The sequence below is a fragment of the Papio anubis genome, chromosome 11 (assembly GCF_008728515.1).
Source record: "Papio anubis isolate 15944 chromosome 11, Panubis1.0, whole genome shotgun sequence".
NCBI lineage: Eukaryota > Metazoa > Chordata > Mammalia > Primates > Cercopithecidae > Papio > Papio anubis.
The window spans coordinates 29,141,913-30,227,712 of record NC_044986.1 but is presented as its reverse complement, the minus strand read 5'-3'; the positions used below and the strand labels follow the sequence as shown (position 1 = coordinate 30,227,712).

The 1,085,800-nt window shown below is 46.0% G+C and overlaps 15 protein-coding genes, 2 long non-coding RNA genes, 1 other non-coding gene and 1 pseudogene across 63 annotated transcripts; 8 read left to right on the top strand and 11 right to left on the bottom strand.

The window, feature by feature from the left end:
• The first annotated feature begins 24,636 nt into the window (after positions 1-24,636).
• On the top strand, positions 24,637-25,717 carry LOC101002614 (annotated as a pseudogene).
• A 57,907-nt stretch (positions 25,718-83,624) lies between these two features.
• On the top strand, positions 83,625-98,016 carry INA (internexin neuronal intermediate filament protein alpha). Its single transcript, XM_003904206.5, has 3 exons — positions 83,625-84,768; positions 94,052-94,176; positions 96,009-98,016. The coding sequence occupies exons 1-3, from the start codon at positions 83,704-83,706 to the stop codon at positions 96,316-96,318; spliced, it is 1,500 nt and encodes a 499-aa protein (XP_003904255.2). The 5' UTR covers positions 83,625-83,703; the 3' UTR covers positions 96,319-98,016.
• Positions 98,017-109,581: 11,565 nt separating this feature from the next.
• On the bottom strand, positions 109,582-159,307 carry PCGF6 (polycomb group ring finger 6). Of its 3 annotated transcripts, none has more exons than XR_002524422.2 (10): positions 158,854-159,223; positions 157,091-157,190; positions 156,904-157,000; positions 155,599-155,654; positions 155,442-155,523; positions 152,962-153,070; positions 143,306-143,333; positions 134,752-134,850; positions 121,835-121,921; positions 109,582-110,749 (listed from the first exon to the last, which is right to left on the bottom strand). XR_002524422.2 is itself a non-coding variant. In XM_003904207.3 (10 exons), exons 1-10 carry the CDS (start codon positions 159,211-159,213, stop codon positions 110,693-110,695), a joined length of 1,053 nt encoding a protein of 350 aa, XP_003904256.2. In that variant the 5' UTR covers positions 159,214-159,307; the 3' UTR covers positions 109,582-110,692. The 3 variants fall into 3 exon arrangements, 2 of the variants coding, with proteins under 2 accessions (XP_003904256.2, XP_009213548.2); XM_003904207.3 differs by having other exon boundaries at positions 155,442-155,501; positions 158,854-159,307; XM_009215284.2 differs by lacking the exons at positions 152,962-153,070; positions 155,442-155,523; positions 155,599-155,654 and having other exon boundaries at positions 158,854-159,307.
• On the bottom strand, positions 119,819-119,951 carry LOC116269599. The gene has a single exon (XR_004177219.1). It is a non-coding gene; the product is annotated as a U11 spliceosomal RNA (small nuclear RNA).
• Positions 159,308-180,759: 21,452 nt separating the features above from the next.
• TAF5 (TATA-box binding protein associated factor 5) lies at positions 180,760-202,573 on the top strand. Its single transcript, XM_003904209.5, has 11 exons — positions 180,760-181,352; positions 186,549-186,786; positions 191,766-192,081; positions 193,146-193,309; positions 193,420-193,555; positions 195,258-195,378; positions 196,752-196,881; positions 198,860-199,024; positions 200,691-200,868; positions 201,043-201,220; positions 201,522-202,573. Exons 1-11 carry the CDS (start codon positions 180,794-180,796, stop codon positions 201,737-201,739), a joined length of 2,403 nt encoding a protein of 800 aa, XP_003904258.2. The 5' UTR covers positions 180,760-180,793; the 3' UTR covers positions 201,740-202,573.
• Positions 202,563-209,751, bottom strand: ATP5MD (ATP synthase membrane subunit DAPIT). 2 transcript variants are annotated; one of them, XM_003904211.5, is made up of 4 exons: positions 209,618-209,751; positions 205,670-205,765; positions 205,490-205,582; positions 202,563-202,679 (listed from the first exon to the last, which is right to left on the bottom strand). In XM_003904211.5, the coding sequence occupies exons 2-3, from the start codon at positions 205,754-205,756 to the stop codon at positions 205,493-205,495; spliced, it is 177 nt and encodes a 58-aa protein (XP_003904260.1). In that variant the 5' UTR covers positions 205,757-205,765; positions 209,618-209,751; the 3' UTR covers positions 202,563-202,679; positions 205,490-205,492. The 2 variants fall into 2 exon arrangements, with proteins under 2 accessions (XP_003904260.1, XP_009213549.1); XM_009215285.1 differs by lacking the exon at positions 209,618-209,751 and adding an exon at positions 207,507-207,704.
• Positions 209,752-209,816: 65 nt separating this feature from the next.
• PDCD11 (programmed cell death 11) lies at positions 209,817-262,855 on the top strand. 6 transcript variants are annotated; one of them, XM_003904212.4, is made up of 36 exons: positions 209,817-209,939; positions 211,891-212,003; positions 213,872-214,003; positions 216,588-216,755; positions 218,485-218,646; positions 221,218-221,341; positions 221,852-222,033; positions 225,172-225,279; positions 228,883-229,089; positions 229,736-229,860; positions 230,040-230,100; positions 230,770-230,916; positions 232,252-232,503; positions 233,579-233,719; positions 234,243-234,437; positions 235,365-235,535; positions 237,184-237,403; positions 238,815-238,964; positions 239,370-239,485; positions 240,819-241,360; positions 243,415-243,477; positions 248,741-248,846; positions 250,555-250,644; positions 250,854-250,956; positions 251,382-251,559; positions 254,581-254,637; positions 255,251-255,373; positions 256,310-256,432; positions 256,855-257,146; positions 257,299-257,415; positions 258,393-258,542; positions 258,780-259,027; positions 259,735-259,903; positions 260,464-260,617; positions 261,072-261,237; positions 261,939-262,855. In XM_003904212.4, the coding sequence occupies exons 2-36, from the start codon at positions 211,902-211,904 to the stop codon at positions 262,108-262,110; spliced, it is 5,616 nt and encodes a 1,871-aa protein (XP_003904261.2). In that variant the 5' UTR covers positions 209,817-209,939; positions 211,891-211,901; the 3' UTR covers positions 262,111-262,855. The 6 variants fall into 6 exon arrangements, with proteins under 6 accessions (XP_003904261.2, XP_009213552.2, XP_017799776.2 ...); XM_009215288.3 differs by having other exon boundaries at positions 258,777-259,027; XM_017944287.3 differs by having other exon boundaries at positions 209,818-209,939; positions 211,894-212,003; positions 258,777-259,027.
• Positions 262,856-263,345: 490 nt separating this feature from the next.
• On the bottom strand, positions 263,346-269,345 carry CALHM2 (calcium homeostasis modulator family member 2). 7 transcript variants are annotated; one of them, XM_017944289.3, is made up of 4 exons: positions 268,712-269,345; positions 267,647-268,306; positions 265,952-266,664; positions 263,346-264,121 (listed from the first exon to the last, which is right to left on the bottom strand). In XM_017944289.3, exons 3-4 carry the CDS (start codon positions 266,504-266,506, stop codon positions 263,705-263,707), a joined length of 972 nt encoding a protein of 323 aa, XP_017799778.1. In that variant the 5' UTR covers positions 266,507-266,664; positions 267,647-268,306; positions 268,712-269,345; the 3' UTR covers positions 263,346-263,704. The 7 variants fall into 7 exon arrangements, with proteins under 7 accessions (XP_017799778.1, XP_021799340.1, XP_017799780.1 ...); XM_021943648.2 differs by having other exon boundaries at positions 267,647-268,303; XM_017944291.3 differs by having other exon boundaries at positions 265,952-267,364; positions 267,647-267,766.
• A 1,081-nt stretch (positions 269,346-270,426) lies between these two features.
• CALHM1 (calcium homeostasis modulator 1) lies at positions 270,427-275,974 on the bottom strand. Its single transcript, XM_003904216.5, has 2 exons — positions 275,215-275,974; positions 270,427-272,772 (listed from the first exon to the last, which is right to left on the bottom strand). The coding sequence occupies exons 1-2, from the start codon at positions 275,764-275,766 to the stop codon at positions 272,287-272,289; spliced, it is 1,038 nt and encodes a 345-aa protein (XP_003904265.2). The 5' UTR covers positions 275,767-275,974; the 3' UTR covers positions 270,427-272,286.
• A 13,835-nt stretch (positions 275,975-289,809) lies between these two features.
• Positions 289,810-298,216, bottom strand: CALHM3 (calcium homeostasis modulator 3). Its single transcript, XM_021943649.2, has 3 exons — positions 296,754-298,216; positions 293,184-293,439; positions 289,810-290,699 (listed from the first exon to the last, which is right to left on the bottom strand). Exons 1-3 carry the CDS (start codon positions 297,038-297,040, stop codon positions 290,208-290,210), a joined length of 1,035 nt encoding a protein of 344 aa, XP_021799341.1. The 5' UTR covers positions 297,041-298,216; the 3' UTR covers positions 289,810-290,207.
• Positions 298,217-310,178: 11,962 nt separating this feature from the next.
• LOC110744165 lies at positions 310,179-311,007 on the bottom strand. The gene is made up of 2 exons (XR_002524423.2): positions 310,545-311,007; positions 310,179-310,440 (listed from the first exon to the last, which is right to left on the bottom strand). It is a non-coding gene; the product is annotated as an uncharacterized LOC110744165 (long non-coding RNA).
• A 112-nt stretch (positions 311,008-311,119) lies between these two features.
• On the top strand, positions 311,120-410,481 carry NEURL1 (neuralized E3 ubiquitin protein ligase 1). 2 transcript variants are annotated; one of them, XM_003904218.4, is made up of 6 exons: positions 311,120-311,883; positions 388,842-389,083; positions 389,456-389,777; positions 402,470-403,159; positions 407,480-407,626; positions 408,095-410,477. In XM_003904218.4, exons 1-6 carry the CDS (start codon positions 311,799-311,801, stop codon positions 408,331-408,333), a joined length of 1,725 nt encoding a protein of 574 aa, XP_003904267.1. In that variant the 5' UTR covers positions 311,120-311,798; the 3' UTR covers positions 408,334-410,477. The 2 variants fall into 2 exon arrangements, with proteins under 2 accessions (XP_003904267.1, XP_009213562.1); XM_009215298.4 differs by lacking the exon at positions 311,120-311,883 and adding an exon at positions 373,177-373,356 and having other exon boundaries at positions 408,095-410,481.
• A 1,495-nt stretch (positions 410,482-411,976) lies between these two features.
• Positions 411,977-667,800, bottom strand: SH3PXD2A (SH3 and PX domains 2A). Of its 14 annotated transcripts, XM_017944295.3 has the most exons (16): positions 667,506-667,767; positions 665,425-665,458; positions 614,917-614,997; positions 581,019-581,094; positions 550,054-550,130; positions 539,576-539,667; positions 508,523-508,551; positions 483,946-483,990; positions 476,606-476,737; positions 442,658-442,771; positions 438,071-438,154; positions 432,803-432,920; positions 428,499-428,836; positions 427,225-427,274; positions 423,669-423,788; positions 411,977-421,684 (listed from the first exon to the last, which is right to left on the bottom strand). In XM_017944295.3, exons 1-16 carry the CDS (start codon positions 667,553-667,555, stop codon positions 419,711-419,713), a joined length of 3,414 nt encoding a protein of 1,137 aa, XP_017799784.1. In that variant the 5' UTR covers positions 667,556-667,767; the 3' UTR covers positions 411,977-419,710. The 14 variants fall into 14 exon arrangements, with proteins under 14 accessions (XP_017799784.1, XP_017799785.1, XP_017799788.1 ...); XM_017944296.3 differs by lacking the exon at positions 665,425-665,458 and having other exon boundaries at positions 667,506-667,800; XM_017944299.3 differs by lacking the exon at positions 438,071-438,154.
• Positions 667,801-669,061: 1,261 nt separating this feature from the next.
• Positions 669,062-763,519, bottom strand: STN1 (STN1 subunit of CST complex). Of its 9 annotated transcripts, XR_002524424.1 has the most exons (11): positions 742,680-743,421; positions 735,729-735,824; positions 730,443-730,508; positions 725,423-725,584; positions 724,236-724,359; positions 722,904-723,075; positions 717,502-717,624; positions 714,457-714,529; positions 672,524-672,677; positions 670,548-670,610; positions 669,062-669,669 (listed from the first exon to the last, which is right to left on the bottom strand). XR_002524424.1 is itself a non-coding variant. In XM_009215306.4 (10 exons), exons 2-10 carry the CDS (start codon positions 742,810-742,812, stop codon positions 707,526-707,528), a joined length of 1,164 nt encoding a protein of 387 aa, XP_009213570.1. In that variant the 5' UTR covers positions 742,813-742,873; positions 763,436-763,519; the 3' UTR covers positions 702,718-707,525. The 9 variants fall into 9 exon arrangements, 7 of the variants coding, with proteins under 7 accessions (XP_009213575.2, XP_017799793.2, XP_009213570.1 ...); XR_001891528.3 differs by lacking the exons at positions 669,062-669,669; positions 670,548-670,610; positions 672,524-672,677 and adding exons at positions 697,952-698,057; positions 698,148-698,282; XM_009215306.4 differs by lacking the exons at positions 669,062-669,669; positions 670,548-670,610; positions 672,524-672,677 and adding exons at positions 702,718-707,740; positions 763,436-763,519 and having other exon boundaries at positions 742,680-742,873.
• Positions 763,520-791,259: 27,740 nt separating this feature from the next.
• On the top strand, positions 791,260-853,342 carry SLK (STE20 like kinase). 4 transcript variants are annotated; one of them, XM_003904221.4, is made up of 19 exons: positions 791,260-792,019; positions 814,334-814,498; positions 816,274-816,322; positions 816,666-816,815; positions 822,915-822,987; positions 823,134-823,328; positions 823,887-823,968; positions 825,469-825,597; positions 826,205-827,563; positions 829,568-829,698; positions 829,916-830,039; positions 832,378-832,557; positions 834,956-835,048; positions 841,977-842,106; positions 842,590-842,714; positions 843,858-844,046; positions 844,612-844,737; positions 845,742-845,855; positions 849,682-853,342. In XM_003904221.4, exons 1-19 carry the CDS (start codon positions 791,870-791,872, stop codon positions 849,826-849,828), a joined length of 3,711 nt encoding a protein of 1,236 aa, XP_003904270.2. In that variant the 5' UTR covers positions 791,260-791,869; the 3' UTR covers positions 849,829-853,342. The 4 variants fall into 4 exon arrangements, with proteins under 4 accessions (XP_003904270.2, XP_003904269.2, XP_021799342.2 ...); XM_021943650.2 differs by lacking the exon at positions 791,260-792,019 and adding an exon at positions 792,034-792,182; XM_017944305.3 differs by lacking the exon at positions 791,260-792,019 and adding an exon at positions 811,969-812,429.
• A 2,038-nt stretch (positions 853,343-855,380) lies between these two features.
• COL17A1 (collagen type XVII alpha 1 chain) lies at positions 855,381-913,588 on the bottom strand. Its single transcript, XM_009215313.4, has 53 exons — positions 911,401-913,588; positions 905,820-905,879; positions 903,719-903,763; positions 902,612-902,716; positions 901,486-901,614; positions 899,372-899,419; positions 898,401-898,436; positions 897,225-897,272; positions 895,670-895,813; positions 889,685-889,843; positions 888,998-889,069; positions 887,521-887,592; positions 886,661-886,729; positions 885,374-885,535; positions 884,892-884,972; positions 883,106-883,150; positions 881,938-882,135; positions 880,730-880,948; positions 880,345-880,374; positions 879,911-879,937; positions 879,021-879,047; positions 878,849-878,911; positions 877,658-877,762; positions 875,785-875,847; positions 875,137-875,172; positions 874,504-874,557; positions 874,278-874,313; positions 873,756-873,791; positions 873,075-873,137; positions 871,773-871,808; positions 871,444-871,515; positions 870,445-870,471; positions 869,467-869,502; positions 867,584-867,619; positions 867,264-867,344; positions 866,178-866,213; positions 864,703-864,762; positions 864,326-864,352; positions 863,967-863,999; positions 863,804-863,878; positions 863,430-863,480; positions 862,771-862,896; positions 862,015-862,152; positions 861,423-861,491; positions 860,870-861,010; positions 859,560-859,649; positions 859,349-859,459; positions 858,707-858,853; positions 858,031-858,417; positions 857,325-857,462; positions 856,995-857,057; positions 856,771-856,851; positions 855,381-856,387 (listed from the first exon to the last, which is right to left on the bottom strand). Exons 2-53 carry the CDS (start codon positions 905,866-905,868, stop codon positions 856,332-856,334), a joined length of 4,338 nt encoding a protein of 1,445 aa, XP_009213577.3. The 5' UTR covers positions 905,869-905,879; positions 911,401-913,588; the 3' UTR covers positions 855,381-856,331.
• A 34,597-nt stretch (positions 913,589-948,185) lies between these two features.
• On the top strand, positions 948,186-953,377 carry SFR1 (SWI5 dependent homologous recombination repair protein 1). 2 transcript variants are annotated; one of them, XM_021943652.2, is made up of 4 exons: positions 948,186-948,379; positions 949,938-950,059; positions 950,667-951,077; positions 952,498-953,377. In XM_021943652.2, exons 2-4 carry the CDS (start codon positions 949,964-949,966, stop codon positions 952,687-952,689), a joined length of 699 nt encoding a protein of 232 aa, XP_021799344.1. In that variant the 5' UTR covers positions 948,186-948,379; positions 949,938-949,963; the 3' UTR covers positions 952,690-953,377. The 2 variants fall into 2 exon arrangements, with proteins under 2 accessions (XP_021799344.1, XP_021799343.2); XM_021943651.2 differs by lacking the exon at positions 948,186-948,379 and adding an exon at positions 949,068-949,183.
• Positions 953,378-956,859: 3,482 nt separating this feature from the next.
• CFAP43 (cilia and flagella associated protein 43) lies at positions 956,860-1,065,489 on the bottom strand. 6 transcript variants are annotated; one of them, XM_009215317.3, is made up of 38 exons: positions 1,065,073-1,065,489; positions 1,063,333-1,063,586; positions 1,058,151-1,058,247; positions 1,046,990-1,047,157; positions 1,038,509-1,038,659; positions 1,033,947-1,034,106; positions 1,032,240-1,032,307; positions 1,029,950-1,030,081; positions 1,024,811-1,024,927; positions 1,023,737-1,023,817; positions 1,020,728-1,020,876; positions 1,019,080-1,019,183; positions 1,015,443-1,015,583; positions 1,014,496-1,014,668; positions 1,013,194-1,013,343; positions 1,012,237-1,012,367; positions 1,009,900-1,010,047; positions 1,007,384-1,007,476; positions 1,006,566-1,006,643; positions 1,000,031-1,000,156; positions 996,369-996,473; positions 995,262-995,378; positions 994,128-994,358; positions 992,035-992,241; positions 990,285-990,374; positions 989,938-990,018; positions 989,035-989,160; positions 980,136-980,255; positions 975,431-975,538; positions 973,795-973,881; positions 972,694-972,782; positions 970,641-970,854; positions 969,498-969,610; positions 968,078-968,237; positions 960,590-960,754; positions 959,077-959,157; positions 958,293-958,446; positions 956,860-957,276 (listed from the first exon to the last, which is right to left on the bottom strand). In XM_009215317.3, the coding sequence occupies exons 4-38, from the start codon at positions 1,047,109-1,047,111 to the stop codon at positions 957,110-957,112; spliced, it is 4,539 nt and encodes a 1,512-aa protein (XP_009213581.2). In that variant the 5' UTR covers positions 1,047,112-1,047,157; positions 1,058,151-1,058,247; positions 1,063,333-1,063,586; positions 1,065,073-1,065,489; the 3' UTR covers positions 956,860-957,109. The 6 variants fall into 6 exon arrangements, 5 of the variants coding, with proteins under 5 accessions (XP_009213581.2, XP_009213578.2, XP_003904271.2 ...); XM_009215314.3 differs by having other exon boundaries at positions 958,293-958,504; positions 1,064,945-1,065,135; XM_003904222.3 differs by having other exon boundaries at positions 1,064,945-1,065,135.
• A 513-nt stretch (positions 1,065,490-1,066,002) lies between these two features.
• On the top strand, positions 1,066,003-1,080,700 carry LOC108580456. The gene is made up of 4 exons (XR_001891534.3): positions 1,066,003-1,066,143; positions 1,068,026-1,068,106; positions 1,071,528-1,074,265; positions 1,080,505-1,080,700. It is a non-coding gene; the product is annotated as an uncharacterized LOC108580456 (long non-coding RNA).
• Positions 1,080,701-1,085,800: the final 5,100 nt, after the last annotated feature.

Below are 1,085,800 nucleotides of genomic sequence, written 5' to 3'. Positions count from 1 at the left end.
CAGTCACAGAATGTTTTGGTCTAATGGACCTCAAGGACCTTCATGCGTCCACAACCCCATGGCACCCTCGAGTCCCCCTGATGGCTAAAAACACCAGCTTTGAAGTTTGTCAGTACGAGTTCGAGTCCCAGTACCACCACTTACAAACTGTAACCTCGGGCGAGGTACCTGACCTCCTATACCCGGTGCCCACATTTGTAACACCGGGATAGGAAACAACAGTCTCCACATCAAAGGGTGTTGACGGGATGAAATCACACAATACAGGTGAGGCCTTCAGCAGGGTCCTGGCACACAGTAAGCACTCAATAAGTGTTCACCCCACCACCAGCAACTCAGCAGGAAGACTCCTCAAAAGCAGCCCGCTGTTTCCAGAGGACTGAATTCCTTGGTCCGGGCAGCTATCACCAGTGAGAAAATGTGTCTAAACTTCCACTCTCAGGGTCCAAATTCGATGCCTTGAAGCCACAAAGAACAAACATCTAATCTCTCTTGGGCCTTTGACTTTTCAGATACTTTACTTCTATCACCTCTGCCCAAGGTCTTCTCACTCCACATCAGTGTCTCCAGTTCCTTCCATTGTTCCTCCTCTGCCCTGGTTTTGAGGGTCTTTATCCCTCTCATGCAAATGGTAGATTTGACTGTGATTTCTTGAGTATATGTCACCCAAGACTGAACCAAATGTTTGTGGTATCATCAGAGCAAAGCAGGACTATAGCTTCCTCCTTTTGGGACCTATTGCTTTGCACTCCTGTGATAAAGTTCTTGGCACCCATACTGTTGACTCATATTGGGCTTGCAGTCAACCAAAACCTCCGCGTCTTTTTAGTAAATGCTCCACTGGAGCATTTCTACCCCTTCTTGTGCTTCTTAGTCAACTTCGCTTCGGGTCAGCTGAGGATAGACCTCAGGTCCCTCACCTTCTAAATTTCTCAGGATGTGTGGAAAAGAGGAATAGGGGTTGGAAGCTGGTGTAACACAATCTGTAAACCAAGTGCATTTTAAAAAAGTCCAGGGAAGTGGGGCATGATGGCTCACGCCTGTAATCCCATCACTTTGGGAAGTCGAGGTAGGTGGATCATTTGAGGTCAGCAGTTCAAGACCAGCCTGAACAACATGGCAAAACCCCATCTCTACTAAAACAAAAATTAGCTGGGCATGGTGGCGTGCACCTGTAGTCCCAGCTACTTGGGAGGCTGAGGCAGGAGAATCGCTTGAACCCGGGAGGCAGAGGTTGCAGTGAGCCAAGATCACACCACTGAACTCCAGCCTGGGCGACAGAGGGAGACTCCATCTCAAAAATAAAAGAAGAAAAGAAAAGAAAAAAGGCCAGGGTTTGTGTCTAAAGACCATGGTACTGAGAGAAAAACAAATATACAGACACATACAAATGAATGTGATCACAACTGGGAAAAAAAAACTGCGCACACAGAAGACTACAGGGAAATATGTAATTGATTATGTTGCTTTCTCTCAGTGATAAGATGGAGTGATTTCTTCTTTGTACTTTTGTATTAATTTCTTAGGGTGTTTGTATTACTTTTATAACCAAGAACTTTGTTTTAAAAAATAAATCAGAAAAAAAGAATTTAAAAATCAGAGACATGGAATAACTTGAAAAAAACTGAAAACAAAGTTAAAAGATAACAGAATAAGGGGGAAATTATTTGCAATATGCAAAAGACAAAGGATTTGTCTCTAAAGGATTCTTAACAGATCAATAAGAAAAAGAATGAATATGTAATCTCAGCACTTTGGGAGGCCAAGGCTGGCATATCATGAGGTCAGGAGTTCGAGACTAGTCTGACCAACATGGCGAAACCCCGTCTCTACTAAAAATACAAAAATTAGCCAGGTGTGGTGGCGTACGCCTGTAATCTCAGCTACTCAGGAGGCTGAGGCAGGAGAATCACTTGAACCCAGAAGGCAGAGGTTGCAGTGAGCCGAGATTGTACCACTGCGCTCCAGCCTGGGTGACGGAGTGAAACTCTGCCTCAAAAAAAAAAAAGAGAGAAAATTTAGAATCAGCTAAATTGCCTACCAACAGAGGAATGGCTAACTAAAATGTAGAATATTTATATAATAAAATTCTATAGAGAATTTAAATGAAGCATGGGCAACACAGTGAGACCTCAACTCTACAAAAAGTTTTTTTTTTTTTTTTTTTGAGACGGAGTCTCGCTCTGTCGCCCAGGCTGGAGTGCAGTGGCCGGATCTCAGCTCACTGCAAGCTCCGCCTCCCGGGTTCACGCCATTCTCCTGCCTCAGCCTCCAGAGTAGCTGGGACTACAGGCGCCCGCCACCTCGCCCGGCTAGTTTTTTGTATTTTTTAGTAGAGACGGGGTTTCACCGTGTTAGCCAGGATGGTCTCGATCTCCTGACCTTGTGATCCGCCCGTCTCGGCCTCCCAAAGTGCAGGGATTACAGGCTTGAGCCACCGCGCCCGGCCTACAAAAAGTTTTTAAAAATCAGCTGGGCCTGGTGGCTCCAGCGTGTAGTTGCAACTGCTACTCAGGAGGCTGAGGTGGGAGGATCACTTGAGCCTGGGAGGTCAAGGCTGCAGTAAGCTGTGATTGTGCCATTGCACTCAAGCCTGGGTGACAGAGAAAGACCCTGTCTCAAAAAATAATAATAATAAATAAATAAATAAAATAACTGACTTTGATCTGCATTTATCAACATGGATATATCTCAGAGTCATATTTTGGAATAAAAATAGCAAGTTGCAAAATTATATATCTATATCTATCCATTATATATAGATAGATGGATAGTATCAATATTTAAAAAATTATTCCCCCAATGCAAAACTTCAGTTAATCATGAAAAAACATCAAATAAACCCAAATTGAGGGAATATTCTACAAAACACCTGACGTGTAATCTTCAAAAGTGTCAAGGTCATGAAAGCCAAGGAAAGACTGAGAAACTGTCAAAGATTATCCTATTCACAGATAGGAGACTAAAGAGATCTGATAACTAAATGCAATGTGGTATCCTGGAACACAAAAAGGACATTAGTGAAAAAACTGGTGAAACTGGAATAAGGTCTGTAGTTTTGTTATTAGTATTGTGCCAGTGTTAATTTCTTAGTTTTGAACCAGGATTACACAAATTGTTAACATTAAGAGAAGATGGGTGAAGGGTATGTTGAAACTTTCTATACTAGCTCTGCAACTCCTCTGTAAATCTAAAATTATTTCAAAATAAAAAGCTAGAACAAGGCCGGGTGCGGTGGCTCAAGCCTGTAATCCCAGCACTTTGGGAGGCCGAGACAGGCGGATCACAAGGTCAGGAGATCGAGACCACCCTGGCTAACATGGTGAAACCCCGTCTCTACTAAAAAATACAAAAAACTAGCCGGGCGAGGTGGCGGGCGCCTGTAGTCCCAGCTACTCGGGAGGCTGAGGCAGGAGAATGGCGTGAACCCGGGAGGCGAGCTTGCAGTGAGCTGAGTTCCGGCCACTGCACTCCAGCCTGGGGGACAGAGCGAGACTCCGTCTCAAAAAAAAAAAAAAAAAAAGCTAGAACAGAACACACATAAATAATACCATTATTCCCTATTAGCATACATTAGGTTTATGAAAGATTTTTAAAACAGGTCTGTAAAGCTACATTCCCAAAATATATCAGAAGTTATCTCTAAGCTAGGGATAAAGGACCATTATTTTATTGAGAGAATGTTCAAAGGGAGTATTAGCTTTCGTTTTAATGTTTTGGAAGATAAATGTAATTATGTATTGCTTTTGTAACAAAAAATTAATTCTTTTAAATGCAAAAGAATAGAACAATTTGGCCTCATGACTTTCAAGGGTAAGACAAGCCATGCCAACTCATGAAACAACCTTCTAACAGAGGGCTGGGAGGCTGAGGAATCATAAAGAGCTTGCTTGAGGTCTCTAAGTTGACATGAGCTGAAGAACCTGGGCACTGCTTGGCAAAAGAGGCCAACCCACTGTGGCCTTGGATGGCCTCTCATCAACTTCCTGCCCAGGCACTCATGTGACTCTCCTATCCAATCTGATCGACACTGTTTTCCCCAGAATACCAGAAACTGAGTCACCCAGAATATGAGCAGCATTCACAAGCCACTCAACAGTTTTTCTGCTTCTTGGTAGAAGCTCTCCTCAAAACTATGCATTGAGTGCCTACTATGTGCCTAACACTGATGGATACAGACATGAGTTTCTGCCCTCATGGAGACTGCTGACTACTTGGAAGATGAACTCTAAATAAACAAAAAGTTGCTTTACTACAACTTTGATAAGTGCTATGCAGGAAAAGTAAAAGATGCTATGAGGGAGAACAAAATAGAGTCTAGAGTTAGGATCGGGTGAGGGTTGGGAAATAGTTCCCTGAGGAAATGACATCTCAGCTGAGATCTGAAGGATGAGTAGGATTCAGGTGAAAAAGTGAGAGGAGGGCCGGGTGCAGTGGCTCATACCTGTAATCCCAGCACTTTGGGAGGCTGAGACAGGAGGATCACTTGAGCTCAGGAGTTTAAGACCAGCCTGGACAACATAGGAAGACCCCATCTTAAAAAAATTTTTTTTTTTTTAATTAACCCGGCATGGTGGCACACACCTATAATCCTAGCTACTTGGGAGGCTGAGGCAGGAGGATCACTTGAGCCCAGGAGTTTGAGGTTTCAGTGAGCTATGATTGGACCACTGCACTCCTGCCTGAGTGACAGAATAACACCCTTTTTCAAAAAAAGAAAGAAAGAAAGAGAGAGAGAGAGAGGGATAAAGAGAAGGAGAGAAGGGAGGGAAGGAAGGAAGAGAGGGAGGGAGGGAGGGAGAGAGAGAGAAAGAAAAAGGAAGGAAGTAAGGAAGGAGGGAGGGAGGGAAGGAAGGAGGGAGGGAGGGAGGGAGGGAAGGAAGGAAGGAAGGAAGGAAGGAAGGAAGGAAGGAAGGAAGGAATGCAGGCAGCCAGGCAAAAATGAGGGCGAATTTGTTTGCAAGAGTGAAAGAGAAAACAGCCAGTGCCAGAGGTGAGTCTTGTGCATCTGAGGAACAACCCAAGCCTAAAGAGAAAGGGAGAAAGTGGCAAAAAATAGCCCTGGAGGGAGGCAAGGTCAGACCTGGCAGGGCACTGCAGACCATGTTAATGAACAGGAGCCCCAACCTTAAGTGTAATGGAGAGTAACTGAAGGGCATCAAGCAGAGTGGCAGGGATCAGATTCGCAGTTTAAATGTAATCAACAACTAACTGCCTCACATAGTCATGAAAATTAATTCGTTTGAATCTAGCAAAAATCTCTCAGGTGCCTGTTGGAAACTTCCACTGGGTGTTTACAAAGTGAGAGAGACAAGATCTGCAACCTTTATCACAATTATTTTATTTGTTGAATATCTACCAGATGGTAGACACTGGAGATTCAAAGTGATCCCCCACCCACACCTTGTTCCAGAGTTGCTGAACATTTCTTAAGGAAATTGGACACTTGGGCAAAAAATGAAGGCAGGTCATTGTAAGCCTCATGCCAGATTAGTGACCACAAAGATCTTCAGAGTTTCAGGAGAGATGGATTCTCAAGGATATAGGAGAGTCAGAATCAAATACATATACTTCATACCCACAGATATAATATTTTAATGGAAAATAACACGCGTTGGCAAGGATATGGAGAAATTTGAACGCTCGTGCATTGTTGGTCATTCCTTGAAAAAATTAAACTAATGACTCAGTAATTCTGCTACTAAGTAGATACCCAAAATAATTAATAATAGGGACTCAAACAGATACTTGTACACAAATATTCGTATCACCATTTTCACAATACCCAAAAGATAGAAATAACCCAAGTGTCCATCAACACATGAATGGATAAACAAGACATTGTATATACATACAATGGAATATTATTTGGCCAAAAAGAGGAATGAAGTTTTGGGCTTTGGCACTGTGGCTCATGCCTATAATCGCAGCACTTTGGGAGGCGGAGGCAGGTGGATCACTTGCGGCCAGGAGTTTGAGACAAGCCTGGCCAATATGGCAAAACCCCATCTCTACTAAAAATACAAAAATTAGCTGGGTTCATACAGTAATCCCAGCTACTAGGGAGGCTGAGGCACAAGAATGGCTTAAATTCAGGAGGTGGAGGTGGCAGTGAGCTGAGATCATGCCACTGCACTCCTGCCTGGGTGATAGAGCAAGATTCTGTCTCAGAAATAAATGAATGAATGAATGAAGTTTTGATACGTGCTACAACTTGGATGAACCTTGAAAACATTATGCAGCCAGGTGTGATGGCTCATACCTGTAATCCCAGCACTTTGGGAGGCTGAGGCAGGTGGATCACTTGAGGTCAGGAGTTCGAGACCAGCCTGACCAACATGGCAAAACCTCATCTCTGCTAAAAATACAAAAATTAGCTGGACCTGGAGGGACATGCTTGTAATCCCAGCTACTTGGAAGGCTGAGGCGGGGTGACCACTTGAATCCAGGAGACAGAGGTTGCAGTGAGCTGAGAATGTGCCACTGCACTCCAGCCTGGAGGACAGAGAGAAACTCTGTCTCAAAAAAGAAAAAGAAAAAAAAATGCTAAAAGAAATAAGCCAGATACAAAAGGACAAATATTATATGATTCTACTTATATGAAACAGCTAGAATCCCTCAAATTCACAGAGACAGAAAGCAGATTAGCAGTCACCAGGGATTGGGGGAAGAAAGGAGTGGAGAATTATTGCTTAATGGTGACAGTGTTTCTGTTTGGGGTGATGAAAACATTTTGGACACAGACAGTGGTGAGGGTTGCACCACATTGTGAATGTAACGCCACTGAATAGTACTCTTAAAAATGGTTAAAACGGCCTAGTTTATGTTATATATATTTTACCACAGTAAAAAATAAATAAATAAATAAATTATAACTTTCCAAAAAGGAATCAAATATATAAATAGCACTGTTTACTCCATGTTCACCTGACTTCTTCCAAATTTCCATTTTCCAGTTCATAGAACACCCCAGGTCTCCTTGTCCCTACATTAAACTGTTTCTCTACCTGAAAGCCTCTTTTCACCTTTCTAACTTGTATTCATCCTGAAGGCCTTAACTCAAATGTTTCTCAGAGGCATTCCCTAATCCCCAACCCAATCTACCTGAAATCCCCTCCGGTTATTTTCTTTCGTGCTGCCCTGTACCTTCCGTTCCCTTCTCTAACTTACCACAGTTGCAATGAAAGAAATATTTGTGTGATATGTTTCTGCCTGAGCAATATCGCCTGTAAGCTCCAAGAGGGCAGGGACAGTCTGTCTTGTTCACTGAGAGGGAGACAGAACTTAGCCCAGGGTCTGACACACTGGGGATTCCCTATATATTTTTTAATAAATTAATTAGTAACTAAATGACTGCGTGATGGGATCGTGAGTAGAATTTACTTTAATGCCTTTTACGGTGCTGTAAATTGGATTAAATTATTTAAACAAAAGAAGGGGCCGGGCACAGTGGCTTACACCTGTAATCCCAGCACTTTGGGAGGCCAAGGTGGGCAGATCACAAGGTTAGGAGTTCAAGACCAGCCTGGCCAACATAGTGAAACCCCATCTCTACTAAAAATACAAAAAATTAGCCAGTGTGGTGGCAGATGCTGTAATCCCAGATACTAAGGAGCCTGAGGCAGGAGAATTGCTTGAACCCAGGAGGCGGAGGTTGCAGTGAGCGGAGATGGCCACATTGCACTCCAGCCCGAGCAACAGTGAGAGACCCCATCTCAAAAAAAAAAAAAAGAGGAAGCAAACCAGGGCTCTCATTCATGGGGAAAAGAGTGATTAGACTGCTACTGTGTCTATACAGAAAGAAGTAGACATAAGAGACTCCATTTTGTTCTGTATTTGAGATGCTGTTAATCTGTGACCCTACCCCCAACCTTGTCCTTGAAAGAGACACGTGCTGTGGTGACTCAAAGTTTAAAGGATTTTGGGCTGTGCAGGGTGTGCTTTGTTAATTTTGAGACGGAGTCTCGCTCTGTCGCCCAGGCTGGAGTGCAGTGGCGCGATCTCAGTTCACTGCAAGCTCCGCCTCCCGGGTTTATGCCATTCTCCTGCCTCAGCCTCCTGAGTAGCTGGGACTACAGGTGCCCGCCACCTCGCCCGGCTAGTTTTTTGTATTTTTTTAGTAGAGACAGGGTTTCATTGTGTTCGCCAGGATGGTCTCATTCTCCTGACCTCATGATCCGCCCGTCTCGGCCTCCCAAAGTGCTGGGATTACAGGCTTGAGCCACCGCGCCCAGCCATCACCATTCTCTTAATCTCAAGTACCCAGGGACACGTACACTGCCAAAGGTCACAGGAACCTCTGCCTAGGAAAGCTAGATATTGTCCAAGGTTTCTCCCCATGTGATAGTCTGAAATATGGCCTCGTGGGAAGGGAAAGACCTGATCGTCCCCTAGCCTGACACCTGTGAAGGGTCTGTGCTGAGGAGGACTAGTATAAGAGGAAAGAAGGCCTCTTGGCAGTTGAGATAGAGAAAAGCATCTGTTTCCTGCCCGTCCCTGGGCAATGGAAGATCTCGGTGTAAAACTCGATTGTCTGTTCTGTTTACTGAGAAAGGAGAAAACCGCCTTGGGGCGAAAGGTGGGACTTGCTAGCGCAATGCTGCTCTTGATGCACAAAAAAGATTTATGGAGATGTTTGCATATGCATATCAAGGCACAGCACTTTCCCTTAAACTTATGTCACAGAGATCTTTATTCATATGTCTTACTGCTGACCTTTTCCCTATGAGGATCCTATTATCCTGCCACTTCCCTTTTTCTAAGATGGTAAAGATAATGGTCAATAAATACTGAGGGAACTTAGAGACCTGTGCCAGCGTGGGTCCTCTGTATGCTGAGCGCTGGTCTGCTGGGCCCACTTTTTCTTTCTCTATACTTTGTCTCTGTGTCTCATTTCTTTTCTCAAGTCTCTCGTTCCACCTAACGAGAAACACCCACAGGTGTGAAGAGGCAGGCCACCCCTTCACTCATTTTTTTTTGTTGTTATTGAGATGGAGTCTCGCTCTGTCGCCCAGGCTGGAGTGCAGTGGCACAATCTTGGCTCACTGCAACCTCCACCTCCTGGGTTCAAGCAGTTCTCCCACCTCAGCCTCCCAAGTAGCTGAGACTACAGGCACACACTACCACGTGTGGCTAATTTTTGTATTTTTAGAAGAGACAGGGTTTCACTATGTTGGCCAGGCTGGTCTCGAACTCCTGACATCAAGTGATTCACCCACCTCAGCCTCCCAAAGTACTGGGATTACAGGTGTGAGCCACCAGGCCCGGCCAGCTCTGATTCTTACATTCCTGCCTCTACCCTGTAAAGCTGCAGCCCTCTCTTATAGCAGGAACCTGAGCAAATCACTAGTACAGTTTTTTTCCAGGTAGATCTAAAATATCAACAACCATTCCAACTTTAGCCTCTAAATATCCATCTAAATAAGTGATAAGTTGCTGCACTTAAAATGAAACACCTCTTCCCTGTGCAACCAGAACCCATATTCCTCCTCCAGAGCAGTTCAGCCCACCTGAGCATTTCACATATTTGGGGTTAGCAGCGCTTATATTAGAACTAAAGCCTCAGGCTGGGCGCGGTGGCTCACACCTGTAATCCCAGCACTTTGGGAGGCCAAGGTGGGTGGATCACTTAAGGTCAGGAGTTCAAGATCAGCCTGGCTAACATGGTGAAACCCCATCTCTACTAAAAACACAAAAATTAAGTGGGCATGGTAGAATGCTCCTGTAGTCCCAGCTACTCAGGAGGCTGAGGCAGGAGAATCGCTTGAACCCAGGAGACGGGCACTGCAGTAAACTGAGATCATGAGATCGTGCCACTGTACTCTCGCCTGGGCAATAGAGCAAATGAGACTCTGTCTCAAAACAAACAAACAAAACAAAATAAAACAAAACCAAAAAACACCAAAGCCTCAGGTAAACTCATGTCAAGAGTGAAAAAGTGGCCGGGCGCGGTGGCTCAAGCCTGTAATCCCAGCACTTTGGGAGGCCGAGACGGGCGGATCATGAGGTCAGGAAATCGAGAGCATCCTGGCTAATACGGTGAAACCCCGTCTCTACTAAAAAATACAAAAAATTAGCCGGGCGAGGTGGCGGGTGCCTGTAGTCCCAGCTACTCGGGAGGCTGAGGCAGGAGAATGGCGTAAACCCGGGAGGCGGAGCTTGCAGTGAGCTGAGATCTGGCCACTGCACTCCAGCCTGGGCGACAGAGCGAGACTCCGTCTCAAAAAAAAAAAAAAAAGAGTGAAAAAGTACATTTACTTGTCTATTCGAAAAGCCAATTCTTCTGGTATGTACAGGTAAGTTTCTACTATTTGTCGGTGAGAGCATTTCCTAATTGATTTAATTTTCTCATCTTGGCATTCCACATCTACCTCAGTAAACAATTTTCTATGCTAACAAGAAGCTAAACAAACATATAATTATTTTTGAGATAAGAAATGCAAATAAAAGCTGATCTAATGAATTTGTTTTCTAGATGTGGACACTTGTGGAAACTGAAAAACGTGACAACTCAGAAAGAAGACAGTTTGCCCACAACAGCTTTTACGTAAACACATTTTAGCCCACATACCACTGATTCTGTCAGCCCACAAGCCATTGTCTTCTCTCTGCTTTTACTTTTTTACATTTTACATATGTTTCATGAACTGCTGGGCACGGTGGCTCAAGCCTATAATCCCAGCACTTAGGGAGGCCAAGGCGGGTGGATCACCTGAGGTCAGGAGTTCGAGACTAGCCTGGCCAACATGGTGAAACCCCGTCTCTACTAAAAATACAAGAATTAGCTGGGCTTGGTGGCAGATGCCTGTAATTTCAGCTACTCAGGAGGCTGAGTAAGGAGAATCACTTGAACCTGGGAGGCGGAGGTTGCAGTGAGCCAAGATTGTGCCATTGCACTCCAGCCCGGGCAACAAGAGCAAAACAAAACCCTGTCTTAAAAAAAAAAAAAAAAAAATTGCATGAACCAGAGAGTGCAAGGCAAACCAGCGACCACAGACATTGGGAAACTTTTGATCACAAGTAACAGGAAACCCAGTTAAAATGGCTTAAATAATAAGGAAGTTCAGACGTATGGTACGCTCTGCGGTAAATATTCAGTAGTCAATATTGCCGTTAAGAACCAAGTTTCAGCCAGGAGCAGTGGCTCATGCCTGTAATCCGAACACTTTGAGAGGCCGAGGTGGACAGATGGCTTGAGCTCAGGAGTTCGAGACCAGCCTGGGCAACATGGCAAAACTCTGTCTCTACAAAAAATGTTTAAAATTAAGTGGACATAGTCATGTGTGCCTGTAGTCCCAGCTACTCAGGAGGCTAAAATGGAAGGATCACTTGAGCCTGGGAGGTAGAGGCTGCAGTGAGAGGAGAATATGCCCACCACACTCCAGCCTGGGTGGCAGAATGACACCCTTATCTCAAAAAAAAAAAAAAAGGACCAAGTTTTGTCTCTGTGCCCTGTAGCCCTGAAAGTTTGCTTCATCTTACAATGTGTAGGATGGCTTCAAGTTTTCTCTCTCATGTCAACAAAGCACAGACACCTCTCCTACACAACAGTCCTTCCTTTCAACCTAATTGGAATTAATTAGGAAACATGCAGACCTCTCAGACTAAAAGTCATTGCCAAGGAAGGCTCATACACCGACAAATTAGATATTGTCCCTGGGGCTGGAGATGGAGAGGATACTTAAGCAAAACTGCAATTTTTCATAGGGAGAAGGGGTGGAGAGTAGATGTAAGTAGGCAGCCAAGAGTATCCACTACAACTAGCAAAACTGAATATGCCCAAGCCTTGGGTTAAGAGTAGTACTAGAGAAATAGAAAAACCACACATTGGATGTCACACATCCACTGATCTACTGGTTCTTAAACTTTTTTTTTTTTTTTTTTTTTGAGACAGGGTCTGGCTCTGTTGCCCAGACTGGAGTGCAGTGGCACAGTCTCAGCTCACTGCAACTTCCGCCTCCTGGATTCAAGCCATCATCCTCCCACCTCAGCCTTCCAAGTAACTGGGACTACAGGTACATGCCACCACACCCAGCTAATTTTGGTATGTTTTGTAGAGAGAGGGTTTTGCTATGTTGGCCAGCATGGTCTCTAACTCCTGAGCCAAGTGATCTCCCCGCCTTGGCCTCCCAAAGTGCTGGGATTACAGGCATCAGCCACCGCGCTAGGCCTGCTCTACTGGTTCTTTTTTTTTTTTTTTTTTTTTTGAGACAGAGTCTCGCTCTGTCGCCCAGGCTGGAGAGCAGTGGCGCGATCTGGCCTCACTGCAAGCTCCGCCTCCCGAGTTCACGCCATTCTCCTGCCTCAGCCTCCCGAGTAGCTGGGGACTACAGGCGCCCACCACCTCGCCCGGCTAGTTTTTTGTATTCTTTTTAGTAGACGGGGTTTCACTCTGTTAGCCAGGATGGTCTCGATCTCCTGACCTCGTGATCCGCCCGTCTCGGCCTCCCAAAGTGCTGGGATTACAGGCTTGAGCCACCGTGCCTGGCCGCTCTACTGGTTCTTAACCCCTCAAGGGTTAACTCACCATTAGCAACTGGCTCATGACAGCAGTGATTCTCAGAAACATCAGGAAGCCTATATTCTTGGTGGTGTTCTTTATGTCCTGAGTGTCTCCTTGCAAGAGAGAGAATGGTATGTCTCAGTGATGTAAAGAACCTAGTCCTGCACCTTAGCCATCCTCTCTAGTCCTGGTTCATGCTGTCCCCTTCTTGGATCCCACCCTGGTCCTTCACAGTGATCTTGAGCTGAATTTCCCAATTTGGGAAATTTACCTTGGGAGTCTCAGAGTACATTTTGGTATGACATCTCTATGAGATATTAATAGATGTTACTTAGAAAAACGGTTCCAGGCCAGGCACTGTGGCTCTCACCTGTGAACCCAGCCGTTTGGAAGGCTGAGGCAGGAGTATTGCTTGAGCCCAGAAGTTGAAGACCAGCCTGGGCAACATAGGTAGATCACATATCCACAAAAAAAATATTTTTAAGTTAGCTGACAGCTGGGCATGGTGGCTCATGCCTTTAATGCCAGCACTTTGGGAGGCTGAGGAGGGCGGATCAGGAGGTCAATAGATCGAGACCATCCTGGCCAACACTGTGAAACCCTGTCTCTACTAAAAACACAAAAACTAGCTGAGTGTGGTGGTGCACACCTGTAGTTCCAGCTACTCAGGAGGCTGAGGCAGGAGAATTGCTTGAACCTGGGAGGCAGAGGTGGCAGCGAGCCAAAATCACACCACTGCACTCCAGCCTGGTGACAGAGCAAGACTCCATCTCAAAAAAAAAAAAAAAAAAAAAAAGTTAGCCAGCTGTGATGGCTTGTAGCTGTAGTCCCAGCTACTCAGGAGGCTGAAGTGGGAGGCTCGCTTGAGTCCAGGAGGTCAAGGCTGCAGTGAGCCATGATTAAGCCACTGCACTCCAGCCTGGGTGAGAGTGAGACCTGTCTCAACTGAAAAAAGAAAAGAAAAAAAGAAAGAAAAAAGTTCCATGCTTGTTGAAATCTTGAAAGACCTATTTAAACACTTAGCTCTGAAAAAACTTGGGCATTTATCAGTATAAATTCCTACTTCAGCACATTTACTGTGTCTTTTAAAGATTGTAAGGCCTTTGTAAGCAAGAAAATGGCTCTGGTGAGATAGGTTTATATAGGGATTTGTAACAGGGACGCACTGTATTTTTTTAATCAGTGGTTCTCAAATTTCATCAGGCATAGCTGCCTGGGGAATTTTCTAAAAGGCAGATTCCATACCCTATCTCAATCTTAGCAATCATGAATCTCTGACCTGGGGTCCTAGGAATTCAAAATTTAAACAAATTCCTAAGTAATTCTGATGCAAGTAGTCCCTCTGTTCTCTGAAAATGTTAACTATCTGCCTCACCCCTGCTTGTGACAGCAATCAATGTTGCCATGGTAGCAGCCAATCTGAGACACCCCCTGCTGCCTGCTGCCCAGGCAACATTGAGTTCATGGGTCTCTTTCTTGTTTGCTAGCCCAAAGGGCCACCTTGAAAAATAATCTTCTGAGTACTATAAAAACTATACAATTGACCCAAAGAAACTGACTCTCTGTTGCAGGATCAGGGATTATAAATCCCTATGTCACCTGATTTTCAGAGTATTAGTCTCTTCAGCACCTTTTGTGGCTCCGATTCAGATGTCTGATGCTAGGCGTCAATGTCTGTATTTCATTGTCATGAATAGGGTGCAGTCCCTGAAACTCGGACAGTTTTCCAAGCCTACCATGATCTAGGTGTCAGGCCTCTGAGCCCAAGCTAAGCCATCATATCCCCTGTGACCTGCACGCATACATCCAGATGGCCTGAAGCAAGTGAAGAATCACAAAAGAAGTGAAAATGGACAATTCCTGCCTTAACTGATGACATTCTACCATTGTGATTTGTTCCTGCCCCACCTTAACTGAGTGATTAACCTTGTGAATTTCCTTCTCCTGGCTCAGAAGCTCCCCCACTGAGTACTTTGTGACCCCTGTCCCTGACTGCAAGAGAAAAACCCCCTTTGACTATAATTTTCCACTACCCACCTAAATCTTATAAAATTGCCCCACCCCATCTTCCTTGCTGACTCCTTTTTCGGACTCAGCCCGCCTGTACCTAGGTGAAATAAACAGCTTTATTGCTCATACAAAGCCTGTTTGGTGGTCTCTTCAAATGGATGTGCGTGACATTTGGTGCTGTGACTCGGATCAGGGGACCTCTGTTGGGAGATAAATCCCCTGTCCTGCTCTTTGCTCTGTGAGAAAGATCCATCTATGACCTTGGATCCTCAGACCAACCAGCCCAAGGAACATCTCACCAATTTTAAATCAGGTAAGCTGCCTCTTTTTACTCTCTTCTCCAACCTCTCTCACTATCCCTCAGCCTCTTTCTCCTTTCAATTTTGGTGCCACTCTTCAATCTCTCCCTTCTCTTAATTTCAGTTCCTTTCCTTTTCCAGTAGAGACAGAGGAGATGTGTTTTATCCGTGAACCCAAAACTCTGGCGCTGGTCATGGACTTGGGAAGACAGTTTTCCTTCAGCGTTTAATCACTGTGGGGACAATTACCCATGTTTCAGAGGTGTCTGATTACCGCGGGGACGCCTGGCCTTGATCCTTCACCTTGGTGGCAAGTACCACTTTCCCTGGGTGGCAAGCACCACCTCCCTGGGGGGCACATACCCCCACACCCCTTCTCTCTGTGTGTCTACCCTCTCTTTTCTCTGGGCTTGCCTCCTTCACTATGGACAACCTTCCACCCTCCATTCCTCCCTCTTCTCCCTTAGCCTGTGTTCTCAAGAACTTAAAACCTCTTCAACTCACACCTGACCTAAAACCTAAACACCTTATTTTGTTCTGCAACACCGCTTGGCCCCAATACAAACTTGATAATGGCTCTAAATGGCCAGAAAATGGCACTTTCGATTTCTCCATCCTACAAGACCTAGATAATTTTTGTCGAAAAATGGGCAAATGGTCTGAGGTACCTTACATCCAGGCATTTTTCACACTTTTCCCTCCCTAGTCTGTTCCCAATGCGATTCGTCCCAAATCCTCCTTCTTTCCCTCCCGTCTGTCCCCTCAGTCCCAACCCCAAGCATCACTGAGTCTTTCCAATCTTCCTTTTCTACCGAGCCATCTGACTTCTCCCCTCCTCCCCAGACTGCTCCTTAGGTGGCTTCCTGCCAGGCTGAGTCAGGCTCCAATTCTTCCTCAGCCTCCACTCCTCCACCCTATAATCCTTCTATCACCTCCCCTCCTCACACCCAGTCCAGCTTACAGTTTCGTTCCATGACTAGGTCTCACCCACCTGCCCAACAATTTCCTCTTAGAGAGGTGGCTGAAACTGAAGGCATAGTCAGGGTACATGTGCCTTTTTCTCTATCAGACCTCTTTCAGAACAGTCAGCATTTAGGCTCTTTCTCATCAGACCCCACTAAATATATACAGCAGTTCCAATATCTAACTCTGTCCTACAATTTAACTTGGAGTGACTTAAATGTCATCCTAACTTCCACCCTCTCCCCAGATGAACGGGAAAGAGTTTTTTCTCTAGCCCAATCTCACACTGACAACCGCCGGCTTCACGAGCCAGACCTCCAAGAAGGCATTAGAGCAGTTCCCCGAGAGGATCCCCAACGGAACTATCAGGCAGATTCCCCATGTATAGTTAGTCAAGATTACACGATTTCCTACCTGGTTGAAGGACTTAAAAAGGCAGCTTACAAAGCTGTTAATTATGACAAGCTTAAATAAACTACCCAAGATAAAGATGAAAACCCAGCCCAGTTCATGGCTCGTTTGGCAGCAACCCTGAGACGCTTTACAGCCCTAGACCCTGAAGGGTCAGAAGGCTGTCTCATTCTAAATAGGCTTTTTTTTTTTTTTTTTTTTTGAGATGGAGTCTCACTCTGGCGCCCAGGCTGGAGTGCAGTAGCCAGATCTCAGCTCACTGCAAGCTCTACCTCCCAGGTTCATGCCATTCTCCTGCCTCAGCCTCCTGAGTAGCTGGGACTACAGGTGCCCGCCACCTCGCCCGGCTAGTTTTTTTGTATTTTTTCGTAGAGACAGGGTTTCACGGGGTTAGCTAGGATGGTCTCGATCTCCTGACCTCGTGATTCGCCCGTCTCGGCCTCCCAAAGTGCTGGGATTACAGGCTTGAGCCACCGCGCCTGGCCTAAATAGGCATTTTATCACCCATTCAGTTCCTGACATTAGAAAAAAGCTTCAAAAATTAGAATCCGGCCCTCAAATCCCACAACAGGAATTAATCAACCTCACCTTCAAGGTGTACAATAATAGAGAGGTGGCAGCCAGACAGCAACACATTTCTAAGTTACAATTATTTGCCTCTGCTGTGAGACAAAACCCAGCCACACCTCCAGCACACAAGAACTTCAAAATGCCTAAGCCGCAGTGGTCAAGCAGTCCTACAGGACCTCCTCCATCAGGATCTTGCTTCAAGTGCCAGAAATCTGGCCACTGGGCCAAGGAATGCCTGCAGCCCGGGATTCCTCCCAAGCCGTGTCCTATCTGTGCGGGGACCCATGGGAAATCAGACTGCCCAGCTCGCCTGGCAGCCACTGTTAGAGCCCCTAAAGCTCTGGCCCAAGGCTCTCTGACTGACTGCTTCCCAGATCTCCTCAGCTTGGTGGCTGAAGACTGACACTGCCCGATTGCCTTGGAAGCCCCCTGGACCATCACGGATGCCAACCTTCGGGTAACTCTCACAGTGGAGGGTAAGTTCATCACCTGTTTAATTGATACAGGGGCTACCCACTCAACATTACCTTCTTTTCAAGGACCTGTTTCCCTTGCGCCCATAACTTGTGGGTATTGACGACCAAGCTTCAAAACTCCTTAAAACTCCCCCACTCTGGTGCCAACGTGGACAACATTATTTTATGCACTCTTTCTTAGTTATCCCCACCTGCCCAGTTCCCTTGTTTATTTATTTATTTATTTATTTATTTATTTATTTATTTAGAGACGGAGTCTCATTCTGTTGCCCAGGCTGGAGTGCAGTGGCGCGATCTCCACTCACTGCAAGCTCCACCTCCTGGGTTCATGCCATTCTCCTGCCTCAGCCTCCCAAGTAGCTGGGAATACAGGCACCTGCCACCATGCCCGGCTAATTTTTTTTTTTTTTTTTTTTTTTTTGTATTTTTAGTAGAGACGGGGTTTCACCATGTTAGCGAGGATGGTCTGTATCTCCTGACCTCGTGATCCACCCACCTCAGCCTCCCAAAGTGCTGGGATTACAGGCATGAGCCAATGCGCCCAGCCCCAGTTCCCTTATTAGGCCAAGACATTTTAACCAAATTATATGCTTCCCTGACTATTCTTGGACTACAGCCAAATCTCATTGCTGCCCGTCTTCCCAACCCAAAGCCTCTTTCATGTCTTCCTCTCATATCCCCACACCTTAACCCACAAGTATGGGATACCTCTACCCCCTCCCTGGCAACCAATCACATGGCCATTACTATCCCACTAAAATCTAATCACCCTTACCCTGCTCAATGCCAGTATCCCATCCCACAACAGACTTTAAGCAGATTGAAGCCTGTTATCACTCGCCTGCTACAGCATGGGTTTCTAAAACCTATAAACTCTCCTTACAATTCCTGCATTTTACCTGTCCAAAAAGCAGACAAGTCTTGCAAGTTAGTTCAGGATCTGCACCTTATCAACCAAATTGTCTTGCCTATCCACCCGTGGTGCCAAATCCATATACTCTCCTATCCTCAACACCTCCCTCCACAACCCCTCCACAAGCCATTATTCGGTTCTGGATCTCAAACATGCTTTCTTTACTATTTCTTTGCACCCTTCATCTCAGCCTCTCTTCGCTTTCACTTAGACTGATCCTGACACGCATCAGTCTCAGCAACTTACCTGGGCTGTACTGCTACAAGACTTCTTTGACAACCCCCATTACTTCAGTAAAGCACTTTCTCATGATTTACTTTCTTTCCATCCATCTGCTTCTCACCTTATTAAATATTTTGACAAGCTTCTACTTTATAGCCCCTCCTACAAATCTTCCCAACAGGACACCCTCCTGCTCCTCCAACATCTATTCTCAAAAGGATATCATGTATCACCCTCTAAAGCCCAAATTTCTTCCTCATCCATTACATATCGCAGCATAATTCTTCATAAAAACACACACGCTCTCCCTGCTGATCATGTCCGGCTAATCTCCAAAACCCCAATCCCTTCTACAAAACAATAACACCTTTCCTTCCTAGGCATGGTTAGGTACTTCTGCCTTTGGATACCTAGTTTTACCATCCTAACTAAACCTTTATATAAACTGACAAAAGGAAACCTAGCTGACCCCATAAATCCTAAATTATTTCCCCACTCCCCTTTCCATTCCTTAAAAAACAGCCCTAAAAGCTGCTCCCACACTAGCTCTCTCTAACTCATCCCAACCCTTTTCATTACACATAGCCGAAGTACAGGGTTGTGTGGTCAGGATTCCTACACAAGATCTGGGACCACACCCTGTAGCCTTTCTGTCCAAACAACTTAACCTTACTGTTTTGTTTTAGCCTAACACTCATATCTGAGTGAGGTAGCTGCTGCTGCATTAATACTTTTAGAGGCCCTCAAAATCTCAGACTATGCTCAACTCACACTCTACAGTTTTCATAACTTCCAAAATCGATTTTCTTGCTCACATCTGATGTACATATTTTCTGCCCCCCGGCTCCTTCAGCTATATTCACTCTTTGTTGAGTCTCCCACAATTACTGTTGTTCCTGGCTTCAAACTGGCCTTCCACATTATTCTGGATACCACACCTGACCCCCATGACTGTATCTCTCTGATCCACCTGACATTCACTCTATTTCCCCATATTTCCTTCTTTCCTGTTCCTCACCCTGATCACACTTGGTTTATTGATGGCAGTTCCACCAGGCCTAATCTCCACTCACCAGCAAAGGCAGGCTATGCTATAGTAGTATCTTCCACATCTATCCTTGTGGCTACTGCTCTGCCGCCCTCCACTACCTCCCAGGAAGCCAAACTCATTGCCTTAACTTGAGCCCTCACTCTTGCAAAGGGACTACACGTCAATATTTATACTGACTCTAAATATGCCTTCCACATCCTGCACCACCATGCTGTTATATGGGCTGAAAGAAGTTTCCTCACTACGTAAGGGTCCTCCATCATTAATGCCTCTTTAATAAAAACTATTCTCAAGGCCGCTTTACTTCCAAAGGAAGCTGGAGTCATTCACTGCAAGGGCCATCAAAAGGCATCAGATCCTATGGCTCCGGGCAACACTTATGCTGATAAGGTAGCTAAAGAAGTAGTAAGCCGGGCGCGGTGGCTCAAGCCTGTAATCCCAGCACTTTGGGAGGCCGAGACGGGTGGATCATGAGGTCAGGAGATCAAGACCATCCTGGCTAACACGGTGAAACCCCATCTCTACTAAAAAATACAAAAAACTAGCCGGGCGAGGTGGAGCTTGCAGTGCGCCTGTAGATCCGGCCAGCTGCACTCCGGAGGCTGAGGCGACAGAGCAAGACTCAGTCTCAAAAAAAAAAAAGAAGTAGCTAGCATTCTAACTTCTGTCCCTCACGGCCAGTTTTTCTCCTTCTCATTGATCACTCCCATATACTCTCCCAGTGAAACTTCCACCCGTCAGTCTCTTCCCACACAAGGCAAATGGTTCTTGGACCAAGGAAAATATCTCCTTCCAGCCTCACAGGCCCATTCTAATCTGTTGTCATTTCATAACTTCCATGTAGGTTACAAACCGCTAGCCTGTACCTTAGAACCTCTCATTTCCTTTCCATCATGGAAATCTATCCTCAAGGAAATCACTTCTCAGTGTTCCACCTGCTATTCTGCTACTCCTCAGGGATTGTTCAGGCCCCCTCCCTTCCCTACACATCAAACTCGGGGATTTGCCCCTGCCCAGGACTGGCAAATTGACTTTATTCACATGCCCTGAGTCAGGAAACTAAAATATCTCTTGGTCTGGGTAGACATTTGTACTGGATGGGTAGAGGCCTTTCCCACAGGGTCCAAGAAGGCCACCGCGGTCATTTCTTCCCTTCTGTCAGACGTAATTCCTCGAGTTGGCCTTCCCACCTCTGTACAGTTCTATAATGGACCAGCCTTTATTAGTCAAGTCACTCAGGCAGTCTCCCAGGCCTTGGGCATTCAGTGGAATCTTCATGCTCTTTATTGCCCTCAATCCTCAGGAAAGGCAGAAAGAACTAATGGTCTTTTAAAGACACACCTCACCAAGCTCAGCCTCCAACTTAAAAAAGACTGAACAGTACTTTTACCACTTGCCCTTCTCAGAATTTGGGCCTGTCCTCAGGATTCTACAGGGTACAGCCCATTTGAGCTCCTGTATGGACGCTCCTTTTTATTAGGCCCCAGTCTCATTTCAGATACCAGCCCTCTAGGTGATTATCTTCCAGTCCTCCAGCAGGCTAGACAGGAAATTCACCAGGCTGCTAATCTTCTCTTGCCTACTCCAGATTCCCAGCCATATGAAGACACCCTAGCTGGATGATCAGTTCTTGCTAAGAATCTGACCCCTCAAACTACAATCTCAATGGACCAGACCCTACTTAGTCATCTATAGTACCCTAACTGCCATCTGCCTACAGGACCCTCTCCATTGGGTTCACTGTTCCAGAATAAAGCTGTGTCTGTTGGATAGCCAGTCTGATTTCTCCTCTTCCTCCTGGGAGTCGCATGTACTCTCTCCTACTTCCCTTAAACTCACCTGCATTCCTAAAGGATAATAGTAACCCTTATAAGTCTAACACATCCTTTCCTTTTTATTAGGTCTCGTCTTCCTTACCCTACTCTTTACAACAGGGCTTTATGCAGTCACCCCCACTACTTGGACTGCAACCCAAAAACGTGTCATCCCTACTATCTTCTGTCTAGTCATACTCCTATTCACCATTCTCAGCTACTCATAAATGCCCTGCCCTTGTTTACACTGCCAGTTTACACTTTTCCTCCAAACCATCGTACTGGATATCTCCTGGTACTATCCCCAGTCCACCCCTCTTGACTCCCTCTTGGAGTGGATGGATGATCTTTGCTGACAGGGCACCCTCCAATACTTTCACCCTGATGAAGTCCTGTTCTTTGCTTTTATACTCACTCTTTTTCTCATTCTTGTTCTTATGCCACCCTCTACCTCTCCCCAGCTATCTCTACCACACTATTAATCTCACTCACTCTCTGCTAGCCGTTTCTAATCCTTCTTTAACAAACAATTGCTGGCTTTGTATTTCTCTTTCCTCCGAAATCGCTGAGACCTCAACTTACTCACTGCTAAAAAAAGGGGACTGTATATTTTTAAATGATGAGTGTTGTTTTTACCTAAATCAATCTGTCCTGGTGTATGACAACATAAAAAAAACTCAAGGATAGAGCCCAAAAACTCGCCAACCACACAAGTAATTATGCTGAACCCCCTTGGGCACTCTCTAAGTGGATGTCTTGGGTCCTCCCAATTCTTAGTCCTTTAATACCTGTTTTTCTCCTTCTCTTATTCAGACCTTGTGCCTTCTGTTTAGTTTCCGAATTCATCCAAAACCTTATCCAGGCCATCATCAATCATTCTATATGACAAATGCTCCTTCAAACAACCCCACAATATCACCTCTTACCACAAAATCTTCCTCTAGCTTAATCTCTCCCACTCTAGGTTCCCATGCCACCCCTAACCCCACTCAAAGCAGTCCTGAGAAACATCGCCAATTATCTCTCCATACCACCTCTCCAAAATTTTCTCTGCCCCAAAACTTCAACACTATTTTATGGCATTTTTCTTATTAATATAAGAAGACAGGAATATCAGGCCTCTGAGCTCAAGTGAAGCCATCATATCCCCTCTGACCTGCATGTATACATCCAGATGGCCTGAAGCAAGTGAAGAATCACAAAACAAGTGAAAATGGCTGGTTCCTGCCTTACCTGATGACATTCCACCATTGTGATTTGTTCCTGCCTCACCTTAACTGAGCGATTAACCTTGTGAAATCCTGGCCAGGCACAGTGGCTCACGCCTGTAATCCCAGCACTTTAGGAGGCCGAGGCAGGCAGATCACAAGGTCAGGAGATGGAGACCATCCTGGCTAACATGGTGAAACCCCATCTCTACTAAAAATACAAAAAATTAGCTGGGCATGGCGGCATGTGACTGTAGTCCCAGCTACTCAGGAGGCCGAGGCAGGAGGATGACATGAATACAGGAGGCAGAGCTGGCAGTGAGCCGAGATCATGCCACTGCACTCCAGCCTGGGCAACAGAGCGAGACTCTGTCTCAAAAACAAAACAAAACAGAAAAAACCTTGTGAAATTCCTTCTCTTGGCTCAGAAGCTCCCCCATTGAGCACCTTGTGACCACCACCCCTGCCCACAAGAGAAAAACCCCCTTTGACTATAATTTTCCACTACCCACCCAAATCCTATAAAACTGCCCACCCCTATCTTCCTTGTTGATTCCTTTTTCGGACTCAGCCTGCCTACACCCAGGTAAAAATAAACAGCTTTATTGCTCACACAAAGCCTGTTTGGTGGTCCCTTCACACGGAAGTGCATGATACTAAGGTCCTCCCTTACCTGACACCTACAGCACTCCTGTTGTAACAAGCATCATCTTGGGTTCAGCGTAAATAAATCTCTCATTTGAGTGGCAAGTAGTTGAGTTTATAACTTTTACTTTCACCAAACCCAAAAGAGTTCATTTCAACTAATTCTTTGGTCAGATACTAGCCATTCATGCTTATAAGAAAAAGGATGGGTAAAGTACTAGGATCTGCATCTAACCTTAGCAGCATGGTAAGCAGAATAATGGCCTAATCCCCAGAACCTGTGATTACGTTACAATTACGTGGCAAAAGAGCATTAAGTTTGCAGGTGAAATTAACTATGCTAACTATATGGTATTAAATAGGAAGAGGAGCCTGAATTTTCCAGGAGGATCCAAGGATCCTAAAATGGGAAAGTGGGAAGGGGAGAGTCAGGGTCCAAGTGATGCATGTGAGAAAGATCTGACCTGCCATTGCAAGCTAGGAAGATGAGAGAAGACCGCAAGCCAAGGAACGCAGGAGGCCTCTAGAGGCTGGAAGACACAAGAAAACTGATTGCTCCCCAGAGTCTCCAGAAGGAATGCAGCCCTGCTGACACCCTGATTTCAGCTCATTGTAGCCCACTTCAGACTTCTGACTTCCAGAACTGTAAGATAATAAATTTGTGCTGTTTTAAGCCCCTAAATCTATGATAATTTGTTACAGCAGCAGTAGGAAACTAATACACAGGGGATTAGGACAAAAGGCTAGAAAGAGATACAGACTAGAGAGTCAAACAAAAGTAGGCCTTCCTGTTCAGTGCCATACTACCCTTTCTTTAGTGGTGGGCCAGAAAAAGCCCTTTGTTTCATTCTATTAGTTTTCCTTGAACCATATAATATAACCTGGTTGAGGAAATCTGCAGCATTAAAAAAAAGAATTATATCTTGATAAGCCAAATTCACTTACTATTTTTGGGTTCTTCAATGTTGCTATTTTCTCTTTCTCTTAAAATGAAGAATAATATTGTTGATGAAAAAAGCCAAATTCAGGATGGGTATGGTGCCTCATGCCTATAATCCCAGCACTTTGGGAGGCTGAGGTGGGTGGATCACATGAAGTGAGGAGTTCAAGACCATCCTGGCCAATATGGTGAAACCCTGTCTCTACTAAAAATACAAAAATTAGTCAGGCATGGTGGTACGCACCCGTAATCCCAGCTATTCGAGAGTGCCATCGTACTTCAGCCTGGGTGACAGAGCAAGACTCTGTCTCAAGAAAAACAAAACAAAACAAAAAAACTAAACTCTGTAAGATATTTGAAGTGATTTATTCTGAGCCAAATGTGAGAACCATGACCCATGACATAGCCTCAGGAGGTCCTGAGAACGTGTGCCCCAGGTGGTTGGGTTACAGCTTGATTTTATTTATGTTAGGGGATCAGAAGTTACAGGTAGACATTAGTCACTACATTTAGATATACATAGGTTTGGCCCTTCTGCACCGTCATGCCAAGCCAGCATCTGGGCCTGGAACTGGGCTGCAGCCCCTCAGCTTCACCCACCGCCTCCCAACCATGGACCCCTGCAAAGTGAATGAGTTTCGGGCCTTTGTAAAAACATTTTCAGGATCCAAGCATTCTGCACACCGAGGAAATGAGCTTCCTGAGGGAGTGGGTGGAGAGCAGGGAGATAAAGTACCACCTACTACTCAGAAAGGTAAATCAGAAGAAAATACCAAAGAAAAACTTGATAGTAAGAAGGTAGAGGAAGACTTAAAGGCAGACGAAACATCAAGTAGGGAAAGTGAGCTAGAAATTGATAATTAAGGTGTGATTGAACCAGACACTGATGGCCCTCAAGAAATGGGATAACAGAGGTGATGATGGATCAGGCAAATGATAAGAAAGTGGCTGCTATTGAAGCCTTAAATAACAATGAACTGCAGAAAGCCATTGACTTATTCACAGATGCCATCAAGCTGAATCCTCACTTGGCCGTTTTGTATGCCAAGAAAGCCAGTGTCTTCGTCAAATTACAGAAGCCAAATTCCGCCATCTGGGACTGTGACAGAGCCATTGAAATAAATCCTGATTCAGCTCAGCCTTACAAGTGATGATGGAAAGCACATAGACTTCTAGGCCACTGGGAAGAAGCAGCCCATGATCTTGCCCTTGCCTGTAAATTGGATTATGATGAAGATGCTAGTGCAATGCTGAAAGAAGTTCAACCTAAGGTACAGAAAATTGCAGAACATCGGAGAAAGTATGAGCGAAAACTTGAAGAGCAAGAGATCAAAGAAAGAACAGAAAGAGTTAAGAAGGCTCGAGAAGAGCATGAGAGAGCCCAGAGGGAAGAAGAAGCCAGTCAGGAGCTCAGTATGGCTCTTTTCCAGGTGGCTTTCCTGGGGGAATGCCTGGTAATTTTCCCAGAGGAATGCCTGGAATGGGAGAGGGAATGCCTGGAATGGCCGGAATGCCTGGACTCAATGAAATGCTTAGTGATCCAGAGGTTCTTGCAGCCGTGCAGGATCCAGAAGTTATAGTGGCCTTCCAGGATGTGGCTCAGAACCCAGCAAATATGTCAAAATACCACAGCAACCCAAAGGTTATTAATCTTATCAGTAAATTGTCAGCCAAATTTGCAGGTCAAGGGTAATGCCCTTCTGATAAAGCCCTTTCTGAAGGAAAAGCAATCTACATCACCTTATGGATGTTGCAGTAATACAAACCAGTGTACCTCTGACCTTCTCATCAAGAGAGCTGGGGTGCTTTGAAGATAATCCCTACGCCTCTCCCCCAAATGTAGCTAAAGCATTTTACAGTGGTTTGCCATTAGGGTATTCATTCAGATAATGTTTTCCTACTAGGGCAAACTTTAAGCACTTTTTAAACCTCAAAAATATTTAAAACAAATTTAAAGAGACTGTTAATTCTTACAATTTTCTTTACTAATCATTTTGGATGTTTTTTCTTTGAATTATTGGGCAGGGAAGATACTTATGTATGGAAGATTCTTGCTCTAATTTGAGTGGAATCAAAGTTTATTAGTGCGAGGCAAACATAACTCATTTGAGGATAAAGTTTGTGTTGGCTATGTGGTTCCTGAAGTATTCTGACTTGTCTTTTTAAATGCTTTACACCTTTTACTTTAAAAATTTATTTCAGGCTGGGCGTGGTGGCTTACGCCTGAAATCCCAGCACTTTGGGAGGCCGAGGTGGGCAGATCACGAGGTCAGGAGATAGAGACTATCCTGGCTAACACTGTGAAACCCCATCTCTATTAAAAATACAAAAAATTAGCCAGGAATGGTGACGGGTGCCTGTGGTCCCAGCTACTCGGGAGGCTGAGGCAGGAGAATGGTGTGAACCTGGGAGGTGGAGCTTGCAGTGAGCCAAGATAATGCCACTGCACTCCAGCCTGGGCGACAGAGTGAGACTCCGTCTCAAAAAAAAATTTTTTTTATGTCAATAAAACTAACTGGGGCTGGGCGCAGTGGCTCACACCTGTAATCCCAGCACTTTGGGAGGCCGAGGCGGGCAGATCATGAGGTCAGGAGATCGAGACCATCCTGGCTAACATGGTGAAACCCTGTCTCTACTAAAACTACAAAAAAATTAGCCTGGCGTAGTGGTGGGTGCCTGTAGTCCCAGCTACTCAAGAGGCTAAGGCAGGAGAATGGCGTGAACCCAGGAGGTGGAGCTTGCAGTGAGCTGAGGTCACACTACCATACTCCAGCCTAGGCAACAGAGCAAGACTCCATCTCAAAAAAAAAAAAAAAAAAAAAACCTAATTGGGACCACCAGTATTTCAGTAGGACCTGGGTAGGGACTGAAGTACTTGGCAGGGCAGCAGCAATCTTGCTGTGTTTTATATAACATGTATCCTTGGGCAGGCTGCCCTTAAATCTTACACTGTGGTGAAGGGATGATTTTTTTGGTAATGCTGCAGTAGAGTTGGAGTACTTAGCTCTGTTCTTGTCCAGCATATCTAATAAATGTTTCATATTATTTCCACATGGGGAAAAAAAAGATATACATTGATTTGGTCTGATAAGGCAGGACAATTCAAAGTGGGGGGGGGGGGGGGGGGGGTTCCAGGTCATAGGTGGATTCAAAAGATTTTCTGACTGGTAATTGGTTGAAAGAATTAAGTTGTTATTATTTAAAAGTCCAGAATCAATAGAAAGGAGTGTCTGGGTTAAAATAAGGGGTTGTGGAAACCAAGGTTCTTATTATGTAGATGAAGCCTCCAGGTAGCAGGCATCAGAGAAACTAGAAGGTAAATGTCTCTTATCTGACCCAAAAAGGTACCAGACTCTTAATCCCTCCTGGATCAGGAAAAGACCTGGAAAGGGAAAGGGATTCTCTATAGAATGTATATATTTTCCCCCAAAAGAGACTACTTTGCAGGGCCATTTCAAAATATGTCAAAGAAATATGTTTTGGGGTAAAATAATTTCTTTCAGGGCCTGCTATCTATCATGTGGTGCTATACTACAGTCAGGTTGGAATTTGGTATCTTAGTGCTATAGAGTCTTTTGTCACTCAAGATCTCTGTTTTAATGTTAATGCTAGTCAGTTGTGCCTGAATTCCAAAGGGAAGGAGTATAATGAGGCATGTCCAAACCACCACCTCACATCATGGCCTGAACTAGTTTTTTAGGTCTACTTTAGAACCCCCTTGGCCAGGAGGAAGGATCCATTCAGTTGGCTGGGGAGCTTAGAATGTTATTTTTGGTTTCCACGTTTTAGGGGGACAGAAGTAACAGCCAGACATCAATTAATGTATGTATGGTATACAATGGCTTGGTCTGGAAAGGCAGGACAACTTGAATCAAGGGCTTCCAGGTCATAGGCAGATCCAAAGATTTCCTAATTGGCAACTGGTTGAAAGAATTAAAAGTTAATGGCCAGGCATGGTGGCTCACACCTGTAATCCCAGCACCTTGGCTGGGCAGGCAGATCACTTGAGGTCAGGAGTTCAAGACCAGCCTGGCCAACATGATGAAATCCCATCTCTACTAAAAATACAAAAATTAGCCGGGCATGGCCGGGCACTGTGGCTCATGCCTGTAATCCCAGCACTTTGGGAGGCCGAGGAGGGCGGATCACAAGGTCAGGAGATCAAGACCATCCTGTGAATGGTGAAACCCCATCTCTACTAAAAATACAAGAAATTAGCCAGGCGTGGTGGCAGGCACCTGTAGTCCCAGCTACTCGGGAGGCTGAGGTGGGAGAATAGCGTGAACCCAGGAGGCGGAGCTTGCAGTGAGCCAAGATTGCGCCACTGCACTCCAGCCTGGGCTACAGAGTGAGACTCCATCTCAAATAAAAAAAAAAAAAAATAGCTGGGTATGGTGGCACAGGCCTGTAATCCCAGCTACTTGGGAGGCTGAGGCAAGATAATTGCTTGAACCCAGGAGGCAGAGGTTTCAGTGAGCCAAGATCATGCCATTGCGCTCCAGCCTGGGCAACAGAGAAAGACTCCGTCTCAGAAAAAAAAAAGTTATTATCTAAAGACCTGGAATCAATAGAAAGGAGTATCTGAGTTAAAATACGAGGTTGTGGCCAGGCGCAGTGGCTCATGCCTGTAATCCTAGCACTTTGGGAGGCCAAGGCAGGTGGATCACGAGGTCAGGAGATCGAGACCATCCTGGCTAACACTGTGAAACCCCATCTCTACTAAAAATACAAAAAATTAGCTGGGCATGGTGGTGGGTGCCTGTAATCTCAGCTACTCGGGAGGCTGAGGCAGGAGAATGGTGTGAACCCAGGAGGCAGAGCTTGCAGTGAGCCAAGATAGTGCCACTGCCCTCCAGACTGGGTGACAGAGCAAGACTCCATCTCAAAAAAAAAAAAAAAAAAAAAAAATTGGGGTTGTGCAGACCAAGGTTCTTATTATGTAGATGAAGTCTCATAGGTGGCTGCCCTTAGAGGCAAAAAAACTGGAAAGGAAAGGAGATTCTAGATTGTAGGAGATCTAGAATGTAGATTTTCTCTACTGGAGACAAATGCTGCAGGGCCATTTCAAAATATGTCAAATAAATATATTTTGGGGTAAAATACTTTAATTTATTTCAGGGCCTGCTATCTGTCATGTGATGCTATACTAGAATCTGGTTAGAATATGGTATCTTATTGCTACAAAGAGTGTTTTGTCACTCTTAAGATCTCTATTTTAATGTTAATGTTGGTTAGTTGTGCCTGAATTCCAGAGAAAGGAGAGTATAATGAGGCATGTTGGATCTTCCCCTTCCCATCAAGGCCTGAACTAGTTTTTCAGGTTTACTTTGGAATCACCATGGCCAAGAGGAGGGGCCCACTCAGTCAGATGAGAGGCTTAGCATTTTATTTTTGGTTTAGAATATATATATTATATATATATTCTATATATATAGTATATATATGTGTGTGTGTTTGTGTGTGTGTGTGTGTGTGTGTGTATATATATATATAATGTTACAAAAAATTATCCTGCTTTGGTGGCACAGGCCTGTAGTCTCAACTACTTGGGAAACTGAGATGGGAGGATCCCTTGAGGCCTGGGAGGTCAAGACTGCAATGAGCCATCATCACACCACTGTATTTCTTTTTTTTTTTTTTTTTTTTTTGTGTTTTTTTTTTTTTCTGTCACCCAGGCTGGGGTGCAGTGGCCGGATCTCAGCTCACTGCAAGCTCCGCCTCCCGGGTTTAGGCCATTCTCTTGCCTCAGCCTCCCGAGTAGCTGGGACTACAGGCGCCCGCCACCTCGCCCGGCTAGTTTTTTTTTGTATTTTTTAGTAGAGATGGGGTTTCACTGTGTTAGCCAGGATGGTCTCGATCTCCTGACCTCGTGATCCGCCCGTCTCGGCCTCCCAAAGTGCTGGGATTACAGGCTTGAGCCACTGCGCCCGGCCTCACACCACTGTATTTCTAACCTGGGCAACAGAGCAAGACTCTGAAGGAAAAAAAAAAAAAGGAAGAAAAACAGAGGAAAGAAAGAGAGGAAAGAAAGAAAGAAGCAAAATGTATACATTATTTTCACAAAATAAACACATCTATGTAACCACCACCCAAATCAAGATATAAAATAAAACCTGGCTGGATGCCATGGCTTATTCCCATAATATCAGTACTTTGGGAGGCTAAGTGGGCAGGGTTATTTGAGCTCAGGAGTTCTAGACCAGCCTGGGCCACATAGTGAGACCTTGTCTCTACAAAAAATAAAATTTTTAAAAATTAGCCAGTTACAGTGCCTCATGCCTATAGTCGCAGCTGCTCCAGAGGCTAAGGTGGGAGGATGGCTTGTGACTGGGAGGTCAAGGCTGCAGTGAGCCAATATTTGGCCACTGTTCTCCAGCCTGGACTACAAAGCAAGACCTTGTCTCAAAAAATAAATAAACAAACAAAATAAAATACAATCAGAAGCTTCAGAACTCACCACATGACCCTTCCCAGACAATGTTTCACCTCCTACTATTAATCATTCAGACTAGTAATGAATAATCTCCAGTCTGATTTCCAGTTCCAAAGATGTGGGGTTTTTGCCTGTTTTTGAAATATATATAAATAGACTCATAGAGTATGCTTGTCTTTGTCTGGCTTCTTTCTTTCTTTCTTTCTTTTTTTTTTTAAGGAGTTTCACTCTTGTTGTGCAGGCTGGAGTGCAATGGCACAATCTCAGCTCACTGTAACCTCTGCCTCCCAGGGTCTGTGTGACTTCTTTCACTTAACATTATATTTGTAAGATACATAGCAATTGTATATTTTCATTGCTCTGTAACATTCCATTGTATGAATATAATATAATTCATTCATTTTTTTAAAAACTATGGCTGGGCATGGTGGCTCATGCCTGTAATTCCAGCACTTTGGGAAGCTGAGGTGGGTGGATCACCTGAGGCCAGGAGTTTAAGACCAGCCTGGCCAACATGGTGAAACCCCATCTCTACTAAAAATACAAAAAATTAGCCGGACGGGCTAGGCATGGTGGATCATGCCTGTAATCCCAGCACTTTGGGAGGCCAAGATGGGTGGATCACGATGTCAGGAGATCGAGATCATCCTGGCCAACATGGTGAAACTTGGTCTGTACTAAAAATACAAAAATTAGCTGGGCATGGTGGTGCGCGCTTGTAATCCCAGCCACTTGAGAGGCTGAAGCAGGAGAATCGCTTGAACCCAGGAGGCGGAGGTTACAGTGAGCTGAGATCACGCCACTGCACTCCACCCTGGCGACAGAGCAAGACTCAATATAAAAAAAAAAAAAAAAAAAAAAAAAATTAGCCGGTTGTGGTGGTGGGTGCTTGTAATCCCAGCTATTCGGGAGGCTGAGGCAGGAGAATCATTTGAACCCAGGAGGCAGAGGTTGCAGTGAGCTGAGACTGCACCACTGCACTCCAGGCTGGGCAACAAGAGCAAAATTCCATCTCAAAAAACAATAATAATAATTAGCTGGGCATGGTGGCACACGCCTGTAATCCCACTACTTGGATCATGGAGGAAGACATCCCCCTTGCTATTCTCATGATAGCTCTCATGAGATCTGGTTGTTTAAAAGTGTGTAGCACTTTCCCCTTCACTTTCTCTCTCCTACTCTACCACGTGAAGATGTGCCTGCTTCCCCTTCCCCTTCCGCCATGATTGTAAGTTTCCTAAGGCCTCCTCAGCCATGCTTCCTGTACAGCCTGCAGAACTGTGAGTCAATTAAACCTCTTTTCTTCAGAAATTACCCAGTCTCAGATAGTTCTTTATAGCAATGTGAGAGAGGTCTAATACAACTACACACTTTTTTGTTTTTTGTTTTGTTTTGTTTTTTGAGATGGAGTCTCGCTCTGTCACCCAGGCTGGAGTGCAGTGGCGCGATCTTGGCTCACTGCAAGCTCTGCCTCCCAGGTTCATGCCATTCTCCTGACTCAGCCTCCTGAGTAGCTGGGAATACAGGTGCAGGCCACCACGCCTGGCTAACTTTTTTGTATTTTTAGTAGAGACAGGGTTTCACTGTGTTAGCCAGGATGGTCTCAATCTCCTGACCTTGTGATCCACCCGCCTTGGCCTCCCAAAGTGTTGGGATTACAGGCATGAGCCACTGTGCCCAGCCATGCTACACACTTTTAAACAACCAGATCTCATGAGAATAGCACCAAAGGGGAAAATCTATTCCCCTAATCCAATCACCTCCCACCAAGCCCTACCTCCAGCACTGCGGATTATAATTTGACATGAGATTTGGGTAGGGACACAGATCCAAACCATATCATTCTGTCCCCGGCCCCACCCAAATCTCATATCCTTACATTTCAAAATACAATCATGCATTCTCAATAGGCCCCCAAAGTCTTTTTTTTTTTTTTTTTTTTTTTTAGTAGAGACGGGTTTTCCCCATGTTCCCCAGGTTGGGCTCAATCTCCTGACCTCGTGATCCACCCGCCTCGGCCTCCCAAAGTGCTGGGATTACAGGCTTGAGCCACCGCGCCCGGCCTTGCCCCCAAAGTCTTAAGTCATTTCAGCATTAACTCAAAAGTCCACAGTCCCAAATCTCATCTGAGACAAGGCAAGTCCCTTCTCCCTCTGAGCCTGTAAAATAAAAAACAGGTTAGTTACTCCCAAGATACAATGAGGGTACAGGCATTGGGTAAATATTCCCATTCCAAACGGGAGAAATTGGCCAAAAGAAAGAGGCTACAGGCTCCATGCACGTTTGAAACCCAGCAAGGTAGTCATTAAATGTTTTTTGTTGTTGTTGTTGTTGTTTTTAAGACGGAGTCTTGCTCTGTCACCCAGGCTGGAGTGCAGTGGCACGATCTCAGCTCACTGCAGCCTCTGCCTCCTGGATTCAAGTGATTCTTCTGTCTCAGCCTCCCAAGTAGCTGGGACTACAGTCAAGTGCCACCACGCCTGGCTAATTTTTGTATTTTTAGTAGAGATGGGGTTTCACCATATTGGCCAGGCTGGTCTCGAACTCCTGACCTCATGATCCACCCACCTTGGTCTCCCAAAGTGCTGAGATTACAGGAATGAGCTACCGTGCCCGGCTGAATCTTAAAGCTCCAAAATAATTTCCTTTGACTCCATGTCTCACATCCAGTGCACTTTGGTGCAATGGGTGGGCTCCCAAGGCCTTGGGCAACTCCACCCCTGAGGCTTTCCAGGGTACAGCCCCCATGGTGGCTTTCACAGGCTGGAATTGAGTGCCTACAGCTCTTCCAGGTAAAAGGTGCAAACTGCCAGTGGATCTACCATTCTGGGGTCTGAAGGATGGTGGTCCTCTTCTCACAGTTCCATTAAGCAGTACCCCAGTGGGGATTCTGTGTAGGGGCTCCACTGCCCTAGTAGAGGTTTTCTATAAGGCTCCACCTCTACAGCAGGCTTCTGCCTGGACATCAAGGCTTTTCCATGAATCCTCTGAAACTAGGCAGAGGCTCCCAAACCTCAACTCTTGTACTCTGTGCACCAGCAGGCTTAGCATCACATGGAAGCTGCCAAGGCTTATGGCTTGCACCTTCTGGAGCAGTGGCTGGAGCTATATCTGATGCCCTTTTAGCTGCAGCTGGAGCTGGAGTGGCTGGGATACAGGGAGCAGTGTCCTGAGGCTGTACAGGGTCACAGGGCCCTGGGCCTGGCCCACAAAGCCTTTCTTCCCTCCTAGGCCTCAGGGCCTGTGGTGAGAGGGGCTGCCACAAAGGTTTCTGAAATGCCTTTGAGGCCTTTTTCCCATTGTCTTGGCTATCAGCATTTGGCTCCTCTTTACTTAAGCTAATTTGTGTAGGGAGCTTGAATTCCTCCCCCTGAAAATGGGTTTTTCTTTTCTACATGGGCCTGGCTGCAAATTTTCCAAACTCTTACAACCTGCTTCCCTTTTAAATACAAGTTCCAGTTTTATGTCATTTCTTTGCTCATGCATATGAACATAGTGGTCAGAAGCAGCCAGGCCACATCTTGATTGCTTCGCTGCTGAGAAGTTTCCCCACCAGATACCCTAAATCATCACTCTCAAGTTTAAAGTGCCACAGACTCCTAGCACAGGGGCACAATGCCTGCAACTTCTTTGCTAACACACAACTAAAGTGACCTTTGCTCCAGTTTCCAATAAGTTCCTCATTTCCATCTGAGACCTCCTCAGCCTGGACTTCATTGTCCAGGTCACTATCAGCATTTTGGTCACAACCATTTAACCAGTTTCTAGGAAGTTCCAACTTTTTTCTCATCTTCCTGTCTTCATCTGAGCCCTCCAAGCTGTTCCAACTTCTGCCCCTTATCCAGTTCTCAAGCCGCTCCCACATTTTCAGGTATCTTTATAGCAATGCCACACTCCCAGTACCAATTTTCTGTATTAGTCTGTTCTTACCTTGCTATAAAGAAATACATGAGATTGGGTAATTTGTAAAGAAAAGAAGTTTAATTGGTTCACAGTTCTGCAGGTTGTACTGGAAGCATGAAGCCTTCTGGGAGGTCTCAGGAAACTTTAAATCATGGTGGAAGGCAAAGGGGAAGCAGGCATGTCTTATGTGGCTGGAGCAAGAGGAAGAGATCGGGGGAAGTGGTATACAGTTGTTTTTTTTTTCTTTTTTGAGATGGAGTCTCACCCTGTCACCTGGGCTGGAGTGCAATGGCACAATCTTGGCTCACCGCAACCTCTGCTGCCTGGGTTCAAGCGATTCTCCTGCCTCACCCTCCCAAGTAGCTGCGATTACAAGTGCCTGTCACCACACCTGGCTAATTTTTGTATTTTTAGTAAGATGGGGTTTCACCATCTTGGCCAGGCTGGTCTTGAACTGCTGACCTTGTGATCCACCTGCTTCAGCCTCCCAAAGTGCTGGGATTACAGGCGTGAGCCACTGTACCCATCTGGAAGTGATACACACTTTTTTTTTTTTTTTTGAGACGGAGTCCCGCTCTGTCACCCAGGTTGGAGTGCAATGGAGCCATCTTGGCTCACTACAAGCTCCGCCTCCAGGGTTCACACCATTCTCCTGCCTCAGCCTCCCAAGTATCTGGGACTACAGGCGTCTGCCACTATGCCCGGCTAATTTTTTTGTATTTTTAGTAGAGACGGGGTTTCACCATGTTAGCCAGGATGGTCTCGATCTCCTGACCTCGTGATCCACCCATCTTGGCCTCCCAAAGTGCTGGGATTACTGGCGTGAGTCACTGCGCCCAGCTGGAAGTGGCACACGCTTTTTAAAAACCAGATCTCGTGAGAACTCTATCATGAGCATAGCACCAAAGGGGACATCCGACCCCATGGCCCAATTATTTCCCATCAATCCCCACCTCCCATATTGGAGACTACAATTCAACATGACATTTGGGCAGGGACACAGATCCAAACCATATCATTCCTGTAAGCCCAGCACTTTGGGACGCCAAGGCAGGTGGATCACTTGAGCCCAGGAGTTCAAGACCAACCTGGGCAACACAGGGAAACCCTGTCTCTACAAAAAATACAAAAATTAGCTGGGGGTGGTGGCACATGCCAGTAGTCTCAGCTACTCAGGAGGCTGAAGTAAGAGAACTGCTTCAGCCCAGAAGGCAGAGACAGAGGTTGCAGGGAGCCAAGATCACACCACTACACTCCAGCCTGCGTGACAGGACAAGATGCTGTCACAAAAAAAAAAAAAAAAGAATATTCGTTATCCATGGGAGAAGGTCAAAATATCAACATTAACAGAAGCTGGGAAGAAGTTGATCCCAACCCTCAAGGATCACTTTGAGAGATTCAAGACTTCAGTGAAGGAAGTTACCACAGATATGAGGAAATAGAAAGAGAACTAGAATTAGAAGCGGAGCAATTCAGATGTGACTGAATTGCTGTAATCCCATAATAAAACTTAAATAGATGAGGAGTTGCTTCATATGGACAAGCAAATAAAGTGATTACTTGAAATAGAATCTATTCCTGGTGAAGATGCTGTGAACATTGCGGAGATGTTAACAAAGCATTTAGAATATTACATAAACTAGCCAGGGCGTGGTGGCTTACACCTGTAATCCCAGCACTTTGGGAGGCTGAAGCAGGCAAATTGCTTGAGCCCAGGAGTTCGAGTCCAGCCTAGGCAACACAGCAAAACCCCATCTCTACAAAATATATCAAAATTAGCCAGGTGTGTTGGTGCATGCCTGTTGTCCAAGCTACTCAAAAGGCTGAAGTGGGAGGATTGCTTGAGCCCAGAAGGCGGAACTTGCAGTCGGCCGAGATGGTGCCACTGCACTCCAACCTAGGTGAAAGAGTGGGGCTCTGTCTCAAAAAAAAGAGAATATAAGATTAAAAAGTTTATTATGCTGGGCACGGTGGCTTTGGCTCATGCCTGTAATCCCAGCACTTTGGGGGGCCGAGGCAGGCAGATCATTTGAGGTCAGGAGTTCGAGACCAGCCTGGCCAACATGGTGAAACTCTGCCTCTACTAAAAATACAAAATTTAGCTGGCATGGTGGCACATACTTATAATCCCAGCTACTCGGGAGGCTGAGGCAGGAAAATTGCTTGAACTTGGAATGCAGAGGTTACAGTGAGCCAAGATCGTGCCACAGTACTAGAGTATGGGTGACAGAGTGAGACTCCATCTCAAAAAAAAGAAAAAAAAAGTTTATTACACAAACTTAGCTGGCAAAGCAGCAGGGTTTAAGAGGATTGACTCCAATTTTGAAAGAAGCTTGGGCCGGGCACAGTGACTCACGCCTGTAATCCCAGCACTTTGGGAGGCTGAGGCGGGTGGATAAGCTGAGGTCAGAAATTCAAGACCAGCCTGGTTAACATGGTGAAACCCCATCTCTATTAAATATACAAAAATTAGCCGGGCGTGGTGGTGGGCGCTTGTAATCCTGGCTACTCATGAGGCTGAGGCAGGAAAATTTCTTAAACCCGGGAGGCAGAGGTTGCAGGAAGCCGAGATAGAGCCATTGCATTCCAGCCTGGGCAACAAGAGCAAAACCACCGGTCTAGTAAGTCAGCAGCCATCAAGATGGAGCAAGACTCTCCATCAGCAAAAACATTAAAGGCTCAGATATTTGTTAGCACTATTTAGCAACAAAGTATTTTTAAATTAAGGTATACTTTTAAAAGACATAATGCTATTACACAATCAAACTACTGCACACTTAATAGACTACAATAACATAGCTTTGATATAGACTGAGAAACAAAAATCATGTGACTCACTTTATTGCTTTATTATGATTGTCTGGAATGGAATCCATGATATCTCCGAGGTATACCTGCAATTGCAAACCTCAAAACAAAGTTAGCACATCCAGGGTTTCCCAGAAGTATTTGAACATGAAATTGTTTTTTTCTATAACACATCCTATGAGACTAATATTTTCCCTAGGAAAAGCTGGCCTGGAGCAATGGTCTTCAAACTGTTCCTCAAAGCTCTAGGGTCCCAGATAGTGGCTCAGTGTTACATGAGGGATGAAAATAAAGTCAACTGGATCCCTAGTTCTCCTTCCACACAACACCTCCACTTTAATCCGTTTTATGAAGGGGTTCCACCTAAGGATCTATGTGTATGTATATATGTACGTATACATACATTTTACATGTACTACCTATTTTCTATGTATACTATTAGCTGAAAATAGGTCTATATTGGAAAAAAGGGTTTGGTTCCTTTTAAAACTGTTTTTGAAAGCTACCAGCCTAGGCTCTAGAGGACCTCTCAGGTTCCAAGCTACAAGGGCTTGCTAACCTTACCCAAAGTTCATGCTTTTGCTGCTGATGTCTTTCCAGACTGTCAAAGGGCTGTCCACCTGTTCTGGTTTTCCAAGTGGTGGTGTGGAGGGGGCTCAAAAAGGGATCACTGACAGTAGCTCAACACAGATCAGGTGGCTTAGTCCACAGGCACTTGCTGTGGAATCACAGGCTGAAAATAGACCATTACATGCCACAAAAGTCTTAAATTGCTTCTAACCAGGCAGTGTAGTGAAGGGATTAAGAGCATGGATTCCACAGCCAAACTCCCTGGCTTCAACTCTTGGCTCTGCTGCTAACCAGCTGTGACCTTGGGCAAGTTTCTTAACACCCTCATGTCTTAGTTTCCTCATCTTTAAAATGGAAGTGAAGATAATAATGTTTGTTAAATAAAACCAATATGTCTGGGCGCTGTGGCTCACACATGTAATCCCAGCACTTCAGCAGGCCGAGGAGGGCAGATCACTTGAGGTCAGAGGTTCGAGACTAGCCTGGCCAACATGGTGAAGTCTCGCCTCTACTAAAAATACAAAAATTAGCCAGGTGCGGTGGCAGGTGCCTGTAATCCCAGCTATTTGGGGGGCTGAGGCAGGAGGATCAAACCCAAGAGGCGAGAGGCTGCAGTGAGCTGAGATTGGGCCACTGCACTCCAGCATGGGTGACAGAGTGGGACTCCATCTCAAACAACAACAACAACAACAACAACAACAACAAACACAAACAAGCTGGGCACGGTGGCTCACGCCTGTAATCCCTGCACTTTGGGAGGCCGAGGCAGGTGGATTACCTGGGGTCAGGAGTTCAAGACCAGCCTGGCCAACATGGTGAAGCCGTGTCTCTACTAAAAATAAAAAAAATTAGCTAGGCATGGTGGCACACACCTGTAATCCCAGCCACTTAGGAGGCTGAGGCAGGAGAATTGCTTGAACCTGGGAGGCAGAGGTTGCAGTGAGCTGAGATCCCGCCACTGCACTCCAGACTGGGCAACAAGAGCAAAACTCCATCTCAAAACACACACACACAGACACACACACAAACAAAAACCAACAACAACAATAATAAAAAAAAAACCCAACGTGACAATGGCTCTTCTCTTTTCTTTCTACATGAACTTATGAGTGGCAAGGCCCAACTCTGGGCATTTTGATTCTTTAGTGTTGAATATTCTATCGCTACTCTCAAGGTGAGGCCTCCCATAACCCTGAAGATCCTGGAGTTACAGGGCCTTACTCCTGGTCCTCCAAAATGGGGAGGTGATTAGCAGAATTGGAATTCCTTGGATCAGTAATATTTGAAAAGCAATTTTGAGGATTTACCCAGGATGGCCATCTGTTAACTCTGCCATTCAGCATATCAAAATAAACTGCCATCTACTGTCAGCACTAATTCATGAAAGGTAATTTTTTGTTTGTTTTTTGAGATGGAGTCTCACTCTGTCACCCAGGCTGGAGTGCAGTGGAACCATCTCAGCTCACTGCAACCTCTGTCTCCTGGGTTCAAGTGATTCTCCTGCCTCAGCCTCCCAAGTAACTGGGATTATAGGTGCCTGCCACCATGCCCAGGTAATTTTTGTATTTTTAGTAGAGACGGAGTTTCACCATGTTGGCCAGGCTGGTTTTAAACTCTCCTGACCTCAGGTGATCCACCCACCTTAGCCTCCCAAAGTGCTGAGATAAGAGGAGTGAGCCACTGCGCCCATCCAAAATGTAATTTTAACACCAAAAAAGTAAAAAGAACATAATCTCAGAATAAGACAGGACTTTAATCACATTTACTTTAGTAAAAAATAATTTCCAGATTTTTTTTTTTCTATTTCATCTTGAGCCAGTGGCCAAGGGCCAACCTCTACCTGTGACTCAGCATTTGGCTGTCTGACTACTGGGCCTGTCTGACTATTCCTGGACACACTGGGCATTATAACTAAATGCCTCCCTGAATGACCAAGACTCAAAGCTGGTCTGAGCATCACACTTTGCAAAAGTAAGGATTTTGCTGATTCCAGAGAGTGCAACTGTGCTCAGAGGTGGCTGACCACAGGTAATCGGGAAGAGGTATTTATTTATTTATTTATTTATTTATTTATTTATTTTTGAGACAGAGTCTCGCTATGTTGCCCAGGCTGGAGTGCAGTGATGCGATCTCGGCTCACTGCAAGCTCCACCTCCAGGGTTCACGCCGTTCTCCTGCCTCGGTCTCACGAGTAGCTAGGACTACAGGCTCCCACCACCATGCCCAGCTAATTTTTTTTTTTTTTTTTTTTTTTGTATTTTTAGTAGAGACAGGGATTCACTGTGTTAGCCAGGATGGTCTCGATCTACTGACCTCGTAATCCGCCCACCTCGGCCTCCCAAAGTGCTGGGATTACAGGCGTGAGCCACCGCACCTGGCCAGGAAGAGGTATTTTAGTTGTTCCCTGTAGCATTTAATGGGACCACTAAGAACCTTGACTCCAAGTCCAAGAAGCCAAGAAGAACTCTGAGCTACCTGGGTGTGAAGAGTTTTTCTGCCCCCAACAGAGAGTTAGGATATAGGGACCCCATGCTGACCCTTCGTGTTAACACACTGTGACTTTTGGTAAGGCCCTTAACCATTCAGACTTGGTTTGCTTATCCGCAAAGTAGAGGCAGTAAGACCTACTCTGCATTTCTCAAGATTATGCGGAGACTCAAGTAATGGCTGTGAATGTGGTTTTAAAGCACAGTACAGTGATAAGGGAATGAATATATGTAACTCTCAGCCCCTACCTTGTTCTAGCCAGGGTCCCAGGTGCCCCCACTACGATTATAGCAAGGGGCCAGGCACAATGGCTCATTCCTGTAATCCCAGCACTTTGGGAGGCCAAGGTGGGAGGATCACTTGAGCCCAGAATTTCCAACTAGCCTGGGCAACATAGTGAGACCCCCACTGGCACAAACATTAAAAAAAAAAAAAGGGCCGGGCGCGGTGGCTCACGCCTGTAATCCCAACACTTTGGGAGGCCCAGACGGGCAGATCATGAGGTCAGGAGATTGAGACCATCCTGGCTAACACGGTGAAACTCTGTCTCTACTAAAAATACAAAAAAAATTAGCCGTGCGTGGTGGCGGGCGCCTGTAGTCCCAGCTACTCAGGAGGCTGCGGCAGGAGAATGGCGTGAACCCAGGAGGCAGAGCTTGCAGTGAGCCGAGATTGTGCCACCGCACTCCAGCCTGGGCGACAGAGCGAGACTCCGTCTCAAAAAAAAAAAAGAAAAAAGATTAGCCAGGCACAGTTGCACATACACGTAGGTCTAGCTGCTCAGGAGGCTAAAGGAGGAGCTCAAGGTTTCAGTGAGCTGTGATTGCACCGCTGTATTCCAGCCTGGGCGACAGAGCAGGACTCTGTCTCTTGGGGGGAAAAAAAAAAAAAAACGGATTATACCAAGTACCAAGGACTCTTTCCTCCTCCCTTTCCTTTAGCCATAGTACAGCACTCCTGGGTATCTAGACTCCCAGGCCTTGGGTTAGAGCTGTAGAGTAGGGAAGAACCATTGTTTTCTCTTTCTCAGAGCACTGGTCCCCAGGTTTCTCCTGGATGAAGTGAGCTGCTAAATTTAAACACTCAGGAATCCACAAATACTCTTGGAATTCCAGCTTAGTGAGCTTGTTCAATAATGCTTCCTGTTAAACTAACAAAGGGTGATAGCAGAAAAATGCCCGGAGACATTCCATTCCCCTGCGTCCAGGGAATTCTGCAGCTCAACTTTCTAGTAGTGTGTTAGATTAGAAAGAAACTTTAGATTGGTGTTTCTCAATTCTGGCTGAACATTAGAATCACCAGGGGAGCCTCTGCAAAATGCCCATGCCCAAGTTGTGCCTCACACCAATTAAGTCAGAATTTTTAGCAGAGGGACCCAGATATTAGCTTTTTTTTTTTTTTTTTTTGAGACAGAGTCTCGCTCTGTCACCCAGGCTAGAGTACAGAGGCACGATTTCGGCTCACTGCACCCTCCACCTCCGGGTTCCAGCGATTATCCTGCCTCAGCCTCCCAAGTAGCTGGGACTACAGGCGCCCACCATCACACCCAGATAATTTTTCATATTTTTAGTAGAGATGGGGTTTCACCATATTGGTCAGGCTGGTCTCGAACTCCTGACCTTGTGATCCACCCGCCTCAGCCTCCCAAAGTGCTGAGATTACAGGCATGAGTCACCACACCCAGCTAATTTTTGTATTTTTAGTAGAGACAGGTTTTCACCATGTTGGCCAGGATGGTCTCGATCTGTTGACCTTGTCATCGCCTGCCTCAGCCTCCCAAAGTGCTGGGATTACAGGCGTGAGCCACCGTGTCTGGCCAATATTAGCATTTTTAAAGCTCCCCAGGTGATTACGAAGTGTAGCCTATTTTGGGAACCACGACTCTAGGTGATCCAGGGAGAAGGAAAAGCAGGCCTTAGGAATTTAAGATTTTTGTGTAAAGTCATACTGCTGATTAGAGTTTGAGATCTCAATTCAACAAGCTGGTGACAGCAATGTCTGATTTTCATTGGGCATTTTACTCTGATCCAGAGTAAGCACTAAGCACTTTACAAACACAATTTAATTAATCTTCACAGTGATCCTATGAGAAAACAGGCCCAGAGAGTTTGAATAGTTTGCTGAATGTCAAAGAAACTAAATAGTGGCAGAGATCCAGTTCAACTGTTCAACCATGGTTTGAGCAGCATGCAGATGACAAGATACGAATAGGAACTTTGCCCTTAAGGAATGTAGAGTCTAGTGGGAGGAACAGGAAGCCCGTAAGCCAACAATTAAAACACAATCTGATAAGGGTTACCATAAAATTAAAGGTTGGCTGGGCATAAACCCAACACTTTGGAAGGTCAAGGCAGGTGGATCACGAAATCAGGAGTTCAAGACCAGCCTGGCCAAGATGGTGAAACCCCATCTCTACTAAAAATACAAAAATTAGCCAGGCATGGTGGCGGGTACCTGTAATCCCAGCTACTCGGGAGGCTGAGGCAGAGAATTGCTTGAACCCGGGAGGCAGAGGTTGCAGTGAGCCGAGATCAGCCACTGCACTCTAGCCTGGGCGACAGAGCAAGACTCCATCTCAAAAATAAATAAATAAATAAAATAAAATTAAATTAAATTAAATTAAATTAAATTAAAGGTTACCAAGGAAGGCACATAACTGTGGAACAGCCAAGGAGGCCTCCCAGAGGAAGAAGTACTTGAAGGAAGCTTTAAAGGATGAGTGGAAGTTAGTTTAGTGAAAAGCAAGGTAGGGAGGAAGCAGACCTAGCAAGTGCAAAGGTGATTTTGGAGAGCAAGGTGAATGCTTGCAGCTGTGCAGCAAATTCAGAATGACAACAGATTGCCTTGTTAGTGAGAGAGGAGACTGAGGAAGTATGAAGACCAGATCATTCAGCTAAGAAGTTTAAAAGAAAGAAGCATTCCAGGATTACAAAGAGGACAGTGAAAGGATCAACCATATACAAGTGTGTGTTTAAAAGATTATTGGAGGTTGGGCATGGTGGCTCATGCCTATTGCGCCCAGCACTTTGGGAGGGTGAGACAGGCAGATCACTTGAGCTTGGGAGTTCAAAACAAAATAGGGCAACAGGATGAAATCCCATCTCTACAAATAGTACAAAAATTAGCTGGGTGTTGTTGCATGCACCTGTAGTCCTAGCTACTAGGGAGGCTGAGGCGGGAGGATCACCTGAGCCTGGAGAGGTGGAGGCTGCAGTGAGCCATGATCGTGCCACTGCACTCCAGCCTGGGCAACAGAGTGACACTCTGTCTCAAAAAAAAAAAAAGAAAGATTGATTACTGGAGGCCATGAACATGACACCAAAAACATAGGTAACAACAGAAAAAAACAGGCAAATTAGGCTACATAAAAACTTAAGGACTTTTGGACATCAAAGTATACTATCAACAGAATGAAAGGGCAACTCACATAATGGTAGAAAATATTTGCAAATCATATATCTGATAAGGGCTAATATCCGGAATGCATAGAAGACTCCTATATATAAAAAAAAAAATGCCGGGCGCGGTGGCTCACGCTTGTAATCCCAGCACTTTGGGAGGCCGAGGCAAGTGGATCACCTGAGGTCGGGAGTTCAAGACCAGCCTGACCAACATGGAGAAACCCCGTCTCTACTAAAAATACAAAATTAGCCGGGGTGGTGGCACATGCCTGTAATCCCAGCTACTCGGGAGGCTGAGGCAGGAGAATCGCTTGAACCCGGGAGGCAGAGGTTGCGGTGAGCCGAGATCGCGCCATTGCACTCCAGCCTGGGCACAAAGAGCGAAACTCTGTCTCAAAAACAAACAAACAAACAAACAGCCCAATTAAAAAATGGGCAATGTCAGCAGGGTGCGGTGGCTCACACGTATAATCCTACCACTTTGGGAGGCTGGGGCAGGTGAATCACCTGAGCTCAGGAGTTCTAGACCAGCCTGACCAACATGCGAAAACCCAACTCTACTAAAAATACAAAAATTAGACAGGCATGGTGGCGTGTGCCTGTAGTCCCAGCTACTCGGGAAGCTGAGGCAGCAGAATCACTTGAACATGGGAGGCAGAGGTTGCAGTGAGCTGAGATCGCGCCACTGCACTCCAGCCTGGGTGACAGAGCAAGACTGCATCTCAAAAAAAAAAAAAAAAATTCCAAAGTCCTTAAATTAGACATTTCTCCAAATAAGATATACAAATGGCCAATAAGCACATGAAAAGATGTTCAACATCAGTAATCATTAGGGAAATGCAAATCAAAACCGCAAGATACAGTATCGCCTCACACCCAGTATGATGGCTATTTTAAAGACAAACAACAACAACAAAAAAACAGAAAATAACAACTGCTGGTAAGGATGTAGAGAAACTGGATCCCTGCATAGTGCTGGTGGGAGTGTAAAGCGGTACAAACCACTGTGTATGGTGGCTCCTCAAAAAATTAAAAATAAAATTGCCATATGATCCAGCAATTCCACTTCTGGGCACACCTCAAAAAGAAAACAGGGTCTTGGCCTGGCATGGTGGCTCATGCCTGTAATTCCAATGCTTTGGGAGGCCAAGGTGGGTGGATCATCTGAGATCAGGAGTTTGAGACCAGACGGGCCAACATGGTCAAACCCCATCTCTACTAAAAATACAAAAAAAAAAAAAAATTAGCCAGCTGTGGTGGTGCATGCGTGCAGTCCCAGCTACTTGGGAGGCTGAGGCAGGAGAATCACCTGAACCCAGGAGGTGGAGGTTGTAGTGAGCCGAGATTGCACCACTGCACTCCAGCCTGGATGACAGAGCAAGACTGTGTCTCAAAAAAAAAAATCAAAAAAAAAAAAAAAAAGAAAGCAGGGTCTTGAAGAGACACTGTATACTTAAGTTCCTAACAGCATTATTCATGATAGCCAAAAGGCAGAAGCAACTCAAGTGCCCATCAGCAGACGAATGGATAAACAAAATGTGACATATACACACACACCCAAACCACTGGATTATTCAGCCTTAAAAATGAAGGATATTCTAACATATGCTACAATATGGAAGAACCTTGAAGACATTATGCTAAGTGAAATAACCCAGTCACAAAAGGATGCATCCTGTATAGCTCTGCTTACATGAGGTACCTAGAGCAGTCAAATGTATGGAGATATAAAGCAGATGATGGGGCTGGGCGCAGTTGCTCACACCTGTAATCCCAGCACTGTGGGAGGCCAAGGCAGGCGGATCACCTGATGTCAGGAATTTGAGAGTAGACTGGCCAACATGGTGAAACCCCATCTCTACTAAAAATACAAAAAAAAAAAAAAAAAATAACTGGGAGTGGTAGTAGGTGACTGTAATGCCAGCTACTTGGGAAGCTGAGGCAGGAGAATTGTTTGAACCTGGGAGGCAGAGGTCGCAGTGAGCCACGACTGTGCCACTGCACTCTAGCCTGGGCAAGAAGCATGAAACTCCGTCTCAAAAACAAACAACAACAAAAAAAGAAAGTAGATGACAGCAGTTACCAGGGGCTGGGGGAGGAGGAATGGAGACTTTCTGAAGCTCTGATAGAGCTTCAGTTTGTGAAGATTAAAAGGATCTGTAGAGGCCGGGTGCGGTGGCTCACGCCTGTAATCCCAGCACTTTGGGAGGCCGAGGCGGGCGGATCATGAGGTCAGGAGAGTGAGACCATCCTGGCTAACACGGTGAAACCCTGTCTCTACTAAAAATACAAAAAATTAGCCGGGCGTGGTGGCGGACGCCTATAGTCCCAGCTACGCGGGAGGCTGAGGCAGGAGAATGGTGTGAACCAGGGAGGTGGAGGTTGCAGTGAGCCAAGATCGTGCCACTGCACTCCAGCCTGGACGACAGAACGAGACTCCATCTCAAAAAAAAAAAAAAAAAAGGATCTGTGGACAGATAGTGATGACGGTTGCACAAATGATTCAATAGTAAATTTTGTTATGTCTGTTTTACTGCGATTAAAAAATAAATGGTCAGCTGGGCATGGTGGTTCGCACCTGTAATCCCAACACTTTGAGAGGCCGAGGTGGGAGGATCACTTGAGTCCAGGAATTAGAGAACAGCCTGGGCAACATAGCAAGACCCCATCTCTACCAAAAAGTAAAAAAAAAAAAAAATCCTTGGAGAAAAATAATTGGCAAGAGTGTTAATAGATTTAGAGAAGTAAAAGACTCAATAGAGACACACCAGTTAGAGAGCTAATGTACAGAGGCAGAGACCTGATAAGGTCTCCTTCCACACCAGCAGGACAGCTGCAGGGAAGAGATACTACAGTTTTTCAGGGACTGGCTGGATGTAGTGTGAGGAAGAATGAGGAGCCAAGGGCTACTCCCAAGGTTCTGATTTGAGGGACTGGGGAACGGGGTGTCCATCACCAAGACAGGGACCACAAGGGAGCAGGGAAGAACAGAATTCTGAGAAGGTGATGAGTTCAGCTTTGGACATGTTGAGTTTGAAGTGCCTGGGAAACATCTAGGTGGCAATATCTCAAAAGAATCAGATATACCAACCCGGATTGCAAATGACTGGATTTTTAAAGTATGATAATAGTATTGTGGGCCGGGCGCGGTGGCTCACACCTGTAATCCCAGCACTTTGGGAGGCCGAGGCGGGCGGATCACGAGGTCAGGAGATCGAGACCATCCTGGCTAACACGGTGAAACCCCGTCTCTACTAAAAATACAAAAAATTAGCCGGGCGAGGTGGCGGACGCCTGTAGTCCCAGCTACTCGGAGGCTGAGGCAGGAGAATGGCGTGAACCCGGGAGGCGGAGCTTGCAGTGAGCCGAGATCGCGCCACTGCATTCCAGCCTGGGCGACAAAGCGAGACTCCGTCTCAAAAAAAAAAAAAAAAAAAAAAAAAGATAATAGTATTGTGGGGGTTTTTTGTTTTGTTTTGTTTTGTTTTTTCAGACCAAGTCTCACTCTGTCTCCTAGGCTGGAGTGCAGTGGCACAATCTCAGCTCACTGCAACCTCCACCTCCCAGATTCAGGTGATTCTTCTGCCTCAGCCTCTGGAGTAGCTGGGACTACAGGCACATGCCACCACGCCCAGCTAATTTTTGTATTTTTAGTAGAGACGAGGTTTCACCATGTTGGTCAGGCTGGCCTTGAACTCCTGACCTCGTGATCCACCCATCTTGGCCTCTCAAAGTGCTGGGATTACAGGCATGAGTCATCGCACCTGGCTGAGTTTTTTTTTTAAGTTTGTACCTTTTTATAGAGGATGGGGTGAATGGGGCAGGATTGGTTATGGATTGATGGTTATTGGTGCTGGGTCATAGGTACATGGAAATTCATGATGCAATTCTGTTCAAAACTCACCACAATAAAAAGTGTTTAAAATAATAATAAAGATATAAACTTACAGGCTGGAGATTGAGACATTATTTTATTATTAATGATAATAATACAAATTACTGCCATTTAGTGAGCCTCTACTTTATGCCAAGAGCTTTGCTAGGCCCTTTACGTGCATAAATTATATTTTTCATGACAATCCCCATTTTATTAAGATTCACAGATGTTAGATGTCTTCCACAGTAAGTGATAAGCATTAGATTCTATAAGCTATAGCAGAAAAAGCAAATAAAAGACGATAAAAGAACTAAACAAGGAAAAGTGGACTGCTGACATTTGGGAATAGGAAGAGGACTCCACAAAGAAGGTAGTAGACGGGCCAGGCACGGTGGCTCATGCTTGCAGTTCCAGAACTTTGGGAGGGTGAGGCGGGAGGATCACTTGAGACCAGGAGCTCAAGACTAGCCTGGGCAATATAACAAAACCCTGTCTCCACCAAAGAATCATTTTTTGTTTTAATTAGCCAGGCATGGTGATGCATGTCTGTAGTTTCAGCTACTCAGGAGGCTCAAGCAGAAGGATTGCTTGAGCTCAGGAATTCAAGGCTACAGTGAGCTAAGATCACACCACTGCACTCCAGCCTAGATGACAGAATCAGGCCCTGTCTCTTTTTTTTTTTTGAGATGGAGTCTTGCTCTGTCACCCAGGCTGGAGTGCAGTGGCGTGATCTCAGCTCACTGCAAGCTCTGCCTCCTGGATTCACGCCATTCTCCTGCCTCAGCCTCCCAAGTAGCTGGGGACTACAGGCACCTGCCACCACACCCGGCTAATTTTTTGCATTTTTAGTAGAGACAGGGTTTCACCGTGTTAGCCAGGATGGTCTCGATCTCCTGACCTCATGATCCGCCCACCTCGGCCTCCCAAAGCGCTGGGATTACAGGCGTGAGCCACCATGCCCAGCCAGGCCCTCTTAAAAAAACAAAAACAAAAACAAAAAAAGACTGGGTGCAGTGGCCCACACCTGTAATCCCAACATTTTGAGAGGCCAAGGCACACAGATCACTTGAGGTCAGGAGTTCAAGACCAGCCTGGCCAACATGGCGAAACCCTGTCTCTACTAAAAATACAAAAATTAGCTGGGATTGGTGGCGGGCACCTGTAGTCCCAGCAACTCAGGAGGCTGAGGCAGGAGAATCATTTGAACCTGGGAGGCGGAGGTTGCTATGAGCTGAGATTGCACCACTACATTCCAGCCTGGGTGACAGAGTGAGACTCCATCTCAAAAAAAAAAAAAAAAAAAAAGAACAAAGAGAGTGCTTTGCAAACCAAGGAAGAATCAAAGAACAACAGAGATTCCAGAAGAAAGTAGTTCATAGTGTCAAATGCCACACAAAGTACAAGCAAAATAGCAACTGAAAACTACTTGGAGCCAGGAGCAGTGGCTCACACCTGTAATCCCAGCACTTTGGGAGGCCCCGGCAGGTGGATCACCTGAGGCTAGAAGTTGAAGACCAGCCTGGCCAACATGGTGAAACCCTGTCTCTACTAAAAAATATACGAAAAATTAGCTGGGCATAGTGGCAGGTGCCTGTAGTCCCAGCTACTTGAGAGGCTGAGGCAGGAGAATTGCTTGAACCTGGGAGGCTGAGGCTACAGTGAACTGAGATCGTGCCATTGCACTCCAGCCTGGGCAACAAGAGCGAAACTCTGTCTCAAAAACAAACAAAGAAACAAACAAAAAATTGCTTGCTAGATTGTGCAATTAGGAGGTTGCTGTGGCCTTGGGAAGGACAACTGGAGAGGTGGGGCCAGAAATGGAGTTAAGGGTGAGTGGCTAGCAAACAGGGCCTGCTCTTTTGATAAGCTCTGCTGTGAAGTGAGCTTGCAAACTGGCTTATAGCTAGAGAGAGGTACCTTTCTGAGGTGAGAGAAGCTTGACTCTGTTTATGTGTGGAAGGAAAAGCCAGAAAGGAGAGAGTGAGGATGGAGGGAAGTGTGCTGCTGTTGATGGAGCCCAGTGCCGAGGGACTGGGAAGGATGAAATCCAGCACCCACTAAGTCACCCACTGCTGACTGGCCTTAGACAGCAGGAGGAGCACCTCCCTGTGGCCAAGAATGAAGAAAGGAGGCACTCATGGGCTGGGATTTGGGAAAGAGATGCAGGGAGCTGGGAGTAGGGGAAGGGAGTAAACCAATGGCAAGGAAGTTCCACCCAGAGACCAGTTTGTTGGCATTTCTGAGCTGGACAATCATGACAAGGCCCAAGGCGTGTCTGACTGAGGCAGTTATGTCACTAGAGTTAGAAGGTCAAGAATTCTGAAATGGAGAATCCTTGGGAACAGGTGGAGAAAAAGTCTGGTAGGATCTATCCTCAGGGAGAGATCAAGAGAAAGCTGTTTCTTGGCCTCCCACACAAATACGTTGGGATTTTAAAAAATATTTCTTAGTCCTAACTCATAAGTTACCTAACTACCTTTGCCACATTGTAAACCCATAGCTTCCTCAAGAAAAGATCAAACATTTAGAACAAGTTAGACCGAAACTGTGAAGCAGGAGTCTGCCTGATAAATATGGCTCTGTCCACTACATAATGAGTTTAATCTACTTTTCCTTTCTTTCTTTCTTTCTTTTTTTTTTTTTTTTTTGTTGTTGTTGCGACAGAGTCTTGCTCTGTTGCCCAGGGTGGAGTGCAGTGGCACAATCACAGCTCACTGCAACCTTGACTTCCTCGGTTCCAGCGATCCTCCCACCTCAGCCTCCTGAGTAGCTGGGACTACAAGCAGGTGCCACCATGCCCATCTAATTTTTTTTTTTTTTTTTTTTGAGACAGAGTCTTGCTCTGTCGCCAGGCTGGAGTGCAGTGGTGTGATCCCAGCTCACTGCAATCTCCATCACTGGGGTTAAAGAGATTCTCCTGCCTCCGCCTCCTGAGTAGCTGGGATTACAGGCACCCGCCACCACACCCAGCTATTTTTTGTATTTTTAGTAGAGATGGGATTTCACCATGTTGGCCAGGATGGTCTCAATCTATTCACCTCTTGATCCGCCCGCCTCAGCCTCCCAAAGTGCTGGGATTACAGGTGTGAGCCACTGTGCCCAGCCTCTTTTATTTTCTGTAGGGATGAGGTCTCACTGTGTTGCCCAGGTTGTTCTCAAACTCCTAGGCTCAAACCATCCTCCTGCCTTGGTCTCCCAATGTGCTAGGATTACAGGCGTGAGCCACCATGCCCGGCCTTAATCTACTTTTCCAATTTAGACTGTGACCTGGTCTCCACTCATTCCTCATTCGTTCATTCATTCATTCATTCATTCACTCATTCAGCAACATGCATTAGATGTCCTCTCCCTGCCAGGTATTTTGCTAGGCTCTGGGGATTCAAAATGAAACATCCATGGCCCTTAGGGAGTTCACAAACAAGTGAAGGAGCCAATAATTAGCTCTGACACAATAAAAAGATACTATAGCAGAGGTGGGTGGAAAGTGCAATGGATCATGTGGACACCGAGAAAGGAACCTGGATTTGGGGAAAGCAGCACAGAAGAGCTGATGTGTGAGACGAAGCTTAAAGGAGAAGCAGAGTGCACCAGGCTGCAAAATGCAGCAAGTGAGAAAGGTGTGACTACCCAGATACAGTCAGGAAACTCAACAATCTGGTTTGGCAGAGTAGTAGTTCTTAAACTGTATTCTACACAAAAATCAGCTGCAGTATCATTAAAATGCGGGTTCGAGGTATCAGCAACAGCTGGCTCAGTAGTTCTGGAGCACAGGAATTTGCATTTTCCATTCAGTAGGTCTCGTGCCCAGGAATCATGTCCTGAACGATTCGGAAGAAGATGGTCCACAGACTACACTGAGAAACCCTGGGCTAGAGTATGGGGCACGTGGCAGGTGGAAGGAGAGGGTATTGGGATGAAGCAGAATTATTTATTTATTTATTTATTCATTCATTTATTTTTGAGACAGAGTCTTGCTCTGTCGCCCAGGCTAGAGTGCAGTAGCGTAATCTCAGCTCACTGCAACCTCTACCTCCCGGGTTCTAGCGATTCTCCTGCCTCAGCCTCCCAAGTAGTTGGGACTACAGGCGTGCACCACCACGCCCGGCTAATTTTTGTATTTTTAGTAGAGACAGGGTTTCACCTTGTTGGCCAGGCTGGTCTCGAACTCCTGGCCTCAGGTGATCCACCCTCCTTGGCTTCCCAAAGGGTTGGGATTACAGGCGTGAGCCACTGCGCCTGGCCTGAAGCAGGAACTTTGGTCAGGACCACATTGTGCTAAGGAATTGGAAGCTGAGTTTATAGGCAGTGAGGCATCCTTTGGGAATGCCCTGATGAAATGCATTGGAAAGCCCAGTCTGGAGCAGTATCAATGATGGCCTGGAGAAAAAGAGGGTCACTGAATGTAGGCAAGGCATGAAGGGTCTCTGTAAGGGAAAGGGATTCAGAGATCAAACCACAACAAGGACCCTGATGCTAATACCTACTCATGAGCTGGGGGCTGCAGGACATCCCCCAGCTCCTCGGAGGCAAGTACCCCCAGCAGACAAATAGCCTGGACTTTGTAACAGCCAAAGGGGCCCACACAGTGCTTGCGGGCCTGTGCAGCATCCAGGCAGGGACACTGCCTGGCATTCTAAAGGCCTGTGCTGAGTCATCTTTCACAGGAACCAGCTTCTCAAGTCTCTGGGATCCTGTTTAACAAGCTGTTACTGACTTTCCCTTGGCTTCCAGGCCAAGGAAGAAGAAAGAATAAATATTAACCAAAGGTACGGCTGTGGCAGTGTGCCCAGGGCCCCTCCCTTTCCTTCTCTCCCCATAACCCCTGCCCTAGAAGCTACAATAAACTGCTGATCTCCCAGTTTCATGATCCTCTTGGCTGATCCTGCAGAAAAAGGACGGAGGTGAGCACCTCTCAGAGCAGCCCTGAGGCTGGAGAGGACTTGGTGGTAACCTGCTGTTTTTCTGGGAAGGGCCCTAGAGCTGGCTAAGGAGAACTCATCTCACTGCCTGGGCCTGACCTCCAGGGAGAGGCTCTTAGCACACCAGACTGTTTCTCAGGGTAATTTCCCAGTTGACTGGGACAAAGGGGTGACTCTGCATAACACTATTCCCTTTCCTGGGTTTCGATTTCCTCCTCTGTCAGATGATGAAGTTGAACTCCAAAAGCCTCACCTCGTCCTATCATTCCACGAGCTCCGCTGACTGGGGCTAAACATTCTCTGCTGGGTGCTGCTTTCCTCCAACATCCCCACCCTCATGAGGGCCAGGAGGTATTTCAGATCCCCTCAGGACATACCCATCCATTTATTTATTGTTTTCTTTTTTTTTTTTTTTTTTTTTTTTTGAGACGAGTCTCACTCTGTCGCCCAGGATGGAGTGCAGTGGTGCGATCTTGGCTCACTGCAACCTCTGCCTCCCAGGTTCAAGCGATTCTCCTACTTCGGCCTCTTAAGTAGCTGGGATTACAGGCGCCTGCCACAGTGCCTGGCTAATCTTTGTATTTTTAGTAGAGACGGGGTTTCACCATGTTGGCCAGGCTAGTCTCAAACTCCTGACTTCAGGTAATACGCCTGCCTTGGCCTCCCAAAGTGCTGGAATTACAGGCGTGAGATTACAGGCATGAGCCTCTGCTCCTGGCCTATTTATTTATTGTTGACTGAGCATCCTACTAGGAGCAAATAATAACAGCCAACATTTTTTAGTCCATTCTATGTATCAAGCACTGTTAAACATTTCACATTTATACATTATCTTATTTGCTCATCACAACAACTCTATGAAGTAAATACTATTATTATTTCATAAATGAAAAAATTGAGGCTCAGAGAGATTAAGTAACTTGCCCAAGAACATTCAGCCAGTAAAACAGCTGAGACCCTATCAGCTCCAGGTCAGTAAACTCCAAAGCCCATGGTCTTTCCATTCTGTCACACTTACAACACTGGTTAACCAAGGACCAGTGAAGTGCAGATCACAGCCTATACCAGGGTTGCTGGGGAAAGGGGTTGGGGGTGGGGCCTGTGGAGAGGGAAGGGAGTAAAGACAGACCCAGTGATGAAATTATTTTTATTTATTTATTTATTTAGAGACAGAATCTTACTCTGTCACCCAGGGTGGAGTGCAGTGGCATGATCTCAGCTCACTGCAACCTCCACCTCCCGGGTTCAAGTGATTCTCCTGCCTCAGCCTCCCGAGCAGCTGGGACTACAGGCATATGCCACCACACCCAGCTAATTTTTGTATTTTTAGTAGAGATGGGGTTTCACTATATTGGCCAGGGTGGTCTTGAACTCCTCACCTCGTGATCCACCCGCCTCGGCCTCCCAAAGTGCTAAGATTACAGGCATGAGCCCCCATGCCCAGCCTGAAATTATTGAATGAGAATAATCGTGGTGCCTACTTCAATTGATGATTGTGAGAATTAAAGAAATAATAATGTCATAAGTGCTTTTAAAGGCAGTTACTGATATATAACAGTAACTATTGTTATTAATAAATGCTATATAGTTAACCATTTGTGTAGTTGTCATTTTTTAAACTATGTTAACATATACATAACATAAAATTTGCCATCTTGCCAGGCATGGTGGCTCACGCCTGTAATCCCAGCACTTTGGGAGGCTGAGGTGGGTGGATCACCTGAGGTCGGAAGTTCGAGACCAGCCTGACCAACATGGAGAAACCCGGTCTGTACTAAAAATACAAACATTAGCAGGCGTGGTGGTGCATGCCTGTAATCCCAGCTACTCAGGAGGATGAGGCAGGAGAATCGCTTGAATCCGGGAGGTGGACGTTGCAGTGAGCCGAGATCGTGCCATTGCACCCTAGCCTGGGCAACAAAAGCGAAAAAAAAAAAAAAAAAATTTGCCATCTTAGGCTGTAATCCCAGCACTTTGGGAGGCTAAGGCAGGCAGATTGCTTGAGCTCAGGAGTTTGAGACCAGCCTAGGCAACATGGCAAAATCCCATCTCTCCAGAAAAATAGCTGGGTGTGGTGGCATGCGCCTGTGATCCCAGCTACTTTGGGGGGCTGAGGTGGGAGGATCGCTTGAGCCTAGGATGTTGAGGCTGCAGTAAGCCAAGATTCCACCACTGCACTCCAGCCTGGGGGACAGAGTGAAACCCTACCTAAAAAGAAAAAAAAAAAAAAAATTGCCAACCAGGCACGGTGGCTCACGCCTGTAATCCCAGCACTTTGGGAGGCCGAGGCAGGTGGATCATCTGAGGTCAGGAGTTCGAGACCAGCCTGGCCAACATGGTGAAACCCCATCTCTACTAAAAAATACAAAAATTAGCCAGGCATGGTGGCAGGCGCCTTAATCCCAGCTACTTGGGAGGCAGAGGCAGGAGAATCGTTTGAACCCAGGAGGCAGAGGTTGCAGTGAGCCAACATAAAGCCATTGCACTCAAACCTGGGGGACAAGAGCGAGACTTCTCAAAAAAAATTGCCATTTTAACCACTTGTAAGTATACAGTTCAGCGGCATTAAATGTATTCGTATTATTGTGCAACCATCACCACCATCTATCTCCAGAACTTTTTCATCTTCCCAAGCTGAAACTGCCATTTGTTCTTAATAGTTATTAATATAAGCCTTTATTATCATGCTAAATATTTGTATGTTCCTGTCTCCTTAACAAAAGGCAGTAAGTTGTAGTAGACGGCAAGAGGTGGAGATTATGGCCCTTGGTTCAAATTCAGATTCTTGTACAGTCTAAATGAACTTGAATAATTCACTTAAATCCTCAACATCTGTTCCTCCAGGTAGATGATACCAACACATAGAGACCACACAGGGCTGTAGTTAGTATTAGATCAGATCACTGGGGTTAAAGTACTTTGAAAACTCCACGCAAAGTGCTTCACAAATATTAGATTGGTGGACACTTTCATGCTCCTAGATCAGCTCTTGGCACAAACTAGTAACTGAATGAACCCTGATGCGCCAAGTTGTTGGGCCATACTGCTCCCTGGTGGTAGTCACGAAACGTGCAGAGTCTTTGCTGCTTCAGGTGCTCTTGGGGTTGGTTGGGTAAGATCAGGAGCTGGCCGAGGGTACTTTTCCTTCTCCGCTGAAGACACTCCCCAGGCCAGACCCTCGATGACGGAAGAGCCAGTCTCCTCTCTGTGCTCTCAACTTTCTCTTACTGCTTTTGCTTATGCTGTTCCACCTTACAATCGGTGCCTCCTCCAAACCCTAAATCTTCAGATCCTCTCATATCCAGCTCTTCCAGGAGGGATCTCGCACCACTTTTGTTTGTTTGTTTGAGACGGAGTCTTGCTCTGTCGCCCAGGCTGGAATACAGTGGCATTATCTCTGCTCACTGCAGCCTCCACCTCCCGGCTTCAAGTGATTCTCCTGTCTCATCCTCCCGAGTAGCAAAGATTACAGGCACGTTGCCACTACGCCCGGCTAATTTTTGTATTCTTAAGTGGAGATGGGGTTTCACCATGTTGGCCAGCTGATCTCGAACTCCTGACCTCAACTGATCCACCTGCCTTGCCCTCCCAAAGTGCTGGGATTACAGGCGTGAACCACCACACCTGGCCATCCCCCACCGTTTTTTTAAACCTACAGAATTCACAGCCTGTATTTGACTGTATGCTATTGTATAGTTCTCTCCAAACTATGTTTTGGGGTTTCTTTTTTGTTTGTTTTCTGTCTCTTGTTTGAGACAGGGCCTCACTCTGTCACCCAGGCTGGAGTGCAGTGGCGCAATCACGGCTCATTGAAGTCTCAACCTCCCCGGCTCAAGCAATTCTCCTGCCTCAGCCTCCCGAGTACCTGGGACCACAGACTTGTGCCATCACACTGGCAAATTTTTTATTTTGTGAAGACAGGGTCCTACTATGTTGCCCAAGCTGGTCTCAAACACCTGGGCTCAAGTGATCCTCCCGCACTGGCTTCTCAAATTGCTGGGATTACAGGCATGAGCCACCGTGCCTGGCCAAACTGTGGTTCTTTGATAGAATTTCCTGGTTTAAAAAAAAAAAAAAAAAGTGTTCCCTACAGTTTCCAGAGCACGAGCTGAAGGGATTGACGGGCACCTCAAAGGCTACACACTTTTCACGGCCTGGTCTCTTCCAGGTATAGCACTGGGTACTTTTATATACATGTCAACAAATCCTCAGGATAATTCTAAGGCAATTCTACTGCAAATGAGATATTATTTTAATTTACAGTTGACAAAAACTGAGCCTCAGAAAGGTTGCATGGCCTACTCCAGGTCATACAGCTAGTAAGTATGCAGTATAGGTTTGAACCTATGTGCCTGGTTGTATCTCCCATGCCAACTCCTATCCATTGGCCGCACCTGCCTGAAACAGTGAATTGAGAAATAACTCCTAGGTTTTGAATTCTTAATTGTTGAATTAAGAGGGTAAAGTGCCAGGTTCGATTAGTCGTGGCTGCCATGAGTGAGGAATGGTGAGTGGTGATGTACAAGCCTGGTATTTGCCATTCTCCCATTACCCCATGCCAGATAGTTCTACGGGAGGCTACTCAACTTGATTCTGAACATGGTTTTAAGAAAGAATGATCCAGCCTGGGCAACAATGTAAAACCCCGTCTCTACAAAAAACACAAAAATTCCCCAGGTGTGGTAGCGTGTCCCTGTGGTCCCAGCTACTTGGGAGGCTGAGGTGGGAGGATCACTTGAGTCTGGGAGGTCGAGGCTGCAGTGAGCTGAGATCACACCACTGCACTCCAGCCTGGGTGACAGAGTGAGACTTTGTCTCAACAAAAACAAAAACAAACAAAAAAAGGAATGATATGTTGAATAGGCATGAGCTCTAATGTAAGACTGACCTGTATTAAAATCCAGCTCCATTTGTTTTTAGAACTTGGAGCAGTTACTTGGCCTGTTGAAGCCTTAGATTCCATTTGTGTTAAATATGCTTAATAATGTCTGGGTTGTTATGAGGGTTTAATAGGATTAATTCTGTAAATGCCCCTGGCATGGTGCCTGGCATAGAGTAAGTACTCAACTAGTGTTATTCCCCTCGCCCTCCCATGGCTCTGTTGCCCAGGCTGGAGTGCAGTGGCACAATCTTGACTCACTGCAACCCCGCCTCCCAGGTTCAAGTGATTCTCCTGCCTCACCCTCCCAAGTAGCTGGGACTACAGGTGCCCGCCACCACACCCGGCTAATTTTAGTAGAGTTGGGGTTTCACCATGTTGGCCAGGCTGGTCTCTAACTCCTGGCCTCAAGTAATCTACCCACCTTGGCCTCCCAAAGTGCTAGGATTACAGGTGTGAGCCACCGCACCCAGCCCACTGCAATGTTTTTTACAATGATAAAAATTAGGGGGGAAAACCCCTAAATGTCTAACTATTGAAGAATGACTAAATTATGTCAACTTGATGGAATATAATGCAGCTATTAAAAATGAAAATTATGAACAATATTTTAAATACTTTAAGACTGTATAATAACATGAAAAATAATAAAATCAAAGTTAAAATTTATTTAAAAATAAGAGAAAATTGCAGCAAAGTAACTGGGAGAAAAAAATTTACCTTTGTTCTTTTGACAAGGCTGAATGAAAACTTAGACTTAGTTCTTTAATTATAACAAGAGCTCTAATTCTGAGTGAATCTCTGAAGAGATAGCTATAATCTCCCAATATTTTGAACTCATTTGGCATGGGGTGGGGTGGGGGGAAGGGCATTGTTCTTACTGAAGAAAGAAGGAAAGAAAAGCCTTTGAATTAGGCCCTGACACTGCCTGCATGTCCAGGAAATACTTTAAAAGCACCAAGTCATTAATCACAAGCTTTTAGAACAGGAATAAGCCATTCTAATTAATTTCTTTAAAATAAATTTATTTTTGGAGACAGGGTCTCACTCTGTTGCTCAGGTTGGAGTGCAGTGGTGCAATCACAGATCACTATAGCCTCTACCTCCTGGGCTCAAGTGATTCTCCCACCTCAGCCTCCAAAGTAGCTGGGACTACAGGTGCATGCCACCATGCCCAGGTAACTTTTGTATTTGTTCTATTTTGAGATGGGGTTTCACCATGTTGCCCAGGCTAAAAATAAATATATTTGAGTAATAGAAACTATGGATCACTAAACATTCATTACAGAACACTGAGCATTTGTGAGTCCACTTCCGGGCTCTGAGAAGAAGTAATGAGGAAGGAAAGGGTAGGAAGCAAATTGAATCAAGTGGTAAGAAAATCTTGTATCCAAGGTGGGTGGGAAGGGGGCGTGGTGCTGTTCAACAGAAAACTAGCATACATGGCAGTGGGGGCGCACGGCGGGGTGGTTACAGAGCTGGTGCTCTCTGAAGGATCAGGCCCCTTCTCTTCACGTTAGGATTCCTGTTTTCCTCCACGCTGGTTCTGATCTAAAATTAGGATGCGGTGACTTCTCAGAAGCTCAGTCTTTAATTCATGGAAACAGCGTGACCTGAAACAACCTACATCACCAACCCTGGGGCACAAATCAGGTCACATCTCTTCCATTGTTCTTCTCTTTTCTCTCTCTCTCCTTCTCTTTTTTAAGATGGGATCTCACTCTGTCACCCAGGCTGGAGTGCAGTGGCATGATCACAGCTCACTGTAGCCTTGACCTCCTGTGCTCAAGTGATCCTCTCACCTCAGCTTCCCAAGTAGCCGAGACTACAGGCATGCACTACCACACACGGGCCTTCCACTTTTCAAAACAAAACCAGCTTGACCACCCATGTGCCAGGTTAGCAGAAAGTCCAATATCCCTTTCTCCTCCCCTTGAGCTGTCCAACATCCCTGGTGTTTACTCCATCCAAAGGGATCAGCTTTGTTTCCAAGAGCTTCTAGGACGAGCACCCGGCCCATTGCCTGATTTTTTTTTTTTTAAGAGTATTGGTTAAGTCGGCCGAGCGCAGTGGCTCACACCTATAACCCCAACGCTTTGGGAGGCCAAGGTGGATGAGTCACCTGAGGTCAGGAGTTCAAGACCATCCTGGCCAACATGGTGAAACCCCATCTCTACTAAAAATACAAAAATTAGCCAGGCATGGTGGTGGGCACCTGTAATCCCAGCTACTTGGGAGGCTGAGGCAGGAGAATGGCTTGAACCTGGGAGGTGGAGTTTGCAGTGAGCTGAGATTGTGCCACTGCACTCCAGCCTGGGCAAGAAGAGAGAAACTCCATCTCAAAAAAAAGAAAAAAAAAAAAGTATTGGTTATTTTGTAGGATAGTCTTCAATTTGGGTTTGTCTGACATTTTCTCATGATTACATTGAAGTTATGCATATTGGGAAGAATACTAATTTTTTTCTTTCTTTTGAGACAGGTTCTTGTTCTGTCACCCAGGCTGGAATGTAGTGGCACAATCTCAGCTCACTGCAACCTCTGCCTCCTGGGTTCAAGCAATTCTCCTGCCCCAGCCTCCCAAGTAGCTGGGACTACAGGCACACACCATGACATCTGGCTAATTTTTATATTTTTGGTAACGGGGTTTCGCCACGTTGGCCAAGCTGGTCTTGAACTCCTGACCTCAAGTGATCTGCCCACCTCGGCCTCCTGAAGTGCTGGGTTACAGGCGTGAGCCACTGCACCCAGCCTTTTTGCTATATTTTGAGTTAATTTCTTAGTCATTGTCCTGGGAATTACAATTAACATCTTATTTAATAACAACTTAAGTTTAGATAAATGCCAACTTAATTTCATTATTACACAAAAAATTTGCTCCTATATAGCTTTGGTTCCCTCTCCCCTTCTTTGTGCTATTATTGTCACACAAAATACATCTTAATATATTGTGTGCATTATCAATGCAGGTTTATAATTATTGCATTAGGTACTTATCTTTTAAATAGGATAGGAAAAAATTAAACAAAATTAATCAAGAATACATTTATGCTACCTTTTATATTTACCTATGGAGTTACCTTCAATGGTTTATTTTATTTCTTCATGTAGATTCAAATTACTGTCTACTGTCATTTCAGTCTGAAGGACCTCCTCTAGGATTTCCTTTTTTTTTTGAGATGGAGTCTCACTCTGTTGCCCAGGCTGGAGTGCAGTGGCATGATCTCGGCTCACTATAACCTCTGCCTCCTAGGTTCAAGCAATTCTTATGCCTCAGTCCCCCGAGTAGCTGGGATTACAGGTGCGTGCCACTACGCCCAGCTAAGTTTTATTTTATTTTTAGTAGAGACGAGGTTTCACCATGTTGGCCAGGCTGATCTCAAATTCCTGACCTCAGGTGATCCACCTGCCTTGGCCTCCCAAAGTACTGGGATTACAGGAGTCAGCCACCAAGCCTGGCCTAGGATTTCTTATAGGTCAGGTTTACTAGCGATGAAATCTTTCAGTCTTTATCTTAGAATGTCTTAATTTCTTTTTTTCCCTCCTCCATTTTTGAAGAATAGTTTTGTTAGAGAATTCTGCGGTGACAGGGGGTGTTTTTTTCTTTCAGCACTCTTAATATATGTCATCCCACTGCCTTTTGGCCTTTATGGTTTCTGATGAGAAATTGGGTGTTAATCTTATTGAGCATCCATTATACACAATGAGTCCTTCCTTCCTTCCTGCCTCCCTTCCTCCCTCTTCTCTCTTTCTTTCTTTTTTTCTTTCTTTTCTTTTTCTTTCTTTCCTTCCTTCCTCTTTCTTTCTCTCTCTCTCTTTCTTTCTCTCTCTCTTTCTTTTTTGTGAGACAGGATCTCACTCTGTCGCCCAGGCTGGAGTGCAGTGGTATGATCATGGCTCACTATAGCCTGGCCTTCCAGGCTCAATCAATCCTCCCACCTCAGCCTCTCAGGTAGCTGGGAATACAGAAATGCACCACCATGCCCAGTTAATTTTTGTATTTTTTGTAGAGACAGGGTCTTACCATGTCTTGAACTGGTCTTGAACTCCTGGGCTGGTCTTGAACTCCTGGGCTCAAGCAATCTACCTGCCTCAGCCTCCCAAAGTGCTAGAATTACAGGCATGAATCACCACGCCCAGCCTAGTTCTTTTTTGTTTTTGTTTTTTTTTAAGAAGCAAAGTCCCACTCTGCTACCCAGGCTTCAGTGCAGTGGCATGATCATGCCTCGCTGCAGCCTTGAACTCCTGGGCTCAATCAATGCTTCTGCCTCAGCCTCCCAAGTAGCTAGGACTACAGGCACATGCCACTGAGTCTGGCTTTTTTTTTTTTTTTTTTTTTTTTTTTTTGGAGAGACAGGGTCTCACTATGTATCTCAGGCTGATCTTGACCTCCTGGCCCCTTAGGTGATCTTCCTGCCTCAGTCTCCCAAACTGCTGCTGGGATTACAGCCCACCATGCCCAGCCTCTTTTTTTTTTTTAAATTTGAGATCGGGTCTCACTATATTGCCCAAGCTAAACTCAAACTCCTGGGCCCAAACTATCCTCCCACCTCAGCCTTCTGAGTAGCTGGGACTACAGCATGAGTACCACACCCAGCTTGTGATGAGTCACCACTGTCTTACTGTTTTCAAGATTTCTCTCCTGCCTTTGGCTTATAACAATTTGACTACAATGTGTCTTGGTGTGAATCTCTTTGAGTTTATTTTACTTGGATTTTATTGAGCTTTTCAGATGTATAGATCAATGTTTTAAATTAAATTTAGAAAGTTTTCAAGTTTTCAGCCATTATTTCTTTAAAGATTCTTTCTGCTCCTTTTTTTTCTCTCCTCTCCTTCTGGAACCCCAGAAGGTCTCTTAGGCTCTCTTCATATATCTTCATTCTTTTATTTTTCTGTTCCTCAGACTTGATAATCTCAATTGATTCATTTTTAAATTCATTGATATTTTCTTCTGTCTGCTCAAATCTACTGCTGAACTCGTCTGGTGAATTTTTCATTTCAGTTATTGTACGTTTCAAATCAAGGATTTCAATTTGGTTGCTCTTTTTTTTTTTTTTTTTTGAGATGGAATCTAGCTCTTTGCCTTAGCCTTTGCTTCATGCTTGTGAAGAGTCTGAAGATCAGCCAGAAAACTTAGGGCATTCTCAGATCTTTCCTAAACGTGTGCATAGGCCTCGGCATGCATGTGGCTTTCTGGTTTCCCAAGGATATGTCAGTTTTTCAAAGTCCTTCTCCAAAGCATCTCATTCTTCAGTCTTCTCTCCCAAGCTTTATATTAGCCTATTGTTTGCCCCAACTGTTATCCAATGCCCCAGGCAGCAATAACCAAAACATTTGCCTGTAAATATCTTCAACAAATGCTCCTTGGGTAGCCACACTCACCACTAGAGTGTTCTAAGTTAGACAAGATAAAGGTAAGCCCTTGAGAAAGTCCTCCAGGGAGCCACCATATAGGTCAAAACAAACAAAAACAATTCCTTGTCAATTAGGTCCATTCTCTTCCCTCTAGTACTGGTACCTATACTGGGACTGTAGCTATTTTCTCCAAATTCACTGCTAACCTGGGGATGAGACCAGAGTAAGTTAAAACACTACAACTTGCTATTCTTACTAAGATTCAGCTGTCTTTTTTATGAAAACATTCCATTGGCTGCTACAGGCCTTTTGGTTAGTGTCCAGAGTTCTGAAAAGTTGATTCTAACAGTTTGTTTGTTTTTTTAGATGGAGTCTCACTCTGTCACCAGGCTGGAGTGCAGTGGCACGATCTTGGCTCACTGCAACCTCTGCCTCCCGGGTTCAAGCAATTCTCTTGCCTCAGTCTCCTAAGCAGCTGGGACTAGAGGCGCATGCCACCATGCATGGCTAATTTTTGTATTTTTAGTAGAGACAGGGTTTCACCATGTTGGCCAAGATGGTCTCGATCTCTTGACCTCATGATCCACCCGCCTCGGCCTCCCAAAGTGCTGGGATTACAGGTGTGAGCCAGCGTGCCTGGCCAAGTCTAACAGTTTTAATCAACCTTTTGGTTGCATTTATGGAGAGATAAACTTTTGGATTTCCTTACTCTACCGTTTTTCACTGATAACACTTCAGTATTCCTTATTACTGGTAATGTTAACTTTGATCACTCAGTTAAGGTGGGGTCTGACAGGTTTCTCCACTGCAAAGTTACTATTTTTTCTTTTTCGTATGCTATTCTAGAGGTCAGCAAACCATGGCTGAAGGCCTAAATCCAACTCATTGCCTGTTTTTATAAATAAAGTTTTACTGGCATACAGCCGCACTCATTCATTCACACATTTTTTTATGGCTGCTTTCATGCTACAACAGTAGGGGTGAGTTGTTGCAAAAGAGACCATATGACTTAAACAGCCTAATATATTTCCTATTTGGGTCTTTGCTGACCCCTGCATGATTTGTTAGAAGTGCACCACTAAATCAGCCCACACTTAGGGAAGGGGAATTAAGCTTTCCATTGTGGAGGGAGGCATATCAAAGCATTTCGGGACATATGTTAAAAACAAGATAATTAATGCATATTTGGAGGTTTATATTTAAATGCTATGTAAATATCCTGGTGCTCCTTAGAGTTTTGCCCACCAATATTAGCTTCATCAGTGGACTTTATCTGCAGCAATTATTACTGTGGTGTTCTAATGGTAATTTTCTGTCTCCTTCATTCTTTTTTTTTCTCACTGTCACCCAGGTTAGAGTGCAGTGGCATGATCTCTGCTCACCTCAGCCTCCACTTCCTGGGTTGAAGTGATGCCCCTGCCTCAGCCTCCTGAGTAGCTGGGATTACAGGTGTTCGCCACAATGCCCAGTTAATTTTTTTTTTTTTTTTTAGGATGAAGTCTCGCTCTATCACCCAGGCTGGAGTGCAGCAGCGCCATCTCCGCTCACTGCAACCTCCACCTCCTGGGTTCAAGCAATTCTCCTGCCTCAGCCTCCTGAGTAGCTGGGATTATAAGCGGCCACCATCACACATGGCTAATTTTTGTATTTTTAGTAGAGATGGAATTTCACCATATTGGCCAGATTGGTTTCAAACTCCTGACCTCAGGTGATCCACCCCCGGATAATTTTTTTTGTATTTTTAGTAGAGTCAGGGTTTCGCCATGTTGGCCAGGCTGAGGCTGGTCTTGAACTTCTGACCTCAAGTGATTCGCCTACCTTAGCCTCCCAAAGTGTTGGGATTACAGGCGTGAGCCACTGCGCCCGAGTTCTTTCATTCCTTTGACATGTCTTAATTAGAATTCTTCTGTAAGGGATATTTGTTCCTTCTTTACAATTTATTTATTCAATCTTTTAATTATATAGGTATGAGCTGATAGATACTTATTTTATTGTTTGAGTCATAACCCATTACTATCATAATTCGTTTTGTCACTCAAATTGTTCTACCTTTAGCCATTGGAGGTCTCTCAGGTTGGCTCCTGTGTCCTTTTGACATGTCCAGTCCTGCTTACTCACTTGTTTATACATTTATTTTTGAACACTTTCTTTCTTTCTAGCACTATAAGATGCTCTAAATTCATCTGGTATTATCACAGACTCAGCCCTTGGGCTTTATTATTTTATTTTATTTTATTTTATTTATTTTGAGACAGAGTCTCACTCTGTTCCCCAGGCTGGAGTGCAGTGGTGCAGTCTCAGCTCACTGCAACCTCCCCCTCCCAGATTCAGGCGATTCTCCAGCCTCAGCCTCCTGAGCAGCTGGGATTACAGGCATGCACCATCATGCCTGGCTAATTTTTGTATTTTTAGTAGAGACAGGGTTTCACCATGTTGGCCAGGCCAGTCTTGAACTCCTGACCTCAAGTGATCTGCTGGCTTTGGCCTCCCAAAGTGCTGGGATTACAGGAGTGAGCCACTGCTCCTGACCTATAGTTTTAAAGAAGATTTTAAATAGCATTATAAACTGGGAAAAGAAACCCATAGTTCAGGATTTGAGGCACTTTCTCTTGGTTGAGAGACAACTGGTGCAATGGAGAACACAGTACAAGGTATTGAGTTAGAAACCTAAATTTATGACCTTGGGCAAGTCCCTTGAACTCTCTCCCTTTTTTACTTTTATCCACAGAATAAAAATATCAATGGTCACCTCACAGGATTCTTGTGAGAATGTTGTTTGTTTTACGAAGTAGGATGTAAATGCTGGATTCTTTGGTAATGCACACCCTCTACTCTCATTTTCTTCTTCACTTTCTTTCCTTCCCACTTTCCTTCTTTTTTTCTGGTCCTACCTCTCTCCTCCTCTGTCTGTGTTTTGGGCCCACTGGGGGCCCCCTGTAGCACTACAGATGAAGCCAGTGGGGTCTAAGTCATAACACTTCTTATAAAGAAGGGTTGCACCAGGACCAGCCCACATAGTCAAATTTGTTTTTCTGTTGTCCCCAGAAAGCCACTTTAAGGACTCCCTTGCTGTTCTAAGCAGACTGCTTCTTGCACACATTTCCTCCCACCACCCAATGAAGGGCAGGGGCTGTGCTTTACATATTACATCTTTGTAACCCCCTCACCTCCCTTACTGCACAAGGCTTTCCAAATAGTCTTTAGAAGTCAACCTTGGATGCAGACTTTAACACACACATATTCTGCATGTTTTTTGTTTTGTTTCATTTTGAGGCGGAGTTTCGCTCTTGTTGCCCAGGCTGGAGTACAATGGCGCAACCTCAACTCATCGCAAACTCTGCCTCTTGGGTTCAAGCGATTCTCCTGCCTCAGCAGGAGAATCCCAAGTAGCTGGGATTACAGGCATGTGCCACCACGCCTGGCTAATTATGTATTTTTTTTTTTTTTTTTTTTTTTTTTTTTTTTTTAGTAGAGACAGGGTTTCACCATGTTGGCCAGGTTGGTCTCGAACTCCCTACCTCAGGTGATCCACCTACCTTGGCCTCCCAACGTGCTGGGATTACAGGCATGAGCCACCATGCCTGGCCCATATTCTGCATTTTAGTACACATTCTACATGTTGTCAGTAGGTATTTGATATGTTTTGGCTCTGTCCCCACCCAAATCTCAACCTGAACTCCCATGTATTATGGGAGGAACCTGGTGGGAGGTGATTGAATCATGGGGGTGGCTCTTTCTTCTGCTGTTCTCATAATGAGTAAGTCTCACAAGATCTGATGGTTTTAAAATGGGAGTTTCCCTGCACAAGCTCTCCTCTCGTCTGCTGCCATGTGAGACATGCCTTTCACCTTCTGCCATGATTGTGAGGCCTCCCCAGCCATGTGAAACTGTTAATCTCTTTCTTTTGTAAATTGTCCAGTCTTGGGTATGTCTTTACCAGCAGTGTGAAAATGGACTAACACAGTAAACTGGTACCGAGAGTGGGGTGCTGCTGAAAAGATACCCGAAAATGTGGAAGCAACTTTGGAACTGGGTAATCGGCGAAGGTTGCAACAATTTGGAGGGTTCAGAAGAAGACAGGAAAATGTGGGAAAGTTTGAAACTCCCTAGAGACTTGTTGAATGGCTTTGACCAAAATGCTGATAATGATAAGGACAATGAAATCCAGGCTGAGGTGGTCTCAGATGGAGATGAGGAAGTTATTGGGAACTAGAGCAAAGGTGACTTCTGTTATGTTTTAGCAAAGAGACTGGTGGCATTTTGCCCCCGCCCTGGAGATTTGTGGAACTTGGAACTTGAGAAAAATGATTTAGGGTTTCTGGCAGAAGAAATTTCTAAGCAGCAAAGCATTCAAGAGGTGACCTGGCTATTGTTAAAAGCATTCCGTTTTAAAAGGGAAACAGAGCATAAAAGTTTGGAAAATGTGCAGTCTGACAATGCAATAAAGAAGAAAAACCCATTTTCTGAGGAGCAATTCAAGCCAGCTGCAGAAATTTGCGTAAGTAATAAGGAGCCTAATATTAATCCCTGACAGTGGGAAAAATGTCTCCGGGGCAGTCAGAGGTCCTCACAGCAGCACCCCCCATCACAGGCCTGGAGGTTAAGGAGAAAAAAAATGGTTTAGTGGGCCGGGCCCAGGGTCCCTCTGCTGTGTGCAGTCTAGGGACTTGGTGCCCTGCAGCCAGCTGCTGCAGCTATGACTAAAAGGGGCCAAGGTACAGCTCAGGTTGTTGCTTCGGAGGGTGGAAGCCCCAAGTCCTGGCAGCTTCTACGTGGTGTTCAGCCTGCAGGTGAACAGAAGTCAAGAACTGAGGTTTGAACTAAAGTCAAGAACTGGCCTAGATTTCAGAAAATGTATGGAAATGCCTGAATGCCCAGGCAGAAGTTTGCTGCAGGGGCAGGGCCCTCATGGAGAACCTCTGCTAGGGCAGTGCAGAAGAGAAATGTGGGGTCTGAGCTCCCACAGAGTCCCTACTGGGGCACCGCCTAGTGGAGCTGTGAGAAGAGGGCCACCATCCTCCAGACCCCAGAATAGTAGATCCACTGACAGCTTGCACTTTGCACCTGGAAAAATCAGACATTCAACATCAGCCTGTGAAAGCAGCCAGGAGGGGCGTTATACCCTGCAAAGCTACAGAAGCAGAGCTGCCCAAAGCCGTGGGAGCCTACCTCTTGCATCAGTGTGACCTGGACGTGAGTCATAGAGTCAAAGGAGATCATTTTGGAGCTTTAAGATATGACTGCGGGGCCGGGCATGGTGGCTCACACCTGTAATCCCAGCACTTTGGGAGGCCGAGGCTGGCAGATCACAAGGTCAGGAGATTGAGACCAGACCATCCTGGATAACATGGTGAAACCCCCTCTCTACAAAAAATACAAAAAATTAGCCAGGCATGGTGGCGCGTGCCTGTAGTCTCAGCTACTCAGGAAGCTGAGGCAGGAGAATGGTGTGAACCCGGGAGGCGGAGCTTGCAGTGAGCCGAGATTGTGCCACTGCATTCCAGCCTGGGTGACAGAGCGAGACTCTCAAAAAAAAAAAAAATATATATATATATATATATATATATATGACTGTGGGCCAGGCACGGTGGTTCACACCTGCAATCCAGCACTTTGGGAGGCTGAGGCAGGCAGATCACGAGGTCAGGAGAATGAGACCATCCTGGCTAACACAGTGAAACCCTGTCTCTACTAAAAATACAAAAAATTAGCTGGGCGTGGTGGTGGGCACCTGTAGTCCCAGCTACTCTGGAGGCTGAGGCAGGAGAATGGCGTGAACCCAGGAGGCGGACCTTGCAGTGAGCTGAGATTGCGCCACTGCACTCCAGCCCAGGCGACAGAGCAAGACTCCATCTCAAACAAAACAAAACAAAAAAGATGACTGCCCCACTGCATTTCAGACTTGCCTGGGGCCTGTAGCCCCTTTGTTTTGGCCAATTTCTCCAGTTTGGAACAACTGTATTTACCCAATGCCTATACCTCCATTGTATGCAGGAAGTAACTAACTTGCTTTTGATTTTACAGGCTCATAGGCAGAAGGGACTTGCCTTGTCTCAGATAAGACTTTGGACTGTGGACTTTGGAGTTAATGCTAAAATGAGTTAAGACTTTGGGAGACTGTTGGGAAGGCATGATTGGTTTTGAAATGTGAGGACATGAGATATGGGATGGGCCAGGGGTGGAATGATATGGTTTGGCTGTGTCCCCACCCAAATCTCATCTTGAATTCCCACATGTTATGGGAGGAACCTGGTGGAAGGCAATTGAATCATGGGGGTGGGTCTTTCCCATGCTGTTCTCATGATAGTAAGTCGCATGGGATCTGATGGTTTTAAAAATGGGAGTTTCCCTGCACAAGCTCTCTTCTCTTGTTTGCTGCCATGTGAGACATGCCTTTCACCTTCCACCATGACTCTGAGGCCTCCTCAGCCATGTGGCACTGTAAGCCTAATAAACTTCTTTCTTTTGTACATTGCCCAGTCTCAGGTATGTCTTTATCTGCAGTGTGAAAATGGACTAATACAGTGTTCGACTAGCAAACTTCATCATTGCAATTCATTTAGTAGTTTCTATCTTCCTACTAGGGCTTGATTCCTAGTTTGGAGATATTTGACTTTTCACTTCAATAGGCAGTAACTGTGTGGGAGGCTATTAACTGAATCAAATGTGATACTGGGCCTCAAGAAGCCTACAGTACAGTGGATGAGAGAGAACTCTGCACAAATAACCAAACAGATTATCAAGGACCTCTCACAGATTTTATTTATTTATTTATTTATTTATTTATTTTTGAGAAAGAGTCTTGCTCTGTCACCCAGGCTATAGTAGAGTGGCATGATCAAGGCTCACTGCAGCCTTGGCCTCCTGAGCTTAAGCGATCTTCCTGCCTTAGCCTCCCAAGTAGCTGGGACTACAGGTGTGCGCCACCACACCTGGCTAATTTTTCTTTTCTTTTCTGTAGAGACAGGGTTCCGCCATATTGCCCATACTGGTCTCACACTCCTAGGCTCAAGCAATCCACCCACCTCGACCTCCTAAAGTGCTTGGATTACAGGTGCAAGCCACCATGCCCAGCCCACATGGGCTTTTTTCAGCAGGCAGTGAGTAGCCAGTGAAGGCTGTTGAGTAAGAAGGGAACATGATCTATATAAGGAAGTGGAAAGACAGATGCATGAGCCTGGAGACATGGAGGCCGATTAGGAGGCTCAAGTGAGAAAATATATACCTCAGTGGCAATAAGAATGGAAAGAAGTAAATGGAAACTCCACCCAGGAAAAGTCAACAGGACATGGTAAATCAGGAATCATGAAGGTAACCTTTGAGATTATTCGGGGCAATTCTCTTATGTTTCAGAAGAGGAAGATGAGGACTGAAGACACTTACTTACCCAAGGTCACGCTGCTGGTTAGTGACCGTACTAATCAGGGTGACCCAGGCTATACTGCAGTAACAGTCAAACAACAAGGTCTCCAGGGCCTACCCTCCAGAGGTTTATTTCCTACTCACAAAAGATTAGGAGGCTCCCCAGGGCAGCACTGTTTCAGACGATGACTCAGGGATCCAGTCTGCTTCCACCTTGAGGGTTCTGTCAACTAAACTCATGCCTTCCAAGAAGAGAAAGTGCGGAAAACATGTATCACCTCCTCTCACAGCCTGTTGGCCAATATTAGTCGCATGCTCCAACCTAACTACAGGGGAAGCTGGGAAACGTAGTGGAGGCAGAGAACATGAGATGTTTGTGTGATGTGTGATGAGCACCACATTCTTTGTCACAGTCACAGAACTAGAAATGGCATGATTCCCACAATCCAGTCCTTTTACCCACAGCTTACTGGAAGGCGGTGGATTTGCTAGCACCTCAGTGTGCCCTGTGTTCTGAAGATCTTCCTGTTACTGCAGACTTGGCACAGGAATTGAAAACAGATTTTCAGTGTTAAAGAAACAACCCCATTCACTGGCTGGGCACGGTGGATCATGCCTGCAATTCAGCACTTTGGGAGGCCAAGGTGGGTGAATCACCTGAGGTCAGGAGTTTGAGACTAGACTGGCCAACATGGTGAAACCCCGTCTCTATCAAAAATACAAAAATTAGCCAGGAGTGGGGTGGCATGTGCCTGTAATCCCCACTACTTGGGAGGCTGAGTTAGGCAGGAAAATCACTTGAACCAGTGAGGCAGAGGTTGTAGTGAACCAAGATCATGCACTCCAGCCTGGGCGACACAGCAAGACTCTGTCTCAAAAAAAAAAAAAGAAAAAAGAAAAGAAAAGAAAGCAAGCAAGCAAGCAAGAAAGAAAGAAAGAAAGAAAGAAAAGGAAAGGAAAAGAGTCCCATTCAGAAACCACCAGTAGGCACCTTGACATAAGCTAAGCATATTTCAAGTAATTCCAAACTCCATATCACCATATAGCAATGATTTATATAATCTAAAAATATGAACAAAAATACCTGCATAGTACACATCAACTCAGCCAAATACACCTCTGCTCTGGGATTTGTAAAGTCACAGAAGTAAATCCATAAGGTTAAACTACAATAAACAGCCTGATGGGAGAGCACCAGAGAGCTCATGCAGAGGGATGAAGGCAATGCCTCTCTGTGTATCCACCTGCCATGCACCCAACTTCCTCCTGAGAAAGGCAGGTCTTTACCATTAGGAGTCATGTTCACAAGCATGTGACTTGTCACCCTGGGTACAACGGATCAGAGCAGGAGAAGATGCTCATCTCAAGGGCAGATAATTTCTAGGTAGGCAGGTGGCTTAGAGCCAGAGATTTTTGGAAACTTTGTCAACTGGCAGCGGGAGGAGATGAAAGCCACAAAGGGAGAAAATATAGCATACCATTAAAATGGTAGAAATGTGGAGTTAGCAAAAGCCAGAGGTTTGCTTTTCACAGGATATGAAGTAGTTTATTGGTGGTGCCAGACCACAAGGAGAATATTGCTAAGTAGAGTATCACTATGTTGACATAATGGCTAAGTATCAGAAAACAACAACTTCCTGCCACTAAGAAATCAATGAGGTATCTTGGTCCCCAGAGCTGTGCTGATCAGATTCCAAACTACATTTAAGTCCTAATAAACCCAGCCACATGGCTATTCCTAAACTTCAGCAAGTGGCTGAGATTTCTGTCTTCCTGAATTCTGTAAAGGCCGCTTACAATAACCCTTCATTCCTTCCGGTGGCCTGAGTGAATCTCTGTCCTCTGCAACCACAAGACTGTATCAAGTCATAAAAAGAGATGAAGTTCTGGCCAGACATGGTAGCTCACACCTGTAATCCCAGCACGTTGGGTGGCCGAGGTGGGTGGAGGTGGGTGTATCACCTGAAGTCAGGAGTTCAAGACCATCTTGGCCAACACGGCAAAACTCCATCTCTTCTAAAAATATAAAAATTAGCCAGGCATGGTGGTGCACACCTGTAATCCCAGCTACCTGGGAGGCTGAGGCATGAGAATTGCTTGAACCTGGGAGGCGGAGGTTGCAGTGAGCCAAGATCGTGCCACTGCACTCCCGCCTGGGTAACAGATCAAGACCCTATCTCAAAAAAAAGAAAAAAAAGAAAAGAAAAAAAGAGATGAAGTTCTAACACATGATACAACATAGATAAATCTTGAAGTTATATTAAGTGAAGTAAGCCAGGCACAAAAGGACAAATATTGTATGATTCCTTTTCTGTGAGGTACGTAGAATGGTCAAATTCATAGAGACAGAAAATAAAACGGGTTGCCAAAGACAGGGATGGGGTAAATGTGGAGTTATTGATTAATGAGTACAGAGTTTCTTTTGGGACGGTGAAAAGGTTTTAGAAATAACGGAGATGGCTGTACAACACTGTGAATGTAATGCCACTGAACTACACACTTAAAATGATTAAAAGAGTAAACTTCCTGTTATATGTATTTTACCACACACACAAAGACCCAATTAGGGATAAAGTGTGATGAAAGGAACACCAGCTTGGAATCAGAGGAACTTGGTTCAAAACCCAGATCTGCCAATTTCTAGCTGTGTCACGTCGGATAAGTTCCCTAATCTCTCAGAGTCTCAGTTTATTCATTTGGAAAATGGGAATAATAAAACCCTAAGCTTGTCATGAAGAACAAAGAAGACAAAATACATCAAATCATTGCATAAATTATCTTTTGGAAATTAGATGGCTGGGTATGGTGGCTTACACATGTAATCCCAGCACTTTGAGATGCCAAAGTGGGTAGATGGCTTGAGCTCAGGAGTTTGAGACCAGCCTGGGCGACATGATGAAATCCCATCTCTCCAAAAAAAAAAAAAAAAAAATTAGCTGGTCATGATGGCATGTGCCTGTGCCTGTAGTCTCAGGCTGCCTTGAGAGGCTGAGGCAGAAGGATCGCTTGAGCCCAGGAGGTTGAGGTCGCAGTGAGCCATGCTTGCACCACTGCACTCCAGCCTGGTTGACAGAGCAAGACCCTGTCTCAAGAAAAAAAAAAAAAAAGAAAGAAAGAAAGAAAAGAAAAAAAGTTAGTCTAGTTTGGAAGAGGAGACAGTGGGAGACCTCTGCATTCTCATTTTAGGAAAGTGTGAGGCATATCTTTGACTGTGTGCTCAGGGCACACTGGTGTGAACTGTGTGGAGTTCACCAAGACTGACTTCAGAGTCCCCTAGAAGTCCCTGAATGCCCCTCTTCCATTCCATTCCACCACTCCCTCTCCAGCCCTTTCGGCCCCCAATGCTCTGGGCTCTCTCTTCCTCTATTTCCCGTGGAGAACAGCCTTTAGGAGGAATCATTTTCTTATTGTTTCCTTTGTTCCGCCTCTGAGACTGGATCTGTATTTAGGCCTTATCTGTCCTGGGAGGGAAAGGCTTGGTCCACACAAGTCTGCTGAGTTGAACTGAAGGATTTTTCCAAGCACTAGCAGATTTGAGTGCAGGAAATGCTGAGTGAAGGCACCCTCCAGGTCCTTTGTATCTCCCCCTAGCCAGGCAGTTAATCATCCTGGACTATTTGCCGACTAGGATCCTTTCTCTGGGAAACAGCAAAAGGCAGGAGGAGGTAGGCCAAATAGTTTCTCAGATTCATCTCCATTCTCTCATTCAGTGAAGTCTATAAAGCAGGCCCCGATACTAGCACGGCTGGGGAGCTGTCCATGGTCTTGAAGTGTAATTGAACAGGCAAGTCCTGTTTCTCCTAATCCTGGGGTTCTGGAAACTCTGGTTCAGCCTAGCCTCAGACTTGGAAGTAAGTGAATAAAGAGAACATTCTGGGAAGGGGAAAGAAAGAGAGGGAGAAGGAAAAAGAGAGAGAGAAAGAGAACACAGAAATAGGTTTAAGCACTGAGACACTGCTAAAGCCAAAACATAGAAACCCCAAATTCCCTAAGCAAAAATATGGAAGAGGAACAAACGCTGCACATCAAACAAGGCAATGCAAAACTGTGCAAACACAAATTTGTGAGCACAACTACAACCACATAGGATGAACTGTTACTATCAACTGATACACCCAAAGAACTTTTTTTTTTTTTTTGAGACGGAGTCTCACTCTGTCGCCAGGCTGGAGTGCAGTGGTGTGATCTTGGCTCACTGCAACCTCTGCCTCCCAGGTTCAAGCGATTCTCCTGCCTCAGCTTCCCGAGTAGCTGGGACTACAGGCGTGCACCACCATGCCCAGTTAATTTTTGTATTTTTAGTAGAGACCGGGTTTCACCATGTTGGCCAGGATTGTCTCGATGTCTTGACCTCGTGATCTGCCCGCCTTGGCCTCCCAAAGTGCTGGGATTACAGGTGTGAGCCACCGCACCCAGCCTATTGTTTTTTATCTTCTATGTACATAGAAACAGTTGAAGTTTTATAAACGAAGGACAAACAGGAGTATGATTTAGCTTGATGTCATGTTCTTTCATGTTTCTTTGTTAAAAACATTCCCCTTTCTTCTAGAAAGTTTGGGGCATGATTCTCCCCCATCTTCCTTAATGATATGCTCATGCAATATCTTTTCATAGAGGCTAAAGAAATCCAGCTGAAAAAATAGTCTAAAATCAGACAGAAAAAGGGTAGGTTTCCCTCTGAGTACTTAGAATGTATGGTCCGTAATCAAGTGCATACTGCCTGGTCCTTAAGTTAAAATCTCAAGTTAGTCAAATCTCCTCAGTTGATTGTAGTTTTTTGGGAGTGTGACTATGTCTCATGTCTTTTACCATACAGACATAAAAAGTACCAAGCAGGCAGCTGGACACACAGCAGGTGTGCATATGATTATGGCAAAGTAGAGATGAAGGCTGGATTTCACTCAGGCAATGTATTTTTCTTGTCTTTTCTCTTTTTTTTTTTTTCTTTTTTCTTTCTCTCAGACAGAGTCTCACTCTGCTGCCTAGGCTGGAGTGCAGTGGTGCAATCTCGGTTCACTGCAACCTCTGCTTCCTGGGCTCAAGCAATTCTCCAGCCTCAGCCTCCTGAGTAGTTGGGACTACAGGTGCGCGCCATCATGCTCGGCTAATTTTTGTATTAATATTTTTTGTAGAGATGGAGTTTCACCATGCTGCCCATGCTGGTCTCAAACTCCTGAGCTCAAAGCAATCCACCCACCTCGGCCTCCCAAAGTGTTGGGATTACAGGCGTAAGCCACCATGTCTAGCTTGGTTTTTTTCTTTCTTTTTGTAAAAATCTCATACGCACTTGTGGTAATCATCAGACAAAGGAAAAAATCAGAGTGGTGTTTTTATTAGAGAAAAACGAATATTATGGCACATCCTTACAAGTAAATGCTATACTGAACTGTAAAAATAAGTAAATAGATGTATATAACTAATGTGGAAAAATGTATATGATTTATGAAGTGAAAAAAGAAAGTCGCAGCGCATTACATACTACATATAATTCCATATTTTTAAAAATTAATCTGAGAAAAGTGACACCATTTGTCACGTCTAGCTATATTCATCTGTAGGATCCCAGCAGCTGGCATATAGCTAGGGTTCAGTAAATGTGTGTGAGATGACTACGGCAATACCAAGGACTCAGACTAGCACTCAAAATACTCCCAACATAGTGTGAATTCTGACCTTTTTCTGTTACTTAAAAATAAGCAGGATTTTCCTATTGGTGGGCAAGAAGGAAGGGTGAGAGCTCTTTACAATTAGCCCAAGTTAAAAGAGTATTAGACTGAAGGTCACTGGTTCAAGCCCAGATTTGAGTGATACTTTCCTTTTTGCTCTCTCTCTCTCTCTCTCTCACACACACACACACACACACACACATCTATGTATCTATTAATCAATATTTTCCTAATTTCTTGGCTGGGTGCAGTGGCTCATGCCTGTAATCCCAACACTTTGGGAGGCCAAAGCAGGCAGATCGCCTGAGGTCAGGAGTTCAAGATCAGCCTGGCCAACATAGTGAAACCCTGTCTCTACTAAAAATACCAAAAAAAGACTGGGAGTGGTGGCACATGCCTGTAATCACAGCACTTTAGGAGGCTCAGGAGTTCAAGACCAGCCTGGCCAACATGGTAAAACCCCACCTCTACTAAAACTACAAAAATTAGCTGGGTGTGGTGGTGGGCGCCTGTAATCCCAGCTACTTGAGAGGCTAAGGCAGGAGAATCGCTTGAACCTGGGAGGCAGAGGTTACAATGAGCCGAGATCACACCACTGCACTCCAGCCTGAGCAACAAGGGCAAAACTCCATCTCAAAAAAGAAAAATACAAAAGAAAAATTAGCCTGGCTTGGTGGTACACACCTGTACTCCCAGCTACTCTTGTGAGGCTGAGGCAGGAGAAATGCTTGAACTTGGGAGGCAGAGGCTACAGTGAGCCAAGATCGTGTCACTGCACTCCAGCCTGGGCAACAAAACAAGACTCTGTCTCAAAAAAAAAAAATTTTTTTTTCTTGACTTTTTATTTTGAAAATTTTAAACCTAGAGAAGTTGCAAGGCTAATACAATAAACAACTGTACATTTTTCACCTAAATTCACCAATGGTCAACTTTTTGATGCATTTGTTTTACCTCCCCCTTCTGTGTACATTTGTATGCGTGGTATGTGGACAGCATTTTTGCCAAACCATCTAAGAGTAAGTTACATAAATTATGATACTGCAACCCTAAAACTTCAGTATGTATCTCCTAAGAACATTTGCCTATTTTTATGTATGTCTTACTTTGAAATAGTTTAAGACACACAAAAAATCGCAAAAATAGTACAGAAAGTTCCCATGTGCCATTTACCCAGCTCCCCCCTCATGATAACATCTTATATAACTATAGTGCATTATCAAAACCAGGAAAATGACATTGATACACCTTAATTCAGCTACAGACCTTATTTGGATTTCATTAGGTTTCTCTCTTCCCTCTCCCACCCTCTGAATTTTTATCATGTGTATAGATTTGAGTAGCAGAAATGTTCCATTACCACAAAAATTCCCTCCTGTTACCTTTATAGTCACATCCTCCCACAAACCTACAACCTTAACTGCTGTCAATCATTGATCTTTTCCCCATCACTATAATTTCTTCACTTCAAGAATGTTTTATAAATGGAATCACGTAATATGTAACATTTTGAGGTTAGCTTTTACTCACCAAAATGCCCTTATAATTCACCCAAGTTGTTTCATGCGTCAATAGTTCATTCTTTCTAATGGTGAACAGTATTCCATTGTATGAATGTATCTTGGTTTGTTTAACCATTCACCTGGTGAAAGACATTTGGGTTGTCTCCTATTTTAGTACATCATATAGAAAGCTGCTATGACCATTTGTATACTCATTTTTGTGTGAACATAGGTTTTCCTTTTTCTAGGCTAAATACTCAGGACTGAAATTGCTGAGTCACAAGGTAAATATATATTAATTTATTTAAATTAATTCTTTAATTTATTTATTTTGGAGGCAGAGTCTTCGTCTGCTGCCCAGGCTCGAGTGCAGTGGTGCAATCCCAGCTCACTGCAACCTCTGCCTCCTGGGTTCATGTGATTCTCCCACCTCAGCCTCCCGAGTAGCTGGGATTACAGGTGCACACCACCACGATCGGCTAAATTTTTGTATTTTTAGGAGAGATGGAGTCTCACCATGTCGCCCATGCTGCACTTGAACTCCTGAGCTCGGGTAATCTGCTCACCTTGGCCTCCGAAAGTGCTAAGATTACAGTAATGGCTTGAGACACTGTACCCGGCCAAATGTATATTAACTTTATAAGAAACTACTAAAGTGTTTTTCCAGAGTATGTGTACCATTTTACATCCCCACCAGCTTTTCTGGAAGGAACAAATTAGAGATCCAGCTGTTCTGCATCCTTGTAAGCACTTAGTATTGTCAGTATTTTGTGTTTAAGCCACTCTAGTAGGTATGTAGTGTCACATAATTGTGCTTTGAATTTCATTTCTGTGATAGGTATGTTGAACATATTTTCTTTTTTTTTTTTTTTTTTTTTTTTTAGACGGAGTCTCACTCTGTCACCCACGCTGGAGTGCAATGGCACGATCTCGGCTCACTGCAAGCTCTGCCTCCCGGATTCATGCCATTCTCCTGCCTCAGCCTCCCAAGTAGCTGGGATTACAGCTGTGTGCCACCACGCCTGGCAAATTTTTGTATTTTTAGTACAGACGGGGTTTCACCATGTTGGCCAGGATGGTCTCAATTTGTTGACCTCGTGATCCGCCCGCCTCGGCCTCCCAAAGTGCTGGGATTACAGGCATGAGCCACCATGCCCAGCCTGTTGAACATATTTTCATGTGCTTATTTGCCATTTGTATATTCCCTTTGGTAAAATGCCTATTCAAGTCATTTGCCCATTTTCTAATTGGAATGTTCATTTCCTTTCTGTTATGTTTAGAAAGTTCTTTACAAATTCTGGATACATATTCTGGATACATTTGCTGTAATTTGTAAATATTTTGGCTTCTCTTTTCACCTTCTTCTTTTTTTTTTTTTTTTTTGAGACTGAGTCTCACTCTGTGGCCTGTTGCCCAGGCTGGAGTGCGATGGCACAATCTCGGCTCACTGCAACCTCGGCCTGCCAGGTTCAAGCAATTCTCCTGCCTCAGCCTCCCGAATAGCTGGGACTACAGGTGCACGCCACCATGCTCAGCTAACTATTTAGTAGAGATGGGGCTTCACCAAGCTGGCTAGGCTGGTGTTGAATTCCTGATCTCGTGATCTGCCCACCTTGGCCTCTCAAAGTGCTGAGCCACCATGCCCAGACTTCATCTTTTTTTTTGAGACAGAGTCTCGCTCTGTCACCCAGGCTGGAGTGCAGTGGCATGTTCTTGGCTCACTGCAAGCTCCACCTCCCGGGTTCACTCCATTCTCCTGCCTCAGCCTCCCGAGTAGCTGGGACTACAGACGCCTGCCACCACGCCCGGCTAATTTTTGTATTTTTAGTAGAGACAGGTTTTCACCGTGTTAGCCAGGATGGTCTTGATCTACTGACCTCATGATTTGCCCACCTCAGCCTCCTAAAGTGCTGGGATTACAGGCGTGAGCCACCGTGCCCGGCCGCCTTCATCTTCTTAACAGGAACTTTTGCAGAGCAAAAGATTTTAATTCTGATGAAGTTAGAAGTATTGTTTTTTTTTTTTCTTTTATGAATCTCACTCTTGGTGTCATGCCAAAGACTTTTCCCAAGTAGTTGTATGAGAAAGCATTTTCAAACCCTTTTTTCACCTCACGTGTTTAATACTGTGATAGGTGCTGAGATATATATATATATATAGATGTAGAAGATGAGTTGTGCTCAAGGAGCTTCCAGTTCTATTTATCTATCTATTTATTTATTTACTTACTTATTTATTTATTTTAATATTTAGAGATGGAGTCTCACTATGTTGCCCAGGCTAGAGTGCAGCAGTTATTCACAGATGCAATCATAGTACACTACAGCCTCAAACTCCTGAGCTCAAAAGATCCTCCTGCCTCAGCCTACCAAGTAGCTGGGCCTATAGGTGTGTGCTACTGCACACAGCTCCCATTTCAATTCAGACAAGCATACAAATAATTACAGTAGAAGACTATGTTCATTATGAGCCATGTGAGTGCTGCAAATGCTATGGGTAGGAGGAGGAGAGTTCAAGGGAAGGATGGATCACCTTCCACTGGAGATACCAAGTGGAGGGGCGGCATTTGAGCCTTAAGGATCTCAACAGTTGAAGTATGGCCGAGGGTGAAATTCCAGGAAGAAAGAACTGTGTAAGCAGAGGAACAGGAGTGGGACAAAGTGAAGATCAAGAAGCAAGGGGAGCGGGGAGGAGAAGAGGGAGATAATAAGGTCACTTTCAGATCTATGGTATTTGAAGACCAACAAGCATTCACGAGGAGATATCCAACAGGCAGTTAGATATGTGAGTTTGGAGGTGGAAATTGGAAATAGGGGTTTGGGACTCATTGGCATAGGTCAGGGCCTTAGTTGTATGCCCCACAGCAACTTGTACTTCCCTTCAGAGCACTTGTCACAAGTGTAATTAACAACTAATGGTATAATTAGCTGCTTAATCTCTGTCTCTCCTACTAGAATGCCACTCCCATGGAGGCAGAGCCCACATCTGCCTTATTCCTATGGAGAAGGCACCTACTCCAGGACCTTGGACATAAACATTCATTTGAATGTTTGAATGAATTAATTGAAGAAGTTGATACTTCTAACAGCTACCATTTACTGAACATGCACATGGTAGGCACTTCGATGCCTGCTTTGTATACATAATTTCATTTAAACTGCATAGTCATTTCATGAGAAATGGTAGGTCTAGGGATCTCAATCCCCTAGATTTAGTGGGTTGTGGGTAAAGCCTGGGAATCTGAATTTAAGTTCTCAGGTAATTCTAATGATCAGCCAGGTTTGCAGAGCACTCTGGTGGATTGTTTTATTTCACAGACAACTTCAAGAAATCAAGGCTCAGCAAACAATAGCAATGTGCTTGAGGTCACTTGGCTAGGAAAAACTCTTGGCTAGATGCAAAACTAGATGTCTCAGGGAGAAAACTTTATAAACCTCCCTGCTTCTGGGAGATCTAATATATTAAAAAGAGAGTTTATTTTATTTATTTATTTATTTTTGAGACAGAGTTTCGCTCTTATTGCCCAGGCTGGAGTGCAATGACGCGACCTCGGCTCACTGCAACCTCTGCCTCCCGGGTTCAAGCAATTCTCCCGCCTCAGCCTCCTGAGTAGCTGGGACCACAGGCGTGTACCACCACACTCAGCTAATTTTTGAGATGGGGTTTTGCCATGTTGCCCAGGCTGGTCTCAAACTCCTGGGCTCAAGAGCTCCTCCCACCTCAGCCTCCCAAAGTGCTGGGATTACAGGCATGAGTCACCGTGCCTGGCCTATAAAAAGAGTTTACAAAGGAAGAGCAGAAGGCCAATAACTGAGTCATTAAAACCAAGGAGAGTGGTCAGCACTGCCAAATGCCACAGAGAGACTGGAGAATGTGGCCTTGGGGAGGACTGAGGATGACTGACAACGTGTCTGTGGTGTCTGAGTGTGCCATTAGAAGAAGATGAAGACGCAGCCCTGGCACACACAGGGAACTCCCTCAGGAGGCCTGGCCAGCTGGAAAGAGTTATGGATTGAGGCTCAGCCAAGATCACTCCTTCGCAGGACAGCTTTGTGCTAAAATTATTAAAGCCAAACCTCTGGGCCTGTGGAATGCCAAGAAAGGGGAGGCATAAGTCCCACAGGGGACTACCAGTTTGGAATCTCAGGTAAGCTGTTGAGAAAACGCAAAATGCAGCTTTGCCAGGGCAATTGCCACTCTGCTGGAATATTTAGGCCTTTTGCCTCACTTTCTTCTGTTCTATGTGTGTTTTGCCTCTGGGGTACTGATTCCACTGGAGGATGGGAAGGGAAAGAAAGGTGGAAGTCCAACCAGGACATTTTGCTGAGTTTCAGTAGTAGTAGCCTGGAGACCTCTTGCCCAGCCTGCAGTGAGATTCTTGAAGTCTCGTTAATTTCCATGCAGCACGGCCGGCTGCGATGGCTCACATCCCAGCACTTTGGGAGGCCGAGGTGGGCAGATCACCTGAAGTCAGGAGTTTGAGACCAGCCTGACCAACATGGAGAAACCCCGTATCCACTAAAAATACAAAATTAGCTGGGGGGTGGTGGCGCATGCCTGTAATCCCAGCTACTTTGGAGGCCGAGGCAGGAAAATCACTTGAACCCGGGAGGCAGAGGTTGCGGTGAGCCGAGATTGCACCATTGTACTCCAGCCTGGGCAACAAGAGTGAAACTGTCTAAAAAAAAAAAATTCCATGCAGCCAGAATAGGACTAGGTGGGCTTTGGAAGAGTTTTGGCCAATAACAAATCAGCATGCTGGTTTGTAATTGAAAGAACATTGGACTCAGAGTCAGAGGCAATGGGTTTGAATTGTGGCTTCTGCCATTTACTAAGCATGTGGGGATAACAACACCTACCTCCCAAGAGTCATGAAAGCTTGAGCTGAGGCATGTGAAGGTGCTTTGTAAGCTGTATAGGTACAAAGAGTTATGGTCATCATCATCCTCTTTCAAATGAAAGGAACGGTTTCACATCCACCAGTAACAGGATATGAGTTGGGTTTAGGGAGGGGATTGCAGGAAACCATCCATCACATCCTTGCACAGGCTCTCAGTCTGGAATTCTGGAATATAACTAAAAAGGTCTTCCTACTCCCTCTCCAAAGCCATATCCATATCCTGAATGATATTAGAAGCTTGAAAGTGGGTACATATTACAGACTCCACACTGACCCCTCCCAGCCTTCATCTTTCCAGATTCCATTCTTTGATTCTCACCCCCTGTCCCACCAACCCTTCCATGTGGCAGAAGAGGCCGGCTCAGTCACCAGCACTCTCCCCTACTCCTGGAGTTTCATCTTTTTGCAGGGATCTCTTTTCTCCAAAAAGAGATCTCCACAGGCAGTGGCTCTCCAAAGCCAGGTGAGGACCTACCCTGCTGGATTTACACAGACTGAAATCTCAAATGCCCACATGGTCAGAAAGGTAAAGTAAATGAATTAAGAAGGTGGGCGTAATTCAGTGGAGAATGGCAGGGACTGTGGTGAACACGAGAGCACACTTCTTATACAAATGGTAAGGGCAACTCACCTCTGCCCACTGTGGGCATCCCAGCTCTTCCCGTTTTCAGAAGAAGCCAGAAATCCAATTTCTTTTCAGGTGAAATCTCCTGGTTTAAAAATGCTCCTTTCGAAATATTTTTAAATATAACGCTCTAAACACAAAAGTCTGCAGCCCCCTTTCTACCAGCTTGTGGTCCTGGCCTGTGCCATGCTTTAGTGCCCTATCGATGAGCCCCAGCAATTCCCAGTGCCTCTTGCTTCTCCAAGTCTGGCCTCTTTTCCCCTCTCTACCGCTGTTTCTCCCCACTTCCCGCAGCTCGGGGTCACTTTCTTTACCCATCTCCCCTCTCTTCTGGGAGAGGCACTTGCCGAACATCTTTCCGCCCAGAGCCTCCCCTGGAGCTGCAGAGGGGCAGCTGGAGAGATGCTCTCTGACGTAGCATCTCCGACCTTTGTCCTTGGGGACCCCGAGCCACCTGAGGGAGGGGACAAGGCCTCGCCCTGCGGGTCCCCACTGTAACTGGAAAAACACGGCCTCGCCCTCTGGAATCCAGGATGAGGGTGGGTGTAGGGGACACCTCCCAGAAACCCCTAGTCTACCAGTGGGTTAAAGAAGAAAGAGGGGACATGGTAAAGGGATGCGACAGAGCTGTGTGGTTTCCGGATGGGAAACCTCAGTCATTTAGGCACCCCTCCGCTCGAGTCACTTCCGAAGCAGTCGATTCTTGGGGAGAGGCTCTGCAGAAAAGGGCGACTCCGACGCAGACTGCCCTGTCCCCGCGCCCCAGGTCGTCGTGCGCGCAACTGCGGTAGTCACTGCTCCTCCCCGCCCCCGCTCCTGGATGCCCCCCTTCCCTCTCCCGGCCAGACTCTGAGCAGGAGCTCCGCCCCCAACGCGCCGCCCCAGCCCCAGCGCCTTAAAAGCCGGAGCGCACCGCCCCGCCGCGCCCTACCAGCCGCACCTCTCCTTTCTTCTGTAGCTCTCGCCGAAGCCGCACGTCCGGCCCGGATCCCGGCACCATGAGCTTCGGCTCGGAGCACTACTTGTGCTCCTCCTCCTCCTACCGCAAGGTGTTCGGGGATGGCTCTCGTCTGTCCGCCCGCCTCTCCGGGGCCGGCGGCGCGGGCGGCTTCCGCTCGCAGTCGCTGTCCCGCAGCAATGTGGCCTCCTCGGCCGCCTGCTCCTCGGCCTCGTCGCTTGGCCTCGGCCTGGCCTATCGCCGGCCGCCGGCGTCGGAAGGGCTGGACCTGAGCCAGGCGGCGGCGCGCACCAACGAGTACAAGATCATTCGCACCAACGAGAAGGAGCAGCTGCAGGGCCTCAATGACCGCTTCGCCGTGTTCATCGAGAAGGTGCATCAGCTGGAGACGCAGAACCGCGCGCTGGAGGCCGAGCTGGCCGCGCTGCGACAGCGCCACGCCGAGCCGTCGCGCGTCGGCGAGCTCTTCCAGCGCGAGCTGCGCGACCTGCGCGCGCAGCTGGAGGAGGCCAGCTCGGCGCGCGCGCAGGCCCTGCTGGAGCGCGACGGGCTGGCCGAGGAGGTGCAGCGGCTGCGGGCCCGCTGCGAGGAGGAGAGCCGCGGACGCGAAGGCGCCGAGCGCGCCCTGAAGGCGCAGCAGCGCGACGTGGACGGCGCCACGCTGGCCCGCCTGGACCTGGAAAAGAAGGTGGAGTCGCTGCTGGACGAGCTGGCCTTCGTGCGCCAGGTGCACGACGAGGAGGTAGCTGAGCTGCTGGCCACGCTTCAGGCGTCGTCGCAGGCCGCGGCCGAGGTGGACGTCGCTGTGGCTAAACCAGATCTGACCTCGGCGCTGAGGGAGATCCGCGCCCAGTATGAGTCCCTGGCCGCTAAGAACCTGCAGTCCGCGGAAGAATGGTACAAGTCCAAGTTCGCCAACCTGAACGAGCAGGCGGCGCGCAGCACCGAGGCCATCCGGGCCAGCCGCGAGGAGATCCACGAGTACCGGCGCCAGCTGCAGGCGCGCACCATCGAGATCGAGGGCCTGCGCGGGGCCAACGAGTCCTTGGAGAGGCAGATCCTGGAGCTGGAGGAGCGGCACAGTGCCGAGGTGGCTGGCTACCAGGTAAGGGCCGGGGCTTGGCTTGGGGAGGAGCGCCCTGCCCTCTCCCGCGCCCGCTTCCTCTGGTAAAACTGGGCCCCAGGACTTAGGGGGAGGGCAAAAGAGAGGGGAGAAGAGCCCCGGCTGGAGGCACTGGTAAACAAAAAGCCCTGGAGTCTTCACTGTTAATTTTAGGGAATGCCCCTCATTTATGTCCCTGCCCCAGCCCTTCGAACAAATAAGCCCTTAAATTTCTTTGAGGTTCGAAAACCTAACTCTGCCTGTCTGTCAGCAAGCGGGCCTACACACACTGGCGACCCGGAGAACAGTGCCCCACCCAAAGTAGGACTGAGCCCAACGGGGCAGGTTACGTGGGCGGTGCTATCTCGGCTATCTGGCTTGTTTGGTTGACTTTGAAAGGCTTTCTGTGCGCCCTAGAAGATATTTATGGAGTATGGTCTACTTCAGGGTTGAAGGAAGAATGCGATACTGAACTGGGAAGAGTCCTATCCCATTTTCTTGACTTTCGCCCTCCAAAAAGTAGAGATTGGGAGCCAACAAGCTGAGCGATGCTTGAGCTAGTGGCAACCAACCTGCTCTACCCTCTTCCCCCAACACACACACGATTCCCTTGTCCACCCGCTGACATTTCCTCCTAAAGAAAGCGTTCGCCTATTGGCAAAATGTGAAAGTTCGGGGCGCTGTCCACGGTGCTGATCTCGAGTTCTTCCCATCTCGGAAATGATGTCTCTCCCGTCTCGTGTCCCAGTTATGAATCTCTAGACAATTAACTGCTTTGATTTTTTTTTTTTTTTTCCTGCAACACCAACACATCAGTCTTGGCTACCTGCAATCAAAGGTCACCTTATAGACAACATCAATTTTGGCTTTCATGGATGGCTTAGCACTAAAAAACCATTTAATTTGCTCAGCAGCTATGAGGTCCCACTTCAAAATTCCTACTTTGTTAATATTTTTTTCATCGTAAGTGTATGTGATAAGTCACAGAGATGGTTTTTCTTTGTTCTAGTGTATGTATTTTTTTCCATCTTTCCCTGTCCTCTAAGCTTCTGTGAAGGTATTGATTGGCTATTTCTTCCCAACAAAGGCCATTGCATCTTCAGTTTTACTATATAAGACATTCTGGGATTATGACCGCAAAGGGCACAGAGGCAGGAGACAGGGTAAATGGAAGGTGTAGAAAAGAATTGAAATAGTGTGGTTCAGTTTCAAGGTACAATAAAAGCTCCTTTGAATGACAATAATTCAGAAACTTGCAATAATTCTAGCTGGGATTAAAGTTTACATTTGGTGAAATTAATAGGGCTTGGAACACTGGTAAAATGGAACCAAGAAAGGAATGAAATCTCAAAAGTAACATTTTAATCAGAAGCTAAAGAATTCTTATTGATGTGCAGGTATTTGCTGTTTGTCACAAATAACTTCCTTTGATGAAGGAAAAAAGCCTGCTTGAACTGTTTAGGTTAGTTTGGTATTGCATTATCATTCAAATAAGTACTTCCATCTCTGCTTCAAAATCCATAACTTGAACTTTTCATTATGTACCATAACCCCTGGATGGCCTGAATTAATCACATTTGGCTAATTGAGACTTCATTTTTTTCTTCTAGAAGCCTCCAAGGACGAGCTAGGTGGTCTTCTGGAGGGCTAGCCCAGTATTTCTACAAAAAAAGGATAACTTACTCAGAGCTGCCAGCTGAATTGGGCTTTTCCATGTTCTCTGTTTGCTTTTTATAGCCCATACATTCTAAGAGGTAGTGACAGTTTTGCCTGGCTTGTTTGCTGTAAAAGGCTTTCATCATTAGACAGTGATGGTAGGGTCATCCAGACATGGTCTACAGGAAACAAACAAAAACAACAGAGAAACTGCAGTATCTGCAGTTCTGCGGTGCTGCCCCCATCAGCTTGAGCCTTTAGAGCCACAGAGGACCTGCTGATGGGAGTGGAAGAGGAGGTCAGACAACAGAGAGCTGGTTCCCTAATCCTTGGGACCTAAGGCTAAGGTGAGGCTCAAGCCTTACCTGCAGATCCTAAAGGCCTGATGCCACAAGGGTGTCTCTGACTGTTCTAACAGTCTTAGCAGTGCTGACCAAGGTGAAAAGCTTCCCTTTCTACAGTGAGAGTTAGCCATTGTTTTCTTGCCCTCTCATCTCATCCCCACCTTTCACTGCAGTAATGGGAGGCTGTTCTCCTTCTGCTACAGAGATTAATGGTAGGGCCATTTTTCTTTTCAAACTTGACACCCTCTATGAAACACAGGAAGGCCCATTAAAGTCACATCTTCTCTGCCTCAGAGAGCTGATAGCCTATTTGAGGAAAGAAACGTTCTTACACTTTTGAAAGGGTAAAAAATGATTCAAGGTGACACAGTAAGTACACAATAGTGTATGAGAGAGTCTGAATCAGGCAAGAGAAGAGATTAGGAAGAGCTCAGGCTATTGTCTTCAAAAGCCAAATGCAACTCCCCTCTGCATAAAAAGCTGATGGGGTTTCCATTTCTCACATAGGGCAATTCTGGTGCCTACATAGCCACTTCGGCACCTTTAGAGTCCCAGTTCTGTTAAAGATGTCAAAAGACATTCTTGGAGGGTACTCGGGGTCTCAGACCTCTACTGTGGTCAGTCTTGGAAAGTTGAAGCTTTCCTTGAAAGACCTTGCTGAATGATCAAGATCACTGCAGGTTAATGCTCTCCAGGGAGACAAGCCAAGTCTGCTCTTTTCTCTCCATTATGAGATTGGAGTACAGCCTAATTAAATAGCAGGAAGGGGCTGGCCCCTTGGAGATTGGAGGTGACAGTGGCTGCATATAAATCCATAGCTTGATAGATCCATTTCTAAAATTAGCTACATTTGATCTTTTTAAGCTCTTCCACCTGGTTTTTGTTTCATTTTGTTTTGTTTGCCCCTCCCTATCTTACTGCATTACTGTCACCTGGGCTACCATGATAGCATCCTTATAGAAATAAATTTAAACTAGTGGATCCTAAACCCAGTGACACTCTAAGGTCAGTTGGGGGCTTAAATGATCAGGCCCACTCCCAAAGATATGGATTCAGCAGTTCACAGGTAGGGCCCAGGAATATGCATTTTTCAATAAAAGTGCTGCATCCTGTTGGTCGTCAGGCTGATTTTGGAGTACACTGATCTAAACCACTTCTTCCAGTAAAGTAGTTTACAGAGATACGTATAATGCAGGATTTTCGAGTGTGGTGGAGGAAAGAAAAAGATGGGGACAAAGGAAAGATGGGTGTGAGAATAAAGCACGCATGGTGAACCACAAATAAAAATCCTCTGTCCCCACTAAAGTTGATTATGCAGAGCAGTAATTCTAAATAGCCTCTTTCAATCAGATGTGGGGCACTCACTACTGCCCCCCTGACCCAGGGCCCCCCAAACGTGCTGAAATCCACAGCTCTGTCGTTCTTCACCACTGCAGATGTTAGTGTGGCCAGTCATTTCTCTTACTTCACCCGGCATCCTTCCAACCATGGACACAATGCTCAGCGTTTGTCTTAGCTCCTCCAGGAGAGACCCCAGCTGAAGCTGGGCGTGCCGCTCTCCCGTTCCCTCAGGCTAAGCCGGCAGCAGCTGCGTGGTTGGGGGAGGGGACAGACTGCAGCGCTCTGCTCAGATCTCGAGCTGGAGGCCATCTTTGGCAGGGCTTCTGAAGGGCAATGCAAGACTCAGCCTGATGTGGGGAGGAGAGCGCAAACAAAGAGACCAGACATTGAAGAGCAATCAATGGTCAGCACACAGCACAGTTCCTTCTGAAAGGAGCAAAGTTGTGCTTTTCTCTACAGTGATCTGTAAAATAGATCTATGAAATCTGCAACCTAGAAGTTCAAGGAAATCTCATCTGTCTAGAGCTCAGCTCCCCAACCACCTCTTATTCAGAAAACACAGCTGTGAAACAACAATCATGTTTTAAGCAAGGACCTAATTAACCTGCTGATGAGACGTATCATCTATCTCTAAGCCACACATTAGGAACTTGGCACCTATACTGCCCCCAGCCTATTCATTCTTAACATGATTTCAAAATGCTTTTTTATTTGGTTTCAAGACTGCAGCAAGATAGAGAATGGGGACCACTGGAGTCAGGCATTGTTAAGAATGAGCAGCAGTAGATCTGTTCATCTTTCAGAACAAAGAAAATCAATGAGCATCCACAATTTCAAACACTGCACTTTGGGGCCATTTAGGGTAGAATTAAACAGCCTAATATACCTCAGTTGACCTAAAAGATGTCACCGAATTATTTTTAAAATTGATTATTATCATGACCCTTAATTACTGTGGAAGGTGGCATTATGTTTAATGTCCTGATTGTGAGTGGTATAAGCCACTTTAGAAAGGCTTTTTATTCAAAATTGTTATTAAAAAAAAATCTGGTGCTTTAGGGTGTATGCCTCCAACTATCCAATATTAAAGTGTTTTTATACATTTCTTTGTTATCTAAGGGGTTGGTAATAGTGAGGTCTTGTGATTAATTTGTCCATATCATCAAAAGGATAGAGGGCCACGTGGTATGATATTATCAAGAATAAAAATCACTAATATTTACTGAGTTCTTCCTGTGTGCCATGCTGTTCTAATGCCTACTAATTTAACAGATAATGGACTCATCATATATTAATGTATATGTGAGATATATTAAATTGAAATCCTAATTTGAGGATCTTAGAACACCTTAGAAAAAGAATAAACATTATAACTTTTCATATGCGGAAGTAGAAAATTGGAAGGAACTAAAATGTAGAAAACAGGCTGAGGTCCAATGGGTGTTAGTGGCAGAGCAAAAACTGCAACCCAAAGTTCCTGATGAAATCCTCCTCTTATCTTCATATAGCATTCCTCATCCTTCTTTGCATAATCATATTTTCTTCTTTCTCCTTTTTCCCTCACCCTAGACTCTTCTCCCTCTTACCACAGTAATATTGATTGTCTTGTCCCTAATATGTCAGTAGCAGAATTGATTGTAACCTCAAATAGGAACTATCAGGTAAAATTTCTTGGTAAAAATCTCTTTAAGACCTCATGATCTCTTAACACACTTTGAAATATATGCATCATGGTCCAGTATAATGTGTATTTTTCCTACTGGCTGTCATTCCTTGCTCTGTACCCGTCAGTCAATTGAGACTCTTCTTTGCAGTATTCCTGTCAATATTTATAGAACAGGTAGGTGGCAGGAATTTTAATTCTGCAAATTCTCTTGATTTGGAAGTTTGCACCCCCTGATGTCTTAGCCCTACCTTTCACCATTGCTTTATCATTCTCACACAAGGGGAGTTTCAAGGGCCTGTCAACACTTAACTTTCTTGAGATTTCTGATATGTTTATCTGCATCACTGTTTCTTTTTTTTTTTTTTTTTTTCCTGAGATGGAGTTTTGCTCTTGTTGCCCAGGCTGGAGTGCAATGGCATGATCTTGACTCACTGCAACCTCCGCCTCCCGGGTTCAAGTGATTCTCCTGCCTCAGCCTCCCAAGTAGCTGGGATTACAGGCACGCGCCACCACGCCCAGCTAATTTTTGTATTTTTAGTGGAGACGGGGTTTCACCACGTTGGCCAGGATAGTCTCAATCTCTTGACCTCGCAATCTGCCTGCCTTGGCCTCCCAAAGGGCTGGGATTACAGGCATGAGCCACCGCGTCTGATCCTGCATCACTGTTTCTTAAAAATAACCCCCAATCATTGTGTCCTTTTTTTTTTTTTTTTTTTTGAGACAGGGTCTTGCTCTGTCACCCAGACTGGAGCACAGTGGCACTATCATGGCTCGCTGCAACCTCCGCCTACTGGGCTCAAGCAATTCTCCCAGCTCAGCCTCAAGTGATTCACCTGCCTCAGCCACCCAAAGTGCTGGGATTACAGGCATGAGCCACCACGCCATGCCCTAGAGACGTTTTCTTGTTATCGCAAATGGGAGAGGGAAGTATGTGCTTCTGGCATCCAGCCAGGGATGCTACTAAATATCTTGCATTTCACAATAACAAATAATTAGCCAGCCCAAAACATCAATACTGCCAAAGTTGTAAAACTCTGTTTTAGAGGAAAGCAACAGAAAATAAACTAGTATAAACTAATAAATTGCTGGGGTCAGACGCTGTGGCTCAAGCCTGTAATCCCAGCACTTTGGGAGGCTGAGGCGGTGGATCACAAGGATAAGGGTTCAAGTCTGGCCAACATGGTGAAACCTCGTCTCTACTAAAAATACAAAAATTAGCCAGGCGTGGTGGTGTGCACCTATAATCCCAGCTACTTGGGAGGCGGAGGCAGGAGAATTGTTTGAACCCAGGAGGCAGAGGTTGCAGTGAGCTGAGATTGCGCCACTGCACTCCAGCCTGGGTAACAGAGCAAGACTCCATCTCGGGAAAAAAAAAAAAAAAAAAGAGGAAGATAATTTCATATAATGGTAAGAGCTAAGAGTAGGGTGGCTGCATTCAACTGAGTGCTTTTTTTCTAATTTGTTCTCCCATTGGGGTTATCTTTTTCTAATTTGCACAAGGTTCTTGCAAGGGCCAGCAGCTGCTCTGGCTTAAAGTGCTGGATTGGTCAAGGGTAAATACTTAAATTGGATGCAAAGGAAGACCTGTCTGAGGAGAGGACATTTTATTTATTTATTTATTTATTTATTTTGAGATGGAGTTTCACTCTTGTTGTCCAGGCTGGAGTACAATGGCACGATCTTGGCTCACTGCAACCTCTACCTCCCGTATTCAAGTGATTCTCCTGCGTCAGCCTCCCTAGTAGCTAGGATTATAGACATGCGCCACCACGCCTGGCTAATTTTTGTATTTTTAATAGAGATGGGGTTTCTCCATGTTGGTCTAGCTGGTCTCGAACTCCTGACCCCAGGTGATCTTCCTGCCTCAGCCTCCCAAAGTGCTGGGATTACAGGCATGAGCCATCGTGCCTGGCAGGAGAGGACATTTGAACTGAATCTTTTTTTTTTTTTTTTGAGACAAAGTTTCACACTTGGCCGGGCGCAGTGGCTCAAGCCTGTAATCCCAGCACTTTGGGAGGCTGAAATGGGCGGATCACGAGGTCAGGAGATCGAGACCATCCTGGCTAATACGGTGAAACCCCGTCTCTACTAAAAAGTACAAAAAACTAGCCGGGCAAGGTGGCGGGCGCCTATAGTCCCAGCTACTCAGGAGGCTGAGGCAGGAGAATGGCATAAACCCGGGAGGCGGAGCCTGCAGTGAGCTGAGATCCGGCCACTGCACTCCAGCCTGGGCGACAGAGCAAGACTCTGTCTCAAAAAAAAAAAAAAAAAAGGCCGGGCGCGGTGGCTCAAGCCTGTAATCCCAGCACTTTGGGAGGCCGAGACGGGCGGATCATGAGGTCAGGAGATCGAGACCATCCTGGCTAACACAGTGAAACCCCGTCTCTACTAAAAAATACAAAAAACTAGCCGGGCAAAGTGGCGGATGCCTGTAGTCCCAGCTACTCGGGAGGCTGAGGCAGGAGAATGGTGTGAACCCGAGAGGAGGAGCCTGCAGTGAGCTGAGATCCGGCCACTGCACTCCAGCCTGGGTGACAGAGCAAGACTCTGTCTCAAAAAAAAAAAAAAAAAAAAAGTTTCACTCTTGTTGCCCAAGCTGGAGTGCAGTGGCACGATCTTGGCTCACTGCAACCTCTGCCTCCCGGATTCAAGCAATTCTCCTGCCTCAGCCTCCCAAGTAGCTGGGATTACAGGTGCTTGCCACTGCACCCAGCTAATTTTTGTATTTTTAGTAGAGACGGGGTTTCTCCATGTTGGTCTGGCTGGTCCCAAACTCCCAACTCCAGGTGATTCTCCCACCTCAGCCTTCCAAAGTGCTGGGATTACAGCTGTGAGCCACCAAGCCCAGGTGAACTGAATCTCCTATGACAAGGAGTCGGCCATGTAAAGACTGACATTTTAGATAGAGGACATAACAAGCCTAAAGGGCCTGGGACAGCAATGAACTTAGTATAGTTAAGGAGCAAAAGAAAAGACCAGGCTGGACATGGTGGCTCATACATGTAATCTAAGCACTTTAGGAGGTAAAGGCAGGAGTGTCTCTTGAGGCCGGGAGTTCGAAACCAGCCTGGACAACAAAATAAGACCTCATCTCTACAAAACAAAAATTGGTTTTTTTTTTGTTTTTTTTTTGAGACGGAGTCTTGCTCTGTCGCCCAGGCTGGAGTGCAGTGGCCGGATCTCAGCTCACTGCAGCTCCGCCTCCCGGGTTCACGCCATTCTCCTGCCTCAACCTCCCGAGTAGCTGGGACTACAGGCGCCCGCCACCTCACCCGGCTAGTTTTTTGTAGTTTTAGTAGAGATGGGGTTTCACTGTGTTCGCCAGGATGGTCTCGATCTCCTGACCTCGTGATCCACCCGTCTCGGCCTCCCAAAGTGCTGGGATTACAGGCTTGAGCCACCGCGCCCGGCACAAAAATTGTTTTTAATTACCCAGGCATGGTAGTGCACACCTGTTAGTCCCAGCTGCTTGGGGAGGCTAAGGCAGGAAGATCACTTGAGCCCAGGAGTTTTGAGGCTGCCAGTGAGCTGTGATCACACCACTGTACTCCAGCCTAGGCAACAGAGCAAGACCTTGTCTCAAAAAAAAAAAAAAAAAAAAAAAAAAAAAATTCCTTCTGGCTGCTCAAGGACTATAAATATATAAATATAAAGCGATTTCTCTTCCATGCCTTGGTTTTTAAAAAATTCTGTGGAGTATTTCTGCCTTCTCCTTACCTATACTGTAAAATGCTCTCAGTAAAGTGACTGATTAGCAGGCTTCTAGGAAATCATCAAAATGAATGGAGGCAGAGAGGTCTTGCTGGAAAGCTCTCTGTGCTTTCTACAGTTGGAATTTTCTGAATCTAAGCTGCTAAACTGAGGCTTTGGATTTTGGAAAGCACATGCTACAACAGTTATTTAGCAGCAATACAGTAAGCAAGGGAGGGATGGTAAGTGTAAAAAAAAAAAAATCATCCCCATCTTCAGTTGAGAACTATATGCCTTGTGGCTATCCTGAAAAGGGCAGGTGTTCACTTGCCCTTTGGGTAAAAGTTCCCAGTCCTCACCATGAGTTCAAATCTCCTGGGGACCTTTATGAAAAAAATGCAAATGCTGGGACCCCACCCCAGAACCAATGAATCTGGATCTGGGCTCAGGGACAGGCCTGGATATAAGCAAGTTATAAGTTCAGTAGCTGGTTTTAATGTGTAGTCAGGGTTGGGAATCCTTGCCTTCTGGAAATCCTGAGGAATTTCAGCTGGTTTGGCCTAACTATTTTGGATATGTTACTTTTCAGGATAGTATTGGGCAGCTGGAGAATGATCTGAGGAACACCAAGAGTGAGATGGCACGCCACCTTCGGGAATACCAGGACTTGCTCAATGTCAAAATGGCTCTTGACATTGAGATAGCAGCTTACAGGTACTGCAAAGGGCCTGCTTACCCAAGTAAATCCAGTCACCTAGGGGCAATACTGCCCAAATAAGTGGGTCTAGTCTCTCTGGCTTCTGACTGGTGAGGGAGGGAAGAAGGGCATCACTGGCCCCTTTCAGCTGAGCCGACTGCTCCATCCCTCTACTTAGATATAATCCAGCTCCATCTTACTAGTCCCGGAGTATTCTGTGTACCTCTGAAAGGATTTAAGGGGATAATGTGAGTACACAGAGGTTAAAATAGAAACCCATGAGACTCGTAACTTTAAAAATAGGGTTTGGGGCCGGGTGCGGTGGCTCACTCCTATAATCCCAGCACTTTGGGAGGCCGAGGTAGGTGGATCACTTGAGATCAGGAGTTCAAGACCAGCCTGGCCAGCATAGTGAAACCCCGTCTCTACTAAAAATACAAAAATTAGCCAGGCGTGGTGGCGCACACCTGTAGTCCCAGTTACTCTGGAGGCTGAGGCAGGAGAATAGGTTGAACCTGGGAGATGGAGGTTGCAGTGAGCTGCGATCATGCCACTGCACTCCAGCCTGGGAGACAGTGAGACTCTGTCTCAAAAAAAAAGATGATTAAAAAACTATTAAGAGTTATGAGAAACGGCCGGGCGCGGTGGCTCAAGCCTGTAATCCCAGCACTTTGGGAGGCCGAGACGGGCGGATCACGAGGTCAGGAGATCGAGACCATCCTGGCTAACATGGTGAAACCCCGTCTCTACTAAAAATACAAAAAACTAGCCGGGCGTGGTGGCGGGCGCCTGTAGTCCCAGCTACTCGGAGGCTGAGGCAGGAGAATGGCGTGAACCTGGGAGGCAGAGCTTGCAGTGAGCCGAGATCGCGCCACTGTACTCCAGCCTGGGTGACACAGCGCGAGACTCCGTCTCAAAAAAAGAGTTATGAGAAACATGGTTTGGGGGCCACTCTTTTATAGGACTGTTTCAGTCACGCTGATAAAAATCTGTTATCTGAAGGCCGGGCGCGGTGGCTCAAGCCTGTAATCCCAGCACTTTGGGAGGCCGAGACGGGCGGATCACGAGGTCAGGAGATCGAGACCATCCCAGCTAACACGGTGAAACCCCGTCTCTACTAAAAAAATACAAAAAACTAGCCGGGCGAGGTGGCGGGCGCCTGTAGTCCCAGCTACTCGGGAGGCTGAGGCAGGAGAATGGCGTGAACCGGGAGGCGGAGCTTGCAGTGAGCCGAGATCCGGCCACTGCACTCCAGCCTGGGCAACAGAGCGAGACTCCATCTCAAAAAAAAAAAAAAAAAATCTGTTATCTGAAATAGTGTCATTCACTGGCTTTTGTTATTGCTGGTTCTATTCCTTTTGTACTCTTATACACTGAAAAAGTACAAATCTCAAATTTTGTACTCTTATATACTGAAAAAGTACAAATCTCTTGAATAAAGCAGTTTCTACCACCTTTGTGGACATCTCACCTCCTTATCCCTATTGCAGCTAAGGTGTTAATTAGGAAAATTACTTCTCCCTAGAGCTTTGTTGCTAATTGCCAAAAATGGGTGTGATGTGACCAAGGGGAGTTGTAGGTTTTCCTCCTGGAATGTATTTGTGAATAGGATAGGTTTCCCTTTGACAATGCTTTAAACATAGCTGGTGCGGAAGGAGTGTGTGTGTGCATGTGTATGCACGCGGTCCAACGCTTTGAGCTTTGAAATTAAGTATTTGTTGGTTTCAATCTCATGAAGAAACTCCAAAGTCCTTTGGAATCTCTCTCAAATGAATCAGGACTGGAGAGTTGAGTTCAAGGGGGGAAAAGTTATTGACTTCCTAAGAGTTTTTCTCTGTTGGATTTACAGGAAACTGCTGGAAGGCGAGGAGACACGTTTTAGCACCAGTGGGTTAACCATTTCGGGGCTGAATCCACTTCCCAATCCAAGTTATCTGCTCCCACCTAGAATCCTCAGTTCTGCAACCTCCAAAGTCTCATCCACTGGGCTATCACTTAAGAAAGAGGAGGAGGAGGAGGAGGCATCTAAGGTAGCCTCTAAGAAAACCTCCCAGATAGGGGAAAGTTTTGAAGAAATATTAGAGGAGACAGTGATATCTACTAAGAAAACCGAGAAATCAAATATAGAAGAAACCACCATTTCAAGCCAAAAAATATAATTCCATTGCTTCGAAAAAGTTAATGCTTAAGAGGGAATGATATGCATTTGACTTGTTAAACAGCCTATTCCTGAACCATAACACCTGCCACCACTATAAAATACCTTCAAGGCTTCAGTCTCATATTTAGTATTGAATACTTACCTTCTGTAATAAGAAAACCACCCCTTAGATTGAAGTAAACTGCAGTCCTGGAGCAATCACAGATGAGTTATCTAAGAATACAGCTTTCTGACCTTCAGCTCACGCTTCACAGTGATCGATGATTCAGGTGCAGAGGAAGTACAAACTAAGGTGCTAAATCTGTGATCATCGTCATTTGCTGTGAACTGAAATTAAAACTATTCACGCTACCCAGCCATTACCCAGCTAAATAATCTTACTCTATATACCTAAAACGTAAGATCACTGCCAAAGATAAACTAATGGTCCACACCCAAATCCACTCTGATAGAACTATTTCACAAATAATAGGCATTTGTTTAATGGACACCTTCCACCTCCCTCAATTGCATATATCCTTTTCTTCCATGTAGGAAAAAAATAGTCTAGTGTAGTATTCTTCCCATTTAAACACATTTTGGTTCTTCTCAAAAGAACTTACCCCCATTTGCTCTCTTTGCTCAGTGGGTAAAATTAGATGCATGTTGACCATGTCTATGATTCGTGTAATTACTTATCCCTGCCCATTTCATATTCTTTCAATTCTGTAGGTTAAAAAAATGGCAGTGATGAATTTTATGGGTGTCCCCTAACATATAAAATAATGAAAAGAATCCCTAGACTTTAGGCTTTCAGCTTACACAAATCCATTGAATTAGGATAAAAAACTATTAAGGATGTAGCTTTTCACCTTTACTTTAGAAGCACAGTAAATAGTTATTCCAAACTGTGATGAAACTGACCTTAGATTTAGTAGTATAAGCTAGAGGAAGTGAGTGTTTCTATGAGTGGAAAAAGCCAAGGTGTCATTTACGTGTCAGTTCATTTGTGGTGATATAGAATTAGCTTTTTCATCCCCTTACACTTAGAATCCACGTATTCCCCTTCCCACTAGTCTAGGTCCTAAAAAGGCCTCGCTTTCACTCTCCTATGCCTTTTACGAGTGCTAAGTGTAGGATATTTTGTCACCAGAACACAATGCTACCGCCCCAAAGTAAAAAAAAAAAAAAACCACTTCTGGTCAATCAACACCACCAGCAAACATAAGAAAGAAATCTTTCTCTTTTCTAAAAGACTTCCCCAACACTTACCCCATGGCTGCACAGTTGGTGGGGTCCTGCCGGAGAGGAAGAGACACCCAGACCAGAGAAGGGGTGTGCATGCGCCTACTCGCTTGCTAGAAGTAGATTCTGGACAGTCAGCTCTTCATCTGCCCAACTGTGTAGCATCTGCGTTGCCCAGTCTTTCATGTGTGCCAAGGCTGATGCAGGATTTGTTCTCTGTCCAGCAGTCACTTCTGCCAGAGCTGAAGAGTTGCCCCGTCTCTGTTCCATGTCTCCTTTAAGAGCTCTGGTGATAAGGACATGATGCTTTTACTGAACTTTGTTATGCTAGCACATGCTTCAATAGTTCAAGGAACTTGAAAGATACTTTTCTCTTCTTACTTTTACGCCATCCCTGTCTTTACTCCTCACACTTATTGTAAGACATTAGTAAAATAAGAAATTAAAAGTCACACGAATCCCACCAACATAATTTGTGTTCTGTGGTTCCTGCCTTTTCACTGAGAGAAGCACTGTTTGGGTGTAGAGTCAGTCTGGCTCTGACTGATTTCTCACCTTCAGCTCAGAAATCAGTCACCCTTAATTGCCATGAACTCATTTATAGAAGAAAGATACTGGCCAAGCGTGGTGACTCCCGCCTGGAATCCCAGCACTTTGGGAGGCTAAGAGGGGCAGATGGCCTGAGCCCAGGGGTTCGAGACCAGCCTGGGCAACATAGGGAGACCTCATCTCTCAAAAAAATATAAAAATTAGCCAACTATGGTGGCATCTGTAGTTACAGCTACTGGGGAACTGAGGTGGGAGGATCACTTCAGCCCGGGAGGTGGACGCTGCAGTGAGTCAAGATCACGCCAGTGCACTCCAGCCTGGGCGACAGAGTGAGACTCTGCCTCAAAAAAAACAAGAGTAACTTACAGAGTTGAAAAATGATTAATTCATTAACATGGAAAATGTTCAGAATCAAAGCAGAGAGGTCAAGGGAAGGGAAGCAAGTGACAGCAACTGTTATGTAAACAAGACGACAAAATGGATTCAGGAGATGAGGGGAAAGCCTGCAGCATGTGCTAATGATATCCCATATGACTTTCAGATTCATTAGACAATTATATCCCCTGCATCTTGAGACTTATTAATAATAGCTAGACTTTATTCAGTACCTATTTACTATGTGTCAGATGCCATATGAGGTAGTAAACATAGAATTATATAAACTTCACAACCACTCGTTAGGTGTAGTATTTGTATCCCCATTTTACAAATGAAGAAGTAGAACCTCAGAATCAAGGTTAAGACCCTGGTCTGATATCACACAGGAAGTGGCAGGGCTGAGATTTGAACCTTTGTCTTCTGTCTGACTCTACAATGCTTGCTTTTCTTCCCTATGTGGTTTTTTTTTTCTTTGTGTGTGTGTGTGTGTGTGTGTGTGTTTTAATGAGATGGAGTCTTGCTCTGTTGTTCAGGCTGGAGTGCAGTGGCACGATCTTGGCTCACCGCAACCTCCACCTCCTGGGTTCAAGCGATTCTCCTGCCTCAGCCTCCCAAGTAGCTGGGACTACAGGTATGTGCCACCACGCCCAGCTAATTTTTGTATTTTCAGTGGAGACGGGGGTTTCATCATGTTGGCCAGGCTGGTCTCGAACTTCTGACCTCGAATGATCCACCCACCTTGGCCTCCCAAAGTACTGGGATTACAGGTGGGAGCCACTACACCTGGCCCTTATGTTTCCTTTCTACATAAATCCCCTTGTTGAAGGGAGTAGAAATCTTTCTTTTTATCTTGTTTCACTTCTTTCTCACCATGTTTTACTTAAGGTTTCTCTGTCCCAGAAACCTTTTGCAACACCAAATCCTCCAGGCAAACTGCTACACTTGCCGACTTCCTCAGCCGCTGCCTTCCTGCATTGCCAGGAGGTGGTGGTATCTCAAAACTGGACTTTGGGCCCAGCCAACCACAAATCACCTCTGCTTCTGACAAAAATTACATAGACAAAAATTACATAGTTTTCTATTAAAAAAAAAGGGGGGGGGAGGTGGGGTGGGCTTTCTTATAATTCAGCAAAGGAATTCTGTAGCTACCCATCAAGGGGCCAGGAAATGAGGGCATATTACAGAAGGGACAATTCTACAAGAGGTGGTCAATCCAGGACACTTAGAATTCATTCTACCGCATTGGCTAACGAGGCAAAATCTGAGCAACTGTCTGCAAGCTACAGCCCAAAGTTTAGCTCCAGAGTTAATGTAAGTCACAAATAATTGTGGGGATAAACTTCTAGAACTTACCTGTGAACTCAAGCAGAGGACCAGTGCCACCATTAATGGTTCTAAGGATAAACATAAAACAGCTTTTAAAATGTATTTAAGGCTGGGCATAGTGGCTCACGCCTGTAATCCTAGCATTTTGGGAGGCAGAGGTAGGTGGATCACCTGAAGTCAAGAGTTGAGGACCAGCCTGGCCAACATGGTGAAACTCCATCTCTACTACAAATACAAAAAGTAGCCGGGCATGGTGGCCCGCACCTGTAATCCCAGCTACTCAGGAGGCTGAGGGAGGAGAATTTCTTGAACCCAGGAGGTGGAGGTTGCAGTGAGCTGAGATTGCACTACTTCACTCCAGCCTGGGCAGAACAAAACTCCATCTCAGAAAAAAAAAAGTATTTAAAAATCAACTGGGGCCGAGTGTGGTGGCTCACACCTGTAATCCCAGTATTTTGGGAGTCTGAGGTGGGTGGACCACATGACTCCAGGAGTTTGAGACCAGCCTGGGCAACATGGCAAAACCCCATCTCTACAAAAAATACAAGAATTACCTGGGCATGGTGGTGCACACCTGTAGTCCCAGCTACTTGGGAGGCTGAGGTGGGAGGATTGCTTGAGCCCAGGAGTTCAAGGCTGCAGTGAGCCATGATGGTGCCACTGCATTCCAGCCTGGGTGACAGAGTGAGACCCTGTCTCAAAAAACAAAAACAAATCTACCGCAATAAAAAGCAGACTGAAAGTTGCCAAGGCTTGGCTGGGCGCAGTGGCTCATGCCTGTAATCTAAGAATTTTGGGGGGCTGAGGCGGGCGGATCACCTGAGGTCAGAAGTTCGAGACCAGCCTGGCCAACACGGTGAATCCCCATCTCTACTAAAAATACAAAATTAGCCAGGTGTGGTGGCAGACGCCTGTAATCCCAGCTGCTTTGGGAGGCTGGGGTGGGAGAATCGCTTGACCCTAGGAGGCAGAGGTTACAGTGAGCTGAGATGGTGCTGTTGAACTCCAGTCTGGGCAACAAGAGCAAAACACCATCTCAGAAAAAAAAAAGAAAAAGAAAAAAAAAAGTTGCCAGGGCTGGAGAGAGGAGGCAATGGGGCATGACTATTCAATGGATACGGGGTTTTATTTTGGTGTGATGAAAACGTTTTGGAACTAGATACAGGTGGTGGCGGCACAACATTGTGAATGTACCACGTGCCACTGAATCATTCATTTTAAAATGATTGATTTTATGTTATATAAATTTTACCTCAATTTTTTAAACCCACTGATAGGAAATTTGGCCGGGCGTAGTGGTTCACACCTGTAATCCCAGCACTTTGGGAGGCCGAGGTGGGCGGATCACAAGGTCAAGAGATACAGACCATCCTGGCCAACATGGTGAAACCCTGTCTCTACTAAAAATACAAAACTTAGCTGGGCGTGGTGGCACACGCCTGTAATCACAGCTAGTCGGGAGGCTGGGCAGGAGAATCACTTGAACCCGGGAGGCGGAGGTTGCAGTGAGCCGAGATCGCGCCACTGCACTCCAGCCTGGTGACAGAGAAAGACTGTCTCAAAACAAACAAACAAACAAACAAACAGAAAATCCCACTGGCAGGAAATTTATGGAATTATCAGAAAAATATAATCACAAACATCTCATACACTTTCTGCTCCAGCTGAGACCACTGTGTATAGCCACCCTGGGTCAATCCCAGTAAGAAGGAATCCCATTAGGACACCATAAACCAGATCTAATAAGAGTATTGATTTCGGCCAGGTGTGGTGGCTCATGCCTATAATCCCAGTGCTTTCAGAGGCCAAAGCGGGCAGATCACCTGAGGTCAGGAGTTCGAGACCAGCCTGGCCAACATGGTGAAACCCCCCCCATCTCTACTAAAAATACAAAAATATTAGCCAGGCGTGGTGGTGGGCACCTGTAATCCCAGTTACGTGGGAGGCTGAAGCAGGAGAATCGCTTGAACCCAGAAGGCGGAGGTTGCAGTGAACCGAGATCACACCATTGCACTCCACCCTGGGCAACAAGAGCAAAACTCCGTCTCAAAAAAAAAAAAAAAGTATTGATTTCAAAACAGAGCCCAAAGTCAGAAATCTCTCTGGATGTAAGTGGGTTTAAACACACACACACACACACACACACACAGAGCAAGCGAGCAAGCGAGCTGGAAATGTTGCTTACTTCTAAGTGCCATCACTAAATTTCAACTAATATTATTTTTATTATATAATCAGATGTCTCTAAGTTCCTGAAAAACACCTAACTTGTAAGAATACTTTTATTTTCTTACAACAAAATAAGTTTATGTACCTGATAGTTTTTTTGTGTGTGTTTTTATGTTTGTGTTTTTGTTTGTTTTTTGTTTTTTTGAGACAGAGTCTTGCTCTGTTGCCCAGGCTGAAGTGCAATGGCACGATCTCGGCTCACCGCAACCTCTGCTTCCTGGTTTCAAGTGATTCTCATGCCTCAGCCTCCCGAGCAGCTGGGATTACAAGTATGTGCCACCACACCTGGCTAATTTTTGTGTTTTTGTAAAGACGGGGTTTTGCCATGTTGTCCAGGCTGATCTCAAACCCCTCATCTCAAGTGATCCGCCTGGTTTGGCCTGCCAAAATGCTGGGATTACAGGCGTGAGCCACCGCGCCCTGCCTATACCAGAAAGTTAGCACAGTAATTTAAAATGGAAATAACAGAGAATGGGCTTCATGGGCGTTTAAAGCAGAACTCATATGTGACATTTTATTTTTCTTTATAGAACATACAATACTGGCTTTGCAACATTTTCAAACTTAAGGTACAGGTTATGTTGAAGTCATCATGCATTTTGCGATTTTCAAATATCTCATATGCCATTTTCAAAAGGGTGGGTGTTCCTAAATCTAGCTAAATAAAGGACTGTTTTTATTACATTACCATGCCCTGCTGCATACTCTTAAAGGATGAAGGGAGTGATTACTATGTAGATCAAAAGGTTTCTTTCCTCCTTTATTGATCTCCCAGAAAATGGCTTGATTTCCCCCGTGTTTTATGCTGTTATTTCACAGGCTTACTAGCTGGGGGCGGAGACCAGCTAAGATTTATAAATCAATTTTTACATTCCCTTTAAAACACACACACACACACACACACACACACACACACACACACACACAGCAGAATTATGATAAAATGGAGTGAGTCACACTGTAGACATTTCAAGACTTATTTTTTTTGCAGTGTCTCAGGGATTCTGAATGAAACAAAACAGAGGAAGCTCAAGCTACAAAGAAAAATGAAGATTGATCGTAGAGGGGTCTCCAGGCTTGCTTCCTCATTGATTAACCACTGTGAATCACCACATGGCTATTCTCTCCCATAATGAGGCAAATGGTCTCTGTTCTGAGTCTGAGACATTTCATTCTAGCTCTATCACACACTCCTAAGGGTTATAGAATGCTCAGTAGAGTGTAACCAAGATCATTTATTTAAGGACAACAGTTTTGGAATATTAAAGAGTGGCAGCTTTTAGTCAATTGCTGATTATTGCACACAGCAAAAATAGCATCTTTTCTTAGAAGTGCTTATTAAAACAAATTTAACTCACAGGTTCATTTGCAGGGCTACATGTATGAATAAGTGAGAGGTGTAATTTCAATCTTCCATGGTTTCCTGGGATAAGAATTCATACATGACATTTAAAATTCCTGATATCCTTTGGGGCTAAACAATACTTTATCTTAAACTAAGACTTCAGCTCAACAACAGGAACTCTTTCTGACAACTGAAACTGTCTGTCCATGGAATAATCTAGTGATAAAGCAGAAGCAGAAGAGCTAAGACTGGAATTAGGGTGAAAGCAGAATACAGGTCCAACTTGTGCTCCTGAGATGTTAATCGCCAAGCTGTATCCCCATCCCTCTCCTGGTTATTGATAGAAGCAGGTAAGGTGATAAATACGTAAGAAAGAAGAAAGGAAAAAATAGATGGCTCAACAGCAATCTTGTAATATTAATGGACCCCCTTATTCATCAGAAAGGAACTAACTCAGCCAAGTAATCTGAGAAGTGACTATGTAAGGACCGTATTTGAACTTGATAATAGATTGTGCCAGGTACTGTTCTCAGTGCTTTATATATTCACTTGATTCTCATGACAACCCCTTGAGTTAGGTACCATTGTTCCCTTTTACAGAGAAGGAAAACTAAAGTTTACAAAAGTTAAATAATATGTCCAAGATCACAGAGTTTGCAAGCAGCAAAGCTGGGATTTTTATGGTTTTTTTTTTTGAGACAGAGTCAGACTGGAGTGTAGTGGCACGATCTCGGCTCACTGCAACCTCTGCTTCCTGGGTTCAAGCGATTCTCCTGCTTCAGCTTCCCGAGTAGCTGAGACTACAGATGCTTGCCACCATACCTGGCTATTTTTTATATTTTCAGTAGAGATGGGGTTTCACTATGTTGGTCAGGCTGGTATCAAACTCCTGACCTCAGATGATCTGCCTGCCTTGGCCTCCCAAAGTGCTGGGATTACAGGTGTGAGCCACTACACCTGGCCTAAAGTGGGGATTTTAAGCTCTGTAGTCTGGCTCCATGATTTATATCCTTAACCACTATGCAATACTGCCTTTATGTCTTTTTTTATTTTATTTTTTTAAGAGACAAGGTCTCATTCTGCTGCCCAGGTTGGAGTGCAGTGTTGTAATTAGAGCTCACTGCAGTCTCAAACTCCTGGGGTCAAGAGATCCTCCCAAGTAGCTAGGATTACAGGCACAAAGAACCGTGCCCAGCTCCCTGCCTTTATTTCTATTTGGGGGAAAAAAAAATGTTCCTGGCAGCCTTTATCTTCATCTTCTAATTTAAAATATTCAACTAGCTTTTCTTTCCTGAGAAACCTTAGAAGAAAAAAATCGTTTCTCATTTCAATGAAAATGGTGTCATAATAAGAAGCCTTGTAAAACCACAGACACCATCAGCACCAAATCAAAATGCAGTATCGATCAAGCCATAATATTCATTCTGTGTGAGTAACTGCTTGGCAGGCTTTTGGGAGATCAATATGTCATTTCATTTGTGAGAGGACTATTAATCTCTACAGGTAATAGAATTTAGATTTCACTAATCCAGTTTTGAAAAGAAGCCAATAATCAAACTCATGTACACAACAACATAATGAAAAAGGATAAAAAATGAGGACTTCCTCTTAAACATGGTCTACTAAAGAAAACAAAGGTGAACATTCAGAATCAGCATGTGCTTGAATCTTCTCTACTATCAGAGGTTTCCAAGATAACAAAATATAGCATAGTGGTTGCAATCATTAGAGGTTTTTTTTTTTTTTTTTTTTTGAGACGGAGTCTCGCTCTGCCGCCCAGGCTGGGGTGCAGTGGCCGGATCTCAGCTCACTGCAAGCTCCACCTCCTGGGTTCACGCCATTCTCCTGCCTCAGCCTCCCGAGTAGCTGGGACTACAGGCGCCCGCCATCTCGCCCGGCTAGTTTTTTGTATTTTTTAGTAGAGACGGGGTTTCACCGTGTTCGCCAGGATGGTCTTGATCTCCTGACCTCGTGATCCACCCGTCTCGGCCTCCCAAAGTGCTGGGATTACAGGCTTGAGCCACCGCGCCCGGCCTAGAGGTTTTTTTTTTTCGAGACAGATTCTCACTCTGACACCCAGGCTACAGTGCAGTGGTGCAATCTCAGCTCACTGAAACCTCCGCCTCCTGGGTTCAAGCAATTCTCCTGCCTCAGCCTCCTGAGTAGTTGGGATTACAGGCACACACCACCACGCCCGGCTGACTTTTGTATTTTTAGTAGAGATGGATTTCGTCATATTGGCCAGGCTGGTCTCAAACTCCTGACCTTGTGATCCGCCCACCTCGGCCACCCAAAGTGCTGGGATTACAGGCGTGAGCCACTGCACCCAGCTGAGAGTTTTAAAGAAAAAAACAGAATAAAAAGTTTAACAGTGAGTCACACATACATCTGATGAGTAAATATCACCCAGTGAAACTATGAGAACACTTATCTAAGAGTGGATAATAGGGTACATACTTTGGGCAAGCTGAATTGGACAAATAAACAGGTCCACGGTGTTACTTTCAGGAATCCTAAACCAAGTCTCCGTAGGAGAGGGGAAAGAGTATGTCCAGGTCGGTGTTAGCTTGGAGTCCAAAGGAAGAACTGTTGGAAACTAGGTAAGAATGCATCTGACTCAAGCAGAAGAGAAAGGCAGCGCAGAGGAAGGAGAGTGATGCCCAGGGTCAGCGGAAATGGCTGAGATCTATATTACAGAGAAAACGGGATGGCATTTAAAGGAGGAAAGAGAAAACTGCTAAGCACTCATTTTGTCAAATTAAAACTACCACGAATGGCCAGGCACAGTGGCTCATGCCAGTAATCCCAGCATTTTGAGAGGCCAAGGAGGGCAGATCACCTGAGGTCAGGAGTTTGAGAGCAGCCTGGCCAACATAGTGAAACCCCATTTCTAGTAAGAATACAAAAATTAGCCAGGTGTGGTGGTGAGTGCCTGTAGTCCCAGCTACTTGGGAGGCTGAGGCAGGAGAATTGCTTGAACCTGGGAGGCAGAGGCTACAGCCGGCTGAGATTGTGCCACTGCACTCTAGCCTGGGTGACAGAATGAGACTCTGTCTCAAAAAACAAAAACAAAAACAAAAAACTACCATGAACTATTCCTCTGGGCATCTTTGCTTAATATTACCTCAGATAGGGATTAGGCAAAAACAAAAGGACCTGCAAAATGTCCCAATCAAACAAATCTTTCTTTAGCCATTGAAGTTAGGCTCTAGAATCTGTACTTCATATGCTCTATTGTAAACTTTTGTGCAGATTTGGGTATCTAGTTTTGTTTCTTTTTCTGTTCCCAGTAAAAACTCCTTTTGAAAAAACTTTCAGCCAGGCGCAGTGGCTCATGCCTGTAATCCCAGCACTTTAGGAGGCTGAGGCAGGAGAATCGCTTGAACCCAGGACGCAAAGGTGGCAGTGAGCTGAGATCGAGCCACTGCACTCCAGCTTGGGCGACAGAGTGAGACTCTGTGTCAAAAAAAAAAACCAATAATAAAATAAAATAAAAAACCTTCATCTCAACTAAACTAAATGCACGCTGCTGGTGGTGACAATAAGACTAACACACACATGTATGTATCCGGGCCTTGTGCACCTTCAGCAGAGATAAATTGAGAACAGGAAAGTGGGGGAATCTGAGTGAATCAAGACTGGGCATTTGAGCCTGACATGGTGGCTCATGACTATAACTCCAGCACTTTGGGAGGCTGAGATGGGCAGAAACTGCAACTCCACTAAAAATACAAAAATTAGCCAGGCGTGGTGGCATGCACCTGTAGTCCCAGTTACTCAGGAGGCGGAGGTGGGAGGATTCCTTTAGCCGGGAAGATGGAGCCTCCAGTGAGCTGAGATCATGCCACGGCACTTCAGCCTGGGAAACAGGGAGACCTTATCTCACAAAAAAAAAAAAAAAAAAAAAAAAGGCTGGGTGCGGTGGCTCACGCCTATAATCCCAGCACTTTGGGAGACCGAGGCAGGCGGATCATGAGGTCAGGAGATCGAGACCATCCTGGCTAACACGGTGAAACCCTGTCTCTACTAAAAATACAAAAAATTAGCTGGGCCTGGTGGCAGGCGCCTGTAGTCCCAGCTACTGGGGAGGCTGAGGCAGGAGAATGGCATGAACCTGGGAGGCGGAGCTTGCAGTGAGCTGAGATCGCGCCACTGCACTCCAGCCTGGGCGACAGAGCGAGACTCGTCTCAAAAAAAAAAAAAAGAAAGAAAAGGTAGAGTTTTTTTGTGACTCACAGTACTTACCAGTAACTGCTTTTTATTAGATTCTTAGAGGTCTTGTAACCCATAGACGGTGAGTTCCTTGAAGATAGATCACTCCTCTTTGAATCTTCTTGTCCACACAATGTCTAAAAAGTGACACTCTTGACTTGCTCATTACAGAAGTGTTTATCAAATAATTACATTTGATATTCTACTTTTAAGGAGGTATTTTCCCATGTTACAGTCCTGAATGGGATAGTTATTGAGGAAAATAGGGGGAAAGTGAATGCTTACCCCAACTCTACAGCTGAGTCTCTGTGGGGATAATCTCTTCCCTGAAATGGTAAAATTTGTAATGTGGTCGGGCATGTTGGCTCACACCAGTAATCCCAGCACTTTGGGAGGCCAAGGTGGGCATATCACTTGAGGCCAGGAGTTTGAGACCAGCCTGGCCAACATGGCCAAACCTGTCTCTACTAAAAAATACAAAAATTAGGCCAGGCGCAGTGGCTCACGCCTGTAATCCTAGCACTTTGGGAGGCTGAGGCGGGTGGATCACGAGGTCCACGAGGTCAAGAGTTCGAGACCAGCCTGACTAATATGGTGAAACCCCATCTCTACTAAAAATAAAAAAATTAGCTGGGCATGGTGGCGGGTGGCCTGTCCAGCTATTCAGGAGACTGAGGCAGGAGAATCACTTAAACCCAGGAGGCGGAGGTTGCAGTGAGCCGAGATTGCACCACTGCACTCCAGCCTGGGCAACAGAGTGAGACTGTCTCAAAAAAAAAAAAAAAAAAAAAAATTAGCCGTGTGTGGTGGCATAGGCCTGTAATCCCAGCTACTTGGGAGGCTGAGGCACAAGAATCTCTTGAATTTGGGAGGCAGAAGTAGCAGTGAGGTGAGATCACGTCACTGCACTCCAGCCTGGGTGACAGCCTTTAGACTCTGTCTCCAAAAAAAAAAAAAAACTGTAATGCTTGAAAACAACCAAATCTGGGTTCTAAAGACAGTAATCTTTAAACACTAACATCTCTTCAACTCTCGGTCAACTCACTTGTTACAAATGGCACATTCTAAGTATCTATTAAAGATCAGGCTTTGAGACAGTATCTTGTTCTGTCGCCTAGGCTGGAGTGCAGTGGCAGGATCATAGCTCACTGTAGCCTTCACCTCCCAGGCTATTGATCCTCCTGAGTAGTTGGGACTACAGTCATGCACCACCATGCCCAGGTAATTTTTTTTTTTTTTTTTTTTTTTGGTACAGATGGGTTCTCACTATGTTGCCTAGGCTGGTCTCGAACTCCTGAGCTCAAGTGATCTGCCCGCCTTGGCCTCCTAAAGTGCTGGGATTACAGGCATGAGCCACCACGCCTGGCTTATTTTTTATTTTTTTTGAGATGGAGTCTCACTCACTCTGTCGCCCAGGTTGGAGTGCAGTGGCACAATCTCGGCTCACTGCAACCTGTCTCCCGGGCTCAAGCGATTCTCCTGCCTCAGCCTCCCAAGTAGCTGGGAATATAGGCACACACCACCATGCCCAGCTAATTTTTGTATTTTTAGTAGAGACAGGGTTTTGCCACGTTGGCCAGGCTGGTTTCGAACTCCTGCCCGTCTGGCCTCCCAAAGTGCTGGGATTACAGGCATGAGCCATAGTGCCTGGCCTGGTTTTTTTTTTTTTTTTTTTTTAGATGGAGTCTCACTCTGTCTCCCAGGCTGGAGTGCAATGGTGCGATCTCAGCTCACTGCCTCCCAGATTCAAGCAATTCTCCTTCCTCAGCCTTCCGAGTAGCTGGGATTACCGGTGCCTGCCACCATGTCCAGCTAATTTTTGTATTTTTAGTAGAGATGGGGCTTCACCATGTTGGCCAGGCTGGTCTCGAACTCCTGACCTCAGGTGATCCACCTGCCTCGGTCTTCCAAAGTGCTGGGATTACAGGCATGAGCCACTGCACCCGGCCCTGGCCTGGTTATTTTTTTAAAAACCCACAGTAAACACTAACATTTCCAAATAGGTTAAAATAAATTTTTATTAAATGTTAGAAGAAATTTATACACAATTCACAAATTCTTTACAAAGAATCGCCAATCTTTATCCAAGTTTGTAGTAGTCTCTATACAGATTCAGAAATTCTGCTGTGAAACAGGGTTTATAAAATATTTCTTTTAGAAAGCATCACAATGCTAATTTTAGGCAAAATAATGTTTTAAAACTGAAGTCTTTGCATGCAGGTGAGCTCAAACACCCTTATTCTTTATTCCAGTGATGAAATAATGAGAAAAATAAACATTAAACTGATTTACTAAGAAAACAATGAATAAGTAATTCTGTAAACTTCTCGAATTCTCCTAAAATTATTTATTACTTTCAGAAGCAATACTATTGCAAGGTATCAACAACCACACTATGTGCCCAAATAAAATGAATGTCAGAAATAAAAATATTGTCACAAAGAAGCACCCCTTATTGGAAGATGTATTGAATAAGTCTTATTACACTGAAAGTTTATGGCACAGACCATAAACTCAGATTCTCTTCACCAATAACAATTCATCCGTTTTGAAATGAGTAACTTCTCCTTTGTAGTGTTGCTGGTATAAAAAAAGATACAAGTTCAAAATATGCTGGCAACACACAAAAGAGGCCAATAGTTTTGGTCTTTGAGAGTACACTCTGCAGTTTAACAAAGACTGGCTTTGAATCTTCCATTCAAAAGCACACTTCTCTTCCAAAAGGATGACTGCCCAACTGATGCCATCCCAGACAGCAGATATCCCAACTACCAACTTGAAATGGCTGAACAAAGAAAACTAACCAATTACTTCAAAGATGGGAAGCAAAATCAATGTCAAAGTATTTAAAATCACAAGGAATTTTAAAATTCAATTTTTGAAAAATTTCCCCTGAGTTTTGGCTGCTTTTTATATATAGTCTCTAGTAACAGATGCATTCCATCGTTCCAAGTTGTACTTATAAATGCTATAATTCTTGGTGCTAAAAATAGGTAAGTTATGTCTTGAACAGCAAAGTGGTAGCAATTACATTTCATGGAAATCTTTGGTGAGATGCAGTCCTGCAGAAACTTCCTTTGTTTCCCTCCTCATAATGTGCCTAGAATCTTCAAGTTATCTTCAGAGGAGAAACCACAAGACCATAATGAAGGACAAGCAGACCATCCTGAAAAGGGAGAAAAAAAGACGATTTTGCAGTTCTTTCTTTTTTTTTTTTGAGACGGAGTCACGCTCTGTCGCCCAGGCTGGAATGCAGTGGCCGGATCTCAGCTCACTGCAAGCTCCGCCTCCCGGGTTTACGCCATTCTCCTGCCTCAGCCTCCCGGGTAGCTGGGACTACAGGCGCCGCCACCTCGCCCGGCTAGTTTTTTTTTTTGTATTTTTTTAGTAGAGACGAGGTTTCACCGTGTTAGCCAGGATGGTCTCGATCTCCTGGCCTCGTGATCCGCCCGTCTCGGCCTCCCAAAGTGCTGGGATTACAGGCTTGAGCCACCGCGCCCGGCCAGGGATTTTGCAGTTCTTTCAAACCAGTAATGCAAATAAGCAAATCAAAGCTGGCTTTTTTTTTTTTTTCAAATAATCTAACACTAAGGTGAAATTCTTTAATTTAAAGAAAATAAGTGGACCATATAGATTCTTATTCACCAAACACTCCTTGTGAATGTGCTTTTTTTTTGAGACGGAGTCTCACTCTGTTGCCCAGGCTGGAGGGCAGTGAAGCAATCTCAGCTCACTGCAACCTCTGCCTCCCAGGTTCAAGCAATTCTCCTGCCTCAGCCTCCCGAGTCGCTGGGATTACAGGCACCCACCACCATACCCAGCTAATTTTTGTTTGTATGTATATATGTATGTATTTTTCAAGTCAGATTCTTGCTCTGTTGCCCAGGCTGGAGAGCAGTGGTGCGATCTCTGCTCACTGCAACCTATGCCTCTCAGGTTCAAGCAATTCTCCTGCCTCAGCCTACCAAGTAGCTGCAATAACAGGTGCATGCCACCATGCCCAGCTAATTTCCATATTTTTAGTAGAGGGAGGGTTTCGCCATGTTGGCCAGGCTGGTCTCGAACTCCTAATCTCAGATGATCCTCCTGCCTCAGCCTCCCAAAGTGCTGGGATTATAGGCGTGAACCAGAACACCTGACCTGACACCCAGCCCCACTTTTTTTTTTTGAAGACAGGGTCTTGCTGTGTTGCCCAGGCTGGAGTTCAGTGGCCAAATCTGGACTCACTGCAGCCTTGACCAACTGGGCTCAAGCAATCCTCCCACCTCAGCCTCATGAATAGCTGGGATGATAGACATGCACCACCACCAGGCTCACTTGTATTTTTTGTAGGAGACGGGGTTTTACCATGTTGCATAGGCTGGGCTCAAACAATCTGCCTGCCTCAGACTCCCAAAGTGACGGGATTACAAGCATGAGCCATCTAGACTAGCCTGTCAATGTGTCTTTTTAATGATTCTCAGAACCCAATTCTGAAACTATCATGTAGACACAGTCAATCAAACGATTCTCCAAAATGAACTAAAAGAGATACACTTTTCCTTCCACAGTGACTTTTTTTTTTTTTTTGAGACAGGGTCTCACTCTGTTGCCCAGGCTGGAGTGCAGTGGTGTAATCATAGCTCACTGCAGCCTCAATCTCCCAGGCTGAAGTGATCCTCGAACCTCAGCCTCTCAACTAGCTGGGACCATACGCATGTGCCACCATGCCTGGCTACTTAAAAAATTTTTTTTTCCCAGTATAAACGAGGTCTTGCTACGTCACCCAGGCTGGTCTCAAACTCTTGAGCTTCAAGCAATCCCCCCATATTGGCTTCCCAAAGTGTAGGATTACAGGTGCGAGGCAAACATCCAGCCCAGACTTTTTTTTTTTTGAGACGGAGTCTGGCTCGTCACCATCGCCATGTTTGCCAGGCTGGTCTCGAACTCCTAATCTCAAATGATCCTCCTGCCTCAGCCTCCCAAAGTGCTGGGATTACAGGCATGAACCAGAACAACTGACCCGACACCCAGCCCCATTTTTTTTTTTTTTTTTTGAAGACAGGGTCTTGCTGTGTTGCCCAGGCTGGAGTTCAGTGGCAAACCTGGACTCACTGCAGCCTTGACCAACTGGGCTCAAGCAATCCTCCCACCTCAGCCTCATGGCGCGATCTCTGCTCACTGCAACCTCCGCCTCCTAGGTTCTAGCGATTTTCCTGCCTCAGTCTCTTGACCAGCTGGGATGACAGGGGCCTGCCATCATGCCTGGCTAATTTTTGTATTTTTAGTAGAGACAGGGTTTCACCACATTGGCCAGGCTGGTCTCGAACTCCTGACCTCAGGTGATCCGCCCACCTCAGTCTTCCAAAGTGCTGGGATTACATGCGTGACCTGCCGCACCCGGCCCTAGACTTCTTAATAGACTACTTAAGCATTAGATGTCCCAAAAAAAACTCAACTACTACAACGCATCACAGATCTGTTCATTTCCACATAAATGCAGCTCACCACTATAATAATTGATTAAGCTTTGAAACACTTACTCATTTAATGAAAGCCTAAAATATATATGTTTTACTTCTTCCTTAAAGAATGCCCTCAGCTGGGTGCAGTGGCTCATGCCTGTAATCCCAACACTTTGAGTCCGAAGAGGGCAGATCACTTGAGACAGAGAGTTCAAGACCAGCCTGGGCAACACGGTGAAACCCCCTCTCTACTTATATAATTTAAAAAAAAAAAAAAAAAGGAAAAAGAATTTTTAAAAAGAGTAATGAATGCCCTCGGGGCAGTTGGGCAACTTAACCCCCATACTATATGATTCCAGATGCTATGTATCGAAGTCTTTTTATCTCCTTTTTGTGGGGTTCTATCTCCTTTCTTGATACCAGGTCTTAATTCTTTGGCTCTCACCAAGGCTGCATCGGGCAAGCAATCTACCTTTTCTCTTTTTGAGATGGAGTTTCGCTCTCTTGCCCAGGCTGGAGTGCAATGGTACGATCTTGGCTCACTGTAATCTCCGCCTCCCGGGGTCAAGTGATTCTCCTGCCTCAGGCTCCCAAGTAGCTGGGATTACAGGTCGGCGTCACCACCCCCTGCTAATTTTTGTATTTTGAGTAGACACGGGGTTTCTCCATGTTGGTCAGGCTAGTTTGAACTCCCGACCTCAGGTGATCCACCCGCCTCGGCCTCCCAAAATGCTGGAATTACAGGCATGAGCCACCATGCCTGGCCATAATCCACCTTTTTAAGGGACTATTTCTAATTTCCTGCATACTGGATAACTAGCTAAAAGGAAAGGTCATTGGGAAATGTGCCACAGACCTGAAATGAGCAACACAGAGAAGGGGTTGTAGCTCATATATCCTGTATTTCCAGTGCTGCTCTGGCTATTACTCTCTTTTGCTTCTTTGCTAAGCTTTTCCATGACTCCACTTCCTCAGTTCTCAACTCAGGGCAATCTGGTTTGTGTTCCTGGCAATTACAGTAAAAACTCACCAGAATTCTAGAAAAAGGTTCACAAATTCAAGTGCCCACAAGTGCCAGGACAGTAACATAAATGAATACATAAGTTAGGTATGTGAAGTCAATAGGGAATGTTGAAGATCAGTGGTAAACCAGAGAGAGCAGATGTCCATCTAAAGAAATTTAAACTCAAGGCCAGGTGCAGGGGCTCACGCCTATAATCCTAGTACTTTGGGAGGTCAAGGCAGGTGGATCACCTGAGCCCAGGAGTTCAAGACCACACTGGGCAACATAGTAAGACCCCGTCTCTACAAAAAATACAAAAATTAGCCAGGCATGGTGGCACATGCCTATATTTCCTGCTACTCAAGAGGCTGAGGTGGGAGGATCACTTGAGCCTGGGAGGCAGAGGTTGCAGTGAGCCAAAATCATGCCACTGCACTCCAGCCTAGGTGACAGAGCCAGACCCTGTCTCAAAAAAAAAAAAAAAAAAAAAAATTAAACTCAAGGCCAGGTGTGGTGGCTTATGGCTCATGCCTGTAATCCCAGCACTTTGGGAGGCTGAGGCTGGAGTATCACTTGAGCTCAGGAGTTCAAGACCAGCCTGGGCAACAAAGTGAGACCCCCAGCTCTACAAAAAATTTAAAAATTAGCCAGTGGCATACCTCTGGTAACTAGCTACACAGGAGGCTGAGGCAGGAGGATCACTTGAGCCCAGGAGGTTGAGGCTACAATGAACCATGTTCATGCCACTGTACTCCAACCTGGGCAACACAGCAAGATTACACAGCAAGACCCTGTCTCAAAAAAAAGAAAGAAAAAAAGAAAGTTTGTTTATTTCATTCATTTATTATTTTGAGACAGGGTCTTGCTCTGTTGCGCAGAGGAGCATGAATGATCAGAGCTCACCACAGCCCTGAATTCCCAGGCTTAAATTGATCTTGCCACCTTAGCCTCCCAAGTAGCTGGGACTACAGGTGCACACCACCATGTCCTGCCAGTTTTTGTATTTTTTGTAGCGACAGGGTTTCAGCATGTTGCCCAGGCTGGTCTCAAACTCCTGGGCTCAAATGACCCTCCTGCCTCGGTTTCCCAGAGTACTGGGATTACAGGCATAAGCCATGCCTAATCTGAGTGCATTCTGTGATGCTTGCACAATCATTAAATCGCCTAACAATGTATTTCTCAGAACATATCCCTATTGTTAAGTGACGCATAACTGCATATGTATTTGTAGACTTAATGACTATGGTTTATTGTGGAAATCTTTATTGAATTTTTTAAAATAAAATTAATTAAAATGTTCTTTTTGGCCGGGCATGCTGGCTCACGCCTGGAATCCCAGCAGTTTGGGAAGTTGAGGCAAGCAGATCACTTGAGGTCAGGAGTTCAAGACCAGCCTGGGTGTCTAGGCTGCTGCAGTGGCAGAGACCTCATGGAGAACCTCTACTAGGGCAGTGCGGAGAGGAAACATGGGGTTGGAGCCCCCAAACAGGGTCTCCACTGGGAAACTGCTCAGTGGTGCTGTGAGAAGAGGGCCACTGTCCTCCAGATCCCAGAATGACAGATCCACTGACAGCTTGCACCCTGTGTTTGAAAATGCCATAGGCACTCAACACTAGCTCGTGAGAGAAGCCATGGGGCCCAAATCCTGCAAGGTCACAGGGTTGGAGCTGCTCAAGGCCTTGAGAATCCACCCCTTGCACCAATGTACCATGGATGTAGGGTGGGGAGACAAAGGAGATTTTATAGTTTTTTTTTTTTTTCTGAGACAGTCTTGCTCTGTTGCCCAGGCTGGAGTGCAGTGGTGTGATCTCTGCTCACTGCAACCTGCGCTTCCCAGGTTCAAGCAATTCTCCTGCCTCAGCCTCCCAAGTAGGTGGGATTACAGTAGTGTACCCATGCCTGGCTAATTTTGAACTTTAAGATTTAATGAGGACCAGGCATGGAGGCTCACGCCTATAATCCCAGCACTTTGGAAAGCTGAGGCAGGCAGATTGCCTGAGCCCAGGAGTTTGAGACCAGCCTGGGCAACATGGTGAAAACCCCATCTCTACAAAAAAATACAAAAATTAGCCAGGTTTGGTTATGTGCACCTGTAGTCCCAGCAAGCTGGGAGGCTGCAGTGGAAGAATCACTTGAGCCCAGGAGGCAGAGGTTGCAGTGAGCCTATCACGCTACTGCACTCCAACCTGAGTGACACAGAGAGAGACTCCATCTCAAAAAGAAAATAAATAAATAAAAATTAAAAAATTAATGGCTGCTGTTCTGTGTTCCAGAGTTGCATGGGGGCATATAGCCTCATTCTTTTGGCCAATTTCTCCCTTTTGGAATGAGAGTTATTTGCCCAATGTTTATACCCCCATTGTATCCTGGAAGTAACTAACTTGTTTTTTGACAGGCTCATAGGCAGTAGCAACTAGCCTTGTCTCAGATGAGACTTTGGAATTTTGAGTTAATGCTGGAAGTGAGTTAAGACTTTGGCGGGGACTATTGGGAAATCATGATTGTATTTTGAAATGTCAGGACATGAGATTTGGGCGGGGGGGCATGATTTGGGTGGAATGATATGGTCTGGATCTGTGTCCCCACCAAATCTCATGTTGAATTGTAATCCCCAATGTTGGAGGTGGGGCCTGGTGAGAGGTGATTGGATCACGGGGTTGGATTTCTCATGAATGGTTTAGCACAATTTCCCCTTGTGTGATATAGTTGTTTAAAAGCGTGTAGCACTTCCCTCCTCATTCTCTCTCTTGCTCCTGGTTCCTATCATGTCTTTGCCTTCAGCCATGATTGGAAGCTAAGCTGCTATGATTCCTGTACAGCCTGCAGAACTGTGAGACAATTAAACCTGTTTTCTTTATAAATCACCCAGTCTCAGGTATTTCTTTATAGCAACATGAGAATGGACTAATACATTATGTGAATTACATCTTAACAAAACTGTTATTTTAAAAAACAGAGGTCAGGCATGGTGGCTCACACCTATAATCCCAGCACTTTGGGAGGCTGAGGTGGCTGACTGCTTGATCTCAGGAGTTCAAAACCAGCCTGGGCAACATGGCAAAACCCCATTTCTACAAAAAATTTTAAAAATAGCCAGATGTGGTGGTGCACATCTGTAAAGTCTGTAGTCCCAGCTACTTGGGAGGCTAAGGTGGGAAGATATCAATTGAGCCCCCCAGGTTAAGGCTACACTGAGCCGTGATTGTGCCACTGCATTCCAGGCTGGGCAACAGAGTGAGACCTTGTCTTTTTTTTTTTTTTTTGAGACAAGAGTTTTGCTGTTGTTGCCTAGGCTGGAGTGCCATCGTTGCCTAGGCTGGAGTGCCATCAAGAGTTTTGCTGTTGTTGCCTAGGCTGGAGTGCCATCGTGCGATTTCAGCTCACTGAAACGTCTGCCTCCCGGGTTCAAGCAATTCCCTGCCTCAGCCTCCCGAATAGCTGGGATTACAGGCGTCCGCCACCATGCCCGGCTAATTTTTTGTATTTTTAGTAGAGGTGGGGTTTCACCATGTTAGCCAGGCTGTTTTCGAACTCCTGACCTCAGGTGATCCCCCCACCTCAGCCTCCCAAAGTGCTGGGATTACAGGTGTGAGCCACCACACCTGGCCTGACCTTGTCTTAAAAAAAATAAAAAAGAAAGAAAGAAAATAAAAAACTAATCTCTGGTGACAAAATCAGAACAATGGTTGCCTTGGTGCTATGGAGAAGAATTAACTGGGAAGGAGCATGAGAGAACTCTCTGGGAGTGACAGAAAGGTTCTGTATGTGAAGGAGGGGTTTGAGTTAAACAGATAGGTATTTGTTGAAACTCACACATTTCATTATATGTCAATTAAAATATATCATATGTACATTATGCACATATAACTATGCATGTGTGTATATTTTCTGCTTCTTCCAAGGAACTGTATAACTTACGTTAAGAAAATAATTCTTGGGAACAGATTGTGAGGACAAGAAAAAAAGATAATTCTTATAATATTCATATCTTCTTTTGAGCAGTTGTTCCACTGAGACAAATGAACATAGGTAATGATACCAAAAAAAAAGAATTGTATTTCTTTTCTTTCTTTTTTTTTTTTTGAAAAAGGGTCTCACTCTGTCACCCAGGCTAGAGTGCAGTGGTGTGATCATGGATCACTGCAACCTCAACCTCCCAGGTCAATCGATCTTCTCCCCCTTCAGCCTCCTAAGTAGTTGGGACTATAGGCATGTGCCACCACACCTGGTTAATTTTTGTATTTTTTTTGTAGAGATGGGGTTTCATCACATTGTCTAAGCTGGTCTTGAACTGCTGGACTCAAACAATCCCCCTGCCTCAGCCTCCCTGTGGGACCACAGGTATGCACAACCATGTCTGCTAATTTTTCTATCCTTTGTAAAGACGGGACTCGCTATATTGCCCAGGCAGTCTTGGAACTCCTGGGGTTAAATGATTCTCCCATCTCGGCCCCACAAAGTGTTAGGATTATAGGAGCAAGCCACTATGCCTGGCCAAGAATTACTTTTCTTTTCGAAACGAAGTCTTGCTCTGCCGTCCAGGCTGGAGTGCAGTGGTGCGATCTTGGCTCACCGCAATCTCTGCCTCCTGGGTTCAAGTGATTCTCCTGCCTCAGCCTCCGAAGTAGCTGGGATTACAGGCACCCGCCACCAGGCCCAGCTAATTTTTGTATTTTTAGTAGAGATGGGGTTTCAGGATGTTAGCCAGGATGGTCTCAAACTCCTGACCTCAAATGATCTGCCCGCCTCTGCCTCCCAAAGTGCTGGGATTACAGGTGTGAGCCACTGTGCCTGGCCTCTTTTTTTTTTTTTTGAGACATGGTCCTGCTCTGTTGCCCACGCTGGAGTACAGAGTCACTCATGGGTCATTGCAGCTGCGACCTCCCGGGCTTGAAGTGATTCTCCCACCCCACCTCCCAAAGTGCTGGGATTATAGGCATGAGCCACCACCGCACCTAGCCGCATTTCTTGTCTTTAATAAAGATCTTTACCATATGTTTTCTATACTTAGATACACAAAATGTTTGTCCTTGTGTTATAATCACCCACAACATTTAATACAACAAACCACACAATCACATAACCTAGAAACGTGCATCACACCACACAGCCCTAAGAGGGGGCAGAAACCTGGATTTACCCAACAGGCCAAGACTGTCAGCCAGGTGTGGTGGCTCATGTCTGTAATCCCAGCACTTTGGGAGATTGAGGTGGGCAGATCACTTGAGGCCAGGAGTTTGAGATTAGCCTCGCCAACATGGTGAAACCTCATCTCTATTAAAAATACAAAAATTAGCTGGTGTGGTGGGACATCTATAGTCCCAGTTACTTGGGAGGCTGAGGTACTAGAATCACTTGACCCCAGAAGGAGGAGGTGCAGTGAGCCGAGATCAGGCCACTGCACTCCAGCCTGGTGACAGAGCAAGACTCTGTCTCCAAAAAGAAGAAAACAAAAAAAAGTCACAGTTGGGGGCGGTGGCTCACGCCTGTAATTCCAGCACTTTGGGAGGCTGATGCGGGTGGATCAGGAGGTCAGGAGATCGAGATCATCCTGACTAATGCGGTGAAACCCTGTCTCTACTAAAAATGCAAAAAATTGGCCAGGCGTGGCGGCAGGCACCTGTAGTCCCAGCTACCCGGGAGGCTGAGGCAGGAGAATCCCCTGAACCCGGGAGGTGGAGGTTGCAGTGAGCCAAGATCATGCCACTGCACTCCAGCCTGTTGACAGAGCGAGACTCCGTCTCAAAAACAAAAAAAAAGTCACAACTGTCTAATTTACACAACAAGTAAGGGCTCCAGGACCAATGATCATCAGCTACCCAAGTACCAAAAAATTGTGCTTCTGAAATCTCTTGATGTTGATTCTGGCACAAAGAGCAAATGATGCCCTATGTCTGCCACTCACAGCAGAAGCCCTTTTTATCCCAATAATTATATTTCTAGCAAACAAAAATTTGTTTGAGAGTTCATCAAATCTTCATTAGTACTTCATAAGCTTCTCCGAGTCATATAGCTCTTAAAACAATCTTTGTGGCCAGGCGCGGTGGCTCACACCTGTAATCCCAGCACTTTGGGAGGCCGAGGCCGGTGGATCACCTGAGGTCAGGAGTTCAAGACCAGTCTGACCAACACGGAGAAACCCCGTTTCTACTGAAAATACAAAATTAGTTGGGCGTGGTGATGCATGCCTGTAAACCCAGCTACTCGGGAGGCTGAGGCAGGAGAACTGTTTGAACCCAGGAGGTGGAGGTTGCAGTGAGCCAAGATCACACCATTGCACTTCAGGCTGGACAACAAGAGCGAAACTCAGTCTCAAAAAAAAAAAAAAAAAAAACAATTTTCCACGATAGGTTCAGAAATACATTAGAATATGTGGTCCTGTTTTCTCTTCATTAAACTTGTAGATCCTACCTTGGTTTTTATTATTTTGACTAGGAGACTTCACATTATAGGTTACTTAAAACATCAAAATAGTTAGCCTGAGTTCTTACCTACTGAACAAGAAAAGCTATGTGAATCTCTAGAGCAGGGGTGTCCAATCTTTTGGCTTCCTTGGGCCACACTGGAAGAACTGTCTTTGGCCAACATAAAATATGCTAACACAGGCTGGGCGGAGTGGCTCACCCCTGTAATCCCAGCCCTTTGGGAGGCCAAGGTGGGTGGATCACTTGAGGTCAGGAGTTTGAGACAAGCCTGGCTAACATGGTGAAACCCCGCTTTGACTAAAAATACAAAAATCAGCCAGGTGTGGTGGCACATGCCTGTAATCCCAGCTACTAGGGAGGCTGAGGCAGGAGAACTGCTTGAACCTGGGAGGCAGAGGATGCAGTGAGCTGAGATAGTGCCACTGCACTCCAGCCTGGGCAACAGATCAAGACCCTGTCTCGAAAAAATGAATAAATAAAAATAAAATATACCAGTACAAACAGTAGCTGATAGTAAAAAAAAAAAAAAGCTCATCATGTTTTAAGAAAGTTTATGAATTTGTGTTGGGCCCCATTCAAAGCTATCCTGGGCTACATGTGGCCTGAGGGCCATGGGTTGGACAATTTTGCCTCTAAAGCCTAATAAGTACTTGCAAGTTTTTCTTGAAATGTCCTTCTGGATAGATTGGCCTAGAAGCCTTCAAAATTGTATTACAGCACTGGACAGGGGGAAAAAAACAAGGCTTTTAGAATCAGACTGCCTAGAATCTGAGCCCTGTCTCACCCACTGACTGTGGGAAGGTATACGTCCTTACTGTAACTCAGTTTCCTTTATCTTTAAAATGGGAAATAAAAAACTGCCTGCTTTCTTAGAATAATTATGAAGAATAAATAAGCTAATCTACATAAATTACTTAGAACAGTACCTGACACATAGTAAACATTTGATAAATATTAAATGTGTAGGTAATTTTTTTTTTTTTTTGAGACGGAGTCTCGCTCTGTCGCCCGGGCTGGAGTGTAGTGGCCAGATCTCAGCTCACTGCAAGCTCGGCCTCCCAGGTTTACGCCATTCTCCTGCCTCAGCCTCCCGAGTAGCTGGGAATACAGGCACCCGCCACCTCGCCCGGCTAGTTTTTTGTATTTTTTAGTAGAGACGGGGTTTCATCGTGTTAGCCAGGATGGTCTCGATCTCCTGACCTCATGATCCGCCCTTCTCGGCCTCCCAAAGTGCTGGGATTACAGGCTTGAGCCACCGCACCCGGCCTAGTGTAGGTAATTTTAAGACAACTGTAGAATATTTATGGAAACTTACTGATAAATGGAACTTTGTTTTTTCACTAACTTATCTGTTAGACCTGGATATGTCTAGAACCTACCTGCATTGCTGCATCACCTATTGCACGTCGGATTTCCCTTAGAGTTTGATATTGCTCCAACAGGTGATCACCACAGATGATATCTACCTATGGACATGAAGAGAGTATCAGATTGATTTATTGTTTCAAAATACCATCTGAAGAAATGAAGAAAAAAAATCAACATAAATTGTTTCCAAACTAGATTTTGCAATTTTATTTTCGACTGATTAAACATTCCTGAAAAGAGAGTTTTAGAAACTTTTTACAGAAGTAAATAAGGTAACATGGGAAGAGCATTAGAGGATACAGCAGGACAACAGCACAGTACAACTGATATTCAAAATGATTTCCCTGAATCTCAAAGAAATTAAGTCATGCTGGATGTATTCAACATCAGGTAGCACAGGAAAGTATATCTTTTTAAATATCTGTGATAAAAATCATTAAGGCCGGGGCAGTGGCGCACGCCTGTAATCCCAACACTTTGGGAGGCAGAGGCGGGCAGATCACCTGAGGGTAGGAGTTCCAGACCAGCCTGGCCAACATGGTGAAACCCTGTCTCTACTAAAAACGCAAAAATTAACTGGGCATGGTGGTAATCATGGTGCCTGTAATCCCAGCTACTCGGGAGGCTGAGGCAGGAGAATCACTTGAACCCAGGAGGCGGAGGTTGCAATGAGCCGAGATCATGCCATTGCATTCCAGCCTGGGCCACAGAGCAAGACTCTGTCTTAAAAAAAAAAAAAAAAATCATTAAAAGGTATTAATCCGTAAAAAGGCAATTATCCATTATTTGAAAAAATTATCTTATGAGGAATATCTCATTTTCCAACAATGCCATATAAATCATAGTACAACACTGAAAGTTCACACTAAGGAAACTGTTTTGTAGATGAAACAATTTCAACAAGTAATTGCAAAGCTCCAAGATATATCTCTTTTTTTCCCCCCAAACAGGGTGTCACCCTGTCACGCAGGCTGGAGTACGGTGGCCCAATCATAGCTCATTGCAGCCTCAAACTCCTAGACTGAGGCAATCCTCCCACCTTAGCAACCCAAATAGCTGGGACTAGAGGTGTGCACCACCGCATCTGGCTAATTGTGTGTTTTTCTGTTTGTTTTTTGTTTTTGAGATGGAGTCTCGCTCTGTCGCCCAGGCTGGAGGGCAGTGGCGCAATCTCGGCTCACAGCAAGCTTCGCCTCCTGGGTTCACGCCATTCCCCTGCCTCAGCCTCCCGAGTAGCTGGAACTACAGGCGCCCACCACCATGCCCGGCTAATTTTTTGTATTTTTAGTAGAGACAGGGTTTCAGCGTGTTAGCCAGGATGGTCTAGATCTATCTCCTGACCTCGTGATCTGCCCGCCTCGGCCTCCCAAAGTGCTGGGATTACAGTTTTGAGCCACCGCGCCCAGCCAACTGCGTGTGTGTGTGTGTTTTTTTCAATTTTTGTAGAGACAGGGTCTCCGGTATATGCCCAGACTTGTCTCAAACTCCTAGTCTTAAGTGATCCTCCTGCCTTGGCCTCCCAAACACAAGTGTGAGCCAGTGTGCTCCAGCCAATATATTGACTTTTATATAGAATTCTCTAGAGAGAATATTGTTGTACATATACATTTTACTAAGACTCTACTATACTTACTTGCTAAGATAGAAATGCAAATCTTTAATCTTTCACTGAGTACTACTCCCTTCCTATTACCTTAAAAAGGGGTTAGATCCTCAACAACATATATATATATACACACACACACACATATACACACACACACACATATATATCACTTAACTGGCTCCATCTCCTAACATTACTATTTAGATTATGGCATGAAATTTCTCCTTGTCTTCCATACCAGAATGTCACCTCTGCTTCCTCTTTCTCCTTTTCCTTTCTTCTTACATACAATCAATTACAAAGTCCTATTGCTTCTTTCTTCCTATCTCTTGCATTCATATCGTACCTCTCGACTACTGCCCGTAGGCTTAAACCACTAAAACCACCTCCTAGCCAGACTTCTTATCTTCAAATACTGTTTACTCCAATCAATTCTATACACTGTCAACATGTTAAACTCTAAAAACTTTCAGCATGGTTGGGAAAGAACAGTAATAGTAGCTGCATTTAAATGAGCAGCCACTATGTACAATAAGTTACATATGTATTTGATATGTGTTATCTAATCCTCATATGCCTATGAACTAGGTAACTACAATTCCAATTTTACAGATAGGGAAACTAAGAAGTGAAGACATTAAACTTTCCTGAGGTCACAAAGCTAGTAAATAGCAAAGTTCAGATATAAAACCAGGTCTGTCCAAGGTCTAACTCTCTCCAAAGCCTAAATGCCATCTCGGGGTTGGCAAACCTTTTCTGCAAAGGGCCAAATAATAAATGCTTTAGGCTTTGTGGGTCACAGCATCTCTGTTATAACTCTTCAATTCAGCTGTTATCGCACAAAAGCAGCCACAGTGTGGCTGTGCTTTCATTTTGCAAATACCACTCTGTCAATTTAAAAGCTAGTAAGTCTAAAATGCAAAAGTTGTTACTAATCTGAGATTATATAGAATTATGAGATAGAACCCAGGCTGGCATACTCAAGGGCCAAATCTAGCCTGTCACCTGTTTTTTTTTTTTTTTTTTTTTTTTTGAGACGGAGTCTCGCTCTGTCGCCCAGGCTGGAGTGCTGTGGCCGGGTCTCAGCTCACTGCAAGCTCCGCCTCCCGGGTTCACGCCATTCTCCTGCCTCAGCCCCCCGAGTAGCTGGGACTACAGGCGTCCGCCACATCGCCCGGCTAGTTTTTTGTATTTTTTAGTAGAGACGGGGTTTCACCGTGTTAGCCAGGATGGTCTAGATCTCCTGACCTCGTGATCCGCCCGTCTCGGCCTCCCAAAGTGCTGGGATTACAGGCTTGAGCCACCACGCCCGGCCTAGTCACCTGTTTTTAGAGTGGTATTTCCAAAATGACTTAAAAGTAATGATATGAGATCTTACACACAGAACAGATCCATAAAAAATTAAAGAATTTGGTACTATCATTGTTTTATTAATTTTTTTTTTTTTTTAAGACAACAGTCTCACTCTGTCACCCAGGCTGGAGTGCAGTGGCGCAATCTCAGCACACTGCAACCCCTGCCTCTCAGGATGAAGCGATTCTCGTGCCTCAGCCTCCCGAGTAGCTGGGATTACAAGGGCACACCACCACGCCTGGCTAATTTTTGTATTTTTAGTAGAGATGGGATTTCCCCATGTTGGCCAGCCTGGTCTCAAACTCCTAACCTTAGGTGATCCGCCCACGTCAGGCTCCCAAAGTGCTGGGATTACAGGCATGAGCCAAAGCACTGGGCCTATGTTTCATTAAATATTTAGCAATCCAAAAACCATCACTCTTAGTGGGCTTTACCACATGGTATACATTCATGGTATTATTACTATATTTTCAACTTTGAATTTTTACAGATCTTTACTTTTTTTGTAAAAAGCTTTACAAAAATCTTTAAAAAATAATTCACTGTAACAAATTCAGAAAACACAGAGGTGCTCGGTACTGTGGCTCTCATCTATCATCTTAGCTGCTTGGGAAGCTGAGGCAGGAGGATTCCTTGAGTTTGAGGCAGTGAGATATGAATCGCACCGCTCCACCCCCAGCCTGGGCGACAGAATGTAACCTCATCTCAAAAAAATAAAGAAATAAAATAAAAACAGACAGGTATATATAGTAACAAACTTAAAAAAAATGTAGAATGTAGAATGATAAATCCTCACTTCAATCCTAGCCCCTAGAGGGTGGTCAGTTTCTTTGTTCTTTCTTTTTGAGATGGAGTTTCACTCTTGTTGCCCAGGCTGGAGGGCAATGGCACAACCTTGGCTCACTGCAAACTCTGCCTCTCCCAGGTTCAAGCGATCTTCCTGCCTCAGCTTCCCAAGTAGCTGGGATTACAGGCATGCATCACCATGTGTGGCTAATTTTCTATTTTTAGTAGACACGGGGTTTCTCATGTTGGTCAGGCTGGTCTCAAACTCCTGAACTCAGGTGATCCGCCCACCTCGGCCTCCCAAAGTGCTGGGATTGCAGGCATGAGCCACCACACTCAGCTGGGGTTGGTCAGTTTCTAAGAGTTTGATGTGTATGGTCCTAGAACACTATGGGTGCATGTGGGTTTTTCTGTTATTCATTTTTTGCTTTAAAAAAAATGAGGGCCGGGCGCGGTGGCTCAAGCCTGTAATCCCAGCACTTTGGGAGGCCGAGACGGGCGGATCACGAGGTCAGGAGATCGAGACCATCCTGGCTAACACGGTGAAACCCTGTCTCTACTAAAAATACAAAAAAATAAGCCAGGCGAGGTGGCGGGCGCCTGTAGTCCCAGCTGCTCGGGAGGCTGAGGCAGGAGAATGGCGTGAACCCAGGAGGCGGAGCTTGCAGTGAGCTGAGATCCGGCCACTGTACTCCAGCCTGGGCAGCAGAGCGAGACTCCGTCTCAAAAAAAAAAAATAAATAAAATAAAATAAAATAAAATAAAATAAATAAAATGGGATCAGCCGGGTGCGGTGGCTCACGCCTATAATCCCAGCACTTTGGGAGGCCGAGGAGGGCAGATCACCTGAGGTCAGGAGTTCGAGACCAGCCTGGCTAACGTGGCAAAACCCCATCTCTACAAAAAAGACAAAAATTAGCCGGGCATGGTTGCGGACACCTGTAATTCCAGCTACTCAGGAGACTGAGGCAGGAGGATCACTTGAACCTAGGAGCCAGAAGTTGTAGTGAGCCGAGATTGCGCCACTGCATTACAGCCTGGGTAACAGAGAGAGACTCCATTTCAAAAAAAAAAAAAAAAAGGAAAAAAAGTCCGGGCGCAGTGGCTCACACCTGTAATCCCAGCACTTTGGGAGGCCGAGGCAGGCAGATCACAAGGTCAGCAGTTAAAGACCAGCCTGGCCAAGACACTAAAACCCCGTCTCTACTAAAAATACAAAAAAATTAGCTAGGCATGGTGGCAGTCGCCTGTAATCCCAGCTACTCGGGAGGCTGAGGCAGAGAATGGCTTGAACCCAGGAGGCAGAGGCTGCAGTAAGCCAAGATGGTGCCACTGCACTCCAGCCTGGGCAACAGAGCAAGACTCCATCTGGAAAAAAAAAAAAAGAAAAAAGAAAAAAGAAAAAAAAAGTTGGTTTAGTTGGCACTCGTTGTCTAACAACTACCAAATTGCACTTAGGAAACTTTTCATATTAGTGTAGGAAACTTTTTGCAGGCCTAGTTCCCAGACAGCCAAAGGCCAGCTTTGTAAGCAGGTCCTTCTAACGACAGCAGCCTCAAGGCTGATACGTTAACTTTTTGTGCATAATATCTTACCCTCTGTAGTATCAAGAACAGATAACAAAAATATTTTTGAATCTCAGAGAAGAAATCAGACCATGAAAGTAGTCTTATTAAAAGGAGAAAAAGTCTGTATCTTTTTAAAAGCAAGATCATGCTAGAGCTTCCAAGTTAAGATTTTTCAATCAATGTGCTTTGATAAGCCACAATGGCTCATTCCTTTGATCACACATACTCTTTTCTTTCTTTCTTTTTTTTTTTTTTTTTTTGAGATGGAGTCTCACTCTGTCACCCAGGCTGGAATGCAGTGGCGGGATCTCAGCTCACTGCAACCTCTGCCTCCTGGGTTCAAGCGATTCTCCTCCCTCAGCCTCCCAAGTAGCTGGGACTATAGGCGTACCACCATGCCCAGCTAATTTTTTTTTGTATTTTTAGTAGAGACAGGGTTTCACCATGTTGGCCAGGATGGTCTTGATCTCTTGACCTTGTGATGCGCCTGCCTCGGCCTCCCAAAGTGCTGGGATTACAAGCATGAACCACCGGACCCGGTCATACATACTCTTTTCTTCGCTATTAAGTTCTTTTTTTCTGTGTGTCTGGCAAATTCCTATCTGTTCTTCAATCCCATTCCTGAGTTAAATCATTCACTTTTGTGTTATCTCTACTGTTGCATTCATTACATACTATTGTCAGTTAGTTGTTTACTTATATATCTTTCCTACAAAACTCTGAGTCCCCTGATGGCATGAATTTTGTCTCATCTTTGTACTCCTCAGGTCAAATACATAGACAGTCAATTTAGTAACAATATATAATAAATGGTAAGGAAACATCATATATTAGTCCTTAAAAAATTTTTGGAAACTAAATTTAATAGAAGGCTTAATATCATACACCAAATAAGTAATAATAATAAATAACGTAACTTTTTCTTTTTGTTTGAGACGGAGTCTTGCTCTGTCACCAGGCTTGAGTGTAGTGGTGCGATCATGGCTCACTGCAACCTCCGCCTGCCGGATTCATGTGATTCTCCTGCCTCATCTTCCTGAGTAGCTGGGACTATACAAGTGTGTACCACCATGCCCACCTAATTTTTGTATTTTTAGTAGACACGGGGTTTCACCATGTTGGCCAGGATGGTCTTGATCTCTTGACCTCATGATCTGCCTGCCTCAGCCTCCCAAAATGCTGGGATTACAGGTGTGAGCCACCGTGCCTGACCAACCTAACTTTTAAGATGGAATTAGTTATGGCAGGATTAACAAAATCAAATATCACATCTTATAGAAGAATTTTTAGTGATCAATGTGAGGTTATGTTCTAAATTTCATTTCATAAAAGCAAAATAAGGTCTGAATATCAAACAATGTACAAAGCAATATAAAACAATACTAATTACATATAAAGCAAAATACAATAAGACATCAACAAGTAAATATCACTAAATCAACCACAGTAACCCTGAGACACTGGAGTCTCTGAGACAGAAACATATTTGGATAATTATTGATCTCTAAATTTTAAATGAACTTAAATCTTTCTTAAGAACACATGATAGGGCTGGGCGCGGTGGCTCACGCCTGTAATCCCAGCACTTTGGGAGGCCGAGGCAGGCGGATCACAAGGTCAGGAGATCAAGACCATCCTGGCTAACATGATGAAACCCCATCTCTACTAAAAATACAAAAAAATTAGCCAGGCATGGTGGCGGGCGCCTGCAGTCCCAGCTACTCGGGAGGCTGAGGCAGGAGAATGGCGTGAACCCAGGAGGCAGAGCTTGCAGTGAGCTGAGATTGCACCACTGCACTCCGGCCTGGGCGACACAGCGAGACTCTTGCCTCAAAAAAAAACCACACACACACATGATGGCCGGGCGCGGTGGCTCACGCTTGTAATCGCAGCACTTTAGGAGGCCGAGGTGGGCAGATCGCCTGAGGCTGGGTGTTCGAGACCAGCCTGGCCAACATGGAGAAACCCTGTCTCTACTAAAAAAACTAAAAAATTAGCCAGGCATGGTGGCACATGCCTGTAATCCCAGCTACTTGGGAGGCTGAGGCAGGAGAATCGCTTTAACCCAGGAGGCGGAGGTTGTGGTGAGCCGAGATCATCACGCCATTGCGCTCCACCCTGGGCAAAAACGGCGAAACGTTGTCTCAACAACAACAAAAAAGAACACATGACCTGTTGTCTTGTTTTTAAAATCTGATCTGCCACAAATAACTTTAAAGTTTAACAGACCTGTGGGAATTACTCATTCCTGTTAGTAAATAACCACAAATGAAGGTCACGTATCTGTAAACCATGCACACATTTCCCACCTGCAACTAACTGGTTTAAGAAAGGCAGCATAGCAGGCTCAAGGGACTGCAGGACACCAAGAATTGTAGTCTGATGACTAGTAAACCAGCTCCACGTTTTGTTCATATTAGAAGTAACTCTTAATTACTTACTCTATCTTAAATTTAGGCCTCAACAATTTTAGTCCCCAATTAATGGGTCTGTGTATTTGATAATTCTATTTTAACATTTTGGTTAAATAATAATTTATGAACATTACCAGCTATAAGTAGCTGAGTGGTATAATATTTATTTAGAGAGCCAAGAGCTGAAAAAGAAAATTAAAGGTTGAAACAAATTTTATATCATTTTTTTTTTGAGACAGGGTCTCATCATGCACTGCCACCTTGACCCCCCAAGCTTAGGTGATCCTCCTACCTCAGCCTACAGAGCAGCTGGGATTACAGGTATGAGCCTTTGTATCATTTTATTTCAAAATGCTAAAAGCCTTAAATTCTATGACGTAAGCAAAGAAGAAATCCACATTTTTAGGTAACAAAATCAACTTAGAAGAGATATACTGTAAAACATGGTGACTATACTTAATAATATATTATAGGCTGGGCGTGGTAGCTCACGCCTGTAATCCCAGCACTTTGGGAGGCCGAGGTGGGCGGACTATGAGGTCAGGAGATCGAGACCATCCTGGCTAACACAGTGAAACCCCGTTTCTACTAAAAATACAAAAAATTAGCTGGGCGTGATGACGGGTGTCTGTAGTCCCAGCTACTCAGGAGGCTGAGGCAGGAGAATGGCGTGAACCTGGGAGGCGGAGCTTGCAGTGAGCCGAGATCGTGCCACTGCACTCTAGCCTGGGCGACAGAGTGAGACTCCATCTCAAAAACAAACAAACAAATAATAATAATAATAACAACAATATATTGTAACTGCTGAATAGAGATTTCAGGTGTTTTCACCACAAAAAATGTGGGGTAATGGTATGTTAATTAGCTCAATTTTGCCATCCCACAATGTATACATATTTCAAAACATCATGTTGTATACAATAAATAGGTATGATTTCTTTATTTCTCTTTTTTTTGAGACAGAGTCTCACTCTCTCACCTAGGCTGGAGTGCAGTGGTGTGGTTGCAGCTCACTGCAACCTCTGCTTCCTGGGTTCAAGGGCTCCTCCCACCTCAGCCTCCCAAGTAGCTGGGACTATAGGTATGTGCCACCACGCCTGGCTAATTTTTGTATTTACTAGGGACAGGGTTTCACCACGCTGGCCAGGCTAGTCTTGGACTTCTAACCTCAGGTGATCCACTCACCTTGGCCTCTGTAAGTGCTGGGATTACAGGTGTGAGCCACCTTGCCTGGCCTTCACTTATTTCTATTTTTATTTTTTTGAGACAGTGTATTGCTGTCACCCAGGCTCAGTGCAGCAGAGAAATCGTGGATCACTGCAGCCTCGACCTCCCAGGCTCAAATGATCCTCCCACCTCAGCCTCCCTAGGAGCTAGGACTACTAGGATTACAGGTGTGTGCCACCACACCTGGCTAATTTTGGTATTTTTTGTAGAGCTGGTGTTTCGCTATGTTGCCCAGGCTGGTCTCGAACTCCTGGGCTCAAGCTATCCACCCACTTTGGCCTCCCAAAGTGCTGGGATTACAGGCGTAAACCACCACGCCCAACCCAATATATATTGTTTCTGTCAATTAAAAAAACAGGCTGGGCACAGTGGCTCATGCCTGTAATCCCAGTAGTTTGGGAGGCTGAGGTAGGAGGATCACTTGAGGCCAGGAGTTTGAGACCAGACTGGGCAAAATGATGAAACCCCATCTCTACTGAAAAACACAAAAAATTTAGCCGGGCATGGTGGTGTGCACCTCTAATCCCAGCTACCTGGGAGGCTGAGGCAGAAGAATTGCTAGAACCCAGGAGGTAGAGACTGCAATGAGTCAAGATTGTGCCATTGCACTCCAGCATGGGTGACAGAGCAAGACTCTGTATCACACACACAGAAGTCCAGCCTGAGCAACACAGTATATTATCCTTGCCACCAAAAAAACAAACAAACAAAAAACCACAAAACACACACACAAATACTTATATAGCCACAGAATAATCCATATACCCAGGAGGGTGTCACTTCTTATTCTATAATAAGGGCAAGTCTTCTGACTTCTGCTTTTAGAAATAATAGGCTGTTATGGGATCACTCACAATTCTTAATCCAGGAGTCACTAACCAGTTTTATTTCTAACCAAAACCTAAGAATAACCTCAAGTGTGCTGTGGCTACAAGGTAAAAAATAAGTCATTTCTAGTTTTCAGCTGCCATGAGATATAACCAGGATATGTTAAGCTCAGTTAGAGAAGTCATATTTTATTGGATTTAGTATATATTTAACTACTAGTAAATACTGGTACTAAAAACACTAGCAAACTTTCAGTCACTTTTTTTTTCTTAGTTGGAGTTTCGCTGTTGTTGCCCAGGCTAGAGTGCAGTGGTGCCATCTCGGCTCATAGCAACCTCTGCCTCCCGGGTTCAAGCGATTCTCCTGCCTCAGCCTCCCGAGTAGCTGGGATTACAGGCATGTGCCACCGTGCCCAGCTAATTTTATATTTTAGTAGAGATGGAGTTTACCATGTTGGTCGGGCTGGTCTTGAACTCCTGACCTCAGGTGATCCACCTGCCTTGGCCTCCCAAAGTGTTAGGATTACAGGTGTGAGCCACTGCGTCTGGCCCTTTTCTTTTTTGATATAGAGTCTCCCTCTTGTCGCCCAGGTAGGGGTGTAGTGGCATGGTCTTGACTCACTGCAACCTCCACCTCCCGGGTTCAAGTGATTCTCCTGCCTCAGCCTCCTAAGTAGCCAGGACTACAGGTGTGCACCACTATACCTGGCTAATTTTTGTATTTTTGGTAGAGACAGGGTTTTACCACGTTGGCCAGGCTGGTCTTGAACTCCTGACCTCAGGTGATCTGCCTGCCTCGACCTCCCAAAGTGCTGGGATTTAAAGGCATGAGCCACTGCACCTGGCCAGTCACTGTTTTAACATATCTATTAATTTAACTAATAATAGAGTATTTTATTATTTTATTTTATTTTACTATTTTTTTGAGACAGATTATCACTCTGTCACCCAGGCTGAAGTGCAATGGCATGATCTAGGCTCACTGCAACCTCCATCTCCCAGGTTCAAGCAATTCTTCAGCCTCAGCCTCCCGAGTAGCTGGGATTACAGGAGTGTGCCACCATGCCAAGCTATTTTTCATTTTTTAATAGAGACAGGGTTTCACCATGTTGGCCAGGCTAGTCTCAAACTCCTGACCTCAAATGATCCACCTGCCTTGGCCTCCCAAAGTGCTGGGATTATACAAGTGAGCCATCGTGCCTAGCCACAATACACAGCATTTCAGATAAAAATTATTCTATAAGACTTTACACATGATGGAGAATAACAAAAATGCTTTTTAAATTTGACTAATGAAAAAGCAAAGCTAAATAAATGTGCATTTTTACTAACTGGACCACATAACTAGAACTACGAGTATATTTTACTTTTATGTTCAATGATATATGAAGTTTGAAGCTTCCATCGTACAACAAGAAAATATTACAGCCAGGTGCGGTGGCTCACGCCTGTAATCCAGCACTTTGGGAGGCCAAGGCAGGCAGATCACGAGGTCAGGAGATTGATACCAGCCTGACCAACAACATGGTGAAACCCCGTCTCTACTAAAAACACAAAAATTAGCCGGGTGTGGTGGCACAGGCCTGTAATCCCAGCTACTTGGGAGCCTGAGGCAGGAGAATCACTTGAACCCAGGAGGCGGAAGTTGCAGTGAGCTGGGACCGCCCCACTGCACTTCAGCCTGGGCAATGGAGTGAGACTCCGCCTCAAAAAAAAAAGAAAAATATTACATAGCTAGAACAGGAGATCTCTTTTAATCCATAAAAAAAACTAATAGGGTCAGCCGGGCACGGTGGCTCATGCCTATAATCCCAGCACTTTGGGAGGCTGAGGTAGGAGGATCACCTGAGGTCAGAAGTTTGAGACCAGCCAGACCAACATGGAGAAACCCCATCTCTACTAAAAATACTAAATTAGCTGGGCATGATGGCACCTGCCTGTAATCCCAGCTACTCAGGAAGGCTGAGGCAGGAGAATCGCTTGAACCCGGGGAGCAGAGGTTGCAGTGAGCCGAGATCATGCCACTGCACTCCAGCCTAGGCGACAGAGTGGAACTCCATCTCAAAACAAAACAAAACAAAACAAAACAAAAAACTAATAGGTCCCTATTAGATAAATATATTTCACTTCTCTTAGGTGTCCTGAGCTTTGCTTGTTTTTTTGTTTTGTTTGGTTTTGAGATGGAGTCTTGCTCTGTCGCCCAGACTGGAGTGCGGTAGCTCAATCTTGGCTCACTGCAACCTCTGTCTCCCAGGTTCAAGTGATTCTCCTGCCTCAACCTCCTGAGTAGCTGGGATTACAGGTGCATGCCAGCACATCTGGCTAATTTTTGTATTTTTAGTAGAGACGAGGTTTCGCCATGTTAGTCAGGCTGGATCTCCTGACCTCGTGATCTGCCCACCTCAGCCTCCCAAAGTGCTGGGATTACAGGCGTGAGCCACTGTGCCTGGTCGAGCTTGCTTGTTATACTTGAACAACTAATAAATGCAAGGATGTCCTATGAAGAAAAGTGGATGATAAGCAATATTTTTCTCTACTACCAAAATGGAAAGAGTTGGAACTGAAGACTCTAATATTTCTCCTATCTTCAGCTTTTCTCTGATACTAATAGATTGCCATCAGTGGCAGTAGGAAATGGATACTAGCCTGGCACAGTGGCTAACTCCTATAATCCTAGTGCTTTGGGAAGCTGAGGCAGGAGGATTACTTGAGGCTCGCAGTTTGAGACCAGCCTGGACAACATAGCAAGACCACAACTCTTAAAAAAAAAAAAAATAAGATGGGCATGGTGGCATGTGCCTCTAGTCCTAACTACTCAGGAGGTTGAGACAGGAGGCAGGACAAACCAAGCCCAGGAAAACCTCAACGTTGCAGTGAGCCATGATTGTGTCGATGTACTTCAGCCTGGGCAACAGAAACAGACTGTCTCAAAAAAAGAAAAAAAAAAAAAAAAAGAAATGGACAGTAAATCAAATGTGATTAGAGCTGGAGGCATGAATCACTATGTATCGATATTCAGTTAGCATTAACAATGTCTACAACATCACAAAACAAAAATAATTGCATGAAATCCTAGCGAGTTATTTCTTCAGTGTGCTAAAGGTAATCTCACAACTTTACCTATTCTTTTACATATAAGTACTGTACCTGACAAGCTGGATCAAGACCCATTTTTCTTCTGAGGAATTTTTCTACATGCCCAATAGTTGCTTCTCCTGAAACTCGAACAAACTTCTTTTCCAATGGCTACAAAAATAGATAGATAAAACTATTTTTAGGTTAAATATACCTGTACATGCGTGAGATGTATGTATATATATGTAATGTGTAAACATTAAAGAAAATTTTACAGCAAAGATGATGCAATAGACTCTTGAAAAGACTTACTATGAAGCAAGTTAGTATACATATCAGAGAAAAAAAATGGAAATTCTGCTTAGCTTTCCCTTTCTGAAAAGTATGTCAACAATTTTTCTAAATAGGCTTGGTTTATTTTAATGTTTCATTGAAAAAACAAAACTCAGAGTAAAATGTATTCATTCATTTCACGTACTGAACTTACACTTCAAAGACACAGAGAAAACACCCAATACCAAATGTCTAAAACAACTTCGAGGCTGGGCATGGTGGCTCACGCCTGCAATCCCAGCACTTTGGGAGGCAGAGGCATGCAGATCATTTGAGGTTAGGAGTTCGAGACCAGCCTGGCCACCATGGTGAAACCCCATCTCTACCAAAAAAATGCAAAAAAAATTAGCCGGGTGTGGTGGCATGCACCTGTAATCCCAGCTATTCAGGAGGCTGAGGCAGGAAAATCATTTGAACCTGGGAGGTGGAGGTTGCAGTGAGCTGAAATCACACCACTGCACTCCAGCCTGGGCGACAGAGCAAGACTCCATTTCAAAATAAATGTATAATTAAATAAATAAAACAACTTTGTTTCTTCAACATAAAAACTACAAGGGGCTAGGTGAGGTGGCTCACGCCTGTAATCCCAGCACTTTGGGAGACCGAGGAGGGTGGATCACCCGAGGTCAGGAGTTCCAGACCAGCCTGACCAACATGGAGAAACCCTGTCTCTACTAAAAATACAAAATTAGCCAGGCATGGTGATGCATGCCTATAATCCCAGCTGAGGCAGGAGAATCACTTGAACCTGGGAGGCAGAGGTTGTGGTGAGCCAAGATCGTGCCGTTGTACTTCAGTCTAGGCAACAAGAGCAGAACTCCGTCTAAAAAAAAAAAAAAACCAAAAAACAAACAGAAACAAAAACAAAAAACTGCGAGGAAGAAAAAACAAGATGGAGAAGGAATGGCGAGACTAAAAAACATTAAGAGGTGTAAATGACAAACACATTAACCAATTACAATGTATGGACCTTACTGAATCCTGATTGAAAAACTATCAAACTATTTTCATGGGATAATGTAGGAAATTTAAATAGTGCATGAATATTTCATCAAGGGATTATCTGTAGTATCATTATTATGTTGCCATAAACAGATACTTAACATGAATTTATAATTATTGGAGTGGTGTGTACATGGGGAGTTCATTATACTATTCTGCCTACTTTTGTGTAAGTTAAAAAAGTTTCATAATAAAGGGATTTCTTTTTCCTTTTTTTTTTCTTTTTTGAGATGGAGTCTCGCTATGTCGCCCAGGCTGGAGTGCAGTGGCGCAATCTCAGCTCACTGCTAGCTCCGCCTCCCAGGTTCACACCATTCTCCTGCCTGTCTCCCGAGTAGCTGGGACTACAGGCGTGCACCACCACGGCCAGCTAATTTTTTTTTTTTTTTTTTTAGTAGAGACGGGGTTTCACTGTTAGCCAGGATGGTCTCAATCTCCTGACCTTGTGATCCGCCCACCTTGGCCTCCCAAAGTGCTGGGATTACAGGTGTGAGCCACCAGGCCCGGCCATTAATTTAATTTAATTTAATTTAATTTATTAAATTAAATAAATAAAAATGTATTTATTTATTTCACTTTTTATTTTGAGTGAAAAATAAAAAGATCACTATCTAGACATATGTGGTTGGAATGTGGGACACAACAGTTTGAGGTGTAGGAAGTGATAAGTAGATGACAGAGTTTGAAAATAAAAATTAATGCCTACCTAGCTCCCATCTCTCTGAGACAACTAAGGATGCTACGACCTCATGCAAATGAAAAGCTGAAGTAATCAGAACTAAACAGTCCCTTTCAGGAAAAGTACAAAGTGTTTTTCTAGGACTTACAGACTGGGAGCCTAGAATGGCTACCCAGGGAACCAAGGCACACATTTGTTCCATGTTACAGCACTCAGCTTTCCTATCTGTAGAGTAGTTTGTTCTTAAGAACTTTCCTGGCCGGGCGCGGTGGCTCAAGCCTGTAATCCCAGCACTTTGGGAGGCCGAGACGGGCGGATCATGAGGTCAGGAGATCGAGACCATCCTGGCTAATACGGTGAAACCCCGTCTCTACTAAAAAACACAAAAAACTAGCCGGGCGAAGTGGCGGGTGCCTGTAGTCCCAGCTACTCGGGAGGCTGAGGCAGGAGAATGGCGTGAACCTGAGAGGAGGAGCTTGCAGTGAGCTGAGATCCGGCCACTGCACTCCAGCCTGGGTGACAGAGCAAGACTCCGTCTCAAAAAAAAAAAAAAGAACTTTCCTGACTAAAACTCATAGAGTATATATTAGATAGGTATTTTATTTTTCTAGGTGTCTTGGGCTTGCTTGTTATACTTGAGCAACTGATAAATGGTCTGCCCATTATTACCACAGTACAGCATATAGAATAGATGTTGAGCGTAGGCACTCTAGGCACAGACTACCTGGGCTCAAACTTCCTAGTTCTGAGTAGCTGGGACTACAGGCGCCCGCCACCGCGCCCGGCTAATTTTTTGTATTTTTAGTAGAGACAGGGTTTCACCATGGTCTCAATCTCCTGACCTTGTGATCCGCCCGCCTCGGCCTCCCAAAGTGCTGGGATTACAAGCGTGAGCCACCGCGCCCGGCCTGGTTCGGCCATTTTCTAATAGTGAGTCTTTGGGCAAGTTCCTGAACTTGTCTGCGTCTCTATTTGTAAAATAGATAAAAATAGCACCTGCTTCATACAATTATTATGAAAATAAGTTAATGTATGTAAATAACTAATAAAAATACCTGTCACATAGTAAGCACTGAAGAGTTGTTAGTGTTGTAAGCCATTTGTCTCTAAGATTATTTGTATCATTTTGCTCTTTATGTAAAGGATTTTAACTTTGTTTTCTGTTTTTGAGATGGAGTCTTGCTCTGTCACCCAGGCTGGAGTGCAGTGGCGCGATCGTGGCTCACTGCAACCTCTGCCTTCCAGGTTCAAGCGATTCTCCTGCCTCAGCCTCCCAAGTAGCTGGGACGACATGCGTGTGCCATCACGCTAATTTTTGTATTTTTAGAAACGGGGTTTCACCATGTTAGCCAGGATGGTCTCGATCTCCTGACCTCATGATCCGCCCACCTCGGCCTCCCAAAGTGCTGGGAATACAGGCGTGAGCCACTGCGCCTGACAGATTTTAGCTTTTGAGACGGAGTCTCACTGTCACCCAGGCTGGAGTGCAGTGGTGCAATCTCGGCTCACTGCAACCTCTGCCTCTTGGGTTCAAGTGATTCTCCTATCTCAGCCTCCCAAGTAGCTGGGACTACAGGCACCTGCCACCACGTCTGGCTAATTTTATATTTTTAGTAGAGATGGGGTTTAATCATATTGGTCAGGCTGGTCTCAAACTCCTGACCTCAGGTGATCCACCTGCCTTGGCCTCCCAAAGTGCTGGGATTACAGGCATGAGCCACCGCACCCGGCCCCAATTTCTTAAACCCAGTAGAAAATGATTTTATTGTTTTATAGGGCTGTCATTACTAAAAGAGAAAACTAAAACAAAATTTTCTTTTTCTTTTTTTTTTTTTTGAGACAGAGTCTCGCTCTGTCGCCCAGGCTGGAGTGCAGTGGCCAGATCTCAGCTCACTGCAAGCTCCGCCTCCCAGGTTCACGCCATTCTCCTGCCTCAGCGTCCCGAGTAGCTGGGACTACAGGCGCCCGCCACCTCGCCCGGCTAGTTTTTTGTATTTTTTTTAGTAGAGACGGGGTTTCACCGTGTTAGCCAGGATGGTCTCGATCTCCTGACCTCGTGATCCACCCATCTCGGCCTCCCAAAGTGCTGGGATTACAGGCTTGAGCCACCGCGCCCGGCCTAAAACAAAATTTTCATGAAAAAAATGTAACCAGTGATGGGCTCAAACAAAAATTCTAACATAAGCATATACATATATATGTTTTTGAGATGGAGTTTCCCTCTTGTTGCCCAGGCTGGAGTGGAATCACGGGGTCTTGGCTCACTGCTACCTCTGCCTCCCGGGTTCAAGCGATTCTCCTGCCACAGCCTCCCAAGTGGCTGGGATTATAGGCGCGAGCCACCACACTAATTTTTGTATTCTCAGTAGAGACAGGGTTTCACCATGTTGGGCAGGCTGGTTTCAAACTCCTGACCTCAGGTGATCTGCCCACCTAGGCCTCCCAAAGTGCTGGGATTATAGGTGTGAGCCACCGTGCCCAGTCAGTTTTTTTGTTGTTTGTTGTTGAGACAGAGTCTCGCTCTGTCACCCGGGCTGGAGTGCAGTGGCGCGATCTTGGCTCACTGCAAACTGCCTCCTGAGTTCACGCAATTCTCCTGCCTCAGCCTCCCAAGTAGCTGGGACTACAGGCGCCTGCCACCATGCCCGGCTAATATAGTAGAGACGGGGTTTCATCATGTTAGTCAGGATGGTCTCTATCTCCTGGCCTCGTGATCCGCCTGCTTCAGCCTCCCAAAGTGCTGGGATTACAGGTGTGAGCCACGGTGCCCGGCCTGTTTTTTTGTTTGTTTGTTTTGAGATGAAGTTTTGCTCTATTGCCCAGGCTGGAGTGCAGTGGCGCAATCTCAGCTCACCGCAGCCTCTGCCTCCAGGGTTCAAGCAATTCTCCTGCCACAGCCTCCTGAGTACCTGGGATTACAGGCATGCATCACTATACCAGGCTAATTTTTGTATTTTCAGTGGAGACAGGGTTTCCCCATGTTGCCCAGGCTGGTCTCAACTCCTAACTTCAAGTGATTCTCCTGTCGTGGTCTCCTAAAGTGCTGGGATTACAGGTGTTAGCCACCACACCTGGCCAAGCATATATTGTTTCAACCAGATACATTTTTATATCCCCAAAATGTTTACACCAAGCAAATTACAAACAATGCTTCTATTCAAAGTTTCTACTGAATCTTGGCTTACGTATTTAAAAATATCAACAGCTTTATTGAGATGTAAATTCACATACCATTAAATTTACCCTTTAAAAGTGTACAATTAAACGGATTTTAGTACATCTACAAAATTTTGCAACCATCACTGCTATGTAATTTCAGAATATTTTCATTACCCTAAAAAGAAGCCTGGCTGGGCAAGATGGCTCACGCCTGTAAATCCCAGCACTTTGGGAGACTGAGGCGGGTGGATCACCTGAGGTCAGGAGTTCGAGACCAGCCTGGCTAACATGGTGAAACTCCGTTTCTACTAAAAATACAAAAAATTAGCTGGGTGTAGTGGGGCACACTTGTAATCTCAGCTACTTGGGAGGCCGAGGCAGGAGAATTGCTTGAACCCAGGAGGCAGAGGTTGCAGTGAGCCCAGATTGTGCCATTTCACCCGAGTGGTTGACAGAGCAAGACTCCGTCTACAAAAAAAAAAAAAAAAAAAAAGAAACCTGTACCTCTTGGCAGTCACTCCCCATTCAGCCTCTTCCCCAAGTCTCTGCCAACCACTAATCTGTTTTCTGCTCCTGTGGATTTTCTTGTTCTGCACATTTCAGATAAATGAAATCATGTAATATATGGATGGCCTTTTGTGACTGGCTTCTTTTCCTTAGCATCATGTTTTCAATGTTTACCCATGTCAGACCATGTATCAGCACTTCGTTCCTTTTTACTGTCAAATAATACTCTATTATATGGAAACAGAACATTTTGTTTATCCATTCATCAGCGAATAGGTTATATACATTGTTTTCAATTTGGGGTTATTATAATGTTTTTTGAGATGGAGTTTCACTCTTTTGCCCAGGCTGGAGTGAAGTGACATGATCTCAGCTCACTTCGCCGAGTTTTCCACTCTCCCGGTTCAAGTGATTCTCTTGCCTCAGCCTCCCAAGTAGCTGGGCCTGGCTAATTTTTGTATTTTTAGTAGAGATAGGGTTGTGGCATGTTGGCCAGGCTAGTCTCGTACTCCTGACCTCAAGCAATCCACTCGCCTTGGGCTCCCAAAGCACTAGGATTACAGGCATGACCCAATGTCCCCAGCCCAATTTGGGGTTATTATTTAAAAAATTATATTTTTCAAATCAAATCCAAATAATGTGTATACAATGTAATTAACTTATATGTCCCTTGAGTTACTTTTATCAATAGGTTTCATCTGTAGGTTTATTCTTCATCTCTTTCCTTTTTAATTTATTTGCTGAAGAAACAGAATTGGTTGTCATGTAGTTTTCCACTATCTTGATCTGGCTTATTATATTCCTACAGTTCATTTAATATATCTCTCTCTTTTTTTTTTTGAGACGGAGTCTCGCTGTGTCGCCCAGGCTGGAGTGCAGTGGCACAATCTCGTCTCACTGCAAGCTCTGCCTCCCAGGTTCACGCCATTCTCCTGCCTCCACCTCCAGAGTAGCTGGGACTACAGGCGCCCGCCACCACGCCTGGCTAATTTTTTTTGAGGGTTTCACCGTGTTAGCCAGGATGGTCTCGATCTCCTGACCTCATGATCCGCCCACCTCGGCCTCCCAAAGTGCTGGGATTACAGGCATGAGCCACCGCGCCCAGCCTAATACATCTCTTTGTCCCCTGTATTTCTTGTAAATTAATAATTAAATCTAGAAGCATAATCACCTTCCTAAATGTTTTGGCAAGAACCCTTCAAGGTGGTATTGCTATCATGTTTTTTCATGTGTGAGAATCACAGCTATATATTCTGGGTTGCACATGTGTTTCTGAGGAAGCAGTAGACTAAAACTTTATCTCTTCTTTTTTTTTAAGACAGTCTTACTCTGTCACCTAGGCTAGAGTGCAGTGACACAATCACAGCTCACTGCAGCCTCAATCTCCTAGGTTCACGTGATCCTGCCACCTTAGCTTCCTGAGTAGCTGGAACTATAGGCCCATGCCATCATGCAGAGCTAACGTTTTTATTTTTTATAGAGACAGGGTATTCCTATGTTGCCCAGATTGGTCTCGAACTCCTGGCTCCAAGCAATCCTCCTACACTGGCCTCCCAAAGTACTGCGATTACAGATGTGAGCCAACGAACCTGGCCTAATATTTCAATTCATTCTCTAGTTCTTTCTTCATGAGGTTTTAAAATTCTGTTGGACTGACTACTGCAAGTTATTAGACAGACATCTTCAGGGAACACTGGTAGCATATATCCCTGTGCTTAAACCATACAAAAACCTATCTGCCACTATCCCACCCACCACATGGCTACGAGAATTTCCTAAAGCTAAACACCACCAGTTTGATGTTTTGCAACTTAGAAGAGGTTCAATGCTATCAAAAATCATGGGGATTTATGTTCAGATGTAGTGGCTCACACCTGTAATCCCAGCACTTTGGGAGACACAGGTAGGTGGGTCACCAGAGGTCAGGAGTTTGAGAATAGCCTGGCCAACATGGTGAAACACCGTCTCTACTAAAAATACAAAATTAGCCAGGTGTGGTGGTTCATGCCTATAATCCCAGCTACTCAGGAGGCTGAGGCTGGGTTCAAGAATCGCTTGAACCCAGAAGGCGGAAGTTGCAGTGAGCCGAGATTGCGCCACTGCACTCCAGCCTGGGCGACAGAGGAAGACTCCATATTAAAAAAAAAAAAAAAAAAAAAATTGTGGGGACTTAAAACTGCATTCCCTCTATCACATCAGTCTCTGAGACACATGTATAATATGCTTCATCCAGAGAATTACCTATCAATTCCTATGCTTTAATTCATGTCTCTGAGCTAGTGTGTTCATAAAACAGTACAGTATATCCAACTAGGTATAATTCACCTAATTTTCAGTACAGGCTCGACAAAGTCACTGAAAATCTGAACAGATCAAAGTCACCTATTCCTTGTATATTTACCTCCCAAGTAACTATAAGGTCTGATTTACCCCCTTTTTTAAAAGTTACCTTTTCCTTATGACTCGCATTATAGTAGTAACACTGTATACAATGGTACCTGTGATTTTGGAATCTTTAAATCAACTCTGAACTTAAATATGTTACAAAGGAGTTCATTCTTACCTCTAAAACTTCAGTGAATAATTGAAGTAACAAGTAGGGCAAGATAACTTGAGCAAAAAATGTTACATGCAAATAAAATTTTAAGCTCACATTTAACTCAAAATGCCAACTACGCAAAAAATGTTTTGAGACATTTTTTATCACTAAATTAACATAGCATTTGGATTTAGTTTTAAAAAGTATTCACTTAAGTTTCCTTAGACTACTGTTCTGAATGAACAAATTCCTACTTAATAACTTTTATTCATAAATCTATAAAATATTATTAAATGTACTTCATATTTAAATAACTTTATACAATCTCCATTTGGTCGCTAATGTGACTCGAATTTGTGTGCTACAGAGTCCTCTTGTGAAATGAATGAAAAAAAAAAGTAAAATACCTTAAAATGTCCCGTGCCTTCATTAGCACTGAAAAATGAGAGCAAAATTAATCAATATTTAATACTTTAAGCTATATGTTTAATCATAAAACAACATATATATTTGAGAAACATCAATTCATTGTAATTCTAAAACACGGTCACCTGAAGTTTTATGAAATAAACAAATGTAATTGTCATTTCTGCCACCTAGTGGTTAAGGCAAAGGCAGTTTTATGCAGTATTTTACACTACTTTCTATACTTAATTTTAGAAGTTAAAAGTATATTCTTTGTTATTTGATGGAAAATATGAGAATTTACTTATTTCTTCCAGCTTTATTAGGGGATAATAGACAAATTAAAATTGTGTATATCTATAGGTTTTAAGATGCATATATACCGTAAACTAATAAAATCAAGCAAATTAATATATTCATCAGCTCACATACTATTTTACTGTAGTGAGAACATTTAGGATCTACTCATCAATTTTCAAGTATATAATACATTATTAACTGTAGTCGTCATGATGTACAATAGATCTCCAGGAAAAAGTATATTCTTAAATATTAGATTCCCCCTCATCCTGCATTTAGCATCCTAACATTTTACAGCTTAAAGTCTGATTTCATGTTTGTTTTTCTTTTAATCATAATTAATGTGATTTTTCTCTCTATAGTAATGTTTACAATATAAAATTTCTTACAAGAAGGCTGCTCTGCTTCCTATTGCTTTTCTTGCAGAATAATTACCTGGACATAATTTTACTGTTTCCTTTTCACCTAGAAGCCTACAGATTTCTTGGTTAAATCAATTACTTTTAAGCCATGAGGGAGACAAGGGGATCTAACTTTTTGTTGAGAAAGTACTATGTGCCAGGCATTGAATTAGGTATTCATATATTGTGCATGTTTTTCATTTAGTTCTCACAATAGCCCTGCTAATCAGGTATTAGTACCCCTTTCTACAGACAAAAAAAAAATTAAGCTCACAGAGGTCATAACTTGCTTTGGGTCACACAGAGCTGGTAGGTAATAAAACTGAAATTCAAACTCAGGTGTGCCTAACATCAAAGCCAATATTCTTTCTTCCTTATGTTGTGAAGATTAGACAAGTTCACAACTGCATCATTTCCAAAGTATTCTTTTTCTTTCTTTCTTTTTTTTTTTTTTTTTAAAGACATAGGGTCTTGCTCTATCACCCAGGCAGGAGTGTAGTGGCTCACTGCAGCTTCAACCTTCTGAGCTTAAGTAAACTTCTTGCCTTAGCCGACCTGAGTAGCTGGGAGTACAGATATGTGCCACCATGCATGGCTAATTAAAAAAAAAAAAAAAAAAATTAAGAGATAGGGTCTCACTATGTTGGCCAGGCTGGTCTCAAAACTCCTGGCCTCAAGCCATCCTCCTGCCTTAGCCTCCCTGTGTACTGGAATTACAGGTGTGACCCACCACACCCAGACTCCAAAGCACTCCAGCCTGGGCAACAGAGCAAGACTCCGTCTCCAAAAAAAAAAAATTTAAAAAATAAATAAAAAGAAAAAAGTAAGAGAGATACAGAAATATATAATTTATATATTACAAATAAACCTATAAATGATTTATTTTATATATCAATATATAAATGTAAACTGTAAATCCGTAAATATACATATAAATATAAAATATACACATAAATAGAATGCTAAATTATCTTAGAGTTATAAAATAAAACATCCCATTCATTATAAGAATTATCTCTGTAGAATACACGGTACATGGGCATCAGCCTCTGCCTGAATATCAAAAGACAGCTTTTGATATTCAGCTTAACTGACAAGTCAGCAATTTCATTTGTGGGTGACTTTGTTAGAAATTGCTTGCTTGCGGCCGGATGTGGTGGGTCACGCCTGTAATTGCAGCACTCTGGGAGGCCGAGGTAGGTGGATCACATGAGCTCAGGAGTTTGAGACCTGCCTGGCCAACATAGTAAACCTCCGTCTCCACTAAAAATACAAAAATTAGCCAGGCATGTTGGCACATGCCTATAATCCTAGCTACTCGAGGGGCTGACGCAGGAGAATCACTTGAACCTGGGAGGCAGAGGTTGCAGTGAGCCGAGGTCGTGCCACTGCACTCCAGCCTGGATGACAGAGCCAGACTCCATCTCAAAAACACACAAAAAATTACTGGCTTCCACTTAATCAAACAGCTTCACCCAGTAACATATACCTAGTAGTCATAGTTTTGTTTTCTGATATTGTGAATCAGACCAATTTTTCTTTTACTTGGTAGCCCTTTAAAGATTTTAAACTAATTTGAGGGACTTACCATTGCTTTATTTCCAAATGAAATATTTTTGTTCCTTCTGCTACCACATAGGACATATTTTCAAACTTTTACCATTCTGGTTATACCTGTTTACCAATATATCTCTTAAAATATGGTATCCAGAGCTGAACACAATACTCAATACTAAGGCAGTATAGAGTGGCATACTACTCTCAGGTTTACTAAACATCACTGAGCTTAAAATGGCATTAAATTTTTGCTGTATCACACATCTCATAAAACCCCATTTTCTTTGGTATGCAGGTGTGTATGTATTATAGCACCATGGACCACTTAACTTTTATTTTTGAATGACCCTGCATTATTTTAGTAGTCATATTGATAATAATTTAGACTTAAGAATATCATATGTTGATTCTTACAACAGTCCTTTGAGTTGCTATTGTAACCTCCAGTTTAGAAATACAGAAACTGATGATCAGTTCAGAGAAGTCACATCCCAAGGGTTACCTACCCTGAGTTAGTCTTCAAAACCTATACTTTTTTGACATACCATGAGGTCTGTCTTGGGTTATTTCTTTTTATAATCTACACATAGAAACTATAGAACAAAAAGGATAAGAGACTATCTTAAGATCATAAAGCCGGGCACAGTGGCTCACGCCTGTAATCCCAGCACTTTGGGATGCCGAGGTGGGTGGATAACCTGAGGTCAGGAGTTTGAGACCAGCCTGACCAACAAGGAGAAACCGCATCACTACTAAAAATACAAAATTAGCTGAGCGTGGTAGTGCATGCCTGTAATCCCAGTTACCCGGGAGGCTGAGGCAGGAGAATTGCTTGAACCCAGGAGGCAGAGGTTGCAGTGAGCCGAGATCATGCCACTGCACTCCCGCCTTGACAACAAGGGCAAAACTCTGCCTCAAAAAAAAAAAAAAAAAAAAAAAAACGGTCAGGTGCAGTGGCTCACACCAGTAATCCCAGTACTTTGGAAGGCCAAGGCAGGTGGATCATGAGGTCAAGAGATGGAGACCATCCTGACTAACATGGTGAAACCCTGTCTCTACCAAAAATACAAAAACATTAGCCGGGCGTGGTGGCAGGCGCCTGTAGTACCAACTACTCTGGAAGCTGAGGCAGGAGAATGGCATGAACCCGGGAGGCGGAGCTTGCAGTGAGCCGAGATCATGCCTCCAGCCTGGGCAAGACAGCGAGACTCCACCTCAAAAAAGAAAAAAAAGACCATAAAACATGCATACTCTGTTGGGCGCAGTGGTTCACGCCTGTAATCCCAATACTTTGGGAGACCGAGGTGGGTAAATCACCTGAGGTCAGGAGTTCGAGACCAGCCTGGCCAACATGATGAAACTCCATCTCTACTAAAAATATAAAAACTTAACCAGGCATGGTGGCATGCACCTGTAATCCCAGCTACTCGGGAGGCTAAGGCAGGAGAATCGCTTAAACCCCAGAGGCAGAGGTTGCAGTGAGCCGAGATCACACCACTGCACTCCAGCCTGGGCAAAAAGAGTGAAACTCCGTCTCAAAAAAAAAAAAAAAGCAAGCGTACCCAATTTAGGGGAGAAATCTAATTTCATATTCCAGTAACTGAAAAATTAGTGCAGAGGCTGAACCCACCTCAATGTTTTTCCTCCTCCAAGTCAAGCAGAGTCAAGCACTGAACCAAATTTGCCTTTGTGCTTCCATCAGACTAAAACTCCCCTTGTCCTGTCATGAAAACAGTTTCCTACGGGTTACCCCCAATAGCCTAACTTTTGTGGTAACATAAATGCTTTTCCATGTAATAAAAAGTTAGGGTGCGGTGCAGTGGCTCACGCCTGTAATCCCATCACTTTGGGAGGCCTAGGTGGGTAGACTGCTTGAGCCAGGAGTTCAAGACCAGCTTGGGCAACATGGTAAAATATTAGCTGGGCATGATGGTGTGTGCCTATAGTCCAAGCTGCTCAGGAGGCTGAAACGAGAGGACTGCTTGAGTGTAGGAGGCAGAGGCTGCAGCAACCCAAGATCGCGCTACTGCAATCCAGCCTGGGCAGCAGAGAAAGACCCTGTCTCAAGGAAGAAAAAAAAAAGATAAAGGACCATATTATGAGGTATACTGAATACCCATCATAATCAACAATTTCTGAGATTCAATTTTTATTTACACAGCAGGACCTTAATATATACCTTATGAGGCCGGGTGCAGTGGCTCACGCCTGTAATCCCAGCACCCTGGGAGGCCGAGGCAGGCGGATCACGAGGTCAGGAGTTCGAGACCAGCCTGGCCAACATGGTGAAACCCCACCTCTACTAAAAATTCAAAAATTAGCTGGGCGTGGAGGAGGGCACCTGTAATCCCAGCTACTCGGAAGGTTGAGGTGGCAGAATTGATTGAAACCGGAAGGCGGAGGTTGCAGTGAGCTGAGATCACGCCACTGACCTCCAGCCTGGGCAACAAGAGCAAAATTCTGTCTGTCTCAAAACACACACACACACACACACACACACACACACACACCCCTTATGAGGCCGGGTGCAGTGGCTCACGCCTGTAACCCGAGCACTTTGGGAGGCTGAGGCAGGCGGATCATGAGGTCAAGAGTTCGAGACCAGTTCGAGACCAGCCTGGCTAACAGGGTGAAACCCTGCCTCTACCAAAAATACAAAAAAAAAAAAAAAATTAGTCAGGCATGGTGGTGTGGGCCTGTAATCCCAGCTACTTGGGAGGCTGAGGCAGGAGAACTGCTTGAACCCAGGAGGCAGAGGTTGCAGTGAGCCGAGATTGTGCTGCTACATTCCAGCCTGGGTGACAAAGCAATACTCTGTCTCGGGAGAAAATAAATAAATAAATAAATAAATAAATAAATAAATAAATAAATATATAAAATATATATACTTTACATAATATACCTTATGAATAAACAAAAGCAATTTATTCAAGGTTATAAAGCTAGAAAACAGCAGAGCTAGGACTTAAATCCAGACCTCCTATTCCAAGGTAGGGCTTTTTCCTCTATAGCAGGGAATGCGTTAATAATGGAACAACTTTGGTAATGGTAATGACTGCCTTGAGCATTGTGGTCAAGTCTCACTCAGGAAAGCCTGCTATGATTAATTATTGATTTCTGCTACAAGTAAAGAGAGAAGAAATGGTGGCACACCCATCACATGTTTACCATCGTTGTATTACAATATCTGACTTTTCAAAAAAGGTATAAAAAGTGGATCCAAGTTCTTGCTGTGGATTAGTGGAAAATGTTACATTTCTCCAAAATAATTTTTTTTGAGACAGAGTCTTGCTCTTGTCACCCAACCTGGAATGCAGTGGTGCAATCAAGGCTCACTGCAGCCTCAAACTCCCAGGCTCAGTCGATCCTCCCCATCAGCCTCCCTAGTAGAATGGACTACAGGTGCACGCCACCATGGCCAGTTAATTTTCTTTTCGTATTTTTTTGTAGAGACAGGGTTTTACCATGTTGCCCAGGTTGGTGTCCAGCTCCTGGACTCAAGCAGTCCTCCTACCTCTGCTTCCCAAAGTGCTAGTATTACAGACATGAGCCATCATGCCTGGCTCACAAAGTAATTTTTTAAAAATATAATTCCTTAAGTTAGGTGTGGTGGCTCACACCTGTAATCTCAGCACTTTGGGAGGCCAAGGTGGGCGGATCACCTGAGGTCAGGAGTTCAAGACCAGCCTGACTGACATGGCGAAACCCTGTCTCTACTAAAAATAGAAAATTAGCCGGGCATGGTGGCAGGCACCTGTAACCCCAGCTATTCGGGAAGCCGAGGCAAGAGAATCGCTTGAACCCGGAAGGTGGAGGTTGCGGTGAGCCGAGGCTGCGCTATTGCACTCCAGCAAGGGCAACAAGAGTGAAACTCCGTCTCAAAAAAAAAAAAAATCCTTTTAATTTTCTTTTTTCTTTTCTTTGAGACGGAGTTTCGCTCCTGTCGCCCCCAGGCTGGAGTGCAATGGTGCTATCTGGGCTCACCACAACCTCTGCCTCCCGAGTTCAAGTGATTCTCCTGCCTTGGCCTCCCAAATAGCTGGGACTAAAGGCGCGCACCACCATGCCTGGCTAATTTTTGTATCTTTTGTTTGTTTTTGTTTTTTCGAGACGAAGTTTGGCCCTTGTTGCCCAGGCTGGAGTGCAGTGGCGTGATCTCGGCTCACTGCAACCTCTGCCTCTTGGGTTCAAGTGATTCTCTTCCCTCAGCCCCCTGAATAGCTGGGATTACAGGTGCACGCCACCACATCCGGCTAATTTTTTTTTTTTTTTTTGTATTTTTAGTAAAGACAGGTTTCACCATGTTGGCCAGGCTGGTCTCCAACTCTTGACATCAAGTAATCTGCCCACCTCAGCCTCCCAGAGTGCTGGGATTACAGGCAAGAGCCACTGAGTCCGGCCAATTCTTTCTAATTTTCAAATTTTAATTAGCTAGTCATTAAAAGGTATTACTCCAGCCTTCTTTTGATTAGTATGAAAACAAAACAAAAGTCACACTGTCACATGTGTAAAAATTCAAACTCAATGGCAAGTAAGACTTTTCCCCATCCTAGAGTCATAGACTCCAGTGTCGCCTCCTAGGGACATTGCCATTAATATGTTCTTTTTTTTTTTTTTGTTCCAGCAGTGTCTTTCTCTGTCACCCACGCTGGAGTGCAGTGGCACAATCTCAGCTCACTGCAACCTCTGCCTCCCAATTCAAGCAATTCTCCTGCCTCAGCCTCCCAAGTAGCTGGAATCACAGGCGTGTGCCACCACATCTAGCTAATTTTTTATGTTTTTGGTAGAAACAGTGTTTCACCATGTTGGCCAGGCTGGTCTCAAACTCCTAATCTCAAGTGATCCACCCACCTCGGCCTCCCCAAGTGCTGGGATTAAAAGAGTGAGCCACTGTGCCCGGACTTTTTTTTTTTTTCCCCAGAGTTTCACTCTCATTGTCCAGGCTGGAGTGCAATGACATGATCTTGGGTTACTGCAACCTCTGCCTCCCAGGTTCAAGTGATTCTCCCACCTCAACCTCCCAAGTAGCTGGGACTACAGGCACCCGCCACAACACCTGGCTCATTTTTGTATTTTTAGTAGAGACAGGGTTTCATCATGTTGGTCAGGGTGATCTTGAACTCCTGACCTTAGGTAATCTGCCCGCCCTGGCCTCCCAAAGTGCTGGAATTACAGGCATAAGCCACCATGCCCGGCCAATATGTTCTTATATGGCCTTTCAGGAATGGTCTGTGCACATAAAAAGTATACGTGTACGTGCGTATTTTCCACCATCCTCTTTTTAGAAAACTTAAGTAAGCACATGGTACGTGTGCTTGCCTTTCTGCACCTTGCTTTTCCCACTTAATACATCTTGGAGATTATTCCACATCATCACACACATTATTATATTAGTGCATATTCATGTATGGACATACCATTATTTAACCTACTCCCTTATAGAGATACAAACTGTAACACTCTTTAATAGTAGAAATTGCTGGATTAAAATTTGGAATTACATGATTTCTTCTAATTTTTCCAAAGGGATCTTTATGTCATTATCATGAACCACTACTATGGGCTTCTTGGGGACATAAGAAATGTCTCTTGCCTTTTAGGGGTTCTTAATATCAGTTGAGAGCACGAAGTGAATATACAAGGAGATAAATATGACAAAGCACACGCTAGATAATAAATGATACAAGCAGCCCAGAGTTATAAAGAGATGACTGAGAAGTAAAATAGTCAACAGTGATACATGAGAAATCTAGATTTTTCCAAGAAAGGCATTTTAGTTTACTGTGCCAGCCAGTTAAGCGTTTGAAAACTACGGTTTGATACATGCCAACTCTGGGACCATGACAGTCTGTTTAACATTGCTGCACTAAAATGGAGTACACCATATGCTACAGTGTATGAAAGAAGCAATTTATTCTAATTAGAAAAGTATCTAGCTGGGCACGGTGGCTCACTTCTGTAATCCAAACACTTTGGGAGGCTGAGGTGGGTGGATCACCTGAGGTCAGGAGACCAGCTTGGCCAACATGGCAAAACCCTGTCTCTACCAAAACTACAAAAATTAGCCAGGCGTGGTGGCATGTGCCTGCAGTCCCAGCTACTCGGGAGGCTGAGGCAGGAGAATCCCTTGAACCTGGGAGGCAGCGGGTGCAATGAGCTGAGATTGCGCCACTGAACTCCAGCCTAGGCGACAGAGTAAAATTCTGTCTCCAAAAAAAAAAGAAAGAAAGGTATCTAACTAATTTGGCAAAATCAACTAAAGTTGAAGAGGAACATACCCTAAGACTGAGTAAAACTACACTCGTGGAGAACTATCTATCTCACATATACACAGGAGATACATATGAATATGTTTACAGCAATATTGTTTACAATAGCAACAAGTAAATAAACCAGCAAATCTGGAAACAACCTAAATATTCAACAGAACAGGAAAAGACAAGAAATAATATATTCATTTTAATGGAATGCCAGATAATGGTAAAAATGAATGAACTAGAGCTATATATTTTAACAGGGATGAATCACACAATACTGAGTGAAAAGTATACCATTTCAAGTTTGGCAAAAACAATGCTACATACTGCTCAGGAATAGATATACAAGTGGCAACCACATGAAAAAAAAAAAAGGCATGGGAATGACAAACACTTTTTTTTGTTTTTGAGACAGAGTCTCACTCTGTCACCCAGACTGGAGTGCAGGGGCACGATCTTGAGTCACTTCAATCTCCACTGCCTGGTTTCAAATGATTCTCCTGCCTCAGCCTCCTGAATAGCTGGGATTATAGGCACCTGCCACCATGCCTGGCTAATTTTTGTATTTTTAGGAGAGAGAGGGTTTCACCATGTTGGTCAGGCTGGTCTTGAACTCCTGAACTCGTGATTCGTCCGCCTCAGCCTCCCAAAGTGCTGGGATTACAGGCGTAAGCCACCATGCCCAGTCTTTTTTTTTTGAGACAGAGTTTTGCTCTTGTTGCCTGGGCTGGAGTGCAATGGCATCATCTTGGCTCACTGCAACCTCTGCCTCCCAGGTTCAAGCTATTCTCCTGCCTCAGCCTCCCGAGTAGCTGGGATTACAGGTGCCCGCCACCATGCCCAGCTAATTTTTTTGTATTTTTAGTAGAGATGGGGTTTCGCCACGTTAGCCAGGCTGGTCTCAAACTCCTGACCTCAGGTGATCCACTTGCCTCAGCCTCCCAAAGTGCTGGGATTACAGGCGTAAGCCACTGCACCCGACCCTTTACACCTTTTTCTAATTATTTCTAATATTCAATTATTTCATAATTCTCAAAGGGGATGTCAGAAAAACTTGATTTTACCTGAATTCAGAACAATTTCCTGTTAGGACTTTTAATATTCTTTATTTTAAGTTAAAAGGCAGATTTTTAGGGTACTCACCCAATGAACTCCAGTAATAAAGACATATCAAGTTCTGGTGGAATACGAAACACTGATTCTAGGACTTTTTTAGATCTTCCTTTGCTTGAAGGGACTGGCTGTGGAACAGCTATTTAATAGTTAAACAAAAATGTTAATTAAGAATAAAAATGTCATAAATTGAGATCTTTGGAAAAATAACTACACAAGTATTGTAACTATGTTGGGTATTTAAAAGATCATAAAGCACTCAATCTCCCTGTCTTTAATGACATCAGCTAATCTGTCAAAGCCAGTGCAATGAGAGGCAAGCCTGGGGACCACTCCACAATGGAAGGCAAACATGTGGCTGGCTTATTAGGGCCGCAGAGAGAGCTCATCAGAACAGCAACATGTGTAGACAACCCTGCATAAGCACTACTATGTGCCAGGGCTCATACTTAGCACTTCACATGCATCATCTCATTCGTCCTTACTATAGTCCCATGATATAGGTACCAGTGCTACTCTTTTTTTCTTCCTTAACTAATAAAGAAACTGAGACGGCCAGTCACCATGGCTCATGCCTATAATCCCAATCCTTTGAGAGGCTGAGGTGGGGGGATCACCTGAGGTCAGGAGTTCGAGATCAGCCTGGCCAACATCGTGAAACCCCATCCCTACTAAAAATACAAAAATCAGCCAGGCATGGTGGCATGTGCCTGTAATTCCAGCTATTTGGGAAGCTGAGACAGGAGGATCGCTTGAGACTGGAAGGTGGAGGTTGTAGTGAGCCAAGATCATGCCATTGCATTCCAGCTTAGGCGACAAGAGCAAAACTCCGTCTCAAAAAAAAAAAAAAAAAAGAAACTGAGGCTTAGAGAGAATAAGCAATATGTGTAAGGTCACCCAGGTAACTAAGTCACAGAACCAGGATTTAGGCCAACCAAGGTGGTTCACCCCTGTAATCCCAGCACTTTGGGAGGCCGAGGTGGGTGGATCACCTGAAGTCAGGAGTTTGGAACCAGCCTGGTCAACATGGTGAAACCCCATCTCTACTAAAAATACAAAAAAAATTAGCCAGGTGTGGTGGCACATGCCTGTAATCCCAGCTACTCGGGAGGCTAAGGCAGGAGAATTGCTTGAACCTGGGAGGCAGAGGTTGCAGTAAGCCAAGATCACGCCACTGCACTCCAGCCTGTGCAGCAGACTGAGATTCCATCTCATTAAAAAAAAAAAAAAAAAGGCCGAGGCGCGGCGGATCACGAGATCAGGAGATCGAGACCATCCTGGTTAATACGGTGAAACCCCGTCTCTACTAAAAAGTACAAAAAACTAGCCGGGCGAGGTGGTGGGTGCCTGTAGTCCCAGCTACTTGGGAGGCTGAGGCAGGAGAATGGCGTGAACCCGGGAGGCGGAGCTTGCAGTGAGCTGAGATCTGGCCACTGCACTCCAGCCTGGTCGACAGAGCAAGACTCCGTCTCAAAAAAAAAAAAAAAAAAAGCCAGGCACGGGGGCTCACGCCTATAATCCCAGCACTTTGGGAGGCCAAGGTGGGCGGATCACCTGAGGTCAGGAGTTCAAGACCAGCCTGACCAACATGGAGAAACCTCGTCTCTATTAAAAATACAAAATTGGCCAGGCACGGTGGCTCAAGCCTGTAATTCCAGCACTTTGGGAGACCAAGGCGGGCAGATCACGAGGTCAACAGATTGAGACCATCCTGGCCAACAGGGTGAAACCCCATCTCTACTAAAAATACAAAAATTAGCTGGGCGTGGTGGCAGGCGCCTGTAGTTCCAGCTACTCAGGAGGCTGAGACAGGAGAATCGCTTGAGCCCAGAAGGCGGAGGTTGCAGTGAGCCGAGATCATGCCACTGCACTCCAGCCTGGTGACATCTCAAAAAATAATAATAAATAAAAATACAAAATTAGCCAGGTGTGGTGGCGCATGCCTGTAATCCCAGCTACTTGGGAGGCTGAGGCAGGAGAATTGCTTGAACCCGGAAGGCGGAGGTTGCGGTGAGCTGAGATCACGGCATTGCACTCCAGTCTGGCAACAAGAGCAAAACTCCATCTCAAAATAAAAAGAACCAGGATTTAAATCCAAATCTATTTGACATCCATTCCGTGACATTACATCATCATAAAAACTAACACTGGAACAGTTACTGTGTGCCAGGCACTGTTTTAAGTGCTTATATTACTCAATATATTTTTTTAAATGAAGTGGTATGATTATCACTATTTTGTAGATGAAGAAACAGACATTTAAGTATGTAACTGGCTTGGCTTAAGTTATACACCTCACAAAGTGGCAGGGCTAGGAACAAACTCAGAGAATCTAGCTCCACAGTCTGCAATCTCTAATTTTTATAAATAATTGGATTACATACAGAATTACCTTCAAAATCTCTCTGATCATATAACAAGCTAACCCCAAAAGGAACTTCAAAGGGCACATATTTTATTGTTAGTATTCTTTAATCTATAAGTACATTGTAGTATACACCCAAACTTACCAGGTTTAGGTACTTCTAGACCTCTTTCTTTATAGAAATCATGCATTTGCTTTTTTTCTCCTAAAAAATGATAAAACACAGACTAAATTACACTTAAAATGTAACTAGTAGAGTCAGAGATTCTGGGATTCACAACCATGTAATAAAAGAAACTTACTTTCCTCTAGATTGATCACTAATTTGTACACTATGTCTTGTAACTGTCGGTCCAACCTAATAAAAGGAAAGGATGGAGAATACCTCAGAATTCAGAAAAATGCATTTTGGTACAGAGTGAGTTAATTGTGTTTTCTCTTGAAAGCAGGTATCTTCTTTCTCAGAGGTGAGTTACTTTTAAGTAGAATTTACAGTTCCTAAAATATAACTCACTCAAGAAAACCTTAAGTAAATATATATAATCATAAGTATTCACAGATTCTTGAATGGGTAACTAAACTGTTTCATATGCGTTGATTTCTGTGTGTGTGTGTGACAAGGTCTCACTTTTGTCACCCAGGCTGGAGTGTAGTGGCTCAATCATGGCTCACTACAGCCTCTACTTTCTAGGCTTAAGTAGATTTTCCCATCTCAGCCTTCCAAATAGCTGGGACTAAAGGCGTGTGACACCACGCCTTGTTAATTTGATTTTATTCCCTTCATAAGAATATGAGTTGAGGGTAGAGACTGTATTTTGAACTTCTATCATCTGCAAAGCACTCCTGTGTGAAGGTAGTAAAGATCAGTAGTATATGTTGAATAAATAACAGTAATCTACTGTTAGTACTTTTCCTCTCTTAAGAAACTGAGTATGAACTGGAAATTTGATTAATAAGCCACAATGAATTATGACAAATGGGCTTTACTAAAGAGGCCAGTTGTTTCAGGAATTACTTCTAAAAAAACAGGATTTGGAATACCTATATACTGGAAATGAAAAGCCTAAATTAGCCTCATTAACCTGAATGACTGATGGGATTAAAATTCTCAGGAAAGAGGCCTGTGCCTCTTTTAAGTCCTCAGCAGATATTACAGTGCCTGGCACATAGTAAGTGCTCTATACATATTTCTTAAAAGAATATGTAGTTCCCTTTCAATTTTGAGAGAGGTTAAGAATTTTTTTTTGAGACATTCTCCTCACTCTGTTGCCCAGGCTGGAGTACAGTGGCACGATCTTGGCTCCTGCAACCTCTGTCTCCCAGGTTCAAGTGATTCTCCTGCTTCAACCTCCCAAGTAGCTGGGATTACAGGCATGTGCCACCACTCCTGGCTAATAGTGGAGATGGGGTTTCACCATGTTGGCCAGGTTGGTCTTGAACTCCTGACCTCAAGTGATCCACCCACCTCGGCCTCCCAAAGTGCTGGGATTATGGCGTTAGTCGCTGAGCCCATCCTGAGAGGTCAAGAATTTATTCCAACTATATAACTTCAACCTTTCAGAAAAAGTATATTTAAAATACAATTGTAACTTATATATTCTTCTTACCTTATGTTATAAAGAGGTTGTGTCTGATGTACTACTATATTGCATTTTGGACATCTGTTGCTGTAGTAAAAATGTCTTACAATGCAGCTTTTACAAACTGTTGAAAAAGAAAATGTTGAAGTCAGGATGCTTTGAAGACATTTAGAAAAACTGAAAAATTATTCAGAAATGTGACCAGTATGCTTACAGGTATGAAGACATTCTGTAATGGTAGTTGCATCTATTAAGTAGCCTTTGCAAATGGAACACAAGATGTATGGGGTCAGCTCAGAGAGATTAATCAGGCGCTGCAAATACAATGGAAACAGTTTTAAAATACAAGTCCTTGCCTTTTTCAAATTTTTTCTTTTTTTGAGACAGAGTCTCACTCTAGCCCAAGCTCATTGCAACCTCCGCCTCCTGGATTAAAGCGATTCTCCTGCCTCAGCCTCCCGAATAGAGGGGATTAGAAGCGCGCACAACCACGCCGGCTAATTTTTGTATTTTTAGTAGAGATGGGGTTTCACCATGTTGGCTAGGCTGGTCTCGAACCCCTGACCTCAGGTGATCCACCTGCCACAGCCTCCCGAAGTGCTAGGATTACAAGCGTGAGCCACCGCACTCAGTCCACCTTCCTCAGTCCACCTTCCTCAAAACCTTAAACCATAATCTCAAAATGTCATTGCAACATGGAAACATTTACCTCCAACCCATTAAAATACCGCTGAAAGTTACAGTAATAACACAATATAAATTATTGTTTCTTTCTTTTTTTTTTTTTGAGAGGGAGTCTGGCTCTGTCGCCCAGGCTGGAGTGCAGCGGCAGGATCTCGGCTCACTGCAACCTCTGCCTCCCGGATTCAAGTGATACTCCTACCTCAGCCTCTTGAGTAGCTGGGATTACAGGCGTGTGCCACCACGGCTGGCTACTTTTCGTCATTTTTAGTAGAGACGGCATTTCACCGTTTTGGTCAGGCTGAACTCCTGACCTCGAGATCCACCCGCCTCGGCCTCCCAAAGTGCTGGGATTATCGGCGTGAGCCACAGCGCCCAGCCAAATTACTGTTTCAAAAGGATCTTTACGCCGGGCGCGGTGGCTCATGCCTGTAATCGCAGCACTTTGGGAGGCTGAGACGGGCGGATCATGAGGTCAAGAGATCGAGACCATCCTGGCTATAACGGTGAAACCCCGTTTCTACTGTAGCCGGGCGTGGTGGCGGGCGCCTTGTAGTCCTAGCTACTCGAAAGGCTGAGGCAGGAGAATCGCAAGAACCTGGGAGGCGGAGGTTGCAGTGAGCCGAGATCGTGCCACTGCACTCCAGCCTGGGCGACAGAGCGAGACGCCGTCTCAAAAAAATAAAAAACAAAAAACAAAACAAAATTAAAAAAAGATCTTTGCTGCCCACTAAGCAGTAGCTTCAATAATTATTTACAGGACACGCTACGTGGCTCACGTGTGTAATCCTTTGGAAGGCCAGAGGGAGAATCGCTTGAACCCAGGAGTTTGAGAACAGCCCGGGAACATAGGGAGCCCTCCTCGCTAAAAAAAAAAAAAAAAAAAAAGTTTAATTAGCCCGGCGTGGTGGCGCGTGCTACTCCGGAGGCTGAGGCGGGAGGATCGCCTGAGGCCAGGAGTTGGAGGCTGCAGTGAGCCATGGTCGCGCCACTGCACTCCAGCCTGGGCGACCCTGTCTCAAAATAATTGTGATTATTAACAGAACGAATGAGTCGGACTCGCAGAGCCTAAGTGACCTGCAGGAACCTCACAAAATAAGCAGGTAAAGACCCGGGCCGGGCCGGAGGCCTGTCGGCGCCACACGCCTAGGCAGCCGGGGCCGGGATCGGGGGAGGTCGGCTCCAGTGCTCCGGGCGGCAGTGGCGCACTAGGATAGGGCCCACTCGGCCGACGACTCCCAGCTACGTCCCTGACGCCGCTTGAGCCCGGAGGGGTCGCGCGGGGGCTCTAAATACCTCCTCCTCGTCCTCCGAGTCCTGTCGGCCTCCCTCCAGCCTCAACGAGAAGTGACTCATGTCCTCCTCCTCCTCCTCTTCCTCCTCTTCCAGCTCCTCTTCTTCTTCCAACTCCTCGTCCTCGTCCTCGAAGCGGCCTCTGAAGCGGCCCAGGCTGCGCTCCGGCTCCAGCTCAGGGGGCCGAGAGCCGGAGCAGCCGGGAGCCCCAGTCTCAGACAGAGGCGCCGGTCCCTCCTCACCCGCTGCGGGTGCGGGGGTGAGGGCGGGCGGGGACGCAGGAGGCGGAGGCGGCAAGGCTGCAGCTACCTCGGCTTTGGCAGCGCCCACGTTGCCCGCGGTCACCACCGCGACCCCCTCCATAGTCAGGAAACACACCAGGCCAGACGAGGCCAGGCGAGGCGAGACGGCGGGAGAGCGCGGGAGTTCAGCTGGCCTCGGACGCCCCCACTGCGCAGGCGCGGCAGCCTGAGGGGCCCGCCGGGAAATGTGGTTTAGCGACCTTCACCTCCGCCGGGCGCAAACCCCACAGCTCCTAGGCAGGCAGCGGGGCGAGCGTGCCACACCTTAAAGGAATCTCACCAAATTTTCCCCTTGGAAGGGGACGCTCTCTTCGCCGCCTTTTAAAACCAACGAAATTGCTACTGTTCCAAGCAACAATATTCCGTTTGCATCATGTACTGAACTAGGTAGCATATGATGTTGCATTACAAATAATAATCATTTCCATCTGAGTACCAATTATGCATTTCTTCTGTGGCAAATCACCTCTATCCAAGATTATTTCCTTTAGGAAGTATGAAGTTCCTGTTCTGAAGTATGTACGTTTATTTATTTCAAGGAATTATATAGTGTATTGATACAAGATGAAATTCTAATCACTACTCAAACATCATCCATGTAACCCCCATCCCATAAAGCCCATTATATTGAATTCAAAAAACTTTTTTTTTTGAGACGTAGTTTCACTCTTCTCGCTCAGACTGGAGTGCAGTGGCGCTCACTGCAACCTCCGCCTCCCGGGTCCAAGCGATTCTCCTGCCTCAGGCTCCCAAACAGCTGGGCTACAGGCCCCCGCCACCACGCCCAGCTAACTTTTGTATTTTTAGTAGAGACAGGGTTTCACCATGTTGACCAGGCTGGTCTCAAACTTCTGACCTCAGGTGATCCACCCGCCTCGGCCTCCCAAAGGGTTGGGGTTACAGGCGTAAGCCAGCGCTCCAGGCTCAACAAACATTTATTGAGGGCCTATTGTAGCAGAAACTAAGACCCACCCAGGTACACCCCACCCCATTGCCCAGTTTTATTGAGAGGTTTGGAATTGACTTAACGTTATCCTTGCTAGTCCGGGCGCGGTGGCTCACGTCTGTAATCCCAGCACTTTGGGAGGCCGAGGCAGGCAGATCACGAGGTCAGGAGTTCAAGACCAGCCTGGCCAACATGGTGAAACCCCGTCTCTACTAAAAATACGAAAATTAGCTGGGCATGGTGGCACGTGCCTGTAATCCCAGCTACTTGGGAGGCTAAGGCAGAAGAATCGCTTGAGCCCGGGAGGCATAGGTTGCACTGAGCAGAGATCACGCCATTGCACTCCAGCCTGGGCTACAGAGCGAGATTCCGGCTCAAACAAAACAAAACAAACAAAAAACTCCCCAAAAAACCGTTATCCTTGCTAAGATAATGCCAGCTAATGTCACGATGCCTGCAAGCCAGATTCGGGAAGTCAAATGCTCCTAATCAAATAATGCCACATTTAAGAGCTGAATGTGACCAGGCGCAGTGGCTCCCACCTGTAATCCCAGCACTTTGGGAGGCCGAGGCAAGCGGATTACCTGAGGTCGGGAGTTAGAGACCAGCCTGACCAACATGGAGAAACCCCATCTCTACTAAAAATACAAAATTAACGGGGCATGGTGGCGCATGTCTGTAATCCCAGCTACTCGGGAGGCTGAGGCAGGAGAATCAGGAGGTGGAGGTTGCGGTGAGCCAAGATGGCACCACTGCACTCCAGCCTGGGCAACAAGAGCGAGACTCCATCTCAAAAAAAAAAAATAAATTTTAAAAATATGGCCAGGCGCAATGGCTCACGCCTGTAACCCCAGTACTTCGGAAGGCTGAGTTGGGTGGATCACCAGATCAGGAGTTTGAGACCAGCCTGACCAACGTGGTGAAACTCCATCTCTACTAAAAATTCGAAAATTAGCCGGGCGTTGTGGTACACGCCTGTAATCCCTTCTACTCAGGAGGCTGAGGCAGAAGAACCACTTGAACCCGGGAGACGAAGGTTGCAGTGAGCGGAGATCACACCACTGCACTCCAGCCTGGGCGACAGAATGAGACTCTGTCTCAAAAAAATAAAAATAAAATAAAATAAAATAAAATAGCTGAATGTGTGCCGGGGTGGTGGTTCATTGAGGCTGAGGCAGGAGAATCTGTTGAGCCCGGGAGGCGGGGGTTGCAGTGAGCAAAGATGGCGCCACTGCTCTCCAGCCTGGGCGCCAGAACGAGATCCGGTCTCAAAAAAAAAAAAAAAAAAAAAAGGAAAAAGAAAATGCTGGCTGGGCGCAGTGGCTCAGGCCTGTAATTCTAGCACTTTGGGAGGCTGAGGCAGGCGGATCACCTGAGGTCAGGAGCTCGAGACCAGCCTGACCAACACGGAGAAACTCCGTCTCTACTAAAAATACAAAATTAGCCGGGCATGGAGGTGCATGCCTGCAATCCCAGTTACTCGGGAGGCTGAGGCAGGAGAATCGCTTGAACCCGGGAGGCGGAGGTTGCAGTGAGCCGAGAGCGCCCCATTGCACTCCAGCTTGGGCGACGAGAGGGAAAACTCCGTCTTAAAAAAAAAAAAAGACAATGCTGAATGTGTTGTTACTGAACAATAGTAATACTAATTTGGTTGGGAGCAGTGTAAGTACTTCCTAGGGAACTGATGAGGAAATCATGTCATGGTGTTTCCTTGGGGAACAGTGAACCAAGTTAAGCACTCCCATTGCTTCTGGACCAGACCCTGCCTCTCTTTCTCCAGTCCCAACGTCTGGTCAAGCTTGAGATACTGAAGTCTGGAAGATCCAAGAAGGAATGAAAGGAAGAAAATGTCTCCTAAAACATGGAGGAGGTGTAGACTCCAGAGGGTTGGAAATAAAAATGACTATAGTATTGAAAAAGAGTGCCTCAAGTGCATGTTTGCGGAGCTCTACAACGATTCCATGTAGTCAGGAGTTCAAGACTAGCCTGGGAAACACAGTGACAGCTCATCTCAAAAACAAAAACAAAAACAAAACATGCAATCCAATTTGGAAATGGACAAATAATCTGAATAAACATTTTTCCAAAGAGAATATATCAATAAGCATATGAAAAGATGTTGAACATCATAAGTCTTCATGGAAATGCAAACCAAAATTACAATAATATGCTATTTCACCCTATTAGATTTTTTTTTTTTGAGACAGAGTCTCACTCTGTTGCCCAGGCTGGAGTGCAGTGGCATGATCTCGTCTCACTGCCACCTCTGCCTCCTGGCTGCAAGCAATTCTCATGCCTCGGCCTCTCAGTAGCTAGGACTACAGAAGTATGCCACCACACCCAGCTATTTTTTTGTAGAGATGTGGTTTTGCCATGTTGGTCAAGCTGGTCTCAAACTCCTGACCTCAAGTGATCCATCTGCCTCTACCTCCCAAAGTGCTGGGATTACAGGCGTGAGCCACTGTGCCCAGCCTACTTCACCCTATTAGGATGGCTATAATAATAAGCAAATAATAAAAAGTTTTGTGGAGGATGTAGAGAAATGGGAACCCTCACATGTAGTTGGTGAGAATGTCAAATGGTGCAGCAACTTTGAGAAACAGTCTGGCAGCTCTCAAAAGGTTGAACATAAAGTTACCATGTAAGCCAGCAATTCCACTCTTAGGTATATAAAGAAAAGCTAAAACATATGTTCCCACAAAAACTCTTACATGAATGCTCATACCGACATTATTCATAATAACAAATAATTAGAATGAACTCCAATATCCATCAACTGATAATGGATAAATGAAATGTCATTGATCCACTCAGTGGAATATTATTTAGCCACATTTTATTATTTCATAAAAAATGAAGCAATGGGCCAGGCGCAGGGGCTCAAGCCTATAATCCCAGCACTTTGGGAGGCTGAGGTGGGCAGGCAGATCACTTGAGGGCAGGAATTCGAGACCAGCCTGGCCAATATGGTGAAACCCTGTCTCTACTAAAAATACAAAAATTAGCCGGGCATGGTGGCACATGCCTATATGTATTCCCAACTACTCAGGAGGCTGAGACAGGAGAATCGCTTGAACCCGGGAGGCAGAGTTTGCAGTAAGCCGTGGTCATGCCACTACCCTCCAGCCTAGGCGACAGAGCAAGGCTCTGTCTCAAAAAGAAAAAAAAAACAACCAGCAGCCGCATGGCCAATCAGCATATGAAAAACTGCTAAATATCACTAATCATTAAAGAAATGCAAATCAAAACCACAAGGAGGCTGCTCACATCTGTAATCCTAGTACTTTGGGAAGCAGAGGTGGGCAGATCACTTGACATCAGGAGTTTGAGACCAGCCTGGCCAACATGGTGAAATCCTGTCTCTACCAAAAATATAAAAAAATAGGCCGGAGGAGATGGCTCATGCCTATAATCCCAGCACTGGCCAAGGCAGGCAGATCACCTGAGGTCAGGAGTTCAAGACCAGCCTGACCAATATGATGAAACCCTGTCTCTACTAAAAATACAAAATTAACCAAGCGTGGTGGTACATGCCTGTAATCCCAGCTACTTGGGAGGCTGAGACAGGAGAATCGCTTGAACCCGGCAGGAGGAGGTAGCAGTGAGCTGAGATCGCGCCATTGCACTCTAGCCTGGGCAACAAGAGTGAAACTCCATCTCAGAATAAAATAAAATAATTATATATACATATAAATTAGCCAAGCATGTTGACATGAGCCTGTGATCCCAGCCATGATCACACTACTACACTTTAGCCTGGGCAACAGAGTGAGACTCCACCTCAAAACAAACAAACAAACAAACAAAAGACAAATACTATATAATTCCACTTATATGCAATACCTAGGGTGGTTAAGGTCATAGAGACAGAAAGTAAAATCCTCATTACCAGGAACTGGGCAAAGGAGGAATGGAGAGTTTCTGTTTCATGGGTTCAGAGTTTCAGTTTGGGAAGATGAAAAGGATCTGGAGATGGAGGGTGGTGATGGGGCTGCACAACAATGTGACTGTATTTAATGACACTGAACTGTACATTAAATATGGCTAAAGTGGTAAATTCTAATGCTTTACACATATTGTACCATAATACAAAGTAATACATATGATAAAGAATTAGGCCAGGCGCAGTGGCTCAAGCCTGTAATTCCAGCACTTTGGGAGGCCGAGACGGGTGGATCACGAGGTCAGGAGATTGAGACCATCCTGGCTAACGCGGTGAAACCCCGTCTCTACTAAAAAAAAAAAATACAAAAAGCTAGCCGGGCGATGTGGCGGGCGCCTGTAGTCCCAGCTACTCGGGAGGCTGAGGCAGGAGAATGGCGTGAACCTGGAAGGCGGAGCTTGCAGTGAGCTGAGATCCGGCCACTGCACTCTAGCCTGGGCCATAGAGCGAGACTTCGTCTCAAGAAAAAAAAAAAAAAAGAATTAAGGCTGGGCGCAGTGGCTCATGCCTGTAATCCTAGCACTTTGGGAGGCTGAGGTGGGTGGCTCACCTTAGGTCAAGAGTTTGGAACCAGTCTGGCCAACATGGTGAAACCCTGTCTCTACTAAAAAAAATTGGCCAGGCACGGTGGCTCACGCCTGTAATCCCAGCACTTTAGGAGGCTGAGGCGGGCGGATTACGAGGTGAGGAGATCAAGACCATCCTGGCTAACACAGTGAAACCCCGTCTCTACTAAAGAATACAAAAAATTAGCCGGGCGTAGTGGTGACCACCTATAGTCCCAGCTACTTGGGAGGCTGAGGCAGGAGAATTGCATGAACCCAGGAGGCGGAGGTTGCAGTGAGCCAAGATTGTGCCACTGCACTCCAGCCTGGGCAACAGAGCAAGACTCCATCTCAAAAAAAAAAAAAAAAAAATTAGCCAGGCATGGTGGCGCATGCCTGTAGTCCCAGTTACTCAGGAGGCTGAGGCACGGGAATCACTTGAACCTGGGAGGCAGAGGTTGCAGTGAGCTGAGATCGCACCATTGCATTCCAGCCTGGGCAATAAGAGAAACTCAGTCAGAACAAGAAGAAAAAAATTAAAACAACACAAGAAAGTATATAAAATAAAATATTGAAGTCCTTTCCCATAATCCCCCTGTTCATGGATTTTAACACACTTATGCTTTCTAAAATACCTGGTATCACACCATCATATTCTTCAGAGGACAACCCTGTGAAAGCCAGCGCATACCTGATAATTACTTCCATACTTCTAGCAGTGGAATTGGTGGGTCACAAGGTAGAAACATTTGTTATTTTGGCCACATGTTGAAATTGACAAGTTATTATTTTAGTGAAAATAGGCCTTTTTATTGCTGTTGACACTGTAATCTGTACAACCTTAAAGAAAGCAATTAGACTGGTGTGTTGGTTCATGCCTGTAATCCCAGAACTTTGGAAGGCCAATGCAGGAGGATTGCTTGAGCCCAGGAGTTCCAGACCACCCAGGCAACATAGTGAGATCCTGTCTCCACAAAAATTTAAAAAAAATTTAAAATAGATTCAATGCCATCCCCATCAAGCTACCAAGGAGTTTCTTCACAGAATTGGAAAAAACTGCTTTAAAATTCATAGGGAACCAAAAAAGAGCCCGCATTTCCAAGACAATCCTAAGTCAAAAGAACAAAGCTGGAGGCATCACGCTACCTGACTTCAAACTATACTACAAGGCTACAGTAACCAAAACGAAAACATGGTACTGGTACCAAAACAGAGATATAGACCAATGGAACAGAACAGGAGTCCTCAGAAAATACCACACACATCTACAGCCATCTGATCTTCGATAAACCTGAAAAACAAGAAATGGAAAAGGATTCCCTATTTAATAAATGGTGCTGGGAAAATTGGCTAGCCATAAGAGTAGAAAGCTGAAACTGGATCCTTTCCTTACTCCTTATCACGAAATTAGTCCAAGATGGATTAGAGACTTAAATGTTAAACTAATACCATAAAACCTAGAAAACCTAGGTAGCCACCATTCAGGACATAGGCATGGGCAAGGACTTCATGTCTAAAACACTGAAAACAATGGCAACAAAACCAAGAGAATTGACAAATGGGATCTCATTAAACTAAAAGCGGCCTGCAGCAAAAGAAACTACCATCAGAGTGAACAGGTAACCTACAGAATGGGAGAAAAATTTCTGCAATCTACTCATCAGACAAAGGGCTAATATCCAGAACCTACAAAGAACTCAAACAAATTTACAAGAAAAAACAAACAACCCCATCAAAAAGTGGGCAAAGGATATGAACAGACATTTTCTCAAAAGACATTCATACAGCCAACAGACACATGAAATGCTCATCATCACTGGCCATCAGAAAATGCAAATCAAAACCACAATGAGATACCATCTCACACCCGTTAGAATGAAAACTGTCATTAAAAAGTCAGGAAACAACAGGTGGAGAGGATGAGTGTCCGTCCAGCGGGGATCGTCAAAGTAGGCCCTGGAAGAGGGTGAAATTTGGGGAGCAGAAGACACTAGAAATGGAGACAAGACAGTGTTCTGATCAAGTCTCGTTTATTAGTGATAGCCACAATGCCTTATATACATTAGGAGGGCAGGGGGTTGGGCCAAAGGCGTTGATGATCTCATCGTGATTAGGCGTGGCCAAATGGGTTCGGTTTCTGGTCGGAGGTCATGTTAACGCCCTGCGCTGTCAGGTAGTGATTTTCGCGGTAGCGGGAAAAATGGGTGAAGAAGAAGCAGAGGCATGCATCTTTTATGGGATATTAATACGGTGAGGAAGATAAATCTAAGGAAAAGAGGTATGAGGGTGGAAATGTATAGAGCTCAGGCGTTAATGCGTCAAATATTACTTTCGCTATGGCCAGGGCGTGCAGCTCAGGACAGATGTGGAGAAATAGGAACACTTTTACACTGTTGGTGGGATTGTAAACTAGTTCAACCATTATGGAAAACAATCTTGGCCGATTCCTCAAGGATCTAGAACTAGAAGTACCATATGACCCAGCCATGCCACCCATTACCCGGGGTATACACAAGGATTATAAATCTTGCTATAAAGACACATGCACCGCATTATGTTTGTGCGGCATATTCACAATAGCAAAGACTTGGAATCAGCCCAAATGTCCATTAGTGACAGACTGGATTAGAAAATGTGGCACATATACACCATGGAATACTACGCAGCCATAAGAGATGAGTTTGTGTCCTTTGTAGGGACATGGATGCAGCTGGGGCTCATCATTCTCAGCAAACTATCACAAGAAGAACAGAAAAACCAAACACTGCATGTTCTCACTCATGGAAGTGGGAACTGAACAATGAATCACATGGACTCGGGAAGGGAACATCACACACGGGGCCTATCACGGGGAGGGAGGGATTGCATTGGGGAGTTATACCTGATGTAAATGGCGAGTTGATGGGTGCTGGCCGAGTTGATGGGTGCAGCACACCAACATGGCACAAGTATACATATGTAACAAACCTGCACATTATACATGTACCCTAGAACTTAAAGTATAAAACAAAAACAAAAACAAAAACAAAAAACGCCCACAGTAGTACTACACTGCGCATGTAGTCCCAGCTACCTGGGAGGCTGAGGTGGGAAGATCACTGAGCCCAGGAAGTCAAGGCTGCAGTGAGCTGTGATCACACCGCCGCACTCTGGCCTGGGCAACAGAATGAGATCCTGTCTCAAAAATTAAAAATTAAAATGAAAAGAAAGAAATTAGTTAACATATAACAAGAAACTTAAAATATGTACAACTTTTGGCCTGTAATCCCAGCACTTTGGGAGGCCGAGGCAGTGAGATCAGGGTCAGGGAGATCCCGAGACCATCCTGGCTAACACAGTGAAACCCGTCTCTACTAAAATACAAAAATAGCGAGTGGCGGGCGCCTGTAGTCAACTACTCGGGAGGCTGAAGAGGGCGGAGGGCAGTGAACCCGGGAGGCCCGGGCTGCAGTGAGCTGAGATCCTGGCCCCTGCACTCCAGCCTGGGCGACAGAGAGGCAGACTCAAGTCTCAAAAAATTATCAAAAAAAGAAAGCCAAATAGCTGGGTGTGGTGCTCATGCCTATAATCCTAGCACTTTGGGAGGAGGCTAAGGTGGGCCGGATTGCCTGAGGCTCAGGAGTTGAAGTTCAGCCTAGACATCTGATTGAAACTCTGTCTCTACTAAAATACAAAAAAAATTGAAAGCTGAGCACAATGAAAGCGTGCACCTGGCTATGCTTCGCCAGGGCTGAGGCAGGAGAACTTCAGTTGGGCGGAGATGGTTGCAGTGAGCCAAGATCATGCCACTGCACTCCAGCCTGGGCGACAGGCGAGATTCATCTCAAAAAAGAAAGAAAAAATGCCAAATAGATACAAGCTTTTTCATGGAAACAGACATGTTGATTTTAAACTTCAAAACATCTGTGTTATGTGATAGAAAAAAAACATATGCAACAATAGCCAGGAAAACACTACAAAGACAAAGCCCCAGCTCGGGCAACATGGTAAAACCACATCTGTATAAAAAACACAAAAATTACCCAGGTGTGATGGCCTACGGCTGTAGTCCCAGCTACTTGGGAGGCTGAGATGGGAGAGTTGCTTGAGCCAGAGAGGTTGGGGCTGCAGTGAGCCAAGATCCTGCTACTGCACTCCAGACTGGGCAACAGAGTAAGAACCTGGCTCTAAAATAAATAAATAACTTTGTTAGGCTGAGGCGAGTGGGTCATTTGGGCTCTAGAATTCAAGACCAAGCTGGTACTATGGCAAAACCCTGTTGCTGAGGCAGTGCAGCTGTGTCGCCAGGCTGGAGTGCAGTGATCTCGGCTCACTGCAAGCTCCTCCTAGTCACGCCATTCTCCCGCCTCAGCCTCCCGAGATAACTGAGGACTGCAGCCGCCACCTACGCCAGCTATTTTTTGTATTTTGAAGCATTTCACCATGTTCTCAGGATGGTCTCGATCTCTGACATCATCCACCGCCTCAGCCTCAAAGTGCTGGGATGAGCTTGAGAGCCACGGCATACGACCTAAACCCTGTTTCTTTTTTTTTTTTTGAATTGAAGTCTCGCTCTGTCGTAGTGATATTGTGTGAATCTCGGCTCACTCCGCTGCCAGTTCCGGTAGCTGAGACGGCGCCAGCAAACAATTTGTCATTTTTTTTTTTTTCTACGTGTCGCTGCGTGAACCTGCAAAGAATGCAAAACTAAAGATTGGCTGGTGGTAGCGCGCGCCAGCGGGCGCTCACCTACTGGGGGATAATGGGAGGGTAGGCTGAGGTGGGAGGTTTGCTTAAGCCCACAAGGTAGAGTCTGCAGTGAGCCATAATCGTGCCATTGCACCCCAGCCTAGCTGACAGAGCCAGACCCTGTCTCAAAAAAAAAAAATAAAAATCTATAAGATGTGTTAAAACCCATAAAAGCACATCAAAAAAGTTCAATTTTATTACATGTAAATTAAATGACGATAATGACAATAACAATAAACCATACTGAGATACCATTTCTCACCTATCAGAATGGCAAAAATTTAGGAAGTAACAATTCACTCTGTTGATGAGGCTGTGAGGAAATAGTCACTCTCACACCTTGCTGACAAGATTGCAAATTGATACAAACTTTATGGAGGGGAATTCTGCAACACCTGGGAAAACAAAATGTCCACTTATCTTTTCACCTAGCAATCACTCTTCTGGGAATTTATTCTGAAGATACAATCCAACAATATAAAAATACATACACAAAAGGTTATGTAATGCAGCACTGTTGGTAATTACACAATACTAGAAACTAAGTGTCCATACATACTAGAGTAGTTGAACAATTGAACATCCACAAGATAGAGTACTGTGAAACGCTAAAAAAAAAAAAAAAAAAAAAAAAAGAGGAATTTCTCTAAAGACAGTTATGATTTCCAGGATACTTTTTTTTTCTTTTTTTTTTGAGACGGAGTTTTGCTCCTGTTGCCCAGTCTGGAGTGGAACGGCATAATCTCGGTTTACTGCAACCTCTGCCTCCCCGGGTTCAAGCAATTCTTCTGCTTCAGCCTCCCAAGTAGCTGGGATTATAGGCATGTGTCACCACACCCAGCTAGTTTTTTGTATTTAATAGAGACAGGGTTTCACCATGTTGGTCAGGCTGGTCTCAAACTCCTGACCTCAGGTGATACACCCACCTCGGCCTCCCAAAGTATTGGGATTACAGGCAGTGAGCCACCTCGCCTGGCCGATTTCCAGGATACGTTGCTAAGTGAAAAAGAGCAACTTAAAAAAGAGGATCTATAGCATGCTACCTTTTGTTCAAGAAAGAGAGGCCAGGCTGGGCACGGTGGCTCAAGCCTGTAATCCCAGCACTTTGGGAGGCCGAGATGGGCGGATCACGAGGTCAGAAGATCGAGACCATCCTGGCTAACCCGGTGAAACCCCGTCTCTACTAAGAAATACAAAAAATAGCCGGGCAAGGTGGCAGCGCCTGTAGTCCCAGCTACTTGGGAGGCTGAGGCCGGAGAATGGCGTGAACCCGGGAGGCGGAGCTTGCAGTGAGCTGAGATCCGGCCACTGCACTCCAGCCTGGGCTACAGAGCGAGACTCCGTCTCAAAAAATGGAAGGGCAAGGAACAGAAAAAAGAAAGAGAGGCCAGGCATGGTGGCTCATGCCTGTAATCCCAGCACTTTGGGAGGCTGAGGCGGGTGGATCATTTGAGGTCAGGAATTTGAGACCAGCCTGGCCAACGTGGTGAAACCCTGTCTCTACTAAAAATGCAAAAATTAGCCGGGCGTGGTGGTGGGCGCCTGTAATCCCAGTTACTCAGGAGGCTGAGGCAGGACAATCGCATGAATCCAGGAGGCGGAGGTTGCAGTGAGCCAAGATAGTGCCATTGCACTCCAGCCTGGGTGGCAAAGTGAGACTCTGTCTCAAAAAAAAAACAAGAAAGAAAGAAAGAGAAAGAAGAAAATATACTGTACCTTATCTGCACATTTGAAAAAGAAACAGAAAGGATATAAATGGGTGTGGTCAGAATGGGGTGGAATAAAGGATAGAAGGAATGGATTTGACACTTTCCTGAATATACTTTTTTGCATAGTCCTGAATTTCACACTAAAAAAAAAAAAAATGGGAAACCTTCTAAAATTGAATACAAAGAGAAATAAATTAATCAAACCGTGTTTCAAATGATTAAGATAACCACTGTGAAGGATGGGGTGGGGAAGAACTAACCCAAAATCCTTTTCAGCACAGGATTTGGACTATATATCCACAGGCTAAAGACAAAAAATACAGAAAGTTCTTGCTTTGTTCAGTTCCGACATGTATGAATTTCAATTACCACAGTTTAATTAAATAACATCAGTCCAACAATAAGATGGTTCAAAGGTAGTTACCATAGTATATTAACTACAATTGCATAAAGTATAAACTTTGCTACTAGCTCTTCAGTCCACAAATCTCTAACAACAGAGACACCTGGTGATCGGTAACCATCATCTCATTTTTTTCTTTTCTTTCTTTTTTTTTTTTTTTTTTTTGAGACGGAGTCTTGCTCTGTCGCCCAGGCTGGGGTGCAGTGGCCGGATCTCAGCTCACTGCAAGCTCCACCTCCCGGGTCTACGCCATTCTCCTGCCTCAGCCTCCCGAGTAGCTGGGACTACAGGCGCCTGCCACCTCGCCTGGCTAGCTTTTTGTATTTTTTAGTAGAGACGGGGTTTCACCGTGTTAGCCAGGATGGTCTCGATCTCCTGACCTCGTGATCCACCTGTCTCGGCCTCCCAAAGTACTGGGATTATAGGCTTGAGCCACCGCGCCCGGCCTTCTTTCTTTCTTTTTTTTTTTTTTTTTTTTTGAGATGGAGTTTCACTCTTGTTGCCCAGGCTGGAGCATGATCTCGGCTCACCATAACCTCCACCTCCCGGGTTCAAGTGATTCTCCTGCCTCAGCCTCCCGAGTAACTGGGATTACAGGCATGTGCCTCCATGCCCTGCTAATTTTGTATTTTTAGTAGAGACAGGGTTTCTCCATGTTGGTCAGGCTGGTCTCGAACTCCCGACCTCAGGTGATCCGCGCGCCTCAGCCTCCCAAAGTGCCACGATTACAGACATGAGCCACTGCGCGGGGCATCTCACTTCTTTCAAAGTCAGCAGGTGATTGGTTATTGTACTTACCTTATTCAGTTGTAGTTGTCTCCTTGTCTGCCAGTGACTCACGTGACATTTGATAAAAATGAATAATCAGGCTGGCACAATGGCTCATGCCTGTAATCCCAGCACTGTGGGAGGCTGAGGCAGGCGAGTGGATCATTTGAGCCCAGAAGTTCGAGACCAGCCTGAGCAACATGGTGAAACCCTGTCTCTATAAAAAATACAAAAATTAGCCAGGCATGGTGGCTCAAGCCTGTAGTCCCACCTACTAGGGAAGCTGAGGTAGGAGGATCCCTTGAGCCTAGGAGGTTGAGCCTATAGTGAGACACAATCACACCATAGAACTCAAGCCCGAGGCCGGGCGCGGTGGCTCAAGCCTGTAATCCCAGCACTTTGGGAGGCCGAGACGGGCGGATCACTGAGGTCAGGAGATCGAGACCATCCTTGGCTAATTAATGGGTGAAACTCGCCTCTACTAAAATACAAAACTAGCCGGGCGAGGTGGCGGGCCAGTCCGCGCTACCGGGAGGCTGAGGGAGGAGAACATGAACCCGGGAGGCATGAGCTTGCAGTGAGCTGAGATCCGCCACTGCATTCCAGCCTGGTGACAGAGCCGGTGACTGGCCTCAAAAAAAAAAAAAAAAAAAAAAAAAAAAAAAAAAGAACTCAAGCCCGGACAACAGAGTGAGACCCTGTCTCAAAACAAACAAACAAATAATCAGAAGAAGAAATTAACAAACAAACATAAAAGTGTAGTAAAGAAAGGAAAAGTGACAGCCGGGCGCGGTGGCTCAAGCCTGTAATCCCAGCACTTTGGGAGGCCGAGGCGGGTGGATCACAAGGTCAGGAGATCGAGACTATCCTGCTACATGGTGAAACCCCGCCTCTACTAAAAATACTACAAAAAAACTAGCCGGGCGCGTGGGTGGCGGGCGCCTGTAGTCTCAGCTACTTGGGAGGGGCTGAGGCAGGAGAATGGCGGAACCCGGGAGGCGGAGCTGCAGTGAGCCGAGATCACACCACCGCACTCCAGCCTGGGAGAGATCACGCCACCGCACTCCAGCCTGGGAGATAGCTGTTTGCATCTGCCCAAAAAAAAAAAAAAAAAAAAAAAAAAGAAAGGAAAAGTGACTGGACGCCATGGCTCACGCCTGTAATGCCCGCACTTTGGGAGGCCGAGGCAGGCGGATCACGAGGTCAGGAGATCAAGACCATCCTGGCTAACACGGTGAAACCCTGTCTCTACTAAAACTACAAAAAAAAATTAGCTGGGGGTGGTGGCACATACCTGTAGTCCCAGCTACTCGGGAGGCTGAGGCAGGAGAATGGCGTGAACCCGGGAGGTAGAGGTTGCAGTGAGCTGAGATCGCATCACTGCACCCCAGCCTGGGCAACAGAGCAAGACTCTGTCTCAAAAAAAAAAAAAAAAAACAAGGAAAAGTGTTGGAAGTTAAATTTCAATCACTCATAAATGGCAAATTTATCGACATAAATGATGAAGTTCGTTGTTATTAAAATGATGAAGATATCCCAGAGGAAGTGTTGCCAGCAAAAAAAACCTTTGCATTAAATAGAAACTCTCAGAGACATTTCACAACATTGAAAGCACGAAAGAAAAAAACGGCAAACTTAAAAAGGAGTACGACAATTTGCTAAGGCATGAAAAACATGCTATCACTATACTGTAAATTATAAAAGAAGAAGGCAAGCACTATTCAAACTATTCGTAATGAGTTTTTTTTTTCCAATAAGTCTTTGCACTCCTATTATTCTTGATGAGTTTTTAACAAAGAAATGAAGCACTTTAATCCTTAATGTTTCTAATGTTTTAAATTACAGTGTACCAAACAAATATGTTTTACTATGTTTTTCTTTTTCTTTTTTTTTTTTTTTTTGAGATGGAGTCTTGCCCTGTCATCAGACTGGAGTGCAGTGGTGCGATCTCGGCTCACTGCAACCTCCACCTCCTGGGTTCAAGTGATTCCCCTGCCTCAGCCCTGCAGTAGCTGGAACTACAGGTGCACGCCACCATGCTCAGCTAATTTTTTGTATTTTAGTAGAGACGGGGTTTCACCACGTTGGCCAGGATGGTCTTGATCTCCTGACCTCTGATCTGCCCGACTCTGCCTCCCAAAGTGTTGGGATTACAGGCGTAAGCCACCACACCTGGCTTACTTTTCATTTTTCTATACATTTATAACCAACAGTAAGAGAATGTTGAATATTTTCACATTTTTTGAAGGTCACAGAGCAACGTTAACATTAACATTGATTATTAATATCACTTTGCATGGTTTCCACTTGCAAACTTTTTTTTTTTTGAGATGGAGTCTCACCCTGCCACCCAGGCCGGAGTACAGTGGAGCAATCTTGTCTCACTGCAGCCTCTGCCTCCCAGGTTCAAGTGAGTCTCCTGCCTCAGTTTCCCAAGTAGGTGGGATTACAGGTGCCCGCCACCATGCCTGGCTAATTTTTGTATTTTTAGTAGAGATGTTTTTCACCATGTTAGCCAGCTGGTCTTGAATTCCTGATCTCAGTTGATCCACCTGCCTCGGCTTCCCAAAGGGTTGGGATTACAGCTGTGAGCCACCGCACCCGGCCAGCACACTTATTTTTTATGGCCCCACACTATTGTGCAAAGCTAGAACTGCCAGCATTCTAAAAATTAGTGAATCTAATTAGTACGCTTCTTTTTTAAAGAGACATAGGTTAGCAATTCTGAAGCCACTTTCTGTACATCCTAGGATTGAGCAAGTAAGTAAATATGTTGTGAACAACCACAGAATTCTCACTATTGGAAAAGGGTGTTAAAAATACAGAAAAGGGAATGGATATAATAAATTCTGCTTTACTAGATTAGAATTGGAGACATTTAAGGTGAACTTAAGGATAAATGGATATAGATATGTGCACATGTAGATGTATATACATTTCTCAGCACTATCTGTGAGAGGGCCTAGAAGCAATTACATACCTCACACTCTGGTCTTGGTTTCTAATACCAATAAAAGGAACTGGCCAGGCATGGTGGCTCATGCCTGTATTCCCAGCACTTTGGGAGGGTGAGGCAGGTGGATCACTTGAGCCCAGGAGTTCAAGACCAGCCTGGGCAACATGTCAAAACCCTGTCTCTACAAAAAACACAAAAATTAGCCAGGCATGGTAGCACATGCCTGTGGTCTCAGCTACTTGGGAGGCTGAGGTGGGAGGATCACCTTAGCCCAGGGAGGTCGAGGCTGCACTGAACCATGAACGTGCCACTGTACTCTAGCCTGGTACAATATAAAGGGAGTTTAGAATGTCTCGTGCTAGAAATTAAGAAGGAAGTGCTCAAACAATTATGTGGCTATATCAAATAAATACAGGAGCCAGTTTGAAGGAGATCCTAATGATCAAATTTGTGACAAATAATATCAAAATAAAAATGATGATAGTGGCCGGGCGCGGTGGCTCAAGCCTGTAATCCCAGCACTTTGGGAGGCCGAGGCGGGTGGATCGCGAGGTCAGGAGATCGGAGATCTCATCCGGAAGTTATCATGGTGAAACCTCGCCTGAAATAGAGTGGCGCCTGGTTCTACACGGCAGAGAATGGCGGGAGCAGTGAGCCGAGATTGCCACGCACTCCAGCCTGCTGGAAGAGAAGCGAGACTCCGCTCAAAAAAAAATGATGATAGTAACTGCGCGGAATAAATAAATAGAGACAGATTTTGTTTTTGTTTTTTTTTTTGAGACAGAGTTCGCCTGTCGCCTCGCTGGAGTGCAGGCTGATCTCGCTCACTGCAAGCCCGGGCCCCGGTTCACGCCATTTCTCCGCCCCGCCTCCCTGTGCAGCTGGGACTACAGGCTCGCCACCGCTAGTTTTTTGTATTTCTTAATAGAGACGGGTTTCACCGTTAGCCAGGATGGTCTCGACCTCCCCCTCAGGATCCACCCGGCTCTGCCTCCCAAAGTGCTGATTACAGGCTTGAGCCACCGCGCCCGGCCGTATTGTGATTTTTTGAGGCAGAGTCTCCTCTGTCACCCAGGCTGGAGTGCAGTGACATGATCGCGGCTCACTGCAACCTCGCCTCTTGGGTCAAATGATTCTCCTCTCTCAGCCTCCCAAGCTGGGATTACTGGTGTGAGCCACCATGCCAGGTTCTTTTTTTTCTTTTTTTTTTTTTTTTAGTAGAGACGGGGTTTCACCATGTTGGCCAGGCTGGTCTCAAACTCCTGACATCAAGTGACCCCCCAGCCCGGCCTCAGCCTCCCAAAGTGTGGGGATTACAGGTGTGAGCCACTGTGCCCGGCCAAGAGACAGAAAATTTCTTCCTTCCATTAGAAAGCCAACTAGTAAAGTGTAGGAGAAATGATGAAATTAGAAAATCACCAATTGGTAACCATAGTATTAATAACTGATGCAGAAAAAAATCAGAAATGGATGCAAAAACTAGTATGTGATAGTGTGAGGGGTTATGCTGGGCACAGTGGCTCATGCCTGTAATCCCAGCACTTTGGGAGGCCGAGGCGGGTGGATCACGAGGTCAGGAGTTCGAGACCAGCCTGGCCAGCATAGTGAAATCCCATCTCTACTAAAAATAGAAAAATTAGCGAGGCATGGTGGTACAAGACTGTAGTCCCAGCTACTCGGGAAGCTGATGCATGAGAATTGCTTGAACCCGGGAGGTGGAGGTTGCAGTGAGCTGAGATTGTACCACTGCACTTCAGCCTGGGTGACAGAGCAAGACTCTGTCTCAAAACAAAAAAAAAAGACAAAAAAAAAAAAAGACAGTGTGAGGGGTTATAGATTATAGATTACTATTATTATTTTTTAAACACAGGGTTGGCCAGGTACAGTGGCTCATTCCTGTAATCCCAGCAGTTTGGGAGGCTGAGACAGGAAAATGACTTGAGGTCAGGAGTTCGAGACCAGCCTCGCCAACATGGCAAAATCCCATCTCTACTAAAAATATAAAAATTAGTCGAGCATGGTAGTGCACACCTGTAATCCCAGCTACTCAGGAGGCTGAAGCACGAGAATCACTTGAACCCAGGAGGTGGAGTTTGCAGTGAGCCAAGATTGAAAAAAATTAATTCAATTAAGATCAATTTAATGGGTCACACTCAGTATTTTATTTTATTTTTATTTTTATTTTTTTGAGTTGGAGTCTCACTGTGTGGCCCAGGCTGGAGTGCAATGGCACAATCTTGGCTCACTGCAACCTTCATCTCAGCTCCCAAAGTGCTGGGATTACAGGCATGAGTCACCACCTCTATCCCTAGAGTAGCTCTGTATTTCAGTCTTGAGATCACTTTTGAACATTATGCTTGCACTTTTTTTTTTTTTTTTTTTTTTTTGAGACGGAGGCTCACTCTGTCGTCCAGGCTGGGATACAGTGGCTGGATCTCAGCTCACTGCAAGCTCTGCCTCCCAGGTTTACGCCATTCTCCTGCCTCAGCCTCCTGAGTAGCTGGGACTACAGGCGCCCGCCACCTTGCCCGGCTAATTTTTTGTATTTTTTTAGTGGAGACGGGGTTTCACCGTGTTAGCCAGGATGGTCTCGATCTCCTGACCTCGTGATCCGCCCGCCTCGGCCTCCCAAAGTGCAGGGATTACAGGCGTGAGCCACCGCGCCCGGCCACTTGCACTTTCTTAATCAAACATTTACAGAACACCTTTTATTTTATTTTATTTTATTTTTTTTTTGAGGCGTTGTCTTCACTCTGTCGCCCCGGCTGGAGTGCAGTGGTGCGATCTCGGCTCACTGCAAGCTCCGCCTCCCGGGTTCGCGCCATTCTCCTGCCTCAGCCTCCCCAGTAGCTGGGACTACAGGCGCCCGCCACCTCGCCCGGCTAATTTTTTGTATTTTTTTAGTGGAGACGGGGTTTCACCGTGTTAGCCAGGATGGTCTCGATCTCCTGACCTCGTGATCCGCCCGCCTCGGCCTCCCGAAGTGCAGGGATTACAGGCGTGAGCCACCGCGCCCAGCCAGAACACCTTTTAAAGTGAAGTAGAAATAACCAATGGCTATTTATTATGTACTAGCTATTGCATATGCATTATCTCATTTAATTCTCAAAACACTGTGATGTAAGTACTGTTAGTTTTTTGGTGAGAAATTGGGCAACTGGGGCCAGGTGTGATGGCCTGTAATCCCAGCACTTTGGGAGGCTGAGGCAGGCAGATCACCTGAAGTCGGGAGTTGGAGACCAGCTTGGCCAACATGGAGAAACCCTGTCTCTACTAAAAATACAAAATTAGCTGGGCCTGATGTGGCACATGGGTGTAATCCCAGCTACTCGGGAGGCTGAGGCAGGAGAATCGCTAGAATCTGGGAGGCGGAGGTTGCAGTGAGCCGAGATCACGCCATTGCACTCCAGCCTGGGCAACAAGAGTGAAACTCCGTTTCAAAAAATAAAAAATAAACCAGAAATTGGGCAACTGGGGCATAGTAAATTAAGCAACTTGCTCCAGGTTATTCAGCCAGTAAGCAAGGTCAAGCTAGGTGGTCTGTGCCTGTAGTCTCAGCTACTTGGGAGGCTGAGGTGGGAGACTGCTTGAGTCCAGGAGTTCAAGGCCAGCCTAGGCAATATAATAAGGCTCCAGATCTCTAATAAATAAAATACAATATTTTTAAAAAGTAAGCAGGGTCAAAGGACACTGGTAAGACCTCAAAACCAATAACTTGAACGGCTGTGCTAGATTTTCCCAATGCCTCAGGCTCACTTTTCTCATCTGTACCTATTTCACAGAGTTACAAGGTTCCAATGAGATAAAATATGCAGGAAGGTTTTATAACCTATGAAGCACATTGCAAAATGGCATATATGATTGTTTTTTTATTCCTGAGATGGAGTTTTGTTCTTCTTGTCCAGGCTGAAGTGCAATGGTGCGATCTCGGCTCACTGCAACCTCCACCTCCTGGGTTCAGGTGATTCTTCTACTTCAGCCTCCCGAATAGCTGGGATTACATGTGCGCGCCACCACACCTGGCGAAGTTTTTATATTTTTAGTAGAGATGGCGTTTCATCATGTTAGCTAGGCTGGTCTCGAACTCCTGACCTCGGGTGATCCACCCACCTCTGCCTCCCAAAGTGCTGGGACTACAGGTATGTGCCACTGCGTCTGGCCATGAGTTTTAAATATACAATTAAAATGGTTTATTTGTAATAACGGATAATAGCATGAATACATAACGTACATATTTCACAACCACAAAATTCTGTGATTTTTTTTTTTTTTGAGATGGAATCTCCTTCTGTCGCCCAGGCTGGAGCGCAGTGGCTAGATCTCGGCTCACTGCAACCTCCGTCTCCGGGGTTCAGGCGATTCTTCTGCCTCAGCCTCCGGAGTACCTGGGATTACAGGGGCGCACCACCACGCCCAGCTAATTTTTTGTATTTTTAGTAGAGGCGGGGTTTCGCCATGGTGGTTGGTGAGGCTGGTCTCTAATTCTTGACCTCGTGATCCGCCCTCCTCGGCCTCCCAAAGTGCTGGGGTTACAGGTGGGAGCCACCGCGCCTGTAAAACTTTTTATTGCATTTAAAAACTTTTTACTGCAATGTAATGTGTATGGGCCAGGTGCAGTGGCTCACGCCTGTAATCCCAGCACTCTGGGACGCCGAGGGGCGGATCACCTGAGATCAAGAGTTTGAGACCAGCCTGGCCAACATGACGAAACCCCGTCTCTACTGAAAATACAACAATTAGCCGGGCGTGGTGGCACATGCTTGTAATCCCAGCTACTCGGGAGGCTCAGGTAGGAGAATCGCTTGAACCCGGGAGGTGGAGGTTGCAGTGAGCTGAGATCGGGCCACTGTACTCCAGCCTGGGCGACAGAGCGAGACTCCGCCTCAAAAAATAAATAAGTAAATAAAAAAATAAAATGTAATGTAATGTATATGGTTAAAAGTTCATAAAGCATGCACCTTGATTAACTTTTACAAAAGTAAAAATTGCAAAAAAAAAAAAAAAAAAAAAGCACTATCCGGGTCAAAACGTAAAACATTACCAGTATCTTGGAAGCCTTCCTCTGGCAAATGGTATATACTTTTGAGTTAAATACGTGGATTCGAATGTTGACATTTGGACTTTCTTCTTGCGTGACTCTGGTAAGTTATTTAACCTTTCTTGGTTTCGGCAGAGCCATCTGTGGGGTGGGGATAATATTACCTCATAAGACTATTTAATTGTAGCCAGGCGTGGTGGCGCATGCCTGTAATCCTAGCTACTGGGGAGGCTGAGGCAGGAGAATCGCTTGAACAGCCTGGGCGACAAGAATGAAATTCCGTCTCAAAAAAAAAGAGAAAAAGATTATTGAATTGAAGGAGATCACATCATGTAAAACGTCTATCATAATGCCTAAATATAGCTGCTCTGCAATAAATGGCAATTATTAGCAGAGAAATGTAATAGGTGTTCCCTATGCCCACTTCCTGCCTTTCTTTCGCCCGTTTTTGAAAGTTGCTCTCTTTCCTATTCCGTTTTTCTTTCCTTTTCGCCCCTCCTACTGCCGTAAATGGTCTACTAGAGTTGTCGTGAAACGCTCCTCCCCGCCCTCCATGTGGCGAAAATGCAATCACGCTTGACGGCGCAAGGTGGCTCAGCCGCAAGATGGCGGCGCTGGCGGAGGAGCAGACGGAGGTGGCGGTCAAGCTAGAGCCTGAGGGACCGCCAACGCTGCTACCTCCGCAGGCGGGGGACGGCGCAGGCGAGGGTAGCGGCGGCACTACCAACAACGGCCCCAACGGCGGCGGCGGGAACGTTGCGGCATCGTCGTCCACTGGCGGGGATGGCGGGACCCCCAAGCTCACGGTGGCTGTCTCCACCGCTGCCCCGGCGGGGGCGGCCCCGGTGCCTGCGGCTGCTCCGGAGGCCGGCGCTCCGCACGACCGACAGACTCTACTGGCCGTGCTGCAGTTCCTACGGCAGAGCAACCTCCGCGAGGCCGAAGAGGCGCTGCGCCGTGAGGCCCGGCTGCTGGAGGAGGCAGTGGCGGGCTCCGGAGCCCCGGGAGAGGTGGACAGCGTCGGCGCTGAGGTGGCCAGCGCGCTTCTCAGCCGGGTGACCGCCTCGGCCCCTGGCCCTGCGGCCCCCGACCCTCCGGGCACTGGCACTTCGGGGGTCACGGCCGTCTCAGGTTCAGCCTCAGGTCCTGCGGCTCCGGGTAAAGGTAAGCCGTGGGGTTCCGGGGAGGCACGGCCGCCGCGAAGGGGAGCAAGCCGGTAAGGCAGGGGCTGGCAGGCCTGCACCTCTGCGGGCTTGTTTTGAATTTCCTGGGCCCGCCTCTAGGGCCACATGCCCGCCCCTTTCTCTAGTGCGCCGGCTGCGCAGTCAAACCCCCTTCCGAGCTGTCAGTTTCAGCGAGAGGCTGAGGAGAGCTGTTGAGCAGAGGGATGTATGGGAAGGTGAGCGCGGAGAGGCGGGGACCTTCACGCTTTTGGTCCCTTTCCTCTCATTTGGGCTTTTGAGCCTTGGGCAGGTCCACCTGAGACTAACAGTGTTTGTACAGTTTCGTACTAGCGTACTTTAAGTTTTGTAAGTACTTTATTTTCTCTTTATTTCTTTACTTCCTTTTAAAAGATGTGTTAATAAATACTTTATGGACTTTTTTTTTTTTTTTTTGAGACGGAGCCTTGCTCTGTTGCCCAGGCTGGAGTGCAGTGGTGCGACCTCGGCTCACTGCAACCTCCGCCTCCTGGGTTCAGGCGATCCTCCTGCCTCAGCCTCGTGAGTAGCTGGGACTACAGGCTTCTACTACCACGGCCAGCTAATTTTTGTATTTTTAGTACAGCTAGGCTTTCACCATGTTGGTCTGGCTGGTCTCGAACTCCCGACCTCATATGATCCACCAGTCTCGGCCTCCCAAAGTGCTGGGATTACAGGCGTGAGCCACGGTGCCCAGCCACCATACAATATACCCTTGTAACAATCCTGCACGTCATGTACCCTCTGAATCTCAGCTAAAAGTTTTTTTTTTTTTTTCTGTGACGGAGTCTTGCTCTGTCGCTCAGGCTGGACTACAGTGGTGTAATCTCGGCTCACTGCAACCTCTGCCTCCTGGATTTAAGCGATTCTCCTGCCTCAGCCTCCCGAGTAGCTGGAACTACTGGTGCACGACACCACGCCCCGCTTAGTTTTTTAAAAAGTATTTTTTGTAGAGATGGGGTTTCGCCATATTGGTCCGACTGGTCTTGAATTTCTGATCTCATGATCCACCCGCCTCGGCCTCCCAAAGTGCTGGGATTACAGGCATGAGCCACCGCACCCGACTGAAATTTTAAAGATATATATGGGCTGAGTACCACCAGTGTTAAGTCTTTGGAGGATGCAGGTTCCTGGGCATCACTTCAGACTTAGTGAATCAGATCCTCTAGAGGTGGAATCTGGGAATCTTCACTTTTGAATAAGAGCTTCTAAGGAGTGTTGACATAGGGCAGCTTGAGAACCATGTGTTTAGGCATGGGCATTGGACAGACCTTTTCGTCTTTGCTGCATTTACATGTGTGATGCTGATTGTCATTCTTTTCTTACCTTTTAATTTTTTTTTACCTTCCTATTGGCCGGGCGTGGTGGCGCATGCCTGTAATCTCAGCACTTTGGGAGGATGAAGCGGGTGGATCACCTGAGGTCAGGAGTTTGAGACCAGCCTGGCCAACATGGTGAAACCCCCTTTCTACTAAAAATACAAAAATTAGCCAGATGTGATGGCGCATGCCTGTAATCCCAGCTACTTGGGAGGCTGAGGCAGGAGAATTGCTTGAACCCGGGAGGCCGAGGTTGCAGTGAGCCAAGATTGCGCCACTGCACTTCAGCCTGGGTGATAGAGCAAGACTCTGTCTTAAAAAAAAAAAAAAAAATTTTTTTTTTACATTAGTATTGTCAGGAGACAAGTCATTCTCATGTTGAATTTTCTCTATTACATGAGTGGTTATGAGGGTTTTTTTGAGATGGAGTCTCGCTCTGTCACCAACCTGAAGTGGCTTGGATCTCAACTCCTCACTCCGCTACCTCCCAGGATTCACGCCATTCCTCAGCCTCCCCAGCAGTAGCTGGGACTACAGGCTCCCGCCACCTACATGACTAGTTTTTGTATTTTTAGTAGAGACAGGGTTTCACATTGAGCAGGATGATCTCGATCTCCTGACCTCGTGATCCGCCCGTCTCGGCCTCCCAAAGTGCTGGGATTACAGGCTTGAGCCACTGCGCCCGGCCGAGGGTTTTTTTTTTTAGACAGAGTCTCGCTCTGTCGGCCAGGCTGGAGTGCAGTGGCGCAATCTTGGCTCACTGCAACCTCTGCCTCCCAGGTTCAAGCGATTCTCCTGCCTCAGCCTCCCAAGTAGCTGGGACCACAGGCGCATGTCACCACACCTGGCTAATTTTTTTTTGTCTTTTTGGTAGAGACGGGGTTTCACTATGTTAGCCTGGATGGTCTTGATCTCCTGACCTCGTGATCCACCTGCCTTGGCCTCCCAAAGTGTTGGGATTACAGGCGTGAGCCAGCGCGCCCGGCCACGTGAGGCACTTGTAATATGTATATGTGAAATGTTTGGTATGGATAAGTTTATGCCTCTGTATGTGTTCCTGACACCTGAGCCACTGCTTTCTCACAGCAACTGTTGTCACAAATCCATGCAATAAAACTCATATACAATATAAGGTCTCAGAGGTGATCCTGAGCTGACAATAAATGTTTATTGAATTATCCAGTGCAGAGCTTTTAGCCAAATTAATCTGTATGAGGCCTAATCTTTGCAGCATTGCCAGAAATGAAGTATGAATACATAGCATTGTATTCATATCTCATTGTAATCCATAAATAGAAATGTGTGCAGATGTGGATTGAAGGCCGGGCGCGGTGGCTCACGCCTGTAGTCCCAGCACTTTGGGAGGACGAGGCAGGTGGATCACTTGAGGTCAGGAGTTCAAGACCAGCCTGGCCAACATGGTGAAACCCCGTCTCTACTAAAAATACAAAAAAATTAGCTGGGCGTGGTGGCATGTGCCGTTGTCCCAGCTGCTCGGGAGGCTGAGGCAGGCGAACCACTTTAACCCAGGAGGCAGAAGTTGCAGTGAGCCAAGATAGCGCCATTGTGCTCCGGCCTGGGCAACAGAGCAAAATTCCATCTTTACAAAAAAAAAAAAAAAAAAGTGAGAGGAATCTTTTTTTAATGTTGAATTTTGTGAATGAACTATAAGATGAATTATATTGTTGGTTATTTTGCTGTAATCTCCTATCTCTTCAGAAACTTGACCTAATTATAGATCATAACTGAGAAATCAGTAAGGAGGAAAAGAGGCCATCAGAGTAACCGAAGAAATTATCACATTTGTGCAGTAAAGAGCGAAGTGTACTATAATGGCAACTTACAAATATTTCCAACAACCAAATTCTGATTTAATTGACAGATGTATTGTTAGGTGGTGCTGTGTTACAAATAAATAGTTACGTTTTCTGTTTTGAAATGCTGGTTATGGAAATTGTTTTAAGCATATAACTATCTTTTGAAGATATAAATAGGGCATGGTCCTTCCCACCCTGAAGTGGTTACATTTTATAAGGGGTAAGAGATGTATATAATGTGAAGGGAACACAGGATAGGATATGTTACAGGAATGTTACACAGTGCTTGGGTGGCTCAGAGAACTGGGAATGTTACTGCAGTGCATGGCTTGGTGGTAATGGGTGCCATCTGAACAGAGCGTTGAGAGAAAGTTAATGTAGTTGTTTGATTTGCACATACCATCTTTTATACAATTTGTCTTTAACATAAGGTAGTTCCAGGAGGAATATTGACTCTTCTTGTTATTGTTTTTTTTGTTTTTGAGACGGAGTCTTGCTCTGTCACCAGGCTGGAGTGCAGTGGCGCGATCTTGGCTCACTGCAACCTCTGCCTCCTGGGTTCAAGTGATTCTCGTGCCTTAGCCTCCCGAGTAGCTGGGATTACAGGCACGCGCCATCACACCCAGCTAATTTTTGTATTTTTAGTAGAGGTAGGGTTTCACCATGTTGGCCAGGCTGGTCTTGAACTTCTGAGCTTGTGATCCGCCTGCCTCAGTCTCACAAAATGCTGGGCCACCGTGATGGCCTGTTATTGTTATCTTAAGATATGGATGTGCTGACAGGTTTCGGTTTGGGTGACTGAAACAAGTGAAAAAAATTCCATTAAAAGATTATGGCTGGGCGCGGTGGCTCATACTTGGTTTTTTTTTTTTTTTGAGATGGAGTCTCGGAGTCTCGCTCTGTTGCCCAGGCTGGCGTGCAGTGGCGCGATCTTGGCTCACTGCAACCTCCGCCTCCCGGGTTCACGCCACTCGCCTGCCTCAGCCTCCCGAGTAGCTGGGACTACAGGCACCCACTACCATGCCCGGCTAATTTTTTGTATTTTTAGTAGAGACGGGGTTTCACCGTGTTAGCCAGGATGGCCTCGATCTCCTGACCTCGTGATCTGCCTGCCTTGGCCTCCCAAAATGCTGGGATTACAGGCATGAGCCACTGTGCCTGGCGGCTCATACTTGTAATCCCAGCACTTTGGGAGGCGAGTGGATCACCTCTGGTCAGGAGTTCAAGACCAGCCTGGCCAACATGGTGAAACCCCCCCTCTACTAAAAATACAAAAATTAGGGGGCATAGTGGTGCATGCCCTGGGAATTAGTTAGGGACTGGAACAGTAGGCAGGTTCTATTGTTAAAGTGAAGGCATTGAAAAAAAAGAATAGGCTGGTTCTTGGGCCATGTTGAATATCTTTGTTTACCCTAAGAGCAGTAGGGAGTTGTATTGGGTAGGATTACTCAGGAGGCTGAGGCAGGAGAATTGCTTGAACCCGAGATGCGGAGGTTGCAGTGAGCCAAGATCGTGCCATTGCACTACAGCCTGGACGACAAGAGTTGAAACTCCATCTCAAAAAGAAAGAAAAAAAAAAAAGACTGTGTGGGCCAGGTGCGGTGCCTCATGCCTGTAATTCCAGCACTTTGGGAGGCCGAGGTGGGAGGATCACAAGGTTAAGAGATCGAGACCATCCTGGCAAACATGGTGAAACCCTGTCTCTACTAAAAATGCAAAAATTAGCTGGGCATGGCGCATGCCTGTAGTTCCAGCTACTTGAGAGGCTGAGGCAAGAGACTCACCTGCGAGGCGGAGGTTGCAGTGAGCTGAGATCTCCGTACTGCACTCCATCCTGGTGACAGAGCGAGACTCCCTCTCAAAAAAAAAAAAAAAAAGATTATGTGATTGTGTTGAGGAAGAGACGTTGGGAAGAAAGAGACAACAATCTGAGCAACAGCTCACCTCTGGGCCTTAACAAAACAGCCATAGTCACATGGTCATAATAGGTCATTTTCTTAAAAGTTGTTTTTTGTTTTTAAACAGTTGGAAGTGTTGCTGTGGAAGACCAGCCAGATGTCAGTGCTGTGTTGTCGGCCTACAGCCAACAAGGAGATCCCACAATGTATGAAGAATACTATAGTGGACTGAAACACTTCATTGAATGTTCCCTGGACTGCCATCGGGCAGAGTTATCCCAACTCTTTTATCCTCTGTTTGTGCACATGTACTTGGAGCTAGTCTACAATCAACATGAGAATGAAGCAAAGTCATTCTTTGAGAGGTATGTACATTTTTACATATATATATATACACATAGTGTGTGTGCGCGTGCATATATGTTCACATCTGTAACCACACAAATGTAAAACTGCAACTTAAAATGTACGTTGTGAAGGAGAGGTACCTAAGGCTATGAGAACTTAAAATGTGGGGTTTAATCTAGCTGGAGAAGTCAGAGAAGGCTTCCAGAGGAGATGATACTTGAGGTGAGATCTGATATCTGAAGATTAGGTAGGAGTTAGCCAGATGAAGAAAAGAGGGAAAAGTATGTATTAAAGCTCTCTGGTGGGAAGGATTCTGGTAGGTACAGAGGCTGAAAGATGGCCAGGGTAGCTGGAGCAGAGAATGGGATGGGGGTGTGGTATACCATGAAGCTGGGAATTAGGGACTGGAACAGTAGGCAGGTTCTATTGTTAAAGTGAAGGCATTGAAAGAAAAGAATAGGCTGGTTCTTGGGCCATATTGAAGATCTTTGTTTATCCTAAGAGCAGTAGGGAGTTGTATTGGGTAGGATTAGGTTTCATTGAGAGTCACTGAAAACTCATCAGCAATGGCATAAATAAAAGTTTATTTTTGCCTTTATCTTAAGAACACTAGGAAGCAGTGTTAGGATTAGATTAGAATAAGAGTAACTGAGAACCCAAACAACAGAGGTTTAAATACAATAAAAGTTTATTTATTTTTCTCATAAAGGTGGGACATTCGGGATTGGTGTGGTGGGTTCTTCATTACCAGGGGCCCCAAGCTCCCTCAGTCTTGTTGCTCTCCATGCTTTTCATGCATGTTCCACTTTGTGGCATAAGATGGTTTTCCTGCTCTAAGCAGTCATATCAGTGTGCCAGTCAGCAGTTAGGGCACACGGAAACTGCACACACTTCTTCCTTTTATATCTTAACAGTCAGTGGCCACACCTAGCTGCAGGGGAAATAAGAAATGTGGTCTTTACCTAAATGTCTATGTGCCCAGCTGATATTCATGTTTTCTTTTATGGAGGAAGACAGGAAAAATGGGTATTTGGGGAGAGTGAAGCCTTTTTGCTACAGAGTCATTTCTGCTACAGAGTCATTAAAGGACCATGTCATTATTATATACTTTGAAAGGACTTCTATGCAGTGGGGAAACACATGGGGGATAGAATGACTATAGGGACAAGTTTTGGAAGTTATTGCAGTGGTTCTCAACTGGGGGTGGAATTGCTCCTTCCACTAGACCATTTGAAAATGTGTAGAGGTGGCCCGGTGCAGCGGCTCACGCCTTTAATCCCAGCACTTTGGGAGGCTGAGGCGGGCGGATCACTTTGAGCTCAGGAGTTCTAGACCAGCCTGGTGAAACCCAGTCTCTACAAAAAAATGCAAAAATTTGCCAGATGTGGTAGCTCACTCCTGTAATCCCAGCTATTTGGGAGACTGAGGCTGGAGAATCGCTTGAACCTGGGAGATGGAGGTTGCAGTGAGCTGAGATTGCGCCTCTGCACTCTAGCCTAGATGACAAGAGTGAGACCCTGTCTCAAAAAAAAAAAAAAGAAAGAAAATGTGTGGAGGCATTTTTGATTGTCATAATGACTGGGCAGAGGAGCAGGAATGCTAAATGTTCTAATATGTGCACCTAGGTAGTCCCACTTTACAAAGAATTATCCTGCCCAAAATGCTAGTAGCACCCTTGTTCGGAAACACTGGACTAGGTTGTGGTAGAGGTGAAGAGAAGTAGACAGAGTCATGAATGAGACACTTGATAGATTGGCTAGGGAGGTGAGGGAGATGGAGGTATCATTGAAATCTCCAGTTTTCTGGCCCCTCCAGCTGGATAGGGGAGCCAATTCCTGATACAGAAAACCCTAGAAGAGGACTTGATTTGTCAGACCTTGGAATAATTTTGAGTTCTGATTTGAATATGCCTTTGACTCATTTAAGAAATGTCAAGTTGATAGGTAGATGATAGAGCTCAGAGGAGAGGTAGGGACTATAACTGTTAATTGGAGTTGTATGCATTATTGATGAATATGGATGAGGTTGACTAGGGGAGAGTATGAAATAAGCCAGTAAGTGGGCTAGGCCCAAGGAGCTCCAAATTTAATGGCCACGTAGAGGAGATATACAGGAAGAAAACCAGGGGAGAGTTGAGTTATAGAAGCCAAGGGAAAGTGGTATTTAAGAAGGAGGCAGGCCGGGCGTGGTGGCTCACACCTGTAATCCCAGCACTTTGGAAGGCTGAGGTGGGCAGATCACCTGAGGTCAGGAGTTCGAGACCAGCCTGGCCAACATAACAAAACCCCATCTCTACTAAAAAATACAAAAATGAGCTGGGTGTGGTGGCAGACATCTGTAATCCCAGCTGCTCAGGAGGCTGAGGCAGGAGAATCACTTGAACCTGGGAGGCAGAGGTTGCAGTGAGCTGAGATTGCGCCACTGCACTCCAGCCTTGGCGACGAGCGAAAGTCCATCTCAAAAAAAAAAGGAGGCCTTGCTTAGCAGGGTGAATAAAAATTTTTTTTTTTTTTTTTTTGAGATGGAGTTTCGCTCTTGTCGCCCAGGCTGGCATGCAGTGGCACCATCTCGGCTCACTGCAACCTCCGCCTCCCAGGTTCAAGTGATTCTCCTGCCTCAGCCTCCCAAGTAGCTGGGATTATAGGAATACATCACCATGCCTAGCTAATTTTGCATTTTTAGTAGAGACGGGGTTTCTTCATGTTGGTCAGACTGGTTTTGATCTCCCGACCTCAGGTGATCTGCCCACCTTGGCCTTCCAAAGTGCTGGGATTACAGGTGTGAGTCACCAGGCCCAGCCTGAATGAGAAATGTTTAATACAAGCAATAGAGCCTGAAGTCAAGATTTATCATTTAACACAGGGTAGTAGTAATAGAGGAACAGTAGAACTTGGAACCCCTGGCTTCTATGCCATTATAGTAATTCATTATACTAGGATGCCAATAGGAAGTATATAAAGCAAAACGTTCTGTAGCCAAGTGTTTTTGAAAAAAAAAAAAAAACTAAGAAAGGCTGACGACAGAACTTCTACTCTAGAAGCTAATTTCTCTTTAAAGTACTGTCATCGAAACACTCCATTCTTGTCAACATAGACACTGTCACTTAAAAAAACAAAAACAGGCCGGGCGCAGTGGCTCACGCCTGTAATCCTAGCACTTTGGGAGGCTGAGGCGGGCGGATCACCTGAGGTCAGGAGTTCAAGATCAGCCTGGGCAATACGGTGAACCCTGTCTCTATTGAAAAGACAAAATTAGCCGGGCATGGTGACACATGCCTGTAATCCCAGCTACTTGGGAGGCTGAGGCAGGAGAATCACTTGAACTCGGGAGGCGGAGGATGCAGTGAGCCAAGATTGCGCCATTGCACTCCAGCCTGGGCAACAAGAGTAAATCTCCGTCTCACCAAAAAAATAAAAAATTAAAAAATTAAAAAAAAAAACATAGCCTGGGCAAAAGAGCGAGATCCTGCTTCTACAAAAAGTAAACAAAAATTGAGCCGGGTACGGTGGCTGATGCCTGTAATCCCTCACTTTGGGAAGCTGAGGTGGGCAGATTGCCTGAGCTCAGGAGTTCGAGACCATCCTGGCCAACATGGTGAAACCCCATCTCTACTAAAATGCAAAAAATTAGCTGGCCACAGTGGCACGTGCCTATAGTCCCAGCTGCTCAGGAGGCTGAAGCATGAGAATTACTTGAACCCCGGAGGTGGAGGTTGCAGTGAGCCGAGATCACGTAAACAAAAATTAGCCAAGTATGGTGGCACAGCAGTCCTAGCTACTGGGGAGACGGAGGCAGGGCGAATCCCTGAGCCCAGGAGTTTGAGGCTGCATTGAACCACTGCACTCCAGGTTGGGCTTCAGAGCAAGAACCTGTCTCTAAAAAAGAAGGAAAAACCTTTTTGCTCTTCCAGTCTCATGGTGTAGCTGTCTCCCCACATAGGAAGCTGGAATATCATAGGAGATTCTCTGTCTTTCCTTTATGGACAGTCTTATCCCTTGCCAGGACCCCCATCACCACAGGAGGATAATGGGCAGTTACTGATATAAGAGGCTGAGATTTTTAATTTTATTCAAATCTTCGATCATATATTGATGAGTTGTAGTGGGGTAACATACTTAACAGTTTAGAAATCTGTTGGCTATCTGTTTTTCAGAGCTGGAGTCCTAATATGTTTAGTTATTGTTTTAAAAATGTTTTTGCATTGGTTGCTGTTTTTAGTGAATGCCAAATATATTGTCTTTAATTTTACTTTCTTAGGAAAATTAAGAGTTGTAAAAACACAAGTACATTTAAATTTACTAGTTGTTATCAAGGCTAAAGGCTTTATTTTATTGTCTTTGGTAATAGTGAGTAAGTGGAAGTACTCACTGATTGGTATCAGCAGTGAGTACTTCCACTTAGTTTGTTGTTTAGTGATCATATTAAAGTATTGATATTTTAAAAATATGTCTGGTACGTATTTCCAATGAATATAGGAAATCATTAAAAATGATGGGTTTTATGAGAATGTTATGTATTGATTATTGTTGAGAGGCTGAGTAATGTGTACACTGAGTTCATTATATTCTTTTCTATTGTATACCTTTGAAATTTTCATAATAAAACTTTTAAAAGTGGGTTTTGAGAAACCATAACATTTAGTAAAGCAAGGGTTCTTATATTTTCAAATGTCTACCAGTTTCTTTTAAATGTCTCCATTGTAAAGAAACTCTACCAATGGTGGGTATATTATTTTTCACTTAGGATATTTAAATTCTTTTCTTAAAATGTTTGTGATACATTTCATTAGAGATTTACATTTGTTCATTTTTAGAATAAATTCAGAAACTGAATTATAATCATTTTGAAATGAGTTACTTCTTATCCTACAGTTTAGTTCAGGATTTTTTAGACTACTACACTGAAAATATTCTGGGATGGTTTATAAGTATATGGGGGAGAGGCAGATCCCTTAATGATTACATTGAAAAATGACTTTTTAAAATCACTGAAACAGGTTCCATGGAGATCAGGAATGTTATTACCAGGATGACCTACGTGTATTATCTAGTCTTACCAAAAAGGAACACATGAAAGGGAATGAGACCATGTTGGATTTTCGAACAAGTAAATTTGTTCTGCGTATTTCCCGTGACTCGTACCAACTCTTGAAGAGGCATCTTCAGGAGAAACAGAACAATCAGATATGGAACATAGTTCAGGAGCACCTCTACATTGACATCTTTGATGGGATGCCGCGTAGTAAGCAACAGATAGATGCGATGGTGGGAAGTTTGGCAGGAGAGGCTAAACGAGAGGCAAACAAATCAAAGGTATGGGAATGAACCTAAGAACTCTATAATGCAGATTATGAAAAATTGTAGCATTTCCATCTACATAAGTTACACATTTTTCTTATAGCTAGCTTGGGAACGATGTTTTTGTTTGTTTGTTTTTGTTTTTGTTTTGAGACAGTTTTGCTCTTGTCACCCAGGCTGGAGTGCAATGGCGTGATCTCAGCTCACTGCAACCTCCACCTCCCAGGTTCAAGTGATTCTCCTGCCTCAGCTTCCCGAGTAGCTGGGATTAGAGGCACACGCCACCACACCCGGCTAATTTTTGTATTTACTTTAGTAGAGAGGGTTGCACCATGTTGGCCAGGCTGGTCTCGAACTCCTGACCTCAGATGATCCACCCGCCTCCGCCTCCCAGAGTGCTGGGATAACAGGCGTGAGCTACTGTGCCTGGCCGCTTGGCAACAATTTTATACTGTATATAAAATTTTGTGTTCTAAGGGTGATGTTTATATGTGACAATTTGGGTATGGTTGCATTTTATAGAACCCTGAATGCAGTGGCTGAAACAAATAATTTTTCTCCCATAAAATGAATTTCAGAGGAAGGCCTTCCAGGGCTGGCATGAAGGCTCCACAGTGCCATAAAGGTCCCTGGCTCCTTCTAGTTTCTGGTCCACCATCTTTAGAATGTGGCTTTCTTCTTTGTGCTCACAAATGGCTATTGTAGTTTCAGCATTGCAGCTCCATTTCAAGAAGGAAGAAGGGGGAGGACAAAAGGCATATCTGTGCTGAAGCTTTCCCTTTTTAATCAGGAAAACAATTTTTTTTTATACAACCGTACCCAATATACTTATATGGACATTCCTAGCTGCAAGGGAGCCTGGAAACAGAAATGATTTAACTGAGCACATTGCTACTCCAATAAAATCAGGGTTCTGTTAGTAAGGAAAAAGGGGAGAATGGCTATTGGGTAGACAAGTACAGAACCCTGCTTCAGAGTGTAAATTACTATTTTGTAATTGTAATTTATCCTATCAAGATGTAAAATGGGTATATTAATGAACAAATAATTTAAAAAATGTTGACTCTTTTGACTTGTAGGTATTTTTTGGTTTATTAAAAGAACCAGAAATTGAGGTACCTTTGGATGATGAGGATGAAGAGGGAGAAAATGAAGAAGGAAAACCTAAAAAGAAGAAGCCTAAAAAAGATAGTATTGGATCCAAAAGCAAAAAACAAGATCCCAATGCTCCACCTCAGAACAGGTGAGGAAAAAGCTTCAGGAACTTGTGTGTGGAGGTATGAGACAATATGTTATAGAGAGTTCAAGTTTGTTAATAGTCAAAAGGTAATTTTGACTCTTTTTCTTTCACAGAATCCCTCTTCCTGAGTTGAAAGATTCAGATAAGTTGGATAAGATAATGAATATGAAAGAAACCACCAAACGAGTGCGCCTTGGGCCAGACTGCTTACCCTCCATTTGTTTCTATACATTTCTCAATGCTTACCAGGTTGGTAAACTAATTGGGTGGTTTCTGCCTGGAGAGTCATGTAGAATGATGATTTACCATTAAGAGAGAAACAAATGTGTTAGCTAAAATGGAGTTTTGTTATTTAAACCCTGTTTTTTTTTTTTTTTTTTTTTTTTTTTGAGATGGAGTCTCGCTCTGTCGCCCAGGCTGGAGTGCAGTGGCGCAATCTTGGCTCACTGCAAGTTCCGCCTCCTGGGTTCATGCTATTCTTCCGCCTCAACCTCCCCAGCAGCTGGGACTACAGGCACACGCCACTATACCCGGCTAATTTTTTGTATTTTTAGTAGAGACGGGGTTTCACTGTGTTAGCCAGGATGGTCTCGATCTCCTGACCTTGTGATCTGCCCGCCTCGGCCTCCCAAAGTGCTAGGATTACAGGCGTGAGCCACCATGCCTGGCCTTTAAACTCTTAATATAATTTAAAGACAGCAGTCAGGAAAAGAGAATTGGATACTGCACAGAATAGAAGGCAATGTTTAATGGCATTTGTTTCACTGATCAGAATTCTGCTAGCCTTTGAGGAGTAGCAAATTGTGGTTCATCTCTGTTGAACTTGGTTTAAGTACTTATGTAAACTTATTTATCAATTTTTTTTTTTTTTTAAAGACAAGAGTCTTGTGCTGTCGCCCGAGTGGAGTGCAGAGGTGAGATCTCGGCTCACTGCATCCTCTGCCTCCCAGGTTCAAACAATTCTTGTGCCTTAGCTGCAGCCTCCTGAATAGCTGGGATTACAGGCACCTGCCACCATGCCCGGCTAATTTTTGTATTTTTAGTAGAGACAGGGTTTTGCCATGTTGCCCAGGCTGGTTTTGAACTCCTGACTTCAAGTGATCTGGCCGCGTCGGCCTCCCAAAGTGCTAGGATTACAGGTGTGAGCCACCGTGCCCAGTCATATAAACTTTATTTTATTATTTTAATTTAGTTTTATTTTTTTGAAATAGAGTCTTGCTCTGACACCCAGGCTGGAGTGTGGTGGTGCGATCTCGGCTCACTGCAACCTCCGCCTCCCAGTTCAAGTGATTCTCCTGCCTCAGCCTTCCAAGTAGCTGGGATTATAGGCATGAGCCACCATGCCTGGCTAATTTTTGTATTTTCAGTAGAGACGGGGTTTCACCAGGTTGGCCAGGCTGGCCTCAAATTCCTGAGCTCAGGCGATCCACTCGCCTCAGCCTCTCAAAGTGCTGTGATTACAGGCATGAGCCACCACGCCTGGCCAAACTTAATATTTTATTTTATTTATTTATTTATTTATTTTTTGAGACAGAGGCTGGAGTGCAATGGCACGATCTCGGCTCACTGCAACCTCTGCCTCCTGGGTTCAAGTGATTTTCTTGCATCAGCCTCACAAGTAGATGGAATTACAGGCGCCCACCATCCTGCCCAGCTAATTTTGGTATTTTTAGTAGAGATGGGGTTTCACCATGTTGGCCAGGCTGGTCTCGAACTCCCAATCTCAGCTGATCCACCTGCCTCGGCCTCCCAAATTGTTGGGATTACAGGTGTGAGTCACTGTGCTTGGCCAATATTTTAAATCAAGGATTTAAAAAGTCTTTATATATTCCTTAAAATAGGGTGTTGAGGATATAGTTAGTATAGTGTGAAAATGATTAACATTTGCTTCCTGTTCTGTACTTTGAATACCCTAAAATAGTATTGTTTAGTCTAAACCTTTTATTGGCAGGGTCTCACTGCAGTGGATGTCACTGATGATTCTAGTCTGATTGCTGGAGGTTTTGCAGATTCAACTGTCAGAGTGTGGTCTGTAACACCCAAAAAGCTTCGTAGTGTCAAACAAGCATCAGGTAACTGAGATGACCTTTTGGAATGTGAACTTGCCATTAGTCTACACCAATCTTGATTCCATGAAAAACACACAGAAGATTGTGTTCTTTACAGAAATTCACTTGATTTTACTTTAACTCAAGATTCTAACATTCCCAACAGTGAAAAAAGCTTTGGAGTGACTGGGATGTTAGACTGGTTTAATTTCTTTAGGCCTCAGTTTTCTCATCTGTAGAATGAGTATTAGGCTAAAAAACTTAAAGTTAAAAATCTAACATTTTATGATTGCTTGTAAATCTTGAAAAATCTTTAAGGGATGGTACTTCCTGTTTTAGTCATAAAAATGGCTAATAAAGAACAAATAAGGTCAGGATTTTATTTGAAAGTTTTTTTGTTTTTGTTTTTTTGAGACAGAGTCTCGCGCTGTCACCCAGGCTAGAGTGCAGTGGTGCAGTCTCGGCTCACTACAGCCTCCACCTCCCAGTTTCAAGAGATTTTCCTGCCTTAGCCTCCCCAGCTCCCCACTAATTGGGATTACAGGTGCCCACCACCATGCCCAGGTAATTTTTGTATTTTTAGTAGAGATGGGGTTTCACCATGTTGGCCAGGCTGGTCTCGAACTCCTGACCTCAAGTGATCCGCCTGTGTGGCCTCCCAAAGTGCCAGAATTATATGTGGCTCACTGCAACCTCTGCCTCCCGGGTTCAAGCGATTTTCCTGCCTCCACTCCCAGCCTGAGATAAAGTTTTTTATTTAAATAAAACAATGTATTTTAAATTATTTTAATACGTCTATAGGTTATTTTTATTTTTATTTTTTTTTTAGATGGGGTCTCACTCTGTTGCCCAGGCTAGAATGCAGTGGTGTGATCACGGCTCACTGCAGCCTCCAATCCCTGGGCTGAAGTGATCCTCCCACTTCAGCCTCCTGAGTAGCTGGGACTACAGGTGTGTGCAACCACACTGGCTAATTTTTTATTTTTTATAGAGACAGGGTTTCTCCATGTTGTCCAGGCTGGTCTTGAACTCCTGAGCTCAAGCAATCTGCCTACCTTAGCCTCCCAGAGTTCTGAGATTACAGGTGTGAGCCACCATGCCTGGCTCATAGTTTTCATTTTTGTGAAACACTGTGGCATAGTGAGCGAAACCGAGTTTCAGTCCTGGTTCCCACACTGAGTAGCTGTGTGCACTCTAGCAAATTATCTATTCTGAATGTCAATTTCTTCTTTTACACGCTGAGATGATACCACCTAATTTAGAGGGATTAGCACAGTGTGGTTGGTATATAGGAGGAAATTTTCAAATGTTAATTCCTCTCCTGAACTGTGGCATGATTACTTTAAAAGTTTTGATGAATGTACTTTTAAAACATCAATATTTCTGGACCATTTTAGATCTTAGTCTTATAGACAAAGAATCAGATGATGTCTTAGAAAGAATCATGGATGAGAAAACAGCAAGTGAGTTGAAGATTTTGTATGGTCACAGTGGGCCTGTCTATGGAGCCAGCTTCAGTCCGGATAGGTAAAATACAAACAATAAAAATTAAATACTGCTATGTTATATTGAAATTATATAAAAGTCAACTACTGGAAACATTATGCAAATACTGGGAAAATTCTGATAAAAATCTCATGGTTGTCGTTCATTATCTTTTAGAATCTTGCCGTTTGCTAATTCATCTTTGAATCCTGATGTTTGTACACAGTAGCAATTTAATGTATACTCTTTTTTTTTTTTTTTTTTTAAGATGGAGTTTCACTCTTGTTGCCCAGGTTGGAGTGCAATGGAGTGATCTCGGCTCACCGCAACCTCTGCCTCCTGGGTTCAAGTGGTTCTCCTGGCTCAGCCTCCCAAGTAGCTGGGATTACAGACCTGCGCCACCACACCTGGCTAATTTTGTATTTTTAGTAGAGACGGGTTTTCTCCATGTTGGTCAGGCTGGTCTTGAACTCTCAACCTCAGGTGATCTGCCCACCTCGGCCTCCCAAAAGTGCTGGGACTACAGGCGTGAGCCACTGCGCCCGGCCTGTATACTCAAATTTATAGACTCAAAATGCACAGTTTCAGGGCTTACTGGTTTTAAAAATTAGCTTTAGTATTTTCTTCTTTTCTTTTTTTTTTTTTAATTATTTTTATTTGTTACCCAATGGTAAATAACCAACCAAAGCTTTAGTTTTATAGAACTCCATTAGGGGTTGAAATGCTTCATTGGGTCCCTGCATTGTGTCTTCTGGCTGCTTCATCAAATTTAAGACAAATTCCTGACATTAATGTCATATTAGCTAGTAATTGAGGATTTATCTTTCTATAATCAAAAGTACTAAGAGTAAATGAAAAAGGAAATTCGAAATTGGTTTTGTTTCCCTTTAGGTGTATGATTACAATGTCATCCTATGTGTATAGGTATTTGCCTATTTTTCATGATCTCTAACACTGTAAAAATGGGGGCAGGGTGTTTTGTATTCATAATACCCTTAGTATATTACTTGGATAGATAAAAACTTTCAGGCCAGGGACAGTGGCTCATGCCTGTAATCCCAGTACTTTGGGAGGCCAAGACTGGCGCATCACCTGAGATCAGGAGTTCGAGACCAGGCTGGCCAACGTGGGAAATCCCGTCTCCACTAAAAGTACAAAAATTAGCAGGGCATGATGGTGCCCGCCTGTAATCCTGGCTACTTGGGAGGCTGAGGCAGGAAAATCATTTGAACCTGGGAGGCAGAGGTTGCAACGAGCCGAGATCGCACCATTGCACTCCAGCCTGGGCAAGAAGAGCTAAACTCCATCTCAAAAAAAGAAGAAAAGAAAAAAAGATAATAGCCTTCCATTCATCAAGATTTCATCATTATGAAACTTTGAGAATTAGGTTTTTTGTTGTTTGATAAGGTTTTGCCAGATGATACATTTTTACTTGAGGGAAACGTCTGATTTCAGTGAAAATTGTAATACCTTCTGACTACCAATCCGTTGTGTTTATCCTTGAAAAAGGTAGAGAATTAGCATGTCTATAGTGTTTTTTTTTTTTTCTTCAAAAGACATTTCCTTTTTAATTCTTAAATAGCATACACAGCATAGGAAAATAGCATCTTTATTTTAGGGTCAAAAATTGTTGAGTTTTAAGTGACATATCACATTTCCTAAACTTTCTCAATTGACCTTACTTGACTATACTTTGTTAATTACCCCGGTACTTTTTTCTTGTAAAGAACTGATTTTCCGTAAGTTTCTGTATCATCTTACCTCATTCAGTAGGTGCTCGGTATATGTAGAGTGTCAGAGCTAACATTAGTTTGGTTAGTTCTTTCAGTTGATACCTACTGTGAATTGCATGAAAGAATTAAAAGTGAGATGTAGCATGTTAGCTATATTTAATATATTCAAATGTATGTAAAATATTCAAGTTTATATAAAATATTTAATGTATTCAAATGTATATAAAACTGGACAGGTGACCAAAGGTTACTCTGGGACTCAAATATATTACCTTCTCTTCTCTCAGGAACTATCTGCTTTCCTCTTCAGAGGATGGAACTGTTAGATTGTGGAGCCTTCAAACATTTACTTGTTTGGTGGGATATAAAGGACACAACTATCCAGTATGGGACACACAATTTTCTCCATATGGATATTATTTTGTGTCAGGGGGCCATGACCGAGTAGCTCGGTAAGAACACTGTGATCTTATGACTGGGTGTATTCAATGAATAGAATGGTTTCTTGTTGGGAATTACAGCAGCCAGCCAAATTCATTTACACTTCCATTGTTGAGGATCAACTTTCTGAGAAGCTTTTGCATTTATAACTTATTTGAAATTGGGGCCGGGCGCAATGGCTCACGCCTGTAATCCCAGCACTTTGGGAGGCCGAGGTGGGCGGATCACCTGAGGTCAAGAGTTCGAGACCAGCCTGGTCAACGTGGTGAAACCCCTTCTCTACTAAAAATACAAAAATTAGCTGGGCGTGGTGGTAGTCGCCTGTAATCCCAGATATTCAGGAGGCTGAGACAGGAGAATCGTTTGAACCCAAGAGGCGGAGGTTGCAGTGAGCTGAGATCGCACCATTGCACTCCGGCCTGGGGGCAAGAGCGAGACTTCGTCTAAAAAAAAAAAAAAAAAAAAAGCAATTGGGGCAGTATTATTATTATATCTGCAATTACATCTATATGAATCCTGGTTTTTAAAAAATAGTTAATTAACAGTCCTCCCTTCCACCCCCATCAGATGCTTAACCTTGTCTTCTGTACCACTGTGAGCACCTTTATGTTTCTCTGTCATCTTCTTAGAAGTTGAGGATAAGGTAGTTCACGTTAGAAACTATTTGGCCAGGTGCAATGGCTCACGCCTGTAATCCCAGCACTTTGGGAGGCCAGGAGTTCCAGACCAGCCTGGCCAACATGACGAAACCCCGTCTCTACTGAAAAAAAAAAGAAAAAATACAAAAATTAGCCGGGTGTGGTGGCACATGTCTGTAGTCTCAGCTACTCAGGAGGCTGAGGCAGAATTGCTTGAACCCAGGAGGTGGAGGTTGCAGTGAGCCGAGATTGCACCACTGCATTCCAGCCTGGGTGACAGAGCGAGACCGTCTCAAAACAAAACAAAACAACTATTTGGTGGCCAGAACGAGGGGAAAATACTTTTCTGTGGTTTAGACTAGGAATAGGGGAGGAAGAATATACAGAGAATTGGAGTTCTAGAACTTAAGTTTTGGCTGGCTACAGTGGTACACGCCTGTAGTCCCAGCTACTGGGGAGGCTGAGGTGGGAGGATTGCTGGAACCCGGAGTTTGAATCCAGCTTGGGCAACAGAGCAAGACCTCAGAATTTTTTTTTTTTGAGACAGAGTCTCGCTCTGTTGCCCAGGCTGGAGTGCAGTGTCGCCATCTCAGCTCACTGCAACCTCTACCTTCTGGGTTCAAGCAGTTCTCCTGCCTCAGCCTCCTGAGTAGCTGGGATTATAGGCGTGTGCCACCATTCCCAGCTAATTGTTTGTATTTTTAGTAAAGATGGGGTTTCACCATGTTGGTCAGGCTGGTCTCGAACTCCTGACCTCATGATCCACCTACCTCAGCCTCCCAAAGTGCTAGGATTACAAGCGTGAGCCACCGTGCCCGGACAAGACTTCAGCTTAAAAAAAAAGAAAAAAAAAATTGTACCAGATGAACTCTCAGGACTGAGAGTCTCATTCTTCTTCCCCTCAGTTAACTAGTAAGTGGGGGGCCCACTCAGAACTAACTTTTCATATGGATGTTTCTGTATTTATTTTGTATGGATTTTTGGCATTTCACAGCTATGTACTAATTGTTGTCTTTTGCTTTCAATAACTTTATAAAAGGCTCTGGGCTACAGACCACTATCAGCCTTTAAGAATATTTGCTGGCCATCTTGCTGATGTGAATTGTACCAGATTCCATCCAAATTCTAATTATGTTGCTACGGGCTCTGCAGACAGAACTGTGCGACTCTGGGACGTCCTAAATGGTAACTGTGTAAGGATCTTCACTGGACACAAGGTATTTTACACTCTTATTATTCCAGCATCCAAGGTTGCTTTCAAGATAAAAATATTTTTTAAACAAGTGACACATAAATTTTGCAGACACCATTCTTACTACAAAACTTTAAAATTTTGTCTTATTTTCCTAGACATACTTTACTCTGATCCTTTCTATGAACTTCTTTTGTAGGGACCAATTCATTCCTTGACATTTTCTCCCAATGGGAGATTCCTGGCTACAGGAGCAACAGATGGCAGAGTACTTCTTTGGGATATTGGACATGGTTTGATGGTTGGAGAATTAAAAGGCCACACTGATACAGTCTGTTCACTTAGGTTTAGTAGAGATGGTGAAATTTTGGCATCAGGTAAATGACTATTAATGGCTTTATGGTAAATACTATGTTAAGAGGACTTAACGACTGCAAAACTAAGTCCTTGTGTTTTAGGTTTTGCTTCCCTTTAGCTATGATTCCAGAGTGTCACCCTATACATGAATTACTTCTCAGGTTAAAGTACCGCTTGAAATGCTCCTTAGGAAGGAATAGAGTTGTTGAAGTTTAGATTTTTCACCCAAAACGTACATTAGATACATAAAGTGTACTGGACAAAATGTCCTAATGTAAATATGATGGATGCAACTAATGGTTTCCTTTGACTTCCCCTTAGGTTCAATGGATAATACAGTTCGATTATGGGATGCTATCAAAGCCTTTGAGGATTTAGAGACCGATGACTTTACTACAGCCACTGGGCATATAAATTTACCTGAGAATTCACAGGAGTTGTTGTTGGGAACATATATGACCAAATCAACACCAGTTGTACACCTTCATTTTACTCGAAGAAACCTGGTTCTAGCTGCAGGAGCTTATAGTCCACAATAAACTGCCGGTATTAAAGACCTTTTGGAAGCTACTGTTTTTGAAAAGGGAGACTAAAAGCAAATACCTCAGTGATTAATATTTAAGCTACAAAGAATGTTTTTGTCTATATGGATCTGGAAGTATGCTGCTTGGAAAATCTGAACGGGACAGTTCCACGTTTCTATAGCAACCACATTTGACTAATTTCCGTTAGTTGAATAAGAGGTATTATGATCATGGAGGGGACATTTATGGTGCTTTGGATTGTGTGGAAACTATGCATTTTCTGTTCAAATGCTATTTTAATTTATTACGTTTAGAAAAAAAGTTGATTTCAATAATTCATCCTGCTTCAAGATTCAAATTCAGAAATATACTATCATCTTGAATTTTAGCTGAAGAATCCTATGAGCATGTATGTTTCTGCTGTAAAAACGTAGTTACTGTATGGCACTCAAAAACTGTTAAATGATCCACTAACTTTTTTTTTCTCGGCCCATGATTAGTGGAATGTATGTAACTAGGTGGGGTTCCTTTGTTAGATCTAGATGAATTACAACCATCCACTGACATCTGAATTTATATACCTGTTGAGTTTTGAGTGCACCCAAACACTCGATAAACCAGGTGAAGAAATTTAGCTTCCATGTTCTACTTCAGCTAAAACAGCTACATACAACCTAGTACACTTGAAGTCAGACAGACATTTCAGTTGCTTACCTCCAGTACTGAGCCTTGCTTTGGGAAACTAAAAGATTTAGACCAAGTCACTGCCAGTTTTTGCCTTTGTTGCATTTTGTACAGTTTTTATATTTTTGATATCTTGTAAATAAAGACAACCAGCTTTTCCAGGTTCATAATTTATTGTACAAACTGAATTATCACATGATGAGTTGGGATTAGCTTCTCCAGGCATGGGAACTTAACAGATGAGGTTAAGAACTGTAGACAGTTTAAAATCCTATAAACAAAGCAAACAGTTTAGATACAAATGTGGTCAGCTTTACTTTGAAGACATTCAAGAATTACTAAGATAACATGAACCCATTGAAACTGAATGTAAATTTATTAGATTGTCAAAGATGTGACACCAAAAAAATTAAAGTCCATCTCAGATTAATACTTTTTTTTTTTTTTTTGAGACAGAGTTCGCTCTTGTTGCCCAGGCTGGAGTACAATGGCACGATCTTGGCTCACTGCAACCTCCGCCTCCTGGGTTCAAGTGATTCTCCTGCCTCAGCCTCCTAAGTAGCTGGGATTACAGGCATGTGCCACCACACCTGGCTAATTTTTTTTTTTTTTTGAGACGGAGTCTCGCTCTGTTGCCCAGGCTGGAGTGCAGTGGTGCAGTCTCGGCTCACTACAAGCTCTGCCTCCTGGGTTCATGCCATTCTCCTCCCTCAGCCTCCCATGTAGCTGGGACTATAGGCGCCCGCCACCGCAGCCGGCTAATTTTTTGTATTTTTTTAGTAGAGACGGGGTTTCACCGTGTTAGCCAGGATGGTCTCGATCTCCTGACCTCGTGATCCGCCCGTCTCGGCCTCCCAAAGTGCTAGGATTACAGGCGTGAGCCACTGCGCCCGGCCTAATTTTGTATTTTTTAGTAGAGACAGGGTTTCACCATGTTAGTCAGGCTGGTCTCAAACTCCTGACCTCAAGTGATCCACCCGCCTCAGCCTCCCAAAGTGAGGGATTACAGGCGTGAGCCACTGTGCCCAGCCTCAGATTAATACATTTTAACCTAACATTCCACCTTTAACAAATAAGCTACCAACAATTTAGTATGATCCTAAAGGTATACTATTAGAAAAGTCTAGCATATAAAGTAACATCTTTTTTTTTTTGTTTGGAGACAGAGTCTCACTCTATCCCCCAGGATGGAGGGTAGCGGTGCAATCTCAGTACACTGCAACCTCTGCTTCCTGGGTTCAAGCGATTCTCATGCCTCAGCCTCTCGAGTAGCTGGGATTACAGGTGCCTGCCACCACACCCGGCTAATTTTTGTGTTTTTAGTAGAGACTGGGTTTTGTCATGTTGGACAGGCTGGTCTCGAACTCCTCACCTCAGGTGATCCACCCACCTCACCTTCCTAAAGTGCTGGGATTACAGGCGTGAACCACCACGCCTGGCCTCTCCATTTTTGTAATGGGGATACTACTACCCTCCTGAAGTTAGGAGGTAATAAATATAAAAAACTGGACAAAATACTACCTGTTTATTAGGAATAAGCCAGTGATCACTGCGTTCTGGGATATGCAGTCCCTAAGGTCAACTGTTGAGATTGGAAAAGCTCTTAGGCATTGAAGAGGCCAGGCACAGTGGCTCATGCCTGTAATCCCAGCACTTTGGGAGGCTGAGGCAGGTGGATCATTTGAGCCCAGGAGTTCAGTAGCAACCTGGGCAACATCACAAAACCCTGTCTACCAAAAGAAAATACAAAAATTAGCTGGGCGTGATGGCGTGCACCTGAAATCCCAGCTATTCAGGAGGCTGAGGTGGGAGGGTCACTTGAGCCCGGGAAGCAGAGGCTGCAGTGATCAGAGATCACACCACTTCACTCCAGCCTGGGCAACAGAGCTAGAATCTCAAAAAGAAAAATATCTGGGCTGGGCACGGTGGCTCATGCCTGTAATCCCAACACTTTGGGAAGCCAAGGCGGGCACATCACCTGAAGTCAGGAGTTTGAGACCAGCCTGACCAACATGGTGAAACCCTGTCTCTATTAAAAATACAAAAAAATTAGCCATGAGTGGTGGTGTGCACCTGTAATCCCAGCTACTCGGGAGCCTGAGTCAGAAGAATCGTTTGAACTAGGAGGCAGAGGTTGCAGTGAGCCAAGATCATGCCATTGCACTCCAGCCTGGGCAACAAGTGAAATTCCATCTCAAAAAAAAAAAGAAAAAAAAAAAAGATAAAAATGTCTGTGAAGAAGAGCTACAGCAGATGAGGATGTGGCATTTGGGCTTTCCACATATCATCTATTGCCAACACAACAGAGATTTACTCATTTAAAGGATCGGCAAATGGGGGTTGGAGGATTATAAGAAGAAAATAAAACCTATGGGGATTTAAGGATAAGACAGAATTACATAAAAATTGGAAACAAACTAGAAAAAGAAATATTTGCAACTGATATAAAAGGTTGGTTAACGATTACATAAAGAGCTTCCAAGTCTGCAACCTCTGCCTCTTGGGCTCAAGCTATTCTCCTGCCGCAGCCTCCCGAGTAGCTGGGATTACAGGCGCCTGCCACCACACCCGGCTGATTTCTGTATTTTTAGTAGAGATGGGGTTTCACCATGTTGGCCAGGCTGGTCTCAAACTCCTGACCTCAGGTGATCCGCCTGCCTCGGCTTCCCATTGTGCTGGGATTATAGGCACAAGCCACTGCCCCTAGCCTCTTTTTTTTTTGAGACAGGTCTTGCTCTTTTGCCCAAGCTGGAATGCAATGGCGTGTTCTCAGCAAACTGTAACCTTTGCCTCCTGGACTAAAGCAGTTCTCCCACCCTGGCTAATTTTTGTTTTGGTAGAGATGGGGTTTCATCATGTTGCCCAGGCTGGTCTTGAACTCCTGGGCTCAAGTCATCTGCCTGCCTTGACCTGCCAAAGTGCTGGGATTACAGGTATGAGCCACTATACTAGGCCTCTTTTTTTTCTTGTATGCTATAAATTTTGCAAAATGACAGTGGTTTATTTTTATAGTAAATGTTGGGGAAAAATCCTAACATCAAAATGGCTTAAGTTATAAAGGTTTAAATGTCAACTTCTTACCATTTATGTTGCTTTCACAGCTGGAGTTTTTTTGGACCTTAACTTGAAATATAAGACAATCAAAGCAATGCTTCCATATGTGGCCAGTACACACTGAGAAAGAAAGAAAAAAGTAAACAAGACTTGTTGCATCTATATTATTTTAAAATATAACTGCTTAAAGTTATCATTAATACTTACATTCCTTCTACCTGTGAGAGTATAAGAGTTGAAATATTTTTTAATACCAGTGAACTGGTATTGCGCATCATTTTCTGGACCTGCCATGATTTCAATCTTTTAAAAGAAGAAAGAAAGCAACAATAAATTGGTTTGGATGTAATTTAAAAGTAAATAAATTTTGTCTTGTTTTAGTCTAAAAACTCAAGGTCACTGCATATAAATACTGTAAATATTTATCTATATCTCACCCAACACAGCAGTAGCAAAGATGGTGGAAAAAGCCTTCCTGATAAGCTTTTGGAAGTAGGATTTTACCTTGATTGCTATTTCATGAACACCTCAGAATACATAAAATCACTCAGCATAAGAGGAGAACACAATAGCCCCTGCTAAGTTCATTCTCTGACCCAATACAGCTTAATGTTTTCATTCCTGGCTCCATCACACCACAGTACGTTGAATTAATCCATTTTAAGGCTACTCGAAAATTGGAGCTGCTATTTTTCAAACGTTCTCAACGGGTGATCATCAACAACTCAACTACAAGCCCTACTTTTACAATTTTTCTTGTTATAAGTAATTTAGGACCTCCATGGGACGGGAGAAGGGATCATTTACTAAATGGAGTTGATAATAGCTACTGGTGGTAGTAAGGAAGCTGGAATCCTTGCACCACCACCAAAATAGATAAAAGATTTAAATGTAAATAGTGAAACCAGAAAGTCCTGGAAGAAAACATGGGGAAATATTTAAGTCATCTCAGGGAAGGGAAAATATTAAGAAAAAAAAGCCAAAAACAAAAAGACAAAACATAAAAGGATAACCAACCTATTAGTCAAAGAAATGTCAAATGAGACCAATATTTAATCAAATGAGCAAAGATAAAATTATGGTAAGTAGTAGTATTAAGTACATGAGAAAACAATAATTCTCTCTCTGTTGCTTGGAGTATAAACTGGTACAACTGGCCGGGCGCAGTGGCTCACGCCTGTAATCCCAGCACTTTGGGAGGCCGAGGCGGGCAGATCATGAGATCAGGAGATCGAGACCATCCTGGCTAACACGGTGTAACCCTGTCTCTACTAAAAATACAAAAAATTAACCGGGCGTGGTGGCAGGCACCGCTAGTCCTGGCTACTCGGGAGGCTGAGGCAGGAGAATGGTGTGAACCCGGGATGCAAAAGTTGCAGTGAGCCGAGATCGCGCCACTGCACTCCAGCCTGGGCGACAGAGCGAGACTCCGTCTCAAAAAAATAAACAAAAAAATAAACTGGTACAACCTTCAGAAAGTCCAATTTGGCAGTATCTATCGAATTATAAAATGAGTGTACCCTTCCATCTAGCTGCTTTTTTTCTCCAGGAATTTCAATATTACCGTTATTGAAATATTACAAAGTAGAAACACATTGTGTGGTTCAAAGATGGTCAATGAAATATTGTTTATGAAAATCTTAAAAGTCTATTTATAGAAGACTCATTAAAAAATGGTTTCCATTAAACGACACAAAATATGCACAGATCTTTGTGTACCGACATGGGAAGATGTCCCAAGTAACGTTAAATGTTGTAAGAAAAATCTTATTTCTGGATATTATAAAGCACGTCAATGGTTCTCTGATTCTTGTCCCTAGACCAGCAGCATTAGCATCACTGGAAACTTGTTAGTGCACATTCTTAGGCCCTACCTATTGAATCAGAAACTCTGGGCCCAGGAATCTATTTTAATAAGGCTTCTAGATAATCCTGAAGCATGCTAAAGTTTGAAAAATACTGCAGTAAATGAAATAGAAAAACAAATAGTGTATTAAAAAAACTCTGGAAGAATATATAGCAAAGGCGGCTTAATCTATAGTACCTGTGTATTTTACAAAGGCATGAATTTCTTTTATAGACAAGATATATTCGAAAGGTCACCAGAACAAGAGCTGAAAATTCGTATGCATGACCGCCTATCTACCACGACCGACGCCACGCCGAGTCGATTGGCAACACAGACGAGCCGGTCGAGGTCCGGTCGAGATTGGTAGGCAGTGACAGTGACTCAGCTGGGTCTTGATGAAATGGAAGAGGGAGATATCTGTGAGGGAGTCATTGCTATGGAAACTGGAACTCCCCCATTCAAAGGCTTTCAGAGGCATTCTTGTGTAAAGAATTGGCAATGAAAATTTGAGAAAAATGACCTTAATTTTCAAGTTTCAAGAAGGTTCTTGGAGCAATGAAGGAAATCCAAACTTCCTTAGGCCTCTTCAGAGACCTTGGCCAGTCTAGCCCAAGTTAGGAAAATCTCCATGAAAAGTAACTTTATACACTTGATCTTAGCCAACAGAAGCGATAAAAGCAACTTTGTAATGTAGCTATCAACTGTTTCACTTTACTAAACTTACTAAAGACATACTCCCCCCCCCCCACCATTCATTTCTTAGGGTGTGAAGTAGGTTTTTAGGAGAAACGCTACAGAAAACAAGGGCTTAACTTTGACCATTAACTGAAAACCTCCACTACATTACATCTAACGAAACTTTTTAGGAGAATATGCCTAGCAATACTAAGGTGCTTTAAATTTCCTTTACACATAATATGGGAGGAAGGCTGATGTTTTGTGATATCCCACAGAAGACTAATTCTGACTGCAGGGAAGTGCATGGTTCAAGAACTGAAATCAATCACTCAAGTTAGTCTGGGTCTTAAAGGAGGAGGACTCTTGAGAGGCTCAAATGGAGGGTGAAATGGGGAACGGGGTTGTTGCTGGTGAGAATGATGGAGTAAGGTCGAAAAATTTGGTTCTGCATTCTTCAGCATGCTGCAGGTTACTTTAGGGCAAACATAAAGGAACCCTTATGTTTACAGTGCCCTTTGTAAGACTCCCAGTTGTGATTTAATGTTGTTAAATGGTGGTCTGTTTTAATTAAGCTGCTAACAGCTCTTCTTGAGACAAGGTCTTGCTCTGTTGTCCAGGCTGGAGTGCAGTGGCATGATCTCGGCTCACTGCAATCTCCGCTTCCCGGAGTCAAGCGATTCTCCCGCCTCAGCCTCCCGAGTAGCTGGAACTACAGGCGCGCGCCACCACGCCCGGCTACTTTTTGTACTGTTGGTAGGGACGGGGTTTCACCATATTACTCAGGCTGGTCTCGAACTCTGGACCTCAGGTGATCTGCCCGCCTCGGCCTCCCAAAGTGCTGAGATTACAGGCGTGATCCACCGCTAATCCTTCCGTGCCTCTCTCCATCTGTGAGATGGGCACTTTATTAAAGGTTCAAAATGACCAGTAGCTCTTGTTACTTTCTCTATTCCTCGATATTACTCTTTTCCTTTCTAACTTAACACCTACCTGGAATGGTGAGATCACGAGGTAAGGAAGGCAAAGATGAGTGACAACCACTCACCTAACAGAAGCAGTCTCTTGCACTCAAGGAGTTTACAGCTCTCTGTTCTGGCTACCTCTTAGGAAAGGCCTTCCCACTGACAGTCTACAGACTGAAATCTAACCTTTTTACAGCGGGCCTGGCGAACTGTAGGGGCCAGGCCACATTCACTCGCTTTGAAAAAGGCTGCAGTGTAGCTAAAGGAGGCCCAGCTGGCCAGCTTCCTAAGCACAGCTCGATGGGAACAAACAGCTATGTGCATACAGAAGAAAAGAGGTTAATTCGGCCGGTGATGGGGGTCAGAAGCCCTAGTCCTCGTCCAATATTACGTCACTGGGTGACCTCGGGGGACGCTTCGCGGAGGGCCTCATTTTTCTCCACTGGCGAATGCAATTAAGGGTCTTCGGAAACTGTGGGAGCCCTTGGGCGCACCTATGCACCTCACCTCCAGGCTTCTCACCCGCTGGCCGCCCCCTTGCGCCCCTAGTTTTTTCTAGCTCCTTTCCCATTCCGCACCGTTTCTCTCCTCGAAAACTAAGACCTCGAGGTGTTCCTCGGACAGAAACGGCGGGCGGTCCAAGCCCAGCCTCCCCTCTTCACCCACCTGCCAAAGCCAAAAATTCCGCAGCTGGTGTCCTTCAACAAAAGTAATCACCTCTCTCCCCGGCCGGAAGAAGCCGCCTCCCCCGCACGCGTTTAGCCGGCCACCGCGATTCGGCCTTCTGCGATGATTGGCTACGGCTCCAAGTCCCGCCCTTCCGATTCCTTTCTCTAGGTCACCTCTGCAACATGGCAACGGAAGTAGGGTGTTGAGCCCGCCCACACTTCCGGAAGAATTGCTCTGGAGCGTAGGTATCCTGGTCTCCACGTGTGTGAGTACCGTGGTTCGAGCTCAGTGCTAGCGGGGTGCTGACGCCGCGGGGCGGGTGAGTAAAGGGAGAGGCGAAAAAGGAGGAAACCTCATGGCTGTCAGGCCTTTCCCAGGCCTGGGTCCCTGCCAGGTACCGGCTAGATGAGTGTGGTTCGGCCACCTTAGCCCCGCTTCGAAGCCGGCTCTGTGCTAGCAGCCCCTGTAACTCCAGGCTTTGTGTTCCGAAAGTAGCCTAAGTATCTTAGGTGCCCCTGGATCTCCTTACTTTTTGGAGCCTCAGTTTCCCTTTGTTTGAAAGGAAATTAAGGGTGAAATTCCCAGCAAACCAAACCCCCTGAACTTTCCTGTTTCTTTGATACCCATCCCTGATTCCATATCCTTGGCCCCACCCGGTCATCACTTCTCTAGTCTTAAGCCCTTCTAGATTCTTATTGCCAAGTGTCTGTCAAAACTAACCTCTCCTGTCTTCTGTTTTCACACCCAGTTCTGGTTCTCCTGGTTTCTCTACTGTCCTGCACTTGAATCCTTTCTTTTTCTTTTTCTTTTTTTTTTTAAATCACTGAGATAACAGGAAACAATGCATTTGAATCCTTCTACCGAATTTACTTGCCTTCAGTACTGTCCCTCTTCATGTCCAATCTATAGTCTGCAGTATATTTTTCTTGCTTATTGTTCTGTCGCTTTCCCTGCTTAAGTCTCTGACTTGCCAAAGTAAACTACCCATATCTAATTCAAGGTCTTCCACAAAAAAGCCCAACTTCTCCTTTAATGTTTTGAAACCGAGTCTTGCCTTGTCCCCCAGGTTGGAGTGCAGTGGCATGAGCTGAGCTCAATGCAACCTCTGCCTCCCAGCCTCAAGCAATTCTCCCGCTTCAGCCTCCCGAGTAGCTGGGCTAATTTTTGCATTTTTGGTAGAGATGGGGTTTCGCCGAGTTGACTATACTGGTCTCAAACTCCTGACATCAGATGATCTGCCCGCCTCAGGCTCCTGAAGTGCTGGCATTACAGGTGTGAGCCATGGTGCCCAGCCTCCTTTAAAATTTAACTTCAGTTTTTATGCTTTAATCTCCCAGTGGTCTAGCTGAATAATTCTTCAGAGACAACAGCAAGCCTTTGAGCAGTTGTTTGATAGGGAAATTGCTGGTGTTTATTGAAATAATAGGCTTTTCCCATCCATGTCTTTTCTCACATTCCCTTCTACCTGTCAAACTTCTGTTCATCTTTTACCCTTCAGCAAAAAGGATCTTCTTCTTTTTTTTTTTTTTTTTGAGACGGCATCTCGCTCTGTTGCCCAGGCTGGAGTGCAGTGGCCCGATCTTGGCTCACTGCAAGCTCCGCCTCCTGGGTTCACGCCATTCTCCTGCCTCAGCCTCCCGAGTAGCTGGGACTACAGGCGCCCGCCACCTTGCCCGACTAGTTTTTTGTATGTTTTAGTAGAGACGGGGTTTCACCGTGTTAGCCAGGATGGTCTCGATCTCCTGACCTCGTGATCCTCCCGTCTCGGCCTCCCAAAGTGCTGGGATTACAGGCTTGAGCCACCGCACCGGCCTAGGATCTTTTTTATGAAGCTTGCCTCCTTTACTGAAGCCTTATCCCTTCCTACATCTTTGTGATCATTTATAATCCAATTTACATTTTAAGTTACTTACATAATTGTTTTATCTTCAAAAAGTGCTTGTTCTTTGAAGGCAGAGAATTATATATTCATCTATAGAGCTACAGTGTATCTCTGACTTAACTGTAGCTGCTTAGTGAGTATTTGCTACATTGAATCTATAACTTACTTTTCTGGAAGAAGGTGGGTGGACTTGTGGTTTTGAAGCAGAGACCTTTGGAAAGATGAAGTATGGATTATCCCGGGCCTGACATCTAAACCATCTATATTGTAGTTCTGAATGTTGTCTAGCATATTGCTGGAACAGTCTGTCTCTTGCCTTGTTGATCACACCTTTCTGAAATCTGCTATGAAGACAACATGTCACCATTATCTTTTGCATTGTTTTTAGGAGACCCAAACATGGCAGCCCTGGAGGAAAGCTTCCCCCGAGGAGGTACAAGAAAGATCCACAAACCAGAGAAAGCTTTCCAGCAGTCAGTTGAACAAGACAACTTATTTGATGTAAGTAGTATGCTTGTTTGGTGACACTCACTGGAAACTTTTACTCTAGGGTCTTGTGAAAAATGAGCCTTATTTGAGAATGTGTTATTTTCCAGAATTTTTTTTTTGCGTTGAAGTCTGTGTCTATAAATTTAATTCGTTTAGAGAGGCCATACCACCACGATCCTGTATCTTTTGAAACTTGGCATTTAGTATTAGAGTTTAAAGTACAGTTGTTAGCTGGGTGTAGTGGCTCATGCCTGTAATCCCAGCAGTTTGGGAAGCCGAGGCAGGCGGATTACTTGAGGCTAGGAATTCAATACTAGCCTGGCCAACATGGTGAAACCCTGTTTATACTAATAGCAAAACTTGCTGGGCATGGTGGTATACCTGTAGTCCTAGCTACTTGGGAGGCTGAGGCATGAGAATTGCTTGAAATGACAAGGTGGAGGTTGCAGTGACCCAATATTGTGCCACTGCTCTCCTGCCTGGGTGAGAGAGCGAGACTCTGTCTCAAAAAACACACAAACAAAATAAAGTGCTGCAGTTTCTTGTTCTTAGGCTCTCTTTGCTATGTGCCATGTTGATGAAGGATGGAGAGGAAGCAGTTTTTTTTTTTTTTTGAAACGGAGTCTCACTGTTGCCCATGCTGAAGTACAGTGGCGTGAGTAGCTGGGATTACAGGTGCCTGCTACCATACCTGGCCAATTTTTGTATTTTTGTTAGAGACAGGGTTTCACAATGTTAGCCTGACTGGTCTGAAACTCCTGACCTCAGATGATCCGCCCACCTTGACCTCTCAAAGTGCTGGGATGACAGGTGTGAGCCGCTGCGCCCAGCCGATGTTTTTCTTGTTTTTGTTTTTGTTGTTTAAAGAGATGGGGAGGGATGATGTTTCACTCTGTTACCCAGGCTGGACTTAAACTCCTGGGCTCAGTCGATCCTTCCTCCTTAGCCTCCTGAGTAGCTGGAACAGCAGGCATGTTCCACTGTGCCTGACTGATCATTGCATTTTTACATGGGTTCCACATGTAATGGTCAGAATTTACATTAGACTTCACAGTCTCACCTAGACTAGACTGTGCTCCAAATGCTTGGGGAAAGGGAACTAACATTTGAGTGTGTGGCTTTAGGTCTATATTATGTAACCTTTTCAACTGTGCTGTAAAGCAGCAATTGCAATTCCATGATGAGGAACAGTGTCTTGCTCTGTCGCCCAGGCTGGAGTGCAGTGTTGTGATCTCAGCTCACTGCAACCTCCGCTTCCTGGGTTCAAACGATTCTCCTGCATCAGCCTCCGGAGTACCTGGGACTATAGGTGTGTGCTGCCATGCCCGGCTAAATTTTTTTGTATTTTTAGTGTAAAAAAATACAGCCTGTTGGCCAGGCTGGTCTTTAACTCCTAGTCTCAAGTGATCAGCCCGCCTTGGCCTCCCAGAGTGCTGGGATTACAGTCAGGAGCCACTGTGCCTGGACTTTATATAATTTAGCTGAAACCACATAGCTTGTTATGGTTGAAAAGATGAGAGTTTAACTTGGGTCTGTGTAACTCCAGTGTCCATTTTCATGCACTCTTCTACATTGCTTCTCAAACTGAGGAACCCCAGTGTTCATCCCAGTCAAGAGAGGAAGAACAGAGAGGAAGAACACAAGAGAGAAGAGACTTTGGGAACATGAAGGAGGCTTCTCAGACCTTGGGCAGAGGGAGCATTGGCAGCTCTTTTTTTTTTTTTTTAAACAAGAATTAAAGGAACACTTGGGAGTGGGATGGACTAGGGTGGAGTGAAGGAGTAACAAAGCAAGGTGAGTGATTACCTGAAATAGGAGGGAAAAGTCAGATTGCTTCTTACTCTTTTGGGTCTTTGTGGGTTCCCCCTACCCGCTTCTAGATTTCTACTGAAGACGGATCCACCAAAAGAAAAAAGAGCCAGAAGGGGCCAGCAAAAACAAAAAAGTTGAAAATCGAAAAGAGAGAAAGCAGCAAGTCCGCAAGAGAGAAGTTTGAAATCCTTAGTGTTGAGGTTTGTTAAAGTTGGTTTTCATTTAAACAATTGACCTTGGTTGCTTAAGTTTGTGTATGTTCTTTCTCTCTTCTTCCCTTCTTTTTTCCCTTAATTCCATTTTCCCCTTAATATATTATACTTCGTGTGTGTGTGTAGAGATTCTTGCAATTTATGATAAGGACTGAGCATGATTTCATTCTGTTGCTAACCGATGCTAGGAATCTTTTTTTTTTTCCTTTGTATTTGTTTATTATTTTCCAGAGACAGGCCTGACTCTCTTGCTCAGGCTGGAATGCAGTGGCATGATCAGAGCTCACTTTAGCCTTGAACTCCTGGGCTCAAGCAATCTTCCTGCCTCAGCTTCACCTGAGCAATTGGGACTACTGCAAGTGTGTGTCACCTTGCCCAGCTAAGTTTTAAATTTTTTGTGGGGCTTGGATCTTGCTCTTTTGCCTAGGTTGGTCTTGAACTCCTGTGCTCAAGCAGTCCTCCTGCCTCAGCCTCCCAAAGTGTTGGGATTATAGACATGAGCTACCCACCATGCCTGCCCCCTTTTTTTCCTTTAGAACTGCTGTGGGCTTGTGTCCTCACAGGACTTGTGTTGTCATATATTCAGAGGTTAGAATGGACAGTAACTTTAGCAGTTATTCTAATCCTATCCATTCATTTCATATATGTGAATCCCATCTCCAAGAATTGAAGTGGTCTGACTGTGTTCCTTACATTTTTTTTTATTTTTAAATTATTTTATTTAATTAATTAATTTATTTATTTTGAGACAGAGTCTCGCTCTGTTGCCCAGGCTGGAGTGCAGTGGTGTGATCTCGGCTCCCTGCAACCTTTGCCTACCAGGTTCAAGTGATTTTCCTGCCTCAGCCTCCTGAGTAGCTGGGATTACAGGTACACGCCGCCACGCCCGGCTAATTTTTGTATTTTTAATAGAGACGGGGTTTCACCATGTTGGTCAGGCTGGTCTGGAACTCCTGACCTCGTGATCCACCCGCCTTGGCCTCCCAAAGTGCTGGAATTACAGGCGTGAGCCACTGCGCCCAGCCTTCTTACATTTTTAGATGATAACACCAATATATGTTAGCTTTAAAAAAAAAAAGAAGTTAAATAACTTTGAAGGGGAACATTCAGATTTGAAGGGGAACTTTGAAGTGGAACATTCAGATTCAGAGTCAGTATTTTGTCCTATATGATACTTTAAAAAAAATTGTTAGACTTGGTGCCAACATTAGAAAACTAAAAATTTTTTTTATTTGAGATGGAGTCTCGCACTGTCGCCCAGGCTGGAGTGCAGTGGCGCCTTCTCTGCTCTGCTCACTGCAAGCTCCGCTTCCCAGGTTCATGCCATTCTCCTGCCTCAGCCTCCCGAGTAGCTGGGACTACAGGCGGCCGCCACCACGCACGGCTAAGTTTTTGTATTTTTGGTAGAGACAGGGCTTCACCACGTTAGCCAGGATGGTCTCAATCTCCTGACCTCGTGTTCTGCCTGCCTTGGCCTCCTAAAGTGCTGGGATTATAGGCGTGAACCACTGCACCTGGCCGAAAACTAAAATTTTTTTTACATGAAAAAAATTTTTCATGTAAGCACAAGGCCCATATTCCCTCATGTTTGTAATGACAAGGAGCTGAGTAGTGGTTGTGCCCTTTAGACCTGGTATGGTCACTCCAGACTGCTACTGTCTCCACTAGCTAGCTGGCTTCCTTCATTGTGTTGTCTGCCAGGCATTTGAATTTGGGTTGCTCAGAATAAGGTAAAAGGCAAAGGTGTCCTCCAGTATCCCAGTGCTGTTAACACTGTTGTATAATCTAGACCTTTCACAGTGCTCGGTCAGATATTTGAGAAGTTCACTGATATGTCCACATGTGTATTTCTTTTCACTTATAAAATTCCTGTAGGTTTTTATTTATTTATTTATTGTTATTTTTTATTTTCGAGACAGAGTTTCACTCTTGTTGCCCAGGCTGGAGTGCAGTGGCGTGATCTCAGTTCATTGCAACCGCTGCCTCCCAGGTTCAACTGATTCTCTTGCCTCAGCCTCCCGAGTAGTTGGAATTACAGGCATCTGCCACCATGCCTGGCTAATTTTTGTATTTTTTAGTAGAGACGGAGTTTTGCCGTGTTGGCCAGGCTGCTCTCGAACTCCTGACCTCAGGTAATCCACCCACTTCGGCCTCCCAAAGTTTCGGGATTACAGGCGTGAGCCACCGTGCCCGGCTTATTTTTTATCTTTTTTTTTTTTTGAGATAGGGTGTCACTTTTTGCCAAGGCTGGAGTACAGCAGTGTGATCACGGCTCACTGCAGACTCAACCTCCTGGCTCAAGCGATCTATTCACCTCAGAGTACCTGCGACTACAGGCGTGCACCACTATGCCTGGCTAATCTTTTTTTTGTAGAAACTATGTTGCCCAGGCTGGTCTCGAACTCCTGAGCTCAGGCAGTCTTGCCTTGGCCACCCAGAGTATTGAAATTATAGGCGTAAGCCACTGTGCTTGGCCTCATAGCTTTTAAATTGAGACTAGAAGCCAGACCTTCCAATCTTTCCTGTTGTTGTTCCTGTCCTTATTGTACACATTTCACTTTTTCTCTTCTAGTCCCTGTGTGAGGGAATGCGGATTCTGGGTTGTGTAAAAGAGGTAAATGAACTGGAACTGGTGATTAGTCTCCCCAACGGCCTCCAGGGGTTTGTGCAAGTCACTGAAATCTGTGATGCCTACACCAAAAAGCTGAATGAGCAGGTGACACAAGAACAACCTCTGAAGGTAAGGGAAATCTGAATGAAGCCTGTTATTGAAAATAAGTGGAACACAAATAGATTTAAAATTACAACTTTGCCAGGTGCTAAGAAGGGAAGGTACAAGGTCCCATGAGAGTTTATTATAAAGGAATTTTTGACTAAGTTGTTGAGGAAGGGATGCTTAAGCTGAGCTCTAAAGAATGAGGGTTCCCTAGATAAAGAAGGAATGGCGCTCAGGCAGAAGCAATGTGATATATAACAGAGAGAAGGCTAGTATGTCTAGGTAAGGAGAACAAGAGAGAGTGTGATGTGAGATGGGCAGGAGATCCTGAATGGGGGCCAGGGCATATGCAGCCTTGCAGACCATTTTAAGTATTGTTTTTAAATTCTAGAATCAATGGGAAGTCCTTGAAATGTTCTCACTGGGGTCGGTGAAATGTAGCATAGCGTGTAGATTGAAGAGGCATGAGAAGTTCCTTAGAGACAAGTTAGGAGGCTCTTGTAGTCGTTCACGTCCTGAGATTGATGGTGACCTGGGTTCAGGATTTCCTGAGGACTGAGGAGGCAAAGTCATTGCTTGGTGATAGATTCAGTATGGGTGGTGGGGCAGATAGAGGTGTCAGGACTGAGTTCTAGGTTTCTGTGGTGCATGAGTTGATACTTGGTCATGACATCCTGAGATAGGAAACCCTGAAGGGGACCTGGATTGGCAGAGATGATCTTGATTTTTCAGTTTTTGAGACAGAGTCTCACTCTGTTGCCCGGGCTGGAGTGCAGTGGTATGATCTCAGCTCACTGAAACTTCCGTCTCCTGGGTTCAAGCGATTCTCCTGCCTCAGCCTTCCCAGTAGCTGGGATTGCAGGTGCCTGCCACTGCACCCAGCTAATTTTTGTATTTCAGTAGAGACAGGGTTTCACCATGTTGGCCAGGCTGGTCTCGAACTCCTGACCTCAAATGATCCACCCGCCTCGGCCTCCCAGAGTGTTGGGATTATAGATGAGAGCCACCATGCCTGACCTACAATTTTTTTTTTTTTTTTTTTTTTTTGAGATGGAGTTTCACTCTTTCGCCCAGGCTGGAGTGCAGTGGCATGATCTCAGCTCACTGCAGCCTCCAACTCCCAGGTTCAAGCAGTTCTCCTGCCTCAGCCTCCTGAGTAGCTGGGATTTCAGGCAAACGTCACCACACCCAGCTAATTTTTGTATTTTTAGTAGAGATAGGATTTTACCATGTTGGCCAGGCTGACCTCAAACTCCTGACCTCAGGTGATCTGCCCGCCTCGGCCTCCCAAAGTGCTGGGATTACAGGCGTGAGCCACTGCGCCCGACCCTCAAGTGCTTTTTAATGGTCATGTAAGAGATAGACTGCAAAACTGACCACTGGATTTAGCAATATGGAACTCATTGGTGGTTCTATGGGGAGATAAAGTGGTGGAGTGAGAGGGGTGGAAAGCAGATGGCAGTGAGCCAAAGAGTGAGTAAGAGATGAAGTAGAGGCAGAAAGTGTAGACAACTCTTTTGACATGTCATTTTACATGCCAGTTATGTAGAAATATTTGAAGGCCTTATGCTGAAATTCAAGACTGTGGCTAGGCCACAGACCCAACTTCCTTTGTGGATGCGGGGTTATTCCTCACCTACCTTTTGGGTTCTTTGGCGTCTGAGGATGAGAAGTCACTGAGCCAAGGCTGGGTAATGGAGTTTTGGTTCAGAAGAAGGGTGTGTATCAGGTCTTTCTCATTTGTGTTATGCAGGACCTACTTCACTTGCCTGAACTTTTCTCACCTGGAATGCTGGTAAGATGTGTGGTGAGCAGTCTGGGCATCACAGACAGGGGTAAGAAGAGTGTCAAGCTGTCTCTGAACCCCAAAAATGTCAACAGAGTGCTGAGTGCTGAGGCCCTGAAGCCTGGCATGGTAGGTATCTAGGGTCAGGGAGGAGGAGTGGGCAGTGTGCCTTCTCCCTGCCTCCTAGGGAGCATGGTCTAGGCCACCTTTTACTCTCAGCTTAACTGTTACACATAGGAGTGGGTCTTTTTCTGGAAGGAAGGTCTCTTGGGTTCTTTGGATACGTAATGGACATTGAAAACTTGAACCTAATCATTACATTGGAGAAGAGAAAAGAGAAATCAAGTCCAAATTTCTTTTGTTTTGAGTCGGAGTTTCGCTGTTGTTGCCCAGGCTGGAGAGCAAGGGTGTGATCTTGGCTCACCACAACCTCCACCTCCTGGGTTCAAGCGATTCTCCTGCCTCAGCCTCCTGAGTAGCTGGGATTACAGGCATGCGTCACCACGCCCAGGTAATTTTATATTTTTAGTAGAGACTGAGTTTCTCCATGTTGGTCAGGCTGGTGTCGAACTCCCAACTTCGGTCTCCCAAAGTGCTGGAATTACAGGTGTGAGCCACCGTGCCTGGCTAAGCAAGTCCAAATTTCACTGGTGGCAAAGAAAAATGCCTCCTGGGGCCGGGCGCGGTGGCTCAAGCCTGTAATCCCAGCACTTTGGGAGGCCGAGACGGGCGGATCACAAGGTCAGGAGATCGAGACCATCCTGGCTAACACGGTGAAACCCCGTCTCTACTAAAAATTACAAAAAACTAGCCGGGTGATGTGGCGGGTGCCTGTAGTCCCAGCTACTCGGGAGGCTGAGGCAGGAGAATGGCGTGAACCCGGGAGGCGGAGCTTGCAGTGAGCCGAGATCCGGCCACTGCACTCCAGCCTGGGTGACAGAGCAAGACTCCGTCTCAAAAAATAAATAAATAAATAAATAAATAAAAATAAAATAAAAAAAAAAGAAAAATGCCTCCTGGAAGCCTTAGCAGGGGACTTGGTGATGGTGAGGAGTTCCTCATAGTGCCTTACTTACTGAAACTTCCTTGCACATTCGGTCTTTTACCAAGGCTTCTGGCATTTGTACAGAATGCTTGAAAGCTGCTGTCTGAGAGCAGGTGACGGGGTAGTCAGCGAAGTTAGTCTATCAGCTGTATTAGTGGATATCTCACTACTTTATGTTCAGTCCTGTGGAGATTCAGGAGATGTTAGTCCTGGCTCAGAGCCTTCAAGTCTAGTAGGTACAAAAGGGTAAACTTACACTCATATGGATAATGTAAGTACTCTTGTAATTAAGAGGACAGAGATCAATATGATCTTTGCAATGTTGGTTAGATGCAGTAGGATTTAGGAAAGGCCTAGAAAGTTTGGTAGGATTTAGTTGGATAAAAAGGGAATAAAAGTAAGTTAAGTTGCAGGAAATTGACAAGTGTCAAGAGCCTACCATATGACAGGTGACGTTTTGGGCACTTTGATGAAATTCTCACAGCAACCCTGTGAGGCAGGTAGATACTATGCCTTATACATTTGGAAAAATGGACTCAGAAAGGTTTAAGTAACTTACCAAAGACCAAATAGCTAGTAAGTTTCAGAGCCACACTGCTTCCCTTGTAATATAAAGGAGATTGGCATTTTTTTTTTTCTTTTTTTGAGATGGAGTCTTGCTTTGTTGCCCAGGCTGGAGTGCAATGGTGTGATCCTGGCTCACTGCAACCTCCACCTCCTGGGTTCAAGCAGTTCTCCTGCCTCAGCCTCTCCAGTAGCTGGGATTACAGGCGCGTACCACCACACCCGACTAATTTTTTTTATTTTTAGGAGAGACGGGGTTTCACCATGTTGTCCAGGTTGGTTTTGAACTCCTCACCTCAGGTGATCCACCCGCCTCGGCCTCCCAAAGTGCTGGGATTACCGGCATGAGCCACCACGCCCTGCCAGCAGTATTTTTTTAATGTGTTGGAGGTGCTCAGAAGAGACATACTATGACAGTTAGAAGGGTAGTACTGGATTCTCTCAGTAGTCCTGGTTCTGGGAGCGCCCTTGCAGGGTCGAGCAGTTCATCTCTCTTTGCATAACGTAAAAGTCTGCTATCTTTTTTTATGAAGGACAATCTCACTCTGTTGCCCAGGCTGGAGTGCAGTGGCATGATCTCTTCTCACTGCAACCTCCATCTCCTGGGTTTAAGCAATTCTTCTGCCTCAGCCTCCTGAGGCAGGGATTACAGGTGCCATGCCTGGCTAATGTTTGTATTTTTAATAGAGACGGGATTTCACCATGTTGGCCAGGCTGGTCTCAAACTCCTGACCTCAAGTGATCTGTCTGCCTCAGCCTTCCAAAATGCTGGGATTACAGGCGTGAGCCACCGTGCCCAGCCGAAAGTCTGCTATCTTTTGAAAGCACTCGAGGCAAGAGATTCTTCTATATTGTTCCATCATTCAGCTGTGTTAAACATTCCTCATTGCCTGGCAACCGTCAGATCCTTCAAGCCTGGGAGTATTGAATTTGATGTCTGCTGTCTAGTGGGATTGTGGCTTAAAGTTAAACCTGGGGGTGGGATAGTGGCAGAGTGGGAGCTTAGTGGCAGGAACATTCAAGTTTGAACGTTTGTTGTGTGTCCCATTACCTTTGAATTGGAACTTTGGGGACTACTTTCTCTTCCCCAGCTACTTACAGGTACTGTATCCAGCCTGGAAGACCATGGCTACCTAGTGGACATTGGTGTTGATGGGACCAGAGCTTTTCTGCCACTGCTGAAAGCCCAGGAGTACATCAGACAGAAGAACAAAGGTGAGGGCAAGAAAAGGGGCCAGTACCTGGTGGTGAGGTGGTACATGTGGGGATTATATTTAAGTGCCATTTTGATGAGTAACGTGACAGAATGGTGACCCTGAAGGTGCTGTGGCTTTGGTTAAACCAGCACTTAATCCTAGTTAATAGGAAAGGAAAGATGTATGAAGGGCCAGCGAGTGGCAGGGTCTCACTAAGATCTGATGAAACAGTGTCAGTTTTTCTCACCTGGAAGATTCCACTGCAATTTGGGCCCCCATGGCTTCTGAACCAGCAATCTCCTGGCTTGTTGAGATGTTCATATTTTTGTATGGTAATTAAATTCCAGATCAATTAGGATAACTTCATTTCCTTCTTGTAGTTGGCGCCTTAGAGATTGGGAATGTGGGGAGTAATCGATGCTAATTGGGCAGGTAGGCCATGGGTCTCTTCAGGTATTACTTGGGCCCATGTTAAAAGTCCTTCTCATAGAGACATTTTTCCTTTTGGGGTCTGGATCTGGGCTTTCAGGTGCTAAACTAAAGGTGGGTCAGTACCTGAACTGCATCGTTGAAAAGGTGAAAGGCAACGGAGGAGTTGTTAGTCTGTCTGTTGGTCACTCAGAGGTTTCTACTGCCATTGCTACTGAAGAGCAGAGCTGGACCCTTAATAACTTACTACCAGGACTGGTGGTCAAAGCTCAGGTGCAGAAGGTAAGCTGTTCATTGCTACTACTACTTTTTAAAACAAAAATAATTCTTTTTAAAATATTACATGCATATGGTCTAAAACTACTGTCTAATAAGGGTAGTCACTAGTCACTTATGCCCATTGAGCACTTCAGATGTGGCCAGTGCCACATGTTGAAATGATAATATGTTGGATATATTAGGTTAAAAAAACTATACTAAAATGTCTTTTGTTTCTTTGTAGTTTCTAAAATGTGATTGCCAGAAAACTTAAAATTACATGTGTGGCTAGCATTGTATTTCTGTTGGATGGTGCTGATCTAAAGGGTCAAATGGAATTAAAAGGTTTATAATGAAGAACTTATCCGTCATAACCCCCATCTTTAACTCTTTTAGCTTATGTTTTGAAATTTCTCTCCATATTTCTGAGTAATAAGCTTCTGCTGGTATCTCTTGATTTTTCAATCTTAGGCATTGAGTTTTAACTTTTTTCTTTTTTTTTTTTTTTTTTTTGAGACGGAGTCTCACGCTGTCCCCCAGGTTGGAGTGCAGTGGCGCGATCTCGGCTCACTGCAAGCTCCGCCTCCTGGGTTCACGCCATTCTCCTGCCTCAGCCTCCTGAGTAGCTGGGACTACAGGCGCCCGCCACCGCGCCCAGCTAATTTTTTGTATTTTTAGTAGAGACGGGGTTTCACTGTGGTCTCGATCTCCTGACCTTGTGATCCACCCGCCTCGGCCTCCCAAAGTGCTGGGATTACAGGCATGAGCCACCGCGCCCGGCCTAACTTTTTTTCAAGCTAGAAAACATTTAGGTCTCTCTTTTTTTCATTAAAATATATATATATTTTGTAGAGATGAAGTCTTACTATGTTGCCCAGGTTGGTGTTGAATTCCTGAGCTCAAGCCATCCTCCCACCCTGGCCTCCCAAAGTGCTGGGATTACAGGCGTGAGTGATTTCAGCATACTAGCATGACTTCTTTTTTGAGACTGAGTTCACTCTTGCCGCCCAGGTCGCATGGCCGGATCTCAGCTCACTGCAAAGCTCCGGGCCCGGTTTACGCATTCTCCTTCCCGCTCCCTCAGCCTGAGTGAAGGACCACAGGCGCCCGGCCCCACTGGCCTGGGTTAGTTTTTTGTATTTTTTAGTAGAGACGGGAGCCACTGTTAGCCAGGATGGTCTCATCTCCTGATCTTGTGATCCGCCTGCCTCAGCTCCCAAAGTGCTGAGATTACAGGCTTGAGCCACCGCTGCCTCGCTTTTTGAGACAGTTCAGCCTGTTGCTCAGGGCTGGTATTGCAGGCATGATCCCTTTAGGTCACTGCAGCCTCTGCCTCCCAGGTTCAAGCGATACCCCTGCCTCAACCTCCCAAGTAGCTGGGACTATAGGCATGCACTACCACACCTGGCTGATTTTTGTGTTTTTAGTAGAGACAGGGTTTCACCATGTTGGCTAGGTTGGTGTCAAACTCCTGACCTCAAGTGATCCACCTGTCTGGGCCTCCCCAAATGCTGTGATTACAGGCGTGAGCCACCACACCTGGCCTACTATGACCTTCTTGAACAGCTTTTTTTCTCTTGGAGGTGGCAGTCAGCTTTGTTTTTGTCATTTGCGAAATTCTTTTCCTATCAGTATTTTTTCCTATACCCTCAACTTATTTTCATCTCGCTACAATTCTGCATGCTTTCAAATCCTTTAAGTAAACTACTGGTTTCTTTTTCTTCCCACCTAGAACCCTTTTTGATGTCCTCCTGCTATAGGATGGACTAGTTGCTCTGTAGGGCTCCTGCATAGCCGGTTTCCTAGGACTTCCCTTCTGCTCTCTCCTCTATCTCTATTGGAGCCTTCTTTGGTCCCATGTGTTCTTCTTTTTCGGTTTACTTCCTCGTTTTAGTGTGGCACATTATCCAGAAGCATCCTGGGAGAGCCTCTCAACTTTAACTTCCAATTGTCTAGGAAGTTTTTGTTTAGATTGCTGTATTATGAGTGAGGTGCTAAAAAACTGAGCAAGTCTGTGTGCCTGTGTGAGATTGTTGACTGTTTTTTAAATTTTTAAAATTTTTATAATTATTATTTTTTTTGAGACAGAGTCTTGCTCTGTCACCCGGGCTGGAGTGCGATGGCATGATCTCAGCTCATTGCAACCTCCACCATCCAGGTTCAAGTGATTCTCCTGCGTTAGCCTCCCGAGTAGCTGGGACTACAGGCATCCACCACCACGCCCAGCTAATTTTTGTATTTTTATAGAGACAGGGTTTCACTGTGTTGGCCAGGCTGGTCTCAAACTCCTGAGCTCAGGTGATCCACCTGCCTCAGCCTCCCAGAGTGCTAGGATTGTAGGCATGAGCCACCGCGCCCAGCTTCTTGGTGACTATTTAACTTTCCTGTCAGGAACAGGACTAGCAGATTTAATTTGGACAACCTCCTACTGTGATTGTTATAGGTCTTCTCTGGCATGTTAGATTTCTCTAGAAAGGATCTGACAATCTCCACCCAAGAGGGTCTAAGCCTGGCTGCCTGAGAATGAGTACGAGAAAGGGGCTGGATATTTACGTGATATTTAGAATTTAATTGACATTTTCAGAATTTGCACTTTTCCTGTTTTTTGATTCTGGTAACAGTTTTCCTAGAGAATAGGTTTCATATTTTGTGGGGAGGTAAGAGAGAGGACTTAGTTCTCTGATTTCATTCATCTCCCTCATCACTATCTTTTGAGGGGATTGTCACTTTAGCTTTTTGTTGACTCTGTAGGGTGACTTGGCTTGCTTGTGGTCAGTATCTCCCTTTTGCAAGCCTTTGAGTTTTACCTTCCTATACTGGGCAAGTATGTAAGTAACAATCAATTCCAGTTGTCAGGCTGGCAGTTCCCCAAGGATACACGTACAAAGCTCCTTCCACTCCATGGAGGACTCCCAGAGAGTGGGAGGACTGATGTCCTCTCTTAGCTGGAAGGGAGGTGAGCCTACTAAGAAGGAAACAGCCAGTGCAGGAATTGTTCTGCCGGTTAGTTTTATAGGAAGAAAAGATTGATAAGAGTTAGCTGGGGGAGGAGAGATACACAGTTAGGGATAATGTGGCATTGAGTGTTTACTGTGAGCAGTGTCTTACATTCGTCGTTCTTTCAAATAACTTTTTTTCATAACTTGTTCTGTTTATTTCTAGGTGACCCCGTTTGGCCTTACACTAAACTTCCTCACATTCTTCACGGGCATGGTTGATTTTATGCACCTGGATCCCAAGAAAGCTGGAACATATTTCTCAAATCAGGCAGTAAGAAATGTTGAACCTGTATTTTCTTGATTCCAACTGTGGTCCATTTGCTGTCCAGTATCACAGCTAGCTACAGGGAGGACCTAGGACTGCATGCATGCAGGTGTGCAGAGAGGAGACGAGAGGAATAATGAAAAGTGTTATGGAGGCCAGACGCGGTGGCTCATATGCTTGTAATCCCAACACTTTGGGAGGCGAGGTGGGCAGATCACTTAAGGTTAAGAGTTCAAGACCAGCCTGGCCAACATGGTGAAACCCCGTCTCTACTAAAAATACAAAAATTAGCCGGACGTGGTGGTGTATACCTGTAGTTCCAGCTACTCAGGGACGTGAGGCAGGAGAATCGCTTGAACCCGGGAGGCCGAGGTTGCAGTGAGCTGAGATCGTGCCACTCTATCCAGCCTGGGTGACAGAGTGAGACTCCGTTTCAAAAAAAAAAAAAAAAAAAGTTATGGAAAGAAAGTAAGAAGCTCCCAGGCGCCGAACTGAAATTAGAGAAGGAGCAGGTGGAAAAGGAGGCAACTTTTAGTTTTTACTTCATAGTCTTCCATGTAGTTTGATTTTTTTTTTCCTTTGGTATTACTAATTTTTTGTTTTTCTAATTTAAAGTTGTTTAGAAGAATATTTAACATAGGAGAATAAGATACGTTTAAACAGCAAAAGGTGATTTTAAAAGTTCTATGAGTAGTATAGATCCAATTTTGAAAAAATATTTTAAAAAGTACCTCTGGTTAAAATACTGGAAGATTATGCAATCAGGTGTTAATAGTGATGAACTCTGGGTGATTTTTCTGTTCTGTTCTTTTCTTTCGTTTCTTTTCTTTTTTTTTTAGACAGGGTCTCACTCTGTCACCCAGGCTGGAGTGCAGTAGCGCAAACATGGCTCACTGCAGCTTCAGTCCCCTGGGCTCAATTGATCCTCCCATCTCAGTCCTCAGAGTAGTTGGGACCACAGATGCTGCCACGATGCCTGGCTAATTAAAAAAAAATTCGTGGGCCAGGCATGGTGGCTCACGCCTGTAATCCCAGCACTTTGGGAGGCCGAGACGGGCGGATCACGAGGTCAGGAGATCGAGACCATCCTGGCTAACACGGTGAAACCCCGTCTCTACTAAAAAATACAAAAAACTAGCCGGGTGAGGTGGCGGGCGCCTGTAGTCCCAGCTACTTGGGAGGCTGAGGCAGGAGAATGGCGTGAACCCGGGAGGCGGAGCTTGCAGTGAGCTGAGATCCGGCCACTGCACTCCAGCCTGGGCGACACAGTAAGACTCCATCTCAAAAAAAAAAAAAAAAATAAAAAAATAAAAAAATAAAAATTCGTAGGCCAGGCATGGTGGCTCACGCCTATAATCCCAGCACTTTGGTAGGCCGAGGCGGGACAATCACAAGGTCAGGAGTTCAAAACCAGCCTGGCCAGCATGGTGAAACTCTGTCTGTACTAAAAATAATAAAAAAAAAATTAGCCAGACCTGGTGGTGTGTACCTGTAGTCCCAGCTACTCAGGAGACTGAGGCAGGAGAATTGCTTGAACCCGGGAGGCAGAGGTTGCAGTGAGCCGAGATTGCATCACTGCACTCCGGCCTGGGCAACAGAGCAAGACTCTGTCTCAAAAAAAAAAAATTGTAGAGGCAAGGTCTCGCCATGTTGCCCAGGATGGTTTTGAACTCCTGGGCTCAAGGAGTCCCCCATCTTTGCCTCCCGAAGTGCTGGGATTACAGGTATGAGTCACAACACCTGGCTCCACTTGTATTTAAATATTCAAGTTTTCTACAATGAACATGGATATTTAGGAAGAAAATCCTAATATATGTTATTCAGAATTTTTTAGAATTCTAAAATGATTTCTTTTTTTAAATAGTAATGTATGCTATAGAGAATTTATTTATTTATTTATTTTTCGAGACAAAGTCACACACTATTGCCCAGAGTGTAGTACAATGGCACGATCACGGTTAATTGCAACCTCAGCCTCCCGGGTTCTGGCAATCCTCCCACCTCAGCCTCCTGAGTAGCTGGGACTACAGATGCATGCCACCACGGCCAGCTAATTTTTTCTGTTTTTTGTAGAGATGGGGTCTCGCTGTGTTGCCCAGGCTGGTCTTAAACACCTGGGCTCAAATGATCCTCCTGCCTAGGCCTCCTACAGTGCTGGGATTATAGGCTTGAGCTACTGCAACTAGCTGAGAATTTTTTTTTTTTAAAGTGAAACTAGGGTTTTATACTACCTAGTGATAATACTGTTAATATTTTCCTAAACCTCTTTTTAGTAATTTTTTTCTCCCTATAATCATTCGTGTGTGGAATTGAGACATTTTACATGTTTTAATGTCATGAAGAGATCAGGCTTTTTCTGTTAGTTTCAGAGGAGCCTTGGATGTAGTGACACTAGTACATGGTTTCTGTTGTATTACAGATATATTAGCTCCTTGGTGTTGAGGGGACTTGAGTAAACTTTCCTGCTAATTTTTGTGTATTTATTTTATTATTATTTTTTGAGACAGGGTCTCACTCTGTCACCCAGGCTGGAGTGCAGTGGCGTGATCATCACTCACTGCAGCCTTGACCTCCTGGGCTCACTCAGGTGATTCTCCTGCTTCAGCCTCCCAAATGGTGCACGCCACCGTGCTTGACTAATTTTTTTTTTTTTCTTTTTTTTTTTTGAGACTAAGTCTCACTTCGTCACCCAGGCTGGAGTGCAGTGGCACAGTCTTGGCTCACTGCAACGTCTGCCTCCCATTTCAAGTGATTCTTGTGCCTCAGCCTCCTGAGTAGCTGGAAGTACAAGTACGTGCCACCATGCCCGGCTATTTTTTTTTTTTTTTGGAGACAGAGTCTTGCTCTGTCGCCCAGGCTGGAGTGCAGTGGCGCTATCTCAGCTTACTGCAGCCTCCGCCTCCTGGGTTCAAGCGATTCTCCTGCTTCAGCCTTTTGAGTAGCTGGGATTACAGGCGCCTGCCACCACACCCAGCTCACTGCTGGGTCTTTTTTTGTATTTTTAGTAGAGACGGGGTTTCACTGTGTTAGCCAGGATGGCCTTGATCTCCTGACCTCGTGATCCGCCTGCGTTGGCCTCCCAAAGAGCTGGGATTACAGGCATGAGCCACCGCTTCCAGCCTAACTTTGTTTTTTAAATCTAGAGATGAGGTTTCGCCATGTTGGCTGGGCTATCTCAAACTCCTGATCTCAAGTGATCTGCCCACCTCAGACTCCCAAAATGCTGGGATTACAGGCATGAGCCATGATCCCCGGCCAAATTTTTGTATTTTTTGTTGAGATAGGGTTTCACTATGTGCGCAGGCTGGTCTCTGACTCCTGAGCTCAAGTGATCCACCTGCCTCGGTATCCCAAAGTGCTGGGATTATCAGTGTGAGCCACTATAACTGGCTTGAGTAAGTTTTGATTTAGTCAGACATCGTCCCTATGGGACATTTTGACTTTGTTGCATGCTGCTTGAGTATGGAAGCCAGTTTGAGTACTTACCTACTAAGGATGTGAGTACTCACATACCTGGTTAGCATGTGGAGAGGCTTGATGCCTGGAAGGTCTGCTCTAGGGTGCTCCTGTGTGCCTCCTCCTGCTCACCCTGCCTTTCCTTTTGTCTAGGTGAGGGCTTGCATCCTCTGCGTCCATCCTCGAACCAGAGTTGTGCGCCTGAGCCTGCGCCCCATCTTCCTACAGCCTGGACGCCCACTCACCCGACTCTCTTGCCAGAACCTTGGAACGGTGCTGGATGATGTTCCTGTCCAGGGCTTTTTCAAAAAGGCTGGGGCCACCTTCAGGCTGAAGGATGGGGTTCTGGCGTATGCCCGGGTAAGGAGGCCTCTTTGTTTGGTCAGGGATCTTATCACTGGAAGGACTTTTGGAGCACAGGGGGCCGTTTCTGCTTCTTTCATCCCTTGATGCTAGTTTAGAATTTCTGGATATTGCAGTTCTAATTCCTGTTCATAGTGATTAGAACAATGTCTGTTGACTGTGTTAGGATGCCTTAGAACCAGCTTGCCATATCTGATACTTGGTTAATGGTTAAGTGTAAGGATGAGTTAGGATCCAGACCAGGGCCCAGCAGAGTTTTTCTTAAAGGGCTAGGTCATAAATACTTTAGGCTGTGAGCCCTGTGGTGGTCTCTGTCCTAATTGTTCAATGCTGTTGTTATGGCTTGAAAGCAGCCATAGACAGTACGTAAATGAACGGATGGCTGTATTCCAATACAACTTCTATTTACTAAAACCGGCACTAGGCACAGTTGACTGATCTATGTTCTGGACTTTCTCTGACCTTCCTGAAATTCTGTGATGATAAAGAGCAGTTTTTTAGTGTGAAGAATTACTTAACCCGGCAATCAAAGTACTGTTTTTATGGTACATGATTAGTGTTGAGTCCTCTCTATGGGCTGTAAGGTCTCATTGGCTCAGACCTATTGTCTCTGGCTTGTCCTCAATCACTTGGTACTTTGCAGCTCAACCATCTCTCTGATTCTAAGAATGTCTTCAATCCTGAGGCCTTCAAGCCAGGGAACACTCACAAGTGTAGAATTATTGACTACAGCCAAATGGATGAACTGGCCTTGCTCTCTCTACGAACGTAAGTCTGTCATTAACAGGTAGGGGTGTAGAGATGTGCACCTGTACATGTTCATATTCCGTTTCTCCTGGCTGTGCTTGGTGAGGGTTTTCTTTCTTGCCAGCGTGACTGTGGTAGCCCTGAATTTTAGGCAACCTCTGCCCCAGTTTATTTAATTTTGTGTTTTCTCTTTGTCCTAGATCTATTATTGAAGCTCAGTACCTTAGATATCATGACATCGAACCTGGGGCAGTGGTAAAGGTAAGACCTCAAGCATATAATTAGGTACTCCCTCAGTTTCAGGCGTTCCTTAGTTCACATACAGGTGACTGTCAGCTCGTTAGTCCTCATGTTAACACATTGAATGTCATTTTCCTTACCTTTGCCTGCTGACTAGAATTTCTTTCTTTTTCTTTGGGTAACTCGTAATTAATTTCAAGGTAAGATCTTACTAGCACCACCCAGCTACACAATGGCAGTAGATCATAAATCCTGAGATTTGGGATTTGATGGTAGTTAGTAGACCAGATCAAAAGTTAGTCCTGTGATTATTGAGCTTCCTGGAATATTAGTGAGAAGCCAGTTCCAGATACCTGTCCTCTCCAACCATTTGGTTCTAATCGAGCAGCTCCCTTTATATGTAGAGTTTATTCCTTAGGACACCTTGACATAGTCCCTTTCTTTGGGGAATGTATTTTAAGGCACACAGAAAGCACATGCTCACACAGAAAGATGTGAAGGCTCCCACAAATAAAGCTGATGAAATAATCCAGCTCAGGTTGGGGTGTGTGCTTCACCTATATGCCATCTGGAATAACAGGCACAGTTAGCCCAGGAAGGTGGCTGTGAAGGGGAGGTGTGACATGCCTTGTAAGAGGTGGGGGAAAGGCCATTCTTGAGACATTGAGGCAGCTTATCTTTGGACTCTAGGGTATAGTGCTAACCATAAAGTCATATGGGATGCTGGTGAAGGTGGGCGAGCAGATGAGGGGCCTGGTACCTCCCATGCACCTGGCTGACATCCTGATGAAGAATCCAGAGAAGAAGTACCACATTGGGGATGAGGTCAAGTGCCGGGTAAGCCTCCTGAAGGGTCTCTTGGGATTTTGGCTAGATGGGAAGAGAGCAGTTCTCAACTGAAGTTTCTGCCTTTTTCCACAAATTGAGTGTGTAATGTCTGTAGTGTGTCTAGTACTGTACCTGGCATTGGGAAGAGAAAAGTGAGTCCCTGTTTTGTGTAGTATAATTGGGAGTTAAAATATTCATACATGAAGAGAGAGCAAGCCAGCCTGTGATCTTTTGCCATGTGGCTTGGTGCAGGTGCTGTGCTGTGGTCACACCTGAGAAAGGGGAGGCGAGGGTGGGCTGGAGCAGCCAGAATTGTTGACGTTATCAATAGCGACTGCCACTAACAGGTATTCTGTGCCAGTTTCTATGCTAGGCATGTGACAGGCATTATTTCATTTAATCCTTGAAACGACCCTAACAATTAAGTACTATTATTTTCATTTTGCAGGTGGGAAAATTAAAGCTTAGGAAAGCCAACTGTCTTGCCCAGAGTCACACAGCTAATAAACGGCAGAACCAGTTTTTGAATGTCAGCTCTGTATGACAATAACGTTTTCTAGATTTCTGGCAGAGGTAGCACTTGAACTAGAAAGGATAGGTAGGATTTGGGAGATTGGGGAGAGCAAAGGGTGTGTTCCAGGCACAGAGATAGCCCTAGCAAAGCTGCGAAAACATGGGTGAGTTACGACAAAGGCTCGAATCCCACGGAAAGCCTCATAGAGTTGTGAAGCTTCAGTATGATGATGCACACGGAGTGCTCCATGAGCAGGCACTTAGCATATCAGATTTTCCTGTATTCATTTTATTTCATCATTATTGACTCAGCGGAGGTAATGATTGCCCATTGGTGCAAAATTTTACAGTAGTGGGATCAAGAGTTAAACAGAGTTTTTCTGTCTTTAAGGAGATGACCTTCTGAGGGGGTGAAAGACAGTTGCATCTCCATCTTATTTGATAGCTAATAAACAGCAGTACTAAGGTGGTAAATTGGTTCATCATTGGTTCTGTTAGACTAGATGCAAAGCCCACTAGGAAGGAGCCAAGATGGTGTAGAAGTTAGTGTAACCAAGACTCCACAGAGGTGCCGGGAATGTTGCTTCATGGTCAGGAGAGGGTAGTGTGCAGCGATTTATGGGAGCAATTACATTTGAAATAGTGATTTGTATGCTGCAGATTGTCATACAGCAGGAAGCAAGAAGAATCTGCCACTGAGTTGATTAGAGGAAAAGCTATAGCAGGTTCTTGGGGAATGGCCCCATGGCTTTTGGGTTTAAGAGGTTGCAGGGACCAGCTCAGTGGCTCTCATGGTAACAGATAACTTGACAGCCTATGTCCCTCCCCTAGGTTTTGCTTTGTGACCCTGAAGCCAAGAAGCTGATGATGACCCTGAAAAAAACCCTGGTTGAGTCCAAACTACCTGTCATTACCTGCTATGCCGATGCCAAGCCTGGTCTGCAGACACATGGCTTCATCATCAGGGTCAAGGACTATGGCTGCATTGTGAAGTTCTACAACAATGTGCAGGGACTGGTGCCCAAGCATGAGCTCAGTACCGAGTATATCCCTGACCCGGAGAGAGTTTTTTACACTGGCCAGGTAACCCTTCCCCTAGACAGGTCCCCTCTACCCTTGGTGACCCCACAAACACAAATATGAAGGAGCAGTAAGTAGTAGGGCTGCCTTTAAGAGTAGTAGGGCTGCCTTTAAGAGGCTGAGGAAGAGAGCACATGGGGCAGTGGGTATGAGCCGGCTAAATGGAGGAGACGGGGAACAGAACAGGGAGAAAGCCTCGGCGGGTTCAGCAGAAGCTGACAAGCTGATGGGTCTCAGGCACGCATGGAAGAGGTCAGTCTTTACCTGTAATAAACCTGTGCCTCTCGTATCAGAAATTGTTGTGAGGTCACTGTCACCACACGGGGGCAGTGCTGTAAAACTAGTGAGTCTTGGTATCACTAGGAAAAACACTTTTTTATGCCTTTAAACGACTTTAAATGGATAGATAATAATTGTACATATTTATGGGGTACAATGTGATATTTCTTTTTTTTTCTTTTCTTTTTTATTTTTTTCAAGACAGAGTTTCCCTCTGTCACCCAGGCTGGAGTGCAATGGCGTGATCTCAGCTCACTGCAGCCTCCACCTCCCAGGCTCAAGCGATTCTCGAGCTTCAGCCTCCCAAGTAGCTGGGACTACAGGCATGTGCCGGCACACCCAGCTAATTTTTGTAGTTTTAGTAGAGATGGGATTTCGCCGTTTTGGCCAGGCTGGTCTCGAACTCCTGGCTTCAAGCAATCAGCCCACCTTGGCCTTTCAAAGTGCTGGAATTACAGGCCTGAGCCACTAAGCCTGGCCACCATGTGATATTTCAATACATGCTTACAATATGTAATGATCAAACCAGGGTAATTATCATCTCCATCACCTCAGAGAGAAAAATAATTTTTAAGACTTGGATGGTACAAAAAAAGTTATTTATGTCTTCTGTTTATCCCAAAGCCTGCCCTGGGAGATTGTGTAGTTCTCAGTGCATTTCTTCTTTTCACCACCTTCTGATCTGATCCAAAGGCTTGGTAGATCTCTCAAGGCCTCTGCAGCACTAGTGGAGGGCATGCTGCAGGGCCTGCAAGGCCTGCTGGGAGGAGTTGGCCAAGCCTGTGTGGTTTCTTGCCAGGTGGTGAAGGTTGCTGTGTTGAACTGTGAGCCATCCAAAGAGAGGATGCTCTTATCCTTCAAGCTGTCAAGTGATCCAGAGCCAAAGAAAGAGCCTGCAGGACACAGTCAGAAGAAAGGAAAAGCCATTAACATTGGGCAGGTACCTGGACTTTTCTGGACAAGCTTTTTTTATGTTACAGTGGCAGAGAGCAGGGCACCACTAACACGTGGTGTATTGGAACCCATGAAGCAGAAAGATAGAGGTAACTCGGTAAGATTTTGGGGCTAGAGGGGTTCTTGAGAGAGGACGTCATATGCATTCCTTCCTGTGTGTCAGAACAAATGGAAGCTGTCCATGAAAGTCCTGTTACAGTGAGGCTTTTCAGCAGTGGGCTGCTGACCTCTTTCCTCTTGGGTCCCTAGGGCCAACCTGCAGTTCTGGCTTTCCTGGGGCTCTGTGGAGGGACTTGAGAGAGGAGTGTGATGGGTCCACACATGAGTCCTCATGCATGTGCCCGTGCATGCATGCTGGGTAGTTGGGGTGGTGAGTGGTGTTTGGAAGAAAGCTGCCTCTTAGAGATCCTTGGTGCCGGAGTTTGATGCCTCCAAGCCCTGCCTGATCCAGACCAGGTTGTTCTCTGTTCATGACAAGTGCTATTTTTGTCTTTCTCTTCCCTGGGTAGTTGGTAGATGTGAAGGTTTTAGAGAAGACCAAAGATGGGCTGGAGGTGGCTGTCCTGCCGCACAACATCCGTGCTTTCCTCCCCACATCTCATCTGTCGGACCACGTTGCCAACGGCCCATTGTTACATCATTGGCTCCAGGCAGGTGACATCCTTCACCGAGTCCTGTGTCTGAGCCAGAGCGAGGGGCATGTTGTATCCTTGACTGGTATCTGTGGAACAGAGGAAGGTGGGGGGTCATGGGCGCTTGGATGGGAAATTCTGGGGAAATTAGTTAGAAACCCCATGGGGAAAAGACAGCTATTTGACCTCAGAAATACCTCCACAAAACCAAACCAGTGACGAAGCCTGTGCTGTGGAAAGTAAGAGCAGGCCTGAGTAAGTGCTGCCAGCAGATGCTGTTGGTCAGGGTGGAGTAGCCTGAAAGGTCATAGAGAGGGGGACTTTAGGGGGCTGGAGAAGGAGGCCCAGTGGGCTGCTTGGGAGCACATCTAGCTTTTTGGGGGCTTTCAATGCTTGCCCCTTGGATTAGAACAATTAATACGGTGGCGTCTGTCCCCCTTTCCTCTTTTTTTTTCACTATGTGCCTTCTCCCCCCAGGGCTATAGGCTCAGGAATATTCCCTTTGGTCTTTGCATAGGTTCTTTGAAGGAGCTTCTGCTCACAGAATGTAAAGTTCATTCTCCTTGGAGTAAAAACGGGCAGAAGAGGGAAAATGAGTTCATCAGTGTGAAGAGGGAGTAGTAGAGGATTGTGTGATGGCTGATCCAGCTGTCAGACCAGGGGGATGAGCCATCCCTTTTTGGTCTCCTCTAGTAATCTGCAGATTAGTGAATCGGGAATGGAATAAAACCGTGATTCTCAGCTGTAGTGTGCAGTTGGGCCATGCAGATGGCTGAGTCACACCAAAGTTTCTAATTCAGTAGGTCTGGGTGGTGCTTGCGAACTTGCATTTCTCCCAGGTTTCAGGCAATGTTGATGCTGCTGGTCTGCACACTTAGAGAATTGCTGTAGGAGCAGAGGTCAGCCTGCAGTTCTGTCTTTCTCTGTGGAGAAAAGAGATGGGAGAGATGGACATTTCATCTGCCCTTTCTGGAACATTCCTTGATGAAGTACCACTAGCTTCTTTGCAGGAAGCCGGCCTTGGTCTCCACAGTAGAAGGTGGCCAGGATCCCAAGAACTTCTCAGAAATTCATCCTGGAATGCTGCTCATTGGTTTTGTGAAGAGCATCAAGGACTATGGCGTGTTCATCCAGTTCCCCTCAGGTCTTAGCGGACTGGCCCCAAAAGCTGTAAGTTCAACTCCATGTACAAGGGCTTTGAGGAGAAATACAAGGTCACAGAACCTGAGGGCGGGTGGGGAGGAATATTCTTTTTTTTATTTTTTGTATTTCATTCTTCTTCTTATTATTTATTTATTATTTTTTTGAGACAGTGTCGTTCTGTCTCCCAGGCTGGATTGCAGTGGTGTGATCTCTACTCACTGTAACCTCCGCCTCCTGGGTTCAAGCGATTTTCCTGCTTCAGCCTTCCAAGTAGCTGGTATTACAGGCACCCACCAACATGCCCAGCTTTTTTTTTTGAATGGTAGAGACAGGGTTTTACCATGTTGGCCAGGCTGGTCTTGAACTCCTGACCTTAAGTGATCCACCCGCCTTGGCCTTCCAAACTGCTGTGATTACAGGTGTGAGCTGCCACACCCGGCCAAGGATACTTTACTCTTTTGAAAGATTTTCAGGGACACCACTTAAGGTGTGTGTGACATAAAGGCACCTGGGAGGGGTGAGTGCAGCTGAGCTTTTGGCCCATGTTCCTCTTGCCCAGCTGTGTGACCATCTGGAGGAAGGACTCCTTTCCCACTCCACACTACACATTGAAGGCCTTGGTCTCCAGTGTGAAGATGACTGCACTTGTTTTTATTCTCAGCACATTTAGACAGGGAAATTGATCATCCTGAGCTACTGAGTACAGGTTTTGCAGACTTCTGAGGTTTTTCAGGTGTTAAGGGACCAGAATGTCCTTGAAATTATTACCCGCCCCCCACCCCCAAGTTCCCATGCACTTTTCAGGTGGGAACAATCCCAGCAGTCCCCTAGCGGAGCCTCCTAGTGTACCCGGCATGTCAGCTGAGGCCTGGGCGGGGATGGGACTCACCAAAGTCATGGAAGACAGTTGAGCAAATGGCGTGCAGCTGATTGCTGCCGCAGATCGTTCATCAGTATTTCTTCCCCTCTGTAGGCCTGTCTCCCTGGTGTTTTGCCTGGGAAAATCTCATTTGCATCCCCTGCCAGAAACATTTTTAAAATGGTAGCAGAGGGGAGGGCCCCTGAAACAAGCCCAGTGAGGGGCAGAGGGTTCCCGTGGGTTGTTGGGGTGAGGACAGCCCTGGTGTCTGCCTGGCTTGCCGTGAATGTGCCTTCTTGCCCGAGTGCCCTCTCCTGGAGGCTCTGGTTTTTTTGTTTGTTTGTTTTTTGTTTTTTTTTTTTGAGATGGAGTCTCACTCTGTCGCCCAGGCTGGAGTGCAGTGGTGCAATCTCCGCTCACTGCAACGTCCGCCTCCCAGATTCAAGTGATTCCCCTGCCCCAGCCTCCCAAGTAGCTGGGATTGCAGGTGCGTGCCACCACTCCTGGCTAATTTTTGTATTATTAATAGAGTCGGGGTTTCAGCATGTTGGTCAGGCTGGTCTGGAACTCCTGACCTCGTGATTCACTCGCCTCAGCCTCCCAGAGTGCTGGGATTACAGGCGTGAGCCACCGCTCCCAGCCAATCCGGAGGCTTTGTTTTTATGGAAGGGGAGTAGAGCTGTGTTCAGAGAGGGCTTGGGGGAGCTTCCTGGGCCCCATTTCCCCCCACTCACATCCCCCTTTCTGCGGACGTCAAGTGGGTTGTCTTAATGAAGACCTTTCCTCTTCTCATCTCCTGCCTGTTCTTCTCTTCAGATCATGAGTGACAAATTTGTAACCTCCACAAGTGACCACTTTGTTGAGGGCCAGACAGTAGCAGCAAAGGTGACCAATGTGGATGAGGAGAAGCAGCGAATGCTGCTGTCACTGCGGCTGTCGGACTGTGCTCTGGGGGACTTGGCTACCACCAGCCTCCTCCTCCTGAGTCAGTGCCTGGAGGAGCTGCAGGGTGTGCGCAGCCTCATGAGCAACCGAGGTGGGGCACCTGTGGGGCACCTGTGGGGCAGGGGAGGCAGGCCAGGGGTGGGAGTATGTGTTGTAAATTACACCTGTTGTTAGGTGAGTTGCTGGGCTTCCCAGAACATAAGAAAAAATTTTTTTGGTTAACTTTTTTTTTTAATGGAAGTATGACCTGCATAAAGTACACATTATTATTATTATTATTATTATTATCGAGGCCAAGTCTCACTCTGTCACCTGGGCTGGGGTACGGTAGCGTGATCTTGGCTCACTGCAACTTCCACCTCCTAGGTTCAAGCGATTTTCCTTCCTCAGCCTCTGGAGTAGCTGGGATTACAGGCACCTGCCACCATGCCTGGCTAATTTTTGTATTTTTAGAGAAGACAGGGTTTTGCCATGTTGGCCAGGCTGGTCTCAAAGTCCTGACCTCACGTGATCCACCCGCCCTGGCCTCCCAAAGTGCTGGGATTACAGGTGTGAGCCGCTGCGCCCGGCCATAGTGCATAGTTACTACGTGTGCAGCTTAATCAATGTTTATATTACACCCCTTTAAGATAAAGGCCATTACGAGCATCCTAGATGTCCCCTTCTCCCCACTGCCAGTCCAGAGTCAAAGTTTCCCTTAGTTCTGTGGCTTTATATTTGCATTTGTTGTGAATTCACTCACCTTTTCACCTTTCATTCCTTTATTCAGCAGATGAAATGGAACTGGGACCTGCCAGGCTTTGTAAGGGGTTATTATTCTGACCCTCTTAGACTTTGAACCATTGTGTGGGATTGTTGTAACTTTTTTTTTTTCTTTTTTTTTTTTTTTTGAGACGGAGTCTTGCTCTGTCGCCCAGGCTGAAGTGCAGTGTCCGGATCTCAGCTCACTGCAAGCTCCGCCTCCCGGGTTTACGCCATTCTCCTGCCTCAGCCTCCCGAGTAGCTGGGACGACAGGCGCCCGCCACCGCGCCCGGCTAGTTTTTTGTATTTTTTTTAGTAGAGACGGGGTTTCACCATGTTAGCCAGGATGGTCTCGATCTCCTGACCTCGTGATCCGCCCATCTCGGCCTCCCAAAGTGCAGGGATTACAGGCGTGAGCCACCGTGCCCGGCCGGATTGTTGTAACTTTAATGGAATTTCATAGCAGGAGGCTTGAGAGGGGACAGTGAAAATTCAGAAACCGAAGGAAAGCCTGTCTTCCTGGTATTTGTTGGCTACTCCCTTGAATTATGGTCAGGTAGGATTAGCAAGGGGCTTAGGTCTGTCTGCCTGTGACAAGAGTTTTTGTGGATACTGAACATTTTTGCAAAAAGTGATTTTACTTTGTCAGTGGTTCCAGTGCTCTACTGTCCTCCATGGTGACAGCACACTGCCAGAGGAAAAGAACAGTGAGAGTGTTGTTTCATGGTACTAATCCGTGTTTCCTTCGGGTCTCTGGCAGACTCTGTGTTGATCCAGACGCTGGCTGAGATGACCCCAGGAATGTTCCTTGACCTAGTGGTGCAGGAGGTGTTGGAAGATGGCTCTGTGGTATTCAGTGGGGGTCCGGTGCCCGACCTGGTCCTGAGAGCCAGCAGATACCATCGCGCGGGTGAGTGCTTCTGTCTTACCCATTGTGGTTGGTGGGAGGACCCTTTGTCCATTGCTCCCTCTCCTGGATATAGAATTTCTAAATACTTAGGGTAGATGAGTTGATTCCGTAGAGATTTTTGGCATGCCTACCTTGAGTGAATGCAGAGGCTTAGGTACGAATCCTTTAATTGTTACAATAGGGTAGATCTAGATTTTTATATATTAGGTTACGTAAATTAAGGCCCAACTGAGCTTGAACTATGGGCGATAGACCCTTGGTTTCCCTAATTATGGCCCGCATGGACCCAGGACGTGTGTCCTCTCTGCTTTCTTGGATCTAAGGGGTAGCAACTACACGTGAGAGGTGCTGCTCTCCCTTCACCCTGTTCCAGAAGGATAATCACACTGTGGTTCTGCACTGCAGGGCAGGAGGTGGAATCTGGGCAGAAAAAAAAGGTTGTGATCTTAAATGTTGATCTTTTGAAGTTGGAAGTGCACGTTTCCCTTCACCAGAACTTGGTGAATAGAAAAGCTAAAAAGGTAAGCTTGCTTCTGACTTCCATTTTCGTGGTTTCACATGATGTACCCTTCAACCCCACACTTCCAGTTCAGGAATTCCAACTCAGATGCCTGTAGTGAGGGTAGCCCTATGTCTGGATGGATCCAGGACACCCCCGGTTTAGACCTCTCATCCTGGTGTGGTTCATAGTGCTGATTTCTATTCTGGTTCTGGTGATAAGTTACATGGGCACTCCATCTTTAGGGCCAAACAAATAAATAGTGCAGGAGTGGAGCTGGCTGTGTGGGTAGGGAGTGGCTGGCCTGGGACTCTGACAAGCTCGGGAGTGCATGCCCAGCCCGCATGGGGCTGAGACTGTTCAGTCCTGCCCAATTGTTGCCAGTTGGGAATATCTGGGGCTACTGCTGCTTGATTTTTAAGAGAAGGCAGAATTTGGATTTTTATTTGAAATAAAAGCTGAAAATGTTGGAAACTTATTTTTTTAAAATAAGTTTGGCATGAGCCGAACAGCATGTCTGTGGGCAGTTCAGATCTCCAGGCTGTGCGTCCACACCCTCATCTGCCTTGTCTTCTGGACACTTGTGTGTGACATAAGAATGGGTTTGAGGGAAATCTCAAAATTATTATTTTTCTCTGGGTGATGAATGTATTTGATTATCGTCTAAAGCACTTATTAGGCACCTAGTTGCATAGAGTATGGTGCAGTATAGATACAATCCTTAATTTCTAGTTGCTTACAGTATTAATAGTTTAGAACAGACAGAGAGAGAATGGAGAGCAATACTAACCTCTCATTCAGTTTTCTAGCAGGACCCTGTACCGTTTTATCACCTGAGGGAAACGGGCATACAAGAGCATGAGCACAATTTGGATTCTGAGGAAAGAGAGGTTAGGTGCCTTGCACACAATAAGCTCTCAGTAATGACTCTATTCATTGCTTGGGTGGAAGAGTGATTAAATTGGGGATGGGGAGCTGCAGGACAGAGTCAGGAACCACAATGTCTGTAAGCTGAGAGAGCTGTTAGAGGTTGCAAGGCTGTGCATCAGAATTATCTCAATAACTTGTAAAATTCAGATTTAGTAGATCTAGGATAGGGTCTTGCAATTTAAGTTGAAAGCAAAACAAAACCAAGCCAAGGTAATTCAGAGGCAGCCCCATGAGTTTAGTGTACAGGAGAGAAAGCTAGGTCCAGGGAGTGAAGGCTAGTCTGTTCCAGCTCAGACCAGCCTTGGGTTCCCTAGCCTTGGGACCCCAGAGGGTTTCCTTAGCTATACCCTGCCCAGTGGGGCCATGAGTGAGTGACCATGCTGTGTAAACAGGAAAGCAGGGATGGTTGCTTTTCTCTCTTCTAGCTGAGGAAAGGCAGCGAACACCAGGCGATTGTGCAGCACTTGGAGAAGTCGTTTGCCATTGCCTCCTTGGTAGAGACTGGCCACCTGGCAGCTTTCTCCCTTACCTCTCACCTCAACGACACCTTCCGCTTTGACTCAGAGAAGTTGCAGGTGGGACAGGGTGTCTCCCTAACCCTCAAGACCACAGAACCAGGAGTGACTGGCCTTCTTTTGGCTGTGGAGGGGCCGGCTGCCAAGAGGACCATGAGGCCGACCCGGAAGGACTCTGAGACAGTTGATGAGGATGAAGAAGTGGATCCAGCTCTGACTGTAGGAACCGTAAAGAAGCACACCCTCTCCATCGGGGACATGGTGACAGGGACTGTCAAGTCCATTAAGCCCACCCATGTGGTTGTGACTCTGGAAGATGGCATCATTGGCTGTATCCATGCCTCCCACATTCTAGATGATGTTCCAGAGGGCATCTCTCCTACTACCAAACTGAAGGTTGGGAAGACGGTCACTGCCCGAGTGATTGGTGGGCGAGACATGAAGACATTCAAGTATGGAGGCTCACGGGGGTGGCCTGACTTCGAGGGGAGATTGTTGTTGAGGGAGGACTGGGAAAGTAGGCGGGCTCCAAAAAGTTGCATGTAAGTCAGATTCTCTTTTAGTTAACAAAAGGCATTCACCAAAGAATTGTTTTGCATGATTTTTTTTTTTTTTTTGAGACGGAGTCTTGCTCTATTGCCCAGACTGGAGTGCAGTGGCGTGATCTTGGCTCACTGCAAGCTCCGCCTCCCGGGTTCATGCCATTCTCCTGTCTCAGCCTCCCAAGTAGCTGGGACTACAGGCACCTGCCACCATGTCCGGCTAACTTTTTGTGTTTTTAATAGAGATAGGGTTTCACCGTGTTAGCCAGGATGGTCTCCATCTCCTGACCTTGTGATCCGCCCACCTCTGCCTCCCAAAGTGCTGGGATTACAGTGCATGATTCTTTTTAAAAATGTGGAATATATGGTGTGGTTGTTAAGAACGGGTTCGGAGTCAAACCTGGGTTTGAATTCTAGATTAACTGTGACCATGTGGCAGTAGCTACTTGACTCCAAATTTTATTTTCTTACTTTTTTTTTTTTTTTTTTGAAACAGAGTCTCGCTGTCACCCAGGCTGGAGTGCAGTGGCACGATCTTGGCTCACTGCAAACTCCATCTCCCAGGTTCATGCCATTCTCCTGCCTCAGCCTCCCGAGTAGCTGGGACTACAGGCGCCCATCACCACGCTCAACTAAATTTTTGTATTTTTAGTAGAGACGGGGTTTCACCGTGTTAGCCAGGATGGTCTCAATCTCCTGACATGATCCACCCACCTCGGCCGCCCAAAGTGCTGGGATTATAGGTGTGAGCCACCGCGCCTGGCCTATTTTCTTAATATGTAACGTGAGAATCATGGTAGCGACTACCTTGTAGGGCCATGGTGAAGACTGAAAGAGAGAATGTGTAGTCTGTTCTTTGCCTAGTGAGTTGCCTGCCTCGGTTACTGTGCTGTATACATCTGCAGTTGTCATAATCCATTCTCCACATCCCACCTTAATTATCCTCATTTGCTTTAAATCTTGTGCCACATGTTACTGTAGCAGAAATTACTGCTATAACAAGAACAGCAAAAGAAGAATTCAAAGTCTGGCCAATAATTTGCATATTAATTTCAGTAGCCAACTGTGAGGTCTTCAGTAAGTCATTTATCCTCTAAATAAAGACCTCAGTTTCCTTATTTTTAGAACGAAAGAATTGGAGTATATAGACTGTAAGGAAAATTGTTTTCAGGATCTGATATGACAGTCCTAAAAGATCAGGCCAGGCACAGTGGCTCACGCCTGTAATTCCAGCACTTTGTGAGGCTGGTGGATCACCTGAGGCCAGGAGTTCGAGACCAGCCTGACCAATATGGTGAAACCCCTTCTACTGAAAAATCAAAAACTAGCCGGGCACAGTGCCCATAGTCCCAGCTACTCGGGAGGCTGAGGCAGGAGAATCACTTGAACCCGGGAGGCGGAGGTTGTAGTGAGCTGAGATCATGCCATTGCACTCCAGCCTGGGCAAGAGAGTGAGACTCTGTCTCAAAAAAAAAAAAAATCGGATGAGGCTGGGTGTAGTGGCTGAACCCTGTAATCTCAGCACTTTGGGATGATGAGGGAGGTGGAAAACTTGAGCCCAGGAGTTCAAGACCTGCCTGGGCAACATGGTGAGACCCCATCTCTACAAAAAATAAAAATAAAAATTAGCCGGGCATGGTGGCATACACCTATAGTCCCAGCTACTTGGGAGGCTGAGCTGGGAGGATTGCTTGAGCCCAGGAGGTTGAGGCTATTCCAGTGTGGGTGACAGAGTGAGACCTTGTCCCAGAAGGAAAAAAAAAAAAAAAAAAGATCAGATGAACCTACTCCTTACTATTAACTGCAAAGGTTGGGGATGGAAACTTTCCCTTCAGTGGTGGTGTGACAGTGGAACAGGGTGCTTTTGTGAGCTTGGTTTGGTGGAGAGTAGAGAGAAATCCTGACCTACAGATTACTGTGTTACAGAGATGAAGAGAAATGATTCAGCTTATTTGTTTCTCCAGGTTTCTCCCAATAAGTCACCCCAGATTTGTTCGAACCATCCCGGAGCTGAGTGTTCGGCCAAGGTGAGGGGACGTTAGCAGTACTGTCTCATGGAAGGAGCACTGGGCTTTGGAATTAGGAATCCTGAGTTAGAATCTTGATTTTACCAGTGTTAGGATTTATTTTTGCCTTTCTCTGTCCAAGTTTTCTTGTTTCTCCAGTGGGGGTATTTGGTTCTCTTAGGGCTAGAGGGATCATATGAAAATTAATGCAAAAGCTGTGTACAGGTTTTAATTACCAGTTTAAAGCCTGGTTTCAGTTCTGTTTGTCAGCATGTCACAAAAAGAAACATTTTTACTCTCAACCCAATTTTCTATAACCCAGTAATTCCCTAAATAAGCAAAATGTATCCAAGAATATCTGTTATTTCAACCTGGACGACTGCTTGGTGGGCTGGAAGCTGAGCTAGAATTTCAGGTCATGCTGGGGTAGATTCTGTAGAGAAGAGTGTTCCGTAAGATACCATGTGGGGAGGAGAACGAGGAGTTCTCTAAAAGAACCCAGCCTCTCAGATGGATAGACCCTTAGTGAATAAAGCTAGATGCGTATGACCTTAATTAAGAAAGGTTCTGCGGCTCAGTCCTGAGATCCATCCAGCTTGTAAATCTTAGGCACCTAGAGATTTACAGAACAGCCTCCAGAGTAATTTCCAGGGCCAGACACTGGCTCACCTGTAATCCCAGCACTTTGGGAGGCTGAGGCAGGTAGATTACTTGAGGTCAAGAGTTCCAGACCAGCCTGACCAACATGGTGAAACCCCGTCTCTACTAGAAATACAAAATTAGCTGGGTGTGGTGGCGGGCGCCTGTAATCCCAGCTACTTGGGAGGCTGAGGCAGGAGAATCACTTGAATCTGGGAGACCGAGGTTGGAGTGAGCCGAAATCTTGCCGTTGTGCTTCAGCCTGGGCAACAAAAGCGAAACCCGTCTCAGAAGAAAAAAAAAAAACCACAAAGGAAATATTCCTGGCACATTGAGTTTCAGATGCTAATAACACTTTTGGGACTTCAAAGTAAGCCCTAAACTAAAGTTTCAGAATAATAAGATTTGGGGGATGAATTACATTCCTATTTGTTAACTCTGTGGTTTCCTTAGTTTTGTAGATTTTGATTGTGTTTACCCTCCAGTCTTTGTTGGAAAATGAAGAAACCTCTTCATATTAATGGTTTCAGCCTGCAGTATCTTCACCTCTGACATGTGATGTCTTGTTTTAATTAAACCCTTAATTAGGGTTGAGGTTAAGTAGTTTATTCAAACTAAGGATAGATATCTTAAATTAACAAATACACAGGGGATGAGTCAGTGGACTCTGTGGGAACACCGAGATCCTAAATGTTTTTTGATCCTAAGAGTACTGAGGGAACCCCTCATTAACACTGCTGGTGTTGGAAGACTATGGTATGAGCCAGAGTGGGGGTACTTGGCTGTAGCAGAGTGGGCCACGTCAGGAATTCAGTGGATTTGTTAAGGAGGTGGGAGATGTAGAGTTATAATAACAGATAGACAGATGGCCAGACACACTCCCAGACAGATGGCCAGACATCTTCCACTTCCTCCATGGACCTTTGTTGTACTGTGACTTGTTTTAATCTTAAGGCTCTTGAGAAACATAGTGAATTTCTCATGCTTATGTTTTAAAATAAATATTTTGAAGTCAGGATGAAAAACATTTAACTGATGGTTTTGACTTAAGGGAGGAATTGTAGCTGTATTTTTATTTCCCATTTTGTATGGGGATCTCGTGCAGAACTGGTGCAGAAAGAGAATGCTGTCTGTTCTAGAGCTGAGTTCAGAGGTGTTGGGGGCACTCAAGGTTAAGATTCATCTTACCTGGTTACTCCTCTGGAGGGCTGGGAGGAAAGAGGCAAGGCCATTCAGGAGTGTTAGAAGGTGTCTCTGGCACTCCTGTTAGCCAGTGAGTTTTCTCATAGGTCCCCATTTAGTACTGCCAAGCCTGGTTTTTTCAGGGGTTGCTCTTTTTGCAGAGGAAGTTTCAAATCACTTCAGGAAAAGAACAAAGGATAACACGTACCTGTATATGTGGTGGGTTTGGTTTGGTTTGGTTTAAATAACAGAAATTTGTTTTCTCACAATTTTGGAGGCTAGAAGTCTGAGGTCAAGATGTTGACAGGTTTTGTTTCTTCTAAGGCCTCTCTCCCTGTCTTACAGATGGCCATCTTCTCCCCATGTCTTCACGTGGTCTTCCTTTCATATGTCTCTGTGTCCTCATCTGTCATTTAAAAAAATTATAGTAACAACACATACATTTACCCTCTTCACAGTTTTCAGATGTACATTACAATATTGTTAACTAAATGCATGTTGTACAGAAAATCTCTAGAAGCTTTTTGTTTTGCGTGACTGAAACTATACCTATTGAACAGCAACTCTGCTTCTCCCTCTCTTCCGCCCTTGGCAACCACCATTTCCCCTTCAATCCCGGTGAATCTGACTATTCTAGGTACCTCATATAAGTGGAACACATACAGTATGCATCCTTTTGTGACTGGCTTATTTCACTTAGTGTAACGTCTTCAAGGTTTATCCATTTTGCAGCATGTGTCAGAATGTCCTGTCTTGTCTTTTTTCTTTTTTTAGAGACAGGGTCCTGTTCTGTCACCCAGGCTGGAGTGCAGTGGCGTGATCATGACTCACTACAGCCTTGACCTTCTGGGCCCAAGTGATCCCCCTGCCTCAGCCTCCCGAGTAGCTGGGACCATAGGCATGCACCAACATGCCTGGCTAATTTTTTTTTGTAAAGATTGAGTTTTGCCTTGTCGCCCAGGCTGGTCTCAAACTTCTGAGCTCAGGCAATCTGCCTGCCTCGGCCTCCCAAAGTGCTGGGATTACAGGCATGAGCCACTGTGTCTGGCATATCCAGTCTTTTCAAGGCTGAATAATATTCCGTTGTACATATATGCCACATTTTGTTTATCCACTCATTGGTCAATGGACATTTAGGTTGCTTGTGCCTTTTGGCTATTGTTTGAACATGAGTGTGCAAATATCTCTTTGTGATCCTGATTTCAGTTCTTTTGAGTATATTCCACCTATAAGTGGAATCGTTGGATTGTATGGTAATTCTGTTTTTCTGAGAAACTTCCATACTGTTCTCCATAATCGCTGCACCATTTTACATTCTCATCAACTGTGCACAAGGGTTTCTGTTTCTCTACATCCTTGCCAACACTTGTTATTTTCTTTCTTTTTTTTTTTTTTAATAGTGGCCATCCTAATGGGTATAAGGTGATATCTCATTGTGCCTTTAATTTGCTTTTTGTGATAATTGGTGATGTTGAGCATCTTTTCATTTGCTTGTTGGCCGTTGGTATATCTTCTTTGGAGAAATGTCTATTCAAGTCCTTTCTCTCTTTTTGTTTTTAGGCGGAGTTTTGCTCTTATTGCCCAGGCTAGAGTGCAATGGCACAACCTCAGCTCACTGCAGCCTCCACCTCCTAGGTTCAAGTGATTCTCCTGCTTCCGCCTCCTGAGTAGCTGGGATTATAGGCACCTATCACCATGCCCAGATAATTTTTTTTTTTTTTTTAATTTGAGACGGAGTCTCACTCTGTCACCCAGGCTGGAGTGCAGTGGCGTGATCTCGACTCACTGCAAGCTCCGCCTCCCGGGTTCACGCCATTCTCCTGCTTCAGCCTCCCGAGTAGCTGGGTCTACAGCACTCACCACCACGCCTGGCTAATTTTTTGTATTTTTAGTAGAGATGGGGTTTCACTGTGTTAGCCAGGATGGTCTTGATTTCCTGACCTTGTGATCCACCCGCCTCAGCCTCCCAAAGTGTTGGGATTACAGGTGTGAGCCACTGCGCCTGGCCATTTTTTTTTTCTGAGATGGAGTCTTGCACTGTCGCCCAGGCTGGAGTGCAGTGGTGCAGTCTCGGCTCACTGCAGGCTCTGCCTCCCGGGTTCATGCCATTCTCCTGCCTCAGCCTCCCGAGTAGCTGGGACTACAGGCACCCGCCACCACGCCTGGCTAATTTTTGTATTTTTTAGTAAAGACGGGGTTTCATCATGTTGACCAGGCTGGTCTTGAACTCCTGACCTCGTGATCCACCCGCCTCGGCCTCCCAAAGTGCTGGGATTACAGGCGTGAGCCACAGCACCCAGCCTCCAGCTAATTTTTTGTATTTTTAGTAGAGACAGGGTTTCATCATGTTGGCCATGCTGGTCTCAAACTCCTGACCTTAGGTGACGTGCCTGCCGTGACCTCCCAGAGTGCTGGGTCAATTCTTAACTTTACTAGATAGGAAAGTTCCCATTTTCTACATTAGGGAGCACTTGCTATTGTATTTTACAGATTTACTAACATTACTTGTAGCATTTTATTGATGAGTTTGGTTCATTTGGGCTTAGAAGTTATTTGAATTGGTAAGTAGGGGTGGCAGTTCTGTGATTCCTTCGAAGTGATTGTGGACCGGTAACTTTCAGGCTACATTCCTTTGTGGCTTTTCTGAGAAGAAAAAAGAAAAAGGCTGAGTGCCGTGGCTGACATCCATAATCCCAGCACTTTGGGAGGCCAAGGCCAGTAGATCACTTGAGGTCGGGAGTTCGAGACCAGCCTGGCCAACATGGTGGCTTTGTCTTTACTAAAAATACAAAGAAATTAGCCAGGTGTGGTGGCAGGTGCCTGTAATCCCAGTTACTTGGGAGGCTGAGACATGAGAATCACTTGAACCTGGGGGTGGAAGTTGCAGTGACCTGAGATTGTGCCACCACACTGCATCCTGGGTGACAAACCAAGACTCTGTCTCAAAAAAAAGAAAAAAAAATGAATGCTCCTTTTATTTAAAAAAAAAAAGAAAATCAAGAAAATGCTAATGGAAGCATAGGGCAGAGAGCCCTGGATTTTGAGTCAGAAGCCCTGACTTGAACTACTGGTTTAATAGCATAAAATGGGCTTAATATCTACCCTGCTGAACTCACACAGTTGTCAAATTCAGTGAGAGAATTTTTGAATGCAGTTTTGCAAACTAAAGCAACAAAGTATTATGAAAGAAGTAAAACAATTTTGTTTCCTGAGTTTATAAAGGCTATTGTGGGCTACCTTCTTTAAAAGCAGCTTGTTCATAAGTAGGTGAATGAAATGGAAAAGATTAGCCTTGGGCCAGTATTGTGGACATTCCCCTTTGAGGAGTGAAACGGCCTTGGAGGGTGGGTGTGAGTAGGGGAGTCCTGTACAGTCAATCCATAGCCACTTGGGAGAGATGGTTTCAAACTCGAAGTCTTATCCAGTGCTGGGTTTACTCTTTACATTTCCTTTCTGCAAACAGTGAGCTGGAGGATGGCCACACTGCTCTTAACACTCACTCTGTTAGCCCTGTGGAGAAGATTAAACAGTACCAGGCCGGCCAGACTGTTACTTGCTTCTTAAAGAAGGTAAGAAGTTTTGCCACTCGGCAATGAGATGTCATTCTTCTTTCAGAAGAAACGATCGTGACATTGGAGAAAAAAGCCATTAGCAGAGAAACGCATTTGAGTCTGTGCTACCATGCTGGGTTTGTGGGAGACAGTACATGGCCTCTGCCACTAAAGAACTTCTGGTCTAATTAGGGAGCTAAAATACGGCTTACACACGATTAGCAAGCAGCTCATAATTCAATATATTGGTAGATTAATTGTAGAAATGGAAAGCAAAATATAGGGCAAGATTTAGAATATAAATGTATATAGTTTGGATTTTAGATTCATGCTTTTCATGAAGTTCAGGTGCACTGTAAAACAACATGAAATTGGGTGCCAGATTATGTGTTCCAACCCCATCTGGAACAGGAGTTCAAAAAGGAAAGAAAGCAACCTGTACTGGTTGAAACATAGGAGAGGCGGCTGGATTGGGTTTGACCTTGAAGAATAACACGTCTCCATTGTTGCCAGATTCCTCTTTGATGAGCATCTCTGAGCATGATCGTCACTGATGCTTGATCCCTTCAGTTACCTATTGTCTATAGACATTCATATGCCCCAGATGCCTTAGCGTAGCAGATAAGGCTCTTCATAATCTGACTCTCCATGTACCTTATGTGGCAGTTATTCTGAAAAGCTTCTCTGTCTTTTTCCCTTCCTGTCTTTATTTGTGCTGGTTTCTACATCTGGAGTACCTTCTATTCCGGTTGTCTACTGCCCTTCAAGCTTCAGCACAGATAACCTTCCCCCTTTACTAGTTACTGTAGCATGTTGTACTTCCTACATGTTGCTTGCTGTTGCAGTTATTTGCATACTGATTTGACTTACTGTTTGTAGGCTGTAATCTCCTTGAAGGCAGGTCCTGGCTTTTATTTATCACTATGATGCCATGTACACAGAAGCTGCTTGATAAATGATTTGTTAAATTGACTTGAAAATTTGAGTACGTATTTATGGCCGGGCGCGGTGGCTCACGCCTGTAATCCCAGCCCTTTGGGAGGCCGAGGTGAGCGGATCACTTCACGTCAGGAGTTCGAGACCAGCCTGGCCACCATGGTGAAACCCCGTCTCTACTAAAAATACAAAAAATTAGCTGTGCCTGGTGTGCGTGCCTCTAATTCCAGCTACCCTGGAGGCTGAGGCAGAAGAATCACTGAAACCCAGGAGGTGGAGATTGCAGTGAGCCGAGATTGCCACCACTGCACTCCAGCCTAGGAGACAGAGCGAGACTCTGTCTCAAGAAAAAGAGAAAATTGGAGTGTGTATTTAGGGCAAGACACTGCATAAATAGTGAAGGATCCAAATTGGTTTAGAAATAAAAAATTGGCCCCTGGAGATGGTTAACAATCACTGGACACAGCTGAGCTTGGAGGAGGCTACAGAGGTCTGTGGGATTGGTTCTCCAGCTTGAGGTCATCTCTGGAGTCTCTCTTGCTTCCTGGTCAGCTGAGGCCCTGGGAGAGATGCATATTCTGCTAGGCTGGCAAAGACTCTGAGCTGGAGTCTGAGGGAAGCTGGTGAGAAGTGGAGGTTGGGCAAGGGCAGTGGGATGGAAGGGTGGATTCCTGTTCCTTGGAAAAGTATTGTATTGGAGCCCTTTCCACCTTATAGTTTTAGGAAAGTTTCGATGACGGGAAACCTTGTATTTGTATTTGCCCTACTCTGGTTCCTTTTTTTCCCTCAGTACAATGTGGTGAAGAAATGGCTTGAGGTGGAGATTGCCCCAGACATCCGGGGGAGAATTCCCTTATTGCTCACTTCTCTGAGCTTCAAGGTCAGTGTGCTTGAGATCCCTGGAGAGGGGACCCAAGCTCCCTAAGCTTGGCTCAGTGTCTGGTGTATGGGTTCACAGTGGGTTTAAGGAACCTTGTTCTTATTTAAGGATTGGTTTGGGAGATACTTGCTATGGAGACTTAAATGCTATGGTTTTGGATAAATGACAGCCTTTCTTCAAGCTTCACAGGAGTTTTCTTATCCTTCCAGGTTCTGAAGCATCCAGATAAGAAGTTCCGGGTTGGCCAGGCCCTGAGGGCCACCGTTGTTGGCCCAGATTCCTCCAAGGCCTTCTTATGCCTGTCCCTCATAGGTGTGGGAATGAAACAGTGCCTGGTCGGGGAAAGGAAGTGGCGGGAAGGGGTGGGATGGGTTTTCAACTTTTGCTCAAGTTGGAGGACCCCTTCAGTATTGGAATCCTCAGAAAGCCTGGTGTGGGACCTTCTTGGAACAATTCTCTTGGGCTTAGCTCTGGCCCAGTTACTTCGCTACTCTCTGAGTTACCTTTACCTACACAGGTGTTTTTCTCAAGTCCGTGGGAAAGAGTTGTCTACCACTTGGCCCTGGGGTTCTTGGCTGCATGACAGGGTGATCTCAGTCTAGATGGTTCTGGATCATTCAGCCCGGATACCCCAAGTCTGGGCAGCCTCCACCATCCCCAGCCTGTGTGTGGCCAGCATTCCTGCTCCTCCCTTAGCTCATATCCTCTTCCCTGAATCAGGTTGGTTCTTCCACCAGGTCCTCACAAGCTTGAGGAAGGGGAAGTGGCCATGGGCCGAGTGGTGAAGGTGACTCCCAATGAGGGACTGACCGTCTCCTTCCCCTTTGGGAAGATAGGAACAGTCAGTATATTTCACGTGAGTGACTCCTACTCCGAGACGCCCCTGGAAGACTTCGTCCCCCAAAAGGTTGTCAGGTGAGCCAGGTGTTCTTTCTCTTTTCACCTGTCTGTGGAATTGGTGTATTTTTTTTAAAAATGTCGTTGTAATACATGACTTTTTATCAGAAAAAACAGGTTTATGAAATAGAAAATGAAAATTTCTGTCACCTCTCTGTTTCTCTACCACTTTTTGCCATTATGTACTTTGACTTCTATCTTTCTAGACTTTAATGCATATATATAGTTTTTCTTTATATAAATAATAGAATATCATTTTATATATTGTTTTTTTCTCATAGCAGTTTATCATGGATTTTTTTCCTTTTCCATGCTAATATATCAAAATCTGTTTTGTCCTTTTACCTTATTTTAAAACGTTTGTTTAGTATTCTGGGGTTTTTTTAATTGAAATTTATGTGACCAATTCTCTGTTGATAGACAATACTGTTTTTTGATAGACAATAATGTTGAAGGATCTTTGTACATATATTTGGTTTTTGTTTTTTTTTTTTAAATTGAGAAGAGTCTGGCTAGAGTGCAGTGGCATAAGATAGTCTGGAGTGCAGTGGTGCGAGACACAGTCTTTTTTTTTTTTTTTAACTGTGACAGATTGCAGTGCATAGGCTAGAGTGCAGTGGCGCGATCTCAGGTCACTGCAGTCTCCTCCTCCCAAGTTCAAGCAGTTCTCATGCCTCAGCCTCCCAAATAGCTGGGATTACAGGCATGTGCCACGACGCCTGGCTAATTTTTGTACTTTTAATAGAGACTAGGTTTTGCTATGTCAGCCAGGTTGGTCTTGAACTCCTGACCTCAGGTGATCTGCCCACCCCGGCCTCCCAAAGTGGTGGGATTACAGGCGTGAGCCATGGTGCCTGGCCCTTTTGCATATATTTGGATACTAATACAGGTATGTTTGGTAAATAAATTCCTAGAAGTGAAATTGATGGGTTACATGCCCTCCAAAATGACTGTGTTAATTTATGTCCCCACTAACAGTAAATATGACTGTCCATTTCTCATACCACTGTTGGCACTGGATATTTTAAATTTGTATCTTAGCCATTGGTTCAGCAAAAATTGGTCTCTTGTTTTTTTCTTTTTCTTTTTTTTTTTTTTTTTGAGACAGAGTCTTGCTCTGTCCTCCAGGCTCGAGTGCAGTGGCTCAATCTCGGCTCACTGCAAACTCCACCACCTGGGTTCACGCCATTCTCCTGCCTCAGCCTCCTGTGTAGCTGGGACTATAGGCACCCACCACCACTCCCGGCTAATTTTTTGTATTTTTAGTAGAGATGGGGTTTCACCGTGTTAGCCAGGATGGTCTCGATCTCCTGATCTCGTGATCCACCCGTCTCAGCCTCCCAAAGTGCTGGGATTACAGGTGTGAGCCACCACGCCCGGCTTCTTTTTTTTTTTTTTGGACAGAGTCTCGCTGTGTTGCCCAGGCTGGAGTGTAATGTCACAATCTTAGCTCTGGGGTTTTTTTTTTTTTTTTTGAGACAGAGTCTTGCTCTGTCACCCAGGCTGGAGTGCAGTGGCACAATCTGGGCTCACTGCAACCTCTGCCTCTTGAGTTCAAGTGATTCTCAGCCACCCAAGTACCTGGGATTACAGGCGTTGTGCCACCACACCTGGCTTATTTTTCTGTTTTTAGTAGAGACAGGGTTTCACCATGTTGGCCAGGCTGGTCTCAAACTCCTGGGCTCAAATGATCCACCTGCCTTGGTCTCTCAAAGTGCTGGGATTACAGACGTGAGCCACCGCACCCAGCCAATTCGAGTTTTGAAGACTGTTTTAATAGCCTGAATAAACTAAACTTGAGGAGACAGATTTCAGCTGGATCCAGTAGTCAACTGACAGTAGAGTAGATGCCCTTGGAGGCAGAGACTGGAAAATAACTGCCCTCTCCTGTCTCAGCTGTCCCAGCCACCAGCACCTACCTGCCTAAATTCTCAACCACTGACAACCACTGCACAGCACAGACATGCCCAGGGCCTGGGAGAAGACAAAGAATGAGTCCTAGAGTCTGGTTTCTCTTGAGGTTTAGATAATGAGGTTGTGGTTTTAAATGTGTTTTATTGTGGCCAAGCCTACGATAAATTCCTTGCCTAAAGGTAGACTGCCCCTTGAGGCCCTGTCCCGCTCTGACGGCTGTGATGCCAAGTTATCAAAGGCAGACATCTGTCGTGGGAAAATTTGGACTGGGGATTGTTGCTGAGATCCTTTCTACCTCTAAGATTCTGTATATTACGGTTTGGGACTACTAATTGCCATTTTAGATGAAATGTTTAGAGATGCAACCCTGCTGTCCCTCCTGGAAGCCTTGCTAACCCGCCTCCTCCGAACTGCTCTTGTGTGTCTGCGGTAGTACCTAGCTGATCCCTTGGGCATGTTCTCCTGGGGTTAGTGTGTCTCTCTGCTGAGATCAAACGTTCTCAGGATCTAACACAGAGCTGGTTCTTCTTTTAAGGACATACCGTATGCCTCTGTGAGACTTTCTTTTATTCCCTCCTTCCCACCCTCCTTCCCTTTCTTTCTTTCTCAGGGTCTTACTCAGTTGCCCAGGCTAGAGGGCAGTGGTGTGATCGTAGCTCACTGCAACCTCAAATTCTTGGGCTCAAACAATTCTCTGTCCTCAGCCTCCCAAGTAGCTGGGACTACAGGTGTGTGGCACCACACTTGGCTTTTTTAAAAAAATTTTTTGTAGAGACAGGGTCTCGCTCTGCTGCCCAGACTGGTCTTGAGCTCCTGGCTTCAAGCAGTCCTTCTCCCTTGGCCTCCCAAAGTGTTAAGATTACAGGTGTGAGCCACTATACCTGGCCCCAAGAAGAGTGGGTCGCGTTATTTCTATGTAATAGACTAGTGAACTGAAGCCCACAGAGGTGACGTGACTTGTCCAGAGTCCCTCAGCAGGTTTTCAACAGAATGAAAAAACATGACCAAAGTCTCCTGTCCCCTCACTTGTGCCTATTGGTCAGCCTGGAGGAGAGGAAGCTGAGGCCCTTTGCTGTTCACTGATGCTGAAAATTGAGTGTTTCCTTCTCTTTTGCCTTCATTCAGATGTTACATCCTGTCCACTGCAGACAGCGTATTGACTTTGTCGCTGCGATCATCCAGGTGGGTTTCTGTGTTGTTGGAACAAGAAGGGAGGAAGACCCACTTAGGATCGAGGGGAGGCTACATGTATCTGACACGGAATTTTGGGTTTCCCACCTTGTCTGTTCATCACTTTTTATCCTGAACCTCTTTTACCCAGAAAAGCTGAGGCTGTTCAGATTGCCGTAAGAATCCTGTCTGCTCAGGCTCTTATTTCCCAGGGAAAGGGTCAGATACCCAAATGTGGGTGTCCAAGGTTGCAGATGGTTGTCCTGGTGAGGGGGGATGCTTTAGCCTCCAGGGTTCCATTGTAGGGGTGAGTGTGCCATGTATGGAGTTGGCTTGAGGTCAGCTTGCTCTGTGGTTAGACATCGATGTTAATGAGGCCAAGGCTTTAGGTTTGACCTCTCTGGCTTGGTCTGCCTCTCCCCCTTTCTATATAGCTGGCTCCCAGGTACCTGCCTCTGGCCTGGCAAGATGTTAGGAGACAGTAGAGTGGGGCTCTAAAGGTTATATCCTACTGATAGGTCCAGAGTCATATTCTTATTTACTAAGTATGATGGTTGCAGGTATATTGGGGTGGCATGGGACAGTGGGGGTTAAAGATGTGCATGTAAACCTTTTATTCCTTTAGAACAAACCCGGAGACGAAAAGCAAAGTAGAAGATCCAGAGATTAACTCCATCCAGGATATTAAGGAAGGGCAGCTTCTGAGGGGCTACGTGGGGTCCATCCAGCCGCATGGTGTGTTCTTTCGGTGAGTGAGGGGGGGTCTACACCCAGACCCAAGTGCCTTCCCTGAGCCTGTCTTGCTCTGGGGTCCATGTGTTCCTCAGTCAACTTCTTTGATGGGAATATAAAGGGAGGAGAGTTTATGAGTCCCCCCTAGTTTTTAAAATTCCAAGTTTTCTAATACTTTTAAAACAAGTGTTATTTGGTGTTTTGGACAAAGAATATGGCATTTCTAATTTCTGTTCTAAATAAATCTGGGGCGAGGCACAGTGGCTCACGCCTGTAATCCTAGAGCTTTGAGAGGCCGAGATGAGAGAATTGCTTTGAAGGCCAGGAGTTCAAGACCAGCCTGGGCAACAAAGCAAGACCCCCATGTCTCACAAAAAAATTGAAAAATTAACCAGGTGTGGTAGCATGAGCCTGTAGTCCCAGCTCCTTGGAAGGCTGAGGCAGGAGGATTGCTGGAGCCCAGAAGTTCGAGGTTACAGTAAGCTATGATCGTGCCACTGCACTCCAGCCTAGAGGCAGTGATACCCTGTGTCTAAAAAAATTAAATTTAAATTTAAAAATAAATACATAAATGTGGACGTTCTGTTGTACTGTTTGATCATGATTTGTAAGTATTCATTCTGTGAAATCACCTCATGTTTACAAGCACCGGATACTGCAGCCTTCCCTGCCATGCTGTTTCTGCACTTTCTCCTCTTCTCCCAGCAGTTTGTGATTTATATATTGTGATGCCATGATGTGGGGTAAAAAATGCCCTCAATCATATCTTCATTATGCCTGATGATTTTTTTCTAGTTTACAAAGCCCACTTTATCCTGCTGAATGCCAGCAACTTATGTCTGTCACAAATCCTTGTCACAACTTGAGTCCTTGTGAGAGTGAAGTCCCGAGGCCTGGTTGGAATTCTGTTGTTGCATTTATGACCACAGGACTCTTGCCTCTTGCCTTTTAGCCTTGGCCCCTCCGTTGTGGGTTTGGCTCGGTACTCACATGTCTCCCAGCACAGCCCGTCCAAGAAAGCGCTTTATAACAAACACCTCCCCGAAGGGAAGCTGCTCACAGCCAGGGTCTTACGGTAGGTGCCTTCCCGTTCTCGCTCTCTCTGTAATGGGAATCAAACCCCTTTCTCCAGGAGCCCTGGGAGGAGATTTCAGGGTGAACTGTAAACACAATGGCTTGCGTAGTGGTGTTCAGATGAATAAAAGGCCTTTGTTTGGAGCCTTCTCCCCCAGTGCCTGTGAAAACAGGTGGTAACTCATCTCTGCATAGCCCCTGTTGTTGGGGATGGGGGAGGGGGCATCATATCTACCCCCTGTATTTTTCTACTAAGCATGAAAAATTGTGCAAATCATTCTTGAGAATATTGAATGAACTCCCAAGGCAGATGGGGCAGGGCCCGGAATCGTGGGCTGATCAGGAGGAAGAAGGCCTGGGCCGCCTGCTGTGCCCTCTGCTTTTTATGGTGTCTTCACCTCCCCCTGTCTCGCTCTGTCATAGCCTTAACCACCAGAAGAACCTGGTAGAGCTGTCTTTCCTCCCGGGAGACACTGGGAAGCCAGACTTGCTTTCTGCTTCCCTGGAAGGGCCACTTCCAAAGCAAGAGGAGAGGAAAACAGAGGCTGAGGAGAGAGACCAGAAAGGGGAAAAGAAAAATCAGAAAAGGAACGAGAAGAAGAACCAGAAGGGGCAGGAGGAGGTGGAGCTGCCCAGCAAGGAGAAGCAACAACCCCAGAAGCCACAGGCGCAGAAGCGGGGCGGGCGGGAGCGCCGGGAGTCTGGGAGTGAGCAGGTGAGGTCCTGCGGAGGGCTGTGGCTGCCTGTCCTCCTCCTGGAGGGACAGCCGCAAGGGCATGGGGACAGGGCACCCGCTGGGGCAGAGGGAGGGTGTCGCCTGGGGCTGCAGGAGGATGCTCCCAGGCATTCTTCCACCTGGCCTCTCAGGAAAGAGTGAGCAAGAAGCCAAAGAAAGCCAGCCCGTCAGAGGAGGACGACAGCCTTATGGACGTGTACTATCGGGAGGGAAAAGAGGAGGCAGAAGAGACGAATGTGCTGCGCAAGGTGAGGGCAATGTCGCAGGGAGGGGAAAGGCTGTTCCAGGCAAGGGAAGAGCTGGGCTGTCCTCCGCCTCGTCCTCTTTTACTTCACTTCCTATAAAATATGAAAGTGGGGGCTGTCAGTTGCCTCCGTTGACCATAAGCAACTTGAGGACAAGGGACCCTTTTTACCCAGAGAAGGTTGCATAAAATAAATTCTAAGGAATGTTTATTGGGTGGAACTGAATTAAATTAGGAGGCTGGGCAGATAAAGAGGAGGCTGAGTTGTTCTGAGCCTGTATCCTCCAAAAGATGAGAATAGTAATACCTGGGCTGAGAGGACTGGGTATGGGATGGCTCATACCTGTTTGGGCAGGGCCTCCCTGCCACCCTCAGAATTCTTGTCATATCTCTGTCCCAGCTCTACTGTTATTTTTGTTTTTATTATTTTGAGACAGAGTCTCGCTCTGTCACCCAGGCTGGAGTGCAGTGGTGTGCACTCAGCTCACTGCAACCTCTGCCTCCTGGGTTCAAGTAATTCTCATGCCTCAGCCTCCCGAGTAGCTGAGACTGCAGGTATGCTCCACCATGCCTGGCTAATTTTTGTATTTTTAGTAGAGAGGGGATTTCGCCATGTTGGCCAGGCTGGTCTTGAACTCCTGACTTCAAATGATCAGCCACCTCAGCTTCTTAAAAGTGCTAGGGTTACAGGCATGAGCCACCACTCCTGGCTTCTATTGTTATTTTATATACGGGTATGCATATGCATGTGTGTGTGTGAAAATTTTGTTACCTAAACAAATGTATTTACTTAAACGTTTATGTCACTGCTATAACGTTGCCCCAGTGGGCTGGGGCCTGGCATGGCCTGGGAGGAGAGGAGAGGAGAGGAAGGGTCTCTGGGCTTAGTGAGGAGTCTGTGCTCCTCCAGGTGGGCTGGGGCGGGGAAACAGGGAGCAGCCTAAGCCAGGTGCTTTCCTCAGCACCTCTGTGTTCCTCCAGGAGAAGCAAACCAAGCCCGCAGAAGTGCCCCGGCTGCAGCTGTCCTCAGGCTTCGCTTGGAATGTGGGACTAGACTCTCTGGCCCCGGCCTTGCCACCTCTAGCGGAGAGCTCAGACAGCGAGGAGGATGAGAAGCCACACCAAGCCACGGTGCTGTATTTTGCAGGGCATGTCCTTTTTGCAGGGACCCCTTGGTGTCAGTCTCTTGTGCTCTGTTCCTAGGCTGGATGTCTTCCTGGGTGGGTAGGGGAGGGGGCAGCGGCCATTCCCAGGCCAGGGGGAGAATATAGAGCCCTGGGCTGCCCAGCCAGCTCGTGGCTTCTACCACAGCCCTCCCCTAGGCCTTGAGGAGCAGATGATTCACTGTGTTTCTGCCTTCCATAGCAGAAAAAGAAAAGCAAGAAAGAAAGGGAGTTGGAGAAGCAGAAGGCAGAGAAGGAGCTGTCCCGCATTGAGGAGGCGCTGATGGATCCTGGGCGGCAGCCAGAGTCTGCGGATGATTTTGACCGACTAGTGCTCAGCTCCCCCAACAGCTCCATTCTGTGGCTGCAGTACATGGCTTTCCACCTGCAGGCCACGGAGATCGAGAAGGCCCGTGCCGTGGCCGAGAGGGCCCTTAAGACCATCTCCTTCAGGTCTCAGCTTTGCCCCAGGGAACACTGTGTCTCCGCACGTTCTGGGCTGGGCGGTGTCTCAGCCTGTGGGGTAGTTCCTCCTAGGCAGGCCAGCAGCGTTTTGGGTGGCTGCCACCAGGGGCCCATGGGTCCCCAGGCTTTCTGCCATAGGTGTGGCCATCTGTGAAACAGATCCACTCATTTATATTTTATAGTCCTCTTCTCTGAAACTGCTAAGGTTAACCTTCACAAGAGTCTGTACACTTATGTGAGGGAACCAGTTTGAGCAGAAGCACAGTAAGAAAAGAGCTCACTACATACCTGGGGGAGATCCCTGTAGGTGGTTTTCCAAACAGAGAGGGAGTTTTTGAGGTCTGATGAAGAGGGAAGGCAGTCCTTTGCTTCATCCTCTTAGTTTGAAGAGAGAATCAGACCCAGGACACTGTGTCCAGCCCAAACCTCAGGCCTGTTTGGGATCTGGTGGGCATCCTTTCCAGGAATGGAGGCAGAATCCAGGAGAGCCTCAGACCCAGCCATTGGGGTGGGAGCAGGGGTTCCTAATACTGTGGGAGCTGTGGTGGGGACACAGCCTTTTAAGAGTCTGCATTTGGGGTGGAATCTGAGGACACAGAGCCTGGGAGGGGGAGATGGTTCCTGGGTCTCCCCGGATGGGGCGGGAGGCTCACTGGTCTTTTGTGGAGCTCATGTGCTGACTGCTCTCCCTCCAGAGAGGAGCAGGAGAAGCTGAACGTGTGGGTGGCTCTGCTGAACCTGGAGAACATGTATGGCTCTCAGGAGTCCCTGACCAAGGTCTTCGAGCGAGCCGTGCAGTACAATGAGCCTCTCAAAGTCTTTCTCCACCTGGCTGACATCTACGCCAAGTCAGAGAAATTCCAGGTAGGAGGCTGGGCCACACATGAACTCCTGGGAGTCCCAGGGGCCACAGTCTCAGGGAAGAGCCCCTGGGGTTCTGGGTCCAGTCCTGCTCTGGGCTTGCCACCGAACATCGGGGCCCCAATTTCCCCATCTTCCAAGTAAGAGAAGTCATTTCCCTCACCTCTTCTTCAGGCCTACGGGGTCAAGGTGAGGGAGAGTGGCTTTGGAAGCGAAGGGGCAGTGGACCCCTGGTGTGTCTGCCTTGGGCTGCTGGCAGGGCACCACAGACAGAAGGGGACGTCCCGGCCCAGCATCCGCTCTGGCGTCTCTCCCTCCCGCTTGTCATTCTCATGTTCTCCTAGGCTAGGACCGCCCTCCTGTGGGTGTGGATCAGCAGGGACTCCCCTGTCCACTGTGCTCTTCTCTGAGCCTCCCTCCTGCTCCTCTCAGGTCTGTAGCATTAGGCCTTGAGAGTGTGTCTGGGAGCCCCAAGTCTAGCTTCTTGTGAGTGTTGCTGCTCGTCTGTCTTGTCCCCTCTGTAATATCACCCTCTCCTTAGCATGCCTTGTCTTTTCCCACAGGAAGCTGGTGAACTCTACAACCGGATGCTGAAGCGTTTCCGGCAGGAGAAAGCTGTGTGGATCAAATACGGTGCCTTCCTTCTGCGGAGGAGCCAGGCTGAGGCCAGTCACCGCGTGCTGCAGCGAGCCCTGGAGTGCCTGCCCAGCAAGGAGCGTGAGTGCTCATTCCCAGCTCCTAAGCCCATGAGCACTCCAAGATCGGAGTAGGGATTGGCCCTGGCATTGCTTATTCTAAGTCAGGAGAGCCTTATGAGGGCTTTCTTCTTGCCTGTCAATTTTGTGCCCCTGAGCATAACAGTGCATGTTACATTTCAAATGCCAGGCTCCAAAAGATGGAGGAACAAAATGCAGTTAGCACTAGTTCTGTTGCCCTTGGGATCCCCCATCTCTTCTGTGCCCAGAGAGTGGTGTATCTGCAGTGCCCATCTGTGTATTTGGCCCCAAACCCACCCCACCTTCCTTTTGGGGCTTTGTCCCTCTTGTCACAGCCTGGGTCTTGGGACCCAAGAGCAGGGAGGCAGGCTCATGCTGACCCTGCGGAACACGGTGTTGTGGTGAGGCGGGCTGTCTGCTTGTTGGGTCTCTGAGCCGTCGTCCTCTCCCTGCAGATGTGGATGTCATTGCCAAGTTTGCCCAGCTTGAGTTTCAGCTGGGGGATGCAGAGCGAGCCAAAGCCATTTTTGAGAACACGCTGAGCACCTACCCAAAGCGCACAGATGTCTGGTCAGTCTACATTGACATGACCATCAAGCACGGCAGCCAGAAGGCCGTCCGGTGAGTGGGGCAGCCGGCCAAGGCCGAGTTCCTCAGGGGAGGGCGTGGTAGGCACTGGTCCCACAGCAGCTCTCAGCATCCCAGCCCTCTTACTTGATCTAGAAAACCAGCTTGACGTGATGCCTTAGGCCCAGTGACATTCACTTCTTCAACTTTTCTTTCTGCCTCAAAGGTCGGCATTGGTAGGAGGTAGCCTGGTCAAGAGACTCGAGTTTCTCTCATAATTAACTGTTCCTGGCTCTCATTGTAGACCACTTTCACAGGCATTCTCTTGCTTTTGACCCCAGCATCTCCACAAGACAGGGAGGGTTTAGAGATGAGTAGACTGAGGTCCAAAAAACAGGTGCCTCCCCCAAGCCCTTCAGTGAGCTGAGCTTTTCTCCTAGAAAAGCTCATTATGTATGTGTCTCACTGTTGTGTCCCCCATCCCAGTAGCTTTGTCCTGATCACTGTGTGGCTTTAGGCAGGGAAGTCCCTTACCTCTGGGTGTCCGTCTGCTCATCTGGAAGATGAGGGTGATAGTGCCTCTCCCTAGGGCATCATGGGAATTCATCATGGATTAATAAGGATAATGGTAGAAGTGGGAGTCTTGGATGGGAGAGGGTCCTGGTTCCAGGGCTGAGAGCAAGTGGGTGAGTGCTCGCCAGGAAGCATGTGGCCTGGTACTGAGAGGCAAATGCTGCTCTGCTTTTCCTCAACAGAGACATCTTTGAGCGGGTCATTCATCTGAGCTTGGCCCCCAAGAGAATGAAGTTCTTCTTCAAGCGCTACCTGGACTACGAGAAGCAGCATGGCACAGAGAAGGATGTGCAGGCAGTCAAGGCCAAGGCCCTGGAGTATGTGGAGGCCAAGAGCTCAGTGCTGGAGGACTAGTGGCAGGCCGGCTCCGCTGGACACTGTCAGCAGTGGGCCAGCCCGGCTCCATCTCGAGTGCCTGGGCACTTGGAAGACTGTTGCTTCAGGACGCTATTTAAATGCTGCTTTTTCTGCAGCACCCTTGGGGGAATCCTGTCAGGATGAAAAGGAATTTGAGATTGTTTTTAATTCCTCTTTGCTTGCTTTATTTTCAGTACCAACTTGTTATCTTTTTCCTTATCTGAGGCCGCTTGGGGATTGCGGGCAGCAGGCCCCTGGATTCCCAGAAAAGCTGAGGGTCCCTCTTCCAGGGGAGTCCTCTGGGGAGCAAGAGTGGAGGGGCTACTCCCGAGGGTCTTGTGGTCAGGATCCTGCTTTGTCCCTGGCAGGCTGTCAGTCCAGCCAGAGGGGGTCAGTAGGCTCCAGGGAGTGGCCCTCCCCTCCTATCTTGGAGTCTCTGGGTGTTCCTTTAGCCTCAGCCCCACTGGTACCTTCTGCCCTTTAGTGGAGGCTGTGAGTCTGGGACAGGAGGACATATTCAGAGCCCAGAGGAGAAAATGGAGAAACCTGGGCTGCTGAGGAAAGCCACGGGTGTTGGCGTGAACTGATGATATCTCATGCCACGCCCACCATGGCCACATTACCTAACCTCTCCATATCTGGGCTATTCAAGGTCTTGGAGGCCAGCACAGACCTAGCTAGTTGTTGAAGCCAGTTCTTTTTTGGCTTGGTCCTGAGGGAATTAAAAGTTTTCTCTGGCAGAGCTTTAAGTGTCTTGAGAGCTTTTCCGTGGGAAATGACTGAGTCATATGCCAGGAAGCCGGACAGGGCCAAGGGAGAGCATCCAAAGGTTTTAGAGGTGGTGGGGGTGGCGGGCAGGGATGGGAGGAAGGAGAAGCTGGGGCTGGCCTGCTTCTTGGGCATGAGCACTAGGTTACAAGAGCTAGTTCTGGGCCTGCCCACTGAGCACGGAATCTTCTGACTCGTGAAATTTCAGACTGTGTTTCCTTCTGAGATAGGCCAGGCTTCATCTGTTCCCCACACCAAATCAGATAATGGAACCCAACTGCAAAGAGATCATCAGCCCCAGGGCCTTCCCCTGTGTTGAACCCCTGGCACTCCCTGCACCGCTGCCACCCTGTGGGCCATTTTAGTCCTGCCCCCTTCCCTAACACGGCATAGGATTTGGGCCTGGCCCCATGACCACCAGCCTGCTGTGGCGTGCCCATTCAATCACACAGACACCAGACTACTCCTTTTAGTAAGAACAGCTTTATCAAAAATTTAAATATATAAAATAAGGCCAGAGGCTGCACTGGAGGCCGCTTCCCAGTGGTGCATTGCTGCGTTAGGCACATCTTTGCAGCTAGACACGTTAACTGCGCAAAGTACCATAAAGGAGCCCACTGGTGAGCTTCACTGTCACCTGGCCCTGCTGGCTGGGGCTTCCATTGTCTACTGGGTCTCTCCACACCACAGATTGCCTTGTGGTCCTTTCCCCTGGCCAAAACGGTTTTTAAAAAATCCTCTTCTGATAACGGATGTGAGCAAGCAGTGGGGTTCAGTTTGGGACCAAGTAGTGCCATTTACAAAGAGCATGAGAAGCAGCTCCTTAGGAGGCGAGCAGGGCCATCTCTACGTTGTCAGGGGCCGCGCCGTTGCCTGCCAGACCCTGGGCCCACTTGTGCAGGCGGCTGTAGAGTGGGAGGCCCTGGTTCTCACGGTACAAGTAGACACCGGTGATGGCATTCCACTGTGGCCGCGGCTGCGTGCCTTCCACTGGGAAGTTGGCAACCAGCTCCTCATCATCCTTGTTGAGCGCCACGAAGCCAAAGAAGCGGCGCACATTGTTGGCAGCCAGCACCCGAGAGTGCACCTCGGCCGTGCGCTGGAACAGCTGGTCCTCATTGGCGCGGTACTGCGCCCAGTAGGCCTCCTGGCGGTAGCTGAGTGGTGAGCAGTAATGCTTGAGGCATTTGGTCAGGAACACCAGGATGGCCACCACGCCAATGAGCAGCCACCCAAAGAGCTGGCCAGAGAATGGGCACAGTTCAGGAGGGGCAAGGAACTGCCTGAGCCCTACCCCCCAGAGCAAATGGAGAAGGAGCAAGTTCCGCTTGTATAAGGGAAGCAGGTCCTTGTGGCTGTGATTCCATCGCTTGCTTACCCCCTTTAACTCAAGCTGTAGTTGCTCTTAGACTTAGCCTGTTTTCTGCTGCCACCCCTGCTACCTTAAGAGCACCTCCTTCCCCTGCCATCATCTCATGCCATCAAAACCCAGCTCAACCTGCCAGGCTCAGCTCAGATGTCTCCTCTGGGAAGCCTTCAAAGGCCCCTCTGGGAGCACGTGTGCCTTCCCTGAATCCCCTGTGGCCTGGTTCCTTTCATCACCATCTGCCTTGTTTGGAGGTCACACGTGCTTGTCTGAAACACTTGGAGGGCAAGGACAGGCAAGGTCATCCTTATTTCACCATTTGCTCCTGTACAGAGACCTGGGGGCATTTGATCAGCATCAAATAAGTATCATTTCTTTGTCTACCATCTTCCAGCTCTGGTGCTGTCTCCAACCTTTTCTCTCTTTATGTTTCTTTTTCTTTTTTTTTTTTTTTGAGATGGAGTCTTGCTTTGTTGCCCAGGCTGCAGTACAGTGGCGTGATCTCGGCTCACTGCAGCCGCCACCTCCCGGGTTCGAGCAATTCTCCTGCCTCAGCCTCCCAAGTAACTGAGATTACAGGTTCCTGCCACCACGCCTGGCTAATTTTTCCATTTTTAGTAGAGACAGGGTTTTACCATATTGGCCAGGCTGGTCTCGAACTCCTGACCTCCAGTGGTTCACTCGCCTTGGCCTCCCAAAGTGCTGGGATTACAGGTGTGAGCCACTGCGCCTGGCCTCTGTTTATATCTTATTTACCCAGAGAAGAAACCTTTTAGAAAACCTGTGCTCCCTTGAGGTCAGGAGTTTGAGACCAGCCTGGCCAACATGGCAAAACCCTGTCTCTACTAAAAATACAAAAATTAGCTGGGCATGGTGGCTGCGTGCCTGTAATCCCAGCTACTCGGGAGGCTGAGGCAGAATTGCGTGAACCCGGAAGACGGAGGTTGCGGTGAGCTGAGATCGCACCACTGCTCTCTAGCCTGGCGACAACAATGAGACTCCATCTCAAAAAAAAAAAAAAAAGAAAAGAAACCTGTTCTCCTTCCTATCTCTCCCTCACCCCCTGCTTCTCTAAGTTGACCCTTGCAGCTGAGATTTTCTGCTACTCCCCAGTTCTCTTCCCTTGCCTTCTGTCCCTTGACCAACCTCCTCTCCTTCAGAGCCCAGCTAAGGCTCAGGACAGCAACTGCATCTCCTGACTCAACACTCCATCCTGACCCAAGGGACTCCCCTTAAGTCAGCAACACTTGAGGCTGACTCAGTGCTTGGACTGGGCCCTCCCTGGGATAGGAATGTGTTCATCTCCAGAGCCAGCCACACTCCACTGTCAAGGGCCCATCACAGATGTTTCTGGGGTGGCTTGCGGGGGTCCACGCTCAATCTGGCTGGGGTAAGGGGCTTATCTGTGATTGGAATTAAGGCCCGGACTGAGCCAGAAGAATGTTCCTTTAATGTTTAAAACTAATTTTGTCATATACAAGTGAGATTTACAGTAAAAAAAAAAAAAAAAATTGATTAAACTCTTATTTGTGTCTGGAAATAGCCCTTGCCCCATCACGCACCTGTTAACCAGCCCTGATACCTAGTGCTTTCCCACAGACCTCAGCCCCTGAGGACCAACTCCAGTTTCAGCACTAGGCCATCCCCGGACCTCCCACCAGCCACCACTAGGGAAGAGGACCTTCCCTTTGCACAGCTCCTTACCTGGGACTCATACCTGAGCCTGCGGCTGACCTCCTCCCGGAAGTCTGACAGGTTGTCAGGGTTCTCCTTGCAGGGGAACCTGGCCAGGATTTCGGTAGCGTGGGCTGATGGGAAGTGCTCTTCCCTGGCCGTGAGTGAGGAAGGGTCTACGAACTCGCTGAGAGCACAGACATAAGCCTCACCACGCAGCAGGGAGATGACAGACCAGGTGACAGGGGCCACAGCCGCACGGCCCAGGATGGAGCTTAGGAGGAGGAAGGTGGGGGCAGCAGAGCAGTTCTTGGTCCTCCGGTGCTGGCATTCGGCCACAAGGTTCCAGGTGTGGTTGTTGAGGATGATACCAATGATAAAGAGCACCAGGGCGGGCACGCCAATGGCCGCCAGCCCGTACAGGTAGTTCCGGGCCGGTGAGCAGGGGCAGTGGAAGGCCACCACAGAGAACAGCTCCTGGCTGCCCACCGTGCCCAGTGCCACTAGCCCGTTAAAAATCATCACATCCTTGCTCTTGAAGAAGAGTGACAGGAAGCGGAAGTTCTCTGCGATCAGGGCTGCCATGGTGACAGTCGTGGCGGGGTGGATTGCAGGAGAGGAGGCAGGAGGAGATGGGATTGACAGTTGCTGGTGGTACTAGGAAGGGGCGCAGGCTGGGAGACACCGGACGGCAGGGTGTGGTTGTGCTATTTTATCCCCAACTGTGGTTGACCTGGTGTTTCCTGTGGAGCAGATGACTGATAAGTGTTTCCCTCTGAAAACCGGGAGTTGAAGAAGACGCTAGTGTGGCCAGGCTGGGGAGAAAGGAAGGAGTACAGGGCCCTGGGAAGTGACAGTTGCCACTGTTCATTGAGTTTCTCCAGGGCACTTGGCACCCCTCATTTCCCATCCTCACAGTCCCACGTCGAGCTGTGTGCCCGCCGTGCCCTAAGGAAAGTGAAGGCTTCCCGAGGACGAGTGACTCGCCAGGGTCACAGATGAGAGGCAGACTGAGATTCAAGCTTGGCTGACCTGCCTCAAATGCTTAGGTTCTTTTTGCCACCATGAGCTTCTCTTGGGGTAGGGCTTGGGGGTGGCCCATGGTGCTAGTGCATGTGTGGCACTGACTGGCTTTCCCTGTGGGAATCCAGGTGGCACACATTAGCGGAGGGGCCACGGACTCCTTGGATCCGCGGCGTGTCCTCAGGGCCTCAGCCTTGAGGGTGTAAAAGCTAGAGTGAGTGTCCGGGTGGATAAGGGACTTGGACAGGATCCTGCCGTGTGGGCTGGGGTGGGCATGGCAAGACGCCAGAATCCCTGGAGTTCGCAAGGACCTTATCTTTTTGGAGACCTCAGGTTCTGATCACGCTTCATGACTTTTCTCTGGGCCTCAGTTTCCTCATCAGTGAAAAGAGAATAAATCATCCTGACCCTTGCTCTTTCCTAGGGATGTTGGAGGGAAAGGAAAGAATAAAAGATGCCTGATTGTGCTCTGTGTGAAACTCTCCATCTCTCCCACCCTATCTTGTCTTTGGGGTGGGGGACGATTCTCCTGCCCGCAAAGCTCAGGGAACTGAGACCTGAAGAGGATAAAGTGCCTTGCTGAGGCCAAACAAATACAGAGGTGCCCCAGCAGGACCTCTAACCACAACCTAAGGAGACTTGGGAAGTGGACAAGGGTGATTCTGTGCTAAGTGAACCCTCTTTTTTCTGTCTCCTACTGACCTTGCCGTGTCCATCCGCGAGTGTCCCGAAGAACCTCCTCTTCCGCAGCCGTGACCCCCTCTCCTATCCAGCAGCCTCCCAGCAGCCCCGCTCCACCCCGCCTGCCAGCAACAGGAAGCCCTGGTAAGAGCAAAGGTTCAGCGGTGCCACCAGCTCATCTGGAGATTATTCTGCCTTGGTCTGGGCTGCAGTGACGCTGGCAACCTGCCGGGAAGTGGCCATGGCCTCGGGCAACAGCGAAGTTTAGCCCAGCTCCCTTCCTAGCCTCCACCCACACAAGCCTGAGAGACAGGCCAGGGTGTGGCCCCATATCCTCCCCATCTGGAGGGTGAAAAACAAAACTCCCCAGGTCAGAGGAAGCCAGGGAGTAGAGGGATGGGGTGAACGGCAGACAGGGAGGGACCTGGCCCTGTTCCCTTCCATGCTTCATGGAGGGATCACCCCTTCTAGATCAGCCCTTCCGTCCCTGCCAAGGAAGGCTGCCAGATGGGATCAGGCAGAGCCATGTGGCCACGTGGGCTCCAAGAAAAGGAGAAGCTGGAGGAGGAGGACCAGGAGCAACAACAGAAGGAAGAGGAGGAGGAGGAGTCTGATTCTTCCCCCACTTCACAGCCTGGAGCTTCCAGTCTAACTTCCTGGGAAAGGCAGTTTGCGTCACTGCTGGGGAAGAATGGGTTAAAGTCAGTCCCGTCTGCCCCATCCTTTTCCCTTCTTGGCTTCTAGGCTTCTAATTAGCTCCCTGTGGAGGCTCTGGGTTCATAAACTGGCTCAAACTGGGGTACAAGATACCTGCACAGGGTGGGTGGTGAGCAGAGGATGGGTCAGGTCGTCCTGTGAGACCACTGCCCCCAGACCAAGGATGGGTCACATCCAGACCCCTAGTGGGACCTCCTCCAACATCAGTGACGACAGGAGACTGGCGGCTCGGGGAGGGGAGGACTGCTCCCTGTTCAACCGGGTGGAGGGAACCTCAGCTAGGGGCCTCTCTCCCTCTGGGCAGCGTGGGACCGGCTCCACCATGCTCCCCTGACAGCTGGCACACCCCAGGGAGGGCCTCTTCCTTACCTGGGGCCAGCTGTGGGCACTTGTGGCCATGGCCTCCGCGGGGCTGGACTCTCCAAGTGGCCTCCGGGAGGAAGGCGCAGGGCAGCAGCAGCCTCCGCCACTCCCTCCTGCTTTTCTTCTGCACGGGGGCCTGGGGCTGGTGGCGGCTTCAGACTAATCTAACTCCAGAAAAGAGAGAAGAAAACAGTGGGATGGAGTCTGCGCGCCAGTGAGTGGAAAAACAGCCTCCCGGCGCCACCAGGCAGAGGAGGGCGGGCCCCGAGGGCGGGCGGCGCGAGAGAAGAGCCCAGAGGAAGTTGAGGTGCCTGTTCTGCAGCTGCAGCGCGTCCCACCGACCCGCTGCTCGCGCTCCCTGGGCGGTGCTGGCTCTCCGCCCTCGGCCCAGACCGGGACCCAGCCGGGCTCCACACCAGTGGGACCAGTCGGGAGGGCCACTTGGGGGTGTGGAGGCACTGGGGAGATCTGACCTAGACCTTCCCCCATGACAGTTTCAAGAGCACCGCACGTACTTGACCCCCGCGGGGCAGAAGCTACCGAAGGAGACCCCGCAAGGGTCAGGGGAGGGTGCCGTCAGACCCTTGCTGAGCCCTGCAGGATGCTCAGGGCCAGGGCCCCACCCTCTTCTGGCCCTTCTCCCTCAGAGCGGTCGGATCATTGACTGGACAAGCCATCCCCAGTGCTGGCTCTTTGACCCATAGTCAGCTAACTCCCCGGGACCTGCTTCGGATCCCTGGAGGGCTGAGGGTTGAATTCAGGAACCTAGAGATTCTCCGGGGCCTGCAGGCAGAGCTTCAACTGGTGGGTGGAAGTTACAAGGAGGCAGGTTTCTGAAGGAAGCCCTTTGTACTAATCAGAGCTGCCCAGCCTGTATCTAAAAGTGGTCAAGATGCGGGCTGAAGCGTCACGGGTCAGGAATGCTGCAGAAGAGAGTCTATGGACAAGCTAGATGACCCTTAGCACGGAGGGAGAGGACCTCCGACACCTGTCAGCTCTGCAGTGCACGTGGTTCCATCATGGTGGAGCTGCTGAGTGACCCGATGGCCTCCCTAAGCTGGGCTTAACCATATGTAGGAAGGAAAGAAAAGGTACTGGGGTTTGCTTGCTTGTTTATTTGCTTGTTTCAGATCCCAGCATGTGCTAAACACAGTCCCAGATCCTTCCCTAAAAGTTATCTTCCTTTATCCTCACCACAATCCTGAAAAGCAGGTCTTTAAAAAAAAATTTTTTTTTTAATTTTAAAAAAGGCCGGACGCGGTGGCTCAAGCCTGTAATCCCAGCACTTTGGGAGGACGAGACGGGCGGATCACGAGGTCAGGAGATCGAGACCATCCTGGCTAACACGGTGAAACCCCGTCTCTACTAAAAAATACAAAAAAACTAGCCGGACGAGGTGGCGGGGGCCTGTAGTCCCAGCTACTTGGGAGGCTGAGGCAGGAGAATGGCGTGAACCCGGGAGGCGGAGCTTGCAGTGAGCTGAGATCCGGCCACTGCATTCCAGCCTGGGCCACAGAGCAAGACTCCGTCTCAAAAAAAAAAAAAAAAAAAGTTATAAATCTGACCTAGACCTTCCCCCCATGACAGTTTCAAGAGCACCCCACATACTTGACCCTCGTGGGGCAAAAGCTACAGAAGGAGACCCCGCAAGGGTCAGGGGAGGGTGTCATCAGACCCGTGCTGAGCCCGGGTCTGAAAAAGAAGACTTTTCTTCTTCTTCTTCTTCTTCTTCTTCTTCTTCTTCTTCTTATTATTATTATTATTATTATTATTATAATATAGAGTCAGAGTCTTGCTATGTTGCCCAGGCTGGTCTCCAACTCCCAGTCTCAAGTGATCCTCCCTCCTTGGCCTCCCAAGTGCTGGGATTACAGGCATGAGCCACCACGCCCGGCCAAGCAGGTCTTCTAATATCCATTTTATAGACAGACACACTGAGGCTTAGAGTGGCTGGGTGACTTGCCACAAGTCCTACAGTGCTGGTATTTGAACCCACGTGTGCCTGACCCAAAGCTTTGCTGTCCTTCACATTCGTACCTCCTGATACCTCCGGACCTTCTCTTCACACTGGAAGCGCCCTCATCCACCAAGATGCACCTTGTTTTTGCTCATCCTAATCCTCCCTGACTTTAGGGCCCAGACCAACTCCTACCTCCTGGAAGGGCCCTCTCAGCCCACCTTGGCCCATGAAGATCTGAGCAGCTCCTCCCAAAGAATTAAGAGGAGGGAAACTGGACCCCAGAAGTGGGAATAGAGGGAAGGATGGATAAAAAAGGATGGAATCATGCCAAGATCAAAATCAATTCTTAGATGCTTGGGACTTATGTCTCAGAGCTGAGGGCGGTGCTGAGAAACCTATCTGTACCTCTGTTTCTTCCTCCTCAACAAGATGGAAGCTTGAGTATTTGTGTTACTGTCTCTCATCCCTGCCCAGGGGAGGAGGACAGAAGTCCCTGGGTTCAGAAATCAACAAATACATTAGCCACCCTGTGCTGGGTGCCTACCATGTGCCATTTGCTTTTACACATAGCAACCCCATGATGGGGGCGGGTGGGGCTCATCCTCATTGTATAGATGAAGAAACTAAGGCACAGGCATTGATGCAGCTGGCCCAGGGACAGTGTTTGTGAGTGGTAGAGACAGCATTTGACCCAATTCTGTCTCACTCTGGAATCTGAGCTGCTTTCTGTTTAATGCTGCTGTCCTCCCCGCTCATCCCACCTGGGCTACAGCCTCGGAACTCCTCTTAGCCTCTTAGAACTTCATCCCCAAGAGGTGGGTCTTTAAGAAAAATGGAGAGACTTCAGCTTCTGTGTCTAACTTCTCAAGCCTTGGGGATGGTCTGATTTCCCCCTGAGACCTGGATGTGAGGGGGGTATTAGGGTGGTTTTCAAAGACCCCTCTACAGGAGGACTTTTGTGCTTGGTGCTGAATAAACACTCAGTCCACCGGGACAATTGTCACGTGACCCCCATGGTGACCACACACTCTGGCCTCTTCCATGTGAACCTAGCTTCTGACATCTTGTCTCATCGCCTGTCACCCCAGGTGGGCTATGTGCCATGTCCTTATGGACCCACCCCGGCCCACACAGTCTCACCTAGGACATACTTGCCCAAATCAGAGGGCTCCCACTTCATGAGACGCTGGGATGATTCCCACTCCCCGAGCCCTGAGCGTAAAGGAAGAGAGGCCTTGAAAAGCCACAGAAGAGAATGAACCCAAGGGCAGGGATGTCTGTCAAACCTGGGAGGAGACGGTGAACATCAGCCTGGGAAGGGATGGGCAGAGGGGAGCCATCGGTCCCTGTACCCGCTATGACAGTTCCGACCCCTTTAGACTAATACTGCTCATGGGCCCACTGCCCTAGGGCCATCCAGGGCAGTGTCACAGTTGAAGGTATCAAATCCTCTTGCAGTTCCAAATGTCCTGCCTCCGATGGGCAGGCGAGTGCTAGGGAGTGTGGATCTGCCTAGGGGACTACTGCCCAGTACTGAAACCCTTCATTTTTCCACCTGGTTTGGGGGTGGGAGAGGCTGTGGGCTCAGATCCCCATTCCTGCCTCTTCAGCTGGCCACGCCTCATACTTTGCTAAAGTAGGTGGCCACCTCCTTGCGCGGAGGCCGGGGCCCGCCCCCAGCCCAGCCGTTGCCCATCAGCAGTGGCTCCTCCCTGCCCAGCTGCAGAGGTGGTTTGCATTTGTGCCAGCTTGTGAGTAGCCTGTTCATGGTGCCTTGATCCGTGATGCCACGCAGCTTCTCCCTTTCCTCCTCCGCACCATCGGGGGGTGTGGGGGCAGCCGCGGAAGCAGGGGCCGTGGCCAGTGTCCCGTGGGTGTGACCCAGCTCCAGGTCATGGTTCATGGCCTCGAAGAACTGCTGGATGCAGACCTTGGCGAAGGCCTTGGCGTGCTCCGTGCACGTCTCGTCGAAGAGCTTGCGCTCAATGTCGATATAGTGGGACCAGTACTTGCTCTTGAGGAAGGCGACCTGTGTGAAGCAGGGCCGCACAGAGCGCACCACGAATGCCAGCAGTGTGGTCAGCAGCACGAAAGACCAGCCCAGCGCCTGTGGGGAGACGAGAGAGAGTCACGGGGCACTGTCCTTGGGCCTCCGAGCCTGTTCAGACTCCCAAAGCACTCTCTATGCCAGCACTTCTAGCTCAAAGAGCACAAATTGGGCAAGTGAGCTTGCCTCTTGGCCTCCATCTCCTCATCTGTAAAACGGGCATAGAAATGGGAATAATGGAGATAGGTGCACCTCATGGAAAGAAGATCATGTGGGTAAAGCACCTGCCATGCTGGCGGGGCACCCACAGGGTCCAGGAGTTAAGTGGGCAGACCCTGGAGTTAGGCTGCTTGGTTTGAATGCTGTCTCCACTACTTACTAGTTGACCAGGAGCAAAGCACTCAACTTCTCCGTGCCTCAGTTTCCACACCTATAAAATGCAGCTGGTGGTAGCACCTATCTCAGAGTGTTGTGAGGACTGAATGTGATAAGCTTAGCTCAGTGCCTGGTACCCAGTGCTCAGTGACTATTAACCATTACTGTTGTGCCAATAGGCCCTCACTTACTGTGCCTCTTCTTTCAGGAAGCCTTCCTTGATCTCACCAGGCCATAGTGGCCCATTTTCCTCTGAGTCCTGAATCTCTCCTTTGGCTCCTGGTATTGTCACCAGTGACAAGCGAGCACCTCCTCTGTGTCGGTTCCGAGCTGGGCCTTCAGGGGTCATGGAGGCAAATCAGGCAAGAACTCAAACTCTGCGCTGAAGAGCACCCTGCACTTGGTTCCACTCTGCTCTGTCAGCTCACTGCAGGGCACAGGGCAGGACGCTCCCCAGCCCACGCTTCAGGGTCAGGCCCCAGCCGCACAGAGAAGCATTTGGGCAGATCAGGACTGGGGCTGAGGGCAAGCCGAGATGCCTATCATGGGGCTGGGCAAGTCATGACAGAGCAGACAGGGTGGGGAGCCACTGAGCGTGTGTACAGGCTGGGGGCACCCCAGGCTGTTCCAGGAGTACATGCGGGCTGGATCTTCTGGATTTCCAACTTGAAAATCTGATTTTTATGTGAAAAATTCTGATTTTTATTTTAATTTTATATACTTTGTTGTTTTGTTTTGTTTTGTTTTGAGACAGGTCTTGCTCTGTTACCCAGGCCAGAGTGCAGTGGCACAATTACAGTTCACTGCAGCCTTGACCTCCCAGGCTCAAGCAATCCTCCCACTTCAGCTTCCTCAGTAGCTGGGACTACAGGCATGTGCCACCAAGCCTGGTTAATGTTTTTCTTTTTTTTTGGAGACAGGATCTCACTATATTCCCCAGGCTGGTCTTGAACTCCTGGGCTCTAGCGATCTTCTTGCCTTGGCCTCCCAAAGTGCTGGGATTACAGACATGAGCCACATCGTACCTGGCCCATTCTGGTTTTCAGAACATGCCAACGAATTCTAAAGTTGGATCTAGAATTCAGTCTCTGAAGGCCAAATGAAACGTGTATAGGCCAGGCAGCCTGCACCCTCTGGGGCCCACTCAGCTTATGATGTGGTGGCTTAAAGGTCAGGTGGAGGGACAGCTGCCAAGGCCTTGAGGCTGTGGACGATGGGATGAGTGCCCACAGGAGAGGAGGCACAGGTTTGGGAGGAGAGGGAAGTAGAGTTCAGTCTGGATGCTCAGAGCGTGACATTCACCAGGGCCATCTGGGTGGTGATGGAGGCCTCCCAGGAGAGAGGCCCCTGCTACAGCGGGAAGCCAGGAGTGTCTGGACTTGCCAGGGTAGAGTGTGCACGTTTCTCCAGCTCTTGCAGGGCAGGCTGGTCCCAGCCCCTCGCCCTGACAGCACCTGGTCTGCCAGCTGTGGGGGTGGGCTGCCTGGGTGGTCCTCCCCACACAGCACTGACTGGGTTGGAGAAGGCCATAGAGGCTTGGATGGGTGAGCGTGGAGGGGCAGAGGATGTGGGAGCAGGGCTGGGGAGGACCCTCGCTCTGGTTGACCTGTCAATGGGCTCTCCAACCTGTCTTTCCGTCACATCCCAACAGGGCCTCTCTCTCATCCACGCACCCCCTTCCAGGACACCTTGGTCCTTAGCTCCCACTCCCCAGCAGGGACGCACCAGATGGGGGCATTTGCCAGGGAAATGTACCCAAATGGCTTAGCCACCCACTGGCCTCACCACTGCCGAGGCCCGGAAGAGGGAAAGGATGCAAATTCCTCCAGCTTCCAAGCTCAGAGATCAGGATGGGGATGCAGGTCCACTCTGGGGACCTCAGGACAGGGGTCAGGCCCACTCACCAGAAGCCTCTGGACAGAGAGAGCCAAAGCACGTTCTCCGGATGGCCCTGGGCTGAGGGCACACGCATGGCTGTGCCTTCAGCCTCAGTTGGGAAGATGCCCCCCACACCTCGGAGCTCCACCTGAGCAGAGGCCCCATTTTGAGAGGTAGGGGGATAGGGCCCTCCCAGAGGGACCTTGATCTGCCAGTGAGACCCAGCCTGAGGCCACGCGGCCCCCTCACCTGGGAGATGCAGCGGAGATAGCGCACAGCCACCTCTCGGGCCAGCAGCCAGTCGCCATCGTAGATCTCAGGGCAGGGCACCCGGGCCAGCAGGCGGGCGAGCTCAGGGGCAGGTAGACCGGGTGCCAGGCTGCCATTGCCCAGTGCGGTCACTGGCACGGCAGTGCAGAAGGCACAGAGGAAGCATTTGCCGTCAAGCAGTGTGACGGCCACCCAGACGACGGGCGCGATGAGGGCGCGCTGGGCCATGGAGCAGAACATGTAGCGCAACACAGCGGGGTCCTTGGCCCGGCGGCCCGGCGGCCGCTTCCACTCTTCAGCCAGCATGGACACGTTGTTGTTCATGACCAGGCCAAGCAGGAAGAGCACCAGGGGTGGCGCCAGCAGGATGCCCGCGCTGTAGGCCGCATTGTAGCCCGGCAGGCAGGGGCAGTTAAAGTCAAAGGCCGAGTACATCTGGGCACTGGCCAGGGCCATGATGCCGCAGATGCCGTTCATGAAGGACTCCTGGTTGGACTGCAGGAACTGGAAGATCATCCGGAACTTGTCCATCGTGCCCCCTGCGGGGCCTGGCCTCTTCTTCCCAACTCACCGCTGCCTCCGAGAGGGCCCCTGCTGCCCACCCTGCCCACTGGATGCCCACCTCATGACTCAGGCGCTCCTGGCTGGGACCAGCAGAGCTCAGAGCAGAGGCTGAGGTCACTGTCGCTTTGAGGAATCTTTAGTCAGGTGCTGGCCAGGAGGGTGCAGATTGACCAATCCTGTGTGTTCAGCCAGGATTGTGCCCCTCCCTCCTGGGCTTCTCTCTCTCTGCAGCCGCCTCCACCTCCAGCACTAGCACCTGCTAGGGACCAGCTTTCTGTGGGTGTGGGAGGGAGGGAGGGAGAGGTGGGAGAGGGCAGGCTCAGACACAGGCTGGGAAGACACTGTCTCCAGCAGGGCTGCAGTTTGGAGAGTCCAGGGCTGCTGCAGGGGCCAGAGCTCCTGGACCTTGTCTTCTGAGCTCCTAGGAAGCTCATTGCCCTCCTTCTGCCCTTCCCACTGGGGGTCTCCTCCATGCTGTATCAGAATCCCAGAGGGCTCCTCCGTCGGTTCCCCGATGACAGTGTGGTGCTGCGGTGGCGGTGGCTGCAGTGAGGGTGCTGCTGGTGGTCATGGGGATATTGGTCACAGAGGGGATGGCAGTGGTGGTTGGGGGGATGGTGCTAATGTGGACATGGCGTAGAATGAAACGTCCTGGATTTGCTGGCAGAAGACTTGGATTTGACAGGTTGCCTGGGCAGGGGCTGTGGCCTGTGAATGTGTTGCAGGAGTCCTTATGTTGGCCTGCCTGTGTCTCTGCGGGTGTGCCTGTGTGTTTGTGGGCTGTGGATGGCAAACCCTTTCCTGGCTCCACCTCTGACCTCTACTTCCCCAATCAAAAAATAAAGGGGTCTGCATGCGGACAGCAAGGAGGTGAAAAAATTAAATGGGTGGGGTGATGGGGTTTCATGCCTGGAGTTAGGGCCTCAAGAGTGCCTGCAGAAACCTGGCCAGCCCTCCTTCACAGACACACCAAAGAGGAGGAGCTGAGCGCGCTCGCTCTGATGCCCAGGGCTCTCCCTGACCTCCCAAGGGCAGGTCAGATCCAGCTCCAGCGGGAGGTCTCCTGTCTGGGAAAAGGAGTGGGGTATGGGGCTGAGACAGAGCCTGGCCAGGACATCTCCATGGGGCCCACAGATCTGTGCCTCCCCATGTGTATGCCCACGCGTGAGCTCACTGTGCCTTTGGACCTCTGCATCTGTGTGTCAGTGTGTGTGTGTGATCACATTAGTGGTCTTTGTGTCTGAGGGTCTCTGTATCACTGACCAGAACCAGCAGTGACCCAGGCTTGCCCTGGGTGGAGCCCTATGCCAGGCACTTACAAGCATTGCCTGTGTAACCTTCGTACAATCCCATGGGACAGGTACTACCATCCCCATTTTACAGAGGTGGGGACTGAGGCTTGGAGAGGTTAAGTTATCAGCTGAGAGTTACCCAGCTGGTAGGTGGAGGAGTGGGATTGGAACCCAGGCTAGCCCTCTCGTGGGAGTGGGAGTGGGGGGTGGAGGAGGGGTCAGGAAATGTTTTTTGGCCTTTCTCTTCTGGGCGAATCAGGTTCCTGTTCTGCTGGTCGGGGTGGAGATGCTGGATTGTCACCAATAGGATACAGTGGGGAAGGATGTTGCTCCCCTTGCTGTCAGGCTGGGCTTGGGGCAGTTGGAGCCCCCAGGCTGGGAGCCTCTGGAAGACCCTCGCAGAGGCTCCCCATGGAACACCATAGGTGGATTGCAGGATGAGGGAGGTCCAGTGATAGAGGTGACCTACCCTGCACATCTGCAGTGTTCGTATGCGTGGCCAACAGCAGGTGTGAGCTGATGCCAGAGCTGGGGTGGGCTTGGGGTGGTCCAGGAAACCAGGAGGGGTAGTTTCAGGGGGCTACCTGGAATTCTGTCTTGTATATTGCACATAGCTCCCTGCTTGTAGATAACGTGCCTTTCTAGTAGCGCCCACACTGCCTGCTCTAACCACATATACACATTCTGCAAATTCTAAGTGCAGTGTTATTTTAAAATACTTGAGGCTGGGCACAGTGGCTCACACCTGTAATCCCATCACTTTTGGAAGGCCAAGGTGGGAGGATCACTTGAACCCAGGAGTTTGAGGCTGCAGTGAGCCATGATCACAACACTGCATTCCAGTCTGGATGACAGAGCAAGACCCGTCTCTAAATAATAATAACAATAATAAATACTCAATATAAGACAGTTTGATTAGATTATCAATCAATCGTTCTCATTATCATAAGAATTTTGGTTGCAGGGTGGGCACTGTGGCTCACGGCTGTAATCCCAACACTTTGGGAGGCCAACGAGGGAGGATTGCTTGAGCCCAGGAGTTTAAGACTAGCCTGGGCAACATAGAGAGATCCAGTCTCTATGCCCGAAAAAAAAAAAAATTACAGTTGTCATTGAGAGTAGAGTGAGGGTTAGTTTTTTTTTTGAGACAGGGTCTCACTCTGTCTCCCAGCCTGCTGTGCAGTGGCATGATCTCAGCTCACTGCCACCTCTACACCTCTACCTCCCAGACTCGAGCCATCCTCCCACTTCAGGCTCCCAAGCAGCTGGGACTATAGGTGTGCATCACCATGCCTGGCTGATTTTTGTATTTTTTCCTTATCTCAAAAAAAAAAAAAAAAAAAATGATCACCTACTTGGGCTAAGTTTTTTTGTGGGTGGTGTTTATCCAACATTTGAAGAAATCATCATTAAAGAGCCTTCATGAGGCCGGGCACGGTGGCTCACACCCGTAATCCCAGCACTTTGGAAGGCCAAGGTAGGTGGAGCACAAAGTCAGGAGATCGAGACCATCCTGGCTAACACGGTGAAACCCCATCTCTACTAAAAATACAAACACTTAGCCGGGTGTGATGGCGGGCGCGATGGCGGGTGCCTGTAGTCCCAGCTACTCAGGAGTCTGAGGCAGGAGAATCACTTGAACCCAGGAGGCAGAGATTGCAGTGAGCCGAGATTGCGCCATTGCACTCCAGCCTGGGTGACAGAGCGAGACTCCATCTCAAAAAAAAAAAATAAAATAAATAATAAAAAATAAAAAAGAGCCTTCATGAGCCAGGCATGGTGGCTTACGCCTAAAATCCTAGCACTTTGGGACACCGAGATGGGTGGATCACTTGAGATCAGGAGTTCCAGACCAGCCTGGCCAATATGGTGAAACCCCATCTCTACTAAAAATACAAAAATTAGCTGGTTGTGGTGGCAGGCACCTGTAATCCCAGCTACTCGGGAGACTGAGGCAGGAGAATCAAGAATCACTTGAACCTAGGAGACAGAGGTTGCAGTGAGCTGAGATCATGCCACTGCACTCCAGCCTGAGTGACAGCGCGAGACTCTGTCTCAAAAATATAAATAAATAAATAAAATAAAGAGCCTTGAATAGGAATTGCCTGCAGCATTTCATGCAAAAAAAACCCCTGATATTAAAAAGTGCTCACCAAAGCAAGCTCATTTCTCATTTTGAGAAGTTTAGGAGGTTTCATCTGGATGTTTTACACAAATCTTTCCTAATACTTTATATTTCATTTTTTTCCTATCATAATTATATAAGATAAAGAAATGTAATCTTTTTTTTTTTTCACCAGGCATCCTACGGACGTCTCCCAGTTCCCTCCCTGTGGCCCAGTGTTGTATATCAATGCCATCATGGATACACCTCCTTTGGGAGGTGATTAGGCCATGAGGGTGGAGCCCTGGTGAATGGGATTGGTGTCCTTATAGAAGGACTGTATCCCTGCAAGGATACAGTGAGAAGGCAGAATCCAGCCTCCAGTACCCTCATCTCAGACTTCCAGCCTCCTGAACCGTGAGAAATAAATGTTTGTTGTCTGTGCTATGTTTTGTTACTGTGGCCAAAGCTGTTGGACACAGGGACACCCCTGGGCTCCCGGGTACCACCCTTCTGTCACGCTGCTCTCCTGGAACACGGCCGTGCCTCACTGCCCATCCAAAACCACATCCAGGCCCCACCCACTTGCTCCTTGTTTCTTCTACTCGATGGTCAAGTTTTTCTCTTACCAAGAAGCCGGCCGGGTGTGGTGGCTCACTCCTGCAATCCCAGCACTTTGGGAGGCTGAAACGGGTGGATCATTTGAGGTTAGGAGCTCGAGACCAGCCTGACCAACACAGTGAAACTCCGTCTCTACTAAAAATACAAAAGAAAAAAAAATTAGCAGGGTGTGGTGGTGTGTACCTGTAATCCCAGCTACTCAGGAGGCTGAGGCAGGAGAATCGCTTGAACCCGGGAGGCGGAGGTTGCAGTGAGCGGAGATCATACCACTGCACTCCAGCCTGGGTGACAGAGTGAGACTCCATCTCAAAAAACAACAAACAAACAAACAAAAGAAGCTGTGTCACAGAGCTAAGAGCAACCCAGCCAGTGACCTGGGTTCAAGTCTCAGCCCGGCCACACACTAGCCAGGGACCTTGGGCAAGTCATCTAACCTCTGGGCGCCGCTGCGTTCTCATCTGTGAAATGTGGAGGATGATAGCGCCTGCCTCCCGGGTGGTTGTGAGGATTCAATCAGCTGGGCAGATCAAGAGTTTCGCAGTGCGCCAGGCACACAAGGAGTGGTCATGAACCATCCTTACAACACTGTAATAATAATAGTGATCATCTCCACACCTGAGCTTCAGTAGTGCATTTTCAAAATTTGTATTAGTATTCTATTACTGCTGTAACAAATGTCCACAAGTACAGTGGCTTAAAACAACACAAATTTATTCTCTTGTAGTTCTGAGGTCAGGAGCCTATAATGGATCTTGGATGGCTAACATCAAGTGGCTGGCAGGCTGTGCCTTCTGGAAGCTCTAGAAGAGAATCCATTTCCTCGTATTCTCTACTGTGTAGAGGACACCCGCATTCCCTGGCTTGTGACATCACATTCCTCCAACCTCTGCTTCCCTCATCACAGCTCTTTCTCTGACTCTCACCCTCCTCCTACCTCTATCTCTCTCTCTCTCTCTCTTTTTTTTTTTTTTGAGATGGAGTCACTCTGTCGCCCAGGCTGGAGTGCAGTGGTGCAATCTCAGCTTACTGCAACCTCCGACTCCTGGGTTCAAGCGATTCTCCTGTCTCATCCTCCAGAGTAGCTGGGACTACAGGCGTGCATCACCATGCCTGGCTAATTTTTGTATTTTTAGTAGAGACAGGGTTTCACCATGTTGGCCAGGCTGGTCTCGAACCCCTGACCTCAGGTGATCCTCCCCCCTCAGCCTCCCAAAGGGCTAGGATTATAGGCGTGAGGCACCATGCCGGGCCCTACCTCCCTCTTATAAGGGACCCACCTGGCTAATCCAGGATCATTTCCTCATCTCAGAATCCATAATTTAATCACATCTGCAAAGCCCCTTTTGCCATGGAAAGTAACATATTCACAGGTTCTGGATGTTCGGCGGTGGACTCTTGAGGGCTTATGGTTCTATTTAACTTCAGTAGGGGTCTTTGGTGGTGCACTTATCAGTGCTTAGTGTCTTCTCAATCTCTCCCCTATAACTCCCAGGTCACGACTAAATAAATAAAAAGCAGGATGTCACACACATTTTGGAGCATGGTGGCAAACTCAGCCATGGTCAACACTGGGATGTACACTCGCCTCCTGCTTCCTGGCCTTGGGGCTGTTGTCCAGGCACCCAGAGGGCACAGCTGGTGAGTGCCCTCTGGTTTGGAGGAGTTAGGGGTGTCATGAAAAGCAGCATGCAAAGGAGGCTCCTGGGGAGAGTGGGTGCCATACTTTTAGGAAAATGCACAATTTGCGTAGGAGAGTGTGAGTGTGGGGTGCTCCAATGGGCGCTGCCCTCAACCAGAAGCTGTTGGAGCATCCAGAGATTGGGGCAGTGGAGGAGGCAGGAGCCAACAGCAAACGGGGCTGCCAAGGCATCTCAGGTGCTGGTAGGCTGGGTTATCAGAGGTATGAAGTCTCTGCCTAAGAAAGATAAAATGCTACATTCTCCACCAGCCAAACCCTATGGGGGTGTACGCTGTGGCAAAATGGTAGCACTCACCAAGTCATTCACGTGTTCCCTTATAATTCTCAGCCTCTGTGCCAGGGAAGCTTGGGCCTTGTGCCTGATTTCTGGTGCAGAATCTACCATCACTTCTTACCATCTTCCCACACTTCTCTGAGGGTGGCCCTGGATGCCAGGTGTAACAGACACCTCTGTGCCCCGCCCACTCCCCTCAGCCCTCACCGCTATCTTCTTTTTTTTTTTATTTTTTGATATGGAGTCTTGCTCTGTTGCCCAGAATGGAGTGCAGTGGTGTGATCTCAGCTCACTGCATCCTCAGCTTCCTGGGTTCAAGCGATTCTCTTGTCTCAGCCTCTTGAGTATCTGGGACGACAGGTGCCCGCCACCACGCCCGGCTAATTTTTGTATTTTTAGTAGAGATGGGGTTTTACTATGTTGGCCAGGTTGGTCTCAAACTCTTGACCTCAAGGGATCTGCTTGCCTTGACCTCCCAAAGTGCTGGGATTACAGGCTTAAGCCATCACACCCGGCCTTTCACCACTATCTTCTAAAGGCTGCTCACTAAAAACAGCTCAGACTGTCTGCCTGAGGGCTTTTTTTTCTGGCACTGGGTTTACATTTGGCCCAAGGAAACCTGGAGGTGCCCAACTAGTGCCCCAGCCAGTGACAGCCAGAGATTGGTGGAGACATGCCACCTCCTCCTTCCTGGGGAACGGTTAGTTGTGTTGTGGTCTCCCCGAGCTCCCCAGTGGGATCAGGCTCTGGTTGCCCACGGTGGTAACTGGCTGGTGGCTCTACCCTTGGCTGGATTTCTTCCCTCTCCAGTATCACTTCCGTTCCTTGCAGGGTTCCCTGGAAGCAACTTCCTTAAAAGCTATGTGCACTCATTTCTTTTTCTCAGGACCTGCTTCTGGGACATACTATGGGTCTTTTTTATTTTTGTTTGTTTATTTAGAGACAGGTTCTTGCTCTGTCTCCCAGACTGGAGTGCAGTGGCACAATCATAGCTCACTGTAACCTTGAACTCCTGGACTCAAAAGATCATTAAGTCTCAGCCTCCAAAGTAGCTAGGACTACAGATGTGTACCACCACCACGCCTAGCTAGGGTTTTTTTTATTTTTATTTTTTGTAATTTTTGTAGATATAGGGTCTTGCTGTGTTGCCCAGGCTGGTCTCAACTCCTGGCCTCAATGGATCCTCCCTTGCCTCGGCCCCCCACAAAGTGCTGGGGTTATAGGCGTGAGCCACTGTACCCAGTCATATCATGTGTCTTTATGGTGGCATCACAAGATGGCGGTGTCAGCTGGGTCCCCAAGTGACTGTGTGGGGCAGATCCCCCTTCTTCAACCTCCCTTCCCTGTTTAACTATATCAGGTTTTGCTTGAGTGAGAAATACATCTTTATTGTGTTAAGCAACTGACACTTTTGTTTTATTTTTACTGTATTTTATTTTATTATTTATTTATTTATTTTTGAGACAGAGTTTTGCTCTCTTGCCCAGGCTGGAGTGCACAGGCACGATCATGGCTCACTGCAACCTCCACCTCCCAGGTTCAAGTGATTCTCCATCCAGGTAGCTGGGACTATAGGCATGCACCACCACCCCCAGCTAATATTTGTATTTTTAGTAGAGACGGGGTTTCACCATGTTGCCCAGGCTGGTCTCAAACTCATGACCTCAGGCAGCCCGCCTGCCGCGGCCTCCCAAAGTGCTGGGATTACAGGCTGAGCCACCATGCCCAGCCTAGTGTATTTTATTTTACATTCCCAGCCTAGCCTAATATAATGTTTTTGTGTGAGATTTTAAGCAAGATACCCGGAGTCCATTCTAACTCTGAAATACCTCTAATCTATCGATTCTCTCCATCTCCACCCCAATCCAAGCCCCTTCAGTTCTTGCCTGCCTTCTGCAATTCTATCAAGACACTCCCAGGCTGTGGCCAGGGGGATCTTTTAAAAGTGAACATCTGACAAATTACTATTTAATTCCCTCCAATGTTTTAAGTCCAAAATCCTTAATAGGGCCTGTATGACCGTGCCTGTATGACTGTGTGACAGCTGGTGCCAGGGCCACTCTCCTCCCGATGCCTCCTCCCCAGCTGACCAGTTTGCTTTCAGTTTCTCAAACAGGACAAACCCCTTCCCATCTCAGGCCTTTGCACAGGTTCTGCACATTCCAGCAATACTTCTCCCCCTATTCTCACCAGAGAATATTCCTGTGAATCCTTAAGGTCTCAGTGTAATGATTGTATTGGGGCTCAGAGAAACAATACCCTGAAATGAAGGTCTCAGAAGCAAACGACTCTTTCTGACCTTCACCTGTGCCCCTGTCTCTGGCCCCTCATTCTCCTCCAAGGTTAGCCATAGAAACCAGACTCCCTCTTCCCCAGGGTGGGTCATAGAAACCAGAACCCCTTTCTCCCTGAAGCCAGCCATAAAACCATAAAACCTAAAAATATTACTCTAGACCCAGCGGGTGGTGGTTCACGCCTGTAATCCCAGCACTTTGGGAGGCCGAGGTGGGCGGATCACCTGAGGTCAGGAGTTCAAGACCAGCCTGGCCAACATGGCAAAACCCCGTCTCTACTAAAAAATACAAAAATTAGCCAGGTATGGTGAGAAGCCCCTGTAGTCCCAGCTACTCGAGAGGCTGAGGCAGGAGAATCGCTTGAACCCGGGAGGCGGAGGGTGCAGTGAGCTGAGATGGCGCCACTGCACTCCAGCCTGAGTGACAGAGAGGCTCTGTCTCAAGAAAAAAAAACAAAAGAAAACAAATTACTCTAATCCTCACCCCCAATATTTCTGCGTGAACACTGGTCATAAAGAAATGATTTGACCTGCCTTGTTAGATTGCAGGTCACAAGATCCCCTTCCCCCGTTCCATGGGAGAAAGAAGTGCTGCCCAGAGAGGCCCGGGAGAACCTAAACGGAAGCCTTGCTGGGCTCCCCCCCAAGTCTATAGCATCAGCTCAGATCTTTTTTTGTCCAATCGTATTTCTGCGTGGTTGTTTCCATACTCTGTTGAACCTAAGCATAAAAATGGACCATTTCCTCTGTGTCTTTGGGTCTTCATCCTGAAAACTCTGGCATCAAATTACTATGTATGCTTTTCTCCTGTTGATCTGCTTTTTGTCAGTGATTTTCAGCGAACTTTCATTGGGTGAAGGGGAAGTTTTCCCTCCCCTACAGTTCCTTCTTTAGAGAAGCCTTCCTGAACCTTCTGCTGAGACCAGTCCTGTGGACACAGGCTTTCAGAGCCCCTGGATGTACTTCCACTTCCAGCACTTAATACAATTGTAATTACTTTTTGAGGTGGGTGGGTTATTTAATATCTAGGGGCTCCCATTGTACCATAAAGGCTTAAAGTCCTCATCTGTTTTATTCACTACCATATGCCCATTGCTTAGCAAAGTGCGCCTAGTACATAAAGGACGCTCAGTAAGTATGAATGAAGAAATACACGAACAAGTGAATGAAGAAAAGAAGTGAACCTTGGACCAAGATAAATTTGTAAGGAGGCAAGAATTCAGACACAAAAGGGAGACAGCACGCACCTGCACAGCTCCGTGAGAAGAGAAAAGACGGTACACTTCTGAGACGGTACAGCTCTGTGAGATGAGTAGGGGGCGAAATGCCTGTACAAAGCTCACTGCCATGGCAGCTGACACCAGATCACCTCCCACTGGCCTCCTCTAGACCCTCAGGGACCTCTCCCCATCCCACATGCCTCTCCCCATCAGAGCCAGTCAGCACAAGCAGGGAGAAGTCATTTCATGTGACTCCAAAGGGCTGGGCAGAGCTGAGCCCCAAATAGAGAACTCCCTCATTTTCTTCTTCTTTTTTCTTTTTCTTTTTTTGAGACAAAGTTTTGCTTTTGTTGCCCAGGCTGGAGTGCAATGGTGCGATCTTGGCTTACTGTAAAATCTGCCTCCCGGGTTCAAGCGATTCTCCTGTCTCAGCCTCCCAAGTAGCTGGGATTACAGATGTGCACCACCATGCCTGGCTAATTTTGTATTTTTAGTAGAGACAGCGTTTTACTATATATTGGCCAGGCTGGTCCCAATCCCCTGACCTTAGGTGATCCACCCACCTCGGCCTCCCAAAGTGCTGGGATTATAGGCATGAGCCACCGCACTCGGCCATCTTCTTTTTTTCTTAAGAGATGGGGTTTCGCCATCTTGCCCAGGTTGGTCTTGAACTCTGGCCTCCAGTGATACACTTGCCTCAGCCTCCCAACCTGCTGGGATTACAGGCATGAGCCACCGTGCCTGGCTGGACTCCCTCATTTTCAATGAGAGCCTTGGAAGTAGGAGCATGTTAGTGTGGACATGATTTCTCTGCTCCTATCGTAGTCTTTCGGTCCCAGTGCCCTTCCTCATATGGGGATGCTGAAGGTCTCTCTTGTATCATCATCACAAATTGGGGCAGGTGCCCAGGGGTTTATATGAATCACATAGAAACCTACCCATCTGCTTGGCCAGGACTACCTCCCTGGGAGAGCAGTCCCCTCCCCTGGGAAGTTGGCAATGACCGGTGACTTTCCCTCTGTCCTCCCCCTGATCGGTTGCTCAGAAGCACCACTGGATTTGTTGGTCCTCCTTCCCCCATCTAGGAATTTTCTCCTCCCTGGCCTGCCTCTGGACTCTGCCTCTGTGATTAACCCTTTCTCTCCCTTGTGGTCTGCTCTTCCCACTCCAAAACTAAAAGTCTTAGTCCTTCCTCTTCTCACACAAGCCCCTCTTCTTGATGGCCCTATCCATTTCTGCAGCTGCACCATCCTCTCCACATGGGTGAACCCCAAATATCATCACTATTCCTGACCTTGCCACCAAGCACTTGTCTCTCATCCCCAAATGCCAGCAAGATAAAGTCAAAGTCCTGAGCTAAATCCTGGAGTCTCCTGCCATCTTCCCCTCCTTTTGCAAACCTAGCTGAGATGGCGACTGCAACTGCCCAGGCTGCATGAGGGTGGGGACTGGAACAGCCAATGTCCATGCTTCCAGTACATTCCTGCCTTGTCTGGCTGGCCACTGTGTCTCCCAAAGAAGGTCCACATACAGGACACAGTCAGGGGTTTGAAACCACACTGGGGACAGAAGAGGATGAAAGATACATTTGAAGGCTGTCAAGGACAGAGGATCAAGAGAATGTATTCCCAGGTACCGAGCTCAGGGAACGTGGCTTGATGGGCCTCCTGGGCCCTCTGGCCAAGGTCTTTTACTTTTGCCAGGCTGGACTGCACGCCTCTCCACTTGGCTCTTTGTTCACTTGTTATATCTCTGTCTCCACTTCCAGACTCGAAGCCCCATTAAGACAGGACTATCTGTCTTGCTCTCTGGCCACTCTAGGCATTCAGTGAGCATCTGCTGAATAAATAAATAGAACATGTTCTGCCCCTTGCCCAACTTTATGCCTTTGTTCTTTTTTTTTTTTTTTTTTTTTGAGACGGAGTCTCCCTCCGTCGCCAGGCTGGAGTGCAGTGGTGTGATCTTGGCTCACTGCAACCTCCGCCTTCTGGGTTCAAGCAATTCTTCTGCCTCAGCCTTGCAAGTAGCTGGGACTGCAAGTGTGCTCCACCATACCCAGCTAATTTTTGTATTTTTAGTAGAGACGGGGTTTCACCATGTTGGCGAGGCTGGTCTCGATGTCTTGACCTCATGATCTGCCTGCCTCAGCCTCCCAAAGTGCTGTGATTACAGGCGTGAGCCACTGTGCCCAGCCTATGCCTTTGTTCTTAATTCTTCCCTTGAGATGCTCTGCACCCTCCCTCCATCTTTCTTTCCACATGTCAAAATCCTTCCCATCCTTAAGACCCATCCAAATGGTACCTTCATTGTGAAGCTTTCCCTCAACCCCTACCGCTGAGAGCCTCCTTCTCCCTGCTAACTCCCCATGGTACCTGGTTTGCATTTATTAGATCACTTACACCTTATGCTTTGGATTATCATAATTTCTGTACCCACCTCTGTCCCCCTAATAGAGCGCCAAGTATAGCCTTTGCTCTCCTCTAGGCCTCTGCCCCTTGTTGATGACTCCCTCTCTCCCCAGTCCCTGCCCTGCAGACATCCTGCTATGGCCTCCATCAGCACAGATGTTGGCCCCAGACAGCCGACCCGGGTTCGCCCCATGCTTTTCTACTTCCTCAGCACAAGGAAGCACAGCTCCTTGAGGGCAGGGGCAGGCCGTTGGTGTATTCTCTTCCCTATTCCCTAGCACAGTGCTTTCTATGCAGTAGGTGCTCTGTAAGTGCTCAGTATAGGAAGGTAAGAGTATCGATTGCAGTCGGCGCCTTTTTACTCCAGATGCTGCTTCCTTGGAGCCCAAAGCAGCCTCCCTAAGCCTCCTTTCCCCAGGCTGGGAGCTCACTCATGCAGACTGGGCCACCTCCAAGGTTTCCCTCCTTCCTCCGCACCCTATCACTGCTACAGCTTTGCCTAAACCAGGTCCCAACCCAGCGCTATTTCAGACATTTGCATGACCTGACCACAGCCTGTAGGTGGGGAGGAGGCTGAGCTGCAGGGATTTTCTGGTCTCACAGGCCCTCTTGTCAAAAGCCCAGGAGCACAAAAGTTGCCTGATGAAGGGGGCTCCAGGGTGGGGGGCATCCAGGGGCCCCTGTACTTCCTGGGGTGCCGAGGAAGTAGAAAAGCATGGGGTGAACCCGGGTCTGCTTCCTGTGGCCACCATCTGTGCTGATGGAGGTGACCGCAGGGTGTCTGGGGGTGGGGGTAGGGAGTGGGGGCTGGATGAGTCATCAGGGAGGGGCAGAGGCCCAGAGGAGAGCAAAGGCTAAATCTTCCCCAAACCCTTCCTGTTTGGGCTGCCAGAGATGGAGTGGCAGTTTTGGTTTTTTTGTTTTTTGACACAGAGTTTCGCCCTTGTTGCCAGGCTGGAGTGCAGCGGTGTGATCTCTGCTCACTGCAACCTCTGCCTCCTGGGTTCAACCTATTCTCCTGCTTCAGCCTCCTGAGTAGCTGGGATTACACGTGCCCACCACCACGCCTGGCTAATTTTTATATTTTTAGTAGAGTCGGGGTTTCACCATATTGGCCAGGCTGATCTCAAACTCCTGACCTCAGGTGATCTACCCGCCTCGGCTTCCCAAAGTGCAGGGATTACAGGCATGAGCCACTGAACCGGGCCTGGAATGGCAGTTTTTCCAGCAGAACTAACACCGGCATTTCAGGGGTTTTTGTCCCTGAGCTAGACCCCACACCCCTACTTTGCTCTGAGGAAATCCTCACCAGGGTGCCAACCTCTTGCTAAGGGCAGCAGTAGATACCTCTGGGAATTTCTGGGGGAGGGGGTCATCTTAGGAAGGAACCTTGCTGAGCCCAGGGCTCAGGCTAGCAGTGGGGCAAGGGTACGTGGAAGGTGAAGGAGGAGCGCCTGCCCCCGCTGCAGGAGAGCAGAAGGCTGAGAGGAGCAGCATCTTGAAGGAGGAGGACCCAGGCAGGGCTGCTTGGCCTTGGTTGGCTAGAATTGGTGGAGCCTGGGAAGGCTGGAGCTGGGAGAGTCAGCCCCTTGACATTCAAACACAGAAAAATCCCCTCAACAGGAAAATATAAAAGTAGTCATCTGTAGTAGCCAGCAAGAGGCACTAACTAGTGGTTTCAAAAGGAACTCAACTAGCAGAGTTTGCTAGAACTTACTATGAGAACCTTGGTATAAGCTGCTAGAAACCCCAGATAATTAAAGACAATTACACAGCCCGGGCGTGGTGGCTTGGAGCTCCTGCCAGCACTTTGGGAGGCCGAGGAGGGCAGATCACCTGAGGTCAGGGGTTCGAGAGCAGCCTGATCAACATGGTGAAACCCTGTCTCTACTAAAAATACAAAATTAACCGGGTGTCGTGGCGCATTCTTGTAGTCCCAGCGACTCGGGAGAATGAGGCAGGAGAATCGCTTGAACCCAGGAAGCAGAGGTTGCAGTGACCCAAGATCGCACCATTGCACTCCAGCCTGGGCAACAGAGCAAAACTTCATCTCAAAAAAAAAAAAAAGACAATTACACAAATGAAACCAGGCAAGAGACTAAGGTAATTATTATTATTTAGAATTGACTTTTAGAACCCAGAACCCATGACAGATCTATTTAGACTTTTGCTACTCAAAGTTTAGTCCACTGACCAAAAGTACATCAGTATTACCAGGGAGCTTGTTCCAAATGCAGAATCTCAGACTCGGTCCTGGCTACGCTGAGTCTGCACCTGTATTTAACAAGGCCTTCAGTGAACCGAGTCCACATTAAAGTTTGTGAAGCACACTGGAGGCCACACCCAGAAACTAGGCAGAGATTGGGCTACTTGAAAAAGAAGGCTAACAAGAGTTAGGGTGCCTGCTGTGGGGTCCCCATGGCCTGGAAAGCCTCCAGACCTTTGTCAGAGCGGCATTTCACCTGCGAACACTGCCGCTTCAAGCCTGGCCAGGACCCTACACGTCGGTGTGTTGGGACAGCCTCGTGCCCAGTGCGAAGGTAGGGGCGCGGTGGCTAAGGCCACCCCCACAGAGCCCGGGGGATGCAGCGAGGTCCAGCGGGGGCTTGCGGGAGTACCAAGTGCTCAGGAGGCGGTCCACCTGCTCCCGGCTGGAGATTGCGCGCAGGTGGGCCTTCCCGCTTCCACTGTCCAGGACTTCTGGGGGCTCAGGCACTGCGGGGGGCTCGGGGCTCCTGCCTGCATTGTCCCGGTGCAGCCCCCGTCCCTGCAGCTCACTCTGCATGCTGGCGAAGAAGTGCAGCACGCAGCGGTGCGCGAAGTCCCGCGCATGCTCACAGCAGGTCTCGTCGAAGAGCTTCTGCTCCAGGTCCACGTAGTTGCTCCAGTATCTACGCTGCAGGAAGCCTGTCTGGTCGAAGCAGGGCCTCAGGCAGCGGGCCAGAAAGGCCGCGATGATCAGCAGCAGGGTGACACTCCAGCCGATGGCCTGCAAGGTAAGAAGGCCCGAGGTTAGGTGTGAGTGGGGCCTAATCCTATACATATGTATTTATGAATACGTATGTGAATGTTGCAAATTTAATTTGACCATGTCTACATAATATTCTTCATTTTCCAATGGATTCAAATACTCCTTAGATAATTTAACTGCAGTATACCACTCCAAACATCATAGTCATTAATCAGAGTATTGAATGAAATGGGAAATAAATTGAGAAGAATGAACACAAAGAAAACTGTGATCATCAGATTACATGTCCTTTTTTGTATCCCCGTGGCCTTGTAAAGTGAATTAACTCTTAGAGCATCTGCTACTTGAGGAATTGTCCTGTATAGTGTGGCAAAGGTATTCCAAAGTCCCTCCTTTTACATTTCCCATCCATCCTTCCTCAAATCTATGCACCTTCCTATTCAGTCATCCGTCCTGCCAACCATCCTTCATCCATGCATCTATTCTCCCTTCCATTCATTCTCTCATCCTTGTATCCATCCACCCATTCAACCATCTCTCCACCCATCCAATCATCCATCCTCTTGTCTTACTGTAAATCTGTCACCTTCCCATCCAGTCAAGCTCCTAACTATCCTTCCATCTGTCCATCATCCATCTATCTCTTTTCCCATTCATTCATGCTCCCATATGCTCCTCCTTTCTTCCCTTGATCTATCTACTCATCCACCCCCTATCCAACCATCCATCATCCATCCTCTCATCTTTTTTTAAATTTATTTTTATTTTTTGAGATGGAGTCTCGCTCTGTTGCCCAGGCTGGAGTGCAATGGTGCGATTCAGCTCACTGGAACCTGCGCCTCCTGGGTTCAAGCCATTCTCCTGCCTCAGCCTCCCAAGTAGCTGGGATTACAGATGTGCACCACCACGCCCAACAAATTTTTGTATTTTTAGTAGAGACGAGGTTTCACCATGTTGACCAGGCTGGTCTCAAACTTCTGACCTCATGTGATCCACCCGCCTCGGCCTCCCAAAGTCTGGGATTACAGGTGTGAGCCACCACGCCCGGCCCCCCTCATCTTTTTATCCAGTCCTTTGTCATCCTTGTGTGTGCTTATCTGTCTGTCTTCCCATCTAGGCATCCACTGTGTTATATTTGGTGGGAGGCACTGTGCTAGGAACTGGGGGCTCAGTCATTGCTCTCACAGAGCTCTTACCTTAGTGGAGGAAATAGACAATTAAATAGGCAATGACTGGGTACGTGTCATAGAGAGGGAGTCCAGAGGAGGGACACCCAACCTGACCTGGAGGGCCGAGACTGAAGGCTGAATGACAGTGACACACAATAGGAACAGGGGACAGTGTTCCCAGCCAGGAGTGAGGACAAACTGAAGTAGTTCTCTAAAGCTGGAGCCCACACCCGGCAGACTCCTCTCCCTCCTCTCTACCTTCCAAAGCCATAGTCTCTTTAAGGCCCAGCTTGAGACCTGGGGCAGTTGTGTGGACCTGGAGCAGGGAAGTCACATCTTTAAACCAAGGGACATATTTGAATCCTTATCATTTACAGAAGTGATTTCCACAATTTACAAAGCTCTCTCATTTGGCATTTCACTAGACTCCCCCCAACATCACTAGATTTAAGGTGAGTATTTTATACACGAGAGCAGAAAAGCAAACAACTTGATAAACTTTACATGACTGATAACTTACAGCTGAGTAAGGATTCAAACCCTGGTCTCACTGCAAATTCCATGCTCTTTCCACCGAACTAGGAAAAGCCTAGAGTGTTGAAGCCTGCAGGGACCATCAAGATGGAGGAGACCAAGCTCCTCTGTATTTTACATGAGAAACTGAGGTCCAGAGGGGTAGTCCCATGGCCAAGGTCACAGTCTGAGCCAGAATCAAGTGCATCCTGCACCCGGGTCCTCCCTCCATTGCACTGCTGGCCAGCCCATGAGCCTGTCAGCCTCCCCAAGGGGCAGGGGCTGTGTCTTTATTATCTATAGGTGGAATCTGGAGTCTAGGCTCGGGGCAGAGCTGGGGTTTGTCCCCCAAGATAATAGAGTTGGTGCCTTTTGGGAAGACCGGCATCTGGAGAGAGCCTACATTGTTGGAAGGTGATTAAGAGGAATAATGACACTCCTTCGGATCCCTGCTCTGCCTCTTATAAGCTGTGTGACTTTGGCCTTATGAACTAAACTCTCAGAGCCTGCTTCCTCACCTGGAGAATGGGAGGATAATGGTTGTTCCACAAATGAAATGAAATAATACATATAAAATGCTCACTGCAGTGCCTGGCACATAAATGCTCAATAAGTGGAGATTAGTATTATTTCTCACGGGTGGGAAGAAGGTGTGCAGTGGGCGCAGGCAAGGCAGAGCAGTGGTCTCCAGCGCTTCCCTGCCTCCTGGGAATGGACTGAGCCCATCATCTGTTCCTCCTCACCACCCCCCACCCCACTCCAGAACCAATGCGGGGGATTGGTGAGGGTGCAAGGGCCAGGGGAGGATCACCCCAGTTACCTGTGACAGGCACCGCAGGTAGCGAGACACTGCCTTCCGAGCAGGGCTATTCCTGACCAGCTCATCCTCTTTGCAGGGAACCTTGGCCAGGAAGAACTGTACCTGGCTGGGGGTCATGTTGGCAAAGTCCAGAAACTTCTCAGGGTCCACAGAGTTGCTGAAGGCACACACGAAGCACTTCCCATCAAGGAGGGCCAGCAGGATCCAGACCAGGGGGGCGGCCAGCGCCCTCTGCAGCACAGAGGAGCACATGTACCTGGGAGCAGAGGAAGGAGGGGGGTCACAGGGAGCAGCTGGAAGTCAGCTGCAGCAGGGGAGATGCAAGGATGGACTGCTGGGAAGTCCCAGGCCGGGTTACATCAGACTGCAGCTCTCAGTATAGAGGTCTCAGGCCGGGTTACATCAGACTGCAGCTCTCAGTATAGAGGTCTCAGCGACAGACACAGGGAAGAAGGAGGGCTGGGGCCCCTGGGATCCCCAGGACTGGAGCATTGAGGAGTTGGCATTCCTCCTGCTCTAGGTCTTGCAACAGACACTGCTGGTGCCTTGCCCATGCCAGAGGCATCTGTGGCTGCCGTGTCTGGTTCTATTCACAGGGAATAGGGCCTCCTACCTCGAGCACCTGCATTGTTCTGCCCCTGGGGCTTTGGAGGATTTTTTGCTCCAGAGAGGGGTAGGCTGGAAGCACTGAAAAGTTAACCCCCAAATCAACCTTCAACCCCAGAGGGCTGGGGCCTTGTGGATCAATATCCCAGCTTCTTAAATCCTCAGTGGGACAATTCTGAGATGTGTTCTATGTATGCCCTTAGGGGGTCCCCTGAAGGATTGAGCCCCAGTTGCCCACTCATTATCACATTCCTTCCAGAGCCTGCTTTTGGAGGAGAGCCTAAGCTAAGACAGCCCTGCCCAGTAACCCTCCAAAAGCAGCACCTCTAACACCCCCACCCACAAAGCATCCCAGGAGCCCACCCTCTGACCGGCCTCTGGCGCCTTTCCTGGTCAGCTCTGCCCCTGCCTGCAGTGACTTCGACTGAGTGTTGGCCACAGGACAGGAGTCTATTGGAGCTGTGCCCACTGGACCCCAGAGGAAAAGGCCAGGGACACACCCAGTGCCTGTGACCACCCTTGCACAGCTGAATTGCAGGCAGATGTGATCCCTGAGAACATGGAACAGAGGCTGCGCGCAGGTGCACTGGATGCAAATGTTGTTTCTGAATTGGATTGTACACAAAACATCCAATGGTGTATGCCAGGCATGGGCGTGTGTGACCTATCCAGTGTGAACTGTAAATATGTTCTAGGCAGTGGTAGCTTTAGCATTTTCTTTTCTTTTTTTCTTTTTTGAGAGGGAGTCTTGCTCTGTCGCACAGGCTGGAGTGCAGTGGCACGATCTCGGCTCCTGGGTTCAAGCGATTCTCCTTCCTCATCCTCCTGAGTAGCTGGGACCACAGGTGCACACCACCACGCCCAGCTAATTTTTTGTAGTTTTTAGCAGAGACGGAATTTTGCCATGTTGGCCAGACTGGTCTTGAACTTCTGACCTCCGGTGATCCACTTGCCTTGACCTCCCAAAGTGCTGGGATTACAGGCATGAGCCACCATGCCTGGCCTTGGCTTTAGCATTTTCTATGGAGGGCAATGTGGTCAGAAGATGCAACTGGGGACTCGTTATGAAGTTACATTAGATATGTTTGACAACACCTCTACCATCCATATCAGAGAATAGGGGAGAGGAGGAGATGGTGAGTGAGTGAAAGCCCACCTAGCCCCTTCCGTCACTGCCTGCACATCTAGAGCACTTAGAGATTTGTCCCAAAACAGGAAAGGCAGCTGTTCCAACTTGGCCTGTTCAGTCAACCTGGGTTTGAATCTGAGCAGTGCCACTTCCTGGCTGTGGGAGCTTGGTACAGTTACTTAACTTCTCTGTGCCTCAAGTTTCCATCCTTAAAAATGGGTCCAATAAAGGTGCAGCCTGAGAACTCAGGTAGAATTCAGAGAGGCCATGCACTCAAAGCACTTAGCACAGAGCTTGGCCCTGCGTGGGTATACAATGAATTACTCAACTCCAGCGGACTTTGCTACAGAGTGCCATGCATGTGCTGGGCTCTGAGGACACGGTGTGCAGTAGGTAGGGTCCTCACCCTAGGGAGCTTACAAGAGAGGGAACACAGCCTTTAAGCCAATCATTGCCTCTCACCACATGCAAAAAACTGCTATGCATGTCATGGGATGGCCCTTCAAGCATATGGTGAATTATATTCCGTGGCCAGTGTGACAGATGTGGAGATGTGGTATTGGGGCTCAGAAAACGATACCCCAAAATGAAGACCTCAGAAGCAAAAGCTTTTTTAACCTTCTCCTGTCCCCCCACCTGCTCCCCTTCCCCTTCCCCCAACCCAATCTCTCTTTTTTTTTTTTTTTTTTGAGAAGGAGTCTTGCACTGTCGCCCAGACTGGAGTGCAGTGGCGTGATTTCGGCTCACTGCAGCCTCCGCCTCCCGGGTTCAAACGATTCTCCTGCCTCAGCCTCCCAAGTAGCTGGGATTACAGGCGTGTGCCAGCATGCCTGGCTAATTTTTGTATATTTAGTAGAGACGAGGTTTCACCATGTTGGCCAGGCTAGTCCCGACTTCAGGTGATCCGCCGGCCTCAGCCTCCCAAAGTGTTGGGATTACAGGCGTGAGCCACCACGCCCTTCCCCCCCACCCAATCTCTGGCTCCTTATTCTCCCCCAAGGCTAGCCATAGAAACTAGAATCCCTCTTCCCCAAGGTGGGTCATAGAAACCAGAACCCCTTTCCTCCAAAGCTGTCACCATAAAACCTAAAAATATGACTCTAACTTCCCCCCGCCTTTCTGTCTAAAAACTGGCCATAAAGAAACGATCTGACCTACCTAGTTCCACTGTAGGTCATCAGACTCCCTTCTAGAGAGGGTCCTGCCCGTGTCTGGGAGAAAGGAACGCTGTATAGAGAGGCCAGGAAGAACCTAGATGGCCTTGCTGAGTTTCCCCACTCCGTCTATAGCCTTAGTTCATCGCTTTTTTAATCCAATTCTATTTCTGCATGGCTCTCCAGACCTTGTTGAACCTAAGCATACAAATGGACCATTTCCCCTGTATCTTTAGGTCTTTATTCTGAAGTCTTCTGCGGCACATAAAACGATAATCAAATAAATTTGTATGCCTTTTCTCTCATTAATCTGCCTTTTGCCAGTTGATTTTCAGCAGAACTTCAGAGGGCAAAGAGGAAGTTTTCCCACAGCCCCTAGAGTGGCCTGGGTAATTGAGAATTCTGTGTCATTCCTATGTTTACAGCACTGGCCATGGAAAGGTGACAAATGATAGAAACAGAAACATGTTTCCAGAGTGGAAACTGGCAAGTGGGTCTCTATGAGCCGATAATTCCTAGCTGGGGAAAGGAGAGGGTGCACCTGGCAGTACCTATAGGGTGGGTGGAGAATCCCCTGATAATGAGGATAGTTGGGGTTTGGGGGTGCACTTGGCAGTGCCTGTGGGTGGCTGGGGAGCCCCTGGTAAAGCCCATGGGTCACTGAGTGGTGTGGGACCGCACCTGATGATGCCTGGGTCCTTCCTCCGGTGCCCTGCGGGCCGGCGCCACTCCTCGACCATCACCACAGACTGCCGGTTGGCGAGGAGGCCGCAGAGAAACAGGGCGAGCGGGGGCGCGAGCAGCAGACCCAGGCCGTAGAGTGCATTGTAGCGCGCCAGGCAGGGACAGTTGAAGTCAAAGGAGGAGTACAGCTTGACGGTGACCACAGCCAGCAGCAGGCAGATGCCATTCATCACTGACTCTGAGCTTGACTGGAAGTGCTGGAAGAGCATGCGGAATTTATCCATGACTCCAGCCTGGGTGGGTGGGCAGCCGTCGGGTGGGCTCAGTGAGGCTCTGGCCACCTTCCTGGTGTCTGCTGCACTGGGGATGAGCCTGGGATCTGTAAGAGGGTCTCTCTTGGCTTCCAAGGGCCTGAGGGGTCAAGGAGGAAGCAGTGTCCAGGCCCCAGCCCAGACTCCCGGGGTCCAGCAGGCACTTAAGGCAGGGACAGGCTCTCTCCACAAAGGCTCCCCTCCCCAACCCAATGGTCCCCTGGTGCCACTCCCGTCCTCTCTGGGGGAATGAGTCACCCTCTGTGACCAGCCAGCCCAAAGCACCTCTAGGCAAATGGGCCCCGCCCTGTCACTCCATTCCTCCCGGCCCATTTCTCTTTGCTTTAGGGTCTGGATGCTCAGGCTTAACAGCTGTCGGGGCTTCCTTTGGGGCACAGGCAGATTCTGGGTGTGGTGAGGCAAAGATGCCGATGGAGCCAAAGTATATTTTCTGGTCTTGATGAAAAGCATGACTTTGAACTTGTCTCGGAGACGAAGTAAAACAACAGCAACAACAACAACAAAATATGACGACTCAGCTCAGCCCAGAGAGATTTCATATTGGCTTTCAGGCTAGCAGGAGCCAGAAGGGGCACCTATTCTTGCCTGAAGGCTTCCTGGAAGAGGAGACCCTTGAGAGGAGTCTTCAACCATGTTCCAGCATTTGCCATGAAAGGGATAGCGGAAGGGGATGGCCTCCCTTGGAGACGTGCTAACCATGTGCATTAACCACTGGGTGCCCATGGGAGAGGCTGCTCAAGTGCCACGCCCACACCTGCATGGCTTTCCCCCCGCCCTTCTTCCGTGTGACGTGTGACGGACATGCATTTGAAATCACTGCTTCTCCTAACTCTCCGAGGTCACTAGGTCTCTCCTTGTGTCTCAGTTCCAGCCTCTCTGAAGGATGACAGCCCAGATGTTTGAGGGACTCCTGAAACCTGCAAAATGAATTTTGTAAAGGTTACTTAGCCCATATTTTAAGTCAGATCATCCCAAATAAGTCTTGCAAGTTTCATGACCATCTGTGTGGTCTGTACTTCTGATGAAGACAGCCAGAAACCTGGGTCTTACTTATTATTATTATTTTTTTGAGACAGAGTGTTGTTCTGTCACCTAGGCTGGAGTGCAGTGGTAGGATCTTGGTTCACTGCAGCCTCTGCCTCCCAGGTTCAAGTGATTCTACTGCCTCAGCTTCCAAGTAGCTGGGATTACAGGCACCCACCACCACGCCCAGCCAATTTTTGTATCTTTAGTAGAGACGGGGGTTTCGCCATGTTGGTCAGGCTGGTCTTGAACTCCTGACCTCAGGTGATTCTCCCGCCTTGGCCTTCCAAAGTGTTGGGATTACAGGCATGAGTCACTGAGCCAGGCCACTTAGTTTTTTTACTTTCCATATTTGTATGTTACTCTGGGTCCTATGAGACAGATTTCCCTGTGTGAGGGAAACGAGGAGGCACTGGAGAAGATGGGGAGAGCCACCAGTGGTCCTGTGAGTCTGACTCTGAGTGGAGGAGAGGGCGGGGCAGGGGTGAGAAACCCTTCAAGCCAGGAGGACAATCACCACTACATCTTCAGGTGGGTACAGCCCCAGAGGGGCTGTCGGAGCTCACATACCCCGGTGGGGACAGAGTCAGAGAGGAAGCTGGGATCCTCCGTCTGTGCTTTTCAGCCTTAGTCCCCACCGGGCTGCTGACCAGAAAAGTGGACTGTTCTGGCCCAAGGCCAGACTTCATGACCCTGAACCAGCAGGGCTGGTGTGGAGCAGACGGAGAGCGAACTGGGCTGCGAGGGTCATGAGCACCCCTCAATTCCATTCTAGTCTCAGGGAGGGATAGAGTGTCCTGAGGGTCCCCAGCCACTCTAACCTTGGGAGTCTCCAGAAAAGAATAGACAATGCTTCTGGAAAAACACTTTGAAGAAAACTGGGTCAAAGACTCCAGGCCAACCTTTTCACAGCTCCAGCCTTTGAGAGAGAATACAGAGCTACCAGGTCAGCTTGGGTCCCTGGAGCCCTGCAGAGCAACAGGTGCTGAGTGACTGCAGTGGGGCTGGCCCTTGCCAGGTATTTACAGGAAATACTTCAGCAAAGAAACAGGCCAGAAAGAAGCCCACTACAAAAGGGATATTATCTGTCAAAGAGAGGGGATGGCTTAATTTTTTTTTTTAATCTCCATTTTCTGAATTGTCTACTTTTATAATAGTAGACATAATAAATCATTATTATAATCATAATAATGATTTTTAACTATTTCCAGTAAAAATCACAAAATATTTTAATTGGAAAAACATAAAAAGATAAAAGGACAAGGCAAAAAGGAGAATCCCATTTTGTTGCCTGGAGCCTGGCCCTGCTGAACGAGTAGGGGGAGAAATAGAGGGAGCAATACGTGGAGAAAGGCTTATTTTACTCACACATAGGGAAAGATATTAAATTGCAGATCTGGCCTGGTGCGGTGACTCACGCCTGTAATCTCAGCACTTTGGGAGGCTGAGGCAGGCAGATTGCCTGAGCTCAGGAGTTTGAGACCAGCCTGGCCAACATGGCAAAACCCCATCTCTACTAAAAATACAAAAAATTAGCTGGGGGTGGTGGTGCATGCCTGTAATCCCAGCTACTTGGAAGGCTGAGGCATGAGAATTGCCTCTCTTGAGACTGAGGCACGAGAATTGCTTGAACCCAGGAGGCAGAGGCTACAGTGAGCCCACCCAGATCATGCCACTGCTCTCCAGCCTGGGTGACAAAGAGAGACTAAAAAAAAAATTACATTTTTCTTTTTAAATAATGATTTACATCTTTAAAAAAAACAGTTATAAATATGTGTTAATTTGCAATTGGAAGATATTTATAGAATAAATCTTTGGTTCTTTCTTTCATGTTATTTTGTTTTATTTTCAAATTGGAGTCTTGCAGATGTATTCTTGGGGGTCCTCCAGATTTTCTTTGATCTTTGCAAAGTAGTCTGGATATTGTTTGAGAAACACTGGCTTCATCATTCTTGGAGTTCCTATTATTGACAGGGCTGTTTAGGACTAGATGCCCCCTATTGGAGAAACTCATTGTATGTGATGTGTGAGAGATGTGTCTATGTACTTGTGTATGCATGTGTGTACACATGTATGTGTATGTGTGTAGTGCATGTGTACATATTTGGTGTGTGTATGCATGTGTGTTTTTATAAATATGGGTGTGGCCATCTTCCTACTTTGTATATGGTGAGTATGCCCTCCCCTGACGGTTCTTTCTCTTCTTTTTCCTTCACAGGGAAGGCATTCAACATTGAATATCCTGACAAGTCCACTTCTCAGGACTGGGAGACTATTGTTTTGTGTGTCTAGCAGAGTGCGGTGCCCTTTCTGTCTCTCGGTGGCCCGATTCTCTGCTTCCCTGAGGACACAGGCCTTTGAGGGGTCCTGGCAGACCCGGGGAAAGCAACGTGGCACTTCTGTGGGTCCCACTCTGGGGACTCCACAGAGCCGCGTAGCCCTGAGAGTGGAGAGAGGCTGGAAATGAAATGGGGCCTTCTAACAGATGGCACTGGAACAACTGGCTAGCCATTCGGGAGCAATCCCTACTTCATGCTTCATACCAAAATAATTTTCACATGGTTCAAAGATTCAACATAAAAATTAAAATCATAAAAATTCTACAGGAAAATGTATGTGAATTTATTCATAATCAGAGGCTAAGGAAGGCCTTTGGGAACCGACCCCAGAATTTAGTAGCTGTAGAGGAGAAGATGGACAAGTAAGAGCCATAAAAATTAGAAGCTTCTATGGGCAAACATACCAATAAACAAAATAAAAATAACAAACTGAAAGAAGGGTATTTGCCACACATAAGCCTCTTTTCCTTAATTTGTGGAAGGCTCATATAAATCAATACAAAAGATGAACAATCCTAAGAAAAATGGGTAAAGGATTTGAACAGGCTATTTGAAAAAAAAAAAAAAGAGAGAGAGAGAAAAAAGTGACCAAACATTCTGGAAAAATTCTAATCCTCATTCATAATTCAATAAGAAACGAAACCACCAGGTGCCTTTAAAAATTTCCAAGTTGTTAGCAACTGAAAGATTGATAATTCCCAGTGTTGATGAGGCTTAAGGAAATAGCTACTTGCATACATGTATGGTTGGAGTACAAATTGGTAGGTTTTTTGTGGAGCAGTTTGGCAGTACATTTAAAGCAAAAATTTAAATACACATGCCCTTTGACTTAGTAATTACAAAGTCTGAATTCATCCCGTGGGTAGCTTTGCAGAAGTAGCCACTATAAACAAACAAGAATGTTCATTATAGCTCTTTTAATGACAACCAAACTGGAAACAATCTAAATTTCATCAACAGGGGACTGTTTAAATAAAATATGACACAGTCATAAAATGGGATCCATGCAGCCATTAGAAGAATGAAGCAGGCCAGGTGTGGTGGCTTATACCTGTAATCCCAGCACTTTGGGAGGCCGAGGTGGATGGATTACCTGAGGTCAGGAGTTCGAGACCAGCCTAGCCAACATGGTGAAACCCTGTCTCTACTAAAAATACAAAAAAATTAGCTGGGCATGGTGGTGTGTGCCTGTAATCCCAGCTGCTCAGGAGGCTAAGACAAGAGAATCCCCTGAACCCGGCAGGCGGGGGTTGCAGTAAGCCGAGATCCAGCCACTGCACTCCAGCCTGGGTGCTACAGAGTGAGATTCCATCTCAAATAATAATAATAATAAAATATTATTATTGACTTAAAACAAAATAATCAGGTGTAAATCTTAACATTGTTTCTGACTGAGGAACAGAACATGGAACTGTTTTCCTGGTTGATAATACTTTTTAAATTTTTTCTTTTTGAGACAGGGTCTCACTCTGTTGCCCAGGTTGGATGCAGTGGCACGATCATGGCTCACTGTAGCCTCAGGCTCCTGGGTTCAAGTGATCCTCCCTCCTCGGCCTCCCAAAGTGTTGGGATTGCAGGCATGAGCCACGGTACCCGACTATAATACATTTTTTACTCCTGTTTCTCTAAGAAGAGACAAATAAGCCTGAATTTTAGAATGTTATTTTCTCTTCCCTCTCTTACATGACTAAGAAACTATAAAGGTAGATTTTCTGCCCAAACAGAAATGATGCTACAAGACTATGAAGAGCGGGGCTGGTGCTCTGGCTAGGAGATCCTGCGAACATTGCATGTGACACTACATGTTGGGCCAAATGCAGAGACCTAGGGGCAAAGACAGGCAGGCTGCTTTGGGGGAAGAGGGCACCTGGATAGAGTTTCAGCTCTGAGGGTGATCGGGTACACAGAGGGCCAGGCTAGGAAGCACCTCTGTTGTTGACCACACACCCTCAAGCTCTGGCCATGTAGTGACAGATGTTCCCTAGACATCTGCAGAGTGCCAGGGGCTGGGCTCGTGCAGACGCCCGTACTGGGTAACTGGCCACAGTCAGAGGGGGCATCCTGGTGTGAGTAGGGGCGCTCTGGAGGACTGTGACTCAGCTGAAGTTTGGGGACCCTTGGCCTCAGTCCTGGGAGAGTCTCTGCAGGGAGCTTTGGCCTTCTGTCCTACGGTCACCATGACAGGGAGAGCTCCTCTGCTGCCAGAGACCCCATCTCAGGATGAAAGGTGAAAAGTGGCCTCAGTGAAGGGCACATACTCAGAGAGGAACATCTCAGTGATTGAAGAGGGGGCCAGTTTCCTCAATGATATATTTTCTTTACCATGAAGTAGCTGATGGAAACTATAAGGGTATATGTTTTCCCAGCAAAACTCTTTTCATTTTGAAAGAGGAAAAGAGCAATCCGTAAACATGTATTTATTTATTTTTGGTTTTGAGACAGGGTCTCACTTACCTAGGCTGGAGTGCAGTGGCGTGATCACTGCTGGTTGCTGTCTCAATCTCCCCAGGCTCAGGTGATCCTCCCACCTCAGCCTCCTGAGTAGCTGGGTCTACAGGTGCACACCACCATGCCTGGCTAATTTTTGTTTCTTTGGTAAAAATGAGTTCTCACTATGTTGCCCAGGCTGGTCTTGAACTCCTGGGCTCAAGCAATCTGCCCACCTCAGCCTCCCAAAGTTCTGAGATTACAGGCATGAGCCACTGCATCTGGCCTCGTAAACTTTTTTTTTTTTTTGAGATGGAGTTTCGCTCTTGTTGCCCAGGTTGGAGTGCAATGGCACGATCTTGGCTCACTGCAACCTCCACCTCCTGGGTTCAAGCGATTCTCTTGCTTCAGCCTCACGAGTAGATGGGATGCACCACCCAGTTACTTGGTGGCATGCGTGGCGGCATGTGCCACCATGCCCCACTAATTTTGTATTTTTAGTAGAGACGGGAGTTTCTCCATGTTGGTCAGGCTGGTCTCAAACTCCCAACCTCAGGTGATCCGCCCACCTCGGCCTCCCAGAGTGCTGGGATTACAGGTGTGAGCCACCGTGCCTGGCCCTGGTAAACATTTTTAAGGTGTTTTGAATGGCTTGAGGGCTCCCCAAAAACTTCTGTCAGAGACAAAGGGGATTCCAATGGAGTTCTAGTGTCACCTAGTGGTGGCTGGAGGGAGGAACTGGGGTGAGAGGAAGGGAGAGGCGGGACACACAGCAGGTCTGCTCTTTCCGCTGAGAGAAACCTTCCTGGGAAGAGAGCTGCCCTTGGGTGTGCCTGGGACTGCTCTGGGGAAGGGTGCGTGGAAGGGAGATGTCACACTGCCAGCAGCAAGTGGAGAAAAGTCTGCTCGCTGTCCTGGGTCTCACGCTAAAGGCATTTGGTGTGATTTAATGCTGCTGGCTTCTTGGAGAGATGCCTCCTGACTCCTATTTGTCTTTCAACTTTGGCCATGAAGGAGTGTTACATTTTTATGTGGTCATATTTATGATACTTTTCCTTTATGATTCTCTGGTCTTTGTAACATTCTTGGAAGAGTCTGCCTGCCAAGTAAAGGCCATTTAAAACATCTGTGGGAGAAAAGAGGATGCTGGGGGTACTGCAGCCATTTCGAGCATCTTTCTTTGATTTTGTTGTTTTTTTACTCTGTTTTGTGTTCATCAGTAGCTGTGTGCTCCCTGGCTAACTTCCAGAAAGCTGAGCTGAAGCCACCAGGCATCTTAGGTGTCCTCAAGCAGGAGGGGCTGGTTCAGGAGCTCAGTGAGGAGGCCTCCTCTGCCATAGGTATCTCCCTCAGGCTGGGGACGTGAAGGAATTCCACCCTGGTGCATGCACAGTATCATGGGAATCAGGACTCAGGCTGTCCTAGGCTGTGCCTCCATGCCTCCCCCATCAGCTCCTAGGCAAGTGACTTAACTTCCCCAAGCCTCGGGATTTTTATTTGTAAAATAGGAATAATAATAGTAATAATAACAAGAACAAAATTAGTACCTATCTCACAGGGTTGTTTCTGGAATTAAATGAACTAATGCATCTGAAGTGCTTAGACCAAGGCCTGGGACATATGAATAAGTGCTTCATAAATGTCACCTGTTACAATTATTTGAGCAAGTGGCCCTGGGATAGATCAATTGATGCTGGACTTTGAAGTCAGTACACAAGTTTCTCAGATGGAGACACACTGTCCTCTTTCCAACACTGGGCATTTTTTTTTCCTTTTTTTTTTTGAGATGGAGTCTTGCTGTGTTGCCCAGTCTGGTGTGCAGTGGTGCAATCTCAGCTCACTGCAACCTCCACCTCCAGGGTTCAAGTGATTCTCTTACTTCAGCCTCCCAAGTAGCTGGGACTACAGGCATGAGCCACCACACCTGGCTAATTTTTCGTATTTTTAGTAGAGACAGGGTTTCACCATGTTGGCCAGGCTGGTCTCAAACTCCTGACCTCAGGTGACCCGCCCGCCTTGGTTTCCCAAAGTGCTGGAATTACAGGCATGAGTCACTGTGCCCGGCCAACATTGGGCATTTTCCTTTCTGCTTCATGGAGGAACCTCCTTCTGTCCTTTCAGATACAATCTTGGGAGTGCTTGGCCTCAGGTCCGGATTTTTTCCATGGGTGCTATGGGTACTTAAGCCTATGAACTTTTAAAGCATCTGCTTGAGACCAGAAAAAAAAATTACTGTCCTCAAATTATGAAAGGAAAACTTCAAACCAAAATTAATAAATGTTCACTTAAATACTTTTGTAAATGCTTTTGTTGTATCAATGTCATTAATTGCTAAATGTAGTACTCATAAACATTTCATTATATTTGAAGACAAACATAGTTTTTTTCTCAGTTGGCAAGACATCCAACACATGCATGATTGCTTAGAAATAAAACCAGTTGTAAATTCAGTGAGTCCCTTGTTGTCCAGTGATTCCAAAAGCCAAATTTGTAAAAATCATTTCAAAATGTTTACTGCAAGAAATTATGTTTAATGTGGAATGTGGTATATTTTAGTACATTTGGCCTGACGGGGTTGGGCTCCAAAATAAGAGTTTGGGAGTCTATGAAGACCTCACAATTGATCCTGGATTCAGGGACCACCTCCCAGAGAGCAAGTCTGTCTGTGGAGCAGAGGAAGGGGCTGGGATTCATCCCTGCTACCTCCCTGCACAGTCACCTCTTCCAATAAGTTAGCCCTGCTTGGGTGGCAGCCAGCACTGGCCTGGTCCCCGTGGGGTGTCCAGCTTTCCCCAAGAAAGCCTGTAGGCCTTCCTCAAGCACCATCCTCACAACTAGAACATGTGACCATGTGGAGCGGTTTCCTAATGTGTAATCAATAAACGACCTGTATCAGACTCCACTCAATCTAAGTCTCTCAGGGTGAGGTCTGGGAGTCCGCATTTTAGTAACTTTCTCCCCCTCTCCCCAAGGCCTCATAGATGATTCTGATGCACGTTTAAGTTTGAGAATTACTAGTCTAGAGTGTGTGTGCGCCCCAGGAGGAGGGCAAGATGATCCATTTTACGATCTCATTAGTCTATTTAGTCTATGTTTCATAATATAGACAATATGAATACAGTAGTGCATATATAGAAATTATAAATAAAGAAACATACATATATTGGTGTACATGCTTTAAAAATTTATTACTGTTAGGGGTGTATGATCAAAAAGGTTTGGCGCTCAGAGCGACCTGCCCAGCCCAGCTATGTGGTCAGACCTGCTGCATGTTCAGCTCTGAACCTGGGCCTGGGAGGTGGGGAACTGGGATTGGAGTGTACAAAAAGCAGAGGACAGGCTGCCCCACGGTGGTAGCAAGGAAGCTGCACCTCACTCAGTGCCAGGGGTGCAGGTAGTGCTCAATAAATGGTCACTGGGCAATGAGTGAAGCTGAATCCCAAAAATACCTGGGAAGAAGATGGCATAGGGCCCATTCCATGCTAAAATGGGCAGCACAGACTTCCATCCTTCAGAGGGAGGGCCCGACAGGTTAATCCATCCATTCCTTTATTCATTCATTTATTTAATAACTAATTATTGAGTACGCACTAAGTATCAGGCACAGGCACTCAGGGATCTACCCCTCCAACTTGTCCAGCCACCTGCTGAAGTTCAGGCAGGACACCACCCCCTCCCCCCACAGCTTTTCTGATAGCCTGATTAACCATGGGCTGGTGGCTGGGTGGACACGGTGGCACATGCCTATAATCCCTTTAGGAGGCCTAGTCGGGACCTGAAGCCAGGAGTTCAATACCAGCCTGAGCAACAAACTGAGATCTCATCTCTTAAAAAACATAAATAAATAAATAGTCAGGCATGGTGGTGCGTGCCTGTAGTCTCAGCTACTCAAGAGATTGAGGTGGGAGCATTGTTTGAGCCCAGGAGGTCGAGGTAGCAGTGAGCTATGATCACGCTACTGCATTCCAGCCTGGGTGACAGAGTGAGACCCTCAGCTCTAAACACCAAAAACAGGCGGAGCGTGGTGGCTCATGACTGTAATCCCAGCACTTTGGGAGGCCGAGGCGGGCAGATCAATTGAGGTCAGGAGTTCAAGACCAGCCTGGCCAACATGGCAAAATCCTGTCTCTTCTAAAAATACAAAAAATTAGCTGGCTGTGCTGGCACACACCTGTAATCCCAGCTACTCAGGAGGCTGAGGCACGAGAATTGCTTGAACCCAGGAGGGGAGGTTGCAATAAGCTGAGCTCATGCCACTGCATTCCAGCCTGGGTGACAGAGTTAGACTCTGTCTCAAACAAACAAATAAACAAAACCCAAACTAACACAATGGGCTGGGACTTTGGGAATAGGAGGGTGCTACTTGTCGTAGCCAGGGATAGTTGTGGCTGTTTCCCATTTTAAGGTTAGTTTCTCTGCATGGAGGGGGGTGTCATGCCATTGACGAGGGTGATCCCAATTCAGGGGAATCCAGCTTGGCCTAGAGGCACCCCACTCTTGTCTGCCTGAGGAAGGGTCATCCCTCTGGCTGGTTCTGAACTCAGCATCCAGAGGCTCAGGGAAGGAAGTAAGACTCTCAGTCAAATACGCTATTATTTTATCAACATGGTGACTCCAAGACTTGAACTGATCTGGAAGCTATGGAGAGAGAGAAAGAGGAAGGTAGGTAGAGAGAGGTGAACCAGGCAGGAGCAGCCAGCCAGGTGGGAAGAGCAGAGACTGCAAGGAGAGAAAGTGACCAGGGTGGGAAAAAGCACAGAAGGAAGGGCAGGGAGAAAGATGAGAAGGGGTGGGAAGTGGGTAGACAGTAAAAGAAACCAGCAAGGGCCAGGCGCAGTGGCTCACTACTGTAATCCCAGCACTTGGGGAGGCTGAGGCAGGTGGATCACTTGAGGTCAAGAGTTAGGGACAAGCCTGGCCAACACGGTGAAACCTTGTCTCAATTACAAATACAAAAATTAGCTGGACATGGTGGTGTGTGCCTGTAGTCCCAGCTACTCAGGAAGCTGAGGCTGGAGAACTGCTTGAACCCGGAAGGTGAAGGTTGCAAGACTGTAGTGAGCTGAGATCGTGCCACTGCACTCCCACTGGGCAAGACTCTGTCTCAAAAGAAAGAAATCAGCAAGAAGAGAGCAACAGGGAAGGAAAGGAAGGTGGGGAAGGTGGGGAAGGTGGGAGTGGAGCTGCTGTTGAAGGAAGCTTCCCCAGGTTCCTGCCCGCGGCCTCCCTCTCCTGCGTGCCTGTGTGTGCACTCAGAACACCGACGCATGCACATACAAGGACACAGGTTTTCGCGGAAGTGCACACGTATGCACTGACACCCACCCCCTCAGGCACTGCTCACAGAATCCGCACTGCTGGGTGTGTAGGTGTTGCCACTGTGACTGGTGCTGGAGCACCACCTTGTGGGTATTAATAGTTTCCCCTGAAGCCATCAAAACAGAGACTTCATCAGCCCCAGTCTCCCTGGCAGTTTCCTTCTTCCTCTTCCTTTCCAGGATTGGTCTGGGAAGGGTCCTCTGGATCAGAGCTACCACCCAGCCACCCCAACTCCCACCCCCATGTTTCCCAGCAGCTGCCTTGGGGAAGGATGGCAGGAAGGCCTCCGGGTTCTGCCCCAGGTCTGGGAATAAGGAGACTGCTGGCCTTCTTCGACCCTCTGAGTTGGGTCTACCCTAAGTCCCTGCCAGGGAAAAGTTGCTGGGGCACAGGACTCCTCAGAAGGGCCGCACTCAACTTCTCTGAATCCTATGCAGCCACACCAACCTCCTCTAGGTCCCTTCCTGGCCAGAGACCTAGTTGACACTAACAGTGGTGTCCCCTCTTCCAGTACAGAGCTCCCTGAAGGACTAGGGTGAGGGTAGAGAGGAGCCTAGTGCATGAAATGTAAGAGGCCCTCGTTCCCAGGCTCGTGTAAGTGCAAGGTTGGTATCTGCATGACCTTGACAGTGGGTGCCTCCTTCAATTTTGCGCCAGGGATGCCTTGGCTACCTCATCCTATCCCAGGCCCGTTGATACTCCCATCAGCTCCTCATTAGTTCCCTGCCTTTGTCCCTGATGCCTCTCACCTTCCTTTGGGACTCCCTGGGATCACGCTGCCCTGAGCTGCAGAACCTGGGCTGCCTCTGGACTCAGATGAGCACAAACCTCTGGCCCTCACTTCCCTCCTTCCCTTTGACCTTCCTCTCTCCCCTGCTTTGCCCATAGCCCCAGGTCTAGGCCATGTGGGGCCTGTGACATCCCCTTGTCAGGCGAGGTAGTTCATGCCTGTAATCCCAGTACTTTCGGAGTCTGAGGCAGGTGGATCACCTGAGGTCAGGAGTTCGAGACATCCCTGCTGTGCTCTGCCTTTGGGGCCTCATCCCCTCCCCCATTCCCCTGCCCACACCGGACTTACCCAGAGCTACCATCTGTAAATCCTAGCAAGGCCCTTGTACTTCACACACACTCCAGCAGAATGAGTCTCAACTATGCAGAGTCCTCCTATTTGTTCTAACTTGTGAAAGGCCTGATCCTAGCTGCCACTCACAGTGACTTCATTCCAGCAGATTTCAGGGGGAATGTAAGTGTGTGTGCTTGTATAGGTGTGAGTGTGTGATAGTGTAGAGGTATGTGAGCGCATGTGTGAGTGTGTTGCCATTCAGAGCCTGTGGATTTCTGATGCATGAGTCATTAGCTGGGAGTGAGCCTTGGGAAGATACTGCCCATAAATAAGACAGCCATCTCTGACCTGCTGTGGCCATCTGCAGCTGCCTGCACACGTGATCCTGGGCATCTGGGAGGCTGGAGGCCGGGGTCGGAGCTGTCTTTCCCTCCAGATTCCAGAGAGAGAGCGGCTGTCACAGATATTTCTAGCTTGCCTGGAGTCCCAGACATTTAAGGGTGTGATGCCTGGAATGGGGATGGAGCGAGGAGAGCAGGAGAGGAAAATAAAGGGTGGTTCAGGAGGCTCTGCTCCCAAGGATCTCAGTGGAGTCTCCTGGCCCGCAGTGGGAAGCATGCATTCCACAATTATTTTCTGAGAATCTGTCACATGCCAGGCACTCCCCCAGGGGGTAAGGACACTCTGGTGAACATGACTGACCTGTGCTCTCCCCTCACAGAGCTTATGTTCTAGCAGGGAGGCAGAAGATAAACGACGAAAGGCTACTCGTAAGCAAATTACATATAAAAGCTACGAAGAAAATAAAATGGAATATCGTGGAAAGTGACTGAGAGTGGAGGGGTCCTTTAGTTGGGACAGTCAGGGAATGTCAGGACTCGACTTGTGCCTAGATAATGAGGAGCCGCCAAATGGAGACTTGGGGGAAGAACCTTCTATTATAGAAAAGGATACACGAGATGTCCCCCTGCCCACCCACGTCTTCACTGGACTCTGGATCAGAGTTGCTGAAGCCAGATCAGGGAGCTAGAGATGACTCAGAGGAGCAGGAAGGCTGATTCCCTGGGGGGAACCTTGGAACGTCTTCCATCCCTGATAGACCAGGAGAGATGCCCCAGGTCCAGGTGGGAGAAGAATGGCTTCCGTTTCGCTTCCTGCAGGCTTCTTGGTGCAGTGCTGATCTACAGGAAGGCAATAGCCACATGAATAGGGCACTTGCTGAAACCCCCTTCCTCCAGGAAGCCTTCTTTGACTGCCATAGGTTGCATAGGCTCCTCTCTCCCACCTTGTTACAGCTAACAGAACCACTCAGTTCAGAGCTGGTGGTCTTCTGATGCTGTCCCGGAGATCTGTTCCCTCAGCTTGGCCAGAGCTCCAGGCTTGTGGGTCTGGTTCGTGGGCATTTAAAGGCCCTCAGTGGCACCTATGCATCAGTGAGACTGCTCGGGGTTCCGGCTCTGAACCCTTGCCCTGGCGCCCCTACCCTGGCTGAGAACGGAAGGTCAAGTGCCAGGGTCCTAATCTTAATTACTTTATCCAAGCATCCGCTCGTCCATTTACATGTTTCCCTGGGCTCTCCACTCTGCGCCAGGCCCGGTACCTGGAGCTAGGGAAACCGAACATGAGCACTGGCTCGCCCGCACCCGCATCCGGGGAGCTCGGCGTTCTCGCGGCCCTGCTCCCCTTGTTTTCAAGTGCAAGTTCCATGGTTCCGTGCTGGGAATAAGGCCAGCCCCGGAGGCCACCATCCTCGCCTGATGTCTTACCCGGACCCGCGCCGCCGAGAGCGTGCGGCTGCGGGAACGCGGCGCGCCCCGGGGTCACATCTGGCCTAGCGGGCGCGCGCGTGTCACTAAGACGCTCATTCACCGGCGCAGCTGTCACCATAACAACCGGAGCGAGGGAATCCTGGCGACTGCCGGGGCGGGGGGCGGGGGCGGCGGTCGCAGGAGGGACCCGGCGCGGGCGGGACCGCGGCGGTCGGGGGACACCAGCCGCGTCGGGAGCGCCCAGCACGCCCCGCGCTCCGCCGAGCCCCGCTCCATGCAGACCCGCGGGCCGGAGGGAGCCAAGCACATCGCCGCCGCGGCCGTCCCCGCGGTGGGGTGACCGAGCCTGCCTCGGAGCCGCCGAACGCCCACGCCGGGGGCCCTGACTCTATGGCCCGGGGGGAGCGCGCCGGAGCCGCCGCGCCGCCCACCCCCAGCCGGAACCCGAGCGTCCCGGGGAGCAAGCGGGGAGCCCCGGGCGGCCCCGGCCCCGGCCCAGGGCCCTGCTTGTGGCCCCCGCTTCCGCCACGGGGCATGGGAGGCAGGTAGCCCCGCTCGCGCCAGGACACCCGCGGCGGGCGGGACCCGCCAAGGACCGCGAAGTCCCGAGAAAGGAAGCAGAGAAGAGGCCCGCCCGCCCCCGGCCGCAGCCCCAGCAGGGCCCTCCCCCGGCGGCGCGCACCCGCGCGCGCACACTCGCACACCGCACCTCCGCTCCTGCCCGGCCTCGCCCCCACCAGCGAGCGCCGAACCCCCTGGGGCCGGATGCCATGGGTAACAACTTCTCCAGTATCCCCTCGCTGCCCCGAGGAAACCCGAGCCGCGCGCCGCGGGGCCACCCCCAGAACCTCAAAGGTAGGCTCCCCGGCCGGGCGCAGCTGGAGGACTGGGGCGCAGGTGGAGGGCCAGGGAGGTGTGGTTGGGGAGGACGGGCAGACGCCACCTGTTGTGCGGGTCTGGAGGCCGGAGATGCACCTCTGCCTGTGGAGAGGGCTGGGGGTGGAGGGCAGCCGGCGATGATGGTGATGGAGGATGGCGCCCCGCGGGGTCTGCGCAGTTCTGTCTGCTGGCACTGGGAACGTCAGTGGAGTCCCCTTAGGCCATGGTGTTAGGCGAGCCTGAAGAAGTGGGAAAGGACGTTTGCCAGGTCGATAGCGGAGTGGGGAGTGAGGAGGGAAGCTTGGGTCGTCCGTCTTCAGGGAGGCACCTCGGTCGGTCTCCTTTTCATCGGTCCTAGGGCTGGAGAGACCAGGCTGGGAGCACTAGTTGCATTTCCAATGGGAGAGTTTTAAAAATTCAGGACAGGCTTACAGCAGACTGGAATAAAGGCTCAGAGCTGCTGGTTCCTGGGGTCCTTTGTAGCCGTTGGCTTTTCGCATCCTTTGAATTAGTTTGATTTCTCGTTTTCCCAAAGACCAGATATCCAGTCAGAGCCCTAGAAAAGAGGGGCTGGCAGCCTTGAAACAGAGGGACATTTACCAGAAATGTCTTTGCTCTCCGTCGGCCCAGATCCACTCAGCACCCTCAGGGTGGCCCTAGGCCCAGTCTCCCCGTTCCGAGCCTGCCATTCCTGTCTTGGCGCTTCCAATGCTGTTTCTGACCTCTGGAAGACACTGCTGGGTCCTCCTGGGCCCTCAGACCTACTAAATTCCTTCAGGAAGGATAACAATAGTGCCCTTTAACACAAGGCATCGAACTTTCTCAAACACGTTTTCAGCGAGCGTGGACACTGCTTGGGGTAGTCAGCAGAGCAGACCTAATCACACTATACCCATTTTACAGATGAGGAGAACCAAGGCTGGCTTCAGGTTCCCAAAGCCAGTCAGACCTCGGCACTAGGTGCTAGGCTGTAGACCCGTACCTTTTGACTTGGAATTCTGTCCCTTCTTTTGCTGAACAGTTAACTTTTAAGACCAGGGAAGAGAAGGAGAGACGGGACCACTGTCCTGCATTCTAATACTCCAGCTCTTTCGAAACTTCAGCTCTCACTTGGCTCAGGAAAATCAATGGGTTTGTTGGGTCTTTCTGGAAATTAATATGGCAATGTATGTCAAGATGCTCTAAAAGTATCAATTTGTTGGCCGGGTGCGGTGCCTCACGCCTGTAATCCCAGTACTTTGGGAGGCCAAGGCAGGTGGATCACTTGAGGTCAGGAGTTCCAGACCAGCCTGGCCAATGCGGCAAAACCCGGTCTCTACTAAACGTACAAAAATTAGCCGGGCATGGTGGTGCGTGTCTATGATCCCAGCTACTCGGGAGGCAGAGGCAGGAGAATCCCTTGAATCTGGGAGATGGAGGTTGCAGTGAGCTGAGATCATGCCACTGCACTCCAGCCTGGGCAACAGAGCGAGACTCTGTCTCGCAAAAAAAAGAAAAAAAAAATCAATTTGTTGACCTTGTAATTTTACTGAGAGGAATTGATCCTAAGGAAGTAGAGATGCAGGCATATATACTTATGGCACTAGGCTAGGATGTTCATGGCAGTGCTATTTATACTAGGTGGATAACCTAAATGCTCAGTAATCGTGGTATGTACTCTTGGTAGAGTACTATGCAGTCGTTAAAATTATATTTGTGAAGAATATTTGATGACTTTGGAAAATGCTCACAGTATGATGACAGAATACAAAGTTGCGAAGACTGTATGATCCCAATTTTGTTTAAAAAGTGATATGAATGCAAAAAATCCCAACGAAAACAAAACAAGCAAAAATGCTTGTAAAGTTTCCAAAAGGTTAACAATGATTTCCTCTGGATATGTGATCGTATGGGATTGTTTTTTTCTTTTTTATATTTCGCTTTTTTCTAAAATTTCTATAATAAGCAATATTATTTTTGTAATCAGAAAGAAGCTTTCAGGGTTAGCAAGTATGAAGACTGTTTCTGAGCATTGGAAACAGATTCCTAATGAACCTATGAATATCGTTCAGCTCAACCTTCTCTGCAAGTGAGAATAATGAGGCAAAAGAATAATTGCCCAAATTAAAGTGGGAAAACTGGGCCCTGTCCTTCAGGGGGCAGGGGTTAGCTGGGGGCTAGAGGGTTGACTTGGCCCTTAATAGTCACAGACTGTCTTCCTGAGAAGGCCTTGCTCCATCCTTGTCTCTATGGAAACACAGAGAGCTCCCCACTAATTGCATCTTTTTAATCTAAAATTTGGAATTGTGGGGATCTGAGGTCTCTGTGGCTAGGGTCTTCAGCAGAAGGCAGGAGTGGGGCCCCCATCCACACACCTACTCTAGGTGACCATGGGAATTTTGATCCCACTCCTACTAAGCCTGAAATGAAGGACAGAGTGTGCCCATGAAGGCCACCCGTTGTTGGCTCTGTCCTTCACCCAGGGTCCACTGATCCTCCTTCTCAGCTTGACTTCTAGGGACTGCTTCCCATTTTTCTACTCTAATAGAGCCATCACCTTTATTCTGTAATTGTTTAGTGTTTATTCCCAATTCCCTTCTAAATGTGTCAGCATCGACCTACGAGTCTTCTCTGATGTATCAGTGGTCAGCCAGAAGTCCATTCTAATTGTGTTGGCGTTGACCTGATAGGCTGTGATGTTAACTGCCTACCCAGAGTTCTGCTGGGATGGCGTCTGTACTCAGCCAGAATTCATCTCTAATTCTTATCAGTGCTCATCCAGAAATTTGCTGGGAGTAGGGGTGGAGTGACTGTCTTGATTTTTTTTCTCTCCTTACATAATTGCAATCTCTTGATTCCTCACCATTTTAATTAAAACAACTGGAAGGGACCTGGTATAATAGGGATCCTGGGACTGATCAGAGATAAGATAGGTCTGGCTGTCAGACTGACATGACATGGGACCTCACCATCGCCTCTCGGGTGGTAGACTTTGGTCTTCTTCCTGGGAACACGCTGACCCCACTGTGCTGCTGGTGGTTCCCACTGGGTTCTGAACAGCGTTGGTCTAGGAGTGTTCAGGGGAGAGGTCCACGGTGTAGCTCTGGGCTTAGCACCGACAGGCAGTGCCTGAGGAGCTCCTATGTGCCCAGCTCAGAGGTAAGACACCCCTGGCCTTTCCCAGGCTGGAGATCTACTTGAAAGGCATGAATGAGGGAGTGAATGGAATCAAGTGTTTGCTTGGTTGGACTGTCGAAACCCAGATGTGTGGGCAGAGATCAGAGAAGGGGCATCGGGGAGGATCTGAGCTGGACATGGAGGGAACTGCAGGAACTGGATAGACAGCAAGGGATGCAGCAGAGTCCTAGGGTGTGGGAGAAGGAGGAAAGGCACAGACAGTAAAGGCTTGGAGGGGCTCGAGCATATATGTATATATTACATATAATAGAAAGTATATGTATATGGAAGTTATGTATATATTTTCAGTGAGGGGCACAGAGTAACTGGGGTAGCGTGCACAGGAGGTTCATGCCTCGTGGAGAAAAATACAAAGAATAAAGATTTTCCTCCTTGCCCAGGTCTTTCTGAGTGCCTGCCTGCTGAGTGCTAAGTGGTGAGGGACAGGCATCCTAGGAAAGCCCATGGAGGGCTATTCAGCCCCAGTGGTTACCCATAGATGGAGACTGGATGGGCTACCTCCCATTTTTTTTATTGTAAAATTTACATAACCTGAAATTTGTCATTTTAAAATGTATAATTCAGTGGCATTTAGTACATTTACAATACTGTACAACCACTGCCTCTACCTAATTCCGGAATATTTTTATCATTTCAAAAGGAAACGCCATGCCCATTAAGCAGTCACTCCTGTTACCCTCTCACCTGAATCCCTGGCAACCACGAATCTACTCTGTGTCTCTATGGACTTGCCTATTCCAGGCATTTCATATACATGGAAGGATACAATATTTGTCCTTTTGTGTCAAGCTTCGTTTACTTAGCATAATCTTTTCAAGGTTCATCCATGTTGTAGCGTGCACCTTTTTTCCTTTTGTGGTTGAATAATATTCTATTGTAAGAATATGCCACATTTCACTTATCCATTCATCAGTTGGAAGACTTTAGGTTGTTTCTACATTTTGGTTTTCATGAATAATGCTGCTATGAACATCTGTGTCTAAGTCTTTGTTTGAACACCTGTTTTGGGTTCTTCTGGGTATACATCTAAACGTACACCTCCCATCTTTCAAAAGGTGGTGCTTCTTGAATTGGATACTTCACAAAGTCACTGGTTGTGACAGCTGTAGGAAGGCCGTCCCCTTCCATGTCTGGCTGGGTGTGACGCCAGCGAGACACCTGTTGTTTTCACTCTCTTTTCTATGACGGCTGAGGCTCCTGGGGGGCTGAAGGAGGAGCTGTGAAGGTTGACTAAGGATCTTGATTCTTGTGGTGGGCCAGAGTGAGTCATGAGAACTTGTCTGTAGACCCTGAATTTCTTCACTACTCTTTGGGGATGAGAGCAGAGGCGGGGGAAGGCTTATCCGTGCACAAGGTCTTAGCTATTTTTCTTTTCCTCTCTCCCTCTCTCCTTCCCTCCCTCCCTCCCTTTCTTCCTTCCTTTCTTCTTTCATTCCCTTCTTCCCTCCCTCCCTCCCTTCTTCCTTCCTTCCTTCCTCCCTCCTTCCCTCCCTCCCTTCCTGCCTGCCTGCCTGCCTTCCCTCCCTTCCTCCTTCCCTTCCTTCTTTTCTTTTATTTTGGCTAGAGTGCAGTGGTGTGATCTTGGCTCATTGAAGCCTCAACTTCCTGGGCTCAAGTGATCCTCCTGCCTCAGTCTCCCAAGTAGCTGGGACCGCAGGCACACACCACCAGTCCTGGCTTATTTCTGTAGGTTTTTTTTAAGAGATGGCATCTTGCCATGTTGCCCAGGATGGTCTGGAACTCCTGGGCTCAAGCAGACCTCCTGCCTTGGCCTCCCAAAGTGCTGGGGCCACTGTGCTCAGCCCCTAGCCATTTTTCTGCACTCACATTCTCACAGCTACTTCCCTGATCTGGGTCCTCATCTCAGATATTGCCACAGCTGCCATCCTAATTGGCTTCTCTGCCTCTGGTCCCTCCTTTGATGCTGCCGGAGTGATTCTCCCAAAGTACTATCTTCATCATACCCTTCCCTGCTTCAGTTACCATAATGGGATATTCAAGGTCTCCATTCTTTGGTCAACCCACAGATCTTCCCTCAGCTCTTGTCTGGGCTCCTTCCTTGGTTGTCATGACGCTTGCAGATTAGGTGAGCTCATCCAGCTCTCCGCCCCCGGGGAATGCAGCAGACGGATCTGGGGGGGTGCCTGGTGGCCTCCTCAGAGTGACTGGCTGCGTCAGCCCCATGTTGAACCCAGAGCACCCATCCTGCATGCCCTGTTGGTTTTCAGTTCAGTTTTACCTTTGAACCCTGTTATGTTAATTATCGTGATAATATTTATAATAGCTACCATGCACTGGGTGGTTACTGTGTACCAAGTTCTTACATGTGGATTATTTCCATTAATACCCTCCCAACAACCTATGGAAGGAGGTAGCATTGTCACTGTTTTACCGATGGGGGAAAAGAGGCTCAGAGGGGTTAAATAACTTATCCCAGTCCACACAGAAGCTGATGGGGCTGGGATTCAAAGCCAGGGCTCTCAGACTTGAGAGTTTATTACTGTGATTGCTGCATTATCCTGCCCCTGTAGCATTTAGTCTTGGGTGGGCTCTATCTTTCATTGTGGGAGAGAGATGGGGGAGTAATTTTTGAGTCTCTGGACAGAGCCCCAGGGCTGGGAAAGGGCACACCATGGGGTTCTTGATGCTTTCTCCCTTGGCTAACCAGAGGATCAGGAGGGCTGTGCTAGTCTGGAATTCCCAGCCTCCTCCCCTTACACTTTCTTCAGGGTTTTAGACAGTAGATCCATCAGACACTTTGGAGGAAGCTTACAGTTCTTTGGGGCCAGTGTTTCTCAGAGTGAGGTTTTTCTACTGCCTGCATCAGCGTTAGCTGGAAGCGTGTCTACCCTGCAGGTTCCCAGCCCCCAGCTCAGACCCGCTGACTCAGAATACATTGGGGATGGGGCCCTCAAACCTGCGTGTTTAACAAGATCCTCAAAATCTGAGAACTGTTGTGACTCTGGGACCTCAGAACAGTCCTACTCTGGCAAGGTTGGAGGAGGTGGGACTAGGCTTCTCAGAGGAGGAGAGCCCAGAGTTGGATGGGGGAGATTTGGAGGGGAGCTAGAAGGGCTGGCAGCAAAGGCACAGAGGCAGAGAAACACAGGGTGTGTTCAGGGATGGTGAGCAGTCCTCTTGCTTGGATGTGGGGTCCCCAGTGGGGACGTTAACAGGTCAATCTTTGAAGGTAGGCTGGGGTCATATCTTGGAAGGCCTATGATATTAGGACAAGGAAGTTAGATTTTATCCTGTAGGCATTGAGAGCCATGGACGGCTTTTGAGCAAGATGCATGTAGTGATTTTATTTCAACAACACCAACGGCGGTGGAAGGCAGGCTGGGGAGAGGAGGGGCTGAGGCATCTGGAGCTGCTGAGAGGTTCACAGAGGCTGTCAGTCTTCTGTCCTAGGCCAAGCTGAAAGGGCTGGGCGTGACAGCCAAGCTGACGTGCTCATCTGGGGTTCCCATGGGCAAGTCTGGAAGCATTCCCAACCCACAGCTATGGGCAGTAGGACTATTGCTCACAGGCAGAAAAAAGAAAAAACCAGCAATGAAAGGATTTTTAAGAAGCCCAAGTTCTGATGCTAGGAGTATTAATGTAAATAAATTCATTTAATCTCCCCAAAAGGAGAGGTAAGTATTATTCCCATTTTATTATTTATTATTATTATTATTTTGAGATGGAGTTTTGCTCTTGTCACCCAGGCTGGAGTGCAATGGCACGATCTCGACTCACTGCAACCTCTGCCTCCCAGGTTCAAGTGATTCTCCTGCCCCAGCCTCCTGAGTAGCTGGAATTACAGGCACCGGCCACCAAAGTCCAGCTAATTTTTGTATTGTTAGTAGAGACAGGGTTTCACCATGTTGGCCAGGCTGGTCTCAAACTCCTGACCTCAGGAGATCCGCCCGTCTCGGCCTCCCAAAGTGCTGGGATTACAGGTATGAGCCACCACACCTGGCCATTATTTATTTATTGTAGCGATAGAGTCTCTCTATGTTACCCAGGCTAGATTCTAACTCCTGGGCTCAAGCGATCCTTCTGATTCAGCCTCCTGGGACTGCAGGTGCACACCACTGTGCCAGGCTCTTATTGTTCCCATTTTATACATGAGAAAGCCGAGACTAAAGGATGTGAAGAGTGCTGCCCAGAAACACTGAGCTAGGAAAGAGCAGGGCTGGGATTTCTACCCAGGACACCGAAGGTGATCAGGGAGGAAACTGATCTTGGGGGAGAATTTCTCCACATTAGGACTCTTTTCCTGGGCCCTCTGGGATGGTGTCTTAGTCCGCTTGTTCTGCCATAACAAAATACTACAGACTGGATGGCTTAAGCAATGGAAATGCATTGTCTTAGAGTCCTGGAGGCCGGAAGTCTGAGATCGAGGTGCCAGCACGGTTAGGTTCCATTGAGGGCCCTCTTCCTGGCTTTCAGGTGGCTCCTTCTTGCCGTGACCTCACATGGCCTGTTCTTGGCGTGTGCGTATGGAACGAGAGTGATCTTTCTCTCTTCCTCTTATTATAAAGCCACTAATCCTATCAGATCAGGACCTCACCCCTCTGACCTTATTTAACCTTAATTACCTCCTAAAGGCCCTATCTCCAAATATAGTCATATTGCATATTAGGGTTTCAATATATGAATATTGAGGGGCGGGTAAAATTCAGTCCATAGCAGATGGCATGTGCTCGCTTCCAAGGTGTGCACAAGGAGGCACAGGCATTGGTTCTAAATCACAGAGCCCAAGATGGAGGCAGGATGAGCAAAAGCGGTAAGAGAAGGAAGAAGAGTGAGGGTAGGAAGGTGGGTGGGAGCTAGGCACTGCCCAGGGCATGCTAGGGCTGCCTGTTTCCTGTTAGTTTGTGCCTGTCTCGTTCCTGGACCTGCACACCCAGGGGCTAGAGCTGAGGGGCTGCTTCACGCTGAGCCGGTTGCTTTGGCAACCCTGGGCAGGATGCAAGTGGTCTCCTTGGTAACGCCTGGGAAACCTGCCTCAGGGATGGAGGGAAGTGAACTGGCCAGCATCAGGCTGGGTGGCACAGGCAGAACTGGCCCCGGCTGCTGAGACAAGCAGGCGGATAGGAGGGCCAGCTTCAGAAACAGCCTGGGCCGCCTTTTGGCCATTTCCAGCAAGCCTGAGTCCAAAGGCCCTGTGGAGCCTGTGGGTCCCACCTGGCCAGACCAGAGGCACTAGTGGGCCAGCCCAGGAAGTGGGAGGTGGTAGGGGGGCTGGGGAGAGGGAGAATATAGCTTCTGGATGACAGATCCAGCTCCAGAGTTTATTAAAAGATGCTTATCAGGAGTCATTCCCTGGATGGCTTTGGGAAATGAGCAGGTGTTGACACTTGTAGGGGGTAAGAGGGCAGAGCTTAGAGAAAAAGAAGGGCTAAGAGAAGAGGAGGAGGGAATAAGCAGGAGTCACTGGGAGGCAGGTGGGAGGCCTTGGCTTTTTCTCTGCTCTAGTAACAGTTCCAAGGGGAGGCGGGGCTCCGGCACTGGGCTTGGGAACTGAAGTTCTCTGAGGATGAGAGTCGGGGTTTGTGGGATGCACTAATGGGGAGGGTAACAGGTGGGTGGGAGAGCTCATTTCATTGTTTAACAAGCTAAGCATCAGCTGACTGCCATCAGCCATGGGCCGGACACCCTCCTGGGCACGCGGATATGGTGAGAAATGCAATAGGTCAGTGCTCACCATTTCCAGCTTACCCTTTAGTGGGAAGGCAGATGGGAATAAAAATGACAAACGCATAAAAATGAATCTGGAGATGACAATTGCTAATATCTATGTGCTAGAGCTCATGCTGTGCTCCCCTCCCCGCCACCCCCTCCTTTTTTTTGAGACAGGGTCTTGTTCTGTTGCCCAGGTTGGAGTGCAATGGCATGATCACAGCTCACTGCAGCCTCACCCCCGGGCTCAATGGATCCTCCCTCGTCAGCCTCCTGAGTAGCTGAGACTACAGGTGTGCACTAGTATTTTATTTTTTATTTTTATTTTTACTTTTATTTTATTTATCTTTTTGGAGACAGAGTTTTACTCTGTTGCCCAGGCTGGAGTACAGTGGCGCCATCTCAGCTCACTGCAATTTCTGCCTTCCAGGTTCAAGGGATTCTCCTGCCTCAGCCGCCTGAGTAGCTAGGATTACAGGCACACACCACCACGCCCGGCTAATTTTTGTATTTTTAGAGAGATGGGGTTTCACTCTGTTGGTCAGGCTGGTCTCAAACTCCTGACCTTGTGATCTGCCCTCCTCGGTCTCCCAGAGTGCTGGGATTACAGGCGGGAGCCACTGCGCCTGGCCTTTTGTCATGTTTTCTTAGGCTCCTCTTGGTTGTGACAATTTCTCACACTTTCCTTACTTTTGATGACCTTGACAGTTTTGAGGATTACTGGTTACGTATTTGTAGACTGTCCCTCTTTTGGGACTTTTGTGGTGTTCTTCTCATGATTAGATTGCGGTTTTAGGTTTTGGAGCGAAAGACCGCAGAGGTAAAGTGCCATTTTCCATCATATCAACGGCACATGCTGTCAACATGACTCATTGCTGTTGATGTTGACCTTGAGCGCCTGGCTGAGGGAGTGCTTGTCAGGTCTCTCCATTGTGCAGTTAAAGTTACACTTTCCTCCCTTTCCATTGCATTCTTTGAAAGGAAGTCACTGTGTGCAGCCCACACTTAAGGGGTGGGGTTTACGCTCCACAAGGGGTGGGGTGTTACGTTCCACCTCCTGGAGGCCAGAGGCCCCGTCATCTTTAACTGTTCTGCTCCACTATATCTTTAATTTCTTACCCAAACAATTATCTCTGGGTAAAGGCTTTGAAGGAGAAACTAGGGAACTATAAGGGGGGAACTTGACTTGGTCTTGGGGTTCAGGGAAAGTTTCTCTAGGAAGTGACCTGAAAATGAGTAGGAGTTGGCCTCAGTTCCCAGATGGGAAGCTACTAGCATATTAGGCATGAACTGTTCATTTCTCATCCTTGGCCCCTGCCGATTAAATGCCACTGGCTGCTCCAAATGCCAATGTGCCATTAAAAATAATAGCTCTCCTGTATCTTTTTTTTTTTTTTTTTTTTTTTAAAGAGACAGAGTCTTGCCTTGTTGCCGAGGCTCTAGAGTGCGGCGGACATGACCTTGGCTCGCTGCAGCCTCAACCTTCTGGGCTCAAGCGATCCTCCCACCTCAGCCTCCTGAGTAGCTGGGTCTACAGGCACACAACACCAAACCCAGCTAATTTTTTTTTTTTTTTGGTAGACGGAGTCTTGCTCTGCTGCCCAGGTTGGAGTGCACTGGTGTGATCTCAGCTCACTGCAACCTCCGTGTCTGGGTTCAAGCAATTCTCTCTGCCTCAGCCTCCTGAATAGCTGGGATTACAGACACCCACTACCACACCTGGCTTATTTTTGTATTTTTTAGTAGAAACGAGGTTTTGCCATGTTGGCCAGGCTGGTCTTGAACTCCTGACCTCAGATGATCTGCCCACCTCGGCCTCTCAAAATGTTGAGATTACAGGTGTGATCCATTGCTCTCAGCCCCAGCTAATTTTTTAATTTTTGTAGAGACAGGATCTCACTGTATTGCCCAGGCTGGTCTCAAACTCCTGGCCTCAAGTGATCCTCCCACCTTAGCCTCCTAAGGTGTTGGGTTTACAGGGGTGAGCCACTGTGTCCAGCCAGCTCTTCTGTATCTTAAAAAGCATCCTAGAGGGGGCAGTACTATCCTAGTTGAGCTGGGTATGGAGGCCACATGAAGGGTATTCTTAGGAGAAGGAGCTCAGGACTGGCTCAGAACTGCTGCCGGGTACAACGGGGCTGAGCCCTGGCCAGAGTCACCCCAGCCCTCCTAGCCAAGGAACTTTCAGCAGAAAATCATCAAGTAACTGCTTCCTTGCTTCTCAGAGGTGTCCCACTCCCTTCTCACTCATTCTGTCCGTGTAAGTACATTGCTGGTCACAGACTGTCTGTGTGGGGACAGGGGAGGAGGAGGAGAGAGGACGCTTCTTGGGATGGGGGGACAGAGGAGGGAAGTATGTCTGCTGGGTTACCTGGATGGCCGCCGCCTTCTTTTTTTTTTTTTTGAGACGGAGGGAGTCTTGCTTTGTTGCCCAGGCTGGAGTGCAATGGCTCGATCTTGGCTCACTGCAAGCTCTGCCTCTTGGGTTCACGCCATTCTCCTGCCTCAGCTTCCCGAGTAGCTGGGACTACAGGCACCCGCCACCACGCCCGGCTAATTTTTTTTGTATTTTTTAGTAGAGACGGGGTTTCACCGTGTTAGCCAGGATGGTCTCGATCCCCTGACCTTGTGATCCGCCCGCCTCGGACTCCCAAAATGCTGGGATTACAGGCGTGAGCCACCGCGCCCAACCCCTGGATGGCCTTCTTTAGCCTTGTTGCCCTAGAATGCCATCCTGGCTGCTCCAGCGGTTGGGGTGAGGATGGAAAAGGGAGAATGTTGACAGGCGAGGTTGCTAGGGTTAAGATGATGGCAGGTCCACATGCTCTTGGCTTTCACCTTCATCCTTCCCACTTGGCTTGCCCCAGCCCCTGCCTGGTGTCTGCTGAGCGGCTGATGTTCTCCAGGGCATGGGGCAGTCCAGAATATGTGTGTCCAAGTGTGGGTGTCCAAGTGCCCCTGAGAGGGAGGGGAGGAGGCACTCTGGCCCAATCAGGGTAGAATGAGGCTGTAAGGATATTCCAGCTGATTCATTTCATGTGTTGGTACCTGCTCTGAGCCAGGCATAGTGCTGGGTATGGAGAATTGAGAGGTGAGTAGTGGGCATGGTCTCTTTCCTGACATACTCACGGCCCTGCCTTGTCCAGTTCAATCAGTCCCTATTGGCAGAAGGGTCCTCCCTTCCTCCTCCTCCTCCTCCATGTCTGCTGTCTGCTTTCTTTTTTTTTTCTTCTTTTTTTTCAGACGGAGTCTCACTTTGTCACCCAGGCGGGAGTGTAGTGGTGCAGTCTTGGCTCACTGCAACCTCCCCCTCCCGGGTTCAAGTGATTCTCATACTTCAGCCTCCCAAGTAGCTGTGACTACAGGTGTGCACCACCACGCCCAGCTAATTTTTGTATTTTTAGTAGAGACAAAGTTTCACCATATTGGCCAGGCTGGTCTTGAACTCCTGACCTCAAGTGATCTGCCCACCTCGGCCTCCCAAAGTACTGGATTACAGGTGTGAGCCACTGTGCCCGGCCCACTTTTGCTTTCTTTTCCTTTTCTTGCCATGCTCTTTCCAGCTAATGTTCCTTTAAACACATTGTTTCCGAGGGGAGAAGGTGTGGCAGGTGGTCAGGCCTGTGCTTGGTGCCTGGTGGAAGGGCTGGTGGCCACTGATTCAAACATCAGAACCTAAATGTATCATGGAGATTGTTTTGCCCTACCTGCTTTCTCATCTCAGGTCCCCTTGGCCCCAGACCTGCCCAAGGTCATACAGCTGGATTGGACCAAGCAGTAACAAGATCCCGAGGTTCAGACCTTGCAGGATGATGCTCTTAGGAGCTGCTGGAAGCTGACTCCAGAGGAACACCTGAGGGGGACAAGTGCTGGCCCCAGATGTGATACAAACGCTCTGCTTGGAGTGTGATGCCTGAGGGGAACCATTGAAAAGCCTTAAACAGAAGAGTGACAGGATCACTGAGATGTGCTAGCAGGCTCTTGGGGCAAGAGATGGGGAGGGGTGGAGAGGGGCCAGGCAGGAGTCCACTGCAGTCCTGTATGCAAGGAGAGAGGTGTGGCTTCTGTCAGAGTTGGGCAGGCAAGCAGATTGACTTGGGAGATATTTTAGAAGGTCGACTTGAAGCTTTGGAGGTGGGTCCAGGAGAGGGAGCTGCTGGGGAGCTGCTTGTGCCATCTCTGAATGGCAGTGGTCAATGTGCACCTGGGGGCTCTGTGGAAGGTCAGTGTATGCACACTTGGGACTTGTGCTCCTGCCACGGGTGTGAGGTTTTAGAGCCAGGAAGAGAGACAGGTGACCAGGCTGGGCAGGCCCTGAGCTGTTGGTTCCATCCCTACCCCTTGGGATGCCATCAATTATTAATATCCCCTCTGCCTATCACAGGTGGCTTCCAGGAGGGTAGAGGCAGCACCTGCGGTGTGATGTGCACCTGGCTTCTTCTCTGCCAGGGACCTGCAGCCCTGCCCTGGCCAGGCGTTCTCAGGTGGCTCCCCTCCCTGTGGGTGCCAGTTCCCAGCCACACACACACAAGCCCCTGAAAGGTGGCCATAAATCAGCCGGGACAGGCCAAGGTTGCTCTGGCTTTCCCAGAGTGGAGATCAAAGCCCCAAACCCCCACCCTGGGGCTCAGCACTTATTAAATTATAAAACTGTCAAGAGATGGACAAGCAAGAGCGACTGGATGGATGGCCCTGTAGTAAAACAGAATGCGGAAGAGTGGCTCAGAACCAGGCAACAGCTGGGAAAGTGGCGAGAGGAGGAAACGCCTGTTTGTCTCCGCCCCTGGGCTTGGGACTTCTCACAGGGTCAGGTCCCTCGAATTTGAAAAGCACATAACCAACGCCCTCCTCTCCCATGACAGGATTCACAGCACACTTCACAGAGGAGACACTGAGTCCGAATTTCCACAGGACTGTGAAAGTCCAATCTTCCAAATCTTGTTCAGATTCTTCCTGGGCCTCTTCCTGGGGCCTCTTTGAATCAGCATTAGGGTAACATCCATTCTCGAGTCTCATCCGCAGGATACAGCCAGGACCTCTTTCTGTCTCTGAGCGCCCTGACTTCTCTTCCAGCCCCGAGGGACAAAGGCAGACCTTGGACTCAATGGAGTGCCAGCCGTGTCTGGGTGGACAGACTTCCTCACCCACACCTCCGCAAGTCCCATGCAGGAAACCCCCTCTTTGGAGGGCTGAGAGGGGCAGAAGGGGTTTTTCCTTTCTGAGGCTAGCGTTTGCAGATCTGTGGGGCTGAGGAGACCAGCCAGACATGCAGACCCTGATGTGGGCCCAGGGGTTGGAGGAAGCGGTTGGGATAGGTCATGCGGGAGCAGAATGCCACTCACGTGAACGTTTCGGCCTCAGAGGGCAGCCCGCCGGGAAACTAGGGCTCTGCATGCATGAGGGAGTCCTGCCTCCTTCACTGCAAAATGTAAAAGAAGCTGTTTTAGGGATCTTGGGTTTCCTCAACTGATCCCCCAAGTTGAGGTTGTGTTAAAGAAACCAAATACAGGGTTGGGCGCGGTGGCTCATGCCTGTAATCCCAGCACTTTGGGTGGCTTTGCCTTAGCTTCACCTCCTTAACACGAGGCTGAGGCGGGTGGATCACCTGAGGTCAGGAGTTTGAGACCAGCCCGGCCAACATGGCGAAATCCCATCTTTATTAAAAATACAAAAAAAAAAAAAAAATTAGCTGGGTGTGGTGGTGCACACCTGTAGTCCCAGCTACTCAGGAGGCTGAGGCAGAAGAATCGTTTGAACCCAGGAAGCAGAGGCTGCAGTGAGCCAAGATTGCATCACTGCACTCCAGCAGCCTGGGTGACAGAGCAAGACTCTTGTCTCAAAAGAAAAAAAAAAAAGAAACCAAATATGGTTGTGTGTGGCTTAACAATGGGGACACATTCTGAGAATTGTGTTGTTAGGAGATTTCATCATAGGGGAACAGCACAAAGTGCACTTACACAGACCTAGATGGTGTAACCTCCTGCACATCTAGGCTGTGTGATGTGGCCTATTGCTCCTTGGCTACAAACCTATATAGCATTACTGTGCTGGATACCACAGGCAGTGGTAACACAAGGGTGAGTATTTATGCATCTAACCATAGAAAAGGTAACTTAATGCATTGCACGATGATGTTATCATGGCTACGACATCAGTGGGTGATGGGAATTTTTCAGCTTCATCATAATCTTATGGGATCATTGTCTTATATGTGATCTGTCATTGAACAAAATGTCATTGTGCGGCTCAGTAGTATATAAGAAGAGGCTGGATTGACTTTTGAAGAGGTAAATCCCTCGCCAAGATTCAGGACTCGTTCTGAAAGTGGAGGTTTTCTGTCTGGTGCTAAGGTTCTCAGTTCCTGAGGCATGAGGTGGTATTTTGGGGTAAAGGTGCTATTTCTGAAGGCAAGATTCTGGGCTGATCTTGAGGCTCCCGTTTGGGCGTGTGGGTTCCAGGTTGAGGTGAGGGTTCCATTCCTGGAGGGCAGGTTTCCATTTCAGGGTCCAGGATTTGTGATTGTGTTTGAGTCTTGTGGCCAAGAGTCCATTTTGGAGCCCAGTATTCTAGAATTGGGTTGAGGTTCCCTCCTTGGGTGGAGTTTGATGATCAGGGTGGAGGTCTTGTACCCTGGGAGGAAAGGAAGAGCTAGACCTCCTTCCTCTTTTAGAGAAGACTTCCTGGGGCCATCAGCAGATGAAGAGGCCAGTAGAGCAACCTCTGAGCTGACACTTGGGAGGCCCAGGCTCCAGCCCTGGCCTGGATGTAAGACTATTTGTGGATAAGTCACTTACAAGCTCTAGGTCTCTGGCTGCAAGCTTTGGCCAGACAGTGATGTTGACTCATAAAGCACCATCCATGTTCACTTGAGCTTCCCAAAATGACACTAATGGTGGGCTCCGTAGACACCCACAGCCATTGCTTGGTGAGTCAAATCCATGGTGACAGGACTCAGGCTGCCCTGGGCACTGCCAGCTTGGTCCAATTAGTGCCAATTGGATCTTAACATGTGCTGAGCGGCCCCTGGGGAGAGTGAGCACACATCGAGTGGGACATGTTAAATCTGGGTCCCTGGGGGTTGGCGTGTGGCTCTGTGGGGTGGGAGATGGGCCAACAGCCCCGTTCCTTGTAGGCCAGCTCTTACCTAGGCCAGGCAGTGGGCAAAGACATGTGGCAAGCCAGGATCTGAAGCGGTGCAGCTGTCTCCCTTGTGCTGTGCTGAGGGGCTGAACCCAGAGGGGCTGTCCTTCACCCCTGGCTGGGTTGACCTCTGCCTGAGAAACATCTGTGTCTATATAGGGCTGCCACCCACACCCCTCCTCTGTTTCTCTCTTGCTACCTCCAATGTGGATCTTTCTGTTGGAGAGCTAAAGTTGCTGGGAAGAAAAAATTCCATTCCATTTGTCCTGGGCTTTGAGCTCTGGGAAGCCCTCTTCCTTCCCGGGTGTTCCTCAAGACCCCCTAGAAGTTTCTGAGGCAGGTGGTCTTGGCCTTATTTCCTGGATGTTTCCAGGGCCTCCCCACCCCGGTGTTTCCCATTCCCACTGCCCTGGTCACACCATTGCCAGTGGGCCTTGAATGGGGGCGCTCCTGACTTGGCCTCTTAGCCCCCATCCACCCTGCTGCAGGTGGACTTCCCTGTCTCAGAGGTCCTCCTTTGTTTTTTTTTTTTTTTTTTTTGAGACGGAGTCTCGCTCTGTCGCCCAGGCTGGAGTGCAGTGGCCGGATCTCAGCTCACTGCAAGCTCCGCCTCCCGGGTTCACGCCATTCTCCCGCCTCAGCCTCCCGAGTAGCTGGGACCACAGGCGCCCGCCACTTCGCCCGGCTAATTTTTTGTATTTTTTAGTAGAGACGGGGTTTCAATTTTTTGTATTTTTTAGATCGAGCCAGCATGGTCTCGATCTCCTGACCTCGTGATCCGCCCATCTCGGCCTCCCAAAATGCTGGGATTACAGGCTTGAGCCACCGCGCCCGGCCCGGTCCTCCTTTGTTTTACCAAAACAGGCGACAGGACAGGAGTGAGTGGCGGACATGCTTTACAGGTCTAGGGCAATCTCTTCTGTGTTCTGAAAGGATATCTTTGGGACAGAGTCCTTTCCCTGCAGCCCAGGAAACTCAGGTGCTTGAGAAGAGGGGGAGCTTTCTCCACCAGCCAGTCTGTCCCAGGGACACACGGGGAGCTCTGTCTGGGTCCACAGGGACCCCCAGGCCCCCTCTCTCGGCCTGGCTATGGAACCTGAGAGGCTGAGAGGCCTGGGGGTCCCACTGGGCTATGGAAACCCAATCCACATGCTGACGCTGGTACAGCCCAGCAGGCCTCTGGAATTCTCCAGCAGCATCTAGGGGGACCTGGAGTGCAAGGAGGGAAGAGGAAAGACAGGCAGGATAGAATGCACTGTAGCTGAGGCATAGACTCTGGAATTGGACTTTGTCTTGGCTCCCTGGGCCTCAAAGCTTAACTTCTCCATGTCCTAATTCCTTATTTGAGGTAATGCTTGAGTACTATGGTTGCCATCGTTGGGCTCATCCTTCAGGTCTTGGCTTAGCTTCGCCTATTCTAGAAAGCCTTCCCTGACCACCAGGTGGGTTAGATGGCTTCTGCTGTCCCTCTCTGGCTGCCCTGGGCTTCACCATCCTCGCACTGATCACACTAGCTGCCAGGCCTGTTTGCTTGTCTGTATCTTTTACTGTCTCTCTTGCCTACTGCCATATCACTGCCACTAGTGCCTGGCACACACAGTAGGCACTCAACTATGTTTTGAAATTAATGCAAGAATGGGCTGATTCTGGGGAATTCAAACTTTTCTTCTATGGGCTCTTCAGGACTGCCGCAGCCACATCCAATCAGTTCTCTGTTGAAATGACATTTTCTGAATACCAGGCTCTGGGGCCCAGACAAGAGCAAGATGGAGCCATTGCTTCATTCATTATTCATTGATGGCACAGATGTTCTTTGGGTGCTCTTTAGGTGTCAGGCCTGTGCCAGGCTCTGGAGACAGACATGGTTCTGCCCTCATAGAACTTGTGCTGCTGATCACTCGGGTGGAGGGAGGTCAGAGGTCAGAGGAGAGAGTGGTCAGTTAGGCTGAATGGAATCAGGGAGAACTTCCAGGAGAAGGGGTTTGTTTTGAAGAATGGTGGAGAAGTTTGGGTGGACAGAGAGGGGCTTTCTCTTGGGAGTGGGCAAGGAGCTGATGGAGGAGATGGAGCCACCCGTGTGTAGCCATGAGGCAAGGCTGACCAGTGACAGTGTGGCCTGAGGCTGTGGAGCCAACTCACAGGACTCAGAAGCTGTGGGGACCACTGGTCCTGGCTCTGCCAGCCACAGATGGGTGACCTTGGGCAGGGCACTTCCCTGTCCCTCCAAGTGTTAGTTTAGTTGTTTCTAAGATGGGAACTATGGCTGGGTGAGGTGGCTCACGCCTGGAATCCCAGCACTTTGGGAGGCTGAAGTGGGTGGATTGCTTGAGCCCAGGAGTTCAAGACCAGCCTGGGTGACATGGGGGAAACCCCGTCTCTACCAAATAAACCTAAAAAGGATGGGAGCTGTGCTGCTTGGCAGTTCTCCCAGCGCCCGCAGGGTTGGGCTGGGCCTGAGGGCAGGTATGTGTGGAGGGAGGCTTGTGTGGGAAAGGGGACGGCAGTCTTGCTTCAGGTGTCTCTGTTTTGTAAATAATTAAATTCTTATCTCAAGCTAGTTGTGTCCACACTGAGGGAGGCCGGAGGGGGCCTGGGAACAAGGTGCTGTGTTGTCCAGGAAGTGACTGGGTCCCTTCTCTCCCCTCTTCCCTCCCTCCTGGCCTCCCAGTCAAGGCAGGTGGGCTTCTAGGGTCTTCTAGGGTCTGTGGCTGCCTCACTCCTTCCCTGCATCTCTTTCTCTCTCCCTCTGCCTTCTCGTTTCTGGTTCCCTGTCACATTCCCACCTCTACAACACAAAGAACCCCCTGCCCCTCTCCACTTACACCCCCCTAGACCACCGTGGCCACCATCACCATTGCCCACCCCACTTTGCTGCCTGCTGAAGTCTTGCTCGATTCCCAGCAGCCCTCCCTAGCAGCCCCCAGGTCTGCCAAGCCTCTCGGGAGGTCTCAGGGGAGCACCGGCCTCTCCCTTGCCCCAGTGCTCCGGAGACAAGCAGGCACGTTTTCATTTTTAGTGCTTACTACTGGGAATGTGAAGGTCTGTTTAGTCTTGTCCAGCTAACATAAACCAGCCGGAACTGGGCCATGGCAGGGAACTTTGCTGTAGTTCCCTTATTTGGAATGAAATTCATTGTTTTTCACTGGGAGACACTGGGGGCTTTGGGGAGGCCCCACTGGGCCCTGCCCCAGGCTGTGGCCTGAGTGGCCTCTCCAAAGGTCACCAAGGTGCCTGTGCCACAGAGGCTAGCCCTGGGATACGTCGGCCCCCGCCAGGTTCACAGACTGCGACAGACGCGAGCCACGCCTAGTGCCTCAGGAATGGAGAATGTCTGGGGTCATGTCAAACTCTGTCAGTTCACAGAGGAGAAACTGAGGCTCAGAGAGGGACAGGGACCTACCCAGACTCACAGGGCAAGTTGAAGCAGGTGGAGGTCTAGAACCCAGGGTCCCTGCTTCCTTGGTTCTCAGACCTCTATACTGTGGGGCCAGGGTACCTCTGGCCTAGGAGCTGGTGAAGGCCGGGGGTGGGAGGACAGGGGCGCTGATGAATCTGGTTGGAGTGGTCTGCAGCTTGGGAATCCCCCAAGACCTCTGGGGCAGCCTAGTGTGAGGCCTGGGGCAGTGAGGCCAGGGGAGGGCTGTGGGAGAGGAGGCAGGGGAGGTGAGAGGAGAGGGAGAGGTGTCCAAGAGGCTGGGAGAGCTGCGTCTGGCTGTGACCCTGCGGTTGTCAGTGTGACTTTGGCCTTGGTTTCCCCCATCTGTCCCGGAGGCTCAGTCTTTTTTCATTTTCTTTTTGTTTTTGCACCTCTCCCAGGAGGTCTCCTGGATGAACTGAGTTGGGGAGTGTTTCTTTTTCTTTTTTTTCTTTTTTTTTTTTGAGACAGAGTCTTGCTCTGTCGCCAAGCTGGAGTGCAGTGCAACCTCTGCACTCACTGCAACCTCTGCCTCCTGGGGTTAAAGTGATTCTCCTACCTCAGCCTCCCAAGTAGCTGGGACTACAGGCATGTGCCACCACGCCCAGCTGATTTTTTTTGTATTTTTAGTAGAGATGGGGTTTCACCATGTTGGTCAGGATGGTCTCGATCTCTTGACCTCGTGATCTGCCCACCTCGGCCTCCCAAAGGGAGTGTTTCTTACCTGCTGTGGACTGCGTCCCCGGGCTAGTTTCTATCCCTCTCTGTGCCCAGGTTCCTCTTCCTTGTCAAGCAGGATGTGGACTCTCCTTGAGGCCTCTTCTCTCTGAGCCCTCCTGCCCCAGCCTGGGCCATCTGCCCCTGGGCTTCTCTTCACTGAAGACTCCTGATTCTGCAGAGTCTGGCCCCTCAGACCCAAAAGTTTGGGGAAGTCCTCCTGCTCAGACCCCCAGCCCCGCGGAGAAGGGCAGGGCTGGTGGGGAGCAGAGGGAGTAGCCCCTGGCACTGTGGCAAGGGAGTGAGCTTGACAGGCAGATCTTGGGTTCAGACCTTGACTCTGACACTTATTAACTGGGCTATTAATTCGGGGCAGCTACTTCAAAACCCAGGGACCCTAAGGGCCCCATGCGTAGGGTAGGGAGTGGGGCAGGAAGCATGCATGCCCAGGGCCACCGACAGGGGTGTGCTAAACTCTAGGTGCCTCAGGCCAGCCTCTCTCTGGACAGCTTCCCCCTCCACCTCACCACCCTGTGGCCTTAGCTGTATCTCAGTCCCCTACTCAAGAAACATCAGGCTGGGCAGGTGGCTCATGGCTGTGATCCCAGTACTTTGGGAGGCTGAGGCCAGTGGATCACCTGAGGTCAGGAGTTTGAGACTGGCTTGGCCAACATGGTGAAACTCCGTCTCTACTAAAAATACAAAAATTAGCCGGGTGTGGTGGCGGGCGCCTGGAATCCCAGCTACTCGGGAGGCTGAGGCAGGAGAATCACTTGAACCTGGGAGGCGGAGGTTGCAGTGAGCCAAGATCGTGCCACTGCACTCCAGCCTGGGTGACAGAGCAAGACTCTGTCTCAAAAAAAAAAAAAAAAGAGAAACATCAAGTGTGTGTTTAGATATTCTTTAGATATTCTTTCCAGAGGAAGTTCCCCACTTCACGTCCTTTAAAATAACTTCTCATTTACCCTCTTATTCTTTTCACAGGAAACACACAGCTGGGGCGTAGGAAGCTGTAACTGACCAGTGTGGGCTGGAAAAGGAAAGAGAGATGTTAGAAAGTGTGGGCCTGGGGAATCCTGACTAGAAGGCCCCTGGTGCTGGGGAAATTAGGGCAGGAGATGCTGCATTGTTTACTATGAAAATTCCAGTCACTGCTCTTTTAGCAGTCGTGCTAGTACATTAGCCAAGCCTGTTTATACAGGTGTAGTAAACTTTCACTTCTGCAAGGTCAGTGAGACACCCATTTACAAAAGATCATCTTGTTGCCAAGAACAAACCAGCACCTAGTGAAACATTTATCTCAGCCGTGAAAGTGAAAGTGGCTGACGAATGAACTAGTGTCCACACAGACCCTAGGTGTTTCTGGGGAGTGGGAGCTATTGAAAGTTTTAGATTTGCTTTTTGGAAAGATCACGCTGGCTACACGGTGGAGGATGGAGTTAAGAGGGACAAGTTGGGAGACAGGGACACCACTTATGAAGGAAGTGAAGTTGTCTAGGGGAGGGATGCTGAAGCCTGAACTACAGATGTGGTCCAAGAGAGGAAGGAACTCCTTTGAAACACATTTAAGAGGCGTGCTTGGGCCGGGTGCAGTGGCTCATGCCTGTAATCCCAGCACCTTGAGAGGCCAAGGCAGGTGGATCACTTGAGTCCAGGAGTTTGAGACCAGTCTGAGCAACATGGAAAAACACCATTTCTACAAAAATATAAAAAAATTAGCCAGATGTGGTGATGTGCGCCTGTAGTCCCAGCTACTTGGGAGGCTGAGGTGGGAGGATCGTTTGAGCCTGGGAGGCAAAGGTTGCAGTGAGCCAAGATTGCGCCGTTGCACTCCAGCCTGGGTGACAGAGTGAAACCTCACCTCAAAAGAAAAAAAGAAAAAAAAAAAGAGTTGTGTTTGGCAGCACTGATAACTGAATGATGCAGGTGGTGAGGGTGAGGGAATAATCCAAGATTATTCCTGGTGCCGGGTTTTCAGGTGACTGGGAGGATGGTGATCTCATCAGGACCCCAAGCAGAAGGGTAGGGCTGGAGGGAAAGATGATAGGTTGAGTTTTGGCTGGTGTGTGTCAGAAGAGCCCTGAGATATCCTGGGGGAGACGCTGAGTTGGCAACTCCATGTGTGAGCTTGAATCTCAGGAGAGAGATCAGGGCTGCAATGAGTTGTCAGCAGTGGGTGTCACTTAAACCATGAGAGTGCTTGAAATATCACAGGGTGGACTGAAGGAAACCATGAAGAAGGGTGTGGTACAAGGAGAATCAGGAAAGGTCAAAAGGCCAGAGAGGCCAAGGGAGCAGAGTTTAGAGGTGTGATATGGCACAGTGCAGTGGTTCTCTAAGGACCTACAAATTGCCTGGGGAGCTTGAAAAAATGTAGATTCCTCCTCAGGGACCCGGAATAACCAAAATAATTCTGGAAGAAAGAAAAACCTGGAGGACTTACACTTCCTGATTTATTTCCTTTCCTTTTCCTTCCTTCCTTCCTTCCTTCCTTCCTTCCTTCCTTCCTTCCTTCTTTCCTTCCTTCTGTCCTTCCTCCCTCCTTCCCTCCCTCCCTCCCTTTTCTTTTTTGAGACAGGGTCCTACTCTGTCACCCAGGCTGGAGTATAGGGGCATGATCTCTTCTCACTGCAACCTCCACCTCCTGGGCTTATGGGATCCTCCCACCTCAGCCTCCTGAGTAGCTGGGACTACCAGTATGCACCACAATGCTCGGTTACTTTTTAAACTTTCTGTAGAGATGAGTTCTCACTATATTGCCTAGGCTGATCTTGAACTCCTGGGCTCAAGTGATCCTCCTGTCTTGGCCTCCCAAAATGTTGGGATTACAGGCGTGAGTCACCATTGTGTGACCTGCCCTATGCCATTGCTCACCTTCTTCAAAATAATAAACAAGAAATACCTACTGTTTAATGACCTCCTACTGTGTACTAGGCCCTGAGCCCCATGACCCACAGCTCTGACCTCATTTAATCTACACAATGGCTTTGTGAGCTAGGAGCTAGGCGGGTCAGCCTGAGGACCTGGTTTCCTTAGTGAGTCCTCTCCTGCCCACATCTGGCCTTTGCCTGAGCTGGCCCCAGATTTCATCTCCTCTGTGTCTCCTCTGAGTTGATAGGACTGGAAGCCCCTGGCTCTCTGTAATCCACAAGTCCACAAAGATTTATGAATCAAATCAGAAGTCAATGTACTGTTTCCCAAAGAGACATTTTTCTGTCAGATGAACTTCCTGGCACCTTCTCCCCTTGCAGCAGCTCTTTGAGTGCTGAGTGAACTTGCTCCAGGCCTGGCAAGTTGAGAACACAATCTGAGAGTTCAGTGCCCATGGGCTCTGAGCCTTGCCCAGGCCACTTCACCAACAGGGAAATGCCTGCCAGGAGGACCCAACACTCGGGCCTGGCAGGCCACCATTTCCCTGGCTCTGCCCCCATGGGCCTCACTGCAGTGTGCCTCAGTGACATCTCCTTTTTACCGATCTTTGGCATCCAATGAACACATCTTTTCTTCACCTCCAGCCAGGTCTCCTTTATGTCTCTTGAGGGTAACTTTGCATGACCTGATCCACAAACAGTCAATTTCCTAGACTGAAATTTGGGAAAGCTTATTGCCAAGAGCCATGAACTGGGGGTACCTTATTTTGCCCCTTTCTCCACTTACTGCCTACACAGAGTTTCAGGAAGGAAGGAGTGGGTTAAGTAAATGATGACATCTATTCACAGAAATACCTTGCAGCTTTTCGCATTAATGAGGTACCATGGTTTAAAAAAAGTCTGCTATATTATTAAGAGAAAAGAGCAAATTCTGTAATATGTATAGTATGGGCCTGTTTGCATTTAGAGTGCTACATTTTTCCTTCCCCCTCTTCCTCTCCCTTCCCCTCCCTCCTTCTCTCTCCCTCTCTTCTTTCATTCCTTTCTTTCAACCAGTATTTAGTCAGTGCCTACTGTGTGCCAGGCACTGTTCTAAGTACGAGGATGCAGCAGGGAACAAGTTCTCTGTCTCATGGAATTACATTCTTATGAAGAGAGACAGATTTTTAAAACCCAAAAACATGACATACGGATGTCAGATGATGAAAAATGCCCTGGAGAGAAAGAAACCGTGAGTGAAGCAGATACAGGGATTATGAGTTGGGGGGTCTGGGGAACAGCACTTTGAATAGGTTGGTCAGAGAAGACCTGATGGCATTTGCAGAAGGTGAGGGAGTGAGCGGTGCAGGTATCTTGGGGAACAACTCTATTCTGTGGTTCCATACCTTGATATCTGCCTGTGCATCTAGTTATCACTCAACCATATTTACTTTGTTTGTACACACACAGACCAAGGCTGAGTGGATACCCACCCAACTGTTACCAGGGGCTACCTCTGGAGAATTGGCAGGAGTTGAGTAGTGTTGAGGAACAGGATGTTTTACTCCAGACAAATCAGTACTGTTATATTTATTTATTTTTAACAATAAGCACATATTGCTTTTACAGTTTAAATTTTACAGGCGCGGTGTCTCATGCCTATAATCCCAGCACTTTGGGAGGCTGAGGCGGGTGGATTGCTTGAGGTTAGGAGTTCAAAATCAGCCTGGCCAACATGGTGAAACCCTGTCTCTACTAAAAATACAAAAAAATGAGCTGGGCATGGTGGTGGGTGCCGGTAATGCCAGCTACTCGGGAGGCTAAGGCAGGAGAATTGCTTGAACCCAGGAGGTGAAGGTTGCAGTGAGCCGAGATCGTGACACCACACTGCAGCCTGGGCAACAGAGCAAGACTGTATCAAAAAAGAAAAAAAAAGAAAAAAAAAACTTAAAAAAAAATGAACTTTTATAGCCCTGTCCCCTACCAAAAGAGAGTATGGTCAGCAGAGTTGACTGGCTGCTTTGACCAGTTGTATCGAGGAATAAATGAGATAATTGATACATGATTGCCAGTGGTTGTGCCTATGTCTAGAAATGGTTAAATTTTGTTTCCTTCTCATATTCTTCCCCTCAGTGCCCAGGGCAGGGCTAGGTGTCCAGAAGTGCATAATATAACCATAGTGGAGTCCTGGGCTCACCTGCCTTAGGTCCTGGGAGTCAGTGCCTGGGCTCCACATCTTACGCATCTGAGGGCTGGTCGGGTCTGGTTCCCTCCATAGAGATTCAGGAACCCCTTAAAGGTTTATCCAGAGGATGCCAAATCTCCCTTGAGCCTGTTGTTTTGGGCCACCTGTCCTGGAGATCACATTACACCATCGTCATCACTTTTGTCACTATTTTAAACTCTACTACCATCAATCTTTTTTTTTTTTTGGAGACAGGCTCTTGCTTTGTTGCCTAGACTGGAGTACCGTGGTGTGATAATGGTTTACTGCAGGCTTGACCTCCCAGGGCTCAAGCAATTCTCCCACTGTAGCCTCCTGAGTAGCTGAGACTATAGGCATGCACCAGCATACTCTGGCTAATTTTTAAATTTTTTGTAGAGATGGGTCTTACTATGTTGCCCAGGCTGGTCTCACACTCCTGGCCTCAAGCAATCCTCCTGCTTCAGCCTCCCAGAGTGCTCAGATAACAGGGGTGAGCTACTGCTTCTGGCCCAGATAGTTGCTTTAAAACAGTTTATTGCTTAAATTTTTATAAAGGTTGTCTCATGTGTCCCTGTGAAGAGACCACCAAACAGGCTTTGTGTGAACGACAAGGCTGTTTATTTCACCTGGGTGCAGGTGAACAACTCTATTCTGTGGTTCCATACCTTGAACTGACTCTCTTTTTGGGCTGAGTCCGAAAAGAGAGTCAGCAAAGGGTGTTGGGATTATCATTAGTTCTTATAAGTTTTGGGATAGGTGGTGGTGTTAGGAGCAATGTTTTGTGGGCAGGGGTGGATCTCACAAAGTACATTCTCAAGGGTGGGAAGAATTACAAAGAACCTTTTTAAGGGTGGGGGAGATTACAAAGTACATTGATCAGTTAGGGTGGGGCAGAAACAAATCACAATGGTGGAATGTCATCAGTTAAGGCTATTTTCACTTCTTTTGTGGATCTTCAGTTGCTTCAGGCCATCTGGATGTATATGTGCAGTTCACAGGGTATATGATGGCTTAGCTTGGGCTCAGAGGCCAGACAAAAGTAACATATACTTTTAGGAAAATCTAAGAAATAAAAAGAAAAAAATAGGAACTCACTTATGAATGATTAACGTCAGTGTCACGCACGTCCGTGTGAAGAGACCACCAAACAGGCTTTTTGTGAGCAGCAAGGCTGTTTATTTCACCTGGGTGCAGGTGGGTTGAGTCTGAAAAGAGAGTCAGTGAAGGAAGATGGGGTGGGGCCGTTTTATAGGATTTGGGTGGGTAGTGGAAAATTACAGTCAAAGGGGGTTTTTCTCTTGCAGGCAGGGGCAGGGGTCACAAGGTGTTCAGTGGGGGAGCTTCTGAGCCAGGAGAAGGAATTTCAGAAGGTTAATCGCTCAGTTAAGCTGGGGCAGGAACAAATCACAATGGTGGAATGTCATCAGTTAAGGCAGGAACCAGCCATTTTCACTTCATTTGTGATTCTTCACTTGCTTCAGGCCATCTGGATGTATACGTGCAGGTCACAGGGGATATGATGGCTTGACTTGGGCTCAGAGGCCTGACATTCCTGTCTTCTTATATTAAGAAGAAAAATAACATAACAGTGTTGAAGTGTTGGGTCAGGGAAAATTTTGGGGGGGTGGTATGGAGAGATATTGGGTGATGTTTCTCAGGGCTGCTTTGAGCAGGATTAGGGGCGGTGTGGGAACCTAAAGTGGGAGAGATTAAGCTGAAGTAAGATTTTGTGGTAAGGGGTGATACTGTGGGGTTGTTAGAAGGCGCATTTTTCATATAGAATGATTGGTGAAAGGCCAGGCGTGGTGGCTCATGCTTGTAATCCCAGCACTTTGGGAGGCCGAGGTGGGCAGATCACGAGGTCAGGAGATCGAGACCATCCTGGCTAGCATGGTGAAACCCTGTCTCTACTAAAAATACAAAAAAAATTAGCCAGTTGTGGTGGCGGGTGCCTGTAGTCCCAGCTACTCAGGAAGCTGAGGCAGAAGAATGGTGTGAACCTGGGAGGCGAAGCTTGCAGTGAGCTGAGATCGTGCCACTGCACTCCAGCCTGGGTGACAAAGCAAGACTCCATCTCAAAAAAAAAAAAAAGAATGATTGGTGATGGCCTGGATATGGTTTTGGATGAACTGAGAAACTAAATGGAAGACACAAGGTCCGAATAAGAGAAGGAGAAAAACAGGTATTAAAGAACTGAGAATTGGGAGGACCCAGGACATCCAATTAGAGAGTGCCCAAGGGGTTCAGTGTAATTACTTGCTTGGTTGGTGAGTTTTTGGGCTCTATCCTTGACAGAGTCCTCCTTTTTAAGTTGGAGGCTGAGCTTGGTGAGGTGTGTTTTTAAAAGACCATTAGTCCGTTCTACCTTTCCTAAAGATTGAGGACAGTAAGGGGTATGAAGGTTCTACTGAAGACCAAGAGCCCGAGAAACTGTTTGGGTGATTTGAGTAATAAAGGCCAGTCCGTTATTGGACTGTATAGAGGTGGGAAGGCCAAACCGAGGAATTATGTCTGACAGAAGGGAAGAAATGACCGCAATGGCCCTCTCAGACCCTGTGGGAAAGGCCTCTACCCATCTAGTGAAAGTGTCTACCCAGACCAAGAGGTATTTTAGTTTCCTGACTTGAGGCATGTGAGTAAAGTCAATTTGCCGGTCCTGGGTGGGGGCAGATCCCCAAACTTGATATGTAGGGAAGGGAAGTGGCCTGAACAATTCCTGAGGAGTAGTAGAATAGCAGATGGTACACTGACAAGTGATTTCCTTAAGGATAGATTTCCACGGTGGAAAGGAAATGAGAGGTTCTAAGAGGCAGGCTAGTGGCTTGTAACCTACGTGGAAGAGATTATGAAATGATGATAGAATAGAATGGGCCTGTGAGGCTGGAAGGAGATATTTTTCTTGGTCCAAGAACAATTTGCCTTGTGTGGAAAGAGATTGATAGGTGGAAGTTTCAGTGGGAGAATAGGTAGGAGTGACCGATGAGAAGGAGAAAAACTGGCCATGAGGGACAGAAGTTGGAATGCTAGCTGCCCGGGTTTTGGCACCAAATGTCACGCACGTCCGTGTGAAGAGACCACCAAACAGGCTTTTTGTGAGCAACAAGGCTGTTTATTTCACCTGGATGTGGGCGGGTTGAGTCTGAAAAGAGAGTCAGTGAAGGGAGATGGGGTGGGGCCGTTTTATAGGATTTGGGTGGGTAGTGGAAAATTACAGTCAAAGGGGGTTTTTCTCTTGCGGGCAGGGGCAGGGGTCACAAGGTGCTCAGTTGGGGAGCTTCTGAGCCAGGAGAAGGAATTTCAGAAGGTTAATTGCTCAGTTAAGCTGGGGCAGGAACAAATCACAATGGTGGAATGTCATCAGTTAAGGCAGGAACCAGCCATTTTCACTTCATTTGTGATTCTTCACTTGCTTCAGGCCATCTGGATGTATATGTGCAGGTCACAGGGGATATGATGGCTTGACTTGGGCTCAGAGGCCTGACAGTCAGCATTTTGGTGTGTTTTTTCTGGATCTTCATTTTTATGTTCTTAGAAGTTCTCTTGCCGGGGACAGTGGCTCATGCCTGTAATCCCAGCACCTTGGGAAGCTGAGGTGGGCGGGTCACCTGAGGTTGGGAGTTTGAGACCAGCCTGACCCACATGGAGAAACCTCGTCTTTACTAATACTACAAAAAAAAAAAAAAAAATTAACCAGGCATGGTGGCACATGCCAGTAATCCCAGCTACTCGGGAGAATCGCTTGAACTTGGGAGGCGGAGGTTGTGGTGAGCCGAGATCGCACCATTGCACTCCAGCCTAGGCAACAACAGCGAAACTCCACCTCAAAAAAATAAAATAAATAAATAAATAAATAAATAAAAAAAAAATCCTCTTTGTCTCATGCAATCAGAATGAAGCCTTATTGGTTTGTTAGGTAAAACATCAATGTAGGGAATAGTAGTATAAAATGATACATATGTAAATATTTTCACCAAAACACACAAATTTGCATTTACTAGTTGGTGTCTTGATGTAGAGCCATGATCCCCTGGTTGGAATTCCCTGAGTACCTCTTGTAGGAACCCTCCTAAGGCATGCTCTCCAGTAGTCAGTTTCGGCTGCTTTGAAGTGCAACAGGAGACTAAAGATCCTTTTGAATTATTTACGGGCAAAATCCTTCTAGTTTTTTTTTACTGAGGATTTTATAGTTGTCTTGCCATTATATAATTTTACAGTATTTTTTGGCCTTTATTATTTTTAATTGTCACATAATAATTGTATATTTTATGCGGTACAGTGATATTTTGATACATATATTCAATGTGTTATAATCAAATCAGGGTAATTAACATGTGTATCAACTCAAACACTTATCATTTATTTATTGTGTATATTCAAATACACTTTCCTAGCTATTTGAAAATATACAGGACCAGGCTTGGTGGCTCAAGCTTGTAATCCCAACACTTTGGGAGGCTGAGGCAGGAGGATTGCTTGAGGCTAGGGGCTTGAGACCAGCATGGGCAACATAGTGAGACCCCCATCTTTACAAAAAATAAAAAAAATTGCCAGGCATGTTGGCACACGCCTGTAGTCCCAGCTACTCTGGAGGCTAAGGTGGAAGAATCACATGAGTCCAAGAGTTTAAGGCTGCAGTGAGAGACGATGGCACCACTGCACTCCAGCCTGGGTGACATAACAAGACCTTGTCTCAAAAAAAAAAAAAAAAAGAAGAAAAGGAAAGAAAAGAAAAAGAAAAAAGAAGTACAATAAATTGTTGTTAGTTATAGTCACCCTATAGTGCTATAGAACACTAACACTTATCCCTCCTATCTAGCTGTGCTTCTGAATCTGTTAACCAACCTTTGGTTATCCCTCTCCCCCTTCCTTTTCCCTGCCTCTGGTTACTATGCTGTTCTCTACTTCTATGAGAACAACTTTTTTTGCTTCCACATATGAATGAGAACATTTGATATTTATCTTTCTGTACCTGGCTTATTTCAGTAACGTAATGTCCTCTGAGCCCATTCATGTTGCCATGAATGACAGAATTTCATTTTTTAAATGGTTAAATAGTATTCCATTGTGTATATATACCACATTGTCTTTATTCGTTCACTTGTTGTTTGACACTTAGGTTGATTTTATATCTTGGCGATTATGAAGAGTGCTGCAATAAACATGGGTGTGCAGCTCTTTGACATAGTGATTTCCTTTCCTTTGGATATATACCTAGTAGAAGGATTGCTGGGTCATATAGTAGCTCTGTTTTCAGTTTTTCTGAGGAACTTTGATACTGTTTTCCATAATGGCTGTACTAATTTACATTCCCACCTGCAGAAAGAGTTCCCCTTTCTCAGCCTCCTTGCCAGCGTTTGTTGTTATTATCATTTTTTTTTATAACGGCCACTATAACTGGGGTGCAATGATATTTCACTGTCATTTTGATTTGCATATCCTTGATGATTAGTGATGTTGAATATTTAGAAAAAATGCTTGTTGGTTTTTGTCTGCCTTCTTTTGAGAGATATCTATTCAGCTCATTTGCCTGTTTTTTAATTGGAGGATTTTTGTTTGTTTTTTGCTGTTGAGTTGTTTGAGTCCTTTGTATATTCTGGATATTAACCCCTTGTCAGATGAATAGTTTGCAAATATTTTCCCCCATTCTGCAGGTGATCTCTTCATTCTGTTGATTGTTTCCTTTGCTATGCAGAAACATTTTAGTTTGATATAATTTCTTTTATCTACTTTTGCTTTTGTTGCCTGTGCTTTGAGGTTTTCTTTATAAAATCTTTGCCCAGACCAATGTCCTGAAGTATATCTTCTATGTTTTCTTCTAGTACTTTTATAGTTTTGGGTCTTACATTTAAGTCTTTAACCAATTTTGAGTTGATTTTTATATATGGTGAGGGATATGGCTCTAGTTTCATTTTTCTGCATTTGGATATCCAGTTTTCCTAGCACCATTTATTGAAAAGAGTGTTCCATCCCCAATGAATGTTCTTGTCACCTTTGTTGAAAATCAGTTTTGCTGTAAATACATGGGTTTATTTCTGGATTTCCTATTCTGTTCCATTGGTCTATGTGTCTGTTTTTTTTGCCAGTGCCATGCTGTTTTGGTCTTTTTAATATATTTTGAGGTCTGGTGGTGTGATATGTCCAGCTTTGTCCTTTTTGCTCGGATTGCTTTGGCTATTTGCGGGGTGGGGTCCATACAATTTTTAGGATTGCTTTTTGTATTTCTGTAAAGAATGTCTTTGGTATTTTGATATGAATTGCATTGAATCTGTAGATTGCTTTGGGTGGTATGGTCATGTTCACAGTATTAATTCTTTTAATCCATAAACATGGATGTCTTTCAGTTTTTTTATGTCCTCTTCAATCTTTTTCATCAGTGTTTAACAGCTCTTATTGTAGAGATCTTTCACTTCCTTGGTTGAATTTATTTCTAGATATGATTTTTTGTAGTTATTGTAAATGAGATTGCTTTATTGGTTTCCTTTTCCACTAGTTTGTTGTTGGTGTATATAAATGCTACTGATTTTTGTACGTTGATTTTGTATTCTGAAGTTTTACTGAATTCATTAATTAGTTCTCAGAGTTTTTTTGGTGGAGTGAGCTAGCTTGCTTTCTCTCTTTCTCTCTTTCTTTCTTTCTTTCTTTCTTTCTTTCTTTCTTTCTTTCTTTCTTTCTTTCTTTCTTTTCTTTCTTTTCTTTCTTTCCTTCTTCTTTTTTTCTTTCTTTTTTTTTTTAGACAGACTCTCACTCTGTTTCCCAGGCTGGAGTGCAGTGGCATCACCTCGGCTCACTACAACCTCCTCTTCCTGGGTTCAAGCCATTCTCCTGCCTCAGCGACCCAAGTAGCTGGGATTACAGGTTTGCGCTATAATGCTGGGCTATTTTTTGTATTTTTAGTAGATACGGAGTTTCACCACGTTGGCCAGGCTGGTCTCGAACTCCTGTCCTCAAGTGATCCACCTACCTCCTCCTCCCAGAGTGCTGGGATTACAGGTGTGAGTCATCATGCCAGCAAGTCTTTTGCTTTTCTATATACAATAGTTTATATGCAAACAGGGACAGTTTAACTTCCTGTTGTCTAATATGGAGGCTCTTTATTTTTTTCTCTTCCTTAATTGCTCTGGCTAGTACGTCCACTACTGTGGTGAATAAAAGTGGTAATAGTGGGCTTTCTTGTCTTGTTTTGGATCTTGGAGAAAAAGCTTTCAACTTATCCCCTTTCAGTATGATATTGGCTATGATTTTGTGCTATGTGGCCTTTATTGTGTTGAGATATATTCCTTCTCTACCTAACTTGTTGAGAGCTTTTTATCATGAAGGGATGCTGAATTTTATCAAGTCCTTTTTGTGCATCTATTGAGATGAGCTTGTGGTTTTTGTCCTTCATTCTGTTGATGTGATGTATCGTGTTTATTGATTTGTGTATGTTGTATCCCTGAAATAAATTCCGCTTGATCATGGTGAATCATCTTTTTGACGTGCTGCTAAATTTGGTTGACCTGTATTTTGTTGAGGATTTTTTGCCTCTATATTTACCAGAGACATTGCCCTGTAACTTTCTTTTTTTCTTTCTCTCTCTCTCTCTTTTGTTGTGTACTTGTCTGGTTTTGGTATAGGGTAATGCTGGCCTCATTGAACAAGTTTGGAAGAATTCTTTCCCCCTCAATTTTCTGGAGGAGTTTGAGAAGAACTGGCATTAGTTTTTCTTCAGATGTTTGGTAGAATTCAGCAGTGAGGCCATCGGGTCCTGTGCTTTTCTTTGATGGAAGACTTATTATAGATTCAATCTTGTTACTTGGAATTGGTCTGTTCTGGTTTTCTTTTTCTTCTTGGTTCAATCTTGGTAGTTTTCATGTGTCCAAGAATTTCTCAATTTCTGCTAGGTTTTCTTTTCTTTTCTTTCTTTCTTTTTTTTTTTTTTTTTTTTGAGATGAAGTCTCACTCTCTCACTCAGGCTGGAGTGCAGTGGCATGATCTGAGCTCACTGCAACCTCTGCCTCCTGGTTTCAAACGATTCTCCTGCCTCAGCCTCCCAAGGGGCTGGGATTACAGGCGCTCACCACCACGCCAGGCTAATTTTTGTATTTTTAGTAGAGATGGGGTTTCACCACGTTGGTCAGGCTGGTCTCGAACTCCTGACATCATGATCCACCTGCCTTGGCCTCCCACAGTGCTGGGATCACAGGGATGAGCCACCGTGCTGGCTGGTTTTCTTTTATTTTTCTGCATATGAATGCCAGGTTATAGCCCCTAGGTTTTCTAATTTGTTTATGTATAGTTGTTTATAATAGTCTCTAATGATCCTTTGTATTTCTGTGGTATCAGTTTTTTTTCTTTTTTTAAGTAAAAGCAAGTTTATTAGAGAAGTAAAGAAACAAAAGAATGGCGACTGCATAGGCAGAGCAGCCCTGAGGGCTCCTGGTTGGCTATTTTTATGGTTATTTATTATCATATACTAAATTAGGGGCGGATTATTCGAGTGTTCCAGGAAGGGGGCAGACAATTCCTGGAACTGAGAGTTCCTCCTCCCTTTAGACCATATAGGGTAACTTAGGGATGTTGCCATGACATTTGTAAACTGTTATGGCACTGGTGGGAGTGTCTTTTTAGTATGCTATTGGCACTTTCGTTGCTTTCTTGGTTTTGGTGGGTTTTGGCTGGCTGGTTTTTTCTATTGCACTTTTTTTTTTTTTTGAGACAGAGTCTTACTCTGTTGCCCAGAATGGAGTGCAGTAACACAGTCTTGGCTCACGGCAACCTCCACCTCCCAGGTTCAGGCGATTCTCCTGTCTCAGCCTTCTAAGTAGCTGGGATTACAGGTATGCACCACCATGCCAGGCTAATTTTTATATTTTTAGCAGAGATGGGGTTTTACCATGGTCAGGCTGGTCTTGAACTCCTGACCTTAGGTGATCTGCCCACCTTGGCCTCCCAAAGTGCTGGGATTACAGGTATTAGTCACTGCACCTGGCCTATTGTATCTCATTTTATCAGCAGGGTCTTTGTGACTTGTATCTTGTGATCCCCTATCTCATCCTGTGACTAAGAATGCCTAACCTCCTGGGAATGCAGCCCAGCATGTCTCAGCCTCATTTTACCCAGGCCCTGTTGAAGATGGAGTGGCTCTGATTTGAACATCTCTGACAAATTTTTCCCTCCTTTTTACAAGGGGACCCTTAATCCTATGGGTTGTAGACAGATGAATATCTATCTTCTCTAACTTCTTCTGGCTGAATAGGGGTGATGATATTTCTATCTATTAGGGTCTCTTGTATTTAGAGTAGAGAGGCACTCAGTCAGAAAACATTGGTATAAAGGCCGGGCACAATGGCTCATGCCTGTAATTCCAGCACTTTGGGAGGCTGAGGTGGACCAACTGCCTGTGGTCAAGAGTTCGAGACCAGCCTGGCCAACATGGTGAAACCCCATCTCTAGTAAAAATACAAAAATTAGGCCAGGCACAGTGGCTCACACCTGTAATCCCAGTATTTTGGGAGGCTGAGGTGGGTGGATCACCTGAAGTCAGGAGCTTGAGACCAGCCTGGCCAACCTGGTGAAACCTCATCTCTACTAAAAATACAAAAATTAGCTGGGCCTGGTGGTGGGTGCCTGTAATCCCAGCTACTCAAAGGCTGAGGCAGGAGAATCACTTGAACCTGGGAGGCAGATGTTGCAGTGAGCTGAGATCACACCATTGCACTCCAGCCTGGGTGACAGAGTGAAACTCTGTCTCAAAAGAACAGAAAAAAAAAAAAAAATTAGCCAGGTGTGGTGGTGTGTGCCTGTAGTCCCAGCTATTTAGGAGGCTGAGACAGGAGAATCGCTTGAACCTGGGAGGCAGAATTTGCAGTGAGCTGAGGTGGTGCCACTGCATTCCAGCCTGGGCAATAGAGCGAGACTCCATCTCAAAAAAAAAAAGAAGGAAAGAAAAAAGAAAATGCTGGTATGGTGAGGGTCATTCATAACTCTGACTTCTGATAAAAGGTGATATCAGGAAGATTAATAAGTGTTCAGTTTAAGAAATTGTTGAGTAAGCTTATCCTCCTTTCCTACACAAAGAGTACAACAGCAATATGTTTCACAACAACAAATCAATGTAAGTAAAAGCATTCCAAGTAAACTAAATGAGAAGTCTTTCCAGGAACTGGGCAAGGGTTGGAACCAAGCTGATTTGGGGTTGCTACCCAAGTCTAATATATGCCCAGAATTAGAAGACTGATCCAGATTTTTATATTACCTATTTCTCTTGTTTCTTCTGAGCAGCAGCCAGAAATCACTAATTGATTCACAGAAATAAGCAGGGTCAATCTAAATTGCAGAAAAAACTGAAAAACAACAGACAAGACTAGAATCTAATAACAGGTGTTCCATAGTTTTTGAAACACAAATTTTCTCTCTCCAGTCTTGCTTTTTATTAAAACCAAATCATGGTTTCGTTTGCAAAATAAGCTTTAGTCATATTATAATTGTCTTGATTGTTTGTAGAAGTGCAGCAAGAATAATTATTTGCCATATAGGCACCTTTTAAAACTGCCTTTGATGGATCTTTGTTCCATAAGGAATCATGGATTAGACTTTTTAAAGCCTTGAGCCAAGCCATGGGTTTGTGACTGCAAATACCTGTATGAGCTTGGTAAATTTCTGTCCTCTCGAGGTCCCAAGATAACTTGGGTCTCCTAAGCCTGTCAGAAAATGACATTCTATACTTACCATAGGTGAGGAACCCTGTACAGGGACTGTGCAGACGAGATATGAGGACAGTTTTCCCAAGGGGCTTTTATTCCTTAAAGGAATCTGTTTATATCTGAAAGAATGCCATGCCAGTCAAAGCCTTGGTAAAAGAGCCAGTCTCCAATTGTGTTCTGTTACAAAAGAAAACAGTTGCTTTTTGCACTCATGTAAATAACTATATTGCCATAAGTTAAGAATACTCACAAATAGTTCCCAAATTCTGGAGAAATCAAGTAGAGAGAAAGAAATATGCTCCAAATTTTGCTTACAGGAGGATTCTTTACTCAATTGCTAAAAGCTATAAATAATTGAAAAGTTTTCTTGACTCCAAAATTGGCCGATTGATGCTGCAATCTATTTTCGTTGGGTCAGGGGTCTCTTCAGTATCATCCCTTTGTGATTCACCATGGAAGATGTTACTGGAAAGCAGTCCCAGTTCAGACCCCAAGAGAGGGTTCTTGGATCTTACGCAAGAAAAAATTTGGGGTGAGTCCACAGAGTAAAGTGAAAGCAAGTTTATTAGAGAAGTAAAGAAACAATAGAGTGGCTACTCCACAGGCAGAGCAGCCTCTGTGGTATCAGTTGTAATGTCTCTGTTTTGATTTCTGATTTTATGTATTTGGGTCTTTTATCTTTTTTTCTTGGTTAATCTGGCTAATGGGTTGTCAATTATGTTTATCCTCTCAAAAAAACCAACTTTTTTGTTGATCTTTTGTGTTTTTTAAGTCTCAATTTGTTTTATTTCCACTCTGGTCTTTACTATACCTCTCCCACTACTAACTTTGCATTTTGTTTGTTCTTTCTTTTCTAGTGCCTTGAGATACTTCATTAGATTTTTTTTTTTTACTGTATTGATTTATTCCTATAAACTTTCCTCTTAATACTGCTTTTGCTGTATCCTATAGGTTTTGCTTTGTTGTGTTTCTATTTTTATATGTTTCAATACATTTTTAAATTTTCTTCTTAATTTCTGTATCGAACCATTGATTGTTCAGGATCATGTTATTTAATTTCCATGTATTTGTACAATTTCACAAGTTCTTGTTACTGATTTCTAGTTTTGTTTAACTGTGGTCAGAAATGATAGTTGATATGATTTCAATTCTTTTTTTTTTTTTTTTTTTTTGAGATGGAGTCTTGCTCTGTCACCCAGGCTGGAGTGCAATGGCACAATCTGGGCTCACTGCAACCTCTGCCTCCCAGGTTCAAGCAATTCTTCTGCTTCAGCCTCCCAGCTAGCTGGGATTGCAGGTGTGTGCCACCACGCCCAGCTAATTTTTGTATTATTAGTAGAGACATGGTTTCACTGTGTTGGCCAGGCTGGTCTCTAACTCCTGACCTCAGGTGACCCACCTGCCTCGGCCTCCCAAAGTGCTGGGATTACAGGCATGAGCCACCACACCTGGCCATGATTTCAGTTCTTTTAGAATTGTTGAGACTTGTTTTGTAGCCTAAAATGTGGTCTATCCTGGACAATGTTCCATGTGCTGATAAAAATAATATGTATTTGCCTGGGCGTGGTGGTTCATGCCTATAATCCCAGCACTTTTGAAGACTGAGGTAGATGGATCACGAGGTCAGGAGTTCAAGACCAGCTTGGCCAATATGGTGACACCCCATCTCTACTAAAAATACAAAAATTAGCGAGGTGTGGTGGTGTGCACCTGTAATCTCAGCTACTTGGGAGGCTGAGGCAGGAGAATTGCTTGAACCCAGGAGGTGGAGGTTGCAGTGAGCTGAGATTATACCACTGCACTCCAGCCTGGGCAACAGAACAAGACTCTGTCTCAAAAAAAAAAATGTGTTCTGGAGCTGTTTGACGAAATGTTTTGTAAGTGTCTGTACATAGTGCAGTTTAAATTTAATGTTTCTTTGTTGATTTCCTATCTAGATGATCTATCCAATGCTGAGAGTAAGGTGTAAGTCCCCAACTATTATTGTATTGGGATTCTATCTCTACTTTTTGAAACATTTTTATTTTACTTTTATTTATTAGAGGCGGAGTCTTGCTATTGCCCAGGCTGGTCTTGAACTCCTGGCCTCAAGCGACCCTCCTGCCTTGGCCTCCCAAAGTGCCAGGATTACAGATGTGAGCACCGTGCCTGGCCCCCACTTTTTTTGAAACAGGGTCTCACTTTATTGCCCAGAGTGAAGTGCAGCAGCATGATCATAGCTCACTGTATCCTCAAACTCCTGGGCTCAAGTGATCTTCCTGCCTCAGCCTCCTGAGTGCATACTACCTTTCCTGGCTTTTTTTTTTTTTTTTTCAGTAGAGATGAAGTCTCACTATGTTGCCCAGCTGGTCTTGAACTTCTGGCCTCAAATAACCGTTCTGCCTCAGCCTCCCAAACTGCTGGGATTACAGGCATGAGCCACTGTGCCTGGCCTTTGTTTCTCCCTTTAGATCTAATAATTTATGCTTTATGTATCTGGGTGCTCTATTGTTTGGCACGTATAATTTATGATTGTTATATTCTCTTGCTGAATCGATCCCTTTATTATTATTTAATGACCTTGTCTCTATTTACCATTTTGACTTAAAGCCTGATTTATCTGATGTAAGCATAGCTTTTCCTGCCAATTTTGGTTTCTGTTTTCATGGAATATCTTTATCCATCCCTTCATTTTCAGTCTATATGTGTTTTTACAGGTGAAGTGAGTTTCTTATAGGTAGCATATAGTTAGGTCATTTATTTTCTTATCCATTCAGGCAGTGTATATCTTTTAAATGGAGGAATTTAATCTATTTATATTCAAGATTATTGTTGATAGGTGAAGACTTGTCCCTGTCAGTTTAATTGTTTTCTGATTGATTTGTGTATCCTTTCTTTCTTATTGTTTATGATTGTGGTTTGGGTTTTTGTTTTGTTTTGTTTGTTTTTTTGGTAGTGATAAGATTTGATTCTTTTTCTCCTTTGTGTATTTGCTCTACCAGTGAGTTTTACACTTTTATGTTTTCATAATAGTGATGATTCTCTTTTTTGCTTCCAGATGTAGGACTCCATTGAGCATTTCTTGTAAGGCTAGTCTAGTGGTAATGAATTCTTTCAGTTTTTGCTTGTGTGGTAAAGACTATTTCTATCTAATTTCTGAAGGATAGCTTTGCTAGGTATGGTATTCTTGGCCAATGGTTATTTTCTTTTAGCACTCTGACTGTATCATCCCATTCTCCACTGGCCTGTAAGGTTTCTGTGGAGAAATCTGCTCTAGTCTAATAGATATTCCTTTATATATGACTGAATGCTTTTCTCTTGCTCTTTTTAGAATTCTCTTTTTTTTCTTTTTTTGGAGGCTTTCTGTGTGAAGTCTCTTTGTCTTTGACTTTTGATAATTTCACTATAATGGCCTCAGGAAGGGCCTTTTTGGTTTAAATCTATTTGGGAATCTTTGAGCTTCCTTGATCTGGATGTCCATATCTTTCCCCAGACTTAAGAAGTTTTCAGCTATTATTTCATTAAATAGGTTTTCTATACTTTTTTCCTTCTCTTCTCCTTTTAAAACTCCTGTAATATAAATATTTGATTGCTTAATAATGTCTCATAAGTCTTGTAATTTTTCTTGACTTTTTTGTTCTTATTTCTTTTTTTCTCTGACTGGGTAATTTCAAATGACCTTTCTTTTTTCTTTCTTTTTTTTTTTTGAGATGGAGTTTCACTCTTGTTGCCCAGGCTGGAGTGGACTGCTGGTGCGATCTCTGTTCACTGCAACCTTCGCCTCCCAGGTTCAAGTGATTCTCCTGCCTCAGCCTCCTGAATAGCTGGGGTTACAGGCATGAGCCACCATGTCCGACTAATTTTGTATTTTTAGTAGAGATGGGATTTCTCCATGTTGGTCAGGCTGGTCTCGAACTTCTGGCCTCAGGTGATCCACCCACATTGGCCTCCCAAAGTGCTGGGATTACAGGCATGAGCCACCACTCCCAGCTCAAATGATCTACCTTTCAAGTTCAGAGAATCTTTCTCTGCTTGATCAAGTTCTGTTGAAGCTCTCTATTGCATTTTTTATTTCATTCATTGAACTTTTTGACTGCAAGACTTCTGTTTGTTTCTTTTAAAATTATTCCTATCTCTGTTGAATTTCTCTTTCACATTGTGAATTGTTTTCCTGATTTTTATCAGATTACCTATCTGTATTTTTTTGTATCTTGTTGATTTCCTTAAGATTCCTTTTTGAATTTCTTTTCTTGAAATTTGTGGATTTCCTTCCCATTTGGGTCTCTTACTAAAGAGTTATTATATTCCTTTGGTGACGTCATATTTTCTTGATTTTTGAGTTTCTTGTGTCCCCATGTCCCCATATTGATGTTTGTACATCTAGTAGATCAATCACCTCTTCCAAACTTTTTAGATTGGCTTGTGTAGAGAAAGGTTTTCATCTGCAGCTGGGTTGTAGTGTGCCAGTTGGAAAGAGTGTGATGACTCTGTTTCTGGATAGGTGCAATGGTATAGTCTCTGTGCAGCTTCTTCAGCTGCACTGGACATCAGCAATAACTGTGAGCACCCCCGTGGCCTAGGCTGTAGATGTTTGTGCAGTGGCATCATAGGTTGTTAATGTCCTCGTTGTCAAGGGTACTTGAGGTCCTCCTATACTCATTTAACCCACAAGGGGAAGACTTAGCCAAGGGGATCTCTCTTGGTATCAAGTCTGACATGGCCTACAAGCAGCTGTAGCAGCCCTGGGTTCCAGGTGCAGGTGCTTAAGAGTGGCTGTGGGGCGGGGGTTCCAGGGTCAGGGTCTTGCAAGCCTATTATGCCACCTGGGTCATGGGGTGCAGCTTTGCTGTCTGTGGCAGGGCTGGATATATGTTGCCCAAAGAACCAGCATCTGTGACTCCGAAGCACCCCTTATCAGCTCAGACCCACAGGCTGGGTTATACCTGTGATTCTACTGCTGGGAGGGAAGGGCACAGTACTGGCCTGACTCCTGGGAAGAAGTGCTCTGAAGATTTGGGCCTGGGAAACAGGGTATGGCTGCAATTCAGGAACTTAAGCCAATAGGGTTCAGCGGCAACTCAGATCCCAGGGGATGAAGCACTGTGTAGTGTGACTCTAGAACAAGAGATTGTGGAGCTTGGCAATATTTCAGACTGTGTGATGCCAGGTGCAGCGGCAGCAAGTATCCCGGAAAGGTGGAGCATAGCTGTTGTTTGGGCACTGAGGGGGCAAGGAACAGCACAGTGATGACTTTACTCCCCAGGGAGAGGGGTATGTCAGTGGCTCAGACTCTAGAGAGCTAGCCCAGCTCTGGGGAAACAGAGTACTAGGGTTGTTTGGCCTGTAGGGCAGAATGTCAGTTCAGCCACAGCTCTATTTCTCTGGGACAGGGGGTACTGGGTCAGCTCAGTCCTGGGATGCACGGTTGCTCAGCTTGGCCAGGGCACTGATTCCCCAGGGACTGGTATGCTGCTTTGGCTCATGCTTGGGGGTAATAGGGGACATGACTGTCCTGGGCAGCCCAGGAACTATTTCTCTGGGATGCAGGGCACCACTTTAGCTTAGGCACTGGGGTGAGTGACTGCTCTAGGCGGCCAAGGTACTGTTTTCTGGGATATAAGGCACTCCTTCAACTTAGGCACCAGAGAGATGTGACTGTCCTGAGCATCCAAGGTACTGTGTTTAGGAGGCAGGGTGCCTAGGAAATCAGTTAGGCTCTGGCCCAAGGGGGCAGAAGGAGGGGTAGGTGGAGAGGCTCTACCTCTGCTGGGCCCTGCAGGGAAGGGTGTAACTGCTGCCGGCAGCTTGCCTTGGGGATGTTGGGCCACTGGGCTGGGGTGCAGGGTGACTTAGCTTCAGGGATGAAGGGGACCCATGGCAACTCACCCTGGGAACAAGATGCTCTCCACCTCTTGTCCCAATTCCAAGATGGCATAGCAGAGTAGCCATGTGGGCACAGGGGGCACGGCACAGCGTTGGCTTCTTCTTTGGAGGAGTACTGCTGTGTGGACTCCAGGCAGCTTCCTCAGCTGAGTTTGGTGTCTGTGAGAATTGCAGGGAACTCCAGAGGTGAGGTCTGTAGGTGGCCAAGGTGTTGATGGGGGTTGCTGGCACCCTCTTGCTTACCTCCTGGTTCCCAGTTGATCCTGGTGGGGGGTTGGAGTGGTAGAGTCCTAGCATTTTCTTCTGTTCTCTGTGTAGCCATCTCAAGTTTCTTTCACCCATCTGATGAACTCTGGCACTCTCCCTCAGTTATTTTTGTTAAAATAACATTGTTGGCCGGTGGCGGTGGCTCATGCCTTTAATCCCAGCACTTTGGGAGGCTGAGGCAGGTGGATCACCTGAGGTCCGGAGTTTGAGACCAGCCTGGCCAACATGGTGAAACCCCTTCCCTACTAAAAATACAAAAATTAGCTGGGCGTGGTGGTGGGCACCTGTAATTCCAGCTACTTGGGAGACTGAGGCAGGAGAATCTCTTGAACCCAGGAGGCAGAGGTTGCAGTGAGGCGAGATTGCGCCATTGCCCTCCAGCCTGGGTGACAAGAGCGAAACTGCATGTCTCTCTCTTTCTCTATACCTATCTATCTATATACATATATCATTGTTTATTCATTGTTTAGGCTATCTTTGTGATGGGGAGGAGCGCTAGAGGGTTCCAGTCTTGTTCTCCTCCCTAGTGTGATAGCATTTTTGATGGACAAGCCTTTAGGGCATCTTTCTAAAGCTTTCAACTTAGTTTTTGTTTCTGCACTTAAAAAAAAATTGTGGTAAAATACACATAACATAAAATCTAAACATTTAATTTAACCATCTTAACCATTTGTTAAGTGTACAGTTCAGTGGTATTAAGTACATGTGTTATTTTGCACCATCCATCTCCAGAATTTTGTTCATTTTCCCAAACTGGAGCCCTGTACCCGTTAAACACTAGCTTTCCATTTCCCACTGCCGCCATCCCCAGGCAAGCACCATTCTACTTTCTGTCTCTGTGAATTTGAGTACTCTAGGTATCTCAGATAAGTGGAATCATACAGTATTTGTTTTTTTTGTGACTTGCTTTTTTCACTTAGCATAATGTCCTCCAAATTCATTCTTGTTTTAGCATATATTAGAATTTCTCAGCCTGGTGCGGTGGCTCACACCTGTAATCCCAGCACTTTGGGAGGCTGAGGCGGGTGGATCACAAGGTCAGGAGATCAAGACCATCCTGGCTAACATGGTGAAACCCTGTCTCTACTAAAAAAAATACAAAAAATTAGCTGGGCATGGTGACGGGCGCCTGTAGTCCCAGCTACTCAGTAGGCTGAGGCAGGAGAATGGTGTGAACCCGGGAGGCGGAGCTTGTAGTGAGCCGAGATTGCACCACTGCACCTCCAGCCTGGGCGGCAGAGCGAGACTCCATCTAAAAAACAAAGAATTTCTTTCCTTTCTAAGGATGAGTGATATTCCACTGGATGGATGTGCCACATTTTGTTTATCCATTCATCAGTCAATGAACACTTGGGTTGCTTCCATGTTTTCGTTATTGTGAATAATGCCGCCATGAACATGGGTTTATGAATTCTGTTCAAGTCCAAGTCCCTGCTTTCCATTCTTTTGGGTATGCACCCAGAGTGGAATTGCTGGATCATATGGTAATTCTATTTTTAATTTTTTGAGGAACTGATTCATCTTAGTTTTTATAGAAGTAACACTTTTTTCCCCCTACTCCCTCCTCTCACACTCTTATATATATTTTTTGAGACAGGGTCTCACTGTGTCACCCAGGCTGGCATGCAGTGGTGTGATCATGGCTCACTGCATCCTCCCAGGCTCAGGTGATCTTCCTACCTCAGCCTCTGGAGTATCTGGGACCACAGGTGCACACCACCATGCCCGGCTAATTTTTGTATTTTTTGTAGAGACGGGATTTCACCTTGTTGCCCAGAGTGGTCTCGAACTCCTGAGTTCAAGCGATCTGCCTACCTCGGCCTCCCAAAGTGCTGGAATTACAGGCATGAGCCACCGCGGCTGGCTCACACTCATATTTAATAGGTTTTAAAATACAGCTTTATTAAAGTATAACTGACAAAAATATACTGCACATATTTAAAATGCACAGTTGATGTGTTTTGACATATGCATATACCTGTGAAATCATCAGCGCCATGAACTTAGTGGACATTTCCATCACCCTTAAAAGTTCCCTCGTGCCTTAAATAATCCCCCTCTTCTACTCCTCCCTGCTGCACCCACTGCCTCTGCCATAATCAAGTAACCGCCAGCTGCTTTCCATCACTATAGATTAGTTTACAGTTTTTAGAGTTCTATATAATGGAAATGATACAGTATGGTCTCTTTTTTTCTCTAGCTTCTTTCACTCAGCATAATTAGTTTGAGATTCATGCATGCTATGGTGTATATCAATAATCTATTTATTTATTTATTTGAGACAGAGTCTTGGTCTGCCGCCTAGGCTGGAGTGCACGTGATCTCAGCTCACTGCAACCTCCACCTCCCGGGTTCAAGTGATTGTCATGCCTCAGCCTCCCGAGTAATTGGGACTACAGGTATGAGCCACGGTACCCGGCCTAATTTCAGCACAAATTTAGCCTCAGTTAGGCTGAGCACAGTGGCTCACACCTGTAGTTCCAGCACTTTGGGAGGCCAAGGCAGGCAGATCACCTGAGGTCAGGAGTTCAAGACCAGCCTGGACAGCATGGTGAAACCCGTTTCTACTGAAAACACAAAAACTAGCCAGGCATGGTGGCACACGCCTGTAATCCTAGCCACTCGGGAGGCTGAGGCAGGAGAATCACTTGAGCCCAGGAGGCGGAAGTTGCAGTGAGTAGAGACAGTGCCGCTGCACTCCAGCCTGAAAGACAGAGCGAAACTCTGTCTCAAAACAAACCAAACTTTTTTCTAACCACCTGCTGTCCATTGATGAGCATTTTTTCCTTCCTTCCTTCCTTCCTTCCTTCCTTCCTTCCTTCCTTCCTTCCTTCCTTTTGGATGGTGTCTCACTCTGACACCCAGGCTGGAGTGCAGTGGCATGATCTTGGCTCACTGCAACCTCCGCCTCTGGGGTTCAGCCAATTCTCTTGCCTCAGCCTCCTGAGTAGTTGGGACTACAGGGGGATGCCACCTTGCCCCACTACTTTTTGTAATTTTAGTAGAGGCGAGGTTTCACCATATTGGTCAGGCTGGTCTTGAACTCCTGACCTCAGTTCATCCATCTGCCTTGGCCTCCCAAAGTGCTGGGATTAAAGGCGTGAGCTACCGTGCCTGGCCTTTTTTTTCTTTTTCTTTTTTTTTTGAGACAGGGTTTTGTGCTGTCACCCAGGCTGTAGTGCAGTGGTACAATCATGGCTCACTGTAGCCTCAACCTCAGCCTCCTGAGAAGCTGGGACTACAGGCATACGCCACCCCACTTGGCTGATTTTTGAGCTTTTTGTAGAGACGGGGTTTTGTGATGTTGCCCAGGCTGGTCTTGAACTCCTGGGTTCAAGCAATCCTCTCACCTTGGCCTCCCAAATTGCTGGGATTAAGGCATGAGCCACTGCACCCAGCCAATGAGCATTTTTTTATGTGCTTACTTGCCATTTATATATTTACTTTGGTGAAGTGTCTGTTTAAATTTTTGCCCATTATTTTTCATTAGGTTGTTTTCTTATTTTTGAGTTTAAGAATAGTTTATATATTCTAGATTCTGTATTAAATATGTGCTTTGCAATGAATTTCTCCCTGTCTGTGCCTAATCTTTTCATTCTCTTAAAAGAGACTTTTGATACTTTTTATGTCCTATTTAAATAAATCTACACAGTTTTCTGGCATACCAACCTGTCATCAAGTTTAGGGACAACACAGCTTCTCATGTTGGGTGTGCAGTTCAGCTGGAGGGAGCAAAGGGGTGTATGGGGACACCAGGGAAGACACCCCCGGCTTTGAAGGTTCCATGTACTAAGGGCATCAATCAGAATGTTCTCCAGAGGAAATGGAGCTCATCATATGGCTGAGGACCCTGTTTTTAACTTGAGAGGGCAATGTGTCCAATGAAAAGACCACACATTTCAGCTTCTTGTCCAGCTTGGTATAGGCATGTGACTATATTCTGGTCAATGAGATGCAAATTAGAATTGTTGGCTGGACTTTGAATAAGACTCCTTTAAAGAGGGATAGGTAGCCAATGTATGTCCTTTGGTTTTGGTTTTCTGTGTTCTTTCTGTTTCTTGCCTGGAATGTGGGCAAGCTGGCTGGAGCTTCAGCAGTGATTTCAGACTATGAAGCAACTTTGCAGTGTTATGTGGAAGATGGGGTAGAAAGATGAAAGAAACCCAGGTCCCTGATAATTACAGAGCTGCCACACTAGCTAGCTATGTCTGTGTACCTGCAGACTTCCTATGTTAAAGAAAACACTTAATATATTTTAAAAGCTATGTTTTTTCTGTTTTTTATTACTAGCAACCAAATGCAATTCCTAACAGACACAGTTGGTTAACACAGCAGTGCATCAGGAGGAAGTCAGCTATACTGCATATACGCTTATATCACTGAGATCATAACGTGAGAACATTTTAACCTCTGCTTTTCTGCTTTACATGCTTTTAAAATTTTCTTTTATTTTCAGACTTTTTTTTTTTTTTAATTTTTTGAGATGGAATCTTGCTCTTTTGCCCAGGCTGGAGCACAGTGGCCTGATCTCAGCTCACTGCAACCTCTACCTCGCGGGTTCAAGTGATTCTCCTGCCTCAGCCTCCCGAGTAGCTAGGACTACAGCCGTGTGCCACCACACCTGGCTAATTTTTGTAGTTTTAGTACAGACAAGTTTCATTATGTCAACCAGGCTGGTCTCGAACTCCTGTCCTCAAGTGATATGCCTGCCTCGGCCTCCCAAAGTGCTGGGATTACAGGCGCGAACCACCACACCCAGCCTTCACACTTATTTTTATCACTACTTTTTTCTCCAATACCATCACTATCTTCAACTTTATCATCGTCTGCTTAATGTCATTATCATTATGAATAAGAATCATTTTTGTTATCCTAACCGTTTTTAAAGGATTCTCTTCTTGTTGATGGAGGGAGATTTGTGTATAAAATGTATTTTTTTTTTTTTATTAAGTATTCCATTGGGGCGAAGGGAGGGGAGGCCAAGGGGGCCTTTGTCATTGAGGAACATCTGTGGAAAGGGATGGAATTGGTACTCAGACTTAGGACAGCTTCAATATTCATTGGGCATGGGCCACATCAATCATTTCTGTCCTGCCAGTGGCCAGGATTGCTCCCACATGGGGATGCCCTGTAGGCATATAAGTGAAACAACAGGGATGGATTTCAGTCTTCTGCCAGAGTTGGCTGGTAGGGCAGGTCAGGGTCAGTACTGCTTATAAAGAAAGGCAGAAGTAATTGAACTTGATAGTATAAGAAATAAGAAACTGTTGGAGGGTCTTGAGTTGGGGAGTAGCGTGGTTTGTGTAGGAAGGATTATAGATGGAGTGGAAGGGACACACAAGTGGGTAGGCCACTTGGGAGGCTTTCATAGTAGTCCAGGCCTGAGGCGATGCAGGTCATGTGTTAGGCAGGTCATGGGTTAAGTAGACATCAAGAGAGGATTCAACATACATATGTACATGCCTACATACATACATAATCAGGGGAAATGCCTGTGTGGAGAAAAATAAGGAGGAAGCTGGGGGAGTCTGGGGGAGCCATCAGACCTTAGTGCAAATGGGACCCTGAGTGAAGGAGAGGGGTAAGAAAGGAAAGAAGTTTGGTGGGAGCATATCAGACTATAGTGCAATTCTAAGAAAAGTTCTGCAAGACTTTGGAGTGTCCTCCAGCCAGAGCCACAGTCCCTGGCAGTGGAGCCCTACATCTCCCAGGAATGGGTCTGCCTTAATATCCCTGCCACACGTATCACTAGCTGGGGTGCACTGTGGGAGGCATTGCCTTGGAGCAAACATGGGATGGACTTCAGAGCTCCACAGCTGGGGCCCTCAGTCAAGTGTGCACGCTGCAGTGGAAGATCCAGAGGCCCATTTTCCTGGATGACATGGGGATGACTGGGATGAGGGACATGGGAAGGTAACTGCTGTTGTCTCAGACCTATCTGTTGCAAATAACAAATGCTGGATTGCACTGACTTAAGCAGTAAGGAGCTGTACTATGCAGAAAACAGGATGTCCCAAGGTGGGTGGCTTTCAGGGGTGGTTGAGTCAAGGCTCTAGGATGAGGTACTTCCCATCTCTCTACTCTGCCATCCTTGGGTTGGCTTCCTTCTAGACCAGTAGTGACATGGCCATGGCGGTCCCAGGAATTACAGCTGGACACAGTGATATCTAGAGAAAGGAGAATGACCCCTCTGTTCTGTGGAGCAAGGATCCCTTTCTCAGAGGGGTTGCAGCACATTTCCCACTGCTGGGAAATCTATGCCTCATTGGCCAGAAGTGGGTCACATGGCCATTCTTGACCATGTCACTGGGAAGGGGAATGAAACCATTATGATTGGCTTATGCCAGGGGATGGCACCCTGGCTGCGTGTGAGAACTGCTTGGGGAGCTGGGCCCCACACTTGAGATTTCTCTATGAATTGGTCTAGCGTGGATACTGGGCATCAGTAATTGTTTTTGTTTTTGTTTTTTTGAGACAGGGTCTCTCTGTTGCCCAGGCTGAAGTACAGTGGTGTGATCTCTGCTCACTTCAGCTTTGACCTCCTGAGCTAAAGCGACCCTCTCACTTCAGCCTTCCAAGTAACTGGGACTACAGACACGCACCACCATGCCCAGCTAATTTTTAATTTTTTTTTTTTTTTTTTGTAGGGACAGGGTCTTGCTATGTTGCCCAGGCTGGTCTCAAACTTCTGGGCTCCAGCGATCCTCCTGCCTCAGCCTCCCGAAGTGCTACACTTACAGGCATCAGCCACCAGCTACATTACAGGCGTGAGCCACCACATTTGGCTCTACCAGTAATTTTATTACCTCCTTAGGTGATGCTGATGTGCAACCAGGGCTGAGAACTGCTGTTGTCTTGGGGTGGTGTAGATGTTGGGCATCAGCCACCATGCCCATTACAGTCACTTACTAGTTTTTTGTGGCTTAGACAAGTCATTTACCCTCTTTCAGCTTTGGTTTCCTCATCTGTCAAATGGGGTCTGGCAATAGCTACCTCCTGTGCTTCCTGGTGAGACTGAAACAGTTCATGAGTGCTCATAGGCTTTGCAGACTGTAAATCATTGACACCTGGAGGATGGCTGCTTATCATTCTTATTCAATTTGGAGGGAAAGCACAGCTCCCTCTGCTGCCAAGAACAGCCAGGGCAGAGATTTCTCTTGAGCACAGCTTCCTGTCATTAAAACAAAAAACGAAGGAGAAGGGAAAACGACAGACTGGGAAGCCACAGGCAATTGCAGTGGGCTTTTTTCTTCTTGGAAGGCGTGGGTTTGAAGGCGCTGCTATAAATGGTTTATGCAAATGAGCTGGAGGCGCTCTGTCCCCCGCCGCTTTAATCCGGGAGAAGCTGGGAGGGAGCCAGGCACAAGGTTTTCCACCCCTCCTCCCTGTAGTCCTGCAGTGGGGTGGCTGGGGGCAGGCGGATGCTCTTCTGCTGCCTCCAGGGAAGATGGTCAGATAAGGCTCGGCATTCTGGCTCCCCCATGTTCCAGGACACACCTGGCTGCGTGGCTTCCTGGCTCTTTCTGCTTGAGCGAGCACGGGCTGATGCTGCCAATAGTACTGCAGGAACAAGGAGGGCCCCCACTGGTGCTGCGAGGTCACGGCCAGGCAATTGGTCACCTTTGGGTCTCACTGGGTCCACAGGGACCTGGGGCACTGTGGCTGGGAGAGTGACCTCAGAGCTGAGGCCTGGAGAGGAGCAGAGCGGGGAAGAGTAAAGAGCCCGCACCATCGGCCCCAGGCTTTCATCGTCCATCCCTCCTCCTCCTCTCCCCCTTTCCTTCCTTTCTTCATGAAATCTACTTTGAGCACTACGGAGTGACCACCTTGTCACATGCTAAGGATGTAGAGCTAAAAAGATACCTTTCTGCCCTCAGGGTGCTCCCAGTATGGGAAGGGCCTCCGGCCATGGCTGCAGGGCTGGGGCTGTCCAAGCCTTGGAGAGGGAAGGTCTGGTCTATTCCATCCCGGGGCGTTGGGATGATCTCAGAGGAAAGGCTCTTGTGAGCTGGGGGCTGAAGGTGAGGTGGAGTGTTTGTGGGAGCAGTGCTGGGGAGAAGCACTCCAAGGAGAGGGACAGTGTTCAAAGAGCAACAGACAAGCGATGTGCCGTGTTCTAGAACACAACTGGCTTGTGTGCATGGAGCATAGGTACATGGGGTAGGGTATGGGGGGGTCATGGAAGGTGAGGCCAGATATACAGACTGGGGTCAGTTCACAGAGGACCTTGAATAATCCCCACAGTGGGGGTCAAGTTTATTCTGAGGTGCTTGGGAGCCACAGGAGCTAGAGGGATGAGTTGGGCAGAGAGGCCGGGCTGGCAGCCCTGCGGAGGGGGACGGAGGCTGGAATGATTGCCCAGAGCACGATGATGCTGGGGGCCTGAACCGTGGGCAGAGCCAGGAGAGGGAAGGAGGGAATGGATTTGAGAAGGACACAGTGACCTCTTGGATGGGGGAATCTGGGCTGACACCAGATTTCTGGCCTGGATAGCAGAACTCAAGGGGTAAACTGGGCCTCAGAACCTTGGGGGTGCCCATGTTGGGTGGGGCCAGGAGGACTGAGAAGCAGTCACTTCCAGTGAAGAACATGCCACTGGCCCATCCTGGGTTTCCCAACAGACCCTAGTGGAAGGGGGAATGGGAGAAGGAGCTACTTCTTCAGACAGTTTAGAACGTTTTGATTGCCTCCCCCTAAATGATCCCCATCCCACATTCCTGATGCAGGGAACTCCTGGTTCAGAGATAAAGTGAACCAGTCCAATGCCTCCATTTTACAGGTGTGAAAACTGTGTTCCGAGAGGGGACTGACTTGCCCAAGGTCACACAGTGAATTATGGCAGGCAGTGTCATGGTTAGTAATGGACCCCCAAACAAAGTCTAATGAAGCCCACCTCCCTCACTTGCCCTGAGAACAAAGAGCTCTGTTCCCTGGAGGGAAGTGGGCTTGGCTAAGCAGGGTAGAGGTTGTGAGGGGTGCGGCATTTGTTTTAGAGAGGGGAGGGGCTCCCAGGGAAGAGACCTCCTGCCCCTGTTTTCCTGCTGGTGGAGCCCAACCCAGGAGCTGCATTTGCTGCCCACCTTCTGGATCCCTGACTGCCACCACCACGAGGGAGAAGGCACGGAGACATAAAAAGCCTCCCTAAATTCCAAAGCCTCAGGGCCTGCCTGGAACTCAGGAGTTCTGACTCCCAGGGAAGGCTTTGCTTTCTCAATGTTGACCCTGCACAGTGCTCTGCCCTCTGAAGGAAGTAATCCCGAAGAGGGAGGTGTCAGGGGACAGGAGCCTGAGAGAAGTTACTGGAGAGGGAGGAAAGGAAGGCGGCGGCAATGAGCCACGGATGAATGTGCAAACTGTGAGATGGGGCAGCTGCAGGGAACAGCTAACAGCTACAGCAGTGGGTTTCTGTCACTGCAGTCACCCTGGGGTGGCTCCCCTCCTTGGGTTGTCCTTTGTGCAGGAATCCCACAGTCTTGACAGCCACCTTTGGTGGCCACACCTGAACTCTTGTTCAGGAGGGTGGGGCAGCCAGCCCTGAGCCGGCCACATGCCCACGGTCCCCAGGTCTTTAGGGACTAAAAATCCCTGTTTGTGGAGCTGTGAGATGTGAGGTTGTCTGGGGTTGGGGTCAGGGGATCAGTCTAGGGCTAGGACTGGAGGCGTAGTAGCAGGGGGCAGAGTTCCTTCCTGGACTCAGTGGGGGTGAAAAGCCACTGGCCTTTCCTGAGAGGCACTGCATGGACCCCATTACTCACAGGCGCCTCTGTGCCTGAGGATCTTGCCTGTGGCCCAGCAGCTGGCATGGCCGGTGTCCTCTGGGCTCTAGGTCATGGCCCATAGTGGTGGGCACAGAGCTGGCATAGTGCAGTGGCTGGACTCAAGTCATCTCTCACCTTTGCTATATAAGAAGAGAAGTTCCTGTTTTTTGAGCCAAGCCAAGCTCCCTGCTCCTGAAAGGGACCTGCCACCCACTTTTTCTTTCTGGAGCATTTTCAGGTTTATGCCTTGGGACCTGTGAGAGCTGGCACTCCCTGCCTCAATCCCCACTTTCTCTTTTGGAGACCTCTGTGGTGCTGAATCTCTGACCCCTGCTGTGGGAGTGGCAAGGCCTGCAGGTGAGTGCCTGGATGCATGGCGGGGACTCTGGCAAAGTAGGATGGTGACTGTGGGCACACTACAGCCAAAGTCCAGGGCAGTCCACATTGGGATCAAACTTCACTTTTTTTTTTTTTTTAGAGACAAGGTCTTGCTATGTCAGCTAGGCCAGGTGTGTCATCATAGCCCACTGTAACCTCAAACTCCTGGGCTCAAGTGATCCTCCTGCCTCAGCCTCCCAAAGCTCTGGGATGACAGACATTTGCCACTGTGCCCAGCTCAAATTTTAGATTTGTGGCTGCAGTAGCCCTGGGTCCCTCTGACTGACGCTGTGTTTATTGAACCGAAGGTGGCTGTTCTCAGGGGCAGCACTCTGCAGTAGACAAAGCCCTGGGGCCTGTGCTCCTGAGTCTGAAATCTGGGTTCTGGCCCAGCTCTGGCACTTTATAACTTTAACAATTAATTTCCACCTCCTTGAGCCTCTGTTTTTCTCTTTCTGTGCAAAGGGATGAGCATCTGTCCTGTGGTACCTGATAGGGTACTTTTGCAGATCCAGTAAGACATTGGTGACATTGTTTCATAGCTTTTAAGAGCTGGGTCATTATTCTAAGAGGCCACATGGCAGAGGGGCAGGTGTTGGGCTCTGATGTCCAGTAGGTGTGTGTCTAAATCCCAGCTTAGCTGAGCATTAGCTGTGTGACCTGGGCAAAGTATTCAGTGTCCCCAAGCCTCAATGTTGCCATCTAGGGTGCTGAGTTCCGCCCCTTCTGGCGGCCCAGAGCAGATGTTTCAAGATACTGGCAGCAGATGTAATTTTCTGAATTGGTTTGGGTACTTATTTGTCAAGTTCCTGCCTAGTTTTTTCAGAGCAAGAGGTGCCAGGACCCCCTACTGACAGGTTAAAGGCCCTGCAGGGCAGCCAGGTCAGAGGGGGAGGGGGGACACAAGGCCTCTAGGTCTTTTGGGGCTAAAGAGCTTTGAGGGGAAGAAGCTCCCAGATAGAACAGCTCTGTGCAGACTGACTTGAGATCAAATCCCGACTCTGCCATTTCCCACCTCTGTGTCCTGGTTTCCTCATCTGTAAGGAAGGGTAAGGTCACGGCCTTTGTATAGAGGTCAGGAGTAGCTCATCACTAGTATATGGTGCTACCACATACTAGTGCTTCCCATGCATCCCACACTGTTCTAAGCACACTACATGAATGAGCTCATTCCAGTAGCCCTAGGATCTAGGCACTATTACTGTCAACCCAATTTTTCAGAAGAGGAAATAGACACTTAGAGCTGTTAGAACCAAGGTGTGAACCTGGGAAGTCTGACTCTGGAGCCTACTCTTAACCGCCACCTGTACTGTGAAGCCCCCAGTGTAGACAACACTGGTGGCATTGAGTAGTGTTTGCTGTGTCACAGCACTGGGATCCAGCTGCCAGTGGCCATACTGGGAGTACCCCGGCCAAGGGCCTGAGCCCCTGTGGGGTCCTGTACTGTCACTTTGTTGTAGCTACTGACACCCAGTATCTGAGCCCAAAGGTTGGAGTGAGAGGCCCCAGGAGGGGCAGCAGGCAGGGGCAGGGCCAGGGCATGGGAGCAGAAGTGGAGGCCAAGTCAGCTGGTCCTGGGCATGGCCATCTCTCTGTAAGCTGGACCTGGGAGGGGCAGGAAGCAGGCAAGAGTCAGAGGAAGCAGAATCCCCAGAGGAAGGAGGGGGCCTCCCAGCTTTGGGGTGGCTTCAGCTAGCTGGGGGCCTGACACAAGAAGGAGTGGGCACCAGGAGCGTAGGCTGAGCCGTGGTGCTGAAGATGTGTATGTGAGTGTGAGTGTGTGCGTGGGCTGGAGGTGAAGGGAGGGGTGGATTGAGGGGATCTCTGCCTGTGGAGGAGGGATTTAACCTCCTGTTATCAGCTGCCAGCTTTTCTCATAATCCAGGCAGGCCCAGCAGGGATCAGCAGAGTGCGTTTCCGCATCTCAGATGGACGAGGCCCATGGCTTGTTCCAGCACATCCCGCGCTCCTCCTGTCTCCTGCGTCACCCTGTGTCTCCTCATTTCTCTGCGTCTCCTCTCCCCATGAAGTCTCATTGCCTGCCCCTCCTCACTCTCCCCATCCAGGTTCTGGTGTAGGGAGCAAATCTTGTGCATTCAGCCCCTGCTAATTTATCACTTGTGATTGCTGGGACAAAGGCTAGCTTCCAGTTTAAAATTCATTCTATTCCTGAGCAAAAATGCAGCACTAACCAGGTGACAAGGGACTGTTTAATCTACTTCCTTAAAAGAACTGACAGCTACCCAGGACTCTGAAATGGCATTTGCATGTGAGGCACGCATGCAATCATACATGCAAAGCTTAGAACGTGCCTGGTGCAGGGTAAGCGGGTACTGAGTAAATGTTTCTTATTAAAGCAGGTCTTCTATTTCTCCTCCTTGGGGTAACATGTATTTTTTTTGAGATAGAGTTTTCACTTTTGTCACCCAGGCTGGAGTGCAGTGGCACAATCTCGGCTCACTGCCACCTCCGCCTCCTGGGTTCAAGTGATTCTGCCTCAGCCTCCCGAGCAGCTGGGATTACAGGGGTGTGCCACCATGTCCTGCTAGTTTTTGTATTTTTAGTAGAGACAGGGTTTCACCATGTTGGCCAGGATGGTCTCGAACTCCTGACCTCAGGTGATCTGCCCACCTTGGCCTCCCAAAGTGCTGGGAATACAGTCACTGCGCCTGGCTGTATTCTTAGTGCTGTACTCATATCCTGCATCCCAAGTCATTCCTTTCCAAGGCTGAGACAGAGACCTTAGTCCTTCCAGTTCTACGTGGATTCCCAAGTTCTCTGACTCTCAAGCGTTGCTGTTATAGATGGAGCCAGGCAGCAGCCCTCACAGGTGTTAAGTTATTCAGTTTTCACAAGTTTCTGGGCCATGTGATCTCCACCATGGAGAAGAGATGGTGGAGGCTCAGAGAAGCTCAGTAGCTTACCTGTCTGACCTGAAGACCAGAGCTCCCACCCTCCACATGGGTGGGGTGGGCACATCCATCCACCCTTCCTGACCTGTGACACAGATCTTATCATCGGCAAATGTTTGCCTCCAGCTAGGGGCTCAGTGGGTGTGGGCTCTGTCTGGCACACTCTGTCCTGGGAATAGGAAACCTGGTTTCTTCCTTGTTCTATCCTTCCTGCCTGGCATGGATGGTGACCCTTCTGTCCAGTCCAGGCTGGCCATGCTGGCCCTGAGGCCTGGAACTGGGGAGCATGAGCAGGTGTGTTTGTGTCTCGGAGAGGCAGAGAAAAGGCTGCTTGGCGGTGGGCCTGGGCAGGGAGGGGCCTCAACTTCGTCCAGGTTCTGTTTGCTCAGATTCCCTTTCAGTCTCCACCCCGCCTCTGCACCTGTTGTGTTCCCATCCTCCTGGGCGGCTGGCAGCTGTCACGGCTGGGGCACCTGTCCCAGCCCCTGAGGACGCCCTCTGGGCTCCCTGGCTCCAGTTTCTCTGCAGCACACAGCTTGTGCTCTCCGTCTCTGGGTGCCTTTATCCTCCTGTCACTCCTCATCTCTCACTCTTCCAGACTCGAGGCAGCAGCCTCCACTCTTGTCCTGGCTCTGGCCATAGGAGGAAGCTTTCAGCTGGGGTTCCCTGCTTCCTTTTCCCCAGTGCCAGGCCCAGCCTAATGGGTAGAGAGGATGGGGCCCTGGCAGGATGGCCATACTCCTCAAATGCTGATGAGGCGACTCATCAGCTCAATCAAATTATCGCTTGTTTTTGATAAAGGAAACACTATAGCAGCTAGGGGCTGCCTCCCAGCTCCTCCACAGCAGGGTCACCTCCTCTTCCTGGCCTCCCCAGACCCTAGTCACTTCCCCCTACCTCATAAAAAGAAGTTACCCCCTCCCTTGTCCAGTGCTGTCTTCTGTACCTCCTGATGCCCGGATTTGTGTGTCATATTAGGCATAGCAGCAGAAGACATTACTCCTGGGTCCCAGTCCTCTTTGTATTCCACCCACTGTGTGGCCTTGGGAAAGTCTCTATCATTTGCTGGGCCTTCTTTGCTACACCTGTAAAATGGCCCCAGTGCTCTCTGGAGGCTCTTCCCCCTTAGAGAGCTTGGTGACTGGACTGATGGTTTCTATTCCCCAGTGAATTTGTTCCATGTTTTATTCTGGAGTTGCTGGCTCTGCCTTAGACTTTGAGTTCTGAGAGGGCAGGTTTAGGCTGGGAATGAGGTCCTAGACCTTGGGAAACCTGGATGAGAGAGGACTTGGTGAGGAAAGCCTTGAGCTAGGTAGACCATCATGGAAACCAAGATGGCACCCAAGGGAGGAGGAGCTGTCTGAAAGTGGTCAGGGGACAGGAGATGGCAGGGAAAGGAGGGACAGCTATAGTAGTGGGGAGGGCCTTGGGAGCCGAATGGGTTTAGAGAGCCAAGGGGTCTAAGGTTCCCTAGATGGCACGAGAGGACAGATGCAGCTGGGGATTCTGTCAGACCAGGCCTCCAAGGGCACAGCCAGCCCTGCTTCCTGTCGGCAGGCTTTGAGGTATTAAGTTTCCAACCAGGCCATATATGAGTCTGTTTTCTTCACAGTTTCCAGGATGACATCTCCAGTGTCTGTCTGGGTCACCTGTTAGCAGATGAGAAGTCCAGCCTTACTGCCTGTCCTCTGCCTGCATTTAGGCTTCATCCCTGGAATGTCACCTTCTGTCCGCTGGAAAACGTCTAGGCTCTGCTGCCACACAGAACCCTTCTCTTCCTTAAGGAGAAGGTCCACTGTCCCCTTGTCTTCCCTCCTGTAAGCAAGAGGGGCCCCTGCCCTTTGCCCTTTCCTGGATAGAACATGAGTTTTGATGTCAGGCAGGTCTGGGTTTAAAGCCTCGTTTGTCTTCCCTTCAGAATAACCTCTCTAAGCCTCAGTTTTATAGCCTGAAAATGGGGATGATTATAACTCCTGAAGGGAGGTTTTGGGATTGGCTGATACATGAGATACTTAGCACAGTTCCTAGCACACAGTAAGTGATCAATAAATGGTAGCATTTATATATATTTGCTTATATATTTGCTTATAGCTTCTCCATTCCCCTTTGACATCCTTTCCAAAGTGTGGCTATAGAATGGAACACAGATCATTTACCCAGAGCTGAAAGAATCTCATTCCTCGATCCCAGCCTGGCTCCTGCTGGGATCTGGAACTGCCTGTTTCCCTGTCCATGCCCGCTTTACACCCCTGGCTTCTGCAGGGCAGGCGTTGGGTCCTGCTTACCAGTTGGTGCATAGTGGGCACTCAGTGAATGGTTGATGAATGAATAAGTGAATGAATGATGTATGTTAGTGATTTTCTCACCCCTTTTAGTAACAGAATCCTTTGGCCAAATGAATTTTTTTTTTTCTTTTGAGATGGAGTCTCACTCTGTCGCCCAGGCTGGAGTGCAGTGGCACGATCTTGGCTCACTGCAACCTCCGCCTCCTGGGTTCAAGCGATTCTCTTGCCTCAGCCTCCCCAGTAGCTGGGATTACAGGTGTGCACCACCACACCTGGCTAATTTTTTATATTTTTGGTAGAGATGGGGTTTCACCATGTTGGCAAGGCTGGTCTTGAACTCCTGACCTCAAGTGATCCACCTGTCTCAGCCTCCCAAAATGCTGGGATTACAGGTGTGAGCCACCGCGCCCAGCTCCAAATGAGATTTTATGGGATGCTCCAGTGAATAAAACAGAGAAGGGGTGCAGCTCTTCTGCCATATCCTGGGGCTGCCTTCCCCTCTAGAGGTCCTGGACACTGCCTAGTGAAGTGACAGGAGAGGGGAGCCTCAGACACAGGACACTGCCACATCCTATTTGGGGAAGTGATTGTGGGAGACAGGCTCATACGTCTGTGGGAAAACCCCTTTAGACTACAGTGTTGAAGGCCTGGGGGCCACTCAGGCCGCCTCCCAGTTCTCTGTTCTGTTTCACTCAGGTGGCCAGAGTTGGGGCTGCTGCTCACCTGAAGGACTCCCAGCTCGCGGAGCCCCCAGCCTGCCCCTGTCCCTGCTTGTTTACCACTTGGCTGCTTTCCCACAGTCCTGTGTCTGAAAATCACATGATTTCAGGTCTGTTTGTGAGATGTTTTCTGAGTGCCTGCTCTGGGCGGGGACAGGAGTGATGCGACGCCCGAGGGGAGTAAGGCTAAGTCAGGCAAGGCCCAGCCCTGCGGGGTGTGGGATGCAGGATGCTGCTTCTGCTGCTCCCACCCCTGGAGCCTCCTGCCTCCTCCCTCACCCTTCACAAGCAGATAGGACAGTGACTTTCTGAAATGTGGGTCTGGTCTGTTGCCTCCCTGCTGCAGGACTTCCCTGTTGCTCTCAGGAGGAAGGCCAGAGTCTTCACCCTGCTCCTGAAGACCCGTCTGGTATATCCCTGACCCAACCTGCCTGGGCAATGGAGCATTTCCTGAGGCTCCTCCTGCTCACCCTGCTTCATACCAACCTTGCTTCCGAAACGTGCCAGCTCCCAGTCCCTCCTTGTTCTCCTAACCCCTTCCCCAGACCCACTCAGTAGTGGGAGCTCATTTCTTTCAGACCTTTTTTCTCGGGTTGTGATGATATGCTCCTTAGTGAGGCTACTTGATAAATGTTTGTGTCCTTCTGGACTGGAAGTCCACGAGAGCCAGGACCTGCCACTGAGGACCACCCTTGCACCCTTAGTATCTGACATATAGTAGGGTCATCAATAAATGTGGGTAGAGTTGAATTAAATGGTTGAGGTGCACCCAGGAGAAGCTGGGGCAAGCAGATAGGGCCCCAGCCAGGCCATGGCTCTCTCTGTATCGGACAGAGTAAGGTAAGGGTTAGGAGATGCCCAGCTCAGGAGCTCAGAGGAAAGATAAGTGCCAAGAACAGGGACTTACTATTACCTGGGGCCTTAGGGAGGCTTCCCAGAAGAAATGTTCCCAGTGCTGGATGATGGGAAGGGGGCATTCCAAGTGAGGAGAAGGCAGGAACCAAGGTGAGAGGGAGGCTGGTGTCTGGGTGTGGGGCCATAGGAAGGCCAGGCTGGGCATGTGCGAGGGGTTAGTGGGCAAGGGGCCAGCTGGGTGTGTTAAAAGGCAGGCAGGGTGCGGAGGCTGACTCTGCTGCTACAGGAACAGCCTCCAAAGCATCTTCTTTTGGCCTCAATTTCCTCATCTGTAAAATGGGCATACACATACACTGATCTCTTAGGGTTGTCGTGAGGATTGAACAAGTTAAATGCGTCACATGATCAGGGCAGTGCGGAGCACGCAGTAAGGCCTCGTGTTTGCTGTTATTATGATCATTATCTGTCAAAAAGAGTTTGGCTTACTTTCTCCTTGTCAGACTGACTTAGCTTCCCGCCCCCATGGGAACTGGGTACGTGTGCCAGGAAGTGTGTGCGTGTGTGTACGTGTGACTGCATAGCCACAAGCTGGCATGTGCCTGTGGAAAGTGGGCTGCCTTGTGTGGACTCGGGTGTCGTGACTTCTCCCAGAAGTCTTGGGCATGCCTTTGGCTCAGAGGAGGTTCGGCAGGCTGGGTTTGCTCTCCCACCCAGATCCTGCCCAGCCCTCTGCTGATGACTCTAGGTCAGGCCTGAATGGCCCTCCTTGTTCTCCTAACCCCTTCCCCAGACCCACTCAGAAGTGGGAGCAGCAGGATCTTGAGCTGTGGGCTCAGGACCCAGTCCAGTCACTTACAGGGCCCAGGTCTCTGAGTTCCATCTGCTGTGGGGCAGCCTCTACCTTTCCTGTGGCTCCTTCCTCAGCCCCTACCCCTCTGTCCTCCTACCTGCCCACTGGCTTTCTCTTCCCTCCCATTCCTTTCCCTGGGGTCCAAGATCCCAGACCTTGAGGACAGGGGCTGGGGTCCAGGCTAGGGCCAGGGAGGAGGGTGCTGTCCTATTGTCCTGGTAGAGGCCCCTGAGCTTGTGTTGGATGGTGACATTGTCCCTCAGACATGGCCTGAATCCTGGTCCTACCTGTGACCTGCTGGGTAACCTCAGGCAAGCTCCTTAGCCTCTCAGAACCTCCACTTTTTTCTCTTTAAAACAGATATCATCATAGCCGCTGCCACCCACACAGTTCCTGGTGCACAGTGCATGTTCACTGCATGGCAGCTGCTCTCTTGATGATGATCTGGGCTCCTGGCATCCCTGCCCAGGGCTGGAGGAGCCTGCCATCCCAGCCTCCCTCTTCCTCCTCTGTCCGCACCTTTCCCTCTTCCCTGAGTGTGGGGTGCCGTGTCCACCTTAAGATTTCTCTAGAAACTTTGTGAGTCTGTGGAAGCAGGCATGTGTTGAGTGTGTACATTGAGAGGTGTGTATGTAACCATGTGAGTACATGTCTGGTGGGCAGTAGATGGCTGAGTGTGCTCAGTGGTGAATGCTCCCAAGTGCCTGTGAGCCCACAGTGCACATCTGTATGACAGGATGCAGAAGAATAGTGCAGGTCTGTGTTGGGGTGTGGGGTGTGTGTGTGTGTATGTACATGATTAAAGGGACAGGTTGGTGTGGGGGGAAAAGCCTGGATTCTGGTGCTGTACTGCCTGGGTTTGCATCCCAGCCTTGCCACCTTTTAGGTGAGCAGCCTCTGTCTCAGTTTTCTCATCTGTAAGACCATCATCATCATCTTAGAGATGGTACCTGTTGATAATGACTGTAATACTGACCTCATCATTCAGCCTGTGAGGACCAAAGGAGTTAATACTTGCAAAGCCTTTGGAACAGAGCCTGGAAGAAGACAGAAACGGTGTTAGCACTTGATGAACAGCTCCATCAGCTTGATTGTGAACCTCTTGAGGGCAGGGACAATGTCTGTTTTGCCTCCCAGGGGGTCTGCTCTCACCTAGCCGGACTTCTGCATATAGTAGGTGCATGAGGCTGGTGAATGAATGGCTGTCGGCCTGGGCGTTCAGGGAGGGGTGTGTGTCACTGCATCCCTGAGATGGGGCTGTGTGTGATGGGGATGTGTGTGCGTGTGCGCGCCTCTGCTCGCTTTCTGGAGCTCGCTGCTATTTCAGGAAGCCTCCAGTCTCCTCCTCCTTATGTAAATAAACATGACAGATCCCATCGGCTGTACCAGCGCGGGAGGTGGGGAGGCTGGAGTGGGTGGGAGCGGGGAGGCGGCGGCCGGAGGGGTGTGCGTGCTGCGTGCGCGTGTGGCCGGCTGGCCGCGGGCGGGCGGCGTGCGCGTGTGCGGGAGGGGGCGCGTGGGGGCGCGTGGGGGCGCGGGAGGGGCCTCGGCCCTGCCATGCCGGTCTCCGCCCGCGGGGGAGGAGACGGGGGAGGAGGAGGGGAGCAGCCGGCCGGGGCGACTCAGTGACCAGCCGGCCGGCCCAGCAGAGGTGGCTGCACTGCCCGCCGCCCGAGATGGGGGGACAGATCACCCGGAGCACTCTCCATGGTAAGGCCCCGCGGATGCCTGCGGGCCCGCCCACCTTAGCCCGGAGACCGCCTGGGGAGGCCCGGCGGAGGGGCGCTGGGGCTGAGGGCTTGGTCATGCCCCTACCTCTTCACTCCATGGGGGGTCTGGGGCTGTGTGAGGGACACCTTTTGGTGGTGGGCACTGAGGTGGGGGCAGCAAGGGAGCTGGGCAGAGCGGGAAGAGGGGTGCCTTCCCTGACAGTGGCGCCTCCCACTGATGGTGGGAGTCAGGCAGCTGAGGCTCCCCACAAAGTCTCCTTGTCCTCTTACCTCCATGTCCTCTTACCAAGGTGCTGACTAGTCCCCAAGTGGGATGCGAGGTCCTGGGTGTCCCTACCCGCCTCTCCCGGGACAGAGGCAGCCACAGTTAGATAGCTGGGGGGACCTGCTTGTCGGCCCTGGGATGTGGGCCTTGGAGGTGGTGCTGTGTTCTCTGCTGGAGCCCCGCAAAGACATGTGGGCACCCACATGTGTGCCGAGTGTGCATGAGTGTCTTTGCTCGTGAGTAGGCACTGAAGGTGCCTGTGGGTGTGCACCTGTGCTGGCTTGTGCCTAAGCACACGGGTGTACAAGTGACAGCACCCCACAATGCCTGACCTCGCTTCTCCAAGTGTGTGCTCTGTGGGGGAGGCCAGCGAACTTCTGAGCCCTGCAGGTCACGTCCACAGTCAGACAGACCCACAGCCTGGAGCTGAAGAGGTGAAAGAGAGGGGGCCACTGGCTGGCTCCCCATTTGCAGAGCTCCTGCTTGCTCCAAACCCTGTCTTCTTGTTCCCCTAGCTCTAGTACTGTGGTCTGGGGAGCGCCGTGGCCGATGTGGCAACAGACCCAGAGAGGAGAAGCCTTCCTAGGGACTTGTGTGTCTTCCCTGGGCCCTGGGAACTGGGGTTCCTTTACAAACTGGCCAGAACAGCGCGGGCTGACCTTGGGGAGTCCCTGATGCACTCCCCTATGTCCCCTGCTCCCTGCGTGGACGGGGTATTAGGAGGTGGGACAGTGTCCATCTGCCGAGTCCAGTGGGCACTGAGGAACCTGGGAGAGGCTCAGGAAGGAAGGAGGGTGGCGGCAGGAGCGCGTGGGCAGCTGCAGCCGGAACTGGTGACCAGGTGGCTTCTCCCTTCCAGGCTCTGGACTTTGGGAGAGTAATTTCTAATTAAAAAAGAAAAGAGACAGGGAAAGATGTAGGAAAAGCAAATGATTGGCTCTCTTAAAAGGAAATGAATTCTGTCCTGGGTTTGGAGGGCTAAGTGACAGATGGAAGGCCCTGGAAGACACATAATCCGGAGCCACGCCAGGGGCACTGCCAGTGGCCTGGGCCTTGGCTGGAGACTTGGATTGGACTGACCTGGGCCTGGCCTTGCCTGTCTGTGGGGTGGGGGTTCTTCTCAGGGCTTACTGGCCCTGGTGGGGCCTGTTGGCAGAGGGTCTGGAGCCGACTGGCATTTTCCACTGGAGTCAGACTTGGGCAAGCCTGTGGTCTGTGAAGGACAGAGAGGCCCTCAGAGCAGGCTCGGGACACACTACACTGTCCTCCAGCTGGAGCACAGGCTCCCTAGAGGGTGAGGACCTGAGACCACCCTAGCTCATGCTCTGGGAGTGGGTGGATGTGTTTTGTAAGGAAGGCAAATGTCTTCCTGAGCCTCAGTTTTCTCACCTGTCAATGAGACTAGTAATAGCACCCTCCGCCTAAGACTGCTGTGCAGACCAGGTCCGGTGTTCACGCCTGCAATCCCAGACATTTTGGAGGCTGAGGTGGGAGGATTGCTTGAGCCCAGGAGTTTGAGACCAGCCTGGGCAACATAGCGAGACCTCGTCTCAAGAAAAAAAGAAAACAAGATTATTGTGAGGATTACATGAATCATGTGAGCGGAGAACTCAACATGGGGAAAATCAGGAGGGCTTGGAAAGGCATCCTGGGCCCAGGGTCTTATTCCCTCCCTCTCATTTGTCCCATTTCCCTGGAGGCAGGAGGATCGCTTGGGGTGCTCTGAGAACTCTAGGAATTGGGCCTCCAGGCTAGGTGGCCATCAGTGAGCGCTCATCAAATGCCCCATCTGCCTTGGCCTCCACCCTTTTGCCAGCACTGCCCTCCCAGGCGGGGCCTCCTGTAAGCTGGCCCTGGCCTTTGCCATTGCACAAGTAGAGGGGACAGGCGTTGGAAGGTCTGGAGAGGGAGTGTTTGCCTGTGCCCACACAGCCAACCCCCACCCCCATCAGAACCTTTGCATATGCGTCCTCACGCATCCACGCCCATGTGTGCCCACAGCTGTACACACGCCCTGGCTGCCCCAGCAGCTCTGGTTTCACCTTCTTCTGGGAAATGAGCTGGGGCCAGCGTGAGACACAGGGGTTTGCTCCTTCCTAGGGGTGCCGTAGCCTGTAGCTGGGCTCCTGAAGGCACATTGAAATGGTCCTGGATTGTATTTTTCTTCTCTCTTTTTTTTTTTTTTTTTTGAGACGTAGTCTCACTCTGTTGCCCAGACTGGAGTGCAGTGGCACGATCTCGGCTCACTGCAACCTCCGCCTCCTGAGTTCAAGCAATTCTCTGCCTCAGCCTCCTGAGTAGCTGGGATTTCAGGCACCTGCCGCCATGCCCGGCTAATTTTTTGTATTTTTAGTAGAGATGGAGTTTCACCATGTTGTACAGGCTGGTCTTGAACTCCTGACCTCGTGATCCACCCGCCTCAGCCTCCCAAAGTGCTGGGATTACAGGCGTGAGCCACCGCGCCTGGCTGATTGTATTTTCTTTAGGGCCTTGGACTTTCGGCTTGTTTCAGGTCAAACATTTTGGATTGCTACGTTAAAGTGGGTGAGGGGAGGGCGACAGAGGAGGACCCAGGAGTCTGTATGTGTGTCGGGGGTTATCTAATTGTGTGTTTTGTTTGTGGACGTGTTTTGGCTCTCTGAGCTTCTGATGTCAACAGATGTGTATCTGTGTTTTAGATCTCTGTGTACCTGTGTGATGTGTCTGTAACTGTGGATTGAAGCGACTGTGTGTTGCCGTGCCTATGTTTCCATGCGGGGGCAGCCACATCTGTGGTCCTCTGTGCCTGTGCCATGCCTCTGTGTGTGTGTGTGTGTGTGTGTGTGTGTGTGTGTAGTGCGGCTGGTGGTGAGGAGTCGGGCTCCTCTGGGACCAGCCTGGTAGGACACCCATGGGGAAATGAATTCCCGTTTGGAAAATGGTTTCAGTGGTTACACGCTTGATCTCTTCCATCCGGCAGGTTTCCAGAGCTGCTCCCAGTCTTGAGGGCAGGCTGACAGGGGTAGGAAGGGGAGTGCGAAGAGGGAGGCAGCAGTGACACTGGGAGGCCTCCCTCCTCTCGCCTCTGCTGTCCTCTCTTCTTCCTTTCCCCCCACCTTCCTCCTTCACCTCCCTTCAGTGCTCCCTCAGGGCAAGGAATGGACCCCTTGCTGACGGCTGATGTGTAGGTGACACACGCACATGCACCCAGACATACATGTCACCCTCAGGTTAGTCTCTGGATTTAACAAGCCTGAGTGTCAGAGGATGCTGGTGTACAGGGACCCAAGACATTGGCTCCCACCCCCTCCTGTCACAGAGGGAGCGGCTGTGGCCAGGAAAGGGAAATGTCTAACTGAGGCCACACAGCTGGTGCCTCAGTGGAGAAGCCAGGCCTTCTTCCTTCTGCAGCCGGTCCACTACTTACCCTTCTTGGGTTCCTTAATCCTCAAGCAGGCAGCAGTGGAGAAGGCATCCAGTGGCCTTGTGAGATTAGCAGAGGGAGCCACCCATCTCCTGGCAGCAGCTCTGGGGGCTTAGGCCAAGGGGCGCTCCGGAGCTTGAAGGTGCACACCCCCACACCCCGCTCGTGCCTGTGGACTCCAGGGAGGTGGGCATCGGGTCACTCTAGCTCTGCGTTCCTTTACCTCAGCCTGGCGCTTGGCACACAGTGGCTCCCAGCAGATGCTGGGTTAGTGGGTAGGGGGGAAGAGTATGGGGTGGACAGAGGCCCTTGCCTGCTGGATGGCAGGGCAGTTGGAGCTGAAGGTGGCCTGAGGGGGTGGGTGGGGGAACCATCAGGGAGGTGAGGCCAGGGCTGGGCAGTGAGGCCAGGCAGTATTTGGAGAGGAAGGGAAGGAGGAGCAGTTATTCTCTGGGAGATTTTGAATCCTGTTCTGCTCTTGCTGGCTGTGTGACTTTGAGTCAGTCCCTTCATCTATCTGCGTCTCAGTGTCCACTTCTGTAAATTGGGAAGGGTAAGTTACATAGTAAGCACTCCACAGAGTGTGCTTTTATGAAAGTTTTTGTGGAGGCTCCTCTAGGCCTCTGTGTGCTTGCCAGCGCATACACACACACGTGCACATACACACACGTGCACATGCACACACATGCACACACATGCACACACATACATGCGTGCACGCACACATCACACACATGCACACGCAGGTGCACACACACACATGCATGCACACATACACACACATATATATACACACACATATGCCCATGCACGCATATACACAATGCATGCACACATTCATGCACACATACACACACACATACAGCCACAAGTGCACACATAAACACACTCACACACACATATACATACACGCATGCACACACACATACACACTCACCTGCTGCCTCTGTGTCCCCCAGAGCTTCTGGGCCTACACAACAGTGCTTGTGTCTGCCATGAGGCACACCTGCCATCTGTGTGTGTGCACGCATGTACACATGCATGACTATGGATTTGATATGGAGAACTAGGGGTGCTGATGTTACTGGGCTGCGCTCCCCCCCATTCTCCAGGCCTGGCCTTGGGGGCTTTGGGGAGGTGCTGGGAGGACAGGGACAGGGATTGGGAGCTGAGCCCTGAAGAGTTAACATTTGGAGTCCCCTCCTGGAATCTTGAGGTGGGACACAAGAGGGAGAGGAGGAGGATGGTCCTCTTCCCAGCAGTGAGGAATTGGGAGTCACAGCTGTATACACCTCTGGCTGCTAGAAATGTCAGTATGGGGATGTTGCAGAGTGAGTGAGAGCAAGAGGCTCAGTTGGGGATTAACTTGGCTATGAAGGTGCCTGTCTTGCCCGTTCCCTACCACTTTCTTTCACCCACCCTGTCATGATAGGTTCATTCATCTTTCAGGGAGCAGCAGGACCTACTGTTCCCACACCAGGCGCTCTGTGGGAGGTGCTAGGGTGCTAACATGGCCCCCACCCTGGGCATGCATAGGGGCTGCGGTGTTCATGGAGAAACTGACTTAGGAGGAGAGAGGGGACTGAGCATGCCAGACAGCTAGCTGGGGTCCATGGAGGAACCTCTGCACAGTGCGACAGATCTGAGTTCAGAGCCCAGCTCTGCCACTTACCAGCTATGTGACTTTGGGCCAAGTTATTACCTCTCATAGCCTCTGTTTCCTTATCTGTGAAATGGAACTATTGATACTGTTTTAGTCATCTATTGCCGCTTAACAAATTATTCCAAAACTTAGCAGCTTAAAACAACAAACATTTAATGCTCTCCCAGTTTCTGTGGCTCAGGAATCTCTGTGCTGTTTAGCTAGGTGCCTCTGGCTTCATGTCTGTCGTGAGGTTGCAGTCACATTGTTGGCTGTGGCTGCATCAAAAGGCTTGCCAAACTTACTCATGTGGCTATGGGCAGTCCTTGGTCCCTTGCCAAATGGGCTTCTCCATGGAGTGGCCCTACACCATGGTGACTGGCTTCCCCCTGAGGGAGCAATTTAGGAGAGGCAAGAGAGTAACCAAGATGGGAGCCACAGTCTTTTTATAACCCAGTCTTGGGTGTGACATTCCATTACTTCCTCTGTATTCTTTTTTTTTTTTTTTGAGATGGGGGTCTCACTCTTGTCACCCAGGCTAGAGTGCAGTGGTGTGATCTCAGCTCACTACAACCTCCACCTCCTGGGTTCAAGCAATTCTCCTGCCTCAGCCTCCTGAGTAGCTGGGATTACAGGTGCCCGCCACCATACCTGGCTAATTTTTTTGTATTTTTAGTAGAGACAGGGTTTCACCATGTTGGCCAGGCTAGACTCAAACTCCTGATCTCAGGTGATCCACCTGCCTCAGCCTCTCATAGTGTTGGGATTACAGGCGTGAGCTGTTGCGCCGGCCACTTCCTCTGTATTCTGTTCATTCAAAGCTATGGGTTAGGCCCAACCCACGCTTCAGGGGAAGGGGTCACACAAGGGCCTGAAGGCCAAGAGGTGGATGCAGGGATTGTTGGGGCCATTGTAGGAGTTGTTCCCATAGACACCTGCCTTGCAGGGATTGGAGGGTGTGATCAGGTTGTGTTTGAAGGGCAAACGCTGCAGCATTTGATACACAAGAAAGAATCAACCCTCATGGCCTTCCTTATCTGATTCTTTTCTACTGCCGGCAAGTGAGGAGCTATTGAAGGTTCTTGAGCAGGCAGGCTGTAGTCAGGCGTGCTAGGCAGGGAAGGGAGCTGCTCCCTTTATTCCATTCTTTTTCTAATTTCTCCACTGGACACCAGAAAGGGCAAGGCACAAAATGAGTGCTGCCTGAACTCCTGCCAATTCATCAGTAGATAGAAGAATCAAACACTAGCAATTCATTCAGCAACTTTTATTGAGGACCTGCTGTGTGCTGTGAACTAGGCTATGGGGAAACAGCAGTAAAAAAGACAATGGGGCTGGGCACCGTGGCTTATGCCTGTAATCCCAGCATTTTGGGAGGCCTAGGTGGGCAGATCATGAAGTCAGGAGTTTGAGACCAGCCTGACCAACATGGTAAAACCCCGTCTCTACTAAAAATAGAAAAATTAGCCAGGCGTGGTGGCTTGTGCCTGTAATCCCAGCTACTCAGGAGGCTGAGGCAGGAGAATCTCGAGCCTGGGAGGCAGAGGTTGCAGTGAGCCGAGATTAGGCCACGGCACTCCAGCCTAGGTGACAGAGCCAGACTCAGTCTCAAAAAAAAGAAAGTGGTCTCTGTGCTGGGGAGGCTCACAGTCCATCAGGGGGATAGACAGGCACAAATAACCCTGCAGCCTTTCCCAGTGCAGTGCTACTCTGCAGCACACAGAAGCTGATGGGAGTGGCTTCTCAACTCTCCTGAGGATGGCATAGAACCAAACCATTCTGGAGGCAGAAGAGACAAGTCAATGCATTGCATACAACAAGTGCCTTGGGGTATCTGGGCTTAATCTTGTGTAAGAACCAGGGTTGGGAAAGGCTGCTTGGTGATGGGTGCTCCGTTAGGGGGCTTATGGGGTCCTCAGAGGTCCATAGTAAGGCCCCTAACCTAGTCTGGAAAAAATCTACTTCTGAAGGATGCATGAGAAAGGCATTTTATATAGGTGGGAAGGAGGAAGGAAAGGTTCCCAGCACAGAAGTGGGCTTGGGCCAAGCCTGGAAATCAGAGGCAGGTGTGGGAGGTAGAGGCCCCTTTAGGGAACCCAAAGAAGTTTAATTTTGCCCAGTTTTACAATCATCTCTGTCCCCCAAGTTCCATCCCCACCTGTCCATCTCCCACCAGGAGTCAGGCATCCCCAGCTTTCCAGCCGTTCTCCTAAATCCTTTCCCCCAGAGCCCTGTTCAGTTAATGCAGATAAGCGAGTCCAAATCAGGACCACCTTGGCAATCTGAGATTAGGACGTTTGGGGTAAAATAGGACTGAAGTTCCTGGTTTCCCACTGGGCTGAAATGAGCCGATCACTTCCTGCAGTGGTTATGTTTGCTTTTATGTTTTTTAAAAAGACCTTATGTTGAGATCAAGTGTTAAAGTTTGCAAAATTCTTTCACATCTGTAAATTTACCGGGGCACCACTACAGCCTAGAGAGGTGGGCAGGGCGGCTATGATGAGCTTCATTTTACAGAGAAATAAATCAAGGTCCAGAGAGGTGAAGCAACTTGTCCAAAGTCACACAGCAAGTCTGTGGCCTGGTCAGGGTTTGAACCCACGGCCTCTTGCCTCCAATGCTCATTCTCTGTGCCTCGCTCCACCGCCCAGAAAGTGAGACGAGACTGTCTCTTGGATGAAGATGATGGCGCCAGCACTGGTATTCAGGACCATGGGTTCAAAACAAGATGATCTTGGATGCAGTGGGCTTTAGCTGGGCTTTGAAAGATGGGTGGGATTTGGAGAGGTGCAGGTGAGACAGAGGGAATGGCTTGAGCAAAGGTGTGGGGGTAGAAAGCAGAGTGATATAAATAGGAATAATAATAATAATAATAATAGCAACTACTTACTGAATTTTACGTACACCATCTATTTTAATCCTCACAAGAATCCCATGAAGGCCTGCCATGACCCCATTTTACAGATGAGGAAAGTGAGGCTCCCAGAGGTCTTACAGTTAGTGACAGAGCTGCCTCGTTTGGGGGCAGCCAGCCCTGGGTTCAGATGTGGGTTCCTCACTCAATGTGTAAACCTAACTTCAGAGGATCTGTGCCAGAATGGCGTTGGGGGCATAAATCAAGACACTGCCCTTGAAGCCATGAGAGACTGGGCACTGGCGTCAGTATCAGTGCCTCTGCTCTTGGCTGGGGTGGTGAGCTCCCCCCATCTCTCCTTGGCAGCCCAGCTGAGACCAGCCTAGGGCATCTGGGGCTCTGCCAGTGGTTCTGGGGCAGAGCTTGGTGGGGGCCATGGGGAGGTCACTCTGGAGGCTATGTGTGTCCAGGCGTCTGCCCCGGGACCCCGCTGAGAGGCAGGAATGTGGTCCGCCAGCTGAGGGTCACCCAGAGGGCTGGCCAGGCTTGTGTCTGGCAGCTCATAAATGCCCAGGAGGAATGGGGCTGTCGGGGGAGTTTCCACCATGTCAGCAGCAGCCTTGCCTGAGAAGGATGCCCCCGGTGGGGCTCCCAAGAAGCCTGTAAACCTGTCACTTGAGGGCCCTCCCTGGGAGCTCTGCTGAGAGCCAGGTGGCACAACTGGGGCTCCATTCAGTTGTGTGTGTCCCTGGTGGAGCAGCTGTGCACCCCACACACCCCTCATTTTGAGGCCCTTTGCTACAGCTGCTCCCCCAGCGCCCAGCCCCTCCTGCACACAACCTTCCCCGAAGTGCCTGCCGTCTTGGACTCATGGGGAAAAGGAGCTCTAGTACCAGAGGCTGAGTAGGGTAAAGGACCCCAGACGTGGCCTTGGAAGACCAGGGTTCAAGTCTCAGTTCTGCCACATAACTGCTGTGTGACCACAAGTGAGTTGCTTAACAATTCTGAATCCAACTCCTTCATTCATAGAATAGGGACGTTAAAGAGTCATAGTCCCGGTGCTGGGAGGGACCCTGTTGGATAGTGTAGGGAGGAAGCCCCACCCCCTGCTGCCCCCTCTGGACCCTTGGCATCAGAGCTATGTCCAAAGTTCATTCTTATTTTGCTTTCTGCTCGCCACCCCACTCCCTGCCCCCAATATTTTAATGCCAGCCGGGATGGAGGAGAGGGTAGCAGGAGCAGGAGCAGCCGCAGTGGGGGAGGAGGGGGTCACCCTGATGAAGGCTTCACATTGGACACTTGTAGTCCATGAGAACAGCGCCCCCTAGAGGAGTGCTGGGCAGAGCGCATCGTGGCCCCTGCCCTGGTTCAGAAGAGTGGTGAGGCCTGAGTTAGGGCTGTAGCTGTAGGGTGGACAAGAGAGGACAGAACCCAGGTGTGCTTATTCCTGAGGCAGGATTGGTAGATTGAGTGAGGGGTGCTCAGGGGCTCCCCTGGAGCCAGGAGCAGGGCGGGGCAGGTCAGGAGTGCTGCTGGGGCCTGCCACATGACAGGAGCCCACAGTCCATGGCAGGAAATGCCCAGCACACCAGAGAGGGTTTTCAAGTGGTCTCCCCAGAGGTGGCTTGGTGGGCGATGATCACACAGCGAGCTGAGTACAGAGAGAAGGGGCTGAGGATAGCTGCTCAGGGCGGGCCTGGCCTCCATGACTGCCCCGACGACCTGTTCACACTGTTGGCAGAAGACAGGCACGGTAGTCAGTGGGTGGGGCTTTGCAGCAACCAAAGTGCTCTCTCTCCATACCTGGGGCAGGGAACCCCTGTTCTGTTCCATAGCTGTGGAAGGAGCTTAAGGGTAGGGTGGCAGGCCCAACCAAGCACTGGGGGTCTTCTGGTAGATGGCTACATCCAAGGCACTGCGCAGGGTGAGCTGATGGCAGTGCTGTGGTGGTGAGAAAGTGCAGCCTCTCTTCTCTCTGTCTGAATGAAGATGTGACTTGTTAGTCGTATTATAGATTTTATTTTTTAATTTAATTTAAGTTTTTGTTTGAGACAGGGTCTTGCTCTATTGCCCAGGATACAGTACAATGGTGCTACCACGGCTCACTACAACCTTCCGGGCTCAAGTGATCCTACCGCCTTAGCCACCTGAGCAGCTGGGACTGCAGGTGTGCACCACCATGTCTGGCTAAGTTTTGTAGGTTTTTTTTTTTTTTGTAGAGAAGGGGTTTTGCCATGTTCCCAGGCTGGTCTTGAACTCCTGGGCTCATGTGATCAGCCTGCCTTGGCCTCCCAAAGTGCTGGGATTACAGACCTGAGCCACCGCACCCAGCCAGCTATAGCTTTTAAATTGAGGTATAATATATATATAGTAAAACTTGTCCTTTTCAAATGTGTAGTTTTGTGAGTTTTGACAATGTACAAGTTGTGTAACCACTACCCCAATCTCAAGATATGGAACATTATTTCTTTCTTTTCTTTTTTTTTTAGAGACGGAATCGTGCTCTGTCACCCAGGCTGAAGTGCAGTGGTGCTATCATAGCTCACTGCAATCTCAAATTCCTGGGCTCAAGCCATCTTCGCGCTTCAGCCTCCCAAGTAGCTGGGATTACAGGTGCGAGACACCATGCCTGGCTAATTTTTTATTTTTATTTGTACAATGAGATGAGGTCTCACAGTGTTGTCCAGGCTAAGATATGGAACACTTCTATCGCCATAAAAACTTCCTTCCTGCCTCTTTGTAGTCAAATCTCTCCCCTGCTCTCTTTCTCTGATACCTACTGATCTCTGTGTCTCTCTAGTTTTGCCTTTTCCAGAATATCTTACGGATGGAATCGTACAGCATACAGCCCTTTGCATCTGGCTTCTTTTATGTAGCATACTTTTGAGAGCCATTTGTGTGTGTGTGTGCATCAGTGGTTATGTTCCTTTTTATTGCAGAGTAGTGATTGCATGGAGCTGCCACATTTTTAACTGTTCACCAGCTGAAGGACGTTTGAGTTTTTTCTAGTTCAGGGTTATCATGAATAAAGCTGCTGTACATTTGTGTGCAGGTCATGTTTTCATTTCTTGTGGGGAAATGCCCAGAAGTGCGAGTGCTGGAGACATATGTTAGGCGTTTTTCGCTTCATGAGAAACTGCCAAACCATTTTCAACATTGGTTTTCTAGGTTGTGTCGCGTCCCAGCAAGAATGCAGGAGGGCTGAGGACATGGTTTACATTTCTGTGTTTTGGTGGCATACATATAAATACATGTATCAATGTATTGCCCTGCATGTATGCTACATGAGATGCTTTTGGGTGGTACATGAAAGAACCTTTTTTGTTTTCTTTCTTTTTTGAGATGGAGTCTTGCTCTGTCACCCAGGCTGGAGTGCAGTGGTGCCATATCGGCTCACTGCAACTGTCCGCCTCCTGGGTTTAAGCAGTTCTTGTGCCTCAGCCTCCCAAGTGGCTGGGATTACAGGTATGTGCCACCCTTCCCAGATAATTTTTGTATTTTTAGTAGAGACGGGGTTTCACCATGTTGGCCAGGCTGTTCTCGAACTCATGACCTCAAGTGATCCACTTGCCTCGGCCTCCCAAAGTGCTTGGATTACAGGTGTGAGCCACTGCACCCAGCCTGAAGGAATCTTTGTTTTTTTTTTTTCATAGTTTATAGGTTATGAGTATTTTTTTAATTTGCATTTTAAAAATTTATCCAGCACACCAAATCCATGAATTCTTGGCTATTAATGCCTTTTAATTTTTTTTGAGACACAGTCACACTCTGACCCAGGCTGGAATGCGGTAGCATGATCATGGCTCACTGCAGCCTTCAACCCCTGGGCACAAGGATCCTCCTGCCTCAGCCTCCTGAGTAGCTGGGACTAGTGGGACTCAGTACAGGCACGCACCACCACATTCAGCTAATTTTTAAATTTTTTGTAGAGATGAGGTCTTGCTTTTGTTGCCCAAGCTGGTCTCCAACTCCTAGGTCTGAAGTGATCCTCCTGCCTTGGCCTCCCAAAGTGCTGGGATTATAGGTGTGAGCCACTGTGTCTGGCCTCTTAATGCTTAATGGCCAATAACAAAGATTCTGCAGTCAGATTGCTGGGTTTGGCTTCTAGGTCCGTTTCTTACTGGTTCTGTGACCCTGGGCAAGCCACTTAATCTCCCTGAGGCACATATTTGTCGTCTGTAAATTGGTTGATAATAAGTTTAATAGTTATAAGTTTGCCATAAGGGTGAAACCAGTAAGTGTGTGTAAAACTAGTTCAGAGTTTGGCAGATGGCTGCCACTATTATTTGATGTATATGACCCATGTGTGATAGGCGTGTGTTTTGTATGTATTGTTCTGCACATCCATGTGTACATGACTGCGTGTGTGTGTCACAGTACATGTGTAAGTATGTGGTTCTTGGTCTCAGGGATACGGGAGAGGATGAATGGCCTAGGGTTGGGATTACTTTTGCGTGCTCACAGGTGTATGTGTGTGCCCATGAGTGTGTTTTTGGAGCCCACATGCCTGGGTGCACATGGTACCCCTGGCCCAGAGTCCTCCTGGCCCCACCTCCTCTGTCTGTTCTGCTGCCAGCCAGGGTGCTGGGCCTGTGCTGCCCCAGCCCCACCCTCAACCCCTTACCCAACACTGGGATTGGCAGGGGTCCTCTCTGGAAGGGAGCCTTGGGGAATGTCTTCCAGGGGCTGGGTCTCTGGCCCCTTGTGTCTCCACTATATTTGCCCAGAGTCAGTGTTTTCTGCGCCTTTACTCAGGGCCCCAGGACCTCGAGTAGGATGGGTGGGAAGGAGAGGAAGCATTTTGAAGAGATTGGTGGCCCTGCAGTTGCTCCATGGATTCTGAGTGGAGGCTGGGGAGGGCGAACCCCAGAGGAAAGGCTCTCAGCAGCAGCTGGGCTCAGCAGGGTTTTAAAAACTGCTTCAGGGAGGTGTAACTGACATACACTAAACTGCACATGTTTAAAGCATCCAATTTGATGAGTTTTGACATAGTGTACCCCTATGAAATCATTACCACATCAAGATAAGGAACACATAGACCATTGAAAACCACCCATTAAAAAAAAAAAAAGATAAGGAACACAGCCACACTGCCAAATGTCGCCTTGTGCTTGTTGGTAATCCTGCCTGTCTCCCCCGACCATCGCAGGCGTCCACTCATCTGCTTTTGTTTTTTTGTTTTGTTTCGTTTTGTGTGTGTGTGTGGTTTTTTTTTTTTTTTTTTTTTTTTTTGAGACAGAGTCTTGCTCTGTTTCCCAGGCTGGAATGCAGTGGAACGATCTTGGCTCACTGCAACCTCCACCTTCTGGGTTCAAGTGATTCTTCTGCCTCAGCCTCCCAAGTAGCTTGAACTACAGGTGCCTGCCACCATGCCTGGCTAATTTTTATATTTTTAGTAGAGATGGAGTTTCACCATATTGCGCAGGCTGGTCTTGAACTCTTGACCTCAGGTAATCTGCCCCCTTCGCCCTCCCAAAGTGCTGAGATTACAGGTGTGAGCCATCGTACCGGGGCCACTTATCTGCTTTTGATCACTACAGCTTCATTTGCACTTTCTAGAATTTGATAAAAAATGGAAGGAGAGGAAGGGTTTTGAAGGGAATGGAAGCCCTGCAATTGCTTCAGGAATCGTGTATTGCTTTGTTTTTAACAGGCTAATTTCACTCACATAGTTATTTTGAAATTCACCTATGTTGTTATTCATATCGGTAGTTCATTGCTCTTTACTGCTGAGTAGTATTCTATTGTGCAGATGCACCACAATGTGTTAGCTACCCACACAGCAGGGGTGATTTTTCTCTTATGCTTCCATTTCTACCTCTGGATGCAAACCTCAATAATGTGTGATGTTGCCTTTCACCAGCACATATTTTATGAAACAAAAGTCAAGCTGTGTCTGAGGCTGGCCGGACCCCAGTGGGCATCTTTTCCAGGCAAGGCACCTGTAGCCAGTGCCACTCTCTGCCCTTCTTCCCAGCGTCCCCTTCCCTGAAATGGCCTCCCCTCCTCTGCACTATCCAGAGGCCATTCAGCTTCTTCCAGGCAGCCTTTCCAGACTATCTGGGTCTCTTCTGAGCATTTCCAGCCTTCATAGCCTGACGGCGTCCAAAGCCCTTGCACTGTTCGGCCGTTCCCGTCTTGTCTCCTTGGTGAGGACAAGGTGAACTCCTCCTCGTACCACCCCTTCCTAGTGAGCCTGGCAGGCAGGAAGCTGCTCTAGAGAGGCCCGGGGGCTCATGCACAGGGTGTCCGGCTGGCCTGGGGCTTTGGAGACTGTTGTCTGGGGCCTCTGGAGAAGAGGGGGATTGGAAATGCAAAGTGGTACAGAGGGATGCAGACCCAAGCCAACACAGCCCAGACTGAGGGCTGGGCCTCTCCCTCTCCCTTCTCTCCCTGTCTTCCATCTCCTTCCTGGAAGCCGCTCCTCCTCCTCTAGGGAGTGGAAGGGTCTGGACAGGCCCAATGCCGAGCTCTTTGCATCATTAAATTCCTGCCTTGGAGGACCAAAATTTGAAACATCCCAGAAGGCCTCTGTCACGTTTTGTGGCTTTCTACGGCTCCACCCACTTCTCCTCCATTCTTCATTGTTCTCTTTCCCCACGGTGACAGGATGGGCGGGCTCCACCTCCTGAAGGACAGGGCGTGGATCTTGGGGGCCCCACCAGAGTCCCCAGCCCTTGAGGCTGTGTATTAATTAATGCTGCCTGTGCTGCTGAGACTTGTCTTGGAGCCACAGAGTAGAGGCCACCCATTGTGCCAGAGAGGGAAGTGTTGTCTTCCCCAAGGTCACAGAGCCAGTTAGTGACAGCCCTGAGGACAGGATCCATGTATGTTTCATGTCTGTGTCTCCAGTGCTCAGGACAGAGCTTGGTATTCAGCAGATATGTCATAAATATTTATTGAATAAAATAAATAAACAAACCAAGGATGGTGGAGTGCCAGTGAGTGGTGGTGGAGGGCAGTAGTAAAGGCGATGTGCTACCATGGTAGGAGGTGAAAGGCAGAGGGTGTTAAATACTAGTGGGGAGAGGAGGTGGGAGAGGGTGGGGGTGGAAGGTGATGGGGAAGGCTGAGGGGAGAAGTGGTGGGTAGTGAACCAGTAGAGCATGGTGGCAGATGGTGGAGTGGGAGATGGTGAGAGATGGTGGCAGAAGGATGGTGGCAAGCGGTGGCAACAGTGGTGGAAGAACTGGGCTCCGGGTGACTTCTGGTCATGCCCAGCCTCCTCCCTTACCTAGGGGACTCTGGTCTGGCTCGTGGACCCGTCAAGTTCTCTGACACTGTGGCCTGTTCCTTTGCAGACTCCATCGGGGGCCCCTTCCCCGTCACTTCTCACCGATGCCACCACAAGCAGAAGCACTGCCCAGCGGTGCTGCCTGGTGGGGGGCTCCCAGCCACGCCGCTGCTCTTCCACCCGCACACCAAGGGCTCCCAGATCCTCATGGACCTCAGCCACAAGGCTGTCAAGAGGCAGGCCAGCTTCTGCAACGCCATCACCTTCAGCAACCGCCCGGTCCTCATCTACGAGCAAGTCAGGCTGAAGGTGGGCCTGCCCCCGTCCCCGCCCCCGCCCCGTGCTTCCTGCTTCCCTCACGGCGTTCCCTGGGCCTCTGGACTCTGCCTGCTGCCACCCCCACTACCATACCCTGCCCCCGCCTTTTCTCTCTGGTGACCCTCTTCCCTCTTCCTTATGCCTTTCTCAACCTCCCTGTGTGACAAGGAAGGAACCGGGAGGGCGGTGGCCGCGGGAACCCCTTGCTGTCTTCCCAGCAGGGAGGGCTCCTGGGAGGGAACCGTGCTGGAATGGTGGGCAGGCTGCTGTGGGATGCTCCAGGGAGTCCACCCGAGGGGGGCTACCCTTGGTCCGATTGACCAAGTGGGAGAGGGTGGGCTGAGGCCACCCCCTGCCACCCAGATCACCAAGAAGCAGTGCTGTTGGAGCGGGGCCCTGCGGCTGGGCTTCACCAGCAAGGACCCATCCCGCATCCACCCTGACTCGCTGCCCAAGTACGCCTGCCCCGACCTGGTGTCCCAGAGTGGCTTCTGGGCCAAGGCGCTGCCTGAGGAGTTTGCCAATGAGGGCAACATCATCGCTTTCTGGGTGGACAAGAAGGGTCGTGTCTTCCACCGCATCAACGACTCGGCTGTCATGCTGTTCTTCAGCGGGGTCCGCACGGCTGACCCGCTCTGGGCCCTGGTGGACGTCTACGGCCTCACGCGGGGCGTCCAGCTGCTTGGTGAGTGCCTGCCCCTCCGGCCCCTTGGTGCAGGGGATACCCCTCAACCTCTGGGCACTGCAGCCTGGCGCTGTGCAATCCCATCAGGTGTAGGGACCCCTCTCTGACTGGTGCCGAGGGGAACAGGGGCAGCCCTGGGAGCCTTGGCATGAACTGCAGAGAGCTCCTTTCCTCTAGGCCCATTGCTTTTCAGTGGAACCTGGGTGTGATTTCTGCTCTCTGCAGCCTCTCAGGTGGTGCCTTGGGCAGTGTGCAACCTTCACAATCATAAACAGCGACCTCAAAGACCACCACCCCCAGAAGTAATTAAATTAATCATCACAACCACAGTTCATAGAACACTTACTATGTGCAAGGCACTTCATTCTTGCCTGTTTTCATAGCAACCCTGGGAGGGAGACCCCGTTATTGGGCAGAAACTCAAGTCCAGGGAGGTTGCATCATGGTCCCAGGAGCCATGGCCCTTGAGGGGTAGAGCCAGCCCTGAGTCTCCAGCTCTAAAGCCAGCTGTCAGGCCCTGGCTCTGCAGCCTTCCAGAAGACTGGGTTCCAAGCCCACCCTAGTGCCTTTTGCAGGGATGTTGGATAAAAGGGTAGGATCCAGGGGCAGAAGGCACTGGGGGAGCTAAGACTCTTGGCTGCTCCCTGGCCCCCAGCGTAAGTTAGGCTGTTTCAGGAGAGCGAGAGAGCAAGGAGGAGGAGCCTCGGGAAGCAGCCTGGCATGCTCAGGGGCCAGGCTTCCCTGCAATGGCACAAGTACCGGGGCTGGAAGAGGACAGGAGAATCTCCGACTTCCTAGGGTCACACAGCGAGTTGGTGGTTAAGGTAGGACTAGAACTCAGGTCACCTGACTTCCAGACCAGGCTCCTTCCCACCTGGCTCTCGTTGTGCACAGGCACTCAAGTGCACGTGTGCACATGCAGACTCTGGGTACAAATCAGGCCATCAGCAAACCGGCTTTGCTTCCAGGCAGAGGCTGCGCAAGCCTCAGCTTCCTCATCTGTGAAATGGGTAGGTGGGAAGATTAAGTTCCATCAAGGAGGCTGTGAGTAAAGTGCCCAGCACAGTCTCGGGTACCAAGTATATGCTCAAGCAACACTCTTTCCTTCTGCCATCTCTACCTGCCGCTCCCTGCAGAGAAAGAGGCCATGAAGGTGGTTGAAAAACGTTTTTTTTTTTTCCTTTCTGACTTCAGAGCCTAGCCACAGTGAAGCTCTTCTTTTCCACAACACCTTTATTTGAGCAAAAAGTCAGTGATAGTAAAAACAAAGAAATGAGTCAGAAGCCTGTTTGTTGAGTTCCAAACCTCAGGAAGCGGTTTTTATTAGCTAGTAGTTTGGGAACTTTCTGTTTTTCACCTCAACAGAAGTGTTTCTGCATTCACAATGACACGTTCAGAGCCTGGAACTGGGCGGTTCTGGGTCTCAGCAACTGAAGAAGGGAGCCCAGGTGCTTTGCATTTTCTCTGTGAAACGGGTGTGCCTGCAGCCGGGGCAGAAAGAGCAGTGTTCATGCCCCTGAGCTACAGAGACCGGCAGATCCTAGCCTCGCGCTGTACTAGGTGTGGGGCCTCAGTTTCTTCATCTGTAATGTGGGGCTAAATGCTTTCTCAGGGTTCTTTGAGAAGCAGCTGATGCACAGTAAGGGGTCCGTGACTGTCATTTGTCCCCACCCATCCTGGGGAGGGCAGTTCCCCACTCAGGGCTCGAGTGAATGCCGTGGTGCAGCTTTGGTATCCTCAGGGCCCCATACTTCAAGGCACTGGAGTCCCAGCGCTTGAGTTTGAGCTCTAACCTGACCACTTCTGCCTGAGCCTCAGGCTTCCCACCTGGATAATGGTTGTGAAGGCTCTGACTTAGCCCAGGGCTCAGCCACATAGTGGAAGGCGAAGTCTCTGCTCCCAAGAAAGCCACAGTCTTGTTGAGGGGTGGGCGGGTGAAGGTAGTGGGGTGACATTCTTGCTTTTCCCTAAGAAAATGTGCCCTTCCTCACAGTCCCCACTCTGGCTTCAAGGCCATCCCCAAAGCCCCCTCCTCCCTGAAGCCTTTCTGGGTGGAATTCTCCTCTCCATCTCTGTGTGCCACCAAGTGGTGCTGGCGCTTCTCTCAGTACTGAGCATCGGCAGAGCCTTGGTCTGTCCGTATGTCCACTTCCCTGCAAGATGGGGAAGAATCCACCTCTCACTCAGTCGGGCTGCTCTCCGGGGTGGAGGCTTCTGCCTGACCTGCAGAGGATGTGGAGGAATATTTGCAGGGTGGGTGGGGGAGAGTAGTAGGGGGGGACGAATGAGAGGGCGGATGCCTTGTTAGATGAAGAAAACGGCAGGTGGGTGGGGGCCAAGGGCGACCCAGCCCTGCCCACAGATAGCCCAGGCTCACTGGGAAGTTAGGGAGATGAAGCAAACACTCCAGACGATGCAGTTACTCAGGGCACAACCCAAGAGAAGCCAGTAAATCGCTAACTGCTGTGGTCATGGGATGCCTTCCATCTGCCGAGATGGTTTCTATCCAGTTATCTCATTTAACCCCTCTGAAGCAGGCCCACAGGGAGTGCTTTTTATCCCCATTTGGCAGGGAGATAACTGAGGCCCACTCAAGACCTGGCTTGCCCGTGTAGGGATGTGGCAGAACCCTGACTTGAACTGGGCATTCTGATGCCAAAAGCAACACCTTTCCCATTACCCTCCAGCTGGTTTAAACATAAAAGGAGGCAGGAAGTCAGAGGAGACTGAGGTCAGTGGGGGAGGATGGAGGCCAGGAGGCCTTCTTGGAAGAGAAGACTTGGGCTGGGCCTGCAAGTTCCAGGAGGGTCCTGGCACATGGGAATGAAGAGGAACACGCCAGACGGCATGGGGCTTCCCACCCTCAGGGGCTGAGGAGGGCTTGGAGAATAATCTGAAGGGCCCACCCTGGGCCACAGCCCAGGTGGCCTGACCTGGTCCAGCCCCATCCCCCTGTGACTATAAATGGGCTTGCACGCAGTGTTTTCAGTTGCATTTGGAGTTCCCGACAGGCTCCTCTCTGCCTCTCTGCACACCCGATAAGGTTAAGGCCCCAGCTGATTCCGTCCCAGCCGTAAATCACCATAATCCCTGGGTATTTTCAAACACTGATTATGGCCCCTAAATTCAATTGGCAGATAAAGATATCCCTTCATTTTATTCCTCCTGAATTTTTTTTTTTTTTTTTGGTAAAGATAGAGAGGGAGACACAGAGATTCATCCAGAGATCTGCTGAGGTGGGCGTGATCTCTCCACCTTCGTTTAGTGCCTGTCTTCTGAGATACTCCCCTCTACCCCAGGTAGCCTCAGGGTCAGCTTCCTTCCCTGCCTCCTCTTTCCTCTCCGCCCCACTTCCCACCTCTCCCTCTCTCCATCGCTTGCCCCTTTACTGCACCTGTATCTTTCTGGGCTTTTCTCTCTCCCTCGACCTAGATCCTCTCACCCTTTTTGCTTTCCCTGGTCTTGGTGTCCTTCTCCCCACTGCTGTCTCTCCTCTGAAGAAAGTCGCTGTCTGTCTTGGTGACTCTGAAGCTGGGCCAGTCTTTCCTGGGGTGATTGTCCCCCAAACCAATGTCTGATCTTCAGGGATTTTCTGCCAGACCTGCCCCTGTCCCCTTTGTCTGAAGCCTGTGGTCAAAGCCCTCCCAACCTTACCTGCTCTGTGTTTGTTCCTTAGACCAGAGGCTTCCCAGGGTAGCTGGCACATGGTAGGTAAGCAGGTCAGGCCATGGGTGGATGGGTTGTGTCCCCGGACAGAGTGGAGGCAGGGGCTGGTGTCTCTCCCCAATGGATGGTCCTCCCTGCCCTGACCAGAATCCAAGCCTACAGTGGTGCCCATGCCACAGCCCCAGCAGGCCCTCCTCCCTGTTATGCTGGAGTTCCGCAGATCACCTCTTTCTTTGGGGCACCCTGGCTCAAGCCCAGGCTGGTATCGTCAAGAATAACAGCTTCCTTCCTCCAGGGAGAAGGGACCTGCCAGCAACTAAATAAACACAGATTTTATTGGGTGATTAATACATGGAGAAAGAAGCTCCTATCCCAGTGTCTCAAGATCTCCTTGCTCCTCTCAGAAATGTCGATTCAGGAAGAGCATCTGTGAGTCCCATCAGGAGGCTGGTGGGCCAAGAGCCCACTTACGAGGGAGCTCCAGAGCATCCCTCAGTGCCCACCACAGCCTAGGTACTATGTGGGGGCAGGTGGGAGACAGAAGAATTGAAAACCCAGCCCCTCTCCTGGAATAATGTTTTCCCTGGGGGACACATCATATAACTGATGCAAGGTGGTCCAAGTTCAATTCTGCAATCAAGTGTGAGCTGAAGAGTAAAACTGTGTGTATATGTGGGAGGGGAGTGCAGCTGGAGAGCAATCCAGGAGGACTTCCTGTAGGAGACAAGTTTTAAGTCAGGAACGGAGTGAGGTGAAGAAAATGGATTGGTTGAGGAACAATTTAGGTCAGACGGAGGGGTGTCCACAGGCACAGAGGTGGGGAATTGGCGGTCAGTAGGGGAGCAGATCCAGGAGGGGAAGGAATGAGGTGGAGAGGTAGTGGGTGACTTGTGGAGGTGAGGGGTGTGCACAGGTGTGGGTATGTGTATGCATCACAGGGGAGAGAGCCATGAGAGCTGAAAGCTTCCAGCAGCTTTTGTGCTGTCAAGTTGTTCAGTAAGAGGGACTGGCTGCTTGACAGTGGAGAAGTACAAGACCCGGAGATGGGGAGGGGCCTGCCCAAACTCTCCCAGCTACTCATCAGCCCCACCAGGCCTGGAACCCAGATCTCTCAGGGTGATCTGGGAGTAAGGTCAGAGGGAGAAGGCTATCAACACCTCTAAATGGTGGGGCTGGGTCCGGGAGGGTTCTAGGAGGGGATGAGGTGGGAGCTCCCGAGGGCTTATGCTTTCTATTCCATCTCTTGCCATGCACAGGTTCCCAGGTCTTGGTAAAAGACCTACGCCTGCCTACTGAGGAGAGAGCTGTGTGGAGACTCCTAGGGTGGGCTTCCAAGGGCCACGTGCTGCTGGGTGGGTTCTCCAGGCCCCCGGCAGATAGGGGCTTGGGTCAAGTCCTCTATCCAGGGCGTGCCTCAGCTTGGAGGCGCTGAGCATGATTGATCCCCAGCTGAGGACCACACTGCCATCTGGGCCTTCCGCTTCCCAGGCTAAACCAATATTTACCCTCAGCTGCGGCTGCCAGGGGCCAAGAGGCAAATATTAGTTTAAGGAGCCGGAGCCAGCTCTTGGGCTGGGGGAAACGGCTGAGGCTGCCGATCATGATTTCTTCCTCTTTGATGATTTTCATTTCTTTTTGATTAAGAAAAATCCTGCTCTTCCTTCTGCTTCAGAGGCTCTTCTGGCACTTCCTTTCTGCTTACCCCAAATTCTGCCAGCTATATCACTGCCCCACACCAAACCCTCCCCTCTGCCAGGAAGCTTTCCCAGACCTCCCTCATTCAAAATGACCCTTCCTCCTCCTGACCATCGGCACATGGAGACCTAAGTGGTATAAGCAGCTCTGAGTCATGTATTGTCCTGCTCTTTAAAGATACAGCATATATCCTCTTTGTATATAAAGGAAGGTATTATTGTGCCCATTTTGTAGATAAGGAACAGAGGCTCAGAGAGGTCTGATAACCTGCCCAGGGTCACACAGCTGGCAGTTGGTGGAGTTGGGATTTGAACCCAGGAGCTTGGGCTACATTACCTTCCAGCTTCTCTAGATGTGAGTCCATCTGATCTCCCTATTAAGTCTGGATGCCCGACAAGAGCGGGGACAGTGGCCCTCCTGTGCCTTCCAGAGTCGAGCTTACGAGAGTTCAAGGCATCAAGGATCAGCTGTGCATGTTGGGCACAGATAGGCCACCAGGGCCCCCGCAGTTCTGGTACACAGAAGAGGGGCAGTGCCCAGGATGCCGGATTCAGTGGGGAAGGTGGGTCTGCCTGCCTTGTAGTTCCCCGGAGGCTCCCAGGGGCTTTGTCTGGTTCAGTTGTTCCTGTGCACTCTAGTTTTCTACCACAATGAATATATATAAAGTTGAACCACATGTAATCGCCAGTATTGGACTGTTTTTAACTTACAAAATAGGCAATCTCAGTTTGCCCCTAGCATCTGTTGGCCTCAAGAGATTGTACTGGGGGCCTTGGAGAGAGTGGGGGGCTCAGGGTGGGGTGTATGTGGAGGGAGGAGCTGGGGCCTTGCAGTATTGGGGACAATGCCTTTATTTCAGATGCACGAGACCAACTGAATCAAGGCTTGACTTGGTCACTCACTATTTCTGGGCAGTTCTCAGCTTCTCTGTGCTTCAGCCTCCTCATCTATTATTTAGACATAATTATACACGCCCCACTTACCTCACAGATGTGGAAAGGCATTTACACAAATGAGAAGGGCTTTTGTCTTTAGGTTAAAAAGGAATACCTAATTTTAAAACACCACTCTCCCCCACCAAAAAAAGCCAACCCCTCAAACCAGCTCTCCAACTAGAAGAGGGAGCCTTGAACCCAGGTCCCTGTATCAGGCTGAAAGGAAAACCATGCAATCGAAATTGCTCCTTGGAATGAGATCTGTGGTTCTCCAGCTGGGTTCCTCGGAGCACTGGGGTTCCACAGAGGTGTCTTGGAGGCTGCAGAGAAGGCCAGAGAGAGGAGGAGGGGACAGGTGCTCTGCCCACCTCCTAGACTTTGGCTAGAGCTTTGGGTTCTGTTGGACAAAAGGATTCCACTGCTTTTTAAAAAAAGTTTGAGATCCACTAGACCAAATGATTCTATAAATCTATGAGATCCCATGGCTTGAAGATTCTCTGAATCTTAAAGTCTGTGACTGAGTAATTCTAGGATGTTCTGCCCTTCCCTCTGTGAGCCCCAGAAAACATGTTTGTTTCTCCTAAATTTCCCATGGTTGGGTTTAAAGGGAGAGGGTGGAGGTGGGTGCTGAGATGGGTGGAGAACCCCCTTGCCTGTCCAAGCCAGGCACCCGCCCTCCCCGGCTCCCTCCCATGCCCCGTGCCAGATGCGGACCAGCAGGAGGATGTTTGTGGAGACAGTAAAGGGCTGGCAGCACCTCCCAAACAGGGGCCAGCAGATACCCGCCAGCAAGCCGGGCGGCTGCAGGCTGACCCTTGGTTACAGATTAGCCAGTGCTCCGGATGTGAGAATGTCAACAAATGGGACTCTCAGGCTGACGGCAAGCTCTGCCTCAAAGGAGGCCCTGGCCTGCCCGAGGTCCTCCACGCCCAGGTCCTACCTTGGTTACCCTGCACTGCTGGCAGCGTATGGCAGGGCCGGGTAGCTTTCTGGGCAACAGCTGGCCCTGGGGCCCTCCTCAGTCTGTCCCCTCTCCCTCCCCATCCTGCTCTTCACCAGGTGTTTGCTAACAGTTTTCTCACCTGTCAACCCAAACCCTCCTGTGCTTCAGCCCAAGTCAAGTCAACTCCTGTGTCTTCCAGAATACCTTCCCTAGGCCACTCTGAAACAGGAAGGGGACTTCAGCCTTAGCTGGGGATCTTGATCCTAAAGGGGATATTTATTGTAAAGCAGAGAAGACTCAGAGGGAGCCTCAAGGAGGGTATGTGGGACACAGATGGATTCCCACCAGGAGAGTTTTTCTAAGTCATAGTTGTTCCAAGGTGGAGGGAGCCTTGGGAGATGGTAAACTTCCTGACCCTAGGGCCATTCTAGCTTCCAGCCAGGCTGAGAGATTGGCAGGGGTAAGTGGATTTCCTAGTTCCTTAGTACCTCTAAGCTTCTGTCTAATCCTAGATGCCAAGACTCTGGTAATCAAATTGTATTCAAATATTTTCCTGACTTCGGGGCAGGCATGGTAGCTCACGTCTGTAATCCCAGCACTTTGGGAGGCCGAGACCAGCAGTTCACTTGAGCTGAGGAGTTCGAAACCAGCCTGGGAAACCTAGTGAAACCCTGTCTCTAACAAAAAATACAAAAATTAGCCAGGCGTGGTGGTGTGCACCTGTAGTCCCAGCCACTTGGGAGGCTGAGGCACAAGAATCGCTTGAACCCGGGAGGCAGAGGATGCAGTGAGCCTAGATCTTGCTACTGCACTCCAGCCTGGGGAACAGAGCAAGACCCTGTATCAAAAAAAAAAAAAAAAAAAAATTTCCTGCCCTTAAGCCTTGCCCTTTCCACTGACTCCTGGCTCCTCCCTCTCCCAGACTCCCTGCCCAGGGCTGGGCACACAGTAGGTCGGTGAGTAGGGCCCCCAGCACCACCTAGAGGAGAGGAAACACATGGCCGGGACCTCCCTGCCCTGGCAGTGCCTGCTTATTTTTGCTCTGGCTCAGGGTGTCGGTAGAGCCACTGCCGGCCACCAGAACAGGCAAGAGCTGAAGACTGACAGGTTCTTTCCTGAATGATGGGACATGCAAGGGGAGTCAGCTTAGCAGCTTCTCCTCGTGGCCTTGTGCCGTCTCTGTTCCCATCATAAACACCTCCAAAGTAGGTGGGCACGTGTCCCGGCACCGATTATGTAACTTGTTGCTTCCGAATGTGGGGCCACCCCACTGCTTGGGGTGACAGGTTGCCCATCTGGTTTTTCTAAGCCTTATCCATCAAGTGGTGCAGCCCTGGGCCGAGGTTGGTTCCATGGTGTTCTCCCATGGCTTGGGGCCCCAAACACTGCCCTGACCTCTAACTTGGTATTGGCTCACTCAACTGTGACCTTTGCCGTCCCTTCTGTGGAGGGTGCTCTGACCAGCTCCTGAGTCTCGAGTTTCATCTATTTCAGGGCCTCGACACAGCTGGGCTCACTGATGGGATGGTTATTTTGGAGCTGCTGGCTGCCTGCAGCTGCTCCTGACCCTGAGGGGTGGAGAGGGAGAGAAGACAGACTTGGGCTGGGCGCTGGCCCTAGGGATTCGTTCCGTTTTTAGCTGTTTCCTAGTAGCTTTCGTCCCTCCCCTCCCAATTCTAGCAAGATTTCAATCAAGGCTAAAGGGATCCACTTCCTACCCCCTTCTTCTCTTTGTACATCCTCCACTGTTTCTGCTTCCTTTCTTTATCCTCTCACCTCTACATTTTAGCTGCTGCTTCTTGGTCTTTGGTGATTTCATTCAGTGAATATTTCCTGGGTACCCATCATGACTGATGTGAAGTCCTGCATTAAGGTTCAAAAAGCCCCTGGTCTGAGGACAGGTGTACCTGACTTTTAGTTGAGACTATGCTCAAGCCAAGCAAATACTAATATCTGAAGTTATCGGGTAGCTTCTTGGTGCTGGGGATGGTCCCACTTTACCTCAGCTTTCCAACAACAACTCAAGGCAGGTATTATTACCCCTATTCTCTAGGTGAGCAATTTGAGGCTGGGAGGAAGGTTGTTTACCCAAAAACCATCAGCCAAGTGCTGGGTCAGACATTTAAACCTAGGCCTGATCCAGACCTGGATCACCCAAAGCCCATGCACTTTCTTCTGAATCATGTGGCATTTCACATGCCAATAACAATGGCTTATATTAACCTAATGACTGTGCCAGGTGTCCTATTTAGGTGCCCTGTGTACCTTACTCCTTTTCATCCTCACAGCGTCTCTTCTAAGGGGAGTATTAGATACAGATTTTATGTAAATCAGTAGATGCTGATTTCACTGCTGAAGAGGCCCCAAGAAGTTCAGCTATTTGTAGCCTTGTCTTACAGGAAATGGCAGGGCCAGGATTTGAACCTAGACTGATGACTTCAAATTCATTGCACTTAACTGTGCTCTTGTCCTGCCTACTAGTATATGAATGTTGGTTACTGAAAAAAACCTTATGTACTTTTAGGTTGCATTATTAGAAGTATAGCATATATACCAAGGGAGGTGATGGCCACACTGTGCCTTGAGCTGGTTGGTGCACATCTAGAGTACTGAGTCTGGTTCTGTTCATTGTCTAAGAGGTGGGAAGGTGTGTGGGAAGTCTGAGTATTCCCTGAGAATTGTCTTCAGTACTGGGCTGATAGGCAGCTCAGGAGGTAGTGGGTTAAATACAGGGAGGTAGATTTTGGTTTAAGAGAAGGAAATACTCTTTAAAGACAGATTAACTCCACAGTGGAACAGGTTGCCTGGGAGTTAGCGAGCACCTGGTAGTGTGCATGTTTAAGTAGAAGGGGACGCCTGAAGGGGCAGAGAGACCAGGATAGCTTGCATCCAGTCCCATGAAGAGCTTTGTTCTGAGGGTCTGCCCAGCCCCAGGAGCTCTAGACTGATTGTCCTGAGGTGGTGGTGTGGGCCCAGTGACAGCTGTGTTCCTGGAGCTCTGGCTGGACATATCTGAGCGACTTGATTCCTCTTCTCCCTGCTGTTACTGCCCCTTCCCCTCTCTGTCTCCCACCCTCTGTAGTTCCCAAGGGCCAGTGCCTGGAATCCCGGAGGGGTGTGAGAGCAGGGGCTATTCCCCAGGCTTCAGGTCAGCCCACTGGCTTTCCCCAGCTCTGCACCATTTGTCTCCCACCTCCCCCCTGCACTGGCCCTCCTCGCCTCTGTCTCTCCCATTGTCTTTCCCACCTCCCCCTGCACAGGCCCTCCTGGCTTCTGCCTTTGCCTCTCCACAGCCCCCCAGCCTCTCTGCACCATCACTGTCAGAGTCAATTCCCTGGAATAATCACATTTTCCGGCCGGCTCCCTCCTCCTCGCCAACATGATTCCAGGAAACCCCAATCAGCCAGGCCCCAGGAGGCTTCTCCAGAGCTTTGGGAGGCTTGGGGGGAAGGGCCCATACCCAGAGCTTTCTGGGGGCCAGACAACACAGTTCCGGGAAAGGGTGAAAGAAAAAAGGGAGGTTTAGTGACCATGTCTACATTCAGGTGGAGCTGAATTTTGGCCTCTGCTGTCCCTACCAGAGCAATCCCCCAAGCTTTGCTGTCATACCCGAGAACCCCAGCCATCCTTAACCCAGTTCCTGAAGAGACAGCACAGATTCTCCCTTGGAGAGGTTCAGAGAGAAGGCCTGAAGGAAGGGATCGGGGTCCACGGTGCGGCTTACAGTGGCACCAGGCAAATTTGGAGAGATTGACTCACACAGAAGGGCTTCAATAAACAAGGAGAGTCTGGAAGTGAAGAATGCGGCATTGGGAGTTGGACAGACCTTTTTTTCAATCCTGGATCTGCCACATGGTGGCTGTCATAACGCCGCTGAGCTTTATCTGTAAAACAGGAACACTTCCACAGGCTGCTGCAAGAATGAATTGCAGGGGTAATTCATGGAACATGGTGATTACTTTTATTGCAAGTTATAGGACTCCATAAAGCAGAACATAACACAGCCATTAGAAGAATATGGTGTTGGAAACAGTTATTGGCATGGAGAGGTGTTCAGGTGCTGGGGATAAGACAGAAGGAGCCCAGGAGTTAAATTTTTGAAAATTTTGAAAAAAGCTCCAAGGGTTCTTAGCCTGGAGTCCTTGCCCATGGATGGCTTCATGTAGTTCATGAATGCCGAGAAATTATCTACAGAATTTAGTGAGAATGTGCATTTTTCTGGGGAAATGGGTCATCACATTTTCAATGTCATCACATTTTCAAAGTGATGTAGTACATGTAAAAGGTAAAAAACAAGTGATGTTTATATAGCATGACACAATTTTTGCACTAAAAAAGTTACCAGCTGGGTGTGGTGGCTCACACTTCTAATGTAGTACTTTGGGAGACTGAGGCAGGAGGATCGCTTGAGCCTAGGAGGTGGAGACCAGCCGGGCAACATGGCGAAATCCTGTCTCTACCTAAAAAATACAAAATTAGCTGGGCGCGGTGGTGCATCCCAGCTACTTGGGAGGCTGAGGTGAGAGGATGGCTTGAGCCTGGGAGGCGGAGGTTGCTGTGAGCTGAGCTATCTCCACTGCACTCCAGCCTGGGCCACAGAGCAAGACCCCGTCTCAAAAAAACAAACAAACAAACAAAAAAAAAACAAAGACAAAAACAAAAAAAACACCAAATAAACACACAAAAAAACAAACCAAAAATACAGCCTTTAAAAAGGCTGAAAGGTCATGCATACAGATATTAAAGATGTTTTTCTCTGGGTGGTGGGCTTACAGGCGATTATTTTTTCTTTTTGCTGAACTGAATTTTCTACAAAATACCGTTTTGTATAACTTGTATGATTTTAAAAAGAACGATGAGTTTGATTCCCTATTAAGCCACTTTCAAAAGGATATCTTGGATAGATCTACTTCTCTCAGCCTGTGTCCTGACATGGCAATGGTAGCCTCAAAAGGTAATTGTTAAGGTTAGATGAGACAGTGTACGCAAAGAGGGTGTCTGTGTGTGTTTGCTGGGGGGTGGTTGCTCCCTGGCTTCCCAGGATGTTAGGCCTTCATCACTGTTTGTCAACAGAGTGCTCGGCGCTGTTCTAGGTGCTAGGGATAAGACGGAAGGAGCCCAGGAGTTAAATTTTTGAAAATTTTAAATTATAAGGAGTACACGTTTACTGTAGAAAATGGGGAAGTACACATTTGCATATAGCAAGCACCTGTGAGTATTTGGAAGCACTCACATGGTTTAAGTTTCTGCTTCCCCCCACCTATTCCTCTGTTTAAACAGATGTTCTGCAAGAGCAGTTTCTTGACTGTGCTCGCTAATTTATGTCACAAGTATCGTGTGCGGCATTAGCCATCCGGGATTGTAACGGTGCGCGCGTAGGGACCGGGCAGCGGGGCGCGCCGGGGCCGCCTCCCGGGAGTCCTGCGTGACACCGCCCCGTGTCTCCCGCGCAGATAGCGAGCTGGTGCTCCCAGACTGCCTGCGGCCGCGCTCCTTCACCGCCCTGCGGCGGCCGTCGCTGCGGCGCGAGGCGGACGACGCGCGCCTCTCGGTGAGCCTGTGCGACCTCAACGTGCCGGGCGCGGACAGCGACGAGGCCGCGCCGGCCGCCGGCTGTCCCATTCCGCAGAACTCACTCAACTCGCAACACAGCCGCGCGCTGCCCGCGCAGCTCGACGGCGACCTGCGTTTCCACGCCCTGCGCGCCGGCGCGCACATCCGCATCCTCGACGAGCAGACGGTGGCGCGCGTGGAGCACGGGCGCGACGAGCGCGCGCTCGTCTTCACTAGCCGGCCCGTGCGCGTGGCCGAGACCATCTTCGTCAAGGTCACGCGCTCGGGTGGCGCGCGGCCCGGCGCGCTGTCCTTCGGCGTCACCACGTGCGACCCCGGCACGCTGCGGCCGGCCGACCTGCCCTTCAGCCCTGAGGCCCTGGTGGACCGCAAGGAGTTCTGGGCCGTGTGCCGCGTGCCCGGGCCCCTGCACAGCGGCGACATCCTGGGCCTGGTGGTCAACGCCGACGGCGAGCTGCACCTCAGCCACAATGGCGCGGCCGCCGGCATGCAGCTGTGCGTGGACGCCTCGCAGCCGCTCTGGATGCTTTTCGGCCTGCACGGGACCATCACGCAGATCCGCATCCTCGGTGAGTGCCCGCAACTGCGCCTGGGCGTGTGCCTTTCCTGGAGGCGGGGACGATCCGGGTAGGGGACAAAGGGCGAGCTTCCCTTTCTCCAGGCTCATGATGATGTTGCTAAGGAATCACAGACACCTAAGGTGAGTTCTGGGCGGGACTCAGTCATCTAGTCAGTAGCCCATATATGTCACCTGGGAGACTCACCCGGGGGTGAGACTGGGAAAAGCGCGAATTATTGAGTTTGATGCCCAGAATCGGATCAACCCATAGTCTCACAGATACATAAACAATCCAGAAGCACACAACCCAGTGACCACTTAAAAATGAGAGGAAAAGGCCAGGCGCGGTGGCTCACGCCTGTAATCCCAGCACTTTGGGAGGCCGAGGCGGGCGGATCCACGAGGTCAGGAGATCGAGACCATCCTGGATAACACGGTGAAACCACGTCTCTACCAAAAATACAAAAAATTAGCCGGGCATGGTGGCGGGCGCCTGTAGTCCCAGCTACTCGGGAGGCTGAGGCAGGAGAATGGCGTGAGCCCAGGAGGCGGAGCTTGCAGTGAGCCGAGATCGGGCCACTGCACTCCAGCCTGGGCGACAGAGCGAGACTCCGTATAAAAAAAAAAGAAAAAAGAAAAAAAGGTTTCTCCCAGCAGTTAACTCTTTGAGTCTTGGTTACCATTTCTCCAAAATGGAAATAAAGGTCCTCACCTTTAAGGAAGTTTGTGAGTCCAAATGAGAAAAAGAGGTTGGAATGTCAGTAGTCAGGTGGTGCAGGGTGGTGTCTGATTGGGGGACTCTGGGGAATACCTGAGTAGGCAGCCTTGGTGGAAGTGGGGCAGCAGAGTTCTGGACCTGCCTTTTCTGGGGGGCACAGGGTGTGAAAGGCCTGGGGGATGTGTATTGAGTTAAGAAAAGAAGGGAGGAAGATTCTTTATTGCAAGACTTCTCAGAGCCTTTAATATGAAGTTTGATTAAGGAGACGGTGATGGTGGTTTTGGTGTACAGTTTTTACATACTAATTTGACCAGAAATCTTTTCACAAAGTGTCTCCTGGTACCTCTGTACCCCAGAGTGAGCAAGTATTCATGCTTTCCGAGTGCTGGTCTTTGAACCAGCTCTGTGAGACTGAGCTGGTTTCATTAGACTCACCTGGAGAACCTATTAAAGTGCAGATTCTTGGACCCCACCTCCAGAGATTTTAATTCTGTAGACCTTGGACAGGTTCTGGACATCTGAATTGGTTTTCTTTAGCAAGTATGCTTACCCAAGTTTGGAGACCCCTGGGCCTCACCGCCCCTAGCCTAGACCTCAGCCCAGGAGGCTTGATAGGTAAGATAATGTGTGTAGATGAGTGAGCATGAGGTAGTTACTCTATGAAATTGGCATACTGTGTATAGGCACATGTGAATAAATGAATACACATATGTTAATGTTTGTAATGCTGTTGGTTTGTGAGAGCATGCAAAGTCACATAAAAATCATTGGGGACTTCCAACTCTGGAAGGAGACCAAATGGAGATGGAGTGAAACATAAATAAAAAGGGAATGAAAGGGCCAGGCGTGATGGCTCACATCTGTAATCCCAGCACTTCTGAGAGGCCAAGGCGGATGGATTGCTTGAGGCCAGCAGTTCAAGACCATCCTGGCCAATGTGGCAAATCCCCATTTTTACTAAAATACAAAAAAATTTAGCTGGGTGTGGTGGTGGTGATGCATGCCTGTAAGCCCAGCTACTTGGGAGGCTGAGGCAGGAGAATCGCTTGAACCTGGGAGGTGGAGGCTGCAGTCAGCTGAGATGGCGCCACTGCATTCCAGCTTGGGCAACAGTGAGATTCCGTTTCAAGAAAAGAGGGAGAGAGAGAAAGAGAAACAAAGAAAGCAAGCAAGCAGGCAGATGAATCAGGCTTGGGTGAGAATTCAAGATGGAATAAAAAGAAATTAGGCTGGAATGCCAAAAAAAAAAAAAAAAAAAGAGTCAAGCTGATTTCACTGACCAGGATATACTATTCCTCAGGGCAAGGAAATTACATAAGAGTAAGGTACTTTCTTCCCTCAGCACCATCTAATAATAGCTAAGTAGCTTTCCAGTAAGGCTTCTGTTGCCCAAAGAGGTTTACTAGACTGGAGCAAAGGGGAGGCTTAAAAAAAAAATCCAGATTTCTCCCTTTCAAGAGGGAGATAGGCCAGGGTGGGTGTTGAAGAAGAACCACCCAGAATTCAATAGACATTCAACAGAGTGCTCCTGATCTGTTTGGAAAATTGGGCATCTCAACCAGAAAATTGGTGTTTGAAGATCCTGACTGACTTCAAAGGAATAACTAACCAGTGGCAATGTATGAAGGGTCATTATTAACCTTACAGAGGAATGCTTAGCTTTGTGGCTAGCCTAAGTAAACTAAGAATAGAAGGTTATTTCCTTCACTCATGTGTATCACAAAACATACAGCCAGTTCCATGCTTACTGGTGAAACTTTAGAAATATTCTCATGAAAGTCAGGAATATAATAGAGATGGCTTACAGATGTTCTAAAAATGCTGGCCAATGCAAGAAGGCAAGAAAAGTAAATAGGAGTTGTGAATTCCTGAAAGAAGGAGATGATAATTAACTTGGAAAAATATCAACACAGTAAGAGAAACCCTGTGGGCATCTATTGAATATCCTTAGAAATAATAATATCACTAAATGAATTAGAATTAATAACTACAGATAAAAAAGATCTCTTTGGGCACTTAGGTGTGTGCAGGGCATTATGTTAGGATTTGTGGGAGAGTCACAGGTGAATAAGATTTCCTGTTCTAAGAAAGCTCATGGGCCGGGCATGGTGGCTCACACCTGTAATCTCAGCACTTTGGGAGGCCAGGGTGGGCGGATCACGAGATCAGGAGATTGAGACCACCCTGGCTAACATGGTGAAACCCCATCTCTACTAAAAATACAAAAAAAATTAGCTGGGCATGGTGGCGGGCACCTGTAATCCCAGCTACTCGGGAGGCTGAGGTAGGAGAATGGTGTGAACCCAGGAGGTGGAGCTTGCAGTGAGCCGAGATGGCGCCACTGCACTCCAGCCTGGGCAACAGAGCAAGACTCCTCTCAAAAAATAAAAAAAAAAAAGAAAGCTCATGGTTTTACTGGAGAAACAAAACTGGAGTCCTGCGCACAGAACAAATAATACCCCAGCCTTTGTGGTTTTATAGTCGTGTGTCTGTAGTGCGTGTGTGTGTGTACTTGAGGGAGTAATGTGGTCTGGGGGTAGTCAGGGCGGCCCGGAGGAAGGAGTTTGAGGACAGCCCCCAGAGGCTTCCTGGACAGCCAGCTCTTTGAAGGCAGGGGCTGTTTCCAGCTTTCTGTCTGCACAGGGCCTGGTGCCTGGTAGGTCCTCGGTAAGGATTTGTTGAAGGGAAGAAAGAAGGAAGGAGGGAAAGAGGTAGGCATGGATTGTTAAAAAGGAGAGGAAGGCCAGGCATGGTGGCTGACGCCTGCAATCCCAGCACTTTGGGAGCTGAGGCGGGCAGATCACGAGGTGAGGAGATCGAGACCATCTTGGCCAACATGGTGAAACCCCGTCGCTACTGAAAATACAAAAACATTAGCTGGGTATGGTGGCATGTGCCTGTGATCCCAACTATTCAGGAGGCTGAGGCAGGAGAATCCCTTGAACCTGGGAGGTGGAGATTGCAGTGAGCCGAGGTCATGCCACTGCACTCCAGCCTGGTGACAGAGTGAGACTACGTCTGAAAAAAAAATATATATATATATATATAAAAAAGGAGAGGAAGTGAGTGACAGAAGGAGGAAGGAGGGGAGGAGAGAATCTATGATCAGAACAAGGTGGGAAAGGGTGAAGGCAAAGGCATTGCAGAGGTGCCATGCAGAAAAGGTGGGTGATATCTGGGGACAGTGGTGAAGAGTGCAGGGCTCTGAACAGGAGGGTGAGGTTGCGGGGCAGGGGAGATGGTAACGTACATGCTCCGGCCCAGGAAGCTTTGCAGAAAGCATACATGGGGAGGAGCGGAGGTAGGTGCCAGGCAGGGGCCTAGTTTGGAGCTGCTGTTTTAGCAAGAAGCAAGCAGGATGTGGCCTTCCAGTTCATAGGTGAGAACAGAGGCCAGGCTGGATGCTGACGGGGGTCAAAGTCTTTAGCTGATTAGCTACATTCCACGGCAATAATATCAAATGATCCTCTGCACCAGCCTGCAAAATCCCGCTCTCGGCCCTGTGGCTGGTCTGTGTGGTCAAGCCTGGGAACCCACTGTGAGAGATGGAGCTTTCTCCAGTTTGGCCTGGACAGGCAGCTAGCGTGTCCTTCCCTCCCTCCCCTTTCACAGGCTCCACCATCCTGGCTGAGCGTGGTATCCCATCACTCCCCTGCTCCCCTGCCTCCACGCCAACCTCGCCCAGTGCCCTGGGCAGCCGCCTCTCTGACCCCTTGCTCAGCACGTGCAGCTCTGGCCCTCTGGGTAGCTCTGCTGGCGGTAAGTAGGCTGGCTTCTCTGTTCCATGGTGACTGTGTGGGACTGTGGCAAGGATGCGGCCTTTGTGTCTGGGCTGGGAGTGGAGAGGAGCCGGAGCTGGGCTCAGTGAACCTTTGTTGTGGGGTGATTTCTGGGGTCATCCCCTTCTGTCCCCTAGCTCGGCAGTGCCAAAGGGTAGCTTAGGAGGGACCTACCTTAAACGATTCGGGACCCTTTCCTTTCTCCATCTTGCCGTATTTTCTCTCACTGCCTCCTAGCTACTCTCCCCTCATCTGGGGGTGGAGTGGGTCAGAAGTGGGGTTGCTCAGAGCTCAGCCTCTTCCCTTGTGCCCTGGAAGTTGGGTTGTCAGGGTGAACAGGCAGATCCTGATAAATGGAGGGGGACACGAGGCCGGGGAGCTCTCTTCCCATGAATCCAGTGCCAGGTTGGGCCATGTCTCCTCCTGACTGGTGCCCCCTTGTCCTCAGGGACAGCCCCCAACTCGCCAGTGAGCCTGCCTGAGTCGCCAGTGACCCCAGGTCTGGGCCAGTGGAGCGATGAGTGCACCATTTGCTATGAACACGCGGTGGACACGGTCATCTACACATGTGGCCACATGTGCCTCTGCTACGCCTGTGGCCTGCGCCTCAAGAAGGCTCTGCACGCCTGCTGCCCCATCTGCCGCCGCCCCATCAAGGACATCATCAAGACCTACCGCAGCTCCTAGCCCATTGCGGTGGCCCACCCCGCACACCCATCTCCTCGGGCTTCAGCCCAGCCCCAGCTGAGGAACAAGCCAGTGGGGCCCCTTCTCTTCCTCATTTTGGAAACTTTTCCTCCTCCATTAAACATGGGAAACTGAGGCCCTTGAAGGTTTGGGGAGAGGGGGGTATCAGGCAGGGAGGGGGCAGAGGCAAATCGCCAGGCAGAAGGAGGGGAGGAGAGGAGGCCGCCCTCTCCCTGTCTCTCCCTTCTCTGCACCCAGCTCTTCTCTGCATGCTGAGGGCAATTGGGATCTCAGCCTGCCCTAATCTGTCCCCATCTGGGCAGGTTTCTAGGAGGTGTCTGTAGTCCATGTGGCACCTTTGTGAGATTAGAAAACTTGTACCTTCCTCTGGGCAGCTGCAGCCCTGAGCCAGGGCATGTGGTCTGGCTAGTGCAGTGTGGACTGAATTTTAGGCTCATTTGCCCCCTCAGCCATCTGCCCTTGAGGAGTGTACAGCCTGCTCAACAACCGCCCTGGGCAGGCCGCTCCTGAGCTGCTGTCTCCCTCTCTGACCTATGCCTACTTTCTCTTTCCTCGTTCCCTGCCCAATGGGCATGGCAGCTGGGGGTGAGAGGCTGGTGGATGCCTCCTGTCCTGGGCAGCCTGCAGCCTCATGCCATGTCTCTCTCCCACTGCCCGATGGGCACATGGACAGGCTGCAGAGGGCTCCAGGTTCTGGGCCCCTGGCTGAGAAGGGGAGGACCCTGTCCTGGCTGTAGCCTTCCTGCCCCAATCATCTCGCTGGATGCCGCTGCCCAGGGGTAGCCCTTCGGTATGGGCTGGGGAAAAGGGTTGGTCTTCTGCCATGGCCCCTGAGAACAGGTTTGCAGCTACCCTCTCAGACCTTTTCCCCACATCTTGTGCTGTCCAGGGCCTGGGCTGATAGAGCCTGCGGCAGGCCTGGTATGGGCCAGGGCCCTGGGTGGGGAGGTGTGCGTTCCCTGGGCCAAGACCAGCCCTTTTCCTCAGTTTAATTAATTTATTTATTTGGTTTGTGGTTTGGGTTTTTTTTTTTTTTTGGTTTGTAGGTGAGTTCCCATCCTCTGGGCCCCTAGAAATACTGCCTTTGTATATGGGGTACCTGGGAAAGGGTGCGGCTGAGGCAGTCATCACTCAGTATCTTCCCCCGACTCCAGCCACAAAGCTCATACCCAGCCCTGCCAATCATGAATTGGAACTCCATAAGGAGGAGCTAAATTGGGAGGCCTTTTGGCAAACAGTGTCCATTTTACAGAGAGGCAAACCGATCCTCCTTAGTGCCGTGGGGCTGGTGGTCACCCAGAGCCACAGAGCACCCTTCCTCCTGAGCCAGAGCTGGGTGATCATGGTTGACTCAGGTACGTCAGGTGGCCCAGGAGGTCCCCCGTCCATAAGGACATCAAACTTCCAGGAGGGCTAGTGTTCCCAGTGTGGGCCAGGAACAGGACAGGGGGACCTTGTGATGGCAGGACAGGGAGCCTGTTCGTAGGGAAGATGAGGCAGGGGCTGCCTCTCACACCTCCAGGTTCTCATTCTAAGTTCTGGGGAGGGAGCGCCCCCACCTGCTGAGGTTGGTCCTCTCAGCCCTGCCTGCCCTGGCCTGGGCTCTCCCAGCCTCCCAGCCCTCTGCCCCCTCAGATGGCTTTTTGTTTTTGTTTTTTTGCATCCATCAGAGACTGCTCCTCTGTGTGGCAGGCAGGGCATGGGTTTTAGTCCTGGCCACTAACCAGCTGTGTGTCCCTGGCTGAGTCGTAGCCCCCTGGAGCCCCGGCTTCTACTTTTGCAAAATGGTGGTTTGGGGAGAGAGGGGCAGGCTTTCTGTGTGACTGTCAGGAGTTCTTCCGTGAGGGCTGCCATGGGGTGGTGTGCCAGGACCTCAGGCTGGGCCTTTGTGGAAGTCACCGTCCCACTATGGGTCTCCACTACCCAGTCACTGACCATGGGAGACCCCTTTTGTGGGAGGGAGCGGGGGCTGGCTAGCGGGCCCCCCAGCCAGGGATCCCAGAGGCTAAGGGTTGGGGAGAGGAAGCCATCATCTCATTACCTCTGTCAGTGCAGGGGTGGCTGCTGCTTCCCTTGTGCACTCGGGTCGCTGTGATTGTGAATAAAGGTGATTTCGTACCAGCCTGAGGGCTGTGCTGTGCGCGGAGCACTGGGGAAGGAGGGCCAGCGTGTGTGTGCACATGTGGGGGCAGGCTGGGGTGTGGGAGGGCTGGTGTCCTGGGTACTAGGGGAGTCATCAGGAGGTGTGGCCCTTCCCTCAGGGTTAATTGCAGGCCTCTGAGGCTTCAAGGTTGGCTGGGACAATCAGGGAAGACTCCCTGGAGTCAGGGGCTGGAGTGTGACTTGGGGCTAGAATGCCAGGTGAGCCTTGTAAATTGGGAGAGGCCACTGCATCTGTGAGGAGCAGGGTGTGGTGGGAAAGGTGCCCTGGGATTCCACGAGGAAGCTTGGCTTTCCGTTAAGGCTGAGCAGGGCTCAAATCTGCTGCTTGTGGGGGGGTGCGCAGTGCCACCTAGGGGTTAATGGGAGGATGACAAGTGGTCGACTCAGGTCATCAGGGGCTGTGCTCTGAGCTCCCCAGGAACGAGGCTTCCACCCCTCTCCCCAGGCTCAGACCCCCACAGCTGGAGGGAGCTCAGCTGTGTTCCCACTGGTGGGTGCAGAGGCCTATACCAAATGGGTGGTGCCACTGAGGAGAAAAGGGAAGCCTCTGGATAGAGTCCTTTAAAGAAGTGTTCTAGGTGCGCCGAGTGAGCTGAGTGGTGGGGAAGGCTGAGGGGAGAGGGGTGGTGGGGAGGAGGCAGCCAGACTGGCCCCAAGGCCTAGGCACAGTGTTGGAATTGAGCTCGTTTGGCAGCGCCAGGCCTCAGAGGCGTGTGGGATACCTGCCTGCCCATCCTATCCCCGGGAGGATGCTCAGGCTACCCAGCCTCTGCATGGCCTTGCACAGCCATGGCCTGTTCCTACCATCAGGGCTACCCGGTCCTGCTTACTGGGGTCCAGCAAAAGCAGTAGAGGGTCGGGGGCCGTGCTAAAGGGGCAGCTAGGCCTGCTGGATGTGGGTCCTTGGCCCCAAGATCTGCATCTTTCAAAGCCTTGGCCATTGCCCAGAAAGCCTCCCAAAATGGGGAAGAGGCTGGAGGAGCTTGACCATGATTCTCAGCAAGAGTGAGAGCTGGCTCATGTCTGTAATCCCAGCACTTTGGGAGGCTGAGGCAGAAGGACTGCTCGAGCCCAGGAGCTTGAGACCAGCCCTGGCAACATAGCAAGAACCTGTCTCTACAAATAATAGAAAAATCATCTGGGCATGGTGGTGCGCCTATAGTCCCAACTACTCGGGAGGCTGAGGTGGGAGGATTTCTTGAGTCCGGGAGGTTGAGGTTTCAGTGACCTATGATCATGCTACTGCACTCCAGCCTGGGTAACACGGTGAGACCCTGTTTTAAAAAAAAAAAAAAAAAAAGCGAGAGCTTACCTACCTGCCCCCACCCTCCAGTGTCCTTTCTTTCAGAGGGCCCTGGGATCCTGGAGTCCACCTTGCAATTTGAGATAATGGGACATCTGCTATTCAGCTGGATGGGTTTTTTTTGGTGACAGGGAGAATTAAGAGGTGATTCTGTTTGGTTAAAAAGGCCCAAAACTTTATTTAGTTTTCAGGGAAATATAAGATGCATGTAAACATAAACAAAATACAAAACAAAACCCAAATCTTAGTCTAGAAGCATGCCAAGACAGAGCATTTTCTGCAGACCAAAGAGTCCTGTCAAAGTGATAAGGGACACCTGGAAAGTGGCAGGCCAAGGGGCTGGTCCCTTCCCCAAGGGCACTGCATTTTTGTGATGAGATTAAAAACAAACCAACTCCACTATTAAAAATGTTAGAAACATGGAGATCGTTTAGCACCACCATTGATTCTGGAAATATTTCAGCACTCAAATTGACTGCAGTGAGTTTAATGTCCTTTCTCCAGTTTCTCTGCTGAGGAGGAAAGAAGGAAAACCTGGAGGAAGGGCTCCTCCTGACCCCACAGAGCCCACTAAGAGCTGGGAGGGGAATTCCATGAGGAATTCTCCAAGGTTCTGGAGCTCCAGAGACGTCCACCAGTCCCCACCCAGCCATGCAGTCCATATGCTCACGCTTCAGGGATTACTGAAGTCTGCCTTGCCCCGGAGTCACTTCCTGCAGACCTCTGAGTACCTGGCCGGGAAACCCATTTCCCATCCTGTGTCCTGGATTTAAAGAAAACCTGTTGCAGATAATGAGTTGTAAATTCAAGAAGGGTGGCTGTTTTGCTGTTCTCTCTCTGCAGTAAACTCATATGGGGAGTGTGCCTTGGTTATAAGGCACTGCAAAACGGCAGGGTATATCCATGGATGAATGTTCATCATACCCAGTCTAATTCATACCAGGTGGCAGGCTCAGCAAACTGAACCACCACAGGTGTCAGAGATACTTGAGAATGACCGGTACCAACAGGATGACAAAGGAGGTTGCCTTCCTCCCAGATGTGCCCAATAGAGTCTGAACCCTGGTTCTAATTTGTGGAGGTGGGTCCCTACTGTATGACCCATTGTGGTCACTGGTCTTTGAGCTATACAACTTGAGAGGCTAGCTTTGGATTGGACAGTCAAAGGGAAGTGGGCAAAACCAGCTGAGAACCGGGAGCTGGATGCATGTATTCTGGAATCAGGGCCTGCAAACTCCAAGATTGGTTTGTGGCTGGTGACTTCCCCTCTCTGCTAAGTAAATCAGTGACCATTCATTGAGAACCGATGGGGACCCAGCATGTGGCCCAATGAGTGGCAGTTTTTTTCTAGCCAGCTTCTGTGGCCAAATTTGGAGGATTTTCCAACCTGCTGTGGCTGGACCCTTGGGTGTTGAATCACTAAATTCCCTTTCTACCTGCTCTCTTCTTCCTGAAACACTCAGAGCTGACTTCTTCCTTCTTTCTAATCAACAAAGACAAAACTCCAAACCCCTTTTCAACCTTCACACAACATTTCTTTCTAGAAGACATCCTCTTCTGGAAGCCGCCTTTCCTAGTGAAGGGCAGTAGGCCCCAGCTACCCCAAACATGCACACGCTCTTCTCACCAACGTGCCTCTCACTTGCCTCTAACGTGCTCAAGCCTTCCTTTTGCTCTAAATAATTCTTCCTCCCTCCCTCCCTTTTTCTCTTTCACCTCTTGAGGTTCAGCTTATTGGCCAGGAGGGAACTGGGAGCAAGGCAGGGACCTTCAGTGCAGGGATCCCCATTCTCTAAGGCCACTGAGTTCTAGGACTGCAGTAGGAGAGGGTGTTGATTGTCAAAGTTAATTGCAAACTTGAGATTTTAAAAAGACAGGATTGGGGAAGGGGGATTGCGTGCTAATCCCAACCTTATAGACAGGCTGGGATCAAGGCCTTGGAAGGTAGAGCCCTCCACCCAGTCTGTAAGCACCAGTGTGCCCACCTTATGGCCTGGGGACCCAGGTTTGCAGGAGAGAAGTTAACAGTGGGGCTGTTTTCCCCCAAAGCCGTGGGTCACACTGCTGTCTTCTCACTGGCTCTGATCATGCACCTTGGGAACCACAGAGACATGAGACTGCACCAAACAGGGATGATGGTTTAGCCAGAAACTCATGAAGGTCTAGCAGAGCCCTCCACACTTCCCAGGAAGTGTTCAGTCTGGCCCTGCAGTTGGGACTAAACTTATATGCACCTGCAGGTCTTGTTGGGTGCACCAAGAGCAAGTTCTCACCCCGACCACCTGACCCACCCTCTGAAACAAGGATGAAGGGACTGGCAGCTTTTATTATAAGGAGCTTCTCATACCCATGGCATGGCTGAGGGGTGGGAGTCAGCCTGCTCGATGACACATCTGTAGGGGTGACCTAACTGAACCAACCCAGTGTTTGCATACCCAGTGGCATCTCTTTTGCACATCTTCATTTTGGAGCCTGGGATGACTGCCTAGGCCGCTTATGCTAGACCTGTTAATGCCAGTGTGAAATTTCCAACTACTTAATAAAATAACTACAAAAAGAAAAAAAAAAAAGACACATTGCACTCTCCAGCCAGAATGATGTGTGTGAATGACACACACACTTGCTGCCAGAAGCTGTGAGTCCCTTGGGACCTGCCCATTGCCAAGGACTTGTTCAATGGAGACAGCTTTGCCTGGTTTTTTTTTTTTTCTCTAACCCCATGTTATTTAGTTCAAGTGGGATGTTACCAACACTTGCGTACACACACATGCATTCGTACACCACACACACACGCACACGCACACATTCTCGACACATGGCCCTCAAAAAAGTGAGGGAATCTTAATTATTTAGCAATGTGGACAGTTCTCTTCCCAGAGAGCTCTGCATTGAGATTCTCAAAGACTGAATATCTAGATGGATATAAGCCAAGGGAGAGTCCCGCACAGGGCACAGTCCCACTCCGGGGCACAGAGATCCGTGTCTGTGCAGAAATTCACCAAATGGGGGTTGGAGCAGCAAGCATACAGTACTGGAGGTGGAGGGAACAAGCCACAGGGACGTCCCTGTCACCTTGAGGGGCAGAGCTCTGAGGCTCAAACCCAGAGGAAACTTCCCATTCTGCTGCTTTCTCTACTGGTGCTGAGGAAGGAGGCCAGATTGGTACTTGTTGTGGGAAGTTCTGTCTACAGAGAAACTTGAATAGACCCCCGACTCTTCCTGGAGCAGAATTTGTACGGACTGTCTGGGTGCGGAGCACAGGCAGGGCTCACTCCTCAGGCTGAAGTCGCTGAGATCAATGGACAGCCCAGGCTGCCCATTGGTGTCTCACTAGGGTGTGCACGGATCAGGGTTCTCACATCCCCCCCAAGATTTGGTGACGTCTAGGCTTCGTGCCTAGAAACTGAACTGAGGGCACCCAGTTTTAGAAAGATTCAAACATTACACCAGAAGGATCACAGCTCCAAACATCAGGACACTGGGGTGAGAGAGGGCTGCTGGGAGTCATTTTTAGGCCAGGGCTGAGCAGCTGGCTGCACCACAACAGAAATCAAAACAAGGAACAGTTCCTGAGGGCCTGACTCTGCTCCAGGGCTGGGGCCCCAGAGGTCAAGGGCCCCATGCCTGAATCCCTTTCTGCTGGGTGGATCTGGCAGGGACCCCATCATCTTCCCAAGGAAGGGGGAGAGGAGAACGCTACCAGATCAAACTCCACCAACCCACCCACCTGTTCCACAGCTAGGATTCCTTCAGCAGCTCGCTCCCTGCCTCTTGCTGCCTGAGCACCACTGGTATTCCCTCCATTGTCCCCAATGAGCCTTGGCATCCATCTTGGTAATATTGCACTTTTCCTGTCTCTCAGATTGTTTCCATTTTTGATTGAGAATGCAAGGTATTTGGAGGGGGTAGGGGAAGTGAGTAACCTTAAAGAAATAATATATTAGTTAAATACAATAACAGGAAAAATAGGGGTTATTTTTATCTTTTTCCCCCTGAAAACAAAAACTACCAAACCAAGGTCTAAACTTAAATAGTCCTATACCTATTCTGCAAACACTAGTAATAGGAAAATAATGCCTGACTGAAATTCCCTTGTCTTTTTTCCTTAGATGATAAAAGTAGTAACATGCCTTGCTGGGGAAAGCAATGGATATAAATGCCTGTAAAATATGCTGCTCTAACATCTGAAAGTGATTACAATGATTCTATATAATGCCTTCGTCAAGATGGAAAATCAAGGAGGAAGAAAGAGAAACCTTTGGGGCCAGGCTGGGGGTAGACGGGGCTGAGGCCTGGCAAGACAGCCGGTCTACAGCCACTGGATGTAGGGGAAACCCACAGGGCGTGGGGCACACCTGCTGCTCAGGGTTGCCCCTTTCCAGCTCTCTCTCACTGCCCCCAGAGTCCCATGGCCTGGTGAGAATAGTGAGGAGGAGAGAGGCAACACAGCCAGGCCTGCTGTCACAAAGAGGGATGAGGTGGGAGGAGATGACATTTTTCCCCCCCTGAAATATAAGAAAAAGGTCTTGAAATGGAAAGGAAAACAAAGCACCAAATGCTGCATCTTCGGGCATTATATGAACCTCAATAATGACCTCAGAAGGGCTCATTATGGTTAAAGTTGCAGTATACAGCAATACAGTGTCATTTCACATTTTCAATCGCAACTCATGGGAAACTAGGTTTGGACACTGCGGAGATTTTGTTTTTCTTTTTCCTTTTTTAGTCCGATCTGGTTTTCCTCCAGATGGGTCAGAGCCCTAGGCCCCCTCCCTCCTCTGCCTGCTGCCGGCAGTATCCTTCAGCATCACAAAGCAGCTCAGTAGCTCTAGGGAAAGGCCCTCTTGCCCTGGCTAGGGCTAGGAGTCCAGGGGCACAAGGCCTGGTATCCCCTGGCCATGTCTGAGAAGGACTGGCATGCACCCTTCTTGCTTCAAGTATTAATATTCTCTTTGGGTTTGCAGCGTTTTTGCTGTGAGTTAGGGGGTGAGGGGGCGAGGTGCGAAGACTGGGGCATGGCAATCCCTGTTCACTGCCCAAATCTACATGCTGTCACCAGGTGGCAGCATTCCCCACTTTTCCTGGATGCCTGAGCAACTCCCAGCCATCCTTGGGGCTGGATGTCACAATGTAAACATGACCACACGATAAACTATAATGGCGGTGAAGAGGAGCACGGAATTAATGTAGTGGGGAGATCTGCCATTAACTAGCTGTGGGATTTTGGAAAAGTCATTTCCTGTCCTTGGGCCGCAGTAACAGGAAGGGATGGGATAGAATGACCTCTGAGGTCTCTTTCAGTTCTGCCTTTTAATGACTATCACTTACAGCACTGGGGATCAAGGAGAGGAGGTCCTTGGGGGAGCTGGGAGGATGTGGGGGGCAGTGCAGGTGGTGGGGAAGGGCAGGAAAGGCAGGCTTTGGGGAGCACTGTGGTCCAGTCCAACTGAGATGCTCTGTGCTCGGCAGACACGCTCTGCACTCCCTCCTGGCCTGGCTGGCGCACTAGTGACTGAACTGGCTCAGTGCAGACATCTGAGGAGCGAGGCTGCAGGGCCCTCCCCCTGGAAGATAGCTACATTGAAGGTTCTTTACCTGACAGTCACTCTACTTTTAAATTTTATTTTAAATAGTCATAAATTACTTTTTTTCTCTTAATAAATATGTGCTGTTTAAAAATGAGAAAAGTATATACTGCATCTTTAAGTAATGCACTTTGCTCTCTGGGTTTTTTCCATTCTACCTTATTTAAAGTGCATTAATTAAAAAATAATGAACCACTTCTTTATCATTATTGTTCAAATAAGTACAAATAATATTAATATGAAGACACTAAACACTACCATTAGTACTGCAATCTAGCAGATTAACTCAACATCCTGCTCTATTTAATACTGTCCAGCAGAAGAAAATAACTAATTTCAATTTTAAACAAACTCACAAAACAAAAGGAAACAAAACAGTCTCACCACAGGCCTTCAACAAAGAACACGAGCCATTTGCTCTAGCTGCCAGGTATCAGTGTATGGCGAAGGACAGGGGCTCGGGGTTGCCCAGGCAAGGCCTCTGGGATGGGGTGTGGTAGGGTAGGGGTGGGGGTGGGTTTTGAAGGCACTGAGACGCTGGGTCCCATGCTGCCCTGCCTGGGTGGGGAGTAGGGTGAGGGAGGGCCTTTCCTCCTCTATAGAAAACACGAACCCCCAGTCCAGGGACCCTGGCAGCTGAATCGGTGGCTGTGAGGCCCGATCTGTCCAAAATCAAAGGCACGTGTGGAAATCCACTCCCAGCGAAGGGGGAGTCCTTGGGGGAAGCCGGCTAGGCTTCTGGAGGGTCCCCTCTGAAATGTCAACAATTGAAAAACACAACCCAAAGGTGACAGAGGACCTGCAGGGAACTTTATTCTCTTACTTCTGTCTTCACTGGGGCACTGCCCCTCGGGAAGACCAGGTTGGCTCCTGGCACAGGGATCCTCCATCTTCTTGGGCACCTGTGGCATTGCCAGCAGGCCAGAGGGGGTGGCTGGCGGTGCTGGCTCCAGTCTGACCCAAGGGGCCAGCCGGGTCCCCTCTGCCCATAGTGGGGGCAATGGCTGCTTCTCCACGCTTCATACGTAAGGCTTCCAGCCCTGCCCAGCTGGGGAACACATGCAGAATGGCGGTCACCCAGCAGACTGGGAGCTGCCTTCTCTCCAAAAGTCTGACTCCTGAACACCCTCCTCCTTCCTGGGGAGGGTTTTTGCCCCTCTGAGGTTGTGCAGGAACCAGAAGAACAGTTTCTCTGCTTCATCATGTCTGCAACCTGGGGCTTGCCTAGCCCCCAATTTTTCTGGCAGGCGCCAAGCTCCAGCACAGTCCACACAGTGGAAACCAAATGAAACAACTTTGGCTTGTGGAGGGGGAAGAATGTGAAACAAAAACAAAAGCAAAATCACCCGCCCACAAGATACAACAGAAACCCCATCCACTACCCATCCCCTTCCCGTGTGAGGCCGACCACCCAGGCCCCCAAACAACCCCTAAAATAAGACACAAACCAAAGGCCTGACATATAAGCCCCAAATCAACAAACCTCTCCCGAAACATGCAAAGGAACTGCCCGCCCGGAAATACCCAAAATAGTCTGTGCAGATTATGAAGAGACCGGTGGCTTCGCCCACCCTCTGTAAACTCTGGTACTGTGTCCTCCATGGGGTGCCCCGCAGAGAGCGGGCTCTCTTCTCAAGGCCAAGACAGTGACAGCTATGGAAGATGGTCCTTGCTGGCACCTGGGAACTGCTTTTTCTTCAACTAACAGTGACAGTGACCTGGCCCAGGAGCAGGCTTGAGCTCACAAGACACCCCCAAGCCCCAAAGCCAGTGGTGGCTTCTAATGTACCCACCTGTGGTATGCAGTGGCAATGCCTGGGAAACCAGCACAGTTCACAAATACAGCTTAGGACAATAGCAGGGCTACCTGGAGTGGCACGATGCCAGCAACCAAAACTGGGCCAAGCAGGGGCAAGACACTGGAGGCCCCCATGACCACGTCTTTTCCAGATCTGTAGCAAAGGCACAACTGGGGTCTCCCACATGGCCTGTCCCAAATGGCATGTAATCCATTGGTGAAGTCCCCATGGTGCACAGGGGATCTCAGCTTTCTTGGCCCTGGGTCCCAGGTCTGGGACTCCCTGGTCCATTCCCTTACTTACTCAGTGTGGGCACCCCCATCCTCTACTTTCCAGCTGTGGGATGGCTTGGACGGGGGGCATCTTTGAGGTCACCCATTCTGTAGGGTTGAATGTTGTCCACCCCCCACCCCTCCCGTTTTTTCCTTTCCCTTTTGTTCGTCTCACCGCTCATCCAGTGGGCGGCCAGAGAGGCACACTGAGGCTGCAAGAACCCAGGCCCTCTGCTAGTTCTTTTTCTCAAGGTAGTTGGAAGGCACCCAGCCTTTGAAGGGCTTCACACCATCCAGGATCTGGCAGTACCACCAGCCATTAGGGTTCCTCTCCAGAACCTCCATGGACACTCCCTCCTGGAAGCCTGCTGTCTCCTCATCCCCCTCGTAGTCCGCGATAGAGACATACACGTCTTTGAGGTTATTGTGGATGAACTGAGACTTCTCAATGGGCTTGGGGCGCACGGGGGACACGGGGATGCCGTTGCGCTGGGCGGGCAGCAGGGGTGAGTCTGAACCCTGGCTGGCGGCCCGTTCGGCCAGGCGGCCCTTGGCCTCGGCAGCAGCGGAGCGAGCAGTGCTAAAGGAGGAGTTCCGTCGGACGCCTCGGAGGCCATCGGTGGCCGTGAGTGACTCATTCCTCCGCAGGGCGCAGGACAGGTTGTTGTCCTTGGGTGGTGGGGACACAAACACCGACTGGGGCCTGACCGCCACCTGCCGCACCCCGTTCCTCATCTTCACTGCTGGAGTGCCTGAGGTCTTGCCAAAGCCCCCGGGAGGTTTGGAGGGGATGGGGGGCGTGGCCTTCTTGCTCTGGTTGACGGTGTTCAGCGCTTGGACGCGCCTCTCGATCTTCTCCAGGCTGTCTGACTTGCCTTCATTCTGCCTGCCCTTGGCGGGCACTGCGTCCAGCTCTTTGCCAGAGGGGTCAGGTTGCTCATTCTCATCCAGCACCAAATAGTGGGAAGGAGCCCAGCCCTCCAGCTCCCCAAACCTCACGTACCACCACCCGCTCTCCTGCTTCTCTAGCACCTGCACCTCCACGCCTGCGGGGAAGCTGATCTCTGAGTCCTGGACCTTCTGGTAGGCACTGCATGTCATGTACGAGGTGGCTGGCCCTTCCCATTCCTTCTTGGTGGGACACGGGGGAGTGGTGGCCGGGAGGGTGATGAGGTCAGATGAGCCTCGCCTAGACCCCTCACCGGGAGCCTCGGAGGCCGTCTGCGGGGGTAGCTCTGAATCCTCACTCTTGGAGCCCTTGAGCCCTCCGCGGAGCTGGCCCGTGGGTCTCAGCTGGCGCCGTAAAGTGCTGATGTCCATCTTCTCTTGGCTCTGTGACTCTGCTCGGTTCAGGAACGGCTTGGGCCGGACCGATGGCTTGGCCCGGGCACAGGAGGTCAGCCCAGCATTCACATCAGCATCCTTCTTTGCCCTGACCTTGGGAGTGCCGCGGATGCCTGCGTCCGAAGCAGAGCGGGGCTTCAGGTCGCCACTGGTTTTGGACAAGGAAGAGGAGGAGGAGGAAGAGGAGGAGCAGCAAGTGGTGTTGATGGTGATGGATGAGGAAAAGGAGGCTGAGGAGTGGTTCTTCCCCAGTTCTGCCTGGGCATTCTTCTCTGCCTTGAGCTTTAGGAGTGATGATGACTTGGGGGAGGCTGATTTGGGGGAGTTTTTCCTGGCCAGGGACAGCGAGGAGCTGCCTGGGGAGTCACTGTCCCCAGAGGAGCCTCTGGCTGACAGGGTGTCCTCTGCATATGGCCGGAAGCCCTCATTCTCATAGATGGTCTCCTCTTCCAGGGCCACGTCCTCAGAAGACTCACCCACCTTGAAGCGGGCCCGCTGCAGAGAAGAGGCCGGCGAGGGCCGGTGGGGCTGGGCAGGCCGCCTCTCCCCTGAGGCTCTGTCCTCCACGGGCTCCTCGCTCAGCTCGGGCTCTGAGTCAAAGCCGAATGCAGGGATGTCATACTCAGGTTCCTCATACTTGAGCTTCCGTGGGGAGTCCTGGCTCTCACTGGCCCCCGTAGGGCCCTCCTCAGCCTCCTTGGGCTTGCTGGGGGGCGCTGGCGGGGGCACCTTGGGCCGGGTCAGCGTGCTTGTGCGGCGGCTCAGGTTGGGCTTCTTGCGCTTATCGATGTATGATGCGGGGGCCCAGCCCTCCTTCTCACCGATCTGCACGTACCACCAGCCGCCTGAGTTCTTATCAATGACCTGGGGGACGAGTGCAGACAAGCCAGTGATTTGGGAGCATCTGGGACCCTATGACATCCCAAGGTAGGAGTAATATACTTTGGCTCTGGGATAAATTATCTCCATTATACAGATAATAAACCGAGCCACTGAGTAAGTGGCCCAAGACCCAACATAGTAAATAATGCACCAGAATTCAAACCTAGGTCTCTGTCATCTCATGATTGGTGGGTTCCCGCTTGCCAAGTTCCCTCCCTGGTCCTCTACGTCTGTGTTAACAGCCAGGTTGAGCTGGCCCACTCCTCCTCCCCATAAACTGCACTCTTCTGAGTCCCTACCCTGCCAGTACACTAAGGACACGTATGAAGAAAACACTGCCCTTTGCTGCCCCTTCCCTCCTCATACCCTCGATGTTGCTAGGTCCTCCCTTGGAGGTCCTTGAAAGGGTCTCTAGGGTCAGAAGAGAATGGGAAGATGCAGATGAAGTGACCTGGGAGGTACAGGCCTGAGGCCAGAGCCTCTCTGCAGAGCCTCTCCCCAGGGTCCATCCCCTGTGGCTATTTTACTGGAATCCCACTGAAATCCCACTAGCTGAAGAGATTTCTTTGGGTTGAATGGTTTCCTGTAGGAAGGGCAGGGGGCTTTCAGTCATTTCCATGTTAGTATAAACTGGTTTAAGGAGCTTCTTCCTTAACTTTGGAGATCAACCAATGGCCAAAAGTGTGGTTGCTGGTTGTGCTGGGGTCCATTTGGACTGGGGAACATAAAGGGCACATAATTGGGGATTGTGGGATGCTCCTGGAGCAAAAGGTCCTGGGGTGGGGAAGGAGTAGTGTGAAAACACTGGCAACTTGGGAAGAGGGCCAAGGACGGAGGGAAAGGTGGAGAATGCAAAGGTAAGAAGAGATCAGTTCTCTGCATCCCCCACCAAAAGAGAAAGATTTTCTCCTTCTTTGGGTCCTACATTCTGTCCTTCACCGTGCCCCAGCCCTGCACTTACAGTTCAAGCACAGGGGGCTCTTGAGCCTGACAGTTCTGCCACATTGTGCTCTTTACAGACTCCTGGAAATCTCAGCACTGAGAATGATTTTTCTTGAAAATTTAGTTCCAAGTTCCAGGCATGTGATTTAAAACATTCACACTGGAAATGTCACCGCTTTAGAGGCAGAGACTGCCCAATGAATCTGACAGGTTCACTTGTATTAGATGGAGTTAACTCAATTACTACACAAAGCCACTCAGACAACTGACTGAGTTACAGCTCTTCTCTGCTGCTGGGAATGCCATGCTAAGCCCCAGCCACAAAACAGAGTGGCATGAATGCTGGAAGACAGGCTGCGGGGAGCGTCCCAGGATCTATCACCCCATTTTGCAGAGAGAAATGCTTAAAGTTGGGGGTGGCAGATGGGAGAAGTGACTGCATCAAAGGCCAAGGGTCATGTGGTGTGGACTTGGCCAGAGCCCAGGTCCCCAGTATCTCAGTCTACCTGCCTGGTCCACATCCTCCTAACAACACTTCCTAATGGTGGGTACTGCAGGATACTGGCCCCGAGGTGTTCCTAGGAGAGAAAGCTTGTGGGACGGGCAATGCTGCCTATTCTAGACCCCTTGTAGATGACACTCCCAGTGACATTCTTGTATCCTAGGCTCTGGGAACATTTAAAACAACAAATGGGTTGGATTTTGTTTAATCCACCGTCCTGCAAGCTCATTTGACCACAGAAGCCCTTTGTTTCAAGGCCCCCTGTCACAAGCTCCTGCACATGCTCTGGGAAATGTTGCTGTGAGACAAGCCCTATGAGCTCAGGGTGGAGCGTGAGAGCTGGGATCTAGTCCAGGCTGTGGCACTGGCCAGCGCCAGGCAGATGCTCATCTTTGTGGGGCTCGTTTCTGTACCTTTTCTGCCTGCCCTTCAGGAATCTTACTAGCAAGGCCTAAAATGGGAAATGCAGTAGGTCTTCCACCATGATGAGTAAAACCCTCAGCCTCATGGCCCGAGGCTTACCTCTGCCTTCTGTCCACCTCGAAAGCTGATGCCATCAGAAATGCACGACTGGAATTCAGCAATGGTGTAGTACTCCACCTCAACAGAAGGGGGCTCTGGTGGCTTTGGCAGTTGGAACCCCTAAGGTTAAGGAACACACAGTGGGCAAAACCCGCCCAAATCAGAAGAGTAACATGGCCAAGGGTTGGTCGCCACTCAGTCCCAGGGGGTGCGGATGGCTGTTTACACCAGCTGGACAGCAGCTGGCCTGAGTACGTATCTATCACCGGAGTCTCAGGGTATATATCGCCAGGGGACTGCTCTGATGAGGCTTTCTAATAATACTCAGGATTCATGGGAGACTTGTCTGAGCTATGAAAAGGCTCACATTACTATTACTACTATTGTTATTGTCATCATCATCATTATTACTCTGAGACAGGTATCTTGCTTTGGGACCCAGGCTAGAGTGCAGTGGAGTAATCAGAGCTCACTGCAGCCTCCGTCTCCTGGGCTCAAGTGATCCTCCCACCTCAGCCTCCCCAGTAGCTGGGACTACAGGCACACACCACCACACCTGGTTAATTTTAATTTTTTTTCTTTTTTTTGGTAGAGATAGGCTCTCTCAGGATCTGGAAGAATTTGCTAAAAAAAGAAAAGAAAAGAAAAGAAAAAGAAGTAGAGACAGGGTTTTGCAATATTGCTTAGGCTGCTCTCAAACTCCTGGGCTCAAGCAATCCTCCTTGAGGATTACAGGCATAAGCCACTGTGCCCAGCACAAAATGCTCATTATTAATACAGTAATTTCTAATCTTACTTCTCTGGAGGTCAAGTTTTCAGATGCCTCAATAGCTGAATCTCAAAATGAGAACTAAAAAGCAAGAAATCTCCTGTAATCATAGTGCTTTGGGAAGCCCAGGTGGGAGCACTGCTTGAGGCCAGGAGTTTGAGATCAGCCTGGGCAAACAGTGAGACCCCATTTCTACACCCCCCCCCCACACACACACAAATTAGGTGGACATGGTGTTATGCACCTGTGGTCGCAGCTACTTGGGGAGGCTGAGGCGGGAAGACAGCATGAGCCCAGGAGTTTGAGGCTGCAGTGAGCTATGAACCACTGCACTCCAGCCTGAGTGACAGAGTGAGACACTGTCTCAGAAAAAAAAAAAAAAACAAAGCAGAGAAATCATTCTAACAAAGCCCTTGCACACTGCCCAGTGGGAGAGGAAGGAAAGCCACTGTTCTGGAGTCTAGGGGCGAGGACTGCAGGGGGGACTTCTGGCAGCACAGGCAAGGCAATGGAGCACAACTGGTCTCTAGTCTGGGGGGGTGTGTAATGAGGCAGTGCGGTTGGGTGAGCAAAGTCTTTAGCTGGTCATCATCATGACAAGGCCAGATAGGCAGGTAAGCACTAAATAAAACTCGCAATATTCTGTGGGCAGGGTAGAACTCACTGGAGATCCTCAATGCTTTTCAGACACTGGCACAGCAGCATCTAAGCATGACATTCAAGGACATTTAGAAGCTGGCCTTGGCCCATGGTTTGTGAGCCTCCCCCATTCATTTAACAACTGTTTGTTGTGCGTCTACTGGGTGCCAGACACTGGTCTAAGGCACCGAGCACTCACTAGGAAACTGAATGGACAACCCCTTGCCCTTGTGGATTGTACACTTTTGCTTCAATGGTCTTCTCTCTACTCTGCTAAAATATACTTTGTACACCGCTATTTATGTCCTCCCTCATGCAAAGGGATTCAAATAAAGCAATTGAGAAAAAAAGGTGGGAGGGATGACGGGACAGGAAGAAGCTTGGTGTAGCAGGAAGACCTGGAAAGACCTCAACCTTGGGGCTGGACTCCTATCACAGCAATTTACCAGCTGTGTGGCCCTGGGCAAAGCCCTTGATCTCTCTGAACTTCAGTTCTCTCATCTGTAAAATGGAACTAATGCCAGCATCCTGAAGAGGATCCCTGAAATAACATACATCACTTTGGGCCCAAAGAGGGGCATAGGGAGAGCTCAATAAATAAAGCTGGAGCTCAGCCCTCCTTCTGAACTTCTCTTCTTCCCAGCCTTCCTCATCCTTCAAGGCTCTGCATGTCCTAACCCCACCAGTTGAAACTGAGCTGGGTCAGAGTGAGTGAGGTGTGGGAGGAAGCTGGTTTTGAGGGATTGAGTGAGAATCTGCCACCTTTCACGGCCCCAGGGCCTGGCTGTGCAGCCGTGCATGTGAGCAGACACAGCCCAGGCTCAGCCCAGAACACATCTCTGGCCAGGTGGGATGCAGCTGGGCCTAACTGGAAACAGCAGCCCTGCCTCAGCAATCCCCGCATTTGGTAAGTGTGGAAGGAATTACCCCATTCTTGCCAAAATCAAGTCTGCCTGAAAATAATTAGCCGTGGCTAGAAGAGATGGTTGGGAGGGAGAATTCAGTGTCTGGGTTTCCTCTGAGAACTCAGGAGGAAAAAGAGAAACTCCACTGGGGTCCACGGCCAGGGCAAGGAAGGTCTCATCTCCAGGGATGAAATCTTTAAAAACCATATTTTTATGGAGGGCCCACTCTTCCATAGACTGGTGCCATCCCCCCTAGCCAGGGCTGATATCACTGACCACAGGAACTCTTGGTGCTGAGCCCAAATGTGACTTCAGAATCCTCCTTAACCCAGTGCACCAGGTAGTACTACCAAGCAGGCAAGAGCTGACATAGGAAATGGAAACCCGTGTGCTAGCCCGCCACATACATCATCTCATTTCATCCTTGCAACAGCCCTAAGAGATGGCTAGTACTATCCCATCTGATAAATAAGGGCACTGAAGCTTGTAGAGGGCAAGTGGCTTACCTGCAGTCTCTCTGCCTCTAAGTGTCAGAAGTGGAATCCGAATCCATGCCTGGCACTTGAAGACCCACTCTTTCCACTACATCCCACTGCGCCTACTAACAGTTCTTTGTTCCAGGGCTCTTGGCCTGCCACCAGCATCGCAGGCACCTCAAGCCCTGGCCCCTGATGCCTATCTGCCTGCCCGAGGGTCTGGACACCAGGAAACCCCACCCACATGAGCCAGGGACCCTGGCAGTGTTAACCTCTTGAAGCTGGGGCATGAGCCAGTCCTTGCAACTCACACTCCTCCCTGGAAGACGTTCACTGATCTGCCCTCTGCCCTCCCAGACTCTGCCATCCACCACCTCCACTGGGCATTCCTGACCAAGGAAAGCTGAAAGGCTTCCAGGCTAGCATGGACAGCAGCCCCATTTCCAGCCCCTGGCAATGCCCTGGCTGGACACTTTTGCCGGGCAGTCTAAATGTTTATGTCTGCCAATGCAGTGGCTGGGATGGATTTATTTAGCTTTGGAGTGCAGTGTGTTTCCGATTATAAACTGTCCAGCCAGGCCCCCAGGAAGACTGGGATCTGCAGGCTTCCCTCCCTGCCCCCAGCCCCACAAAACTAGAAGCCCCAGCAGGGCCCTGGAAAACCCCTGGATCAAGAGGCTCTGCAGCAAGATAGCCAATTGATCGGGTGGCTATAAGTGCATCCACAGAAAAGGAAGGAAAAGGGAGAAGAAATTCAGTACGCATACCAGGCTGGATTCTCTGCGTGGTGGAGGTCTTGTCCGTAGGTTCGGGGAGCCTAAAGGAAGAGACATGGCTTCAGAAATCCCAGTCAGACGATGGGCAACAGTGCCCATACCTGCCTTCCCTAGGTGAAACTAACTCCTGATCCTTCAAGTTCATGCTTTTGCTCAGCCTTCATGAAGGCTTGACGCTCTAAGTCACTGTGGGCACTGTAGTTGGGCTTCTTCAAGGGGAAACTATAGACTTTTATCTTGGCTGTGCTTCCAGGGGATCTATGAACCCTCTAAAATTATGTGCGCTTTTCAAAATGTGCAGCTATATGGGCATTTTTCAGGGTAACGGGTGTATAGATTTATCAGATTTTCAAAGTTAGAAGCAGAGACCATGTCTATTTTTTGCTTACTATTAAATCCGTAGAAGCTAGCACAATGCCAGGCAAGAGGAGGTGCCCAATAACTGTTTCCCAGCTGTTCCCTAAAAGATTTCAGGCACGAGAGCTAACTTAACCCAGTGGGGCTAAACTAAAGAAACAGCTTTCCTCCAGATTTTAAGAATGGCTGGACACAAACAAAAGCTAGGCTCCTATAACACAGAAGTTTTAAGCCTCAACAAAAGGCATTGTTGGGCCAGAGATGGAGGGTGCCAGACTGCCCAGAGTCTCCTGTAGAAATGAAGGTGATTCTTGAATAATGCCCTGTTGAAACTGCCTGTGCAGAGTGGTAAAGCCTTAGCTCCTAGGTCTTTTAGGTTTCCAGTAACCAGTGGAAAGTCACAGGAAAGGAGCTGCTAAGGCCCAGAAAGACGTTTCTCTACAGACTGTCACTCTGTAGGGCAGCCCTGCATATAGCACCCACATTCAATAGCCCAGGGAAATGTGTTTTTCTGATTTTTTAAAAAAGTCAACTACACATCATCTATCTTGATTTATAAAGCCTTTACCATAAGGAAAAAAAAGCATTTCTTGCTCTTGGAACGCATGTATCTGCACAGTGACCATTGCTGGCTCTCCACTAGAGAAGGAGGGAACGCTACCACCTACATCCTCATGTGATCTAGCTTCCGTGGAGCACCTGGGAGCAGTTGAGTCATCATACTCCTCTGTCTTCTCCACTCCTGTGATTAGCATGACACAAGTTGACAGAGTGAGGGTCAAAGGCCAGTCTGTAGCCCAGGAGGAAAACGCCATGGGGGTCCTATGCACCCCCCTGGCTTTCATGCACCCATGCCCATTCTCTAAGGAGCTTTGCAGTGAGGACCTAGAGGTCAGCGAAGTTCTTACTGATCTGGGCCCGCTGAGGGGCAATCCTGGCCACAGCTGGAGAGCCCTGGGCCAGCCTGGAGACAGTCCTGTCAGGAACGCCCACGGCGCTGCCATTGGAGGCATTGCAGAGGATGGGCAGGCTGATCTCCTTCTTGGTGATGGGGGCCTCGTGGCCCTCGCCTTCAGCTGGTGGAGTTTCTTTGTCCCCAGACGCCTTCTTGTTCAGTAGGTTGCTGATCTCCATGATGTTCCCGATGATCTCCACTGGGCCGGCTAGGTTCTTCTTCCGGGTTGGGAGGTCATCCTTGGCCTTCTTCAGGTAGGATGCTGGCGCCCAGCCCTCTTTGCCCAGGTATCTGTGGGGAGGAGCGGATGTGCTATTGTTAGAGCACTCTGACCTCACACGCCACTTCCAGGCCCTAGGATCCATCTGGCCTTGCCCAGTGGAGCCTTCCCTACCATGTTCTACAAGGCTTGGCAATCCCACTACTCTGGAGAGAAATGACACCGAGGGTAGGTGGAAAAGACACCCAGAACACCAATTCCCATTGCCCCCCCACCCACCCCCACCCACCATGCTCCTTTTTCTTTGCCTGATCCCTCTTGGGGTGGGCTCTCACTCTCTGCAAAGTCAGGCAAATGTGGGAGCTTGGGATCAAATTTATCAACTTTTGGGTTGCCCAAAGGAGGATTTCATAATGGCCTGCTACTTCTCAGTCAGTTGAGGATAATTGGAAAGATAAGAAATGAGAAGGTGCGGATGTGGTAAGTAGAGTTAAATGGCCTGTAGGAAGGGGAGGTATTAGAGAGGGAATTGACTCTAGAAGGTGAGAGTCAGGCAGTCTGAGTTCTAGTCTATGGTACCTTGCACAAGTCCCTTCCCTGGAGCTCAGTTTATGTCTCTTCTGCAAGATGCAGGGATAGAGTCGCTGCTAAAAGTGTACCCAGAAGGACAGACACGTTGAGATCACCTAAGATGTCTCCAACATCTTAGTTGGAATGGCTCCTCCATGCCAGATGACTGAATGGGAAAGCTGTGATGCCACTGCAGGGAGAGTAGGTGGATCCTCTATAGACTGTCACAGACCAAGTTCACAAACCAGGCTAAACTTACTGTAGTGGAACAAGGATGCATTGTTCAATAAGTGATTTGGGGCTAGGCGAGGTGGCTCACACCTGTAATTACAGCACTTTGGGAAGCTGAGGCAGGAGGACTGCTTAAGGCCAGCCTGGGCTACATAGCAAGACCTCATCTCTACCAAAAAAAAATTTTTTAAAAAAATTAACTGGGTATGATGGCGCATACCTGTAGTTCCAGGTACTCAGAAGGCTAAGGTGGGAGGATTGCTTGAGCCCAGGAGTTTGAAGCTACAGTGAGCTATGATCATGCCACTGCACTCCACTCTGGGAGACGGAGTGAGACTATCTCAAAAAATGTAATAAGTGATTTGGGGAAAACTGATGACCCAGTTAGGAAAAACAAGTAAGACAGACACTGGCTTTATACCATATAGCAGAATAAAAAAATATAAGATTGACATAATGTTGGGGGTTGAGAAAGTCTACGTGGGGCTCCAAAAGCAGAAACCGTAAGTGAAAAGACAAAAGCACATGACTAGATAAAACTAAAACCAAAGCAAAACAAAAACAAAACAAAAGGAAACAAAACCAAAAGCTCATAAACAAAGGCAAAAGGCAAATGATAGGGCTGACTTAATTTCTGGTGATTCGATGACTTCTGAAAACAAGCTTTTCCTTTTTTCCTCGTGGTGTTGAGTTTTCACCCAAACCCATGGGGACTTCACTTCCTGGTCCAGTAGTCGCTGACCAGTGCCCCCAAGTCTGGGTTGCAATGTCCCCGTCTGCTCTCTGGGATACATCTGGCTCTTTGGAATGGCTCCTCCACACCAGATGTCTGAAACTCCCCCCGCCCCGTCTTCCTGATCTGACCTTGTTCTTGGGCACTCTTTAGGTGGGAGAAAAGGAATATGAAAGCTGAAGTTTTGCGAGAAAGCTCAGGTAGGAGGTGGCTTCTTATGTTCATGTCACAGAAACATGCAGGCAGGCTGAGCCCAGCTCGCCTCCCCAGGGATTGGGAGGCAGATGTGAGTTAACACATGGGTGGGAGTCAGGGGCCTGTCTTGGCTCCCTGATGCAATGGGTGCAAACAGAAGCACAGAATTTTAAGAGTGGATGGCAGCAATGAGTAAAAATACCTAATCTTCATGTGAGCCAACAACTACGGCTCAGAAAAGCAAGGGGGTCACACAGTGAGCGCTTAGCAGCATCTGGCCCAGAGCCTGGTGCTCTTGCATCTCAGAGAAGAGACAAAGATGAGCCCACTGGCCCTCACTGACGGTTTTTCTACATCGACACTGTAGAGCTATGGGGAGAGGGGGCTCATGGAGGTGAAGGTCAGGCCTGCTTAGGGCCCCGAGTGCTCCTATTTGTGTTGCTTCAGTGCTATACGGGTAAAATTAGATTCCAGGAGGAGAAACGCGAGGGAATCAGGAGTGGCTGTGTGTGTCTGGGTCCAGCTCTGCTCACATCTGCTTTCCAGCTCTGGAGAATGAAATGACTCCAGCGGGAAGCAAGCTGGAAAGGGCATGATGGAGAGAGTGCAAGTGTGTGTGTGTGTGTGTGTGTGTGTGTGTGTAGGGGTGGGGGGAGAAGAAAGACAGGAAATGAGGATCAACGTAGAGCCTGGAATGTTGGGAAATGGCATATTTAAGGGGGTGTCTGGCAGCCTTTTTAAGGTGGAATCTTTTCAGCCGGGTTTTCTCTGTCTGAGCTCCTGCTGGCTGTAAGACTAGGCCATGGGGACAGGAGCGGACTAGAAGCAGCTCAGAGTGACTCTGTTGGTCATTTTAGAAAACTAAAACATAATAATAAAGCAGCCTTGTAGATAAGCTCCAGGCAAGTGAGCTAGGCCACTAGCCTGCCGGAATGTTTCCTGACTTTCCCATGTCAGACTCATGGCTGCTGGATTATTGGGTTGGCCCTAGTTTCCATTGCTCAGAGAACATAAAAGTCTAGGGGCAGTGGCTTTGGACAACACACGTCCAGATGCACAGTCCCATCCTGCCCAATGGGACAGAAAGGGACATATCAGCCCTCCTGACTGATATGCACTAGGGCTCCAGGGTGGGGTGGGGTGGGGGCAGGGTAGGGGTGGGGGGTGCGGTGCATGCCATGGAGCCGTGTTCCATCAGGTCAGACTAAGGTGCAATCTCCGCATGGCCAGTGACCTCAGTATGGACTAGCCTTTAATGCCATCATGTTGTGCCATGTTCTCAGCAACTGTCCCATGAGTACTCGCATCGCCTGGGGCACATTGGTGCCACTGCACAATCCTGTCCCCTCTGTGGGAGACCACCTAGAATGCATGTCCCGCCCACAGTGGGTCTGGGGGCCCCAGAGCCCATGGATATAGGACTATCCCTGTCAGCTGGGTAACTGGCAGAGAAGAGAGAAGGTGGGCAGAGTCATCACAGTGGAGCCAGTTCCAAGGACACCAAAAGCACTTCCCGAGATCGAGTCTGGAACATTTCCTGAGAGCAGGGGTCCTGGAAGGGCAGGTCTTGGCTAGGTAATGGTGAGTGAAACCCACGGGATTGTTTGCTTCCAGAAAGTCAGGAAAGACCCCACTTCCCTACCCACACCATTCAATAGGATTCTAGGCTGAGAACTGTGATTAGGCCTGGGAGAGGAAGGGGCAAGAGAAGGAAGAAGCCTCTGATGGTCTGAGCCGAGGCCTGACTTCTGCTGCAGCCCTTGCAACCAGCCCTGCAGATTGGACAGCCAGTCCCCATCCACCAGGGACATGGCTGCAAGAGGCCTGCATCTGCGCCCGCCCCCGCCCCCGCTCCCAGCCCACCTCCCTGAGTGCTGAGCCTGGGCAGCAGAGGTTGCCTGCTGGGACTTCAGCAAGGCCTGCGGACGCCAGTGCTCCAGGCAGCCCTAGCTGTGGAGCAGGCCAGGCAGCCAAGGCCGGACACACAAAACCAAATTCAGATGTGCTGAACTCTCTTGGCAGATACGTGGGAAGGGATTGCACCACAGCCTGCAAGCTGAGCCGGGGCCTCTGTGCCCCGCTGGCTGTGACTCAAGCTCTGCTTTACGCGTCCCAGGAGAAAATTTGCGAGATGAGCACTCTCTGGTTGAGCTGTTCAGCTGTGCAGAGGTGCAGCAGCCCAGCCCTGTGCCGTGGGCACAAAGCTGTCAGGATCTACCTGCCATCAGGTGGCTGCGGCCACTTTGCACTCTGCCCAGGGCCCAGGTGGGCGAGAGGCATCTCATTCATACATGTAAGGGTTCCCTACCTGATATACCACCAGCCTTCCAGATTCTTCCGGATCACCTCCACTGTGACGCCCTTCTCAAAGCCAATCTCGTCCTTGCTTTGGCTAGTGTAAGGCTGCACGGTGACATACTTCTCCTCTGGGGGTGGGAGCAAGAAAGCAAGATTATTTGAGGTCAGGGTGCAGGTCCTGCTTCCTGTCCCCTCCTTCTGCCCTGGCCTGGCCTTTGTTCAGCTGCTTGCCAAGAAGGTGCACTAGGTCGGCTCTGGCTTCTCCAGGGGAGGGAAGGACCAGGCCCCAGAGGTAGCAGCAGGGAGACCATGGGAGCAGGGGTCACTGCTGCTCCCAGTGTGTGCCAAAGCCAGCCAGGACCCAGGTTGTCAGGCAAGGCCCTGGGAGTGGGGGTCGGCTCTCCCAGCCTGATAATGGCAGCCAGGCTGCCGGGACCTTGAAGTCCACAGGGCTGCAGAAGCTTGCTGGGCCGAGGGCAGGATTAGGAGAAGCTGGCTCCTCATGAGGTGTCCTTGCATGCCTTGAGGCCCCATGGCATACTGCCTCCCCTCAAAATGTGCCGTTTCCATCTGTGTCCCAGACGAACTCTCGTATCCCTGCCCCCAGCTCAACCTCTTGCATCCTTCCTCTGTCTGACCTTCAGACGCTTTAGGGACACCTTGGTGAAGCCTTCCCTGAGCACCCAGTTCATCCATTAACACCTGGTCATGTCATCTCCCAAGAGGAGTCCATGGAACCCAAGTCTCATGGGAGCAGTTTTATGTGTTTTGTTAAGACAAGGGTTCATGGCCAAATGAGCATGGAAACACCAAGCACAGCACAATCAGGTAGCACCCTGGGGCCGTTATTGGGCCAGTGCGCCCAACCGGCTTCTGCAGGAGAACATGCTGTGCCAACCACACAGCCGAGGCCCAGCCCCTCTGGAGGGCAGCCTGCTCTATTTTCAAGGATGTCACTTCAGGGCCTTGCCCAAGGTCTTCCCTAGGCACTGGGAAAGAAGTGCCTTGTAGACTCTCAGGAAGGCTTGGGAGGACAGGTGTTGGGAGAATGGGGTACCACGGTGCCTCCCCTGGTTTTTCTCAGCCTCTCTCCTGGCAGGAGGCCTGGGTGCCTCCCGTTTGGGTCCTTGATCAGGCTTCCAGGAGGGTGTTTCTTCCATGCCTGCTGGGGTCCAGCTCTCCCTGTCCCAGGAGGCCCCTGATAGGTAGACCCCACAGCTGAGTACTCCCTGCCTCTGCTCCTAGCTGGCTGCCTAGAGTCCCTGCCTCCTGGCTGAGACACTCCGGAGAGGACTGCTCGGGGTGGAACACTCCCCACCTCCTCCTCTGGGGGAACAGGAGCTCAGACAGGAGGAGGAAGTGGCAGTCTGGCCATGCCCTTCCGGAGGGTCAACCTGGGCCAATGTTGTCCTCTGTAGTGTGGGTGCTCCCTAGGGGCTGAGACAGTGCCTGGCAGACAGCGAGAGACTGTTGACTGCATCATGACCAGGCAAGGCTGAGCAAGGGTGCTGATGGGAAGCGCTGTGAGCTCAAAACAGCAGGATGCTGGCGCAGACTACTGGCCTCTGGTCTCTGGGACACCCACCCCTCCTGGCTCCCAGCTGTGACAGCCACCCCCTGGGCTCCTTGGCTGGACACCGACAGGCAGCCTGCCTAGGACTGGTGGCCGTGGGGGTGGGAGGCAGCTGCCACCCCAACCCCCAGTTGTGGGAGGGCCATCTGTCCACTCTCCCCTGGATTATCGGGGTCCTGTCTGCAGCCCTGTGCTGAGCTGAGATAGCAGCTCCCTTTGGGGGTGGTTGTGGCTGCCCTGCTGGGCTGTGAGGACAGAACAGATGGGCCACTAGCCAAATTCAAACGGCTGCCCAAAAGCAGAAGGAGGGTGATGACCCATGGGAGCCGGCAGGATTTTTCAGCACGCCCTTCTCTGCTGCAGAACTTGGTCAGCATCGACTCAGGGAGGGCCTTACTCCTGGAGGCTTTCAGATTCCAACCCAGCCATGCTTCGAACTGCTGCCAAGGCGGCCTGAGAACCCTGCCCAGCCAGATTCTGACTCGGCCCTTTGAGAAGTTCAGGGCCCCACAGTCCAACTCTCTCCGCTCTCCTGCCTGCTCCTGGTTCTGCTCCATTTTCCAGTGAGGCATGGCGAATCCCGGCCCAGCAGCGGCCAGAGGGGCAGCGCCAGGCTTCAGGAATCCAGGATTCTGAGGTTAGGATGAGGCGAGGCCTGGGCTCCACATTTTGCCTTTGTTCAGCTGGGCTATTTTTAAAAGCCTGTGGTTCGAGCAGGAAGCCATCATTAAGGTTTTCCTAGGCAAGGTTGCATTTGCAGGGAAAAATGACAGCCCTTCTCATGGGAAGATCAGAGGCGCCCTGCCCTGCCTCATGGCAGAGAACAGGGTCTAGACCATCACGCGGGCTCAGCCTCCTGGGCCACCAGGGCCCAACCCCAGTCTTCATAGCCTCCTGGGGTGCGTGGAAGACAGAATCCCGTGGGCCATGTAAGCTCAGGCTTTCTCCTGAGCTCTTGTGGGTGGGAGCAGAACCAGGGATATCAGTGCTGGCTGGTAAAGTTGAGCTGCTCCTGCAAAAGGTTCTTGGGGGCTCTGGGGCTGCAGCAACCACAGATGTCCAGGAGTTCATGTGCTGCTGGTGAGAGCTCCTGGATGGGAGGCTCGTCCAGCCTGGGTCACTGCACAGGTTGCAGGGATGAGAACCCAGAGCCCTCTTCCCTGGCAGGGCTAGGCAGGCAGACCAGGTCTTCCCAGCTCCTTTCCACCCAGTTGGCTCAGATGGCAGAGGCATGGACTTTCCATGTGGACATGGGCCTTGTGGGTCTCAGGCCTTCCAACTCACAGGTGTCCCGAGAGAGAGACTTGCTTGGGCCACAAATCCCATCTGGGGCTGCCAGACAAGAGAAGGCCCTCAGCGGGCAGCGGTGTGATTCAGGGTGGTCAGGGGCTCAGGAAGAGATTTCCCGTTGGAAATGGGGTTGAGGGAAGGGAGGCTGTGAGCTCCAGTGGGATCCTCAGGGCTTCTGGGAAGCACTGGGGCCGTGGGCACTCTGACCACGCCACCAGGAGACGGTGGCAGCCTGCCCTGGGGAGGGCTAGCCAGGCGGTCAGCCGGGTGGGTGAGGGGGACAGGCCTGCTTTGGTTTTGGAGGCAGGGGCTGGATGCCCTGCAGTTTCCAAACCACAGAAGCCTCCTCTTCCCCAACACTTTCCCCTCTGTCAGCAGTCTCCCCACTCCCCTCCTGCCCCCACGACTTACCCAACCCCACTGAGAGAGGCCTTTTGGTTCCAAGGGCCTGGCTGGCTAAGGGAATGGGGAGCGGAGGCTGTGGGGAAGCTCCGCTTTTCTCTTGTCTAGCTCCTCCACAACCTGCAGCCTGCTTCCCCCACCAGCTCTGCTGTTTGCAGCAAGCGTCTCCAAGCCAACTCTCTGCAAGTTTTTCTTGGCTGCCTGGTTTAACTTAGCCCATCAGGCTGAGGCTGGGAAATTATGTTGTTTAGGTGTCTTATTTAAGAGAGAGAAAGAGAGAGAGCAAGAGCTGGGGGCTTATATTTGCTTAGGTATGGGTGACCAAGAATTAGGCATTTCATTGCATATTTGTGTCTCCACATATCACTGTATGCCTGTGACTGGGCTATATGTGGTGCAAGGCGTTGTGTGTATGAAGCTGTATGTGTCCTTGTGCGTGTTGCTGTGGAGGTACGTGTGGCGTATGTGTGTATGTTGTGTATATGTGTGTGTGTGATGGTTTTGTGACTGTGTATGATGCATTTGTGATTGTATAAACAGAAGACACATGGCACGGTGTATGCGCGGCTGCATAACTGGAGTTGTGTACGTGTACTGTGAGTGGCTGTGTGCCTGGGACTGTGGATATATGGGTATCGGGGAGGCTGGATGTGACAGGGCGTACAGTCATATCTGTGGCCATGAGGGCTGTGCATGTCTGTGGGGTTGTGGAGATGGTCGTGTTTGGGGCTCAGTGTGCAAGGGTGTTTGGAGCCAAACCTTCATCCCTGCTGCGCATTTCCAGACCTGCGTCCCACTCTCTTTTGCCGCCAAGGCTTGAGCTACGTCCTAGCTTTAGCGTGGCCTTCACTCTATGTCCGGCCTGTTCTTGCTGTTTCTACAACTTGGCCCCCAGCCCTGTGTCAGCTTACTGGGTCCGGCCCAGGCCCTGCCCTCAGGACAAGCTGGACTCCTCATGGCCAGTGCTCTGTGCCTGACGCTGAGCCAGCCATAGACTGTAACCACCTTGTCCAGGCTTCCTGCTGCCTTGGGCCTGGGGCAGACACCAAAACATGCTCTTACGGTCATTTAGAACCAAGCTGTGAGGGTGGGGGACACTGGGTGTCCCCGCTTCCAGAAAGGCCAATGTTTATGACATACCCCTCTCTGTGCCGTCACTGTGAGAAGCACACACACCCTGCTCCATGTGGGGCTGGCCAAGCCCTGGCCCAGGGGGTCTGCAGATGTTTAGGGGTTTGATCAGCGGCCCAGCCCTGGGGGTTTGTTCCACTCCCTTACCTCCCAAGTTCCTGGATGCTAGAAAGATCCTGGGTGAGAAAGCTCTAAACCCACAAACATCTGATCAGCCCATGTGCCAGGTCTGGGGGGCTCCCTGGACTCCCCTGGATCAGGCCCCTCCTGAAGCCCAGCAGTTACTGCTCCTGGCTGGACCTGACCCTCAGCAGAGCCTGTTGGGCTGCACCCTGGTACCAGGCTGGGTCTGGCTTTGCTCCCTTTCTAGTTTCCGTGGAGCTGGCGGGAGGAGCGTGAATGTGAGCCGGTCCTTCTTTCTGCTTTGTTTCCAAGCAACTGATAGAAGAACTTTGGCTGAGGGAGCCTTTTCTCAGAGGACAGGGGCCATGAAGGATGGGGGAGTGGGATGGCCCAAACAGGGCTAGACATGCTTAGCTCCTTTAATCTGCAGCTTCCAGGGCCAATGTGGCCTTTCTTAAAGACTCGAGACCCCCTTGTCCCCCTCCTCAAGCCCCTGTACCTTTTCAGGGAACCCACAACTGTGTTCCATGACCCTCATACCCAGGATGTTGACAAAAGCCAGAGCCACCCCCAGTGCCACCCCAGTTCCCAAGCAGGCCCACCCCACACCAGCTGCAGTAGGTGAGAAAAAAGCCTGGCCCATGAATCTGGGTGAATGAGGAGGCCACAGGGCAGAGAGCAGAGCCCGGAAAGAAAGAGCAGTGTTAGCGAGAGACAGGCGGTCGCTGCGAGGGAGGAGAAGCCAGCTCCCGCAGTCACCTCGGCTGTGCTGCCTGTTGACCATCCCGCCCAGGGTCCACCGGCGATCCAGGCGCCGCAGATGGGCCTTGCGTCTCTTGGACACTGGTGTGGGAGATGGCGATGGAGCATGCGGCCAACAGCAACCGGCGGAGAGAATGGAGATGAGGATGAGATGGGATGGGGGCGGGAGGAAGGGGCACAGGGAGGGGAGGCCCACACTTCCAGGTCACCATCACGTGGACTGAACCAAAGGCACGCCCCTGTTGGATGGGGCAGTTACGACAGGTCATGGTTGGCACACAGGGAAAAATTCAACCAAACTCCCCAGTGTGCGCCCCTGAGCCTAGGAGTGGGTTAAAGCCTTTAGAATCCCAGCACCTTAGAGACAAAAGAGGGTCCCTAGCTCCAGCCCAGTGCAAGGCAGCCCCTCAGCTGCAGCCTCCAGGGATGGTGAGATCAGTGTCCCTCACTGCTGGGCGATGCTGATTCCCAGGAGGGTTTGGGGTCCTGCAACATCTGAGCTTATGTCCACTCGCTCACTGAGTACTGACTGTGAACGTGCTACCTTGGACAGGCACCACACTTGGAAGAATCGGTGTGCCCAAGAGAGACTTGGATCCCTTCCTTGCGGAGCTGAAAGCTCTTGCCATTCTGGGAACTTTGCCCTGTGTCTCTGCATTCCCAGGTCCTAGCACAGGGCCAGGCACATAGCTGGGTCCCAGGAAGCAGCTGTTGAATGGAATGACACAAGGGTGGGTGCCAGAGGCCCTGGCTCTGCTCCTCCTCTCAGGCCATGCATTGGGACGTCTGATGACAGGGGCCCCCCTCCCCAGCTTCTCACTGCTCCTGACCCCGCACACTGGGCAGCCTCCTGCACTGCTCCTCTGGTGGCTGCTGCTCGGCTCTGAGCCCCCTGCACCCTCTGCTCAGACCCCAGCTCCAGATGCCTGTCTTCCTGTGGGACTCCCAGATGAAATGGACACTGGAACAGGGCTACAGGGTGCCAGCTGGCCTCACTTCCTGGCACCACAGAAAGAAAGTGCCAGGCTGCCTGGGCCTGGGGATGGGAGGGGGGCCAGTGGCTGGAGTGAAAATAAAACCGTCCCGGACCACTGAGGCCCTGGGAAAGCATTTGCTTTCCTGGAAGGAGAGGGACCTGTCTGACCTGCCTCTTATAAGGAGGAGGGCTGGACAAAAGGCTAGGAGGTGTGGATTCCAGTCCAGGCCCTGCTGCCAGCAACCTGTGTCACTGGGAGGCTGGCCATTCCTCTCTAAGCCTGTCTCTCCTCATCTGTCTTAGAGTGACACCACCTGCCCTGGCGTGAGCCTAGACAAGGGGCTGAAAGGCTCTGGGAAACATGAATCAGGTCCTGTGCAAGGCCTCCTGGTGGGGCGGGGAGAGGTGGAGGAGGTGTGTAGGGCTTCTCTGTAGAGATGGACGGGTTCAGCTCATGGCCAGACCAGAGGCCGCATTCACAGTAAGGTGTTGATGTCGGCATTTACTCTGTGTGCCAGGCCCAGTTTAAACCACGTACAAGGATCATCTCACTTGGGCCTCACAAAAGCCCTATGTGGTTAGCATCTTACAAATGGGGAAACAGAGGCACAGGGTTTTAAGGAACACTCTGTGTCAGGCAGCATGTGAATCCAGGCAGTCTGGCCCCAAAGCCCAGACTCTTACCACAGACTCTACACCCCGAGTTATTGTTCTTCCCCTAACTCTGCTGCCCCTTGGGCTGCCAAGCCCTGGGAAGAGGGGGCTGTGGGTAGGGGACAGGGTCTGGGTGTTGGGGAATCTGCTCACTACCTGGGTACACGCCCTTGGTACAGCAGCACAGAAGACCGTGGTCTGTTCCGCATGTCCCACTATGCGCCCACTCTGGAGAAGCAGGTCCATACTGGTAGGTGTAGGACACAGGAGCAAAGGCAGAGACTTGGGTTCTGGTCTTGGCTCTATCACAAATGAACCCGAGGGCTTGACAGAGGTGACACACCTCTCCTGGTTCACTGAAGCACCCCGCGAATGTCAGGCTTGGACCCGCACCTCTATCAGTGGTCAAGAAAGTCTCAACTCCCACCCTTACCACCATACTGAACTCCCACAGCATACCTGGGTTCAAGAGCAGCATGAACATATACCAGAGTGTCTCATGATAAGGACATACCAGAATAGCCAATCATCTTTTCTTCCCAAAGTAATGAAGCATGAGCTACTAGGAAAGCTTTGATAGGATGCAGGCTTCCAATTTCTGTCTACAGGGCTCAGAGCACCTATGATGGGATGGCCATAGTGCTGGGGTAGAGATGGCTGCAGAGGGAACTAGGGTCGGCCAATCTCTTGGCCATGTGGCTGCAGGTGCAGAAAGACTAGTGGACACACCACAGCAGCTGAGGCCTTAGGCCCAGGGGACCCATCCCTGAGCCCTTCTGTAGATCTGGGTGGGAAATGCCCAAGAGGTGATGGTGGAATCCACAGCTATCCAGAAGTTGCCAGGAGTATTGGCACACAGGCCCTGTCAGAGGAGTGCAGAGGAACCTATTTTAGGAGAATCACCCTGGGCACGCGCGCACACACACACACACACACCCCCTCTGAACGCAGAACCTGCACTGGCAGCCTGATTCTTCCTCCATCAAGGTCAAAATCCTGCACAACCCACTACTACTTGTTCTGCGCGCAAAGCACCTGCCGTCTGTTCCAACCAGGCTGGCATCTGTGCTCCACGCCTCTCAGGCACTTTCCTGCCTTGGCCTTCTCCCCACTCAGTGCCTAAGTCCTCCCTAATCGACCCAACAGCTCCGCTCTGACCTTCCTGGTGCAGCCTTTTCAACTGGGGCTCTGATTCATACACGCACTGCCCTAGAGCTGCCTGTACTGCTTACAAGCAAAATGCCTCACAGAGAGGTGTGTGGCACAGCAGTGAGGACCACGGGACAAAGGAGGTGGACTAGGGTCCAAACCTGATAAACATCTTGAAGCCTCAGTTCCCACAGCTGGAAGGATGGGGGTGGCCATAGTCACAGAGTCCTCCCAGGGTGCGGGCAAGGGCATTTCAGGACCTGGTCTAGTATCTGGTACTTCGCGAACTCCTGCTGTTTTTGAGAGGCCCTGGCATACCTTGTAGAATGTAGAACTAGGGGCTGGGCACTGTGGCTCATGCCTGTAATCCCAGCACTTTGGGAGGCTGAGGTGGGTGAATTGCTTGGGGCCTGGAGTTCAAGACCAGCCTGACCAACATGGTGAGACCCCATCTCTACTAAAAACAAAAATTAGCCAGGCGTGGTGGTGGGTGCCTGTAATCCCAGCTACTTGGGAGGCTGAGGCATGAGAATTGCTTGAGCCCAGGAGGCAGAGGTTGCAGTGAGCTGACATTGTGCCACTGCACTTTAGCCTAGGAGACAGAGAGAGCAAGGCTCTGTCTCAACAACAACAAAAAGAATGTGGAACTAGGTAGGAGGCGAGGCTGGGGACTGCAGGCATATGAGGCCAGACCTAGCTCAGGGGCCAAGACTCTCCCCTGCTGTAGAGGTGCAATGGAACCAGAGGGGAGATTGGTGCAGGCTCGGCCCCAGGGCTCAGGGAGCAGCCCAACCTGAACATGCGGACCCTTCCCAATGGGGCCTCGTCCCTGGAAACCTGTCACACAGAGGAAGCACATGGCAGGGGCCGAGGCTCTGGTCAAGGGGTTGAAATAAAGCCTCGACATAGGAGGAAGGGTGAGGCCCCAACCGCCAACCGAGTAACTGACATTTAGGGGAAGGATGAATAAGGAGCTGGCGCTTGGTGGCTGCTTACTTTGGCCTGGCAGCAGGAAGCAGGCCTGGAGGTGGCCGGAGCGCCGGGTGGCGGCCTTGATCCCTCTGGCTTTCAGACACATCCATCTGGACCATCCCCACCAACCGTTAGGGAAAGAATTCCTGCAGCCAGGCCATGGGAGGCTTGGAAGCCACTAGGAGCAGGCAGCCAGGAACTGGGGGTGGCTCAAATGGACTGGGCTCAGGCAGCCTGCTCTGGGGAGTACAGAAGCCACAGATGGGTCCAGGCCAGTGCTGGCTTAGGGGGCAGGGGCAGGCTCTTTGAAATGCAAGGAGAAAGACCCTGAAAAACCTCACTGAGTAGTTTTTAAGTGTTTGGAATTAAAAAAAAAAAAAAAGAAAAAAGAAAAAAAGGAAGAGCTGGGTGCAGTGGCCCACACTCGTAATTCCAGCACTTTGGGAGGCCAAGGCGTGTGGATTGCTGGAGCCCAGGAGTTTGGCCAATATGGTGAAAGCCCGTCTCTAGAAAAAAATACAAAAATAAAAAATAATAAAAAAAGGGGAGTGGGCAGGAAAACAAACCTCACAGAGTTAAAGCTAATCACAGAGGCTGACTGTGTAGGGGTCTGAGCCACCCCTCAGTTCCTGAGCCCCTGAGACAGAGCAGCAGGGGTCGGACTGGGGTGGGAGGTGAGATTTTGGGCCAGCCTTACTGAGATGGGATCCCAAGGGAGGAGGCTGGGATACGGCTCAGCTCACTTCAGGGGTTCCGTTGGTTTTAGGGAAGAGTGGGAGAGCTGCCTCCAGAGGCCGCGTTGCTTCCTGCCCCTTGGACCTGCAAGCCCTCACCTTCTCCAGTCTTGGAGGTGTTGATGTCGGAGTCATCCCGAGTACCATTCTGGGCCTCCAGGTAGGTGGCAGGGACCCAGCCCTGCTCCTCAGAGGTGCTCACGAACCACCAGCCTGCAGGGAGGACAAGAAAGAACAGGACTGTGAGAGACTGCAGGGTGACAGGCGTGGCTCGGGGGCCAGGACGAGGAGGGAAGGAGAGGCACAAGAAGTGGAGCACGGAGCCAGATGGCCTGGGCACCCAGCAAATGGCTGGCCCAGCTCCAGCCTTGAGGAGCCTGCATCTGTTCTAAGGCAGGAAAGACCAGCACACTCCCTGAGAAGTAGGACGAATAAACTGCGACCCACACTAACAAATGTCTGATGGAAAATGAAATAGACATAGTGATATGTCCAGTGTGTGAAAATTCATCTTGTAGGAAAGGCCAAGGGAGCTCCGGCCATACAGAGAGACCATTTATGGTCTTTCAAACCCATTAGGATGCTGGTTTGCCTGGAGCTTGGCTGCCTTCTCAGCTTTCAAAGGCATCCAGACTAAGTGCCTCACAGACAGTGTCTAACAGTCAACGGTTGCCTTTTCCCCATCACGGGTCAGTGGTACCGTTGCATTGGCGCCACTCACAGCTGCCCTTTAAGTGTGTTGACGTTTCGGTCGCAGTCACACTAAGTGGGCACTGCATCCTCACACGATGCTTGAAGATCATGGCCAAGTGATAAAGCCTCATTCATACAAAGTCCTCTGAGCACCCAGGTCTTGGACTCCACTAACTACCTTTGGTCCCTTCCGAGAAGGTCCTCTTCACACAGTCCTGTCTTCCTCCTCATCCCTTCTTCCCTGACACTTCTTTGTCCCCAAAAGTAATTTGGTACTGATTCTCTTTTCTGCTCATGGCCCAGTTCTCCATTTCCTGTCTGGAGAACTCAGGGCTTCTCCCTGGGCAGCACTTGAGGCCCTGTCACCATCCACTGCAGTGAGTGACCACCCAAGGATCTAGGAGGCATGTTGGGGGAGGGGAGGCTCTCAGGTACCCCCACATGGGCTCAGCACTGGGAGGTGGAGGCGGCTCTGTGATAGCTGCTGTGAAAACAATGGAGAGGAGGGGAAAACTGCCAGGTACCACTGCACAGTCGTGGGGAGACCTCAAGGACTTAGAACCCCAGCTCATCTTCTAGGTCTTCAACTAGGTCCCCACCGTCCCATATGACAGGTCTGGGCTTGCAAACAGCCAGCAGTCTAGTCCTGAATACCCTCTGTCTCCTACCCTTTCTGGGGAGTTCCACAGCCCTCTGCTTGCAGCTCTGCGAAGCCCATGAAATGCCCTGGACCAGGAGTCTGGACTCTTGAGGTCCAGGCCTCTGTGGCTCTGGTGCCTCAGGAGGGCCACTGCCCTTTTAGGGTCTCGGTGTCCTCTTCTCTGGAGAGGGGTTATCTCTGAGCTACTGGCTCAAACACCATGATCCAGGGCCCTGCGGGCTGCCTGGGACAGCCCACAGACTCTGTCCCTCTCTGCCTGGGACAGCCCACAGACTCCTCTGTCCCTCTCTGCCTGGGACAGCCCACAGACTCCTCTGTCCCCTCTGCCTGGGACAGCCCACAGACTCCTCTGTCCCCTCTGCCTGGGACAGCCCACAGACTCCGTCCCTCTCTGCCTGGGACAGCCCACAGACTCCGTCCCTCTCTGCCTGGGACAGCCCACAGACTGTCCCTCTCTGCTCGACAGCCCACGACTCGCCCCTTTCCTTCTGCCTGGGACAGCCCACAGACTGTCCCTCTCTGCCTGGGGTGAGAGAAGAGAGGTAACAGGATCACTTCCGGAGAACCCCGGGTCAGGCCCTCTGCTCCCTGTGCCCATCTCCCTCCCCTAGGCTCTGCCAACCCTGGTGACCACAACCTTCTCTTATGACACAACCCATACACGTCTGAGAAAAGGCAAACTGGGCCAATGAGTCACAAGCCATCAGAGTCAGGAAGATCCGGGGATATGCCCCCACTGCAGGTGAAGCAATGCCACCGGTCCGATTCCTCTACCTCCTGCTCTTGCTCCAAACCCTGTGTCTCCCAGATTGCCCGCTTCTCAGACTGTCCGTGCCCGGGCCACGTACTGCCACATTTATTTCATAAACATGTACATAGGTGAATGAGACACTGTGGCACCGAGGGGCTGTAGAGCCTTGATTGGAGCCTAAGCAGGCTGGCCTCTAACCCCTACACTCTGCTGTCTGTGCAGGACCAGGATAGGCAGGCAATCTCCAGGGTGAGAAGCCCACACCAGTTCTCAGGTAAACTCTCTACCCCAGGGCCCTGAGACCTCCTGCACTGGGACATTGGTCTGAGGCTGGAAGAGGGCAGGTGGGCATCATGGGCATGCTGGATAGGTCTCTGGGTCACAGAAAAAGGTAGGTACCTCTTTGGAGAGAACAGCTGAAGTCACTGAGCAGCTTGTGGTTACAGGCAGGTGCTGGAACCCAGTGGTTGGGGACAGGGCAGCAGCCACTGGCAGGTCAGAGACTTCTGGACACACCACTAAAACTTATTGTCATTTCCCTGGCCGCCGGGGCTGGAGGTGGTTATTAGAGCACCAGACATCTCTACTCACTCAACTTGTGGGTGATGAGACTGCTTCCAGGTGGGCTGTAATTATGGGAACTCAGGAAGGGTCCAGACCATGCTTGGGGCATGCAGTACCCTTGAGAGCTAGCTATAGTGGGCAATGGATGCCCACACTGGGGCCAAAGTCAGGCTGGAGGAGGTGGACTTTGGCACCTAGGGAGCCCCCACCTGACCTCTACTTGCACCTTGGCTGTTCCGACATTTGGATAAACAAGAGGCACCATTCCTTCCACATTCGGCTATTGGGAGGAAAGCCAGTAGGACCCATTCGTTGACGTGGTGGAAGGGGTTTCACTGTCTACTTCCCTTGACCCAGGAAAAGCCCAACCTCCACTAGCTAGTCAAGGAGTCCCAGGGCTCTGTCTCCATGAGAATGCCCAACAAGCTTTCCATGTCTACCCTTTACAGAGACGTCCAGCAGAGGCAAAGGGCCTAGGCCTGTCTACCTGGGGAGAGGAGGGGAGAAGCAGCAATGGATGCAGGGAGCCTTTCAGCTGCCTTATGGCCCCGGGCCTGGAGTGGATATCTGCCTTCGTTCTCTCTGCCCGATTCAGGTTGGGAAAATATTACAGAGGCTTGCATGTCAATTCCCCTGCCTTTTGCCTGAAGGTGGCAGGAGGTCACCCTCATCTTGCCCACAGCCACTTGCACATTCTGAACCCAGCATGGGGCACTGAGAGGGCTGCCTGGAGAAGTACCCCCGTCCTCCCTGATGCTCAGGCCAGCATGGTTTGGTTGCTCAGAAGCTGTGACTGATGGAGGCCCCAAAGCAGCCAGAGGGCATGGACTTCGCAAGGGGCTCTGCCTGGGATGTTTTTCCCCCTTCTTGAGCCTCTGGGGGAGCACTCTCAGGAACCCCAGCGGCCTCTGCCAGGAAGCACCAGTCCCAGCTGTTCTCCCACAGACACTGGCTGGAGGTCACAGAGTAGGGCTCTCCCGTCTCTCTGGGCTGTCATGTGACCCTGCCTCCTTTACCACAGACGTGGGCACATCTGGCCACTCATCTCCTGATTAGTCTGTCATCTCTCTGGACACTGTTGATGGTTCCAAGCAAAGCTACTCAGGGGATTTTTTAGGAGCAAACATGGGTGCTTTGATGATCTGAAACCTGAGTCCCACAAAACTCAGGAATTGCAGGGGGCATATGGGGTGAGAAGGCTTGAGAATTAAGTCAATAAAGCAGCAGCAGAGTCAAGAGATAAAGAGCCAGAAGCGCTGGCTTGTGCCTATAATGTCAGCTGTTTGGGAGGCTAAGGTGGCTCACTTGAGGCCAGTTCAGCCTGGACAACATAGCAAGACCCCCACCCCCTTCTCTTCAAAAAAAAAAGAAAAAAAGATAAATCCCCCTTATCTACATGGGATACATTCCGAGACCCCCAGTGGATGCCTGAAATTGCAGATAGTACCAAGCCCTTATATATACTATTTTTTTTCCCCATACATACATGCCTATGAAGAAGTTTAACTTATAAATTTAAGGCCAGGAGTTCAAGACCAGCCTAGGCAACAAAGTGAGACCCTATCTCTACCAAAAAGTTTAAAATTAGCCAGGTGTAGTGGCACACACCTGTAGTCCTAGCTACTTGGGAGGCTGAGGTGGGAGGATCGCTTGAGCCCAGGAGCTTAAGGCTGCAGTGAGCTATGATCGTGCCACTGCACTGCAGCCTCAGTGACAGGGCAAGACTGCCTCTAAGTAAATAAATAATTTATAAATTTAATAATAAATAGAAATTTACAAGTTAGGCGCAGGAGATTAACAATAATTAATAAAATAGAACAATTATAACAATATGCTGTAATAAAAGTTATGTGAATGTGGTTTCCATCTCTCAAAATACTGTAATATTTTCTGACCATGGTTAACCTCAGGTAGCTGAAACCATAGAGAGCAAAACTGCAGACGGTTGGGGGGACTACTGCATCTGGAGCTGGGTTTCAGTCATTTGAACAGAGACAGTCCTTGCTGATGCCACCCCTAACAATCACTAAGCATCATGACTGAAGATCCCCCATCGCGAACTAAATCTGAGGAACAAAAGTCAACCAGGCACCTGCCACAGACCTCAGGAGGGAAGGACAGAGCCCACCAAGCCATTCTGGGCATGTGGTCACCCCCCAAATTTCTGCTCACCAGGATGTAACCCCCAAGAATCCCAAAGAGCTGACACCACAATTCCCAACTCAGAGTCACTTATAGGAGGCTCTTGAAAGCTGAGGCTCTCACATGCCTTCGCAGGTCCAGGTTCTAATGTCAGTAGTGGTCAGGTGGGGGTGGTTCATGCCTGTAATCCCAGCACTTTGGGAGGCCAAGGTGGGAGGACTGCTTGAGCCCAGAAGTTCAAGACCCACCTAGGCAGCATAGCGAGATCCCATCTCTTACCAAAAAATGTTGATAGCGCACAGTTCCGGTTCCCATGTCTCATCCTGACGCTTCTCGCACTAACCACCCTAGGTGGTGGTGTGTATCTGTGGTCCCTGCTACTTATGAGCCTGGGGTGAGAGGATGGATTGGGCACAGGAGGTTGAGGCTGCAGTGAGCCATGATCACACCACTGCACTCCAGCCTAGGTGACAGACCGAGACCCTACCTAAAAAAAAACCAACCACATACCCTTGTCCACACCTCCCCCAGCACACTTCCTCTCCACTACTGCACTCTCAGATCCTGTGGGAAAGAAAACGGTGCCTCTGCATACGTTGGAGGGGCTCACTAGCTGATGCCTGAGCCCTTTGGGGGAGCTGGGCCACATCCAGGGGTTCAGGTTTTGCTTGCTCCTCAGTGGTGCACCAGTGACTTTGGTCAGGAGCCCTGGTTGCCACAATTGACGTCTGAGCTGCTGGCACCTGGCAGAGGCCTGTCAGCAGCCATGGGTGGGGTCAGCCCAGGGAGTCTTTCCAAGACGTCCAACAATGTGACCCACGCCAGGCTTCCTGGAGGTCTGCATAGAGCTGGGGTGGGCGCCTCTGCTTATGTTAACCTGTGCCCACCTAGGTGGTATTTGAGCCTATCTTTGCTCAGTGGAGTGCCCACAGCCAAGTTGGTGGCAGGCTCTTCTCTGCAGCTGTCATCTCCCCTAGCATCAACAGAGCCTGGGCCGGGCGTGGTGGCTCACGCCTGTAATCCCAACACTTTGGGAGGCCAAGGCGGGCAGATAACAAGATCAAGAGATCGAGACCGTCCTGGCCAACATGGTGAAACCCTGTCTCTACTAAAAATACAAAAATTAGCTGGGCATGGTGGTGCGCGCCTATAGTCCCAGTAACTTGGGAGGCTGAGGCAGGAGAATCGCTTGAACCCGGTAGGTAGAGGATGCAGTGCGCTGAGATCACACCACTGCCCTCCAGCCTGGCAACAGGGTGAGACTCTGTCTGAAAAACAAACAAAAAAACCAAACCTCCCCCGCCGCCAATAAATAAATAAATAAATAAAACAGAGCCTGACACAGGAAGGACCTGAGACCTGAAGCCACACAGCCCCACTCTGCACATGCTGGAGCTGGCACGGCAAGCCCAGGCTGTTGAGGATGAAAGTCTCAGCCCCGGCCGGGTGCGGTGGCTCAAGCCTATAATCCCAGAACTTTGGGAGACCCAGGCAGACGGATCGCTTGAGGCCAGGAATTTGAAACCAGCCTGGCCAACATAGTGAAACCCTGTCTCTACTAAAAATACAAAAATTAGCCGGGTGTAGTGGCCCATGCCTGTAATCCCAGCTACTGGGGAGGCTGAGGCATGAGAATCACTTGAGCCCGGTAGCTGGAGGTTGCAGTGAGCCAAGATCATGCCATTGCATTCCAGCCTGGGTGACAGAGTGAGACTCTGTCTCAAAAACAAAAACAAAAACAAAAAAACGCTGGGCGTGGTGGCTCACACCTGTAATCCCTGTAGCACTTTGGAAGGCCAAGGCAGGCAGATCACTTGAGGTCAGGAGTTCAAGACCAGCCTGGCCAACATGGTAAAATCGTGTCTCTACCAAAAATACAAAAAAATTAGCCAGGTGTGGTGGTGGATGCCTGTAATCCCAGCTACTCGGGAGGCTGAGGCATGAGAATCACTTGAACCCGGGTGGTGGAGATTGTGGAGCCGAGAGCATGCCATGGCACTCCAGTCTAGGCAATGGAGCAAGACTCTCTCAAAAAAAAAAACAAAAAAACCAGACTCAGCTCAAGTCTTGATGGCACAGTGGGGGAATAGGATTCTAATAGGATCCTAAGTTGCTATTAAATATCTTAGGGTGAGGAGCTCCTGGTCAGCAGTTAATGTGGTCCAGCCACTGTAGAAGCTTCTGGTGCAGAAGCTTCTGAGAGGTGGGAAGAACTCAAGAGACAATCCTGGGCACATCCCTGGGCCACCCACACAGTCTGAGAGGCAGACTGCCATGCTGCCCTGCCCAGTGGGCCCCTCTGCCGTACATTCGGCTCCACAGCAAGTTTTTGCCCAGCTCTCCTTGTGCGCTGAGGCCTGTGTGGCAGAGATAGGAGCGGGGGCCAGGCCTGCTCCGCCCCCGGGAGCTTCCAGCTGCCTGTGAGTGCAGACCCACCCGCCATCCCGGATCTCTGGCTCCTGGGGAAGGAAAGGAGCAGGACTTACATGGAAAGCTTGCCCAAGAATGAAGAAGAAGAGGAGAGGATGCCTCCAGTGGAGAAGAGACCCAGATCCTGGGATCAGGAGGCCTTTGGAACCAAGGAGAAAGGCCTTGTGTGCTTGGACATGATATGCACATAGCACCAAGGCCATGTCTGTACATGTGTGTATCACACATATTTACAGCTGAACACTGAGCAGGGCGGTCTGTGTTAGGCACTTGCTCTACATATATTACTTTATTCACACTTCAAGGATCTTGAGAAATAAATGTTCTTGTCATCATCCATCCCGCTTTGCAGATGAGGACTCTAGGCTTCACAACCAGGGAGTCCAACTGCAGAACCCAGGTTCTTAGCCACCGTCAGCAGATAAGGTACAGGTCTGTTGCACGCACGAGGGTAAGGTGACTCCTTGAGAATGCATGTCCCTGAATATTGGTACTTTACACAGATACCTGAGAGTGGACACGTCTCTGAGCAGGAGAGATGCCAGCCTGCATGTACCTGGGTGTCAATGTGTACAGTTGATGGTCCTCTGGGAACAGAGGCAATAATTAGGGATACTGAGTCAGAAAGACTCGAAGTCAGGTCCTGGCTTGCTGCTTCCCAGTTGTGTGACCTTAGGAAAGTTACTAAACCTTTCTGAGTCTCAGTCACCCTCTTTGTAATGACAGTAATGAATGGAGCATATTTCCTGAGGTTGATGAGGGGAATAAAGGAGATACTGCAGGGCGGTAGCTTAGGTTGAGCTATTATCCACATGATGGTAGTCGTTAATCACTAGAGGGTCAGCACCCATAGGTGGCCAGGTGGTGTCTGTGCCACGCACAAGCAGAGGACAGCCTGCGCATATCAGGAGGCACTTGCTTATCTCGGGAAACTGACTTGAGCGTGTGTAGGCGTGTGCCCACGCATCTGCTCTAAGCTGGGGTTTTAGGGCTGTCTTCAGGGGTTTCAGAAGGATGGAAGGAAGTGGACTGAGAAAGTGGCCCTATCTGTGCCCAGGTTTGGGGGCAGCTGTTCTCTGGCTGGCTGCCACCTGGCTTCTTCCCTGAGAAGTCAACCCTGGTTTCCAGGTACAAAGGAAGCAGGATCTTTTTGGGAGGTGGGGCAGGGAGCTTGGTGGCAGCAAGAGATAATGGGGACCCTTCCAAGGGGCCTGGGCTGGCTAGGAGCCCCCTTAGTGCACCCTCCAGCCCAGCCTGGCAGCCAGGCCTTCTGATGCCCACCAGGTCGTTTGATGCCTGCCAGGGCCTTGCTTAGGCAGGTCTTCTGGCCTGGAGTGCCTTTATGCTGAGATGACCCCTCCCAGACAGGGGCCAGGGAAGGGGCTACCACACTCATTCCCTTGAATGGGAAACTGCAGCCTGTTTTAGAGGAACCCTGAGAGACGACCCCAGGTACACATGGTGTGTGGCGGAAACCTTTATTCTAGAGTCTCTTGCCCTGGTCTTCAGGGCTAAACCCCAAGACCGGAGAATTTGTTTAGGAGAATCCCAAACTGGACAATACCCCGAAGCTGCCTCACTTGGCCTCTCCTCCCATCGGGCCCTGTCTCTGCAATGCCAGAAGACCAGGGCCCAGCCCTTTCCAGGTGGCAGAGGCCCAGAAAGAACGAACATGTACCCTGGCATTTGCAGCCAGCCCTGCTCTGTGGGCCTCAAGTAACAAGCCACTTTGCAATGACCCAGAGGCTAAGGAGAGGAGAAAGCAACATGGGGAAGTTCTGGCCAGCACTTCCAGCTCAGGGCAGGGAAGGGAGGATGTCCTAGCCCCAGGAGGGAGAAGCTCGGGCCCAAGCACCAGGTCCTCCCTCTCTCCAGGCTGAGCATCTTCAGTGAACTGGCCCAGCAGAGTCCACCTGTTTGGCCAATTGCAAAGCTCTCTCAAATTGACTGATGCTGACACCAGGGGAGGGAGGGAAAGAGTAGAGATGGAGCCAGGCGTGGTGGCTCACACCTGTAATCCCAGCACTTTGGGAGGCCGAGGCGGACGGATCACGAGGTCAGGAGATCGAGACCATTCTAGCTAACACAGTGAAACCCCGTCTCTACTAAAAATACAAAAAAATTAGCTGAGCCTGGTGGCAGGCGCCTGTAGTCCCACCTACTCAGGAGGCTGAGGCAGGAGAATGGTGTGAACCTGGGAGGCAGAGCTTGCAGTGAGCCGAAATCGAGCCACTGCACTCCAGCCTGGGCGACAGAGCGAGACTCCGTGTTAAGAAAAAAAAAAAAAAAGAGGTAGAGATGGAAACTGAGGCAAAGATTGACACACACACAGAGACAGAGGGAAATGAAAGAGTGAGCCAGACAGAGCGAGAGGCCAGGAGAGGGACCGGGGCCTTAGCCTCTCCAGGAATGGGGGAGCCTGGCTGAGAGCGGCAGGAAGTGACGGACACTCCCAGGCCACTGCTGTCCCCAGGGTGACTAGACCACAATGGCTTCCTTAAGGAGGGAGAATAATGAGCTCGTTAGGGCCAGAGTGAGGCCAGCTGCACACAATTAGGATGTTAATAAAGTCTTCTGAGGTCAGGGCTTGGCCTAGGACAAAACAGCTGGTGTGGGGAGGGGAGACCCCCACTCCTTCCTCTCCCTCTGAAATCCTCTCGTCCTCCCGACTCCCCACCCTCCAGCCCTGTTCAGCCCAGGATTGCACCCAAGGATGCTTCTTAACCCCTTCTTCCTAGACAGACCTCGGTTAGGATCCTAGCTTTACCACTCACTGTTGGCGTGACCTGGGGTAGGTCACTGGCCCTCTCTGAGCCTCACTGGCACACCAGAGTAATATTAAGTACCTGGGGATGCCCAGTGGCATCAGGAACATACAGTGTATGCAATACCCAGAGATTTTCACCAGCGAGTATTTCCCGAGCACCTGGTATGGGCCAGGTCCTGTTCCACGCATGAGGACACTGCAGTGAACAACACCCATCCGGGACTCAGGCTCTCCTCCCCCATCACCCAGGCACGGCACATGTGGGGCTCGATTGCCACCTGTGCCCTGGCCCTGAGGCCTGCTGGAGAAGGCTGGACTTCAGGCTCTGGGCACAAACCCAGAGGATTTCGAGGCAGGATGAGATTCAGAGCTTGGAGTTTGGAAAAACCCAGGAGGCTTTAGGTGACTTCCAGGCTTCATGTTTTCTTTCCCCATGAGTTCATCTCACTCCTTCACATCTGGCCTAACACCAGGTAATTCAGAGCTCAGAATGTGGGCTGTGCTCATTTCATGCCCAGACCTATGTAGGGTTTTGGTGTCCAGGTGAGGAAGGGTGCATGGTGGAGCTAGGAAAAGAGGAAGACAGGCCTTTCCTCAAACTCCTCCTCATACGGGCTCGGGGTGCGGGAACAGCAGCAGCCCGCTTCCAGAACCCTCAGCCAGCACCCTGACCAGCTTCCCAAAGTGCCTCTATTTATGATTTAAACCTGAGCGCAGACCTCGACCCTTTGGAAGGGTGATCTTCCTAGGCATTCCAAGTTCTTTGCTTGGTGCGGGTTTGGAGAGTGGAACAGGGTATTTGCGAGCACCAAGTGACGGAGGGCGGGGAGACACTGAGAGGAGGAAGGGGCTGAGGGCATCCTGGACAGATGCATAGCACCAGCACTGCCCACCTACCCATACCACACCCAGCACAAGGCTGGGTCCAAGGCAGTGCTTCTGTCCTGGACCCAGCCTGACCCCTTTCTCATGACCTCCGGACAGATCTAAGGCTTCTGCCTTTGTGGGACCAGATAAGCTGGAAATGCAGGCTTTCTGTGGGTGCTGTGCCTTTAAGACCAGCGAAAGGCCGCCCACCCTCGGCCAGGCCTCCCCTGGTCAGAAAGCCCCGTCACTGCAGCTCTTGCCAAGACACGCGCCTCCACGGTCCAAAGCAAACAGGAGCGAGTGAGAAACTCCCCCAGTCCCTCCTGTGTGCACCCACGCAGCCCCTGCCTTCATGAGCCACTCAACCGGTTCTACCTGATGCCCACCCTGCTCCATTGCCCAGGGCCTTCCCTCCCCTAGGTGGGCTCTGAGGCCACCAGGGACCCAGAACCTCCCCTGGGCGCCTGGGGCCTGGATTCCAAGACCATTAGCACAGGCTGCTACGTCACCATTTGGAAGGCTCCGTGGAGTCCGTGTCAAGACAGCCTGGGCTGCTGCCACCTCCCCACTTGGCTCCAGCCTGCCCACCTCACCGAATAGGCCCAGAAGCCAGTGCTAGGCTAGGTCCCCGCCAAGCCCACAGGGCTCTGGTGGGTCTGAGCAGACCGAGGTCATGGGTGAGGCACCCAGAAGAAGGCCTGACTGACAAGCATCACAGGCAGAGAGGGACACATGGTTAAATGACAGGTAGCAGAGAACGGTTTCCAGCGAGGGCTCCAGAGCCAGGCTGCCTGGGATTGAGGCCCAGCTCTGCTACTTGCCAGCTGCATGAATGTGGGCAATTGCCTCAATTTTCTCATCTGCAAAACCAACCCAAAGTACCCACATCTCAGTGTTGTTATGAGGATTAGAGGAGCTAATCCTTGAAAAGCCTTCAGAATAGTGCCTGATTGGAATCAGAATAGTGCCTTCAGACGAGTGCAAGTCACAAAGTGCCAATATGAAGTGGAATTCTAAAGAAGGAACCAAGACCTCAATGCACCTGGATGACTGGGGCTGGGGCTGGGCAGGGAAGTAGGTAGGTCTTAGGTGTCTGGAGTCTCAGGGGGAGACAGAGACCCTCGTGGTGTCACTGTCATTTAGCCTTGACCTCAGAAGGTCTCTGCTGACAACGTGTGGGTCTGATTCTGTGCCTGGCACGGGTGGGGGTCGGAGACAGGTTGAGGTGGAGATTACAAGATGGCATGAGGCCTCCCCAGGAGCTGCAGAGCAGTGGAAGGATGAGAAGGGCGGCTGCTCGCAGGGGGGACTCGGCACAAGACTGCTTGTGCTGGGTGCAGCAGGGTGACCCAGACAGCCCTGTGCAGTGGACATGGCCGTGGGTGATACAATGCTTGCCAAGGAACTGGAGATATCCAGAGATGAGACTGACTAGACAGGGAAGAATTCTTAGAGGAGAAGAGACTTGAATTGAACCTCAGAGTGACAGGCTGCATGGGCTCACTCTAATGGCTTCATAGGGGATTATTCCAGATGAAAATGAGGCATTCAAGGCCGGGCACAGTGGCTCACGCCTGTAATCCTAGCACTTTGGGAGGCCGAGGCAGGTGGATCACGAGCTCAAGAGATCGAGACCATCCTGGCCAACATGGTGAAATCCTGTCTCTACTAAAAATACAAAAGTTAACTGAGCATGGAGGCGTGTGCTTGTAGTCCCAGCTACTCGGGAGGCTGAGGCAGGAGAAACACTTGAACCCGGGAAGCGGAGGTTGCAGTGAGCCAAGATCGTGCCACTGCACTCCAGCCTGGTGACAGAGTGAGACTCCGTCTTTAAAAAAAAAAAAAAAAAGAAAAAGAAAAAGAAAATGAGGCTCACCTCGAGCTGCTGCCCTCTCTCAGTCCCATTATTAAGCAGAGCACAGAGGTGTGAGCCTGCACCCAGGTTCCTAAACAGAAGGTGCTCAGGAAAGATGGAAGATGCAAGAAGGTAAACTCTAATGTCATGACTGTAAATGATGTGGATGGTGAGAGAGATCTGCTGTCAAGGGCGAGACGATGGAAGATGGCAGTCAGGGAAGGAGAGTGGGACGGGAAGGGGTGGCCCGCTAAGAATCCATTCAGGACACTTACATTCCCAGAGGTGGAGCCCTAAGGACGTGCTCAGGGGAACAAAAAGGGTGTTTTCCCTGCTGTTCCAGCAAGAGAAAGATTAAGAAAGGGTGAAGTCGGCCAGGCACAGTGGCTCACGCCTGTAATCCCAGCACTTTGGGAGGCCGAGGCGGGCAGATCACCTGAGGTCAGGAGTTCGAGACCAGTCTGGCCAACACAGCAAAACCCCGTTTGTACTAAAAATACAAAAAGTAGCCAGGTGTAGTGGCACATGCCTGTAATTGCAGCCACTTGGGAGGCTGAAGCAGGAGAACTGCTTGTACCCGGGAGGCGGAGGTTGCAGTGAGCCAAGATTGCACCACTGCATTGTAGCCTGGGTGACAGAGCGTGACTCCATCTAAAAAATTTTTTTAAAAAGAAAGAGCTAAGTCTCTTTCCTTAGGAGGGTGTGTACAGGGAGGAGGGGTCTCCTGGGCTCCTGTCCGCAGCTCAGCATTCACTCTCAGAAGGAAGATTCGCTCTCAGAAGGGTCAGCCTGGCACACTGACCTGGAGAGGGTAAGTGGACCCCAGGCAGAGGTAGGGACAGCACGGACAGGCTGCCTCAACACACTCTCACCAGCTGGCTGCGCGGAAAGGTCCCAAGAGCACTTGACAAAGAGCCCTGCACTCCTCATCAGCAATCGTGGGAGACATGGAGATGGGAGCAACACCCAAGGACACAAAATGGGCAACGGTCCCAGCTTTTAAAGAAGAAGGCAGTGAATTCCAGAGTAGAGAAGGGCAGCGTCATTGCTGGTCATGGTTAAGTAAAACATGGACTCCCTGAGGAATGCTGGGAGAGCCTGGGAAGGGGCTCTGCATACTCGCCCAGGCAGTGTCGGACAGAGGGGTGCACCAGGAAGAAAGGGGGCCTGGCAGTGAGTGAGCTACTGGACCGGTAGGCCCGGGATGTGTCACAGCTGAGACCTCCAGGCCCTTGTGTCTCTCATGATCCCCCAGGGCCCTGGGGGCTACAGGGCGGCACTGACAGATCCACAGCTCGAGGGCCGGCACAGTCCAACAGGGCGGAGTGGCTCCAATGGGAACCTGTCCTGTTGGATGTTTTAATCAACCCAGGATGAGGACAGAGACACAGTACTGGCAGCACGATCTCATTTAGCAAAAGTTGTGCCAGGATTAGGAGCCAAAAAAGAGGTCTGAACAGATGGTAATGACAGCTCAAATCTGACAAGATGCAAAGTCTTAAATGGAGAGACAAAAGGACATGGCTTAGTACGAGGATCTTAAAATTTACCGTTCAAACTTTTTGGAGCAAATGGAAGGGCCGTATCAATATTAACAGCCATGACGCCAAAATCTTAGGTGCAAGCTGGGAGGGCCTGAGTTGTACAGGTCCCCCTCCTGGCAGTGAGGATGAGAAAGGAGTTCTGAGGACTGTGTGTTCAGTATGTCTTGGGGCAGAAGTCTGTCCCCAGATCTGTGAAATCTTAGGCTGCCTTAGGAAACTCAGAATATGGGACTTACCCAGGGAGTGTGGCTAAGAAGGGGAGGTGCCAGGATTGGCACTCAGGTCTGATATGCAGCACAGCATTCATTCAGCGACCCTGAAACCACTCCAGCTCAGCTGTTCATTGCCTTCCAGAAGGAAACCAGCAATGCCTGCTCTATTATGCCCCAAATTCCCATCTGACAGATGAGCCAAGAAACCCAGTACCTCATCTGCTTCTCCTCCACTCCACTGGTGTCCACCGAGCCCTGAGTCTTGGAAGAGTTGAGGACGTGGCTTTTCCCACTCCTCGTGGAGAGGTGGTTTGCAGGCTTGCCTCCAAGTTGCCTCTCCTCTAAGCCCACATGGTAGGGCAAGGCAGGGTCACCCAGGTTGAAAGAGCGTTCTGGCACGAGATCTCACCCAAGGGCTTTGCCAAGCAAGAGTGACTTTGAATCAGCTTTCCTCAAACCTCAGGTATTTCTACACCACACACAACCTTTGCTATATCCTTGAATTACATATACTGTGGTTCATATAACATACACAGATGTGCCTTGACTTACAATGGGGTTACGTTCTGATAAAGCCATTGTTAAGTTGAAAATATCCCAAGTTCAAAATGTACTAATACCCCCATTGACCCATCATAAAGCTGAAAAATTGTAAGTCACACCATCGTAAGTCTGGAAACGGACTGTATTTTTAAAGCAATTTGCCTTTTTTTTTTAACTTTAAGAAAAAAATTTGCTAAGGAAACTTCGGATCGCCACCATGAATAAACAACGAGGACCACTGGCTCCAACAGAAAAGCACACACGATGAAAACAAAGCTATGTAGTACATTTGAACTGTGCCACAAATGAAGAGGCTGAGTCTGTGGCCCGCTCCCTCTTTGCTACAAAGATTTACTAGACAGGGGTTAAAGATCATCGAACATCAAACTGCAACAAGTCAGAAGGCTTGGAAGAGAACTGCAGGGAGACAAACTTTTCCCACTGTGTGACGCAGAAGGATTGATACTGCCTCTCTGCCACCTGAGATCCTCCCATGTATCATGGTGTTGGGTGGACTACAGCTTTAGGAAGCCAACATCAGACTAGTATGGTGCCTGGTCCTTCACAGTGGCTGAAGGAAGAGGCTGAAGAATGAGGCTTAAGTTCCCATTGGTGAGATGGGAATATGAAATAGCATGTATATACTACCAGTGTCGTGGTGAGAAAAAGAAAAGAAAAGAATGGAAAGTACCCAGCAATGTGCCTGGTGCTTAATATATCTATTTGCAGCCGGGAGAAGAGAGCTGTGGTCACTTGAAATATAAAGGTTATCCTTATCCATTTAACTAGCTTACTCCAGTGCCTAAGATGCGTACATGTATGAGTTTGTATATTTTTTCCCTTTCTCTATTTGCTAAAAATGGAAGCTTCTTGGCCCCAGAATGGAGTTGGTTTCAACTAAAAGCTGTAGGCTGACAACCATCCCCTTCCTCCCAGCTGAGTTCAGCCCCTCTTCAATTGGGCAAAAATAAAATGGGGACAATTTAGACTTTAAAGACCATCTCCATAAACAAAACAAACCCACTCCACAATTTGTCTAGGGCATTCCTCCCTCCAAAGCCTCCTTATTTAATTTCTGGGGAATTTTAAATAGAGGGCTTGCAAAAATCCAGTACCGCCTGACGTCAGCAGCTCTCTGACAACGTGGATTCTTCTGCTTGGTGTGGGGAGTAGCCACCACGAATGCCGATGCTTTTCCAGGCTCCTTTCCCAGTTGGAATTTGGGAGCCACTGGTGTCACCCTAGGAGACAAGAGACAGAGGGCACCCTAGTGCCCAAAAGACAGAGTCCCACTTGGGGTCGTTTAACTCTGCATTCCCCAAGCCCTCTGGCCAGGTGAACCAATGAACCTGAGTAATGCCTACACTAGTGTCATCTTAGTGTGTTTATTTAAATTGCCTTTATTTTTAAAAACTTAAACATGTATTTCAAAAAGACATTTTCCTATGCTACAATGGATGGAAAACCAGCATTCCTAGGTATAGATGGGAGATTCTGGAAAAACACATACAATGAAACAATGCCATGAAGTTCAACAAGAGATCAAGGCAAGTTCTAGCAACACTCTAAGCCTGGGTCAGATTTACTCTTGGTCAAACAAACAAATGACATCAGCCAGCGTTTGACAGATGTTAACAGCACAGGAGCCCCAGATGGAGATTTTCCCTTTGACCCAATGTGTAGTGAAAGAGAACTGAAAGGAAAGAACCTTCTCGTGACGGGATGCAATGCCACTCAATTGTGTCCGCCCAGCACGTGTTTATATGACCTGCTCTCTGGGAACCACCGATCTTCTTCAGGTGAAGCCTTGGATAAAGAATCCACAGACCAGGCCGGGCGTGGTGGCTCACGCCTGCAATCCCAGCACTTTGGGAGGCCCAGGTGCATGGATCACAAGGTCAAGAGATCGAGACCATCCTGGCTAACACGGAGAAACCCCGTCTCTACTAAAAAATACAAAAAAAATTAGCTAGGCATGGTGGCGGGCACCTGTAGTCCCAGCTACCTGGGAAGCTGAAGTAGGTGAATGGCGTGAACCTGGGATGCAGAGCTTGCAGTGGGCTGAGATCGTGCCACTGCACTCCAGCCTGGGTGACAGAGTGAGGCTCCGTCTCAAAAAAAAAAAAAAAAAGAATCTGCAGACCCTTGGTTCAAATCCAAGCCTGGCCACAAGCAAGCTCTGAGGTCTCAACTGTTTCCTCTGAAAAATGGAAACAAAGCCACCTGCCCTGCTTACCCCTAGAGTTACTCGGAGATAATAGATGAGAAAAGTGCTTTGAAAAGGATAGGCCAGGTGTGGTGGCTCACACCTGTAATCCCGGCACTTTGGGAGGCCAAGGCGGGCGAATCGTTTGAGTCCAGGTGTTCAAGACCAGCCTGGAAAACATGGTGAAACCTTGTCTCTACTAAAAATATATTTTAAAAAATTTAGCTGAGCATAGTGGTGCACACCTGTAGTCCCAGCTGCTAGGGGGCTGAGGTGGGAGGATCACTTGAGCCCAGGAGGTCATAGCTGCAGTGAGCCGTGATTGTGCTACTGCACTCTATCCTGGGCGACAGGGCGAGACTAAGTCTCAAAAAAAAAAAAAAGTCTCCAGGCTATAGGCTGGTGGGGGCAGAGGGGTTACTATTCCAAGCAATGTCAGAAACCCAATGGACTCCTAACCATCCCCTAATAGAACTTACTGCCTAAACTGGATGGTAGCCCATTCCTGTCCATCAGAGAAAAGGAAAGGAAGGTGAATATGCCACTTGACAATTTTCTTTCACAGTTGGCCTTTCCCAATAGCCACATGGGTTTCAAATATTATGCTCGTGTTACAGATATGGAAACTGAGGAGCAGAATGGCCACATGCTGGCCACAGAGTGGCTATTCAATGGCAGATTTGAAGCCTTTCTTGGGGCCTGGGGCAAGTGCCCTCTATCTTGCTTTTTGACTGCACATGCAGCAGGGTTCAGAAGCCCCCAGATGTGTTGATATCTTTGATTCATTGCTGTATCCAGGTCCCATCCTTCGAAGCTACCAACTTTGTGATGCTCCCAACTCCCCTGCCAGCCAGCGTTCTGCTCTCCTAACTCACGGCTCCCTCATCACCTTGACCTTAGGTTTGGATTGGCCAGTCCCCCAGCGAGATCAAGAGCTCTCTGAGGACATAGGCTGAGTCTTGCTCATCTTGGCATCCTGTCAAGCTCAGGCTCTCTGCAGCCCAGCTCCTGGGGTCAATGCGGGATCAGCACCGGGCATCTTCCCTCCCGCTGTCTTCCTGCCGGCCCCCGCAACTTCTGCTCTGCAAGAATCCTGTGCGGTGACTCAGCCCCTGGGCAATGTTCCTTCCTCCAGTTCCCCACTTTGGGAAATGCCTTTCACCCACAGCAAGCACCTCTAGCTTACCCAGGAGGATCTGCCTTCATGGACCCAAGGCACAGAGGTTTTTGTTGCTTGTTGCATAATTTGCCCAGGATCATCCAATGAGCTAATCCTTCCAGTCCCGAGAGCTCATGTAGTCTGCTTGGATACCTGACCTGGCCATTTCCATCTGGGCCTCTCCCTTTACAGGAATGGAAGATCAAAGCTCAGGGAGGCCCCACAGGCTAATCACCAGGAACAGGCCCACATTCCTGGAGGAATGCAGCCCACTGCAAGCTCTTCGTCCTGTGTTCACGCCATTCTCCTACCTCAGCCTCCCGAGTAGCTAGGACTACTACACTAGCAGCACCTCCCAAGCCCATTCAAGGCAGCCCCCCAGGTCGTTTGCAGGCCTCTACTGGGAATCTTGGTGGCACTGCCTCTCATCCAGGGACCACAAACAAAGTCCTCCTAGGTGCAACTCAGGGCACTGGAATGGGCAGCCCCAGAGACCTGTTCTCCCCAACTCCCAGAGGACAGTGGGGAGACAGCTATACCAAAAATAGTTCCCCAACCAGGGCACAAGCCTCCAGTGGATTCACCAAGAGGCAGCAGAGTGTACAGGGGAGAACTGTGGATGACCTGAACCCTCCGGCCCTTGGCTTTCTTATCTGTAAAATAGGCATCACGATACCCATACTTTACAGGGCAGTGGTGATCATTATAAGAAAAAAGGTGTTTCGTTCCCTGCCTGACATATAGGAGGTGCTTCAATAACCTCTTTCTTGCCTTTCTCATTCGTTTCATCGGTTTCTGATATTAAGTCTCCAGGAAGCAGCAAATGGGTCTAACTTGAGCCCTAAATCCCCTTGTTCTGGGATAGCCATCCTGGGGCCTCAGCTAGGTTTGTGGTGACCTAGGATTAGGTTCTCTCACTGAGCGCCTTCCTGCCCCATTCCCTTCCTGTTTCTTTTACCTCTGGGAACCATCTTGTCTTCCTGGTTCCCAAGAATTGGTCTAGTACAGATCCCACCCCAATCCAAGGAGAAAAGGCCACACTAAAACCAGATACTCCGCTAGTCCAGATACCCCCCAAGACTGGCCCAGACCAGGTTTCTCATTCTAGAGACTTGCCACAGTTACAGTGACTGGTCAGGCCGTGGTGACTGACACCCATGAGTACCGGTGAGTGATACAGCTCTTTCCACACTGACCTGTCAATCTCTGGTGCCTCCCACCCCCAGCACCCACAGGGGAAGGGCCTGCAGAGAGTCAACCACCTTGTCCCACAACCAACCAGCAACCATGTCCCCTCAGCTGGGTCAGAGTGGGCAATTATCTGCATCCCCTGTAGACTGTGCTCCATAGAGATGAGGATCACGTCTTTCCTGTTCACCTCTGTGCATCAGTACCTGGCACACAGCAGGAGATAAAGGCTGGGAAATGAGTGAATTGCATGAACAAATGTCTGATTTCTAGCTCCTGACTATACACTTGCTTGGTTGCTGGGTTCTGGTTTTCTCCACTCTGAATAAGGCCCAGCCTTTGATCAATATCCTACCACCGTTTAACAGGAAGATCCCACTACCTGAGTGCAGAGAGATGGGTAGAAAGCTGGAGGAAGTCACTGACCTGGCCTGCCTGCCACACCCCCATCTCCCAGCCTCCATGGGGTCCTCCAACCACCTCTGGGGGGGCCCTTGCAGGGAGGCCTCTATGGGGAGGTCTAGACGGAGTCAGATAATATAGGAGTCAGTGGAGCATGGAGATAGGGGATGGCTGTGAGTATTCTGCCCCTTTAAATATACCCTGGCTGTGGCAGGCCAAGATACCCCCGCTGAGTCCCAGCTGTCAGCCATGAGGAGCCACAGCTTCGCTCCCCAGGAAGTGGGCAATATTGCAATATCATGGCATCAGCTCCAGCTCTCCAGCTCTGGCATGGCCCTTAGATTGGATTTGGATGTCTCCATCTCTCAAATCTCACTGTCCTGTCTCTGGGTCAGAGTTCCTGCCTAACCTGGCTATGATTCCACCAGCCCCTTACCCTGGAACCACTTCTAGAATGGATTTTCTCCTTCAAGGGCCTTGAGGTGGTAGGATGATCTCTTGGGGGTGGAGAGACCAGGGTGTGGAGGGCAGGTCAGGCCCCTGAGGTCCAAATCCTCCTCTCACCTGGCACATGAGCACCAACAAGATGTTCTAGCTCCACTGAATGCAGAGGCCCTTTAAATCCAAGGAGGCAAGTTTGTGTTTGGTTGTGCAGTGAGGCCTGGGACATGGAGCCTCACTTGGTGCTTGTACTTGGTGCTTGGAAACAGAAGAATAGGGTTAAATACTCCCAAGGGAGCCAGCAAGACAGGAACTCTGGATGCTCATTCTCCCCATGCAAACCCCAGATGCTGAGGTAACTGTCCTTTCTCTCCTACAAGGAGCGGCCAGTTAAAATCCCACCCTGTGGGCAGTAAGGTTCAGGCCACCCCGGTTCTGCTCCAGTTATCGGCGCCGGGGAAAGCACGCCCCGCATAATGCCAGTGCTCCAGAGCAGCGTTGTTCATGCCCAAGCAGGAAAGAGTCAGTCAGATGCTCCCAGGAGGCGCTGGTTAAGGCAGGGGGAGGGGAGGAGAAGAGGGTGCCCCAGGGGCGGGTTGGAGCCCCGAGGGATGAGAATCTCCTGTTCTGTTATCTTCAGGAGCTGGTTAAGGTCTGCTCCAATGTGCTGAGCCATCTCTTTGCCATCCCCGCCCGACTTCCTTCCCACTCACATATCCACGCAGGAAAGATGCATGGCAAGCACTCAGAGAATGCCAGGACACGGGCTGGTGGGCACGACCCAGGTGAGGCAGTGAGAAGGTCCCAGGTAGACAAGAAAGAGTCTGGGAAAACAGGATTCCCCAGTGCACACAAGGAGAAATGGGGCAGTAAAAGGGTCAGGCAAATCCCTACCCCGATACCAGTGGGGGTCAGGGGAGCCCTTCAATGTTTGGCTTTTGAGACCCCTGCACCAAGCCTCTCTTTAAGCGCCAGAGCTATTGCTTTCATGGCTCTTGTTTAACTTGAGAAGGACGGGGGAGGGGGCCAAGGAAAACTGCATTCTTCCCCATCAAAGCCAAGAGTCTAAAGTAATACTTCTGGTTGTAACTGATCCTGGCCTGTTTGTGATTACGGGCCCTTTGCTTGCTTTCTGGCAGGGCGGCCCTGGAACCCCGCAGCCCAGCCGACAGGGAGAGACACCCTCGCTCACTTGGATAATCTTATCCTCATCTGACATAACCAAAAACGTCCATCAGCCTCTCTGCTTTCAGCAGTTCTCCAGGGCAACTCTTCAAAACATTACTTTATTTTAAAAAGGAGGGGAAGCCACCCCAAACTCTTATCATGAAATTCCATGACATTCATCATATTCTTTCTGTTCCCGGCACTGTCCTAAAAACCACGAAAAGCACCAGCTGGCCCACTGGCTATTGCACATTACAAGATCAGATCGTCTTTTGCTTCTGCCCTACCTCCTACCCTTTTGTTAGGGGAGAAAACACAGATCCCCCTAGCACGCACAGGCACACCCTTTTGCTGCATAGTACAGAAGTGGCTCAGGGAAGCTCGAGACTATTTCTCAGCTGTTCCTTCTCCAGAAATTTAATCTGTGATGTATTTGGCTTCACAAAGCCCATTCCAAAGGTGTTCAGGAGTCCACGATCCCTGTGATCATCATTGCAAACCCAAGGACGTTTGTAGCCAGTGACCCATTTGGCTGCGGGGGAGAGCTGGCTGAAGGCTTGCCAACATGGTCGAATTCCCCTTGCCTGCTCCCTCTGAGCTGAAACTGGCTTGTTTTCAGGTCCCTGGGGGTAAGAGGGAATCTTAGGAGCTCCAGAACGACAGAGATAAAGTTGGCTTCTTGCCCAGCTTGGTAACAGCACAATGGTCAGGGGAATGGGGTGGCTTGGTGTCTAGAAAGCAACCATGGCCGCTGTCTCCACTCCTAATCACCCTTCCATGCTGTGGATGAGCAAAGCTGTGCTCAGAGAGGTGGAGTGGCTTGCCTGAGGTCACTTGGTTGGTTGGTAGCTAAGCTTAGAGTCTGGGTTGACCAAGCTCCTCTTAGGCAAAGCCTGGCCTTCCTCCCACGATGGCATGCCACTGCTCTGCCCATTAACATGACACTCTGAGCACCATGCCAAGTGGCTATTCCTTGACCCAATGCCTCGAGCAAGAAGTGAGTGTCTAGAACTGGCAGAAAGCCCCACCAGCGCACAGAGAGGTCATTTGGCCAAACCAAGCATGGGAGACTCAAGTAGCCAATGCTTCAGGTGCTGGCTTGCGGTCTCAAGTGCAAGACCCCAAGCCCTGTATCCTCGCCACACCTGCACGCTACCCCTGATCACAGCAGCTCAAGATCCTGCTGTAATCAAAAGATGGTGAGCACGCTGAGCAGAGAGAAGGCTGGGGCCTGTGAGAATGCCACTTAAAAGTACAGAAAACAAAAGAGAAAGACATCATGTCCAGAAACACCAGAGCTGGATGCCTGGCCAACCTCAACAGCGACCTCACCCCCTTCCTGGGGGAAGGGAGGAACACAAGGGGCTGAGGAGGCAGAGCCTCTGGACCTGACAGGGGACTCACAGCCAGCTGTAGGGCAGCCCCACCTTCCCTGGAGCGCACCATGCCTCCCTCCCAGCCTGACGCCAGCCCCCAGAAGCTTTGCTAGATGGGGAAGTCTGCATTCTCCAGTTGGGGCATGTGAAGCTGATCTTGCGGGGAGAGGAGAGTTAGAAAAACAAGGCTCTTTAAATGCACAGGGGCGGTGCCTTTGCCTGGCTCCAGGCTCTAGCCCTAGTAACAGGCCGAAGGGCCCAGGCCAGGTGAGCAGCAGCTCAGCAGTGGCAGCAGCTGGAGAGCCCTGCTTCCCCTCCTCCCATCACCTGGCACCTGCCACATCACTCCAGGCCTCCTGGGACCTCAGAGACAGCCACCACTGCACCAGCAGCCCGCAGATGTGCCACAGCCCTGCCTCAAACTCACTACGATGGTGGGCACGTGGCTTCACTCTTCCAGGCCTCCACTCTCCCTCAGCCCCTCAGCACAGTGGGGAAGAACAGAGGAAAAGCTTTCTTTATCTATATTTAAGGCCCTTCAAAGCCCTTGACCAGCTCCTCCAGCTTCTCTCAGGCAGCCCCCAGGCACTGTGGCTGGATCACACCTGTCCACTTCACCCTCCACACCCCTGCATGAATCATTCAGGTTTACTCTGCTTGGAGCACCTTCCTCCTTCAGCTTTGCCATCCACCTGAGGCCTGCCCCTTGTTCAAGGCCTACCTTCTCCAGAAGTCTTCCCCCACCCACCCAATCCAGGCCCTGTCCCTGTCTCTGAGCAAGCTTGACAATATTCATGAAAGCTCACAGTACCCAGAGCAGACTATGCCATTCTTCTGAGTCCTGTCTCCAGTCTTCAGCCACGCCTTGCTTTCTGCCTTGCACACTGTAGGTGCAGAGTGAAAATGACTGACTCACTACATCTGGGCTTTTTACCTTGCAGGTAAAGAGACAGCCCTAGGATGCTGTTACCTTCAGCAATGGGAAGACAGGGACAGCTGCCTCTTGTCCACGTGCATCCTAGTGCTGGGCATGCCACAGGGCACACAGTAGGTGCTCATGTTTGTTGACTGAATGAGCAAACCACATCCTGTGGAAGCAGCCCCTGCATGGAGGATTTCACTGAGGGCTGAGACGTGATGAATGCTGGGGTAGGGTGCAGCATTCATCACATGCAGAAAAGAGAGAGGGTGGCAGGTGCAGAAAGAGAGAGGGTGGCAGGTGACAGGTCTTCCTTAGGGGGCGTGTGTTTGGGGGAGTGGCCAGGATGGGTCTGCATAGTCAAAAGAAGAAGGCAGTGTAGGCTGCAGCGCTGACCAGCACCACCCTCACACCCTTGGTGCTGCCCACCAGGTAAGCAGGCTGACCCACCCACGCAGACCAGCCCCTCCCCAGGGACCTGGTGAGCCAAAGGTGGGAACGCTCATGCAACTCTCTTGTGGGAAAATGAGTCAATATGCTTCTCTTTCCTTTCAGATTCCCTCTGACCTACTGCCCCTGGCCTTTCTCCTGCCCCAGTGGGGCTTTAGCACAACTGACCGCTGCTTTCCTGCTCTCTGTGGCCGGGGAACTCATGTGGTGAAGCAGTCTGCAGTTTGGCTTTGCAAAGAAGTGAAATCTACAATGCAAGCATCCAGATCTCCAAACCCCGGTCAGATGGCAATGACTGAAGCTCATGCCCCACCTCCCAGCTGTGCAACCTTGGGGCAAGTCACTTCACCCCTCTGGGCTTCAACTTCCTCCTTGGAAAGACAGAATGCCAACATCCATCCTGCCTCTTGCCAAGATGTTTTATAGACTGCATGGTTTTATATCTTGTAAAACACAAAAATACTGTGATTCAGAAAGAGATCACCTTTTAAAAAGTCCAAAATTCCCCCCTCTTAGCTAGCACAAGCAGGCATCTCTCCAGGTGGCCGTGACCTCCTCAATAACCCTCCTGGCAGGAGTGTGGGAGAACAGAACATGCAGGCTTCTGGCCACTGTCCTTAGAGCTTTCCAGGACATGGGGATCCCAGGGCAGCCTGTGGCACTGCCAACGGGCCCTGTCACGAGAGGAGAGAGGGATCTGCTATCGCACACCAGTCTCAAAACCCACCCACAGTTCACTCGCTTTACGGACAGTCCTTGGCAGACTTACTCTGAGTTTGGCCTTTGCTCATTTCCCATGGTGCTCCTGGGCCACTTCCCCACAATCTGATCCAATAAAAACTCAGGGGAGGCAAATGAACTTTAGCCTGAGCCTGAGAGATGCCCAGCTAAAAAGGGGAGTGTGGAGCTGGGGCTGAGACAGTTGGATGAAACAAAACCAATGATAATCATACACAGCATATTTCAGAGGGAAATGAACTCAGGGCTTCTATGAGCCAGAAGTTTCCCTCGGTTTCCTGGGATTCCACAGCTCAGCTCCCAGGACGGGGAGCCCTGTGGAGCCCTGGCTCCCCCAGACTTTGCAGGCCATCTGGGTAAACTGGGTCACCCCAGCTACGCCCCCACAGTGAGGCCAGGATTCTAGGTCAGCACTGGAAACCCAGAGGATGAGGTTATGGAATCTGAAAAGATGCTGAGAGGGACGAGGGCAGCCGTCCCCCACTCCCACCAGAACAATTACAGAAAACCCAACTGCTGAAGGGTGTAATATCACACGGCCACAGGATAAGCTGGGGAGAGAATGAGGAAGGGGCATTTTCCCAACCCAAATTCCCCAAGGTCTTGAAAAATTATACTCCCCAGAAAGTGTCTGCTTTACACTTTGCTGAAATCTGTTATGTAACAGTGGAGAAAATGTGTGGGGTGATCTTTTTCCCTGCACTTCAGCCGGGGAGGAGGGTGAGAGACCTGTCATTTCTACTGGGGACAAAGGCAGTGTCTGTGTGTTGGGGGCAGGCACAGGGTCTCCAGGGCTGCCCACTCACAGGGTACCTGCGCAAAGGTACACCTGAGTCAGAGGAGGCAAGACACCTCTGTCAGCTCCGCTGCAGGGCTCCAAGTAGGCACGCAGTGACAGCTGTACCTAGAATAACACTCCTTGGCCTGGCACCCGCCTCTGCCTTTGCTCACTCCTGCCCTCTCAGAACCAGTGAGCCTTCTGCTGTTTCCTGCATTCACGAAGGCCCACCTGTCCCCAGCTTTAACAACACCTCAATGGCGTCTTTCCTGACCACACCCCCACCGCCTCCCTGCTGCTGACCTCTCCACAGCACCTGCTTGTTTCCTGACTTGTGCTTGTCAACACCTACAATTACTTCCTTGGTTTACTTGTTACATGTCTCTTCGCAATATTTGAGCCCCATGAGGGCTTTGTTGGCTTCTGTCACTTCTGGATCCCAGTCTAACACTTAGTCAGCTCATATAGATTTACTGATGGCCGACCAACCAGCCACTGGAAGACTGGCTTCACAGGCCCCTCGGTGTTCAAACCTGGAAAAACAACATTTTGGAGATGCTCATGGGCTCAGTCAGTAGAAACCTGTTTGTCTCCCAAAGGGAAGGCGGCCAGGTGTTGCCCTGAGGCTACAACTGGGGTGAGCAGTGGTTGTCACTCTGGGACTTCTGTGGGACTTCCAGGGCTGCATGCCACACCAAGGCCACCACTGACCCATATATATTGCTGAGAAATAACTATTCAAGGAAAATGGGCTTGGAGGAGTTTGGGACACGAGAGGTCCACAGAGCCAATAGGTCCACAGAGTCAGGCCACAGCAACTGGACACTAGGCCTGTCCAACCTGGGCAGGGTGACAGTGTGGTGGAGGGAGCACCCCCATGCTCACTGCCCCACCTGCCTGCCTGGCAGCTGGCTCCACGCAGGTGGCTGGCAGCACTCGGCGTTGACAAGCCCTTGGATGCCTCCCTGACAACAGGCCCTGCAGATCCAGCTGGAGGAAAGCACTATTTGCAGAGCCGCCCAGCCCCTGCCACACCTGTGCCTGCCACCCTCCTCCCCACACAGCCCGGAGGGCTTGCCTCAAGGCTCACTCTTCTCAGGGAGCTCTCCTGCTCACCAGCTTCCCGAGGCCCTATCCTCCCACCTCCTGCTGCCCAGCTCCCACTTTTCTTCTGCTTGGGGCACCTAGATGCCTGCTGTGCAGTCGCAGCCCCACCACGTCCCATACTCTTCACTCTGCCTGTCTAATCCCTTCATTCTCCCAGCCCTGCTCAATGCCTCTGACTCCTCCAGGAAGCCTTCTCGACTATGCTTGTCTTCACCCCCCACACTTCAGCTCTGCACCATGCAACAGGGCTACTGAGGGACCATCAGTGTGGGGTTGTCATGAAAGCCCCTGATCCCATGAGGCCACCAATGGGACCCTGACTTCTGTCGCCAACCCTTCTTCCTGCTGGACTCTGTTGATTAGGCTGGGACAAGGATAGCTGCCCAAGCAAGAACTCCAGGGGAGTGAGTCTGGCCCCAGAACGGGTTGTCCTGGTCTCACTACCTGACAGTAAACCCTCTGCCACTATAGCCACCTCACAGACCCTCAGGACTGACAGTCCTCAGATACCACCAAGTCAGTTCTATGACCAGATGGGGAAATCGAGGCCACAAGAGAGAAACTGGCCCCCTGCAGGCCCCAGGGTTGATCTGTGGCAGAGCGGCCCCAATCAGTGGTCTTACTAGTGGCTGTCACTTACTGAGCACCCACTGTGTGCCAGGCCCTGCATGAAGCACTAAATGCTTTTTGTGTTTATTATTATTATTATTTATTTTTTTGTAGAGACAGGGCCTTACTATGTTGCCCAGGCTGGGCTTGAACTCCTGGCCTCAAGTTACCCTCCCACCTCAACATCCCAAAGTTTTGGGATTACACGCATGAGCCACCATTCCTGGCCCTGAATTCCTTTTGAATTAGCATATACCAACCCCATAGCTGTGGGTACAATTATCCCCATTTTACAGGTAAGGAAACTGATGCTGAGAGGACCCGAGAAACTTTCCCAGGATCACCACAGGAAGTAACCAAATCAAGATGAAAAGACGAAGTCCATGTTCCTAACTGCTAGGCTATCCTGCAATCTCATTTGCAACATAATCTTGATCCTGGAGTGAATAAAGCTGAGCAGAAGGGCCTGAGGCTGGGCTAGCATGCCTGCCTCTGCTCCTGGCTTTATCCTCCCCGGCCCTTTCCCCTCCAGCCAGCTCTGTGAAGTGGGTAACAGCTGTACACTAGAGATCATCTTGGGCCAAAAGGGACTCTGCTGATGAGACTGATATAGCAAGAACACACACACAGGCTGCACTCCAAGAGAAGGGCTGTCAGTGCACAAGGCTTTCTGATGGCTAGGACAGGACCTCCTGGGCCAGGCACCACCTCTGTGGCACCACATCTAAATGGAGACTGGTTCATTGGAACCAGCATTCTACTGTTGTAGAAATAAGCATGTTAGTTCAGTAATAAACCTGCCCTTCTAGAAACAGCCTAGCCTATCTTTGTTGGGACACTTCTTTTCCAGGAGCAGGCGAATGTGGAAGTCTGAATTATAATAGTAATCAGGTGGTTACACAGTAAGCACAGAATCTAAGCAAGATGTAGAAGATACACATAAAATCCATTTAAGACAATGCAGGCTGGGTGCGGTGGCTCACACCTGTAATCCCAGCACTTTGGGAGGCTGAGGCAGGTGGATCATTTGAGGCCAGGAGTTCAAGACCAGCTTGACCAACATGAAGAAACCCATCTCTACTGAAAACACAAAAATCAGGCAGGCATGGTGGTGCATGCCTGTAATCCCATTTACATGGGAGGCTGGGGAAAGAGAATCACTTGAACCTGCGAGGCAGAGGTTGCAGTGAGCTGAGATTTGCACCACTGTACTCCAGCCTGGGTGACAGAGCAAGATCCTATCTCAAAAAAAAAAAAAAAAAAAAAAAAGCAAAGTCTCTAAGGCTATCCCAGGCTCACAATACAGTATACCAGAATAAGCACATCAATTAGACTCTAAGCTCCATAAAGGCAGGAACCTCATGGATGTATACACAATTAGCACAAAGTATTCAAGTATTCAAGAACTGTGAAATAAATGCATGAATAAATGAACCACTCCTACATAGAGTGTATTTCATCCTTACAGAAAGCCCATGTGGTATGTATCACTACCCACTCTTAACCATCAGAAAACGAACTGATTTCTACTTATATCACACAGTATAGACTTAGATCTTAAACCCGGTATTGGAATTCTGGATTCTTCACCCTCCCCACCACATGCACAGGTACTGAACAAGTAAAATGGCTGCAGCCACCATGTTTTTGGGTAACTTTTCTTTAAAACGTGCCCACCAACAGCCTCTGCTGAAGAGGTTGGTTAGGTAACCATGTTTATACTCTGTGATGCATCTCTGGGACACAGCCTATTGGACCAGGGCTGGACACCTGATCTAACATTTGCCAATCCATTGCTGGTGAGGAAACAATCAGATTCAAACTTTGAATTCTGAACTCAGAGAACCAGAGGTCAAACTCAGTTGTTGGGAGAGATCTCAACTGAAAAGTCATGCAAGTCTGGTCCTGAGAAACCAGTGCCACTCAAACAAGCTGCTGTCATGGTCGGGCGAGAGGAGGAGGCAGGCTGATCTGCAGTTGGAAGAGCACAGCTGTGCTTTAAATCTGCATGGTAGCTGGGTGCGGTGGCTCACGCCTGTGATCCCAGCGCTTTGGGAGGCCGAGGTTGGTGGATCACCTGAGGTCAGGAGTTTGAGACCAGCCTGGCCAACATAGTAAAACCCTGTCTCTACTAAAAATACAAAAATAGCCACCCGTGGTAGCAGGTGCCCATAATCCCAACTCCTTGGGAGGCTAAGGCAGGAGAATCGCTTGACCCAGGAGGTGGAGGTTGCAGTGAGCTGAGATCATGCCACTGCACTCCAGCCTAGGCAACAAGAGTGAAACTCCATCTAAAAAAAAAATCCACATGGTAAGTAAGACAGACAGAGAAGCTGCTTTGGCTTGTGCTGACTTTTGGTTCCCAGTCCCAACCCCCTAAGGCTGATTTACTTCTCACCTCTGGGTTTGGTGAGATTTTCCTTTATTGCTTCAATAATCTCTTGAGAAAGTCTGAGTGAATTTCTGTCCTCCACTCACAACTCAACTGGGACTAAAGCATTGACCCTAGAGGGGAGTAAAAATTCTCAAATTCTTCCCAAGGTTTGGTTTTCTCCCTTGTAAAAAAAATTATGGACCAGGAGCTCAAAATTCTTTGCTTCCATGGAAGTATAAGAACTCCCAATGTATTATGCTGGCGCAGGAAGTAAGCAAAGACTCAGAGAAGAAAGGTGAGGCAGGAAAAATTGCATCTGCCCACTTCTTCCCCTCGCCTGCAGTCCTGAGAAGAAGGAAACAATCCTAGGAAGTTAGATGCAGCTTTGCTCAATGCAGAAATCAGAGTGACCAGGACCCTGATGTCATCGCGCTGCCAGAAATTATGCCTGCTGGAGAGGGAAGCCAATGCAGTATTTGAGGCATATGAATGTCCTCAAGAGGACATTCTTTAAAACCTGCCCACCAACTTACGCACTGCTGCTTATGTCAAGGGTAGAGGGGTTTCCAAAGACAAAGTAACAATGGCGGCTGCATGCCCTGGTATGGCTTGCTTGGTGGCAAAGCTACCAAAACTGTGAATCTTTCTGCTCTATGTATTCCTGTTGATCAATGGAGAAAAAGAGTCCTTTTCTGATCTGGCCTTAGGCCCACTGGTTGATCACAAATGCTTTCCTTAAAGCTACTTAAGTCCCACTTTGGGTTTCTTTGACTCCTGTTCTCTGGAATAGGTTTGTTCTCAGTCCTAAGTACACATCACCTTCCTCAGATCCTCTCAGCTGTTTCCTGTCCCCAAGTTCAATGGATCAATGAACAACATGAATTCCCACTAGCTGGAAGGATGGATGCAGAGACAACCTTCCCCACAGATGTTCCAGGGAGCTCTGCAGCTATCTCACCCAGCCTGCGTCTCTCCTCAACCTACAGCATCGCCAACTTGGGCTTCCACCCTTCCCACCTGGGATGGGTCCATTCTCAGCCTCCCTGCGTGGCCTCTGTTGAGGGGAGAGATCTTACTCTTGGACTCTAAGGCAATTACTTAGCCTCTTAGCCTATTACTTCAGCCACAAATTGGTGAAACTGCCTTCTACTGCATGGTGTTGTTTCATGATATCCCAATAGAATGATGTATGTGAAGCATGTGGCCTGCCACTTGGTGTTTACTGACTCAGAATCACCTTCCATGCACATCTCTCTTTAGACCAGTGAGAGCACAGAGGGGCTCTGATGAGCAGGCAGAGTCAGAGGTGGCTGGGTCCCCCTGTGGACACTCTACTTGAGGCACTCCCAGCCAAGTGAGAGGGGACACCGGCAGAGTCCTGGCACCCTGTGGGCAAGGCAAGGCCCAGGGAGGTGAGGATGGTGCTGGCTGGGGGCCACTGCCCAACAATGCAAATGGAAATGCCTCAACACACCCACTGTGTCCCAAGGTCAAAGGCTTCACAATTGGGTCTTTGTTCCTGAGTTCAAAAGCCTCACTCACCACTCCTTCCAAAACCAGCTTGCAGGACGCACAAGACGCCTCCTCTCCCGCACCGTCAGGCCTCCAGCTTCCCTGAACGGGGAAACCACCCTCCCAGAGATCTGCAGCTTGGCTCTCTTCCTTTCTCCCCTCCACCCACTTCATTTCTCTGGTTAGGCTGGTTGTATACTCCAGGCCTCCTGGTAGATAGCAACAGATGGGTTTGAAGAGGCAGGCACAGCAGTCCAGGTCCTGTGCAAACACCTGCAGCTGAGCAGCTGTCTCCACCAAGGGTAAAGATACCAAACTCCCAGAAGTAGAAAAGACACGTTCAGGGAAGCTCTATCCGACACCTAGGGTCCCACCACGTTTCCCAGCCACGGAGTTCAGACCCGAGAGAGAGCTCAGGGAGGTCATTTGCTCCAGCGCCTGCTTCCGATCAGTCACAAGCTCACCTCCATTTTATGGAAGGAATAACTGAGGCCCAGAGAAGTTAAGGGAGTGAAGCCCCCAAGCAGGTAGTGGCAGGTAGAATGCGGCTTCTAAGAACAGTAGCTCCCTCACACGGTCTGCGTGCCAGACTGGCCTGCTCTGGCCACAGGTGGCTGTGGGCAGCTGGGGTGCCTGGGCCACCTCTAACAGCCATCGGCAGCTCCTCGGGGGAGCAGGCGTCTCCCCCTTTGTCAAAGTTCCTTCCCCCAATCCTAGGACTCCAGCGTCCCAGGGTCCTGTAGATGGGACAGGAGGGGAGAGGGCACACACGCCCTGGGAATCCTGGAGTCTTCCAGCAGGATGACTTCCTCTTGTGTGCTGTCTCATCTTCAGCCATCCTGGCCAGTGGCTGGCGGCCCCCAAAGACATGTGGGCTCACTACCTCCTGCTGCTCGAGGGTTAAATAGCTATGGTGTGACAGGCAGGCATGGTGGGAGAACCATGGTTCCTGCAGAACTTCCCTAGCCAGAAGTTCTGAGAAGAACCAACCACCTTTCCTGATGCAAGCTCTACAACAAACATCCCCCTCACCTGAGGTCTCCCATGTCACCATTAGAGATCCATTACTTTGGGTCTTCAGGTGCTGGGGGTTTCCAGAGTCAGACCCCCATGACATTGCCAGCTTCCTTTGGGGGAAGGCAGGTGGCGCCATGAGCATGACAAAGGCTGAGGACAAAGCTGCCCAGGGAGGGGCCCAGTGTGGGCACCTGGGACGAACGGTTGAGGCCTCACAGCAGGGACATGGCTCTGCCAGGGAGGACTGTCGCTGCTGACCACCTTGGTGATGACTCCAGGCACAAGGGCAGACACAGCCTGACCTGAGAGGAGAGTAGGCACTTCGAAGACCTCAGAGCAGGAGGGCCACAAGTCAGGCCCTATATGCATATCACAGCCCTGCTCCCCGGAGCCACCGGTGGCAGGAGCCTGCACCCACCTCCCCCAGGAGGCCCACTGGGATTTCCTCAGCATCCCCACAGCTCCTGGCCACCTGGAGGCACAGGGTTCTGCTTCGGATCTCAGGAGACTCGCTTCCCCGCAACCTCCCTGTGTCTCGGTTTTGTCTCTACAGAGCAGGCACTGCCGTCCTAAGCATGCTTTGTCTTTCCTTTGGGGTTTAAACACTGGCAAGGCACAGAGTGGGACTAGGAGAGGAGAACAGGCTCCTGCCCTCTGGAAGTATCCACCAAACACCATTCAGAGAGGCTCTGAGCACAGGGGCCTTCCCTGCAGCAAACTGAAACTGAAACAAAACACCCCAGAAACCCATGCAAGCCCTGGGAGGCTGTGGGCTGATGGCTGTCCTGGGCTCGAGTCCCATGCCTGGCTCTGTTGGGGGCCGAACAGGCCTGGACTGACAGGCTTGGGCTCTCCTCTCTTCACCTGCCACGACTCCTGCTGCCAGGGACACCAAGGTACCTTTGCACCCTCCGTGGCACCCTGAGAACCAGCTGCCCTGGGCAGCTGTCCGCACAGCCCCTGTCAGTCTGGGACCTTGCCCGGCCCCAGCTGGGCCTGGCTGCATCCCCCTCACTGCGCTTGCTTTCCAGGTCCTGGGGCCTCCAGCTCGGCAGGGGGCAGTCAGCTCCCCAACCAGACCCCAGCCAACGCCCACAGGCCTGGCCCTTCCTCAGACAACACGCCAGGGACCTGGAGACCCTGGACCCCACGTTGACAGCAGGGCCTGCCTTCCCCATCAGCTGTCCTGCCCCTGCCTGGACCCTGGCTCAGAATGTGGCGTATGGGGGATGCTGTTGTTGGGCATCCCTGAGCTGAGAGCACACTGCCCCACGGGCCTCTGAGGGCACGGGGACCCCAGCAGGGCTGGCCACTTATTCCTGCGCTGTGCCTGAACGTGCATTAACACAGGCTGGTTAATTACCCCGAGCAAGGGAGACATTCTTCCACCACCAGGCAAACTGCTGGCCTGCAGCCCAAACCAACAGGGGGAAACTTCAACCGCCTCGGCCCTCTCTCTGCCAGATGGAAATAACGTATAGCTGCAGCGGTGGGGGAGGAGGGAGGAACAAAAACCAGCTTGGCCAGGGGGCCAGACCGGAACCCCAGTGGACGGCCAGCGGCCAGGGCACTCACCACTTTCGTTCTTCTCGATGACATCCACCACCTCCCCAGCCTGGAGGCTCAGCTCTGAGTTCTCTTGCTTCTTATAGTTGGACACCACCACATACTGTTCCAGGATCATGGGCTCGGCGGTGGCGTCGGCACCTGGCGAGGGCAGAAAGCACGCGGTGAGCCAGCGGCCGGCCATGGCCCCGCGGCCGGGGCGCCCCCTGTCCATCGGCCTCCTCGGGGGTGGCTGCTCTGTCGCCAGCGCCGCTCCCAGGGGCAGCCCGCAGCCGGGGCTCGCAGCTCACAGGGCGCCAGGGACAGGCCATATAGCAAGGCCCCACACCGGCCCGCTGCACCGCGGGGTCCGGGGGACATGGGGAGCCAGGGGGCCGGGGAAGGGACGGGCAGGAGGAGGAGGAACGAGAAAGGCAGAGCGGAGGCGGAGGCGGAGGCGGAGGCGGAGGCCAAGGAAGCTCAGGAAGAAGCCTTGTGCTGCGATGAGTTAGTCACAGCCCGGCATGAGGGAGCCTGCGGGGAGGCCTGGGGCCCACGGGGTCTCTCCGGCCTCCCTCTCGGGCCGGCAGGGGCATCGGGGAGGGCGGCGAGCCAGCGGGTGGGCGGCCCATGAGGGCTGAGGCCAGAGGCAAAGGAAAGGCAAGCAGGAGGCTCCAGCCTCTGCCCCCAACCCCTGCAAACCCGAGAGAAAAGGCAGCCCTGCTCCCTCGGGCGGGAGAGGGAGAGGAGAGAGCGGGAGAGAGCTTCTCCGAGGCCCAGGCCCAGGCGAGGAGTCAAGAGGGTTTGAGGCCGCCAATCACTGGGGTTTACTCGCAACCCTTAAATAGAAACACATGAGACCCGTCGAATGAGGAGCCGGGGGTGGAGGCAGGGGAGGGGGAGGAGGCCCAGACTGTTTACTTGAAACCCAAGAAGAAAGTCCCCGCACCAGCGGCTGGTGAGCCCAACCCGCCCCCCGCCAACTTTTCTTCAAGTTCGCTCGGTTCCTACCCCTCGGACTCACCCAGGCGCTGCCACCGAGCCCAGGCCGGGTGCAGTCGGACCAGGCTCAGGCCTGCCCCCAGCCCTGCTTCCAGAGAGGGCCCTCTGGCTGCAGAGACTGACTCAGTTTCTCTCTGCCTTTCAGTGCCGGGGCTTGTGGTCAGGCCCCTGGCAGTTTGAGGGGCTTGAGGGGTCAAAAGATGGGTGCAGCAGAGGGAGGGCAGGCAGACTCCAAGGAGCAAGCAGTTTCTCTGTTCTCAGCCACCAGACCAGCACGACATTCACTAAGCAGGCACCAGGCAGGAAGGCAGACAGGCTGGGTGCTCTCTTAGCTTCCTAGCTGTATGGCATTGGATGCTGCTTAAACCTCTGCACTTCAACTCTTCCCATCACCATTATTAGGGTGGGCGTGGGGATAAGACACTTAAAATATGATGTGCTTTTAGCTAGGAGTGAAAAGGATCCACTAGCCAGAGATGGACTAGTCACCTCCTACAGGAAGCCTTTTCAGACCACCCCCAGCCCAAAGGGAATTCCTAGTACTTTTTTTTTTTTTTTTTTTTTTGATACAGGGTTTCTCTTTGTCGCCCAGGCTGGAGTACAGTGGTGCAATCATGGCTCACTGCAGCCTTGACCTCCTGGGTTCAAGCAATCCTCCCACCTCAGCCTCCCATGTAGCTGGGACCAAAGGCACACACCACCATACCCGGCTAATTTTTTTATTTTTTGTAGAGATGAGGTCTCACTTTGTTGCCCAGGCTGGTCTTGAACTCCTGGGCTCAAGTGATCCTCCTGCCTCAGCCTCTCAAAGTGCTGGGACTTCAGGCATGGGCCACTGCAACTGGCATAAACTATATGTCTGCCAATTTCCTTGAAGGCTAGGGGGCTTCATGTCACTAGCCTGGCTATAAAAATTGCTGAGGATCTCCAAGCTCCACAGAGCCCCCTTGGTGCCTCAGCCTACAGCCACATTTCCCACACGCCTGAGTTTGATTTGGCAAATGTGATGTGCCAGGCACATTAACTGCCCCATTTCATGCCCACAACATCCCCCTTATCTTTCCATTTCACACAAGACTAACCAGAGGTCCCTCTAGAGCAGGCAGGAGATGATTCCAGCTCCTACAGCTGCTATGAAGAACAGCACATTCACTCAGTATGATTTTGTTCAGGCTCAAGCCCATCTGTCTTTCCATTGCGGAATAACTGCCTCTGATTTGTTCCCATCAGTCTGGTTCTTCTAGCACAATAATCCTCAACTTGGTAGCACAGAATCACCCAGGGAGCTTTTTAAAAGTACTAACGCTGGGCTCCAGAGAGACAGGTTTCTTTGGTCTGGGACTCAGGCATGAGTAGTTTTTGGACATCCCCTCTGTGTCCCTATGGTGCTTGTGGGCACCCTGGAGCAAGAAACACTACTTAGATCTTTGGGGTCCTTCTGTGGGGGGAGGCTCCCTCCAACCTAGGGCAGACGGCAATGGCCACAGAACTCTAGGAAATCCCAAGGGGAGGCCTCCTTCCAGGGAAAGAAACCCACTGCCCCCGGCAGTTTTCTCCCATGAGGTGTGGGCCCTGCAGGGCCATCTCAGCCCTTTGGAGAAGCAGAAGGGACCCTGCACAGCTGAGTGTGCCACATACATTCGCACGTGCACAGTCCCGAGCAGCCCTGCTAAAGCAGGGATTATATTTCAGGCAGAAATGCAACCAACAGCCGGGCAGCAGGGCCTGCCCCGCCTCTGTACTTAGGCGTGCCAGCTTCTGTGCCTGCCCCTGCCAGCTGGGCAGAGGCAGTGCCGGGTGCTGCACTGACGGACTACCTCCCACTGTGCCCCTAGGGGGACCGGCAGTGCCTGTTCCATGCCTGGAGTCTCTGTGGCCAACAGCACTTCTTAAGTGCACCTGGCACAAAAATGGCCATCCCTGCCCTATGAGAAACGGGGCCTCCTTTCCCAGTGTGGGTGTACTGGATGAGAAGAGTGGGAAAGAAAGGCTCCAGCAACAAACAGAAGAACAGAGAGTTCTGTGGCATGTTAGAGAGCCCGCAAGGCCTGAATGTGCCCAGATCATAGCAGTAGTGACAGCAAGCCTTCATCAGTGCTGACTTGGAGGCCCCTGACAGCATGTAGCTGCCTTGTCCAATCCTCAGAGCAACCCCGTACAGTAGGTCCTGTGATGGCCCCATTTTACGCATGGGCAAAGCAAGCCTTGTGAGGGTAAGTGAATTCCCTAAGGTCACACAGCTGGGATTGAACCCAAGCCCACCTGACACCACTGCTGTGATCTTAACTTCCGCACTGTATGTGGCCTACAATGGGCCACTGGCACCTGGTTCCCAGGGAAGGGCCCATTACATCCCAGATACCTGGGACACAGCTGCTGCTTAATAAAGACTAGAGTATGGGTTTCTTTCTCTTTTTTTTTTTTTTTTTTTGAGACAGAGTCTTGCTCTGTTGCCCAGGCTGGAGTGCAGTGGCACAATCTCGGCTCACTGCAACCTCCGCCCCCCGGGTACAAGCAATTCTCCAGCCTCAGCCTCCTGAGTAGCTAGGATTACAGGTGCCTGCCACCGTACCTGGCTAAATTTTTTTTGTATTTTTAGTAGAGATGGAGTTTTACCATGTTGGCCAGGCTGGTCTTGAACTCCTGAGCTGAAGTGATCTGCCCGCCTCGGCCTCCCAAAGTGCTGGGATTACAGGCATGAGCCACCGTGCCTGGCCTAGAGTATGGGTTTCCAGTTGACTCTTGCCACCTCTACTGACCAGACCACAGTGCCTGTTAGGTGGCAGGCACTCAGTCAGTGTGAAATGAACCAGTGAAATGCGTGAACTGGCAGAAAGATGAACAGAGGGACTCGCTGGTTTGTGGAGTCAATATGAATACCTCGACTCTGATATGGAAATACAGGAAAATGAGACAGCCAAACTCGAAGGGAGAAAGGGAGATGGGGAAATCGAGGTAAGGAGGAGCAAGGAGCCCCAGCTTTGTGGCCAGAAGATGCTTGGAGGACGAGCAGGAGGTGCTGGGGAGTGGACAGACATCAGCTCATTTTAATCCAAGCCAAGAAAATCTGAGGCAGGGTTTCAAAGCTGAGTTAAATCCACACCCCCACACCCCTTCCTCCAACCATTTTCCTGGAAAATTGGCCTGAGCTTCCTGAAGGCTGACTCTCTGGGACACAGGTAGAAAAGTTAAGGAAACGTTCTCTAGGTATTGGAAAGCACAGACAGGCTTTGGCCCCTCTCAGGAGCTGCTCCAAACGCTGTGGGATGGACACACAGACACTCTGTCCTTCTGACTGCCCTTCCCTCCCCCTGCACAGGCAGGCTCCCAGCTCTTCCCTCTGGCAGCTGCCTCTTAGGGTGTTCCCTGGCCAGGGCAGCTGGGCGGGCGGGAGCTGCGAGCAGGTATCCAGATGAGAAACCACTTGCAGGCCAGGCAGGCAGTGGGCGATGATGTCATCCCACAGAGGCCACTCTGGATCCCCTTCCAGCCAAGGCCTGCAGAACTGGGGGCTGGAGGAGTCTGCCTGAGTGGGGAGGGGGCAGTGGAGGGAGCCTGGTGTCTTTAGATGAGGAGTGCTTGGCAGGAACATGGAGAAGGGGTGTACCTCTTCTAGATAGCAGAGCCTCTCTGGGTTGGAAGGGGCCTTTGCATGAGTCTCATCCAGGGATGGAACCTTATGCTTTATTACAGAGCCCCTAGTTGGACCTGCTGGGGTCCTGGGGGTCCCCTGGACCCCTGCCCCACCCTTGCCTCACATCTGCATTCCTTTAACTACCACCTGGATGGAACTCTGGCTGCCAACTTAAACTTCTCAACTGGGCTTTCGCCAAGTCACTCCCATGCTCCAACGCCTTCCATGGCTCCCTGGTGCCTATAGAATAAAGGCCAAATTCAAGCCCAGTCTTTCTTGCCAATCTGAGCTCCCCAAGTTCCTTGACCCCCGTCCCCCACACCACCATTCCCTGCATCACTCATGATTCAACACACATGTATCGAGCACCCACTAGGCGCCAACACCCAACACCACTGCTCCAGGCAGCTTCTTACTTTCCAAGTCTTTGCTCTAGCTGCTGCCCCCTGCTGGAATGCTTTCCCTTCTCTCTACCAATTCCAATTTCCCAGTTCTCCCCAAGCATCTCTGCCCTCCAGGAGGCTCGTGATCACTCTTGTTCCCTCTCTTCTGTTCCCTCCTCAACTTTATGTTGGGCATTGCTCCCCAACCAAACCATGTGCCTTGGACAAGAGTCTCTCGACACCCTAGGACTAGTGCTACAGGACATGACATGGGACATAGTAATTACCTGAAATTCATGATGGAAATGCTTAGAATTAGAATCTAAAGATCTGAGGTCCAGTCCTGCTTTGCCCTTACTAGCTCTGAGATCCTGGGGAGGACACGTAACCTCTCTTGAGTTTTAGCTTCATCTGGAAACAGGAACAATTAGCAGTTCCTACCTCACGGGAATTGTTCTGAGCGTGGATGGAAGTGACGGGGCTTCAAGTACTATGGAAACCACAAATGGTCATTTTAAAGCAAACGGAGGGAATGGGAGATCTGGGGAGCAGCAAAGGTGTTGGTTCCTTTGTGGGCTCAGAACCCACAGGTTCAGCAGGCAGCTCGGTGCCAGGGCTGCAGGTGCCAGGAGAAGGGTGGGGAAGGGAGGCCTGGGGTTGTGTCCTTGCAACATGCCCCTCCCAGACCCCACCTTCAGCAGGCAACGGGTACTTGCCAGCTGGATTGAGAGGCAGCTCAGAGCCCCTAGGCCTACTCGGGAGGGATGCCAGGCTAAGCAACCTGAGGCCCCTGATCTATAAGGATCTCCAGCATCAGCCCTTACCTCTGAGTTTCCTGTCTCATATCTCAAAGAACTCTCCAACACTCCAGATGGAGAAACCAAGGCCCAGAGAGACTTTGGCCCTGGACTCGCAGTCTGGCTGGGTTTTCCCCCAGCCCACACTGCCTCCCCTGGGCCTCTTGCTCCAAATAGCTGGGACCATCTTGAGACATGGTTAAGTGTCCTCCCCGGGGTCACAGAGCTAGTAAGACCCTGTGCTGGCCTCCACCCCAGGTTCCCCACGACTCCCCAACCCTGGGCATCCTACAAAAGTCCCTCTAGCCCCTTACAACTGGTTCCTCCCAGGCTGGACTGGGACTGCTGGCCCCTCCGCTATACGTTTGGTGAATAAAATGTATTGCTGTGGGCCAAGTGGGCTCTGGCTCACTGGCGCATGGAGAGGGGAAAAAGGGACAGGAGCCCAGTGATTAGCTCAGGCCCAGGCCCTTGTCACAGGAAACTCCAGAAGGACGATTGCAACGCCTCCGACCCACTGCCTTCTCTTCTCCTCTGGACTCCTCCCAACACGCTCACCTCCCATTCCCCGCCCACAGCAGCAGGAGGGGCTGAGCTTTGGGCTCTAAACCCTGGGGCTGGCCCAGCCCCACCACCCCACTCAGTTCCCACCCTTCTGCTTTGTCCCCTATTCCCCCAGCCTGAACCTCTGCTCTCAGGTTTGGGGCTAGAGGGTCAGGGTGTGTAACAGTCTCAAAAACGGAGGGGCCCCATAGAAGACCCTTCTGGAAATTCCATCCCTCCTCCGACCATCTCCATCCAGAAGCTGAGAACTCTGCTGTCCAGGATTCTCTGCCACGGTCCCGTAAGACCAAAGGCTGAAGGCAAGTCCCTGACTCCTGCCCAGCTCCTCCCAGACACAGGCCAAGGCCCTAGTCCCTGAGGGCCATCTCAGCCAGGCAGGCCAAGCTCTGGATTGCTGGGCATGGGGGCTGCGACCCATCTTCAGTGAGTCACAGACCTGCCCCACCCCCTGCCCCAAATCTCCAGCTCCCCAGTGAGATCACTGGAAATGAGGCGTGGGTGCCAGGGCCCTCTGCTCTCGGCCTCAGTTTACCTGCCTGAAGTGAGATGAACTGTCTTTGGCTTGGCTCTCTCACTGGAACGGCCAATTGAGATAAGGCTGAAGATGGCGAAAGCCCCACCACTGCCTGAGCACTTTCTGTGTGCCAGGCTCCCCACGAGGTGGGATGGCTTCCCCTTAAGGAGGTTACACACCCCACCCAAGGCAGCATAGCCAGGACGTAGCAGAGCTGGAATTCAAACCCACACAGCCTGGGTCCAGAGCACATGTGCTTACACGCTGAGCTACGTGGTCATCACTCAGCAAAGGGCCCCGCGTTCGGATCTGACCGGGGAGGCAGGGGGCACAGCAAGTGGAAGGCCCCCTGCCATGCTGGCAAACAGCTGCTGCACATCACAGGGAAGCATGCGCAGGGCCTGAAGGCACCGGCTCCCACGCACATGGGCCTGGAACACACATGCTCACACACATGCACGTACGCTGGGCAGTACCTGTCACGTCCTTCTTGGGCGACTCAGCCCAGCTGGACAGCCACACTTCCGAGTCCCCGAGAGCAAGCGGCAGCAGGAGAGGAGAACCAGAGAGAGAACGGTTAGGCAGGCAGGAGATCCACAGCCAGTGGCTGCAGGCACTGTGCTCAGCCGGCCGCAGGCGGAAGGCGGAGGAGGGAGGAGAGTGATTTCCTGGCCCTGGGCTGGCTGTTGGGCGTGGGCCCGTGTGATTACAGAGGCACTGGGACACAGCCGGCTGGGACAGGGATAATGAGGTGTCCGCCGAAATGCAGGACTCCTCTGGAGCACAGAGAATCCTACACGATCCTCCCTGGAATGGGGCCCGTGGTTATCACAGCCCTGTACAAGGCAGCCTGACCCTTCCTTTCTGGCCATGTGGGTGGCTGGGTCCCACGGGGCCTGGTGGTTGCAAGGATCCTCAAAGGCCAGCGGGCTCAGTGGCCTGGACCCAAAACCTCAAATGTCAGGGTTGGAGCGCCCAGGACCCATCTCTAGGCCTGGGGGCACCACACCCACTGGACCCTGATGTGTCATCCAGCCCTTCCTGCAGCCCCACCCACTGAGGAAGACAGATTGGCCCCAGCAGAGCAGAGAGAACACTGTTTTAGGGAGTCTCGCTCCCCAACCCCAATGCAGAAGGACGGGGACCTTGAGTGACCAGAAGAGATGAGGGCTCTACTCCAGGCTCAGACAGTGGTGTCCAATCTGAGCCTCAGTTTCCTCACCTGTGAAATGGGATTTAGAGTTGTCTTCCTGCCAAGAGGAAGGAGCAAAATCAAAGCAGCATAAAGAACATATGATTGAGATGTGATACCATTAACATCTGAATGAGGCAGAAATCTCTTGGTCTAATCAATGGTTTGTGCATTTCTAGAATAGAAGAGAAGAGGGCCACCATGTCAAGAGCACTGACACAGTTGAACTACAGTGACTCATTTAGTCCCCACGGCAACCCCATCAAGAGGGTAGGCATTTTTAGCCCCATTTTACAGGGGATGACTCTCAGACATGGAACCAGATCTGCCGGCATCCCCAGGCTGCTGCTTTCTCTGCTGGGCTGCTCTTCACCTCCAAAGGAGCAGAGCACTGGCTGCAGTGGGGACAATTAAAAGAACGCTGGATTGCAGGTCTGAGAGACAAACCCTGGCACTGCCCACCAGGCGCTTGCCAGGAGAGGGGCCTCACCCATTCAGAGAGTACTGATAAACAGCAGCAAACACTTCACAGCATTTCCCCTCTGCCAAGCATCCGGCTGAGCACTCTGCGTATAGTAACTCGTATTTTTCCCAATAACCCTACAACGATGAGTTCTATTATCCCCTCCATTTTGCACATGAAGAAGCTGAACCAGAGAGGTTAAATAACTTGCCCAAGGTCACACAGCTAGTACAGCAGTGTCCATCTCTTGCAGGGACACATGCCTGAGCTAATCAGAGCTTGATGCTGCTCTCTATTTAAAGTACAGAGTACTTTCCCTCACTCAGCAAGCCACCTTCCAATTGCAGGTTGGCTCCTGGTGTAGAACTGGAAAGCCTGGCCCCCTTCCAGTTCTATTGTAAATTAGCAGAGTGGGGCTTTGGTGGAGAGGTCTAGCAAGGCCTTTGGGGTCTGACTGCCAGGATTCAAATCTAGGCTCTGCTCCTTTGAAGAAGTGACTTACCCTCTCTGAGCCTGTTCCTGAACTTGTAAAAATCTGGATGATGTGATATACTTACCTTCTGGGTTGCTGTGAGAATTAAATTAGATAATATGTAATAGTGCCCAGCGCAGTGCCTACTACATAGTCAGTGCTTGATAATGGTTAGCCGCCACTAGCAGTAACTCCCATGAGTGTGCTTAGCATGAGTTTGCCTCCCTGGGTTCAATCAGCTCTGGGGACACCCAGAAAACCATGCCCCAGGCCTGCAAGGACAAGAACTAGGCAGTGTTTAATACTGGATGCACCAAGAAAAAGCTGGCACCCTGTTAGAGATACTGCCCTATGGTCACTCTCAGACACCGGGTTATCTGGAATGGAAGGTAGAGGGACTCCAGGGGACCTCACTCAGAGACAAACAGGGCAAAATCTGAGGGTAGAGCCCCTCCCCAGGTTCAGCAGTCAGTAGCCTCCTTGGGGAGCAGAAGCAATGCTGGCCCAGCTTTCAAGCCCTGGTAGGGCTGAGACAAGGTAGACACACCAAGGGCCTCCACAAGGATTTAAGCTGGTATGGCCAAAGACGTCTGGGTTCAGAATGTGGGTGTTGCTGCCTGGTGCCCACATCTTGCTGAAGTTTCAGCTCCCTGCTGCTGCATCCCAGAGATGTGGCCAAGTGGGCTGCCTGCTGCAAGGCCCTGAAATGCCCCCGAGTGGGCCTAGTACCAGGCCCATCCCAGCCCCATCTCGCCCTCTCTCCACTCCACTCTCCACTTCAGTTTGCTTGACCACTTTGTCTACTTTGGGTTCCTTTTGGGTTCTTCATAAGGAGACCTGAGAAGTGCTAACCTCTTTCAGTGAGCCAAGGAAAGCTGTTTTGCCTGGGCCCGGAGAACCCAAGAAGACCTGTTCTGCTGGACAGGTGCTTGCAAAGGGCCAGATAATAAACACTGTAGGCTTTGGGGGCCAGATAGTCTCTGTTGAGACTACTCAACTCTATTCTTATAGTACAAAAGCAGCCACAGGCAATACATAAAAGAATGAGTGGGCTGTGTTCCAATAAAACTTTATTTATAAAACCACAAAGGGGGCCGCATGTGGCCTGTGGGCAGACAACCAGAGCTCACACCTGTCGCCTTTAGTCCCCATAAGCAGGCCTTCCCATATCTCTCCGCAAAGGAAAACAGGAAGCAGACTAGAAGTAAGCCTGTCTTTTTAAAAAGAAACCTCTCTCTAAAACATGATTTATTTCCCAGTCCCCTGACCTGCAGAATTAATCCAGTTCTGCTGCTCCCACTCAAAGTCCCTCCCCCTTCTCTCTAGCCCACTCTAGCAAGTTCTCAAGGGGTGGGAAGGACCCCTTCTTCCTCATTACAAGGAACAGAGAAGAGCCCTTGGCTCATAAACCCTAGCCCTCTGGGCCAGGAGGCAGACAAGGTTGTTGGCTAAGGGCTGGGAAGATGGGGAGTTGGACAGACAGAGGGAAAGGGGTGAAGGAGCAGTGTGGGGGCACAGCCAAGTGAGCAGCTGTGACTGACATGAACCAACTACTTCCTGTCTTCCCCTGTCTCTGCCTCCTTCTCTGGTGACCCAGAACCAAGGGTCCTACAGAGCAGGGTCATGCGCCTGCTGGAAAGTGAAGGGCATCAGACTGGAAATCTGTACCCTGGCTCTTGCTGAGAACACACTGTGTGGCCTTGGGCAAGTGGCTTAAATACTCTGGGCTTCGGCTGGGCGGTGGCTCACCCTGTAATCCCAGCACTTCGGAGGCTGAGGTGGGTGGATCACTGGAGGTTAGGAGTTCGAGACCAGCCTGGCCAACATGGCGAAACCCCGTCTCTACTGAAAATACAAAAATTAGCCGGGCATGGTGGTGAGCACCTGTAATCCCAGCTACTTGGAAGGTTGAGGCATGAGAGTCGCTTTAACCCGGGAGGCAGAGGGTGCAGTGAAAACTGCACTCCAGCCTGGGCGGCAGAGTGAGACTCTGTCTAAATAAATAAATAAATACTCTGGGCCTCAATGCTCACATCTGTACAGTTAAGCATTTGGGCCTATTGCTCCTGTCTGATGGCCTGCCTGAGGCAGTTGTCTGACATTCTAGACCTTCCCGGCAGAAAACTGGTAGTCTCCATAACGCAAGTGGACCACAGCAGAAATGAATCTTTCCAGATAAACGGACTGTCCTTCCTGGGAAAACCACTTGAATGTAGGCTCAATGGAGGCAACCCAAGTCCAAAATAGCAGATGATTCAGGAGGCGCAGAGGGCAGAGATCTGCAGCAAGAATAAAAGCAACCTTGGTTCTTGTGCTGGCTTTGCCACTTAGCTCGCTGACTCTGGGATAGCTGGCAAATCTCTGAACGTCTGTTCCTTCTTTTGTAAATGGGGAAAAAACTCCTGTCCTGCCTTCTTTGCAGGATTAAGACTGAAATGGCGTAATGCCTGGGGGAGGTTTTGGAGGGCTGGGAATTAGGCCTCTGGACACGAAGAGGAGTAAGTGCTAGGGACGAAAGCAGTAGTTTCTTGAGAAATGGCAGGCATGCCATGTCCCTCCCTCACACGGCCCACAGTGCTCATGTCCCTGCCACGGCTGTCCCTCATGGCATTGCTCGCAATACCAGCAATAAGCCAGGCCAGGAGAAAACCAGGGGACTGCAGATTCCGGCCAAATACAGGGACCCAAAGGCACTTAGATGCTGAACCTGATCCTTGACAGGCCCAGGTGATGCTGAGAAACCAAAGAACAACACTGTAGGTGCCCCTGACTTTAAGGACAACCTACCCCACCCAGCACACATACATCCAAGGACTTCATAGGAACACCTGGATAGGCCTAGGTTAGGAGAGGGTCCTTGGCTGCTCTGAAGATGGTGAGTATCTCAACCGTTCCCAGTCAAACTTCTTCCACTCTTTCTCCCTGTCTCACTACTGCACTTGACTGGTCTTAAAAATAATAATAATAAAGGCTGGGCATGGTGGCTCACATCTGTAATCCTAGCACTTTGGGAGACCACTGTGGGAGGACTGCTTGAGCCCAGGAGTTGGAGACCAGCCTGGGCAATATAGTGAGACCCCATCTCTACAAAAAATAAAAATCTAGACAGGCGTGGTGGTGCCTGCCTGTGGTCCCAGCTGCTCTGGAGGCTGAAGTGGGAGGACTGCTTGAGCCCAGGGCGGTCGAGGTTGCAGTAGGGCATGATCATGCCACTGAAATCCAGCCTAGGCAATAGAGTGAGACTCTGTCTCAAAATAAATAAGTATAAAATAATTTTTAAAAGGGCCCTTATAGATTCATAGTAAGGCTTCTTTTAACCTTGAGTAACTCCAGAGCAGTGAGAATTGGGTTGAATTTATCCAAATCTAGTCTGAAACCATGCTTCCAGGAATGCTTCCCTGGTGTAAAGCAAGTTTCATCCATCCAAACTAATAAATCCAGAGTGGGCCATGAGCCCAGGTGGGAGAGACCGGAATGAATACAGCCAATAGCACAAACTCCATGGAGAATGAAAGAGAACCACAGGCTCAGGGGACCAGGGCTGGGTCACCAGCCTTGTCAGTTTCTTTCCACAGCCCCGCCCTGGGCTCCGGGAAGGGGAGGGGCGACAGGCCGGGGGCCCAATGGAATGAACACCTTCCTGTCTTCTCCATGCCCTTCCATCCTTCAGTATCTGCACACACTGGAGCACTCAAGCGCTCTCGCTCTTTGGGAATACTGTTCTTACCTCACTACAGCTTTGAACTGGTTTCTAAATAACTGCTGCAGTTTAGCCTTTCCTCTCCCATACAACTAAACTGCACAGGACTAGATTTCTTCGGTTTCCTGCAGACTCCACGTTTCTTTTCCTTTCTGGTTAGGACACCAGGAAATTTAGCCACCACTTTCAGGCCATCAAATAATTAGGGCCTAAGAGCTGCTAGTCCTATTATTCAGTAGTAACAGTCACTGTCATTGTTGCCATGAACAGGGCACTTTCTTGTGGTAGGCACTACTGCATAGGCACACAGCAACTCAAATCTTTACAACAGCTCAACAGGGTTATCATTCCTTTACAAAGAAGTAGTTTGGCCTATGTGATACTCAGTTTAGAGGACCTAAAACAGGTTGTCATGCTCAGAGCAGCAGAAACTGAGGGGCAACAGTGAAAACCATGTGAATGTCATCTGGGAAAAACATGGATGGCCAATTCGTAATTCTTAAAAAGTCTTAAAAAACATGGCACCAGGCTGGGCGCAGTGGCTCACGCCTGTAATCCTAGTACTTTGGGAGGCTGAGGCAGGCGGATCGCAAGGTCAGGAGTTTGAGACCAGCCTGGCCAACATGGGGAAACGCCGTCTCTACTAAAAATATAAAAATTAGCCAGGTGTGGTGGTGTGTGCCTGTAATCCCAGCTACTCAGGAGGCTGAGGCAGGAAAATTGCTTGAACCCGGGAGGTGGAGGTTGCAGTGAGCTGAGATCACGCCACCACATTCCAGCCTGGACAACAGAGCAAGGCTCCATCTCTTAAAAACAAACAAACAAACAAACAAACAAAAAAAACCAAAAAACAAAAAAAAATGGCACCAATTAAGATGATAGAAAACAAATAGTTCAAGTATGACTTCCAATCCAAGCACACCTGGGTGGAAGTCTGGTGTTTAGTGTGTGAGCTGCTTCTGACATGGGCAACTCTACAAAAGCTTGTTCCAGGGTAAGCAGCAGCCAGCTGGTCAGAGATACCCACGGCGTGAAGAAAGAGTACCCTTGCACTGGAGGGCAAGGGGTGAATGCTGCTAGTGCAGCAGCTTGGACCCCAGGCCTGCTCCTACACTCAGAGCCTCCAAGGCAGAGCTGGCTTCACGGGAAGTGTGATCTGGGCAGTGGCCTAGGGTCCTAGGTTTAGAAGGGCCCCTGCAGCTGATTTAATGCTCTTCTGTCAGGGATTTCATTAATAATTTATGAATGAGAGAGTCTTCATTTTCATGTGGATCCTGCAAATTATGTAGCTGGTTATGCCCAAGGCCTGAGGGTTTGGGGCCACTGAGCTAAATAAACAGAAGTACTCAAGAAGAAATCAAGTAGAGCTGAATTTCTGATGGATATCTTCTTAAAGACAGAAAGCAAATCCCAAATGGAAAGCCAGGCCATTGTTTGTCTCCAGGTCCCCTCTCTCTGCTACATCTTTGGCTTCTTGGTGGTACCCCACAGGCTGGAAGGACTATTTAGGGACTCAGAACCAGAAAGGAGAAGAGACTTGCCTAAGATTGCACAGCAAATAAGCAGTAGGGCTGGAGCTAGAATAATTATACCAGTTTCCACTTACTTAACATTCATGCTAGGTGCTGTGCTAAACATTTATGAACATTTTCTTGTTTAATCTTTACAACAGTCTGTAATTTACAGATGAGGAAAGTGAGGCTCAGAGAAGTTAAGGCTCTGGCCGGGCGCGGTGGCTCATGCCTGTAATCCCAGCACTTTGGGAGGCCAACGTGGGTGGATCATCTGAGGTCAGGAGTTCAAGACCAGCCTGTCCAACATGTTGAAACCCCATCTCTACTAAATATAAAATTAGCCAGGCGTAGTGGTGCATGCCTGTAATCTCATCTACTTGGGAGGCTGAGGCAAGAGAATTGCTTGAACCCAGGAGGCAGAGGTTGCAGTGAGTCGAGATTGCGCCATTGCACTCCAGCCTGGGCAACAGAGTGAGACTCCGTCTCGGGGGGAAAAGAAAAAAAGAAAAGAAAAGTTAAAGTTCTTTCCCAAGGCCCTACAGCAAGAAGTGATGGCATCAGACTTAAGCCCAGGCAGGCTGGCCAGGAATTGGGAACAAAGGGTCCTCATGGGGGATGTCATTTTCTGATCCTCCCTGGCCACTGGCCAAGGCTTTATTTATTTCTGCTGCTTTTTGTAAATGTAGCCATATTCCTATTCCTTTTGCTCTCAGCAAGAAAGGACTTGCCTCTGTTCCCCGGAATCCAGAACATGTGTGGGGGCAGCCCAGCCCAGAGTAGGAATGCACTATTGACCCTCCGGCCCTGGGTTATGCAGTCAAGGAGCAGTTTCCCTGCTCAGGAGGGGGATGGGGTGGGATGGTGTGCAGTGGGGGCTGGGCCTGGAGACCCTCCACAGCCCCTTAGGGACTGACTAAGTCCAAGGGTGCTGGCCTAGGCCAGGCCTGGGGCCAGAAGGGAAAGCCCAGCCTAAGTGGGTATGGATGGAGAAGCCAAGAACGCCCTAGGAGCACTGCGGCTGCCTAGAGGGGGCTGCCCTGGCACGGAGTAGCCGGTAGTTCTGTCACCTCCCTCCACCCTGCTGAGAAGACCCAAAGCTTCCTGGTTAAAGACAGGTGCTGGGTTAGTGAGAGGTGCTATGGGTGGAGAGAGGGGTGCTGGCCAGGGAGGCTGGCAGGTTCAGAGCCTCTGCTCCCAGCAGCTGCTGCCCAACCCGCGGCAGCCCTTTGGGTTGCGGCCTCCCCCTCAGTTCTCAGGTTCTCACCTCTCCCCACCCCAGGGCATTTGTATGCAGAGAAGAGACAAACTCAAGTTTGTTCTGAGTTCCAGGATCCCAGCCACCCGCCTCCCTGGGGTGGCCTGCCTTGGTGGTCCTCCCCCACTTACTGGGAGATCCTCCCTCCAATTCCCCCACCCACCAGCTCCCCCAGAAGCCCGAGCCAAAGCCAGTATCTGCATTCACACTGAGAAGGAGCAGCAGAGAGGCCGGCAGCGGGATGAAGTCAGCAGCCGCTGGTCTCCAGCCCCTAGTCTTGCAATCCGCCTCCTCCCTGGCTCAGTCTCCCTGAGAGCCGCGAGTGAGTGATGGAGTCAACAGCAATGGACTCAGGACAGACATTCCCCTCCCTGGACAACGAAATGTGGAATGTCTCCTTCTCTCCAGACTGGACTCTTGCTATCGGATTATCAATGAATCAACCGCCAACTATTTCGGGAGCATCAACGGCTCCTGGTTGAGACCATCTGACTCTCCACCCTCTGTCTAAAAGCATCAGACACACAACCACAGACACCCTCCCCAGCGCTCCTGTCTGCTTCAGGAGTCATGTAGGTCTGGGGAGACAGGCTGGGTCCCGGAAGGTCTGAGGGAGGAGACGGCAGGGCTGAGTCCTGGAGGCCTTGAAGGTATAACTGGACCCATCTTTGGGGTAGGGCTTACAGAGCCTCAGGGACATCTGGCTGGATGCTGCCATCCACTGGTGCAAGACAGGGGTAGGGATTGGGGGTCAGGGGTAGGAGGAGAATTCATTCCTGGACTGAGGTTGAGGACACCCACTTTTCAAGGTTTGCTGTCTCCCTCATCATGCCCTGAGCAGGATCTCTGTTCACTGACTGTTCCCACTGGCTCCAAATGTCTGGTTAGGGCTGTAGTCCTAGCAAGCGCATAGCACATAGTAGGTGCTTAATAAAGATTTGTTATGAGTCTCTTCAATCAGACCTTTAGTTCCTTCACGGCTAACCCCGTCAGCACTCCACAACACCTTGAATGTAGGAGATGCCCAATTAACCCTCAGTGGCTGATGGAAAGATGAATACTGATTGCTCTCCAGCCCAAGGGCTCATGGAAAACTGAGGCCCAGCTACCCCACTGCACCAGGACCCTCTTGGTGCCCACGGCTCTGCCCTCTCCAGTCCAGGCTTGGCCTCTGGAACCACATACGGGCATACAGGCCTGGCTTGTGCTGGGCACAGTAGCTCCCATGCAGGCCTCTGAGCCTGCAGAACACCCTGAAGGGCTGCTGGCTCCCAGCATCTGCTTCAAAGCCCTTTAAAGAGATTTTTAGAAAAATTACCCCTAACCAGTATAGTCTCTGGCAGGATGGACGCTACAGGAAACAGGAGCCCGAACAGGAACAACCCGCTCATGTGGAATGTCTGGGGGGAGCAGGGCTTGGTGCAGCCCCCCATGGTGTTTGCTGGGAGCCCCTGAGCCTTTCCTTACCCCATCCCTCCCCTGCTCTGCGTGGGTCCAGGCCAATCCCCTGAGTGCTGAGATGCCACGTAAACAGAGCTGTGCATGCACGCAGCGCGCACGCACACACCACTGCTTGGGAAATCCCCACATCTGGCTCTCACGTGACCCAGCTATGCCCAGAAGGCCACAGCTGAGAGGGCCTGGAAGACGGGAGGGTCAGGAGTGTGCGGCTCTCTGGGGAGCGCCGAGTTAACCCTTCAGCACCACAGCTCGGCGGCTCTGTCTAATGCTAAGCTTCCAGAGAGGGGAGAAGCCAGGAAGGAGGCCTGGTGCTCAGTGCTCAGCCCTGGCCCTGGCTGGCTGTCCCAGCGTGGGAAGGTTGGAACACTTCTCTGGGCCTCTATGGTCTTGACCTGGGATGTGAAAGGGCTGCTCTTTCCCTGTCCTGTCAATCCTGGTCAATCATCCGCCTCTCGGGAGTTCTCACTGGAGGGAGATTCCTTCCCTGATGGAGGATATTTCATGCGCATCTCCTAGGGTCAGGAACCTGGCTGCGGGAGAGTGATCTTGGAATCACAGGGAGTCAAGATTCATGCCGTCCTTTGTCTCCCAGGAAACTGTCGGGCTCTTCCTAACAATAAGGAAAAGGTGGGAGGTGGCTCCTAGGCCAAGTTCTTTCCTACCCAGGCACACTTATTAATTAGAACTTTTTAAACTTCAATGATTTTGTTGAACAAATAGCAATATCAACAGCTCCTCTGAAACAGAACCACACAGTAGGTACTCCAGGGCCATGAAGGAGATGCCCACACGGAAGACGTGGCACCTGCGGACAGTGGCTGCTACCACTAGATGTCCTCTGCACAGGCGCTGTCCTCTTCACCCAGCTGACCCAATTAGAAAGCTCAGTAAATTAGGCTCAGCAGCCACGGCAGGTCTGTGTGCCTTGCTCAGAGACCCCTACGTGGCGTGGCCCCAGCCCCGTGCAGCACTACTTTAAAACTGCTGTTTCCTTGCCCACCTCCCCCATCTAGCCAGGAGTCCTCTGAGGACAAGGACCCCATTGTTTCCATCTTGGTATCACTGAGGTTCCATCACAAGACCTGTCAGATGTGCAGTAGACAAACCTAGAAGGCAGCCACAGCCAGAGCCAGAAAAGCCAGCTTTAGGTCTGGCGGGAGCCACCTCATCCCAGAAGGAAGGCCTAGTACCAGTGTCCATTCAGACACTTGCTTCCTATCCACTCTGCCTTCAGAGTACCCTCCCTGTGCCCCAGGAGAGAGCTGCCTAGTGTCCACTGAGCCATGGGCTTGGAGCAGGAGTGAGCCAAGTCATGGAGGAAGGGTAGGGGAGAGGGGAGTTCCCCTGACCAGAACCCTGTGGCCAAACGCAAATGAGCAACTCAGAGCCACCAGGCTCCAGGACTGTGTATGGCAGGATCTGACAGGCCAGAAGAACTTGTCCCTGACAGATCTGAAATGAGGGATGTTAAAATCTGCATATTTGCAAGGTTCCCCTGGGGGTGCCATTGCCAACATACAAAGACAGGCTTAGTTTGGTCTGTTATCACCAGCCTGTCATCACTGCTTAGCATAGCAAGGATCTAACCCTCCCGCTGGGAAGTTATGCACCCAGACCTGATCCCCTTCCAACACTCAAAGAGTCTAAGGTACTTCAGGGCAGAGCTGAGGACACCCTCAGTCACGGGGATCTAGAAGCAGTGACGAGGGGGAGGGTGGTGAAGAGATGGCCAGCTCTGCCTTCTCTTTTATTTTATTTTTTTTTTTTGAGACAAAGTCTCGCTCTGTCATCCAGGCTGGAGTGCAATAGCGCCATCTCTGCTCACCGCAACCTCTGCCTCCCGGGTTCAAGTGATTCTCCTGCCTCAGCCTCCTGAGTAGCTGAGATTACAGGCACCCACAACGACACCCAGCTAATTTTTGTATTTTTGTAGAGATGGGCTTTCACCATGTTGGCCAAGTCAGTCTCAAACTCCTGACGTCAAGTAATCCGCCCATCTCGGCCTCCCAAAGTGTTGGGATTACAGGCGTGAGCCGCCACGCCCGGCCTACCTTCTCTTTTCATGGTTTATTTTGAGACAGGGTCTTGCTCTCTTGCCCAGGCTGGGGTGCAGTGGTGCGATCATGACTCACTGCAGCTTTAACCTTCTGGGCTCAACAATCCTTCTGCTTCAGCCTCCCGAATAGCTGAAACCACAGGTGTGTGCCACCACATTGGGCTAAATTTTTTTTTTTTTTTTGAGATGAAGTCTCGCTCTGTCGCCTAGGCTGGAGTGCAGTGGCGCGATCTCGGCTCACTGCAAGCTCCGCCTCCCGGGTTCACGCTATTCTCCTGCCTCAGCCTCCAAGTAGCTGGGACTACAGGCGCCCGCCACCACACCCGGCTAATTTTTTGTATTTTTAGTGGAGACGGGGTTTCACCGTGTGTTAGCCATGATGGTCTCGATCTCCTGACCTCGTGATCTGCCTGCCTCGGCCTCCTAAAGTGCTGGGATTACAGGTGTGAGCCACCGCGCCTGGCCTTTTTTTTTTTTTTTTGGAGACAAGGGGTCTCAGTAGTTGCCCAGGCTGGTCTCAAACTCCTGGGCCCAAGTGATCCTCCCACCTCAGCTTCCCAAAGTGCTAGGATTACAGGCGTGAGCCTCCACACCCAGCAAACTCTTCCTTCTGAGCACAAGGAAGCAAAGGGACTTTCTGATAGGACCCAGCTGTCTTGGTGCAAGACTTCATTCTAACAATAATAAAATACATCTTCAAGCCAGCTGCTTGGGCCACACGTGGCAATGATGAAATCCAGGGGGCAAAGCAGAAAGAAGAGTCAGGGAAAAGCATGTTTTTCCTGTAAACGTCTAAGTTTTACGGAAACTCAGGAAAAAAAATATTTTTTTCCTTCACATTTCGAAACAGACCAATTCTAAAAATGCCACATGCCGACTAAGTTACACACACCACTTCTCTGTTTCTAAACAAAGTAACTTTAGATTAGAAAAAGGTGCTAAAACAATAAGTAATGCACATTTCCCCCACATCTTTGTTTTTCCGCCGGCTTCATCACTGGAAAGGTCGCCTCTTCTGTCACGTGTCTATAAACCAAACGTTGAAGTGAGGAACCAGTGACTTACTGGCCATGGGCCATGGATTTTCTTGGCCGGACCACAATTTGGGTGTTTCCCCCCTCAGGAACAAAACCTTCTGGAAATGAAAGGCGGACGGTGTCTCTCATCAGGTCAGGGCTGGGTAGGCCCCTCAGAGAGCCGTTCTCCAAGGCTCCAAATGCCGGGCTGTGTTTCAGGGGTAAGAGACTTGGGGTCCTGTCCTCCATTCCTGCCCCCGTAGCCCACCCTCCCATCTCAGGAGACAACTGAATGTTCTTCAAGGAGCAGTCCCATCCAGGCGTCATCCAGGCACCATCCATCTCGGGGATGCCAATCCCTCTGCCATCTTGCTGCCTGTCTACCCTGAACACGGCCATCAACCCACAGGGATGACCCATCCAAGACACAACCCTGACTTGATTTCAGAGGCCCTGGGAAGCCTGTGAAAAATGCAGATTGGCTGGGTGCAGTGGCTCACGCCTATAATCCCAGCACTTTGGGAGGCCAAGGCAGGAGGATCTGCCTGGCCAACATGGTGTAACCCTGTCTCTACTAAAAATACAAAAATTAGCTGAGTGTTGTGGGAGGCGCCTGTAGTCCCAGCTACTCAGGAGGCTGAGGCGGGAGAATCACTTGAACCCGGGAGGCACAGGTTGCAGGGAGCTGAGATCGCACTACCACACTCCAGCCTGGGTGACAGAGACTCCATTACACACACACACACACACACACACACACACACACACACACACACTGCAGATTGGCCAGATGTGGTGGCTCATATCTATAATCTAGCACTTTGGGATGCCAAGGTGGGTGGACCGCTTGAGGAGCTCGGGAGTTTGAGACCAGCCTGGGCAATATGGTGAAACCTTGTCTCTTAAGAAAACGAAAGAATGCAGATTCCTGGGTGTCACTCTAGACATGCTGATTCAGTAGGTCTGGGCAGGCCCTGGGAATCTGTATTTCAATGAGCAGACTCAAGATTCTGCAGTTCACCTTTGCCCATGCAGTTCCCTTTTGGACCAGCTTCCTATTTTCCTAGCAAGAGAAACTGGGTGATAGCAGTGAGGGGGCAGAGGCAGCTGTGCAAGCAGGGCTGAGGGAATCGAGGCTTCCAACTAGCTGCCTCCTTCTGGGGATTCCAGGATCCGGGGAGCACTCACTGCGCCCCTGTCCCCGCCCCGCCACGCTCTGTGTGTCCAGGCCAATCGGGCAGGGGGGCTCAGCCACCTCGGGCCAGGGAGCGTGGCGCAGACACACACATGAGCAGCACTCACTTTCTCCATAGCATCACTGCCATGTGGGCTGGCTGCAGAGTTGCCAAATCAATCAGGCTCCTTTCATTTCCAATTAGATGGCTTTGAACTCCAAGGGTAAAATCAGGCTGAGGACCCAGAGCCATGAAAATAAAAACTGTTTAAAAACACCAACCCAGAGGTCGGCCACAGTGGCTCATGCCTGTAATTACAGCACTTTGAGAGGCTGAAGTGGGTGGATCACAAGGTCAGGAGTTCGAGACCAGCTTGGCCAACGTGGTGAAACCCCATCTCTACTAAAAATACAAAAAATTAGCCAGGTGTGGTGGGGTGTGCGTCTGTAATCCCAGCTACTTAGGAGGCTGAGGCAGGAGAATTGCTTGAACCTGGGAGGCAGAGGTTGCAGTGAGCCGAGATCGTGCCATTGCACTCCAGCCTGGGTGACAGAGCGAGACTCCATCTCAAAAAAAAAAAAACAAAAAACAAAAACCCATGAGCCAGAAGCCGACGCCTTCAAAATAAGACATGCTCACTTTTGGAATGGGCCATTGGAGGGCAGCAGGAAGATCTTGGCCACGTTCTCTAAGTAGCCTGGGCCTTTCTCACTGAGTATGGGTAGCTCAGGAGGACAAGAAAACCTCGGAAATTGCTTTAAAAAGTCTTGCTTATGATACACTCTCCATGGTTTCCTTTCCAGACTCATCTCCTGCCCTACCCTTGCTCCTGCCAGGATAATGGGCACCTCTCCTTCCCTCAGACTTCTCAAGCTCATGCCAGGCCAGGTGTGGTGGCTCACGTCTGTAATCCTAACATTTCAGGAGGCTGAGGCAGGATGATCACTTGAGGCCTGGAGTTCAACACCAGTCTGGACAACAAAGCGAGACCCTGTTTCTACCAAATAAATAAATAAGTCAGTAATAAAAAATAAATTAAGGCTAGAAGTGGTGACTCACACCTGTAATCCCAGCATTCTGGGAGGCCAAGGTGGGTAGACTGCCTAACTCAGGAGTTCAAGACCACCCTGGGCAACACAGAGAAACCCCGTCTCTACTAAAATACAAAAAAATTAGCCAGGCATGGTGGTGGGCACCTGTAGTGCCAGCTACTTAGGAGGCTGAGGCACGAGAATTGAGAAGCAGAGGTTGCAGTAAATCGAGATTGTGCCACTGTACTCTAGCCTGGGTGACAGAGCCAGACTCTTGTCTCCTACATAAATAAATAAGCCGGGCATGGTGGCACACCAGTGGTTCCACCTACTTGGGAGGATGAAGTGGGAGGATCCCTTGAGCCCAAGAATTTAAGGCCACAGTGAGCCCTGATAGCACCACTGCACTCCAGCCTGGGCCACTGAGTAAGACCCTATGCTAAAAATTAACACCAGAAAAACCCACCACAACCACAATAACAAAGCAAAAACTCATTCCAGTTCCACATCCTCACTCATGCCTGGCTGTCCCTCCTGCAGGGTGCCCTACTCACACCCTTCAGCCCATCGCAATCTCCTCTGTCCTTCGGGGCCATCTACAGCCTCTCCCACAGTGGCCAGCCGCCCCCCTTCCACCTTGCAGATCCCAAGCCCTCCTGCCTAGTATTAGTTAATGAATCCTTGAAAAGGTCCCGCCTTCTCAGTTGAGCTGTGCACTCCGTGGGGCCAGGAGCCAACAAACTATTAAGAGAGGTGAAAGTCTCACAAAGCCTGTGCTCTGGAGGGAGGAAGCCTGCTGCCACTGCCTTGTCTTTCTCCGTCTTCCTCTGCTGCTGGTTGGGCAGGACAGGCCCAGGGAGGGCCAGAGAGCCCAGCTTTGCTAGTGGCCTGCTGAGGTATTTACCTTGCGGAGAAGGGAGGTACCAGAGGCCTCACAGACTGGCTTCCTCTGCTTCAGAGCAGCCCTCCTCACACCTCCACCTGGTTCCAGGGCTTGGTGGCAGTGCTGACCAGCAGAAGACCAGGTTCTGCCCACCCCATACTCTGGGCAAGTGGCCATCCCGCTCTTAAAATCTTCCTCTATAAAAGGAGGAGAATAGAGGAACCTTTTCAGGTAGACTAACTTTTTTTTTTTTTTTTTTTTTTTTTTGAGATGGAGTCTCACTCTGTTGCCCAGGCTGGAGTGTAGTGGTGCCATCCCGGCTCACTGCAACCTCCGCCTCCTGGGTTCAAGCGATTCTCCTGCCTCAGCCTCCCGAGTAGCTGGGATGACAGGCATGTGCCACCATGTCCAGCTAATTTTTTGTATTTTAGTAGAGATGGGGTTTCACCACGTTGGTCTTGAACTCCTGACCTCAGGTGATCTGCCCGCCTCTGCCTCCCAAAGTGCTGAGATTACAGGAGCAAGCCATCACGCCCGACCATAGACTAACCCTTAACAGTAGCCAGAACTTATGGTGGGTCTCGCGCTAAGCAACTTCACTTTATTAAAAACCAAACTAAAATAAATAAATACCAAACTCATAAAAAGAGAAATTAGGCTGTGTGCGGTGGTTCACACCTATAATCCCAGCACTTTGGGAGGCCAAGTCAGGAAGATCACTTGAGTCCAGGAGTTCAAGACCACCCTGGGCAACATAGCGAGACCCTGTCTCTACAAAAAATACAAAAATTAGCTGGACGTGGTGGTGCATGTCTGTAGTCCCAACTACTCAGAAGGCTGAGGTGGAAGGATTGCTTCAACCCAGGAGGTCAAGTCTGCAGTGAGCTGTGGTTGTGCCACCACACTCAAGTCTGAACGACAAAAAAAAAAAAAAAAAAAAAAGCCCGGTCATGGTGGTTCACGCCTGTAATCCCAGCACTTTGGGAGGCCAAGGTGGGTGGATCACCTGAGGTCAGGAGTTCGAGACCAGCCCGGCCAACATGGTGAAACCCCATCTCTACTAAAAATACAAAAAATTAGCTGGGCATGGTGGCGAATGCCTATAATTCCATCTACTTGGGAGGCTGTGACAGGAGAATCACTTGAACCCAGGAGGTGGAGGTTACAGTGAGCTGAGATTGTGCCACTGCACTCCAGCCTGGGCAACAGAGCAAAACTCTGTCTCAAAAAAAAAAAAAAAAAAAAAAAAGAGTATTCTGTGTCTGACTGACCTTAACTTCACTTTCCTGGTCTATAAAACAGGGACAAGACCACCTACCCAAGGCCACCTACCCGGGTTGCTGCAGGGAGGCTCCTGGCAATGATGAGACAGTGCATGCCCCACCTTCCTTCTGTCTGATTGAGGAGTCACGCCTGAGAAAGGGCAAAAGCCGAAACCAGCGCTCTCTCCTGTTTGAGATGAACCCCTCCAGTGCAGCCTTCTATTCATAGTAAAAGCTGCTTCATCCTTAGTGCTTCCTCTGGGCCAGGCACGGTGCTGGAGCTATCACTTCAGGAACTTTCACTCAATCCTCAACCCAATGAAAAAAAACCTGATTATCCCCATTTTACAGGTGAAGAAATGAGGCACAGAGAAGGACTTGCCCAAGATCACACAGCGAGCAGAGCCAGGACAGGAAGCTGGGCATTCTGGCTCCAGAGTCCGCACTTTTAACTCAACAGAATACTTAGTAACGGCTGAGTCTACGCCCTGTTGTCTCCTCCTGGGGCTCACAGAATGGAAATAAATGTCTCAACTCAAAGACCAACTTCTCCCCTTCTTTCTTAATCTATCAATAATTAAAACGGCAATAACAAATGGCAGAGCTGGGGTTCAAACCCTGTCTGCCTGTTCCCAAAACCTAGACTCTCAACCCCAAGCAACACTGCTTCTCTGCAATGAAACTACATTAATGCTGATCTCACGAACTCAGCCAATAATACAGTTTCATGATCACTGAGATAGAGGTGGGGCTGAGCTCACTACTTTTCCGAGGAGAAGAATAAAGTAAACAGGATTTCACGAGGAACATCAACACTTGCCTAAGAGAACAAGCTTGCAGCAACACTCTTGAGCAACCTCACTGCATGTAAACGAGCTGGAGCTTCCACAGGGCTCCTGGGATGGATGAACCATCAGGCTCTCCCGACCACAGCCCCAGGGCCCTGACCTGACCATCCTGGAGGCTCCGTGGCCACCTGCGCCCCCTAGTGGCGCACCTCAGAACTTCCCGGCTAGGCGCCCTGGCGAAATGCAGCTTCCTAGAGAAGTGGGTGAGAGGCATGACATCTTTGCAGGTCTCAAGAGAACCCCTTGCTCTGGGGAGTCTGCTCCAGCCCCGCTGGGGCTCCTGGAGCAGTGCCCACCTTGGGGAAGCAACAACAGCTAACAACAACGGGCCCTTCCTACTGCCAGGCACAGCACAAAACCCCTCAAAGGGCATCACCTCGAACCCTGTGCACCTTGGGGCAGGCCAGGTCGCTGCTACTATAACAACCCCATTTGACAGGTACTATGGTCAGGTGGTACACATCAACCTGGCTAGGCTACTGTTCCCAGTTATGCAATCACACATGAATTTAGGTGTTACTGGGGAACTTTTTTTTTTTTTTTTTGAGACGGAGTCTCGCTCTGTTGCCCAGGCTGGGGTGCAATGGCATGATCTCAGCTCACTGCAACCTCCGCCTTCTGGGTTCAAGCAATTCTCCCTGCCTCAGCCTCCCCAGTGGCTGGGATTACAGGCACCTGCCACCATGCCCAACTAATTTTTCGTATTTTTAGTAGAGACGGGGTTTCACCGTGTTGGCCAGGCTGGTCTCAAACTCCTGACCTCAGATGATCCACCTGCCTTGGTCCCCCAAAGTGCTGGGATTACAGGCATGAGCCACTGTGCCCGGCCGGGAATGTATTTTTATAGTTATTAAAGACCATGACCGGATGACTTTAAGGAAATTATCTAAAACACTCTGGGTGGGCCTGAGTCAATAGTTGAAAGGCCTTCAGCAGGGTGGAGGTTTCACTGAAGACATTTCATCTGTGGACAGCAGCTCCAGCCTGGGCCTGGGGGTCCAGCCTGCCCCCTTTCATGGCCTGCCCTGTGGATTTCAGACTTACCTAGTCGGCCCCCACAATTGTGTAAGCTAGTTCCTTACACTACATTGCTTAATATATACCTCCCACTCGTTCTGTTCCTCTAGTTGAACCCTGGCTGATACAACAGAATAGGTGAGATAACATGTTCTCAGAGGGAAGGGATTTGCCCAAAGTCACATGACTGGCAAGTTGTCGGCCTGAGAGTGGGACCCCAGCAACCTGATGCAGGTGCTTCCCAGCTTCCACACAAACTCTCCCTTGAGGCCCACATCCATCATCAGAGTCTGTCCAACACCCTCAGCGCCTTGCCCCGTCCACTGCTGCCGGAGGCCCCATCCTATCTCACCTGGCTAGCCGCCCCCTGCGACCTTACACATCATAACCCATTCTGCCTAGTCAATCCCCATCATTCTATGATTGAAGCCAGATCATGTCCCTGCCTTTACTTACAACCCTTCAGTGAATCTTCATCTCACTCAATGAAAGTCAAAATCCTTAGAATGTCCAGTTACATCGCTGCTCTCACCTCCTTCCACTTTACCCCCCACTATTCTTCATCCCAGCCACAGGCCTCCCTACTGCATCCTGAGCAGCCAGCACATGCCGTCCCCAGGGCCTTTGCACTTGCTGTGCCCTTGGCCGGGACTGCTCTTCCCCAGGTAACCATGTTGCTCTCTCACTTCCCTCCATCTAATAGTACATTCTCCTATATAGCTCATCACCCATAGCAGACTGCAAACTTCTCTAGGGTAGAAAGACACGTTCCTATAGCCTCAACACTGTTAACAGTGCTTGGCATAGTTGATGCTCAGTTAGGTCAGTCTCCAAACAAGCCACACTTAGTCCTATCCCTCTACCTTTGTACATGTGCTCCCTCTGGATTACCAAAGCCTCCCATTCTCTGCTCCCAAACGAGAAAAATGTCTCCTCTTTCCAGGCAATGATCCCCAATTTGAAGCCACAATGACCTTTCTTTCCTGACCCTGCATGCTTTCTTCCATCCACCCACCCATTCAAAAAGTACCAGTGGACCCTGGTGCTGGTGCAAGCCCTGTAGCCAAGGTCCTTGCTCTCGAGGTGGTGGGACACAGAGAAGAAGCAAGCAAACACAGGATTACTAGTGTGTGGGAAGTGATGAGGAAGGAACTAGAGGGGTGATCTGCGGGGGCAGCTGGACAGTGCAGGATCAGGCAGCTTCACTGAGAAGGTGACAGTTTTAAGCAGAAATCTTAAGGAGGAGCCAGCCATGTGAAAGACCAGGGAAGAACATTCCAGGCAAGAGGGAAGAGCAAGTACAAAGGCCACGTAGAAGAATGTGTTTGATGCGTTTAAGGAACGGAAGGTGACTGGTGTGGCTGAGCAGAGTGTGATGGGTGGGGACGAAAGGGGTAAAGCCCAGGTCAGGAAGGCAGCCAGGGGCCAAGTCACACAAGCTCTGTGAGCCAGGGTAGGGAATTAGTTCTGGGTGGGATGGAGTCCCTCGGGGAATTCAAGCAGGAAAGTATGTTATTTTCTTTTTCTTTCTTTCCCTTCTTCCCTCCCTCCCTCCTTCCTTCCTATTTATTTATTTAGAGATAGGGTCTCTCTCTGTTGCCCAGGCTGTAGTGCAGTGGCACAATCATGCCTCACTGCAACCTCAAACTTCTGGGTTCAAGCGATCCTCCCACCTCAGCCACTTGGGTAGCTGGGACTACAGGCGTGCACCACCACGTCCGGCTCATTTTTTATTTTTTGGTAGAGAGAGGATCTTGCTTTGTTTCCCAGGCTGGTCTTGAACTCCTAGGCTCAAGTGATCTTCTTGCCTTGGCCTCCCAAAGTGTTGGGATTACAGGGGTGAGCCACTGTACCCAGCTGATGAATATTTTTTAAGAGCTCACTCTTGCTGTGGTGTGGAGAATGTCAGATAGAGGTCTAACAGAGAAGCAGGGAGACCAGGCAGGAAGGTGGGGTCTTCTTGGAGAGATGAAGGGGGCTTCTAACGCATGTGATGGTGCAGGTGGAGAGACAGGTGGTTCTGTAGCTCGAGTTGGCAGGTAAAAGAAAGGGAAGAGTCGAGAATGACTTCTCGGCTGGGCGCAGTAGCTCACACCTGTCATCCCAGCACTTTGGGAGGCTGAGATGGGTGGATCACTTGAGGTCAGGAGTTTGAGACCAGCCTGGTCAACATGGTGAAACCTTGTCTCTACTAAAACTCCAAAAATTAGCCAGGTGTGGTGGCGGGTGCCTGTAATCCCAGCTACTCAGGAAGCTGAGGCAGGAGAACCACCTGAACCCGGGAGGCGGAGGTTGCAGTGAGCTAAGATCATGCCACTGCACTCCAGCCTGGGCAACAGAGGAGAATCTGTCTCAAAAAACAAAAATCAAAAAGGAATGACTTCTGGCTGTTGGGCTTGAGCAACAGGGTAGATGGTGACAGTTCCTGAGATGAGGAAGATGCTGGAAGGAGCAGGTTCAATGGAGTGAAGAAAGATGCAGATAAATCTGAGGCCAAACTGTCCTTCAGTTTTCAAGGTCACCAGCCTTGCTTCCTCCAGAAAGTACCTGAGAACTTTCTTCTTTTGTTGACTCCACCATCCCTAAACCTTGCCTTAAGTCTAAGCTCTATGCTCAGTAAGAGATTTACAGTGAACCCCAGAATGGCATCCATTTCCTCTGTGCAAACGTCCCTGGCTGGAGTGACCCTGGCAAGCTTCGTGAGGTTCATTACAGAGCAGGACAGAGCCCCAGACATGAACTCCAATCCCCAGTTTGCCAAGGACTGTGTGTGGGCAGTCACCCCACCGGAGCCTCAGCTTCTCATTTGCAAAATGGGAATCCCACCACCCATCATGTACTGTGGTTCTCATCAGCAAATGAGGAAAGGTGTAAATTTCCTAGCACATAGTAGATGCTCATTCAACAACAGCATCTAGCACTTACGGGGAGCTTTCTAGGTGGCAGGCAGTGTTCTAAGCATGCTTACATATATTAGCTTATCTAATCTTCATTATAACCATATGAGGTGTGTATTAGTCAGGGTTCTCCACAGAAACAGAACCAACAGGAGGTGCATACAGAGCTTGAAGACAGAGGGAGGTTTATTTTAGGAATTGGCTTATGTGATTGTGGAGGTTTGAGAGTCCAAAATGTGATGGGGGAGACTGGCAGGCGAGACTAAGGGAAGAGCTGCAGCTGAGTCCAAAGGCGGCTACTGGCAGAACTCCTCCTTGCTGAGGGCGGGTGTGTGTGTGTCAGTCTTTGTTCTATTAAGAGGCCTTCAACCAATTGGATGAGGCTAGCCTGCATTATGGAGAGTAATCTGCTTTACTCAAAATCTACTGATTTATTTAAATGTGAATCTCATCTAGAAAACACCTTTGCAGAAACATCTAGAATAATGCTTGACCAAATATGTGGGCACTGTGGCCCAGCCAAGTGGACACATAATAAACCATCACGAAGTGGGTATGAATATTATACCAAATGCACAGAAGAGGTAATGGGCACAGAGAGGCTAAGACATGTACCCAAGGTCACAGAGGAGAGAAGCCAGACTCTCAACTCCAGCTGTCTGGCTTCAGAGCTGGCATTTTCAACCACGACACTAAGTGGCCATTATCATAAGCACACCAATGTAAATTAAATTTCTCCATCCATCCTTTTCCTGGCCTCAAAGTGAAAGGCAGAGAAACTGGGGGTTGGCTTTCCCTGGGGGAGGCAGCCTGGGTGTGGCCCTGCATTGCTTAGGAAGCAGCACCGAAGCTGAGCCTCAGAGATTGTGGCAGCGGACCTGAGAGGTTACCTAGTCCAGCTCTTGCCTTTATAGGAGGAAAATGAGGCCCAGCGTAGAGAAGGAATTTGCCCAAGGTCACACAGGGAGAAAAGTGGCAATGGAGCCAGGACTAGGTCCCAGGCCTTCAGAAAGTGCTGCTGCTGCTGAGAACTGATACTTCTATAGTAGGTATTCGGTGCCAGGACTATTCCACATTAACATCCTTAATCCTCTATGTGTGAGGTAGATACCATTAGCATCTTTGTTTTAAAGAAAATGAGGAAACTGAGGCACAGAGGGCTTATGAAACTTGCCTAAGGTCACACAGAGCCAGAATTTGAGTCCAGGTTCAACCATGGACACTATACCTCTGAGGCCCAGGGCAAGCTTCTTGTTGGGGAGGTGACAGAACACAATCCCCATTTCGCCCCTCCTTCCATTCTCCCACCTGAGGCCTGCCTAGAGTGACAGTAGAGGAATGCTCTTCCCCAGTCTCACCCCGCAGTTCACAGGAAGAAATGGCCTTCTGCACCAGTGGGCATGCCTGCCTGAGACACTGCAGACCCAGGTGATAGGCTGCACACACATCTCATCCCACAGCTATACACGTCCCAAACTGGTACACAAATACGAGCACAGACTCCAACCCATAACCAGATATGTCTCAACCACACACACACACTCCCAGCCTCTGCACCCAAACAAGTAAACACGCCCTCACAGCACACAACTATCATGACTCACACATGTACACAGAACCCCACAGCCACACATGCCCCCAACACATAAACCAGGACACAACTGTCCCAATAGGCATGTGAGCAAGCACTTGTACACACAGAAACAAACATATCATACAGTTACATCTACCCCACTCTACATCCATCCGCCACACAGGGGCACTCCCCTCAACCTATCCACAGGCCAAGGCACCTGGGAGCCATTCACAGGAGCCACGCGTTACCTCCTACATCCCCAAGGGCCAGACCCCAGGATGACTGTCCAGGTACAGCCACCCTATCAATATGGCCAATCCACGTGCCCGCATGGATCGCTGCAGCAATCTGTCCCCGCCCCCACTTCAGCACACACACAGCCCTAACTTCTAGGGACCACTCTCCCCCAGTTAACTACAGCCCGCCCACATCCAGGCATTTGTCATTTGGGGAGCCCAGCCTCCCCCTTCCAGAGAGAATCCTGCTCTACCCTCAGCCCACAGCTCCCAGGGCTGGCCCGCCTCTCTCCCTGCCTCCACCCCCTTCTGAACTCCAGGCGGGCCCTGGCACCTGTCAGACCAATGTGGGGGACGGGAAGGGGGTTGGGAGATCAGGTCAGCCCCCTCCCAAGTGCTTCTCAGCTGCCAAAACGCAGAGCCCCCACCTCCGCAGGGAGGAAACGCTCAGAGTTGGGGGAGGGAGGAAGGTCCGCGGTGCAGGCGCTAAAACTCAAGTCACTCAAGGACGACCCCTTTTCAGTCCCGGACCTCAATCTCACCTTCTCGCAGGAAAGCCCCGCGTCTCTATTAACCCTTCCATCACGCTGCACCGGAGGGACCGGAGAAGTCTTAGCACTGCGCAGCAGTGGCCGCTGCAGCCCGGGGGTGAAGGACCCGGCTGCTCACGGTGCGGGGGCTTAGCCCCTTCACGAGCCACCCACGCACTCCCCATGCACCCACCCCCACTTCCACTGGGGACAGCGAGGTAGCGGGAGCCCAAGCGACTCGGTGGCAGGCGAACGAGGGTTCTAGGACCAAAGGTCTCAGGGGCCATGGACTGAGGAGGAGCAAGTGAAGCGAGTACCCCTGGCCCCGCAGGACCCCGGGGTTGGCGTGCAAGGACAACACCCCCCCCACCCCGCTCCCCGCCCCCGAGAAGTCCTCTGCAGGATCAGAGGGGCGCGTGCACGGAGCGGGAAGGAAGGCTGAAGGGAAAATGCCCAGAGGCTCCCTTACCTGATTTCCTCTTGGAACTGCCATAGTCCCTGAAAAAGAAGCAACAACAGATAGACATGGTTAGGGCCGGGCGCGGGCGCGGGGCTGCGGCTGCGGGGGCGCCCTCGGGCTGGCTGCGGTCTGTCCCCGGTGCCGCTGCTCATGTGATGCCCACGGCCCGCGAGCCGCGCGCTCCGCAGCCGCACGCACTGCGCGCCGCGCCCGCCCGCGGGCCCCCTGCCAGCCCAGCCCCCGGGCGCGATAAGCCCGCCCCGCTCCGCCCCGCCCCAGCCCGCCCCGCCAACGGGGGCTCACCTTCCCTCAGCCTCGGCGGGCAGGGGAGGGCAAGGCAGGTTCTCCTCACGTCTCAAACTGGGAAACTGAGGATCCGGGATGGCACTTGCCGGAACCCGGGCCCTACCCGGCGCTGGGAGCCCGCTCACCCCGCCACCAGAGCGGTTCACCTCCCAATTCTTTGCATGGCTTGCCCTAGCGATGCAAAGAATTGGGAGGTGAACCCAGCCCACTCAGTCCGTAAGTCACTACTGAAATGTCACCTCCTCAACGTGTCTTCCTCAACACCACCCGCCAGGTAATCACAGATTTGTGTGACCCTTTGATTAAAGTCTGCCCCTGTCCTAGACCGGAGACTCGCTGGGGGCCACTGTGGCTGCGTCCTCTCACTGCACGCCCCGAGGCTGGCAGAGGCCATGGATAAGGCCCTTCTCAAAGGCTACAGCTGGGGAGTCGGGATGGGGAGTGGGGAGTGGGGAGTGGGGGAACAGAGGATACTGCAAGGTTAACTGGGAGGCCAGGAACGGAAGTTGAGCTTCTGAGGAAGTGCGTTCAAATGCCGTCAGAGAAAGTAACTGCTGTGACCTTAGGCACTGAACCCTCCTAACCTCCGTTTACCTGCCCTGCCCTCTAGCAAAGAGTCCAGACTCAAGGATGGGCAGATTTCCCAAATCCTGCCCTTCCTCCATCCTCAGGGGAGTGGGAAAGGTGAGCTGGCTCCCTTAACCTGAGCCTCACATGCCCCTAAAGGCTGAAGGTTCTGTTCAGTGCTCAGGCAACAGCAGCAGGGCTGGCTGGGGCTCTCTCTGGAGTCCAAAGGAAATGCCTTCCATTTTCCCCAGGGGCCAAAGAAAATGCCAATTGCTGCCCATCTTTGGTCGAAGCAAACTAGCCCTCCAGTCTGCCACTGGAAAGGCAGGGGTGTGGGGGTTGGGGGGGTGCAGTGGAAAGGGGTTCTCTTGGAGAAAGAGGCAGCAGGCTCCCAGGGAAAGAAGCAGAGTCATCCTCATGGAGGCTCCCCAAGTTCCGATCCAGGAGGTCTAGGGGTGGCCTCCAAGATTGGAGTGTTTATTAATCTTCAAGGTGATTTGCCTGCACAGCCAGGAGTGCGGAGCTCCCCCTCTCCTAGGCATCCACCTTTCCCAAAATTTAGACTCAGAACCCACTTAATCAGAATGCTGGGGGCGAGGTCCGGGAATCTGCATTTCTGACTGTCTCCCCTTCTTTCCCCATCTTGTTTGAGAACCCTCTTCGTATTCCATGTCTCCTTCAATCCTCTCATCCACGCTAAGAGGAAGGTCCTATCATGCTAATCCATTTTATAGATGAGGAAACAGAGGTTCAGCCATTGCCCAAGGTTGCCCATCTGGGGAAGAGCTGTGGTTTATAAGCCCACTGGAAGGAATACAAACTGCGGCGTGGATGGGGTGGAGGAGAATCTGGGAAACTGTTGCCTTGGAAAGCAACTACAGAAAGATGGGAGAGCTTCCATTTGCCCCCTCCCCTGGCTCCCACCAGTCAGTCCAGGGAGCATGCTTGCCCCCCTTGCAGAAGGGAGAGTGGGCCGAGACTGAGTCCTAGCTGTGCCCCCAAAAAGCTCAGCTGTGCAGAGAATTCCAGAGAGCAGGAGAAGAGTATTAGATGGTAGCTGCGTCCTACCCAAAAGACTTTCCACTCCCAAGAAGGAAATTAGCTGTTCAGGCCTTTTCACTGAGGGCTACTGGGGAAGGGCAGGGAGTGGAGGGCACTGAGGAGCTGCCCTCTGCTGTCCCACAATTTTCCTGCTGGTCCTGGCAAGAGAAGCCCAGGACCGATGGCCCACTGACCATCCCCCTGGCTGCCAGTAGCCCAGGCAGGGGTGGCTGCCTCACAGGGATGGCTACCTTCTCCAGCTCTGAGCAGCTTCAGGCTACCCAGGCCGTTCCCATGAGACAGGGAGTTTGAGACCAGCCTAGGCAACATAGTGAGACCCCCCATCTCTACCAAAAATAAATTAGCTAGGCATGGTAGCAAGCACTTGTACTCTCACCTACAAGGGAGGCTGAGGTGGGAGGATTGCTTGAAGCCTAGGAGGTCAAGGCTGCAGTGGGCTGTGGTGGCACCACTGCACTCCAGCCTGAGTGACAGAGTGAGACTCTGTCCCAAAAAAAAGAAGAAGAAAAAAAAAGAGTGGGAAAAAAACTAAACTCACATGTGTTGAGGGCCTCCTTTGTGCCAGACCCTGGCTGCTGATTCTCAGCCTGCCATTCAATGGAATCATGTAGAAAGTGGTTAAAATTCAGATGCAGGGCCCCACCCCAACCTACTGCATGGTCTGCATCTCCAACAAACTCCCCTGAGGATTCTGAGGCTGCTCCAGTGTTGCATAATCTCCATCAGGCCTCCAGCCACCCCTAAGAAACATTTATGCTCAGTAAGAACAACGTGCTGAAGGAGCCTCTAGAAAAATAAAATCTCCTGGTCTGCCTGTCCTTCAGCCAGAGTTCAGAGTCCTCCCCGCCGAGGACTTCTGGGTCCCTCCCTGCACGGGGTGTGGACTCTCCTCTTGCAGGTGAGAAGAGCAAAGCTTAGAGAAGCCAGACAACTTCCTCAAGGATACAGTGAGTGGGTGAGGCCGGGACTGGGGACCAGAAAACCCAGGCCTTGCTCTGAGGCTCAAGACAAATGCCCAATCACCAGCCCCTCCTGGAGTAGTGGGTGCGGGAGTAGAAGACAGAGCCCAGCCCTGATCAGCACACGGGGTTAATGGGGTAGAGGCTGAGGTCCTGGCAGTGGAGGTCGCCAGGCTGTGACTGAATGGTGGGAATGAAGAGGAATCCTGAATCCTTCAGGGTGTCTGGCCTCCTGCCCGAGCAGGCGCTGCCCTAATAGGAAACCTTTTGGAGTTTCTGGTTGGGCATCCTTTAGCAAAGCCATTTCATATTTTTAGCTGCTGAATAGGGTGATAAGCAGTTTAGGTATCCAATGGCTGGGACTCCCCCATCCCTCACATACGAAGACAAGAAGCAAAGGCAGGGATCCCCCTCCACGCCACGACCACCTCCCACTGCCCTACAACCAGTCCCAGCCTGGCAGGACAGAAGGGCCCTCTGCTGGGGCTCAGTTCCCTAACAACTCAAGAACCCCACCACCTCCCCTCAGTCCCCTTCTCCAATCCACACCCTCTCCTTGCTCCAATTCTTGCCCTGAGCTGGTGCTGACAGCCCCAACCCTGCCGGCGACTCCACTCCTGGTAGGTCACAGTCTAGCCTGCTTCCGACTTGCTGCTGAATCACTATGGGCCAGGGAGCCACAGGAAGAAGGGGAGGGGAGGAAGGGCGGGTCTAGCATCTCCCTCTAGCGTTGCCAGAGGCTAATGTGATTGAAAAGGCCTCCCAAGCTGTGTCCTGAAACAGCGCCCATCAGACCACTCAGCCATTCATTCTCTGCAGCTGGTCCAGGGGTGACTCAGACCACAGGTACAAGTGACCCACAGTTCTAGGAAAATAGGGACATGGGACTTTCAGGGCTCAAACTGGACAAACTGGGATGGGTGATCTCCTGTGGTCCACAGGTCTGGCCTGGCTGGGAAAGAGGGGTGGAGTTCCTTCACCCCGCACGCCATCCCTTCCCATCTAAACAAGGACTCCTGCAGCTTCCACTCCCGCCCCATCTCCAGGTGATACGGTTCATCTCTTAGCCCCTCTCCGTAGGATGATGCAATCTGTGTCTGGATGAGGGAGGTTCTGGAGACAGAGGCTTCCAAATCCCTGCTGCTTCCTGCCTCTTGAGCCTCTACTTCTCTATCTGTAGAATGAGGACAATAATAGCTCAAACCCTCGGGGTTTGGGGAAGATGAAATGTACAGTATGTAGAATGGGCTTCACACAGTGGCCGGCACAGAAACTGCTATAAATTGTCTTTGTCATTATTCTTTCATACTTGGGCCCATCTGACCCCACCTCAGTTGCTACGCAGGTGGCAAAGGCCTATTGAAACATGGGTCCTACAGAGCCCCCTGAAACAAAAGGAGATTCTCCTTAAGGACCTCATCACGATGCTGGCAGACAGTGCCAGGAGGGGGTGATTCCAGCCCCAATTTCAGAGTTTTGGGCTGTCCCAAATGCCGGGACAACCACTGGTCTCTGTCTAGTGCTGAGCACCAGAAGCGGGTTCATCCCCACCCCACAGGAATGGACACACGCCTCTGGACCCATCTATTAGGTCACATTTAACCTCCCAAGGAGTGGCCAACTCTCAGAGCCCCAAAACCAAGAGATGTAAAGGGCTTGCATTTTCATGCCAACGTGGACCCTAAAGGGTTTTTCTTTTTTCCTTTCATTTATCTTGGCCAGACACGCCGTGCTCCCTCCCTGGATGATGCTCTAGTGAAGTGGCTGGTGTTGGAGACTGCACAGGGAGAGGCTGGAGGGCGCAGGAAAGGCACTGAGCAATTCACATGTGTTGTTGCCCTGTTTTGACACATGGCTCCCCACACTCTGCCTTCCTCTTGAAAACTCCCAGGATTTAGTTTCTAGTGTTCTGAAGTTGGCAGAGGAGGAGCTCACCCATTTCGTGGATGAGGAGACTGAGGTCTGAGGCTTCAGTGGCTGGCCCAGGCTCCTGAAGCTAAACGGACAGTCCTGACCCACAGAGCTCCCAAGGGGCCATGCTGAGGCCCACTAGGGATTGGGCCACAAGAAGAGGTCACACCAGTGGTGGGCAGCAGGCCCTTGCTGGGGAATGGAGATTGCCATCCTGTCGTTCAGGGTTCCCAGAGTGAGAGATGAAGCCAGGAAGAGCCACTGAGGCATGGGAGAGAGAGGAAAGGGAGCTGGGCCTGGCTGGGCCGGCTCTGTGGAAGGGTGCTGAGTGCCTGCCAGGTGGAGTTCTGACGAATGCTGCAGGGTTGTACCCTCCACTGCCCGCCACCCTCCTCACCACTCTTCCTCCCATTGGCAAGTGCCTTGGCAGAGAAGGACACACGCACGAACTTCCAGCCTGATGTTCTCACCCTTCTGTCTGCTGGCTGACATTGGCTGCTGGGCCCAGGATTCCTGTCTGCGGGACCTACAGCCACTGGGAACTGCTCAAGAGGCCGGCTGGGCTGCCAGGCAGCTGACTTGGGGGTGACCTTCAGAGTCCAGCAGTCACTGGGGACATGGGCACTATCTAGAATATGAGGGCTGGAGAAGATGCAACCTTGGCCAGAGGAGTGGGGCCCTTGAGGTACATAATGATTTTGACTGCTGTTATCAACCTAAAAGCACTTTTTAAGCTCTCACTGTAGGCAATCTCATTAAGGCCTGTGCAGGCAGGCAGAGGAGATATATGTGACATAAGTCCAGTGAGAAAGCCAACATTCTCAGACAATCCAGGCTGAGAATTACAGGAGGGGTTACACTCAGCGCAGAGAAAAGTGAGGTCCTGGGGGCTATAGAACATCCCAGGTAGCTTCCTGGAGGAGGAGACCTTAAAGGACAAGGGGGTTTAGATCCACAGAGGGATGGAGGGGGAAAGCTCTAGAAGCAGGAACAAGCAGCTCCAGACAGTTGCGGACTGGGCAGTAGGGGTAGTGGGTGGACACGCCGGGAAAGTCCAGGCTGGGCAGGGCTTTGATGTCTGGCTGTGAAATCTAGAAGTTTGCAGAATCGGGGAGTGATTCGGTCAGATCCTGGCTGGAGGAAAATTTTTGTTAAGAGGAGAGGTTGACAGCTGGGGGTTGGGGGCAGGAGAGGGGCTGTCAAAGTCCAGTCCTGAATGTCCACAGACCCAGGTTCTGGCCCCAGCTCTGCCTCCTCAGGGGCTGGTGGCCCTGGACAAGCCACTTCAAACCTGTGCTTTTCAAATGACAAGCAGTGACCCATTAGTGAGTTCCAGAATCAATTTAGTGGTCCCAATGAGCATTTTAAAAAGAAGAGACTAGAAATGATCAGCGAGTCACTCCTGGCAAGGCTGTTTTGTGGCACCTGCATCAGATGTCTGTCTGTGTATTGAGTTGCAGTGTGAAATTTCCTACTGTGGCAGGAAGGTTTTAAAGACACTGACAGATTCTCTGGGCCTTGAATTCCCCAGTCCCAGTGGGAGGCTACTCCCAGTGTCCTCACAGGGCTATGTGAGAATTCGAATTATCTGTGAAACCACCACAGTGAGATGGAGCATGTTCTTCCAGAAATCAAGTGAGGAAGGCCTGAGCGAAGGGGCTGGGAGAAGGGGCTTTGGGTCACTGAGGTCTGGAGAGTTGGGTTTTCTTTTCCACCCCCCTTAGCCCCTAGCTGAGTTTTTGTTCTGGCTTTTGAGAGCCTTTGCACGGAATGGTCTCCAGAGGCAGCGACCTCCAGGCAAGACAGACAGAGGGGCCTGCAGGCCATTCTCTGCCCCCATTTGCTCCCTGATCTAAATGGTGGCACTGAGGGCCCTTGTGTTTAACAAGAATCCGTCCTTTCTCCGCAGGGCCTGTGTTTTCCAGGGTTGTGAGAATGGACCCCATTGTGACCGTGTGGCTTGTCCAGAGGGGCCGGAATTCCTGCCCTGGGTGAAAAAGCTGAATTCCTGTGGAGAGAAGGGGTCTTGGGGCTCCCCAGGCCGTGTCCCAGAGAAGTCAGATGCTATGGCCATCACAGACCCCAGAACCCCCCAGGCATTTTGCTTGTCTCCTGAACATCCCAGAGGGTCTCTGCTGCTGCTCTGTCCACACAAAAGAACAAAGCACTGTCTGTCTGTCTCCTCTGACTTGTTCCACTATTCTGGGCAAAGGCCCTAAGTGTGTCTTCAGCCACAGGACAAGCTTTATCATGTCCAGGCCTCAGAGCAGGGAGTTAAAAGGGCGGGTGGGTTAGAACCCTGGTTCAGCTACCTAGAGCTTTGTGATATAAACAAGTGACTTCACCTCTCTGTACCTTCGGTTGTAAAAGTGGGTTAAAATAGTTGCTATCTTACAGAGCTGTCATGGGGATTACATGGGATAATGTGCAAAGCTCTTAAATGGCATCTGGCCCATGGAAAGGACCCGTAGCCCAACAGCCTGGGTTCACAGGGTCTAGACTAGGAGTGTGGATGGTGGCTGGAATACAGGAGGTGCTGACTGCCCACCTTCTCAGTATGGCCTGTGTGAGACCCTGGCTCTGTCACTCAGGGCACTGATGCAGGACCATGATGACAGACAGGCCTGGGTTCCCATCATGTGCATTCCAAGGAGTCCCACCTAGATGGTGACACTGAGGAGCAGTCCATGGGAGTGGGAGGAGGCAGGGCTAGGGGAAGTGGGGAGGACGGCAGAAACACACAGCTGATTTCCTAGAGGGCGAAATGGGGCAGGGGAGTTGCCAGTTCAGCCCACTGCCATGGAGTGCTGGGAGCTCCTCCACAGGCCACCTGAGATCCTGCTCTCTGTGTACATGTCAGACTGCTCTTGGCTATAGGGGTTCCCTGGACTTCCAGGGGCCACATGCCAGACCTAGGGAACCATGGAAGGGGGAGTGACAAAATGGGGTGATGGGGTTCAACAATGAAGTCCATGAGGAGAAGGTCAAAGAGGATATCCTATATTTAAAGACCTTACTTGCCTCTCTCCAAGTCCATCCATCATCCATCCATCCACCATCCATCCACCATCCATCCATCCATCCATCCATCCATCCATCCATCCATCCATCCATCATCCATTTACCATCTATCCAGCTATCCATCCACCATCCAGCCATCCATCATCCATCCACCATCCATCTATCCATCCATCCATCCATCCATCATCCATTTATCATCTATCCGTCCACCATCCAGCCATCCATCATCCATCCATCATCCATCCACCATCCATCCATCATCTATCCATCCATCTATCCATCATCCATCTATCCACCATCCATCCATCCATCCATCCATCCATCCATCATCCATCCATCCATCATCCACCCACCATCCACCCATCATCCAGCCATCCATCATCCATCCATCCATCATCCACCCACCATCCATCCATCATCCAGCCATCCATCATCCATCCATCCATCCATCCATCATTCATCCATCCATCATCTATCTACCATCTATCCATCCACTATCCATTTACCATCTATCCATCTATCATCCATCCATCCATCCACCATCCAGCCATCTGTCATCCAGCCATCCATCATCTATCCACCATCTATCCACCCACCATCCATTCATCCATCTATCCATCCACCATCATCCATCCATCCATCCACCATCCAGTCATCTATCATCTATCCACCATCCATCCACCATCCATCCATCCACCATCATCCATCCATCCATCCATCTATCCATCCATCATCCATCCACCTATCATCCAGCCATCCATCGACCATTCATCCATCATCCATCTACCATCCACCCATCATCCATTCACCATCCATCCACCATCCATCCATCCATCATTCATCCACCATCCATCCATATCTTGACTGAAGGGCTGTTGTGGACCCAGTCTTGTGTATGAAGCAAGAGAGTGGCAGAAGACACATTGTCCTGCCCTCAAAGAGCTCACCATCTAGCTGGAAAGAGATGGCAAACACCCACAAAAAGACAACATACACGTTCCCTTGTGATCAGGTGCCCCAAAGCTTGGTCAAAGGAAATATTGTATAGAAATTTCCAGGACAGAGAGATCAGAGTGGTCTGGGGTGGCCAGGGAGAGCTATGTGGAAGATGGGGCACTAGAGCTAGCCCTTGAAAGATGAAGAATATTTAGAAAGAGCAGAAGCCGGAAGGAGATTTGGGGTGGAAGGGATGGTGTGAGCAACGGTGCAGGGGCAGTGTGTGTGTGTGTGTGTGTGTACATGCTGTGTGTGTGTGTGTGCATGCTGTGTGTGTGTGTGTGCATGCTGGGTGCGGAGGGTGAGAGGCTGTATGTCTTTGGGGAGCAGGACAGGCAGCTGGGGCTGGACTGAGCCCCAAAGGGAGCTGGCTCAGATTTTAGAAGGAAGTTGCTGAGAACAACCCAGCGACAGTATTCCTAAAGACAGATTTTCCCTGAAGGTGGCGGCACCAGCTCTGTGCCTGAGGATCACATTTCTAGCTCCCTCTTGTTTTCCCTGTTCAGGCGGTGGGGTGAGGACTTGTTTTGGGGGAGCCAGAGGACTGCTTTGCCCCTCAAGCTACACCGGCCCCGTCTGCAGATGTGTGCCTGGTCTCTGTGTCGCGTGTGTGTGTGAGACACACAGGCAGATACCAGGGCCCCAATGCAGAGCACAGACCTCTTGGGTCACTCCTTGGCTGATGGCCCCTCACTCCCCAGTCCTCACCTAGTTTCAACCTGAGACTGGGAGCTTGGGCCGAGGAGCTCCCTATTTCCCATGGAGGCCAAAGGCCCACCCAAGGCCAGGCTGTGCTTGTTCCTGCCTTGGCCTCTGTGGGAAAGAGGACTCAGAGGGCCCCACACTCCTCCCACACACCTAGCCCACCTGCATGGCCCTGGGAGGCCCGGGTGATCGCCTATTACAGTGAAGGAACCTAAACCTCCCAGACTTTCTTGGACACCATGTGACAAACCCACAAGCACCAAGCACCCAGATGTGCCCAGCCCAACAGAGGCAGCTGTGTTAGCCCCATTTTACAGATGCACCTCAGTCAGCTTAAGTCACTTGCCTGGTGTCACACAGCTTGCAATGGGAGGCAAGGTTGCAGACTTGGGTTGTCTGTGCTGCGACCAGCACAGGCCCCCTCCTGCCCTGTCCAGTGTTTCTTTTCTTTTTTTTTTTTTTTTTGAGACGGAGTCTTGCTCTGTGCCCCAGGCTGGAGTGCAGTGGCGCGATCTCGGCTCACTGCAAGCTCCGCCCCCCCCGGGTTCACGCCATTCTCCTGCCTCAGCCTCCCAAGTAGCTGGGACTACAGGCGCCCACCACCTCGCCCGGCTAATTTTCTTGTATTTTTAGTAGAGACGGGGTTTCACCGTGTTAGCCAGGATGGTCTCGATCTCCTGACCTCGTGATCCGCCCGTCTCGGCCTCCCAAAGTGCTGGGATTACAGGCTTGAGCCACCGCGCCCGGCCCCTGTCCAGTGTTTCACAACTTTCAAGGCCTAAGGAGGGGGCACCTCCTCCAGAAAGCCCACTCTGATTTTGACCCCCAATGGCACGGAATGTTCCAATTCTGTCCCTAACACCTAGTGGTGCCCTCAAAGGAGCTGTCCAGTAGAATTCTCCAGGGTAACGGAAATAGTCTCTATCTGCCCTGTCCAGTATGGTGGCCACTGGCCACAGTGGCGCTGAGCACTCAAACCCTGAATTGTGGCCAGTATGACTCAAACACTGAATTTTCCATTTTGTTGAAATAAAACTTAGATTTAAAGAGCCAACATGGCTACTGGCTACTTTATTGGACAGTACAGTCCAGACTCTGACATGGTATGGCCAGAAGGTTTGCTTGGCTCCCACGGTGCTTGCGTGCGTGCGTGCGTGCGTGCGTGCGTGTGTGTGTGTAGCTGCCTAGGTTCAAATCCCAGCTCTGCCAGACAGATTATTTAGGGTCTCTGTCTTCGTTTATAAAGCACAGAGACTGAAAGGATCCACCTAATTGGATTGCTGGGGGATAAACAAGTTAATACACATAAAGCCCCCCGTGCACAGTCGGCTCACAGGGAGCACATGCACAGATCCTCCACCTGCTCCAGCTCCACCTGCCAGTCACAGGGTCCTGCGGCCAGCGCTGGTTCACCCTGGAGAGGGGAGAGGGGAGGAGAGGGAGGGATTCTGGAAGAGCTGTCACTTGCAGGGGAAATGACAGAAACAGCTAGGACAGAATAGGCTTGGCCAAAGGAGGGCACTGAGAGAAGGAGCCAGGAAGGTGGGGGTGGAGGCCACTGGAGGAAGAGCAGCATAGGAAGAAGCAGGGACATAGGCCTGGCTGGCCTCAGTGGGGTGGGCCAAGCCTTGGGGTGTCTGTACAGAGATGAAGAAACCCAGGCTCTGCAGGGTAAAGCCACTTTGCTGAGACCACACTGGTGGCTGGTGGCTGGCAGCACTGGGGGCGACACAGCTGGGGACTTCCAGCCCCATCTGAATGACTGTTATCACTTTCACATTCCCCCAGAATCCCTTGCTGCTGCCAGGCTGATGGGTCTCCCCAGAGGCGACAGGAGTGACAGCTAAGCCTGGTTCCCCCTCGCTGCTGGACCAAGAGGCTGATTTAATGAGGCTGTTCCACAGAGGGCAGTGGCTGCCCTGCTCCTCACAGCAGGCACTCAAAATGCAGGACAAAGGGGCTCCTGGCCAAGGGCCTGCGTGCCCAGGGATGGGGTGGCTCCCGGGCCAGCCTGGATGCAGGGTGGCCTGGGGGCTTCCCCAGGGTCTGCCAGAGCATACATGTAAAGGACGGGGTCTAGGGAGGAGTCCTGCAAGATGCCAAACCGGGTCCAGCCCAGCCTGTGGGGCTCGAGCCATGGGTTCCAGGCCTGGCCGTCTGAGCAGGCTGCATGACCTGGGTATGGCAGCCCTCTCTGTGCCTTAGTTTCCCTAATTGGGCTTCTGCAAAGAGGCCTCCAGCTCCAGGCTCAGACAGGCCTGTGTCCTGCTTGCAGCAGGGGGGCCATCCAGGAACCCTAGGTAATACCTAGGTAATACCTCCATGCCCCCAGCCTCCTCCAGCTGCCTTCCTGTCAACCCTGAATGCTCCTGGGCCAGCTCAGCTGCAACTACAGTAAAGGCCCTGCCTGCTGCCCACCAGCCTGCCCATTACAGGTCCCAGCAGGCCAGCCCTGGGCCGCCACCTCCATCCTCCACCAAGCAACCTCCCCTGAGCTTCTGCACCAAGAAGCCCCCCAAGGTCCCGGAGCAGGCTTATGCCCATGAGCCCCAAAGTACAGTGGCAAACAGGGAGAGGGAAGGGCGGGCGTGGGCCAGGCCTTGGTGGGAGTCACCACTGAGCAGCTCTCCCCACTCTGAGTGGGCTCTTCTTTCCCAAAGGTGGGAGTGGGAGTGCTGCTATTATTATTAATACTATTATTGAGAAGACCACTACATTTGTCAAGCATTTACATTATGCCAGGTGCCAAACTAAACCCTTGACACACGTCAGCTCATTGTATCCTCACTACAAGCCTATGTGGTAGAGTCCCTTATTATCCCCATTTTACAGACAAGAAATGGAGGATCAGAGACAGCATGTGACTTGCCCAAAGTAACACAGTTTGTGAGGGATAGAGATGGGATTGGAGGCCAACCTGGCTCAGTCTAGTGCTTAAATCCTAACCACCACACTGTTCATTTACCACCTTGTGGCTAAGAAGGACACATAAAATCCAGACAGAAAAGCTAAATGAGGAGTAGGTGGTGAAGAGAAAGGTAAAACGAAGGCAAAGACTCAGGGTCAGAAATACGCAAATGACCAGCCTGGCCAACATGGTGAAACCCTGTCTACTAAAAATACAAAAATTAGCTGGGTGTGGTGGTGTGCACCTGTAATCCCAGCTGCTCAGGAGGCTGAGGCAGGAGAATTGCTTGAACCTGGCAGTTGGAGGTTGCAGGGAGCCAAGATCGTGCCACTGCATTCCAGCCTGGGTGACAGAGCAAGACTGTTTCAAAAAAAAAAAAAAAAAAAAGAAAAAGAAAAAAAAAAGAAAAGAAAAAGAAAGAAAGAAAGACCCAAATGACACCACTGAGTTCTAGACTATTCCTTAGGGAGGTCACAACTTCAGGTCTGGCAGGATAATGTCCAACAGGAAGAAACCTGGCTAGTGACCCGCACAGTAGGTCACAGTGTCACAGTGTCCATGACCACATGCTCAGGAGATGCACCCTGGTTTCCGATGGTAACAGAGCATCCAGCCCGTCTAGAGCACCTGCAGCTATCAAGCTTCCTGGGCTGCCTCCTGGTGGTTCTGCCACTGGTGTGGCTGCCCAGTGGGTCAGTGCCTGGACTGCAGCCTGAGGATGGCCTGGCTTCACCAGGGCCGGTTTTACAGCCTCCTCTCGGCAGAGGTTTTTTAACTTCTGGGGACAGTGATGCTGGACCAATGCTGTCCCCAGCTGCCAGCCTAATGCACTTTCTGGCACCCCCCACAAACCTTGTTCTAGCACAGCACTCGGTTATTTCCTGTGTGGCTCCCATCATTCCCATTATGTCTTTGTCATTGCTTTGTTTGTCTTTCTTGCTCTCAACAGTAGGCTGCCTGAGAGCATGAACTGTGTGTGTCTTGCCAGGCCCAGCACAGGGCTGGTTATAATCTTGTTTCCTGAATGAATGCACGAATTCACTGACAACCAGTAACCAAGCTCAGGGCTGCCGGATGGTCTCGAGAGGCTGGTCAGACGCTGCGTCCTCCACCTGTTCTCAACCCCTCCCTGACAGGATAGGCAGACCCTGCATCTCCGCTCTCCCCTCCTTTCCCCCGGAGTAGAGCTCAGTGGAAGTGCCACTTCTTCCGGGAGGTCATCCCTGATTGTCACAGATGGGTCAGCAAGTGCAGACTGGGTTTCCTGCCTGTTTATGAGGATGGACTTGGCAGCAGCCCGTGGCCTCCTGTACTCCGTCCTCTCTGACATCATCTCGGGTTGTCATGGAAACCACCCTGACATCACAGTGGAGCCCGCATGCTCTTGCTAATGTCCTGCACTATTGCCTCACGTGTGTCTCTCTCCTTTGGCAGTTGGACTACACTGTCTATGGCCTCCTTCACCCCTCTCCCTGGCAGGGCTAAACTCTAAGAACAGAGTCTCGTGCTTAGGAAGCGATATTCCCTGGATGCTTACTATGTGCTATATTTCATTTTTTTTTCTTTTTTTTGAGACGGAATCTAGCTCTGTCACCCAGGCTAGAGTACAGTGGCGCGATCTTGGTTCACTGCAACCTCCACCTCCCGGGTTCAAGTGATTCTCCTGCCTCAGCCTCCTGAGTAGCTGGGATTACAGACGCCTGCCACCATGCCCAGCTAATTTTTGTATTTTTAGTAGAGACAGGGGTTTCATTGTGTTGGGCAGGCTGATCTCGAACTCCTGACCTCGTGATCCGCTTGCCTCAGACTCCCAAAGTGCTGGGACTACAGGTGTGAGCCACCGCATCAGGCGATATTTCAATTTTTTTAAATTAAAAAACATTTTTTTTAGAGACAGGGTCTTGCTATGTTGTCTAAGCTCATCTTGAACTCCTGGCCTCAAGCAATTATCCTGCCTCAACCTCCCAAAGTGCTGGGATTACAGGCGTGAACCACCCGGCCCAGCTGCTCACTGAACTTCATGTACATTATTTCAGTTAATCCTCATGGCCACCCACCAAGAGGAAAATGCTATCATTACTCTCATGTCCCAGAAGAGGAAACTGAGGCATAGTTGGTTAAGTCACTAGCCCAGTGGCAGAGCTGGGATTTGACCCCAGTGCCAGCTGACTCCTAACCATCATGAGCTTTTGTGTCTCTCTCTCTACCTTCCCACCTTCCTGCCCTCCTCTGCTAGGAAATCTCCAAGCCTGCACTCAAAGCCACCTGGCCCAGGCTCTCTCCCTCTCCTTTTGCCTCCAAACCCTCCCTCAGCACCCAAGTCCACTTGGAGGCCCAGATCCCCGGCAGCCTTCCCTGCACACCCACAGCCCCCACAGTCTCTCTTCCTCTCCAGTGTCCTTCTGTGCTCCTGCCTTGAGCACCTGCGTGGGACCTGCCTGGCCTCCTCAAGCTCAACGACCGTCCCTGGTACCCTGGGTCAGTCTGGCTGTTCTGGGACAAGGGACACATGAGCTGGACCTCCTCCATGCAGGCCTTCCTGATGACCTTTGCCGGCGCCGACCTCAGGCCTTGAGTGAATCATAGTCCTGTCTCCACACTCTTGTTACAGAAACTCAGCTAGTGACAAAGAGCCTCAGCCAGAGCCCCCAGGCTGGGGTGCGGGGTGGTGGGGACTTCCTGAGCTTCCCTGTGGCTGCCAGGCTCTTTCCTCTGGTTCCTGCAGCACCAACCAGTGGCTCCCTCAGTGGCTGCCTCAGTGGGAGGTTGGAGCCCAGGCCTCCCCAGGCGAAGGGCACCAGGAAGCCCGGGCAGTCACCCTGAGCACAGTGGGAAGCACAGGCTTTTTGGAAAGCTCCTCCGGCTATTGTCTGGGGATGGCCTGGAGGGAGGGGAAAGGGGTGCATGAATGTCCCAGCACCCCATCCCCGGGGAACAGCCTGCAGCCAGGAGCCGGTCCCTGCGAGATGATGCTTGATGACACCACACTTGGCAGCCCTGTCTTCCCTGCCCTGTGTCACCTTACTGATGCCTTCTGGTGTCACCTCCAAACTGCCTCAGCAGCAATCCTCAGCCTCAGATCTGCTTCTGGGAAATTCCAAACCAAGATGCCTGCCTTTCCTTGAATTATTTCCTGTCTCGGGCAGCACAAATTGTCCCCTGCTCCTGCCTATTAAGATCCTTGTGGCTGCCAGGACCTAGCCCAGTGCCCAGCACATGAGAGGGCCAGCATGGGGATAAAGCATGTCCCCCATCCTCTGGCTCCTGAGGCAGCACTGCAGTTCTCCAGGTGTCTCAGACCAGGTGACAGGCTCATGGGTGCCCTCTCCTGCTTGGGGTGGGGGCCAGGAAGAGGTGCCCCCGGTAATTAACCTTGAATTCCCTGGCTTGCAGGCACAGCCTGGTCTAATCTGCAGCCTGCCTCTGCCAAATTAAATCAGACCTGGCCACAGTCAAGCTCCTGCTTCTGAGCCATTCAGAGGAGCCAGCCCCTTCTCCCTGTCCATCAGCCAGGCTCCTACTGGAATCTTTTCAAGGGCTCAACCAGGCCTCCAGGCACCCTCCCATGCCCCGCACCAAGGATGCTCCGAATGCTCCAAGCCTGGGGTTGCTCTTGAAATCAGATGGGAAAGTTCTGAAAGCCAGAAAGAGCACTGGACTTGGAGCCAAAAAACCTGGTGCTAATCCAGTTTCTCTGACCTCAGGCAAACCATTTCCCTTCTCTGGACTGCACAACCTGCAAAAGCTGGGCTGGATGATGTCTGGGGAACTGAGCTCCAGAGGCTGGGACTAGGGGCAAACCCTCCCACCTTGTCTCTCACTGGGACACAGCAAGGATGGAAGGAGAGGCTGCTCCGATGACTCCAGAAACTGCAAACCCATGTAGCTGCAAGCGGAGTGATGTTTTGTGGGCACTGATGAACCAGCCTCTGGCACAGCCGCTTCGACAATAATGATAGTAACAACTGGTACCATTCATTAAGACTGCATGCTGGGCAGCATGCTAAGCCCTTGCCAAGCTTCATTGAGGGCTAGGATAGGTAAGAGGTTCTAGCCCATATTTGCCAGTTGTTGGCACTGCAAGTCACATGACCTCTCTGTGCTTCAGTGACTTAATCTGCAAACTGGGGAGAAATAACTGTACTCACTTCATAGGATGGATGCAAAAACCAGAGAATTAAAACATGTAGGTTGGCCGGGCGTGGTGGCTCATGCCTATAATCCCAGCACTTTGGGAAGCCAAGGCGGGTGGATCACCTGAGGTTAGGAGTTCAAGACCAGTGTGGCCAACACGGTGAAACCTTGTCTCTACTAAAAATATGGGCATGGGGGTGGGCACCTGTAATCCCAGTTACTTGGGAGGCTGAGGCAGGAGAGTCACTTGAACCCTGGAGGCGGAGGTTGCAGTGAGCTGAGATCACGCCACTGCATTCCAGCCTGGGTGACAGAGTAAGACTAGTCTAAAAAAAAAAAAAAAGGTAGTCTGGGCACAGTAGCTCACACCTGTAATCCCAGCACTTTGGGAGGCCGAGGTGGGTGGATCACCCGAGCTCAGGAGTTGGAGACCAGCCTGGGCAACAGGGCAAAACCCTGCCTTTGCCAAAAATACAAAAAATCAGCTGGGCATGGTGGTGTACACCTGTAGTTAGGAGGCTGAGGCAGGAGAATCGCTTGAGCCCGGCAGGTGAAGGCTGCAGTGAGCCGAGATCGCACCACTGCACTCCAACCTGGGTGACAGAGTGAGACCCCATCTCAAAAAAATAAAAATAATTTTAAAAATGTAAGTCACTTAGAAGAATGTCATCACATGGTGAGATACAGTAATCAAGCTCTTATTAGCTTTCCAGACCTCATAGTAACCCTATGCTGCCACTTCTATGGTCCCTATTTTACTCCTGGGGGGAACATAAGGCCCACAGAGAGTCATCCTCTCCATTTATTGCATTTACTGTGTCCAGCCTTCAGCTACCACGAGGGATACGGTAGATGCCTGGCGGTAATGTCTCGGCCCTCAGGGTGTGTGCAGCCTCTCAGGGAAGCCAGATGCTAAGGATTTAATTACCTCTGTGGTATATGTCACAAGTGAGACGTCCCAGTATTGGGGTGAGAGGTGGGGATGGCAGGCCCAGGTGTGGTGAGTAAGTGATGAGTTTAGGTGGGGTTAAAAGATTGCCTGGGAGGCCGTGGCAGGAGGATGGCTTGAGCCTAGGAGTTCAAGACCAACCTCAACAACATAGCAAGACCCTACGTCTACAAAAAATTTAAAAAATAGTGGGGCATGGTGGCATGTGCCAGTAGTCCTAGCTACTCGGGAGGCTGAGGCAGGAGGATTGCTTGAGCATAGCAGTTTGAAGCCACAGGGAGCTGTGATGGTGCCACTGCACTCCAGGACTGGGAGACAGAGAGAGACCTTGTCTCTAAAGATAGTAATAATAAAAAACGGTTGTCCCACCTGGCACATAGCTGGTGAGGGGCAGAGCCAGGATCTGAAGTTACACCTGTGAGTCCAAGGCCACCTCCCTTAACAGCTCTGCCACCTTCCTTCCCAGGAGCATCCCAAGAGGGAAAAATGATTATAAAAAGCCAAGCTGACAATCAGCAACTCATGCACTTTCTGTTGAACAGCTGAGCTACCAGAACACCTGGCATTTCCCTGGGTAGAAAGCTGGGCATCATTGTAGTGCAGCCTCTTGGCCTGTTGCCTGCACCTACTGGCCTTCTAAGAAGTTTTGGGGGAAGTAAGCATTGCATTTGAGGTGGGCTTCCCATTGACCTGGGGCACCTAACTACCTGGGGCTGGGGATGAAGTTCAGCGTGAACACCCAGCTGGGCCACTGGAATCAATAGGCAGGGAACGTGCCCACCGAGATGAACACCCTCCCCCTTCACCCTGGGTGCCAACTCAGTGGTTAGTCCACCTCAGAACTGCACTGGGAAGGCCAGGCGGGCCTTGTCCCTGGGCTACTGAGCAAACTGTGCAAGAGCAGTGCAGCAGCTGGAACTACCAGAGGGCCCAGAAATCACAGCAGCAGCAAGTGGGGCAGAGACTCAGTCCCTGGGAACATGCATTTCCTCCTCTCACACAGGAGCAGAGGGAAGGGATACCAACAGGTCTCCAAAACCTGGAGTTTGGCAAGAACATAAAATGTCCCTCTGGTGGCCGGGCATGGTGGCTCACACCTCTAATCCTGGCATGTTGGGAGGCAGAGGCGGGAGGATTGCTTGAAGCCAAGAATTTGCGACTAGCAGGGGCAACAGAGCCAGACCCCGTGTCTATAAAAAATTAAAACAAAAAAATTTTCCTGCCATGGTGGTATGTGCCTGCAGTCCTAGCTACTTTGGGGCTGAGGTAGCCTGGGACGTCAAGGCTGCAGTGAACCGTGATTGTGCCACTGCACTCCAGCCTGGGTGATGGAGAGAAACCCTGTCTCAAAATTAAAAAACAAAAAAAAAGTAAAGAAAATAACCCCAAAACCTCCCTCTGGGATCTTTTAAGGGAGTTGGAAATGTTCTAAAATTGGATTGTGGTGATGGTTGCACAACTGTAAAAGTATTACTAATCAATGAATTAATTGTACACTTAAAACAAGTACATATTATAACATGTAAATTATACCTCAGTAAAGCTGTCTGGGGGAAACGCTCCCCTGGCTCTGACCACTGAGCCAGGCTCTGGGCCGCGTGTCCTGGGTGGGGTTTTGCACGTAGCCATCTGCGTGCCCTCTGGACTCATGACTCCCCATGTGCCAAATGGGCCATTCATGACAGAGGGTGTGGGGGGCTAAGGGCTTAGTCTGTGGTTTGGGAGTGGGAAGCCTGGTTTTCTGAGTGCTTCTAGAACCAGTTTCCCTGTGTCTGTTCCATCAAAGGAGCCTGTACCAGCCAGGCAGCACCCCTCCTCAGAGGCCTGAATCCTCCTGGGACAGGAAGCCCCTCCTTGGAGCTCCTGAGGCTGGGGAAGGGTCTCGACAGGCTGCCCTGGGAGGCCTGGACCAGACTTGGCAGTCTCAGTAAACCTGGTACTTTTTCAGGGATGTGGCCCAGCAGGAAACCTGGGTTCCCCTTAAAAGATCCCAAATGTGGCACATGCCCTCAACTCTACCTTCAGCCCCCGTGAGGACCATGGCAACCACAGGGTCCTGATGCAGTTATTCTGCCCTTCTGTCCGATGAAGGCTCCCATCCTGAAGTTTGGAGCTAGTTGCCCCAGCCAAGGTTCAGGTGCTTCTCACTTCATCCTCAGCTCACCCACATTTGGGTTGTGGACTTGGAGCTGAAGGGCAAGGGCATGAATCCAGCCTCTGACACTTCCTAGCTGAGAGGCAAGTCAACCAGTCTCAGCCTAAGGTCCCTCATCTGCAGAAAGGAGCGTGGACCTCCCAGGATTGTACGGATGCTCAAACAAGATAAACTATGCTCAAGGGTCCAGCACGGCTTTAGTGCAGCATCGGCCAGAGGCGGGGAGCTGTAGTATCCGATATGGCCATGGGGTGGAGCCAGATACACATGTATCTCATGAACTGAGGGATTCAAAGTGACCCAAAGTTACAGGCGTGCCCAAACTCCAATCACCCTCAAGATCCAACTTATAGAGCCTGTGAAGGGGAAGGAGTCACAAGGTCTCTGGATGCTTGTCCCTTTCATCTCAAACTATATCTATGAATATCTCCCATTCCCACAGACATCCAGCCCCACTCTAGAGCCTGGACTATTGCGATAGCCAACAGGTTCTGCTAGGACCTCAGAATATCAGAGCCAGGAGAAAGCCCAGAGACGCCTAGGCTCTGCCCGTTTACCTGGTGCTGAAGTGTAGCAATTGTTACTGACCACCTCAGGCCTATCTCCTCTTGGCCTAGCCCTAGCCAAAAATCCCTTACTGTCACGGAAGATGAAATTTCTTTCAATCCTTGAAACACAATCTCAGGGACTCCCTTTGGCCTGGACGCCCTCCTCTGCCACTCTCCTTGAGTAGTGAGCTCTTGCTTTAGTCTCAGCCTGAATGCCACCTCCTCAGGGAGCCTTCCTGAGCACCTGAGCAGGCTGGCTTGTTGCTGTGCAAGGCCCTGCACTTATTACAATCAGTTGTTCTTTTTCTGCCTTCCCCATTATCAGCAGCTGTTATAAGCCCTGTTTTATAGGCAAGGACATTGAGGTTTTGGGAGTTTAAATAATTCCCAGGCCACACGGCAGGTGGGGGAGGAGCCAGGGCTTGCAAGAGCCTATAATGCACTGCTGCCTCCTACGGAAGCAAGCCAGGCCCATGCCATGCTACCCTCCCCCTTAGACCACCAGGGCCCCGAGAGCCAGGACTGAGCTACTCCTGCAGTCCCGGGCCTCACGTCGAGATGATCTAGAAACACTTGCATGAACACACACCTCCTACGAAGATGCAACAGAGGAAGCCTGGTCTCAGTGGCCGAAGACCCAGGTTCTAGGTTCAGCTCTGCCTTAAGCTCCCCATGGAGGGGTAACTACCCAGGGACTAGGAACATGGAGGGTAGTGATAACCAGGCAGGGGAACCAAGACCCACCTCGAACACAACATAACAGCAAAGCAGGCCTCGGCGCCGAGGCTCCAAAGGGCTCTGTAGGCCTTCCTTGGGGGTGAGACAGTGGGCACGTGGGGGCCTTGAGGTTTCAGAGAACATAGAAAGCACAAGCCCAAGAAATTAATGGGGGACTCAGTCTACCTCCACACACTCCTGCACCAGGATACCCTTCCCTGCCACCTTCCTCCCCACCCTGCAGAAAATACTGTGCCAGGCCTGAAAACAGAGTCATCCTCTCTCCCTGGACATGGGCCTCCCAGGCGTGTACTCTGTGAGCTGGGCTGGACTGGGGCTGTTTGAATCTGCTTCCCTCCAGCTCGCCGACCCAGCATGACGGCTGAGCCTGCAGAAGTCCTTGTTCCCCACGGCCAATGCCCCTTTCAAGTGGGTTGGACACAGCTTCCTGTGGGCACTTTCCTGCCACCTGCCCACCCAGGTTGAAGGGGGCATAGCAGGGGATGGACAGGGTTTATTTATCTAACGTTCTGTTCCCTCCCTCAGCCTTCCAAAGCTCCGAGGTCCAGCTGGCCCTCCTGCCCATCAACATAAAGAGGCTATTTGTGCAGTAGCCAGTGGCAGGGGGCTGCAAGGACAGTGTGGCCCATGTCCCTGGCCAGATGGGAGGTGGCAGGGCTTTACAGAGTACACGGAACCATTTTGATGATGGATGTCTGACCAGAACGCAGCCAGGCATGTATAGGTGGGCTTTCTACCCCAATCCCCCAGGAGAGACAGGGACATGGGATGCCCTGGAGTTTCCAACAGCCTGCGGGGTGGTGGGGGCAGCCTCACTCCACAGGCAGCACCAGCCCTGGCCAGGACTCCCAGAGCAGAGAGGGACTCAGTGAGACGCTCCTCTCCCAGCTCTCACCTTCAGCTCAGCCAACCCCATTCCATTCCCCCAGCCTTTTCAGGGTGGCTACTCTGTATCCAGGCCTGGGCAAATGGAGGAAACGGGAAGAAAAACAGAAAATCCCATTTCCTGAGCTTCCATGATGGGCCAAGTACACTAGGGGCATTTTCTACGCATTTGCTCCCTTGAACCTCACAACCATTTTGCCACGTGTACCATGGGGGCCTTGCACAGATGGGGAAACAGACCAGAAGAGGAGAAGTGAGCCATTCAAGCTCACAAGCAGAGCTGGGTGTTCCCACGGTTGCCACTGCAGTTAATTTAACTCAATTCACAATTTCAGCTTTAACCCTTGAGGTGATTAGCCTATGCGGTCCCTGGCATACAGCTGGCACTCAATAACTACCTGCAGAGTGAAGGAAGGCTGCTGTGGAGACACTCCAGTGCTCTGTCCACAACCTTCCATTTGCCTCCCAGGAAAAGGAGGGGAGTGGGAGGGTGTATGACTCAGTGCCCAGTTTGTGATCCACACACATCATCCCAATTCATTCTCCACAGTGCGGGAGCAGTGACTCCGTGTGACTTACAGAGAACGGAAGGCCACACTGTCAACCCACAGCAATCCTGCTGGTGAGCGGGAAAGCCTGGACTCTAACTCAAGAGGCTGGCAGCCAGACACAAGCCGAGCAGTCGCCCTGCCTTCCCGAACAGGCCAGACCTGGCATTCGACTGAGACTGGGGACGTGGGGCTCCTGGAGGAGACGCCCCACATTCTCAGTGCTATTCCGGCTGCACTGCCACATACACCACCTTGGCCCTCGTCTTCCTACTGGGACCCCGAGGCAGGGCTGGCAGAGTCCATCTGTCCTCCTGGGCTCTGCTTCTCCCAGGCGAACGGCAGCAACAACCTCTGTCCGCCTCACTGGACTCCCCACAATTTTACCATCACTCCGAGATGAAACAACTATCCCCAAAATACAAATGAGAGGGGAGGGTGAGAAAGCCATGCAGAGGAGAGTGTCTTCTCGAGTCTGACCTCCTCCCACCCCAGGCCCCAAGCAGCACCTGCTCCTGCCCTGGCCCTCCTTCCCTGGCAGCCTCCCTCAGCGTCCTAAGCCAGCCCCTCTGCCACCTTAACCAGCCCGGCCCAGTTCCCAAACCTGTGCTCTGGCTGGAGCAGGCCTCTCGCAGGATGGCCTCCCCTCTGGCCTGCCCTGGGGTTCCCTGCAGGAGGCAGGTACACTGGGGGTGGACTCTGCCCCCGGGGAGTGTTGGGGGCCCCTGGCAGGCAGGCTGAGGCAGGGATGGTTCTGGCCTGGCCTTGGCCCATCCGCCTCTCACCCCAGGTCCCTTGGAACATTGGGGCATTGTTCTACTGTACGACAGAGGGTGACTCTGTGGCCCTGGGATGAAGAACAGAAACCAGTTTAGCAGGGCTCTCTGCTCCTCCCATGCAATGTCAGGAATTTAACCAGGATTCTGGCTGGCTTCAGCAGGAAGAAACAAGCCCAGGCCGAGAGCAGCAAGTGGGAGGTGACCGTCTACCCACTGTGTGGGCCCACTATGTGTCCCATAGTGGGTAAGAGGTGGTACCCAGGCCAGTGGGCTGGTAAGAGGCCTGAGAAGAAGGATACTAAGTAAGTGACAAGAGCAGGGCAGATCAGCTCAGCCCTGGCCTCAGTTTTCCCCTCTGTGATGCGGGTGCACCAAAGGCATGTGTGCCCACCCTGCCCACAAGCTTGGACCACCAGCAGCGGTCAAGGAGGCTGCAACCTCAGCCCTGAGGTTGCAAAGGCAGCCTTGCATCTCCAGAAGTGGAGAACGTGTGTGTGTATATGGGGGGAGGTGATGTGGGGCCTGCTGCTGCTGTGCCCTCCCACCTGGGGCCACCATGATGGGGACAGGAAACACTGGCCTTGGCAGTGCTGACACCATGCCAGGTTTGTTTGGCACTTTATGTGTGCGAAAGCATCATCCTAACATCTACCTTCGGAGGCAGCAACGATTCCCACTCTACAGGTAAAGGAAACTGAGGCACACACAGGCCTTGCAATTTGCCTGAGGCAAGTGGCAGAGCTGGTCTCTGACCCCTGGCCCCCTGACTCTGGAGAGGCTGAGAATCCTCCTGGCTCTGCTCCCCTGAGGTGGGCAGTTCAATGTATAACTCTCTTAAATGGCCTGGCTTTATTCTGGCACAGTTGGGCAATCACCCAACACATTAGGTGCCAGGTCCTGGGGGTCCAGAGATGTGGGTTCCTTGGTGGGGAAAGATGCATAAGCAGATCTGAAGGCTGCCAGGCTGCCAGCTCTAGGGAGGGCTTTCTGGAGGAGAAGCTCAAGCTGAGTCTGGAGACAGAGTAGGATGCAGTCCCAGAGCGAGTGGGGAGGAGGGGAGAGTGCTCCTGGTAGAGGGAACCATGGGGCAGGGCATGGAGGCTGGAGACAAGCTAAGAAAAGAATGAGGGCATGGCCACTGGGCCAGGAGGCTGCAGAGACGCAAAGGTGGGTCCCAGGGCCCTACGGTCAGATCTTTCTCCCACCAGAACTGCATCCTCCTGGGGATCTGCAGACAGAGTTCCTAGTGTTCGCTTTAAAGACTTTTCGATTCCTCATTTCCATTGGATGAGAATTTAAAACGGAACACAAAGAGGCATTTCTGGGTCACGCAGTTGACCACGTGGTGAGTCCTGCTGGGCCAGCTTGGGCCTGCCTTTAGCTCCTGTTTGCCCTTGTTGACACCATATGGGAGGACTGCATCTCGGGGTGAGAGGCCTTGCCTATGGAAGCAAGGGATTCTCAGGAGATCGGGCAGAGTAAAGCGAGGGGGAGCTGAGTCAGTAAAGTGGCCTCAGGACACTGCCAGGAGGCAGCTCATGCTCACAGCAGCGTTATCTCAGCTACTACGGAGGGTGTCTCTTGGTGTGGCTTCCATGTGTGTGGTTTTTTTTGTTTTGTTTTGTTTTGTTTTAAGATACAGGGTCTGTCTCTGTTGCCCAGGCTGGAGTGCAGTGGTACAATCATAGATCACTGTAACCTCAAACTCCTGGGCTTAAGCAATCCTCCTGCCTCAGCCTCCTGAGTAGCGAGGACCACAGGTGTGTGCCACCCATGCCTGACTCATTTTTTTTTCTTTCTTTCTTTCTTTTTTTTTTTTTTGTAGAGATGGGGGTCTCACTATGTTGCTCAGGCTGGTCTCAAACTCCTGGGCTCAAGCAATCCTCCTGCCTTGACCTCCTGAAGTGCTGGGATTACAGGCGTAAGCCACCGCACAGGGCCAAGAGCATGTCTTTATCTGCCTTCTTTAGGATTTGGTGACCAAGGGTCTCCTCATCCCAAGCTGTCACATGGCTCCCCAGAAATTCACACAGGAAAGACCAAGAAACTACATCAAGCTTCTCTTGCCCACCCCTGCCCATTGACCCCTCATGACTGCTGGGCAAAGGGCTGGGGGCTGGGGGAGCTGGAGGGGCCTAACAGAACTGCACCCAGGCTCCAAGCCCTGCCTCTCCACTTGGCTGCATGGCCTGGGGAAGCCAGGTAACTGCCAGCAACTTCACTTCCCCATCTGCTCAACGGGGATAATAACACCACCTTCGCGGGCAGCCTAATATTTAAATGAGTATTTAAATAAGCATTATGTACAGTACAGAAGAGGGGACCAATACAATAAGGCAAACACTCTTCCTTTTTCTTCCTTTTCCTTTCTGCTCCCCTACCTCCAGTCAGGACACACACACACACACACACCCCCCTATTCAACTGCTGGCTTTCCAAGAACACACTGCTGGAGGCCAAATGTTTGTGTCCCACCTAAATTCATATGTTAAATCCTAATGCCCAAGGTGATGTAGTAGGAGCCGATGAGGCCATGGTCACTGGCCCTCATGAATGAGATCAGTGCCTTATAAAAGAGAACCCAGAGAGCTTGTTTCCCTGTCCACCAGGGTAAAGATAACTATCTATGAACCAGGAAGCAGGCCCTCACCAGACACGGAATCTGCTGGTGCCTTGGTTTAGCACTTGCCAGCCTCTTTCATAAGAACTGTGGGAAATTTATTTCTGTTGTTTATAAGCCACCCAGGCTATGGTATTCTGTTCCAGCAGCCTGAACAGACTAAGACACACACCATCCTCAAAGGATAACATCAAATGGGTTGAGGTGGGTACCCACCTGCTCTGGCTGGGGTGGAGGTGGGGAGAGGTGCTGCTGAGGAGGTTGGGAAGGCACAGTGGGTGTGAGCTGAGTGATGGGTTGGGTCAGGGCTGTGGTTAGAACCGTAGGTCTGGGGCCAGCCTGCCTGGCTTGGATCTTGGCCCTGCACCTGCCAGTTGGGTGACTTTAGGTGAGCTGCTTCATGTCCCTGAGCCTTCAGCTCCTTGGTAAAATCATGTCACAGTCATACTTACCATGTAAGACCATAGTGAGGACTGAATGACAACAATCATTCATCCAGCAGAGACCCTCTGAGACCCTGCTCTGGGACAGGCACTGTTCTGGGTGCTGGGGATACAGCTTTGTTCTGTGAACAGAACAAAGACAAGTTCCCACTCTCCTGGAGCCTGTGTTTCAGTGGCAGGGACCAACAGTAAAAACAGCAAGTGTCTTAGTCCGTTCAGGCTGTTACAGCAAAGTACCCTACACTAGGTCATTTCATTTGCTTTTTTTTTTTTTGAGATGGAGTTTTGCTCTGTCACCCAGCTGGACTGCAGTGGTGCGATCTCAGCTCACTGCAACCTCTGCCTTCTGGGTTCAAGCTATTCTCCTGTCTCAGCCTCCCGAGTAGCTGGGATTACAGGCATGTGCCACCACGCCTGGCTAATTTTTATATTTTTAGCAGAAACGGGTTTTTGCCATGTTGGACAGGCTGATCTCAAAGTCCTGACCTCAGGTGATCCACCCGCCTTGGCCTTCCAAAGTGCTGGGATTACAGGTCTGAGCCACCACGCCCGGCCACACTAGGTAATTTCTTAACAACAGAAATTTATTGCTCACAGTTCTGGAGGCTGGAAAGTCCAAGATCGAGGCATCAGCAGATTTGGTGCCCAGTGAAGCCTGGTCCCCACAGATGGTGCACTCTGGCTGTGTCCTCCCATGGCAGAAGGGGCAAATGCTGTGTCCTCACATAATGGAAGGGGCAAGGGCCTTGCTGGAGCCTCTTTCATAAGGGCACAAATCCCATTAACCTTCCTGGGGGTGCCGCGTGAGGAGGCAAAACCACCATGGCTGCTCTGTGCCAAGCTCATCAAAGGTGTCCATGAAGAACATCCTTTCTGTGCAGGGCCAGTGGTCTGGAAGAGCAACCGCTAGCCGACTCCATGGGCCTGGCTTTCCGCCTGCAGAAGCCAGCGAGCGGCCTGGGATCAAAGCCGAGGAGCTTGGGCCTGTTGCCCACCTCCCCCACTGAGTCTGGGCTGTGACAGACCTTGTCTTCTCTGGAAGATGGAAAGGGAAGACAGTCCCCCGCCCCAGCCCCCATGAATTCTCAACGGACCCTGCAGCAGCACACTTGAAAGAAGTCAGGGGTTATCTGCAAAATTCCAATTAAATCCACCGGCTTTGATAATTTGATAAGCCACTCCACAGTCGCCCCAGAGTCAAAATACGCTGTTACTCGATCCTGTGTTTATGTTCTAGGCTGGAGGGAAGGGAGGCGCACAGTGGCCTGGGAAGGTCCAGGCAGCCGGAGTGGGAGGAGTTGCAGGCACTAGTCTGACACATCGGCAGCCTGTCAGCCGAGGGTCACGAGCAAGGTCTGGCTCTTTTGTGACAGGCACACTCTGCAGTGGAACACAGGTCTCTCTTGGTGGGTCCTGGAGGCAGAGCAGAGACAGGCCGGCCCAGGGGAGGGGAAGCCCCTCAGAACTGCCTGGCCACAGCTGAGCTCACTTCCTGAGCCTCAGACCTGTCCTGGGGCTGGAGGCATTCCTGTTCCCAGGCCCCTAACTTGCCAGACCAGTGGTGACCTGGCCCACGTAGCCAATACCACCTCAAGAAAGAGGCAGATAACCCCTGCTGGCCTGGTGGCGGAGCGGCCAAATGCTTCACAGCCCCTCCCTGCAAAAGTCAGGCAGGGGCGGAGCGCGCACACATTCCATTCTGTTCCCCAGCCGTCTATGAACACAGGCGTGGAGCACTTCCTGTGCACCAGTAGCACCTGGCCGGGTTATTTGAGTAAACCCTCTTGACCAGCTCATGAGTTCTGCATTATCTCGTTTCAGGGAAACAGAAATGCAGAGACGTTGAGCAAATGGCCAAAGATCACCGAGCCTTAAGTGGCAGGGCCTGACCCCAGAGCCTGACCCCACAAAGCCATGGCCTGCTGCCTCACCAACAGCCAAGAGTCTCGTTGAGCCTGGTTTCCACTGTTCCTCAAGGACCTCCTAGAGGTGGGCAAAAGGCTAACTTAATGCTATGAATGAAGTGAGGCCAATGGATTCAGGTGACTGGCAAAGAGCAGGTTTGGAGGCATGGATCACAGGCAGGGTCAGCTGCTTTTGTGGCGATACACTTGCTGCCTCCACCATCGATGATCCTGATCCTTTTCCCCCATGGCGGGGCACACGATCACGGGGGATTCCAACAGCCACCCACCTAGGGAGGAGCATCTCCTCTCTCCCCATGCAAGGACAGAGAACGAGAGGCTTGGAGAGAACATCACAGCTGGACACAGGCAGGGTCAGGTGAGGACCCAGGGATACTGCTGCCAGGCTCAGAGCCTTCCCTTGCCCTGAGGCAAGGCAAGGATAAAGAAGGAAGGGGCAGGTGCGCAGAGAGGCGGGGACAGAAAGGAGACACTGAGGAGCTTCAGGACCACAGTTCCCAAACCAGCGAAGCAGGCAGGAGAAACAGAAGAGTGTGGGCTTCTGCTTGCAACCTGGAAGTTCTGGGTTCAAATTCCTGCTCTAGCTGTGAGCTCCTGTTTTCTAATCTGTAAAGTGGGGATAAGAATATACAAGCCCTGGCCGGGCGCGGTTGCTTATGCCTGTAATCCCAGCACTTTAGGAGGCTGAGGCAGGCAGATCACTTGAACTTAGGAGTTCGAGACCAACCTGGCCAACAAGGTGAAACTCCGTTTCTACTAAAAATACAAAAATTAGCCGGGTAGGGTGGCATGGCCTGTAATCCCAGCTACTAGGGAGGCTGAAGTAAGGGAATTGCTTGAACCTGGGGAGGTGAAGGTTGCAGTGAACCGAGATCACTGCACTGCACTCCAGCCTGGGCGACAGAGCGAGACTCTGTCTCAAAAAAAAAAAAAAAAAAAAAAAAAAAAGAATATACAAGCCCTGGTACAAACCTCTCCTACCTCTCATCATCTGAGTTTCATGGATAACCCTTGGAGGTAGCAAGAACAGGGTTTCATCACTATTCCCTTTTTACAGATGGTTCCCTATTTCTCACTATTCTTTCTTTTTAAATTTTAAATTTTTATTTTTTGTAGAGACAAGGTCTCGCTATGTTGCCAGGGCTGGTATTGAACTCTTGGGCTCAAGAAATCCACCTGCCTTGGCCTCCCAAAGTGCTGGGATTACAGGTGTGAGCCACTATGCCTAGCATCTTTTTTTTTTTTTTTTTAATTAGCTGAATTTAAGATTCATCCCCGTTTCTCTCTAAATGTAGAAACTTCGGCCAGCACTGAGCCACTAGGGACCACAGAGAAGCTCGGGGAAGTTACGAGGGATCTGCCTGGACATCACACAGCTAGTAGCAGCAGAACTGGGATGTGAACTCAAGACCTTGCATCCTATACCTTGTAGCTTTCCACTGCTTCACACTGTGAACCAAGTTACTGATAAGCTCCTGATGGTTCACAGTGCTTGCTTCTTGCTTGAGGCAGCCATCAATGAAGATGGCCTTTGCTAGGCCAGGTGCGCCTCGGAGCTGCATTTTCCTCCCTCAAAATGCCCAGGCCACTTCAGGCTATTAGTCTTTTAGCAAGCATGAAGAGAGAAGGGTCCCTTTAGGCAGGACTGCCATGTGTGGGTGTGCAGGCCACATACGCTACAACCTCATGGGCATATTCAGAGAAAGTGCAGTGTGAATGGCACCTCCAGAGCCATGCAATGCCCACCTTCATCTTCAGGCTTTCTCCTCCCCATCACCAGTTTCCACCTGCCTCTCCCCACCTGGCCCAGAGAGTTTCTGTGTCCTACTCTCTCCTTTCCCTCTGTAGTAGCCACCCCATCTGCCTCTCCCTCACCCATCTGGTACTTTAAGCTTCCAGGGGATAGCCATGGAGTGAGGTGATTCATCATCATCCCTTTAAGTCCTCTCCCCAACCCTCTCTCTTACCCAACACCCCTCCTTGCCTTCTGCCCACCAGCTCCTAGGTGGGAACTGGATTTTTCTCTCCAACGAGAACCTATGCTGGGGACTGTAGGTGAGCAGAACGCTCTGAGCAAGAGAGCATGGCCATCTGGATGGAGTTGGGTCCTGTGTGTGAGAAACTAGCATGGTTGGGTGGGCCATCTTGACCACCAGCCCAGAGCATCCCAGTTTCAGAGAGAAAAAAGACCTGCATGGTTCCCCGCTTCTCTCCAAACATGGAAACATTAGCCAGCACTGGGCCACTAGGAACTACAGACTTAGGTTCAGATCTTGGCCTGTCTCCTGTCAAACCATCTGCATGACTTTGGGGGAAAAGCACCTGACCTCACCAAGCCATGGTTTCCTCCTCTGTAAACAGGACTATTGAATATGATAATGCCTATCATAAAATGCTATACATAAAAGACACTGGGTAAATTCATTATGATTTTTTATGATGATTATAAAATCTGTTGGAGCAGCCCAGGACTGCTGTTATTCGGCAGGTGAGTTTTCAGCTTGGGCAGTGCACACTGGGAGCTCTGCAGCCATAACAGCAAAGAGCAAGGACTGTGCTAGCCCTGAGCAGTCTCAATGGCATGTCCATTATATTTTCTGTTATCTCATCTGCTCCTTGTAATAACCCTGTGAGTCAGAAAGAGTTTGTAGGAAAATCTGCTCCACAAATGCAGAGACACTCTCGCTTTGCAGCCCTGGGGTAAAGGAAAATGAAGAGTGGGCTCTGACACTAGGAGCCTGGGGAATAATGTCCCCCATTCCTTTGGACCACTGTTCTTTAGCTCGGCTGGCCCTGCTAGCTCTCCTTCTGCTTGTGTTCCCACAGCCTCAGCCTCCCCAGGCTGACCACCGCTTTAGCCCACGCCTCCCTAGCACATGGGAGAGGCCTGAGTTATTACTTACTCTTTTGGAGGGTTGACATCCTCGGGTCGAGCCTCAAAGAACCGGAAGACTTCGTCACACTGTGAAATGTGTGGGGGCAGCCGGACAAGTGCCTGTGGAAAGACAGGAGGAAAGGGCATTAGGTGTGATGAACTTGGGAACAGGGAAACCAAGACAGTGTCACCTTGCACCAACAGTGACAGAGAGGATCAAGAACTGTGCCATGGAAGACATGGTCAACCAGCCACCCATCTGTCCACCCAGAAAACTAATCAACAAATCAACCAATCAAATAACGAATGAAACAACCAAACTTCCTTCCTTCCTTCCTTCCTTCCTTCCTTCCTTCCTTCCTTCCTTCCTTCCTTCCTTCCTCCCTCCCTCCCTCCCTCCCTCCCTCCCTTCTATCCATTTCTCTCGACTAACTAGCCAGCTAACTAACTGACCAACTAACCAACCAGCCAATTAATCAACAAACCAACAAGACAACAACAAAAAAACTCTAACCAGCTATCCAATCAACCTACCCATCAACCATCCAGTCAACCAACCAACCAACCATCCAACCAGCCAACCAACCATCCAACCAGCCAGTCAACCAGCTTAAAAAAAAAAAAAAAGACCACTGAACCCTGGAACCCTGGGTCTTAGGGTCCTCAAGAGCTAGTCATTCTGCTGGAACCCTGAGGGAATTCCCTTCTGCACACAGAGTAAGTCCAAGATCCCTAACCCAACAGTCCAAGGTCATATCCTCCCAGCCTTGTCTCCCACTAGCCATGCTCCAGCTACACCAGGCATTCACACTCCCTAAACACTGACCACAAAATTAATTATTTCATGACAAAGTTGATAATTGCTGCCAAGGACAACACAGCACTATGATGGAGTTTGATAGAACCCAAGAAGATGTGGAAGATGGGGAGCCAGTGTTTCACAAAGGACTCTTTAAAGCTAAGTTCTGAAGCACGGGTAAGAATTAACTGGTCAAGGTGGAGGTAGAGCGATCAAGCATGTTGGTTCCAGGAGATGAATGAAGGCCAGTGTGGCCTGAGGGCCCAGAGCAAGGGAGAAGGGCCATAGGAGGTAGGCTGGGGCATGACTAGCAGGGCCTTGTTTCAGGCCAAGCTGAGGATGCCTGGAGAAACAATGTAAACTGAAGAGTGTGGAAAGGTTTCTTAGAAGAGTGGGCATGAGCATGGCTAGTGGAGTTTGCAGGGTTTGGACAAGCAGAGAGGAGCAGTGGGCATTCTATGGGAAACAGTAGTCATGGCAAGTGTGTGGGCCAGCTGGGAGCTTGTCATCTAGGCATAAGGAGAGTCTGCAGCTGGAAGGTGATGCACTAGGTCAGGAGGTAGTCAGAGTTAGGCCGGGCGCGGTGGCTCATGCCGGTAATCCCAGCACTTTGGGAGGCCGAGGTGGGCAGATCCCTTGAGGTCAGGAGTTGGAGACCAGCCATGTCCAACATGGAGAAACCCTGTCCCTACTAAAAATACAAAAAAATTAGCCAGGTGTGGTGGAGGGTGCCTGTAATGCCAGCTACTCGGGAGGCTGAGGCAGGGTAATCGCTTGAACCCAGGAGGCGGAGGTTGCAGTGAGCCGAGATCACGCCACTGCACCCCAGCCTGGGCGACAGAGCAAGACTCTGTCTCAAAAAAATAAATAAATACAATACAATCAAATAAAAAGAAGGTAGTCAGAGTTCATGCTGCACACCAGCATGCAGGACCCTGACCTGGCCAGGTCTGACATGGAGGGGTTGGGGGTGTAGGGTGAGGCCAGGTATAGCCCCGCTTTCTGGGCCCCTCAATTTAGTATGGGGAGAAATGCTGGGGCAAGGAAGGATCCCTTGGTCCAAACAGACAGGAGAGAACACTGCCAAAGCAGGGCTGAGGGACGGGGGACAGTGAGACAAGGGCTAGAGCCAGGAGAAGACAGAAAACCCAGGACTGGAGGAGTCAACAAACACAGGGCTTGTGAGACACTCCTGATGAGAAGTCCCCCGGTGTGTAAGACACGACCCTGTCCCATGCCCCTGCCTCCCGAAACCTCGCACACCACGACCAGCTTCAGATGCAATGCCTGGATCCAGCGGCTCCTGGGCCAAGTACAGTGAGTCTGTGAGTGTCGTTCCAGGAAATCCTCACGAGGGCACAATTCCCATCCCCATACTACAGGTGAGGAGACGGAGGTGCAGGGAGACCACGTGGCCTGCCCACAGGCACCCCTGGAGGGTGGGGAAGACTCACTGGAAGGTAAGCTGCCGGCAGGCAGGGATTTTAATCTGTTCGGTTGACTTCTGTGTCCCCAGATCCTAGTAGGGTACCTGACAGAGCAGGCACTTGATTAATACTTGTTTAAAGAAATGAATGAATGAAAAATGGATAAGGTAGTGAAGGTTTCCGTGTCTATAAGCCCAATATCCAATAGCCATGGGACATGATAGTGGGGCAAAAAACCCACATATAATCTTAGGTTGCACCCATAGAATGATAATATTGAGGAAGAGGAAAGTAATGGTTTAGCTGTTCTCTGAGCTGGTTAGATAACAACGCAAGTGTGCCATCTAGCACCACGCATCCTATCAAGATGGGCCCTTCTCGATGCCAAACCCACACCCAGGCAAGATGAGACAAGACCAGACCATAGCAGATAAGAGAGCACGATGTAACTCCCAGTCATTCCTTTCAGGGTTCACGGCTCTCCAAGGGTCTCTAACATAACACATCTCCATCAACAGGCAAGAAACAGAAAAGGAAAATTAACATTAAATGAGCAGTTACGTGTCAGGCCCTGCCCTTGGCCCCTTGACTCCTCCAGTCATCCACCAAACAGTGAGGGCTTTGCAATGTGTGCTGCATATGGGGCTGTGCCTGGTTTTACAGGGATGAGAGAGAGCAAATCTAATGACATGTCACCCCATTTTGTCCTGGAGGTAGACATGGATACTGAGGCTGCTGGGGGTGAAGCCATAAGTGAGGAGAGGGGCAGAATCCAAGCCCAAGCTGTGAAGGTCAGATGGGTGGAGCATGCCCCCAGAGTGTTCAAGTCCTCATGTAACACACACTATCTATGCTGTGTTCTCCTTGGGAAGGTAGAAGGAAAAGGAACTGAAAAACTGAGGAAGGAGAGAGACAGACAGGGAGTGAGAGGGAGGGAGAGAAATTCAGGGAGGACAGGGGGCCTCAGGAGGGAGCACCAATAGGGTTGGGATGGGCAGAAGGCAGGAGGAAACTATTACCAGGAATCCCAGCTGTGTGCAGAGAGTCATTGCCGGGTGACCACCCTGAAAGGGAGAGGGAGGGACAGAGGGTGGGAGAGGGAGGGTTTCAGCGGCCCAGAGCGCTAGTGCCCTCCCAGCTCAGTGTGCTGCCATCCACCCTAAGCGCAGACCCTGGCCGGCCACGGCTCACCCAGCCCTGGCAGGGAACAGAGGGGCTCTTCATGCCGACAGAGACCACATTCCGGAGGCAGAGGACGCGTGGGCCACAAGGGCCTCAGACAAAGAGGCCTTTTGGTGGAACAACCGTGGCATCTTTATTTAACAGGGAGCCTTGAGGGGAGCCGCGTGGAGGGCTCGTCCTGATTTCAGGCTGACAAGAGGCTCTCAGCCCAGAGCAGCTTCCATCAGAGCTGCTGCCAAAGCTCAGCTCTGGCCAAAATCATTTGGCAGGAGAGGGTGGTGCTGAGCAGTGAGTCCCCGCAGCCTGGGCTGATGATGGCCAGGGCCAGGGCACCCCCAAGCCCAGACGTTCTGAGAACAGCAGGGTAGGGGCCAGATAACAGGCATATCAGGGTTAGCAACCCCAGCTTAGGTCTAAAATTCTGCCATGAGACATTCATATGTATGCCATGTGGTGGTAAAGTCAGGGCCTCAGAGCCTCAGGACCTCAGGGCTGCAGGCAGATGTGCGTTTGGGTCCTGGCTCTGCCATTTATGGGCTGTGTGAGGCTGGATGCATTACCTGCCCTCTCTGAGCTCTGGGATGCGATGTGGCACCTACCTAGCTGTTAGGAAGTTAAGTGAGATGAATACGAGAAGCCTAGCACAGTGGCTGGTGAAGAGTACACTCAGTAAATGTGTACTTAGTAAACTGTGTACACAGGGGTCAGTGAGCTGGCTGAAAGCAGATCTACAGAAATGGCATGCAGAAAAGGGCTGGGGTAGTGGGTACCTGGGTCAGGGGGGACTAGTAATGATGTGCTGAAGAGCCATTCAGGTTTTGTCATCAGTTAACCCTGCCAGCTTCCCCTCTTCCAGTCCTAAACTGTCCTGTAGTCTCCAGCTCCTACCCCTCAAGACCATTTTCTGGGGGCCATGACATGAGCTACCACTTAGCACCGAGTGTCATCATGGCCAATGGTGCAGGTGTAGACAAGGGAGAGGGTGGCTGCATTGTGTGTCTCTGAGACCTCCACTCAGATACGGTGGGCACAAGTCTGGTCTTTGCACATACAAGTGGCACAGGAGGGGGCCCAGGCAGACTGTGCTCAGACCCTCTGCTTCGAAACGGTCATCCTCCACAAAGCCCACCACTCTGGGTAATGCCTGCGTCAGGACAAAAAGCAAAGCTCTGCATTTGGCAAAACACCACGGGAGTCCACTCTTTACACAGGCTCGATTGCTCCTCTCTTTTCAGCAGCATCACTTTATTTTCTTCGTTTTTTTTTTGTTTGTTTTTTGTTTTTTTTTAAATGCTTCTTCCTGCACACTGATTTTTTTTTTTTTTTTTTTTTAAAGCATCAGTTTCTAATCCCTGGAAATCTTATGGGTAAAAGCCCGGCTGCTCTGGGTGGAGTTGGAGGTGTGGCACAAGGGGGCTGGCATCCTGCCCCTTTGGCGTCCCACCCGTGTCCTTCCAGCCCCACCTCTGGGGCTGCCTCTAACCTGCCTGGACTGTTCTTCCTAGGTCACCATCTAGAAAGCTGGGGTTTCACTGAACTTCTGAAATCAGAGTATTCAGAACACATGGGTTTTCTTTTTGACGGATCTGAGCAGTGACTCCCCTTGAAATGTAAATGGTGTCTAATTCTTGGTAGTAGTTTAAGCCATTTCACAAGGGATCTTAGTACATCAGGGCCTGGGGGATATGTCACTCTCTGAGGAAGTTCTATTTACTTGTGATCTTTCCATCTTGTCATCAGGCATTGGCTGGACACCCCCTTAGGGCTGGGCTTCCTGTTTATTAGTGAAGACACAGAGATGACAAATGTGGCCCTCAAGGAGCTCGAAGTCTGGGAGAAGACAGACACACAGAAGTCACCCTCCCGCAGAGGAGAAATGCGCAGACTCGGGGTGGGCGCAGTCCTCTGGGGGCAGAATGGCAGGAGTGATCAGCTTTTCCTGGGGAGTCATGAGGCTTATGGAAGAGCTCACTGTGGAAGCTGAATGTGCACCCAGGCAGCGGACCAGCGCAGGCTCAGGGGCGCAGGCCTGGCTAGTCGAGGATGGCCTCGTGTCTGCTGAACTAGACTGCGGGGTATGGAAGAAAGAGGTAGGAGCTGAGGCCCCAGCAGCACTTGGAACCAGCCCACAGAGGGCCTGGCTGAGGTGTTCACATATTCTCAGGGGCAGCGGGACTCCTCTGAAGGAAGCCCGTTTTTATTTTGAAATAGGGTCTCACTATGTTGCCTAGGCTGGAGTGCAGTGGTGTAATCATGGCTCACTGCAGCCTCTGCCTCCCAGGCTCAAGTGACCCTCCCACCTCAGCCTCCCCAATAGCTGGGACTATAGGCATGCACTACCATGCCCAGCTACTTTTAGTATTTTTTGTAGAGATGGGGTTTCACCATGTTGCCCAGGCTGGTCTCGAACCCCTGGGCTCAAGCAATATGCCCACCTTGGAAGGCCACGGTGGCTCACACCTGTAATCCCAGCACTTTGGGAGGCCAAGGCAGGCGGATCATGAGGTCAGGAGATCGAGACCATCCTGGCTAACGTGGTGAAACCCCGTCTCTATTAAAAATACAAAAAAATTAGCTGGGTGAGGTGGCAGGTGCCTGTAGTCCCAGCTACTCGGGAGGCTGAGGCAGGAGAGTGGTGTGAATCCCGGGAGGCAGCACTTGCAGTGAGCTGAGATTATGCCACTGCACTCCAGCCTGGGCGACAGAGCAAGACTCCATCTCAAAAAAAAAAAAAATATATATATATATGCCCACCTTGACCTCCCAAAGTGCTGGGATTACAGACATGAGCCACTGTGCCCAGCCTTCTGAAGGTCTTTAAGGAGAAAAGGGACATGATCTGCTTTATCTCAGCCTAGAAACTCCTCCTTCTCCTGGGTCTGTCAGGGAGATGGTGAGATTCTACTACCTGGGTTTCCCCAGAGCACCAGGCCACTCAGGAGGCCCCTCATGAACAGATCGGCCTTGGCCTCTGCCTAAGTCTCCCCATTGGCAAGGCCTCTCCTGGGCCAGGTCTGCTTTCAGAACAAGGACCATAAGAACAACGTTACTCCCCCCAAGGGGAGAGCCAATGATTGGCTGTGGCAGAAAATCCCAGGTGGAAGGGAGAATACCTGGGACTAGGAACCACTGCCATGCAATAGCCTCAGCTTTCAAGTCTGGGAAGTGGGAATAAAAATGAATGAGTCTGCGAGGTGCAGAGGGGAGGGTCAGGGGATCCTTACCCTTCAGTGCTGACCTCTTGTTGGGCTCAGACTTCCTGCCCCTAAGTCACTCAGTCCCTCTTCCCTCCTACAAAGAAAGCTGTTGATCCCTGAAATCGAATGTGTCATAGACAGACAAGTAATAGAAACAAGCTCAGCTATTTGGGCAGCAAAAAAATTCTAGTCGTACCAACCAGGAAGTGGAGACTTGTATAAATGCCATTAACATGTCAAAGGGTGAGTTGATCATTCTCGAACACTCTCTCACACTCCTCTCTGAACCCCTCCCTAGAATATTTATTTTATCCCCTGGACAAATACTGCAAACATGTATTTCACCCCTAGGAATGGGGTAACTAGAGCCACTTAAAAAATTGTGAGTCCAAGCCTCTATGGTAGAGCTTACTCTTGTTAGTCTGATGAAAGTCTTCAACTTGTTGAGGTCCCAGACCATTAAATATTAACTGCATTACCATGTTGTCCTTTAAATTAATTTATGAAGTTAAAGAAATGCCTTTGGAACCCCTCTTCATAGACACCTGACCCTCAAGTGCCACATAAAACGATCACTCAGTCGGCATGTGGTAAATTTTCCATGATTCCCATCCAATCTGCTGCTTATATGTTAAAAATTAACACTGAGATTGGGCTGTGAAACCGCCATTAGGTGGTGGGACTGGCTGGCCAGCAAGGGCAGGGAGCCTGAAGTCTGGGGAGGTCCACTGCATGGTCAGACTTTCCATGTCTGAGTCCTTGCAGGGAGCCGGCTGCTCGGTGTGCAGAGCCAGCTGCACAATTTTGGGTGCATGTGAATTCCTATCAAACCCCAGACTCTGAGCCCACATTGTCTAGCAGGTCCAAGGAAGATGGCCAGTCAAGCAGGTGGGCTATGCAGGGCACTGTAAGTAGAGACTCCAGAGGTTCCAGGCAGTATGTAGACAAGGGCAGGTAGAGACAGGGGAAGGGCTGGCCGTGGAGCGGACTGCACACGGCACTGGCTGTGAAGCTGGCTGGGGTTGGCAGTGATGCTGAGTGGCCTGTCTGGAGGCAAGCTGTGAAATGCAAAGCTGGGTGGCAGTGGCCATGGACTTGTCCCTAAAGACCATTCCAAGGTCAGTGGGTTTCTCAGACAATCAGACCACAGATCCCAGCTTCCTAGTTCCGCAGAATTAAAGGTCACTCTGTACTGCCCCACCCCCGCCATTCTCAGAGTAAATCACTGCCTGTGAGATAGATGGCTGTCTGCTTGGTGGGCCCATGGCCCCGTTCCTTGTCTGGCTCTGGGCAGCTTCCATCTGTGCTAATGAGGTTAGGAGGCCCCTCCTCTTGCAGACCCCACTTCAATGGCTCCCCTAGCTACCCACGGCACACTGGAGCTCCAGAGCCCCTCTGAATCAGGAGTCCTGTTCAAAGCCTGATCCCAGGAGATAAGATGCTATCACTTCCTCCTCCGGATGATCCAGCAGACAGTATTTCCAAGGAGCCCAGCTGCAGATGCCTTGGGCTGGCTAATCGGAGCTATAAATCCCAACAGGAAAAGTCTTCCTCCCGCCCAATGCCCCCTCCTCCATTAGCTTTGCCCATTTATTTAACTTCTTGAGAAAGGAATAAAGAGAAATAAAAGCTCAGGCTACAGCCATCAATTTAACCAGAAACAGTGAATGCCCGTTAAAGAGAAAAATGAATATTGGTCTGAAGCAGAGAAGTTTCTAGCTTAAGGGAATCCAGCATTGGGGCATCCTTTTAAAACAAGGCAGAACATGTGATCCAAGTATAACGTGCACAGTCACGAAATTCAAACTTCAGTTTAATGGAGACTACATTGTCTTTTCTTCCTATAGGCTTGGGAATACCAGTTAATAAATTTAGCATGTTGGTTCTTATTTAAACATATTTATTTATTTATTTATCTATTTATTTATTTAGGGACAGGATCGTTCCCTGTTACCCAGGTTGGAGTGCTCACCGTAGCCTTGACCTCCTGGCTCAAGCAGTCCTCGCACCTAAACTACAGGTGTGTGCTACCATGCCTGGCTAATTTTAAACTTTTTTTTGGAGAGGTGAGGTCTCGCTATGCTGCCCAGGCTGGTCTTGAACTCCTGGCCTTCCTGCAACAGCTCTGTATGAGGACACTGTGATATACATTCTTCCTACTCAGTCCCCATGTGAGATAGTGTTTTTATATTCATTTTACAGCTGAGGAAACTAGGGCTCAAAGAGGCAAAGCAGCTTGCCCAAGGTCACATAGCTAGTAAGTGGGCACCGGGATTCGACTCCAGCTCTTCTCCTTCTGACACTCTAATACCAGCACTTGTGAAATTTTATACATTTGCCACATTATAACACATTATACCACATCTTCTCAAGATTTTTGAGTCAGGAACCACAGTGGGTTTCATTTAACTACGAAATTCTAGCTCTACTGAAGCCAATGGTGCCCATACAAACATTAAATTATTTCATGTTTGCTTTTTTATTTGCTTGTTTTTATTTTTTATTTGCTTTTTAACTTTTTATTTGCTTTTAATAAAGCCTTTTCACCAGCCTGGGCAACAGAACGAGACCCTCTCTCAAAAACGTGTTAAAAATATGGCTGGGCGCGGTGGCTCACGCCTATAATCCCAGCACTTTGGGAGGCCAAGGTGGGCAGATCACTTGAGGCCAGGAGTTTGAGACCAGCCTGGCCAACACGGCAAAACCACATCTCTAATAAAAATACAAAAATTAGCCAGGCCTGGTGGCACGCTCCTATAATCCCAGTTACTCGGAAGGCTGAGGCATGAGAATTGCTTGAACCCAGGAGGTAGAGGTTACAGTGAGCCGAGATGACACCACTGCACTCCAGCCTGGGCGACAGAGCAAGACTTTGTCCCATCAAAATAAATAAATAAATAAATAAATAAATAAATAAATAAATAAATAAAATTTAAAAAATAATAAAACGTTTTCATTTGCTAGTTTATTTAATACAAATTGTTTGCCCTTTGTAAAAATAATAACAAAAGCATCTGCTGAATGCTTCCTCTGAGCCAGACGCTGTGCTGTTGCCCTTACAATGTGCCAGCTCATTCCATCCTCCTGACCACCATGTGGAGGCACCCTGTGTGTTCTTCTCCCTATTGGACGGATGTGAAAATAGAGGCTCAGGGAAGTTCAGCAACTTGCCCAAGTTCATGAAATTAGTCAGGGCTTCCAACCCGGGAAGTCTGGCCCTCCAGAGGCCATGTGCCAAGGAAACTGAGGGCTGCTCATCCCCTGGTAGCCACTCATGCTCACTGCAGGAGCACTGGGCTCTAATCAAAGACAGACAGGTGGGCTCTGGCTCATGACACTGCTGTCCTTCTCCTGCCTGCTCTTTGGCACTGGCTGTGTTAATGTGCATGTGCGTGTGTGTTTGTGTGAACACCTGCATCTGTAAAGATGTGTATATGAACATTTGTAGTTACCAAGATTTAGGTGAATAAACAAATGTGTACTGCTGATGCTATTGAACTGATCCCAACAACATCCCAACAGGAATTCAAAGAAATAGTTCTTCTATGTCCAGCAAAATCTCACATAGAGAAGCAAGCAGCCCTTTGGAAGGAGGCTCTTTGACTTAGCTCCCGAGCTCAGTTCACTTCCCAGAGGAAGTGACTTCAAACAGTGTTTTGTAAACATGGATATGTCCTGACAGGCACAGAAGCTTAGCTGTGAACCCGAGGTCCTTGGGTCCCAGAGGGTGGCCCAGCTACGGAGTGATCCCATACCCACCCCTCTGGCCAGGAAACACCAGGCCTCAGGAGGGTTCTGTACAGCAACCTTTCCTCACAGATGGACACTCAGGCAGATGGGCCCCTCCCCCCGCCCTGAAGCCCTCCCCGAGCCCCTCCTCCAGCCCCAGACACACTCTTACCCGGCAGTATTCATCGATAGGCTTCAGTCTCTTCACAGCTACATCCCGGATGTGGCTTCTGCGGAAGAGGATCTTGCCTGGAAGAGAGATACTCATGAGTGGGGGATTCTGGCTAAAACTGCCACAGCGACCTTCTCATTTCCCTCTCCCTTGGCTTCTCAGCATCTCAGTCCAACACTACCTGCCACCATCTCAGTCCATGGTCAAGGAAACAAGAGAGAAACAGTCACCTTTCCTGGAGGGTAAGAGGCGCCCTAGGCTGAGAGCCCAGGACCTCTCTGGCAGGTGAGGAGCCCTGGAGGCTGCCATCTTGGGATTCAATGAGCGACTTGGCCAGGCCACCTCGCCTGGATCTAATGGCAGGATCAATGAATGCCCGGAGTGGGTGCGGCTCTCAAGTGACCTTGCAAATCAACACAAAGTAGAGCCCAGCCCACATGCTACGCTTTGTTTTCAGGCCCATCCCTCCTTGAGAAATCGGCATTCGTTCCTGCCAGCTGGGCAGGAATTCCTATTCTTAGTTTAGGTGGGTGGCTCCTTCCAGGGCGGGCACAAGGCAATACCAAGGGAAGCATGGCTGTCCCAGCCTGACTGTTCCCTGGCCTCTCTGCGCACAAAGCCTCCAGTCATACAGGCTGCTGCCAGCTGGGCTGGGACACCCCTCTACAGGTATGGGCAAGGCTTACAGGAAATGCCAGCCCCTCAGACCTTCCCAGCTGGCTCTCCCAAGTTGGCCACATTCAATCATAACAAATGTATCAAGACATAGTTCTTTTCTAGTCTGAGAAATTTAGAATCTGAACTCCTTGGTCTGATGTTCAAGGTCTTACACAACTGACTTCTGTGCCAGGTGGCTGTCAATGTCTAGGGCCAAAGCCCCCTTTTCAGAAGGTGTTCCTTGATTGGCTGAGCGGGGAATAATGTCCCTCTTTCCAGAACATCCAAAACACGTTATCCATTCCTAGGCTACCTGCCACATTCTGCTGTGAGTTATAGCACTTGTGACTCATTTCGGGGCCCATGAGCTTGGCACATGATGAAGTGCTCACCTGTAGCTGTAACAGGCATCTGTTGCCTCAGTCTACCTAATTTTCCCCTGGAGAAGGCATCTTCCACTCCCAGTCCTTGTGGTGTCAGTAAGTCTAGCCACAACCCCTAGCAACAAAGGTAGCTACAGGATGCAGCCTAGTCAGCCACAGTCACAGTGATTGGCTCAGCGGTGGGGAGGGACCTGATCCGGGCCAATGAGAGTCAGCCCTGAGACTGCTTTTTCCCACGGTTGCTAAGCTGGCAGGATGAAAGGCTGGCACCTCTAGTGGCCTGAGAAGCAAAGGAATGAGAGAAAGGAAGGGTGCCTGGCACAAGACAGGTGCTTGGTGAAAGCTTCTTGAGTGACTGAAAAGCCGAGTGGAGAGAGGGAGCGACAGAGCCCTTTGACATTATTTCAGCAGCTGGATATGGGTAGCTGTTCCTAAACTAGGGTCGACCTGGTCCTTTTCAGCTACATAAAACAATACCATTTTCTTTTTCATTTAAATGAGTTGGAGATGGGTTTTCATAACTTGAATTAAAGGAGACCCAATTAAGATCATTTCCATTGCATGTGAGCAGACGGGCAGACTGCTCACGAATCCACGCCAGCTGCTTCTGTCAAGGTCTGAGTCTCAGAAAAGCCATCACCTTGATTTAGATTATTCCCCTAGATGCAGCCCCAGAAATAAGGATTTGACTTGTTTTGGAGGCGATCCCAAGAAATATCGTTAGGGGAGTGGGACAGTAAGGGCAGGGAGGGGAAGGAAGTGTTATCAGGCCAGTTAGTCGTGGTGGGCAACTAGAGCTCAATTCTGCTGGGAGTGCTCCAGGAGATGACAGAGAAAGTACGTGACACGTAGAGGCTGGAGATCTACCCACCAACTCCCTGTTTGTCACTGAGGACTGCCTCTGAGGGCGTTAACTCTAGCACGTCTGGCTGAGTGTGTGCCCATGGCTAGACAAAGCCCTGAGGTGGAGAGCCCCCGTGGCTCCGGTGAGCAGCCTTTGGTAGGCAGAAGTGAACAGACAGGGGACCCAGGGGCCATGAAAACCACAGCTGCAGCCATCCCCGACTTCCCTGCCACCACAAGCATTGGTCGCCAGCCCTGCCGAAGTCAGACAGTGGAACGTGTAACCACGTCCTAGCGCATGTGACCTGCTTCCTGTGGGTGTCTCTCATCTCTCCACAATGGCTCTGCAGCTCACCCCTCCTGTCTGCCCCTACACTCCATGTAGCACTAGGCTTTGCATTCAGCAGATGCTCAAGAAGTGCTTGCTGGGTCATTCTTGTTCCTCTCCTGGACTCTTGCTCAAGCTCTCCGTCGTCGTCTTCTCTCTGAAGCCAGAGAGCCGGGCCATCTCCCTGTCAGATGGACAACACTGTGCAGACAGACGACATCATCAAGATGAAGCGGCTCTGCTTTGCGTTCCTCTCGAAAGGAGATAAAACGTGATTTATCCAGACACTGGCGACGCCGCTGTTCCTTGGGGGAAGATGTCACAGATTCGGTATTCCCTTGCCTCTTTGCCTCCTACCCTTTTTTGGTTGCCTGTCGCTTGATTGCTCGCATGCCACAGGCTACATGTGTGAGGCCAGGGGGAGGCTGTGTAAAAATAAAAACATGAGGAGACTTAAGCTCAGGACTGCCAAGAAGATGGGTGGTCCTGGGGCTGGAATTCTGGGCCTTTCTAATGAAGGCAGTTGTCTGTCAGAAGCTGAGTGATACCCAGACCCCATGACACCTAGGGTCCAGCCATATGAGCAGGGCCCTGAAGGACCGTCTGAGATACAGAGGAAACCCGGGGGACCACAGGAGGGTGGGGGCAGGGCCCACAAACCTGCATGGATCAGGGCCTCAGCCTCCAAAAATGGCACTCCTGCCCTTTCTCATCCTGTTGGGGGACAAAAAAGAAAAGAGGGAGATGGGAAGGTAAATGGGGTTCCCCTCCCAGCCCCCAATCTCAAGGTTAGCCAAAGCTCTGGCTGAGGCTTAGATCATTCCTGTCCTAGTTGCAGAGAGAACTCTAGAACTCTTTTTTTTTTTTTTTTTGAGATGGAGTTTCGCTGTTGTTGTCCAGGCTGGAGTGCAATGGTGCAATCTTGGCTCACTGCAACCTCCACCTCCTGGGTTCAAGCAATTCTCCTACCTCAGTCTCCTGAGTAGCTGGGATTACAGGCATGTGCCACCACACCCGGCTGATTTTGTATTTTTAGTAGAGACGGGGTTTCTCCATGTTGGTCAGGCTGGTCACAAACTCCTGACCTCAGGTGATCTACCCGCCTTGGCCTCCCAAAGTGCTCGGAAGAACTCATTAAAAAAACTAGTTAAGGAGCACTGAGGCCTCCACAGGTGTAGGAGATCCAGAGAAGGGAGGGATAGGTTGGGGTGGTGAGGTAGGTGAGAGGGTGCTGCCTGACCCCTCCCCATGTTGGCCCCAAGCACAGGACCCCGCCCTGCCCCTCCAGCCTGCAATCTGAGTGAGGCTGTTAGGCCACTGCACCTGGAGCTGCCCAGTCCTCCCCACCAGGCTCCTGGATCTGCTGCTCACTTGCAAGGTCAGAGGAGAATTTCTGCACAAGCCAATTCCCAGTTGAGTTTTTGGAAGCCCAATGGGGCTTCCCTCTTTTTCCCGCTGAAATCCTTCAGAAGCAACGTTTTCTTTTCCCAGGGCTTTGGCACAGTTGGCCAGTGGGGGAGAGAGGGAGGGAGGGCCTGGAAGGGATTCTCCGGTCTTGACTTCTCTGTTAGGAATCCAAACCACACTCTGAAAGCCAAAAGGGGGAGAGAAAAAGGAGGGGGAGGAAAATCCCCATTAAGGAAGCCGAGACCACAGGGCATTAAAGGCCTCTTGTAAACGTAGTGCAGCCCGTTGACGGCGGGGCTCAGCTTCTGCCAGAGCCTTCGAAGCCATCCAGATGCCGCCCTAGGAATCTTATGAGCATCGCAAGGAAGATTGCACGGGGCCTGAAACAGACCTAACTCATCAGGATTAACTCAGTCTTGAAAGCGGAGAAGAAGCTGTGTAGCTACTTCCAAGCAGTAACTGGAGGTTCTTCTTCCTGCCACTCTGAGCTGGGCTGGGGTGAGACCAGCGGAGGAGTGGGGGCCTCCGGTAGGAGTCCTGGGTTCAAGTCCCACCCAGGCCACAGGCTGGCTTTGTGACCCTGAAACAGGCCCTTTCACTGGGACTGCTGTGTGCTCATCGGGGGCCTGGGCTCTATGGCCGCTCCCTCTGGAAGCCCTAAGACTGATTTATAGTGGGGATGTTAGCAGGCAGAGGAGGAGGGAGGAAAGGGTTAATGGTAGCTAAGAGCTCAGCGCACACCAGGTGCACACTAAGAGCTTTTCACTGAATTCCCTCCCTTCATCCTCACAACAACCTTGAAGCAAGTACTTTAACCAGGCCCATTTTGTCCTAGAGGAGATGGCAGCTCAGAAAGGTTGAAGGACCTGTCCAAAGTCACACAGCTATCTAGTGGCTGAGCTGGGATTTCAACCTGGGGTTTTAAAGCTTAGAGAGTTGGGGGGAGCCGTGATCTTTGCACTTGGATCATGTAAAGCCTTGAGAGCCACCGCGAGGACTTTCGATTTTATTCTGCACGTGAAGGGAGATGAGAACAGTTAAACCCCTAGACCAACTACAGCCTCCAGGGCTCTTCTTGGGAAAGTGGTACCTATGGGATGGACTCCCATGAGAGCCAGGGAGTGGGGCCCTTGACAATAGAATCACCAGACACAGTACCACTGGCCAGGGTCCCCACACCAGCCATGAAGAGTTTGGGAGCTACCTCCATGAACTAGGACCCATTTGTAGAGGTAATAACAGGGCACTGATTATAGGCGCCATAAGAGAGGGCTGGCCTCGGGACCTCTTCTGGTCTGAGCAGGCTGATCTATTTCTGGCAGCCTCTCCTCTTCACACTCACAGTGTCTATGCATGCGTGTACAACTCCTTCTTCCCTGTCTTTCTGCCACCTGGAACACCATTCATTCTTGGAAGACTTCCTCTTGCCTTTCCTTCTTTCCTTCCTTCCATCCTTCCTTCCTTCCCTTGATCCACCCAGAACTGTCTTGATGGAGGCCTGCTGTGCTGGGCTCTGTTCCAGGTGCTGGGAGCATTGCAGTGAACCAGACAGATGAGGGCCTTGCTCTCAGGAGTTTACCTTCCAGTTGGGAAGGGAGTGGGCATGGGAAGAAGGCAGTACACATTTTCATACCTAGTGAGTAATTTGGTTACACTTCCATGTCTTCCCCCACCTTTACAAAGATAATAACACAGGGCAATGTGAAGAGGGGTGCCTGGAGGGAAGAATTCAGAGAATGGTCAAGGCATCTTCTCTGGGCTTCAGTGGAGACTTCAAGGAAGAGAAAGAGCAGCTATGCAAAGCTCTGGAACAAGCGGGCTTAGCCAGAGGGAACCACCACAGCCAAGGCCCTGGGGCAGAATGAACTGGACATGATGGAAGACAGAAAAGAGAGGAGCCTGCAGCCACAGAAAAGAGTCTGGTTTTATTCTAAGTGCCCTTGGGCCTGCCTACTCAACCCTCATTCTGTCCTTAAGGCACCGTTCCATGCTGCCTCCCCCATGAAGCCTTCCTTGAATGCTTGTCTGGCCCTTCCTTGCCAACCTCTAGGACCCTCTGGCAGTCACCCCACTCTGGCCCTCTGGCCCCTGCTGTCCTAGAGAATTTGTCAGGAAGCGGCCCTCCTCAGCGCCCCTCTCACCTTCTCAAAGGGTCCCCTGATTTATAGCAACAGGGTCAGCAGCCCCTTGGGCTCAAGGAGGGCCAGCTCCTCCCAGCCACCCTGTCCTCCAAGGACACAGATGCTCACAACCCCCTCCCCTCAATGCAGCCCAGAGAGGCCAGGCTGTCGAGGGAGACTTGCCTAAGAAACAGGGGAGAGCACAGGCAGGCCTGGAGTCCACAGACCGCACGGTGCAGAGGCCTCATGCTCCAAGCACAGCCCTCCTGCCCTTCTAACTGGGTCTGAGAACAGAAAGGAAGGTGGGATGCAGTTGTCACCTAAGGTCGCTGGCACAAATTACCACAAACCCAGTGGTTTAAAACAACAGGAATTTGGCAGACCATGGTGGCTTATGCCTGTAATCCCAGCTGTTTGGGAGGCCAAGGCTGGAGGATCACTTGAGCTCAGGAGTTCAAGACCAGACTAGGCAACATAGTGAGACCTTGTTTCTACAAAATGCTAAAAAAGCACCCAGCCAGGCATGGTGGCGCACGCCTGTGATCCCAGCTACTCAGGAGGCTGAGGTGGGGGGATCGCTTGAGCCTGGGAAGTTGAGGCTCCACTGAGTTGTGATTGTGCCACGGTACTCCAGCCTGGGTGACACAGTGAGACTGTCTCAAAATAAACAACAACCCAGGAATGTATTCTCTGCCAGTTCTGGAGGTCAGAAGTCTGAAATCAAGGCACCAGCAGGGTCACGCTCCCTCTGGAGGCACCAGGGAACATTTTTCTGTGCCTCTTCTAGCTTCTGAGGGCTCCAGGCATCTCTTGGCTCGTGGCAGCATCACTGCAATCTCTGTCTCGGTCTTTACATGGCCTTCCCGTCCCATGCCTGTGTCTCATGTCTCCTTCTGCCTTTCTCTTATAAGAACACCTGTCCCTGAGTTTAGTGCCCACCCTAAAGCCAGGACGATCTCATTTCAAGATCTTTAATTACATCTGCAAAGACCCTTTCTCCAAATAAGGCCAGATTCATGGGTTTCAAGGGGTTAGGACTTGGACATACCTTTTTGGGAGCCGTTATTCAACCTACCGCAGGGTGGTTATGGGAGAGTCACAGGGTAGACCAGTCACCTGACAGGGCCCTATAGCCCTAAGTGGACTTCAGTGGCCCTGAGGACAGGGGTGGTTTCTACACTCCCTGAATCCCTGGAAATGTCTGGCATGGCGCTGGGTGAAATGGATATGGGTGCAGCCTGAAGCCCTCATGGGGGACAGGGGAGCATCTGGACAGAGCAGCTCCGGGGTCTCTGAGCCTGACAGGAGAGAGGCAAGCTGTGGGGACCTGAAGCCAAGGGAATGGGGGAGGCGGGTCCTTCTCTGGTTTTGAGGGGTGATGTGACACCCAGGAGAGAAGAGGCGAACAGATTTCCCAGATGAACTGGAGGAAAGTAGATGTGAGGATTCCTAGAGGGAACCTCCCTCCCCCGACAAGGGTAACATGCATGCTCGTGGGGTGGTAAGACACAGGCAATGCATCTGGGAGGAAGGAGGAGAGGTTCAGTTTCCTACTCCCACAGCTCTCTGTGGTCCTGAGACCTGACCACGTCCCTGTGCAAAGTGGGCTGGGCCAGCCAAGGACCCCATGTCCAGCTGCTCTCATCAGGCGCCTCCATCCATGCTGTTTGCTGACAGATTGATGAAGACAAAAGCTCTTAAATGAAGGGCCCTGGGCAGAGGAGGGCAGAGAGAATATAACCATGATTCCACTAATGGGGCTTTCTTCGCCATGAAAAACAAAACACAAACGACCCCTCTTTCATTCTCAGTCTGTTTGATTTCAGAGAGGCTGTTACCAACCCCCAACTCACAGAGTCACTGAGGCTCGGTGATCCAAGCTGGTCCAAGGAGAGGCAGACTGGGACTCTTTTTTTGTTTGTTTTTGCGACACGATCTCATCTGCCCCCCAGGCTGGAGGGCAGTGTCTCTATCGTAGCTCACTGCAGCCTTGAACTCTGGAGCTTAAGCGATCCTCCCACCTCAGCCTCCCAAGTAGCAGGTGCACACAACACCCAGCTACATTCTTATAGCGATGGGGTCTTGTTTATGTTGCCCAGGCTGGTCCCGAACTCCTTGCCTCAAGCGATCCTCTTGCCTCAGCCTCCCAAAGTGCTGCGATTATAGGCCTGAGCCACTGCACCTGGCCCAGGCTGGGACTTTTGATGGTTTAAAGCAAGCAGACACCAAGAGGGTGTGCCCTGGGCCATAAGAATACCCAACTCTAAAAACAAGCAAACCAACAAACTCACAACCTACTTCTTTGATGTCTGAGACTGCAGAATCAGAATTTAGTTTCTTCAAGATTTTGGTCAAGATATATAAACTTCTCCCTGGAGAATGGTACAGTGAGCCGTATTAACCATTCACACCTAAGTATGAGCAGGCGCCGGCTTCTCACTCAACAACAGGGTCTCGCTAGGGAAGAGAGCAAAGAGCACAGAGGCCTTGATGGAAGAGGATGTAATGGGCAGGGGAGAAGAATGGCGAAACAGCCTCTGCTGGCTCCCCTGTCTTCCTGAAAGCTGGCCCTGCCCTTGACGTTCAGCTGTTTCCTGACCATGGGGCCACTCAGCTTTCAACTGGGTTAGCCCTGCCTAGGCTAGGGTGGGAGTGGCTGATGGGCAGGCCCCTGCTTGTCTTTTTAAGTGCTGCCCCTGAAACTCACATGTCACCTCTCACTCTCTGCAGCCTGGGGACTGCAGGTCACCTGCTCCCCTGCTGGGCTGCCTCCAGCTTCTGGTGCAGCTGAGATGACATTCCCAGAGTCTACAGCCTTGTATCTGGCTCAGATCTCACCCTGACACCCAATCCTGCTTCTCCACTTGCAACATCTGGCTTTGTTGCCATTTACTTGGGCTGGGGGAAGGCAGGAGTGAGGCCTAGATGCTGAGGCTGGAAGCAGTGGCCACATGCAGGTTCCAGAAAGACACAATTCCCATGGCGAAGGTCAGCAGCCCAAGGCATACTGACGCCATGCCCTGAGTTCTGGCTCCCATGAATCTCTCTTTAGAGCCAAGACGCTGCCTCTGGCTTGAAGTCTAGCATGGTAGGCATTGGTAGGTTTTGCCTGCCAGCTTTTAATTATTACAGTGCCCTAATTTTCTTTTGGGAAACAATCCCTCCTTCATTCTCAGTCCATGGGATTTCAGTGGGGCTGATCCCATCCCAAAATCTGGGGCTGATCAGTCAGTACAGTCCAGCCATGGGCATGCGACCCACGCTGGTCCAGTGGGAATCGGCCTGGGACTACTGCTGGGACTACCAGGAAGAGACGTGTTCTCTCTCTACAGTTGCTGCTAACTCATAAATGCCAAGCCCCAGGCTGCTAGGAAGCATCTTTATGTATCTCTGTTACCATCTGGGGGAAGCCTATCGGAGAATTAAGTCAACAGAAAAGAGAGCAAAGCTGAGGGCTTAAGAGACACGTTTTGGTCCCCTAGATCCAGCTATGCCTGAAACCATTACTCTTGGTTTTCAGTTATGTGAACCAATAAGTTTCCCCTTTTTTCTTAAGCCGGATTGAGATGGGTCTATTTCTTGTCACCAGGAGAGCACTGACTGGTACATCTGGCTCTACCAGTTACTGTTATGTGACAGGGGATGAGTCACAACCTATTTGAATCTCAGTTTCCTCAAACTGCAAAATAGGGGGCAGTGATGTCTAATGCAAAGGACTATTGTGAGGAGCCAGTGAATGAGTCTGTAAAAGCATTTAACACGGAGGCCGGCCCATGGTAAATGGTGGACAAATGGGATCTCTTATGAGTTGACACTTCCAGGTCAAGTAAGTGGGATGGGGTGGGGTGGGCCCTGCCTGTCTCCTTGCTGGCCACGTGGAATCCAAGTACCAGAAGCATTTCCCAGGCACCCAGTCCCTCCACCTGGCTTCCCACCAACGCCAAACATGAGCTCCCCTCAGCCTGTGGCTGCCCTTCCTGATTCACCCACCCCATAAACACATCTGTGTCTCCCACACAGCTTCCGTTTCTCCAAGCCCCAACTCAGAGGGCAGAGGACTTGACACAATGGTGAGGAGGTCGATTATTCATTCCACCTGCCTCCTGGGGCATTCTAGGGTGACTCACACAGGTGTGTCTCCCCGCTCCAGCACTCCCCACCCCCTCTCCCACACACCCAAGGAAACACACTTGCAAAAGCCCACTGCGGTTCACGACAGAGCGGAGCCTTCACCCTCCTGCAGCCACGGCTTACTTGTAGAAAGCATCAGCGCACCTTGGAGGGAAGAGCAATCTCCCAAATTCTGGTTCGGAGGTTCCCATACCCAGCAAGCAGAGCCAGGCTGAAGGGAACAGTATCTTTCTCTCCCTCACCCCAGGTGGGTCCACTGGAATTTTATGGGTGTCTGCCAGTGATAAAGCACCTCGTCCTGGGCCCATGGAGGGACTAACACATCTTTGCTGAACCAAAGGGAATGGAAGTCTTTTTGAGCAGCATTCTAGAGCAGTGGGACCAGAACCATTTCTTTCTTTTTTATTTTTATTTATTTATTTATTTATTGAGACAGGGTCTTGCTCTGTCACCCAGGCTGGAGTGCAGGGGAGTGAGTGATCTCGGCTCACTGCAACCTCCGCCTCCCGGGTTCGAGTGATTCTTCCGCTTCAGCCTCTGGAGTAGCTGGGATTACAGGCGTGCGCCACCACACCAGGCTAACTTTTTGTAGAAACTGGGTTTCACCACGTAGCCCAGGCTGGTTTTGAACTCCTGGGCTCAAGTGATCCTCCCAGAGTACTGGGATTACAGATGTGAACCACTGTGCCTGGCCTCAGAATGATATTCTCAAACCATAACTCTTGCTTAACCCTTTCAGTGACTGCCCAGGGCACTAAGCATAAAATCCAAACTCCCTTCTGCGGCCCTCAAGGCCGGGCAGGATTCGTCTCCTGCCTCTCTCTCTGCCTGTCCATCTCCTGTCACTCCGCCCACGCCACAGACACATCCTGCTCTTCCCCACCTCAGGGCCTGCGTGCTTGCCGTCCCTGTTTCCGTGCACTGTTCCTGCTGCCCTTTGCCCAGCCATTGCCGTGCACCCCTCATCGGGAGGCCTTTGGTGACCATGTGCCCTCTCTCCCTGGCCTCTGTTGTTTTCCTCTGAGATTCTGCCACCATTGCTAATGATCTTCTGAACCTGCCTCTTTACAGCATTCCCTCAGGACAGAATGCAAGCTTCCTGTGGCCAGTGAAGCCCAGGAACTTATCCTCAGGGCCCAGCACAAGGACTGGCACACCGCGACTTGGTGAACAGCGAGTGGTGGGACCCTGACCGCGCCTTGCTGAATGGTGAGTGTGAGTGTGTGTTCACACTGGCTTGCTCTAGGCTGTCTCTCATGTACACACCCCTAGACTCCTGGCAGACTAGCAAATACAGCTCACCCCATATATTAGGGATGGCAGCTTCAGCCAGGGCTAGGGAGAAGGGTGGATTCGCCCTCCAGGACCCAGACAGAGTGGGGCCAGAGTGTGGTTAGTTCAGAGGCCGGCATCAGGGCCAAGCTGTCCCCCCTCCATGTGGGCGTGAGTGTGGTGGGCGTGGTGGGCAGTGGCTCTGCACCCTCCCTGTGGGAGCTGGGAATAAAGGGCCCCATTCAGCCTGTGCAGTCTTGGCTCCTCCCTCCAGGGGAGGCTGCCCTCAGGAAAGACGGTGGGACGCTGGGCAGAGCTTCCCGGCAGCCTCTCCCTGTGGCATGGCCCACAGTGTGGGGTGCTGGGCGAGGGGCACAAGGCCTCTGGGGCTCAGAGAGACACCGCAGAATGGCCCACCCAGATGAGGAGGCTGTGGGGCAGGCAGATAGAAGTCCTGGGTTGCAGTGATGATGCTGAAAGACGCCCACTTACTTCTGAGGCTCTGAGACAGAGGAAAAGCCGCAGGATGCAGAGGCCCCTCGGTAAAGGGCCCAAAACCACAGGCCTGGTCTGGGCAGCCACAGGGGAGTTTGCCTGGCTCTCTTGGGATGGACACTGTCCACTAAGGCCTGCTTTCACTTTATTTATTTATTTATTTATTTATTATTTTTGTAGAGATAAGGTCTCACTATGTTGCCTAGGTTGGTCTCGAATTCCTAGGCTCAAGCAATCCACCCACTTCAGCCTCCCAAAGTGCTGAGATGACAGGTTTAAGCCACTGCGCCTGGCCCAAAACCTGCTTTTCTTGAGCTTTGGCTCTGTTGGCAAAACTGAGCCCAGACAGTCAACTCTCTTCATCAACCTCCCACCAGCATTTTCTGTGGTTCCAACCCTCTCCTGCAAGGATGGTGACAGTAACATTAAGAGGACGTAACATTCATTGAGCCCTTGGTATGTGCTAAGCCCTGTGCCATGTACTTTATATTTATCATGACAGTTGATCCTCATAACAACCTCTGAGCTACGTACTGAGTGCTGTTGTTATTCTCACTTTACAGATGGGTAAACTGAAGGTAAGAAAAGTTGAGTGCACTGCCCAAGGTTGCACAGCAAGGAAGTGGGAGAGCTGGGATTGGGTGTGCCACAGTCTCTTTATTTGGGCAGACTAAACGTGCCTACACTCCTAATGATTCTGTTATCTTCCTTCCTTTCTCTGAGCCCCGGGCTGAGCAACCTGTGGCCAGCCTTCCTGACAGGGTACATCTCAACCCTACCCCATCCCCAAAAGAAGGGCCAACACGCAACATCCATTCACTCCCTCCCAAATGCTGGCACTGTGCTGGGGGCTGGGGTGTGATGGTGATGGTCCCTGCCCTCGCAAAGGACACTGTGTGTGGGTACTGCGCTGTGATGTGTCGGCTGTGATAGGCACATGCAGGAGGGAGACAGGTCTGAGGAAGTGGTGAGAGTAAGCTGGGCAAAGGCGAGCGGGAAGAGTGTTCCAAGTAGAGGGAGAATCTGAGCAGAGGCCCAGAGACTGAAGAGACAGGCACATCTGAGAAGCTGAAGGGAGTCCAGTGGGTAAGTGCATCAGGACGCATGCCGGGAGGTCCCTGGGGTGGGGTTATGAAAGGTGCCAAAGAGACTGAATGGCCACACAGAGCACACCAAAGCCACTACAGTTGCATATGCAGAAATGTCTGAGTTCCTGGACCTCCAAGGCCGAGGACCATAATGTTCACGCTGAGAAGACACCAGAACCTTCAGACCCTGTCTGAAGCCCTTCTTCCTGAAGTCTTTCTTCTTCTTCTTCTTTTTTTTTTTTTTTTTTTTGAGACAGAGTCCCACTCTTATCGCCCAGGCTGGAGTATGGTGGCATGATCTTGGTTCCCTGCAACTTCTGCCCCTGGGTTCAAGTAATTCTCCTGCCTCAGCCTCCCAAGTAGCTGGGACAACAGGAGCGTGCCACCACACCCAGCCAATTTTTGTATTTTTAGTAGAGATGGGGTTTCACTATGTTGGCCTGGCTGGTTTCGAACTCCTGACCTCAGGTGATCCAACCGCCTTGGCCTCCCATGTAGCTGGGACCACAGGTGCACGATGCCATGCCCAGCTAATTTAAAAAATTTTTTGTAGAGATGGGGGTCTCTATGTTGCCCAGGCTGGTCTCGAACTCCCAGGCTCAAGTGATCCTCCCACCTTGGCCTCCAAAAGTGCTGGGACTGCAGGCATGAGCCACCGTGCCTGGCCTTTTATTATCGTTTTAAACTGCTCATTTTGGGGGAAGATTTGTTACCCAGGTAACTACTACAAAGCCTAACACTCCTCTTGGGAGGACAGGGTCCCTGCGTTACCTCAATTAGAGATATTTGGAACATTGGTAATGAATGAAGTTCCTAAAATTTGCCCAGACACTCTGAATTCAAGTGGAAGGGGATGGACAGGGCGAGAGTCTGCCTTTTTCATGAGCCCCCTGAGCGATTCTCATGTACCTCTGAGGCTGAGAATTACTGAGAAACTAATATCTTCCAGACCTGGGGAGGCTCAGAGAGTTGATGGGATGGTCCCTATTCTACACACAAGCTGAGGCAGGCCTGAGCCTAGAACCCAGCACCTGACTCCTGGGTCAATGCTCTTTCCGCCGTGTCCATTCAGGTTGCTTAGTTGAGGGACACGGGCTTTTTTTTGGTTTCTTTTATTTATATTTAAAATCTGCATATAGCAAAATGCTACACAGCCAATTGTTTGTTTGCTTAAGAGCTTGCTTTGCTTTGCCTGTGAACAATTTTGTCAGCACCACCCACAATGAGGGCCTAATGCTAAGCAGGGTAGGGCAGTGCTAGGCCATGCAGAGAGGCTGGCACTGCCACAGAACACTGTAGCAGGAAAGGGACTTTTTCTACCACTGAGATGTCTCAGCTCCAGGCATTTCCCCCAGACCAACAGAATGCAGAGTATGTAAGGCAGAGAAGATGAATGAGGATAATAAGGGAGAGTATCTTTAACCCTTGTCAAACTGTCACCCTAGTAGGTAAGAATAATATTCCCACTTTCATTTGTATAGAACTCTGTGGCTTAGACAGAATTCATGCATGATCTTATTGAATGACTTTTGTAGACTGCAAGATAGATAGGTCATTCAGTCTCATGCTACACATTTATTGAGCAGCTACTACATACCAGCTAACACTGTAGGCACAGGGGATATATAGATTTGTTTCCTTGCTTAATATTTATATATGTCTACTATGTGCCAGACTATTTTAAGCATTTTACAAATATTAACTAACTTATTCTTCCCAACAGCCCAACAATATAGATACCATTATTCTTCCCATTTAACAAGGAAATTGAAGCACAGAGAGGTTACGTAACTTTTCCAAGGCCAAACAACTAGTAAGGAGCGCTATGGGGATCTGAATCCAGGCAATCTGGCCCTAGGTTCCACCCTGTTAACCAATATAAAATGAGATACAGTTCTTGCTCTTCAAAATCTCCAGCTTTAAAAATCCTCATGGGCACAGATGAAAAAACTAAAGCTCAGAGATATCTTCTGAATTTCCCCAAGTCACATACTGCTGGGATTAAACACCAGATCTAATTCCAGGCAGTGTTAAGGAAGGTTTAGCTAGAGATGGGTGCAAGAGAGGCAACAAAGAGGGCGTTTCTAGAGTCCAGAAAGAGACAGGGTTTCTCCAAGCTCACTGGCAAGTTGGAAGCATCCCAAGAGACACCAAAGCAACTGAATAACCCGTACTCCCTGTCCAGGCCCTCATGATCTTTGACTGTCTGCTGCCCAGCTGGTATTCATGCCTCCTGATATTTTGGGGCACTGTTATTTATAGACCACGTTTCTATTTATATTTTCATTGAATTCCTACTAACCCTAGCTGATTCCCCGCCTCCCTAAACCTAGACAGGGGAGGATAAGAACTCTTTTTCACTAAGTCAGTGAGGGTCAAAGGTGAAGGTCAAAGTCTTGGCTGTGTATGCAGTCTTTCAGCAGGAGCCCTTTGCAGGGAAACATTTAGGACAAGGGGGCTTTCTCTGCCTTCCAAAGGAAATGGAGGAGTGGAATAGGGGAGTGGGAAGGGCACAAGCCTGGCCTTATACAAAGGCAGCCACGTTCTGCCAGTACAGTGGGATTTGAGGCAGGCCTACAGGACTCCTGTTCTCCTAAAATGTTTTCCCCTTTGCATGATATTCCATTATTAGGCGTTTATCCCTTTGGTCTTAATAGCTATTAGATCACTAAATGTTGGGACTATGAGAAAACCTAGACAGCATCAAGTCCAGTCCTTGTATTTCACAGATGATGGAACTCAGGCTCAGAGAAGGGCTGTGACCTATCCTTATGGGGGATCCTGAACTAATAAATACAAATCTATTACAATGCACAGAAGAACAACCTAATGTTGGATAAACTGCTGTCAGGCACAGCAAAAGAAACGGGACAGCAAAGCAGACCCCAGGCCCAGAGTTCCTCCCTTGCCAAGTTTTAGGAATGAATAAGTAAAACCCTGAGACTTTTCCTAAGGTTCTATCTGGTGCCTCAAAGGAAAACTTCTCAGTTTTAGCGTCACATAGAAAGATAACAGTAAAGTCGGACATCTTTCTTCCTTGTTTTCAGTACTCTGTTGAATCATGGTTTAGGAAATAATATCTGTGATGATTATCATTACATAGTTACTTCATAGGTTTGAGTTTCCAAAGCCAGCTTTCCAGAATTCAGTTATTTCCTTCTGGACACTATGCCTGCAATTCCAGCATCTGCCACTAGGTGGCTGGTAGCAGTTGATAGATCAAGTGAAAGGTGACTGAGAAAATAATGTAATCTAGCTAAAACTTTTACCGTAAGAATGTGATACGTTATTAAAAGGACAACATTGATCAACCTCTTTTTTTTTGTTTGTTTTTTGAGACAGAGTCTTACTCTGTTGCCCAGGCTGGAGTGCAGTGGCTCGATCTTGGCTGCAAGCTCTGTCTCCCGGGTTCATGCCATTCTCCTGCCTCAGCCCCTCGAGTAGCTGGTACTACAGGTGCCTGCCAGCACGCCTGGCTAATTTTTTTTTGTATTTTTAGTAGAGATGGGGTTTCACCATATTAGCCAGGATGGTCTCGATCTCCTGACCTCGTGATCCACCTGCCTCGGCCTTCCAAAGTGCGGGATTGCAGGCTTGAGCCACCACGCCCGGCCAGATCAACCTCATATATATATATATATACGAGATAATACTTGAAACAAGGTTTAAAGATATGCAAACACCCTGGTGCAGGCAACATACTCACCATTTTATACCAAATCTTAACTGTTAATCTCCAGACAGTACATCTTTTGTCCATCCCACTCTGTGGCAAGGACATAAAGAATAGTGGTCAAAGGCCGGGTGCAGTGACTCACGCCTGTAATCCCCATACTCTGTAATCCCAGCACTCTGGGAGGCCGAGGTGGACAGATTGCTTGAGGTCAAGAGTTTGAGACCAGCCTGGCCAATATGGTGAAACCCTGTCTCTACCAAAAAAAAAAGAAAAAAAAATTATCCAGGCATAGTGTTGGGTGCCTGTAATCCCAACTACTTGAGAGGCTGAGGCAGGAGAATTGCTTGAACCCAGGAGGCACAGGTTGCAGTGCATCGAGATTGTCCTACTGCACTCCAGCCTGGGCGACTGAGCGAGACCCATCTCAAAAAAAAAAAATAGTTATCAAGAGCTTGGACTTGGAAGTGGAGGGAACTGGGTTTGAATCCCAGTTCTGCCTCTTAGTAGCTGAGTGGCCTTGGGTAAGTCATGCACCCCTTCTAGCCTGTGAGTTTTCAAGTGCCAAGTAGAGTTGTCATTAAATGAGATAACATAAGCACATGAATCCTTTGCACAGTATCTGGCAGAAGTATATGCTTAATAAATAGTAGCCATAATCCTTAAGCAGACATTCTCTCTCATTTATGATAGTTTAATTTGTTAAAGTTCCAGGCCTCACACAAAGTTCCTAGAAAGCTGTTTGCAACTTTTTCCCTACAGCCAATTCAATGAATTGTTTATCTCTGGACCACTGGGCTCGTATTGTGAACAGCTGCTCTATCCTCTGTCTTTCACCAGCAAGTTTTTCTGGTAAGCAAGACCACATAGGTCTTACTTAAGCCATCTTCACCAACTATCAACTATTAAACTGGTTAATTTGTCTTTCAGATCAGAAACAAGAGGCCAAGAGTAAAAAATGTGCCAATCAGAGAAGAATTACCTGGCCACCAAATGACCAGTCACTCACTCAGCTTAACTCTCCTCCCTGGCTCCTTTTGAAGCTTAAGTCTGCAATGGTTATTTTATATAGAAGAGCAAAATATGCTCCTTTCAAATTTCACTTTTTTTTTCTTTTTTGAAATTAAAACAAATTTTGTTTAGAGACAGGGTTGCACTCTGTCACCCAGGATGGAGTACAGTGGCATGATCATAGCTTGCTGCAACCTCGAACTCCTGGGCTCCAGTGATCCTCTCACCTCAGTAGCTGGGACTACAGGAGTGTGCGGCCATGCCTGGCTTCACTTTATTCTGTTGACTTAACTTTTTCCAGAGACTCCTTACAAGAGCCTGTTTTCCCTCCTAATAGTACGACATCACTCTGGACATAGGCTTTAGATGTTCTCATGCCACACTATCTTCAAAACCACAGAGAGTTCATGAGCCAGTCTTGCATCTCCAATCAGGGAACTTCTGAAATAAAAACCTGAGCAATCTCCTTGGCCCAAAACTTCACCCCATCTTGGAAGGGAGGGGAGAGAGAATGTTCTGATCTATATCTGATGAGGGCGTGTGGTTGGGGCCTCAGCATCCTCCTGGTTGGGCTAGTGATGGGGAGAGAGGACTGTTACACTCCCTCCCACAGAATATCAGAAACAGGCGGGCAGCTCAGGTGTATGTAAGGATGTGAAGCCAAGAAACCAGCCCTCACCAAGTTACCTCTGTAAATCCTCGTCTCCCCATGCACCTCTACTTTGAGTCAGAAATGGATTCATTGCAGGCTCAGTTGTTTGCATTACGTGAATGAACTGAACGTAACCAAGCACCAAGAGAGCCCTCAAAACACGGCAGACCTCCCGTAGAAGGGCTCTGATGGACCTTAAAACATTGCTTCTCCAACTTTACGGTGCATACAAATCACCTGTGCACGTTAAAATGCAGACGGTGACTTACAGGTCTTGGGGGAGACCAAGTGTCTGCATTTCCAACAAGCTCCCAGATGATGCCCACGCTGCTGATCTGAGGACCACATTTCAAACAGCAATCCTTAAAACACACAAGGTTGTGGGACCGCACCCCTGAGAAGAGACCTCACTCTTGGAAGGGATTCTAGGAGGCTGCATTCAAACCATCCCAGAGACAGCTCACAATTTTGTTAGGGACCTGATACTAAAAATCACCAAATAACAATCGTGTGCTGAGGGCTTACTTCGTGCTTTTCAGATGACATTTCATTTGATGCTCTCAATAACCCTGGGAGGGATTTCAGAGATGGGGATTGTGATGGAAGTTCAGAATTAAACTGATTAAAACTGGCCCAGAGTCACATAACTAGGAAGAGGCTGAGTTGGGATTTCTTTTAATTTTTATTTTTTGAAACAGGGTCTCACTATGTTGCCCAGGCTGGTCTCGAACTCTTCAGCTCGAGCAATCCTCCTGCCTTGGCCTCCTGAGTAGCTGGGACTACAGGTGTGAGACAGCGTACCGAGCCTGCTGAGTTGGGATTTGAACCCTAGGTTTGTCTGGCTCTAAGTCCTCCAGAGTGGAAGTACAACAGTTACCCATCTCAGCCATGGAAAACAGCAGTTTTGGTTCAGGCAAGTAGTACCAAGTAGAAAACCCACGTATGAACCCAGATGTGCAGGAGCCCAAAGCCAGTGCTCAAAACCCACCCCCTGCCCCCTAAGAAGTTCTTCCTGTCCCTGGAAGTTCTCTCTGAGATCCACCCAAATGTGTCCTCCACTAAGGCAAAATCTGGCTTCTCCTGTTTGGGCCTGAGGAGAAACAGAAACCTAGCCCCTTTCCTTCACATGAGCTTCGATCTTGACAGTTGAAGTCTGTAGGGGTGTCGCCAGGCCACCCTGTCCCTGACAGGTAGAGAAAGGCGAGGCTGCCAGCCAACCCCCACCCTCCACATTTGCCTCCTCCCTTCCCTTCTGAAGGTATGTTCAGATGAACAGGCCCCATCTTCAGGCCATGCCAGTTCCCTGGGGCCGACTGTGGTCTGGAGGCCAGGCAGCCTGGCATCCTGGGGCCTCCTCAGTGGACATCAGTCCCGGGAACTGTGGAGGTGAAGGGGGAGGAGATATTTTCAGGGCCCAGAACGATGGGACTGCCGGGTGCCAGGCAGCTCTAGATGAATGATACATCAGTTCACACAGGTGATGCCTAGAGCCAGCTCAGTCCCGGCCAGGGAAGAGCTCTGGCTTGGGGCTTTGTCTCTGGGCCTGGGTCCAGTTGGGGTGACCCTGGAGGGCAGTGTGGGGGATTAGGCCAGGGACACTGTGGGGATTTATCTCCTCCAGTGCCCCTCACCTCCTAAGAAGTTATGGGGCGGGGGGGCGGAGTTCCCTCTCAATGCGCCTCAGTGTTCCCCTCCACTACCACCCTCTGCTGCCCCTCCCGACCCCCCAGTGAAACCTGGACCCGGAAACCAGAGTGCCCAGTGCCCAGAGGCTCCTGCGGAGGGAGGCTGCCCACCACAAAGCACCTTTCATATGCTCCAAAGGCCTCAGCCACCTCAGGGAGGAGGGAGGAAGTCCTTTCCCTTCACCCCCACAGATGCAGCCCACAGGCAGGAGTGGGGAGTGGTGGTGCTGTGAAAAGCTCCTTCTGCCATCTTGGCCAGGGCTGCCCAGGCAGAGCTGCGGGCAGTCATTCTCGACCCCACCCCACCACCCCCAATCCATCAGCATGGCCTCTTGGCTGTTCTTCTAAGACAGACCTGTCTACTTCCCTCCACCCAGGGTACTGCCTAGGCCGAGTCACCTTTGCCCTCTCACCTGTCTCTGCAGGACCCCAGCTGGTCTCCTCTGCTCCATGCAAGCTCCCAGCAGCCCCTTCTCCAGACTCCACACAGGGCTTTGAGGCCTAGCACCTTCTTCTGTCTCCAGCCTCAGCTGCCCACTTGCCCTCTCACCTCTATCAAGCCTGGTCTCAGTAACCGTCCAGTCAGCCATCTACGCTGGAGTATGAGTTGGCTGGAAGCACCATCCCTGGGGACACCAGGGTATAACTGTGCTCTCTCAGCATGGAGGGAAAGGATCCGATCTTGTAAAAGGACATTTAGGCATCAGGTAAGGAAAGGATGTATTTCCAGGGGGAGGGATTAGAGGGGAAAGGACAGGAGTGTCACTGAGCCCTGAAATCATGCCTGTCACTTTCTGGTGACTTTGCCAACAAGCAAGGTGATTCCTGATTGCTCAAATTTAACTTCTTCAATTTTGTGCCGTGGTGATTAGCATGGGGTGAACTAGAATCCAGGACTCTGGAGACCCAGGCCCGGGTGCATTTTCCACACCTTAGATGACACAGACCGAATGAGACCATGAAAAGAAACAGGCTTTTCTGACCAGATCAGAAAGTTCCTGGGGAAGATACCTAGGATACAATCCATTCAGGATGGAGGGTTTGGGGTAGGAGCTGATTCCCTTCTAAAATGATTGGGAAGGCACACAGCAAGTTGTAATAAGGTGGCCAGGCTCTTTTCCTGGCCTTGAAATGTGGGGATGTCATGAGGGAAGGGCTTGGGAGACCGATCCACATTTCAAAAGTAAAAAAGGCCTTTGCATGGCTGACCCCTGCAAAGCTTGTTACTCCCCGCAAGACCTGGAGGGTCTGCAGCTGAGAGTCTGGAAGGTAGTGACAGTGACACTGCCACGTGATCAGAGGTCAGGTCTCCACCTTTCATTCCAGATCAGCCATCTGGGTCATCTGCTCTTTAGAAACAAGTTCCGGCCGGGCACGGTGGCTCAAGCCTGTAATCCCAGCACTTTGGGAGGCCGAGACCGGCGGATCACGAGGTCAGGAGATCGAGACCATCCTGGCTAATACGGTGAAACCCCGTCTCTACTGAAAAATACAAAAAACTAGCCAGGCGAGGCGGCGGGCGCCTGTAGTCCCAGCTACTCGGGAGGCTGAGGCAGGAGAATGGTGTAAACCCAGGAGGCAGAGCTTGCAGTGAGCTGAGATCCGGCCACTGTACTCCAGCCTGGGTGACAGAGCAAGACTCCATCTCAAAAAAAAAAAAAAAAAAAAAGAAACAAGTTCCTTGCTACTTTGCAAGTTACCACAGGCCAGGAAAGAACTGCAGGAAGTGAGGCTGTGTCTGGGCTGTGGCCTGGGCTGTGGTGGGAAGAGCTGACTCAGCAAAGAATGGGGAGGGCAACCAGAGGGCAGAGCAAAGGAAATCCCACAGCTGTATCCTGCGGCAAAGCCACCACGAGCACAGACAGGTTTGCGGCACCAGTCCTCTCCCGTTGCACCCCACATAGCACTTTCTGTGCATTAACTGCTTGCAACATCACCCCAAACCATGATCAACCCATTTGACAGATGAGGCAACAGAGCCTGGAGTCCATATGACTGGGCCACATGGCACAGCTCACAAACACACAGGTGGAGCTACTCTGGAGTGTCTTGGCTCCACAAGTCCTGTCTGCCTAGCTCTCTCTGGGTGACTCAGCACTTCTCACTGTTCGAAACACTTCTTACTGTTCTTCAAACATACACCAGTGGTCCCACGAAGGTTATTGCTCTTGCTGTCCCCCAAGCCTGGCACCCCTGGGCCTTGATGATCCCAACCTACTCAGTGGAGATGTCACCTCTGCAAAGGAGCCCTTCGTGATCACTTAATCTCAGATCTTCAGCTGTAGCACCTGCCACATGACCTGGTTATTCTTACTTCTGGCACTCATCACTCTTGGAAATTGCTCTTCTTTCTAACTCCCACTCTGGAAGGCAAACTTCCTGAGAACCACAACTGGGCCTACTTTGTTCTCAGTCATATCACCAGTGGCCACAGCTGGCACACAGTATGTGTTCAATAAATATCTGATAGAAAGGAATGAATGTAGCTATTCCACGCTGTGTTCAGAATCATCTGCTGACAGCAGGCCCTGAGAACTGCCCGTCCAGATTACAGAGTGGGAGACTGATTTTTGGGGATGGGAAGCAGTAATTACAGCAAGAGAAGACAAAGTACCTCCAGTGGAGGTTGGAGGAAAACTGCGTTTAAGATGGCATATGGTGCCTCTCAGGCCTATAATCTTGTTGACCTTTTCTAAACCCCAGAATTACCAACGGACCTTTTCTCTCTCCATCACATAGTTTGTCTTTTACTGACATCCCAGGTCACCTAGGGGCCCAGAAACTTCTCAACCTCCCTCCCTTGGGGGTTGCAGTCTGGTGAAATCTCTGAGCCACGACCTCCGTCATAGCATCTGGGGCCCTTCAGGAAGGGCTTTCTCCGCTGGCGCCTGGTGGAGACACACACAGACACCTACAGCCCAGGGAGGGGGCCCAGGACCAGCTCTAGCTAAAGACATCCCTTCCCCCTGCTTCCTTCTATGCTGGAACAAATACCGGATCTGCTGCACAGGGCTCTGGGGCTGGGAGAGGAAGGCCCTGGAGAACATGCTTGCAATTCACGCAGCACCCTCTGCACTGTAGCGCCAAACTGCCTCTTCATTACGGGGCCATTACATAAACTGGCGAGTCAGTACAAAAGAACCAAGCATGTCTGCCATCTAAAAATATACCTCTAAGCTCGTAAGGTCACAAGGCTGTCTGCAGGCTGGCAGCGCCTGCCTTGATTATGGTTATAGATTCACTTTTCTCCCTAAGCAATCTCACTTCTCCATGACTCATCAACCTGGGGATATGGATAGTGATGCATGGGTCTAACTCAGCTATTAGGATGAAGGACTTTCTGGAAGCCCAGAGGCCCAGTGCCAGCCAGCACAGAGAAACAGACGGCTTGCTAGTGGGAGAGGACCTCGCACAGCCTCTGTAGAGGGAGTGTAGCTCTTTTTGCTCCACTGCCTGGCTTCTGAAGTCCCTCAGTCCCTGGCTGCAGTTGTTTGCTTTTTACATCAGCAGCTACACACTCTACTTCATGTCGTAATGACCATTTCCTCTCAGGGAGTCTCCTCAGGCCAGCAAACTCGGGATACACAGGAAATCTACTCCAATCCCAGGATGGGAAACAGGAGATGGATTTTCCACAATCATCTTCTAAAACAAGGCAGAAAATTCCAAGTAAACAGTAGGCTGCCCTGAGAGGCTGATGACCCCACCACGCTTGGCCCAATGTCCTAAGGAACTTGATTTCTGCCCACCTCTCCAAAAAGCAAGAGACTTCAGAAAGCTAAGGCATACTTCTGAGTCAATTCTCCCTGGGCCTCCTGTTGTTGCACATGTCTTGTAAACAAGGCACTAACTGCTTTTTGTTTTGGATGATCTTTTCAAAGGTGCTTGCATAGCAAACAGCCTTAGAAGACAGAGGTAGTGCCTTGCTCTGGGGCATACGGCAGGTTTGCATATAGCCTTGGACTAAGGATAGTGTCTATCTTCGGAGCAAAAGGGCAGGTTTGTTTACCATCCATTATTAAAAGATGTGGGCTCCCCTCCTATAAAGTAACTCACTCACTGCATATGCAGGCATTCATCTGAGCCCGTCTTGTCAAACCTATGGAACTTGGAGGAACAGGAGAAGTCCCAAAGTATAAAAACATATGTAAATCAGGCCAGGTGCAGTGGCTCACACCTGTAATCCCAACACTTTGGGAAGCCAAGACAGGTGGATCACTTAAGTCCAGGAGTTCGAGGCCAGCCTAAGCAACATGATAAAACCCCATCTCTACAAAAAAATACAAAGATTAGCCAGGCATGGTGGCATGCAGCTGTAGTCTCAGCTACTTGGGAGGCTGAGGCAGGAGGACAGATTGAGCCTCTGAGGTGGAGGCTGCAGTGAGCTGTGACTGTACTACTGTACTCCAGCCTGGGCAACAGAGCGAGACCCTATCTCAAAATATATATATATTTAAAAATATATACATGTATATAAAATATTAAAAATATACAAAACAATATATGTATATAAAATAAATATATATATGTAACGAGGAAAAGATGAATACTTTTTTTTTTAATCAAAAGAGAGCTGAAGTAAAAATATGTTTTCTATTTGTTTGTTTTAGAGACAGGGTCTTGCTATGTTGCCCAGGGTGGTCTCTAACTTATTCTCAACTGATCCTCCCGTTTCAGCCTATTGAGTTGCTGGGAATACAGGCATGAGCCACCATGCCCAGCCAAGAATACTTAAAAGGATATTTTCTTTAAAAAGTTCCTTGCTTTGCAACAGGATTTATTATATGCCTCTTTTGAATAGAATAACACTTTGGACACCTAAAAGATCATGTGATTTGTTCCAAAGAGCTGAATTTGCACAGGTTTCTGGAATATGCCTTTTTGTTGAGGATGGGAATGCTGAGAGGTCGGGCCTAGGAGTGGAGTTTCTCTGGGACTATTATCAAACCACTGCCTCCTTTCTAAAGACCAGCTGGCATGCTTGTTTAACAGCACTCTCCACCTCCATAAAATAAAAATCAATTACTCAGGTCTGTGGTCTAGTTAGTTGAGTTATGCCAATATTAATTTCCTGGTTTTGATAACGTACTGCGGTTACATCAGATGTTACCATTGGGGGGAAGTGATGTGATGATGGAAAGTGATTTGACCTCTCCTTAAAATGGGAATAATGCCAGCTACCCTGCAGTACAGTGGTGGAATTGGAGGGTGGGAATGTAGAGTGCCTAGTATTTTTGCAACCTCTTGTGAGTCTCTAATTATTTCAAAATAAAAAGTTTAAGAAAATGCTGTGTTAGGAAACCGAATAGCCAAACTTGTTAGATCATAATTAAAGGAAGATAGCGCTCTGAAAGCCTTGGGACTATCTTATTTGTGATCATTAAAATAATAATAAATTAAATGGTTTAATTGCAAGAAAAATACCAATTACTCTGTGCTGGTGAGTAATTACCTCGGCCACTCAATGGAATGAGAGAGCCCTTACAGGTCCCCTGAGTCCCTGTGAGGTTCCAGCCCCCTGCTGCCCACACAGGGCACTCCTGAAACATGAGGTAGCAATGACAGCCTGAGGGAGGGACTGGACTGGCCGGTGCTCTGTCTCAGGCAGAACCTCTCAGATCCCTAACCTGGGAGGTGTGCAGGCAAGAAGAGAGGGACAAAGACAGAGTCTAGTTGAGGCTGTTGTGGCAATTTCTTCTTTCCCAAGGAAAGACATATGGCCCCATAGGAAGAATCGCGGCTCTGCCGGGTGGAGAGTGATTTGACTTCTCTCTAAAATGGGGATAAAGCCACCTGCAGTGAGACTGGAGGGAAGGTATGCAGAGTGGCTAGGATAATGCTAGGCACACACTAGGAGCAATCAATCAATACGTCTTTTTTTTTTTTTTTTTTTTTGAGACAGTCTTGCTCTGTCACCCAGGCTGTAGTGCAGTGGCACAATCTTGGCTCACTGTAACCTCTGCCTCCCAGGTTCAAGCAATTCTCCCACCTCAGTTTCCCAAGTAGCTGGGACTACAGGCGTGTGCCACTATGCCTGGCTAACTTTTGGGTTGTATTTTCAGCAGAGATGGGGGTTTCACCATGTTGTCCGGGCTGGTCTGGAACTCCTGGCCTCAAGTGATCCACCCATCTCAGCCTCCCAAAGTGCTGGGACTGCAGGTGTGAGCCACTGCGCCCAACAAGTCTTAACAAAGTACCCCCCATCCAGTCTCATGATAGAAACATGACGGAAGCAGATAAGGGCCTTGTCTCAAAGGAAGGCTGCAAAAGCCAGCAAAAGAGACGGGTGTGTCTCCCCAGTCTCACATAATATGGGGTTTGCAGGCATAGGCCTGGAGGAGCTCCCTTCCCTTCTCTCTACCCCTTGCCTCCACCACCACTCTTCAGGGTGTCTGGGCTCTGGAGTAACTCTCTGCCCCTTTCTGCCCATGAAACGTCTGGGTTTTCTTTCCCAGGATGCCTTGCTGGAGAACTGCCAGTCCTACATGGGTCCATAGCTTCTCCTTGCCCTCCCAAGGCTCCACAGACTTCATAAAGGCTGGTGGTCCCAGGCACAGTGGATTTTCACTTCCAGGGTCTAGAAAGTAGGTTCTAGCCCTGGTGAAACAATTCGGGGGCTCTCTTACGGGCAGTTCCCCTACAAAATTTTCTATAGGATTTGATGGATATGCCAATGTCAGCCCCCTGGGCCAGCAGTGTACTGGCTCCCCACTCTACCATCTTGTTGGCCCTACTCACAGACCCCCAATCCTTACCCCCAACCACAGCACCACTGCACGACACTCCATCTGTTCCCCAAGAGCCAATGGGCACTGTCTGGGTCAGCTTCTCCAGGGATAGAGCTTCTGCCTTTGACCACAGGAGCCCCAGGCACTCCCCACTTTTCAAATCTACAGGCTGACCCTGAACTCTGACCATTACACCACCCAGACATATCACAAGCCTGTGTCCTAGGTCCCAAGACTTATAGCCCATTTGTGAGATTTTCTGCCAGGATTCGACTGGTATCAATGGGCAAGCATGTAACCAAACCATGGGTTCCTTTCTTCTCTAATTCCACTGCTTTCTCTGTCAGCTCCACCAGTCAGTCGAATTTCTATGAGCCCTCAGCCATCAGCCTGCAGCCACATGGGCCAAAGCAAATCAGCTGGCCTAACACTCTAAGCATATCCCCCAGACTCCACACTTGGGCAGCAGAAATGCTTATCACATCCCAGCATCTCTGGAGCTAAAATTGAGACCCTTCTGGAAATAATGGGTGCCTTCTGCTTCCACCCCTTGGGATTTCCTTGCTCTGAAATTTCAGGTGAGGCAAAGGGCTGGCAAGGCTATTCCCAAGGCTGGCTGCTAACCCTCCCTGGGGTTGAAAGACTGTTAAGTTCTCTGGGGTTCTGCTGAGTCACTGCTGCTGGGGGTGAGCCTGGGGGAATCAGCAGGTAGCTTCAGACACCCTCCCTAGAGGCAGGGAAGCAGAAGCAGAGCCTTGAGCTGGTGTTAGCGTGTATAGCAGATACTGCCCCAAGCCCCTGTACCAGCTGAGGCTCCTCCCCTCAGTGTTGTGAGTGTGGGCTGCTGCTAGGGGCTCCCAGTTGCCCCCTTCTTCAGATGCATGCCCCCGGCCATCAGAGCCATCATGCCCATGCTCTACACCCTTTGGAGGAGGAGGCAGCCCACAGACAACGGGTGACTGATTGGGGGGGGTGGCTATAAAAGCTGTCCCCTAAGATGGAACAGTTCTGTGGTGCCATTCACCCACCAGAGCTCCCCGTGGGATCAGGCGGAGGTTGGGCTTAGCTGAACACACATCTCTGCCTCACTTCCTCCTCTGCCCCATCCTGTTTCCTTCCCTGCCACAGGAAGTTCACGTGACAGCATACCCTCAAAAGCCACATGCATGCGAATCCTCATCTCAGGCTCTGCATTTGAGGAACTTGACCTAAGATAGGCAATGTTCATCACTGCCCTTCTCTGACACCCTCTCCTCCTGTGCATTTATTTCAAAATAAAAAGTTTAAGAAAATGCTGTGTTAGGAAACTAAATAGCCAAACTTGTTAGATCATAATTAAAGGAAGATAGCGCTCTGAAAGCCTTGGGACTATCTTATTTGTGATCATTAAAATAATAATAAATTAAATGGTTTAATTACAAGAAAAATATCAATTACTCTGTGCTGGTGAGTAATTACCTTGGCCACTCAATGGAATGAGAGAGCCCTTACGGGTTCTCTCACCCAGGGCAGTGGGGGTGGATGGGGAATCCTCACACCCACTCAGCTTGCCCTGGCCAGGTTCTGATTGTGTTGGGTTATTTTTCCTCCATCTTTCTCCTTCATGTCCGAGCTAAGGAGTGAGCAGAGCATAACAGGGTTAAGGCAGTTTCTAGTGAGCAGGAGGAAGGCCAGGGACAGGGCTTGGGAACCCCAGGGTAGGATTCCAAATGGCCAGCAATGTGTATTTTGAAGTCCTGGAGAACGAGTGAGCTGAAGAGAAGGGTCTAAGAGGGAACCCTGCTGGAGGAAGGCAAGAAAAGAAGCCAAGCCAGGAAAAAGAAGGGCACAGGGTGGGGGCAAGTCAACCTCATTCCTCCTGACAATATCACCCGCTATGCACGGTCACATTTGCACAGGAGCTGGAAGGTGTCCCCATGCTTGACTTTTCCCAGTAGGTGGTGGTGTGGGGGCAGGTGACTTTCTTGATTAACAGTTGCCATTTATTATTTACTGTAAGACAGACATTGTGCAAAGTGTTTTGCGTAAATTCTTTTAATCCTCACTGCAATCCTGCAAGTAGAAACTGAAGTTCAGAGAGGTACTCAGTCCCGTGGCAGCTGCTGTGTTCTTGGTTCCTGGGCAGCGGATATGAAAGGGAGCCTGGCCTAGGAGTCAGGAATGACAGCTCTGGTGTGCGCTGTACTTCCTGGCTGTGTAGGCTTGTGCAAGTCTATTAGCCTCCCTTGGCCTCAGCTTCCTAGTCAGTAAAATGGGGATGATCACCTTGTTGGGAGGATCAAATCAGATTATATATGTAAATGTGTGGTGTAAAATGCTAGGCATGCATGGAACATTAGTAATTATGAGGACTAACATTTATTTGGCCCCCACTAGGAGCTGCCATAGTTCTAAGCACCTGAGATACACTCATTTATTTTATCCTTGAAACAGCCCCACGAAGTACATTCTATCATCATCCCCATTTTCCAGATGAGGAAACTGAAGCACAGAGAAGTTCATGCAACCAGTAACCAGCAGAGCCAGGGTTTCCAGGGTGAACCCGGGCAGTCTGACTCCCGAGACAAGGGGCTAAGGTAGCCGCAGTACACAAGCCCTTGCCCTGCGTTCCACCCTCCAAGCCTATCCATCCTGTGGGGGCCAGCTCCAGGCCCCCCTTGTTCAGGAGGTCTCTGCTGACTTCCTCAGCTCACAATGAGGTCGCTGTTCTCTGAGCTACCTCTCCAGTCACCCTCAAATTGCACAGTGGTAGAGTCACATCCTGCCTTAAATGGTCCTGGGATGATGGAGCAGATCTTCTCTCCCACTAGCCTGAGGGTTCCATAGATGAAGAAAACAAATCAGATCTCCCTTTAATTCACTAGCCCCATGAGCTCTGACAGGCTGAGCCCCGGTAAACAGCCACTGATGGAATGGTACTGGGGTGAACTTTCTCTGGAGTGCTAGCTGAGGAAGAAGTGGGAGAAGCCCATTCTTCTGGAGCAAATTGGTGACCTTCATGCCCCAAGGCCAGGCTACCACGCTGTGGCCTCAGGTTGCCTCTAGGACGCTTGTGCCCACAGCGTCCCAGCTGGGCTACCAGACCCTGGCACTGAGCTTCCAGACTGTACTGGAGCACCATCTAAGGTTGTCACCAACCTGGATGCTGGACATTCCATTCAAGACCCAGTGCAAAGCCACACAAGGTACGCAAGTCACCCCATATGAACTCCTAGGCCAGGGATGGAGAAGCAATCCTGTGCCTCCGTGGAGGGAGGCCAGGGGCTGACTAGTTCCAGTCTTGGGTGGACACCCTCACTGACTAGTTCCAGTCTTGGGTGGACATCCTCACTGACAAGTTCCAGTCTTGCCCAAACTGTGGGATTTAGAAGTTCTTCCTTGTAACTAAACTAATTATCTCCAGCTATAGCATAGGACTCCAAGGACAGGAGGTCATAGGGACTCACATCTTTCGCTGCTTTTGAGGATGGAGGAATGCAGGAGAAATGCCTTTCAGAGAGGAGTCACTCTCTGAGGGAGGTGCCCCTACATTTGTTTTCAAGTCAGCAAGTAGGCACTGGCTGTGGGCTGGCAGTGTGCCAGGGGTTAGCAAGATGCAGGCCCTGCTTCTTGCCAAGGTCTGACTGATCACTGTGGTCCCGACCTGTGCAGGTCCAGGGCCAGCCTGAGCCCGGGGGGAAGCCCACTGTGAACGGAGCTCTTCTGGCAAACGGTAGGGGTTCTGGAAAGCCAGCGGACAGCATCGCTCACCTGGCACAGGGCAGAACCAGACATGGACCAGGAGGCCCGAGTTTATGCCTCAGCTCTGCCACTTTTACAGACAGTTCTTTAGCCTGTCTGAACCCCAACATCTTCACCCATTAGGGGAGATTATACTACACACCTCGGTATGGAGATGTGCATATGATAACAAATAAAAAAGCACTCCATGGCTATAAATCTCTATACACACTTAAGACATCATCAAAATAACAGGTTCCGATACACCTGAGAAGTTTTTCTGTAAATTACATAATGTAATTGATTGCCTTAAACACACTCCAGAATGGTGTAAGCCGCCTCTTCCATATAAGGTGACATGAGGACTGGAGGAGATCAGATCAGGGAGCGTGCTCAATTTAAGGTTATCCATGATTAGAATGGGAGTCAGTACAAACAGCTCAGCCTGCAGCTCTTCATCCGTTCACAGGAGAACTTGGTCTCTCTGTGCTTTTTATGAAAAGGAAACCAAAGTCCAGGAGCCTGAGAAACTCCTCAGAAGCTACAGGCCAGGAGCCAGCAGAGATGGTCTTGCAATGGTGGGAGAAGCCACTTGGAGGACAGTGGCCTTCACAGTCTGGAGCTTCCAAATCCCCTGGGGGAATTGTTCATATGCAGATTCCCAGGCATGCCTCCCCCAGAATTTGCCACTTAGTAGCCTCTTCTCAGCCTAAGGGAAGGACCGGTCCTTTCCCGGTATCCTTATCCCTGAGTGGAGCCACCCAATGCTTACCTGGGAGGAAGGGGATGATCCTTTGCTTGGGGTCCTTCTGGCCACCTTCAATGGGAAACTTATCCAAAAGCTGCATCTGAGAAGCCAGACAGACAGAGGGACAGGATTCAGAAGACCAGAACATTCCTCATTAACCCTTCCCCACTCCACTCCACTTCTCCAGGGCCCCAGTGTCCTCATACAGATGAGTGATGCCTGAGATCCCTCATTTCACAGATGATTAACAAACCACATGGGGCATGAGAGGGAGGAGGCCAAAGCTCTCTCTGCATTGAAGAGGGCATCTGATCAATCTCAGCGAGCGGGTAGGAGTGCAGGGGAAGGTGTCAGGAGATGACCCCAAGCAAGGCTGGGGTAGGGACTAGAGGCTTTCAGGCCAGGCTGCCTGTAGGGTTTCCAGAGGCTCCTTTGGGCCTGGTTTCTTTCATACTTCGTCTGTGGGGTGAATCCTTCAGCCACTGGCCATCCCAAACCCTCTTGGGCCAGGATGGGGGACGGCCCCATCTGATACTTTAGACAGACCACCCACCTTCCAGAACCATGCTGTGGAAACAGACCCAGCTGTTATTTTAATTGCAAAACCAAATCCATCCCATTGCCCCCGCTGCCGGAAGACCACTCCTCCACTTCCTACCTTCCCACCCTGAGATCGCTGCTGTTTTTCCAGGGACAGACCCACTGGAAGAGTTTCCATGATTCTGGAGGAAAAACTGTTTTTTCTTTGCTATTCTGGGCTAAAATTCTTTGTAAACTGGAAAAACACACAGAAGACAGGATGGATGAGGCCAGGGTCCCTTTGTGTGTGGCTGATCCCCTTTCTGAGGCGTAGGCAGGAGGGGAGTCATGATCTAGTCCTGCTGCCCAGCTGTGTGACCTCAGGCAAGGAAAGGAGCCTCTCAAGGTTAGGCCTCAGGCCCCTCCTTGGTAGAATGAGAAGGATCAGTCACATGATCTTTGAAGTCCAATCAGTCCTTCAAATATATATTGAGCATTCACTTTACAGCACTGGGCACTAAGGAAAGGGCAGTAAAGAAAATAGACAAAGTTCCTGCCCTCAGGGAGTTTACACTCTAGTGGAGGGAGACAAACAGCAAACAAATAAATATGTCATGTGCCAGGGAAGATCAGATCAGTGCTGCGGAGGAAAATCGAGTAGGATACAGCACTGGAACAGAGCAGGAGTTGTCATTTTATATAGGGTGGCAAGGAAGGCCTGACCCCAGCTAGCAATTCTGCAGAGACCTGCAGGGGGCGAGGAAGCAAGCTACACTGGAGAGGGAGAACCTTTCAGGCAGGGAAGCAGGACGTGCAAAAAGAGCCTGGCAAGGCCAATGTGGCCGGAGTGGTGTTAGCCAGGAGCAGAGGGACAGGCAATGAGATCTGAGAGGCAGGATGGGCCAGAGCACAGAGGGTCTGGTGAGGCTGCGGTGAAGACTCAGGGCTTATCGTGATGGAAGAGGAAGTCCTGGAGGGTTCTGTGCAGAGGCAGATGATCTGCTTCACACTTAGAAAAGACAGCTTTAGCTATGGCGTAGGGAATGGACCACAGGGTGGAAGCAGGGAGACCAGTTAGGATCCTACTGAAGGCGACTTGGACCAAGGTGTTAGCGTTGGAGGTGGTGAAAAGCGGTTTGTCTTTGCCTGTTTAGTGTTGCTATAAAGAAAGACCCAAGGCTGGGTAATTTATCAAGAAAAGAAGCTTATTTAGCTTGGCTCACAATCTACTGGGCATCTGGTGAAGCCTCAGGCTGCTTCCACTCACGGCATGGAAGGGGAGGGGGCATGTGCAGAGATCACAGAGCGAGACAGGAAGCAGAGGGCAAGGGGGAGGTGCCAGGCTCTTTTAAACAACCGGCTCTCATGGGACTCATTCATTACCATGAGAACAGGACCAACTATTCATGAAGGATCAGCCCCCCTGCGACCCCAACACCTCTCATTAGGCCCACCTCCAACACTAGGTATCAAATTTCAACATGAGACTTGGGGGGAACAAAGCTAGGCTAGATTGTGTGTGTGTGTGTGTGTGTGTGCATTTATTTCCATCCATCCATCCGTTCGTCCACCCATCCAGCTCTAACACACAATTTTAGGATTGTCTCTTGCATAATCATTACCCAATATACCCAGGTTATTTAGATCCCACATAAGGAAGGGCAGGTCACTGGTGATTCCATTCAAAACAAGACAAAGACTGCAGCATGATTAACTTTCACTTCCCTGAATACAGATGGATATTTAACAAAAGCTGGCTCATGAATTTTTCTTTTCTTTTTTTTTTTGAGACAGAGTCTTGCTCTGTCACCCAGGCTGGAGTGCAGTGGCACGATCTCAGCTCACTGCAACCTCCGCCTCTCGGGATCAAGTGATTCTCATAGCTGAGATTACAGGCGTGTGCCACCACGCCTGGCTAACATTTGTATTTTTAGTAGAGATGGGGCTTCATTATCTTGGCCACGCTGGTCTTGAACTCCTGGCCTCAAGTGATCCGCCTGCCTCAGGCTCCCAAAGTGCTGGGATTACCGGTGTGAGCCACGACGCCTGGCCACATGAGTTCTCAATGTTTTAAGTCAAACTCTCAAATATTTAATAATTGCCTGCTATGTGTAAAAACAGCAACTGGGCCATAACACTAAAAACAGGATTTTTTTTCTTTCCTACATCTTAACACTCAGCAAAGGATTTTAAAAATTAATACATTTTCAAACAAATTATATATAGATTAGGACTTCTACTTTCTCCTTTTCCCATTTTCCTCACCCATATTCTGTTTCTGTAAATTTCATTTCTATACTAACACTATTACATAAGTAATTCATGTTCGCTAAGGGAAAAAAACTAGAAGTTTTAGCAGTGGGTGGTCAAAAAGAGAATAAAAATCACTCATAATCTCTCTCCCTGACATTAATATTTTGGGATACCTATCTTTGCTAGGCATTCTTCCATCCATGTAAATAAAATGAACCCATCAATACTTTTACACTACATAATGAACATTTTTTCCATGTCAATGAATACTTTCATATCCGTGTTCTTTTTTCTTAAGAGACCAGGTCTCACTCTGTTGCCCAGGCTGGCGTACAGTGTGCAATCATAGCTTGCTGCAGCCTCAAACTCCTGGGCTCAAGTGATCCTCCCACTTCTGCCTCTGGTGTAATTAGGACTAGGTGTGTGCCACAATGCCCAGCTAGTTTAAAACATTTTTTTGTAAAGATGGGATCTCACTGTGAGGCTAGTCTCAAGATCCTGGCTTCAAGAGATCCTCCTAACTCGACCTCCCAAAGCACTGACATTATAGGCGTGAGCCACTGCGCCTGGGCCACGTCAGCATTCTCAATTGGTACACAGAATTTCAGTTCTGGATGAGCCATAGTGTATTTACCCACTCTCCTACTGTTGGATATTTAGGCTGTTTCTGATTTTTCACTACTATACAAAGCACTATAGTGAATACCCTTGTTCACACATCCGCACACTTCCTTAATACCAATGTATTCCTTTTTACTTTTTATCTTGTTGTATTCTATGCATATTTATAAGTACCTTAAATCTTTTCCATAAGAAGAATGAGAATTCATAAATGGATAACTAACATGTTATTGGGGCCTCGGAGAAATGGCTCCATAGGTTTCTGATGAAGAGGTACAGAGATGTCTGAGGAGAGAGGTGGGCCCAGCAACACACACCCAGGTATGGAACACTTTGTCCTGATCTCAACCACCTGTCTCCCGAAACAAGGCGACCAGCTGTTCCACCACAGGTGGTGAGACCTCACCCAAGTTGCTATGACTCTCTGGGGCTTGAGGGAGTTAGGCTACAAAAACTTGACATTTTTTCCCCAGCTCTGACATGCATGTTCTCCGACTCCTCCATCTCTTTCAGACCTAAGAGACTGAGATTCTCACAGTGCAGAGGGAATGTGGTGCTGTGGGGAGTAGGCAGGGGCAGGCAGGACTCATGCATTCATTCCTTTCCTCCAAGAACAGTTACTGTATGCCTTCTCCATGTCAGGCTCTGCCTTAGGTGCTAGAAATAAGTTAAACTGTAGCCTTGCGGCCAGGTGCAGCAGTTCATGCCTGTAATCCCAGCACTTTAGGAGGACAAGGCAGGAGGATTGCTTGAGGCCAGGAGTTCGCAGACCAGCCTGAGAAACCCCATCTCTACTAAAACAACAACAACAAAAACACAATAATTAGCTGGGCATGGTGGTGCACATCTGTAGTCCCAGCTGAGGCAGGAGAATCGCTTGAACCTGGGAGGAGGCTGCAGTGAGCCAAGATGGCGACACTGCACTCCAACCTGGGCGACAGAGCGAGTCTCCGTCAAAATAACACACACACCCTGCAGCCTTCACATCAAGGAGCCAGGCTTCACAACCTTCAACATGCATCCGCAGCTCTTGGCAGGTTCTGATTTAGCAGGTATGGGCGGGATCTCAGGTGCTGAGCTCAGCCACACCTGTCACCTAATCCCACCACCAGGCTAAGCCAGCAGAGCCCCGGAGCTGCTCTCCCCGTCAGTCATCCCCCACCCCCATGGACCACTGGCCACGGAAAACGGAAGCACAGCTAACCAGCTGCCAGGGACACTTTTTCTGCCCACAGGTCAACTTTCAACGAAAGCAAATCTCTGGGCTCAGACTCCACAGCAAACCAAGTAAGAGTTCACTCTGTGTGACGCTTGTAGCTGGCAAAGGGGCGCAGTTCAGCATCTTGGTCCTCAGTACGTCAGACTGGCGGGCGGTGAGAGACAGTGAAAATGTCACCCCTCCCAGAGGGCCAGGCAGGCTGCAAAGCGGGCTCTGAAGCCTGGTCAGTACCCAATTTGCAGGGCTGGTTTCCACAGATAAAACAATCGGGGCTGAGCGGGGCTGTCTCCTGAACCTGCTGCCCCGCCCTCTGGGAGGAAGGAGGAAGCCTGGGCGTGGGGGCGGTGAGGCAGGAAGGCCCCGCCTAGCAGAGAGTTCTGCGGGACCACCTTTGCAGGCAGGAAGTGGATTCTCCTGTCACTCCAGCACCGGCCTAACTCAGGCTGGAGGAAAAGCAGGGCCCATCGCAAGGGTCCTGGCTGGAGTGAGAGGCGTTTGGCTAATGGAGACCCTCGCAACCACATCAGAACCTCGCAGTGTGTGGAGGAGGCCAGGCAGTTTATCTAAAGGGTGGATCCTGTGAGAGATAGGGGACAGCTGGGCTCCACGCGCTGGCTCCAGCCAGGGAAAGCTGATTCAGCAGCTCTCCCAGGGTAGGGCTACGCAGCAATCCACGGAGGGGAGAGGGGAGGACGGACGAGCCCAGCTGGGGCACATCTGTAACCCAAGAGGCCGGCTCCTCGCCCCTCCCAGAGGGTGGAGCTCCCAGCGACTCAAGCTTTCAGGCCCAAATCCTCAAACCTTCACCTCTGCCCTTTCTGTCTAGCTCAAGAAAAAAGGGTGCATTACTACAAAAAGCTGGTGGCTTTCCTGGCCCAGAAATTCCCCTTAAAAAGAGACAAGGACAGCCGGGCGCGGTGGGTCAGGCCTGTAATCCTGGCACTTTCGAAGGCCGAGGCGGGAGGATCACCTGAGGTCGGGGGTTCAAGACCAGCCTGACCACATGGTGAAACCCTATCTCTACTGAAAATACAAAAATTAGCTGGACGTGGTGGCGGGCGCCTATAATCCCAGCTACTCAGGAGGCTGAGGCAGGAGAATCGCTTGAGCCCAGCGGGCGGAAGTTGCGGTGAGCTGAGATCCCACGATTGCACTGCAACCTGTGCGACAAGAGTGAAACCCGTTTCCAAAAAAAAAAAAAAAAAAAAAAGAGAGAAAGAGACAAGGCCACCCAGTCTCTGTGGGGACCATGCCAGATTGCGGGAAACCTCAGAATTCATTTGTTCATTCTACTTAGCTGAGGACTAAGCAGTCCCTGTGTTACATGCAGGGGACACATCAGTGAACATCACAGAAAAAGAGAGGGACAATAATGATAAGTGTGGTTTTTCTTTTCTTTTCTTTATTTTTTTTGAGACAGAGTCTCGCTCTGTTGCCCAGGCTGCAGTGCAGTGGTGCAATCTCAGCTCACTGCAATCCCCTCCTCCCCGGTTCAAACGATTCTCCTGCCTCAGCCTCTTGAGTAGCTGGGATTACAGGTGTGTGCCACTATGCCCGGCTAATATTTTGTATTTTTAATAGAGATGGGGTTTTGCCATGTTGGTCAGGCTGGTCTCGAATTCCTGAGCTCAAGTGATCTGCCTGCCTCAGCCTCCCAAAGTGCTGGGATTACAGGTGTGAGCCACTGCGCCCAGCCTTCTTTTCTTTTTTTGAGACAGGGTCAAGCTTTTGTTTTCCAGGCTGGAGCATAGTGGCACAATCCCAGCTCACTGCAGCCTTGACTTTCTGGGCTCAAATGATCCTCCCACTTCTGTCTCCTGAGTAGCTGGGATTACAGGTGTGCACCACTCAGCTAATTGTCTTTTTTTTTTCCTGTAGAGATAGGATTTCACTATGTTGTCCTGGCTGATCTTGAACTCCTGGCATCAAGTGGTCCTCCTGTCCTGGCCTCCCAAAGTACTGGGATTACAGGCATGAACCATCATGCCCAGCCATTTTCTTTATATTTATTCTCTTTGGGAGTTCACAGGGCTTCTTGAATCTGTAAGTTGGTAATTTTCATAATACTTAGAAAATTTGTGGCCATTTTAAAAAAAAGTTTTGTTTCTACTCCTTTATAATTTTCTTCTATTTCTGGGACTATTAAAACACGTAAGTCAGAAGACTGCATATTGTACTACATGTTTCTGGAACTCTGTGTGTGTTTCTTCATTCTTTTTTCTCGGTTATGCGGATTGGATCATTTCTAATGATCTATATTCAAGTTAAGTGATCCTTCTGCCATTTCCATACTGGTGGTAAGCTCATCCAGTGAAATTTTCATTTCAATTATCGCACTTTTAAGTTTCAAAAGTTGTATTTGACTCTATTTTTTATAGTTTCCATTTCTCTGCTATCTGCTTACTCATTAAATCCATATTTTCCCTTAGTTATTTAACTGCCTTAAAGTCTTTCAACATCTGGGCCATCTCTGTGTTAGTTTCTAGTACTTTTTATACCTATGGGTCATATTTTCTTATTTCTTTGACCACTTAGTAATGTTTCATTTTAGACTTGTCATTGTGGCTAATAGGCTGTAGAGACTCTGGATTCTGTTATTTTTCTCTGAAAAGCATTGATTTTTGTTCTAGGAGCCAATTCAAGTACTGGTTAATCACCTTAAACTTATGTAGGCAGGGTTTTCCGCTTTCTTAGGGTGGATCTATGGAAAGTCCTAGGGATTTTCCAAGTACCTCTAACTTGATGTGACTCAACCTCCAAATTTTGTCTCCTCTGTGGATATGGTTAGGACTTATTCTTGGGTTTCATTAGGGTGAGTTTACAGTAGGCCTTACTTTAGGGTCTTACTTAGGTCCTTGCTCCTAAAACGCAGCCCTTGCGGTGTCCCAGCTGGTTGCCTGGAGTGTTATGCAGATTGGATCATTTCTAATGATCTATATTCAAGTTAAGTGACTCTTCTGCCGTTTCCATACTAGTGGCCCCCCAGATAGGCCTGAAGGAACAGCCAGGGAGAGGGAGAGAGGAGACAGAGAGGACCTGTCCACCCTGGCAAGGAGTTGAGATGCATTTAGCTGGGACGTGGCTCATGCCACGCTGAGGAAGCACGGTGCCAGAACACACCCCGACTTTGAGAGGGAGCCCATTCCAGGTTCCAAAGTTCCTTAACAAGTCAAAGAAGTCTTCCTCAACCATTTTCTGGAAAACATGCGAGCCTTCACTACTTCAGGTCCCTTCCCAACCAGGCCTTTACCACATCAGCAAGATTCAGGAGGGTCAGTCATGGTCCGTGATCTGAACGGGAGCTGGGACACCCACACGGGCACAACGGACTTACCTAGCAGCATTAGGTGAGTGTCAACCTGCTGAGTGGTATGAAAAGCCAGGCGATGGGAGTTTAGGAAAGGACACCATCAGTGTGGCTGCAGTGAGCAAAAGGATGTCTCAGAAGAGACATCAGAGCGAGGACTTGAATAGAGAGCTGGGAAACGGGAGGAAGGCCTTCCAGAGGGAGGAATGGCAGGGACTCATGCTCGGAGGTGGGACTGTCAGGATTGCTACAGGAAGCAGCGGGATGGGAGTGATTTGCCTTGCTCATGGATTCCATGAAATGCTGCCGTGTGTCAGAGAAAGTGCTGGGATCCGGGGTGGAGGCCCCTGATCATTTATTCCAGCGACCTGAGGATGACCACATGGCTCGCACCAGGACTGGATGAGGGCAGATGCCTGATGTGCCACTCTCAGGGGGAATTAGGGCGCCCTAAAGCATCACCAGCAGTGTGACAAGATGGAGAAGTCATTTTCAGAACCCATCTCAAGGACGGCACTGCATGTGGCTGGAGTCTCTGGGATGGGGACTGGCAGGTGGGAGTCTCAGATGCCCGCTTGATAATAACACACACTCACTAAGCTGCTGTTTCCAGTGTCTGGGTTGGGGAAAGCAGAGCCATTTCCATTCCTGGGCTCTAGGGGAGCATCTGTTTCCTTGCCTTTTTTAGCTTCAAGAGGCCGCCTATATTATTTGGCTCATGGTCCCTTTCTCTGTCTTCAAATGATAAGTGTATAGGCTGGACACCGTGGCTCATGCCTGTAATCCCAGCACTCTGGGAGAACAAGGCAGGAGGATCGCTTAAGCCCAGGAGTTTCAGACCAGCCTGGGCAACATGGTGAGACTCCACCTCTACAAAATATATAGATTTAAAAATTAGCTGCATGTGGTGGTGTGCACCTGTGGTCTCAGCTACTTGGGAGACTGGGGAGGGAGGATCACTTGAACCCAGGAGGTTGAGGCTGCAGTGAGCCATGATCATGCCACTGCACTCCAGCCTGGGTGACAGAGCTAGACCCTGTCTCGAAAAAAAAAAAAAAAAAAAAAAGGGTATTGTGTTCATGCGTGTGTGTGTGTGTGTGTGTATGTGTGTGTGTGTGTATTCTAACTGTACTTAGTTTGCTAGGGCCACTGTAACAAAGTACCACAAACTAGGTGTCTTAAAGAGTTTGATTGTCTCACAGTCCTGGAGGCTAGAAGTCCAGTATGAAGGTATGGGCAGGTCGGTTCCCTCTGAGGGCTGTGAGGGAGGGTCTGTCCCAGGCCTGTCCCCTCGCTTCAGGGATGTAAGTCATCTATGGCATTCCTTGGTTTGTAAAAGCATCACCTTGATCTCTGCCTTCATCTCCACATGCTGTTCTCCCTGTGTGGGTGTCTGTCTAAATTTCCCCCTTTAACAGGGACACCAGTCGTGTTAGATTATGGAGCCACCCTACTCCCGCATGATCTCAACTAATTACATCTTGATGACCCTGTTACCAAATGAGGTCACATACCCGAGGCTAGGACTTCAATATGTGAATTTTGGGAGGAACACATAAAAACTTCAACCCATACCATTAACACACATTAAAACGAAGCATAACCATTACAAGATAAATACCTGCCCGTATACTATGAAGAGTCTCTTCCTGAATCACAGTGGTGCTTGCACAACATTTTAGAAAATGTGAAGAAGAAAAATAAATGGTGCATAGCTAGACAGCTCTGCATTCAAATCAGTTTTCTCATCTGCGAACTGGGGACAGGGACAGAACCTGATTGGTCAGGTGGGTGAGAGGATTAAATGAGATAATGTAGGTAAAGTGATTAGCACAGAGCCTGGCACTAAGTGCTCCATATACACCAGCTATTCTTATCATCCCTGTCACCATTACTCTTGTTATGACACCAGGCTGTGTCCCTCATGCCAGGGAAAGTGCTTAGGAAACTACAACCCTGAGGTCAGGGAGGCAGCAGGGAGACTGAGAGGGGCGGACGGGTCTGGGAGGTGTCTTGGCCTGGGCCAGCTTGGCTCTGGGCACCTACGGGCCCCAGGGGAGTTGCCCAGCTGGCATGCGTGGGCCAGGGTTGGGGAGGAGGCCTCTGGCTTTCCCAGCAGCTCATTCCGTGCGTGGGGGGCTGATGTGACATTTAACATGCTGGGCCTGGGAGGACAGCCCAACACCTGCAGTGAGATGTACACAGGGTGAATTAAGCAAAGACGTGCTGGAGGATGCAATCCCAGGGGAAATCCTCAAGCCACAGAAAGCCTCTCTGATGCCCAAAAGGTGCCCAAGTAGGCTGGCTACCCATGCCTGTCCCCAAACCTACCCCAGTGGGCTCATTCCACACACCCCCACCTGCTGACCCATGGCCTTTGTGCAGGAGAGAAAGAGCACTAGGTTGGAGTCAACAGAGGAAGATTCCAGTTCTAGCCTGCAAGAAGTTGCTGGGCAACCACAGCCTCATCTGTGAAATGCTGGACCTGCCTGTCTTCACAGGTGTTGTGAGGATCCAAGGAGAAGATGCAAGCAAGTGCTGCCAAATGCCAGAAGTCATTATTCCCATTTAACTTCTCTGAGCCTCAGTCTACTCATCTGTAAAATGGGGCCACGCCTGTTTTTCCCCTCCACGGTGGCTGAGGTTAAAAAGGGAAAATGAATATGTAGAGTGCTTTAACACAGGCCAGGCAGAGGAAACCCCCAGAAGGAGGCACCTCTCTTGGCACTGTTTTACCGTTATTAGTGGTCTAGTTAGTAGTGGAATGCTTGAGGGCTGAAGTCAGAACTCCAGCTTATTCTTTCCTAGCTACATGACCTTGGCCAAGTCACTTAATCTCTTTGTGACCCCATTTTCTCATCTGTAAAGTGGGAGTAGAAACAGCGCCCCATGGCACTGTGTGGATGAAATGAGAATACAGGTGAGCAGGTGTACTTGCCTTACTGTGAGTGCTAGATGGATGGGGTCACCAGTTTTAAGGTAAAGAGACTCCAGTGGTGTTTCCCTGATCTCTGATGCCCTCCTCCAGCCCTTTCTGCTTTCAGGGAGCCGCTCAGGGCCATCTGTCAGGCCCATCTAACCCTAACTGCCAACGGCTGTAAGGCCTTCTGGGTTTTTAACCTGTAATTTCACACCGTTTCTCATCCTAAGGCTGTTGAGCTTCGTCCCAACGCAGATCGCTCAGGTGACTTCAGCTCCCCTTGGCCAAGAGGGAAGAGCATAAGGCCAGGGTGGCAGAGAACCTAGGGAGCTAGTAACGAAAGCAGTCAGATCAGAGATTCTGCATGTGGCCAGCTCTGAGCCTGGCTCCTGGAGGAAGGAATAGAGTCTCCCCAGGAGTCACAGAATCTGAGGCATGGCTTCTTACTATGTTTTTGTTTTTGAGACAGAGTTGTTCTGTCGCCCAGGCTGGAGTGTAGTGACACAATCCCAGCTCACTGCAACCTCCACCTCCTGGGTTCAAGTGATTCTTCTGCCTCAGCCTCCCGAGTAGCTGGGATTACAGGCACCTGCCACCACGCCCAGCTAATTGCAGTATTTTAGTAGAGATGGGGTTTCGTCATGTTGGCCAGGCTGGTCTCGAACCCCTGACTTCAAGCGATCCACCCACCTCAGCTGACAAAGTGCTAGGATTACAGGCATGAGGCGCCATGAGGGGCTGGCTTCTTACTATGGATGGGAGCTACACCCCAGCATCCTCCTGATACCCTAGTGTGCCACCCTGGCTGCTTGTGAACTTCCCTCCCTTTCATCCCTAGGAAGTGTGGGAGCTGTGGGAGCCTGGTGCTGGGGCAGGGAGGATGTACATGGGGCAGTGTGAGGGGCAGGGCTGCGAGGGTCATCTGAAACAGAGGAAGAACTCGGACTTTCTCCTCCAGGCAACAGGCAGCCCCTGAGGCTGCTGAGCAGAGGAGGAACACTGCTCCACTAGAAGTGGAATTCTAGGAAGACACATCTGGCCAGTACAGAGGATGGAGAGTGGTGAAAGAAACATCTGTGTGTGGGACAGCCAGCCAGAGGAATCCTGGCATCAGCCCAGGGCGCCGGTGGTGACACTCCGCAGAGAAGGAGGTCTGCCCAGATTCGAGGTGTTTTTTGGCAGGCTCCTCGCTGTGGTCACCCTGTTTCCTCCTAGGGATCTCTAGCCATCCCCTAGCCTTGCCAGAGACCACTCACAGGTTTCTGAAATTCCCTCCAAAGCTGCCTGACACTTTTCTCTCTCACACAAACTCCAAGGACCATCCAAAATACGAGGAGGCCCTGAAGAAGAGGGGAGGAGAAGGAAGGCAACCGGCTTTAACCTTTTCCCGGCTGAACCACACCCCTAGCCTCAGTTGTTCTTGAGTCATCCTCCAAATGGCCTAGAACTGTGGTACCCCAAGTGCCTTGGCCACTATGGGATCAAATTCAGAACGAAATCTGGGACAAAGAGAGCAGTTTTTGGCAAAGATGAAGCCAAAACAGACCCTCAGCGGTCCTGGGCCCAGGCCGCTGCTCAAGGCAAGGAGATTCCAGAACGAGCTCCCAGTGTGCAACCCTGATGGGCTTCCTGGAAAGGGAAGCCAAGTGGAACACTTCTAAATGACAGTCTAACATCCCAGCCTTTCTCCTTCCCTTCCCCAAGCATCTCCATTCCCCATTGTTTTCTCTATTCCAAATGGGTCAAGGTGCCCATAGGTCTCAGAACTTTCTTCCCCCAAAGTCTTGTCAAAAGGAAAAGCAAAAGAGTAGGCTACTGCAGAAGGCTGGGGTCAAGCAGGCAGAGTTCAGCTCCTCCCTGCAGCCTTGCCTGGTTAATAGGGAGCCCTGGGGCTGTGAACCAGCACCAGCCTCTTTGGCCTTCCCAGGAAATAACAGTGGCTGGGCCATCCTAGAACTCAGGAGAGGGCAATGAAAGCATCCTTGAAGACACTGGAAGCCACCACTGAGGCCCTGTGTTGCTGAGTGGAACCCTCAAAAGTCAGGCAGGCCCAGCAAACTCCGGCCAGAAGCACTGCCTGCACTAGGTGACTTGGAGAGTCACCTCCCCACTGCCACCCCTTCCTCCTCTGTTAGAAACTTCCTGGCATGAGAGACCAAGATACATGTGAAACCTCTTCGAAGGTCCAGGCAAGAAGAGTGCTAAGTTCGAACCAGTCTCTAACGTTGCTGCAACTTGCTCCCCGATCTGCAGATTTCATCTCTGGCTTCACACCCTTTGTTGGCTCTCTGCTGCCTGTGGGACACGAGCCTATTCATGACCTCTGCTCGACTGACCTCTCTAGTCACATGCCCTGCCATCCTCGCTTGTCCGTCCCTGCACACTGCCTGGCCTGCCTGAGGTCTCCCCCAGTAACCTGCTGTTCCACCGCTCCTTCCTCCCCATCACTCCTGCAGATCGGTCACACTTCTAGAACTATGCTTACCATACTGGATTTAATGATTTGCTTATGAAACTGTTTCCTTCCAAAAGCCTGTCAGCTTCTTGAAAGTCATGTCTGTGCCTTGATATTCCCATTATCCATCATGGTATCCAACACACACCTGGACCTATGACTAGAATACATTTCCCAGCCTTCCTTGCTGGGAGGTACAATCATGGAACTAAATCCTGACCAGTGGCACGGGAGCAGGGTAATGTACCCCTCCCTTTGGCATAACCCACAGAATCTGCCTGCAATCCTTCATATTCTCTCTTCCTTTGCCTGCTGGCTACATGTAAAAATCCATGCAGGATGGGGTCACCAGCTGGGGGAGTCTGAGTTCCTGAATGACTGTCTGGAGCAGAGCCCTCTAGTGACTTGTTTTGGTCTGGGACCTGTGCAGAAAATAAATCTTTATTATGTTGAGCCACTGAGTTTGTTATACAGCAGTTAGCCTGCCCTGACTCATACAGAGGAGCTCAATCAAGGTCTATTGAAACAAACTAAAAGAGGGAAGGCAATAGAAAATGTAGATTCCTCCAGCGGGTTCTAATCTTAGATCCAATCAAGTCAGGCATCACATTCCCTCCATGACTCAACTATTGCTGGAACTAAACCGTCACCCCTCTCCCACAGCCCTATCTATCAAACCCGCATGCACAGTGCTTAGAATGCCATGCTTTCCCCAGGAAGGACTGAGAAGGGTGGAGGACTTGCCAGATGGCCTCTGAAAGTCACTCCAGGTGAGTGAGCCACACCTCAAGATCCTGGTTTCACAAGCTTGTAGAAAGCACACAGAGACACAAAGCTGAATTGCAGGAAGGGGCCTCCTCCTTGCCACAGGGGCATCAACAGGCCCGACACATGACCCTCAAGCTCAGAGGAACCAATGATGGGAACCACCACCTCTCCAAGGCAGCACATGCCATTCCTGGGCAGCCTCTGGGAAGTGCTGCAACAGGGCTCCTCACAAAGCCCCAATTCACCAGATCAGATCCCCACCTCATCACGAAGGGCTATGACCTAACAAGGGAAAGATCCCACTGGGATTGAAAGAAGAATAAGAGAGGAATGGAGAAGAGGGACTTCAAACATAGCCTCCCAATGTTCCACGCCAGTGCTAGTCAATGCAGACTGTGGCACTGACATCACCTCAGAGCTTGATGGAAAAGCAAAATCTCAAACCCCAGGCAGACCTGCTGAATCAGAATCTGTCTTTTAGCAAGATTGCTCAGTAGTTCATGCGCAGATGAAAATTTGAGAAGCCCTCATTGTTCTCTGCCATGAAGATTCCATCTAATCCTTGACAAGTGGATCCCAATAGAAAATCTAGCCCATAGGCAAAGATGGGCGCACAAGAGGAGGAATGGGAGCTAAATAAAACGTGCCTTTAAAGCGGAAGAGGAGGACAGCAGGCCTCTTTCTCCCATTCCTTCATGCCCAGCGGCAGCTCACTATGCATTCATTTATTCATTCCACAATGATTTCCCGAGCACACACTATATGGCAGGCACTGTTCTAGGCATCGGGAAAACAGAAGCTATCAGCAGGCAGCATCCTGCTCTCTGAAAGCTCACATTCTGGGGAGAAGGGGAGGGAGGTGGGGAATGACACAGTAAACGACAGTTAAGAAGACAATGGGCTGGGCATGGTGGCCCATCCCTGTAATCCCAGACTTTGGAGGCTGAGGTGGGAGGATAGCTTGAGCCCAGGAGTTCAGCCTGGGCAACATAGGGAGAGTCCATCTCTAAAAAAAAAATAAAAAATAAAAAAATAGTAATAGGTTGCAATAAGTGTTTTGAAGACAGTAGAATGTGACAAAGTGACCACGAGTACATGAATGCATGGCTGGGGGAGCTCTCGGATTCTGTGAGAGGTGCCATGTGAGCTGGGTCTGAGTGCGCAGGAGTCAGCTCCTTGGGGACCTGAGGGAAGGCACTAGAGGCAGAGGGAACAGCAAGGACAAAGGCCTGGTGGCAGCACTGCGCTTGGTGCCCAAGGAGCAGGTAAAGCAAGTGAGCTGGGGTGCTGAGAACAAGCAACAGGAGGGTGGCAGAGACGGGTCTGGAAGGGCAGGCAGGGCCATCACCCAGGGCCTGGTGGCAGGGCAAGGAGTTTGGAGTTCATTCCAGAAAGAAAGGGAGTCTTCAGAAAGGTTCAAGGCCATGGTCTGCTAGGATAGGGTTTATGTTTTAGGGGGGCTCTGATTCATGGGAAGACTGGATTACGGAGGAGGTGACAGTGAGAATGTGGAGACCCCTGAGGAGGCTGTCTCAGCTGCCCAGGTAAGAGGTTGATGCGGGGCTGGACCAGGGTTGGGGCAGTCAATGGAGAGGAAGAGGGCAGATGCGGGCTGTCTCTGGAGGGAAGTCTGAGAAGATGAGCTGAGTACGAGCTGACTTGCTGTTGGGCTGGACATGGGACATGACTGGCCAGGTATGGGGTGGTCCCAACTGGGTTTGAATCCCTTTTGGCACCTTAGATGCACATAGCAGCTGACCCAGGCACAAGTGTGCCCCGTACAGGTCTGAAGATGTCAAAGCTGGCATCTGCTGCGTGGATGGCTTCCTCCCTGGTCACTCAGGTCAGGCATTTATTTTGCCCATAGACGTCTCCTGTAACTTCTTTTTGGAATCTCCTTAAGCCAAGGACTTCCCAGTGTTTCTTCACAGTGGGGAAAGGGGAGAACAAGGTGGAGCCCAAAAGGAAAAAGAGAGGAATCCCTACAGCTAAAAATAAACCTCCGGCAGTGTTGCCAGGGAAGCCTTGTAAAGCAGCCCCGCAGCGAGGCAAGCCGCCGGGGCAGCCTGTGCTTCCCAGGCTCTGCTGCCAGACCTTCTGATGAGGCTCTCCTTGGGGGAAAATCTGCCTCCTGCCAGGAACCTGGGAAATGCAACAGGAAAAGTCCCCCCGCAAAGCTTGGTGTCTTCCAAGCCCACCCTGGTGCCCAGCTGCAGGCTGCTTCTCCAGGTGGCAGCCCAGCTGCTGACCCAGGTGATGGGCTCCTTTCAAACAGGGGGAGCTGCCCACCTGGAATGAGGTGCAGGAGGAGGAGGAAGTGCAGGGAGAGAAGGTGCTGGCTACTTGGGGGTTGCTGGGGCACCTGTGTGCAGGCCTACCCTTTTCCAGGCCCCGCCCTCCCTGGACTCCAGACCCCAAGAGGTCGCAGAAGCAGGGGTCGCCCTAGCCTCTGTGCATGCCCAAGGTGGTCCTGTCCCACACCTTGCCCACGTGGATGCCCGTGCCTGGAGCGCCTTCCCAGCCTACCTGAACCCCAGCCCTTCTCCTAGACCCACCTCCAGTTCCACTCCTACACGCAGACCCGAGGCAGGAGGAAGGGAATGTAGTATTGACCAGACACCTCTTCTATCTGCACCATTTTATTTATTTAAAAAAGACGTATCTGAAGCAAATGTGGCAAAATATTCACATGTGTTAAATCTGGGCAGTATGTCCTCTCATGCCTGTGATATTACTTTCTATAGGATTGAAAACACTCATAATTACAAATAAACACTGGAGAGAAGCTGCAGCACAGAGAAGCACTGGCAGCGGCTGGCTGGAGGGCAGGGCAGTCCCAGTAAAACCTCGGGGGCTGCAGTGAGGAGGCAGGAGGATGGGTCTGCTGGGGTGGAGGAGGAGGAAGAGGAAGAGAAAGGGGAGGAGGTGGGGGAGGAGGAGGAGAAGTAAGAATGAGGAAGGAAGGGGAGAAGGGGGAAAAGGAGAAGAAGGGAGTGGGGAGGATGTGGGGAGGGGTCCAGATGGCAGCTGGGTTTGGAACACACTGAGGTGGAGGTACACGTGTGGCTTACGCGCAGAGACACCTGGGAGCGCACAGAGACACTGGGAGCCGCAGCCCACTAGGTGTGTCTGCTTAGATGGGTAACCAGTCTGCAGGTCAGCTCGGGTTGCATCTGTCTCCAGCCCCTCAGCCCCACTCTGGACACCATGACTTACCCTTAGCAGATGCTCAACAAATGTGTTGAGGTGCTCACTCCCAACCCTTCCTTCCAGTTGATGGCAAAGGCTTGGACCAGAGAAAATGGTTGTTCGCTGAGAGAAGATATTCAAGGGCAAGCAAAGCCCTGCCCCAAGCCTGTTCCTGATGCCTACCTGACCTGGATCACTGACAGCTTGGGGGCCAGCCTGACCCTACAAGAGCCACTCCCTTTCCTGGGCACCTGCCCACTGCTCAGCTATTTCTAGCAGGAACAGCAATGGGGCAGGTGTGGCCTTAGAGGAACAGTTAGCACAGGAGTGGGCAGGGATTAGGCTATGGAACAGACAGATGAGACCCGGGGGACCCTCTGTCCAGAGAAGGGGAAGAGCTGGCCCAAGACTCCTGCCCTCCGTGCCCCTAACCCCACCCACAGAGACTCCAAACTCCGCTCTCCGGGGGTAGCCTGAGTGAGGGCTGAGGCCACTGCCAGCCCCTTGTACTCATAGGGCCCCCCGGCACAACATGGCCCAGGGAAGGGAGGAAGCAGTCACCGCTCTGCTGGGAGGGGGACAGAACAACGGCTGGCCATCATGGCTGCCCGCAGGAGGCAGGGCAGCCTCCCCATCAGGTGCCAAGACTGCCGCCTGATTCCAAAAGGCACCAGCCACTCTTGGGACAGCTGCCTCCCCTTCCCCACAGTCTCCTGAGAGGGCAAGCAGCTTCCCTCCCCTGCAAGGGCTTCTGCCTTCACTAATCCCAGCTGGAGACTCCCATGCAGACCAGAGCAGGCTTCCACCTGCCCTTCTCCCAGACTCCGGCTTGGGATGCAGCCGCATCCTGGGATGAGACATGCAGACGAGACTGGCAAAGACAGAATCAGGGAGAGAGAAAAAGCCTCCGGGGAGGCTGACATGAGAGCATAGATGGAGGTGCAGGAAAAGGTCACAGGAACAAACAGAGTCACAGTCAGAGATGGGCTCAGAGACCTCAGACGGACACACAGAGAGAAATAGAGAAACTGAGGAAAGAGAGACAGAGAGAGAACACTCCAGGGAGAATCCAAGACTCCTGAGCAGAGAAAGGAAACGAACATACAGAAACTGACCATTTCTTTCTGTGCCCAGCCCCCACCTGCCCCTCCTGCTCTGAAGCCTTCTTGGCAAGGAAGGGAAAGGACTCCTCTCCTTTTCGAGGTGTGGGGCCTCCCAGGCTGGCTCTGCAGCACATCAAAGTGGCAGCAGAGAGGAACGGCTTAGCGCATGGATTCCAGCACCAGACTGCCCAGTCTAAATCCTGGCTCCTCCACCTACCTATGGTGAGACCTTGACATCCTATGTGACCTGAGTACCCTCACCTCCTTTTTTAAAAAAGGGGGAATGTTGGGGGGTGGTGGCTTGCACCTGTAATCCCAGTTACTAAGGAGGCTAAGGGAGGAGGATCACTTAAGTCCAGGAGTTTGAGACCAGTCCAGGCAACATAGCGAAAACTCCCATCTCCACAAAAAATTTAAAAATTAGCCCAGCATGGTGCTCGGGAAACCCAGAACAAAACGAGCCTGTCTCCCTGGGGAGCAAGGCAGGCTGGCCTGCACACTTGCAGTCCCAGCTACTCAGGAAGCTAAGCTGGGAGGATTGCTTGAGCCCAGGAGTGAGGCTGCAATGAGCTATGATTGATTGTACCACTGCACTCCAGCCTTGTGACAGACTGAGACCTCTTTTTATATATCTATATTTTTATATATAAAATTATATATATATATATAAAAATAAATTTTTAAAAATGGGGGAGAGTGGTGGTGCCTACATCCCAGGGTGGGCTGTAAGCAGTTCAGGGGTGATCATGGAAAGGATGTGGGACAGGGCCTTACACAAAGCAAGCACCAACACTGGTTCCTGCGGAGAGTCTCCCCAGTCTGAGGGGCCACCACTGCTCCCCAACCTCCCCTGCCTGAAGAGGAGCAAGTCAGGTTTGTCCCTAGGCTCTTTCCTTCCTTCTTGCCCTTCCTGAGCTGAGGAGAAAGTGCAGAGGTGAGAGAAGCCCTTGGCCGCTGGGACTGAGGTCGCCTGCAGGCACCACCAGCAGCTGTGACAGGGAGCTCCTCAGGCCCCAGTGTCTCCTTATCCCAACACTCCACAGTTCTCAGTCTGGCTTTGCATCGGATTCACTTATCAAGTCGGTCTGAACTCCAGACACAGGGACCCAGCCCTAGACAGTCAGATTCAGGAGGCTGGTGGGGAGCAGGAATCTGGATGCATTTTTAATCTGGCTCGCAGGTGAACCCAGATCACAGGTGATTCTGACACCCAGCCAGGGCACAGGCCCATGGCTCCAGCCTGCACCCTGGTTCTTGACTACACAGCCAAGAAACCCAGGTGTTCCAAACTGTCCCAACTGCCAGATTCAGGCAGCAGCTAACTTTTCTCAATATGCACCAAAAATATATATAAAGTAATGGATAGAGTCCCCATTTTGGAGTCCTCCTACACATTTTTCTTAAAACTTTGGCACTCTGCCAGATTGCCTGGCCCAGTCTCTTCTGTCTTGGTCCCCACCCTGTTGCACTGCTGGATGGATTGGGGGCAGGCACACCCAGAGGGGTTTCCCTCCACCCTCCCACTGAGGATTCCTCCTCAAAGGTTCCACGATGAGCAGTGAAGCCCTGGAAAACCCAGAACAAAACAAGCCTGTCTCCCTGGGGAGCAAGGCAGGCTGGCCTCCACCAGGGCTGCCCTCAGGAGGTGCAGTCGGGACTGTCTCAGCAGGAAGAATGGCCGGCTTGTCATCCACCCAAAAACCCTCTGCCAGAATCTCAGCTCCAGCCCAAACACCAGCCTCATGCTTCCTGTTTGGCAAAAAAACAAAAAAACAAAAAAACCTTTTTGAACAAGGTATATCTAAATGGACCACATTCCTGGGCTCTTCCTGAGCCCCCCATCCAGCACTGAGCACAAGACTGCCAGGGTGGGTGAACTGGCCACTTCGTTTCCTGAGCACCAGATCAACGCTCCGTAATTAGCAGATAGTGCCAAACCCTGGTGGCTTTGGGGTCTGTCTCCTCGCCAACCCCAAGCATTGATTTACTGCAGCTTGGAGGTACCCAAGACCCTTTTGTGGCTGGGAAGAATGTTCCCCTAATCCAGGCTGGGCACGCATTGTGTTCACAGGGAGGATTGTGGAGCCCCTTCCCCTCTCCAGGGGTACCAGAGGCAACACCAACAATCTCATAATAATAATGCTTCACAGCTGCTCCAGGCATGACGGCAAGGCTTTCCTGAGGCTCATCTTCACATCCCACAACAACTCCATGGGACGGGTTCTACAAGTACAGCCCTTTTGCAGATGGGAAGGTGGGGACTCCTGGAGGGCAACTCAGGTTCACACAGCTGGTAAAGGGGCAGGCCAAGGTGCAAACCCAAATAAGCCTGGCTGATAACACAGCCTGAACCTTCCATCTCTGGGAGATGCTGCCCTTACTTGGAAAGTTGGCAATTTGGCACCAGGACTCCCACAAGTCCTTTGGAGAGCCTGATGTCATCCATCTGTGGAGGTCTCTGGGAGATATAAAATCTTTTTTCCTTGGCTTCAGCTAAATTGAGGATATAAAGGAAAAAGCTCCAATTTCCCAACTACTTCCACAATGTTCTAATATAAACTAGTGTCCCTGAGGCCGGGTGCAGTGGCTCATGCCTGTAATCCCAGCACTTTGGGAGGCCAAGGCAGGCGGATCACCTGAGGTCAGGAGCTCGAGACCAGCCTGGCCAACATGGAGAAACCCCATGTCTACTAAAAATACAAAAATTAGCTGGGCGTGGTGGCGGGTGCCTGTAATCTCAGCTACTCGGGAGGCTCAGGCAGGACAATTGATTGAACCCAGGAGGCAGAGGTAGCAATGAGCCGAGATCATGCCATCGCATGCCTGGGCGACAGAGCAAGACTCTGTCTCAAAAAGTAAAATAAAATAAACTAGTGTCCCTGAGACACAGGGATGGCAGCCCCTAAAATCATCAGGAAGCTGAGGTCCAGCCTGGGGCGGGGGCTGCCAATGAGGGAATCAATGCAGCTCACAACCCCTGGTCACTACGCTGGTAGCAGATTGCCTCCCAGAGGGATGAGTAACTCTATCTTCCCTCAGAAAAGCCCACAGCTCAGGCTCCCATAGCTTACCTGACTGTCCCACATGCCTCATTCCATAAGAGTCAAAAACAAAACCAGCTGCTGCCATTGCCAGTGGGGGAGGATGTGGGGGGGTGGGAGAATCAGGATGCCAAGACCTTCAGGCCCCAGATCGAAGCTGCCCCCACAAGCCGAAGGGAATGCCCAGAGCACGCAGGCATGATGCAGGTGGTCTACATCCCGGGCTGCCCACTTAGTGCGGCAACACCCGTTCTGTGCATTCCACCCTCATGCTCTGCCAGCTGAGGGTTCTTTCACCCAGGATGACCCTGGATTTTCCCCGTGGGGTCCCCAGCACCATGCGTGGAGTCAGGCACGTAGGTAGTGCTCCTCCAGAGGTGCCAGGAGGCACTTGAAATTCCCGCCAGCAGGAAGAGAGTGGCCTGGTCACGCCTAAAGCTTCACAGCGTGTGTATACACACACGCACACACACACATGCACACACACATGCACGCACACACAACACTCACCTGGCCACCACCAAAGATCCCCCTTCCCTTCATTCTCCAGTTTGGAGGGGGGCACTGTCCCCCAACACACTTCCCAGACAACTTTCCTGTTGGTTATCCAAAGAGGGGTAAGATGGGGGCCCGGTAGGGGCAAAGTAGAATTTTCTAAGTCGGACCTTTGGGCCTCGGACCAGAGGAGGAAGGAGGTGGCAGAGGCAGCAACTGCATTCCAATGCCTCCCTGACGTGACACCCAAACACACCCTGACATGTACACCAGGAAAACAAGGTGTGCAGCTCTGAGCAGTCATGCAGGTGGTGTGAGCTGACTCTGACACTGCCCCTGGCAGAGATGGGGTTTATTATTCAACAATGAGAGAGACAGGTGACGGTGCAGGAGAGGTAGGCTGAGCTCCAGGAAGCAGCTGAGCCTGGGAGGGAGTCATGAGCGACCTTTCTGGGATCTAGAGAGAAGTCTTCAGCTCTTTGCAAAGGCAGCTTCTGTCTAGGGAGAGTGAATAGTTCCCCATCCCTCCCTCCAGGGGCTCTCAGTGAGGCAACAGAAGCTTCCTGCCTCCTCAACCAAAAACACAAAGAGGACTTCTGAGTGGAAGGCTAGGAACCCAGACTGGAGTGAGCTAGAAGCGAGAGCATCGGAGTTCTAGTCCTGCTGTCACTTGCTGTGATCTTGGACAATCACTCCCCGCTTGGGACCTCATTTCCTCATCTGTCAAATAAGGGAAATGGACAAGATGAGAGGGTGGCCAGTTAGTTTCATCTCAAGGTGCCATTGCCAACTGATAGGTAGTGACTTCCTAAAGATATTCGGTTTTGTTTTTTACAAAGACTCTGAGACCACGTCTGGGCTCGTAATCAATTAACAATGTCTGCCATGGGTACAGGATGGGAGAATGCCACGATCAATTAGTGATGTCTGCTGTAGGCATGAGTGGGAGATGGCAACATGAGTGTCAGATACTTGTCATCCCACTAGATAATCTCTAAGGGCTTTCTGGTTGGAAAACTTACAGTTCCACCACTGATTTCCCAGCGGACATAGTTAACATCAGTTGACAAACATGGACCTCCCATATTGTGCTATTTGCACACAGCTGATTTCTCTCCCTGAAAGGGACATTCTCAGCCCTGCTGGACAGTCACTGGGGGAGCAGTGACATCCCCAAGACTCCTAGCGCTCACATTCACAAGACATCACCCAGAAGTTTAGAGCCAATGAACAGTGCCAAGGTTTGACACCCAGAGGACATCATTCCAGCTTCTTACAATTTTCCCCAGTTTACAAAAGAGCTTCCCACGCTCTATGAAAATCCCACATTGATCCCATGGAGAGGCTGGGGGTGCAGCAAAGGGCAGAGATGACTTTTGATTTTCTAGTGCACAAATGAGGGTCTGATCTGACAGGGCCTTGGGTCCATCAAGAACAGGATTTGGCCGAACACCCTGTGAATACTCTGTGAACACCCTGGGCCTGGATCAAATGCACACAACCATCCAAAATGAGGCTCACAGAGTGAGTCCTCGTCTGTATAGGAAAGGCGTGATTTCCCGCGCACACCTACAGCATGGTGTGTATCTGACAACTCCCAGCGGCTTCAGTGTCACAGAAGCTCCCTAGCTCTCTTGATGTCCACAGGCTCTGGCTGGGTGGCAAGTTCTCCTGAGGGCAGGCCCCGATGCAGTGGTTCTCAGGGCCCCAGTTCAGCCCTCTGGGTCTTATTTTCCTTTATGCACAAATACGCAGAGACCTCTCCTAGATGCTTTATCCCCACTGCCACCACCTTCCTTCCGTACCTCTCTCCATCTGTTTGGAACCAGGTCCCGAGTTGCTCTGGACCTGAGAGGCCCCCACAAGCACAAGGGTCTTCCTAAACCCACAAGGTTGGGAAACTGCATGAGAAGTTGCAAACTCCATCTGCTTAAACGGGAAAAAAGATCAACCCAAACTTTTCCTAACACCCTCCAGCCGGACCCCAGGTTACCCCAGGATTCAAACTCAATGGTAAGTGGCTTTCCCATCCTGAGCCTGCCCAGAGGTGCCAGTTCACCCTGGTCTTCCTCTCCCAATATTCCACAACCCCCTCACCTGCCAACACCATCTGCCAAAGGAGAACTCAGGAGAGGCAGGAGGAAGCTGGAGTTCATACTCAGGCCACAGGCACAAGTTGAAAGGGGCGCTGGAGCCCAGCCAGCTCCCAGGTGGAGCGAAGCCAGCCAGGGAATCCCCAAGAGCCGACGGAAGCTCCACAAGGCTCCCCTGGAACCCCTCTGTGTTCCTTCAGGAATCAAAGATGCCTCTTTCCAGGAGCAAGGGAAAGCTGTCAACTAATAATTACTTTTTAAAAAATAATGTTTTCCTAACAGCACTGTTGGAAGGTAAATAGGTTTGTAGTTAAACTTTGGAGGTGAAAAGCATTTATCCAGAGAGCTGTTAACACTGCCTTCTGCCTCTCTCGCCTGGAGGCAGACCGAGCTATTTGGTGAAAGTGATGTCTATATTAACGGGGCACAGGAAGAAACCTCTGTCTCTAGATGGAGTGGGGCTCTCTGGCTTTTTGAAGTTTTAAGCTTCTGAGGGCCTAATTGGTGACATTTCAGCTTCCCTGTCTACAGTCTCTGTGCCAGTCCTATCCTAAGGGCTTGCTTTATATGGACTGTGTCATTTTATTTTTCCTGTTACCCAGTGAGGCAGTTATTACTATACACCCCATTACACAGATGAGAAATCAAGCAGAGAGAAGTTAAATCACTCATCAAAGCTTAGACAGTAAGTGCTGGGGCTGGTCTTGAAACCCAAGCGCCCTGGCCCCGGGGCACATGCCCTTAGCCCCGGTACCCCAGCACCACACAACTCTGAGTACGGTTTCGTCATGACACAAGAACCCCCGCCCAAGTGCTTCCTGCCTCAATATGTAGCTTGCAGATTTTGAGTAATATCGGAATACAAGATTCCAGTTGGACAAGATAATTTGGACAGGTCCCTGGGGTTGGTTGTAATGGGATCTAACCAGTTTACATTCCACAGGAATTATCTAGAATGATGGTCCAGGAAATATGAGGTAATGTGATTTTTATAATGAGTTTCATGTTCTCTTTGTTAGATATGTTCTTATGTTTATTTTTTTCACCTGTGCTTTCTGTCCCATTATACCATAATGAACAGGAAAGACATATTTTATTTTTTACTTCCCACCTACCCAAACTCCCCCCATAGGCGTCTCTTTAACTATTCAATATTAATGTTGCAAATAATATATGAATACATTCTCCTTTTCTAAAAAAGTAAAACATTAAGATAAGGTTCCTCCTTGATCAAGCCCTTCCTCCCACTGATATCTCTAACCACCCATCTAGAGATGACTCTGACACCAATCTGGAGTACAGCCTTCTAGATTAAAAAAATTTACATTCATATGCTGTATATGTACCTGCAAAATATATATCTTGTTGTTGGGTTTTTTTTTGTATAATTATTATCATACTATAAATACTGTTTTGAAACTTGCATTGTTTGTTCAGAATGTTTCTTGGAGATCCACCCATGGATCAGTCTCATTTGCTTTGACTGTTGTCCTCAGTGCTGTGAGAATACCACAGTTGACTTAGCAACTCTGTATGGATGGTCTTTTAGGCTGTTTCCCATTTTTGCCCTTGCAAACAACATGAGGCTGTCCGTGCCTGCCTGGGACCGGTGACTGACCTCAGTCAAGGCTGATGTGAGCATTCACCATGACCCGTGCTCACCTCATTCTGGAGCTGGCACTGCCACACTAGTTGTGCTGGAACTCTCTGCAATCCTTGGTACAAGATCGTTCTTAGAACTTAGCAGGTTACCTCCCCGGGCTGCGGCCTCATTGCTTTAGTCTAGGGTCAGTGATCTCGAACAAATTCCCTCAATGACTAAAAGACAGAGTGCCTGCAGAAGAGACATTTCCTCCTCTTCTCTGCTTTTGGGTTGGTTCTTGGCACACACTGGGATCACCCCAGGCTGATCTCAGCAGAGGCCTGCTCTGGATATTAAACCAAATGAAAGCCTATATAAATTTAATGAATAGAAAAATTAACACAGTTTGTTACCTGCAAAGTGAGGCACTTGGAATAAGGACCCCTCTAACTCTAAAAATGCAATGATCCCATCAAGCTCCATAAGTGATATCAGTACACACTCACACCCATATACACATTCATTCCAAGGCTGGTTATTAGTGATTCAGGAATTATAATTTTTTACCCATCATGAGGTGAGCTATTGGAGAGCTGGAAAGTGAGTGTGATCCTGGGGTGGGGTGCATGGGTGGAGAGTCTGGAGAGATGAACAAGGAAGAGAGAGAAAAGCTCGTCAAAATAGGTTAAGTCCTTCAGAGCCAATGAGCAAACCTGAAAACCCCTCTTAACTCTATCTTCCAAGTGGTGCGGGGGAAAATAAAGGGCCTCTCCCAGCTCTGATCAAATATTGACCCTGTGCACTCGCTGGCCAGAGTTCAGACTAAAGCACCAGCAGCATGGTGGAGTCGGTGTTTGCAGAGCAATTATTGTAGCCCAGTGCCTTGTAGGTCAGGTTGTGAAACAACCGTCTATGGAGCCAGGGCTTCAGAGAGCCTTCCGGCCCCTCCTCAGGGGGACCGGGAAGGAGCTGTGCAAGGAAATAGACAAAGGCTGGAAACGTGGTCCAGCCACCGGTGAGAAAGCAACTGAAAAGGGCATCTGCCACCCCTCCTCCCACCTCAACTGCACCTCCAAGCAACCCAGGCCCTTTATCACCAAATGGGCCTCGACATCAGGCCCTGTCCTGGTCAGCTTCCCCTGGGACAGGTCCTTTTCCTGGTCAGATAGGGCTGAGTGGTGAGTTATTTTTAGAAGAAATCAATTTCCACTTGGAGACTAAGAGCCTCACCTCTTCCCTGTTCTTCACTTGACATCTGAAAGGCTCTTAGAAGCCCTCTCGGGAAACTGACCTGGTTTCCAGAAGAAGTGTTTGGAATAGCTGCTGAGCTGAAATGCTCTAAGGATGGGCAAACTGTGCAGGAGAATAATCTCCCTCTTCTTGCCAGGGCCCTAGAAGATTTCAGGGGACAACTCAGGGAGGGGCTGGGAGGTGACAGATCACTATAAGGTGGCCAGAAAGCTGGCTCAAGCCTGTTGTGTGTTCAAAGTTTTCTAAACTACCAGTCTAATAGAATTTTCTGTGATAATAGAAATGTTCTATATCTGCCCAACACACAACCACTAGCCACGGCCGCCACTGAGTACTTGTGATCCAGCAAGTGCAGCCAAGGAACTAAACATTTACTTTTATTTCATTTAAGTTTAACTTTAATATAAGTAGCCACATGTGGCTAGTGGCTACCTCATTGGACAGTACAGCTTTAAAGTCTCCATACCTGGGGGTTCTGAGTGGGCAGCCTGTGTGTGTGTGTCTGGGTCTGAAGGCTCATGGCAGGAGATATAGGGAGAGAAGAAGGTCTGGGGAAGAGCAGAGGGTGTTATCCTGGTGCCCATGGGTGGATTTCAGGCAGGGTATGAATAACCAAAAAGATTATTAGAATTATAGATGCACATTCATGCACTTGTCTGGGGAGAGAGTCTTTGGCTTTCATTAGAAGCACAAAAGAGTCTCTGATCTCAAAAGTAAAATAAGATAAAATAACTCACTGATGTTTCAGATAAAACTCACTGCTTCAGGAAGCCTGCCCTGATCCCAGAGTGTAAGGTTTCCCTATAATATGTCTATGGCACCTTCCTTTGTTACATCTGGAATGGCGTAAAACAATATTGTTTGTCTTTGTTTTTTAACTAAAATCTGTCTTCCCTCACTAAGCTGTGAGACCCATAAAGGCAGGAACCAGATCTGCTTTGGATCATCAATGTGTCCCAGAGCTGGCACACTGCCTGGATTTACAAGGCAGACACTTAATATTGGAAGGATGGGAGGAAGGAAAGGAGGGAGGGAGAGGGAGGGAGGGAGGGAGAGGGAGAGCAGAAACAAACAATATTGTTTTACGCCATTCCAGATGGGACGAGGGAGGGAGGGAGGGAGGGAGAGGGAGGGAGGGAGGGAGGGAGGAAGGAAGGAAGGAAGGAAGGAAGGAAGGAAGGAAGGAACTAGAGACATATTTTACCCTGATAAGGATTCTCAAAAAATAACCAAATCCCCCCAAACTAGAGTGTGGGTGTTTGGCTATGTCACCCTAGGCTGCTGTCACTAATTAAGACCATATGGGGGCTGGGTGTGGTGGCCCATGCCTGTAATCCCAACACTTTGGAAGACCGAGGCAGGAGGATCACTTGAGCCCAGGAGTTTGAGACCAGCCTGGGCAACATAGTGGGACTCCGTCTTTACAAAAAAAAAAAATTAGCTAGGCCTGGTGGCATGCACCTGTGATCCCAGCTACTTGGGAGGCTCAGGCTGGAAGATCTCTTGAACCTGGGAGGTTGAGGCTTCAGTGAGCCATGATCACACCACTGCACTCCAGCCTGAGTAACACAGCGCGACCCTGTCTCTAAAAACTAAATAAATAAATGTTTAAAAAAAAAAGAGAGAGAGAGAGACCATATGTGCCTGGCCATGGGCATGTTCTTTGTTCCCTCTCCCAAGAATGCTCTTTCCAGCTGGGCGCGGTGGCTCAAGCCTGTAATCCCAGCACTTTGGGAGGCGGACTCACGAGGTCAGGAGATCGAGACCATCCTGGCGAACACGGTGAAACCCCGTCTCTACTAAAAATACAAAAAAATTAGCCAGGTGTGGTGGCGGGTGCCTGTAGTCCTAGCTACTCGGGAGACTGAGGCAGGAGAATGGCATGAACCCGGGGGGCAGAGCTTGCAGTGAGCAGAGATCGCGCCACTGCACTCCAGCCTGGTCGATAGAGTGAGACTCCGTCTCAAAAAAGGAAAAAAGAAAGCTCTTTCCTTCCTCTTCATCTCATAGCATGTTGCTTATACCTCAATCTAGTATTTTTTTCATCTGCAGTGGACTTAACTGCTTCCAAGTTTGCCTTCCCCACGAGATGTAGACTCCTGGAAGGAAGAGATCTTGTCCTTCTCAAAAGTGTGTTCCTCAGCCTGCGCCACTTCTGCTCTGTACAAAAGCTGCTGCCTGGGGGGCCTTAGCACAGGCCCATCCACTCTTACCTGAAGCCTGGACTATCTTTCTTTTTTTTTTTTTTTTTTTTTTTTTTTTTTGAGACGGAGTCTTGCTCGGTAGCCCAGGCTGGAGTGCAGTGGCCGGATCTCAGCTCACTGCAAGCTCCGCCTCCCGGGTTTACGCCATTCTCCTGCCTCAGCCTCCCAAGTAGCTGGGACTACAGGCGCCCGCCACCTCGCCCGGCTAGTTTTTTGTATTTTTAGTAGAGACGGGGTTTCACGGTGTTAGCCAGGATGGTCTCGATCTCCTGACCTCGTGATCCGCCCGTCTCGGCCTCCCAAAGTGCTGGGATTACAGGCTTGAGCCACCGCGCCCGGCCCAGCCTGGACTATCTTTCTACTTCCACCCTCGCCTCTCACACTCAGCCAGGCTGGGACTCCCAGATTCAGCAAGTGAAAATACAGGATGCACAATTAAATTTGAATTCCAGATAAACAACAAATAACTTTTTTTAGTGTAAGTATATGCCATGCAATGTTTGGAACATTTTTTTTTTTTTGAGCTAGGGTCTTACTCTGTTGCCCAGGCTGAAGTGCAGTGGCGCAATCACAGCTCACTGCAGCCTGGACCTCCCCGGCCTCAAGCAATTATCCCAGCTCAGCCTCCTGAGTAGCTGGAACAACAGGCGCATGCCACCACACTTGGCTAATTTTTTTTATTTTTTGTAGAGATGGGATCTTGCCACATTACCCAGGCTGGTCTTGAACTACTGAACTCAAGCAGTCCTCCCACCTTGGCCTCTCAAAGTGCTGGGATTATAGGCATGAGCCACCATGCCCAGTGTCCACCCTTATTCTGAAAAAAGCATTTGCTGTTTATCTGAAATGTAAATTTAATTGGACATCTCATATTTATCTGGCAGCCCTAATCCAAGGCCTCACAGGTAGCAGATAAGCTGTGAGTGAAGAAGGTGGGTGGTGGGATGGGAAGGGGATGCTGAGATAAATGGCTCTGCTCTGCACGGTCCTAAGGCTTCAGAAAGCACGGAATGAGCAGTTACCAGGTCATCGGGGGCGGGGGGGTTCTCTCCGTCTCTCCCAACCCTCAGACTTTCCCCATTCCCTGTGAATAGCTCCTCAATGCACCACCAGAGTTCTAAGTACCCGTCCTTAATGCCATGAGTCACCCCAAAGGGACAATGAACCTTCTCCAAGGACAAGCCTCAGGCTCTTGGCTCCCTCCTGCTTGATGTTCTCAGGGCTGCTGTGTGCTTGAGACTGTTCATTTCCAAGGATCTACTGAGAGCTTCACATGCAAGGCAGTTAGGTCCAAGCAGAAGCTTTGAAGATAATAACCAGAGAAATGTTCTGCTTCAGATCTTAGAATCTGGGAGGGGGTGGGGAGTGTGGGGGTGAGGGAGTGGGGAAGGGCTGTGCTGATGTGGAAGCTGCCGTGGAGAGAAATGGAAAAACCGAAGAGTGTGGGGTTTCTGTTCAGATGACAGAGCACCCTTCAAGTACTTCCTGGCCTTATGGCTGCAGAGCATGAAGGGCAGGGTGCAGGTGTCCATCTCCCTATGTGCCCTCAGAGGGAGAAACAGAGGGTCCGTGTGCTGTTCCGAATGAAATTGGATCTGCACATACCCTGGGGCCCTCAATTCACGACCAGAGAGGGTCAGGGACCGCTTGGGATCGCTTGCACGTGGTTCCCAGGCTGTGTGACAGAGGTAGGAATCCAAGGCCGCCTGGTGGGTACCCGGCCTTTGGGAACAAAGGAAAACATCTGAAGAGGGAGAGATAAGGGAGGGGAAGTACAAGGAGACCCACGCTGGGGTGCAGGGAACCAGCTTGTACAGGGGGGAACCAAGGATCTCTCAAAGGGGTCAAAGGGGTGTCCAGGCCTCCTGTTGTTACCTGAATAGACCGCCAAATGCTGCCCAAATAGTACTGGGTGTGAATATATGATTCACGATCTAAACTGGTTTAGCTCAGCAGTTCTTTTTTTTTTTGAGACAGGGTCTCACTCTGCTACCCATGCTGGAGTGCAGTGGTGCAATCATAGCTCACTGCAGCCACGACCTGCCAGGCTCAAGTGATCCTCCCACCTCAGCCTCCTGAATAGCTGGAACTACAGGCACTCCATCACACCTGGCTAGTTCTTCACTGGGGGTTCACAGGGGGTAAAATTGTATGTATCCGCTCTTTTCCTGGGGAGAGGGCTTCCATCAGATTCACAGAGCGGTCTGTGGCCCCCAGGAGGCTTAGAACCATGAGTTGGTGAAACCCAGGGAGCGGCTCCTTGGAGATGGGCCTGGTGAGCCTGGGACTTTCAGGGTCAGCCAAAAAGGAAAGGAGCAAAACATGTGTGAGAGCTGCCCCTGGGCCGCACCCCAGCTCCCTGCGGCTCCCACCCTGCCCCCGGGGACAGCTTCGGAGAGGAGCCTGAGGCCTACCTGGCTCTGAATACACTGGCAGGGACTGGGCACAGGAAGCTCACCACAGAGTGACGCCAAGTGAGGGAAGCCACAAAGCAACATCAGGAAGTGGGTCTCCAGCCCCTAGACCCCCCCAGCCATGCAGCCCAACATCCCTGCGACCTGGCAACACCAGGCAACTCACCAGGCAACTCAGTGCTGGGAGAAAAGTGGATTCACTCATTCATTCCTCTTAACAACCCTACTGGGCAGGCACTATTCGAACCTTCACAGTACAGATGAGAAAAGCAAGCCTAGAGAAGTGAAGGAGCCTGTCCGGAGGTACGTGGTGACAGCCAGTAACCAGTCCCAGGCAATGTGTCCCCGGTGCCTAAACTCTAAGCTGCTCTCTTACACAACCCCTCAGAGACATGAGTTCTGAGGTGCACCAGTGACCAAAGATGGAGTTAGCAACTCCCTTTGTTCTACCTCTATAGGATCCGCCATACCAAAATCAGCGACCTGATAAATAAACAAGGCTTTTCAAAATGAACGCCACTAAAACTCATCACAGCAGGTAAAATGCATTTGTAAAGATGCTATGCTTGACTTCTAAGTTAATTTTCAAAGAACTATTCCAACCCCTTCCCAAACTGCATCTACAGCTCAACAATGACCCACATGGACAAGCCTGGCCAAGCGCGTGGCCATTGCTAAGCTAGAGCCAGCACACTGCACTAGCTGCTCCCTGCTTGCGTGTCCCCTTTCCACATTCAGGGAATGAGCCCTCCAGGCAAGGGAGGTGGTGGTGGGGGAACAGCATTCCTTTCTCCTGAGATTCTGCAGTGCAGGAGGGGGTGGGGGATCATAACGGAAGAGGGGGAAGAAAAGTTCTGATTTGGAAGTTTCCACCGGCTTTCAGGCCCCCTCCGGCTCATCAATGAGTCCTTTCAGGGTTCACTCTCCCCAACTGAGTTATCACTTCCTGTCCAGCACACTATACCCATTGATGGGGTATCAGCAAACCCCACCAGATTACACCAAACCTAAGGAGACTGGACATGAACTGAGGAGGGAAGAGGAAGAAGGCTGGAGAGTAAGAAGTAGCTTTCAATCCCATATTCAATGGGATATTCAATCCCATATTGTTGGATTAAGAGAGAATTTGTAATACAGGAAGCTAGCTCACCCTTGGCTTGTCTCATAGGTAGGGCAATGAGGACAACGAGATAGAATCAGGTATTGGGGGCAAGCACACGGTGCCAAAGATGACCTCTCCAAGATGATTGACAACCAAAGGCCTGCCAAGAAAGGAGTGGACCCTGGCTGTGAGGGTAGAAGTGGGTGTCTCTTTGTGTTTTTATTAGCCTAAACCAGTCTCACAGCCCCAAGAGGAATCTAGAACATCTTGGCTCTACCTGAAAGGGCTGCTGCTCAACTCACGACTGATTCTCCCTTCTCTAGTATTTGCCTGTGATCCACAGAGGTGGGCTCCCTAGTGGCCATGTCTGTGCTAAAAGACCCTCAACTCCTGGCCATACTGATTGGTCCAGAGAGGGCACCTGACCCAAGCCAGACCAATCAGAATCGCCCCTGGGATTTTTCAACTTGGAACTGGGAAAGAGTCAATCTCCCCTCTGTTGGGAGCCAAAGGATATAAAATTCTAGAGCTGTTGACAGTCATGTTCCTTGGGGTGTGAGGTAACAGAAGTTGAGGGCAGTGCCAGAGCGAAGTAGAGACAAGACAGAGGGAGAGCAGATCCTGGTTTCAGGTATTCCTAAAGGCCTCTGCCTCACTGCTCTTCTCACCATGTGGTCGGCTGCACAAGCTTCCCTGGTCCCCCCTTCCAATCACGTCTCCTTTGTGCCTAAGCCAGTGCAAGTGTAAAACTATCACTTGCAACCCAAAGAGGCCTGACTAAATTAGTTGGCACCAAGGGGGTGTCTGCAGGGGTAGCTGTGGGACCTATACTACCATCCCCCTTGTGAACATGCCTATGTGTCTTAGAGACACACACCTACCACGTACACGTACAAACTGGGTGGCAAGTGCCTCATTCAGTTAAACAGACACCGTGGTATGTATGCATAGTTTGTGCCTGTAGTTGAAAAAAATGCTTATTTTCTGTTTCGGTCTTCCCTGTATGCTTGCTTTTCTTAGGCTGCAATGATGTGGTGGCTTCTGTCTCACCCTGGATGTTTACAGACACACGTCTGGTCAGGCACACAGCACCTCCCACCATCCTCCTGCCTCTCCACCACAGTTTCCTACCCTGCAGGCAAGAGAGGGTGACAAAGCATGACTGTTAAGATCATTGGAGGAGGCCAACAAAGCTCCGAGTGTCTGCCTGCAGTATGCAAGATTGAGACAAGCCCAGCTCCACCTTCGAGCTTCCCTCCTCTGTCCCTCTGCTCCCACCTGGACTCTGACCCTGACAGCTCGGCTGGGGGCTCCCTGGATAAGCGAGGGTATGAGAGAGGCCAGCCCACCAGACTCGGGCCACTGTCTGAGCTCTGACCAACTTACCTGCAGGTCAAAGAACTTGCTGTACCTCCGGTAGATGGTCTGGGAGGTAGAGTCAGACCAGGTCACATTGATGATGTATACCTGTGGGAAAAAGGTAGGAGCAGGTGAGCAAGGCTGGATTTCAAGCTGTCTGTGCCAGGTATCATGTAACATGACTGCAGGTGTTCCAATGGCCAGGACCACTCTTTTTCTCATCTCATCTGTCCCTAGGGGATAGCACAGCATCAGCTACCATGTAGATGTCTAAACACACACACACACACACACGGACACCCCCAGAGGGATATTTCATCAAATGCCAACAATGATTATCTTAGGAAAGTAGGATCAGAATAAGTGGTTTTAATTTCCTTCTTTTTTATTTGTATATATTTCATACGATAAACATAAAATTGAGGTCATTACATTTTTGTTTGTTTGTTTTTGAGACAGAGTCTCATTCTGTCGCCCAGGCTACAGTGCAATGGCATGATCTTGGTTTACCACAACCTCCACCTCCCCGGTTCAAGCGATTCTCCTGGCTGAGCCTCCCGAGTAGCTAGGATTACAGGCGCCTGCCACCATGCCCGGCTAATTTTTGTATTTTTAGTAGAGACAGGGTTTTGCCATATTGGCCAGGCTGGTCTTGAACTCCTGACCTCAGATGATCCACCTGCCTTGTCCTCCCAAAGTGCTGGGATTACAGGCATGAGCCACCACGCCTGGCCTTTTTAGATAGCTAATTTCCACTGGTTCACAACTTTAGAGTGAATGAGATTCTACAAGAGGCCTTCCGAAATTGCAGGTGGACCCCGCTGTCTGAAATTCTGCAGACATGGGTTTTGAGAGCTCGGACGTTTATACTTTTAACAAACCCCAGCTTATTTTGCTGCAGTGGATCCTCAGAACTCACTCTGAAAAGCCCTTTAGGAGACCAGAAGCGCTCAGAGATGTGTGATTCATCTCAGCATCCCTGTCTTTGCTCAGTGCCTGGCACAGAGCAGGTGCTCAGAAAACACTTTGCTATGTTGAACAAACACACTGGTCTTCTGGATGAGAAAGGGATTTGAAGAAGAGGCGTTAGCACGTGGGAGACTGGAAACCTTTTCTCTTTGGGAGCCTCACAATGAAGGCATTTCGGGGCCAGGCTGTCACCCCAGTTCCCAAGTCTCCATCAGGCTCTGCAAGAGCTCATGCCACTCTGGAAGGCTGAACTCACTTAGGAATCCCTGGAGAAGGAGAGAAAGCCCCTGGTCCACACAGTCTGGCCTGCTCTTCCCACTATTCCTGTCCCACCTGGGAGAGGCCTGAGGCAGAGGAATGGGTGCCCTCCCACAGCCTCAGGGCTATTCTGTTGACCTTCTCCCTGGAAGGGACACCTGCAGGGGTGTCTCCAGGAGGACAGGTAAGGGAGGGCACCGATAAGACACAGGTGAGACCTCTGCCTCCCTTCTTCCCTCAGGAGAGAGGCAGTGGCTGTAGGTCCCGAATGGTGGTTCCCAGGCCAGGGCGCCCTTTAGGATCACCTGGGGCCAGGGGCGGGCTTCATAAAAATTCAGATTCCAGGGACTCTGTCTAGTCACCCTGTCCTGTAGGCCTGTAGGGGTGGGGCTGGGGGGACTCTACCAGTAAGAACAAAATAGCCAGTGAGGCCAGGGATCTGGGCCATGATGAGAAGGAGGAACGTTAGCAAAGAGAAGTGACATTTAGGCACCTTGCCATCAGACTGGCCCAACTCCCCGATGCCCGGAACAGGGTTTGCAACAGGCGTGGTGAGGCTTTGTGCTTGGCTGCTCAGGTAATACACAAGAAAATGAGCTGAATCCAGTCTCTTCTCCCTTCCTATCTCTATGACACAGAGGCAGCCTCATGCCATGGCGAGGTTTTCTGAAACACAACCAAGGAGAGGGCCATAAAACCAAAGCAAACAGGCCTGAGTGCTGCCACCCAGAGATGGGGCATTTATGACATGTGACCCTGATACAGAACATAAGGTAAAAGGCCACCCCTATCTTCATCAGCTCAAAATAGACTATTGGCTATTATCATAATAAATGGGTGTATGCTTTGCTTTATATCATATGTAAATAGGTATCACATGATACATTGTAAAACCATTTTGATAACTTAATGTTACCTAATGTTTGGGCAACTAAATGTTACTGGATACCAGTACAGCATAAAGCATTTATATGCATTAGCTCATTTAATCTTCAGCCCAATGAGGTAGCTACCACTGTTATTCCCATATTGTACAAGAAGAAGGTGAGGCTCAGAGAAGCTAAGTAACTTGCCTGAAGTTACACAGCTAATAAATTACAGGGCAAAAATTTGAACCCAGGTCTAGCTGAGTTCTAATACCTATGCTCTTAACTGCACTGGACTACCTCCCTGTATGTAAATTTATCTAAACTGAACTACTTTGATCAGGACTGAATGACATGGTCAACCAAAAAGTATCTGAAACAAGTCTCAATCAATTTAGCAAGTGTATTTTGCCAAGGTGAAGGACACACCTGCGATACAGCTTCAGGAGGTCCTGATGACACGTGCCCGAGGTGGTTGGGGTACAGCCTGCTTTATACATTTTAGGGAAATACATCAATCAATACATATAAGATTTACATTGGTTCCATCTGGAAGGGCGAAACAACTCTAAGTAAGGGACGAGGGGCTTCCAAGTTATAGGTGGATTTAAATATACTCTGATTGGCAATTGGTTGAAAGAGTTACTACCACTAGAAAGGAGTGTCTGGGTTAAGATAAGCGCTCGTGGAGATCAAGGTTTTATCATGCACACGAAGCTTCCAGGCCGCAGGCTTCAGAGAGTACAGATTGTAAATGCTTCTTATCAGACCTAAGGTCTGCATTGATATTGATGCTGGGGGAGTGTAATGAAGCATATCTGATCCCCACTTCCCATCATGGCCTGAACCCGTCTTTTAGGTTCAATGTTAGGGTGCCCGGGCTGAGGAGGGAGTGCATTCAAATGGTTGCAGGGGGCCTTCAAATTTTATTTTTGGTTGATACCATCTTTTTTTTTTTTTTTTTTGAGACAGAGTCTCTCTCTGTCACCCCGGCTGGGTTGCAGTGGCGCAATCTCGGCTCATTGTGACCTCCGCCTCCCGGGTTCACGCCATTCTCCTGCCTCAGCCTCCTGAGTAGCTAGGACTACCGGCGCCCGCCACCACGCCCAGCTAATTTTTTGTATTTTTTAGTAGAGACGGGGTTTCACTGTGTTAGCCAGGATGGTCTCGATCTCCTGACCTTGTGATCTGCCCACCTTGGCCTCCCAAAGTGCTGGGATTACAGGCGTGAGCCACCGCATCCGGCCGGTTGACACCATCTTTTTAAATAAAGGTGTGGGTGGTCTGAGAAGCCTGCGGTGCCCTTGCTGAGGGAGTGCGCCTAGAGGAACATGCGGGAACAAAGGCGACTCTGAGACCTGAGACCAAGAAGACCCAGAACTGGGGGCCCAGACAGAAGCAAATGGTTAGGAATGCTACAAAACCGACTGACGCCGAGGACCCCCTCAAACTTAATGCTGTGGGATTTTCCTGGGGTTTATAACCTACCCGGGTCTGCCTGCTGACTCCCAGCTCCATCTCCCCTCCCACCTTCATCTCTGCTTCCCACAGGTCCTGGGGCAGGAGCAGAGGCTGAGCCCGCACCAGGTGCTCTCTCTCTGACCTCCACCCCAGGAGCTAAATGTGAGGAGGGCCCAAGTGGCCAATTAGCCCCTGGAGAGAGGGCTGCACTCGCCTGCAGGGCATTAGACATCAGCCTTTCTCTGGAACCAACCAAGCGGAGCCCAGGGGAAGGGCTTAACTGAGGCTTAACACACGTCCTCCATCCCACTAGCAATTAGGCTTCTCTTCACCTCCCAGAGAGAATCAATCACAGGCTTACAGCCCCTGGCAGCTGGGAGGATCCAGGGAGGCCTCTCCTTGAGCAGAGGAGAAACCCAGGTGGTGATTTGCCAAGGAAGGGGCATGGCCAGGTAGGAACCAGCAGACTCTAGAGTCAGCCACACATGGGGGCAGCACCCTCCCAGCACCCTCCTTACTGGCTGCAAGACCCCAGCCCAGCTGCTCAGGACTTCAGACTCCTCCTCTTTACAAAGGACACAACCTTCAGGGCTGCCAGGACTGATGCAAACGCGGTTATCACTGGAGTGTGCTCACTCCCATTGGTGGCAGAGCCGGGACAGGAACCCAGATGTCCCACTTCCCAGCCTAGCCTAGGACTACTCTGCACGTGACTAGAGCATCCCCCCTCGGAAAAGTCCTTTGCCCTCTACTCTTCAGAAATGGTGAAATTTGGCAGGGCTGGTGGCTCGTGCCTGTAATCCCAGCACTTTGGGAGGCAGAGGCAGGAGGATCACTTGAGCCCAGGAGTTTGAGACTGGCCTGGACAACATAGTGAGGCTCTGCCTCTATTTAAAAAAATAAAAGGGCAGGACGCAGTAGCTCCTGCCTGTAATCCCAGCACTTTGGGAAACCAAGGCAGGAGGATCGCTTGAGCCCGGGAGTTCGAGATTGGCCTGGACAACATAGTGAGGCTCTGTTTCTATTTTAAAAATAAAAGTTGAAAATTCACATGAAGTCATCTCTGTTTAATGCTTGGTCTAAAATCATACTAAAGGTACACCCCGCTGGAGAGCCAGCCACAGGGAGGGAAGAGCTGACAGAGAGCTGTCCCTGTGGCCTTGTCAGCCACGGCCGCCTGGCTAGGATATAGCCATGCTTCCCCGCAAAAAGCAGTTCTTCCCTTGTTTGGCAAAGGATTGTTCCTGCTAGCATCTTGCACCCCACTTTCTATGCCCTGAGTAGCCATGAATGTGACTCAGTGTGAAGGGTGGGGAAGCGAGCCCCCATTCCCAAGTTCTCCCAAACTTCGGGGATTTGCCAGAGGCCCTCCAGCCTACCCCACTGGACAGTCTAAATCTTGGGTTGAGGAAATGGCAAGAGACCTCCCTGGAGATAAGCCCAGAGATACGAGGACAATCTCCAGACCCCCCTCTCTCATCTGCTTTCTTCCAAACCTTGGACATCCTAGATTATCACTCCAGACAGGTGATGTACACAAAAAATTCCACCCCAGCCCATGCCTAGCTCCCTACCTCAACACCAGGGCTTCTTAAGTCTCCAGCCTTGCCAGCACTGGAAACTTCAGAGAAAAACCGCAGAGAAAGAACAGGTGACAGGGAAGGGGGACAGGGCAGAGGTCATCCAAGAAAGCCAGCTCTGTTTACAAGCCTGCATCTGGGGCCCAGATAGACTCTCCTCCGGCCTCAGGAGCAGTCAGGATAACATTACCCGGCAGCTGGGTCTCAAGAAAAGTTTGGCAATTAAACATCCTGCTTCCAAATGCTTTACTTGGGGTTACGTTTCACGGGTGGAGTTTCTCCTGCTTCTGGATTTTAAAAACCCATGGATTCTATTTCCCCTGTCTCCAGCCATTTCAGGCAGATGGTAGGCGTCTATGAAGGCTCGCGAGAGACTAGCAACTGCTTCCAGCTTCCCCTGGGTCAGCCCAGACTGAAGGGACCCAGGGGCTCAGGCCCTCCCAACTGCTCACCCTTGATGGAGGAGTGGAATCATCACCACAGACACCGCGTAACTCTCGCTACACACCCAGCACAACGCTCTGGCCCAACCAGTCCCACCCATCCGGAGGTCATCTTGGGTTGCCTTCTGTCTGCTCAGCTCACGAGGCCCACCAATGTCTGAGGCTTCCAAAATCGCCTTCCCAGTGGGTGCTTCTGTCCTCTATTAGCCTTGCTCCTTTCAACAAGAAAATGGCCTTGATGCAAACCAGACTCACCGCGCAGCTCCAGAGCACTGAGAATGAAGCCCAGCCCGGTTTCTGTGGAGGGATGTCCACGATTTGATCTGGTCTGGGACCAATTAGCAACTGCAAATGTACAGCCCAACCATTCCTAGAAGGCCTAGGACCCGCCTTGTGTTTAATTAGAAAGTGCTGGTAAGTACCTGTTGCCCCCTTGGCTACAAAATGTACAATGAGAGGCAAGGAGTTAGGAGCTATGGAGGGAACTGCATGTCTCCGTGGTACTGTGGGCCTTACTTTCCCTGGACTCCTACCAGCTGCCCCTGGCCCCAGGCCCCAGGCCAAACAGAAACTCAATGGCAATCTTCCTTCACCTGCTCACATGACCATGGGGCTGGGATCAGCTGGCTGCACTAGGGCCATTGCATACAGTTGGGCAAGTTGTTCACTGCCCAGTGGTTGCCTGGTCAAGTGGACAAGTAGATGTGAAATCTAACCTATACTTCACACCCTAAACTGTGCACCCTGGCTCAGGACTGCAGCCACACCGAGAAAAGCACACCTTATTCTGATGTACACACACCGTGTTCCCTGGGTGGGCTGTCAATGCTCCCTAGGGTCCTTGAGGGCATACGACCTCTTCAGAATCCCAGCTCTTTAACTTACCCAAATCTTTGGAGTCTGGGGATGCAGGAATAGCTAACGTTTGGGACTGACTGCTAAAGCATATGGTCCCAGAAATCAAAATGAACACGATCGAGCAGCCAGAAAAAGGGAGTTCACGTGCGGGGACACGATCACTGCTCTGGCTTCCTGCGGGAGTTCATCATTGTCAGGCTCTTACCCAAGAAGATGCCGCCAGCCTGTCTAAGGTACTAATAGGCTCTAATTTTCCATTCAAAGTGCCCCATGTACAAGGTTCTATCATGGGGGACTGGTAAGAAGGAGGCACATATACTCCAAATTAGTCTAGGCTGCTCCCCTAGATGCAGACCACCCAGCACAGCAGAGGACTCCAGGGCTGCTGCTCCCCATGAGAGTGCCTACACCAAATGCCAGCCCCGGGCCCCATCTCCTCCCTGCTGTGGCCCACTGCACCCCACTGGGAAGCAGTAAAGGCCCTGGTGTTAAAGAACCCCCCTTTTCTTTTGATACAGGGTCTGGCTCTGTCACCCAAGGTGGAGTGCAGTGGCGTGATCTCAGCTCACTGCAACCTCTGCCTCCTGGGTTCAAGCGATTCTGCTGCTTCAGCCTCCTGAGTAGCTGGGATTGCAGGTGCACACAATCATGCCTGGCTAATTTTTGTATTTCTAGTAGAGACAGGGTTTTACCATGTTGCCCAGGCTGGTTTGTAACTCCTGGTCTCCAGTGATCCGCCCACCTCAGCCTCCCAAAGTACTGGCATTACAGGTGTGAGGCACTGTGCCCGGCCTAAAGACCCCTCTTGACATGGCTGCACCCAGATAAAAATCTCCCCAGAGTTCCGACATCTGATCTGGGCCCCCACTAGCCTAGCGAGTCTGTGACCATCCCTTGTGGTGCTCATAGTATGCTTTCCACGATTAGTCAATTATTATATCTGCCTTCCTTTGCTAATTGTTGGCTCGGAACACCCAGCTTGACACAGGCTGTGTTGGTCTCTATTTAACACGGGTGAGTCGATCTTCCTCCCGGGTTTCCCTATCCGCAGAAACTATCTTCCTCTTCTCCCGCGAGGCTCACTAGGCCTGCCAGTCTGCTGGACACACTGAGATAATGACTGGCTGATCTAATGCCAAACGAATTCACTGACTCTGAAATGCCAAAGAGGTGGCTAGTGGCAACACTTGGAGACTGTCCCCATTCCCAGAAGCAAATCCCTGGTGGCCCAGGAGCAGAGTAAAAACACATCTTTGCCAACCCAAAACCCTGTCAGCAAAATCACATTTAACAGCCTGTGGCCACTTGGCTAAGGTTTCTGAGCTCAGCCTGAGAATGATGAGGACCCTCAGGGTAGGGCCCTATTAAAATTCCAACCCCTCCTCTAGAGTGGGTGTTCATTCTTAGGGCGGGGAGAGAGGCAAAGCTGCAGATTCGGGGAACAACCACCACTTAGAAGCCTGGATGTGGTGGAGGGTGACCTCCATGGTGGTGTGCACTCACAGGTTGACTATAGGGCTAATGACCAGGCAGCAGGACTTTTCTAGTCCTGAGACCATCTGATACCAGGACTTTGTATTCAGAAGCAGTCACAGTAAATGCAGCAGAAGCGAACCCCAGAAGGGCTCTGGGAGTTGGAGGGCATATAATGTGCTAAGAGAAGGCTCCTCCCAGAACCACACATCCACCAGTCGCCTTCAAAACACAGAAGCTTCCACTGCAGACCTGGCCCAGATGGACCTTCTCTGGGGAAAGGGGGTTTTAAAAGAGACTCAGAGGAAGGGACATTGGCAAATGCCCTCTACAGTAGGGAGCATCATTCGAGAGTGTGTAGCAGGTACCCATCACACCCAGTGCCCGCCTTTGTTTGCAGGAATCATGGGTCTCTTTTATTCCTTCCTTCCATGGGTCTCCCTCCCTCCCTCCCTCCCTCCCTTCCTTCCTTCCTTCCAGAGAGAGTCTCGCTCTGTCGTCCAGGCTGGAGTGCACGGGTGCCATCTCAGCTCACTGCGACCTCTACCCCACGGGTTCAAGCGATTCTCCAGCCTCGGCCTCCCAAGTAGCTCGGATTACAGGAGTGTGTCACCACACCAGGCTTTTTTTTTCCTTTCTTTCTTTTTAGTATTTTAATAGAGACAGGTTTCACAACGTTGGCCAGGCTGGTCTCGAACTCCTGATCTCAGGTGATCCACCCCCCTCAGCCTCCCAAAGTGCTGGGATTACAGGCATGAGCCACCTCATCTGGCCCCACTATTTATTTAAATGGGAGGGTAATGAATAGGTGAGACAGTCTGGAGGAAGCCTCCCTACTGGTGGAGCCTCTATTTATTACCCTGCAGAATTGAGACCACAGTAGTTACCTTTTGGAGGCTATTGTGAGGATTCAGGGAGCTGACCCTGTGTCTCCTTGTTAGATCGGAAGCCTCCTGAAGGTGGATCGTGGCATCCTAGTGCCCAGCACCACACTTGACACCTAAGAGATGCTCACTTACTGTTTCCTTCATCAGTGAAAGAACAAAGCAACCAACAAATACCCAGTGAGTGCTGACCTCGCGCCTGGTTTCGAGACAAGCTAAAGAGAAGATGAGGCAAAGCATCCAACCTCCAGCCTGTAAGCCTGTAAGCCTTACACCCTCCAGGCTGTAAGCCTCCCCTTACAGCCCAGCAGGGGCAGCGGAACTCACACTGACAAATCACGGAGCGAACAGTGCAAGATGTGAGTAATGAAGTGCCAAGAAGTGAGCCTCAGAAGGGACCAGAGGCCGTCTTGGCTTCACAGAGGAGGAAGATGACTTGAAATTCAAATCTATCCACTTGATGGATTTGAATTTCAATCCACACATGTCCCTGCTATGTGGGCTTAGGCAAGTGTCTTAGACCCTCTGAGTGAGGGTTTCCTTTGCTGCGAAGTGTCGTTTCTAATGGGAGCGTCCCATTAAATGTGATGATACGCATGGGGCACTCAGCACAGGGCCTGGCAATGTGCAAAGTGGCCCAATGAATGTGGGCTATTTAGACACCCAGGAAGGGAACTGACTTCTTCCCATTTGCCATGAGACTTGGATCATGACGTTATGACTAGAAATAGGAGGGGAGCAGGAAGTAGGGCACAGGGACATGGACACACACACACAGGGACACACACACACACGGACACACACACACAGGGACACATACACATGGACATGGGCGCGCGCACACACACACACACACACACACACGGCAGTGGTGGAACCACTACTAATACCAAGGCAGCCTGGGAGAGCAGAGGAGCAAAAAATAGCTCTGCTGCCCAGAGCTGGGAAAACAATGACAGTCCCCAGGAGCCTCCGCTGAAAGGATGAATGTGCTGTGGCTGGCCCCTCTGGGGCTGGACGCTTTTTCTTTTCTTCATGTTTCCTGGAGGGGAAATGAGTATATAAACTAGGAACTCCCAGGATTCACAATCTTACATGGGCCTTTCAAAAGTTAGGCAGCCACAGCTCTGTCCTTACAGCCCCCAGAACGAGAAGAAAAACAGCCCAAAGAGTCAGCTCTGCCAAACCTTACACACACAAAACAATGGGACTGATCGATCAGGAGTAACAGAAACACTAATGGCCATGCCAATGTACTGAGTGCTGACTATGTTCCAGGCATTGCTAAGCACTTTGTTCGAATTATCTCACTTACTCTTTTACAATAGTCCTATGAGAAAAGTGTTGTTATCATCTCCAGTTCATAAGTGAAGAGACTAGGGCCCAGAGAGGTAACTGGTCTACTGGAGGTCATCATAGTTGTAGCAAGTAATGAAGCTCAGATTCAAATGAAGCCATTCACTCTATATTTTGAACACTTTGTCCTCTTTAATAATGACAGCAGACTGCCTGGAGCAAAACAGAGTCCCTGCCACAAGATTTGCCTCGGTGGTTTAATCAGCTCTGTCAATTGGTGACAGAGACAATGATCTATCTGTCAATACTGAGGCCGCCCATGAGGCAGGTGGCTAGGGATCCTTGCGTGGGGCTCAGCATTCTATTTTGTACAGCTTAAACTCAATCAGATCAGTGTCATGAAAAGTTATTATTCTCTCTGAGCCTCCACACCCCCTCCATAAAATAGTGTTAAGAATACCTGCCTCACAGTGAAGATTAATGAGAACACAAGAACAACCACAGTGCCCCTGGGACACTGTAGGTGCTTAATAAATGTGACTTCCCTTCCCCTGCAAAGTGACTAGCACAGTCTTTTGCACTCAATGAATTTTAGTCTCTTCCCCTAGAAGATTCTGGGGCACCAATAAGTGCTGGGCCTAGAAAGGAGCCCACTTGGCAATCACAGAGTTCTGGGCATGTCCCCACTGGGATGTTCTCCAGAGTACCTAAGAGCATGTGGTTGGACCTTTGTACCTTCCTCCTTCCAATTCTGCCACCACCCTCTGGTCCCAAGCCAGCTTGGCAGAGCAAACACATCTGACCACCTCGAGCCAGGAGGCACTCCAATGGAGAGGCCCAGCAGTGGGCAGCGGACATCTTGGGTAATGCCCAGGAGCCCAGAGAAGGCGACGGTGTGTCTAGGCTGGGGTGATAAGGCTCACCTTGCAATGGAAATCAAGGGGAAAAGCTCAATGCTCACGGACATTCAGGAGCTAGAGTTCTAGAAATTAAACCTAGAAATTAAATAAAGTCCTAGAAATTAAATGTGTCCTCTCCTGAGCCATCGAAAAAATTACACTCCTGGGCTTCCAAGGGGCTTGGAAACAACCCAGTGGGTCTAGGAAAGGGTCAGAAAAGGGGATTCTCATTCCACACACTCCCAAATCAATGACCGACCCAGGACTACTGACCCCGACACACACATCCTGAAAATGTGCCCCACTCCATCGCCACACCCTGGAGAGAATGGCAAAGGTTAACACACACAGCCTGGTTTCCTTTTCCCGGGAAACACAGCAGTCAGAGGCCGGCAGCCGCCTCCACACATAGCCTGCAGGGGAAATGACCCCTGGGCTTCCTCCCCACCATCTGACACACTCACACCTTCCTCTCTGCTGTGCTCAGCAAAGCTCAACTTCTGACACAAGGCAAATAGCTGTCATTAGGAATTTCGTTGCTTGAGAGAGACAAGAACAATCTTTTTGGAGAGCTTTTCGGCAATTTCTATCGCCAAACTTGCATTCCCTTTGACTCAGCAATTTGATCGCTAAGGATGTATTCACACAATTGTGTGTATGCATGTATGTGTGTGTATATATGTATGTGTGTATGTATACAAAGATAAGGAATACTGAATGTCTATTGATAAAAAAGGTCAAATAAATTATGGTTCATATACCTACTAAAGATAAGGTGGACTTTTCTATATCATGGGAAAAGGTCCATAGTATATTGAGAAAAGAAGAAAAAGATTACAATGCCATGTATACCATATGATTAAATCTATCTGGGGGGTGAATTGTATGGGGGGAAGTTTGCATATGTGTGTGTCTATGCACACTAAAAAGAAAAAAACAACAACAAACTGATAATCATGGTTATTTGCACAGAATGAGAGAGGGGAGAAATGGGAATAGTTTTGCTTTCTACTTTTTCTTTTTAGAGACAGGGTCTCGCTCTGTTGCCCAGGTTGGAGTGCAGTGGCACAATCATAGCTCATAGGTCAATGCAGTCCTGACCTCCTGGGCTCAAGCAGTCTTCCCGCCTCAGCCTCCCCAGTAGCTGGGACTATCGGCATGTGCCACCATGCTTGGATAATTTTTATATTTTTCTGTAGAGATGGGTCTTGCTATGTTGCCCAGACTGGTCTCAAACTCTGGGCCTCAAGCAATCCTCCCACCTCAGCCTCCCAAAGTGCTGGGATTACAGGTGTGAGCCACCGTGCCCGGCCAAGATTTCTATATTATTTCATTTCTTTTGAACATGTATAGCTTTCATAATTTCCATCTTAGAAAATAACTGAGTCCTCTTAGCCAGTCCTCTGGCTCATGCCAGCTCCTGGATGTTGTGCTGACATCTAGCATTTGCGCATTCTTGTGGGCTGTAGGGAATTTCAGGTTCAATGCTGAGCTCTTGAAGCCAAGGTCTACAATCCTGGCTGTACATTACAATCACCTGGGGGGCTTGAAAACCACGACAGGATTTAAATCAGAATCTTGGAAGGTGGGGTAGGCACTGATAGTTTTAAGAGCTCCCCAGGTGGGTCTACGGGTTGTTCCAGGGTTGAGAACCACTAAGCTGAACCAACATCAAAAAGACCACTGGACTAGCTAAAAAAAAAAAACACACACACACACACACACGCACACTCTTTTAATAGGAAGAAGTATTACAAGTAATTTGTTCTACTAAAAGTCAGCTCTGCCTTTAAGATATCTAGTTAGGGAGTTTGTACCGGGTGCTTTTTCTCAAAGTTCTGCTTCCAGTTTTGGAATTCATCAGCTCAAAGTGGGGAAAACAAACAACGAGACTCGGGTTCCTTCGTTCTGAGCTGTGGCTGTGCTGGGGCTTTCTTTGGCAGCCTGTGCCCACCCCATGTCTGTGGGCCTTCATCAGCGACTAAGGGGTCAGAGTCCAGCCCTTCTCGGCTCCAGGAGGAACAGCTGAAAGAACTAGAGGCACTCAGCCCAGAGGAGGTATTTAAGAGACATACGATAGCTGGTTTCAAATATTTAAAGGACTATGAAAATGTGAAGTTCAACTCCAGTTGTCCCTAAAGGCAGGCAGTGGATAACGAGTGCCAGTGATGGGGAAGCAGGTCTCTAACCAACATCAGGAATAATTTTCCAATCATCAGAGTTGTCCAAGGACGGAAGGGGCTGTCTTGTGAAGTAATGGGATTGCTGGGGCAAGAGACGAGTGACCACCTGTGACTGTGATGCTGGTAGATCCCCTCCCACTCAGCCCTCCAACTTCCAACTCCATGAGGCCAGAGACACTTACAAAGTCTTAAGCAAAATACGCTGGGAATACAGCTCCTTTAACCAAAAGAAGCTTTCTGCTCTCAACAAATAATAGTCTGAGCACGGGCTGAGCGTCAGGCACTGCACTAGGTGCTAGAAATGAAGGCAGTAAGCTAGACGGGGTCTGTTGTCATGGAGCTGATATGGGAGGCAACAGATAACACATAAGATCATTTCTGACAGCCCCAATAAAATGGGGTGCAGTGACTGAAACTGCAGGGAAGCAGCTGCTTTAGACTGATGGTCAGGGGAGGCCTCCCTGGAGTGAGGATGTTTGAGCTGAGACCCAAATGCAGAGGCAAAGTGCAGCAGACCAACTGGGGAGGTGGGGAGCTCTTCAGGTTGACTCAGTACAAAATGCGACAGACCTCAGATCATACACAAAAATTCACTTGAAATAGATGAGAGACCTCAATGTGAAAGATAAAACTATTCAAGTCTTACAAGAAAACATAGCACAAATCTTCACGACCTTGAGTTAGTCAAGGGTTTCTAAGACATGACACCAAAACCACAGCTCAAAGACAAATAAACAAATTGGACTTCATCAAAATAAAAAAACTTTTGTGTTTCAAAAGACATCAGCAAGAAAGTAAAAGGACAATCCCCAGAATGGGGGAAAATATTTTTAAGTCATTTGCAAATATTCTAGACAAAGGATTTATATCTGAAATATAAAAAGAACTCTTAGAAATTGTGGTATATATATGTATAATATATATAGTATATATAACATATATATGTATAATATATATAGTATATATAACATATATATATGTATACACACACACACACACACACAGTGGAATATTATTCAACCTTAACAAAAGATATCCTGCCATTTGACAACATGAATGAACCTGGAGGACATTATGCTAAGTGAAATAAGCCAGATACAGAAAGAAAAATACTGGGCTGGGCATGGTGGCTCATGCGTGTAATCCCAGCACTTGGGGAGGCCGAGGTGGGCGGATCACGGAGTCAGGAGTTCGAGACCAGCCTGATCAACATTGTGAAACCCCGTCTCTACTAAAAATACAAAAAGTAGCCAGGTGTGGTGGCGCACACCTGTAATCCCAGTTATTCAGGAGGCTGAGGCAGGAGAATCGCTTGAACCCAGGAGGTGAAGGTTGCAGTGAGCTGAGATTGCACCACTGCACTCCAGCCTGGGCGACAGAGTGAGACTCCATCTCAAAACAAAAAAAAAAAAAAGAAAAAGAAAAAGAAAAACATTGTACGATCTCATATATGGATTCTAGAGCCAAATATATAGAAGCAGAGAAAAGAAGGGTGGTGACAGGGGTGAGGAGGCGGGGAAAATGGAGATATTGGTCAAAGGATACAAATTGGCAGTATGTAGAGTGAATATGTCTGGACATCTAAGGTACAGCCTGAGGACTACCATCACTAATACTGTATTGCATACAGGAGGTATGCCAAAAGAGTAGATTTTAGTGCTCTCACCACACACACACACACACACACACACACAAAATAAAGAAATATGTAAGTTGATGGATGTGGTCATTTGCTTGACTGTAGTCATCATTTCATTACATATTGTATATTAAAACATCATGTCATATGAAATACATGCAACTTTTATTAAAAAAGAACTCTTACAACTCAATAATAAAAAGATATAATCCACTTTTAAAATGGGCAAAGGATCGGAATAGATTTTTCTCCAAAGAGGATGTACAAATGGACAATAAGCACATGAAAAGATGCTCAAAGTCATTAGCAATTAGGGAAATGTAAATCAAACCACAGTGAAATATCATTTCACATGCACTAGGATGGCTATAATCAAGCTTGCAGATAGTAAGTGATGGTGAGGATGTAGAGAAATTCACACCTGCATACACTGCGGGCAGGAATGTAAAACAGTGTAGCCACCTTGGAAAACAGTCTATCAGCTCCTCAGATGGTTAAACATAGCATCACCGGATGACTCAGCAATTCTATTCTGAGGCACCTACCCAAGAGAAATGAAAACTTACATCCACACAAAAACTTGTATGCAAACGTTCGTAGCAGCATTACATTATAAAATATTATATACATTATGTAATGTTCTATAATAACTAAAACATGAAAGTAACTCAAATGTCCACTACATGAGGAATGGACAAATAAAATGTGGCTTATCTATATAGTAGAATATTATGCTTTTTTTTTGAGACGGAGTCTTGCTCTGTCGCCCAGGCTGGAGTGCAGTGGCGTGATCTTGGCTCACTGCAACCTCCACCTCCCTGGTTCAAGCAATTCCTCTGCCTCAGCCTCCTGACTAGCTGGGATTACAGGTGCATGCCACCACACCTGGTTAATTTTTTTTTTTTTTTTTGTATTTTTAGTAGAGACGGGGTTTCACTATGTTGGCCAGACTGATCTTGAACTCCTGACCTCAGGCAATCCACCCACCTCGGCCTCCCAAAGTGTTGGGATTACAGGCGTGAGCTACCATGCCTGGTCAATTATTATTATTTTTTTAAAACTTTTATTTTAGGTTCAGGGGTACATGTGAAAGTTTGTTATACAGGTAAACTTACGTCATGGGGGTTTGTTGTCTAGATTATTTCATCACCCAGGTATAAAGCCCAGTACCTGATAGTTGTCTTTTCCGCTCCTCCCCCTCCTCCACCCTCCACCCTCGATTAGGCCCCACTGTCTGTTGTTTCCTTCTTTGTGTTCAGAAGTTCTTGTGCTCGGTCGCCCAAGCTGGAGTACAGTGGCACCATCTCAGCTCACTGCAACCTCTGCCTCCCAGGGTCAAGCAATTCTCCTGCCTCAGCTTCCCAAGTAGCTAGGATCACAGATGTGCACCACAACACCCGGCTAATTTTTGTATTTTTAGTAGAGACATGGTTTTGCCATGTTAGCCAGGCTGGTCTTGAACTCCTGGCCTCGTGTGATTTGCCTGCCTTGGCCTCCCAAAGTGCTGGGATTACAGGTGTGAGCCACCGTGCCCTACCTGTGTTCATAAGTTCTTATCATTTAGCTTCCACTTACAAGTGAGAACATGTGGTATTTGCTTTTCTATTCCTGGGTTATGAAATATTATTCAGTTATAAAAATGAATGCATTTCTGATACATGCTACGACATGGATGAATCTTAAAAACATGCTGAGTGAAAGAAGCCAGACACAAGCAACCACACATTATATGATTCCATTTATATGAAATGTCCAGAATAGGCAAATACATAGAGACAGAAAGTAGATTAGTGGTTGCCGAGAGCCGGGAGTGGGTGAGTGGCTGTCAGGGATAAGGAGACTGCTAATGGGGCCTCTTTCTGGGATGATGAAAATGTTCAAAAATGACTGTGGTTGAGAGTTGCACTATCTGCGAATGAACTAAAAACCATTTAATTGTACACTTCAAATGGATGCATTGTGTGATATGAATTCCATTTCAACAAAGCTATTGTTTAAAAAATTAGAAGGGAGACAATGTACCTCTTGGTTAAGGGGTTCTTGTCAGAAAGAACTCTATTTCTCCATCTTCTCAGCCTAATTCCTGCAAGAGCCAATCAAGACCCACCACCTCCTAGAAACCTCCCTGGATTGCCTCAGCCCTGGGACTCCCTCTGCCCCCTCCTCCGGTGCACAGCATGCTTGTGTGGGTAGAGATCATGCTATGTCCATTAATCTTGGGGAAATGTATGCTGAACCTCTGCAATCATCTCTGCAGTGATCACATTGCTCATCACCAGCTCTGGCACACAGCAGCAGCTGTGCCTGGCTGGTTAAGGAGAAAGCCTGACTTTTAAGAGAACACACCTGGTTCCCCAGGCTCAGCAAGAAAGAAACCGGCTCTTTAACACTGAGAATTGGAAAGAACTGATTCCTGAAACATCCTGCTCTCTTTGCCTGGAGAGATCACTGGCCCCGGTAAACTCTGACACGCAGTAAAAGCTTCCCAATCATGCGGCAAAACTGGGAACGCCATCAGCTCCTGTTTGGCCTCTAGGATAGAGAAACTGCACTTAAAATCCACTAACCCTGTTCTGACATTGGAAGATCCTATGACTAGGTGAAATCGGCTCACCTTCTCTGGAAACATATTTCTCCCCCAGTTCCCAGTCCTGACTGTGGGTTTGGCCCAGCCTTCTTCCATGTGATCTCACCCACCCTCCACCCCTTCCCCAGACCTCACTGGGTCGCCCTCTACCCACAGTTCTCCCCTTCTCTGAAACCCTTACAAAGCACCTGTAACCACGGCGCCCACTGCAGCACTGGAGACTCAGATGGTCAATTTCATGCCTGACTGTTCTCCCAACCCATTCCCAGAATCATTCTCAACTGGATTACAAAGTCCTTGAAAGCAAATATTTAATCTGGGCTTCCTTTGTTTTTCTCTACAGTGTCTAATGACATTGGTAGGTCCTCAGGAAAGCCATGTTACTTGTCTGATAAAATTCAGTCCAGTCCAGTAAAGAAGGATTTGGTGCTTACTACGTGCTGGGCTCTGTGCTAGAAACTGGCAACACAAAGTCAAATAAAATACAGCTCCAGTCCCGGGGAGCTCTGGTGTGGTGAGAAAGAGCAGTACTAAGGGACAATGTGCTGTAAGGCTAGGTCGAGAGCTGTGCATGTTCCCAGGGAACCCCAGGAGAGGTGCCACGCTGGAGGGCTTCCTAACAGAGGTGATGCCGGAGTGACAGATAAGGAAGGTAGGCTGGGTGAAGAGGTGAGGATTGTGGTAGTGGAAGGGTGCCCTAGGCAAAAGAAACAGGAGAGGCAGGAGGTAAACTGAGTCCCAGCTCTGAGGCTTGAGGGAATGATGGGGGCAGAAGAGGGAGGAGGGCGAGGGTGCAAAGAAGCACGAGGTCAAAGCCAGCTAAAGTGTTTCTCCGGTGGAAAACTTGGCATAGTTTGGGACTGGAGAGAGAGGAGAGAACAGGCGTCAGGGAGATCTAAGGCTGAAGGAGGAAGAGATGAGGATGAGGGAGCCCAGAAGAAGCCAAAGGGCCCTGAAGCAGGGGGCAGGTAGGACAATGAAGCAGGCTTGGCAAGGAGAGAGAGTGTGGGCAGTGAAATGTGTGGGGTCCCTAGAGGAGGAAGGGGAGATAGGAGCCCAGGAGGGGCTGTTTGGAGATGGAGAAATCCGACCCCAAAGCCTCTGGACCCCCAGGTGGTCCACAGTCAGGATGCAATGGAGTGACTAGAATAGATCTCAGAGTGGGAGTGCGTTCCCCAGGGAGACCCCAGTTCCTGGAGGGGCACGAGGTGCTTCACCTGCTCACTTTTGGACAGTTCAGAGTGACTAAGACCCTGAGGCCTTCAATGCAGGGAGTGTTGGCGACTTTTGGAAAATGAGAGAAACTAAGTGGCAGAAGTCAATGACTTTGTTTTATGCGCAATTCGCTCCCAGGCACCGGATCTGAGAGCAAACCTTTTAAATCTCCCCTCCTGCTCCCAAACTTGGCTCAAAATGCGGAGCAACTGGAACGCGGGAAGGGGATTCTTTCGAGCCCCCAATCTGCTTCTCCCTGCCCCTTCCTGCTGTGTGGCCAGAGGAGACCCTCCTCTCCGCCACAGCCAACTCCAGGACGTCATCTGCTCCCAGGTCCCGTCGGGAGGGGAGGAAGGGACCTGCCAAGCTGGCTGGAGAAGAGCCCTGCACAGCGGCCAGGGCAGCCTGCCAGGGGCTGCATCTGGTCAGGCTTCCCGCCCCAATTCCCCGGTTCCTCATCAGGCTGAGGTTGAGGTGAGAGGAGAAACACATAACCGGCCCTCCTCCCCCAGCGCCTGCTCAAAGTCACGTCATCCAAGCATTCCCTGGGGAGGGTGGCCCCCTCCCTCTGACCTCAGCCTGTTTCGCTTGGCCAGAGCCCACCCCCAGTGAGCCTGCCCCCTCCCCACACCCTTGCTCACACCCAGGCCCATGCAGGGAAAGGCATGAGCTATAGATTCCAGCCCTCCCAGGCTGCACACCAAAGCCCCCAAATAAGGGGCAGGGGGATTGGGCACCCCTCCCAGCCATGTCTTCTGAGATGCCAGCTGGGCTCCAGAGGGTGGCTGGGGGCTGGGGCACATGGCCAGAACTTCCCTTGTCTTCTACCCTCTAAGTGGCATCTCCCCCAGCTTTAACCAAGGGGTCAGGGCTGGGGAGAAACACAGGAAAGCCCAATGTGTAGAGCCAAACCAATTCAGGGATTAAATCCTAGCTTTGCCTCTTAACTGGTGTAAGATCTTGGACAAACCAGCTAATTTCTCTGACCCTGCATTTCCTCACCTAGACAATGAGGGTAATAAGAGGGTATGCCTCTGATGGTTTGAGTGAGGATTAAATGGGATAATGCATCCAAAGCACTTAGCACGTGCCTGGCCCACAGAAAACACTTAATGTATGGTAGTTCATTCTTTTTTTTTTTTTTTTTTGAGACAGTCTTGCTCTGTCACCCAGGCTGGAGTGCAGTGGTGCAGTCTTGGCTTACTGCAACCTCCACCTCCTGGGTTCAAGTGAGTCTCCTGCCTCAGCTTCCCGAGTAGCTAATTTTACACACCCAGCTAATTTTCATATTTTTTAGTAGAGATAGGGTTTCACCATGTTGACCAGGCTGGTCTCGAACTCCTGACCTCAAGTGATCCGCCTGCCTCAGCCTCCCAAAGTGCCAGGATTACAGGCGTGAGCCACCACACCTGGCGTTCATTCTTTTTATTTCCTAGATTTTCTGGGAATTCTAATACCGGTAGCAGTGCCAAGGGAGGCTTAATCCCCACCTTTGCAATCTCCATCGGCCAGCTCCAGACACAAGTGGGAAATCTGTTGTTCTTGTTATTATTATTTGAGGCAGGGTCTCGCTCTGTCACCCAGGCTGGAGTGCCATGGCATGATCTCCCCTCACTGCAGCCTTGACCTCCTGGGCTCAAGCCATCCTCCTGCCTCAGCTCCCCTGCCCCCACCACCAGTAGCTGGGACTACAGGGGCGCATCACCATGCTGGGTTAATTTTTTTGTAGAGATGGAGTTTCGTCATGTTGCCCAGGCTGGTCTCAAATTCCTGGAGTCAAGTGATCCTTCTGCCTCAGCCTCCCAAAGAGCTAGGATTACAGGCGTAAGCCACTCCACCTAGCCCTGTTGTTATTATTTTATCCTTTTTTTTTTTTTTTTTTTTGAGACGAAGTCTTGCTCTGTCACCCAGGCTGGAGTGCAGTAGCACAATCTCAGCTCACTGCAATCTCCGCCTTCTGGGTTCAAGTGATTCTCCAGCCTCAGCCTCCCAAGTAGCTGGGATTATAGGCGTGCATCACCATCCCCAGCTAATTTTTGTATTTTTGGTAAAGACAGTGTTTTACCAGGTCTAAAACTCCTGACCTTAGGTGATCTGCCCACCTCAGCCTCCCAAAGTGCTGGGATTACAGGCATGAGCCACTGCGCCTGGCCTTATTTCATCCTTCTCATTTGACTTATTTGTGTAATTATTTCTCTTGAGTAATAGGCCACTGATCTTTTCTGGATGTTATATATACTGTGCACAAAATCAACTTTATTAAACTTGCTATTTTTTTGTTATTTGGAATAAACACTCTAAGCAAAGACAGGGTGCTTCCTATGCAGATGTAACCCCTAGCCGTCCAAGTCCCCTGTAGAAATTCTGGAGCTCGCACACAGCTGCACACATACACAGGTTCTTCCCTGGCATCCTGCCATGGCCCCCCATTCCTTAAATCTAACACCAAACTCATCGTTCAGCCTCACACAAGCTCTGCCCTGATGCACTGATCAGCCATGAGGGCGTAGGGCGGGGAGCAGCACTTACATGCCTGTTAACAAGGACCCTAGGAAGCCTGGAGCAAGCTCAGGGCAGCCCCTTCCCAGGGAGGATGAAGAAGCTTACTTCTAACTAACTCACAGCCCCAAAGGAAACTGATCCGAATACCACCACCAAGCCCCCTTAGAGAATACCCGCTCCCTCCAGGGAACAATCCTCTAAACCCAAAGTAATGAGCTGAACCACCCAAAAGAAAAATTTTAAATGGATCAAGAATATAAATAAGCATTTACCAAAGAAGAAATACACATGGTGAACCCATACATGCAAAGACACTCCATCATCTCATGTGTAACTGAAAAAAGCCAAATCAGAATGACAAGATGTTATTTCTTTTCTATCTGACCGGCAGAAACAATCAGGTTTGGTCAGATCAGTGCTGAAGTTATGAGGAAATAGATAGGTCTCAGACTTCGTGGGAGGGATCTGAATTCTTTCAGGAGGGCCATTTGCCAACATATATCAAAATGAGAAATGCAAACTGTTTGACCCACCAATTCCCCTGCTAGGAATTTATCTTGGGGAATAAATTCACAAAAGTGTGTCGAGTTATATGTTCAAAGATGTTTTTGGCAGGATCCATCAAGTTGTCCTGGGAATCCTCAGAATAAATACTTTGCAACTATCTCAAAATCTCGGTAGCCTAGGTTTGCTGACAGGGAGGCACGATGTGCCGCGGATGCCATGAGAAGAGCGGGGTGCAGAAAAATCCGTCTCTTTTGCATAAGTCATCTTGAAGGCAATGCTGGCTTTGTGTAAGAAGGTGGCATTCCTGATTCAGGCCAGAGTCAACCCTTAACCCCCACCTTGACTGAGACTAGCTTTAACCACTGCCCTTACCGGGTTGGGAGCATCATTCTGGCTGGCCTCATCACAGGGCTCCACCATTTCATGGCAACCAAGGCACAGAGGGAGGCCACCCTAGCAAGTTCCATGTGCTAGGCTCTGCGTTGGAGGCAGCCATACATCACTGAGCCCATGTGACCCATATACAAATCCTCGGGATGGGTACAAGTCCGTCTAACAGAAGAAGATGCTGAGGGTGCGAAAGGATCAGTGACTTGCCCAAGGTCACACGGCTGGGATGTATTAAGAGTAGAGCTTGGATTCCAATCCCAGTGGGACAGATTCCAAGCCCTGTGTTTTGTCCCTGCCTCACGGCGTGCCCTCACACTACAACTCATAGACTTTGGAAAGCTGAGGGAGCCTGGGGAGTGGGAGGCAAGGAGGTGCCTGCAGACAAGGCTGAGATGAGGGAAAGAAGGGCAGCGGGCAGGGGACAGGCTTCAGCTGGGACAGCCATGTCAGGCCAGTCAGCATGTCAAGGCGACACTCACTCCTGCAGAGCAATGAAAAGAGACATCTCAGCACCCACACTCTAATGCCTCACCCGAGAGTGTCCCCTGGGATGTGTCTCTCATATTGTCCCTTGCCAGCTGATGGCCACTCCCTGACCCCTGGGAGGAAGGGTATTGGCTTACGGGGCTGTTTTGAAAATGTGAAGCTCTGAGGAATGTGCCTGACCTGGCACTCCCCTGGGAAACCCCTCATCCACTGACTGGCTCAGACCGAGCACCCTCCTTCTGCAGAAACCTCCAGGCGGCCCCAAGGGGAGAGTGGGCAGGCATGGAGTTTGGTTCTGTCAGTGGTTTGGGGCTTTGATTTCCTCGTCTATAAAATGGGAAGGCAGGAGGAAGGGCAGAGTTGGGAAATGACTGCAGGCTCTCCCTTAGCTTCCAATATTCTCTGTTCTCTGGGCTTTTCTGTGGCCCAGGGAGGTTTATTTGGAGGAATGCTGAAGCAGTCTCAAACTCAGCCCTTGCCCAGGCAAGTTCAGCTTCCAGCACAGAGGCTGGGTCCACCCAGAGGGGAAGCCACGAAGCGTCCACCAAGCCTCTGAGCACATTTTCCCTATCCTGATCTGAATCTACTTCCTGCTAATGCCTGTCCAGACCCACTAGTTCTGCCTCTGGGGCCCCAGAGAACGTATCAAAATCCTCTCCTGAAAGAGGACATTTCACATAGCCCCTCTCCTGGCATCTCCTCGGCTTGAGGATAACCAGCCCCACTTCCTGTGGCTTCTGGCGACAGTCCTGTGTCTCCACCATCCAGGCTGCCCTCCTACCCTGCTCTCATAAAATGTACACCAGAAGCTGAATCCAACCTTCACCTGTGTAGACCAGGTGTAGACAGGCAGAGAGGGCAGAATGGAAGCAGATCATTCCATGTCTGTCTCTCTAAACTTTTTTTTTTTTTTTTTTGAGACATAGTCTCACTCCATCACCCTGGCTGGATGCAATGTCCACCTCCTGGATTCAAGTAATTTTCGTGCCTCAGCCCCCTGAGTAGCTGGGGTTACAGGTGTGCACCACCAAGCCTGGCTAACTTTTGTATTTTTGTAGAGATAGGGTTTTGCCAAGTTATCCTGGTTGGTCTTGAACTCCTGGGCTCAACTAATCCACCTGCTTTGGCCTCCCAAAGTGCTGAGCCATTGTGCCCGGCCTCTCTCTAATCTTTCTAAATCCTAAATTTCTACAAATGCATTCTAAGAAATGTGAATTCTGTGAATGCATCCCCAGGATTTGGAGAGGTATTTATACTGCTGGCTTCTGTGGCTCCCAAACAACCCCAACCCTGACATCTCACACACCTGCTTCCATGAAAACCAAACCCCCTGCTGCCTGCACTAGGGCCACTGATTTCATCAGGGCCCATTACATTTTTTTTTCCAGGACAGTATCGTTTATTGAGAATTTACTCAAGGTATAATGGCTGTTAATAGGCGTTGCAGGAGCAGGGAAAGGGAAGTTATTATTTAATTGATACAGAGTTTCAATTTTGCAAGAGGTGGGTGTTTTCTTCTTTTTGATGCTAATAAAAATGGAATTGTTTTCTTAATTTCCTCTTTGGATTGTTCATTCGAAACTCATTACATTTATACCTGTTCAGTTCTAAGCACTTTCTGTCCTTCCTTCCTGGTCACCTGTAAATGTGAATAGGATGCCATCAAAATCTCATCCAAGTCACTGACCAACATTCCAGGTCAGAGACAGAGGACAGAGTCCTATGGCACACCCCTAGAGACTCTCCTTCCGGACAGCGCTGACACACTTGGCTTAGTTCTGTATGAAGCTGAGAACAGGGTGCTCCTGGGTAAAACACAGAATCCGTAACAAATTATTTTATTTTTCAAACCATAAGAGGAGCTCCCCATATAAAAGTATTGTCAGTAAGTGTTTTCATAAAATGAGAACTCTTACAAATGAAACAAATCACAAATTGGCCTGCTTTGCACACCCAGAGTTTCATGACCTTTAGCTAATAAAGATGCCCATGTTTGCTCAGGTCACTATGTGCTGGGCTCCTGGCTGGGCATTTCAGGCACATCCATGCTATCATCATCCCTATCCTCCAAGTGAGGATACTTGGGCTCAGAGAGGTTCAGTGACTCGCCTAAGGTCACACAGATATAAACCCAGATGTATGTCCAGGTCTGTTGGACTCCAAAACTGTTCTTTCCACTGTGTGGTGCTGCCTCTCAGGTTTCCTTAAGGAGCCTGCACTTGTTTACATATTGTCTCCAGACTGTGCCCAGAAATCCATCCCAGGCCTCCAGAAGACTCCCCAGCTCCTGCAGGTGATCAGACAGCTTCAGGTCTACTGGGAAACATGCAGACCCTAGGAGACACAGAAGCCCAGGATTCTGATGGAACCAGCTCTCAGCTCTCAGTGCTAGAATTTTCCCCCAGTGAGTGTAATTACTTCCAGGTCCCGGAGGACACTTTAGAGCCGGGCACTTTGAAACTCTAGTTAATGTCAGTCGTCCCAGCTACTCTGTAACCTTTCCTTCTCTCCAGACATGAAATTGTTTTGGTTCACCCACGAATCTTCAGCACCTGATATGGTGTATGGCACACAGTAGGCACTTAATAAATGCTGGTTGGAAGAGCAAAAGATCAGATGAGATAACGGACATGGCCATGCTTTTCATAAGGTTGGCAAGAGGTAGCATGGTCACCATTAGGTAGTTAGGAACCCCTGACTGGAGGGGCTTCGGGGCTAATGGAGGGGTAATTTGTAGAATGAGCAAGAGGCAGGGAGACGCACAGGGCATGGAAGTGATCAAGGGATGAATCCATTTCCTTCCACAGGAGGATGTCCCGAGGCAAATCTGTCATCCTGGCAGGTCCACATCCATCGCAGATGACCACATTGAATAAGCTAGCCAGGGAGCTCAGGGTGGACGAGGGATGGGAGGGAGATGTCACCTCCTCCAACCTATGGAAACTAGGCCCTCAGCAAGTTCGTGTACACCAAGGCAATGTATTTGGGATGGTAATAAAAACCGGGCCACTTGTGGGAGGGGCTGGTGTAATTCCTGCTGCTCCCCAGGCCTGCTCCTCTTCCTTTCCCTCAGCCTGGAATGCCCACTTCCTCCTCTCTCCCTTCTCACCTCTCACCCATCCTTCAAGGCCTTCACTCCCTGGTAACTCTACTGAAATGGAGTGTCCATCACCGTATCATGCAAAGAGAATGTGGTTTGGAGTTAGAAAGACGTGTGGGTTCGGGCCCAGCTCCACCAACCAGGAGCACTGTGGTGTTGGGCAAGCTACATGCTCTCTGAGCCTCCGTCCTGTATTTATAAAGTGAACCTCACAGGAGTGCTTTGAGAATTAAAGAGATCATGGACACATAGGTACATAGCACACCACCTGGCACACCACATGCTCAGTGTACCATGACTTCCTTCCAGCCCCTTCCTAGACTTCCCATGCGGTTTGTGGTACCCAGTTCTGCTGGGCCTGGTGGATTATTTGTCCATGTAAGGAGCTCTGCTCTCTACAACTAGACTATGAGCTTCTGAAGGCGGGGCTGTGCCATCTCGCACAGTCCTCAGATAGAGCAGTACTGAAGTCACGGGGCCTAGATTTGAATTCCAGCTCTGCCACACAGTCTACGTGACCATGGGCAGACGTCCCAACACCTGCCAGAGCCACTGGTTCCTCAGTTGTAAAACAGGGATGACAAGAGTGGATGAGAACAGTCATGCCCTGCAGAGGACCGCTGTGAGGCTCTGGGAAGGTGCACAGAGCCTGGCCTGGTTCCCTGTGCAGAATTACAGCTCAGTAAATGCTGGAGACCATGATCATCATCCCTGCAGGGCCTGGCATGGCAGGCAGGGGCACTGGCGTATCTCTGGGGAGAGAGGGAAGTGTATGTAATAAGATGCTACGGTACTCTGTTTTCGCATTTTGGGTAATGGAGATGATGGGTAGGTAGCCAGACTCCAGGCAGGAGGCGAAAGCTTGCTTACGCTAGGGAGAGAAAGTTAGTAAGGGAGTGTGAGTGCCAGGTCCCAAATCAGCTGAAGGAACAAGAGTCCATTCTCCACACCTGGGAGTTCTTCCTGATGATTCATGAACAACATTCTCATGTTGCAAGTCCGGTGAGTGATTTTACCACCACTCCTCAAATGAGCTTCCCCAAGCTCATTAAAGCGGGCAGCTCAGCAGCTCAGAACTTGGTCAGCCTGGAAGCATCACCCTCCCTGGGGGCGGCCCTGAGATAACCCAACCTAACTTTTTAATTAAAACCAGTTGATTCCTGGGTCTCTTTCCATGAAAGTCAGGCTGCCTGTCCCTACTGACTTTTCAGGCTTCACAAGCTCTACCTGGTGGTGGAAAGTGGGTGGGAGAAGCCAAACTTCTTATCACTCAGATATTCCACTTCCAGAGTCAGGGAGCCCTCCTGGCTGAGATGCTGCCTAGATCCCAAGGGCAGGGCCTCTGCTAGAGCCATCAGCCCTATCGCCAAGTGTCTATCTTCATTTCAGACCAGGATGAGGAATCTCTTCCTGTGAATCTGCCTTTCGGGTCTTTGGAGAACAAAGAATGTTTGTGTTCTGTACTTCGTCCTCTCTCCTCCTAACCTCATCCCCAGCCCGAGACACAGTTGGACGATTGCTTGGGTGAGCTATGATACATACATTGGTGCATTGATTTATTTCCCGGGTGAAAGGTGGTGTTGCAATTTCTGCAGCTGCATCTGGAATACACACACACTTGCTTTTTCAAATGGGGCAGTCACCCATTGCAGCTCAAGCTGTCTTGATGGTTCTTCCACCCTTTTGAAGTCTCCACCACATCTTTTACCTACTGAGTGGGAAGTTCCATGCTGCCGCGTTCTTATTTTCTTAACATAGTGGAAATATTTGGCCTTTTCCATAATATTTGGCTCTCCTGGTACAATACATAGACAGCACTTTTTAATGTTGTGATTTCAAGGGACTGTTTATTTAATAATGATCTGTAGGATGCCACACACTGCTGTGGGAGGCCAGCCCTGCAGACAGGGTGGAGTGCAAACAAAGGAGCCATCTAGAATGCTGTGCTCCTAACCCACTTCTGGGAGGCACACAGGCATCCAATCTTCTCTTAAAGACTGTAATTTATTATGCCTCTTTTAAGTTAAAGAGGCTCTCAGAGTTACTCCCTTAAGACCCCCTACCCCAGAAAGCAATAAAGGAGACATTACATTTGTGAGCGTAAGAAGGTAACGCCACTTTTAAAAGGAAGGATTTTGTTTGTTTTTTTAAATAGGTCTGGTTCTAGCCTTTGAAGGTGATGGATTAACATGTAATCCTGTGTCAACCACCCAGCAAGTATTTACTGAGCACCTGCTAAGTACAAAGCTCCGTGAAGCAAGGCAGTGGAAGGACGGAGGGAGGCAGGCCCTGGGAGACGGGGCAGAAAGACCGTGATGCCGCCTGTGCAGAGTTTATAATGTAATCGGAGAAATCAGACAATCACATAATATGTGCATAACATAGGACCTAAAGCTTTGCTTAAGCCTTGATGGAACAAGGCAAGGTAAAAGCAAGGACAAAAAAGGTAAGACTTCAGTAATGGTCCACTCCAGCAATACACGACATCATAGAGCAGTTAGGATGAATTATCCGTTGAACGGCTCAGGCCAAAAGTTGGGTTGCATTAGGTAGGATTCTTTTTCCTGTCATTATTCCCAGCAAATAAGACCAACTAATGTCCATTTGCAAGCAAGGCTACAGGTCCCAATTTAAACAGAGCTAAATCCCAAAACTGGCTTCTGTGATAGGGTGACATCCAGGGAAGATCTGCAGCTCCGCCCCCACCCCGGTAGACTCAGGTGAAGCAATACCTCTCAGGGGCCATTCCTGGAGCAATTCACAGGAATGGCCAGTGAGGCTTCCAGGCCCTGAGCAAAGAGGGGAAAACAAGATAAGAGAGGTTTAGTTCAGATTAAGTCAAAAAACAAAGGAAGCTTAGTTTTGAAAAGCTGGCTGCGTTCTTAAGATAATGGAGGAAGGTTTTGGGTTTCTGGTCCTATTAGTGAGAACTGGGTAGGAAATTATACAAAGAACTTTCATTCCAGACAAGGGAGACAGGCCAGGAAGGAATGATAGGAAGAGATTAAAATTCACTATGTCTTCCAATGTAGGCTGAATCGGTCTTTAGGGAGAAGTGCCAACAGCCTGGAAGGTCTTCTGGGTATTACCAAGTGTTGATGAGGATGTAGGAGAGAGGTGAGCCCTCATGCATACACAGACTTCTTTTAAGTAAATACTGTCATACTGCCCTTCAGTAGCAATCCCACTCCTGGAGAAATCTTTGTGGAGGTTTTAAGGGCTGCAGTATATAAGGATGTCTGCTGCTGCAATGTTTGCAGTAGAGGGTGTTGAAGGCAACTTCAGTGTCCATCAAGAGGGAGAATGAGTAAGTGTGGTGGATGATGTGGGTATGGAATACCATGCAGCAGTCAGAAGCAATAAAGTAGAGGCATACAACCACTTAAATGGATCTTACAAATATAGTATTGAGTAAAAAGGGAAATTGTCAAACAAAATCAATAGCATAACACCATGTATATAGATTACCAACCACACAACACCAACAGCACAACCTATTTTCTGAGGACACACAGGCTTAGGTTAAACAAATTAGAGAGGATGGCTAAGAGGAAAAGGGATAGGAGTGAGGATTAGGGCTAAAAGAAAAAATAAAAATAAGTCAGGATGAGGGTTTGCAATGGTGAGAATATGCAATAAATTGAAAAATAGGATGAATTTCACCAGTTGGTCAGAAGAACCAGCACGTGACCTACATTTTCAGGGGGGAACAGCCATAATACAAGACAGGTGCGAAGCATCCTTCCAGTCTGTGTTTACATGCTTTTACTACAAACATATGTAACCATACATTACACACTATTGTTTTGTGAATAACTTTTAATTTACATAAATTGCTCAATATTTCCATAAATGGTATCAGAGATAATATTCTACTTCTTGCTTTTTCATTCAATATTGTTTTGGAGATCTTTTGATGTTGACACTTATAGATCTTATTCACATTAACTGTACAGAATTCCATCAGTGAATATCCCATACTTTATTTATCCATCCATTGGCATTTGTACTGTTCCAAGTGGTAGCCATTAGGGCTGTTCACTGAATATGCCAATTCTTTTCCTTCCCAGGCCCATGGTAGAATTGTGCTTCCTCAACAACCTGAAGGTGTGTGTGGCCAGGTGACTTCTTTGGCCAATGGAATGTGTTACTTTTGGACAGGAGCATTTTTTAAAAATTGAGGCATAATTCATATGCTATTAAGGTCACCATTTTAAAGTGTACAATTTGGCTGGGCAGGGTGGCTGAATAATCCCAGCATTTTGGAAGGCCAGTGTGGGAGGACTGCTTGAGCCCAGGAATTCAAGACCAGCCTGGGCAACATCATGAGACTCAGTCTCTACAAAAATAAATTTAATTAATTAACTAATTAAAGTGTGCAATTCAGTGTTTTTTAGTATATTTACAGAATTATGCAACTAATACATCACCACTATCTAATTCCAGAACATTTTGAACACCCCCATAAGAAACCTCATGGCAGTTAGTAGTTATTCTCCATTCCTCAATACGTCCAGCTGCCAGAAACAAGTAACCAATTTTTTGTTTCTATGCATTTACCTGTTCTGGACATTTCATATGAATATAATCATACAACCCATGGCCTTTTGTGTCTGACTTCTTTCACTTAGCATAATGTTTTCAAAGTTCATCCAGGTTGCAGGATGAATTAGCACTTCATTCCATTTTTATGGCAGAATTATATTCCATGGACAGAAGTATTTGATTGCCACTTCCAGACACTGCTACACTCTCTCCCCATGCTCCAGGGACCATGGAAGCACTCTAGGCCTTTGCAAGTCTCAGTCTCCAAGTGCCTACAATGAGCAGGAGCCCCTAATGACTCCAATGGACAGGGAGTATGAGCAAGAAATAGAATTTGGGGGCTGTTTGTTCCTGTAACATAACCTATCCCATCCTGACTGATATACCAATTTGTCTGTCTTACAAATACATAGCAATAAAAATCATTGCATGTCTTCTCATGTGCACTTGGGAGATTTTCTCTATACCTTGGAATCCAAGATATACACTTAGAAGTAGAACCACCAGGTCACATGATAAGCACACCTTCAAGTTACTAGATAGTGCCACATTGTTTTCCAAAGTGGTTAAACCACTTAAACTTCTACCAAAAGTACGTAAGTGTTCCCACTTCCCCGTATTCTCACCAACAGTTAGCATTATTAGGCTTTTCATCCTGTACTTTCTAACAGAGAATCACAAACTCTCTTGAACAAAGTTGCTAACTATGGCACTCAAGGGTATAGAATATTCCAAATATCTGGTGGTTAACCAGGCAGCCCTTTATGTTACATCTTTTCCATCTAAACATTATTTTAGCCTGCTGCCCAGCCATAAATGGGAAAAAATGCAAAATAATACAATGTCCATGAAGTGGTTCCATAGGTATGAGGGATCCACAAAAGTCTTCATTGTAAACATCACTTCTCATTTGATGGATTTAGATACAGATGGTATAGGAGAATGGATTAAATGTGAACTGACCTATCTGACACAAATCCTAACCTGTCTTATCTATTAATGTCACTTCAACAATTTATCCTACAAAAATAGTAGCTCAAGTTCCCAAAGACATACATATATATATATAAAATTTATATTTATATATGGATGTTTAGAGCAGCATTGTTTGAAGTGATGAAAAAAGTTAGAGACAGTCTAAAATGTTCATTAATAGAGGAATCTTTTTTAAAAATTATAATTCCTTACTATCTACCTGAACTGCCTTGAGAGTGAGACGATAAAATTTCCACATGGCTTCAGACTGTTTCAGCTGGGATTTTGTTACTTGCAACTAACGATTGAATCCTAACGATTCACTGGTTTTGCACTGGATCTGCTTTGCTAGACGAAAAGCAAATGCAGCCTGACTCTGTGTGCGGAACGCTTGGCCACTTCTCTATCAGCTGCCCCCAAGAGAAAAGTCCTATGACCCTGTGTTTTGAGGGAAGAGAGCGTGACCAGGAACGCAGCAACTTTCACCAGAACTTGGTAAGGGGGCTGGGGAGTTAGTCAACATCAAAAACAAATAAAGATGCTTTTTTGTCTCTCCCTCCCCTCCCCCTCCCGGAAAGAGAGTCCCTGGGGGACAGTTCAGTAAAGGCTCTGCCCAGTTTCCACCCCTCCCCCACGTCTCTGACCAGGCCAGAGGAAGCAATGGGAATAAACTGCAGGAGAGTTCAACATTTCCTGAAAGACCCAGCTCTGGCCAGCTTTAAGGTGCTGGGGCAGGGGAGAAAATTCACACACTCTGCAAGGTGGCAAGAGGAAATGCTCTCATGGAACCTGAACTCAGGAGCAGAAGCCAGCCCTGCAAGGGCCATGGGGAGTGGCTGTGTCCAGGACCCCTCGGCCACCACATGGAAGGAATCCAGCTCACCCTAGAAGCCAATGAAGGAGCTGATGGTAGATGAAAACGTTATGCTGGTGAAAGAAGCCAGTCACAAGAGACCACGTCGTGTATGACTCCATTATATGAAATGTCCAGAACCGGCCAGTCCACAGGGACAGAAAGCAGGTTCATGGCTACCTAGGGTGGTGGTCACAGGTGATGGCTAAAGGGTACAGGGTTTCTTTGGGGTCATGAAAATGTTCTAAAATTGACTGTGGTGGCTAGGCAACTCTGAATATACTAAAACTCCTGAATCATACTCTTCAAGTGAATTGGTGCTATGGTATGGGAATTATATCTCAATAAAGCTGTTCCAAAAAGGGAGGGCGCCAACTGCTTCGGCATGGGCCACCACTCAGGGAGCAGAGTAGGGATGCCAAGCACCTGCTGTTTCTGGTGTTTTTACCATTAACATTGCTTTTATGCCAGCCACCAACTCTAGGAGTTTGTGCTATTTTATCATCTTCATTTTAAAGATGAAGAAACTGAGGCCCAGGCAGATTAAGTAATTTGCCCAAAGTCACATGGTCAGTGGTGAACTCCAACTCTCTCCAGCAGCAGCCCTGTGGCCTGTAACCACTACGTGGGCCACTACATCGTAATCTGAGTCAATAGACAGCTGAACCAACATGCAAGTTAATGCTGTATTCAGTTAACACTTATCTTAATAGTTCCGGGCCTGGGAATTTATTGCAGGATAATTTTTCAACATTTGTGCTGCTCAGGCTGCCTTGAGTGAGTCCGCCTGCCTCCCAGAGTTCACCTTGGCCGATGCTGGAGCACACAGGTGGGGCAGAGGTGGCCCTTTAAGGTTCTTGAGGACACCGGCAGAAGCTGTCTGCTTTCAGGCAGTTGTTTGGAGCCACAAGCTGGCTAGGTACCAGGAAGCCCTCTCCCAGCAGCTCTGGGAACCAAAGGGTATGAAAGGCCCAGGCCGGGAGTAAATCCCAAATGCCCCATGCAGAGTCCCATCTGGAATTGCAGCTTCCGTGGGATTTCCCACTGCTCTGACGTGAGCTCGCAGGGGTGGGAGCAGCCAGGCAACTCGGGTGGCCCCATTGCCTCTGTCTGCCAAGAACTCACAATGACGAAATGTCCACCCGCGATCCCTTCCAGGAATCCAGACTGGGAAGGTCTGTTTCTCTGCCATTCCCTTATTCGAAGTGAAATCGCTTAGCAGACAACTGACCGATCTGCACCGTCCCATCCTCACACACCTGAATATGGAGCCTCCGCACAGTGAAGAAAGCAGACCACGTAAACAAACAGGTTGACAGATGCTCACAGAGTATGAAAACTAGACATAAAGTTCCTTACTCAGCTAGAAAGTTCTACAGACTTTTCTCCCGGAGGCCCAGGGGGGTAAACTCAAGGACATCCTGGGCTTTTGGCCGCTCCCCCACACCCCCCACCATGTCTTCCCTGATTTTCCACAATTCCCTTGCAGCTCTGCCCTCCTCTGGGTCACAACAACTTTTTCCTGAAGCAGGTCGTCACAGCACGCCTGCACCACTCTATATAGTTCATGCAGCCGGGCCTCAGAGCCTTCTGCTCCCCACGCTTCCTCCTTGGCCTTCACTGAAGCCAGAAATCACGTTTCTAGAGCAAGTGCCCCGGGTGGAGAGGGAGGCCCCTTTCAGCATGGGCAAAGGCTTGACCGAATCTCACCAAGCTCCCCCTTCACTGGATGAGGAACCAATAAAGGATGGAATAAAGGTTGGTCGAATCCCAGTACCGCGCCTTCCTAGTTGTGTTACCTTGAGTGAGTGACTTAGCCTCTCTGATTCTCAGTCCCCTCATCTATAAAGGGGAGAAACACAGTCTCTTTTGAGAGTATGAAATGAGGTCTATGGGCACCTGCCTGGCACCAAAGAGGCACTGGAGGAAAAGATCAAAGGTGGTTATTGTAAGTATACACAAGGATCTATAAGACCCTTTTATACTAAAATCTAAGTATTCTTGGACCCCCCAGCCTGATCATAGGGAGCTCTCAAGGACAAAAGATTGCCCCAGGAATATGCCTGGTAGACAGTGATCCAACAGCTTTTATTACACACACACACACCCCCCCCATCACACACATGCACACACACGCCGCACTAAACCCCCCACACAGACAGGTCCATACACGTGCAACATTCACCAACACACAAGTGCGCGCACACTCCACACTCACAGACATGTACACACGCCCCCCTTCTTTTCTCCCTTTGTTTTCTTAAAGATGTTCTCACCATCTAAAAACACACTAGTGTCTCCACAATTTGAAACTCCGTCACAAGAAGCTTTCATGTGCATAATGTCCAATGCTCTGCCAACTAGCCCGATTTTACAGAGGGAATTTTACTACAAACAAGCAGAGTGTCTTGCTCATGTATGTCACCTTGCACCTGGGCACAGGAGCCGGCAGCCCCTCTCCATTTCCTTAGACACTTATTGATGCTGCTCCTCCCAGTCTGACGAATGATGGAAGAAGATATCAGATTTCTATCATCCCTAAGTCTCTTGTTTGTTTGTTTCCTGAGGCAAGTCTACACAAGGCAGGTTCCCTTGTTTCCAAGGCCCGCCTGTCATGTTTGCACTGACTGAGTCCTTCCCTGGTGGGCCCCTAGAAGCTGTTGTACTTATCAAGTATTCTTCAGTCCTCTATTCTTTTACCTACTCTGAAAATGGCCCTCTTATTAGCAAGAATACCTCATCAAACAAGTTTCTTGTCTGACTCTTCTATAACGAGAAACCATAAACCTCCAGACAGGCAGCCTGGTGTGGGGACCTGGGAGTCCCAGACAGAGGTTTTCAGTCCTAGCTCCACTACTTGCTAGCAGGAGAAGTTTGCTATCCTAGTTGGGTTTCTAGTTGGGTTCCTCCTGAAGCCAACCCTAAGACAAGGCCTTGGACCCAGGCTGATAACTCCCATTCCCACCACTTGAGAGCAGGTTCCAGGGATGACGATTGGCCCCCTACCTTCCCCAAGTCTTTCTCAGGTGCACCTACCTGGGCAGAGCAAGCTTCCCGGGGCCATGGCCCAGGAGCGAGAGCTCAGACAGACGAGTGAGGTGGGGAGCTGTCAGTGTGCTGGATGCCACAGCTGGGGCACAGCAGGTGAACTCAGGTGAGCCCGGGGGACATGGGGGTACAGGCATCAGTAGTGCCCCCCATACTTCCAGGAGTCATGGACCCTCTCTGAGCCTGTCCTTGTCTATGAAACAGGCAGGAGACCTGTAGCACTTCCCAGCAGCATCCCTCAGAGAAGGTGTGGACGTGAGGAGCTCTGCAGACTAGGACACAGACAGTACCTGCAGAAGACACCGTCACCTGCCGCACCCACAGCCCTGCACAACTCAGGGCTGCTCTCAAGAGGAGAGTGAGGGAAAGAGCGGAGAGTGCAGGAAACAGTGGGAAAGGCCAGAGCCCACTAAGCCGCCTCTTGGGGCCCTCGCCAAGCCTCACAGCTGTTTGAATGGCCATCGTGAAGGAGACTGACTACCGGATGCTTCGTGGTGTCTCTGGTTCTGCAGCCAACTGACAAAGGAGGCATGGGCATGGTTAGCTGCGGAAACTGAGCCTCCAGGGTGAAGGACTCCTCACAGACACTCAGCTAGGAAATCCCCTGCTGGCCTGAATCTTTACACTCGCCCTTCCTCTAGAACACGCCACAGGCTCCAGCCAAGACACCACTGTCACAAACACCGTGCGGCCCTCTCAAGGGCTCTAAATATATACCTGTCAGGCCCCAGGGGCTCTGGGCTGATGGGAAGCAGACTCACCTGCGGTGTGGGTGCAAATCACGGCAGGAACATGGAGCACTGACTCTGCACCAGGCACCTTAGCAGGGCTTTCGCCATCACTGGCATTTAATCCTCCTAACGACCCTATGGGGAAGGTACTATTATCCTCATATTACAGAAGAGGAAATCCAAGCACTGAGAGGGTAAGGGACTCACTCAAGGCCACACAGCAATAAATGGCACAGCAGAAATTTGAACTCAGGCAGTCTGGTTTCAGAACCCCCACTCTGAACTACTTTGCTGCTTTCCTCTCTAAGGTTCAGACCATTCTCTTCACTTACGTGTCAGAAGGCAGCACCCCAAATGTTGGGAATGGAGCTACCATTGCCCACTCTCCTTGGACAAAGACTGACAAAGGCCAGGGAGGCAAAACAGCACGGGTAGCCACCACTCCTACAGGACCAGGCTCCTGGGGAGACCGTGTAACAGCTCAGTCCTAAGTGGAGGATCTTTACCAGGCATCGGTGTGCCAAGGACTTTTTTTTCTTTTTGAGAATAAAGATTTTTTCCATTTGGATGTTCTAATGGGGCTTCCCAGTACAATCTTTCCAAAATGGAGAGAAAAAGCAAGGAAAAACCAAAGATAGCAAGAGTTTCCCAGAGTACAGAGCCAGGGAGAGGCCAAAGTGAGCTGGCCCCAGCTGCCAGCCCACAGGGAGGGTGTCCAGAACATCAACATACATACAGATCTAGAAGAATGTCTTGGGGCATGCACATCAGCACAGATAAATGGTCAACCCCACGTGGGATCTGCTCACCAGCTCTGAAGGCAGCCCTCGGCCATGGACACAATCTTTTTTCCATTTCTTACATTACATCAGCAGAACCACTAACAAGTAGAATAGAAATCCCAACTCTCTTTTTTCATGCCTCCATCCTCTTTCATTACCAGCTCCACCACCACCCCTAAACCCTGAAGGAAGTTCTAATCACAAGTTCAACACGAGGCCAAGCAAATTAGCCTGGTAGTACAGACCCGAAAGTCAGGTCAGGAGAACAGCAACTGTGTCAGCTCTGGACATGCACATGTGAAGGACTCTTTCGGGGGGTGCTCTGCCTTCTCTGACAGGCAGGGCATATGCTATTCCAGTCCCCGAGTTCTTGCTCTGTGCCTGGCAGTATTCTGAGTGTTTTCTGTGTTTTACATTAATTAACCCATGCCATCCTCATCACCAGCCTTTTGCTTTTATTATCAACATTTTACAGATGAGGAAACAGAGGTGCAGAGCTGTAGCCCCTCCCCCACGGCCAACAGCCCCTCCCCCAAGGCCACACAGTCCCTCCCCCAAGGCCGCATAGCCCCTGAGTGGCAAGGCTGGGATTCCCGTCAGGCAGTCGGCCTCCCACTGGCTGCCTCCACAAAATCTTCACAACATCCTGTGATACAGATACTAATAGCTGCCCTTATAGAGAAGGAAATTGAGGCTCAGCATTAAACTGCCTCCCCAAAGTCACCAACTAAGCAGCAGAACCAGGGGGCAAATGGATGTCAGATTCTGGAGTCCGAGTTTGCAACCGCCATGCACACATGCCTCACTACAGGGCCGGAGGGGACAGTGCCAGTGGGCACCAGGCCTGGGAGAGGGCATGCCAGGGCACACCAGCTGGTCAGCAGGGCAGGCTCCGTAGGGCAAAGCTAAAGGGCCCCAACGCCCAGTGCCATCAAATCAAAAAGGGCAAGGCCAGGCAAGAGCCCGGGGCTGCTGACAGACTGGCAGAGGCAGAGATGATGGCGCCAGCAACAGCTGCTGTTTATTTTGGGGCCATAGAGAGAAAGGACTGGTTAGGACCCATCTCATTCCAACAATAAACTGAACAGGGCAGGGTGGGGAGGTTGCCCCGCTTTCAGCTAAAGTAACAGCCTGGCCACCTGTTGGGTTTCACTGAGTGGAATGGTCTAGGTGTCAAAAACATCTTGCCAGACACCCTAATCTAGCTTCCACCAATAAACACATCGCCACCCCGGCCCAGCCCCCTCCCCAGCCCCATGTGCTGCACTTGTAAATGGCCCAGGAAGGCAGCCACATACACCCAGCCCACCCCCTGCAGTGTCAGGTTCCAGAAACAAATGGTTTTTCCTGTCTGGGAGAAGAAAGAGAAACTGCTCATACTGGCCACCCGTGGCTTTTGTTCCCTCACTCTGACACTTGTTAACACCTAATGACAAGTGTCCTGCACATAAGGTCTAAGACAGCCACCCTGGGCTGCAGCAAGGCTGGCTGGCGGGATTCCCAGAGGGCCAGGAAGCAAGAGGTTTCACGAAGGACTCTGGAGTCCCACTGCCTGGCTCTGAACCCCGCTCTGCCCCTTCCTAGCTTGTGACCATTGGTAAATGCATCTCATGCGTCTCTCACTGCCTCTGTTCTCTCCGAGTAAAGGAAGGACCCTAATAGTGCTTTCTCTTAGTCTGTTGCAAGGATTAAATGAGTGGTGTGCTTAGTGGCAGGCACATCATTCATGCTGCTGTTGTTATGGTTGTTATTGTTATGTAGCCTTAGAGTTTCCTTCTCACTGTGAACAATGGAAGACAGTTTCCCTGGATGTTACACACAGCGTTTAGGCTCCCAGGTTAGCCTATGCTGTAGGTGAACTAGCGATATCTGGTTGTCAGGGATACAACTCTACTGTGAGGAGGAGAAAAATTTTGGTGGGCTGACTTGAGAATCTTAACACCATTTACGATATAACACTGATAGGAACATGTGTTTTGAGTTTCTAACAACCAACTTCAGCAACTGTAAGTTAGAAGCTTTGGTAAAAATAGGAGTGTGAGGTGGAGGCAGAAGGGGTTTTAGTAGAATGAAGCCTTTGTCCAGGGATTTATCACACTGATCCAGGACGTACCTGAATCTAGACCCTCTGCTAGCATGAAGAGGGGGCGTTAAAGATGAAAGGATGTGGTGGTCGCTGCTTTTGCAGGAATTCACGCCCCTCCCCCCACCTCCTGGCCCCCAGCTGGAGGACTGCTTTCAACACAGTGCCTTGCACACAGTAGGCACAAAACTAACGTTCAGCCAGTGAGGCTTCCTGGTGTGTACCGTGCCTTTGGGGCCCTGGAGTTCCTAACCATGGCACTGATGGAAACTGTGTTTCCCCAGGAGGTCTCTTTTAGGAGGTCAGGGTCCAACCCCAAGCAGTCCTTGAAGCCACCTCTCTGGCAGTGTTTTGGCCAGTTTCAGTCTCCAGTAGGTCATCATGAGTCCTCACTGCTGAGCAGAGCATGCTGTGTGGGGCAGGGAGGGATACAAGGCTCGACGTGACCCTTTTCCCTATCTGACCCCATGACCCGCTGTTCTCCCCTCTCTCTCTCCACTCAGGCCACACCAGCTACCTCGGGGCCTTGGCACCTGCTGTTCCCTCTCCCTCAACCACTTTCCCCACAGATGGCCACAGGGCTCACTTCCTCGCCTCCCTCAAGTCTTACTCAAAAGCCACCTCTACAGTGGGTCTGTCCCTGGCCACCCTCTATAAAATAGCACAGCGACTCCCGCCATCACCAACATGCCTGTCTCCCTCACCCGATTTTAGTTTTCCCTACGCCATTCATCCCCATCTCACAGACGATGTACTTGACCTATTTTGTTTATTTTATTGTATTCTTATTTTTAAATGATATATAATAGTTATACATATTTTGGGGGTACATGTGATATTTTGATACCTGTATACAAGGTGTAATAATCAAATCAGGGTCATTGGGATATTCACCACCTCAAACACTTATCTTTGATTTGTACTGGGAGCATTCCAGTTCTTCTAGTTATTGTGAAATATGCAAAAAATTATTGTTAACTACAATTTCCTTATTGTACTATCAAATACTAGAACATATTTTTTCTACCCAACTGTATTTCTGTATTCATTAATCAACACTTCTCTTTATCCCTCCCACCTGGCCTCTGGTAGCCGCCAGTCTACTCTTCCCTACCTCTGTGAGAGCTACTCTTTTTAGCTCTCACCTGTGAGTGAGGACAGCAATATTCGTCTTTCCATACCTGGCTTCTTTCACTTAACATAATGACCTCCGGTTCCATCCATGTTGCTGCAAATGACAGGGTGTCGTTGTTTATTGTTTCCTTTCCCACACCAGAATGTAAGCTCTAAACGACCAGGGATTTGCATCTGTCCTGCTGTGTTCCTGGCGCTTGACACATAGTAAACATTCAAATATTGACTGAATGAAACAATGAATGAATGAACATGAGTAAGTATCAGCTTGCCAAAGGCTGAACAATCCAAGGTCATTCTTGGTAAGTGTTCAATGAGATGTAAAACAATTAACATTATAAAAATTCATAGACGGAAATGTCATTGTAAGATGACAGGTCAGGGAAGTTTCCAGGAGATGACAGAAACGGAGCAAAAACAAGAAGGATGATAACGATGGTGATAGCAATAGTGCCATTTATGGAACGGTTATCATATGAGTAACAACCATATGGGCTAGGTAACAGTATTACTATACCCATTTTACTTAGGAAACTGAGGCCCACGGAGGTGAAGAGCCAGCAGCTGCTGATGCTCTGCCCCCATCCTCTTGCCCTCAACTTCCAACTGCTGGCACTCAAGTCCCTCTCTTAGTGCTTACTCTGGTTTCCAGAGCCTGGTTTTGCCTAAGCAAGCATGGGGCTGAAAATACCAGGAAATTAAACCCCTTCATGCTCCCTACCACACAATGCCATGCTATCCACCATCCCCAAGAGGAGGATGTAGAGACTCTGGCAGCTGAACTCTCTGAAGGGCCAGGCCTTCAAAAGTGGCCCTGGGCAAGAGTTCAAGGGGAATAAAAATTTGAACCTACAAACAGAGGCCAGCCCTTGGCACAGATCTGTTCCTATAGCAAGCTTGTTATCATATCCTAACATCTGCTCCAACCACATCATGCTTTCAGGGAGGGGCTCAGAGGGAGGGTCACATGGGCAGGTGACCTGGGGTTTAATCCAGCCCCTTGGAGTTTTATCTAGGACATATGTGACGAGCTCCCTAGCTTCCCATCCCCTAGAGAAGCTGTTAGACAAAGCCATCTGCAGCCATGGGCTTTGTTCTGAAGAGATCTGGGATGCAACTCTGGCTCCCACCCATGTTGTCAGTGACGGGGCAAAGATGCTGCACCTCCCTAAGCCTCAGTTTCCTCTCCTATAAAACACAGATGATGACCAGGGTTTGCTGTGGGGATTAAATAAGACAAGTGCCTGCATCTAAAATGGACTCCACCCATACATTCTCTAACCTGACATCCCCACTTCCCCTGCCTGGGAGCTGCCATGTTCAGAAATAACAAAAAACATCAGGCTGCTTGCTTCAAGTTGCCAATGAGTGATGACTAAAGTCAGTAATTAATCCCAGCTTGAGACCAAAGTGCAGACATTGTTCTATTATGGACCTTAACTCTGCAAGAGAAGCATCCGTTTGCCAGCCCACTGGGGCTCCGACCAGCAGAAATCCCTGGGCTGCCACCTCTGGGAATCTCACACTCATCAAGAAGTGATTCTATCCCTTCTGGGTGCCAGGCACTGTGCTGAGGGCTCAGCTCATCTGTTCCAGCCCACGAGGCAGAATTCAGGACAGAGTTTCACCCTCTCGGAGCTCCACTGCCAGCCCCATGCCAGGCCAGCCAGGCCTCCTTCTCTGTTGTTACAGAGAGAAATTCTCCCACACAGGCAAGTCCCTTAAAATAGCCTTTTGGGTCTGGGCCATCAGGAAACGGGATAACGCTGGGTCAGAATTGGGCCTACCATGAAAGAGTTTACAAAGCAGCCACTTCAAAGGACAGGGACAATCCCTTTACGCTCTGAACACTTAGATGGGCAAAAGCAACCAGGGCAAGTTCCCCACGAGGAGCACCTTCTCACAGAAGCCCTTGTAGCCCTGGGTGCCCTGAAAAGGGACCAAGTGTGTAAGACACAGTGATGGCGTAAAACCAGGCACAGACTGGGGAAGGGGAGGGAGGTCACATCTGCCTGGGTTTGTGCTTTCTTAACAATGCTACCTGCCCTCTCCAAACCTCAGGTTCCATATGAGTCAAATAGGGTTAAAAATACATATCTTAATGGCCGCACTGGGGCCAGAGGTTCTAAATCAAAGGCCAGGCAATGCCTGGCACAAAATGGGAATTCAATATGTGGTAGCTGTGTCAGAGGCATGTGAACCAGAGCAACTCCATCTTGAATAGGGGCTGGGTGAAACAAGGCTAAAACCTACTGGGCTGCATTCCCAGATATTTAGCCATTCTAAGTCACAGAACGAGATAGGAGGTCAGTAGAAGATACAGGTCATAAAGACCTTGCTGATAAAATAGTATGCAGTAGGCTGGGCGTGGTGGCTCATGCCTGTAATCCCGGAACTTTGGGATGCTGAGCAGGGCAGATCACCTGAGGTCAAGAGTTCGAGATCAGCCTGGCCAACATGGTGAAACCCTGTCTCCACCAAAACAAAATACAAAAAATACAAAAAATTAGCCGGGCACAGTGGTGAGCGCCTTATGGCTACTCGGGAGGCTGAGGCACAAGAATCACTTGAACCCAGGAGGCGGAGGTTGCAGTAAGCCAAGATTGCGCCACTGCACTCCAGCCTGGACAACAGAGCGAGACTTGGTCTCAAAAAAATAAAAAAATAAAAAAAGGAAAACAGCATGCAGTAAAGAAGACAGTTAAAACCCACCAAAACCAAGATGGCAACGAGAGTGATCTCTGGTCATCCTGACTACTACACTCTCACCAGCACCATGAGAGTTTACAAAGGCCATGGCAATGTCAGGAAGTTACCCTATATGGTCTCACAAGGGGAAGCATGAACAATCCACCCCTCGTTTAGCATATCATCAGGAAATAACCATAAAAATGGGCAACTAGCGACCCTGGGGCTGCTCTGTCTATGGAGTAGCCATTCTTTTATCCCTTTACTTTCTTAACAAACTTGCCTTCACTTTACTCTATGGACTTGCCCTGAATTCTTTCTTGCTCGAGATCCAAGAACCCTCTCTGGGGGTCTGGATCGGGACCCCTTTCCTGTAACAGCTCTATGATGACGGTGGTGCTACAATACGGGCCAAGGTCTCCTTTAGTGAGAGTACTCCTCAAAAAAGGAAAACAACGTGGGTTCTCTACAAGGGACCACACAGTGATGGGCAAAAGTGCAAACCAGCCCACATTCCATCAATCCCTACCCCACCTGGTACACCCTGCAAGTTCATTCTCAACATGGGGCATTGCTTCCACTCCTGACTCCCTGAAGTTGTGGTCAGATGTGATAAGAGTGATCAATTTCCAACAGGTCTGAAGTTCATGCTCCAGGGATCCCAGAAACAGGCTAAATGGTCCCACACGCCCCACCGCATAATTTATGCTGCACTGACACACACACACACAGTCTACTCTGACCCAGCCATGGGCCTCCACCCAGGCTTGGGGAGGGTGGCTTCCTCACCAGCCAAAGGGAAATGACAGCACAGGGACAGAGAAAGCAGCCCAATGGAGGGGCAGAAACCACAGCTGTTTCCCCTTTGCTAACTCAGCCACTTAGATATCACTTCCTCCGCTCAGGTAACAGCAGGGAGAGATGGGACTGGGAATAACTCTGTCTTTTCCTGTTCACAAAAAATGATTGGTTTGGAAACAAGGAAAACCAGAGGCCGTTTTCTAGAAGAGATCGTCACTAGGAGCCTAAGTATTCGTGAGTCAACTCTGTCTATGAGGCTTCTCAGGAGAGGTGGCTGGGCAGGTGAACCTTGTTCAAAAATGCCCTGGGGTCAGGAAAAACTTTTCGTATAGCATCCCTGCCCTAGATAATTAAGAACCCAGATTGGGGGATCAAGGGACCCCCTCACACGGCTATCATCTCTGGGCTCAGTGCTTTCCAAAGCAGCTTTTATACCCACCCTCCCCTCTGCAAGGCAAGCCTGAAAAGAAGCAGTTGCCCCATTTTCTAGATGGGCAAATGTAGTTCTAGAAGGGGGAGGTGACATGTGGAAGATCTCACGGCTTGAGGAGCCAACCAACCAGGCCTCAGGTGGAAGCGTGGAGCCCAGGCACCCTGGGTGTATAATGTGTCATTAAGGGGTCTCTGTGGGGACAGGGCAGGCTTTGGAGCCAGCAGACCTGGGTCAGTGCAGGCCTCTCCACATGCAGCTTATTAGCTGCGAGGCATCTGGCAGTTCATTGGAGCTCTCTGAGCCTTTGTGCTCTCACCTGCACAGTATGGATGCTGGTGGGAGCTACACGCTGCATGGGGCTGTTCTGAGAACATCCATATGAAACGCTTAGCACATAGAAAACATTTAGAAAGGTCAGCTGTTATTTTTATTATTACATTTTCCCTAAGAATAAGGCTTACTAGACTATCTGGGAGTGTGGTAGAGGTCAAATAAATGAAGAGGTAGTTTGAAGCATTGCATTTATTTATTTGTTTTTAGAGACAGGGTCTTGCTGTCACTGAGGCTGCAGTGCAGGGGCATAATCACAGCTCACTGCAGCCTCCAACTCCTGGGCTCAAGTGATCTTCCCATTTCAGCCTCCCTAGTAGCCAGGACTACAGGTGTGCATCACCATGCCTAGCTTTTTAGAATTTTTTTTTTTGAGACAGGGTCTCACTCTGTCACCTAGGCTGGAATGCAGTGGTGTGATCATGGTTCACTGCAGGCTCAACCTCCTGGGCTCCAGCCATCCTCCCATCTCAGCCTGCTGAGTAACTGGAACTACAGGCGCATGCCTCCACACCTGGCTTATTTTGGCTTACTTTGGCTTATTTTTAAAATTTTTGTAGAGATGGGGTCTTGATACATTGTCCAGGCTGGTCTGAGCTCCTGGCCTCAAGTGATCCTCCCCGCCTTGGCCTTTTGAAGCACTGGGATTACAGGCATAAGCCCCCATGCCCAGCTGAAGCACTGCATTTAAAACTAAAACAAGTTCAGGCCAGGTGCAGTGGCTCACACCTGTAATCCCAGCACTTTGGGAGGCTGAGGTGAGTGGATTACCTGAGGTCAGGAGTTCGAGACCAGCCTGGCCAACATGGCAAAAGCCCATCTCTACTAAGAATACAAAAATTAGCCAGGTGTGGTGGCGCATGCCTGTTATCCCAGCTACTTGGGAGACTGAGGCACAAGAATGGCTTGAACCCGGGAGGCGGAGGTTGCAGTGAACCAAGATGGCACCACTGCACTCCAGCCTGGGTGACAGAGTAAGACTCTGTCTAAAAAAAAAAAAAAGAAAAAACTAAAACAAGTTCAGAGAGATCCTGAAGTAGAAGGCAACATTAGCATGGATGGTTCAGAAGACATAGACATGCTGGGCTCCCCTCAGGCTGTGAGGTATTGGCCCCCAGACCCTACGACGATAGGCACGTTCTCTCTCTTGCCACTGGGGGAGTGTGGATGGAAATTACTCCACCTGAAACACAGCTGCATCAGGCCCTCCCATACAGGGCCCTATGCTAGTTAAGACCCAAAGCAGCTGACACCTCACTTCCTGCTGCTCCCTCTTCTCCTCCTCCTCCTCCTCAACCCTTCCTCCCCAAGAGCCCGGGTGCAATCAACTTTTTATGGGGAAGCCAGATCTCTAGCAGTGAGAGCTGTAAACAGGAGGGGAGGGACCCTGCTGGCCAACTAAAGAGTCCCCCAGGCAGAGCTAGAAAAAGGTTCCAGTCCTTACCTAGCTCTGTTCCAGACACAGTCGCAAAAACAGCCCTGGAGCCCACCAGGAGGACCTCAAAGTTACTATTTAGCTCCCTCTCCCTGCCAAGCCTTTGGGAGGGTTCCGAGGTGTCTTCAAAATAAACTGAATTCCCTCTGCTGCCATTGGAGGCTTCAGAGCTGGCCCTGAGCTTTCCTGTCATCCTTCTCTCCCTCATCCACCCTCGGTTTTGCCCAGCTTTTCCTTGCACATTCCACCTCCAGCACCTTTGCTTTTCCCTTTCTTGGAATGCCCTTTCCCAGTTTTTCCCATCTATATCCTACTCTTTCCCAGCCAAATCCTAATTGCACCTCAAGGCCCATCATGAAGCCTGCCTTCTCCAGTCAGTCTTCCCTGAAAACTCCAGTTCACAGAGCGCTCTCCCTCCTCTGAACAGCTTCAGGACTTAGTGATTGTGATAGCAAATACTTACGCTGCTCTTCATAAGGCACCAGGTACTGGTCTAAGCTCTTTACAATTACAAACTCATTTCATCTTCATCATAACCCTAAGAGCTAGGTCCTACTTTCCCCATATATTCTTTTTTTTTTTTTTTTTTTTTTTTTTTTTTTTTTTTTGAGACGGAGTCTCGCGCTGTGTCACCCAGGCTGGAGTGCAGTGGCGCGATCTCGGCTCACTGCAAGCTCCGCCTCCCAGGTTCACGCCATTCTCCTGCCTCAGCCTCCGAGTAGCTGGGACTACAGGCGCCCGCCACCTCGCCCGGCTAGTTTTTTGTATTTTTAGTAGAGACGGGGTTTCACCATGTTAGCCAGGATGGTCTCGATCTCCTGACCTCGTGATCCACCCGCCTCGGCCTCCCAAAGTGCTGGGATTACAGGCTTGAGCCACCGCGCCCGGCCTCTTTTTTTTTTTTTTTTAACTGATGAGGAAACTGAGGCTCAGAGGCATAAGTAACTTGCACTGGATCCCACGCAGTGAGTGGTGGGGCCAGGATATCCCAATGCTCAGTCAAGGGATACAGCACACAGGTGCTCTGGGATAACACAGCCTCCCAGGTGCACCCCTCATCCTCAGGTGGTGCAGCCTGGTCTCGCTGGTTATTTTCTCTCTCAGCAAGCCAGCTGTGCTGGGGAAGAAGTGGCACTCATAGATGAGGGTGTCAGAGACCAGGGTGAGAATCCCAGCCCTGCCTCAGAATTACTCTGAGTAGAATGACACGAACCCTCCGAGCTTTATTTCCCCACCTACAGAATGGGGATAAAAACACCTACCTAACCATGTGGGGTTGTTATGAGGTTCAAGTAAAATCGCCTCTAAAGGCATCTTCTGCATTGCCTGGCACATAGTAGGTGCTTGTATGCTAGTTCTCCCCCTTCTTATGGCATCTTGACAGCCTTGCTGGACTCTGACTAGCACCATGCACACAGCAGGGGCTCAGTCTCTGTGGGCTGACTGGTGACTTACCTGGGGGTTACCCAGAGGCATAAGAGGGATCCTCCTGTGACCCCCATCCCCTTCACAGCTAGGCTCCTGACCTTTCCATTCACCTGCCCGCCTGTGACTGGCTGCACTACAGGCAGCAGAAGCCCGGGCCAGGCAGGAAGCAGCATGTGGCTCTGGGAATCCGCCTCTGGAAGCCCTGATCACTCTATTGGGCGCTTCCATTATTTTTGGCAATTGTCATGGCAGAGAACACCTCTGGCCCTCATTCAGAACCTATTTCCAAAGCCAGAATCTCCACCTCATTTCCCACACACACCCCTTGTCCTTCCTGTCCCCTGGGTCCCTATCCTAATCCACTATCCCTTTCCTGGATTCTCAGAACTCGAGAGGAGTAAGTGGGACTACCATGTGTATAACTCTATTATTTGTTTCATTTTGTTTAATTAAGAGGTAAAAGAGAATACAGTTGCCTGTTAGACTTTTTCTGGCCAAGAAATAGTCTGGTCAGTGACTCAGGCTGAGGCAATTAGAAGGCAATTTACAGGGAACTGCTGTGCAAACCCAAAGTCAGAAGTCCTAACAACACTTCTGTAATTCATAGCCTCCACGGTCAGTTAACTCATGCTGGCCCCGGAATATCTCTTTGGAAAATGCAGCAGCTGGGACTTGTATTTCTGGGCTGGAATCGGTCTCCTCTGACATCAAATAGGTTTATTTTTCCCTTCTCTTCCCTTCCCCTCTGCCTGCCACCACACATGGTAATTTCTACCCTGGTTTACCCCCCAAAAGCACTCACTCAGCTCAACACAGGGTTGCGATAAATGGCTGGCTGTGCTCCCTGTTCCAACGGCCTTGAAGGATGTGGTCGGTTGTTCCATGAGCAGAGAGCCTTGTCAGACCTGTGAATCACCCCTCGATCACTTCCCTCCCCAGAGAAGAAACCGTTCCCATGCTTGTGCATGTGTAAGAGAAACAGAGAGACAGAGAATGCAGGCAAGAGTGCTAACCCGTGTGGGGTGCTGACCTTGGGGCTAGGATCCTATTTGACTTTGCCCTTACCCAGAGCAACCTATTTCCTTCTCTCCTAACCTCTGTTTCTTCCCAGCTCAGCAGAAAGCTACCACCAGATCCCAATGCTCAGCTCCAGGAACCCCTCCAGGTCTGAACAGCTGCTCTGTGTTTATCTGTTCCTCTTGGAGGCTGGGTGTTTTCCATGGGGCGTGTAACCCACTTCCCCATCAAACTATGAAAAGCTGGGCTGTTCTTCTTGCCTCAGTCTTTCCTTTTCTCTCAGATTCACTGATTGGGTCCTAAATCACCTGCAGTGCCTTGGTGATCAGGAACAGCAGATGGCAACTAGTATATGGTACATGTCCATGGTGGGGTCAGGCACTGGGTAGACACTTTACCCCAAATTATCTCAGGCCAACTTCCCAAAAGCCCTGTGAAGTTACAGATGAGGAAACTGAGGCTCAGAGTGACATCCCAAGGTTGCACAGCTAGGAAGTGCCAGAGGTAGGGTTCAAGCACTGATCTGCCCAATACCATACTCATTCCATAATGGAACTGGTCCTGAAAAAGACCGTTGCAGGCTGTGGCTGCACATTCTCATTCCTGTGGGGCTGGAGTCACAATTAAGGGCTGAGAAAAAAAAAAAGAAAGGCGGAGAAATGAAGGAGTTTGGGGCCAATTCCTAAGCACGTCGCTCCCAGGATCAAGAATAAAATCTGGGATGATCTAAACAGAGGAAGAATGTATTATTTCCACAGGGTCAACCCTTAATTTATCAGCCCAAGCATTACTGGGGACCAGACACCAGCCTGAAGTTGCTCTATTCCTCCTGCCTCACAGTAACCCGCCTGCGTTGCCCACCACGAACTCACCTGCAGGGCACATGGTAGATGTCTCCACAGTGAGGCAGTCCTAAATACAGCCCTGCACTGCTCTGTCACCACGGAACAGGGCTAAGCCTGGCCTTCCTGCCCGGATTCTAATTGAGGAGAAGGGCCCCACCTTATATCCACATCCTCCTCTGGAGCTAACCTGACCTGCATTGCCCCAGATCTGCCCTGTGCTAGCTGCGAGACCCTAAGCAAGTTGGTGAATTGCTCCAAGTCTCAGTTAATTCATCTGTAAAACGGAATCCAAAAACCTACCCCACATTAGGGTACATGCAGTGACCTGCAGGAATCACATGAAAACACGAGTGCTAAATATGTTTCACTATCGATGGTAACTGCTAAACTGGCTATTATTTGCATTCCCTAAAGAGTCCTGCAGAGGATCAGAACATTCATGATTGGTATTTGTCTGAAATAAACAATCAGGAAGTAAAACAACTGTGAAAGTGCAATACCTCCTAAATCCAAATAGATATAATTTCTTGTTTGTTTTAGATAAACGAGCTTTTCTCCACCACCATATGAATTGATATATACCTATACCTGCCTGTGAGCACAAAGAATCAAGTGGACCTGAATTCAAATCTTTACTGAAAAACTTTCAAATGAAGGAATGTGCATTCTGCATCCAGCATCATCAGGACCATTTTCAGGACAAGCGGTCAGAGGTCAGAGCCAGTTTACCTAGGGTCTCCCCAGGCAGAGCTCAGAAAGCCAGGAAAGGAGCCTAGCTTCATGCCAGAGAGCCTGACCTTAGTAGCAGCTGCCTGCCCTTCTCAACCCCACCCCAAACAGGGGCCTGGCAGAGAGGAAGGAAGCCAGGGCTGACAGTGCCATCCACATGATGGAGGCTACTTGTGTGCCTTCATGAACAGACTGAAAGCACGGGACCCTTGGTGTTCAGGCAGCTCCTGCGCCCCGTGGGGATGAGCAAACCCTCTGCAGAATGTCCTGAGAGAACCTTTGCAGTGTGTTCTCAGCACTCTGGAGCCAGCAGAGCTCCTCCTGCATGGGCCCCAGGCCTCTCATCGGCTAGCTCTAGCTGACTCGCACATCCCGTAAAACCTCTCTGCTCTGCAATTTACCAAACCACAGACTCAGAATTCACCATCAGCAGAGGAGAGGCTGGAAGAAGGCATGCTCCTCCAGTGTAGAGGGTTTCCAGAACACAAAGGCGATGGCTGCAGCATGATCTGCCAGCTGACCACACCAGAGAGCCTTACCCACAACACTTGAGCTTCTGGTGTGTGGTATCCACCGTGCAAGGGCCAGGAGAGAAAGAGGCTGCAGCCTCCCCCAACCCGCTCCTCCTGCCCCTGTCTGTCCCACCAGGCCCTTTCTATTACTTTCTTTCCCGCTTCCTATTATTGGAGATGCTTATGTTATGTATTAATATATATACAATGCCCCAAATGGGTAGAGACTTTTTGACCACCAGATATTTGTCCTCTTAACCAACCCTAACCAGACTTAGGGTACATGCAGTGAAAAAAACCCACACGACGGGCAAAAGGCCAGTTAGACCGAGGTGCTGTGAGTAGCTGTGTTGCAAGTTACTTTACCCAATCTGGCTCTCCATTTCCTCATCGGTAAAATGAAGGAGTTGAGCCAGATGAGTCTTCGGGTCTCTGCCCATTCCACAATTCCACAACATGTAACACTTTCTCCTCTCAGTGTTTTCCAGAACCCCAGTTCAGAACTCTGTATGGCCCCATCTGTTCAGTGACATCACTCCCTGCCCCAAACATAATGTCATCGATTCTTACTCGGGAAGCGGAGATGTCCCGGGAAACACTTTGTCTGTAAAAAGGAAGGAAATGATCATTTCGAGGGAACTGGACAGGACTTCTTTTGTGTTTTTCACATAGAACAAGTTATTGTCAATCTTAAAACCCAAAATCTTTCTTCCTTTTTGCCAGACCATTAATAGATGCTTTTCAAAAATACTTTCTTAGTCAGAATCTCACCAATAATAAGCTACCATTTAATAAGAGCTTACTGCGTGCCAGGAACTGGGCTAAGTGCTTTACATAGATGATCTCATTTAACTCTTCCGACAGCCCTAGGAAGTACATACTATTATTATCCTTACTTGAAATTGAGTAAACTGAGGCTGGGGGAGGTTTAAATAACTTGCCCAAGGTGGCACAGCTAGTTAGTGGCTGCGTGCCAGGGTTTGAGCAAGACCGTTTACCTTCAGAGCCCCAGCACATAACCTTGCCTTTCAATCCTGTCTGCAGGGGGCCCCAGTTCTAGTTTGTTACCAGTGTGTCCTGCATCTGCAACCTTAGGCACCATCGGTGGCAGCTGAAATGTGATGTTTCGTCTAAAATCCAGAGTTGGAAATGCACCTGCCTGGGTCTCAGAGCACAGAGTGCCATCTGTTGAATGCAGTGCCAAGCTCAACCGAGGACTACAAATGAGAACCCTTAAAACTTAGCCTGCAACATTTGAGAAAAATGAACCCTGGCATATACAAATGGACATCTGTCCACAGAGCAGGTTGACCACCTGGTGACCCAAGCCCTCCAAAAAGAGCTTTCTTGTAACAGCAGAGGAAGAAGCTTGCTGGACCAGATGACACAAAAGAAACAACTCTCTAAGGGTGTCAGGGATTGGCCTCAACAGGCACCCACCTCCCTGCCTGGTCAGGAACTTGCCTCCACATTTACCTCCTCCCCATCTGAGCCCAGCTGCATTTGCTCAGCTGTAAAGAAACTCAAAATTCAGAGCTACACTGGTGACAAAGGCAGAAAGAGTAGCCCGAGGCTGACATTGCCACAAACCCCAGTCCCTTTGCAACAGTGGAAGAAAAGGCACTTCAGAGATCTATGTGCAATTCAGGGCAGCAATCAGCTGCCTGTTTTAACTGTTAAGATTAATGCTGTTAAGATTAATGCTTTCAAACTGCTCCTCTAAATACCCAATTTGCAAATAACATGCAGTCCTCTGTGCTTGGGTCTCTTCTATCTCAAGTACAGGAGCACAGACGCTCAGAGGGGTCAAGGACACCGTGTTTACTTCCTAAGGTGTGAGGGATGGGAAGACAGGACCGGCTGAGATGAAAGGGGAACTGTCACATAGGCTCTGGAGCTGGCCCAGTCAACCTTAACCCCTTCTCATTAAGTTTGGAGGAGGAAGGGGGAGGGGCAGTCGGCGGTTCCTCGGAGACCACAGCAAACATTCGCCTCCTCGTGTCTGAGATGGAGCATCACTTAAGAGGAAATGAACCCGGTTAAGGGTCACGTCCAGAGGAGGGATAAAAGGAAAAGCCACAATTCTCCTCACACCGACGGACACAATGGCTTTAAGAGGGAAATCAAAGCTCAGCGCGGAGGGTGGAGGTTGGGCGGGGGGGCGGCGGCTTCCTTCTGCCCCCTGCCACAGGCCTAGGAAGGCAGAGACAGAGCTGGCGTGGGAGGCAGGGCGCGAGGCTTCCCTCTCCAGGGCGCGCTCTGAAAGCATCTCGGGCTGTGTGAGCGTGAGCGCCCAGGGCCCCTGGGGAGGGCCAAGGAGATGCGCTTTCCCGACGGGGCTGCTCCGCGAGGGGTTGACGAAAGCTCCCCCCAACCATCCATCAAACGCGGACAGATGACTTCACCGTTGTAACAGACAAGGGCAGCCACTTGCCAATTCCAATGCCAAAAAAAGAAACCGGGGAGGGGAAGGAGGAAGGACAGAAGAGGCTTCCCTGGAGATCACAGCCCTGCGAAGAAACTCCACGGCTGCGGGCTGCCCAGTGGGCGCTTAGCTCCGGGACCTCACAGCGGGGAGGGGCGAGGGGCCATCCGGGGCCCTCCGGGTACCTCGGGCCACCCCCCGCAGGGTCGGCGGGGGCTGTACTCACGTAGTGCTTGGAGGGGTTCCTCCGCTTCTCCACGTCCACCACGGTGGCATCCTGCACGCAGTAGGCGAGCATCGTCCCCCACAACGCGAGTGGCGCCCCCGGCGGCGTCACCTTCTCATCCCGGCCGGGCTCTGGCTCCTTCTCCAGCTGCCTGGGTCCCGGGTCCGCCCGCCACCCCGGACCGGCGCGCCGAACGCTGCCTGGACTCCCGGCGCCCACAGGTCCGGGCCTGGGAACGGGGGAGGGTCCCGGAGGGTGCGCGGGCTCCGTGCGCCCCGGGGGTCTCCCCGCCGGCCTGCCGCGCGCCCCTTCACTCCCGCGCGGCCGCCGCGCTCCGCTCGCCCGCTCGCTCTCTCCGCCGACCGGTGGGTCCGGCGGGAACTGGCGGAGCACAGGAGGGGCGGGGGTGTGTCCCGCCGGCGAGGGGACGGGGGGCGGGGGCCCCGGAGCCTGCTGTCAGCGCCCTGGGGAGGGGCCGGCGGCGCCCCTTCGCCGCTCTCCGGTTCGGGCTCCGGGGGGATCGGCGCTGGCGGAGGCTGTGGGCGCAGGAGGCGGAGGCAGGGCCTGGCAGGCAGGGAAGGGAAGGGAAGGGAGGGAGGGGAGCGAGGGGAAGCGCGCGGGGAGGGGCTCCGGGCCGGGGGAGGGGCTCGGGGCGACGGGGAGGGGGCTGCAGCCCGGCCCCAGTGGCAGGGGCGGGCCGACAAGCCCCCACCCGAGCGCAGCGCGCAGCCTGCGGCCTGGTGCGGCACAGGGCTAGTTCTCCGGGCACAAAAACTCAAGGTGGCCTCACGGGGAGAGGGAACGGGGAAAGTGAGCCCAGCGCGCCCCCATCCTGGCTTTCGGCCTGGGAGCGGATTTGTGCCTTTTTGTCCCCACTTTTATGTCCCCCTACCACTTCCACCCCCAGATCTCTTTAATGAGAAGTAGTTTATTACCCGGCTGTTACTGCCCAGGCCCCCGAGGAGGAGATGGGAATGGGGAAAGGGCCAGCTTTAAATCCTTCAAGCCAAAGCCTCTTTGGACGAACCACCTGACCCTCTGAAGGTCATAAAGGGTGAATTCTCCCCGGAAATGTGATCGATTCGTTGCCTGGGTCATCCATCGATCTGGGCTTGTGTACCTACCCTGTGACATCATTTACCAATGACAAAGTTACAGACTCTGCATAACACTACTGCCTTAAGCCCAGGGCTCCCCTGGGGACCCTCCCCAGGCTAGCGACAGGGAAAGAAGCATACAATGGTGGGAAAACCCACCCGGTTGGAGGCCAGCTCACCATGAGCCCCAGGCTCTGGCATTCTCACCCCTCCCTATAGTCTGGAAAACCCACTTTCCAAGCCACTTGTCCGTGGTCCTTGGACTTGGAGCACAGTTACTACTTAATTCAATGTAGCTTCCCCTCTTCTGGTTCAATATTTTTTTCCCATTCTGCTTTCAAACATTTAAAGGGGTAGTGTTTTCACAACTACTCCAGTTGTTTCACAATCACAATAAAGCTTTGTGACTGTGGACCAATGTGAAACATCTGAAAGGAGGACAAATAATTTTATGACCTAATTGCATTAATACTTTCTTCTGTGCGTCCTCTAGACTGTCAGAATCCAAGCACAGATCTAAGGCTTTATTAATTCACACATTGGCTCCGTACAGAGTAACCCAGTATTCCTCCAACCTTCCTGGGGAAGGGTGCCAGGACACCAAACGATGGCACAAGACAAAGAAAAATAAAAAATAAAAAAAGATGGATGAGCCTAGGGTGCTCAGACTGTGAGAGATCTTGGCACCAGGCCAGAGTTTCTTGGTCAGAGAAGATGATGGAAAACTTTTGTGAATGTTGGAGCAGGAGTCCTGGGGAAGGTGCACCTGGTAATGTTGCTCAGTTGATGGGAAAATGGGAGCACAGGGCATTACCTCCATGAGCAAGGCTTATTCCCTGAAAGGATGAGAGGTACACCTGGAACGAGTCCTCTGCATTGAGCTCCAGAACCTGGGAGGGTGCTGGCCAGCTCCAGGTCCTCTCTGATGATGGATCAAGACAGCCTGTGAGTTTGTGATATAAAGATTCATCATGGCTCTTGGGTAACTCATCTTCTGTGGATGGCAAGGTCTTCTGGAAGTGCTAATATAGCCTGAAAAGCCATCAGTGAGGGGAGCTGGTGTTTAGCTGTTGTAGGGGGAAGAAGAGGAGGGGGTTTAGCTTGCCTTGGGTCCCCTTGTGAATCAAAGCAGTCAGCTCACCTAAAATAGCTCTAGTGGTTTCCTTATCACCCTACTTTTGGACCCAGATCCACAATGAACACGAGAAATTTGTAGGAGAGAGGGCCCAATGCTTCCCCTCATCCTAGCGGCCTACAAGGTGGTAGCCTTACTCCTGCCTAAAAAACTCCCTGCAACTTGATGTCTTATAAATTCAGGCCTTTAAGCCTGACTTGAGCATACTCCCAACTTTCCCCTTTGTTCCGTAATTACCTCAATTGGAGGGAGCAACTGAGTGCTCCCCACTCAACCCATGGTGCCAAGATCTGGGCAGAAGTTATTTCTTCCTGTGGGAGAAAAATGTCTTCTCTGTACTGGGGCTGTATGTCCAAGGGGATTTAAGCATGAAATGGTGCAGGCTATCTCTTCTGTGGGTACATTTCAACCTCATGCAGATTTGTTTCCCACAGTGCCTTGGGAATTCCTTTCTGTTCAATACACATTTATTGAATGCCTCACATGTGCCTCACAATGCCCCAAAAATGACAGAGACTGGGGGAAGTTTCCTTGGAAACAGGGACTGTTCATCATTCATTAAATACCCCAACTATGCATGGCACACAGTAGGTATATAGGATGGCCCAAGTTGAAAACATCTGCTCAAAGAGCTAGTGCTAGAGGAGATTAGAGAAACCCCTATTTTGTCACCTCCACCCATGAACTGGGGATGACTCCAACCCAAGGACATTGTGTGAGTTAAAAATGACAAAATAGAATTGCAAAAAAACTTTTAAGTTTAGGATAAGTAAGGGAAAGAGAAGGCAAAACAAAGATGCAAACTGATACCTGAAAATCTGATTGTTCGAAAACAGGTCATTGTAGACTGCTTAGAATCAAAGAACTTTCCAACTAGAAGGGACAAGAGAGGTTATTTATTTCTCTTATTTTACAGAGGAACAAACCAAGGCCAAGAAAAACTAAGCAAGTTGCTTGATGCCACATAGTCAGTTAGTCCCAAACCAGCTGTCTTTCCCCTCCACATTTATGTGCCTATACTAGGGCAAGAAGAGCTCGTTTAAAGAGCACACTTAGCACACCTGCAGGTCTAGAATGTTGCACTCACTCAAACCCTGGAGTCCTTGGTTCCAGTTCTCCATTCACACAAGCACACGAACTCGTGATGCCTGGACTTCCCAGTAAAGAGGACTGTACACTCCTCTAGAGCAGAGGCCGTGTGTGTCTCCATGGTCCTCTGTGTATGTGCAGATTCCATCAGCTCCCCTAAAACAGAACCCACCCTACCTCCTCTCCCATGTAGGGCCTTTGTGACCACCCCAACATACAGGAAAGTACTGGAAACCACAGCGTGCTATATGAAAGCACAGTTTAACCTCTTCCTCTTCAGAAATTGAATGACAATTCCTAATCACACATTTGTTTACTAATCATACATCACCCTACGACAGCTCAGCCTTCACTGTATTGACCCTTATTTATATCTTTTATTGTTATTTAACTTTCCTGTGTTTTGGGTTCTGCCTTCTAAACCAGCAAGAAGCCTTTGAAGGCCTTGAGGACAATGAACTTAGACTTGGACACCACCCTTTCCCTCCCCACCCCCATCATCCAGCACCTCTGCCGCCTGCCACCTGCCACACACACCTGCCCACCCAGCGCAGGGCTTTACACATGCCAGGCCCTCAATAAATGGTTGTCTTTTTAAATTACTGGGATCTCAGCAGATATTTGTAGATACTGCTGGGACTAAGCAATGCCTAAGAAGAATTGGAGGATAGAGTCTCAGAGCAGGAATTACCCAACCTGGGTTCTGGTCCTGACCCAACCATAAACCAGCCTGTGACCTTGAAGTTCTTTCCCATGTCCAGGTCTCTGGTGCTCTTTCTGGCCCTTTCCATGCTGTACAATGGTGGATAACTTACATAAACAGGTCTAGCCAGACTCTTCCCCAGAGTTGTGTAAATTTGAGTGAAATTTGGGGCCCTCTTCTGGCCAAAGTGGTTTTAGCACTTTTACCTCCTGCCGCAGGGATAGGCAGGAGGGCCTGGGATGAATAACCTGCCATTCTACAGACGCTAAGCAGTCCAGCGCTCATGCTTCTCTCTCTGTTTCTTCTCACCCTCTTCCTCCTTTTTCTTTTCCCCCACTCCTTTTCTCTCTCACATCAGCCCTGATATATTTATTGACTTATGTTTGGGGAGTGTCTTGAGGATGGTCCCTCCTGAATGTGGAGCAGACAGCAAGGCCAACTGCCCAGGGAAGTAAATTGCTTGTCAGGTTTCTCCTCTCCTTGCTGGGGAGCAGGACCAGGATATGGCCCCAGTACTGCCCCACCACCCAGCCCCACTGTTCACGAATTCTAGCCATAGTAACAGGCCCCTCCTGTTACCACACCACCAGATGGTGGAAGCCGCCTCCGTCTGACACCCAGCACAGTAAGTTCATCAGTGAAATCTCAACATGCTTCTTTACACGGTCCCTTGAGAGTCTCACTCTCCTGTCTTAGCCTGGATTCCGGTGAGGGTCCGTGTACAGCAGAAGGTTTTGATAGAACCACTTGGCATTCCAGCCTTAGCAAGTGACCATGCCCCTGGAATACCAGAGGGAAATCCGGGAACTTGCACAGCCAAAGAGGCCAAGGACATAATTAGATTCACAGAGGAAAACAATATTATTCCATAACTCCAGGCTGCATCCCTAACCCTGACCAGACATCTGGCCCCCAAACTAGTGCATTGTGTTTTAAGACCTTCAGGAATGAGTGTGGATGGTTTCATACTGTCTATCTCAATCATTGAACATACCTTGAAGTGTATTCCTGGCTGGGAGGGGGTTGCCAGCATCATCTAGGTATAAGAGATCAGCCTGTATGGTTCCGTTTTAGTGATAAACCACCACAGACTTTCTTTTTCAAAATCCCCTGGATTTTCCAGAATCCAGCAAACCCTGAGTTGGCCTCTGGAAGACAAAAAGAACAGAAAAGAAAAATACCACGGGGAATTCAAAGGCAGTTTCTTTAAAAATAGCCTGAAGCCACAAATAACCAAAAATATGAGTCTGGTTTTGGTTTTATCCCCTTTTTTTTTTTTTTTTTTTTTTTTCAGTTCTCTTCAGAAATGGCATAGAAATTACTGTTCTTTGTCCTGTTTGAACCTACATGTCTCTTTCAGGTGAAAGATTTAAGACTCTCATAGTCAAGTCCAGCTTCAGTTCAAGCCCTGTCCTATCTAAAGCAGAAGATATCCCCCTAGTTTGTTCTTTTCTTACCCAATGGGTGAGAGACAGAAAGCCTTAGCAGGCTGGGTTTTGCCTACGTGGGTGAATCTGGCTGGGATTTGGATGGTCATTAACAAGGTATTGCCCTAGGCAGATTGCTGTGATCTTACCTCCTAACATACGAACAGTGTATGTCTTAGTTAAGACTCGTTGGTTTACAAATACTAAAAATTGAGCTAAGCTAGCTTGAAAGGGGGGAGGGGGGCTTATTTCCAATATACAGTAATGTCTCATGGAATCACACACATCCTGACTTCTTGAAGTAGTAGAACCAGGAAGTATCAAATCTTTAAGAACATGAGCAATAATAATTTTCTTCATCTCTTATCTCTGCTTAGCACTGTGTGTCTGATTTACTTTTTTGACTGCAGACTTTTACTCATTTCTTCACTCATGTAGCAGGAACCTCCCACAACACGTAAGGGTCTACCAGTCTCTCAGTTCCAGACACACCTAAAGACTTGCTGGCTGCCTTTGGAGTCCAGTTCCTAGTCTGTTGGGAAAAAAGAATCTGGCCCAGCTTGGGTCATGCGTCCACCCTGATCCAGTCAATTTCCATGGGCTGGAGTCCTGTGAATTTGATCATAAACCAACACCTTTGTTTAGTGAATTAATTCTAAGAATGAGGGCCACATTGGGGCCCCTTCAAGTTACTATTCTTTAAATATTTATTCAGCATTAATTTAATGAAGCCTGGGAGAAATAAGTGTTCTATTAAGTGTGTGCCTCTTCATGTACACTTAAAGTAAGGCATTTATTTATTTGTTTTTGAAAGCTAAAACAGTTTTATTGGATAGTCTAAAGTGGATTATGTATTGCTACCAATACATAATGTCAAGACCAGTTCTTATACAACAATAGTGATCTTTGTAGATACTTGTGTACTCAAGAAATAATAGTAGTTCTAAATTTGTGCTCAGATGTGAATAGTAGCACACTTGTAAGTTGACTTAAAATTCTGAAATGATGCTTCATCAGACAGGTTCCTATATCAAAGACAAGAGTCATGAGCCTAGAAGGGAATAAATAAGGGACAATGACGCAAAGATTAGCAGTACTGTTGAGTCATTACCATCCTCCAGGCTGACCAGTCCAAGGAGAATTGGAACCATGAAGGAGAGATTATATGGAGGAGCTATAGTTTTGGGGGATGCAAAGACTTAGGATGGGGTGGGTGGGTGTAGTTAGCATCCAAGAATGAGTTTCTCCTTAAATTTCAATGTAAAATAAGGCACTTATTCATGGACTGAAAGCAATGTTTTCTGAATCGTTTTTTACTTCATGGTTTTTCACACCTGGATAACGTTACTCACATGCTTACCATGGATAGATGTAACTTACATGAATATAGCTTCAAAGTCTTTTAAAAGATATCTTAAGGGGTTTTGTTTATTTGTTTTTACTTTCACGGAGGTGAGATATTTCCTGCATTTTTGGAGTTATTGCTTTTTATTTTTTATTTGTATTTTTTGCAGGGGAGAGGAATCAGTTTTCTGAATAGTTAACTTCTTGGGAGGCATATTAATAGGTCTGAACTTACTTAAAACAAATCATTCCTTCCAAGTAAGCAGCACTAGCCCATGCATTTTTGCACATGGGCCTTGCAGCTGAGGTGATTGCTGCTGATTTAAAGGGCTATTTGGGGCAGGGGTCAGAGCTGATGGTCCAGGTCAGTCTATAAGTACAAAGTATCCTGCACATGCACACTGCAAGAATATTCCCTAGAGCCAGGCACAGTCACACACACCTGGACTCCCAGCTACTCCAAAGGCTGAGGCACGAGGATTGCTTGAGCCCAGGAAGTTGAAGCTGTAGTGCGCTATCATTGTGCCTATGAATAGCCACTGCACTCTAGCCTGGGCAACACAGCGAGATCTCATCTCTAAAAATTAAAATAAATTAAAAAAAGGAAACTCCCTGGAGATGAGAGGCGCTTGTGAGGAAAAATTTTATATTTCCACTTAAGAGTATTGTTTACTGTGGTAGGAACTAGATCATTTGTGCCAGGAGACCTTGGAAAAATCCCTGTCTTTTGGCCAAGACTCCTGGCCATTTGTCTATCTTGCCTAACTCATGAGAGGTGGCCACTGCTCAGAAGTTTAGAATCGAAATAGAAAAATCTTGCCAATGGAGAGCCAAGAAACCATGTAGACAATGTCTGATTATTAATTAATGATTTTACTAAAACATGAGAATGCAAACTCTATAAGCACAGAGATGTTGGCCTGGTTTGCTCATCATGGCACACCTCCAAGTGCTGAGAACAATGTCTGACACACAGCCAGTTTTCACTCAACGTTTGTTAAATGAATGAATGACTTAAATAGGACATAAAGATAATTATTGAAAAACCTTTCAAATGAAATCTGACTCTTAGAGTTCTGAATCTTTTGCTCATTGCCTTATAAAAAGTACCAATAAGCTGGCCGCGGTGGCTCATGTCTGTAATCCCAGCCCTTTGGGAGGCTGAGGCAGGTGGATCACTTGAGCTCAGGAGTTCGAGACTAGCCTGGCCAACATGGTGAAACCCTGTCTCTATTACAAATACAAAAACTAGCTGGGCATGGTGGTGGGTGCCTGTAATCCCAGTCACCTGGGAGGCTGTGGCAGGAGAATTGCTTGAACCCGGGAGGTGGAGGTTGCAGTGAGCCAAGATCGCACCACTTCACTCTAGCATGGGAGACAGAGTGAAACTCCATCTCAAAAAAAAAAAAAAAAAAAAAAAAAAGAAAGAAAAGAAAAAGAAAAAGAAAAAAAAAAAGCACCAACTAATTACTTCTAGATTCTGTAAGAAGAGAGTGTCTCCTGATCTCCTCCCAAATTTCTGCAGCACCAATGTATATTTCACCAGTTATATAGAAGTTCATGTGTGGAAACTCGAGCCACCTGCTATCATACTTCCAGCTTATTTATCACAGTGGTGTTTTTGCAGGCCTTGTGGATTGATACCGCAGACAACTGACCTGGTTTTGTCCAGTTCTGAGGAGTAGTGCTCCAGAAGAAATACAGGGAGCCTCAGGAACACAGAGCAGAGGCTCCATCCTAGGCCGAGGGCAAGAAAGACTCCCAGTAGGCATGACCAGCAGCATGGAAGATGAGCATGCGGCCCCTCTCCTCTTCTTGGATATTAAGGGTGAGCTGAAAGTCCCAACCCTCTAATCCTGCCTTAGTCTTTCTAGTGACCAGCCCCCATCCTGAAGCTACCCAGAGTTACTAGCCACCAGTCAACTCATTTGCATACAAAAGGACACATCACTTTGAAGATTCCAAATATTTTAGGAGTTTTATGTCAAGAACAGAGGACTAAGGCCAAATATATTTCACAGTATCACAAATGTTACATTCACACAACAGAACACTATATACCAATGACAAAGACAGAACTACTGCTTCATGCAAGACACTGGATGAAGCTCACAGACACAATATTGCACCGAACATAAAAGACACACTCAAGGGTACATAATGTGTGATTCCACTTATATAAAGTTCAAGACAGACAAAATTAATTGATGGTGCTAGAGGTCAGGACAGTGGTTGCCTCTGACAGGTGTGAGCTAGGAGAGGCACAGAGACTACAGGTTGCTGGAAATGGTCTCCACCTTGATCTGGGTGGAGTTTTTGAGCTGGGCACTGGAGTTGTGTATTCAGTGTATGGATGTAATACCTCAATAAAAGAAGAAAAGAATGAATGAAATGAAACTAAACAAATCAGCAAGGATAAACCTCTCAGATTCTGGTGAGTAAAAACAAGGCAAGTTGCAGAAAGGTATGGACAGTATGTAAATGTAAATGTTAAACATAAAGAACAATACTATACATAATATACATATTTTAGGGATACATATATCTGTGGTCAAAGTATTAAGATGGACAGGAAAAGCTGGCACGGCAGTGAGCAGCTGTAATTCCAGCTACTCAGGATTGCTTAAGTTCTGGAATTCGAGACCAGCCTGGGCAATATAGTGGGATCCTGTTTCAAAAAATGAAATAAAATAAAACAGACACACCAGCTTTAAGGTAGTGCTTACCCCTGGTGAGAGGGGGCAACCGGAGAATTCTATAATTATAGTATTATATGTCCTTTGAAAAAAGGAATTGAATTTGATAAAATGTTAATATTTACTGTTAAATATTAGCATTATTTAAAATTGTTAAAACTGGGTGGTGAGAACTTTTTTTTATATTGCTATCTGTACTATGAAGTGTTTGAAATATTCATAATTTTAAAATAATTTATTATTAAGAAAAATATAAAATCAATTGGAACAATTTGATAAGTATAGAAATCCAAAGTGGGTGGTTATGGATGTCAGTTTTATGTTGGTGTCAGCAGTCAATTTCCATATTCTATTTTAGGTTCACAGCATCAAGGAACTGGACTCCCACAAAAGTCCTTGCAAAGAGCAAGGGTCTTTAAGCAACTTGCTTTGCAGTCTTCTGACACTCTCCATTGAACTTATACAGAAGCTTGAAAAAACAGTAATAAGAATTTTCTCTTTCAGAGTTATATTAGTAATAATGTCTAACAACTGCTCATGTCTCACATTTATTCCATTTCAAGGGAGTCAATGAAGGGTTCCTCTGCTAGCTTTTACCTTCATTGTTTAGGGAAAAAATACCTTTCAGATACACTTTGTTGCCTTACCAATTATGCCATTTTAATAATTGGGTATCTTAGAGTCATAATGTGTCAGATAGCTTGCAAAATTTCAAATCGGAATTATTATTTTTAAATATGGAATCCAGTCAGTCGCAGTGGCTCATGCCTGTGACCTCAGCACTTTGGGAGGCCAAGGCAGGTGGATTGTTTGAGTCCAGGAGTTTGAGACCATCCTAGGCAACACGGCGGAGCCCCGTCTTTACAAAAAATACAAAAATTAGCCAGGCATGGTGGTGCATGCCTGTGGTCCCAGCTACTAGAGAGGCTGAGCTGGGAGGATCCCTTTAGCTTGGTGGGTGGAGGTACAGTGAGTCGTGACGGTCCCACTGCAATCAAGCCTGGGTGACGCAGCAAGACCTGTCTCCCCCCACCCCACAAAAAAGTCAGTATCTGCAGAAGAAAATTTAAAAAACATAAAAATAATATGGATTCCAGACTTAGCTTTGATTTTGTTGCCAACATTTTATCTTAAGTTGTTAATAAAATTTCAATACTGCAACTTTGGCTGGCTTCAGTTTGTAAAACTATCAGCTGAAGTATTTAATTTAAATTTAACTCATTTAAATAGTAGAAAAATTTAGCTAATAAAAGGGCATTTTTAAAACCAGATAGAGAGTAATTTCTTATAGTAATTTCTTTCCTCATTTGAAGTGGCCACACCAGCGTGTTGGTTTGGCCCAAAAAGTAAAGTTAATTGTGGATCTCACTGCCCATATTATTAATATTACAATAACTCTAAAACACCTGAAAAGTCTGCAATGTGAAGACTGCACCTCAGCATCATTGAAATGCCATATCCCACGCATTTTAAGATGTCATCGTCTTTCACAATGGCCAATGCTTACTGTGTGTATTATACAATGCACTTTAACTCTGCTTGGCACAGGTACAACTAAAGAGGAGTCACTGCTCCCTTACTTTCTTCCCTCCTTCTTTTCTCGCCATTTGAACACCACCGCTACTTTTTTGCCAGCATTTCAGGGTGTGGTAAAAAACTTCCTCTTAATAGGTTTTGTGAATGCATAGTGGCAGAAGAGTAGAGTGGGGAAACGTGGGCTTTGGCTTCAGACTGTCTGGGTTTGAATTCCTGCTATCTTGGCAAGTTGTTTAAACTTTCTAAACTTCAGTCTCTTGTGTATAAAATGAAGATAATCAAGCTTCCCTTATGGGCTGACTGCCAGGTGAACATGAGGTAATCATGTCAAATGGTCAACACAGTGTAGGCACATGAGGAATCCTCAGTAGATGTTAGCCATTATTATTATTCTTCTTATGAAAATAAGTACTATTTGTTCTCTGCTTTTGCTGAACTGTAAAGATTGAACATGAATCTTCAATCATCAAGTTGGCATCATTCATTTATTCAACAACTATTAAATGCCTATTCTGTGAATAAGGTAGACCAGAACCCCACTCTCAGGGAGCTTGCATTGTAGTGAGATTTGTGTATTCTTCTCTGGGCTGAAGGATCAGGCAGTGTTTCTTGTTGCTCCTTCACAACAGCATGCTCATTCAATGTTCTTATTGCCCTGAGACTACCGGGTCCTCTTAATAATAGCTTGAAGCCTCTGCAACACAGAGAGACCTCAGCACTACAAAAAAATAGAAAAATTGGCTGGGCATGGTGGTGCACACCTGTGGTCCTAGCTGCCCAGGAGGCTGAAGCAGGAGGATCACTTGAGCCCAGGAGTTCCAGGCTGCAGTGAGCTACGCTTCTGCCACTGCACTCCAGGCTGGGTGACAGAGCAAGACCCTGTCTCTAAAAAAATTATATATATATAATAATAACAATAATAGTTTGAGGTTTCCTAAGGTTTTCCTTAGTAGTATTTTCTTCTTCACGTGCAATGTGTTATTTATGCACGACACTCTAAGTGCATTTTCATTGCCAGGCTTCTTTACATATATATTTTTAAAAATATTAAGCTGTTCATTTTCCATGGATAGAAACAGAAAGCCTTGTTTCCATGCTCCACTGTGTTTAGTCTAAAATGGCACTGCAACTTGGCAGGGTGTATAAAACTAATTTGCACATTTTACTACACAAAACATTGAGGACTTGGGTAATTTTTATTGCCATAAAAAGTGACTTACACAGAGGTTCACAGAGACCAGGCAATAAGAAAAAAAAAAAAGGTGAAACAAGTCAACATCCTCATTCTCTTGTCTTTGAGTGGCTTTACACGAGCATTTCTGGAACATTGCTTCATAAGCTATTGTCATTGACACTGATATTTTGAAGAGCTTGCCTGAGGCAGAGATATTTGCTATTTTGTTCTTGATCAAACTCATCATACCCATCATCACATTTTCTTCTTAAATGTCCCAATTTTCACCCAGAGAAAGCCATCTTTAGTTTTCAAGGTAATTGTTTAAGGCCACTTGAAGACAATATTACATTAATATACATTAACTACAGCCGGGTGCAGTGGCTCATGCCTGTAATCCCAGCACTTTGGGAGGCTGAGGCCAGTGGATCACGAGGTCAGGAGATTGAGACCATCCTGGCTAACACGGTGAAACCCCGTCTGTAATTTCAGCACTTTGGGAGGCTGAGGCAGGTGGATCACGAGGTCAGGAGATCGAGACCATCCTGGCTAACATGGTGAAACCCCATCTCTACTAAAAATACAAAAAATTAGCTGGGCATGGTGGCGGGTGCTGGTAGTTCCAGCTACTTGGGGGGCTGAGGCAGGAGAATGGTGTGAACCCGGGAGGCGGAGCTTGCAGTGAGCCGAGATCACACCACTGCACTCCAGCCTGGGCGACAGTGTGAGATGCTGTCTCAAACAAACAAACAAACAAATAAATATATATATACACACACACACATTAACTACTGACACTCATATCTAATGGCTATACAGCAGGACCTCAAATACATCATTTTGTTCAATGTCATTTGGTTATAACATTGATGAAGAAATGAATCAATTCCAGGCCAGGGCCACTGTCTGTGGAGTGTGCATCTTTCCCCATATCTGTGTGGGTTTTTTCCAGGTCCTCCTGTTTCCTCTTGCCTCCTACAGCTGTGCCCGCAAGGGGACTTGGCGTGTCATGGCCTCAGTCTGAGTGAATGTGGGTATGAGAGTACGCCCTGCCGTGAGATGGCATCCTGTCCAGGGTTATTCCTGTTTGGCGCCTTGAGCTGCCTGGATAGGCCCGGCCATGCTTGACCCTGAACTGGAAAACTTGAGTAAATAATGATCTTACTTGTTTTTATGAATCTTTCTTAAATATAAGTATAGCTCACATTTATTTCAATGTTTAAGATTAGAAGTGTTTTGGTCTTTATTTGCAAGTTTGGTGATGTTTTTGTGATCTGAAATATGCCATAGGAACTTTTTCTTTTCTTTTCTTTTTTTTTTTTTCTGAGACAGGTTCTCACTCTGTCAGCCAGGCTGGAGTGCAGTGGCACAATCTTGGCTCACTGCAACTTCTGCCTCCTGGGTTCAAGTGATTCTCGTTCCTCACCTCTCAAGTAGCTGGGGCTACAGATGTGCACCACCATGCCTGGCTAATTTTTGTATTTTTTGGTGGAGATGTGGTTTCACCATGTTGGCCAGGCTGGTCTCGAACTCCTGGCCTCATGTAATCTGCCCACCTTGGCCTCCCAAAATGCTGGGATTACAGGTGTGAGCCACTGCACCTGGCCCCTGCCATAGGAACTTAACTCCTGTTTGTATCAATTAGCCTATGGTTAAATTGGTTTTGTTATTTGTTCTTCTGCTTGAAGTGGCAGTTTCCAAGAATCTGTTGATGACGTTAAGTGAGGATTACTGTAGTTAGATAGTGCCCCAATGAGAAGTGTAAAAAACAGACTAGTTCTTGCAGGACTGTTGAACTGTGATGAGTGCATTAGTCCTGTTGTCGACTGTTGAACTGTGATGAGTGCATTAGTCCTGTTGTCACCCATGTGTTCCCATTTGGAACTACAACACATTTGGATGTAGGTAACGTTTGGGGGTGTTTGTTTTTGAGACAGGGCCTTGCTCTGCAACCCAGGCTGGAGTGCAGTGGTACAACCACAGCTCACTGCAGTGCTGACCTTCTCGAGCTCAGGTCATCCTCCCGCCTCAGCCTCCCAAGTAACTGGGACCACAGGCTTGTGCCACCATGCCTGGCTAATTTTTAAATTTTTTGTAGGAATGGGGTCTCAACATGTTGCTCAGACTGGTCCAGAACCCCTGAGTTCAAGCGATCTACCCACCTTGGCCTCCCAAAGTGCTGGGATTACAGGCGTGAGCCACCATGCCTGGCCTTGTTTGAGTTTTACACATAGCATGTTTAAACAAGCATGTTTAGTTTTGAAAAATTGATTTTTACCATAATAATATGTAACAGGATCCCGTTTGTGTAAAGAGATTTATGGACATGTATCAGGTAGTGTCCTGCCCATTCCCCCTCGGCCCAGCAGCCCAGAGAACTGTGGCTTCGGAGGAGTTTCCTTACCCAGTGGGGGCCTCTGCCCTCAGGAACCTGTGTCCCCTGTCATGGTTTTCTCTGGCCGTAGGAGTATGTTCAGGAAGCTGTGTCTCAGGAGCAACCCACAACCATGAGGGATGAGTTGGTGCATACATTTCCCAACTTCTTTGTCCTTTGGCAGGACAATACTGAGGTTTCTTCTCTACCGTCTCTCAGAGGGTCACCATGGGATTGAGCCCTGGTTGCCTCAAGTGCTAACCTTCACTGGATCTCCCCTTTTCTGTCTCACCTCTATCCCTCACCATACTTCTTTACATCATGGCCCCACAAAATTACTTGCATCCAAACCATTGACATGGGATTGCTTTGATGGCAGCCCACAGGTAGACACTATTTAATACATATACAAATAATGTGGAAGGATTCCCAGTTACTGCTAATGGAGTAGCAGGCACATGTTTGGCTGTAGTTCTCCCATTTACCATGTATAGGCTACTCTCTCCTTTTGAAGAATTGTTCCCCTACCAAATAGGAACTGTCTCCCTGACCATAGTGATTGGTTGGGGTTGGGCATTTGATCCAAGCCATTAATAATACCCCCACCTCAGTCCGGACACAGTGGCTCATTTTGGGAGGCCGAGACAGGTGAATTGCTTGAGCCCAAGAGTTCCAGATCAGCCTGGGCAACACGTTGAAACCCTGTCTACGGGGGGCGGAGCAAGATGGCCGAATAGGAACAGCTCCAGTCTCCAACTCCCAGCGCCAGCGACACAGAAGACCGGTGATTTCTGCATTTTCAACTGAGGTACTGGGTTCATCTCACTGGGGAGTGCCGGACGATCGGTGCTGGTCAGCTGCTGCAGCCCGACCAGCGAGAGCTGAAGCAGGGCGAGGCATCGCCTCACCTGGGAAGCGCAAGGGGGAAGGGAATCCCTTTTCCTAGCCAGGGGAACTGAGACACACAACACCTGGAAAATCGGGTAACTCCCACCCCAATATTGCGCTTTAAGCAAACAGGCACACCAGGAGATCATATCCCACACCTGGCCGGGAGGGTCCCACGCCCACGGAGCCTCCCTCATTGCTAGCACAGCAGTCTGTGATCTACCGGCAAGGCAGCAGCGAGGCTGGGGGAGGGGCGCCCGCCATTGCTGAGGCTTAAGTAGGTAAACAAAGCTGCTGGGAAGCTCCAACTGGGTGGAGCTCACAGCAGCTCAAGGAAACCTGCCTGTCTCTGTAGACTCCACCTCTGGGGACAGGGCACAGCTACACAACAACAACAACAACAACAACAACAAAGCAGCAGAAAACTCTGCAGACGCAAATGACTCTGTCTGACAGCTTTGAAGAGAGCAGTGGATCTCCCAACACGGAGGCTGAGATCTGAGAACGGACAGACTGCCTGCTCAAGTGGGTCCCTGACCCCTGAGTAGCCTAACTGGGAGACATCCCCCACTAGGGGCAGTCTGACACCCCACACCTCACAGGGTGGAGTATACCCCTGAGAGGAAGCTTCCAAAGCAAGAATCAGACAGGTACACTCGCTGTTCAGAAATATTCTATCTTCTGCAGCCTCTGCTGCTGATACCCAGGCAAACAGGGTCTGGAGTGGAACTCAAGCAATCTCCAACAGACCTACAGCTGAGGGTCCTGACTGTTAGAAGGAAAACTATCAAACAGGAAGGACACCTACACCAAAACCCCATCAGTACATCACCATCATCAAAGACCAGAGGCAGATAAAACCACAAAGATGGGGAAAAAGCAGGGCAGAAAAGCTGGAAATTCAAAAAATAAGAGCACATCTCCCCCGGCAAAGGAGCGCAGCTCATCGCCAGCAACGGATCAAAGCTGGACGGAAAATGACTTTGACGAGATGAGAGAAGAAGGCTTCAGTCCATCAAATTTCTTAGAGCTAAAGGAGGAATTACGTACCCAGCGCAAAGAAACTAAAAATCTTGAAAAAAAAGTGGAAGAATTGACGGCTAGACTAATTAATGCAGAGAAGGTCATAAACGAAATGAAAGAGATGAAAACCATGACACGAGAAATACGTGACAAATGCACAAGCTTCAGTAACCGACTCGATCAACTGGAAGAAAGAGTATCAGCGATTGAGGATCAAATGAATGAAATGAAGCGAGAAGAGAAACCAAAAGAAAAAAGAAGAAAAAGAAATGAACAAAGCCTGCAAGAAGTATGGGATTATGTAAAAAGACCAAATCTCCGTCTGATTGGGGTGCCTGAAAGTGAGGGGGAAAATGGAACCAAGTTGGAAAACACTCTTCAGGATATCATCCAGGAGAACTTCCCCAACCTAGTAGGGCAGGCCAACATTCAAATCCAGGAAATACAGAGAACGCCACAAAGATACTCCTCGAGAAGAGCAACTCCAAGACACATAATTGCCAGATTCACCAAAGTTGAAATGAAGGAAAAAATCTTAAGGGCAGCCAGAGAGAAAGGTCGGGTTACCCACAAAGGGAAGCCCATCAGACTCACAGCAGATCTCTCGGCAGAAACTCTCCAAGCCAGAAGAGAGTGGGGGCCAATATTCAACATTCTTAAAGAAAAGAATTTTAAACCCAGAATTTCATATCCAGCCAAACTAAGTTTCATAAGTGAAGGAGAAATAAAATCCTTTACAGATAAGCAAATGCTTAGAGATTTTGTCACCACTAGGCCTGCCTTACAAGAGACCCTGAAGGAAGCACTCAACATGGAAAGGAACAACCGGTACCAGCCATTGCAAAAACATGCCAAAATGTAAAGACCATCGAGGCTAGGAAGAAACTGCATCAACTAACGAGCAAAATAACCAGTTAATATCATAATGGCAGGATCAAGTTCACACATAACAATCTTAACCTTAAATGTAAATGGACTAAATGCTCCAATTAAAAGACACAGACTGGCAAACTGGATAAAGAGTCAAGACCCATCAGTCTGCTGTATTCAGGAGACCCATCTCACACGCAGAGACATACATAGGCTCAAAATAAAGGGATGGAGGAAGATTTACCAAGCAAATGGAGAACAAAAAAAAGCGGGGGTTGCAATACTAGTCTCTGATAAAACAGACTTTAAACCATCAAAAATCAAAAGAGACAAAGAAGGCCATTACATAATGGTAAAGGGATCAATTCAACAGGAAGAGCTAACTATCCTAAATATATATGCACCCAATACAGGAGCACCCAGATTCATAAAGCAAGTCCTTAGAGACTTACAAAGAGACTTAGACTCCCATACAATAATAATGGGAGACTTCAACACTCCACTGTCAACATTAGACAGATCAACGAGACAGAAAGTTAACAAGGATATCCAGGAATTGAACTCATCTCTGCAGCAAGCAGACCTAATAGACATCTATAGAACTCTCCACCCCAAATCAACAGAATATACATTCTTCTCAGCACCACATCGTACTTACTCCAAAATTGACCATATAATTGGAAGTAAAGCACTCCTCAGCAAATGTACAAGAACAGAAATTATAACAAACTGTCTCTCAGACCACAGTGCAATCAAACTAGAACTCAGGACTAAGAAACTCAATCAAAACCGCTCAACTACATGGAAACTGAACAACCTGCTCCTGAATGACTACTGGGTACATAACGAAATGAAGGCAGAAATAAAGATGTTCTTTGAAACCAATGAGAACAAAGATACAACATACCAGAATCTCTGGGACACATTTAAAGCAGTGTGCAGAGGGAAATTTATAGCACTAAATGCCCACAAGAGAAAGCAGGAAAGATCAAAAATTGACACTCTAACATCGCAATTAAAAGAACTAGAGAAGCAAGAGCAAACACATTCCAAAGCTAGCAGAAGGCAAGAAATAACTAAGATCAGAGCAGAACTGAAGGAGATAGAGACACAAAAAACCCTCCAAAAAATCAATGAATCCAGGAGTTGGTTTTTTGAAAAGATCAACAAAATTGACAGACCACTAGCAAGACTAATAAAGAAGAAAAGAGAGAAGAATCAAATCGACGCAATTAAAAATGATAAAGGGGATATCACCACCGACCCCACAGAAATACAAACTACCATCAGAGAATACTATAAACACCTCTACGCAAATAAACTGGAAAACCTAGAAGAAATGGATAATTTCCTGGACACTTACACTCTTCCAAGACTAAACCAGGAAGAAGTTGAATCCCTGAATAGACCAATAGTAGGCTCTGAAATTGAGGCAATAATTAATAGCCTACCAACCAAAAAAAGTCCAGGACCAGATGGATTCACAGCTGAATTCTACCAGAGGTATAAGGAGGAGTTGGTACCATTCCTTCTGAAACTATTCCAATCAATAGAAAAAGAGGGAATCCTCCCTAACTCATTTTATGAGGCCAACATCATCCTGATACCAAAGCCTGGCAGAGACACAACAAAAAAAGAGAATTTTAGACCAATATCCCTGATGAACATCGATGCAAAAATCCTCAATAAAATACTGGCAAACCGGATTCAACAACACATCAAAAAGCTTATCCACCATGATCAAGTGGGCTTCATCCCTGGGATGCAAGGCTGGTTCAACATTCGCAAATCAATAAACATAATCCAGCATATAAACAGAACCAAAGACAAGAACCACATGATTATCGCAATAGATGCAGAAAAGGCTTTTGACAAAATTCAACAGCCCTTCATGCTAAAAACGCTCAATAAATTCGGTATTGATGGAACGTACCTCAAAATAATAAGAGCTATTTATGACAAACCCACAGCCAATATCATACTGAATGGGCAAAAACTGGAAAAATTCCCTTTGAAAACTGGCACAAGACAGGGATGCCCTCTCTCACCACTCCTATTCAACATAGTGTTGGAAGTTCTGGCTAGGGCAATTAGGCAAGAGAAAGAAATCAGGGGTATTCAGTTAGGAAAAGAAGAAGTCAAATTGTCCCTGTTTGCAGATGACATGATTGTATATTTAGAAAACCCCATTGTCTCAGCCCAAAATCTCCTTAAGCTGATAAGCAACTTCAGCAAAGTCTCAGGATACAAAATTAATGTGCAAAAATCACAAGCATTCTTATACACCAGTAACAGACAAACAGAGAGCCAAATCATGAATGAACTTCCATTCACAATTGCTTCAAAGAGAATCAAATACCTAGGAATCCAACTTACAAGGGATGTAAAGGACCTCTTCAAGGAGAACTACAAACCACTGCTCAGTGAAATAAAAGAGGACACAAACAAATGGAAGAACATACCATGCTCATGGATAGGAAGAATCAATATCGTGAAAATGGCCATACTGCCCAAGGTAATTTATAGATTCAATGCCATCCCCATCAAGCTACCAATGAGTTTTTTCACAGAATTGGAAAAAACTGCTTTAAAGTTCATATGGAACCAAAAAAGAGCCCGCATCTCCAAGACAATCCTAAGTCAAAAGAACAAAGCTGGAGGCATCACGCTACCTGACTTCAAACTATACTACAAGGCTACAGTAACCAAAACAGCATGGTACTGGTACCAAAACAGAGATATAGACCAATGGAACAGAACAGAGTCCTCAGAAATAATACCACACATCTACAGCCATCTGATCTTTGACAAACCTGAGAAAAACAAGAAATGGGGAAAGGATTCCCTATTTAATAAATGGTGCTGGGAAAATTGGCTAGCCATAAGTAGAAAGCTGAAACTGGATCCTTTCCTTACTCCTTATACGAAAATTAATTCAAGATGGATTAGAGACTTAAATGTTAGACCTAATACCATAAAAATCCTAGAGGAAAACCTAGGTAGTACCATTCAGGACATAGGCATGGGCAAAGACTTCATGTCTAAAACACCAAAAGCAACGGCAGCAAAAGCTAAAATTGACAAATGGGATCTCATTAAACTAAAGAGCTTCTGCACAGCAAAAGAAACTACCATCAGAGTGAACAGGCAACCTACAGAATGGGAGAAAATTTTTGCAATCTACTCATCTGACAAAGGGCTAATATCCAGAACCTACAAAGAACTCCAACAAATTTACAAGAAAAAAACAACCCCATCAAAAAGTGGGCAAAGGATATGAACAGACATTTCTCAAAAGAGGACATTCATACAGCCAACAGACATATGAAAAAATGCTCATCATCACTGGCCATCAGAGAAATGCAAATCAAAACCACAATGAGATACCATCTCACACCAGTTAGAATGGCGATCATTCAAAAGTCAGGAAACAACAGGTGCTGGAGAGGATGTGGAGAAATAGGAACACTTTTACACTGTTGGTGGGATTGTAAACTAGTTCAACCATTATGGAAAACAGTATGGCGATTCCTCAAGGATCTAGAACTAGATGTACCATATGACCCAGCCATCCCATTACTGGGGATATACCCAAAGGATTATAAATTATGCTGCTATAAAGACACATGCACACGTATGTTTATTGCAGCACTATTCACAATAGCAAAGACTTGGAATCAACCCAAATGTCCATCAGTGACAGATTGGATTAAGAAAATGTGGCACATATACACCATGGAATACTATGCAGCCATAAAAAAGGATGAGTTTGCGTCCTTTGTAGGGACATGGATGCAGCTGGAAACCATCATTCTTAGCAAACTATCACAAGAACAGAAAACCAAACACCGCATGTTCTCACTCATAGGTGGGAACTGAACAACGAGATCACTTGGACTCAGGAAGGGGAACATCACACACCGGGGCCTATCATGGGGAGGGGGGAGGGGGGAGGGATTGCATTGGGAGTTATACCTGATGTAAATGACGAGTTGATGGGTGCAGCAGACTAACATGGCACAAGTATACATATGTAACAAACCTGCATGTTATGCACATGTACCCTACAACTTAAAGTATAATAATAATAAATAAATTAAAAAAAAAAAAAAAAGAAACCCTGTCTACACACACACACACACACACACACACACACACACACAAAATACAAAAATTACCCAGGCACAGTGGCGTGCGCCTGTGGTCCCAGCTACTTGGGAGACTGAGGTGGGAGGATCACTTGAGCCCAGGAGGTGGAGATGGCAGCGAGCCAAGATTATGCCACTGCACTCCAGCCTGGGTGATAGAGTGAGATCCTGCCTCAAATAATAATAATAGTAATAATACTCCCACCCCTGACAATTGTAATTGGTCCATAGAGAGACTATAACACATACTGGACTAATCAGACACCCTCCTTGGGACTGGTGCTGTGGGAAGAGAACCTCTTTCCTCTCAGAGCTGTGAAGCTATGAGCCCAGAGCTGACCCCAGCCATCTCTCTGACCACACAGAGGATAATGTTCACAGTGGGAGAGGATACAGCCAAATCTCAGAGGCAGGAAGAGAGAGAAACAAGAGCATCTTCCCAGCATTTGGATTCCTAGGGCCAATTGACTCTAAACTAGTGCCACTCTGTCCCTCCCCACAGTTTCATTAGGTATTCTCTCCTACACCTTACCATCTTGTCTTAAGCTAGAGTAAGAGCTTTATCATTTATAACCAAAGACTCCTAATACAGATGTTTAACTCCAGGGCAGAAGGTTGGATTGGGAGTGAGGATGTGAAGCAGGAGATTCACTTTTCAGATATCATGTTTTTCAGTTCTAGGATTTCCATATAGTTCTTTTTTACAGTTTTCCGATCTCTTCTAAATTTCCCATCTCTTTACCCAGTGTCTGCATCTTTTCCAAAGACTCTTTAATACATTTATCAAAGGTATTTTAAATCCCTTCTCTGCCAGTTCTGACATCTGAGTTGTCTGTGAGTCTGTTTCTATTGACTAGTATATCTCTTGATTATGGGTCACATTTTTCTCTTTCTTCACATATCTAATAATTTTTATATAGTGAACATTGTAAATGATATGTTGTAGAGACTGAATTCTGTTATCTTCCTCTGAGATTCTAATATATGCTAAAGTTCAAGAGTGGCTGCCCTTAGGGGAAAGTCATACAAGTGTGGATCTCACCCGGAGTGTCTTCCTTCTTTCAAGGAAAAAGTCCCCTTCCTTTAGTCTGGTTGCTGTCCAGTGGCATCAAATAGGTTTTTACTTTTGTCTTGTCCAGAGTTTGTAATTATGATCTGTAGGGGAGGGGCTAGCATTCTACAAATCACTCTACTCTGTTAGACCAAAATTTGGATATTCACTTTTTAGTTCAAATACTGTATTAAATATGGTTTGATGTTGTTTACATTCTTTGTCATTTAAAAATAAATTTAAAATGTTTTTAATTGTACTGGGCATGGTGGCACACATCTGTAGTCCCTGGCTGCTTGGGAGGTTGGGGTAGGAGGATTGCTTGAGCCCCAGAGTTCAAGGCTATAGTGTGCTATGTTAGAGCTTGTAAATAGCCACTACATTCCAGCCTGGGCAACACAGCAAGACACATATATTTAATTGCTATTTGAATAAAATGTTTGTGAAACCCTGGAAGTACCTTACAGTTTTATGAGACGCAGCTTGAAAATCTCTAGTTTAAACCATATGATTGACTGTTATGGGTATGGATTAGCTTCAACCAGGCATAGGAGTGTCTCTACGACAACTGTCGCCATAGCATCAGGCCTATGACAGGTGGAAAAGGGGCTTGTGAAGACTGAAGAGGAATGCAGGGTAATACCTTCTGGTCCCCATTCCAGGAAATCCCAGAGACTTGCTTTGCACCTTAAAAGTGGAAATCTACAGATGGTGATTAGGTAAAAATGAGCTTTTTGTTAAAAGCAGCCACATTTCCAGTATTCCAACCTATTTTCAGAAGGAGGCTCCTCTTAGCTCCTATGGGCCAATTCATACCCACTTGGTTCATCAATCCTTACCTGTTAACCTGCTCACATGCCCCAAAGTGCAGAGGGTCCCTGCTCTCAACGAGAAGCAGGGACTCCCACTCAGGGGGGAATTGGCCTCAAGTTTCCCAGTATTTCCACCCCCTCAGACCTATGGACTGGAGAGAAAGTTCATCTAAATAAATCATTGCAGCCTCTCCTTTCTCTCCTCCCCATTCCTAGTCAGACCCACTAGTGTTTTATTTACCAGGGAGCAGACCTGGACCAAGCTTCTCCAACTTTTTGTTTGTTTGTTTTTTGAGACAGGGTCTTCCTCTTTCACCTAGGCTTCAGTGCAGTGGTGTGATCTCGGCGCACTGTAGCCTCCACTTCCTGGGCTCAAGTGATTCTCCCACCTCAGTCTCCTGAGTAGCTGAGACCACAGGCATACACCACTACACAGAGCTAATTTTTTTTCTTTTAGAAATGGGGTCGGCCGGGCGCGGTGGCTCAAGCCTGTAATCCCAGCACTTTGGGAGGCCGAGGCGGGTGGATCACAAGGTCAGGAGATCGAGACCATCCTGGCTAACATGGTGAAACCCCGTCTCTACTAAAAATACAAAAAAAACTAGCCAGGCATGGTGGCGGGCGCCTGTAGTCCCAGCTACTCGGAGGCTGAGGTGGGAGAATGGCGTGAACCTGGGAGGCGGAGCTTGTAGTGAGCCGAGATGGTGCCACTGCACTCCAGCCTGGGAGACACAGCGAGACTCTGTCTCAAAAAAAAAAAAAAAAAAAATGGGGTCTCACTATGTTGCCCAGGCTGGTCTTGAACTCCTGGGATCAAGCAGCCCTTCTGTCTTGGCCTCCCAAAGTGCTGGGATTCCAGGCATGAGCCACAGTGCCTGGCTCTTCTCCAACTTTAATGTGCACACGAGTCCCCTGGGGGTCTTGTTAAAATATAAATCCTGATTTAGTAGTTGTCATGGGCCAAACTGTGTCTGCCCCTCTTTTTTTTTTTTTTTTAATTTTTTTTTTTGAGACAGGATCTGGCTGTGTTGCAAAGGCTGGAGTACAGTGGCAGGATCTCGGCTCACTGCAACCTCCACCTCCTGGGCTCAAGCAATTCTGCCACCTCAGCCTCCTGTGTAGCTGGGACCATAGATGCACACCACCACGCCCAGTTAATTTTTGTATTTTTGTAAAGATGGGGTTTTGCCATGTTGCCCAGGCTGGTCTTGACCTCCTGAGCTCAAGCTGTCTGCTCGCCTTGGCCTCCCAAAGTGCTGGGATTTCAGACGTGAGCCACCGTCCCTGGTCATGCCCCTCAAAATTCATACGTTGAAATCATAATCGCCCTACCTCAGAATGTGGCTGTATTTGGAGACAGGGTCTTTAAAGAGGTAATTAAGGTTAAATGAGGTCATAAGAGTGGGCCCTAATCCAATAGGACTGGTGTGCTTATAAGAAGAGGAGATGAGGCCGGGCGTGGTGGCTCATAGCTATAATCCCAGCACTTTGGGAGGCCGAGGCAGGTGGATCACCTGAGGTCAGGAGTTCAAGACCAGCCTGGCCAACATGACAAAACCCTGTCTCTACTAAAAGTACAAAATTAGCCAGATGTGGTGGGTGCCTGTAATCCCAGCCACTCAGGAGGCTGAGGCAGGAGAATCACTTGAACCTGGGAGGCAGAGGTTGCAGTGAGCTGAGATTGCGCCACTGCACTTCAGCCTGAGTGATAAGAGCAAGACTCCGTCTCAAAAAAAAAAAAAAAAAAGAGGAGATGAGGACAGACACACACAGAGGGAAGACCATGTGAAGACACAGGGAGAAGGTAGCTGAAGAGAGAGGCCTCAGAAGAAACAAACCCTGCTGACACCTTGATCTTGGACTTCTGGCCTCCAGAACTGTGAGAAAATACCTTTCTGTTGTGTAAGCCGCCCAGTGTGTGATACTAAGTTATGGCAGCCCTAACAAACTCATACATGTGTGTTGGAGGGCACTCAGCTTTCTGCATTTCTAACAAGCTCCTGGACGCTGCTGATACTGCTGATTCGAGGACCACACTTTGAGTAGCATGGACCTAGAGAATCTGATTCCTTTTTATTTTATGACATTCTCAGCAGCTTCCTAAGTCATTAGCAGGTGGGGAGGAGGACACTTTTTCTCAAACTCTGCCTTCCTAAAGATAGGCTAAGGTAATTGTTCTCTACATTTTTATTTGTGGCACTTGTGAAATTTTACAAATAGAGGGGCACCTTTCAGGTTCTGTAAGTGAATGCAGTGGGCTGGATATACCCACAGGGCATGGCAGGCATAGTAGGCAAATTGGGGCACTTGTGCTGGGTATACAGTGGGCAGCTGCCACTCTGTCCCCATGCTAGAATGTGAGCTTAATGTGGTCATATTTTCCAAAACTTCGGGAGCCAGAAATTTGAATTTTTACATTAAATCCCTAGATTTTAAAACTTTTAAATGTTGGCACCTCCATCTGCTTATTTTTGAAATAATGTGAAGCAAAGGAGCTCTCTGAGGTAGTGCTGGACATGTTCAATATCTTGACCTCTATCTTGTTTTGGGTGTATACATATACAAAAATTCATCATCCAGGTATAGTGTAAGCAAAGTCCATCAAACTGTATCACTAAAATTTGTACAACTTACCACTTGTAAGTTATGCCACAATAAAAAAGAAAAAAAAAATCTGCATGGGAATGATACACATAATTACCTCTGGGGGCAGAGGCCGGAAAGGAACAGGATTGGCCTTATGTGTATTTCTAACATGTTTCTTTAAAGAGATAGAGGGCTGAAGCATATAGGGGGACTTCTTCTTTCTTTCTTCTTCTTTTTTTTTTTTTTTTTTTTTAAGACAGGGTCTTGCTCTGTTGCACAAGCTGGAGTGCAGTGGCACAGTCATAGCTCACTACAGCCTTGACCTCCCAGGCTCAAGTGATCCTCTCACCTCAGCCTCCCAAATAGCTGGGACTACAGGACCGGGCCACCACATCTGGCTAATTTTTTAAATTTTCAGTAGAGATAAGCTATCACTATGTTACCCAGGCTAGTCTCGAACTCCTGAGCTCCAGCAATCCTCCTGCTTTGGCCTCCCAAAGTGCTGGGATTACAGGTATGAGCCACCTCGCCCAGCCAGGGGAAAATATTAACAGCGGTTTCATCTTAGTGGTAACTAGGTATCTGCTTTATTATTTTCTGTGTGTTTGAAATATTTCATAATTAAAATCAACTATTTTTTAATATTAAAAAAATGAAGCCTGGAAAGACCAACACTGTATGAACCAAACGAAACTCCTCGGAGGCTACTCCGCCATTCTCTTGGTCTCCCCGTGGGACTGCACAGCGGTTTAGGTAGGAATGCTTGCTGCCCTGACCCAGGGTTCCTGCATCTTCAGTAAATACCTGCTCCCTCTTTGTCACGGGTGTGATGTGATGTCACCCCACCCACTCAGCCCAGCGCCCTCACATGCCATTCATCACCAGAAGTGTGTCCTCGGTGCAACCTCAACTGTGGCAAAAATAACGTTTATATATCAACCCAAATTTGAAGGCACTCTGTATTGGGTTCATAGTTTAACGCTGCCAGAGAACAGACTTCTCTGATCTTGAAAGCAATTAAAGCCTAGTGGTTGAACTCACCGGGTAAAAGCCTTGGTTTTCCGGTTTACTAAATATATGCCCCTGGGAAAGTTAGTTTCTTAGCTTCTATTTCTTCACCTGTAAACTGGGAATGACGATAGTATCTACCCATTTGGGCTTATGTGTAGATTTAAATTTGCTGGGTGATTGGTGCATAACTGTTCATTAGTTATTATTAAGTAATTAATACTGGGTTGATTTTACTTTAACTATCTTTCTTACATCATAGATTGTCTGAGGCCACGCCAGTATCAGATCAACAGCTGGTCACCAAGTCTCAAAGGGAAGATATTTTCAGCTGGGTGTGGTGGCTCATGCCTGTAATCCCAGCACTTTGGGAGGCTGAGGTGGGCAGATCACTTGAGGTCAGGAGTTTGAGACCAGCCTGGCCAACATGGTGAAACCCCCTTTCTACAAAACCTAGCTGGACATGGTGGTGTGCTCCTGTAGTACTAGCTACTCAGGAGAGTGAGGCAAGAGAATCGCTTGAACCCAGGAGCCAGGAGGCAGAGGTTGCAGTGAGCCGAGATCACGCCACTGCACTCCAGCCAGCCTGGGGGATGCACAGCAAGACTTCCCAACAGAAGAAAAGGAAGATATTTTCAACTCTGATTCAAGTGGCAAATGTAATTAAACATTGTCAAGTGCAGGGGCAGTAAAACCTTCTTTCTGCCTTCAAGGAATGGACCTGTTTCTGTCCTTCATGAAAAACCCTAAACGGCCAAAGCAACTTTAAGAGAAACAGAATTGCAGAATCTCCAGGTTGGTTCTCTTCCTCTGGCCTCAAACGTCAGGGGTAGGGCGCCGGCCTCTCCCCTTGGACAGCAGTGTTGCCAGGACAGCCTCCCTGCTGACATGCCTGCCTGGGCTGCTTTTTGGGGCTTATTGCTCAAGGTAATCCTCCAGGAACAGCACCCTGCTGGCAGCTTTGCAACCGCCAAAGGGCTTTCACAATGACTAATAAAGCCATAAAGGATGAACACAGATCCAAGAAAATTCATTCCCTGAAGGAATATGATTTCAGCTACTTTTCACTTGGTGCTTCTTTGTCTTTTAAGCCACATGCATTCAATTCCTGTCTGAAATTCCAGTTCTCTCACGTTGCAGTCTCCGGAAGCCATTTTCTCTGGTAAACCTGCGAAACACTCTCAGAGCCTGGAAAGGGGTAGAGGAGCCAATTACTCAGAAAGCCCATTTTCTCTGTGGGTTTTCCCTTACATTTCGGGAGATACATTCCTTTAGCATTTCTGCTGGCACCAGTTCAGACCCCCAGAAATCTCCTGAGCCCCCTTTTCTCCTCCCATTAATTTAAAAATCCTGTAGCCCTTACTGTGGTCTGCCTTGCAGAACCTGGCGGTTCACCTGGCCTTTTCCACTCTCCCCCAAATTGGTTACCTACCTGTTGGTTTTCTTACACGAATGTCCCCTGCCACTGTCCGGTTCAGGCCCTCCCCACCCCTCTCTGGATGATGGCAGCAGACGTGTCTCTCTGGTCTACCTGCCCCTGACTTCGCCCTCAAGCAGTACTCCTCCACTCTGCTGCTAAAATACTTCCTAAAATACAAATCTGAGCCCCTCTCAGCTGAAAATCCTTTAATGCTGACCTCCCCCAACCCGTTTCCAGACAAAATGTTCCCAGTCCTGTAGAGCTTCTGCCTTGTCAAGAATAGCCAGACACCTGGATTTTTATGTGAATTCCCCAATCCTTTTTTACTTGTAGTTATTACATTTTACATTAAAAAAATTATAAACCATTGCAACAAGTCTCCACTCATTCCTGCTCCCCGATTCCCTATTTGAAGAGGCCATCACTGTGACTGGGTTCTTCTGCAGTGCTGCCTTACACACACACACACACACACACACACACCCTACAAACATACACATATACAGGCACACACTGCCTTTTTTTCCATTTAGATGGTAGCCAATTTTTAAATGTTGGTATAAAGTTTTAAAACCCTGAGGGTCAAAAAAACCCACTTTTGTTCCCCTGAGGGTCAAACAAAACACAGGCATGTGCCTTATGACCCACCGGGTTATAGATCACTCAGGTATGTGTCTTTAGATCCACCTGACTGACAGTTCCCTGAAGACAGGAAACTTTGTCCTGGCATCCTTTTCAGTACCTGGGACGATGCCCTGCACACGGGTGGCACTCAATAAGCACACTGCCTGTCCATGGAAACTTTTCTTAAGCACCAGCACTGTGCCTAATGCTGAGTCTACCACAGACGACGGGGTGAACTGTGGCGTGCCACCCAAGAGGGAACATTCAGGAGAGTTAGTTGTCTGGTTAAGTCTCAAGTCCTGTGGAAGCAACCAGAATCTGCCTGCCTCCCATATTTCCTGGTTACCTGGGTCGACAACAGATGGACAGAAATAGCAGATGACAGTCCTCGTTCTCAGTTCTCAGGCCCACCCTAAAGGGGCATCTGCTCGTGCTGACGGCCTAAGCCGCGGCAGAGTGCTGAGACCAGCACCTCCATGCCAGCTGTCATTCCCAGGAGCGGAGCTTCTAGGTCTCACCCTCCACCAGGACAAGTCAAGTCGGGACAGGACCGAAACCACAGGCGCAGGCAGAGCTTGCTGACTCTTCCCGAGGCGCTGGGCTGGGCAGGGCAGGGCTGGGCCAGCTGCTGCGATGAGTAAGGCGTTCAAGCTTCTTCATGTCAGGAGAAGACTCATTGCTAAGGTGGTTTTTGGAATCTCCTAGAATAGATTCTATTTGCTCACCCTCCTGAGTCCTCTGCTTGCTCCCACACAGCCTGGCAGGAACAGGGCCTGTGTTCACAGGTTGCTCTTCCCCTCTGGCAACAGGTGCCATGGTTGTGGGACAAGGTGGCATTTTCATTCATGATGAGGTGGATCCCACTGAGGAATCGCAACAAGATCTTACATATCTCTCCCCCATCCTCAGAGGCAGCGATGTCCAATCCTGTGTCAGCAGTGATGCAAGGACAGGTGGTTCCTGTCGCGGCACACTCCTGAGGGAGGGCCATAGGCAATGTCCCTGGAGCTGTACGGTGACATCCTCCCCTTCTCCCTCACTGGAGAGCCTTTTGGCAGGGAAGGGAGTGGGGAGCACGACCTTAAGGTTCACCTTGAATGTTATGCGAATCGTGGTGCAGTATGAATCTTACCACCAAAATGCAGGTGGGCGAGACTTGCCATAGTCCTTTTTTTCTTTTTCTTTCTTTCTTTCTTTTTTTTTTTTTTTTTTTTGAGACAGAGTCTTGCTTTGTCACTAGGCTGGAGTGCAGCGGCGTGATCGTGGCTCACTGCAACCTCTGCCTCCTGGGTTCAAGCGATTCTCCTGCCTCAGCCTCCAGAGTAGCTGGAACTATAGGCGACCACCACCACGCCCGGCTAACTTTTGTATTTTTAGTAGAGATGGGGTTTCACCATGTTGGCCAGGATGGACTCGATCTCTTGACCTTGCGATCCACCCACTTTGGCCTTCCACAAGTGCTGGGATTACAGGTGTGAGCCACCACACACGGCCCCTTTTTTTCTTTATTTCAAGTTACCTCAGCTTTGGCACCCTCACCCTCGAGCCTGGAATGAAAGTTAGATTCGTGGTAACAGGACAGAGCATGCTCTCCCCTTCCCTGGAGAGATGTGAAAATCCACGAGGTTAGAGGGTACCTGGAAAACAGGGACAGGCCCACTCTTCTCCCGAGACCAAGACTGCTGTGGAAATCCCCGGGGCTCCAGCCTGCGTGCACCTTCAGGGAAGGGCTTGTGGCTGCTTCATTTCCAAGCTGATGCACAGGAATCTTGCTGAAAATGAGAATCCTAGGCTAAGGCTCTGACCTTCTGAGAGACACCACAAAACCTCTCCACAGAAGTCCTGCCACGCTGGCACCTGCCACAGGACTGTCACAGGGAGCACATTCCCATCTGGGATGCCTGGAGGCCACCAATCTCCAATCCTTCCCCAGGCTTCAGGCTTCCAGAAAACATAAAGTAGATTGTCAGGCCAGGCGCAGTGGCTCACGCCTATAATCCCAGCACTTTTGGAGGCTGAGGCAGGTGGATCACCTGAGGTCAGGAGTTCAAGAACCAGCCTAGCCAACATGGCGAAACCCCGTCCCTACTAAAAATACAAAAATTAGCCAGGCATGGTGGCACATGCCTGTAATCCCACCTATTTGAGAGGCTGAGGCAGGAGAATCGCTTGAACCCAGGAAGAGGGGGTTGCAGTGAGCTGAGATTGCACCATTGCACTTCAGCCTGCGTGACAGAGCGAGACTCTTGTCTGAAACAAAACAAAACAAAACAAAACAGGTAGTCCATGCAAACAACTTCTGAATTCAGCCCCCAAGCCAAACCTCCCTGAGACAAGTCTGGCTTCCAGCTTAGAAAGAAGAAATAAAATACAAGAAAAACAAAACCCACACCAATAGCTCAATATATTATTCTGCCATCTAACTTATATTAGAATAATCATTCCCAAATTTCAGGACAGTGTAACATTCAGCCCTTGTCACAAATGCCTGTGCCACACATCAGAGCTCATGCAACGCTGTTGCTGCTGTGCTCTAAAGCAGAGCTGAAGAATTGAAGGATATTCTGTCCTCACCCTGCTTTGTTTCCTCCAATCACAGATTGTCCTCAGAATAAAAAATAAATGCCCTCCTCCCCAAGGGAGCAATTTCTAGCCAAGAAGATGATAAAAAATGGTGTTACCCAATGCCCCAATTAACTGTACCAAACCCAGCAAGTGATGAAAGTGAAAGCATCAGCTTATTATGATAATTAAGCTATGTTGAGTCAATGGCAGCTGCTGCAAGACCACTCCTATTACTAAAACTACCTTCTCCACTTAATTAGCACTTTCTTAAAAACATCCTTAGTTTTTCACATTAATCTGACCGGGGACAGTTTCACTGAACCAGAGCTAAACGGCATCTGGTCTATGAGAGGTCTGAGTCAATAATGTGGTGTCTGGTTTTAAAAAGATTGCTGCCCTTTCTTTGCTTGATGACTTGTGATATAGAAAAAAGAAAAATAAATAAAACCACTGTTGTTGTAATATATTATTATTTTTAATATTTGGGTGGGCATGTGACCAAGCACTTGGAGTGGCAGGTTTGGAATTTTGAGTTTTGAGTTCTTCCGGATGTTTATTCCAGCTGTGTATTAACTGGCACCTCGGCAGCCGTGCTCTGGGCTGGTTCCACAGTAGATACCACTGCTAGAACACATGCCTGGCCGTCTGTAGCCCTTGCTGGAAGCAATGGCTACTGTCCAGGGTAGAACTTTATCTGAAGGCTCCCATGATGAACAGATGCTCAATACTACTCATACTAAAGAAACATAAATACAAACAGAAACCAGAAATCATTTTCACCTATCAGATGGACATGGACTAAAAATACTGATAATACAAAGTGTGGGTGAGCTCGTGGGCAAACAGTAGACGCATAAATCATTGATAGGAGTGTACAATGGATCAGTCTTTTTACTGGGTAATTTGTTAGTGCCTATGCAAATTTTAAAATGCTCATGCCCCTTTTCCTGGCAGTTCCATTCCTATAAATTTACCATATAAACATACTTGAAACGTATACCAAGAAAAGAAAAATGTTTCCTGCAGAATTGGTTGCAATAGCAACAAATCAGAAACGAATTAAATGTTTTTCGATAGGGCCCTGGTTAAGTACATTATGGAACGGCAATACAATGGAATTATGTCACCATTTTAAAAGATGCTGATTTTGCATGCTAAAGTGAAAAAGAAAAAAAAACTTCCAAAATATAGTATTAATAAAAATGTGAAGTGCATATAAAATGCTGACTTTTTTTCTGGAAGGATACACAAAAATATTGTTAACATGGTTATTTTCCTAACAAGATACATGTAATCGTAAAAATATATACAGTAAGCTGGGCTTGGTGGCTCGCGCCTGTAATCCCAGCACTTTGGGAGGCTGAGGCAGGTGGATCACCTGAGTCGGGAGGTCGAGACCAGCCTGACCAACATAGAGAAACCCCGTCTCTACTAAAAATACAGAATTAGCAGGGCATGGTGACACATGCCTGAAATCCCAGCTACTCAGGAGGCCGAGGCAGGAGAATTGCTTGAACCCGGGAAGTGGAGGCTGCGGTGAGGCGAGATCACACCACTGCACTCTAGCCTGGGCAACTAGAGTGAAACTCCGTCTCAAAAAAAAAAAAAAAAAATATATATATATATATATGTATGTGTGTGTGTGTGTGTGTGTGTGTATACATAGATATAGATACACAGATATATATACATAGATACACACAGTATTTGGGAAGTGGTAGACCATTCTTTCCCCTTCTTTGTACTTTTTTGGTATTTTTAGCACTAGCTCTTTAAAGAATGATGCTGTATTATATAAAAGCTGAAAGATATCTGTGAGAGACTGTATTTCCCAACATGGCCAGGGTAATATTCCTGGACCTATGTGCCCTTCTAGAACCTCGTTACTCCCCATCAAGAGGTGGAGTTTATTCCTCTCCTCTCGAACCTGCATGGGACTTTGTGATAGCCTCAACAATTAGAAGGCCATGGAAGTGAGGCTGTGGCTTCTGGGGCTACACAAAAATGGCCATGTGGCTTCCATGTGGCTCTTGCTATCTCTTGGAATGCCTGCCCTGGAAACCCAGACACCATGATGTGAGGAATCCCAACCTAGCCCATAGTTCTGAGTCTGTTCACAGAGTTGTACACACATCACCACTATCTAATTCCAGAACATGTCCATTAACCCCAAAAGGAGCCCTGTACCACCCAATCCCCACCCTCCCCATGCTTGGCAACATTCATCTCTTTTTTTTTTTTTTTTTGAGACAGAGTCTCGCTTTGTCGCCCAGACTGGAGTGCAGTGGCATGATCTCGGCTCACTGAAACCTCTGCCTCCCGGGTTCAAGCAATTCTCCCTGCCTCAGCCTCCCGAATAGCTGGGATTATAGGTGCCTACCAGCATGCCCGGCTAACTTTTGTACTTTTTAGTTGAGATGGGGTTTAGCCATGGCCAGGTTGGTCTTGAACTCCTGACCTCAGGTGATCTGCCCACTTCGGCCTCCGAAAGTGCTGGGATTACAGGTGTGACCCACTGCACTCGGCCTCATCTACTTCTCTGTGGATGTGCCTGTTTTCTGGACATTTCATATAAATGGAATCATACAACATGTGGTCTTTTGTGTCTAGCTTCTTGCACTTAATTTCTTCCAGGTTCACTATACTTTAGTATATATTAGTACTTCATTGAGTAATGTTGTATTGTACGGATAGCCCACTTTTTGTTTATCCATTCACTGACTGATGGACATTTGGGTTGTTTCTACTCTTTGGTTATTAGGAATAATGCTGCTGTGAACATTTGCTTACAAGTGTTTGTGTGGCCATGTTTTCAATTCTCTTGTGTTGAAGTACTTTTACATCACCTAAATATTAAATGATAAATACATAATAATTAAATGATACCAGTAACTGATACACAATTAGTTCTTATTAAAGCAAATTCCCTAAGAGCAGAAACCAGTTCCTTCATGGTAATTCAGGTTTAATAAAGACCACTGGGTAGACCTGAATTAATAAAACGGCACTATTTCCAACCCAGATTTTTCACCCGTTCACACTGACATTTTCTCAAATCTGTTTGAGAACTGATTGTCTCTTTATTATCTCTATCCAAAAACCCCAGGGCTATGCTGTGGTCTTCAAAATCCCTCTCTTTACGTTCCAAAATGAAAACCTATCATTTAAATTTGACATATAGGAAACGACTAGGGCCTCCTCAGGAATTTGGAGTTTGATTTAGAATTCTGGGGAACACAGAACCTTTTGCTGTACTGTGATTTACCTATTTAGGTTTATTTAATAAATATAGTAGAGGCTAACAGATGATAGTGCAAGTTCATTAGAAGTAGGCTGATGTTAAAAAAATTCTGGATTACAATGAAAACTCACTTACGTGGGAGTTTGAGCTCATATTTAGAGCCTCCACCAGTGGAAGTCATGCAAATAAGAACCACTGCAGAGTTCTTTGTCCACAGACACCATCTCCCTCCAGGATGGTCCTGCTTTTCCCCCAGCACCTGTGCAGGTATCTCTGGTGAGTCTTATCACAATCTTTCTGAGTTTGCCTGTATGCTTCACATAAATGTAGTAAGAAAACAATGAGACACTTCTTTGGGGTAACTGCTGTAAAGGCCACTAATGAGAAAGCATAGATGTTTCCATCATGGAAAATTACAAGTTTACTTGGTTTCGGTCCTTGGCACTAAGTCTTAGGTTCCTCGTCACTGAACAGCCTTCTTTCCACTTGGCTTCTCTCGGCCAGCGTCCTGGCACACCATCAGAGGAGAAAGTAATGAGAAAGAAGTGTCTTACGGGGATGCGGAGCACTGGTAGCTTACCATATGGGGATAATCATGGCTCTTCAAACAAATCCTTGACCAGACAGTAGCACTATTTGTCTTCCTGCCTACATAAGCTACATGTGGGGTTCACACCACCTGAAACACGTGCACACCAAGAGAACTGGAGAATGTTTGCTCAGTTTCCCTCCTTTTCAGGGGAACCTTCTGGCTGGTCTTCAGTACATGAGCTGTGACCCAACTGTGGTTAGCTCCAGAGAGTTTTCTAAGAGTCCCTCATGTTCTTAGAGTTCTGATGTTGCTGTAGAAAACAGAGGCCTACCTCATTTTTGGTTTACTCATGTTTCAGGTTACATGAGTGTGGTAGAAATTATGTAAGGAGTCAGGAGTTTGAGACCACCTGGGCCGAGTCTGGCTTACACACCGGTTGAATTCTTGTCCAGCACCCAAGAAGAATGAGAATGTACTGACGGTGGAAGGGTGAGCATTTGCTAATTATAAAACTGCCAAAGGATAGCTATGTGGGGTAAAAAGCACCTGAGATCTCACCATGCAGAGGTAACACGTGCATCCCTTTGGTGAGCATTTCTAGTAATCTGTCTGATGTGTATAATTATTCATCCAGCATTTCCCAAATATATTTGTGAACACAGTGTTTGTGTTCATCCAGGAGCCAATCCTGAGACAGAGACCGGAAAGCAAGAAATGCATTTGGGAGGTCAGCATGTGGTAAAGAGGAACAGGGAAGTAAGGCAGGGAGGGTGAGGCTGGTAGTTATCAGGTTAGCTGCTCCTGTGGGTGGATGGATGGTGCTCAGTCCCACAGAGGAACTCTGGAAAAGAGTGTGGAACATGTGCCTTGGCAATGCTTACCTGAGGGCGAGGGAGCTGGGGCATTTATACCTAAGGTGCTGTTGGCTGAGGCAGGGGTGTGACTTCTGAGCACTTCCAGCCTGCACAGCCTACTAAGACGTGCGAGAAAGCACCTCCCCCAATCGCTGCCCTCAGGAAAGAGGCAGACACTGGCAGCCAGGAAGCAGACACTGGCAGCCCAGAGGCAGACACTGGCAGCTGGAAGGCAGCCAGGCACACACACACTTACTGGTCGTATTGCTTAGGAGATGTGTCAGGCACTGTTCTAGGTGCTAGGGACATGGAAGGAAACAAAACAGAGAATTCTGCCGTCATGGAACATTCTGTCTATTGGGGAAAAATAATAAATAGGGCAAGTAAGAAACCATGGAGTGTGTTAGGCAGTATCAAACACTGCGAAGAAAAATGAAGTAGGAAAGGGAGTTCTGGGAAGGGGGACAGGAGGCAGGTTACAAGCAACGAAAGAGGAATGAGGGCAGGCCTTGCTGAGAAGGTGACACTCAAGTAAAGACTGGAAAGAGGGCAGAAGGAGGCACTTCACTTGCTTACCTGGGAAGAGGAAACAGTGGGAGCACCGGCCCTAAGGCAGGAACATGCCAAGGTGTGTGTGCAGCAAGGCCTACGCAGCTGGGCTGGGAGGGCAGGAGGGCAGGGCAAGCGGGGCTGTGCTGACCTCTGTGCAGCCTCAGGCTCCTACCTGGGGCAAGACCAAAGGCTGTAGGAGAGTGGGAGCATAATAGGGTGGCAGCAGCTGCTGTGCTGTGAACAGCCCAAGACGGGCTGGGGTGGAAGCAGGGAGGACTGTCAGGAGGCCGGGAGGAGGGAGAAGCAGTTAAGATTCTGGAGATATTTTGAAGGTAGAGCCAAATTACTTACAGACAGATTGGATGTGAGGTATGATAGAAAGAAGCCAACGGATTCGGTTTGAGCAACTGGATGATGGAGCTGCCTCTTCCTGAATCAGGGAAATTTTCCAAAGGAGTGGCACAGCATTTTTTTCTCGGTTACTTTGCAAGCCAGGGACCTCTGGCTGGTGACACCCCGCCTGGGCCTTGCTTGATAATGCTACCTGCTGCAGGAGACGGCCCGCCCACTTCACCCGCCTGGGTGAAGTATGGCTTACACACTGGTTGAGTTCTTGCCCAGCGCCCAAGAAGAATGAGAATGTGCTGACAGTGGAAGAATGAGCAAAGCTGGGAGTTTTATTGAGTGATGAAACAGCTTTCAGCAGAGAGGGGACACGGGGGTGGTCCCCCTACCCAAAGGCGGGAAAGTCCCCCTAATACAGTTGAGTCCGGGTCTTTTTATGGGCTCAGAATGGGGGAGGGGCAGGCTATAGGTATTATTGGAAAAGGCAACATTCGATTGGTTAAGGCGTTTATTCAGAAAGAATCGATTGGGAAAGGGTAGGCAAACAGGAACAGAAGTTCCCACTCTGGGTGGTGGGTTTCATCCAGGACCAGCAGTCTGGTCTTTTAGCCTTCAGGCTGTTCTTCACTTGAACGTGGGGTTTCATTTGGGACCCGCCCCTCTCTGCCTAGGCATTTGGCTGCCTCATGTTGCTATCAGGAGCAAGCCTGGGGTCAGGAGTAATTGGGAGCCTGGCTTCGGGCCTATGAAGTTTGAGATGTCCATTAGAGACCTAAGTGGATATGTCAGTAGCAAACTGGATATAGGGGTCTGCAGTTCAGGGAAGAGGCCCATTTTGGGTTTAAATTGAGGAGTTGGACAGCATGTAGATGGTATAATCCATGTGGTTGCTGGAGACCCCCCAGGGAGCAAGCCAGATAGAAAAGAGGTCTGGGACTGAGCCCTCAGGGAGGCAGAGCACTGAACAAAGGAACCCGAGAAGGAGCAACCAGAGAGCTCAGTGTCCTGAAAGCCCAATGCGAAAAGTACTTCCAGGAGAAGGGAGTGGTCGACTGTATGTATATATACACATGTGCTACATTTATAAAGACCTCCATGCAGAAATATACATTCTCTCTACGGATATATACATACACGCAGGGAGCTGTAGATAATGGTGTTATCCTATATAAACAGATCTATAACTCTATCTACTTGCCACTAAATCTATTGGGGACAGTATGCCATGGCAACACTGTCTACATTCATTTTTTTCATGGCTGCATAGCATTTCATTGTGCCCAAGAACCGTAATTAACTTTTTCCCTATAGATATTTTCCCCAATATAGAATTCTAGATTACACAGCAATGAGCATCTTGTGCAATCATCCTTTCACACTGGTGTGGTCATCTCCCTGAGATAAACCCTTAAGAGCAGAGTTGCTGTAGGCAAGGGTATGCCCTTTTTACCTTCTGGTTCTGGACTCCTTGTTGGGCAGCCCCACTAATCAAAGACGCATTCCACATGGAAGAGCTGCTGACCTCAAGGAAGAACTGCCCAGGACATCATTCCAGGCAGACTCTATTCTAGGGACCCTTCTGTACACAGAGAAGATGCAGGGCAGCCACATAATCACTTTCAGAAATCAGCACAGGTTTGCCAAAAGTCTATGACAGGAGGCAATCCACTGGTCCTAGCTCTCAGCCTGACATATCCAGCTGCAGAGGACTTCTGTGTATAAAGACTGTCCTGTTTCCATGGAGAGAGGAGCAACTCTCCAGGCCTAAAGGATCTCCAGCTGAGCCACGAAGAGCTTATTACATCAAGAGCAAATGCGGCAGACGAAGGCAGTGCCTTCTGTTAAATGACTGTAATTAACTCCAAATCTTTCTCCACACTTTATTTTTGCTGGCTGGATTTGTCATTTTGCTGTCAGAACAGGCCTACAACATACCTCAGATATTTTTCCTTTACCTTGTCATTCTGAGCAAAAGCATGACTCCATCACCTGTCTGGGCACATACCGAGTCTTTGTCTGGATGGTGTCAGCACATCCTGCACACTCAGCGGCAACCCTGAAAATAACATCTACTGCCTGCCAGGCAATTGGCTGACTGCCTCTGTGATCTTCAGGGGCATTGAGGGACAATGTATTCAGTCATGCACCTCTGCAAGTGCAGGGAAATGTACTGGGACACCTTTCGATTCCCAAGGAAATAAAAGGAAAATGACAAACATATAGTCATGCCGTGGATCTCTGTTTATTCCCATCTCTGGGCAGGCTTGTAAATAACATCAACCCAGGTCTCAACCCCACTGCTGGTACTTGAGTCACAGAAACTGTAAGCAAGTGACACTCACCCAGAGAGAACTACTCCCCTAAACTGGTTCTTAGCCATCAAGAGAGGCCCACAGGAAGATCTCTGATAACCTGAAGTTTTGAAAAGCTTGGAACTGTGTAATCAGGCCACATGCCCTTCAGTTCCTGAATGTTCACTACCCTGTGGTGTCCCTTTGCCATGGTACAGACTCCAACCACACACATTAGTTAAGCTGCCAACACTGTTTCCTCCCCATTCTGCTCTGCGAACAATGCGCAGTCCAGCCAGGAGGTCAACCGGGAGGGTTTTCTTGTTGTGTCATGGCTGCGATCAAAGTCATTGTACCCCAAGGACACAGCAGACAGAAGGCAGCCAACCACATTTATGCCAAATCCCATTCCCAAAATGACCATATTTTATAGTTTATTATGAGGTAACTGCCTCCAGACAGACAAGCCCCTGCATGATGTTGAAAGTCAGAGCCTGGGAGTGAATGCCACCTTATCTTTGTCCTCCTCAGCTGGTCTGTGTGTCTCTGCTCAGAACGCCGTGTAGTAGTGCTCCATTGTGCTGACAATGTCACTCTGGTCCTCCAGGAGCTCCAGAACCTGCTGCAGCACAGCCTCACTCAGGCCTGGGCGAATGCTCAGGCGAGCGCAGGCCAAGATGTGCAGGAAGTGACAGCCCTTCTCCATGTCTGCAGGAAAAAGGCGGGTGGCTGAGCGCGGTCACAACTGTCAGGCCCTCCTCTGTCCTCTCCATACCTCCTGTCTGGGCACCTGCATTCTGACCAGATCCCCGGATGATCCTTATGCACATTAAAGTCTGAGATGCATTATCTATATGATCACAAAAACAAAACAGAAACACCTGTTCTCAGGCCCTTGATGTCACCACGGCGACGTGGAGCCACTGCTCAGGGACTCTGAACGTCAACCTTCAAGGATTCCCAATCAAATATTTTTTTTTTTTAAATCCATAACCTAGTGGATTTTTAGTGCTTGATAAACTTTTTTCTCTGGGGTAATTACATGTATAAGTGTAACCTATTCAGTGCCAAACCTCTAGCTTCTCAGGGGGGAGCCCTCTTGAGACTCACAGCAGAGCTGGTTTGCTGCAGCCTCTGTATGCTTCCCTCTAAGTCCTGATTTGATGGGGCTGCCTGGTGAGAAGGGATTCCTACCTTTGGCCTGTTCTCATTCCTCTCTTCCTGGCTTCCAAAAGTCTCATCTGTGATAGTTGTATTCCTAGTAACCTCTTATCCTCTGCCCAAAACTAAGACCATCTGGCACACAACAATACAAACTCAGAGTTAACAACCTCTTTCCTAGTTGAAATCAATGACCTAAACACTGGTAATGAGAAAACAAAATAGGAAGAATGCAAGTCCTTTTAATTATCAGGCCCTGAGAGACACGACGATGAAACAGCAATCACGCTCTATTCCTCACTATGCATTCACCTTGGAAACTGCTTGCTATTGGCACAAGTAGTTATAAATTAGCCTAATTATGTGAAATTGAACACTATAATCCACACTCTATAGCTTAACAATGTATAGCCAGTCACCAATCAATGTTATCTATAAACCAATGAGAATTCCTGACAAACAACTTTGTATCAACTCTGTCCTCCTTTTTGGCTTTTAAAAATCCACTTATGGGCCAGGCGCATGGCTCACGCCTGTAATCCCAGAACTTTGGGAGGCTGAGGTGGGTGGATCACCTGAGGTTGGGAGTTTGAGACCAGCCTGGCCAACATGGTGAAACCTCGTCTTTACTAAAAATACAAAAATTAGCCAGGTATGGTGGCGTGCACCTGTAATCCTAGTTAGTCAGGAGACTGAGGCAGGAGAATCACTTGAATCCGGGAGGCGGAGGTTGCAGTGAGCTGAGATTGCACCACTGTACTCCAACCTGGGTGACAGAGTGAGACTCCATCTCAAAAAAAAAAAAAATCCACTTATCACTGCTGCTCATCAGAGTGTATATTCAGAGAAACCTGAATCTGTGCTCCCCAGCTGCAATCCTGAAACTTGGCCCAAATCAGCTCTCTACTTGTATTAATTTTGCCTCAGCTCCTTCCTTTTAGGTCGGCAGTAGTCAAACTGAGGGTTGTGCCTATTAGGGGATCATGAAACCAATTTTTGTAGGTTGCAATCAGCATTCTTTTTCTTACCAAACTAAAAGAGAGCAGAAATAGAACATTACAGAATATCTTGCATTGTAATTTGGATACATATTAATTCATGAAACTTTATTCCATGTATATCTTATGCATTAGAATTATATAATTTATTGGGTCATGATGTAAAATGTATTTCTAACTTTGAGTCAAAGTCAAACTTCTTTACCAAAAGCAAACCCCCTCCAGTTGTCACAGTTTAAAACTCCATGGTAGGGCCAGGTACGGTCTCTCTCTGCTGTATACCCAGTACCACCTGGCACACAAAAGGTGCTCCACACAGTCACTGAAAGTTGTTTTCAGATGAAAAATGCTTTAGGCTTCAGGAAGGTGCTTGAAGAGGTGTTGCAGTGTAAGGCAAAGCATGGTTCAACGTTTGGTGCACTTCTGTAGCTTTGGGCAAGTCATCCCTAGGCCTCAGTGTTCTCAGCTGTCGTGAAAACCACTTCCAAGGCCCTTTCCAACCCTAAGGTTCAGAGACTGCTCCTGGGCTAACAAAGATTTGCTAAATTCTGACCTCTAGTGGCTGTGTCCACTCATTACTCCTCCCGATTGGGATTGCTAGCGTCCACACTTCCAGGCTGTTTCTTCAACATTCACTCCATAGACTTCCTGAACACCTACTATGTGTGCAGTGCTGAGCAAGGAGGAGCAAGTAGAGCTCGGCAGACTGAGAGCTGCCACTGGAGTCCACCATACCTGAATTCAAGCCCTGGCTCTACAACTGGGACAAAGTCATTCCCGGGAACAAAACCACCTCCTTCTCAGGGTGGCTGTGTGGATGAGAGACCAGGGGGAACTACTATGATTTGGTTCATCATATCCATAACCCAAGAAGATGAACGTAACTTAGTTCCTGCTCTAGAGAAGGAACTCAGCCCTTCCCAAGAAGAAAAGCCTTTCAAGGAGGAAGAGCTGACCAGCAAGCGAGGATAGGTTTGATGATGGAGGGTGAGGGGCTCCAACCACACAGACATGCACACGGTAGGGAGAAGCACAAGCAATTTAGTGCTGCTCAGCCTTTAGTTTCTGCAAGGCTTGGATGCTTGGACCCAGGGCTCAAGATGACTTACAGGCACCCATGGGGCCCGAAGCAGTGATGCTGTCTCAGAGGCCTTCAACTATTTATTCAGAAAGGCTGTTCTGCTGAGGGTTATCTGGTGAGGCTGTTCAAAAGTGATTTCCAGTCACATGGGTAATGTGAACTTAGACTCCTCTCTATTTTTAATTTTTATTTTTTGTAGAGACAGGGTCTTCCTATGTTGCCCAGGCTGGTCTCAAACTCCTGGCCTAAGCAATCCTCCCAAGCACTGGGATTATGGGAGTGAGCCATCGTGCCTGGCCTTAGATTCTTCTCTAAGTGAGAAATTATTAGAAAACAGTAAAAGTAGGAAAGGCCAGCAAGGAGGTCCCCAGTGGTTAGTTCAATTACATAATTCGACTCTTCTGGAAAAAACCCACAAGCCGAAGCAGACTTTTCTGAAAAGTGTTTGCCTGGCAGACATAGTTATCTCATGATGGATCTCTATGAGCGGTGATAACTGCACCTTATATTTTCCCAAGAACTTTCGCATGCAGCCTGATTCATACTATACCCCATCATACCTCCACCAGAAAGCACAAATGCTGATGTTCTAGAGACCCAAGTGACATAAAGATACATTTTAGATATAACCTACTACTATAACTACAAAAGGTTAAACTTCTTTAATTCTTTTTTAAAAGTTTGTCGTAAGTTAAAAAAAAATCCTCCAGTATGAGGAGTGTTATATGGTACTCAGTTTCTACCAAAAGCAGCAGTTCTCTCCAGCTCTGGGTTAGTAAAAAATGAACCTGAGCTAAATACACGGGAGATTTTTGGAAAGCTAATGGTATAAAGGAACATTTAGTGAAAGGCTGCCGTTTTGGAACTCACCAAATGTTCATTTTCTTAGGTGTGAAATGATTTGGTGATCAAACAGGAGAAGGTCCCCATGCTCAGCAAATACAAACTGAAGCTTTTAGTCAGTCTAGGTGAAGGGTATATCAGTGTTTAGTGTAGCAGTCTTTTAACTTTTTTTGATAAATTGAAACATTTTCAGGTAAAAAGTTAGAGATAAAAAGACATGTTCAACATAGAACTCTTTCTTTTTGGATAATTTGCCATTATTGTACCCATACTGAAAGCCAAAATCCAGATTTTGTCAACTTTACTCCAACAATAATAGAGCAAAATCCACATACAGATTATCTCTGAAACTGCTTCCTTCCAGATCAATAAACCAAGTAGAAGGTGAGCCTTCAGGCCTCCAGGCTAGAGAATTAGGGGCTACCACTTGTGCCATTAGAAAAGAACTTCATTTTTATTTAACACTTTTTGGATCTCAATTATGCACTGAGTACTCTTCTAACTTTCTAAATGCCCATTCATTGACTTCTTATAAAAACCCATCGTAGGCCGGGCGCGGTGGCTCAAGCCTGTAATCCCAGCACTTTGGGAGGCCGAGACGGGTGGATCACGAGGTCAGGAGATCGAGACCATCCTGGCTAACACGGTGAAACCCGTCTCTACTAAGAAATACAAAAAACTAGCCGGGCGAGGTGGCGGGCGCCTGTAGTCCCAGCTACTCGGGATGCTGAGGCCGGAGAACGGCGTGAACCCGGGAGGCGGAGCTTGCAGTGAGCTGAGATCCGGCCACTGCACTCCAGCCTGGGCTACAGAGCGAGACTCCGTCTCAAAAAAAAAACAAACAAAAAAAAAAACCCATCGTGTAGGTACTATTATTATCCCCACTTTGCATTTAAAGAACCTGAGACACTTGCCCGATGTTACACAGCTACCAAGTGGCAGAGCTGGGATTCAAACCTAGGCAAGGTGGCTCCAGAGCACAGCTCCTCACAATGCCGCCACACTGCCCATCTTCAGAAAACAAATATCAATCCTTCAGGGACTTAAGACAGGCTTGATGTTCACAGTCCTTTCATTATTGAAGGGCGAGCCTTTGTGAGACACTCATAAATGACTTCGAGTCCTCCTACCAATCATCCTGACAAGGAAAAACTCCAGGCTATATTCTGTATGAAAGGTTAGAAAGGAACTAAAGGCACAGTAGGAATGGTTAGATCGAGGGTTGGATATTTACCTACATGTATAACAGCACACTGTCCAGCTAATGAAAAGACGTAGACACTTTTATGTGTACTGTTGGCAAATGACCTCTAGAAGGCAATGTTAGATCTAAAATACAAGGTGTCGGACAATGTATATCATCGGCTAAACTTCCCTTGTGTTTTCTCTTTTTTTTTTTTTTTCTTTTTTTTTGAGACGGAGTCTCACTCTGTCGCCCAGGCTGGACTGCAGTGGCCGGATCTCAGCTCACTGCAAGCTCCGCCTCCCGGGTTTACGCCATTCTCCCGCCTCAGCCTCCCGAGTAGCTGGGACTACAGGCGCCCGCCACCTCGCCCGGCTAGTTTTTGTATTTTTTTAGTAGAGACAGGGTTTCACCGTGTTAGCCAGGATGGTCTCGATCTCTTGACCTCGTGATCCGCCCGTCTCGGCCTCCCAAAGTGCTGGGATTACAGACTTGAGCCACTGCGCCCGGCGTTCCCTTGTGTTTTCTATCAAGGATAAATAATACAGATATATTTGTAAGTACATATCTGCATAGTTTATCCTTGATAGAGAACACATATCCAACAGGATATATAAGTAACTAATAACAACCACTGCCTTTGGAGAGGAGAACACAGAAGCTGGGGCTCAGTGCTGGGAGGGAGTCTGACTTTTTGGTGTGTATTTTTGCACTGCTTGGCTTTTTATGAGGCACATACATTACTATTCTGAATTGCTATGTTATGATATTATGAAGTGGGGTGCAGGTTCCAACACAGTTCTTACATCTTTTATCAGCATTGTCAGTAATTCAGGCTTCAGAATTCGGCTCCTGGGAGTGTAGAGGGCCAGGTGATTGGCTAGTGGCTTTTAAAGGCTCCCATTCACAGACTGAGTGGCAGGGCCTGTCCACTTGATGAGCTATGGGTAGATGTAGATGTTAAACCTGCCACTTTCAGGACACTTCAGAGAGCCAAGTCCAAATGAAATGTGAATTCTTTTCATGTGCTTTACTAGCCCTAGGAGCCCTAGGGTTCAATCCATTCTATTCCTAATGCCGATGAAAATAAGAATCTGGCCAGGAGGCCCATGACTAGGGTGACTGCATCGATGTTATCTTGGGAGCATCTTCTCATCCCTTCTTGGCTGAGGAATCCCACATTGCACTGCTCTCAAAAGCTCCTTCAATTGCGGACAGATGGACTTTTCCCTCAACTGAAGGATATTTGTTCTTATTGTTCTGAATGAAGTGAACAAAGTCCATTCACTTGCATTGAAATAATACATTGCTTTGAGTTTAAGAGCTGCTGTCACACCACTCTGGGATCCGACCTCATGGCTTCTTAAAGGTTAACTAGGGCTGTCTACCATAAATACTGGGGCTGGAAACCTGGCCCAGCTTCACCCACTGACTCAACCTGGCACAGGGCCAGACCCCAGGGATGTATGGGCCGAAGGACTGGAGGTGGAGTTCACTGGCAGATCAGGGACTTGGGGTCATTAACAAACCTTTTAAACACTTCTTATTATAGTACGTGTTTGCAAAAGCTAGACTTTGAAAAGTCACCTTTAAGATCGGTCAGTTTACATAGCATTTAAAGATGGGACTAATGCTTTCTTCTCTTTCTAACTAGTGTGGAAATGGTATTATTCCTTGTCAGACTAGCTACAGTTTCAGAGTCTAACCACTAGGGGCTGAACTAACTCTACTAAAACCATGTTCTAAAACATTTCTTTTGCAAATTATCAGTTTCCAAGATGACTGAATTATACCATTCATAAACTGTCATGTCTAGAACCATTCCTTCCAACACTGAAAGACTTTGATGTTAGAATAGAGGGAAATGTCAGGTTTGTGTTCAAAGAAAAGGGGCAAGCATGAAATAGGAAATAACACAAATCAGAGAGAACATGAGAAGCAGAATGACATCAAAACGTCCTAGTGTGGTGACCTTACCTCACTGTATCAGAATTCCCTGTCTAGCCCCCAGCTCATCCTCTATAGAAACAGAATCCCCAGGGTAGAATCTGGGCTCTGAACGTTTAGAGAGCTCCAGGGCTGAATCTTATGTATAGCCAAGGTTACAACAATTGTGCTAGCCTAACACTCGTTTAGAGAGGAGATGGAGGCTCAGAGAGGGCAGGTACTTTGACTATCGCCTTTCCAAGTCATTACTGGGAAAAGTCCCAGGTCTCCTGACTCTCCATCCAGTGCTCCCCGGGAGACAGTATCCCCTTCCAGGGCACCAGGGTGTCACTTGTACATTATATGCCACTTACGATTTGGTTTCTGGCAGTCCTGCTGAATGATCTGGTGGATCTTTCTGTGCAGGTCTTTGTCTTCTCTGGTTACCTAAATAGGAAAAATAGTTGAGAGAGTGAGTGTTCTTAGGTAACACAGCAGTTGTGTCATCCAGACTCCCAAATTAGTATTCAGGATAGCTTCTAAAGATTTCATAACAATCATCCGTACACCATCAATGTGGTGTTTGATACTTGGCCTAGTGTCAAACCAGTTCTGCCCAGAGGACACATCCTTGGGAGTTGGTTAGTTCACTGGGGCAATGAGGTTAAAACAAAAAAAAGCTGGAATTGCATACTTTTAAGGAGCAACTAACTTTCTTCTTCAACACTCATAACACATTTCTCTTATTTGTTGTTATAGTTTTGAGCAAGGCACAGTGATCAAGGCCTCCGATCTTCACCCCATGACCTCTTCTTCTGAGCCGTGACACCTGTCTTGTGTTATATCAGTTTTCTTGCTTCTCCCAACCACAAGGAAAAATAAGAGAAAAAAACCAAAAACCCTGCAAGGGCAAGCTAGCAAGCTAGCATGAGAGTAAAGCTGGCCTATCCACCGAAACACGTTCTGCTCTCAAAGGCAAACATAACTTAGTCTTTTTCTTTTTCCATTTTTTTTTTTTTTTGAGACGGAATCTCACTCTTATCGTCCAGGCTAGAGTGCAGTCGCCTGATCTTGGCTCACTGCAACCTCTGCCTCCTGGGTTCAAGTGATTCTCCTGCCTCAGCCTCCCGAGTAGCTGGGATTACAAGCGTGCACCACCACGTCTAGCTAATTTTTGTATTTTTAGTAGAGATGAGGGTTTCACCATGTTGACCAGCCTGGTCTCGAAGCCTGACCTCAAGTGATCTACCCGACTTAGCCTCCCAAAGTGCTGGGATTACAGGCGTGAGCCACTGCGCCTGGCCAACTTAGTCTTTTCCAATCAGCTCAGATAAGAGGGAAGCAGCATGCAACGGGTTTCACCTTCATGTTCCACAGTGAATCTAGTAACAAAAAAAGAGAGAAAGAGAAAGAAAAAAAGAAAGAGAAAAAGGGAGAGGAAGAAAGGAAGAAAGAAAATAGACATGCAAACAAATAGCTGTAAGTGTCCTCCTTAAAGACAGCCCAAGAATGCCTGTCTGACCTGCTTTACTGGAGGGGGCATCCTGAGAACACCTGCCTTCTCTCAGCTCACGAGGTTATGATGAAGATTAAACAAGGTCATGTGTGAGAGCTGCTGAAAGCAGGAAAGCACTAGGCAAACAGAAGTGTTGACTTATTTTAACCATTTCCCTAAGGCAGGGCTTCAGGAGAAAGGTGACTACAAAGCAGTGGAGGGGTGAAGTCACAGATGGCAAAAAGAGATCTATTTGTGCTTGATCACAATGATTCACACGAGGAAGTGCCCAGCCCCGCCACGCCTTGCCCTGGACTGCTGCTCCTCAGGAAGGGCTGCTCTCTGAAGGGCTGGGAGGAAACGTGTGTCCCAGAGCAGGGCTCAAGGTGAGCTGCCCCCATGAGCTTCTCCAGCTTCCAGGAAGCAACTAACTCCCACCCGGCCTTCCCATGCCAGGACTCCCATCCTGGGATGGTGTGGGAGGCACTCGCCCTTAAGTAGACTGGGATACCTGTTTCAAAAGTTATTTAAATGGTATTGTTAATTTCTAAAATTCCTCTAAAGTGGGGAGTCACTAGGGTAAATCAACATCAGGAAATGACATATTAAGAAAAGCTCCCCCTCAGGACTCTTGCCTGTAAATAGTGAGACTTCTGGAATTCGATCAGTCTCTGGGAGAGCTGCACGTAACTGAGTCCACACCACTGATGTCAGTGGTCCTAAGAAGGCCCATTTCCAGCTTAGCTCCTCCAAATTAAAAGTATGCAGAAAAAGGCGAACTTTTAACTTGGAAAGAGTGAGGCAAACAAACACCCATACTCCTGCTGAGAGTCAACTGGTACAGCCTTCAGGTAGGCCCACCACACTGTGTCAACCAAAAGTTTAAATGGCCATGCCATCTGCTCCAGCAGCTCTTCTTTTAAGAGTCAATCTTACAGAAATACTGTCATGAGTTCACAAACATAGTTGTGCAAAAATAGTCATAGCAACACTATTTGTGACAGCAAAACTTAGAAATACCCTAAGTATCCATCAAAAAGGAATGGCTAAAAAATACACGACAGGTACCCATAGTATGGAATACCCTGAGGATGTTAAAAATAATGAGGTAGATTTATAACTACTAATGTGGAAAGGTGCCTGTGACGTGTTATTTTGGTACCAAAAAAAGTGTAGAGCATTATTTAGAGTAGCAAGTATCAATGGTCCCAGGAGACATTTGGCAATGTCCAGGGACATTTTTGGTTGTCACAATTGGGGTGCTGCTACTGGTCTCCAGTAGGTGAAGGTCAGGGATACTGCTAAATATCCTGCAATGCACAGGACGGCTCCCACGACACTCAATCACCTAGCCCGAATAGTGTTCAGATTGAGAAATGTTGATTTAGAAGATGATCACATTTTTTATAAAACAAAAAGCCTCTTGCATAAGCCAGGACTTTGAAACAATTAAAAAGCCACAGGAGCATATATTTATATGTATGCATTTGTAAATGTACAGATAAATGTCTAGAAGGATATACAGTTGTCTCTCGGTATACTCAGTGGATCAGTTTCAGGACCTTCAGGTATACCCAAATCCACACACACTCAAGTCGTGAAGTTGGCTCTGTGAAACTCACATGTACGAAAAATTAGCCTTTCTCGTATGTGGGTTTCACATCTGTAAATACTGTACTTTCCATCTGCATTTGGCTGAAAAAGTTTGCATATAAGTGGACCCACACAGTTCAAACTTGTGTGGTTCATAGGTCAACTACTATTAAAAGAGATACCTTGGGGAAGGATAAGGACCAACTTTGACTTCTGATTTTATGTACCTCCTTAATGATTTTTAATAATAATTAAGTAGTTATTCATAAGTAATAAATATATTTGTAATTGAAGCTACGAAGGAAAAAAAGTTAAGTTGTAAGTGTCTTACATAGTACAGGTTATCAAAACCATCATCTTTCTGGAAAACAAGTCCTTTTTCCCGCAGCAGTTGTATAGCATTCTTAAATATACTATGAATTGCCTTGGAAGTGGTGTCCTTCTTAAAATTCACCTGTGTAGAGAGGAAAAAGAAAAAAAGAAAAGAAATAAGTCTCACCTTACAGCACCTGAGAGTAACTCCCTAGACCAACTGGTTCATGAATTTGTCCAACAGGCCTTTTAATTGCTGAGTCAAAAAGATCCTGGTATGTACCACCGTAGCAGGATGGTATTTAAGGAGGACTGAGAAGTGGGCCCTGGTAGGTCACCTTTCATAACTGTTCCATACCTTCGTTGTGATTTTTTTTTTTTTTTAACAAACTCACTCTGTAGTGCAGAATAAAAAAAGCTACCCTCACTGTTGGACAATCTTTGACTTATTTTTTACACAAAACCAAAACACTGTACATATATATTAGCCCCCTTTTCCATTAAAATTGAGGCTGTAACAATCTCTTCCTAGGGACTTCAACGATTTTTATGTAAGTGGGAATAATTTGGGGACTCCAGCATGAAGTATTAAATAGCCTCATTATTTTAGCTGGAGGAGAATAGAGGCTGAGCAGAGATCCACCAAGGGGAGTCCACAAGGCTGAAGGTAGACAGCAGTCCTGGTGAAGCACAGTCCCCACCTGGAAGGGACCTCTGCTGCTGTCAGCTCTCCCCCTCACTTTCAGTGTTTCTTCCCTTCTCTAGAGACAAGTTTGCCTGGAGAGGGTCATCCAGGTCATCCGGCTTCTTATCCCCGGGGAACCTAGGCTATCAGCTAGTCCCCCCATGCTTGACCAGATGGGGTGCTTCTTGAGTCAGGGACTTTGTTTCATCTTGGCCATCTACTCCCTAGCACATGTTAGGTGACTGATAAAGTAAATGTGAGATGAATGGAAACAAATACACATTAGAGAGTATCATTGGGGATTTTCCGCTCCTTCCTAAAACAAAGAAAATGGCGAACAACAATTGCCCTTCAAAGTACAGATTCTTTTTTTTTTTTTTTGAGATGGAGTCTCGCTCTGTCACCCAGGCTGGAGTGCAGTGGCGCGATCTCAGCTCACTGCAAGCTCCGCCTCCCGGGTTCACGCCATTCTCCTGCCTCAGTCTCCCGAGTAGCTGGGACTATAGGCGCCCGCCACCACACCCGGCTAATTTTTTGTATTTTTAGTAGAGACGGGGTTTCACCGTGTTAGCCAGGATGGTCTCCATCTCCTGACCTCGTGATCCACCCAGCTTGGACTCCCAAAGTGCTGGGATTACAGGTGTGAGCCACCGCGCCCGGCCTACAGATCTACTTTCAATGTGACAGAAATTTGTCAAGATATTGAAAAGATCAGAGTTCCAAACAAATGTGGCAAAGCTCCCAGTAAAGCATTTGAAGGCCAAGTCCTACCTCTATTGAAAGGTCCTTACAAAGGCTACATGGGGCAGTACCCAGAGGTGCTGAAAAAGCGTGGCTGAGATTTGCTAATGACATTTCCTCAAGGGGAGAGGGAAGAGCCTCCAGAGAGTCTCAGGTGTTCACAGGTCCATCCCAGAGAAACCTTCTCTTTCTAGAACAGGCCTCCCAAACAGGCTTTTGTTACTCTAAGAGATCCTGGTGATGTTTCACAAATGTACTCTCCTGGGCTAACGATAACAGCCTAACACTCTAATTGAATTAACAGTGTAAGTTTTCCCTTAAAAGAACAAGCTGGAGAACCTCATCATTAGGGCCCCAAAACTGACAAACATTCCAGGTTAGGACAGCTTCCATTCTGAAGGGAGAATAAGGCTGAGAAATATTTGACAACTCCCACAGGCAGAAAAGCTCTCTGGGTGTGTTTAGAATAAACACCTCACCTAGCAATCCTCAGCCACACATCTTTTTATTCACAGAGGCTTAGGGAAAAACTGCTTTTAATTTCATACCTGAGTGCTCTTAGGGGATGCACCATCAGCGCGATACAGACTCCTCTGCAAACCTTCAAAACTACTTAATCTTTATAATTCTAAGGAGATCTATATTCTTTAGGCAATTTAACGTAAGGATCCTAAGGGTTCGGTTTATTACATCTCTTAGCAAGATAGAAATAAATTGGAAACTAACTAGAGATGATTGTTACATGATTATTCCTGTCTTTAAAAATGACTTTTGGTTATCCCAAAACCATATAAAAAGTCTAGTTCCCCCTCCCAGATTTCAGTAAGATCAAGTAGCAGGAAGAGAGAATGCTAGGCCTGGGAGATTAAAAACACAGTTTCAGCTGTGAGCAAGGAGGACTCAACAGAAATGTCTCTCTGTAAATATAAACAATACTTGAAGCTTCCTTTCCAAAAACATTTGCCTCAGCTGACCTTGGGACATATTTCCCTGGCCTAGTTATAAAGACCATAGTCTCAAGGGTAAAGCCACTAATCGTCTCTTCCAGCCAGCAGCTTTTCCTGGGCTGGGATCTGTGTCTTTCTTGTCTTTTTCAAAAGAGCAATGACAGACTCATCAGATTTAGGAAACCGAAATTGCTCACAGACAGAAAACGAAAAAAACAGTGACTAGCTAAATGTACTGAGCCTTACCAAGCCTCTCCTCATCTCAGGTCAGGAACTGGGTGGATCCCTGAAATATATATAGTCTTCATTCCCAAACAAACTCAGCAGTCATCCAGCTGTCAAAGAAACAATGGTTTTGCAGGCCCTGCTTATCATGTTTCTGGATTTGCTAAGAAGGACCACTATGAAAAAAAGGAGGAAACATTCAAGCCTGCTCTCTCTCTGCCTCTAAACTATAACACCATCACAATGATTTGTTTTTGTTAAGCTTTCATCTGTATGACAACAGAAAGTGCCAAAGGATCTAGGGTTTCACTCTCATTGTAAAGCACCTTTAGTCTCCCAGGAATCTATTAAACAGAACTCAATTTAATCACACTGACCTCCCCCAACCAGAGCAATGTGGGGGACTAATTCATAATTGATAAAAAAAGAGTTTCCAAAGACAAAACAAATATAGTACCATATGCAATTCTTTTTAAACATATAGCACTAGGCAGACACAAGTTTCTGCTGTAAGCATTTTCAAAAAGATATGCCAAAGGTTCCCCACAGATCATTTTGAATGGAGGAGTCTTTTAGTCCTCAAAGAGTCCTTAAGTCTTTCTCTTTACTTAATTATAGCTATCACAGAAGAGCTGGCTTCACGTGAAAAATATGGTCTTCGCTAAGCTTTAAAGTTTCTTTCCAAACATGCTGATAGAATCATCCGCAGTCCTAGGAGGTCAATTTGGCTTTGAGCTGCCTCTAAATGATTAAGTGGGAAGAAGGTCGATCTTGCTGTCAGCCGACAGCTGGAGCGCTGCAACTGTTTGAAGCAACCTTGGCAAAGAACAAAGCAGCCAGTCGTGACCCTCTCCACCTTGGTGTTTTCTGAAACGATATCCCTCATCTTCCCGTATGAAACCATGGGTCACTGGGCACATCAGGCTGTTGCCCAGAAGAGATAATTAGGACCACAAACAAAACTGAGAAGCAGTGGTCATGCCCAGGAGGTCAGGATGTGACTCAGTATCTGTTCCACCAAAATCAAGAACAACTTATGTTACCTAGCAAGGGTGTTCACAGCAGCCTTGTTGGTAATGGCAAGATTAGAAAACATCTAAACAGTCCAGGAACGGAGAGACTGGTCACATACATGATGGTACATGTGACAAAAGACTGTAGGGGCCAACCTATATGTACAGCTAGGAAAGAATCTGTAAGACACACGTCAATGAAAAGTGAGGTGTCTCATAGTATACTACGCCATGCTAACATCTGTGTAAAACAGAAGGGGTTACAATGACTTCGAGTACATGTAAGCACAGACTATCTCAGAAGGATATTCCAGAGACCAGTACTGGTGCTTGTCTCAGGGCAAAGGGAGTGAGAGGGAGGATGGGAAAGAAATTGACCTTTACCTTTACACTTTGTGGGACAATTTGAACTTTTAAAAATCATTCATTCCTTCAATCAGCAAATAATTACTGAGAATCTGCTTTATGCCAGCCCTGTTCTAGGCCCTGGGTAGACAGCAAAGAATAAGACAGAGAAGGCCTCTGCTCTCACAGAACTTAAATTCTGATGGAGGAACAGGCAGGCAAACAAAGACAGACCAGTGATGTCAGATACAAAAACAGGGTGTAAGAGTGAGGGGCCACATGGCAATCAGAGCAGCTAGACGGCCAGGGAGGGCAAGGAGGGACATTTAAGCTGAGATCATTCCCTGGTGGGATAAAGAATATAAATAAATGAGTCATGTTACAACAACAAAAACAAACCTAAGACCTGTAATGAAAGGGAAAGCCTAAAACCAATGTCTCAAATAATTCTTAATTCCAAGCAATACGTCAACACCAAGCAACCAAACAAGTTACCTGAGTAACACTAGGAGTAAAAACATGGAGATAACTTTCTCTTTTTTCTTTTTCTTCTTGGGACAGGGTCTCACTCTGGGTGACAGTCAGGGGTCAGGGTCACCCAGAGTGAGACCCTGTCTCATTTTTGCATTTTTAGTAGAGACAAGATTTCACCATTTTGGCCACACTGATCTCGAACTCCTGGCTTCAAGTGATCTGCCCACCTTGACCTCCCAAAATACTGGGATTATAGGTGTGAGCCACTGCACCCAGCCCCTCCTTTCTTAATCTTATTATGCTTAATATTTGAGTAGAAAAAAATAATAATAGTCTAAGGTCCATAGTACTAGGTTGTTAGTATTCATTGAGATGGATGTTTAATCTCAGCAGAAGCCAAGTGACAGGGAAGTAGATAAGAGGAGGTAATTATCCATCCAAGATGATTTATTGATCAGCAAAATGATTCTTGAACTTGAACCATGGTTTTTAATGACTTGCTCTGTCTTTTTCAGAACAAGACTAACCCATTCTGTTTTAGGAGTTTAAATAAAGACCGAGCTGTATTCAGTGTCGTTTATGAGTAAAATTTCAAGGAACACTTAAGTAATTTTCTATTTTTTAATTTTTTATTCCTCTTAGAAAAAGTTATCTCAGTTAGCCAGGCATGATGGCACATGCCTGTGGTCCCAGCTACTTGTGAGGCAGGAGAATCATCAGCCTGGGAGACAGAGTGAGATTGTGTCTCCGGAAAAAAAAAAAAAAAAAAAAAATTAAGGAAGGGGTAGGGGCAGGTCCAGCCTTATGCCTCATTTCAAGTTCTTAGTGTTTAGTGACCTTTCCACAATAGAAACAATGTGTGACAGAACCATCCTCTCTGTTCCCTGGGTCAACTCTGTGAATCTTCACGCCACAGTCACTTTCACCCACACCTGCAGTTGCAGATCTAGGGCAGGGAACCAGCATTCTCACGCGGGCATGCTGCACTCACTTGGTCGGAGCAGGCACTGTGAATCACAGGCTGATTGGCAAGGCACAGCAAAGACTCCACCATTTCCAGCTCCTGCTGGTAAAAGCTCTGCACTCTGTTCTCCATGAGGAATTCTTTGGCTTTTTCACTCAGCAAACTCGTGAGACTGGGGAGGTCCAGGGCGCCTGGATTGCTGCGGAGGGAAAGTTATTAAAGAGCTCTGCAGAAAACCATCACCTTTGTTCCTTTTTGGTGTATAAAAAACAGAAAGTTAGCTAGAAAATGCAACACTATATTGGGGTTTGTTTTTCATACAGAGTAATTCATACAGTGAACATTATGTGGTTGTTTAAAATGATGAGGCAGAACTACAGGAACTAAGATATTCATGACAGATCAGGAGAAAAAAAGTCAAACTGCAAAACAGCATGTAAGGTATGGTCCTATTTTTATAAAAAAACAAATGGAAACCCACTAAATCTATGGGTGAATATTCACGCTTGTGTAAGCACAGAAGAAACTAATTTAAAAAGACACACATTGGCTTATGAACATCGGTAATCTCTAGGGAATGGTGCTGAGGCAGGAAAGCGGAGACAGGAAAAAGGAGAATTTTCACTTTTTATAATGGTTGTGCTTTTAATATACTTTTTTGAATAGATAATATATTCATGTTAAAAAACATTAAAAGATAAGCAGTGAAGTCTCCTTTCTATCCCCTTCCTGTTCTATCCTTCGGTCCCCACCCCCCAGGGAGCTGCTGTTACTGGTTCTCTGTGTCTCCTCTCAGAGTTCTTTTATGCATGCATTAGCAAATACGCACACATTCTCATTCCTCCTGGGTTGTTTTTCTCCCATATAAAAAAGTAAAATCATCCCTGGTTGAGAATGACTGGTGTAGGTTTTTTTAGAACAGGTTTTTGATTATGACATGCTATGGTATCATATTTTGATTATGAGGTGACTTGCTACAGTTTTCTTCAGGTCTCTTGCCTTGGAGTTCATTAAGCTTCCTGAATCTGTGAGTTTAAAGTTTTTATCAAACTTGGAAAAATGTCAGGCATTATTATTTCTTCAAAGTGTTTTTCTCTGCTCCTGCCTCCACTCCTTCAGTGACTCCAATTACACACATAATTTCCTCACAACCACCGTAGGACATCTGTGCTATTATTCTCTTCATGTTACAGTAGAGGAAATTGAAGCACAGAGCGGGTTAGAGGGCTTGCTCAGAGCTCCACAGTGCGTAGGTGGATGATTCGGGATTTGAACCCAGGCCGACCCCAGCATCGGGGCTCCCGCTGCTTCGCTTTCCTGCCGTAGTCACGTGCTCAGCAGTGATAAGGCACCACTTACCTTAGTGCCTCTTCTTTCTCTAGGGCTGAGCTGCGAAAAGGCTGGTCATAAACTTTCCTGTAGATAGTGGGCAGCTCAAGCATCCTTGCAATTTGAATGTTCCACACTGGGTCGTCCACTTTATCTAACAAGTGACCAGAAAAAAGATGCCACAGAAATTGCAAATTACATTGAGATCAGTTCTTTCCCAGGCCCAAACTCCTGCTAGGACAACAGTAAATGAGGTGCTGGGTGGGCCTTCTTCCTTGTGAGTGCCCAGGGATCACAGTCTAGATGCACTAAATAGCTCCCAGTCATCCTGCATGAGGGAATGCGATGCCCTAAGTGTCATGGGCTTGGCCAGGGCCAAGGAACCAGGAAAGCACATCAATGTATTGATTCGTCTCTTCATCTGGTGGACAGCAGGGGTTGTCCTTGAGATTTCCAACTGAAAACCAGCTAGCACAGTGCAAAGGGGAGATGATGGGGAACTGTCATATTTCTGATTAGCTGTTTTCATTTCAAGTTAATGGACTTAATGGTGTTCAAGAAATTTCTGGCCAGGCACAGTGGCGCACAGCTGTAATCCCAGCACTCTGGGAGGCTGAGGTAGGCAGATCTCTTGAGCTCAGGAGTTTGAGACCAGCCTGGGCTACATGGCGAAATCCCATCTCTATAAAAAATTAGCTGGGTGTGGTGGCGCATGCCTGTAGTTCCGGCTACTCAGAAGGCTGAGGTGGGAGAATCTCCTGAGCCCAGGAATTTGAGGTTGCAGTGAGCTGTGACTGTGCCACTGCATTACAGCCTGGGCAGTAGTGTGAGACCCTGTCTCAAAAAAAGAAAAATAAATAAAGAAAAAATTTAAAACTTTCCATTATTTTGAAGAATGTTCATATTCTGCCCTAATGCACTGACGTTCTGAACTTGAAAGTGCTTTGGAAACTCTACTATGTCATCCAAATAAACTTGCCAACCATATATAAAGTAAATAATTCATTTTCTTTCCCAAATTATAATTAGCTGTCTTCAAAATAAAATTAAGAAATGCTAATTTTCTAAAGAAAGCATGTTAAACGATGTAATTCACTCATTAAATAGAGTTATATCTTAACTGAACTTTTTGAAAGTTTGACTTCCAGCTGAACAAGAGGTTTACTGGATGCACATCCAGAAAAACCACCAATTTGGTAGAAATATCTTGCGCTTACAGTAAGCGGTGGCATGAATCTCTCGCTCTTCTCTGTATGTACGGATACTGCCTCTGACTCGGATCGTGTCCCCAATCTCTATCTTTGTTCTCCGCTCAATGGTTTCTTGTAGCTTCTTAAGTTGCGAGGTTAAGCTGAGCTCTCTTGCTGCACTTGGAGCAGCTGTAGTTGTTTAGAGCCAGAGGGAAAGAGAAAAAGTTATAACATAATCACTCTACCACATCTATGAGACAGTTTTAGGGTAAGACCAACACAATATGCTTATTTATTCTACTTCTGAGTAATTCTTCTACTGCTGGAAATCCACATAACCTTTTGGAGTCTTCCACTGAGAAAAAGGTATAAACTGTAATTATTCAAGAGTGGGGTGAAGGGAATAGAGTCTAGACTGAGGTCCAGAGGGCAAGTTCCAACAGGCTCCAGGGCCTTCTTTCCTGCCCTGCATCGCCAGTGCAGTCAAAGGGCACTGCATGGCCTTGAGACGAATTCTGTACAATGAGTTCAGCTAGGCGTGGTAGCAATAGCTTTAAACAACCTTTCAAATGTCCTTGTGAGGAGACTTGTCCCACCTGAGTGCTCAACATCCCAATTTCTCACCTCTCATCTCTGTTGGGAAACTAGGCTAATCTCTCTGTCTCTCTCTCAAACACACACACACATGCACACTCACACTTTCTCTCTCTCTCTCTGTCACCACTTAAAACTATAAACTTGAGCAACTTCATGATGAAAAAAACCCAATGTACACTCAATTCTAAATAACTTCTATCACTATTTTACTTCCAAATTGTATTAAGTAAGAAGAATTGTCACGAATATCTGGGTACTACAGGTGCTGTTCTAAGGACTTTACAATGTATTAGCACATTTAGTCCTCGCAACCACTCCTGCTTATTATTAGCCCCATTTTAGAGATGAGGAAACTGAGTCACAGAGAGGTCAAGCAACTTGCCCAAAGTAAAACAGCTAGTTAGAGACAAGGCTGGGGTTTGAACCCAGGCAGTCTCTAGCTCCAGAGCCATCCCACTTATCCCTTACTCTCTGCTGCCTGCCCCAGGAAGATACTCACATTTCCCAGTTACAGCTGGTGGGTGCAAAATACTGTGTGTTCTGTTTTCTTCTAGCATAATTTCAAATACACATATGTATCCAAAGAAGCTACACAGCCAAGCATTTTATGTTTATTAGAGACGGGGTCTTGCTATGTTGCCCAGGCTGGAATTGAACTCCTGGCCTCAAGTGATCCTCCCACCTCAGTCTCTTGAGTAGCTGGGATTATAGGTACGGTTTTATAATTTTTTACTTTGGTTTTTTTCCACTAGCGCTGTATAGGGACAGTATAGCTTAGCCATTGGCATTTGGCTATTGGAGTCGGAAATGAATCTCAGTTTACCTCCTACTAGCTGTGTAACCTTGGACAGGCTGCTTAACCTGCTTCACCTCACTGTGCCTCAGTTTCCTTTCTACTCTTATACTTCAGTTTCCTCAATTATGAAATGGAGGTAACAGTAGAGTCTACCTCATACACAGAGGAGTTGTGCATGATCTAATTGAATACTTACACTCTGCACTTAGCACAATTCCATATTTATAGGAAATAATTAAACGTAAGCTATTTGTGATGATGAATAATTAAACCTTCTAGAAAAAGTATCTTGTGTTTTGGGGGTCTTTCGTTAGAGACTATTACTGGATAAAAAATTACAAACTGGTTTACAGTTCATTACATACTGTCAGAATGCTTGCCAGAATAAACTGATCAAACCCCTGTTTTAGACAACGTTGTCAGCAATGCATGCATGCTCACAACTCCTACACCAGCTTCAGTCATTTGGATTTTTAATACCTTAACAAATACATAATTATTCCATACATCTTATTTTGCTTTTAAATTGCAAAAGAGGCTGTTTTTATACAAGATGATCTACTCTCTGTATTTCTTCATAGAGAAGCCCTTCATCAAAATCAACCTAATACAATTTTGACAACTGTGGCTCTGTAACGTGCAGAGGCATTAATTTTCCTTGAACACACCTACTATACCCAGGGAAACAGCAACGTAGGGAGCACAGAGAACTCTGTGCATTCAGTAAGTGATAGGTAGGAACCTGGATGCAATCAGCATTACTGCTGCTCAGATCTTACTGGGTTTCTTCAAAAAATTCCCAACTGCTACTTTTTCAAAAGGCTGTCCCATCTGCATCCCTATCCCCAGGTCCTCTTCTACCTAGGCTGAATTTTAAAGGTATTTATACATCTCATTGCCATTATGCAGACATTATAGGTGATAGTAAATGCTTCACGTAGCACCACTGAAATGATCGGACTGATGGTTGTCCTGAGAACAAGAGGCCCACCTTTCACTTAAAGGGTGAGCCAAATTGCCAAAAGGAGGTTCAAGCTGTGTAATTTAATGAATATAATGAGAAGACTGGAGCCCGACAGAACTTCACTTTCAGCGTCTATTCCATCATGAAAGAGAAATCCCCTTTAACATTCTAATACTCAGGGCCAGGAAATCTTAACTTTGCTCATAGGCCAAGTCCAAACGGTACATTCAATGTGACATTTATAGGAGCTAATATTATATTCTTTCACTTTAATGGACTGGAACATGATTTTGACTCAGACTAAATTTTGTTTAAAAAATTAGTCTTTGCTGGCCACCTGCCAATGGAAAGCTTTTAAACTAAGGGCAATTAAATAAAAAGGAGAGAATGGGCTAGTTGGGAACAATTTAAAGACGATGAGAACCATTTTTAGGTTTTCTTCTTTTCTCCTTGTACTCTTACCTTCTCGTTATATTTGCAAAGCAATCTTAAATGAAGGCTACCCACTGTGATTGTTCATTCATTTATCTACTTATTGATATTTTTAAAATCTGACTCTCAGTATTAATAGCCATTTTGTTGATCTAAAAAATTACTACGTATAAGAATTATATATTCCTGATGATGCTATTTCTTTAAAAAGAGTTAATTTTGAAAACTGAAACAATGACTAAAACAGGGGTCTCCAAACTATAGCCCATGAACCAAATCCATCGACACCCTGTTTTTAAAAATAAAGTTTTACTGGAACACAGCCTGCCCATCTGCTTATGTACTGCCTGTGGTTACTTTCCGCTATAATGGCAGCATTGAATAGTAGAGACACACAGATCATAGGGTGCACAAAGCAGAAAGTATGGCCCTTTACAGAAAAACTTCGCTGACTCTCCATCTAGAACAAGTACGCATATTCAAACTACACCTTCTGACTGAAGATTGTGACAACAACCAAAAATCTGCAAATGATTTTAATACTGCTACAGTTTGATAAAAACAAGTTTGAATGTTTTTGTCCCCTCAAAATCTCATGTGTTAGAAATTTCACCCCTAATGCAACAGTGTTGGAAGATGGGGTCCAACAGGAGGTGTTTAGGTTATGAGAGCTCTACTCTCATGAATGAAGGCCACTATAAAATGGGTTTGCAGAAGTGGTTCTCATTCTCGTGCTCTTCTGCCATGTGAGGAACAGTTCTCCTCCCTCTGGAGGATGCAGCATTCAAGGCTGCATCTTGGAGGGGGGACCTGGACCTTACCAGACACCAAAACTTTGATCTTGGAATTTCTGACCTTCAGAATTATGAGAAATATATTTCTTTCTTTATAAAATCACCCAGTCTCAGGTATTCTGTAACAGCAGCACAAAACAGATTAAGAAAAACACCTCAGACATACATAAAAATCCAGATACCTGATTGTCTCACAGGTTTATTTCTTGCCTATCAGATATCTGCCTAAAAACATGTGGTCTCCCTTAAATCTACCTACAAACCTTCCTCACCAAAGCAATGCCATTGATTTAGATGTTCCCAAATTAGGGATTAGAATTCCAAAGTTACATGAAACTGATGGCCAAATTCTAAATGTAAATACATCAGAAAATTAAGCAAATGAGCATTCCATTGATCGGTACAGTCAAAGTACAAAGCTGAGATTCTGACACATTACGGCAAAAAAGAAGAAATGACCCCAAGCATTAGATATTCTTATCATATATAATGCAAGTAGACAGATACTAGATGCTAGATATTAGAGCAGACAGTGTTTACTGAATAACCCCACTGTGTATGGCACTATACTGTATATGTTGTAAACCACAGAAAAAACAAGCTTCCAGTTTTCGTAGCTTCTCTAGAACCAAAAACCATCACCAATATTGCATGATATTCTTTCATATTATGAACTTAACTTTAAAAAGTATCTAAAAATTGGGCCAGGTGTGGTGGCTCAAGCCTGTAATCCTAGCACTTTGGGAGGCTGTGGCAGGAGGATCACTTGTGTCCAGGAGTTTGAGACCAGCCCTGGCAACATAGTGAGAACCTGTCTTTAAAAAAAAAAAAAAAAAAAAAAGTATCTAAAAATTATGAAAATATATTCAAGCAACACCAAATGTTTCAGTTATAGTCAATGTGTTCACTATACAATTTTAAAGTTCTTTTAATTTATATTACTTACTGGATAACTTCCAAAGGAATCCTATCTTACCTTCTCAGTCTTAGAATTCCTGGTATTATTTGTTTGAACACAGAGATTTCAAGAAATCTGGACCATGGCAGCACAGAAGTTAGTGGCAACCATGTGAGAGAAACAGTCATCAAAATGTTCTCTGGTCAAGTGATATGGCTGGGACAAGGGGAATCAGACTTGGCTAGCAATTAGGCTAAGATGCCTTGACTTATGTAATAATGGGCATGGTAAAAATGAACTGCTGAAACTCCCTGTAACCTACTCACATTCCTGTAGGCTTAGGAAGAAGTGAGCACCAAAGAGATGGGAGAAAGAAAAGCAAGTGGCTTTCCTATGGCACCAGTTTTCAGAGCAGCCAAAGCTCTGGGTATAGTGCTTCAGGTAGATCAGTGTAACTCACCAGCAGATAAATGTGAAAATTTAGTCCTGTAGCTGTTTTGATGAACTACATTGAGTAAAATCCATTAGTTAGGTGAAAAGTAAAGGAATGTGGCAAATAAAATTACCTGACACAGACTCAGTATTCAACTTTTTCCAGCAGATGCAGTTTATAACTCCAGTGCTGTCATCCACTGCAAGAGAAAAGTAAAAGGGTAGAAGAGAGATTTGGGCAAGGCTGGTGAATTAGCATACTGTCATTGCATTCAGCCATACTGAAAGATGATCTCTTTCAATAGCCTGGAGAAGCAAATCCCTTATCAAACTCTCCTTCCACTTTTGAAACAACCTCTCACTGTATATGAGTATAAACTGCTTGTCTGCACAACTCAATGTAATACACAAGCCCAATGGGATATGGTCAGCATTTCACTTATCCTACCTCAAGGTACTAATGATTAGTACCCTCAAGGGTACCCTCATGATGCTTGTCTACACCTCTGTACTAAAAATGGTGGCCTTGGGAAGTTAAGTGCAAAAACTGAATGACTGCTCACATACAAAATCAGCCTTTCTCTCCCACCCTGAAACAAGAGAGCATCGTGTGGTTTGTGGTTAGAGGCACACGCACTTAGGGTGCAGCCTTCTGTCACAGTCTCTTTGCTAGCGTGCTGACTTACCAAGACAAAGCGCTCCAAGTCATTTGGCCTGGGTTTCTCTTTGTGAAAGATCTTTTGCCCAGTCCTCACCACTGCAGGGGATGTAAGGAAAGCCAAGCACATCACAGAAGGGTACCGTTTTATTTTCATAATAGAAAATAATTATATCCTGGCCACAAAAACAGTACTAGTCTGGCTTATGTTATTCCTGGTTTATCTAATTTTTGCAAAAAATCAAACAATTCCCATTGCAGTTATATTTACAACTATAGAGGAATTTGGAGATGTTTGCTAGGGAATAACAGGCATTTCTCTTTGCTTAATTTCTGACAAACTCAAACAGAGGTTGCTAAGCATGGGGTCAGTGGGTCTCATAATTAAAAAAAAAAAAATCATCAACTAGACTGTTGTAAAAGCACACATAATCCTGAAGAAATCTAAGGCAAAATTTTTTACTGCTGGCCTAAATCCACGCTGAAGAAAAAGCCAAAAAGAGTACTTCCTATACTAAAATAAATCCTAGATGGGTTTCATTTCATTAAATACAAAAGAGGTAAATTTAAGATGAGAAGAAGATATGGGTGAATACCTTTAACCCCGGGTTTATAGTGGGTGAGGAGAGACTTCTTTAAGCAGACTCTTAAAATCAGAACTCATTAAAGAAGTCTGATAAGTCTGACCACCTAAAAACTAATACTGGATAGCAATATTCCAAATGATAGGGTCAATGATTTAATATAGGAAGAGCTCATAGGCTGGACATGGTAGATCATGCCTATAATTCCAGCACTTTGGGAAGCCAAGGCAGGAGGATCACTTGAGCCCAGGAGTTTGAGACCGGCCTGGGCAACACAGTGAGACTCCATCTCTACCAAAAAAAAATTAAAAATTAGCCAGGCATGGTGGTATGTGCCTGTAGTCCCAGCTACTTGGGAGGCTGAGGGGGGAGAATTGCTTGAGCCCAGGAGTTTAAGGCTGCAGTGAGCCATGATCATGCCACTGCACTCCAGCCTGGGCAACAGAATGAAACCCTGTTTCAAAAAATAAAAAATAAATAAAGAGCTCATATAAACTAATAAGAAAAAGATCAAGATCACAAGAGAAAAAGTGGCAAAGAAAAGAATATGTGATTCATGGAAGATCTGTAAATGGCCAATAAAAACACGTCACTATGCTAAGTTCACTAGTTACCACTAAAAAAAGCAAGTATAAATAATTTATCAACAATGAAATTGACAAATATTAAAAATATTGATACTCTCATATGTTGATAGTGGGAATATAAATTAGTAACAAATTTCTAAAATTTAAATCTTAATGAGCAAGTTTGGAAACATGCATCGGATTGTGAAATGTAAGCCAGGTGCGGTGGCACATGCCTGCTACTCGGGATGCTGAGGCAGGATTGCTTGAGTCCAAGAGTTTGAGGCTGCAGTGTGCTACGATTGTGCCGGTGATAGCCACTGCACTCCAGCCTGGGCAACACTGTGAGACCCTGCCTCTCAAAGTTGTTTTTAAATGTACATATCCTTTGACTTAACAATTACTTCCAGATAAAACAAAAATAAGTACACAGATACACACATCTTATGTAAGGCTGTTCACTGTAGTATTCTTTATAATACTGACACTTGGAAATACCTAAATGTTTATAAATATGGTTAAAAAAATTCCAATGACGTACTATATGAGAATAAAAAGATATACATGGCTCATTGTAAAACAGAAATACATAATCCAATTTATGTGCAACATTAAACAGTGTATTTTCACAGAAATGATTTTAAGACATTAAATACTAACAGCAGTTTCTCTTGGAGTATGGGGAAGGAACCCCACATTCAATGTATACGTTGACTGTTAAGCCTAATTTCAGAAACACTGAGAAAGAAACATGCACAATAGTACTAAGGAAACAGGCATTTCTATATTTCTTTGATACTGGGAACATGTTTAGAATGAGGAAGGATGTTCACCCAAACACTGACATTGTTTTGCCTGATTTATAGTGTTTCACATGATTTTTATATACTTCATTAAAATTGTCTCTAGTTTGAAATTTTATTTTATAATGAGGAAGCACCATTTTAAGAATCCAAAAAATGAATAAGGACATTTTGCGTTAAAAAAATGCATGACACTTCCAGGCACACCACTTCTCTGCAGTTGAAAACTTGATTTATAATAGAAAGCTAAAAAAAAAAAAAAAATTAGCAGGCCAGGAGCAGTGGCTCATGCCTGTAATCCCAGCACTTTGGGAGGCCGAGGTGGGCAGATCACTTGAGGCCAGGAGTTCGAGACAAGCCTGGCCAACATGGTGAAACCACGTCTCCACTAAAAATACAAAACTTAGCTGGGCATGGTGGTAAGCACCTGTAGTCCCAGCTACTTGGAAGGCTGAGGCAGGAGAATCACTTGAACCCGGGAGGAGGGGGTTGCAGTGAGCCAAGATCACACCACTGCACTCCAGCCTGGACCACAAAAAAAAAAAAAAAAAAAAAAAAAAAAAATTAGCACATGAACATTTGTCCTAGAGAATGTGAGGTTATTCTGTTCTTGACTGTAGCCTTCCAACATTCTAGGTCTAAGCTTGAGTTGCTTCAAGTGTTCTGTGCACTCTGGGCACTGTCACCAATCCCTGGACTAACCAGGTTTGTGATCTCTCCCAGCAGACCGAGTGCCTTGGTGCCCAGAGGTCTGGCTGCTGGAATGCCCCTGAATGGAGGCACCCTTGCAGTGCTGCACAACGTACTCCACAGCTACACGGCACCGCCTGGGCCACTGGCCTTTTGTTTCAGCTGCAGGATGAGTCAGTGTGAGCAGGAAGCACCCCCAGCACAGGCCTGTGGTGAGTCAAGGGAAGCAGAACCCAGAACAGCAGGGAGTGGCCACCTGGCAGGTGGCCCAAAAGCCATGTTCTGCCTGAGGACAGCAAGGAGAGGGGCAGCTCTCCACAAGAATTAAAGTTGCAAAAGCCTCTCTACTCTCAATAATTTCAGCAGTCAGATGCTTTTTATTTTCCCGAAGCCCACAGATATGTCATGCTCCTCAGACACTCACTCAGAGGGAAATGCTTACTGGAGAAGAGGCAATCATAGTGCCTTAATCTTTTTATAATGGGAAAAGGGGTTAAGTGAAGCTCCTTTAGGCGCAGGCTTAATATCTAGCCTGGTTCTAGGGCCAGGATTTTAAAGTCCTCAAACAGCCTCATTTATTTGATCTGAAAAACAGAAAACTAAAAATCAAATGCAGTTATTTATTTATTTATTTTTTGGTGGGTGGGGGATGGAAGAAAGAAAGAGGAGAGAAAAATCAAACTGAGTTATATGGAGACCACTGAACACACTGGAGTCAGTAAACAGAATGGACCCACAAATCTCCATCAGTGGAATCTTGAGCAAGTTACGAAGCCTTAGTTTTCTCATCTACAAAATGAGTACCTGTACTTTCTATTTCAAAAGACTAGGGGTAGAATAATATGAAATCATGCATATAAAAGTGCTTTGCAAATTGAAAGATGCTATTATTTCACCGTTGGCATTTGCAGAGGAAGCACTCTACTATACTACAGTGTACTGCCCACAGCTGGATACACTGTAGGAACTTAGTAAATATTTGTTGAGTTGTCTGGAGAAAAACAAGACCAATATCTTTGGCAAAATAAAGCAGAGAAGAGATTCAGTTTGGGAATGTCTGACAAGGTGATCCTTTTCAGAATTAAAAACAAAAAAATTATACATATATACACACACACACACACACACACACATATGCTGGGAAAAAGCAGAAAAAATGAGAGCTTTTATTTTTCACATTATTTTATTAAAAGCACAAAATAATACTCTTCAGGAAAATGAGTACATGTAAAGAAATGTAATGAGATTGTATCTACAAATTATCAATCATGCAGGGACTGCCAATGAAATGCTCTTGGTCACAAAGTTCAACTGCCTTCTATCTTTCCTCAAGAAGAGTAAGAATACAAATCCAAGGCATAGCACAAAAAGTGACAACGTCAATTTCAGCAAAGGTATGGAATTTAAAGTTAAGTTTTCCACAAAATATCTAGCTTGGGCTCTTGACTACAGAGAAGCTTGGAGTTGTACAAGGCAATATCTTAAACGCTTAAAAATCAACTCAATGAAAAAATAAGGACCTATTACACTAAAATCACAAGTGAGCAATTCTCTAGTGTCCATAATATAGAAACCCTTTATTAAGCTTCTGTCATCATGAGGGAAAATAAACTTTCTGATAATGGATATTTATCCCTTTGAGTATCAAAAGGCTTTTTGTTAACTGTTCTAGATATAAAGATTTTAAAATTATTTTTCACACCTTCCTGTGTTGTTAAAGAATCTACTTTAACATTAATCTGGTCGTTGCTTTTTAAAGTGATCCACATAACCATATATTACCACCCTTTGCTATTTACAGATATACCCTTGGGCATCAGGTACCCGCCCCCCTGCGCCCTGTCCATCGGTGCTCCTAGGGGGCTGTATTTTAATTCTTCCACGTCCTAGTGTCTCAGCAGCTGTCACCTCACTGAATTCATCAGTATCATTCCTATCCATTGCCTCATTTTATTCTTAGCCCATGTCTGGGGCTATAAGGGGTACCCCATAGAGAAAGTACATGCCCTTAGTGAGGGTCCCCAGCTACTCTAAACGGCTGGGGCTGCTAAAATCCAACTTTCAGCCCAGAAGGGTCAGCCTTCTACATCAACTTCATTTCAGACACAATTGTTCTTACCTCCATAACTGTAGAAAGCATCTCTTTCTCTCACTCCAACGACGGTTCCCAAGACATCTACCTGTTTTATTGGATGTCTATTGTACAAAAATACACCTAAAATTTAAAAAAAGCAAAGTCAACATAATGTATGATCACATTTTCTGCTTCATTAAATGTTAACTTGTAGGGGGCAAGGGGTGTAAAAAAAAATCAATGCCATGCTGTTTGCTGAAATTCTAGACTTAAGAATCAGTCCTTGACAAATGACAATGCCCCAAGAAATTCCAATGTCTTTTCCTCACAGGTCCTAAGTAGAAAGCTTGACATTAAAGCTTGTACTAGTGCAGACGGGAGAAAACCAGTGCTGTCCAACTAGATTTGGTGAATACACCTCTGTGCAGAATGCTCACAAGGGGCCTGAAAACAGTCATTATAGTGGGGGACCAAACACAGGACTATATTTGAAGCAACTAGAAGAAGGAAAGCGAGAGGAAACCATGAGAAAGGCTTTTTTTTTTTTTTTTTTTTAAACAAGTGCTTTTCTAAGAAATCAGCTGCCATTTCTTTGAACTGGCAATAGCATTTTTTTTTAAAAAAAGACAGTAAGTAGATTACAAAACACTACCCTTTGGGGCCAGGTTACAACTCCAAAACTTCTCTTTTTATAGCTCTGTTTTCAAAACCTAGGCTACAGATGGCGGCAGGCAACTTCCTGCCAGCGGAGAAAGCTGAGAGGGAACCTACCCCCTGATACCCAGAGGCTTTCTTCTGGCGTGGGGCCAGGACACAGAGGGGCTGCTCAGAGCAGGGAGTCCCTGATGGTCCCAGGGCTGTCCAGGCTCCTGCAGGGTTTCCCTTCTGCCTGTCCCTCAATAACCTGACCCGAGCTCCTTGCTTCACCTTAAGCTGCGTGCACTGTGTTCCTGTCACCTGCAACTAAAGAGTCCTGTCCAATCTCTTTTCCTGCCTCTTCCCCCCACCCCCATGATGGCTAAATTCTTTACTTTCAGAAACAGGTTATAAACTTTTATGTGGTGATGTCCTTTTCCTTTTTTTAAATTAGACATGGGCATCTCACTTTGTTGCCCAGGCTGGTCTTGAACTCCTGGCCTCAAGCGATCCTCCTGCCTTGGTGTCTCAAAGTGCTGGGAGCCACCACACTCGGTCAAGTCCTTTTTAAAATAAATACATGAATTCTAAACTAAGAAACAATGATCACCTCAGGCATTTGGCCATTCTTCTCCTCACCATGAAGCCTAGTCACAGCCTCTATTCTCTCCATTCATGGGGGGACCTGTGGCCTGAATCCCGATGCCCCTTAGAACGCCCAGACTGGCCTCTGCTGATGGTTGTTTCTCTTGTAGACAAAGGGACTGAGGAAGAGTCCAAAGAATGGACAAAGAGCCTCTAAGCCTCAGTTACAGAGAGATACTAGGGGAGTGAGATGTGGTTTTAAGAAACAAGAGGTGGCAAATTTAGCCACAAGCCAGACCCCCTCCCTCCACAGAGGCATGCTTCTAAAGATAACCTTTCAGCTCAACCTTGCAGGCATGAGCTGAAGTGGCAGGAACAAGGAGGGAAGGAGCCTGGGTCACTGTGTCACCCCCAAAAGAGAGTCACCCCCATGCAGGAAAACTTGAATTGAATGGAGACAAAGTGGTTCCACTGAAAATCCATGTTTTTGCTTGTGATTTTTTTAAAGATTGGGTCTCAGTCTGTTGCCCGAGTGGCATAATCACAGCCTACTGCAGTCTCAACTCCTGGTCTCAAGCAGGAGCCCAACTAATTTTTAAACATTTTTATGGAGGTGGGGGTCTCTCTCTGTTGCCCATGCTGGAATCAAACTCTCGGCCTCCCAAAGCACTAGAATTACAGGTATGAGCCACCGCACCACGGCCATAAAATCCTAAGATGTAGCCAGTTCCAACCGGCTTCTCCCAAGTTTTCACAATTGAAACCTAGTCTTTTCCATAACACCACTGATGAGATCTTCAGTCCTCTGCCCCTGCCTGCCTGCACTGACCAAATGCAAAAGGACAGGGAGCCTGCAGAGAAGGGAGATCCCTGTGTCCTGTGTAGTCAACGGCAGGCTTCCTTACGGCAGAAGCAAACTTTAAACCAGGAAAATGAACCTCACCCAGGGATGCCAACTCTACTGCCATACACCCCACCACTCTGCCTTGGAATGCCTGTGTGCAGAGCAGGGCTGAGGCATGGTGCTGCTTTGGTGGTCTAGGTTTGCTGCAGGGCCAGGTGGCCTGAGCTCCAGGCTGATCTCTGGCTGCACTCAGCCCTTTCTGCCTCTCCAAATGCTCTGTATCACTATTTGTACACTGAGCAGAGTAAAGTTAGAGAGAACTGTTTTATAGAACAGGGCTGGCCTCTCCCTCCCCTGGCCTATGTGATGATCTATCCTGGCTGCCAAGTACTTGTTTGTATTAGAGACAGACACTCCACAGGGTTTGTTGTGGCCCACAGCACATAGGCAATCACAGGCAGAAAGCAGAGCCCTTTGGACCCACAGAGGGCCAGCTGTCCGCCACCAAAATGTCTTTCCAATTGGTCGAGAAGCAGCAGGATGCTCTGCTGGTGATGTCTGAAAGTCCCAGGATTCTTTGGGTCTCCAAGGAGATCCTAGCATGTACCACTGTCGTGGTTTTAATAAAGAGCAAAAACACTTTCAGATCGGGAAAAGAGTGGAACAAAAGGTATTCTTCCTGGGTTGAAGTCTATGGGAAAGGCATTGAGAAGACTGGGCTAACGGCACAAGCCAATGAAGTCCTCAAGTCACCTCTGATGGAGGCCAGTCATCCAATGCTACAAACTTTGTGTGTGGCAACACTTAATAAAAATCTGAACAGGTCTTCACTTGTGGACACAGTAGACTTTCTTGAAAAAGGACAGAAAAGTGGGTCCTGTGAATTTTCACCTCACAGACTGACAACAATGACTTGCCTTTAAGGACAGACACGGTCACTCAAGATGAAGATGCGACAAAATCTTTCCAGTTCCAAGCGGCTGATGCAAAAAAAAAAAAAAAAAAAAAAAAAAAAAAAACTTAAAAGCATCACAGAACAATGGAGAAAAAGATCAGAAGAATTTAACAGACAGTTTGAATTTTAAAACTCAGAGAAAAGCAACTGAGGAGGAAATACACTGCTTAGAAAGAAGAAACTTCTTCAAGTATATAGAAACATGAACTACACGTATCAGATGCACAGCATCTACAAGAAGACGACTGAAGACATGGAAAAAAGAATTAGAGAGCCATTTTCTTCTATCAAAGCAATCTTCTATAAGAAGAGAGCTCAAGAAAATTGGACGGCTGCTCTGTCAACTGAGAGAAAGCTCAATGAACTAAGAAAAGAAAACAGTAACAAATACTAGATAACAGAGTTTATGTTCCAGCCTTTCCCAAGTGGCCCTTGTGTTCCTGCTGTTCCACATGCAGCCCACAGAGGTCTAAAAGCATCAGAGGATCCCCTGGATCATCAGGCCCCCAAGAAGGAGGAGGGTCGAGCTATAAGGGTTCAGGGATCTAGGGTCACAGGCAGGTTGATTCAGATTTCAAGCAGCCAACCCTGAACGTCTGCAACCACAGCAAGACATTTGACTGTTTTCTCTTTTTAAAAGTACTTTTGATTGCTCTCTTTTTAGTTTAATTGCTGTTATTTAATTGATGCTATGTTATTTATGTTTGACAGTGTTAAAACACCTAAGATAATCTTTTTCAACCAGATTTAATGTAATTCTTACAGATATATTATTTCCACTTCATTGTACCCACTAGAATAGGATAAGTATTATATGCTGATTTAAATAAACAAGTCACTATTATTTAATCCATCATTAAAGTCTGACACAGATAGAGATATTTAAAACAATAAATATGACTTCTGTATGTTATCAGCTATTATTAAAAATACACTTTTTTTTTTAGACAGGGTCTTGCTCTATTGCCCAGGCTGGAAGGCAGTGGTACAATCACAGCTTACTGTAGCCTTGGTACTGCTTTTCAAAAATTAGACACGAGGTCTCACTTTGTTGCCCAGGCTGGTCTTGAACTCTGGGCTCAAGTGATCCTCCCGCCTTGGCCTCCCAAAGTGCTGGGATTACAGGCATGAGCCACTGTACCTGGGCTACTTTTTTTTAATGCCAAAACAAAAAACAAAAAAAATCCACAAATCTAAATATCACCACAATCAAATTTCACAGTATTTTTCTTAGTTTAACTCTAAATTCAAATTTTGGGGAGCTGACATTTCGCAATCATTTTGCAATACAATTCTGATGGTAACTACTCAAAGTTAGGTTAAATTTCACAGGTGAAGGGCACAGTCCCCCACAATACTGCCCTCACTTAAGTTATGAGTCCCAAATTTTGTGAGGGTCCTCAGGATATCTGTACTTCTGACCAACTGGTTATAAGTTTGGGGGTCCCCAATACTCCCTCAGGTTTGATAATTTGCTTGAATGACTCACAGGCCTCAGAAAGGTGCTATACTTATGATTATAGTTTTATCCATGAAGGATACAAATCAGGGCCAGCCAAACGAAGAAATGCCCAGGGCAGGGTCTGGGAGGGCACAAACACAAAGCTTCTGTGTCCTCGACACATCACCTCCTGATACACCAACACGTGATTATCAGCTAGGGAAGCTCATCTGACCCTCAGTGTCCAGAGTTTTTACTGAGGTCTCATAAGGTAGGTACAACTAACTGAATTACTGACCACATAACTGAACTCAATCTCCAGCCCCACTCCCCTCCCAAAGAGTCAGACTGATATGATCTGGCTCAAAACCCCAACTCTCTAATCAAACAGCTGGTCTTTTGGGCATAGACAGCCCCCATCCCAAACTATCTAGGGATCCAGCATGAACCACCTGATTCGCATAAATTCAAGTGTGGTTAGAGAGGCCATGATGAATAATGATGATGCTCCTGTCACTCAGGAAACTATAATAATTTAGATGTTACCCTTCAGGAACCAACGGCAAAGGTCAGCGAAATTCTTTATCATACAACACATTCATTTCATATTTTATCATTTTTGGGGTTTCTCTTTGTTATTTTGTTTAAGATATTCTTTGCTGTTTAAACAATCCTAAATTTCACGTAGTCAAAAGTTTTGTCTTTATAGTAAATGAAACCAGACACAACAAAACAAAAACCTAGGAGTGGAATTCCGCACCCCCCAGAACACTATGGTATGGTCTAAAGCAGTGGTCCCCAACCTTTCTGACACCGGTTTTGTAGAAGACAATTTTTCCGAGGATGGGGGTTGGGGGAACGATTTGGGGATGAAACTGTTCCACCTCAGATCATGAGGCATTAGATTCTCCTAAGGAGTGCGCAACTAGATCTCTCACACGTGCACTTCACAATAAGGTTTGCGCTCCTGTAAGAATGTCATGCCGCTGCTGATGTGACAGGATGTGGGGCTCAGGTAGTAATGCTCACTGGCCAACCACTCACTTCCTGCTGTGCGGCCCAGTTCCTAACTGGCCATGTACCAGTAATGGTCTGTGGCCCCAGGGGTTGGGCACCCCAGGTCTAAAAGTATCCACTCTGTCAGCTGATGTCTGCTTTAACCATAAGGTTTCATTTTTAAAACACCTTGGAAACATTCTCACCAGTGATAAATCAAAGATTACTGGTCCTGTTTTGTTGGTTTGTTTTCAATACATCATAAAGTCTTTTGCCTACAGGGAGAGTTAAGCCCGTCATGTCCTTGGTACCTGTTTTCTCACCTGCAGAAGATCATTAAGCAAGGAAGCCTAGAATTTGGTGTGAATTAATTTCTTCCTGAAGAGATGAGCTATGAAGAATACCAGACTGGAATATGGAAAACTGTGGAGGAGGCTGGCTGCCTTCCAAGGGAAAAAAACAGACCATTTCCAACAATAATTAGGAAATAAAGGCGTGGCGAAAAATCTGTACAAAAGTCATTAGCATAAGGTCATCCAAATATATTTGTACATTTAACTGGAAACAAACAAAACCTTATCTCATTAAAACTGTGGATGCTTGAGATTCTTGACTACTTCTAACTCATAGTTTTCTATTCAGAAGGCCCTTGACTGGAAAGCTTCACTCAAAATAGCACAGAAAGTTTAACCAAACTTCTCAAATAGCACAGTAAACACGTGGCTATTTGTGAATTATTAGACAGCTACGTGAATTATTTAAATCCACCCCAAACTATTTGTGAATTGTTAGACAGCTACGTGAATTATTTAAATCCACCCCAAACTACATTTGTTATATTTTTAGTTATGATAAGCCTATCTCTAGTAGCCACTATTCTAAAAAAAAAAAAAAAAAATTTAAACTTTACATGTATAATGCCTTTCTGCCTCAACAGCTATTTCTATTTGAGGGCGCACTATATGCCAGGCACTGTTCTAAGCCCTGGGATTACACAGGCGAACAAGACAGATGATGTCCTTCCTCTCAGGGAGTTTATAATATTTTGATTCTGCTTAATTCAAAAGAAAACAAACCCCCATTATATATCAGGAATCAAAAGATTCCATTACACAGGGTTAAGCTCCATTTTCACAAAGAAACCCAAACTTTGCAGAAGGTGAGTCACAAGCCCGGCCAGGTAAGTGGCACATTTAGGAAAGGAGCCAGGCCTAAGAATATCTGGCCTAGCGATCTCTCCAACAGGAGCAGGGCCAAAGAAAAACAAATGAGCATTTTCAAGTATGAAAGACCCTAAATGGAGGTAAAAACCTCAGTACAAATGTTACTCCCCCAAACACCTACTTAAAAAAAAAAAAAAGATTTAGACTGTTTTTTAACCTTCCAAATAAATGAACTCATGCGAAGGCCCAGGCTAGGTCACTTTCAAAGCCTGCAGCAGGGAAGGCTCTCCTAAAAGCCTCTAATCCCAGCTTTCTGAGACTTTGGGAAAGGGGGGCAGACGCAGCCCAGGGCATCCCAGGGTGGCCAGCCACATACCTGGCACCTGGCGGGACTCCTTCATGTCCAGGATATCCCTGATGTAGAGTTTTGCAAAGGCTAGAAACACAGGATCCAAACCCCACAAGAGGGAAGGGGTCTCCTCTTCACACCGGCTGGATCCAGGCTGCATCAAGAGGCTGGGCTGTGGCTTCCAGCTAACCCTGAAAGTTCTGCATCACTGAGTCAAGCATCTAGACAGGACACAGAAATGAGGATGCAATGCGTTTAACGTGGGTCAAAGTGGCACGGCCCTGACGCTGCTCCTAGGTGGGCGTCCAGGACTCCAGGAGGGGTGAACGCAGGGATCCAGGGCCCTGTCAAACTCCATGTCACGGGGCGTGTTAAGAGGCGTTCCTCGCGTTAAGACGCCTGCATTCCTTACGGCTCTCCCGCTGTTCTCCTTCCCACAAAGCACCAACTTCGGAATGGCTAAACATCAACTTTCACTCTGGGAAGATACGTCCATACAGGCGTACCAGAAACCGCTTGGGGTCCCGGGAGGAACGGGCGCCCTCGCAGCCGTGCACGTGTTGGGGCACAGTGGATGGGTCTGATTGTCGCTTTGCCCTAAACTTTCCGCTTTTGGGGATAAGCCAAGAAAAGGACGAAAAATGATACCAAAAAAAATGGACCCACTTGCAACCCCTCCCGCCTCCTGTAGCTCCAGGAACCCTGAAACTCTGCGCTTCCGGCGCTCCGAGCCGCTGGCGGCGACGGCCCCGCCCGGCGCAAGAGCAGTTGGCTGAGGTCGCCTCTGAAGTTCCGGCCTGAGCCCGCCCCCGGCCCCGCCGGGGACCAACCCCGGTCTCCCCGCCAGCGCATTTCCTTTCTTCTGCAGCGCCTCGCCACGGCTCCTCCCCATCTCTCCCGAAGTCCCGCCCCGTCCCACCCGAAGCCCCGCCTCATCCCGCCGCGGCCCAACCATCCGCCAGCCCCATCAAGCCGAAGCCCCGCCCCGTTCCATACCCAGCCTCAGCGCGGCGTACTTTTGGCTCAGACAGCGCTGCAGCCCCCGCCTTCGTCCTATCCTCCATCGCTGAGGCCTAGGAGCCGACCTTGAAATTCCTGCAATTCTGACGCCACCCTTCTAGTCACCTTTCACCCCTCCTCCCGCTGGTGGCGGGACCCTGAACCTGGGCCTTCTAGAGGTTGGGGCAGGATCAGACTATTTTTCTTTTTGATACCTGATATGTAAAACAGACAAAAAGTAAGCCGTGCCACGAGTGCATTGTGACATATTTTAAATGTTCATTTACAGTTAGCAAGTGACCTGACACACACACTTAGGACTCTGTAGTTTCACTTGGAGATGTCACTATCTAAATTTGAGCCCTCAAGTGAATGTGAGGTCTTGACTCTGCCAGAGACTAGCCGTGCAAAATCATAACAATACATTTTGTCTCCTTTCCCCTTGTTCGGTCTACAGTCTGGAAGGTTGTGCACTTAAGAACTTTGAAAAGCTGGCATTTTGGTAAATCATGGCTACCTTGATGGTGCTTAGTCTCCAGAATTTCTATTTTAAAGTGAGGAAAGAGAGCCACGTTCCACTCCCATAAAGAGCTACGTTACTCGAGACATCAGGAATTCTTCCTAATTTACAGAGACTCTGGAAAATGGCAGGGGAGTACAGATCACCCTGGCAGACCATTCCCGGGGGAGGCAGGTAGTGGCCAAAGAGATAATTGCTAAACTATTTATCAGAGAAGGAACTTGGAGCCGCTGGAATGGAAAATGTGTGTGTCATTAGACCCATGGGATTTAATTACCTCCCCGGCCATTTAAGAAGCTCAAAAAAGAGTCCTTGGTAAAATACGTTGCCCAGATTCTACTGCAATGAACAGTAGGGGATGTAGGGTTTAAGATTCAATAAGAGAAGACACCGGCTGGTCGCAGTGGCTCAAGCCTTTGTGAGGCCGAGGCGGGCAGATCACGAGGTCAGGAGTTCAAGACCAGGCTGGCCAACATACGGAAACCAACCCTGTCTTTACTAAAAGTACAAAAATTAGCCGAGTGTGGTGGTGTGTGCCTGCAATCCCAGCTACTCGGGAGGCTGAGGCAGGAGAATCGCGTGAACCTGGGAGACAGCGGTTGCAATGAGCTGAGATTGGGCCATTGTAACAACTCCATGCCCAGTGGGGCAGTGTGCAGACTGCCGACCTGCCAGATGGGGAGAGACAGGTTGGGTGACATTTTCCTGACTGTACACATCTGCTCCAGCGTGAAACCCAAAGGAGGAAATCACTATTGGGTGTCAGAGCCTGAGATGATTTCAGGAATAACGCTCATGGCTCTCCAGAGTAGAGTGTTGGATATAAGAGCCCTTCCGGACGCCACACTTACTGCCAGCCTTGGGAAGGACCACACCCAGGTGGTACAAGCAGAGCAGAATGTCCCAATGTCATCTTTTACAATGAAGGGAGGATTCCTAAGGGGTGTTCCTTTTGATCTGAGCCCCAAACCTGAAGGAGTAGGTTGTAACTGAAACCTAAGATGAAATGTAGAACAGAATTTCCAGGCTGCAGAAGCATTTAGAGGAATTTGGGAGGATCCTCTTCCCTTTAGTCTCCATCAACACAGATTTCAGATTCCCCAAGCCACCGCCTGGACACGTATGAAGGGACTCCTAAAATCCTCAACACTGCAGGGCTCCTCCAACTGGAATTCTGCAACACTGCAAAGCAGATATTTCAAAACCCAGCAGTTAAGATGTAATGCTAGGAACCCATTCTTATAGCTTCTCAATGTGAAACTTGTGAACTTGGTTTTGAAGCATTTGTGACAGAACAGACAATTCTTTCTAGAAAGTTAAGGTTTTAAACAAATTCTTCTGGAAAATGAGGGGATTGAACTGGATATCTCATACCTCAAAGCTCAAACTATCATGTTTTAAACATTTTTGACATCTTTACAGGTGGAATTGAGTTTGTCCACTTGCAAAGTGGATTAGATTTTCTGTTTGGAGTTTACAGTTGACGAAAGATTCTCTCTTTGACCAAACTCTAGTTGGGCTCCTTGAGTCCTCTTCTCAATTTGTCCTCAACTTTGGCCTATAAAGACATGAACAAGTGCTACATAGTTTCAAACAGCTCAAGGCTACATTCCTGGAATGACCCTAGATCCCTTTAAAGTGCCTGCCTGAGAAAACTCAAGGCTGCCAAAGGAATTTACTGTTTGTTCCAGCGAACACCTGAAGACAAGGCCTTGTCTCCTAGCCTCTGTTGGCAGGGTAGGAGCCTAACTCCAATAAGCACCAGTTAGCGAGCCTAGATGGGTCTCATATGGACTGGTCCCCTCCCTTCCCATTTTTTGTAATTTTTTCACTTTGCAGACTCTTCTTAGGCACCTGCAATTCTTCCCTGCCCCACTGCCCCCCAGTTCATTTTCTCTTTAAAAAGCCTGGTGACCTCTCTATGAATCTGAAGGGAACTCAGCTCTTTCCCCTACTGTCAGTAGTTATTCAGTAGTGTTTTCACTGCTTTAACTAAAGTCTGACTGTGCTTATCTTTGACATGATAAAAATAATCTCTCAACATTTTTTTATGTTACTATTATAACCCCAGGGATGGCAGGCAGGGGGCAGGGACATCTTCAGTCATTCAGCATATCTTGAGCTCTCTCTGTGTGCTTTGGCACTGGGCTGTGGAGGAGCAGTAATTATGCCACCGGAGTAAAAAGAGTGATGCATGTAATAAATAGCAAAGTAAGAGGCTAAATTGTGATTCAATATGAAAGGAGTAGCATGGGTAATTACTGTATGAGTTACAGGAGGTAAATGGAGGGACCTCATTAAGTGAGATAATATATGTAAATACTGGAACAAGGTAAGCACTAAATAAATGTCAGCTATTATTCATATTTACTATGGAGGTGGGATTTAAGCTAGGTGTTGAGATTATGGAGGAGCTGTTCATTCATTCATGCTTCATTCATGAAGCATATTTTAAAGGCATTTGTCAAGCACTGTAATAGACATTGAGGATAAGAGACAAGACAGTGGGGTTGGGGTTCCAGCCCTTATGGAGCTTCCATTCTGTCGGGGGAAAGTGGAAGGACAATAAACAAATTGTTCTCAGTGCTTAGATGAAGTGACGTCAGGTTGAGACCTGAAGGGTAAAAAAGTCAGCCACACAGAGCTAAGCAAAGAGCATTTTAGGCAGCAGTCAAAGCAAGGGCCACTGTGTGGAGACAGCAAAATGCTTTCCTGTTCAAGGAACAGAAGAGAGAGTGGGGAGAGTGGTTGCATATGCAATGGAGAGATAGGCAGGAGGCAGATCCAAGGAACTTTGTAGGCCATGGTTGGTTTGGATTTTAGTCTTAGTCTCACTCTATGTGAAAAGGGTACTGTGATACAGTGATGGAGTGGGAGCAGGGCAAAGGCAGAAGGATGGGCGAGTCATGTTCCTGGGCAAGCCAACACAGCAGAGGGAGCCAACACTGCCAACACAACTGACTGGAGAGGGAGGCTGCAGTGGAAGCCAGCTGGAGGCCAAGATTTTAGCCAAATTCTGAAGGACTTGAGCTAGCTTCTACCTGTATTCCCTGTAAACAACGGGGGTTGTTAATTATTCATCAGAGGAATGATTTAATGAATTTAAAAATTGTAGTCAGGCTGGATGTGGTGGCTTACCCCTATAATCTCAATACTCTGAGAGGCCAAGGAGGGAGGATTGCTTGAGCCCAAGAGTTCAAGACCAGCCTGGGGAACATAGAGAAACCCCATGTCCACAAAAAAGAAAAATATCAGCAGGGCGTGGTGGTGCACACCTGTAGTCCCAGCTACTCAGGAGGCTGAGGTGGGAGGGTCGCTTGAGCCCAGGAATCTGAACTTGCAGTGAGCTGTAGTTATGCCACTGCATGCTAGCCTAGACAACAGAGCAAGACTCTGTCTCAAAAAAATAAAAGAGAATTGTAGGTTTACCTGCCACATCTAATGTACTATGGTGGGGGGTACAAAAATGTGTAAGAAGTATTCTCAATCCAATTTACTAAATCTATCCTAAAAATTGTGTCTTACGGATATTCATCAACTGGTGGTGAAGAAACTAGAATAAGAAAACATTTCTGGGTCTAATGCAGTGGGTCTCATCTGTATCACTTGTCCTCCTGCCTCCTTAGCAACCTTGCTCAATCCCCTATGATGTCATCCTCCCTCTCTCTCTGGCTTCCCCTTGGCCCATAAGCATGCTCTCCTGCTCTCTTTAACCTCATCCAAACTTTTCAAAAACAGCTTCTCTGAAGACCCCCTTCTCCCCTTTAACTACTGCCCTCCAGCTCACTCTCATCTCCTTTCAAAGAAAAGCTCCTTGGAAGAGTCCTAAATGCTTCCCATCTACACTCCTCTGTGGTGGGTCTCTAATTCAACCTACCATAATTTGGCTTATTTTGGTCTTCAACCCACCCCACCACAGCCCACCACTTGACTGACATTGCTTTCCTAAGACTCACAATAACCTTAGCAGATTCAAATTCAATGAATACTTTTCTTTCCTTATCATTCTGTATCTTTTTTTTCCCTAATTTACTAGTTTTTGATGTTGATTTGACATATTTTCTCTCTGTCCCACCTTGGCTTCCTAATGGGTTTTTTCACCTTTTAGGTTTCCCTTCTACTACCTCTGTTTCTTCCTTCTCAGTGTCCTCTTCTGTTGTTTATCTCTTACATGTTGATGTTCCCCAAGGTTCAATCTCCTGCTCATTTCCCGTCTTACCCTATGTACTTTCTCTGAGTGGCCTTATCCAAACCTATGACTTCAATGGAAACAATCTTCTTGTGACTCTCAACTCTTCACATCTAGCCCAGAACACTGTCCTGAGTCCCCCATGTGAATTTCCAACTGGACTCTCCTGGGTACCTCAAAGTAAACCTCTTCCCCGTTTCTCCCTTCTCAGTCAGGATGAATGTCACCACCACCTGCCGATTGTCTAAGTCAGAAACCTGGAATGTTTCAAGGACACCTCCCTCTCTTTTGCCCTACAATGTAATTAGTCATGAAGACCTGTCAGTTCTGTTTTCTAAATGTGTTTTCTTAATTTAGCTTCTCTTCCCTGTTCCCATTGCCATAACTTGAGCCCAGGCTTTTATCATTTATTGCCTGGGTTACTGACCCTACCTTCCAACTAGTTTCTCTGCCTTTAGCCTGGCTTTCTTCCAATTCATCATCTATGCTACTGCCAAGGTGAGCCTTATAAAGTGCAAATTAAACTATGTTACTCCTTTGTCTGAAATACTTCAATGGCTTTATGTGGTCTGCAGAACAAAGTTCAAATCTCTCAGCATTTCCTACCAAGTTCCTCCTGGCCTGGCCTCTCTAGGCTCATCTCCCATCAGCCCCTCATAGCCATCCTACACTTCAGGCCATCATCTCTCCAATGCTGTCCTAAAGAATACATCCTCAAAATATCGATGAAAGTTCGGCCAAATAAGTTTGGACTTAAATCCAATGAATAGTTTAAATACAGTAGTTCACATTGGAATACACAACTGAAGTTATTTGGAACAACTTACAGTTCCTACAATATGCCACGCTGTCTTTTGCTTCTCCCCGTCTGCCTAGGATACCATTCACTTATTAATTAATTGATTACAAAAGTCAACTGTTCTATATCTGCTGGGCAGACTGAAAACATTACTTTATCCTGGGCATACAGAAGGAAAAAAGGCTCCAGGTGAGCCAAACAAGTAAACAGACAATTACAATATGTCATGATAAATGCTGTATAATTTAGCAGCATGAAGTGGGGGCCCTGAGTTGGAGTAATCAGAGGACAGCAACTTTTCCCCCTCCTTCATATGAGTTATCTCTGAGATAGGTGTCAGTTTTACTTTATGTATTTTGAGCTTAGTTGTTAAAGGCACATATATTTCTAATTGTTATGTCTTTCTCATGTACTGACTCTTATTGTTATGAAATGTTCCTCTTTGTCTCTAGTAATATTTCTAGTTTTAAAGTCTGTTTTGTCTGATATTAATATAACCATTTCAGTCCTCTAATAGTTATTCTTTGAATGGTGTCTCTTTTTCCATCCTCTTACTTTCAATCTAGTTGTGTTTTTGAATCTAAGCCTCTTATAGATATCATATAGTTGGCTTTTGTTTTTTTATCCAGTCTAATAATCTCTGCATTTTGATTGGGGTATTTAGACCATTCACATTTAATGTAATTGTTGATATGGTTAGATATATATTTGCTATTTTTCTATTTGTTTTCTATATGTCAACTTTCTTTTTTATTAATCGGTTAATCCTTGATTGCTTTCCTTTTTTCTTTTCTTTTGTATTAAATATCTTTAGGGTAAAATTTGAATTACTCTGAATTTTGAAAAAAAAGTTTTAGTTATTTCTCAGAGATTGTAGTCTAAGAATTACAATATATATCTTAATTTACCATAATGTACTTCAGATTAATACTAACTTAATTCCTGAAAAACATAAAAATTTTGCTTCACTATTCTTCTATCCCTCCCTCCTTCTTTGTGCTATTGTTTTCATATATTTTACATCTATATGTTATAAACACAGCAATACAATGTTGTAATTATTGCTTAATACAATCTCATGTGTTTGAAAAAAGTTAGATAAGAAATGAGAAGAAAATTATTATAGATGATTTTATAATAATCTGTATAACTATTACTTCCGTGCTCTTCATTTCTCCCTTTAGGAATGGGTACTCCAAATTGAATGAGCCGCTTTGACTGTGGTAGAGGTGCTGCTTGCACTGACAGCTTGCCCTTCCCAGATAGAACATCTACATTAATCAAGCTGGGGGCAGCAAGAGGAATGAGAGAAGCCCCAGGTCAAATGCATTAGATGCTCACTGTTCTTACCTGGAGTTCAGTCATTTTCAAGCATAACTGCTTTTCAGACTGTCATGTGCCTTTGATCTCAGAGTGCTGCAATGGTTGTTTTGATCAGTTTTGTCCAGTTTTATGTTTGCATTTTGGTAAGATAATTTGCTGATCTTCACTATCACCCACAACTAGAAGTTATTAATGATATAGCTTTTAGTTAATAGCAAGTCCATTTGGTCAAGGGAATTAAGGTGGCTCAAGAATTTAAGGAGTGAAGGACTGAATTGTAGAACAAAGTCACAAACTGCCTAGTTGTAGATAACAGTTACTCACAGCCCAGCTTGCCTCACAGACTTTGAAGGAGATTCCTATGTCAGCAGAAGGCCCCAGGTGAACCAGGGTGCAATTTGCATTCTTGGAATGAGAAGAAGCAGACATGAAAGGGAGAGATGGCTGAGGTTGAGATACCATCTAGGTCCTTACACTTATGAGACTGACAGCGCTGCCCACTGCACCAAGAGGGCTACTTGGGTCCTTACATGTGAGTCAAATAGCTCCTTCTTCTTGCCCAAATGGCAGAAACTTGACCAAAGGATAATGACCCTTGCAAAGATGAAGAGGGCAGGAGGTAATGGGCTAGGGTTCATTCCGGAGAGCAGAGAATGACTTTAATTAAGGAAAATTTGTGTCCCAAGAGACTGGATTGAGTACACAAGAGAACTCTGCATTTTGTGCTTTAAAAATCTGCATCTTGAAGAAAGTGGAAAGATGGTTTTCAGGGGCTGGGGTAGTGGGGATGAGGAGTTACTGATTAATGGGTACAGAGTTTCAGTTTTGCAAAATGAAGAGTTCTGGAGATGGATGGCAGTCATAATTGCACAATAATATGAATATACTTAATACCACCGAACTGTATGCTTAAAATGGTTAAGATGGTAAATTTTATGTTACATGTATTTTAACACAATTTTTAAAATTAAAAAGAAAATCAAAGAATTTTTTTAGAAAGCCTGTATCACAGGGCAACACTGGGCTCGGTTTCTGGAGTTTATGGTGTAAAAATCTATGTGACAGTTGCCTGCGTTCTACATTATGCCTGGTCATTTAAGTCATAAATCACAATGTCTTGCCAACTTTGGAATTTCCCATGGTTACTAGTGGTTTATGTGATGGGTGATCACTTTTTTTTTAAACTGGACCCTTTTTTTAAAAAACTGGACTCAGGCTTATAATTAAGTGAATGGAAACAATCAACCAAGTCTTGATGCACATGCACTCTTCTGAGAAAGTCCCAGAGTATTGCTCTGACAGATGACAGATGTCCTTACAGGGGCAGAGCTGGCAGCACATCGACCTCCCTAGTGGCCACCAGCTGCTAGTGAGTCCACCAGCTGGAAAACACCTTTGTGTTATTCTTATATTTCTCTTCTCATAAAGATGCTACAAAGATTGTAAGGCATTTGGAGCTGGGTAAGGATTAAGTTTTGGAGAAATTGGATTAATAATCATTATAATAGGCCAGGATAAACGAATTAATAAAAATGTCAAAAAGAAAAAATAACTTTTCTTTTTAGGCAGGACATTTATAAAAGTTTATAATTTTGGTCAAATAAATTGTGTATAGACATGTATACACTTTTTTTTTTTTTTTTTTAGATGGAGTCTTGCTCTGTCACCAGGCTGGAGTGCAGTGGCATGATCTTGGCTCACTGCAACCTCTGCCTCCTGGGTTCAAGTGATTCTCCTGCCTCAGCCTCCCGAGTAGCTGGAATTATAGGCGCCCGCCACCATGCCCAGCTAATTTTTGTATTTTTAGTAGAGACGGGATTTCACCACGTTGGCCAGGATGGTCTCTATCTCTTGACCTCATGATCCGCCCACCTCATCCTCCCAAAGTGTTGGGATTACAGGTGTGAGCCACCACGCCCAGCCCATACTTACAATTTTAAAAGTAATCTAAAGTGATGTTTTCCAAATTTTTTTTTTTTTTAATTTTGGTAGAGATGGGGTCTCACTATGTTGCTCTGGCTGGTCTTAAACTCCTAGGTGCAAGTGATCCTCCCATCTTGGCCTCTCCAGGTGTTGCAACTACAGGCCTGAAACACCGCACCCAGCTCCAGTTTTTAAAATGTTGAGTATATATTAATTACAAAAGCTATATCTCTTAAATCTCTCAACTGTGATGTGGAATGAAAGAAGGCAAACACAGAAGACAGTACATATCATATGATTCCATTTATATGAAGTACAAAATCAGTCAAAGCTGTTCTATGCTATTAGAAGTCAAGAAATCAATTACCCTTTGATGAAGGGTGTTGACTTCAAAGGAGCATGAAGAGAGCTTGTGGGGCTACTGGTTATTTTGTGTTTCTTGATCTGTAGCTATATTTCAATAAAGTATTTTTTTCAAGTTTGGATTCTTCTTAGTATTTACAGTTACATTTAAAGTTGAGAGGAATTCAGAAGTGAGTGTGTGAATGTGTAAGACCCCACATTTTGCCTTCTTATCACTTGTATAGAAAAACTGATCATTTTTCACGAGGTCAGGAGATTGAGACCATCCTGGCCAACATGGTGAAACCCCGTCTCTACTAAAAGTACAAAAATTAGCTGGGTGTGGTGGCACATGCCTGTAATCCCAGCTACTCGGGAGGCTAACGCGGAGGAATCCCTTGAACCCAGGAGGCGGAGGTTTCAGTAAGCCGAGATCGCGCCTCTGCACTCCAGCCTGGCAACATAGCGAGACTCCGTCTCAAAAACAAAAACAAAAAACAAAAAACTGATCATGTTAAATGTTAATGCGATTCCAGAGAAGACACAGAGCATCATTTTGTACTTAGCTTTATTTTTCAACACGTGCCTTGTAAACCAAAGAGTATCTGAGACAAGTCTCAATCAATTTAGGAAGTTTATTCTGCCAAGGTTAAGGATGCACTCGTGACATGGCCCCAGGAGTCCTGAAGACATGTGCCCAAGGTGGTTGGGGCACAACCTGGTATTTTACATTTTAGGATGACGCCGAACATCAATCAATATATATAAGACGTACATTAGTTCGGTCCAGAAAGGCAAGACAACTTGAAGTGGGGTGGGGGCTTCCAGGTCACAGGTAGATAAAGGAAAAATGGTTGCATTCTTTTGAGTTTCTGATGAGCCTTTCACTGAATACAGCAATTTACAGGAATAGTCACTTGGGCCTTAGTCTGGCTTAGTGAAACAATAGGCCAAAGGTAGCAATCAGATATGCATTTGTCTTACATGAACAGAGGAATGACTGAGTTCTGTCGGTCCTTTGTCCACAAGGAATTTCCTTGTGGGCAAATTGTAAGGGATGTAGATACCTTTTTCATCTTTGCAGCTATCTTATCGAGGAGTAGAACTCGAGGCAGGTTTGCCCTACGCAGTTCCCAGTTTGACTTTTCCCTTTGGTTTAGTGATTTGGGGGTCCTGAGATTAATTTTCCTTTCACATGCCTATAAATTCAAGTAGCCATGATGTTTCATGAGCATTAGCATAAAGCTGCGTGACTGAATGAATTTTCTTTCTCTTATCAACTTATAATTTTCCCCAGGGCTACTTTCAATCTAGGAAAAATTTAACTCCCCAATGATGTCAAAGACAGCATATTTCAGAGGTTAATTAACGAGTCACCCAGAGAAGATCGAAGCGCTATTATGCTGACATGTTCAAGAGCTAATCGGTTCTGATGATGTAATTTGCAGTAGTGCTTGATGTATATTAGCCTGATGGGTGACAGCTGCTCTGGGCTGAGATGATTAAAGTGTGAAGCACAGGGGTGGGGCGGAGGGTCCGGGTGCGGTAAGTGCTTTCAAATGGAGAGAGAGATTTTTTTTATAGAGCCGAGTGAATACAGCCGGGTTATCCTGGTTACCTCATCTACCACCTGGAAAGCCTGCTTAATCATCTCTTTATCTACGCAGACTTTATCAGGCCTAACACAATCTCCACTCCCGCCTCCCCTCAGCCAAGACCACCCCAGTCAACACTGGCTGATACTCTCTTCCCCAAACTCCTGTGGAACTTACAGTCAGCATCATACACTTCAGCACCTATTTCTTCAATAGTTATTTGAGGAATGTGGACCATGTTCCCCAACTTAAGGATAAGCTACTTAAGAACATCATTTTTTTCTATGTCCTCCACAGCATGGGGGATAAGCATAAAAGTTCAATAAAAAATAACTGGAGCAAAATGTTGATAATTATTCAAGCAGAGGGATGGTTACATGTGGGTCTATTCTACTTTCTTTCTATTTTTGTGTCTGTTTGAAAATTCCCTTGATAGCAGGGCTGGCAGATTTAGCAAATCAAAATGCAGGAGGTTCAGTTACATTTGAATTTCAGGTAAACAATGAATAGTTTCTTCTTACTAAACACTTCTATTATATTTATTATAATTACTTATTTATGTCTATTTGATGTGATCATTTAATTTATAACAGTATTATTCATATTCTAGCATTACCTTACTATTATAGCATATTATATTTTTGTATTATTAATATTTTATGGTTCCGTGAGACATACTAAAAAGCTGTTTGTTGTTCATCTGAAATATAAATTTAACTAGGTGTTCTGTATTTTTTCTGGCAACCTAACTTGCTAAAACTTAAGAACATAATTGGTGATTAATCAATGGGCTAAAAGAAAGTAGATGGTAGAAACACTGCAGTGCGTCTTAGAGTAAGATGTGGTGTCACTTGCATTAGTATCTTCTATGGAACTTGTTAGAAAGGAAGCCTCCAGTGGCCCCCTGTCCCGATCTTGGAGCCACCAAATTGGGTTATTTCTGCTGGTGGGACTCTGCATTTGCAGTAAGAGACCCAGGTGGTTCTGATGCTGTTGCTAGCCAACCTGATGCCTTTAATGCTTCTAGTTTTTTTTGATGTTATCTTTTATTTCCCTGCAACTTGTTTCCTTGGCCTTGTTTCAGCAACTTCTACTCCATTTTTATGTCAGGGACATGATCTAAGACATGTTAATATTCCTACTCAATGATTCGCTAAATATTACAAGTCAAATATAGTCAAATAATCACAAATCTTCTAGCAGCATTTTTTAGTTGAGCTACTCCTTAAAATGTATCCAGTGGCCCAGCATCTTAACTACTGACGTATATTCTATTCATATATATTCATTTTGTTGTTTGTTTTGCTTTGTTTTTTAAGAGACAGGGTCTTACTCTATCACCCAGGCTGGAGTGCAGTGGTGCAATCACAGCTCACTATAACCTTGACTGGCTAGGCTCAAGAGATCCTCCCACCTCAGTCTGCCCAGCAGATGGGAGTACAGGTGTGTACCACTATGCCCAGCTAATTTTTCAATGTTTTGAAAGGACGAAGTCTTGCTACGTTGCTCAGGCTTGTTTTTAAGTCCTGGCCTTAAGTGATCCTCCTACCTTGGCCTCCCAAAGTGTTATGATTACAGGTGTGAGCCATCACACCCAGCCACATATATTCATTGTTATTGATAAATTATAATTGACAGAATCGCAGCTCCCTATAGTGTATTTTAAGGCCAGGGCTTATGGACAGATGTTCTAGAGTGACCAAACATCCTTGTGTGCTTGGGACTGTTCAGTTTTAACGCTGATGTTCCCACGTCCTAGGCTGTTCCTCAGTCCTGGTTACTCCTGGTCATCCTATCTGCAGGTCAGGTTCCCCACTCTCAGACTCTGAGGTTCCTCTGTAGGGGAATATTAGGAAACGCTTTCAGAAGCTGAGCCCTGGGTGGGTGAGGGAAGCAGGATTGAGTAGAGGAAAAAGGGGCTTTTACTGGCCACTTTCAAGGTAGGGTGATCTCATCCAAAATTATGTTCTCCCCTCAGGGACAGTAACCAGTTGACACATTCCCAGACCTTAGTGCATGACATTTCTGATTAACTATCCCAGCTCCAGAAATTTCTGTGGAATCAGCTGAGGCCTCTATTGTAACTGCCCTTCAATTCAACTTCTCCCTCTGTGCAATCCTGCTTCCCTCGCGCCCTCAGGACTCAGCTCCTGAAAGCATTTTCTAATATTCCCTATCAAGCAAATCTCAGAGTCTGAGAGCCAGGAGGAACCTGACATACAACAGCAGGCACAGGGGTAAAGTGGTCCTAGGAAGCCGCCTCTAACATAGGACTTTGAAGCTGGCTCGCTGCTGACTGGCTGGTGATGAGAACCCTTCCCTAGTGGTAGATGGAGTCCCTGGTGGGGCGAAACTTTCACTAGTGGTGAACTGGAATGGGTTGTAGGCCCATCCAGAGGTTTGGGGAAAGTAGTGATTTAAGGACAATACAATGGCATGGTTGTTACTGGCCACTCTCGATGCATTGGAGAGAGACAATGAAAGGTTGCTGGTGATTAACTACCAATTTCAAGCTGAATGTAAAAGCCAGAAGATCTTGGCAGCACAAGAGACTCTCATCTCCTGCAGTCAGAGTTTGGACCTCCTGAAGATGAGACCCAGAACTTAAATTAGAAAGCCACGGCTGGGCACTGGGGCTCATGCCTGTAATCCTAGCACTTTGGGAGACGGAGGAGGGAGGATTGCTTGAGCTCAGGAATTCCAGAACAGCCTGGGCAACATGGCAAAACCCTCTCTCTACAAAAAACACCAAAATTAGCTGGGCGTGGTTGTACGTGACTGTAGTCCCAGCGACTGGGGAGGGTGAGGTGGGAGGATTGCTTGGGCCTCAGGAGGTTGAGGCTGCCATGATCCGTGATCGTGCCAGTGCACTCCAGCCTGGGTGACAGAGCAAGACCCTGTCTTAAAAATGAAACCAACCAACCAAACAAACAAAAGTCGCAGAGCTCCAGTGAAGGCAGAATTCTCAATCCTAGTGACCTGTCTATGTCAAAGTCACAATCCTAGCTGGGAGGGAGTGGGATCCTGAGATTTGGGGTGAGGACATATGGGCAGGGGTCCTTGTAAATTTTGACTTCCCAGATTTCCTCTGAATTCTCTGGGCCTGCAGAAGGGGTCCATTCTCCTGGCTGGTTAAAGGTTAACACTGCCTACTTTTGAAGTCAATACAGAAATTTTTGCCTTGAAAGAAAACAACTTCTTTCCCTACAGAATCTCAGCGTCTCCCTTCATCCTGCCACCAAACCAGTAATGAGGGTGAAGTTACAACATAATTGAGGAGCTGCTCAGGGAGAAAAGAGACCATTCTTCGAAGGAGCTGCAGGACCTGAACAACATGTTTTGTCAGAAGCTGGAAGAGTACATAGGGATGCTGTTAAATTCAGTTTAGCCTAAAGCTGCCTTCTGTCATATTTTAAGTTCTGCCTAAAGGTTTTTCTGTACATAGTGAACTGTAACCTAACTGGATGTGTAAACAGACTGTAACCTACTCTTGTAACAAGTAGCTGAGTCCCAGCCAATCACAGAAACCACACTTCCACCACTCACAGGCAGCCAACTGTTTCAAATAAGGCAAACACTGAGCTGTAACCAATCCATCTGTTTCTGTACCTCATTTCCATTTTCTGAACATCACTTTCCTTTTTCTGTCCATAAATCTCTCTGGTTGGCAGGGGAGGGAGACGGAGTCGGGGAGAAGTGGCTGTCTGATTTACAAATCATACTTTGCTCAATTAAACTCTGTTAAATTTAATTTGTCTAAAGTTTTTCTTTTAACAATCCTGAGTATGCATAATCGAGGGAGGTAGAGCATACAGTTAGATAAAGAAGAATTCATTGATAAGAGAGCGCTTTCCCATGATGTAGGAGTTCACCTTGGCAAGGACCCAGGAAACACTAGCTGTTGCACTGCTAGAATACATTTTGGAAGTTAGAGAGAACATCACATCAAATTGATCTACTATGTCAATGATATGTTAATCATACTGGGTGAGCAAGAAGTGCAAGTACATTGGAGGCCTTGATAAGACACTTGTGCTTCAGAGGCTTGGGCTCTGCCATGTCCGTGAAATGTTTAGGCCACACAGTGCCACATCAGTACAGAGCCTGGGTTACCCCGGGACATCCCCTTCAAAGTAAAGGACAAATGTCTGCATTTCATGCCTCCACTACTGAAAAGGAAGCACAGTGCCTGGTAGGGTTCTGGAGGCAGCATCTTCCACACTCAGAAATACTGCTTCAGCCCTTTCGCTGGTAACTGGGAAGACATCCAGCATTGATCCAGGCTTTGAAGCCGGTCCAGGATGTAGTGAGAGCAGCCCTGTCACTTGTTGTCTTGTAGCCAGCAGGCCTATGCATTTGAAGTCATTTGCGTTGCCATGTAAACTCCTCCATCGCTCTCCCCAAATCTTTTTGGCTGTTGTTTTGAGACGGAATTTTGCTCTTGTTACCCAGGCTAGAGTGCAGTGGCACAATCTCGGCTTGCCGGAACCTCTGCCTCCTGGGTTCAAGCGATTCTCCTGCCTCAGCCTCCTGAGTAGCTGGGATTACAGGCATGCGCCACCACGCCCAGCTAATTTTGTATTTTCAGTAGAGACAGGGTTTCTCCATGTTGGTCAGGCTGGTCTCCAACTCCCGACCTCAGATGATCTACCCGCCTTGGCCTGCCACTCTCAAAATCTTTAGTGAAGAGGTACCTCCCATGAAGGGCGGGTGTGAGAGGCAGTGGAGTTTCACATCCAGATTTATGTGCTGTAAAAACAGAGACTAATATGGATGTGTAAACTCCAAGACCCATGGGGAACTTAAGCACATCTGGAAATTTTCAGAAAACCAGAGAAACTCAGCCAAGGATGGAATGTGCAGGGAGTCCCCAGCTGATAACTGGGTTGCATATCTAAGTCATCACTATACAAATTAGGAAGGTGGGGAGGAGTTGTTAAAAAATGAGAAAAATGAGTTTTTTTTCCCACAAATTTTTGAATCACTTAAAATGTGATTTTATTGTTTTTTTTTTAGACTTTGATTTTAAGTTCAGGGGTATATGTGCAGGTTTGATACATAGGTAAACTTGTGTCACGGGGGTTTGTTGTACAGATAATTTCATCACCCAGGTATTAAGCTTAGTACACATTCGTTATTTTTCCTGATTCTCTCCCTCTTCCACCCTCCCATCCTTCGGTGAACCCCAGTGTGTGTTGTTCCCCTCTTTGTGTCCATGAGTTCTCATTCATTTAGCTCCCACTTATAAATGAGCATATGTGGTACTTGATTTCCTGTTCCTGTATTATTTTGCTAAGGATAATGGCCTCTAGCTCCATGCATGTTCCTGCAAAGGACACGATCTCGTTCTTTTTTATAGCTGCATAATATTCCATGGTGTATAGGGACCACAATTTCTCTATCCAGTCTATCATTAATGGGCATTTAGGTTGATTCCATGTCTTTGCTATTGTGAATGGTGCTGCAACAAACATATGTGTGCATGCGTCTTTATGAGAGAATGATTTATATTCTTTTGGGTATGTACCCAGTAATGGGATTGCTGAATTGAAGAGTAGTTTTGTTTTTAAGTCTTTAAGAAATTGCCCCACTGCTTTGCACACTGTTGAACTATTAGGTTGGTGCAAAAAGTAATTGTGGTTTTTGCCTAATAATTTACACTCCCACCAACAATGTATAAGCATTTCTTTTTCTTCGCAACCTCACCAGCATCTGTCATTTTTTGACTTTTTAACAGTACCCATTCTGACTGGTGTGAATTAAATCAAGATGGATTAAAGACTTAACTGTGAAACCCAAAACTATAAAAGCCCTGAAAAACAACCTAGGCAAAACCATTTTGGACATAGGGACGGGCAAAGGTTTCATGATGAAGGTGCCAAAAGCAATGACAACAAAAGCACAAATCGACAAGCGGGATCTAATTAAACTAAAGAGCTTCTGTACAGCAAAAGAAACAATCATCAGAGTAATCAGACAAGCTACAGAACGGAAGAAAATTTTTACAAACTACGCATCTGACAAAAGTCAATATCCAGCATCTATAAACTTAAACAAATTCATAAGAGTAAAACAAAGAACCCCATTAAAGAGTGGGCAAAGGACATGAACAGACACTTTTTAAAAGAAGATATACATGCAGCCAACAAGCATATGAAAAAAAGCTCAACATTACTGATCATTAGAGAAATACAAGTCAAAACCACAATGAGAAAAATGAGTTATAAAAGGCAACAAGGCCAGGTGCAGTGGCTCACGCCTATAATCCCAGCACTTCAGGAGGCCAAGGTGAGTGGACCACTTGAGCCCAGGAGTTTGAGGTTACAGGGAGCTCTGATCATATCACTGCACTCCAGCCTGGGCAACAGAGCAAGACCCTGGCTCTAAAATATATACATATACATACATACAATCCTGTTTGTTTGGCTTTTTCCCCAGATACCAGGTGGCATCACCCTGGTCCTCCTCCTGCTCTGCTCCAGCTCCCTGGGAATCTGTCTGCTGTCGAGGCTGCCAATGTCTGGGCCAAAAGTGCCCAGTGTCTCCTGCAGATGCCTGTGCTGAAGCTGACAGCATGCTCCTCACCACCACAAGGGCAGTGGGGCCACTGTCAAGGCTGCCAGCCCTCATGCCGCCACTGCTGCTGCTGCCCTTTGGGCTCTCAGCACCCTACAGAGAGTCCAGTGAACGCTGCCTACACAGCCTTTCCCCAGGACAGGAGCTGGCTGGGGGATTCCCTGGGTAGTACACACTTGGTTATACTTGGCAGTAGCATATCTAATGATTTGATACCCAGAGGGTATAATTTTTAAACAATCTTCTACATGACAAAATAATTTTCAGTAATAATTATGAAAAAATGAATGCTAGTAATGGTCAGAAATGAAATGCAACAGGAAAAATTTTCTTTTTAAAAACTTTGTATATATAATCATGCCCATAAATAAATAAGGAAAAAAGAAAGATGACGTTGCAAAAAGAAAAACATGAGCAACATTAATAACTCTGAATTATATTAATATTCTTTTTGCCAACATTTTATTGTGCATATTTTCAAACATACAGTAAAGTCAGAGAAATTTTACAGCAAACACTCGTATGCCTGGCACCTAGATCTTACCAATAATATTTTTTTATACTTTATCACACAGCTATCTACCCATTCCTCAATCCATCTACCAATCTTATTTTTTAAGTTTTAAACTTTTTACTCTCAAGTAGTGTTAGTAATCCTAGCACTTTGGGAGGCTGAGGTGGGTACATTGCTTGAGCCCAGGAGTTCGAGACCAGCCTGGCAACATGGCGAAACCCCATCTCTACAAATAAATACAAAAATTAGCCGGGCATAGTGACGTACTTCTGTAGTCACAGCTACTCAGTAGGCTGAGGCTGGAGGATCTAGCGAGCCCAGGAGGTCGTGGATGCAGTGAGCTGTGATCGTGCCACTGTACTCTAGCCTGGGAGGTAGATGGAGACCCTGTCTCAAAAATAAATGAATAAAAATAGTGTTAGTTTTACAGAAAAGTTGCAAAGATAGTACAGAGTTCCCACACATCCTGCATCCAGTTTTCCCTATTATTAACATCTTACATTAGTATGGTACCATTTGTCACAACAAATGAGGAAACAATATTGACACATTTTTATTAACTCAGCTGTCTGCTGTGATCAGATTTATTAATATCCTTTTTTCTGTTCCAGTGTCTCATTCAGGATATCACAGTCCATTTAGTTGTCATGGCTTCTTTTCTTATTTTTTTATTTTTATTTTTTAAGATGGAGTCTCGCTCTGTTGTCCAGGCTGGAGTGCAGTGGTGAGATCTCGGCTCACTGCAGCCTCCGCCTCCCAGCTTCAAGAGATTCTCCTGCCTCAGCCTCCTGAGTAGCTGGGACTATAGATGCCCACCACCACGTGTGGCTAATTTTTTTTTTTTTTTTTTGTATTTTTAGTAGAGATGGGGTTTAACCATGTTAGCTGGGATGGTCTCAATCTCCTGACCTCGTGATCCGCCGGCCTTGGCCTCCCAAAGTGCTGGGATTACAGGCGTGAGCCACTGCGCCCGGCCCGTCATGGCTTCTTAAGGCTCCTCTGGGTTGAGACAATTTCTCAGACTTTCCTTCCTCCTAGACTTTCCTTGATGACCTTGACAGTTTTCAGGAGGGAGTGTTGGTCAGGTATTTTGTAGAATGTCCCTTAATTTGGATTCATTTTCTCCTGGTGAGCCCAGTGTCAGGGGTCTTTGGGAAGAAGACCACAGAAACTAAGTACATTCTCAACACATCATATCAAAAATACATGTTATCAACATAACTTATCACTGATGGCCTTAACCTTGGTCTCCCGGAGTAGGTGGTGTTTGTCAGGTTTCTTCATTGCCAAGTTACTTTTCCCCTCCTTCCTGTGTTGTGTTCATCAGAAGCAAATCACTAAGTGCTGTCCACACTTAACATGGGGTAGGGAGTTACCCTCTGCCTCATTGCAGGGCGATCATCTACATAAATTATTTGGGTTTCTTTTGTATGGGAGAGAGTGTCTTTTTTCACCCATTTACTTATTTATTCAATAATCTATGCATATTAGTATGAGCTGATGATTATTTATTTTATATTTTGGATTATAACCTGATACTTTTTTTTTAATCCCAATTTTTCCAACTTTGGCCACTGGGAGCTGTTCCACTTGGCTTCTGTGTTCCTTTGAAATATCTCCATGGTTTCATTTTTTGAGCATTTCCTTACTTTCTAGCAGTATAAGATGTGCCAGCGTCATCTGGTATACTCTCTGACCCAGTCTTAAAATCAGCCATTTCTCCAAGAAGTCCTGGCTCCTTTTGTTGGGAAATGGCAATAGAAACCAAGATATGGGCACGAGATATGTGTGTTGCTGCTGGAGTATTGTTGTCTCTAGGCCCTCTCAGTGGATAGGGATAAGAAATATATGACTGTATGGCAACCTGTATATACACCCATATTCATCATTATTTCTATATCTATCCATTAATATCTATATTAATCTAAACATGAGTTCATATTTATGTTTCTGGTTCTAAACCACAACCACGCATGACATTAGAGCCTCTTCCCCTTGTTTACCTGTGACCTCCCTCCCTGAGAGTGAGCATGTACCAGCCATTTACTTATTTGTTCAGTCCCTGCATACATGTACAGCAGTCTCAGAACTGTTAAACGGTATCTCAGAACTGTTAAACGGTACCCCTTGAGAAACAACTTTACCAACTAGAGTACAGTGCTAAGTACAGTTCCTTGTCTTCAGTTTTCCAGTTTCCAGTATTTCCACAGTTATAGACTACCAGTCCTCTTCGGTGCGGTTATGTTATAAATGTGTAATATAGTTAGGTTCTTTCGTCATTGCCTGTATTTCATCCTGGGATCCTCCAACCTCCTAGTTGATTTTGTAAAATTTTGCAGACATTAAGGTTCACTGTTAGTTTTGTAAAGTTCTATGGTTTTCCACAAATGATAGTATCATGGATCCACGCCTACAGTAGCATATGGAATAGTTACATGCCCCCCCAAGATCCCTTGTGCTTCACATAGTCAACATTCTTCTCTCCCAAACCCCAGCAACAACTGGCAGATCTGTTTCTGTCTCTGTAAGTTTTGCCTTTTCCAGAATATAAATTTTTCCAGAATGTAGCCTTATCATTCTGGCTTCTTTCACTCAGCAACATGCATTTAATATTCGCCCATGCTGTATGAATGAATAGCTTGTTCCTTTTGAAAAAGGGAAAATATGCCAATGTTAGTTTTCTCTCAGTGATAAATAGTAATATTTTATGACTTAACTTTTGCAAATTAGGTAATGACTTCATCAAAACTGATCTTCGTTTCTTCGTATTCAAAAGACTGTACATTATCAATCAGATTTGTAATCTATCTTTACTCAGAGTTGATCAAGAAAACTTTTTACTAATTTTCATTTTGAAAAGCTTCTTTCACATGAGATAGCAGATGTGCAAAGTTTACAGAAGGGGTATAATCTTAGTGCTGTTACAAAAGAAAAGATGTTCAATCTCACTGTGAGATAAATGCAGATCAGAATTGTGCAATAATATTTGCACTTCTCAGATTGGCAAAGATCAAAGAGTTTGATGACATAATGTGTGAGTGAGGAGGTGGGAAAGCAGGAACTCTAACACATTTGCAAGTGGAAGTGTAAATTGGAATATACTTTAAAATTACGGCAATAGCTATCGAAATTACAAATGCACATCCCTTTGCTTCCACATTCTGCATATAGGAATTTTTTCTATAGAGGTGCTTTCATATTTGTGAAATGAGGTACATAAAAGATTATTTATTGTAGCATTGTTTGTAAGGGCCTATGATTAGAAACAATGAAAATGTTCATTGATAAAGGGCAGAATAAACAAATAAAATTAGTTAAATTAAACTGTGGCGGGGCACAGTGGCTCATGCCTGTAATCTCAGCACTTTGGGAGGTCGAGGCAGGCAGATCACCTGAGGTCAGGAGTTCGAGACCAGCCTGGCCAACATGGTGAAACCCCATCTCTACTAAAAAAACACAAAAATTAACCAGGCGTGGTGGTGGGCACCTGTAATCCCAGCTACTCGGGGGCTGAGGTAGGAAAATCGTTTAAACCCAGGAGGTGGAGGTTGCAGTGAGCCAAGATTGCGCCGTTGCATTCCAGCCTGGGTGACAAGAGACTCCATTTCAAAATAAAAATAAAAATAAAAAATTAATTAATTAAATTGTGTACGGTTATAAAAAGATGACATGAAAAGATCTTCCAGATACGTTAAGTGAAGATTGCAAGGTGTTGAACAGTTCCATTTGTTTACAAAATAAACTTGACTTTGGCAGAGCAGGTAGACAACCTGGGGTTGAAGGAGGTCTACATTTCATTGTATACCCTTTTGTGTATACATCCTGTGTGCACCATGTTAATGTACATGTGACTGCAGTGTAAATAAATGAAATTTAAATTTTAAATTACTCTTTGAGAATATAGACTAACCACAGAGAGTAGGAGAGGGATGAGAGCCCCATATATCTGGATTTAGCAACATCCTGCCTATAGGACAAAAGGACTAGTGGCATTGAATACAGCAAGGTGAAAGGTGGTCAATATCCCAATCATCCTTTGGTCAGGTAAGGAAATATCTATGTTTAAGGATCAAACATGTGTGCAAGGAATGCAACATACAGATGAATTTTTTTTTTTTTGGAGACGAAGTTTCGCTCTTGTTGCCCAGGCTGGAGTGATTTCGGCTCACTGCAGCCTCTGCCTCCTGGTTCAAGCAATTCTCCTGCCTCAGCCTCTTGAGTAGCTGGGATTACAGGTGCACAACTCCTCACCTGGCTAATTTTGTATTTTTAGTAGAGACGGGGTTTCTCCATGTTGGTCGGGTCAGGCTGGTCTCGAACTCCCGAAATCAGGTGATCTGCCTGCCTTGGGCTCCCAAATTGCTGGGATTACAGGCATGAGCTACTGCGCCTGGCCAATATGTTTTTTTAAAACAGATAAGAGAAAACATTCTAACAAGGCAAGGGAAATATTTATATTACCGATTCAGGCCTAGGAGTCACCCCGGATTATCTGTCTCCTTCCATCTACTTATGTATGAACCATCAAATCCTATCTATTTAGCCACCAGAAAATATCACAAATATCTAGACTTTCCTCTACCAGTTCCCTAGGCCAAGCCACCACCAGCCTAACTTTGCATTCCCTAACCCTTCCATTCTAAGTTAGCATTCCTAGTAGCAACTATTCTCTTTCACAACACCTTTTATTTTTCTTCATAACTCTTATTCACATATAAGAAGTTTAATGGCATACCTATCAATGTCTACTTCCCCAGCTGGAATATAAACTCCATGAAGTCAGAGACTGTGTCTGTTTTGCTAGTTACTATATTTCCAGCTCAAATATTTGTGTTGAATGAATGAATAAACTAGAATACGGAACTCCCTGGAGAAACAGAGTTGTGTGTGTAATGGAAATTTTTAAAAATCACATTGAGGAGACTATCAGGAGATAAATTATCAGAAGCAAATTGTGATCATAGAAGAGTCTAGAAAATATGCTAAGTCTTTTCGTCTCTGACCTCCACAGATTTGCCACACATTGAGAACTGTCAGCTTAGGCTTTTCACCAACGTGGCCCAAGACTTTAGTACTAGCAAGCTGAGCAAGTCTCCTCTCCCTTGGAAACTTGGTTCTCTCAATTCTGCTTTGGGATAGATGAGCAAAGAACTTCTTATCTGAAGACATGAAGTCTAAGAAGACTGTATTGTTCTAGCAGCATCTCCCTAGCAAGTCTGTACAGGCTGAGTATGAATCAGGTGGAGTTTATGACAAGGTTTTACTTGAGGCATTTTCTAAAATCACTCTGCAAAAGTTCAGCTCTCATAATTGAAGATGACATTGACCTCATGCATTGCTAATGTACATTTTAAAACTCTCAGGGAGTCAGGACCATCATGAGGAAGTCTCCGGTGACTATGTTACCAGGTTATAATGGTCAGGAGCACTTTGTATATAATTTGCTTCATGTTCCATTGTATTGTAATAATTTATGTGTCTGTCTCTTCTACCATTGCACTGTACACTCCTCAAGGCTCAAGGGCGGGAATATAACAGGAGCTCAATAAATATTTCTGTTTTTTTGGGGTTTTTATGAGACAGAGTCTCACTCTGCAGTCCAGGCTACAGTGCAGTGGTGTAATCTCAGCTCACTGAAAACTCTGCCTCCTCGGTTCAAGCAATTCTCCTGCCTCAGCCTCCCAAGTAGCTGGGATTACAGGCACTTGTCGCCACGCCCAGCTAATTTTTGTATTTTTGGTAGAGATGGGGTTTTACCATGTTGGCCAGGCTGGTCTCAAACTCCTGACCTCAGGTGATCTGCCCGCCTCAGTCTCCCAACGTGCTAGCATTACAGGCATGAGCCACTGTGCCCAGCCAATAAATATTTCTTAAATGAATAATCTGAATACAGTACGTGGATTTGACTCTTGAAGGAAGAGAGTTTGTATAGAGACAGTTATATTCAATCCACCACTTATTAGATCTATAAACCAGAACAGATAATTTAATCTCTCTTCATTTTCCCCCTTTTTGAAAAATTATGAAGTATTTAAATATGTACACAAACATAAAGAAGGGTAAAATTAACGTTTATCTGCTACCTAGCTTTATGTTATTTTGTCAGATATGGCTGAGAGAATGCCATGTGTTCATCAAATCTTGTTTCATTTTTCTCTTTCCGGGCACACGAAAAGATTGCATTTCTCATCCTCCTCTGCAGCCAGATGGATATCATGAGACTAGTTCTGCCAATGGACTGTAAGTGGATGTGCTATGTGTTACTTCCAGGGTAAGCATAGAAGAATGACTGAGTTCTCTGTGCTCTTTCCGTGCTGCAGTGATCCTGGAAGCCACGTATGAAAACAGTGGTATCAGAAGACCCTGGAGCCTCCATCAGCCTATACTCCTGAATATCTGTGATCAGTGTATGAGAATCTCTCTTGCTCTACGTCTTTATCAATGCTGAGTTTTCCCAGCTTTAAAAGCTGTTCTGACAGTTTGATGGTGTGAAATCATTGTTTTAATTTGTGTTTTGTTGATCCTGCACGATGCTGAACACGTTTCCAAATGCTTGTCATTTGGGTTTTTCCTGTGAGTGCCTGTTTGTATCCTTTGCCCATGGTGGATGGGGGAGTTCATTATTTTAGTATTCTGTGGGTTGATTTTATATATTTTGGAAACCAGTCTCAGTTGCATTCATTGCAAATATTTTCTCCAAATGTGCAGCTTATCTTTTTACTTTGTTTAAAGTATTTTTGTTGTACAGAAATTTAAATTTACCAGTCTTCTTATGTTTTGTATAAGAATTTTTTCCAATCTCAAAGTTATAAATATATTTTTCTATATTTCCTTTTGAAAAAAAATTTTATTTCTGCAGTGATATGTATTTGAAAGTTTTAAAGACTTGATTTTCATTTGTAAGTCTTTAATCTACCTGTACAGTAGTAGTTTGTGTGTATGTGATATAATGTACAAACATATTTTTTTCCCATAAAATAGCCAATTTCTCAAGGCCATTTATTGACTAGTTCATCATTTCCATTGATGACAATACAACTTTGCCATATATCAAGTTTCCATTGATGCACAGGTCTGTTCATAGTCTCTCTAACCTGTTTGACTGGTTTATTCATCTGTCCCTGGGCCAAGGACATGTTGTCTTAATTGCTATAATTTTATAGTAAGTTTTGATATGTGGTAGCATGAGTATCCCTCCATTTCGATCTTCATTATTGTCTTATCTTTTGTTGACCCTATGTATTTCAATATGAACTTTAGGATGAGCTTGTCAAATTCTACAAATAACTAAGTTGGGATTTGGTTGAAATTGTATTTGCATCCTGTTGTTACTGTGGTTGAGAATAATTATTTTTTACTATTACATTTTTCAGTTAATACTAATGATGCATAGAAATGCTGTTGATTCTCATACACTGATTTTGTATCCAGAAATCTTGTGCCCTTATATTAATTGTGTCTATAGAGTCCTTGGAATTTGTCCACAATGTATATTCTTTAATAAGGGTAACTTAGATAATACATTTTCAGTTCTTATGTTCCTCTTATACAGTGTTGAATAAAAGTGGTGAATCTTATTGAATCTTTTTCTTATTTTAATAAAAATGTTCTTACAGTTTCACCATTAAGTATTTTGTTTGCTCTATGGGCATGCTTCAGCTCAGAAAATACACTCAGATTTTTTTTGCCTTGGTCTCTTCACCTGCAATATGTAGATATCACTACCTGTTTTATTTATTTTTCCAATCCATTGTGAGAATTAAATAAGGTATCATACAGGAAAGATCACTGGGAATAGTGAAGTACTATGTTCAAATGTCAGTTAGTGTTTGTATATTGTTTGTTCACTTTTGTGTCCCAGTACCTAAAACATTTTCCAGAACCTAATTCGTGCTCAATAAGTATGTGTTGGATAATTATGGAAAACATTATTAATATTAAACAGATGTTTCATGTAAAGTATTATTTCCTTACATCTTAACAGGGATGGCAACACTGAGATATTCATGCTGCTGTTCCCTGCATTGCCTGCCAGTGGCAAAAAAATCACTGAATTATCTCAGAACTCTTCTTCTGAGCTTGGACTGTCAACCTCAGAATCCATTTCAACTTAGCGTTCTAGGCAGCTATTTCCAATCTACTATAATTGGAATACGAAAAGAAACTTATTTACTTATTTACCAGTTTACTACTCGTTTGGTACCAAGCCAATGACATTGAATCTCTACTCAATTGGGCATATGGCACTGTTATGAAAGAGAAATTTAGGAATCAAGGGTTTCTCATTCCCAAAAGTAAATATCCACAGCACGGCTACATAATCACCAGCATTTAGGAAAGCTCAGTCTGTTTAATTGGTTTATTCTTCTTGTGTATTTCTTCATAAATTGAAAACACAATGATATCTGTTAAGTAAAAAGGCAACATCAGGCCTATGAAAATATTTCCTCCTTATTAGTAAAGTGCTTTGTTCCTATGTTTATCTTTGTTATTATATTGCAGGCTGGAAATGAGAACTGTGAGCATCATTTTAATAAGTGGATTAAAGGTCTTTATTTCTAAAAATTTTCCCACACATCTTGCTGAGTCTTCATTTCTGACAGCTAGAAATAGAGGTGAATCATGTCATCCCCTTATAAATAAGAACACACAGGCACTAAATTTACAGAGTAATTGTAAAGCACATCATTTTATGTTGTACATTTATGTTGCTTCTCATATTCTATTTGCTATTTTCACATCTTTTCAGGTTATTAATTTATTATTTCCTGTAAAAAGGGACATTATTGAATCTCTCTTCCCAAGCATTTCTACCTTCCCTCCCACATACCACAAACCCCTGTCAATTTTTGCCCTAGAATATACGAAATTTAGAGATTAAAGATATAAATGCAAGGCCCACCTCACTGAAAGGACTTGTTCATTTATTGAGAGCTAAGTAACATCTCATATAAAAACACAAATACCTGATGCCTGAAAATATTATGCATGCCCCTGTGGCCCTTGATACTTCATTTCCCACTCCAGCTCCTGGGAGGTGGATGAGCTCCAGTTCTGCACCTGCATTGCTGGGCTTTTAGGAAATGTGTCTTAATTTTAAAACAATTCAGATGCTATATTCTCCATCAACCAACTTTGCCAAAATCAAGCCTTGAGACTCTTATAAAAGATTAAAATTTCAAAGCTAGTACTTTTCAGTGAAGGGCACACATCATTATTGTGTTCTAATCTGCAAACACCTGACAGGCTCAAGAAGCAAACATGGCCAGGAACCAGAAATCCAAATATTGCGAAGTCATTGTTGCTTTTCAATTTTGATTCAGCCTGTTCAAAAGCTATTAAGTAATGAAATGTACATGATATAATACTGTATGAAAAATGGAGTTTACAAAACAGTTTGAGATATATAAGATAGATGTATAAGATATACGTATAACTTATATGGCATTATATATAATATAATGTATTATATATAAAATACTAAGTTTGCTAAGGTCTCTAAGCCTCAATTTCCTCTCCAGTAAAGAAGGTAATCATATCTATCTCGTAGAGTCATGATATTAAATGAGTTAATCCATGCTAAGTACACAGTATAGTGCCTGAAAGGTATATAATAACATATAGTTTATATTTTATTATCAATATTTTAGAAAAAAGGCTAGCTGGATATATACCTAAATCCTAAAAATGATTATTTTGGGGTTGTGGAATTGCAGGTGGGTGCTATTTTCTTTCCTTTGCCTTGACAGTATTTTTAAAACTTCTCTCATGAGTCAATATTACTTTTTTTTTAAGTAAGAAAATTCAGAAGTCAGCCTCCTTTGACCAAAAGTACTCAGGTGGTTCTCACTCACTGAATGATGAAGGGTAGAAATGGGATGAGCAGTGTTAATGACGTCTGTAGAGCTTCCTGTGATAGAGCATTAGAAAGGCCCCCGGTGAATCCCATCTTTCTAGTTCATATCCTTTTGCTGTTTGGCTTTGCTGCTCTTCCCATCAATAAATGGAATCTAATTTTCCATCCTTTGAATCTGGGCTTGCTTTGTGACTTGCTTTGTCTAATGAAGAAATGTCTGACAAAAATGATGCTGTGTGAATTCCAGAACCTGGGTTTTAAGAGGCCTGGCAGTTTCCACCTTCACCATCTTGAAATCCTGAGATTTTCTCTGCTGTGAGAAGCCTAGCTTAGTTTACAGGAAGGATTACTGATGGGCCTCAATAAACAGCAAGCACCAACAGCCAGATCTGTAACTAGACCATTTTGGACCCTCCAGCTCTAGGCAGGAGGTTGATGACCAGAGCTGTATAATTGACCCCAGGTGAGATTGAAAAAGAGGAGCCCAGGAGTGTGAGACACAATATAACACTGATATTTTAAATGACCACTTTTTGGGGTGGCTTGTTATGCAAGAGCAGATATCTGAAACACTGCTCTTCATAGATGTCAGTGCTAACCAAACAGTGTCTATGTCACAGGGGCTGCAGAAAGAAGGGATTTCTCTCCAAAGACATTATTTATTGTGCAATTTTTAGTGAGTAAAAAATGCTTCCTTTTACTCTTGCTTTGTGACCTGAACTTAAATGTACACTATTGTAAATCTATATGGCTGGTAAGTATGGAATTGAGGGTCCTCTAACCAACTACTCCAGGGCAAGTGTCCTTATATCAAGGAGCCCATTAGCCAGGCATGGTGGTGGACACCTGTAATCTCAGCTACTTGGGAGGCTGAGGCAGGAGAATTGCTAGAACCTGGGAGGCAGAGGTTGCAGTGAGCCGAGATCGCTTCACTGCACTCCAGCCTGGGTGACAGTGACAGAGCTAGACTCTCTCTAAAAGAAACAAACAAACAAACAAAAAGGAGTCCAGTGTTTAAAACTTTTGAGATACAATGCCTCACTCTCAATTTCCTGTTGTATAGCCTTCATTTTCTGGGGCTACTCTGGCTGGGATATCAAGGAACCAAACATTCATTTATTTGTTGATCTATTTCTCAGATGTATATTGAGCACACAGTATGTATGAGACTGGGCTAAGCAATGAAGCATAAAAAGACTTCAAGACATGGTTACTGCTTTCCACAACAGGAAGATAGGACATATAGATAATGTCAATAGGAAGTAATGCATGCTAAACCACTAGGTGAATGCACAGGCAACTCATAAACCATATGAGTTTCGGGGAGGAAGAGAAACCTTCCAACCAGGATGACAAGAGTTGACATTATAGTAACCACACAATTTGGTTTTAGTCTTATAACTGAATTAAGAATTTGGTGGAGGTGAGATGGGGAGAGGCCATGCGGACAATGGAATCTTCATGAGCAAAGGGCAGGAAAAGACACAAGACACATTTGAGAGAGGCATCTAGGAGACAAATTTAACTGGAGGGTTCATTCACTGACTCATTTATTGCTTCAGCAAATATTTACTGAATCCCTAGTAGGTGTCAGAAACTCTGCTAGTCTCTGAAAATGCTGAAATATAAGTGACACAGTGCCCATCTTTAAGGAATAAGTAATCTATTGTACAGGCAGCGAATAAGCCATTGCAGAGAATGGGATGGTAAATTCATGATTGAATACCAAGGAAGATAAGCTTGGAAAAGTAGGTTAAGGCCAAATTGTGGAAGGCTTTGAAAACCAGGATTTCTCTCCTGCGGTTCAGAGAAACTTCTACTTTAAAAAAAAAAAAAAAAAAAAAGTGGAAACTTTTAAAATAACAAATAATATTGTTATTGGAACGGCAGCATAAAAGACAGATACAAGTGGATCTGTTTGGATTGAAGAGGATGGACCTGGAAGGCTTACTGGCCTTACCTCGCTCTCTCAGTGCTTTTCCCTGCAGCAATCCCTAGGGCACCTCTACAGTTCTAAGGAACACAGGGTCAAACATAATCCTATTGTGCTGGCAATGGAGAATTGTTGAAGCTTGTTTGTTTAAATCAGGAGAGTTCCATAATGTACATAAGATGCCCTGTCAACATAACTCACAATTGTTGAGCACTTACTAGGTAGCAGGTGCCATGTTAAGTGACATATTGTTTAATTTTTACCATAACCCCATCAGGAATGTATTATTAATAATAAAAATAATGATAACAATAACATTCCCACTTCAGAGATGAAGAAGCTAAGTTTCAGAGAGGCTAAGTAAATTCTCCAAGCTACACAGGTAGAGCAGGGATCAGAATAGAATTGATCAGACCACAGAGCCTGTTCTGTATGTTAGGCACAGCTGGTGAGGGTATGAGGCTTCTAAGCTCTCCTGCTTACCATATATTAGATGCTTGATTAATTGTATCTATTATCATGACCATTATCTTTATTACCATCAAAAGAGGACCACTCTACAGGAATTACATTATACATTTGGATATGAAATTTTAGTTGAGGCTGATGAACTAGTGGCCTAAAATCACTAAATTTAAAGATGACTTGTTTCAACATACTAAATAAAGTACCAAATATTTTCATTTACCATTCACTCATCTTATTGGGATAGTGTACAGAGTCATGAAAATATTGCCTCAATGGATTTTCAGCTACTCAGAATAGCTCTCCATAAAGAAAAACACACACACACACACACGCGCACACACACACACAAATGGCCAATAAAAAATACTAAAGGATGTTCTGACTTACCATAATTAAAGACATATCCTTCAAAACAGTGAGGCTCTAGTGCTGACCTGTGTAGTTGTTCAGTTTGAACACTGTGTAAGGTGGCTGGCCAAAGGGCAAGTGGAGTGGAAATGGAGTTCTGAAGGGCAGACTCCATGTTCTGTCATGGTCTCAGTCCACCTAGAAGGTTATAGGGAGCAAAGAGAGGAGGGAGATTTTTAAATTCATTTGCCCAAAGGGGATTTGAAAAATATTAATGCAAAGGCATGTGTCTTAGTCAGCTTATGTTGCTATAAATGAATGCCTGAAGCTGGGTGATTTAAAGAAAAGAGATTTATTTGGCTTATGGTTCTGCAGGCTGTACAAGAAGCATGGTGCCAGCATCTGCTGCTAATGAGTGCCTCAGGCTTCTTCCACTCATAGTGGAAGGGGAAGAGGAGCCAGAGTGTGCAGAGGGCACATTGCAAGAGAGCAGAAGCAAGAGAGAGAGAAGGAGGTACTAGGCTCATCTCAACAAGCAGTTCTTTTGGGAGCTAAGAATGGGAACTCACTCATTACCATGAGGCCAATCATGAGGATCCACCCTCATGACCCGAACAACTCCAACATTGGTGATCAAATTTCACATGCGATTTGGAGGGACAAATATCCAAACTATATCAGTACCCCATAAGTAATATTTTTCACCTCTTATTATGGACAAAGGTTTAAAAATTTTGTTACGTCCACATCTAGTGAGGGTGCAAGGAAAGGGGCATTCTCTGGCATTGACTACGGAAATTTTTGGAATTTAAATTGGTGCTGCTTTTTTGGAAAGCAATTTGACAATTAAAAAAGAGTTTAAGTTCTCACAACATTTTATCTAGGAATTCTATGTCTATGAATCTATCCTATAGATATACTATACAAAAGGGCAAAGAGGATATTTGAGAATGTTCCTTGTAATCTTACTTGCAAAAGTGAAAAACCAAACCCCATCCACATATTCATGTAGGAAAGTCTGGTTTAAAAATTACGGTACATCTATGTAGTGGAATAATATGAAACTACTATGAAAGTATGTGTATGCACTGATATGAAAAGACATATAGAATATGTTAAATGAAATCAATCAAGTTGCAGAGCAGTTTACGTGTGATACTCTTACTTCTGTAGCAAAGTGACATAAATGTGTGCATATGGTTGTGGATTTATTTTCTGGAAGGATATACAAACAATAGTTAACAGTGATTCCTTCCAGGACATGGTACTAGGGGAATAGAGGTACAGGATCTTAATCTTTTTTTTTTTTTTTTTTTCGGAGTCTCGCTGTGTTCCCAGGCTGGTTTGCATTGGCCTGATCTCGGCTCACTGCAAGCTCCGCCTCCCGGGTTCACGCCATTCTCCCGCCTCAGCCTCCCAAGTAGCTGAGACTACAGGCGCCCGCCACCACGCCCGGCTAGTTTTTTGTATTTTCAGTAGAGACGGGGTTTCACCATGTTAGCCAGGATAGTCTCGATCTCCTGACCTCGTGATCCACCCGCCTCGGCCTCCCAAAGTGCTGGGATTACAGGCTTGAGCCACCGCGCCCGGCCTTTTTTGAGAATGGAGTCTCACTCTTGTCACCCAGGCTGGAGTGCAGTGGTGCAATCTCGGCTCAATGCAACCTCCACCTCCTGGGTTCAAGTGATTCTCCTGTCTCAGCCTCCCAAGTAGCTGGGCCTACAGGTGAGCATCACCATGCCTGGCTAATTTTTGTATTTTTAGTAGAGACAGGGTTTTGCCATATTAGCCAGGGTGGTCTCAAACTCCTGACCTCAGGTGATCTGCCCGACTTGGCCTCCCAAAGTGCTGAGATTAAAGATGTGAACCACCATGCCCAGGCTTGGGATCCTAATCTTTAACTTTATATGTTATTTGTTCAGCTATTTTTAAAGAATAAGATGAGAACAAATCAATGGGTTTTGGGAGAAAACAGGTGTGAGACAAGAGTGTGCTGAAATGCAAACACCCTTGGATTTAATACCTATGGAAGGGAAGCGAGGGGAAGGAAGCAGGATTGGGCAGGAAGAAGTTGGATCATGAAACAGTCTCAGTGAAGGCCTCAGTTAACCCCACTGAGATATCTGAAGCTGGAACAGCCCTTCAGGGTTGTCCCGAGTTGAGACAGGAGGGCTAGACCTTGACAAGACCCTGGCATCAAGCAGTCAGTGGACGAGGGCTGCTTCAGGAAAAGGATGTGGCCTAGGGAGAGGAGGGCCTCAGTTGGGACAGTTCTGAAGAGTCCTGAAGGTGGCACATTGTAGCACCACTTCTGTAGCAAAATTGTTTTCCACAGGTCCAATGACAATTTAAATTTGTCAAAACCCCACTTAGACCTTTCCAAGGCAGCTGCTGCAGCTGAGAACGGCCCTGGATTTTGGCTCTTTCTCCTTGGCTCTGGCTTCCCGTATTAAAATATTGACATGTCATTTGATTGCTGGTCTCTTTGAGTTCCTACCCCCAATGCTCAGCAAACTGTAAAAAGACGAAATGCCTTCCATATCAGAAGCATCACTGTTCTTTTTCTTTTTTAAGATGGTGCCTCCACTCATTATTTAAAACTCCAATAAAGGGGGTTTATATCCACTAGTTAATTTGCTACATGGTCTCGGGAATTAAGGGGATACTGAATTTTTCCTTCTGTGTAGCCCATGAGTAAGTAATACTTTGACTACACAGAAACTCTTGTTCCTTAATAAAATGATGTTTTATTGAAGCTGAAGAAGCACATCATCTTACAATGCTTTTATATCAAATACTTGAACTAGTTTGTTTTGCCGGCTCTAAGAAGGAGTGTATAATTTGAAAACAACTCAGTTGGCCTGGTTTATAGGAGTATAACACATTGTAAATCAGCTTATCTGGAGAATCTGGATACTATCAAACCATAAAGGAACATAGCCTCCCTTGGGAAACTGAATCATATGGTTTAAGGGGTGGACAAAGGAAAGCTCTCTGGAAGGGAGCAAGTGCTTCTGAGTTTGTTGGTTTAGCAGGATTGGTTCTGGTGCGGGATGGCAGTAATATTTGGCTTCAAAGCAGTCTTTATCCCTTAATAATTCCCTAATCCTTGCTGTTATGTGAACCAGCAAACATTTGAAAGGCAAAGCTGGAGAACAGAATTAGGATGGTCTCCTGAGTGAGGCAGAAAGATTCGGTGAGAGGAAAGGACTTTCAGGGTTCCAACAGAAGCCTACATTTTGTGAAAGTTAGTAAATATCAATTATAAGCAAGATGCTCAACAAATCTCAGTATGATTATCGGTGCTAATCAGGTATAAAAACCATTGCAGTGGCTCCCTATTATAGAAAGAATCACAAAAAGGGAGAGGCCTCCCCCAGTGCTTGCTCAAAATCGTATGTGGAAGACGCTTAGGGGGGTCTAAACTATTCGTTTGGAACTGGCAGACTTACCTCTAAGCTGTGTTTAAATATCACTTTACCTAACAATGAGAAAAACGATATCTATAATATTAATACTTGTCCATGTCAAAGAATGAAGGAGGTGGTTGTCAACGGTAATGATGGGGACACCAAAGCCCATTCACATCACCCCTGCATGCTACTATTTTTCTTTCCTATGAAAATGAAATTGTAATGAACAATGTGACCAATGAAGGGCGATTTCTTAACATTTTGCTTGGGGTCTTTGAGTGTAAAGCTATGTTAACTGCAGAACAGTAACGTAGATTTGGGTTTATTAATATCATTAAGGTAAACCTGTGAATTTGCCTTTGAACAAGATACAAGGTCATAAAATTGATTGTAATCAAACAAAACTATAGTGACAGAAAGCAGATCAATAGTTGCCTAAAGATGGAGGAGGGAGGAGGGAGAGATTATACAGGAACACACAAATTTATAATTCACAATTGTAAAGTTATAATTCAGCTTTATAATAAAGTTTTGACATATATATTGACTTGTAATCTCTCCTCCTTCCTCTCTCTACAGGCAACTATTGATCTGCTTTCTGTAACCATAGTTTTGTTTTCATTTTAGTTTCTGTTTACTGTATAAATGGAATGTACTCTTTTTAGGGGGGCTGACTTCTTTAACTCAGCATAATTATTTTGAGACTGATCCATATTGTTGGGTGTATCTATGGCTCATTCCTTCTTATTGCTAAGTAGTATTCCCTTGTATGGATATACAGCAATTTGTTGATCTGTCCACCTGTTGATAGATATTTGAGTTGTTTTGAACTTGGGCTATTATACACAAAGCTGCTACAAACACGCATGGGCAAGTATTTGGACATATATCTGCTTTTGTGTAAATACTTAGCAGTGAAATGGCTGGATTATATGGTAAACATATGTTTGACAGTTTGAGAAGCCATCAAACTGATTTTCAAATTAGTTGCACATATTACATTCCCGCCAGTGATATATGAGTTTTTCCAGTTGCTCAGCATCCTTGCCAACACCTGACGGGGAGATCCTTTTTAATTTTGGCCATTCTGGTGGATGGGGACTGGTATCTCATTGTGGTTTTAATTTACATTTCCCTTATGATTAATGATGTTGAACATATTTTCATATGCTTGTATGCCCTCCGTATATATTTTTTGTTGTTGAAATGTGTGTCTAAATATCTTGCCAATTTTTAAATTGGGTTAGTTGGCTTGGAAAAAAACACCCCAGGCAGTTAAGACACCTGAGTTCTATTTCTAGATCTGGTCCCAGTGTTGCCATAGTATTTGACCACAGATTTCTCCCCTCTCGACCCTTTGCAAATGAGGTTAAGCCCACTGCTCTATAAGTCTTCCTTGAGTTTTAAGAGTCAAGTTATTTGTTGGGTATATGTTTTGAAAATACTTTCCCTGAGTTTGTGGCTTGTCTTTCTTAGTAGCATTTTTTGAAGAGAAAAATTTTAAAATTTTGATTAAATCAAATTCACTAATTTATTTCTGTTATAGTTTATGCTTCTTGTGTCATATTTAAGAAATCTTTTCCAAAGCCAAGATCACTAATTTTTAAAAGATGTTTTATAATTCTATAATTTTTAATTTTAGCTCTTACATTTAGCTCTATATTCCATTTAGAGTTACTTTTTGTATACGGTATAATGTGGGGGTTGAGGTTACTTTTTATTTTTTCATGTGGCTGATTGTTTCAGCATTATTTATTGAAGATATTATCCTTTCCTCATTGAATTGTCTTGGCACCTTTGCCAAGAATCAATTGACTATATGTATGTATATACATATATATACACACATATACATGTATATGTGTATATATGTGTGTGTATATATACATGTATATGTGTATCTATGTGACTATATATGTGTGTGTATATATATGTATATACGTCTAATGCTGGATTCTCTATTATGTTTCATTTTTGCCCATCTTTACACCAGAACCTCAACTGACTACTATAGCTTATGATAAGTCTTGAAACCTCGTAGTGTAAATCCTGTATCTTTGTTCTCTTTTTCTCTTGTTATATGGCAGATTGTTTGCTTTTCCATATTTAGCATTAGCTTGTCATTTTCAGACAAAACCTTGAAGGGATTTTGATTGTGAATGCATCGAATTTAGACATCAGTTAGGGGAGAATGAACATCTTAACAACATTAAGTCTTCTAATCCATGAAGATGGTATACATCTCCATTTATTTGGATCTCCTTTTATTTCTCCCAATAAAATATGTAGTTACAATAACTGGTTACAAAAATTAGTTGATTATAAAATATTATTAAAATGTATTTTTGAAATCAAAGTCTGTATTTCCTCTTAGGAAGCAATAGACTAGAACTGTCTCAGAGTAGAGGAAGGCCAAAATATGTGGGGGCTGCATGAAGTTGTACCTTGCTCACAGAACTTTTGAAGAGGAAAAGTTGTTAATTTTGATTAATTCCAGTTCATTAATTTCTTTCTTTTATAGTTTATGCTTTTTGTTATTTGTTATTCATTCTTACAACAAATGGTATCCTCCTCCCTCAAACTCATAATATCATTTTACTTCATCTTAACAAGAGATTTCAGATATATTCAACAATGACTGTCATTCACCGACTGTTTTCATTAAAAATTCAACAAAAAGATTACACATGAGTGAGATATACGTAGCATGTTAGTATTATTTTAGGCTTTCTCTAAAAAAAAAAAAACACTTCATTAAAAAGTGATCACAGACTTCCACTATTTGAAAAGTTATAATCTATGTCAATAAGGTTTACTTTTAAAATTTAATTTGATGTTTGGGCATCCCTAGCTGAGGCTGTTGTAAAAGGCGATAATGTTCAGGTGGGTCAGGAAGATTGGAAACTTCTGATGCAGCAGGCGGGTGGATGGCAGCCTCTCAAGTGGAAGCATAGGGCACCACATCCATAAGAAGAGAGGGGATAAGAACGGCATATAAAATCATGGAACTTGAGGGTAGAGGGGGATCTTTAAAAGTCACTCAGTCGGCCAGGCACAGTGACTCACGCCTGTAATCCCAGCACTTTGGGAGGCCGAGGTGGGCAGATCACCTGAGGTCGGGAGTTCGAGACCAGTCTGACCAACATGGAGAAACCTCGTCTCTACTAAAAATACAAAATTAGCCAGGCGTAGTGGCGCATGTCTGTAATCCCAGCTACTCGGGAGGCTGAGGGAGGAGAATGGCGTGAACCTGGGAGGCGGAGCTTGCAGTGAGCAGAGATTCGGGCCACTGCACTCCAGCCTGGGCAACAGAGCAAGACTCGGTCTCAAAAAAAAAGAGCAAAACTCCATCTCAAAAAAAAAAAAAAAATCAGTCAGTCAAACTAGTCACATTTAAAGGGAATATCTGAAATACCTTCGAACAGGACAGAGAAGAGCCTAAGGCAACAGATAAGATCCTGGACTTTTTTTTTTTTTTTTGGGAGATGAAATCTCACCCCGTCACCTAGGCTGGAGTGCAATGGCGTGATCTTGGCTCACTGAAACCTCTGCTTCCCAGGTTCAAGAGATTCTCCTGCCTCAGCCTCCCAAGCAGCTGGGATTATAGGTGCCCGCTACCACGCCTGGCTAATTTTTGTAGTTTTAGTAGAAATGGGGTTTCTCCATGATGGCCAGACTGGTCTCAAACTCCTGACTTCAGAGGATCTGCCCCCCCTCAGCCTCCCAAAGTATTGGAATTACAGGTGTGAGCCACTGTGCCCAGCGGATCTTGGATGTTCAAACGGCTACGCCGAGGTCTATGTCACAGGCCAGGACTAGACTACTTTATAAGTCACCTTTGTAAAACTAGAAAATGGTGTTCCTGTGGGCTAACACAGACTCACTGGTACTCACCCAGGTTAATGAAGTGTGGGCTAGATTTCAGTCTTCCCTTATCCCCTTGGCTATATGTGTTTACGTGGTGCACAAAAGCTGAACAAGTGGTCTTTCCATAAGTCAAAGAGAAATCTAGAAACCGCAATTCCTAACTCAGTTGATTTGAGAGTGAAGTGATGAGAGTTAGCACAGTTTAAACCCAGAGGTTTCAACAGAAAATAACTTTTCCAGCAATCAGGTAGAGATCAGAGTGGATAAGACTTGGTGGTGGCATCATAGCTAGAAATCAAGGCACTGCTGATGCAAGATAAGAGTGGAATACAGAAGATGAAATGGAGAACTCTATCTCCAGGGGTCACATTTTGTTGGAGTAACTGAAAGGCTAAAGAAGAATGACAAGGGGCATCTGGGAAACCGTCAGCATCTTAGCCCTCATGAAGCTATGCTTTGTCTCTGTATTTCTATTCCAAAGTTCCCTCTTGCTGAAAGGATACGTTTGAGCTGAGATATGGCGGAGGTGAATGTGTGTTGCAGAGACTGAGAATTGGCCTTTGGTAGGAAAACTAAAGAAAAATCTCCATTTGAAATTGCTTGAATCCAGTGAATGGAGGTTGCAGTGAGCCAAGATCGTGCCATTGCATTACAGCCTGGGCGACAGAGCAAGACTCAATCTCAAAAAAATTTTTAAAAAAAGAAGAAAAGAAAAAACCTCCATTTGATTTTGATTTTGAATGACAGCGAAAAGGAATAAACTTGGCTTCCACCAGACATGAAACAGGATATATCTTCTTAATTTATTCACTTCAGTCCAATGTTGTTTTTAAGGTCTGGACAAATAAACATACAACTTTGTATCAGTATATTAGAAGTATGTTGTGTAAGATCAAGTAAGAATTTAAGGAAATGTGGAAAGCATTCAACATCTAAATCAACATATACATTGCTACTATTACTTTCCAAGGAAAAACGGAATTTAGGTTTTTTTTAAAAAGCTTATGTAACCTTTGATTATGACCTCAGGGACTTTGGAATAACTACAGAAGGGTCATCTAAGCTTTTTAACTGTCATCAAAGCTTTGCAAATAGTTTTAAAAAATCTTGGGGCAAATTTAGGATATTTTACTTTATTACCAGAATTAACTGTATAACATATGACTTTTCAAATTAAAACTATTCTAATGCAAACTCTTTGCAATTTTAAGAATTAGAATTTCAATTACTGAATTACTGAAAAGTTCATTTGGTTTTCTCCCAAATCTCACAAGATGGCACTTTACAATACAGAGTCTGTGGTTAAAAATGTTTGAGAAACACTGGATACTCTCGTGCAGGAACATAAAACACATTAGCCCATTAAAAGTTCTGCGGTAAGGGAAACTTTTAAAACTTTAACCAGAAGTTTCCTGAAGTTATGTGGCTATAGTACGCCTTCTTAAAGTAAAATTTTCATTTATTGAGCATTGTTCTAGTTATAGATTACTGCTTACTAAACATTCCTAAAATTTAGTGACTTAAATGAACAGCAATCTTTTTTTTTAGTTCATGAATTGGCAATTTGGGCAGGGCTCAGTTGTAACGCTTGTTTTTTCTCCACATGGTGTCAGCTCACGTAGCTTTACTCAGGGATGGATGACGAACTTCAGTATGGTTCACTCATGGCTGGCAAGTTGATATTGACTGTCAGCTGGGAGTTCAACCAGGACCGAGGGCACAGGACTGTCCATGCGGATGTCTCCATGGGTTGTTTGGGCTTCCTCAGGGCACAGTGGTGGGTTCTAAGAATGAGTGTCGCAAGTGATGGGAAGTTGAAACAGCTAATGTTTTAAGGCCTGGGAAACTGGCACAATATTACTTCTGTTGTATTATATTGGTTAAGCAGCCACAGATCCAAGATGCAAGAGGAAGGGACATTGACACCTAACTGTTAGTGGAAGGAGTTTCACAGAATGTAGGGGTTATATGTTAAAATCATACACACAGAGAAATGCACAGATTGTAAGTGTAGAAGCTTTTAACATAATAAACTCACCCATGCACTCAGTATCCAGAAGACCTCCCCTTATGTCTTCCTCCAGGCACCACCCCCTCACAGGTAACCAACATCTTTACCTCTAATACCCAAGGTTAGCACAACCTCAGTTGGATAATTCTTTGTGCTGTCCTGCGCATTGCAGAATGTTTAGCAGCATCCCTGGCCTCTACCCAGCAGATACCAGCAGCATCCCCTCCCCTAGTTGTGACAAACAAAAATGTTTCCAGAAATTGCCAAATATTGCTGGATTAGAAAATAATATCTGTCTAAATCCCACTTAGTTATTTAGATATAACTTCCAAGAGATTTTTTTGTCTGTTTTGATTTTGACTGATTCCTCAGTCCCTAGAATACTGCCTGACATATAGGAGAAAACTGATGACTATCTATTGAACAAATGGAAGAATGAAAGATACCAATTCTAAACAGTTATTTAAAGAGTTAACACTAAAATATATACTTTTTTTGTTTTACTAAACCCTCAATTGGAAATCATTTGATTCATTTTTGTTAGAAATGATCATTTTATAACTTAACATTGATATAAAATACAAGAATATATTTGCCTCCAACAGGAATCTGTATTGGTTAATTTCCTCCTGTAGCAATATGAAATATGAGTCATGGACATAGAAAAGATTAGGATTTACCAGACAAATAGGCAGTATCTCATGACAGTGTTAATAATGTAATAAGCCTCAGATTGTGGTTTGTAATGGTCATGGCAGCTTTGTGAAAAATGAATGCATAGTAACAAAAAGTTTTCATTAAAAACCTGGGAGAGGTACTAGTCCTGAAACGTTACGAGGGAGAAGGAGGAAACGTATAAGACATTTAATATTGACCATTCAAATACTTAAAGTTCAAAAGACGTTATGGAGTGTAGATTTTTAAACTGGAATTGGAGTACCACTTGTAAAAGAAGGACTCTATGTAGTTTCTATTTTCTAATTTCCCAAGATTTGGATGCATTAAGCCTTCTCATTGCACTGCCAAATGCTTATGATTCATTTTAGCGAAGTTACTAGGGATGAGGAGAAGGTGGGAGTATGTGTGTGTAACAGTTCTGCATGACGCAGAAAGAGAGACGAATTAGAAGGGAGGATATTTTTAGATTCCTTTTATGAAATAAAAAAGAGCTTAAATCAGGTGACTTGTTTATTTTTTCTTGTTTACAAAATAGGAAAAAGAGAGACCCAAAACCTGATTTGGAATTTTCTGAATGACACACAATTCTATTTCAGGAGAATAATTGTCATAATCACAGGTTAGTTACCTTCTTAAAATATCTAAAAAATTCCTTTCTAAAAATATAACTCCACAAGGATAGAAAACTGTATTTATGCCACAGAATACTTGAACATCAAAGGAATTTGCTACTTCCATCTAATCTACACAATAGCATTTAAAGAACTAACTAGCAAATTGATTGTCTAAATAAGGAAGGGAAAAGGAATTGACATGTAATTTCTTTCAGTAGGTGTAAAGTTTTATCATTTTCATTTATTCATTCAACAACAATGTGTGGAATAGGAAGGAGGTACAAGAATGAGCATGACAGTCCCTGCCCTCAAAATGCTTTCAGTCTAGAAGGAGAAACATACACAGCCTCACATATATATGCAGATATATACACACTCACATACAAACACATTCACAATACCCATACACACATATATTCATACACATACACACGTTCACACAATATGTACATGCATGCTCACACATACATATGCCCTCTGTCCTATACACTCACACATGTACACACATATGTATTAACATATGAACACACATATACATATATATCCACATATGCACACTCACATGCATATATACATACTTGGGAGTTGAGCTGACAAAGTGGAGACAGTGAGTAGAATGTTTTCAATTTAGAGGAAGAAGAAAAGCATAGCAGTGGCAACAATCCTGTGAGATGGCTATGGTAAAAGCTCAAGGAGGCTAAGGAGACCGTCTTAGTGGAGTTGCTAAATACTGGGGAGTTAGGTTTTCCGAGATCTGGATTCAAGTGCAAATCTGCCATTACTATTCGTGAGGCCATAACCAAGTTACATAACTCACTGCCTCAGTTTCCTCTCTTTTACATAGGGATTATCATAGTACCTACTTTATAGGGTTGCCATGAGGTTTAAATGAGATGATGCATGTAAACCACTAAGCACAATGTACTAAATTTCCATTTGTTTATTTATTTATTTAGAGATAGGGTCTCTGTGTTGTCCAAGCTGGAGTACAGTGGTGCTATCATAGCTCACTGCAGCCTCAAACTCCTGGCCTCAGGCTCCCGAGTAGCTGGTACATACCATCACACCCGGCTAATTTTATTTTTGTAGAGACAAGGTCTTGCCATATTGTCCAGGCTGGTCTTGAACTCCTGGCCTCAAATGATCCTCCTGCCTAGGCCACCCAAAGTGCTGGGATTATAGGTGTGAGCCGCCATGCCCAGTCTAAATTTCCAGTTTGCAATGATATCCTTATTATTACCAGAGAAGATTATTTACCAGGCAAATTGTGAAGATAGCATTCCTCTCACCAAGCTGTTTAGTGAGAACATATTAAACTATTTTTAAGGCGAGTAGAGCCAAAAAATTATGTATTAAATGAATTTATTTGCATACCAAAGTATAATCCAAAAAAATTTTTTTAAAAATGAATACATGATCGCTGCTTCAACTTTACTTTTGAAGTTCTAAAAATTCAGGAACGCCAAATTATCATTTTTAAATAACATAGACATCTACATGTCTTGGCCTTCACTGGGAAAATCTGATCTGACTAAATGACATCACACCCAGTGTTACTAAGTAATTTCTGTGGCTATAACTTCATGGTGAAAATATAAAAGCTATTATTAACCCTGTGATCATTTCATCAAAGTATGTTAGACTAGCTCATGTCATTTATAGAATACTGACAAACATTATTTGATATTATTCGTTGATATTATGAAGCAATTCATAAAATAAGAAATAAAAGTGGCCAGTATACAAATGGAAAAGTATTACATCATTAATAATCAGATAATTCTAAATTAAGATAAGTTATTTTGGGGCTATTAGCTTGGTAAAGATTAATGGATAGGCCAGGCGCAGTGGCTCACGCCTGTAATCCCAATTCTTTGGGAGGCTGAGGCAGGTGGATCACTTGAGGTCAGGAGTTTGAGACCAGCCTGGCCGACACAGTGAAACCCTGTCTCTATTGAAAATACAAAAAATTAGCCTGGTGTGGTGGCAGGCGCCTGTAATTCCAGCTGCTTGGGAGGCTGAGGCAGGGTAATTGCTTGAACCCAGGAGGCAGAGGTTGCAGTGAGCCGAGATCACGCCACTGCACTCCAGCCTGGGCGACAGAGCGAGACTCCGTCTCAAAAAAAAAAAAAAAAAAAAGATGGATAATACCTTGTTGCTACTGAGGGTGTGATGAAATTTGACACTGTCATATGCCAACCTTTTTCTTTTTCTTTTTTTCTTTTTGAGACAGGGCCTTGCTTTGTCACCCGGGCTGGTGTGCAGTGGCACGATCATGTCTCACTGCAGCCTTGACCTCCTGGGCTCAAGTGATCCTCCCTCCTGTCTCAGTCTTCCATGTAGCTGGGACTACAGGTATGCACCACCATGGTTGGCTAATTTTTTTATTTTTTGTAGAAATGAGGGTCTCACTATGTTGCCCAGGCTGGTCTGGAACTCCTGGGCTCAAGCAAACCTGCTGGTTCAGTCTCCCAGAGTGCTGAGGTTAGAGGCATGAGCCACCATATTTGGCTACCAACCTTTTTAGAGGCCAGTTAGGCAATACAGAGCAAAAAAAAATTTTAATACAGTCTTTGACTCATCAATTCCACTTCTTGAATTGTGTCTTAAGGGAATATAATCAGACAAATATGCAAAGATGCTTGTATATGTATGCTCACTGTGGAACTGCGTATGATGACAAAAAAATTGCAAACTACCTAGATGCCTGCCATGCCTGTCAACAGAGAAATGCTTAAATAAATTACGGCATAGTTAGACACTAGAACTCTGTGCAGCTATTAAAAAAGGATTAGACAGATCTATCTGGGGCGGCTTGGAAAGATGTCAACGATCTGTGTTGGATGATGCCGGTTTTATATTTTAAAAAATATATGTGCGGCCGGGTGTGGTGGCTAACACCTGTAATCGCAGCACTTTGGGAGGCCTAGGCGGGCAGAACACTTGAGGTCAGGAGTTTAGGACCAGCCTGGCCAACATAGCAAAATCCTGTCTCTACCAAAAATACAAAAAATTAGCCGGGCGTGGTGGTGTGCGCCTGTAATCCCAGCTACTCAAGAGGCTGAGGCAGGAGAATTGCTTGAACCCAGGTGGCAGAGGTTGCAGTGAGCCGAGATCGCACCACTGCACTCCAGCCTGGGCGACAGAGTGAAACTCTATCTCAAAAAAAAAAAAAAATATATATATATATATGTGTGTGTGTGTGTGTGTGTGTGTGTATATATATATATAAATACACACATACGCACACACACACACAGAAAAAAAAATATATATGCCTAACTTTTTCAAAGTAGTTTTATTGAGGTATAATTGACAAAGCATGTAATTCACCCATTCTAAGTGTACAATAATCACCATAATCTAATTATAAACCCTTTTTTATTGTCCCCCAAAATTCTCTCATGCTCATAGGCTTAACTTTTTTTATTTGGCCATGTGTATTATTTTATTAAAAGGAGAAGCTTTTACAAGAGGCTCATTTCCATTTCTTTTTTTCATAATATACGAAAAAATTTATGAGAATGTTTCTATTTCTTTCTTTCTCTTTTTTTTTTTTTTTTTTTTTTGAGACAGGGTCTAGCTCTGTTGCCCAGGTGAAGTGCAGTGGCATGATCTCAGGTCACTGCAACCTCCACCTCCCAGGTTCAAGCGATTCTCCTGCCTCAGCCTCCTGAGTAGCTGGGATTACAGGCACACACCACACACCCGGCTAATTTTTGTGTTTTTGGTAGAGACTGGGTTTTGCCATATTGGCCATGTTCATCTCAAACTCCTGGCCTCAGGTGATCCACCCACCTTAGCCTCTCAAAGTGCTGGGATTACAGATGTGAGCCCCCCTGCCCAGCCTATTTCTATTTCTTAATGGTGTTAGAACTTTATCTTTGCTTTGCTAGTGACTTTTTAAAAACCACTTATTGAATTATTATTGACATACAATAAGCTGTTCATATTTAATGTATATAACTAGATGAGTTGGGTGATAACTCTATACCACTACTGTCTATTACATAAACATATCCATCATCACAGGCTTAACTTTTAACAGTGGTTAGGTCGATGGTAACTATGAGTAGCGGGGAAGGAAGGAGGACAGAATTATAGACAGTTTCCTAGCTTTTAATGTCTGTATTATTTGAATTATTTACAACAAAAATATACTATCTTTAATTTTTATTTTATTTTTTCTTTGAGACGAGTTCTCGCTTTGTTGCCCAGGCTGGGGTGCAGTGGCACAAACATGGCTCACTGCAGCCTCATCCTCTTGGGCCCAAGTGATCCTCCTGCCTCACCCTCCCCAGTAGCTGAGACCACAGGTAAGTGCCACCATGCCCAGCTAATTGTTTTTTTTTAATTTTTGGTAGAGATGTGATCTTGCCATGTTGGCCAGTCTGGTCTCAAACTCCTGGGCTCAAGCAATCCTCCCACCTCAGCCTGGGATTACAGGTGTGAGCCACTCCACCCAGTCAAGGATATAGTATCTTTTAATTGACAAAATCGTAAAGTCTTTTCTATTTTGAAAAGAACAAAATAAGGAAACAGACATATACCCATTGACCAAAATCTACTTCTGGCAATTTATCCTAAGGAAATAATCAAGTATGTGGGAAAAGATTTGTGTACAAAGATATTTATCCATATTTTATTAAAAACAGAGAAATTATAATCTAAATATCTTATAATGGAAGAGAACAATTATTAATTGTATTGAAATATGCGAAGTGCAGGATGCAAACCTTTTTATGTAGCAAACCTCAACCATGTTGAAAAAAGTTAATGCACAGCCAAAAAAATCCTGTTTTGAAATGTAAGTTCTTACCAACGGTCATGTCTCGATAGTAGAATTATAGTACTTTTTAATTTTATTTTTTAAGCATTTCATTTTCTCCATAAATCATAATAATTAAAAATAATTATGGTGTTGTTTTCACAGGTCTATACATTTGTCAAAACATATAAAAGTGCACAGTTGCAGCAAACCACCATGGCACGTGTATACCTATGTAACAAACCTGCACGTTCTGCACATGCATCCCAGAACTTAAAGTATAATTTTAAAAAATAAAAGCAAAAAAGTACTAGCAAAAAAACAAACAAATGCACACTTTAAATATGTACAATTTATTGTATATTAATATATTGCAATAACACTTTACAAAACAGAAGGATCTCAAGGAATTGAATCATCTTAAGCGTCTTACTGGAAGGGGGGTTTTGCTATGCCATCTTGGGGCTGGAGGGCAAAATGACTGGGGGGGCGGACATTACATAAACAGCAATATATATACATTGTCTCTGCTCCAGATATCGCCATTCATTCATTCACCAGATCTGCCTTCCTATTATATGCCAGGAATGTTGCTGGGTACTTGTATATTGTGATGAACAACAAACATCTGGGTTGAAAGAGTTGCCTTGGAGGAGAAGGTAGGTCACCACCTGACGGATTCCAGCCAACGCCCACACTGCCCCACCAGAGAGTGCTGTCCAAGGGGGCTGGAGGCAGATCAGGAAGTGGGGGCCTTAGTTGAGGTGGAGTCACCAAGAGTGACACCAGGTTTACAGTTGTGGAGGTGGCTATAAGTTAGTTTTACCCTCAAGGGAGTGTCGCAGTCATCACTTGAGAAGTGGGGGCCGGGCGCAGTGGCTCATGCCTGTAATCCCAGCACTTTGGGAGGCCAAGGCGGGTGGATCATGAGGTCAGGAGATCGAGACCATCCTGGCTAACACAGTGAAACCCCGTCTCTACTAAAAATAGAAAAAAACTAGCCGGGCGTGGTGGCGGGCGCCTGTAGTCCCAGCCACTCCGGAGGCTGAGACAGGAGAACGGTGTGAAGCCCGGAGGCGGAGTTTGCAGTGAGCCGAGTTCGCCCCACTGCACTCCAGGCTGGGCAACAGAGCGAGACTCCGTCTCAAAAAGAAAGAAAAAGAAAAAAAGGAAAAAAAAAAAGTTGTGTTAAGCAATTTTTAGGTATCTGTGTCTACCTTGCCTGCACACTTAAAACAACAAGAGTAAGAACTAAGATTGAGCGTTTGCGGGTGCAGGGGCCGCGCAAAAGGCTTCCATCCATTGCCTCATTCACAACCTTCTGGTAGGGACTATTAGGATCTTCATTTTACAGCGAGGAAACTGAGACTCGGAGAGGTTACCTGCCCAAGGTCACAGTTCTCTCTCTCCAAAGCTCAAGTTCACAACCACCACACAAACTCCCCTCTCATTGTACCTGGGGCCCATCTGAGAGCGAAAAAGTCCGCTTTCGGGTCCCAACCCTAATAGGTCGGCCTTTCACTCCACAGTTTTTCCCAGATCCAGAATGGAGGCAACATCCGCTAGCACAATCAACAGGGTCCTGCCCACGGGGGCCGCTCCACCAAGGTCGTGGACTGACAGGATTTGGGCCTTGGAGGGCAAATGAGAAACAATCGTCAGGGACCAAAGAGCAAATGCGTCCATCACACCAGGCCCCCGCACCCCAAGCCCGGTGCTCCGCTCACGCGAACCCTCGGGGACAGCCAGTCTGCGGGACCCAGCGCGCGTGCGCGGGGCCAGAGGGGACGCCCCAACGCGAGCGCGCGGTGAGCAGGGCGCGTGACCGGGCGGGCGCGCAGCCGGGAAAGCGCGCGGGCGCGCTACGGGGTCGGCGTCGGCGCGCGCTCCAGGCCCAGGCTGTGTGGGCTAGGGAGGGAGCCAGGCGGCGGAGGCGGCGGCGGCGCCCTAGACCCGAGGGGACGCGCGGGCCTTGCGCCGCGGGAGCGGACGGCGGCGGAGGAGACCCTAGGCTCGCAGCCCGAGGCGGGAGGGCTCGGCTCCTCGACTGCCCGCCTCCGAGGCCGCCGGCCGCTTCTCTTTCCCGGAGTAGCCGCCGCCCCTGGAGACTCGCCGTGACACGGGCCTAAGCCGCCGCCGCCACGGGCGTCCTGACCGCTCGGACCCGTCGGACCAGGCCGAGTGGGAGCGAGCTTGCGGGCAGGTGCCGCTCCCGGAGGGTGGGCCGGAGGCGAGGTGCCCACCGCCCCGCTCGCGGGCCGGGCTTGGCGGAGGGGCCGCTCGCGCAGCACCCCCACCGCGGGCCGGAGCCCGGGTCGCCGCCCCGCCTTCTCCCGGGACCGCCCGGCCGGAGCTGCGGGGGCCGAGGGACGCCGCGCCCGCCGCCGCCAGCCGGGCTCGCGCGGGAGAGCAGGGAGGAGAAACTTTGCCTTTTATTGTTTTTAGTCCTTAAGTGCAAGGAACTCTGTGTTGGGAGGAAAAATGTCCTTCTTCAATTTCCGTAAGATCTTCAAGTTGGGGAGCGAGAAGAAGAAGAAGCAGTACGAACACGTGAAGAGGGACCTGAACCCCGAAGACTTTTGGGAGATTATAGGAGAATTGGGCGACGGAGCCTTTGGGAAGGTGTACAAGGTAAGAAGGAGAAAACGGGAAGTTGTACTGCGAAGATAAAACAGCCACTGGCCTGGAGTGGCGGGAGGACTTCTGCTCGCCTAGTCCCTTTCCTGTCTCTTGCTCCTTCTTTTGACTGTTACGGTTCGATGCAACTTTACTTGGCTGGTCATCCAAGGAGTAGGTAAGAAGTCGGGTTTACGGAACAAAATGGGGCCTGGATGGAGTTTAAAGAGCGATTGGAAAGGGAGACAGGGTTATAAAGTCTACTCTGTCGAACTTCAAAGGAAATGAGAGTGTTCCTTAATTTATAGGAGGGGTCTGGTTGTGCCCTTCAGGTATTTTAGAATGAGAAACTCATTGCACTTTGCAGTGGATTTGTCTACTGCCTGCCTTCGCGTGCATGCTTGTAGTGTAACAGTTCCCTTTTTAGGGTCCAGGGTATTTTTCTGGTTGTATCTAGAGCTAATACAGAACTAGTTGGGATCAAAGTGATTGCTACCTGCGGTCTCTTCTTGAGTTGGAATTTCTGACAAAATTTCCAAAAGAAGACCTTCATGTGGTACTAGTTTTAAATATATTTATAGTAAGCATTGACTAGAAGTATCAGCGCTTAAGAAATTAAAAACACACACGCATATATTTATTTCAATAGGAAGAAGCTTGGCGTTTCAACCTGAAGGCACTAATGTTAACTGTTTACTATCTCCTAGTAATATGGTCTCCTAGTAATAATATATCTCCTAGACATATGAATGATGTCATTGGAGTATTTTCATCCTGAAGGGCGAATTTTTTATGAGACAGCGTTTAGGGGAAGGACCCACAGGGTTGCCTAGAAGTGAAAACGTAAGAAAATAACTTACATTTATACAGGGCTTTGAAGTTAAGTACTTTCAAATAATTTGGCCCCCATAAAAATCTTGTGAGGTAGGCAGGTCAGTATTAGTATCCACATTTCACAGATGAAGATATTGAAATTGTTCACAGCCACATGAGTCTCAGCCTAGACTTGAACTCAGGTCTTCTGAGCCCATATTTAGTATTGTTTTTTATTTTAACAGTCACTGGAAGAAATGAGAGCATTTTGCCCACTCCTTTTTTTTTTTTTTTTCGCCCTTTGCCCAGGCTGGAGTGCAATAGCGCGATCTCAGCTCACTGCAACCTCCCCTTCCCGGGTTCAAGCGATTCTCCTGCCTCAGCCTCCGGAGTAGCTGGGTTTACAGGCATGTGCCACCACGCCCGGCTAATTTTTTATTTTTAGTACAAATAGAGTTTCTCTATGTTGGTCAGGCTGGTCTCGAACTCCTGACCTCAGGTGATCTGCCCGCCTCGGCCTCCCAAAGTGGTAGGATTACAGGCGGGAAGCCACCATCCCCGGCTGCCTACTACTTTCTAAGCACCATTATACTTCTGCCTTTGCCCTGCCTCAAATGCATCATGTCAAAACCCCAGTCCTCATTCTTTATCCAGGCTGAAGTATCTACTCCTCTCTGTGTGCTTTCAGAACACATTGTTCACATGGCTATTATAGCACTCATCACTTATTACAGTTAATATGTTTATGTTTCTATAATAAAATTAAGGGCCAAAATTTTGATATGTATTTGGGTTCATCCACTGCCTTAGCATATAGTGATGTATCTGTTTACTTGTTGAAATGAAAGAATGTGTTTTATCTACATATGAATGCTATCGTGGAAGCTATCATATGCTGTGGAAGTTGGCAAAATAAGCTTTGTTATTTGTGTGGAGGGTAGAGTATGGGTTTCAGCAAGAGCTACATAAGATGCAAGGCTTCAGTGTAGTGGGAAGATCACTCCTAGGAATCTAGAGTTGTGTTTTAGTGCTGGCTGTCAGAAACCGGCTTTGTAATCCTGGACAAAACACATAACTTCTCTGGGCCTCCGTTTTCTTAGCCATAATACTGACTTTCTTAAGAGTCGAGATTCTTTCACCCATTAAAGTTCTGTGAGTATGTACTTAGCCTGGAAAGGCAAAAATAAATCCTCAAGGCACCTAGAATCTTGTAGTTAGAAGGTGGTAGGTGATTATGGGCAGTTTTCATGGTGTAAATATGTTTTATCGAATATAAACAGTTTAGTAGTAAGAGCACTGGCTCTGAAGTTGGAATATAACAGCTCTCTCACTCAATAGCAGCATATGACCTTGAACAAGTTTCTTATTTGTCCTATACCTAACTTTGCTCATCCGTAAGATATCCTCAGTGTGAGGATTAAAGAAGATAATAAATATAAGGCACATTGAAAGGGCTCAGTAAATGGTAGAAATTACATTTAGAGCTCATAGATGCAAAATATCGGGTGAGATAGGAAAAGGAACCAAGAAGATAATAAACCATTTTGTTGGTTTCTAATGGCATGGGCAGATTGTGTGGAGATACTAAAGCCCTGTGTTATTCTTTCACGACACTTTCTGCAAAATGTGATCTATCTTCCTATACTGAGACATTAATTGAAAATTTTCTGAAAAACAAGAGTCTTATTTCATGTAGTTATTTGAGCACTATAAAATCGTGTCAAGAAGAATTTCTGTGGTCTTAATGACTGTATTTTAGTATGATATTTGAAGAGCATGGGCTGGCACTATTTTTTCTTTTTTCATTTCACTGCTGTCTGCTTCTAAGGAGTAGGGTGTGAGTTTTTTAAAAAATAAAATTTGAAATTAAAACTTATCTGACTTATGGCCTCTTTTTTCTAAAAGTTTTTGTTTTTCAAGATTCCGTAGAAATTGAGGATTTATAAACTTCCTTATATTTGGGGGAAAAAGCTGTGGAACCTTAACATTGTACATAGTAGTATGTAGTAGAAAACTGTTTATAAACTTGATTCTATCATTTGCTTATGGAAATTGGTAACTTACAAAGATCATATTGTAAATAGAGATGAGGTTGAGTATCCCATTTCCCAAATGCTTGGGACCAGAAGTGTTTCGGATTTTGGAATTTTTTGGATTTTGGAATATTTGCATTATACTTAGTTATTGAACATCTGAAATTGAAAATGCTGTAGTGAGCATTTCCTTTGAACATCATGTCATGTTAGCACTCAGAAAGTTTCAGATTTTGGAGCATTTCAGAGTAGATTTTCAGATTTGGGGTGTGTAACCTATAGGTAATCATGTTGTGTATTTAGTTTGTGTCATTATTCCATGGTGTACTTGTTGTATTCCTTCCACTCAGTCCAGCACTGTACACATTTAGCAGTTACTTCCTTGCCTGAAAAAACTTCACTACTTTAAATTTATTTTCTCTTTTAAAAATAGTATTATTTGATATATAAATGAAGATAGGTCATATCCTTCACAATTTTTTAATCTTTGGATTTCTTTTTTTTTTTTTTTTTTTTAGATGGAGTCCCTCTCTATCGTCCAGGCTGCAGTGCAGTGGCGCAATCTTGGCTTACTACTATCTCCGCTTCCCAGGTTCAAGCAATTCTCCTGCCTCAGCCTCTAGAGTAGTTGGGACTACAGGTGCATGCCACTGTGCCTGGCTAATTTTTTGTATTTTTAGTAGAGACAGGGTTTCACCATGTTAGCCAGGGTGGTCTTGAACTCCTGACCTCAGGTGATCTGCCTGCCTTGGCCTCCCAAAGTGCTGAGATTACAGGCGTGAGCCACTGCCCCCTGCTCCCCCCACTGGATTTCTTTTGTTTTTAACAGAAAAAAAGAATGACATAAGATATTAATTGAATTGCATTTCTGGAAAGCTATATTATCTATTAAACCAGTTGAAACTAAACTCTTGGCTGTGTGCTGGATGAAAGTGATTTCTGTGTGACAACTGATGGCTTTGTGTCTTTTAAAAAATAGTAAAATATATAATCTTTGTATTAAAAAGTATGGAAACATATACATTTAGCAGATAATGAAGTGAATTAATTATTAACAACCATCAGTGTCAAGGAATTCTGCCAACATCCGAGAATCCCTGTTGCCTCCTTTCTGTGTCTAATACCTTCTCTCTCCCTAAAGGAAACCACTATCATATCTTTAAATTATTCGTTTTTTTGTTTCTCTTTATCATTTACTGTCTAGGTTTATATCCCTAAATGTTATAAATTTAGTTTTGTATGCACTTGAGCTTTATATGAATGGAATCATATTGAGCATATTCTTTTGTGTCTTGCTTCTTTCATGTTTGTGAGGTTCATCTTTATCACATAGAGCTGTAGTTCTTTTTTATTGTAGCATTGTATTGTGTTATATGATGATATCACCAATTATTTACTATTGTACTATTAGTGGATATATTGGTTGCTTTCAGTTTTTGGCTCTTACACAAAATAGTAGTTGCACATATGCATGAGTTTCACTAAGCGTTAATCCAGGAATGGAATTGCTAGGTTATAGGGTAGTGTATCTTTAATTTTACCAGATGATGCCAAACTAATTACACAAGTTTACATTCCCACCAGCAGTTTAAGAATTTCCTTGCCCTGCATCTTTGCTAACATTTAGTGTTGTCAGAATTTTAAACTTTTGACAGCCTGATAATGTGTTACATTTCTTATTGTGTTTAATTCACCTTTCACAGATTACTAAAAATAATTCTTTTAATATATTTTTGGTAATCTGAATTTCTTCTTTTGTGTTCGGGTCTCTTACTCATTTTTCTATTGATGTCTTTTTGTTTATATGTTGAGTGTGTGTGTGTGTGTGTGTACAATATATGTGTTTTGAATTTTAACTATTTGCTGGTGATAGTTATTGCAAGTATATTCTCATTCTGAGACCTGTCTTTTCATTCTCATTGTAGTGTCTTTTTATGAATTCTTTAACATGGTCCAATTTGTCAGTTTTTTCCTTTATAGTTGATGCTTTTTGTGTTATGTAAGACATTTTTTCCTAGCCTGTGATCATGAAGATAATTTTCTATATTATCTTCTAAAAGCTTTATGGTTTTGCTTTTCTTTGACAATTAGATCTACAGTCTACCTAGAATAGATTTTTGTAAATGGTGTGAGGTAGGGGTCCAGTTTCATTTTTTTCCCCATATGGATACACGATTGTCCCAGAACTATTCACTGGAAAGAAAAATATTTCCCCACTGCTCTGCAGTGCTCTGTTGTGTAGCATGTGTCTGTTTCTGCATTCTCTGTTCTCTTCATTGATCTATTTGTCTATTCCTGTACCAGTATCCCACTGTCTTAATTAGGAAAGCATTAAAATAAATGTCTGCTGTTTCTTCAACATAGTTTAGTATTATTCTTGGCCCTCAGGGCTTCTGTGTACATTTTCGAGTTAGCCTGGTTGAGTGCCACAAAAAAAAAAACAAAAAAACAAAAAAACAAAAAAACAAAAAAACAAAAAAAACCCTGTTTTTTGGGAGAGATCTCATTGAATTTTTAAATTAGTTTTGGAAAAATTAACCTCTTTTTGATATTGAGTCTTCCCACCTGTGCATGTTTTATCTCTGTTTAGGTCTTTTTTAGTATCTTAATAATGACTTACAGTTTTTTCCCTAGAAGTTTTGGGAACACAAACTACTTCAAGGATGTTTTAAACACTTTGTTTTTCCTGTTCGTATTTCCTCCTTGTTTTTGTTGTGTACAGCCTTTAGTAGCCTTTTGAGAAAGGATCCATGGAAAACATATTTTTTAAGAACTTGCCTGTCTAAATATGTCTTTATTATAAGGTCACAACTTAATATATATAATTCTAGTTTAAAAGTAAGTTTTTAAAGAATTTTTAAGATTTAGAGTCTGTTAGTTTTGAAGACTTTCTTCCATTCATTATCTTCTGGCTTCAAGAGTTGCTGTTGAATGTCTGATACCATTTTGCTTCCTGGATCCTTTGCCATCTTTTTCTCTTAATAGCCTTTAGGATTTTCTTTTATCCTCTGTTCATGGTGATGTACTTTGATGTAGGTCTCGTCGTCGTCTTTCGCTTTGCTGGGCTCTTGGTTAGTCCTTTCAATCCAAAGACTTACGTCCTTCAGTTCTGTGACATTTTCTTGTATTATTTATTTGACAACCTCCACCCACCACTTCCCCCAATAATGACTCTTGCCATGGTCTTAAGATTCTTCACGTCCCTAAATTCAGGGTACACTTACCATTCTTACTTGACCTATCAGGACCATTTGAGATACTTGACCATTCTTTCCTTTAAAAAGTTCATCTTTTGGCTTTTAAGTCACCATACTCTTGATTTTCCTTCCACCTCTGTGTCTGTTCCTCACATTCCTTTGCTGACTTTTCCTCTTTCTGTCTTTAAGGTGTGGGAATTCCACAGGGCTTGGGTATAGGCCGCCTTCTCCTTTTCTTAAGAGAACCCGCCTTCTCCCATGGCTTCAGTTACCATCTAAATGCAATTTCTGTCTCTACCCTAATACTTCCCTTTTGAACTCTAGATCTACACATCCAACCGTCTGTTAGAGATTTCTGCTTAGATGTCTCACAGATACCTTAAACTGCAAGTCCAAAAGATGAACTAATTCAGCTCATGATGTCAGCCACAAATTTGCTCCTTCTGTGTTCCCATTCAGTAATTACCACTTCCATCTACCAGTTGCATAGGCCAGAGACCTAGAGGTCATTTTTAACACCTGTTGCTGCCTTCCCCTCCAAACCTAATTAAGCACCAAGGCCTGTTAATTCTACCTACTAAATATTTCTCAGATCTACTTGTTTCTTTCTTCACTGTCATTTCACTAGTCAAAACTGCTGCAGTCTCTTACTCAGACCACTGCAATCTTATTGGTGTGTTTTTGGGCTTCATATAATCATTTACATGATTCTTTTAATCCTGTAATCATTTAATATATTCCTTTGTGCCGGGCGCGGTGGCTCAAGCCTGTAATCCCAGCACTTTGGGAGGCCGAGACGGGCGGATCACGAGGTCAGGAGATCGAGACCATCCTGGCTAACATGGTGAAACCCCGTCTCTACTAAAAATACAAAAAACTAGCCGGGCGTGGTGGCGGGCGCCTGTAGTCCCAGCTACTCGGAGGCTGAGGCAGGAGAATGGCGTGAACCTGGGAGGCGGAGCTTGCAGTGAGCCGAGATCGCCACTGCACTCCAGCCTGGGTGACACAGCGCGAGACTCCGTCTCAAAAAAAAAAAAAAAAAAAAAAAAAAAAAAAAAAAAATATATTCCTTTGTATTGGGCTTCTTTTGATAAACATTATATGAGTGAGTTTCATCCGTGTCGTTGCATGTAGTAATCATTTGATCTTTTTCTTTGCTTTATGGTATTTTATGAAATATTATAATTTATCCATTCTGTAGTATTTGGATTGTTTACACTTTTTGTATATTAAGAATATGATTCATGGCGCGGTGCAGGGGCTCATGCCTGTAATCCCAGCACTTTGGGATGCCAAGGTGGGAGGGTCGCTTGAGCCCAGGAGTTCAAGTACAGCCTGGACAACATAGGGAGATCCCATCTTTATTTGTTTTATTAATATTTTTTTTCTTGAGACAGAGTCTCACCTCTGTCATCCAGGCTGGAGTGCAGTGGCGTGGTCAACTCCCCGGGCTCAGGTGATCCTCCCACCCCAGCCTCCCAAGTAGCTGGGACTGTAGGCACTTGCCACCATGCCCAGCTAATTTTTGTATTTTTTGTAGAGATGGGATTTTGCCATGTTGCCCAGGCTGGTCTCAAATTCTTAGGCTCAAGAGATCTGCCCACCTTGGCCTCCCAGATTGCTAAGATTACAGGTGTGAGTCACCGTGTCCGGCCTTAAATTTTTTTAATTAAAAAAAAATACGATTCATGAATATTCTTGTGCATTTTGGTGCACATATGCCATTTTTTCTGTTGGTTATATACTGGGAAGGAATTTTCTAGGTCATAGGTTATATGTATTTTCAGCTTTAGAAGATACTACCAGTCTTCCAAGGTGGTTGTACCAATTTACACTCGCGTCAGTAGGGTATGGGAGTTTTCCCAGTTGCTCTCTGTCTTCACTTACACTTGGTATTGTTACTAATATTATCTTTAATGTTTTTTGTTAGCCATTCTGTTGAGCGTGGTGGTTTTATTTACATTTTCCTGATGACTAATGAAGTTGAGTGCCTTTTTATGTGCTTATTCAATATTTGGGTATCTTTTTTTGTGGAATTCCTGGTTATTTGCCCAATTAAAAAAAAAAAACTATTTTGAGGTATAATTTATATACCACAAAATTCACCCATTTTAAGTATATAATTTTGTGAGTTTTAGTAAATCTGTATAGTTTTGCAACCATTACTACAATCCAGCTTTGGAACCTTTCTGTCACCCATAGAAAGTTCCCATGTGCCTATTTTGCAGTTAGTTTCTATTCCCACACCAAGCTCGAGATAGTCCTTACTTGCTTTCGAAATGACTCTGTAATTTTGCCTTTTCTAGAATTTTTTAATAAAGGGAGACATACAATATGTGTTCTTAACATGTGTGACTTTTTGCACTTAGCATAGGGTTTCTCAGTGTTGGCACTACAGCCGTTTTGGACAGGATAATTCTTTTTTTATGGAGGGCTGTACTATGCACTGTAGGATGCTTTCCTGACCCTACCTCTTTGTGACAACCTAAAATACCTCCAGACGTTGCCAAATGTCTCCTGGATGGCAGAATCAGTACCACTGTTTGAGTGTAATTTTTCAGGATTCATCTGTGTTATTCATTTGTCTATTAACATTTTTGGTTATTTATTTTTTCCTTAATGATTTGTAGGATATGAGGTCCTTTTTCTACAATGTAGATTGCTTTTCATTTATTTAATTCTTTTTCCTGATCCATAGAGGTATTTTAAAATTAGAAAATAAATTTATTAGAAAACAAAGGTTGAAAATAAACAGAGTGAACAAATACTGCTTTTGCTTGCCCCAAAACCTCAGTAAAAACTGTTATCTGGCTAGGTGCAGTGACTGATGCCTATAATCCCAGCACTTTATAAATTTGAGGCAGGAGGATTGCTTGAGCCCAGGAGTTCAAGAATAGCCTGGGCAATATAGCGAGACCCCATGTCTACGGGAAGTAGTAAAAAAATTAGCTGGGCATGATGGCACTCGCCTGTGGTCACAGCTGCTGGGGAGGCTGAAGTGGGAGGATCCCTAGAACTTGGTGGAGGCTGCAGTGAGCTGTGATTGTGCCACTGCACTCCAGCCTTGGTGACAGAGCAAGACCTCGTCTCAAACAACCTCAAACAGCTATTATCCCTTAAATTTTTAATATTTTTTCATACGAGTTCTGCATTTCCTTGTTAAATTTTTGCCTTGATATTTTATCTTTTCAGCTACTATTTTGAATGGGATAGTTCTTCCATTATGTTTTGCAATTATTGTTTGGATATAAGAAAGCTATTAATTACTATTCTATAATATCTTAACCTTATTGATTGCTCTTATTGTTTATTTTCCCCTCAACATTGAAATTTTTCAATCCTATAAAAATGTTGACATGTAAAAGAAGTTGTATGGTGAACATACATGTATCCACTACCTAGATTCTACAGGTGTTCATATTTTGCCATACTGACTTTATTACACACATCTATCCATCCATTCATCCATTTATCCATTCATTATCTGTTTCTCTTTTTCATTTTCTTTTCTTAAGGATTTTCTCCTTTCAATTATTTGTACCCTTGTTTTTTTTTACTTGTCTAATTATGTTAATCCTTTCTGAACAATTTTAAATAACTTGACGTTGGAAATGTTAGTAATTTAGTGAATTATTTTATACTATATTTTCTGGCACAATTTTAAGGTTTTAAACTTTCCTTCTTAGTTTTCTGTTTTCAACCAGAAAGTTATTGTTTATGTGCTGACATAGACTTCTAGATAAAGTGACATATTACTTTATTCCCATGTTTCTTCTTTGTAAATCTGTGTTTAAATTCACACAGATCTTTAACACAACTCTGTAACAGAAGCAGTTAATTCTTATTTTGCCACAGTAGTGTCTCTATGCCAAGGTACACTTCTGCTTGAATATAAGATGCTATTGTTGTCACTGTATGAAATGTTGCCTTTTTATTATAAAAATCTGTCACTTTTATGTACCAAAATGAGAACTGAGATGGTTTTGAAATTTCAGAAAAAATTTTAACAGAAGGAACTAATCGATTCAGTGAATTTTTTTTTTCTTAAAGAGGAATCATTTTCAGAAGTAGTTTTTAAGTGATAATCTCATCTCAAGATAATGGGAAGAAAAATGTCAAGACCAGGGCAGTTATTTTATATTCCTGTGTTTCTTACTAACCTTCTGTTTTTTATCTGTAAGGATGTAACTACTGAATGTACGTATGGAGTATAAAAACAATATTTTATTGTTCTTTTAATTTATAAGATGATCAACTTTTCCAGTTTACCAGCTTATCAGCCCACACTTCTTCCTATAAATTAATGCTGAAATATTAGTTAATTTGAGTGCTTTCTTTAGAAAGGGAAGGTATTTGAATCATCCCTCCTTCCATCCCTTCCTCCTCTCTTGGAAAGTGTGAGCAAAGTTAATTTCATTTATCTTTGTATGTTGTCATTTTAGCATCTCAATTTTAACGAAATGTACTGGAAATCAAGATATTTTATTTTTTAATTTTAATTTTACTTTTTTTTTTGAGACAGGATCTTGCTCTGTTGCCCAGGCAGAAGTGCTGTGCCATGATCTTGGCTCACTGCAACCTCCGCTTCCCAGGTTCAAGTGATTCTTATGCCTCAGCCTCTGGAGTAGCTGGGATTACAGGCATGTGCCACCACACCCGGCTAATTTTTGTATTTTTTAGTAGAGATAGGGTTTCGCCATGTTGGCCAGGCTGGTCCCCAACTCCTGGACTTATGCTATCTGCCGGCCTTGGCCTCCCAAAGTGCTGGGATTATAGGCATGAACCACTGTATCCAGCCAAGATATTTTATCTTTGCTTGTAAAGCATGTTTTATTTCCAGTTGGTATGTTGTATGGCATGAGCTTTATAAAGTCTCTTAAAATTTTAAAGGTCTGTGTTATGGCTTATTAACATTTAAAGATAAAGTAGAGCCAGGCGCGGTGGCTCATGCCCGTAATCCCAGCACTTTGGGAGGCCGAAGCGGGCGGATCACGAGGTTAGGAGATCAGACCATCCTGGCTAACGTGGTGAAACCCCGTCTCTACTAAAAATACAAAAAATTAGGCAGAGCTTGCAGTGAGCCGAGATCACGCCACTGCACTCCAGCCTGGGCGACAGAGTGAGACTCTGTCTCAAAATAAATAAATAAATATAAAGTAATATTACTTAATTTATTTCAGAGTATCCTGTCAAAATTTTATAAAGAATGACCGAGAAACTACATACCATGTCTGATTTTGGATCTTTAAATTAACCATGATAGAATCTTTTTTCTGGCTCCCCTTTTTTTTTTGTCTGTGCCCTGATGGATGTGAAGTGGTGTTGTCCCTGATTACTAATGAGGTTGAGCTCCTTTTCATATGTTTATTGGCCATTAAGTCTTTTGGGCTCTCTCTTTTTCTCATTGATTTATGGGGGTCATTATATATTTTGGATTCTTATCCTTTGTCAGTTATAGATGATGTACATATTTTCTTTTGCTTTGTGGTTTGTCTTTAGGATGTTCTTTTTTGCGTAGACATTTTAAGTTTTAATATAGTGAAATTTATTAACTTTTCCCTACGTGGCTAATGTTTTTGTCTTTAGAAATTCTTCCCTACCCAAGATAGTGAAGATATCCTGTTGTGTTATCTTTGTAAAGTTTTATGGTATTGCCTTCTACATTAGGTCTGTAATTAAATGGGTGTTGATTTTTGCTTATAGAGTGAGGTAAGGGCCGAATTTTATTTTTTCTATGTAGATACCCAGTTGTCCCAACACCATGTGCTTTAAAGACTGTCCTTTTCTTACTGCTTTGCAATGCTTCCATCATATAATGGATGTCCATATGCACGTAGTATATTTCCATGACATTCTTTTAGGTTAAATTTTTAGAATTGTTAGAGCAAAACAAACGATTATTAATGCTTAGTTTGAAACTACAAAATTTGTGTAAATTTATTTTTCAATTTTTTAATTGTAGTAAAATACACATAAAATTTACTCTCTTGACTATTTTTTAATATCCTATGAAGATTCACCATCTTCATGATTTTTAAATGTCTAGTTCAATGGTATTAAATACATTCATAATGTGCAACTGTCACCACTGCCCATCCCCATGCCTCTTATGTTTTAAAATGAAACTCTACCCTGTTAAACACTAACTTCCTATTTCTTCCTTCCTCCAGCCCTAGGCAACTGTTCTACTTTTTGATACTATGATTTTGATTCCTCTAAGTACCTCATTAAATGGAATCATACAGTATTTATCATTTTGTGACTAACTTAGTTCATTTAGTGTAATGAACCTTAAGGTTCATCCATGTCATAGCATATGTTAGAATTTCCTTCCTTTTTAAGGCTGAATAATATTTATGATATATATATACACATTTTGCTTATCCACTCATCTATTGATGTCACTTGGATTGCTTCCATGTTTTAGCTGTTGTGTGTTTAGCTATGAACGTGGGTGTAAAAGTATCTCTTTGAGACCCTGCTGTCAGTTTTTTAGGGTATATACCCAGGAGTGGAATTCCTAGATCTTGTAGGAATCTATTTTTAATTTTCAGGGGGATCTGCCATACTGTTTTCTGTAGCTGTACCAATTTTACATTTCCATTGATTTGTGCACAAAACAAGAGTTCTAATTTCTCCATGTCTTTGCCTATACTTGTTCTTTTCATTCTTTTTTAAAATAGTCATCCTAGTGGGTGTAAGGTGGTACTTACTATAGTTTTGACTTATATTTCTCTAATATTAGTGATGTTGAGCATCTTTTCATGTGCTTATTGGCCGTTTGTATATCTTCCTTGGAGAAATACCTGTTCAGCTCCTTTGCCCGTTTTTGAATTGGGCTAGTTGTGGTTTTTGTTGTTACTGTTGTTGTTGTTGGGTTTTAGGAGTTCTCTGTATATTCTAGATATTAATCCTCATCAGATATATGATTTATAAAGATTTTCTGTCATACTGTAGGTTGCCATTTTACTCTAATATTGTCTTTTAAAATGTATAACATTTTACAATTTCATCAAGTCCAGTTCTGTGTTTTCTTTTGTTGCCTGTCCTTTGGTGTCATATCTCAGAATTCATTGTCAAATTCAGTATCATAAAGCTTTTGCCTCGTGCTGTCTTCTGAGAGTTTTTTATAGTTTTAGGTCTTACATTTAGGTTTTTCTTTGGTCCATTTTGAGTTAATTTTTGTTTATGGTGTTAGGTAAGGGTCCAACTTCACTGTTTCACATGTGGATATTCAGATTTCCCAGTACCATTTTTTGAAAACACTGCCCTTTTCTCATTAACTGGTCTTGGAACCCATGCCAAAAATCATTAGACCATATATATGCCAGTTTTTCTTTCTGGTCTCTATTCCATTGGTTTATGTTTCAGGACTGCACTGTTTTGATTACTGTAGCTTCGTAGTAAGTTTGAAATCAGGAAGCGTGAGTCTTCAAGCTTTGTTCTTTTTCAAGATTATTTTGGCTATTCAGGGTCCATTGAGATTTCATGTTAATTTTAGGATAGGGTTTTCTATTACTGCAAAAAATGTCATTGAGGTTTTGATAGGGATTGCATTGAATCTGTAGATTGCTTTGGGTAGTATTGACATTTTAACAATATTAAGCCTCCAATATATGAGCATGGGATGTGTTTTCATTTATGTCTTTAATTTCTTTCAGCATTGATTTTTTAGTTTTCATTGTACAAGTCTTTCACCTCCTTACTTAAGTTAATTCCCAAGTGTTTTATTCTTTTTGATGCTATTGTAAATGGGATTGTTTTCCTTACTATTTAAAAGTCTTTATTTTTCTTGAATTAATTTCCAGACGTGGTACTTTTTTTGTCTTATTTTAAAATGTTTTTGAAATTGTCTTTTTGTGTTCTGTTTTTCATCTTTTCCAACTATGTAATCTATGCACATTTCCTCGGCTTCTTTATTACACAGTTGTGTTTGTTTCTGCATATTCATGCTGCTCAGAGTCAATAAGTCCTTGAAATAAGCAGGAAAACTGTGTGATCTGAGAATTGGTAAAACATTTTGGAAACTGCAGACTTAGCCAAGTTTAACTTATTATTGACACCATTGTTGATGTATTTTGACCAATGACTAAATTTTGAATACATAACCAGAACAATATAAATAAAACAGAGTTTGGGAATATGGAGAAAATATAAGGATAATATAAAGTGTATTTCTTTGTCTTTTGCAGAATTCAGGAAATGACATAATCTTTGGATTTCTGTAATATTTTACAGAAATTATGGAAAGAATATGTACAGTTGATCCTCATTATTTGCAGATTTTGTATTTGTGAATTTGCCTACCTGTTAAAGTTTACTTGTAGTCCTAAAATCTATGCTTGCGGCACTTATTTGGTTATTTGTGTGTATGCGCAAAGCTGCAAAAAAAATTGAATCCTCTGACAAGCACGTTCCCAGCCGAACTTGAACAAGGTGACACTGCCTTGATTTCACCTCTCAAGGAGAGATGACCAGAGGATGGAGACAGCAGAGGGCAGTGTAGTGAAGTGCGAGAAGGTCTGGCTGTGGGGCCAGTTGGACAGGATTTGAATCCCAAGTCTGACATCTGTTTTTGGGATGACCTTCCACAAGTCAGTTAACACTTAAATACCTCATTTCTCTTTTGTAAAATAAAGAAAGGAGAATCTCCCAGGATGAATTGTTTTCAGGATTTAAGAATATGATAATCTATGTGAGGGGTGTGTGTATGTGCATGGATTTCCCTATGAACAATGTTTTAGTAGTCGCTAATTCAGTGCTTGCAGCGACTTTATAGAGCATAACTACCACAAATAATGAGAGTTAACTCTGTATCTTTGCTAAATGATGTTGAGTAATTTTATTCTTTTTTAATATTGATACTTGTTCCTACCAAAATCCTAGCAGAACTGAAGAGATCATAATTTGCATGTAATTTAAAACAGGTAACAGTATCAACAGCCTAAAAGTATATGCTTCTTTCAGTGCAGTTTCCCCTCTCTTCATTTAATAGCTTTTTGTAACTTTGGATATTTATTACCCAAACGTTTACTCTACTCTGTACCTTAGCTCTCCCATCTATGTTGCTCGTAGGTTTTAGAAGGATTATGCCAGTTCTTAATCTCAGTTCCAAGTACTGCCTTCTATACTTTGTGATGCTGGTTCAAAGACTGCAGATCACATTTCTGCCTTGCTAGCAGCTCATTTCTGTTTCAAAAGTATAGAGCACTAGAGGGAGGCTGCAAGGAGAAGGAGGAAGAAATGACTTATACCTTTGTCTTGTTTCCTGTGAACTTCCTGTCTGCTTTCTTGTTACTTTGACCATCACCCTTATAGAAGTTTATTTTTTGCTCCAGCATCAGCAGTTTCTTTCTGTAGCAGCTGTTGAATACAGTTTGTAGGTTTTCCAACACTCACAGAACTAACCTCATCATAACCCTTCATAACACCAGCACCAGTTGGTTGGTACCCTGTTCCTCAAAAGTTTGGGTTCCAGTCTCACAGGACCCCTCTTCAGAGACAACAGCACCAGCTGAGCAGCACTGTCTCCTCAGAGGTCCATCTGAGTTTCAGCTCTGTGGAACCCTTCCTCTGAGCTTCTGAGTTTTAATAATTCCAGTCTTTTCCCTTTGTTCCCATAGTCCTAGGGGTGGTAGCTTTTGCCTGTAGTTGTTACCTCCCTGATCCTTTGTATTATTTTTTCAGTTAGCAACAGAGTTAGTAATTGTTTTTATTCAATTTTCTCTATTAAAATAATCAATGTGATTTTCCTTAACTGAGATAAGGATTAAATAAGTTACAAAATGGAAAGTGCAGAGATCCATACCTCTTCTAATAGCATGATGGATATTACTATGTAGGATAACATACTTGAAATAATTTGAGATTTTTCTTACTGATTTCTTTGTAAAATACTAAAAGTTCCAATTTATATAGCTAAAAACATTAAAATAATCATTGAATTTTATTGATGTTAATATGCTCAAATATCACCTCAGTTAGACCTAACTTGACTACCCTATTTAAGTTGTAAACTCTTGGCTGTGTACTCCCATACCCCATTTCCTCATCTTATTTTATTTTATTTTTTTTGAGACGGAGTCTCACTGTCAACCATACTGGAGCGCAATGGTGCAATCTTGGCTCACTGCAACACCTCCCTCCCAGGTTCAAGTGATTCGTGTGCCTGAGTCTCCTGAGTAGCTGGAATTACAGGCATGCACCACCACACCCTGCTAATTTTTGTATTTTTTGGTAGAGATGGTGTTTCGGCATTTGTCCATGCTGGTCTCAAACTCTTGGGCCCAAGTGATCTGCCCATGTTGACCTTCCAAAGTGCTGGGATTCCAGGCATGAGCCACCACTCCCAGCCTCCTCATCTTTCTTATTAGTTTACTTTTTTCCCACAGTACTAATTGCTAATTACTAATTTATTTGTTGAGTGTCCACTCCCCAAAATTGTAAGTACCCCAGCACAGAGATTTTTGTTTGTACATTGTCAGCATCTAGAACAGTGACCTAACATACAGAAGGCACTCAGTAAGTATTTGTTGGAAGAATGAATGGGTTTCAGCAGATCAACTCTTTTGGTCAAGATTTGACCGAGATTTTTAATAGATTTTTATGCAGTAGTTGCCCCTTATCTGAGGTTTCACTTTCCATGGTTTTTTCTACCTGCAGTCTGAAAATAGGTGAGTACAGTACAGTAAGATGTATTGAGAGACCACATTCACATAATTTTTATGATAGTATATTGTTACAATTGTTCTATTTTATTATTAGTTATTATTAATCTCTTACTGTGCCTAGTTTATAAATTAAACTTTATCATAGATATGTATGCAAAGAAAAAACATAGTATACATAGGGTTTAGTACTATTCAAGGTTTCTGGCATCCACTGGGGGTCTTGGGATGTATTCCCTGGGGATAGAGGGGGCGGCTATATTGCGTTTCTTTTCTAGAGCACATTTCATTGGGGTGTTGTTTGTCTTTGTGTTTTCCACAGCTTGTACCAGTGCCTTGTAGTGGATGTTCATGAACAGCAATTTGAGTTATTTAGTTTTTACATTTTATGGTTAAATGTTCTTACACACTGGACAATTAGGCTCTTCTTCTTTTGGTAGGGGAAGAATACCTCAGCCTTGAGATGAAATCATCCAGATTGACAGAATCAGTCCCAGTGATTATTTTTTCTTTTTATTCCTTGTTTTTTTAGATTCCTTTCATATTTATCTGACGTGTTTTTTGTTTGTTGGTTTGTTTGTTTGCCTTTGATTGACTAACACCTCTTTGGGACTGAAATCATCTCTGTTTTCTGTGCTGGTCTTTCAGTTTCCAGCTGAAAATTTTATTAAAATATATTCTTCACTATGAAATACTATATAATGTTAGAAAATGTAAAAATATAGAAAGAAAATAAATTAAGATTTAAAAATTATTCCTGTACTCACCACGCAGGGAATACCTTCTGTTCAAACAAGAGTAATATGAGGGTGTAATTTTTTTAGGATGTGAAGCCAGTATGGAACATTGAGACAACTTATGTTTCCCAGAATCCCTCATTTGTTTATGTAATGTGGCCAAGCTCTATTGATGATTCATGAAAATAAACACAGTGATTTTAGGTGATCATGACTGATATTTGAAATCTTTTTATCAACAGAAGTTATATTTTAAAATTAAGATTGGGTATTTGTTATTCCATTCTTGTTTTTAACATTTGTTTAGTTCAGTGGTCCCCATCCTCTTTGGCACCAGGGACTGGTTTCGTGGAAGACAACTTTTCCACAGACTGGATGCGGGGATGTTTTGGGGATGATTCAAGTGTGTTACGTTTATTGTACACTTTATTTCTATTATTATTACATTGTAATATATAATGAAATAATTATACAACTCACCATAGTATAGAATCAGTGGGAGCTCTGAGCTTGTTTTCCTGCGACTAGATGTTCCCATCTTGGGGTGATGGGAGACAGTGACAGATCATCAGGTGTTAGATTCTCATAAGGAGTGCATAACCTAGATCCCTCGCATATGCAGTTCATGACAGAGTTCACAGTTCACAATAGAGTTCATGCTCCTCTGAGAAGCTAATGCTGCTGCTGATCTGACAGGAGACAGAGCTCAGGTGGTATTGTGAGCAATGGGGAGTGACTGTAAATACAGATGAAGCTTTGCTCACTTACCTGCTGCTCATTTCCTGCTATGCATCCTGGTTTGTAACAGGCCATGGACTGGTGCTGGTTTGTGGCCCCGTGGTTGGGGACCCTGGGTTTAGTTATTTCATTAAGCCTTTATGTGAAGATTTTTTTTTTCTTTTCCCTGAGACAGTCTTGGTCTGTTGCCCAGGCTGGAGTGCAATGGCATGATCTCGGCTCACTGTGACATCCGCCTCCTGGGCTTAAGCGATTCTCCTGCCTCAGCCTCCCAAATAGTTGGGTTTACAGGCATCCACCACCATGCCTGGCTAATTTTGTATTTTTAGTAGGAATGGGGTTTCACCATGTTGGCCAAGCTGGTCTTGAACTCCTGCCCTTGTGATCCACCTGCCTTGACCTCCCAAAGTGCTAGGATTACAGGTGTGATCCACCGCGCCTGGCCTATGTGAAGAATTTTTATGCCTTTAGATGTTAGGTAGATAAGCTCTTTTTTTTTTTTTTAAATACTTTATGTCCCAGTTATATTAGTGTAGAGAATAGTGTCACACACTTATAAAAATACTTATTTCAGTTTTGTTTTTTTAGAGTTTTTTAGAACCAGATCCTGATGAGTAATTATTTTCAAGCAACAATTTGAGGGACTATTCTTTCTAATGTAACTTTTATTACTTATATTAAACCAAATGACATCATTGTTGGTATAATCAATATATGATAGAATTTGTTACTGTGAGGAATTTTAGAGATTATCTAGTGTGAATTATTTTTCTTCCTTCATGCCAACCCATTCACAAGTATAAAAGACACATCTTTAAAATCTCTAGGACATCAGTCAATTAATTTTAGTGGCTGCATAATTTTCCATTGTAGAACTGTACTGCATGATTTAAGCAGGTTCCTGTTAATGGACATTTAGGCTGATTCACTTTTTCCCTATTGCAAATGGTGCTTTGATGAGTATTTTTGTATCCGCGTGAGTTCTATTTTATGAAGTTATCTCCTTCTGATAAATTCTCCGAAGTGAGATTTAGACATTTATTTATTGAAACATTTATTAACTTTAAAAAATTTAGTATCTGTTTTTAATGTAATAAGTACAGTTTTGCTGAAGTGATGTTAACATATATCATATTGAAATGTCTTATAAAAACAACCTAGTTAGCATTTTAAGATATGATTCCTAACGTTAAAAAATGATCCTGGTATCTACTACATATTTGGAAACCTTTCATTTGTAATAAATGGCGGTGAGAAGTTAACCAAAGAAAGAAAACGGGAAAGTTAAAGTACTAAGAACAAGGAAAAATGACCAAATGATAGAAATATGGGGAGACTGGAAAGGGTAAGAGGACACAAAACTTTGCCTCCACCCTCTTAGGGTCCCTGCTGGGCCCAAGAATTAAATTGACACCAGATAGAGTAGAAGAGAAAAGCATAGAAATTTAATATAAGTTTTATGGCCGGGCGCGGTGGCTCAAGCCTGTAATCCCAGCACTTTGGGAGGCCGAGACGGGCGGATCACGAGGTCAGGAGATCGAGACCATCCTGGCTAACACGGTGAAACCCCGTCTCTACTAAAAAATACAAAAAACTAGCCGGGCGAGGTGGTGGGCGTCTGTAGTCCCAGCTACTTGGGAGGCTGAGGCAGGAGAATGGCGTGAACCCGGGAGGCGGAGCTTGCAGTGAGCTGAGATCTGGCCACTGCACTCCAGCTTGGGCGACAGAGCAAGACTCCGTCTCAAAAAAAAAAAAAAAAAAAAGGAAATTTAATATAAGTTTTATGTGACATGGGAGCCCTCAGAAGAAAATGAAGTCATAGAGAAATGGCAAAACCTACATGCTTTTGTGTTAGGTTGAAAGAAGAGAGGCAATTGTGGAGAAGTAGATATGTTATATGGGGAGGCTAAAGGAAGACATTTAATTTAATAAGGTCTGTTTGTACACAATTCTCTTGACTATGACTCCCTATCAAAGAATGTTTCTTTTTTCCTGGGATAGAGAAGACATCTTTCACAGGAACATTTTATTTCCTATTTTCAGGAAGAAAAAGTGGAAGATTAGGATGCCCTTCTTGCATCTGCTGTTTTTCAAGTGCCTTTCACTCAAAGTGATCCTTATGTCAAAGTGGCATGTTGGAAGTGGTGTATTCTGCCACCCTTCATGGGTAATGATTATGCCTAGTGTTCCATTATTGGAGTGCTAAGCTTGTGGGAGTTTTTTATATCCTACTGCCCAAGGTAATTGCCAAGGTCTGATTTTTCACACACAAAAAATTTGCAACCTCCAGCATAAATGGGTTAATTTCACAAAAAAGGTTTTTGCAACCTCTGGCATAAATGGGTTTCATCCTCCAGCAAAAAGGCCTTTGGAAACAAACCTGGATTTAAATTCTGTTTTGGCCTCTTACTAGCTACATGACCTGGGGAAGCCTTTTAACCCCTCAAAGCTCATTTATATCCTCCTTTAGAGATAATAATATATCATGGGGTTGTTGTGAAGATTAAATAGTAATAGAAATTACAGCTAAGATTTTTGAATCCTCCTATATATGCCAGCTACTATATTAAATGTTTATTTGTGTTTTTTTTTCACTTGGCAGATATATGTTATCTTAATTCTCATGAACTTGTGAGGTGTAGGTATGGGTAACTTTTACTGATGAGGAAACTAAAAGAGGGATTTTGTAAATTGCCCCAAGCAACACAGCCAATAAATGGCAAAACCACCAGAATTTAAATCCTAGTGGTCTGACCCCCCAGAGGCTGTGATTCGAAATGCTGTCCCCTGTGCATGTGAGCCCTTAGCGCAGCGCATAGCCGTAGCATGCACTCATTCATATTTGTGTTTAGGCTGTCTTTTAAAAATAGTGTGTCAAGACAATGAGAAGACAAGCCACAGACTGAGGAAATACTTGCAAGACACATATTTGATAAAGGAAAGTTATCCAGAATATGCAAAGAACTCTTGAAAGCTAACACTTAGGAAATGAACAGCCCAGTTAAAAAATGGGCAAAAGATTTGAACAGACACCTTGCCAAAGATTTGACAAATAAGTATATGAAAAGATGCTGAACATCATATGTCATTAGGGAATTGTAAATTGAAAAGATACAAGTACTACTATATAGCTGTTAGACTGGTGAAAGCCATGCTTGCTGGCAACCCCAAATGCTGGTGAGGATGTGGAGCAACAGGAACTCATTCATTGCTGGTGTGTATGCAGACTCTTTCAGCCATTTTGGAAGACAGTTTGGCAGTTTCTTAAAAAACTAAACATACTCTTACCATATGATCCAGCAGTTGTATTCCTTGGTTATTACCCAGATGAGTTGAAAAACATGTCTACACAGAAACCTGCACATACATGTTTATAGAAGCTTTATTCATAATTGCCAAAACTGGGAAACAATCAACATATCCTTAAGTAAGTGAATGGATAAACTGTGGTATATCCAGACAATAGAATATTATTCAGTGCTGAAAAGAAATGAGTTATTAAGCCATGAAGACATTAAGGAACTGTAAATACATATTACTAAGTGAAAGAAGCTAATCAGAAAGGTCTATACACAGTCTGATTCCAAGTATATGACATACCGGAAAAAGCAAACGCAAAACTATGGATGCAGTAAAAAGATCAGTGGTTGCCAGGGGTTGGAGGAAGGAGGGGATGAGTAGGCAGAGCATGGAGGATTTTTAGGGCAGTGAAACTATTCTGTATGATATTATAACGATGGCTACATGCCATTACACATTTGTTGAAACCCATAGATGCAAAAGCAAGCTGTAATGTAAACTTTGGACTTGGGGTGATAATGATGTGTTAATGTAGGTTCATCATAGTACCAGATGTATCACTCTGGTATGCAGTGTTGATCGAGGGGGAAGATTATGCATGGGGTACGAGGGAACTTTCTGTACTTTCCACACAGTTTTGCTGCGAACATAAAACTTTCTTTATCAAATATGTGTCTTGCAAATATTTTCTCAGTCTGTGACTTGTCTTCTCATTCTCTTGACACACTATTTTTAAAAGACAGCCTAAACATAAATATGAATTAAAAATTAAACTCTATTAAAATAATAAAAAATTAGAAAACGATGCATTTGAAGTGTGACACCTCGATACTTTCATTTTCAGGCCCAGAATAAAGAGACCAGTGTTTTAGCTGCTGCAAAAGTGATTGACACTAAATCTGAAGAAGAACTTGAAGATTACATGGTGGAGATTGATATATTAGCATCTTGTGATCACCCAAATATAGTCAAACTTCTAGATGCCTTCTATTATGAGAACAATCTTTGGGTAAATATTTTCTCTTGATCTAAAGGAGTAGCCAAAATGAGTTAATTGTCCTAAAGAGATGTTTATGAATTGTTAAAACCTATTTTATGTCTTATCTCTTCTATTTAGTTACTTGTGTCACTTGAATGAGAGTTGATCTGCCAATAAGAGAGTAATAACAAAGTTATTCTCAGCTTCAACAGATGTTCAGATTTATGTTTCAGATTGTACAATTTCATCGTGATTGTTTGACATTGGATCCGGGTGGAAACATTTGGTTAAGAATAATAAATTTACTAAAATATGAAATTAGATGTCCTTGTTTATAATTTAAATTTAATCATTTAAAAGTTTTAAAAGTTTCTCTTAGAAATTGTTTATAATTTTTTATCCTAAACTTTTTGTAAATCTTATAATAAACTGTAAAATACTAGAAATGTTAAATATTTATCATATTATCAGGTTCAACTTTAGTGCATGATGTGATGGCTAAAGCTGTATGTATAAATTCATTTTCAGAAAATATTAAGGCACAAGTAGATATAGAAATAAAACTTTCATATTCATTGTAATAATCTGTCAATCACTTGTTCCGTACCAACATTAGTTTAACCAAGAGGGACTTTTTAAAACGGAGCTTCAGTCTTTCTTCCTGAAGGAAGAAGCAAAGTTTTATGAGAGAGAAGAGTAAGTAGTATAAGGAATACCTGACTGGATGCCTAAAGGTCTATATTTTTTTATCCTAGTGCTGCCACTTACGGAACTTGGATACGTCAGTTAACTTTTATGAGTCTGTTTACTCATCTGTAGGATGAGTAATGATCTACCTCCCAAATTATTTTCTGAATAATGTAATGAATTTGAAAACAATTTCTAATTGGCAAGCACCTGTAAAAAAAAGTAAAGCATTATGCTGAGGTAAAAAAGGCAGGAAGCTACCTAATTAGTTAAAAATATGTTATTTTAAAAAATTATAGTTATTATTAATGTGGTGTTTTCTGAAATTATTGTTCAGGGCTGTGGCAGAGTGTTTCCAAAGTTTATAATGCAAATGAACGCCTAGACTAGTTAATAAACAGATAAGATCTTTACTTGGGACTATTGCACAATAAAAATTTAGACAACTGTGAGGGGAAGTTTAGTGGGAGACATAAATGTTAATTAATCAAATAATCACAATAAATATAAAATTACAACTGTGGTAAGGGTTAAGAAGGAAAGGTACATGGTGTTATATCTTACCAGGGAAGTCAAGATAGTCACCTATCAGCAGGTAAAATAATTGAGCTAGGATCTGAAGCTTTTGTATGTATGTATTCTGGGTTTTTTTTGTTTTTTTTTTTTTTTTTTTAGCTAAAAGAAGTCTCTGTATAAATATTTTCAGGATTTATTCCTATTTAATACAGTTTAAAATAACAAATGTATATTTGTTCACTTAAAGCACAAGTTGCCTTTAAAAATATAAGTAATAAAATCTTTCATTGGTGACCAAATGGCTATGCAGTACTATACCAAATGAAAATTCTGTACCTGATAATTTTAGAGAAGCAGGGACACTAAACATGTCAATGAACAAAAATGCCCATACATTCACGATGAGCTTTCTCAAATGTGTATTGTTTGAGATTTGTAACTCTTTTGACAAAATCTTTGTTTAGTATATCGTTTCTGTAACCCAGATTATTTGATAGCTATTTCTTTATCTTTTTTGCTAAGCTGAAGAAAAAATACTGAAACTCAAAACTCAGTGTAGTTTTAGACACACACTTTTGTTTTTGTTTTTTTTTTGCATGCAGATCCTCATTGAATTTTGTGCAGGTGGAGCAGTAGATGCTGTGATGCTTGGTAAATACCTTTTTGTTCTTTATGTTCATATCTTAAACTATACTTAATAAGATTAAAGAATTTCAAACATATATAAATATATTCAACTATATAAGTATTGAGTGAAGTTCAGTAAGTTAAATCAACTCAATTATGTTTTTATATTCTTGGATAATTATAGTAAAATTCTAAAATGAAACGTTGAGCGTGTCAAGAAAGTAATCTTTGTAGATATTTAGTTCTTCTAAAATAAATTCACTGCATATGATCTTTGACAGTGATGATACATATAGAAAGGCATATAGCCTGCTAATACGTTTTCACTGCATAAAAAGCAGGTTTTTTTTTTACTTTCTCCTTATAGAACTTGAGAGACCATTAACTGAGTCCCAAATACAAGTAGTTTGCAAACAAACTTTAGATGCACTGAACTACTTACATGATAATAAGATCATCCACAGAGATCTAAAGGCTGGCAACATTCTCTTTACCTTAGATGGAGATATCAAATTGGGTAAGTTATTCACTTAAATAAAACATTTGAATTTCTACTCTGAAATTTCCCATCTTTATGTATGTGACTTAATGTGGTTTTATTACTACTTAAATCTGTGAAACATGGAGAACTAACTCCATTCTAGTTTTTAAAAAACAGTTTCTTGGATAAATACTCATTTTTCTATAATTCCAAAATATCAGCACCTAATTCAATGTTTTAAAAAGAAGATAAGAAAGAATGAATTTTTATTTTCAAAAAGGCAAGCTTTTTAAAGACCGGTTTCAAGTTTGTACCCTTAAATTTTTGTATGTAGACTTAATACTTGTAAATGTTTTATGTTTAGAACATAATATAGTATGTAAAGCTGCTAACTCAGTTTTTTTCTTTATTTCCAAAGCTCACGTCGAGTGAGGTTTTTCCCCTATGTTTAGTTTTCTATTCTATTTTATTGATAATGGTACATTGACTAAACTAACAAAGTAATCTTAGTTCTGAAGAGAATACTTAAATATAAGGACTAGAATTTTTAATTTTACTCTTTATACTGAGGGAAGAAATGTTACCTTCATAAGAAGAATTAGATGTAGGTTTTATGGAAGTTATAGCCCTCTTTAAATTTACCCAAGATAGGAATTTTTTTAAAAGTCTAGAGATGAAGTCCGAATTTGTATGTTTTGAAAGGCTATTCAAAGGACAAAATATATTCAAAAGCCAAGTTGATACCAGTGACTATAGTCATTTCACTTTACTTTGTCAAGACATTTAAACAGATGGTGTACTAAATTTTATTCTTTTTAATTTTTATTTTTAATGGAGTCTTGCTCTGTTGCTTAGGCTGGAGTGCAGTGATGTGATCATAGCTTACTGCAGCCTTGAACCCCTGGGCTCCAGGAATCCTTCCACCTTATCCTCCCTAATAGCTGGAACTGCAGACATGCACCACCATGCCTGGCTAAGTTTTAAAATTTTTTTGTAGAGATGAGGTCTTGCTCTGTTGACCAGACTGGTCTTGAATTCCTGGGTGCAAGTGATTCTCCTGCCTTGGGCCTCCCAAAGTGAATTTTAATCTTTTGATTGCGAAATAAATACAGATATAGAAAACCACACCAGAAATTGTGTAGCTTAACTTTAGTACTTTGTAGACATAGCTTTGTAGTCACTACCTAGATCAAAAAGTAGAACTTTGGCAGGTACCCCAGAAGCTCTTCTGTATGCCCATCTCAGCCACTGCCCTTCTCTTCTCCACATTTTATCCTGACTTTTATATTATTTCCTTCCTTGTGTTTCTTTATGGCTCAGTCACCCAATATTCATCTCTAGATGTTAGGGTTTAAACTTGCCGATATAAAACTTGGGTTTTTGAAGTCTCTTAACGTACAGGCCTTCCCCCATTCTTTTCTTTTATTTATATTACGGCATGTATAATGGGGGGGATGAGGGCAATATCACCCACCTGGGGGCTAAAATTAGTCCTTTAGGGGCAAAAAAACCCTTATACATTACAATGGTTTGTGACCTTCCAAAGGCCCCAGTACGTGAAGAGATATAACATGTATCTGTGGCATTAAAATTTTATGGGAGGAGGGGCGACTTGAAAACAATGTTTACAATGACTCCTTAGAGGGGCTAATAATGAAAGAAACACTGATCCATGGAACCTGGGCTGTTTGGCCTGTAGTGTTTCCCTCAAACTACATTTTGCTACTGCATACTCCTGATGATTGAGGTTCCTCTCTGTATTTCCTTCAGTTTGGCAGATGAATCCAAAGGCTTGATCATTCTCAAGCCTGATCCTTTGGCAAGACTTACAGGTGGTTTTGCCTTCTTTCACTGGGAGGCACACCGTGTCTGCTTTGTGCCCCTTTTTGATGTTGCAGCTATTGAGGCTTAATGCCTACACATCTGTCTTTTGAGGTTGCAAAATGAATTCCATTATTTTATTTTCATTATTTTTGATTTTGATATAAACACCAATTATTTCATTATTTTTATTCATTTTAAAGTTAGTAATGAAGATAATGACTTGGCTCTCTCTTATCCTCAATTGATGACCAATGTTTTAGAAAATATTGTTTGTTTGTGGATTTAGTTTTATTTGGTGGGTTTCAAATCCATTGCAGTTTTTATTCTTATTGAAGCTCACGTTCCATCTTTAGTCAATGGGGTCTTCTTCGTGTCAGCTTGTTAATCTTCTTAACAGGACTAGTAATCTTTGATAGCCCAGTTGACAGTTCTGAGATGTTTCGGGCTCATCTGTGTATTTTCTGTGTCAGACCTGTAATTAACCATTTCTTTTTTCCTTTTTTTTTTTGAGACAGAGTCTCACTCTTGCCCAGGTTGGAGTGCAGTGGCTGATCTCAGCTCACTGCAACCCCCACCTCCTGGGTTCAAGGGATTCTCGTGCCTCAGCCTCCTGAGTAGCTAGGATTACAGGCATGTACCACCATGCCCAGCTAATTTTTGTTTTTTCATAGAGATGAGGTTTCACCATGTTGACCAGGCTGGTCTGGAACTCCTGGCCTGAAGTGATCTGCCCTCCTCAGCCTCCCAAAGGGCTGGAATTATAGGTGTGAGCCACTGCAGCCCGCTAGTCAGCCATTTCTTCGAGAAGCCCTGGTTTCTTTTAAGACCACAATCTGGTGTAAGAGATTTCAAGACCACAATCTGGTGTAAGAGATGCTTACAATTTTCTATATAGGCCATTGTTCTAGGACTTTTCAAAGGACAGAGCTAGACCCCTCATGAGTTCATATATATTTCCTATTCAAATTCGGGATAAAGGTTTTTAAAATCTAACTTCTGTAATGCATGTGCATCTCCTTTCTTCTATATTGAGAGTTCTGGTTCTCAAGGACATTGGTAGGTTTAGGATACCTCATAATTCATTTTAACTCTCATTTCTGTATTTAATGCTCACCACCACTCCTTATGTTGATGTGTCTTTGGTCATGTTGGTTATCTGAAGCTCAGCTTTTGGTAGATTCCTCTGAAAGGGCTCTCTGAATTCTTACATAGTGATAACAGTTGTACCATTATACTTCAAGGTTAGTTTTGCTGGATAACAGATCCTTGGCACACATTTCTTTCCTTCAGCATCTGAAATATGTTACTTTGTTTTCTTCAGTCATGAAGTGTTGCTGTTGAAAAGTCTGATAATCTGAATTTCTTCTCCATTGTAAGTCATGTGCTCTTTTTGCTTAGATGCTAAAACTTTTTTTTTTTTTTAAGACCGGTAGTTTGACCAGTCTTTTCTAATAAATATTATGGTCTTATAATATTCAAGTGCTTTCTTCCCCTCCCCCTGCCCCCCCAGGAAGGTTTTCTGGAGTTACAGATCTGAGCATTTGTTCCGTTCCCTTGCATTGACTTGCTTCTTTAGAGACGTTTATTGTTTGTTTGTTGGGTCTTTGCCTGTTGTCCATGCTGGTAACTTTTTCTCAAGTCCTTTTTTAGCTTGCTTTGTTTTTTATTGTAGGAAAATATACACAACATAAAATTTACCTTTTTGATCATTTTTAAGTGTGTATTTCTGTGGTATTAAGTACATTCCCATTATTATCAACCATTACCATCACCTATCTCCATACCTCTTTTCATCTGGCAGCAGTTGAAGTCCATACCCATTAAACACTTAGTCCTCATTTCCCACTCCTCCCGGCTTCTGGCAACCACCATTCTGCTTTCAGTTTCTATGATTTTGACCACTCTAGGTATATATGTATGTGGACTCATACAACATTTGTCCTTTTGTGGCTGGCGTATTTTACTTACCATAATGTTCTCAAGGTTCATCCATGTCGTAGCATATTTCACAATGTCTTCCCCTTTTGAGACTGAATAATATGCCATTGTATGTATATAACACATTTTGTTTATCCATTCATCCATCAGTGGGCACTTGGGTTGCTTTCACTTTTTGGCTGTCGTGAATAATACTGCTATGAATGTTGGTGTACAAATGTCTGTCCTACTCCCTGCTTTTAATTCTTTTGAGTATGCACCCAGAAGTAGAATTACTGAATCATACGGTAATTCTGTTTAATTTTTTTGAGGGACCGCCATGCTGTTCTGCATAACAACTGCACCATTTTACATTTCTAACAGAAATGTGCAAGGCTTCCAGTTTCTCCACATGCTTGTCAACACTTTTTTTTAAATGCTTTTTAAAAAATAATAGCCATCCTACTGGGTGTGAAGTGGTAATGGGTATGAATTTGTTGTATTATTTGCTCTTGCTTTCCCTAGTTTAGCCTTTGTTTCTAAAGTGATTTTTTTCTTAATTTAAAATTTTTTTCTTGAGTTCTGTCACCTTTCAGAATTTTTCTAATTCTGACTTACATGGCTCTTTTGTTTGTTTCATCTTTTTTTTTTTTTTTTTTTTTTTGAAACGGAGTCTTGCTCTGTCGCCCAGACTGGAGTGCAGTGGTGCAATCTTGGCTCACTGCAAGCTCCGTCTCCCGGGTTCATGCCATTGTCCTGCCTCAGCCTCCCAAGTAGCTGGGACTACAGGCGCCCGCCACCATGCCCGGCTAATTTTTTTGTATTTTTTTAGTAGAGACGGGGTTTCACCATGTTAGCCAGGATGGTCTCGATCTCCTGACCTCGTGATCTGCCCGCCTCAGCCTCCCAAAGTGCTGGGATTACAGGCGTAAGCCACCGTGCCCAGCCTATTTATTTATTTTAAAAATCAATTTCTTTTTTTTCGGGGAGCCTGCTCTCACTGTGTCACCCAGGCTAGAATGCAGCAGTGCAATCATAGCTCACTGCAGCTTGAACTCCTGAGCTCAAGGGATCCTCCCATGTCAGCCTCCCCAGTAGCTGGGACTACAGGCATGCAACACCACACCTGGCTAATTTTTTTGTGTGTATTTTTAGTAGAGACGGGGTTTCACCATGTTAGCCAGGATGGTCTCGATCTCCTGACCTCGTGATCTGCCCGCCTTGGCCTCCCAAAGTGCTGAGATTACAGGCATGCGCCACCATGCCCGGCCTGTTTTTCATCATTTTAAAAAGTCTCCTAGCTTAATTTGAAATAGGATGTTATAGTTTTGATCAATTTTGGGGGCATTTCTTTTTGTAAATATATTGAAATTTTATTTGAATATAGGGACAAACTTGTGTAAAATAATGTGTACCTTAAAAATAAATATACTGAAGGTTTAGGAATTCTAAATAATATTTAGTTAGTTGACAATTAAAATATTTGTAATTTCTGTTTTATTAATTTACAAATACATCCAGAGAACCTTCCATTTGTGCAACACAGATATATAGAACAATCTTATCCCTAAGAACCATATAATAGATAAAAGTAATTCAGGCAGAATTGCATGACCTTTAAGAGTTCTACAACAAAAACAACAAAGGTTAGAATTGTGAATATGGCTAATAGTAGCTACCATTTATTGAGTGTATACTCTGTGCTAGGCATGAGCATCAAATACTGAATTTTTGGTATTCAACTTTGAGAATTGTGGCGTCCAATGTGAAACTTAAAAATTTGTGCATTTATGGCATGAGATAAATGATGCAACAATAGCAATTTTATGTTGCTATTAATGTTGTCTGAAATCCAAGCTGAAAAGGTGGGATTAACAACTGAAAAAGCTGTAATGTTACTGTTCTGTATAATTTAAATCAGAAAACATAAGGTTCCCAGTTTTTTCTTGGCAATATCATTTTATGAGGAAGTTAGCAAGACATACACTGTCATAAAGGTTGCTTTAGTTTAATTTCTATTTTTCACACTATAGAAAAAATGTTAATGACTCTTAATTTAATTGTGCCACATAGCACTAGTTGGCATTTGTTTTGAAGTGGATAGACTGGTCTGCTTTTAGTGTTACCATTTTTTATTTTCAATTTTGAAGGATTTGTCATCTGAAGACATGGTGGTATTAAATGTATTGATAATGGGATCTTTAGCAGGTTTTTTTGGGGGATGATAGAAAGAGATGGTCAAGATTAAGATGGGAGAGACATTTTTTTCTTTCTGTTTTACTTTTTATTATAAGATTGGCCTTATTAAAGACTTAAAATGCTTTTTTCTCCCCATTGAATACAATGAACAATGCTTAAAAGTTCTCATTAATGCTTTTGTGTGATTATTTCAAGCGGATTTTGGAGTATCAGCTAAAAACACGAGGACAATTCAAAGAAGAGATTCCTTTATTGGTACACCATATTGGTATGTATTGAGTTTTATGAATTTATAGTATTAGTCATGTCAGCAGTTATAATAACTCATTAATTTTGTCCACATAATTGATTATACCGTGTGGTTTGCAATCACTGTTATTAAACATGTTAACTTTTAATTATCTGTCTTCATAGGATGGCTCCTGAAGTAGTCATGTGTGAAACATCTAAGGACAGACCCTATGACTACAAAGCTGATGTTTGGTCCCTCGGTATCACTTTAATAGAAATGGCTGAGATAGAACCACCTCATCATGAATTAAATCCAATGCGAGTGCTGCTAAAAATAGCAAAATCTGAGCCACCTACATTAGCACAGCCATCAAGATGGTAAAAATATTATTTAAAAAGCTTAATAAGAAACAAACGATATTAGGAAGCAAAACCTGATGTTACATTCTCACAATTTTCCAAGAGTATTTAAAATTGGGTACATGGTACGAAGATTATATGAATTAGAAAAGTGATTTTTGGTATATTTCTCTTAAGGACCGTTAAAAATCTTTGAGCTCACTTTTCCCATATATCTGAAAATATGAGTGATTTGAGTTTTGCATGAGAAAGGTATTTTCTGTACTATGAGGAAGTGAGGCATATAGATTGATCTATATTTGTGAAATTTATTAGAAATTTTGTGCTTTTTGGCATACTTGTGAGTATATGGCTATGTCTCAGTGATTATGTACCTACTTACATATATGTCTAACATGTATTTACAAATGAGTAAGTTTTATAAAATCTTAATAGTCTCATTAACTAGTTTTTTAAATGTTGAATTAATACTATTACATACATAATGAAACTTAAGCATAACTTATCAAAGAGTTTTGTTTGATTTGATTAACAAGAAAGTAAAATAGAATGTTACTGTTAAAATTTATTTTAAAGGTCTTCAAATTTTAAGGACTTTCTAAAGAAATGCTTAGAAAAGAATGTGGATGCTAGGTGGACTACCTCTCAGCTACTACAGGTAAAAGAGTATGACAACAGCAAATAATATAATTATTTTAACATCTCTGTAAGAATATAATTTCATATTCAGTGTGCTTTCTTTCCACTTAAGTTTTCCTGTGGAGAGTCAAAATGGCAGTAGTTAGCATTTGCTTTACAAAATAAACGCTGCTGTTACCAACAGGCATTTAGCTTAAACGTTATTCCTCCTGTGCTTTTTTGATTCAGTTTAATTGTTCTTTTCATTTTGGTAGTTATTGCCATTATGTCTCTCCAATTACTAGAAAGCAAGCTCCTTGGGGACAGGGGCCATGAACTAATTAATTAAAAAATGTCTTACAGTGAGGGTAAATAGTAAATATTGTTGACTTAAAAAAAAATGTTGCTAAAGTGGTTGGGTAAATTTAATTTTGCTTTATAGAAGGACTACTTGTAACATATTAAATAAAAATTTGTCAATTAATTTTATAGGTGGGCAAATAAAATGACAAATCTTGAGGCAGTTGCTGTTAGGTTGAGTTATTATGTAACTCCATCATAGTGTTTTAGGTTGACCTATTTATCTGGGGGAATAAAGCAGGAAAAAAATTGCTTTGTTGTGTGCAGCAAGTATACCCCTGAAACACACTTTCTATTATTTTGTTACCCCACACTTGAAGCCCTTAGTCTGTGACAGACACTGTTAAATGTTGAGTATACAAAGATGAATAAAATGTCGTCTTAGTCTCAAGAATTTTAGAACCATGTCAAGAATACAGGTGTTTGTAGATACTTTTAACAGAACTCTAAAGATTTTTATAATTTTGAGGCTTTGATAGGCTTTATAGAGGTGGATACTTTTTAAGAAGTAATAATGAGGCCGGGTTTAGTGGCTCATGCCTGTAATCCCAGCACTTTGGGAGGCTGAGGCGGGTGGATCACCTGAGGTCACGAGTTCCAGACCAGCCTGGCCAATATAGTGAAACCCTGTCTCTACTAAAAATACAAAAATCAGCTGGGCATGGTAGTGCATCCCTGTAATCTTACCTACTTGGGAGGCTGAGGCAGGAGAATTGCTTGAACCTGGAAGATGGAGATTGCAGTCAGCCAAAATCGTGCCACCGTACTCTAGCCTGAGTGATAGAGTGAGACTCTGTCTCAAAAAAAAAAAAAAAAAAAAGGAAGTAATAATTTAGTGACCTGAAGTTTGCTTTAAATTTCAGTTAAAATTTTTGATAATGAAATTTTCAAACATACAGAAAGTACATGTACCTACTACCCAGATATAACAGTTCTTATCATTTTTGACAAATTTGCTTCAGATTCTTAAAAATGTACAGATCCAGTTCTAGGCAGTCCCTGCTTTTGCTGAAGCCCCCTCCCCTCTTTCTTTCTCAGATATAGCATTATCTGAAGTTGTCTGTCGTTTTCCCGCCCACATGTTCGTAATTTTACCACATAAGAATGTGTGTTGTGTGTGTTTGAAACTTAGTTTAGTAGTATTCCAGTTGTTGAGTATGCTGTTTTTAATGTTCAACAGCATCCTTTTGTTACTGTTGATTCCAACAAACCCATCCGAGAATTGATTGCAGAGGCAAAGGCTGAAGTAACAGAAGAAGTTGAAGATGGCAAAGAGGAAGATGAAGAGGAGGAAACAGAAAATTCTCTGGTCAGTATTTAGGAAAGAAATTTCATTTAGTTAATTTTTAGAGTTGGGTTTTGAGGTGTAGTTGTACCTGTATGTAAGGATTGATGGGTGGCAATACAAAATCTTTAAATTTAGACCTGAAGATTAGTAGCAAGGTTGCTCCTTGCTGCACATTTTTGTTACATTTCCTTTTTTTTTTTTGAGATGGAGCCTCGCTGTGTCACCCAGGTTGGAGTGCAGTGGTCACCACAACTGCTGCCTCCCGGTTTCAAGTGATTCTCTTGCCTCAGCCTCCTGAGTAGCTGGGACTACAGGCGTGTGCCACCATGTCCAGCTAATTTTTGTATTTTTAGTAGAGGTGGGGTTTCACCATGTTGGCTGGGCTAGTCTCGAACTTCTGACCTCAAGTGATCCACCCTCCTTGGTCTCCCAAAGTGCTGGGATTACAGGTGTGCGACACTGCGCCTGGCCCATTTTTGTTATATTTCTTATGAGAAGAATTGTTAATTCTTTAAATTCAGCAACATTCACTGAATAAAGATCTTAAATCATTGTATGTCTGTAAACATTGTTTTGGTCACTCTTAGGGTCATGTTTTAACACTAAAAATATATTAAATCTTTTTTAGCCAATACCTGCGAGTAAACGTGCATCTTCTGACCTTAGTATTGCCAGCTCTGAAGAAGATAAACTTTCACAAAATGCTTGTATTTTGGAATCTGTCTCAGAAAAAACAGAACGTAATAACTCTGAAGATAAACTCAACAGCAAAATTCTTAATGAAAAACCCACCACTGATGAACCTGAAAAGGCTGTGGAGGATGTTAGTGAACATGTTACTGATGATCAGTTAGAAGCAATGACTGAACTCCATGACAGAACAGCAGTAATCAAGGAGAATGAGAGAGAGGAGAAGAGGCCCAAGCTTGAAAATCTGCCTGACACAGAACACCAAGAAACTGTGGACATTAATTCAGTCAGTGAAGGAAAAGAGAATAATATAATGATAACCTTAGAAACAAATATTGGACATAATCTGAAATCTGAGGAAGAAAAGGATCAGGAAAAGCAACAGATGTTTGAAAATAGGCTTACAAAATCTGAAGAAATTAAAAATACTATTTTGCCAACAGTAGATTTAGTTTCTCAAGAGACTGGAGAAAAAGAGGCAAATATTCAGGCAATTGATAGTGAAGTTGGGCTTCCAAAGGAAGACACCCAAGAGAAATTGGGGGAAGACGACAAAACTCAGAAAGATGTGATCAGCAATAAAAGTGATGTGATAGGAACACATGAGGCAGCAGATGTGGCTCAGAAAGCAGATGAAGACAGTGCTGAGGATGCGCAGAGTAATGATGGGAAAGAAGTGGTTGAAGTAGGCCAGAAATTAATTGATAAGACCATGGTGGGTCCTGAGGCTGGTGGTACTAAGGAAGTTCCTATTAAAGAAATAGTTGAAATGAATGAAATAGAAGAAGGTAAAAACAAGGAACAGGTAATAAACAGTTCAGAGAACATAATGAACATCAATGAGGAACCAGGAACAACTGAAGTTGAAGCAATTACTGAGTCAAGTGTCACTGAAGAAATGGAGGTCAGAAGTGTGGTAGCTGATACTGACCAAAAGGCTTTAGTAAGTGAAGTCCAGGATGCTTCTAAAGTCACTACTCAGATAGATAAAGAGAAAAAAGAAATTCCAGTGTCAATTAAAACAGAGCCTCAAGTCACTGCAGTTTCACAGCCCAGTGAACCTCAGCCCGTTCTAATACCCAGTATTAATATCAACTCTGACGGTGGAGAAAATAAAGAAGAAATAGGTTCTTTATCAAAAACTGAAACTATTCTGCCACCAGAATCTGAGAATCCAAAGGAAAATGATACTGATTCAGGCACTGGTTCCACTGCTGATACTAGCAGCATTGACTTGAATTTATCCATCTCTAGCTTCCTAAGTAAAACTAAAGACAGTGGATCAATATCTTTACAAGTAAGTGTGCATGAGTCATTGTTTGGAATTTCCTTTGTCATTTTCTCAATTCAGAGTTTATGTGAAATTGATGTCTTGAAAATAAAACAGCATTAAATCAATGTAGTATTAACCATATAAATTCTTACAGCCTATGAAAGCAGTTAAAAGAACTAAGGAGATTCTGGATGTAATCTTTAAATTTTGTGGTAGGATCTACCTATTTTTGCAAATCTGATGCAGATAAACAGTATAATATGGTTGCTTGGTGTGATTAGGTTCTTTTATTGGACATATCTAGATGCAACATTAGCAAGAGTTAACAATATATGAGAGAATTAGAAATTGAAAGAATGATCTCTTTTTAAGCACATTTAGGGTATAAACAATCCTTGATTTACCATTGGCCCATGCAGTCACAGATATTGCTACTGCCATGAGAACCATTGTGGGGAAAACAAAACAAACACTACAGCCCAGAACATGTGGAGCTTTGAGTGTAATTCTCAAATCTTAGTGTGATTAGGAGTTACTAGGGGCTATGTAGAAGTCTGGAATGGGTCCCAAGAATCAGTATTTGTAACAAAAGATCCCACAGAATTCTGATGCAGGTGATCCATGGGCCACCCCTTGGAAAATACTTCTTAGACCCTCTGGGTTGATAGTAGCAGAAGAGAAGACAGAAAAGCAGGAACAACCTAGGAAAACTGACTTAGATGGATCTCCAGGGCATGAGTGATCAGTCTGCCTATCTGCCCCAAATGGTTACATGTATTCTTCTTTTTTCAGTTTACTTTCTTTCACTGACTGAAGTAACCACCACTCTGAAATTCATTCACTGACTTAATAGCCTCTTTTTAAAATGCAAATAACTTGTATAAGAATGAAGGATATATTAATTATTGAACTTTTAGTAGGAGCTGAAGAAATGTGAAGTTTGGAGATTAAGGTGTAGGTAGGTGTATTTTTTGGAGTGTGCCATCTTTAGATTTTAGAGGAATCCTGGGCAGGATACTGTAGTCCTGGACTCAGGAAGAAGAGGATCCTGGAACCCTGGAGAAGAGAACAGTAAGAGGAGAGGATGCAGAAAGGTGATTGGAAGGTGCCAAAGAGAAAATATTTAAAAATCGGATGCATTTTGAGTTTAGTATTTTCACATTCCATTTTTGCTCCTTCTGCCTTCTAACTCTTTCTTCTATATCAAAACCCAGTAAGTATCTGCCCTGAACACTTAATTTGTTTACCAAAATGTATCTGTAGGAGTCTTATATGTCTGTTATTTCTGTTTGCATTTAAATGTTTTTGGATACCAATTGAGAAATGAAGAGTTTAGTCTTGATAAAGAATTTTAGGCCATAGCTAGCAGCCAAATCTGGTACTTTTGGGATGCAGTGGAGGCACTGTCTTTGTAGTAACCCTAAAATCATACATGTATCTCTGGCCTTGAGATGGAGGGAGGGGCTGTTGATATTATTGTTACTGAATAAGTAGATTTTGATTCCCAGTGCTGGCAGTGTTTAAAAATTACTGGAGAGCTTTTTCAAAAAAATAGATTTCCAGCTACCCCCAGACCTGTCAGTCTAGATTTTTTTAAGAGATGAGCCCCACAAACTCATTTTTAATTGTTTTGTCAGTGAAAAAGCAGAGATATCTGAGAAACTACAAAGTGAAAAGATGAAAAAAAGAGAACATATGAAAGTTCTACTGATTATGTGAATTGCTCATGATCACTTGTGCCTAATTATAATGTGTCATAAAAGCTATATGTGAACATGATGAAAATGCATGCTTTGAAAAAATTTGATTTCATCTGTGAAGACATGTGTAAGTCAGATGACATTTAAGGTGTTATAACTGGTTCCACAGATGAGTCTGTTGCTTTATATTTATACTTTCTATGTGTAGTCTGCCTGGCTGTTCAGTTGTTTTGTCTTAAGAAAGAAAGAAATGTTAAAAGAAGAAGAAAATGTTTCCTATCTCCAGTATTCCCTGTACAAAGCCTAACTAAAATAAAATCTCTCTCAGGAAACAAGAAGACAAAAGAAAACATTGAAGAAAACACGCAAATTTATTGTTGATGGTGTAGAAGTGAGTGTAACAACGTCAAAGATAGTTACAGATAGTGATTCCAAAACTGAAGAATTGCGGTTTCTTAGGTGAGTAGAGAAACAACGTAATAAAAACTGGTTTGTGACTTCTTTTCAGTCTCTGAAAAGTCAGAAGAATAGAGAAACAAAGGTAAATTATTGGCTAATTTTTTATTATTCTTTTACTATTGTTGCACTTGAAAGACAATTTTTAGAGCTTAAAAAAAAATATTTCAGAGGTGTAATTTTTGCTGTCTTCTCTGTCATCACCATTAAATTTTGTCAGACGTCAGGAACTTCGGGAATTAAGATTTCTTCAGAAAGAAGAGCAAAGAGCCCAACAACAGCTCAATAGCAAACTACAGCAACAACGAGAACAAATTTTCCGGCGCTTTGAGCAGGAAATGATGGTAAAGTCTGATTTTTATACCATTTTATACCCTTTTGTGTTAATAATGACATTTAGTGCATTAAAAAAAAAAAAAAGGTTACAGAACTTGTTCTCTGATTCCAGATTTCTCTAGCTTTGTGATTTATTTCTGGCATTTTTATCGTTTTGGTGTTCTGGATGCCTTTTATTGATTTATTCTTTTTTCTTGAAAGGATTTTCTGTCCTAGTCTACCTCAAGCTGTTTATGGTGTGATGTTTTATTTTTCTCTCATGAAAACTTAAAATCATGAAGTCAGTGAACAACGTTCCTAGATTTGCCTATTGCTGGATAATTTTTCAGTGCTCTAATTCGATCTTTCAGATTTGGAATCCAAGATTTTAAGCCAGTTTAGAGCAGTTGCCTTCAAACCTAGCTGAGCAGTAGGACTCCTCAGGGGCTTTTTAAAAATGTGCTTTATTCTCTGGCTTCTACAGTTAAGCCTGCACATCTCTCTTTCCTGCTGCTAGAGGAAATAGTGCTTACTAGTCCCAGGTAGCTGTCACTGAGTCCTTCAGTTTTTGCCTTGTGTCCAAAGTTGGAAAAGGAATTAATAATGTAATATAAAATTTTTGTAATTTATGTTGACTATCTGCCTTAATGTAGGTTAGTAAAAGTATCATTTGAAATGTTATAGTACTCATGTTTTGAATATAGTCCTTGTGTTGACTTGTAATTTTAATTGATAAAGATTGTTTTGTGTAATTAGCCAGGTGAGGTGGCGGGCGCCTGTAGTCCCAGCTACTTGGGAGGCTGAGGCAGGAGAATGGCGAGAACCCAGGAGGCGGAGCTTGCAGTGAGCCAAGATCGCACCACTGCACTCCATCCTGGGCGACAGAGCGGGACTCCGTCTCAAAAAAAAAAAAAAAACTTTTTTGTGTGTGAACTGTGGATTGTTGATTACATGAACTGGATCATAACTGAGATTTCCTAAGAAAATAATGAACTTTTGTTCTCATTGAGTATTTTTATAGTACTTATATTGTTTTCCAAAACCTTATAAAATCTGTATTTCTACCCCACCATACTTTCTAAAATGTTTTACTTTTCAATTTTTTTAAAAAGAAAATATACATTACAAATAAGTAACTATACCTGTATTCAGAAACAGTGTTACTGAGTATTATATAAGCAGGAGTCTTGTTGAAAGCGTAGATTTATAATTCCAAAAGATCTATTCCAATAGAATAAGATGTTTATTGTAAGAATCTTAATGTGGAAGAGTAAATCTGAAAATGACAAGTAATCTTATTATTAAATAATAGTGATGTTATTAATAGTATTATTTTATTAAAGTAGACTTCAAATAAGCCGTTTGATTTATCAAAAATTTTATTGGATAAATATTGAAATTTTTCTAATTTGCTTTACTACTTCACAACAATTGGCTATTCTTCTGGATAATCTAAAAACTTTGAACATTCTACTAGTGTAATAGAAAACAAATTTTGGGTCGGGCTCAGTGCCTTACACCTGTAATCCTGGCACTTTGGGAGGCCGACGTGGGCAGATCACTTGAGGCCAGGAGTTCAAGACCAGCCTGGCAAACATGGTAAAACCCTGTCTCTACTAAAAATACAGAAAACGTAGCTAGGGAGGGTGTCACATGCCTGTAATTCCATCTACTCAGGAGGCCGAGGCATGAGAATCATTTGAATCTGGGAGGCAGAGGTTGTAGTGAGCAGAGATTGCGCCACTGCACTCCAGCCTGGGTGACAGAGGGAGATCCTGTCTCAAAAAGAAAAGAAAACAAACAAACAAAAAACAGAAAAGGAAAAGAAAAAAAAAAAAAAAGACCAGGCACAGTGGTTCATGCCTGTAATACCAGTATTTTGGGAGGCCAAGGCAGGAGGATTACTTGAGCCCAGAAGTTTAAGACCAACCTAGGCAACATAGTGATAGCCCCATCTCTAAAAAAATAAATAAATAAATAAATAAATAAAAAGATAAGCTGGTCATGATGGCATGCACCTGTAGTCCCCGCTACTTGGGAGGCTGAAGCAGGAGGATTGTTTGAGCCCAGGAGGCCGAGGCTGCAGTCAACTGTGATTGTGCAACTGCACTCCAGCCTGGGTGACAGAATGAGACCCTGTCTAATAAATAAATAAAATAGAAAAAAATTTTCCATGTTAGAAAAAAATGAACTCATTTTTTTGAGAACTTTCATAACATATTTTACTGCATTTGACTTTTTATTGTAAAGGTTATAGCACATTACTAAATTTAAATACTAGTTGTGTTCTCTTAGGAAACATCTTTACTATAAGGAGTTAATATGGGTGATGGAAAAATTATCATCTTGAGCTGTATTGTTTTACAGAGTAAAAAGCGACAATATGACCAGGAAATTGAGAATCTAGAAAAACAGCAGAAACAGACTATCGAACGCCTGGAACAAGAGCACACAAATCGCTTGCGAGATGAGGCCAAACGCATTAAAGGAGAACAAGAGAAAGAGTTGTCCAAATTTCAGAATATGCTGAAGAACCGAAAGAAGGAGGTAAGTGTACACCACTGTTTTTAATCACTAAAGCTTTTTTTTTTTTTTTTAATTGTTTTAAGACTATCTAAGGAATTAGGAATACTAGTAATACTTGATAGTTAAATAGCACTCATTCATTCTTTCATTTGGTCTTCTCAGCAGTCATATAGAGTTGTAATAAGGTCAGTCATTATTCCCATTTTACTGCCAAGAAAACTGGAGTAAGAGAGGTTTTAGTGACCTGTTCACAGACTACCCTAAATGTCCAGCTAAAACTTGAATCAAGTCTTCAAACTGAGTTTAATCCATTTTCCAGTCTACCATTGTCCTTAATGCAACACATTTAAGTCCTTATACAAAAGTATTTTTTAGAAAACTTACTATGTTGTGTTTGCCAGTGGCAGCAGTAGTTCATTTTATTATTTATAAGTTGTCATCTTTAATTCATACTTTTAACAATTTTGTTTGTTGATTAGCTTCATTGCCTTTCATGGATATTGTGCCAAACAAAAGCTGAATAACCTGAAATTTGACATGCTACCTATAACCATCAAATTGTGAGGTACTTTGAAGAACTAGAAGTGGAACATATCTGTAAATTCATTTGATTAGATTGAGTTTTTTCATTGTTTCCTGAAACTGTTTCATTTTGTTATAGAATCTGTCTGCAGTATAACAGATTGTCATTGCTTCAGAAGGAAGGTTTACATATTAGCATCTCTTTTTGTCCCAAATTAAAACTAAAAGAACTTTACATGTAGGTAATTTTCCAAGATAATTTTATGATTTATTAACATCTTCAGTATAGGAAGAGAATTTGCCTTTTCATGATATAAAAGACACCAGAGACAATGATTATGATCAACTTTATTAGGGTTGGAACAAACAGAAACCTCAGCCAAACTAATAAATGCATTTTCACTTTTGTTATACATCTCAAATACCCAGATTCATTGACTTTAACATTTAAATTGAGAAGAAAATTGAATGTCATATTACTGAATCTTAAGGATTTGCTTTGAAAAGGATAGAGTCAAACATTAATACAGTGATTTTATGATTTCTTTAGATAAAATGAATGAAATGATATGTAATTTTGTTTGATGTGGCTTCCATTTCTAAAGATCACTATTATTACTATTTCTTATGTTTTATGTAGAATTGCTATATATACTGTTAGGTATGACATTACTGGGGCTGCATGTTAATTTTCTCACAAATAGTTTTTGAGATATTCTTTATATCAGTTAAATTTTAAAAATTTTACAGATAAATACATGGTTTAATCCTAGATATAAAAGTCTCAGTTACTGTTTTTGTTTGGGGGGTAGGAGGGTTTCAGCCGCTGAACATGTTTGAGATCATGATATGCATATTTTAAATAATTACATTATGTATTTTTTTTCCTTATTGCTAAACTTCTTGCATTTGGGGAGTGTCTTCCTTTTAATGGTGATTTGGTTTCATGAGGGATTACTGATGGGAAATTTTAAATACACGATGTTAAATCAAAATCAGTCTCTTTCACGGACCATCAATAGCATGTGGTGATTTGGAATCTGGTTTCTTTTGGTGCTTCTACTTGTAAACACATGATTGTTTTTCATAGTTGGATTACAGATCTATTGTTAGATGGAATATACTTCTAGGATTTCAAAATGATTAAAAGAAGGAGCTCTGAAATATACTTCATTCTATATTTTATCTGCTATAATAAATCATAGCTTACTAAACTTTTAAGAGTGCTCATATTACCAATTTTTAAGTTGACAGGCTTGGCTTAACTTGTCAGCAAAGGGGAATGTTATCCTAATCCTATTCAGATACATTCGTTTTTACCACACCATGTATAAAATGGTGTGCTTATGAAAAACCTTAGTATCCATTTATTTCTCCTTTGTGTATTCTAAGACTTGCTTTCCTTTTTTCTTTTTGGCCTCATTAAGTAGACTTTATTTAGCATTGTTTCTTTATCATGATCAAGCCAATTATGAAATTTTGCACTTTTATAAATGGCATTAGCTTTCCTTATGTTCAATATTTCCAACTATGTCAGTAGGTACGTTTGTAATTTTATGATCTTTCAACAAGGTCAGTTGAGTTTATCCCTTTAGTTCAGCATCAGTGCTGCAAGTAATTCTTCGCTGGTTGTCTTTGGACCTTTAAGAGAGAGAATGATGTATAGGGATATTTAGCAACTAATTAACCTTTGTGTGGTGTAATGTCCCTTTCTGCACTGAGATTATGCATGTTCTATTCTTTCATTCTTTTTCACCAGACTAACACCTATGCTAATGCATGTTGAAAGGAACTTTTTAACAACTTTAATATTTGACTTGTAGCTTATCTGCTCTCATAAATGCTTGCTGTGGAGAAAGTATTATTTCCCCACCTCCTGCATGCTTATACACTGTAGGTTATAAATGAAGTGGAGAAAGCACCCAAAGAGCTGAGAAAAGAGCTCATGAAACGCAGGAAAGAGGAGCTTGCACAAAGCCAGCATGCTCAGGTAACAGCAGCAGCTTAATGCTACTAAAAACAGAAAGCACCATTTTCTCACAGCTTGATAAACCATGGTTGAAAGGGTAAATTTTAAGTGTTATTATTATATGATGTTGACTTCTCCCCATTCAAAAACTCCTGGAATCCTCTTTATTTAATACTAAATTCATACTAATGGTGATATTTAAGTTGCTAATATGAAATTAAGTAGAATGTTTGGAAAGTTGACTCCAGATGAAATAAACAAGTATTTGAATGTATAATACACTGTTATCTGATTTTAATCTTGATGGGAGCTTATAGTTTTAAGTAGTAATGCCCATGTTTGATAGAAAACTTTTAGGACATAAAAATAGAGGATGGTATATAAGCTTTGTGCTTACAAAAACTATGCCCATTAAAACGCTATTATTTCTATAAAGTTCAGTTAGAAGAAAAATAGCAAATGGTAACTTTAAATGGTAGTTCAAACATTTATTACTTTTAAGCGTGACAACATACGCAACTTTAAGACCAGATTTTAAATATTAAGTACCTTGTTTTTCTTTTTGGTTCAGAATCAAGCAGTTAAACAAATAGACTATTTTTTACATATATGTAGTTTAAAGCAGCCTGATCTAGGTTATGATAAAGTTGAGCCTTGTCATAAGATGGGTGAATTCTTTTTTTTTTTTTTTTTCCAAGTCGGAGTCTCGCTCTGTCTCCAGGCTGGGTGCAGTGGTGCGATCTCAGCTCACTGCAACCTCCACTTCCCGGGTTCAAGCGATTCTCCTGCCTCAGCTTCCCGAGTAGCTGGGACTTACAGGCGTGCGCCACCATGCCCAGCTAATTTTTTGTATTTTTAGTAGAGACGGGGTTTCACCATGTTGGTCAGGATGGTCTTGATCTCTTGACCTCGTGATCTGCCCACCTTGGCCTCCTAAAGTGCTGGGATTACAGGCGTGAGCCACCGCCCTTGGCCGGGTGAATTCTTTACAAAATGAGATAAATTAGTATTTTTAACAGAATTTTCTAGAATTATCTCTCATAAAGTCTTTTATATGAAGGAAGATAAATCTTCTGATTAAATTTATCCTAAGCCTGGAGGCAAGGATAAATGAGCTCAATTTTCCATTACATAAGTCAGTGAAAGGAAGAAGAGATGTGCATCATGTATTAATTGTTCCTTTGGATTAGCTTTTTAATGTCGGTTTATGTGGTTTAACAAGTGGTTCCCAGACTTCTGGATTTTATAGACCCATAAAAAGAAACATAGAAACAATAAAAACCATTGGGGACTGTGACATGGGCTGCCATTAAAAATTTTTTTTTTTAATTTTGCTAAGTAAAGATGTTTTAAAACTGCCATTTACTTGTCACCATCATTTCAAAGGAGAGAATATTTTTAACACCATGAAAAATAAGGAAAATATAATCTTAGAATTCAAAACTTAAATCTAGCTTGTCTGAATAAATTTAGTTTGCTTTTGTTTTTTTCTTGCCATGAGCCGTTGAAACATTTTGTCTTGGCGTGGCGTGGGGATTCCTAGTTTAAGGTAGTTAATAGCAAACGCAGCATTTACTATGTGTCAGGCATTGTTCTAAATACTCTATGTGTATGAACTTATTTAATCTGAGTTAATTACCCTTGAGGTAGTCTTATTACCCCCATTTTACAGTTGAGGGAACTAAAGCACAGGAAGGCTGAGTGACCCTGCAAAGGTCACACACCTGGGTAATGGTAGAGCCAGGTTCTCATCCAGATAAGTGTGGGTACGTGTTTCACACACAGATTCACTGCACCAAACTGCCTCTCATATTTAAGCTACCTACTCGTGCTGCAACTTAAACTCTCATCAGCTTGACTCAGTGGTTCTTGGCCATGTCTTGTTACCAAGTGAAGAGGAAGTCCTTGCTGGCCACACATATACTTTTGGTTAATTTGGTTTTCAAACCAGATTAGAATAATGTGATTTTTGCCTTGTAAAGGAATATAGATTTTATTAATTCCAAAAGGCCATATATCAAATTCTAAAGTCGAAACTGAGAATTAGTGTTGAATGAATACTATGTTTTAATAAGACTTTGTTGGTAATTATTCGTATAATTTTGGGAATAGGCCAGTATTTTCTGAGTAGAGCTGAAAGTAATCATAAATTCCTTCAGTAAATCTAATGAGGAATTTAGTAATCTAACAGATTTTAAAAGTATTTCTGTCTACTGCTTTAAGCGAAGGTACAAAAGCTTTATAACGTTACAGTCTATTTCAAACTTTTTTGGAAAATTCGTAAGTAATGGTCATACAGTCATGCAGCTATAACATATTTGATCATCTAAGTCCAGTGGTTTTCAAACTATACTGACAGGAACTTTTGAGAAGCAACTCTGGGAGTCCCTAAGAAGGCAGGTGCTCTGGGCTGTGAGCCCCTGCTTCTGCTTCAATTCAAGCAGCATCACTTTTGCTGTTTTGTAAACTGGGATTTTTTTGGGGTGAGTTTTACAAAAGGAGGTTCTACTTGCTTAAAAAACAAGAGCAACACACTAGAGTTTGGAAACCACTGATCCAGTTCAAATCCTTCATTTTACAGATGAGAAAAAGGTTCCTCTATTAAGTGACTTGTTCCAGGCCTCAAGAAACTGAACATTTGTATAATTATTCTTTTTGTTTACAAAAAGTAATTCAGATATATTCTTACCTGGGAGGTGCATTCTATTCTGATCCACAGGGTGTTGCTCAGGTCATGATTCAGTCTTTTCAGTTGTCATCATGTGCAGTCTTCAACGCCCAAATGCAGGACGTAAGTCCCACGTGCCTGTGGGAGGATGGCTTCTCCTGTTTTACCTGCCTTTTCACATGTGCTTTTTCATTGTTAGCTTCATTTGCCAAAATCTAGATGATTGATACATGATAATGTTTGTAATGACAATAATAGCAATAACCTGACTTTAGAGTACAGTATTCTTCAGAATTTTCACATTTGATTCTCATTGCCACCACCCTAATATAGGGATGGAGTCACATAACCATTTTACAGATGAAGAAATTGAGGCACAGAAGACTGTGATCTGCCTCAAGTCACATAAGAGATTAACAGTAGAGCTGGAACTAGAGCACTTTTAACACAGTGTTCTGTCTACCCCGCCACAAATTCTAATTTGGGATGTTCATATTTTTCAAGAAAATAAAATATCCTCTCAATAGTATAAGCTTTGCACATGTGAGAAATTGAATGCTGTGATTAGATTTTTATTTTCGTGTGAAGTGACATTTTGATTGCATATATGTTTATGTAGATGTTTTAATTATGGATATGGTCAGAAAAGCCGTATTAAAAATAGTGATTTTCATTCCATTTAACTCTATTTTCCATTTATTCAAGTAGTCAATAATGAGTAGTGAGTTGCTATTCTCCTTATTGTAGTTTTAAGTTAAGTCTAAAATTCCAAGCTGTATTCTTTCTTGCAGTTTCCATAGGGAAATAACTAGCTCATTTAACACTGTAATTTTTGTTTGTGATGTTTGATATATACAACAGGAGTAGATAGAATACAGCTTGATTTCAACCCCTCCTTTTTTTCTCTGCTGAAATTAGACTTGTTTTTTATTATTGGCAGCTGTTTGACTCTTTTTACAGTTTTCTAAGAGAGTAAGTAAAACACTGATTTTTAAAAGGAGAGGGAGAAATTATGAATTACGATCACTTTTCTGATCATTACCATTTTTAGCCTTTCTTTTCATTTAAAATGATCAAATTCTATACAAATAGTCCAATATATCATAACCCTTTCTTACAGTTTTCTAGACCCCAAAGTTGTATTTTTAATGTTTATAGTTATCTGATTAATATGATAAAATTGTTTATCCAAATTTAAACTTGTACTTTTAAAGGGCACTCATTTTACAATTTATGTGTTTACTTTAAAAAATGATTTTTGGCCTTAATAGTTTAGGTTCTTTTGTTGTTGTCTTTTATTTGTTAATCCAAGTGATTAAGTCCATCTGTTTTTTTTTTAAGGTGAATGTAGTTTGTGTAATCTTTTTGAAATGTGAGTGCTCTTTTTGTACCTGAAAGTAATTTCTAATTATAAATTCCATTGTGAATGTTACTGTATTTGGCTTTTGAAGTTAGGAAATTTAGTAAATGTGTAATAACATTAACATGTTGTTTGTTTTGAGGTAATGAAATATATTGATTAGTGTGTAAGGGACCTTTTCAGATAATTTTTAGCTTTAATATAAAAAATCCTTTATACAGTATCTGACTACATAGTTATCCAGATTCTGCTTAATTTTTCAAGTCTATAGCTCTGTAAGGCAGCTGCATTCTTTGCTAATTCTAATTGTTAGGACTTGTATGCATTGGACTTACATCTGCCTATCTTGACTTTTACCTGTTGATCCCTATCTTACTTCTGGAGCCACACAGTGCTAGTTCTGCCTGCTTCAGTATATAGAACAGTCATAGCTCTTCTTTACCCTGTATGAGTAGCTGCTTTAGGAACACTTCTCTGGTTCTTTCAGGCAGTCATTGTGAGGCATGGTTTCTGAACCCTTTATTCCCAGCTTTGAGTTTTCTGTGGTTTACTTTTGAGCTTTTAAAAATGTGATACCAAGGGAAGGGACCCACTACTCTTTATATGGACTGAGATCAAGACTGTTGATACTTGGGACCAACTGAGTGGAAGCTCCTTGAAGGCAGAACTGTCTTTCATTGATTTTAGGAACCTTCTAAGTAATATAGTGCCCACCATTTACTAAGTGCTTAAAAAAGGTTTTCTTTGAATTGAACTCTTACCTTGTTTAATTTAGACATAAATACAGTAATATGAACAAAAATTGCATAGATGAGAAATTACATTTACTGTTTTAGTGGCACTGGCTTATATTTACCTTTTTTATTTTCCCATAATTATTTATTCACCCCATCCTTTACTTTTGCGTTCAATTTTTTTGTGCCTAAATGTAATATTTATATTTATGCTAGTTAATTTAGACCCATTGTTTCTGTCTACACAGATTTTTTTTTAATCCTGTATGTAAACCAATGATAAAAATGTTCAACAAAAGAAAACTCTTTGATATTTTTGCAGGTTACGTTGTTTATTGAACAAGTTTGTATATAGAAATTTTACAATTGAAATTAGAGAAACAATTTAATTTTGTTACAAATAGTTACTAGGGAAAAGAAAAGCTTGAACAACTTTGTCATAACTTAAAAGATAGGCTTGGAGATTTCATATTTCTTTAAATAAAACTCAGAAGCCTTTATTCTAGATAGTTGAATTTAAATATTCATTGAAAATGTTTTCAATGGTAATTGCCTTAATGATAAAGTTTTACAGGTGACTATAGCCAAGTTGGTAGTTGTATTTTATAGAGGCATTCATTAGTCTTTTCTTTGTGCTACTATGTATGTATTTATGCTAAAATACAAATGATGATGCAGATGAGACAGCAGCATTTACGACACCAAATTAGTTCACTCTCTGGCATGAACTATGACACCTCCAGAGATTCAGGATGGTAGCAAGGCAGCCATCCTGAGGAGCGGAGTGAGACCCTCTGTGCATTGAGGAGCTGCCTGGCAGTGAGCCAGATCCCATCAGACTCTAAGGCCTCAAGAATAGTTCCAAAATGCATATTAGGTTTTGATCTTCTCAAGGATGTGCAAGCGGGGGGATTGCAATTCTAAATCCACACGAAAATTGATTGAATACTCCTTGAGTCAGTCACCACCTGCTGTAATTGCCAAGAGAGGGATGGACAGATCCAAATTTACATTTCTTCAATTTGGATGTTACTCCTTTTCTTCTGTAAATGTATGATTCTAGCAGAAAGACCATCAGTCACTTTAACATTTCTTTTTTTTACACAATAATCGAAGAATGTTTTTCTAAAGCAGAAATTTCGCATTTGGGTATATAGTGTGTACTCAGTAAATATTTGTTGAATGAATTAGTGAATCCCAAACATGTTTATGAATTCTATGATTATACAAATTTTCTTGATAGATTTATAGTATGTAACTCACTTTCCTATTCCCAGTTTGCATTTCTCTAGCAATGCATTACTTCTCATTAATTTCTCAAACTATTGTTCTTCTTTTTAGGCACATGCTGTAGATACAGAAACTATCTTCTTCTGTTAGGATAGCCGTGGTATTTCTTCCTAAAATTTATCTCCTAAAATTCTTCCTCCTTAGTTCCCCAAATTCTGGTGTCTGTTCTACCTGTTAGCTCTTAATTGCCTTTCTTCTAGAGGACATTTCTTTTCTTTTTCTTTTTTTTTTTTTTGAGATGGAGTCTCGCTCTGTCACCCAGGTTGGAATGCAGTGGCATGATCTCAGCTTACTGCCACCTCCGCCCTCTAGATTCAAGCAGTTCTCCTGCCTCAGCCTCCCTCGTAGCTGGGATTACAGGCGTGTGCTACCATACCTGGCTAATTTTTGTATGCTTAGTAGAGATGGGGTTTCACCACGTTGGCCAGGCTGGTCTTGAACCCCTGACCTCAAGAAAACCACCTGTGTTGGCCTCCCAAAGTGCTGGGATTACAGGCATGAGCCACCACACCCGGCATCTAAAGGGCATTTCTTATTTATCCTTGTTTTAGTCATACCGTAGTGGAATGAGTAATCAGTTTTAGAAGCTGCAAATTTATTGTTCTCTCAAAGATGCTAGTCTAATAGGGCACTTTAATTATGAGTGGGCTATATGCTTATTCTGTATGTATCATTCATAGTGAGTTTATAATATTATGTATTCTAATGCTTTTTTCTTAGACTGAATTGGATGACTAAATACATTTGTACTATATAATGTTGGTGATTTTAAAATCCAGCTAACTTTGAAAACTTGGTTTGGAACTCTTGTTAACCACTAATATATACAGTCATATAGATAAATGGATGTTTAGTTCATTAGATACTTGTTAACTGACAATTAACTGTTTTTAATAGGAACAAGAGTTTGTTCAGAAACAACAGCAAGAATTAGATGGCTCTCTGAAAAAGATCATCCAGCAGCAGAAGGCAGAGTTAGCTAATATTGAGAGAGAGTGCCTGAATAACAAGCAACAGCTCATGAGAGGTAACTTTTAAAAAAATACTGCAAAATGGAGAATTCCTTATGACAGTAGCAGTGAACGTAAACATATAACCTTTAAAATTTCTTGTTGCCCTGATGATGCTGGAAATATATCTGAATAATTTCGTGTACTCGTTATGCCTTATAGTTGTTAGTATACCTAATGGTCGCATGTTAGAATGGGATTTAAAGTACTTATTTTCCCTAACAAATTAGCTTAGATTTTTTTTTCTTTCTTATTAAGATGATTAAATAGAATTTTGGTGTTCAGGGTAGGACATTCTCTGTTTATACGACATTAGAACAGAATGGAAAGAGGTGATAGATATTGCCTTACGTTGGTTAAAATTGCACTTACAGCTCAGAATGTCAATATGTGTGTACAAGTTAGTGTATTTAGACTACTTTTATGTAAATATTAAAATGAAGAGCAAAGTACATTAGTAAAAAGAGCAAAGTGACATTTTGAAAACTGCTGTCTTCTAGCTCGAGAAGCTGCAATTTGGGAGCTCGAAGAACGACACTTACAAGAAAAACACCAGCTGCTCAAACAGCAGCTTAAAGATCAATATTTCATGCAGAGACATCAGCTACTTAAGCGCCACGAGAAGGTTAATGAAAGGAAAATTTCTTCATTTTTTTGTTCGTTTTAAAATTTGCAAAGCTGTTTAGTTTTGAAACTTACTTTTCTTAGACAATGAATTTTAGATGTCCTTTCTGTCTTTTTTTTTTTTTTTTTTTTTTTGAGATGGAGTCTCACTCTGTCGCCCAGGCTGGAGTGCAGTGGCACGAACTTGGCTCACTGCAAGCTCCGCCTCCCAGGTTCACGCCATTCTCCTACCTCAGCCTCCCGAGTAGCTGGGACTACAGGCCCTGCCACCACACCTGGCTAATTTTTTTTGTATTTTTTTAATTGAGATGGAGTTTCACTGTGTTAGCCAGGATGGTCTCGATCTCCTGACCTCATGATCTGCCCACCTTGGCCTCCAAAAGTGCTGGGATTACAGGCGTGAGCCACCACGCCCGGCCTCCTTTCTGTCTTTTATCCTACAATTTCTTGGATGAAGTTTGGAGTAATTAATTGTATCTTGATCATGATTGCAAATTTCTTTTCTACAAATTATAAGGAAAGTAACTAATTAAAATGCTTAAAGACGTTTTACACATTGTAATCTTCATCTTGGCTCTCAAAGGTAGCTATTTTGGCTCCATTTGTGGTTAAAGTATCTTGAAGTATGGACTCCTTGTGCTTATTAAAAGAGTTTCAATATAAGACTCTTATCACTAATAACTTTCTTTTCTTTTTATTCTTTTGAGACATAGTCTTGCTCTGTCACCTGTGCAAGAATGCAGTGTCACTCAATCATAGCTCACTTAACCTCGAACTCCTGGGTTCAAGGGATCCTCCTCCCTCAGACTCCCGAGTGCATTCATGCACCACCACGCCTTGCTAATTAAAAAAAAATTTTGTGTGTGGAGACAGGGTCTCACTGTGTTGCACAGGCTGGTCTCAAACTCCTAGGCTCAAGTGATCCTCCTGTGTCAGCCTCCCAAAGTGCTGGGATTACAGGTGTGAGCCACCAGATGTGGCCTAACTTCTTACAAGTTATTTTGTGCCTTCTATTTTGCTGGTCACTGCAACAAGGAAAGGGGTAATTATAGGAAACAACAACAACAAAATGACATATTTGAGTATGTGTGTCGGTACTGACTATTGTTTCTATGTCACTGGATTCTATTTAAAACTTTCATAGGAAACAGAGCAAATGCAGCGTTATAATCAACGACTTATTGAGGAATTGAAAAACAGACAGACTCAAGAAAGAGCAAGACTGCCCAAGATTCAGCGCAGTGAAGCCAAGACTCGAATGGCCATGTTTAAGAAGAGTTTGAGAATTAACTCGACAGCCACACCAGATCAGGACCGTGATAAAATTAAACAGGTAAATATGCAAATTAGTCTGTCCTCTTTTAGGTTTTAAAGTTTTGAATGACCATTAGAAGTGCTATGAAATTCCTTTCTTTCTAAACAATTAGAGCCACCTTAGGCTTGTTGATGTTCACTTTAACTCTGAGGTCTGGGGCTATAGATATGTGGCATATACCAATTAGTCTTCCCCAGGATGGTGGTCACAGAGAGCGAAGCCCTTCCTCCTATACCCCATACCAGCTCCTGAGCTACACGGGTCCTAAGACCAGCCCTGGGAATGAGATGACTTGGACAACTTTTCAAGTCAAGATATATGACCTCACTGTGATACTTCTGTAGTCACGGTCACACACACAAATTAACTCAGGTCACTAAGCAGATAGAAGGATCAAGGTTTTAATCAGAAGTTCCTGCTCCCCCCTGAAGCTGTGATGTGAGCTCCAGGTTTGAGTCTCAGCATATTATTACTTGTAGTTTCAGTTTATTGTGCCTTATTTTGTTAAATTCCTTTATATCTTCAGAATATATAGAAATCACATGCTTCTAAACTATAATTTATCTTTTTTTCTTATTTATAGTTTGCTGCACAAGAAGAAAAGAGGCAGAAAAATGAGAGAATGGCTCAGCATCAAAAACATGAGAATCAAATGCGGGATCTTCAGTTGCAATGTGAAGCCAATGTCCGCGAACTGCATCAGCTGCAGGTCAGATACAGAAGCCTGACAGCAAAGCCCATAGGATGCGGCAGCACAAGTGGCTGCTTTTGAGAGAACAGTAGCTAGCCAAAGTCAACTGCACCACACTTACGAACATGCTGGGGTTGAGAGGTTCTGTTTTTTGTACAGATCCAAATGAAGATCAGTTTAGTATCATAGGTGCTTGTGTAGATTATATGTAACCATGATTAATGTAAACATGAAGCTAAATTGTAACCTAAGAAATTGAGTCTTTCAAAAGCAGTATTGAGTATGGTTTTTAGTATATATTTTGCGTGAAGATGTGGAGAGTTTCAAAATCATGTAGACAGTTTTGTTGTCACATTCTGAATTTTTTGTCAGATTCTAAATTTAAACTTTCCTTTTAGAGGGAATAGTTTATTTTCTTCTAGGTTTTTGACATAAGCAATAAGTTAAATACATGGGAATTTTTCTCCTAGGAAATTTAAAGGTTACTTGAGAGAGGGCTGATTTAGGACTTTACATAGAGTGTACAGCCCATCTAAAATGTTTAAGATTTCAGAGTCGTGTATAAATGTGGGTATCTATATATTTGCTTTATTTACTACAGTAGAACAGATCCTAATAGATTGTCCTAATAGGCCAATAGATCTGTTAGAGCAATAGATCTATTAGGCCAACCCGTTAGTACCAGATCCCACATTCTGTACTCACGGGTAAAATGTATGCAAGCTGCCTTCTGAATTGTCAGTTTTATGAGCAAATCTTCTTAGAAAGGAAAAACAAAAGCTCAAGCTAGTTCTTTTTAAGTTCTTTTTATATGGTATGTAATAGTTCTAGCTTATAAACTTGTAAAAATGAAGCTGTGATTCATTTCCTAATTCATGGCCCGTGGTTTTTATAAAGAAAAACTTGAATCTCAGTAATAGCATAATATTTGATGAGCAATTTATTATTTTGGAAGGTAATTGTATTTGTGAAAAATTGCTTAGTTGATCTGAAATTTTTTAAAATCCCAACTTTATTTTCAGAATGAAAAATGCCACTTGTTGGTTGAGCATGAGACTCAGAAACTGAAAGAGTTAGATGAGGAACATAGCCAAGAATTAAAGGAGTGGAGAGAGAAATTGAGACCTAGGAAAAAGGTAAATAAAAGCTTTAATTAAAATGGTATGTGTGTACTCGTCCGTCTACCCAGCTACTGGCTCGTTACCTACTGTGTATCAGGTACAGTGTCAGGGGCAGGAAGCATAGAGATGAAAAGACGAAGTTTCTGTCCCCAGAAGGTTTGGAATCTAGTGACAAGCAGTTATGACTTGGTAGGGTCATTGCTCTGAAGGAGGTAAGTACAGGACACAGGGGAAAGGAACAGAATGTATAAGAGAGGAGGAAGAGAGCTTAAATCTGCCTGGGTAAGTCAGGGAAGGTCTTCAAGAAGAGATGCCTTACAAGCCAAGTGAGTCTTGAAGGGTGAGTAAGAACTTGCTGAGCGGATGGGCTGATTGGAGTGGAATGGGATGATTTGAGTAGAGAGAAGAGAATGAGTGAAAAGGAAGTGTACAGAGAATTGCAGATCGTTCTGTATCATTGGAGTATAAGAGGGGGTGTGTGCCGGTGTGTAGTCATTAGGGAGGAAGAAAAGGAAGGAAGGAAGCGATGACAGCTGAGTCTGAACAGGTCAACCGCAGCCATATTATAAGGCCCTGGTATTCTGTGTAAACTTGAAACCTGGTAAAATAGGGATGGTGTCTTCTCTGTCTCCCTCCTTTCCCTTGTTTGTACTTGACACCCTATTCACCTGATCTTACCGGCTAACCATGTCACCTGAGTTTTTGCTATCACTATATGATCTCTGACCCATTGCTACTCAAACTTAAACTTTGTTTTGGGGGGTGCTTCCTGCCTGCTATGCATTTCCACCATTCCTTTCTTCCATCCATCCAGTCAGTCAGTCAAGGAAATATGTATTTAGCTATGTGCCAACGGAAGTGAAATGACTAAATGAGTTCATAGTGTGGCTTTTTGTTTGTTTGTTTAGACAGAGTCTCACTCTGTCGCCCAGGCTAGAGTGTAGTGGCGCGATCTCGGCTCACTGCAACCTCCACCTCCTGGGTTCAAGCAGTTCCCCTGCCTCAGCCCCCTAGGTTTTTGGGATTACAGGCATCCACCACCACACCTGGCTAATTTTTGTATTTTCAGTAGAGACAGGACTTCGCCATGTTGGCCAGGCTGATCTCGAACTCCTAACCTTGGGTGATCCACCCACTCCGGCCTCTCGAAGTGCTGGGATTACAGGCCTGAGCCACCATGCCTGGCCCATAGTGTGGCTTTTTAATTTAAATTTTATTTATTGTTAAAATTTTTGAATAGGTAGTGTATTCATGTAGTTTAGAATTCAAAAAGTACAGAATTGTAAATGGTGACAAATCTCCTTTACCTCCTTGCGGCCTAACTTCTGCCTCAAACACCCCAGTTGAACTTGTTGACAGTGGTCACAAGTGAGTTGCTAATAATCAAATTCTATGACCTTATCTAACTGTTCTCATTAAAAGTCTTGTTGCTTAAAATTCTCCTCTCACTTGGCTTTTGTGACACAGCTCTGCTCATTCTCTGTGTTCTTTATCCCCTTTTGTCTCCGGAAATGTAGACATTTCTCAGTTTTGCCTCTTTGGTAAAGAACAGTCTTTACCTGGATGATTTTATTGCTAGTCATGGCTTCAACTGTTGCATATAGACAACTCCAAAACTTAAATGGTAGCGGTTGTATAGAGCACGAATTGTGAAGTCATGCAGATGTGGGTTCAGATCTCAGCACTGACATTTACTGATTAATTTTCTCACTTTCCATTTCTAGGCCTAGTTTTCCTAATTTGTAAAATGAGAATATACTACCTACCTATTTGGTGTCGTTTATACAGCAGTTATCTAGTGCCTGAGCTATAGTAATGGTTCAGTGAATGGTTGCTATTGCTATTATTGTTTCTTGTTTTTATTATCAGTTTGAGCACTAAGTGCCCATTTTCCATCAGGATGTTCTGTTCCTCCTCATTTCACCTAGGCCTTGTGGTTCCTTTTTTTGGTCACTGAATCTCAGTAGCACCTATACTCAACCTCAGACGTTCTGTATCTGCTCTCCTTTCTTTGTTTTTCTTTGTAACAATTCATCACCACCAGACCCATTTGTTTATTGTCCCCTCTTGTGACTGAGAATATAAACTCCTTAAAAGCACGCCATGATCACTTCGTTTATTGATATGTACCCAGTTTCTAGAACAGTTCCTGGCACATTGTACAGATGACTACATACCTGTCAATGTTGACTACAGATTATAAACTCAGTAGAGAGAAAACCAAACTCAGCATCCTTTTCCTTCATCTCCGTCTCACCTTTCCCCGCTCGCTGCAGGCTGCTCACCACCAGATGTTCCTTCATCTCCATCTCACCTTTCCCCATTCACTGCAGGCTGCTCACCGCCAGATGTTCTTTTCTACATTCCTGTTCTCTTAACTGACATCTACGCTAGAAACCAGAATTATTTTTCATTTCTGTCACACCCTTCATTCAATCAGATGCCAATTAATTTGGACTGTTTTTCGTAACGTGTCTCCTTTCTTTCGCACTGCTATCCTGGTGCTTGCTTAAATTGTTCAGGAATGGCCTAATGGGCCTTGTAGTTTCTAATTCCCTTTCCTTTCTTCCCACTTGCCTACCATCACCAGAGGATTTATCCTCAAGAACATCTCTTGACACTGTCATAGTGATGTTGAGAAATCTTCAGTTCCATCAGAGTAAAATGTAAATTAATGATTCAGTTTGACTGTGAAGCCTTCATAGTGCCACACCTGAGTTACAGTCACCCTTTCTGGCTTCCTCTCCCACTAGCCACTTTGTTCCCAGTCCATGTTCCAGCCTTGGGTATAATGACCAGTCCTCACACCAGCTCCTCAGCTTCCTGCTTTTGTGCTGTGTTTCAGCTCTGTCTGGCATGCCTTTCCCATATTGCCTATCAAATTCTTATCTTTCCTTCAGCACTAAGCTCATGTTCCACCTCTTTTGAGAACCCCTCCTATATCCTTCCTTCTTTTCCTGTGCTTTGTACCTCTACAGCACCACTTATCCCTGAATCACGTCTCCACAAAGTCATTGATACCTTTAACAAAATGCCATAAACTGGAGGCTGGGGAGTCTGAGACCAGGGTGCCAACACGGTCACGCTGTGGTGAGGGTTCCAGACTGCCGTCTTCTCACTGTGTCCTCACACGGTGGAATAACAGCTCTCTTTAGCCCTTCATGAAGGCACTTACCCATTTGGAGGGCTCCACCTCATGACCTCATCACCTCTCAGAGGTCCCACCTTCTGTGCATAGTGCCGCACATTAGGGATTAGGTTTTTATATGGATTTGGGGAGCACAGACATTCACATCACAACGGTGCCTCTTGTATTTCTCAAGCGCTTACCTTTGCTCTGTATTATGGGGGTTAAAATGATTCTGGTTTAGATTGTGCCTTTAAACAGCTTATCTTACAGCATAGTGTGAAAGAAAAGACAGGCGCTTCGCAACTCAAATAACAAGCAGGCAGGGTAAGTGCCATGTGGGAGAAACAGATAATAGTTAATAATAGGTACCGTATATTAGAGTGCATAGTATGTGGAAGTACATCATTATCACATTTAGACTTCACATAGCAAATTATCCCTATTTTTACAGCAGAGGAATTGAGGAATTAAATGGTTCTCTAATATAGTGAAGGTAAGTAATAGACCCAAATTGTCCATTTATGTGACTGAGCTGGACTTGCACATAGGGCTCTGCAAAGCTTATGATCTTAAAAAAATTGAGCAGACATGTCTTCTTGAGGATAATACACAAAGAATGTGTTTTGGACAAGCAGTTTTATCTGGACTGTCAGCATAAATTCTATATGTAATACCAGCACGTAACAATTTATTTTTCCCTTTCTTTTTAAGACACTGGAAGAAGAGTTTGCCAGGAAACTACAGGAACAGGAAGTATTCTTTAAAATGACTGGGGAGTCTGAATGCCTTAACCCATCAACACAGAGCCGGATTTCCAAATTTTATCCTATTCCCAGCTTGCATTCCACCGGATCATAACAATGGGAAACATTCTGTGCGTGGGTTTGGCTCTTTCAGTGTGTCATTCTGTTCTCATCTTCTGCCACACTCTCTGTCAGATAGCTCACGAAGACAATCACCTGCCTCACCTTCTAGGTGTTTTCCTTTTTTTTTTTTTTTTTTTTTTTTTAAAAAAAAGCAAAGATGAAGGGAAAACAAACTAAGACAGATGCTAGGCCATGTTGGCAAAGTAGCATCTTGGTGACTAAGGTGACTTTGTATATTCTTCTTAAAAATTATGTTCTTTAGACACTGCTACCTGAAAACTGTTGGAGAAATAATGTTTAAAGTTATTTAAGAAAAACTGTTACATCACTAAGTATTAATAAATTCCTTTTACCTGACGTAACTTCTCATTGATGCCTAAATTCTGTAGTTGAAGCTCTGCTGTAGAGCATTGGGATAATTTTCTTTTGGTGGATCAGCTCTCATAAAAAAGCTGTGGTTTGCTCAAATGTGCTATTGACTCAGTAAATGAATATATTTTTTCTTTAAATAGGAACAACCTCTTTTAAAAGAGAAAAATTATTTCAGTGATTTGTCAAAACGAATGACCTCTTTAGGCATGAGCTAATAATCGAGGGTGCTAATGTTCTTAAGATAGTGCCTGAAACACTACATTTCAGTCAAGTCATAAGTAGGATTTTCTTTTTGATCAACAGGGACAAAAACATCCTTAGAATTAAACATGGTTCTTTTGGAATTTTTGCTTCTCTTACCATTTGATAGAAATTTTCATATACAAAGTTTGGAAAGATGAAAAAAAGAGGTAGCTTTTAGATTGCAAATTGGAAATGTAAAACTCATGAAACTTAGGCAGTGTAGGTTTAGCTGTCTCTGTTTATTTTCTAAAATAATACCTGAGCTGGTTAAATGATTTCTCTCCATCTTAGCTAATTCTGTTCAAAACTCTGTCAGAGGCCCGCAGGCTGTGAGTTATATTTATAAATATATCTTTGGAAATTAATCTTAAAAGAGGCATTTGCTCAGAATACTTTTTTAAAAGTTTAAATATTTAGGCACATGTCAGAAATTACTTTTCCTTATTTTGAAATGAGGCTACTTATGTCTTGGTTTTATTTTGTTCCATGTTTAAATCATTCACTTTGATTTGAGTGGGAAAAGCCTGAAGCCTTTATCATGTGGTTGCTGATGTGTGTAATTATTAATGAAATGTTCACTCCTAGTCCCTTTTGAGGCTTAGAATTTCAACCACGTGTCAGGTCAGACAGTATTATAAACTGTACTTTGCTGTGTGAGACAGCACATTTGTAAATGATGCTTGCTGCCTGCCATTTTCAACCTATTCTCTCTTAAGAGTGCTAGGTACCAAATTGTCAAAGTTTGTTTTTAGTTATATTCCTTTTGAGGCTGGTAAAAAATTTAAGTGTAACTTTGTGGGAACCCTGATTCATATTTAGAAAATGTAAATGTCTGTAGCACTTTCTTGCAGTTAATTTGAAAACTTTGGATGCTGAACTTTGTTTTGTCAGTGATTTAGATGATTTAAAAATGCATGTGTGATTTTAATTTTGTAATTGTTTTGACAAGCATAATTTACTTGGACAACTTTGTAGGTAGCCTTAACTTCTGGTCAAGTTTGTTTTTCATATAAATATATATACATATATATATACATGTTATGTATGGTTGTAAATTCATACACTTATTACACGAATGTGTTACTGTATACAAAACTCTTAATGCTTTATTCTCAAATGCTGGGTTGAAAAATGTTTTGAAAGCCTTTTAAAATATATATCTTTATAAAGTAATATTCAGGATGATGATAAAAATTGTTTATATTGTTATGATAAAAATGACAGTATAATGTTGCCCAGTGTATTTAATGATTTATTTGAAGAGGGATTGGGAAGGAACATTTTCATAACACTTTCTCCTTTGAAATTTTCAGTTTATTGACTTAAAAAATGAATACCTCAGGCAGTAGACATTTTTTTTCCAGTATCATTTAATTGATACCCTGTGTGCTAAATAGTGTGTGGTGCCTGATTAATTTGGTCTGAATATTTGATTCTTTCTGTTCCTTTCAACTTGACATTCAGAGTATTGATTCAAGGAGAGAGGCTCAGAGTAGAATGGTTGACGCTGTGGGTAAGGTTGCAGCAACTCTCGGATCTCCCTCAAAACTGCCTTTTGGATTCAGTGTTCGTGCTTGAGTTCGCTTTCAAGTATGACCATATTCGTGTGAGTGCAAGACTGTGCAGTGACACATATGTAGAGGTAAAGCATTCATTTTAATACGTAAAGTTATATAAATCTTTTCAAAAAGTGTTTTGTTATAAAATATGCTGTTTGTACCCATACCAGCCCCACCTCTTCTGAGACCCTGTATTCAAATAGATGATAGTGATCTATCTTTCTTGCATGATGTGTAGGTGGGGAGTAGGCGAGGGGCACAGACTTCTTTGAAATGGAAGAGTACAGTGAAATCTACTCCTGATTTGGCTTTTTGTTGCTGTGGCAGAATATGCCATGAAACACATAAAAACTTCTCCAAACGTGCACCCTCACCAGCCACCTCCTCCCCTCTTTCCCTGAGTGCTGTAAACACAGCAGACCTGCACACTTCTGCAGATCCAGCTCCTAGAGCTTGGGGCACCAGGCTGCCTTTCCTAGTCCTGTCAACAACCATACGGTGTGAATTGCTGAATTAGCTGCTATTCTATGTGGAGTCACAGTAAGCTTTTTCTTATCTTTTTCTATGGGGAAGCTATAGGGTGGGTAAGGAAAAAATGTTGAATGCTTTTACTTTGCTGAAAATATTAGAACTCTCTTGTGACAGGATACAGCAAATTATAATTAAATATAAATTACCAGAACCAGAGCTACCTCTAAGTCATACTTCCTCAAGCACAAAGCTCTCAGGCATATGAGACCCACTTTAATGAAGGGTCTCTGATTTCTTGAGCATCAGCGAGTTTCAGAAGTGACTATTTTTTTGTACTCTTCTAGTTTCCTTGTAACTGTACACTTTTTCCCATTCCACACTGTGCTTAAATGACAAAGACTCTTCTGAGAAGCCAAATTCTTTCTAAGTATTAACTAGAGATATTGTTGATTAAAGAAAATCTAGAACTGAAGTGAAAGAAGAGAGTTCGAGTTCTAATAGTCTTTTGATGAACAATTCTTTTCTGAGAAATGTTTATAAGAAATGGGGTGATACTTTAAATGCTTTTCTTAAGTTGAAGGCACAACAGTTAATGGCTGTATTGTTGCTGTTCTGTTGCTGACATGTTTTTGATATAAAGCTTTAACATTCCTGCTACTAATCTTGGCGGAGAGTGTTTGCCAGGTTTCAGTGTGGGCTGCAGCTTTTTGTGCTCCTTCTCTGGTTTGTAGTGTAATGAGTTCATAAGCTAAATTTTCAGAAATAAGTTTGTTTCAGATTATGTCTCTTGTCTACTTGGGAGCAACATGTCCTTTCAATCATGGGATTGACACATGAAAAATAAAGTTATTTCTTAATCAATTTTGGGAAGCAGTCTTTTATTGAGAATCTTTGAAACTGGAGTGTCCTGCCTGAGAAACTTTGCAGTTGTTGGTCCCAGTTATACTGCAAAACTTGCAGTCCCCCAGGTCTTCTGACCCTCCCAGAGTTAGTCTTCCTAGCTGTCTGTAGTCCACAGCACACACGCAAACACACACACACTCAAATGTAGGTTTCAGTGGTAACTGCTGGGGGTTGTCTTTCAGCATGCAAAGCCCTCCTTTGGGAGGTGCTTAAAATATTTCTGTCAGCCTATGTATATATGTGTATGTTTTTAATTTCTTTCCCCCTTGGGATAGATGATTTTTCTCACCAAGCATTTCACAAATCATATGACATCACTTCTGCAGAAATAATGTCTTCGTCATTGATAATGTTCATGCAAGATTCAGTAGACACTAGGCAGCATCACTTGGCACGTGTCCAGCTGGAGGGAGGCATGGAGTGCCATTTTCTAATCTGGGAGCGTTGTGCACTATTGAGCTCATTCTTGACTTAAAAAAAAAATGAAACAAAAGAGGCTCACATCCATTGCCATCCAGCTGAGGACATAACCTCATATCTGCCCATCCTCCTTCTGAGTTTTGTCCAGAGAAGGTCGTATGTTTGGACTTATACCCTATTTTACTTGAGCATAAAACTTTATGAAGACTTTCGGTGTCTTAGGTAAATCTAGTAACAAGGAAAAACTCCTATGTCTTGATTAATCAAGATAAGGATCACTATTAAAGGGGATATAATACTTGAACCCCTAAAGCTACTTTTTTAAAAGGGCCAAAACATCTTTTTCCCCCCTTTTTTTGGAAGTTACTTTTAATAAGTGTAAAAGCTACAATTAAAAAGTAGAAAATTCAGCCTTTGGGTAAAAATAATTCTAATGAAAAAAATTATTTAAAAGACACAATTCCTTTATTATACACAATAGTTTTCATTAGACAGTAAAACTCAAGTTGTTTGAAGTCTAGAGGCTGTATGAACTAATTTTTATTTTTATTTTTTGAGATGGAGTCTCGCCGGCTGGAGCGCAGTGGTGCGTTCTTGGCTCACTGCAACCTCCACCTCCCAGGTTCAAGTGATTCTTCAGCCTAAGCCTCCCGAGTAGCTGGGATCACAGGTGCCCGCCACCACGCCGGCTAATTTTTTGTATTTTTAGTAGAGATGGGGTTTTGCCATGTTGCTCAAGCTGGTCTCGAACTCCTGGGCTTAAGCAATCTGCCTGCCTCGGCCTCCCAAAATTCTGGGATTACAGGCGTGAGCCACCGCACTCAGCCTCATTTTAAAAAAAAATTCTCATTAATTCATAGCAGGCAATTATCAGGATATAATAAAAGAGGCAAAAAGACCATGTAGAGTGTGTAGTGCTTGACTGGTTGTTGCCGTTAGGGGTTGATACAGAGGAAACAAGTGGAGCATTTTTTATGGGATAATATGAGATACTCAACAGAGACCTTATGGAAAATAAACAGTCTTTTTAGAAGAGTAGTGGTGTAGAAGTAGATGTAATTTAATCCCATTTTTAATTATCCAGCAATTTGAGACTCACAACTTGTAACAGATTCACAAAGTGGCCAAGTATAGTCTCTTCTGAATTGGAGTGTCTGATTTTACTGTGCATTTCTTTGGGGCATTTGAGATTTGTACATTTTTCTTTAATAGAAGTTTTTATATTCCATATATTACTTACCCTACAATCATAACTCCATTGCCCCAGGATAAAGCACTACCTAATTGCAAATAATCTTCTTGCTCATTTCTTGCTTGTTTGTTTCAGATAACTTATGCTTAGGGAAAACTTTAATATACTTCGTAAAATCCCCAGATTGAGTTCCTAGTTGGCAGGTATCTAAAGATTTGCCTTTAAAGACTTCAGGGATTGAATGAAACACCAGAAGCTGTGCCCCGGAATACAACCATTTTTGCTTTCTTGGGTTTGTAATAAACAGTGTTAGAGTCATACCCAATTAACCCAGACTATTTTTTTGACGTTTCTTTGGTCAGATGAATCACATTAAACATGATATTAAAAAAGAAAAAAAAATTTAATTGGAAATTTTACAACTGAAATGATGTTTCATCTTATGGACCACAAACAAATGTTTTTAGACATTGAAAAGTGGTTAAAGACCAACTGCACCCTGTCCCCCAAGTGCCATTTTCTGAATGCAGAACGGAGGGTGATGTCTTGAGCTGACGCTGTGTCCCCAGCATCAGCTATTCTGCACCCCCCTCTTCTTCCTTCCTTGTCCATTGCCCTTCACCCTTGTTTTTCTGTTTGCTCTGGCCTGGTTCAGTATAACACATCCATGAACTCTAGCATGGGCCTATGGACAATCATGGCTGCAATCAGACTTTCTAAGCAAATGGGAATGTGATATACATATGTGATAACCATTAGAAACCCTATCACCTCCTAGAGAGGAAGTGAATTTCTTAATTTTTTTAGTTGCAAGAGTCACTTCTTAGCCAACTGACTACAGAATGCAGAATGAACAGGGGAGGAAGGAGCTGATGATGGCACAGCCTTGCAGCAGTAACCAGAACACACCCCCCTCAAGTGTCGCCTCCAGGAAGGCACCCCATCCCCGTCCTCCCTTTTCTGGGCTCATATTTAGGCAAAGCTCTAAGACTCCTGAGCCAACTTTTATGTAACTGGCTTTCCTAGGCTGGGGCTTGAACTAAGTAAAGAAGCCAAGGAGTTAGATCTAGATAGCAGAGAAGTAAATCTCATTCTAAAACATTGCAACTACTCTATTACTAGAGTCCACCCCATGAAGCTGTTTCAGATTGTGTATCTTCGACTGAATTCTATAAGTATATATTGTTCAGACTAAAACAAATGTTGCTAGCTAGGTTGGCTATGCTGTCTCAGTAGGACATTGACAGACTCCAGCTTTCACCCTCTGGAGAGCTTGGACCTAAGTGCCATATGCATGATGACACCTGGTCCAGGAGCTGTCCTGCCATGGCTAGCTCATGGCTTGACAGCAATACTTCTTCTCCTTCTCCGCCCAGCATAGACTTGGTCACCTGAAAGTTAGAAGATCGGTAGGAAGTTAAAACATCTTGTGGCCTGTGGGGAACTTGGCTTGGGCAATTATGGCAACTGTGACTACTGCAAAGATGGCTTCAAAGGTGAAATCTTTTGTAAGACTATACATTTATTTAACTTGTTTGCCCCATTTCAACACCAGCTTGGTTCTCCTTTTCCTCCCTGCTTTGGCATTCTCCTTTTCTTCCTCACTGTGAATGGGATTGTTATGCAAATTCTGCTTTTGGCAGTGTCTGCCTGGAGTAATTGGCATTTGCCTGAATTTCTCAGGCTTGCTCTGGAACAAATCACCTGCTTCTCTACTGAGCGTCAGCCTTGCAGCTCTTCAGAACATGCAAATCATGGAGCAGTCAACACTTACCTTTGTCTCCTTTTTCTCCCTTGTGCCCTCGAGGGCCAGGTGGCCCACGATGACCTGGTGGCCCAGCAGGGCCCCTGTCACCTGGAAGGACAAATGGGGCATAACTAATACATGAGTCTGGGGACTTAGGGCACAGGTAGCCGGTGTGGCACCAGCACAGGAGCTCTTTTCAGTAAGAGGTGGGTGTTACACAGGATCCGGGGACTGGCTCTGCCACCACTTACCTTTGGGTCCTGGAGTACCCATCTCTCCTTTTTGCCCAGGGGGTCCTTGAATGGCTCCATAAGCTGCAAAAGCAGGGAAACACTGGCCTTAGAGTGTTGATTGCCTGGAAGCTTGGGACAGCAAGTCATTTGTTCAGAGTAACACAGAGATAGTGATGGAGTTTGGATATACAAGAGGAAACAAAGTTCAGAATTTATAGAATTTGTCTAATTTTGAGCATCTCAAATGTTAATAACTGGAGGTTTCTCATGAGACTAGTGTCTCTGGAGCAGACCCATGGGAACCTATGCAGTGAGGCAGGTGCTGGGGAAGCAGCTGGATGCCCTTACTTCGGAAGAAGTCCATAAGGTCCGCAGTCACGTTGCTGTAGGCAGAGAAGACCTTGCTGATACCAGGTGGCCCCTGCGGCCCAGGCTGGCCTGGTGGGCCCTGGACAGTGTAGGCCATCCCTTGCAGTAGGCCCTGACCTGTAAAACACCAGAGCATGGGCACAGGAAGCAGGGGTCGCCCAGCACCCGCTTCAGCAGGAGCACAGTGCTCTCCTAGTATCTAACTCCCAAAGCAGTTGAACTAGATGAAGCCGCAGCAAGGGTGAAGCCCTCCGACTTCCTTTGTATTCCACTGTGTGACCGGCACAGTTCTCTTCCTACTGCGGGCCGGCATCAAAAGCTTGTTGACTGTGTAACTGTGCTGTTAAGCTGCACAGGGAAAGGACTCTTAGCCAACATCCTTCTCTCAGCCCCAGCAGAAAAACCAGTGTGGTCATATGACTTATCTGGGTCCCAGAACGAATTAAGTCTTGGAAAGCAAAGTACAAAGCCCCCGGCGTGCTCTGTTCCCCACAGCTCAGGTCCCAGGGCTGGGGCTCCTTGAGCTGAGCGGGCTGAGAACTAGGCTGGGGCTGCCAGTCCCCTCCAGTCCCTGCCTGCCTGATTCTGTCTTCACAGCCTGGGGGTTCCACAAACAAGAAAGCCAGTCTGGAGATGCTCCCACCCTCCTTCCCCCCAGCACCAAGGCCTAAATGTCCCCACTTACGCTGCATGCTCTCTGACACTCTCACAGCCAGCTCATTGTAATCCAGACCTCCAGCAAAGTCAGCCCCAAATAGTCCGCCATTGCCACCATACATGCCGCCTTCTGCTGCTGCCCCATAGCCTCCGCCTGGGCCGGTGTCAGTGCCGTAGGGGCCCCCGTCTCCTGTAGCTGCACCGAAGGCACCCCCTGTACCCAGGGAGCCTGTGCCAGCTCCTGTGCCCGTGGAAGAGCTGTAGGAGCTGCCCCGCCTGACAGACGAGCTGTGTGAGGAGGAGCTGCTACCCCGACTGTGGAAGGCATCCGTGGACAGGAGGCGGCTGTCCCCAGGGGGTCCCTGCGGCCCAGGAGGGCCTGGGGGGCCAACAATGAAGCTGCGCACATCAGGACCTGCAGGGTGAGAAGCTGCATGAGTGGGAGCTCAGATCTCGGTGGAGAGAAAGACTTGGGAGTTAGGGAGTCTCTCCCAGGGTGTCAATGCCCCTGAGAGACCGGAAGTGAACTTCAGGGTTCTCGTACCCGAGTGGCAGAATGCTGGTGTGGAAGGAAACCGGGCTTACCCCACTAGTGGCTCTCATGTGTGGCCTCCCTGTCCCTTTAAGTGCCTCCCTGCCCCACTTACAGGGAAAAGCAAGGCCTGCGGGGTACCTGGTGGGGCATCACCGTCGGGGGCACCTACTTGTGAGGTAGCTGATCAGCTCGCTCCGGAAGCTGTCGCTGTTTTCAGCTGCGTAGGTTGCCAGAGCTCCTGAGACACCCGGGGGCCCTCGAGGACCTGGGGGACCAGGAGGTCCTGGAGGGCCTGGGATGAATGACAAACCTGCAGCTGGGCAGAGGGAAGAGAAAGAAAGGTCAGGGTAGTGCTGCGGAGGAAGGTGAATTTCCAGCTTGTGCTGGGGGCGCTGTGGGCCCCACCTGAAAGGAGGGGATAAGGCTGGGCCTCCCGGGTGATGGGAGGAGAGAAAAGCAGGAGGCCAGAGCCTGCTGTTTCCTGGCATCATCCAGGAATGGCTGCCCCCGTCAGGCCCTCCCACTCCCAATTCTCAGCCTCATTCAACTCAGCCCTCCAGTCACTGAGAGGTGGAGCCCCAGGTCGCCCCTAATCACACACCAGGCTGCACCTGGGAAAGCCATCACTCCCCATCTCTGTTCCTGCCACAGCTGAAGGCCCCTTGCCAGCACATGTGGTGCTCTCCAGGGCCCCGCACCCAGCCCTGTACAGACTCCAGGAGCACTTGGACTGCCCTTGCTAAAGCCTGTGGGAGCCCCCAAGGCCCAGCTGCATCCCCTGCCCTGCCCATCCCACTCCGCAGTGCCCTACTGTGTAAGTAAGACGAGAGGTCCTCCACGCTGATGCTGGACCACACATTGCCTGGGATCCCTGGTGGACCCGGGGGACCTGGGGGTCCAACGATGCCTCTGAATTCAGACCCTGAGACACCAAGGGAGGGCACGGAGTCAGTCCTGGCCTGTGCCAAGGGATTCTGCTTCCTCCCCAACCACTTGGACAGATGTCCCCTTCTGGGCCTTACCTCGCAGCAAGGAGAGGAGCTCGTCGTAGGAGGTTCCCGGCAAGCCAGGGGGCCCCGGGGGACCAGGAAGCCCAATGCTGATCCCAGAACCTAGGGATGTGATGGAATCGGATCAGGCAGGGGGAGGCAGATGGAAACAGAGGGAGGAATGGACACAGAAGAGGGGTTTGGATAGAAGTGGAAAGAGGAGAAGAGGGACCATGGACTACAATGGAGGTTTAGCCCCAGGAGTGGCATGGAAGGAGTGGAAGGGAGGTGGGATGCAATGGGATAAAGAAGGCGATGAATCCAGATGTTGGCCGGTACCGCACGGTGGATGCTACACGCACGGATGCGCGGCATCAGATTTATTGAAATCCGTGACGCGACGATGAACGATTACGCGCTATCGCGCGACAAAGCGCGATGACACGCAGACGCGCGCGATTACGGTATCGCGCGCGTGACGCGCGACCGTGATGATCCGACACCGTGACGCGCGCGCGTTATCGCCAGATTTAACGCGCGACGCGCGACACCGACGCGCGCGCACGGGACGCGCGATATCGATACCGCGACCGCGCGCTGACGCGCGATAACCACGATTTCGCGCGCGACCGCGGATGCCAGCGATGACACGGGATTGCGCGTCCGATACCGCAGACGCGCGTTAACGCGCGCGACGCGCGACACCGCAGACGCGCGCGCACGCAGATTTCGCCATAATCGCAGCGCGATTTCGCTAACGGCAGATTTGATTTCGCTACAGGATGTCCGATAATGGATGCGTGCGCGATGACACGATGATGCGCGCGCGACAGATGCGACACCGGTGATGCGCGTGCTACCGCGCGATATTTTCGCGCGTGATATTAACGGGATGCACGCGATGCGATAATGATGATGATGCGCGCACGGGATATTAATGGGGATGATGCGGTACGGATGCGCGATAATGATGATGCGTACCGGGATGCGTGATACGTGATACGTGCGCGCGATGCGCGATATTTCGCAAGGCACGGATGCGATACCGGGGATGCGATAATTGTGATTGGCGACGCGCGCACGGATGCGGCGTTAATGCAAGGCAAGTGATCGCGACGCAGATCTCCATCAACGATGATCCCAGATCCTCATCTCCATCCCACCATGCTGCTTGACCTGCTTCAGGCTTACAGGTTTGAACAGCTCTGAGCACTGCTCATTGCTGGGGTTGGTGCAGCCTGGCAGGTGGGGGTCAGTGGGGCAATCACAGGGAAGTTTACGCCGGAAGTCCTCATCCCAGTCATCCCAGGCCCTTCCTAACCAACCCTCCTGCAGACACTTACTCGACATGTAGCTGAGAATGCGACTACTCAGCTCTGCATAGTCCAAAGACAGGAGGGACCCATCTCCACTGGCTCCTGGTGGCCCTGGCGGACCCTGAGGGCCCATCAGGTACTGACGTAGGTACTGACGCACGTCATCCCCTGGAGAGGAGAGGAAGTACTAGCAGGACCCACCCAGGACATGGGGGTCCCACCCATGGTCCAGCCACAGCCTGGGTTCCCCTACACAAATTGACTCTGGCATGACATTTGTGAGTTCTGGGTCCGCAGGCCCACAGTGTTCAGGGGGGACACCAGCAAACTGCCAGGTTCCTGAAGGGACAACTGCCAGCTTGCCTGGCATGGGGGCTTGGGAGGACATTTCCTGCCCCCTTTCCAGCCGGTTTGCTGACTCAGCAAGCAGATCAGCGCCATAAGTGGCTCTTTGTCTAAAGGACTCTGCCTACCTCTTGCAGCCCTCCCCAGGCTCAGATAAGGACAAGGTTTGCCTGACGAGTGAGGCCAGGAGAAAGCAAAGAGAGTCCCACTCTCGATCCCCCAACAGGTGACTCACGCTGCAGCACAGCCAGGATGTCTTCAGAAGAGATGGAGGACGAGAACAAGCCGACGTTGTACCCCGAAGCTGTCGGGAAGAAAACCTCAGGTTACCTGCTTAGCAGGTACTGAAGCACCACTCTCATTATTCCAGAATCTGAAAGGCCCGGTCACCGAGCTGTCTGTCTTTGGGGGAAATGGATGAATGGAGTATTATGAGGGTATTTTGAAAGCATAACAAAGTCAAATATTGTTGTTGGGAAATTTTTTTTTTTTGGTGAGAAAGGAAGTTTACTTTCAAGAACATGCTTTAACCTAATGCCTGCCAGATGCTGCCAACCTTCATGCACAGGTAGGAAGAACCTATAATTAGGAACACATCAGTCGATTGCAGGACGGCTCACTCGGTGGCTCTCCAGCGTGGCCGCCCTGAATCTGGACAGACTCTTGTTGACACTGTATCCCAGTGGCCCAATTATTAGGAATTCAGAATTAAAACTCATATTCCAGAGAAGGGCAAAGCAAACAGCAAATGAGGAGCTGAGGCTCTGGGAGCAGAAGCAGAGCCACAGGAGGAAGGTGCCAGGTGCAGGGCATGGGGAGAGGCTTACTCCGTAAGTAGCTCACAACGTGGTTTGCCAGCTCTGAGTAGTTGAAAGTCTCGCCTGTGATGGTGGTGACAGGTCCTGGGGGACCAGGTGGGCCTGGGGGACCTTGAACTCCGGATAGGTAAGACCTAATACTGTCACCTGCCAACCAAGGAACAAAGCAAAGTCAAGACTGTCCCAAGAGGACATGTTCTCCCCACAGAGGTGACCTGAAGCACATGATAACATGCCTGCCCCACCCCACACATGGGCACAAGGCTGGGTCAGGAGGAAGCCTAGACTCCCCATCACTGTCATTCCCTTAATTACAGATGGAGAAACTGAGGCAGAGGCCTGCGCTGGGTCAAGTGGCCCATGAGGGCTGTGGGCCAGCAAGACTCCAGCCAGCCACCCATTTGACAAATGAATACATGCAGGTGCGGTGTGAAAGCGCGTGTGTGCATGGGAATGAGCGCGCGCCAGCCTCCTCCCAGGGTGTGGGCGAGGGTGAGGTTGTGTCGGGGGCAGCTATGAGAAGGCTGGTGTTGGGGAGCTCACAGGCCTGTAGGCCTGGCTCTGCAGGGGGAAGACCCGGGCCCGGACACACACACTGTTTTCCTCAATGCGCACACGCGCGCGCACACACACACACACTCTCCCACTGCCCGACATCGTCCCATGTCTCTTAGCACCATTTCTGTGATGATACCACAGCTCCCTTGCACAGAGACTGTATCTCCGTGTTCTTGTCCCCACGGCTTGGGGCGACCGGCCACTCACTCTGCATGTACTCAGAGATGTACTGCTGAATCTCCCGGCCAGAGCTGCTGATAGAGCCCGGAGGCCCAGGGGGCCCAGGGGGGCCTGGCGGGCCTGACACGTACATGGTGCTCGATGATGATCCCCCTGCAGCAAAGAGAAAGTGTCCTGTGTTGTTTCTCCACCCTACGGTCAGACAAACGGGCCCAGGAATAGCTTCCATGGTCTGAGGAGGGAAGGTCTTCTCAGGGGGAGAAATAGGATAGTGGCAAGGTGAAGGATCCCCGAGAAGAGAAGAAAGGAGAGCCTATAGCAGCCACTGTCTGAAAGTGGCACGGAGCTAGGAAGCTGCCCCAGGCTGAACTACCCTTTCCTTCTGCAACCTGCTGAAGGACCCCCAACATGGCATCCCCCTTCTCTCAACTCCCCAGCACCCAGGGTCTTTCCATTCTCCATCATGTGGAGTCTGCATTGTTATTTGTCATTATATGTGCCTGGGTCCTTCCCTCAACCCCATATCTCGTAACCTCCTTAAAGGCAGCTCATAGGCCCTAGCACATGGAGATAGTCAACAATCAATCATGGAGAAATGAATGAACGAATAGAGCAACATCCTCACTGGAATGATCAGCCTTCACCAGAAGAAGCGGAGAGGAACTTTGGTCACTTTCAGTTCTTACCTTCAGAAGGACCACTAGGAATGCCAAGAGCCCCTGGGACACCTGGATCACCTGCAATCCAAAATGAGAAGTTTGCATCACCTCCTCCAGGAAGCCTTCCCTGGTTAAGCCAAATCACACTTATTAGTGTGTGTCTCAACAATTGTCCCATGGCTCTTGGCCTCATTTTTGTAATAATACCACAGCTCCCTTTCATGGAGGCTATATCTCCATGTCCTTGTCCCTTTCTCCCTCTGGCCTTTCCTTCCTCCAGCCTCTTCTTTCTCCCAAGACTTTACACTGATAAGTACTTGCTGCCATCTCTTCAGGCTCTGGGCTGTGGGCGCCAGGCTCACCCCTACTCCTCATCACCTTCTCGCTGCTCCCTCACTGACCTTTGTCACCTTTGGGTCCCTGGGGGCCAGGTGGGCCTGGTGGTCCCTGAAGGTTGAGTCCGAAAGAACTGGACCCTGGAAGCCAACAACACACACAATGCAGTCAGCCAGGGTTCGGACAGGCGCTGGCCAGAGCCAGAATGGGGCGGGGCTCAGCCCTTACCTGAGGTTGAGAAACCTGGGAGGCCTTGCTCGCCTGAGGAACACATCAAGAGAGGGACAGTCAGTCTCATTTTTCTCACCCACTAACAGCCCCGTAGAGCCTCCCCAAGATCCATGATTGCTGGGGCTGCATTGCCTTTTGGGCAGTACCTAGAGATGCCACACACACACACACACACACACACACACACACACTTGCACCACACCCATGCACATACTCAACCATTCCTAGAGACATGCTGCTCTACTCTTGCTTATTTGCACCACGTGCCTTTCTGTCAAGCTCAAAGCTCTTGGAAGGTGAGCTTTTGCCACCCCCACCCCTACCCCAGGTTTTGTTTGATGCCAGCTCTACTGTACCTTGGTGTCCTCTGGGGCCTGGGGGACCTGAGGGAGAAAGGCAGAGAGCTATGAGACAGGTACCAGCCAGGCGTTGTGGTTTCAGTGGACCCATGGAGGAGGGGATAGGGGTTCCAATGCTGGAGCTGATATAGAACTTGGGGTTCCTTGTGTCTCTCTCTTCACTAGGCCAATGTTGGGTGGCTATCCTTTGTAGAGTTTCTGACTGTTGTGCGTCCCCGCTACCTTTGCTCCAGGCTGCTGAGCTCCCAATGGGATAAGGCAGAAGGATGCAAAAATGCCCCAGCTCATTCAGCTTCATCCAAACCCTCCTGGCAACCAGCAGGTAAACAGAGGACACATACTGGCTTCTGGGTTCCCTGATACACTGTTCTCACCTTGGTCTCCCTTGGGACCTGGGGGGCCAGGTGGGCCTGGGGGGCCAGAGAGGAAGGTTTCTGCAGAAGAAAGAAATAGTTTGAGTATGGACACTGATGTTTGTGAGGAAGCAGCACTTAGCACAGCACCTGACGACATAGATGCTCAATCAATACTTGTCAAATGGATGGATGGGTGGGTGGATGGATGAATGGGTGGGTGTATGAGTAGGTGGGTGGGTGGATGGATGGATGGATGGATGGATGGATGGATGGATGGATAGGGGGATGGATAGGTGGATGGGTACATGGGTGGGTAAATGGATGGGTGGATGGATATTCCACTAGGAACAGGTTCTGGCCTAATGCTTGCTTTAAAGTTATTTCCATAAGTTTCTATGTTGTACTGTCAGCACTTATTCATGTGCATGTATCCTGCCTACTTTATCAGACCTGGGCTCCCCAAGGATAGGAACCAGGTCTCCCTGGTTAGGCCAGAAGCTCCCCAAGGGCAGAGCTGGCTCCCTCCCTCAGGCCAGACTACCAGGGTGGTTGGGTTGACATGGTTATTCCCTCCATGTGCAGCAAGCAGGAAGATTATATAAACACATCCCCATGGAAGTCAGGAGCAGGAACCCTGGTGAGTAGGTTGTGGCCACAATGCTACAGCCACAGTTCATGGCAGGACAAGGGCTGAGGTGGAAAACAGGTGTGACTTGACTCCCTGACAAGAGGGGAGGCCCTGTGTCATGGCACAGGAACCTGCAGCACCTCATCTGCTAAGGGTGCCCCCTCACTCAGAGGCAGGGCAAGACCATAGTCAAGTTCCCGGACAGCAGATAAGAGCATGTGGAATGACGGGGATACACTGGATTTTGGTGTCAGAAAGTCTGAGTTCAAACCCCTGCTCCCACATGTGTAGCTGGTGACTTTGGGTAAGTTCTCAACCTCTTTCAGCCTCAGTTTCCTCCTCTGTAAACCAAGGTCAAAAAGATCTACATCACAGTGGTGTTGGGAAGACTCGGTGAAACACTGAAGACCAAGCTCCTAACACAGTGATAGCTCAGAGTGAGCGCCGGACCGGGTGGGCTGACGCCTTTGCTGTTCTGCACTCCAGATGTCCAGGTGGGAGGCCCGGCAGTCTCCACCTGGGCTCCTTAAAGGACCTGGGAGTCAGTCCTCTCAGCCTGGGCCTGTGGCCAAGAACCCACAGACCCCTGTCATTGCTCCCTGGGTCGGTGGTGCACTCCTGCCAGATACTCATCTTCAAGGCCAAGTCTGCCCCTGGTCCTCTTGGACTCCCAGAACTTCTATGACAGCTGCCCCAAGCTCCAGGGAATCAGCTTGCAAGACCCTGGTGAAGAGCCCTGGCCCTCTCCTCCTTTTCCAAAACACACCTTTCACGTCATCTAGAACAGAGGGGCCCATGTCCACCCTGAGAGGAAAGTCCTCCCGACCTGGCCCATCGCCTTGCGTTCTTGCAGGGTGTGACCTACCTTGCGGTCCTGGGAGACCAGCTGGGCCGGCAGGGCCTGGAAATGGGGTTGAGGAAGAAAAGGCTAAATCACGCGTGTAGGGTCATAGGAAGAACTAAAGGCATAACTCCTCCCAAGGCATGGAACAGAGACCCAAAGAGGCCACCTTGCTTATTTGAGAGCAATAAGCAATCTGAGAGCAGCTCTGTGGTCCAGTTGCGTGAGAACATCCCTGACAGGTACGAGGAGCCCGGGGCAGGCAGGACTGCCCTCTCTGCTGCTGCCCTGTAATGGTTAGGGACTTCTACGTGCCTCTACGTATTCCTTCTCACTGGAGCTTGTCAGGAGGGAAGGCTGGTACATTCTGGCATTGGTTGTGATAAGTTGTGCACTTCATTTGTACACACAAATTTAAAATAATTAAAAATACATATAACAAAAAGGCACTTTGGAAAGGTAGGAAACAAATTGTCCACAACTCTTCAATTTGTGGGCATTTTATTTTATTTTCTTCCAGCATTTTTTTTCTTTTTTGCATCTTGTAAAAATACAGTTGAAACCACAGAGCAGGCATTATTGAGTGTCCTGCTCTCTCAATAAGTATTTGTTTTATCTCCTAACAACTTTGTTCCGAAGTTTTCATATTTTTGTCACCATCCCATTTGGGGATATTTTCTTCAAATAGATACCTAGCATTTTTGTTGCCCTGGATGCAGAATATCAAATCGTTTTCCAGGAGGAAACAAAGGGTTCGAGGACTGGGTCTTCTGAGTGGCCACAGGCTCTGGAGGTAGACTGATCTGGGCCAAATCTTTTGTCCTGCTGCTTATTGGCCGTGGGACCTTGGGCAGGCCATTTACCTGCCCCAGGCCTCAGCTTCCCCTTCTGTAAATGCTGAGAGAACATTCGCCTCCTATGCTGTGAAGTAGGATAACTGATCTACTTCATTGTCTGAGAATGCAAGAGTTTGCTTTTCTCGGGCCAAACTCCTTATTCTGTTTACCAGATTCAGTTCCTGCCCTGGGTCTCAGGATCTGAACAAATAGGACTAGTCACTACCACCAAGACCTACTGCTGATTTGGGGCAAAGCAAGAAAACAGACTGACCTGGGGCACCTGGAGGTCCTGGGGGTCCCATGGCTCCGGGAGGCCCTGGGGGGCCTGGGACAGTAAGCATTGATGACCCGTCTGAAAGCAGAAGGCACGTGGAACATTGAGCCCTACTCTTCTCACTCAGAGGTGCTGGGACTCGAGCCAGGCTGTGGTGGACTGCCTGGCATCTCTTCTCATCACTGCTAAATTTCCCTCCTCCCCCTCTACTGATCCAAAAAGCTGCCTGCCACATCCTGCCCAGAACACTGCGAGCCAAGGTAGGTGCCCAGGATAAGAAAGACACAGAAAGGAGGGTCCCTCTAGGACCTGCCTACCTGAAGTCACGATCTTGCCTGGAGCTCCTGGTTCACCTAGAGAGGAAAAGGCCGAGAGTGGTTGTTCTGAGGATCAATTAGTGGCTCAATAAGCCATTTTCAAGGCTTCTGATTGCGTTTGGGACCCACTTCTGGGCCTCTCAGCCTCAGGCTAAAGGCATTTTAATGAACTGAAGGCAGGCAAGCAAGATGCATTAAGTCCTTTCAGCCGGAGCCCCTGGAGGCCAGAGCATCCATCTTCATTCAGGGAATTGGCTTCACTTGAGGATGTGGAAAGCTTGCCTTTCAGTGAGCCCAGAATGAGGCTGACTGGAGAGTCCTTCACGCTCCCACATTCCACCACTCTGCCTGGGAATCGCCTTAGGTGGGAAAATTACTCAAAGGTCAAAGGACAGAGGCAGTGAGCCTCCCAGGCAGAGCGGGATTCCCAGAGTGCTCTGTGGGACAGCTGTAGGGCTGTGCAGGATTAAAGGGGGCTCTGCGGTGGGTAAGTCTGAGAAGGTATGAGTTATGTAAAGGTGAACAAGATCTCTTTTCTGCCTTGTGTCTCAGAGCATTGAAAATGCAAGTGTGCGTGGAGGACTTTTGAGAAGAGGACATTCCCAAACGTATCAACTGGATGCAGTGCTGAGAACTGACACTCCATGGACTCACTTGGGGAAACCATTCTTTAGGGGCCCCTTTTTTTCATTTCCCAAGTTCTGTGAGCAATTCATTCATTCACACAATGAAAGGAGACTATTGCTGTCTCCCGAAGGGAAAGCAGAGGGATGGTCTCTGCTCACCATCCTTCAGCCAGGGCTCATGAACAAGACAGGAGAAGCACTTGAGTTTGTTTTGTTGGGATGCAATCCAACATTGGGTAAAAAGGCCCTCTTGTGCATGTTGTCCAGTCAGGGTCTGAACTCCCCCTTGGACAGGAAGTCATGGGCCCTCAAAAAGGGAGGGTTTCTGTCATCCTTGGGAATTCCAAAACCTATGAGACTCTTACAAAAGGTACCATCCATTTGTGAACAGATCCATGGACCTAGTGTGGTCTGCCTGGGATCTATAAACTCAGTTATCATTATTTACATTTAGTGAGCCCTAAAGAACTCCTTGGCCCAATCAGTCACTGGAAATGATTTCTGGAAAGTGGTTATTTTAGGTTCCCACCAAGAGTGACAGTGACTGCTCATGACACAGCATGACTCGATAGAATGTCAAAGTTCAGGAGCGTGTTGGGGTCACAGGAACAGAAGGAGAAAGACTGTCCCTGAGCACTGTGGATCCCTGAACTTGCTCGGGGTTGAGGTCTGATAGGCAGAACTGGACAAGAGGGTCACTGTGTGTATAGGCATCACCACATTGCCCCAGTCAGACCCCTGAGGATGAGCTCCCCTCTGAGTACCCCGACTTGCCCTCTCAGTAGCATCTTAACACTCCTCTCTGCCTGTACTAAAGCCACCTCTCAGGAAAAGTCTGATTTACTCATTCACACTAAGGCTGATGTGAATGATAAGGGCAAAGGGAGCTCCTGCCCCAGGGGAAGAGACTTGTTAGGAGGGGACCAAGCCTACATACCAGGGGGATGAAGCACTAATAGGGACATTCAGAGGCAAAACAGGGCATGGAAAGGCTCTGGGGAGGGCAGTGCCCTTCCAGAACCTCCTGCAAGGCTCAGGTTGGTGGGGTGGGGAGGTGTCTGGGGAGAGGTCGGGCTTGAGGACTCAGGGCTTGGTTCACAAACCCCTGGGCTCCCAGCCTCATAGCCCTCTGTTGGAACCACTAGATGCCACTGTTGATCCAGGCTCTGGCCAGAGAAAGGCCTCTTCCTGTCCATCCCTTCCTTCCACAAAAATGGCCAGTGAAAAGAAAGAAATCTCATTTGGAAATTCGCTTACCTTTTATTCCTGGTCGGCCAGGGGTACCGGGAAGTCCTGATGTGATTAGAACAAGTAAGTCAGGATGATGAAGGCCCAGCAATTCCAGACACCCTTCGGTAGTAACTAGTGCTCTGTCACTCAGCACAGCCACACTGCTGATTGAAACCCTGGGACGCACCAGCTTTGCCTTCCGCCTTAGTCTAGACAGTCCCTGGGGAGCCTCTTGCTCTGAGCCCTTGTCCCTCTTTGGGAAATGGGGCAACAGCGTGGCTTGGAGCAGGCAGAGGCCCATGGGCTCAGCTTTGGAGGGGTTCCATCCCTTGGGGTTATGAGCCACCTGGAGCCTGCAGAGCAGCCTCTGTCTCCCCTCTCCTCTGCAGGGGCGGGGCTGGGTTTTCTGTGTCCAATGCAGCATCACCCTCTTGCCTTTAACTACTGAACTCCTCTGTGACAGCATCGGAAGCATGTACCTATGCATTCAACTGCTGGGGGGCTGCTGCCTGATTTCATTTTCAATCTTTGCCTAATTTCTTTCAGGAAATTAGGGGATGGGTGTAGTAATATGGGGGCACAATGGTCCAACTACAGGACAGGCTTTAACACTGAGGCTGTCCCAGAGAAACTGGACTTTCCTGAGCAAGGGTGAGCGCCCATGCGCTGCCATGCCAGTGGGGGAACTTGGGCCTCTGGAATAACAGCTCTCCTGGCTAGCAGGAGCTCTGCTATGAGCTTGGGGTTCCTCTCAGATTCCTGCACCCGAGGGGAACAGGGCACAGGCAGACAGAATTGGTACACAATCTAATCTCATTTCTACTAGAATGGTGTTCTAGATTGTTCTGTGTCTATTTTTCCTTCCTAAGGTGCTTCTCAAGACTCACAGTGAAAGGCAGTGTGTGCCAGGGAGTTGGCAGAGGAGCGAAAACTCTGGTGACTGCAGGAAAAGCCCTGGCCCAAGCAGTTACCCCAGGAGAAGGTAGGAGTGATCCAGCGACTCACCCTGAGGTCCCTGGGGTCCTATGAGACCTGCAGAAAATCAGACACAAGAGGGAACAGTTGAAGGGTTGAGGCCATCCCTGGTAGCCACACCCACACATGCATAAACCGGTGGACATCGCAGTGGAAGGGTCAGTGGGTACAGAAGGACATGTCTCTTGCCGGGGCAGCCAGCATCCATGGACCTCTCAGCTCTGGATGGAGAGCAGTTCTTTGGGCTTTGCAGTGAAGCGACCCACTGCTTTCTCAGGCAATGGTGCTGAGCCTATTAGGGTTCACAGACCCTTTTGGAATCTGAGGACAGCCACAAACCCAGAATGCTCAACACTCATGGATCCCAATGCTGCCCCAGGTTCCCCCTCTATGGCTCCTGTTTGGGCACCCGCCAAAGGAGACTGAGGAGGCCCCTATACTCTCAGAGGCCCCCGACGAATGCCCACCCGTCTTGACCACACAGCTTTCTTGGCTGGTTTTCATTTGTTCTTCCTGCAGCCCTGAGAAGTTTGCTTTTTGCTCTCGGTGGAGACTCTAACAATGGCTTCCTCCTCTGCCCGGTGGGTGTTGGTGAGGGCCCAGTACAGTCCCAGGAGAGGACAAGAGGGGAAGGGCTCAGAGGAGCAAAATAATGAGGTGACCTTCAAGTCTGCAGTTTTCAGAGTGTCCTTGCCCCTTTCTAGAACTCCTTGTACTCAGTTGTTAATCCCACTCTTCTGATTTGCCAGACTTAGTTACCCAGAGGTGCCAGGGCCTACAGCCACAGCACACAAAACAACCTAACACTACGGCAGTTCCCTGCCGAGCTGCTGGAGGAAAACGGGATAAGGCACACATGGGTGCATTTGTGCACACCTGCAAGAACACACACACAACCATGCACACATACACCCCTTCCCCCACAACCTGCACACCTGTGCATGCACACGCACACACATGCCTACATCTGCACACACAAAGCACACACACACTAAGCAGGGCCATGGCTCCCTCTTCCGGCTCTGTTACCTGGCTTTCCTGGGTCTCCAGAAGGTCCTGGTGGGCCACGGATTCCAGGCATCCCTGTAAGACCTTGTTCACCTAGAGAGAGAATGGCCAACGTGGAAGTGTTTACATTTAGGAAAGCTAAACTGGTCATCACATCTGAGCTGATAGTTTCTGAGAGCTTTCCTAACTGACTTGCTGGCAGGTGGGAAGGAGAAGGGGAACAGAACTGGAGACTGCACACTTCCACATGCCATACACTCCTCTGCACTATGGTTAAGGGGACTGAGGGCTGCATGCTGGAACATGGGCTGTGATGGGAGTGAGGCTGGGGCAGCAGATCAGTGACCAACCTCTTGGGCCTTGGTGTCCGTCTGGGCCAGCAGGACCTGGTAAAGTAGAAGCAAGGTCTCTCAGTTGCTCCTGGAGTGATTTCTGCGATTCCTCCCTCTCCTGTCCCAGTGTCCTTGAAGCACATTGTCTCCCAGCAGCCCACGCAAGCATGAGCCAGGGGACAGCCTTGTCTGTCACACTCTCTGGATACAGTACTCCCCCTGCCCCTTCTCCTAAACCAGCAATTGTCTCTTTTCCTGTTGAGAATTTTTCGGTGCCTTCCCATTGCATCTCAAGAAGCTTGATGCTCAATGCTTGTCGTATTTACTTGAGGGCCTAGAAGTCAAGGTCCTCCATGTTCTTGTCTCCTCTGCTCTAGGCACTATTTATTGTAACCTCTCTCCAAAACAGTGGCCTTCTGGAACCATATCTTGCTCTTTCCCATTTCTTTGTCTTTCCCTGCTCATGCCGTCATCCCTGCATGGAATTTTCCAAACTGGTCATGATTAAAATCTTTCTAACTTTTTGGGACCACTTGAAATGCCCCTTCCTCCATCCTTCCTGTTGGAAAAAAATCTCTCCTTTGACTGTATCCTCACAGCACTCTGTACCTCGCATGACACTTGTCACCTCATGCAAGTCTTATCTCCCCTTGAGGGAGGTAAAGCATCTCACTTGCCTAGCAGTGTCAGCACTAACAGCTGGGGAACTGAACGAGCGTGCAGATGCTTCATCTCCACAGGTGAGGTTTAAACCCTTCTTGGGTTTGATCCTCAACACTGGCCTTTATTTTTAGAAATGGATTCTTGCTCTGTCACCCAGACCGTAGCGCAATAGTGTAATCATAGCTCACTGAGCCTCCAACTCCTGGGTTCAAGCGATCATCCTGAGTCCCTGGGATTACAGGCGTGAATCACTGCACCCGGCTACCTCTGAGATTCTTGGTCAGTTTCTGCAGCCAGGCTGACAGGCACCTCAGGTGAGCAAAAGGATAAAAACCTGGATTTGGCCATGAGACTAGCCCTTGGATTCCTGGAGCACTTGAGGTTCCTAAGGACTTCAACACTATCTTCCCCAGGGGAATGGGGAGCTTACAGGCAGCTGTAAGGCCTCTCCCAAAGTGGAAAGAAACCCACAGAGGTAACTGCAGCTCTCTGAACCCCAGAAAGGATGCCCAGACACAGAAATGACTGGTCAAGGGAGACTCTACCAGGGGTGGGCAGATTAGAGAGCAGGAGAGGCAGTTCTAGAAGACTGCCTCCAGGGTCGTGGTGACCCCTCAAATGGGGAACTCACTGAATCCATTCCTTTGGAACACTTACCCATTGCTCCTTTAGCCCCGGGCTCACCAACAGCACCAGGCAAACCTCTCATGCCAGGCTCGCCTGCAATGGACAAAGAACTAGCTAGTTGGACACTTACAAGCTGTGTATGCTTCAACAATAGTAGTCTGCTCCCTCCTCCAAGAGGTCAAAGAAGCAGCTTCTGCTTTGATTCCAAGGTCAGGGCCACTTGGTACCCCTGGGCAGTAGCATGGGCTCACCCAGAAACCACACCTAATCAGAACCATGGGTATGTGCATGAGTCTTATCTCCTTGGAAACTGAAAACCACCCCTTAAGTCACAGCTCTATTACTATCAATTTCCTTTATAATCATGCCAGTTGGCAGGAAGTCAGTGGTTGAGAGGATACCAGTGGTGCAAACTTTCTGCTGCTTCGGGAAGAGCATATTTTCTCAACTGTATTCCCCAAAATTATCAGAGACAACCCTACACTTTCTTTTTTGCTCCAAACATTTACTGTTTGGACTATATATCTGGATACCTCCTTATCCTCCATTCCAGGCTTTATTTTCTCATCTTGTGTTTTTTTCTAGATCACAAGTTCCCTGAAGGGTTTCAAACAGATTCGGTCTCTTACTTCTGGATTTTTTCCAACCTAATGACTGATGGATTTACAAAAGTCATGGATGGATTAAAGTAGATTCCCATGACAGACTGACCTGTGAGGCCTCGAGGTCCTTTCTCACCCTGGTCACCTAAAACAAACAAGGGGGAGGCAGAAAAACCACAGCTGTGAGCAAGGAAAACACCCTCACCCAGTAACAGGCCCCGGCTGCAGGTCAGTTCTCGCTGTACTGTGAGCTCCTGTCAGCAGGTGTCGGTGAGGACACAGCATTAATGCAGCCAAAGGCGCACATCTGATCTTTGGCAGAGTCAGTTCCCCCCACAGACTGAACCCCCAGCCCCTGCTGTTGCACAAATTGGTGCCATGGACACAACAGGTCAGATGCCTTGGAATGCTGTGTCTTCACCACCCCAAGAACCATTCACCACCCCAGAATTCAATGTGACATTAGTGCTTTGTTTCCCTTCTTTGTGCCCTAGTTTCCCTGAGAGTTTGGATGAGAATGAGATCCTGGTCCAGGTCCTGTGCACCCTCAGACCCTGCAGTGAGGGTCCCATCTGGGCTCCCAGGAGTGAGGCAGGCCCTGGTAATGACCGAGCAGCAGTGAGTGGCATACCTTTGGGTCCTGGTGGTCCCATTGGTCCTTTGTCACCTAAAAAGGAAATGGACACCTTGGTGTAAAATGCCCTACAGGGGACAACCAGGAAGGGGCAATGTCTGTCTCTGAAGACAGGCTCCCCCAATCCTGACTTCTCCTTCCCCTCTTGCACTTGTCAGCCTACACAAGCTGTGGGTTGTGTCCATCAGATCCTCACTGTCCCCCAGGTCTCCCTCCAGCTTACCTTTGACACCAGGAAGTCCCACTTCACCTCGGAGCCCTTGGAGACCTACAGGACCTGCCCAGCAGAAGAAACCATGCACACAGATGAGTATCCCTAGCTTTGGAATGATGAGACTTGTATGCACACACATGCACACATACAGGCACACACGCGCACACACCCTATAGTAAAAGTCAAAGGACGCTTTCCATGGACTCCTTCCCAAGTCCTTTTTAAGTCATTTTGGCCCAGCTTCCTTGCCCCTGCTGATGAACAGGCTTTAGAACACATTGTAGAGCCTTGGCAGAGGCACTGGCCACAGCTCAAGATTTTCAAGACAGCAGGACAAGCTCTGTGGCCACAGGGGACAAGACAGAGGCAGGTGCTTGCTCAGATGGAGGCAGGGTGGGGACTTCCATTTCTGAGGCTGCCGGAGGGTCTGAAGCCTTAAGCCAGGTCAGAAGGGATCTGGGCAGGACACATCAGGGAGCCCAGCCTCTGCCATAGAGGACACACAAGCAGACTTGAATTCTGTATCTCTGGGAGGCTTGCTTTATAATTGCTTCTTTGGTTTTAAAAATATTTAGTTTTCCTTTTAACATTGCCACCTTTGCCCCAGAAATACAACCTGTTTACAAGAAGCAGCACACTGACCTGGAGGGCCCTGTGGGCCAGGAGAGCCGCTGGAACCTGAGGAGGACGAGACAGCAGTCAGCAGAGGGGCAGGTACAGGTGGGGACATCTGGCCCCAGTGAAGGGCAGGTGGGGGTTGGGGATGCTGTCTTCCAGGTGAGGGCTGTGTTAGTGTATTGCAGGCCGGGAGTGACCCCAGTGCATGTCCTCCTTAGGGAGGGGGCTGCAGCTGGGTGGGATCAAACTACCCCTTGCTCTTTCCTGCTCAGAGTAGAACATTTGGGCTTTGAGAAGGGGCCCACTCTCCCTGGGTTGCCCAGACATGTTACTTTTGATGTGTGCATCTGGGCTGCAGTCAGTCAAGGAAAAGGTCTAATTTCCGATTTCCTGAATGATCCATCGACCTGCTTAGGGATCACATAACGGGGCCATTGAAGAGAGATGGAAACATGGCCCCAAGCCCATTATGGGGCTAAACTTACAGCCCCAGTCTTGACTCTCCAGGGACTGCTTTTTTGGGGGATGCTCTTTGGACCCACCCACCACCCCTGCATAGGCCTGGGGCAGGTGGTTAAGGCTGTCTGGGGTCTCAGGGCCCGTTCTCTGTGATCCATCCTGAATGTGCCTTCTCCTCTGGGAAACTGATTCCTCCCTGCACACTGGACTTACCTTTGGGACCCACAGAACCTGGGACACCAGGTGGGCCGTGAGGACCTGGTTCACCAGCAGCCCCTGAGGAGAAATGGAGGGATGAGCTCTTTAGGAGAGGCCCCAGTGTGGCTGCCCCCTACCCTGGCACTGTCATTTGGAGGGGATGCTTCCCACCCTGCCAGTGGTCTTGGATTCAATTGGTGCCCCAGTGAGGCCACTTATCAGCAAAACTCCTCCAGTTCCTACCCCCAGACACTTTATAGTCTATGGAGTCTGTCACCTAGTAGGCACTCAATAAATTTTATTGTCTGGTTCAGCAATATTTTAAAGAGAAAGTAAAACTGAAAATAAAGCTTCCTGCTCACAGTCTGTTAGCATTAAGAGGATTTCTGGTATCTGTCTTGGTTTCCCCTGACAAAAGCAGTCTAATAGTTAAGGATGGAATTGCAACACCTTCCCCAGTCCCTCCAGCACTGAACCTACATCTGGGGCCTTCCCTACCTCCCTCCTGGCCTCCTTCCAGCCAGGAGAGGTGAAGGGGTGGCCTGCACCTCCACACCTGTGGGTATATCTCATCAAGTGGGACGAGAGACTGAGAAAAGAAATAAGACACAGAAACAAAGTATAGAGAAACAACAATGGGCCCAGGAGACCGGCACTCAGCGTACCAAGGACCTGCACTGGCACCAGTCTCTGAGTTTTTTCAGTTTTTATTGATGATTATTTTCATTATCTCAGCAAGAGGAATGCAGTAGGAGAGCAGGGTGATAATAAGGAGAAGGTCAGCAAAAAAACATGTGAGCAAAACATGTCATAATTAAGTTCCAGGGGAGGTACTATGCCTGGATGTGCACGTAGGCCAGATTTATGTTTCTCTTCGCCCAAACATCTCAGTGGAGTAAAGAATAACAAAGCAGCATTGCTGCCAACATGTCTCACCTCCCGCCATCGAGAATTGAACATATGTACAATCGAGTTTTATACCGAGACTTTCCGCTCCCAGGGGCAGGCAGCAGACAGTGGCCTTCCTCTATCTCAACTGCAAGAGGCTTTTCTCTTTTACTAATCCGCCTCAGCACAGACCCTTTACAGGTGTCTGGCTGGGGGATGGTCAGGTCTTTCTCAACCCACGAGGCCATATTTCAGACTATCACATGGGGAGAAACCTTGGGCAATACTCGGCTTTCCAGGGCAGAGGTCCCTGCAGCTTTTCGCAGTGCATTGTGCCCCTGGTTTATTGAGACTAGAGAATGGCGATGACTTTTACCAAGCATACTGCTTGTAAACATTTTGTTAACAAGGTACGTCCTGTACAGCCCTAGATCCCTTAAACCTTGATTCCATACAACACATGTTTTTTTTTGTGAGCTCAAGGTTGGGGCAAAGTGGCTGGGGCAAAGTTACAAATTAACAACATCTCAGCAAAGCAATTGTTTAAGGTACAGATCAAAATGCAATTTCTTATGTCTTCCCTTTCTACATAGACACAGTGTCTGATCTCTCTTTCTTTTCCCTACAGAGAGGCTCAAAGGTCTGTGCACCACTCCACCTTACAATGAACTCTGCTCTGCCCTGCCCCCTGAGCCCCACCTTGGCCTGATTCCTCACCCTCCTTACCACCCAACTCTGGGAAGGCTACTGCTCCTATGACCACTTTCCCTGTGGATTCCAGGGGTGTCCGATGGGTCCTCAGCCCTAGGACTGGCCCTGCAGCCCAGCCCAGCCCATGCCGAACGTCTCCGCAGGGCCTAGCACAGACCCTGACTCAGGGTGAGCGCTCAGTAAATGAAGGAAGGAGGGAGAGAGAGACAGAATGAAGGAGGGATGGGTGTTGACACAGAGAAGGAAGCACAGGCATAGCTAACTCTGCCAGGAAGGAATTGCCTCTTACCTCTTTCCCCTTTCTCTCCAGACCCAGGAGGCCCTGGCTCACCACGAGGTCCCATGGGGCCTTCTCGCCCTCTCTGGCCCATGGGGCCTTCCATGCCGGGATCTCCTAAAGACAAGGATGGCCAGCCTCCAAGTTAGGATCCCGTGCCCCAGCTAAGGGCTCCACAGGCAGCCTTCCACGGCAGACAGTTGCCTGGAGCCCTTCCCTGGCCTCCCCGTTTCTCTCCTGGACCCCATAGCCTTGGCTCAACCTGGAAGCCAGAGTGGCTCTTTGAAAATGTGAGTAGATCATGTTCTACCTCTGCCCCAAACCTGCACATGGCTTCTCAGCTCACCCAGAGCCAAAGCCGGAGTCCCTACACTGGCCTCTGAGGCCCCGCACAGCCTGCCTCCTCTCGGCCCATCCCTTTGGACTTTCCAGCTCAGAGGTCTCCTCCTCCCTGATGCTCCTTGAAAATTCGCGGTGGCTCAAGCCTGTAATCCCAGCACTTTGGGAGGCCGAGACGGGTGGATCACGAGGTCAGGAGATTGAGACCATCCTGGCTAACACGGTGAAACCCCGTCTCTACTAAAAAATACAAAAAATTAGCCGGGCGCAGAGGTGGGCGCCTGTAGTCCCAGCTACTCGGGAGGCTGAGGCAGGAGAATGGCGTGAACCCGGGAGGCGGAGCTTGCAGTGAGCTGAGGTCTGGCCACTGCACTCTAGCCTGGGCGACAGAGCGAGACTCCGTCTGAAAAAAAAAAAAAAAAAAAAAAAAAAAAAAAGAAAATTGCCCTGGGGCCTTGGCCTTGGCTGCTCCCTCTGCCTGGAATGTTTTCCCTAGATCTCTCCTGCCTGGCTCCTTCTTGCCCTTCAAATCTTTGCTCAAATGGCGGCCTCTCAGAGAGGCCTTCCCTGACTTCCCTGTGTAAAATTACCCTCCCCAGCTTTCATTTGCAAAATCCCTCCAGGCTCTTCTTTCCCGTGTCATTCATCATCCCAACCTGCTACAGACTCCACTGTTTTTCAGAGTTACTGTCTTTCTCCCCAACCCAGATCTCAGCTCCACAGCAGCAGGGTTTCTCTGCTTGGTTCCCTGATGTCTCTCCGGAGCCTAAAACAGGGCCTCGCATACAGCAGGCGCTTAATGAATGTTTATTAAATGAATGAAAGAATGAGGAATAAATGAATAAAGAAAAATGTGTTTCTTACCCACGCTGCCTTTTTGACCTTTTGGTCCTTCTGGACCTGGGTGGCCCAAGGGCCCAGGGATTCCTGTGGACACAGAAGGGTATCTCAGCCCCTGTTTTCCTCCCAGAAGCCATCAGCTAGGATTGAGCAGCTGCAACACCGGCAGCCCTGGAGGTCATCAGAGAGTACGTACCTGGAGTCCCAGGGAACCCTCGATCTCCTGCAGGAACAAAGGCAAAAGAGAGAGTGGTCAGCCAGAGGACTGTGCCCAATTCCCCAAAGAAGTCACTAGTGGGATTCGGGTAGGGTTGCCATACTTAGCAAATAAAAATGCAGATGTCCAGTTACATTTGAATTGCAGATAAACAACACATATTTTTAGTTATAAGTATGTCCCATTAAATATTTGGGACAAGTTATAGTGAAAATTATTTGTTGTTTATCTGCAAAGCTAACTGGGAGTCCTGTATTCTATCTGACAACTGCAGGTTCGGGCACTCTGGCAGCATCAGTCCCCATCCCTAACTTGGTCAGGAAGGGTGTGCAGGCTGGAGCCTTGGGGAAGGAGCGCTGCGACAGTGACCCAGGTATATGCGAGGGTGTAGGTGGCAAGGATCTGAAGGGAAAAAAGAGACTCGAGGGCCCCAAAGTGGAAGAGCTGACTTCCTGGACTGGGGTTGCCTAGGAAGTGAGGGGGGAGCTGGAGAGAGGTGGGATCCTGTCATCTTGAACGTGGTGCTCAGTATTCTTCTGGTTGCAGAATCACCAAGGGTGACTAAGATAAAGACTCCTGCCCACATCCATACCCCCTGAGTCAGAGGCTCGGGGAATGGGGCCCAAATTCTTTTGGAGATTCCTGTGCACACGGAAGCTCTCCAACTCTGGTCAGCTGGACCAAGGAGAGCTGCTCTGTGTCCAACCAAAGGTCCCTGGGATTGGAAACCTCTCCTCCTCACACGCCTGTCCCATCTGTTGTCAAATTACTTCTTGGAGTGCAAGGTGGGTTTTCTGACACTTGCTGATTGTTTGAAACAATTAACACTTGCTAATATTTAAGGTAAAAAATGCCCATGTTATAATTACCTTTAGGTCCTGGACTTCCCATGTCACCTGAAACCAGAAAGATATGAAAACTGTGAGACGGGGCAAGAACCCAAAGGCCATACTCTGCCTTGTATGGCAGAGTAAACTGTATTTCAAGGTGAGGCGACATGCAGCGTTGAGTCCCTCCCAGTCCCAGTCTATGTCACTTGGGCTCATTGCTGGGCTTCTCTTAGATGCTTCCTTATCTAAGATATTCTGACTCTAAAACCAAATCTCAACCCTCCCAACAGATACCATAAGATCATTCAACTCTTCATCCTCCCATTTAGAACAAAGAACCAACAGATACCATGAGATCATTCAGCTCTTCATCCTCCCATTTAAAACAAAGAAAAAGGTTTCTAATCCAACCAGAAAACTCGCTTCCAACTGCAGGAAATGAATCAGAAACAAGGTTCAATCCATGGCAATACCTTTAGGGCCAGGGCTTCCTCGGAGATTTCCTGCAAGAGAAAGCAAATCCTGAGTCAGCTTCACATCTCCTGTCCGTCACACACACACAATAAGGGGATCATGGTATGGGAAGAAGAAACTGAAGCAAAGACTAGAGATCAGATTCTAAATTTGGCTAGTCCGGTGATCTTGGGCAATTCTTTCCAGAACTCAGTTTTCCCAGGAGTAAAGTGGGACCACAGTCTTGGTCCCACCTACCTCTCAGGGCTATTGAGAGGATCAGAGGAGGAGAGAGGTTGAGAGTGGGCTCGATGATGGTGCCCACAGCACATGCCCACATACCACATAGATGCAAAGAAGAAAGGGACTCAGGGGAGCTGGCCCTGTGCCCGGCGATGCTCTCACCATTTTCCTGTTCCGTCATTAGCTTGTTCCTCACGAACATCCAGAGCACCTCCTGGTTGTTGCTGTTCAGCCCAATTTTGTCCAGGTCTGCTCCCACCGTGGGTGCCATGCCCTGGAGGCGGGCCTTGCTGCTTCTCTCCAGCTTCTCGTCCGACAGCATGCTGCTCCTGAACCTCTCCAGCTCGTCCACACGAGCCTTCAGCTTCCTCACCTCCTCGGCTGCAACAAACAGACACAGACTGTGTCACTGAAGGCCCGGTCCTTCGCCTTTCACACACTCGCTCCTCGTGGGGGGCCTGACACAAGGGACTGGGGCCTGTGGTGGCTTCTTCATGCTAGAATACTCATGCAGAGACAATCCGCCGTGGCCACCAGCAGGATTAGCTGCTCAGCATCACAGCAGAGCCTTAAAGAAACCTGGCCTGGGAGTCAGTCTTCTCATATGAGCTGGGTGACAAAGCTTGTCCTCACTCTCCCTGTGAGGTGGTGTGAGCGCTGATAGAAATAGATATGGCTGGCCAGGCACGATGGCTCATGCCTGTAATCCCAGCACTTTGGGAGGCCGAGGGGGCCAGATCACGAGGTCAGGAGATCGAGACAATCCTGGCTAACACAGTGAAACCCCATCTCTACTAAAAATACAAAAAATTAGCCAGGCGTGGTGGAATGCGCCTGTAGTCCCAGCTACTCAGGAGGCTGAGGCAGGAGAATCCACTTGAACTCGGGAGGCGGAGGTTGCAGTGAGCCAAGATTGTACCACTGTACTCCAGCCTGGGCAACAGAGTGAGACTCTGTCTCAAAAAAAAAAAAAAAAAAAAAAAGAAAGAAAGAAAGAAAAAAAAGAAAGAAAAGAAATAGATATGGCTACTTGGAAACAGCAAAAATAAAAAAGACTAAGAAAATCCTGACCTTGTTACTATGGGCAGCCAGGTGCTTAGAGCGGGGCCTACAGGTGCAGCGAGGGTGGGGCTGGGTATCAGGTGCTGCATCCAAATTCAGCTCCACCACTAAGTGGCAGCATGTCCTTGGCCAGGCACCTCCTGGGGCCTCAGATTCCTCATCTGCGGTAACAAGGGTCTGCACCAATGCATTCAGGTCCCCTCGTCCCCTAACACGTGGGCCCACTCACAGATTCCTGCCCTTCTGACCGGCAGTGGGGCCGGCCTTCCTCCTACCATACAGGCTGCCCTGCTGCCTTTGCCACATACCCAGAGCAATGAGGCCGAAGAGCAGCCCCAGGAGGAGCAGCCAGGTGAGCAGCAGGCCCAGCAGCCACTTCCACCAGCTGCAGCAGGAGCCGCAGGGGCACCAGGCTGGCGCCGCTCCCCAAGGGCCACTGCCAGCACCACCAACATTGCCACCTCCTCCACTGCCACCAACACCACCGCTGCCGTAGCTGTGGATACCTGTGGAAGAGACAGGGAAAATGAAGCAAATGCAGGCGGCTCCTGCCTTTTCCCTCCAGATTCTCTGACTTTTGGTGACTTTCTGATCTGAGTGACTGTGACTGGGGGCTTTGAAGTTCCTGTGCTGTTCAACATGGGACAGGGTTGGCTCCTGGACTGAGCACAGGGCCTGGCTGGTGCTGACCAGAAGTCTGGCAATCCTGGCTTCAGCTGTGTGACCCTGAGAAGGTCACTTCACCTTTGTTTCTGTTTTTATAACATGGGGTTAAAGGATTGCCTACTTCCTGGGAGGGTTGTTGAATGAAAGGGGACAAGGCATGTAAAATAGTAGAGGAGTTAGCAGCATAGCATGAGGCTTAAACATCTTTATTTTGAATATAGCATTGATCTGCATCTGATTGGACCCAAACCTAAAGCATTCCCATCTCCGTGCCTCAGTTCACACAGTGCTTTCTTTAATCCTCACAGCGCCTAGAATTATACTCAGCTCTTCAGGGGTGCCCAGTGAATTAAAACAATGTTTTTTTTGTAATGAAAAGTGTTTTTAGTTCTCTAAAATGGGGTGGTAAGACCTGACCTGCTTCTATCAAAAGGCGGTGGAAGGAAATGAGGAAAGGCTAAGGGGCTGGAGGCGTGCATGGCTTAGTCTCTTCTTGAGCTGCTGTGTAAAGACACAGTCGCACTGTTGTGTTAGGAGACAACCTAATTAGCAAGTGTTAATTAGGGGCAGCTGGGGGCGGGGGGCCTGTTAGCTTCGTCTCCTGAGCTAAGCTCCTTCTGCCGCCACCTCTGACCCACAGCCTGCCACTCCCCTGACCCCCATCCTGCTCCCTTCTGAGCCTTTAGGGAAACTCTTTAGAGTCTGGTGGCTTCTGTGCCCTGCTTCCAGGCGAGGGACTGTCATTTGGTCCATTAGCCACAAGCAGCACCATTGGATCCTGTCACTGCAGGGTTCGTGGTTCTCACCTACCTGCAGTGGTGGTCTTGCCCTTTGTGGACACAGTCTTCAGGTCTCCTGAAAGGAAAAACAGGTTTTGATCTGAGTTTTTAAACTGGAGGAGCTGGCTGCTCTGCCTATGGAGTAGCCATTTTTTAATTCCTTTACTTTCTTAATAAACGTGCTTTCAATGACGTGCAGGAACATCCAGCAGCTCAGTCCTCACTAATCTGATGTTTGTGATAATTATATCCATGAAGACATGGCTTGGCAAACAATTAATGGTGGGAGAAAGTACCATGTTTTAATTCTCTTGTGACCTTAAACCTTTACACCTTAAAACATTTTTGGAACACCAAGTTATGGGTGCCACTTGCATTCCAACAATAAGCGTGGTTGTGAGAAATGACTCTGATTTCTTGGTTAAGGGACTCTGAACACAAGTTCCCGACCTGGGGTGGAAGGAATCGGGAATGAGAAGGATGAGCTTGGAGGAGGATTGTTCCTCAGTCCGTGATGCTATTTGAAAGTTGAGTGTTTGGCTGGGCACAGTGGCTCACGCCTGTAATCCCAGGACTTTGAGAGGCCGAGGCGGACAGATCACGAGGTCAGAAGTTCGAGACCAGCCTGGCCAACATAGTGAAACCCCATCTCTACTAAAAATACAAAAATATTAGCTGGGTGTGGTGGCACACGCCTGTAGTCCCAGCTACTTGGGAGGCTGAAGCAGAAGAATTGTTTGAACCCAGGAGGCAGAAGTTGCAGTGAGCTGAGATCACGCCATTGCACTCCAGCCTGGGCAACAAAGCGAGACTCCTCAAAAAAAAAAAAAAAAAAGTAAGAAAGTTGAGTGTTTGTGGGCATGTGTAGAATTTACTGGGCAATTTGTTCATACCTTTCATCAGATTCTGAAAAGGATCTTTTGACTCCACAGCCCTAGACCTACCCCTAAAATGTCAGGAACTGCTAACTTTAAAGACTTACAGTCAGGCCGGGCGCGTTGGCTCACGCCTGTAATCCCAGCACTTTGGGAGGCTGAGGTGGGCAGATCACAAGGTCAGGAGATCGAGACCATCCTGGCTAACACGGTGAAACCCTGTCTCTACTAAAAATACAAAAAATTAGCTGGGCGTGGTGGCGGGCGCCTGTAGTCCCAGCTGCTCAGGAGGCTGAGGCAGAAGAATGGCGGGAACCTGGGAGGTGGAGCTTGCAGTGAGCCGAGATCGCGCCACTGTACTCCAGCCTGGGTGACAGAGCAAGACTCTGTCTCAAAAAAAAAGACTTACAGTCAGGTTTCAATCTCTTATCTTGTTAAACTGATAACTGATTTGATTGGCATTTATTTAAAAATGTTCTATGACTTAACATTTTCCTTCCTTTACTGACCTCCCTGAAATCAGTGATTTGGAGAGTCCTACAGGGCATCATGAAGAAATGTGGTTATCGGACAAAGAACGCAGATATTTGGGAAGAAAAAAAATAAAGCTAACAAGCGCTTTGCAAAGCATTTTTCTATTAGTTCTGAAGATTATGGAGAACAAGTAAAATGAGAAAACAGATGCCATCGTAGACGTGGCAGAGGCAGGCTTTTGCTCCAATAACGCGCACACGCAAATCACCTGGGAAGCTTGTTGAAATGCAGCTTCTCACTCAGTAGATCTGAGCTAGGGCTGGGCTCCTGCTTTTCTAACACACTCCCAGGTGTGGCTGATGCTGCTGGCCCGTGGACCACACTTTGAGTAGCAAGGTCTCCAAAGACAATGAAATGAAATGTGGCCTGGCTGAAGTCAAGGTGGACAACAATCATATTTGTTCTTACCATTAGCTTCAGCTTTTAGGCCTGAGTCAGCATTGTAGGCAGCTTGCTTTTCTTTTTTTAGGGTGTCTTCTGAAAAAGCAGCTGTGGACAGAACGCATTATAACCTGGCATATTCTCTTCTCAACCTCTCAACTCTGGCCTATGTTTCCCCTGCCCCCCTCTCACTACCCTGCTTGGGAAGGTCAAGGTTAGACTGGTAAGAAAAGCCCCTCTTTCCTGGGATTCATCTGCCCCAATCTGTGTTTGCCATTAGGCTTGCTGTCACCCAAATGCCTCTCTGAGAGCTCTTTGCCTGAATTTTCTCAGCTCATCTGCATTGAAGGCAGACCCTGGAACATACTATTCAGACAGGTGCTTTTCATTAGAATGGGATGGCTGTGGTTTCATGACTCATAGGGTCCCAAACCACCATGCTAGGACATTTGTTCTCCTACACTATTTGCCTTTCTTCTGAAACCCAAGCCACACGGGATCTGACGCACTCGCAGCGATGCTGGCGGGGGAGGCTGTAAAGACCTTCCCGCTGTCCTTGGTCATGATCAGCAGCTCCATCTCCTTCTTGGCAGGTGTGTTGTCTTTCTCTAGGATCAGGAACTTGCAGTCCTTGTGCAAAAGGTCATCACTCTGCACACTTGTGGTGCAGGCTGGGGAGGAAGAAAATGGGTGAGAAGGAAGGACATGTGCCAGGAGAAGGGAGAGGGGAGAAAAGACAAGAAGAGGAAGGAGAAGAAAGAGAAGGGGGGTGGAAGGTAAATTAGTAGGTGTGTATGAGGGTCTCCTGTTCTTGCTGACAGTGGTTACTACGAAGCATCTTGGGGACCAAGGACACCCTCTATGCCTGGCTGGGCCTGGCCACCAAGAGTTTGGGTCAATGTCAGAAGCTCTGGATGGCTGGTTTATGGGGGCTGCCTCCCCTCCTGGAGATTACAGGATCTTTATTGAATGGGAAAAAGTCCCCCAGTCAGGCAAGTCCTTCCTTAACTAACTTGGGTTCATTTTTATCCTTTAGGTCTTAAGCATTGCCTTCTTGGGGAGGCTTTAGCTGACCACGCCATCTAAAGCACTTCACCCTCATACACACACTCCTATCTCTACCGCATCACTTATTGCTGTCCTTAAAATCTGTATCCTTTTCTATAATTATCTTGCATACTTTGTGTGTTTGTCATCTGCCTCCACCACTGACGTCAGCTTAGTGAAGGCAGGAATCTATCCTGTCGTGTTCACTGCTGTACTGTCAGCACTTAGGACAGTGTCCATCTGACACAAAGAAGGTGCTCAGTAAAGGCTTTCCAATAAATGAATTGTCAAATGGAAGACAACACACCAGAATTAGAACAATGGAGGAAACAGCTCACTGCATGGTGCTGAAATATGTGGATGAAGTTGATATAGATTCTATAGAAAGTAGGGAGGGTGCCAGCAGCTTCTGAGGGCTCCATGAGCTGCATGTAACAGGTAAGGGCCAAAGGCTTCCAGTCAAGGGCAGTGGCTAATGTGCAAGTGCCTGGCCCTAGGCAGGTATGGAGGGTGGAGCTTCCTGCCGCCTTCCGATAGGAACATTCATGGGAATGTTCAGCTTTATTCACTCATGGAAACATCTAAGAGGCCTTTGGGGCAAGTTGCATTTGCAGGTCTAAGACCACTCATGGGTCCTATTTCCTCTTCCAGTATACCACGTGTATTGGAAGGATACACAGGCAGGATTACTGCAGAATAATCCTCCCTGTGCACCAGCCTGACCCCTGGCAGCTGGGAGCAGCACTCACCGGCAGAGGTGGAAACACCAGTGTTCACAGCCACAGGGCTCTGGGGCATGTTTTTCTTCACCCCATATGCTGCAAGAAAGGAAGCTGGGTCAGCATGGGAGGGTCGTTCCAGGCAACTCAGGAGAAGCCTGGTCACCCCTGGCAGAGAGGTGCCCCCGACCCTCTCCAGTGAGAAGCAGATGATGAATCAACTCTCTCCAGTCATGGGAACAGTAATGAGGGTTTAGATGGAATGTTCTTAGGTATAATCCTTCTCATCCTTCTAGCTGCTTCCAGGAAGTCCTCCTAGATCCTCATGCATCTCCTTCTCTCCTGAACTCCTACAGCCCTTAATACCTGCTCTGCATGGCCTATCACTTATTCCCATTGTCTTATAGAGCCTCTCATTGTCTCCTGTGTGTTAGACTTCCTCTGCCAATTAAGTAGCAGGCAAGTTGGGGGCAAAGGCTGACCTAGGTTTCATGTCCCCAGCCACCCCCAGGTTTGCACAGAGGCAGCAACCTGTAGGGGGCGCATCATAAAATCAACCAGATGATTGATTTGCAGTGACAGTGGGTTGTCAAGGAGAGCAGTGAGCTGGCGAGACTACCAACCTAACAGTTCGACTGTGAGAGACACAGGAACATACAAGTGATGCCTCACAAGGTGATGCTGTTGACGGGACAGACTTCCCTGTGTGCTTGACTCATGTCTGAGCCAGTTAATGATCAAGATTGATATCTCAGGGCAGGAGGTATTGTTTCTTTGGTGGGAAAGGTTGACTGATTTTCAGGGACATTTTGGGTCTCCTAATTCAGTGAGTTGTAGCTGCAAAGAGGTGTTGCTTCTCAGCCCTTAAGCTCCAACCCTAGCCTACTGACCTGTGGAGGTTGTGGTGGTGCCATGGGACAGGGTAGTCGAGCTGGGGGCCAAATTGTTCTGCATGCCAAATACTGTGAAAGTAACAGAGGTCAGGTGAGTACAGGGAGCACAGAGGATGCCCCCTGGCTTAGGACGGCCCCCAGAGTCCCAAACCACTTTTATGATCAATACTTTTGTCAACAGATTCCAAAACTTCCTCCGTTCCCACACTCTTTGTAACATAGTAATTTTGTTAATACCCCCACCTACCTACCCCAGGCCAAAAATTACTAACAGTTCTACTTATCACGTAGTTAGGTCCCTCCAAGTTAAAAGCAGTAGTTTGCACAGGGTCTGACAGATGTTGCTGACAGATCTCTCAAAATTTAAAAATATCGTAGGGGTTCCTGTTTCCTGTGGTGCCTTGGTGCACAGTGTGGGAACTGTAAGCATAGGATATGGACACAGACACCTCAGGTGCTGAGAGGCACTAACTTGGCAAACTCCTAGTATTCCAGTTAGCCCTTCCTTCTCCTGACACAAACACATAAAACTCCCCCACCTCCACTATGATTTCAAAGGCTCCTTGTTTATTTGATTGCTTGTTTGTTTGTTTTCAACAACGTGCAGAAGCTTATTCCTGCTGGCCAGCAGCTTTGCTATTTGGGGCACAAGATCAAGGATCTGATATCAGCCCACCTTCCCTTGGGGCCTGGTTTTTATCAGGACTTTACAAAGCAAAATAGCAAAGGCAGAAGAAATAAAACATGTAGCCAATGTCTTCTGGATTTGGTGGGCCTCTAGTTAACTGGAGGAAGGTGCTGAAAATCTGAATGCAAAACTTGTACTTGTCTCTATATCAATTAAGTAAATAAACAAGGCCCACATCATTATATTTATTAGTCACATTATCACAGGGAGAAGGCAGACTCCTTTAAAAAGAAAAGATGTAGGCTGGTAACATTTACATATAGGCCTTTAAGATGTATGTGGAAACATAGCAAATAAATATTTCTTTAAAATTGTTGTATGTTTGCATTGGAAGCTAAGTAGTAACATTATTTACCCCAGTGTAGTTACTCCAACAAACTATGTGCTATATTATAGAAAGACCTGAAAGCATTTACTCAATGAATTACTATTTCTCTTTAAAAGATCTGAAATAAAATCCTTCTAAATTAACAATGCCTTTACCCTGAAAATGTCCTACACTATGATTCCATTAGACTCTTCATTTCCAATCCTCCAACTCTTCCAGAAAAGAAAGGTACCACCTTAGAATACGCATGTCAATGTGGGCTCACGTCCCCTCGCCTGAGACCTTTCCCTTGAGGTCTAAGTTCTCCCTGTGGTTGAGGGCAGGCTCTGTGCAGCCCTGTGCCTCTGCTTCTGGGCTGCAGTATGCATAGAAGAAAGTCCTTCATGCTCTTGGGTGGAGCATCCTAACACTTCTATGCAAATAGCCTGGAAAAGTCATCTCAAGATGGTGACACTGACCTGAGGAGGATGTGCTGAGTCCAGGGTGCAAAGTGGATGAGCAGGATGCCATGTTATTTGGAACTCCGAAGACTGCAGGGGCAAGGAGGAAGGCTGGTGAGAGGGACATCTGGCCCAGACAGGGATAGAGATTCGGATACCATAGAAGCACCAGAAGAAATGCCAGGATTGGGTTTTTATATTTTGGGAAATTTTTGTTCTTAGGAAAAACAGGCTCTTGCCTTGCAGCAGAGAATCAAACACTAGCCTGCACTGTACCTTGGGTCACAGCCAACAGGTGATCTCAGGTCTGTCAGACCTGGAGTGGACAGTGGGTCCAGCCAAAGTCTCTCTTGTGAGTGACCCCACTTTACAGAGATGGTCCCTGAAGCTCAGAGAAGTCAAATGACTTATTCAAGGCCCCACTGTCAATTCATATGAAATGAAACTAGATCTTCTACATCCATTTTCAGTGTTCTTTCCAATTTTTCCTGATACACTGTGCTATATGTCCTAAAGGGGACACACCAGAATACCTTCTAGATTGAATTGAACTGAAGTTCCAGGGGGAGTCTCCTGGGATGTTTGGCCACAGAAAGCCTCTCCAGGAGGCCCTGAGGATGGCAAACGTTCTGAGGGTCATTCATCTCTAGGATAGAGGCATGCCGAGTTCAGGGTGACAGAGGGTGTAGGCTGCCCTCCAGGTACCTGATCCTGCAGAGTAGGCATTGGTGTTGAGGAGGGATGAGCTCTGGGTTGTCATGTTGTTGTGATAGGTCCCCATGGAGGACCCCGCTGGTAGGGTGGAGGACCACACATGGGAGGGAAGGTTGGCATCCAGGATCGTTGCATCGTAGGTGCCTGACACTGGAAACAGACACATGCACACACCCCAGTGAGAGACAAGTCAACACTTCCTGCTGGGGAATCTAGTCACCACACTTTTCTGGGACTTTCCTGGTTTGGGCATTGGAAGTTCCACATTTCAGGAACTCTCTCAGTCTGGGAACCTGGGGTAGTTTCCATCCGAAATCTCAGAGCTGGTGAAAACATTATCTCTTGCATTAGAAATTTTTGCTGGCTCCTGGTAAAATTTGAGGTAGCCATATTTTGCCTTGGGCTCCACCCATTTCTCCTTTTAAACCTGGCTCCCCATCTCCTGGTGGGCTGTCCCACCAATGGCCTTCCTCTCCACCTGTTGCTGAGTGCTCCATCTTCAAAGACACTGAGAGAACAGTTCTTTCAGGAGCAACAAATGAGACCCCGAAGCGAACCTCTTTCAGTAGAATTCCAGGCACCATGGCCATTGCAGGGCGCATGCCTGGGCAGGGGAGCCCTTGGTCTGGGGCCACATGGCATGCATGGCAGCCTTCTCTGGTTCCACCCTCCTTAAACATCCCTATGAACCAGCCAGACACTGTGCCCCCAAGAGGGGATTTTCCTGCTTCTTCATATCTGGGGCCAGTTCTGCTTATTTGTCTGTGACAGGGAGCCAGTCATGCAGGTCAGAAAGTGCCTTGACGTTTTGGTTTTAGGGTGAAAAACAAGAAAGATCACAATCTCTAGGCTTTTCTCCAGTAGTGAATGGGAGGGAAGTTTCCTATCACAGTAGATCTGGCTTTTTCCCTCACCTCCCTCCACGACTTTGCTAATTTATATTTCTGCCTCCCACAGAACCTACCTTGCACTTGGGGGCCATGTAATATGGAACTGCTAAACAATGCTCATCCTACTTGACCGGGACATGTTGGTTTTCTGACTTCCTCCAGAGATCCACTGTCCACAAGGGCAGTGACTGTGTCTCTCTGGTCCATTGCTTTTCCTCAATGCCTGGTGCTTGGCATAGAGGAGACATTTAATAAATAGTCACTGAATGAATACATCAAAACTCTACAAATTTCCCCAATATTCTTCATTTGGGGGACCTGGCCAACATACTGTCCTGGGAGACAGTCTCTAGGGTTTAGGGCTGGGCTGTGCATGTGGAATGGGTGACTAGCCAGGGGTAGGATAGGTACAGCCCACATTTTTCACTGCTTGAAGAGCAGATGCTCAGTGCTTTTCAAGGTCTCTGGCAAAGCCTGAAAGGCCTGCCAAGACGTGGTTGAATCCCCAGGCCAGGATAGATCTGCCACCTTGATGCCTTCCCTTCTGAAGAAAATAATGTATACAGTGGTCCATTTCCAAGACAAAGTGTCTTAAATTGGCTTAGGTCAGCAAACTACAGAAGAAACAGAATATACTAGGCCCCTGCTTGGATAGCTAATGCCTGCTTATTGGTCTCCCCTCCCTCACCAGTTCCTCCCCGCCCCCCACCCTGCTTAGTTTCCCTCACTCAAACCAAATAAGTTTAGTCTAAGATAAAAGTTTACTCAACTGCAAAATAGCTCGTTTTGTCTGTTCTTATCAGCTTGCTCAGCTACTTAGGTCATAAGTCAAAAACTTGAAGAGCCCCTAAGCTAACTAGGATTGCAATGCATTGTGGACTGCAACAAAATGCAGCAAGACAACCCTAAACAAACACCTAGAGCCCCAGCCCAACAAAAGAGGGAACTAAAAATACACCCTCTAACATTCCCCCAAATAGTCCATTGGGGAAAATGCTGCAGGGTTTTAAGGGCTAACCCTCGAACCAGGGACAAGGAAAAGCAAAAAATGATAAAGCATTACTGTTTTATCTGGGCCAAAGAGCCCATTCATCAGCCTTCAGTCTTTTGGCCTAAGTTTGGCTCAGATGAGGACTGGGTGTGCCAAGCTTTAATTCGCTATGTGAATAATAAAACCCCATCCTCACAAGAGGAGATGGGTTATGCTCTTTGTTAAATTAGTGAATTAACCCCCATACTCCCCCTTCAAGAGGAAAAAAGGAGCATAGTAAAAAGCCCTTGCCCAATAAAAAGCCCTGGGATCCCATAACACGCTTAGCTCCACCTTACATCTCACAAAATAGAGGACAGGGAGATCAGGGGTTAACAGGAAGGCTGGAGGAAGAGGAATCTGGGGGTCATAAAGAAGCTAAACCCAATGCTCCCGTAAATCCTTATCCAAACTTAAGGAAAGAATTAGAACAACGTAAGAAGGACATTGAGAATTTCCCTAGTCCTTCTAAACAGCAGATGTCTAATATGTACCCTCTTAGAGAAGTCCCTATGGGACAGGGAGAAGTTGGATATGTAAGTGTGCCTCTAACAAGTACTAATGTTAGAAATTTTAAATAGGAAATAAGGCCGCTCTTGGAAAAATTCCTCAGTTTAGCAAAGCAGCTAGATCAATTTTTAGGACCCAACTTTTGTACTTGGGCTAAGATGATGTCAATCATGACCATTCTGTTTACTGGGGAAGAGAGGGGAATAATTAAAAGGGCAACCATGAGCATTTGGGAGAGACAGCACCCTCTCGGGCAAGGAGTCCAGCCAGCTGGGCAGAAATTCCTAAATGCAAATCCCAGATGGAATAACAATAACCCCAAAGATTGGACCCAAATGCAGGACCTAAGGGAAAGAATAATTAAAGGGATTAAAGAGTCCACTTCAAGGACACAGAATGTCTCAACACCATTCGAGCTCCAACAAGAAAAAGAGGAGACTCCCTCTGCATTTCTGCAGAGGCTCAGGGATCAAATTAAAAAAAAAAAAAAAATCAGGATTAGATCCAGAGGACCTAGTAGGGCAAGGCTTTTTAAAGGTTAATTTTATGACCAAAAGCTGGCCTGATATTACCAAGAAACCGCAAAAAAAAAAAAAAAAAAAAGAAAAAAGAAAAAAGAAAAGATGGATGGAATAAAAAGTCAAGTAAGGAATTAGAAGGTTTTTGTTAAAAGTAAGAAACAAAATTAGAAAAAGAGAGAGAAAGCCAAAGCTGTCCATCTTGCAGACAGACAGAGGGGAGCCACAGCATGGCTCATGCTGGTGCCCAGAGAGAAAGAGTTAAGCTGCTGACCCTGAAGGCAAGGGGGAGCCAGCTGTGCAGCTGCAGGTGTGGGGGCGCCAGGAGCCGCAGAGCCGAAGCATGAGATAGAGGTGGACAGTGTGAGAGAGCTAACGTAAGTAAGCTGTTAACATGGCGAGTGTGCTGGCGCCCAGAGAAAGAGGAAGAAACTGAGTGTGAGGGAAAGAGGAAACAGGGATGACAGAGACAGAGAGATAAAAAAAAGAAAATAAGCGAGAAAGACACTGGAAAAGACAGAGATCAAAGACACAAAAGGTGAAACTGGGGAGAGAGATAATGTAAAAGGGAAAAAGAGTATGAGAGGAAGAGAGAGAGACAGAGAAAGAGAGAGGGGCCATGGAAGACGGGAGATGGGGAGACAAAGGTGCAGGTAGACAGTGGCTGCCACAGCCCTGCTGGTGGAGGGGAGTCGGAAGCTGATCCTCTGCAGGGCCCTGGTAGTGAGCACCCCACATCAGGTCAGGAATATATTAAATCAAAGAGTTGGGAGATGGTAAACTAATTCCCAAATTTTAAAATATGAAGCCATATTATTAGAAAAAGATAATTTAGTCTTGACAACATGTATTTGCTTGAATCCAGCCAGCGTCTTATGAAAAGGAGAGGAGAATAAAGAGGCATCAAATCATAACTGTTTGGATATCATAGAATGTCAAACTAAAGTGAAACCAGACCTTCATATCAAACTAACGTGAAGCCACCCCAGTACATGATGGGATGAGAGTGTTTGTAAATGGGTCATCCCAAGTAATAAATGGTAAAAACACAATGGCTATGCTGTCATTAATGGAAACAATCCTTATGTGAAAAAGGGAGATTACCCAATAATTGGTCAGCCCAAACCTGTAAATTACATGCTCTTAACCAGGCCCTAAAGCTTCTAGAAGGCCAAAAAGGCACTGTATATACTAATTCCAAATATGCCTATGGAATAGTACACACCTTTAAAAAGATCTGGACAGAGCGGGGCCTAATAAACGGCAGGGAGAAAGAATTCGTACATGGGGAACTGATCAAACAAGTTTTAAAAAGGCCCTTGCTTCCAGTAGAGGTAGCTGTAGGAAACACTCTAGAAGCTGTAGGGAATAGGCTCACAGATAAAGCTGCTAAGCAAGCTTCCCTGGAGGAAGAAGTTAGATTGTTTAGCCTAATCCCAAATATCCCTAAGGTGATATTAAAACCCAAATTTTCTAAAGAGGAGGAGGAAGAGCCGGGCAAGATAGGGGCCACTCAAACTGAGGATGGGAGGCGGGTGCTCCCTGGTGAGAGAGAAATGATAAGCAAACCCATGATGAGAAAACTGATGTCCATACTGCATAAAGGAAGTCACTGGGGTCCCCAGGCCATGTGTGATACAATACTCAAAAATGATGGGTGTACAAGTGTGTGGGTGTTGTGTAACCTGCCAGAGAATAAATAAAAAAGTAGTTAGAAAACAGACTACCGGAGGAAGACCTCGTGGGTCAAGGCCATTTCAAAGCATTCAAGTAAATTTTACAGAAATGCCCAAAATAGGGAGACTGAAGTATCTACTAGTACTGGTAAACCACCTCTCCAGCTGGGTGGAGGAATTCCCCCTCCCAACTGCCACCGCTGGGAACGTGGTCAAAATAATCTTAAAACAAATTATACCTAGATTTGTCTTGGTAAAAAATATTCATTCAGACAATGGGAGCCACTTTACCTCAAAGGTGCTAAGGGGAAATATGGAAAGTTTACACGTTAAATGGGATTACCACACCCCTTGGCATCCCCCTTCCTCTGGAAAAGTAGAAAGAATAAATCAAACTCTCAAAAAGCATATTATTAAACTAATCTTTATAACGAAAATGCCTTTAATGTCTCCCAGTAGCACTCCTTAGGATTAGAACAGGCCCAGGCAAAGACTTGGGACTGTCCCCTTACAAGTTATTATGTGGACTCCCACATTTAGATAGGACTACTGATCTTCCTTCTATGGAAACCAAAAACCAATTTTTAGAAATTATATACTGGCCATATCCTCCACCCTGTCATCCTTTAGGTTAAAAGGACTTCGAACTCAAACCCCGTCTTTTGAATTCACAGTTCACCACTTCCAGCCTGGCAACTGGGTACTAATTAAGACTTTAAAAGAAGATAAGCCCCACCCAAGCTGGCAAGGTCCCTATCAAGTGGTCCTAACCACTGAAACGTCAGTGCAAACAGCTGAACGAGGGTGAACTCATTACTCTCAAGGGACTGGTAAAAGAAACCCCAGAAGGAAGGGAAAAGGACAAATGGAAAGTGTATATATCACCTAAGTAACATTTAAAGCTAACATTAAGGAAAACCTAGAAGAGAGCTATAAGCAAACCCCTTCATTAGGGGTGGATATGGTTAGGATTAGTCTTCACACAAGGGGTAAAAGAAGACCTGAGTATCAGATAGGGCCCAGTACTAGGGGTGGAAAGTAGGGAATATCCAACCAATCTAATAATCAACATAACTAAAACCTCTATCCCCTAAACCATAAAATTCAATGCCTGCCGAGTCTTACATTGTGGGAACTTAGGAAACCAAAGGCAGCTGTCACAAGCAAACAAATATCTATGCCCTAAAACAGGTTGCTATTGGGGAAAGCCCTGTGCTAGCTGGAATGAGGTTTGGTGGGCCCCAATTTCAAGTCTCACTTTCACTATTCTCTGGGTCTCTGAGTCCATTCTTTGGGTTTGGAGGGGTAAGTTTGTTTCTCACACTCCTCGGCAGCTGGGCTGTCAGACTTACCCGACTGGGAGCTGGCTGTCACAATTTTGGTCTCCACAGTGCCTTTCTTGGGGATGGGGAGTGTGTTGGAGGAATTCCGGGTGGGGCTCACACTTGCGGATCGACTCCCTTTGAGCAAACGCTTAACATCATCCAATTCTGTCCCTGTAAAAGAATCCACAGATGTTTCTGTTAAGTCCAGTGTTCTTTCCTGAGTCCCTGTGCAATTTGGGGAACATTTGTGGCATTCTGACTACTAGGGAGAATGGCATCTGTCTCACACATTGGGACTTTTTGCTTGGCTTTATAATATTCACATTTTACTAACGAATAGCACTTATCAACTTGGTACTTTGTCATATTAGCCTCATAAAACTTCTCCGTCTCACAGGAGGTCAAGGTGCCTGGGAGATATTTCCTAATTAGACTGCATCAAACATCACAGGAATGATTCTGTGGCTAGAAGACACTATCATCTAGGATCAGGCAGTTAGAGAAACAGGTCCCTTGAAACAGATGCTTCAATAGCAGTCTCATCCCCTGTGCAAGATCCTGGATGTTGGATCCTTGACCTTGTATGCTTGGGGCTGTCAAAAGGAATTTGTGGGCCATAACTCCTAAACATTATGCTGTGTTCACGTGTAATTTAATTCCAAGTCTGTCTGGCTGATTTAATTTGTAGCAAGGTGAAAAGTGGAGCAAGCTCCCTGTGCCTCCCACACAGGAAGCAGGGAAGCAGGAGAGGTGGGAGACACCATGCATGAGTAGTGCATGAGAGGAGACACAGGTTTGTAGACACTGTATGCTGAAGGAACTCTCAGCCCCAACTCCCTTCGCCTCACCAACCCTAAGCCTGGAAGGATTCAGGTGAGAAGGTGTCAGGCCTGGAGTCAGATTCCACAACCCTAGGTACTGAGCTCTCTGGACAAGCACCCATCTCTGTCCTGAGCCACTGACCCTACTCTTTCTTCTCCTACTCCTTTTACATGATTGCTGTCCTAAAGTTGAGCTCATTTCAAAACATTGTCAAATACCTCTAGCAAGAACATCAGGTATCTAACATAGTCCATCGACAGAGATGGGGTCTCTGACATTTGAAATAAAGTTTGAATTCTTACACTCTACTACTGACCCTTCTCTAATCTATCCCATTGTGTCCTTACTTTGAACCTTACTTTGAACTGTTCCTTCGATGTCTTGTGCAGGCTCCTCCCTTTGAGCCGAACTGATCCACTCTTCAGTTTCCCTTCAGGTAACACCTACCCCCGGAAGGTTTCTCTGGCCTGATCTCCATGGGCTGCTGTGGAGCTGCTCCTCGCTGTTCCCTCACCACACTGAGTTGTGATGGTTGGCTGACTTACTGTCTCCCTATTAGTCTGTGAACTACTACACAGCAGGAACCACGGTTTACTCAGCAGCTTAACTCCAGCCACCTAGCCCAGAGTCCAATTCACAGAAGGCCCTTAAAGATGTTTTATGATTGCATGCATGCACACACACACGCATGCACACACACACACAGCACTAGCCCTGGATTTCTGGACCCTTTCTTTTCAGCGAGATCATGACCACTTACATCGCGTGGATGGGGACGCACTCTGCAGTCGAACTCGAATTTCGCTCTCTGTACAAGGGAAGAGATAGAGAAGGGTGTGAATGAAGGAGCTTAGATCACAATCCCTGACACTGAACTCCTAGCAGCAGATGACCCTTTAGGCTGCTCTGACATTTCTGAGTTCTGGAAACAGGAAATCTAGGTGTGCCCAAGAAGAGTGCTGCTTAAAAAGGGAGACCTCCGTACCTCCAGCAATTCCCCATTCTGCCAACTGCACACCTCCCAGGCAGCTGCAGATGTTCTAATAAAATTCCAGGCTGAGCAAGGAGGTTCCAGTACAATTAGCAATGATCAACCCTCTCCCCATCATCCACCTCACGGCTGCCAAAACCAAGGTTCTCTCCTGCCTCCATGGTCTCAGGCATTGGCAAAAGATTCTAAAAACCAGTGTTTACTTGCCATTTTGGCTTCTTCAGAGATGGGAGGGGCAGGAAGCTGGTAGTTAACATTATTAGTTAGCTTCAGGTGGAGAATTTGCATCTTTCAACTATCAGCCTAAAGTTGTGGGTGGTTGGCATACTCCTAACTTCCAAGTTATTGATGATAATAAGGCCCATAGGAAGTCTAGGTGGGTCATTGTGAAGAATTCTGCCTTCAGCTCAGCCCTAACATGCTGCCCCCAACCCTGCCCAAAGTTTAGCAAGGGTTGCTTCTCCCAGGATTGTATTTCTCTCCTGTATCATTGTCTAGATGACTAGATTACAAAACTGTCCTGGAGCTGTTTATCTCCTGGATGAATTTCGAAAAAAAAAGGTTGGGGGGATTTTGCTCATCTTTTGATGTGTAAAGGCAATTAGAGCATATCTTGTTAAAGTCAGCCAGGAGACCAGAAGTGAAAGCAGATGTGGTATCTGCATCTTCAGATGATCCACAGCAAGACAAATGATGCTCCACATTGTTATGTGTTTTGCTTCCTGCCTCTACGTGCTTGTTAGATTACCGTCAAAAGCTACCCTTCCCCTCCCGATAGAGCTGGGCGGAAGATTCCCAGGATTCTCTAAGCTCCTTGAAAGCAGAAAGCATGCCTTGTTTATTCTTCTGTACTCCTTACACTCCCTGGCTCAAGGCTGGACACACATTAGCTGCTCAGAAAATACTTGTCGAATGAATTGGACTGAACCCAGTGACGGCACTCACCTCGTGTTTGACTCCGTCCTCTGGTTGAAGAAGATGCTGAGAAACAAAGAAATGCAATTTTAGGCATATGTAAGAGGTGGCATGCTAAAGACTTTTGACATGGAGGTAGATATATTTGGTGAGGGGTTACTTTCATAGTGTGTCTAAATCCAGATAGAGACTTTTCTGAATAGCAGTTGCTTAATAAATGATGATCACTTAGCAACAGCAGAGAATGTTTTGTAATGCCCTAGTACATTTATGATGTTAAATTAGCTAAATGAATATTAAGTTAGCTAACATTTTGAAAGTTAAGTTAGCTAAGGTAATCTGTTGGGGAGCATGGTCCATTTGGACTGGCTGACTACACTGATCAAATGTATCAAAAAGCTCCCAAGTCTTCCCTTTGATTTTTTATTCGAGACTGCCATGGTTTCCCCACTGTAAGCAAATACATAAAATTATAATCATTGTATAATCAATGATCCTGGTATCAATTCATATGCACAGTGAGATTGCAAGAACATGGAACAAAAACTTAAGGCCAAGTGAAGACACGGCCTGGAGGTTCATGAAGCACACACAGTTCCCTTGAAAGCAAGCAATAGTGGAGGTGCCGGGATGCCTAGCACTTGTGTGTTCTACTCGCTGCTCTGCCTTGTGGGAGGCCTCTGTGCATCTCCTGGAAAGAAGAATCCCTACAATTATTGCTTGGCCTTAGGGGCTTATCCATCCAAGCCTGAGCCTTATATATAGCTTACCATTTCTATAGTGCCATGAGCAAAGGCTTATGACAGCAAGTTTATGTGGTTGAGAGTCCCCTTAATATGCTTCAGGATAAAGAGCAAGGGAAAAATAGGTCAGCAGGGGTCAAACTCCTTTAGAAGAATCCATTTAACTCATGATGTCCCCTACTCCCACCACTTCATCTCCCCCAGGGATTTTCCTAGAGCCTCGTTTGACCATTTCTTTAGAAAATGAGGAGGACATACCAAATTCCTTCCGAGGGTACTCCGGAGAAGAGTTGCCACTGGAGCTCCCTGGAGAGGGGATAAAACACTTAGAACAAATGGCCTCTTAGGCCCATAGAGCTTCCAAAAGGGGAGGCAGTGCCTGTTACTTCTTTCTGGACCTCCACAGCCCTCAGTGTTTCAGGGGGGTGAGGTATGCTCTTCAGCATGCATGTCAAAGGAGCCAGGCTCATGATGTAAACACGACCCATCATGGCCCTGGTCGCAGCACTTTACTCTGGTCAAGGACCTACTTCATATGAGGCAAGGATGAACAAAGGAGAGCAGCAGGTTGTTCTTTCTTTCTTTTTTGTTCACTTCCTCCACCGGGCTTGCCCTGTGCCTGTCCTAGAGCAAGTGATCTGCCCTGATCAAGTAACCTGCCTTCAGCACCAGGAACCTCTCTGACCTTGTGAGGCTTGTCCCAAACGTGGACCCAATTAAAATGAAGGTACAAATCCCTGGTCAGGCCCAACCTCAGAAAGCACTGTGATGATGCAATCCACCTCACCTGGATTTGGGGCTTCCCAATGGCCGGTAGCTCTCATCCTGCAGCAGCAGGAGGGAGTCTGCTGTGTGTGTGGGATGCCAGCCCGCTGTAGTCATTCACTAGAGTGTGTGGGCCTTACTCCTGCTTCTCCAATACCAGCACCCATCTCTTCTCACCATTAAACTCCTTGGCCACCTGGCTGGTCAGTTTCCCACATAAAACTGCTACTGCAGATCACCAGGAACTCCAGGAACCTTAGTAATGGAACCCAGGTGTCTTCTTCTACGACTCCTTCTTGACCCTGAGCACTCTCTTGTGTTGACCTCAGCATTGCTGCATGTTCCTGGTCTCCCCATGTCCCTAAAAGACTCTTCCTCCTCTCTCTGTTCTCTGGCTCTTCTTTCTCCTTATTCCCTCCACTTTATCTTTCTTTGCTTCCTTCAACTTTTATACTCTCCTTCTTGGCAAACTCCTTTAGTCTTCTGATTTCCTCTAACACCTCTCTGCGAATGGCTTCCACCTGGGTATCTGGGCCCTGACTTCTTCCCTGAACTCAAATCCTGCATCACCCACTGCCTGCTTGCTACCCTCGCCAGAGAGCTGGGCAAGTGGCTGTACTTCAGGATGAAATAGCTGGATTCATCAAGTGGAGTCATCCATCTAGTTCCCTGTTTCAGTTGTTGGCACCACCAAGAACCCAACCTGTGTGTGAAGCCTTCTCCTTACATCTAATCTATTGCCAAACCTGTCAATTCCACTTCAGTGATACCTTCCACCTCTAGCCCCTCACCTCCATCATTATCAACCTGGTCCCAGCCAAAATGTCCCTTCTCTGGATGACTGAGGAGTTCTTTTTAACTTGTCACTGTGTTTAGTCTCTTTCTCACCAATTTTTCCAACATATGGCTTCCAGAGTTCCAGTCCTGGACCTCAAATATGATTGTTTTGCTAAAAACTGTCTGTGGCTTCCCATTGCATATGGAATAAAGTCTAAACCTCTTATCCCAGCACTGAATCTGAGTCCCTCAAACCTTTTGCACATAAGTACCCCTGAATTTCCGACTTAAGCCCCAGGCTCTCCTGGCTGTCTTTGCTTATGCTGCTGCTCCCACAGCTTGGACAGCCCCATCTCTCCATCTTTGGGTAACAAACTCTTACTCATCATGAGGACCCAGCTCAGATGTCACCCACTCCATAGAATTTTCCCTGATTTCCTCAGCTTAAAATGATAATCTCCATCTGCTTTACACAATTGTATTTTATCTGTCATCTTAACTTGTCTATTAGACTATAGGTCCTGAAGACAAGATCCACGTCTGATTCATTTAAGCATTCATAAAGCCTTTCTACACAGTGTTAAACACATAGCAGGTGCTGGATAAAATACTAGTTGGAAAAGTAACTAAATGGGTGAATGAATGAATAAATGAGGTAGTGAATGAATGAATGAAGTCTTCAAGTAATGAAAGTCCATAAAAGAAATGAAGGAGGAGTGGGGAGAAAGGTGAGGGGCAGACACAGGTGCCCAGGATGTAAATCTTCAAAGAATGAGTGAAGTTGCTTGGGGAAGAGAATGGTTCTCTTGTATGGTTAGTGGGACTGATACCTTCATACGCATGGCGGGTAACGTGAGTTTTCCTTTCAAAGGTTGAGCCTGGGGAGTTGGGCAGAGTGGAGGCAGGTGAGTGAGCCCTCCTGTAACTAGAGGTGGAGGCATGGCCTCGTGTGCTTCCAGCTGCAAGAGGGGAAAAGCATAAGTTTTCAGTGCTTCAGCAGAGAGGTGAACCAAATGGTTACTGTGACCCAACTACATTAACCAAGTACACTCAGGGAGGGCTTTCGGGAGGGCACAGCTGAAAGGGGCCACCTCAGCATTCCCCCAGCTGTTCATAAATGGAAAGGTGGAATTATTGCCTGGGAAAGTCCTTCCTGTGGATGGTTACCATGCATGGAAATGGAAAGGATTTGGCAGCATTTTTCTTGTAGACACTGCTTGGAAGGACTAGAATATAATCCAGCTTGGAAGTGTGCCTCAACAGGTAAGGGCAGGTGTTTCTTTTGGTCAGCCTGGCTGTTCTTATGCCTTGGGGCTTCCTTTTTAGTTTTACTTTCAAGTATTTTAAATGGCTTCAGGGGATATCTGGGTGCTTCTTGTTTTTGTTTTGTTTTGCCTTGCTTTGCTTTGTTTTGTTTTAGTTTGAAAGAGTGCTTCACTGGGAACAATGGGCCTGTGTTGGATGCTTGCCCAGTGGAATCTTGCACAGCATGGGATCGCATGTCACCAGCTTCCCTTAGCACAGTAACCCAATCGTTAAGTTTCTTTTGTTGTTGTTAATTCAAATTGTAAACCCTCAGGCGTGCACATCGTTCTCTAAAGAGATGGCTTAAAGAGAGTGATTTAGTGGGGAAATAGCTACCTACCCATGAAGTCTTCTTAATTAATGATAGTTATTTATATTGTGGACTTAATGAAAATGGATCTGATTTTAAGCAGGCTTCAAATGCTGATGATTTATAATTTACACTCCCATTCTCCACCCCTGCCGTCCAATGGCTGCGTGTTATTTAGGTAACTCTTGGGGGCATTTGGAATGGATGACAGGTGATTGTAATTGTCCCTCTTGTGCACTGATTCAAAATCGTGTCTGCCCTGTGTCCTGTGTAGGACTTTCTTGGTGTCTCTCTCTTTGTCACCCATTCTTCCCTGACCCGTTGCACCAGTGGGCACTCACTTGAGTTTATGTAGCCGCTGCTGCCATGAGTCAGGCTTTGTTTCTCCAGCCGGCTCCCTCCACCAAAAGAGCCTGTTTTGGCATAGCCATTGCTGGTCCCGCCTTCTGCCAGGAACAAAAGCAGGTGACAGTTTCAGGGTGGAGTCAGGCCAGAGGATCTCCTGTCCCCCACCATGTGGAAGCCTTCCCTGGTTTTTCACCAGGACCTTCTTAGTTTGGGGTCCCTTTCTCACCTACATTATAAGATGCAAGCTGCCATGCTCCAGTTTCATTGTTTTTTGTTTTGTTTTGTTTTATACAAATATCTAGAGTGAGTATTCTACCTGATTTAAAAGAAAAGTCTCCTGGGTGGAATATAGCAAGTTGCATATTAGGAAATTTTAAATATTAGAAAAGGCTGAGCGATGAAAGCTCCTTGAGTCCAGGACCTGGTTGGGCTTGCTTTTTCTGAGTGCCTGGTCAGCACCCAGGCATGGCAGCGCCTAGAAGTGCTGGAAGGGCGTGTGGCAGCTCTGTGTTGCTGGTGGTCCACCTGGCAGCCCATCACTGCTCCAACTTCACCTGCTGGTGGGTGGGCTCTCCTCATCACCAAGGAACAAGGCTCCCTGGAGGTGGGGGCAGGGGGTAGGTTTTGAGCTCAGATCAATATTACAGGAGTGATAGGAGCTCCTGGACAAAAAAAGTAGCCTCAACAAGAAGCTTGACTGGTAGCCCCCAATCCCTGCTCAGGATAGATGAGATATCCAATATTTTAGCATCTGGAATAGGCAAATCTACAGAGACAGTAGATTTGTGGTTTCCAGGGGCTGAGGAGAGAGGAGGGAGAATAAGGAATGACTGCTAATGGTGACCATTAGCATTCTTTTTGCGGAGCCATGGAAATCTTCTAAAATTGAACTGTAACCATGGCTGCATAACTTGGTAAATATACTAGCAATCACTGAATTATACATTTCAAACTGGTGAATTCTGTTGTATAGAAATTAATGTCAATATAGCTGTTAAAAAAGATTTCAAAAGTTTTGGAGCTCACATGGAGAAGGTTACAAGTGTGGGGCCCTTCAAATGTGACCTACTGAAAAGAAAGCTATTGAGGTAATTACTTACTTGGTGGTAAGGATGTAAGTCTTGTGGTTACTGTTTCAGTGACAACTAGAAAAAGACAAAGAAAAGGTGAGTTCTTATGTAATACACTGACACCTTTGGATCTCGGCAAGGTCTAAGCTCTGCCATAGGCTAAGCATATTAAATTAGGTTCGACGTTGATTTTTCTATGCTTGTGCTTTAAGGTGTATGATCTGACCCACTGTGCAAAAAGATATGAGCAATAACAATGGGTTTAATATGCTTGGAAAATAAGTTTATATCTCCTTGGAGCCAAAAGAAGTTAGCCACTGTTTGAAACATGAGTTGTTTTGGTGTTGATGTCTCTCCTTAGACAATTAGATCCAGTCCAGACCTGGTCTGAGGTTGAAGGAGGACCAGGCCCTCTTGTCTCAAGTCACTCTGTTTCTCTGAATTGCTCCTTCCCCATTGTCTCTCAGTCCAGCTGAGACCAACACCCTGGCTGACTTCACTGTGTACTTCTTCATGAATTTGGAGGTGTTCAAGAATATTATGTTTTGTTCTAAAGTCTTCAGGGCAACCCCTGAAGTTGTGGGAAGGAAGGGGGCTCCTGGTAAGTCACATTTGGGGTTTGGCAAAATCAGTGATCCAGGCGCATCACAGACAGACTTGAAGAACCAGCCCCTTGGCCTCTGAAATTTAGTTCCTGTAGTTCTGAGAGATGGTGAATCCATCACTCATGCTCTGACTGTGGCCCTCACTGCTACCTCTGTCTCTGGTGGGTATACAGAAGCCCCTACCTATCTGGGGTTTTTGTTCTTTAAAAGCAAGTTTCCAGTGTGTGTGCTTGCATGCATGTATGCATGCATTCATGTGTGTGTGTGTGGCATGCATGGGCACATACGTGTGGGGAAGGTGGTGAAAGGAGAAAAGAGTAAAGGAAGATGGTGCAGGATCATTTTGTGCTACTTTCACCTGTGCCGCTGACACCTGCTCCATCCCACACAACTCTTATTCACACTGTCCTTCTTCATGCTGCATTTTGCTCATTTAGTTTGGTTGTCCTAGCAAGAAAATGCGCTTATGGACATGCCAGAAACAGTACTTAGTGCATAAAAGGAAATGTTGGCTGGGCGCGGTGGCTCACGCCTATAATCCCAGCACTTTGGGAGGCTGAGGTGGGCGGATCACAAGGTCAGGATTTGAGACCAGCCTGGCCAACATAGTGAAACCCTGTCTCTACTAAAAATACAAAAAATTAGCTGGGTGTGGTGGTGAGCACCTGTAATCCTAGCTGCTAGGGAGGCTGAGGCAGGAGAATGGCTTGAACCTGGGAGGTAGAGGTTGCAGTGAGCTAAGATTGCACCACTGCACTCCAGCCTGGGTGACAGAGCAAGACTCCGTCTCAAAAAAAAAAAAAAAAAAAAAAGGAAATGTTTTTCTAGAGTACAGTGGCAGCTTAATTTGAAAAATAGTCCTTGAGCTTTCACTAAACCTCTCATTGTACAGACCTTTGGTATTCTTTGACACATAAAAATAAATTATTTCCTAACTAAAAGTTTCAAAAGTTTCAAGTCTATGGAGCCAGAATTTTTTTTTTTTTTATTGGAGATATATGAAAATCACAGAATAAGTGAAAGAGTTTCCTGACTTAAAGTTGGTAGGAGGAGAGTTTAAATGTCTCTGAATTTATTATTTGGGCAGTTTCACAAAATAAATGTATCTGTTTTCAATTTTCAGTGTAGAGGTCAACTATGATATTAGTTTTATTTCAACTTTGTCTCTGCAATAACTAGGATGTTATTCGTTTAGATTTCTGTTGCCCTGTACCCCTAAATTTGGAAATGATAAAATAAATTATGGTGAATTCATTTAGCATAATGCTATCTCATCATTAAAAATAAGGGTTATAAAAACTATACATGGAAATGACAACCTTCATCATTCAAGAAAAAGCAGGACATCTTTTGACATAAAAATCAACAAGAACTATCTTATGAGAAGGATTAAAGTCCATTTAGGAACACATTTAAACATGATACAGTGGTTGTGGTAGCATTATTAATGAATTACTTATTCTGTTTCCAAATTTTTGTTACTTTTATAATAAAACACATAAATTTAAAAATTCTGATGCTCTTACTTCTTTCAGTGACTTCAGTACCATCTCTGTTTTTCATGGTTACATCCATACCATAGCCACCTGCAGGAAAAATCAGAAACCAGGATAGTCATATTTATCATTGTTTTTTGTAAGTATAGGTCCCCACTGTTGAAGCTGATAACCAAAAACATGATTTCAAGAATTTAAAGCATGATTCTTTCACGTGAGTATTTTTTACAAGATCATTCCCATTTCTTGTAACACGTATAATAGAGATTAATTTAATAGTTCCACTTTGGATTCTATTTTTTTGTGCTGGGATCTTATTTTTCAGTGTCTAGTTGATCAGCCTGCCCCCTGCTGAGCATCAAGAGGCTTACATAGCAGATTAGGTGTCCTGACCTTTGTTTGACTATAAAATCTCCATTCTTTTCTATGGTAATAAATAGCTGAAGGGGATCTGTCAAGGCACTTAGTGCTATCAACTAATTCATTTTAACATCTCCCATAATGTTCAATGTTCTATATGGAACTCTATGCATGTGAGAATTCATGCTTCATTATTTTAGAGTCTGGAGGTAAGAATGGCACTTGATGGATTTAAATCAGGATAAAAATAATTTTATTTGTCATACTTGTATGGAACTTTACTCTTTTTTTTTTTTTTTTTTTTTGAGACGGTCTTGCTCTGTCGCCCAGGCTGGAGTGCAGTGGCGTGATCTCGGCTCACTGCAAATTCCACCTCCCGGGCTCACGCCATTCTCCTGCCTCAGCCTCCCGAGCAGCTGGGACTACAGGCGCCTGCCACTGCGCCCGGCTAATTTTTTGTATTTTTAGTAGAGACGGGGTTTCACCGTGGTCTCGATCTCCTGACCTTGTGATCCGCCCGCCTCGGCCTCCCAAAGTGCTGGGATTACAGGCGTGAGCCACCGCGCCCGGCCTGGAACTTTACTCTTTTCAAAGTATGAAACATTCACTATAATCAGCTCTTGCATGCTTATCTGCAGACATAAGTATGAAAAACAGTTGAACAAAGCCTGTAAAATCTATAGAAGCATGTAGGAAAATACGTATTTGTATTTTTTATATTCTCCCTTCATTCTTACTCTGCTTCTGAAAAAGAAAACCAGTGCAATCTTGTCCACCGTGTCCCTCAGCATGGATGGTATGAGGCAGGGCTGTTGCCAAAGGGCAGTGGGAAAGAAGGCTCAAGTGTTAAACACACAGGAATGCACAGCAAAGTTTCCATCCTAACTGGGCTCTTCTCTTCTTGCTGTGCTGCCTGACCCCAGGTTCTGAAAGGACCTGAAATCAGACTTTCCCAGTGATTCTCTCCCTTCCTCTAACTTTCTCTTCCTCCAAAAGTTTATCTTTTGGTTGTAGTTTGAACTGGGTTCTAGAATGCTGAGGCACACTGCTTCTGCCAGGTGCCTCTTGCTTGAAGAGCTCTCCTTCCAGTCTCTGCCTAGTGCCTTCAGGCTCGACTTACCCAGTAGGCAAAGTGGGCACAGTGCCTAGGCCCACAGCACATTTTGGGGCCCACAAAATGTTTACTTTTAACATCAGAAGGAAAAATGAACAGAATCTAATCTGGATTATGTCCTTCTTTATACCAATGCAGTTGTAAAATAGAATTTTAAAAAGTTTTTTGATGGAGGAAGGGGCCTACAAAGGCAAAAGTGTCTAGGGACCATGAAAGTCATACTGTGGCTCTGGGTGACTTCCCTGATGAAAACCAAGACCAAATGAGACCAGCTGATCAACGATCTGGTGGAATAACCAAGATTCGTACACTTAGCTTCAGGGCCTGGTAAATGTGCCAACTTCTTGCTCATTGGTGTTTCTCAAACACAGCTCAAGGCAAGGAATGAGGCATCATGGAAAAAATCCTAGCTGGATCTGACAAGCCACAGAATGTCTTTATAGGTATGTTTCCTGGAGCTCAGAGGAGGGGCTCCATACGCAGTTTAACAAAGGAGTCTAGCCTCATTAAAGGACAAACCTGGCCAGTGAATCTGTCTGCATTCCAGCTATAACCTATATGACTTATGTCATGCAAACCTACGTGCAACTGGACACCTTCTTTGCAATCCTTTGTTTAAGCATTAATTTGATACCTCTGAAACCCTTCTCTGACTTTCTTTTTAAAAAATAGACAATAAGCTGTGGATCAGGAGGCATTTGGGGAGATTAAACCTTTAAATGCACCTGGCAGTCAGTGGGGAGGTGACTAGCTTTCTAGGATGGTACCTGAATTGATATGAAATATTACCATGAAATGAACTGTTTATAACAATCCACAGAAACTTTTACTTCCTACAAGTTATTGCTTATTTTGATCTTTCAGTGAAAGTTGCTGCTAACAGCTATACATTTGGGATTGGCTGGATGGGTTCCACTTGCAGTCATTTAGGAAGATGGATCATGACTCTGTTTGCTAAGAGTACAGTCTCCAGGCAGCAAACCTGGAAAGTTTTGCTTGTTCTTTCATTATCCAGAAAAATAGCAGGCATTTCTAGGCCCTCCATCTTTTCCCTGAATCCCGACGACAAAGGATTTCTGCAGTAAAAAGCCAAGGGTTCCCCACCTTCCAGATGGCGTGAAGTGATGACCTACTTAGAAATCAGATGCCTTCCTTCAGGGCCTGGGAGCTCCTCATTGGAAGGTACTTTGTGGATGTAACCGGCTCTAGGTAGGTTCAGGTAGATGCCTGTCTCTCAATCTGAAGCCACCCCAATGTCTGTGTGTCCCGCTGCCAATCTGAGGTGTCAGGTAAGTGTTGGGAGACTGATTCCTTTAAACCAAATATAAGAGGAAACTGTCTATAAGTGAGTTATATTAAATGGAGAATGATGGCGTGGCGCACAAGCCTGGACTAGGATCTTCCCATGGGACCTACAGTATATTCCCAGGACTTCTTTTTTACACACTTTAAGTGCTGATAGTTTTTTAAAAGTGTAACATTAGGAAAAGGAACGTTTCCTGCCCAGGAATGTGCCTGCGCCTGCCTATCCTAGCAGGATTCACCAGTGTGTTCATCTTCCCAAAGCCCTACTTAATGGAAGCACTGTCAGATAACATAATTTTTAACTTCTCAGATAGTTGGGCCACTTCACTAGAACTAAGGATGAGCAGATCATTCAAGCTCTCAATTCCAAAATTATACTAATTTCCATCCATAGTTCTAAAGGGTTGCTTTGTGGTTATTTTATAGTTAATGTTTTTGTGAAGGTGTAAAAATGATCCCATGTCACTTTTCTAGGCAAGAAGACACAATTTTAAATCATTTTTCTACTTTTATGAGCTTTTTCCTTTCTACTTTTTTTAAATGATGTCACATCTACCTAAAACTATTCAGACGATGCTGCTGTCTAACATACACACATACACAAGGACAAACCACTGTTAGTGACAGTGAACCATCACGTTAACTGTTTACCATCATATTTGGGTTTAAACCATCACGTTATCTTATTCTAATGACACATGAAACACTTTGTTCTTGATACAACAAAGATAATGAAGAAGCTAAGTATTTTTCTCTCCATCTTTTGTTTTAGGAATGTTTCTATACTCTGTTAGTGAATTGCAAGTATTTTTATAGCTTCTATTACTCCAATCTTTATACGCTTGAAGTTTTAAAACAAAACAACAACAAAATTGCCAAAGTATTAGAAAACCATCCACTGGCTATTGACCTGATAACATAGAAGGGCCCAGCAGTTTGACTCCAGGAAAGCCAATGCCCTGGAGTTGACTGTCTTGGAGGCTTGGCTTTGTCTCTATAACACCCCGGAGATGGGTTTGCCGCTTGCTACAGTTGGCATCCTGGATTGTCATGACTGGGGGCAGGTGGGATAGGGCACCAGCTTTGTGATTATGCTGGTTTGTTTACAGTTGTGTCCTGCCACTGTTAATAATGGCAAATGAAACAGACAATGTAAACACAGACTTCTTTTTGTTTTTCATAATCTGAGAAGGTAGTTAGTTCTTAGTTCTGGTCAGTTTCACCAATCTAAGGAGTTTTTTCCTATCTTTTTTTTTTTTTTTTTTTTGAGACAGAGTCTTGCTCTGTTGCCCAGGTGGGAGTACAGTGCAACCTTGGCCCACTGCAGCATCCGCCTCCTGGGTTCAAGCAATTCTCCTGCCTCAACCTCCCAAGTAGCTGGGGTTACAGGCACGCACTGCCACGCCCAGCTAATTTTTGAATTTTTAGTAGAGATGGGGTTTCACCATATTGGCCAGGCTGGTCTCGAACTCCTGACCTCAGGTGATCCACCCACCTCGGCCTCCCAAAGTTCCTATTCTTTTTTAAGACAGAATCTGGCTCTGTTGCCCAGGCCAGAGTGCAATGGTGCCATCACGGCTCACTGCAGCCTCAATCTCCTGGGCTTAGGTGATCCTCCCGCCTCAGCCTCCTGAGTAGCTGAGACTATGAGTGTGCACCACCATACTTGGCTAATTTTGTATTTTTTGTAGAGTTGGGGTTTTGCCATATTATCCAGGCTGGTAAGTTTCTCTGCAAGCTTGAAGCAGAGCTGTTCATTTTAATTTTTCCTGTGTAAACTCTGATCAGACTCATGTGGATGTTTTGCAGGGCCTAAGAGTAAAGCAGGACCCCTCTGATTCTCTGGAGTACGTCTGTGTGGGGATAGACATCTGTCTTAGGTTAGCTCTGACAGATCTGTGCCTTAGTTCTAAGAGAGAACATATGGAGGTAAGAAGGAACTATTCTGCTTTTCAAATAAATACCTTTTAAAAATCTCACTACGTTTCACAAGTCCACTATTAGACTACTGATTAATTGCTTCTCAAAAAAAGGAATGTGCCAGAGGTTTTGCCTCCACTTCAAAAAGTAAAGTGATAATTTGTCAGTTACCAGTTAACGTCCTCCACTTAAGTATCTAAACTGGTAATTCTCATCTCAAAGTGAATTTTTTTTGGCAGGGGGAAACCCAAGTTTACTCGTAAGAGTATATATACGGGAAACAGTTTTCTTCCTTTTTTTTTCTTCTTCTAAGTTTGATCCTGGAAAATTCCTGAATTAATTAGATCATTTCAAAGATCACACTTTTCTTTAGATTAGAGGTAATTTTACAGCATGGTAAACAGCAATGTTTACCATGTATGGCTTAATCAGAGAGGCCCAGTCAGCACAGGGTTGTTTCTAGAAGGCCCCTTACCTATACTTTAACTTCACCTCTGAGTTGTTCTCTTTGTCCAGTGGAGAGAGAGAGACAGAGGGAAGAGGAGAGCAAGATAGTGAGAGGGGAAACTGAGATTGGAAGAGAAGGAATTATAAGGCCGTATCATATTCTAAATAAAACAACACAAGTCATTTTACAATGCTGAAAACAATACAGAAAGATCTTGCCTCTAGACCCCGCTATGTTTTAACCAGCCTTCTCCTTTTCCCCACTTATTTCCTTTGAAAGACCTACCCTAAGCAGAATGCATACAACAAAGTCATCTTTTATAACCAATTAATCACTTTAACCAGAATGCTAGAAACTGCAGAACTTCATCTTCTTTTCTCCAATAAACACTTACTTTCTAAACAGCAAACCTTACATCAAAGTCTCAGAGAAAGGCAGAAAGGTCAGTCTTCCTGTTTACTTACCTGGTTTGAGGTTTTGAAGGAATTGGAAACAACTTTGAATAAATCCCCCTCTCTCTTTCTTCCCCTGATGTTTTCTTCTAGAAATTTGCAGTGCTCACTTTTTTTTTATCCAGACCCCGCCAAGGTGTGTTAAAGCTGAGTGATCTTTCAAAAATGTTCACTTCTCTTTCTCTCCACCTTGTTTCTTTCAACTCTTTGCTTCCAAACAAGTCCTGACAAAGGTGTGTCGTGGTTTACAGCGTTACTCCACCCTTCCAATTATCTGACACTTGCTAGATTTAAAAAAAAAAAAATCTGCCTGCAGGAATCAAACTTTACTGGAGGCAGAAAGCTTCTCCTTCCAGAATTCCAGATTAACTGTTTATAGGCCCATGGGGAAAAGGAAACAAAAGACCAGCATAAAGGAAATGCTTTTTTATTGCCTACCTTCTATGGCTGGAGAACTGCCACAACTTTGTGGCAGTACCCTTTCTCAGTGCCATGGGTACTGGAATCCCACTGCATGATTCAGGAGTGGTCTAGGCACATGGATGGCCTGTGGTCCTAGTGCCCAAGCCCTAGAGAAACTGAAGTTGGCAGGATTTATATTCAAGATCTCTTTCCCCTATAGATGTCTTTGTCCTCTTTCCACTCTTGTGACTCAAGGCAGGTCAAGCCCATCTGGAGAAAATAGTTGGTGAACTAATTCATAATATGCTAATGACTGAATGTACTGAGCAATTGGTGGGGTAGGGGTTCATTTTACAAAAGAGGCAACCAGATATAGTGATGCTGACCTAAAAGAGTGACATGTTAGTGATGGAATTTTAGGCATTTAGCCACCTAATAATGGAGAGAGGTGCTGTTGGGGAGTGATAAGGACCTTCCTGACCACATAGTCTCCATACACCTAAAGACATGTGTGGGCTTCCAGATGTCCTGCAACTCCAAGTACATCCTGGGGACCTTTAGATTTCCCTAGATGGTCTACTTGCATCAATCAGGATAATTTTTGTGAATACCTGGATAGCATCTGGCTTTCCAGGGGGCCCAAAGACTAGCTTGAGACCCTTGGTGTTGGTAAAATGGGAAGTCTGACCCTGGAACTCACTCAGGCAGTCCTTTGAGGCCATAGCACATTCCTGGCACCCAGCATCACAATGGGATCCCCAGTTCTGAGGCATTATCCTAAGATACTGGAAGGGAGCAGTGGGGCCCCTACGGCATAGCACTGACGTACGACTGCACCTTGCTATTGTGGGCACTGCATCCCATGGAAGGGTAGCAGACCACGGCAACACCTGCGGGGCTCTTGCTCCTAAGCTGCCCATATTCCACACTGGAGTATGCATTTCAGAACCCTTTCAATGATGCAGAATTTGACACTGCTTTCCCCAAATAAATACTCAACATGTCTTCCATCAGTCCTATAGGAGAAGAACACTGAAGGACCCAGAACACACAAAGCTTTCAGCATAAAATAGACATGACCCTGCATCATTTATTCCTTTATTCATGAATTCAAGAATTAAACAAAAAGATATTGGCTCCTGCTTGGAGCCAGGCATTAAACTATGTGCTAAGAGTTTGGTGGTGAAATATGGACATATTTCCTGTGCTTATGGAGTTCACAGTCTAATGGAAGAAGACAGGCCTTACATAATATATTAGTCGGTGAGGGTTCCCGTAACAAAATACCACGAACTGAGTGGCTTAAGCAACACAAATTTATTTTTTCACAGTTCTGTGGGCTGGAAGTTGAAGATCAATGTGTCAGGAGGTTTGATTTCTCCTGAGACCCCCTCTCCTTGGCTTGCAGATGGCCGCCTTCTTGCAGTGTCCTCACATGGCCTTTCTCTGTGCATGCACATCCCTGGTGTCTCTCTCTGTGTGTCCTAATCTCCTCTTCTTATAAGGACACAGTCAGATCGAATTAGAGTCCACCCTGATGGGCTCCTTTTTACTTAAATTTAACTACTTCTTTAAAAACCCTATCTTCAAATAAACTCACTGAGACACTAGTGATTAGGGCTTCACATATGAATTTCAGAGGGACGCAATTCAGTCTATAACAGTTATGTACAATATATAATTGCAGATTGTATATATATATATTATAAGAGCAACTGCAAGAATGTGATAACTATTATAAAGAAAGTGTACCGACTTGAGGCCAGGAGTTCAAGACCAGCCTGGGCAGCATAGCAAGACCCTGTCTCTACTGAAAAAAAAAAATAGCTGGGTATGATGGCATATACCTGCAGTCCCAGTTACTCGGGTGGTTGAGGCAGGAGAATCACAAGAGCCTAGCTGTTCAAGGTTACAGTGAGCTATGATGGCGCCAATGCACTCTAGCCTGGGTGACAGAGCAAGATCAGAAAGAAAGAGTACTGGGTACTATGAGAGCATAAGAAGAGACATAATCTTGGAGAGGAGTGTTAGGGAAAGTCGTGCTACATAAGTGATAGGTGAAGGTTGAAAAGAGATCAACACAGGTGAAGGGCAGGTTGGAGAGTGTTCTAATATCTAGATGGAGCAAGAGTCTCTGAGAAGTCTCTCAAGTGGAAGCTGCATGGTGAGATGGGGGAACAGTGATGAGGCCAATTTGCTCAAAAGCATCAAGTGAAGGGAGGCAGGCAGTGAGCGAGAGGCTGGCAAGGGAGGCAGGACTAGATCACACAGGGCCTCACAGGCTGTGGAGGGACGTGTTTTGGGTTATGTGACAAATGTTCTTAAGTTGACATTAAGGAGCAACTCGCTACGGGCACTGTGTGGGTGTTCGGATTATTGATCCCAGGAAAGAAGAGCAACTGCAACTAATGCTTTCTAGAACTACTGTGAGGCAGATATTTTACATCCATTCTCTAACACAATCCCCACAATGACTCCGAGAGGTATGTACCATTATTATCTTCATTTTATAGCTGAGAAAAGTGAAGTTTGACTGAGTAACAGGCTAAAGGTCTTCCATCTCGTAAGTGGCAGAGTCTAATAGATTCCACTTGACTCTTGAACCTTCATTTCCTGCCTTGTGTATTATTAAAATTTAAGTCTGCTCATAACTGTGAACTGAAAGAAAATAGGCAATATTAGAACAGATCAGGCTGAGAGCAAATTATAACTAAAAAAAAAAAAAACCCAAAACCATCTGAACAGTGAGGATGTTTTCAGTTAACAGCAGTATGGTATTGGAATAGTTTATTGATAGTTTTAGATAGAAATCTGTTTATAGAACTCAGCAACCACAGACCAATCAATTATTCAACTATAACAACTATATAAAACCAAATACACAGGCCAGGCATTGTGGCTTATACCTATAATCCCAGCACTCTGGGACACCAAGGCAGGAGGATCTCTTGAGGCCAGGAGTCTAAGAGTAGCCTGGGCAACATAGTGAGATCCCATCTCTACAAAATAAAAATAAATTAAAAAATAAAATAAAACTAACATGCTAAGCAACCATCAGAATCAGCATGGATGGTATTTTCCTTCCCTTGGGTTCCTATAAAAATATTGGTATTCTCCAGGTACAATAAAACAATCAGATCTATAACAGATAACCCCTGAAGTTAATCAGTCAAGGATCCTCTAAGCTAACTCAACAGCTGATAAGACTGCACGTCTGTGTGTGCACGTGCCGGTTCTCACATATTCAGATGTGCATGTGTGAGTAGTGTTTACAGAGTCCTATATTAGGCACTTTGGGGGAGAAGAAAAAAGAATTCAGGTGCTCACATTCCAGTTATTCAGTGTTCATAGTTTATTGTACTTGGCAAATCTGTGAGTAAGACATGGTACATGGAGTGAAAGAAACTTCATTTAACATTTATATATTAAGTTCCTACCATATGCCTGGTAGTAAGGGAGTTGTTTTTTAAATGTTTTTAAATTAACCAGAAAACAACAAAATTCTTGCCAAAATGAAGAAGCAAAGAGTCAACTTTAGGAAATAGAAGTGACTAAGACACCGGAAAAGTGTTTTTTGCTCTCTGACTGTGTTTGGAGCTGCGTTAATGAGTCACAGTAATCCATTTTTGATGGACTAGAAAGGAAAGTACCTTAAAAGGCAACCTGGAAAAATAGTTATACTTCCAAAATTATCGACTGACTTTTAAATACGCTGGGGAGAAAGAGTGTCTTTTCATGTGTGGCCCAGATTGGCACCAAGTGACCAGATGCATCACTCTCTGAGCAGCGTGAGTACAGGCAGACTCTGCTTTATGTGGCTGATGTGTTTCTGAAAAGGGATTTGTTTTTGGTAACCAGACTGAGTGCTTTTGCCAAGTGACTATTCCCTACCTTATGGAATGTTTGTAGACGCATATTTTCTTTATGTGTTTGGTTTAAAGGGGTGTACCCAATAGGTGGATTTCTACCTATTCTATGATTCTTCTCTCATAAAAACAGTATCACATGATAGTGCCATGATGTGTTTATGATACTTTCACCAGGTATCCTATAGCTTTGGGACACATTTTGCCCTCCATTCTCAAGAGATAATAAGAAATAAAGTTCTCTGAGAAGGAGGTGAGAGAAAACAATTTTATATTTTCTGAGGTAATTCCAGTATCTACAATTGCTGATTCAGCTCTTTTGTTGGACAGTAAATCCACTGATTTTTTTTAAAAAACCTAATTCTTACATATTAAATAAAAATAATACAACAATTATTTGTTACAGTTTTCTACTACTGTTCGAAGACTGGAAGACCATCTTCCTGTTTGGCTTCTTTGCTTAGCATGTGCTACTAGATAAGACTTCTCTATACACAATTATGACAATATCATATGTCATGGTGTGTTGAATTGTTTGGCTTTTGGAAGGACATAGCCGAGTAGTACCAACTCCTGCCCTTCCCATGTGGGCTTGTTGAATTATCGCCAGTTGTGTTCCTTGCTGCCTTGATTATAATAACAAAGCACCCTGGTTTCCTTTTCTTCCATTCCCAACTTCAGATCTATTCATTCATTTTTCCATTCAAAACTCATATTTGTTGAGTGAGTGGACTACCACCTATGGAGTGTCTATCATGAGCAAGGCATGAGGTGTATAAATACAATTGAGGGTGAAATATAAAACCTGCCTTCCAGTAATTTACAACATAAAAAGAAAAAATATATGAACACAGTCACCACATATACCAATAATTACAACATACGGAAGAATATAAACCACAAGAGAACAGTTAAGGACTATGAAAATCCACTCTCAGCTGTGAACATCAGTCAAAGCTTCACAAAAGAGGAGTCATTTGAGCTGGGCCTTAAAGGATCGGGGGTGGTGAGAAGCCAAGGCTGAAGAAGATATTTCAAGCACAGAGTCCAGCACGAGAGGCACAGATGCAGGACAGAGGAAGGCTTGGGTGGAGAGTGGCGGAGCATAGTGTGAGAAAGGAGAGAAGGAGGAGAGGTGGGAAGGGTAGGATGCACCTACCCTTCAGAGAGAGTCTGAAGTGCCAGTCTGCGGCATGTCGGTGTCATTCTGAGGGTGAGGGGGGGTTGCCGAAGGTTCAGCTGGGCTGAACAAAGATAAATTCGGTGATAGTGTAGACAGTGGAGTAGAACAGAAAGAGGCAAGATAGACTGATGGGGACGCTCTGGCAGCAGTTTAGTGAAGAGCCTGAGCTTTAGCAAGGCAAAGGTGAAAAAGAAAAAGGAACTGAGCAGCGCAAGATCAGCCAGGTTGGACAGAGACAATGATATTTAGTGGTTGCTGTTAAGATGAGGGAGACTGCAGGGCCTAGGATGATGCTGAGATTTTTCCAAGCCAACCACTAACTACAGCACTTCCCTCCCCTTCTCTGCCAAGTTACCTTTCTCAAAAGTCCCATGTTAGAGATTACTTTCTGGTGGAGGATATAAAAACAATAACAACAACAAAAAGTGTATTCCCTTTGGTTTGCACTCTTCCCTGCTCCCATTTTGTCCTGTGTTCACCAGCTAACATTATCAATGGGAAATGCGTTAAAAAAAAGAAAATAAAAAGATTCCATTCTCTGGACTTGAAGAACTTAGACATTAAGAATATAGGATTATATTAGAATATATCACCTATAGATGATGCATTTAATTAAAGCAACCATAGGTTATTTCTAACACATGGCCTACTAAATTATTTCTAACTTATTTCAAGTAATTGAACAATTATAAATTAGCTTTATCAAAAGACAAAAATGAGCCAAAGAAAAATCTGTGCAGTGTTAGCCTTAGCACTTGCTCCCCTTTTGCTAGAGTTTGAATCTGTCCCCCAAAGTTCATGTGTTGGAAACTTAATCCTCAATGCAACAATGTTAAGAGGTGGGACCTTTAAGAGGTGATTAGGTCATGACTCTACCCTCATTAATAGATTAATGGCATTATCTCAAGAGTAGATTTGTTATCTCTGGAGTTGGTTCCTTATAAAAGGATGAGTTTAACCCCCTTCTCTCTCTCTCTCACCCATATGAGGCCTTCTGTTATGTTATGATATAACAAGAAGGCCCTCACCAGATGCCAGCCCCTCAATCTTGGACTTCCCAGCCTCCAGAATTGTGAGAAATATTTTTTAAAATAAATTACTCTTTGGTATTCTGTTATAGCAGCACAAATCAGACTAGGACACCCTTTATAATCAGAGAAAAATATCCTTTTGATTCCAAAAGATTAGCAGAAGAAATGAAAATCCTCCCATCAGGATGGGAAGTGACTTCTAGTTTTATGCTTGGCAGTGTTTACCTACCCACCCTGGTAGAGTTAAGCCTCTCTAAGAACTGGGGCAAGCCAAGTCATCTGCACTTTATTTGCTCAGAAATGACATGGGAGGGATGTCAGGAGCAGCAAGAAGAGGAAGAGTTTAATACTGCTCACAGAAAAAGATAGGCTCTCAAAATCTGATTATTTTATAGAAATAGACCAGTTATTTGAAATTTGTGTTAGGCTTGATCCCTATTGGGGGGGCAACAAAAAAATTCAACAAAACAGCTGGAAGCCACCTGATAGATGGATTTGCCAGAGTGCTGAAAAGTCTGCATAAGGATGAGCATTCTCTTATGCTGCAGGCCATGATTCAGGAGATGGGCTTAGTTTTCACAAAACATGTCTTCACAGGACTATCTTCATTAATATAAAGACCGCACCCTATTACCTGGCTTGTGGTTGCCACTATTTTCCTCAAGGATATATCTGTAGTACATGAACTCATGCTGAGAATCAGGTCTCATTGCCTGACATACTCACTGACTTAACATTCTACTGATTATAACAGTCATCTAAAAGTTTTTGAACTGTCATTATGCCACTGGTTTCTAATATGTGTTTTTGAGGACCCTGGTGTCAGCAATTTGCCAGAATCAGATGCAAATCAGAGAACTCACATTCCAGTAAAATTCACTTTTTAGTGGTCTAGGAGCTTTGACAAATGCATATAGTCATGTAACCACTACCATATTTAAGATATAGAACAGTCCCATTGCATCGTAAAATTCCTTTATGCTTCATTGTGGTCCACTCCCATTTCCAGCCTCTGGCAGCTATCTCTATAGTTTTACCTTTCCAAAATGTCATATAAGTGGAATCATACAATATGTAACCTTTTGAATCTGGCTTTTTTGATCTAGCATTGAGATTTATTTATGTTGTTGTAAGCATAATAATTTACCTCTTTTTATTACTGAGTAATATTCCATTGTATGGAACTATAATTTTTTTATACATTTATATGTTTATAGACATCTGGATTATTTCCCATTTTGTCAATTATGAATAAAGTTGTTATAAACATTCATGTACATATTTTATATGAACATAAGTTTTCATTTCTCTTGGGTAAATGCCTAGGAGTAAAACGCTTGCCTGAGTAAATGTATGTTTAACTTTATAAGAAACTGGCAGTTTACCAAAGTTTTATACCATTTTGCATCCCTACTAGCAGTGTATAAGAGTTCTAGGTGTTCCACATCCTTGTCAGCTTTTGGCATTATCCATTTGTTTCATTTTAGCAATTCTAATAAGTGTGGAGTGATATTTTATTGTGGTTTTCATTGGCATTTTTCTAGTGACTAATGATGTTGGTCATCTTTTCACATGCTTATTTGCCATTCATGTATCTTTTTTGGTAGTATCTGTTCAAATCTTTGCCAAGGCTGAGGCAGGTGGATCACCAGGTCAGGAGATCGAGACCATCCTGGCTAACACGGTGAAGCCCTGTCTCTACTAAAAATACAAAAAAAATTAGCCCAGCATGGTGGTGGGTGCCTGTAGTCCCAGCTACTTGGGAGGCTGAGGCAGGAGAATGGCGTGAATCCGGGAGGCAGAGCTTGCAGTGAGCTGAGATCGTACCACTGCACTCCAGCCTGGGCAACAGAGCAAGACTCCCTCTCAAAAAAAAAAAAAAAAAGAAAGTACAATTAGTTTTCCTACTGAATTTTGATAGTTCTTTATATATTCTGGATACAAGTCCTTTATCAGATAGGTGTTTTTGCAAATATTTTATCCCAGTCTACAGATAGATGACTGTTTTCTTAACAAGGTCTTTTAGAGAGGAAGTCCAGTTTGTCATTTTTTTTCCTACTATGAATCATATTATTGATGTCATGTCTAAGGAATCTTTGCCTAACCTGCATTCACAGGATTTTCTTTTCCTTTTTTTTTTTGAGATGGAGTCTCGCTCTGTCGCCCAAGCTGGAGTGCAGTGGCGCGATCTCGGCTCACTGCAACCTCCCTCTTCCAGAGGTTCAAGCAATTCTCTTGCCTCAGCCTCCCGAGTAGCTGGGACTACAGGCGCGCACCACCATGACTGGCTAATTTTTTATATTTTAGTAGAGATGGGGTTTCACCATGTTGACCAGGCTGGTCTCAAACTCGTGAGCCCTGGCAATCCACATGCCTTGGGCTCCCAAAGTGTAAGTATTACAGGCGTGAGCCACCCTTCCCGGCCAAGGATTTTTTAATATTTTTTTCTAGAAATTTTAATATTTTCAGCTTTACATTTATGCCTATGGACATTTTTGAGCTAATTTGTGTATAAAGTGCAAAGCGTGGACCAAGGTTCATTTCTAAAAATTTAAAAATTTTTTTTAGAAAATGAGATCTTCCTATGTTGCCCAGGTTGGGCTCAAACTCCTGGGCTCAAGTGACCCTCTGTCCTCAGTCTCTCAAGCAGCTGGGAGTAGAGGCATATGCCACTGTACCTGGCTCAAGGTTCATTTTTAAATATAAGACTATCTGTTTGTTCTAAAACCATGTATTTAAAAGATTATCCTTTCTCCATTGAATTATCCTTCCAAATTTGTCAAAAATCAACTACTCACATAAGTAAGGATTTATTAAAATTGATTTATCAACTACTCACGTAAGTAAGAATTTATTCTTACCTCTGTCATGCTCCATTGATCTGTGTGTCTACCTGTCACCAATACCATACTGCCTTAATTGCTGTAACAATATAATAAGTCTTGAAATCAGAAAGTACAGACCCTATGAATGTTTTCCATTACATAATGGTGTACATTCTGGACTCTGAATTAAGAAAGTGTAAATCGTTCAACTTTGGGGTTTTGGCTATTCTATTTCCTTCGTTTTTTCATATTAATTTGAGTTCCCCAGAAAATCTTACTTGTAAATATATTGGGATTGCATTGAATTATAGTTCTATTTAGGAAACAAATGGCATCTTAACCACAGTAATTCTTTTAATCCACAAACATGGCATATTTTTCCATTTACCTATATTGTTTTGACTTCTTTTATTAGTGTTATAGTTTTCAGCAAACAGATTTTACACATATTTTGTTATGTTTGTACCAAAGTACTTAATATTTTATGGTGCTATTTAAAATGCTTTTTTAAAAAAAATCTTATTTTCTAATTTTTTGTCAATGATATATAGAAGTACAGTTAGTTTTTGGCCGGGTGCGGTGGCTCATGCCTGTAATCCCAGCACTTTAGAAGGCTGAGGCAGGTGGATCACCAGGTCAGGAGATCGAGACCATCCTGGCTAACACGGTGAAGCCCTGTCTCTACTAAAAATACAAAAAAAATTAGCCCAGCATGGTGGTGGGTGCCTGTAGTCCCAGCTACTTGGGAGGCTGAGGCAGGAGAATGGCGTGAACCCGGGAGGCAGAGCTTGCAGTGAGCTGAGATCGCACCACTGCACTCCAGCCTGGGCAACAGAGCAAGACTCCCTCTCAAAAAAAAAAAAAAAAAAAAAAGAAAGTACAATTAGTTTTTATATATTGACTTTGTAATATTGCTAAACAATGGTTCTAGTACAATTTTGGATATTCTTTGAAGTTTCTTACATAGACAGTCATGTCATCTGTGAATAGTTCTATTTCTTATTTTCTAATAAAGAAATACCCTTTATTTATTTTTTGCACACTGGCTAGAATCTCCAATGCAATGTTGAATAGAGTAGTAAGAGAGGACATCTTTGATTTATTCCCATCTGGGAAGAGAAGCACTTAGTGTTTCACCATTAAGTATCATGGTAGCTATAGGATTTTTGTAGATCCCCACTATTAGGTTGAGAAAACTCCCTTCATTACTAGTTTCTTGAGAGTTTGGTTTCTTAAAATCATGAATGCATGTTGATTGTCAAATGCTTTTTCTGCATCTATTAAAATAATTACGTTATTTGTCTTCTTTGGTCTGTTGATATGGTGGTTACATTGATTTAAAATTTTCTTTTCTTTTTGTTTCTTTTTAACTATTTACTACTACATCTCACAGAGCTTACAGATTGGCACATTCTTTTATTATTATTATTATGTTTTTTTTTTTGGCTGGACACAGTGGCTCACACCTGTAATCCTAGCACTTTGCAAGGCCAAGGCAGGAAGATCACTTAATGCCAGGTGTTCAAGACCAGCCCAGGCAATGTAAGCAAGACCATGACTCTACAGATAAATTTAAAAATTAACTGGGCATGGTGGTGCACACCTGTAGTCCCAGCTACTCAGGAGGCAAAGGTGGGATGATCACTTGAGCCCAGTTCAGGCTGCAGTGAGTGGTGACCATGCCACTGCACTCCAGTCTGGGTGACAGAGTAAGACTCAGTCTCAAAAATTTTTTTTAAAAGATTTACCATCTTTACTACTTTTAAGTGTACATTTCAGTGATAATAAATACATTTATATCTTTTTTTTTTACCTTTATACCCCTTCCCTCAACAGAATTTGGTTCTTTTTCATAATTTCTCTTTGTTGATATTTTCTGTTTGGTGAGTCATTGTACTCATACTTTCTTTTAGTTATTTAGATACGGTTTCTTTTACCTCTTTGAATATATTAAAATAGCTGATTTAAAGTTTGTGTCTAATAAATCTAATGTCTGGACTTTTTCAAAGACAGTTTCTATTAATTGATTTTTAAAACTTTATGTGGGTTACAATTTCTTGTTTCTTTGCATATCTCATAATTATTTTGCTTTTGAAAACTCAACATTTCAAATAATATAATATGGCAACTCTGAAACCAGACTCTTCTCCCTCTGCAGATTTTGTTGTTTTTATTGTTTGCTACTTTTTCTTATATTTTGGCTGTGATTTTCCTGGACTAATTCTGTAAAGTCTGTATTCTTTGTTACATGTGGCCACTAAAGTCTTTGCCCAGTTAGCTCAGGGGTCAGCTAATAATTGGACAGAGATTTCCTTAAATGCCCTGAACCAATAAGTCTCTGAATCTTTGCCAAGGGATTCTGTGTGCATGCAGGGGCACACGTTTAAGATTCAGCCAGCCAGTTGACAGCTCTGCCTTAGCCTTTACTTTCTGCTTTCACAGAGCCTCAAAGTCATCCATAGGGCCTTCTTAGGTGCACACAGCCCTAAATATGTACACATGTCTATGCATGTACATGGTCTTCTAGATTCCCAGAAATATGTTAGAACTTTTAAAAGCCACTATGGATATCTTATCCCGAGTTTTTCCTTTTAAGCTTTTTGGTTAGCCTCTTATTTCCCTCAACTGTTATCCATTTCCTTGGGTAGCCACAATGTTAGACAATTGCATTGAATTGTTTTTGACAAATGCCCCACAGAAAAGGCTTTTCACACTGAATGAGCTCTGAGACAGGTCAAATAAAGACAATCTTGTAAGTGGAATCTTCCAAAGAACCACCAGAAAGGTCAAATAGTGACAATGCTCTGTGAATACAGCTTTGAAGGAACTCTGACTTCATTCTGTCCATTCCAGTGGCTGCCAGCCTCCAGCTTCTCACCATGATTGTGGGATGTTGGTTTTCAAAGATACCACAGAGTTGGGAGGGGATGGAATAGGGCAAGTTAAAACGCCACAAAGCTTGCTGCTCTTACTGAGCCATTTTCCTGAATAAATACTTCCCAGGTTGCTACAAGACTTTGGTTAATTTTCAGATTTCTGAAAAAGTTGTTCTATTTTTTCCCAGTTCCCCCATTACTTCATAGAAGAGAAAATATTAAGAGGTCCTTGGCCAGGTGTGGTGGTTCATGCCTATAATCCCAGCACTTTGGGAGGCCAAGGCAGGTGGATCACCTGAGGTCAGGAGTTTGAGACCAGCCTGATCAACATGGTGAAACCCCGTCTCTACTAAAAATACAAAAAATTAGCCAGACGTGGTGGTGAACGCCTGTAATCCCAGCTACCTGGGAAGCTGGGGCAGGAGAATCACTTGAACCTGGGAGGCAGAAGTTGCAGTGAACCGAGATTACACCATTGCACTCCAGCCTGGGCAATAAGAGTGAGACTCTGTCTCAAAAAAAAAAAAAAAAAAAAAAAGAGGTTCTCACTCCATCATTTTCACTGATATAACTCCCATTGATTTATTTACTTTGTTTATTTTTATTTTCTGGAGATGAGGCTTGGACATGACATATTTTCCTTTTAATATATTGCTGAATTTTATTATTGATGTTTTACAAAAAACTTTTGTGTCCTTGTTTATGAGAGATATTGTTCTGTAGATTTTTCTTTCTTGTAAAGTTTTTGCCTTATTTTGGTCAGGGTAATAATGGTGTCATAAGATAAGCTGGGAATTGCTCATTTTTCCTTTATTTTCTGGAAGAATTTGTGTAGAATTGGTATTATTTCTTTCTCAAAAGTTTGATAGAATTTTCAGTGAAGCTATTTGAGCATGAAGTTTTATTTTCTAGAAAGATTTGACCTACAAATAAAATTTTCTTAATAGATGTAGAATTATTCAGGTTATCTATTTCTTTTTGAGTGAGCTGTGATGGCTTGTGTCTTTCAAGAGCTCATCCATTTCACTTAAATTATAGAATTGCATCATATGTTCTATTTGTTGCAATATTTGAGATGTATCCTCTAGGAAAGACATACACACAAGTTAGGGTGATTTACTTCGGAACCATTAATTTCATTTTTTCCCCACAGAATACAAATCACTAGTAGTGTAGCAACAGTAATGGACTTTGGTCTTAGAGTGAGGAATTGGCCAAGAATTTCCAGAATGTTTGGGAGCAGAAGTGTTCAGTACATGTAGCATCATGGCAAGGAATCTGTGCGCAAGCACTATCTATGGACTACGAAAATATTATATTATACATTATTGCGATCATAGTGGCTACCTTCCCATTCTGTAACCAAAATTAATTTTCACCCATTCCTCTTAGTGGTGGATTTAGGAAGAAATGTGGCTCATTTTTTGGCCAATGGTAGATGAGGAAAAATTTTTTCAGGACTTTTAGGAGAAGTTTATTGCTTCTAAGGAGAAAAAGAAGAAATAGCCATTTTCTTTTTCAGGACATTGGTACTTCTGCATGTGATGTCGACGTGCTAATGTATTTCACTCACAAGGGTATCACCACAGTGAGGAGATGAGGATTGGAAACATCCTTGCTCCTCAATGACAACATTGAGAGCCTGAATGTACCTCTGGATTCTTTGTGTGTGAGAAAATAAACTTCCTTACCATTTAAGCCAATTTGAGTTGGTATTTTCAGTTATTAAATTCAAAAGCATCCTCACTGGTTCATAATAATAAGTAATAGTATCTCCAAATATATGTAGGTACTGTTATGAATAATAAACAAATTCATTTAAAGTGTTACTGGAGTTGGAGGAGCGCCCTGGTATTGCCTAATTTTTCAATAAATTGATTACAGAAGTACAAGTTACATCAAGTGAAACTGCAAAATATTTTGACTTCATAGAGAGGTATTCACATTTACAAAGGGTGAGAGTGATTCACCCCATATATAAAGACTATAACTTCCTCTTGAGAAAGGCCACGTAGACACCCAAGACTTAAAAGTACTATGAAGAGATTACTCTCAGAAGATGGTAGGAGCTTTGAGAGTAATTTTAGTAAAAGTGGGCATAATTCTAATATTAATATCATAAAATCTTAGAGCTCAAGGAGACCTTACAGATTACCTAGTTTGGGTCACCTAGTTTGCAAAATGAGAAGGTAAACTAAATAACTTGCTGAAAGTAGTTAACGGCAGAGTCAGGACTAGTATGCGAAGCTTTTTGTTTGCTTGATTGTTTTTCCTATGCCATTCTGTAAAATTGTTTAAAATAATTTTCCAGGCTCTTAACTATCCTAAATCATGAGGAGCTTAAAGAATTATCAAAAATTTACAGAGCAAATCATTGAAAATGCTGTGCAAGTTTCAGCAATTCTCAATGAAATGTGATAGTGATGATGAACTTAAATAGAATAACCCTGTTTTGTTTTTTTGTTTGTTTGTTTTTTGTTTTTGAGACAGGGTCTTGCTTTGTCAACCAGGTTGGAGTGCAGTGGTATGATCATGGCTCACTGCAGCCTTGACTGCCTGGGCTCAAGCAATTCTTCTCCCACTTCAGCCTCCTGAGTAGCTGGGACCACAGACCTGTGTCACCATGCCAGCTAATTTTTTAAATTATTTGTAGGGATGAGGACTTGCTATATTGACCAGGCTAGTCTTGAACTCCTGGGCTAAAACGATCCTCTTGCCTTGGCCTCCAAAAGTATTAGGATTACAAGCATGAGCCACTGCACCCAGACAGAATAACCCTATTCTTGATGGTCTTTACCATCCACTCATTCCTCTTGGAAGTAAGAAGTAGGCTCAGCTAGCCTATATACTTATAGAATACTTGGCAGCATAGTTAGGATGGCATGTAATACAATATACTTCATAAGATAATGTTTTTTGCCATATACCATACGTTAATCAGATTGTGTTCATTTCATCAATGTTAGGTGAAACAGCAACAGCAGGAAGAGTACCTGAAATAAGATATTAACATTTAAAAGCAAATGTTATTATTTTGGAATATCTCAAATCTTCCCTCTATTGGCCTGCAGCTAGCATGCTTAATTAAATTTTTAAATGAGCTAAAAATCATAAACGTTCAATAAGCAATTCTTCTCTCTTCCTAGAACAAACAAGATGCAACATTAACTTCAAGATAAGTATTTATAGTCATCCTGTGGAACTTGCAAGAATACCCTAAATAAGGTTCAAGAAGTGATTCATACCATATGACCAGAATTTAAATTACACATTTTAAAAGGTAATTTTTTTTTTTTTTTTTTTTTTGAGACGGAGTCTCGCTCTGTCGCCCAGGCTGGAATGCAGTGGCCAGATCTCAGCTCACTGCAAGCTCTGCCTCTCGGGTTTACGCCATTCTCCTGCCTCAGCCTCCCGAGTAGCTGGGAATACAGGCGTCCGCCACCTCGCCCGGGTAGTTTTTTTGTATTTTTTAGTAGAGACGGGGTTTCACCGTGTTAGCCAGGATGGTCTTGATCTTCTGACCTTGTGATCCGCCCGCCTCGGCCTCCCAAAGTGCTGGGATTACAGGCTTGAGCCACCGCGTCCGGCTTTAAAAGGTAATTTTGAAACCAAGCGAACAATCTAAATTGAAAACCTGGAGAAACAAACCCAGTCATCACTGGGAAAAGATATCCCAGTTGACTGCAGCTGTATAGATTTACCCCATGTGGAATTCCATGCCAATGAGCAAAGCTGTCTGTTTTTTTTAGCAATAACTTGTGAGTAGAGGACAATGTCCTTGCCACAGAAAAAGCACAAAAGGGGAGTTTTCCTTTAAAGGGCTAAAAATGCACCAAGTATTTGCCCTTTGGGTTTCCATTTTTAGTTTGTCTAGGTTAATTCAGGCAGCTGAGAAAGGACTGGGAGAACCAAGTTGTTTTTGTAAATCTTAATTTACTTAATTGGCTTATGAGGATTTTTTAGGCTAGGAGGAATAGACACAAATGGACGCCTGATGAAAATCATGGGAGTTTTCTCTGATGCTCACACAAATAGAGTTGGGGTGGGGTAAGGTGGGAGAATTTCCATTAGCTCCAAGATCTGATAAGTTAATGGTCAAAGGGATTTCATCATAAAGACTGAAAAGTGTTTCTGAAGTAGAAAGTTAATTTCATTAGATCTCACAAGATGGAAAACTCCATGGCAACGATCTACTTACTCTCTTGGAAAATTTTTGCAGCCAATCATACTGCCAAATTTATTTATGCCTGTATACTTATCCTAGAACACTCTTGGGTTTATTCTTGGGTCTATAAAATAGGAAGAAATGTAAGAGACCGTGGGCTATTTTGCCAAATCAGCATAGTGTTAAGACTCATGGGAAGGAGGCCTTACAGGTAGCCATGGGTTTCCCTTCCCCATCTAGAAATGGAGACTGTTCTGCTAAGGGAAGATCAATATCCAGTTAGAGAAAAGAGAACACACATCTGAAAAGCTAACACTCCATGGGTAAGCCTGGCTGGAACAATTTAGCATCAACACAGCTAAAGTGCCAATCCCATGCATAATGCCTACAGAGACCTTCCTGGCTGATTGGCTCTATGAAGCCAAGGGACTGGCTGGCTCTTCCCATTCCCTCACTTCAGGTTGATCTGACTGCTTTGCTTTGTATCTCCTCAGCACCTGCCCATGCTTTTATCTGGGCACCTCAAACACTTTAATGCTCTTGCTTGTTTTCTTAAAGCCCTTGGAAAAATTGACAGGTTTTATCTTTTCACTATATTCCCAACTCCAAACACAGTACATACAGTAGTCAATAAAACTTCCTCTTTCTTGAACTCCTGCTTAGCATTCCCAACCACTACTGTCTACCTCCACAGATGTCCAGGAAGTACTTCAAGCTCAACGTGTTAAAAACCAGATCTGTTACTTCTTTCTCCTCCTTCCTCTCCTCCACTTGGCCATGACTCTAATGTTGTAGCCATTTTTGTGTCTGCAGGGCCTCTCTGTAGTGGGCTCACTATAAGTATTCATTGAAAGTGGAATGAGTAGAGACATGAGGAAAGGAAGGACAGGAAAAAAAACGAGAAAAAAACAGTAAAATAAAGAAGTCAGGAAGGCCAGAAAGAGGGAAAAGGAGAAGAGGAAGGTGGCTAAGAGTAAGAAGACTATTTTAGGTTGGTTTTCCCCAAACCAGGAGGGGTAGAAAGAATCTAGAGCCCTCCAAACAAGAGTTCGATAGAAAAGAACAATTTTTCATTTCATTCCTCTTCCCTTCCAGTGTTTTCTTAACTGCATGCAGTTTGAGTTAGACTCTGAATGTTTTGTGGGTGTGATGAGAGAAAGGATTTATGGGCACACTTCCACCCTTTTCAGCCACTCCTGCAGATAGTAGCAGCTGAGTTCTTTTTCGCTATGAACTCTTTTTCACTATGAACTATGACTCTTTTTAACAGTGGACAAAGTAAAAAGTATGATCAGACGCCTCATTCCTAAACTCATAGTTCCTGACATGAGGCTCTGAAATGAGCCTGGGACTGGGGTTCATTTGTCTTTGCCATGGGGAACAATCCCCATTTTGCTTTAGGTAGGTAAAGGGGCAAGCCCTGCCTTGCTCTTCTGGTCCTGGACTTTTTACAATAGTGTTAACTTACTGTATGTTTTCTTTTTGGGGTTCTGTTGCCAGCTTATTTTAAGTTTGATGCTCTAGTCTCCTTGAGTGATGACATGTCATAACTGTAACCCCAAGACATTTTCAGGTAAAAGCAAGATGCGGGCACTCCTTGATTTTATCTGTGGGAGGAACTTTCTAGCCCATAGGGAAAACTATAAGAAATATTCCGTCATTGTAAGGAGCTTGGCATGCTGACATCTGGTGGTGTGAAAGGGCGCTTAGATCTATGAAAGGAGTATTTTCCAGAGAAATTATCTTTTTCAACACTTGTTCTGAAAAGGAGCTTAGAAGACTCCTGTGATTTTTTTTTTTAACCCAGTGAAAGCCCCTGCTATTCTTAAGGTAGCTGTCGTCACATGCTATCAATCTATACACCACAGCTTCTGGTGTCCTTGGGAGAGCCTTTCCTATTGGAATGAAGAATTTTACTAAAATGTAAATGGCAAGAGTTTGTGAACTAACTCCCTCAGTCAGCAACAGGAGGTCTCTTCTTGCCGAACCCTCGGATGACCCAGAGACTTGAGGCATATTCTTTTTTTGCAATCTTTTAAGCAAACAGTACAAGTACTCATAGAAATAAATTATTTACACTGTTCAAACTCTATCAAGACTTTTCTTTAGGTTTCTAGTCTAAATGAATATTAAAAGTACAACACAACTTCAGGCATGGTGCTCACAGGAAATATGGCAACAGTGTAGTTTAGGACACAGCAACCCCATACAACTCGGAGGATTGTCCTAAAACATTGGAGTTCAAAGGCAAGAATTATTTTCATATAAAAACAACACATCCTTTCTTAATAAAGCAAACGACACCACAGCAAATAGAATGAGCACAGTGCTCACTTTTACATGGGTCCTGATAGTCCACAAATCATGCTAACCCCATGGATAAACCCTGTATTCCATTGCCAGTGCTGATATGTGTGCAGCTCTATTTACTTAAACATATCTGAGAACTCCACCCTGTAGAAAGCAGCTAACGGCATTTATCAGAGAGCAGACTCAACTTGGCCTCATAATGGGAAACATGTTGGTATCTCAAAGATGCTTTTAGCTACACCTGAATGCGCAGGTCATGATTTACCATCAGGTAAGACTGTGTTCTGAAAAGAAGGATAATTTTGTATATTTACCATTTTAAAACAAGACTTGTGATATGGTGAATGGAAATCTCAACATAACAGCAAAGATGACTGATAGAGGAGGCTACTCTGAGAGCTCCTGTGAGCTTCATGTAGAGAAGTATGATATAGGAGAAGATCTGAATTAACCAAGGTCCAGAGTTTACTTTCTGACTTTCTGTTTTATAGTAACTGAAACTCAGGTACCACCCACATTGCTTTGGAGGCACTGTTTTACTGAGTAGGTAATTATCACCATGATTGTAGGTGTATGAATAGATATTAAAGTGTTTAATGATAATTTCATTTTCTTAGAGCTCTATATAATTCTCCGTAATTTTATTGTTTGAATATTTCCATGAAGAAAAGCTCATTAAGCCTACGATAAACATCAATCTAATCCTTCCCTTTGATTTAGTAAGGTGCTTTGGTTTAGTAAAGTTAGCATTATGAAGAGACTGTGCTAGTGGTCATTTTGATATCATTTTGATATCAATGTTGACAAGCCCATCTCACGACAACTTTGAGCTGCCTTTGATGTTTTTCTTGACTTTAGAATTCACAGTTCTATTTATGGACTGTGTTTGTGTGACAAGGTTTTTGGTTGTGGTTTCATTTTGTTTTTGTTTTTGTGATAGGGTCTCACTGTTGCCTAGGCTGGAATTCAGTTTTGGTTGTTTTAAACATCTTTGAGTATATCTGCTTTCTCTTCTTCCAACATATAATCAACACTCCCTGTATGTTGTTATATTTAAGGACTAACAAGTGGGTTTGTCTCTTATCCAGTGCTCATAGTTACAGGTCCAACAGAGTTCACTCTAAGACTAAAATGCAGTCATTAGAGTTTTTCCTTTAGTCTTGAGTATTTATTAGAAGCCACCACTACCTTCTTCTTCTTTGTGAACTAAGACAGGTAAGAATAGCTGTCTTCCTTTCCTTTCATAGTGTTAGTCATTTCTGAGATGCTTCGAATACAGAGGGAGGAACAGGGGAAGAAGTTTGCTGTGAGACCCACTCCAGGTTGGGTGTGGTTGATCTTCGCTTATTAAAGTGTGCTAGGCCTTTTGAGACAACTGTGTTGCAGCAGGACTTATACATCCTGTCCTGAGTCTTATGTTGATTCAGAGCGTGACTCAGTGATCCCTAATGTGGGGGCCAAGGGTAGAATGGCCCATGGCAGGTCTTCCTTGAAGCATTGTAATAGAATCTTTCACTATAATGTTGACACATCTTCTAACTGCCAATGATAAGTGGAAACTCGGCTATTCTAGAAATTTTAGGCCTGGGCAAATCTTTTGCCCAAGAACTTGGTCTTAAATCCTTATCTTGATGTTACTTGACTTAAGCCATTGGCTAACGGCATAAAAAGAAATGTGCATCCTCTTTCAGAAATAGTACTAATTATAAAGAAGATAAAATCAATCAGTAATGTGAAGGAATAATTATTATGGAAATGGTATGAATTTAGGAAACCAAACACTAACAAATTAAAAATAAATCAGAAACTCATTCAATTGTGATGGTAGATATGTATCATTAGGCATTTGTCAAAACCCAGAGAATGTACAACACAAAGAGTGAACCCTAGTGTAAATTATGGACTTTAGTTAATAATAATATATCAATATTTTCTCACCAGTTGTACCACAGTAATGATGCTAGTTGCTATTAGTAGGGAAAACTGTGTTTGGGGGTAGAGGTAAAGGGGTATATGGGAACACTTCGTACTTTCTGCTGAATTTTTCTGTAAACCTTAAACTACTGTGAAAAATAAAGCCTATTAAGAAAACAAAGAGAAAAACATTTTATATGTAAAATATGTATATAACATATATTATTGTTGCTGCCTCAAAAAACCTAAGTTCAAAAAAGGAATAAATCTTGAGACATTTTAAAAATACATTTTTTAATATGGAAGAATAATACACATACAGGGAGACATTTTAGTCATAAGTATAGAGTTTTATGAATAATCACAAAGTGAACACACCCACATAACCACCACTTAGGGCAAAAAATAAAACGTTATCAGCACCTCAGAAGCCTACTTTTTAGAAGCATTTAACACCATAAATTAATTTTGTCTGCTTTTGAAATTAATAAAATGGAATCACATAGTGTGTAATCTTTGGTATCTGGCTTCTTTTGCTTCACATTATGTTTAGAGATTCATCCATGTTGTTGTGTGTAATTTATTTTTGTTGCTGTGAAGTTTTCTGCTGTATGAATGTATTACATTAAATTTATTATATATTCTATGTTGTAAACCAAAAGTATCTGAGACAGGTCACAATCAATTTAGAAAGTTTATTTTGCCAAGGTTCAGGATGTGTGCCAGGGAAGTAGGCCTGTACCTTTCTCCAAACATGATTTTCAGGGTATCAATATTTAAAGGGGAAAGGGTGGATACTGAGGAAAGGAAAACATTTGTAAAAGATGCGGGTAGATAAGAGAGATAAATGGTTGCATTCTTTTGAGTCTTTGATCAGCCTTTGACCAAATAACAATTTACATGTGAGAGGTGGGTAGAGAAACAGTCACTTACACATTCACCTAGCTCAGTGCATCTGCATTTTACATTAGAGGAAGCAGTCAGATAATGCATTTGTGTCAGGTGAGCAGAGGGATGATTTCCCAGTTCTGCCCCGCACCTGTGAAGATAAGCAATCAATATACATTGTTAGGGTAAAATTCAACAGAACCATTTTAGGGTAAAGACCTCAGGGCCCACAAGGAATTTCCTAGTGGGCAAAATGTGGGGAAAGCACATAGCTTTTTTTTTTTTTAATCTTTATAGCTCTTTTTAGGAACAAAATGGGAGGCAGGTTTGCCCGATGCAGTTCCCAGCTTGACTTTTCCCTTTGGCTTAGTGATTTTGGGGTTTTGAGATTTATTTTGCTTTCCCAATGTCGATGGCATTTGAGTTAGTTCCAGACTTTGACTATTATGACAAATGATGCTACAAACATTGTTGGACATGTCTTTTGTTGAATATATGTACGAAATTCTCACTGGATTTATACCTAGGGGTATATTTACTGAATATTAGGGTACATGTATTAACTTTAGTAAATAATGCCAGATTTTCCACAATAGTTCCAGTTGCTCTACATCCACATTAGCACTTGTTATGGTTAATCTTTTTCATTTTTGTCATTTGGTGGGTGTGTAGTGGTATTTATTTGTGGTTTTAACTTGAATCTCCCCTATTATTAATGAGGTTTCCTTTCTTTTCATACATTGATTAGCCATCATTTGGATATTCTCTTTTGTGAAGTGCCTATTCAAGTCTTTTGGCCATTTTAAAGTTGGGATTGTCTGTCTTTTTTTTTTTTTAGTAGAGACGGGGTTTCATCGTGTTAGCCAGGATGGTCTTGATCTCCTGACCTCGTGATCTGCCCGTCTTGGCCTCCCAAAGTGCTGGGATTACAGGCTTGAGCCACCGCGCCCAGCCGATTGTTTGTCTTTTTCTTATTCGTTTCTTTTATCAGCTATATATGTGGTAAATACCTTCTCTCAGTCTGTGGCTCCCATTTCAACTTTTAAAAAGGTCTTCAATAAACAGAATTCTTAATTTAAAAAAACTTTTTTAAGATGAGGTCTTGCTATGTCACTTGGGCAGTTCTCAAACTTCTGGCCTCAAGCAATCCTTCTGCCTTGGCCTTGCAAAACACTGGAATTACAAGTGTGAGCCACTGTGCCTGGCCCAGAGTTCTTTATTTTAATACAGTCCACTTAATTAATTCCTTAATGATCAGTGTGTTTTGTGTTCTACTTTAGAAATCCTTCCATCTCCCAAAGTCATGAAGATATTCTTTTGTATACATCTCCTAAGTTGTCACGTAATTTTTTTTTTTCACATTTGGGTCTAAATCCTCTTGGAACTGATTTTTGTGTATGATGTGAGGTATAGGTCAAGTTTCATTTTTTTCCATATGGTTATTCAATTGACGTACAACCATTATAAAAAGATAATTATTTCCCTCATTTCTCTGCAGTGCCACCATTATCACAAACGAAGACCCTACACATGCAAGGGTATGTTACTGGACTCTGTTTGTTTCATTGCTATTCATCGGTCTTTGCTCTAATTCCACACTGCCTAGGTATTAAGATATCTAGTAAAGCAAGTTACTTCTCTTTGTTCATTTTCAAGACACGTTGGCTGTTCTTGGGTCTTTGCATTTTAGTTAAACTTCAGAATCAGCTTGTCAACTGCATATGTATACAGACACACACACACACACACACCTGTCAAGAATTTTTAAAAATTGAAATGGCACAAAATCCATGTATCAATTTGCGGGTAATCAACATTTTTTTTTTTTTTGAGACAGAGTCTCGCTCTGTCGCCCAGGCTGCAGTGCAGGGTGCGATCTCCACTCACTGCAACTTTCACCTCCTGGGTTCAAACGATTCTCCTGCCTCAGTTTCCTAAGTAGCTGGGTTACAGGTGTGTGCCACCATGCCCGACTAATTTTTTTATTTTTACTAGAGATGGGGGGTTTCACCATGTTGGCCAGGCTGGTCTTGAACTCTTGACCTCAAGTGATCTGCCTGCCTTGGCCTCCCAAAGTGCTGGGATTACAGGCACGAGCCACTGTGCTTGGCTGGAATCAACATCTGTAAAACATAGAGTCTTTCAATTCGTGAACCCTGTCTATGCCTCCATTTATTGGGGTCTATAATTTTTTGTAATAATGTTTTAGTGTTTTATGTATTTTATAGTTTATATGTGTTACAAACATATATTTTACATATTTTAATGTTTATCATTTATATACTTATATGTTTTATAAATACATAGTTTTTATGTTTTATAGTTCATCGTTCATAGTTTTCTGTGTAGAGGTTTTATGTCTTTCCTAGGTATTTCATGTTTTTGATGCTACTGGAAACAACTGTCTTTTGAAATTTTATTTTCTTTTACAAGTCTAATAGTTTTTTTTTACTATATTCACCTTGTATGTAGTAAACTTGCTATGCTCATATGTTACTTTGAACAATTTATTTGTATATTCTTTCAGATTTTTTATATACTCAATCATATCTCCTGCAAATAATGAGTTTTATTTTTTCCTTTCCAATTCTTATTCATTTTGTATCTTTTTCTTACCTTACTGTAATTTGTAGGAGCTTCAGTACAATGATGAATAGAAATGATAATGACAAGCATCCTTATTATTCTCAAGTTTAGGGGAAAAACTTTCAACATTTCATTACTATGTTTTATCGTAGATCTTTTGATTAAATGCTTTATCATATAAAGAAGTTCCTTTTAATCACTAGTTTGCTGTTTTAAAAAACATGAATGAATGTTGAGCTTTATCAATGCTTTTTATTAACCATCTATTTGGATAGTCATATAGCTTTCAATTTTTTTATTCTGTTAATATGTCAGTAATCAAATATTAAACCAGCCTTGCACTCCTGTAATAAACCCAGTTTGGTCATTCTTTTTATACATTAGAGATTTGACTAGTTTTTTTGTTTAGGAATAAAAAATGTTAAGATTCTAATTCCTTAAGTACAAAGCTGATAAGGTGTAGAAAAAGATTTTGTGGACTTAAGAATTTCTTTGTGGTATATTTAGCAGTATCAGGGTTCACATAACTGCAATAAAGAAGATGAGTCTTCCAGGAAACTTTTCCAAAAGTGTTTTGAATTCTCCTTGTTTCAAACCAGAGCTTACCATCTAGATTTTTAAAAGTGAATCCAACTGTGGTCTAGGTACAGAAGCATTAGGACGATGGGTTGCCATTCCTAGCTTTTGATTGCAGTAAAGCCAACAATTGAGACAAGCAATTAATAAAAATACAAATTAGCTGGGTGAGGGGGCTCACACCTGTAATCCCAGCACTGTGGGAGGCTAGGGTGGGCGGATCACAAGGTCAGGAGATTGAAACCATCCTGGCTAACACAGTGAAACCCTGTCTCTACTAAAAATACAAAAAATTAGCTGGGCGTGGTGGCGGGTGCCTGTAGTCCCAGCTACTTGGGAGGCTGAGGCAGGAGAATGGCATGAATCCGGGAGGCAGAGCTTGCAGTGAGCCAAGATCACGCCACTGCACTCCAGCCTGGGCCACAGAGCGAGACTCTATCTCAAAAACAAACAAACAAAAAAATTAAATTTATGACTATGATAACTTCCTGAATGTAAATAACTACTTGCTAGAATGAAACTTCATTTAAACTGAAGTAAGGTTCATCCAGACCCTCAGCAGGGTGAGACTACCTGGAAAAGCTGGACTTGGGTCCAAAAATGTATGTCATGTCCTTTGAGTCTTTCCATTTGTGTCTGGATAATGAGCCTTCCCAATCTCTTATCTTCCATACCTCTGAATAAACATAGAAGACTTACTAGGATAAACACGGAAGAAGTAACACTGAGCCATACCATGATATGAGAGCTGCCCAGGGTCATTTGACAGATTGGCTCCCTACAGTCCTCAGAAATCCATCAGGCTTGTCAACACATAAAAATGTTCTAGATTCATTCACTTATCAAGAACAAGCAATAGACAAGTTACTCAGAGTCTCAGAGGATTTCTGAGAGGAAGATGAGTCAAGAATTAATCATTTGTGTTTTCCAAACCTTGTTCAACCATTAGCTGTGAACAGCTTGGTTTTCTCTTATTGGGGATGACTGGTACAGGGTATGGCTGGAGCAGGGCATGTTTTCTATTTCCCATGTCTTCTTATTCCAACTATTTGGAATATCCCAGTGGACAGTGACTCCAGGAGGTATAGATGTACTCTTTTATTCATGGTAGATGGCACAAATAATACAAGTGTGCAGCAACCAAGATTTTCTTTGTTTTTAAAATCTGTATCTGTAAAGAAGTGCTCCTCTAATGTAAGAGGAATGAGGAGAGGAATGATTGGGCTCTCCATAGAAATTGCAATAGAAACTTAAGTATGTCTTAAAAACCAGGGCTCCAAAGCTTCAGACAATGGGATGATGGTTAGCAGATCACATACTCCTGGTCAAGCATGGGGATGTCATGGTGCTCTTTGTAGAACAGCATGAAATGCAGCCATATTTGGTTTTGTTGTATGAACTAGAAGCAATAATACTAGCAAGAAAAATGACCAAACTACATGTGTATGAATCTTTACAAAACAGATACACACACACACAACCTTTTAAAAAATAAATATTTGTTGAATGTTGAACAAATGTTTAAAATAAATCAGGCTAGACATGGTGGTTCACACCTGTAATCCCGGCACTTTGGGAGGCTAAGGAGGGAATATCACTTGAGACCAGGAGTTTGAGACCAGCCTGGACAACATCGTGAGACCCCATCTCTACAAAAATTTTAAAAATTAGCTGGCATGGGCCAGGTGTGGTGGCTCATGCCTGTAATTCCAGCACTTTGGGAGGCTGAGGCAGGCAGATCACTAGGTCAGGAGTTCAAGACCAGCCTGGCCAACATGGTGAAACTCTGTCTGTACTAAAAATACAAAAATTGGCTGGGCATGGTGGTGCATGCCTATAATCCCAGATATTCAGGAGGCTGAAGCAGGAGAATTGCTTGAGCCAGGACCTGAGAGGCAGAGGAGGCAGTGAGCTGAGATTGCACCACTGCACTCCAGCCTGGGCTACAGAGCGAGACTCTGTCTCCAAAAAAAAAGAAAAAAAAAAAATTAGCTGACATGGCAGCATGCACCTATAGTCCCAGCTACTTGGAGAGCTGAGGTGGGAGGATTCCTTGAGCCTGGGAGGTTGAGGCTGCAGTGAGCCATGATCGTGTCAGTGCAGCCTTGCCTGGGTGAAAGAGTGAGACCCTGTCTCAAGGAAACAAAAACTAAAACTAAATAAATCAGTTTACTGATCTTTCTTCTTAATATTTATTTGTAACCTGTTCATTGTTATCTGCTGTCATCCACTTGCAGACCCTAAAGTTTTAAGGAAAGGACATTGAAAAAAATTAAAATGAAAACATTCTACTTCTTTTTAATTTTTTCTACAAGCCTGGAAAATATCACCTTAATTTTATTTTACCTATGAAACACCTTAGACCAGTTCATAGAACCACTGTGCCTCTGGAGCACAATTTGAGACATTGTGGCTAAATGAAAGAGATAAGAAAACTCTCATCAAGCATTTCTCTCTTGTACTGCCCCATCCACCTGTCTCCATCCCTGGCTTCAAGGTAACCACCACCTCTACCACCATGACCTTCCCCACCATTATGTTGAGTGTCACTATATGCCAAGTTCTGTGTTAATCGCTTTATTTGCAGCATCACATTTAATGGAGTAGATATTATTACCCTGTGTAATATATGAGGAAACATTTAGGGAGATTATCATCAATAGACTTTATAAGGGCAGAGTTGAGATTTAAATCCAGGTATGTCTAACTCCAGTGTACATTCCCTTAACTGCTATCTTGTGCTTTCTTCTCTATGACCCACCAAGAGTGGAAAATACCAACCTATGATGTCATATATACCTGTCAATCAGCCCTCAGGAAGGTGTTTAAAAAGCTCTCAAGCATAAATCTATTACTATACCACCCAAGGGAGATCTGTGTTCTGTAATCAGGTTTGTATATTCATATAATATATTTGACAGAGTTAGTTTTAACTTTTTTTTTAAAAAAAATGTTGATTGAAAAGCAAAAAGATTCTATCGAGATTGTTGTGAAGACAATAAAATACAACTCAAATACCATTTTTTTCCATGAAGTCTTCCTTGACTCAACTGTCTCTGAACTCTCTTAGCACTTTCCCTGTGTATTCTTAGCACTTCATCTTCTGCTTGAACCCAAACACATCCGCTAAGCTTTTTGTTGTGGGAGTTGCAGATATAGAGATCAAAGACAGTTCCTGTTCTCAAATAGCTCATGGTAAGTATATATTATGACACCTATAGGGTACCATGGAAAAGGAAAGGCATCTAACTCTAGCCAGAAGATTCTGAGGAGGAAAGGAATAAAAGGAGAATGTGGGCCACTGGGAAGCAAGTGAGAGGGAGTGGGGATTTTGACACAAGATCCTAATCTTGAGATGGGAGTAGACATTAGCCAGGTGATGAAAGCGTGTGTGTGTGCATGCACGCATACACACGTGCACATGCATACACATGCCTGTGTCTTCCAGGCAGAAGGAAGTAGCAAGATGATAAGGAGAGGAGCTTTATCCATTCTGGGAATTTTAAGTACATAATTCAGCAAAGCTGGTGTGCAGGGTGGGTGACAGGGAGTGGCACAAGATGAAGCTGGAAAGATATGTATGAGTGATTTGGTAGGGAATTTGGATTTATCCTAAAGAGAATTGACAGTCATTGGAAGATTTTAATATCTTTAAAAAGCTCATTCTAGCAGCAATGTAGAGAATTGATGGGCATGGGAAATGGGATGGTATAGGAAAAGTGGAAGAAAAATCTAGAAGTCAGAAAACCAGTCAGGAAGCTATTGTAGGCAGGCAGGCCAGACCTGAGCTCAAACAGCAGCAGTGATGTTGAAGAAGAGTGAAAGACAGGACATATTCAGGCAAATAAAGTGGAGAAATGAAGCAAATCAAGTAGTAACCTCAATTTTTCAGATAAAAAAATTAAACTTATTTACCTTGTTATGTTACCCCTGAAAGGATGCACATTTCTCTACCTTTTTCAGAAGTTGTACTACAGGTATACAGCACAGTTTGCAGAATTAATAAAATCAGGATTCATTTTTAAACTTTCATTTTATTTTAATTGACAATAATTATATATATTTACGGGGTACCATGTGATATTTTGATACATGTATACACTGTGGAATAAAAGTCAGTATTCTTTGTATACCACCCAACATATATCTACTTCCTGCTATAGTATCTGACTTTTTTCCTTAAGCTGAAGTTATGGTTGGTTTCCACAAACTTGATTTACTTTCACTCTATTTCCTGGCTACGTAGACTAAAAATTATACTACTTCTCACAGAAGATTTGGGTAAGAGGGAGAAAAGACAAAGCTGTTAAAACCCATTCTGTTGTGAACAAAAGTCATCACTTTCAAAGACGGCCAATATCATCATCTGGAAAGGAACCACATGTTTCGTGTATGTTTCTACTCTGATAAAAGTAATCTTCCTTGGTCCAGTGACAGAATAATACAAAACAATGATAAGAAATAATTAGAAAACATACAGCTGAAAGGTTTATATTAGATTTGAGGAACAGTTTTCCCCTTAGAGAAGCTGTTCCACAAGGTATCAGTTGCATCAAAAATATTCTTCTCTGGAGACTGCTACAGCATCACTTCCTCTTCTTACTTTGTTTGGGATGCTCACTTTCTGAATTACTGATTACATAATTATTCCATTCATTCTGAAATTCATCCATTCAAAACATTTATTGAGCACCAACTCTATGCATCCAATATTAATAAAGATAGGGGCATGAGTTCTGGAAGATGACAGTACAAGTAAGCAAAATAACTTGGAGTATGCCCTGCAATGGCAAGAGGTGGTTGATGAGAGTTAGCCCAAAACCCTGGGCTTGAAAGGGCTGGATTAGGATAATGTGGGAGGCCTGCGAAGAGGAAAGAAAGGTCACTGGAAAAAAAAAACAAAAAAACACCTCTGGGTGCTAGTTTTTCCCAGAGCTGGCTCTGGTTTAATCAATGTGATAAATACTGGTGTCCACTTGTAAACTCCTAAAGAATATATTTACTTTTCCATCTACAGCACCTAATACATCTTCTATCATATTATCATAATGGTTATTTTTATAGAGAATTTTTACCCGTAACTTCATTTAACAATCTGGTGGGAAGTGGTAATTTCAGGTGTTCCAAAATGACCCCACCTGGAATTGTAGGAACTAACTCAGAGACAGGGAAAGATAACTTTTCTCTTCACAATTTATAGATGAGGAAACTGAATTGACACCCCCAAAGTCAATACAGCTCGTTAGTTGTTAGTGACAGGGTCAGTAAATGACTCAGATGCTCTGACTCAGGCCTATCCCTTGCTGCAGCCATATTTCCAAGAGAATGAATGAATCAGAGAAAAATGTTGTAAACATCAATGAGTGTCATTTTTATTCACTAAAACTTGTATTCAAACAAAAATTCCAAAGATTTCCCCATTTTCCTCAATTTAAACTGACAACCCATGATTATCTCATGTTTAGTACAGATTTAAGCAATCTTACCTTCACAGTTTGTGACCACAGCCCATTTCATCCCCAATTGACTCTATACAGCAACAAAACTCAAAAAAGACAAGATTTGGAATGAAAAACAAAAAAGAACCAAAAAAAAAAAAAACCCAAATAAGTAAGCTCTGTGGCTTTATGGCTTTACCCATTCAAATTTCACCTACTGTAAAATGGCTTATCTAAGTTACAAGGTATAATCAAGTTTAACCTGATCATTATAATATTCCACCAGTGCTAAGAAAGTACACATGTATCTGTAATGCATGCTTATACGTTTATTAAACACAAAATCTTGAACTTCCATAATCCTTTTAATTCAAATGTATCAAAAGGCCTTAAGAACATGAAGAATATATTTCTCATTAAGAAAGAAGTCATGACTTTGTCAGAATTTAGCCCAAATTAAGTGTGCCCAGGATTCTTGATGTTTGAGCTGATGCTTAGGCCTCAAAACACAGGTCAAATCTGCAGAATAACTTTAGTATGGAGTAAACAAGCCTAGTAATCAGTAATTTGTTATGAAAAACATCATTTTGGAGCACTAGTTTTTGTTCTGCTTAAGGGCAAGAAACATGTAGTAAATACAGCTCCCTTCCCTCCCTTCCTTCCCTACTGCCCTACCTCAATTCTTCCCTCTCCTCCTGCATAATTCTTGGCAGAAAATATTTGAACACTCATGACAACTGACTTCAGTTATGAATGTAGTAGTCCAAGAAAGCTTCCTGTAATCTCAGTTTGAGCAGTTACTGATTGGAAGGTGAGGGATTTCTAAGACTTGCCTTGAGAACTGCTATTTAGTATGCAAATGTTTAATTTCAGCTTCGTAAGTGTTCTCATTAGTCCATGTAATTCTTACCTGTAGTGGTTCAAACCTGTGATAACATGCTATTTTTCACCCATCAAAATCAAGTCACTATAGGTACTGGCTTACTGCATCTACTGTTTGATATGTCTGAATTTCTCTTTCTCACATTTGATTTGGGGACTTAATCCCATTCTGAGCATGAAGGAATTTTATCTAGATTGAGGGGAACAATAAAACTGATTCTTCTCAACTATAAAAATGAAAAGTATTCATAGAGATATTGGTGGGCAAATGTGGTTGATTGACTCACTCCAAAAACTAGCGACTGAAAATAAACTGCTATCCTTGCAGACAATTATTGAAATAAAACACAGTCAGCTTTACATCTCTTCAAAACCTGTGGGAAATGGCTCTGAGTGAAAATAATACATACTGGTAAAATGCTTTTTTTAAAAAAGACATCTTGCAAAAGATTCAAACTCATTCTTTTCAGGGCAACTTAATTGCACAAGCTTTATGCTAATTATTGTTACATTAAAGATTTGGCAGCTTTACAAAAATCCTAAACTTGTACATGCAGGTTTGAAATCTCTATTTTAATGCTCCAGAGTTAGACTAGGAAAGCATTTCAGACAATGCCAACCTGTAGTAATGCTTGCTTTTTTTTTTTTTTTTTTTAATCTATGAGTACCTTATAATTTATAGTTTCATAGGAATTTGCTTAACAAATGTGGACGTGATTAGTTGCCTGGCCTCTAAAACCCAAACCTGTATTCTTTGGTATCATGGGATGCTGTTTGCCAAATGACAGGTCTCCAAAAGCCTAACCATGCTAAAGACCATCTTTGCTGGTGAGTGTTATTCCTGTGCTTAGTATGAATTCCCTTCACACCAGACCTTCAGCAACATAGAGGTGTGTTTTCAATATCCAGCATTCATAGAAGGGTGTAGATCATGTCATATCAGAGCAGAAGAAAGGGAGTAAACAGTAAAATGGAGATGTATTAAGCCATCATTCCCATGTAGTAGGGAGTGTTGGAAAACAATTGTTTAAATCACCCTTCTCTTGATTAAAATAATAATAATAAAAGAGAGGTTTGAAAGTGGCTGTAAGAAGAGGACAAGCTGACTGAAAGGTAGGTACTTAAATCAAGTGAAAAATGCTTATATAATGTGCTTGATAGATGATATAACAACCAGAGTGGAACATAAGGGGAAACTTTGTGGGGTGGGACAGTTTGGAAAGGTTTGAATTAAAGGTTTACATTGTTGAAGGAAAAGTATTATCTGTCTTAATCTTGTGCTAATAAAGTCTAAATAGCTGGGTGAAATCTTAGAGGACTATGTCAGAGTGAATGATTTTTTATTCTATACTTCTTTTCCAAGATCCTACCTGTAATAAAGACATATTTTTAGTATCAAAAAGTAATAATATCACTTGCCAATTGAGGATCACCAGCATCATCATTAAACTTTATACATTATTTGTTGGTAGCCACAGATGTGTCATGGAGGTGGAGAGCTGAGTGATGTTGCTGTCACTCACAAGTGGTATAATTTAGACACAGTATGGGGGACATGAGCACTTGACACAATCTTGGAGGTGGAAGGGAGAGGATCCATGAAGAGGTGCCTTTGCTCAAGTCACCTCCCCGATCTTTGATCATGCCTCTCCACCTGGTCCTCACTGGGGTTTCAGACATCCTGGTCAGAGGCTCTGCATTCAGCGGGTTTGATGCTGCTCCTAAAGGTTGATGGCGTTAATGTAATGTTACCTCACCTTTGGGAGTGGAGACTTAGTGTTTTCTCCTGATTGGTAGAGTGGTGGGAAAAGGATTAAATTTCAGTCTAGCTGTCAGCTCCTGATGTGAGCCAGAAAATTTCTGGTTAGGCTAAATTCACAGATTTTTTCTACTATTATACTTATCATCTAAGTTTGCCAAGAGGTGGAAGAGCAGAAGCACGAAGATCAACGGTATCCTAGAATATGGTCTCTTAATTCCTTATTTTCCTGGTACCCTTAGACACCCTTGCCCCGATCTAAAAAATACCACCAAGAAGAAACCTTTCATACCCTCAAGACTGAAACAGGAATGAGAGGCAAGGGGAGAAAACTGAGTTGACTTGTTTGTCGGCACTTTAAACAGATTTCAATGCTGTGAAATTATCTTGGGGGTTGTTTCCTCAAACTTCAAGGTGGTTAAAGATGATTAAAAGACATGTTCTCTTGCTTAAGGATTTGCTGACATCTAATGCCTTTTTTTCCTCCAAATAAATGCAGGAGTGACATTTTAAAAAGAATATGAGAAGAATGTGGCCCTGAGCAGTACTTTTATTCCCATTACCTTTTAAGAATCTAACTCCTATGCCACTATCCCTCCCCCTCCACCCACTTGGCCCTACCTTCTCCCTCACCATTACTAATCTAACCTGAATCACTCTATTCTTCTCCAAGGGAACACACCCAGTAATAGCAGTGAATCATAGACACTATTGCCTCTCTAGTCTCTGATGGATTTGACAAAATGCCAGATCTGAGAGAATAAAAGGACAGGAAATTCAGATGAAGAGAGCTTTTTAGGTTCTTGTGTAGTACATTGTCCTGAATATTAGTTATTAGATACATTTTCTAGCTGCCTGGTGATGGAAAGGTTTCATTGTGCTAATAATACTGATCCTCTCCTTATCTAAGTAACCATCCTACTCAGTGAGGCAATTGCTGTGGCATGCCTAACAGCTATGTCAATGGCCCTTTTATCTTGAAGTTAAAATAAAACCCACTCTTGAATATCTTGGCTAAAGAATATGAAATAGTTAAATCATAAAGATCGATGTTTGGTAACAAAGTCTCTACGAGTGCAGGCATTACACATTATGTAATTCCATACGAGATCTTCTAGGTAATAGAGAAAAAAATAGAAATATTTGTCAACTATTCTCAAAGGGAAATTTATGAAATTACAGAGCACTAAAATATCACTTTACCATGGATGGGTCTAAAAGATGCGACTTGAATTCATGGCAAGAGAAACCCAGAGAAGAGTTTTTGAAGGGTATTTTCAACTTATGTACAACTGTCATAAGAAGTGTTGAAAGTCAGCTAAGAGAATTTGGCAGATTTTCCTGTGTTATAAATTTGTATTAAATTTAGTTTGTTTAATTTGTCCTAATGGACATTATAAATCAACTGAATCATGTGGATTTTACACAATTCCTGACCCAAGTGGATGTTAATCCTAGTTTCAGAAGTGTGTATTTTTATCTTTCTTTCTTTTTTTTTTTTTTTTTTTTTAGGAGTCTCTGTCGCCCAGGCTGGAGTGTAGTGGCACGATCTCAGATCACCGCAATCTCTGTCTCCTAGGTTCAAGCAATTTTCCTGCCTCAGTCTCCCAAGTAGCTGGGACTACAGGCACCCACCACCAGGCCTGGCTAATTTTTGTATTTTTAGTAGAGACAGGATTTCACTATATTGGCCAGGCTGGTCTCTGACCTTGTGATCAGTCCACCTTGACCTCCCAAAGTGCCGGGATTACACGCACCAGCCACTGCGCCCGGCCTATGTCTTTGTTTCTTTAAAAAAAACCTATGGATACTAGTTATGTCCACATCACACAGAAAATGTTGTCAATACAGAAAAGTCTATGGGAATATAATTTAGGTTACCTTGAGACTATTGTTAAGATTTACAAAATAATACTAAAGCTGAGAATTTAAAAATTAACATGAACATTTTAATTGTGGCTAAAAAGTACGTGTGTTTGTGCGTTTGTGTGTAGGTAGAGAGAGACAGAGAAAGAGAGGCTATTTACTATTCTTTTCTTGCCATTAGACAAGAATAAGAACAAAAAAAATTAAAAAAAAAACCTCATAAAGATTTTAGGTCTACATCATCATCCCACCAATAATTACAGACAAGAACGAAGCATTTTACCACTCCCTGATGAATAATAAAGTAGCCAACAGTAGCCTTGGGGACTGAAGAAATTTTAAAATACATGGAAAGCCTGACTTGAGTTGATATTAATTACTATTATTACTGGATTCTATTGCTTAAATTGTTCTCTGTGGTAGGGTAAGGAGTCTTTACTTCCTGGCTCACTGGGCCAGTATTTTTTCCTTCCTGAAAAGTTTCATAGGAAACATACAATGTCCTGTGTCAGAAACACCAAAGTCTTCACAGGCTAATAGATTTCAAGTCACTAAAGACACTGAAATGTATGATATGCATTATCTAAAGGTACAATTAAAAGTATAGGGGCTGGCCGGGCGCGGTGGCTCAAGCCTGTAATCCCAGCACTTTGGGAGGCCGAGATGGGCGGATCACGAGGTCAGGAGATCGAGACCATCCTGGCGAACACGGTGAAACCCCGTCTCTACTAAAAAATACAAAAAACTAGCCGGGCGTGGTGGCGGGCGCTTGTAGTCCCAGCTACTCGGGAGGCTGAGGCAGGAGAATGGCGTAAACCCGGAAGGCGGAGCTTGCAGTGAGCTGAGAACCGGCCACTGCACTCCAGCCTGGGCTACAGAGCGAGACTCCGTCTCAAAAAAAAAAAAGTATAGGGGCTATATTCCAGATATCTGACATGAAACCGAGGAAACTGGGTTTCCAATTTGTGACGTGAAAAGATTAAGTAAAATACAAACTTATGTATAGGGAGATAATTCAGTTCTAACAATGCATGAAAGCCAGAGAGGTAGGTCAACAAATGCACATTTCTGAAATACAGGTTTTTCTGAGTATTTGTTCTGAAGTTCTTTGAAAATCTGGCCAAATAATTCCATTTTAAGATACCAGTTCACATAATAAGCAAGTCAGAACATTTGCAAGGCAAGATGTTGTTTTCCTTTCTGCAGCCAGGAAAAACACAGCTCTAAGCTTAGGTTGTAAAGGTAAAAGGATTTGGGAGCAGCTGATTTTAGCCAGTCATAAAAACAACTCGCCCTTATGCCGGGAGGTATAAAGAATATGCAGAGTCTGCATTGTGCTTCCACTGTCAGGACAAATCATTATGCTTTTTCTTTGAGATTAACTGATGCCAATGAATGAGTAAAGGGAGAAATAAATATACAGACTGAGACCTGCAGCTTGGTGAGACGAGTAACACCTTTATCACAAAATCATGAGTTCTGTCTTCCACTTTGTAAATTCCTTGGGGTTAACTTATGTAATTTAAAAAATTTTTAGGAGTGAAATATGTATTACTAATCATATGTGAAGCTCTGCATTTTCTGCTATTTATAGTTTACATTGTGTGGGATCTTACAGATAACAGCATCTTTTAAAAATATATGTGCTTTTTCGGGGAATGGGAGATAAATCAAGGGGTGAAAGGTAAGTGAAGGTGACACATTCCTTTAAATCAGTTAGGGAATGGTGAATACACTTGAATATATAAAATAACTACTGCTTCCTAGATACCTAGCTCTGTTCTAGTTGCCTCTTACCAGTTCTCATTTAATTCTCCAATCCCATATTAAGAGATGAAGAAACTGAGGCACAACATAAAGTAGGGTGCCAGGATTCGAACCTAGACAATTTGACTCTAACGTCTGTGCCCCTAATCATTCCCTTAAGTAGTCCTCAGGTTCTGTAATTATTATACCTGACTGCTTAAGGCTCAGGTAACTCCCTTCTGGCCACTTCTAAGCCATTACTGTCAGATGTTATTAATAGTAAAGAGACGATATCAATGTTTAAAACGGCCATTCAATAAGAGGACTGAAAACACTAGCCCCTGGAAATTCCCAACTTCCACGCGACTCAGAAGTTACACAACTCTTTCCCTAAACCCAGTGCTCCACCCAGTGTAGCTAACTTTGTCGTCGCGTAGCAACAGAACCTCGCCACGCTTCGGGGGGTCGGGGGGGTGGATTTTCTCGACTGGGGATGCTGCTGCCCGGTGGCCGGCAAAGGCCCTATCGGTCTCAAACATCTGAATTTTGCACCGACACAATCTCATGTAATGATTGTTCTGTTTCCTGTGTTGCGCCACAACAAACTTCCTTGGGCTACATTTTCCCTCAGATTTGAGTAAAAGATTTGAGGTCACGCTAAGAAGCCTGAATACTGAGGTACAGAAACGGTTGTTTACAAAAAAAAAAAACCTAGCGACGGGACCGCCGAGTTTGCGGCAGCCAAAAAAGCTAGCGATGAGCTCAGCTAAATTGCCAGGACTCTCGGATAGATTTCTAACATGTTTCATTCTCAACAGGCGGGAACCCAACGCTGTTCTTGTGGTCTCTGCCTCTGGGGAGTCCACAAGCTGTAAATCTAACATGCAGCCAGCCGTGCGGCTTCTGGCCGCGCCACATCTGAGGAAAGCCTTTTCTGTGACGAGCGGGGAGAGGAGACTGACTGGAGCCACAGAATGGAGGCGGCGGGCTGGCGGGGGTAGGGGGAGGCACTTTCAGGCGCACTTCACAGACGCACAAAAACAAGGAAGCCTGAAGGGAAGGCGGTTGAAAATAAGACAAGAGAAGCCGCGAACGGAAGCGCGCCCCCCTCAGGATCGGTTGGTCGTTCCAAAGCTCAGCTTCGCCCGCCCCGAAGACCTGCTGCGGATCACGGCCGCGCGCGCGCACTCCCGCTGCCCTCGGGCGCTGGGCGGGGAGAGCCGCGCGCACCGGTTAATTCTGCCAATCACGCGTTTAGGCCGCCTATCGTGTGGCCAAGCCCCGCCCCAACCGCCGGCTGGCGGAGGCGCGCGCGCAGTCCCGCCGCTCTGAGTCGTTGAGTGAAGCGGCGTCTCGCGCGTTAGTCAGTCTGGCCAATTGCGCGTCTTCTACGCCAGCCGCACGGCCCCGCCCCTGCCACAGGATCGATTTACGGCCGCAGCTGCGCGCGCTTTTTGCTCTCGCTGTGAATGGCGGAGGGAGGTACTCAGCTGAGGGGAAGGGGGTTACCTGAGACCTGGGCTTCCCCGGGAGTGTGCTGTGGAGTCGAGTTGAGCTCCTTTTCCGGGTCTGGGGAACTCAACCTCACCTCATGCATGGGGTCTTCGGGGATCTAGTGGGCTTTCTGCAATGGGGGGAAGGAGGGGACTACTCCCGCCCCTGGTTTGCCTCTCAAAAGTTGATGCCTTTGTCGGAGAAAGCAATTTCAGTCCACTCTCCTTTTCAGTGCCTATTCGCTGCTTAAACTAAAAGGGCGTAAATGCATCTCCGCTGTGTTTCTTATGCCTCGGGCCGGCAGGGTAACGGGTTCTAGTCACAGCTTGTAGAGTTCAGGATGGTGACATTCAGGTCCTATTGTTTTTGAGTCAAGGTTTCGGCTATATCTTCTTGAATTATGAAGCTGTCATCATAAAGAATTCCTGATTATCTAAAGCTGTTATTCCCTTCTTCCAAGGCAGAATTTGAATATATTTTGGTGGATGAAAAGAAAACAAGGAGAGTTGTGACTATGAGATACTAGCTGGTTGATGTGTCATGAAAATCTTAGTGGTCCCTTTGTGGGAAGGCAAATGGAAAACTGCAAAAAGAACAATAATGAATTACAAAGTGAAATTAGAGGAAATATCTGGCTTACTTGTGGATGCTTTGTACACCAATAAAATATATTCTTTGATAAAAATCGACTATGGAGAGGTGTGGCTAATTTGATTCTCATTTAATAATTTTTCTTTTTTAGAGAAAAACCAAGATTTCACTTTCAAGATGGAAAGTTCGTCAGACTCAGCTGTGGTTTTACCTAGCACTCCTCAGGCCTCTGCGAATCCATCATCTCCCTATACAAATAGTTCACGAAAACAAGTATGAAAATCTTTGTCCTTCCAGTGGATCCATTGTGTGTTTCTAAGTATTGTGGCAGTGGTGGTTTAAATTCTACTGAAGGTTGTTAATTAACATAATGTGTAGCATAAATAAGTAGACATTTTATTAAACAATTTTATGTTTTTCTTCTAAGGTCACATATATGACACCCACCAGCCCCTTTCCATATTTTCCTCTTGAATCAATTCATTTCAGTTAGTTTCAGATTAATGGAGAAAGTTAGAATCTGTGCAATATTGTGAAGGTCTTTAGTGGCAGGGTCTAGGTCTTTTCCTTACTCTGTAATTCTGAAGCACCTGGAGTACCGTCAGGCATGTGCTTGTTACTGAACAAATGTTCCTTGATTACTGGGATAAACCTTTCAACACTTTTAGAAAGGTGTTGATCTTGCTGAAGTAAAAAGGAAATAGAACAAATGGAGCTTCCAGAAATTAAAGACATTTTGTGATGCCTTCTTTAGATGTGGAGACAGAAAGCCATCTAGTGGTGTCTAGCACAGAAATGTAAGGCCTTTATTTCTGGTGATTTATTGACATCAAGAATGTTTTTCTTGATTCACATTTTTAATGTTTTATGCTCTTTATAGCCTATGAGTGCAACACTTAGAGAAAGATTAAGGAAAACAAGATCTTCATTTAATTCCTGTTACAATGTGGTGAAACGTCTTAAAGTAGAGAGTGAAGAAAATGATCAGACCTTTTCAGACAAACCAGCATCTTCCACAGAGGAAAACTGTTTGGAATTTCAAGAAAGTTTTAAACACATAGATAGTGAATTTGAAGAAAATACAAATTTGAAAAATACTTTGAAGAATCTCAGTGTCTGTGAATCTCAGTCACTTCATTCTGGATCATGCAGTGCTCTCCAAAATGAGTTCATGAATGAGAATCTTCCTAAACAAAGATTAAACGATGAAAAAGCCAAATTGGTGAAGCAGGTTCAGGAGAAAGAAGACCTTCTTCGGAGGCTAAAACTAGTCAAAATGTATAGATCAAAGGTGAGAAGAATTTCGGGACCATTGTATCATTTTTATTTTTACATAAATTGCAGGAAAGTAATTTCAAAAATAGAAAATAAGGTGTGTGTTTGTTTTTTTATCATAATAAGCAATAAGCCAAATATTCAGAAACCTGGGTTCCAACAACTTTAATTCAACTCCAGATTTAGAGTAGAAAAGGCCCTTAAACACCAGGTAAAACTTTTTAAGAATCTCAGCTCTTATTTAATATGCAGTTAAACTTTTCTCTCTAGTTTCTAGCCCACAGCAATATTAGAAGTATTAAATGTTAGATGCAAGTACGACGGGAACAGAAGTGAAAGCTGACAGTCAATTAGTAAAACTAAAAATGGGCTGTAGAGTACAATAAAAGGTATTTTATTTATGATCTTGTGTCTCCCCCAAATAATTAATGTGATTCAGCCATATTATTTGAGAAAAAAACAAATATATATTAGATTTTAGATTTCAACTCATATAGGTTGAATTAAATAGAACTTGAGTACATGGAAGGAGATAACCTTTATTACCTGGAAAATTCATATATATGCAATAGCTCATTTTCCCCCAACTATGTGGAATAAATGATGAGATAGCATATCTCATTTGTTCTCTTGAAATTTTAGGGTTTTTTAAAAATAAAATTTAGGAGTATTGAATGTATTTTAAAATTTAGGAGTAAAAAATGTATTTTATTTATTCATTCTCTTTTTAGAGACATGGTCTCTGTTACCCAGCCTGGAGTACAGTGGTACAGTCATAACTTATTGCAGCCTTGAACTCCTGGGCTCAAGTGATCCTCCCACCTCAGCCTCCCTAGTAACTGGGACTACAGGCATGTGCCATTACACCTGGCTAATTTTTTTAAATTATTTTTTTGTAGAGATAGTCTTGTTATTTTGCACAGTCTAGTCTTGAACTCCTAGGCTCAAGCAGTCTTCCCACCTTGGCCTTCCAAAGTACTGGGATCACAGGTGTGAGCCACCATGCCTAGCCTAAAAAAATATTTTTAACTAGAATATTGTAATTTTAAAGAGCAGTTTTAGGTTCATAGCAAAATTTAGTGGAAAGTACAGTATAGTGTCATTTTTAAAAAGGTACAGTTGTAATAGAGTAGATTTTTCCCTGTATTACTGCTTCTTGACATAGTTTTGGCCCAATTTAATGATTTGATTTTTCCCTTATCATAAGGATGGTCCAGAGTGTGAGCCAACAAAATAGCCATTGAACTCAAGTTGAATGACATTGTAACCATTCTACATATGACCATCCTACTTTTTCCTAGATAGAAGTCCCATTCATCCCAGTGTATGTTAGCCTTTAAACCTGCACATCCACTAATTTAACAACTTTAATTAAGTTGAACTAGCATGACTAGTTATTGACATACATACATGTTTTTTTTTTTTTTCTGTTTCAGAATGATCTGTCTCAGTTACAGTTGTTAATAAAGAAGTGGAGAAGTTGTAGCCAGCTGTTGCTTTATGAGTTGCAGTCAGCTGTGTCTGAAGAGAACAAGAAACTGAGCCTTACTCAATTGATAGACCACTATGGGTTAGATGATAAATTGCTGCACTATAACAGAAGTGAAGAAGAATTTATAGATGTTTAATTCCTGATTTTTGCTCCAGAATATCTTTGAGAATGACAACTTAATTAAAAGATATTTAGGCACTTTTTTTTTTTTTTTTTGGAGACTGAGTCTCGCTCTTGTCACCCAGGCTGGAGTGCGATGGCGTGATCTCAACTCACTGCAACCTCCACCTCCCAGGTTCTAGCAGTTCTCCTGCCTCAGCCTCCCGAGTAGCTGAGATTACAGGCACCTGCTACCACGCCGGGCTAATTTTTGCATTTTTAGTAGACACTGAGTTTCACCATGTTGGCCAGGCTGGTCTCGAACTCTGGCCTCAGGTGATCCACCCGCCTAGGCTTCCCAAAACCATTAGGGCTCAGAGGAATGTATCCCGATGAACATCAATTAAGGGCACTCTAATATATAAATTATAAACTAACTTCTAAAAGGAAAATTCGTATTTTGGATAGACTTGCCAAAGAAAACTTGACATTTAAATCATGTTTAAAAAGTCATTTGGGCAGTTCTGGAAACTAGTTTTAATACATTTGTTTTTTGTGGCAAAAAGTTTTATTTTAAATGTTAAAAATTGTCCACTCTGGTAAATGTCTAAACCTAAAGTTTAAAAATTTCTGCCTCCTAAGTTTATGCACCTTGTTTCCATCCATTTACCACATATTTCCATATGATAATCTAGCAGGTAATTAAACTCATATGTCCAAAACTATATTCTTCCCTGTCTCTTCAAATTTGTTTCTCATACTCATGATTTAGTGAAACAACCATCTATTTGTTCTTTTTTTTTTTTTTTGAGACAGAGTTTTGCTCCTGTTACCCAGGCTACAGTGCAATGGCACAATCTCAGCTCACTGCAACCTCCACCTCTGGGGTTCAAGCGATTCTCATGCCTCAGCCTCCCGAGTAGCGGGGATTACAGGCATGTGCCACCACCCTGGCTAATTTTGTATTTTTAGTAGAGACGGGGTTTCCCCGTGTTGGTTAGGCTGGTCTTGAACTCCTGACCACGGGTGATCCACCCGCCTCGGCCTCCCGAAGTGCTGGGATTACAGGCGTGAGCCACTGCGCCTGGCTAAACCATCTATTTCTTATAAAACTACATTTCCTTATCTCCCGCCCACATCAAGGTATCATGGTATATAAGGTTCTTTACATTTGTTTGCCTTTCTAGCTTCATCTGTGAAATAGATTAAATTTAGGTTGTTTATTTTGTTTATAAACCCACCTCCACAGGGGTTGGGTTTCTGCTGCCAAGTTATACAATTGTACCTATCATTTTGGCCATGTATGGAGATAGGACCCAAGCTGGGCCAGTCCCTGAAAATTTGGAATTTAGCTCAGGAAAAGAAAGCCCATCTCTTTTTGTGACTGCAGCTGTTGTATATACACCTGGAAGGAGCAGAGCTGACATGCTTAAGGGCAGTGAGTGTGCTTACGGAGAAAGGCAGAGGTGATAGAATTTTGTGGATCAGTGGCTTCCTGGTTTTAGTTGCTAGTCATTCGTAAGGGCTTTCTGGATTTCTGCTTTTGGGTCCTTTTAAGTGTTAAAACAGCTTTACTTAGCTTTTTCAAAAGCCATTCCCTACTAGTTTAGCACTCCTCTGAACCCCCCTCAAGTACATCCCACTTTCAGCCCAGTCCCTCCCCATGATCTAACCAGTGTTGAATGTTTGGCACAGCAGGAGACGCCAGACCCTGCTTTTGTGTCCATTCTAATTGTTAGTGCCATGCCAGTAAACTCTTCCCCTGCCCACATATACAAATTCCTGTGCCGCTGGCCTTTGTGAATCTGGAGACTGGCCAAGACCTTATCTGAGCCTCCTCTGGCACTGGGATTCCTAGATGGGCACCCCTGTGGACTTGTACTGTTCTAGTGCTTACCAGCCAGCCTCTTATCACTGCTTGCTGCCAACCAGGGGCTTAAACGTGGCAGAGGAAATTGCCCCTTGTGGTGGTGTTGGCATTTTGGTAGGTCATTATGGTACCTCTCCAGATCTCAGAGGCTGCAGCTGCCCACTGCTGACAGGCACATCACCTGGAGCCACCCATATATATCGACTTGTGGGAAACACAGCATCAGTGAGACTGATTCTGGGAAAGCTTAGGGGTGTGGTAATGGGGATTTCCAAGCATTGACTGGGTGCTGAGATTCCAACAGCACAGCAGCCGCTCTGTTGAATTTAATGTGATGCATTTATTAAAAACCACTGACTACCATAGCTTTATTTATAAAAATGAGGGCTAATACAACATAACACTTGTTTTTAATTTAAAAAAACTAGAATACTAGTTCCAGTTTTAAAGAAGAAATTTAAGATAGTTATTTCAAAATTAAGTGGTTATTTAAAACTCAAGTAGCAGAGCCAAGACTTGAAGCCCAGGAATAGATCCTATAATTTTAATTCCTATGCATAAAGCCATACTGTGTCTGACCCAGTTAATTATGTCATTAGCTGATAATATAGATATTTTAAAGGACTATAAAATATGAATATAATTGCTGTTCAGCAGAAGCTGAGAGGAGTCAATACCATGAACAATATTAAGAGAGGAGTTAGTGTGCATGACCCATGTGTCCTTCCAAAGCCCCAAAACCAGAAGGTACCTCCTGTTGAAAGGGCTTCTGGAATGTGGCTTGACGGCAAAAGGTGCCCACTAAGCCCCACTCCATCCATGCCTCAAAGCAAGGCAGTCGAGCGAGGAGCATTGCTAGAGTCACCAAAGGCTGATGACTAAGAAATAGAAATGATGCCGGCTGTTTGGTTTGTTAAGACCTGGGATCCACAGAGCATTATCTAGTGAAATTTGTGGCACTGACTACTAGCAAGTGGAGTCTCTAGACAGCTAACTTAGGTGAAAATGGAGTTTGTGTCACCAGAAAAGACTAAAAAATCAAGTCTAGTACATCTATGGTTGACTCAAACAGGACAGAGAACTTCTGGCAATACCATCTCAAGTATAAAGTATTTGCACCCCTACCCTAGGGTCTGTCCCTACAACTCTCAGGGATAATTTTGAAGGACCCCAGATGTAGGAAATGGTACCCATGGGCACTTCCTTACTGAATAAGCCAAACTGACTACTTCAGGAGTCAGTGTAGTACAAAGGAGGGGAGTCATCAAAATGTTGGTCCTATCATTTCCCTTACCATCCCCATCCAGCACAGATCACTATGTGGGTGATCAATTACATCTTCTAAAGGTTTTTTCTTTTCTAAATTAGAAGATTTTATAATACCTCTCTTGCTTTATCTACATAAGTGTATATTGGATATGGTACTGAGGATTAAACTTAACGTTGAGTTCATAAATTGCAGAACAGTGAGACAGTCACACCACTTGGAGACTGGTCCATGATCCCTGTGGGCAGCAGTCCACAGGCTATGGAAGGGCAAAGCAGTTTTCTGGCCAATTAGTCATCTCATTATATAATTATCACCATCTACATGGGTAAAGTGATAAACTACTTCATGGAAATAAGAAAGTATTTTTCTGTTTGTTAAACCCTATTGGGTAGAGCACAAAATTGAATTCTATTAAAATATAAAAGAAATGTAGATTATCTTTCTAAAATATATTGTAATTTTTTTTTTGAGATGGAATCTCGCTGTATCGCCTAGGCTGGAGTGCAGTGGTGCGGTCTCGGCTCACTGCAACCTCCGCCTCCTGGGTTCACACCATTCTTCTGCCTCAGCCTACCCAGTAGCTGGGACTACAGGCGCCTACCACCATGCCAGGCTAATGTTTTTACTTTTTATTTTTAGTAGAGATGGGGTTTCACTGCGTTAGCCAGGATGGTCTCGATATCCTGACCTCGTGATCTGCCTGCCTTGGCCTCTGAAAGTGCTGGGATTACAGGCGTGAGCCACCACACCTGGCCAAAATATGTTGTAATTTACAAATGATACAAGGCTTGGAAAAAGCTAACGATTTATCTTGTTCTCATTGGTGAAGCAGGGAATAATCTAAATATTCTCGTAATTTTTTTCTGATCATGAAAGAAATGCTTACTGAAGAAAATGAGAAACAGAAGAGCATAAAGATAAAAATTATCCATAATCTCAAAACTTTTCTGACAGTTTTATAAAATTAGAAATGTTTGGCAAAGAATTTCTTTTTAAGACTTTCTATACCATAACTATGAAAATATCTTTGATCTGACTCAGATTAAATGAGTAAAATAGATATTGAATACTTTCTGACTTCAAGTGTTGTTTATTCTTGAATAAAAACAGCAATTCATGGTATTTTACACATTTATTCATGCAGGACAAAATCTGTATACAATTTAGGCTAAAATTAAACAATTTTTTATCTGAAACATGCAACTAAGAGGACATGCTAATTCAATTTCTCAGTAAGAAAGAAAAGGAAATCATTTTACCCAAATGAAATGATTTTTTAAATGATTGATTTGGCCTTGTGTTTTCCTGCCAGCGTTTTTACATTTGAACAAGAGCAGGAAACGTTTTCATCCTTAATCTTTCAACTTCAGTCTGTAGTATTGAAATCTGTTCAGCTTGTTGTTTTGAAATATGTGTTAACTTCTGCTGTTGCATCATGTTTTCATACCGTTCTTTGACAATCTTTTCGCAAGTCAGTTTAGACCCTATCCCAAAAATGAAGAAGGAATTAGATTATTTATCAATACTTTCAAATACAGAAGCAGCACTCAGAATCAAACATGTGGAAGAAAGGCTGGTACCAAAAAGGCATATGCACTTGTATGTTTATTGCAGCACTATCACAATAGCAAAGGCATGGAGTCACCCTAGGTGCCCCATCAACAGTGGACTGGAAAAAGAAAATGTGGTACATATACGCCATGGTACACTACATGGCCATAAAAAAAAAGAATGAAATAATATCCTTTGCAGCAACATGGATGTAGCTGGAGGCCATTATCCTAAGCAAATTAACACAGGAACAGAAAACCAAATACCGCATGTTCTCACTTATAAATGGGAGCTAAACAGTGGGTACTCATGGACATAAAGATGGCAACAGGAAACACTTGGAGGCCAGGCATGCTGGCTCATGCCTGTAATCCCCGCACTTTGGTTAGCTGAGGTGGGTGGATCACTTGAGCTCAGGAGTTCAAGGCCAGCCTGGCCAACATGGCAAAACCTACTCTCTACAAAAAATACAAAAATTAGCCGGGTGTGGTGGTTCCTGCCTGTGGTCCCAGGCACTTGAGGGGGCTGAGGTGGGAGGATCACTTGAGCCCGGGAGGTGGAGGTTGCATTGAGCTGAGATCATGCCACTGTACTCCAGCTTAGGCAGCAGAGGGACACCCTGTCTCAAAAAAAAGGAAAAAAGAAAAACACTGGGGACTACTAGAGGGAGGAGGCAGGGAGGGAGGAAGGGCTGAAAAATTATTGGGTACTATGTTCAACACCTGTGTGACAGAATCATTCCATACCCCAAACCTCAGCATCACACAATATACCCAAGTAACAAACTTGTACATGTACTCCCTGAATCTAAAGTAAAAGTTGAAATTATTTTTAAATGATCTATTTTTAAAGAAATGCTGGTAGCTTTTTAACTATTGTATACATTTTAGGATTACTGATTACTTTTAAAGAAACTTACAGTTGGTTAAAGAAAAAAAAACATGCTTACCCATTGCATTACAGATGTCTTTTCTCTCTGAGACAGCTACCAACTCTTCTCGTAGATTGCAGCTTAGGGTGTGATTTGCTATATCTTTTTGATTGCTGAACTTTCCAAGTTTTTTGAGTAGTTTCTTGCAGTTTTCCACATTCTTTTTGTGGGTCTGAAATTTTTGTTCCCATGATACCCCACAAAATTAATTTTGAAAAATGTGATTTATCCTATAAAGACATTATTCTTATATTTTAAATACATTATCATCATTAAGATAACATCTTACCACCATATCTGTAGTGCCTGGCATAGTAGGCACTCGAGTTATTTGTTGAAAGGTAGAATGGTAGGTTAATAAAAAATTTTAGAAAAAAATTTTGTATATTCTTAAACTGAGAGAATATTTTAAAAGCTTGAGATTGCTTTGTTTCTAATGTATACTACATAATAAAAACTGACCATTTTTATTCAGTTATGATTAAATAAAACCTTTCCAATGCTAAGGAAAGACTACCAACACTCCCATTACATAAATCCTAACCTAATGTGAAATAGAAAATCCACTTATACTCAGATATGTCCCCAGGGGTTAATTCTAATATTAAAGGAAGTGCTTAATTTTATTTCATTGGTTACGGTTGCAAAGACACTACTTAGCAACTTCGAATTACCTCATGAATACTAGTAAATAACCAAGATTTTATTAGGGTCTAGGTAAATTCATGATTTGAAACACTATTACTTTGCTCAAATGATTTACAACTGTTAGGATATAATAACCAATGTCTTTGAGACTTACCTTATCTAAAACAGCAATGGTTTGTTCCATTATTCCAATCTGAATACTAATCAGAGCCTCATAGTTTGGTTCATTTAGGTACTTTGAGATTAAAAAAAAAAAACAAAAAACCAGGTAAGAATATTTTTCTCTCTTTCAATAGATAACTTTATAAAGATTGTTTTAGTTTTGAAAGTTACTGTTTTTCATAACAAATATCTATGTAAGTTAAGATTGATTTGGCTTGGCTGAGTGTGATGGCATATGCTTGTAATCCCAGCACTTTGGGAGGCTGAGGCAGGTGGATCACCTGAGGTCAGGAGTTCGAGACCAGCCTGACTAACACGGTAAAACCTCATCTCTGCTAAAAAATACAAAAAATTAGCCGGCGTGGTGGCACATGCCTGTAATCCCAGCTGCTCAGGAGGGTGAGGCAGGAGAATTGCTTGAACCTAGGAGGTGGAGGTTGCAGTGAGCAGAGATCACATCATTGCACTCCGCCTGGGCAAAATGAGCAAAACTCCATCTCAAAAAAAAAAAAAAAAAAAGATTGATTAGGCTTTTGTGCCATAATATTTCCTTGTCTTTAGCCATCAATATATTCATGTACACTAATTATTACATCAAAGCACAAATTACAAATGCCTACTTTATTTTCTCATTCATTCAGTCATTTATTCAACTCACCAAACATTTAAGTGTTCCACTTGAGTCCCACATAACAAAGTCCTAGTTAAAGACACTGAGGGAGATACAAAGATAAATAATATGTCCTAGTCTTCATGGGAAGATGATCACATAGATATGATTGGTTGCCAGAAGACATGTAGAGTGTCATGCTAATTCAAAGGTGGTTTGTAATGAGATGGAATTTCTCCAGGCTTGGAAAATCAAGAAAGGTTTTGTGAAGGAGAAGGTGGTATTTAAACTAGACCTTGAAAAGTAGATTTGAGATGTACAAAAAAGGCAAACTAAGAAGAGCTGCTGGGAGGTGAAAACTATAGAAATGGGGCATGGCTTGGAATCCACAGAACTTGCATTAGTTTGTAGAAGTGATCGTTGAAGTTAGAAAAACAGAGGACATCACCCAGGGAGAGGTATGGAAAGAAACACAAACATAGCTAAGGGCAAAATCTTGAAGAATGGCTACATTGAAGTGTTAGAGGCAAAAGAGAAGCCAGCAAAAGAGGCAGAGTGGTATGACATGTTGGAAGAAAAATTAATTTGGGGTGATGAAAGTCAAAGGAATGGGAAATTAAGATGGTTAAATGCTACAGAGAATTGAAGGACCACTGGGTTTGACAGGAAATCCTTAGTGAGCTCTGAGTAGAATGATCCTACTAAATGGGTCATGAAGAACTGGAGGCTGCAAATGTAAACTATTGGAAGAAAAATAACTCACAGATATATTTTGAAACACTCCTGGCTTAGAATATGCTTGGTATCACAGAGGCTTCTTATTAAATACTGGTTAAATGAATAAATACATTAATGAACAAAATTAAAACTATGTAAGGGGCTAGGGAGAATTTACCTTTTGGCGATCTCTTGAAAAAAATAGCATCTGAATATCCCAAGCCTTCTGATTTAGATCTTCCCTTTCCATCTCCATTTTCTTATGTTCCCACTCAATCTGAAGTATTCTTTTGTGTACATCTTTAGTTTCCATCATGCTAGCAATTTTCTTTTGTCCTTGAGTCTTTAAAAAAGCACATTAGATATCCATATAATATGATTCTGTATATAGAACATAGAATATTTGAGGCTGAATGCTATTTTTAGAAAACACTTGGATCACAGAGATAATTCCATCTTCTTTTTAAGAAACAGACATTAAAGCCAGGTGTGGTGGCTCACACCTGTAATCCCAGCACTTTGGGAGGCCGAGGCGGGCGGATCACAAGGTCAGGAGATCGAGACCATCCTGGCGAACACTGTGAAACCCCGTCTCTACTAAAAACGCAAAAAAAAATTAGCCGGGCGTGGTGGCGGGCGCCTGTAGTCCCAGCTACTCGGGAGGCTGAGGCAGGAGAATTGCGTGAACCCAGGAGGCGGAGCTTGCAGTGAGTGGAGACTGCACTCCAGCCTGGGCGACAGAGCGAGACTCCGTCACACACACACACACACACACACAAACAGACATTAAAAAATGGCTTCTTGGGCAAAATCTGATCACTATAAAGCATGATACTCATTAAACAGAAGGGATTATAAGATACATTTAAATAGCAGAGCCAATTTACTTTATATGTCAACAATTAGGCAGGACCTTTTTTTTGCTGTCACCCAATCTACCAACCTGTATGCATTTGTATTCCTACTCATTGTCCTCACACCTGATGCTGGGTGTGGTGTCTTATGCCTGTAATCCCACTACCTTGGGAGGTTGAGGCAGGAGGAATGCTTGAGCTCATGAGTTTGAGACCAGCCCAGGCAACAAAGCGAGACCTCAACTCCATGGAAAATCAAAAAATTAGCCTGGAATAGTGGTGCAACCCAGTGGTCCCAGCTACTCAGGAGGCTGAGACAGGAGGATCACTTGAGGCCAGAAGGTCAAGGCTGCAGTGAGCCGTGTTCATGCCACTGCACCCCAACCTGGGTGACAGAGGAAGTGCAGTGGCACTTCCTGTCTGAAAAAAAGGAAGAAAGAAAATAGAAAAACAATAGTCAATCATGAAACCAAAAGTTGGTTCTTTTAAGAAATCAGCAAAATTGACAAACCTTTAGCTAGACTGACTAAGGAAAAAAAAAAAAGGCTCAAATTGCTAAAATAAGAAATGAAATCAAGAATATTACTACCAATATTACGGAAATTAAAAGGATTATAAGAGAATACTATGAAAATTCTACACCAACAAATTAGATAACATAGATGAAATGGAAAATTCCTAGAAACACACAAACTATAAAAACTGATTCGATAAGTAACAGAAAATTTTAATAGACCTAAAACAAGTAAATAATTGAATCAGTTATCAAAAACCTCCCCAAAAAGAAAAGCCCAGGACCAGAAGACTGATGAATTCTATCAAACATTTAAAGAAAAATTACACCAATACTACTCAAACACTTCCAAAAAATAAGAGAGGAGAGAACACTTTCTAATACATAATATGAGGCCAGTAGTACCTTGATACCAAAGCCGGAGAAAGACATCACAAGAAAATTATAGACCAATATCCCTTATGAACACATACACAAAACCAAAAACGTTCAATAAAATACTAGCAAACTGATTCCAGCAGCACATTGAAAGGATTATAACTATGATCAAGTGTCATTTATCCTAGGATTGCAAGAGTGGTCCGCATAATCAAGCAATATAATATACCTCATTAATAGAACAAATTAAAAAACCCACATGATCATGTCAATTGATGTAGAAAAAAATTTGACAAAATCCAGCACCATTTAACGATAAAAACAAAATATATGCAACAGACTTGGAATAAAAGGGAACTTCCTCAACATGGTAATGGGAATTTACAGAAAACCCATCATAACTTCATACTCAATGATAAAAGACTGAAAGCTTTCCAACTAAGATCAGGAACAAGACAAGGATGTCCCACTTTTTGTCACTTTGATTCAACACTGTAATAAAAATTCTAGTCATGGCAATTAGGCAAGAAGAAGAACTAAAAGGCACCCAAACTGAAAAGATGTAAAACAATTTCCATTCACAGATTAATGAATCTAAATATAGAGGGAAAGTCATATAGAATCCAAAAACCCTACTAGAGATAATAAATAAATTCGGCAAAGTTGCAGAGTATAAGATCAACATGCAAAAATCAATTGTATTTTTATACATCACCACTGAAAAATGTGGAAAATAATTAATAAATCAATTCCATTTACAATAATATCAAAAAGAAAAAACCTAGAAATAAAGTTAATCTAAAAAGTATGTGTACAAAGAAACCTACAAAATATTGCTGTAAGAATATAAAGATTAAATAAATGGAAAGTCATCCCATGTTCTTGGATCAAAAGACTTAAGACAGTACTCCTCAAAGGAATCTATAGATTTAATGCAATCACTGCCAAAATTTCAATGACTTTTTTTTTTTTTTTTCAAATCCTCAAATTCATATGAAGCTGCAAAGGATCATGAATAGCCAAAACAATATTGAACACAAAAAGTTGGATGGCTAACATTTCCCTACTTCACAGAAGAAAACAGGGACTGAGGCCAGGCTCAGTGGCTGATGCCTGTAATCCCAGCGCTTTGGGAGGCTGAGGCAGGCAGATCACCTGAGGTCAGGAGTTTGAGACCAGCCTGGCCAACAAAGTGAAACCCTGTCTCTACTAAAAATACAAAAATTATCTGGGAGTGGTGGTGGGTGCCTGTAAATCCTGGCTACTCGGGAGGCTGAGACAGGAGAATTGCTTGAACCCGGGATGTGGAGGTTGCAGTGAGCCAAGATTATGACACTGCACTCCAGCCTGGGAGACAGAGCGAGACTCCATCTCAAGAAAGAAAAGAAAGAAAAGAAAAGAAAAGAAGGAAGGAAAAAGAAAAGAAAAGAAAGAAAACAGGGATAAATCTTCATGACTTCAGATTTGATTCTTAGATATTTATTTATTTTATTTTTTGAGACAGAGTCTTACTCTGTCACCCAGGCTGGAGTGCAGTGGTGCCATCTCACCTCACTGCAACCTCTGCCTCCCGGGTTCAAGCGATTCTCCTGCCTCAGTCTCCTGAGTAGCTGGGATTACAGGTGTCTGCCACCATGACCGGCTAATTTTTGTATTTTTAGTAGAGATGGGGTTTCACATCTTGGCCAGGCTGGCCTTGAATTCCTGACCTCAGGTGATCCACCAGCCTCAGCCTCCCAAAGTGCTGGGATTACAGGCATGAGCTACTGCACATGGCCTGATTCTTAGATTTAACACCAAAAACATGAGACAATCCATAGAAGGGGATAAAATATTTGCAAATTATATAAGGGTTTAATATCCAGAACATATAAAAAACTCTTATAACTCAACAACAAAACCCAACTTAAAAATGGGCAAAAGACTTCAGTAGACATTTGTCCAAAGATATACAAGTGGTCAACAAGCATATGAAAAGATGCTCAATGTCACTAGTCATTAGAGAAATTTACATCAAGAATAAACCCACTAAGATGGCTGTAATTAAAAAGCAAGCAAGCAAAGAACAAAAAAGAGAGAAAATAACAAGCTTTGATAAGGATGCAGAGAAAGTGAAACCCACATGCTTTGCTGGTGGAAATATGAAATGGTGCAGCTACTGTGGAAAACAGTTTGCAGCGCCTCAATCAGTTAAACATGCAATGACCATACGATCCAGCAATTCCACTTCTAGGTATATATCCCCAGAGAACTGAAAACAGGTTTTCAAAAACTTGTGCATGAACAGTTATAAGCACCACAATAGCCAAAAGGTGGAAGCAGCCCAAATATTCACCAGCTGATGAATGGATAAACAAAATGTATATCCATAAAATGAAATATGATTTGGTCATAAAAGAAGAATGAAGACTGATACATGCTACAACATGGTTAAATCTTAAAAACATGCTAAGTGAAAGAAACCGGAAAACAAAGGCCACATATTGTATGATTCCATTCATACAAAATACTAAGAATAGGCAAATCCATAGAGACAATGCAGATTAGTGGTGTCCAGGGGCTGAGGGAAGAGGTGAATGGGGAATAACTGCTTCATGGGTGTGGGGTTTCCTTTTAGGATGATAAAAAATGTTCTGAGGCTGGGTGGGGTGCCTCACTCCTATAATTCCAGCATTTTGGGAGGCTAAGGCGGGAGGATTGCTTGAGCCCAGGAGTTTGAGACCAGCCTGGGCAATATGGTGAAACCTCATCTCTACCAAAAAAATATAAAAATTAGCCAGGTGTGGTGGCACATGCCTGTAATTACAGCTACTGAGGTGGGAGAATGGCTTCAGTCTGGGAGGTGGAGGTTGCAGTGAGCTGAGATCATGCTCTGGCACTCCAACCCAGATGACAGAGCCAGACCCTGTCTCAAAAAACAAAAAACAAAACAAAACAAAAATGTTCTGGAACCAGATAGAAGTACTAGCTGCACAGCTTTGTGATGTACTAATTGCCACTGACTTGCACACTTTAAATGGTTACAATAGTACATTTTATGTGATGTGTATTATACCACAATAAAAATAGCTCTAAAAAACTAAGTTACAAAGCAATCAACACACCTAGATCAGAGATGACAGGTGTTAGAACTATCAGATGGGAAATGTAAAATAATTATGACTAATTTCCTTATAAAGAGTACAGCATGGAACAGTGGAGAAAAGGTAACTTTATAGTAATGAAGCCTGACAAACACTACCTCAATTCAGGTGGTCAAGATTCAATGAACAGTGATGACATGTTGATAGCATGTATCCTTGAAATCATGTGCTGAGAGGGTATTTTACCTCTGTGGTCTCTGTCTCCATACTCCAGGTGAATAGTGATAAATACATCAGAGAAACCACAGTTGAGGCACATTCTACAAAATAACTGACTATTACTCTACAATAAACTGTCAAGGTCATCAAAAACAAGACAAAACTGAGAAACTGTCACTGTCTAGAAAGAAATGACAATTGGCCGGGCGTGGTGGCTCACGCCTGTAATCCCAACACTTTGGGAGGCCAAGGCAGGTGGGTCACCTGAGGTTGGGAGTTCAAGACCAGCCTGACCAACATGGAGAAACCCTGCCTCTACTAAAAATACAAAATTAGCCGGGCATGGTGGCACATGCCTGTAATCTCAGCTACTCAGGAGGCTGAGGCAGGAGAATCACTTGAACCTGGGAGGCGGAGGTTGCGGTGAGCTGAGATTGTGTCATTGCACCCCAGCCTGGGCAACAAAAGCAAAACTCAGTCTAAAAAGAAAAGAAAAAAAAAAGGAAAGACATGACAACCAAATAAAATGTATCCTGATGAGATCCTGGAACAGAAAAATGACCTTAAGTAAAAACTAAGGAAGAGTGAATAAAGTTTGTGCTTTAGTTAATAATAATGTATCAATATTACTTCAATAGTTGTGACAAATGTACCATACTGATGGAAAACAATAAAAATATAAGAAACTGGATAAGGAGTATATGAGAATTCTGTGTACTATCTTTACAACTTTTCTAAAACAAAATTTTTGGAAAGGATAGACAACATGCATGAACAAATGGGGAATTTCAGCAGAGGGATGGAAACTGTAAGAGTTAAACAAATACTAAATATAAGTCTATCTATCTATCTATCTACAATAATATGGTAACAGATATTTTGCCTTTGATGGGCTCATTATTAGACTAGACACAGCATAAGAAAAAATGAATGAACTTGAATATAGGGCAACAGAAATTACCCAAACTGAAACATAAAGAGGACAAAGAGTGAAAAAAATGAGTATCGAATATCTAAGAGATGTGGAACAATATCAGACAATCTGACACGTGTGTAATTGGAATCCCAATAGAAAAAGAGAGAGCAAACAGGGCAGAAGAAATATTCAGAGATAATCAATGAGAATTTTCCAAAGATAATGACAAATATCAAATCACAGATTGAGGAAGCTCAGAGAACCTCAAGAATCTCACGCACACCGCCCGCCCCCCACCTAGACACATCGTGTTCAAACTGTTGAAACCAAAGATAAAAAATCTCAATGCCAGACACATTAAATTCAGAAGAACAAAGATAAAAAATATAGCAGAAACCTTATCAGAAACTATATAGATGTTCAGAAGAAAATGAACATCTTTAAAATGAAAAGAGAGAGAACAAATGAACGAACCTGGCAATCCAGTGAATCTAGCAAAATATCTTTCAACAATGAAGGTGATTAAAGACTTCTTCAGATAAAGAAAAACCAAGATAATTCATTACTAGCAGGCTTGTACTTCAATTAAGTTTAAGGAAGTTCTTTAAGCAGAAGGTAAATGATACAAGATGGAAATTTGGATCTAAACAATGAAATAAAGATCTTTTGAAATAGTGAAAATTAAGGTAAATAGAAAATACCTCTTTTCACATTTTTATTATTCTAAAAGATAACTGTCTAAAGCAAAAATAATAGCAATATGTTTTGTGTTTATAGCATTTGTAAAAATAAAATGTACAGTAGTGTTATCATCTAATTCCCAAATAGCACAAAATCCCCAAATATTTAGAAATTAAATAACACACTTTTAAATAACCCGTGAATCAAACAGGAAGTCACAACAGAAATTAGAAAATATTTAAACGAAAAGAAAATTAAAACACAAAATATTAAAATTTGTAGAATACAGATAAAATAAAGCTTATAGGGGATTTTTTTTAGGACTCAATTATACCTAAAGCTTATAGGGAAATAACATTAAATGTTAATATTAGAAAAGAAGTAAGGTCTGAAATCAACTAACCAAGCTTATCTAAGATTATCTTTGCCTGAGTAGGCTGGGCCTAACAAAACGATGGCATACTAGAATGGACATTTAGCTCTGTGATCCTTCTTGAACCTTAAAATTATGGAGGGAGCTTTTAAAAAATACTCATCCTGGGGATGGGGTCCGGGAACATTTATAAAGTTCTTCAAATGATTCTAATGTGCAACCACAGTTAGGAAACCACTGACTTAACTGAATTAAAATTACTTATGAAAATGGGAGAATAATGTAAAATATTCAATATAGCAGGCAATATGTTTTGTCTTTAAAAAAGTATAATTGGCCAGGTGCAGTGGCTCACACCTGTAATTCCAGCACTTTGGGAGGCCAGAGCAGGAGGATCACTTGAGCTCAGGAGTTTGAGAACAGCCTGGGCAACATATTAAGACTCTGTTTTTACAAAAAATTAATTTTAAAACAATTAGCCAGGTGTAGTGGTGTGAACCTGTACTCCCAGCTACTCTGGAGGTGAAGGTGGGAGGATGTCTTGAGCCCAACCTTAAGGCTGCAGTGAGCCGTGATTGTGCCACAAGACTCTAGCCTGAGGAACAAAGCAAGACCTTGAATAAAAATAAAAATAAAAAGTATAATTACCCGAATCACAGAATTCAAGTCTTCAATTATGTTCCTGTTGATGAGAATTGCATCAGAATACTCCAGCACTAGCTGGAAATTTTCTAGTTCTACTTGTCCTTGTTTAAGAAGAATTTGGATTGTCAAATTCAACTGGAATCTCACTTTCTCTTCCTGTAATCTAAATTGAAAAGCACTTCAAAGCAAGTAGTTGTAATATATTTCAAATTTCACCTATTATCTGAGAATATAAAAATCAAACATGCTGGAGATTAGTGTGGAGAATATTTTCCTGATGATGAGCTTTCCTAGAGGTCTCTCTGAAACCTCTTCCTATTGATGCAGAATTACACCTGGGTTGCTCAAAGAATGGTATGGACAGAAATACATTTATAGATTTTTACTTTAGGATTAAGAAAAGATTGTATAATTTTGACTGTAATAAAAGTAAAGTAAAAATGAAGAAAATAGAGACACTTTAAAATAACAAATCTGGCCGGGTGCAGTGGCTCATGCCTGCAATCCCAGCATTTTGGGATGCCAAGGTGGGTAGATGATCTGAGGTCAGGAGTTCGAGACTAGCCTGGCCAAAATGGCGAAACCCTATCTCTACTAAAAATACAAAAATTAGTGGTGACAGGCGCCTGTAATCCCAGCTACTTGGGAGGCTGAGGCATGAGAATCTCTTGAACCTGGGAGGCGGAGCTTGCAGTGAGCCAAGATCGTGCCACTACACTCCAGCTTGTGTGACAGAGTGAGGCTCCATTTCAAAATAAATAAATAAATAAATAACTCTATTAAAATTCTGAACTTATTTATTGATTTCTGATACTATATTAAGAATATTTAATATGTAAGTTACTTAACAAATCTATTTCTGGGCAATTCATATTCCTCACTATAGCCTAGATCTAAAAATGATGTGTAACAATGAATTTGGGAACATCAGAGAAGTATTTATCGATGAGGCTATAAATATAGCCAAAAAATGAAGCAAGGACTTAAATATCTTAATCACTTAGTCAACAACAAGTTCCCCTAGAGAAAAATATATCAGTTGGCTGTGTGTCTACATGGAAAGTTCTTAGATGTCTGATTAATTTTCCACACGGTTAGCTTATATGCCTCGAGCCCCAAAGTACTGACTGGAAGAAACAGGTTCTTTGTGTTTTTATGTGGAAGGGGCTGACTTAAAACAATACTAAGATTTTTCTGAAACTTGCTTATTTGTAAGAAGAGCAACAAAACATGGGAAAGTTCCATCCTGAATCAAGGTCTTATGTAACAAAGCACGCTTTTTAAAATGCAAATTTTAAAGCACAGTGCTGGAAGGGAGATAGCTGTAAAGCAGTCAGTAGGCCTTCTCCCCGGTGATAACACAACCTGACTGAGCCCTAATTAGACTTTGAATAGGTGAACATGAAAGAAAACTTCAAATTACAGGATGAGTTCATGGAACACTCTCTCAATCTCCTGTTGCACCTTCTCTTCCTCCTCAACTCTTTTCCGGAGGAAAGTTGCCATTTCCAATAAGTCAGCTGCTTTCTGCTTTACCTAAAGAAACCGAGCCAGAAACATGTCAGAACATATGGAGCTTCAATTTTAGACAACATACATCTTTTAACTTTTTAAACTTAAAAACCTTAACAGGTCTATCTTTCAAAGAAAGTAATAAACACTTAAATTTAAATGTCTAAAACTTACATGGCATGTAACAATTTGAACAATTTGAAAAGTATCAAATTTGCTTCTTTGTGAAAATCAAGTATGCAAGCAACTATAAATTCTTTTATATCTTATTTTTAAAATTTGTTCTCATCACTTTAAATGAAACTATAGAAACAGGTACTTTAACAAAAATATGCCAGCCTGATGCATGTGGGCACTAAATTTAGGGAATTTGGGGGAGTGGTCAAGAAGCAACAAAAGGAAGGATTCTCTTCCCAAATAAACACACTCTTAAATTTTTACTCATTGCTACATTCTAGCAAAACTATAAAGTTGGCTCTGCTGAGCCAAATATAATTCTAATCTATGCAAAATGAGATAACCTACAACAGTGCTGTCCAAGAAAAATATAATGCGAGCCATAAATGTAAGTCACATATGCAATTTTAAATTCTGTAGTAACCACATTATAAAAAGTGAAATCAAAGAGATGAACTTAATTTTACTAATATATTTTAATTCATTGTGTCCAGAATATTATCACTTCAACCTACAATCAATATAAAAATATTAATGAGACATATTTCTTTTTGTTCATATTAAGCCTTCTAAATCTGTGTATGTTACAGCACATGTTACAGCACATCTCAATTAGGACTGGCAATATTTATTTCAAGTGCATAGTAACCTTGTGGTTAATGGACACTATTTTGAATGGCACCAATCTAAAAGCAACAGGCCTACACTTAGCCTTCAATAGCACCAGGGTTAATATAGTATTTCATTATCTTATTACTATGACCAAATACTACCCTAGCAGGGAAACCTAAATAATTAGCTTTTTTGGTTACACTGACCAATGTAAACTATGTATTTGATATTAGTACACTAAAAATTAAATTAAAATAGTATATACTTTCTGTTCATTTTCCACTTTTGCTCGTCTTGTCATGCAGAAGTGATTCCAGACCAAAGGGTTCAAGCCTTCTGGCATGTTACTAATATTGTCCAACTCATCCATGGCTTTCATTAACTGGGCAAAGGCATCCTTACTCAACTTGCCAGATCCTGGTAGTTCTCCAAAAGGGACAGCACTGGTTGTTTCTGAGTGCGTTTTCTGTTTGGAAATCCTGGTATTACCAAGAAAAGCCCATCAACATTTCACATTCTCACAAAAACATCAATGTGAAACAATTAGGCCCTTAGCACAGGCATAACACATTGTATGACTCTTCCCTTTGGCATGTGAGGGCTGGTAGGTGGGTTATTCCACAGATAAAGGGATCCACTTTGCCCTGCTTCCGTACTCTCCAGGTTCTCAGACGTGACCTTGGCTAGACTACAGATGTCTCCAACTATTGTCAGCACTGACAGACAGCCGTACCTGTGCTAGGAGATATTTCCTTTCTGTATACTGTAAGCAGGCAAATAAATCAACCCATCGTTTCACCTCAGCCTCCCAAAGTGTTGGGAATACAGTGGTGAGCCACCACCTGGCTAACTCTGTTTCTATCTACATTAATAGATTAGTTTCATTTCCCTGTGCTTCAGCTGGAAAGGGAAGAAGGGTACAAAGATTTGGGCAAGGCACTCACTATCAAGATGCTGTACAATACACTGAGGTTCAAACTATATTATCATCCCCATTCTCTAGATGAGGAAAGTCAGCCTTGGAAAGAAGCTCATGGCCCAAGGCTATCGGTCTGACAGGTGATGGAGTTAGGATTTAAAGTTGATTCTGTTTGACATGAAAGCTTGTGCTTTCCCACTGCTGCAGGAGGTCTCACTTCTTTTTCCACAAGGAGAAGGTATATAATCGGGCTACTCATCGCTCACTCTTTTAAAAATAGGAAAACCGCCGGCCGAGGTGGCTCACACCTATAATCCCAACACTTTGGGAGGCCGAGACGGGTGGATCACGAGGTCAGGAGATCGAGATCATCCTGGTCAACATGGTGAAACCCCGTCTCTACTAAAAACACAAAAACTAGCTGGGCGTGGTGGCGCGCGCCTGTAATCCCAGCTACTCAGCAGGCTGAGGCAGGAGAAACGCTTGAACCCGGAAGGCGGAGGTTGCAGTGAGCCGAGATCGTGCCACTGCAGTCCAGCCTGGGTGACAGACAGAGACTCCATCTCGAAAAAAAAAAAGAAAACCAAAACAATAGGCATGTTCTAGGTTACATTTCCTAGGTTGCCTGTAACCTGTCTGAGTCTGTATCTCAAACACAAATTAGCTGACTATATCTTTGTGACAAACTCCATGATTTCTAGATTACATTTGATTGAAAACTATGAAAATCTGCATTTATAATGGTGGAAGTCAGTGATACTTTCTTAGAACTCTTTTCAAATGGCTATTTTCAACCATTTATACTGGCATGTTTCAAACTTTGAGCACAAGCACATGAGATACTCTGAGGAAAAGCAATTTGTGGTCAAATAAGTTTGGAAAACACTGCTTACTCTGTACCTTATACTTGGAGATCCAAAGGCCAACAATAAATTCTGCAGTAAAAGAAAAGCTGCTTAACTTCCGTTTTTTAACCCAGTATTTTCCCCAAACTTACTTAGTCCTGGAAGCCTATTACAAGTAGTTCCAATTTATACATCAGGGAACTTGTGTTTGTTTGAATGCACTTTAGAAAAAAACTATTTTTAAATCTGTGTGCCAACTATGATGTAAGAGGAACTTCCTTAATGTATAAAGCAGAACCTACAACAGCACTATGCTTACACAGATCCTTAACTGTTTTTAAATAATGAAAATAAATCATTATTCTCTACCTTAAGATATAGACTTAATCTCAAAAAATACTGAATTATGATCAAAACCCTTAAACATCTCCACCTAAAAGATATTATACTGAATAATTCCATTTAATTGGGAGAAAAAAGCTGAAATCTAGTAACACTCCTCTTTATTTGCAAACTTTTTTTCTCAGAAACACAATAGTGATGGAGAAACAAACCTTGGTCGGCGTTTAAAAAGTTTGTACAGTATATCCACTTGATGACCGGGAATTTCAGAAAATTCCTTTTTAAAGCTGCGATCCATAACCTAAGGACAAACATGTCATTCTGAGGATTGCAACTTGGTCTGGAAACCTTTTATTTGCTGACAATACTCTTCAAAATACAGGTGGTAGCACTTTGGTTTTAAAAATCCATGAAACCTTGATTTATAAAGTTGTTAGACATTAACCATTCTCTGTGCGAAGATTTGTTTTGATAAGAAGCATCTAAGTGTATTAAAAATATTATTTCATATAACAGGTCTTAGAAATCATCCAGAAGTTTCCCAAAGAAGTGTCCCAAAATATATTTACCCAAAAAACATGCATGTTACTCTATTTTTTTTCTTTTCTATTCCATTCTGTTCCATCTGTCTTCTTTATGCTAGTCTATCCTATTCTTTTCCATTATAAAACTGCTGGTCATAACCTACTAAATCGATTTCATGGCCAAGTAATGGGGTCCGCAGCCTAAAGTTTGAAAAGCCTTAAAGGCTAGATGATTGCCCTGTATTTTGTATAAGAGAAAGCTTAGACCAGAGAAGCTTATAAAAATTCATTTTGGCCGGGCGCGGTGGCTCAAGCCTGTAATCCCAGCACTTTGGGAGGCTGAGACGGGCGGATCACGAGGTCAGGAGATTGAGACTATCCTGGCTAACACTGTGAAACCCTGTCTCTACTAAAAAATACAAAAAATTAACCAGGCGCGGTGGTGGGCACCTGTAGTCCCAGCTACTCGGGAGGCTGAGGCAGGAGAATGGCGTAAACCCGGGAGGCGGAGCTTGCGGTGAGCTGAGATCCGGCCACTGCACTCCAGCCTGGGCGACAGAGCAAGACTCTGTCTCAAAAAAAAAAAAAAAAAAAAAAAAAAAAAAAAATTCATTTTACACATGGATTTTCAAAAATATACAATGCCATAGAATGAAGTTCACCCATAGCTGAGAATTAAGTGGGAGAAAAATCTGTGAGAAAATTATATTATATCCCCTTTAACCTTCCTCCAATCCAGGCAGCAACAACTCTACTGCACTGTCGAGTGGGTAAGACAATGACTCTCACTTTATCTTCTGCCAGTAAGTTGTCATAGTGCTCCTTGTACACATCCAGGTCTTCTCTTGATTTCCGAACAGCTTCTGAAGTCTGGCTCTATAACAGCATCAGGAATAGTGGATTGTAACTGGAGACTTTGCAGCATAAACAAAAATCTTGGGGATACTAAAAAGAGCAAGGAATTTCCCAGTACAAGAGAAATATGCCTGTGAAGTATTCATTATAGATAAGATTTATAGAAGAAAATAAACCAATTGGGGACTTTGAAAGAACACCCAATCACCTGTTTCTAAGTACAGCCAACTCTGTGTATGAGTGTGTGAGTGTCTGTGGAGCACACTGCAGTCTTGGTAGGTCAGCGTGGAGGATGAAGGTGCATAGCCTTCGAAATCACATGGACGTGGGTTCTGAGAGACTGGATATACATGCAAACAAGGGCCAGTCCACATGCAACAACAGAACTCTGACGTACAACCTCTATAATCATCAGCTGGGAAACGAAATAACCACAGCCTTCATAAGGATTGGCCTCAGACTTTCAGGGCTTGATCATAACCACCAGCTTCTATAATTTTGTCCCCATTTCCAACCTAGGACCATCCAGAGAAAGACAAATATGTTCCCTAAACCAGTCAAATGAGTTGTCCCGCTTCTAATTGGTTTGCCTCTAGCTTCCTCATGCCAACAACTTCCAATCATGTTGCACCTGAAGCCCTCCCTTCTTTGCACTATAAAGCTTTCCTACTCCTTTCCTGACTTTGAGTCTGCCAAAAGCAACTGATGGTGGACGAGTCCCTTGCTGTGCCAAGCTCTGAATAAACAGTGTCTGCTCATTTGCATTTGGATGGTCTTCATTTATTCCCACAGTTCCAGCTACTGCTCTCTTACACACCAGTGGCTGACTTAGGCATGTTACCCACGCTCTCTGAGATGGTATCCTCATCTGTGAAAGAAATCCAGTATGCTGCAGGGTCGCTATATGTAAAGTTGTATTTAGAATGTGCTTTGCATATACTGTTTAATAGGCTCTTAGAAAAAAAGTTGAGTTCATGTCATTTATAAGTCACACATTCATAAATGCTCTTTACTAATACTACTAATAAAAGCTGACATTTGTTGAAACTTATTATGTGATAAACATTTGGTATTCATTGTCTTTTTGAGCCATATCTATCCATGCACATATTTAGAGTTTTTCATAATACAACAGTTTTTCATTCCATACGCGAGCCCATTGCTTACATCTTAGTAAATCTTAGCGTGTCAAATGGCCCAGAGAGAAAAACATTCCCTAAATTAGAGCTTGTAAGCAGCTTAAAAGGTTATATGCCTTGTCCAAGGTCCCACAGCCAGTGCTTTCAACCATGAAGCTATATGGCCTCATTTTATAAACCATGTCATAGGAAAGCTACACAGTTCTTTTGGCTACATGGTTGCCGATGCAGAATCAAATAACTTTATCAACAGATTGGAATGGTTACTTTCACCTGGCCCTGGAGCAAAGTTGCAGACAGGGAGTCAAGGGATGCACATGGTTACATAGGAATGGTGGAAGGAAGGAAGGGTCTAGACACGTGAGCTCTTGCTAAATGAGGGGCATGTCTATCAGAAAATGCTTGTATTCAGATTTCAGACATATTCTTACTTTCTCGAGCTGTTTCCTTGTAAGGTAGTTGTTCAGGAATTTTTCTCTGGAGCTTAATTCTTCATCCAACAGTAAAGAAAATGCAAGGTTACTTATTTTCAATTCCTCCTGTAGAAATATTTAAGAAAAAGGTTGGTGGAAATACTTCTACCTGAGACAATATTTTCTATAGACTTGGCACTAATCAAGCAAGTTTATGACATATAGATAAGAGAAATATTTCAAAGAAAAAGGGAATACAGCTTATTGAAATAACTTTAGTTATTTTGCCTTTTTCATAATTTCATTGTAAGGTAATCACATATACAAAAAATACATAACATGAACATATAATTTAAGGGATTATTATAATATAAGGCAAACACCTTTGTTAGCACCACTTATCGCAAGAAACAGAAGCTTACGACTGCAGTTGCTTCTTCCAGGAGTCCTCATCAAAATCTCAACCCCAGTACTAAACACTGTTTTGACTTTTATCATACATTGTGTTTCTTTGTAGTTTTATTACCCAGGGGTGTATAATGCTGTAGTTTGGATATTTGCCCCATCCAAACTGCATGTTGAAACGTGATCCCTGGTGCTGTAGGTGGGGCCTAATGGGAGGTGTTTGGGTCATGGGGATGGGTCCCTCATGAATAGATCAATTCCCTCCCTCAGGGGTGAGTGAGTTTATACTCTGTTAGTTCCCCTGAGTGCTGATTGTTAAAGAGAGCCTGGCACCCCCCTGCACCCTCTCTTGCTTTCTCTCTGACCATGTGATTTCTGCACACGCCAGCTCCCCTTCACCTGCCATAAATGGAAGCTGCCTGAGGCCCACATCAGATGCCCAATCTTGAACCTTCTAGCCAGCAGAATTATGAGTCAGATAAACCTCTTTTCTTTATAAATTATGCAGCCTCAGGTATTATTTATAGCAACACAAAACAGACTAAGACAGAAACTTAGCCACTACAGTATAACTTATTCATAATTTTTTTTCGTGTCTTTTAAATCTCTTACTACCTGGATGATGAAATAATTTGTACAACAAACTCCTGTGACTTGAGTTTACCTATATAACAAACCTACACATGTACCCCTGAACTTAAAATAAAGGTTAAAAATAAAATAAATCTCTTATAATCTTCATGTTCCCTTTCATTTCTTTTCCTCACATTTGTAGTTATCAGCAGTCTCTGTAGCATTGCATAGTCTGGTTTTAATGCCTGTATATTCATGGTGTAGTTTATCAAGGCTTTATTCTTTTTATTTCTTGAAAAATGGCAGCTGGGTCCAGAGGCCTGATCAAATCTAAACTTGATCCTTTTAACAAGACTATAGGTGGTATTGTGTTCTTTGATCAGGAGACATGTATCATCTGATTGTCTGTCTTTCTGTGATGTCAGCAGCTGCAGGTAGTCAATGCCCGGGTCCATTAATCCGTTGAGAGATGCAAAATGGTGAAAATCTGGATTTAGTTTCCCTTTTCACTTATTAATGGAAATACTTTTATAAAGAGATGCTTCTCATCATCTACTATTTGGTTTCCCAGTGGTACACTTCAGTTCATATGGGAAAGGCAGGCTAAATACTTGATACTTTCCCTTTATCAGTTTTTAGGTAATGAATTTGCTGTCATCCTCTGAAAGTGACTGATTGGCACTTCTCTTTTTAAAATATCACAAATTCATAAATTTAAACAAATATGATGGGTTTAATTAATTGCAACTATTATCGTCTTTGAATCTTAAATTGTCTAATTTAAGTGAAATGTTTTAAGTTAGCTCCTGAATTATTTTGATATTACTGAGTAGTCTGATAGTTTCCTCATTATCTTACATGGCGAGAGGATCTCAGCATACCTTTAAAAAAACAATAACTTTGTTGAGATGTAATTTACATACCATACAATTCACCATTTACAGTGTACAATTCAGTGTATTTTAGTATATTTGCAGTGTTGTGTAATATAATCAATTTTAGAACATTTCATCATTCCCTGAAAATCCTTTAGCAGCCATTTCCCATCTGCCCCTCTGTCACCTCCTAGAGGCCTCTACCTCCTCACAAAAGCAACAACTTTCTAATTTCTGTCTTTATAAATTTGCCTGTTCTAGAAACTATATGATTCCACATAAATGGAATCATACAATATGTGGCCTTTGTTGTCTGGCTTCTTTGACTTAGCATGTTTTCAAGGTTCGTCCATGTTGTACCATATATCAGCACATTCCTTTTTATTGTGGGATAATACTCCCTTGTATGGATACACCATATTTTACTCATTTGCGCTCAGCTGTTGGATATTTAGATTGTTTCCACCTTTTGGCTATGACTAATGCTGCTGTTAGGCTGCAGCACTCATTCCCAATCTTCCCCCTCACTCCCAGTATATCCATACATCCCCTCCCTGCCAGGCCAGTGATTACATTCTTCTATGTGTGGCCACAACTCCCGAGAGCAGCCCCTTTCCCAAGGCTACAGGTCTTGCTGGGTTCTGGGAACAGCTCTTTTCCCCTGCCTCTTTAGCTCTAGAGATGGTACTGACCTCCCATTGTTTCTCATTACAACATGTTTGCCACTCTTTGCTGTTTCCCTTAACTCTGCTCATACCTCTGTACAAAGTCCCCTCGCTGAGGGAATTTAAATGTAACCCTTTCAGTGTACCATTCCTGTTGGGATCCTGGGGATATAGTCATCCTCCTGAAGATTCCCTTCCCATCTCTCCAGTGTTGCACTATCTTTTCTCATTAAGCCCCCTGCTTTGGTCAGACACCTCTCAAAACCTCTCATCAAACGAGTGCATGCAAATTTGGGAGACCTGGCATTTCTCAAAATATCATTATTCTCTTTTTTAACTTTTATTTTAGGTTCAGGGGTACATATGCATGTTTGTTATCTAAGTAAACTCGTGTCATGGGGGTTTGTTGTACAGACTATTTTGTTACCAGGTACTAAGCCTAGTACCCAACAGATATTTTTTCTGATCTTCTCCCTCCTCCCACCCTCCACCCTCAAGAAACCAGACACCCCAGTGTCTGTTGTTCCCCTCTATGTGCCCGTGTGTTCTCATTATTTAGCTCCCACTTACAAGTGAGAGCATATGGCATTTGGTTTTCTGTTCCTGTGTTGGTTTAATAAGGATTATGGCCTCCATCTGTATCCATGTTCCTGCAAAGGACATGATCTCATTCTTTTTGATGGCTGCATAGTATTCCATGGTGTATAATGTACCACATTTTCTCAATCCAGTCTATCATTGCTGGGCACTTAGGTTGATTCCATGTCTTTGCTATTGTGAACAGTACTGCAGTGAACATATGGGTGCATGTGTCTTTATAATAGAACAATTTATATTCCTTTGGGTATATACCCAGTAATGGGATTGCTGGGTTGAATGGTAGTTCTGTTTTTAGCTCTTTAAGGAATTGCCATACTGCTTTCCACAATGGTTGAGCTAATTTACATTCCCACCAACAGTGTATAATAAGCATTCCCTTTTCTCCACAACCTCACCAGTATCTGTAATTTTTTTACTTTTTAGTAGTAGCCATTCTGACTAGTGTGAGATGGTATCTGGTATTTCATTGTGGTTTTGATTTTCATTTATCTAATGATCACTGATGTTGAGCTTTTTTTCATATGTTTGTTGGCCACATGTATGTCTTCTTTTGAAAAGTGTCTGTTAATGTCCTTTGCCCACTTTTTAATGGGGTTGTTTGTTTTTTCTTGTAAATTTAAGTTCCTTGTAGATGCTGGACCTTTGTCAGATGCACAGTTTGCAAATATTTTCTCCCATTCTGTAGGCTGTCTGTTTACTCTGTGGATAGTTTCTTTTGCTGTGCAGAAACTCTTTAGTTTAATTAGATCCTATTTGTCAATTTTTGCTTTTGTTGTGATTGCTTTTGGTATCTTCATCATGAAATCTTTGCCAGTTCCTATGTCCAGAATGATATTGCCTAGTTTGTTTCCCAGGATTTTTACAGTTTGGGGGTTTACATTTACATTTAAGTAAATCATGATTCTCTTCTTAAACTCAATGGATAGTTTGGCCGGGTATAAATCCAAAGCTAGAAATAATTTTTTCCTCAGAATTTAAGGGCATCACTCTTTGATCTTCTTGCTTTTAGTTACTGTGTACTTCATTTTTATTCCTACTGCTGGAGATAATTAAGACAGATTTTTTTTTTCCACCTGATCTTTTGGGACATGAGGATTACTTTTTCATTCCACATACACTTTGAACAAAGCCCTTTGCTATTTGGTGGAGATACAGGGATGAACAAGATGCTCTACCCTCATGGAGCATCTAGTCCTGAAAGCATTAAAAATAATCTCACATAAATTACAATTCAGTAGCAATGAATGGTAGAAAGGAAAAAATACAGTATATAATAGGAAGATATTACCTAGTCTGAGGAACTGGTTTTTGAGCTGGGATCCAAAGGATGAATGTAGTTCAGGAAGCAAAGAAGTGTTGGCAGACAGTATTACTGGCAGAGTTGGCAGAGGCATGAGGAGGGAGGGCATTGGGTGTGTTCAAGATGCTGAAAGAGGAAGTGTGGCAGGTAAAGGGGAAGGTGCACAAGATGAGACTGGAGAGGGACCCAGGGCCCAGAGCATACAAGATCTTTGTACCTGGTAAGGATGTTGATCTTCATCCCAAGAACTATGGAAGGGCCCCTGCAAGCTCCTTAAAAGTCACATAAGTAAAGCTTTTATTTACCTGGTTGGTAACCAACTCTGCCTTCACTCTCCTTTCAAAAAGTCTTTTCAAGTGTTCATCAAAGGCCTGTGTGCTTTCTTGAATAGAGTTTTGAAGTTTCTTCAGTTCTGCTTCTAATGACTAAAAGGAAGACAACAGTCAAGTTAACATTTAGGAGTATTAAAGGCTCCTAGGAAGTGATGTTTAAATTTCACCACAAGGCGGGGCAGATGGAGGGCAGCCCTTGCAAGGTGTTCTGGGCCCTGTACTCTCTTAAACCAGAGATAGTCCCACTTGGATCTGTTTAATACACTGTGTTTTGAGATTTTTGCTTAGAAAAGATTACCTTGGGAAAAAAAGCTTAAAATTACTGATCATGGCTAATGATACAGGCAGAAGTAGGATAGGAAAGCAAATTGCAGCAAATCTTTCCAGAAAATCCTCACTCTTTATATAGCACAGCAATCTCCAGACACATGATTTAGTCCTAAAAATTTTTATTTTTTTCAAGCACTGGTCATTTTCACGGCATTATTTCTATTTTAAGGAAACAAGAAGTCAATATACATATATGTATATTTATATATTTGTACTCTCTTGTTTTCTGTATGTTTTGTCTCTCCAAACAGTTCTATATCAAAAGGAAAATGTTCCCTTGCCCTCTCTTTTAAAAAAATTCCACCAGGACATAGGTGAAAAGCTATAAATTTATATTTTTAAAGAGAACAACATTAAAACATGAGGTATAATTTTGATTGCACAGCAGGGTGACTATAGTCAACAATCACTTAACTGAACATTAAAAAATAACTAAAAGAGTGTAACTGGATTGTTTCTAACACAAAGGATAAAAGCTTGTGAGGATGGATACCCATTCTCCATGTTGTGATTATTTCACATTGCATGCCTGTATCAAAACATCTCATGTAGCCCGCAAATATATACACCTACTTTGTACCTGCAAAATTAAAAATAAAAAAATACAAAGTAAAAAACATGTAAAAAAGAGGTATATTGGTATAAATCATTTTTAACCTTTACTTGTTTGTAACTTTTTATTTTGATATAACTTCAAACTTATAGAAAAGATGCAAGAATAGTACAAATAATTCCCATATACCTTTTTCAAAGTCACCAACTATAGACATTCTACCCTATTTGCTTTATCACTTTTCTTTCTCTCTCTTCTTTCTCTCTCTCTCTCCCACCCACTCCCTGCCCCCCACCTATCTACTTTCTTTCCTACACTTTTCTGAACCATTTGAGAATAATTTGCAGACACTTGAGGACAGGCCACTTATTTTGTAGAACGTCATTTTGTTTAGGTTTGTCTGATGTTTTCTCAACTGTACACCCAGGTTACACATTTTTAGCAGGAAGACTACATAAGTTATGTTATGTGCTTCTGTGTCTACCTCATCAGGAGATACATGATGTTGGTTTGCTTCATTATTGGCGATGTTAACTTGGATCACTTGGTTAAGTAGTGTCTGCCACTTTCTCTATTGTAAAGTTAGTTTTTCCATTTGTAATTTATTAATTTGTGGAAAGATACTTTCAGACTATGTAAATATCTTGTTTCTCATTGTACTTTTATCTACCAGCCTTAGCATCCATTGATAATTCGTATTCAAATTAATTATTACTATGATGGTAATAAATAGTTTAAATATACACCAGTTTAAAAAGCCAAGTTCTCTCTACGCCAGATTAATAAGGAAAGTAACTGATTCTGGGAGGATAATGGAGAAAGAGGTTTAGCAAAAATAATAGAGGCATATGATGCCAGGAGAAAGACCATCCAAATTAAGTTACCTAACAGTGAGGAGATATGAAAATAAAACAAACAAATATGAAAAAAACACATCTCAGGGTCATTTGCTTATAATAGTTTATATCACTATCTCACAGGCATGGAAAAGTCTCACAGATTGTGTCCTCCTGGTGGCCCTTTATCAAGTTCACCTGTTCCTAGATGATGAAAACATCAGCAATGGCAAATGGCCACAGACCCAGCTGGCTGAGGCCAGATTGTCTACATGTCTTAGATCCAACCTTCTTTAAAAACATTGAGATTCTGGGCCTTTTGAGGGTCTCTGGTCCGAAAGAATGTTTTTGTAATGTAAAATGGTCCTTTGCCTTTCTTCTTCAAATGCCCCAAATTCTTCCCATTGCAGGTCCTTCTCACATGCTCTTCTGTCTGCCTATGCTTCATTTCCCACTCTTCGGCCTCTTCAGTCTTTCTCACTTTTCCAATGCAAGCATAAATGCCATGTTCTCAAGGAAGAGTTCCTTGGGCCCTGTCTTAAGTCTCAGAAGCAAGGCCTGAAACAAGATTCCAGGGCACATGATTTCTGGAGGGGGCGCTCTTTAGGAGACACCTGTAAGTGGCTGAGGGAAGCAGGACAGGCAAGAGGCAGGAGCTGAGCAATGAAGCCATCTCAGGTGGCCCAGCCTTGGCCTGATTCCCAGGGTTGGTAGAAATGAAAGGGACTCTGCTGAACTGTCTCATTTTGGGGTGAGGAGGCTGGGGTTTTGTACCCCCTTCCCCTTGGGCTCTGTCAGCAGGTCACTGGCTGCCCTGGGTGAGGGCAGTGGTGTAAACTTGGGGATGTCTCTGGACAAGGAGGCTCCCTTGATCATACAAGGGCAATAACATTCCAGAGAAGGTCTCAGGTGTAAGGCTCTATCAGGAACACTCATAGCAGAGAGGGGATGGGCACAGCAGCCTGCAAAGGGGATCTGGTGGGTACCAGTGGCTGATCTAAGTCAGTGCCTGTGTTCACCATCATAGATGGCACCCTGAACTTGCCCTTCTAATTTATCACATCGCAGTTAAATAATTATCTTGCGAATGCATAGTTACTATATAACCGTCTCCACTCCACATAATGGTCATGGTGAAGGGGGTGGGGGAGGAGAGGCTGTGTCTGTCTTATTCATGCACATCCCTCAGGACCTGCCATTGTACCAAGCCCATAGTGGGCACTCAAGGAACATATTTGTAAAAAACATGAATGTCATTTTTCTTCAAACATTCCTAGAAAAGTCTAATTTTGCCTAAAAATGTCTGCATCAGATGCTGAGAAATGAGATGCAAAGTGAAAGACCAAGTAGGAAGTTTATATGAACCACGCAGAAATCCATCACACCTAGAATTTCTCCCAGCTCTGAAACAACAACGACAACAAAATAAATGGTCTGCCATTTAAGAAGGTATTATTTTCGCTGACCAGGCTGGTGAAGGTAAAGGCTTTATCCTTTAATCTATGAATCCCAAGTACTCAGAAAAGTGCCTGGCACATAATAGGTATCAACAGATTCATTCAATAAATTTATTCATTCAATAAATCTTCCTTAAGTGTTTATTATGGATGGAGTATAGTTCTAAAAACTGGGAATATAATATTGAACAAAGACCAGTTCTCCTCCCTCATACTGTATTCTAGTAGAGAAGACTGATAATAAGTCAACAGGTAAAAATGAACTGAGCCAGGTGGTGATAAGTATTATGGAGAACCATAAGTCAGGGAAAAAGGGACACAGGGCAGGATTGAGGAGAAGCAGGGATTTCCACCATCATAGGAAGATGAGGTGACAATTGAGTAGAGATCTCAAAGTCGTGAGAATGTGAGTCATGTAGCTAAATGGGGGAAGAGCGCTCCAGGCCAAGGATACAGTGTGTCAAGGACCTGCAGCGAGAATGAGCTATGGGTGTTTGAGTCAAGAGTTTGCTGGGTATCTGAGGAACAGTAAGGAAATCAGTGGAACTGGAGGGAAAGAATGACAGGAGATGAAATGAGATGGGATATAGGGATTGGGGGAGGAGGCAGGGGGCAGAGGAACTAAGGTAAGAAATCCTGGGAAAGGTAACAGTAGTTTGCATTAGAGTGGTAGCTGTAGAGGTGTCAGAAAAGCAGCTACTTTGAAATAAAAAAGAAGGGACTTAAAAGGGCAGAGGTGTGGTCTCAGGGTACTGCTTTGGGGAGAAAAGGGCAACTCGAAAGAGGGAAGTACCCTGTAGAGACTCGGGAGTAAAGAGAAAGAAGGAAGAGGTGGAAATTAGGGGGTCATGTAGAAACAAAAGAAAAATCATAAAATTGGAAGACACACCAGCCTCTTCCCCATTGCTTAAAGAAGTCAACTGTATATCAAGCTGATAATGTTATCCTCACAGAAAGAGGAAAAAAAGAATTAGTCAAAGTAATTCTCAGCATAATATGTTGGTGTATTCTTAGTGGGATATAGTCTAAGAACAAAAAAGAGCTACTAGGAAATCTGAAAATTGCTATAGTATTTGTTTTGTTTGTTTGTTTGGAGGGACTGGTTCTTTATTTCCAAAAAGATACCTATTAATATTCACTATCAAAATGGTTGCACTATTGGTTTCGCTTTCTCCCAACTGGCCCCAAAGAGACTATATCAAAAAAGAGTACATTTTAAGCCAATAAGCTTCAGGATGTAAACCTAAAAGACCTTACACAAAACACTTACCAAAAGTGGGGATTTAGTAGGGAAAGACTCTTGAAACGATCAGCAAACTGCCAGCCCGCAGACTGTAGAGAGCCCTCACAGCCAAGCAGGGTGGCCCAGATGCCACAAACCCAAAGAAGCAAAGTTCCAAAATAATATAACATTTAAAAGGTCTTGTACATAACCTGTTCAAAATTTCACCAGGACCAACCGAAACCAAGGACAGTGATATGGAGCTTTAGAGACAGCAGCTTGAAACCCAGAAAAGGGCAAGGAGATGGGGTTTATATGGCTAAATCGGTGGCAAAAACATAATCTTCTTTCTTTCTTTCAAGGAGGCAGGAGAGCAGTTAAGTGATCCCCTCAACATAAGGGGCACATGATCCATCCTGTGAGCAACTTGGAAGCGGATAGGGATGGGACAAAAATTTGGTCTCAGAGGTCTCACCATCTTAATTTTGGTCACTTCTAATGAAAAAAATAAAACAAGTAAAAATAACATTGTCCAAAGATATCTTAAAGCTGAAAACCTGAACTGCACCTTTTTGCTGTTGCTGCTGTTTGGCTAACCCCTCCTGGAATCACCTTTCTGGTTTGGCTGGTACTTTGTAGAGAACAAAGTTTCCCACTGGGGAGTCTTTCCCTGGAGTCTGTTTAGTTCTCAGTAAGGCTGGCCCATACCTTTGTCCTTCCTCTACAGAGAGGGCAATGTGCATTAAGATGAAAAGTCACCTTCCAAAAGTGACAAAGGGATTAGATTGCAGAGCTGTAGAAGTATTTGGAATGTTTTACATATGGTTGCTATAAAACAACAAAAAAGGTAATTACAAAATGTACACATCACAACACGCTTTTAAGGACATTATGCATTGTGCTCATGTTCCCTTAAATGTTGTTACCAAAGGGGCTCAGCCTCTAGCCCAGCTGGAAATCTCTGGGAAGACGCAGAGACAGTTTGGCGAAAAAAACATAGGCGGTAGATGGGACAGCATGTTTGATAGAGGTATTTTATACACATTGTAGGACTGAGCAAATCAGTAAGTATATTTATATTTTGGGAACGAGAGTTTTCACTGAAAAAAGGAGACCTACATATTTAATGAAGGAAAGAGAAAAGAACCCTGTGCTGTTGAATTGGAATTGAGTTGGAATTGGAGCTAACTGGATGTGTGTGTGTGTGTGTGTGTGTGTGTGTGTGTGTGTGAGAGAGAGAGAGAGAGACAGAATGACTCCTAACCCCTATAGCAAAGAGCACATCTAGTACACAGATCTTGGTCTCTAAATACCAATTCCCAGTAAAAGGAATCCAGGATTCTCTAAAAAGAAAAATAGCTGATTCTAGGTGCCTGGAACATCTTGCTGTGTTAGAAAGGGAGAAAGTGCTCAAAAACTGATGAAGACACATGAAAAGGACACAGATAACAACTTGAAGAAGCTCCAAACACTTTGAAAAACAGAAATAATAATGATAGTCATGGATTAAAACACATTAAGTTAGAGTATGCCTCTGGTAGGGCAGAGGAAAAGTTCTCCTTGCAGAAGAATACTAACTAGTAAATATAAAATAAAAGATAAAAACTAGAAAGGCACCATCTTGCAATCACTATAGTAATAATTGATTCAGGCAAGGGTCATCAATGGATGCCAAAAGACAGAATGAACAGAGAGTCAGATTCAAAATATCACCCCCCACAAATGAGTTATTACACACTAAGGAGAAAGAGAACTTCTATAATAAAGAAATCTGGAGAAACCTTCTTTCCAGTGATCATACTTAATGTTACCAATAGTGGGACTGACTAAAATCAGGAGCCTCCTGATATGATGCACCGAAGACACAGCATCATCTACTTAGTATGATTGTCAGAAATATTGCACCTAAATCTAATCATTAGGAAACAATCAAATTCAACTTGGGGGACATTCCACAAAAAAATCAGCTTCAATTTTTAAAAAATGTCAATGTCATGGAACACAAACACAAAGTTGTAGAACTGTTCTGGATTAAAGGAGACTAAAAGAACATTAAAAACTAAGTGAAATTGATTAGATTTTTAGATAAACAGCAACAATAAAAGCTATGAAGCACATTACTTGAACAACAGGGTAATCTGAATACGGACTTAATTAGATAATCATATTAATATTAAGCTTATTTTGTATGATAATTTTACTGCGGTTATGTAGAAGAGTATTTTTGTTCTTAAGAGATTTATGCTGTATTATTTAGGAATATCATGATACCTGTGATTTATCTCTATTCAGGAGAAAAAGAGAACAAACGTGGCAATATAAAAAACTGCTGTGCTCAGGTATATATATAATATAACATATATATAATATATATGCTATTGATACAAATATATGGTATATAGATGGTACTATTCATGTAACATTTATGTACATTTGAATAATTCTAAAATAAAAATTGGTGAAAAAAAATCCAATGTTAGGGAAGTAAGTGGAGGTATAAAATGAATTAAGATTGGCCGTGAGTAGATAATTGTGGAAGCTGGGCAAAGGAGTCATTATACTGTTCTCTCTATTTTTATACATGTTTGACATTTTCCACAATACAAGTTTTTTAATTGAGAGAGAGAAATTGAAAACCATCAACACAGATTTTTTTGAGTTTTGCCATAAAGGAGAGCAGAGACATTGAGTGATCCAGGGGGAAAGAGAGGTCAAAGGAGTTGGGTTTCTTCTTTTTACTTTTTGTTTTGAAATAAATTTACACTGACCCAAATATCACAAGAACAGTAGAAAGAACTCTAGCATTTCCTTCTAGGAAGTTTTTTTTTAATAAGATGAGAGATGTATACAATTATAGCATGTGTCTACACTGATGGGGAAAATCCACAGGGTGGGAAAAATTGATGATGCAGGAAGGAAGAGGGTAAATTGATGAGTAATGACATGGAGTAGGTGAGATGGGATGGCAGCTAGTGCACCAGGAAAGGACCAGGCTTAGGTGGATGCAAGGCCATTTCACCCATAAGAAGCAGAAAGGCAGACACCATGGATTCAGTGCAGGTGGCGGGTGGATGCAGCAGTAGAGGAGTAAGGGAAATCGCTTTTAGTTGTCCCTCTTCTCTTAGTAAAACAGAAAATAAGGTGAGAGTGAGTTGAGGGCATCAGGTGTTGAAAGTTTGGGAGATGAGCAATGGGTGTGAAATGGTACTCTAGGATCCTGCCACTTAAAGTAGGGTCCACTGGCCAGCAATAGTCTGTTTGGAGCGCAAAATCTCAGTGTCCTTTCATTTTCCCAGAGCAACAATGCAGTCAGAACCTGCATTTTTAACAAATCCGCCAGGTGATGCAGACTTGCATTCAAGTGTGAGAGCACTTGGCTAGGGGAAAAATGGGGTAGCATTGCAGAGCAGCTCTAAGGACCCAGTTGAGATTAAGGTCATAATTTTGAGTAAACCCAGTCAGTAGTTTTTCTTTAGCCACTTCATGGGTGTAGGTGCAGAGAAGGCAGAGTACCGTATTTAATCAAGGCTGAGGTTTCAGCAGGTGAGTACGAAGAAGGTGCAGGGATGTGAGGGTGCAGGAAGTGAACTATCTTACAACACAAAACTGTGGAGTAAATGTAGTTGATAGGTCACCAGTCTTTATTCTTTAGGCATCTATACTCCCTAACTCTTTGAAATCTTTACTTCTTTCAGTATTACTGATTTTGGCTTTGAGTAAGAACCATTTTAGGTTAAAATATAAGGGACCCTACAGGGCTGCAGTGAATAAAAATGTGGACAGGTTCACAACAGACTCAAAGAAGCTCTTCATGAGCTATAGTCACTAGTAAGCGGGCAAGTTGTCCCACCTTGAATGATGGTAGGACTTTACTTCCTTCATAGAAGAATAAATATTATTTACTTGACTGCACATCATCATCTTTTATATCTCTACTGTAATTGTGAGCAATTTTAATGTGACAGTGTTTCCTTCCAATGCATGGGGATAAAAGTAGCAGAAGTGCACTGTAAAAACCTTGAATTTGAGTTGTAAATAATGTACTGCATTGACTGTGCCATTTGTTCTTCAAACCCTTTTCTCAAGATGGAGAACAAATCAAGCAAAAGTATCACTGAATTCAAATAAATGTACACAACACAGAGCAATACCTTGCCGTGACTTGAACATGCTGTATTAGGTGTTCATTGAACACCTGAAGAATGAATGAAGGGCCAAATGAATTGTAATGACATGGGAAATGCTGAAATCAATAAGAGCTTTTTAAAAAAACTATTGCTATATGTTTCTTTGCTTTAAAATTGTTTTAACTCCTTAAATTTATCTCCACCTACTTCTCTAAATTCTCTTGAGAATTTAAGCTGAAACACTATTCTTAAGCTATTAAAGATATGGGAAAATAGAAAACATTTGAGAAGATATTTAAACAGCACTCTGGATATGGTAGGTTATATTAATTCTTTGCTCTTCTGACCTTTCTATACTTATCTCTTTCTTCATTTAACTCCTTTACTTTTTTCTCATAATCTTTGAATTGTTTTCTTTCTTCTTCAGTCCACACAGCATCAGGTTTTGCCATGAAAGCAGGTTGAGGAATCACCTGAGGATATGAAGAAAAGCATATATTTCAGCTTAAACATAAATGCAGTAGTACAGTAAAAGCTCAGAGTTTTTTTTTTAAAAGCCCTTTAAAAGGATACAGTCCTTCACATTGGCAAGGACAATGACCTGACATCTTGGGCGAAAGGCATTTTAAAATTTTACAACAGTTTTTCTGTGACTTAGGTGAAGGTGAGCAGGGCAGGATATACCTGGACTCTTAGGTGACAGACTCAGAGGGGTGTGTTGGAATCTTTATAGCGAGAACTACCCCTGAGCTCCAGGAACACCTATGTCAGGTATCAAAGAAAATGTTTCCTGGTATATCTGGACAATTACCAATGAAGCAGTATTCCTGCCTTCAGCAGAGACCAAAACCACTGTAGTTACTTACTTTTATTGATTTGTTTGTGTCTTGTCAGATTGGAGGGCAAACCTGCATTTTCAAATTTATTATCTGTCTAATGTGGTTCGTTTTTGGTTTTCTGAGACAGGGTCTTGCTCTGTCTCCCAGGCTGGAGTACAGTGGTGTGATCACAGCTCACTGTAGCCTTGAACTCTGGGCCTCCTCACTTAGCCTCCTCAAGTGCTGGGATTACAGGCATAAGCCACCATGACAGGCCCTAATGTGGTAGGTTTATAAGGTACTACGGAGGTTGTATAATATTTGTTGCTGGAGAACTTCTAAAACCCAGGTTTATATAGGACAAAAATGGTAAAACTTAAGTAGCTCTTTCCACCCCATTCCACCTTCCATAAGGATGAACAGAAATATCACCATTCTCAAAATATCTTCCTTCTTGACTTCCAGAACTCCTCCCATCATGTCCATCAGAGCTCGGAGTCTTGTATTGGCACCCTGGGAAAGAGCCAGAATCAGAGAGGAATGCTGAGACAGAGACCTGACATTCCAGTGGCTCCAGAGGCAGCTTCCCACCCAACATTAGAATAACTGCATTTGGGATTGGGGAAGGTGCCTAGAGGAGAGAAGGGGGAAGGAGACCAACTGAGATTCAAGTGACTTCTGACCATGACAAATGTGTTGATGGGTTATTAAACCAAACTAGGAAGCAGTATCCCTAAAGCAAAGAGGGTCTTAGGTCCTGTGTAAGCAAAGCTGCATGCCTGTATCAGAAGCCAGTGCTCCGTTTCACGATTCATAATCAATTCTTCTCTGGCTTTGTGCCACGGCATAACGTGTTTGTGGGCTGTAATCTGAAAGAGAAAATGTCATTTCCTGCTATTATTCTTACAAAATTCAAACTAAACGTTCCTGCCACATACTGTCAGGAGGCTAGAAGATACTCAGGGGATTAAAGGGACTCTGCAGACTTTGCACCCAATTTTCTGTTTTGGAATAAGATAAGGTCTAAAATGAGAGAGTTGGAAAAATAGATCTTTACTTCTCTATTAACTCTCAAAGCTTATGTTCACCACTAAAAAGATTATAACAGGGAACCTGATAGATTAAGGAGGGGTGGGAGCGGGGCTCAAAGCAGTGCCATCTAAGCCAAATTCTGAAGGATAAGGGTCCTAAGAGGTTGAGAACTTGGGGCATTCAAGGGACTGTATGAATGAAATTGTGACCAGAATGGAGCCAGGCGGGAGAGCAGTTGGGCAAGAAAGGGGGTGGGGGTGGGCATTTAGGAGGAGGCTTGTAGGCTTTATCCTAAGTGAGGTGAGCAGCCACTGCAAGGGGTGAGGCAGAGAAGGGACATAGTAAGTTTGGCTTGCAGCAAGAGCACTCTCCTAAATGTAGGATGGATTACAGCCCAAGGAGAAGCAGGTACAAAGTGACTGCCCCAAGCAGGGCCCTCCAGAGAGCAGCAGAGTGAGGTCCCTGCTGTCATCTTGCTCCAGAGTTTTAGGTCACATAGTGAAAGTCTGGTTTAGGAAAAACGACCTGCTTAAACAAATACAGCAGAGTGCACAAGTTAAGAGGATGAACTGTAAGGCATGATGGTTTGGGTCCAAACCCCCAACAATGACACTTACTAGCTTTGTAACTGTGGTCAAATTACTCAAACTCTCTGTGTCTCACTTTCCTCATCTGTAAAATGAAATATCAGTACCTACCTTATAAGGACTTACAATGATAAATTCACTTCAATCCAGCCAGCATCCAGCAGAGACTGTAAAAATATTTTCTATTACTTCTAAATACCACTATTATCTTTTGCCCCTAGAAGTCAAGTTGGTTTTATGTGAGAAAAATTCTTTGAATATTCTTTAGCATTTTTTTTTTTACTTTTAAAAAATGAAATATTGTCAGATTTTAATTGTTTTCTTTAGGCATTTATTTTCAACTGCCTCTGTGCCAAAATCTTTAAAGAAGGCTGTCCCGAGAGCCCCTCTCTGTGGGATCCACACTGCCTGAATGACCTAGATCACTACTGGAGCTCCACTGGCCTCGTTCCCGCAATGTGACCCAACCACTCTGGGTACAGGCACTGGACCCAAGCTGGGCCAAGGAGCCCCTTCCCAAATGAACTGGGAATTGGGACTAAGAGATTCTAATTCAGACCAGCTACTTTCTCATGTGGAGGAGATACAAAGTAGAAATTGCCAGAGGAAGTAGAAATGCAGAGTGATGTGAACTAAGAGATGAAGAAAGAAGGCTTCTGGACCTCCCACGAGGCTCCAGTTTTTGGTTTCTGCTTCTTCCTGGGCTCAGTGTCCGAATCTTCCCTGGACTCCATAGGATTCGTAAAAGAAATTCTCATTATTGCTGAGGCTCTATCACCTCTTTCTGTTATCTGCAACTGAGAGTGCTACCCAGTACAATCACTTCCCATACAGTAACCAAGGTGAACAAATAGGAGCTGGGCAAAGTCTTCTGAGAAAGAAGGGAAGGGAGAACACAGCTAGCCAGTACCTCCTCATCTTGCACAACAAGCGTCCTCTCTGGCTTCTCACAGTCTTCAAATTCTGGTTGCCAGACTGCTTCTTCCAATTCCAGATCAACAATAATTTCTCGAATTCGAACATTTCTTTCCTTCACGCGTGTAATTTCAAACTCTTTTTGTTTATATGCAGCATCAAACTCATTATTGAAAGCAGTTTTTACCTTGTAAATGATATCCTGAAATATTAACATGTTACTGAAAACACATCACTTATTATGTCTTTACCGGTAACATGATCCCACAATTATACTTTCCCTCTAAAATCATTCCACAAATTATCTTTTAAGATGGTAAAATGAATCTTTCTAGAATACTACTTACATTAAGTCATTCCTTGGCTCAATAATCTACAGTGGCATCCAAGTATGGGTAGGATTAAGGCTACCACATAATTGTTAGACCATAACCTACTTCCTGAAATGTAAATTGTAACTCCATGTGCAGGTTGACAAATGATGAAGTGGGTGATGGGTACTTAGAGGCTCATTGGGCTATTCTCTCTACTTTTGTACAAAATCCACTATAAAATATCTAAAAAGCAATATACAGGATTTAAGTTGGCATGTGTCTTTTCTTTGGAACCTGGGTTGGAGTAGATGTGGAAAAGAAGAGATAGTTTGTAGAAAGTATTTGGAGAGCCTGCCAGAGAATCACCACCACACACAATACTCTTCTTCTATACGAACACATCATTCTCAGGTAGGAAAGACAGCTGCGCTAGCCGACTGGAGTATGCAATTCCTAAGGTGCCAGTGGGACCAACTGGATTGCCCCACTCCTGCTGACGGGTCAACCCAAAGTGGCCTTTGAGTTATCATGGGAGTTTAGTCTATATGTCTATCCTACTGAAGACGAAACCATTAAAGCAGGGTGAAAAAATGATCTTAACAGCTAGCACGAGAATTTCTCTTGGGCCGAAATTACCTCCTTGTAGGCAAACACCTTAATTAAAAGCAGCAAGAAGGTGAGACCCTGAAGGCAAAAACTGAGCAACAAATGAGGTAACTAAATAGCCCTGAGTGTTAATGAACAGAAATTTCAGGGGTTAGAGCAGAAAAAGAAAAGGATAGGAAGAGAGAGCTTAAGAACATGGCAGGAGACTAGAACTCAAATAGAAGACGTGGCTGGAGGGCTTTCAGGGCTTTCAGGGATTGCCAGCATTCAATTTCAAACTATCTTCATTGGCACAATCTCAGTCACTGCATTTTCAAAAACCTTCAGTCAGGGTTTCTACATGTATAGACATATTCTGAGACTGTTTGGTGGAAAGTTAAGGAGTAGGAGCTTAGAGCCAGAGGGACCCCACACCTTATCCTTGAACCCCAGAATTTACAGAAATTTAGAGGAAATTGTCTTTCCCCAGGTTAAGCAGATAGATAAACAATAACATCTTGATCTTACAAGGAAATCCTAATTGACATTTGGGTATACTGAGAAAACGAAATTCTAGTGTTTTCTTTTCTCTTTGAGCTTACTGATGTTCAAAGCAGAATGGTTTGTGGTGTCAGCTGTTGTGGAATGCTCTTTAGAAAACTTGGTATCACAGTAACCTAGTCCAAATGGTTGAATGCAACTCTTGTACACAAGATCTGTCTAAAGGACATGGCTATGTATTGTTATTTAATTAATTAATTATTTATTTATTTAATTTATTTATTTAGAGACAGAGTCTCGCTCTGTCGCCAGGCTGGAGTGCAGATCCAGCTCACTGGCATGATCTTGGCTCACTACAATCTCCGCCTCCCCAGTTCGAGCAATTTTCTTGCCTTAGCCTCCCGAGTAGCTGGGATTACAGGCATGTACCACCATGCTCAGCTAATTTTTGTACTTTTAGTAGAGACAGGGTTTCACCATGTTAGCTAGGATGGTCTCGATCTCTTGACCTCATGATCCAACTGCCTCGGCCTCCTAAAGTACTGGGATTACAGGCGTGAGCCAATGCGCCCAGCCTCCTCTATGTATTTTTAAATCATCATTTGATTGGCATTAGTTTTCAATGTGAGGCCTTGAAAGCCACGTAATGTATTCTAGAGATTTTTGAGGATAAAAAGAATTCACCCACTTTCAGTAATATAATTTGGTTGATTTTCTCTTCTCTGGAATGAAGCTGCAATTGGCTTGACAATAAAGAGGTATCTACCCCAAAATCAGTACTCAGACTACCAAGCAGGTAATTGGGCAAATTGCTACATTTTACTGTCTTGTCTTCCTCTTCCTCTTCTTCATCATCCTCTTCATGACGCTTTTTAACCAATATAACTCCAGACTGAGCCTCTACAATTTCCTTCCGTAGCTAAATGTAGAAAAAGATGACACAGAAGTTATGCAATAACAAGAATCCTCTAAAGGGAAATTTTGTGACAACTTAATTATTTCAACAATCATTTTAATTTGTTGAATTGTCTTGCCAACAACTGAAATCAAAGTGATGAATAGATCCCAGAACTGCTGCAGAAGAGATTAAAGCTTCAGAACTGATACACGATGGATAAATCAAAGGAATAAAAATTGTCCTTGAGGGTGTGTAATATTTATATCTTTCTGTCAGTATGACACCTGCTTGTAAATATTTTGAGTCTTTCTTGGTACTTAAATATTAAGAAATATATATTGTCTTTATATTTTACAAAGAAACCTGTTCACAAAGGACTGGTGGGTGAAGGTTAAGAAGAATTAAGCATGCCTTCTTTTTGTTTCAGAAAAAGAGTGGGTGCACCGTTCTGACCAAAATAAAACTACACTGAAGGGCAGTGTTTTTTTTTAGTGGTTTGACAGAGATTATTGTTTAAAAAGTGGGATTTAGGAAAACCACAATTCTATCAAAACAAATTCTACTTTATCCTTGATCAATTATCTTAAAAACAATCCCTAGTGACAAGGGAGGATGAAAAGGATATCTGTGGATGAAGACAACCTCTGTGCAGGATAAGAGCAAAACCCCAAATCTCATTTTTTAAGGTATACCCTCATATTTGAGGGCTAGCCAGTGTTGTATAAGATATAGGTTCCTTGATTTATTGCGTGGATACAGGCTCCTATAGTCATTAGAATATATTCTACAAATTAACAAGAAATAAAAATATAAATACATACAATACCTAAACTTAAATTATATCCCAACTCAAATCTGAACAAAGGAGACTCTATAAAATAAAGCACATCACTTATATAAACACACATATATTTAAAATAGTACTTTGAGACACTCTGCTTCAATCTTCTTTTGTTGTAAAACTCTTTCCAACTCTTTCAGCTCTTCAACCGTGCGTGATTTCATCGGGAAGTTTTCAACCACACAGGGGATATGAAAACACTTGGGGAAAAAAACGCAAGACAAAATAAACTCATTTGTAGAATAATTGTGCATTTCTGGGGTTGAGTAGGGGATGTTTTCTGTGATTAATCATGCATGGGTAAAATTGTCAATGGAAACCTTTTTAAAAATAAAACAATGTATTCCATGAGTATTGGTATAAACTTCATATAAAATACTGTGCTTTTGTGAAGGGCTGATTTTTAGGTCAGTAGTTCTCAACTAGGAGCAATTTTTCTCCCTCCTTCTTTCCCCATCCTTTTCCCCCAAGACATTTGGCAACATTTTTTATCTTAATTAGTGGAGGCAAACAATGCTACTGTCTCCAAATAGAGGCCAGAGATGTTGCTACACATCCTGCAGGGCATAGAACAGCCCCCACAACAAGAAATGATCCAGCCCAAAATGTATGGCTCATGAGAACCCTGTTTTAGAGCAATACTCAAATCATACAAAATGTAGGGTGGCCGTATACTTCATTGTCTACTTTTGGAGCATATTTGAAAGTGAAAGGGATGCTGATAATAGTTACTCTGGGATCACAGACATGACCTGAGACTTTTGGTCACCCTACACAAACAGGGAAATTTTACTTGAGGGCATCTCAATGAGGAACAGCTCTTTAGAAAATGCGAAGGCAGGCACAGGCAGAAACGTGAACCACATTTCGTCTACCGTTCAATCTGTGTGAAATGTGAGTGAGCAGACATCTATTAAGATCCAGATGCAGAGGGTGTCTGCGAGGAAAGGAGGAAAAGAATGCTAAGACGGATCTTCAGAAGTGATGGCTGGGAAGCACATGGGGACTGAGCACAGAGGGAAGGAGCCAAGAGACAGGGACATATGCAGGTGAAATTCAGTATAGGAAGGGGCAAGTCATGCTCTCAGTGCTTTGCTATGCCTGAATTTTCTTAAATTTATTTTTAAAACTTTCCTGAGCTTTTGATGACAATTCTCATTAGGTTTTGTACCTAGGGTTCTATCTGTTACCTTAAGAGCTCGACCTTTCACAGCCATCGAATTCCAACATTCTTCTTTGATAAGTTCAGCCAAATAGCTCTTGGCTAGGTTATGCATCTCTATATCCTTTATCATCTTGAAGAACGCAGACAAAGGGAAAAGATAAAAATGAAAGTGTGGCCTCAGAAATAATAATCTCCATTGTAAACTCATTAACTGCACCTTCAGTGGTAGAGTCTGGTTGTCTTTCTCCAACACTTTGAGCCACCTTGCACTGAGATGCACTTTCGGGAAACACATCTCTGCCTTTGAGAACATCTCCTGAAGTTTGTCTGTAGACTTGGATTCTCTTCCTTGAGGACACACAGTACCTCTAAGGATGGTCAGGTTGCATACACAAGTGAAGCGGGGTGTGAGGATGGATGCACTGTAGTGGTGAGCTGCATGGTTAATGTGCACAAAGTCTGCTGGTTGGAACAGCAGTGAAGCAAAACCACTGAGCAAAGTCTTCCTGTTTTATTAGAGAGGTCTGGAATTCATATTTTTATATGAAACTGCCAGATATTTAAATGTTGGCTTAAATCTCGCCAACACACATTTGAAGTGCGTTTGTGACCTCTGTCTGGGAGTCTTTACTGTACTTAATTATTCTATTATTTACGTCCACAATAAGAAAGAACCCTCTACTACTCTTGGGGATCATACAATTTGTGTTATTTTCCACTTAAAAACATGTTACTTCAATTAGTTTTACTTGCTTACGTAATCCCATTGCTTATTATTTAAATAATTAAGTATTCCTATTTTAATACAGTTTGCTGAAAGACCTGGTGTGAAAGTAAGACCTAACAATCTTTAGTCCTTAGGATCCTTTTCAGGATCTCTGTGCACTTCATTTTTTTTGGCAGAATTATTAGCAAACTAGCTAAGAATAATGTCTCGTAGATTTAAAATGTCTTTTTTAGTACTTCTTGTGAATTTCTATTTATTTTATTGTCTGATTAAACGACTTTAATTTGCAATTCATTTCTTTTTGATTCTGACCCAGTAAGTTAATAGCTAATATAGTTTTAAATTATTTCTTTCTAAATAGACAGCTGGCTTGGCATATCAGTTGTCAGGACCTGCCTGATTCCCAGCCCACTCGGCCCTCCTCTCTCCACTGCTGAGGCTGTTTATCAACTCCTCCAAACTCAGTCCCTAATACTGTGTCCAGGTTGTCATTATCGGGCTTTGGTCTTTTTCCTATTATTGAGATCCTGGCCGGGGCAGGGTAGTAGCCTAGTCTCTCATTCACATCCTTGACTGGCAGGTGCCACTAACTCCTCCCAAGGACTAGTATTCTGATCATAAACATGCTGAAAGCTCCTAAACAGCTGAGTTTATGGTGCCATTTGCTAACACTGTTCTCTACTGGACCACTATTGTGCCTAATCTGGTGTTAATATCTCTTCAAAGGCACAGAGCTCAAGAAAAATAATAAACAATATGAGGGAAACTAGCATGTGGAGGGCCTTTCTCTGCACCAAATCCTGCCTCAGAGGATCAAGGAGAACTCTTGAGGGATGAGCATGAATTTGGTAGTGGCAAGTAGGGGCATCTGGGGCAGAGGCACAGGGTGGCAGTGGGGGAGGTAGGATGAGTTTGGCAATGGTAAATAGTTCAGTGGGCCAGGGGAGCAGGTTCACTGTGTCAAGTAGTCATATACAGCTTGGAAAGAGAAGCAAATATACAGTGAGGGAGGGGGCAGGCACCGAACCCACACACATTGCTGAGTGGTCAAGATGACTTGGCTGGGAGAACCTGGTGCAGAATAGCAGGGGGCATTCTGAGCCTGAGCCAAGCCAGAGCCAAGGAGGAAGAGCCTCCTAGGAGGAACAGCCAGGATCCTCCTGGCTCTGATCTTAGCCAAGTGGCTCTAGCTCTCTAAGCCTCTATCTAAGCCTCAATTTTTTCAAGTGGGGCAAACTATCACCTACTTTTTTGAATTGTGATAATCAAAATAAATAAATTCAAAAAGCTCCTAGATTGGTGCCTACCTCTTGTGATAAGAAAATGGGACTTTTTTCATAGCTTCCTGTTGCACAATCAATAAAAAAGCCAAATTCTTTACCACAATATACAACGTCTTCAGGGGCTAGGCTCTGCCTACCTCCCCTACCTCATTCCATGAGGCTCTCTCCCATCCACCATGCTTCAGCCTTTCTGGCCGTGCTGTTCCTGGAATACTGCAAGTCATTTCTGCCTGTGGGCCTTTGCTCTTGTTGCTCCCTGTGCTTGACATTCACTCCCCCCCAGATCTTTGCACAGCCAGATGCCTCTCTTCCTTTAGTTCTCAACTGAAATGTCAGCCCTTTGAAGTGGCTTTCTTTGACCACAGAAGTAGATCTCCCACATCTATCAGAGCATCCAGTTTGTTTCCGTCATATACTATGTAGAGATTTGTTTACGACCGGTCTTCTTCAGTACATTACCCCATGAAATGTGTCTGTCATCATTATTGTATTCCCAGCACCTAGATTAATGTGCCTGGGACATGAATAAATGTTGCAGAATAAACGAAGGAATGATTATCCCAGGTAAATTTTATAGTACTAAATCAGTCTGTTGAGATACTCTTGTCCTAATTGTTATCCACTACATTTCCTCAACTTCTCAGTCTCATGTCATTCACTAATTTGACAAATCTCCTCATTTCTATATCTTCACCTCAGTCATTAATAAACATGTTTATCAGGACCAAGTCCTGGGGCACATGGTGGAAACCTCCCTCCTAGAGGCATCAGTCAAATAATCAACCTCCTCTTGGTGTAGTTGTTTAATCTGTTATAATCCACCTTAACTGTCCTTGAATCCAGCTATCTTTCATTCTCCTGTGTTTTTATATTTGCAGATTCAAAAAATTAACCTGTACTAGCAGGTTGAGAAAGAGGTAGCTTCAGAATATCCTGTGTAAAACACACTTAGGGCTTTTTATTTAAAATAAAATCCATATGAGCAAACAATTTGATGTGACTGCCACAAAATAATACAAAGGCTGAATTAATAGAAGTATAGTATGAATGGAAGTTTCAGTTTATGCTTTTCTCTACACTGGACAGAAAATAATTTGAATTCTTCTGTGGGTACAATATGCAAATATAATTAATCTGGAGGAAAAGGGCAAGATGATGACGAGGCTATTGAAACTATAATACATGATGGTCATAGGAGCTGGGATAATTAGCCCAGACAGGAGAAGATCCACAGGGAACATGGAAATTTCTAATCCTCTACCACTCTCAGAGGGGCCATAGAGTAGGAAGTGCTCAAAGAGTAGAAGGATCAGTGAGTACAGGAAGAAAGATTTCCACTCTAATTAAGAAAGGGCTTACTAAACCAGAAGCGTCCAAAGTTGGCATGAGGTGGCTAAGAAGACTTCCAAAAATGTTCAAACATATGGCTGGCAGGAATGTCATGGAGGGGAAGCAAATGTCAGATGTCTGGCTGGCCTAGATGTTCCCCCTGCTCCAAACCCCCAAATTCAGTGACCCTCTGATTCATTACACTTACATGCACTACGTTTGCTTTATTCACATTACACTGGAAAAGGTTTTGTCATATTCACATTATTATGAAGAAGTTCCCTTTCCTATTATCTTTTTACTTCTTTCATCATAACTTTATGATGCTTAAATTACACTTTTTCATACCTTTGCCACTTCTTCCTGACTTTCATCATGAAGCCTTTCTAGTTCCTCAAGATCTAGACCAAATTCCTGTTGGTCTAATTTTGCAATATTTTCTAGTTTGTCATTTTCTTCCATCATATTCAGAATCTGAATGTTGGAATAAAAAAGGGTGGTGACAAGTAAAGAATTAAACTGTAATAAGATAATTTTCTTAGTTTCTTTTAGGCAGCAATCAATAAAAAATAGATGTTTTATTTATCTAAATGTACTACTAAGTAAAGAATTAGATTATGGGCTTATTGTGGTTATTGTAAGTTTTAAGGTTTCATCCTTAAAAACTCATTCCTCTAATAAGAAAAACTACAAAAATATATAAGCTCATCATTTCATTCTATGACATTAAAGCACTGTTGCTAGTTTGAGGTATACTAACAGCATTGTGGTTATGTGTTTTAAGAGTCTTTATCATTTAGAGACACATACCGAAATAATTAGAGATGATATGGTGTTTGGGATTTACTTCAGAATAATCAGGGAAGGGGTAATGGATGGAAGCATTGGTGAAATGATATTGGCCACTGGATGTATTATATTATTCTCTTCAATTTTGTACAAATTTGAACTTCTATACAATAAAAATTATCTTTAAAAGTTTATAACTTCAAAAAATTCAGGGGCAAAGGATACACACTGCAACACATATGACAAAATATTCATGTCTTTAATACATAAAAAGCACTTACAAATAAACAAAAACGAGGCAGACAACATGATAGAAAAAGTGGGACTTCAGTTTCAAAATGATAGACTGAGAATGAGTTCAACGATTTTTCTTTTTTGCCCCAAAATATAAAAAAGTTAAGAGAAAAGAAGTATAACATAGATAAATCCATTACTACAATGAAGAGGAAAAAAGAAATAGAATCCTTCAGGAGCATGAAAACTGTAACAACTGAAAGATGGAAATCAGATGGATCAGCAGGATGCATCATAGCCCAGAATGCCCTCAGCACAGCACTCAACAACAGGTGGAAGCTACACCAGATACAGGAACAAGGGTTTACCTGCTGGCAGGTTGATTAGTTGGGGCTGCTGCATCAGAAACAGACAGTAGAACCTGCCTGTACCCCAACCTGGTGAAGTTCCCTAGGGTCCAGCAGTAGTAGCTGGAGTGTTTGTCTCCAGGTAGAAGAAATTGGAATGAATATTTGGATGGGAGAAACAAGGCAAGGCCCAAGGAATCTGTTAGTGGCTAGAAAGAATAGAGAACTCCCCCACCACACAATGGGCTGCCAAGACACTTCCCAACACCACCCACCCCTTCTCTTTTCACTGAGAGCAGACAGAACACCTGCTAAAGTCAGATCTCCTACACTTCTTCCAAAGCAGACTGGGCTGGTATCATGGAATTATAACAGGGAGTTTCAATTATAAAGACAAGCATGAAATAATAACAATAAATCACTAAATATTTGGGGAACAACAAGACCACTGGAGAGAAACAATAAATTCAACAAATAGAAGACTTGTTGCCCAAAGGAAAAGAGTTAATTAAGCAAGAAAGTTATAATTTTATAGCAACTAGGGGTGCAAAATATTGTATTTCATAAAAAGAATCACAAGACAAGAAAAATAAATGAAGGATAACAATTGATAAGAGATAAATATGTTATTTTCAAAAGATATGATAGTCTATCTAGATAATCTAAGACAATCAAGTGACAAAATAGTAGAACTAAAAAGAATTCAACAAGGTGGTCAGAAAAAAATCAATAATATTCACATATACCAATAATATATACCAATATATAATATATACCAATTGTATTAGTCTGTTTTCATGCAGCTGATAAAGACATACCTGAGACTGGGCAATTTACAAAAGAAAGAGGTTTAATGGGCTTACAGTTCCACATGGCTGGGGAAGCCTCACAATCATGGCAGAAAGCGAAAGGAAAGGCATGTCTCACATGGCAGCAGACAAGAGAAGAGAGCTTGTGTAGGGAAACTCCCCTTTTTAAAACCATCCGATTTCCTGAGACTTATTCACTATCGCAAGAATAGCATGAGAAAGACCCACTCCCATGATTCAATTATCTCCCACTAGGTCCCTCCCACAACACATGGGAATTATGGGAGCTACAATCCAAGATGAGATTTGGGTGGGGACACAGCCAAACCGTATCACCGATGTAATAGAAAAATATTCCATTCACAAAAATGGTATAAACTATAAGATACCTAAAATAAACCTAATAAGAAATTTATACAAAGTCACTTTCGGAGAAACTATAAACTTTCACTGGAGATTATCCTTTTAAAATTGAATAAAGAAATAAATATATAATATACACATATGTAAATATTATATATTTATTGAAAATATAACTTTCAAAGTTATATATTTTAAAAGAAATAAATACATAGGCCTAGTGCAGTGGCTCATGCCTGTAATCCCAGCACTTTGGGAGGCCAAGGAAGAAGGCTAGGAATTCAAGACCAGCCTGGGCATCATAGGGAGACCCTGTCTCTTCAAAAAACTACAAAAATCAGTTGGGCATGGTGGTGCATGTCTACAGGCCTAGCTTACTTGGAAGGCTGAGGTGAGAGGATTACTTGACTCCAGGAGTTCAAGGCTGCAGTGAGCTACACTTGTGCCACTGCACTCTAGCCTAGGTTACTAAGCAAGATCTTGTCTCTAAATAAATACATGAAAGATGTAAATATATAAATATACAGATGCTCCTCAACTTATGATGGGGTTATGGCCCAACAAACCCATTGTAAGATGAAAATATCATGTCAAAAGGGGCATTTGTAGACATGATGGGCTGCGAAAACATAAAACACAATATCCAAAAAATGCTGGCAACACAGTACACTTCAGAGTATTCATTGTTTACCTTCATGATTGCATGGCTGACTAGGAGCTGTGGCTTACTGCCACTGCCCAACATTGTGAGAAAGTATGGTATCACATATTGCTACTCTGGGAAAAGACCAAATTCAAAATTTAAATCACAGTTTCTACTGAATGTGCATTGCTTTTGCACCATCATAAGGTCGAAAAATTGTAAGTTGAACCACTCTGAGGTGGGGACTGTCTGTATATATCTTAATTCAATTTAAAAAATATTCTTCAGTAAAGTTTTATCATATATATTGATATATATACACTAAAGTTCAGAGCTGGCAGGTAAATTCTTCTCCAAATCAAACTATAAGCAATATACTCGCAATCAAAATCAAATCAGAGTTTTTCATGGAGTTTGACAAGCTGATTTTAAAATTCCAATGGAAAAGTAAGTATACATAAAAAGGCCTTTTTTTTTAAAAGAAGGGCAAAAGGAGAATTATTCTCAAGATACAAGAACTATTATAAAGCTATAGTAATTAAAATAGCTTGGTATTGGCTCAAGAAAAGATCAATATTCAATCTTAGAACAGAGTCCAGAAACAATCCTATGTCCAGGGATTGATAGAGGGGAAATGGGCTATTTATTTGAAAAAAATAAAATTAGAACCATATGACATACCATTCACAAAAATAAATTATAGGTGAAATCAAAGAGTATTAGAAGAAAATATGTGTGACTTTGAAAGGTCATTTAAAATCAGATGTAAAACCCAAAAGTTATAAAGAAAACGATCAATAACTTGGATCATGCCATAATTTTAAAATTCTGCTTTATAATAAAATTATTTAAAATTTGGCACTTCATAAAAGTTAAAAGACAGAAAGTATTTGTAGTAGGATGAGCCATATATTTTTCTAGAAAATATTTGTAGGTTGAGCCACATAAAACAGCAATTGCATGAAGTTCCACCTAATAATAAGGGCTACCTTTAGATATGTCCCATTCACACTTTCATGCTCTTTACCTTTCCAACTGACTCAGATGAGATCAAACAAGGCAATCTTTGAAGCCCTGAGTTGAAGATAGCAGGGTCTCTGAATGACTGCATGGAACAGAACAGCTGCTGAGCTGAATACCTACCCAGGATGGTTACATGGGAATGAAATAAACTTCTCATCACTGTGCCACTATGTTTTTTTGAGTTTATGTGTTACCATAGGCTAGCTAACTCTAATTATCATAAATACATATGAATAAAAAATAAAAATAAAGAACTCCTATAATCAACAAGAAAATGACCAATTATCCAATAAGGAAATAGGCAAAGAATATAAACAGGAAATTCACAGGAGAAGAAATACAAATACTGTTTAGAGTTATGAAAAGGTGCTCAGTCTTATCAGTAATTAGGAAAATAAAAACAAAGGGCCAAGGAAATGATTTAAGAACTTTTTCTAAAACCGAGAGACAAAGGTTTCCTATTAAAATGCCCATCAAAGTCTAGTACATGAAAGAAGAAAACACCTAGGGTCTTGGTAGGAAAAGGTAACACATTCAAATGGGAAAACTGAAGAGAGAAACTTAAAAAAAAAGATTTGGCAGAGTAAGGAGAGCCAGCAAGACATGATAAAGCATTAGGCTTCCAACTGCGGGAAGCCATCTCCGCTCCTAGGTCTGAAGGGCAAGAGCTGGGAGTGGTTAACGAACCTGGAGAGACCCATAAATGTAGAAAAGAGATGGCGGTCATTGCCAACTCATAACCCTACAGGGAGGAAACTGGGAGAATGAGGACCCTGGTCTTAGTCTCCTGCTCTGCAATCCATGATCTGAGCCCCAAGAGGCTGACCTTCATGAACAGCAACAATGGGGTTCTCCTGCTGATGCCACTTATTGCCTAAACCCAAGAGAAAGTCAGAAGGCAAGACAGTGCATTGCTATTATCCATAAAGGCCAGCCTCTTGGGGCTCAAAGAAGAGTGGAAAAGGGAAGAGAGTCTTGGTTTGCACCAGCAAACCAAGAATACCCATTGAACATATCAAGGTGGATACCTGTACATTTCCAAACACTGTGGATAAAGACAAGATCCTATAAGTCTCCAAAGATAAAAATCTGGTTACCTACAAAGAATTGGGAGTCAGGCACTGGAGTCTCTGAAGGAAACACTGGAAGTCAGGAGACAATGGAACAAGCCTTCAACATTCTGAAGGCAAACCATCAAATGGATATGAGTGTAGGATAATTACATTTTAAGAAAAACCACATCCCACAAAATGTACCTCCCATGTACCCTTTCTCAAGAACAGAGCCAAAGCATCTGGCAGGTCTAGCAGCAGGGCACCATTCACAGTGGTACCACTTGGATGGTACCCCAGAAGCACAGCTATGTTATAAAGGATGTTCCCAAGCATGGCGCAACACAGCAGTCCTGTGTAGGAAGCTACTGAAGGACACACACCAAGAATACAAAGAAAATCAAGTGGGATTCAGGAAATAAGAGCTCCAACTTAAGAGGCAGGTCTCTAGGACAGCAGCCATACACCTGGTCTACAGAGCAAGAGCAAGGTGCTTTGACTGGAGCTGGAGGATGGAAAGCTCTAGAAGGGAGGTTGCCCAAAAAATGCACTGACAGATTGATCACTTCAGGTATTTGATTGTATTGAGAAGAATTTGTTAGCATTTTGAGTTTGAATAGGTCATAGAAAGGCTTATCCAAAACAAAGGTTAACTATTAATTCTAAGAAAAATCAAGTTGTAAAAGCAGAAATGTAATAATAATACACCGTGTGGCTCAGCTTTGAAGAATATTCAAATAACTATCATAGTATGTATTCCAAGCATGGATTTATATGTGTGCTATAGTGGGGATGGGGAGCAGTAACAAGCATAACTACTCATGTTCCATACCAGGAAGCCCATAGTTAGCATCAAAACAGAAATATCAAGAAATAACAACAGTAGTAAGAAGACTATTTAGACAGAAGTAAACAGACCAAATGAAAAAGTGGAAAGAAGAGAAAACAGTTACCTCAGGAGTACAAGTATCAGTCAAGAGAAGTAGGGCAGTGGCTGCTTAAAAAATATTATTTTTGGCCGGGCGCGGTGGCTCAAGCCTGTAATCCCAGCACTTTGGGAGGCCGAGACGGGCGGATCACGAGGTCAGGAGATCGAGACCATCCTGGCGAACACGGTGAAACCCCGTCTCTACTAAAAAATACAAAAAAACTAGCCGGGCGAGGTGGCGGGCGCCTGTAGTCCCAGCTACTCCGGAGGCTGAGGCAGGAGAATGGCGGGAACCCGGGAGGCGGAGCTTGCAGTGAGCTGAGATCCGGCCACAGCACTCCAGCCTGGGTGACAGAGCAAGACTCCGTCTCAAAAAAAAAAAAAAAAAAAAAAAAAAATATTATTTTTAACTACACAACTCAGTATTATTTAATCTGTAAAAATATAAATGCATAACTTTGGTAAAAATCAGTATTATAAAAACAATTAAGATGGTAATTTGGGGGAAGATGGGGAAAACCACTGTTGATATGAAGTGTGAATTGGTGAAACTTTTATCTTATTAAAGAACTTCACAAAACTGAGCTTACAAGCAGAGAAAGGGAGGTATAGTTCCTCAGGGTAGAACAAAATTAAGCTCAAAAAGTAATTTTAGAATAAGAGCCAAATGTATTAGAAAATGAAATTACAACACTTACAGTTTTGGAAAGTGATTTGATTCCTTCTTTTATCTCTTTCCTTTTCTTGGAAAACAGATTAACCTCCTTTTTGATGGCCTGAAACAGAACAAATGTATCACTGAACAAAGCAAGAGAAATCAGAGAGAGAGAGAGAGACAGAGAGATATATAAAGAGATACATAGATAGCAATTCTCTAGAAACAGAAACTAAAATGTGTAAAGAGTAATATAAAGTGTACATGAAGTAATACCACTGCAATACCTTGCTTAAATCTAACTGCTACTATGTAAGTGACATTAAAGCTACATGAAACACATGTCAATTATATGGCCAATGGAAAGAAAATAAGTAGTGAAAAATTAGTGAACAGTTGATTAAGGAAAACCAGTATGCACTTTTATTGGGAACTTGAGACTAGATCAATAGGCTAAATCCAGGCACGAGCTGTAATCAGTCGGTCACCTTTCTGAACAGCTGCAGCCACAGCATCCCTTCCCCTGTTCCTGGTCCACAGGACAGAGGTAGCATCCCCTAAAACTCACTCCACAGTGGAGTACTGCAGTTCATGCTTTGCTGTGGTTTACCTGGACACCATTGTTGGGTTGCATGTCAGCCTACGTACAGTTCTTAAAGCTCATATAACTTGATCTAAATGATTGGGCTGTGTTTAGGGTGTTTATTTGCTTTCAGAAAAGTTACACCTGTATGTTGTAGTGCTCTGCCGAGTGGTGTCTCATTCCATCTTCTAACTTTCCAGTACGTTTCCATAGGAAACTGATCTATTTGGTGCATCTACAGAGCACTATTTCAAACCTACCCCATGTTTCACAAATACCTCTTGGCTTTTTTGTTGTATCCAAGGAATTTCCTTCTTAACATCAGTTGGAACTAATTCATCCTGCGATGAGTCAATGCTTGCCTTCTGTTTCTGATACACGTTAGAAAAAGACAGACATGTCTTAAAGTTAAAATTCATCAAGTTTTTCCCCTCCCACCCTACCATATGTAACTGCTTTGAATTCCTTTGCATTTGTTGCATTTTTGAAAATAATCTCAAACATTTTGTCCCCAAGATGTAACATTTTATTCATGTAAGTCCTATCAGTCTGCCGTTATATTAGCCACAGCTTCCACCAAGGAAGCAGAGGTGATCAGACCAGTCACACTGTCACTACTCTTTGCCTTCTTTGTTACTGTGACCCACATGTTTCTGCCCATCAAGGCCTGTGCCACCATCTGTGCTTAGGATCTTTTTTCTTCTTTTTGAAGTCTTAATGCTTAAAATCTTTTTTTCAATGCCATCTCCTTCTGTATCATCAATGTCTCCCTTTTACAGGATCTTCACCAACAGTATCCAAACATGCTCTACTATCTCCTGTCTTAGGAAAATTACTCTCACTTGACCATAACATTCTTCTTCAGCCACCACCCTATTTCTATTTTTTTTTTTTTTTTTGAGACGGAGTCTCACTCTGTCGCCCAGGCTGGAGTGCAGTAGTATGATCTTGGCTCACTGCAAGCTCTGCCTCCTGGGTTCACACCATTCTCCTGCCTCAGCCTCCTGAGTAGCTGGGACTACAGGCATGTGCCACCACAATTGGCTAACCTTTTGTATTTTTAGTAGAGACAGGATTTCACCATGTTAGCCAGGATGGTCTTGATCTCCTGACCTCGTGATACGCCCACCTCAGCCTCCCAAAGTGCTGGGATTACAGGTGTGTGCCAACCACTGCCCCCGCCAGCCCACCACCCTATTTCTGTGCTCCCCTTTGCAGCAAAATGTCTTGAAAGAGTTTGGGAAGCCACGCTCTCCTGGCTGTCCCGTAACCTCACTGGCTAACCCTCCTCAGGGTCCTCTGCATCCCTGAACTCTTCTCCTGGCTCACCAGAAGTTGCTCTGTCCTGGTCCTCTTCTGCTTCTTGCCATTCATGCTTCCATGATGTCCTTGCCTAGTGTCATGGCTTTAAATCCCATCAGCATGTCCTTGACTCAAATCAACATATCCAGTCCCGACCTCTCCCCAGAACCCAAGGTTCATCTATCCAACAGCTGAACTGGCATCTCCACTTGGGTGTCTAACAGGCTTCTTGAGCTTAGCATGGGTAAAACTGATTTTGAATTCCCTTCATAGCTGCCCCCTTCCCCCACAGTCTACCCTATCTCCATGAATGACACCATCTTCTACATAAATGTTCAAGTAAAACAATCTAGGAGTTCTTGGGCCCTTTCTTTTCCTCTCTCTCTATGTCCAATTCATCAGTGAGTTCTATCAGCCCTACCTCTGAAACCCACCTGGAATCCACCACTTCTCTCCTAGGCACAAGACTCCTCCACCTCCATCATTGCTACCTGAATCTCTGCCTTAGCCTCCTGAACAATGTCCCTGCTTCTTATCCTTCTTATCCCCTACAGGAAACATTCTCCTCACAGCATCAAATAATCATTTCAATAATGTCAATTATACCTTGTTAATCCTCTGTTCAGAACACCTGACTCAGTTCTCATTACATGTAAAATAAAATTCAAGCTCTTTACCTAGTTTACAAAGCCCTTCATTACCTGGTCTCCTCCCGCTTTGAAGACCTCACCTCCCACCACTTTCTCCCTTGCTCACTTCAACAGCACAGGTCTTTTTTAGGTCCTAACATACCACACGCCAAGCTCTTTCTTTCCCCCTTTGCCCTGAATACTCTTGCTACCCTCCCATTGTCTTTGCATGGTGGTGTTCTCTTTTAATTCAGATCTCAGCTTAAATGTCTTCTTGGAGAGGCTATCCAGTCCAATACTATCACATCAACCTATTTTTATTCACTGAGTAGAACTTGTTACTATCTCATTGTTTCCTCTGCATTTGCTTGTTTATCTGTCTCTCCCTGCCCATCCCCAACGCCCAATTAGGATGTAAACTCCACAGAAGCAGAAATTTTTCTATCTTGTTCACAGCTATATCCTCCACAGCCTAGCACTCTGTAGGCACTCTATAAATATTTGTTAATTGAATGAGTGAATGCTGTTCTTTAGCTAGACACTTCCTAAACAACATCTGTAATACGAAAGTATAGAGAGACCATTTTGACCAAGCACGAGTGTGGGTAGAAGATTTTTTTTCCAGGCAAGCCTGGATTTTGTACTATGGTTTAAATGAGATCTGAAATGTACCATGTGCAATTGCTTTGAGAAAGGCTAAATATTTTCTCTCAGACATAGCTTATTCTCTTTTTTAAAATCATGGGATACCTGGAAAAAGAGAAATATTACTAAATATCTGCTTACAGAAACCACAAGCTGAAAACCTCTAATTTACAAACAAAGAAATGTAAGCAAGCAAGCTAGTCATATAGGAACTCAACTGTGTGTTCAGAATCGGATCCCAAATCTATGGAAACTTTTGGTGTTGTGCTTAAATAATCATTCTCCTCGCCCATGGTGCTGCTCAGGGAAATTAATAGTTTTTGGTAATAGTCCAGAATTTCACTGGCTAGGAGTCCTCCAAACCGCCTATATTAATAAAAAAGAAAACACAGAGGCTACAAAAATCATAATTTAAAAAAATCACATTTAGCTGTATTATTTTCAGGTAACTAACCATTTCAGTTTATAGATAAGTAACCAAGGAAATATGTGGACAATTCTTCACAGTGCCTTGTGGAAACTTCTTCTTCAGTGCCTACTTCTTTTTTAGAATTTCTTTTTAAAAAATTTTTATTTTTTTAAAGAGAAAGGGTCTTGTTCTGTCACCTAGGCTGGAGTACGGTGATGTAATCACAGCTTACTGCAACCACGAACTCCTGGGCTCAAATGATCCTCCCACCTCAGCCTCCAGAGTAGCTGGGACCACAGGGGTACACCACCATGCATGGCTAAAGGACTCTGCTTCTTACAGGAGAACCTTTCACGGGCTCCAGGCCATGACAAGCTTCTTGACCTTTCTAGGGTGCCCTCTCCTCACACTGTCCTCATACCCTTACTTAACATGCCCTCTGTACCTGCCCTGGCCATTGCACAGAAGAGCCAGTGCACTGGCTGAGCTCTCAGAATACACCAGGCAGTGTGCGGCTTCACACACATAATCACATGTGGCCCTCATCACCCCACGCTGCATTGAGAGTGGTATTATTACCTCCACTTAATTCACCAGGGCACTGCAAACTTTGGACGCATCAGCATAACTGGGAGGGTTTAAAAACAGATTCCTGGGCCCCACCTGCAGACATTCTGACTCAGAAAGTCCAGATGGGATCCAAGAATATGCATTTCTAACAAGCTCACAGATGCTACAGATCCCCTACCTTGGGTAACATTGATATAGATGATTTAGAGCGGTTGCCATATGCCAGCGTCACCAAGTCATTAGTCCTAGACCATGGTTTCAAACTCAGCTTTGTTTTGAGTCAGAAGTTTGGGTGATTACCAATGGATCAAAATGTCCTTCTTTTTGAGCTGCATAAATAAGGCTCCAGCACTTGTTTGTTGTTGCCTGAGATAGTATTTGTTTGCTGGTTATAAAGAATATGTTAGGACTTATATAGTGAGATAAAAGTTAATATTCTATTCAGAATCCCATGTATAAAATGGGCATGATGATGCAATCCTCAAATGAGTCTTTGTGATAAATGGCTAGCAAAATTGTTATGATACAAAATCTCCACAACATTTAACATTTTCACAATGTTGCAGAGAAGGCCCATATTTCATTACTGCTTTCATCACAGGAGGTATCATGAAATATTATTTTTTCCAAAATGAAGTGCATGATTGAAACCACCTTTGCAAAGATCACGGCAGTGAAAGAAGTCTAGCATGGCTGACTCCATCTTGTTTCTAGTCTCACAGGCTGGATGTTCTTGTTCATTCCTCCTAACCATGGGAGGAATTTAGTTTATAGTTTAACTTGGAAGCAAGGATGGTAATAGTTCCTCCCTAAAACTGATCCCCTCCTTGTTTGGGGACTGAAACTGTCTTTGATATAATCTAAGCAAAATCTAATTAGGAAAGTATATGTATACATACGCACGTGTAGGGGATAAACAGGAGTTTTAAAAGTTATCTGAGGGTCAGAATTGTCCACATTTCTTATGTTATGAGAGATAGGACTGATCACTCTCAGATATATATTAACCCTGTCTTTTTATTTTTATTTTTATTTTTTGTATTTCGGTGCTCTGGTATCTGGGGCCTTGCTGACTTCTGGAGGCTAGCCAGTCTCTAAAGATAGTAAACAATTTGCTCTGGAGCACGCTTTTCAAATGCTAACCGATCAATCCAGAGACCATATCCCCAACCACTTCCTCTAGTGGGCTTTCACAATCAGGGCCACCATTTCCCCACCCTAATCACCCCAGGGCCAAGTATGAGACGACTACAGCCAGCCCCTATGCCTCAGAACCCACTGATACTATTCAAACTGGCCAATCCTAAACCTGCCCAATCCTCCCTGTGAAAACCATACGAGAAGATCTCATCCACGTTTTCCTCCCTCTCTCAGCCTCCTGACCCACCCCAGGTCTGCCCCATGTGGTCCCTGAGCATGCAGTGTACTCTTCTCTTGGGATCTGTGAGTATAACAAACTTTCTTTGCACTGGCAGTTGTCTCCCAGCATGTTGGCCTTGCTGTACTTAAATAAAAATAAAATCTCTATTTTAAAACACTATACTACATGGGGTTACTTACTGAATACTGTACATACTTCCACTTTAGGTAGACAAGGGTGCCATCATCTCTCCCATTCACCAGAATGTTTTGTCCATCCATTGAAATTCTCATTGACTGAATCCCATGACCCTGGTGAGAATGACTCCGACACCGAGCAAACGTTTCCTAAATAGTTAAGAAATAAAGCAGAAAAATTACGAACGCAATTCTACCACATGGCTTTTCTAAAGGGGTTATATGCCCCTTTTTTGTGGATAAATCATTTTCTATTTGCTAACAGCATTTTAATTGGTATGGAAGTAGCCAATTGGCAATACATAGCATTTAAAATCCCCAGTCCAAACCACATTCACCAATACTAATTTGTTCTTCCACTACCTTTGTGTAGTATGGAAGGACTGGGATTATTATCACCAATTTATAATAGGAAATCAGACACAGAGAAGTGAATGAATTGCAGAAGTCTATAAAGCTAGGGAAGGGGCCTTCAGCAAGCAGAGATGGTGAGTTCCGATGGCTTCAAGAGTCAGGCAGGTTCTATTTATGTGTGAAGTAGCTGAGTGTAATGAGCGAGGGTGACAAGCACTGTGAAGAATGGAAGATAACATGCTCTGAAGGATGCTAACTAAGCCAGTTTGATTAGAACTCAAACAAAATGCCTCACCAATTTGGTATATAGGGCAACAATTTAAAAACTGAGATTTCTGAGTCATACTGGTTCTCTACCATGATGCCTTTTCTCATTTAGTTTTTTAAATAGGCAGTACGTTCAAATGGTTCAAAATTCAAAAATTATGAAGGAGTATTCTGTGAAATCTTCTTCTTGTTCCCATGACCTAATACTTCCAATGGCAAGCAAGGTAATTAGTACCTTCAATATCTTTTCAGAGCTTTTATGCATATATAAGCAAATTTTTATATACATATAAAATGTTTCTCTATATGAGATTAATATATACACCCATAATATTTTTTTAAGAAAACAGCTTACCAAAGTATAAACGTCTCGGATACACAGAATTCCACATTTAGCTATTGTTATGAGCCACAATCCATGTGAAGACAGATAGAGCATTCCAGGTCCATACTGTCTGCTTTGTACTTTTTTGTATGGTTTAAGAATGTAGATACCCATATGTTCCTGCCAATCAAAGAAAATAACCACATTATAGAAAAGATCAGGTAAGCAGCACCTTTGGGTTTGCAGATGTACATGCCTGTTGTACATTGTCATTGTAAATAAACTGATATGCGATAAAGTGGGCACCTGCGTTTGCATCATGTTTCCCATTTTTGCAAATAAAAGTTTGTTTCTGCCAACTAAGTCAAGTCTTCTTTATTTGTTTACTTGCCATTAAAAATCCTAGCCTACACTGATAATCTTTACTTTTACTAATCATTTCATATATCTTCATGCTTAAGTCAATATTCCCCATATGTTTCATGCATTCCCACCTCCAAGCCTCTGCACATGTCCTTCCTTTTGTCTAGAATGCCCTTCTCTGCTCCATCCCCACCAGTCCTGCCCTGCCTCCCTATATGAGCGCTGCCCACCAAAATTGTATGCAATATCTCTCCATGTTTAAATCTGACTTATTTTTCAAAGTCCAGATCAAATATTGATTCCTTCATGAAACTTTTCTTGAATCTCTCTTGTCACTAATCATTTCTTCCTTCTCTGAATTTCTATGTCTAATCCTGGCTACTCTGGCAAAGAAGAGCTTTGACTGAAGAATTTAGAGGAAGGAAGGTAGACCTTATCAAAGTGGGTAGACAGACATCAAGGGAAACTGACAGGTCAACGGGCAGAAAGCAGGAGGGTACTGGGCCATTATGTGCAGCAGGAGGTGACACAATGCATGAGATGTCTGAAGACAGTGTAATGAAAAAATGCCAGAAACGCAGTTTAATTATTTTTTGCAATTTTGGTTATGGCTTAGATACAAAGTTCCACTGCAAATCAAATCATCTACCTTGTAGCCCTTGGCTTATGTAGAATAGATTTCCTAATGCTAGGTTGTTTTTTAAGGCATTAAACTAATATTGTATCATCTGCATGTTTATCTGACAAAGATGATGTATGTGGCACAAGTATCAGGTTGCTCAAATATACTGTATGATGGATTAACAAATAACACTATATACCTAGCTCAAGGGAATTATATTAATATAATGAAGGCATTTGTTAACTGAACTATTCTGTTAACGTGGTCAAGAGGATCACATCTAATCAGTACAATGTGTCAATCTTGATTGCTAAGACAAATGAGAGCACACTTAAGTGTTGACATACTTCTTTAGGAAGAAGGTAGCTACAGATGTATGGCACTTGACTACAGAAGCCATATATTTGTTTACTTTGAAAGTCCAAGACTGCAGAGGACAGAGTGTGCTCCAACTCATACAGGTACTTATGAATGATTTCATCCTTCAGCCTTCCTCTTTCATCAGCAAAAATTGTGGAAACTATTAGATTTGGAAAAAGAAGAGAAATCACTTGCACCATATATTAGTTTTGGTTTTTTAAAATTATGAACAATTATGAAAAGCAGAATAAAATTTAAATGCTCAATTAATATTGCGGAAGCTAGTAGGTGATAAAAATGATTTAAAAACACTTGTCTCCCTAGAAATACTTTGAGTATTAAATGACTGATAGTGGGTAAAATATTTCTGTAATGCCTTGATGAAATTTTAATCAATTAACTTAGAGACATAATAAAAGAAACCCATGGTGGTACAGAGACTCTTATAAAAACGTAAAAGTACTTTGAGGTTGTCAGCTCTCTTCTGCTCTATAATTATATATTTGCAAAACTGCCAACCAGATATATTTGTCATTAAAACAAGGAAAGAGTATCTATTTTCTCATACCTTTTTATCCAGAAAACTTTATAATTTTGTCAGTGAAGGGAACTACACTGTAATCTATCTGAATTTAACCATGTCTATTCAAAGCTACAAAACAAGAGACATCACAAAAATAACAAATCAATTTGATGTGTCCGTTCATCCTATCTCTTTTCCTATGGTAATAAAGCAGACTCATGAGTCAGGAAGCCCAAAGGAAAAGTCCACACTTCAAACTGTTTAGCATGTTGGTTTTACTCTGTAAAGGTAGACAAAAGGTAGCCATTTTACCTCATCACATGCCAAGAGAAAAATAAAACAAACCCAAAAAACAATAACAATGATGTATCTGGGCTGAGGAGCAGAATTGGTTGCTTGTGTTTTCTTTACCTTGTGGCAGTAACGTAGGCAGTGTGAACATCTCCAACCTGCTTCTCCCTGCTTCCGGAAGCGAGGAAAGCACCATCACTTCCACTATGTCTGTTTCTGAAAGAGACACTGTGGATATCTGTAAAATGTCTTTGGCCACTTCTGAAAGCAAACAGAAATCAACACCACAAGTGGTCATTGATAAGTTTAAAGAATCTTTTACCTTTCCAATTAAGATATCACCTGTGGACTTGCCTTCACTAAATCTTTAGAATCAAATTATTTGCTGGATATTTAAAGTGACCTTTAAACATAAGTTACAGGGACATTTTTGATGAATGGATGAGGGATTCTCCTGATTAGATGTCTAGACCAGCAGATTCAAACCAGCCCAGTCTGTCTGGGTTTCTTTCCCAGTCAGGGTGGCCCAAGAGTGTATCATCTCCAACCCCTATCCCTCCAAACCAGCACCTGCATGCGCTGGTCCCCAGAAGTCCACTCCAGCCAGGTTACCTGCTCCTAAGATTGGTTAAACTCAGGCATTGGCCTTCTTTGCATCTGTGCCCAAGGACTGTGGGTGTGGTGGAAACATGTGACTTTATGAGCTTGCTCCACTAGAAAGCCAGCTGATCTAACCTCTGCAAGGTGTGCCAGGCCTGGAGCCCACCTTGGATTTGTTCCAGATTCACTCTTCCACTCTTCATGGGACTGTGCTGCAGGTGCCCACTTTCTCAGGCCCTTCCCCAGGCGGTCGGCCGATGACCTTCTGTCTTCCTTAACAAGGAAGACCAAAGACATCTACATAAACTCAACCTCAACTTTCTTATCCTGAGACTCACATTTTCCCCCTGTCTGTTTCCATTTTCTCCCTTCATTTCCCAACATTGTTGTAGGAGCAAAATGTAATCCCTTCCTGTCTGTGATTTTGAGCCCATTCCTCCAATCTCCTATTAGACTGTACATTATCAATCACCTCTTAGCTTCTTGTGTCCCTTATGGTTCCTTTTATTCAGCCCTCATGACTCCCCTGTCTTCAAATAAGAACCTTACTCCAACTCTGCTGTCCCACAACAGTTACCATCTGATTCTCTTTTCTCTACCGCAAACTTCTTAAAATAGGTTTAGCACTTTCTGACTTAATTTTCTTACCTCTATTCCCTCCCTAACCTTCTTCATTCCAAAGAAGTAGCTCTCTCAGGGATCACCTGCTGACTGGCAAATATATGAGAGCCTGTCCCAGCCCTCACCCTACCCATACTTCAGTGTCAGCCTGTATTTTCATCCACCTTCCTTCTTTAGGCTGTTTCTGGAGAGGATGACTCCCAGTTCTCTTATTACTCTGGCCCAGCCTCAGTTTTCTTCACTGCCTCATCTTCCTCTGTCCACAGCTTCCATATAAAATGTGGACCAGGGTTCTATTCCCAGTTTCTTCCATCCCACCCTCTGGCCAAACAGATACATTAAAAAATGGGGCCAGGAACAGTGGCTTATGTCTGTAATCCCAACACCTTGGGAGGCTGAGGTGGGAGGATCGCTTGACTCCAGGAGATCAAGACCAGTGTGAGCAACACAAGGAGACATTTTATCTACTAAAAAAGAAAAAAAGAAAAAAAAAGTAAACAAAAACAAAACAGAAAACAAGCCAGGCTTTGGGGCACAAGCCTGTAGTCCCAGCTACTCAGGAGGCTGAAGCAGCAGGATTGCCTGAGCCTAGGAGTTCAAGGCTATAGTGAGCTATGATTGCACCACTGAACTCCAGCCTGGGTGACAGAGTAAGACTCTAGAAAATAAAATAAAATAAATGAAACGGAATATTTAGGCAGGATATACATCCACTCTGAGGTCAGCCACAGGCCCTACCACACTCAGTGCCATCTAATTTGCATATTTAGTTACCTCTTTTGCCCCGTTAAGCATCTACGTTTACTTCTACTCTTTTGAGCTATGTCATCAGCTTCCATGATTTCAAGATCAGAATTCTATCATTAAGCTTTGAACTACATATCCTGATTTCCAAACTTATGCTAAATATGCCCAAATGAAGAGTTTGTTGGCTTCAAACCTATGGAACTCATCAGCTCAACCTATTCCTCAACCTCTAAAACTTTGTTCTTCAACTAATGACATCGCAAACTTCCAGTACTCAGGCTAGAAATTCTGGGGTCATCGCTGATCCCTTCCTTTCGCATCAAATACCAAGTCCTACCCATTCCATCACTCATGGTTGTGCCCTCTTTTCTCTTTCCATAACTGCAGCATGAGTTTGTGTATTGTGGATAAGAGCACACGCTCTGAAACTGGACTTTCTTAATTTGGCTCTGCCACTAACTAGATGTGTGGCCTTGAACAAGTACTTAGCCTTGCTGTGCCTCAATTGCCTCATCTGAAGGGATAACAGTAGTATCAATTTCATGAAAGTTGTCTAAGAATTCAATGGGTGGAGACATGCAGAGGGCTTAGAATACTGGCTACCACATAGTCAGGCATTCCTCAATAAGTGTTGGCTGTTGTTATGATTATGACTATTATCATCTCTTGCCTTGGCTAATATTATAGCTTCCAATCTCATCTTTTTAATTTCTTTCTTTTGCCTTTCTACTCCATCCTTCAAACTGGTATCAGAGTCAGTCTCTAAAAACCAAGTCAAATCATGCCAGCTCCATCTTGAAACCATTGACGATGGCTCATTAACCACAGAACAATTCCAGACTCTTTGGAATGATATTCAATGTCCTTCCTCTTTCAGACTTCATTGCCATAGTCATCTTCTAGTGAACTCTTCCATTTACCTGTTATACCAGACTTTTTTTTTTTTCCATTCCAAGTACCTTTGTTTGGGTTATTTTTTGAGCAGGAATACTAATATGTCCTATTCCACACCTATGAAAATCCTTTAAACCCACTACTCTAAGCCCTTGGAAAACTCTCCTCCAATCCTCCACATCCCCTGACCAGTGCCCACCTTCACCTCCACTCCTCTCCTCACACCTGGCAGAATGAATTGCTGCTGTATCTGAGCCTACGCACCATTCTGCATTTTCCTCCTCTACTAAATTGTCTCCTTAATATTTTCATCCCCCTACAAGGCCTAGGTTTGGCATTTTGCACCTAGTAGGCACTCACTAATTTTTATAAGTCAATGATAAACAAATTTAAAAATTTAGGGGTGAGACTTGGCAAAGTGTGAGGAGCAAAAAAAAAAAAAAAAAATTTAAGGAGAATTTAAAAAAAACTGTGTGTGTGGGGGAAACACATATACAATTGGCATGTAAAGCCAGAGAGAAAACAAAGAGAAAATTCTTTATTAGAGATAAAATATTAAAAAATATTTTTGAGAGAAATCAACCCAACTTCTCTGTATGTTAATATTAGAAATGTTTAGCCATTTCATTAATTTATTCAATAATTGATTCAAGAAAATTTGTTTAGCATCAACTATGTACCAAGCAGATAACTCTAATATTTCAAATACATCAAAACATAATGTGAGAATTCTCCTAAGTAACTTTAGTTATTTAAAAGTTACTCTTTCAGAAAATATGCCATAAATAATTGTTTCAATATAACTCCATTTTCATAACCTTAAATTCTTTGAAATAAAAAATTTTAAATGTTTTAAATTAATATATTTTAAATTAATCAGCATTCTATGTTGTACCTGTGAATCCAATAATCCGAAATGACCTTGAGGAGCTGGCACAGATAATAAAGACTTTTCCTTCTGATGTTCCAACTAACAGAAATATTCCTCGCTGATCATAACTAGAAAAGAAGAAATCTGATGATCAAATCCCAATTGTTTCACCAGCTAGATGGTGAACAAGTTTAGTGAATGGCCACAGAGATATATTCAAAGCCAGTCATTTTTACAGTTTGTGATTTTTAATATTCTCTGACCTTATAAAAGTGGAGTGATTACATGTAGATATAATCATTGTACTTTAGGCCAATGCTATTTCCAAATTGCAACTTTAATAAATACAGTCAAGAAGATTCAGTAAAGATGGGCAGTTGGTTCATCATAAGTGAATGAAACATGTTGGTAGAGCTTTCTTGATGTTTCAAGTGCAAATAAGCAATTCTCAAATTAGTGGTGGGTGTGACATTTCATTACCCTGTGACTGGTACCTGGCAGTGGGAGGAAGAATGTAGTGAAAAATGTCTACAACTTTATCAAATTAGAAAAAGTGGGAAGACGCAAATTAGAATAAGATGATCTGAGAAAGGAAAGGCACAAAAAATGACGGTGCAGAAGGGCAGGGGGTAAGGAGGTTATCCCTCCTTCCCCACTGAGCTAGGGTGGTGGAGCTGGGCAGTCCACAGTGGCAGGACCAGCTCCCAAGTGCGCTAGCTGTGTAATGTGTAATCTTGGACAATGCTTCTCTTCACCTCTCTCACCCTGAATTCCCTAATTTGTCTAATAGGGATAAGAATAACATCTCTCTGATTGGTGTTTTGAGGATCACATTCTACAAGCTACAGTGATCTCAAGCTGTAAAGCAGAATACAAATGTCTGTTCTTATTAATACCTAATAATATAATAAATTAAAAACACTAATAATGATAGCAACTACAAGTCCAAATCTAATGTCTCTATATTGTCATCTTAAAAGTATTGTTTCTAAAGTTTTGAAATACTCTAAATGTTCATTAATATACTGTTTTTTAAAAATGACAGTATATTCATATAATGGAATACTATGTGGCTATAAAAATAATAAGGCTGGTCTTTATGTGTGGATATAAAACATTCTCCAAGATATACCATTAAGTGAAAAAAGAAATGAGGCACTGTACATAGTTTTCTCATTTTAAGAGCAAAGGCAGTGACTCTGGAGCCCAACGACCTGGGTTCAAATCCCAACATTTGCCATTCACTAGCTGTGTACTATTGAGCAAGTTATTTAAAATCTTCGTGCCTCATCTTCCTCACCTGTCAAATAGAGAAAATAAGAGTGTTTACCTCATGGAGTTAAATACAGCAGAAGTGCCTGGCACACTATACATACTTGATGGCCATCGATACAAATAAAAAGAAGTGCTTATTATGTTTTGCTTGTTCATGGATAAAACATCTCAGGAGACATGAGAAGTTGGTACCAGGCTGCCTGCAAGGACAGACCTGGGTATGGGGGGTACTTTACTTCACAGCCCTCTGTACCTTTTGAGTGTTGAACTGAGTGAATATATTAACATTCAAAACAAATGAAACATGTAAAACTTAAAATTAAAAGAAGGGATGGCTTCACTAGAATTTTCAACAGACGGTGACACAGAGCCGCTCCTGGAAGCAGAAGGGACTTACGTGACATGCTGCACGGACGATTCCGAGAGAAAGGCTTTGTCCACGACCTGAGGGGATTCCTTATCATATACGCTGATGAAGTAGACAGAACCACCCTCCGTGCCCACGGCTGCAGAGAGGGAGGATGGACAGCAAGCCAGAACTGTCGCCTGTTTAAAATAAACCCCAGATGCGTATCTCCATTGTGCCTGCTCTCCTGCATGTAAGAATGCTATTATACAATGTATTTGAAAAGGCTACAGGATGAGAAGAGTGGCAAGTGTTGTGTGGTGGGTTCTGTCAAATTATAGCCTCAATGTTCCTGAGCTGATCAACTGCATAAGACGGCACAGGAATCTGTACATCTTATTCTTTTATCCTAAAATTAGAGTAATACAAATTATAGAGAGATTTCTTGAAATTTAAATCATGGCTTCATTTTTATCTCTAAATGATGATGAAATAATTATGCCAACAATCTATCTAAGTGATTGTGAAACACTTAGACCAGTAATAGTGAAAAATAAAACAAAAAAAGGTAAAAGAAATTCTTAGCATCTTGTAAACATTTTAAAATATTTATTTATTAGCGATGGAGTCTTGCTCTGTCTTGAACTACTGGAGTGATCCTCCTGCGTCAGCCTGCCTAGTCGCTGGGATTACAAGATCAAACCACCACACCTGGCTTTTAAAACATTTTTATAGATCCTGAGATGCTGGTATGACTAAGGAAGACTTAAGAAAATAACTATATCACTGGAAGATGTATTCAGTCACCAAAGAAATGCATGACAGATTCCCACTTATCTCACAATGATTTATACAGAATATGATGTCTAAGAGAATAAATTGACTTTCATAATACTATAGAAATTAGTATTCTTTCTCTATAAATACTTTGTAGATTGTTTTGAATAAAATCATGGAACTTAGGGCTGAAAAAGAATGTAAGAGATCATTTTGCAAAATAGAAAACGCAGGCCAAGCAAGTCCAGCAGCTTACCCAAGGATCCCATATGTGGCGACAAACTTCAGAAGAAGCACCCAGGTGTCCTGCCTCATTAGAATGCACACAGTCTCCCAACTGAGTGGGCTTTTTGTAAAATTGAAAACCTTTATGGGAAGTGTGTGTGTGTGTGTGTGTGTGTGTTCCCAAAATAAAAATAATCAGCTGAAATTCTCCTTCATTCCAGGGCAATGGTGTGCTAGTCTGAAAATGTACAGTAAGGTCCAGAGGAGTCTTATGTACCCTTGCAGGTACCATCAGGAGACGCTGCTAGTGTCCAGGTATCTTGACACTGTGGTGCTGGACTGGGATCCCCCAGGACCACTGCCTGAAGGAAGGCAACACAGTCCCAGACACAGGCAGAGAGACCTGGCATCAGCATTACTGTATCTGTATCAATTCTCTGTAGGGTAATGGTACCTGTATCCCTCGTTGCCCAAGAGGAACAAGGTATATCCTGATTATATGGGCCCCTGGGTGGTTGTTAAATGTTTGTATGCCTCTAATGTGTGAAAGGACATGTGATTAAATGCACTTGTAAGATCTCTCCTAGTTTACTATTTCTAATAGAAATGAATACATATAACCCTTTGTCACAGAGATTATGGAGTCTTTTCATATTTCAAGTTTCTCAGTAAGAAATTTTATCTTTACTTTTGTGGGAGAGTTTTATTTATCACACTGAATTATCTATCTTTTGCATCTTATGTAAAATATGATGCTTAGTCTTCTATAATTGAGATTTTAGTTTTATAAAAGGGAAGGATTGAAACTCCCTACCTAATACCAAGATCCATTTCTCAACTAGAACTGTGTAATGCAGCAAATAATACTACTTTTTTTAAAAAGACAGCATTACCATTGTTTCTTGGTCCTTTTGAAATGTTATTTTATGCAAAATGCACTGTGAACATGGCAGAAATAATGGTATCACATTGTGGTAGGTGCTGCAGGCAGTGTGGTTTGCAATTCAGCATCCATATGCCCTCCTTCTGGAAAATCTCTTGAATATTCACTGAGAAACTATCCTTCCCCTATTTTCAGGGACAAGTGGAATGAATCTAACTCCCATTTCCAGGGCTGAGTTGGTGCATTAATTAGGCACTTAATTGCATTTCTCATCCCCTGTGCATATGATTAGTTCACAGATGTTATTAAGACATTAGAAGACATTTACTGAACCTTCTGGAAAGAAGAAGCATCTTTGTTCTTCCTCCCCCTACAGTAGGAATTTTTCTTCCCTCTCTGACAGTATGATGTGAGGTTGGCACCTGTGGTATCTGGGTGTACCTCAGTGAGGCCTAAGATGAAACTAAAGGCATAGTGTGGAGACAGAAAGACAAGGTCCTTAGTATATCATTTAAACTGATGGACTGAGGCACACATGGGGCCAGACAAGTTCTGTACTTTATAGTTGATTGTGCCAATAACACTCACTTTTTAATTTTTGGCTTAAGCTGGTTAGAGTGGCAACTTTCTTTCATTTCTAAATGATTCCCATTAAATGGGACCATTTAACCAGTTATGGCCAAAGGGATATTTCGTTTCTGAGAAAAAGCACTTACTTGCTGATTCAGGAGCACCCCCTCTCCCTCCAAAAGACCTTTCAGCACTCTCTTCCTCTCCTGCACACAGCACAGAGGAAGTATTCTTTGATGGAGCCCCCATCAGCCTGGCTCCCTGAGAGACTGTGCAAGAGGGACCCCTGCCAATCCACAGTGAACTTACGACATGAGTAAGATATAAACTACTGGGGTTTCAAAAACAACTGCCGCCACAGAAAACCTACTGCTTTCTATAACCAATATGGTTCTATCTTGTTTTCTATAACCAATGCTATGGTTCCACTCTTGGGGCTGTGGCATATACTTTACACTCAGGGATTACTCTAAACCTAGAAGGCAAAAATGCAGTGAGGCTTCTGTAACAAGTATTTCTACAGACTATTGATGTGTGACTATGAAAAGGTAGATTGGATTAGAATTCAATATATTTTTAAAACTCCATTTATCAAGTATACTTACTGGGGTATTCAGATAAATCTTGCTTACACAAGAACAATCCTCCAGCCACCAAACACAAATTTCCCCTGAATGTGTAAGTGTCTGTAACAAAAAGAAAAACAAAAACTCTACATGGAAAATAAGACTTTCCTATGGAAGCATGTTCTGCCTCCCTTTCCAGTGTGTCGATGATTTAGTATAAAATTTCATTTTATTTATGTGGATTATAAATACTTATTTTATCATTTCAATGCCAATGCTTCATTTCTGAACAAATATTAACTATTATCTTTAATGCAATTTAAGTAATACATAATAACTAATTAGTATTAGAAAAGTAAAATAAAGATTTTTCATGTAACATATTAAAAAGTTGCTTATAAAAATCAGTAAAACTATTGCCTAATGAACAAATGTAGAAATAGGAAGCTATACATTGTTCCTTTTTAAATTACTAGAATTTATTTTTTTAGAGCAGTTTTAGGATTACAGAAAAACTGAGCAGAAAGCACAGAGAGTTCTCCTTCCCCTTCCCCTCCACACACCTACTACCCTACTATTAACATCTTGCATTAGTGTGGTACATTTGTTACAACTGATGAGCCAATACTGACATATTATTATTGACTCCTTAGACTGAATTAATGTATTGCACATGGCAACTATTTCATTTTCAACCTCAAGTGGTGCTGGTGCATTACACAGAAAAAAGATACTAAATAAATACTAACAGTTTACTCAGTGCTGACGACTCATTAGCAATGAACGTGTTTTAAAATGTGTTAAAGCCTGGCTTGCAGAGCTTGGGTGGTGAAAACCAAAAGATGGCTCCTAAGATCTCAATTGTGTTGGTTGTTTTCAGAAGATGATATTATGAAGTCACAATACGAGGGTATCATTCTAACTGGGGGGTAGATTTGAGGATGGAAGTGTCTAGCATCTCCACCACAGCCTTCAAGGACAGCCTCTGCCTCCTATTCACATTGCTTTGCCCATGAACTTTCAAAGTTACCCAATAACATATAAATAGGGATTTAAATCTCAGAACATCATCATATCTTTAGTCCTACTGTGACACAGTAAAATATTCTTTACCATGAAGTGTTGGGTTCCAGGTGTGATAAAGTCAACTGCCTGAAATTTCCCATCACAAGCATCTAGGACTTTATTTAAGGTTGGCTCCTCACCAAAAGTGTAGATATAAACAGATCCCTGATAAATATACAAAAGGAAAGAAACATATTGTAATTGTTGTGTATATAGTTCAACAAATATTTATTAAATGCCTACTGTAACCAAGGCACTGTGTGGAAACAGATGATGGGAAATCACAGATCAACTCAGTAAGACCTTGACCCTGAAGGCCTTAAAATCTAGACACTTGATTTGTTTGTTTGTTTATTGATTGGTTGATTCATTCATTCATTCACTTATTTATCATTTTATTTTAATTAATTAATTTTTCGAGACAAAGTCTTGCTATTGTTGCCCAGGTTGGAGTGCAATGGCACAATCTCAGCTCACTGCAACTCCCACCTCCCAGGTTTAAGCGATTCTCCTGCCTCAGCCTCCTGAGTAGCTGGGATTACAGGCATGCACCACCATGCCCGGCTAATTTTGTATGCTTACTAGAGACAGGGTTTCAACATGTTGGTTAGGCTGGTTTCAAACTCCTGACCTCAGGTGATCCGCACGCCTCGGCCTCCCAAAGTGCTGGGATGATAGGCGCAAGCCACCATGCCTGGCCTCATCATTTTAAATAACCATAAGACTTTCTTCTTCAATTCCAGACATTCGTGTTTTGGTTTGTTTTGTTGTTGTTGTTTTTGTTTTGTGACTGAGTCTCCCTCTGTTGCCCAGGCTGGAGTGCAATGGCGGGATCTTGGCTCACTGCAACCAACCTCTGCCTCCTGGGTTCAAGAGATTCTCTTGCCTCAGCCTCCTGAGTAGCTGGGATTCCAGGTACCTGCCACCACACTTGGCTAATTTTTGTATTTTTACTAAAGACAGGGTTTCACCATGTTGGCCAGGCCGGTCTCAAACTCCTGACCTCAAGTAATCCACCCTCCTCGACCTCCCAAAGTGCTGGGATTATAGGCATGAGCCACCACACCTGGTCTCCCAGACATTCATTTTTTTAATTTACAAAACATAATAAAACATTTTTTCCTGTTTCAAAAATAATATCTATTTATGTAGAAAATTTGGAAAATGTGGAAAACCCAAAAAGTTGTTAAGATGTACTAAATCGCCGGGCGCGGTGGCTCAAGCCTGTAATCCCAGCACTTTGGGAGGCTGAGACGGGCGGATCACGAGGTCAGGAGATCGAGACCATCCTGGCTAACACGGTGAAACCCCGTCTCTACTTAAAATACAAAAAAATTAGCCGGGCGAGGTGGCGGCGCCTGTAGTCCCAGCTACTCGGGAGGCTGAGGCAGGAGAATGGCACGAACCCGGGAGGCGGAGCTTGCAGTGAGCGGAGATCGCGCCACTGTACTCCAGCCTGGGTGACAGAGCGAGACTCCGTCTCAAAAAAAAAAAAAAAAAAAAAAAAAAAAAAAAAAAAAGATGTACTAAATCCTACCACATGCTAAATATAATGGAAAGAACATTAAACATTTAAACAAGCCTTTGTAGAAATAGTTGAGGTATGGCTGAAGCTGTCACTTCATGCTTATTATTTTCAGCTCTCAAACTCACCTCTAAAAAAAATCTATTCTGTAATGAATGCATCTCTACCAAGTAGCTGGTAATATAATATGGTCATTTAACCAGCAATAAGAAGTCTGCTTTCAGTTAATCACAAGTTCTTCACGTTTACTTGAGTTAAACATAAATATTTCTGGTCTCATTTATCTAAAAAAATATGACTTTATAGGAGTTCAAAATTTGGTAGGTATTTACAAATTTTATCTTTCTGTCATTTCTTCAATAAATATTAAGTGGATACACAATGCCAGTCACTGCTTTAGATGCTGGGGTTATAGCAGAGGATAAAACAAAATCCCCTGCCCTCACGGAGCTTACCTTCTGCTGGCAGATTTAGATGATAAATAATATAACCAAATAAAACATACTGCAAGTTAGACAGTGATAATTGTAAGAAGAAAAAGAAAATATAACAGAGGAGAACATTATATAGCAAAATAAGAGGGTGAAATTTTAAAGTGTGTGTTTAAGAAAGACTTCAGTGAGAAGGTGTGGCAGGCCAGATCTCACTAACAGCTGAACAGGCAGGCCTCCATGACAACTATTTCAGCAATGGCTGAGTGATTAAGTTAAATATTAAAAGCTAATAGAGCCAGTGCCCTTATACAAATGCTTGAATGTAACAAAACCCCACCAAGAGTTTTGCCTAGGCCTTTCCTGGGCCTTGAAGCATGACAAGATAACGAAGATTCCTTGTACATATTTTAAGTATTTATATATTCCCGATAAATTTAATATTTTGTTATTCTGAAATAAGCCCATTTATCTTTAGTAATGATTTTTACCTCAAAGCCTATTTTGTCTAATATTAATATATTTCCACTGGTTTTCTTTGGGTTAATGTTTACATATCTTTTTCCGTCTTTTCATATCTGGGTTTAAACATAGGTTTTAATTTATGCTTTTTGTTTATCTCAGTTGTTTTGCATTTCATTTTCTTTCTCTTTTTTACCTTGTTTTGGGTTAAACTTTTTTATTTAACATTTTACTTTCTCTAGTTTGGAAATTTCGTCTACTGTTCCTATTGTTTTAGTGGTTACCTTTGAAGTTGTAACATGTATACCTAATTTATCAACATCAAAGTTACTTAAAAGCTTTATTCTCCTCCTGGGTCACGTGGGATCCTTGGAATACTTTGTTCTATATATCCTGCTCCCCCGCTTCCCCCAACTTATAGTATTGTCATTTGGGATTTTAGTTCAATATTATTTTTAAACCTACTTCCACATTTTTTTTTCCTGCTGTTGTATGCAGTGTTCATTTACTGTACATCTTCTACAATGCGTCATTCTCTACCCATTACTACTGCTCTTTGTTTTTGTTGCATCACACACCTTACATCTGGGATAATTTTCCTCTGCCGGAAGTAAATTCTTCAGAATTTTCTCCAGTGATAGTCAGCTGCTGACACACTCTTAACTTTGGAGTGTCTAAAATGTCTTTTTTTACCCACATACTGAAAAGATGTTTTCATTGGGTATAGAATTCTAGGTGGTAATTACTTTTTTTCATTACATCAGGGGTCATCAACCTTTTTCTATAAATAGACTGATGGTAAATATGTTAGGCTTTGCAAACCATGTAGTCTCTGCCACAACTATTTAATGCTGCCATTGTGGTATGAAAGAAGCCATAAACAATACATAAGTGGGTGTGGCTATGTTCCAATAAAATCTAATTTGAAAAACATGCAGCAGGCTAGTTTTGCCCCATGGAGCTACAGTTTGCTGACCCCTGCAACACATTGAAGGTATTATTCCACTATTTCTTACTTACATTATTGCCACAGAGAAGTCAGCTATTAGTCTAATTGAAATTCCTTAGAAGTAATCTGTCTTTTCTCTGACTGCTTTGAAAATTTTCTCTTTGGTTTTCAACAGTTTCACTTTGGTAAGTCTAAGTGTGGATATCATTTTATGTATTCTGTTTGGGATTCACTGGATCTCTTAAATCTATAAATTCATGTCTTTAACCAATTCTGGAAAATCCCCAGTCAGTATCTCTTTAATTATTGCCTCTGTCCCACTTTCTCCTCTCTGGACTCTAATCAAACATACGTTAGATCTTTTCACTGTATTGTTCTTATATCTTATGTTCCCTTCTGTATTTTCTACCCTTTTGCTTTTCTAGGTGACATTCTGAATAACTTCTTCTGATCCATCTTCGAATTCATTTATTCTCTCTTTGGTTATGTCCAACATTTTGTCAGACATGTTCATTTAATTTTTACTTTGCTAGTATATTTTTCTTCTTTAGAAGTTCTATTTGGGTCTTTCCTCCTTCTTTTATGGTATCTTTTTCCTAGTTTCCTGTTCTCCATAGATATTTTCAGTTAGTCATTTATTTATTAAAACATAAGTTAGCACAGTTTTTTTTTTTAAAAAAAAACTTCTGGGCCGGGCGCGGTGGCTCAAGCCTGTAATCCCAGCACTTTGGGAGGCCGAGGCGGGTGGATCATGAGGTCAGGAGATCGAGACCATCCTGGCTAACATGGTGAAACCCCGTCTCTACTAAAAATACAAAAAACTAGCTGGGCGTGGTGGCGGGCGCCTGTAGTCCCAGCTACTCGGAGGCTGAGGCAGGAGAATGGCGTGAACCTGGGAGGCGGAGCTTGCAGTGAGCCGAGATCGCGCCACTGCACTCCAGCCTGGGTGACACAGCGCGAGACTCCGTCTCAAAAAAAAAAAAAAAACTTCTGTTAATTATCAGAAACAAAAGTCTGTCCATATTTAAATTTAGTTTTCTTTTAGGCAGAAAATCATTGAATTTTATTTGTAATTCATGTAAAATTATTGTATAACAATATAAATATCTGCTAATTTTGATGCCTGAAGATCATTCCATTAATTAGGAATCTTCCTAGCAGTATAATTGAAGAAAATGTTTGTTTTAATCTTGCAATAATTAATTTTTCTTCTTCTCTTATAGAACCCACATTGTCTTTGGAGAACAACCTATGCCCCAATCTCAGTTCTCATTTAAGTCAGTTGACTCTACCCAGCATCCAAGGCTATGCATGTGACTTAGGCCTGGCCAGTCAGAGCTTAGGATTCCTATGGTACAAGTGACTGACCCAGGGGAAGACACGTGATTCAGTTAGTCCACTGAGTCTATATTCCAAGACTTTTTCTCTAGCTGGTATCTTTCCACCAGGGACATCAAGCAGGCAGAAATATAAGCTAGAGCTGCATATAACTCTTAACACCACAAGGGGAGAGTCAGCATGGAAATGGAGGCAGCAGAGAGGAAACAGAGCCAAGAGATGGAAATAAACAAGGCTTGGTGGCATCATGGCAGCTCTTGTATTCAGATTCACTCCTTGCCCTTTCAGTTACATGCACAAAAATAAACCAATAGCTCTTTGTAATTTAAACCTTTTAAACTGGGTAGTTTTTCATTTACAACCTAGAGTCTTGACTAGTGGAGTACCACTGTGTAGCACACTCTGCTCCTCATTCCTGTCATGTAATGATGATAATAATATCATCTGAAAATCACATATCAAGAAATTACCATCCAACATACCTTGTCTGTTTGAATCAGCAACATTGTATAATTGGGAGAAAATGTCATATGTTCTACAGGTCTTTCAATCTCAAGAAAATCCTTGATCATGTAACTTCCATCTTTAATAATAAAAGAATACACAAAGCCATCCTAGAGATGAGTGAGATAAATGTAGAAAATCAGTCTTAGTCAATGCATAGTATACTTGACTCATCAGACAAGTTAAGGCTTATTGATTACTTCTACTGTTTATTTGGAGTCATCATCTATGTTTGCATAGATGCACTGTCCTCTCATCTTTATTTAGACGACTTTTAACTATGTTCCCTGGTCAAGCTTCAGTTTGATCTCTTTTGTGATACATTTTTCAATTACCTAAAACTTTACTGATATCTCCTTTTTTGAGTTTCTCTAGTATCCCTCTTCTTACTACATTCTTCACTACACAGGCGGTAGGAAAAATGAAGTAGAGTTTGTGTGGCTTGTATATAGCAGTTTCTTTGCTTGAAAGGACACTAGCCTTCCTGTATGCTCTTTCATCATTATTATGTGCATTTCTTATCTCCCTAAATGACCCAAGGGTAGGGAGTGTGCCTTTTATTCCCTTTGAATCCTCTTTTTCTCTTCCTCACACAGTAGTAGAACATAGCAAGGATCCAATATAAATGGGCTAGTTGATTGGTTGGTTTTGAATAGATTTAGGTTAACTTTATTATTCTCAAGAGAAATTTGAGTTATTTTTACAATAGTGAAAACACTTGGAGGAAATTTACTTATCATTTTCTAGATTAGACATCTCATAATTAAGAGCGGGGACTTCAGGTGGCTGGGTTCAAATGCCTGGGCCCTGGAAGGGAAAGCAGGCAAGGTGCTTTTTTTGAGCTCATCTTTATTCTCCATCACTCACCAGAGCAAATGCTATAATCATTCCCTTAAAGGGGGTTAAACAAACATCAAGGGTGGTCTTGAAGAGGACAAGAGTCATAAAAGCCCACAAATGCAGACTAAATGGAGGAGGAGGGGATAGTCCACTGCAAGGTTGGGGGAGCTAAGTGTAGGTGTATGTGCTCCAGATGGCTTCCTGAGGGTAGAATGTCTCTCACCCTGAGGTCACTGCCTAGCTACCCTCAAAGTCCTGCAGATGTCATCTGTGTCAGTGAAACGGACTATGCTAACATCTGGGATAGTTACAACTAGACCTGGATTTTGGTATAGGTCAGTTCCACACCTTAGCATTGTTTACATTGATTATAATGGCATGGAAAAACATGGTCTTGGCCGGGCACGGTGGCTCAAGCCTGTAATCCCAGCACTTTGGGAGGCCGAAGGGGGCGGATCACGAGGTCAGGAGATCGAGACCATCCTGGCTAAAACGGTGAAACCCCGTCTCTACTAAAAATACAAAAATTAGCTGGGCGTGGTGGCAGGCGCCTGTAGTCCCAGCTACTCTGAAGGCTGAGGCAGGAGAATGGCACGAACCCAGGAGGCGGAGCTTGCAGTAAGCAGAGATTGCGCCACTGCACTCCAGCCAGAGAGACAGTGTGAGACTCCGTCTCAAAAAAAAAAAAAAAAAAAGAAAAGAAAAGAAACAGAAAAAGAAAAACATGGTCTGACACCTTTTATTACTTACTGAGACTGAGTTCTAATAAATGACAGCAAAGACTTTGGAGTTTAACACACCTATGTTCAAGCCCTAACTCTTCCAATTACTTGCTGGTGAACTCTGTAAGATTAGATTCCTTGTCTGTTAAAGGAGGATGTCAATAGATTCTATTCGATAAGGTTGTTGTAAGGACCTATAAGATAATACAAGTAAAGTGCTTAGCTTGGTGCCTGGCACAAAGTAAGCACCAAGGAAATGGAGGCTATTAATACTGATTTAAATATCAACAATAACATTATGATACATGTAAGCTAAATGGGCATTCACCAGAGTCCAAGCTGCAGCTTAGACAAAGGGTTCCAAATTCGTGTCTGATAACCTAATACATTAAGTGTAGAAACGAACATGGAATTGGGTTATAGATATTAGGTAGTTTTTCATTGCAGAAGGGCAATGGATTTTTAAATTCTATTTGTGTTTGTTTGCAGTAATATATGGTAGTTCATTATATTGTTCCCTCTATTTTGTATAGATTTGAAGTTATTCAAAATAAATCTTTTTTAATAGTACCCAAAGAGGAAACCATTTTAATTAATAATGTGACAGATCTGACATCCTAAAATATGGCTCATAATAGTAAATGGCAACACATTGGAATTGTGAATTTTCTTTAAACCAATTAATTTTGAGAAAAAAATACATTACAATTCCAGAAGCCAGCACGCCCTCCTTCTGATACACCAAGGTTACTGGACTGATAAAATTTCTTCTGACTTTTGGAAAAGAAAAACAAGGTAAAGCAGGTGACACATAATTAAAAGTACAATGTAACAATGAATAATAAAAGCTGCTTTTACTGATGTAAATCATATAAGTTGTTTTTGAATTCTCTATCATCAGATCTATGTAACTAACATAGATGCTAGATTAGAGAGAGGAGCAAGGCTGGAGGGTACAGTAGGAGTAAAGGGAAGAGAGAAAGGGAGTAGGGAGGGAAGTCAAACCTCATGGCCTCAGTTTTACAGGGAAAGTGAGTCAGAGAAAAGGAAAAAAAGGCAGATGAGGGACACTGCAATGGGGAAAACTTGCTGGAGGGGGTGGTATTGGAGCTGGGAACTGGCAGATTCAGAGACAATAAGTGCCAAGGGAATGGGCTAGAGGCATGTCTGTGAAATGGTGAGAATAAACGACTGGCTCAGAAAACTCATACTAGGGCATAGTTGGAAATAATACCAATGGAATAGGTAGGATCACATTAGAGAGAGCATGAAATCAAGGCAGTGCAGTTCTTGAGCTGGGTGTTAAAAGTGGCCTTCAAAAAGGCAATTTGACAGAGATAAGCTGCCTGGTTTGGGTCAGATGTATATTAAGGTCAGTGAAGTCCATCCTAAGGTTGTTACAGAAATCAAGGTGTGAAATAGTAAGAGCAATGGAAATAGAGAATGCTTTGGACAGGTTTGAGGAGCTTGCCCTGGCAAGGCCCCCTCCTCCCAGGGTCTACGTCTACTGCTCAATGAGTAGACAGTGGCTCCTGTGACCCAGGCCCAACCATGGCCACAGCTGATGGGGTCAGGAATAGACACTATATCTAAGGCAGAATAGATCAGGTTCTCTTTCAAATTCTAGCTGAGCAATATGGCAGGGTGTGGTGGCTCCTGCCTGTAATCCCTGCACTTTGGGAGGCCAAGGTAGGCAGATCACTTGAGGTCAGGAGTTCAAGATCAGCCTGGCCAACATGACAAAACCCCACCTCTACTAAAAATACAAAAATTAGCCGGGCGTGGTAGTGTGTGCCTATAATTCCAGGTACTTGGGAGGCTGAAGCATGAGATGGCTTGAACCTGGGAGGCAGAGGTTGCAGTGAGCCAAGATTGCGCCACTGCACTCTAGCCTGGGTGACAGAATGAGACTCTGTCTAAAAAAACACACAAAAAAACAACACTTCTAACTGAGCAATAGAAAGGTAATTTTCAAGATGGCTTTTGGGCTTAAGAGATGATCAGCCTGGAGAAAAGGGTTGGGATAGGGGGCAGGAAAGTGTATGATTAGCAGACTAAGCAGAATGGGCATATGTATAGAAACAGATACAGCACAGTAGCCAAGAACTTGGACTCTGAGGTCTTATTGCCTGGGTTCAGGTGTCAGCTCCACAGTTTATGTGGACTGGGCCGTGTTTCCTAACATATCTCTTCTGTATCATGGAGATTAATGTGTCTCCCCTTATAATGTTGTTCTGAGGATTACATGAAATATGCATATAAAGGGATGGTAGAATGCCAAGAGCATAGTAACAGCCAGGGGATTAAGAAGAAGGGGGAATCAAAGATGTCTCCAGGCAAGAGAAATACAGGGAAAACCAACAAAACCAACACCCATGGCTATACGGGAATATGAATCAGGACAGTTTCTCACCCAGTGGTGATTCCTCTTCTATCTTATTAAGCACAGTCACTTTCAAGGTGTCTCCATTAATCATTAAAAGATGACCCTCTTCACAGCCAATGTACAAGTCACTTGTTGGAGTCCAGCAATGCATAGTCGGGTGAAGCAAAGGATATAGATCATCTTTAGGCTTCAGGGAGAGAATAAAACCTTGTGTTAAGAAAACATCATGGCTAAGAGCCTAAGAAATGCCCACCAGAACAACTGACAGAAAGGAACCATCCCTAACCCCACAGACACAGAAAACATAGGAACATTGAGCATTCATCATAATAATTTTTTTTAAAGGACAGATTGACTTTAATTTATTATTTGTATATTTCATGCCCTCATAGCCTTAGATAGTTAGAAAATAAATAGTTGGGTAACAATCTGGTCACCCAGTGGATCAAGAAAAAGGAAAATCACCTTTCCCACTCCAAAAAATTAAACTGCAGCTGAATAATGACACTTTTGTGGTGTCTGATTGAGATTTGACTCACAAGGAAAAGAGTTATTCACTGTTATCACCATTATTGAAAAGTTTCCTGAGTTTTTTTTTATGACATCTAACCTTAGAATATAAATCACAAAAAGACAGACTTATCTGCAATGAAAATAGGATCAAAATATTAAACAAAACAACAACAACAAAACACCATTTGCACAATACCAATGAATCTGTGCGTATAAAACAAAATGTGAAGATTAAAATTGGAAATTTTCTGGCCTTGGTATGTTAAACTAGTATTGTATGTGGCTTTTTTTCTTTAAGACAAACCTCGGTTTGTCTTCCTATTACTTTTTAATCAATAAATATATTTGATGACATTTAAAAATGAATGTGAGTATATGGATTATGTAAGCAGAAACAGCTTATAATTCTGAGAGATTTAAAAATAAAAGGTACCAGTAGTGTTTAGAAATGTTTGTTAATAATACCATCTCCTTTTTCAGTCCTCTAGAATCAGAAATAATTTTGATCACATGATGACAAAACATGAAAAATTGCAGTCCAATTTAATTGTGCTTTAGAAAATGTAAAAATCCATATATGTTTCAAAATATTTGAGTTTCTAAAAGAGATTCCTATTTAGCAACATCTGTTTGAAAAAATTAAAAAGGTAGATGGAAAAAAGAAATTAGACACTTGAGATTAAGTTCATGATCTTGGATCCAATTTCTGCCAGATAACATCTGCCTTTGATTTCCCCTATGCTACGACTTAAAATTGGATACATTTCTAATGCCCTAAATAAGTTGTGTAATGTGACTCAGGGCTATTTAAAGGCCTGTAATGTACCCTTCTGGCATTACCTATGAATAGATAATGGGATTATTTAATGTTTGTAATTTTTTAAAAGTCCACAACTCATCCATTTTTAAGACCTTATAATCGAATCATTATTGATTCCCTTGCCATTGGTACCCAGATCACAAAAAATGACATTGAAGGAGGGAATAGAATCAAGACATTTGAGATCTATTTTTGGTTATGCTTTCACTCATTGTACAGACATTAATTAATGTTTTAAACATTTTCCTCACTTTATTATGCTACAAAATGAAAAAGTAAACTGCTGGGAAAATGTCTAACTTAAATACAAAATATATGGCTTTATTAATAATCCCTGAATGATTTACAGATGTCAAACTATAATATTACATTTCTGCTTTCAGAAAAATTTAAAATATACTAAGTACACAAGTCCTAGGAAGTAAAGATGTCTGCCCAGACAATATATCCACATAGCAAAACTGCATGTGTACCCCTTAAATTTATACAAATAAAAAAGGTTTTGGGCCGGGTGCGGTGGCTCAAGCCTGTAATCCCAGCACTTTGGGAGGCCGAGACGGGCGGATCACGAGGTCAGGAGATCAAGACCATCCTGGCTAACACGGTGAAACCCCGTCTCTACTGAAAAATACAAAAAACTAGCCGGGCGAGGTGGCGGGCGCCTGTAGTCCCAGCTACTCGGGAGGCTGAGGCAGGAGAATGGCGTGAACCCAGGAGGCGGAGCTTGCAGTGAGCTGAGATGGCGCCACTGCACTCCAGCCTGGGTGACAGAGCGAGACTCCGTCTCAAAAAAAAAAAAAAAAGGTTTTAAAATAAAGATGTCTATTATGAGCATTTAAAAATTCTAACTCCATATCTGAGTATTTAAAGAAGGCATTTCAAAGCATTTCTCAAATGACAAGGACAATTGCCTGAATTTTAAATGTTTTATGCAGAGTTCATTATGTTTGTACAAAATGTGAAATATAAGGGCTCCTACACATATTTTCTGCCCAGAAAAACCCAATTTGAGATAGTAGAAATTTAGGGGCTCTGAGCACCAAATACTAAACACAGAAAAATTGGAGCTACAAACCTTGATGGCTGATCTCTTTGTTCTTACTTTGCTGCCCCACTGTGGCTGAATGCAGTTATATCTCCAAGGTTGAGACCTGTGCTATAAAAAGAACTACAGTATCCACAGGGGATGGGTTCCAGGACCCTCTAGCAATACCAGAATCTGTGGATACTCAAGTTCCTTATATAAAATGACATAGTATTTCCATATAACCTACATATATCCCCTACATATTTTTTCTTTATTTTCAATGTTTTTATTTTATTTTTTCTCCCATATACTTTTAAGACATCTCTAGGTTACTTATAATACCTAATACAATATAAATGTTTTAGAAATAGTTGTTATACTGTATTGTTTAGGCAATAATGAGAAAAAATAAAAGTGTGTATATATTCAGTACAGATGCAACCATACCACTTTTTTCTGAATATTTTTGATCTGCAGTGGGTTGAATACACAGAAGTGGAACCCATGAATGCAGGAGATTGACTATAATCTCTTTCCATAATTTAAAAAGGTGAATCATTGTGATTCATTAAAGGAAATATTAAGGGCATGTAACCCTTTCTCTTGCTTGCCACAGAGATTTTTTAATGAACTAATCCTTATACTGAATTATTTTTATTTTATTTTATTTTATTTTATTTTTGAGACGGAGTCTTGCTCTGTCACCTAGGCTGGTGCGATCTCAGCTCACTGCAACCTCCGCCTCCCGGGTTCAAGTGACTCTCCTACCTCAGCCTCCCAAGTAGCTGGGATTACAGGCATCTGCCATCATGCCCAGCTAATTTTTGTATTTTTGTAGAGATGGGGATTTCACCATGTTGGCCAGGCTGGTCTTGAACCCCTGACCTCAGGTGATCCGCATGCCTTGGTCTCCCAAAGTGCTGGGATTACAGGCATGAGCCACGGTGCCTGGCCCACACTGAATTATTTTTAACAGTCATAGCTTAATTCCATGCAGTAGTCAAAAACATTCAGGAACCTCCACCTCCTCTATCCTCTGCTGAGAATTTAACACAAGGGTAAGCATAGCAGGTTCAAGAGGGCCAAAGAAGTGGAGCTCCTCCCATCATCCCAAAGGTCTTGCAGGTGCTGCCCTCTGCTCCCTGCCTCTCTCTTGAACAGCACCCCACACCTCACTTCCCCTTCATTTATCATGCTCCAGCCATATGCATCTTTTCTCAGTTCCTCACACATACCAATTTCTCTTTTTCCCTTAGGGTCTTTCACATGCAGGTCCTTCCACATGAAACATTCTTTATCCTGCTTGTAACAGGAGTAATGCCTCCTTGTCCTTCAAATCTCAGCTTAAGTGTCATCTCCCCAGAGGCCTTCCTTAACCAGCCCATCCCTTCCTTGCTGCCCTGTCTCCATTTATTCTGTTGCGATAATTATCACATTTTGTAATGATTTAATATATCATTGAAAAATGTGATAATTATTACAAAAGAACAATACTCTTTACTTTTGTTGTTGTTGTTCTGTCTTCCTGACAAGAATGTAAGCTTCATGAGAATTACATGGCGCCTGCTTGGCCACCATGAGAATCCCATTGCCTAAAACAGTGTCTGCTACACAGAAGAAACTTGATAAATCTCTGTTGAATGAATGAATGGGTGTGTAATATGTGGCAAACTCTCCCTTTTGACGCTTTCTTCTGCTGTTTCCTATGGCCTTGTTCGTCCCTCCCAGGTTTGCTCCTACTTCTGTGACTGCGCCTTCTCAGAATTCTCTTTCGCCCCTGAGTTCAGCAGTCAGCTGGCTCTGGCTCTCTTCTCTTCCCTTGTACCCTTTCTCTCTTTGCTCATCACATCCGCTCAGTGCTCCCACCGTCCTATCTGTGAGAATGACACTGACAGTCCTACTTCTCCTCCCTAACACTAGGTCCACTTTGCCAACTTCCACCCAGCATCTCCACCTGGGTGTCTTCCCTGCACCGCAAATTGAGTATGCCCAAAATGGAAATCACACCTGGGCCCCCTGTTTCTGTTAGCAGCCACCATCATCCCAGTCATCCAAACTCAAAACTCCAGAGTCTTCATCTCTCACAGTTTCTGTGGCTAATCTATATTAAAAACCAAGATGATCCTCTGTATCCTGCATTTCTCATAGGATGGTTATGACAATCAAATGAGATCAGGCTTCCTAGCCCTCAACCCATTAGGCAAACAGGAAGAGGTGCCAGGTACTTACCCGGAAAGTCTCTGCCTCTTCGCCTACTAGCCCAGCGATGGCTGACAGTGGCAGCACGGGTCCATAGATGAGATCTTTTGGCAACGACTGGGGGAAAACGACATCTGTTTCATTAAAAAATGACCCATCTTCTAGAGGTAATTTTACTGACCTGTAGACAAAAGAGGCATCAGAACAATCAGATGAACAGAAACTTCTTTTTGATGCAACCACTGCATATCAATGTAAGTGAAGTGGGGAGGTATTATAACTTATAAAAATCAAGAAGATAAAAGCCAAATGATAGATTTAAAAATAGATAACAGGTTGTAAAAAGACAAGTTATACAGTTTTAAACTAAGTACTGAGGGATTATAAACATTTTTGAAAGCTAATATCTAAAGCAGGAGTTGTAAATTTGAATACTGGATGGGGGTCAGGCAGGTGATATGTGACTGTTGAGGATGGTGGAAAGTGGGAAAATATTTGTCCCTCCTCAAGGTGGCAGGTACCACTCAGTTCAAGCCAAGAGGGTTGTTGACATGTGAGAATTTTGATTCCAAAATTTCAAGAGAATACTATAACCTGGATATTTATGAGAAATCTCTCAAACTTTAAATGTTGGCAACTAATTCAAATGAAAAACACTGTAGGCCAAAATAAATATATATTTAAACACATATTCAGGCTGTATTCAGCTACTTTTATAATCTCTGATATTGAGTTCATTTTCAAATTTATTATATACCTACTTTTAATTTATAATATGGTTATAAAGGTTAATTTGGAGAATTGGTGGTTTCATGCATTAAATTCAAAACTTCCTTGCCTAGATTTTATGAATGATAAACAATTTTGAAAAACAACTGGGGGGGTTCCAAGATGGCTGAATAGGAACAGCTCCAGGCTACAGCTCCCAGCGTGAGCAACACAGAAGACGGGTGATTTCTGCATTTCCAACTAAGGTACCGGGTTCATCTCATTGGGGCATGTCAGACAGTGGGTGCAGCCCACCGAGCAAGAGCTGAAGCAGGGCGAGGCATCGCCTCACCTGGGAAGCACAACAGATAAGGGAATTCCCTTTCCTAGCCAAGGGAAACCGTGACACACAGCACCTGGAAAATCGGGTCACTCCCACCCTAAAACTGCGCTTTTCCAAGGGTCTTACCAAAGGGCACACCAGGAGATTATATTCCACACTTGGCTCGGAGGGTCACACGCCCACAGAGCCTCCCTCATTGCTAGCACAGCAGTCTGAGATCTAACTGCAAAGCAGCAGCAAGGCTAGGGGAGGGGCACCAGCCATTGCTGAGGCTTGAGTAGGTAAACAAAGCAGCTGGGAAGCTCGAACTGGGTGGAGCCCACCACAGCTCAAGGAGGCCTGCCTGCTTCTGTAGACTCCACCTCTGAGGACAGGGCATAGCCAAATAGAAGGCAGCAGAAACCTCTGCAGATTTAAATGTCCCTGTCTGACAGCTTTGAAGAGAGTAGTGGTTCTCCCAGCATGGAGTTTGAAATCTGAGAACGAACAGATTGCCAGCTCAAGTGGGTCCCTGACCCCCGAGTAGCCTAACTGGGAGGCACCCCCTAGTAGGAGCAGACTGACACCTCACATGGCCGGGTAACCCTCTGAGACGAAGCTTCCAGAGGAACATTCAGGCAGCAACATTTGTTGTTCAGGAATATTCACTCTTCTGCAGACTCCACTGCTGATACCCAGGCAAACAGGGTCTAGAGTGGACCCCAGCAAACTCCAACAGACCTGCAGCTGAGGGTCCTGACTGTTAGAAGGAAAACTAACAAGCAGAAAGGACATCCACACCAAAACCCCATCTGTATGTCACCATCATCAAAGACCAAAGGTAGATAAAACCACAAAGATAGGGAAAAATCAGAGCAGAAAAGCTGAAAATTCTAAAAATCAGAGCACCTCTCCCCCTCCAAAGGAACTCAGCTCCTCACTAGCAATGGAACAAAGCTGGATGGAGAATGACTTTGATGAGTTGAGAGAAGAAGGCTTCAGATGATCAAACTTCTCTGAGCTAAAGGAGGAAGTTTGAATCCATTGCAAAGAAGCTAAAAACCTTGAGAAAAGATTGAACAAATGGCTAACTAGAATAACCAATGTAGAGAAGTCCTTAAATGACCTGACAAAGCTGAAAACCATGGCACAAGAACTACGTGACCAATGTACAAGCTTCAGTAACCGATTCGATCAACTGGAAGAAAGGGTGTCAGTGATTGAAGATCAAATGAATGAAATGATGCGAGATGAGAAGTTTAGAGAAAAAAGAGTAAAAAGAAACAAACAAAGCCTCCAAGAAATATGGGACTATGTGAAAAGACCAAATCTACATCTGATTGGCATACCTGAAAGTGACGGGGAGAATGGAACCAAGTTGGAAAACACTCTGCAGGATATTATCCAGCAGAACTTCCCCAACCTAGCAAGGCAGGCCAAAATTCAAATTCAGGAAATACAGAGAACACCACAAAGATACTCCTCGAGAAGAGCAACTCCAAGACACATAATTGTCAGATTCACCAAAGTTGAAATGAAGGAAAAAATGTTAAGGGCAGCCAGAGAGAAAGGTCGGGTTACCCACAAAGGGAAGCCCATCAGACTAACAGTGGATCTCTCGGCAGAAACTCTCCAAGCGAGAAGAGAGTGGGGACCAATATTCAACATTCTTCAAGAAAAGAATTTTCAACCCAGAATTTCATATCCAGCCAAACTAAGTTTCATAAGCGAAGGAGAAATAAAATCCTTTGCAGATAAGCAAATGCTGAGAGATTTTGTCACCATCAAGCCTGCCCTACAAGAGCTCCTGAAGGAAGCACTAAACATGGAAAGGAACAACCAGTACCAGCCAATGTAAAAACATGCCAAAATGTAAAGACCATCGATGCTAGGAAGAAACCACATCAACTAATGAGCAAAATAACCAGCTAACATCATAATAACAGGATCAAATTCACACATAACAATATTAACCTTAAATGTAAATGGGCTAAATGCTTCAATTAAAAGACACAGACTGGCAAACTGGATAAAGAGTCAAGACTCATCAGTGTGCTGTATTCAGAAGACCCATCTCATGTGCAGAGACACATAGGCTCAAAATAAAGGGATGGAGGAAGATCTACCAAGCAAATGGAAAACAAAAAAAGGCAGGGGTTGCAATCCTAGTCTCTGATAAAACAGACTTTAAACCAACAAAGATCAAAAGAGAGAAAGAAGGACATTACATAACGGTAAAGTGATCAATTCAACAAGAGCTAACTATCCTAAATATATATGCACCCAATACAGGAGCACCCAGATTCATAAAGCAAGTCCTTAGAGACTTACGAAGAGACTTAGACTCCCACACAATAATAATGGGAGACTTTAACATCCCACTGTCAACATTAGACAGATCAACGAGACACAAAGTTAACAAGGATATCCAGGAATTGAACTCAGCTCTGCACCAAGCAGACCTAATAGACATCTACAGAACTCTCCACCCCAAATCAACAGAATATACATTCTTCTCAGCACCACATCACACTTATTCCAAAATTGACCATATACTTGGAAGTAAAATGCTCCTCAGCAAACGTAAAAGAACAGAAATTATAACAAACTGTCTCTCAGACCACAGTGCAATCACACTAGAACTCAGGATTAAGAAACTCAATCAAAACCGCTCAACTACATGGAAACTGAACAACCTGCTCCTGAATGACTACTGGGTACCTAATGAAATGAAGGCAGAAATAAAGATGTCTTTGAAACCAATGAGAACAAAGATACAACATACCAGAATCTCTGGGACACATTTAAAGCAGTGTGTAGAGGGAAATTTATAGCACTAAATGCCCAAAAAAGAAAGCAGGAAAGATCTAAAATTGACACCCTAACATCACAATTAAAAGAGCTAGAAAAGCAAGAGCAAACACATACAAAAGCGAACAGAAAGCAAGAAATAACTAAGATCAGAGCAGAACTTAAGGAGATAGAGACACAAAAAGACACAAAAAAACCTTTAAAAAATCAGTGAATCCAGAAGCTGTTTTTTTGGAAAGATCAACAAAATTGATAGACCGTTACCAAGACTAATAAAGAAGAAAAGAGAGATGAATCAAATAGATGCAATAAAAAATGATAAAGGGGATATCACCACAGACCCCACAGAAATACAAACTACCATCAGAGAATACTATAAACACCTCTATGCAAATAAACTAGAAAACCTAGAAGAAATGGATAAATTCCTGGACACATACACTCTCCCAAGACTAAACCAGGGAGAAGTTGAATCCCTGAATAGACCAATAACAGGCTCTGAAATTGAGGCAATAATTAATAGCCTATCAACCAAAAAAAGTCCAGGACCGGATGCATTCACAGCCAAATTCTACCAGAGGTATGAGGAGGAGCCGGTACCATTCCTTCTGAAACTATTCCAATCAATAGAAAAAGAGGGAATCCTCCCTAACTCATTTTATGAGGCCAACATCATCCTGATACCAAAGCCTGGCAGAGACACAACAAAAAAAGAGAATTTTAGACCAATACCCCTGATGAACATCGATGCAAAAATCCTCAATAAAATACTAGCAAACTGAATCCAGCAGCACATCAAAAAGCTTATCCACCATGATCAAGTGGGCTTCATCCCTGGGATGCAAGGCTGGTTCAACATACACAAATCAATAAGCATAATCCAGCATATAAACAGAACCAAAGACAAAAACCACATGATTATCTCAATAGATGCAGAAAAGGCCTTTGACAAAATTCAACAGCCCTTCATGCTAAAAACTCTCAATAAATTCAGTATTGATGGAATGTATCTCAAAATAATAAGAACTATTTATGACAAACCCACAGTCAATATCATACTGAATGGGCAAAAACTGGAAGCATTCCCTTTGAAAACTGGCACAAGACAGGGATGCCCTCTCTCACCACTCCTACTTAACATAGTGTTGGAAGTTCTGGCCAGGGCAATCAGGCAGGAGAAAGAAATAAAGGGTATTCAATTAGGAAAAGAGGAAGTCAAATTGTCCCTGTTTGCAGATGACATGATTGTATATTTAGAAAACCCCATCCTCTCAGCCCAAAATCTCCTTCAGTGGATAAGCAACTTCAGCAAAGTCTCAGGATACAATATCAATGTACAAAAATCACAAGCATTCTTATACACCAATAATAGACAAACAGAGAGCCAAATCATGAGTGAACTCCCATTCACAATTGCTTCAAATAGAATAAAGTACCTTGGAATCCAACTTACAAGGGATGTGAAGGACCTCTTCAAGGAGAACTACAAACCACTGCTCAATGAAATAAAAGAGGACACAAACAAATGGAAGAACATTCCATGCTCATGGATAGGAAGAATCAATATTGTGAAAATCAATATTGTGAAGAGGTAATTTATAGATTCAATGCCATCCCTATTAAGCTACCAATGACTTTCTTCACAGAATTGGAAAAAACTACTTTAAAGTTCATATGGAACCAAAAAACAGCACGCATTGCCAAGACAATCCTAAGCCAAAAGAACAAAGCTGGAGGCATCACGCTACCTGACTTCAAAGTATACTACAAGGCTACAGTAACCAAAACAGCATGGTACTAGTACCAAAACAGAGATACAGACCAATGGAACAGAACAGAGCCCTCAGAAATAATACCACACATCTACAACCATCTGATCTTTGACAAACCTGACAAAAACAAGAAATGGGGAAAGGATTCCCTATTTAATAAATGGTGCTGGGAAAACTGGCTAGCCATATGTAGAAAGCTGAAACTGGATCCCTTCCTTACACCTTATACAAAAATTAATTCAAGATGGATTACAGACTTAAATGTTAGGCCTAAAACCATAAAAACCCTAAAAGAAACCCTAGGCAATACTATTCAGGACATAGGCATGGGCAAGGACTTCATATCTAAAACACCAAAAGCAACGGCAACAAAAGCCAAAATTGACAAATGAGAGCCAATTAAACTAAAGAGCTTCTGCGCAGCAAAAAACAAACAAACAAACAAAAACAACAACAACAAAAAAAACAACTACCATCAGAGTGAACAGGCAACCTACAGAATGGGAGAAAATTTTTGCAATCTACTCATCTGACAAAGGGCTAATATCCAGAACATACAAAGAACTCAAACAAATTTACAAGAAAAAAAACAAACAACCCATCAAAAAGTGTGCGAAGGATAGGAACAGACACTTCTCAAAAGAAGACATTTATGCAGCCAACAGACACATGAAAAAATGCTCATCATCACTAGCCATCAGAGAAATGCAAATCAAAACCACGATGAGATACCATCTCACACCAGTTAGAATGGCAATCATTAAAAAGTCACGAAACAACAGGTGCTGGAGAGGATGTGGAGAAACAGGAACAGTTTTACACTGTTGGTGGGATTGTAAACTAATTCAACCATTGTGGAAGACAGTGTGGTGATTCCTCAAAAATCTAGAACTAGAAATACCATTTGAACCAGCCATCCCATTACTGGGTATATACCCAAAGGATTATAAATCATGCTGCTATAAAGACACATGCACACATATGTTTATTGTGGCACTATTTACAACAGCAAAGACTTGGAACCAACCCAAATGTCCATCACTGACAGACTGGATTAAGAAAATGTGGCACATATACACCATAGAATACTATGCAGCCATAAAAAAGGATGAGTTCGTGTCCTTTGTAGGGACATGGATGCAGCTAGAAACCATCATTCTCAGCAAACTGTCGCAAGAACAAAAAACCAAACACTGCATGTTTTCATTCATAGGTGGAAATTGAACAATGAGAACACTTGGGCACAGGAAGGGGTGCATCACACACCGGGGCCTGTTGTGGGGTGGGGGGAGGTGGGTGGGGGAAGGGGGGAGGGGGGAGGGATAGCATTTGGAGATATACCTAATGTAAATGATGAGTTAATGGGTGCAGCACACCAACATGGAACATGTATACATATGTAACAAACCTGCATGTTGTGTACATGTACACTAGAACTTAAAGTATAATAAAAAATAAATAAAATAAAAAAGAAAAACAATCACATAAAAACAGCATCTACTACTCAAATGTAAGCTGAAGTGTGTTTGAATTCTGCTTGCTTTGTGAACTAGGACAATCCACTCATTTTATCTCCCATTTTATTTGCTTATAGAAAAGACACAACTCAGTATTCAGAACTTGAGTAGAACGTTTGAGGGAGGCAAAGGGAGAGAAGGGTGTGATAAATTACTTGTCTGCCCTCACAAGGATATGCTGGAGATACCACCCACTTTTACTAAAAGGTGCAGTGTTGTCAACTCTCACTAGAGACAGATTTGGCTATTCAATGGGTTATTGTGAAAAAGAAGTTGAGACATAAAGAGCACTGAGCAGAAAGAAGTGCTTCTCTTAAGGCTCTCCATTTCGAAAGCTTTATTCACTAGCTTTAGATTCTCTCAAGGAGATTTATCAAAAATTGCAATTTCAAGGGAACACTTTGAGATCTCTTAAAATCAAGGGATCCAACATCTCTCCAACTGTGACTTCATGAAGTACACTGGAAATGATCAGCTCAGTAGCACCTGAGTCTCCAAGCTCTTTCTCAACAAAAGCACCCATTATCACCAGGGCATTTGTCACAGAATTTCTCTTTGACCCAGTTCTATTTAAACAGGTAACTCCCGTGGCTCCACTATACATAACTAACCTCTTGCTTGTGGATAATGTGGCTGAATGTATAATCTGCATACTTTCTTTTTTTTTTTTTTTGAGACAGAATCTTCCTCTGTCCCCAGGCTGGTGTGCAGTGGTGCGATCTTGGCTCATAGAAACCACAGCCTCTTGGGTTCAGGTGATTCTCCTGCCTCAGGCTCCCGAGTAGCTGGGACTACAGGCGGCTGCCACAATGCCCAGCTAATTTTTTTGTATTTTTAGTAGAGACTGGGTTTCACCGTATTAGCCAGGATGGTCTTGATCTCCTGACCTTGTGATCTGCCTGCCTTGGTCTCCCAAAGTGCTGGGATTACAGGCGTGAGCCACCACGCTCGGCCAATCTGCATACTTTCTATATCTAACCATTTCTTATTTTTGAAATTCCAGTAGGGCATCCAAATAATAGCAAAAAGTCTTAACTCTCCTTTTTATACAACAGGCATGTTTTAAAATAGTAAGGACAAATCAAATTTTAGAAAATTAGATCATGTTGGAAAAAGCTCTCAGAGAACTTAATATTTTAAATAAATTCATTGGGAAACAAGTCATAGAGAATTCTTTTGAAACGCAAACAACCACTCCAAGGTAATCACACATGAAGAAAGATGTTATAACAAGATAAGCTGAATGTATATACGTGTGTGTGTGTGTGTATGCATATATATGTATGTATAAAGCCACTTAATTCATCAAATTGACCCAGTCACATTACATGAACGCAAACAAGGACCATCGTGTTGCTACTGTTGTAACAAAGCCTCCTACCTTGCTCTGAAATGATGCTCCTGGTTACTTCTTTCAATGGTCCACACGCTCACTGCACTTGGACTTGATAAGCACAGCTGGCGCCAGTTCATGGGGTTAAAAGACATTTGGTTCACATCCATTCCAGGCTGTGATTTCTTGCACAAAATGATATTCGATTCCCAGTTCCTTAGAGAAAAATAGCATTTGATGAAAAAAATTAATTTGAATTTAATGTACTTAGAACATTTATCTATTTTTTAAATTTATATAAATTGGGATATAATTTATGATATGACTGATATAATCGATGACCTTAATGTCAAATTTCTAAATAATTATGCTTATCATTGTATTGTATCCTAAGAAAGCAAAATAACTGTATATTTTAAAAACATTATACTGTCATATGCTATACCAAGGCTATTTTGTCCTCTTTAATAATTTTGCAATTTAACTCAGCCAAACCTAGAAAATGACATATATCATCACATTTGCTACAAAACAAGTGTAAGTGCCTGAATCTCTAAGTATTACATGTGAGTACTCCATGTGGATCTCGGGGTACTGTTCTCATTCATGCCAATTGATCATTTATTGAGTTTTTAAAATTAAAGTGGTGCCAGGTGCAGTGGCTCACACCTGTAATTCCAGCACTTTGGGAGGCCAAAGTGGGTGGATCACGAGGTCAGGAGCTCGAGACCAGCCTGGCCAATACGGTGAAACCCTGTCTCTACTAAAAATACAAAAATTAGCTGGGTATGGTGGTGCATGCCTTTCCCAGCTACTTGGAAGGTTGAGGCAGAAGCATTGCTTGAACCTGGGAGGCGGAGGTTGCAGTGAGCCAAGATCATGCCACTGCACTCCAGCCTGGGCGACAGAGCAAGACTCCATCTCAAAAATAAATAAATGAATAAAGCGGTGTATTTTAAAATGGATTTATTCATTTACCCATTTAAGAGACTATCCTGAACTCCTACCATGAACAAAGTCCCTTGCTACATGAAAGAAAAGAAAAAAATTAAATGTGAGCTATGCCCTTAAATGAGGGGCCAGAACTCCATTCAGAGCTGTGATTAGGAAACTGGAGCTAATATTTATTGAACTTAGCTTGTCTTTCACTCCCTCCTGCCCTCGTCCTTCATTTCCTATGACAAATGCCCTGCCCATCACATCAACCACACTCTTGCTGGAATCTCTGGTTCCCTTGATCCTTTGACTTTTTGCATCAGGTACCTGGAAAAGACCATCAACCCTGAATGGAGAAAACTGAAAGCCTGGGCTACTGGAGACATGGGAACAAAGACTACAGGACTGTACATGGCAGTGACACCATACATTTGTGGTTGCCACCCCCACCAGACCCTCAATAGGCTCTCCAATACTGCTATGTTTCTCTGGCCAGTTCTCTCTCTCTCATTCTCTAAAATGGGCATTTAAAATATTCTCCCCTCTCCTGAAACCCCTAGCCCCTCTACTCCCTTCTCAATCTCAGTAAATGACCTTGATTTTCATGAATATATAAAATAGAGGCCATCAGCTGAGAATTCTTGCTCTCAAGTATAACTACCCATTCAGGTTGGCATGGTTCTCTCCGCCTCCTCTTCCCTTACAATGGAAGGTGTGTCCTTCCTCCTACCTAAGGCCAATTTCACCTCCTGTGCTCTGGGTCCCACGGTCTTGCCTTCTTAGGGACATTGGTTTATCCATGATAACTGCATCTTCGACTCTCCCTGTCTCCTGACTTCTTCCTGCCAACACACAAGTGCTCATCCATATCATTCTCAAAAGAAGCCTTCCCTCAGTCTCACCTTTCTATGTCTCTCCCCTCTCCTCGGAGTCAAACTTTTTGAGCAAGCTGTTCTAAAGTCACCACCATGGCTTCCTCAGCTACACTCTCCTCATCCCAGGATATCTGCATCCTGTCACCACCATTCCATTGACATAGCTATATCCACAGACACCCGCCTTCATCCTAAATCCAAAAGGCACTTCTTGGTCATTGTCTAGCTTTACCTCTGCAGAACTGGTCACTGTTCACCACAACCACCTTCTGGAATCAGTCTCAGACTCTCTGTCACACACCTCTTATGGGACACCACAGATCCTCTCAATTGTGTCTGGGCCCTTGACCACCTCTTCTGCCTGGCTGACTCAGTGGCTGTCCAACTCTGTGTGCACTTTGACTAACTTCATGTAGGCACACCCCACCTGTGCCTCGCCTCACACCCACTTCACATGCCCAGAGGCTTCACTGGGGCTTCACTGGGGCTCCTGGGGACAATCACGACAAACCTGAAAGTGTGAAGGAGTTACCACTCTGTGCAGTGAAGCTTTGATCGATGGGATACAGGAGTTGGAAGATAAATTCTCATCTCCTCCTCTCCCCTTCCTCACTCACAGTCTGTCACTGCTTGAGGACTGTCCTGATTCACAGCAGTTCATAGAACCTCTCAGAAGACCACCTTCAAGATAGAGTAACCAATTGCACTTGGAACCAAGTGGTGGCCAGCAAGGTAATGCACCCTCATACTGGCTCTCCTGCCCTGGGATCACACACCCTGCTAAAGATGGGGTGCATGAGTTCTTGCCCCAGCCTCTGCTTTCCGTAAAACCCAGGCTGAGGCACATTCTGGAACCCTCCCTGCCTAGTGTCCTTCCTCCTTTCATAGCTACTCCTATGAGTCTTGTAGGTGGGTCCCTTCCATTGATATTCCTCTAGGTTCCACCCTAGGCTCTTCTGGAGGTGTTCTTACTTACATTTAGCACTTTGGCTATCCATTGACTTAATTATTCCCAAATGTTTACCTCCAGCCCTCGCTCCTGAGCACCAGTCCTGGATATCTGTGGCAAGGGCATGTGTCCCTCAACATTTATTCTCCATTTCTCCCTGTGAGTAACAGAACCCCCGAATATTAGCCAGGCACATATGGCCACTCACAATGAGGACCTAATATTACCCAGCCGCCCTAGAAGCTGGCTGTGGTTTATAGCCGATCCAGTCAATGAATGTAAGTGGCAGTCATGTGTGTACCTTCTACGTCCTGCATTTCCCTCCCTCCCTTCCTTCCTTCCTTCCTTCCTTCCTTCCTTCCTTCCTTCCTTCCTTCCTTCCTTCCTTCCTTCCTTTCTTTTTGAATTATCATTACTTTACTGTTCCAGGCATTTTAAATATTCATACAATTGCCTTATTTCAGCAGTCATTTCCTCTCCAGTATAGATTTTGTGTCCAGGATCACAGCCATGTACATCACTGAATAAGCACCTGCAGGCTACATGGGACCCACTCCGGTGCCCATGTCTTTGCTAGTAGAGCCTTTCACCACACCCACAAGAGGGCTGGACCTTCCCTTGCTTGACATCCTCCACTGCAAATGAAAACACACTTTGTAGATTCAATCCCAGTACATTTCCAGCACTCCCAGGTGTTCCATGTATGTGGCAATCATCCTGAGAGCTACTGATACATCATGTCAGCTGGTACCTATACCAGCACCCACTCCACTGTATCATACAGATGCTGAGGCACTTAAGTGTTCTGGGTAAAATGGAGTCCGTAATTGCCATAGGAGTTGAGTGTGGAGGAAGGGGACTTTCTCTCAATAATGAATACCCTTAATACAAATTTAGCAGATTTATAATTTCATGTCTGTTTACATTTATTGTCAAAGCTTCACAAACTATTTACATAAATGAAAGCATGTTCAAGTTTCTAAATGCCGCTATGATAAGCAAATAGAGAAACTGCTGAGACAACACTTGCTTGCACCATAAATACATATGGCAACATCTGGTCATTCTTAAAGAAATGCTTATGTTTCCAAGGCCGGGCATGGTGGCCCACGTCTGGAATCCCAGCACTTTGGGAGGCCGAGGCAGGCAGATCATGAGGTCAGGAGATCGAGACCATCCTGGCTAACATGGTGAAACCCGTTCTCTACTAAAAATACAAAAAATTAGCTGGGTGTGGTAGGGGCACCTGTAGTCCCAGCTACTCTGGAGGCTGAGGTAGGAGAATGGTGTGAACCTGGGAGAAGGAGTTTGCCATGAGCTGAGATCGTGCCACTGCACTCCAGCCTGGGTGACAGAGTGAGACTCCATCTCAAAAAAAAAAAAAAAAAAAAAAAAAGCTTGTGTTTCCAAAAAGAATTTTTTTTCAAGTCATAAGCCTTATGCAATTATTCCAAGGTAATAATGTGTTTGTCCTTCCTTCTCAAGCAATGGTTTAAGGCATCTCAAGGCATATTGCTGTCTGAGGTTCCGATTTAACTGGCTGGGGGGAGAGGGAAAGAGTGGGCACGAACATTTTTTAAAAGCTTCACAAGTAATTCCTGCATGTAGTCAGTGTTGAGAACCTTGGTACTAAAGGCTCTTGCATCTTCCTACTGTCACTTGTCCTCACCAAAAGTCCTTGAAGTAGTCCCTGGGTCAGGCAATGATCTCTTTCATGCAAGCCCTGCATTTCAACAACAGGTTTGTGCCCTTCCTCTCATCCTTTTCCCTCCCCATTGGCTCCCAAAAGACACTGGTGGTTTAGGGTTCCTCTGCTATTCCTAGGGTGTTGCCCTCATCTCTACATTTACCCCATTATAGACCAGAGATGAGAGCAACACCCTAGGAAAAGCAGAGCAGCATGACAAGGGGAGACTGGACGCTGATCCCAAGGAGCCACCACACCATTCACAACTGCTCATGCCCAGGCAATTGCATGTGAGAGAAGGAAACACGTGTTGGTGATTTGGGTTTCTGTGGCCACAACTGAACCTAAGTCCTAACTGATATATCAGCTACCAACTAGACATCTCTGTTTGTTCATCTCAAGCACTCTCAGTTCCGTTTGTCCCCCAGCTCATCTTCCCACATTGCCTCCCCTAAATTCCCTGTCCCCAAGCCCTCAGTATCTCTCTGAATAGCACCACAGTGTCCCTAAGTTGCCCAAGTCACACACAACTCTGGGTATAACCCTAGACCCATCCCTCTTCCTCAGCACAACACCCAACATTTAGTCAGTTAGAAGTCCCATGATGCTACCTCCCAAACACTTCCCAAATAGCTTCACTTCCCTCCATCCCTACTCCCACCCTAGTCCATGCCACAGTCATCTCTCACTTGGACCACCACAGCCTCCTAATTGATGTTCATGCCTTGTTTCCTTCCAATATATCTTCCACAATGTGAAAGTACTGGAGATACTTTCATTGGAAATAACTGGCTGAAAGGAGTCTTCTTAAATGCAGATATAATTGTGTCACATCCCCGCTTAAAACCCTTTAGTAGCTCCCCACTGCCTTTAGGATAAAGAATTTGTCCATTAGCACAGCTTATATGGAGTGTGGGTATCCTTCCCAGTATGCCTAGGAGAAACCCAGTCTAGGCTGAAGTGCCCTGCATTCATCAGCAACACCCTCTTTCACTCTCAAAAGCATTCTGATTTGGATGATAAACCACATGGTCACCTACTTATATGGCTGCTCATGAGCTCACCTCTGACTGTCCCTCCAAGCTTGCCTCTCTCATGGCAAATCTCTTGTTCCCATTATTATGACCTTTTCATTGAAATCTGCTGTGCTTTTTCTACTTCATGGACTTTGCACATGCCATTCCTGTGCCTGGGATGTTCTTTCTTCTCGTCATAAAGCTGATTCCTGCTCATCCTTTAGGTATTGCTATGGGTTGAACTGTGCCTCCCCCAAATTCCCATGTTAATATTCTAACCTCCAGCACCTCAGAATGTACCCTTATTTGGAAATATGGTCTTTACAGAGGGTAATCAAGTTAAAATGAAGTCATTAGGATGGGCCCTAATCCAATAAGACTGGTGTTCTTATATAAAGGGAACATTTGGAGACAGACACACGACAGGGAGAATGCCATGTGAAAATAAAAGCAGAGATCTGGGTGATGTGTCTGTAAGCCAAGGACTGCCAGCAAACAAGTGAGCAGAAGTTGGTGAGAGGCGTGGGGGCAGATTCTCTCTCACAGCCGACCCTGCTGAGACCTTCATCTCAGAATTCTAGTCTCCAGAACTGGGAGGCAATACATGTATGCTGTTTAAGCCACCCAGTCTGTGGTACTTTGCTATGGCAGGCCTAGCTAATTAATACAAGTATCTGCTTAAACATTACCTCTCCTTCCAGGAAGCCTTCCCTGACCATTCCCCTCCACCATCAGACTAGGTGAGGTGCCCCTACTACATGTTCCCATTGTGCCTTAGATCAATGAAAGCTATAAAAGAGCTTAGAAACCAAATGAGTTTAAAGCCCACTCAGCAACTCACCAACTATATAAGTTTAGGCAAGTAGCTATAAGAACAACCAAAAAATGAAACTTGGAAACAAGAAAAATTGTGTTGGCTTGATTTCTCATATCACGTTGGGAAGCATTTTCCAACAAGCCTCCTCGAACAAAAACCAGACTTTGTACCTTGCTTTGCCCCATATCTGACACTCCTGGGGAATGTAACTTTGTTGTCATAGTATATACTAACAGCCCGATGTGATAAAGGCAGGCGTGCTTTTACAGGTTAAACTCTAGAACACATACAATGCTATGATTGTATGCCCTGGTAGAATAGTTAAGGTTAAGGTGCTAAGGTTTTAGAGACCTCTGGAAAGTTCATCATTCATATATTAACCTAGAAATTTTATTTAATCACTCCTTTTTCTAACTCTATCTCTATGTGAGTAGGCGTGTGTGTGTGTGTGTGTGTGTGTGTGTTTTGAGATGGAGTCTCGCTCTGTCACCCAGGCTGGAGTGCAGTGGCAGGATCTCAGCTAACTGCAACCTCTGCCTCCCGGGTTCAAGTGATTCTTCTGCCTCAGCCTCCCAAGTAGCTGAGATTACAGGCACCCACCACCATGTCTGGCTAATTTTTGTATTTTTTATAGAGATGGGGTTTTGCCATGTTGGCCAGGCTGGTCTTGAACTCCTGACCTCAGGTGATCCGCCCACCTTGGCCTCCCAAAGTGTTGGGATTACAGGCGTGAGCCACCGTGCCCAGCTGTGTGTGTGTTCTTTTAAGCACTCAGGAATTGCTATGGTCTGTTTGTGCCTGCCCCCAAATTTGTATGTTGAAATCCTAACCCCAATGGTGATGGTATTGGGGTATTGGGACTTTTGGGGAGTGATCAGGTCAAGGGTGCAGAGCCCTCATGATTGAGATGAGTGTCCTTATAAAAAGAGATCTAGCTCATCCCTTCAACCATGTGAGGACATGGTGGAAATTATCATCCATGAATCAGGAAGCAGGCCCTCACCAGACACTGAAGCTCCTGGTGCCTTGATCTTGGACTTTCTAGCCTCCAGAATTGTGAGAAACATTTCTGTTGTTTATAAGCCACCCAGTCCATGGGATCTTGTGATGACTTACTAAGACAGGGACCAGCTTCTTTCGTTTTCCTGCTGGTTCCATTTTTAAGGAGTTATATAAAACCATCTTACATCTCACAATCTGTTTGAAAATTCTGCTTTAATGTCTCATATCTCTGAAGTTTCAGTCTCTTTCTTTAAAATGAGGACCATCATAGATGTCTCATGGGGGTTGTTGCAGCGGGGAGGCAAGGATTAAATGCACTAACCCATTGGAAATCTCAGTGAATGCCTCTCTAATGAAACTGCTGGTGGTAGTATGGCTGGTGTATAGCACATTGTCTTTGCTTATGAAGCCCAGATATCCCAGACCCCACCAGCCTGGGACTACAACCATGAGACCATTCCCCACCTATTTTAGATTCTTTTTCAAAGTTGTTATTTTTAATTACACAAATAATATATGAATCCATTCTACTCTTTTAAAACATTAGAACATAAAGGTAAAGTCTTTTTAGACCAATTTATTTCCAGGAGTCAAATCATGGTACTTGAGCTCCTCCTGGTCTGACTTCCAGAAGTTCACCTCTTTTGAACTTTTACTAAATTATTTCTGGGAGTCCCCAGGGTCCACAGACTAACTGCTGTCACCAAGTGAGATGCATCCTACGCCCTGTTCATCTTCTAGCTCCCTCGTGTTTAGGCCCACTGCTGGCAAAGCTACTTGGTGAAGAGGACTATTGGGCCTCATCACAGGATTAAATCCCATTCACATTTCTATGCAGCACCCGAGGGTGCCATCAGGGTTGCTCCCAAAGCTTCTGATCTTGGGTTTGCAGAGCAGCGGCTGGAGGAGGGTCTGTCTCCCAGCTCTGTTCATACTCATTCTTGGGCCCCAGGGCACCTCTGCTGCCACAGGGCCTCACTGAGAATTTTCTCATGATAGAGCAGTGTCTGGTCCTCCCCACAGCATCTACCCTATCCTCCCCTGCCCTCCTCACTCCTGCCTGCTTGTCTCTCCCCTCTGACTCAAATTTCTTAAACAGAAGTGCACATGAATATTAAGACATGCAAACAAATCTAGGGGAAGGGTTGGGACGGAGAGGAGATACTACCTACCCATAGTCTCAGTCTCACTTCAGCTTATCAAAAATGCCCCCTACAGAAGGTTCAGATATACCTAAAATGTACCTAAGAAGAGATACATTTTATATCCAGCAGGAAGCAGGAGATACAAATTTACTGAACGAATTAAATCCAGTGAGCAAACTCAAATGCTTACAGGGGCCAGGAAGTTAATGTAAATGAACGAAATGTACTGAGTATAAACACTTCTAAGACAGGGGTTGGCAAGCTCTTTCTATAAAGGACCAGACAGTAAATCTTTTTAGCTTTGCAGACCATATATGGGCTCTATTACAACTCAAGTCTGCCATTATAGAGCAAAAGCAGCCATAGATAATATATAAGCAAATGAGCATGTTCCAATAAAACTTTATTTACAAAAACAGGCGGTGGGCCAGATTTGGCCTATGGGCCATCGTTTACCGACCCCTGCTTAAGGTGGTGGGCATCTAGAATGAGTACCCACTTACTAGCCCACAACAGACTGTGACCATGTGGGAATACAGGTCCAGGGTTGCCTGTATTTGAGAAAGGCTATACAGATAACTTTTTCTCTAAATTTTTCCAATTTTAAAAATACTTTATGGCCAAAACAAAATATATTGGTGGCCCAGAATTAGCCTAAGAATCATCACCTTTGAAACTCAGACTTAAATAAATATAATATAATAGATACTATTAGGTATGATGCATACTTTTAGTCAATGAATTATTAGAAAAACCATATTTAGGAGATTTTGATATATCCACTTTACAGAGGAAGAAATGAAGGCTCAGCCTTTCTAAGATCACACAGCTAGTAATTTGTGGAGCCAGGATTCAGGTCTAAGTCTGTTACACTAACACATTTGTGCTCATTCCACTTCACTGCTTTTTTAACATTCACAGATTGCATTTAGGAAGGACAATTGGAGCCTTCCGCTTTTGGAACTATCAGAATTTATGCACTTGTCATCTCTCCCCAGCTGCTTCCTATCTTATGTATCCAGAACTGTGAGATGATACATTTCTGTTATTCGAGACACTCAGTTTGTGATACTTTGTTACAGAAGCCCTAGCAAGCTAATACAGTACATCCATCAACAGGTGAATAAAGTATGGTATATCCATACCATGGAATAGAAAGGAATGACTATTGACACATATATGCAGCAACATAAGATAATTTCAAAATAACTATGCTGCATGAAAGAAGCCGGACAAAAGAATATACACTGTATGACTCCCTGTATATGAACTACCAGAAAATGCAAACTAGAGTGACAGAAACCACATCACTGACAAAGGCTAAAAAGGAAGCTCTGAAGGAACACAAGGAAACTTTTGGGGTGATGGATGAATTTATTTATTTATTTAGAGACAGAGTCTTGCTCTGTCACCAAGGCTGGAGTGCAGTGGCGCAATCTCGGCTCACTGCAAGCTCCGCCTCCTGGCTTCACGCCATTCTCCTGCCTCAGCCTCCCGAGTAGCTGGGACTACAGGCGCCCGCCACCACACCCGGCTAATTTTTTGTATTTTTAGTAGAGATGGGATTTCACCATATTAGCCAGGATGGTCTCGCCTCCTGACCTCGTGATTCGCCCGCCTCAGCCTCCCAAAGTGCTGGGATTACAGGCACGAGCCACTGCGCCTGGCTGATAGATGTATTTATTATCTTGATTATGGTGATGGGTATATACATAAGTCAAAACTTATCAAAGTATTTACTTTATATATGAACAGTTCATTATCTATTAGCTATACCTCCATAAAGTTGTTTTAAAAAAATTTTATGGCCGGGCATGGTGGCTCATGCCTGTATTCCCAGCACTTTGGGAGACAAAGGTGGGTGGATCACCTGAGGTTAGGAGGTCAAGACCAGCCTGGCCAAAATGGTGAAACCCGTCTCTACAAAAATTAGCCAGGCCTGATGGCGGGTACCTGTAATCCCAGCTACTCGGGAGGCTGAGGCAGGAGAATTGCTTGAACCCGGGAGGTGGAGGTTGCAGTGAGCTGAGATCGTGCCACTGCACTCCAGCCTGGGCAACAGAGCAAGACTCTGTCTCAAAAAAAAAAAAAAAAAAAAAAAATTGCATAGACTAAATGTGGCTCCCTGAATCTAGGTACTTACATTTTTGTATAAGAAATGTTCCTATGTTATCCTTTAGTCATTTCTGGAATATTCTGTACTTCCCCTTAATAAGAAAAATATCCTCTTGAAGGGGCTTATATCATGGATAGAAAAGGGAGTACAGCCTTAAAGTTGGTCACATGAAATGATCCAGGAAAGACAAGAAATGTGTCTTAACCACAGGTATTTCCCATACAGCAGGCAAAAGTGGTATTATGTTCCACTCTCTGAATTGTTCTAATGTCTCTAACAACAATTATGTTAAACTGAACTCTAATATAGAGACCATCTCAATTTCAATATTAGCAGGAAACTTGCGAACAACTCCAAGATGCCATTTATTTTTTTAAGTGAAACTTTATGTATTTATAAATATATTCTCTATCTGATAATATATAAAGCATGTTAATAAAAGAGAATGACAATAACTAATTTAGTTCTTATATAGTTTTTGCTCTGACTGCCAAATTTTATGCCTAAACATAGCAACTGTATGAAAACTTATGATTGGGATTTTTTTCCTTCATATTTCCTTGTTTCAGATTTTTGATGTCTATTTCCTTTGATAAAATCCAGAAAAGTAAGAGGAAAATGTAATGTAACCCAGTAAAAGGAATTCCACAAGATGCTGAAACTTACCAAAGGGCCAGTTCAAATTCTGGGAGAGAGGAGTAACTAGCCAGGTAGGTGCCACAGTAACTGAATGAAAGCAAAGTGTAGTCCAGGAGAATGTTGCCTAAAATATAAAATCCATTATCAGGATTTGATTATGTTAAGACCATGTTCAGTTAACTATGATCTTACAGTTTATTTTCCTTTGCTAATGATTTTCACATAATTCAAAAGCATTTAACTATTAGAATAAGAAAGATCCTGGCTAATTTCTAAGACCATGAACAGAAAGCTTAGAGCAAAGCTAAGACCCATTTGTAAAAGATATTAAAGTGAATTAAGACCATGAGGTTACTATCTCTAGACTTCAATGCAGAACTGAGCATACTGCACCATGCATGTCCCAGCATGGTTTGAAATGACCCAAGAATCATCTCATAAATATATGAGACATTGTAATTAGAATAGTTATTTAGGCATCTTTAAATATCTTGGGGAGTTGTAATAATTCTAGCTTACTTCTTTATTTCTTTTATCTTAGGCCATATCTGGCCCTTAGCTTAATATCTTCCAGCTTATGGAATGGCTGTAAAAAGTGACCTACTCCTTTGTACCTATAGTTGATGAAAAGCAACATGAATTCCAAAGTCTTAGCAACAACATGTTTTAAAATGCATACCACGGGGAGGCCAAAACAAGAAGAGCCTGTCTGTGCTTCCCAGTACAGAGTGGTCTGATTTTCCCTCTTCTTCATCTGCTCTTCAGTGGGGTTGCACAGGTGCAAGCTTTGCCCTCACCTCAGTCTGTCTTTGTATGTTTATGTCTCTATTGCTTGTTCTGTGGATTTTTAATAGCTGTTTTCTGCTTTTCTTCTCATTCTCATTTTAATTGACCATAATATAATCCTGAAATTTTGCTTCTGTCATTTATTGAATATATTCAGCATAGTGTAATCAACAAAGAAAAAAGTGTATTTATTGAGATTCACTACAAAAACTGGTTTTTCTGTAGGCAGAGACCTTAATGATTTTTAAATGCTTGCTAAACAGATGTTTCCCTCCACAATTGAAGATGACCAACTTTAGATATTCTTTAAATCTTAGAAAATATGGTATTTGAAGAAAATGCCAAAAAAAAAAGAGAGAAAAATATATTCTCTATAATCCTACCACCAAACTTGGTAAATTTCCTTCTAGAATTTTCTTCTGTGTTTACTTGAAAAAAATACATACATATATATTTTTTTTAAATATAACTTTGCTTTTTATAGCTATACTAGCCATAGATTAAATATTATATATGAGGCTGGGAGAGAGAGCTCACGCCTGAAATCCCAGCACTTTGAGAGGCCAAGGCAGGTGGATCACTGAGGTCAGAAGTTCGAGAGCAGCCTGGCCAACATGGTAAAACCCCGTCTCTACTAAAAATACAAAAATTAGTTGGGCGTGGTGGCAGGCAGCTGTAATCCCAGCTACTCAGGAGGCTGAGGTTGGAGAATCGCTTGAACCCGGGAGGCAGACAAGATTGCACCACTGCACTCCAGCCTGGGTGACAGAGTGAGACTCTGTCTCATAATATATATATATATATACACACACACACACACATATATGATAATCCATTTTTAAATGGAATTGGATTATAGTGCTACCTCAAGTTGGTTTTCAATTTATGTTATATTGACAATTTTATATTATCTTAACACTTCTTTAAATGTGTGATTTTTAATGTTTGCATAATACCCCTTTATAGTATATTTTATTTAACTATATCGACAATACTGGAGATGTAGGTTGCTCCAATCTTGTGCTATTATGACAGTGCTTTTTAAACTCTTTTGCCTGTAAATCTTTGACTATATTTTTAACCATTTCCTAAAAATTGAATTCGTCTTGAAGCAAGTATACTGAGTCAAATAGAGTAAATATTTACTTCACAGAAAGACTCTACCAATATATAGTCCCACCTTCAGCAAATAAGAGTGCTACCAGTTTCACTGCATTCTACCTAGCAATTATGATCTTAAAAAAGTTGTGACCTTGATAGACAGAAAAATAGCATCTTGGTTTAAATCACACTTTTTAAAACAAATCTTGAGATGAAACATTTTTTGATGTCTTTGGTCATTTGTAGTTTTAGTGATTTGTCTGGGTTAATTTCTTTTCCATTGTTCTAAGAGGCTGTTTGTTTTGTTCTTGTTTCATTAATGCTCTGAAAATATTTGATCACATTTGTCCAAATATTTTACCCAGTTTATTATTTCCCTTTTAATTTTTCATGGTGTTTTGATGTTAATCAGTTTTAAATATATATACAATCAAATATGTCTGTCTTAAAAGTTTTTGTTTTGTGTGAAAAGTTCTTCCCCTTCCTGGAATCACTCCTCTATTCTACTGTATTTTCTCCCCTCTCTCTCTCTCTCTCCCCCCCTCCCCTCAGAGAGAGAGAGAGAGATAGTTTCGCCATGTTGCCAGCCTGGAATGCAGTGGTGTGATCTCGGCTTGCTGTAATCTCTGCCTCCTGGGCTCAAGCAATTCTCCCACCTCACCCTCCTGAGTAGCTGGGATTACAGGCACATGCCACCATGCCCAGCTAACTTTTGTATTTTTAGTAAAGACAGGGTTTCACCATGTCGGCCAGGATGGTCTCGATCTGCTGACCTCATGATCTGCTTGCCTTGGAATCCCAAAGTGTTGGGATTACAGGCAGGAGCCACCGTGCCTGGCCTGTATTTTCTACTATGTTCAAGTGGATTTGTTATTTATATTGAATGCTTCTTTTCATCCGATATAGACCATGAGTATCTAACTTCATACTTTTGTTAAAATATGCATTTTCTTAACACTACTGTTGAATAATCTATATTTTTTCTTCTTCCTTCTTCTCCTTATTCCTCCCTCCTCCTCCTTTTCTTCTTCTTCCTCCTCTTCCTCCTTCTTTTTGGTGACAGCCTCTTTCTTCATTTACTCAGCTTTTATATAATTTAGATTCTGTCCCAAGTCTTCAACTCTCCCACTGATCTGGTGATCCCTGCACCAATGCCACACTTCTAATTACTATGGCACCATAATATTAAAATGCCTTGCCATCATTCTCTTTCAAATTATTCTCACTCTCTTATGTTTTATTTTCGCAGATGAATTTCGGAATCATTTGAGTACTCCTTGCTGTCTAAAACATATGATAAACCTACAAATTACTTTCTATGACAAATCTCAGAAATACATTTATAATAACCAGGCTTTCCAACCAGGAATATATTTCTATACATTTAAATATTTTAAATCAGTGATTTTTGTAGTTTTCTTCACCTAGGTCACTCACACTTATTTTTTTTGAATTATTTCTAAGTATGTGTATCTTCTAATGGGTACTTATTGGGTACTTATTTCAAAACCAGCATCTTACTGTGCATTCTTTTGTTAGTCCTAGCAGACTATTGCATTATCCATCATCTCCTTTCCCATAGCTATATTTTTCTTCAGTTTTATATTTTGTTGCATTGGCTAGAACTTCCAGGTTGCTATTAAATAACAGTGAAAACAGGTCTGATTAATATTACTGGGAATTCCTTTAGGGCATCATTATTCAGTATGACTCTTGGGTATTGGTTTGAACTAACTTTCAATTGGCTCAAACAGAACTATAGCCAAATAACCAACCTGGGGAAATGTTTAAGACAAAGTGTAGTTATTGTCCACCTAGATAGTTCCCAACATGTGAATGGGTTATGTTTTAAAAGTTGTCTTAAACTGTTGAGAATGCAAATTTTACCACAAACGAAGTATTATAAATTACAGTGAAGTTCCCTGACTTCACCCAAATACTTATTTGACCCTTAAGACTACAGAGCTAAGTCCAGCCTCAAGCATGAGCTTTCTGCCCATGGGGTGTCCAATGAGGGAATCATTAGTTGGAGGCTCCAGCAGATGTGCAGCAGCTCAGTATGGGTCAGCTGTATCTAAGAAGGAGTCAGTAGGCCGGGCGCAGTGGCTCACACCTGTAATCCCAGCACTTTGGGAGACGGAGGTGGGTGGATCACTTGAGGCCAGGAGTTCGAGACCAGCCTGGCCAACATGATAAAACCCCATCCTCTGCCACAAACATTAAAAAAAAAAAAAAAAAAAAAAGCCAAACACGGTGGTGCAAGCCTGTAATCCCAGCTACCTGGGAGGCTGAGGCAGGAGAATCACTTGAACCCAGGAGGTGGAGGCTGTAGTGAGCCAAGATCATGCCACTCTACTCCTGCCTGGGTGATAGAGCCAGACTCTGTTAAAATAAAATAAATAAAATAAAATAAACAGTAATAATTCAAATGGTAGGCAACACTGAGCACTTGGCATACATACATATACAATATATTATATAATTTCATCTATCATCATCACCACAGCCTTCACATTAGACACTATCTTTATCCCTATTTCATGGATGAGGAAATTGAGGCTCAGAGACTTGACTTTAGAAGCTATACAAACATTAATTTACCTGGATTTTCAACAAATAATAGGAAAGAAGAAAAATCATTGTTCTGAAAAAGGCGATAGTCTTCTAGTCCAGTGCTTCTCAAAGTTTAATGTGCGTATGAATCACCTGGGCAATTTTGTTAAAATGCAGATTCTGATTGAGTAGATCTGGTGTGGGAGCCAAGTTTCTGCATTTATAAGAAGCTTTCCAGGTAGCACCAATGTTGCTGGTAAACAGACCACACTTTGAACAGCAAGGCTTTAGCTAACATAATTAAATCCTCAGTGATCAGCTTGATTCCTTCTTTAAAAATGTGTATTAAAAAAAAAAAAAAAAAAGCCAGACCAGGCATGGTGGCTCATGCCTGTAATCCCAGCACTTTGGGAGGCCGAGGCAGGCGGATCACTAGGTCAGGAGTTCGAGAACAGCCTGACCAACATGGAGAAACCCCGCCTCTACTAAAAATACAAAAATTAGCTGAGTGTGGTGGTGCACACCTGTAATCCCAGCTACTCAGGAGGCTGAGGCAGGAGAATCACTTGAACCTGGGAGGCAGAGGTTGCAGTGAGCCGAGATCGTGCCACTGCACTCCAGCCTGGGTGACAGAGCAAGACTCCATCTCAAAAACAAACAAACAAACAAACAAACACCTTTCAACAAAGAAACCTTCACATAATAGATTTAGTCAAATCTTTAAACAAAATCCTTCAATTATGGGCAGAGGAAGGGTTCTCCAGAATACCTTTCAATTTGGTCCTTCTGGTCAATCCTGGAAAGCTGTATATGTAGATGAGGGGTTTTAGCTTCCGGTCAGAAAAAGCCACAACTTCATAGGGGATGTTAGTTGCCACGACGCCCACAATTCCATTACTACACTGGAGTACAGTCTTGTTCTTGGTTTCAATATTAATAAATATTACATAGTTCCCACAAGGGTAGCAAATGGTGTTGTTGTTGACAAAATGAACATTCTGCTTAGGGAATCCTTGCACCCATCTTTGGGAAAAGATATGTCAACATCAATATAATACATTTCAAATACTTTTTTTTTTTTTAAACAAAGCAAAGGGTCATCAAAATCTTTGAAACATTTCTATTTCCATGTCCTTTCTGCCCCCAGTTTCTAAGATAAAAGAACACACATGCTGGCTGTGAGATCCATTTGAGTCTATGAATTATAGAAATTTAAATGTAGACCTAAAGTCCCATAGGTCTCCCAGGCCTTCTTCAGATAACTTTTTCAGCAAAGGAAACTCTCTGACCAAACCTGAGAAAGTCTCAGAAGGACTTCTGGGGTCTTGTATTCTTGGAAGACAAAAAGTGCAAATAACAGACAAAAGAGCTTGATCTCAACACAATGGCATCCTGGGCCATTCTTTTATAATTAGTTTGATTTTTTTAAATGGACTTTAAAAAACAACTTTGCATAGGACAACCTGCTTTGTGGTTGTAAGCGGAGTAGGAAAATTGCTTATTTACACAGATGAAGAGTATGTGGCCATATTTTAGATTTAAAAATAGAGATAAATGTAGAAAATAAAAGGAACGAAGTCGATGTTAATGAAAGGCTAGCACACAAAAAGAAGATACTCTCAAGTAAGGAGTGCGTGCTAAGTGTGTGATAGAAAGAAGGAGAGGAGATGAAGGAGATTCTATTTTTATTTAAATATTAAAGATACGCTTGAAGATGGTGGAAAAGGCAAGTGAAGGACACTGGTTTGGTGGGAAACCTCGAGACAATAGAGTGTCCAGGACTAGCAGGGGATGCTCTATAGGGTGGAGGTGAGGGCTGGGGGGAACACCCTAGAATGCAGAAAAAAAAAATACCACCTATATCTGCGCAGTGCTTGATGCTTTTCAAAGGCCACTATAAATGCAAATAAATTCAAAGCTAGGGGATGGGAGTTAGAAGGATTCAGGGTCCTAACTTTGGGGGAAATCATCAAAGGTGGCAAGGACGGGATTCCGGCTGTCGCCGGTGGAGAGGGAGGGGGAGGGGGATGTGATCAGGGGACCCGGATCACCAGCAGGAATCCTGAGCCAGAAGGAAGAGATGAAGGGTGCAGGGGGCGTTGCTGGGTAAGGGAAGCGGGGGTAGGGGAGGGCGGTCAGGGTCGCAGAATAAGGAGTGGGAAAGACAACTGGGGACGGGGTCAAGGAACAAGTGGATGGGGAGCGGACAGGGGAGGTCACACGGGTAGGGAGGCTGCGAGAAGGCAATAGGGGCAGAGGGGAAGGGGTCGAAGCTGCAGGGAAAACCGCCCCAAGGAACCAGAGGGAAAGGAGGGAGGAGGGGACGTGGGGCAGGAGGTTCCGCGGGACCCAGAGCGGTCGCGGGGCCGTGGACACCGCACCTCACGGACAGGGACGCGCCGCCGGCGGAGTGATAACCTTCGTCGCGCTCCCGGCCTTGCGCCATGGGCAGTGTTTTCCTCAGGCGGGAGCGGGCAGCGCACGCAGTACCCCAGGGCGGGTCGGTTACCTTTCCTCCGCCACCGGGCTGCCGACTGCGACGCCGCCACTGTGTACACCTGTATCCCGGAGACCGTAAGCCCCGCGCCCATTGGCTCTGTGCTTTGGCCCGCTCCCTCCTGGGCCGAGCAGACTGGTGGAAGGTCCGCCGCTCTCGGCCAATGGGTGAGCGGCAAGCCAAGCGAGGGGCGGGCCCCTCCGAGTGTGGGCTGGAAAGGCCCAGGTCCGGGCCAATAATTGCAAGTAAGACTCATGCGTACAATCTCCGCGTTTTCGAAGGTCAGAGCGGCCGGATCCCTTGAGGCTAGGAATTGAAGACCAGCCTGGACAATATGGCGACACCTGCCGCGCCCGTGCCCCACCTCTACAAAAAATTTTAAAAAGCAGCCGGGCATGGCGGTGCACGCCTGTAGTCCCAGCTACTTGGGAGACTGAGGTGGGAGGATCGCTTGAGCCCGGGAGTTCAAGGCTGCGGTGCGCTGGGATGACGCCACAGCATTCCAACCTGGGCGACAGAGCGAGACCTGTCTCTAAATAAATAATAATTTTTTAAAATTAATAAATTTCTAAACAGACTTGCATTTAGAGTGCAGACTGTGCCAAACATTGTTGCAATGTCTTCACATCTCCCATGATCCCCATTTTACAGACAAGTAACGTGAGGAAAAGAGAAGCACATAATTTGTCCATGGCTACAAAGTTGAGTGGGACTTTATTTTATTTATTTATTTATTTATTTATTTATTGTTGAGACAGGGTCTCACTCTGTTGCCCAGGCTGGAGGGCAGTGGCTTAATCTTGGTTCACTGCAACCTCCACCTCCTGAATTCAAGCGATTCTCCTGCCTCAACCTCCCAAGTAGCTGAGATTACAGGCACATGCCACCACGCCCAACTAATTTTTTGTATTTTTAGTAGAGACGGGATTTCACCATGTTGACCAGGCTGATCTCAAATTCTTGACCTCAAGTGATTCGCCCACCTTGGCCTCCCAGAGTGCTGCGATTACAGGCGTGAGCCACCTTGCCCGGCCCTGAGTGGGACTTAAATGCAGGTCTAGCCTAATTTAGAGCTCCAAGCCCGTAAGTACCATATAACACTTTGAAATGTACCCTCTTGCTTCCTCAGGGAAGCAGACAGCTCTGGAAGTAACCTGATTGAATGGTTGGCAGCTTGTCATTCCCTTTTCTCTCCCATACCTTCCCTTAGACTCCCTCCCTTACCCTTCTCCTTCCTTTCCCTCCAGTCCTCTTCCCTTCTCTACCCTTCCCTTCCTTTCTTTATGTCTTTCCTTCCTGTCTTGCTTTCTTCTCTCCATTTCTTTCACAAATATTTACAGAGCATCCCGCATGCATTCATGCATGTGCTAGTCACTTGGAAAAAATAGAAAAACAAATAAAATTTCTTTCTTCTTGGAACTTAGAGACTGGTGGGATCCAGGGAGTTGGGCTAGATATCCACATTGTCTCAGATGGTCTGTGTAAGTTGTGAAAGGATTTATGAAAGTGATTTTATACAAGAAATGTTGTACAATTCACAGATTGTTAGGCCTCCTAAATGCTTCATACAATGCCCTATGACTCTTACTGTACAACTTGCCTGCTTAAGTAAGGCTGATCCCTGTGGACATGTGGAGTTAGCCATGCTCTCTAGCTATGCTGGAGAGTCAGCTCTTATCTGCACTTCTGCCTGGTGTGTCCTAGGCTAGGCTTCACACCTAGGACACGATTAAAATCTCTTACTTACCAAGGTTTTCACCAAAAATAAAAGTTGCTAAGAGTTGACATTATAACATGTAATTAAAACTACTAAAGAAACAATTTTACATGCAAGGTGTGTAAAGAAAGTAAAATGTGTTTTTGGTGAAAGCTTATAAGAAGTCATGGGAATGTGGATTTTTTTTCTGCCTACATTTAAGTGTTAAAGGATTACTTTAAGTAAAAAAAAAAAATCTAAAGGTTTAAATAAGTTGTGGAAGGTTTATAAAAATTAATTGTAAGAGATTCCATGTGTGAACATATTGGCTAAAGTTACAGGGGTTTTATTCAGTTTTTCCATAAATTAAACATTGGAATAAAAGCACAATAGGTTTTTCTTAGAGAATTGATCTGCTCTTTCACACACACACACACACACACAATTGTAAAGGGTTATACAAGATTTATAAGACTCTTACCTTATGGTTAAACGTTAAAATTGGGTAAATATTTCTATAAGGTTTTATTAAAAATTGGGTTTAACATTAATAGCACATTAATGTAAAGGTAAAATTTGGGTTATTTGGTATAACAGTCATACAGGAAGCATTATCAAATGTGAAATGGTGTTTTGCTTTTTTTGGACTATATTTGCATAAATGTGTTATTGGTATATGTTACAAAGTTATGAGAAATGCTTATAATTCTAATATGACTTAGTGTGGGTTATTAATAATTATAATTGTTATGTCAAATTTTGTGTGCCACAGAAGTAACCAAGTTTCCTTATCAATTGTGGCTTTAATAGTGGCTATCCTAAAACTTTTTATCAACCACAATTGTTTTCTTGTTCTAATCCTCTTTAGAAGGTGGTTTGTAATCAACTATAGAACTCTAGCGGGTGTTCCTAAATGCAGGTTTCTAATAACTTTGGAAATTGTAGCATTAGAATAGAGGAAACAACTTTCAGAACCCTCATGAAGAGCTGGAATGTTCATGAATATCAGAGTCAAGGAAACTTTTCTTTTGAGCTATTTACAGCTTTTAGCAATTGAGTATACTTCTGTGAACAAAATTTGGAGTAGATTTGTTTCTCTCTACCTAATTTTTCCAAAATTTGGAAACTATTTGTGAGTATTCTTAATTTATGTCTACATAGTTATTTGCATACATGCAATAAGGATCTGTTTTCTTTTGTAACAGAGCACATTTGGATAATTGGTTATTTTACCAAAGCTTTAACTGGAATGGTGTGCTTTCCTTTAAGGAATCAAACTTGACTTGTAAAGCCAATAAAAACCCCTTGGAGAATTGGCCTCAGATCTTGTCTGCAACAGTCCCTGTAAAGGTAAGTAAAGAATGACCTGTGATAAGTAAAGAATGTCACTTTCTGACAGGTCCAGGAGTCCCAAGTTATCTTGGGACCCCAAGAGGACAGGAATTTACTCAAATCATAGATATTTGAGGGTACAAACACATGACTGAGCTTGGCTTTACAAAGTCTTATCTAAGATCACTTCTATAGAGCAGAGTTCCATCAAAGCCAATTTAAAAAGAGCCTATGTGAAAAATAATTATTCTTGTTGCACTTTATACAAATAATGAGGCCAAGTATAACAAAGCAAATCAGTCTTACCATGATTTGTCTTTAGCAAAAATGAGAAACTGGAGAGAGTAATATTATGTTTCAAGAACTATGGTATACTTGTTATTAAATTCTAGTCTCATTAGTTGTTTTTAAGTTTATTTCTGCAATTTAGGCTAACCCTGCTTATTCCTGTAAACCAACCAATGATCTCTGACTGCTGCTCAGAAGAAACAAAAGGGATGGGTAATGTAAAAATCTGGATCAGTATTCTAATTCTTGGCACATCACATTCAGCTAATAACCCCATGTCAGCTTAGTTCCAACAGCTGCCCAATTCATGAAAAGCCTTCTAATTTAGCTTACTCGGAATAACTTTACTTATTTTGCTTTACACTTGTGCAATATATTGCTGTTATACTCTTTGTGTAGGAATACAGGACAAGCTTACTAAATGTTTTCTTAAACACGTATTAATCTCCCAGATATCACTTTTTGTCAAAACTCAAGAGTTTTGAATGGACCTTACCATACTGATACTCTCTGACTGAGCTCCTCTCTACCCTGAATGCAAGAGACCCTCATAGTTAGGCAGGAAATCATCGCCCCTATTCAGCCTGAAGAAGTTACAAAAGATGGATCCTTGTCCCTCTGCAACCCTTAGGATTAAGGGTTCTCTTATAAAAGAGAGGTGGGAAATGTCAGAGGCATGTGAACAAGAGCAACTCCAGCTTAAATAGGAGCTGGGTAAAATGAAGCTGAAACCTACTGGGCTGCATTTCCAGATGGTTAGGCATTCTAAGTCAAAGGATGAGATAGGAGGTCAGCACAAAATATGGTCATAAAGACCTTGCTGATAAAATAGTTTGCAGCAAAGGAGCCTGCCAAAACTCACCAAAACCAAAATGGCGACGAGAGTGACCTCTGGTTGTCCTCATTGCTACACTCTCACCAGCTCCATGGCAGTTTATACATGCCATGGCAACATCAGGAAGTTACCCTAGATGGTCTAAAAAGGGGAGCCATGAATAATCCACCCCTTGTTTAGCGTATCATCTTTTATTCCTTTACTTTCTTAATAAACTTGCTTTCACTTTGCACTGCAGAGTCGCCCTGAGTTCATTCTTGCATGAGATCCAAGAACTCTCTCTTGGGGTCTGGATCAGGACCCCTTTCCTATAACAATATCATTATACAAATAGAATTATAGATTAAAATAAGAAGAAAAGAAACATAATAGTATGAATGCTTATGTTAGGATCCTCACCTAGTGACAAAGATTCTCTGCCTGGCCAAACTTTCGTCGGGCTCCTGAACCTTTTCCTAGGCTTGTCTGTGCCCTTCCTTGTAAAATCCAGTTTTAGCAAAGAACACTGCTAAGTCAGTTTGGCCACACTGCTAAGTCAGTCCGTCAGTGTCCTCAATGTCTGATCACCCTCCATATCTGATCAGGTTCCTTATTCTCTACTGTCCCCCAGGTGATGTCTGATTACCTTGGCTTATGTGAACCCAAAATATCTGAGACAGATCTCAATCAATTTAGAAAGTTTATTTTTCTAAGGTTAAGAACATGCCCATGACACAGCCTCAGGAGGTCCTGACATGTGCCCAAGGTGGTCGGGGCACAGCTTGGTTGTGTACCAAGGATTTTTAGGGAGACATGAGGCATCCTACACAATATGTATAAGATGTACATAGGTTCAGTCAGGTCATAGGGAGATAAGAGACAAAAGATTACATTCCTTTGAGTCTCTGATTAGCTTTTCACTGAATACAACAATTTACATATGAGAGGAGGGTAGAGGAATAGTCACTTATGCCTAAGTCTGGCTTAGTGAAACAACAGGGCAGAGAAAGCCATCAGATGTACAGTTGTCTCTTGTGACCAGAGGAACGACTTTGAGTTCTGTCCGTCCTTTGTCCACAAGGAATTTCCTTGTGGGAAAATTATTTGATTGGGGGCGGGGGGGGATATGTAGCTTTTTTATATTTGTAGCTATCTTATGCAGGAATAAAATGGGAGGCAGATTTGCCTGACACAGTTCCCAGCTTGGCTTTCCCTTTGGCTTAGTGATTTGAGGGCCCCAAGATTTATTTTCCTTTCCTACCTGTCTTCAGCAAGAAGCCCATTAGGTCAATTTAGCCAGAATCCTCCATCAGCCCTGATGGTTGCTATTAGTAATTTTCCATCCACTGACCTGCTCCTTGGCTATAAATTCCCACTTGCCCATGCTGTATTTAGAGTTGAGCTCTGTTCTCAAACTTCCATTGTCATGGTTCCTACACCTTTCATGATGGTCCTGAGTAAAGGTGGCCTTACCATGCTTTAGCAAGTATCGTTGAATAATTTGTTCTTTAACATAAGCTGAACGGGCAGTGATAGGGATGGTCTCTGTGTGCATGCACCGCTTTCACTGAGGGTCAAACGATGAGGAGGGATTGCTGGATGGGGGTGGGATGGGCTGAGGATAATTTTTATAAAGACACTAAGGCAGGGCCACAGATTGGATGAACTGGGAAGGGCAGTGTGATTGGCGCAGAGGGAGATAAGAAGAAAATACATAAAATGAGGCTAGTGAAGGAACCAATGGCCAGGTGAAGGACAAGTTGAAAGTTCTGGCCTTTATCTTAAGAGCCATGAAAAGACTACTGGGGCTTAGAGCCCAGGAGTTCAAGACCAGCCTAGGCAACATAGTGAGACCTCATTTCTACTAAAAATACAAAAATTAGCTGGGCATGGTGGCATGTGCATATAGTCCCAGCTATTTGGGAGGCTGAGGCAGGAGGATCACTTGAGCCTTGGGAGGTCGAGGCTGCAGTATGCCATGATCTCACCACTGCACTCCAGCCTAGGTGACAGAGTGAGACCCTATCTCTAAATAAATAAATAAATAAATAAATAAATAAATAAAAGTAGGATGCTTTGGCATGCTGAATACTTTGAATTAAAGAAGATTGGAAGGCCTCAGAAGCAAAGTTTCTCTCTGACCTTTTTCTGTTCTCCTGTCTCCTGCCCCTGTTTCTCCACCAAAGCAAATCATAGACACCAGAATTCCTCTTCCCCAAGGTGGGTCATGGAAACTATTAATATGTATATTATGTATATTATAGAACCCCTCTCTCTCAAAGCAAAGCACAAAAACCTGGAAATATTACTCTAACCTTCCTCTGCCTTTATTTGTAGGAACTGGCCATAAAGAAATTCTCTGGCATGCCTGTCTAATGTGGATCATAAGCATCTTATTCCAGAGGAGTCCTGCTCTATACCCAGCAGGAAGGAATCCTACTCAGAGAGGTCAAGAAGAATGTAAACAGATAGGCTTTGCTGGGTTCCCCTTTCAATCTGTTACCATTATATCATACCCTTTTTGTCCAATCACATTTCTACACAGCTGTCCGTTCTTCATGGAGCCCAAGCATAAAAATACTTTTCCCTGGGTCTTTGAGTCTTTATTTCCGAAGCCTCCTGTGTGGTGTAAAACTTTGAGTTAACAATTTTTTCATGCTTTTCTCTTGTTAATCTGTCTTTTGTTATAGGAATGTCAGCTATAACCCTTATGATAGATGAGGAAAGGTATCACATCTTTTCTTTCCCTGCAAGACATTAAGTGGTTTTCAGCAGGGGAGTGACAGGATCAGGTCTATGTTTTTAAAAGATCATTTGGCTGCAGGATGATCAATTGGCTGGGGTGGGAAAACAGGGAGAATTGAAATAGGCAGATCAGTCAGGAGTCTATTCCATTCTCCTAACAAGTGGAGCCAACGCAGGATTTCTCAAATTCAGCACTGTCGGTATTCTGGGCTGGATTTGGCGATTGTGGGTAGAGTCCTATGCATTGTAGGGTGTTTGGCAATGTAGCACCTCTGCAGTTGTGACAACCAAAAATGCCTGTGCACATTCTCAAATGTCCCCTGGATGGCACAATCACCCCCAGTTGAAAACCACTGGTAAGTCAGTGTATTAAAAAGTTATTTTAAAAGGTAAAAATCTATAGGATTTGGTGATGGATTGATAAAAAGAGGCAAGGGAGAAAGGAGAGTGAAGGATGTTCCTAGATTTCTAATTACCACAGAGATGGTGGTGTCCTTCACCGAGATAGAGTGAGGAGGAAATGGAGATGTGTTTCTATGCAGAAATGTGAGGGCCAGACACACACCATGCTTCGTTCTTAAAAACTCATAAAACTGACTGACAAAATCTCATGTTGCAGGTCCCAGGGAAAAGTAGCAAGGAGGAAAAAAAACTTTCTCTTGCCACCCCTGATGACTTTGCTTATTTGTGTTTTGACCAAGCCCTCCCCACCCCACCCTCATACTTTTAACCACAACTAAGAAAGAAAGGCCACTATCCTTCTGCAACCTGGCCCGGTGTGGGGGTCAGGGAATCTCCTGAATATCATCTACGGGTATTCCCAGAAACCCAGCTAGAGACCTCCCTTAATTTTAAAGCCAACCCTAGAGCAGAAGAGGCCAGTCTTGCCCTGCTCCCAAAGTAAGTGACTGTCAGAGGATGAAAGGTAGGCAGGGAATATAGACTTCAGGAAAGAGATGCTGGCTTGGAATCAGCAGTGACCCTGGGAAGCTGAACTTACTCTGTGTTACAGCAAAAGAGGAACTGAATGGAATGAAATTGAAAAGGCAGTCTCGTGTGTATCTTACTCTTGAAATCTTGGTGTTATGGTTTAGATGGAAAGGGAAGTCTCTAGCTGGGTTTCTGGGGATACCAGAATGTTCTGATATGCAGGAGATTACCTGAGCCCTAGACCGTGCCAGGTTACAGAGGGATGAGTGGCCTTTCTTTCTTAGTCTGGAAGGGGAAATGCGGATCATCGCAGAGAATGGACTCGGAAGGATAAGTTAGGGAAATCGGTTCCAGTTCTCACATTGAAAGATTTGTGGGTATTAGAAACAAAATCTAAGACACACAAGTTTTTCTAATAACCAGTGTGTTCCACCATTTTTCGGAAGGGCCCAACTCCCCCAAACCAGCCCTGCCCCTCCCAATCTTCTCTTCCCTGGCAAATCTCCACCTCGCCACCAACAGCCTAGTCCTGGACAGAATATGCCTAATCCTCAGTGTGAGATTTTATACCTTTCTGGAACTCAGCTTGTCTTGAAGGCTAAAAGAGCAGTGGTTAACTCAAGTTCATTGAGCAAGCCCTAAAACCAAACCGGGCCACAGCCAGTCACAGAACAAAAAAATCCTTATTTCCCACTAAGGGATCATTTCAGTCCTGGCTTCTGTAGGGTTCCAGCCAAATTCCAAGATAATCTGCAAGATGAACTTTCACTAAGTTTTTCTCCCATTAATTTTCTATGACCATTTAAACATGTGAAAAGATCATACAGCATACTAGAACTTATTAAGTCAATGAGTAAGTGGTTTCCTGTTTATCAGCTAATTGTTTGCTTTTTGTGAAATGCACCTTGTTTATGAGAAAAGTCAAAAAAAGAAGTTGGCATTGTTTCTCTGTGTAAAAAGAAATATTGTAAATAATGAATGTTTTTAAAATAAAGGAATAATCTGCTATGATAGAGTATCTGGTTATTCTATGGCAATTGACCCCTTTTATAGCAGTGATGACCACAATTTACTAAGCTGCTATTATGTGTTTGGAGCTCCATAGAGTCTGAGTCCTCCCACCAACTATGCTACATAAGAACCTGTGGCTCAGAGAGATGAGTGAGACTCAAAATTACACATTTAGTTAGTGGTAGAGCTGGATTCAATTGTGGGTTCACCTGCCCCTGAAGTCTAAGCATTTCTTTTTCTTTTTTTTGTAGAGATGGAGTCTTGTTATGTTGCCCAGGCTGGTCTTGAACTCCTGGCCTCAAGTGATATTCCCACCCTGGCCACCCGGAGTGCTGGGATTACAAGTGTGAGCCACTGCGTCTGGCCTAAAGTCTATGTCTTCTGCACAGGTTTTCTCTCTGCTCTGCTGCCGCATCCATGCATGTTTATATAATAATAGCTAACTTATATGAAGCCACTTCTCTGTGCCTGGCATTGTACATCCTTATAATACATGTATTATTTAATCCCTGTTGTAGAGACAGGAAAATCGAGTCTCAGAAAGTTAAAATTTTTTGCCCAACATCTCACAAGTTTCAAATGAACTTGAATTCAGGTAGTTAATTGTCTTAAAAGCACTCTTCTTTCCAGCAGACTTGTAAATTTCAAAGTAAATTGGACATTTAGTTTAAACTTTGCATTTTTCTGGAAAAGGAGAGGAAAAATAGGAAATCCTTCATAATTTCCAAAAGTTTTAGAATAAATAATATGGGAAGAGGCTACATTGTTATGGAGATCCTGGGCCAGTTAGTGAAAATGGCTGAATGTTATTATTTAGTGCATTTAATCTACAAATTCAGACTTCATTTTCAAGCTTCAAATATTTTGGAGGTATCTGTGGAGTATAGTTTTATGACTAAATTTTGTGTCCCAAGATGCTTCCTTTACTCTTGATGCTGAAATAACTACACTAGATTAAATACAGAAAGGGTTTGTAAGTCAACATTCAAGAAAATAACACACTGAACATGTGGTTTTAAATAATGTTTTAAAGAAGAATGAGAAGGTTATTTTGCAAGACAGAGGGGATTGTCACAACATGCCCACCTGGAATTCTAAGGCAAGAATATAAATGGAGACTCATAAATCATTTGTTCAATTATTTTCAAATTAGTTCTTAAAAATTTAAAGTCAAACACAAATTATAAGACTGAAAAGTAAAACTTCAAATCAAAATTGTTTAAAGCAAATATTTTTAATTTTAATGAAATTTTATTAAATATTTTTATATAAAAAATTTGCAATTCTAATATTTATTATTCATGTAGCTGTCAAAGAATTGGTATCAAGCTTCATACATGTTATATCTAGACCTACATACATACAGAAACATAGGACTAATACATTTTTTTCTATATTGCAAAACATTCTTCAGCATCCATGTACAGCTATTGCCAATACCACGCTAACGCATGACAACCCCTGGAACCAAACAGAGTTGGAATCAAAGAGAAGCAAGAAAATAGTCACTTGATTGTACTGGGAAACAATACTTACTTATTCACAAAGCAATACTGAATGAATGAATACATTCATGCTCTCTGAAAAAAGGACAAATTCCTTAATATATTTTTCTGAGATGGAGTCTCGCTCTGTCGCCCTGGCTGGAGTGCAGTGGCACGATTTTAGCTCACTGCAACCTCTGTCTCCCAGGTTCACTCAATTTTCCTGCCTCAGCCTCCCGAGTAGCTGGGATGATAGGCACATGCCACCACGCCTGGCTAATTTTTTGTATTTTTAGTAGAGATGGGATTTCGCCAGTTGGCCAGGCTGGTCTGTGACTCCTGACCTCAGGTGATCTGCCGACCTTGGCCTCTCAAAGTGCTGGGATTACAGGCGTGAGCCACAGCACCCGGCCAATATCTTTTATCTTATCCAAGCATTCCCACCAGTCAGATCCTCCCCACACTCCTTAAGTAGTTTCCAACTCTGATGTTGAAAGAGGCACAACACACAAACCTCACAGTGTCCAAACACAGTAGCCTTTTGTTTCAAGGACATGGGGCAAATGTGAAGTCACGTGGCAGAACTTTAGAGTCACTGTCATGCTGGGGGAGTGTTGAGAGGTGGACCTCACGTGACAGTGGTGTGGGCCCTCTAAAGGGTGGGGCCCATGGCAGGGGCACACCTTGTGGGGTCTATGGGTGGCACTATTTTTACTGGTGGAAGGTATTTGAGTTACAGGGGGCAAAGCACAATGGGTCTGCAGCTCAACTCTTGCCTCCTCAGAAGAAATAATTCGATTGAGGGAAATAAAGCAGAAAAAGAGACCGAGGCAAGTTTCAGAGCAGAAGTGGAAGTTTATTTTAAAAGGCTTTAGAACAGGAAAGATAGGAAAGTACACTTGGAAGAGACCCAAGCATGCGACTTGAAGAATAAGCACAATGTTTAACCTTGATCCTAGGACTTTATAGGCTAGCCCCTTTCCCATAATTCTTCCCTTATGGGGGGCTGCCCACGTGCACAATGCTTCTTCTTTACCTTTGGGAACTGAGCACATGCAGTGTGTTCAGGAAGTTGTACATATGACCATCTGAGGCTCTCTGCCCTTTTCTCTGGGAGTGCCCCTAGAAGGTCATACTCTACCACTTTGTCTCTTCTTTTTTTTTTTTGAGACGGAGTTTTGCTCTTGTTGCCCAGGCTGGAGTGCAATGGCACAATCTTGGCCCACTGCAACCTCCACCTCCCGGGTTCAAGAGATTCTTCTCCTGCCTCAGCCTCCCGAGTAGCTGGGATTACAGACATGTGCCACCATGCCCGGCTAATTTTGTATTTTTAGTAGACCTGGAGTTCTCCATGTTGGCCAGGCTGGTCTCGAACTCCCGACCTCAGGTGATCTGCCCTCCTCGGCCTCCCAAAGTGCTGGGATTACAGGCGTGAACTACTTCACCTGGCCCATTTTCTCTGTTAATGTGTATGCCCAGAAAGTTCCTTCTCTCTGGTGCCTGCATTCAATTAACACTTTAGTGCAATAATTGTGGACCATCAGAAAATGGCCTCTCCCTGGCTCCAGCTGCCAATTTATCACTTTTAGAGAGGCAATGTAATAATTGCCGAACCATCACCTGACATTCCTAGTGGGTGGGGGAGAGCTCTCTCCTTCCCTGCTCATGCCTAACTACCTGTAACACTATGGTACATGCTTGAGAAACTAGTACTTAGTGAAAGATAAAATAACACAGGAGGAGGAGGAAGACTTTGGAGGAGATGACAAAAGGGGAAAACAGTGGAATTTATAAGAATGACAAAATACATTGCAGAGTAATAAAAAGTAAGGAATCTACTGCCTGGAAGTACTTGGTTTGTGATGGACATGGGACTTCTGATATGTGCTGCAGTCTTGGATGCCAGGTTATTACCAGTTTTGCAGAACACTGACATCTATGGACTCGAACATGGACTCCATGTAAAGAACTACAAGGATGATTAATAAACACAAACACAAATCAATGTGCACTGTTGCCTAAATATCACCTAAAATAGCATGTTAGGAAAGCACCAAGTACCAAGTGTGTGATGACATGGTCTGAAGAAGTGTCTGAAGACCATCATTCCACATTCCACATTCAATAACATCATGAAGACTTAAGATCCTCTTCAAAAGCTTCAAAGCTCATCTTTACTAATTTCTCACAAAAGCAAACCTCCTTCCAAAGTATAAACTTAAAACCACTAATGTATCAATATATTCTATTTTATATCATCTCATTGGACTTCCCTTCAATTTCCTTGGCCTTCAGGGTTTTTCATATTGTTTATGTTCCCTTAGACTAGAGACAAAGAAACAACACTTTCCAAAAAAATACATGTTCTGTGGCCTTTTTCACTGGTAAAACCCCGGCGTAACAATAAAATTGCCTTTGCAAAGATTATGACAGTGAAAGAAATCCAGCATGGCTGACTCCATCTTGCTTCTAGCCTCACAGGCCAGCTGTCCTCGCTCATTCCTGGGTGTAGGTCAAGCTAACCATGGGAAGAATTTAGTTTATAGTTTAACTTTGAAGCAAGGATGGTAATAGTCTCTCCCTAAAACTGACCCCTTCCTTGTTTGGGGACTGAAAACACCTTTGTAAGACTAATGAAAAGCCACAAGATTAGGATTGTGGGAGGGGCCTGAATTCTGCTAAAATGTAGGCATTGGTAACCAATGAAAACCAACCATTGTTTTCTATAGTCCCTGACTACTAAAATGTAGGTATAGTTAAGCAGTAACCAGCAGTTACTATTTCCTAGCTTGCTGTTCTGTAATTTCTTGCTGTTCAGGAGTCACGAAGTCAGAGGTCATAAGATTTGTCATTGCTTCTACAGATGACATCACTATTGTCAAAACCTAAGACTGGTTTTTGAAATACTTTTCAGACTTCTGCATTCTGGTAACTGACTAACTCCACCCAGACCCATGATTCGTATCAAGGAACCGACTCAACCAGTGGTCCCCACCCAGAATTGATTCAGCACTTGAAGACAGTTTGGACACTCCTATGATTCCATCCCCAACCAATCAGCAGCACCCATTCTCTTAGCCCTCTACCCACCAAATTATCCTTAGAAGCCCTAGCTTCTGAGCTCTTGTAGAGGCAGATTTGAGAATTAGCTCCTGTCCAACCACTTACCTGGCCCTGTGATAATTAAACTCCTTCTCTACTGCAATACCACTGTCTCAGTGAATGGCTTTATCTGTGCAGCAGGCAAGATGAACCCACTAGGTGATTACAATAAGTTTAGAAGTAGGCGTTTTGTTGCATTCTATGACAAAAATTTGAGTCAACATAAAGTGAGGATGAAGTGGTGAAAATATTTGAGTTCAGATTAAACTCTCAGAGGCTATGTGGCATGGAGAAAAAAGCCCTTGACCTTAAAGTTCTCACTCATAGGTGGGAATTGAACAATGAGAACACTTGGACATAGGGTAGGGAACATCACACATCCCTTTGATTTAGGCATATGGGTGAAGTCTAACTACCAGTCCTCTCCGGGATAGTGACCTATTCTTTGTTCCCCCAAAGGAGCCTTATGATGGGACAAGGGATTAATCCTTGGGCACACCTCACAGGCTTTGACTACCTGTTGGATGGTCTGTAGGAGATTTGGCCCTGTAATAGGGATTTGGCCATTTGATGAGTGTTTTCAATACCCATATGAAAAGTTTGGTGGAGGGTATAAATACCTTTCCTTCTTCTGTCATTAACCACCCTGAGGGGAGAAAACTGTGCCTCAGTGAAAGTCCCCATTCTGTTTCAGTAGGGGAATATTGGGGCTTAATCTCTTGGAGGGAGTTGCTCCACACCAAGGGTCCTTCCGTAGGTATTTCTAATGGGAGGTTCCACCTGGCAGCAATTTTGGCCTCAGCATCTGCCCGATGGTTTTATTCTGCCTTTTCTCCTTCACCTTTCTGATGGCTTTGGCAATGTAAGATGCCACCTCCTTGGGTTTTTGCACTGTGTGCAATAACTCCATAATTTCCTTGTGGTATTTAATGGGGGTTCATTCCCCCAGAGGTTATGAACTCCCTTTCTTTCCATATTAGAGCATGGACATGTAGGATTAGATAAGCATACTTGCTATCTGTATAAAGATTTACTCTTTTTCCTTTTTCCAGTTCTAAGGCTTGGGTAAGTGCCACTAGTTCTGCTAACTGGTCACTGGTCCCCGGGGGAAGAGGCTTACTTTCAAGTACAGTTACATCAGTAACTATGGCATAACTTGCCCTTCATATCCCATTCTCCACAAATGAACTTCCATCGGTATATAGATTAAGGTCAGGATTAGCTAAGGGGACTTCTAAGAGATCATCTTGGGCAGTGTAAGTCCAGACTATAATTTGTTGGCAGTCCTGCTCGATTGGTTCCCCATCCTCCGGAAGAAAAGTGGCAGAGTTGAGGGCTGCACATGTACGTATTTGAAGCATCGGTCCCTCAAGGAGTAGCACTGGGTATCTAGGTAGGTGGTTTTCTGATAGCCTACTTAGGATGTAGCCTACTAGGATGCAATAAACTTCCTTTGGCACCTAGTATGCCATTTACATCATGAGTAGTCCTGGCAGTGAGATCCTTTCCTTGTATTATTTTGAGAGCCTCTGACACTAAGACGGCCACTGCCACAACTACCCATAAACAGTGAGGTCAGCCTTTTGCTACTACATCAGTTTCCTTACTTAGGTATGCCACTGGTTGTGGGGATGTCCCGCGAGTCTGAGTAAGGACTCCAAGAGCTATCCCTACTCTCTCTGTGACATATAAAGAGAAGTTTTGTCCTGTGGGAAGGCTTAAAGCTGGAGCTTGTACTAGGGCCTGCTTTAAGGTTTTGAAGGCTGTTTCTGCCTCTGGTTCCCATTCTACTAGATGAGTATTTGCCCTCTGGGTCTCCTTGTTTAGAGTATAGAGGGGCCTGGCTATCTCGCTGTATCTGGAGATCCATAGTCAGCAAAAGCCAGTGATTCCAAGGAATCCCCGTGCTGTTTTAATGCCTTAGGGCGAGGATAAGCCAATATAGGCTTTCTACAATTTCTAGGTCCTGTGACAGCCATTTTGCTATTACTCGCCTTTGGGACCTGTATTTTTAACCTCCTTGTCAAATTTGTTTCCTCTAGAATCAAGGCCATGAAGCTACAGATGGTTTCACGAATGGAACCCCAAAAGAGCTCAACTAACAACTTCTACCAAGGACCCCTGGACTGACCTGCTGGCCGTTTCACTGGCTTAAAGAGTTCCCCTCTGGAGGTCACTACAACTGCAGGGCCCCTTCTTCGCTCCTATCCAGCAGGAAGTAGCTAGAGCAGTCATCGCCCAATTCCCAACAGCAGTTGGGGTGTCTTGCTTAGAGCGGGGATTGAGAGGTGAAGCTGGCTGGGCTTCTGGGTCAGGTGGGGACTTGGAGAACTTTTCTGTCTAGCTAAATGATTGTACACACACCAATCAGTGCTCTGTGTCTAGCTAAAGGTTTGTAAACACACCAGTCAGCACTCTGTAAAAACGCACCAATCAGTGCTCTGTGTCTAGCTAAAAGTTTGTAAAGGGACCAATCAGCACTCTGTAAAAACGGACCAATCAGCACTCTAAAATGGACCAATCAGCTCTGTAAAATGCACCAATCAGCAGGTCGTGGGTGGGGCCAAATAAGGGAATAAAAGCTGGCCACCCCAGCCAGCAGAGGCAACCCCCTCTGGTACCCTTCCACTCTCTGGAATCTTTGTTCTTTCACTCTTCACAATAAATCTTGCTGCTGCTCACTCTTTGGGTCCGCACTATCTTTATGAGCTGTAACACTCACTGCGGGGGTCTGTGGCTTCATTCCTGAAGTCACTGAGACCACAAACCCACCAGGAGGAACAAACAACTCCGGATGCGCCAGCTTTAAGAGCTGTAACACTCACTACGAAGGTCTGTGGCTTCACTCCTGAAGTCAGTGAGACCACAAACTCACTGGAAGGAAGAAACTCCAGACACATCTGAGCATCTGAAAGAACAAACTCCGGATACACCATCTTTAAGAACTGTAATACTCACTGACCGCGAGGGTCCGCAGCTTCATCTTGAAGTCAGCGAGACCAAGAACCCACCAAAAGGAATAAATTCCAGACACAAGACCAGAGTTGACAACCCATCTCCACCATACAAAAGTGTATTGATTTGGAGAAAATCACTTAACCTCTGCCCCCCAGTTTCCCTATCCCTGAGATGGTAATGTTAACAGTACTTACATCTTAGGATTGTTGTGAGGATTAAAGACTTTTGGGGTAGAACATTTAGGAGATACTTGGCAAGATGTGTACATTCAACAGATGAGATTATCTCCTGTATGCTGCTTTACAACATTTTGATTTAATAGTATATCTCTGGCATGTTTCTGCATCAGTATATATGAATCTACTTTATCCCTTTTAACAGTAGGGTTTTCCCCCCTGTTCTTTAAAAAAAGTTTCTTAAATCTTAATTTTTCCCAATATAGCATATATTAATAGTAAAAACTCAAAGTGTATAGAAAGCTTTTCAAATGACAACAGTCACCACCTCATTTCTTCCCACCTGATCCTTTCACATCTCAATGCCATTCTCTAGAGCCACCTTCCAGCTGAAGAAACAGAAGAGAACCAATACCCTGGAAGCACTCCCCTACATCGTGCACCCACCCTTTTCTACTCCCTTCCTTTCCTCTGTATGTAACTACCATCCTGAATTCTGTGATTATTGTTCCCTGCTTTTCAATTCTACCATGTATGCATGAGCCATAACTAATGTGCTGTTTCACTTTGCATGTTTTTAAAGTTAACACATGTAGAGTCATACCATATATATTATCATGACTTGCTTTTCTGGCTCAATATCATGTTTTTGAGAGGGATTTAAGTTGATAACTATAGCTGTACACTATTTGTATTCATTGTTGGGTAGATGTCCATTATATGAATATGACACAATTTATTTATCCATTCTTCTCTCAATGGGCTTTTAATATCCCCTCAATCTTTTTTCTATTCAAGCTTCTTTCTTTCTTTTTCTTTTTTTTTTTTTTTTTTGGAGACAGCGTCTCACTCACTCTGTTGCCCAAGCTGGAATGCAGTGGCATGAACTCTTGATCTTGAGCCAGCAGAATCCTCTCAGATTCGTCTCTTAGGTTGATTATTAAGAACTGTAGTTGTAAAAATGCACGTATTGTTTCCTTTTAACTGTGGCTATGAGCAGTGTGTCAACGTAAAAGGAAGAGGGTGAAGCAAAATTAATGCAGAGAGGTAATTTGAGCCAAGGTTGAGGGTTGCAACCCAGGAGTATAGGTTCAAGTTGCTCTGAATAGACACTCTCATTAGCAGCAGTTACAAGTGGATTTCTAAAGGAAAAAAAAGGGGCTTCAGAGAGTGGGCTGACACATAGTTGTCTGTCAGGAATTCTCATTGCTTTACAAAAACAACATGGATTAGCAGCTGGCTACACATTGTTAAGCTATAGGCTGTGGGCTATAGTGTTTGCTGTGGCATTATTAGGTTAATTTATAGCTACTTGTGGCTATAACAAGCAGTTTCAAGAGGTGAATACACAGCTCAAAGCGGGGAGTGGGGCATGATTGCTGTCTCATTTTAATGTCTCTTTGGGCCTAATAATTTGAAATGGCTCACATTCCTCAGATGAAAGTTCTTTTCTTTCCTCAAGTGTATATTCAGATGTTTACACAACCACAAAGGACTTGGAGAGGATCTATTGTAATGCACACCAGTAACACAGTACAGTAGTTCACTGGGAGAGTATATTTTCAATTTCTTTCTTTGAGGAATTAACCTTTTACTTTATCTATTGATGAGGTGGATCTTTCAAATCATTACAACAAAACACTACATTATTCACACTAAATTACGGGACAGGTCATTCCAAGTAAAACTTTTAAAGTAATACCTTGATGTGAAATTTTTTTGTTTGGCCATTCAGAGGTTTTGCCTTGCCAAGTTTAAATTTACAAGGTTATTTGCATGAAGTCATTAATGTGCTAAAAAGTCAATTTCCTTAAAAAGAGTTAAGCAGTGCCCACATTTAGCAAAAACATGGTCAATTTTTAAAACTTTATATCCATTTCTTGCCTATTTACTAAATTAAATAAAAATATGTAGTGATCACATTTATTTAACATATTCTATGCCAAGTGCTGCTCTAAGTGCTTTCTGTATAGTAACTAATTTAATCCTGCCACAAACTCTATGTCAGAGACATTTGAACCAGAGCAACTCCATCTTGAGTGAGGGCTAGGAAGATGAGGCTGGGACTTGCTGAGCCGCATTCCCAGAAAGGTATTCCTAGCCTCTAGATGTTTATGGTTAAGGGAACAGATTGATAATGTTTACTAAACAGATCCAGACTTGGGAGTGTCCAGATATCCTGATATCATGAGAACAAGAGCATTCCTAATTTTGCTTTAAAGATAATAATATTGATTCTTGCAAAACATAGTAATTACGAAAATTAATCCTTTATCACAAACCCTTGTAGCAGAGCACATCTCCCCATGATCTTTTTTTCATCCTATGTATACAGGCGTTGTACCTGGGGTGGGCACCTTCATTCTCTTACTTTCGGGAACACCCTACTCCGCCTATGGAGTAGCTGTTTTTCACCACTTTATTTTCTTAATAAACGTTTTTGTTTTGCACGGTGGACTCGCTCTGAATTCTTTCTTACGCGAGATCCAAGAACCCTCTCTTGGGTCTGGATCAGGACCCCTTTCCCGTAACATCTATACAGGAGGCATAACATGTTTTCCACCTTATTTTACAGGTGAGGGAACTGAAACACACTGAGGTTAGTGACTTGCCCATGTTCACAGTTAATAAGTGGTTGTTACGGGTTGAATTGTGCTCCCCCCAGTTTCATACATTGATGTCCTAATCCCCAGTACCCCAGTATGTGACCTTATTTGGAAATAGATGTAACTAAATTAAAATGAGGTCACAATGGAGTGTGAATGAAGATGAAGGCACAGATGGGGTGGGTGGTGCTTCTGCACTCCAAGGGACATCAAAGATTCCCTCAAACCACCAGAAGCTGGGAGAGAGGCATGGAACAGACTCCCTCACAGACTCCCTCCTCAGAAGGCAGCAACCTAGCTGACACCTTCGTCTTGGACTTGTAGCCTCTAGAGCTGTGAGGCAACACACTTCTGTTGTTTAAGCCACTCTGCAGTACTTTGTTACCCTAGTCCTAGCAACTGAATACAGGGGTGGAGCCAGGATCAAAACAGGCGGGCTGCTCCAAGACTTGCTGCTGTTCACCTCATTCTCTGCTCCTCCCGTAATAGGGCTAATCAAAATAAAGATAGACACCTACCCTCATCCCACCCCAATAAATGGCACAGGAGTTACCAGCTTTCGAATCTAGGCAAACAGGGAAATCACTGAATAGTCTTTTTCCTCATCTGTGTGATGGCCCTGGAACCCCTCTTTCCTGACCCCTAAGTTAAAAGAGCTGTTTGAGAGGACTCTCTGGCCAGACCTTTATTCCCAGACCCAAGACTAAATTCATTCATTCCACCTGCTTGATTCTGAGCCTGTGCCCTTATTTAACTGAAATGCAGGTTCAGTTGCTTGCCTCTTTCAGAGTCCAATTATTAATAAGAAAAGCAAAGTCTGGTATAAAGAAAGTGATTTTTCATTCCAAAGCTGGCTTACGGGAATAACAACAGGCTTCCTGCCTTAAGGGTACCACTTCACTTCTGGGGCAGAAAGCAGGGGCTTTTAAAGGGGGGAGTTGGTATGAATTGCACGCTGGGGAGGGAGCGAGTGGGTGGGAGTTTGTACGACTCACTGTGGTGCTTTATCTACTGGGTGGTGCCATTATAGGCAGAAGTCATTTGTAAAGTGGACTTTTGGATGTAAATTGACTGTTATCTCTGGAGGCAGTCTCCTGGTGGGTGAGAGTCCTGCTCTGGAGCTTTTAAGTAAACACCCAGTTAGATAAGCTTGCCCTGTATGGAGTGTCAGTGAAGGGAAGGTCAAAGATGATAATCGCATTTCTAAAGAGCTAAGTAGGAAGTGGTGAACAGGGAGAAAGGAGAAAAAAGAAAAGATGGGAGAAACAAATAATGTAAAACATAATTCATCCTCTATCTCTTAGAAAAATGGGAGTACTCAGTTACATTACCAGGGCTTCAAACACAAATGTTTAGTAAGTGGGAGAGTTTTGAAAGCAGCACCATTATTCTGAGGTTGATGATATCCAGGCTTGTGCTGTCTCCTGTGGGTTAAAATGAAAAGGATGTATCCTACAGGTGACAGTAGGGACAGAGGCCCTCCCAGTAGTCACGTTAAGCTAGTACTGACAGAAAAAGGAAAAGCCTGTCCAGGTGGCTGGGCAATCCTGCAGCGAGGCATAGATGAGCTTGTAAATCAAAGGAAACGACCAAGGTGA

Bases quoted from the DNA above. Each gene is read 5' to 3' on its own strand.
- TAF5 (XM_003904209.5), top strand. From the start codon at position 180,794: ATGGCGGCGCTGGCGGAGGAGCAGACGGAGGTGGCGGTCAAGCTAGAG. The intron at 193,310-193,419 runs GTGAGGAAAAAG...TTTCTTTCACAG, and splicing joins AATGCTCCACCTCAGAACAG to AATCCCTCTTCCTGAGTTGA. The intron at 195,379-196,751 runs GTAACTGAGATG...GGACCATTTTAG, and splicing joins TAGTGTCAAACAAGCATCAG to ATCTTAGTCTTATAGACAAA.
- NEURL1 (XM_003904218.4), top strand. From the start codon at position 311,799: ATGGGTAACAACTTCTCCAGTATCCCCTCGCTGCCCCGAGGAAACCCG. The intron at 311,884-388,841 runs GTAGGCTCCCCG...GTTCCTTTGCAG, and splicing joins CCACCCCCAGAACCTCAAAG to ACTCCATCGGGGGCCCCTTC. The intron at 407,627-408,094 runs GTAAGTAGGCTG...CCTTGTCCTCAG, and splicing joins TCTGGGTAGCTCTGCTGGCG to GGACAGCCCCCAACTCGCCA.
- CALHM1 (XM_003904216.5), bottom strand. From the start codon at position 275,766: ATGGACAAGTTCCGGATGATCTTCCAGTTCCTGCAGTCCAACCAGGAG. The intron at 272,773-275,214 runs GTGAGGGGGCCG...GTCTCCCCACAG, and splicing joins ATCTCCGCTGCATCTCCCAG to GCGCTGGGCTGGTCTTTCGT.
- SLK (XM_003904221.4), top strand. From the start codon at position 791,870: ATGTCCTTCTTCAATTTCCGTAAGATCTTCAAGTTGGGGAGCGAGAAG. The intron at 832,558-834,955 runs GTAAGTGTACAC...TATACACTGTAG, and splicing joins TGAAGAACCGAAAGAAGGAG to GTTATAAATGAAGTGGAGAA. The intron at 845,856-849,681 runs GTAAATAAAAGC...TTTCTTTTTAAG, and splicing joins AATTGAGACCTAGGAAAAAG to ACACTGGAAGAAGAGTTTGC.
- PDCD11 (XM_009215287.4), top strand. From the start codon at position 211,860: ATGTCACCATTATCTTTTGCATTGTTTTTAGGAGACCCAAACATGGCA. The intron at 221,342-221,851 runs GTGAGGGCAAGA...CTGGGCTTTCAG, and splicing joins CATCAGACAGAAGAACAAAG to GTGCTAAACTAAAGGTGGGT. The intron at 230,101-230,769 runs GTAAGACCTCAA...TTTGGACTCTAG, and splicing joins AACCTGGGGCAGTGGTAAAG to GGTATAGTGCTAACCATAAA.
- SH3PXD2A (XM_017944295.3), bottom strand. From the start codon at position 667,555: ATGCCACCGTGGTGGACGTGGAGAAGCGGAGGAACCCCTCCAAGCACT. The intron at 539,668-550,053 runs GTAAGAGTGTGT...GTCTTTCCACAG, and splicing joins CTATCGATGAATACTGCCGG to GCACTTGTCCGGCTGCCCCC. The intron at 508,552-539,575 runs GTAAGTAATAAC...CTTCTTTTTCAG, and splicing joins GATGTCAACCCTCCAAAAGA to GGACTATGGCAGTTCCAAGA.
- CALHM2 (XM_017944289.3), bottom strand. From the start codon at position 266,506: ATGGCAGCCCTGATCGCAGAGAACTTCCGCTTCCTGTCACTCTTCTTC. The intron at 264,122-265,951 runs GTAAGGAGCTGT...TTCTCTGGCCAG, and splicing joins GGCTCAGGTATGAGTCCCAG to CTCTTTGGGTGGCTGCTCAT.
- ATP5MD (XM_003904211.5), bottom strand. From the start codon at position 205,756: ATGGCAGGTCCAGAAAATGATGCGCAATACCAGTTCACTGGTATTAAA. The intron at 205,583-205,669 runs GTAAGTATTAAT...TTTCTTTCTCAG, and splicing joins CTCTCACAGGTAGAAGGAAT to TGTGTACTGGCCACATATGG.
- STN1 (XM_009215306.4), bottom strand. From the start codon at position 742,812: ATGCAGCCTGGATCCAGCCGGTGTGAAGAGGAGACCCCTTCCCTCTTG. The intron at 730,509-735,728 runs GTAAGAACAATT...TTTCTCTTGCAG, and splicing joins TGCTTTCTACAGTTATGGAG to TGGATGACAGCACTGGAGTT. The intron at 707,741-714,456 runs GTAAGTGGCATA...GTGATCATATAG, and splicing joins GGACTGCCAGAAACCAAATC to ATAATGCATCTCAGACTTTA.
- SFR1 (XM_021943651.2), top strand. The intron at 950,060-950,666 runs GTATGAAAATCT...TGCTCTTTATAG, and splicing joins CAAATAGTTCACGAAAACAA to CCTATGAGTGCAACACTTAG. The intron at 951,078-952,497 runs GTGAGAAGAATT...TTTCTGTTTCAG, and splicing joins TCAAAATGTATAGATCAAAG to AATGATCTGTCTCAGTTACA.
- CALHM3 (XM_021943649.2), bottom strand. From the start codon at position 297,040: ATGGATAAATTCCGCATGCTCTTCCAGCACTTCCAGTCAAGCTCAGAG. The intron at 293,440-296,753 runs GTGCGGTCCCAC...CTCTGCTCCCAG, and splicing joins AAGGACCCAGGCATCATCAG to GTACATGTGCTCCTCTGTGC. The intron at 290,700-293,183 runs GTAACTGGGGTG...CTTACCTTGCAG, and splicing joins ACCTGCGGTGCCTGTCACAG to GCCATCGGCTGGAGTGTCAC.
- CFAP43 (XM_003904222.3), bottom strand. From the start codon at position 1,065,009: ATGGCGCAAGGCCGGGAGCGCGACGAAGGTTATCACTCCGCCGGCGGC. The intron at 1,007,477-1,009,899 runs GTTGAGTTCCTA...AACGTGTATCAG, and splicing joins GATCCGATTCTGAACACACA to AAACAGAAGGCAAGCATTGA. The intron at 995,379-996,368 runs GTAACAGATAGA...TTTTTCCCCAAG, and splicing joins TGAAAGGTCGAGCTCTTAAG to TGTTTTCATATCCCCTGTGT.
- INA (XM_003904206.5), top strand. From the start codon at position 83,704: ATGAGCTTCGGCTCGGAGCACTACTTGTGCTCCTCCTCCTCCTACCGC. The intron at 84,769-94,051 runs GTAAGGGCCGGG...GTTACTTTTCAG, and splicing joins CCGAGGTGGCTGGCTACCAG to GATAGTATTGGGCAGCTGGA. The intron at 94,177-96,008 runs GTACTGCAAAGG...TTGGATTTACAG, and splicing joins ATTGAGATAGCAGCTTACAG to GAAACTGCTGGAAGGCGAGG.
- PCGF6 (XM_003904207.3), bottom strand. From the start codon at position 159,213: ATGGAGGGGGTCGCGGTGGTGACCGCGGGCAACGTGGGCGCTGCCAAA. The intron at 155,502-155,598 runs GTAAGTTTCTTT...ATCATTTTTTAG, and splicing joins AGTGATCAATCTAGAGGAAA to GAGAAAAAAAGCAAATGCAT. The intron at 134,851-143,305 runs GTATTTTACTTT...CTATTTTTGTAG, and splicing joins AAGGCACGGGACATTTTAAG to CCATTGGAAAAGAAGTTTGT.
- COL17A1 (XM_009215313.4), bottom strand. From the start codon at position 905,868: ATGGATGTAACCATGAAAAACAGAGATGGTACTGAAGTCACTGAAAGA. The intron at 897,273-898,400 runs GTGAGTGCCGTC...TCCCTTGTACAG, and splicing joins AGGACGGAGTCAAACACGAG to AGAGCGAAATTCGAGTTCGA. The intron at 863,481-863,803 runs GTCAGTGAGGGA...TTTGGATTGCAG, and splicing joins GGGACCCAAAGGTGACAAAG to GTGATCCAGGTGTCCCAGGG.